The following is a 1,125,963-nucleotide window of genomic DNA, read 5'->3' as shown; positions in this document are numbered from 1 at the left end:
TCTGGTTTCTTCAACTCCATTTGGTTTCTACCTCTTTTAAGAATTTCTATCATCCTGAAGAGAATGAATTATTGCCAACAGTTTGCTAAGTCAACAAGATGTAAATTTTTTCTTGCTTTCATGCAGAGCTGTTTTGGTCTCTAGCAACCTCACCATAAACCAGGCTCAGAAGAAATGGAATAGCTTACTCGAGTCACATGCCTGACTAGTTTGCTTGACAGCAGCCCAGAGTCAAAGCTGAGAGCAGAATTCATGCCACCTCACCAGAGTCTCCTAGATCCTAGAGCATATGCATGTATGTATGTATGTAAGCATGTATGTGGTGATATGTTCATTTTGTATATATTGTCAATTAACAAAACCAGAAGGCTATCTTACTATAGCAACAACTTAAATTATAGAGACATTGCCTCTTTAATCTACCTAACAATTTAGAACTCTCTGGTGTATTTTGTTATTTTGGTATCTAATAAAACAAGAACTAGTCAAAGAATCAACCAAAGGAGGACCTGGTTCTTTGAGAAAATCAACAAGATAGATAAACCCTTAGCCAGACTCACTAGAGGGCACAGGGAAAGCATCCTAATTAACAAAATCAGAAAGGAAAAGGGAGACATAACAACAGATCCTGAAGAAATCCAAAACACCATCAGATCCTTCTACAAAAGGCTACACTCAACAAAACTGGAGAACCTGGATGAAATGGACAAGTTTCGAGAAAGATACCAGGTACCAAAGTTAAATCAAGATCAGATTAATGATTTAAACAGTCCTATATCCCCTAAAGAAATAGAAGCAGTCATCAATAGTCTCCCAACTAAAAAAGCCCAGGACCAGATGGGTTTAGTGCAGAGTTCTACCAGACCTTCAAAGAAGATCTAATCCTAGTTCTTCACAAACTATTCCAGAAAATAGAAGCAGAAGGTGCTCTACCCAACTCATTCTATGAAGCCACAATTACTCTGATACCTAAACCACAAAAAGACCCAACAAAGATAGAGAACTTCAGACCAATTTCCTTTATGAATATAGATGCAAAAATCCTCAATAAAGTTCTCGCTAACCGAATCCAAGAACACATCAAAACAATCATCCAACCTGACCAAGTAGGTTTCATTCCAGGAATGCAGGGATGGTTCAATATATGGAAATCCATCAACGTAATCCAGTATGTAAACAAACTCAAAGACAAAAACCACATGATCATCTTGTTAGATGTGGAGAAAGCATTTGACAAAATCCAACACCCATTCATGATAAAAGTCTTGGAAAGATCAGAAATTCAAGGCCATACTTAAATATGATAAAAGTAATCTATACCAAACCAGTAGCCAACATCAAAGTAAATGGTAGAAGCTTGAAGCAATCCCACTAAAATCAGGGACTAGACAAGGCTGCCGACTTTCTCCCTACCTATTCAACATTGTACTTGAAGTCCTAGCCAGAGAAATTCGACAACAAAAGTAGATCAAGGGGATACAAATTGGAAAAGAAGAAGTCAAAATATCACTTTTTGCAGATGATATGATAGTATATATAAGTGACCTAAAAATTCCACCAGAGAACTCCTAAACCTGATAAACAGCTTCAATCAAGTAGCTGGATATAAAATTAACTCAAACAAGTCAATGGCCTTTCTGTACACAAAGGATAAACAGGCTGAGAAAGAAATTAGGGAAACAACACCCTTCTCAATAGTCACAAATAATATAAAATACTTTGGCGTGACTAACTAAGGAAGTAAGAGATCTGTATGATAAGAACTTCAAATCTCTGAAGAAAGAAATTAAAGAAGATCTCAGAAGATGGAAAGATCTCCCATGCTCATAGATTGGCAGGATCAATAAAGTAAAAATGGCTATCTTGCCAAAAGCAATCTACAGATTCAATGCAATCCCCATCAAAATCCCAACTCAATACTTTAATGAATAAGAAAGGGCAATCTGCAAATTCATCTGGAATAACAAAAAACCTAGGATAGCAAAAACTCTTCTCAAGGATAAAAGAACCTCTGGTGGAATCACTATGCCTGACCTAAAGTTGTACTACAGAGCAATTGTGATAAAAACTGCATGGTACTGGTATAACGACAGACAAGTAGACCAATGGAACAGAATTAAAGACCCAGAAATGAACCCACACACTGATGGTCACTTGATCTTTGACAAGGGAGCTAAAACCATCCAGTGAAAAAAAGACAGCATTTTCAACAAATGGTGCTGGCACAACTGGTGGTTATCATGTAGAAGAATGCAAATTGATCCATTCCTATCTCCTTGAACTAAGGTCAAATCTAAGTGGATTAAGGAACTCCACATAAAACCAGAGACACTGAAACTTATAGAGGAGAAAGTGGGGAAAAGCCTCGAAGATATGGGTACAGGGGAAAAATTCTTGAATAGAACAGCAATGGCCTGTGCTGTAAGATCAAGAATCAACAAATGGGACCTCATAAAATTGCAAAGCTTCTGCAAGGCAAAAGACACTGTCAATAAGACAAAAAGGCCACCAACAGATTGGGAAAGGATCTTTACCTATCCTAAATCAGATAGGGGACTAATATCCAATATATATAAAGAACTCAAGAAGGTGGACTCCAGAAAATCAAATAACCCCATTAAAAAATGGGGCTCAGAGCTAAACAAAGAATTCTCACCTGAGGAATACTGAATGGCTGAGAAGCACCTGAAAAAATGTTCAACATCCTTAATCATCAGGGAAATGCAAATCAAAACAACCCTGAGATTCCACCTCACACCAGTCAGAATGACTAAGATCAAAAATTCAGGTGACAGCAGATGCTGGCGAGGATGTGGAGAAAGAGGAACACTCTTCCATTGTTGGTGGGATTGCAAGCTTGTACAACCACTCTGGAAATCAGTCTGGCGGTTCCTCAGAAAATTGGACATAGTACTACCGGAGGATCCAGCAATACCTCTCCTGGACATATATCCAGAAGATGTCCCAACTGGTAAGAAGGACACATGCTCCACTATGTTCATAGCAGCTTTATTTATAATAGCCAGAAGCTGAAAAGAACCCAGATGCCCCTCAACAGAGGAATGGATACAGAAAATGTGGTACATTTACACAATGGAGTACTACTCAGCTATTAAAAAGAATGAATTTATGAAATTCCTAGGCAAATGGATGGACCTGGAGGGCATCATCCTGAGTGAGGTAACACAATCACAAAGGAACTCACACAATATGTACTCACTGATAAGTGGATATTAGCCCAAAAACTTAGGATACCCAAGATATAAGATACAATTTGTTAAACGCATGAAACTCAAGAAGAACGAAGACCAAAGTGTGGACACTGTGCCCCTTCTTAGATTTGGGAACAAAACACCCATGGAAGGAGTTACAGAGAAAAAGTTTGGAGCTGAGATGAAACGATGGACCACCTAGAGACTGCCATATCCAGGGATCCATCCCATAATCAGCTTCCAAACGCTGACACCATTGCATACACTAGCAAGATTTTGCTGAAAGGACCCAATTATACCTGTCTCTTGTGAGACTATGCCGAGCCCTACCAAACACAGAAGTGGATGCTCACAGTCAGCTATTGGATGGATCACAGGGCCCTCAATGGAGGAGCTAGAGAAAGTACCCAAGGAGCTAAAGGGATCTGCAACCCTATAGGTGGAACAACATTATAAACTAACCAGTACCCCGGAGCTCTTGATTCTAGCTGCATATGTATCAAAAGTTGGCCTAGTAGGCCATCACCGGAAAGAGAGACCCATTGGACTTACAAACTTTATATGCCCCAGTACAGGGGAACGCCAGGGCCAAAAATTGGGAGTGGGTGGGTGGGATGGTATGGGGGATTTTGGGGATAACATTGGAAATGTAAATGAGGAAAATACCTAATAAAAATATTTTTAAAAAAAGGACACATGCTCCACTATGTTCATAGCAGCCTTATTTATAATAGTCAGAAGCTGGAAAGAACACAGATGCCCCTCAACAGAGTAATGGATACAGAAAATGTGGTACATTTACACAATGGAGTACTACTCAGCTATTAAAAAGAATGAATTTATGAAATTCCTAGGCAAATGGATGGGCCTGGAGGGCATCATCCTGAGTGAGGTAACCCAATCACAAAAGAACTCACACAATATGTACTCACTGATAAGTGGATATTAGCACAGAAACTTAGAATACCCAACATATAAGATACAATTTACTAAACACATGAAACTCAAGAAGAACGAAAACCAAAGTGTGGACACTTTGCCCCGTCTTAGATTTGGGAACAAAACACCCATGGAAGGAGTTACAGAGACAAAGTTTGGAGCTGAGACGAAAGGATGGACCATCTAGAGACTGCCACATCTGGGGATCCATCCCATAATCAGCCTCCAAACGCTGACACTATTGCATACACTAACAAGATTTTGCTGAAAGGACCCAGATATAGCTGTCTCTTGTGAGACTATGCTGGGGCCTAGCAAACACAGAAGTGGATGCTCACAGTCAGCTATTGAATAGATCACAGGGCCCCCAATGGAGGAGCTAGAGAAAGTAACCAAGGAGCTAAAGGGATCTGCAGCCCTATAGGTGGAACAACAATATGAACTAACCAGTACCCCCCAGAGCTGGTGTCTCTAGCTGCATATGTATCAGAAGATGGCTTAGTGGGCCATCAATGGAAAGAGAGGCCCATTGGTAGTGCAAACTTTATCTGCCTCAGTACAGAGGAACACCAGGGCCAAGAAGTGGGAGTGGGTGGGGGGGAGTGAGGGGGGGAGCAGGTGGGGTACTTTTGGGATAGCATTGGAAATGTAAATGAAATAAATACCTAATTAAAATATTAGGGGCCGGGCGTGGTGGCGCACGCCTTTAATCCCAGCACTTGGGAGGCAGAGGCAGGCGGATTTCTGAGTTCGAGGCCAGCCTGGGCTACAGAGTGAGTTCCAGGACAGCCACGACTACACAGAGAAACCCTGTCTCGAAAAAACCAAAAAAAAAAAAAAATATTAGGAAAGATTACTAAACTTAAAACATTTTTTTAAAAAGAAACTATTTGGTTAATTCTCAGTTACTTGTATTTATTTAAGCAAAAACAGCAGTATTTCCCTGTGAGCCTTTTGAAGTGGCATTCTGGGCAGATACCTGAAGTTATACTGAAAACAGTTAACAAATGTCAAAGAAAATTATAACAAATTATAAAGAAAAGTAGTACACAAAACTGGGGAAAATCCCACCACAGACAATGAAGATAATCATATTTCCATTAGAAGAAAAGGAACCATTTATTTTAACCAATTATCCATTTGGGAACACTTTTAGACAGAAAGGTGTTTTAAAGAATGCCTTTCTCAGACTCTCAGAAGGATGCCATGTTGGGATTGGAGAAATAGATCAGCAAGTAAAGTACTTTCCATTCAAGTGTGAGGACTTTGATTCTAGAATTTGGATCCCCCATACTCATATAAAATTCAGGCTGGGGGTAGGGGGTAGGAGTAGGGTTGTCTCAGAAGCCTTCTGTGTCTCTCATTTCAACTATGAGCCTGCAAGTTATCAATACCTGTGCAAAAGAAACTTCCTTGCCCATTGTAGTCCAAGGTAGCAGCCTGCATCATGGACTCCTCTTCAGAGAGGAGGGGAGGGAAGGGGAGAGGGAAAGAGGAGGGGGGAGAGGGAGAGGGAGGAAGGAAGGAAGGAAGGAAGGAAGGAAGGAAGGAAGGAAGGAAGGAAGGAAGGAAGGAAAAGAAAGGAAGAAAGAAAAAGGAAGGAAGAGGGAGAGAGAAAGAAGAAAGAAAGAAAGAAAGAAAGAAAGAAAGAAAGAAAGAAAGAAAGAAAGAAAGAAAGAAAGAAAGAAAGAAAGAAAGAAAGAAAGGAAGGAAGGAAGGAAGGAAGGAAGGAAGGAAGGAAAAGAAAGGAAGAAAGAAAAAGGAAGGAAGAGGGAGAGAGAAAGAAGAAAGAAAGAAAGAAAGAAAAAGAAAGAAAGAAAGAAAGAAAGAAAGAAAGAAAGAAAGAAAGAAAGAAAGAAAGAAAGAAAGAAAGAAAGAAAGGAAGGAAGGAAGGAAGGAAGGAAGACAGAAAGAAAGAGTCTAGACAGGAACCCCTTGAAGAAAACTCTCAAAAATTGTGATAAGGACGCTGAAGCTCTTCGTAGTTGGTGGCTTCTGATGGGGGTAGGGTTGGGGAAAGACTCAGTGTTCCTTCAGGGAAGTTTGACTGTAGTCCAGTGAGTATACAGGCAACACAACTGAACTTGGGATTTTTTTCTTTGGCTCTGGAGGAGGGCACAAGGGTGAGTATGTACCTGGGTGGACTGTGAAGTAAATTTAATCAGGGTGCATTATTTGAAATTTCCAAACCAATCAAAATATGTTAATAAAAAAATTCAGGCAGGTGTGGTGGCCCACAAGTAATCACAGCACATGAGAGGGAGACATGAGAGATCCCAGAGCAAGCAAGCTGGTTAGACTAGAAGAATGAGTGCGTTCTGGATTCAAGTGAGAACCTCTGCCTTAGTATCTAAGATGGAGAGCAATCTTGAAAGACACTCATCAAGGTCAGGCCTCCATGTGCACACATGCATAATGAACATGTCTACACACACATGAATTGGTATACATACTATCAAGCATATCACACATACATGTGCAAAAGAAAATTGGGTTATCTTTTTCAGACTGAGTTATAACAGCTCTTTATATATTCTAGCTACATATACATCCCTGAATAAATGACGTAGCAAAAAATAAGTCTAATTTTATGGGTTATTTGGAATAGAGGTTACATGATTTTTCCCATTATTTGTTCATTTTACATCCTAATCAAAGCCCCCACCTCTCCTCTCAGTCCCCCTCACCCAGCCACACTTCCCATGTCCCACCCCCTTTCTCCTGTGATAAGGGGGAAGCACTCCTGGGTACCAACCCACCCTGGCACATCAAGTCACTACAGGACTAGACACATACTCTCCCACTGGGGCCAGACAAAATGGCCCAGTTAGGGAACAGGATCCATAAGCAGGTAACAGAGTCAAGGACACCCCTGCTTAATTGTTAGGGGACTCACATGAAGACCAAGCCACACATATGCTATATATGAAGGGACTAGGTCCAGCCCATATATGCTCTTTAGTTGGTGTTTCAGTCTCTGGGGGCCCCCAAGTGTCCAGGTTAGTTGATGGTGTTCTTCTTGTGGAGTTCTTCATCTCCCCTCAAGGCCCCTCAATCCTTTGCCCAACCCTTTCTCAAGACTCCCCAAGCTCCATCTAATGTTTGGCTGTGGGTCTCTGCATCTGTTTCAGTCAGCTGCTGGGTGGAACCTCTCAGAAAATAGTTATACTAGGCTCTGATCTGCAGGCATATCAGAGTATCATTAATAGTGTCTGGGATTGGTTCTTGCCCATGGGATGGATCTCAACTTGGGCCATTAGTTGGCTATTCCCTCTGTCACTGCTCCATCTTTGTCCCTGCACTTCTTGTAAGCAGGACATATTTTAGATGAAAGATTTTGTGTGTGAGTTGGTGCCCTTGTCCTTCCTCTGGACATCCTGCCTAGCTAAAGAGGGTGGCCACTTCAGTCTTCATATCCCCACTGCTAGAAGTCTCAGCTACAGTTACTCTCATAGACTCCCTGGAGCCTCCCCTATCCCAGGTCTCTGGCACATCCTAGAGGTGCCTCTCCCGCCCCCCCAACTAAACCGATCACCAATTTCCATTTCCCTGCCCTCTCTCCATACACCTGATCCCACACTCTCACCTCACCCCCTTTCCCCTCCCCGAGGTTTTATGTATTTATATCTCAGCAGTCTACTTAAATACTCAAGTTTTCCATTTTTATTATGTCCAGTTTGTCTATTGTTTTCTTCTAGTGCTTGTGATTTTTGCTTCAATTACTTAATAAACCATTTCCTAATTTAAACACAAAGGTTTATGCCTATGTTTGTTTCTAAGATTTTTACAGCATTAACTCTTTTTAGATTATCTTTTAGACCCATCTTTAGTCAGTTCCTATGTGTGTATGAGGTATCGATCCAACTCCATTGCTTCTGTTCAGATTTTCGGTGATCATTTGATGAAAAAGCATTATTTTTCTTTGCTGTATTGTCTTAGCACACTTTTAAAAAGACAACGGAACATAAACATGAGTATCACTGGCCTCTCAATTCTATTACTTTTTTTCCGTTTTGATGCTGTTGTTTTTCAAAAACCACTGTTGGCTCACTCATTCATACTTTATAAAAAGGCAATTTCTCCAAGTTATTCATGAATCATTTTTTTCTTAATTCGTGAATTCAAATATTCTTTTGTATTATTTTGACTATGCTCTTGGATTTCCTGTGCAAAATTCTTCAAGATTCTAGGTAAATAGAATTTGTTCTCTAGTGTATATCTTTCTTTATTTTTTCTTTTCTTTTATTGATTGATTGATTGATTGATTGATTGATTTTTGCCTAATTGCCCTGGCCTAACCCTACAATACAGGTTGAGTCATTGGGGCAAATGACAACATATTTGTGCTCTCAGGTGAAAACCATTCATTCAGTATTTTTTCCATTAAGTATGATACAAATTTTTTCATAATTTTCTTCTACAAGGGCATTCCTTTCCATCTGGTTTTGCTATATGTTTTGCGGTGATTATTTTGCTTTATTTAGTTTGGTTTCTATCATGGAAGGGTATTAAAGATTTTCAAGGAGGACTGAATTTATTGTATCAACTCCATTTTCCAAAAACTCAAGAGAAAATGATTTTCAAAACAAAAAATTTACTAAATAAATCATAACTTTACAAAAGGCATGAGACAGTACTTTTACAATTGTTTTTTGATATGTCAGTCTAAAAGGTATGTAGCAGAATCAATTTGAAAAATACAAAAATATAACTATGTGAAGTTGGTTTTTTGGTTATTTTTCTGGGAAAGGAAGTAGTACAACTGCACTTGCTGATGATATATGTTCCCCGGGGAAAAGGAAGCACAATAAATTAACAAACTATGATCACCTTTACATACACACAGAAAGTACACAGGAGACTTATTAAAGGTTTCTGTGATGTCTGGATTCTTCTACTCCAAAAGCTTTACTAAAATAGAGATTTGCGTTTCAAAAACACCATTGCCATGAACTTACTCAAAAGACATCATGCTTCATGCTTTAGCACATCAGCAAGCATGTTCGTCATACCCAAGGTTAACAGATGTGATGCTTCGGAAAATACATTCCCATTTATAGCTTGATTGTACTCTGTGTGTTAAATACAATGCCTTCTGCTTTAATCCGCTCCAATATTGGCCCATAGATCTCCTTTGTAAATGGCCCCATTAGGCCTTTGGCTTCAATTTCACCTAAAAGAAAACAAATTTTGATTTTTGATTTAAAGGTGATGTTAAAGGCCTATTGCTATGGCAAGAGTCCCACCCCAGGGCTAAACAGTACTGTATTGAAAAGCAATGCTGTTTAATCTAGATGTGACCATATAAGGAGGGCAGGGAGAACTAAAACCTGACAGACATCCTTCAAAGAAAGTCTCAACTTAGACTCAGAGAGCCTAAGTAACAAGGAGGTTGGCAGTACCACCAGAATGCAAAATCAACTAAGCATTGCTCACAGGGACTCAGAGAGACTGAAGTAGCAGTCATAGAACCTGCATAGGTCTGTGATAGGTCTTCTGCCTATTTGTTATGGTTATGTAGCTTGGTGCTCTTGTGAGACTCCTAAGAGTGAGAATAGGGGAGTTCCTTAAGACCCCCTTTCCTCCTCCTGGTTGGTTCAACCAGCCTTAATATGAGAGTTTGTGTCTAGTCTTATCGCACCTTGTTGTTCCATGTTCAGGTGATATCCCTGGGAGGCCTGCTCTCTTTTGAAGGGAAAAGGAAGAGTGGAGAGGGGAAGTCAGGGGTGGAGCGAGGGGAAACCGCAGGTAGGGTGTAATGTATGAGAGAAGAAAGAAGAAGCAGAGAAAAGAAAAAAAGGGAAAATGGTTGGCTTTAAAGTTTTCAACTTTGCTAATGCTGTAACACAGTAAGAATAGATTATACTTAGAATCTGGGCTGTGTCCAAGCTAGTGATATGCGTTATGACGCTGTGCTATGGTGCCAGGAAGTAGCAGGGAGTCATAGATCCCAATCAACCATGAGGCCAATAAAGAAGAAGGTGATACGCTACAGGGACCTGTGTTGCTGGACTATGTTTCCCAGTCCTTCAGCTTGATTTAATGTATCTTCCCTTAACATATCTTTAAACTTACACTAACTATTCATAATAAAACCCCACTGTAAGTCACAAAGCATATTGCAAATATTTTTTCAGTGTAGATAAGATGTTAATGCATAAGAATTAATTAACCACAGATTATAATTCTGATGACCTACAAGTAAACACCCTCTGCTAATTCAGAACTACTCTAAATATACAAATAAAAACAGAAGTAATGGAGTCACCCTTCCCAGCAGTCCCTCTGCATGGTGGCAACTTTCTATGCTGTTTCGCTGAAAGGTTGCAACAAACCTGTGCTTGGAATGACACAACCCACGTTCAGTTTGAGGACACCTTGGCCCACAGGCATTAAGCTACATCTATTCCACCATTCTGAGGTCTTGTGACTGAGTTGGATGAAAATTTGGTCTCATACCAGGGCCTATGCTCTTCTCTCACCACAGTGTGGCCCCCAGCCAGGTATTCTCCAAGATGGCTCTCATTTCCATTATTGCAATCACTGACATTTGAAGGTGAAGAAGAGCCAGGCTCAGCCCTGATGCGAATGGAACTTACCATCAAGCAACATTTTGGCTGCCATGGCTGTCGGCAACCCCACAGTTTTAGCCATTGCCGAGAAGCCATTGAAGTCTCCATAAACCACGAGATCAATGGTCTTATTTTCTAAATGTCCAGATGGATGTCTGATGCCAAAGCTGTCCCTCATCACAATCATATCCTTTTCTTCAGGGCCTTAAAATAAATACAGATGACTTAGAGCATCATCATAGCTCAGCTATAATTGTATTTCACCTTCCCTGCCCTTCAGGCTTCCCCACCCAACTACATACGCTCATGAGATAACTATGATGCTTTTCTCCCAGAGACCAGGTGAAAACCTCAAGGGAATGGGAACTTGGACTGTATCCCTTTCTCAGAATCGAAAAGTCTGGTTGGTGTGACAAGCTGTTCTGCCAGACAGACACTTGCTCCCCAAATATTGTTTTGGTATTTATTTGATACATTAAATACAAGACTCTTTTTGCCCCTCCCAGCGGTTCCCAAATTCACTATTTCCTAAGAATTTTTCTATCATTGCCTCTTCTCACACTTCTCCTTCCTACTGCATGACTGCTGTGCTTGAAACTGACCCTCTGACCAGTTCCTATGATTCCTCCTCAGCAGTGTTTAGAGAAACCCCACTACCTACCATAGGAGAGTTTTGAGACCAAGTGCTTGGAGAACGCGTCCACAATGGACTCCGCCTGAGGAACTTGTTCATCCCCCAGTAAGCCCAACCTGAAAAGCACAAGGGTCGCTCTTAGTGCACAGCCTATGCATGTTCTGCATTAGCTTCAGGGTCCTGGGCTTCCTGAGACACTGCTCCTTAGCGCAGGGCAGAGATGATATGTTACAAGTTTATTCATGATTAATTTACAGTAATTTACAGATTAGTTGTCATATATTAAGTATACCATAGTCACATAAATGAATAGTCTGCAGCCACAGAAAATCAGAGAAATCCCACTTGGTCCAGAAACAGAGTGACAAAATGCTTTAAAATAAACATTATCCAGGTCATAATCACCATCAGGGTTCCTCACTATCTACTTTCTCACCCAATATAAACACAATAAATTATAATCTATGAGACCAACTAATGAGCATTAATCAGTAATAAACAGCTAATTAATCAAAGACAAATACAAAGCATGTAGTCTGTCATGGCCTTTTATTGGCCAGAAATGACTGTCCTTAGTCATTGGTTCAATATGTTTGGATCTAAATGGAACTCTTGGTGGGTGCTTACCATTCTGCAGCTTCCAGCTGGGTATTGTCCCCTCCTAGCTTTGTGAAGACAACTTCCTTAAGCTTCTCACATGGGGAGGAGCGGGAAATTCCAACTAGGTCACACAGGAGTTGCTTCTGATTAAAAAATAAATATGAATAGTTTAAGTACATACGTAGTAAAACATTAGTTATCTGAGAAATAAACCAACCTAGACATTGGGCATTAAGTACACTTCAAAGGTTTGTTACAAATAATTGAAATAGAAAATTAAGACATAAAGTGTGTGTGTGTGTGTGTGTGTGTGTGTGTGTGTGTGTGTGTGTGTGTGTGTGTGTGTGTGTGAATATCTTCACATCACAAATGCATGAGATTCCAGAACAACAACAACAACAACAACAAAACTCAATAAGGACTTAATGCTAAAAAGGAAAGATACTAATATATTTCCTGGTCATGTATTTTCCCCAACACTTTTTTCCACTCATGCCCCCACCCCAAACTCCGCTACCTCTGCACCCTGTAGCAATCATTGTGAAGCAGGTCAAACTACAAGGGGTTTAGTGCTGTGGTTGCCAGTGGCAACCAGAGTTCTTTTGTAGCTTCAATAGATGAGAAAGATCTCAAAGGGAATTAAATTTCAAAGGAACACTTAAAAGAGTAGCCATGGAGTTTTATTATTTCTAAACAAAAATTTTTTTCCCAGGGTCCCCAAAGGAAGCTATGGTCTAGATCAGAAGTCAACCAGTTGGTTCATGGACTCAGTGTGGTTCATTTCACCGGAAGTTGTACCTATAGTGCTTATGCACTATCTATGCCAGTACTAGATTATTCTGCAGAGACTGTTAGGCCCATGAAGTCTAAATGTTTACAATCTGACGCTGTGCAGCAAGCTTGTCTCTTGTGTTCTAGATTCTAACAGCATCCTGGGATGACCCAGGAGGAGTACACTGCTTCCTAGGACTTAGGTATGAGAGAGAAATGCCTAAAACTCAGCCACATAAATGGCACCATGAGAGGACTGACAAGATTCATACCAGCATCCTCTTAAATATCACACTCAATAGGTCCAAATGACATGTCACTACCTACACAACTGGAAAATCGAAGTCCAAAGCAAAGAGTGAAGGCATGACTTCCCCATTGTTCAGGGAATGATCCTGGGGAATAAGTGAATACAGGACCAGGCCAGGTACTTTAGCCCATTGCTTTCTCCATTCGTCCAATGCACTGAAAGGGGAGGAGATAGTCACCAGAACTCATCAACATACACCAGCTAGAGAAGGGATGCCTTGGCTCTGTGCAAAGCAGAGCTTGAGACCTAGCTATCTTAAAAGGTATGTGTGAAGCAGACAGCACAGAATTATGGAAATACTCACCCAGGTGAGAGGGTTGGCCTCAGGTCGGAGGGCAGGGTATGCTTCTCTGTTGATGAGTCCCAACTTCACAAATCCATTCAAGGCTTTGGAATATCCCTGAAGCAAGAATTAGTAAGCAGCATATTAATATTTTCCTTTGAAGACAAATGAATTTTACAGCCCCCGCCCCCATTTTTTTTCTTGAAGAGGAGATCTGCCTTTACAACTAATTAACTTTTTGGAGGGTATTTAATCTTTATAACTTATTTGGTAATAACCTTCAGTGGTGAAATGGGATCAACATTAACCGTTGTATGATAATTCAAGTAACTGGTTTATGAAAAAGCCTCTTTTTTTCCTCAGTACTACATTGTGTGGCATGTTCTGGCAGCATAAGGGCTAATTTCCTGGTGAGTTATATAATGCAGTTTAACAGAACATTGTTTAATAGAACAGTCAGATTTAATCTTTATTACAATGTTTTGTTTTCAAATGCTAAGGATCACAACATACAGGGCCTCATGCATGCTAGGAAAGTACTCTATCTAGGTACTCTAGGATAGCTCCTAGTTCTATCGATTTTACTTCTTTGTGAAGGGAGGAACAATAATCGACACCCCCAAAGCAAAGAACCAACCCTACAATGAAGACCTGGGTACAGAAGAAAAGAAGGGCATCACGTTAGGGCTCTGATACCTGGTTTTCTCATTTTGAACATACTTCTAACGTCTCACCCATGATCACTCTAAGTCCCTATTTTATGGTTAGGAAACATTTCAGATTTGTTTTTGAGAAGTCCATCTAACCCTTTCATCTCCTTGAGCCTCAGTCCATGTGTTTTTTTTTTTTCTTTTTTTTTTTTTTTGGTTTTTCGAGACAGGGTTTCTCTGTATAGCCCTGGCTGTCCTGGAACTCCCTCTGTAGACCAGGCTGGCCTCGAACTCAGAAATCCGCCTGCCTCTGCCTCCCGAGTGCTGGGATTAAAGGCGTGCGCCACCACGCCCGGCAGTCCATGTGTTTTAAATGATTTGAACCTCATCCTAAGCTCTCAAGACATATAACAGAAGAAGGACATTGACTCAGAAATAAACTACAACTAACAAGTCAAAAATGCATGCTTTTAGCTATTAGAGAAAGACGCAGTGTGTCACTCAATCCAGATTTGCACCTTATTGGGCCATAACAGGAAGATGGCAGCTGCCTGCTACTATGTGGAACCTGAGACCATGGTAACTCTTACAAGACCAAGAAACTAAACTATACCTATCACTCTCTCCTCCTACCTGCTCCCAATCCTTAAAGACTAAATACAATAAATTCGCTATTTTGAGTTGGGTCTCCTCCTCCTCCTCCTCCTCCTCCTACTACTACTACTAATAATAATAATAATAATAATAATAATAATAACAAATTTAACCAGTGAACTGGGAGAGGGAGCATCATAGCTGCACAGGGCTTATGAGAATAAGCAGCACTTGGGCGTTCACCCCAAAACAATACAGTTGTCATTCCATCCCTCCACAGCTCATAAAACATTGCAGAGAGCAAAAGGAACATAAAAACTGGAGGACAGGGAGAAGGAAAGAGACTCCCTAGGGGATAGTCCCAATCCTATGACCACACAAATAGCCCTGATTAAACCAAATGGGTCATTACACAAAATCAAGTCATAAATCCTGGAAAGGGATAGGAAGGGAAAGGGATGGGTGGGTGGGGGTTAGGGAGGATAAGAGGGTTGTAGTAAGGAATATTAAAGAAAGAGAGTAGCAACCAGAGAAAGAGTGTAACCAAAATAAATTATATAAAAGTATGAACTTGGCTGGGCGGTGGTGGCGCACGCCTTTAATCCTAGCACTTGGGAGGCAGAGGCAGGCGGATTTCTGAGTTTGAGGCCAGCCTGGACTACAGAGTGAGTTCCAGGACAGCCAGGGCTAAATAGAGAAACCCTGTCTCGAAAAACCAAAAAAAAAAAAAAAAAAAAAAAAAAGAAAAGTATGAACTTGTCAAGCAACTAACTTAATAAAGATTTCAATAAAAAAATAGACTCTAACTTGGTTTCTCATTTTAACTACTAGAAAAAATAAGCATATACACTACTCATATCAAAACTAGAAGTTTGCTTAAAATATAGCACTTACCTTATACCTCAGTGTTCCCCTTAATAATGTATGGGCAGATGAAATTCCATAAATCTCAGCATATTTTATGCTATCTCTGTTAGGATACCCTTCCAAGTTTAGACCTGGGAAGTAATCCATGGGTGTGACAGAGTTGAGAAAAGAGACTCCCCCTGTCACATTCACAACCTGAGGAAGATTGAAAAAATAACGGAGGTTCACAACAGTTTGTTTCCTCTGGGTTTATCTGCATTAACTATACAAAAGAAACTAACAGAATAGAGCTTAGGAAATATTAATAAAACTACAGTTGATACTTAGCATGCCACTAGCCAAACTGTTCCGCTTGAAATACCTTGCCAGGCTCCCTGACCCCAAACTTCTAAATCTTAATATATTTTATTTTCTAAACAAAAGTCTTGTTTTCAATTGGCTCTTACTCCTACTAAAAATAGTATCATTTTGTCTGCATTAGGCTGGTTTGTTGGTTGGTTGGTTAGTTCATTGGTTGGTTGGTTGGTTGGTTGGTTGGTTGGTTGGTTGGTTGGCTGGTTTGGCTGGCTGGCTGCCTGGTTGGCTGGTTGGCTGGTTGGCTGGTTAGTGGGTTGTTTTGCTTTTTGTAATGTAATCACATCAAGTATGCATTCAGTGGCTTGTATGCTCTGATAACAATGGCAAAACTTTTTCCTTTGGTCTTACATCTCTTGTGCTTTTCAGTCACCCAACTATCATTTTCTGACTAGCTAATATGTATATGTGCCAGACACCATACAAGTTGTAGAGAGAATAAGGAAAACAGTAAATGAGATCACTTCACATATTCTGCACATTCTTATTCGTTGGGAGAAATAAAACCATTTGCTGAATGTTCAGCAATAACCTGTATCTGCATAATACTTAAAGCATAAGCTGGAGGGTGCTGAAAAGGCAGCAGAGGAAGACCTCCCTTCAAAACAGACACAATGCCAAGACTATACAACAAAGCTCACATACAACTTACTGCTGTACTGTGGGTCAGAAGTTAAGCCTTGATTCCCCAGAGCCTCCTACCCCTCCCCAGCTCACAAAGTGCCATGAACACTGTTCTGTGTTTTAACTTGAAAGTATTACATTTCCTCTTAAGAGCTTGAAGTCTGTGGCTGTCCTTGAGATAATGAAAAACATTCTGGAATGATAAACTTAGGGCTGAGGCCACTGTCTAACTGGACTTTGTCCTGGTGGAAACAATTTGACCCTGCTTCTAAAGCTGCACAAAACCAAGACTGGAAGAGGCAGTGGCCAGGGTTCAGAGGGATTTTTCCCAAGGGAAAGTGGGCTAAATGGCATTGGTGCTCAGACTCCATCAGTACATGAGCTCACCTGTACCAAGGTGTGAGAGAGAAAATAGAAACTAATTTATACACAACCTAGGCCCCAGAAAGAAAGGGCTGCAGCCTACCTAGGATGGGTGAGGTAAGATCTTTTTAGTTGCAAAGTCACTTGCAGAGTACATCTAGAGAACCTTAGGAAGAATCCAAAGAATGTGAAGAATGCTTCCTATCTCATTTGCTCAGAGCCCCCTTTGTAGACAGTATTGAACTTCTTCTCATAGGATTCTAGTTTTAAAAGCAACCTAATAAAGAAGACACAAGGTGGGTCTCTGCATCCATCTTGCTTTTATAACTTAAGGCAATTCTAAAGTCCTGCTTCTTTAATTGAAGATCAGGACAATTTTTTAAAAGTAAATATCATGGCAAGGATTGTAATAAAAAACTATAATCCCAGTGTTGGAATGCTGGGACAGGAGAATTGCTAAAAGTTTGAGGCAAGCCTAAACTATGTTTTAAAACTCTACATAATAGGAGAGAGAGAGAGAGAGAGAGAGAGAGAGAGAGAGAGAGAGAGAGAGAGAGAGAGAGAGAGAGAGAAAAGAAGGAAGGAAGGAAGGAAGGAAGGAAGGAAGGAAGGAAGGAAGGAAGGAAGGAAGGAAGGAAGGAAGACCTAAAATCATCAAGATTCATTTAGTACTTGTAAATAAAATCAGGTAACTCATACTGACTGCTAGTGGTTTAGAAAAATTATCAGTGTGAGGATAAGAAACCAAGAGTTAGACAGATTCCCTGAAAGCAGACAGACAGGGAGAGGAGCCATGACCAGGTAATACAGATTTCAAATATCCAAGACAGCTAACTTCTTCCTATCCAGGACTTTGGCTTCTTCATTATCCTCCTGATCTGAGACAAAATCCAGAAAGCTTAAACCCTTGTGGACTGTTCTGCCCCTATTGCCCCTTCCCTCATGAAGAGACTGAATTTGGAACTTCCATGGTCCCACACACACCCACTTTGCTGAGGATTTTTCTCAGTGCATTGCTGTGTGCAGGGTTCCTCACCACTAATAAAAAGCCTTTCTACACCGGCTGATTCTGTCTGCCTTGTTTGAGATTTTTCTTTTCTAATACATTCTATACTACAGAGTTTTCCTTTTAATCCTTTAAGTAGCAAAGAAAAATGAACCAATCGAAGACCGCTCCACAGTAACACTCCTCAACATATGATAGCAGCAATGTCCAGTGTCTTAGGATCAAAAATAAGCCTTGTCCGGTTAATTATTCTATTAAGAACTTCAAAATGCATCTATCCATTTTGTAGAGGACATGTGGTTTCCTCTGCTCAGACAATGCTTGCATCCCAGACCCACTCCTGGCAAACGCACCTCTCATGACATGTCATGTTGTGGTGGAAGGCTTCTTTTTCATACATGCACCCAACCAATGTGACTTATAGGCATCTATTTTAGAACAAGCACTCAAATCCTCAAAATAAGTGATGAGCCAGCCTGCCTTTATCTTGGGCTTGAAAGGCATCTTATAATAAAGACAAACTAGGCTATTCCTGTTTATGACTAAACTTCTGTTTCTCAAGGACTGGGCTTTGTCACACCTATCACCTTAACTACAAATGATGCTGTACTTCCTGTTCCAGGAAATGGCAACTATGCCCTTGTTTCAAAGAATTATTATAACCATCTTGAACAGTAGTTTGTTTCAAAAGCTTGTTATGACCAGTTGTCGGTTATGACTACCCGGTTATGATCACCGTGCGATCATGCCTTTGTTTCAGGAGGTCATCATGACTAACTTAACTTGTTATGCTTATGTCCTGCTCCTATAACCCTATCACCAATTTTTCCCACCAAGTCCCTCATTTGGAAAACCCCTCCCCTTGAGCTATGAAAATCTTGTCTTCCTCTTATCCAACGCTGACTTCTTAAACTTGCCTTAGGGGGAGGCAGCTCTAGCCTGTATATATCAATTTTTAAAAAACAAGCTTGCTTTAATTAATCAATTAAAAAGCATTCATTAATTTGGTATGGTGATTTGATTCAGTGGTCTCTTTCCTTTCTCCTGTCTTTGGGATTAATGTAAGCTTCATCATTAAACCAATAAGAAATGTATCATGGTAAAGGTACAGGTTGTTATTTACTAGGGACCCTCAGTCTTTCAGGTACCTTGTGTGCTTTTCATCCACATTAATCACACATATTCTCAGAGCTGTAAACAGGCTGTGAGTGACACAGAATCAGATTCAAGCCTATCTAACTAACACACTATCTGTGTTCTTTCTACTGTATCAGATGAGCCTCTTGGTTTTGCTTATTTCTTGATCAGTATTTTCAAAAAGGATTCTGATATGAGTGCATCTACTGAAAGCTATGCTAGAGTCACCACAGGGAGCCATTGCTAACTTGATTTCTTAAAAAGGAGGAGGGGCTTCCTTTGCACATGTGTGAATTTCCAACTTTCCCACTTTCCCCACCATCTACACAGGGATGGACGTAGGAGAAGGCTAGTCACTGCTCCCACACACAGGGGAGGAAATCAGATTTGCTAGAAGTCAAAACAATATCAATGACTAGAACTTACCACAAGAACACAGCACAGCACAGTGTGATCTGCTCTCACTCATAGACCCTTTCTAATTACTAGAAAAGTTTAAGGATTCAACTGTAAGCCAGAGACAGTGAGGTCACCTATCTTCATCATTACAGTTCTGAGTTCTGTAAGGCCCATTCTGTGGCTGAGGGGAACAGTGACAGAGGAGATGGTGGCAGAGGGGACAGAAGGGCAAGGCTCTGAGAGACATTTTTAAGAAGTTTAACAATAAAGTTTGGGGAACAGATCTATAGACTTGAATCACTGAAATTTCTCAGACCCAGACAATCCAAGTATCTAAGTGTCAGACACTCTGATTGAGTTCAGACAAAAGAATAGTGAACAAAGGCTGAAGTGGCCAGGAAACTCTACAAGAGGAAATCTGAACAAGACCTTGAAAAAGTATCATTTTAGCAGCGATAAGAAAAGTATCCTGTTTTCTCTTCAAATCCTCCAATGTCAGGGAAAAAAAAAAAGTAAGAATGCACTCCATTTTAGAAATTGAGTTCAGGGTGGAAGGGGGGGGGGTGGATTTCAAATTAAATGACCACAAGTTCTGCAGCCAGAAACAACTTGTTTCTCCTCCTGGGCTCTCTGGAGCACTAAGTTCTTTCTGCCACTAATATTTGGTCAAGACTCAGTGAATGCCAATAAGTCTGCTGTTAGGCAGATTACAACCTACATGGCTTCATTAATTCACATGACAGGACTGCTGTAGAGGTTTCCAGGCCTAGGTCTAGGGATAGTTAGAACAGAGAAGAAAATGCCCAAGCCATGTGCTCATAAAGCTTGGGTATGGCTCTCATCTCATCCCTTTATCAGAGGAAATAAAGGCGACATTCACATCCTTCCTCATCCTGATGCATGCCCCTAAGATTCTCTGCTGGCTTAGTCCGGTTTGACCTGCTGTGATCCTCTGGTTACTAACTCATTTGTTCTCAAGTTAGGCTGCTCCTTAAAATCACTTGGTGAGATTTAAAAATTCTCCAAAGTCAAGCAACTTAAAAATTTCAGGACTCAGTTTTAGGCATTCATTCTCTTCAAGCCTTCACCATAATTTAATGTGCAGCCATGTCTGTCACTCATGCTGATCTCTCAGACCTGAGTAACCATAGCTGACAGGAACATTCATCTTGCTTCTTAGTAAATCCTTTCAAAAACAAACTCTGTGATTGCTAACTATATTCACCCTGTGGCTCTTAACTCCCAGATCATGGTAATTTTATAACCTTTGACAAATCTTTCCTCATTCCTCTCTCCCTTCATATTATCTGGAAAAGGAATTTGCAAGTGGTCTGACCAGTTACGACCTCCCCTAATCCAAAATGTGATCTGATCCTACATGGCTTCGGAGGAGCTAGTGACATGGTTAGTAAGGGAACTTACCACCAAGCTTGAGGACCTGAGTTTGAACCTGCATAGCAGAAGAGAACCAGTTCCTGCTAGTCTTCTTTACCTCTGGATATGCGCCATGACTTGCATAGGCATGGATGCACATGCCCATAGGTTTCACACGCAATAAAAAAGTTAATGTAAAAGCAATTTTACTGCCATTGAAGTTGGTTGAAACCAGGGTTGAGCCTCAGATGATGGCCTTGGCCATCCTGTCTATGCCTTAATCTCATTATTAAAAAAATAATCATGAAAATAATACTAATAATACTGTTAGATAGCATAGGCAGAAGAAATATTAGTTTCATTTTCTGATGCATCAAACATTCCATGTGGAGGGCCACTTGTATCCAGCCCTGAATTCTCTGAACTCAGGAATGTCAGTCAGCTATTGTCACTATTTTTGGTGCTTATTCCAAAGTCTAACTCGGGGTGTGTCATGCTGAAATCACTTGGAAGATAATGTAAATATACTCAATATGTGTCATACTGAAGTCACTTGAAATATAACCATTATTTACATATCTAAATAAGATGAGAAGTCCATTTTCAGAAGGAGCCAAGAAGGAAGAACGAACACAGGATTGGTTGAAAAATTAAAGGTGACTCATTAAATAGAACAGAAAAATATACACTAGGAAATATCAGTGGAGACAAGGGAGGGCAGGTACTAATACTTGTCAGTAAGAGCTGGGTGTTGACAGAAACTTAGCTGATTGGAAGAGAGTCCACACACCGGATGGCTGCTTCTCCAAAGCTTTCTCTGAGATAGAACTGTTCATCTAAGGAGGATACCAACCCTTTGCACATGTGTGTTCATGCACATGTGTGTTCATGTACATGTGTGTTCATGTACATGTGTGTTCATGTGCATGGCTGTGATCAGACAACACTGATATTGGGGGGAAGTGTTTGGAGTCGCTTTGGCCACCACTGCAGGTGTTTATCTCCAACGCTCCCAAGATGCGCCTATTTTACCTTCCCATTGAGCAGATAGCTAGCAGGCTGCATTATGTTCATCAAGACTCCCACTGGACTCCAGCTGAATTTATATCGCAAGGGATTATCTGAATGTTCAGGGGCTGGAAGGCCACCACAGTAGGAAACATAAGACTCAACCTGCAAATTGAGAAATAAATGAAATCAGTAATATTAAGAAGACTAATTATTAAGGTATTAATTAGGGTTAATGATATCAATCTGGTGAATTATTTATTTTTTGAAGTTATTGAGGCTTTCAAATATACATCCTTGAAGTCAAACACTTATTAACACAGATTATATATACAGATGCACACACATATATATGTATATGAAAAAATATATAAACTCTGATAGAGATAATAGCTAAATTTTCATTAAAATTTCAACTGTTAGAGCTATAGAGATAGGTCAGTACTTAAGAGTGCTTACTGCTCTCGCAGAGAACCATGCTTCATTCCCATGCCAGGCAGCTTACAACCTCCTGTAATCCCAGCCATATTGGAAAATCCAATACCCCCTTATAGCCTCTGAGGGCATCCACACACATGTGTATATGTACATGCAAACATATACATACACATAAATGAAAATAAAACAAATCTTTTAAATAAATAAATAAAAATTCAACTATTAATTCACTTTTTCTTTGTCAGTTCTTATAAGTTTTATATCCAAAAACATATATATATGTAAAAACTCCAAATCACTTAATTTGAGTGACCATATATACATATACAGTTATTCTTTGTCTTTTGTAATTACTTAATTAAACAACAGACAAATATCCCAAAGGTTTTTTTTCTAACTTCTAAATGCAAAATCTTATCAAAGAATCTGTCTCAAAGGCAAAATCTTGAAGAAACACAATGATTACAATAACATCTATTTCTCTAGAGCTGTTACTAAGACCCAAGTTGTTGTTTGACTCCTCAGATGTAGCTGTAGGTTCTGTAGTTTTTTTTAATTCCTAGTCAAAGGAAGAGCCGTAGTCTAGCAAATCACCAATGAGAAGCAAAAGACAATCCTATACCCCTGAGGGATATCTGCTCACCGTGGCTCCCAGCTCTTTGGCAGTATCAATTGTTTCCATTGCCAACATGTGATCAAGACCAGGGTCTAATCCCAATTCACCAATGACTGTAATGCCAGCATCATCCACACTGCCACAGGTAGAAAAGAAGAAAATGGAAAAGTCAGACACAGAGGAGGAACGATCCCCAGGTGGCACCTTACTGGAGACGGTGGCTTACCTCTTTTCCAGTTCTTTCATGGCTGGTGTAATGTAGCTTGCAGTGACCATATTAACCCTGCTTTCGATGCAGGCTTTGGCCACCACAGGATGAAGCACATAAGGCAACAAGCTGAAAACAGAGGGAGAAGAGACTCAGAAGCTTTGGTTTCCAGTCCTCTCTCCCCTTCCAGGATGCTTGAACTATACCACAGCTCAGTCCTAAGAAAACGCCCAAATTAAAGAATTCTCGCAGAAATGACCAAGGACTTCTGAATTACAGAGCAGATTTGTCCTGCTGTCTACCATACAGTGCTCTTCACTAATCCTTTCTGTAATTTTTCTTTTTCTTTTTGTTACATTCGCTCATTATGCTTGTCTATGTATGCATGTAAGATATCATCTGAATCACAAATATCTCGTAATTCAGAAATTCTATTTCTAGTTTCCTAACACTAAAAGCATAAGACAAACACTGAAGGGTGTCTAGCAGCATGTTCATAACAGCCCAAATCAAAACAACGAAATTCCATCAAAGTTCACACAGTAGAGCATACACAGCCAGTTCTCATAATCACAATATCAAATGAATGAAGGCAGTCACAAACAATGACATACTGAATAATCCAATTCTACAAACTTTGAAGACATGCAAAAAGCTAATCTAGATGTTAGAAGAAAGAACAATGCTTCTGGGATAAAGTCAACAAGTTTACAAAGGTTAGTAAGAGGACTTATAGGATATTATCAACATTGTTTCTTGATGTGGATAGTGGTTAGAAAATGTATTAATGTTGCAGCAATTCGCTGTGCAACATAATTGTGATTTTTTTTGATTCAAGAGTATGAGTGTATGTGTGTTTGTTTGCTCACCCGTGAGTGTGCAAATAAACATACACGTGTAAGAGGAAGAGTGTGAGGGAGAAAGATATTGAGAGATAGATGGTGAGACAAAAAGACAAGAGACAGAGAGAATATTGAAACAAAGAGTCAGAGACAAAAAAAAAAAAATTATCAATTAGCCCAGACTGGCCTCAAACTTTCAATTTTCCTGTCTTAGCCTCAAGCAAGTGCTGAAAATACAGGAAGGTACCACCACACCATACCATTCTCATACTTATTTATATTTTCACACATATGTTCTTCAATTAAATGTTTATGAGAGAGAAGACAGAGAAGGAAAAAGCAAGGAGGAAAGAGAGACAGGGAGAAAATAAGAGAAGATTAAAACAACAAGATGCAGGGCTGGAGAGATGGCTCAGCAGTTAAGAGCACTGACTGCTCTTCCAGAGGTCCTGAGTTCAATTCCCAGCAACCACATGGTGGCTCACAACAATCTGTAATGGGATCTGATGCCCTCTTTGGGTGTGTCTGATGACAGCTACAGTGTATTCATATACATAAAATAAATAAATCTTAAAAAAAAATGCACAGAGAACTTTTTGTTGCCCACTACCTGATCACAAGATCCTGGGATTCCACCAGGGATTGCAGCTTTGCCTCTTGCTTGCCAACAGTCAAACTGACAGGATTAATGTTGTATTTCTTGCTCAGCTGCTGCATTTGGTTCGTCATGTCAGAGCCTATTTCAAGAACACAAAAATCCACTTTTTAAAGATTTCATTCCATTGGAGACATTTTCATATCTCCACAACTTTTCAAAACTTAGAGGTAAAAATCATCTAAGGTTCATATTCAACAGGCAATGAAATTAGTTTTTATTCTTTAAAAACAAAAAACAACTCATTACCTAGTGTTATTTCTATATTGTTGTCTCTTGACAGATACTCCAAAACAGGCCCAGATACGTAGCCAGACCCAAGAACCAAAACCTTCTTCTTGGTACTCATTGAAAGGAATTGAATGCGTTCTCTGTTTGAAAAAGAAGGGAAGGCAGATAATTAAGTTTATTTCTTTTAAATAACAAAATTGTGTGATCTCCAAACACAACAGAAACTTAGATGCTGAAGCAACGAAATCTCCCTGCACTGCTTTCAGTAAAAGTGTCCTAGGAATTCTTTAGAAAGACATGCTTCATCCATTTGTTTTAGATCTTGTATAATAGACCCTGGCCTCTGAGATGTTCAAGGTCTACAGACTTCCATGAATTCTGAAGCTAGAATGAGGACTGGGCTCCTTTTTTCTCTGCTTACTTACAGTCAAATAACTTGGTTCATACTTTGTCCTCCCAGAAGTATTTACTCAAACGATCTTGTGTCTGGATGCTGGATACCTTATTTCCTCCTCACCACAGTCCAAGGAAACAACAGCCTGAACAAGGGCTTACTGCTACCTGCATCAAAACCTGTTTTGTCAAATATCTTTAGGCTAATGTAAGATATTAAGACTAGAAAGTATTTTAATTCTTGGCCCATGTATTCTGTTAAAGGTTGTACTTTGACAAACAATGACCTCTGTGGTAGTGATGGCGTCTTGCTTCAACAACAACCCTTTATTGTTTACTTCATTATGTGTTGAGTATGGGAGTGATTATCAAATGGTTTTAACAGAGATTCCCAGATGTCCTCACGCATCTATAGGCACAGTCTGGTGGGGGGGGGGGGGGGTTCACAGCAAACTCGGATGGTGGGGTCTTTAGGGTATTCTCACATTGCAATCTGCCAACTTTTTCATTTGTAATAAGTGAATAAATACTAATGTAAAATGTTGCCATCCATCTTCACCCAGAAGCACATGCACACTACTGATAGGAGATCTCCTTCAACTATGATTCTCATCCATTTAACTAAAAGAACCACCATTACCTGCTTACTAGATATTCTTTCCAGTAGTGCCTTATATAATTTGTATAAATAAAACATTATTTTGATGTACCAATATAAAATGTTTAAAACACTCCTAGATTCCAATTCAGTCCACATCAACGGTACCCCTAACCCCAAGTTCCAGGTTAATAGTCACTGCGCTGAGCAATGAAAAGAATGTAAGACTAAAGTAAATTCCCTTTCTAGGTAAGATCTCCATGATCAGATTCCGGCCATAAGAATACACTAGGGAATGAAAGAAGGCAGTTCCAGGAATCGCAGCCAATCAGCCCAGCTGCCCCAGGAGCTCCGATGCACAGACTGAGGAAATGACAGACTGGTTGACACATCATTACCCTCACAGTGAGGAATCATCCAGGTAACAAGGATAAACAGAATTATAAATAACAGGCAAATACATGCTTCCCTATGAGAAACTCTCTTACAGAACTATAAAGGCAGTTTGAATGTTAGAATATGGAATGCTTTTAGAAGTTTAGAATTCTTTAGAAAGAATACTCAAGCATTTAATGCCAAAAGATTCCATTGCCACATTTATATCAGCAGTTCTACACAAGCTAACACATATTAAGAAACACAACGTGTGTGTGTGTGTGTGTGTGTGTGTGTGTGTGTGTGTGTGTGTGTGTTAAAAAAAAACTTGATTCTGGCACAGCTCTTTATTTCTTGGAGCAAGGACCACTTTAAAAAAAAAAAAAAAAGGTAAGGTGGGTGTTCTATTGTGTCCTGTTTTCCCCCCTGGTTTCTCTCAGCAATTCAGCTTACATATTATTTTGCAAAATGTGAAAAGACCAGTGGAAGTACAGTCTGTGGGGGGAACAAGACAATTTCAAGAAACATCAGTGTTTCGTGACTCTGAACAGCAGAGTCTTTTAAGGAAGCACAGGGCTGGCTTGATGGATTCACAGGCTTTTTAGGGCACCTTTCTCCTCTCACCGGCTGCCTTCTTCACTGTCTCTGTTCATTTCTGTTCACGATCCCACTGTGCTAACCATCATACTGAACAAATCAAAGTCCAAACCTTCAACAAAAGCCCAAGCAGAAAGCACCACAGAAAGGGTTAATATGCTGACTTCCTCTGGGGGTGGAAAGATGAATTTAGAAATCACTGTGTGCAAACTGAAGAGGACCCACAGAACTATTCAAACATCAACACTGCTCCACTCTTCCGCTGGCAGGCCAGACCCCGGCGGTTTTGAACTGCCGTGGGAATGCGATGCTGCTCCTCAAAGAAAAAGCACGCTGGTTCCAGCTGTTGTTGCTTGCTTTAGATTTCTAACATATCAAAGTGTACATGCTATATAAATCTAATATTTATAACTCTCCATGAAACCTTTAAGCATATCTATCAAATGCAAGGTAAGAATAAAGTACAATATCAGAATTTTTTTTTTTATCAGTACATACCTGCTTTCTCGGAGTTTCTGTATATATTTGTATTTGTCAGTCAATAGACCATTGGACGTAATCACTGCCTAGACGTGCATACACAAGACAGTCCTTTAGTATTCAACATTTAGTCCTAGGACTACGAACACATGACTGATAGAAGAGACAGAATAACTGAAGTGTGGGAGAGGGAGTGGGGAGAGAAAAGAATGGGAAGGGCAGAAACAGAGAGATGTCAGGAAAGAATGAAAAGAGTACACATCACAAAGAGAATAATTGAAAAGGATGGTAGGAAAAGGTTGCATTCCCATGAAGAGACTCTCATCACTTACATCTCGCACCACTGGAGAAAAGTTCTGGCTTTCCAGAGGTTGTGATGCATCGGATAACAACTGTGGAGAAAGAGAGCAGGGGAGAGGTCAACAAAACCGAGGCCAAAGGGCACTTATCACCGGACTAAAATTCTGCTTAAAGAAAACGTTTTCCGAATATTGCTAAATATAAATGAATGCCATAAAAATCCATAGATAGTTCCATGTGAAGAAATCTAATGTTGCAAGGCAAGGTCTGATATTAAAACTAAAATTTGATTGTAATCACCTTTGCTTGCTGAGAACACACAAAAACTCTCCTTTCATAAGCAAAGTATTATATTAAATTTCCCAAGTATTAGAGCATAGTCTTCCCTTTGAGTGCTTCTATCCCATCCCAAAACTACAAGCTGTTCCATAAGAAGCAAACGAGCCCACAAACTTCACTGCAGACCCTTTGGTCATATTTAGTTTTATGGGGAACAGAACACTTCAAAACTCAGGAATAATGAATAGTATCTATAATCTGTCCATTTTCTTTGAAGATTGAATCAGATAGATATTGACAGAAGACACCTCCTCCATCTCTCCCTCTCTCCCTCTCTTCCTGAAACCTCAGGCAGAGTTTCTTAGAACTGACCTTGAACTCACAGAGCTCTACCTACCTCTGTCTTGGAGTGCTAGGATTAAAAGTATGAGCCATCACACCTGACCCACTTCCTACCACAACTGAAAAGCCTTCTCTTTTTCTCAAGATCCAGAAACCAACAGAGTATCAGTCAGAAGTTTCTTAGGGTAAGGTCTAGAACACTTACCCAAATAAGGAACAGATCATTACACTGAGGTGGTGGAAAGGGAGCGGGGGGGGGGGGGGGGGGGAGAAGGAGGAGATACTAGAAACAATATAACATTGTTTTTTGTGCATCTGAAGCAGATAGTCAACAAGTAGTTATTGAATCCAAGAGAAATGAAACTTCTTTATCATCCCCAAGCCTGTGCCCTGTAATACCACAGAATCTGTACGGGTGTTAAGTCAAAAGTAAAAAACTAACAAAAATGTACCAATAAAATGACTTCTAATGACATTCTGCTAGTACCACAGACTAATGCCTTGCTCAGCCACCATCAGGGAAAGTTCCTCCTACAGCAGATGGGAACAAACACAGAGAGACATCATGCAGAAAGTGAGAGACCTTGCAATACTCAGCCCTAAATGGAATAGTTCCATCAAATCCCTCTCAGCAAGGTTCAGGAAACCCTGCTGGAAGAGGCGGCAGAAAGAGTATAAGAGCCAGAGGGGATGGAGGACACAAAGGGATAACGTCCTCTGAGTCAACAGGACCAAAGCTCCTATGAGCTCACAGAGACTGACACAGCATGCACAGGGCCGACTCAGGTCGGTACCAGCTCCTTGGCATACAAATTCTGGCTTTCAATTTAATGGTTTTCTGGGACTCAAGTGTGTTAATGCATGGGTCTCTGTAACTTCTCTTGGGCTCTTTTTCTTCTGTTTACTTGTTTCATCCAGTTCTGATGTGTTAGTTTTTGTTTTATCTTCTTATATTTTATTCCACTATATTTTATTATTACCCCTGAGCTGCCTGCCCCCCACCCCCATCAAGAGACACACAGTGAGTAAATCCTGATAAGAAGGGAGGTGGAGAGGAGGGGGAAGGAGTAGAGGGAGGAAAAATAATAATCAGAATAGAAAATATGAGAAAAAACTATTTTCAATAGAAGGAAATAGATGATAAAGAAAAAAGTAAGAATGAGGGAAAATAGAGTAGCATGTATACTTTAAAATAGTTCCTGTTACAGTATGTAAGAAAGAGACCCCACAGCTCTGTTACAGTATGTAAGAAAGAGACCCCACAGCTCTGTTACAGTATGTGAGAAAGAGACCCCACAGCTCTGTTACAGTATGTAAGAAAGAGACCCCACAGCTCTGTTACAGTATGTAAGAAAGAGACCCCACAGCTCTGTTACAGTATGTAAGAAAGAGACCCCACAGCTCTGTTACAGTATGTAAGAAAGAGACCCCACAGCTCTGTTACAGTATGTAAGAAAGAGACCCCACAGCTCTGTTACAGTATGTAAGAAAGAGACCCCACAGCTCTGTTACAGTATGTAAGAAAGAGACACCACAGCTCTGTTACAGTATGTAAGAAAGAGACCCCACAGCTCTGTTACAGTATGTAAGAAAGAGACCCCACAGCTCTGTTACAGTATGTGAGAAAGAGATCCCACAGCTCTGTTACAGTATGTAAGAAAGAGACCCCACAGCTCTGTTACAGTATGTAAGAAAGAGCTCCCACAGCTCTGTTACAGTATGTAAGAAAGAGACCCCACAGCTCTGTTACAGTATGTAAGAAAGAGACCCCACAGCTCTGTTACAGTATGTAAGAAAGAGACCCCACAGCTCTGTTACAGTATGTAAGAAAGAGACCCTACAGCTCTGTTACAGTATGTAAGAAAGAGACCCCACAGCTCTGTTACAGTATGTGAGAAAGAGACCCCACAGCTCTGTTACAGTATGTAAGAAAGAGACCCCACAGCTCTGTTACAGTATGTAAGAAAGAGACCCTACAGCTCTGTTACAGTATGTAAGAAAGAGACCCCACAGCTCTGTTACAGTATGTGAGAAAGAGACCCCACAGCTCTGTTACAGTATGTAAGAAAGAGACCCCACAGCTCTGTTACAGTATGTAAGAAAGAGACCCCACAGCTCTGTTACAGTATGTAAGAAAGAGACCCCACAGCTCTGTTACAGTATGTAATAAAAAGAGATCCCACAGCTCTGTTACAGTAAGAAAGAGACCCCACAGCTCTGTTACAGTATGTAAGAAAGAGACCCCACAGCTCTGTTACAGTATGTGAGAAAGAGACCCCACAGCTCTGTTACAGTATGTAAGGAAGAGATCCCACAGCTCCTGTGTCTGACTGAACACTTCGTAGCACTGCTTTGGAAGATCGCGGAGCCTCTGAAGCAGTGAAGCTGAAGAATGTGGGACCCTGAGGGCACTCCTTGAGGTCTATGTTTTAACTTTGTTTTCATCCTCTCTTTACTTCTGGATGCTCCCAAATACAATCAAGCACCCTGACGCTCCTGCCACCACCACTGTCATCCCTTCTGCTATGTGGCCAAATAAAACTTTCTTCTCTTAGCTGCTTTTTGTCAGATACTTGATCACAGCAATGAGAAAAGCTATACAGGAAGTTGGTACAGGCAAGTGGGGCCTTTGCTATGATAAACTGGACCACAGGAGTCATAGTCCTTAGATGCAAGCTCATTCGAAAAATATGGAAGAGTGTGGGCTAGAGAAGCCCTCAAGTATCACAAGCAAAGCTTAATGGGCCATTCTGATGGGAACTGGAAAGACCAAAATGTCAATGGGGGAGGCATATTGTAAAGTCTGGGACAATGGAGTTTCAGACACAAACAGGACATTGTCAGGAACTAGACCAGAAGCCATTGTGTTACATTCTTTTTAAAAGTCCAGTTGTTGACGCCCATGTCCAAAAACTTCACTGACAACTTCAGAGGTGATAGACTAGGGACTAGGTGTCTGGAAAGATTGCTCAACAGTTAGGACACTTGTTGCCCATGCCGAAGACCCAGGTGTGTTTCCCAGAACTCGCACAATGGCTCACAGTGATCTATAAGAAACGTATATACTTACAATTCAATAAATATTTTAAGAAATTAAGTAGTGAACTAATTTGTTCAGTGGAGAAAAAGTTGAAGACAGTACAACCATTCAGAGTATGGTATGGCTGTGTGTACACATCAGAGTATTACTGTGTTTGCCCATATTTACTGTGAGAGAGAGCAAAAATTCCCAGAACTCACACAAAGATATGGATTCCACACACAGACAGCAGCACATAAGAACTACATTAAACTCATTCATAAACACAAATGTAATAATGGGTTTTTTTTTTTTTTGGTTTTTGTTGTTGTTGTTTTTAAGACAGGGTTTCTCTGTATAGCCCTGGCTGTCCTGGAACTCACTCTCTAGACCAGGCTGGCCTCAAACTCAGAAATCTGCCTGCCTCTGCCTCTGCCTCCCAAGTGCTGGGATTAAAGGTGTGTCCACCACTCCCAGCATAATAATCTTAAACAAGATAAACTGATGTGTGATAAACTGATGTGTGAACTCAATAAGAGTACAATTAATAGATATACATGAAAACACATGTGTACATGCATCTGCAAATACACACATACTCAAGATATATTAGAAAAACTCTTTAGAGTAAAATTGTTAGTCATATCTCCAAACAGAAAACCACCTAAATGTCAACCAATGTTAAAATAAACAGATGTTGATATAGCTATTAGCAACCCGAACTTGGTTACAAATAGAAGGTTAATACATTGTGGTTAAGTTGAGTTTACTCTATGAATGTAAACATGGTTAATTTGAAAATCAGTTGACAGAAATTATCATATTAGCAAATCAAAATCATATAACCTTGATGAATGCAAAATATAACCACCATTATAATAGTTCAAAAGTCTTTGATATGTAAAAGTATGTGAAAATGTTATAGTAAGTAGTAGATTTTCTGATGAAACTATTCTCTAAGGGGTAGAAGGGACCAAAGAGTCAGAGGATGGGGAGATTGGCTGTAAAATACCAACTTCTAAGAACAACACAGATATGACAACCATGGCTATTGTACTGGCACTAGGTCCACACAAGTTGGCCCTTCTTGGCACTAAGCTATAGAGAGGGCTGGGCTGAGCTGGGCTGTAGAATTTATTGTTGATCTACTGATGACCAATAGATTCTGACTTGAGGAGAGGCATGGTATCAACTTGTATGCCCACCGGTAGTCAGACTAAGTTCTGACAGTTAGTCCCCGTGCACGACCACACAGACAGCTCTGATTAAACTCTGAAGAACACTAAACAAAAGCGAAGTAAATACTGAAGACAGTCAGGGGCAGGGCTTGGAGAGATAGGTCAGATGCTGGAGAAGATAGGAGAAGGTAACCTGAATACATAGTGTGTATGTATAAAACTTTAAAAGAATGAAACCTGTTAACAAAAAAGGATTTAAAGAGCAAAGAGACAAGGTGCCTGCTACTATTATTCACCATAAAAGCACAAATATCTTTCAAAGGTACCAAAATCTTCAGGACAGCAGACATGGAATGGTTGAAAAGAAGAGTGATTCGGGTACTGGGTGAGAACAAAGAAGTGGGGGGTGCTAGTGCTGTCTGACCTTTGACCTATGGCTCGCATTGCAATGTGACCATTTTCACTTTTTTTTTCTTAAATGGTAGGAGATTTTTTTTTTGAGATTATAACATTTCTCCCTTCCCATTTCTCTCTCCAAACCCTCATGTATTACTTTCCCCAATCTCTTTCAAATGCATAGATTCTTTTATCATTGTTATTACATGCATGTGTGTATATATGTATACATATATATTACAGTCTATTTAATGCAAATTTAATGCTATTTAATGCTACTTGTACGCATGTTTCACTCTTACCCAACACATGCCTTTGATACTTTTAACACTTTATATTTTACATAATATAAAAGCTTTATATTTATACTCTTTTATTTAATAAAAATTGTATTCTTGAGTGTTGTCATGATGAGTCACACTGGCTAACTCTCATGATGTTTACTGCAAATTCACTGAATTGACCCCCCCCACACACACACACACACACACACATACCAATATGAAATGTACTACACTGAATGATAATTTTTATTAAAGACAAGTAGGAGGTCAGTGGTATGGACAAGCAGGTTGCCACCTGCTCTTGCCACCAAGGTTATATTGTTACCTGCCCAAAACTTCTACAAGATCAGGGCAAGTACAGATGGGGGAAGGGTTCATAAGACCTCATTCCCAGCCACCGGCTATTGGTGGTTGATGGTTGCTCAAGGAGGGACAGTCATTTTTCTTAGGGGTAAGATGCCCGTGCTTTAGTAGATGGCTTCTCATTCAATACATACAGGCAGTATTAATAGTCCTCAGGAGTTGTTGTTTTTTTAATATATGAATTAAGAAGGGAGATATTTTGTGGGTTTCTGGGCAGAGTTGGAGGTGGAAGGAGAGGGTATATAAAATAAAAATACACTGTAAACAGTTTTAAATTAGTGAGATCATAGCAGTTGCAGTCAAATGGAACTAGGAAAAAAATAATTCTGAGCATGGCAACCCAGACCCAGAAAGTCAAACATGGTACATACTCATTTATAAATGGATTTTAATTGTTACATGGAGGATAATCATGTTGCTGTCCACAGACCTAGAGAAGCTAAATAACAAGGAGGTCTCAGGAGTGGATGCTTGGATCTCCCTGGGAAAGGGAAACAGAATAGACTTTTGTGGGTGGATGGGGGTGGAAACAGAAGGGACCGGGTGGAGGAAGGAGGGACAGAGAGCCTAGATTGCCAGGATCTAGAAGCTGGAGAGCTCAGAGACTTAGGGTCGAACCAAACAAGACTGAGCAAAATAAAATAGAATGGAAAAAGGTAATGAAATGATTCCTAATGATATTCTGCTGTACTCATAGGATCAGGGCCCAGCCCAGTCTCCAGCAGAAAGGCTTCTTCCCCTGGCTGATAACGGATGCAGAGACCCTCAGCCAAACATTAGGTGGGGCTCGGGAACCCCAGTGAAGACAGGAGAGGAAGGATCATCATAACCAGAGGGGTCAAGGACACCAGGAGGACAGAGCCCATAGAACCAACTACGAAGGGCTCATAGGGGCCGGCATGGGTCTTCACTAGGTCCTCTGCATACATGCTTTGATTCTTTATATTGGGGTTTTCATAAGAATCCTAATGATGGTCCTATTGAGGGTACCTCTCTTTTGTCTGCTTATGGGACTTTTCCCTCCTACTGGGTTGCCTCATCCAGCCTTGATTTGAGGGTTTATACCTAGCCTTACTGCATCTTGTTATGCTGAATTCAGTTGATATCCCTGGGGAGCCTGCTCTTTTCTGAAGGAAAATGGAGAAGGAATAGATCTTGGGGGGGGGGGGCACTGGGAGGAATAGAGTGAGGGGAATCTGAGGTCACAATGAATTGCATGGGAGAAGAATAAATAAATAAATAGAAATTTAAAAGAAAATATTAGTAGTCACATCCATCCACATGACTACTTGATGTTCAACATTTAACAGAATACAAGGTGGGCTACAGTACACAACTTTCACATGGACAAGGAGGACTTAAAACCAGGAATTTGCCAGCCCTTATGGCTACTCTTAATACTCTCCTGGAGCCAAGGTAACGCAATCCACTTTCTAGCATCAGGAAGTTTCACGTTAGATTTAGGAGACTGAGCTCTTAACAACTATCCCTCCTTTAAATACGAGGTGTAAACCCTAGAAAAAAAAGTTCAGGCAATAAGCAACTGCAGGAAGGGTTTAGACACAGAGGGACAGCAGGCTTGGAGAGTGACATCAGAACAGAGGAGCATCCACAGGAATAGCCGAGTTTGGTGCTGCTTTGACGACGAGCCTTGGGTGACGTTCTGATTTCATTCTGTCAGTGTCATAAACCATACTGGCCAAAGGAACTTACTGGAGGAAAGAGTTTATCTTGGCTTACTAGTCCATCACGTAGGGAAGGCTGGCCAAGAACTTGAAGAAATCATGGAGGAATGCTACTTGCTGTCTTCCCTGCTCAAGTTGCACTAGCTTAGAAATACAGCTCAGGACCTCCCGCCTAAGCAATGATGCTGACAACCCTGGGGCCCTTCTGTATCAAATAATCAAGACAGCTTCCTCCAGAATCCACAAACCAGACGGATGTATACAATTCTTCAGGTGATACAATCCCTCAAAGCATTGGCTCCTGTCAGGGGACTCTAGGATGATCAATTGACAAGATTAATCAGGATAATCAATAGAAGTTCCTGAAATCAACTATTAATAAGTTTTAAATATATCCCCTTCTGAGTAGCAGATATAATTGTGTGTTTTCCTGCTGCATCTTACTTGACAGTGCATCCATACTGCGCATGCTCCCCACACACGGGTACCATTAGAAGCCATCTCAGATCTCAGCTGTGGTGGTGGTTCAGTAGCTTCATGTTGAGTTCCCGGGCCATGTGACTTTCACCTCACTTTATCACACAGATGTGGTTATTAAGTTACCAAGAGCCAGAAAAGTATGCAACACGCAAGGTATTTTGAGACTGAGAAGCCACATTGACATAAATTTTATAAGATATAATTATTATTGCTCTATTTCATAATTAGTTGTTATTATCAATCTCTTACTGAACCACATTTTTCAATTAAACTTTGTCATAGGTATGCATGTATAGAGAAGATATATGTGTAGGCTCTAATACTATATATAGTTTCAGACATTAACTGAGGAGTCCCAGAATGAGTCCAGGCAGATAAGAGAAACTAACATAAAAATCACAAAATGGCTTTTAAAACTGTGTTCCATATGATAAAGAAAAATACATTCATAACAAGAAAAGCAGGGAGCTGGGCCATGGTGGCGCACAACTTAAATCACAGCACTGGGGAGGCAGAGACAGATGGAGGTAGAGCAAGTCTATAGAGCAAGTTGCAGGACAGCCAAGGCTACACAGAGAAACTCTATCTCAAAAAAAACCCAGTATTGATAGTGTAGTAGAAGCCAGAAGCCTCAAACCGGACCAGTGACTTATTGCAGTGAACATCTGCAAGCAGATAAGTGTGGAGAAGAAGGTATGCTATGACAGTAAACACACTGATACTCTACAGCTTCCACAATTAGATCTTTTTTTTCTTTTGTGGGGGACATTGCAAGCAAAGAAGGTGGGAATGAAGGGACATGGAAGTGGATGGGATTGGGTTGCCTGATGTGAAGTTTACAAAGAATCAACACAAAGTTAAATAATAATAAAACATAAAAAAACAATAAAATAAATTGATGATGATGGTGATAATGGTGGTGGTGGTGATGAAATTATGGAGATTCTCATCAGAGAAAAAGAAAACTACCAAGAAAAAAATAATTACTATTCTGAAGTTAAAAAGTATACAGACAGGTTTGCCACCAGGATAAAACCTACTATGGCATTTACAGACGTGAAGCATTCTTCTGAATTCTGAAGGCTCCTATACTCTCACACATATATACATACATACATACATACATACATACATACATACATCTATCCATCCACATATATATACATATATACATGCATACATTCAATTAATAATGATAATAAATATTGTTTCAAAAATAAATCTAGTCATCAGAGAAGCAATGTCAAGGAAAGTGAATATAAAACAGAGCTGGGACATTTGTTATTCTTTTTCCCCCTAGACACACATGCAAGCACTGAGACATTTACATCTCTAGAATGTTAAATATTAGGAAAACCATTAAGATTATATTCTATACTTTTAAGCAGCAAATTTTATAGATGGGGACCTGAGTGATCTTGGGTTCTACAAATCTAGCTGACGCCCACTCTCACTTGCCATTGCTGCTCTCTTAATTCCACTACCTATCCTCAGAGCCAACTCCAGACACACTGCAGACTCAGCCTGCATTGGCACATGATAGCAGGCAAGAAATATCTCCCCAAGTTGTCCTCTGACCTCCACAGGTACATCACAGTGTAAGCATACTCCAGTATGCACACATACACATCCAAATACATCAACAAACAAATAAAACATGTTTCCATAGTATTTTTTAATGTGTGCATCCTCCAATTTCTTCTCAGTAACCCTTTGGTTACTCAAAGAAGACAACGTCAGAGCAGAAGTTTTGATTATTCTCCCACTGTTCACTATGGTCCCATTTCACAGTCAAAGAGAAATGGAGAACAAGGACACAAACAAGAGCTGCTATTCATAAATTTGGAATCTCTGCCAGAGGCTGACGGCTGTTAGCAACAAAAACATAACACATGCTAAGTCAGAACCCAAGATAAACACTGATGGAAGAAAGAGTTTCTTTCGTAAACAGGATGGAATCTAGATTACACAGCATTTCAGAAGACAGTCACAGGAGACAAAAACCACCTCAGCAGAAGCCATCAGTAAACACAACACTAGCAACTCACATCTAGTGATAGTTTGTATATTTCCAATTGTCCTGATCTATTAATTGTATCACAGTAAAAATGTCCTCAATATAAAATGATCTAGATAGCAAGGGAATTGATGATAAAGCAATTTTACCTGCCCCCCCCCCGCCATGTTGTAAACACAATAAAATGTATATGATGAAATAAATGTAATTGATTGTGAGCATGAAGTCAGAGACATCGTCCCCAGGAGACAAGTAACAGATTATGTAGAATAAAAATGGACCTATAAGTACATTTGGGGAAGGGCTGGTTTTTCATTTTACAACAGATTTCTTAGATACAGAAGACCAGAGCGTTCATAATAATATATTCATTCATAATAATATATATACGCATTCATAATAACACACATAATAATATAATATTAATAGTTGTACTTAAAGTCTCAGAGTTGCTGTGGAGCCTACCGGTCCCCTTACCATTTCTTCAACATAAGGGTAAAGCATGTCTCCAAAGTATTCCGTAGCCTCGATTGGGAGCTGCGCTGGCAAATTGTCAATGGAACACATCAGGATCCCGGAGCCTTCAACACTAAGAGAAGCAACATCCTTTATTCAAATGCACAAAATATGACTTGAAATTTTTCCCAGACTCTACTCCATTCCAACATTTGTATCATTGTTATTAATATATTTGTAGCCTTGAGAAAAAGGCATCACACTATAAATAAAACTGCTTTTCAAACAAAACTTTTTTTTTTTCACTTGGCAGCCCATCTCCCATTTAACTATAATGTATACTTGTTTAAGCATCCAAATTTCAATGTAATTTTTTTCACTACTTTTTAACTGTGTTTAACCATATACCCCCAAGCTTTCACACCTTCATACAGAAGGGAAATATTGAGTGATCCAAACTAGAACATTAAGGTAAAGAATCATCAACTTTGACAAACCCACCTGTCGTGAATAATTTGCTGGTCTGCGTCATACATGCAAAAGGGCCGTTCTATGGTGGTGCACTCAGTCATAAAATCTATGGACCCTCCCGTGTCTGCTGAAATGTCACATATTGCCACAAGTCTGAAAATAACAGGAACACTCTGATGAGAGGATGGAATTCTCAGGCCTTTGGGAAGACTAACAATGATGAAAAATAAAGTGTGCTTGAAACAAATTGCATTTATTTCCCAGGAACTTAGAATCTTCGTTCTACAGTTCAATCTTTGGGACACTGTGTTGACCTAAGACAGGGGGTTCTTTAGTTTCCATGAGAATCATGAAGGGAAAAAAGGGGAGGAAAGGAATCTGAAAAAAAGGGGTGGGGGAAATTCCTTCTCTACAGAAAAATTTGATAGCAGACAGAATAAGGTGGCCTAGTTCATCATCTGTAAATAAGTATTATAGATAGTACAGCTGCCTCTCACTGTCACTCCTCCACATCCTCAGATTCAACTGAGACCTGAAAGCATTTGAGGAAAATGTTGCATCTATAGTCAGCATACAGACAATATGTTCCTTCTCATTATTAGTTCTCTACTTACCAAGTAGTAGTTCTGCACTGAAATGCTTATCCTCCTGCCCCCCACCTCTCACCACCCCCACCCTGATCCTTTTTTGAAAGGTTTTGCTGAGCCCAGAGTTAGTCATTTGTTGGACACTTATAGAACAATTACTAAGCTTGGGGCAGTACTGCTTTATCTTAAAACAAAACAAAACAAAACGAACAAACAAAAACCCCACTGTTAACAAACCTTCCCACTTGTTTTTGTTTCTAACAAGCCGAAACTTGCAAGGACAAAATTATTAATACATTGTGACCCATACTTTTGAAGTCAAATGAAGTTTGCTGTTGAGATAGCAACTTTTCTGCCAAGAACGTGTTCCCATTCCTCATTTTCTGAATATGTGATGCATAGAGAAACATTACTGTGAACTGAGCTCATCCAGCGATGTGTCCACCTGTACATCCCAGAATTATCGACTCTTATGTAAATATAGAGGAGGTTCCCCAGACAAAGCCCCTTGCTTTCTTTGCTGAGGGAGACAATGCTTTGAGGATTATTCCAAGTTCTCTCCTTACTTGCTACCAGTAATAAAATTTGCTTCCCACTCACTGCAGGGTTTTGCTTATCAGCTTTGAGCTCATCACATGAACCAACCATTGTGTTGTGTTGGCAGTGTGCTTACATTATCGAATCTCCTGTTACATTGTTGTTCCTCCTGGTCCACTGACATTTGCTTCAGAGCAGCAAACAACCCAACTCTGCCTCTCTGAAGTTTAGCTTAGCGGAATCCCTGGTGCATAAGATGTTTAACAAATATTTAGTAATCAACTCACTCAATAGTCAAGAACCATTTAAATGTCTATTTTATACCAATTACTTACTAAGGTCAAGACCAAAAGGGCCCTATCTTTCAGGAGTATAAATTTCAGGAAAATAGAGTGTGAGTGTTTTCAAAACAAAGTAATAAACTAAAACTAGAGAGGAAGGAGATTAATAGTGTAGGGGCTTTGGAACCAGAATCAAGTGAGAAGTCAATCTCAAAAGGTGATGGGTAACTGCAAAATGCTTCTAAGAGGCCCAGGCAGACCACCTCTAAAATGAGCTTTCTGGCTTATACAAACATTGTGGTCTTTGATCCCTAATAATAGTGCTGCAGCTAAAAAAACAAAACAAACAAACAAACAACAACAAAACCTTCATTTGTTGATGATGAACAAGCCCTTCCTTACTTGTGTGGTAATTCAGGACATCCTTCAACAGGAACAACTGAGGACTTCACTGGGACCAGGAGACTCTGAGCATCCTGACGTGTGAGCAGGCGAGGGGTGTTTTGCTCCCAGTAGATTCCATTAATTAAACAAGTTGTATAGGGCGCAATCTGTAAAACAAAGTTCCATGTTCAAAAAAACAGGATGTAGCCCATATTAATACCGTGTCCTGAGAGGACACTGTCTCACAGCTAGGACTAAAGGGCAACTTAAGTCATCAGTGTCACATCTACAGAACATTTTGTTTCCAGGTCACCTGCCCTCTTCTGAGGAAAGATTAACAGTCACCCACCTTTCACTGTAGAATTACTCCATGATAGCATATAAATATAATAAATATATCAAGGTTTTATTCTGTAATATATTGCACAGCTAGGGGAAAGAAAAGAACATACTCAATTCTCTGAACACTATTGCTCTTATCTGCCAAATGGGAATAATGATCTTCAAAAGAACCCTTTGAAGATGAATCAGATAACCTCTCAGGGGAACTGCTTACACATACACATACAAGTACATGCACACGTGGTCAGTACCTCACCATCGCTCTTGGTACACATCTGATCTAATCACTAATACTTAAGGTTCAAGATAAAATTAGGGGCAGAGAATCACTTAGGTGGCTCGTCATTACGGACACTATCTCCTATTCTCAGTATTCCTTATTGCCTGTAGGTCTTTTTCTAGCAGAATGGTCAGATCAGAAGTTGTATACATACAAGTAACGCTGAAAAGACTGAGCATGTTGTATTTATTATTTTAGGCAGAGAGAGAGAGAAGGAGGTCGTGGAAAAGGCCATGCATTTGAGAGGGATCAAGGCACAGTCCTTGCACAGGGTTGGAAGGAGGAAAATGGGGACTAAAGAGCATATGGGAAGCCAAAAGGAAGCAGTGAAATGTATAGATTTCAAACTATTTTCAACTTAAATTGTTTTCATAGGTTTTTTTGTTTGTTTGTTTGTTTTGTTCCTTAAGTACCTCAAGGCACTCTTACACAGAAGGTAAGAGCTTTCTTTGTAGCATACTATCCATGCTAAAATAGCTAAATTTCATACCAGAACCTACAAGTGCTACATTATGAAGACACATTTAAAATTAGTTAAGACATTTCTTTTCATAATGTGTGTATGGACTTTGAGTTAGTATTTGCTTTTTAGTTGGTTGGCTTATTTTGAGGACAGCTGTTACATGACTAATTGTGTTTTAGAAGATAAAATTGCTGTTTGCCCACCAGAGGGATTGGTTTGTAGGTCATATTTTGGATATAAAGAAGATAGTACAGTGCTTGTATAGCTGGACCACGTCTCCTCTCATCCTGCATGCAGTCAGTCACAAGCATTTGGAGATCACTGGCTGCTATGGTTGGAATGTTGAGTGACCATGAAGACCCAGTCTTGGCACTACTTAAGTGAAGTAAGACCTTGAAAGGCTAGACCCTGGTGCAAAGTCTTCAAATCACTGGGCTATGCCTTTAAGTGGTTATTAGAATGCAAGTCTCTCCTCTATCTCTCTTCTCTCTTCTGATCTAGGAGGCTTCCTCCAAACCACTGATCCTTACCACTGCCAGCCCCAACCCTTAGCAGATGCAAAAGCAGTGTGACTGTCTGGTCTTTGATTTAAATCTTTTCCAGAACTGTGTACTTCAATAAATCTTTTCTTTTTATAAAATTGCTTTGGGTATTTTGTTGTAAACATGCAACACTGACTCATTAAACACAATGATTGATGCTGAGAGAAGGAATCATTACTCTTACTATGCTGGGAAATATTGAGGCACTTTGGAATGCATTATCTGGCAGAAGCTGGACATAGAAGGACAGGCTAGAAGAACATCTCAAAACAAGCTGGAATATCACTCAGGGGACAAATACTTGCCTGTCATACGCAAAGCCCTAGCTTCCATCCCTGGTACCATAAACAAAGTTATAAGAATTCTGTAACCAGGCATAGGGGTAGCTTGTGCCTATGCTGCCAGAACTCGAGAGAGAGCCAGAAAATGTGAGGGTTTGAGGACAGCAGGGAATGCAAGTGAATTCTGAACAAACCTAAGCCACAGAAAAGGTGCTTGTCTCAAAAAACAAATAGGTTGGGGAGCATGGCGGGGGGAGGGGTGTAGGGGACTTTCGGGATAGCATTTGAAATGCAAATGAAGAAAATATCTAATTAAAAAACAGAAAATGAAAACAAAAGGCAAATAATAAAAGGATGAGGAGAAGGAAGGAAGGAAGGAAGGAAGGAAGGAAGGAAGGAAGGAAGGAAGGAAGGAAGGAAGGAAGGAAGGAAGGAAGGAAGAAGCAATGACATGGGGATGGGAGGGAGAAAGAGGGAATGAAAGTAAAGAAGGATGAGAGGAAAGGGAAGAGGAAAAAATGTAAAATGTCTGAAGTAGAACATGTCAAAAGAATCAGAGGAGCCAGACAACTGTTTCCTAGAGTTGATGTCTACAATGTAGTCCAAATGAGTGGTGCACGATGGAGCCATGGGAATGGAGACAAAGAAGGGATTCCAGAAAAGTAAGGCAACCAGAAATGCACAATGTTTCTTCTCCTGGAAGAAACATCGGGCAGCATGCATCCTAGGCAAGGAAGGCTTCAGACTCCTGCTTCTAGCCTATGACAACAGTCACATGATCCACAGAGGGAAAGCTTCCCCAGCCAGGGTGAAGGTGCACAAAATGTGGTGTGCACTGTACCCAGGATGCTTGTCTTGGAGCTTCAGGAGTTGAAGTCTGTCTGAATGGGTTTTGGTTTTACCTTGGTCCAGTGACTCCTTTCTTATTTCTGCTCCTGCCTTTTGGAATGGAATGTATACTATGAAGCTAACAGGCTGCTGTGGCTTAGAAATATCCAGCTGGGTTTATATTTTACATGCCTTTACAGCCAAAGAGATTATTCTTGGGTTCTAAGTGAATTTTAAGAAATTTCTGAAATTTGAGTTAATTGATGAGTTAAGACATTGGAACTGTCGGAGATGAAACACACATTATGTTAAATGTGAGGAAATAAGTTTTATTGGGTCCAGGACACAATACTGTGGTTGAAATAACAGTTGTACCTTGAACTTATGAAAAGGTTATGTACATGGTATTTAGAGAGTAGAAATGGAACCCAACCATGCTACTAAGAGGTAACACCTGTGGAAAGTGATTAAATTCGATAGAGATAGTAGAACATCCATGATGAATCCTCATGGTTTAATTAGCAGAGGGAGAGAGACTACACACAGAGAGATCCACATACCCTCCTGCCATGATGTGTCACACCAATGGGAACCCTTGGAAAAGTCTAAACTATGTTTTGTTCTTCAGGTTTCCAAAATGGTAAGGTAAATAATCTCTTTTCTTTCCCACATCTTGGTCTTTTATTTTAAAGCCAACTGAGATGCTAGGTGAAGGTGTGGTTACAATATTTTGGCCTTAGGAAAAAAGATAAACTTTTGAAGATGTTTCTCAGTGGTAGAGAACTTGTTGAGATGTGAGAAACACTAGATTCTTTTCAAATTACAAACAAACAGTTTTAAAAAGGTTAGGACACATGTACGTTAAGACAAAGCCTTAGATAAAGTACTTTTTTTTTTTCAACAGTGATAACTAGTGTAAGCTAACATAAAAACAAGGCTCTCTAGGAATTGGTTTAGAAGAAATGAGTACATGCGTTCTTTAACAGAGAGACCATGAAGCAATGGACATCCAACAGAAGCCACTACAGCCACTAACCAAAGACCACCTCAAACCCAGCCAGAGCCAACTACTAAAACCAATGCATGAGAACCAAAGGACTCCCAGTCAGTCTACCCGAGGACCTCAAGAATCAAGGAACCAAGGTACACACTCACAATTTCCCTGTCAGAAAACAGCCTAACTATGGTGTGTCACAGCACCCAAATAAAAAGCAACTAGATAGATACTCACATCTGTATTAAAACGACTTGTGTAGCGCTCAGGATATTTCTCGTATTCTACAGGATCATACACACCATCTGTTTTCCTGACAAGATGATGATGGCGACTTAACACCGTCCCATACACTTTCCTGAGGTCTTACAAAGAAAGGCGAAATTAGTAAAGTAAGTGACAAATGATAACGATTTATGGTAATAAAAGACTAACACAAAGACTTTTTAAGACAGTGAAAGAGATAAGGTCTTCCCTCTCCCCTTACCTCCAGTTTTTGAAACTTCTCTTAATTCGTGGGGCTCCACATACTCACAAGGTAGCTCATTAAAGACTTCTTGGGCTCCCTGTTAACATGCATAATAAATCAAACCTCAGTAGGGACGGTGCCAACACAATTTCCTGCAAGGACTCACAATTTTGCAGTTCCACTTGCCCTGTCTTATAACCAGGATCACAACACAGAATCACAGATCCCACAGGTCAGCTTTGGTTTCAGTTGCATTAGAATGGACTGCCATTTAACTAATTGTCCAGGATAGCAATGTTAAAAATGTGGATGTAATACATGTCTATTTACTTTTTGATTTGCTCTAGAGGTCATTTTAAGGGAGAGAATGGTCTACGATAGAAGGGAAAAGATCAGATGTGTGCTTTACAACTTAACACTAACAGAGACATTCTGTTTAGAGACATCTTCCCTACAGACTTATTATTCAATTACAAGTTTCTCTAGGGTGACTACAGGTGCATCCTCAAAACCACTCCAGAAGAAAACATTAATTTCAGCCTTCGTCTTCCTTAGTTACTAGGAAGGAGAGAGGAAGGGAAGACGGACAGGTTAAGAGACACTTCAAATTCTAATACAGTGGTTCTCAACCCTTTAATACAGTTCTTCATGTTGTGGTGACTCCAACTATAAAATTATTTTTGTTTCTACTTCATAACTGTAATTCTGCTATGGTTATGAATCACAATGTAAGTATGTGTGTTTTCCTGCCTCTGTAAAAAGTTGGTGGATCTCATAAAGAGGTCGCAACCTTCAGGTTAAGAACTGGTGTTCTAATAGATGAAATCAACTAAAAGCAAAGAAAATACTTGAACTGTTACTGTTCTGTGCTACAAGAATAACATACAACAAAAATATTCCAGGGGCTGGAGAGATAGCTCAGTGATTAAGAATACGGACTGCTCATCTAGAGGACCCAGGTTCAGTTCTCAGGACCCATATGGCAATTCACAACTGTCCATAACTCCAGCTCTGGGGAATCTGACACTCTCATACCAGTGCAGATAAAGTCAAATTAAATAAAATCATTTAAAAAGACAGCCCATATTGAATGGTCACCCATTTTACTTGAAATGTCCATGACATGTTCAGCATTTCGGATTGCTTGCCAGAGAGGATAGGTAGAGTTACCTTGGACACATTGCCAGTCCCTGTGAAGACAAACGTTAAGGGTCCTATTGACTTTGGCATTAAACCCAGAGATATTTCATAGCCAGCATCACGGACAGCCTGCACGGCCTGACTGCTGTTCCTATAGTTGTGAGCCATGCCAAGATGCTGCAAGCAAGCATACACAGTTCACGTCAGTCCACTAGCTCAAATATGTTTATATACTGAAGACGTGATGTTTCCAACAAATAAGCAAATAATCTCTCACCATAAAAGGTGTGTGATGTCCCAAAGCAAGGAGCCTTAAGCCCATTCCATGTAAAATATTAATCATTCCTGTCACAGAACCAGAAAAACAAAAAGACCATTAAGTGGAGTTGATTAACAATGCACAAAATAAACTCTGTTCACAATCATTTATCAGAAGAAACAATACATTCTTTTTCCCTCTTTGTCCATTTAAACCCTGCTTAGTATCCTAAGGAAGCAGAGAGCATAATTATCTCAGATTCATAAGGGACCTCAGAGCATCCTGCCCGTTCTCTCTACTTTCTATCAAATCCCTCACCCACCTAGGTCCTCATCTGTTTTTTCTCATATTAGCCCTGATAGAAGAAAATCCCCCTTCTCTTAGAAGGTTAACCTCTCCTGCCTGCATATCACAACCTGACCTGGCCTTTCATAGCAAGGGATTCACTCTTGAATGGCCTGCCTCATAGTTTAAACACACTCCCATCTCACAAGCCAAAAGCAAGCAAACAAATACACAAAGAAGCCACTTTGGCCTAGGGATCCTAACTGATACTCAGTGGCTTATGTCACAAAACTTGATGGACTTTAGATTCTGATTTACTTTTCAGAATTGTTTGGCAATGTAGACTCTCGTGGATTGACACTCAATTCCCCTCAGTATCCCTGACTTGATTGCATCCTTCTTTCCTCCTTCCCTTTCTTTGTATCTTACTATATAGCACAGGCTACCCTTGAACTCCCTATGTAGTTCAGGCCATCCTCAATTTCCAGAGCTTCCTGTCTTACTCTCAAGTACTAGGATTGTGAGCAGATACAGCCATATCTGCATCCAGAATCAATCTTACTTTCTTTAAGTGTCTGTCTGTGTGTATATTATCACCTTCAGGATTGTTTTGGAGACTCCATTCTCTTAACAGCTTCATTTTTCCTTAGCTAATCTCATCACATCCTAAATATGTGTTTTCTGGGTATGGATGATCCCCACATTCATACTTCCAGTATGGGTTTTTCTTTTGATTTTAGGATGAAGTCAATTTTTTAATGTCTTAAGTGGGATGTCCTCAGACATCTAAAACTCAGCATGCTTATAGCAATGATCTCATTTTCTAATTCCCCTTATTTATAATCTTCCATGCCTTTCCCAACACCTTGGTCACACATACAATTCTACCCAAGTTTCTTTTATCTTTTTGTTGAAGTCAACTTTTAAATAAATTGTTTATGTGCAATAAAATGCAACTTGAAGTGCATAGTTTATTAACTATTAACAAATTGCCACACACATGTGTCACAGATTTGAGATGGGAATTGTTGCTGTTATCTGTATAGATTAGATTCTTTGGTTCTATGTAAATGAAGTTATAAGCACAGACTCTATTGTCTGTCTCATTTCATCTAGCATAGTTTTACATTTACATCAGTAATTTTGTTCCTTTTTAGTGCTGCTCTTTCCCACTTTATGGTTATATCACAATCTATCTATCTATTTCCATTTGCATTGTTTCCAGAGTACTAAAAATTTCTGTAAAAAATTCTTTTTGTGGTGCAAACACACAAATGTTACATGACACACATTCAATTTGTGTATGTGCTTAGCTTAAGTGGAATGATACATGGGATAATAACAATACCCTCCCCAAGAATCACAGACGATCTGACAAGTATCCCAGTACCCAAACAAAATAGGCTATTGCCACTGCCCTTGGTTGCATCCCAGAACTTGAAGATAAAACCCTATTCCTGAACACACCATACACTTGAGATACATGACTTCAAGGAATCAGGATGGAACTGATCTGGAAGCCTCCCCCCACCACCACCACCCCGAGGACTAGCTCTGATAGACTGTCATACAAGATTCCAAGGGAGAAAAGCAATCATAGGCATTTATCAGAAGAAATGATACATTTTTTTTTCTCTTTGTCCATTTTAAACCTGCTTAATACCCTAAGGAATCACCAAGGTAGGTAGGAAGATAGGTAGAGTCCTACCTAGCTGTAAAGTCTACAGGCTACAACAATGACTCGTTCAGCAATGTATTTCCAATGGTGCAATTGTGCTCTTTTATATTAAGGATAACTAACAGATGTCTAATTGTACTTAAGACCTGCTCAGTAGGAGAGGACCCATGTACATCAATATAAAACTAGCCATGGCTGGAAGGCTTATAGACTTTAGACTTTTTAGAGACCTTACTATTGCCATTTTCTAAAATCAATATAATTCCTGCACTGTAAATATTTATACTTATCCTCACTGATAGGTGTAGCTTTCACCCCTCATCAAAGCCTCTTTTGTCAGTAGATAAAGATTATAATGGAGATCTGCAGTTGGTCAAAAGGCAGAGAATAAGTGACCATGGGTGCCCAGCCTTGACCTGATACATCTATAGTATAACCCTACACCTAAGACTAAAGGAAAATTGTGCAAGAAATGCAGAAAGATTGTAAGAACCACAGAAATAGGTCATCTGCTCCTAAATAGTGTTTTCTAGACATGGCAGGAAAGCTGTAGTTATAAAGTGTTAATAATATGACTACCTAAACAAGTCGTGCATAGTGATAAGACCAGTTGATATGCCAACACATGTGAGAGAAATTTCATAAGGCCTACCCCTAGATGAAGAACTTCAGGGAGTCAATGAATGCTGACAAAATGAGAGCTCATTTCCTACAGGAATGAGCTCCCTCATAGGTTATCCAATGCCAAGTGGTCAGCCATAAACACATGTCCATACAAGCAACACTGAATGAACTCATAGGGTGTGTGTATATATATGACAATAATAATTTAAGAAGAGGTCATGAATTTCAGAGGGAGTGTGAGGAATATAGGAAGGGCTTAGAAGGAAAGCAGAAAATGATGTAAATACAGTACTCATGAGTGAAATTCACAAAAAAATAAAAAAATGTGAATTAAAATAAAATTATTCTTGAGTTTGTCAAGCTCATTAGCCTTAGTGCTTTCTTGGTCTTTCAGTATTTGCAGAATAGGTTGCAATGCCCTTTCTTATATATTTTTCCCTCTAGATAGTTCCATCCCCTTTGGTAATTACTCTATCTAGATAATTTTTCAATGTTATTGATTTACCCATGCCTGTTTCCCCTCCCCCTTACTTGCTTAAATAGATTTAATCATCCACTGAGTCCTAGCTCCAGATGCTATCTCAAGGACAATCCTGACAGCTGTTTCCAGCTCCATGCTCTTCTTCTAGAAAGCAGCACTACTTGTGTGTTACCTCACTCTCATGATTGTTTTAAATAATAAAAGCCATATCACATTCATAGACAGTCTCTCGGGAGAGAATGAACACTCACCTGGGTACGTCTCAAAAGGCTTCGAATAGGTCGACAGGGCTGACCCATCACTTGGTCAAAGTGACCTTCTTTCCCCCAGATTTCCTACCTACGGTGTCTCATTACCAAACAAAGCTATGTTCTCCAACAAGCTCTTCCTAGGTATTAACCTTTTGCCTTCTTCCTTTTTCTTTTCTTTGTGTTTTTGGTTTGCCAGTGGAAAGAAACATTGGAAAGAGAGAATATACATGGACTCTGGAGACACACTTAGAAAGCTTCCTAGAGTCTTACCAAACCTACCTGCCACACCCGCCCACTGTCCGAAAGCCACTATCCGAGACCCTCTGTGGTCCACCATTTTCTCATAATCAATGAGCCGGATTTCCTGAAAAAAGGGAGAAAAGAAACTGTCACAACCAGGTAAATGTAGCTCAGTTGGACAAGCCAGCCACATATAAAGAAGGAAGAATTTTATATTTTTTCCTCTTAGAAAATGCATGTTGATTTACAAATCCATTACCAGCAGGTGTATCATCAAATGCTTTGAAAATGCTTGGTCACAAACCAGCTGTAATGAGAGGTAATGGAATAAACTCTGTGATACATTCCTTGATTGAGGCAAGGAAATAACTGAGACAAGGGTTTCCTGTATGTTCCCCAAGCTGCCCCAATTGATTTGAAACACACTTATGTCTCCATTTATCCTCAATCATTTGATCCCAAAGAAAGCACATCTTTCCTAAGGTACATCCCTGTGTGTGAGTAAATCCTGGCTCACCCCAAGACCTTCTCTACCAGTCTTAACTATCACCTCTTCCTTCCTTCCTCCTTCCCTTCATTTGTCTTTGTCTTTCTGTCTTTGTCTGTCTGTCTTTGTCTGTCTGTCTTTGTCTCCCTGTCTTTGTCTCCCTGTCTTTGTTTCTCTGTCTTTGTCTTTCTGGCAGTCTGTCTTTCTTTTTAAAGATTTATCTATTTTATGTATATGAGTACACTGTCGATGTCTTCAAACACACCAGAAGAGGGTATCTGATCCCTTTGCAGATAGATGATCATGAGCCACCATGTGGTTGCTGGGAATTGAACTCAGGACCTCTGGAAGAGCAGTCAGTGCTCTTAACCACTGTACCATCTCTCTAGCCCCCTATTGCCTCTTTCTTGCATAGTTGCTTCTTGGTCATTTTAAATACCTTATTTACCTTAAAAATTGTAACAATACAGCCCAACACTTTCTCTCTTTCCCTGTCTCTTTGGCATTTTATCTCCTCTTTCTTTCCCTTCTCTTTCTGTCTTTACATTTCTTTTCTTCATCTTTGCCAAACACAAATTCTTTCTCTTTCTTCAAGGACCTTCCCTCTCTCAGGAAAACCCCACTAAGGTTGTCTTAGAAGCTATGGTGCAATTACACGATATTTTTAGCAGTCATTTATCTCTTTGAAGATAGTAGGAGTTAAGGGTCTTAACTTACAGACTGGCTATTTAGCATGGGCAAGGTCTTGGGTTGCAGCCCCAGTACTGGGGAAAGGTATACAACTTAAAACCAAGTTTGCATCTATAATGACATTTAATGTATCTCCAACTCGGAATGACTTGTTAGAGAGCTGCCCCAAAGCCTTCCCACTGAGTCTATTTTTATTAATTTTCTAATGAGGACCAAAAGTTCATATAACAGAAAGTCTCTGAAGTTCTCCTTAAAGACTTTATTTGCTTCTGGTGAAATGTTTTTGCAGCATTGTTTTCATTAATTGCTTTGAATCTGCTCTTCAGAAACAAATTAACCACTACCCAGGATGAGTGGTTTTAGAATTAATAGGAACATATCCTGTTGTTCCGTATATAATCCATTTCCTTCGTGGCTTATACTGTCAGTAAACACAATCCTCTATTCTATTCTCAGAATATCATATACTATCATATAATATAATATCAAAGATTCTGATATCCTTACTCCTGGCCTTGAGCCTGAGCTGTGCTCCATATCTTTACTCAATCGCCATACTCATCCAATGACCTGGCTGTAGACACCTCCTCATCTCTGCCAGTCACAAGAAGCTGTTCTCAGCTACCATGTCTGACATACCACCATTTCTTACAACTGTCAAAATGTAGATATCTGACAAGCTAAGATGCTCAACTCCCAACATTCCCACCCATGCCTGTTGTCATGTGAGCACTTTATAAATGACTGTCCATGAGGGTCCTTTTTAGTTGTTCTGATGCCATAGGACTGTGTACCCTCAGTTAAGTTACTGCACCTCTATGAGACCTGTCTGAAAAGCATGGTGTTAAATTGCATAATCTCTGAGGCTATTTCCAGCTCTATAATCCTACATGGTGGTATCTCTGTACTTGACTTTATAAATTAGTAACTGTTTTTTGGAGGACACATTTATCCTTCTACTTCAGAATATATAGAAGAAAGAAATGCATTGTTTCTGTAAACTCCAAAACCTGCTCAGGAGAGGATACCTCTCCATCAGGCACCAGACATAAGTCATGTCTCCTACTGATTGACAGGACCTACTGCTTAATGCCATTACTACTCCTGAACACTGATCACAGTTACCTGTTTCAGGACCTCATCCAACAAGTTCATATTAGCTTCCTGAGCTTTTATTGTGTGGGAAAAGAAGGCATACGTCTTCTTGGACATCAGTTTTTCCTCTGGAGGCCTTTTTACTCCCAAAATCAGACAGGCTTCTGTGATGTCCTCCTGAAGAATGCCACCAGCCCTGACATACTCCTGGGGATGCAAATTGGAACAAAGGTTACTCCCCTAGACTTCAGTACTCATGCTCTCTCCAAGCAAAAGTACAAACAGCCTTGGGAAGGATAGAGTTTGGTAAATGAGAACAAACAACACTACAGCTACTTTTAACATTTATGCTTCCTCAAAAAAGATAAATCTATCTGGTGTGGCATGTATAGAAAAGAGATTTAGAAATTCTGCTATTCACTCACTTTTAAGAGCAGATTAAACTTTGATCACAAATGGAGGCAGGAGGAGCAGATTTTCAAGGTCAATATTGGCTCCCTAACAAGTTCCAGGTTAGTCTGAACTAGAGGAGAACCCTTCTAAGAACAAGACAAAAACTCTGAAAGTTTCTTCTATATGAATAGTATGCTGAACTATCTCATGTCCCATGGTGATTTGTTCCCTTTTGTATTGAGAGATTACACATACATCCACACTGATTTCTTTCATTGCTTTTGGTTCAGTTAACATCTATCATTGTTCTAACAGGAAGGTCTGTGCTAGGAATAACACAGTAAAAGACAGGCAAGGTGCCCTTCAAGGAGTTTATAAGATGCCAGGAACATTCAAAAAACACTACAGTCAGAAAAATCTGAGGAACACTCTAGGCGAGTGGCTATTAAGACATAGACAGTCAAGTTCATCAAAAATGTTGGGTGGGTTGTGAGAAGTGGAAATACAGACTACACCAGCATCATCAAGAGGTTAGAAGGCAGGGGAACACATCAGCAAGTAGAGGTCAGAAGGCAGGCACACATCAGCAAGAAGAGGTCAGAAGGCAGGCACACATCAGCAAGAAGAGGTCAGAAATCAGGGGCACACATCAGCAAGAACAGGTCAGAAGTCAGGGACACACATCAGCAAGAAGAGGTCAGAAGGCAGTGGTACACATCAGCAAGAAGAGGTCAGAAATCAGGGGCACACATCAGCAAGAAGAGGTCAGAAGACAGGCACACATCAGCAAGAAGAGGTCAGAAGGCAGGGTCAGACATACATAGACAAGAAATGCTGTGCACATAGCACAATGTGGAAAATGCCACCTCAGCTAATATGAGATCTACCAGATAATGAATAACAATATTAGTTGACTGTTACCGATTCATTAGTGAGTGTTTGGATGGACTCTCTGTATAAACCATCTCACCTAATTCTCATATAATTCCCGTGAGGTAGAACTACCCCAGTTTTATAAAAACTACTGTGTAGCCTACTGGCAGGTGGTGGCACACGCCTTAAATCCCAGCACTGTTGTATTCACAGGTATTTTAAAAGTTGAAAGTAGTCACCTTGTCGTGAATGGCCCGTCTGTTGGAAGGCTGTATCAAGACCTTGTAGCCCAGTTTGGTGATGCCCTTGATGTGCTTGGGAGCCAGAGGCGCCCTGCGCTCCCAGGCATTCACGTCCTCCCTCCGGAGTGCCATCACTGGCTTGTGGTGGAGGCCTCTGGAGAGGCAGGCTCTAAGCCTGGCCAGTCTCAGCCTCTGCGCTCTCAGCATCTTCAAATGTGGTACCTGAAAGGGAAGGTTGAACAGTAGCACGGAAAAGGGTGGGGAGCTCACAGATCAATTCTGGTCTCCTTAGAAATCTGTTGCAAAATAGAACCAACCCGTTTGATAGACAAGAACAGGACAAATCTCTGACCGTAAATGAGCCTTTAACCAACCAAATTAAAGTGTCTAAAACTGCCCAAACATAAGTTCTTAAATGTTTTTAGCACAAAAGTTTAAACACATTAGTCTACTATACAAAGACAAAGAGATAACCGATATCATTTTTTTTTTTTACAAATGGGTCTCTATTTTGATGGTATAAAGCTTGAAATTCCTATAATGGCATGCAAGAGTCTTCAAATGCTTGTTCTGAAGTTTGTCCATATGCTTCCTAAATAGGAGTCATTCTGTGTACTCTGACCCCTAGTGGCCGCAAATGGGTTTTGTTTTGTTTTGTTTTTTAACCCCTCACCTGGAGTTGTATCATCAGAAATAAAAGGGAAGACTGTATAACCTTAATACCACATGATCAACAAAGCTTGGTGGAGCAAGCCTGTAATCTCAGTACTGAAGAGACTGAAGCAAAGAGGGCTCCATGAGTTCAAAGCCAATCAGGGATATACAACCAGACCCTGCCTCAAAAACGGAAAAACAAACAATAACAATAATAAAATAATAATAATAAACCTCTAGCCCAAAAACTTAGAATACCCAAGATACAATTGGCAAAACACGTGAAACTCAAGAAGAGGGAAGACCAAAGTGTGGACACTTCCCTATCCTTAGAATTGGGAACAAAACACCCATGGAAGGAGTTACAGAGACAAAGTTTGGAAATGAGACGAAAGGATGGACTATCCAGAGACTGCCCTACCCGGGGTCCATCCCCTAATCAGCCACCAAACCCAGACACTATTGCATACGCCAGAAAGATTTTGCAGAAAGGACCCTGATATAACTGTCTTTTGTGAGGCTATGCCAGTGCCTGGCAAACACAGAAGTGGATGCTCACAGTCAGCTATTGGATGGAACACAGGGCCCCCAATGGAGGAGCTAGAGAAAGTACCCAAGCAGCTAAAGGGATCTGCAACCCTATAGGTGGAACAACAATATGAACTAACCAGTACCCCCAGAGCTCGTGTCTGTTTCCTCAGCTACTGTAAGTTAATAAAACCAACCAGTCAATTACATGGAGGCCTTCACCACAGCAGCGTGGCATTAAAGAAGAGCTGCTTAAGCCTCTACCTCAGACTCTGGTCTCTCTCTCATAGATCCATTAGGGTTCCTCTCCTTATGCAGCCCTCAGCCCTTCATATAGAAGCCCTGGGAGTCTCAACCAGGTCGCTCACTGCTGTTCAAGTATGCAAAATCTCACTCATTTAGTCAGTCAGAACGAACATATTTATAAAATGAATATTCTGTGTCCTGTACAAGTAAGTTTTATATAGATTCCTATTCCACACACACAAATACCTAGGTCTAAAAGCATTTATCTTTTTTGAATGTTTGTATACACCTTGAAGCCACATATTGCTGGTGATAGTTTTCTATAGCCTTCAGATGCAATTATTTTTCTATGTAGGGTTGGCAGCAAATTATGGAGATTATCTCTGAAACACACACACACACCCTACAGGTGATTTTATACTTCTAGAAATTTCCTACTCATTACAGATAGCACACAATAAAACTTTTATGAAACACATTTCTGTTACTTCAAATTTCAAATTCTAAGGAACACCTTTCTCAAAGATTGAGAGAATGACCAAACACTCACAAATACTTGCTATCTATAATAGAGCACTTCACAACAAAACCAGAGGAGAAAGCAAGAAGGAAGAAGTCCAGGAAGAAATAGCTACACACAGCAGAAACCACACAGCAAGAGACCAGTCCAGGCTTTGTCTGGGACTCTTGCTGGAGGCCAGGAATTTCAGAAGAGACTGTTTACAGAAGATGAAAACTGAGAGGAAGTACGTGAACAATCTGTGGTGACCCAACTGGATTGACCAGCCCCTTGCTTTCCCTATGCCTCACCAGAGTCTCTGCTGTGAGACCTTCTACAGCTCCCAGAGTAGCAGCTAGAAAGTACTCCATTGCCTGGGCCTGTTCTGACTACATAGAAACAGAGCCCTCTCCATCACTCTAAGCTCCCACCTGTAAGTTTATAATGAACTTCTGTCTAAAAGAAGTTATCTTCTAAGTCAGGTACGGTGGCAAATGCCTTTTATCCAACCACTCAAGAGGCAAAGGCAGGCAGATCTCTGTGAGTTCAAGACTAGCCTGCTACAGCCAGGGCTTGTTACACAGAGAAACACTGTCTCAAAACAAAACAAAACAAAACAAAAACAACAACAAAACTCTTCTTAATATGCATTTTATTCTTTGATTTTAATGGCTCAGGCAGTTTTAATGGCCAATAAGCTCATTAAAGCTTAGAAAGGCACAGCTGAACATTTTACACACCATACAGGTGAAAAACAAGGTGCTTAACATTTCAGCAAGGCATTTCTAACTCTGCATGCATATTTTGGTTTATTTATATAATTTTGTTTTTCAAAGGAACTAAGTTAAACTCAAGCCCAAATGTGTAATAGTTAATATCCCAGCCAAAGCCTGAACATTTTTTTTCTTAAATGCCAATTCCAAAGACAGTGTTTCCTTTGGACATGAACACGCACGAGCACACACACACACACACACACACACACACACACACACACACACACACACTGCATTTCTTGAATTCGTATTATGAACTTCCCTTCTTGGCTCTATATGAAGGCATGTGAACGTGTTCCTATTACTTAATACCCCTTCTTGCAAGCTTGATTATTAACCAAAGTCCTATTCCCAAGCTCAGGACATCCTTTCCTTCTCTAGAGTTGGCGGGGTGGTCTAGGAGACCGCAGGAGATACACATACCATACAGCCTAAGGCAGTGGTTCTCAACCTTCCTTATGTTGCAACCCTTGAATATATTCTTCATGTTGTAGAGACCCCCAACCATAATATTATTTTTGTTGCTACATTGTAACTATAATTTTGCTACTGTTAGGAATCATCATGTTAATATCTGTGTTTTCAGATGTTCTTAGGCGACCCCTGTGAAAGAGTCATTTGACACTCCCAGACACACACAAATGGTTGTGACTCACGGGTTAAGAACCCCTCATCTAAAGAAACTAGAAGACAAAATCAGAGACTGAATCTTAGGAAACTACATTCGATGTTGGTAAGGAATTCTAAAAGCATTCAATTTCTGTAATTTGTATTTTACAACAAACAAAACAATAGTTGCCATTGATTGAGTATTGTAAGGCTAGCACTATGCTGCACCCTTTGCAGATGCTAGCTCATTTCCTTCCGGCAAAAATCTCAAGTAAATAGTGTCATTATTCCCACTCACGGTTGAAGAATAGCACCCCAGAGACCAACTTTTGACTGGGAACAGAATTACTAGGACAAAGCTTAAAAACCTCTGGTTTTACTCTGCTTTGCTAAAGGCCAGAGACTGTACTCCCCGAGGAGATTTGACACACGGCTAATCTCACCAGCGCTGGCTTCAAGAAGAAATCTAGTGTCCACTGTCCACTTTAGTAAATTATCAATTCTCCCCTCCTGACCCCTATTCCTTTGTCAACTGAAAATCTTACCCGAGTTCCTGCCAAGGTAAATTCTAGACCTCTGGGTGTTTGGGAACAAAAAGAGCCAAGATTATAGGCGGTATTACTGGCCACTTATAAGGTGGTGAACTTTGAAACTTGGTCACAGCACAGAGCTTTCCAGTCACTTAAGGTCATCGAGAAATAGAAAAGTGGTTGAGGATAGAGCTCAAAGAAAGAACACGTGCCTAGCATGAAAACAGGTCCTATCCCCAACACCATGAAACCAGAAGGAAAGAAGTAGAGCATCATGGGTATTCCAGATCAGCACTGACAGGAAGAGGTATTTACCCGCGGTGGCCTTGAGAGAGCTTTGGGACTTCCTGGCCCAGAATCTTGTGATCTTTGCGATAATATTAGGAAGTAAATGTCATGTTTATTTTCCGGCAAGGTGGAATTTTCAGCTTATCCATTGACTCTAGTAAGATCAGCTGATTTTACAGAATGCTGATAAGAGCAGCCGAGTAAGGAGGACGTGAGGACAGGAGATGGGAAAGGTTTAGGTAGACTCGCGGAAAGCCCAACATTTCAAATACAAATATGTAAGTTTAAAAGTATTCTCTGTGCCTTTATGAAAAAAAAAATAGCTCTACAGTATATTCCTACTCACATAGGATTCGTCAGGAACTTGAAGTGCCTCTGACAGTCACCAGAGTACCACCGTGAGTTGCAAAGACTGTTCTGACAGCAGGAGAACACTCTGCTCCGTAGCAACAGAGCTCGCTCTGTAACAGCACCTCCAGCTGCTCTTTTTCAGGTTCTCACAGTTGATCGTGCAGCAGGTGATTTACTAAATGAGCCATCTCCCCAGGCCCTTCATGGAGCTCTGTGATTCTTCTACCAAACATCAAAATTTCCTTTCGGTTCCTCCAACCCTTTGTATAGCATCTACTCAAGCAAAACACTTTGTAAACTTGGGAATCACTGGACCAATGTGCATGCACAGAATATGAACACCTAAGCATTCCCTTAACATTTGCCCACTTCCACTGCGACATGAATAAGGTTAGGAATGTGCATTCATTGTTGAAGAAATGAAGACCAAGTGTTCCGACTCTGGTCTCCATACTAAGGCCTGTCTTAGGGACCATTTATTTTAAATCTTTAAGACAATCCTATGCCCCATAACTCACTGAGTTAAACTAAGTCACATGTAGATGTTTGTCAATGCCAAGTTATTTGCAGCAACCAGATATACACCTGCAATAAATATTAAGTGTTAACAGACATCAGATGAAAAAAATAAGTTAATATATAAGAAATACAAATTATTTAATTTGTCTTTTTAGTTCATTCAAAGACGTAATGTATTTTAAAAATACTTGAAGTTTTAAGATTTATTTTAGTTAGTGTACTTGTGTGCCCGCACGTGTGTGTGTGTGTGTGTGTGTGTGTGTTTCTGTGTCTGTGCTAGTAGAGCCTCTGAAGCCAGAAGAGGATAGCCAGACTCTTGGACTGCACTTCAAGGTATTTATGGGAGCTGGATACCAAACTGGTTCTTTGCAAAACCAGCAAGTGCTTTTCAACATCCTCAGCCACAAATATTAGTATTTTAAGACAAATACACATTGGTATATTTCCATATACCATATCTTCCTAGTGCATGTAAGCTGACATAGTGGCTCCATAGCTATGCTTCTTAGCCTGTTCTCCAGACCATAGTGTTCCTGGGAATTTCAAAAGAGTTCCAGTGTTGACAAAGCATCTGACAATGGCTTAGTCCCAGCTAAGCCAAATCCCTCCCAACTCAAGGCTTATTGGAACGAAGCCTGGAATTGCTAAGGCTCTGGCCCCAGATTTTCACTTCCCTTTTCGCCAGTACATTTTTCAAATGCTTCCATGTGGAACCTATTATAACCTAGCCAAATGGTTAAAATCAAATTACATTTTTTAAAAGCACCTGACTGCGATGGTCAGTCTTCACTATCACTATCATCTTGACTGAATTTAGAATCACCCAGGAGACACACCTCTGGCATGTCTGTGAGGCAGCTCCAGAGACATTTAACAGAGGAAGGAAGACTCTCCCTGAACAGGGATGGTACCATCCTGGGATCTGGGACTGAATAAAAGGAAAGGAAGAAGCCAGAGCATCAGCATCCCTCTCTTGCTAAGGACCACATATGATCAGCAACCTCGTACTCCACGTCTCAAGCCTTCCCTTCATGAAAGATTGCATCCCCTTTTGTAATGTGAGCCAAGATGAATCTTTTCCACGTTAAATTGCTTCTATTGGGTTGTTTGCTTGTTTGTTTGCTTGCTTTTGCCACAGGAACAAAAGTAATCCTATGGAGACTTTTAGGGAGCTAGATTCCAAATTCTAGTTCTCTGTAAAATCCAGCAAGGGCTTTTCATCTCCCTGGCCACACATATCAGTATTTTAAAACAAAATACACATTGGCATATTTTCATATGCCATGTCTTCCTAGTGCATGCAAACTCACAGGTCTCTTAGTGTCCATTTATCTGGTCTGAGAATATTCACATTGCCGCTCAGTCTCTCAGCTGCTGCCATGCAGTGATAGAGAAATCTCACTCTCAAATCCTGGTTTGATGGCACACGCCTTTAATTCTAGTACATGGGATGGAGGCAGAGACAGGTGGATGGGTCTCTGTGAGTTCAAGGATAGACTGTCCTTAGTGAGTTCCAGAACAGCCAGAGCTACATAGTAAGACCCTGACTCAAAAAAATAAAATAAAATAAAATAAATAAAGCAATCAGTCAAACAAACAAAAAACTGACTCTCATAGCTAATGGATTTAGACTCAGTGAAATAGAAATCAATAATCTACAGTAGAATACAAAATGTTTATCTGCTACATTCATGTCTCCTTGCTAAACTTTATAGTCCAGGTAGGAAATATGATTTATTCCTTTCTGTATTCCAAGTGAATGGCACATCAGAAAACCTCAACAATTTAAAAAAAGAATAAATCTATTTTACCAATATCACTAATTGATCACTAATTGAGAAAATGCCTTATAGCTGGATCTCATGGAGGCATTTCCTCAAAAGGGGCTCCTTTCTTTGTGATTAACTCCAGCTTTCGTCAAGTTGACACACAAAACCAGCCAGTACAATATATTTATCTGGATTCAAACAGTGCATGATACATGCATGCATCCAAAAAAAAAAAAAAAACACATGCTACCCATTAATAAACTATAGTTCTATGATTTTGTGAGCCAGTTAATTTTTTTAATTACTTATGTAAAAGAAATGACAAATTTTAAATAGCCATCATAAAAGCCTAGGCAGTAAAGGATGCATGATGGATACATAATTAAGAACCAGATTCTCAACTCATCTTCCCTACCCCTGCATACACAGAAAGAGGTGGGGGGAGAAGAAGAGGGAGAGGAGGGGGGAGAGAGAGAATAAATTAATCTTTGAACATAATATCTTTTAAAAGAAAAGGAAAAGTCCCTCTAGCCATATCATCCTGATTCCATTAAGCTCAGGAGAGAGTGGGCAGTGTGAGCTACACGTGCACTGGGCGTTTTAGAACATAAATCAGCCCTTAAAATCGAGCCAAAGTACACTAAACAGGAAAGGGAAGCACTAAGACTCTCACCTGAGTCTGCAGCAGTGGATCATTAACCACACTAACCAGAAGCCAAAGTTTCCAACAGGAGACAGATGAGAGGAGTTTGGCCCCCGACCTGGTCCTAGCACCTGACTTTACTCATTTTGTGCGTCATCTACACAATCCGACTAACTCTCCAGGCTGTTCGAGCCTTCATCGCACTAGTGAGCTGAGCCAGTCTCACATTCTGTAGACAATAAATGTGAAACGTTTCCCATCCTGCTATTTCCCTTAATGTAAGCATAACCACACCCCTAGTAGGAGACACTACCTATCCTTGCTCTTTGCCGCCCTGTGATAAATTATGCTTCTCAAGGAGAAAGAAACAAAAAAATTACAAAGCCTGTCTTGAATGCCACTCTTTGGACACGGTGAACATGCAAAATTCATTACCGTTTTAACTCTTTTATTTCAACAAGTTTAAGACGTGTCTTCACATTTTAGCATCCCTGAAGTAAGAATGCATCTTAAATTGAAGACACCTCACATTCAGGAAATACAGGAATTGTGATAAGACGTGTGGTTTTTCTAGAAGATTGGGGAAATACCGCCCATAAATAATAAACACCTTTGTCTTCCTAAGTCACTTTGCAGAGTGACAACCAGATTGCACAGCCAGCAAGTTTTGAGCCCTAGGTCCACTCACCTTCATGGGAGGGAGGAGTGGATAGCAAAATACACGAATTCATGACCACACACACACACACACACACACACACACACACACACCAGGCCATCTGTGTTTTGAATAAAGAACTGGAAGGACTTTATAAATCACTGGTCATTCAGTGTGTTGTAACGAGCCTCACCACAGCTACACCTTGCCCACATTCTCACAATTCATGACCCATACTATCCAAGAAATGACAGTCTCTACAAATTTAGGAACGATTTCATTTATTCATTCATTCTCTCTGTCTCTCTCTCTATATCTATCTCTCTCTGTCTCTCTCTGTCTCTGTCTCTCTCTCTCTCTCTCTGTCCCTCCCTCTCCATCCTCCAGTTCCCCCCCCCCCGCCCCATTCAACTATGCAGAGTTGGTTACAAAGAGTGTCCACAGAGCTCTCTCCTTGAGCACTGGCCTGGCCAGCACAGCCGCCCAGAGCATCGAGAGTCTTGGACACCAGAAACACAACTTGTTTAACTTTTTCACGCCCATCTCAAACGGATTACAGACAGACCCAGCCAGCCAGGTCTCTCTCAGACACAGTTACTAGCCCTAAACCTGCAGCTAGGACAGGGAAAGTTTGGTATCAGAATTCCACCCAGCCAGGGGGACTAGGAGGAGGTCAGAAAGAATCTTGCTCCCTTCATCAACCACTACAGGCAAAGAAGCTTTCAGTCCAAGAATAAATAATTTATTCACTCTGCAACTTTAATTTTAACACTGACTCGTATTGTATTCCTCAGCAACAGACCACAACCACCAGAGCCCACCTGCCAAATAGTGCATGCCCCTCCCCCTTTCTATTCAGAAGCGGAAGATCTGAGCTTGCAGCCCTTCCTCCCCCCAGCAAAGCTGGACAGCGATGCCTAAAGCTTGTCCCACCTCCCTAGTTCTGTCACAGTGAGCCTCCAGGTCGCCCCGCGGCTTTGGGGCTGGAGGCCGATTTCTCGACTAACAGCTGGAGTCCCGCGGCTGAGCTGGGAGCTCCAAGTGCATCCAGCAGGCAGAGGTCGCGCCTGCATCCGAGTCGCCCTCCCGGCCCCCTTCTCACCTTGTAGGTTATGGATCCGTCCCCAGCCTCCCAGAGCTCTTGAATCTGGACCCTACAGACTGATTTCCCTGCAAAAAAAATTGACTAGGGGGGCGGGGGGCCAGAAGGAGGAGGAGGTGTTTGCTCAACTTTTAAGTACGTCACAAGTCTTCCTTCTTGCAGCCAATCAGCGGTAGCTTAGAAGGAACAACCTTCTCTCCTACCAATCAGCGGTGCTGCCAGGTACTAGGTCATGCCCTGCCCCTGCTCTACCCTGAAGTTCATCTGCCTGAAAGATCTCTGACCCTAGAGCTTACTTAGCTCATGGCATCGGGTTCTCCCTAAATGGTTATTGATCAGGTTTGTAACTCCCTGTGGCAGTAAGCCCACGAGGGTAGAAAAAAAACAGCAAAAAAAGAAATGTCTGGACAGTATCTACTAAGGAAATTTGCATATCTCCTGGAAAAAACGTTGCAATCGCGTGTGTCTTGTTTGTTTTGCTAAGCACACTTTACAGAGCCTTTTCACAGCGTAGGAAGCTCAGTCCAATGGAAGTTTTCTCGTGTTTTAAGAATCCTAATAGCGGAGGACCTGAAGAGCACAGGGTAGAGTACACTCCATTCAAGGAACAGAAGTTTAGGGATGACAAATGTATTACAATTTCCAGTATTGCTGAAATGCGGGTTTCGTAAAGACTAGCCCCAGTGACGGTGGAGCCTTGGGGTCATAGCCAGAAGGGTTTGACCCTCCTGTTTCACAAGTTCCTCCTCCATTAGACTTGTTAGGAGGCAAGTTTCTGAAAATAAGCCCAAAGTGCTGGATAGTTTGTGTCAATTTGATACTGGCTAGAGTCATCAGAGAGGAGGGAGCCTCAGCAAGAAAAATGTCTCCATAAGATCGGGCTATAGGCAAGTCCGTGGGGCATTTTTATTAAATTGCTGATTCATGGGAGAAGACCTATTGTGATTGATGTTATCCTGGAGGTCCGGGGTTCTGTAAGAAAGTAGGCTGAGCAAGCCACTGGAAGCAAGCCAGTAAGCAGCACCCCTCCATGGCCTCTGCAACAGCTCCTGCCTCCAGGTTCCTGCTCCGATTGAGTTCCTGTCTTCATTACTTTTGATGATAAACTGTTATATGGAAGTGTGAGCAAGCTAAACCCTTTTCTCCTAGTTGTTTTTTGGTCATGGTGTTTCATCACAGTGATAGACTCCCTAATTAAGACAAACTGACTAGACAAGCTGGTACCAGAATAGTGGGGTGTTGCTGCGAGAGACCAGGCAGGTGCACACATGCACATGTAGATGAAATACACATAAAATAAAATAAATCTTTTTTTTTAAAAGAAAGAAAAGCTATTGAGTGTTGAGATCTCAAAGGGCTGTTTGGTAGGAGTTTGGAAGTCAAGATCATTGAGGACAGTGCAGACAACGGAGGTCTGGCTTGTGAAGTTTCAGAGAGAATTTTAAAAATTCTACCGGGGCCATTTGTTATTTTGAATTAAGATTCTCTGGTTCTTGTTAGCTGGGGCTGAAGAACCACTGAGGTAAGAACTCTATCTTGCTTCCTTTCTCTTATCTTCAAGTATGTTTAGCTATTAACTCTCCTGTCAACATTTTAGACCAGTGGTTCTCAGCCTTCCTAAGGCTCTGACCCTTTCATACAGTTCCTCATGATGTGACAATCCCCCAACTATAAAATTATTTAACAGTAATTCTGCTACCATTATGAATTGTAATGCAGATATCTGATATGTGGGATATCTGATATGTGGGATATCTGATATGTGGGATATCTGATATGTGAGTCCAAAGGGGTCATGACCCAAAGGTTGAGAACCACTGCTTTAGCAAGTAGACTCTTTTTGAAACTCCAATTCATAGCTCCAATTGAAGATAAAATTTGAATTTTCCCTGGAAATACGCTGGTTTGCTATCCATCTTTATCTTCACACACACAGACACAAATTCCTCTTCATTCTTCCACAGCTTTCCCACTCTCTCAGCTTTACATGCACAGCAGAACCAGGCGAAAACCAGCATGAAATACAGCATACAATGTCATCTCCCTAAGGATCAGCGATCTAGTTAACAATCCTTGCCTTTTCCTGTCAAGTTGTGCATCATGAAATGGTTGTTTAGATTTTAGTGGTTTGTTTTAACCTCTTGGTTTCTTGTGTGATAGCTGGATAACAAGAAGAGCTCTTTCATGAACTCCTGAATATGGGGGGGAGGGGAGGGGTCACACTAGCCCAAGCTTAAGAAGTGGTAAATTGCTGATTTCCCCCATATATTTCATTCCTACACTAAACATCCAATTTACAAAAATGTTCACCTCTCTAAAACTAAACCATGTCCTTAAGAGTTCAGAATCATTTCTTTCCTCTGAAGAGCAGAAAAGATTAAGACTAGATAGTGCAGGGGTAAAGAGATGACTTCATAGTTAACAACACTTGCTGCTCTTCCAGAGGACCCAGGTTCAGTCCTCGCACCTACATGATGACTTATGGCTATCGGAAAGTCAAGTTCTAGGGTACCAGACGTCCTCTCTGGCCTCTGAGGATATCAGGTACATACATGGTATACATACATGCATCCTTACATATATAATAAATAACTTTATAAAAAGATCAACTAGTGCATGTTCTCAATATATGTTAGCTAATATATGGGCTTAGTTTTTCATTTCACCCCTGTTTCCTTCTTGGAGGAACCCAGTGTCATAAAGAGGAAAGAGGTAGGTATTTGAGATAAACAGGAGGTAATCTAATATGTCCCTAAATTTGTTCTATTTTTCCTCAAACTTTGAAATTCTTTTGTGAACAGAAATTTTACAGCACCACATACAACCTATGTGCAATGATAAATTAATATCTTATGATAAGATAATAGATAATAGAACAGTAGGCTGTTCTAACACAGTGGTCCTCCACCTTCCTAACACTGAGACCCTTTAGTACAGTTTTCGAATGTTGTGGTGACCCCCAACCATAAAATCCTTTTTGTTGCTACTTTATAACTGTAATTTTGCTACTTTATGAATCATAATGTAAATATTTGATATACAGGTTATCTGATATGTGACCCCCAAAGAGATAGTAACCCACAGGTTGAAAACTGCTCTTCTAACAACAGAAAGAAAAGTTTCAACTATTATTTTTAAAAGAAATGTATTAGGTACAAATTTTTAAGTGACAATTATTATTGTCCCTAACCCCCAGGTTGTCTTGAGAATGAAGCCTGCCTTCTCTACCCTCAAGAATGCCTTCAGGTGAGACAGAGCAGAACCAACTCACTGGTCAATCTAGCTTGGATTTCTTCTGATCCAGCTGTGGGTGGAGATCCTGAATGTTCTACCACCCACCACAGTTAGATAAAAGAAGCTGAGAACTTTAACCTCTAGTTCAACTCCTCTGCCTGGAAAACATGAAAGGAGATTCTAAATCTTTTAATATTTCCAAGATCAATGAACCAGCTTTGTACATTTGTAGGAGCATTGTTCAAATGTACAAACTAGGGAAATTCACTTCCCTGATAATAAAGACAAATTTGTTAGTAAAAGAGTTCATAGACTCTTCTAGACTCAGAAGGAAGTGCAAGGATCACTCTCCTAGAGTGTGAGAGAAAACAGCAGAGCAGGCTTGCTGTATCATCAGCAGGCTCAGCTGATGCCAAGATGAGACAGTTGGTTAAGAGGTAGGAAGCCATGTCTCCTGAGTCGGGGGTCCAGGAAAGCCAGAATACTTCATAAAGAGTGACAAACAGCTACAAAGCAGAACAAAAGGAGCCTCAGGGGAAAAGTGAGAGATCCAAGAGCATCAGGGAAAACATGCTCAGGCTTTGGGCAAATATGTGAAAGAAAAAGATAGAAAAAAAAAGGAAAAGGTAGACTATACCTTCTGGAGAAGTCAGCACACTTAGCAGTGTTGCTGGGATTAGAACTGCAAGTGGCTGCACCTAGAGAAAAGCTTGTAGAGAAGATAAGCATGCTATCTCACCAAGGAAATATTCATTCCTCCCATTTCCTTAGTGTGTCTTCAAGTGAAGCAGATGTCCCATGAGGTGGTTTCCTGACCAGGTAATCAACAAGCAGTCTGGATTAAGAGACAGTAGCGTGTGGTATTCTAGTCTTTGGGACAAATCAGAAAAGCTTGTCTCTACCCAAGGTCACAGGTAGATTCTATTTGTTTGACAAGGATAAAAATAGTTTTCTCTTAATGGATCTCAACAAAGCCCTGGTTTCAAGTCTTCAGGAGTGGCAGAGGTGATGCTTACCTTTCTAGTATTACCAGAAAAACAAGAGGTAGGGTCTACAGCAGATGATGAGGAAGGGGTTCGTTGTAGGTGGCCACTATGCCTACTATTCTCTATAACATACCTTCCTCCATAGTTGAGACCCATTTAGGAGATGGGCTGGAATTGAGATGTAGAAAATCTTAAGAGTTTCCACTCTTGTTAAAAATTTAAGACTTGGAGGGCAGTCCAGGGGGTCTCAGTTTGAGTTAGAATGCACAGGACCATCCGAGTGCTGATCAACTGTAAATAAGAGGAGACACAATTAAGAACATAAACCAAAACTGATAGTGTCAATGTTAAGATTATAAGGGATTTGCCATATTTCTGCTATATAAATCCAGAGAGGTCTTCAGGAGAAGCAGTTGGTGTCTGTAGTTTTAGTCACACTGTCACCTACAGCTTCCAATCAGAGGTGGTCATTTAGAAGAGAGAAGAAACATGAAACGAGAATGCCCTTGGGACGCTCCTAACAATGGGCCAGAATCAGAGACACCTCTGGCTCTATCGAAGCATAAGGATTAGAGTTGTTCCTTCTCAGGGTTTCTGCCTCTAAAACTGCTGATCAGTTTCTCTTCCCTTCTCTGATCAATTGGTTTCTAATGTTTGTTTAAAAGAAAGACATATCTATCAGGAACCTCGATATCCCTTGACAGTCAAGGAAACACACTCACTAAGTGGTTATACTATGTGAGAATTAGTAAGTGTCCTCATACATGAGCCAGATATGAATCAATTTAATTTTAAATACGTGTGTGTGTGTGTGTGTGTGTGTGTGTGTGTGTGTTTAATGAGTTGTGAGAGAGTTGTGTATTATCAGACAAAACCTGGTGAAGTTGACTTGATGTATAATCTCACTGGTATATAAGAGATCCCATGTATTCAAATCGATGAAGAAAACCCAGAGTTTCTCTTCTAAACCACTCGTGATGACAAAGGTCTCAAAAGAGAAGATAACCTTGAAGTACTGGGCAAAGATTAAAGTGGAGGGATGGTTAAAACCATGTGCAATCTTTTGTGAGATTGAATGGGGAATAGCTAACAAGACAGATTTGGAAAAGGGACCCAGGCTTTCTCCCTCAGGAATCATGAAGGTTGCATGAGTAGATTAAAACGTGCCATTTACTGCAAGTGGCATTTCTTTTGAGAATCCTAAAAAGTTACAATTTTGCATCTGAAAATCAGGTACAATGGCCATTTTGAAGGTCATATATACTTGGGCCTTAGGGATAATTTCCTGTATTTTAACATTCTTATTTGAAATAATCTGTATGTGAAAAGGCTGTTTTCTTTGTGTAAGCAACTTGTATAGCAAATATGGTTAGTAGCACTGAAATCACTGACTCTTAGTTGGTAAGATGCTTCATCCAGACTCAGGCTAAAGAGCTCCTTCTCTTCCCATGTCTCCTGAATCTCTTGTCTTTCTATTCTGGTTGAACTTCTCCTTATGAGACTTCAGTCCCTTGTGTTGAGGATTGATGATCTGTACAACCAAAGATCCACTGAATTTCTGCCTACCTAGAGATCTAAAATATCAACCTTCTTGATATAAGAATGAAGTGGAAATTTCCGGTTTCTTTGGAGACTGAGTTGTGTATGTGATTTTTTTTTTTTATGAAGACTGTCTTATCAGAATGTGTTTTGCTGAAGCAGACACTCCAGAGGGTGTGTGTAATGTTTGGAAAGAGTACAAGTAGAACCCAACGGACAGTGAATGGCATTCTTGCATTGATTCACCTTGCAATGCTTTCTGGTCTTCACTGATCTTAGCTTCTGATGACTTCATAGAGAAAACCCAGCCAAAGAACTTCTTGTGGTATTCCAGCTCCTTCATACTGATTTGGCAGAGCCTGGTGGCTTCTTCTGGGATTGAGACACTGCTAATGATTCATGTCTGGTGTTTGCAGATTGGACTTGACTCCCACTACTGACTCATGTTTAGAATCACCTCTAAGGAATTAATTCTAAATAGGTCCACATCCCCCTTGTCCTATTAACCATCTTTCTCCCCTACCTTTAGTCAGGGGCTAGAAGGGAGGTTGAAACATTAAAGAACCTTTATTAAAATAGGTTTTTTAAAAAATCTAAGCCCATATAAGAAAAAGATATGAGAAGATCCAAGGTCACCAAAATAATATTTGGTTCCATATAAGGACAAAAATGTGGTTCAGTTCCAAGAACTGTAAAGAAAAGTTCATGCAGAGAAACTGTGACTACAATTGCTGATTGACTGATTAGGACTTCAGTGGCGCAAGGAGACTAGATTGTTGCAGATCCAGAGCCAAGTTATCTTAGATTGGATTTAGTCCCCTTAATGGCCACCTCTGAACATGACCTAATATCTTGTTAGGTAAATCTTTAGGAATATACAAATAGACTCCTAGCTTCCACCAATCCAAAACGTAACAGTAACATGAGAGAGCATCTAAGGGCTTCCCATTTTGCCAAATCCCACCTACCTAATGCACACACCAAGGTATTTGAAAATGTGTTGACTTATAAACTTCTTTGCTTTCTTACTGTAACAATTTTATGAAAGTGCTATCATATTGGGCCATGAAATTTGGCTTTAATCTGTGTTCCGGGCCCATGATCCTAATATTGTCTTTGAATTGTGTTTTGCACGGACAACTTGTCAATGAGAGGGAGTGAGAATGCTAATAAGAGGTAAGAGCTGTGGCAATAGTGGGATATACTCAGCATCTGTGAGACATCTTGAGTTGTTTTAGAAAGAAAAGAAGGCCCATTGTTACTCTGAAGATATTTTGGGAACCCTTATGAGGAGTGACTTCATTTGAGTGACTTCTAAAGCTTTTTCAATCTGCACATTGTAGGTCTCTATCCAACCCACAAAGATATCAGCACACATTAAAACGTTTTTTTTTCCTCCATAAGAAGGGATCTAAATAAAATATAATTCCCACTCTTCTCCAAGGTATGTCCCATTTCTGGGTATGGGGTAGCTGCTTGACTCCACTTTCTAGGTGACCACTGCAGACACAGAGGAAACAAGCCCCAGTTTTGGTCTTTAGTCTCTTTCCCTCAAAGCATAAATGTCTAGAAAGTTTATGCTTCACTTCCCAAGTTGCACAAGTCAGAGTCTCTTAATAATTTTTCATTGATGTGCTTGAGACAACAAAATCTTACTCGTCATTTCTAGTCAGCCTATCTCATTGTTGGGTGGCCCATTCTTTCCTTGTTTCTGTATAAGATGGCCTTAAGTTTAACTCTGGAGGAATAGGTATCAGAGCTCTCTCTGTTACCCCCTGGAGTGCTGCTGGTTGGCACATGAACTGTTGGTTTACTTCTCTGTGTGATAGTGGAATTAAATTTCTAATGTCTTTTGCAGTACATAACTGCTAACTATATGCATCACCAGACAGCTCCTGGAGGAGATACAGTTTCAGGGTCATGTTTAATTAGAGACTTTGTTCCTGTTAAAAAGCTGCCTTCTTTCCACCTTGCTGTGTAAGTATAAAAGACTATTCAAGCAAAGGTAGAGTCAGTGTCAGCACTGACTTATCATTTCCCATTTATAAAGTTCAGCTTTTTGAGCTGAGGTATTAGAAAAGGCTTAGCCTCTATTGTCTTGTGAAGGCTGACTAGCATGTATCCTGCCCTTCAGATTCCTTTGTTTGTGTACCTGTTCCCATGTGTAAACTATTATACATGGAGATTTGCTAAAGGCTTATCCTTCAAGGCAAGCTTGCTAGAACAGACTTTCTCTATGACCCACACAGAAGTGAGTTAATTTGTTTGCTTCAGAAACAAGAGCAAAGTTGCTGAGTTTAGTGTGTGGCAACTTAAGGACAATTTCTGCTGATTCCAGGAAGAGGACTTAGGATTTTGGTAGTTGTCCCCTAGTTAACTATTGGTGCCCTTTGATTCCAAGGACAGTTTGAACTCAGTAAGGTGTTAGGTCCTCAAACCAGTGTCCCAGAGTGAGTTTCATTGCCTCATCTACTAGCATTGCTCTAATTGTGATAGCCCATAAACACTCTGGCCATCCACATAGTACAGAGTCCAGCTGATTAGAAAAGTAGGCTTTGGGTCTGGGATGCCCCACAGCTTTTGAGTGAGGATTCCCAATGCCAAGCCTTGTCTTTCTGCTACATCTAAGAGAAATGTTTTTTCTAAATCAGGAGTTACGAAGGCTGGCACTTAGGAAGCCCAGGCACCTCTATGGTTCAAGGCTATTCTCACTATGAGACTCTGTCGCCAAAAAAAAAAAAAAAAAAATGTTGATATAAAACAAGATTATATTTGATTTGAATGAACACCAAGTCAACAGAGAATGTCCATATAAGACACAAAGAAGAAGAACAGATGAAAAAGGAGGCAGAATTGCTGCTATGGTGTCATAAACCAACGAGCTGCACAAGCCATCAGAAGTTGGAAGAGACAAGGAAGGATTCCTCCATGGTGACTTTGAAAAGAATGTAGCTCTATCTATGCCTTGACTTTACATGTCTGATATTCAGAAATAAGTGTTTATTATTTCAAGCCACCCAGTTAGCATAGTATCTCTAAGACACTAATCTTATCTTTCAGCACTCAGGAACTAGGAGCTATATGGAATGCATGCTCCATTATTTGAAGACCACATAAAAACAAGCAGTGAGAAAAGGAGAGAGAGGAAAACATGCAATCACTAGACAGAGAGGAACTCAAAGTCAAGATCACTTTGCTACATTGATCTCTGAAAGAATGCTTGCTTTCAGCAACTGTAGAAAGCAAGGCCAAAGTATAGCATTGGCTGTTAGCTCAAACATCAGTTGGAAATTCAGGTATACCACAACTGTCAGTGTCTATTTCTTGACACCTTTGCACTGAGCTGTGGCTTCTTGTAACTATGCCTATGGTTTTGGAGAAATAGCCTGCCATGTCTAAAGAAGAAGAAAGCCTGCCCTGTAGAAAGAATATCTCTCTGTCAAAAGTGTATGAAAAGAAACTGGTGGGAACATGTTTTAAGCTGCCCCAATCCCTGACAAGTCTGTAATTCCTTTATTTAATTAAATAGACAGATAAAAGCTACGGAGAATTGCTGAACTGTACCTCATAAAAGACATCATTGTTACTGTTAAAGGTTACACAGGGGATAGTGACTCCTAAGATGTGATAAAAGGTCATGGAAATGCCATTGTCACATGACACTGATGGGCAGCAGCAATATGGAGTGAGGAGCAGCCATCTTGAGAGCATTTTTTTAAATGAACTATAGAAAACACTAAGGAACGTCCCTGTTCTCTGAGAGACCACAGATGTCTCATCAATGAGTGATCTAAGGGATTTATTAACATAAAGAACTACAATTTAATTGCTTCTTTTCTCCCCAATGCAATGATATGGTGAGAAAATCATAGTGAGATGCATATCGTCTTTCAAAAGACAAAAAAGGGCCCTGCCCAGAAAAGAGAATCCTTGGCCAGACCAGTAAAGTATCCATAGCCCCACGTAGAGAAACAAGCACAGCTCCAAATCTGAGGATCCTGAAATATTCTCTGGATTCTAGGCAATTCTCTCTTTTATAAAATAGTAAAACTTATAATTTCAGAATTAACTACAAAAATAAATGAAAATCACATGTTGCAGATTTTAAAATATATACTCCATCCTCTCCATATCTCTAGACAATTAACCTGAAACAGTTAACATGGAAATCCTTCCTGGCTGCAATTCTGATTTCCTTTAACTCTTTAGAATATTCCATAGATTGTAGATATACTCAGGACTCTCAGGACTCATGAAGAATATATATAACAATAACAATGACAGAAGGAGTCATGAGAGAGCTGGGGGAAGAGGGTTGAAAATGATGTAAATACAATACTTATGTACTATCTTCTCCAAGGATTTAAATTTAAAGAAGTAGGGCTAAATTTGAAGATTTTTTTCCTTCATTTCTATGTATAGAGGGAATTGATATGGCAAAACACAGAACTATACTGCAGGCAGTGGTATGTAGCTCTTATTACAAATTAATAGACTGCCATTTAATCTGGTCAGTCTGCTTCTCTATCTCTCTCTATCTCCATATCTCTCCATCTCTGTCTCTGTCTTTCTGTCTCTGTCTCTCTCTCTATTTCTACCAATTTCTAAACAATTTCTTTTGGTCAGCCCCTAAGAACCCTCTAATCTGATAACAGTAAAATAGCACCCCAAGAGATGACCTCAGCCAGTCATCCTGTGTCCTTGACAAGTCCAATTAAAAAGCACCTGGAAATATATATGAATAATCTATTGAAAAAAATATATGAAAAATATATATGAAGAAATACTTAATTCTTTTTTCTTCATACATACACTAATTACCATCACCACTGGAGATAACGCATTCTGTTGTATAAGAAACAATTCTGACCTCAAATTTGGATGAATTTATAGCAGTACAGTAGTTCCTAGCCTACACTATAAGGAAGTCCACCAAACATTTGATGAATGGTGAACAAACAAGAGTATGGAGTATATAAACTCACGTTTGGTGAAACCTAACTGCCTGAATGAACTGATGCTTTTCCTTGTGCGTTGAAAAGCTCAACCAGAAACAGTTGTGGAAGCCCTGACCCATGGAATCTCCTTTCTCATGCACCCACTGAACTGCCAGGATCCCTCAAACCTGGAGTTCTAGCTCCCTAGCTCCACAGACAAACCACTATCCTTCCCTGTTCCTCTGCAATGTTCCCCCAGAGTTATCCATTGCCGCCTGTGCCTACATTTGCTGAATTCCATGTTTGGCCTCCCCAGGAGACCCTTTGTCAAATTTTTAACAACGTGTATTCATTTTATTTTCTGTGTATGAGTATGTTGCCTACTCCACATAAGGACATGGCCCTCAGTGGTCAAAAGAACGTGTCATGTCCCCGAGAAGTGAAATTGCAGATGGTTGTGAGCCACCGTGTGCTGAGGACCAAACCCAGGTAGTCTCTTTCCATGTTTAAAGAAGCATTATCTAAAAAGTTATAGGCAAAGTTTAATGACTTGCTGATATGCTCAAGGATTTGTTACAGTTGGACATCAATGCCACCCCAGAATCGAAGGGACAAAGACTAGACAATAGATTCTCCAAAGCCTGAAAAGTGTTAGGAGCTAAGGAAGAATAGTTGTTGGGCAGAAACTATAAATGTACAGTACAGCCATTGCCAACACTGTCCCAAAGCAAAGGTAAGAAAGGGGACAGTGGCATAACATCCACCCCACCCCCACCTTACTATGCTTGTAGCTGACTCCTTTCGACTAAGCCCCTGGAAGCCAAAGAGCCAAAGAACTGTAGTCATGGGATGTATAGAGGTGAGCCTCCTGGGGCACACAGGGTAAAGGGCATGGTCTGGATCAAAGCAAGGGTATTAGGCAGCAAACAGACTAATCAACATAGGTCACCTCTTTTTACACTCAGAATCCACTTTAACCTTTGCCTGGATAAAGATCTTTCAACCTTAGCACAGGAAAAGTGCAGTCTCCGCAGCCACTGTATCCTGACTGAGCCATTTCTGTTCTCTCTTACTTCCCACTGAAACATAAAATATCCTATGTGTCATTACTTGTCTTTATAAAAAGGTATGATGGAGAGAGAAGACAGCCATTTAATTTAAAACTAGCTGCCCCATAATAAGTGTTCACAAAGCCTGAACTGACCAACATTAACTTCTTTTCAACATTAGGTTTATTCCTACCTCCTAGCACTTCGAGCAGAATTCTGTGGTCAAGGTTTGTTTTCCTTTGAAATCTTGGTCCTTGGAGTCTTCAACTTTCTAAAGCTATTAGGCGTTTCCTTTGATTGGTGCTTTGAACTTAGAGATCAAGGTTGTAAACTTACCTCTTTCTTTAGGTATCTTCCCTGCAGTAGCCTGAACTGTCCAGACAACCTCGAGGTCTACCTTTTCATTGCTCTAACAGCTAAATATCCCCAGCTAATTCATCTCAATAGTTCAGTCCCTTTGGGACCATGACTGCCCACCACCCTCCAAAGTAGTTTTGTCGCATCCCATTTCCTCTTCACAAGGAAGTTAACCCTATGCTCAAATACACAAGCATCCTGACCCCATGATCTCATTTTGAGCAGCTACCTACCAAAGCTTCTTCAGGGAACATCACAAGTCAGAGTCTCGGCGGAACAAAGATGACTCATTCAGTGAGTCCTACAGCTGCTCTTCTTCCTCCTACTTTAACCAGAACTTTAACCAGAATATCTCACTAATACCCAGCAGGAAATCCTATTGATCCATTGATTTCTCAGTACTCTGATCGATCCCTTGATACTCCAACTCAGAAGAATCCTCTAAAGATACTATTCATAGAAGTCAGCCCCTGGGGACACAAAAACAATAGCAAAACTAGATACTAATCAGCATGCTTGGTCACACTGCCATTTTTAAAACTTGTGACTCTGGATTATTTAATTTAAGGTTGAGCAAGTGTAAATGTTCTTTACAGAGTAAGGATAGCAATATTTAACTCTTAAATAAAAAGACTCTATGGACATATATGTGGATGACTCTCTGTCATAGAGCCCCGAGACCCCACTCACTAAAATTCTCTTCCAAACAGAAAGATTACTCATGCCTTATAATCGTTTTACTTTGATTATGTTTTCTTGTTGGGATTTAATGAATTCAAATAATTCATGAATGCAATTCTGTTAAAAAAGAATTTATCAGCTTTCAAATAAAATTTATTATAAATTATGTTTTAGATAATTAACCTTCAATAATACTACACAACTTTGCTAATATCTTTTGGTGAAAGCAAATTTACTGGATCACTTGTGGACATGTGTAATTTCCTGACTCTGATGAATACTTACATCTTAGTCCTACACTGGATAATTTTATCTTGTTCCTTTAAAAGATTTCTACTCTATATTTCCATATATGTATATATATGGAAATATATATATATAAGATATATCTTTTACACGGACAGGTTCTGGCATGCCCTGTTTTCACATGGCTGTAAATCAAATTCAGGTCCTTATACTTGTGCAACACTTTCCCACTGACCCATCTCCCAGGTCTACTTTCTAGCTTCTTTTTCATGCCTTCTTGCATTATTCATGCCTGTTTTGTTCTGTTAATGCTCACCATTCACTATCATATCTAGTCTCTGAGAGACTTCCAGTGTGCAATAAATGATTTTTGCCTAGAGGTCAGAACGTCATTTTGCAGATTTCTAGTGTTTGTGTTCATTCCTTTATTGAAATATGTTACGTAGTGCTATAACTCAGCAATACAGAACTTGACTAGCAAGTGGAGAACCATAGAATTGATTAGAAACATTGAGAGAAGTGGAAGGCGGAGGAGGTAAAGAACGAAGGAAGGAAGGGATGAACTATGGGTGTGCCTGTGTGCTGGTGGGAAGATGCAGCAGGTAGACACTTGTCCTGCATGCCTGACAACCTGAATTCAGTTACCAGAACCTATGGTGTAAGGAGAAAACTGACCTCTGGAAATTGTCTTCTGACATGTGTGTGCCCACCATGGTGTGTGCATAGACACTGATACATGCACATTATACACATATTCACACACACACACACACACACTAATAAATTTTAAAGAATCTTAATGGATGCTACCATGTTTTACCTGGAAAGTTGTGATGTTCATGATAGATTTGCATTATTAACAGGTAGAAATTAAACTTTAAAGTATTTGATGGTGAATAGAACAATGATAGAGGAACACACTCTTGTGGAGCTTAGGGATAGAAAAGGAGGAGTGTGTAAACACCATGAGAGGGCTTCAGTGAGCTCAGCATGCTGCCTATTTTCAGCCATTTCAGATAGAGGGCTTTACAGTTTATTGTTTTGCAAATATATGTATGTATTTGTGTATATACATATGTATATGTATATATACATACATATGTGTATATATACATATATGTGTATATATGTATATATGTGTGTATACATATATATGTATATATACATATATATAATGTGTATATATACTTATATATATACATATATAATGTGTGTGTATATATATATATATATATATATATATGTATATATGTCCCTAAGAAATTCACTACTAAGAGCCGAAACTTAGAAACAACCAGTATATACTGATCCCTGGATGAGTCAATGAACTACAATGTATGAACTGAAAATGCAAAGAAAATTCAAGTACAAGGGATGCTGGACCATATGGCATTGTGAATCCCAAAAGCATTTTAACAAGTAAAAGAAGAGAAGTCTAAAAAGCCACATATGGTAAAATTCTTCTAATAAGAGTTCTAGGAAGGGAAGTCTACAGAGTCAGGAAGCAAACCAGTGGCCCAGAATCCAAGTAAAAGGTGACTGTCCACAGCACCAGGAAACATTACGGGTTAATAGAAGTAGTTCATATTTTGATTTGGGTTGTGGTTCCATAACCGCATACACTGGTGGACATTTTACTAAGACTCAACCGTACAATCTTTTTCTTTGCTCATGCGTGTGTGTGTGTGTGTGTGTGTGTGTGTGTGTGTGTGTGTGTGTGTGTGCGTGTGACTATTTCTGTACATGTGTCACTGTCCACGTATGACTGTCAAAGAACAACCTCAGGTGTCAACCCTCATCTTCCCCCTTGAGCCCAGCTAGCTGCCTTGTTCACTTCTGTGGCCAGGCTAGCTAGCAAGCAAGTTTCAGGAGATTCTCAGGTCTCTGCCTCCCATGTGGTAGAAACACTGTAATTACTGCAAGCGGTTAGTTTTCCGTGGTTTCTACAATCCAAACAGGTTCTCGTGCTTACCCACTGAGTCATCCCTACAGCCTCTTTTTTTTTTTTTTTTTTTGGTTTTTCGAGACAGGGTTTCTCTGTGTAGCCCTGGCTGTCTTGGCACTCACTTTGTAGACCAGGCTGGCCTAGCCTCTTATAATCATTTTAAAGTTACATTCCAATATGGATAACGTCCAATCCGATACTCTGAGTGTCTGACGCTCTTTCCTACCTGTGGTCTGAAGTTGGGATGTCAGGGATCATGTGTTTATGTTTCCTTAAGAGGCGTATCCTGGAGTTCTAGATTTCCTCATGGTGTATTTGGAGGTACGATTTGAGGTACGATTAATTGTATATGGTATTGGTGGTACCCTTGTAAAAGAAGAGCGTGAGATGTGAGCACGCAAGCATGGAGGAAAGGCTCTGCCGGCACAGAGAACATGCGGCTAAAAAGAGATGCTGGCATACCAGTACCTTGGCCACGCCCTCGGGGCCCTTAAGAAATTAGCTTTCGCTGTTTACCCAGCCTGTGACATTTTGTAGAACTGTAGAACTGGTCATTGGTACCTCGGGAGATGTTAATACGCTAAGGACAACAGGTCACAGAAACTTGGGTAATGCTGTACAAGAGCTTTTCCTCAGAGAGCTCCACAGTGAACAGAGCATGCTGAAGAAGATGGAGAGTAGCTGGTTAAAAGTGAAAGGAAATGAGAGAAAGGGAGAGGAAGAAGGGGGAGGGGGAGATGGGAAGGGAGGGGGAGGGCAGGGAAGGGGGAGCGAGAGAGAAGAGAGAGACAGAGAGAGAGAGAGAGAGAGAGAGAGACAGAGACAGAGACAGAGACAGAGACAGAGACAGAGACAGAGACAGAGACAGAGACAGAGACAGAGCGCGCTATTGAAAGCTATTTGAACTGAGCTGAGACTATTTTTTTCTCTCATCAAAACTATTCCTCTTGGAACAGAGTCTCTGAATAAACCAGTTTGGGAACTTCTGGTGTCCAATATTCATTGGAGAAACTTGTCACCAAAGAGAATAAAACCAATGAATCTGATCTGTCATCTGACTTTTTAAAAAAGTCCTCCCATGGGCTGGTGAGATGGCTCAGTGGGTAAGAGCACCCGACTGCTCTTCCGAAGGTCCAGAGTTCAAATCCCAGCAACCACATGGTGGCTCACAACCATCCGTAACGAGACTCCCTCTTCTGGGATGTCTGAACACAGCTACAGTGTACTTACATATAATAAATAAATAAATCTTATAAAAAAAAAAAAAAAAAAAAGTCCTCCCAGGGCTGGAGAGATGGATTAGCATTTAAGAGCACCGGCTGCTCTTCTGAAGGTCCTGAGTTCAAATCCCAGCAACCACATGGTGGCTCACAACCATCTGTAATGAGATCTGATGGCTTCTTCTGGGATATCTGAAAACAGCTACATTGTACCATATAATAAATAAATAAATCTTTAAAAATAAAATAAAGTAAATCCTACCACAATTTTCTTTTTTAAAATACTATACAATTAATTTTGACTTCTTTTTATTCCAAGTCTATAAATTTTAAAACATGTATGGGTTTATGTAACCTACACCGTAATTTTTAAAATTGCAATATAGTTTTGTGCCCCCCAAAACTTTCCTCTGAATAATATCCTGCTCACTAGTTTGCTCAAAGTTCAAAGTTTTAATGGCAGACACACTTTATAAAAGAGTGGGGAAAGTCCATTCCTGCCAATTCATCCTTGGAGCCTGGAACAGCCTGCAGGATAGGGCGGAGTCTCTGGAATAGCTCCAGGGCCTCTCAGCAGGTAGCAGTATCTTGAAGAGGAACAGCAACAGTGGCTCAACAATAGAGTGATCTAGGGAGGCAGGCTCCACCCTAGATAATCTCCTTAGTGGCAGCAAGGTCAAGTTCTGGCTCAGCCTGCTTCAGGCTTATGGGAGGCTACATCTAGCAGTTCTCTTATTGTCCAGGATTGTTTTGGCAAGAACCAGAGACTGGATAGCTCAGAGACCTATGGTAAAACCAAATGTTGGCCTAAAAATTTTTTAAAACTTTTTAAAGTAACAATAATAATAATGACTGTTAATGATAATCTGCTATGTTGCCTTATTCAGTTATACAGAGAACCTTTCTCCGTATAAATACAGGGAATAAATACAGAGACCCACAGCCAGACATTATATAAACACACACACACACACACATAGAAAAGTGTGTGTGTGGGGGTGTGACCTCTAAATGGGATATCACCATTAAGTCCCACCCCTCTGAGCTCAGGGATGAAGACCCAAAAGAAGGTAGCCAAAAATGTGAGAGAGCCAGAAGGGATGGAGAACCAAGAGAAGCTGTCCCTGTAAGTCGACTGAGCGAAGGTGATTTGACTGTACAGAGACTGGAGAACAAAGCACAGGGCCTGCATGGGTCTCTGCACCAGGACCATGGGACCATGCACCAGGTCCACCGCATGTATGCGACAGCTTTCAGTTCTGTATTGTTATGGGACTCCTGAGTGTGTGAGCGAGTGGGCCTCTGATTTCTGTGCCTATTCTTGGGGTCTTTTTCTTCTGTTGATTTGCCTCATCTAACTTCAGTGTGATGGTTTTTGTTTTAGCTTATTATGTTTCATTTTATTACATGTTATTGTTACCTATTTATTACCTGTTAAATAAAAAGTTGTTTTTTTTTAAAAAAGACTTGAGAGAGCTATAAAAAATAAATAAATAAACCTGTTTCTTGCCCAGCACTTAGAGGTTTTAGTGATCCTGTGATTTGTTAGCGTCACAGCTTTAGAAAAGTTAGGAAGTTACTAAAGAGATGTTTTTCAACTTTTTATTGCTAATACATAGAAATATGACAGGTTTTGTAGGTTGCTCTTATACCTTGCTTTCAGTTTTCAAACACGTTTTACAGAATTTAGAAGAAAATGAGGCTGGCAAGATGGCTGAGTGAATACTGAAGGGCACTTTCTGCCAAACCTGAGGGGCTGCATTCGAAACAGGGGACCCTAACTGTGGAAAGGAGAGCTGACTCCAACACGCCAATTTCTGACACCCACACAGCCACTGTGATGTAAATGCCCACCCACCCACATGCATTCTCTCTCTCTCTCTCTCTCTCTCTCTCTCTCTCTCTCTCTCTCTCTCACTCACACACACACACACACACACACACACACACACACACACATGTATACACACAGGCACACACACAAAACAAAATAAATATTTAAAGGAGGTAAACTCAGTGTTCTATTTATACCGATTCTAACATCCCTGATGTAGTGTGTGTTCTCTCTCTCTTTTTTTTTTTTCCAATTTGAAAACCTGCTTTTCCTATCATTCTAGAGGTTTTCTGGTGACAACTTTCTTAGTAACCATTCATCTGAGAATGGGAGGCTGTTGGGTTCTGTTCATTGTAGTGCTAGCATCTGAGCCAGGGCTTGACAATTTCTTTCAGTTCTTGCTCAGCATGCTGGTGCAAGCATGTGATGCCAGTGATAGGGAGACAGAGCGGGAAGGATTGCAGTGTTGAATTCAAGGCCAACCTGGTCCACATAGTAAAATGCTGTCTCAGAAAAGGAGACAAGGAGGTGAGGGGGGGCGGGCGGGGATAGGGGAAAGGGAAGACAGATGGGAAAAAGATGAAAAATGTTGGGCCATTCCCTTTCTTCATTACAGAATTTCTGATTTAGTCCCTGGCACCAATACTCCAAGAAATTGTGGTGTTTTCCTCTAAGGGTCTTCAAGGGGTTTTCTCCCTGTGTGTGGTGATGTGTACCTTTCATCCTAGTACTTGAAAAGAGGCAAGAGACTTCTGTGAGTTTGAGGCCAGCCTGATCTACATAGTGTGATTGTCTGAGAGAATGGGCAGTGGGAGAGGGAGGTAGAGGGGAGGGGGAGGGGGAGGAGGAGGGGAGGGGGAGGGAGATTTTCTCTTTGTCTTGATTTTATAGCTCCTAGTTCTACACAGGGTATAGTGATTTAAACAAGAATGTAAGGAATGCCCCCATATGCTTATGCTCATGTATTTGAATGCTTAGCCATCAAGGAGTAGCCCTACTGGGTTAGAAGGATTAGGAGGTGTGGCCTTGTTGGAGGAAGTGTCTCACTGAGTGTGGGCTTTAAGGTCTCCCTCCCTCTCAGTTTACAGATCAGGATGTAGCTCTCTGCTAACACTCCAGCACCTGCCTGCATGCTACCATGCACACCACCACAATGATAATGGACTAACCTCTGAAAGTGTAAACCAGCCCTAAGTAAACGTTTTCTTTGATAAGCACCGCCCCAGTTATGGTGTCTCTTCACAACCAAATAAGTGAGATTTGAGTTTCATTGAGCTTTTCTGTTTAGGGTTAACTGGGTGTCTCTCTTGACTCTACATATGGGTTTATTCATCTTGTCAAGTTGGGAAGGTTTTGGCCATTATTTTTTCTAATATTCTGCTGCACCTCACACTTCCCTCTTTGCCTCTGTAAGAGTGAGACATTTGGGACCCTTCATCTTTGTTGTGTTTATTTCTTTGCTATTGTTCAGAAATGACCTTACGGACCCTTGTATCGGGAGTATTCCTTCCTTCCTCTCCACTGGGTTCTCCCCCCCCCCCACTGTTTCTGCTCGGTTCTTCTGTGGGACATCTGCTGGTTTGTAGCCTTCCACTCTTCTCACTCTGTTTTAAGAGACTCTGCTTACTACCTCTTAAAGCATTTTTATAACGGTTATTTTAAATGTTTGTCAGATAATTTTAATATCTGGGTCATCTCAGTGTTAACATTAGGTGGTTTTGTTGATTGTTTTTTATCTTGCAATTTGATACTTTCCCAGCTCTTTGTAGGACAAATATTTTTATACTATAAGGTAGACATTTAAATACTAAGCCATGACAACATGTCTGGTCTAATTCCTGGAAGAATGTGTATTCTTTTTTTTTTAATTTGTCAAATGACCCTTATAAGTTTAAGCTGCGAGTTTAGACTTGCTGTGTTTGTATTGTGGTTTTCGTGATGAATTCTGTTTTCAAAGTCACATGTGTGCCACCCAGTGGCCGGCCCTGCACACGTTTAGTCCAACTGACAGTGTCTGGTATGCTCTTTCAGATCAGATTTACTCACATGCACCTCGGATCTGACCTCAGCAGTTCATAAACCGTTCTCTGCAGCTGGGTTAGTAATCTTGTCTTTCAATGATTTTCCTCGAATTTTCCACCCCTCTGGACTGTACTCTCCATTCAAGTCAGAAAGCTGCGGTTGTGGTTAGCCCTTCTTGTGACACATATTTCCCACACCCGTGCAGGGCTAAGTCATGAGAGGATGAATGGGAAAAGGAAAAGAGGCCTCTACCACCTCCTACCTGGACCTTCCTTGTCTCTCTTGTTCACTGAGTTGAGTTTCTACACAACAGACTGGAGATACCTTTACATCAGAATTATATTCCTTCCCCAAACAATATTACTAAGATATCTAGTGAACGATACTCAGGTTAGAAACCATGTTTTAACTTCTTCATGGGACCTATGTACAAAGAAATTTAGTTTGATTTTTAATTTTTTGAGGCATGTTTTTGTCTTAATTACATTTTTTCCTTATTTGTAAGCATACCCAATACCTTCAGAAATTATGTTGTGGTTACATTTATTTAAATAGAAAATCTTTTAATACTGAAACGAATAGACGAGGGCATTTTTCCATTTTTCTCTCCTTCTTCAACGTAAGTTATGAATTGCCTCCTTTAGACATTTTAACTTTAAAAGCCTATACTCCTGGAGGATTTAGGTGTGTTCCTCCCTAAAACACACCCTTGGCTTGCCTTATGTGTGTCTGTCCCCCTCCGACTGAAATCCTCACTCCCCAAGTGACTCATCCCAGATTTTCCTTTTGCAGATATGCCAGGAATCCCAACTGCTGCTCTGTTCACAATAAACAGAAATTGTAACCAGCCTATATGTTTATCAGCTGATTAACGGATAAAGATGATGTGGTACATTTATTCAGTGGAAAACTATTCATTTGTTAACAAAATAAAATTACAAAATTTGCAAGTAAGTGGGTGGAGCTAGGAACAACTGTCTAAAATGAGATAAGGGGGCCAGGTTTTTAAAAGACTCTCAGTGCCAATTCCAATGATGTCAGGAATCTGCATTCCCACTGCATTCCCAGTCTCTGGGCATCCTCCTTTGCATTTCTATACTGTGTCTTTTTTACATTCTCCACTCTCTCTGCATTAATGTACTATCTCATTCTGACTTGACTTTGCATTTCCTTGATGACCAGTGACACTCATTGTCTTTCATACACCATTTGGACACTTGTAGGCTTTCCTTTCAAATTTTCTGGATCTGTTATTCACTTAACTACTTTAAATTTTTTGACCACAGTATATAGGCTTTGGTTTGAGGAAAAAACTCCATAGAGGAGATTTCTGGTGTAAGAATCAGAACCTTATCATTGAATCTTTCTTTTTTTAAAAAACTGTTATTTTTTTATTAGATATTTTCTTCATTTACATTTCAAATGCTATCCCCTTACCTAGTTTCCTCTCCAAAAATCCCCTATACCCTCCCCCCCTCTTCCTGCTCCCCAACCCACCCAGTCCCATTTCCTGGCCCTGGCATTCTCCTCTACTGGGGCATATAATCTTTGCAAGACCAAGGGCTTCTCCTTCCATTGATGGCCGACTAGGCCATCCTCTGCTACATATACATCTAGAGACACGAGCTCTGAGGGTACTGGTTAGTTTATATTGTTCCTCCTATAGGGTTGCAGAACCCTTTAGCTCCTTGGGTGCTTTCTCTAGCTACGTCATTGGGGGGCCCTGTGTTCCATCCAATACATGACTGTGAGCATCCACTTCTGTATTTGCCAGGCACTGGCCTAGCCTCTCAAGAGATAGTTATATAAGAATCCTGTCAGCTAAATCTTGCTGGCATATGCAATAGTGTCTGGGTTTGGTGGTTGTATATGGGATGGATCCCCGGGTGGGGCAGTCTCTGGATGGTCCATCCTTTCGTCTTAGCTCCAAACTTTGTCTCTGTAACTCCCTCCATGGGTATTTTGTTCCCCATTCTAAGAAGGAACAAAGTATCCACACTTTGGTCTTCCTTCTCCCTTAGTTTCATGTGATTTGCAAATTGTATCTTGGGTATTCTAAGTTTCTGGACTAATATCCACTTATCAGTGAGTACATATCATGTGTGTTCTTTTGTGATTGGGTTACCTCACTCAGGATGATATCCTCCAGATCCATCCACTTGCCTAAGGATTTCATAAATTCATTGTTTTTAATAGCTGAGTAGTACTCCATTGTGTAAATGTACCACATTTTCTGTATCCATTCCTCTGTTGAGGGACATCTGGGTTCTTTCCAGCCTCTGGCTATTATAAATAAGGCTGCTATGAACATAGTGGAGCATTTCTCCTTATTACAAGTTGGAACATCTTCTGGGTATATGCCCAGGAGAGGTATTGCTGGATCCTCTGGTAGTACTATGTCCAATTTTCTGAGGAACCGCCAGACTGATTTCCAGAGTGGTTGTACAAGCTTGCAATCCCACCAACAATGGAGGAGGGTTCCTCTTTCTCCACATCCTCACCAACATCTGTTGTCACCTGAATTTTTGATCTTAGCCATTCTGACTGGTGTGAGGTAGAATCTCAGGGTTGTTTTGATTTGCATTTCCCTAATGATTAAGGATGTTGAACATTTTTTCAGGTGCTTCTCAGCCATTCGGTATTCCTCAGGTAAGAATTCTTTGCTTAGTTCTGTACCCCATTTTTTCATTAGGGTTATTTGATTATCTGGAGTCCAGCTTCTTGAGTTCTTTGTATATATTGGACATTAGTCCCCTATTGGATTTAGGATTGGTAAAGATCCTTTCCCAATCTGTTGGTGGCCTTTTTGTCTTATTGACTGTGTCTTTTGCCTTACAGAAGCTTTGCAATTTTACAAGGTCCCATTTGTAGATTCTCGATCTTACAGCACAAGCCACTGGTGTTCTGTTCAGGAAGTTTTTCCCTGTGCCCATATCTTTGAGGCTTTTCCCTACTTTCTCCTCTATAACTTTCAGTGTCTCTGGTTTTATGTGAAGTTCTTTGATCCACTTAAACTTGAGCTTTGTACAAGGAGATAAGAATGGATCAATTCCCATTCTTCTACATGATAACTGCCAGTTGTGCCAGCACCATTTGTTGAAAATGCTGTCTTTTTTCCACTGGATGGTTTTAGCTCCCTTATCAAAGATCAAGTAACCATAGATGTGTGGGTTCATTTCTGGGTCTTCAATTCTATTCTACCTATCTTTCGCTGTACCAGTACCATGCAGTTTTGTGCTTGAGGTCAGGCATGGTGATTCAAACAGAGGTTCTTTTTTTGTTGAGAATAGTTTTTGCTATCCTAGGTTTTTTGTTATTCCAGATAATTTGCAAATTGCTCTTTCTAACTCAGTGAAGAATTGAGTTGGAATTTTGATGGGGATTGCATTGAATCTGTAGATTTTTTTCTGCAAGATAGCCATTTTTACTAATCCTGCCAATCCATGAGCATTTGAGAGTAGAAAAATGAAAAAAAGTAGGCAGAGTCAGAAACTCACTAGGATCCACCATGAGACTAAGAGGGAGCATCCAATGAGAGCATCCAATGAGAGCATCCAATGAGAGCATCCAATGAGAGCATCCAATGAGAGCATCTAATGAGAGCATCTAATGAGAGCATCCAATGAGAGCATCCAGTGGGGGCATCCAATGAGGAGGGCATCCAATGAGGAGGGCATCCAATGAGGAGGGCATTCAATGAGAAAGGCATCCAATGAGAGCATCCAATGAGGGCATCCAATGAGAGCATCCAATGAGGTACACAACATGGCCTCCAACCATGCCAACCATGCCAGGGAGAGAATTAGAAAATGAGAATAAATTGGTGAAATGGCAAATGTTTCATTTAAACTGAAGAAGCATGGGGGCTGGAGAGATGGCTCAACCCTTAAGAGTACTTACTGCTCTTGTAGAATCCAAAGGTTCAGTTCTCAGCACCCACGTGGCAGGTGCTCTCACAGCCATCAGGAACTCAGGTTTCAGAGGATCCAGTGCTCTCTGATCTCCTCTGGCAGCAAACACACATGTGCTACACATATGGACATGGAAGCAAAACACTCATGTATGTTAAATAAAAATAAATAAAAACACACTGGAGGAGTAAGATTTATTGATCTATTACACTGAGTAGTGAGTGACCTTAATTATGGCATTTTACAAAATTGATAAAGTCTACTTTTACTATCCTCACCATCACCATTCCTGCCAACAGATGAGGTCGTGAGTGTATTAGCTAAGGTAGAGTCATTTAGAAAGAGGGAACCTCCGTTGATAGTGTCCTCTGGACAAGACTATGGGGCATTTTCTTGATTGATATGGGAGGGCCTGGCTCACTGCAGGCAGTGAAACCATGCTTGCTGTCCTAGATACTTTAAAACATAGGAATATATATATATATGTGTGTGTGTGTGTGTGTGTGTGTGCATGTACATGTACAGAATGTGTGTCCATGTGTATTTGCATGTGTGTGTGCACCTGTGTGTATGTGTGTATGAGTGTGTGTGTGTGTACATGTGTCTGTGTGTATTAATTAATATGAAAAGCTTCATATTAGTCTTAAATCTGTAAGTATAGAGATACCCATGGCTTCTGAAGAGCCTGTCCTCTGATGAAATTGTCTCTGTGATCTTCGAAAGACAAAATGACAAGTGTTTTCTATTTAAAAGTGCCTAGTAGTTCAAACATACTTAACAATGGAAAGCATTAGGAAACTACACTTAAACATGATATGTAGGATGATAATTATTTTTTTATTTCTAAGAATTAATGATAATTTTAGTTTCACGACACTTTGCCATCCCAGCTGAACTCGGAGGAAACTGAAGATTTTTAAAAGAGATGCTCATGTGGGAAGGGCTGAATTTAATTTAGATGCAATAAAGTTGCAGCTTTCTTGTATCACAATTTTCATTTATAGATCAGATTAGTTGTGCATATTTATATAACTCAGTATATGTACAATCACCAGAAAAATAAAATCACGGAAAAATCTCCTTAATGTGTAGCTCTTCTAACCTACAATTATATAATTAGAAGTATTCTAGGAGTATGTGTGTGTGTGGTGTGTGCACATGTGTGCACATGTGTGTATATATGTACGCAAGTGTTTGCATGTGTGTGTATATGTGTGTGCATATGTGTATGCCTGTGTTTGCATTTGTGTATTTGTGTGTGCATGTGTGTTTGAGTGTGTATGTATGTGTGTGTGTATGTGTGTCCATGAGTGTTTGCATGTGTGTGTACACGTGTGTGTGCACCTGTGTGTATGTGTGTATGAGTGTGTGTGTGCATGTGTATGTGTGTATGTGTGTGCATGTGTGCATGTACGTGTATAGAATGTGTGTCCATGTGTGTTTGCATGTGTGTGTGCGTGTGTGTGTGCACCTGTGTGTATGAGTGTGTGTACATGTGTCTGTGTGTATATGTATGTGCATGTGTGAATGTACATGTGCAGAAGGCGTCGGGTGAGAACAATGAGAACAGAGCCACACTTCACTGCAGACTTTCTGTGACATATTGAAACGAAGCTGAGTGGAGCACTGATGTTCTTTTGGAAAGGTCCTGGGTGATCCTGATGTCTACAAGTGACCAGGTCAGTGATTTCAAGTCTCGTTAAATTGAAATAATGTGAGAAGACCTAAAGTCTCAACCACAGCATAGATCAAACAAAACAGAAGGTTGGATTGTGGGATTCTCTTCAAGCTCCTTAGGAGATTATCACAGTGTTCAGCCAAGGAACCACTGCCTTCCAGACCATTGCTTAGATGGCAGTGATCACATTAGCTTCTTTTCATCTACACATAAATAAATATAAATGTAAATAAATTGGGCAATTATTGATTCAGTGTTTGTGATGTATATTGGTGTTGTATGTCATTGGAAGTGACAGTTTTCATAGAAAAGAGGCAAAAGTGAAGGGCAGAGAAACCCTGTCTCAAACAGAACAGAACAATGGGTATGTGTAGAGAAACCTCTGAGTGTGAGGAACAGGGCAGCCACCATACATCTGGAGGGAAAAGCTTCACGTTCAAGGCCACAGAGCCACAGACAGAGGAGCCTGGGTCTCAGATGGCACTGGAGCCTTACTACTGCAGACCAGCATTGCCTGCCCAGACTTCAGTATAAGAGAGAACACCCTCTAACACACACACACACACACACAAACACACACACACACACACACACTCCACCTCCCACACACACTACTGAAACCAGAGTCATTCTTCAGCTGTCTCATTCAACAACCAAGGCTGTATCCAAAGAAATTAAAATCATGAATTTGAAGTCTCACTAAAGGTGTTCTCTAATACATATGGCCACTCCTCTCCCTAGAAGATAAAGACTTCCTGGCACTTGGACGAAATACCCCAATGGGAAGGTTGAATTTCAAAATACATGCCTACCAATGTCTCCATTCTACTTACCAGGGATTTTCACTTCTAATTTTAGAACTGGAGGCATGTTCCATAGTTTTCTCATTGTGACTCAAAATTCACAATGTTCAGTAAGTATAGACAAATATTTAATTTAATGTGAAATATTATTTATCTGCTTTAGAAGTTGCCAGATCTTTCCAGCCCTTAATGCTCCTGAGTCCATCTTTTAATCCATTTTGTAATTCGGCATTTCAGTTAAGTATGACTTCAAATCATCTGTAATGTGTTTGGTGTTTGCATCTTATAATTTTAAAAAATAAATTCTCCAGCTTTAGGTTCATCGTGTGGATAGATAGCATGCTGCTACTTTATTAGATAATTCCACAGCAGATCACCCTTCTTTTGTGGTTTATTTTACTTGTACGTGTTTGTATTTGCCTGCATGAGTTTTTACGTACTACATGCATGTAGGACGCAGCAGAAGTTGGCAGAAGGCTCAGAATCAATCCCTCAGAGCTCTGGAGTCACAGGCTTAGCTTGCTGGGATCTGAATCTAGGTTCTCTGAAAGAACAACAAGCCTTTGCAACTGCCGAGCCTTCTTTCCATCCCTTCATGCTCCCGATTCCATATTTTAATTCATTTTTAATTCCGTATTTCCGTTAACTATGATTTCAAATCACTTATAATTGTGTCTGTGGATTCTAATTAGTTTCTCTTTGAAAATCTTTTTCTTTTCCTCACAATGTCTCTCGGCTGCAATTTACGAATTTGCCACTGGGTGGCACCAAATTTTACCTTTTTGTTTTTCCTTTGAATTTGGTACACAGTTGTAAAGTAAATATTTAAGATGTAGGAGTTAGTCAAGAATTAATTACTTTAATCGGGTAAAGCTGTACGCTAATCCCTATTTCAATGCTAAAGAACCAACCTTGCACCATAGATTTGTAACAGAAGAAACAATTGACTTGCCATAAGGGTTTATTATTACAGTTCAGAAGAGCTAGCTCAAGGTGCGTGCAGCATTGATGGGTACTTAAACCTGAAATTCAATTAATCCAAAAGAAACTGTTCAAATATGCTAAGTCACAGCAAACATTAAGGAACCCATAACACAGATACCAAACATCACTCAGTTGGGTTCTGGTTACATGCATCCATTTGAAGATGATCTGAAGCTTACAAAAGCCACGTGCTTTCTTGGATAATCGGCTCCGGGTGTTCACATTGAGGTTCTACGCTCTTGACGGGACTTTTTTTTCTTTCTTTCTTTCTTTCTTTTTGAGGGCTTTCCCAGGGCTATGAAGCTATCTTTTGATCTTCATATCAAAGGTAGTGAACATCTAAAGATGCGGTTGTCCTTGGCTCGGGCTTCCTCTTTTCTCTGATAGCAATTTACACGTGCAGTCCCAACTGTATTTTATAATCCACTGTCTGTAGGTTGCTGTCTCCTCATATACCAAACAAGTAAGCGCATGGGAGAAAGTGGGGGCGGGGTTCAAAACAAGTAGACAAGAGAAAAGAGTCTTGCTGGACAGTTACTCTGCCTGTTTCTTAGACCAAAGATATTGAAATTCTGGTTGAGGGCTGTGATTTACTTACACTGAGGAGTTGGTCCACTGTCAGGCCTCATTGACTTTGCCTTGAATGTAGCCACAGTATCTGGTCATTCATTTTCCACTCCCATGCTGTAACCCTTCATAAGCCTCTGTCCTTTCATCGATGGCCTCATAACTCCTCTTACGTCTACCATAGTGCTGCCTTCAATCGACTCTCCGAAGAGATGACTCTTAGCCAGTGTGATATCTCACTGCCGTTCAAAGGCCTCTATGATCAGGGAAATTTGTGACATTTTAGGTTACATCTACATAGTTTCTTATTGCCCATAAGAATGTATGTATGTAAACCATGCTCAAAATAATGAATTCCATCCTGTCTAAAATGGATACATTAGTAGAATTAGTAGAAAACCAACTATCTTCTTCCAGCAATCTCTATCACTGAGAGCTGGGTGTGAATGTACCACTTCCACAGATGACGTCACAGTATCATAGACTTCTGTAAATCCCTTGACTGGCCTAACTTTCATCTTTGAGCATCTCAACAGCTCACTCTGCAAGGACTCGCCTCACTTTTAAAATTAGCACAGCAGTTCTCTGAACAACTCTGAGTCCCCAAGATAAGCCTATAGGATTTGTTTCAGAAAATATTAAAATAATACTCGGTGATCATAAATATGCTTGCGTGCGTGTGGGCGTACATACGTAGGTAAAGCTCTTGAAGTAGAATGGCTGTGCTCTATAGGATGTAAGAGGCATGTGTTAGTTGTTTGCTTCTGTTTTCCCAGTTGTCTTGCCTTGGTTCTCCTCTTCTTGTGAGGAATGCCATCATGCCCCAGTCCTCCTTAGGTGTGACAGTGCTTTGACATGATCTCTGTGTCCCCTGGTCATAGCACAGGTTATCTGTGTCTTACAGATCAGACAAATTCATCTCAAGAGCTATGGCAACCTAACCGATTTGCCATACTTAATAAGTACACATGAAACTCGAACCTAAGTCCCTGTGACTCCAGAAGCTACAATGGATATCCCCTGCTGTAGTACCACATGTCAGTTATACAAATATAAACATTGTTTCTATGGAGAACTACCTGAAGATGGAATGGCCCTCCAAGATCTAGATTCCGGTTAGCCAGCTGACTCCTCTGTCAACAAAGGTTGAATCCATCCCAGGAGTCAGTCCTTCCTAAGAGGTCGCATTTGGATTCTGCAGGGAAGCGCAGGCTGCTTGCTTCACATTTTATTGATAACTGAGAACAGCAGAGACATCAGAATGTGTCCGGTCACAGACAGCACTTGCAGTGAGGTGCTCTTGTTTATGAGAGAATTAGTTGTAATTCAAGGGAGAAGAAAACCCAAGCAACAGAAATGTGTGCTTATTTAGGCCAGAAAAAGAGTTTGAGACTACTGACATCATAATTACTAATATTATCATCACTCCGCTTTGTAGAGAAAAATACTAAGTTTCTAGTAACCTGCAAGGTAAAGATAGGGTCATGACTAATTCTAAGTGCCTTCTTGTCTTGTCCCAGAGAGGCTAGAGTCCACAATAGCCTGCCCTTCTGTATGCTTTAGCTGCCCTCTCTCTTTCCATGTCACCAAGGTCACAGCTTGACAAATTTATCTCTGAACTTGGAAGTTTTATTGGTGAGTCTCTCAGACAAAAATATTTTGTCCTAATGCATTCTTTTTTTTAACTCTTGAGGGTAACTTTATTAAAGTTTAGGAGAGAGAAAAAATAGACCCTAGGGCAGGCAATCTGTAAGTCGCTGCAACCACCCAGGGGAGGCAAATGGAGGAGAAGAAAAAGAACCGTGCCGTTTGAGCTGCCAGCATGGAGACCCACCACATAGTGGCAGACAACCCTGTGTTGAAGAGGCAGGCTTTAGAAAAAGCATAAGGAAGCCTAAGGCATCAGAAAAAGCATATTTAAGTTCTGGCCACCATCTGAAACAGACAGAAAAACAAAACAACAACAACAAAAAAAAAAAAAAACCAAGTTGCATTCAGAAAGGTGAGCTGACCCAGCTGAACCTCAGAGTGACTTAGCTTCTCTTCCGAATGCCTTCTAATGTTGATCTCAAGCACAATTAGAAGTACTTAATATTTTCATGCTGATGTAAAGATGACATGACCCAGCTGAGGTGGAAATGCAGCCCCGAGTGGAGGCTTCCAGCTGGATGGGGTCACTCTATTGGGCAGGCGGAGGCTTTGTACCCAGTGGCATTCCCAAGGACGAGGTGGAAAGCACTGGTAGAAAAACGAATTCTTTGTACAAAAGCTAGCACACTTGTTCCAGCCTTTCGTTCAGTTTCATCTCTGCACGTTTCTCAAGGAAACAAATCCGAACTACTCAGAAGATAAGCGGCAACCTAGCTTAGCTGCACACAGTTCGTTCTGCTACATGGAAACGTAAGGTTGAAGATCAGTCAAACCTTAGTCTTTAAGGATGGCACTCATTCATCCTCTGTGGAGTCATGCAAGTAATGTGCGTCACTGTGGCAGCATCATGCAGATACATCATTGTTCTGTGTTGTCATCTGTCACATTTCCTCTTCTCCTGCACATCAGGCTTTCTCTTTACCCAGTTAGTCACCTTTCTGCTTACTTACTCTATTCCATTAGTCTCTGTTTCTCACCTCACTGAAGATTCCTTCCTCCCCTGTTATGACCTCTTTTTTAGTTTTATGACCCAAATTTGCATACATCTCTCTCTCTCTCTCTCTCTCTCTCTCTCTCTCTCTCTCTCTCTCTCTCTCACACACACACACACACACACACACACACACACACACACACACACACGCACGCACGCACACACACGTACAATACTAAGTCGGAGCTGCAAGAGTTCTGTGAGAAAGATCAGTGGGCTACCTTGTTCCTTAAGGTGGACTATTTCTGTTGCTTCCCAAGCTCCCTTGGGTTTTTTTATTTTTTCATCTCTGTGTAATATCAGCACATGTCCAGGACTCTTGGTTAGAGTAGCTGAAATGCAGCACACAATAACTTAAACCAAGAAGGCAACTACAAGTTCAAATGACAACCAGACACATCTCAACATGGGGAACCTCAGAGGTTGAGCCTTGGCCCGTCCCTCAGTCTCCCACCTTGGCCGCTTTCTGGATCATCTCCATCTCAAGCCTTTTGTTTTGGTTTTGCTCGTCAGGATTCACGAGCACCTTGGGGTTTGTTTTACTAAAATAAAAATTTATAATGATTGTTCCTAATGTGTCTATGGAAAATATCCAAATTCATTTAGCTGATTTGGGTTCCATGTACAGGTCATGAACTAGTGAGAGTTCAAAAGCCAGCCCCAAGACATAAATGCTTACCCCAGGGTGCATATCAGTTCAGCATAAGGACTGAGAGCAGAGAGTGCAAATACTCCAAGGTAAGAAGAAAAAGATATCGTATATTCAATAAAGTCTATTCTTATCAGATTGCACATGTAACAAGAATGAGACCTGCATCTAGGGGCTGGAGAGATGGCTCAGCAGTTAAGAGCATTGCCTGCTCTTCCAGAGGTCCTGAGTTCAATTCCCAGCAACCACAAAGTGGTTCAGGACCATCTAATGCCCTCTTCTGGTGAGTCTGAAGAAAGCACTTGTACTTCCATATATAAATACGTAGATAGAGCTTTATATACATTAAATGAATCTAATAGTTACATTTACCAAATAGTACCTCAAAACTGCTATATGTAAATTTGTATTAATAAGTTTTCTAGCTGCCTTGATGTAATGTGTTATATAAGTGCTCCTTATCTAGATCAAAAGTTATGCTTCCCTCCCTTATTAAATCACTGCTCTAAAATGCACTAGCAAAACCAAGCATGGTTGTATATGCTTTTAATCCTAGTTCTTGGGAGGTAGAGGCAGGTGGAGCTCTGTGAGATGAGTCCAGCCTGTACTCTATATAGTGAGTTGCAGAACAGCCAGAGCTATGAAGAAAGACCCTGATCCCACCTTCCCACGTCTACTAACATCTAATAAGTAAAAGGCATATATAAAATACATGCATAGTGTTTTATATAGATGGTTTCATGTAAGAGTGTTCAACCCAGCAGGTAAATGCCATGTCCTTCTTGGAATAAAGAAAACGATTGAAGAAAAATAATTTCTCCAAGCCTTACATCAAGGAAATGATGAAGCCTGTGGAAGTTCTTGCAGAATTCTTATTATTTGGAGGCCATACAAGTTTTTGGACAGAAAGGTGTGTTGAAAATCCCAATGGAGACACCTTCAGGGGAGGTATATACTCACCCTTTCATGGATCAATCCATCAACTTTATCACATGTTTCTGATATTCCTGATACACAGAGGCTCTTCAGTGAGGTTCTTACACAGGAAAATGCTAAACTTGGAGAAAGAAAACCTATTTATGTCTTATGATCTCACACTAAAGCTTTCTCCACATTACATGTATAATACTTACAGCTTTAGAAATTTCATTTAACAGGCTGGAGAGATGGCTAAACAGTTAAGAGCACTGACTGTTCTTCTGGAGGTCCTGAGTTCAATTCCCAGCAACCATGTGGTGGCTCACATCCATATGTAATGAGAGCTGATGCCTTTTTCTGGTGTGTCTGTATACTCATATATATATAATAAATAAATAAATATTTAAAAAGAAAGAAATTACATTTAAATTTCATGATCTTGGTCACATGTCAGGAAAAAAAACAAAAAGGAAGACAAAATAAAATATAGTAAAAAACAAGCAAGGATATGTGACAATAAGGCAATCTAACAAGTAGGTGAGGACTAACTGTTGATGAGTAGTTATCTCTTTAGCCATACATTTGGGGGACAGGAATATTAAGTTATAATCCACTCATCAAATATAAAAATATATATTCCAAAAGAAATAGACACTGAAAGAATATATCAAAAAATTTTAATAACTTGAGTGTGCAAACTCACACACACACACACACACACACACATATATATATATACACTTACATATGTATACTGAAATATTTACCTAGAGAAACTTAATAGCTTCCATTTGTGGAAACAGTTACAAGCCTATCACAAACTATGACACACAGAGTACTTGTAAAACTGGTTTAATCAAATACACATGAACGTAATGATGCCATTTCCTATAGCTGCATTTGGCGGTACTATTGATAGGAGCCAGGCAAAGAACAGCTCCTTTACTGCAGTGCCTCCGTACCTACTTTAGATGGGACATCTTCTTTCCTATCTATAATCACTTCCTCCAAAAGGTTAAAGATACATGCATACATTTATAGAACAATAGAAAAAAATGTGTGCTTACTTGTGGGAAGCAATACATTTGTGGATCTGTACAAAGAAAAGGCAAAGAAATTGGAACAGCGTCAGCAACCACCAAGGCTCTGTGGTCAAAAGAACTGGGCTATAGCTCTGCTTCTACCACTACAGTTTCTCACCTGCAAAATGGAGCTCAGACTACCTACTTATGCCATTATGAGAACAGAATGAGCTAACTCCAGGAAGGCGCTCTTCCCTGGGCCTGGCAGAGAGTCACTACTGCTGCCAAGGGGACACAAGGCCTATGCATAATGCATAATGCATGACTATATGTAACCCACGTCTGTCCATTCCAGTGCTTGAGAAATTGAGGCATGGGATCACGAATTCAAGAACAGCCTGGGCTACATGGTGAGTTCCTAAGTCAAATATATATATATATATATATACTCTACATACACATATATGCAGACACATTTAAGTTATAGTGTCAGCATAAAGGACATCATAATTTTGGATTTTTGTCCCTGCCTAAACCTGGCACAAGTAGTGTTTTTTTTTTTTTTTTTTAAAGTCATGGCAGCTGTTTTCAACTTCAGTTTTGTTCCAGGAAATAATTTATTAAATATTTCATAGGAAACCATCAGAGCTTTAATTTGCTTCGCTCGCTAGTTCTCAGCGTGCTGGAAAGCATATTATAGCTCTGACTACTTAGTCTTGGAATTTTGTTCACACTGTTCTCGGGAAGGGTTGCCAAGGAGAACAGGTGAAAATCAGAAGTGCGGGTCTTTCCCATCCAGAGCTCACTGCTAGCTCCGTCTGTAATGGCTGGTCACATTAAAGACTAAAGTGAGTCGTTAGAGTGTGACCTTTAAGTCTCAGAATCTTTTCATTTAAAAAAGGCATTATTTACTCAAAGGGCAGCAGGTAGCCCAGAACCCACTGTTCTTGCGGCATTCTCTGATACGGGCAGCTTTCTGTCATGGCGAGAGGAGAAACCATGAATGGCCCAGATATTAGAATGACCAATGACCCCTCATGGGTGTGACTGCAACAGAAAACTAGTTAAAGAACAAAATCATAACTACCAAATGTCACCCTCCAGGCATAGCCCAGGGAAAGCAGGTTTTCTGGAAATGCTATTCTCAGAATCAAGACCCGAGCCCTGAGCTTGGATGGAGAAGATCCGTCAGGTGAAAATGGACATGAGAAAATGTTTGAAGACTCAAGATTCTTCCCGTAAGGCGGTCAGTCAGGCTGTGTTAGCACACACCAGCTCAGAAGACAGACATTAGAATTTACATTTTTTTTTTTTTTTTTTTTTTTGGTTTTTCGAGACAGGGTTTTTCTGTATAGCCCTGGCTGTCTTTTGCTTAACACTTAAGCCAGGAAATAAAAACTCATAAATCATAGATCAAATCAAAACAATACACTCTAGTTAATTATGAAGTAGAATTTTTAAAGCTTCTTTGAGGAACACTGGGGAACTGCAACCAAAATGTTGGTCCCATGGTGAAACAAAAAGATGACTTTTCTGTAGCCCCGTGGTTGGCGCAGATAGCAGACAGGAAGAGCAGCCCTTTCTCAGTGAAAGAGATCGCTGACATCCTCCTCTGTTATCAATCTGCTTAGCCTCCTACCTTTTCAGATTTGCTACTTAAGATTCATTAAAAACTGAAAATCCCAAAGGAACTACACTTGGTTTCCGATCTGAACCATCCACACTCAATAGACATGCTACGGCTTTATAAAGTTCCATATCTATATGGGAATGGTGATACATGCCTACGTTGAGGCCTGAGCAACGAAGTGGGACTTTGTCTCAGAAAACAGTAACAATGACAAGCCAGACCGGCATGGGGCGGGCAGCAAGATCGAGAGTTAACCCACCCCAGTCACTTGCCCAACAAAATGTAATTGCAATGGACACAATTTATGCAGAAAAAGCGACCAAAACCACTCGGCTGTCTAATAAAAACTACATCCTTCTGAGAGTCCACAGAGAGCAATGTGGAGCTCAGATGAGGTAAAGGGAGCGAGACAGGTGGAGACCTCTGAGCAACGATTGCAGCTGGGGTGGAAAGTTGATGGCAAGTTCAGAGTGTGTCTCAGTTCCTGATTGAATTGTGTGTGTTCGACTCGACCATCTGAGAGCTAAGGGTATTTGAGTCCACACCTTTGTCCATGCGACTTCAGCAATACTGCTCACATTCTGCAAGGCCAATCAGCTGTCGTCATCTTTTTATGTTATCTGAGCTCCCCTAATGCATGACTGCTGAAAATGGAGCCAACAGACTGAAAACAGCATGCATCCGAGGAATCAAAGAGAAGTTGGGGACATCATAAATAATACAAGGAGACGGAAAGATGCGCCGGAAATTGCTTGTTCTCAAACTTTGATCATAACACTGAAAAATGGTCTTTGAGATAATGTGTGATGGGTTTACATAAAATTATCAAAATTTCCTTTGGTTATTTCCTGTATTAACTCATACTAAATTAGTATTCCAGAGAAAGTAGCATATTTTATTAAAGCGTATATGGAAGCATAAATATTATCCAAGGTATATGCGAAGTAAAGTGATAAACGACTTCTTCAGAAGTGCATGCAAATTAAATTAACATTGAGAGCAAAGTCTTTCTTTGACAAAAGAGTCCCACACAATCAGTGGCTTTCCCCCTGCTGAGAGTGCTAATTTATTTTTTCTTAACTAGAAAACCATGAGAAGATCTTGCCTAAGACTGAGTTTTCTGTTTATTAATTTCTCTCATTGATTTGAAGATACTTTAATAACAACTATGCATCAACGGTTACAGTATTTTCAAGCTACTTAATGTAATGTCAGACAATATATTTCATAGTAGAAAGAGGACCCTTTTGGAGTGTTAGGCAGTTTGCCTCTCTGCATAAAGCATCAAAAGACACAGCAGCAACTATTTCTCACAGCTGGGCTACTGCGATGGCTCCATTAGCAGATGGAATTCTTTGGTCAACAATAGATGCAGAAGGGACGATTAGTTTCCAAAGCATTTTATTTAAAAAGCAAATCAAGTAGATGCGTTTACACAAAATATTTAGTGCTGTCAACAGTTTGTGATTTTTTCCCCCTTATTCAATGAAGTTAAAAAAAAAAACTGGGGGGAAAACACATCACTCTGTCACAGTAATGTTGGGTTCAGCTAGTAAAGTCCTATGCAAGAGAACTCGCCTCTGGCTTCCTGTCTATAAAACTGTGATCAGCATTTTTTCCTCTCTTTTCATTTATTCCAAATGGCACAAGGTAAAAACCTAGTCATTTCAAATTAATTGGGAACTTTCAACAGTGTCAGGGCAGCATCCCGTAATTATGTGTGGCCCTGGGAAAAATAACTTAGCTTTCCAACCCTTAATCTGTGATGTACGAAATAGACCCAATGGCTGTCTTCCCGGATGATTATAAAGATGAGACAGGAAACACAGTACAGATGTGTGTTCCACTTGGTAAACAGCAAATGTTAGATGAGTATAACCCATAAAGCCAGCTTGAGCCTTATTAAAATTGAAAATGAATTTCAAGTGTGTTCATTTTAAGCTTTCCATTGAAGCACATATGCATACAGACATAATGTCAGCTAGCAGCTCGATAAATTTCATACATAAAAGATATATACCTATGCACCAAAATCAAGGAATAAAGCATTACCAGTGTTCCAGAAAGCCTACTGTGTTTCATACTCTTACATCTTGCAACCACTCTTTTCTTAAAGGTAATCTATGTTCTAGTTTCTAGCCACACAGATTATTTGTGCCCATTCTTTATCAATATAAATGAAATTCCTAGTATTTAGTATTTCACTGAGCTTCTGTCCCTTAAATGTTGCATCCCAAGGTTGATCCACATCATGTTTCTCATTGCAATTGATCATACTTTATTATGTGACTAAACCATGATTAATGTTTCTATTTTAATGTTGATGAGTTCTTGCACATGATAAGGCCAATGTAAAAAAGTTTAACATAGTGGTAATGTGGGATAATGGTACCATGAAGAGTCTATACATGTTTAGTGTCTCTGGAGGTATTTATGTTGGAAGTGAGATTGCAGGGTCATAAGGTCAGCATGAGTTTGTTCCCATTAATGTGGTCAGTATTTTCACAGATATAGTGCCATTTTATACTCTCACCAGCATCTGTTGACATTGCCTATGTCTGTTAATATTTGACATCTCTAATCATTGTTATGTTCACCATTGTATCAAGTATGTGATGGTATCTGATGTCTCTTGTTTTGATTACCATCATTCTTTGTATTAAGACATAATTCAAAATTACTCAATTGGAAATTCTTCAAAATAAACATAGATATTTGAAATGGGGAGGCTGTTTAAAATATCTGATGTTAGGAGCTGGAAAGATGGTTCACTGGTTAAGAGCACTGGCTGTTCTTCAAGAGGTCTTGAGTTCAATACCCAGCAACCACATAGTGGCTCACAATCACCTATAGTGAGATATGATGCCCTCTTCTGGACTGCAGATGTACATGCAGATAGAACACTCATATACATAAAATAAATAAATAAATCTTTGAAAAAATAAAATATTTGAGGTTATTCGAAGCCTTTTTATTGGAAATTATAAACACTAAATTTATCTAGTCATAACCTTTGACTCAAAACTCAAAATAGCCATATGCCCAAGAACAACCATTTTTCAATCTTAAAAATATATCAGACTCCTTGAAAATTATTACTAAATCTAAGAACCATAATACTAACAATTAAAATTTATTAATTAATAATAGTAGTAATGATGCATCTTTGGATCAGTGTATAATAATGGACATTTGACACAGATTATAAAGCAAAGACAAAAGTTAGAAAATTATCAGAATATAACACAAAAGATATGCATATGGTAAACACAAAAATAACTTTAATAAACAAAGAAATTCAAGCAACAGTGGCCTGAGTCTTCTCAAACACACACATACACACACACACACACACATACACACACACACACACATACACACATATGTATAATAGAAACAAGTGTGAGAAATGTGATTGCATAGAAGGTCGTTTAAACACTGGCTCAATTAAAAACTATCAAAACAAAATTTCAGAATGGAATTGAAATAAATATAATTCTATACTTTTAGCCACTCTCTCAATAAATAAAACAATAATTATTTTGATGAATCAAGAAACCTCTGGAAAAGAGAACAAAGAAGCAGAGCTAAGGAAAGAGATTCAAAATAGAAATGTAGTTAAGTTAGGGTGGAGAGGGGCTGGTTAATGGCTCAGCTGGTAAAGTGCCTGCTGCCCAAGCATAAGAAGGTGAATTCAAATCTCCAGTACCCATGTAAAAGCTGGGTATGATGGCAAACCCCAGACTGTGGAGAAAGAAACAAGTGGATCCCTGGACTTTACTGGCCAGCTAGTCCTGACAAATTGGTGAGCTCCAGGTTCAGTGAGAGAGCTTGTCTCAAAAAATAAGATGAAAAGTGATCAAGGGAGACACTTGACATTTGGTGTCCATACACAGGTACTTGAACATTTACATTCACACATAAATATATACATATAACACATATATATGTTCATAAAATATTGTAGCTAACATTAGGAAGATGGAAAAAGAGTAAGACAGGTATAAATTACTGATTATTTTATTTTCTTCTAAAAGGAATAGTTTTTTTTAACTCCCAATTTAAAATTAGAAAAGCAACAAATTAAAAATATAATTTATAACAATAAATATAAATGGCATAAAATCACCTACTAAAAACTGGGTAAATTTGTTTATTTATTTGTTTGTTTGATTGTTTGTTTGTTTGTTTATTTAATATGTATGCATACACTGTAGCTTCCAGGCACACTGGAAGATGGTATCAGATCCTATTACTGATGGTTGTGAGCCACCATGTGACTGCTGGGAATTGAATTCAGGACCTCTGAAAAAGCAGCTCTTAATCACTAAGCAATCTCTCCAGCCCCCTGGGTAAAATTTTAAATTTACAATTTTTTATTATATATATGAATGATTCAGAAATAGTTTAAAAATTAAACTGGAGGCTGAGGACATGGAACAAGACCTAAGAGCTCTTATTGCTCTTCCAGAGGACTCAGTTCCCCACACCCACAGCAAGCAAACAACTGCCTGTAACTCCAGCTTATGCGAATCTAATCTGATACCTGTACAGGTAGCAATACTCATATGTATATACACACACAGATGCACAAATACATACATAAGTAAACATAAAATAAATCTTTTTAAAATGAAAATATATAAGGCCATTATACAAAACTAGCTGAAAATGGGCATCACAATACCTCTTTCTATAAATAATAATTATACTTTATATTTGCTGAGCACTGTAGGCTGTACCTGTGTTTATCATGAAAGATATTCAAACACATAAACAACCCTCTGTGGCTAATTAATGCTATGGCTAAAGCAATAGAAGTTTAGGTAGATTTTAAAATCTGTCTGAAATTGCCTAAGTGGTCATCTGAAAAAATAAATTTCCACCCAAGTTTCTAGCTAAGGTCTGACTGAAAACAGCATGTTATCCTTATAGATTAGACACAGATATAGATGATTATAGAATTTATATATATTTAAAATATATACTTGTATCACAGAACATTTTTCATGAAGGATGGATTAGAAGTTACAAAATATCACTGTCTGCTAGGAGAGTATACATAAATGAGAAAAAGACCTTTGCCTTCTATTACCAGATCTTTTTATTTGATGTGAGGGAATCTAATGATAGTTGATCACATAATATTAGATACATACAAAGATATATACAACACTGAGTATATTTTGACACAAAACAAAAATATAAATCCAGTGAATCTCTTATTGGGAAACATATTCATTTCAAATACAGCTACCATAACAGACTATTTTAAACCAAAATTTTCATTTGACTGTTACAACTGTAGCATTTTGGGGTCTTCTTCATTTCTAAATATTATAAAAGAATCGAAATTAAGGCCTGGGATGGTGGCACATGCCTTTAATTCCAGCACCAGAGAAGCAGAGGCAGGTAGATCTCTGAGTGTAAGACTAGCCTTGTCTACATATTAAGTTCCAGGTCTTCATAATAGAGACCCCATTTCAAAAAGAGAAGAAAGAAAAGAACCAAAAATGAAGTGGGTGTGGGGGGGTGGACTTAAATATTACTTTCTGAAAACAGCAATGATCCTGTGTCTCAGTCCCCTGCAGAAACGTGACTTGCCAGACGAAGTGATGCCCTTGACTAAACCTGCATCTACCCCAGCAAACATGAGATACTATTTTAATAATGTCCATTGTCAGTTAATGTAGCAGGCTATTTAAAAGCTTCAAGAAGTGTGCATGGATTCTAAGAGGAAAAGAGGAACTTTGTGCAAGTGTTTTGCTTAAGAATAAAGTATATACAAAAATGCTCCATGACTGGAAACTCCTCTATCCACTAATGCTAACAGGAGAACTCACAGGGACAGTCTGTTTTATCACTCTCTCCTTTATCTTTGCCAACATCATTTTCGGTTTAAGAAAGAAAAAAGCACCTGAAAACCTTGACATACGAAACTGTCTCCTACTTGATTCTGAGTCGCACAGAAAAGTATTGTTCGACTGCTCCATAAAAAAGGTTAAGGACCTTTAATAATAAAGTCAGCACATTGACAGGATCTTCAAAAGCTTTATTCTAACTCTGAGCACAAATGCAGAACAAGCTGTGTCACTGGCACTTTTAGGTATTCTCTCTCAAAACCCATTTCTCAATAATCTGGTGCCGTGCAGAATCTTTTAGCACTTAAAGAGAAGTTTCCATTCCGAAGACAGCTACTTACTGGGAATAATGTTTTGTCGGCTTAACAGAATTTTTTAAATAAATTCACATTCTTTAGAAATACAGTTTTATATAATAGATTCTTGTCAAGTGATAGTTTTACTTCCTTTACTGCAAACGGTTTAAATGATAATTCAGGAAATTGGATGTGAAGATGCTGTTGGGAACACTACAAAAACAAAGAATAAAAAATAAGAAAGAAACACTTCAGTCTTTTAGCATAATCCCGGCACAGTCTGTGCAGACGTCTCTGCAGCTAAAGGGCCTTAGAAGCCAGAGCCACAGCCTGCTTTAGTCCTGGATCACCTGTGCAGTCTTCTTTTATCCCTTGGAATGCATTTTAAATGACATAGGAACCCTAGGAGATGCCTTATCTCGATACTTCCAGATAACATAAATGCTGTTTATTGTGCTGCCATTGTAGATAAGCTGCCTACTATGAACCATGCATACTAAGTGCTTCCTGCAGTACTCTTATCCACATAGAGATCTACTATAGTCTTATGAGGAAAGAAAAAGTAGTCAGAATTACTGAACCTGCACAATGCCGCAAAATGGTAGCCCCGTCTTCTGAACCTGAGATCAATTGCCACAATCATGTCTTTTTAATAACTCATCACTGGTTGGCCTACTGTGAGCAGAGCACATAGTTTGAGCGAGGCCGTTCTATTCAGCTGGGGCACTTCCATAGATGTGACTGACTGTTGCAGTCACCTAGCATTATCTGCAGGATCTCAAAGGAGCCTAGACAGTATGTCCATGGTTGATATATGCTTTGTATTGGATTACATTCTCCCCAAATGGGTACATTAAGGGCTTAATTCTCAGGACATCAGAATAGAACTCATTTGGAAATGGGGTCAATGCAGATTTACATACAGTCATGTTGAAATAAAGTGGACTTGCATTTTTATAAAAAATGGGAGATTTCAAACAGATGTGTGCCGGAAGAAAACCATGTGAAGACACAGGCAGAGAGTGGGTGGTACTTTCCTACAGAAATGATTGTGGTAGACTACAGCAAACCACTAGACAGGAGGGAGCAGGCATTCAACAGATTCTTCCTCATAACCCTTAGAAAGTCCAAACCTGCCCACACCTTCATCTTTCATATTTAGAGTTATATGGCCATACAGTCATTTGCAGCATTTTATTATATCAAACATAATAAACTAATATTCTCTCTCTCTCTCCTCTCTGTATGTATCTGTGTATGTTTTTCTATGTATGTATGTATGTATGTATGTATGTATCCATGTATGTATGCATGCATGTATGTATGTATTTATAAGTTGTATGTGTTTTAAGCATCTATATGTGCACATATATATGCATGTTTATGGAACATGTTTTCTTCTATCCCTTACTTTTTGAGGCGGAGTTTCTCAGTGTACCTAGAGCATGGAGTTTTGGCTATATCAGCGAGCGATCAAGTTCTTGGCATCTATTTCTGTCCCACTTGCACTGGGCTTAGGAGTACTGTGCCACCATGCCTGGTTTTCCCCTTAATGTTTGTTCAACAAGCACTTTACTCCCTTATATCTCTCCTCAGCCTAAAAATGGCCCTTTTAAAATTTGTAGACAGCAGAATGAATCTGTGTTATTTGAAAAGGATCCACAGTGGGAGAAGGCAAAGTATGATAGTGGGCATAAAAAGGTATGACTTTGTATGCACTCTGGTACTAAAGATGGAGTTCTGAAAGTTAATTCTGAGATATAGGAGAAAAGAGAAAAGTAAAGCATTGTATGAGAAGTTTATAGAATATCTTTCTCTAATTTTGTTTGTATTGAGCATAGGTATAAACCAAGGCAGACATAGCGTAAAGCTACAGCATCCAAGATGGCAGGTTATGGCCACCAGTAGCTTCTGGGTGCCTGAAATGTGGCTGACTGGTCAGATTTAGATCTGTGATAGGAGTTGATGATCTCGCTCTGTCTCATGAAAGTTGAACCATGGGTAATAAGCCAAGTGGGACCCATGGATTGCATTCCCAATCCCTGAGAAAGTAGAGGCTACTCTGAAGAAAATTATCATAAGACAAAGACCTTACACAGTTTCACATGGAGAAAAACACTGAAGAAACTGACATAGATTTACCAGAAGACACAGGAAAAGCCGAAAACCTGGGTGTGAGAAACAGACTCAACTTGTTTTGAATAAGCCTAGACAACACATCCAAAGCCAAAAGGTTTCAGAGACAGCATTGAGGATACGAGTAGTCCAAGAGCCATGAGCTTCCTCTAAAGTTGTTAATTTAAGTATTCGTGTGTGTGGTGTGTACCTACATATCTGTGTGTTTGTATGTTTATGTCTTTGTGAGTACCTGTGTATGTGTGTCTGTGTTCATGTGTGTGTGTGTGTGTATGTATGTCTGTGTGTGTCTGTATGGTGTCTATATGTGTGCATATCCATATGTGTCTCTCCTTGTGTGTGAATGTGTGTCTGTTTGTATTTGTGTGGTTGTATGTTTATGTCTTTGAGTATCTGTGTATGTGTGTCTGTCTGTGTTCATGTGTGTGTCTGTGTATTGTGTCTGTGTGTCTGTGTGTGTCTGTGTATGGTGTCTATATGTGTGCATATCCATATGTGTCTCTCCATGTGTGTGAATGTGTGTCTGTTTGTGTTTGTGTGTATGTGCATGTCTCTGTGTGATGGTGTGTGTTTGTGTCTGTAAAAGGAACTTTTATTTGCCTGATAAAATTGTCATCTCAGGGGCTTACTGATGAATAAGCTAGTCCTTTCTAGTTCTTTTTGAACTCTGGCTGGCTGGTTCAACTCAGCTGTTCTGGCTCAGACTATTCTCCAGGCTGACAGATTCAATCTTACTTCTCTCAGTTTTTCACTAAATTGCTCTGCTTGGCCTCAAACTAACTCTGACTCCTTGTTCTCTGGTTTCAACTGCCTCTATTGACCTGCACTGACCTGCATGAACGCATGAAGGAACTCAACTCCATTGCACTCACTGCGCTGCTCTCCACCTCTATCTTTGTGCTGCTCCTAAGTAGTCCCTCTTTCTTGTCTGTTCTCATGAGAGTTGGGTGTATCCTATCTCTGACTCATTCTGTCAAATCTTTCTCTGATTCATCACTTTGTCTGCCCCTCAATTAGACATCTCTTTCAAACATGGCTATTTCCTTATGCAAACTAACTTTACCTTCATTTGGGGGATTAAAGGTGTGTACTAAGGGCATGTCTGTATTCCAGACAGAGGGATTAAAGTTTTTTGGCATGGCTATATTCCAGCTGGATTACATATACCTGGAATGTCTTTGGATGTGATCCCTTTCAAGAGCAGCTGGATTAACATTCTTCTACATGTGTTTGTATATCTTTGTGTATCTCTCTCTCTCTCTCTCTCTCTCTCTCTCTGTGTGTGTGTGTGTGTGTGTGTGTGCGTGTGTGTTTATATGTGTTGTATGCATCCGTGTGTATAACAGAAATATGGGCCTATTCATGATGTACACTGAAGCCAGAGGATGTTCTGCCTCTACCACCCTCAACGTTGTTCCCTTGAGACAGGGTCTTTCATTGACCTTAGAGTTAAGCTGATGGCCTAGTGAGCTCCCTGTCTCTATTTCTACATGGTGCTAGAATTGCAGGAATTTATGTAGTGATGTCCAGCTTTTACATGGTTGTTGGGTATTTGAGGTCAAGTACTTATGGTTGTGCAGCAAGTACTCTTGCACACTGGACCATCATCCCAGCCCTTCAGTGGGGTCTTTTAACCCCTTAGCCAGGGCAGTTGAGACTTACAGAAAGTCAGGAAATACTCCTCTGAACACACATTCCTGTTGGAAACATGCTGACCCCCTCCTGTACATGCTTCCCACCCATGTGAGAATCCCTAGGTCCCTTTGTACTTTCATCTATTTCCATTTGTGTACATTTAATTTCTCCTTCACTGGCCCATAATAAGGACATGGAATCTTGCACTCAGAAGAATTCTGGAGGCCCTTGGGTATAGTTTGTCTACCAGGCAAGAATACACTATAAGAGAACCTTGAGAATTGGTGTGTATCACTGCCTATGTGCTCCTTTCTAATGCATCCCCATTGCTTCCAGCCAGGGTAGCACCACTTTCATCCACATCTGTGCCTTGCTGCTGTGCTGCAGTATGGAGAGTGACTACAAATATGGCTGTGGAGCCATATTTCCTGCCTCCTAATCCTCAGTCCACATCACTATGGGTTGTGAGATCTTGAACAAGCTATTGACTTCCTCTATGCCTCTTGTGATATATGGGCAATGAAGATTAACCATATTGGCCATACTGTATTTTGTAGGGACTTGCTATTTTTAAATGAAAAGTGACAAGTAGACATTGGCATTTATTATGCAAAGCCTATACTTGAGCCTCTAGCCCACATCTCTAATCCTTTCTTTAATGCCTGTCTACTTTCCACTTCCTTCTCCTTTCCAACAGAACCATAGGATCTTCTAGACTGTCTACTCTCTAGTATGTCACAGACCCCAACACCACCACCATATTTAACAGTTCTTTCAAAATGGACCACATTCATCATTGGCACCTTGCCATAGTTGAATGTGTCTGATCGCCATCTTTCAGTTGTGACACAGAAACACAGCCTAATTCTATCACTAACTAGTGCTTTGGGTAGATAACCAAGCTACTTCTCTTTTCTTGAGAGAAATTTTTCAAGGGTGACACCAAAAGGTCTTTTTGTGCAGTGATTCCAGTGCACCAGGATTCATTAAGGGAACAGTAGGAAAAAAAAATAACTTCTGGTACATTCTAAGCCCTACAGAATTAGAAGGAACTAATGTGGTCTGGTAATGCCAGATTCCATAAATCACAGCTAAAAGTTTTTCTGGATCTAATGTTATCTGAAGTCAGGCAGAAGCTGTTTTTCCTGAGACCTGCTATGGGCCCCTTTGAAAGATTTTAAATAACTTCCATGATATAAACATATAAGCCTCTGATTATCAGTTTCTAGGAACTTAAGAAACTTTCAGGTTGTGTTGGCACAGGCCTGCAAATCCTAGTACAAAGGCAGTAGAAACAGGTCCAAGGCCAGCTGAGACTGGACAGTGAGTTCGAGGCCAGCCCAAGTTACAAAGTAAGACAAAATGAAAGTGACCATGGGATTGAGAAGATGGCTTACTAGGTGAAGTGTCTGTCACATAACCATGGATTGGCTTTGGATTCCAGTACTCATATAGAGCCAGGAGTAATGGAGTACATTGGTAGTACCAGAACTGGGGAGATGGAGACAGGCAAGTCACTGAGGATTACTGGACAGCCAGTCTAGCCAAATCAGTGAGCTCTTGGTTCAATGAGAGACTCTGTCAAAAAAAAAAAAAAAAAAACACAGTAGAGAGGAATGCAGAAAGATACCCAACATTGATTTCTGGCTTTCACACACAATTACATGCATGTGTACCTGTACCGGTTGACATACATACATATACATGAAATATATACATATATGAATGCCATGCACATGAAATATATACACATATGTATACAGTACACATGAAAAATATATGCATGTATACCATACACATATGTAGGCACACTCAAGAAATGTCAGTTATTGGGAATGAAGCTTAGTGGTTGAGTATTTACCTAGCAAAAGACTGGATTCAAATCCCAGACCTTCAAAAAGTAAATGGATAAAATAAAAACAGAACGACTGGAGAGCTGACTCAGTGGTAAAGAGCATTTACTGCTCTTATAATGGACCTGAGTTCATTTCCCCACATTAGACAGCTTACAACTGATTGTAACTCCAGAGGATCCAATGCCCCTGCTGGCTTTTGGAGGCATCTGTGGTCATGTGTATATGCCAACCCAAAGATGCACACACTTACACATAACTTAAAATAAAATAAATATTTTTAAAATTTTTATTAAATATTTTATTTATTTACATTTCAAATGTTAGCCCCCTTTCCCAGCTTCCCCTCCAGAAACACCCTACCCCATCCTCCCTCCCCCTGCTTCTATGAGGGAGTTCATCTACCCACCTACCCACTCCCACCTCCCTGCCCTGGCACTCCCCTATCCTGGGGCATTGAGCCTTCCCAGGACCAAGGGCCTCTCCTCCTATTGATGTCCAACAAGGCCATCCTCTGCTACATATGCAGCTGGAGCCATGGGTTCCTCCATGTGTACTCTTTGGTTGGTGGTTTAGTCCTTGGAAGCTCTGAGGGGTCTGGTTGGTTGATATTGTTGTTCTTCCTATGGGGTTGCAAATCCCTTCAGCTCCTTCAGTCCTTTCTCTAACTTCTCCATTGGGTACCCTGTGCTCAGTCTAATGGATGGCTGCAAGCATCTACATCTACATTTGTCAGACTCTAGCAGAGCCTCTTAGGAGACAACTCTATCAGGCTCCTGTCAACAAGCACATCTTGGCATCCTCAATAGTGTCTGGGTTTGGTGTCTGTATATGGGATGGATCCCCATTGGGGCAATCTCTGAATGGCCTTTCCTTCAGTCTCTGCTTCACACTTTGTCTCCATATTTCCTCCCTTGAGTATTTTACTCCCCCTTCTAAGAAGTACTGAAGCATAAAAACAAAAACTGAAGACTTTTAAATAACAGATATCTCAGAGTGTGAAATGTGGGCACTTAACAGATCAGTAATGGGAAAAACCTTGAACATCCTTACTATTCCACAATAGAAAAATGTGTGACAGTGTGAGGGGAGGAATCACATTCATAAGATATGCAAAGTCATTTATTTATCTGTGTATATAAAATGATATGTAAGTTACAAGTAGGACTCCATATTGTTGGTATTTATTATATGTTTATTGAAAAAATGAAAGAAAAACCTAAAATTAGGGGTGCAGTCAAGCTTAACATGCCAAATACTAGGTGCTCATCATTGCTTCTCTGAAAACTCTTGATAGAACTAGAATACACCAAGCTGACTTGCCTTTCATAATTCCCGTTAAACAGGAAATAAAATGAAAGGAGAGGTTAAGCGTACAATACACCCCTAGACTCTCGTAAATACGTGTTTTTTTTTTAATTGACAGAGAAGCAATAAAAAGTCCAAATAGCAGACAAAATGCTACATATCTTTAAACCTGAGACTGATTCTTTTTAAAGTATCAAAGACAAAAACAGAGAGTCTTAATTTTAGATTTTTATGACAATACAAGGACAAAGAGTTGATCTGGCTGAATATTTCCTTAATGGAGTTCTTTGATCAAATGCACAGCCCAGTCTTTCACAAAACAGAGCTATCTGGGGCTTTCTGATTTGTTTTCTTTTGTAAAATGGAGGTACCTTTTAACACCTTTTCAACTGTCTTTTTGTTCCTTCAAGCACTGTAGTCAGCAACACGAGAAGGCAAAATAATGCCATGATTCTAGCCCCGGCGGCTTTGGCAGTGTAAAAACTGGTATTTGAAACAAATACTCCCTTCAACACAGTAGCAGTCTCACTATTCCTGAATGCAACGGAGCCTTGCTCTACAGCCTAATTAAGCTAGCCACAGTGCCTGGTACAAGTTCTCCCTCAGCTAGATGTAATTGGTAACAATTAAATTCCATCATTAAGTCCATTCCATATTGTTTTAAAGGTACCATCCCAACTTATCCACAGGTAATAGATGTTGTTCTGCAAAGGCCTCTCAGAGGCAAGGCTACTTTGCAATTACAAGACAGCGTGAAACTTCCATCTGTCTGCCCTTCCGTTTTGAACTGCACTGTCCTTGGGCTTCCGCCAGCTAACAAAAGACAATGCGTTGCCATCTTTCTTATTAGATTATGCTGTTGACAGTATGATAATCCTTGTGTGTGGGCAAGGCTGGAAGGAAGGTGATCGAGCAGACTTCTCCGTCACTCAGCAAGCCTGTGGAGAATGTCATTTGGGTTTTGGCAAAAGGCACTACCCTAACAGCATCCCTGGTTTTATCTCTGACTCTGCACTGTTCAGACGGCACCTTGAAACATCTGCTTTCCTCATGCATGCTTTCCTCCAGGCTCCTTCCCACGTTGTCAGCTTCTTAGAGGCAGGGAATCCAGTGTGTATTTGCCTGGTCCCTGGGGGGCTAGTGATCTTCTCTGAGTAGTAAGCAATCAATAAGGACGTGTCGGGCTAATTTGTTTGCCACTCTGTTTGCCAACAGTTCCCAGCTACACTGCATTGCCTGAGCTGCTGCTTCATGAATTCTTTACAAATCCTTATAAATAGTGTCACATGAAGGGAAAATCATGGAACAGAGAATTCTAATACCTAGAGTTTGGTCTCAATTTGCTGCTTGGATGTTAAAGGAGATGACCAGCAGGACTTTCTTGTCTGAGATGCTCCCTAAGGGAATATTCAGTGTCATCTCGCTGTCGATACTAGCCATTTCTTGACTCTATTATCCAAAACTAAAACCACCACTAACTGTAATCTAGAAATCTCTCTCCCTAATCCTTGATTCTATAGCATTTACCACTCACTATTGTACAGATGTGTTTACCTATTGGCTGCCCCTTTTTACCAGAAAACAATCTCCAGGAGAGCCCAGATTTAACTTGCACAAAGGTATAGAGCTAAGCCTAGGTGACTAGACTCTCAGTGTATGCTTGCTCATTAGTTGACATCTTGTGAAAGCCATATAGCTATCATGCTATCCTGTGGAGATGGAATTAGTAGACTAGATCAGGACTAAGATCAGTTGCTCAGAGGTCTGTAGTTTCTTTTCCCAGGAAATATGCTAAGTATTGCAACAAAAAAAGAAAGCACAAAACAATTATGAAATTTCAAATATGGGCCCTTTCTACACAGAGTTTTTTGCAATCCTAGTCTTTTTATTTCTTTCATGGAATATTGAAACACTTGTTCCATTGCTATATTTAATGGGAATTATCTGTAGTCATTATTACACCAATCATTTGTTAAGAATCAGGCAACCCCCAAAAGTCAACAAACATGAAGATAACTGATCTCCAATCGGTGATAGCACTTCGTCAGAGACGGAGATGGCAAATTCAAGAATCTCACGTGTGTAGTTTATTCCCAAACCTGAGAAAGCTACACCAGTTCATAGCCCAATACCTGAAGAGTCCTACCTTGGGTAAAAGTTGAAAGAAATGTGTTCCATTACTCTGTTTGATGAAGGGATAAACTGACTTAACATTTCTTTAGCTTGTTTTATTCCTGGGTAGCCTTTGAGTTTCCATTTATCACAACTTGAAGGGTCAAAGAATAATACAGGTTGAAGAAAGTTGCTCAAACTGTGGAAAGAGAATAAAATAGCAATGATACCTCCCTTTCCCTGAAGAGTCTGCAGGCAATCACTGGTCATCATGCCTTGGCAAACAGCCAATCACTTGTCACCATGCCTTGGCAAACAGATACATCCCATTTTGTTTTGTTGATATTCATATTCTTATGCCATTTAGAGCCTGTTGTGAGAATGGAAGTGTAGGAAAGTGAAATAATAAGAGTCCTCTCCTGGGTTTGACTCATCATGACTCCATTTTGTTCACCTTCCTACCACTGAGTATTTTCTAATCCCTGAATGTATCAACTTGGTACCGCACATAACTGACACCATATGAATTGCAGGGAGGGAAGAGCTGTTGGAGAAAGGAAGACCAAATGAAGACATTGATACCTTCTTTCTCTCAGACCAAGGGAGTGAACAAAGGCAAGTTTTCTATTTCCAGTCATGTTATAGAAAGGAAGAACAGACCACTGCTGCCATCCTAGTGCCAAGACAAGCTAAAGAACACTTTTTAAATTACACTTTTACCGGGCATGATTCTCATAACCCCACTCTAGAGAGGCAAACCAAGGGCAATTCTGGCTATGAGGCCAGCTTGAGTTACACAGTGGGTAGCAAAACCAGCCTGGGCTGCTTAGCAAGACTGTGTCTCAAAAGATGAAATAAAAAATAATATAATAAGTCATGGATTAATTTAAGTCATCATAGAGCCTATGTAAGGCTTTAAGCAGCTTCCAAACATGGGCAGAGACTAAAAAGTGTCCTGGGCACAGGAGATTGTCAGAGCGTTAATGTAGGTCTAGCAGCAGCACATGTAGACTGGAGTCCTGAGGAGATGAGAGTGTATGTGGGCTCTGGAGAGATGGCTCAGAGGTTAAGAGCACTGCCTGTTCCTGAAGACTTAAGCTCAATTTCCCAGCATTCCCATGGCAGCTCACAGACACCTGTAACTCCAGTGCTGAGAGACCTGAGACCTTCTTCTGATCTCTGCAGGCAGTAGGCACACACTTGGCACTTACCACTTGCACACTCTAAGTGAACTTACATACATGCACACTCTTAGTGCAGTTACATACAGGTAAAACACTCAGATACATGTAACAAAAATATATAGCTCTTAAAAAGGTATGGGGGGGTGAATTTCCACACACTTCTATCAAGTATATGGGGAGCTACACCAAAGAGAAGGCTGGCAAACTTTGTTCGAGAGCAAGAAATATCTTCCTGCATCAATAAGACAAAAAAACCACCAACAGATTGGGAAAGGATCCTCACCTATCCTAAATCAGATAAGGGACTAATATCCAATATATATAAAGAACTCAAGAAGGTGGACTCCAGAAAGTCAAATAACCCCATTAAAAAATGGGGCTCAGAACTGAACAAAGAATTCTCACCTGAGGAATACCGAATGGCAGAGAAACACCTGAAAAAATGTTCAACATCCTTAATCATCAGGGAAATGCAAATCAAAACAACCTGAGATTCCACCTCACACCAGTCAGAATGGCTAAGATCAAAAATTCAGGTGACAGCAGATGCTGGCGGGGATGTGGAGAAAGAGGAACACTCCTCCATTGTTGGTGGGATTGCAAGCTTGTACAACCACTCTGGAAATCAGTCTGGCGGTTCCTCAGAAAATTGGACATAGTACTACCGGAGGATCCAGCAATACCTCTCCTGGGCATATATCCAGAAGATGTCCCAACCGGTAAAAAGGACACATGCTCCACTATGTTCATAGCAGCCCTATTTATAATAGCCAGAAGCTGGAAAGAACCCAGATGTCCCTCAACAGAGGAATGGATACAGAAATTATGGTACATTTACACAATGGAGTACTACTCAGCTATTAAAAAGAATGAATTTATGAAATTCCTAGCCAAATAGATGGACCTGGAGGGCATCATCTTGAGTGAAGTAACACAATCACAAAAGAACTCATACAATATGTATTCATTGATAAGTGGATATTAGCCCAAAACTTAGGATACCCAAGATATAAGATACAATTTGATAAACGCATGAAACTCAAGAAGAATGAAGACCAAAGTGTGGACACTGTGCACCTTCTTAGAATTGGGAACAAAACACCCAGGGAAGGAGTTACAGAGACAAAGTTCGTAGCTGTGATGAAAGGATGGACCATTTAGAGACTGCTGTATCCAGGGATCCGTCCCATAATCAGCTTCTAAACGCTGACACCATTGCATACACTAGCAAGATTTTGCTGAAAGGACCCAAATATAGCTGTCTCTTGTGAGACGATGCCGGGGCCTAGCAAACACAGGAGTGGATGTTCACAGTCAGCTATTGGATGTATCACAGGGCTCCCAGTGGAGAAGCTAGAGAAAGTACCCAAGGAGCTAAAGGGATCTGCAACCCTATTGTTGGAACAACATGATGTACTAACCAGAACCCCGGAGCTCTTGTCTCTAGCTGCATATGTATCGAAAGATGGCCTAGTCGGCCATCATTGGAAAGAGAGGCCCATTGGACTTGCAAACTTTATATGCCCCAATATAGGGGAATGCCAGGGCCAAAAGAATGGGAATGGGTGGGTAGGGAAGTGGGGGGCGCTATGGGGGACTTTTGGGATAGCATTGGAAATGTAATTGAGGAAAATATGTAATAAAAATATTAAAAATCAAAAAAAAAAAGAAATATCTTCCTGTCTGCCACAAGTTTCTTTCCACACCCCAAAAATTGGCAATCGAGATAAAAAACACAGACACCTCAAAACTCTTGGCCTAGTTCAGGACTAAGGGTTACTGAAGGGGCGACAGTGATGGAAAACTGTCAGAAGGCAGAAGTGAGATGGATTGAACCAAAGCTGCAAATAGTCCAAGTGCAGTCCAGATAAAATTAGGGTTCCCAGTACCCGGTATTGATACTCTGATAGAAGAGACATTGTCATGGTCATTATCATCATGTTTCCTATGCTCTTACATGTAATGTCTGGGTGTACAGCCATTGTGAGGCATAGGAGAAAAACAGAAAAAGGTGGCACCTGATTGAGTAGAACAGTAAATTCATATTATTGCATACTTTACCCAGGGCCAACTATGGGTGCTGGAGGCAGGAGAGTCAGGAGTGAGCTACAAAAGATCCCTTTTTAACTTCCCATACATACCCTAAAAGTCTTATAACTAAATAAGAGATTTTGAAGTAAATATGATAAAACATTTCAAAGGTATAGTAATAAGACATGTGTAGATACGTGAAGAATTTTAGGAGAGAGACAAAAACTATAAATGAAATGAATAGACATGAAAATCATATATCAAAACTAGGAATTAAATCAGTAGGGTTAGCTGAGAACTGGGTACTACCGAGTAAAAGGCATGGCCACAAAGCCAACCTGATTTAAAGTCTTCTTCAGTTGAACATTGCTCTTCCCAGGTGAGACTAGGTTTCTATTATGTTCTATGTCTTTAACCCCTTTAAGAAGATTGCAGAGGTCTGGAGCAATGGCTCAGCAGTTAAGAGCACTGACTGCTCTTCCAGAGGTCCTGAGTTCAATTCCCAGCAACCACATGGTGGCTCACAACCATCTTTATTGGGATCTGATGACCTCTTTTGCTCTGGATATACAGCCATTGTGAGGCATAGGAGAAAAACAGAAAAATGTGGCACCCAATTGAGGAGAACAGTAAATTCATATTATAACACACTTCACAGCAGGGCCAAGTATGGGTGAGAGTTGACAATGTGTCTCATATATAAAATAAACAAATAAAATTTTAAAAAATGACAATTCTAGTCTACCATGTGATAATTAGACCACATGAGCAAATGTACCTAGCATGTCGGAAGCTTTTCTGGAATAACATGTTTTAGAGGATTTGAGGTATATACAAAGATGCAAAGGTTGGCCAATTCAGCAAGATTTTTTATTATTTTGTTTTTGTTTTGGGAAGTGTTGTTGTTGTTGTTGCTGCTTTGCCTTTTAGATTTCAATGGTCTGGAATATGCCAGAATTATCATTATTATGTTCTGGGTGGCAGTATGGTTCACAGTTAGAACAAGAAAGCCAGTCACTAAGTGATGTGGGAAGCTGAACACTTTCCAGGAGATCAGAGAAGAGAAGGGGTCTGCAGCTGGCTTGGGCTATCATGCAAGCAGTCCCAACCCTTGGGCCATGTAACCCAGCAGATCTTATGGGACTAAAGGAACCTATAGTGAAGGTGATGGTTGTGTGGACATCGTGGCAACGGGAGAGTCAGAACACTAGAAGTGTAGGTGTCTAGAGTATGGTTGTGCACCAGCAGAAAACAATTATCCATAAGATGAAGTGGTACTGCTGATGTGACTCCTGAGAGAAAAGACAGATGGACGACACAGGTAAGCTGCGTGGGTAGATGTTGGCCTTCAATGCTTCAGGCATGGCATTCTCTCAGCTTTCACCTGTGGTCAGTGGTCGCTCACACCCAAGTCAGGAAGATGAGGAAAGGCCAGACTTACTTCATATATGGGCTGTCTCTGTGTGAGGCACCGCACCCTCTCTTAGGAGGACAGAGGGGCTGGAACGCGAATGGTTACAGGAAAATCACCTGCAAAAGCAGCTGTGCATCTGAGCATAAAAATACCTACCCATCTTGCCTCAGTTCAGGACACCTCTGAAGAAATATCTGCACTCAGTCTCACTGTCACATCCTGTGAAAGGGGCCACAGCCTCTGTTTGGACTGCATGGTAACTTGACATCTTTTGACCAGTACTGTTTTTCTGCAGTCCAGTTAAGTGGTGTTATCTTGAGTGTATTCTAGGATCCTCCCAAGACAGAACTCTATGTTTCACTGTTTCTTAGGAAACACAGTCTCTAATGGTTAATTTTAAAAATGCAGTATAACAATCCAGTTTTTAAAGTTCTGAAATTTATGAGCTAGAGAGGTGACTCACCACTTAAGTGAGCTGGCTGCTCTTCCAGAAGACCCATGAGGAAAGCTCCCAACCTTTTGTAATCCCAGTTCCAGGGAACCCGATACCCTCTTCTGTTCTCCAAGGGCACAAGACATATACACGGTGCACAGAACTTACATACCCGCAAAACACCTGTACACATAAAAGAAAATAGAAATAAAAACAACACACATCTGTACAAAAGGTTCTGAAATTTGTGCAGTTTGAGAGGGAAGGATGTAGTCCTTAGGAATGCAAGCTACTCATTTTAATATATTTGCTTTGTGAAACTGGGGAGTTCTAATAGAGGTGTGCTGTTTTAATGGGACAGCCACTCCACCCTCTGAAAGCAGAGGGCGCTTTAGTCTGGAACATGGGAGAACAGATGACTTTCAGTGTTTTTCTGCAGGCAGGAGAGAGCAGCTCCCAAAAGGCTAATGCTTGCTGGAGGAACTGACAGTTCTCTGGAGATCTACTTAGCATACATATATCTATACTTAAAGGCAAGGAGGGTAATTAACATTGAATACAGAAGCCGGGGGTGGGGAGCCACGCACAATATAGGAAGAGTCATTCTGCAAGGCGGCTCTCAAAGGGCCAACATTTCTTTCCGATTTCCTTATCGGAATTTTTATAGGACCTCAGGTGCACTGGAGGGCAGTAACCATAATCCTAAATCCAAGTCAGAAGTTTCAGCATCTATGAGAAAAGGCTGCTTTTAGACTTGTTCCTTGTGTCCGTGCTGGCTTTAACGTTAAACACGAAGCACTTCCCAACTGGAAATTAAAACAGTGGCTAGTTTTTATCACATGTGCAGGAAAGGCTGTGTTTTATTGGGTGATGCACACTTCAATGCTTAGTGAGAGCTAGAGCTTCCGTATATTCTTCTCTCTGACCTGGAACTTGCTCTGTAGACCTTTGAACTTTGAACTTACAAATACAGCTGCCTCTGCCTTTTGAGTACTGGGATTTTAGGCATGCACCACTAAATCTGGCCACTCATAGATTTTAATACTAAAGTAATAATAATAATAATAATAAAATTGTGAAATCACTGCCTAATAGAAAATTGAAATGGTGACAGTAACGTATGCCTTTCCCTGGCTCTACCCATCTTACTTCCCTCCCTCCCATCTTGAAGCTTAGATTGATTGTCTCATTGTTGCCTTCCTTCCTTTTGAAACAACTCTCTTCTACTTGCATATATTTATTAACAGTGTATGTTTTAGGTGGTTTAAAGTTCATAGGGTATGTTTCATCTATTTGTGTATTTTATATTCTAATAAAATGGATTGTGGGTAGATTTTGTGCCGAGTGTCATCTCTTGGGATGTTTTAACTCAAAATTCCTAGTATTTATTCATATTACCCTAGGTCACTGGGTTAGTTTGTTCTGCTTATTTATTTGCATATTTATTTATTTATTTGTATATTTTAAGGACAATTTGTATATTTTAACTCTAAGCAATGCAAAAATTCCAAAGGCTTCTGAGTGTTTATCTACAGTTACCACCTACTTATCTGTTTCCCAATCAAAACAAGATCTTTCTTCCCTCCTTATCCCACAATGTCTTCACATACTTTACTTAGCCTTGTGAGTGTACAGGCCTTGCCTTTTCTTTTTCCAACAGTTTCAAGGAACCCTGGAATCATGTGTTTATTCACAGAAGGGATAGTGCTTGTTTTTCTATAAAACCAGAACGGAGACATTCAAAATGCCTTTGCTACAATGCCACATTTGAATAACCCCTGTGCCTACACGTAAACCTTGTTCTTCTGGCTCCCTTCAGCCCACCTGAGGCCTTACACCAGTTGAGCTGTTTGTAAAGATTCATTTGCTTGGGCATAAAGAACTCTCCTGTGGTATTGAAAACACATCCCTCCGAGGATAAAGGACCAAGCTGTTGGGCATAATGAAGTGCAAGTGTTAAACCTCAGCCGCGCAGGCACTTCACACACCTGGAACAACAGCCTGATGCTTCCACGAGACAATGGCAGAAAACGAATCTCATGTGTATTCCAGATGGTTCTGAAGGATCATAGACAAAAAGCGTCCATCCCCACCCCCTTCTCTAAGCAACTCTGATTAAAATTTCCTATAACTTCCAGCTAAATACTAAAAGTTAAGCAGTGAAAGGCACCGCCATGGTGTACCCTTTATCTCCGAATTTGCATGTGAATATGAGTGCATCTTTTGGGAAGAAATTAAAAACACTCCAAAATATTACGACTGCACTGATTCCTTGGTGAAGGTAACAGCTGAGGAACATGCAGACTCCACACTGAGCCAAATGTAGATGGAAGCAATAAAGCAAATGAGCTGGAGAGTCTGAGACCCAGGAACCCCCAGCTCTGAGAAGCAGAGACAAATGGATGGTGCAGCCACATCTCCACAGAGACAGAACACGGTCCATCATTCACAACAGCTTTTAAAAGAGCAAATATTTTCTATTCACTCTAAAGAAAATTATGTTTGTGAGACTAGGAAATTGTGTGGATGCGAATTCTCCAACCTGGTAATTATCTCTGATCCATTTCAATAAGCAAAGGTTTGGGGGAATTATTCATGTATGAATCATTTTCACTGCTTTTTATTTGCAGAATAGATTGGAACTGTATGAACAAAAGACCTTCAACTCCTATTAACATTTTGCATGCAATAGAGGCTCTCTAGAAATTAAAAGACAAACATTGGTAAATCAATAAAGGAAAACATTATTTTATTTCACCTTGGGCTCAGCCACCCACTGCCTATCTTTCCCTTCATCCTTGGAAGTTTTTCTTTTGAGTTGACCTAGCCAGAGCGTAGACAGTTGATGGGGAGGTGGGGGAGGACGGTGGGCTGAAGGATGTTCCATTAGTAAAGGTTAGATTTTTATGGAGAGTGAAAGGAGGAAAATGACTCTCTTGGCTAGATTTAATTACCCAAGGAGGGAAATGGTTTTAGAAGAGGGAGATCGGGCAAGTATTTGCATATCTGAAAAACTGAAAGCTGCAGAAGCCACAGCTCTGTGTGTGTGTGTGTGTGTGTGTGTGTGTGTGTGTGTGAAAGAGAGAGAGAGAGAGAGAGAGAGGGAGAGGGAGAGAGAGAGAGAGAGAGAGAGAGAGAGAGAGAGAGAGAGAGAGAGAGAGAGAGAGAGGAGGTGCTATCCAAGGATTCAGGATAACCAAGTATGACCTGAAAGAGGCAGTAGCTAAAGTTCCACTATCAGAAAGACTGCAGCCAAGATGCTGCCTCTGATAACATCAGGAAATGTTGTATAATATGGCATTATTTCTCTCTAAAATGTAGATATTAATAATCCCTAAAGCTGGGCATATTGGCTCTTTCCTGTAATCCTAGTACTTAGGAGGCAGAGGCAGGAGAATTTCCAAGAGTTCAAAGGCAGCCTAATTTGCATAGACCTTGTCTCAGAAAAGCAAAAATCAAAAGAGGAGAGAAATCCCTACTCCATGGTGTGGTTGAAATGATTAAATAATGTCTGTGTTTAAAGCTCTGGGCATGTTGTAAATGTAACTATTAGCCACTCATTACTATCATCATGGCATAAATATCACCTCTCTTAATTCATTCACACTGTTAGATTAATAAAAATATCCATTACTCTTGCACAAGGTTGAAATATAAGAAGCTAGTTATGGGGTGAGGTTGAAGCTTCATGGCAAAGTAGTTAACTAACACAAAAGGCCCTGGGTTTGATCCTCAGCTTAACAGAACAACATTATCAGCAATAACACAACATAACTGACTCATGTACTGTTTTCATGTAAAAGGCATTAAAAGTTGTGCCTTTCTTAGAGTAAGCCTTGTACCAACTTAGACTATCCCTAGGGCAAAGTGAACTTTATCTACTGAAATTGCCAAGAATGAACACAGGTGAACTTCAACTTAAGTTTCCCTGCAAATTTTCTGTAGGAGTGAAAAAAAAATTTGGCCCACATCTAGAAAGAAAGACTTAACTCACATGTGAAAGGCAAGTCTATGCAGAGAACACACAGTAATGGCTGTATCAGCCGGGAATTGCCTCCCCCAGGGAGGTGTAGGGCAGCTACAGATTGTAGCAGATGGGGATTAAGTTTTCTTTGTTTGCCTTTACAGGGCTGAAGCACAAGAACAGGATAGAATTACTCAACTGCAGAATTAGGCAACTCCATACCCACGTTGTATGGCAGTTTTTCTTTCTATTGAAGGAATGAGGAAATCCAATGAAAAGGGCTTGTTCATTTTCTAAAGAAGAAACTTAAAAAGTCAGGTAAGGCAAATTTACATTAGTTATTTAGGTGGGTGACTGTGTGAGGCAAAGTAAAAGTTATAATACAATGATGATGCATCCAAGATCAAACCTAATTCTTTGTTTATGGAAAGGGAAAGAATACATTGAAAAATTATTTTAGAAAGAAAGACAGGAGAGATTCAGTTAGATGGTTCAGTTTCTTTCAAGATCTTGAGTCCGTATCCACATCAATAGCTGTATTTTATCTGTGTATTTCTTAGCTCCACCCAGCAACATATAGTCTTCTCCCTCATTTAAAAAAAAAAAAAAAACCTACAAGGTTTCCTTCCATTTGAGAACATGTTATGCTTTCATTTGAAGTTGGGTATAATGCCCCTTGAAGTATCCTCATCTTTATTTGTAGATATATCTCCAAAATCATTTAGCAATTCACTGTGATCAAAAAGTGTATAAAAAACAATAGCATATTATAGTCAATTGGGATGTATCCCAAGTATAGAAAGATGGCTGAATATTCAAAAAATAATATGATTTACTATATTTGTAGATTACAAAGGAAAATCACTTAATTCTATCAACTGATTCAGCAAAAGCATTCAACAATATCTAACATCCATTCACAACAAGATGCTCAGCCAGCAGGACAAGGAACTTCTTCAACTTGATAAGTGGTGTCTACAAAAAAATAAATATTCCAGCTAACATCAACTTCGTGTTGAAATTTCTGAAGATCAGGAACAAAACTAAGACATACTGATGTATTACGCCTATTCAGCATGACAGTATTGCCTTGGCTAGTACAATAAGACCTAAAATAAAATATTTCTCTAAAAGATGGGGAAGGAGATATGAATTGTCATTATCCACAGGTATCATGAATTATCTAATGAGAAAGTGCCAAAGGATCTACTAGAACTAAAAGAAAAAAACAAAACAAATAAATAAAAACTTTCTAGACTTAATACACTATGGTAGCAAAACCACACGATAAAAGGTCCATACACTAAAAAAATTAATTTTTTTAATAAATATTATTTATTACTTATTTTCCTCAATTACATTTCCAATGCTATCCCAAAAGTCCCCCATACCCTCCCTCCCACTCCCCTACCCACCCATTCCCACTTTTTGGCCCTGGCGTTCCCCTGTACTGGGGCATATAAAGTTTGATATAGCTGTCTTTTGTGAGACTAGGCTGGGGCCTAGCAAACACATAAGTGGATGCTCACAGTCAGCTATTGGATGGATCACAGGGCCCCCAATGGAGGAGCTAGAGAAAGTACCCAAGGAGCTAAAGAGATCTGCAACCCTGTAGGTGCAACAACATTATGAACTAACCAGTATCCCAGAGCTCTTGACTCTAGCTGCATGTGTATCAAAAAAATTAATTTTTACAGAACATTACAGAATGATCTGAAATTTTAAAGAAATACATAACAAACAACTTGCCATGCCATCAGAATTTAATTTTTGCCATAAACACACACACACACACACACACACGCACACACACACACACACACACACACACACACACACATATATATATATATATATATATATATATATATATATATATATATAGAGAGAGAGAGAGAGAGAGAGAGACATACATATACAATTTTGAAATATTGATGAAAGAATTAAGGAAACCTACCATAATTGAAGTTAACTTGTGTCCACTGATTAGGAACTAATCCATGGCTTCCATGTACCAGTTAGTATTCACACATGTACATTTTTGCTTTCTGAGCTTAAAGGACTAGAAATAGGCACAGCACAGTAATACCATTTAAAAGGGGGAGGAGGAGGAAGAGGAAGAAGAGGAGGAGGAAGAGAAAATATGAGAGCTTGAGAAATAGCTGTTGAATCTAGGAGTCCTCTAGTTAAGTTCCCATTGCTGTAACAGCACCGTGACCCAAAGCAACCTGGAGAGAAAGAGCTTATTTGGGTCTTACATTCCATCATGAAGGGAGTCAGGACAGGAATCCAAGGAAGGAACTGAAGCAGAAGCCATGGAGTATCAGTGCTCAGTCTTGCTCAGCTTGTTTTTGTTTGGTTGGTTAGTTGGTTGGGTGTGTATGTCTCTGTGTGTGTGTGTGTGTGTCTGTGTGATTTTCTTCCTACAAGACAAGACTACTTGCCAGGGGGTGGCAATGCCCATAGTAGGTTGGCATCTCCCATACTGATCACTAATCAAAAAAAAAAAAAAGACCCAAAGGCAGACAATCTGGTACATGTTATTTTCTCAGTTGATGTTCCCTCTACCCAATGACTCTAGCTTATGTAAATGTAACAAAGCCTAACCAACACAAACAGTAAGGAAGAAAATATGCAAATTAACCTAGACAATTTATAATGTTGGTATGTAAGTAATCACTCAAATATATGCAAACTCACACATATGTATATGTATATACATACACATATTTGTGTGTATATATATATTTGTGTGTGTGTATGTGTGTATTTGTGTATATATATAGAGAGAGACACACACATATGGCATGCAATCAAGAGCATATGCCAAAGGAATGTGAACAAATTCCTTTACCAAGGGCCAAAGCTACAATAATCTGAAGAAAAGGTAATATTTTGATAAATCCGAGACAAAATGCTGATGATGACTCTAGCTATAAAATCTGTAAATCTATAGTGTTATAAATTATGACTGAATAAAGAAAGGAAGAGTGGGTGAGGGAAGCTCAGGCTCCCAGGTGAAAAAAAATTACAAGTTCAAAAAACAAAACAAAGAAGAATTACAAGTAATTTATATAAATATCTTGTCTTTTTTATTTTAATTAGGTATTTTCTTCATTTCCATTCCCAATGCTACCCCAAAAGTCCCCCAAACCCTCCTCCCCCACTCCCACTTCTTGGCCCTGGTGTTCCCCTCTACTGGGGCATATAAAGTTTGCAAGACAAATGGGCCTCTCTTTCCACTGATGGCCGGCTAGGCCAACTTCTGATACATATGCAGGTAGAGACACAAGCTCTGGGGGGTACTGGTTAGTTCATATTGTTGTTCCACCTATAGGGTTGCAGACCCCTTTAGCTCCTTGGGTACTTTCTCTAGCTCCTCCATTGGGGGCCCTGTGATCCATCCAATAGCTGACTGTGAGCATCCACTTCTATGTTTGTTAGGCCCTGGCATAGCCTCACAAGAGACACCTATATGAGGGTCCTTTCAGCAAAATCTTGCTAGTGTGTGCAATGCTGTCAGCGTTTGGAGGCTGATTATGGGATGGATCCCCAGGTATGGCAGTCTCTAGATGGTCCATCCTTTCGTCTCATCTCCAATCTTTGTCTCTGTAACTCCTTCCATGGTTGTTTTGTTCCCAATTCTAAGTAGGAGCAAAGTGTCCACACTTTGGTCTTCGTTCTTCTTGAGTTTCATGTGTTTTGCAAATTGTATCTTGTACCTTGGGTATTCTAAGTTTCTGGATTAATATCCACTTATCAGTGAGTACATATCATGTGAGTTCTTTTGTGATTGAGTTACCTCACTCAGGATGATGCCCTCCAGGTCCATCCATTTGCCTAGGAATTTCATAAATTCATTCTTTTTAATAGCTGAGTAAATGTGTAATTGTGTAAATGTACCACATTTTCTGTATCCATTCCTCTGTTGATGGGCATCTGGGTTCTTTCCAGCTTCTAGCTATTACAAATAAGGCTGCTATGAACATAGTTGAGCATGTGTCCCTCTTACCGGTTGGAACATCTTCTGGATATATGCCCAGGAGAGGTATTGTGGGATCCTCTGGTAGTACTATGTCAAATTTTCTGAGGAACCGCCAGACTGATTTCCAGAGTGGTTGTACAAGCTTGCAATCCCACCAACAATGGAGGAGTGTTCCTCTTTCTCCACATCCTTGCCAGCATCTGCTGTCATCTGAATTTTTGATCTTAGCCATTCTGGCTGGTGTGAGGTGGAATCTCAGGGTTGTTTTGATTATATTTCCCTGATGATTAAGGATGTTGAACATTTTTTCAGGTGCTTCTCAGCCATTCGGTATTCCTCAGGTGGGAATTCTTTGTTTAGCTCTGAGCCCCATTTTTTAATGAGTTTATTTGATTTTCTGGAGTCCACCTTCTTGAGTTCTTTCTATATATTGGATATTAGTCCCCTATCTGATTTAGGATAGGTAAAGATCCTTTCCCAATCTGTTGGTGGCCTTTTTGTCTTATTGACAGTGTCTTTTGCCTTACAGAAGCTTTGCAATTTTATGAAGTCCCATTTGTAGATTCTTGATCTTACAGCACAAGCCATTGCTGTTCTATTCAGGAATTTTCCCCTGTGCCCATATCTTCAAGGCTTTTCCCCACTTTCTCTTCTATAAGTTTCACTGTCTCTGGTTTTATGTGGAGTTCCTTGATCCACTTAGATTTGACCTTAGTACAAGGAGATAGGAATGGATCAATTCGCATTCTTCTACATGATAACCACAAGTTGTGCCAGCACCATTTGTTGAAAATGCTGTCTTTTTTCCACTGGATGGTTTTAGCTTCCTTGTCAAAGATCAAGTGACCATAGGTGTGTGGGTTCATTTCTGGTCTTCAATTCTATTCCATTGGTCTACTTGTCTGTTGCTATACCAGTACCATGTAATTTTTAACACAATTGCTCTGTAGTACAGCTTTAGGTCAGGCATGGTGATTCCACCAGAGGTTCTTTTATCCTTGAGAAGAGTTTTTGCTATCCTAGGTTTTTTGTTATTCCAGATGAATTTGCAGATTGCCCCTTCTAATTCGTTGAAGAATTGAGTTGGAATCTTGATGGGGATTGCATTGAATCTGTAGATTGCTTTTGACAAGATAGCCATTTTTACTATATTGATCTGAAAGACTCCGAGAGGAGCCCCTCGCTCAGGCCCCAGGACAATAGTGGACACCCAAGAACTCACGATAGACCGAGCTTGTTGCAAACCACATGAGGCTTTATTCGGGAAAAGCCAGAGCTCTGGGGACGACTCATATCCCACGCAGGGGTAGAGGAGTCGACCTCGAGGGGAAAGAGGTCCCAGTTTTTATAGGCCCTCAGGGGCGAAAGGAGAAGGGGGAGAGTAGGGGATTTCCAGATCTGAACGATGTCTATTCTCAAAAAATGGGTATGGGAGGAGTACAAGGAAAGAGTCTAATGAAGGTGCAGCAAGGAATGGGCACACACCTGGTCAGAACATTGGCAGACACACAGGTTTGAGGAGTGGCCAGAGCATTGTGCACCTCTATTTTTCTAAATCAGTGAAGCTAGTTCTGCTAACACTGGCATCTATCTTGCCAATTTCAGGGCTTCTGTGTCCTTTTACATTCTGTCAGGATCTTTCAGATCCTGCCCATCCATGAGCATGGGAGATCTTTCCATCTTCTGAGATCTTCTTTAATTTCTTTCTTCAGAGACTTGAAGTTCTTATCATACAGATCTTTCACTTCCTTAGTTAGAGTCATGCCAAGGTATTTTATATTATTTGTGACTATTGAGAAGGGTGTTGTTTCCCTAATTTCTCTCTCAGCCTGTTTATCCTTTGTGTAGAGAAAAGCCATTGACTTGATTGAGTTAATTTTATATCCAGTTACTTCACTGAAGCTGTTTATCAGGTTTAGGAGTTCTCTGGTGGAACTTTTAGGGTCACTTATATATACTATCATATCATCTGCAGGTGAAAAAAATTACAAGTTCAAAAAACAAAACAAAGAAGAATTACAAGTAATTTATATAAATATCTTGTCTTTTAAAAGGTGAGTTACTCAGCAAAGGTTTGAAACTAGATATAAGCTTCAGAAATTAGCCCATTCTGTGCTTTGCTAACATCGCTTTATCAATTAGTATATAGAAAAAGAGAAAACAAGAATACAGATTAAGCAAGAAAGAGGTTCAGCATCCTTCTTATTTAACCCTTCTTATTCAACCTGCGGAACTATGGCTGACATGATGCTCTAAGCTAACAAGGGAAAGTGGACACCATGCCAAGCACCATGACCTTGACAAGGAAAGGGAAGTTCCCAAAGAAGTGAAAGCAATGGAGGTTGAAAATGGAACTCGGAGTCAGTGAGGCTGACTTGGTGAAAGAGCAAATTGACATTTTGAGTCCAATGGGGATGGACATGTAAGAAGACAAAAAAACCCAAAAATCACAGAAAGAACAAAAGAGTCAGATGGGAGGAGTGTTCTGAAATACTGTCTTCTAGATGTGACATGGCCATAGCAATCATGAACTCCAGTCTATAGACCTACCTGTTCCAGCCCCACACACAATCAAGCTAGTCAGAATTCAAGCATGAATGAAAGGAGACTAAGGTAGTCCATCTCTAGCTGTGGAGCTATTGTTAATCAATGGTAACTGACTACTGGTAGGTTTCCCACTTAAAAATGGATGTTCCCAAGTAATATGCATATGAGAAGTACTCATTTGATGCCATGGTATATATGCAATAAGAAATATGGAGTCAAGATGAGGATGTGTTGAGGGTAACTAGGATGAGTTGGAAGGGACTGTGAGGGCATATATGATGGTAATGCTTTGTCTACTCATGTAAAATTCTTAAAATCTAAGATACTTTGTTTTTTGAAAATGAAATATTATTATATTGTTCTAGCTAAAAGGTCATACTTTTACAAACTTGTATCTATTATAAGTTTCTTACAATATTTCTATTGTAATACCTCTCCTAAGACTTTACTACTTAAGTTTATAGAATAAATACAAAAATGTTTTTGTGGCCTGATTTCCAGTGGTTCATGGCTTGAAATGAAAGATACTTGACTGTATTTCTGCAGTGCTGACTGATGATATGCCTAACATGTTCCCATATGTTTTAATCCCTTAGGCATAAGGATACCCCTTATGTATGTGCTCTGGGGAAAATGCCCCTTTTTTTTGGGGGGGGGGAAGGCAGTAGTTTGTGCAATAGGTGAGATGTTGGAATGAAAAAGGAAAGAGTTGTGTGCTGGGTGCTACCTACAAAAGATGCTCCCCTTGTAAGTAAATGAATGTGTTTAGGATTAGTTTTTAGTATTGTCAAATAAAGGTTTCCTCATGGTGCTCACTTAAAAAAAAAAAAAGAAGAAGAAGACAGCACAATTGTATGTTTTTGAGTCTGAGCTCTTCAGAAAGTTTACTGGAGGCCCTAAAGGCCTAATATCAGCCTCTGTGCTTTACCCAGCCTGGATCCCAAGCAGTTGCCTCTGGTGTTTGTGATGACAAATTAAAGGATGGGGAGGAACAATGTGTCTGCTTTTGAGGACCTGTAATTGGAGTTCCCCACCTTATTTGTTTGTTTGTTTGTTTGTTCGTTTGTTTGTTTGTTGAGGCAGGGTCTCACTAAATAGCCATGACTGATTTTGAACTCACTACACGAACTTGGCCTAGAACCCTCAGAGATCTATCTGCCTCTTCTTCACTAGTGCTGGAATTGAATGTGGGCACAGTCAAATCAGATGAGATTACCCAAATATACCCCCCTGAGAAGCTGTTTTGTTGTTGTTGTTGTTGTTGTCATTTCTCAAACACAGCAGCAACAGTGAGCACTGCATGTGGGTCTGAAGCCTAGCTTTAATAAGATCCTCTTTTAAGTGGCTATCCCTTGAAGTGGGGAAGGCAGACCATCTCAACACCTTGGAAAACTTGCCATGTCCAGCTAAATACAGTTCAGTTGATATTTTCAAAAGCATTCTGCTTATTTTATAACAGAATCCATTCTTCTGCTACTGTGTGGACTGAATTTCACCAGTGGGAGCTTCACTTCAGTTGGAGTGGGTAGACAGAGGGAAGGGTAGATGGGAAATAAGGTTTATCCCTAATTCTCTTACTTTTTTTCATCCTCCCTCTTCTATTCTCTGAACTTGAATCCAGTTGAAAATCTCTCAGCTCGTGTGTGTGTGTGTGTGTGTGTGCACATGTATGAACATTCTTGGCCTATTCAATCTCCATGCCTGTTTTTATTTTCTTTACATGAATCTAATGACTACATGAGTAAATCTAACTTGGTCTTCAGTTTGCTCTTGACTTCACCTCTTAGGTGATGGTTCTTCCATTTGAAAATGCAAGCCTCCTCCCCTTTACTCTTATTTATGAACAGAACACCTTTTTTCTTTTAAAGTGTTTATGAGATTTTGATACAGTATTACTGCTGTGGGGTGCAAACCTTTTCCAATTGTTTACTTACAGCAGTATCTATACCCTGTGGTAGGTAATCAATAGCATTTATTGAATTCATGAATGAAGCCTTTGATTATACTTCCAGCACACAACAGCTCACAGTCTATACTCCTTTTGGGGGGGGGGCTGTGATTCAGACGACTGAAGTCAAGACCTTGAGCATACTGGCCTTCTGCTGTTTCAACCTTTGGCTTCTTGAAACATATTTTCCTTACTTAGTTCAGGCCAGCTCTTTGCAATCTCCTGTCGCTGGCTCCCATAGGCTGGGATTACAAGCTTGTACCACCATTCTTGACCATTTTCCTTACTGTTGGCTGTTGCTGTTATTCAGGGTATATATGATGTATGTGTAGGTAGTTGTGCACTCATACACATGTGTTTTTATGGGTGTGTTGCTTGCATACAGATGCAAGTAAAGAGCATCACGTTTCTTCCTCTGTCATTGTCCACCTTATTTTTTTGAGTAAGCGTGTCTCGCAGAATGTGAAGCCTGCCCTTTTGGACCAATGAGCTCCTGAAATCCTCTGCTCTCTGCTTTTCAATGCTGAAGTTACAGGCCTATGTGGCCAAACCCAGGATTTTATGTGTGTAATGGAGACTTCTTGCTTTCACACCTCTTTCTTTCATGGCTGTCTTACCCATTGAGCCATCTCCTTGGCTCTCAAAGTTTTTAGCAAATCAATATTAAGCAATAGTTCCCATAAATGTAAAACTCAATTTTTGTTATTTTTACTGAGCAACAATTTTACTATGATAATAAATGTCCACTCATAACTGACTAACTATAAATATATGCACATGTATAAAAATTTATTTTCATTATTTTAATTATGTGTGTGTGTTACTTTGTATACAAGTAAGTGCTAGTGCCCACAGAGAACAGAAGTGGCAGATCCCATGGAGCTGGAGTTACAGGTAATTGTGCATCACTAGATATGTGTTCCAGGAATCAAACTTGGGTTCACTGGAAGAACACTTTGTACTTTTAACACCCCGTCTGTATTTCTAGCCCCTAAACACACACACACACACACACACACACACACACATATATATATATATATATATATATATATATATATATATATATATATAAAACAAAGGGGTTGAGAATTTAAAATGTTTGTCCATTTCTCCCAGAGCATCAGAAGCTATAGAACAATATGACACATATTATTCTAGAAAGTTCTGGTATCATTTAGGGGTCTAATATCTGCCAGCCATCAATCTGAAGGAAATATTATGAATGACACAGAATTAATTATTGTTAAGTGAGGAGGAGGCGAATTGGAGTCATCATCAATTTGAGAGGTGTGTATTGAAAGACTTGAGATTATTAGTCATCATAATGGAGACTAGTTAAGGATCATAGTTCAAAGGGAAGTCACTATAATCTAAATCCAAAATGGGAGAATCTCAGACTGCTGACTGGGACCACACCCACCAATTTAAATTTTCCATAGATAGGGAATAAATGAGAGTAACAGAGCTTGTGGGTTGGGGAGGATAGCATGATCAGCAAAGACCTTGCCATGAAAAGATGAAGACCTGAGTTAAATTGCCAAGAACCCACATACAAAGATGTGGCAGGATGAAAAGGATTTGTAATGCAGTACTGAAGAGACAGACAGGAGGATCCCAGGGGCTTTGCTGGACAACCAGTGTATCTGAGTTGATCAGCTCCAGGTTCATCAAGAGATTGTGTCTCAAATAATAAGGTAGAGAATATTTGAAGAAGACATCCATCATTGGCCTCAGGCCTCTACAAATACATCAATACATATGCATGCATGTCCACTCACATGCATACCCACATGCACATAAAAATATGCACACCCCACAAGCACACACTTAAAAGAGGGCCTGACAGGGGCTGAAGAGATGGCTTAGCAGTTCAGAGCACTAGCTGCATTTCCAGAAACCCAGAATCAATTCTCAATGCCTACATCACAGTTTACCATGTTTGTAACTCAGTTCCAGGGTATCTGATGCCCTCTTCTGGCCTCAGTGGGCAACAGGCATACAAATGATGCACAATCATTCATGCAGTCAAAACACCTATACCCTTAAAACAGAATAAAAATTAAAAAAGAAGGGGGCAGGCAGTTAGGAGCAATTAAAAATATCTTTCTTATTCACATTAGTAATTTCTGTCCTGAGCCTATGAGAAACCATTTTAATGGAATTGATATTGGTTAACATTAATCAGATAGTCAGATTAACGTTAATCAAACAAAGTATTACTTTTTGTTTATTTCTTTTATTTCACCTTTCACTTTCCTCCTTTCAATCCCTCCCATATATTCCTTCTTCCCTCCTTTCAAATTCATAGCTTCTTCTTTCATTGTTGTATATAACATACATATATGAATATAAATTATTACTCTTGGCTATACTTCACCAAGAGTTTTGTATTTTGTTCTTGCTATTTTGTGCAATTCACAATGGCACTCCATTATGGTGATGTAGTGCCACTTCCTCTGCTGTGGACTTCAGGCTGAACATCACCAGATTACCAGCTTCTAATGCTATTCATGGCAGAAGGAATTGAGAAGTTTGGAGGAAGAAGAGATCATGAGAGGGCTATTTAGTGAAGACACACAGAAGTTACAGATGCCAGTGGCAATCAAGAAGCTAGCAAAACCCAGAGTTAGGCAAATATCCAGAAAACAAACAATTTACAAGATTTGAAGTTTTCACTTAGTCCCAGGGCTTGGCAGAGGCAGAGGCAGAGGCAGAGGCAGAGGCAGAGGCAGAGGCAGAGGCAGAGGCAGAGGCAGAGGCAGAGGCAGAGGCAGAGGCAGAGGCAGAGGCAGAGGCAGAGGCAGAGGCAGAGGCAGAGGCAGAGGCAGAGGCAGAGGCAGAGGCAGAGGCAGAGGCAGAGGCAGAGGCAGAGGCAGAGGCAGAGGCAGATCTGTTCTACAGAGGGAGTTCAAGGACAGCCAGGGCTACAGAGAAATCCTGTCTCAAACAAACCATCAAACAAACAGAGAGTGGGGAGAAACAAGCAAACCAACGCAACAATAACAAAACCAAAACAAGAAAATAAAGCAAAAGAAAAGAGTTCCAATTCTTCATAGAGATGAGCAGATTGCTCTTATCTGACTCCCTGTTTGCCTATGAAAGCATCTAGTCTAAGCACTGCATAGATGGCTATAGCACATCACAGCTAGCTGCAGAGCAAGATCAGAAACAAATTTCCCACTCTTTGGCAGAGGCAGTTTCTCAGATACTTGAGGACAAAGACAGAAGAAGAAGGAGAAGAAGAAGGAGAAGAAGAAGAAGAAGAAGAAGAAGAAGAAGAAGAAGAAGAAGAAGAAGAAGAAGAAGAAGAAGAAGAAGAAGAGGAGGAGGAGGAGGAGGAGGAGGAGGAGGAGGAGGAGGAGGAGGAGGAGGAGGAGGAGGAGGAGGAGGAGGAGGAAGGGGAGGGCAAGGAGGACAAGGAGGAGGAGGACAACTACGACGAAGACAATGATGATGTAGAGGATGATGAAGATGATGAGGACGACGAGGATGAGGAGGAGGAGGAGGAGAAAGGGGAAGAACACAGACAATGAACAGAAGAAACAAATATATAAATGGAGAGTGAGTATGGAAATACCATTCAAGTTCATCCCTAATCAGAGAAAAGTACGTCAAACATTTTAAAATAATGGTTTCAACCTTTATGAGGCTGATGCTTCATGTAAGAAAGGATGCAGATTTGCACAATGCTATAGGACTTCCATCAGAGTATGAATGGAGTGTGTGTGTATGTGTGTGTGTGTCACATAAAATGCAGTTATTCATTCTGTGGGGTCCTACTGAATTTTCAGTAATAAGTATTAGAATAGGCATCATCCTTACCATCAAACATTTAATGGGTGGCAGAAAGGAATGGAGCAACTAAAATCTCACTGAATTCACTTCACTTTGTTGCATTTTTGGTTGTTTTGTTTTGTTTTGTTTTGGTTTGGTTTGGTTTGGTTTGGTTTGGTTTGGTTTGGTTTGTTTTGTTTTGTTTTGTTTTGGTTTGGTTTGGTTTGGTTTGGTTTGGTTTGGGTTGGGTTGGGTTGGGTTGGGTTGGGTTGGGTTGAGTTGGGTTGGGTTGGGTTGGGTTGGGTTGTTGTTCTTGTTCTTATTTTGAGACAGGTTTTCTCTGTGCAGTCCTGGATGGCCTGAAACTTGCGCTGTAGACCAGACTGGCCTCTAAGATGTGCCTGTCTCTGCCTTCTGTGTGCTGAGATCAAAGGCATGTATCACCACTATCTGGCTCACTTTGTAGTAGTATGCTATGAAATAAAACCATAGAATGTTATAAAATCATAATGAAGTAACTGCTACCATGTTAATAAGCCAAAGCGTTTTATTAATTAAAGTACTGATATTTAGTAGGAGATTCAAAAGATAAAATTCAAGGAGAAGCTGTTTGAAGGTCTTTGGAAGGAAAGGTGGTTGTCACAGTCAAAACAGGGAGCACAGGCAGAATCTCTAGGGAGAGAAGGGGACAGTATAAACTATGTGTGTCTTCATGGTCAAGAAGCCAAGAGGATGCCAGAATGAGTAGAGTGAAAGGAGAGAAAAAAATTTCATCTTCAACCACGTAAAATATTTCCATCTTGATATATCTAAAGTGAGAATAAACCTGAACAAAACTGAGGGAAATTGGCTTCCCAATCATTGATTGCAAGAAGGTCAGAAGCACCCATTCCTCGAAAGTCCAATTATTTAACTGGCAAAATATTTGAAAATACAACTTTAACATGTTATAGTTAATTGTATGTATAAATGCATACTAAAATCATATATATTCTTATTAAAGTTCCTGGAAGTTGTTCTTAAAGGCTTGCAAAGGAAAACTTACTAAAGAAAGCTATCCAATTAGTATTTATTACAGAGAGAATCTATAGCATGCAAGTCATGGCTTCTGCCTTAGCAACCACTCTTACATACTCTGGGTTTTTATAGATCTTTCCTCATATTTTAAATGCATGGAAGCCACCATGCTTAGGACAATCTACACAAACTCTCATAAATACCTAATTAAGGTCCAGACTCCAGGGTAAACCCAGATAACAGGAGATAACAAATGTGAAGTAGTGGATGTTATGGAAAGAACATTATTCTTACCCTTGTACTGTAATGATTTGTTACAAGTTGAGAAAAAAAAAACCAGCCCCAATAAACAGTTGTCTACAGAAACACACATAAAACAATGCCAAAAACTATTTGGCAAGGTTGCTCATGCCTATAGGCTGGGAAGCTAAAGATTTCCACAAGTTCAAAGCTAGCCTGTCTACATAGTGAGTCTCAGAGCAGCCAGGACTACAGTGTAAAATGATTTCAAACACAACCCAACACAACCGTCTATAATAAGTCACCAATCTGTCCGACTCAGTTGTCTATTTGCAGGCTTACTATGGACAAAGCTTGACATTGTGACTATTTCCTTTCTCACGAAATTGGTCTATAGATTTGTTATAATGAACTAACAGGCTAAATGAGCATGGAAATATGAGGGAGCTAGAATGTTCATAGTGACTTACAAAAGAACGAGGCAGCGGTTTATTATGATGCTACCACTACTGTAGTCAGAACAGTTCACCGTTAGAATGAAGGGAGCCTATCATATCCACCAAGCAGCACATGGAGCCTAGGACACAGCCACAATTATATGGTTATTTGATCCTCAACAAAAGCATCAAAGCAATCCTCTGAAATCAAAGATTTTCAACAGATGGTGGTGGAAAAACTGGATGTGCTTATGGGGTGGGGGGAATTAGCCTCATCATACACCAGAATTTATCAAGGTGGGTTATAGTCCTAAATATGCAGTCAATACATATTACATTTGAAGCAGTAAGAACCAAGTTCTCAGTGAGGAGACTAAAAGAGCAAAGAGGATTTATCAATAATTGGAGCTGTTTCCTAAGCCTCCCCAAGAAGAAAATGAAGTGGTGAACTAGACCGAAGAAAATATTAACAAAAAAACAACCCATTTGTGATAAAAGAATATATATGAATGGTTAGTTTTATAGCTCAATATAAAGATGAACAGTCCAGTAAAAATAGGTTAAATCTTTTAACAAACACTTCATTAAAAAATAAAAATAACACATGAATGGTAAATAGTCACAAGGAAAACTGTTCAATCTTTTAGGTCACCACACCCTTCATAGGAGCTAGGGTCAAAATGACTAGAAGCACAAGTCCTAGCCAAATAGAAAGCAATTGGATCTGTCTCTGTCTCTGTCTCTCTCTCTCTGTGTCTCTCTCTCTATCTTTCTCTCTCTCTCTCTCTCTCTCTCTCTCTCTCTCTCTCTCTCTCTCTCTCTCTGTGTGTGTGTGTGTGTGTGTGTGTGTGTTACACTTGAAACCCTCCCATCTCAGTCTCTTGAGAGCTGGGATTACAACCGTGCCTAGCTTTAAGGTTTGCTCTGAGCAGGGCCATCCCTGGGTTGTATAAAAAAAGCAAGCTAAGCCAGCCATAGGGAGCAAGCCCATAAGCAGTGTTCACCACGAACTCCAGTCCCTGCCTCCAGGTTTCTGCCTTGAGTTCCTGGCCTGACCTCCTTCAGTATTGGACCACGGCCTTGGAGCTATAAGCTGACATGAAACCTCTCCATCCTCAACTTGTTTGTGGTCACGTTGTTCATCACAGCAATCAGAAGCACACAGTGGGAATTTGAGCTCGTGCCTCTTAAATGTTTATGTTTAATTTATAAATTTTACTTCAGAAGGCCTTAAACATACAATGAATCCTAGCTAATGCTACACATGGTATGGTATCTAATAGGAAGAATACTGATGTCTGAAATTCACTTTGCAAAGTATTATGAAATAAGATGGATTATTGGCTGAATGGATTGATTGACGTGTGCTCAAAATATATTGAATATTTTGTAATAAAATGTTGGAGGGGACAAAAGAAACTTTGGTTTACTGTTCTGAGCTTCCTTTGATGAGTAATGACACTTTTCTCCAACAAGACTGACCTCACTGTGCCGTGGCAGGGACTCCAACAGATGTCCACCCTCAAACTGGCTGGCAAAAGCCAATTACTAAATTTCCAGGAATTCTGTGACCCAGTTGGTGTCGCAGTGGTGGTTTGAATCGGGCACAGGGGGATTATTTACACCAGGGTATTACTAAATACTACCCATCAGGGCTTCTTGGGTTTTGTTTTTTGAGAGCCAGTTGTTAAACATTTATCAACACATACATACACACACACACATACACACACACACACACACACACACACCACTGCTCTCAATCTACAGCCCTCTGGCAAGAAAAATGAAACACAGTAACATAAATTAAGCAGAATATGTCTGACTTATAGGTAATATATAAACACCTTGTCCATTTCAAGCCTTTTTAGCATAGAAAAACAAAGTAATTAAGGATTGCCAAACAATGTTGTCCATATATTTTGAAAGTAAGTTTTAGGTATTGGCTAAGGCATTTAACTACTTATAAGCAATTATAATAATATATTTGGGAATATCGTGAAACATGGAACAAAAGGCTTTGGTGAGTTACCTGAAATTTTTAACATTTGCAATTACTTGCATTTGTGAAAACATAAGCGACAATAACCATTAACTTTTGCAGTGAATCGATGGTCTAATTTCTAAACCTGTTTGTAAAGTGGTGATAGACTGAACCTTTCTGAACATTGCATTTGCTAAGACAGTGATAGAAACTGTTCTCTAAGTCCCAGGGAATAATTTGTCTAGATGGCTTAGTGTCCCGCGCTGATTTTCCCGCCAGCAAGAAACAACGCGGCACACAAACAGGATCCTTCTGTAGCAAGCTTTAATGCGTCTTGAGAGGGAGAGCATCAGCTTCACAAGGCAGAGACCCCAAGCCCGAAAACCGCCTCCCTTATATAGGAGATTTCTCTCGCCTCGGACGTGGCGATTCCCTATAGGCCAAATTCTTGTCACCCGAGGTGACGTTGTCAGGCGGGCAACTGGCACCATGAACGGTTAATGCCAGCACATGCGCGGATCACTTGTTCATCTCCAGAGGCAGGCGATGTCGGCGCCATCTTATAATGGCGACGATGTGGGGTGGCGCCCCACATCTCCCCCTTTTCTATACAAAGGCAAGCCAGCCACCCATTCAAGGAGGGCGGAAGTAGAGGCCGAATCCCCAAAGATAATTTAAAAACAAAAGATATGTGCAGGGGTCTTGTCTAGGCTCTAGGTGGGACCCGACATACTCCTGACCGATCTCTCTGTCGTTTTTCTTGAGGAAGGGACACTAGGACAGGCAACCCTTTTCAAGACGGCATGCTTCCCAGAGAGAGCGGGGGTATCTCTCTGTGCGATGCTTAGCTCAACAACCCTCATGGGCTGCTCAAACCGGGCACTCATCCTCGTGCGACGCATAGAGATGCTGAGGGTGCAAGAGCTGCCTGGCCGGCGACCGGCTGCTAACATCTACTGCCGTTTTAGTGCCGCAAGCCAGACTTCCGCTGACCTTCCATGCTCTAAGGCCATGAGTGCCTGAGTTATCATAATTTTTTCTCTCTTGTTTTTACTATAAATTTTGCAAATTAGCCAAAGCATAAAGCCCAGTCCGAGGCAGAAAAATGCTCCAAACATTCCCACCCCCACCCACTCTTTAAAATAAGAAAATGCTGAAGAAATCCAGGAGGCGAGGCCTTTGGTGAGGGACAGGTCTAGGCGGGTGGAGTTGATTTGTAATATCGCTGTTCGGAGTTCCCGCAGGGTCTGGTCAAATTCAACTGTCCAATTCTGTAACAAATGCTGGGATAAAGCTTTAGAAAGATTAGCAGCCCGTGTGAAATTGTCATACTGTACAGAGGTCACACAAAGACCTGGCAATCTTCTTTCGCACCCTAATTGGGCAACTTGCCACAAAACATCTAATTGCTCTTGGACTAAATCTATGCGTTGATTCACTAGCAATAACCTGCCTTGAATCTGGGTATAAGCTAGATGTCCAGCCTCCATGGCCGTGGTCACCGTAGAGGACAATTTATTTATGGTGGCAGCCGACTGCACCGTGCCCGAAAGGGTCAGGGCCGAAGCAGTAACCGATGCTGTTACAGCGGTGGCTGCGATGATGCCCACAATTACGGCAGAAATTCCAAAATCTCTCCTTTCTCTGAATAATGCCATTGAACTTGGGGCCTCCACAGGAACAGGCACAAATCGGGGCAGGCGTGCTACCAGGGCCAAGGGGAACTCAGAAGCATTCCAGCACAGAACATAATAACATGGTTGCATCATACAATCAAGCTTATCGGAATTACTTGGCAAGGAAGCATTACTAACAATCTAAAGAAAAGGGGGCCATACGCATATTGGCATCCTGACCAAGGCAAAGGGGAATGCGAGTCCTCCTTTGCATGGCAGAACGGGGCCAACTTTGGTTGTCTGAGACCTTCAGAATAATTAGCCCAAATAATTCTGTAAAATTCCCGCCCCAATGTGTAGCATTTGTCCATCCATTAATAATATTTGACATAGATTGAGTATGTAACCCAATATAACTGGGCACCGTCCCATTGATGCTAAAGCATAGGCTACCCAGAAGGTAGTGAGTTCTATTATCCACTACTCGTTCTATTTGAGAATCCCAGGGCAAAAACGGAAGGCCTAATTCTTTATCAGTAGTAAACAAACGAGGGAAAACTTGGGCCTTATACATCACCGGCATTGGAAGTGGGAAGGTTGACATGATTCCCCATCGAAACTCATGTGTCCTTATCGTTGGCGCTAGGGTTATCCACAGAAAGGTCAGGAGAATGATCATCTTCTTGGTTTATACTTCGTGTTAGCCGCTCCGGGATCCAAAAAGGATTTTGTTCACTCTGTGGAAAAACACAAACAGCTCCCCTGGATCTTATTAGGATAGGATCCGGGCCTTTCCATTGATTAGTCAACACATCCTTCCATTTTACCAATTCTTTTGGTCTCTTTGGTTCCGAGCAGTGGCGCTCTGCAGCGCTCCTTCCTGCATCGTCCAGGTTTAAGAAATTTAGAGTAAAGAGTGCCATGGATAGTGCCACTCTTGGGCCAGGGGGCAACTCTGTTATCGCTCCCCCTTTCTGTTTAAATAAATAGGATTTGAGCGTTCGATGAGCTCTTTCAATGATGCCTTGTCCTTGAGGGTTATAAGGAAGTCCAGTGATATGGGTCACCTGCATTTGTGCACAGAATTGTTTGAATTTATTTGAGGTATAAGCAGGTCCATTGTCTGTCTTAAGACATTTTGGTCTACCCCAGGCACTCCAGGCCTCGAGGCAATGTTGAATTACATGAAATGTCCTTTCTCCTGAAAGTGGAGTTGCAAATAACACACCAGAACAAGTGTCAATAGACACATGAACGTATTGCGTCTTACCAAAAGATGCAATATGAGTGACATCCATCTGCCAAACTTGTAGGGGGGAGAGTCCCCTCGGATTGACACCATAATGAGGTGTGGGCAGAAACTGACAACAGTTTTGGCACTGTGTGACTATCTCGCGGGCTTCTTTCCTTGTTAAAGAGAAGCGCCGGCGAAGTGTTTCAGAGGTAACATGAAACTTACTATGAAAATTTTTGGCGGCCTCTAGTGGTGAGGATAGTGCTGTGGCCACAAGTCGCGTAGCCTGATCTGCCAGCTCATTACCCTCTGTCATGGGGCCAGGGAGTCCAGAATGGGCTCTCATATGTACGATATAAAAGGGATGTTTTCTTTGTAATAGAAGGTTTCTAATCTGTTCAAAGGTTTGTGCTACCCTACTAGAAGGTTTTATTAGGCCCGCAGTTTCTAGCAGGCGAACTGCATTAACCACATACAAGGAATCAGAAATAATATTGAGCGGGCAATCAAATTGCTGTAAAACTTCTAATACTATCAAACACTCAACAATTTGAGGGGAAACCTCCGAATATTGTCTGATATGGGTAATGTTATTAACTACATAGGCCCCTTGCCCGGTTTTGGAGCCATCTGTATAAATTACAAGACCATTTTTAAGTGGGAAATGACTTGTTACTTTGGGAAAAACTAATGGATGGGTCAGGGCAAAGTGTAACAATGGGTGCTTTGGATAATGATTATCAAATTTTCCACTAAATGTGACACATAGAATGGACCAATCATTAGAAGCAGCAGCTAACACCTGTATTTGATTAGGGGTATAGGGAATGACAATGATATTAGGTTCAAGGCCGAAGTATTTGATTGTCATTTTTAATCCCTTTAATGCTAATTGTGCTACTGCGGCCGGATACCAATCGATAATCTTTGCAGGGGAGGCTTGTGGATGAACCCAGCATAGGGGCCCCTCTTGCCAAATGACAGCAGTTGGTAAGCCTCGAGTGTCCAAGATACATAACAAAACCGGCTTGGAATAATCTATTCTAACAAGCTGCGCTTGACTTATTGCTTTTTCTACTTTATTAAGTGCCTCCACTGCCAAAGGATTCAATTTTCTAGGAGAGGTGATATGAGAATCCCCTTCCAAGATATCAAACAGGGGTTTCAATTCTGTTGAAGGGATTTTTAAAAAAGGTCTAAGCCAATTGATATCTCCCAACAATTTTTGAAAGTCATTTAAAGTATGTAAATTATCCATCCTGATTTCTATTTTTTGTGGCTTAATAATGTTGGGCTGTATAAAAGAACCTAGAAACTGTCCAGAGTCTGCCAATTGCACCTTTTCAGTGGCTATCTGTAGCCCCCATTGCTCTAATGTTTTCTGTAACACAGGAAAAACCTGTTGCAGTACAGATGGATTCTTATGGCAAAGCAGGACATCATCCATGTAATGGATAGACACTATTTGTGGAAATTGTCTCTTTATCGGGGCGAGTGCTTGGTCTACATACAGTTGGCAGATAGTAGGGCTATTGGCCATCCCTTGGGGCAAGACTCTCCATTGATACCTCTTATCTGGTTCTGTATGATTGATAGAGGGGACACTAAAGGCAAAGCGAGGTCTATCCGCAGGGTGTAACGGTATGGAAAAAAAGCAATCTCTGATGTCTATAATGAGGATGTTCCAGCCCTTAGGAAGGGCGGACAGCATAGGTAATCCTCTCTGTACAGGCCCTAACAGGGACATCTGTCCATTTATAGCTCTTAAATCATGTAACAGACGCCATTTGCCAGACTTTTTCTTTATTACAAATATGGGGGTGTTCCAGGGGGAAGTAGAGGGTTCAATATGGCCGAGTTTTAGTTGTTCTGCAATAATTTGTGTTACAACGCTCAATTTCTCGGAGGTTAGCGGCCACTGAGGAACCCACACAGGATCCTCCGTTTTCCATGGTATAGGTCGTACTGCCTCAGTGGCGCCGAGGAAAAACCCAGGCCTGCTCTGTCCTTATTGGCCTTGTGTGAGATTGGGCGCGGTTCGCCTTGTTCATGGCGTCCCAAACCCTGGCCTTCTTGATAACCCATTTTCTCCATCATTTCTCTAAGACGTAATGAATAATCATTGGTCAGAGTCAGTCCTAAATCTGTCATGACATCTCTCCCCCAGAGATTTACAGGTAGGGGTAGAACGTAGGGGGAAAAGCATCCTTTTAAACCCTCTGGTGACGTCCAGACCAGCCGGTTGGTACTAATGTCTGGACTGGATTGATACCCCAGGCCTTGTAAAGAATGAGAAGATTTTGTCACTGGCCAAGCTTTAGGCCACCAATGTGTGGAAATAATACTCTTATCAGCTCCGGTGTCAAGAATGCCCTCAAAATTTTTACCATTTATGTTAAGGATTAATTTCGGGCGCGAATCAAGTGACAATGTCAAATAGGCCGAATCCATTTCTGAAGATCCCATAAGTTTTTTATCTTGATTGGGTAATTCTCCCAGCAGCGGGAGGAGGAGGAACTGAGCAATCCTGTCCCCTTTTTTAATAGAAAATACACCATGAGGGCTGGAGCATAGAATCTGCATATTTGGGATGTGTTGATTATCTGTTATGCCTGGATGGACTATTAGTCCGCATGAGGTAAGGGCACCACGGCCAATGATAAGTCCCACCGCGTTGTCCGGTATGGGAGGCCCTAAGGGCATGGCAGGGACAGGTTGAACCCCCATCTGAGGTGTTAATAAGATTGAGGTGGTGGCGCACAAGTCCATTCTTGTGCCTTGGCTTGATCTGCCTCCTCTCGCTCAGGGGACTGGTCCCAGCGAATTGGGTCCCGTATTTTTGAGGGCCCCGGGGCCGGGGGCCCGCAGGCCCGTTTTTTGGCTCCTGTCTAACAGGGATAGCAGGCGGGAGGAGGTTGCCTTTAATGTCTCTAGTTGATCTGCATTGACTGACTGGATGGTAACCCTTTCTACATCGGGAACATAGGGTAAGAGTTCTCTGGTTTTGCTTAGGTGCTCGGCAATCTTTTGCGAGATGCCCTGATTTCCCACAGTTGAAGCAGGTGCGACTGCTGCCCCCCGTAGGGGGAGGTCGCCTTTGTGCCTGTAAAATGGCTGCGGCGAGCCCAGAGTTACTCAACGGTCCACCAATCTCTCTACATATTCTAAGCCATTCTGACAATCCCTTGTTTTTCCTCGGCGCTATTGCACTTCTGCACTCCTGAGTGGCTTGTTCAAAGATTAATTGCTCTATAAAGGGTCCGGCACAATCAGGATCCCCGAAAATCTTTCCTGCTACCTCCATCATCCTGGCCACATAGTCTGAGAATGGTTCCTGAGGTCCCTGTATAATCTTGGTGAGCTGATTACTAGTTTCTCCTTTACGGTTGAGTGATTTCCATGCTCGTATAGCAGTACTGGATATTTGGGCATAAGCTCCCCAATGATAATTGACCTGATCTGCTGCATAAGGACCCTGTCCTGTAAGGAGTTCAAAGGTCCAGTCTCTTTGCTCTGGGGTCAGGGCTGCGGCATTAGTCCTAGCCTGGGCCTGTGCCACCTCATGCCATAGGGCCTTCCATTCCATGTATTGTCCCATGCTTGGTAGCACAGCTTTCGCCACTGTTTGCCAGTCACTGGGCGTCAGGGCGGTTAATGCCAGTCGATCTAACTGCATTAGAGTAAAACTGGCATTTGCTCCAAACTTTCTAACTGATTCTGCAAGCTCCTTTATTTGGTTATAATCAACAGGAGCATATACTCTCCCACCATCTTGCTCATAGACAGGGTAAGCGAGCCTGAGCTTGCGATGCACCTTTTCAGGTAACAATGAGAAAGCTTTAGGGCGTATCTCATAAGGTGGTGGGGCAGAGGGAACTGTCTGTACGGGATTCCTGGGTAAAGCATTAGGTTTTGTTGAAATGGCAGGTTTAGAGGTCCGTTTATTTAACGGCCTCTCATCAGGATAATACCTCTCTCTCTCATATCTGGTTGCTTCCTCATCAAGTTCTTCCTCTTCCTCTGTATCTAGTCTCCCACTCTCTGCTCCGGATGACTCTTCAGAGCTTTGAATATTGAGTGCTTCAAGCTCTTGGGTTGGGTACAACCCAGGCTTAGATATAGGTTGAAAAATCGGTACTCCCTCGGAGTCCGATTCCTCATGTGGGGAGGCAGGTATACTGCTTGTTCCCCTCTCTCCCGCCCTCTTAGGCTTCCTGGGAGGTCCTTTTTCACTTTTATTCTTTGGGATCCTCTTCCTAGTTTGTGCACGTGCACCCATCCTCTCACTACGCTCAGATTCTGACATGCCATCCTGAACGGTCTCCAAAGCTATTTGTCCCTTTTTTCTGACTTCCTCACATGTTTCATCCTCAAGGCAGTTTTTGATCATCTTCCAAACTGCTTTGGTGCCCATACGTAAGTCGGGGCACAAATCAAGATCCTTCCCCAATTTTTTCCATGAGGCCAAGGTCAAGGAGCCAGAAACGGCATACCAAGGGGCAACTCTATCTACCTCCTCAACAAAGTGCTTAAGAACCTTGTCCCCTAGCTTTAGGTCTCTTTTCTTAAGGAGATTTTCAAGTGATGTTTGGATTGACTGTGACGACCCCATAACGGGTCAAAAGTAACTGCAGCTTATCTACGTCCGCCTTAAGTCACTGTTAGAATCAAAAAGATGTCTTGGCGCGGCCCACGGCTTATCTACGTCCGACTTACGGCAACAGCGAGAAACCGAAAGTACGGCTCGCCTTTCTGCTCTTTCATTTACAAGAGACTAATTTGGCGCCGCGATGGAGTGCAACGCCGCTTATCTACAACGGACTGATATGCTGTTGGAAACTTGTTAACACCACCGCCTATGTTCACAGATATAACTGGCCAGGAGGAAGAGTAGAAGAGCTAAAATAGCGATGATAATGGCCTCTGGAAATCTAAACCACAATCCGGACAAACCCAATACCTGGGAAAGAGTTAAAGAAAAGAGTTCATGTTCAGGCATACCTTTCCGATGCGTAGTCTAGCCACAGTTCTGAACCCTCCCCGTCGCCGAGGGGTCTCCGAAGGTGCTGACGATGGTCTGGTCACAATTCCCGGGTTTTTCGGCACCAAATGTCCCGCGCTGATTTTCCCGCCAGCAAGAAACAACGCGGCACACAAACAGGATCCTTCTGTAGCAAGCTTTAATGCGTCTTGAGAGGGAGAGCATCAGCTTCACAAGGCAGAGACCCCAAGCCCGAAAACCGCCTCCCTTATATAGGAGATTTCTCTCGCCTCGGACGTGGCGATTCCCTATAGGCCAAATTCTTGTCACCCGAGGTGACGTTGTCAGGCGGGCAACTGGCACCATGAACGGTTAATGCCAGCACATGCGCGGATCACTTGTTCATCTCCAGAGGCAGGCGATGTCGGCGCCATCTTATAATGGCGACGATGTGGGGTGGCGCCCCACAGCTTAGAGGAAAGAAATGCCATTTATTAGCAACAAACTTGTTTTTCTTTTACTATGTTGAGGGCACTGGTTAAGTCAGTGCCTCCCTTTTTCCTGTGACTGATCTAAGCACTAGGAAATGTGGATATGAAGAAATTAAGTCCTTGAAGTATGTTAGAATCACCTTAGAAGCTTCATAAGACAGAAGAAACACTTGATACACAAATATTCTACCATAAACTAGAGAATTTGGGGCGAAAAAAACACGTTTCAAGCCCATTTGGATCCAACAATTTAAGGTAGTATGAAGCTAAAGGATCAAGATGGAGAGGGGAAAGAAAGCTCAAAAAGTCAACATGGAAGGAGCGCTGCTCTTTGCTTCTCCCAAACATTTGCTCCTGGTCTTCTGCACAGATGTGGCAACATAATCCTTCCTTCTTTGGGAGAATGCAGCTTTCATAGCCGGCCTTTTGCTCATGCTGGTTTGAAGATTCAAAGTTTACTTCAAAGCCCCCAAGGAGTCAAAAGCTACTTTTAAAGAGATTTTTATTTATTTCATTTTATTTTATTAATGTATGTATGAGTGCTCTGCTGCATAAACATTCACAAGTCAGAAGTGAGCATCAGATCCCCTTATAGGTTGTTGTGAGCCACCAAGTAGTTCATGGGAATTGAACTCAGGACCTCTGAAAGAGTAGCCAATGCTCTTAACTGTTGAGACATCTCACCACCCCCCAAAGGCTATTTTAGATGGTTGGGAGCACAATTCTCTAAAATTTTTAGGAGACTTCAGGTATGTTTGAAAATTCACAGTACATTTAGGCACAGCCAAACTTCTTTTCTAGATACAAGTTTTGTACTGGGTTAAATGATTTGGTGTGTGTCCCACCATGCCTTTTTCTTGAATCAATGATAAATAAACCAAATATCGATGCCTGTAAGCTTGTTCTTTAGGGCTTATTTGTCCTTACCACTCTGGTATTAACCCAAATGATTTCTGAATTCTTTTTAGCTTGCATAAACTCTTAGAATATGATCTCGAAGAAGGAAGAAAAAGCCACCACCTACTAGTCTCTGAGTGTATTAGCAAGTGTGTTGCCTGTCATCTAATATGCTACAGGGATGTTTTTACTGGATGTTTTTCTAGCTGCAAAAGAGAATACGTTTCTAACTCTATGGCCATGATCCTGGCTTCTTACCATTCCGTATCTAAGTCACTTGTATATATTTTACAGTTGTGTCATAGAAGTGCCTACCTCTGGTGTTAGCTTCAATTTCTTTATTACTTGAAGTAGACAAATTTGATGGATAAATGTTATCCCCAAATCTGTAATAACTCTAATGTAACAAGTTCATTTGAAATTTAAAATAAAATGAAAACAAAGCAAAGATCTCAGTGAAGATTCCTGATATGTCAGTAGCTTAAACCATGCAGTGAATGAAGGTGCTCTCTGCATCCCCCCATGGCTTCTTGGTGAAATACTTGCTTATCAAAACTGCTGGGTAGGAATAGAACACTGAGCTTCACTTGAATTTTTTAATTCTTCTATTACTGAAGACAGCACCTATATGTCTTATTGAACATGGAGAAGTTGAACTGGTGCTTAACCGGAGCCTTTATCCCTGATGAATAGTTTTCATAATACTGGAAGGTACTTTGTATAGTATCAGAGGAGAAAGAGAAATACCAGCCAGCCCAGCTATAAACCCTTCAGTCTATAATGGTGGGTGACCTAGCTACATGATACATTGATGCAACATTCATACAACCATTATGGAAATAACCAACCACTGACTGATTGAACGTAAAGCCAACATCATGAGATAGAACCCATGCCTGACTCTGCTCACATGGCCAAGAACATAGGACTAGGTAGTCCATGAACCCAAGGGAAAAATCATATACTGCTGTCCTACTGAAGAAATGTAGCAATATAATGACTCTTGATGATATAATGATATTGCTAATGATAGTAATTAATTCAGTAGGTCAATACCACTTCCTGTGAATTTGATCATTCTGAGGACATGAGAAATCACTCACCCCAGAAGGAAAAAGAGGAAGTAGTCTGCTGTCCTTGCCAAGTGAGGACAAATGGCTTCAGACAGCCTTTGTTCATCACCACAAGAGAAAAGAACCCTTCCTAGATGGGAGTATGCTCAGCCCAAGGGTAGCACCTAAAAAATCTCGACCGTTACAAGAATTGTAATTAAAGTCATCCCTTGATTAAGTTTTTCATGACTTAAGTGTCTTCTCCCAAATCAACTCATCTTTAGTACAACCAGCAGACAAATTCACAAGAATAATTATAGTTTCACTTATATTTTTTATAGTTATATAGGACATTTTCTTAAGAAATGTCTTCTGAATTTAGAAAAAAAAATGTTGTTTCTTGATGGACAATAATGTAAGCCTAGATTTTAGGACATAGCTCTAAACGTCAACCCTGACTCAAGAGTTATACATTCTTCTCTTTCCTAGGATTAAATGCCATGTTGGGGAAAAATCTAGTCTACTCTTAAGGAACATACAGAAGGTAATTAAAAATATCCTCCTTAGAATAACTTCCTTAGGAAGAGATTTACAAACACTTCCTTTATTCTGAAGTTTGCTGCACTTTTCTGTTGGAGGTCTGATTCTCTTGAACAGCAGTTTTGTACTTATAATTATCAAGTATTCATAACACCATATTATACATGGGATCTTCTAAAGCTTGAGCAATGCCTCCTGTTTCCTCAGCATAGACAGAGTGTTCTTGTCCTATCTTCAGCACACAAGAAATTTTTTGCTGATCAACTGATTTAGCACACATACTATTTCCTCTTTTTCCCTTTCTAACCTAGAAGTCACATCAGGTTTTAAAAAAATCTGAAACAACCCTTGCCTACTCCAGATTTATTTAATTTCTTATATTTTAAACTCTCTCTTTGTCTAGAAGGTTATAACATTCTGATATTAGTACTCCTGACTTCTTATTTTTATTGATAATACATTTCTGATTTTTTTATATACCATATTAAATATATTGATTAAGGTAGCCTTTCCTTCATGTTTCAAGGTCTTCCTCTGGATTCCTGAAATAGTAGATAGTGCCAAACTCAACATAGACTATACACTTTCTTCTATGCCCTACAGCATGATCATACAGCATTTAGTTCAACCATATGTGTTCATGTTTCACACCCTGGTGCCGTCTTTGTAATAATACTCTTGAAGTTTGGGGCCAGTATGAAGTATAAGATCAACTTGCACACAAAGGCTGCCACATTGTATCCTTTAGGGTAACTGAGGTAGCTACTAGGTGACTAATAGGTAGTGTATACATTATGGATACTGTGGACAAAGAGTGACTCATGTCTCAATGAAAATACAGTAGAACTATAAAAATAGTTTTTATATATTCAAAATTGTGTACAGTTTAAAACATGAGTAACTTGCTTCTGGTGTTTTCCATGTACAATTTCAGACTGTCTTTTACCATAGACAACTTCCAATGTGCAAAGTGAAAACAGATCTGAAAGGTACTACAGTACGTTAACTAATTAATATAAAATTATCTCAAAGGTGAAGATTATCTAACTAACAAAATTACATACTATTCAACCATCTGCCATTATTAGCAGAAACCCTATACATCCTTGATTATACTTATGTAGAATCAAGAGGTACAACATATTTAATTAAATCTTGATGTTTGGTAGCAGTATTCTATCTCTGATTAGGGCTGAGTCTAGATGAGGGTCTACTATCCTTTTAATATCTTAATGCGCTCATTATTGGGATTTTCTTATCCCAATACTAGCTTGTAATGACCTTGGCTGACAAGAACTATAAAGAAGGTAACTAAAAATATCCTGAGGTTATTGAAGTTAGAAATTAGAAGATCAAACCAATGGTCTAATCTTTTTGTCCTGCTCTTTCCTAATTGGGTGAGCCTGAGCAAATCTCTTCACTTCCCAAGTCTTAAAATTTCTCACCTGTAAAGTGATACTGTTAAACTTAGTCTTCCTAATTTACAAGTGTCTATAGAAAGTCAAGTGAGAGCATACACACAAAAGCCTTAAAACTATAGAACAGCAAAAAAGTTATATTATCATTAAATATCTGAAAAGCTCCTTCTTTCCAAAACTATTTGGTTTTATTCCCTCCCATTCATGGTTTGACTGTGCTGATGATCTGGTAAACTTAAAGTATACTGAAGAGAGAATGCTATGAGAGAATGTTCTGACAGCCACAGAGTACTAGTCAAAGAGATGAGAAGGGTTCAAATGAAGAGGTTTCTCGTAAAGGAAGAGTTACGTCAGCCTGCCTTACCATGGTCCTTTCCTGAAGAACACACTCTATATGATACTTTCTGCACACACTCCCCGTGTTTTGCAGCAAATAAGTTAGAAGAAAATTACCAAATGTTTATCCCCACAGTGTTGGAGTAATGAGTAACAGAAATATCTCTTCACTGTTTTAAGCTGTAACTATAAAGCTAGAGAAAATAAAGAAAGCACCCATTTGCACAACATTGAAAAAAAACTATTCAAAATTATCATCATAAATATCTAGACTCCCAGAAACCTAAGATCTATAATACCTAACATGCCATATAAAATTAATAAACATGTAAAAAAGAAAAAAAACCATGGCACGCAATTCAGAGAGTAAACAACAGAAACAAATTCCAAGGGCAAAGATGTTGCAATTAGCAGGCAAGGAATGTAATATATACTGTACAAAAATATTATAAATTTTTCAAAATTCCAAAAAATATGTGAGTAATGACAAAACATATTGGAAATCTCCACCAGGAAAACCAAAAATTATAAAAATAACAGAATATTGGAGGAAACATAGGAGGTGAAAACAGGGTAAATTTTTACTAGGTGGGGTAGACGATATGTTGACACTGCAGAGGAAAATGTCCACAAATTGTAGGACAACTCAAGAGAGACCTGAACAGACAATCTGATTACAGCTGAGGACATAAACTAATACTGAGATGAGCAGATCAGATAAAGAGGCCAAACTGACTGGACCAGAGCCTATTTCAGTAACCAGAACCACTAAATCAATGATCCATTGATACTTATTTCCAGTTGGTCTCTGTTGAAGAGAATGTCAACTGCCACTTAGGAATCTTGTCATTATCCTTGATCTCTGCTAAACAGTAGTTTCAATTCTTTCAGTGCAACAACTAAAACCCTCTAGCCTTTGTCAAATGGCTACTGGGGAAAGGGGGATTCACTATCTAATTGAAAACCACGGGGCCAGGTAAAGAAAAGGCAAAGAACCTGTTAAATGTCATACTAACCTGAAAATATTCCTATCATATCCACCTTTATTACTCTATACTTACAAATAATCACTCCAACAGGACTCTTGCCTCTCTCTCTTCTCTGTCTCTCTGTCTTTCTGTCTTTCTGTTTATCTCTCCTCTCTCTCTCTCTCTCTCTCTCTCTCTCTCTGTGTGTGTGTGTGTGTGTGCGTGTGTGTGTGTGACTGTTTGTCTGTCTTCTCCCCACTCCCTTTCTCCCTTTCCTTATTCTTCCTTCCATCTCTCATCCCCTCCCTCCCTCCCTCCTTCACTCCACCTCTCTCTTACAGTACAGGGGATAGCAGCAGGACCTCCGTGTGCTATGCAAGCCCTCAACTCTCTCTGTAATACTATTATGGTTTGGATATTAAATGTCACCCAAGGACCCTGTTTTGAACATTCGGTCCTCAGGCTCTACCACATGCTCGGAACAGGGTGGGGGTAGTTAAGCTATTCAGAGGAATGCTGTCCTCAGAGGAGATTTTGGAACTCAGGCCCCATCACTTCTCTCACTGGCCATGGTGAACTAAGAAGATTTATTCCATTATACACTTAGCACTATCATGTTCTGCCTCTGCAAAGTAACAGAGCCAGCTGACACAGGCTGAAACTTCTAAAACTATAAGCCCAAATTAGCCTTTCCTTCTTAAAACTTCTTTAATCTATTCTGTCACAGAGATAGAAAGCTAACCCGCATGCATATGGCCAGCAAGTTGGTACCTCTAGCTTCTGGCTACTAGGTCACGGAAAAAGGAACACTCCAGTTCTGATTTACTGGGATGTCTGCTGTAAAGCCCGGTGTTGGAACTCAGAATAACCATATGACTTTGTTTCTCTTTTATGCACCTTAAATAAACTCCACCTATAAATGTTTCTTTCTCATACACACACACACACACACAAATGCCTACTGTTGTTGACTCTTAATTATTTTCTTCTCAGGCAAGTGCCAAATCCACTGGTTCTCTCACCCTCTCGTCTTATCAACTGACAGTTATTGAGAGTAATCAAAATCCCATTTAAAAGAAATGAAAGAGTTTGAACACAGGTATCCTTCATGGTCAGACAATACATCCTCAAGAAAATATGAATTATTGAGTGAATATGTCAGTGCCAGGAGAAGAATACCCCCTGAAAATTATTGATCAGGGAGGCCCCAGGAGCCCCCCAAAACAGCACACACTGTTGACATTCCTCTTGGCTGCCTACCATACCTAGATAATAAGACCCTATTTTTGAAGACATAGCACACTTCAGTTATACAAGGTAGAAAGATCAAGCTGGAACTTACCTGAAAACTTCATCATTGCTGGCTAGCCTTCATAGTGCCAGAAGCTGCTACGCAGGCCACTGAGGGAGAAAAGCCATCAGTGGTATTGTCCAGCAGCAGATCCTGAATGCCACAATACTGTCCTTCTATGCAACACGTACCCATTGATGCAATACAGCATGAAGGTTATGGGTGTAACCCACCACTTTCTGGCTGCATTTGAGGCCTGTTTTACCAAAGAGAACTCATGCCTGTTACTACAAACTTGGGTGGTACATGGCTTGGGGGGTTATAGGCTCTGAGGGTTGGAGTGGAGTCACTACTGTTGTTTTATTGTATGAACACGTTTCTAAACCGCCTTGTTAATGTTTGTTCGAACCCATCACTTAGTGTTGCCTTCATCTTTGGCCTGAGGTGTTTCTTATGCCCAGAGCATTACTTGCTGCTTAGACTCAGAATTCTAACATGTGACTGCTTAGGGCATCACTCCAAACGAGACATCTGCATCACCCCCTTAAGGCTCAGAGAGCAGTGAGGCAGGAGTGGAGAGTACATGAGAGCTTGGATGAGGACAAGTGCTGTGAGATGCTCTTTTGGAGATGCTATGATCACTGCACTCAGGAGCCCATCGCAATTATGGCTGCTGGCACAAGGTCTGCATAAGAGCAAGGTAGCGGGGCTGGTGAGATGGCTCAGTGGGTAAGAGCACCCGACTGCTCTTCCAAAGGTCCAGAGTTCAAATCCCAGCAACCACATGGTGGCTCACAACCATCCGTAACGAGATCTGGGGCCCTCTTCTGGAGTGTCTGAGGACAGCTACAGTGTACTTACATATATAATAAATAAATAAATCTAAAAAAAAAAAAAGAGCAAGGTAGCTGCACAAGATCGGTCAACTTTACAGCAGGCAAAATTAGTCAGACTCTGTCAGTTACAAAGTAAAATAATAAAATAAAACAAAATGGGACATGACGGAGGTGGGAGGTTGGTGTTAGGAATGTCCAAGGTGTTAGGAGAGGGAGTCGAGGGAGTCGAGGTGGATATGATCAAGATCCACAGATATGAATTGTCAACTAGTAATTTAAAATTCTTTTTCTAGTGATATCCATCTACACTATTCCTCATTACTGTTCAAATGCAGTATTAGTTTCTTATAGTGCTGTATTAATTTACTGCTACACCTCCAAACAATACCAACATAAAATATTTTTTTAAAAAAGATTCTCTCCTTCTACTTCAAATCCTTCTACAGCATTTGTTTTACCTTCATGTATGTGAATGTTTCAAAAGATGTTTAGATTTCAATGATAGTAATCCTTGAATCATATTTATAAGATAATGTAAAAATGACATGAAGGATCCATAAGTATTTGGGGGAAATTTTTGTGACACACTCATTCACCTACTGTAAGGTCATTTAAATTTTCTGCTATGTGAAATGTATATGTTGAGCAAGCTGGGCTGCTGCGTTGTATATGCTGTCCTCTAAATTTTATTTTGAAAAACGAAAAAACAATAAAACCAATAACAAAATATAAAGTCAGCCAGGTAGTGATGGAGTACACCTTTAATCCCAGCACTTGGAGGACAAAGGCAGGCAGATCTCTGTGAATTCGAGGCCAGCCTGGTCAATATAGAGAGTGACAGCGCAACAAGAGTTACATCATGAATCCCTGTCTGGAAAACTCAAACAAAGCAGAACAAAACAACAACAGCAACAAACAAACAACAACAACAAAACATAAATCCATGATGCCTGAAAGCTTTGTAAACCACACTTTTAGAATGTGCCATCCATTAGTATGGGCTCAGTGCTTCTGTCCCCTCAAAATGCATTGTATAAAATAATTTTAAAATAAATAAAATGGAGTAGGAAGACACAAAGTTGGGAGGGGACCAGAGGTGGGAGGTGCATCTGAAAGGAGCAGGGTTATAGGATCAGAAAGAGATTGAAGAAGATCTCAGAAAATGGAGAGGTCTCCTATGCACATGGATTGGCAGAATTAACATAATAACAGTGGCCATCCTACCAAAGGCAATCTATAGATTCAATGCAATCCCCATCAAAAACCCAACATAATTCTTCAAAGACATGGAAAGAGCAATTCTCAAATTCATCTGGAAAGGCAAAAAACCCAGACTAGCAAAAACAATTCTTAACAATAAAAGAACGGCTAGGAGAATCACCATCCCTGACCTCAAGCTTTACTACAGAGCAATAGTGATTAAAACTGCATGGTACTGGTACAGAAATAGACACATTGATCAATGGAATAGAATTGAAGACCCAGAAATAAAACCAAACACTTAATCTTTGACAAAGAAGCCAAAAATATACAACGGAAAAAAGAAAGCATCTTCAATAAACGATGCTGGTCTAACTGGCTGTCTGTATATAGAAAAATGAAAATAGACAAATTTGTCACTTTGCACAAAGCAAGTCCAAGTGGATCAAGGACTTCAACATAAACCCAGATACACTGAATCTAATAGAAGAGAAAGTGGGAAAGAGTCTTGAACTCATTGACACAGGGGGAAATTTCTTAAACAGAACTCCAATAGTTCATGCCCTAAAATCAAGAATTGATAAATGGGACCTCATTAAAGTGGAAAGCTTCTGTAAGGCAAAGGACATAGTCAATAAGACAAATCAGCAACCTACAGATTGGGAAAAAAATCTTCACTAACCCCACATCTGATAGAGGACTAATATCCAATATATATTTAAAGAACTCAAGAAGCTAATTACTAAAAAAACCAAACAACCCAATTAAAAATGGGGTATAGAACTAAGCTGAGATTTCACAACTGAGGAATCTCGAATGGCTGAGAAGCACCTAAAGAAATGTTCAAAGTCCTTAGTAATCAGAGAAATGCAAATCAAAATGACCCTGAGATTCCACTTTATACCAATCAGAATGGCTAAGATCAAAACCTCATTTTGGATAGGATATGGAGGAAGAGGAGCACTTCTCCATTGCTGGTGGGATTGCAAACTGAAACAACCACTCTGGAAATTAATCTGGAGATTCCTCATAAAATTACAAATAGATCTACCTGAAGACCTAGCTATACCACTCTTGGGAGTATATGCAAAAGATGCCCCACCATGCCACAGAGGCATGTGTTCCAATATGTTCAGTTGTGATAGCCAGAAGCTGGAAACAACCCAGATGTCCCACAATGTTCTCAAAGATTAAGGAAAATATTACAATTTTATGCATTTTAAGTCAAAAGAAAATCTTAGGCCAACCAGAAAGAAAGCCCTTGTGGTGTTGGCTTATTTAGACTGGAGCTAAATCCTCAAAACCCCTTGGCTGGAGAGACAGCTCAAAGGTTGAGAACGTTTGTTGCTTTTGCAGAAGATCAATATTCAATTCCTGGCACCCACATATTGGCTCACAATCAACTATAACTCCAATTCCAGGGGACTTAAGACTCTTTTCTGAACACTAAGGTCTAGGCACACATGTGGCATAGATACCTACCTGCAAGCACCAAACAAACAAACAAACAAAAACCACTCACATGCATAAAATAAATAAATCTTGTAAAACAATTTTTTTTGTTTGACAAATCTCAAAACACTCAGTTGTGAGTGCTTGTGAGTTTCTTCCTATTGTGAGCATGGGGTGCCCACCACTTACTTGATGTGGCATACACACACACACACACACACACACACACACACACACACACACACACCTGGCTTCTGGCCACGGCCCTGAAACATCAATCTGCATTCCTGACTCAACTGAAGAATCTCAGATTGGTTCCTGCCTCAAAGCTCGAGGACTGATCAGGCTCTCCCTGCCCTGCGTGTTGAAGGGAGAATATGAACCACAAGAAGCAATTGAACATCCGGATGAATCACAGAATGAGATAGACTTAATGAACAAGCCAATGGAGAAATTTTGAAAGTAGAACAAAAGTGTAACAAACTCCACTGACAATTTTTTTTTTCAGAAGAGGTCAGAATTGATCACCAAAATTCCAAACTTTTGGCTAACAACATTTGCCAACCATCCACAACTGTTCCTGCTTGGGGAGGAGGATGAAGAGGCCTGGCATTATTTGACTAGACTTGAAGTGATGGAATTTGAAGACACAAAAAAACAGGTTACAGAAGAGATTTTCGTTTGTTTTTATTTTTCCGAGACTGGGTTTCTCTGTGTGGCCCTGAGAGTCCTGGAACTGGCTCTGTAAAACCAGGGAGGCCTCGAACTTAGAGATCTATCTACCTCTTCCTCTCAAGTGCTGGGATTAAAGGCGTGCACTGCCACTATCTGGATGAATTTTTTTAAGAGGATAAACTAGTTTAATATTTCTAAAGTATCTTTTCATGTTTTCAATTAATTATTCCATTTGTTTACATCTCAAACGATATCTCACTTCCCGGTTACCCCTTCACAAGCCACCCAACCCTCATCCACCCTGTCCTCCCTCCCCTTTGCCTCCATGAGGGTGCTCCTCCACCCACCCACCCTCTTGCACCCCACCACTCCACTAATCCCCTACACTGGGGCATCAAACCTCCACAGGATCAAGGGCCTCCCCTGCCATTGCTGTCAGGCAAGGCCATCCTCTGCTACATATGTATCAGGAGTCATGGATTCCCTCCCTGTGCACTCCTTGGTTGGTGGTATTGTCTCTGGGAGAACTGGGTGGTCCGGACAGCCTATGTTGTTCTTCCTACATCCTGCTATGCTCTTCTATTCCATCCGCAGCTCCCCCACGGGGTCCCTGAACTCAGTCTGATGGTTGGCTCCAAGCATCCACATCTGCATTGGTCAGTTGCTGGCCCCAGCAACCACACCAATGTGGTTTGTTCCTGTCAACAAATGCCTGGCCTCTTAACCACAGCAGCAGTGTAGGGTTTGGTATCCACAGACAGGATGGATCCCCAGGTGGGACTTCTTTCAGTCTCTGCTCTATTTTGTGTCCCTTTTCCTCCTCTGGACTGCATCATTTCTGTGTTAAAATCTTTAAGATGGGTGGGTGCTCCCATCCCTCAACCGGAGGCCGTGCCTATCTGTTGGAGGTAGATTTTTATTTTGATGAAAATCCTTACTTTGCAAATAAAATTCTCTCCAAAGAATTTCATCTGAATGGGAGTGGTGGTCCACCTTCAAAGCCCACTGGAATCAAATGAAAACCTGGAAAGGATTTGCCAAAGGGCTCAAGGCAAACACAGAATCAGGCCACCAGGAAGCTGCTGCATGAAGAGCCAGAGCATTACTGACCATACTGCTGCAGGTGTAGATGTCAGGAGAAGTCATCGAATCCCTTGCAGTGCTCTTTGGTTCCTGATATGGATAATGGAGCGGTAGAAGGTGATGATAAAGAAGATATTGATGAAGAAAGGGATAAGGATGGAGGTGAAGAAGATGAAGGGGGAAGATAAAAGCAAGAATGACGAGCATAGAAAACTGATGGATTCTAACCTTCTTTTCAATTTTCCTCCTATTTTAAAAAAATTTTTCTCTAGTTCCTGAGAGCAAGTTGCAGTCATTCCTTCCATCCCTCTTGTGCCATCACCCTGTTTTTGAGGTCTTTCTCTTCTCAACATCTCGATTCTCATTGCGGGGGACAGGGGGGGGGTAGATATCTTGAGCAAAATACCAGGAGTAAAATATCTCAACTTCTCTGTTCCAAGTTCACTTTTATCCTTTCTTGTCTCAAAAACTGGATTCAACAACACCCATATGCTCTGTGGGGGAAAGGAAAGGCCTAAAGCTCTCTTGGCTCTGCTGGAAGCTGGGGGTGCTAGGCCTCTCTGTGTTGGTGCATAGATTTCTAGATGTTTCCCTTTCTCTATATATTGGGCTCAGAGACTACACTGTGTCTCTCTGTGAATACAGACAGCATTTACCACCACCAGCAGCAGCAGCAACTATTTGTGTATACTTAAAAAATCCCAGAACTTGGGAGGTAGGGGCATGCATATTCTTGATGTTCCTTTTCTATGCACCTGGTCTACTTGACCAGCTGCAGGATAATGAGGGACACTGGAAAGAGTGGGGAGGGAAGAAGAAAGAGAGACGGGCTCTCCAAAAAAGTGTCATGACATACTTACCAAAGATTTCGGCCTCTAGAATGATGAGAAAATGAATTTCAGCTATCCAAGCCACACATAGAGTGTTTTTAAAAGTTGTCTGACAGTTTTTAACATGTATACAATTTTAGAAATTTTCTCCCTTTTATTCCTCTCTCCCCCAATAAATCCTCCTCCTAATTTCATGCCTTGTTTATGTGTGTGACCAGCTGAGTTTAATTAGACTGCTTGCATGAGAGTGGGTAGGAGCTTACTGAAAACACAGGCAACTTCCCAGTGGCTACTTGCAGCATTGAAGACAATGGCACTGTCCATCAGCAAATACTAACTGCCGGATGGCCCTAAAGGAGGGATGGGAGCTCATGGGCACCTTCCCTACTCATGACATAAAAGTGATGAACCCTTTCGTCTGCAGTTCTTGTACAGAGAACTGTAGCTGTCCCGGGTTCATGAGTGCAATAGCCTTCTTGTCTAGAAGGTTATTTTGGTGTTTTATTTGTTTGTTTTTTGTTTTTGCTACACATCTTTCAGTCCTCTGGCTCTTACATTCTTCCTGCTTTCTCTTTTGTGATATTCCCTGAGCCTGGGTAGAGTTGATAGAGATGTCCAGCTGTCCAAGGAAAGGCTTCATCTTGTCTAATCTTTTTATGTCATCCTCCATCACTGAAGGAAGTTGGGGCAGAAACTCAAGGCAGGGGCCTGGAGATGGGAACTGAGGCAGAGGCCTTGGAGGAGTGCTGCTTCCCGGGCCAGCTTCCCAACCTTATGTTGTACTACCTTTCTGACCACTTGTTCAGGGGTGGCACTGCCCACAGTAGGCTGGGCCCTCCTATACCAATCGTTGATGAAAAAAACCCAAACCAAAAAACAAACAAACAAACAAAACATACCTACTTATCTGTAAGCCAATCTGATGAAAGCATTTTATCAAGTGGAGTTCTCTCTTTCCAGAGGATCCTAGTTCCTGTAAAGTTGAAAAAAAAAAAAAAAACAAGTAAATAAATAACAAGCACAAAGCCCATTAAGGGTCAAGCAGTCCCCCTGCTGCATTTGTTGTGGCTGATGTTGTTTATTTGTTGCTTTTATAGTAGCTCAAGCTGACAGATACATACACTCTGGGTTTGATTCCATTTGACTAATCAATGGCATTTCTATTCTGAGCCATCAAAAGATGTTGTTTTATGTGTTCTTATGACTAGGGGACCACACACTGGTTCAAATTTCTCTGAGAGGAAGAAAAGTCTACTATGACTATCAAGAACAGACTTAAAACAAGTTTGACGTGCCCTCTTCCATTTGAGATACGTGTCTAGACCTGTTAGGATGCTGGATGCTCACTCTCCTTGCTCCTACAACTTAGTGCCCGTGAATCACATGTGTTTGTTTGACAGAAAAGTAATCCAGGAGAGTTGTATCAGAAGAGTTTTGTTCCACCTTTACTTAGCAATTTAACCTCAGGGAGACCAATAGCAATGGCTTCCATTTGACATGAATCCCACCCCAGTCTTAACAGAAACTGTATCTAGTTATTATTTGAGATCACTTTGTTCCTGTGCTGTGGTGTGATGAGTTTTGACTTTTCCTAGAATTCCATTATAGCATGCCATAAAATTGAAGACAAATATAACAATAGAGGGATTTTTTTCCCCCAGCAAGGTCATAAAGATACCAGACTTTTTCCCCATTGAATGAAGTGAGATGCTTAAATTGCCAATTTTGGAGTTATCACAAGTCCAGCTGCCCAGTGTGTCTATTGTTATTTATTTTTGCTTTGCTCTGGAGCTGCAATAGAAATATGCATTAATTCCTAAAAGGAATGAAATTAATAGCAAAATACCTTCAACTTTTCAGTTTTTAGTTAATGTGAATAAAATCAAATAACTTCTTATGGGTAAGTGATTTAGTTAGGTTTTCTATTGCTGTGATGAAACACCATGACCAAAAAGCAAGTTGGAAAGGAAAGGGTTTATCGGACTTGTACTTCCACATTGTTGTTCATCATTGAAGGAAGTCAGGACAGGAACTAAAACAGGTCAGGAACTTGGAAGCAGGAGCTGATGCAGAGGCCATGGATGAGTGCTGCTTACTGGCTTGCTCCCCATGACTTCTTCAGAACATCAGCACAGGAATGGATGGCACCACTCTCAATGGGCCGGGTCTTTCCCATCAATCACCAATTAAGGAAATGCCCTATTGACTTGCCTGCATCTGTATCTTATGGAGGCATTTTCTTAATTGGGTTCCCTCCTCTAGGGTGACGTTAGCTTGGGTCAAATTGACAAAACTATCCATCATAGAAAGTAATCTCATTTTAGCATGGCATAGCAAAAAATAATAATCAAAGAACAACAACAAACAAAACAAAACAAAAAATCCAGAAATTTGCTCATACGTCACACTTTTGGAAGCTTGGAGAAATTATTATCATCCTTAAAGGGAGGTTTTTGGAAATCTGTTTGGGTTCTATATTAAGTAAGTAGGGTTTAACCACTTACATTGTTAATTCTGCCTTATAGCATTTTAATTTCCAAATACTGAGCAAAAAAAAAAAAAAAAAAAACTTAGTCCCAAAGGATCGCAACTTTCAAAAATCCATCCCAGCACCTGTCCAAACTGTCTTTCTCTGTACCAAGTTGAAGAGAAGCCATTCTTTTATTATTATTTTTCTTCTAGTATTGAATCTGAACACTGGCCTCAGACCTCAGGAAACATGGAAAAATTGTTAGCTAATACATAGCCTAACGAAGATGAGTTTCAACAAAGCCAAATTTTGCTGCACACATGTTTTCTATGAGTAGGAATTAAAATCTTTGTAAGCTCACATGGATAGAGGTCCTATGGATAGAGTCATCTTTCAATATTTACCAGAAACAGAATTGTGAGGTCTTCCACTGGCTATTGGTTAAGTGTCCCGACTTACCAAGTTCCCTCCCCCCCAAAAAACTTAATCCTTGACTTAGCACTGCCTTAAAGACATGCTCCTTGGTTAGGGTAACTTCACAGAGCTTTGTCAGAAATCAAAGTTCACTGATCTTCTGACAAGGGCTTCTCTTGAGTACTTAATTTGAGAGAATTTTCTTTTGGTCTCTGTATAATCACCAACAATACAGGTTGTTCAAACCTCTAAGCTTAACAGACAGCCATTTCCCCCCTTCAAACCTCACTGGAAATACTGCAGCATTTACAGACAACCTTAGACAAAGTCATTCCATGCTACAGATCCTCTACTGAATCTAGCCTCTATTTGCTCGCACTCTCTCTCTCTCCCTCCCTCTCCTCCTCCACACACCCCCTCTTCTTTCCTCTCCCCTTTCTTCTTTCAACATCACAAACATATTCATTTCTTTGGCGAGACACTTCTTTATTTAGTATGCCAAAGCATATTGGTGTGGGTTAGGAGATGGAAATGCACATATAAATATGACCTCACAAGAAGTATCCCGCAGTTTAGATACTTTCCTCAACAATGTTCATTTGGTTTTCCACCACAGAACAATAGCCTCACCTAAATGTCTAAAGGACGTTTCACACTAAGTTTTGAGAATACGTCTGAATACTAATTGAGGATAAGTTCGAGGAGCAAAGGCTGTAATTTGCCCTTAAACTTAAAATGTATACAAGGCAAATTATAAGGGCCTCTGATCTCAGTCTTCATCCTCAAAAGAACAAATGCTTTCAGGATCCGAGGAGGAGGCTACTTTGAAAAGGCTGTTGCCTGTCACCTAGGAGACATTTCTCAATATATATACTCTGCTGCACTAGCAACTATGAGGGAATGTGCTCAACGTTCCGAAGGAGAAGATAGAGTTGGATACCATATTCATAAAGACACGGATCTAACTAGAATTTCTAACGCTTTCTAACGTTAAGTCAAACCTAACATGGGTTGAAAGTGGGGTGTGAAGAGTTGGGTGTGTGTGAAGAGATAGGAGTGTGTAAACGTGCGGATTTGATCTCATGGAGCTGCTTGTTCGCACTTGCATTGAATGTGTCCATTGGGGCAAACCCTGGGAACTTGGACCTTAAAACCCTGTTGCCCTTCTCCGGAACCCTGCAAGTTCAGCTCAGTTCAACATGCCCGACCACTCCCCCTTCCTCACCCCCCCCCCATCTCTCTTCCAGGCAGGGTTTCATTTGCGGGTCCCAAAGGAACTCTAACACCCCTCTGCTGAGAACACCCAAGGGCTCCTTTGTCACCTTTCAGCTCCTAGCCCATTCTTGGTACCCTGAAAAGTGTGCCCTTTGAGACCTTGATTGAAGTGGGAATTCCAGTTACCTAGAAAGTTGACGCTGGGCCTCTGCAGCAGCCCTCTGCTCACCCCCAACCAGCACAAGGTCTAAAGTGAGGCATAAGTGCGACCCAGCAACTCTTGGGTGATCCTGGACCCGCAAGGTCATCTGCTCTAAGAAGACAGTACTTGGCTCTCAGGAGACTGAGTCTGCTGTGTGGAACCTGGCTGTGTTCTTGGGACACGAACTCCAGGAGGAGTCTAGTCTCACGCACCCATTCGGGGCTCAAGGCACTGGGGACTGTGACCTCTGTGCGGGAACCTCTATAGCCACCCTACCCTCCCACCCTCAGCAGCCTCACCCCCAGGACATGGACTGCTACCGCGAGACTTCTGTGCAGGGCTGTGGGTTTGTCTGGCAGCTTCTACTGAGCAGCTAATAGTATAACAACCCGGCTTTGATAAATCTGAACTAATTACCCCTCTTAATTAAAGTCTTTAGCAGTTGTTTCACTGTTTTGGCAAGAAAACAGGAGAGACTTGCAGTTAGAAAACAGCCGAGCTCCAGCGCACAGCGGAGCTGCTGATTAACACTTAAAGCATTTCAAGGACCTGGCACCCGCCACGGTTTGGTTTTCATCCATGTCTCCTCCTTGAATGGAAGTACATTCGGCTATAAACATTTGTACACATCTAAAAACACGAGGCACACTTTGCCAGCTATGCACTAGTCAGTATGTGTCTTCAGAATGGTGGCAATACACATAATACAGCCTCTAGATAGAAGATCCTTGCCTTTTTACCGCAAATCTACCAGAAGACCCATGCCAAAGTTGTATTTCTGTTGGACACACATCTTCTGCCTCAGAGTTGGACCACATTTCATAACCTTGCCCAAAGGTACAAGCATAGGGACAGACTATTTGCCTATGGTAAACGTTCCAGTCAAATCAGAAGGCTTAGTAATCAAAAGCTGGTTTTAAAACAAACCAAAACAAAAAAAACCAACCAAACAAACAAAACAAAACAAAACACCCAAGAGTGTGGATGAGAAAGTTGGAAACAGGGGTTTTTAGCTAAAGAATACTAAGTCTTAAAGTTTGTTGATTAAATAAGCATGTTCCAAGTTTTTATTTCCAACAGTCAATGAATCAACTTCAACGTGCAAGAATCAAAACCAAAATTCAAATTCATTCATAATGAACCACTCTTATCTAATGCGTATGTGTGTATTATGTATGTGCTCACGTTGACCGCACCTTCACAGGCACGCACACACTTCTGTGTGTATATAGAACATACACACCGTGTTTTGTTGCTTCGGGGAAGGAGAAAATTATAAACGATCAGCAAGCATTTTGAGACGGCAGAAACGACACAATGGAAATATTTACAATAATAAAATTAAAATGATGCAGCATTCCCGGGTAGAATAATACAGATCTCAATAAATACAGCAGATATTTGTTTAAAAACAAAACAAAACAAACACCATCTCTCCACCCGAGATGAAAAGTCTTTTCAACTCAAAAGAAATTGAAATAAGCCCATCCAAGTATATCATAATTGTTAGTGCCTATGTAGAATATAATACACAAAACCATTTAGCAGGTGCATGCAAGAGGCGGAAAGGCCAAGGGATGTAGAGGCATCCGGTCCTCCCGAAAGTGCGGGGACCCAACGTGCCCCAGGTTTTGCAGGCGAGCTTGGACCAAGAGGTCCGCTCTAGTCTGCGGACCTCTGCAGTGAGGGCCCTCTGGTTGGGGTTAGGGAGATCTTTGGCCTCCATCACTGGTGGCCTTGGTGAAGCCCGGATGGCAGAGGCCCGGGAGGCGGCAATGTAGGCTGCAGTGGCGGCAGAGGCGCAGGCGGCGGCTGTTGCAGCTGGGGCGGGGGATCGCTGCTTGGCTCCCCAGTAGGAGTGCGGGTGAGCCCCAGGCTGCTGTCGTGTAGCTTGCGGACGTGCTTCTTGAGGTCAAAGTTCCTACAAAAGCCCTTGCCACACGTGGGGCAGGTGAAAGGCTTCTTGTCGTTGTGAGTGTGCATGTGGAAGGTGAGGTTGTACACCTGGTGGAAAGCCTTGTTGCAGATATTGCACTTGAACTGTTTCTCCCCGCTGTGGGTCAACTTGTGATTTTTGTAATTCCCTGAAATAGAAAAATAGCCCGTCTAAGATGATGAACAAAGCTGGAAAACAAGAGAGATGGTGCATAAAACATATGGAGGCAGCCTGAAAAGCCACCACAGTTTTGGCCCAGGGTTCAGGGCATTGATTCTCTACGTTTGTTTTTAAAGCACACTGAATTTATTTCCTCTACATATTAATAGACATTATTTATCCAGTTACACTAAACGAAAACTGGAGGTGGCAAAGAAACACCCTTTGACATATCAAACGTGCCTTTTCTTACACTGGGTCAGACCCGAGAGTAGGGAGTAAAATTGACAGACTTCTTCGGCTCAGGTAAGCAGGTACACTTTACAGGTCATTAAAAAAAAATCCCGAGAATATCCAGTATGACTTTCCTATGACCACCCTGAGAAAGACATCTCCCGTGCTCAATACCTTTTTGATGAAATCCTTTGCCGCAGAATTCACACACGAATGGTTTGTAGCCCGCGTGAATTCGGGTATGTGTGTTTAACGTGGAACTTCTGTTAAACGCTTTACCGCACTGGTTGCATTTGTGAGGTTTTTCCTAAGCAGCAGAGAGAAAGGGAAGAATAGAGAACTTAATTTATGGCACTTGGTTATTGTGATGCGGAATCCTACCATCACCATACACTCTGAAGCGGTTAAACAGGTCAAAGATAACAGCACAAGGCCTCCCAGTCCAGCCTCCACAGCCCAGAAGGTCTTAAGAATGAGGCTATATCGACGCGTTTTTCCCCCCAAATGGTTCCAAAGCCTTTCAGGTAAACTTCTGACGGAGGAACATACCTGTGTGTGAATGATCTTATGCCGGCAAAGGGTGCTAGCTTGCCGGAAACCTTTCCCACACACTTTACACACGAAGGGTCTGGCTCCTGTGTGTACCGGCATGTGACGGGTTAAGTTATAGTGCGCATTAAAGACCTTAAAAATTAAACACAAAGGAAAACAGGTTAACGGAAGCACAGATTGGATTCAAAGTGATAAAAGGGAGGGAGGGGGCAAAACAAGTTTATGCTCCCACTCCCCAAATACTAAAACAGAAGCGAGGGAGGGAAAAAGGAAGGGAAGGGAAGGGAAGGGAAGGGAAGGGAAGGGAAGGGAAGGGAAGGGAAGGGAAGGGAAGGGAAGGGAAGGGAAGGGAAGGGAAGGGAAGGGAAGGGAAGGGAAGGGAAGGGAAGGGAAGGGAAGGAAGGAAGGAAGGAAAGAAGGAACTCCTTGCATAAGACTTACCTTGCCGCAGACTTCACAAGTGAAAACTTTGGGTTTGGCATTAGGAGAGCCGCGGCTGAAATCCGAGGTTTTGAAAGCGATTTTTTCCGACAAAAGTTGGGCGCTTTCTTTCATGTAATGCTGCAGCTGAGCCTGGGACAGGTCTTTGAAAGCTACTCCCGAAGGGAGTTTCTCCACCGCCGGTACAACCAGTTTATTCCTTTCGGCTAAATATGTTTTGGGCTGTGGGTGCAAAGGGGAACTGAGAAAGTAGGAGGCCACCGGGTGGATGTTCACGCTCGCAGCCGGGTGGCACGGGCCGTCACCTCGATTCAGGTAGCACAGGGCACCCATGGCGTGAAACGAAGAGTGGTTGACCACACGCGGCCTTACCAGCTTGTACTGCTGTAGTGGCAATGCGTCGCGGGCCAGGTCGCCCTTGAGACTTAGCGCGCAGTTGAGCAGGTCGCTGCAGCTGAACGCCGGCGCAGAGGGCGCCACCGCGGGCGGCGCCGGAACCTCCAAACTCGCCTTGCGGGGCTCTGAGCCATTCACTCCCGCTTTGGAGTTCGTGTCGTACGCCACGGGGACGAAAGGGATCATGCAGGGGATCGACGAGTTGAGATGCAGAGAGTGCTTGGGGTCCCCTTTGGGCACGGCTCCCTGCAGGAAGTGGGGGACCGGCAGGGCCTTAGGCTCAGGGGTGCGCGCCATGATTCGTTCGATGGAGAAAGCCAAGGGTTTGGATGTGCTCATCACGTTGCCCCGAGCTGGAGCAGTCGCTAGCATTTTGGTGGTCGCGTTGAGGCAGCTACTGTCCATGACTGAGTCGCCAGCGTCGGTCCGCCGGGGTTGAGTCGCGGGATCGTTGCCTTGTCCCCTGCTTGTCACAGACCTGCGAAGAGGACAGGCACCGTCACCACCAGCAGCCTCCTCCTCCTCCTCCCCAGCATCACCAGCCGAACCTGCCTGCCCAGCCCAATGGACTCCTGCCAGCCCATCGCAGAGTTCTTGGCGCACCAATGACTCGGGGACAATCACTACTTATTTCTATCAATAGAAAGTGTTGTGTCAATAACGCAGCCAAGATCTCGCCAATCGTTAACTTCCAAGAGGAGAAGGTAAACTAGATAATTGCTCAATTCGCTTCCAACAGTCAACAGGAAAACTTTTTTTCTCTCTGCAGTCGGTGACTACTTTTCATTGGTGAGAGAGCTTCCCCCGCCCAGAAGAGGCGGGGGCGCTCTCTGCATCGCGCAGAGCCCTCCCCGACGCGCAAGCACTCGCCCGCACACACTTCTCTACCCTTCAGCTGCCCCTCCCCCTAGCTTCCTCTGTCTTTTTAATTCTCAATCTGCTTAACCAGGCTTTAGAGGCCAAGCAAATCTGAGATCAATTTTCTCGTTTAGCTCTAAGTGACATCATCTAAAATCATTGTGCTAGGGCTAAATAAGGAAACAGAGTCTAATTCAGGGGCAAATGCCAGGCTATATTTATCAAACGCCAGGCTCTAGAAAGCCTTGACCAGGAAACCTCTGACGGCAAAATCCGAGGTTTCTGTGCTTGGCTTGCCTGAGCTCAGTTCGGGCCACGATGCCTCCTCCTACGCAGCCCACTTTCATCCTCCGGGACTCGAGGGGGTCTGGGGGGTGAGGTCGGGAGGTGGTGCTCATTCCCTGAATCAAGGAGTCGCTGCAGCTCGAGCCGCGTCTGGACCGTTTGGAAGACACCAGCAGGTAACTGGCCTCCCAAAATGCCCCTGAGATGTAAAGGCCTTGGGAGGCTTGTTATGCGTTTGTGGTTTTGTCAAAGCGATGCCCATGGCAATAGGCCTGGGAAAGACGCACCAGCACCACAAAGTTGAGTTGCAAAGAATAAGCGGGAGCCACACTGCCAGAGACCTAGACGCGGATTGAACTCACACAAACACACGCGTGAGCGCGCTTCCTCGAGTTTCCAGAGAGAACCCCGAAAGGGCATTTCTCCAAAGAACTTGCGCCCACTGCTCTTCCGGAGCAGAGTGTTTTAAACGTGGAGCGGAGAAGGGGAATACAATCTGTCGATCCCTACCTACCCCGGCTGCCAGCGTCTGCGTGCGGCTCAGTTGCAGTCAGTGCACGCGACACCCCGCGTGTCTGTGCGCGCAGACGAACGAAGTGTGGTGGTCACGGACCACAGACACATTTCTGCCGCCCCCCCCCCAAGAGCGTTTGGAGACCCTGACCCACCCTCCCTCCCCCGCGCGCCCAGCGCCCTCCTGGTGTGACGCCTGGGGCCCAAATTCGCTAGCTGGGCGAGCTTTCCACGAAAAGGCCGGACGCTGAGGCTCCCATTGCGCGGGTCCCCGCGGCTCCCGCCCGAGCAGCGACTCGCGCCTTCCCCGGAGAGGTCAACCGGGAGCCTGCGGTCGCCGAGAGCAGAACCCCAGGCACGCTCCTGGGGCTGCGCACCGTAGACAAACCCCCGCCGTTCTCAAGCCAGTTCCCGGAGGAAGCTGAGCGACGAGCCCTGAACCGCACCTCCTGGAGGCCGCAGTAAGGAGCTGCCTGCAAACTCCAAGCACCGTCAGCCTGGTGAGTTAATTCTAATGTGTGTGGACCAAGTATCCGCCAAGTATCTGGCCAAGAGTAAGATCTGCTGTCCTCTGGTGAGAACCCTGGAAAGGGCCAGCAGTGGGAGGTGAATGTGGGAGCCTAGGATTGTTGAGCCTAAGGCTAATGTATTGGAAGGTGCCAAGTTGGGATTCGAATGGAGGCAACTGGCTTTCAAGATATCTCCTTCTCCAAACCCCCTTTCTAGCTCATACCAATTCAGGGATCCAGGCTCCTCCGCCCCACCCAGACTGTGCGAGTCAGTTTAGACACTGCCAGGGAAGCCCAGTGGGGTGGAAACGAAGACAGCGAGTTGTTGAGGCCTGACAGCCAGCGAGGCGGGACGGCTAAGTGGATGCTGGAGAAATAATTGCTGGGAAAAATAAAATAAAACAGGGGGCCAACAGAAGTCTTTTTGAAAGTTGCAGCGGCTAAGAAGCCAGATGGTGGAAAAGTCTGGCTGTTTGTGACCCGCCTTGGTGGCTAGGCCTGGGAGTGTCTTCTTTCAGGTACCCAGGCACTTCTAGCTGGGCCGACCTGAGAGGCAGAGAAGAGTGGGAGTCTGGGCAGGGCACCCTGGCAGAGAAAAAGAGGCAACACTAAAATCCGGAGGCATTCTGGAACCCTTTAGGGCCTCAGTTTTTCCCCAACTGGAAATGTTCGTTCGATTTGCTTTTGGGGCCGCAGAACCTTGGTCCTTCACCCTGATCAGACAAAGAGTGCGGGTGACCTGGACTGCTTAAGGAAAGGCGGGGTCGGGAGTGTCCCTGTCCCAAGACAGATGGGTAGAGGTTAAGACTTTAATTGCTGCCTTTTGGGGCGGATCAGATTCCCTTTCCTACCTGCTTTCTCAACAGCGGGGAAAAAAATCTCCCTCCTGCTGCACTCCTCCCTCACCGGAACAAGTTTAAAGAAGAAAGCAGAAAGGCGAGAAACTGCTCGGTCGCGGAAAGCTTTGGAGCCCCCAGCTGATTTGAACAACTCACCGGCCTCTGGAGCGTTACCTGCCTTCTTGATTGAGTGCCACCAGTTTCTTTTACGTTCGTCGCGTGTCCCTCCCTCTTCTCTTCTTCCCCTCCCCCTCCCCCTCCTCAACGGGTCAAAAAAAAAAAAAGTCTTTATTTGCCTCTTTAGTGGACACTAACTTTTAAAAAGGAAAATATTAGCTATTAGCTAAGGGCTTTTATAGTTAACATTTCAATAGTTCGCTTTTCACTGGTCTTTTCGGGGATTTGCCTTTTCTGCCAAGTGTTTGAAAATGTCATTCCAGTAAATACAGCAAGGCATCAATTATTTCCTTTTTTTTTTTTTTTTTTTGAGCTAGCCCTGATCTTGCTAATCCCAAAGTCCGAAGGTGTATTTTACAAATCTAAGTCTCGATATGCCAATGTGTTACTGTTTTCCACTCAGTTTATAACCAAAACATGCATTAACGTCTAATATGCATTCCGTAAGGTAGTCTTAAAATACAAAATGTATTTAGGAACAGTTCTTAATGTCATAAATGAATACTTCATTTTAACTACAAACATTTGAATTACAGAAAAAGTTACCAACACAGAATAAATGTGGAAAATTTAGAAGCTTCGACACGCTTCCAAATGTTTGGGTTACTCACAAGAACATAAAGGAGCTTTGTTTGTTTGGCAAAATAGAAATGTACAGACTCTTTGGGATTTCCTGGAGAATCCTATAATCTGTTATCTGTTTGTTTAAGTCAGATTTTACCAATCAACTTTAAACCCTGGTGCAAGTTGACTAAGTGTTTGGGTCGGGGAGCAGGAGATGTCCTAAAAAATCAGGACAGTTCTTGAGATGAAGAGGCCTGATTACAAAGTGGGATCAATACTGAAAAACAAGAGAAATCTTCCTAACGTAACAACTGAACGTTACAATGAGAATTTCACCACTGTTCTTCATAATTCCTACACTTGTATAATTTCCCCTTTCATAAGTAAGCAATTTTGTGGTAAAGATTATTGCCACCTGAAATTTAAAAGCAGTAGAAGACAGTTGTAAATTAATAAGTATTCTGTAATCTCTATTTCCTTAAGAAATAAACACTGGTGAGGTTTCTTTCTTTCTTTCTTTCTTTCTTTCTTTCTTTCTTCTTCTTCTTCTTCTTCTTCTTCTTCTTCTTCTTCTTCTTCTTCTTCTTCTTCTTCTTCTTTTTAGCTTAAAAATGATTTGGAAAATATTGTAACATAACAGATCTGCAGCCAAGTGTATTTGATTTGACACTCGTCATATTTTTAGGTTTTTCAGGCCCAACAACATCCCTGACTTTCAATCTTTTACCAAGAACAACAGTCAATATTCTTTACAGCACGCTCCACTGTAGTGTATTAGCTGCAGTGAGCTAATAAGAAGCAGGAGGCATTACTCTTGTTGTTGATGTTGTTGTTGTTGTTGTTGTTATTGTGGTGATGATGATGATGATGATCATAATGATGGCTGTCTAGATATTTGGGCTCATTTGCACTGTTTCCTGTCTAACAAAACAACACCAACGGGAATACAAATTGCTTTTGGAAGAGGAAAGGCATTCCTAAATTCCTCTACAATCTTTGTTTCTGGTTGATACTTGTTTCTTCTGGTGTGCGGTAGACCCGGGAAATGGAATCGGACATAGGCTCTTTATGGTTCAAGGAAAGAGACTTCTTGAATACTTCAAACTGACTCAATGAATACCCGGTGGGACTAACTTTGCAGCACATTAACATGCATGTCATCATATGTTCGGACTTACAGGCTGCTGGTTGCCTTTATGCTTTTCGTTGATTTGGTGGCAAATAAAGAATTCTTGAAGGGGAGGGTAGAGGTGGGTAGATGGAGGGGAGGCTAGGGAGACCTGGGAGGTGAATATGGTCAAAGAGCATTGTAATAAATCTCACATAATGAATAAAAGTATTATATTTTAAAAAGAATTCTTGTTAATGTTGTACAGCGTGTCACCAGTTAAGACTCTGCGAACTAAATATGGATGTCTAATATAACAGTCTAATAACAGAGTCTAAGAGCACTCTGTTGTTATTTTTCTCTAGACTTTTGTTGTTAATATTTCTCTTATATTAGGATTTCGTTTAAATGCAATGCAATCATTCTTCTCAAACCAACATTTGCATGTTAAATCGGCTTGTAAAAAGGAAGCGAAGCATTCTGACTTAGGAGTGGTCAGAATGGTGACAGGTAGCACGGTCAGCCGCTTCTGGTTGGTGTCTACCCCTGCCCTAATGCTGGGATTTCTCTCACCGGTCCCTTACAGGCCTGTGGGGCGTGTCCCTTCTCCACTGCAAGGCTTCGACTCAGGCCTGGACTTGGTGGGAAAAGAAGTTCACAAACTCAACTTTCCCAACCTTTTCGTGGAGTGGCTTAAAAGTCAAGCAACCAAAACCAGCAAAGTTTTGCTTGTAATTTGCAACGGTGTTGTTGAAAGTTGAGAGGCGAACACATAAAGCAGGACGTGCCAAAAGTATTTTTCCTTCCACACCAGCAACGTGTCTACCGTGGTAGAAAAGCTGGTTAATGCAGTTGGCTGATGGACATTTCGCAGAAGTTCCCAATTTTAAAAGTCATTTTCTGGCCAATAAAAAAAAAAAAACATACCCAACATAAAGCGCGACTCTTCCTTGATGTTGGCCAAGGTTTTAAAGCAGTCTCGGTGTTAAGTTCAAACTTTCTTCCATGAATGAGCTCGTGAAATGAAAGGCGAATGAATTTGAAATAACACATATTACAGCAATAGGGAAGCAATAGAGGTAAACCAACATCCGTGAGCCAGAAATCTCTAGAGCCTTTTAGGATGTCAGTTACCTCCTGGATTCCGGTCCACAGCTGCTTGGGCTTGGGAATGCCCTGTTCAGCCCCGCATCCCCAGGCTGCTCCGTCCTCCATCCTCTACGGCTTGGCCTGCATCCCCCACCCCGACCCCACCCCAGGGGACCTGTGTTCCCGTTGCTTGCCGCGCGGACAGACGCGACCCGCCTCGGCTACGCTTCGGTTGCCAGGGCCCAGCTCTTGAATTCGAAGTGAAATTCGAAAGCTGAAAGTTCCCGCCGTGTTCTGCTTTGCTTGGTTCCCAGTTCACAAAGCCCAGCTAAAATGCCTCCAAGGCTGGGAGAGATGGAAGCTGGTGCAACTGCCGGGGAGTGCGGCTTGTGGGGTTGGAGAGGGCTGAAGAGCTGGGTTAGTCTTCTGCGGCCGGGTGCCCGGACCTTCCTGCTTGCCCCGCAGCGCTGTGCGAGTCCCGTCCCGCTCTGAACCGCTGCAGTGCCTCCCCAGGGCACGGCCTCCACGTCGGCCAGCGTGACTGCGGCCGATCTAGTCCCGAACTCTGGCCTCTGGACTGTCACTGGCCCTCCAGCCCCTCCCTGGCTCTATCCCGCTCCTCCCTCCCTGCTCCACTGGCCCACAAGGCTGGAAGAGGGAGGGGAAGGCTCGTAAGTTTCGGGAGGGGGCGCAGGGTGGCGTTTAGGAGACCCAGAAACCGATGGCAGAGAGCTCCTTTGAAAAGTTTTTTAAACGTTCACTAATAGCTTGTCTTTGGCCACTCAGGGTGTACGTGAAGGGTCAATCTACGAGTCAGGCTGACGGAAACAGACCTTACTTTAGGGCAGGCCTCAGGAGGAACGAAAACTTTTGTTGTTGTTGTTGTTTTGTTAGTCACGTTCTTAAACTGTTTCAAAGTACCTGTAGCACTTCTCAGTTATATACTCCAAAAAAATTTTCAGATCCGTTGTCCCGCTGTGTGTGTGTGTGTGTGTGTGTGTGTGTGTGTGTGTGTGTGTGTTCTCTCTCCACTCTTGTCTGGGTTCCTGGGGATTCCTTCCTTTGAAACCGATTGGTGGTTGGTTGGTGGTTAAAAGTAATTGGCTTGATCTATAGTGTTTATGATCCCAGCGAAAGGGAGAAATTTTTCTAACAAGAAATCTCTTACATCTTACTATCTTAGTCACACACTTCAATGAGTGTCCTTCGAGTCCTGAATTCCCTCAACTGGCCAAACCCCAGATCTCCACTAATAGTGAGCCGGCAGTGGTACCAGACCTCATCCCCACAGCTGATTTCTACAACATCCATGGACAGGTGGTTCAGCTTCAGGCACCACACCTTTCACCGCAAACGGACTCTCTTCGAAGCCCCCATGCCCCTCGCTCCACCCTCCAGAGTGGGTGTGTTACTTGAGTTTAACAACTCTAGGGGCATCCCTAGAAGAACGAAGCTTGGTGCTTTATTAAGGGCTCTTACTACCTTTTCAAATATCAATTTGGATCGTCCATCTTGTTGGATGGACATGTTGGTTGCCTGTAAACCCGACCTTAAGAGAGCACGAGGCAGGAGGTTAGCTACAAGTTCGAGGTCAGCCTGGGTCACAGAGATCCAGCCTCAAAACTTCAAAACAAACAAATTTAACCTCCCAGTCTTAATTTAGCAGTTTCTCAATTTAGAAGTTTTCCATTGTCTTTCTAGAAGTCTCCTTTAACTCTCTTCGGTTAAATGTGGCTACTAGTTCCACAGAGGACCAGAGTCCTGGAAACTTGAAGAACCTCAGGCAACTTGTTGGCCCTAGATGACCACGAAGGGCGGGAGGGCAGCTTGTGGCTTCTTTGTGTCACGAAAGATGTGCCAAAGGCCCAGTGCAGACCGCAGCCGATGGCTTCAGAAGGCTGTCTGGGTCAAGAGTTGGAAGGGAAGTTGCGTTAAGAGTAATAAACTCAAAGAGCCTGGCAAAGGTATATGACTCACACAAAGACTGAATGAGGTCGGCTCCTGTTGCTTATGAAGGAAGCAAATGTGTGTGTGCGTGGGGGGGGGGGGACTCTACCTAACCCTGTGATTCACAGCTTCTCAGAAATTTACATAATACAAGGGCGTAGATGTAAACCTAAAGGACAAAAATAATAATTCAACGGCACATATTTCATTTTCGCACCGCGGACCTGGATGTGTTCCCGGTGTTGGCACATCACTGCTTCTTGGGGCTTTTTTACTCAGGACGCTGCCGAGTATCTGAACCTTTACACCACTGCCAAAGCAGAGGAAAAGAGAGAAGAGGAAGAAATTGACTTTCAGAGTGCTGGGCTAGATTTCTCCACTGCAAAAGACACCCCCCCACACCTTAAATTAAGAGAATTTGCTGCATACAAAAGACAGCAAGCATGGTAATATAATTGGAGTCCTTTCCTTTCCCAGAGACCTGGTGTCATTTTATTTGGCTGATGCTTTATTTCAAGCAACACAGTTAGCCTTTAACATGAACAGAAAGTTCCAATTTATCATTTCTCCAAGTAAGTGAAGATCTTAACTCTTACCAAGGGAACTGACTGTCAAAAAGACTCAGACTTAAGACAGGATAGAGAACCAGGAAGCAGGGCAGGGACAACACAGGTGGCATTGCTGCAAAAAAAAAAAAAAAAAAAAAAAAAAAAAAAAAAAAAAACTCTAAAGATCTCTCTCTCTCTCTCTCTCTCTCTCTCTCTCTCTCTCTCTCTGTGTGTGTGTGTGTGTGTGTGTGTTTGTGGTCGTTCTGAATTTGACATAGGTGACACCAGGAACATAAATTGCAAAGCCCTATCGAAGTACCTCCTTAAGGGTAGAATACCTCAAAGGAAAATCTGGAAGGGGGATGTTGAGATGCCAGGATTCCTGCATTTCAGCCAGGAAAGCACCGCCCTATGCCTTCCACCTGTGTCTGGAGTCTGGAGTCACCTGGAGGCACAAGACCAGAGAGAGCCTTGGGTGAATTCCTGAGCCTTCCTTTCTCTGTTTAGAACTCCATTCTGATCACTGGAGCCTGGAAGTGGTGATGGTTTTCTTTTCTCTGACATGCTCTTCTCTGAAAGATCTATCTGCATTGGTAGCATTCTCTAGCATGTAATCTATGTAGAGTTCACAATTATATTTTAATTTCCAAGGTTTTGATCAGAATTATAGAAGTGGAAATTTTACTAGAAAAACCACTCACCCCTAGCCCCTGCTGCCCACCCCCTCCTCTTCCTGGGCATCCATCTAGCAGCATAGATCCTATAATTCTCCTCTTAGACGCTTAGACTATTCTATTACCCAGCAAAGTAAAAATCAACATTTCCTTTTAAGAATGTTCTTCATACATATCCACAACACCAACTTCGAGAGCGTGTGCACACACACACACACACACACACACACACACACACACCTCTTTGGAGTTCTGGCCCAAATGCTCCTTCTTGAGCCAGGCTACATAGAACACAGTGAATTCCTAGTGCAGAATGGAGATTAGTCGGCTTTTCCGTACTTTGAACTTTTCCCCTGTAAAATGGGGCTAACATTTTATAAGAGTTCTTTTCATTCTCAAGAGACGTGGAGATTGAAAAGAGACCTTAAAGTAAGATAACTTTATGTATGAAAAGCTATTACCACTGTTTCAAAAGTTAGGAACTTTTTTAAATTGTTAGACAAATGAATTTTAAAAATGACCTCTCAGAGGTAGACTTTAGGTCAAATGTGTGGAAGTGTTGAAAACAGACACAAGAATTGCATTTATAAATCATTTTCTTTACAACCGCAAGGACTTTTTTTGTCCTTGGGGTCTCCCCTCCCATATTCAACTCTGTATTCCCCAGAAAACGCTCTCTTCGATAGCAAAAAGCCTTAAAAAAAAAAGCCAGTTTGCTTACAGCATATTTCACTTCTTTTGAACCAATTACACGTTCCCAACGTTAATCAACCTCCCATAGACGACTCTTATTTCTGAAAGAACACATCTTGTCATCATACAATGTAACAACAATAACAACAACAAAACTACAGTGTTTGAATAAATGAATGAACTTCCTCCATACAATAACTTTGAGGCAACTCAAAAAAATTATTAGCAGGTTATTGATCCAGAGGACCTAATGAAAACAATACACAACACTTCCTCCCCACCACACTCTCCTGCAAAGACACAGCTAGTATTGGCTAATGTTATGCAAAAGCAATGCCCAGAAGAGTAAACTTCAGAATTACAACAATTTGCCTTTCTTTCATGTACACTGAAGAGTTTCTTATGGGAGAAGGGCAGGGGTGGGGTGGGGCTTGTGCTAAATGGCACACCAGACTCCATGTGAGTAGATGCTAAAATGGCGTGATGTGTTACTTTTAATTTTTTACATGGGAACATATTGGTGGCATCTGTGTTTATGGGTACGGCAAACATACACAGGCTAGGCCGCACTGTCCTGCTTGTGTCTAAGGCTGTTTGAGATCAACTATTCAGTGGAAATAACTGTGCTTCCTCTTGGAAGTGAGCATCACTTCCAGGAACATTCAATACAGCTAGGAATAGGAGGAGACAATTCTGAAAGGGTTTATTTTTGTCATTGTTGAGAGTATCCCTCTGTTACTCACAAATAAGTACGCAAATGCAAGGCCCTTCACTGTACAGTTGCAAACATCATGGTATTCAGTCCCCACTTCTGGCATTCAGAAAGTTATAGGTTGGCTTCTTAAACAGAAAAGGCTGAGTGGGGAACAGTCCTCAGATAAAACTGTTCTAGTCCCAACCCTGCTTTTCCCTTTGGTGAGTCAGTAGCATATGTTTCTGCATGGTTACTTTGTATCTGTGTCCCAGTCTCCTCAGGCTAAAGGGTTCACAGAGGATATATCCTCTGTCTTGTATTGGGCCTCAATGATGTTTGGGTTTCCATGTGTCCTAGAAACACTTTGTTTAGCAACACATTAGGGCTAGATGTTGCCTCCCCCTGACACTACCTGTTGTTCTTCTCAAACTTCTGTGTCTGCTCTAAGTATCTGTACTTCTGTATCTGGGGCCACAGTGTGTATGCTGGAGGTGGGCACTGCAAAGGGTCTCTCTCTCTCTCTCTCTCTCCCCCTCCCCATCCTCTACCCCTTTCCATCTTTTCTCCCTCTTCCTCTCCCTCCTTTTCTTTTGCTGCTTCTCAATTTCCATGTGGTTGCTGTTGCTGCAACCTTGTTCTAGGACTCAGAAGTGTTCCCCTTACACTTAGAAAAATGTCAACGCACCTAGATTTCATTCCTGGCATTCCCTTGAGCTTAACTGCATTGCACAGTCCTGGGACTTCCAGCTTTACAACCTCACAGATTGATTGGACCACCACCATTCCAGTGTAGCCCCAGAGTGCCTCCAGCTGCCTCTCTCCACAGCCTCAGCTTCAGGGACTGCTGTGTCAGTGCCCAGTTTCTTAAAAGATGGGAGTCCTCTTTCCCACTTCCTGACTCCTTTACAAAGCTGGAACTGGACAGTCCTACCCAGTCCACAAACATCCCAGGTTCAGAGCTGAGTAGGAGCCAAGTGGAATCTGTGCCAGCAGAATGAATGACTTGTGAAACTGGTGGTGCCTGTTGGTCCAGGCTGGCTTCCCACCATGGTTTTAGAATCCATCATTCTATCAAGAAATAGTTAATAACAGCCAGAACTTCATAACATGGGTCTGATCCTTAGAATAATCTTCCTTATTTCAGTGTTCAAGACTCCAGAATTTAGATATGAGGGAAAGGTGCTGTAGGTCCTAGTCAGATTCAGACTGGTTTTTTCTGACTGTAAAGTTGGGCCTTTTGCAGGGGGGTGAAGTTGATATCCCCCCTGAGTTTTTTCCATTGCCCTTTAAGTTAGTAAATGGTGGGAGGCATAGTGATGCAAGCCTTTAATCTTAGAACTTGAAAGGTAGAGCCATGCTGATCTCTGTGAGTTCAGGCCAGCCTGGCCTACAGAGTAGTTCTAGGAGTCAGAGCGATGTAGAGAGACCCTGTCTGGAGGGGGTGGCGGTGTATAGGAGCAGGTGGAACTTTCCTCTGCCTTATAAAGGATTGAATCCGGGGCTTCACACACACTAAGATAATGCTCTGCCACTAATATATATTTATACTGTGATCACACACACACACACACACACACACACACACACAGTATGTGTGTGTAATTGTGTGTGTAATCCTAAGTAATTGTGGCTACAAGCATGCACCTTCCTTCACCGGAGTCTAGTTGTGCCTGCACATTCTCCTTGAAAACCACCAAATATTTTATGCAGGTAAAGTCCATGTTTGGTAGGCTCTTCTGACTTGTGAAACCCACTTGCAACCCAGCCTATATAGATGGTTCCTTTCAATAGCAGGATTCCTTTAAGGTAGACCCACATCCCATCTTCAGCTAATAGTGGGGTAGCCAGTCCAGGGATAACCTCATCATGAATTGGGGCGGGGAACCTGTCTTCCCGCTAGGGTTTTGGGGGCAGTGTGTGTGTGTGCGCGCGCGCGCGCGCGCGCGCGACTGTTCCCTGGTCGTGGGTGCGGGCTAGGGGCTTTGGTGAGCTGAGGCACAGAGCCAGAGACCCACTGGGCTTCGATGATTGAGCTAGAGAACGTTTTTTTTTTTTTTTTTTTTCCCAGGATCACTGATCTGTCATTTCCCTTCAGAGACCCAGACTGGCAAATTTCCATTTTCTGTGTTGAGAATAAGAAATAAAGGTGACTCGGGTCTTCCTCTGATCGCCTCCTCCTTATGGGGGCACTTTTCCCGGATTCAGTGCCAGGCCAAGCAGCAGCGAGGAAGGCTGAGCCGTGACTTCCCAGCTCGCTCTGCACCCAGCTGCAGTCACTGTTGCAGCCTGGGCTCCCTGCAGGGTTCGCCGCCCCGCGGATCCCTTTTTCGAAGCAAAGTACAAGAGAAAACTGATTTCCTGAGCTCTTTGCTCCTCTAGGCACCTGGAAGAAGCTGTGGACCCGGGTATCATGGGTCGTCGAGGGCGAAGAAGGACCGCCCCAGGCCAGGCAGCAAACCGGAGGGGAGAAGAGTAGGGGCCCTCAAACCCCTTTGCATGGGCATTAGAAAACTAGCAGGATATCTCTTCTTCTGAGCCAGGGACTCAGAAAGGGAATTCAAGTGGAAAAATACGTGAATGCCCGGGACTACCACAGCTGGCGCACAGAGGTTTCCCCAGGGCTGTGTAGCACCGTGTCTTGCCGGAAAGACATCGACCTGCTCTTTCTTCAAGAAATGTTTGAACGTTCTTTGCAGATGGGCTCATAACCCTTCTCCAGTGGACCTCACATATACAACTCTCTGCTCTTGCCTACATTCACGATGCGTGATCCCACTTCAAACATTTTGCAGGACTTGATAGGTTTTCAAATCCTCACTTTTGTTTTTCCATCCTGACAGTACTTTTGAAAGAACAATAGCATCTAAAACTGGGCTTGCTTTCATAGTTGAAGTTATATAGGGTAGAGAGAATTTCTGGGCAAAAGTGCACAGAAGCACTTTTCGCTCCTTTTCAGTTACTTCTTAAAGATTTTTAGCGCTCAGTTTTGTGATTCAAAGGTCAGTGTGATTAGACAAAATATGAGCAACGCCATAACTTGGTTCGCTATTGTCCTACCTGTGGGCATATTGGGTAGGAAGGAGGAAATGGAGCCTTAGATAAGGAGCAGAAAGTGTCACCCTTGGCAGAAAGACCCAGGCTGCCATAGTTAGATGTCACTGCCCCTGCATCAACTGCTTTCCCCCTTACCGTGAGTCCTGCCATCTAGAGATTTCCTTTGGACAAAAGGTGTTTTAAAGAGTTCCCGTAGAGTTAAGGAGACAGCAGTCACCAGCTAGGACATGGGACAACCCAAGTCAATTACACTGGCATGCTATTAAGAAAAATGGATATTTCACTGCAGAAAAGAAGGTGTTTGGAACAGGTCAGCAGTACAGAATGCCACCAGAATGCAAAAGGCCAAGAGTCCACTCTACACACACGCATGCACGTGTGCATGCACACACTGGTTTTTCACACAAAGAGCAGCGTTGTGTTGAGGAGAAAGTGCCACTGGGTAGTTAAGGGTTACATGCCTAGATACTTAGGGATTTAAGGCAAGGGGCACTGATAATGGAGCAAAGCAGGAAGATGTCTGTGGGTAATCTGCTTTCTAAACCAGTGAGTCCTTATTCTCTCATGGAGGACAAGGGAGGAAACTGTCTTCTTTTGTTTATCTTGCCATCTTACATTTAGGACCTAAACATCGAACCCAACTATTGATATATACTAATTATGGATAAATCAGATTTTGTGCACTACTTTGAGTGCCCTAATCACCATTATGGGACATGACAGGAGACACGAGTTCTGAAGTTCAAGGCATTTCTGGTATTTCATCATATCAGTGTTGATAAACTCAGTAGTACCTTCATTTTTTTTAACACAAAAGAAATGACTTGTCAATATAGACAGGGGTGGTTGGTTGGTCTATGCCTACAGTAACAGCTACTTAAGAGGCTGAGAGAGGAGGATCATGGGAGCCTAAGTTCCAGACCAGTTTGGACAACATGTCAAAATCCCACATCAAACAAATATTTACTTGTGAATAAGTGCAGTAGAATAGTATGCCAGTAAGTACATATTAATATATCATATATCAGTATAGTAATGTTAGTAAATTAATAAACAGAAATAAAAATATATCTTAGGAAAAAAAATCCCAACATAAAGATTCAGGGAAATTACAAATCATAACACTATATCCTTTAAATCTCCCAAGAAAACATTAGAATAATTACTAGCAGTAGTGGCAGCTAACAATTAGCATCACTATCATTACTAATATTACTAGCTATTGGTAGTTATTTCTATTAATATACTACTTGAGTAGGTAGCTAATTTTTTTTGACTGTGAATGTATGTTCCTGTTATAATTCTTTTATCAGATTGTGGGCCTACTAGTAGAAAATATACTGTTTATAACCATTGCTTATTTGGTTGAAAACAAAACACCAAGGAATAAAACCAAAACACAGAGCCAGTTAGTTGGGATGTTTGAGATACTGCAAATATTTTTTACTGCATTTAATCTATTTAAGTGGAATGAACATACAGGTTGCTCTGACTGAATGGATTTTTATTATTGCCGGCAAGCTGTTACACTTGTGTTGGAAGCACACCTGGCGACATGGTACACGTGAAAGAAAATGTTCAGAAAGAAACAGGATGTAAGCCTGTGGATAATCTAGTCTACATTTGGGTATGAAACTCTTTGAAGTCCAGAATTACACCTGCAGACAAATTCAGAGTTATGAAAACCAAGGCTAAAGTTTTCTACACATCACAACACTGGCAAATTACAGAACAAACTTCATACATAAATTATAAGTGGGAGGCACACCACTTTGACAGAAGTAACAATAGGGTTGGTGCTGTGACCAGAAATGGCTTCTCTTCACAATGCTCTGTCATGGGAGATGCATACCTCATATGACACATAGGACATTATTTTGAGATTACTATTAAAAAAAAGTCAAATATACTAACAACAAACAAACAAAACAAAACAAAACAAAGCAGTTCATATTCCAGTCACGAGCACAGCCAATTTTTAGGTCAAGCTATGTGAATATGGTTTTTCTTTCCAAAAATACATGGCATTTCTCTCTTTATCTCCAAGTTCACATTCTAAAGAAATTAGAGCATATTTATTTGGTCAAGACAGTAAAAACAGTTACAAGGACAAAGTGCACAGAGCAATGCCAAGGTCTTCCTTCCTTTCGAGGAACTGCATCATCAGCCTTCTTCCTCTTCATCACTGTCCTTCATGGTAATGCCCTGAAGTCCTCCTCCTTCTGAGACAGAGGCTGTGGCCTCCTCTACAGTTAAACGTCTGTGCAGAGTATCATATGTCTTACTGTTCAGCGTTCCCTCCAACACACCCTGCAATCGGAAATCCCTGTAGGTTTTCTAGAAGGAGAAAAGAGTGTTTGCTTTGATTAGTTAGATGTGTGCCTATACGTGCAGAGATAGGGTTGTGTACTTGGAGGGCATTTTAGAAATATAGGGGAGATCCACTAATGGATTCTAACGGTGGCTGCCCATACCAATCAACTTGTTAGTGTAGTTCTGGGGAGAAAACAGAATGAGTGACTTGGGATGGTGCAACTCGAACTCCAATCCCAAGGATAGGTCAAAATGTTGTGACTACCAGATGACAAATTAACTCCCCTTCTCCAAACATTACTAATTGCACCAAGTTTTATGCTGAATAGTCTATAACAAAGGTAACACGATATGTTTATGTTCATTTTTAATAGGAAGGATTCCTTACGTTTCGATAGGGGAGTTTTTCCTTTAATACTGAAAAAATATACTTAATTTTATAAAATATATTAGTTTTGGGGACAGGCATTGGAGGAGAAAGTTTATCATGAATAAAAGAAGTTCACATTTTATGCACCTATGAATTACAAAATCTATTCACTCATGGTATGATACTGGAAAGTTATATCTATAGTATGCCTATAAGATTTTTACCTTTTTCCTCTGAAATGCTCCTAAGACAGTAAGTATCACAATTCTCGGAAAAGGTTTCCATAGGTAGGAAAACAAAATGAGCATTCATATGTTTTGGTAAAATAATAAGCCATCAGATAACATGTTAGAGCTGTGATTTATAGACTACCTACGAATAGAATTCAATGTTTAGTATTTAAACATAATTCAATGTTTTTAAAAATTAAAATTACATTTATTTGGTTTTTTTTTGTGTGTGTGTGTGTATGTTTATTAGAGAACAACTAGTTTGAGCTGGTTCTTTCTCCTGACCATATGGATGGCAGGGATCAGTTCAAGGTTGTCCGGCTTGAAAGCAAGCACCTTTTACACACTGAGCCATCTCATTGGCCAATCTATAGCAATTCTTCAATTTCCCATCCCCTGTGGGATTTAAAATGTGTAACCTATAAAGCTTCTCTTATGTTTAAAGTGTGATTATTTTCACGACTCAATAAGACTGCTTAATAGTATTGTTGTTGGCCTTGGGAGAACATCTACTTATTTATACGGAGAAACCAAGAACTCATGAAGATCTGTCATTCCATGGAAGAACTCTGAAAGGCATTTTAAAAAAGCATCTTTCTGCTGTTTGCTAGATTTAGAGTCAGAGCAGACAGACTTCAGTGGACTTCCCGGTGTCAGTTGATGTCAATATGCCATTTTGCTAAGTGATTGCTGGCAGGTAGGTTTTGTTTGCTCTGTGTTTTAAATAAGCAACAGATGAAAAAAAGAAGGAGTCAAATCAGGAGGGATATTGTATCACATTGTGCAACATCATAACCCCAGTAGATGGGAACACAATGAAGAGAAGTTTCGTTTTGTTCAATGCAGCAGACATTGCCAAAACAGTTCTATCAGAAGACTGAGACAATCCCGGAAAACTCCAAAGGTGCTTATCGCTTGGGTGTGGGGGGGGGGGCCCTCATTTAGCTCCTATGAGCTCTGCCCACAGCTTTCTGGGAAAAGCAGTGGCACTGAGAGTAATGGAAGCCCATGGAAGCCCTGGACCTGCCTCAGTTTCCCCTCTTTCCCTGGCTTGTGCCCAAGGGTCTCTCTAGTTTCTGAATTTTCTTTTAGATGTAAGGGTGGAGGACAATATAATCTTTCTCATTTGATCACTTGACAGGAGTAGACTTCGTGTTAAAAACCAACAGCCGGGTCTACAAAGCTTCATGACAATCGCTGTATGGCATCCGGGGTCAGCGGCTCCACAGCCAACCTGATTTCCTTTCAGAGAGTATTTTCTCTGAGATGATCAAATCTAGTTCCACTTAACTTTCAATAGCTTCTCTTAAGTCACATACCATCTACCACCTTCATATTCGCTATCTGGAATAAACGCATTATGATGCACTCATAGGCTGCCTTCTGATTCATAAGTTAAAGTACCACTAAGGTAACATTGCTTTATGATACCAAAAGTCATAATTCACATTTAAAACCACAGAAGTAACTCTGAAATGTGAATTTTGTCTAGAAAATGTGATAATTAATATACATGGCATTACTGCCACAAACATTTGTATTAAATGCTATAGTCTTTTTAAAAATTAGATTAAAATTATATTAAGCACACAACACAAAACTCCTCACTTACAGATGAATAATGATATACTGTACTGTGCCACAATTATTTACTAAGTTTCTAATTTGCTCTTTGTGTTTGATTGCAATGACTTCCTTTAATTATTAGTAAGTTAGCTCTGATAGACTTGAGCTATGCATTTGAAGTCCCAAAGGCTTTCAAATTTAAATATACTTCAGATCATCTCCTTATTCGTGAGCCAATAACAATCGGGAGGTGGGGTGCAGTGCAGGTCCCTGCAAACTCTAACTCAGCACCCGGTGTTCTCAGGCCTCCACAGTGGTGAGGTTGGCTTTTCATTAAGACGAGGACTTGCCACAGGCTCCTGCTTGCTGCTTTTCTCCTAGCAAAACAAGCAGCTGATTTATATTAATTGCTTTAATATGTTTTATGGCCACTAGGGAGAACAGAAATCAACAACCCTTTCAATTATTTGGGGATCTTACTTTCCTCCTTCTCAAACAAGTTCATTCTCATGTTAAACCTTCACACATAATTTCACAGACTTTGATCTTTTTTTAAAATGCCAGATTTACTGATCTAACTCTTTCTTTCTTTCTTTCTTTCTTTCTTTCTTTCTTTCTTTCTTTCTTTCTTTCTTTCTTTCTTTCGTTCATTTTCTTATTTTCTTTTTTCTTGCTTCCTCCCTCTCTCCTTTTTTTTCCTTCCTTCCTTCCTTCCTTCCTTCCTTCCTTCCTTCCTTCCTTCCTTCCTTCCTTCCTTCCTTCCTTTCCTTCCCTTCCCTCCCTTCCCTTCCTTCCTTCCTTCCTTCCTTCCTTCCTTCCTTCCTTCCTTCTTCCCTCCCTCTCTTCCCTCCCTCTCTCCCCTCCCTCTCTCCCCTCTTTTTTCCTTCCTTCCTTCCTTCCTTCCTTCCTTCCTTCCTTCCTTCCTTCCTTCCTCCCTCCCTCCCTCCCTCCCTCCCTCCCTTCCAACAAATGCACCAATTACTGTGTGCTGTTAATGGGCAAAGTAGACTCTCACACAGATCACTCTCAAGTCTTTCTGGGCTTAGAATAATGGCCACGCCTGCCTGTGGGTAGTGAGGGAGGAGGTAGAGATGAGTGGGTCCAGGTTAGAATGCTGGGATCTGCTGTAACAGGCAGGCCAAATCCAAATGATCTAGATAGAAGGAAGGCCACCTAGCAGCCCTCACAGTTCTCCATGCATCATGTTTAGTCCTTCTTAGAAACTCAGTGGAATGTGGTTACTAAAAACAATACCGCTATTGTGAGTAAAAAATGGCTTTTTTTTTTTAAATAAACAAAACCAAAATCACTTCTAAGGATTTGATGTTGAATCACTGCATGGTACTGTTAAGTCATGCTGTGGCTGGTGGCACAGGTCTGTCATTTTTGGTATTTGGGAAGCTGAGACAGGATGATACCCGGGTGTTCAAGATCTGCATGGGTGGCAGAGAGAGTCCAAGGTCACCCTAGGAAACTTAGCACTAGCATGTCTCACTGCTAGAGTGCCTAGCACAAATGAGGTCCTAGAGTCAGTCTTCAGCACAGAGAAAAGTAAAAATAAAGTTAAATATTTATGAAGCTTAATTGCATACTTATTAGTTTCCATTATTTACGGCCATGAAAGGAGATTATCTTAAAATGAGATAACATTGGATTAGAGCAATATGAAAAAGCTGCTGTAATATTTACAAAGTTATTAAATGTTCTTTCATGTTAAAATATTCACTCACGAGAAGTTGTATTCTCTTAGCATATTCTATGTATAAGTTATTAACTATCCCTATGTTGTATACTTTAACTATGTTTGGAAATCACATTTCAATAAGTTGAAAGCAGCGCATGCTCTCCATTAGTTTAGATGCATTAATATAAGAAAATAAATAACTTTCAAACTTCCGTGAAACAAATGATGAGCAAGGAATAAAAAACGTTTTAATTCTCCAAACAATGAGATTAGCTATCTATCAACTGAGGATTGGCTGAACATATGATTTCTGACGTCTCAAACGTGAGAGACAGAAGCTTGAGAAAACAGCCAGTCGGCCCCATTTAAATAACAGTATACACTGTGACATCAACAGATGCATGCATATGCAAGGTAAACGCAGTATCCTGACTGTCTTTCATGCAGAACAAACTTCACTTGAAAGCGGTCTAAGTTACATTTGTAGACGTGAGGAAGACATGATGGTGGAGTAAGACGCACATGAACATGTCCCAGTGTGGTTTCACATTACTTACTCTGTAAGTAAGTAATACCTGCTATGAGAAAGTGAAGGTATTTTGTTTTTTATATGAAATGTGTTGCTGGAGCATGCAAGTGTCACGTGTGGCAATAACTTTACTTGTTATTGGTCACTGATCATCATTGCTATTATTTTAGCATGGTTCACTTCCTTCTTTGAGGCAAATTGCCCAAATCTGACTGTGGAACAGAATTCATCTGTGGCTTTGATTTGTGGTAACTTGAGAGTCTGTAGCACAAAACAATTTGTATGTGAATTACACTCTAGGAACCAAGAAAATGATTTTCCTGGTAAATTTTTAAATGGAAATGGAAATTTCCTTTAATGATGTAATGCAGTGGTACTTTGAAAACTTCAGCGTGTATTAGAGTCTTCTGCAGGCTTGTTAATCTGTAGGCTACTGGGTCTTATCATTAATTCCTGGTTTCACCGGTATAGGCTGTTGCCTAGGACCCTGTGGTTCTGACAAATCCAAAGTGGGTTCTGATAGTTTGAGGTCAGAATGGAGATCTCACATGCCTGACATGCGCGTGCGTGCGTGCGCGCGCACACACACACACACACACACACACACACACACACACTCCACCCCTATATGGGAACCACTAATAAGCAGCACTAAGTGGAAGGTCTTCTGCATGAAAACCCCGATTCTCTGTTTTCAGCTACATCAAAAAATTTGACTTTTAGAAAAAAAATTTTGAGTAAATTTTTGCCCCCACAAAATTTTTGTTGAGTAGATCTGTTATTTTAAAGCTCCCAGCTGTTAAAGATAAAATATAGGCTAGTACCTTTTTCTCTTGAAGCACAAAAGTCCAAGTCTCCTGCTTGTGAGGTCTGTCTTAACAGTTTTGGATGCTCTCTAACAGTCACATCCTTAACATGTTAGAAGAGGAATAGTTCCACATGAATCTGGGCTGTGTAATTCCTAACACAATGTGTATAATTTCCCAATAGGGAATGGGCAAATCAGGAATTTCCCTTATTTTATTGTCAAGTACAATTCAAAAGCCCTCGTGATTAATATATCGTCCCAATAAACATGAAGAATGTACTTTATTCTTATGACAACGAGTGTGAAATCACTGCGGACCTACCACAGTCAAGTACATGCTCTGGGGGATTTGTGTGCATTGTCTTTCGCTCTAAGTACTTAAATCCACCAACCTTCTTCTTCTTCTTTTTCTTTTCTTTTTTTTTTTTTTTCTTGTGGTAGGATCTTACCATTATTCTTTACAGTTTGGCAGGCAATTCACATTTCAACACTTTTCATTTACCTTCACAATCTTGATGAGCGTCTTCAGTTGGTAAATATGAAGCTGGAGGTCTAGTCTGTCAGCCAGCCACACACAAATGACTTTCATGGAATTGCTGTACCATTGCTGGAAAGAAGGACGGGGTGGGGAGGAGGAGGAGGACAAAAAAAAAAAAAAAAAAAAAGAAAACAATCTCTGCAGTATTCATTTAACAGATTCAGTAATGAGAGGGTAATGAAGCACTCTGAAATGACCACAGATCAGCACTTGAAGTCAATAATGCTATAATTTCCTGTTAACAGAATTGTATGTTTTGCTGGTAAATCTGCTGAGCTGAGCTGGGCTGTTCTTTATATGAATTAGCATTGCAGTGTTTAGCTGTAACATATTCATGGGGAATCGTGTGTTTTTGCACTTTGCAGCCTAGTGGCCTGCTTTGCAATTTGTAACAATGGGCACTAAATACACTTTATGGCACTGAATGGATGGCCAAGCTGCAGGGGGAAAAAAACCCAAAAAACCAAAACAAAACAATAACAAAAACCCACCAGGTAAATCATTTTTAAAGGGAAATTTCCTATTGGTCTTCATGCTATAAAAAATTCAGACACTTACGAGAGTTAGAACCTAGTCATGATGTCAATGCTTAGATACAACATTTTGAAGGAATGCAAAAAGTATCTACAGCTTACTAAATTGTGGTCCATTATGCTTTTGTATAAATCTTATGAAGCATTTGCCAAGATGTTTTACACTACTTAAATCAAGATTTACTGAGATCACAGGAAGGAGCCTTGTCAAGGTGGAGTTCTTGTATGCAGTAAGAATCACAAAGCACACACTGTCACCCAAATCATGAAAAGAAAAGATCTACATTGCTTTGCAAGTAATCTTGGAGGCTTCATCTTTTTTTCCATTTATTACAACTCAATTGAGGGGGGGGGAAACCCTGCAATTCTTTGGCAGCAATTTCCTGCCCTGTATAATATAATACACACTGAGCAGAAAAATAAAGCATAAAAAGATTTCTTTTGGTCTCTTATTTTCAAAACAGGCATCTGATATTAATTGTGACATTCTAAGAGATTCAGTGATGGTGATTACGTGACAGAGCCAGGTGTTGGTACTGGTGTAATAATGCCGCCACTCATTGGGTAACAGAAATATCAATATTGATTTGGCATTTACAAAATGAGAGAAGTGTTTTGAAAGAGTTGTTTGTGTGTGTTGTGCTGTTTGCATACATAAATATGACAACACACCACATATGCATTTGTTTTTTTAGGTATCCAGACACATATTTTTTTTTTAAATCTTATTTTCCTCCATATAACAACACAGTAAAATTTAACTTCTAAGTTCTACAAGTCTAAAATTCATCCAGGCTTGGGTTTATTGACGATTTAATAGTGATACGATGTAACAGAGTCAGAAATGGTAGTTTAAGTAGGAAATGAATTAGCCACATACTTTTATTTCTATTCATTTGTTGCTCTATTGAAGATGCAGGCTTAAAATGTGACAAGCAAATTAAAATGAGCTGGTTTACTAAATATGACCAAAGAGATTACAGACAATGCTGTTTTACATTTTGGAGTAGACTGAGAGTTAAATACCACTGTTCTTTCCTAATGAATCCTTTGTTTACTGTTTCAGTACTGTCCAATTAGTATTAAAAGTTTTATAAAATGAGATACCCACACTCATAAACTTTACATTACTAGTTAGTTGCTGCGGTGCTTCAGCGGATACGTGGTCTCAGAGTCTTTTATGGATACATGCTACCTTTTATTTCTGACATTAATTCTACATTCACTTCCCTGCTCCCCCAAATTATTTAGCCTTAGTTGCTTGTATTTTAAAATAGCTGAACACTTGGGTATTATTGGAAATAATTAATTAGCATATGGCATTAAGAACCTACTCCTATACCACACTGAGTAGATATTCTGGAACCTAAAATGCTGTCAAAAGGGGCTAAACTTTAAAAAATTCTACTCTTGGTATGGGATAGAAAAAAAAAATTTCCTGTTGGAGGAGAGAAAATATTATATATCATATAAAGACTAGCACAATGCAGCATTAATATGTTAGTATCTGTACATGCTGAGTTGTATAAAACTCAAAGAAGTGAAGCCCTCCCTTAAAACCACTCAACGTGCACCTTTATGTTTTTAAAAGAAGTCCTCATATCATTTGAAATTAGTTTAACTTAAATTTCCTGTCCTGTATAAATGATGCTCATGATGATGTTATAATGGAAAGGACATTTAACAGAACACAGGCATTATTATTAATCTAACACTTCTAACATAGTACCCAAATTATAAATTAAGAGAAAATGAGCTTGGGAATAAAATAATCTAAATGGGACGAGAGCAATAGAGGCGAACATGTTGGCAGTTAAGGAAGAGGTTGAGCCATTTTTCCTCAGTCTTCCCTTGGAGGCAAATATCTCCATCTAGAAGCAACATATCTCAGAAATGGTATCCTATCTGTTCAGAACGTATGCTTTCAATTTACGTCAAGGCAGACTGAAGAATAATTGTGGCTGAATTGAGGGATTGACTAGGGACAGCAGTGGCTTAGGGCTGAGTGAGGGCTTAGCCTGTGAGGCCATGGAAGAGCAAGCTAATGATAATATCATTCCATTGCAACTTTCCTGCCTGAGAGGAAACTGGAGCCCTCCTCTTCCCACCCCAACAAAGCCACCACACAGGAACTTCTTGCAGTTTGATACTTCTGGTGCTGGAGTTAATATGTCTTTTCTAAGGGGTGAAAATACAGTAGCTCACCCTCTCCATTTTTCTTTTCATTTTTGAGGAGAGTCCAAATTGGGTACGCTTCCTTTGCCTCATCAAATCAAACCCAAGCAAGCCTTTGCATGAAACAAAGAAAGAAAAAAAACAAAAACAAAAACAAAAAACAAACAAACCAACAAACCAAAAAAAAAAAAAACCAAACCCCCAAAACTTGAGAGAGTGACTATGCAGCAGAGTCAGAATGTTAGACGTTAGGAAAAAAATCCTCTTCATTTTGTGAAAGTTAATTTTACTAAGTAAGGCACTTGTCTATTTGCTGTTCACTTCAGGGACTCCCAGGAAGGCACAACCGCAATGGTGGTTTCCTTCCCATATATCCTTTGCTTTGGTCTACTCTGGGATAAAGCAGTAACTGTATATTTTACATTTTTTCCTCTCTCTCTACTGCAATGCATGATACTAGTCTGCCACTTTAACAAAAAAAAAAAAAAAAAAAAGCTCCTTTTTTTTCCTTTCATGGTTCATTCAGCTCCTGCAAGGGCATGCACCACTCACTCACTTCATCTTCTTGAGATATCTCTTTTAAAGCAAAAGACAAGGGAAGGAAAGGCTAGGGCTGACTCTGTGAGACCCTTGTATTTATTCACACTTATTGTGCATGACTGTAGACTGGTAAATCATATTAGCAGCCCGTCTCCCCATCAAGCTGCTACTTGCTTTCCAGCCCTGGGAAGGTTCAACAAATCAACAGGAGCACGGAAAACAGAACATCAGTCTAATCTAGTGTTTAAGGTGAAGTTTTCAAACCCAATCTAAGAAGATCTTTAGAGCAAGCAACAAGCTGAAGGGCTCAGAAGGTGGTATTGACAACGAGGGAGTGTGGAAATATTGAGAAACGCAGCACTTGTGCATTTTTAATAACAAGAGGGTCAACAGGGGCACAAGCTCCCTCAGTGCCAGGAGTTGCCACTGACTATGGAAATTGCCACACCAGGGCCATAAACGCTCGCAGTTCATCAGCTTTCTTAAACACCCTGAACCCCCTCCGTGGACCTTTAGTCTTGAATTAACAAACCAAAGCAATGAAAGAGGGTGCAGCCTGAATGGCTGGCATTGATCCCCAACCGTGTCGGCACTGCTACAGGCCCTGAAAATCTCTCTCCATTGTCAATAGAAATTGACAAACCTCCGCTCCTAAATAGTGCAGCTGAGCCGGGCGGGATCCACGCAGCTGTAAAGGGCTCTGCTCTTGGGGCCCCGGAGCACTAACAATGGAACAAGCATGAGCTCTTTGTCAGCCTCAGACTCGGCAATTTTCTAACAAGGATTAAAGTTGTTTCTCCGCAGAGCTGGTGAAAAGAGATTTAGCAACATACCGTGCTTTCTTCGTGCAAGTTAAAGAGAAGTAGTTAAGGAATGTCATTATTCTGTTGACTAGAGGAGATACAAAACAAATATATTAAATATGCACAAACCTCCCCCCCACTTTGGCCTCATTTATAACATTTGGAGGATGATTCCATTAAGTATAACACTTATAGCCTGGGAACAAGCACTTCACATTTATTTTGGAAGTTTTATTTTTCAAAAGTCCAGCTGCTTGCCACCTGGAACGAGGTCTCAATACATACTAATGCACAATGCCTTTAGACCCTCTGTGGGCTGATATTCCTAAATCTGAATCACAAGACCCCATAGGGGCTATATATTGAGGCTGCTTCAAGCAAATGATTTCTGGCAGAATGCAGCTTCTGATGATGATGGCAAAGCAAAAATAGCCGCGTCGCATGGCACAGATCTGTGGTGTGTTTTCTGCTTAAGTGTTTAGATTTTTATTGATTACGAATTGGCCCAACTAGTTGGTATATTTTCATCCTTCTCCAGCTATGCTTGTCTCAATAGGTTTAAAAAAAAACCCAGAAAGGAAAGAAGGAAGGAGAAAGAAAGAAGGAATAAAGGAGGAAGGAAGGAAGGAGGAAGGAAGAAGGAAAAGAGAAGGAAAGGAGGAGGAAATAAGGAAGGGAGGAGGGTGGAGAAAGAAAGGCAGGAGGAAGGAAGAAAGAGGAAGAAAAGAAGGAAGGAGGAAGAAAGAAGGAAGGAGGAATGGAGGAGGAGAAAGGAAGGAGGGAGGGAGGAAGGGAAGAAAGGAAGGAAGGAAGGAAGGAAGGAAGGAAGGAAGGAAGGAAGGAAGGAAGGAAGGAAGGAAGGAAGGGCCAACACCTTTCAGGGCACTAAGGTTTGATGGATGGCTAAATTTCCAGAGTGAGCAGTGTTTATTCAAGAGAAGGTTTTTTTTTGTTTGTTTGTTTGTTTTTTTTTAAAGAGCTCAATTACTCTCTTGAAAGGGAAGAAACCCCACAAAATCTCATTTTAAGAAATGTAAACTTTAAAATCCAGTAGCTCAATTGAATTAAAGAATGTGTGTGTGTGTATATATGTATATATATATATATATATATATATATATATATATATGAATGTTGAAGGCTTTGGTATGAGTGAGAACTATAAGCCACCCTTTAGGACCACTTAGTGGCACTATTAGAGAAACAAAAATTTATAAACACTGGTGCTCTACAGTTTTAGCAGCACACTGAAAACATGCATGCTCTATTGGCTACCCATTGCTACTTCTGCCAGCAGCCCATCTACTTAATAACTAAATTATGGTTCTATTCCACTCACTTCCCATTTCTAAACACTCAAATGTAAATGTAATATTAATGTAAATGTAATACAATAATGCCACCCCCATCCCTAATTCAAGGCATCCCACCAAAACTATCATATTCAGATTCACAGAACAGATGTCAAGACATGATTTTAAGTCTCAGGCAGAGCCCTTTACAGCTGTGTGTTGGCTTGGAAAAGGATGAAGGGCTGTTTTAAGGAAAACCCAAACCAACATATTACAGCTGAAAACAGAGGATGTGCTTGGCCCAACTGACACATGCTAACACTGTCAATTAGGCACAGCGATGGTCCTGGAGGATGGGGCAGATACAGAGCATCTCCTGGCCATGGTAGCTAAGGGCTGGAGCTCATATACCAGAGCAGAAGAAAACAGGCCCTGGGAAGGAGGGCAGAAGGAAGGCAGTGCTAGCCCCTTAATCTATCTGCTCAAGTGAGCTGGTCTGATGAATTGTCAGTGCCTCAGATTCTCCACCTGTATGAGGCGGTACAGATGAAGAAACCAATAGCCCTGCAGAAATGCTGGTCATCTGGGGGCTGGGGGCACCGTTCAAGGCAGAACACATGCTTACCATGCCTGAGACTCTGTATTCTATTCCCCAAAATGGAGAAAAACATTGTAAAATCAGATCGATTGTTTCAGGAAAAGGCACAAAGACTGAACTGAAAGAAAAAAATTAAACTATCAAATTCTCATTCTTTCAGGGTTTTTTTTTTTTTTTTTTTTTTTTGGGCTTGGATACTGCTTTATTCTTTCAGGATAAAGAAGCAAGAAAGTTTTGAGTTCTAGAGCTTTCTACTATTTGTTGTTTTGTTTTTAAATCCATTTTCTCTCTTAATAAAACACAGACACAGGAATGAAACAATGAAGTGTAATAAAAGGAGTAGGGTGACAGAAGTTTGCATTGTCACTTTTATTGCTGTTATTTTATATGACTATTCATTATTTTGACATAGGGTCTTCTGTATTTTAGGGTGGCCTTGAGGTTGCCATGTAGCCACAGGTAAACTTGAACTTCTGATTCTCCCTTCTATACCACTGTGCTGGGGTCAAACCCAGAGCTCTGCGCATGCTAGGCAAGCGCTTTACTATGTGAACTTCTTTTCTAGTCTTATAGTATGATTATAATTCTGATCATAAAGTCATCAAACACTTTTTATATGATGTACAAGTAAAATGAACTAAGGTCAACTATTAACTTTGATGAAGTAGGTGTTATTTACTATTTTGCATATTTGCATATTAATTAAGTAGAACACTGGATTCAGATTAAATAATTTTCTTATTCAGAGCTATACATCTTATACGATATTTAATTTACATTTTGGTTCCAAAGTCTAAGTTTATAATTGTTACTTCATTTCCTTTTTGAAAACAAGCTAGTTTTCTGTACTGTTAGCCAAAAAGAATTCCAATTCTTTAAGGCAATTTGAAGCTTCTAGTATAAAAATAAGAAACCAACCCCTTTAATTCCTGGTGGCTGCACACTGATCATGACACAGTACTGTGCACAGATATATGGGGTTCTCAACCATTTCAAAGATGTTCACCAGTTTCTTGCAATTTGAAGAAATCCACACTCTCAGACAACAAACGTATCAATAAATCTGCTAATGAAATGTGCAAGGTAAGGAAATTCTTTGAAGAACCATATTCCTTTAGGACAATCAAGTGACTGTTACAAGACTCTTACATAAGCTACCCTTGCAAAGATTTTTTTTTTAATTTGCCCTATTGCCTGATGTTTACAAATACTAAAAAAAAAACCAAAAAAAAAAACAAACCAAAAAACAAAAACCCCCCTACACTCCCCCTATTTTTAAAAGTGTAACAAAACAGTGAACAGAAAAAAGATCTGCATAGGAGAACTCAATACATGTGGCTTTCTGCATGCTCTGTTTGTTTCTTAAGCACAGATGATGCACACTTTTTGATGTTGAATAGTCAGAAGGATTTCTTTTGTTTTAAGTATGACATAACACTTTGATATTTTGCAAATTATGAGCCTTTCCTTTGCTAATTTACATATTTAGAGAATGGTTCTCATGAAGTTTAGAATGGCTTTAAACTCTATATACAGTTGAGGGTGACCTTGAACTCCTGACCTTCTTGCTTACTCCTTCCACATGCCAGGTTTATTTAAGGAAGAAAAAGGTAAAATGTGCCAAGCAGGGAGTGCTGGCATCTACTAGACACTTTCTGAATGCAGAAACAAACTTCTTTGTCATTGGAGTGCCAGACCCTCTTCATCTCAATGCCACTTAAAAGCCTTGCTACACTACATAAAAGGTATTGTTTTATATTATTTACTATCTTAAAGTAGGCAGCTGCCTCTGCATGTTTATTTTGTACCTCACCTGATGCTAAAAGGCTAGTGATGAAAATGTAAAAATCAGTTATTCCACTCTTCTCTGCTTAGGACCCAATGATGGGAGCCACACTGGTTTGGTTACTATTTGCACAAAACAAATTAATGGTTTGGCAGAAATCAGTAGGTTATTTAGTCACAACAGCGTTTTCAACAGTCCAGGACACAGAAATCATTTAAGAATGATTTTCTTGGGTGTTACAGCGATGTTTTGTTTTGTTTTGTTTTTCCTGGTTGGATGACAAGTTACACACTGCATATAAAATTTTAGTTAATATTGTATTTTAAATCAATAACATAAGACCTAAAGGAGGATACAGTTATCTTCAGGAATTGCTACTTAAATGGTATGATTTCATTTCAAGATAAGATCTAAGCTTGAGAATATGCTGGCTGAGGGTCTTCCTACCTGAGATTTTTAAGATAGAGAATGGGAAACAACCCAAAATCCAGTCTTCAAAGTTCACAGAGAAAAGCGTAAGCAGCTGCCTTTCTGCCTCAGTCTTGGTCAGTTCCCACAGGGGGTGCGCAGCAAACCATAGAACCAATGGCTCCACCTTATGTTGGGTTTCTCTGTGCCTTTGCTTTCTCAGCTTGCCAGCACCACTGGACTGGAATTGGACTACCAACTTCATCTCCCTGGCTATATGTATACATATCAGTATTGAAGATGCAGTTCCTCATTGTCTGCTTTGAAAACAGTACTGTTTAAACAACCAGGGAGAATTGGGTACGCTCTCATTATATGCTTCTTATACCCTAGCCAGGTGATAATAATAAATAATAATAATAATAATAATAATAATAATACACCATGTGTTACAAGTCTACCACAGGGTGTGAGCAGCCACAAGGTATTCACAGAACCTTACTTGGGTTGCTATCTTTAGCCCTGGCAGAGTGTCTGGAACATAGCATACATTATAAATTTGTTGGTAGATTTTTTTTTCTATTTAGAAATACAGAATTCTATTTGTATATACAAAATAGTGGTAAGGCTTTTCTATAGAAAATGACATAATTGTGTCAGAGCCAGAGTCACTGCTGTTTTGAATCATGTTTTATTAATAGAAACAGAATTTAATAGGGACCTATTAAATTGCTCCGTTGGTAGAGTGCTATTTCTGCAGGCATGAGGCCCTGGGTTCGACCCTTGTACTGCAAAAATCCAATAGGCATTAAAATTGTTGGAGTTATCAAGGAAATAATTGTATTTATCTAATGGTACAGAGTAGTAAAATGGAGCTTAAATGGTGACAGTCGTTTCACATTAGCTGATGACTGAAGCAGAAGTATTACAAACTAAAAAAAATTCCATGCCCATTTATGGTCACTCATACACACAGAGTTACACTATCACTGTGTGCTAAGGTGTGTTCAGCTCTAGACTGGCTTTAAGACAGTCACCCAAGTATCAAACTGACTCTCCAGAATGCTTATGGGTATCCAGAGACCTGTTCTTCTAGTTATCTGAGGCTCTGGGGCATCTCTTAAGATGGAGTTGGAAAGGCAACACATGTGGGAAATGTCTATACCCATTGACTTTGTGAGCTATTGCTGCTGCTGCTGAAATAGTGTGGATTTCTCTTCAAGGACACACAAGAGCTCTCTTGGAGTTTGAGCAAAGAACCCAGGGAGGGTAGAGAAGGAAGACCATGGTGTGAGATTTTGGTCCCTTCAGTTGATGGAGAGACACTCAGCTCAGGTATGAACTGTGTTGGACCTAAATCTGTGGCGGTTTTCTAGTCATCTACATGAAACATAGAGAAATCACTACTATTTGGTAGATTGAAGAGATACTCAGTTTTGTCCTGCATTGCTTCCATCTGTAAATATATCTGAGAGTATCTACTCTGAAGACAAAACAGTAAAGCATTCTATGTGGAAATAAACTCTTTCTCATGAAAAGCTGTGTGCTCTTAAAACATAAATTCCCTTAGGGCAGGTACTTGGTTGGCATCAGGCTTCTAGCTGTTTGCATGGCATGATTTTTAGAGGTGATCAATAAATGCAGGCTAAATAAAAATACTGGGTAAAAAGAGAGGTTGGAGCATCTTCTAATTAGAATCCAATGACGTGTCATAAAGTTAGCATCTAAGGTTTGATGCCCGATGTTCACCACCATTCTCTCCACATGGGCATCGAATAGTGGGATAGGTTTGTCTTCTACATTCTCTGTGTGCACAATATACATCTCACAGAGTATTCTATACCAAGAAATAAGGGCGGATAGGAGTGGCTAAGAGGAGAGGAAAGTCAACAGAAAGAACTATAGTAGTAGAAATAAGTTCAAGGAGAAGGAACAGTGTACATGTGGTAGAGCTATGTATCAGAGTGTGTATGTAAGACTAAGGTCTGAAGGAATCTTGTCTAGCCGCATTCAGATACTGCATATTATTTATCTCTACTCTATCCATGACAGTGAACACCTTGAGAAATTTCAAAGCATAGCCATGACAATGATTAAAGGGCTAGGAAAGGGGCCTATGAGGAGAAGTTAAACAAATAAGGATTATTTTCCCAGGAGTAGACATGTATGACAGGTGCCTTAATAACAGTCTTCATGCATAGGAAGGATTATTGCTTAGAGTACGCTGGTCCCTGCTTTTTGTTCTCCAGTGAGAGGGAAGGGGAAGTACGTTTAAAATGCAGCATGAAGAATTTGGAAGATATGCATGTTGGAACTTTCCTTTTTTAAACCAAGTGATTAGCCTACATTAAGATATCGAAATAGAGATTTTTACCTATTCTAGGCATGGGTTGAGATCAGGAAATATAGACTCTTGGTAAGTTAACTGTTTATAAGCACATTTATGAATTATTCTTAAAATTAGCTTTCTGACAAATCATTCAATAACTAGACGGAATGCTGATTTTGCCAAAAGGCTACTTTGCCTCACAGATCTTTTTTTTTTTCAAATTTGGATTTAGTCAATACTATAGACAACCTCTAGCAGACACCGCTGTGCTTGCCAGTAAGTGGTGTCAAGCCTGCAGAGGGGGTTGCAGAAGGACCCTGAGAGGGAGCTGACTCAGAGAGAGAATCTAAAACACTACCACAGAAATTGGCTTTGAAGCCATTTGTGTTATTTGCTTATGAAGTTGGGAGTTGAAAGTGAGGAGAGTTCTGTGCAAACACTGCACTGGTCAATTGGTAGAGATGCTGGTCTTAGGGGAGCTGGGGGATTTCAGTAATAAGCCACCAGAGGCAAGATGCTGTGCAGGCATGCCAAGTGAGCTGTCAGAAGCCAGTATGCACCAGACTCTACATGTAAGTAAGTTCAACCCTCCAGACAAGCCTAAGGTGACAGAAGAGGAAACCAACACTAAGTTACTTCGGTATGGTTCCACCTATGGCTTATTACCCATCCCTCACTGGTGCATACACTCAACACTGCTTTAGCTTCTTCAGCAGCAATCCATCTATCCATCAAGGCTCTGCCAGCAGCTTCGATGTGTGCTAGAGATGTACAGTTCTGCAAATGATGTTTAGAAACATTTCTTCAACATGAAAACCCTGTCACCTTCTGTGTGTCCGAGGCAGTCCCAGCACTGCTGAGACATCTTATGGTATCAGCAACATTTCTTTTCTTCTTCTTTTTTTTTTTCTTATGCAAGCAAAAAAAAAAAAAATCTCCCATCAGTTTGCAAGTGGCCCCTCCCCTACAAACTCTGAGCACAATTAAAGGTGAGTTAAGACTCTGGTGGAAATCTAAAGAGCATCAGCAAAGCCCAACTGCTCAGCTTTTGAATTGCTTTTCTCCTTCTCGGTTCTTTTAAATGGTTTTCTATGGCAGGGGCATTTTTCTTAATTAGTCACAGCTAATTAGTGTGCTGGCATAGACGAGTAATCAGAAATGTCAGAACTGCAAGGCTACGTGGCCCTAATCCTTTGATAATAATTTAGCCTCCTGGGAGGGCCCCAAGCTGCGGTAAGTAGTGGCTGACAATAAAGTAAAATTAGGCGGGCGGCAGACCATTAGGATAGAAAAATAAAAAGCACTACCAAATCCTGCTGAGCACCATCAGGCAACTAACTGCACCGCCAGATGAGGTGCCTGTTTAAGCCTGTGTTGTTAATTAGCTGATTCTGCCAGCGCCGCCACAGATGTCCAGGTGCCTCATGCAAAGATGTGTGTTTCTGGGCATGTGCCAAGTGACAACTGTGGACCCTGATCACATTTCAAGACCCGAAGTTTAAGGAGTCCACGGATGTCCCGACGATTCTTTTGAATTATCAAAGAAATAAGATCAACAAGCTACATTTTTCCCCCCTTGTTGAGTTTCTCTTAGGCAATTAGGCACGCTTATCTCAAGTTTCCCCCGGTTTAATTCAGCTGCGGCTTTAGATTCAAATGAGGGCCTTTGGCCTCCCAGAACAGTGCCCGGGCTTGCCAAAGCTATTTTGGCATCCACTGTACATCAAAAGTGGATGCTTTTTCAATAAATTCTTACACTTACAAATAATAACATTAAAATGAGGATTATTCGCGCAAGTGAAGAAGACAGCCAGGCCGCTGCAACGTGAGAACACCATTTAAAGCACAACAAAGTCTGAGGGGGGAAAGCGGTCAGGAGTAGGCTCTGAGCCCTATCTACAGAGGCTGAGGAGGGAGAGCGTTGTTGCAGTGGCTCTGAGGGCACTGAGAAGAGCAAGACACTGCTTATACAATCCAGACCATACACTTAAAATCTACCTTTAGCACACAGTGAGGCAGAGAAAAGGTGCACAGCCTAAGAACAGAAATACATTTCTTCAGAGATCCTCAGAGACCCTGCTGCTCTTGTGACTATTGTCTTTTCTCCTGATGGAGAAGGGGAGCGGTTATGACACAGTGGTCCTGGAGCGCTTAATTTTGGAGAGGTGTTAGAAAGTCCTGGTCGGGCACAATGGGCCAAGGCAGAATGCTTTACATTGGTCTACCTTTTACAGAGGAAACAGAACAGCCAAGAAGATCTTTGGCAGTAAAAATCTATGTCGATTGAGGTAGACCCTAGAACAACTGCCCAGGAATTTGAAAGCAAAAGATCACTGAATGAGGGAAGATGCTATTTTTAAGTTGACATTCACATATAAGAGAAGAGATTTTCAGTAAGAGAATGGATGTAAGCTGACAGAGACAGTTTTCACTGGGTTCAGTCTCATCCCGTACTCTTTATGAAGGCTGCTTACAGGAAGAAAAAGCCCTCACCAAAAGATAATGGTTTAAGATGTGCACTGTCAATTCTCAATATAGCTGAGCAAAGTGGAAAGAGAGGCCCATTGGTCGCGCAAACTTTATATGCCTCAATATAGGGGAACACCAGGGCCAAGAAGTGGGAGTGGGTGGGTAGGGGAGTGGGTGGGGGAGGGTATGGGGGACTTTTGGGATAGCACTGGAAATGTAAATGAAGAAAATACCTAATTAAAAAAAAAGAAAGTTTTATAGTTTTTTCTACTGCTCTCTCTCTCTCTCTCTCTCTCTCTCTCTCTCTCTCTCTCTCTCTCAGGTCTTGCCACATATATGGAATATCTATCTACCTATGTATCTATTTACCTACCTATCTATACACCATCTATAATCTATCTGTTATCTATCTACCTATCTCTATGTATCTATGCATGTACGCATATCTATCTATCCATCATCTATAATCTACCTACCTACCTATCTATCTATCTATCTATCTATCCATCCATAGTAGCCTTGAACTTTAGGTCCCCCTGCTTTGGCCTTGTGAGTGCTGAAATTACAAGTATGTACCATCGCACCCAGTTCAGGAGTCACTTTTATCTATGCTTTGTTGATTTAAATTATTTTTGGGACATTGACATAGTAACAAGTTGAATCTTTATGCAAGTTAGGAGCAGTTCTTCTGATGTACTGATGTTACTGAGCATAAATAAACTCTTGTACCAAAACATTTAAGCAATGGTGTGACAGTCTGGATAAAAACATCCTGAGCATTTATGTCTCCGCCTTCCTTATTGAGGAGTCCAGAGACAAGAGACTCTATGAACAAAATTAATTTCATTTAGAAATCATATTTCCTTGTGTTATTTTCATGTTTTGCTTTTGATGATAATACAGTTAGGTTACTGAATCTATTTATAGTATAAAGGTTAGTTTGGCTTAAAATGTTTAATTGAGATTTGCTGTTTTCTTGCTGTTGTTGAACTAGGAAAAATTCTTTTCATGCCATGTCTTTGGAAATGAATCCTTTATAAAACCGCTTGGATGAGTATAACTGATTAATTTTTATAAGACATCACAACAATGTTTTAATAAAAATCTCATAGAGATGAATCTCCTCAACAATTAAGTATTTAATCAGCTTATAACACAAGAGAATGCTTAATCTGCATGATTCACCAATTAGGTACTGCACCCTGGTGTGCCTTCAGCAACAGGAAAACCAAAACGAGGTTGTTCGGGCGATTCCTGTTGGGCATGCCCAATAGATGCACAAAGCTTTAGAGAACTGGGGAGCATTGGTTTCCTGGGAAATAAGATGTGCATTGCTGAGTCTTTCATCTCAACTCTAGGCCTTGGATTTTAGGAAGCTATGGTAGAGAGCACCCTAGTGGCTTTTACTGGGGGATGTCAGTCTTGACTTCCTGTCTGTACTATTTGGCTGAGAGAACCAATACTCTCCATGAATGTCCCAGGCTCTCTCATGGCACAGAGGTACTTGTGGCTTATGCTCTATCTATGCCCTGAAGCCTGGGAAAGTAAGTAGATACTCCGTCTAGGAAGAATCATAGGCAGCATTAAAAAGGGATTGCTGGACTCTGGAGGGGTGGGTGTGTGTGAGTGCCACAGCCAACATGTGGAGTAAAGTGCAACTCATGGGAGCCAGTTCTCTCCATCTACCATGTGGCTCCTGGAACTGAATTCTGGTTGTCTGGTTTGGAGGCAGTCACCTTTATCCACTGAGCCACCCTACTGATCCCAGCTGTTCTTTAATAAACATAGGCTTTCTTTTCTACTTATCCACTGCACTTGCTATTGCTTTTTAGCTAGGACACTTGGCTTTCATTCAATTAACAGAAAAGGATGAAAAAAAAAAAGTTACCCTGTTGTATCCTGATGCAGCTAACCAAGGTGTTTCTACCACCACAGCCAAATTAAAAACACTGCCATCTTCGGATTAAGAATCTGGTTTTCAGAAACGATTTGAATTTTTGGATGATTTTCAGTTTATTGTTACTAACTAAACTGACTATTACGGCAGACATTGGAAAATCACTGACACAATTAATGAAAGGGCTGCGGTTAGAACTCGGATTTCTGGCATCCCAGTAGAGGACTAGTCCCAGAATGTGACTTTATTATTTCAAATTTTGTAAGTCTGAGGTATGGTTGAAACATGGGATTTCATGGAAGCATTTTGAAAAGAGACACAAGTTCAGAGTTGGAGGACACCAACAAATCATTCATTTTCTCTGACTAGGAGAAAGATGTAAGAGGATAATGGCACATCACCCACAGTGCTGGAAGCATCTATTTGGAAGAATAAAAATGGTAAAACTATTCTGAAAGCTCGAAGAGATAAGGGCTACCCCCCTTTCTCTCTCTTCTCTCTCTCTCTCTCTCTCTCTCTCTCTCTCTCCCCTCCTCCCCCTCCCCCTCTCCCTCCCCCCCTCTCTCCCCCTTCCCTCTCTCCTCCCTCTCTCTCTCTCCCTCTCCCTCTCCTTCCATGGTGAGCACATGGAAGTCAGATCTGCCTTCCCATGTGGGTTCCAGGGACAGTATTCAGGCTGTTAAGCTTGTGATCAAGTGCTTTTACCCACTGAGCCCTCTTTCCAGCCAGTCCCTCCCCCACCTTATGTTTTTGTGAATTTTTCACTGAGCATGAAGTTCATGGATTTAGTTAGATGGCTAGATAGCTGGTCAGCAAACCCCAAAGGGTGTCCTGTCTGCTCTAGGACCAAAGGTGCTCACCAAATATTTGTGCTGGGATTTGAACTCAGGTAGTCATGTGTGCCAGGCACCTTACCAACTTAATCATTTCCCCAGCCCTGGATTGGAGACATATCTTAAACTCAGTCTTGTTTGTTATCAACACAGTCCTGTTATTTATTTATACTTTGTAGAAGCTATTTCTCTTCTAATCAGAAAGTGTTCTATATGTTTAAGCTCTTACAGAACAAACAAACAAACAAACAAACAAACAAGAAAACAAAAAACAAGAGCAGTGTAATGTTTGTACTAATAGTTTTTGACCTTTAGAGGGCACTTTGAATTTTGAAACTTCAAGATTTAACCTAAAAATCTAAATTGATAATACTTATGTGTTCAGGGCTAATGCATATTTAAACCATTTCTAGTTTTCATATGTTTAAGTCAAGAAACAAAACTGCTTGTCTATGAAGGTGGGAACAGGAGTAGCAGTGCAGTGGGGACAGGTCACGCTTCTTAACATGGTATATGGCCATGTAGGAATAGTGGGGTTTGCTGCTGTTCTCATTCCTAGGCATCCCAGAACCACAGGCACAAATCTAGGGTGATGGTCATGCTTGTACCTTAGTCAGGGGTACCATTATTTAAATTGAGCTCTGGGCATTTCACTATAAATTTGGGCCAGTTAAGATGTTTAACTGATGAAAAAGTATTAGAGGCCAAAAATATCTTAAGAAGTATGGCAAGTTCCACAAATCCCTTAATAGCCTTTCTCATGGTTAGGGCACCATCTAGAAAGAAGACTAGGCACTATAATATATGGGTTCTTTTTTAAAGTGTCAGAGACACTTTAAATGTATGTGTGTTTTACAGACTAATAGTTTTTTTTTTTACATAAGATAGTGTTGGCATATTTCTAAACTAAGTGAATTTTATTTCAGTAAGAGGCTATCATTCTTTAAGTATAGGGCCTTATATTATATGAACATAATTGGAGTCCCTGGCATTTTACCAATTTGGATGAGACCACTCCAAGTTAACACGTCATAACAAGTGTGTTGATCTGCACCTGAACTTGGAAGGTTCCATTTACTTTCTTTTATAGGAAGTAGTCTAATTGGAAGAGTGAAAGTTTGCCACTATGCCAGAGTGCTATTGTTCTCTTCAATCTTTTATCTGTAATAGGCCATGGTTGCTAACAGTGCATTTTGGGTCATTATTTTCAACTGTTTCTTGACACCTAACAATATTATTTTAAGCTTCAGCCAAGTAGATTTCCAATAATTATATAATGTCTCTCAGTAATGATCTGTTGCTTAAGCCACACATTCTACTTTACCTTTCAACACACACTTGATAACCTCTCATTTACTAACTGTAATTGAGGCAAATTCAGCTCCGGCTAATTAGGGGCTCTGAGTACCCCCTCATATATGCTATTCTCGATGACATACCAATAGAGTCAGGGTTCATTTTCATTTTTAATTAAAGTAATAAATATGTGCAACTTTAAATAAAATGGAATGTTTGAGGACATTGCAACTGTTGTACAAATAACATGTCCAATGCTCTACTGAGGATGTACAAAAATGAGAATTTCTGGACTAAAATAGATGTTTAAGATTCAGGAGGAAAAACTAGATAACAGGCAATTTAGGTACTGAGTGAATGCTGGCCTACCTGGATCTGCTTCAGTTAGCTCTGATAATTACGGAAGTTACCTACACAGACTTATGAATTTCAGCGACTGAAGAGGAGTAAAGGTTGGGAATATCTTTGAGGTGAAAAACTTTCTACATTTACTTAGGTGACCAAGCCAAAACAACTGAAGATCTTTAGAAAACAGCCCCACCTTCCAATGATGCCTACATGTAGAGGGACTACTTGTAGAATGGTTCTACCTAGTTTCCCCATGAAATATGCATGTTCTCTAGCTAGGAAGAAACGTGACAGAGATACCATTAACTCACTGTTCTGTTCGACATTTCGGAAAATCATCACATAAGCAAAAAAAAAAAAAAAAAAAAAAAAAAAAAAAAAAAAAAAAAAAAAAAGAAAAAGAAAAAGAAAAAAAAAAAGTAGAAGAGAAGTTGGAAATAAAACATATGCCCGTCAACTCAGAGCAATTCCAAATGGAAGCAGAAGTTGCTAATATGGTTTCAGTATTTTGTAAAAGAGCCAGCTGGATAGATGATAATTTTTCTACCCCTGCAGGGCATCAAAGCTTTTAGAAAATCATTCTCTTCACACATATTAACACGTAGCTTATTAAAACAGATGATACTTTTATTGTAAAATGGCCTGGAAACATAAAGTCAAGAGAGGTAAGGTTCACTTTGACCACCCAGTCATACAAACAGCACATGCAGACAACTCCCGACCATGGCGGAGGTGATGATGTAGTGAGACCCTCTGCAACTGCACAGCTGAAGTGTCACCACGAAGCCCGTGAATTGCTGTTATGAAAACATTTGCAGTAACTTGCATAATTAAATGAAACTGCCAGAAAAGCATTTCTAAAATGCAGAGAAGATGCATGTAAATACACTTCAAAGAAAACACCTAGTTTCAGAATCAACACTCGGGCAAGTTGTACAGTTCTGCCACTAGCACGATACCATTTCCTTTGGACTAGGAGCTCATAGCTATGAGTGATGGACAACACTGATATTAAGTCAAGTGCTTTCTTAGTTATCTTTATAGTAAATTTGTCAAATACCTACAACAAAGCCCCCATGCCTAGTTGTTATGCCTAAATGAAGACCTTAGTACTAACAAAAATAATCACATATATTTTTCACACACACCAATATTTTAAACCAAGATAAGAATGGTCAACGACCTGTGGCAGCTACTTACATCAAACAACTTTTCTATGTACATCTCTTCGTTGACTTTTTCTCGAAGAATATCCTGGTTTTGCCGGACGAACATAATGTAGGTGTCTGCCAGATCCATTCCTGGTTTCTGTCGTATGGTAAAAGCACACAGAATTAAAAAAAAAAAAAGTCACTTCTCATCTGTGAAACTTTTATTTAATGATTTTAGGAATTTCATTGTTTAGGAAATCATTTTCATAGCTGTTGAAATTGTTCACCCCTGTGAAATATGTTTAGATCAAGTCAATAATGACTAGTGCATGTAAAGTTTATCACTTACTTTACTACGAAAGGTCCCAGCCATTACTGTTAAGATGACTAGGCATACATGGATGCAAGCTTATGCACATCGTTGAAAAGAGATTTATTTGATTTTAAATTGTTTGTATGTGTGTGCTTGTATGTGGGTATTCAGATACTAGAGGGTATTGGATTATTCTGTTGCTGGAGATCAAAGGCAATTGTGAGTTGCCCAGCATGGGTGTTGGCAACTAAACTCAGAGATTCTCTGAAGGGTATTGTGTAAACTTTTAACTGTGGAGAAATCTCTCCAGCCTCCTGGGCATATTTTTGTTTTCTAAGAATGAGTATCTTGAGAAGTCAATGTGTCAAGAAGTATAAATAAGATCAAAAGAAAATTTCTCAAGAGAGATACTATTTCTTAATTGTAAGTATGATACAACTGACTTTTTCATTACCCACTATCAGCCCATCAGTGATATGAAAACCACTAATTGTTCTAGATTTGTCTCTTGAGTACTGTGAGTATTCAAGGAATAGAAAGTCAATGCTTTTTATTAAGGTTGTAAAATACTAAGAAACTTGGGAAAACATTTAATACAAAGTAAAACAAAACACTTTTGAATTGTCTCTTGCTTGTATTCATTAACTTTTCAATACTATTTTATAGATTTATTATATTATAGAAGTATAGTGAGGATATCAATAAATTTGTCTCTTATGTAGGACCAAAGAGGTGAACTAGCTAAATTATCTAGCATTTGGTATTTTCTCCTGTTAGAAGGGGCAGGGTAGTTAGCAGTATTCCTTCTTGGTACAGTCTTAAAAAATTAGGATGAGGGTCAAAAGTCTTCATGGCTACCAAAGAGATTTCCTTCTCATCTTATCATTAGCTCTTTCCCAAGTTTCATATGCTAGGCTGACTGATGGAAAGCCTTATTTACATCACTTACATCTGGGGTTGACTCAACCTGTACTGAATAATTTGATTGGTGTATAGCATTAGTCAGAACATAACAGGAGAGCTGATGGCCAAGTAAGATAAGTTAAGCTTACACAGTCTTATGGACATAGGGTGTGCTTACAGCCTTTACTAACAGACTCATGTTACACTGTTACTCATGTGAACACTGAGAGAAAATCGGGTCAAGGAAGACATGAGCTATTTAACTATGACTGCTTCTGCAAAAGCAGCACAAGGCCTACCCCTAACCAATGGTAACATGGTAGAGCATCTTCTTGTGAGGGAGAAAAAGTCTGCTAATTAATGCTCTTTTTGAGGATGGTGGATTGACATTGTATATGCCACAGGCTGCCCACCTTAAACCATTGCAATCATAGGTACCAAGTTATTGAATTTTAGTGATAAACATCAGCCTTCTTTTTAGATGCTTATTTTTCTGTGCTGTAAAGATAACTGTTTTTGTTGATGCTGTTTTTTGGTGTTTTGTTTTGTTTGTTTGTTTGTTTGTTTGAGACAGGGTCTCCTGTGGCCCAGGGGGTCTTGAACTTGCTATGTAGTTGAGGATGATTTTTGACTTCTGATCCTCTTTGCTTCCATTTTCCAAGTACTAGAATTAGCATTGTGCGCCACCATGCCAGTATATGAGGGACTGGGAATGGAATATGGGTTTTATGCATGCTAGGCAAACAGTCTTTCAACTGGACTGTAACTTCATCCCTGATAACACAAATTCACCTTAAAGTACAGAGAACAAAAACCCAGGAGTTTTTACGGCAGAACTCTGATATAACTAAATTACGTTAAAATATAAAATAAGTTCTTATACTAATGTTCTCACAAATATGTACTCTAGGAGCATCCATATGCAATGCAGACACTGCATTCATTGTCAACCTGGTGGAGGCAATTGAACAAATCCACTCCTTAGTTTTCTGTATAATCCTCATAACCAGGGTTTGCAAGTATAAATAGCTACAAGGATAATGAACAAAAATCTAAGTTGCTTTTATTTTGGAGAAGGTAACTTTATACATCAGTTTTTCAAGTGAAGAGATGGGGACATTATCTCAGAGATTATCAGTTTTGTTATTATGAGTTATTCTACAGAGGCAAATCATTCATACGGTGCTACATCTACTCCAGTAGTGACAAGTGCGGCAGACCCTGAAAACCTGGGCGCTGTCCTGAGGCGAAAAGTTCACGGAAACTTAGTCTCCTGGAACCGTGGCATTCTGTATAAAGAATGCTCCAATGTCCTTGCTTTAGTTGGTAAAGGGATCTGTGTGCTTTCCCTTAATATTGCTTTATTACAAGTGCTCCTAAGGATTGATATTTTGACATATAGCTAAGTTAGATTCTAGGCAGTGCTTGACCCGACCTTGGGCATGGATAGCTAAGTCACTGCACTACACAGAAATTTACCATTATCTAGGAAGAAGGAAGTTTGTGACCTCAAGAGAAACCAGAGCAGATACTTAGAACTATAGGTAGCTGAGTTACACCCATACACAAGTATTTACAATGGTCTAGGGGGAAGGTGAACTGTACAATAGACTAGAGTAGGAACTATGGCAAGGGCATGAAGCCCTTGCCCCTGGCTTCTAAGATTAAGTGGACCTTAGATGGAGCTGTTTTTGATCCCAGTTGTTCACATTGAATTTTATCCCAGCTGGTTCCTGCCAGTTCTTCCATGTTTGCATTCCTCTGTTTTGTGTAAGAATCCAGTAACCTCTTTGTACCTTGCTGGTGTGTCACCCAACTTCCCTAGTTTTTTCTGTATCAAAAGTTTGATGCTCAATTTGACAAATTACATTCAGATCCACACTCCCTTGTGTCGGGTCTGTCTGTCAATTCCTGCCGACTCCTTGCCCACCTGCACCAGACAAGGGACCAAGAGGGTCTGCAGCAATACAGTATTTTCCTCAGTGCCTCTCAAACGTCAAAACACTGAAAATGAGAACATTCAGGAGGCATGCTGCCACGGAATGAAAATAACATGAGACCAGTTTTCTTTACTTGCTACTGAGGGAGCTCAGCCTCTGGGATTCATACAGGTGCTTGCAAACAAGAAGCTATGACAGCCATAGTAGCAAGGCACCAGGCAAAGCTGCTTACAGTGGATCTGAAGGGGAGGCTGGCCTTGCATGTATCATGTCTGCCTACCTAAGCCCCCCGCCCCCTTTTTAATTTTCATCTCACAAAAGAAAATGATCCTTAGAAGTTTAATCCAATCAGTCACTTCCCTGGCAGACTCGCTGCAAAGCAAGTTACCTCCCAAAGCAAGTGGCTGCCCTGTTTACTTTCATAGATATTCCCGCGTTCTTGGACTTCATAAAACATTGTCCAGGAAGAGTTTATCTTTCATCATCCAAAACCAGCAAATATTCTGCAGCTCAAAACATAAAGGAGTTGTAAAGTTTGGTTCCTCACTGGCAGACTCCAGCAACAGAATGTTCAAGCCTGAACTTGGAAGCGAGTTCTGCAACTTTGTAGGTGTGTGGAGAAAGGCTCCTCCAAGTTTGCACTTTTGAAATCGCATTTTCTTCTCCTTTGGCAAATTAAGATGTACTTGCTTGGAAAATAAAGCCTAGACTTCTTACCACTCCTCATTAGCGATATGCCTTTCTCTATCTTGGCGCTGTTTACCTATTCTCGAAACTGTGACATATGGGGATTTCACACCTAGTGAATATATTTTCATGCAGTTTGTGGCATGAGACTATAATCATTAAAAGAATATACACAAGAAAGAGTGTAACTGCAACACCTGGTGACATGTTCCAATTAGAGTTATAGTTCCTTAAAACACTTTATCCTTCATTTGGTGTACGAAGGGTAATTATCTCTGATAAATTGCTGAAAAAGATGCAATTTTCCTTTTAAACAGTTTCTACCTTCAGTAACAAACGTGTTTGGATAGAAGACATTATCGCTGGCTCAGTGCTCCTGTGTGCTGAGGCTCTTGGTACGTGGCAGTGGAATTTACACATTTGAGAAGTCACTGCCTCTAGATGCACCATTAACTGTTGTTATCTTACGAGTTAATGCTTTAACAAGCCTGCAAGCTAAGCACGCTGGTGTTAGCTGTTGGTGTATGGGTTGGAAGATAGATGAAATGTTTGCAATTGCCCTGTGCAGGTGGAGGTGGTGGTAATGGTGGTAATGATGGTGGTGGTGGTGGTTCTGGAGGAGGAGGAGGAGGCAGAGGAGGAAGAGGAGGAGAAGGCAGCTCCAACTTCTCGCACAAGCAGGCGTGCCTTCCAATTCCACCAAAAGAGCACCCTGTGAAGCTTCCATGATGGTGAGCTCCTATGCGTTCTTATCAAGAAGAGCGTATCCGACAGAGCCATGTTTAGAAATCTTTTCTCTTACTGGTAATTAAATTATAGCCTCCTTAATGAATCTGAGAAAATAACAATTAAAAACCACACGGTGAGCACCCTATTAAGTATAATTTAGGATTATAAAATTATTTTTCTCCATATTTTCAATTTGAACCTTTCCGTTTACTACATATACTTTCCCATCTTGTTCATTAGCATAGTTTCTCCAAACATAGAGAAGAATTCCTACATTAATCTTCTCGTCAGGAAAGGCAAATTTGGGCCGACAAAGCTATAGTAATGGGACATTAGATATAAAACATTACCCAACAAACATAAAGAAATCTGTATTCATGGAGGGGAAATGAGGGTCTCCTAACATTGGTTGCATGAGTAGCTGACTATACTGGTGAGTGAATGAGTTAAGAGTGCATTCTCCTGCACTTTTTTTTTCCCCGAAGCATTAATTACTAGCTAACCCAGCAAGAGGAACACACCACTTAGAGAGAGAGAGAGAGAGAGAGAGAGAGAGAGAGAGAGAGAGAGAGAGAGAGAGAATTCCTTGCTAATTATATGCTGCAAACGCTCTAACTTCTGCTGCTCCAGCTAATCCCACAGGTGCTAGCACACACTTCCCCATTCACGGGCTGGTAGGTATGCCACGGCAGTCATTCTTCACAGTGACAGGTTTACATGCAGAAGAAGCTGCTTAACCTTCCACTGGAGGTTAACGATACTCCATGCAAACACTGTCATGGTGTCGGTGTAACAAGGAGACACATTTGTAAGTGTCCCGTTCCTGTCTGGAAGATTAACTAGGAGGTACGGTGTAAATGACTTCATTTAACAGTGTACTTCTCCAACATAAGCCTTGCTTTAGAGAAACAATCATGTGTGAGACTGCTATCCTCATGTATGATGACCTGTATGTTTTGTAATGAAATACACACATTTGGTTCGTTACTACCTCTGACAAAGTGAAAGGCATGAGACATAGCTTAGCTTTGGAACCTGAAAGTACCGCAGGAACCTTCTGTAGCCCAGCTCAGGTGTGCAAGGCTCAATGATAACTTAAAGATTGACTAATGGGGGACATATAACTGTGTTGGTAATTGTTTAAAAAAACAGCTTTTAACTGTTTAATGTATACATTTCATTATTTTGGTATTTACATGTCAATCTCTGTCTTTTATTTCAATGAAAAACATTCTACAGCATTCAAAAGCATTTAGTTTTGAATATATGTCCTCAAAAAATTTATGACAACGAATAGTTAAGTATTCCTGTGATGGTACCATTAAAAAAACTTAATTTATTTGTTTTATGAAGTAGCACAATTATATTGTACCTATGTGGAAAGCCAAAAGGAACAGAGTCAAACCCTTCAAACTAGATTGATGCCAACTTAAGTATTATGTTTATCTGTAGAGAGAGGACTAGCTTATGGAAGGGGGCAGAGGGAAGAAAATTAAATAACGAAATTTATAAGGATGTGTTTCTTTCAAGACTTTGAAATAGATTTTCTATTTTTTAAATAGTAAAACAAATGTCATCTACTAATTAACATATGTGAGGCCCTAGGTTAGGTCTCTAGCAAAACACACACACATATACGGAACACTGATATTTATGACACTACATACACTGACACATATATGTGCATATATATGTGTATATGCATGTGTATTCTAGTGCATGTGGATCGTGTTCTAGTATATGTAGATACCAGAGCACAGCCTCTATTATATTCTTTTTCAACAACTATCAATCTGTCTCTTTTCTAGTCAGGGTGAGTCACTGCCACTGTACATGGGCTTGAAAACTCAGGAATTCATACTTGCATGGTAAGGACTTTACTAAGGTCTTGCCTCTGCCCCTGATCTTAGATATTTCTAATATGCCCTGCAATTTCAAAGCAAGCTAGCATACTATTTGGGTCTTCATAATGGTCCCATGAAGTGGCACAGACATGACTTTAGTATCCTCAGTGCCAAGAAAGAAAAATGGAAGCCACAGGTGCGGCAGTGCCAGAGGCCTAAGGAGGAACCTGACACCGATGCTGGACTTTATGTCATCTGTGTGATCCAGAGTTAAGGTTAAGCCATGTTAGGGAGCTTTAAGATTTCACAGCTTGGCAATGAGCATGAAGAGAGAATGTTTGAAAGGACTGCTACTGAAGAGAACACTGACACTGAACTGGCTACCTTGTCTCTTAAGTTCCGATCCTCTCAGGATAGACACACTCCTCCTCCTCTCCCACTTTCATCCTTGCAAGCTCCTATTTCCAAGCTTCTTGGATGAGACCCTTAACTATTTATGACAGCTTTCTATAGGAAAGTTAAAAGGTATGCTGCTTTAAAATGACTTATGTGGTCTGTCCCCAGTAATACAGATACAATCAATGGATGCTGGTTTTGTAGAATGTAGCCACTAGATTTTATTTTCTAATCAATGGTAATGTACGATAATAACTAACATTTACTGAGTGCTAATTGCACTCTAGGAAGCCTGGAAAGTACTTATTCACAATAAGCCTGTAAGAGGTATAATTATATCTTCATTTAATAGACAAAGAAATTGGTACCCAGGGTTACACTGATATTATAAGCGGAGTGCTGGAGGGAGCAGCCAGGCACAGGCAGTCTGGCTCCCCTAAGGAACCATGCTACTTGATTAAACACATACCCCATACTATTGTTTCCAACCACACTGTACAAAGGTCTTTATTTATTAGTTAACTCTGTGTATTTGCTGCGTGTGGATGTTCCTGAGAATGACCCGGGCTCTGCTCGCCATGGTCTTCCTGTGCAGGTCAGGGGACCATGGTAGGCACTGGCTCTCATCTTCGACCTTATTTGCAGCAGGGTTCCTCTTTGGGTGTTAACTGCTGGCTATGGCAGGCTAGCCAGCCCACATTGTTCTGGGGATCTTCATCTCTCTAACTCCATCTTGCTGTAGGACTGCTGAGATTACAGACATGAGCTATATGATATCTGGCTTTATGTTGGTTCTAGAGACCAGGACTGGACAGACCCAAGTCCCTACACTTGAGAAATAAGAGCTTTTACTGACTGAGACATAGCCTAGCCTCTCATCCCTTTCTAATGTTCATTTTATTACATTTTAGCTGATTTATTGTGTGTGCATGTGGTTATGTGTATATGTACGGGTTGTGTGCATGCACGTGCAACTTTTGGGAGTTGGTTCTTTCCCACCATCTGTATTCTGAGAATCGAACTCAAGTCATCAGGCTTAATTCCAGCTGCCACCCAGTCACCTTGTCGCCCTTCCTGCCACTGAAAACATTTAGTGCTTTTAGCTACATCTTACCAATGCCATGGATAGACATACTTTTTATTTTCAAAGGACTAAAAAAAAAAATTAGTGTGTGTGTGTGTGTGTGTGTGTATGTGTGTGTACCTGTGACTGCAGAAGCCACTGGAGGCCAGAGTGTCAGATCCCCTGGAGCTAGGAATACAGGCAGTTGGGAGCTACCAGATAAGAATGCTGGGAACTGAACTTGGATATTCTATAAGAGTAATATATGCTCTTAACTACTGGAGTGTTTCTCCTATCCCAGATGGGTGATTTTAAAAATTGTTATTAACTTCAGTACCTATAACACTTTGACCCTACCAAGCTTTGGTTTGGGCCTAGTGCTCACATTTATAAAGTAACTGTAAGCAGTCTCCTCTTGATCCTGCAGTTAACGTCTGGCTGACACTCTTTCATCTGTGTTCCTTTCTTCTAGATAATGCGACTGCAACTGGTTATTACCATAACCAAGTCTTTTTTTTTTTTTTTTTAAAGAAAACTGGGTGTGGTGCTACATGCCTGTAATCTTAGGACTTGGAAGGTGGGAAGTATGAGGATTAAGATTTTAAGGTCATCTTCAGCAATTTCAGACCAACCTGGCCTGTATAAGAACCTGTTTTATTGCCCCTCCAAACTTCAAACCATCTGAAATCTTCACCAACATGAACTTGCTATAGCTCTATGATGGATGGTGAGGTGCATCTGCTAAAACTATGCTCATAATATGCTATACTCAAGTTGTTAAATTTAAAGACTTGCCCTCTCTCCTCCTCTTCACCCATTTATCCTGTTTGGGGATATGCAGCCTTGGCTGGCCTGCAACTCACCTGGACCAGGGTTATCTTTAATTCACAGATATCTGGTCCACCCTCTGCCTCTGCCTCTGCCTCTGCCTCCTCTGCCTCCTCTGCCTCTGCGAGTGCTGGGATAAAACACATGCACCACCATTCCTGGCTCAACAATTTCTCTTACTTATCCTCAATTGTGTGGTAATTCCAAGCAAGTAGGTCTCGGGAGCATGAATCTCCCTCCCCCTTTTAGAATATAAATATTTAATTTCATAGGTAATTTTTATTGCATTGTGAAACAGTGTTTTTACTGATTTGTTTTCAAAACAATTTCCAGCAAGTGGCAGGACTCTGAGAAGGCTTTATTCCTTTCACAGCTTTTTTTTTCCTCTAGCATTTATCTTCTCATCATTCCCTGGGGGATATCTTTCTCTTTTTCTTGGAGGGACTTCAACAGATACTAAGAATTCAAAGAGTGGAAGCTTGTCTGTAAGAATAATGCAAAATATATAACTCCTTTACCCATTTTATAGAAAACTAAACTGAGGTCACCTAAGTAAAAAAAATCCATGACCACACAGTTAATCCAACTGTCCAAGGCCACATAAAATGAATTAAAACTCAGCCATTACTAAGTACTAGGCCAATGAATTAATTGTGTAGGTGGCACCAGGTAGGTATGTTTATGTTTGTGTGTGTGTGTGTGTGTGTGCATGGTCAGAGGACAACATGGCAAGGTCAGTTCTTTTCTTCTATCATGTAGGTTTTAGTGATTGGAGTGATTGGATTCAGGACTTTAGGGTCAGTGGCAAGCCATCTCTTCACCCCCACTTGTCAAATTTTTAAAGTTCAACTAATTAACTCTTTCAATGGACTATGTTTTTGGTGTTCTATCTAAATATTCATCACCAAACCCAGGACTCTCTATATTTTCTTTTATATTTTCCTTTGAATGATACATACTTGTGTTCTTTGCATATGGTTCTAGGATATTTTAATTTTCATAAAAATGAGGCCAGTACCATCCTTTCTTTCTGATTTTTTCTTAAAAGACCAGTTCAGACAGATACACTTGCTGGAGCATGAGCATAAACAATAATAGCTAGCAGGATCTCATGATTTAAGAATTAATAGGCATTTGCAATAGAATTTCAAGGTGGAGATCTGAGAGAAAAATTCATCCATTGGCAATTGCCCTGGCCAGGACATCTCTATGGGACAAATAGCTCTGCTCCAAGTGGTAGCTTGATTGGGTAATGACCATGACCCTTGTATTCATCTAAGATGGTGGTAGGTATGTTGGAGAGCTTGGAGGTGGCTACCATAACACTGCTTAATTTGGCATGTCTATAAAATACCTTATTCTCAGACCCTGAGCTGATGGAGGTTAGGGATGCATGGTTTCATTAAGAATGCCCATAGTCTGGTACACATTAGACACAATTGTATCAGTGATTTCAGTGAAGACTTAAGGGTTTTTAATCCTAATGATAAGAGTTGTTCAGATAATACGTATATTTGAATAGCACTGGGGCTCTTGGGGAGAGGAGCCATGATAAAGTTCAGCATATATTTTAAGGTCTTCCCTGATGAAGGAACAGAAGAACAAGGATTAATGGGCAAAATTCACAGGAACACAGGTCAGTCCATTGTGCTTAAGAGGAGGCTGCCTAACAGCCAGCTTGGAATCGCTGAAATAACTAAACAGAGCTCAGAGAATCTTTGAGAACGATGTCAAAGGATCTTTTTGCTTGGAGGAGAGTGAATTAAGCACTTTCTGCCTCCCTCAGCTAAGATTTTATGACGTAATGAGGATCTAGTTCAGAGTCAAATTGAAAGTTTCAAAAGCTCCAGAGACACAAGTAATTATGATATCCTATTCTACTCTAATTCAAGATATAAGATGCATAACTAGTCCAAAGAAGTACATGTGTGTATGAAGGCCTGCTTTTCTGGAGACAAAATATATAACCTTCCCCTTAATTCTTACATTCTCTCCTTTATGCATGTATTTACCCCTACTTATTTCTCAGCACTGATTCTAAGTACAAGACCAATAGACTGCAAAGAGTTCTTTGAGAGTCATACTGTAAGTAAAATGTTCCAAAGAAACCCCAACAAATGGCAGGTTAGACAGCACCATGCCTTATCGCTGCATGCCAGGTCCAACTGGGGCACAGCCAGCAGAGGTGAGCCACACTCTGTCCCCTAAGCTCTATCCACAGGTTCACTGCTCTGCCTTCATTTCCATGGAGGTTTGTAGGAGGGACCCTAGGAACATTTGGTTCTGCCTGGGGCACAGCAAGCATAGGTGAGCAGCATGTTGTTCCCTGAGATCCACTGTCAGAACCAGGGCTTTGCCTGCCTCCCCAAAGGGTCCAGTTGGCATCAGGAACATCCAGCCAACAGCAGGGACAACCAGTTGGCTAAAGGCCAGCTTAAAAACATAAACAACCAGAGCCAGAAGAATATAGCACCTAGCCTAGTACAGTAAGCCCCAGATATCCTAACACAGGCAAAGCATAAGAAGGTGGCCTTAAATACAATCATATAAAGATGATAAAAACCTTCAAAGAGGAAATGAATAAACCACATAAAGAAATACAGAAAAATACAATTAAACTGTTGAAATAAATGAATAAAACTAATGGACACTTGAATTTTGACAAGAAGCCAAAATCATACAATGAAAAAAAAAGCATCTTCAACAAATAGTGCTGGTATAACTCAATGCCTGCATGTAGACAAATGCAAATACACCCATATTTATCACACTGTACAAAACTCAAGTCCAAGTGGATCAAAGACCTCAACATAAAACTAGATACACTAAATCTAATAGAAGATAAAGTAGGGAACAGCCTTGAGATCATTGGTACAGGAGCCAACTTCCTGAACATAACACTAACAGCTCAGGCACTAAGATCAACAGTTAATAAATGGGATCTAATGAAACGGAAAAGCTTCTACAAGGCTAAGAACAACATTAATAGGACAAAATGGCAGCCTACAGAATGGGAAAAGATCTTCACCAACCCTATATTTGACAGAGGGCTACTATTCAAAATATATAAAGAACTCAAGAAATCAAACACCAACAAGTCAAATGAACCAATTAAAAATTGGGGTACAGAGCTAAACAGAGATTTCTCAACAGAGGAGTCTCTAATGGCTAAGAAGCACCTAAAGAAGTGTCCAATGCTCTTAGTCATCAGAAAAACACAAGATTCTACTTTATACATGCTAGAATGGCTAAGATCAAAAACATGTTGGCAAAGGGGTGGAGCAAGAGAAACACTCCTCCATTGCTGGTGTGAGTGCAATCTTATACAACCACTTTGGAAGTGTATTTGGAAAGTTCTCAGAAAATTGGAAATAGATCTAACTCAAGACCCATTTATACTACTGGTAGGTATATGCCCAAAAGATGTTCCACCATACCACAAGGACATTTGCTCACTTATGTTCATAGCAGTTTTATTTTTTATAGTCAGAAAGTGGAAAGAACCCAGATGTTCCTCAACTGAAGAATGGATAAAGAAAATATGGAATATATATATATATATATATATATATATATATATATGAATACTACTAAGCCATTAAAAACAAGGACATCATAAAAATTTCAGGCAAATGGATGGAACTAGAAAATCTCATCTTGAGTGAAGTAACTGAGATCCAGAAAGACATGCATGGTATGTACTCACTAATAAGTGGGCATTAGCAATAAAGTACAGGATAACTATGATACAATCCACAGACCCAAAGAAGCTAAGTCACAAAGATGGCCCAAGGGAGGATGCTTGAATCTCACATAGAAGGGGACATAAAATAGACATTGGAAGTGAATGGACATAAAGAAGTAGGTGGGATAGGGGACAAAGAGGGGAATGGAGGAGGAGATCAGGTATGGGGAGAACAGGCTTGGTGGGGTGGAGGGCCTGGGAGAGAGAAGGAAAATCAGGGGAGGGGGCGAATTTCTGGAACTAGCATGAGTCCTGGGACAGGGGAGGCTCCTGAGAGGATATGGGTATGACCTTAGTTAAGACTCCTAAGCAGCAGGGGATATGGAGCCTGAAATGGCCAGTGGCTATTAGCCAGTCAGAGTTTCCAGAGGGAGGAGGGGAACACCAAGCCACCCACAAAACCCTTGACCCCAAATTAGCCTTGCCTACAAGATGTGCAGGGATAAAGATGGAGCAGAGATCTAGGAAATGGTCCACCAATGATGCCCAACTTGAAACCCACCCCATGGGAGAAAGCCAACCCATGATTCTATTAATGATACTCTGCAATGCTTGCAGACAGAGGCCTAGCATAACTGTCTTCTGAGATACTTTATCCAGCAGCTGATGGAAACAGATGTAGAGACCCACAGCCAACATTAGAAGGAGCTCAGGGAGTTTGTGGAAGAGTTAGGGGCAGGATCTTGGGAGTCAGAGGGGTCAAGGACACTACAAGAAAACCTACAGAGCCAACTAACCTGGGCCCATGGGGCCTCACAGAGGCTGAACTATGCCAAAGAGCATGCATGGTCCAGACCTAGGCACTTCTGTAGTAGACGTGCAGCTTGGTCTTCATGTGGGTTCCCTAATAGATGGATCAGAGTCATCTTTGACTTGGATTCTTTTGCCAAAGGGATGCCTTGGGTTTCCTTTCCTCTAGCTGGGCTACCTTGTCTGCTCAGTGGGAGAGGATACACTTAGTTCTGATGGCACTTGAAGTACTAGGGTGCGTTGGTACCATGGGTAGGGGTGCACTCCACTTTTCTGAGGAGAAGGGGAAGGGGTAAGGGGAATAGGGGAGTGGTAAAGTAGGACTGGGAGGGGAAGAGTGAGGGAGCTTCAATCAGGATATAAAGTAAACAAATAAATTAATAAATAAAAAAAGACTATGACATCAGTCATACCGGCGACAAGATGCAGGTAAGTATTCTAAAACTAAGAGCCACCTGCAGCCCTTATTCAAGGATTCTCAGCAGTCATGCCAATCATATTCACATCAATGCTCTGCTCTGAGGATGCTCAAGCTCAAGGAGGTAAGCTATATCTAGCTAGGTTTAAGAACATTTGCCATACTCTAATTGTGTGAAAATTGATAACATATGCTCAAAATCATAATTAGATCAGCACATGCTTTAATTATCTATAGCCCATATATTTGATTGTGCTAGTAATAGAATTTAGAGCCCAAGTTAATTCAGTACATCTTAAAAATACTATACTAAATTAGCTTATGGGTTTATTTTATTCCATGATTTCTACTTCTGGTATCTTAAGTGTTGAACAAATTTATAGGTCATACTGTTTATTAAGTCTTTATTTCCAAAGAACTCTTGGAAAAACTCAATGGCTAAACAAGTTACAGTTGATTTGCTACCTTTGTATTTACAAATAGAGTTTACTGAGCCTTTAGTGTTATTGTAATTGTTACTAGCAACCAGTTAGAACCCTCATATAAAGATCAAGAAGATCAAGTACTGTTTTATAAAGTGTAAGGCATTGTCTGTCCCATCCCAGAGGGCTGTAAAGTTCTCTTCGAAGCTCTAATGCCAAGTTCTCATGTTAAGCCAACTTTGTGACAGCTCCTAAGTTATAGTAGGAAAAGTAAGATCTGCTGAAATGCTGCTGCCAAGCTTTTATTATGAGGGTTAGTGTTTAACGAAAGGAGATGGTACTGGTTTAAAGAACTGAAGACAACTGAAGCCAATTCATAATTATGAGGGGCTTGGGGAGAGAAGGAGGGGAAGGATGGATGGATGGATGGATGGATGGATGGATGGATGGATGGATGGGAGGGGAAAGGAAAACAGATTTAAAATTACTTACAGGGACATCCACATATTTTGCAGCTGCTTTCACCTTAAATGGGAAAGAAAAGAATAATTATGAGAATTTTTAACTTGTATGCAAGTGCTGTGGTAATTGTTAAAAGACAACACGAGGGATCTCACTGAGATACTTACAGTGAAGGACAGGATGGATGAGAAGAAAGTGCCTTCATCATACCTCGACAACTTCGAAAGCACCCCTTCCAACACTGAAACAAACTGCAATGGAGTTCATGGTGAGTGTGAGAATTTAGTCTATGAGCAGGGAGGACAATTTGTACACCAACTTTTTCTAACACATACACACACACACACACACACACACACACACACACACACACACACACAATTTTGCCACCCATGGATTGGGAGTCAGTTACCCATATATGTGGCCCAAGAAAGTCCTTCAATATGAATGGCCCAAAGGAGTCAAAAGGGTGGACACCCCTGATTTAAACCATAAATAAGAACTGCTTTCAACTTTAATACAGACACTTATAAATAGTGATAACTAAACTTAATCAAAATCCATCATGTATGACTTGTGCAGCGATCAACTTTTTCTACATATACAGAGGAGACTGACCTGTGAAGACTGAGCAATAGAAGACAGGTGTGACATTAAGGGCTTTTATAACATTAGAACAAATCTGGCATTCTTTAATAAACACTTATTAAATTTCCCTGTTTCTCTAGGTCATTCCAGTGCAGACATCACCTCTTCTAGTAGTTATGTGCGGATGTTGGAGAGCGGGAGGAGAAGGATTGGGATCCAAATTGCTCCAGAGAAATTTCACATTTCTACAACTTTTCTTTTTCCTCTCCATTCCTTCTTTTCCTCCTCCCCTTCTTCCTCTTCAAAACCCTTCCTTCTCTATCCTTCCCCCTCTCTCTTCTCTGATTTTGTCACAGGGTGTTCCATTCTGGCCTTGAACCTCCTATGTCTTCAAGAATGACTCTTAACATCTGATACTCCTGCTTTTCCCTTTTTGAATGTTGGGATTATAGGCATGCACCACCATGCCCATTTTATTTGATGTTTTGGATCTAAACCAGGCTTTGTGCATGCTAGGCAAGCAAGCATTCTACCAATCTGAGTTACATCTCCAGCCTGTCCCACCTCCCATCACACACACATAAAAAAAATAAATAAATGAATCATACACATTTATATGTGTGTGTGTGTATATATATATATATATATATATATATATATATATATATATATATAACATATACACTTATACATTCATACATACATATATTCATTGTTAGTATGTGTGTGGATATGTCACATATGTGCATGGAGGTCAGAAGACAACTTGTGGGAGTCTGTTCTCTCCATTTAATACATGGGTCTCATTCAGGAATTTAATTGAGGACATCCTGCTTGGCCGCAAGCGCCCTAACTGGCCAGTTTTATATTTCTATAATATAAAAAAAGTATTCAGCAACATAAAACTGTAAAATCTTATTCTGTTGACTAGAAGCTTATCTGACATGAAGACTGGTGGAAAAGATAAAGTAATAAGAACATACACCCTGCTTCTTTCCTCTGTATATCTAAAATAATATGCACTATTGACACATTACATACTCCCAAAGGGAAAATACTGACAAGGTTTTTTAAATACGAAAAGGGAAATTAACGAAGGCTGGTTTTTGTTCACATAGCAGCTTCTGCAACAAAGTGATAATAGTTCCAGGGACATGGCTTATTAGTCTCTGGTGACCGCAGAACTCACGCTGAGTGCACAGGAGATAATGTTTTCTCTATGGCTGATCAATTACTGCAAAATAGTTTATGCAAAAGAAACGAAAACTTCCCTATAGGCTTCTTCACCACATCATTTGTGACATGATGTAAGAATGCAGAAACACGATCATGGGAACTGCCGCGCAAAGGTGCACTTCTCAGAGAGAACTGCATTGAGTTGGGGAGCTATCGTAAGGGTTCTACAGTGAAATCTACAAACTTACAAATGACTCAGGACCCAGAGTCTACTTACTACTTTCTTCCTGCCCATTAAGAGTTCTTATCAAACAGGACCGACTGCCAAGCTTAACCTATTGTGGTTTGCTAAGCCCCGGAAGCCCCAGAAGCCCAATCCTCCAGGGCTCTGTCAGACTACGGGAAGGGAATTCCAGACTTAATGGCCCTCTGTGGAAAATGCCTCATCTCTTACAGCTCAAATCTTGAGAGCAAGTGTTTGCCAGGTGATCTCATTTGCCACGAGGCGAGACAGCTACTATGGTTACCGACAACCAGAGGCATCAAAGGCACAACACTTGATCCTTGCTGTGTGTGTAGTCACTTTGTTCACACAGGTGAACAGTGCTAAGGGTAAGGCAAAGTAGAGGCAAACATTCTACCGATGGATGTAGACGAGGACGAGTCTAGTTGTAGCCCTGCTGCTCTCTGGATACTGGGTTATTTTGCTTCTCTTGCCTCACGGGGAAGATGAAGATTCTCATTGACCTGACAAGGATGGCACTAAGAACTGTGAAGATCATTAATATGAAAAGATTAAAATTAGAAAATATTAAAAAGAATATTTTTGGTTTGTTTTTCAAGACAGGGTCTTTCTATGTAGCTCCGGATGCTCTGGAACTCATTCTGTAGACCAGGCTGGTCCTCAGACTCACAGACATCTACCTGCCTCTTCCTCCCAAGGGCTGGGATTAAAGGTGTGCACCATTATGCCTGATGAATAGAAAGAATTATTGTGACTGGTGCGATTAATTACATTTTAGTCATGGGTTTTCTGAATAGCTAAATATGTTGAGTTAGGTAGGACTGTTTAGGACAAGGAACAATAATGAGTTTGGCTCCTAGACAAATAGGTGTGAGTCAATGAACTGTATGTGGGTGTCCATAATGGTGGAGTGGAATTGAGGCTGTTAGACCTCTTGGATCCTGCCTGCTTTGAACACATTAGGTGGCCAGCATGGGAGAAAAGCTTGGAAGATAAGTGGTCTGCCAATGAGCCCATGCTCTTCACCATCGTGCCACAGAGCTGAGAGACTCGAGACCATTCGTTACAACCTATGTCCAAGCACCTAGGAAGTGTTTGCTGAATGCCATTTCTGTTAGAATGATCATTAAATGCCTAAAACAGAAAAGACAAACATGAAAGAGAGCTAGGCTTTTCTTCTCAGGAGTATACAAAGTTGTGGAAGGAAAGGGCATGAATGTGAACAGGACATGAACCAGATGTGGCTGATATAGGGGACACAGTATATAAAGACAGGAGGAGGGAAAGAATCATCTTGAAGGACTCATAGTTCAAAATAAAAAAAGCAGATAACTCTCTGGGGCAAGGTTTGGACAGCAGAAATGTCACTGACCCTCAGGACGCCCCTTGAGTGGGAATTGAGGAAAGAGGTTTTTCTACTGAGGCTCCTGGTAGCCTGTCTTGTCTCTGGATATACAGTATTGATGGACTATAGCCGAGTAAATCCCATGCGTGGGCCGCAGCCCTGCCACATACAGTTCTCTTTGCCTTGACTTCAACAATAGTAGAAAGCCTCTGTTTGGGTTCCTCTCTGTCCCAAATGGTCCCCAGGGAGACACAAACACAGGAGAGACTCTAAGGGCTTACAGAGATTGCACCCCTGGGACCAACTAAGTGAGACCCACAGTTCCTACAGGAAGGTTTTCTTTGTAGGGTTGGTGTGGAGGCCCACATGGTGGAACAGCTATCTTCCAAGCCAGAATTTATTAAAATCAAGATTAGTAACAGTGTATTTTTCCATTTGGCTCTTAATTGCACAAAACAGCAAGAATCCGAAGAGATCCTGTTAAATACGGAGCTTCCTTGCTGCATCTTTAACTGTTTCCTGTGAACTTTCTCCATACAGCTCTGGGAGACTATAAATACTTATGGCTTTGCCTTGTGCTTTCTGCTCTCCTGAGGGTGTTGGGTTGGAATGAAACCCTGCAATTTCTTTGTTTCCCTATTCTTTATTGTGGATGTCATGCGCTGGGTTTGTTTGAGTAACCCTTAACACTCCGAGTCTGTCTGGGTAATTACTGCCTTTGCCTCATGATACATACTCCCTAGGAAATGCAAGACAAAAGCACTCCGAAATGACTGTTGGAGCAGAACGAGGAGTGCTGTAAGACAGGATGGTTTAAATATCCTGTTGAAGTTTAAGAAGATATAAGATTCACTGTGCTGGGCGTAGTGGCACACGCCTTTAATCCCAGCACTCAGGAGGCAGAGGCAGGCGGATTTCTGAGTTCGAGGCCAGCCTGGTCTACAGAGTGAGTTCCAGGACAGCCAGGACTATACAGAGAAACCCTGTCTCGAAAAACAAAACAAAACAAAACAAAACAAACAAACAAACAAACAAAAGATTCATTGCAATGGGCTGTATGATTCATATATTCATAGTAGGTTATAAAACCCATGAATCCTGAGAAGTGATGGGGTCTACAGGTTGCTGGGTTCTTCACACGGTTACTGCCTTTCCAGCCATGAAGCAAATAAGTGAGGGGTGCATCCTGTACACAGCAAATTTTTAAAATGTCCATAGGAAGAGTGATCTTAAAAACAACGCATGCTATTCTAGACAAAAGCAAGTGAGATTAGGATGTCAATTAGCAGAAGTTTCGCTGTTACAATCAGGGCTAACTAGTATTAAAATTTCACATGCAACCAGATAATCAGAGCCTGAAAGAAAATTGTCTTTCTTCCTTAAATAGAATGTCACTAATATGATGGTTCATTTTCTCTTCTCTCTCTGGAACTGTGAATCAGGTCCTGGTAGCTTTGTTCTGACTCTGAAAACATCTTTCTGGATCACAGACATCTGTGAGAAGGATGGCTAGTTTCTGACAGTACTTATTTTTAAAATACCGTGTCCTGCAAGCATCCAAAACACCACACCTAGCCCAGCTGCGATCAAATTCCCCAGACCGTCTTTCCCCAGTGTTCCCTCTTCCTTTGTTCTGCCCAGTGACCTGCTTTACTTCACGGCTACCTCTCTTAGCCCTTAACCATTAGCCATTCCTTTTAAGCACACATTTCAATTTAATCAAGTACCTTCTGCATATATGGCCTTGATCCAAAGAAGTAAATTTAATCAAAATTATCTTAGCACGCTAGGTTGGCAAGATAGTTTCATTATATCATCAAGGCAGTCAGGTCGTCTTTACTCTCTGCCCACCTTATTTCTCAGAGGAGTTTAGGATAAAGTACTCTATGTTTTCAGAAAGAACATCTATATCCACATATTACTTTATGAATTCATATAACTATATACTTAATGACTAAATATTTTCCTCCCAATATCCCCTTCTTTTCTCCTTCTCAAACATATCTGAAGATGAAGGAAGTTGAGCATTATCACACTGTTCTTTTAATTCACACCCAGACTAACAGTGCCTCAGTGACAGGGACAGGTCCTGACAGTTACTCATTTTCTTTACTATTGGCTTTCTTAATTCTTGGTCCTGACCAACACCCCCTAGTTCTTCTTTAGTATCCTCATCACTACACACAATGCATTCATCTTAATCACTTCAACTTACAGATGCTCTCCTTGCCACTTCTAGCTACCTGTCCAAACCAGTCTTGGGGCATACATGCCTGTGTGGAACAAATACACAGTGAGCGTGCCCTCGGGCTGGCATACTCAAGGACAGCACCAGAGTGTGGACTTGACACTCTTTCTCCCCATGATCTTTGGGGCTTCTGTAGGGTGCTGTGGAAAGGTTACAGGTTTAGTGGCTGCCTGGTATGTACCTTGCGACCTCAGTTATCTACTTTTTTCATCTGTGAATGGGGAAACTGGAATACGGGTGTCAGGTCCACCCTGGGAGATGAAGTCACACAGGTGGGGCTCCAGACCTCCTTTCATCCAGAGCAGCTTAACTTCACTTAGTGCTATATTTTGCTTTTCTTACTATCCCAAATTGTGGACAACCCAATTAGTTTTAAACAGAAGGTGGCAATAAATATAGTATTTAGTATTAGATTTGGATTTAGCATTCCACCTACCATTTTCCCCCTTTCGTAAAAATGCTCTCAATTCCCTTCTGCTGAGAGCACCTCTGTGTCATGCTCCTTCTTTTAAGCCTGCTTCCCCCCCAAGCCCCCACCCCTATCCTCTGAGGGCTCCAGTTATAGCACTTCAGGCCCGGGAGTAACAGCTATCGAGGGTGCATCAATTCAAATTATCACATTGATAATTTCAGCCCACATATGTCTCCTCACTCCTTCATATACAAGGGTCTCCACTGGCATCTCCCTTGTATACCTCAAGGGTAAGCTTGATCATACTGTGGCCCATAAGGCCATCATGATCCTTCCCTCTTTCTCTTTGGAGGGCACCCGGACCACTGAATGACGCTGGATTCTTTTCTGTGATTCATGTCATAGAACTAAGGGTAGCCCTCACTGTTGGCTGCCTCTGCGCTGCACTGAAAACCCTGCTCATAGTATAAATCCCTGCTTCAGTGCTTGGGATTAGTTTCCTAGAGGTCAAAGTAACAGCCCTCTGCTAAGTCTGTTTGCTACAGGCCTTCAGATGAATCTTCTAATAGAGAGCTGGTTAATTCTTCACCCTGCCTTGCACCTCTCCAATCTTTCAGTGACTTCCCACTGCTCTTGGGATCAGGGCTCAAAACTCCTTAGCACATCCTATCAGCTTCTCCTCACCTCTTTCAGCTTCATTTTACACCAGGCTCTGGTGCCTGCAGCGTCTCCTACCTAACTGCCATGCCCCTCTTTTTCTGGCTGACTCCTTCATTGTTGAGAATTCAGTTTCTGCTTGGGAGAACTTGTCCTCCCACTACATAAGGCACCGCATCGTATGATTTGTGATACACCACACATTGGTCTGGATGTGCCTAATGTTTGTTATCCTGTATCTCCCAAGGGCTTGGAAAACTCCCCAAAGACCAGGACCTTGGCTGTTTTGCTAAGACTGTATCTCTGGCATCGAACACACTGCCTGGCACACAGATGCATCTTGAAAATCTGTGATACTTCAAGATCATGAGTTTCAGTGCTTTTTTTTTTCCTCTTGCCCCTTTTCACTAAAATCTTTTAAAACACTATATATAGCCTTATGAAAAGCGATTTATTTAACGTTCCAGGTTATAGACAGGACAGATTTCTTTAATACTATTCACTCAATAAACACTCACTGTTGTATGACAGCACTCTGCATAGTACAAAGTATAATGGAGACAATGAGCTTCTTGTGTTCCAAACATTGAATCTGAACACAAGGTAAGTGATGAAAGAAGTGCAGGTGACGTATTACATTTGCCCAGGATGGTGAGATGGCTTCTAGGAAGGAGATCACAGTCTATTGCAGCAGCATTGTAAGAGGAAATTCGGAAGGAAGAGCTTTGGGGTATGGAGCTGGCTTGTGCAAGGCACACAGCTTCCCCAGGTAACCGAGAAATCACTTGGATGCTGGAAACATTAGAGCCTGGGCCATGAGGAAGAGTGCTGCAGGAGCAAAAGCGATTAAAGTGAAAAGACTTGGAGGTGGTGCCTGGTGTGTGTGTGTGTGTGTGTGTGTGTGTGTGTGTGTGTGTACCTTTCCCAGAGTCTCTTCTAAGGATTCTCAAGTTTCTGTAGGAATTCGTAATAAAGGATACCAGGGAAGGTAAAGATAAGAACAATGTACTCTCACACACTGTATGGTCGTGAATATTACATCTAGTCTGAATGCACCAATAACCATTTCTCATGGGACATTAACAAAAAAAGCCAAGTGCAAGGTACAATTTAGAAAATGATGGCAATGCAATAAGGCACAAGCCCCAGGAGCACCTTGAAGGTATGATACACTTGCAGGTCTGACCTACTTTGTGTTCTGAAAGGCATTCTCGGTGCAGTGTGGAGACCTGATGGGCAGAGGGGAAAGACTGTGACAAGCTGCAAGGTAAACATGCATTGAAAAGAGAGTAGCAGAGAATCAGACAGGGCAGAAAAGAGCACGCTCAGAAGACTGACTCAATAGGCTGGGAATCCTCTCATGTGAGGAGGGTCAGAGAGCTCTAAGAAGGCCGGGATCCTAGGGTGGAGATGCTTTTGCAATGGGGTGACCAGTAATATCAATGGACTCAGGAAATGCAGAAGAGAAGCACTTAGGTTGGAGAGCAACAATAGTAGCATGAATTAATATTTAAATAGTACTTAAAGCATCCAAACTTTGTTCCTAAGATTATCTGCACTAACTTTATACTAACAGGTGCTTCTTCATAATTCTCTACCAATCACATTAGTAAATATTAGAATTCTGGTAAACGATACTGCCATATGCTAGTAAGTACTTCTACTTTATAATTGAAGAAACAAATCCCCAAGGAGTCTGCTTATGTACGTCAAGATGAGACAATTAACAGGGGAGTCAGAATTTCAGGGCAGGTCTGAGGTTGGGTTTTAGCCATGATTCCATACTGATTCTACACTGCCCTTCACATATGAGTGGAGTTAGAATCACCAGTATGGAGCTAAGCCAAAAGAAAGTCACAGAGATTTGTAAATTTAAAATGAGACCAATGAAATCCAAGGAAACCAGCATTTAGTGGCTAACCAGAGAGAAGTGTACAAAAAGGAGTAGGATCTTTCCTATACACAAGGAACACATGCTGAACGCTATGTGTGTCTGAAGACATCAGATAAGAGGATATAGTCATATGCAATAGTGTCTGGGTTTGGTGGCTGATTATGGGATGGATCCCCAGGTGGGGTAGTCTCTGGATGGTTCATCCTTTTGTCTTAGCTCCAAACTTTGTGTCTGTAACTCCTTCCATGGGTGTTTTGTTCCCTATTCTAGCTGCATATGTAGCAGAAGATGGCCTAGGCGGCCATCACTGGGAAGAGAGGCCCCTTGGTCTTGCAAACTTTATATGCCCCAGTACAGGCAAATACTAGGGCCAAGAAGCAGGGCGGGAGGGGAGGGTATAGGGAACTTTCGGGATAGCATTTGAAAGGTATATAAAGAAAATATCTAAAAAAAAAAGAACGTCTCTTGCTGCAGCAACGAGAGTGGGAGCACCTGGAGCGCGAGCTCGGAAGGAGAATCCACGAGTTGTAAGAAAATGGCAGACAAGCCGGACATGGGGGAAATCGCCAGCTTCGATAAGGCCAAGCTGAAGAAAACCGAGACGCAGGAGAACACCCTGCCGACCAAAGAGACCATTGAACAGGAAAAGAGGAGTGAAATCTCCTAAAAGCATAGGAAGATTTCTCCACCCCCTCCACCCCCGTCATCTCCAAGACCCCCTCGTGATGTGGAGGAAGAGCCACCTGCAAGATGGACGCGAGCCACAAGCTGCACTGTGAAACCCGGGCACTCCGAGCCGATGCCACCGGCCCGCGGGTCTCTGAAGGGGACCCCTCCACTAATCGGACTGCCAAATTTCACCGGTTTGCCCTATGGATATTATAGAAAATTATTTGTATGATTGATGAAAATAAAACACCTCGTGGCATGGAAAAAAAAAAAGAAGATATAGTCACGGGACTGAAGTCGGGCAGCACAAAGGAAGGAAGCGTGTAATGCATCAACACAACTGTATGTACTAACATGCAGAGAATCATGAATGTACTGGAAGAGAGCTCTGCAGTAGGTGGTGAGACAGAAACATGATTCTGTGAGTGGGAGGAGTCTGAGATACACCGATGTCTGGAAAGAGGGAAGGAATACTGCGGATCAAGGAATAGGTGCTGGGAGAGCCAAGAGCACGGAGGAACAGGAAACTATTGGGATAAAACGAGACAGTAGTTGCAAACCCAACTCCAGATGGCCAGGAATGAGAGGACACCCACACTGCAATCACCAAACCAGCCCAGAGAGTCCAGGAAGCCCAATTACAGGAGTGGTCCCAGTCAGAGGACAATCTCACCATTTTACAGCATTGAAAGCCAGTGTAGAGATTTGCCATGCACAGAATCCTACAGGATGACCTGGCTTCATGGCAGAGACCCATCATCTCTAGAGTGCTATGACAGGGAGCCATCTGATGGTGAGCCTACTATACTAGTGGTCAAAATACACTGCTGCTAGATCACCACACCCGAATGCCTGCTGCTAGGCATCATGATAGAGAGTCTTTTTTTTTTTTTTTTTTTTTTTTTTGAGACAGGGTTTCTCTGCATGTTGCTGGCCATCCTAGAGCTTGCTCTGTTTACGAGGCTGTTACTGAATTCAAGTGATCTGCTAGATGAATCAGGAAAACGCATTGACGATAAATTTAATAAGGAGGCAGAAGTAATAAAAAGAAACTCTATGACAGAAATTTATAAAGGCTGAATTGGGAAAAAAAAGTTCAACAGAGAGCTTTAACAGTCAATAGAGGACAAAAAGAGCTTGTGAGACCACAGAAAGTCCAAGGTATCTGAATTAGCATCTAATCAGAAGAGTGCAAAGGACAGTATGAAAGAGTGCCGGCAGTGCAGGGACTCTTGCTCTGCTTCCTGACTGCAGGCAGTGTGAGCAGCGCCTCACTGTCCCTGACAAGGACAGGCTGTAGCCTCTCACACTGTCAGTCCAGAGAAACCCTTCTTCCTGTAAGTTCCCTTCCATAGTTACGATCAGGGTATCATGTGGTAGTATTCTGAAGCCATTTGCTTTAGTGGTTGTTTCCTATCCCAAGACCCGTTACCAGAGAATTTGAAATACACACACCAAGGCAAAAGATATCAACCATAATCCTGCTACCCAGCAAATCCTTTGTTAACACTGGTGACATTCAAAGTAGCATGTTTCTGAGGAACTTCAATTTCAGATCACCCTTTATTTACCCTTTTACGTTCTCATCTTTTATCCATTTGGCACTATATTATAAAACGTCCATTGTCAGTCATTAAGACTCCCTCAAATCACAGATTAAATAGATGTCTGACATTGTTGCTATTTCTCTAATTGAAAGTTGCTTCCAAATTCTGGTAGGATACGACACAACAAATATCAAGTGGGAATACTTTGTACAACTATGAGTATTGTGAAATATGCCAAAAGGTAAAAGGATATTAGATGCATTTGATACTCCTAAAGTGTCTTCCAGACAGACTCTACCAATTTAGATCCCATGTATGTAGAACGGAGTGGCTCACTTCATAGTTTTCAATAGTGTCAACTTAAAATCATCTAAGCTCAATTAGTTCAAAAGCTGGTACCTGCACTCCTTAAATTATTAATAAGGATTAAAATTTTCAATTGTTATCTAAAAACATAATGTTTACTTATAAAATCTGTGTATTTTTTTTTGTAACTGACACATTCTTTCAGCTGCTTTATGATGTTTGCTTTGAACTTCTTTGACACAAAGCCTTGAAGGGCTAGATGCAACTGCTCATGTCAAAGTGACACTTAGAGAATATCCATTTTTCTTTCCCCACCATTTAAAAGACAAGTAATCACGGTGCATCTGCATGGGATATATAATTTTTGGTACCTTTATACACTGTATGTTATCAACAACGGGATACTTAATTTTCCTGTCCTCTGCTCTTTCTGATGAGGCCATTACAAGTTTATCTATTCTAGGTGTTTTGAATGAGATGGTTAAATAATCACAACCGTAATTGTTCTTCGTGTAACAGCATAAAGTGCTTATCTCACTCATCTGGCTGGGACCTTGAGCCCATTAGCAAACGATTTCTTGATCTCATTACGGTTTTGGTGCTATCAACATCTCTTCCTTAGTAAGCTCTTGATTCCAAATAAACACGTATGCTTGCAGCCATGCCTCTGTGAACATGCTCAGACCTTATAGAAGTTTCCCGTGGCCATCTGTATTGCTTCAGTTGCATCTCAGTCACATTACTGCTAAATGGCAAAGCTGTTTATTCTTTATTTTCATGTATACAGTGAAAGGACATCATCACATCTATCAAGGGTGTTCCAAGAAATGGGCAGGAAAGTTTTGGAGTGAAGTTCAGATACTGCCCTGCCTGCTTGTGTTCAAGGCTAGCTCTTCTGCTCTAGGGATGGCATCATAACAAACAGGCTAAGTTCAAAGACTGAGGATACTCAAGTCTTTTCTGGAAGTCAAACCAAGAGCATGAATGTGATCTGAAAAGAACTTTTTCAAAGGGAAACTCTTCCAAGAAATGACAAAATTCTTCACATATTCTATCAACCTCCAGATTTTCTTAAAACTGAAACAGCTGTGTGTGTGTGTGTTTGTGTGTGTGTGTGTGTGTGTGTGTGTGTGTACACATGTATGCATTTACTTATTTTGTAGTGTAAAGACTGAATGCTGGCTTTATACATGCCAGGCATGCACTCTGACACTAAATTACACCCCAACTCAAAATTTATTTTTTTAACTACAATTTCATACTCAGATATTTAGAAATATAAGAGATATGTCTAAAACATCCTCATTTGAAGATTATGTTTTAATTGTACGTGCAAAGGTGAGTACGTGATACGTTACCTTTGAAACCAGCAGTGCAATGATTTCTTTCACGGTGTTGTCAATCAAATCATCTATTTTTGAATGGTACTGTTGCTAGGTTTTAAAAGACAAAATGCATTAGTGACTGCAGACATGAATTCTTTGTTGTAAGTCACAACTGCTCTAAAGCTAGTAGTTATGGCATATCAAATTTTCTTAAAATGATCATTTTGAACATTAAAAGAACAAAGCCGAGACAACGATCCATCCAGTCAACACTTTTTCCATTGCGGTTGGAAGATTTTCCCATGTGCACTGCCGAGTTAAGCAGCTAATGGGGTTATTACGGGGCTGAATTGAGTTCTTATCCTTATTCAGGCAGAGGAATGTGAAGGGTACTTTTTGTCTTCTCCTCTGTAATGAAGGTGGCCCTGTATTTTTCTAAAGGGTTGGTTTAGCCAGAGAAGCAAAAAGACTCGAAAAAGATTTAATTAATACAGCATTTCATGTCTGACAACTCTCATTCATAAGTTATTTTAAATGTGCTCTAGAAATAAAATGCACTCCCAATTGTTCTCCCTAAAAGGACTTTTTTTTTTTTTTTTTTTTTTTTTTTTTTTTTTGTCGGCCGGGAGCAGCAGTGTATACAATTCTTACAACATGCTCGAGCAAGGGCAAAATTAAAATTTCATCAACAAAAGGGAAGAGATGGTAACAAATTAATAGGCCATTAAGAGGGAAACTGAAACAGCACTGCTCCCGAAAGCATAGTGCTGCTTCCTTGTGAACAAGACATTTTTTTTAAAAAAAAAAAAATGTATTTAAGACATCTGCTTTTGCATCTTTAGAGAGCTTACTAGATGGCTCATTTCTTAAATTTGCAGGAGATTTGTCTTCCATGGCACATGTAGGTACATCTACTTCAACAGTGATTTTGTTTTTCTTTTGGAAACATTTATCTGACAGCAGATTGTCCCCAATGGCCACTTCACAGAAAATGTGACTTGTAAAGACTAACCTTATCCCGACGGTTCAAGGCTTCTAGGGACAGGGAACATAATGCACTGACTCAAAGGGCAGGGTAAACACTAGACCAACTTCACAGCAGCTGCATCAATGGTTCCCGAAGGTCTAAGTTTCTGAAAGCTATTTTTTTCTTTCTTCTGAAAACATGTCTCAAAGTTTCCACACAGAACAAAACATCAACTCATGCTTTGGAATACTTGGGAAGGAGCCTCACATCCTCAAGGGCTTTAATAGTTAGAGTGGTCATCATCTCCTTGTGTAAATAATAAGGAGCGCATAATGTAGGAGCTTCCAAATGATTCTCTCTCTCTCTCTCTCCCTCCCTCTCTCTCTCTCTCTCCTTCCCCCTCCTCCCTCCCCTCTCCCTCTCTCCCTCCCTCTCTCCCTCTCTCTATGTATGTATGTGTGTGTGTGCATGTGCATGTGTGCATGTATATTGACACTGGTCTCAAATTAGCTGCATGCACATGGCTGCTGTACTTTCTGGTTGTGTACCGCTTGTCTGGTTCACTTAAAGCCTTGCTGACTCCCAAAGTTTGGTTCCTCGGAAGACAAAGGGAATGGACATAGTGGGTACATTTATACTGCAGGAGAGTTAGAATTTTTGCTTTGAGCTTGAAAGTGGGACAATAAAGAAAAACAAAGTTGAAGCAGAAGAGTGAAGCTTACTCAAAGAGCTGACTGGTTGGTGGTCAAGCCCTAATTAAACAGTTAATGCTCTAGGTCACAGACATACTCCAGGGTCAATGTAACAGTCTCAGCATTCAGACTATATGATTTGTAGGTGAGACCCCACAGATAACTCCTGTAAAGGGCCTCCCAGATCCAGCCAAAAGCAGCCCAAATAACTCGGTGGTGAAGGAGTTAATGTAAATGAGCTCTGCCTCTCTCCCCTTTCATGTCCCCTGTTCCAGACCCTCGTCTTGCAGTACAGAGGAATGCAATGGCAGTCACTGCCCCACTGGGAAGTCGAACTGGAAAGAGACACAGGCGATAGTCATGCAGCCCCCCTGCATCCCACTACAATGGAAAACACTCTACATCAGGGAGGTGCTATTGAGACATCCAGACTCTCAAAGGTGTTCTTAAATATGCCTTGGCCTCAAGGCTCTACTTGCTATATATCTCAGAGTTTCACCCTTTAAACGTTTTAAAAATGATTTTATTTTAGTAATTCTGTTCATGAGTCTGGGTGTTTTGCCTACATGTATGCCTGTGCACTACTTTCATGCTTGGGGCTTCAAGCATGCCCAGCAACACGAGCAACTGACCTAAAGGATTGCGGCAGGAAGGTTGAGAACCACTGCTCTAAAAGTATAGCTAATGCTTAACCCCTGAGCCATCTCTGCAGCTTCCATATTTTAACTCTAAGGAAACAAAATATCCTCAGAATGCTATTACATGTAAGACAATAGAGGTCTACATAGTAAATTTTTGTGATGGATTTTGCTTTGGCAATTTTTAAATCAGTGATAGACAGTAAAGAAGCCATCTATATTCACTTTATTGAAAGGCTCAGAAAGTTAAAGGTAGTTAAAGTAACTACTTTAGTAGTTAAGAAATTCTGATAATGTATAACCTTAGGCTGTTAACTTTCTTTGATATCTGATCTAGACATAGGGAAGGAACAGAAGAGAAAGGAGTGGAGATAGAAATGGATTTATGCTGGGTGTGGTGGTGGTGGATGCCTTTAATCCCAGCACTCAGGAGGCAGAGGCAGGTGGATTTCTGAGTTCGAGGCCAGCCTGGTCTACAAAGTGAGTTCCAGGACAGCCAGGGCTACACAGAGAAACCCTGTCTCAAAAAAAAATATATGGATTTATAAGAATGAATAAACTGAAATTGAAAAACAAATGGGGTGGGTGGGGGAATGGGAGGGAGGGTGGGGGAGACTTTTGGGATAGCACTGGAGATGTGAATGAAGAAAGTACCTAATTTAAAAAAAAATTAAAAAAAAAGAAAAACAAATGGATTAAAAAGTATCTATCTTTAATGATTTACTCCAGAGGCAAACAAATATGGGGGTCACTAGATTAACACAATATGGGAGTTTGTTATTATAAATTCATTGCATCATCTTGGAACACGAGCCAGAATGAAGTGTGACTATCCCTATTTTATGTATCCATTCTGTAAAGACAGAAACCATATGTATAGGTTGCATAAGTATGCCAATTCTATCAAACAAAAGCTAATAAATTATTATATAGACCTTGTAGCTTCCAAAGATTAAAAAGTAACACTCCAAATCATACAATAGAAACAAACATAATTTTCTCCAAAGCTATTTTTATTGCCTAAGCTAAAACTGATATATTGCTTTCCACTTCAATGAACAGACAACACTGTTGATAAAAAATTGGGATGTCTTTTGTACTCAACTGCAGAAACTTCTATAAATGTGTGTGTGTGTGTGTGTGTGTGTGTGTGTGTGTGTGTGTGTGATATGTGTGGGCACATGCATATATAGGTGTGTATACACATGTGTGTATGTGTTAGAGGACATTGGGCTATTCTACAGCAGTCGGTAGCCTTGTTTGTTGATAAAGGGACTCTCATTGGTCTGGGGCTCTCCCAGTTGCCTAGTTCTGCTAACCAACAAGTCCTAGTGGCCCTTCTGTTTCTGTCTTCCTGCTCTTAGAGAACAATTCTGCACTACAGGAAATTTCAGGGGGTTTCAGGGAACTGAAATTTCAGGAACCCAGGTCCTCATGCTTGCAAAGAAACACTTTACTAAATAAGCACCTACTAAGCTCCAAAACCTCTACAAATTCTTCTAAAAACATTTATATTTTCTTACTTTAAAATATTCTTGTAGTTGGACTGCTTCTCCCAAGTGCCAGTGCTGGCAGGATGCAGCTTAGCTGCAAGCTGCTTTCTTTTCCATACCTGCCCCTCAAAAGCAAACAGTTTATACCTTGCTTCTTCTGAAGATAAATCTCAATTTACATTTTGACAACCATTTAGAAGTCCTTGCTTCAGAGAGTTCAGGCACACGGAACATCCTGGCATCCACACGGTCATGTGGATATCATCATTTCCCTGGCCTGTTCACATGCAAATGTAAAGAAACAGAGACTAACCAAATGCTAGCTCAACCTACACTTTAGCCCTGCTTTTATCATGCATTTTAGTAGGATTGGTTGGCTTGATCTGGGAAGAGGAGCGTTCTCCTTTAATTGATAACTAATCTGTAGAAGAAGGACCTCTTGCTCCCCTGAGCTATCCCATTAATTTGGTCCCACATCCTCATTCTCAGCCAATGAGACCAAGGTGAAGTGGCTCTAAGGGCAGATGGATGTCTACAGCATAGGCAGTCGCCTGCTTTCTATAGTAATAGATAATACAGATTCTAAACAATGTGGTGGTTTTATGATCTCAACATCTGTCCTGAGGGATTGGCCTAAGTCTGCTGACTCATTATAAACATCTGTCACATGGGTAGACCATTCACTCACTAATCACTTCATTAAATCCTATTCTGGGCCTTGGAGAGCAACTTTGCATCATGTTGAACATAAGAAAATAGAATTGCTACCTGGGAACACAGGCAGGCCTTTGATGTGGTCAGGAATGGACATTTTTTTTCTTTTTAATTTCAGCAACAACATATTAATAACAAATTCATGGACTTCGGTGAGTTAGCTTCATTTCTGTTAGGTTTAACTATGCAATGCATGTTTTAAGGGATCCTGAAGTGTCCAGTAATCTAGTTTTGTCAACAGCTTTGTTGCTTTGTGGAACACGGTGTCCACTTATTCACCTGTCCATGTAATACATGTACTAACTTGTAACAATTTAGAGAGAGACAGACAGAGACAGAGAGACACCGAGGCTGATGGATGGAAGGAGGGAGGAACTGAGTAATTATGTAAGTGTATTTATTGCAGATGTAAAGCCACATACGCAATCCTTTTCTTTTGAACTTGTTTACCACACTTCACAGTTGCTAATAGGTTTTACACCTGCACATTTTGAACTATATTAATTGTGTGAAGTCGTAGGGAGCTAATTGTCTCTGGTGAGAAGGTACAGGTGGAGACATAATGAACAGTAGCAGATTACCCTTCAAACCGACTCACTTCTTAATGTAAGGAACCATTTAACCACGTGACTGTTTGTTATTTGTGGATGCAGTGGCTGCTTCTCTTTTTCCATGCTAGAATAAATTGTTTCTTACGGGGGGGGGGGGGGAGAAAAATTAAAGCAGCGGCAGATAATCAGCCTGTTAGTTTACTCAATACATATTTACCAAGTGCCTGGTACACTGGCAAGTACTGTGTGCATACTAAAGTAAGAACTAATATATTCACCCAGTATTTATGGGAGGGTGAGTCCATAATCTAGATGAGAAGAGGATGGGCTTATAAAGACACAGAAGATAATATTCTCAGATACACAGCCAAGGTTTGCATCTGGAGAGATGGCTCAGTGGTTAAGAGGACTGACTGCTCTTCCGGAGGTCCTGAGTTCAAATTCCAGCAACCACCTGGTGGCTCACAACCATCTGTAATGAGAGCATCAGCTCTGGTGTCGGAAGACTGCTACAGTGTACTCACATTTAATAAATAAATACATCTTTAAAAAGAAAAGAAAGAAAAGAAAACCATGAAGAGGCGATTAGGGGCCCCTGGCATTCAAGTCAGGTGCTTTCTCATCTATAATTAGAGATAGTAAATCATGTTGTACGCGATCAGACAGTGATAACTACTGAAAATTCTGTAACACTGGCAGATCAGCTACTTAAATATATACTTGTAGGACTGTATGATATAGTATTAGAAATATGTTTTCCCCTAAATTGCACGTAGTAAAATATAAGCATATATGTATGAATATATGAAGTCCAAATAGCAAATACCTATACACGGGCTATATATGAATGATGCTCACAGACAGGAGGTCTTCCTAGCCCACTTTACAGTCAGCGAAGTCCTTATGAAATTGCTAGCTATGAGTGAGGGTGGTCTGCTATTTGGCTCTCAGGTTTCAGCAGAGTGACTTTATAAGAATTAGTATGGTCATATAAATAAAAATACTGACTAATGACAACAACTGATTACAACCTCCAAGGCTTGGGGAACACTCTAGGACAACCGTTTTTTTTTTGGGGGGTGGGGGTGGGTCTCATGATGCAGACTGCTTCCTCTATACCTGGGGAGGCTGTTGCTTGCATTGCAGGTAATTGGGAGAGTGTGTCTTGTTGAAAACCAAATTTATATTCTTAAGTATTAAGTGACTGTGTGTGTGTGTGTGTGTGTTTGTGTGGCCTCCTGCTAGCAATGCTTAGGGATTATCCTCACCTAGACTTTGTTGTTATTCTATACTTCTGCAGGAAGTATAGAATGTATCTGCACAATCAAAAATATTAAATCACTCTGCCTCTATACTTATTTAGACTTTAATTTAAGATGGTGAATTCATTTGGCTTTGAATAACTTTACCTTTTTAAAATGCAAGAGTAAGTTTGTAGATTTTGCAGCCTGAGAGAAGAAGTTTCTCTTTGACATCTTTTAAACTGTATTTACACGCTGTTAACTTTGTACATATATATCAAAGCCTAAAGTACTTTGAAATAGAACTATTTTAATTTGGAAAAAAGATAAAAAATGTACATAATTCTCAAATAAAGATATGTTCCCTCTCCCCCCAAAAACAAACCAAAAAAAAAAAAAAAAACCAAAAAACCAACCTAACAGCTTCCTGCTACACACACACAAAAACCCAACCCAAACCAAAGGAAACCAAATCAAGAGACTTACCCACTGATTCCTAAACTGGATCATGTGATGGAGGAAAAATGAAATAATGATGGAGAACATAGGGAAGAACAAAGAAATGATGAAAAATAAGGACAACAGAAAAGACACAAAATGTCAATGTTAACATCCAAGCATGCAAGTTACAGCTCCGTTTTCCCTCACTCACCTGCCACCAGGAACAAATCATGAGGAGATGATGGTGCAGTTTTGATTTTTAAAACAGACAAACAAACAAATTAAAAGTGTAATAATGAGGTATTTATTAATGAGTGCTTGCATTTTACTGAATTTAAATTGTAGTTTAATATATTTTGTGCGTGTGTTTGTGGGGTGGGTGGGTGCTTTGGCATTGTGTAGAGGTCAAAGGACAATTGGTAGCATTTTTTTCTTCCGCTATATGGGTCCCTACAATTAAACTGGGCTTGCCATTTTGCTCAGCCAAATAAGAACTAGTGTCTACTTGATCCTACAAAAATGAAAACTATTGTGTAAATAGAATTTTTCATATGCTATATTTTTGTGACTTTTTTTATAAAATGGATGCAAACTCTGAGTCTTCTAAATTTGTATAAGCAAAGCAGACAGGTTTTTAGCTTCCTCATTTGCATGTAACAAGCAAGGTTTATGTAAATAGTCAACACTAAAATGGTATACAGGAAATTATAGGCCACTTGGAAAGTTTTAGCAGTGTTTATATACAAAAGGAGAAGCCTTGCAGAGCAGAGGCTCCTCCAGGCTATACTACTGCTCTAGGACTTACCTCTTGTCCTCCATCCAGGGCACACAGCTTGGTGCTTTGCTTTTTAGCATCAACTAATACATTAAACATTGTGCACACGGAAGCTGGGATGCGCAAGTCAGTTGTTTTGTTTGCCTTTTGTAGCTTGAGTTCGAACGCAGTTCTTGTTCTAGTTATTAAAACATGAACTACAGTAAGAAATACTGACATACACACCAACCCTTTGTAAAAGTCAAATGATGATAACATAAGACATGCAGTTACCAACAGAGAGGCATAGTGGAGCTACAAAGTAGGTGGTGGGGGAGGGGCCAGGTGGGGTGTTCTTTGCTGGCATCTCAAATAAAGGTTAGACTGTGATGTTTTTATAGAAGAACATGGTTCAAGCATGTTTCACCATAATATTTTAAATGCTAGTTTTATGCAGCTACTCAAGATGATACAAACACCCAAAAGAACCTTTTAGTTATGTCTAATGTACAATATTTAATGAAAAAAAAATCACTTATTGCCTAAGTTAAATTCCAAGTAGAAAACCTACATGTTCTTCTGCACTTACACAGAAGATATCCTTTGGGTTAGAGTAGAACGAGAGAGAGAGAGAGAGAGAGAGAGAGAGAGAGAGAGAGAGAGAGAGAGAGAGAGAGAGAGAAAGAGAGGGAGAGAGAGAGAGAGGGAGAGAGAGAGAGAGAGAAAGAGAGGGAGAGAGGGGGGGGAGAGAGAGAGCGAGCCTAGAAAACTGGAAAAGGGTAATAAACCACAGAAAACTACAATTTTTTATTTGCCATTTAAATTTTCTCTTAAATGCCTGAAGTATGTAAAAACCCATCAAACAGGTGAGTTTGATGGGTCTTTATTAAAGATGCCCCCAGTAATCTGACCTATAGGTTTGAGACCTGAGACTCACAGATGAGTTTTAAATATTAAATAATGCCCATCATTATCTTGCTATAGGAGGGCTTTCACACTATTCCAAGAACTTGACTTTCTTGGCTCAATGAGCTTGCTCAGTTGTTCCAACAAGCACTTGGTTGACACTTGGATGTACTTCCCACAGAGCATAGACTCATATAAATATAAGCAAAGGCACTGAGGACACATGACTGACCTACTAGCATACCATGCTGAGGGTGTTTAAAAAACAAATCTGAAAGGCTCTGAAGTTTTTAACTTATTTCTGGTTGAGTGCCGAGAATGCATGTTGTTACTTGGAACTTGTGTGATTTCGCTAGCAAATCCCAGAAAGCAGTGAGTAGCTTTGGGAGGAGGATGGTGCTGGCTGTGTTCTGAGCTCCTCACATCACTTCATTGCACAGACACCATATACAATGCATAAGATCTCAGCAGACCATTTCCGTAGTTCTCCTGAGATATGGCTTTAAGATAAAGTACACTTCTCCCAGAGAGATATGCGGGGGTAGATGTGATTGTTATGGTATGAGTGTTATTGATGAGAGAAATGGGTGGGAGACCTGAAAACAGTATCATTAGATTAAGTTCACCAATTCCATGGGTTCCTCAGGATTAAGGTCAGAGAATGGAATGTCTAATACATTTTGAAAAACTGGTTTATGTCCAATTCTTTGCTGTGACAATTAAGTAACAGGTACTCAGTATGGCATTATGGATCTTGGCATACTATGCAGCAACTTGGAACACGCATCTACCTTTTGACACACGCCTCTATCATATCACTGGCCATTAGTTTAAGTCTTTGCTCTAAGTGGTGGGCAAACTCTTGTTCTGGCCAATGGAGATCAAAGACAAACATTTGCAGCGCATCGAGCTTCCAGAACAGATCCTCAGAAGTTGTTGAGCCATTGCTAGAAGAAAGAGAAGAAACAAAGAACACCATGAACTTCCACTGTTAACAATGTGGGCCACACACATCCATCCACTGGTTTTCCTTTCTGTGATAATGCTATCAGTGAAGAATATACCACATACACTCTTACACATACAATCTTTCATGATCCAGTGTTCTCTTCAGTTAGCTTTCTAACTCTTCCTTTTAACTTCTTAACAAGGTAAGCCACAGAGAATATAAAAGAAATAAATGCAGTAGTAAGTTTTTCACAAAGAGGACTCATATAGGTACAGGGACTAAAGAAATCACATTGTGCATATAAGGACTAATATTTTAACATCCTTTACCAATTTTTAAGACAATGATGAAAACAAGATTTTCTCTTAAGGATATGAAAAAGTGTTTTGTGCATGAAAATGTGTATGTTCACATCTAGGAGCAGCCTTCCTTCCTGTTAACCAGGCATCTACAGCTCTGTAGTCACTGAGACCTTCTATCTACAGGAGTGGGGCACACAGGAGCCTTAGCACACAGGGAGCAATAGGCTAGGCAAGAAAGCAAACCTTTACTTCCAGGCTGAACTGCTTTGTGCTGCTTCTAGCTCATAATTAAAAAACTAACATCACAGAAATGGTCTAACCTAGAAATGATATTTGAGGTGCTTTGAAATTAGACCAAAGGCACACATTTTGTGTCTCTGTGCCTGATTGTGAAGCCAGCATTCACCATGGTGATAAAATCCCTCTAGGAAACTATAATTTTATACCGTGTATGGAGGCAATCTGCAGAAGAGTTCATACTTCATCAGAGCAAGGGATACTACCACTACTCTCCATGAGCCAAGCATCCAGCCAATAGGATGACAGATGCTTGAAAGTAAAATTCTCCTACATTAGAACACATTGAGACTCAAGTGCAATATCAGAACCAAACAGAAGCAAAAAGAAAAAAAAACTGAGCAATGTCTTATTTGTTCGAAGTGTTCTAATAACTGCTCCACTTGCTCTACATACACTGCACTAAATTTATATTCTTACTCTGCAAAAGAAAATGAAAGAATAAAACCCATTTATTATAGAGGCACGCTGGAAATTTTAAAAGAAATTATTTTAAACAACCACATTGTTTAGCTAAATATATCTTAATTAGTGAGCTTTAGGAAAATCACCTCTTGCCCTGGCTAATTAAAAGCTTGGTTTCTGCCCTGTACCCTGGCCTCAGAGTATCAGCTCTATCTCTAATTTAAGTTGCTATCCCAGACCCATTCCGCCAGGAATTTCTCAGAGTCTCCTGGTCTAGCAGAGTCCTCTTCAGATTTAAGTTCTCAAGGGAGCAATCATGACAACCCTGAATTTTACTGACTGACTGTCTATTCACCTTATTGTGGGCTGGACAGAGCCTCAATAAAGACTTGACGAGACTATACTGACACTACTGTGAAAAATGTGTAAGGCTCTTTACACGTATCATATGTACAAGAAAGACACAAGAACAATAAAAGGCCAGGAAATCTACCCCATATAGCCATAGGGTACAGTTAGCATATCTGTGTTTTAACTGAATGTACTTGGCAAGAGACAAATCTGCTTGATAAATTTTGGAGGAACATAAAAATGTGCATGCTTTAGCAATACACCACCAATGAAATTTATCAATAAACCAAAATAAAAATAATCTCATAGTTAAGGAAAAATTCTATTAAAAATTTTCTTATACAAAATGTGAGTTGTATTTTTATAGAGATCTGAATATGTGTTTCTTCTACTTAATGCTACATAAAAATTAGAGACAATAAAGGTGTTTAATTGGGAACTTAATTGGTATAATAAGTGTCTGTTATAATTAAATAGATGAAAAAATATAAATAGGTCTGGAGTTGGTATAGATAACCTTCAATTTATTCTGAGACTTTTCATTAAAAGTTATTTCTAATCAGTGACCCAGTCCTAAAAATACTACAGATTAAAGAACTCAAGTATAAATAATGAACCCTGATCTAATTCCCTAAGTCAGTAGAAATTTATCTTTATGACATTCATCTGCATAGCTAATAACAAGTATTACCACCCCTTCCCAAATGATGACTCTGTATTCGGAAAGATGGGGAGGAATTTTCTGGGATTTTCTTTATTTTTAATTTTTTTTTCTTTTAAAGAATTTGGCACAGTTTGTGTAATCCCGAATCTAGCTGCTGAGTCTTGCAAAGTTAGCTCCCTGTTGACCAATGTCAGTTGATCTGGTGAATACCCGGAGAAGTGGTCAGTTGCTAAGGAAGTGGATTTCCCAGTAGGGGTTTCTGCATCTCACCTGTATAGTCGTTCTGTGCATGTTCCCCACACAGTCCCCACTGTATTTACCTGTTCTACTTGTCTCCTTTCAATAAAGCATATCAAATGTGGATACAAAAACATAATAATAATAGGAAGCTTCTTCACTCGGAAAACACCAAAGGGCAGATGATACTGGGCTAGGGGGAGGACCTAGGGGCCTGGGGTGGGGTGGGGTGGGGTGCGGACAGGATTTGGAGACCACAGATGTCTCTAAGAGGATTCCTCAGAGGCTTAGAGGTCAAGGTCATGGTTGAGCCTCATAGAGGTAAAGCTGAAAACAAGTGGATCCCCACCACCTAGCTGGGCCACCTGGTCAAGAACATGAAAATCAAGAGATCTACCTATTCTCCCTGGCCACTAAGGCATCCTAGATTATTGGCTTTTGCCATGGCAGATTCTGAAAGGATGAGGTTTCAGCCAGCACAGAAGCAGACTCTGGCTGGGCAGAGTTCAAGGTTCAAGGCTTTTGTCGGTATTGGGGTCTACAATGATCTTGGTGTTCTGTACTTCAAGGAGGCAGCTACTGCTATCTCAGGGGGCTATCATCTTGGCCAAGCTTTCTATTGTCCCTATGGGGAGAGGCTCCCAGGGAAACAAGATTGGAAAGCCCCACATTGTTCTGTGCAAGGTGACAGTCCACTGTAGCTCTGTGCCGGTGTATTTCATCCTTGCTCCCAGAGGCACTGACATTGTCTCTGCCCCATGTGCCCAAGAAGCTACTGATGATAACCAGTATTGGTGACTGCTACACATCAGCCAGGGGCTGCAATGTCACCCTTGGCAACCTTTCCAAGGCCACCTTTGATGCCATCTTCAAGAGATACAGGTCTCTGACCCCTAGCCTCTGAAAAGGGACTGTGTTCACTAGGTCTCCTGATTAGGATTTCACTGACCATATTGTGAAAACCCACAGCACAGCAGAGACTCTTAAAAACCCCCAAAGACCTGAAAGCAGAAGGAAAAAAAAATGGGAACAGGAAGGGAACCACTGGGAGAGGAGGGGACAGAAAGAGTAGGGAAAGAAAATGAGAGCACAGTAAACGTGATATATGTGTGTGGGACTTTCAAAATAAAAGTATCAGTTTTTGCAATAACCATACACCAACTTAAAATGTGAACCGAGATAACATCATAACATTATGACTAATAATGGTCACTATGACAACCTAATAATCTTGGTAATGATCATGGTGATCAACTTGTAACACACATTTTTTTATCTGTTTATGACAATAAAGGCACCATCACCCACTCATCATTATCCTGTCTTGATATTGACATCACCCTGTAAAGGGTCTCAACAAGAGAAGGTTCGGGTTTCCTATAATCTCCAAGCTAACAGAGTAGCGAAACATGGAACTAAAGCATACGGGATAATGCCCACAAATCATACTGTCCTAGTAAAATGTAGATGGAGAAGGAGTTAGAAGAGAGGTAGAATTATACAGAGGCCAAAATTATAAATTTAGAAACATTCCTTATTCCATGTAGGTAATTTCTGAGCAAACAACTCTATGTATTCCAATGGCACAAAAAATTTGTCTCTAAGGCAAAGGCTGACATTCAAGATCCTATCCCAGTTGGACATGCCAGTCCAGTGATGTTTAGTTTGGGGTAATGCCTGTGAAACATTTTCACAGTCTATCACTCTCTTTCGTGGTATCATCCCATCTGTCTTCTTTACTGTATATGTTCAAGACTGAGAACAGATTTGGCGTTAGGGAGAAGAAAAGCTCGTTCAGTCTTTGAGCAGTTTGTTCTATGGAAGCAGAATAAAGCGACATGCATGAAGGGTCCCAAGGTCCAGTGAATCTGGGTCAAAGTTTGCCTATCATGGTCCAGGAGACCCTGGGTATTTCTTTCTCTTATTAATTTACTTGTGAATGCCATTTCTTTAATTGTGAAATGGAGACAGTGACACTTACCTTACAGAGTTGTTATAAGGATAAAGTGAGATAAAGAACTTGGCACAGTACCTAGAACACAGCAAATTCTGAATATTCAGATAAATTCTCAGTATTTTTTTAATCTAATGTTTGTGCTAATTGATTTAATGTGAGGTCTGTGCAAAAGACTTTTTTACATTTAAAAACTAACTTTATAACTTCATTAGATTTTTATGAGGCTCTGAGTTTTCAAAAGAGCAAACTTATAAATAACAATGGGAAGAGCCATCAACAATGATAACATATAGTAGTAATTACCACTTATTTCACACCTAGCATGTTCTGGTAGTAGTAACTATTTATAGAAAACCTAGGATGTGCCAGATACTTCTATGCAGTGTTTTTGACTCTCTCCCACAAGACTATCTTTTTATTTGGAATCAATGATTCTTCAGTTGAAGAAAGTGAGGCTAAGAAAGATTTATTATTCATAAGCTTAAAGTTTATATAAAGTTTAAAGTCAGACATATTTAATTTTAGAGCCCTTTTCCCTAATGGCAATTAGTTAGTTAGCTAGTTAGTTAGTGAATAGTAGGCAGGCTTGCTACAATGTGGCAAAATTAAATATGCTTTTTAATGGCACCAAGACTAATAATTGCAAGGTATGTCAACCAACGTAGGAAAGGAACAACAAAAGAATGTCCTGGCATTGGGATAATATGAACAGTTGCTTTCTTGCAAGGTCTAATTCTGCTTCCTCAATGCTAAGTCTAAGATACAAAACAGAACATAGTGAAACAGTTGCTATCCTCTTTGGATGGTTTTCTCCATATACAATGTCAAAGGTGTGAGCAGTAAGAAAGCTGAACTTACCCCAATTGTCAAAATGGGAAACTTGGGTTTGTACTGCTTAGGGTAGATTGAATAACTTAGGGTTAAAAAACATGACATTGGCCACACAAAATAAACATAAGCAACATCAAACCAGTGTGATTTTTTTTCTTTCGATTCATCATTTATCATCAATATGCTAAGCTCAGCTCAGTTGCTAAAAACTCAAAAACGAGTAAAGCCAAAGACACTACTCCTCAATCAACAGTGATAAATGCCATGCACTCGGGACGCATCTGCACAGGAAAACAGCCAAGGCCATGCACTAGCTAACACAACACCAGGAAATAAGTGAGGGATACACACGTGGACTCATATAAAGAAGTCATCCACGGAGGAGTAGAAAAGCTAGGAATCTGTGGAAGATTAAGAGGCAGACTTGGAACTTTTGGAAGAGCTACATTGGGAAGACTGTTGGCGATATTCCTGTAAAGAAACAAACAACGTGGGAAGGGCCACCATAAGCAATAACCACAGATGGCTGTAGGTAAAGTCATAAGGTCGGGACTGCGACAGATGCTCTGAGGGCACCAGGACACCTACTTGACAGGCTGCCATGTCTCCTGCTCAAAACCTCTGTGAATGGACTGGGCGATGGCAGACTCCATCAGGTCAACGTAGCGGACAACCAAGGGCACAAAGATTTCTTGCAAGTGCTTGTGGAATTTTCCATTACACAAAAGTGCTGAAACAAGCAAGCAGAAACAGTATTTGTCAGAGGGATAGTATCAGCTACTTGGGAAGAAAAAAAGAGGTGGAAAATAATTTTTTTTCCCCTGAAAGTGTCTCACATGGTAAAACTGATAGAATACAGACAATAATGAATTTTGCTCTTTATATTGAATATCATATCATGGAGATTACCTCAAAATTATATTTAGCCTTTCATATATGCCTGTCAAAACAAAAATAGATTATATGTTCTAAGCAGGTGGTATGCTTGTACATTCTAAGAGATTTAACACATCAGCACATGACCACTTACTGTAAATTCCAGGGAGCTGCTGCCTCCACAGAAGGTCCTAACACATGTAAATGCAGCAATTAAGCACAACCAGACCCCCTTGCTGGGCTGTGTATCAGGAAAGCCAGTGCTAAACCTGTTCATCTGTACAGGTGAGCTTGATTATAGCTAAGAGTTACACTTCTGAATTCACTGGGGATGGTGGCTGTGACCCTGGAAGTATCTATTCCAGTTCATGAATTCTTTAGTTATCTGGAGATTTGTTTTTAGAGAGTTCAATTTAGCTCACTAATTTTTGTGCTTCTGGGGTTTGAATCTAGGGCTTGTAGCATATTAGGTAAATGCTCTAACAATGACCTATACTTCCAGGCCTAATAATTCTGTGTTTAAAATCAATACATTACATTCTTCTTATTTTTTTAGTTTCCAATTAGTCCGATAAATTAAGGTTAGGAATGCCCTTTGTAGAGTGACTTTATAAATATTTTTATTGTTTTGTTTTGTCTTTTAAATGTTTTATTTATTTTCATTGGATATTTTATTTATTTACATTTCAAATGTTATGCCCTTTCTAGGTTTCCCCTCTGCATCCCCTATACCAACCCCTCTCCCCCTGCTTTTATGAGGGTACACCCCACTTTCCTACCCACTCCTACCTCACTGCCCTGTCATTCCCCTATACTGGGGAATTGAGCCTTCACAGGACCAAGGGCCTCTCCTCCCATTGATGCCAGACAATGCCATCCTCTACTACATATGCAGAGGGAATCATGGTTCCCCCCATGTGTACTCCTTGGTTGGTAGTTTAGTCCCTGGAAGCTCTGGGGGTCTGGTTGGTTGATATTGTTGTTCTTCCTATGGGTTAAATCTTATATTTAGTAGTACTTGATCAAGGACAGGGTGTACCCATCACCTCCTGGGGCCATGCTCTCTATACACAGATCACAATGGCACTAAAACATTGGTCACAGCATGAGGTTAAGCTGGACCTAGAAAGAGCAGACTCAGCAGGACAACACTTGGCAATGCTAAGACTGAAAGATTCCCAATTTTTTTTTTTTTATTAATCTTGCTGTAAATGTTTCTCAAGTGGATATATCGTAAACACATTTATGAGTGCTTTATGTCTTCCAGATGAAAATGTACTCATTAATACACACACACACACACACACACACACACACACACACACACACAAAGTCAGTGTTCAGGAAAGGCACATCTGAAGAGATAAGGTTTAAATTTAATCCAAATATCAGGAAAGTTTCCCATGAAGTTCAATAGTCAAGGTGGTGGGGTTGCCAGGTGGAGGGAATATCTAATATAAAACTTTTCAAGGGGATGTTCTACAAAGATAAGGAGCACAGTCAGGAAAGGAAAGAGTGATTTTGGGGGAAAGGAAAGAGTGATTTTGGGGGCATCTGGGTTCTAGAACATGGTGTGGGCGTTCACTGGATACAATGGCACAATTTATTATGAGTACTTGTCAGTAAAAGAGTGACATGGTCCTGCCTTTCTGTTTGCTGTATAACAAAGGGAGGCAATTAAGAAAGAAGAGGGGGCTAGTGAAAAGCTTTGGGTAAAACGTGACAGTGGCTTTGATTAAGGTGGCAGAAGTGGAAGATGTTAAAAGAATAATCTCTCATCAATTTCATTCACTTTAATGGATTTGATTATCTGCACATGTTGAGTGTTAACATGTGTAACCTGCAGCAAGCCAACAGTCTGGTCACACACTCAATATACCAGCTTCTCACATCATCTTCTTCATACAAAAGTGAACATAACTCCTAAGGTCTCAAGACTTTGACAAAGTGCACAGCACTCACTAATGTGATATGTACAGGGAATGCTCTCAATGTATTTCTGAGACTCTTAAGCTTGTAGAGGATGGAGAAAGATGGACTTGTGATATACAATACTGATTTTACTCTAGCTCTCATATGGCTTAGACTTTCCTTGTAGCAAAAACAAAACAAAACAAACCAGCAAACAAAAAGATAATCAAAATAAAACCCACAACACCCCCCAAAACAAACAAACAAACAAAAAACCCAAAACCAAAAACTAAATAAACAAAATCAACCTTTCCTTGGTTTTACTGCTCATTGCATACACATGGGAACCTGACTTTGAATCTTTAGCATGTATGTAAAATGCTGGGCTCAGTGGTGCACTCCTGCAAATTCAGTGCTGGGAGGTAGAGAAAGGGGCACCCTCGTAGGCTTGCCTGGCTGGTCAGTCTAGCTAAATCTAGGAGCTCCAGGGTCCAGTGAAAGACAGTGGTACACACACATATATAAGGTACATATCAATACAGGAAGACAAATTTCTTTGACCTCTGATTTCTGTGAGTGCACAAACATACACACTAAAGAAATCTTTTCTTGCTTATCTATTGGTGAAAGTTTTTTTATTAAAGGGGGAAAATTTAGTGATAAATGTCTTATTAAGAAGACTAATGTCATCTTAATGGAGTTTTCATCAGCACATGAAAGGAAGGTGCTTCATTCACTCCCAGAGACTCAAGTCTCAGAACTGAAAGGTACTGTTATACAGTATAATTCAGTTACCCTTCAACCAAATGTTGCCTAAATAAAGATGCTAAGCTTTAAGGGTAATATATATATATATATATATTTTTTTTTTACCTGAAATATCAAACCCAGTATGACAGACAACCCAGTTAGGCAATGTAATGAAATCTTATTGGTTGTATCTTTGCTTAAGATCTCTCCTCCTCTATATTGATGTTTTTGAAATGTTAAGCACTGTGTTAAGTTGTATTGTTCATTCCATTGTTTAACTGTCACAATAGCTCAAGGAAGAAAGAAATATTTTTAATTATTAATAAAGAAGATAAAGTTTAGAGAGATTAGGAAATTTACCTAAGGCCATTTAGTCATTAGGAAGTGGAACCAGGGTTGGACACTAAAGCAATATGTAACTCTCTATATTATAAAATTGTCACTCCTTTATTTAGGTTACCATAAAATATTGCCTGTCAGTTTGTCCATCTACTCCTCCATCTGTCAACCTAGGATCAGTGCATTAATATCTTTTAAGACTTAGAAACACAGTGAATGCTTTACAAGTAAATCTGTATTCTGACAGTATCATCCTTATTAAAGCTAGAACGTTTTACATTGCATTACAGCAAAACTATGTGACTAAACCTTACTTCATATAGTATAGCATTAAAAAAAGAAAAAACCAGCCGGGCGTGGTGGCGCACGCCTTTAATCCCAGCACTCAGGAGGCAGAGGCAGGCGGATTTCTGAGTTTGAGGCCAGCCTGGTCTACAAAGTGAGTTCCAGGACAGCCAGGGCTACACAGAGAAACCCTGTCTCCAAAAACAAAACAAAACAAAACAAAACAAAACAAAACAAAAAAAAAAGAAAAAACCAAAAAAAATAGAAAGGAAGAACTCTAGGTTCTCCATCTTGAGCATCTTATCCACTGTTAACATTTTACTTTACAAAGATCCTTAAAATTATTACACCTCCAAATGAATCTGCAATTCTTCAAATCAAACTTACTTTACAGAGAGATTAGGTGTTTTGGCAGTAAAAACACAGCTTACTAAAAGACAGAAATCTAAAATGATTCAGTTCAATGTTGTTATTAGACATTGCACTGATTGATTGATTCTAAGATTAAGTAATGGTTGACTCAAAGGTATGTCTAGCAAATGTTGTCTTTAAATATATCCGGAAAGTACTGCATTCATTTTCTTGTTTTGACTTGCATTTTTTGTTATTGTTGTCTTTCCAATTTATAACTTGGAGGTAAGTGGGTAGGTAGGTCGGGAGGTGAAAAGGCTCTTGTAGTGGTGGAGGGGAAAGAATATGATTAAAAACAATGTATAAAAAAGATTTAATAAATTAAAATGTATTAGAATAAGCCAAACTATTATATTGAATTCTCCAACTTCTTTATTCCCACATTAGAGTAAAAGCAGAGATTTTAAATCTCATCTCTACACAAGCATCACAGAGGTAGACACCAAAAGCCTTTTCTTCCCTCCCTATAGCCAACCAGTAATCAAGATCTTTGCAATTTTTGGCCCTCATATCTTTGTACCAGGTCCCCCTCTGCTTATTAACATTGTGGCTATTTAGTTTACTCTTACACTTCTCTTCTGTCAGGACTCATGTCGCCATTTCCTGACTGGCCTTTGGGCTCCTAGTTTTTGCCTGGGATAGTTTACCTTCTCAAAGTGTCAGAGGGCTTTGCATATACACATCTATATCTACCTATCTATATCTGTATCCATATCCGTATCCATCTCTATCTCTATCTCTATCTCTATCTCTATCTCTATCTCTATCTCTATCTCTATCATCTCTATCCCCACCTACTTCCCAGAGCACAGTCCTATGTGCCACTCGACCAGCAAACCTGAAAGCATCAGCAAGACATGAAGGCCCTCAGTGAGCTGTCCTACCATGATCTCTGCAGCCCGTTCCTGGTGCTTGTGTCTCACAGGTCCTGTGGCATAATTTCAATGATTTTTTTGAGTTACTCAAATCCTCGTATCTTTTCGTAAATATTTTTCTGCACCCTCTTCCTTTTCCAGTTAGTGTTGTTCTTGATCTGGTTACTTGGCGTTTTCTCCCTCCCTAGTTCTTCTCTCCCCCTTCCTCCCTGTGACAGCACTTGTTCGTGTGGTGGAGGACCTTGGCTGTCTGCTCAGTATTGCACTGAGCTCTGGCTCACAGTAAATGTTCAGATGTTTGATGTATGAAGGAATATTGGGATACATCTACTGTGTCTTTTCTTGGGAGATTGTATTGAATGACAGCTACATAGCCAATTGAAGCCTGTATAACCTTCACATTTTGGATGAAATATATGTTACTAGATGATGCTGTCATGATAAATTCTATGATTTATCCAAGATTTGGCTACTGGATATGAATAGCTTTTACTTCAATGAATGTGGCACAAAAAGATTTTTTTTGGTCAATTATTACTACTAGCAATATGATTATTTCATGCATACTTTTGAGGAATTGTAGATTATCTATATCTTTAATGAATTTTTATAGTGGATAATTAATTTTGGCAAAAAGTTTCCTCCAATTTCAGCTTAGACTTGCCTTTAATTTTTTCATAGTGCTGGGTATGGAATGCACAGTCTGGGTACTTGCTTTACCAATCTGATATATCTTTTGCTTTCCCTTTTGATTTTCTTAAATAATCACATTTAAATAATCAAGAAAATAATCATATTTGAATAACCAAGAAAAACTGACATTATTGTTATATTTAGAGAGCAGTAAAAGCAGAGAGAAACAGAGAGAGAGAGAGAGAGAGAGGGAGAGAGAGAGAGGGAGAGAGAGAGAGAAAAGAAGGGTAAAGGCACAAGTGAGGGAAGATGGGAAGGGAAGGGAAGGAGAGGCCTAGGAGAAAATAGAAAGTACATGGTGTACTATGGGCAGGAAAGAGCAAGAAGAATGGAGAGGCGAAGGAAAACAGGGATAGCATACTAGTGTGGGAAGGCAACAGCTACAGAAATTCACACCTGTCTGTCAATGTGTGCTCTTTCCTGCTTGCCCATATGCCAGCTTTCACCCTACTTCCATCAGACAAAAGCCCCTCTTAGAGGTAGCCTGAGGCATCAGGAGTCTTCTCTCTGTGACTATGATTTGAAGCTGTCACCAGTCTAATTCATGTCTTTACAAGACACTACTGCAATGCTGCAATTGAAAGGGAAAGTTTTCAACCTGGCTTTCTCCAAGAAGGTTTCCTTCTTTCTTATTTTTCTTACTGTGTAGCCTTGACTTATCGGCCTGGTAGCCTCCATGTTGACCAGGCTGGCCTCAAACGCATGGCAGCATGTCTCAGGTACTTCCCCCAGAGTCAAGATTCTTTCTGACAATGTCCTCCAGATGTGGGAGCGGAGTGGATTGCCCTGGAATCTTAAGAACTGGCTACAGCAACTTAAGTGGAGGTTCGGCACCTATTCTGCTGATCAAAAGAACCATTTCTCCCCAAAGATTCCTTGTTCCCAAACACCACCTTGCTGGAGAACGAAGGAATATGAATATATGAGCTCTTATGGAACAAGTAGAAATGACAGAAAAGAAAGCAAAAAGGCTTAAATAAAGCAAAACTCAGGATGCAGCCAGCCTAATTAGTTTGAACATCTCCAACAATTAATAAATAAAAAGTACTTGACATAGGCTTTTAATAGTAATATTTCAACACACTTTACACTATGATCCAATTAATAAAATTACTGAGACCATATTACTGGGTAAAATGAATAGGCAAATGAAAGTATTCATGTATTGTTTTCAGGGTAAACATATGCTGCTCTCGCCTGCACTATATAATCTGCGTCTATGTTGCTGCACCGCCTTTCAATTAGTTTGCATTAGTGGATTACTGGTAAGAGTGATTATCCTCCCTCAAATTCTAATGAGGTATTTTATAAGTAAAAGAGTAATTCATGGCTAGCAAAACAAAGCAAATACCACCAACCACAAGACAAACCCACAGACTTTGCTATGAGACAATTATTCAAAGGGAATACACATTCTATCAGCACACAGAAAGGCAGGCACAGTGGACTAAGATATAAAATTAATAGAAACTCTTCTTGCTGACAGATACACAGAACAAAGACAAACAGCATAGGACACCTGAGTCAGGATTTCAGGAGCGAAGCCAGGAGAGTTGTGGCTGACAGCAATGTTGGGAAAAAGGAAAGCACAGAATCAAACAAAGACCTCGGACACCTACCAGCCAAGAGCCTGGCACATTAAGTGCATACCCAGTAAATGCCTGTTTTCTGCATATAACTTCTAGTGAAAATTTTTATAGTACCCTATTCAATTTAAGAAGAAAATACATGGATTTCATTACTCTTTCATTTAAATTTTAATACATGTATTTACTTACTTGTGTGTGTGTGTTAGAGAGTGTGTATGACATTGTGTGTGTGTGTGTGTGTGTTCCTGTGATTAAGAGGATAGCTTGTTGGAGCCGATTCTCTCCTTCTGCCATGTGAATATTCTTAAGGATTGAACTCAGTCATCAGGCTTGGCTGAAAGTGCCTTTACTCACTGAGCTGTGTTGCCAGCCTCAATCAGTTAACAGTTTGAAAAGTAATTTTATAGTTTACTAGTATTTAACTCATATCGGAACTACAAGAATACGTTCCTAAAACCACACTCAAGTATTCTTTTCCTCTCAAGCCACTTGTTCAAAGAGAATCAGATACACATATGTATGTATGTATATATATATATATATATATATATATATATATATATATATATATGTGTGTGTGTGTGTGTGTGTGTGATCTGATATGTGTATCTGATGTATCATATGTATGTATATATATATATATATATATATATATATATGTGTGTGTGTATGTGTGTGTGATCTGATATGTGTATCTGATTCTCTTTGAACAAGTGGCTTGAGAGGAAAAGCCATATATATATATATATATATATATATATATATATATATATACATAATATTACATAAACAGAGGTAATGGAAACTGAGATGTCACAGTGTTCCTTACTTTGGGAACAAGAAAGGAGAATATATCTACCATAAACATAGAAACAATCAATATAACAAATCTGTTTATAATTACAACAAAAAATTTCAGAGGACAGAACAGAGACTAAGCTGTATCTCTCAGAACAATCTATCATTAGAGGTAGTACCATAGAAACGCCCCCATTTGATACTAGACTTCATGCTTCTTCTTAAAGATAAGTATTATTTCTTATCCACATCTTCTTTTTGTTTCCTATGGGTTTTATTCAGGCAAAATTCAGTATGAGTTTTAACCAAAGCTCAGAGAATCAGTTCCTCACGACCCAGCAATTCTCAGGCTGGCTTTACAAGATTATGTAACACCGGCCCCAGCATCCTGATATCTGCAGTCATGACCTGTAATACCTTCTCCCTTAATGGGAGCAAGTGAGTGTGCCTGTATCACGATCAACGTCAGCAGGGCCTGGGTTTTTGAGGCTCAGAAGCAGAATTCATATATGCTTCTGTAAGTCTGTTGTGAGGGACACAGACGCCCATCAGAAAAAGAGAATGCAGACTGAAAGTGGTTTTTAAATGTCTACATTATATACAGGAACTAGAGTTCTGTGGAATTCTACTGATGGAAAATGCTTCTGTCGACCGATTTTATAATTCTTCTATTATTCTGTGGAAGAGAACAAGTTCTGTTGTATAATTTAAAAATTTACTCATCTCTAGGGATCAGAGTTAAATACATTTTCCTATTGGGTGGTCATCCTATCATTTGTAGAGTAGCTGTCTATGATGCTGCTGGGACACAGCCTCAGTATAATGCAGAATTTATACCCTTTCTGCATTGTTCTCTATGTATGTATACAGATCTCTCTATAAACACTGCTTCGTGGATTTCAGACACACGGCTCATTTAAGCACCGGGTTGGAAGAACATGCAGGTGCCAGGCCTTCATATTTCAAAGCCTGCAGATTAACCTAATATACAATATGGTGACCTAACAGCTCTTCATTTGAAAGAAATCTGAAAAATAATCTCTGATACAGCCGAAGTGTGAGAGGAACCCAGCGGGATTTCCACCTCTTCATTTCTTAATGAGTTTTTTGATAATGAGAGGTGACTTTGCCAGTCACTCTGGGCTCTATTATGGCTAATTTGACTCCTCTTCACTCTCCTTGTTAATTATTAACACTAGCCTTTTTATCCTCATGAGACCACATTCCAATTTTTTCCTTTTTCGATTTTTTTTATGAGCCCATCTTTATGGAGGTGAAAGTCGTGGGGAACAGGTTTTCACTTAGCATAGAGCCTGAACATTTATTATTCCTTTAGGCAGAGACGCTGTGACATTGATTACATAAGCACGGGTGTTCCTCGTGCTGGCTTTAATGTGCTAGCAATGTGAAAAGGCTGTTAATTAGGGAAGAAGCACCATGGTATTTTTCACTTGGGAATCATTTCCCCATAGAATGGTCATTTGCCACTTGCTAGCATATCCACAGATTAAAAGGTGACTAGCTGCAAGGGCCTGCCTTTCAGGCGTGCTGAAAGAAATGATCAGTGCCATTTGTAAGATGGCTTTCACTTCTCGGGAGCGGCCACTGGCTGCATCTATTCTCCGTGGGACAACTGTAGAAAATACTATGCAAGAGTGGAATATATTTGTAGTTGCTTTATAGACATTCAGTTATCATCTAACTAACATGGTAATTGCTTCATTATGAAAACATTTCTCTTCAACTTTTATACATTTCTCTTCCAAAAGTGTTTCCTCAGATGCCTCTTGAAGTAACTACCCATCTAATTACCTCTAGTTGGGGGAGCAGGTGGGGACACAGAGGCAGCATGGAAGGCAAGCAGAGGCTCAGACATTTTTGGCCAGGAACAGAGCCCAAGCTTGTTTACCTCACCAGCCTTGCTCTGGGAATCCTGGGTGAGGCCAGGAGGGTGGGCGGTTGGGGACAGTTGCTAAAAGCGGGATGCAGCTGGCACTCTTCCCTTGAGGGAAACCACATCTCACCTCCAAGTGTTCTCTGAGCTCCAAAGTGCTCTAATCATTGCTAACTGCTGGAGAAAACACACACCTCAGACGCCATGTCTTTTTCCTTTTTTCCTCCTTGAAAGAGAAACTGGATTTGAGGTCTTGGCCCCCTTTCTCCACTAATTTCCTCGTGGAACTCTTGATACTAATTTCCCCTGGAAATCTTGTCACAGATGCTAAGCTAACCTCTTGTTTTATCTAACCCTCTGTATTTGATAACCATCACTGTCCTTTTGTCCTGATAACTCGGTGCCCTGTAAACATTTTCTGAGTTAAAATCAAAAGCTTGGGGAATCATTGAAAGTATACTATTGCTGCATGAATGTTCTCAGAATATGCTTTGTGATGTCGCCCCACCCCCATCTCCATCCCTCATTCCCTGTGGGCAAAGCCCTACTCAGGTTCACTGCCTTCACCAGCCCCAGTTTCCTCAGCAGGAAAACCAAGAGTCTTTACTTAGGATCCCCGCTACAGGTCAAAAGATAAACAGTTCATGAGGATTTTGATGCAAAGTGATGGTAAATAACTTATGAGGACACCCGAAGCAGCAAGTACAAGCTGTCCACCTATGAAGGATGATTACTCATCGGTATCTCATTTTTGAATGAAATTAGTCATTTTAAATATGGGAAAAGAAAATGTGAGATTAATCACATATTAGTAATGCTTCAGGATCATTGAAAATCCTCTGCAATTAGCAGTGTGCCGTCTGCGGCACACACCTCCCCCCATACACAATCATCTTTAGAAGGGAGCACCCTTATTCAGCAAATTACCTCCCACCCAAGATTAACCACTCAGAGCTCTCTGTTGTTAGTGTTCCTGGATAGTTTAGGTTGTAGTTAATTGGGATTTGGACAATAACTCTAATTGGGTCAATATGGGAAAAATTGCAACAGCATGCCTGTTATGTAAATCTCCCTTTCAAGGGGGACAAAAGGAAAGACAAGGATTTCCTGTACATTTCAAACTGGAATAGTCTGAGGGCCATTTAGGTTGACAATAAATATTTAAACAGATTTCACCAAATTGCTATCGAGGGATATAATAATAATAATAAAAAACCCCACATGATTATTTTACAATTGTCTTCATTACCATCAAAAGGGACAGTAATAGCTAGGAAGAAAGTATGTTTTGTCGACTGCTGAGAAATTATTTAGTGGCCTTGCTTGTGAAACAAAACTTGTGAGTTTGGGGTGAAAGTTACTCCTTCTCCCCTAATTCCCCAGGCTGCACCAATCTCCCAGCACCAAAAGGAAATTATGGCACAGGGGAGCTTTTTATTCACATCACTACACGAAGAAGCTATTTTTCTCAGAAATAATTGATGTTTTCTATAAATCTGTTAATCACTGCAAAATCCAAGCCAAGATAAAGATACCCTCAGTTTTGAAAGTGCCCCAAAGAGGTCTCTAATAAATGCTTCTTTATTGATCTAGGACTGCATAATAAAATAAGCACAAAAATAGTGTTCATATACAACAAACAGCAGTTAATATGAAGGAAATACTATAAAATAGGAGTCGAATATGAAACCACCATGAACTATTTTTGGTTCTACCTGAAAAATTAAAATCTTGTGGTTCTCTTGGGTCTTAAGTTAGTTCAGTAGTTAAAAGCATTTATTGTTCTACAGAGCACCCATATTTGGTTCTCAGGACCCACAACTGCCTATGACTCTAATATTAGATCTGATGCCCTCTTCTGATCTCTGTTGGCTCATGCATACATGTGGTATACATACACATAACATACATGTACATATATATACACACACATGTACATGTAAAAAATTGTGGTTTTCCCAGGCCCAAAAATACATACATAGTATGTACTCACTGATAAGTGGATATTAACAAAAAAGTACAGAAAATCCATGACATAATTCACAGATCATACAAAGCTTAAGAAGAAGGAAGGATACTTCAATCCCACTTAGAAGGGAAGAACAAAATAATCATGGGAGGCAGAGGGAAGGAGGGACCTGGGTGGGAGAGGAGAGGAGGAAGAACAAAAGGGGGGCGGGATCATTTATTGCGGTACGGAGAGAAGACCAGAGGGCCAGAAGAATGAACAAAAATATGCAGCAATATGGGGTGGGGTGGGGGGAACTTCTAGAAAGGCTCAGATACCAGGGATATGAGAGGCTCCCAGGATCTAATGAGGATGACATTAGATAAAAATGCCCAAAAAAGTGGGGAAATGGAACCTGAAGAGACCACTCCCAATAGATAGAGATGGCTTTCCAGTTGAAGAATGGGGCCACCAACCCATCTTAAAACTTTTGACCTAGAATTGTTCCCATTTAAAGGAAATGCAGGGACAAAAATGGAGCAGAGGCTGAAGGAAAGGCCATCCTGAGATTGCCCCAACTTGGGATCCATCCCCCGTGCAGGCACCAATCCCTGACACTATTGCTGATGTCACGTTGTGCTTGACAGGAGCCTGCTATGGCTGTCCTCTGAGAGGCTCTACCAGCACCTAACTGAGACAGATGCAATACTTACAGTCAACTATTAGACTGAGCCCGAGGACTCCTATCGAAGAGTTAGGGGCAGGCCTGAAGGAGCTGAATTGCAACCCCATAGGAAGAACAACAGTATCAACTAACTTGACCCCTCAGAACTCCCAGGAACCAAGCTACCAACCAGAGAGCATACATGGGCTGGTCTGTGACCCCTGTTACATACATAGCAGAGGACTGCCTGTCTGGCCTCAGTAGGAGGGGATTCAGTTGGTCCTCTGGAGGCTTGATGCCCCAGGAAAGGGCAATGCTTGAGGTGGGAGTGGGTAGGTGATTTGGGGAGAACTCTCTTAGAGGCAAAGTGGAGAGGGAATAGGGTGAGGAGCTCATGGAGGTGGGACTGAGAAGAGGGATAACATTTGAAATGTAACTAATAATTAATAAAAAATTATGGTTCTCTATTTCACAAATTTAAAATTGAAAATAAAGAAATATTTCTTAAAGATAAATATTAAACAATATTAAAACATTAATGTGCTTGTGAGAACGCAAGAAAAATTTCAAGAAGTCTGCAAAGTATTTTATTTCCTATATGAAAAAGCCTAGTAGTTTGTGTACCTTAAATATGATTTATCATCTTTACTGTTTGAATATGAACATTAACAAACTCCTCCTTTTGAATAATTTTCAACATAGGTAATACAGTTAGTTCTTTATACATATATGCATGCTTATTAATGTGCAGGTATAGGTTGAAACAGGCTCAATCTCCAGTGTTTCCTCAGGAAATGTCCATATTGCTGCTTGTGACACTGTGACTTACTGGCCAGTGATCCTTGGTGATCCACCCGTTTCCTTCTCTCCAACACTGGGATTACTGAGCATAACACCATGTCTGGTTTTCCCATGCTGGTATTGGGCTTGAACTCAGTTCCTCGTCTTATAAAATCTTGATTATTCTTGTGCTTTTGTTCAAACGGAGGAAGGCATTTAAAAAAGATGTCTGTACATGTTTACCCCTTAGTTAGTACATGTGCTTATTACTATGTTATATGTATCTTAAGTCAATGTTAAGAAAAAGACATGCATTTTGTCAGCAGAATGGGAATAAAGAGAGACAACCAAGACAAGAAGGGCATTCAGAGCCTTCTCTCTGGTGGGAAGGATTAGAAATGGCCTTTCTGAATTGGCTGTGGCTGACATGCAGAATGAATGATTCAATGTGGACAATAAAATATATTGGGCTCTCCTGAGCGAAGGCATTGTGGTTGAATCTGAACTAGGAATTGTCCTTCAGTTCTCCAGCTTCATAACATACAGTATTTGGAGATGATATGAACCTGGCTAGAGTGGCTAAGACTACAGAAGTACTGAGGACTGGAGTTACAGATGGGAAGCCTACAGTATCCTTGATATCCACTTAGCATCTATTACACGTGTCTTCACTCTGTTTATCCTCACCATGAATGACACTGTAAATGTAATTACCATGATGCTGTAAGAGTAATTACCATTCTCTATCTGTGAGTAAAGATCTTTTAGCTCAGAGAGGTTAAACTACTGTCAAAGGTCAAGTGGCAGAGATGGACTGTGTGTGGAACTGAAGCCCATGCTGGTAAGTACTGTAACCTGATGCCTTTCTTACTAGAATAGGTGTTCTCAGTCTGGCTCAGATCTGAAATCTGGGATGGACCTGGGGTGTACAGCATCACACATCCATTTCTACATGAATTTCGTTTCCAGTTTAAGAGGTTGACTCAAAGAGATAATAATCAAAGAGATAGCTATCCAGTTCTAGCAATGAACAAACCAAATTTTTTTAAAAAAAATTAAAACTGCAATTGTAGAGACATAGATTTTAATTTTAAAATTAAAAGAATGTAATAGTGCTGTTTAAAAGTTTTGAAGATATAGGAAGTTAACTGTAATCAGCTTCCAAACGCTGACTCCATTGCATACACTAGCAAGATTTTGCTGAAAGGACCCAGATATAGCTGTCTCTTGTGAGACTATGCTGGGGCCTACCAAACACAGAAGTGGATGCTCACAGTCAGCTAGTGGATGGATCACAGGGCTCCCAATGGAGGAGCTAGAGAAAGTACCCAAGGAGCTAAAGGGATCTGCAACCCTATAGGTGGAACAACATTATGAACTAACCAGTACCCCAGAGCTCTTGACTCTAGCTGCATATGTATGAAAAGATGGCCTAGTCGGTCATCACTGGAAAGAGAGGCCCATTGGACACACAAACTTTATATGCCCCAGTACAGGGGAACGCCAGGGCCAAAAAAGTGGGAATGGGTGGGTAGGGAAGTGGGGGGGGAGGGTATGGGGGACTTTTGGGATAGCATTGGAAATGTAATTGAGGAAAATACGTAATAAAAAATATTAAAAAATTAAAAAAAATAAAGTATAGACAGAGTGAGAACAGCCTTTGGTAAGAGGAGTATGGAGTCTGAGTGACTCCGGTGACAGGATGACCAGAGTTCTGAGGACCATGCTTTAAAGCTCCATGGGATCAGGCCTGCTCAGACAGGTGAAAGGCCTGTTGCCTGAGGAAGATTTAAATGATCTGGCCTAATAGAAAGCTCAGGAAAGAAGATTCCTGCCATGACCGGACTCCAGGAGGCGTGGGGTATCACAGTAAGAACCATACACAGTAGGAGGTTAGTGACCTCACCGCCACCCAGAGTGTAAGAGCTGGCAAGCAAACTGAGTCTAGGGAAAATGAGAGAGCCTATCGCCATGTTTTCCCTGATGCTAGACTGACCACTAGGATAACAGTGAAAGTTGTTATTATGCTGGTAAGCAGTCTCAGTCGAGGACCCTTGCTTCCTCTCTGATTTCTGAATATGAACGAACAAGTCATACATGCCGCAGCATTTTACTATCCCCCGAGGAGATAGATCCATTCTCAGGAGAATGTCTCAATCACAGTGCATGTTGAAAGGGAGCCTTGACACATAGAGCATCTCTTAGAGATGGATGCAGTCTCAGGGATTCTGCCAATGCCAGTCGTCGTAGGTTTTCTGATCCTTAGGGTACAATGAAAAAGTTGTCTACTCTGTGTAGCGGCTGTTCTGCAGTTCAGTGACTGATAGGAGGAATCATCTGCCACAGACTATGACATCATAGACTCAGAGAAGCTCAGGCAGCTCTCTCGATCCCCATTCTGACTCTTAGTGAGATCAAGCTTGGGCTAAATACATGTGTATCTATGATGGCATCCACCCATCCCTTGGCATTTCATGTAGGAAGGAAACATAAGTACTCACTGTCATTTCTGAGGAAATTATTAAGCAGCTGGAAAAGGGGAAAGCTATCCCAGGAGTCTTGAGGTTGGGCCTCCAGCGCCGTATCCATGTCTACTGTGAATAAAGCCCAAAACTTCTCTGCATGCTCGGCCAACAAGTCTGGCCACCAGGCAAATGCCTGCAGGAAGTAAAGGAGAGATGGGTGACTTGTTAGAAGCATGGACAAACACTATGCTCCCGAAAACATGTGCAGCATGCCTCAGTGTCACAAAGAAGTATGATAGATAAAATATAAAACTTTTAAGGTAAGGAATGTTATGGGTATTACAATATACGATAACAAATTTGCCATTGATGAATGAAACTTAAAATAGGCATTTATTTCTTTAGAAGCCATAGACATAAACTATAGGAAAATGTATACTATAAAAACAAAAGGAAAATTCTTGTATATATTAAAAATTATACACAACTAATGTGAATATCTCCTTTTTAATGAATACGATACTAACATATTTGGCATCATACTGTAGGATGACTTCCTTCATTTTTTTTTTTTAATGATAGCGTGGCATTCTACTATGAGAATACACTGTCTTCTAAAACCACTGCCCCTTTAAGAAGACTTCCCCCCAATTTTTCAGATACCCAAGGACAGTGTGGGAAGAGCGTTACAAATAAATCCTGGATTTATCTTGTTTCACTTATCCTGATTGCTTTATTACAGTTTGGAGATGAAGTGTCTCGAGACAACAAGCGACACGCGTTGGGAGCTTAGTGTTAAGCTGCTATTTTGGGAAGTTCTAGAAACTTCAGGTGGTAGGAAGTAGCTTGCCTCTCTGTCTGGCTTCCAGTTTGAACTGCTGTGCCTTCTACACCTCCCTTCTCTTGCATTCTTCCTGCCTGCTACTGAGGAAAAGTGAGTGTTCAGACTTCCTTAGGGAGGGATAAAGGGCGTTTCAGAGTCTTCATACATTGCAAACTGCTCTCTAGGGACAGGTTTACTCCTGTCCACTCACCAAACAGCCACCAGTCATTGTTTTACTGTTTAAGAACATAAATAGATCATAGTCTTGCCCAACTTAAAGGCCCACTTCATCTAACCAGCATACAACAAAATCTGAAAGCCTTATCATCTAGCTGGCAAAGCCCCATGGCCTCCATGTTCCAGGTCTGAGCCTTACTTCCCTAGAGAGGACATCTGGACTGCCCGTGTGAAATAGGCCCCTGGACAGTTCCCTGAGACGGAATGGCTTTACTTCATGGGACACAGTGCTGCTTACGTGAGTACATGCCTGGTTCTCAGACTGTGAACACTGTTAAAGACAGCGTTCGCCTGGTCTGTTCTTCATTTTGTACTTGGTCAGGGCTGTTATGACTGGTAATGAAAATAATCACTTTAAAACAATTACGCTTCTTGGGACTGGAGAGATGTCTCAGCAGTTAAGAGCACTGACTGTTCTTCCAGAGGTCCTGAGTTCAATTTTCAGCAGCCACATGGTGGTTCACAACCATCTACAATGGGATCTGATGCCCTCTTCTGGTGTGTCTGAAGACAGCTACAGTGTACTCATTTATATGTATGTATGTATATATATATACATACACACACATACACACACATATATATATATGTACACACACACGCACACATATATAGGACCATGTGAAACACACATATATGTATATATATATATATACATATATAATACATACATATATATACACATATATAATAAATAATTTTAAAAAGGTAAAAAAATTATGCTCCTTTAGGAAGAGAAAAATAATACTCTGCTTTTAGACAGTTCTCAAAAAATAATAGGGGATGCTTCTGTTCTCAGTTTTGTTTTACTTTGCCTATCTATGATTATAAGTAATCTTAAATAAGTTTTCATACACTTATGGAGAATTTTAAAATCATTTTGTGTGTGTGTGTGTCTGTGTGTTATCTTTTAAGTCTTGCCCTTATTTGTCTACTGAGTCCCAGTTGCTATCAAAATCTTGTTCCTGTGTGTGTGGTGGACATGTGTGGATATGCACGTATAGGCCTATAGGTTTCTTTGATCCCTCTCTACCATATGTGTTGAGGCAGGGTCTCCCACTTGGACCTAGAGCTCTCCCGTATGGCTAGCTACTTCCCAGGGTTGCTCTTGGGGATCCCTGCCTCTGTTTCTAGAGAGCTGGGATTGCAGGGGTCTGCCAAACTTGCCTGTTGTTTCTGTGGCTCTGGGAATCTCTACTCAGGTCCCACGCTTGTGTAGCAAGTCTCTTACCCACTGAGGCATCTCTGGGGCCCAATATCATCATTTTTAAGCCAATCTAAAACATGGCAATTTCTCTGATGCATTTTTATTATTCTCCCTGTTAAGACTATTTATTTAGAATTTTAAATCCTGCAGCCTGCGAATCACCCACTTAGTTTCTGAACTGTATTTATTTAAGTATGTATTAGGTTTGATCAGGAAACGATGAGTGACAAAGCTGAAAGACGGGGTTGCAAAATTCTGAAATATGATTTTAAATCTTTTGTAGTAAAAATGGCTTTAAAATCATAGGCGTCAGAAAAAGCATGTTAAGAAAAGTCACCATGTAGCAAATTAGCATCAAGTAAACAAACAAAAGCTGAATTATACTAGAAAATGTTATATAAATAGACTTAAGAGTGATAGGCAATTTAATGTTTTCCTCAATATTGTGATACATACATAAGTAAGGAATTTGTTCAGGCATGTTTTACTGCATAACTGCATAAATCCAGCAGAGTATCACATGCAGTGATTACCTCTGAGATTTGCTGAATATATATTATATATACCTACTCTAACAATATATAATAATATATAAAATCATCTAATAACATAACTTACTGATACTAATAAATAGTAAATAAATAATATATAATAGTAGTACTTATTGACTTATTTTATATCTCTTGTTCTTGCCCTTTGAAGTTAGATTTGTGACAATGTAAGTAGAACCTGAGATTCCTCACTGAGCAGAGCAGAGTAGAAATGCTAGTCAGAATTCGGTCCTGTTAAGAGACACGCTCGAAGAATCTCACTTCCTGTTCACAGCCAATACCTTCATAGAAGGCTAAAATTAAGAACCTAGCAGCTGTGTTAGCTCTGCATTGTTTCAGTACTCTCAGACAAATTCTGAAAGCTCATTTTAAAGCTAACTTGGAAAAGAGAGCCAGGCTGGAAATGAAAAATAATGGGATATATATATATATATACATATATATATATATACATACATACACACACATATACATATATATACATATATATGTATATATATTTATGCTTTTCCTACTGACTATAAAACTTCATTATGTTTTAAAGAGGTATTGTTTATGCCTTGAATTGTAATTTGGATTAAGTCTGTCTTGTGAATGTAAGTCAAGATGTGGTGTACATCTCACTGATGACTTGAGAAAGTACTGAGCAACCAGTCTTTTAATTAATTAACTAATTAAGTTTATATGTATGTTTGTGTCTGGGTAAGTACATGATATGAGTATGGTACATACTCATAGTGGTTTTATAGTGCCCAGAAAAAAAAAATAGAACATTAGATCTCCTGTAGCTGGGCTTATAGGCTGTTGTGAGATACTTAACATGGATGCTGGGAGTTAAAATGTGGTTCTCTGGAGGAGCAGGGAGGCTTCAAACCACTGAGCCAACTCCTCTACCACTAGCTGAAGATCTAAGCAAAAGTGGGAGTTTCTTTCAAACACAGGATCAGCCTCACCACCTGTCCTTCCTTTCTCTTGCCCTTCCTATTAGAGGTAGTTGTTCTGACTGGACTGGAGGGGAAGAAAATAGACTGTACTGTTTCCCTCCAGGGTTCCACCTCATGGAGGTATCAGATGCTCAATAGGAGAGTCTCACTGGGTGGGAGGAAACCTCTCTTAGAAAAGCATCTATTGGTAAAACACCTATGAGATGTCACAAGAACAATTCTAAATCTGTCTTGGCTCTAATGCTAAGTCATGTTTTACTGTAAATGATCTGATGGAGGCAGAAGGTAATAGCTTATCACTATGCTTAAGAGGAACATATAAATCAGCTTTGAATGATAACTATAATATATGTGACAGGCTGATAATACTTTGAAAGCTTTGTCACTTTTACTTTAAGCAGTTGAAAAAAATTTTTTTCCTTCTTCTTTTAGACAACTTATCTCTGTGTATCTCTGGCTATCCTGGAACTCATTCTGTAGAACATGTTGGTTGGCCTAGAACTTAAGTCTGTTTGTCTCTGCCTCCTAAGTGCTGGGATAAAAGGATTGCACCACCACCATTGGTTTGGCATCAAAGTTGTTTAAAATGGAGGGAGCTAAGCATGAACCCTGAACCTGGAAGTAAAGCATCGAGCTTCTGAACTTAGAGGCAAAACTAGAGTAGTCAGAAGCACATCACTTCTCTGCCTGGATTTCTACTTGTAGCCTATAAATCAATAAAAACAATATCTCCTCTAGCCTCTGGGTTATTGTGAAAATAAACCAACATGGAAGTTTCTTTTTGTACAAATACAAATAAATGTTATTATCTGTAATTACAAAAATACATTGTACATGTACAGATAGTGTACAGATAGTGAGTTAATGTGCTTTAAAAATAATGTCCAAGCTATTCATGGTGACCCATGCCTGTAAATGGGGAGGCTGAAGTGGGAGAATCTGAGTTTAAGGCCAGTGTGGGTTACAGAGTGAGAACCTACCTTAAGAACAAACAAGTGAAAATGAAAAACAAAATACCCAATATGAATTTAAAAGGTTTTGTGGGTTAAAGTACTGCTCTAGAAGTTTTATAAGTATTATCTTAATCTCCCAGATTGCTCATTTGGTATAATTATTTTATTTGTAGAACCAGTATGTAAGTGAGAAATGATATCATTTTCTTAAGTAACTATGCAGAGCATATTAGCTGTCCATTGTCATCCATCCATCTGTCCATCCATCCATCCATCCATCCTCCCTTGACTTTGTATATCAGAACACTGTTACTGTACCTTGATTTTTTTCTTGCCATAAACATTTATTATCATATGACTTACCTACATATTTTCTAATTTATCAGAAGTCTAAGAATTTTGATTGCTTTGATCTTTGGAATGCATAATATATAATTTAGTACAAATAAGTAGGATCATTCTACATTGAGCAAAAACAGATAATTTGACTTTGAAATGACTCTTTTATTTCCCAAGATTAGTCTACAATGCTAAAATTTGTGAGTTACTGTAAAAACTCTGGAGACAATTCAATAATTACTGTATTTCTGAACAATATGGAAATCCATATTTTAGTAGCAGTCAGTAGAGTGGGCCATAATATGTTGCCAGCTCCTCATAATTCTTTTAATTCATTATTTTGATAATAATTTTTAATATAGATATAAATCTTAAAATAATTAAAAAGAAGTGAAGATACTTCAGAACATATGTTATTTAAAAATGTTACCTTTGTTCTTATAAGTTTAAAAATTGAATATATACAAGTAAATTTAAACAAAGAGGTAAAAGACCTCTTCAGTGAAATCTGAAACACTGAGGATGAAAATAGAGGAGGACATAACTGGAAAGATGTCCCACGTTTACATATCAGTAGAAATGATGTTAACATGCCCATATCATCCAAAGATAGTGTGGTGGTTTGAATATGCTTGGCCCATGGGAAGTGGCACTGTTAGAAGGTGTGGCCTTGGTGAAACAGGTGTGGGTTTGGAGGAAGTGTGTCACTGTGTAGACAGCCCTTGGAGGGCTCTTATGCTTAAGCTCCACCCAGTGCAGAAGAGATACCCTCTTCTGGCTGCCTTCAGATCAAGATGTAGAATTCTCATCTCCTTCAGGCCATGACTGTCATGACTGCCATATTTCCCACCTTGATGATAATGGACTGAACCTCTGAACTGTAAATCAGCCTCAATTAAGTGTTTTCCTTTATAAGAGTTGCCTTGGTCATGTTGTGTCTTTACAGCAATGGAAAACCAAACTAAGACAGCTGGCTACATATTTAATGCCATGACTCAGAACACCTATGACTTTCTTCATCAAACTATGAAAATGTTTCTAAAGTTCATGTGGAACCACAAAACAGAACAAAACAAACAAACAAACAAACAAAAACACCATTAAAAAACAAAAAACACAAAAACCTCCAAGTAGCCAAAGCAAGTGCAAACAAGAAGGACAAAGCATGGGATATTTTACTGCTTGAGTTCAAAGTAGACTAAGTCATAGTAATTAAAGCAGCATGGCATGGGCCTGAAAAAGAGACAAAGGGGTAAGTGAGAGGGCTCAGCAGGTAAAGGAGCTCGCAGCCAGCTCTGATGACCTGAGTTCCTGTAACACAAATGGTGGAAGGAGAGAAACAACTCCTGTCAGCCCATCCTCTGGTCTCTGCTTATGCACACCAGCATGCGCACACATAGAATAATAAATAAATAAATGGCCATGTATCAATGGAACAGATCAGATTACTTAGAAGAAAACTTGCACTCAGAGTCCACTGATTTCCAACAAAGGGTACTAAAAACATATATTGGAAAAAAAACTTAAAAAATAAATGGAACTGAAAAAGCTAGATATGCACATGAAGCTAGAGTCCCATGCTCTCATCAGCTATGGAAACCAGCTCAAAGTGGATTAAACACAAAGATAGAAAAGCAGCCACGCCAAAGCTATGTAGACACTAGAAGAAAACAGAAGAAGCAGAGTCAGATGTTAGAATAGGGAAATGTTCAGGGGAGGTCTTGAAGATCACAGGAAGCGAAAGCAAAACAGACAAACAGAATTCTATCACATAAAAGATTGAATGTTCAGCAAAGCAACAGTTCACAGAGTGAAGGGATAACTCAAGGGTATGAGGAAATAAAATATGTGGATGCTGTGTATCCGTGAGGGGGTTCATACCAAAATATAAAATTCCCCCAAATCCTTAGGAAACTATAACAAACAAACAAACAACAACAAACCATAAAACCCAAACAAAAACTGGAAACAATGGCCAAAGCAATATCGAGCAAACCCTACCAAAGCAAAAAGCATTATACTACCTGAAAAAATACTGTCAGAACTATAGCAATGAAAATGATGTAGGTGGCTAGAGATGCCTAGCTAATGTGCATGAAGCCCTGGGTTCTGTTGCCACCACTACTACTACTACTACTACTACTACTAATAATAATAATGATAATAAAATAAAAAAGAGAAAAGAAAAAAATGGTATTGTGGTCTGTGCTTGTAAATCCCAAAGTAGGGAGGTGGAGACAGGAGGATTAAGATTATCTCTATCTATATAACAAATTAGGAGCCTAAATTCAAAACCTGGAACATTCACATTAATGCAAAAAGTAATTGTGTGGTGGTGTACACAAGCAAGCAAGAAGCTGAAGGAAATAAAACAGGAGGGATTATGGGTTTAAGGCCAGACAGTACTCTATTCTTTTTTTACAGTCCAGTCATCATTCCCCCTTCTGTTCTGCCTTCAGACAGTCCTGAGTGAGGTATCTCAGACCCAAAAGGATATGCAAGATATGCATGGTATGTACACACAAATAAGTGGATATTAGCCCCCCCTAAAAGTACAGAATACCCAGGATACAATCCACAAAACTCAAGAAGATTAACAAGCCAAAGGGCTCAAATGAGGATGCCTCAATCCCACTTGGGAGTGAGAAGAAAGCAGAGGGCAGAGGGAAGGATGTTGGTGGGAGAGGAAAAAAGGAGGGAAGCCCTGAAGGCCAGCAGAATGAATGGAAATATGCAACCTCAGGAGGTGGGAGGTGGAGGGACCCTCTAGAATGACCAGAGACCTGGACTATGGAAGACTCAGGACTCAAAGGGAGAGGGACCTTAGATGAAGTAAGTGCCCTGCAGTGGGGAGAGGGAACTTGCAGAGTCCACAAATAGTAGAAAGGCAGGGCATCGAGTGGAGGGATGGGGTTGCCATCCCACAGTCAAAAACTCTGACCCAGAATTGTTCCTGTACTCTCACTCTTTCCTGGACATAGTAGAGTATGCCTGGAATCTGGAGACTGGGCAAACTGGTCATGTCCTTGTGGCCAATCATAGCAAGACCTCATCTCCAAAAAACCTGAAAATGTGTAACAACAACAACAACTACCAATAACCCAAATCAAAACCAATAAGAAAGGGTAGATTGGAAGCTCCGCTATTAAGTGTGTGCTTGCTGCCCAAGTATGCATAACTAAGACTGCCTTGCTAGCTTCACATAAAAAGCCAAGGGCAATGCTCTGTGCCTGCCAATTGGGAAGCAGAAACACGCAACTTTGTCATTCATCCCACTTACCCCAAATCTGTGAGCTCCAGATTCAGTGGGAGACCTTGTTTCAAAGAACAAGATGAGGAGTGACTGAGGAAGACAGATACCTGATTTCAACCTCTGATCTGCACACACACGCACACATCTGCATGTGTAGCGGATTAGAACTTGTAGTTTGCCTGGGAGGCATTTCCCACTGGTCAGAGGGAATGGCTTTTGGATGAAGAACTGCTAGATTCGTTGGTTTGAAATCTCTGATCCAGCACAGCCTGCTCCCTGAAATGTTTGAGAGAGTCTTAAAAGATTTTGCTGAAAAAGAGCTAAAATCGGCTTTCTAGGGAGAAAAGCCAGGAGAGGTCAAGAGGCCTCCAGAGGAGGAGGGACTGCCTTACAATCAAGTTCCTGACAAGGAGGTGAATGGCTGGACACCTGCTTAACGGAGGAACTGTGCAAGAGGGAAACAGCCACTTAGTCCCGTTGAGTGCACTGGGACAGAGGAGGGAGGCAGAGTGAAAGGGAGAGTGGGAGCCCGAGCCACCTGGAGGTCGCCTCCAGGCAAATACATTAACCTCCTCAGAGGAGCTGAAGAGCAGAGGGAGCCTAGGTGCAGTCTGGAAATGAAACTGGCCGGAGCATCCAGCAAAACGAATCTCCGTGTAGAGTGCCCTCCACTAACACACTCTGGAAATGACTTTGAAATTACATCAGTTCACTCTCCAGTACTGCTCAGAAGGAAGATCTAATGGAAAGGAGAAAATAAAAAGATTTTAAAAATTAATTGCAAGACAAAACAAAAAAGCCAAAATTTCCAATTCCTTGCCTGGTGTTTTGCTTGGGATGGAAGACATTAATTATGCATGTGACTTCTAACTAAACACAGTCGCCTAATGGAGTAGCAAAGGCTACAGAGGAAAGTCTTGAATTCCAGGGAAAACCTCAGTTGACTTCAAAATGACAACCATCAGAGCGGGTCCTGCTTCACAGTCACATTAGAGCGCTGTCTTATGCAAAGAAAAAGAGGAAACAGGTTTACTCACCTCTCTTCCCTGAGGGATTCCAAAAATTTGGAGCGTAAGCAGAACAGAAAAAATGGCACCGTGTTACAGAGTATTTGTAAAGAAGCCACCAGAATAGTTCCAATTGCACTGCAGCAGAGAGCACAGTGGTGTTTCTGTGCTGTGTTTCAGGGAAGTCAATTGTAGGTTACAGATTAAAAAACAAACAGCATCTATACGATAATTATACTTTTAGCAAGTATTTTTTCAGTGACTACATTGACTGTATTACAAACACTACATTTTAGTTTCCACAAAATACATGGGAACATTAGCTGTACCTGTTCGGTGGCAGCACATTCTGAAATAGGATACTTGGTCAGATTAAAAGCAATTTAGAAGGGCCTTAGACTCTGATGATAAACTCTTTCAGAGCAAGACAAAGACGACGACGAAACACACCTATATTTTTATCATATGATATTTTCTTTGTAGCATGGCCGTGATTCTAGCCCAGAAAACATCCTCCTGGGAATTCATTTCAAATTATTGAAGCAGCTGTTTCTTCAGTTTAAAATAAAATATCCATAACAAGTTCACACATGACAGATGCAAGCTAAAAACTAGATTCCACAGTGTGAGCTAAAAGCAGATGTTTTGAATGATCATATTTATAACCAGATACAATAAATCTTAGTTATCTATAGTAAGGCTTCATGAACACTTTTTTTCCCCAAGAATTTGCTTAAATATAGGTCCTGCAGTTTCTCATATTTTACTGAGAACTAGATTCCATTAAACATAAATATTCTATAAATTCACATGTATTTGGTCTGTTTTTTTTCAACTTGTTTCATCTGCTTCCTCAAAACTAAAAGCACAGTGAGGACACCAACATTTATGGTGTTTATTTAAGTCTACATATCTCCTCCATTCAGCTCAAAACCAGGAAATTCTCTCTGTACTCACAACTGCCGAGTAGAGAGTTTTAAGTCTTAGGAGATCAAGACAGTGAGACCACTGCGGGTCTATAGAAAATGTTAATATGTAGTAGGATGTAAAGACATTGGCTGGTAATGGGGCTCTGATAATGCCTGGGTTCCCTCCAAGCATGACAAAACAAAAACAAAAACAAAACAAAAACAAAAAAACCCAGAGATTTAATGAAAACATATAGAAAATGCGATGCAAAAAGGAAGATATCAGTCAGTTACAAAATCATGAATGTTTTTGATTAATGTTCACTGTCCCACATTTTCAAACAAAATGATCATATCATAGGACAAAAAACTCCCAACTTGTTTAGCATCCCAACATGGGTGTGCTCCATCTTTGGTATCTATTGCTAATATAACTTGGGGACATAGCTCCCAAGCTTTCTCATGTCCTTACTATGTGATTGTTGTCAAAAACAGATACAACAATCTCTCTCTCTCTCTCTCTCTCTCTCTCTCTCTCTCTCTCTCACACACACACACACACACACACACACACACACACACACAGAGCTTTCCAGGATAGGTTTATGTTTGGCCAGCTACATACTGAGACTCCTGTCCAACTCCTGTCGGGCTATCTTTCACTGCTACCCCGTCCATGGCAAAGCCCTTGGGAGAACCTTATGCTGTGGCTAGAGGTCATCACCTCAGCATGATGCTCCTCATTTTGCTGTAGGACTTCTATGCAGAGCTCTGCAAGATGAAGAACCTCTTCCAGCTTCCTGGCAGGAGTTGCCTGGTTCATGGTCTCTGTTTAAAAAAATAAAATCATAATGTTACCTTGAAAATACAAAGCCAGACATGTCCTAAGATGTAATGACGATCAGAGTATTGAAATGGCACAAGGAAGCACACTTTTGAGAGCTAAGGGATGCACGGAACACAATTGAGTACATTGTCTTTAAAAAGCCAGTTCACCAGATTGCAGAAAATATTTCACCCACAAAGCAATCACAGATCTGCAAGTGCTTTGCCATTTAGCACACAAGAACTAACAGGTGCAACAGCACATTAGATGCTCAACTTCTGCAACAAACAAGTTACAATTCTGCTCAAGGTCAGAAACACAAAGAGAGCAGACAGCACTGTCTTTTCCCTCCCTCTACATTGTATTATCAATACAATGCAGTTCTCACCGGATGAGTCATTCCTGGCATTAGCAAACCCCAGGTTTTTTGTTGCTATTTGAATTCTCAGTTCATGTTGATCTCAAATCCCGAGGAGTACAAAGTCACCTAAAACAACTCTGACAACAGGCAATTAACTGGTTTTCTCTCCTGTGTGCCTGCTGTCATCTCAGTCTACTACCAAACTCGGTGGTTGAGGGGGGTGGAGGAGCAGGTTAGGGAAGGGCGGACACCTTCTTCGAATTTGAAGGTATCCTTAGCATTCAGCTAAATTGGTGTAAAGGGACAGAACACAACAAGGTGAAGTGCAGCTTCCAGAAATTCAGTAAGAGAAGGCAGAATAGTCTATTTCAAAGACTCCAACAGACTGGCAGAAATCAGGTGCCCTATGCGACACAACTCTCTTAAAACAAATTCTTGTACAACGTAGAGTCATTTTCTTTTATCTGTCAGGAACAACAGGGAACAGATATTCTCCACTATGGGAAGTAAAGGGGACGAAGTAAGAATATCAGGGTGACAATTGCAGCGGGTGGTTCTGTTCGAGTTTTGACATGGGTTCTCCTTAAATAGCCCAGAATGGCCTGGGACTCCTGTATAATCCAGGCTAGCCTCAAACTTAGGATCTTCTTGTTCTCTCAGGTACTGGGATCACAGACACAACCCAGTATGCCTTCCAAACAAATATATCTGTCATTGACTTTCTGGTCTTTTTTTCTTCTCTTCATTTCTCCCTTCTAGGCTAATATGTCCTTATCTCAAACGATTCAACATCCCAGATCACAACAGAAGGGATGTTTGGACAACTATCAGTTCATCCACCTGTTTCAAGATCATTCTGAAATTCTTCAACAGAGGTGAAGCAAGGTAGCTCACGACTCAGCGTGGCAGCCCATTTCATGTGGAGGCGCTTCAATCTATTTAGTGAGGATAACGGGAACCTTCAAAGTTCTGAAAACAAACATGCATGCTGTATAAAGAGAGGAGAGAGAGACGTAAAGGAAGCATGGTCACCGGGGAATAGCATATGACCTGTGTAGGAGAACTTTAGGGCAGACAAGGTTTGTGAGAGGAGGTTTGGGGACGATTTATACAGGTGACAGTTCTTGGAGAAGTCAGGCACAGCCAAGCACGAGCTTCTGAAGTATCATTTGTAAGCCATTTTAAAAATATCTATAACTCTCAGGGTTAGAGAGATGAAATGAAAACATCTAAAAAGCGATGAAGGTAAGGCTTGGGCCTTGTGTGTTCTTTACCTAAGACTGGATGAATCTATCAAGAGAGCCAATGCAGTATGCCCTAGGACCTCAGAAGAGATTGTAATGTATGCAGCAGTGTGTTCATCAAGGTGTGGAACAGAGATTCTGTGGAGCCTGAATGAAAGGTGGACTCTTGGAAGATGATAGCCGATTGAAAAGAAGACACAAGCGACCATGTCATTAATTAAAGTCCTGCTATGTCAACAAGATGCTAAGAATCACGGATCCTATGATCTTTAAGCTTCCCTGTAACTTAGAGAATTTAGAGTGGCTTAAACAATTGGGTTTTAAGACAGGTGTTGTGGGACCATAATGCCTATGGTTCTGGAGGGAAGGTCAACGAAGAAGCTTCAGCCTGGATAATTCAAATGTGAGGATAGTAGGAGTTGGGTTCCCGCCCACCCCCCCCCCCCCCCCGTCTCAACCTGGCACTTTAAAGCTGGCTGACCCACTATAAACCCTACAGTGAATTTATTACCCAGAAAGTTCCTATGCTTCACCCCTTGTTTGACCTTATAAAGTCCCTCTCCACCCCGCCCTGTAAAACCTGAGTGTGCAGACGTAGCATCTTCTAACACCCCTGTCCTGGCCACAGGGGCACAACCACATAAACCTTGTCTGAAAGACCCCTCTCCACAAATAAACGGACTAGTCCCCCCCAGCTGTTTGCCCTGTGTGTTCTTTGCTTCCTCCCCGATCGCTGACCTCCAGGTTAAGCTTCCCTCCTCCCAGCCAAGTTCTGTGTTCAGTGGGCCTGGCCTTAGACCCTAAGTGGCAGCAGGCTCCTTTAATCTCAACACTTGGGAGGCAAAGGCAGGTGGGTCTCTGAGATCAAAGCCAGTCTGGTATACAGAGTGAGTTCCAGGAAACTTTGGGTTTTATGTTTTGAAATGTATATTTTACATATATGTATGTGTCTATATGTGTGTGTGTGTGTATACATACACACATATAAAATGTAGATTTAAAAACGATTAATAAGTACAATCTTCCCCCCAGAGCTCCTAGGGACTAAACCACCAACCAATGAGAACCCATGGCGCCAAGTACATATGTAGCAGAGGATGGATGGCCTTATCTGGCATCAGTGGGAGGGGAGGCCCTTGGTCCTGTGTAGGCTCGATGCCCCAGTGTAGGGGAATGCTAGGGTGGTGAGGTGGTAGTGGGTGGGTGTATGGGGGAACACCTCACAGAAGCAGGGGTAGGGGAGATGGGATAGGGGGTTTGTGAAGGGGAAATTGGGGTAACAGTTGAAATGTAAATGAATAAAATTTCCATTAAAAAAAAACCCTTGTATTTCCAACATATTTTAGGATATTGTTTACTGCATCCTTAAAGCCATCCTGAAAACTAAGGAATCAGGACTTCTGCTGTTGGGTTCAGACTAGTTAAGACAATTTCAAGGTCATATAGTTACTTGCTGAGATTTAATTAAACCTTATCAAGTGATCAGTCCTCGACATACAAGCAATACTAAAGAGATCTGGCAGACTGTAAATACAACAACCATAACCACCACCACCACCACCACCACCACCACCACCACCACCACAACACACACACACACACACACACACACACCATTTAAAACTGATGTCATGGTTTTGGTTAGGCATTGTGGAGGACATAAAAGGAGTCGAGGATGAGGGAGAATAGAAACAATGTAGATGCAGGGCTCATGGATGAAGTTCTCAAAGAAATAGAGTAGATAGATAAGTAGATGATAGATAAGCAGATAGGTAGGTGGCTAGACAGACAGACAGACAGATGGACAGAGGATTTTATATATAGAGAGAAAATATATGAGTATTAATTCTTGGATGGTTTCGGAGGTTCCTGCCTTTAATCCCATTGTTTGGGAAGGAGAGGAAGTCTGCTTCTTTTGAATTCCAGGGCAGCCAGCACTGCACACTAACACAATTTCTCAACCACCAACCAATCAACCAATGGACATCAACTAAGAGAATCTTCTGAATCATTTGTCTCCTTTTTTATTTCAAATTCTCTGAGTATTGACTATATTTACATAGTCAATAGTAGCCACCAGTTATGCAATAGAAAAAAAATGAGACAACTAATTGTTATTTATGAGTGAATGTGTTAAAATCAGCTTTTACGTTTGATATTGTTCTAAACAAAAATGTTGAGAGCATCCTGTGTCCCTGGTGGAACTTAAAAACTCTTTAAACATTTTATTCTTCCCAGATAAAGTTTACTGAGAGGAGAGAAACTTTGTCCTTGAACATAATGGCCACTCTTAATACTTTAAATAAGTAGCATTATTTATCAAGCACAATGTGTATACACCCTTGGTTTTCACCCAGTTTTGACTACAGCCAAGAAGCTTAATGTACTCCACAGGTAGAACCTTGTTAGATAACAAGGTTATCGACAGCTCCATTAAAATCTACACTGAATATCTGAAACTAGAGTTCCTCTTTAAGATGTTTGCTTCCAGTATCTTTGTAACAATTCTTCCACATTACAAATGTTGATGTTCTTGAAGCTTTACTTCAATTTGTGAGTTGTTATAATACATTTCAAAGAGCGACATTTAAAACAAATATGCCCAAAGCAGAGAGGGTCCTTTGTGAATTTGGGTGCATTACTCATGGCTGCAATCTTTCCTCATTCTGGAACACTTTTTTTTTTTCCATTTTCTATGATAACCGTCCTTGGCTCCCCAAAGCATATTCTTTTAATTATTCCTCTGTACATTTAAGAAGAGATCCCACTGGGGGAAGATGGGGAGATGGGAAGCTGCAAGCAGACAGACTGACTGCAGTATGCTTTAATTAGGATTTAGAACTTCAAGGAGCCCGTGGACTCCTAGGATATGCTCCCTGGCTGTTTCCCTTGTTGCCATTTCTTGTCAGGGTCCCACGTGGTGGGAGAGGAGTGACATTCATGGTAAAGGTTGCAGGGGCACCTGGGAAAAAGATCAATTAGATCATTTCTCTTTCCCCATATATAATATGTATAATATGTATAATTTGTGATGCTTTTGACATAAAATTTTAAACTATTTAATCAACAAAATGTAAAGAGCCCATGTAAACTTTATGATTTGACCTTATCATAATTGATGAGATTTTTTAAGTGTCTTGAACACACACACACCCCTGTGAGCTATTTGTTCCACACCATTAACTCTTTAGGCTTTTCTGCTGGCTCAGGACATTTCTCCTGGACAACGATGCAGTTGGAAAGTCTACGTTTTTATTTGTTTTCTGACCTCTCTATAGGTGAGTGGCCATGTGCCAGAGCCTAGGACAGTCAGACTCCGGGGACTCTTAAAATTGGCCAATCCTCTTGGGCCTTCTGACCTCAAGAGGGAAGAAGGTGGGAAATTAGATAACTTCTTTCCCATTAATCTAATGGCCCATCCCCCACTTGCCTGACACTGTAGAACTGGTGAGTAGGTTGGATGGTTCTGAAATACAGTCTTTGAAATTGGCACTCTAGAGAAGACAAATATGAAGACTGCCTCACAGAGGTGTGGGAGAATGTGGGAGAAGTTCCTAAGCCTCACATATTTTTGTCATGTGAGACAATTAAGCATAGAGAACAGGGCACCCAGTGATGTGCTCTCTGCAATCTAAATGATGCTACAGTTCTAGGAGTGCTGAGATTCTGATTGCTGGCATCCACAGGTGGATTATCCTCAGCTGTGCCCCACTCCAGCATGCATCAGAGTCCCTGCAGATCTTTCTGAAACACAATGGCCTGGCAGCACCTACACAGTGTCTGATTCGGCTGTCTTGGGAAAGGCCTGAGAATTTGCATTTTGAAATGGTTGCCAAGTAATGATCCTGATGCTGTTCTCTCAGGATCAAAGTGTCTGAACGACTGCCACTCACAAAAGATGGAGTTAGGCACAAAGGCAATCTGTGTGAAGTCTATTTCTTTCCTTGCTTGAAATTAAGCAACACCCGTCCCCATTTTTAAAAATAAATCTTTGCAAGTGTCTCTTTGTGTGTATGAGTGTGGGCAGGAGCATGATATGGCGTGTGGGCAAAGGTCAGAAGAGAGCCTCACCTCTGACCTTATTTGAGGCGTTTTTTTTTTTTTTTTTTTTTTCACTGCTACATATGCCAGGCTACCCAGCCTGTGAGTGTCTGAGCATCTCTAGTCTCTGTTTCCATCTTGTTGTAGGAACACTCGGGTTACATGGGTTCGTCCGACCTGAACTCAATCTCTTTGGCTTACATAGAAAGCATTTTACCTACTGAGCTACCTTCCCAGACCTCAGGGATCTATCTTTATAGAGACCTCATTTAGAACAAAGGTGACTTTTTTCTTGTGGCATATGAATAGTTTGCATTTCTGCTGGGTTATCATAAAAATACCATTCATAACTGGGCAATTCTGTGTATGAATGAAAATAATCTGCAGTGGTATGACCTACCTACAGTTGCTTCGAATCCATAAAAATGCTAATGCCTTAATTGTTTGAAAACAGTAAGCCTGTGGCCTCCTAGTTCCATGCCTCCCTTTGGGACCAGCTCATTTAATGACCCTGTCATTGAAAGCACGGTTCCAATGAATATTGCTTTAGAATTAGTTATGCTAATAACACAGCACTTTATACTAATTCTGCTGTAGTTACTGTCACATTAAATAGTTTATCTGGATTAGCCTTAATGTGAGTAAATTTATATTTAGGCCAACAGCAGATGGTAATGATGCAGGACACTGGTGAGTATGCCTCTGACAGCTAGAGAAGATTTAAAGATAGTGATTTACATAAAACAACAGTATGTGGTGGCCCGTGACTGACAGGTCATAATGTGAGGTCTGCAAATGGAGAAAAGTCATTGATTCTATATGAGACTTTCTTTAGGAGGATTTTTGAGGCAGAGCTACAACCTCCCCTCCACTTAATATCCTTCAAATAGGGGATGAAGAGAAAGCTCAGAGGTCAAGGGCACTTGTTGCTCTTTTGTTGAGGACCTGGGTTCAATTCCCATCACTTCCATGGTGGCCTACAATCATCTGTGACCCCAGTTACAGGGGATCCAACAGGCATGCACTCAGTGCACATATGTGCATACAGGCAATACCTTCATACACATAAAGTAAAATAAATCCAAAATTAAAGGCTGCTGCTGCTGGAATATGACCTCCACTCAGAAACATCTGTTACAAGACGCTATAGTATATGACTTATATATACTTATATATAACTGAGGCTATGTTTTTATTAAGACCACACATATCTCTAAGTTTGCAGAGAGAAATAGAGGCACACATCTCCAGCAGTGTTTCTAGCTGTGAAAGTTTCCTACCCTTCAGAGGTATATGTATACATATATGTATCTGTGTGTGTGCACGTGCACATATGTTGTGCATTTCATTCATACTGTGTATATATAGATATAGATAGATAGATAGATATCTACCTACCTACCTACCTATCTTCTATCTATCTGAGTTTAGTGTTGGCTTTCTGGCTACTTAGCCATGCTCTGTAAGTAAGAACCCCTTCCTAATCTCCCAAACCATGCTATCTGTGCAGGTTTTGAGCACTTCGAAACTGCCGAGAAGGAGGGAGAAGCCTGTCAGTTTGCATTACTCTGATTTGGAAAAGGACTTCCTAATACATTTGAGCTGTTCATATTAACAAGGTGCTGCAGGAGCCACACTGTTACATGTCACTTGGTTTACCTGTTGACACATGTTGGTAAATAAATACGGGGTCACCAATTGCGTGCCTTCAAGCTGTGACCCCGGAGAACTACAGACTACAGAACCTCTTGTGAGAGGGGGGAAGCTTATTATTTCAAGACAGCACTTCTCTGTGAATCGCATTCCATATGGAAGTTAAAAAAAATAAATAAATAAAGCAGAACCAAACAACAAATCCGTGACATACTGTCAAGTGAGCTGAGCAGACTGACATCGTTTTTGAGACCTTTTCGGAAGCAGGTGTTGAATGCCTGTAATGAGATTTTCATGCATCTTCCAAGGAATGAGGAGAGACTTTAGCAAGAGCTTTCGGAGTGTCACGCATCAACAGCGGAGGGGTAGTTCCTGCTGGGGAGCACACAGAAGGGACCCTACAGGAATGCTCCTTGTTTCTCATGGTCTCACCTGGGATTTCTTTCACAGGGCACCTCTTTTTCAAAGGTTGGTTTTAAGAAGAATGTAAGGTTTTTTTTTCCAGTAATAAGGGACTCTGTAAATTAAAAGTATCCTGACTTATGATTTAGCAGGGTCATCCATTTCTATATAAAAAAAATGAAGGAACTAAAATGGAATATGCTATGTTTTTTTTTAAAGTTATAACAGGTGGTTTCAAGTGGAGCTATAAAGCAAGTGGAGAATACTGACTAAAGAGGTTAAAAAACATATCCTGGCATACATAAAAGGAAGAGGCTACATTCATGGGGTAGGCGTGAGCACTTCCTTTATTTCATGGACATATTATAATTTTGATGAACAAAGAGCTGAATTATAGAGCAGATTTAGATTTTACCTTTAAAAATTATCTTCCGCAGTCATGGCTGATGTCTCTCTCTCTACTTAGGCTACTTCCTAATCTAAAGGCGATCCTTTGAGTTTCTTTTTTTTTTTTTGATTTTTAATATTTTTATTACATATTTTCCTCAATTACATTTCCAATGCTATCCCAAAAGTCCCCCATAGCGCCCCCCATTCCCTACCCACCCATTCCCATTCTTTTGGCCCTGGCATTCCCCTATATTGGGGCATATAAAGTTTGCAAGTCCAATGGGCCTCTCTTTCCATTGATGGCCGACTAGGCCATCTTTCGATACATATGCAGCTAGAGACAAGAGCTCCGGGGTTCTGGTTAGTACATCATGTTGTTCCAACAATAGGGTTGCAGATCCCTTTAGCTCCTTGGGTACTTTCTCTAGCTTCTCCATTGGGAGCCCTGTGATACATCCAATAGCTGACTGTGAACATCCACTCCTGTGTTTGCTAGGCCCCGGCATCGTCTCACAAGAGACAGCTATATTTGGGTCCTTTCAGCAAAATCTTGCTAGTGTATGCAATGGTGTCAGCGTTTAGAAGCTGATTATGGGATGGATCCCTGGATACGGCAGTCTCTAAATGGTCCATCCTTTCATCACAGCTACGAACTTTGTCTCTGTAACTCCTTCCCTGGGTGTTTTGTTCCCAATTCTAAGAAGGTGCACAGTGTCCACACTTTGGTCTTCATTCTTCTTGAGTTTCATGCGTTTAGCACATTGTATCTTATATCTTGGGTATCCTAAGTTTTGGGCTAATATCCACTTATCAGTGAATACATATTGTGTGAGTTCTTTTGTGATTGTGTTACTTCACTCAAGATGATGCCCTCCAGGTCCATCCATTTGGCTAGGAATTTCATAAATTCATTCTTTTTAATAGCTGAGTAGTACTCCATTGTGTAAATGTACCATAATTTCTGTATCCATTCCTCTGTTGAGGGACATCTGGGTTCTTTCCAGCTTCTGGCTATTATAAATAGGGCTGCTATGAACATAGTGGAGCATGTGTCCTTTTTACCGGTTGGGACATCTTCTGGATATATGCCCAGGAGAGGTATTGCTGGATCCTCCGGTAGTACTATGTCCAATTTTCTGAGGAACCGCCAGACTGATTTCCAGAGTGGTTGTACAAGCTTGCAATCCCACCAACAATGGAGGAGTGTTCCTCTTTCTCCACATCCTCGCCAGCATCTGCTGTCACCTGAATTTTTGATCTTAGCCATTCTGATTGGTGTGAGGTGGAATCTCAGGGTTGTTTTGATTTGCATTTCCCTGATGATTAAGGATGTTGAACATTTTTTCAGGTGTTTCTCTGCCATTCGGTATTCCTCAGGTGAGAATTCTTTGTTCAGTTCTGAGCCCCATTTTTTAATGGGGTTATTTGACTTTCTGGAGTCCACCTTCTTGAGTTCTTTATATATATTGGATATTAGTCCCTTATCTGATTTAGGATAGGTGAAGATCCTTTCCCAATCTGCTGCTCCTTGGCACTTGGGACACAGATGTTCTTGCTGGCCTCCTCACAGAACCTCTTTTCTTCCCCACAGGACACTTGTGTTCCAGCCTGCTCCACCAGCAGCTTTCTGTTCTCATTCAGTAATATCCTTACTTTTTCATTGAGTTGAGTGCACTCACGAAAGAGGTGTTGCTCCTTGATGCTGTAAGAATAGTTATCCTCGATCAGTTCCTTGGAGTAGTCCATGGAACCCTTTATGGACTTGGTCATTTTCTCCATATCCACCATTGTCTTCTCATGTTGTGATTTAATGATGTTGAATTCAGTGTTCATCCTGTAGTTCAAATCTTCACACTTGTAAAGTTCCAGGACTCCACACATTTCCTCCATGTCATTGCTGATCTTCCTCATATACAATTTCAGTTCTTCTACTTCATTTATATTTGATGTCTGATTAGTGATGTTGGAATTTTCAGATGAAGCAGACCCGGTTCCTCCCAGGCGGGACTCTGGGCTCCAAGCACGGGGCACACGTGCTGCGGCTTCATCGCGCTGGCCCGCGCCTGCTGACCGACGGAGCGCACGGACATGGACGCCCTCTGCCTGCTGTGCCTCCCTCGCTGGGATCGCGGTCACTGCGGCCCAGGCTCCTGCCCGGGGCCACTCACAGGCCCTCCTGCGCTCTCTGGCTTCCGCAGCGCTCGCCAGGCTCCGCACTGATCCCTTCCTCTGTTAGCACCTCGCAACCATGGGAGTGCAGCTCCAAGGCACAGGGCGAATGCTTGGCTCCTCAAGCCGACATTACCCAGGATAAGCTTTTTTTAAGGGTGATACTATGTTTATAAATAGAAGGAAATGATCTAGAAAGAAGACCTGGGAACTATCCACAGGAGTAAGAAGAGCTATGTGTTGAAGTAGCAATTATCCAAAAAGATGTAAGTATAATTGAGATCAACATTACGGGACAGTTGGACTGGCTCTGAAGATTATTTGGGTTGTATCATGAACAATGTTTCCTTCCCAGGTCAGAATGTCATAGGAACTTTGATCTCACACTTAAATGTAACATGCCTTAGGATAATTGAGAGCACCCACCTTCTTTCACAGGTCAGCACTGTGGGCTTCGACTGTCTGTTCCCCTACAAACACCTACACCCTTGCCACCCTGGATCTTCAATTCTTTAGCACCAAAGGATGAGTGCTGGCAAGATTCATTCCAACTTGAGGAGTGGAACACTAAAGTCAAAGGGAATCTGTAGTTTTTCCAGTACCCATACACAGAGAAGCATATTCTACCACTGTTCTGGACCTACCCTCAGAGAAAGCAGGCAGGAAGGAATGGAGATCAACTTAAGAGTGCAGAACCATTTGCCTAGGAATTTCATAAATTCATTCTTTTTAATAGCTGAGTGGTACTCCATTTTATAAATGTACCACATTTTCTTTATTCCTCTGTTGAGGGACATCTGGGTTATTTCCAGCTTCTGGCTATTATAAATAAGGCTGCTATGAACATAGTGGAGCATGTGTCCTTCTTACTGGTTGGAACATCTTCTGGATATATGCCCAGGAGAGGTATTGCGGGATCCTCCGGTAGTACTATGTCCAATTTTCTGAGGAACCGCCAGACTGATTTCCAGAGTGGTTGTACAAGCTTGCAATTCCACCAACAATGGAGGAGTGTTCCTCTTTCTCCACATCCTTGCCAGCATCTGCTGTCACCTGAATTTTTGATCTTAGCCATTTTGACTGGTGTGAGGTGGAATCTCAGGGTTATTTTGATTTGCATTTCCCTGATGATTAAAGATGCTGAACATTTTTTCAGGTGCTTCTCAGCCATTTGGTATTCCTCAGGTGAGAATTCTTTGTTTAGCTCTGAGCCCCATTTTTTAACGGAGTTATTTGATTTTCTGGAGTCCACCTTCTTGAGTTCTTTATATATATTGGATATTAGTCCCCTATCTGATTTAGGATAGGTAAAGATCCTTTCCCAATCTGTTGGTGGCCTTTTTGTCTTATTGATGGTGTCTTTTGCCTTACAGAAGCTTTACAATTTTATGAGGTCCCATGTGTCGATTCTCGATCTTACAGCACAAGCCATTGCTGTTCTATTCAGGAATTTTTCCCCTGTGCCCATATCTTCGAGGCTTTTCCCCACTTTCTCCTCTATAAGTTTCACTGTCTCTGGTTTTATGTGGAGTTCTTTGATCCACTTAGATTTGACCTTAGTACAAGGAGATAGGAATGGATCGATTCGCATTCTTCTACATGATAACGTCCAGTTGTGCCAGCACCATTTGTTGAAAATGCTGTCTTTTTTCCACTGGATAGTTTTAGCTCCCTTGTCAAAGATCAAGTGACCATAGGTGTGTGGGTTCATTTCTGGGTCTTCAATTCTATTCCATTGATCTACCTGTCTGTCACTGTACTAGTACCATGCAGTTTTTATCACAATTGCTCTGTGGTACAGCTTTCCTAGGCAAATGGATGGACCTGGAGGGCATCATCCTGAGTGAGGTAACCCAATCACAAAAGAACTCACATATGTACTCACTGATAAGTGGATATTAGCCCAGAAACTTAGAATACCCAAGATACAAGATATAATTTGCAAAACACATGAAACTCAAGAAGAACGAAGATCAAAGTGTGGACACTTTGCCCCTTCTTAGAATTGGGAAGAAAACACCCATGGAAGGAGTTACAGAGACAAAGATTGGAGCTGACACGAAAAGATGGACCATCTAGAGACTGCCATACCCGGGGATCCATCCCATAATCAGCCTCCAAATGCTGACACCATTGCACACACTAGCAAGATTTTGCTGAAAGGACCCAGATATAACTGTCTCTTGTGAGGCTATGCCAGGGCCTAGCAAACACAGAAGTGGATGCTCACAGTCAGCTATTGGATGGATCACAGGGCCCCCAGTGGAGGAGCTAGAGAAAGTACCCAGGGAGCTGGGGGGATCTGCAACCCTATAGGTGGAACAATAATATGAACTAACCAGTACCCCCTGGAGCTCGTGACTCTAGCTGCATATGTATCAGAAGATGGCCTAGTAGGCCATCAGTGGAAAGAGAGGCCCATTGATCTTGCAAACTTTATATGCCCCAGTATAGGGGAACGCCAGGGCCAAGAAGTGGGAGTAGGTGGGTAGGGGAGTGGGTGGGGGAGGGTATGGGGGACTTTTGGGATAGCATTGGAAATGTAAATGAAGAAAATACCTAATTAAAAAAAAAAGAGTGCAGAACCCTCGCCTTCCTTTCACACTGCAGAGGTGCTAAGAGTCTGGCAAGCCTTGCTTCTTGTTTCTGAGGTGGACAACTGCACATCTCAAGTCCTTATTTGATTTTCCCCGTAGTTATCTGAATGTGCAAGAAGCAACTGCTGTACTGTACTGCAGAGGTTTTCCTCTGTATGGAGAAACTGAAGCTATGTACAGAGCACTTAAACCTTGTCAGACATGAGCAAGGGATACCTTCATTTGCCATTTCTGGTTAGTAATCCTTACAGCCCCTGCTTATAATGCCTCTAAACGGCTTTTGATCCACAGGATTTAATATGCCTACACTGTAATAAGCTAATTACTGGGGATACAAATTACATAGCATGGGGCATTTTCTGCTGTACTTAGTGAGTAGGTGGAGAAAAGTTGAAGCGAACAAAAATAGGAGGAACCCTGTTCACTCCAAAGCAGAGAAGGAAAACGTTGAAGTAAAGTAGTATTATGCTTAAATGTAAGCTCAGTAGAAAACACTCCATCTTCTATCCAGGAAGCAGGATTAATGATGTTCAATTCAATATAAGGATAAAAGGGTATTGATAATAATAGTTTAAAAATCAACAGTTCAAACGGATTATATTACCTGAGGAAATGAAAGCAACTTATGGCTATTAGGGACATTTCCTCTTCTGAGGTACATTAAGCATGTCATTGCCAGGCGAAAAGCACCCAGATCTTTAGATGATGATAGAACCAAACCGAAGCTTCATGTGAGTCTTTCTCCGGTGGTCACAACAGGCAGATCAGCGTGTAGATCAGCGTGTCTACCACAGCTTTACAGTGGATACACCAATTCCCTTTACTAAAAGCTCTGGGGAACTAAGAACTCTAGCAGACTTGAATGGCTTTCCCAGTATGAAAAAAAAGAGATTATTATTCATTCTTCCTGTTCTGGAGTCAGAGGTTGTTGTCTATTGGTATACCCATAATCAACTGGTAATTTAGAGAAAGGGACTATTGTTTTCCATCACACTGCTCAAAACGTCAGATGGGAATTCCTCAGTTACCTGTTGACTCTACTGGGTGAAGATTCAGTAGTCTTCAGTTTACAGATTATTTTCTGCAAAGTGCTGACATATGTTGGAGAACATAGTTTTTTTTGTCTAGGCCACAAAAACATCAGGTCATGGTGACATCTATTTGTAGGTTTTAACTTATTTTTAAAATCTTATATATGCATGTATGCTTATGGTGTATGTGTGTGTGTGTGCATATGTATGTATGTATGTATGTATGTGTAGAGATATCTAATAGTAAACAAACCTAAAATTTTAAGCCAGCACACCAAACATTTATGCGAGAAAATTATCATTATTTTAGAAATATTAGTAAGAAGTTATTTACTGTTAATTAGACATATCAATGATGTTTTGGATATACACTGTTTCTTGGCACATGGATCTTAAACAAAACAGACTCTACTTATTTATTACTTACCATTATTGTCTGACAACGTAGTGCTAAATTAAAATGCCACCCAGATGGTACACACATTCTAATGACGTAAGGACGGCCACAGTGCGGCTTCTTTTCTCAAAACGAGTAAGTAAGCACGGTGCCTCTTGGGAGAGCATTTCTGTGCCATTCAACTGCAAGTCTGGAAATGAGTGCACCAAGGCTTAGATCTGGGAACCTGACAACAGGAGGGCTAACAGGGAGCTTTGCAGTACAAAGTCCTCCCCTGTTCCATCCATGCCAGGCCCCTCCATGTTCCTAGATTCTTAAGAAGCCTATTTACCAAACCTATGCAGAAGAATCATGTAAAGGGCAGCTCTAAGAAGCCTGCTTACACTGTAAGTCACAATTGTGTAAGCACAATGTGGGGCACAGTTTGCGGAGTAGCACAGGGATCAACAGCTTACGTATGGTGGCTATTCTCGTTTGTATGAAACTCACTGAACTAAAAAGCAAAGGGGTGTTTCATTAAAAAAAAAAAAAGTCATGATCTGTATTATCAAGCCATTCAATTTAAAGAGAATAAACAATTAGAAAAATAAGATTTACACGCCAGCCATGATGAGTTCTACATCATAATATTACTGCTACAAAACCGACAACCAAAATAAACAAATTTATAAACACTTGTTTTTTGGTGCAACGTAAAATCAAAGATTACTTATAAAGTACTAAAAAGCCGACGCCACTCCAAGCAACTAGTATTTTACAGCCCCCGAGTTAAATAAGAATTGCTTTTCCAAAAACTGAATGCTCAGAGTGAACTACCAGTTTATATGTAACACGCAATACCCAGGAAGAAAAGACATTGAATGAGAGGTCATTTGTTTCCATTAATCTGTTGTTAGATTCTAAAACCCCATTATCCTACACACATGTGCTGCCAACGGACAGGAAGGATCCCACAGGATTGAGGAAACCATGAATCACCATAGTGCAGCATAGCGTATCATCTAATGGTGGAAACGGGTGGACCGCTCTGTGCTGTACATACAGCTATAACCTCTGCCTTCTCTGGTCCTGTGTTGCAGCTTTGATCTCCTGCAATAAGAGCATGTGACTCTCGCTTACTTTTCCAGTCTTGTTATGTTTAAGTGGCCAGTTTTCACCCTATATTTTAATTATGCTGTGATTGGTTCGAATGACCTTTTACAAAGCGGTCTGCCAGCTTACCGATGTTCTTTCTGCTATAAGTAGCCAGATAACTGTCTGTGTCATAAGCTCATCTGTTTATTAAATAAATATTTATTGGGTACCAAGTGTGTGCCATGCCTGGCACATTTCCTCTAAACTGGAGGTGAACTGGTTATTGAAATGCAAGCCCCTTTCTCTCCCCAAGGCACTAATGCCACAGGATGCTATGGAGGATGACGAACTGTTTTGTGCCCTCTGGTTTAGGGAGAGGCATACAAAGAGAAAGCATTTGAAACATGGCAACTGAGCTGTATGAGGAAAAATCTAAGTAAGATTGTAATGATACAAACTTTTCAAGAGGGGGGAAGGGACAGAGGAAAGCTCCGACAGTGACACTCGCAGACAGAAAGCCCTAATGACCTGCTTATGAGGTTGGTGACTCTAGACAAGTTATTCAGCTACTTATTTGATTTTCTGAAATAATCATCATAATAATATTTTTTGAAGTCTCATTGACTTCTGTAAAAACTATTTTTTTTCTGTAAACTTTTAGGACATTCAGATTGATGACAAATCATAAGAAATCCTGGCTGGACATTCTTCCTTTGTTGGTAGTAGAAATGTTCAAGAGAATTTTTGAAAAATTATTCAATAGAAAGGTAATTAATATTTTCATTTTTTTCATTTTAAAGAAATACACATTTCTTAAAAATCTCTCATTGATTTAGAGCATTATCAAGGAATATACTTATATTTTTCCTTTGTCTATAAGTCTTTAGTTTTATCAAAATTATTTTTCTTAAAGCTGCTGAGAAGTCCAGGTGAATGGTGTCAAGGCTAGTAAACAGGAGAGAAGGGAAGCTGTCCCAGCAGGGCAGCAAGGTATACAGAAACATCTTTTCCTCTTCCTCCCCTCTCGAGTCACGTAGGCATCTGTACAGGTGGCACCTCTGCCCATGCATCTCAGGGGCACTAGGATCTCATCTTATTCCACAGAAGAAGCAAAGCCCCAAAGCATAAGATCAGGCCTGAGTCTAGTCTTGGATGACTTATGTGCTCTACAGAAGTGGCAAAGGCACAGATATTCCTGACTGCTAGCTTGTAGGCTAGGCTAAAATCAGCTTTCAGAACAACAGTGTTATATATTATGGGGATATATATATATATATATATATATATATATAAAATCTATCTGTTTGTCTATTTGTCTGTCTACCTATCTTCTGTGTGTGCCCATGACACATATGAGGAAGCCTGTGGACACACCTGCTGGGGGAGTCTGTTCTCTCATACAACTCTCTGGGTTCTGGAGACTGAACTTAAGTTGCCAGGCTTCATGGAAACTGTCTTTATCTGCCGAGCCATTTTGCTGGCTTTGCAAAATCTTTTGAGAGCATTTGTAAAAGAATGTGGAACTACTGATATTGTGTGGGCTGCCATGAGTCAAGATGGTTAAAAACCTCATTTTATTCTAATTATTTTTTTCTCAAGTGCAATCAGTAACTACTATAGAGTGTCTTTCTTCCCCCATTTGCATCTCGGTGTGTTGTACCTGTCACCTTTCAGGATGCAGATTGTGAAAAATAACAAAAAAGCCAAGAAATAGAGCCCTAAGTAGAAGTTGTGAGCTTAAAATGGAGAGAAAAATTTGTCTCTGGCGCTACAAGTGGATATGAGGATGGTTTATCACTTGTCTCACACACCACTGTTTCCAGATGGAAACTAATTAACAAGAACTCAGAACACTGATCCTGTCATCAGGTTAGGTGCCTAGAGAAAAGAGGAGCAAGGCAAGAAGGAGTCTGCTTGCAAGGTTGACGAGGGAACAGGTAGAGTGTACAGGAAATGGTATGTACAGTTAAATTAACTACAGTTTGATAAGAAGCGGAAAAACCCAACCAACCACCCCCCACAAAACAAAAACAAAAACAAAAACAAAAAAACAACCAAAAGGAACAAGATCTTTAACATTTCAACATTTCAGAGCCTCAGAAACAAACATACATACACACACACACACACAACCTACACTTACCCATACACATACACACATGCACCCATGCACATGTGTACACACAAAATTTCCTGAGGGATTTGATAGCCCCTGCTCATTCGTTCAGAGTCAAGAACATCTTACTTTCATGTCAAAGCACTTTTGCTTTTGACTCTTCTTTTAGTTTTCAAGTGTAATAAAGGAAGAGGCTTCTCTCTTCCGGTATGAGAACCCTTCAAGTATTGGTAACCGTTTCCAAATAAGATTAGTATCCATGAGTAAGACATGATGTATAACATTAATATGGCCTCTAGTTTCTTGCCTTGAATTCATATAAAAAACTACTCCCGATCTTTCTGAGAAAAATAACACCCATTCTTCCTATAAACCATTATCAATTGTTCTGGAAAGATGTAAGTATTTTCAGTATCCTGGTGAAAACAAACAAATAGGCACTCTGATGGGGAGGCCACCACTTACAGATGTCAAAACCTGTAGCCCAAAGTAAAGAAGATAACACAATGAAAGGGAGCCTACAGATGAGAGAAAATAATCTGAGTGAGGGCTAACATATGAAATATATAACACACTCATACTAATAAGTATCAGAAGCCCCAAATAACCCAATGAGGATTGGCAAAGAAACAGAGTTAGACATCTTTCAAATGAGGACCAACAAATGCCCAGTGGGTCTCTTTCTTACATGAAAATATTCAGTGTCACAAATCTTCATGGGGATGCAAGTACACTCTAATATAATATCACTTCCTCTCCAACAACCATGGTCATAGAATCCTCACCACCTCATATAATAAGTGGTAGGCAAGGACATGAAGGGAAGAGCTCAGATACTATGGGCAGTGTGGAAACTGTTACACTCACTGTACAAAGCAGTATGGAGGAACATGAAAACAATAAGAATATTGATCTTCCATGGAGTCTGCCATCTATCCAAAAGAACAGAAATAAAAGTCTTCAGATATCCGTACTTCCAACCTCCTTGCAGCAGTATCCACAATAACCAAACCATGGAAGCAATTCAACATCCACTGATAGACAAAGGCATCGGGCATATTTGATTATGTGCAGACAATGAAATACTACTCAGCCTTAGAGAAGGAGGAAATCCTACCCTTAGCCACTGTGAGCTACTTGAATGTGAAGGGCACTGTGCTAACAAAATGAATCAGATACAGTAAGACATGGACTGCATGATACCACTGAGTGGTCTAAACTACTAGGAAAGACAAAGAGTAGAAGGGCCATCTCAAGGTAGGTGAAATGGAAAAGTATCAACAGCGGGGTGCAAAGCTTCATCATAGGACGAGTAAACCATAGACACATACCATACAACAGAGGGGCCTCCAGACAGCAGTGCTGTTCTGTACAACTAAAAAGTGCTCTCAGAGCACACAGTTGCTTGTTTGTTTTTCCCCTCTTGGTTTAATGGGGTAGGAGGAGATTTTTGGAAGTGGTGGACAGGCTTAAAGTATAAATTATGAATAGTCCCATGGCTGCATTTTTATATACATTAAATATATGCTTTTTTAAATGACAGCTGCACTTCAAAGAAATGTTTCTAAAATGTCATATACCACCACATTAGAAATAATGGCGCGTGCACGCAGAGACATTACCTGTTTCCTTTTCTGCAGGCCCTAAAACATAAGAAAAGAGAATTTAAGGCCAAGAAAGCAAAGAAAACTAGCCCATCAATTTTTTTTTTTTTAACAAATGAAAATCAGAATAGGAAGGGTAGAAGCAGAAACTGAAAAAGCATGCAAGTTTTTACTCAGCGGATGAGCAATGTTTTTTGTTTTTGAGGTAAGGCAGCTTGGCAGTAATTCGGCGGATTGCTTTTCTAGAATAGTGTCTCATTAGACTCCAGGAAATGAGAACACGGGAGGGTCCCTACTTTCTCTCCACTCGGTTTTAGGACAAACATCTCCATGTATGGATCAAAGAAGATCCTCTGTCTCCTTCCCAGTGGACGCTACAACTATCAAGCACTGAGCGAGCTACACTGTGAACCGGAGCCTACCATCCATCTCAGAGTTCTCGCAGAGCAGCAAAGCATTGCTAGAGGAGCTCAGAAAGACAAAGTTCTGCCTGCACATTTTAAACTGGAAATACATTTGTACAAAAGGTATTATCATGCCTGAAGATCCCCACACACTTTCCTCTGAGATACTTGAAAAGTTTTAATGTCGGTTCATGGATAAGCTCTTTCAATCACACTTGGAACCCTCAACAATCCCCAACACGAAAGCTACGTGGAACCGGTATTCACAAGTGAAGACCAAAGTGTTCCTCTTCCAACACGAAAGCTACGTGGAACCGGTATTCACAAGTGAAAACCAAAGTGTTCCTCTTCCACTTCCTTCAAACGACCGAGCGCTCACTGCGTTTGCTTTAACACAACATGATATCATAATTAATGATGTTAAGCTGGTAACTAAGGAGGTTTCATGTTGTTACTCTCTTGATATAATATTGGTTGCTATGGTGATGAGATGGCTTTTTTGTTAATCACTCAGGAGGTTGGTTATCACATGCTTGTTAGAGAGCTTGTCCAGATTTAGAGATTAAAAAAAAGGGAAGACAGAACATTTCTCTTTTCCACTGGCTGAATATTTATAAAATTATTGTAATACCAATTAATTATAAATTAACTGTCCACTAAGCACAATCTAAAAATACTAAAAGTGACTGATCTTTGTCTACAGGATGACTTCCCTCTTATTTCAAGATATAAATATTGAACAAAAAACAAACTTTTCCTTTCTCTCTGGTAATGACCCCTGTATGATGTATGTCAGTTTCATGACAATTTGAACAAATAACTTAAAATCTTTCCCGATAGTTTGAAGTCAACCAGTTCAAAAGCCTGAAAAATAAAAGCTGATCTTGTGACTCAGCTGTACCTTCCCATCTACTTATCTCTAAACATTTAAAATATCAGTGTCCTTAATGAATAAAACTTGAAGAAAGAGAAAAAGTGCACAGTCCTCTCGAGAGGTCTAATCTTTCAAATGCATCAATATAGAACCAGCAATTAACAGCGGCAGGAAGTTCTCCCCGCTTATTCCAGCCCACATAACAATCAACAAGTTTCTTCCACCACCGAGTGACAGTGCAGATCAGAAAATAAAATTACATAATGCTACACTGACACCAATCAGCAAAGCATACACAGCCCATAGTTTAAATGTTAGACATACTTACAGTAATGTCAAAAAAATACAACCCATGAAAACACCTTTTGGTTTCTCAAAAACTCAAAATAAGAACAAAGAACAACTTAAGCATGGATCCTGGGTCTTTCATTCAAGCCGAGTCCCAGGAGGCATATTAAAGCGATGAATAGGAAAAAGCGCTTCAGTTCGCCAGCTGAGATTTTAATGAGACATTTCCCTTTGCCTCGGCACAGGATTGTTCAGGGAAGGAAAGGACTTCTCATAGAAAATTCAGTTAATAGGCATTGTCGGCTCTCACAGCCACTTCGGCAATTGCTCAGGGCACTGACCTTCTATTTTGGCATATTCTGTGAGCCTAGTGTAATTGATCAAGGCAGCTTTCTCCAGACATTTTCTGACCACTTTCTTCACCTCCTCCGCAGGGATAGGAGTGGCAATGTCTTTCATTAAAACCTACAGAGAGGAGAGAGAAGCAGGGTGGGTGGGAAAAGAAGTGAGGAGAGACATTGCATAAAATACATTCTAAAAACAAATTACACAAATTGCCCCAGCCCTGAGTGTTCCTGGGAAGGGGGAGGGGCCTTCTGTCACTTGTGGGAAGTAAAGAGTCTGCACTTCACAACTGGGACCTAATCCTTCAGCATTGGTTCCTCCTGTCTGAGCCTCATTTGTGAACATCAAAACCTCCCATAGGCCAGGTCACTAGGATCCAGTGTGACAGTCACTTCTCCTCCAGGGATCCAGGACACCATTAGAGCAGCTGTTTCAGATCAGGATTACAGCCCTTGGCATAAGTGATAAACAGAGTTGGTCTTGGATCGTCCTCATGTAAGAGCCCCAGATCTTCTGAGTTATACGTGGAAAAATCGTAGGAAACGATTCTACCACGGATGGGCATAATTCTGCAGCAGTGTAAAAGTTACAAATGAAACATTGTTAATTGTGACCTGCTGCGGACAGGGTGCTGAAGTATGAAAAGAGGAAGGGGCGTCTTCGTGGAACAAGTGCTTTATGTGACATCAAGCTCTTGACATGGGGACATTTCCTTCAGTTTCAGATTAAAAAGAAGGTTTTTCTCTGCTGGGTTCCTAAAATGTGTTCTTGGATAGTTTTCCTTACCATGCTTTATTGTTAACAAGGAGCCAATAGTTATATAACCAAATTCAAAAGGCAACTTTAAACGTGTTCTAACAATACATTAATACTTTCCACTACAACTCCTATTGTAAATTGTGAGTCATTGTTAGGCAGACTATTTTCTCATGTGTTTAATGTAATTGTTATGCTTTGTTTATATTCAAACAATGATACATCTGAGGAAAGTGTAATAAAGGTGATTTTTTTAAGTGTAGTAAGTATTCTACTAATCTCTTAAATTGGAATAAGCACTAAAGAACCTGGAAATACCCATGGAAACTTTAGAATTTTAATCTCTTTTTACCAATCTCTGAGCACTCTTGAATTGGTTCCAGTATGCAAGCATCAATAACCCCTGACAGCATTTTCAAATGTATTTAGGCAAGCTTTTCTTTCTTGAAGTCAGCTACCTTTATCATTTATCAGGTCTTTTATTATCAATTTCAATTGTGACATATATTTGGTACTTCAGAAACAGAAAGTAGATACTTTGTAGCCTGAAAAAAACAAAATCAAAAAACAAAAAACCTGTGCAAAGTACAGGTTATATGTTTATACGTATTTGTATAAACATAGAATATAAAGTATTATATTTAATGAGACCTTTGCCAAAATTTACCATCAAGATGCTGCTGTTGCATATATAGGCTTATGAATTTTACTTAAGCTTCTCACGCCGAGAGACTTCAAATAGTAGAAAGAGTAGCAAGAAATGTATAGAATGTATATGTATGCCCCAGAGGTGAAGCTAGGATTTAGATATTATTTCATATTCTCTCGAAACTAAACCCTGGTTTCTGTCTATGCATTTCGGCATCTGCTGAGGCTCTTCCAAAGCATTAAAGGTGTTAAAAATTCACTTACAGATTTTATTTTGCTTTTGAAAGTTGCTAGTAAGTCAAGAGAGATTTTTTGAAAAATAAAGAAATGGCTCGTAGCATTTCTGTTTCAGTTCGGTAGACGACGTGATTAGTGGCTATAACTGGAAAGGGTCTCTGTCACCCTGCCACCTGTCACTGGGCATGTCTGGATTACCACCCCCTCCCTGCAGGCAAGGAGAAGCAGACTCTGCCATGGAAACCAGGACTCAGAGAGGTTGTGTGAGGTGCTCACGATGGTATTCCGTTACAAAAAGTAAAGCGACTTTAACAAATGACTTATTTGTAATTGCCTTAAGAAACAGAACAGAATAAACACTTTAATAAGCCAAAGCTACGCACAGTTTTTAACAACATAAAAACTCAAATAAAGCATCTGACAACGCATCATATGTGGAGCTTGAAATGAATGGAAAGTAATGACATGGTCATCATTTTACATGACAAGGCTAACATGCATGAGGGCTAAAAGTGCTGGAAAAACCAGTGACTCTGAGAGGACCATAACACGCAAGTGTGCAGTGGCCTAGAAAACAGAAACAACTAAAACAAAACAAAACAAAACAAACAAAATACAAACAACAAAATATCTCATGAGATGTGTGTGTGTGTGGGGGGGGGGCGAGATGCAGAGATTGATATCATTAAAAGGCAATGATAGTATTGGGATAGGGTGGTGGAAGACAGGCTTCCACAGAGGAAGGAAGTAGTAAGGAGAAGTGAGAAAATTAGTAGGGTAAGTTATGGGAGCAGTGGTGTGGGCACGGCAAAAAGTTCTAACTCAAAGACTTGCATAGTTTAACAGCTGGAACCCAGCCCCCAAGAACACAAGGAACATCTATAAACCCTCATACATACCCTTTCAAGTAAGGAGAGCGTAGCTTTTAGAGCACCCTCAGGTCGTCCGAAGGGAAAGCAGTATCTTTAAGGACAAAAAGAGGGACAGACATATGAAACATCTAACATTAACCCAAGAGCTAAATGTTGACACTTTCAATTGCTCGGCGTTAGTGGAGAACCTTGAAGACAAGTTGAAATATCTAGTCTTTTTGGACATAATTTTAACCATTAAATTTTACCAAGGCTATGATTTCAAGGACTTGAACTAGCAACTATGATTAAAATGATTCTCAAGTCTTCATGATACATGCGCTAAAAGAATAGACATTAAGGAAGATACCCCAGGGTCATTGTAGAGAGGTTTATTGTATAAGACCTAAAAATGTCGTTTAAGGTTTAGTATTTAAGGTCCAGATGAAAATGAAATGATTTTTCTCCTACCTGCTGGCATTAGTATGTGGGGGGAGAAGGGATCTACCATTGCTGAACTTCTAAGATCGACAAAGTTACTCCCCCAATTTAGGGACACTACACAGCAACCATGGTGTTGAACTCTTTCATGTCTCAGGAACATGCAAACCCTGTGCAGAATTTCCTCAGGAAGAGGCAAGATCCCAACGATTTCTTCTCTGATGGATCCTAACTGCAAAGTAACAAGTGGAAGCCATGTAATGGGGAATGTTCTGAAACTGAGGCTCAGGGACAGAGTGGACTCCTTCTAGGGTCAGCGGCCACATTAATGTCCATGTGAAGAGTGCTGACAATCAGAACTGATAAGTTCTTCTGGAGCCACAGACTTTATTGAACCAGATTCAGCAAAGACCCCACCACACCTCTGAGGCTGTAGCTCCCTCCCCAGGACCCAGACTGCAGGCACTTGGTCACCCCTGTAATTTGGATGGATTTACCTAGAACACGCTCTAAGTTTTGAGATAAAAGTTGTTTAAGAAACTAAATTAAAAAAAAAAAGGAATAAAAGACGCATCTCTTTTTTCCCTTTTAAAAGAAATGTATTTGAGTTTGTTTGGGGATTGTCAGTTTTATAAAAGTTTCTCCAGTAAAGACAACTGTAAGTGCGTACTTTCCAAATTTAGTTAGCCAGGGTTTTCTTCAGAGGATTTATAATCTATTTCCCAGTAGAACATATACTTGCTTAGTTTTGCCTCTCTGTGCCATGTTCCCCCCATCTCCAGAAAAGCGTCAATCAATTTATTTTAATAGAGGTTCCTGTGAAATGGTGCTTTTTAGACCTCCGCAAATTAGCACAGTAGCTTTAATCACTCCATTCTGTATACTTTAAAGCTTAATCCACATTTGAGTAAAGCACCAATTGGCTCCTTGTAGTTCCCTCCCCTTGCTTAATCTTTTCAGTGTATTTGCATAATCCACCCATTGTCTTTGCTATTGTTTATTTCCACTAGCCTGCGGGTGACACATTTTATGAATGGAATGTTACTGATCCTCAGATTACAGTTAGCATTTCAGGGCTCCGAGGTCCCAGTGGGTATGTTCTGAATTAGCATTGGCTGTGCAGGGTGTGTAAACAATTCCGCACATTGGAGTAAGCCTGAATCAATAACAGCTAGAAAGTGACTGCCCAGAAGCTTAATTAATCTTTGTAATGCGAGTTATCAAAGAAGGGAATCATTTTGTTCTGCCTCCCTTCAGGATAAATATTTTGGTTCCCCCCCACCTCTTGACAGTTATGCAACAGTAAAGCAAAGTGGAAAACAACCAACTACTGAATAAAATTCAGCCACATTTAATATTTAATCTGAGTGAATTGAAGCCAATCTCATTTTTTTAAATTGTTAGATGAGTTTTACAGAGGAATGAGCTAGTGTAGACCCATCCTATGATTAAAGAACTACCCCCTTCCTTATTTAAATGCAGCGGTAATAGTTACTGAGATTCAATATGAACTGTGCACTCTTCCTCTAACAGGCGCTTTTGCAATACAGATATTAAGTCATTTATGTTTGCTCTGACTTATTCCAAGTAATTTCCATGTTTTAGAAAAGAGACAAAGGTCAAGTCTTAGCTGGTTCTTTTAACATTTGGACTTTATATCCTCAAATGTGCACTTGTATTTTTTGCTTCTTGAGTTTTCAGTTTTTGATAGGCTGTCAATGTCCTCCTATGAAAGAGAATCCCTCAGTGTTTAGTTTTGGGGGTGATGGGGGTTTACCCCAGATCATTACATATGACAGATAAATGTCACCTGTGGAGCTATATCCTCAGCCCTCAGTGCTAGCTAGTGGAGTGATCAAGGGTGACTTACATGTATTATAAAATTATAAAATTTGTTTAAAATGCGACAGTGCATCTGCTTTTTAAAGTGTCAGCAGAGGCAAGGAAATGTATGATGTTTCTCCTACCCCAGGCAGACAGTGATTAACTTTCTATCTTTGGATGAGATTACATGTTTAGAATCTTACCTAAGAGGACAAAGGTTGTACTTTTTTTGTTTGTATGTGTGCTCATTTGGCACTTCATCCCTTTGGGTTGGTGGACACTGTTTATCTAGTCTTCAATTTTCATTTGGCTAAGTTTCATTTAATTCTTAACATTTTTGGTAGGGACTACCATTCATTCTGTGGTGTACAAGGACTTTACTTTCACTTGGGAAAATGTGTAGGCATGAAATAGGTCTCATCCGCAACAGGTGTTTATAATTTTAAGAACCCACTAACCTAGGTTCCAGAGTGGGTTTGATGCCACGGCATTTGAAAGGTCCTGCTTCTCTGTGTTCAGATTTGCTGTTTTGTAGCTATGCTAAGAGGCTTTTGTTTGTTCTTGAGGCTGGCCTGGAACTGCTCATTCTCCTACTACAGCCCCTCAAGTGTTTGGAGTCCAGGCTGGGACCACCCTACTGCCTCTGACTGCAGCTTTAGGTTGTACTTCCCTCTTGAACGATGATGTCTTCTTTTCCCCATCACACACTTTCTCATCCTTTCTGCTTTGTGAGTTCCACCATTTGCTGTATCCTTTACCATTCGAGGCAGAATAAAAACAATTACAGGGGGGGGGGAGGGGGGCTCTTCACTTTAGAATCCCTTTGAAGCCTCTGGTAGGTCAGGGGCACACTAAGATTTCCAACACAAAGTTTGCTACAGGGACAATATTTCTTCTGTATAGTGATATTTTTCAAGTAAGAACATTAGAATAGAAATAAATGACACATGAGGCTTTATATGGTGATTTCCCTCCCCTAGCTGTAAATTACACACTTCTAGGAATCTTACCAGAAACCCCATTTAAGGTAAAAGACAATCTTAACTCTTACGCAATCCAATTGATTATGGTTTTAACTTATCAATTGATATCCTACCCATGGTACCTTCAGAGCCACCCTGTAATCTTCTTTATTTAAAAAAGAGACCGAAAAAGGACAAAGGTGTTCTTAACCTTTGAGATGTTGCTTGGAGACCACCAGGAACACATGTATGGCTCGAGTTGAGAGAGCCAAATGGACTCTTGAAAACTCCACATCCACACTTCTGGGAATGCCTTCTAATTTTATTATTTTTAATAAACTCTAGCTCTATGAAAATACTGTACCATCCTTAAATTCCTTTCTGTGGTGAAGTCAAAGCTCAATTTTAGCTGAATGGAGGTACATAGAGCTACAAGAGAACAGTTGTACCCTCAGGAAGTTTTCATAAACTTAACCTTTCAATGGTGTGTATCTATGTTATGTTTGTAACATTTTCTTACTATCTTTAGAGTTCTTACTTTTTCTTTGAAGCGTTATTTTAACTTTTCAATCTCATTTTTGATTGATAGATGCCTTGCCTTTTTAAACTTCTCTCAAGACTTCAATAACCTTCCTCCAACTTTCCCTTCTCCCATACAATTTTTGCTGTTCCCAGTCACCTCCCTTTGCTATTTATATGCATTGGGCTCTTTCCTCCATATTAAATACTTTTCTCAAATGTCTGTTGAACACGTGTGACCATGTTCAACAGTATATTATTAGAAAGTGAAAAGAAGCTGCGTGCATATAGGCAGATCTTCAAGACGACAGTCCTTGTGGAAGGTGCCTTTTGCTAAGATGTTAGGGAAGTCTTAACTATCTACAGGTGTAGGTACCATCACCTTCTCTGGGGAACTAATGTAGACTGATGTTAGCCCAGCAGAGCTGCCCTGGTAAAGAAAGCTGAGGGTACACATACTTCTCAGCGGGTTTATAAGTCATTCTTCACTCTCAAATAGAAATAACATTTTCTGACTTTTTTTGAAATGATCCCAAAGCATGTAAGTACAACATGGTAGAGATTCTACAAGAAAAAATTAATTGATGTAACAGTACTAATAAGAGTGGTAATAGAAGAAAACATATCAGCATATTTCTACTTAGGTTTCTAACCATTGGATTCTTTGAGACTACCCAACACGGGGGCAATAACAGTATCAAGCGGTTTATCATTCACCCTGCCAGTGATTCTTACGAATGAAGACTAATCATCAAGAACAAGGAGCACTAGGTGCTACGACCTATGCTGTGAATACAAAGATATCTAATAGATTAAGCAATGAAACTATTAACCATGTTCCAGTGGGACAAGTGGAAAGCGCATACAATTGCTTAGATACTTGAGACTACTAATCTTTAGCGGAAAAATTGGGAATGCTCCCATTGCAGGAAACTCCTTTTCTGGTGGGACAGAGGAAAGAAAAAGAAGTCTCACCAATCTACCCACTCCTGCTTCCTAGCCCTGGCATCCCCCTACACTGGGGCATAGAACCTTCACAACTAGCCACAGATTGAAGACTGGATCACACACTGCATGCGATTGGAACCAACTGGTAACTGAGTAGTGGCAAGTAGATTTAACAACAAAAAATGTCTTGGGGGACGAGATGGAGGGTAAAGCTAGATTGGAAAAAACAGATACTTGGCTCAAACACAATACACACCTGAAGTGGCTGATCTGGTTTTCTAAAAGCGAAGAAAGTCGGTCTTTTATCTCCTCAAATCTTTCTTTCTCTTCCACTGAAACCGTTCCAATCCCATCAGGCCTGGGGGTGGGGAGGGTTGGGGGGGGGGGAAGAGAGTCAGCAATTTGTATTAAGAGATTATTTACCTTGAAAGGTTTTATATACACAAATATATTCCTAAATCATTCAAAGACTCGAGTAAAAGGCATATTAGCACTAGCTGTGTTTACACCGGAAATTTAATGGAAGTATTTGCAGCCATTTACTTCGTCTTTGACCTAGGATGAATGGAATGGCTTTATTCTCTTAGACAGCCTTCAAGGTAAATGCTGACAATAAATAGTTCCCAGATACACAGAAAACAATAACTAGTCCTTGAAAATCCAGGGAAAATGTTCTCTAGTGGAATTAAACATCTGACCAATTAAATGCCTATCCCCCGAATGGACTATTATTAATACAGACTGAATTCAAGTAGAAATATCTTAACTGCTTCTCTTCCAAATAGAAGTACACAAAACATGCGGCTAGAGACAGTTAAATGTTGTAAGAAACAGAAACTTTGGATAAAAAGGTGTGCCTGAAACTAGAAGATAAGATGCATTTCACAAATTATATTTAGAAAGTTCTCAACAATTTCTGTATCTGGTTGTATAGCAGTCATATGAAATTTGAAAACATAAAGTTAAACTGTCCACACTAATCCAGAGGGGACAACACATTCATCTTATATTTGCTTTAAACCTTATATATACCTAAGGATATCTTTGGTGCTTGACTGGGCAGTAGGCATGTTCCTCATTAGTTCATTTTTAACTGATTATATTTTCCTAAAGATGTACACTCATTATTCCAAGTATTAATATTAATGCTTATGTATAAAATAGGTAAAAACAAGGATTATTAAATGTAAAGAGAAATGGTTAGAATTACTTTACATCAAGGCTTTAATTTGATATTTACCGTTTTGTGTGTGTATGTGCATGAATATATATTTCACGCTTGTTAACTAGTCAATTAGGACAAAAGCAATTAATTTCAAAGTTATACCTGAACCTTATTGACATAATGATCTTCTAGTCACATCTAAGCACCACTTAAGTGTGAGGACTTTGTTCTTATGTACAATAAATAATTTGTTACTTCAGAAATTTACATGCTGTTGGGATTTAGTCTTTGAAAACATTTCTTGCAATTATAATTAATTTCTAAACAAGGTAATATCTAATCTTACATTTAGAATAACAGCAGTTACATTTATCATGTAAGAATGGTTTTGAATGTTAATTATAGACGGACTAATAACAAAACACTGGTGCTGGTTTTGCATGTAGGAGGGAGAAAATGCCAATGGGTAAGTTATCAGGCAGGCAACTACATTTTAATGCTCATGCTTTGCATTAAATGAATCAAATGTTTTCACATAACTGTTTCAAAATCATCTTTTATCAAGCAAAAGTTAAAACAAAACCCAGACAATTTTATTAGTTATTAGGAAACATTTGTGACAATGGTCACACACACACACACACACACACACACACACACAAAATCTCACTTCAGTGTTTTGGTTTTGTTGTTTTAAAGACAGGGTTGCATGTATCCCATGCAAATGGCCAAAAATGTCTTTGAGTTCCTGATCTATTTCCCAAGGGCTTGTTCTAGGCACCCACTCTTGTGCTGGTCATGTGAGTCTCAGAGATGAGCCTAGAGCTTTGTGTGAGTGAGGTAAGCACTCTGTTGGCTGTATATATACCTTCAGTACCACCTGAGAGCTTTATATACGTCATTAACCTGATATTAAGGTTAATTTGGGTATTCAGATTCAACTAGCCCTAGATTATGTTGTTACACAGACAGGCAAAAAGAAAGTGTTCTAAATGATTAGTTACAGCAGGTTGTTTCACAGCAGGCCATGACAATTTGGTAAGAGACCAAGGAGTTTCCCATTCGGATGATGAGCATGGCTCTCTGACAGATGCTACATGGCCAGTTTGAGTGACTATTCTTGTTTCAACAGCTTGATGACGTCATGATCTGCAGTGATAGAGTACTGCTTACCTGACAGGGTAGAATAGGGTTTCAGGTAAGAAACAGTGAGAGAGATGAGGCAGGAAAGGGTTTGCATCAAGATTTGAGGTGATAAATCGTACAATGCACAGGGAAACACTGTCAGTTCACCAACTTCGTTACTACCAAGTACAAATCAAACAGACAAAATACACTGGGTGATGTGAACTTGCCTTGATCTCCACCTACCACCCATCCATCCACCCCCTTAATGTGCACTGTATAAGGCAAACTACCGAATATTAGGGATATGAGGTAACCTTCTAATCTAGGCTATCAGTAATGAATGACAATTGTCTGCAATCAAGCCTTGGGTGAATAGCTTAACGACTTAAATAATAACGGCAAGTAACTCATGTGTTGTTAACAATGTTCTATTAACTCTTGCTGTCAAAAGGAACGTTACGATTCTTAGTTGCAGAATGTGAACTACGCTCCCTGCATTAGGCAAGATGTTTTGCTTGCAGAATAACAGAGTGTTCGCTATAGTCCTGTCTGTACTTTCCAAGGGAGGAGGAGGGTCAGGGAGGTGAGGTTACAAAACATGAGAGGCCAGAGACTGGACTTGAATCTGGCTTGCCTTTAATTTGAAGCCAGCATTCTCAAGTATCCACACATTACTTGCTTCCTTTTTTACGTTCTTAAAAAAATAATGAAGAACAGAAAATAAAGTCCTACGCAGCACTTGGAATGGTATCTGACTAGCAATACTGAAGGAAACATCTTTTTTTCTTTTCTTTTTCTTATTATTATTGGGTATTTATTTAATTTACATTTCCAATGCTATCCCAAAAGTCCCCCATACCCTCCTACACCCACTCCCCCACCCACCTACTCCCACCTCTTGGCCCTGGGGTTCCCCTGTACTGAGGCATATAAAGTCTGCACGACCAATGGGCCTCTCTTTCCACTGATGGTCGACCAGGCCATCTTCTGATACATATGCAGCTAGAGACACAAGCTCTGGGGGAGGAGGGGGTACTGGTTAGTTCATATTGTTGTTCCACCTATAGGGTTGCAGATCCCCCCAGCTCCCTGGGTACTTTCTCTAGCTCCTCCATTGGGGGCCCTGTGATCCATCCAATAGCTGACTGTGAGCATCCACTTCTGTGTTTGCTAGGCCCCGGCATAGCCTCACAAGAGACAGCTATATCAGGGTCCTTTCAGCAAAATCTTGCTAATATATGCAACGGTGTCAGCGTTTGGAGGCTGATTATGGGATGGATTCCCAGGTATGGCAGCCTCTAGGTGGTTCATCCTTTCATCTCAGCTTGAAGGAAACATCTTAAACATTCTTATTTATACCAGATATTCCCTACATTACTTATGCAAGGTGGAAAACTTAAAACCTAGGAAGTTAAAAAAAATGCCTCTTATCCACTTACTGAAGACATACACAATGAAAGTCCTAAGAGCTTCTCTTTTTTAAAGATTTATTTGTTTGTTTATTTATTTTAGGTATAGACGAGGGTACTGGATCCCATTACAGATGGTTTCTGGGATTTGAACACAGGACTTCTGGGAGAGTATTTAGTAATCTTAACAGCTGAACCATCTCTCCAGCCCCACGAAACCCTTTTATATATCATACGTGATCTATTCACAGAAGCCCTGAGAGAAGTCTTAAACCAGTTATAGTTTATGAATGGGCTTTAGTAGCATTAGAATAATAGTTTTATGTTATTACTATTTTATAAATATGAGTATTTTCTGTGCATGTATGTCTGGATGCCTGCGTGGTGCTCACAGAGGCCAGGAGTGTACACTGGATGCCCTGGAATTGGAGTTTAGATAGTTGTGAGCTGCCTTGTGGGTGGTAGGAATCAAACCTGGGTCCTCTGGAAGAGCAGCCAGTGCTTTTATCCACTGAGCCACCTCTCAAATCACCATCCGAGATACTTTTTTTAAAGAATAAAGATTATAGATTTATTAGAATTCAGCCCTCACAAGGTTCCCCACTGTTCTTGCGGGGCCAGCCATGACCAGCTCCCCTTCAGCATTGCTCCAGCCCTCTTGGTTTTGCTCCTTCAACCCTGTCTTTGTCAAGTACCAGGAATACTAGTATTTATGAATCCTTTCACATCTCCTTTTGACTCAAGATACCGTAAATGATCACACCATTATGCTGTTGACAAGTCAGAGCCTTTATATTGGTCTATGACATGATCACTGATCCTGTTCATTTGTCTGTTCTCCCCTTCCAGCCTCTTAATTAATCTCACCATCCTATATGAAGAATTAACTTCACATCTGATCTCCCCACCTCCATGACCACTGTGTACATAGGCCACTTGCTATTATGACAGAATTACGAACTAATTCTTTATTCCTTGCTTCCTTATCTCTGGTATCTACCATGCTGGCTGAGAGACTGACTGTTGCTGTTCTGTGTAAACATACTGATGAAACAAATAGGCGCAACTCACAGTCAGATCAGCTGGACAAGGCAGGAGAGCACAGGAAGTGCTGCCCATCTAGGCAATGCTTGCCATTCCTTAGGAGTATTAGCAGAGTTTAAATGGCTTGGAACATATGTATCACAGGACTATATAATAGATAGGAAGCTTTGTAAAAGGCAAACAGGAGCAGGGGTTGTAGCTGAAGTACTTTGGGTAAAAGCACTCTTTTTTTTTTTTTTTTTTTGTTTTTTGTTTTGGTTTTTCGAGACAGGGTTTCTCTGTGTAGCCCTGGGTGTCCTGGAACTCACTCTGTAGACCAGGCTGGCCTTGAACTCAGAAATCCGCCTGCCTCTGCCTCCCAAGTGCTGGGATTAAAGGCATGTGCCACCACCGCCCAGCTTGGGTCAAAGCACTCTTAAAAAGGAAAATATATGTTTAGATTCAGAAGAAAATCTCTAGTATTTACTTGTCATTTTAGTTATATTCAAATTAATTTACTTTAAATCTCAAGAAGATAACTCTTCTCCTGAGGTATAAAAGGAAAAGGTAATGATACATCTTTCACTGTGATAACAAAGACTGGTCAAACATAGTGATTTAGAATTCTAACATAAATGAAAATTTTCCTGACCTGAATGTTAACTGTGGTTTAACTCTATGGCTGACAAATGTTAAAGTGGTATTGAGAAGAAAATGTATTGTCATGGATCAAGACTTAATAGCCTTTTTTTTTTTTTTTTGCTTCATGGCTTATATTAATTGAAGTAACAAGATTTCAATAAACGTAGAGTGCTCTGTGAAAGAGGCTTGAGTCACAAGCAAAGTATGAAACATAGACTGGCAGTGGGAATCTTTTTCCCCACTTTTTTATTATATATTTTCTTTATTTACATTTCAGATGTTATCCCCTTTCCTAGTTTTCCCTCTGAAAATCCCCTATCCCCTCCTCCCCTCTCCCCCTCTGCTCACCAATCTACCCACTCCTGCTTCCTAGCCCTGGCATTCCCCTATACTGGGGCATAGAACCTTCACAGGACCAAGGGCCACTCCTGTGGGAATCTTTTTAATTATGGATGGAGTCAAACTATGATAGAAAGCAACTAAATAATAAATACAGTTGTGTCTATGTTCATCATATTTCAAAGATCACTAAAGGATAGAACTAATACATTAGAACTTTCTGCCAGTGACTGAGTCTGATCTCCCATGTGGCTACACATCATGTTCTATATTCAAAATAATACACACACACACACATACACACATATGTCTGTATATACAGATACTTACATGCACATAATATCTGCATACAGGCAGTGAAAAATACTGTTTATTTGAAATGCAGATCCATTACCATATCTCATGAGGGTTATATAGTTTTTTGTAATTCTTCTATGGAATAAGGTATTTTCAACTTGTAGTATTAGTCAACATGGCAGATTATGATGTTGCATGACACCATTCTTGAGGAAGAGTCATAAACAAATGTCTATTTACCCGAGACAGAGAAGTAATAACAGACCAAAACTGAGTTTTATGGGTCAGGGGTTATTTTCAGTAGCAGAAATAACCCAAAGATAGCTAAAGCAACCAAAAGATCACCCCACAAAATCAGGAAATGTAGAACATATCACTTACATGCAGCTCAACATGTTGGAGAATGTCTCTTTCAGGCAGCTCAGATGGTCTGAGCCTCTTCAAAAAAGCTAAGCTTGTCTGAAAATATCTCTCAACAGTCCTTTTCACTTATGTAAGCTTGAGAAATAAGAGACCTACTGTATCTGGTCAGTTTCAGGGAATTCCTGAGGCTTTTGAGTTGTTTATTCCCTAGGCTTAATGAGATTCTCTACAGGATGGGATGCTTTTCTTCCCCACAAAACACCCTTAGTCTCAACAAGCTTCCCACCAAGATGGAGTTTTATCTCCAAGGAAATGGCTTCACAACAATGATTAAAAGAAAAAAATATTTATATACAATAGATATCTTGTTTTGCCCTTTTTCTACCAGTAAATATAAACTATAGTTTAAGGAAGTTGACTTAAAAACCATAACACAGAGAGCTGAAGAGATGGCTCACTGGGTAAGAACACTGGCTGCTTATCCAGAGGTCCTGAGTTCAGTTCCCAGTAATCACACAATGGCTCACAACCATCTCTAATGTGATCTGATTCCCTCCTTTGTCTGAAGCTCTCTGTCATACAGGCAGCCATGCAAATAAAGTGCTCATATACATAAATAAATAAATCGTTAAAAAACATAAGATAGGCAAGAGAGGAATAAACAATATTATCGAGCTTTCTATTACCTACTGACTTCTAGAACAGAGAAAGCAGCTTAGAAATAGGTGCCTACAAAGGAAAAGGCTAATTAATTTCCAGTTTTAAAATAAGTCTGGGAGAAAATGTGACACAAAATGGTTATAGCATTCAGTGTTTAGGTAGAGAAGAAAGTTAGGCATCTAGGCAAATCCTCAGATATGGATGGGCAGGAAGTGCAGTTTCACTTTCTGTGCTTGTGGAATTTGTCGTTCACACATTCTACACTACTGTTTCAGAGTAAAAAAAAAAAATTCCCAGAGGCCAATGATACAAACAAAAATTAATTTTAGCATGTTTAAGACCCATTTGTGTATAATTTTGAGCAAAGATGATTTGCTTACTACATTTTTCAAAACACTTTGTAATGGACAATGATCACTGGAGAGCCTCTAGGAGCAGAGGATGAACAGACCCAAGTCACCTTCTGTGTAACACAAATCATGCTGTCCTCTCTGAGGTTCACGGTCAAATTGTATAAAGTATCTAAGATGTCTACTGACAGTGGAATCTGTTGAACTTTAAGCAGTACGTCTAACAAAAATCACTTAACTAAGGGTTTCTTCTTAATTATTGCTTATAAATCACCACCTAGCATCTAAGAACTCAAGTTTTGTTTTCGAAAGCCACTTTATTTTTCATGGTCATTTCCATCTGGACAGTTTCTAGGTACTTGAGGGATAAGTGAGCCTCAAATCTCTAGGCATGGATAGGGACTAAGTGCTGGACAGCATGGGTTGAATGGACAGGCCAGAAGCAATGTTACTTAGAAAACTGATTTTATCAATGATATGAATTTCTTCCAAACTCCTATAACCCATCAGGGAAGTCTGTGTCCTGGTTTGGTGAACTGTGGTTAAGAGTTCACTTGTAAGCACCGAGAAGGCCAATGTCACAGTACCAGATGCTTTGGGTTTCTGAGAGGCTTCCTGTCACCTGTGTTCTCCTCTGAGGAATGTATGACATCTTACTTTCCCCTAGAGAGAGTGAGAGGGGAAGAGACACCTAGAGGGTGGTATTTCTGAATTGTCAATTCTGCCTGCAGCACAGCGGGTAAAGCCACTTTGCACTTCGTGTATTTCCCACCAATATCCATTTGTGAAAGGGAGAGGGAGGCCCGGTGCGAGAATAGGAATGGTGGGGGATGATGAGGACAAGGAAGGTCACCCCCTCTGACTTTCCCAACCTGCAACACTTCCTATTGTTTCGGTCAGGATGGCCTAGCATTTGGATGGGTGTGCATTATCGAAACAGCGTTGTTTCCTGTTCTGAAGTTATATTTATATCCATACCCTCTTACTGAGACTGGAGAAAGACATTCTGTAAGAAAAATTGTGAAGATGAAAGTTTGAAATCATAATTCTCTTCCTTACTCTCTTTTATAAGAGCTTTTTAAAATTTTTTTTCGAATTAAAATATAATTACATTATTTACCCCTTCCCTTTCCTGCCTCCCGCCCCTCTCATGTAACTCCCAGCTCTGTTTTATACAGAGACCGCTCTCTTAGGATCCTTTCTTTGCATTTTGTGTTACATTCTGCTTTCTTGGAGACTGTAAACATTAAAAAAATAATTCTACAGTGGAATCAGGAATTAGAGTTTTTAAAGATCCCAGACTTGATGGAGTTTCTAGGTTGTGCCAAAGACAAAGAGGTATTCGTTAGCTATTTTCTCTTGGGAGCACACAAGAAAACTCATTCAAGTTAAGAAATTTGTACACACTCTAGAATTCAAGACAAACAAAATGCTAAGAGAATTTGAATTAAAAATAGAAGATCACTGTAGTTCTTTCAAACAGGAATAATTACAGGTTTTGACTGTGGGATGGCAACCCCCTCCCTCATTTAATGCCCTGTGTTCCTGCTGGAGGTAGGATCTGCAAGTTCTCTCTCCGTACTGACCAGCATTTCATCTAAGGTCCCTCCCTTTGAGTCCTGAGAGTCTCTTAACTCCCACATCTCTGGTGCATTATGGAGAGTCCCACCAACCTCCTACCTCCTGAGGTTGCCTGTTGCCATTCTTTCTGCTGGCCCTCAGGGTTTCAGTCCTTTTCCCTCACCCAATACCAGATCAGGCTCCCCTCTGCCTACCCCCTTCCTGCTAACCCACCCCCTGCCCACTTTCCCTCCCAGGTCCTTCCCTCCCTCCCCACTTGTGGTTGCTTTCTTCTCCCTCCCAAGTAGGACTGAGGCATCCTCACTTGGGCCCTTCAGCTTGTTGACCTTTTTGAGTTCTGTGGATTGTTTCTTGGGTATTCTGTTTTTTTTTTTTTTTAATTTTGCTAATATCCACTTAATAGTGAGTACATACCACACATGTCCTTTTGAGTCTGAGTTACCTCATTAGGGATGATATTATCTAGTTCTATCCATTTGTTTGCAAAACTCAGGGAACTGTTTCTTAATAGCTGAGTAGTATTCCATTGTGTAAATGAACCACATTTTCTGTATCCATTCTTCTCTTGTGGGACATCTGGGTTGTTTCCAGTTTCTGGTTATCACAAATAGAACATAGTGGAACATGTGGGGTATCTGTAGCATATATTCCCAAGAGTGATATTGCTGGGTCTTCAGGTAGATCTATTTCTAATTTTCTGAGGAACCTCCAGATTGATTTCCAGAGTGGTTGTACCAGTTTGCAATCCCACCAGCAATGGAGGAGTGTTCCTCTTTCTCCACATCCTCACCAACATGTGTTGTCACCTGAGGTTTTGATTTTAGCCATTCTGATGGGTGTAAGGTAGAATCTCAGGGTCGTTTTGATTTGCATTTCTCTGATCATTAAAGACTTTGAACATTTCTTTAGGTGCTTCTCAGCCATTCGAGATTCCTTTGTTGTGAATTCTCGGTTTAGTTCTATACCCCAGTTTTTGATTGGGTTGTTTTTTTTTTGTTTGTTTTTTGTTTTTTGTTTTTTTTGGTAGCTAGTTTCTTGAATTCCTTATATATTTTGGATATTAGTCCTCTATTGAATGTGGGGTTAGTGAAGACTCTCACCCATAATTGCTCCTGTGAGAAAGAATTACAGGGATGGAAATGGAGAGGGGCCTGAGGAAAAGAAGGTCCAGCGATAGGCCCAAAGAGGGATCCAGCTCAAGGGAAGGTCTGAAGGCCTGGCAGTATTACTGAGCCTATGGAGCTATCACTGTACTCTGGAATACCCAATGAGCAGCTGAAAGAGTCAGATGCAGATATTTGCACTCAACCAATAGACAGAAGCTACTGACTCCTGTGGTTGAATTAGGGAAGGCCGAAAGAAGCTGAGAAGGAGGGCAACCCTGTGGGAGAACCAGCAGTCTCAATAAATCTGGACTCCTGAGATCTCTCAAGCACTGGACCACAAAACAGTCAGCATACACCAGCTGATATGAAGCCCCCATTCATACACAGCAGAGGACTACTAGGTATGTGTTCAGAGATGATACACCTAATCCTGAAGAGACTGGAGGCCCCAGGGAGTTTGGAGTTCAGGAGGGGTGGGGGTTGGGGGATGGGGACATTCTTGTGGAGGCGGGGTGGGGAGGAGTTATGGGATGTGGAACAGTCAGAGGGTGGACAGGGGTGGGGGTGGGGTAGTCTAGGGGGGTAAAATCTGGAGTGTAAATAAATAAACAAATAAAATTAAAACAAAAACTAGAAGATTGCTACATACTTTTTTGATATCTATCTATAATCTATCTTTATCTGTCTGTCTCAATCAATTTATCAATCAATCAATCATTGGCTCTCTTACGTTTTATATTTTATTTTATTTTATTTATTTATTTATTTATTTTTTTTTTGGTTTTTCGAGACAGGGTTTCTCTGTATAGCCCTGGCTGTCCTGGAACTCACTTTGTAGACCAGGCTGGCCTCGAACTCAGAAATCCGCCTGCCTCTGCCTCCCAAGTGCTGGGATTAAAGGCGTGCGCCACCACCGCCCGGCTATATTGTATTTTAAAATATAATGTCACCTTTATTGACAGCTAGAGACAAGGGATTCAGAAAAAATAAAATAAAAAAAGGAACAAAACTTTTGTATAAAATGCCAATCAAAAATAACTGGAAGTACTATAAATATCATCCTAATTTTTTCTATAACTCTACAGATATCTATTATTCAATTGTATTATTTTAATGAACTTAGTAGACATTTTGCATATCACTTAAATATTCTAACATATCTTTTCTAATGGAAGAGCATTTAATCAGATGGCGCATCCATGTAATTCTCTTTTAGAACCGATTTGGATGTTTCTTCTAATTTATCTACTATAGTTCACACTTTAATAACTAGGTTTGTACTTTAGGTTCTTAAATCATAGGTTTTTTTTCCTTTGGGAAATGTCTCTAGAGTATATGCTAAGTTAAACATGATATACTTGATTATTTGATACATTGTAAAGTTGCTTTTTAAAGAAAGCAAAAGAGCCTTACAATCTGATCTGCAGCATTTGAGGGCATCAATTTTTCTGCAGCAGCATTAACAGTAGTCTTTATTATTTGTTGTAATCATTTTAAGTTTTATATGTTAAAGTTATATTCTTTTCAATATAAAGTTCTATACTTAAAATGACAGCCATCTTACTATGTATTTCTAGTCATTTTCATGGGCCATAGAATCACTCCATTGAATCAATTAAAACATTTAACGATTAATTCTACTAAGTGTTGTCACAACGAAAAATGGTTTTGAGCATGCCACAGTGTCTGAACACAGTGTATGACTGAAGCTGTGTGAGATTTCTAGGAGCTCGTGACAAAACTCCAAGTAACCAAAACAAGAGTCTTGTAGCCTCGGTTCCCCCATGACATGGATCATTCTGGAAAGTGCTTTTGGCCTTTCCCAGGTGTAGTACACAGGAGTGGGCTTTGCTCCAGATTACCCATCATTTTACTTTTGTTATTCAAAAATGTTTCCATGCATGGGTTGTCCTCTTAAGTGTATTCAGCCCAAACTCATGTGAACTTCATTAATTTGGACTTGTTTATCCCCCTAGAAAACCCTCAGAATATAAACTGTCTGATGCTCTGAATAAAGTTTGCTCTTGCACAAGGCTTTAATCCATCTCATTTTTAGGCCCCAGGTTTACAGTGCCAAGTAGAACGGTAACAGCACACCACACTCATTCACTTACAGACTGCTGTAGATACTTCTGCACAACAGTGATATTGTTTTCTTCAGACAATTAAAAATATATCCCTCTCACTTTCCCTCTCTCTCACTTCTCTCCTCCTGAACCAAGTTTGTCGACTTATTAATTACAAGGCAAGCTGAAAATATTAAACATAACACTCTGTTGCTAAAAGGAGGATAGAAATATGTTACTTGACTCATGGTAGACAGGTATGTTCCTTGACTCATGGCTGAACAAAATTATCTGACCAAAAACTCCTGAAGGAGGAAGTGTTTATTTTTGGCTTATAGTTCCAAGGACACAGTCCGCTGTAGCAGGGAAGTCAGGAAGGCGAAAGCAGGAAGTGGCTGGTCACCCACAGTCAAAAACCAGAGAACACTTGTACTGAGCTCACTTTCTCTTTTTTGTTCAGCACAGGATCCCAGCCCGTGGTGAGCACCCACATTTAACATTGGTCTTCCTGCCTCAATTATCCTAACTCAAATAACAGCCCACTGAAGTGCCAGATTTTCTTTTTTGGTGCTCTACTTTGGTGGTAGCCAAGGTCTCAATTCATCATGCTGTCTGACATTAAAGATCTATTAATAGAAGATAAAAGACCTTCTAGCTGGGAAATAGGTAAATTAGAAGAGAATAGAATGGAGAAGAGAAAGTGCTTAAAAACACAGCAGCACTCTATCCAGAACATGACACTTCTTTATATCTCAATCTGGGTGAATCAAAAGAAATCCACAGTTACCCCCAAACTAGCACACATAAATCAGAGAGCCCACACAGAAATCACTGAGAAGGAATGAAAAGAGATACCATATATAGGTATATTATAACAAACCTATCTTCTCACACTCACTCGTAAAAGCACAAGCAGAGAAAAGAGTGTTAATTATGTTCCAAAGCAATAAAGAGAGTTGGAAAAATTAGCAATGTCTTCAATTCTGAGCGAAAATAATCATCAGTATATCACTGTATACACAGCAAAGCTTCCTTTAAAGGGCAGGGTAAATGAAAGGAAATTTCCAGAGAGAAATATTCACTAACCATTGGCACTTCCATACAGGAAATTCCGAAGAATTACACTGTAGGTCATAGTAAAATTGTTTCTAATTTTATCAACCAACATAAGCAAATTTTGATTATAAAATATTAAAAATAATATCTAACAATTTGTATTGTTAGAAAACAAATTATACAGCTGGAAACCTGATGATATAAGCTCGCAAGCAAGGAAGACAGAGAAGAGCTAAGGTTATCTAATCTTGCATGAAACTTTAAAGGTTCAGCCATGGATCTGGTACAAGTTCAAACACAACTGCTGGAAGATGTAAACTATTGGGAGAAAGAAATATGCAACAGGGAACTAGAGAAAGAAGGCATTCCAAGTATATGACAAAAGAAAATGTAGAATCAAATGGTAAATGTTAATGTACTTTCATTAGAATGCATGTTAATAGTAAAGAGACTGAACTCACTAAAATATTACCACACTAAAAAAAAAAGTCAATTCACACTAAAATTTAAGAACATAGAGAAGCTGGGGCTGGGGTGATGGTTCAGCAGTTAAGAGCACTGACTGTTCTTCCAGAGGTCTTTAGTTCAATTCCCAGCAACCACATGGTGGTTCATAACTATCTGTCATGGATCTGATGCTTCTGGTGTTTTTGAAGACAGCTACAGTGTACTCATATACATTTAAAAAAGAAAAAGAAAAGGAATATACAAGAGCCAAAAGAACAAGCTCACATGAGACAAATAGAAAAAGAAAGTGAAAATAATTGTGTAAATAACACTGATACAAAATCAACACTAGTTATGATAAGGATCTCTAATAATATTCATAGGAAGACTGAAGAATTTCAAGATTGACTGTACATAGTAAAACAGCCCCAAGACAAAAAGCAAGACAGAAATAGAAGAAAGCAAAACAGCAATGGCAGTCTCTACACACCATGGTCATATATCTAACAGGCAAAAGTTGAAAAGGATTAGAGGACATGAAGCACATAGGTTCTGCTTGTACTAACTACTTCCAGGTAAAAGAGCAACAGGAAACATTTACAATTTTTGAAGCATCTTAAGAATTTTGATATTTTATACATACTTGGCCATAAATAAAATCCCCACAACTTACAATGTATTGGCAGCTCACGGATCACATAATAAAATGAGGTCTGAGCTCAATTCTCAAGAATTTAACGAATGATCAAAATTTCTTGAAGGGAATCTTGAATATTTTCTACACAGAAAATTTCTAATATGCCATAAAAGCAACATTTAGGAGAATATAGAGTCTCAAACACTTCACTGAATATATGATCTACCATGAATTAGCAAGGTAAGAAAAAAGTGCCTCAAAATCAAGGAAGGAACAATTAAGGGAAAGAAAAAAAAATCCATGACAAGGAAAGGACAGGAAGTACACATTTGGGGCAGAGGAGAGATGACTAAATTTGTCAAAACCAACAGCTGCAGGAACTATGGAGGGCAAAGAGTGAGCTTGAACCCATGCAAATGTGAAAATGAAAATTAGCCATCCAACCAATACTGCGTTAGATTAAGGATTTCTAGATGAAATGTATCTTGTGACAAATGCTTGATGTCATCTCATTGGAGAGGAAGGAGGATGAGCTACTGTCCCATTGAATACTGGAGAGCTATTCCCTAGAGCCTTAGTGAATAGACAGCGGGTGGCGGCCAGATGCTTCACAGTTGGAGAGAGAAATGACAGGTAAGGATGAAGGAAAAGCTAAAATGAATGCTGTTGTCCCAGCGAGCAATGGAGACCTTGGTTTTGTCTACAGCTTACTTGATGTACCTAATGTATACTAAAACACCCCCTTCTTGCAGGCTCTTTTATCCGGTGCATCGGAAGAATCCCAAAGTTGCTTAATGCGAACAGAAAACAGAGGAAACTGATTATCTGACATCAGTAACTGTTCCCCAAGATGCAGTCTGTCTCCCTCCCTACCTTCATGGTAGGTTTCTTTCCTCCAGCTTTAGCTTATGTTTTTGTTAATCTTCTGCTCGGTCTACAAGGGTCCCAAGCACCAGGGTGAAAAGGAGCTGCAAGGTTCTAGCAAGTCACTTCTGCCTGAAGCTTTTTAATATGGTGCTCAACATTCACCTGTGCACTTGGGACTTCTATAACAAGACCCCCCAGAAGCTCATGTACCTAACTCAGCCTGCCTGGTGAAAAATCGGAAGTACAAAACTTTTCCATCATCATAGCTCAGCCACAGTTGGAGGTGCCCAACAAGTGACTTGCATACAAACATGTCCAAAGTCAAAAACATCTGGAATCTAAAACCTTCTGGTCCCAACCATTTTGTGTAAGGGGTAGTAGACTTACACAGTGTACATTAAAAAAAAATGATCTGATACCTCAATAGTATCTGGTTATAAAGAAATTGTTGGCATAATTTTTATTGATCTATTTCAGAACCAAAGCAAGTAGGTATCATGGTTTTTGTTTTTGTTTTTGTTTTGTTTTGTTTTTTGGCACATGAACAAGTAAGAGGTTCGGCTCAGGAAGATTAGGACCAATTGTTCAAAGCCAAAGGGCTGATAAGTAGAAGAGCCAGAGTCTTTGATTCCCATCTCAGTGCTCTTAGGATATATTAAGTCTTCCCTTTCCCCCGAGCTTTTTATCTTTGTGTTGTTTAAGAGTGCATATATCCTACATCATGTTGAAGTAGGTTGGGCAGGTAAAGATAATGCCGAAAATGTGAGATCAGAGCAGATTTAGGGATGTTCTATATTTTCTCAGAAAATGTAAAGACGTCATATGACTCATGTGAAAGGCACTCATTCATAAGCCCTTTTAGCTTGATTCATTTAATACGCAAGGTAGAATCTGCCAGATGAACCATATTCTGAGGGAAACGCTGGTCATGGTATTTGATCTTGCTTCCCACTTCTTGGAAGTGAGCCTCTGCCCTTAAAATTCAGGTGACATGTCTATCTGAGTTTTCTTGACAAGGTCTCATGCGTGCTAGCCCGGAGCTAGCCAGAGAATACAGAATGATCTTCAACTCCCGATTCTCTTGTCTCCTCCTTTCATGTGCTAGGATTACAATCTTACAATCATTTCTTTATGCCGTATACTTAGCAGTGAAAATCATATGATCCTCTTTGATTCATTGTCTATGATTTTACTAAAATGGGTATTCTTATCTCTGAAATTAGAGTGGAGAGGCAGAGATTTCATCTCGGAAGTGACAATCAAGATGAGTGTTAGCATCTATGAAGGCATTAGCATCAAAATCTGATGATTCGACAAATGCCCATAGGGGGAAAAAAGGTGGCTTTTATATTTACTACAGCCACATTGTCCACTTTTACCTCCTATTGAGCCAGCACATCAGGGCTCTCCTTTGAAAGTCTCATAGCAGATCCCAGGTGGTTTTCCTAAAGGTAGAATTATGGGTGATTATATTGTAGGTCTTACATTAAATTGGGACATAAAAGCCATTTTATGCTGTGGCTTTCGTTTCGCCACCCTTGGCTTGAGATGCAAACTTGAGGCGTATAAACACTCGTCTCAGCCTCGAACTTTGCCCTCAGGATGCATTGTCTCTCCCATCTCTGTTCACCTTCGCCTCGGCCCTCCTCGGGACCTTCATTGTGAGAGGCTGTGTTATTCACGGGTGTGTGTGGTTCTCTTCCTACAGGAGTGGGCTGGTTTCTGTCCTTGACTCACTTTTTTTCTTTCTCCTTTTCTTCCTTCTGTCTTCCTCTGTCTTGGTACCAGCCAGGCCCTTTCTGTTTGTGTCTATTCTTTTATTTCAGAGAGCTATTCAGTGAAGATGCGGCTCACAGAATGCACACACCCAGCAAGCTCAGCACTGCATGATGGGAATGTGCTCCCTGAAAAAAAAAAATTCACTCCAGAAGCTGCTGCTGCTGTCCTTCACTTCAGCTAATAACAAAAGGCGAGCCGTCTTCCTTTTGAATTTGTTTGTCAGAGGCAGTTTTCAGGTAACGAACAAAACGATTCTCTGTGTGTCTTGGCAGATGCAAGAGTGATCAGAAAAATGCCGACGATAGACGGCAGGAAAGTTGGGACTCTACACTGACACAATTCTTAACAAAACTCTATACAGACAAACATCAGGCCCAGCAGATGTGCACCACGGTAGCATATTCTCCAGAAAGAAGTGATGGCACTAGAATATCCTATTAGCAAAGAAATTAGTAATATAATCACACGCATGTTGCAGTATGTCTGCTTAGCAGGAGGTAGAATGGCTGGACTACAGGTTTGTTTGTTTTTTCTCCTTCCTCACAGCTTACGTCATTCTCAGCTGGGTGGTCGGGAAAGTGGACAAGGATGATAGCAGCTGATACTGATAGAGCCCCTATGTGTATCCAGTGGCTTGACATGGTTGTTCCTGGTCTTTCACACCCAAGAGCTCTGAACTCCAAGAAGGTTCAGTTGTTTTCCAGTCCGGTTTAGTCTTTCAAATTTCAGAGCCAGGGTCCCAGTAGATATACATGGCCCATTTTATTCTTGATCATGGGAAAAGGGCATCACTGGAGCAGGGCATCTCTGAATGGAGATTTTGGGGCTGCAAACATCCCAGAAAAGCAGCAATGCTCAGCTTCTTTGGGATAACATCTAGCTTGAACTGAAGTTTGAACTTCCACTTCCTTTCTCTCTTTTAAGTTGCATCCACCCAGATGTTGAAGCAGAGACGGACTCACTGTGTATATTTTAACTTTTTATAAAGTGGACTTAATGGGAAAATTGAATTAAATATGCAGGGATATATAAACACACTCTATTACAAGTTACATGACCCAAGAAGCCCACACCCACTCTAGAGCGTGGGCTACTATTCTTCTATGTCTCTCTCTCTCTCCTTTCTTAACATCCTGCTTAAATATATACTAAATTCATTTCTTAATAAATGCCAACTTTGCTTCATAAAAATTACATTATCATCATGAAGAAAACAATAGTTTTGTAGAATAAAGGTAACTATAGCAACCTCATATTCAAATCAGGTTTCCTCTTAGGCAGTGGCAAGCACTCCTAGCTACTTTAGGGGCTTTACATTAAAATACTCACCAAACACACAAATTTGGGGGCCTCATTAGTTGAATCTCTCACTCAGTGTTTGCAATTTAATTCCACCTTTCAGCATCAATAAGTAAAGTAATCTGATTATATAATTGTCTTTGGGTTTGCTTCCAGGAAATCTCTCCACACATCTGTGAGTGCTGCCCAACTTTGGGATGCATCTCAAAGCCCAGGGCTCAGGAGGCACTGCATCAGCTATGTCACAGTTACTGGCTTTGGAGAAGGAGCTCTTGACATTGGCTGTCAAGGAAGAGCCATCAAAGGACCCCAAACCAGCTCTCCAACCTCACGTGCACTTCACAGAGGGTTCAGATTGGGGATGTGTAGAAAAACAAAAACAAAGAACAACAATAACAATACAAATAAACAACAGTTGGTAACCTTTTCCTACTATTCAAACATGGGCCCATAAACAAGTGATAACAGGAGAAGACCCCCCAAAAGTAAAATCAACTTTATTTTACTGTGGACTGACAGACACCAGCAGTAGAGATTTTAGCAAAGTTTCATTGTATCTACAATATGCAAAGCACTGCATTAATGAATGAAGAGAATAGCTTAATGATACTAAAATTTTAAATTTCAAAATATGATCTAGTAGGGTAGAGGCAAGATGTGTGTTTAACATAGGCACACTCATGAGAAACAGCTCAGGAAAGCAGCAGATGAAAGATTTGTAGAGTCTGGATGAGCTATGTAAGGCGTTTTCAAGAGTTTTTAGGAGGCCTGACTGCAAAAGACCTGGAAAAAGGGAAATATCCCACAGAAATTAACAGGCTTTATGGGATAAGTGTCTATGTAAGTGACTTTGTAAGATAATGATGGAACAGGGAGTGAGAAGACAACTCAAAATTTATGGTTTTTTTTTTTTTTTGATTTGATATTTTTTTAATTTACATTTCAAATGTTTTCCCCTATCTAGGTCTCCCTTTCTAGGTCTCCCTTTCAGGAACCCCTCATCCCATCTCCCCTCCCCCTGCCTCTATGAGAGTGCTCCCCCACCCACCCACTCCCATTCTCCCACCCTGGCATTCCCCTACAGTGGGGCATCGAACTAGAATGGAAATTACTTAAGGGCTTTGGAGGGGTACATGGTAAATAGGTCACTAATGTGATCTATCCATGATGATCTACACAAATACCAATGTATCTGTGGAGAGCAAGAAAGAGCAAAAACCCAAAAAGGGCAGGATTAGGAGAGATAACTAGAATTAAAAATGGAGAAATTTGTGTAATACACAGGCGAAATATTGACAGTGACAGCAACCAGGTCTAGGGAGAAAATAAAAATGTCAAGTTTGATGCCTTGAGTCCATTAATGGAAGAGACGTGGCCACAAACAATGAATTCTTTTGTTCAGTGGGTGTTTATTAGACAGTTATCTCATATCAGGAGGATTTCCAGCTATAGACAGGAATGACAAGAGTTTGCCCAAAGGCTGGATGAAAGCTTAGGTTTAATTTTAGATATGGAAGGTTGACAATGTTAGTAGAACATTACAGATGCTACATATCTGCAGAGACCTGTAGCTTTGCAGAATAGTTGGGTGTGAATTATCCAGAGGTCACAGGGGCAGCTTTGGAAATGGAAAAGAATATGAGATAACAAACAACAACAACAAAACCCAAAAAAACTTCAAAAGAAGAAACCAGGCTTTGGAACTGAGGTGAGAAAGATTTTGCAGTACACTTAGGAATCTGGAGAACCAAAAAGTTTTGGCAAAGGGATGGCTTTGACAATATATATCAATATTTTAAAAAATATTAACAGTTTTTTAGTGTTTTACAATTTATTGTATGCTTCGCTTCCAACTATGATTTACGACTTTGCTTTTCTTATAGATGGGTACTCTGGAAAACCTGATGAAACTCAACCCCAGTCACTTAGTTATTAAATATCAATTTGAATCAGGATGTTCTGAACTCTGAGTTCCTTGAACACTCTGCCATTCTGTAAATAACCCGAAACTTACACAGGTTTGTGGGAAGAAAAAAAAAAAAAGAAATCTGCGGAAATAAGAGATAGAATAATAATTAAATAAGTCAAAAAGGTTAGAGTCTTAACAAAGCTGCCCTGGAGACAATTTTAGAATGATAGTGTCATGGACAAATTTTTAAGCTCAGAGGCACAGAGTTACTGAGGGTTACATAGGTGGCTTTTTTTTTTTTTCTGTCTTAGTAAAATAAAAGGTATATTCAATGGCCCAGAATTTTGATGCAGGTACTTGCTCCAGAAATCTAAGTTAGAGAAGGGTCTAGGAGGAGTCTCAGCATTGAGTATGGTATCTGATCTTGCTTTAACAGTGAAAGTTTACTCCATAGAGGCTAAGCAAAGATCCTTAACCTTGCATCCTTCTGACAGCAAACCCTCCCCCGGGACACACATGCACCACAATAGGAATCGTCTGGACACTTAAGCTATGTAGAACCAGGTGGCACTGAAGAACGAAAAGGCAACTTGCACTCTCATGGATATGTTCTCTGTCTCTCTCTTTCTCAAGTGGTTTTGCCAGCAAAAAGAAACATAAAGTGCAGCTCGCCTGAATCAACAGTGTATTGATGTACATTTTCCCTTTGTGTGATTTTTTTCCCCTGCTAAGAAGTACCTGCTATTTACAATCCGTTACTAGGTGATAATGGCAAAGCACACTCTCTCTGTCTTCCCAGGCAACCCTATACATTTCACTGTGTATTTGCAAGTCAAAATACCTGTTGCCGTGCACGTGAGAGGCACAGAATGCAAAGCTGTAATGGAGCAGGGTGGGGTCAATGACAGCACCGTTTTCTGAATGTTCCATCAGTTCTGTAAGGTAGCAGAGATGCCTGTGACAGCCTCTCACTCCGTAGCGGGCACAGTACTCATCTAACACAAAGACTTGGCCAGGGCTAAACCACCCCTGCAGGAGAAAAGAAAAAAATACATTTTCCCTTCCAAAGACTTGCTTTTTCTGTTAGGCATATTCACGCATTGTAAGCAGCAGCCTCAGAGCGGCTGTGGAACTTGCTTTGTCAGGGGCAGCTGTAAATGTTATTTTCAGATGAAAAGTGTCAGTTTGGGAAGTGACCTGAGGCACTGGTAAACCTGTGACCCAGTGCGGGCACCTTGCCCCTCTCTACTGCCATTCAAAACTAGTCAAATTTTATTCACTAGTTTTATTTACATTTGTCAGTCACAAAGAGTGATACTCCCTAACTCTGATCTCTTTATGAGTTGGTTAACAAAGCAGACGCCTGCACCAAAACTGACCATCCACTGGAAGCATTTTATAACCTAAACTAAAAGCAAATTTCAGTAAGTCTACCTGTGGCATGCATTTGCTTGCTTATGTCTGGAAGATCTTTCTCACTCTGCCCTTCTGTGATCATAAGAGAGTTAGCGTTTTCCACGAGTGGTTTCTTGCCTTTCTTAAATAAGATCTCTTCTCTGAGAGCGAGGCAGAATGGAAACAGCCAATTTTGGTTAGTGTTAGTTTGTTAGGGTTAGCTACAGCAGTTTTATAAACTATGCCAAGCTAATCTAGATTAGTGTAATAGATTAAAATGATAAAATGAAGAAGAGGGCTTTAAAATAAACGTAATAGTTCTTAAGGAAGAAGGGGACAGATTTACAGAAGGACATTCATAAAGGAAAGGGAAGGAATGTCTTTATCCCTACTGAGGAGACAAGGAAGGCACTCAATGGAGCAGCCACATTACAGACACCGAGTCGCTACTATTTAGAACATCACACATGGCACACACTATGATTCAGCTTAAATCAGAAATGTGAACACAACAGAGAAAGACATTTAGTGAATCTGGTTGACAAGATTCTGTTTCTAGTCACGTCATACTCCCTTCTTAGTGTATATGAGACACATGGTAGCATTTTTCTCAGACTTGTCTTCCTCGCCTTTTCTCCTTCCTTGCCTCTGTCCCTCCCTTCTTTATTTTGTTTTTGTTTTTGTTTTTTTTTAAGACCCAGTCTTGCTATATAGCCCTGGCTACCCTGGAACTCTTTGTATAAACCCAGATGGGCTTGAACTAAGAGACCTGCCAAATCTGCTTGCCTCTGCTTCCCAAGTGCTGGGATTAAACGTGCTTGCCATCAACCACAGCTCTATTCTCAGACTCATAAACAAATTGATAAATTGTCAGTGTAAGCTCAACAGTTGATTCATTTTTTTTTTCGTATCCACTAGATATCTCCAAAGACTTGAGGATACAGTGTCTGAAAACTGACTTCAAAGAGACTATAACTTACTCTACGAAGTTATTATCCTTAGTGTCCATGAGAGTCAACTTGTGATAGGACATGCCATTTATTTCCAACAATAAATACTTTATTAGCCTATATAACTTTAATCCCCTGACTCTGTGGTATCAAGAAAAATATAAATTATTATGTCGAAATCTCACTCTACATTCAACACATAATAGATAGCAGTAACCTACCTAGACCTTCTCTGCTACTACCCCTCTGTCCCTCTACACCTCTGTTTCTCATACTGATACCATACCCCACCATACTGTTAGTTTTTCTGTTTCTTCCTCCTAGAGCTTATGCTGTCTTAGGAGTCATAGAGGCAGGTGCAGTGCAGGAAAGCCTGATGAGTAGAACATACATTGTAAAATGCCTGTGTGGGTTTTGGTGAGTCCTATGGCAAAGGTTTTACGTCTTTATTTAAAGCGTTTTCTTTTCACTCAGCATTCTCTTGAGGCACTGAGAAAGCAGTTCAGCATCTATTCCAGTCTATTCTCCCATCTATTGAGTGGCACAGCAGTGGTCTTCGAGTGTATAATTTTCAAATTGAGAAGCAATCGATTGGAATTCTTCAACCCTAACCCCAACTACCGTGATTAAATGAGTCAGGAATAAAGTGATGTTTTACAGCAACTATTTCTCACTTTCTAAAATCTTTTATTCTAGCCTATAGGTGAACGGAGAGACAGATTTGTACCCACCAAACAAGAATACGAATCATTCAGTCTGTGATCCAAAGTCTGTCTCTGGAGAATTCTGAAGAGGAAGGCATGGTCAAGCTTGCAAGGACTCGCAGAAATAAACTCATCCATCCCGTGTTTCTGAAAACGGTCTGCATCTGTAAATCCAAAAGGTCACTCATAGCACATTTATGTTTCCGATTTAATAACCAACGATATAGTTTACAAGGAACATAAAATTCAGGACTCTTGATAATAGGTGACCACCCTTAATACATTGTTTATGATGCAAAGAATATATGATATTAACATGAATTGCAACATCTGAAGTCACAAAATGACAGGAAGAAAAAAAACCCACAAGCCATTTAGAATGAATATATTCAAAGAAAACCTTTTAACTGCACGTATTTATTATGCGTATGAGTGTGCACCCCAGGATGCACATAAAGGGCCAGGGAACAACTTGCAGGAACTAACTGGTTCCTTTGCTTCTGCTATCTTGGTTTCAAGGGTCAAACGCAGGTTATCAAGCTTGGTTGCAAATGCCTTTATCTTTTGAGACACCGCATGGGCTCAAAATCTAATTTTTATTCAAAGTTGTTCCACAGACTCACTAAAAGAACAATCTCATGTCCCAATTTTAAGCGAAGTTGGCCTGGACATGGAGCACACCTTTAGTCACAGTGTTTGGGAGGCAGGGGATGGTGGATCTCTGTGATGAGGCCAGCCTGATCTACACAGAGAGTCCAAGCCAGTCCTCGCTGCATTGTAAAACCCTATACAAAAAGAAGGGGAGAGAAAAAGAGAAAAATTGATGCATCTTAAGATTATTCTTGCAAAAAGAAGTAACCCCAAAACAATCCAGGTCTGTTCATAAAGGAAACAGCAAGGATGGCCAGCAGCCTGCTTTCCAAATGGCAAACTAGGACAGAGTTAAGCACACGCGCTTCAGCTGGATCACTTCCAGTCTAGCTCTTTGTATAGAGCTTTTAATGGGCCCAACTTTAATGCAGAGATGGCAATGAACGCTCTCAAGCTTCAAGTTTAAGAGACACGAAAAAGGGAGCATCGTGGCTGTGCAGATATGCAGACAATGCACCACATCCCAAATGGCCCTTCAATCAAAGGTTCAAATCTACTGCTCTTTACAGACTGCATCTTTCAACGTTGGCAGACCCTGCGGGTTTATCAAAAGGCAAGCTTTTATGATTACTTTCATTAATGGTATGCTTTGTCAAAGTCTTCAACGTGATTTACTAAATATAGACAGAAAAAGCCCCCACGCTTCCCAAAAGGAGTGCTGGGGTGTCACTGCATTAGCTCTGACCACAAAGCCAGTTATCAGCACTGAAGTGGACCTTTCCGCAGTTATAAACATGATGCCCATTGTTCCTTAACATTCATACACAAATCTCTTTCTGGTCATCACAAGAGAAGAGTGCTAAATGCAAGCTAAGTGTAGTTTCTGAAAACCCATGAGGTACAGTCCTAAAACTGCAAAGGAAAAGAGACAAAAGTTTATTGATTAAACCCAATTATAGAGTCAGGCTCATAATAAAACTCAATATTGATCTGTGGACATGATGCTAACATAATCGGTCACATTTAGATATTTAGCTCAGATCCTATTGATCCATGTCAAGTTCAACTTTCAGCCATATTTGTAGATGGAAGAAATGTATAATTCAAGCTGAAGGGTCTTAAGAATCACATTTAAAAAAAAGACAGAAAAACTAATGTATATCGCTAGTCTACAAAATATCAAAAACCTGAATATAGCAATCAAGAATGGAAGATGATGCATTGATGATGTAAGATATTCCCTAATAATCTTTGGATAAAATACCATTTGTGATCTTTTATTTTTAATGATTACCCAAAGGATGAACTATTATTGTATGATACATAGTATTCAAAGGATGAACCCTAAACTTTTTGCTTTTAATTGAGAAGATAGTTCAACTTATCTTATATTTTGTCTCAGTCTTTAAAAGTTGTATATATTGTGATGTGAAATAGCATTAGATGAACAGGAGGAAGCACACCCAGGAGGCAAAGCACAGTGTTTTACAGTTGAAGGAATTGATCTATTTTAGCATCTTCATTCTTCCAAGTAGGAATCTGATCAGTGTCACCTCAGTGAGATGATTATTTTTATAAAATAACTGCTGATTTTTATTCATTATTTCTTTCAGCAGAGGTCATAAGAAGCAGTTAAAAATAACGACCATTAATGGTTCATCTGTGGATACCAGGATATGTGATACATTTCAGAGGAAAAACTGTCATAATACTTATTTTTTTGATAAAGGTTTAAAGACTCATTTTTAAAAACAACAGAAAAACAGTCATGAAATACATGCTTCTGGAAATGATTCTGTGGCTAATTTTTTATACTTAAATCATTTTTTGAACTGATAAAACAATGCTTATGAGATACAACAGCAAATAATTTTTACTAATGTAACAAAACACACATGATTGGAGAATTATTTTTCAACATTTCAATTATTGATAATATTATATTCACAAATATCAAGCCACAAGTGAATATTGTCCTCTAACTTAGAAAACAGGCAAACAAACTAATGAAAGTTGTCAGGTAAAACCCAAAACAAGGTTTGGTGAGATAGCTCAGTGAGTAATGACACTTGCTAACAAGCTTGTTGACCTGAGTTCAATACCCAGGACCCACGTAATGAAAAGAAAGAACTGCTTGCCTCAAATTGTTCTTTGAAGGCCTAAATTTGCTATTGTACATGCTAGGTATCCAACAACCACCCCCAACAATAACAACAAACAAACAAATGAACAAACAAACAAAAAAACTCTAACAACAACTTGATGTCTCTTAGGTCTTTAGCTTTTCGAACACATTCTGCAGAGGTCCAGGTTCTTTCCTCCTTTGTCAGATAAGGACAGTGCCAAACACAGTACAAGACACAGTGAAAAACACAGTGCAAGACACAGTGCCAAACACAGTGCAGGACACAGTGCCAAACACAGTGCAAGGCACAGTGAAAAACACAGTGCAAGACACAGTGCCAAACATAGTGCAAGACACAGTGAAAAACACAGTGCAGGACACAGTGCAAGACACAGTGCAAGACACAGTGCAAGACACAGTGCAGGACACAGTGCAAGACACAGTGCAAGACACAGTGCCAAACACAGTGCAAAACACAGTGCAGGACACAGTGCAAGACACAGTGCCAAACACAGTACAAGACACAGTGAAAAACACAGTGCAAGACACAGTGCCAAACATAGTGCAGGACACAGTGCCAAACACAGTGCAAGGCACAGTGCAGGACACAGTGCAAGACACAGTGCAAGACACAGTGCAGGACACAGTGAAAAACACAGTGCAAGACACAGTGCCAAACACAGTGCAGGACACAGTGCAAGACACAGTGCAAGACACAGTGCCAAACACAGTGCAAAACACAGTGCAGGACACAGTGCAAGACACAGTGCCAAACACAGTACAAGACACAGTGAAAAACACAGTGCAAGACACAGTGCCAAACATAGTGCAGGACACAGTGCCAAACACAGTGCAAGGCACAGTGCAGGACACAGTGCAAGACACAGTGCCAAACACAGTGCAGGACACAGTGCAAGACACAGTGCAGGACACAGTGCAAGACACAGTGCAAGACACAGTGCCAAACACAGTGCAAAACACAGTGCAGGACACAGTGCAAGACACAGTGCCAAACACAGTGCCAAACACAGTGCAGGACACAGTGCAAGACACAGTGCCAAACACAGTGCAGGACACAGTGCAAGACACAGTGCAAGACACAGTGCCAAACACAGTGCAAGACACAGTGCCAAACACAGTGCAAAACACAGTGCAAGACACAGTGCAGGACACAGTGCCACACAGTGCAAGACATATGCCACTCTTAGCTTCTATGAAGTCACGAGGAATTAAAAATAAACTCCAAGAGAATTTGGACCTCCCTATGTGACATATATTTTTATTTTTAGTTTTTTTTTTTAATTCAAATTTTATTTTCTTTAAACGAAAGTTGGTTTAGTTGTTTGGCCTTTATTTTAAACAAAGATAACAATGTATATGGTTGTTTATAGCTCCCTGCAAAGTACAAGGAATGGTATCAGCATAAAAGCAAGGGAGTAAGATAAGGATGCATGCTACTGAAGGCTCAGTATTTTTAACATAAGATTCATTTTGGATATTAGAACATAAGGTCATGGAAAGTAAAAAGTGAGTGAAGTGAAGCGGATTGCCAGGTCACATGACACAGTTAACATCTGGGAGGAGAGCAGCTACAATCTACTTATTTAACAAAATCAATCAATGCAACAATATCTTCTTAACTGTGTCTTTCAGGAAACCTATACCCTGAAAACCTGTTACTTTATGTCTTTTGTCTGTCTCCCTACATTTCTTCATTCAAATTATTGTCTCACTGCAAATAAACTATAATACTGTTTATCTTTTCATTTTAATAAGAAAATGTTTTCATGTAGATTTCTCTTGGCATAAGTCATCTACATTTTACTCTTAAAAGACACAGGTGAGGCATATAAATTAGTTGGAAAATGTGTTTCCAATCACCTAAAACCTGTTGTTTAAAAGTGGCTTTTATCAGGTTACCTTAAATTAACTCTTATTGTAAGGTAACATCATTTGGATATTTTAAAAATAAAAATATATCTGTAGTTATAGTCAAATTTTCTCTGATAGGATACCAGCAAATTTCAGTTTAGTTTGTCTTATGAAACAGTGTAAGAAAATTATCAAAACAAGTCAGCAAGAAATGATCTTAAATGATACATTGCAATATGTCATAAATTGTGATGATTAACCTATAGACTAACTACAGATGTGGGACTCAGTAATTGAGGGTGCTGATGGAGTTTCTATGGTAACAGCTGGATATCTAGGCTCTAACATCTCTCAGCGGTATTGTCACCAGAAGTGCAAACAGTGGATGGCATAAAATCCAAATTGAGCAATGTTGCTGTTTGCTAGGAATTTAAGAAGATATAAAAGTTTTATTTAAGTGGAATGTGAAAATTTGAATGTTTCATTAGGGTAATTGGTGTGTGGATGGAAGGGAGAAGAATAGGAGGTCACCAGCTTCAACTGATACAGTTAATACTGACTTGAAAGTAAGGAATGCAGGAAATACAGGAGCCCACAGAAGACCTGGCTGAGCTCTGCCTAAACCTGTATATATTTTTTTATTAGATAGTTTCCTCATTTACATTTCAAATGCTATCCCCCTTCCTAGTTTCCTCTCTGAAAGTTCCCTATATACTCCCCCGCCGGCTCCCCAACCCACCCACTCCCGCTTCCTGGCCCTGGCATTTCCCTGTACTGGGGCATATAATCTTCGCAAGACCAAGGGCCTCTCCTCCCGTTGATGGCCAACTAGGCCATCCTCTGCTACATATAAAACTAGAGACAAAAGCTCGGGGGGGGGGGTACTAGTTAGTTCATATTGTTGTTTCTTCTACTGGGATGCAGACCTTGAATTTATGAAATTCTTAGGCAAATGGATGGATCTAGAGGATGTCATCCTGAGTGAGGTAACCCAATCACAAAAGAACACACATGCTATGCACTCACTGATAAGTGGATATTAGCCTAGAAACATAGAATACCCAAGATACAATTTGCAAAACACGTGAAACTCAAGAAGAAGGAAGACCAAAGTGTGAATACTTCGTTCCTTCTTAGAATGGGGAACAAAATACCCATGGAAGGAGTTACAGAGACAAAGTTTGGAGCTGAGATGGAAGGAAGGACCATGCAGAGACTGCTCCATCCAGAGATCCATCCCATAAAAAGCCACCAAACCCAGACACTATTGCATATGCCAGCAGGATTTTGCTGACAGGACCCTGATATAGCTGTCTCTTGTGAGGCTATGCCAGTGCCTGGCAAACACAGAAGTAGGTGCTCACAGTCATCTATTGGATGGAACACAGGGCCCCCAATGAAGGAGCTGGAGAAAGTACCCAAGGAGCTGTCTATAAATTTCATTCAGTTCATATCCTCATACAGCTTAGAAGTTTACCTGAAGTTATGAGTGGCCTGCAAAAGTTGGCACATTCATGTTCCTGTGTCTACATGTAACCTTCAATAGGTAGAGTATAATACTTTAAGTTTTTATGTAATTAAGTCTGGTTAGGATGCTATTATCTTAAATATGTGGGATTTTTTTTTTTTTTTTTTTTGCTTAAGACTATGGTAACAGTCAAGACAAATATCATTTAGGAGTTTATTCATATCTCAATTATTGATCAACTAATTAGCTTCTTTTTGCTATGTTAGTTAAAATTGACATGTGGATTTCTATGCCTTGTATTCTGTAGTAAATGATACAAAAATATTTTCACACAAGTTCTGCTTAACACAGGGAGACTGAGGATTCTAAGTTAGCAATCTGAACATTTACCAGAAACTGTCTGCTCAAGGTGAATGTAACATGGAAATGAGGAAGGCAAAGTGTTGTTAAAACAGCAACGTAGTAAGAATGAGAAAAGCAATGTCATGAAATTAAATGTGAGCTATGCTCTCACTTAAGGAATTAAAAATTATTAGGCAAGAACGAAAGAGATGGCAGGTTTTCTGGCTCGTGTTTACAAAAAACAAAAGATTTATTTTATTTGTAATTATGTAATGTGTGTGCGAGTGGGTTTGAGTTCCCAAGAGTTGAGAAGAGATAGCGGACTCCCTGGAACTGGGGTTACAGGCAGTCGTGAGCTTTCTGACCTGGGTGCTAGAAACTAAATTCAGATCTAATAGAAGAAGAGTTCTCAACCTCTAAGCTACTGGTTCACAGTTGACATTTATTATTGAAAGTTAACTACTACTTTGTTATGTGTTACTAAGATAAAAATATACCATGTAATACCATATGTAATCAAGAGAAAATGGAAGGCAAGGTGGTTTTGGATTGAGATAGCAAACAAAGGTAGTTTTAAAAACCTGCTCAACTGACAAAAGCTGCTTACTACATTTGAGATGGAAAATGTATTTAGCAGCATGTGCCACCCGTTCTGCTCCTTCTGAGCAAGGATTTGCATAGATCTTCAGATTTAAAGAAAGAGTTAAGATAGATTTATCTATTGGAGAAATCTATAATATTTATATTATACATAAACAATATTTATTATTTTTGATATCCTAAAAGATAAGGTATCCTCTACTAGTTGAAATTAACAAACTTATTATTTGACCATCACTAAAATTGTTATGCTTAGTTAAAAAGGTTTACAGGCCAAATAAAATTGAGACAGTTAAAAGAAGGAAAATAACTGGTCCCTCAATTTAGCTCATCAAATATGACTGTTTTAAGCACGTCTACCTTCTCATATTACAAATAGGCTCCTAACATAGTGGAAATAATATCATCATAATAATAATCTAGAGTGTTTTCACTTCATATACTCTGGCCATCTTTATATATTATTACATTATCTTTATGTCTTCATGAAAAATAAATATTAGATAATTTCTTCTGATATGATAAACTTAAAAAAATGTCAGTGCTAATGAAAATTTTCTGAATCTGGCTAGAACATTGGAGTGTGACATTGTAAATAAAGCTAATAATCTTCCAAGTTCTTATCAATACAAAAATTGTAATATATTTGATCAGAAAGAAAGAAAAAAAAAGGATGAAAGAATAAAAAAAAACTTTACCTTTACCAACTACAGGTTAGCAAAAAAATAAAAAGAGAAATGAGATATTACATAGTTAGACAATGTGTTGTTTTAGCTTTATGTTACTTATTTTGATTGGTGACTATAAAAGTTGCCCTAAGGGATGACCAGGAAAAGAAAGGAACAACATTGGGTCCGGGGAGGCAGCGAGAGGCCAACTGCAGAATGCTGGGAGTTGGGATTCTCTCTCTGACTAGCTGCAAAGTTATCCTTCTTGCCTTGTTAGCTTCCTTTAAAATTCTAATTATTTATTTATTAAAAACAGATGAAAAGAAGAAGTCTGATCTCATTTAAAAACTACAACTAGCAGCTTGCCAACTGGAAAAGCATTGTCAGTGGTGACAGCAGTCTGTCTTTAAGTCAGAATCAGTACATCCAGTTCTACCTTGCCTGATCAGCAGGACCTTCCCCATAAAGTGATGCTAATCAGAAAAATCTTCTGTCAGAGAAGGCTGAATGGCCTAGCCAGGCAAACTGATTGCTAGACGTTTTAACTATGAGTTCTGCATCATTTAGCTGCAGTCTTCATTCTCCAGGCTCGTGGTTTGCAAATACCCTCTGGACCTCGGCACAAACTGTGCATTCAACACATTATGAAAAAAGACAACAGAATTCAAGTTAATGAGGGTGACATTTTCACAAAAATAGTAGTCAAGTCACTGTGACTCAGTGGGGCCCCAAGCGGGAGTCATTTATTCTCACTTGAACTCTGTTGCTTTTAACACATGGCAAAAGGTCTGTAGATTGTTGGGCTTGAGGAGGGTGGCATGATTGGGGGCATTACTTATCTATCAAAAAAAAGTTAAATGGGGAGAAAAAATATAAGTTTATCAACATTATCACAACACCATACATCAGGCAACATGGAAGATTAGTTCCTAAGAGATGTGACATGAACAAGGCAAGCCTTAAATCGGCCTTAGATTAGTGCCAGAAAAACTGCTTCAGGCGGCCGCTGTCGGTAGAAATGACTTAAGTCATGGCACAGGGAGCCCTAGTATTCTTGTCTGAAAATAGGCTGACCCTGGAGGAAGGCTACAAGTGGCTAGAATTGTCAGGAATACCCAGAGAGGAGAGGTGGGCCGGAAGGGAATCCTCAGCTGATGCCACGGGCAGGCTCAGTCTGACCCCCTCAATCCGTGGGAAATCAGGGGTTCTGGCAGGTGGGCATGGCGTCTGCGAGAATGGGGTGACAAACAGACACGACACAAGGGAGAGCTGGTGCCTCGAGCTGGGACTTCGGACAGGTAAGACTTTTCTCCCCTTTTCTTCTTCTTTTTCTTCTTTACTTCTCATTTTTCATAGGATCTCGTCAGGGCGCTGCAGGCCCACAGTTTGAGGAGGACGAGTAAGTTTTTACCATGGGGCAGTCTGACATTAAAACATGTTTCGACGTCTCATCAGCCATAGTAAAGGCCTACGCTGTAGTGATGAAAGGAGGGAAACTCAGCGCTAATTTTAAGAAAACCTGTGAGAATGAAAAGCGTTCTCAGGGGAATGAAAGATGCATGTTTCGGTTGTAAAAAAAAAAAAACCCAGGAGGAAGGATTGTAAAAATCTCTCGGGAAACAAGGGCCTTCATCCAGGTCTCTGCCCACGCTGTGGTGAAGAGAACCTTGGAGGAATGAATGTAAATCAAAGTCCCATAAAGATGGGACTCCGCTCACTGAAGATGCGGGTAAGACAAAAAAAAAAAAAAAAAAAAAAAAACTAGATAAGGGGCAGCCCTTAGCCCCATTCAGGAACTGTGGACCTCGTTATAGGACACAGCCCCAATTATAAGAAAAACTTCAAGTTGTGGATTCTGATACTTTAGGTAAAGTTAAAAGTCATGGTTAAAGTATAAAAAGAGACTCCATGTCCACCTGCTGGAACCCCTGATTTCCCACGGATTGAGGCTGGGCCGGGTCCCTGGCAAGCTGAGGAATCCCTCTCCTCCTCTCTGATTGCAGTTTCCATGACCTCTCCCTCCAGATGAAGGACAAGCCTTGGTCCACAGTCAGCATCAGTGACCCTAGATCTATTGGCCTGTGTTACAGGCAGCAGAGTTAGAGTGTGGAAGTGTGGCTCCCATGTGGGATACGCTGCTACTCAGCATCTGTGGCTGCAGAAACTATTTGAAGGGGACTGTGTGTGTGTGTGTGTGTGTGTGTGTGTGTGCGCGCGCACAAGTGCGCATGTGCGCATGTGCATGTGTGTATTATTATTCTTTGGGAATACGAGAGGTGGTGCCCAAACCTCACACTGATCCTGGAATGCTGGTTTTTATCTTGGCAGCCAAAACATAACGACTATTAAGTAGGATTGTGATAAAAACCCAGAAAATTAATCCTAGTAAAACACAGCTTCCTTCTTGCCAGCAAAACTTAAATCCCGAGGAGGGGAAAAAAAAATCGAACCCTTCCTCTGTCAGTAAAGCTTCAGAATGTTTATATGCTGAAAATGAAAGAAACATAACTAAATTATTCAGGAAAATAATTGCTGAGCCAATTTTTAAGGAGATGGAGGGAAAAAAAGACACACATAGAGGAACAATGTAACAACAAACAGAAGTTGGAAGAAAGCAGAACAAAATCTTTAAAGTAGTAAAACTTTTTTTTTTTTCTACTCTGCTTATAAGAAAGAAAAAAGAGCTCTTCCGGTCAGAAAAGCACCTGGGTAGCTAGGGCGCAGGGTCGGCTGACACTCGCCAGCTACCCACAACACCCGCCACAGGATCTTAAGACTTCTGGTGAGTGGAACACAGCTTCTGCTCCAATCAAATTGTGCGTGGGACCTGAGACTGCATTAGTTAGGGAAGCAGAAAACCGGCCTGAGTAGGACCACAGGCCTCTTCCGGCTGGACCAGCACCGGGGTACCGCCAGCTACCCACGACCCCAGCCGCAGGATTTTGAGACTGCTGGTGAGTGGAACACAGCTTCTGCTCCAATCTTTAAACAGTGACAACGACAACAACTAACCCCAGAGATTACCAGATGGCGAAAGGTAAACGTAATGATCTTACTAACAAAAACAAAGACCACTCACCATCATCAGAACCCAGCACTCCCACTTCGCCCAGTCCAGGGCACCCCAACACACCGGAAAAGCTAGACACGGATCTAAAAGCATATCTCCTGATGATGGTAGAGGACTTCAAGAAGGACTTTAATAACACACTTAAAGAAATACAAAGGAACACTGGTAAACAGGTAGAAGACAGTAAAGAGGAAGCACAAAAATCCCTTAAAGAATTGCAGGAGAACACTGCTAAAGAGTTACAAATCCTTAAAGAAAAACAGGATAACATAATCAAACAGGTAGAAGTCCTTAATGAAAAACAGGAAAACACATCCAAACAGATGATGGAAATGAACAAAAGCATACTAGACCTAAAAAGGGAAGTAGACACAATAAAGAAAACCCAAAATGAGGCAACACTGGAGATAGAAACCCTAGGAAAGAAATCTGGAACCATAGATACGAGCATCAGCAACAGAATACAAGAGATGGAAGAGAGAATCTCAGGTGCAGAAGATTCCATAGAGAACATCGGCACAACAATCAAGGAAAATGTAAAATGCAAAAAGATCCTAACTCAAAACATCCAAGAAATACAGGACACAATGAGAAGACCAAACCTACGGATAATAGGAGTGGATGAGAATGAAGATTTTCAACTCAAAGGACCAGCAAACATCTTCAACAAAATTATAGAAGAAAACTTCCCAAATCTAAAGAAAGAGATGCCCATGAACATACAAGAAGCCTACAGAACTCCAAATAGACTGGACCAGAAAAGAAATACCTCCCGACACATAATAATCAGAACAACAAATGCTCTAAATAAAGATAGAATACTAAAAGCAGTAAGAGAAAAAGGCCAAGTAACATATAAAGGCAAGCCTATCAGAATTACACCAGATTTTTCACCAGAGACTATGAAAGCCAGAAGATCCTGGACGGATGTTATACAGACACTAAAAGAACACAAATTCCAGCCCAGGCTACTATACCCAGCCAAACTCTCAATTAACATAGATGGAGAAACCAAAGTATTCCACGACAAAACCAAATTCACACATTATCTCTCCACGAATCCAGCCCTTCAAAGGATAATAACAGAAAAAAGCCAATACAAGGACAGGAACCACGCCCTAGAAACAACAAGAAGGTAATCCCTCAACAAACCTAAAAGAAGACAGCCACAAGAACAGAATGCCAACGTTAACAACAAAAATAACAGGAAACAACAATTACTTTTCCTTAATATCTCTTAATATCAATGGACTCAACTCCCCGATAAAAAGACATAGACTAACAAACTGGCTACACAAACAAGACCCAACATTTTGCTGCTTACAGGAAACTCATCTCAGAGAAAAAGATAGACACTACCTCAGAATGAAAGGCTGGAAAACAATTTTCCAAGCAAATGGTATGAAGAAACAAGCTGGAGTAGCCATTCTAATATCTGATAAGATTGACTTCCAACCCAAAGTCATTAAAAAAGACAGGGAGGGACACTTCATACTCATCAAAGGTAAAATCCTCCAAGAGGAACTATCAATCCTGAATATCTATGCTCCAAATACAAAGGCAGCCACATTCATTAAAGAAACTTTAGTAAATCTCAAAGCACACATTGCACCTCATACACTAATAGTGGGAGACTTCAACACACCACTTTCACCAATGGACAGATCATGGAAACAGAAACTAAACAGGGACACAGAGAAACTAAGAGAAATTATGAATCAAATGGATCTGTCAGATATCTACAGAACATTCTATCCTAAAACAAAAGGATATACCTTCTTCTCAGCACCTCATGGTACCTTCTCCAAAATTGACCACATAATTGGTCACAAAACAGGCCTCAACAGATACAAAAATATTGAAATTGTCCCATGCATCCTATCAGATCACCATGGACTAAGGCTGATCTTCAATAACAAAATAAATAATAGAAAGCCAACCTTCACGTGGAAACTGAACAACACTCTTCTCAATGATACCTTGGTCAAGGAAGGAATAAAGAAAGAAATTAAGGACTTTTTAGAGTTCAATGAAAATGAAGCCACAACATACCCAAACTTATGGGACGCAATGAAAGCATTTCTAAGAGGAAAACTCATAGCTCTGAGTGCCTCCAAAAGGAAACTAGAGAGAGCACACATTAGCAGCTTGACAAAATACCTAAAAGCACTAGAACAAAAGGAAGCAAATTCGCCCAAGAGGAGTAGACGGCAGGAAATAATCAAACTCAGGGGCGAAATCAACCAAGTGGAAACAAGAAAAACTATTCAAAGAATCAACCAATCAAGGAGCTGGTTCTTTGAGAAAATCAACAAGATAGATAAACCCTTAGCCAGACTCACTAGAGGGCACAGGGAAAGCATCCTAATTAACAAAATCAGAAATGAAAAAGGAGACATAACAACAGATCCTGAAGACATCCAAAACACCATCAGATCCTTCTACCAAAGGCTATACTCAACAAAACTGGAGAACCTGGATGAAATGGAGAAGTTCCTAGACAGATATTAGGTACCAAAGTTGAATCAAGATCAGGTTAATGATCTAAACAGCCCTATATCCCCCAAAGAAATAGAAGCAGTCATTAATAGTCTCCCAACTAAAAAAAGCCCAGGACCAGATGGGTTTAGTGCAGAGTTCTATCAGACCTTCAAAGAAGATCTAATCCCAGTTCTTCACAAACTATTCCACAAAATAGAAACAGAAGGTACTCTACCCAACTCATTCTATGAAGCCACAATTACTCTGATACCTAAACCACAAAAAGACCCAACAAAGATAGAAAACTTCAGACCAATATCCCTTATGAATATTGATGCAAAAATCCTCAATAAAGTTCTTGCTAACCGAATCCAAGAACACATCAAAACAATCATCCATCCTGACCAAGTAGGTTTCATCCCAGGGATGCAGGGATGGTTCAATATACGGAAATCCATCAATGTAATCCAGTATAGAAACAAACTCAAAGACAAAAACCACATGGTCATCTCGTTAGATGAGGAAAAAGCATTTGACAAGATCCAACACCCGTTCATGATAAAAGTCTTGGAAAGATCAGGAATTCAAGGCCCATACCTAAACATGATAAAAGCAATCTACAGCAAACCAGTAGCCAACATCAAAGTAAATGGTGAGAAGCTTGAAGCAATCCCTCTAAAATCAGGGACTAGACAAGGCTGTCCACTTTCTCCATACCTATTCAACATTGTACTTGAAGTCCTAGCCAGAGCAATTCGACAACAAAAGGAGATCAAAGGAATACAAATTGGAAAAGATGAAGTCAAAATATCACTTTTTGCAGATGATATGATAGTATATATAAGTGACCCTAAAAATTCCACCAGAGAACTCCTAAGCCTGATAAACAGCTTCGGTGAAGTAGCTGGACATAAAATTAACTCAAACAAATCAATGGCCTTTCTCTACACAAAGAATAAACAGGCTGAGAAAGAAATTAGGGAAACAACACCCTTCTCAATAGTCACAAATAATATAAAATATCTTGGCGTGACTCTAACTAAGGAAGTGAAAGATCTCTATGATAAGAACTTCAAGTCTCTGAAGAAAGAAATTAAAGAAGATCTCAGAAGATGGAAAGATCTCCCATGCTCATGGATTGGCAGGATCAACATTGTAAAAATGGCTATCTTGCCAAAAGCAATCTACAGATTCAATGCAATCCCCATCAAAATTCCAAATCAATTCTTCAACGAATTAGAAAATGCAATCTGCAAATTCATCTGGAATAACAAAAAACCTAGTATAGCAAAAACTCTTCTCAAGGATAAAAGAACCTCTGGTGGAATCACCATGCCGGACCTAAAGCTCTACTACAGAGCAATTGTGATTAAAACTGCATGGTACTGGTATAGTGACAGACAAATAGACCAATGGAATAGAATTGAAGACCCAGAAATGAACCCACACACCTACGGTCACTTGATCTTCGACAAGGGAGCTAAAAACATCCAGTGGAAGAAAGACAGCATTTTCAACAAATGGTGCTGGCACAACTGGTTGTTAACATGTAGAAGAATGCAAATCGATCCATTCCTATCTCCTTGTACTAAGGTCAAGTCTAAGTGGATCAAGGAACTTCACATAAAACCAGAGACACTGAAACTTATAGAGGAGAAAGTGGGGAAAAGCCTTGAAGATATGGGCACAGGGGAAAAATTCTTGAATAGAACAGCAATGGCTTGTGCTGTAAGATCGAGAATTGACAAGTGGGACCTCATGAAACTGCAAAGCTTCTGCAAGGCAAAAGACACCATCAATAAGACAAAAAAAACCACCAACAGATTGGGAAAGGATCTTTACCTATCCTAAATCAGATAGGGGACTAATATCCAATATATATAAGGAACTCAAGAAGGTGGACTCCAGAAAGTCAAATAACCCCATTAAAAAATGGGGCTCAGAACTGAACAAAGAATTCTCACCTGAAGAATACCAAATGGCAGAGAAGCACCTGAAAAAAATGTTCAACATCTTTAATCATCAGGGAAATGCAAATCAAAACAACCCTGAGATTCCACCTCACACCAGTCAGAATGGCTAAGATCAAAAATTCAGGTGACAGCAGATGCTGGCGAGGATGTGGTGAAAGAGGAACACTCCTCCATTGTTGGTGGGATTGCAAGCTTGTACAACCACTCTGGAAATCAGTCTGGCGGTTCCTCAGAAAATTGGACATAGTACTACCGGAGGATCCAGCAATACCTCTCCTGGGCATATATCCAGAAGATGTCCCAACCGGTAAAAAGGACACATGCTCCACTATGTTCATAGCAGCCCTATTTATAATAGCCAGAAGCTGGAAAGAACCCAGATGTCCCTCAACAGAGGAATGGATACAGAAATTATGGTACATTTACACAATGGAGTACTACTCAGCTATTAAAAAGAATGAATTTATGAAATTCCTAGCCAAATGGATGGACCTGGAGGGCATCATCTTGAGTGAAGTAACACAATCACAAAAGAACTCACACAATATGTATTCACTGATAAGTGGATATTAGCCCAAAACTTAGGATACCCAAGATATAAGATACAATGTGCTAAACGCATGAAACTCAAGAAGAATGAAGACCAAAGTGTGGACACTGTGCACCTTCTTAGAATTGGGAACAAAACACCCAGAGAAGGAGTTACAGAGACAGAGTTCGTAGCTGTGATGAAAGGATGGACCATTTAGAGACTGCCGTATCCAGGGATCCATCCCATAATCAGCTTCTAAACGCTGACACCATTGCATACACTAGCAAGATTTTGCTGAAAGGACCCAAATATAGCTGTCTCTTGTGAGACGATGCCGGGGCCTAGCAAACACAGGAGTGGATGTTCACAGTCAGCTATTGGATGTATCACAGGGCTCCCAATGGAGAAGCTAGAGAAAGTACCCAAGGAGCTAAAGGGATCTGCAACCCTATTGTTGGAACAACATGATGTACTAACCAGAACCCCGGAGCTCTTGTCTCTAGCTGCATATGTATCGAAAGATGGCCTAGTCGGCCATCACTGGAAAGAGAGGCCCATTGGACTTGCAAACTTTATATGCCCCAATATAGGGGAATGCCAGGGCCAAAAGAATGGGAATGGGTGGGTAGGGAAGTGGGGGGCGCTATGGGGGACTTTTGGGATAGCATTGGAAATGTAATTGAGGAAAATATGTAATAAAAATATTAAAAATTAAAAAAAAACAAAAAAACTAAAAAAAAAAAAAAGAAAGAAAAAAGAATTCATCACCAAAGCTTTACATTATAAGATAAAAAAATAACGGAAGTCTTCCATGGAGTAAAATCTCTACACAGAAAGAAATACAAAGCTTGCCGCTGAAGTACCCCTAGAGAGAAGAGTCTACTGGGAAGACTTCTACTAGCAGACTGCCCAAGTTCTAAAGCTCTAGCAAAGTACAGTACAGGTATGTAAAGTGAAAGGTAAACCCAGTAAAGAAAAGAAAGGAGAGTCTAAAAATACAAAGATTTGCAGTCAGTTGATGCTGACAAATGTCCAAGGGTAGCCTTTGGAACTCACCAAATGCCTATATGGTTCCATGATCACTGATGTGCACATCAAGGAGTGTAAACATTGATTCAAAACAGATGCAAAACCTAAGAGGCATTTTAAATAATATCTAGGTGCATGACAGACATTTAAATATTGCTTTAGGTGAAGATTTATTATTCATGACATTAATGTTACTGTCTATTGTCAGTTTGAGATCTATAATCACCAGGAGATGATGGGCCTCTGGATATTCCTGTGGAAATTACCTTAATTAAGTTAACTGAGGGGAGAGGACCTGCTCACCATGGGTGGTACTATTCCTTAGGCTGCACTCCTAGGTGATAGATAGAGCAGAAAGTGAGCTTTGTACAAGCACCCATTGCTCTCTTCTTCCTGACTGTGTATGGCATATGACTGGCTGCTTCTTGCCACTGTTCTCTTAGTTTCCCCAACACAATGAACTATATCTCGAACTGTGAGACAAAAAACAAAAAACAAAACCAAAAAAAAAAAAAACCAAAACAAAACAAACAAAAAACCCACTCTATTTCTTCCTTAAGTTACTTTTGTCTGGGTATTTTAGCATAGCAACAGAAAGGTAACTGAAATAAGTATAACTATTTAAAAATGAGAAACAATGCCTCTAATTCCAGCATTCAAGACCTTGATGCAGAAAGATATAGACTGTAAGTTCCATCACGATACATTATTATAAAAACAACAGCCAAACAACAGCAAGAAGAAAACAGACTTCATAAAAATTGAGATATATGTGTTTTGAAAGGAAATATTAAGATTTATGGTAGAATAAGCCACAGATGAAGAAATATTAGTCAAATGTCATATTTTACATCCAGGATATGTAGATATCTCAAAACACAATAATAAGAAAGTAATACAAGCAAAATATTTTGGAGGTCAACTAAAAAAGAAGATAAATGAATAGTAAATGACCAAAAGAAGAATAACACCAGAAAGGAAGCCACAGGCTACTAATGAAAATCTCAGTGCTAGGGATGGGTTACCTAAAAGTTTTTGGCTAGAGTCCTGAAGGTTTCTTACCAGAGCTAGATGGCAAGAGTCTATTACTGATGATAACTCATGCTTTGTTTGCAGGATACACAGAAGTCTAGCTAGAGAGGAGGTGGACACTTTCTTCCTGCTAACTAGCTCTCATAATGTCCAAAGATATCATGCAGGTTGCTTGGGGGTGGGGTAGGAGGGAGGATTTTCAGTAAGAGTCTTACTCAGTTGTGGGCCCTGATTGGCTGTACCAAAATAAATAAATAAATAAATAAATAAATAAATAAAATTAAATTTTTTTTTTACTTTTTAAATATTTTTTATTATGTATTTTCCTCAATTACATTTCCAATGCTATCCCAAAAGTCCCCCATACCCTCCCCCCCACTTCCCTACCCACCCAAAATGCCCTTTATTGCAATAGTGGCAAAGTCAGCAATGGGGGTAACCACCTCCCTTCTGGCTGGGTCTGAGGCCCACGCCACTGGGTGGAATTCTCCTCTGGTATTGTAAACTCAGTCAAACGTCATGGCTTAGGAGGTCAGAGGCTTTAGTAGAGAAGCTATCGCTGTTTGTAATTTCGTTACATGGATATGGATATGATATGCTTCTCAATAACCATGTTCAGTCATATGGATCAGCTTTGGTCATGCAAGGTCCCTTCTCCAGTGGGCAGCAGAATAAGTGCAGAGAGACATCAGGGACGAGACGCAGAGCACAAGGGACTGCTAAATGTTTATCCTTACATAGAAGGATAATTTTACAGAGAATGCTATGAGGAGGGAGTAAAAGTCAACTAGGAGTGAAGGAGAAGAGTGCAATGGATGTTTTGTTCAGGGGCACACAAGGCCCCAGTATTCCCTGGGTATAGACAATTAATAGTTACAGGTGGGGGAAAATATCTTTTTTGAGTTTGTAATCACCAGTAAGAAGCTGATTCCTATAAATAGCCCCTCACCCAGGATGCTGTAAAGAACCCTAAACCCCACAATATATCATATTTAAAAAAAAAAAAAAAAGAAAAGAACGTAGGAAGATTAGTTGGGATAGGAAAAGCATCCGTGGAAGTGGTGGGGGGTGGGGAGCAAGGTAGGGTAAGGAGAGGTGAGGAAGATATACGTACGTTACGCACATGTGTGAAAATGTTCTAATGAAGCTCATTATTATGTATAATTAATATGTATTAATTAAAAGAAAAAATACACTAGCTTAAAAGTAAAAGCAAATAGGCAATAACTAACCAGGAAAAAAAAAGATGCAATAGCAGTGTAAGTAGGCCATGTGATGAAATACCCTACTGAAGAATAAAGGAGTGGTCCTCAGATGAGAGGCCAATATTAAAAAGTATGTAGGAATTTTGAGTAAATGAAGATATATTTTACAGGAGGAGCTGAAACAAGTAAGTATTGCTGAAATAAGAGTCTGGATGTGTTCTAGGTCTTTTGCTCTTATGAAAGACAACAGGCAAAATGTAAAGTGGACATAACAGTAGGTGCAAAGAGGCAGGTGCGCTCCACTATCCCAAAGGAAATGCTAAAAGGATGAGATTAGGTGCACTAAAGAAAACACGAATGAGTTTTCAAAAACAGAGCTGAACACGAAAACTAGTATTACAGCATCATTTATGAGGCCCTGACGCCTCCCAAACCAAACATGGATTTGAAAGAAGACAAAGGAGGTTCTAGTTAAATACTGTAGAACTGTATCCCCTGGATAAAGACTGGAATCTGGTCAGTGCATGCAGTAAGAACTTAAGTCCTAAACACTCAGTTTAGGCCTACTGAGTCTGTAATTCAGGAGAAACAAGATTATAGATCATTCATAGGGGCAAAATAATCCAGGGACAATCCCTGATGAGAGCAATAAAAAGACATAACAGGAGGAAGACATTCTGGTGTGCGTGCATGTGTGTGTGTGTGTGTGTGTGTGTGTGTGTGTGTGTGCTCGCGCACGTTTGTACTGATGGAGCCTTGCATCTGATGACTCAATATGATAGCCCATGGCATCATTTCTAACCTGAGATGTCCAGTAGCAAGGCAGCAATTGATGTGGTCAGGCTGAGACAGAAATGCCAGAATGAGCCTCCTGAATGAGTTCTCTGCACGGCACGGTGCTCTTAGAGACTATTCAACAAGAGGCTATGCACCACTGTGGCAAAAGCCTGCTAAACTATGCAGCAAAGTATTGCAAGGTTTCAAAGGAGTTGAGATGAAGACATACATCCCACCCTTAGTTGTCTGGCACAAAGAGCCTCTAATGATGCTCAGATGTAACATACTTAAGAGTGTCTAAAGAGAAGAGGATAATTATTTGATGCAAGGAAAGAAAAAATAAAGACATAATGCATGTCAAGATGTTACTATCCCAGAGAAGAACTTGACAATAAAAAAGCCACAACTTGAGCTTAGAGACAGAGACAGACTGATTTATCTAGAAATAAGGGAAGTTTTGTTAAGGAGTGCAACAAGTTAAAGCCTTTTTTGGTCCGGTGAGTATTCAAAGTGTGTTTGAAACCGCTCATGATACTATTACACAGCTTACAATGAACTAACCACCTTCAAATTAACAGGAAAGACACACCAGATATTAATGCCTTAAATAAGCCTACAGAGACTGATAAGTCACCAAGCATCTGAAGAAGCTGTTGTCTTTCTTTAAAACAAACAAACAAACAAACAAACTATATGTTCCTCTTATCATTCTATAACAGAGAAAGGAATAGCCCAATTTCCCTGGCATGTTACCAAAAACAAATGCACTGAGTGATTCTTCAAGATATAGTATTCTAGGAACCTAACATTAAATTTGATTTTATGACATCTCCTTTCTTCTAATAATAAGTCTCTACTACTAATAAAAAAAAAAAACAAGATAAAATTTCTTTTTGGAAGGTTTGCAGAATTTTTAAAAATGTTTTTGAAATTATAACTACATTTTTCTTCCCTTTCTTCACTTCAAAACCTCCTTGTTATTCTTCAGATTTAAATCAGGTTTTTATTAATGATATTGCATGCATATATGTATAATATATATAAGTATAATTCTATGTATATAACTATACATATATACCTAAATATATTCAGCTTAGTCCATCACTGCATAGTTATTATCCCTGGTTAATGTGAAAAATTAGATAACGAACTCTATGACTAATGGGAACTACTTTTTATTTAATTAGTTAATTAATAACACAAGCTACAATATTGAACAAATTTGCTTCAATTTTGTGTTTTATTAAGGTTATTATTTGATAATCAAATTAATTTTCACAAAACTTACAAAGCTGAGCATCTGCATGGAGAGTTCCTCCTTTAGGATTCAGCCTCTGGCTTTGGACTGCAGGAACTGGTTTGTAAGACTGGCCTGTAGCCCTGTACATGGCTTGTACCCATAATATTCTGTCCTGTTCATCATCGCTGGCAAAGATCACAGTATCTCCCTCTTTAACAGCGTTGAAGAACACCTGGCCACCCTGAAGGCCTGTGGAAGAAGAAAGACACCATTTAAACTCACACAATGGACAGATTTTAGTCCTATTGACCCAGCTTCATTCATATGATCTTAGGGATTTAAAAGATCTTATTTGAGGATCGCACCCCCAGTCCACAATTTAAAGGGTCACAGGAAAACCAAGTCTACACGCAGCACATGGAGACAATCAGTTCTTGACAAGAGGGTTCTACTCAAGACAACAAACACATCCCATAGTGAAATCTGGTATTCAGTGCCAGTTAAGGAAATTCTTTGTGTCGGCATATTTGGCATTCTACATGTAAATGAACTATGAGTTTAGAAGAAGTAAACATGCAGGTAAGGCACACGCGATACCTCATATTGGACGGTAAGTTTAGCTCTTGGATAAGATGGTATCTGTAAGTAAGAAATTAGTGAATGTGGCCACGGAATTCAACTTCTTCATCTCTGCATGTTATTTTTAAGATGTATCTAAGCCTTACTATCTATGTTTCTTAATATTGCTGACTCATTTTATTACCATCCATATATGTATTTATTTACTCATTATTTCCAAACACCATCTGCTCAGTTCTACAGTCCCCATAACCCAGAGAACCCCATACTCAAATGCTTGGTTTAGAGTATTTGGAGTGTGGACTTGGGATCATTACAAATAATGAGTTATCTTAAGGGCGAGATCCCAGTCTTAACACCAATTTCATGCAATTTCACATAAACTTATACCCATAGACTACAGTCGATTGCTATTAATATTATTCTTATTGCCTATGGACTTTGGATACAACTTGTCAAACTATTTCAGATGTAGAATTTTCTAGCTGTGGCATCATGTGAACATTCACAAAAGTGTTTTAGATCTTGAATTTCAGATTTTTCATTTGGTGATGTCCAAACTACTTTAATATACTTGGAGGGAAGAATGTGCTTTTATGGAGAAAATTAGAATATAGCATAATCATTGGCATGATACGAATATCTTTACTTGTGAGGTAGAGGGATGTAGATCTCTCTTAGTTTGAGGACAGCTTGATATACATAGTGAGTTTCAGGCTAGCCAGAGCTATATAGACTCTATCTCAAAAATCTATCATCCATCCATCCATCCATCCATGTATAATTTATTTGCCATTCATTACCTAATTGTTTTATAATTTTGCTTCCCAGTGAAGTTTCAATACGTATTGTTACATTTCATTTAATTTTTCTCTCAGTAAAATTTAAGGATTTTATCAATGTATGAAAATAATAGAGAAGCAGATGATGTTAAAAGACATAATTTGAACCTAAAGGTCTTGTCTGAGAGTTACATGAGTTTCAAATAAATTCTCTATTCATGAAGGAGAGCTTTTTAAAAAAAGATTTATTTATTATTATACATGAGTACTCTGTAGCTGACTTCAAATGCACCAGAAGAGGGTGTCAGATCTCATCACGGGTGGTTGTGAGCTACCATGTGATTGCTGGGATTTGAACTCAGGACCTTCAGTGTTCTTACCCACTGAGCCATCTTGCCAGCCTGAAGGAGAGTTTTAAATGGAGGAGAAATGCAGGTGCTTGCAGAGCTGCAGACATCCATGCATGATTGGAAAAGTGCTTCACTTAGAATTACCTGGGTGGAAGTCGGAGTGGGTGGGTAGGGGAGTGGGGGGTGCGGGAGTATAGCGGACTTTCTGGCTAGCATTTGAAATGTAAATGAAGTAAATACCTAATAAAAATGGGAAAAAGAAGAATTACCTGGGTGAGGGTCTGTGTAATCCACTGTGTATCCTTCCAGTTGCATTAATTCCTGTGGTTCCGACTTTTTTTCTCTATAGCTGCACATAGCAAAGGTGTACTGGCTAACCTGCTCAGGGTAAATAGAATAGAGAGAGAGAAATAGATTTTTTACAATTATAAAAAAAATAATCAAATTTAAGTCTTAGTTTTTCTTCTTTTCCTCGAAGCAAAAACATGTAATTTGCACATAAATTTTTCTATTTTGGCATTTCTCCAAGCCCACCTCTGGGACTGAAGTGCATCTCTTAGGTCAGCTGTCAGTTAGACCTCAAATGATGAGAATGGTGGTCCAGTATTTCCCAGGTCAATGAGTCCATGCCATGTATTTTTCTACAGGAGATGGAAAACTAGTCCACCAACCAGACGTGATACGACTTCATATTCAATCTTTCTGTGTGTTTTCAAACTTGTATACAACTTTCTTTCTGACCGCTGATTAAACATGACCAACAGAGATCTCCAGGTTTCCAGTCCAGTTACATAGGAGCTACACATGACATCTGTAGTAGTACGGGAACTCCCAAATATTATTTTGTCTGTGTTGTAAATTAAGCTGCTCTTGACTACATTAATATGCTGCTTTACTCTGTGCCCACTAGAACGTCAGGGATCATCTTCTTTTCCATTTCCCCCTTGTTCTGGTGCCACTTGTATGCCAGCATCTAGTTATCATCTCATCTTATACATTAAATACTAATTTAATTTGTACAATATTACTATATTTCCTGTTTCATTTTCTTGTTTACTGTGACTTGAGTCTCACACCATCATTTTGAATTTAGTTTTTCCCTTTAATAGGACCTTTTGAGTCAGATTTTCTCATATCAAAACATCTCTTTGGCTTGTGCATACTCATGAGTGATAGTCTAGTTGTTTTGTATATAGTTTGTACCTTGGCAATTTTGTAAGTGTCTTGAAAGTATTATTTCATTGTTAAAGGGATATGCATGCATGCTGAAAAGTCTGGTGATAGCTCCATTGTGATTTGCTAGCACTCAACGTCCTTTTTTCTCTGTAGCTGTTCTTAGATGCTCTCTCCACCTTTGGGGCTGTCGAGATGGTGAGGAGGCAAAGGTATTGTGGCTAACCTTAACATGACTTGAGTTTTATCTCCGAGGCTACTGCAGGCTGTCCTCTACTTTCAGACATACTAAGTGCTACCCACACATACATACATAAACAAATAAACAAACAGATTGTCTTCCTACTATAGTTTTACTATGAAATTGCTAGGGCTGACATACATATGTTAGTTAGGACAGTGTGTGTCTTGGATAGTTTGTGGTAATATCAATTTTAAAATATTAACTATCATTATTATCTCAGACACTGATTTTGGTCCCATTTGTTCTATATTTCTTCCATTCAATTTTATAAAAAAAATCCTGAATTCACATTTTTCTACATCTGTTTTAACAAATTATATATTTCATTTTTCTCCACATACCCATTTTGAGTTGTAGTTAATTTCTTTTGAGTCTAACTAACATTCTATAAATAGTAGCATTTGTGATTTGTATTGTACTTTATTTTAAATTTTATTATAGATTCCTCCAATTTACTGTTAAATCTCCCTTGATGTTAGGTTCTCATGTCAGGGTCTATATCTTTAAGCTGTTTAATAGTTCCATCTTTGGAAAATGCCGGATTTAAATCTCTTGTTTGGTTTTCACAGTGTGATGGTGTTGTTTTGTTTATTTAGTTTTTATTAAAATTCTGAGGCTGTTTAGAAATAAAAACAGATTAAAGACAACTCTTCTACAGTTTATGTATATGATAATTTTATGGTTGAATTCCCAAAGGATGAAAATAATCAGTTTAGTTTCATAATGTTAGATCATAAGCTATTATTTAGTGTAACTTTATCTGTTGATATTCTATAAAGCCTAGGTAAAGAATTTACATCTCTATCTCTACTTTTATACCAGATGTTACAAGGTTATCACCAACCCAAATGTATTTTATGCATTTTTAAATTTACTTGTGTGTGTGTTATGTGCACATGAGTGCAAGTGCCCATAGAGGCCAGAAGAAGGCATCAGGCTGACTTTGTAGTGGTTGTTATCCACGTGACTTGGGTGCTGGGAGTTAATTTTGGGACCTCTGCAGTGCAGTAACAGCTTTTAAGTACTCAGACATCTCTTCATGGCCTCTATGTTTCTTAACACTGAAACTTCATTTCTATTTAATAAAGATATTGAGTACAAGGCTAATAGAAAATTTGAAGGCTTTTTGTTGTTGTTCACATTTAGACAGTAAGTACATACTCAAATTTGTAAGGCTGGGGTCAGATTACTTTCTTGGTCCATCATTTTACTGTTTTTTTTTCTATTTTTTTGTATCTATATTATATATTTCTTCTTGGGGATAACTCAATTATGAGTTTCTCTGATTGATAATAAATATTAAGCACATCATCTAATCCCATACTCCAGATGCCAACTGCTGTCAGAGTCCTGATTCATACAGAAGTTTAAACATTTTGTTTGTTTTTTTGGTCCTTGGTACCATATTTTTTCTTATAGTTCAGTTTAGCACATAAGATATATAATATATATGACCCAGAATTTCCAGGTGTTGAACAAGATAATATTTACCTTGTAGAATTGGAGACTGAACCCAACATCTTCAATACATTAGGCACACTCCACCCCCAAACCCATGTTTTATGATAAAAGTTCTACCTTTGTAGCACACCCTGGTAGTCAACTTAATAATCCCCAAACCTCTGATTCCTCAGTGATTGAATTATAAAAAACTTGCCACCATGGTCATCTCATAAAAGACCTGGTAGTATATTACCTCACAACCAGATCACACTATCAATTTAAATACCTTAGGTAGGTCTTTAAATTTTTCTCTGTATGGACTTGGTGAATAAGAGATCTAACTCTTGCCTTTAAGACATATACCTAAGGGACATCTAATGCCAATTTCACATTTCAGAAAGAGCAAACAATGATAGGTTTAATATATAAAATAAATAACATCAACAGTATCTTAGGTATTAATAAACTGTAATTAGATATTAAGGGATTTGGTGAAGCAATGCTTTAACATTAAATTAGATCAAGAGATACTTTGAACATATAATTAATGCATCTCCATCTCTTATTTGAGAGACATTAAAACTATACAAAGAGGAATTCCCTGGCACATCACCGCGTTAATAATCTGAAACCTGCTGGGAGAGAGATGGAAGAGCACAGGAGGGTCTGAGTTCTATACACAGCTTGCAAACACTTCCAGCATTTACTAACTAGAATACACAGCTATCAGTGGGTGAAGTGCTCCAGACAGACTATTCATCTTGCCCACCTTTATCATTTCTTCACTTGAACTCCCACATAGGAGAATATTACCTTCAACTCTATGAACTCCTCTATTTCTAAATCTCAAGCCCCTACATTTTCTTCCAAGATCTTTAATGCTGGTCTCCATTGCTTTTCTGTCTTCTGTTTCCTTTTCTATGACTTAACTTCTCTAGAGCAGTTACAATCCAGCTCCCAGAGCACGCGCATATATTCTCTGTCAATTTCTACATGGACTGCACGTTATTTAAATTCAAGATATGTTCTCTTCTACCATATTTGAAAGTGTAACACTTTTGAAAGTATAAAAGTATACATTTGTCTTGTTTTAAATACACGTTGTGCAAATAGTTCACCAGGACAAATGGCGTTTACTCTCAGAAGCATTCTGTCCTAGTCACATTGGACATTGGGTTTTAAACTCCAAACACTCCACTTAGAATGTTTGGGAAATGATCAGCATGAAGTGACATGCCCTGTTCCACCCAAGCAGCAACTCCTGAAGGCATATGATTCGAGCTGGTGAGGCAGTACATTATAAGTTTATTTCTGACCATTGCATATTGAGTACGGTCTTCACACCATTCTTCCTTCCATGTCCTCCCTCAAAATCCTTCCATGTCCACCTAAGTCCTTCTCAAATTCAGAGCCTCTCAGTGTTTACTATTATTGTTTAATATCCTTAAACAGAATGTATACAACCTGCAGGGTTCACATATGTAGTATTGTACATATATGTTTAGTGGCTAACCAATCAGGGGCTTGTTCTTGGAGAAGACTATGTTTTCCTTGCAGTAACCATTAATTGCCATAGCTTGTCATCTAAGGGTAGAATCTTTTGAGAATCACTATCCACATTGGCATGTCAATTTGTGTAGTCATTTTTAGATCTTGGTTAGGCATGTTCTCAAAACACATATGGACAACTAAGCTGTAACCATTTCATAAGTAAACAGTCAAAACAGTACAGTATGAAGATTCAGGAACCACAAATTTAGAGAAAGAATGAAACCCAAACTTGGAAAACTAGTCAAGATGTGATCACTTGCACAACAAATGCTTGTGCCATTTATTGTGTGTGTGTGTGTGTATGAGTTTATGTACGTATACCACATACATGCAGTGTCTATAGATTAGAGAGGGTACTGGATTCCCTGAAGCTGAGTTGTGAGCTACCAGATGTGGGTGCAGGAAACAGAACCTGACACCCCTAGAAGAATAGCAAGTGCTCTTAACTGCTGAACTAACCCTTCAGCTGTGAGAAAGACATTTTTAATTTCTTAAAAACATATGTATCTTATGAGAAACATACCATTTCTATATACTTTACCATGTAAAGAAAAAGAAAAAGCTAAAATATTGGAAAGTAGCATGAACTAAAATCAGATTAGAAAAAGCTAGTATTTTTGGCATTATGATGGAGCATAATAAAATATACTTTATTGATGCTGACATATACATTTCTATTGTAGTTGACAGGAGCTATTAGTATTACAGGTTTATTTTTTATGACAGTACTATCTTAACATTCTATGGAGTCATTAATCCTCAAAACAAGCAAACAAAACCACAAAAATGAATAAAAGATTATTTTAGCACTAAAGACTTAACAAATTTTGATTAGTGGAAATTTGAAGAAAATACATTTACAATTCAGACACTAAGATATAGTTCACTAAAAGAGGAAGAGTTAAACTGAGAACCAAGCTTTATTGAAAAGCAATTATATGATTATTCCCTAAAACAAGCTGGATACATATAATCCCAACTCTTAATAAAGGTGAGGTAGGAGAATTGTGAGTTCCAGGCCAACCTGATCCAAACTGTAAGGCCTTGTCTCAACAAAACATGACAAAGGAAAGCAAAACACAAAACCAAACAACAAACAACAACAACAACAACAAAATAACCAAACTCAGAATCCACTATAACATAGTAGTTACGATACTGAGAAATAAGATGTCGGAGCCTTTGAGATTTTGAGATTATGATCTCAACTCTTGCTAATGGTGAGGAAAGTGGAATCGCCTTTCCAAGGTCATCCAGATGACAGTGCTCATATTAAGTCCAGGCTGTGCCTTCTTACTACAGGTTGGTATTCATTCCATTCCATTATGCTGTAATTCTCATTCTGAAACTTAAAAAAAAAATACCTGTATTCCCTAATCAGAAGCCAATTTTCTCTGACTGTCTGGCAAAGCCATTATATGAGACAGCACCAATTTACTACCAAAGATTACCAAGAGTATTGGAGAGAAAAGGGAAATAGTAAATAAGTCAAGGTCTTATCACTTTATTACTTATTTCTTCACACACACACACACACACACACACACACACACACACACACCCAACACTTTGGAGGGTGAGGTCAAGGCTAGTTTGGGCTACAGAATGAGATCTTGTCTCAAAACCAAATAAATCCAAAAATGTCCCCCACCCCATAGTAGAAGACAGTACAATAATTTTGGGTGGTGAATTCTTCTGCAATAAACAAAACACAGTAATAAACGGTAGAGGATCAATGCTGTGTGCACACTGGGGACTGTCGACTCTCTTTGGATGCTATATCCTTATTCATTTGCCTCTCACCTTTCCCTACACATAGGCTATTTCTTACCATACCTTTATGGGTACAAAAGAGCACATGATGTTGATGTTGAGGGTGCTAATGGAAAGACTTTACAAATTGAAGTATAAATTGACAGAAAAATGAAAAAGGGGCCATACATCTAAAAGAAGTTTTAAATATGCTATTGTTCTATTTCTAATGAAATTATCCTGGAAAGAATATACCATAAACTTCAAGATATTGCTTTATTGCCAAAATGTTTCTTTCTAAAGTATTTTACAAACATCATTTATATGCTCATAATACATGTTCATATATATGTGTATACACACACACACACACACACACACACACATATATATATATATATATCAAAAGTGTGAATATTTATGCCATTTAAGAACTAGACCCTAAAAGCTGCCAGAAGCTATAAAATGAAAAACACTCGCAATAAAGTTGTTTATTCTTTATGTAAGTTGAGAAATAGACCCAGGTCCTGTTTAATATTCATGATAAACATTCTATTTCTAGCTGGATTCAGATAACAAATCATCCTTTAACAGTAGGACATACAAAGTCTCAAGCAACAAGGAGAGACTCTTTAAAGAAACTAAAGGGGAAAACCCAACCTTCCAGCATAGAGGAGTGACCTTGAAATGACAGACTATTAGAAGGCTTGCTTTATTTCATATTTTATTTAAACATCTCAAAAACTTCCCAGCAAATCCAGTCTCCTCTGGTGACTGGGCCTGCAGGTAAAACACGGGGTACAGATGGGAGAGAAACAGAATACCAACGGTGAGCCGAGTTGTCTCTGACAGTGGGAAACCTGAGCCACTAGACAACCAAGAGCCTGCAATTAGGCTTTGGGCCGCGGTGGGCTCTGGAAGTAAGGTGCTATTCATATTCTTCTGAGTCACAAGTTACTGCTCCGAGCCAATACCTTGGCCATCATTTCATGATCTATTTGCTTACTCTAGAATCCCAAGAGCTCTGACTTTTTCTGTTTCTTTTACAAGGTCATGCTATATCACATCTATTAGGACAACACAGTAAGGAATATATAGTGCACATTCAGGTAGTAACAATGGCAGCTTACTGCTTGCTAACCAGGACCTAGAACAAGGGTGACTTCGCTGACAGGTCATCTACAGGAGTCAGGGGTTGCCCTCCTCTGTCCACTCTCAGCTGGATGCAGTCCAATAAAATCTACTTGTTCTGCTCTGTAGCAATGAGCCAGGGGATTATTTACAGATACACGGGGGTCTGATGTACTCGGATCAAATATTTTCTCATAAGCTTCCTATTGCATTACTGTACAAAGCTTATATAGTTTTCTATATTAAAATTGAGAAATCCCTACAAGAGAAGTGCAGTAATCATAAACGCTTAATATTCTTTACTCTGTCTGAACAGAACAGATTTGCTGGGAATTGGGGGTTGGGGGGATAGACTTTAATCCGAGGATAGCCTTAAGTCTGGTTCCAGCATCATTACTTTCAACAGAGCACTTTAACTTATGTTGTTGTGGTTCCACATGGTGTCCGTATCTGGGATAGGAAACCTCCCATTTTGTTCTTAATTGCCAACCAGCTTGCCACCTGCCCATATGCACACATGTAGGTGCTAACTATGAGACTTGAGAGACCATAGCCTTCAGATTTATATGTGTATGACTACTGTGGGGATCACATTAACAGCTGGCAGCTTAGCAACTGCCACCATCTAATTTTAGTAAAGATTAAGGCTTTTAAAATCCTTAGCTGGAGATGTTCTTGGCAGAGGGCAAAGGTTCTGCTGGAGTTATTTAAAAAACACACACACACACACACACACAAAACCTCAGAGCTTAATTTAATCAAGGAAAATGAGCATATCTTCAAGATTCTGACAGATTTGAGGGAAAGATATATATATGAGATTATCTGTATTGGCCAAATGGCATAGTGAGACTTAACAATCAAGTACCTTAAATTCCTTAAAGAAAGGAAGGGCAGTCTTGCTACAAAAATGTTCAGTATGATCTGCATATACTCGCTTACTTAACAAATAACTCGTCACTTTCTGCCTATGTTTGATTTGGTGCTAAGCAGATACTCCAAAATGAGTAAAACATTAAAAATTTATATGCATTCACAAAAATACTTTAACTGGATTCAAATGTTATGAAAAATCAAAACAGAATGCTGTGACAAAGAGGTGGAAGGAATTTTAAATTGAGGGGAAGACACATTTGAATATTCAACCTTTGAAGTTAACACGGGGAGAATGAATGAGCACTAGGTAAAGAGGGCCAGCATACATTTCTACAGAGAGGTTTGGGAGTGTTCAAACTGTCTGAGGGAAAACAGGGATTCTCTCTGAAGTTCATAGGCACAGAAACTCATATTTTTAGGTACCACTGGAGGAGGGTCTGGAGCTTTTGAAGATGCTAAACCTTTGTCCCAGCAGCAGTGATACAGATTTTTAGAGTGTTAGTTGCTGATTGGTGATAGGAAGCCAAAGGCCAGAAATACATAAGATCTTCTCTAGGTCATGCTTATTTATGACTGTAAGTGCCGTGGGGGTCCCTAGAAAGACTTAGGCAGAAGGGTGTCTTAATGAGTGTTGCGTGCCAGAAAGGTTCTTTTATTTTAAATGTTTTTTAAAATTATCTTTTATTAGATATTTTCTTAATTTACATTTCAAATGCTATTCCAAAAGTTCCCTGTGCCCTCCCTGCACCCTGATCCCCTACCCACCCACTCCCACTTCTTGGCGCTGGTGTTCCCCTGTATTGGGGCATATAAAGTTTGCAATACCAAGGGGCCTGTCTTCCCAATGATGGCTGACTGCCATCTTCTGCTACATACACAGCTAGAGATTGTCGATTGTCAGCCTATGGACTCCAGCTTTTTTCTGCTTCCACTTTCACCATTCTCCTTGTAACCTATTCTCCATAGGCAGACAATGGTGGTTTCAGCTCATTTGATGGCAGAGCAGATGGATGTAAATGGATATAAATGGAACACTAGTTTTGATAACAGAAAAAGCAATACTTTATGATTGACATGGAGGGAAGGAAAGAGAAGAATCCAAGGCAGGCCCTAGAGTTTGGTTAAGTATGCGCTAACATAATTACCTACTATGTTTCGTGTAAAGGTTTGAGAAAGATCTCAAAAGAGTCTTTACTATGTGGTAGGCAAACTACTGTTTTGAAGAAGGTAAAGAGGCAGATGTACCTGAACACTTATCCACTCTGCTATATACACACAAAGTATTTCACAGTGAAGTTTTGTAAAATGATTTAAAGCCTATTAAACGACCTACACAAATTTAATGAAGACCATAGAACAGAAGGTGGTGCTTATTCCCACGTCCTCTGCTCTTGTGCATAGCTATGAGAAGCATAAACAGGAAAAGCCAGACATTGCCTGGATCTGAGCGTGAAGACAACAATGCACAATGTGCTTTCATTCTTTGTGAAGAGGGGCCACAGGTAAAGGTGAATTTCCACATTGAGCCAGAACCTCAAGCATGTAAGTTTCCTCACTGTGTTAGCTCTCCCTCACTTTATCTTGTCAGTCTTCCTTGCAAATTTCTTTCTTTTTTTTTTTTTTTTTTTGGTTTTCTCCAGACAGGGTTTCTCTGTAGCCCTGGCTGCCATGGACTCACTTTGTAGATCAGGCTGGCCTTGAACTCAGAAATCTGACTGCCTCTGCCTCCCAAGTGCTGGGACTAAAGGTGTGCGCCACTACGCCTGGCACAAATTTTAGTTTTTAAGATATAGGTAAATATTCATATTAGTATACATTATAGGAATTTTCAAGATTAAATAAAATGTACTGCTAACATTTTAGGGTAAGTCATAAAACTCTTATAACCACCTTAACTGTTTGTACAAACATTCCATGAAAAGTCCTAATTATCAAATATGAAGGTTAGCTTAAAAATAAACTCAAAATGAAATATTATTTTGCCCTTATACTTTGATCCAAATACACTCGATAACAAATGATATTTTTCCATATTCTTCATTATTCTTTATTATGTTTTGAAAGATTAAAATAAGGGGCAAGTTAGCAAAATAACAGATAAAATGAATATATAGATAAATATAAAGACAAAATGACAGATGAGAAAAATCACAGCCCACATCTAGGAAAACACTTAAAACGCATGTGTTCTTCAAACATTTATAGTGTTCTTTAGCACCATAAATATCTAGTACCTTAGACACAGAAATTTCATTTCTATGGGAGTATTTTTACATATATACAAACAATATATGAAAATTATATATTTTTACTTTATCATTGTAGATTAAATAAACCTCTAAGCAAGACAAATAAAGGTATAGATTATACTATGGATCTAATCTTTCATGTATAACAGTTTTTGTTCCATTTTAAAAGAGAATGAAGAAGCTTGTAAAATAAAATCAATGAATAATCCCATTAGGGATGGATGTGTGCTTGTCTATATGAATTTAGAGCGTCCTACCAGCAAGCATTACTTGACTACCTTTGTGCAGGAGAATGGAGGAATATTGATGGGGATCTTTCATTTTCTACCCTAAAATCCATGTGTTCATACACTAAGCATGCTCAACTTGAACAGCAACATTCTGATCTTTGCTGATGAGACAACTATGCCTTTATCGTGTCAAACTTTCCAGTTGCCTAAGCAGACAGCCAACATCCTAGACGAAAGTGCCTCCCACTGTAGCCATCTTCACGTTCTCTATGCACTAGTATCCCAAGTGCCTGCGAGGAGTTTGCTGCATTAGGTCCTCCACAGATTCTTAGTCCTTCAAAAATCATGAGGGGAAGAGAGTTAGTTCTTCAGGCTCAGCCGACAGCTTCCCAACAGCATCTTCCTGAGAAACACTGCTTCTCATGTGCTTACAGCATGTTCTGATCGCTGCCTGTTTACATCCTGTGCCAACTCAGCTGATATGTAATTAACATTATGTCTTGATAGCCTGCTGTTGTTTGCAGCAACTTCAAGTCATGATTCTGACACATCCACAGCAAGCAGGGAACACTTGACACAGGGCCAACACAACATAGATGTATACTTTAGTTTTCCTTGGACACACAGTCAGTCGTTTTCGTAAGCCTGGGCTCTTCAGGCCACCACTCCAGGGTTACTTCCTGAGTGTGGCAACACTGTTTTGTACCTAAAGGTGCTAATGATCCCCGGTGATTTTTAGGTTATCTGTTTATCTTTAGATGGACTGTGGTTGTGTGCATTCACTTTATCATTTGCCATAGGGAACAAGAAATATGAGCTTTGCCTCTACTGTCTAACAGCACAGGATTTGCTTGACTTCATCTCATACTAGGCTAATTTTGAGAACATTACATAATAGCCCTGCATACTCTATCTTATCTGTGCAGTTGGGGAATTGGGCTTATTTTGGTGGGCTTATTTTGAAGAGCAAGTAAGATCATGCATTAAAAGTGCTTTAGGCAAATGCTCGCCACAGGGTAATCACTTAATAACAATCAGATTAGATACATAAATGATGTGTTAGGACAAAAATACCTCAGGAGAACCTGGACTTATCACAGAAATATACAAATATCTGTCTTATACAGCTATTTGAATAAACGTTAGAGGGTTGCAAGAGAAACAATTCAACCTAGTTAAATTAAAAAAAAAGTTTCAAACCAAAGAAGAAATATATTCTGAAGCTGATGACCTGAAGAAAAAATTTTCAAAGATATCCAATTCTTATTATAATATGAATTATAATATAGTATCTGAAGTACTTTATATCAGTCATGCTTTCTTAAATCTAACAAATACTACAACATTGGGGAAACATAAGAAAAATGCATGAGAAATTTTAATTTTGGAGAGATCTTAAATATATTCTTCGTAATTGTTCTTTCATCTTGAACAAAAATTTACCCTCAATTTTAAAACACAGTCTCTTAGACAGTTATTAAAATAGATCTATTGCTGTAAATACATCAGGGTTAAGAGTATAAAAAAGGAATTCAACCCATGTAGGAAACTAAACAAATACCCAACATTAACAAATAATTTGCTTTCTGATTTTTTGACTCTAATTTAAATTGACATTTTTGCCTCCGATTTTCATGTTTATACGAGTCTTTGAAAAGTCTTTTCACCTCAGTGGCTCCTCGAGTGCTCACTTGGAACAATGACTTTGCAGCTGGCCAAACCTGACTCTCAATCAATTTTTATGAGTACAAATTCTTGGGCTGATGGCTAGGTTTCCAGCTGTATCACTCACATAATCCACACTCACACGTGGTGATGAGATTCACATTATCACCAGAGCACCATTGTGCCGATGGCAGCAGCATACACAGCAGGGTATACTGTCCTCCCTAGGAAAAATGTCTCCTTCACCTTTCAATAATGCAGCCTGCAGGTATGGACGTACAAGCTGTGTGCAGATAGAATGAGAGATGTCTTTAAAAACACTAATAAAAACTACCCTGTTCCTCCCAATGGGTCACTCTCATCGCATCTCCATACATATCCATCTTGATTTCAAAGTGAGTGCTTTCAATTTGTCTTCCCATTACATTTGGAATTGGAAAGAAGATTCAATTGTGTTCGAAACTTCAAAAAGTTGTTGGAGTACTGGCATATATATATTTCAGACATTTAGTCTCAGAATTCTTTCTCTCTGTGTGTTCACATCTATCTGTCTATCTGTCTATCTATGTATGCCTAGATATATATCCATACCTAACATGTATCTATGATATGTAACAAGTATAATATACTCAAATTAATTCAAGGTATAAGAATTTTTCTTATATTTAAATTAATAACTATGTGGATTTAGCAACTACTTTGATTCCATTTTATATTTTAAAATAGAGCATATATTTAGTTATCTCAAAAACTTAATTCCACATTTCATGTCTTTCAAAGCCAAGCCATTTTATGAATTTGGCATTTTCTAATTCCTCTTTCTATTTTTAAACTGTAATAAATAATAATCACAGTACATAATTTTGTGTTAAGATTTTGGATTCATCTTACTAATTACTACACAATAAGATAGGTAGCAAATGATAATCTTAAGACATCCCATGATTCAAAGCCTTAGCTCATTGTTTGACTTTTCTAAGTCAGTCTCTAGAATCTTAATTTTCATATTTAACCAACATATAACAATGGAAACTTTTAGATTACTGCCATTTACCAGGTCATCTCACTAACAAATGCCATCTGCCCGACATTTAAAACACACTTTAATATTTTTCACACGTTTCCACCAGTGAAGCTCTGCGAGCTAGTTTAGTTTGCTCAAAAGTAGTTTATCCTCCATATCATCTAAGATTATGGAATAACCTGTGATCCTATAGAAATTCCTGAAACATAACTCAAAAATAAGCAGCTTCTTTTCCCCTTGAAAAATTAGTGGGATGCTTCTTAACGAGGGGGCAAAGAGAAATCACCATGATGAACCTGCCCAGGTAGATGCAGATGAGACATCTACAACAGGAACACGATTAAAATATCCAGAAGAATTTATATTAGAATTTCTTCGTAAATATATTTACAGTTTTGTGCCAGTTTAAAGGCACAGCTTGAAAACTGCAGAAAATATTTAAGAGGCTTGACTTAAGTGGAGGAGAGACCACTGAGAAGTTGGGGCAGAGAACCTTTATTCAAGGCAATTATCTGTGCTTTAGATCAAGATTGGTGTGTGTGTGTGTGTGTGTGTATGCATATGCATACACATGTGTATACCTTTTATTATGACTCTAAGCCATGTAAGACATGTTTGCACTTTAACTAAGAATAAAATGGATTTTGATGTGCCATGGGACATCAATAAACTAATTTTTCCCAGCGACTAATGGAATACTGTATCTCTAGAAAACATCAAATGATAATTTTCCTCCCCTGGCATTTCCCCACACCACTCTGATCTAGCCCAGTTAAGCTTGCCTAATGTGTGGCAGGAATCAATGAGATTTTACAAGCTATTCTGTGTTAGGATTCCAAGAGTGATTCTCTTTTTATATACTTCCGCTGAGAATGAAATAGTTTAAATTTACCCTGGAATGAAGCGACTATTTTGAGAGCTATGCTTTAATGTAAGTAGAACTTAATGATTGTCCTATGAACAAAGGTTGCTTATGATTCTAAAAGGTCAGGCGAGCACATATTCCAATAATCTATATCCAGAATCCAATCACTGAGAAATAGGGTGGACAATTTGATTTAAAAGCACATTTATATGAACATGTAAGAGACATGACATATTCATATAAAGTGAGAGAGCAAATAGACCACAGATTATCTGCACACTACCTGTAGACTGTAATTCCAACCCACCCACCCACCCAAAGAACTGTCTAAGCATCCTTTAGATTCTTTTAGAAAGCCTTGATTGGCAACACAATTTCTAAATTATTTTTTTTTTCTCTTCTACACTGACCAACTTCATGGTGGCACTCTGCAATGACTATTGAATTTGCTAAGGCAAGTAGTTGAGCACACACAGAGGGTGACAAAGGAACACAGCTATATTTCAGTACACCAGCCAATAAAGAAATGTATAGTGAGAGAAGGCACAGAAGGTCCGGGATCTTACTATAAGTTGCTTGGGTTGTTGTGAGACACAAAAATGTCTTTTGTGCTGGCGTATAATGAATGTTCAACCTCACGTTCAAACAAATTATTTACAATCGTCGTCAGTTTGAATTTCTTTTTTTTCCAGTTTTAATTTCTAATACTTATTTATTAGAAGGAGACATGACACAAGCAAATGACTGAGACAAACAACCAACAGAGGGAGCGTCACTGTCAGAGAGCTGTTACTGAACAGGAAAATAAAGGACTGACCTGAACGAGAACAAAGTAACGCTTTTTCCATCTTTTCCAAACCTTCTGTCCAAGGGCATACAGGTACCTGGTAAGAAAAACAAGCAGACAGTACATAAATAACGGCGTGGGTCTCCATAGCCATACAGCTTCCATAGGTATTTATAGGACCAGCCTGCTAAAGGCAAAGGTGAGCTTATTGGAAATGAGGGGCAATGTGCAGCTTCTGGGTTACAGGGCGACTTCGCTGATTCTCAACTCCTGAAAGGGAATTGATTTATGTGGCTTACAGTTTGTCAGTCCTTACTACAAATGGAACAAAGTAGGAGTTAGAAAGGATAATCAAAGAACCAGTTGGAATTTTATTTTCACGCCTGTTTCTTAGGAGATACGGAGGAACTGGCCCTGAATTCTTCAGTGCTCAGATGACTGGCGCTGATGAGTGTAGTCCGAGAAGGAGGTGGATACAGCACCAAGAGCATGGGGTAAAAGGTCATCATGGTCCAGCTGGGTGACCTTGCCATGTCTGCCCCGATTCCATCCGTTTCCACTTCTTTGCCTACTAGAGGACAACACTAGGTGTTCCTATTTCCAAGGTCTCTGCCAGCTCTGTCATTTTGAGACTTATGTGGCTCGTGGAAACTCTCCACTGAACATTTTTTTTCCACTATGAAATTTAGCTAATAAAAAAACCAAACCAAAACCAAACCGCAGTCTCCTTTGTTTAGCATCATTACGTCTCTGGCTTTTACCTTTGCATGATACTTGTAATCCAACTGAAAGGATTAATCTGGTCATTCATCTAAATAGAACTCCTTTGCTGCATGTGTTCATACATGTATGAAGGTGAACATACATACTCTTGTACGTTTGAGTGCTCATGAGACCAACCTCGGGGGTTGCTCCTCAGGTACTGTCCCTTCCTGTTTCTTAGACCTGGGTCTCTCACAGGCCTGGAGTTTGCTGAGTAGGTAGGGCTAGTTATTTGAGCTACCTGTCTCTGCCTTCTCAACTATGGGATTTAAATCATGTGAAATCACGCTTAGCTTCTTTGCATGTGTTCTAGCCACTTTGCCTACTGAACTACCCTGCCTGGCCCTCAGAACATGGCATCTGTTCTTCATGAGTATAGAAAAGATGTGCTGAGCCTTATTTATAATAGCCAGAGCTGGAAAGAACCCAGATGCCCCTCAACAGAGGAATGGATACAGAAAATGTGGTACATTTACACAATGGAGTACTACTCAGCGATTAAAAAGAATGAATTTATGAAATTCCTAGGCAAATGGATGGACCTGGAGGACATCATCCTGAGTGAGGTAATACAATCACAAAGGAACTCGCACAATATGTACTCACTGATAAGTGGATATTAGCCCAAAACTTAGGATACCCAAGATATATAATACAATCTGCTAAGCATTGAAACTCAAGAAGAATGAAGACCAAAGTGGGGTCACTGTACCCCTTCTTAGAATTGGGAACAAAACATCCATGGAAGGAGTTACAGGAACAAAGATTGGAGCTGTGACGAAAGGATGGACCATCTAGAGACTGCCATACCCAGGGATCCATCCCATAATCAGCTTCCAAACGCTGACACCATTGCATACACTAGCAAGATTTTGCTGAAAGGACCCTGATATAGCTGTCTCTTGTGAGACTATGCCGGGGCTTAGCAAACACAGAAGTGGATGCTCACAGTCAGCTAGTGGATGGATCACAGGGCTCCCAATGGAGGAGCTAGAGAAAGTACCCAAGGAGCTAAAGGGACCTGCAACCCTATAGGTAGTACAACATTATGAACTAACCAGTACCCCGGAGCTCTTGACTCTAGCTGCATATGTATCAAAAGATGGCCTAGTCGGCCATCACTGGAAAGAGAGGCCCATTGGACACACAAACTTTATATGCCCCAGTACAGGGGAACGACAGGCCAAAAAAAAAAAAAAAAAAATGGGAATGGGTGGGTAGGGAAATGGGGGAGAGGGGGGAGGGTATGGGGGACTTTTGGGATAGCATTGGAAATGTAATTGAGGAAAATACGTAATAAAATATATTAAAAAAAAAAGAAAAGATGTGCTGAAACAGCCATGGAGAAAGGGAAGAAATAAAAATTAAGGAAGCTTGTGGTGGTGAGCGAGGTGGGTTACTATGAAAATACATCATGCAAATGATGCAACGTAACATGGTGGAAATATAGGGCTTATGTTAAAATTATTTTTTTTCCAAATCTTATCACAATTTGAGTTTGAAAGTAGAGGCTTACCAGCATAAGGGTTATTCAAATGTACTTAATCTATGCACAGCCCAAAGTAATAAAGAATGGCTCATCTAAGACTTTGTTATAGCTGCAATTTCAGTTTAAAAAATTTAGCTTCTGCCTTACAACCACTTCCTTTTACAAAACAAAGCAAACATACCTTTTTGTTTCTTAAAAAATTCTAAAAAAAAATGTTTTCACAGAAAATGAAAGGTCATGAAGGTCTAGTGGATGAAGAGATACCATCTTTAATACCAGTGGGAATGTTAACAGAAAACCCTTCTCATGAGAAATAGCATGGGGAAATATAGAAATGCCTAACATTTTATTATGGAGTTACTCAAGTAATAAGCAGAGTCACACAGAAAAGTACATGCTTACCAGGACACATGGCATTTTGTTACTGAAAATTGGTGACAAATGCTCAAAGGTGAAGGCTGTATTTACTAAATGCCATTGTGGTATAATCATAGGGAAATATTGTTTTGCCACTGAAATTATGACATTGTTCAAGTTAATAAAATGTAGAAAAATGTACTATATGAAAAGGCTATGTGAAAAGGGTGAGCATTTACTATTATACCTATACTTAATGATTTGACATCTCTGAGAACAAACATGAAATAAATATTCTAAATATTAATGAAGATATTTCCTGAGAAATGAAATTAGGGAAAACATAAGTTTCCTTATTCTTTTCTTTTCTACAATATTAGAATTAGGATAAAGAACTAAGGAGCTATTAAAATTTAAGAAAAAACTGGGCTTTTGCATTGAAAGCATCATTCAAATAGCCCAATCCATTATTCATTTGCTTTCAGACACATCAGCTAAATATGGTGAGTTTCTCTTTGACAACCCAGATGTACCTAAGATCATTTCATGCGTTTGTGGAAGCAATGTGGACTCAGCTAAGCCCTGGGTGGACATGTGGGCTATTCTTGTTCTCGCCCGTTCCCTGTTTCTTCCTGAGGTCCCCTAAACGCCCTCTCTTTTAGCCTCTAATTTCTCGTCTGTGGTTGTGGGGATAGGTGTTCAGCTGCTCTCTTTCTGTCTTCTCTATGTAATTTCCCTCCTCTGAAATGCACACACCCACGTTCCTATTACAGGGTTAACAACAGTGACCCAAGGAGCTTGCTACTGTGGACATGATAGATGGTTAGTGTAAGAGGGCAGTCGCAGGATGAGTAGTTAATAGAGGCTCAGAAGACACAGAGGGCACTGGGAATAACCCCTGCCTGTGACCACAGCCTGCTTCTCAGCTCTCCCAAAGCATCTAACGTTGCAGAGCGCTGGGCAGATGGGTCACATGCAAGTGAAAGTGAACAGGGAGATACATGGACCGTCATTACCACATGCAAATTAGCATGAGGGTTATGGCACTGTAGGTTTTCTGTGAGGAGTACTAACCAGCTGAACAGCGTGCAAAACGACGGGGACAATGAATTTAGAATGACAACTTCTGGTTTCTCTGCAGATAAACAGCAAAGAACGCTAGGTGAATACAGACAGACAACATTTGGAGACCAGTGGAAAATGTTCTAAACCGAAAGAATGAAAGAACATTGTGTACTAGAAAGCAAGATATTTGGATGTCAGACTTTGAAATGTTTGTGCCATTGCACTATGAGAGTTTGTCCAAACACATACATTAAGGGACAATTGGCCAAACACATCCAGACATGAAATGGTCCTGAAAATGTTATGAGTTCTATGCATAATAAAAATGAATAACAGTTAACAAAGGGCTACCAAGAAGGAAGTGTGGTTGATAAACACTATGGAAAAACCACACACTGTTTTGTCTCTGTAAAAATTTCATATTAATCAAAAAATTACATATAAAATGGAAATAAGTGAAATACTTCAGAAGATATATACACACTGAAAAAAGAATATGTTAAAGTTTACAGGTGTCTTGTTTTCACTATAAACATAGGCTTTGGGATCGAGTTCCAAGGCCTAACTCCCTCTCCACTGATACTTTTCATTGTATAAAATATATTTAAAAGTAAGAAATGTATCAAAACCCCACCAGTTTACCAATATTGCTTCAAATGAAAACTTAAATCTCACATAGTAAGAAATGATTAGGCTGACATTAAAAGAGATGATACAAACAATAGTTAAAAATCAGCATCTTGTGGGCATGACTGCACTTAGTTTGTAGAATGCCAGGTTCCTAGTGCCCACCCTGACCAGTCTTTCCTCATATCCTCAGTTCTGTCTGTGCTTCCGATTCTGACTCCACACTTCATCATGCTTTCTCCAATGTCATCGGAATTATATAGCACGTAGCATTATGTCCCTTCTTTTAGAAGAACACTTGAGGGACTGATCCTTCTTATGGTGTGTACCAGGAGTCTGTTCTCATTTATTGCTAAGCCACATATGCCACTGTAATGTATGTAGCATGTTGTTCTCAAGCCTCTGCTTATGAGATATAAAGATACTATGAATATTTGTGCTATGGTGTTCACATGTTTTCGTTTCATGTATTCTACTGGCCAGAAACTAGATTGCTGCATTATATTGAAAGCATATGTTTAAGCTATGTGAGAAATGGTCAGACTGGTCTTCCAAAATGCCTATGGTGTGCTGCCTCACCACTGGCCGTGAGTGAGATGGCACCTTACTTTCATAATTCGAAAAAGCACTGCTAAGAAAAATTCTGGGAATATGGTCATTCTGGCTCCATAGCTACTTCTCCTCATATGACTAAACTGAACACTCAGCACAAAGCAAGGGTCTTCAACTCTTTGTATCAAGTGTAACAGAAGACTCCTCAAACACTTTCCCAGTTAAATGAGATCTTCAGTTTTCAAGGCCCTTGCCATGGTTAAAATTCAGAAGAGCCTAAAATCATTACTGATGGGCGTTGGGATTACCTGGAAAGGTTGGAGTTTGGAGGAGTGAGAAGAAGGAGTACAAATTATTATCATATAAGCACTAGGCAGTCTATTGACGAGAATATATCTTACAAAAATCAAAACCCATTCTCTCTCAAACCATCTGAAGACCTAGTATGGCTGTTGGCCATCCTTTAAGGTCCTCATTTTTAAAATGTTTAATGTGAGGTGCACATTATTTCTTTTATGGTGTCTAAGTCCCAAAAGGCTGTTTTAATTTTAGGAAAATATAAGACATTTACCCTGAAATTATGTTTTACTAGATAATATGTGAGGTGACATACATATTAATGCTGGGATGCTCCTTAATGTGGAGAGACAAATTACTCTCTCAAGTGTGATCTAGTTATACTAACTTTTAGGGAGTTTGTATACAGTAAAGGACTTGGATTCAAAGAACGATAAAAGACAACTTGATATATTTTTTATTGCTGTAGAAAGAGTCTCAGAACACTGCTGTAAGTACCATAATCAGTTGGCTGATAGGTTTAAATATTTGACCTACAGTGGCAATATAATTGATTAGATGGATCCTTAAACGTTATATTCTTGTTGTTTTAAATAGTAGTATATTTTAAAGACCGAGTTTACATTTCCTCGTCATTTTAATTCTGAACGAAGTGGTGTCTTGTTGCTTTAAGAAACAGGGTTCTACAAAACAAATATGTGTGTGTGTGTGGGGGGGCTATCAGTCAAACTGTACTTCATTCTGAAGGGACAAAACTTCCACAGAATACTAAGGACCTGCTGCTGGGTTGTCTCTGAAGCTGGAGTCTTCCTTAGTATTTTGAAACTTGCCAAGTCATTGCTGGCTTCCCATCTCAATAATAAAGTTGTTTTTTAAGAGGATAAAAATCAGATTTGCCAAATACTTGTCAAAATGGCAAATATACACTTTTATCTTAGTGGCAACTTACAATCTAACAACAGGTATTTAGTATGACATCAGTGTTCTCAGATAAACTGTAGATTTTTCTACTTTATTTTTAAAGTGAAAGCAAATGTATTTATTAATTAATTTATTTAGGGGGCTCACATTTACTTATTTTTCAACATCTATGGGATTTGTCTTAAAACACAGCATTTAAAATATTTCAACAAAAGTGGTTTTCATGGCCATGCAACATATTCTACTTCCCTTAGGACATGGTCTTAAGTAAAAGGTCCTCTAGCTGCAGTTGTATGTGGTCCAAGAATTAAGATGCCTCAAAGGAAATATTCTATTGCACATTGCCTATGCTAATACCAAATATGCAGCTAGTCCCTGTTGAAATGTTCCCAGGGCACCACAGTACTCATATAACTAGAGTATTTTGGATTACTTGAAAATAACTGCTCAAATACTATTTAAAAGTATCTGCTTTCACTGATACACCCAACTTAAGTATTAAGAAGTTGCTCTCTTTGAATACAAAACTACCAGCTTAACTTTAAAATCTTCTCTTCTTACACTGGATTAAGTAGCAAAGAAATCAGCATCTGGGATGCCGTCCTGGGGCCTAACACAGCAGAACAGAGCCTCGGAGCATTTGGTTCACTAGCCAGTCTCAACACCTTGGTGCTCTCGGAGTCCCACTGCCTCAGTGAGGGACGTTTCTAATAGACACAGCGATTTTTTTTCCTCAAGAAACAATAATCACTGTCAAGAGGCAAACAAACAAACAAATACAAAACAAAACAAAAAACCCCCAAAACTAAACTAAATTAACCCTAACGCTGTTTCCTGGCCTATGGCATTTACTTTGGGGTATTCAACCACCCAATGAAGTCATATTACATCTTCAAGTGCCAGAATCCAAGATTTTTTTATTATATATCTAAAATATGCTGCTAGAGGGAAGTTTAAAAAGAAATTAAAATGACAGTGTTTGCCTACTTGGGTGTTTGCTCTCTCTCTCTTTCTTTCTCTCTCTCTCAAACTTCAAGATTCAAGAGGTTTCTACCCATAACGTATGCAGCATATTTCAGCCTTTATTTTTCTATCATCAGTTTGACCTGGTTATTCGAACATCTCATTAACAAGTGGACAACAACCTCACTGGAAGCAACGTTGTTTTAAAAAGTCTTCACTTAACAAAGCAGGTGAAATATGAAAGACAGATCATGGCTGCTTCTCAATGTTTTCTTTTATAAATCAACCTAGTCATTACAAAAAAAAACCTCTCAGAATGTTCTAGGGCAACAAAAATAAAAACTTCTTTAGATATATGGCAACCACTAAGTGTATGCATGCTATCATTAACTGTATGTATTATGTATGCAGCAACAGATCTACATAACATGAAGTTTAGTAAAAAAATAAACTTTAAACAAGACAACAACTGGAATAATAGCTCAGCTTACACTAGTTTTTGTTTGCCAAGATTTCCATGCATAAGAGTATTTACAATGCTGTCTTGTGCAATATCTCTTTGAATAAGTACTTTAAAAAGACAATTTAAAAATACAACAATCTATGAATTATCTTCCTTTAAGCCAATACCCATGGAGGAACATTTTACTAATAAGTTGAGGATTTTTTTTTCTATAAATACAATGTATTTCATGCTGATATACATATAATAAAAAGTTAATGAAATCTGAAGAACTAATTTTCTAATCAGTCTTAAAAATTGAGTTTTATCTCATCCTCTAACACAATGCCCATGAACTGAAGCATGTGGTTTCTTAGTAAGGGCATAGCTAACACTGTACATGCCATGTTTGAGACAGAAAATGGTTACAAGAAAGAAGTGGTCTCATTTAACCAAACAGTTTAAAAATACTTCATGAAATCTTTCTGACTTGAAGATTGTTCAAAGAATGCTTAAAAAAAAACCTCCAAACATTTTACTAAATGTTGTAGTTTAGTTTCAATTAGAATGGTGGCATACAGTCTTAATGGAAAGGAGAATATGACAATTTATTTGCATAGAGTCCATGCTGTGAGAGTTCATGGTTTTACTTTATGAGGAAAAATCATCACTAATGAATATTTGAAAAACATAATTGTATACAGAAGATGGGAATTATTCAGTGCTTGGGGGGAAAAAAGGACTATTACTTTGGGCAGATCACTTATGCGGCCAGCTCTATTCAAAGAAATAGAACAATCTACATGTTGAATAATAAAAGCTTTTCTTCTACAAGGCTTCATTTTTTTTCAAGGAAAAATACAGAAAGAAAAAAAATCAATATATAGAGTAGTTTAGTCCTGGAAAGGGCTTTCTTAAAGAGAAACCTCAGTCAAGGTTGAAAGAGCAATTAATGCAGGCTCAAAAAGCTGGGCCATTCTGATAGAGTTCGGTTAACATGTGGCAGAAGTAATCATCCACTTGTGAAAATGATTTTCGGTTCATTCTCAAACACCTTTCAGACACTCATGATCCCATTTAACTGACAACAATACAGGCTATCTTTGGGCACCATTGCATTTGATGTGAAAACCAATAGGGACCAAAATGCCCTCAGGCACTTGCAGTCACCAGCCCCCTCCCCACCCACCACTACATTCTCTGCTGCTTACATAAAAGAAGTCTTCCTTTCACTACATTCTTGCTTTTATTTAACCCCACAAGATTAAGCCTTTCTCTTGTTTTTTTTTCTTTTTTGCTTCTTTGGTTTTGTTTTCAGCCAAGGATGAGAAAAGAAACTGAATCAAGAAAACACTGTGCCCAGAGCATTAGGAAACGTAGAAGTAGATACTTTCTAGTTGGGTTTTTTTTTTTTTTTTATACTTCCTGTATTTGGACAGGGATGAGTATAAAAGAAAGGGTCTTCACCAAACAAGAATATCTGACAGTTGAAAGGAAGTTAGGGCTGAGACAAACTGAATAACTTCTAATGTTGAGCAAAAAGTTAAGTTTCTATGATATATAAACAGGAGACAATGACAGAGGAGAGTGAAGGACACTTCCTCTGATTTTACTTAGGTAATACTCTGTAGAGTCAGCAGTGCAGAGCAGTCACTCCTTGTTATATGAGTTTTACCTTCTAGTCAAACCTCAGCTGGAACCGCACTTTAACAGCTAGTTGTAGAAAAATACTTTAATAGATCTAAATGCAAGGCAAACAATCTAAATAAAATTGTTTCAAGTAGTCTTTCTCTAAGAAGATGCATTATAGCCAAGTGTAGTGGTCCTTACCTAAAATTGCAGCAGGAGGCTGAGATAAGAAGACTGAGAATATGAGCCCAGCTAGCTCTGCAGAGGGAGTTCTAGACCAGTCTGGGCTATTTAACAATAGCTCTCTTCAGATAAGAAAATTTCAGAAGAAAGAGTATGTGCTAATATTTATCTTTGCTAAATGGTTAATGACATCTTTTTAGAACTCAATTCACAGGAAAAGAAAATGTCCATGTACACTTTTAGTGGTCCATTTCCTTTCAAAGGTAAATGCCAAGTTTTCTGAAAATTTATTTTCCATTGACAAACTTGTATGTACAGAGAGCATTGTTGAAATAAGCATGTATTATATATCGAATGTCTAATTGAAGCTAATTAATATTGTATTGTCTTACTATATTCAGCCATAGAATGAATATTTCATGAAGGCATGATTCATTGTTTTCCCCTAATGTCATTGTTCTTCTCCCCCCCCCCCCCGCCCCCAATCTCTGGAAATTTCACTGCTTTGTTAAATGCTAAGAAAAAGCTACCAAGATTTCCAAGACAGTTGTAGAATGTCTCAGAAATAGTTTAAAGGGTTGAGGGTATGTGCAGTTTAGCTCTCCCCAACTAAGCCAGGCAAACTGCCTTTATCCCCAAGAAGAGTAATGGGACTAGAAAATCTGAATGTCAAGCTGGGGGCCCAGTTTGACATCTTTCTGAAGGACATTCTTGAACACATGACTCCCACATACCTGATACTTTAATGAAAATCATTGACTGTTATGTACTAATAGCATCTCTTTAGGGTACAATAGAATATGATCAAAAATGGCTGAACATCATATACAATACAGGTAATCAAACATCTAGGCTTCTGTTGTTTTCCTTTCTATACATGGAGATAATGAATTGCCTTCTTCATACTCACAAGTTTAAGAGAAACAGGTACAGGAAATGTCCGCTTTCACAACTATACTCTAACAGTGAGAAAAGAGCCTGGGATTCGGTGTGTTCCTCAGAGTATACACGGGGTCAGAGGACTCCAGGAAGCATTAGGAAAAGGAGGAGGTCTGATGGGCAAATAAAGATGATACTGGGTTATGCGAAACGACACAGGTTCTGTATGGAGCCTGTAGCCGACACTTCCAGTGAGACACAGAGAACGATGGTGGGCGACAATAGTGTACACCGTCTCTCAAGAACTCAATCTTTTGCACAGACTGTGCTGTGGGAGTCCTGTTCTCTAATGTCATCTTGGGACATAAGCTGGACAATAACCACAAATAAGCAATGCAAGTCTACAGCTGAGTTTTCAAATTTTGATTAGAAAGAACTAATATCCCTGTCAAAGGTAGACACTTTCCCACTTAGTCTACTAAGATTTGCATCTGAAAAAGAAGTAAGTTTGCTTTAAAATCCGGTCCATAATTGCTGTGTGTTACACATGACTCCAGAACATCCCTCACCTCTGCTTGGTTTGAGAGCTCTGAAATTTTCCTAGGATGACTCTGTTGATTTGTATTTTTATGACTTAGTTTACAAAGCTGTTTATTTCAACCCCTTCTGGTGCTCAGCATGTCTCACAGATTTCCTTTCCAACAGCTTTGTTCTACCTAACTATGAACCTTTCTTGAATTTCACCTCATTTATGCTTTGTGGCCAATCTTATCTGCAGTCAAGGACTGTGGAGTTCTGGTTCAAGACCCTGGGGTGCTGAACAGCAAGATGCCCTGGCGGTTTTTCCAGCCTTGACATTATAGCTCGCCTTCAGTGTGCCAGGCTCTGTCCTGCTCCCCTGAGAATATGCTGTTTTGATAAGCTGCCCACAGCCCTGGCTTTCCTGGGGTTCACATTAACCTTGCTCCTCCGCTCTTTTCATACATTCTGAAGGCTGCTCCCATTTGTAAACACTGCCCATGCTGGAATCCTTGGACACTGCTCATCCCTTCCTTCCACACTGAGCAACCCTTTGTTCAAATACTCTGGGTTCTTGCTGTTCTTCAAATTGTTTGCATGTTGTCTTTCCTATTCCAGCAGCCTGGCACTTCTTAGAATTCCATCTACTTCCATATTTATTTAAGCTGAGTTACTGTCTCAGTTTCACAATGCCTACTTATTCTCATCCCTTCGGGTCAAGTATACTTTTTGTAGGTCAACCTGCAAAATATACTAAATAAAGTCATACACATTTATCTCCTGTATTAGATAGCATGAGTTTTTTCTCCATTGTTATGGCCTCCGTGTAACCTAACTAATGGCCATTACCTGCACAAAATGACCAACTCCTTTGGAAAGGGATTATGTCCAATCTGAGTCACTACTTTCCCCATCACTGATGCTGGGTCCTTATGTGGCGCATGCTCTGTAAGTATTGATGAGTGACTAAATGGCTATTTCTACCTTGGGCATTAGGGATAATTATAAAATAGAAATAGTGTCAAAAAGCAAACTTTTGGTAAAAAGTATTTATGACCCACTTGAAAATAAAATAAAATGCCTTTGCATTTTCCATAAAACTGGTACTTATTTAGAGTGAGAATAGTCACATGACTTTAGCGTCAGAAGGCTATCCTAAAACTGAAGTTAACATAGGAGATCTAAGCAAAAAGAAAGCATGGAAAGCATCAGGGAATGTAGGTAGACAGAGTTTCTGGAGTACAGTGAGCCTTATATCCTTATTCTACCCCTGCCCCCAAAGGGACTCTGATGGCTTCTGAATCCCTGATGAAGACAGCCTCAATCCCAAGTATCACAGAAGGCTCCCCATCAGAATCAGAGGCTATTCAATGTCTAAAGACCTCAAAGTGACAGCAGAAATTTAATGTCCACTTGCTTTAAAAGGAAATGGACATATATAAACATTGGGGTCTATCTGGTAGCAATACTGGGCTTCTCTGTCCAAGTACTGAACAAATGAGGCAGTTGGCAGATACATGATAAAATACTGGAATATGTGGCTTATTTCTATCAGAGATAGGCTTAAAATTTCCAGTCTTATTAGATAGACAGTCTAGTCAAAGACAATGCTGTATGGAACTAAGTATAGTCAGATTTGGCCCATGAGATATATGCAGGGACAGGATCCCGTATTTATGTATACAGGGCTTCTATATAAAGGGCTTATTTTTGCTTTGTAGCTAGCTACCCTTCCAGGAATGCATGGCTACTCTGGGAAGAGAGCAAGGAGGCAGCAGGAGACCACTGTAATGCAGAAACCTGTGTCTGGAAACAAACAGATGCAGTTTGAGTTTGGTTGTTTTGTTGTTGTTGCTATGCAGTTGTTTTCGTTTTTGCAGAATATAGATGAGTGTGTGGCAATGGATGGGGAGGCTGCATAGCTGGGAGGGAAGGCAGAGAGGTAAACAGAGCAAGAACGGTTTCCACAGGCTCTTGCCAGTGCTAGAAAGGGAATGGAAATAACTGCCTAAACTGTAGCAGAACGGTATGCAGCCTGTGAAAAGGCCTTTCAAGCGACAGAGTAAACCAAAGGGTTGTTATTGATATTAATAGTAATAATAGGACAGAACAATTTTTATACTGGGGGCTAGAGAGACGGCAGATGGGCTAAGAACACTTGCTGCTCTTGCAGAGGACCCAGGTGCAATTCCAAGGACCGGGAAAGAAGCACCTTACCTTGGAACTCCAGTTCCCAGAGATCCGATGCTCTCTCCTGGCTCCCACAGGGAGCATACACACCTAGGCACATAGACATATGCAGACAAAACATCTATATACCTGCCATTCTAAAAATTACTCCTGTCTGGTGAATAAGAGGAGACAGCCTGGGCTACTAGTGTTTATTCAGCACATGGAAGGCTAAAACAGAAGGATTAAGAGTTCAAAGCTAACCTGGGCTAAATGAGTTCTAGGCTAACCTGACATAAACTCATCTCAAAAACAAACAACAAATAATCCAGCAAACAAATTAAAAAAAAAACACGTAAGCAAACCAAAACAGAACAAAATGGGTATGGTGGTGAAATCTTAATTTAATCTCAGCATCTGAGAGGCAGAGGCAGAGGCAGGCAGATCTCTGTGAGGTGCCAGGGCAGCCAGGCCTACCAAATGAAAAACTGTATTTAAAATGGTACAGGGGAAAGAATAGCTAGATTGTTTTAATGTTGTACTCTGTGTGCTACAATAGACAGTCTTCATCTCATTAGTAGACACACTTAAGCTCTGTGTCCCAGGCAGTATTTCAGAGGTACTTCTCAAGCTGCTGAGACAGCTTAACAAGTAAGGGCACCTGCTGCCACCTTCAGGACCGGAGTTCAATACTAGGACACACATGGTAAAAGGCAGCGCTCTGGTCACCATGTGTGTGTCGTGCCTCTTGTGCACACTCACATACACACACCCACACCCACACTCATGTATACGCCCTATGCGTGCACACAGTCAATGCCAAAATAATCTTACATAAAGAATGAAGATGAAAAGTGTTTCTCAGCCCTATTTCATCGAATCCTTCAAAAGTTACACTAAGTAATTTTTAGAATATTAATTTTTTATGCATCTGAGTATTTTCATTTTTTCCCTTTTTAAGAAAATTATGATTTATTTATGTGTATGAGTACACAATTGCTCTCTTCAGATACACCAGGAGAGGGCATCAGATTCCATCACAGATGGTTGTGAGGCACCATGTGGTTGCTGGGAATTGAACTCAGGACCTCTGGAAGAACAGTCAGTGCTCTTAACCACTAAGCCATCTCTCCAGCTCGAGTATTTTTCTTGCATGTATGTCTGTGTACCACACACATGCCTGGTACCTGCAGAGGCCAGAGATGGTGTCAAATCCCCAGGGATTGGAGTTATAGACAGTTGTGAGCTGCCATGTGGGTGCTAGGACCAGGGCGCTTTAGAAGAGCACCCAGGGCTCTTACCCACTGAGTCATCTGTCCAATCCCAACAAGGGAAATTTCTGCAGAAGACCAGCTTTAGCTTTCAAAGCTACTAAATTTCTTACATTCACTCTATTTATCACCCAACCCCAAACAAACTAACTCCGCACACTATTACAGGAAACTCTACTTTGAAGTCCAAGTTTCCTCTCATTTTCTGTGCAGGAGAACGAATAACAAAGCCAACAGTAACAAGAAACCTACGTCCAAAGGGGTTCGAATTCACTTCTCTAGGTTCATATGTTTTTCTCCTCCTTAGCTTAAAGCTCAATAATGCCATGTTTATGATTTCTGTGCCTACAAGTCTGTAGCCTGTAACCTGTAGAAATGAAATGAAATGGAAAATGAAATCCAAAGAGTCAACAGAAAAGAAGAAGAACAACCTTTGACATCTTTCCAACATTTCGGCATTTCAATGTCAGCTAGCTATGACCTTGTGGTAGCTGTAATTGCCCCTATAGCACCACATATTAAAGCTGCTCTATATTAATTCAGTAAAGTGTCTTGACAAGTTTGAGATGTCCAAAATGAACTGCCACTTCACCTCCTTCTAACCTCTTATTTTTGCATTTTTGAAAAGAAGATGTCTTGGTGACTCCGGTCTGTAAATAGTGCTTCTTAACCCCAAGTCTGGAGTCAATAGCTTCGATTTGTGGGGAACGCTAGCGCCATCTACTGGACACTCGCCTCACTCCTTTTGTCAAATGATCTACGGCAGCTGCTTCCAAAGATGCCCTGAAGTCACTCCTCTTACAATACAACTTGGGCATAAAACCTGCACTTTCCTCTTCTTTCATTTTAAGGGATTTGTGTGTGCAAGGAATCAGTACTTTTTCGAGGACTCTAACATGCATTAGTTCAAATAACTCAGTATTTTCACCTCAATGGAACCATTTTAGAGTCATATATTCATAGGTCAAAATGGATATAATGAGAAAAAAACCCACCGTTGGTGACTAAACCTGTGGCTCAGTGGCTTGAGCGAAGCTATAGGTTCAGTCACTAACGCCTATACAACAACTTAGCTGCTAGGACAATGCTGAGCAGAACATTTATTTCACTAGTTATTAAAAAGCATTCCGGGTCCTAATTTTAAAATTTAAACATAAGCAAAACCACCTCCGTTTACATATGAAGTTGGGGATAAATATCTGAACTGTTATCACATAAATCTTTGCTAGATCAAGATAATTCTGCAGAGAAGAATCTAAGCCAATCTAATGGTAATTACAGATTTTTTAAAAAATGAATACCAATTAGAGAGTGAGAAAGAGTGAGTTTTTAGCAGATGATGACCTGTAAATGACTTTCTCCACCTTCTCCTCATGGAGCCTAAATAGTTTTGCTTAGTTCGTTTTGCTTCCATTAAGAGCATGAGTTACTTTTCCCTTAGAAAACAGAATGCCAATCACTCTTAAAGGTTGGTGTCAAAACTGGATTCTGGAGCACACAGTCGGATTCAGTTGTTGCCCAGCATTATCTGCTTCTTAATGGAATCTAGTGTGCTGCACAGGCTGTGCTGTGCTGATCTAGACTGTGTTCTGCACAGGCTGTGCTGGGCTGATCTAGACTGTGTTCTGCACAGGCTGTGCTGGGCTGATCTAGACTGTGTTCTGCACAGGCTGTGCTGTGCTGATCTAGACTGTGTGCTGCACAGGCTGTGCTGTGCTGATCTAGACTGTGTTGTGCACAGGCTGTGCTGGGCTGATCTAGACTGTGTTCTGCACAGGCTGGGCTGGGCTGATCTAGACTGTGTTGTGCACAGGCTGTGCTGTGCTGATCTAGACTGTGTTCTGCACAGGCTGTGCTGTGCTGATCTAGACTGTGTTCTGCACAGGCTGTGCTGGGCTGATCTAGACTGTGTTGTGCACAGGCTGTGCTGGGCTGATCTAGACTGTGTTCTGCACAGGCTGTGCTGTGCTGATCTAGACTGTGTTCTGCACAGGCTGTGCTGTGCTGATCTAGACTGTGTTCTGCACAGGCTGTGCTGGGCTGATCTAGACTGTGTTCTGCACAGGCTGTGCTGGGCTGATCTAGACTGTTCTGCACAGCCTGGGCTGATGTGCCAGGTGACTATTCTCAATGCACTTCATTACTGCTTTCTCAAAGTTTGCTCAACTCTTAGAAAAGCAATTTACTTAATATCTAACACTGTGGTCTATACTTTTATACTTTACATGTTTTACTTGAGACACTGCATCAATTTTATTGGGTATGTACAATTTATTCCTTCAGATGATACATCAATAGCTTATAATTAACTTCTACTTTTAAATACTTTTTAAATATTATACAATCCATGCTAGGGGCTGCCCTTAGGTATTAGTTAGTATAGGATAGCACAGACAGCTTGTGATCTTGCTTAAGATTCACATTATTGTCATAGTTAGAGGTGAAGGCACAGACTCTGGCTATTGGGGGATTATAAATCAGTAGTTATCTTCATGTAAGCCTTTTCCCTCTTATATGTGCAGAATCTGGCAAGCAATGTCTGATCAGGATGTCTGATATCTTAACAGGAACAACCCCATCCTTTATACTATGGAGTGATGTGCACCCTGCGCTGCCTGGAATGGTTCTATGTAAAAGTATTCACAAATGAAGACGCTCATTTACACATGAATATCTTGACAGGGAACTGCATTTTGACAAAAGAGTATAAAAGAAGGATGTCTTCTTAAGTGCCTTCTAAAGTCAGCCCTCTTGAGTGAAGGGCACAGCATCACAAGACACAGAACAGCTGAGGATCAAGCTTACCGAGCACATTCTTACAGTATGTGGGCGATCACTTCCTCAGTTGCCTCAATAGAAACTGTCCTTCAATTCCCCCAAGGAGCATCTTGGAAGACAGAGACAACAAAGAGGCTCATCTGATGTCCAGGAGGTGTGAAGAGGAGGAGGGTGAAACACTATAAGAGTTCGGGAAGCACAGAATCTAAGTTCCAGCTCCATGGTCTCGGCTTCTAGATGGTTCTCTTCCTCAGAGCAATGGTATTCTCTTCGAATAGTTCAGATGAACTCTTGTGAACAGAGCGAGATAATCATCTGCTCACTAGAGAGACGGAGTGTAGGGGTTCTGCCTTGGTACTGCTGTCAGAGCTGAGAAAATGCAAGGCCTGTGAAGTTCCCTACACCACTAGTTTTTTTTTTTTTTCCTAACTGTAGACAGAGATTCTGAATGGTCTCCCAGATGCTTGAAAGTTTATTCAGGTGATCAATTTATCAAGTACACATCATAGGTCTTTTAATAAGTGTAAATGTAGTCCAGAGATATTAGGAAACACTGTTAGAAATGTTATCATGAATTACAGATCATGTCTCTGACACTATCACATGAAGAGAGGTTTTGCAAGTAAATGGCTAATTTATCCAAATAATGGAAAATAAAAGATTTGTCTCAAATTTTACCTGATCACATGTTTTGGAGGGGTTTGGGGAAGGGTAGTGCCTACCAGGAACTGTTGCAGCTCATATGCATACAGCTGTATATTTATGGACAGGCAGATTTGCTTGTCTTCAGAGTCTACATATTGAAACCAAGAGAAGACTTTTACTCCCCCGAAGCCAGATATTTTGCACATTATTCCAAGCATATACTGTAAGATAAACACTAAAAACTATTTCAGCATTCGTTACAATGTGTTGGCTATCAAATGTCAGTAACCAAGCCAATCTTTGAAGGAGAGGGTGTGGAGAGTCACCCTGCTGGGCACCAGGAGCCTTGGATTCCGCAGCCCAACAGGCTGGAGAATGGCCTGAGAAGCTGCATGGCCAAGCGCTGGTAGGTGGTTGCTGCTGCTCTAGCTCTGGAGAGTGTAGTGTGAGAAACACTGTTTTAATTTATAGCTAATCAGAAATTTAAAAACCTCAGCTACTTCAAAACATGTAAAAGGCATTTTATCTAAAACTGTATAATTAGATTTACAGATAGAACAATGGGAAACTTTTCAAACTGAAATAAATCAAACATTTTTTTTTCCTCCTTTTCTTTTTGTCCTTTAAATTTGAAAACAGTGCCCCCAAGTGGCTAGAAGTATTTCCTACAAGAACGGAGACACCTTACAGGCTATAATGCTGGACTTAGGGCTTGGCCCAGAGTATATGTAGTACAAATTAATTATAAATATCTTTTAGCTTGCCACAAATATTTTTTAAAAAGTTGCACCACTTTTGCTCTCATTGTTTAATTTATAAAACATGAACACAAGGCCTATTGATCCCCAAATCTCATTTCACTCTTAAATCTTATGAGGTCTGATATAACCTGGCATTAGGTAACCACAGGCTATATGAAATAAAATAGAATAAAAGGAAATAAACACCAGATAAAATGATGGTATTCTACATTCCTTCATTTGCGTCACAAAAATAATCCTAAAATTATGATGTTGTTGTAACATAACTAGGCGAAGGTTCATAAGGAAAAACGCCTCCCACTTAAATAGTGGATAGCATGCAAGGGCGTGGTTCAGTATATGGCTATACATCCACTTCCCAATACAAGGAACTAATAGTTGTTTCTTTGTGCCAGCATCTAGAAGAATTCTTTGAAAGAAAACACAAAACAATTCCTGGGTATAGCCAATATCTTTATTGATATGTAAAAATAATTTTTACATAGAAACATTGATGAAGAGGGTTTTTCTCCTGGTAGGTGCTGGCACATAATCACAACTTTTAGAAGATGGGGGAAGGGAGGATAATAAGGTAGCCGGCAACCTGAGCCACACAGTGAGTCTGCGACCAGCCTGAGCTACAAACCAAGATCCAGTCTCAACAACAAACAAACAAGCAAACAAACAGCACTTCAAACAGTCTGAACTGCATAGGCAGTGTAGACCAGGAAGAGACACTTGGCACTTAAAGGTTTAATATTGACTAGACCCTTTAAAAATAATTGCTTAGCTAAATATTTATGTTCTTGTGTCTACCTGCCTTCAGCTAGCATTGATTTATCTGTCTGTTTGCTTTTCACCAGGCTCCACTGTGTAGCAAAGCTCTTGTATTTTAAGTGTATAACCATGGTATAAAAATGCCTCAGCCTTCAAGCCAACAGACTCATAGTGAATAATACAATGATGAAAATTCAAAAGGCTCGAGGCTGTGGTCCTGGGAAATGGTAGAAGGTGGCTAAATGACACATTCTCCCTTCCATGTTTTCCTTATTACGCTTTCTTTGCTTATACACATGCACTTCTCATATGAAGCACGAGAAAGTCTCATGTTATTTCATGCCAATTAACAAATTGCTAACATGTCATGTTAATAAAAAAAGCAATTGACCTAAGTAGAGGGGCTAATTAAATGGAGTTAGATAATTAAACGATTCTCAATATGTAATCAAAAATTATGGCTGGAAGTGTTTCACAATGTTGTCTTTTTGTTTTCCGGTATCTGTCTATCTGCAAAATTCTAATCACTGTATCCATATGCATAAAAGACAGATCCAGTGCAGATGTTAATTTGTTGCATGATAGAAATCAGGTGTTCAATTACAAATAATGGGGTGTATGAGAGAACGTCCAAGATTTCCATTTAGCCGAACACATGCATCTCAGCCGACACAGGGCTGCAAAGCCTTCCTTCTGGAATTAGCTACTAACATGCGGCCGAGTCACATCACATTCAACTCCTTTATTATCTTCATTATGTAATATTCACATCTCCAGCCCTTGGGTGTTACCTAATTTGCCACTGATTTAGGAGTTTGAACATTCAGAGATCTGGATTTTATTTATTGTCCTTGAATTTGCTTCAATGGCTGATTTTTTATTTTTATCTAAACTCTAAAGCACTTTAACAGAGGGCCTCATTCCCTAATCATACATTTAAATTGTCAAAAAGCATTTGCTTTTATAGTAACGTAAATATTCCTCCAAGTTTTAAACAACACTAAACCAAATTCAACACATCCTGACACAGTGTGCACCTGATCCTGTGCACAAAGAAGACACTGCGTCAATTTGACTTTTTTTTTATACACTACTAACCAAGTCACAATCTTTAAGATGTAAAAAAGAATTAAGATACTCAATATGCAAAATCCTTAGCTACAGAATAAATGCCACTCTACTATTTAGAGTTTGCAGTCAGTTACTGGATATTTAATACAGTCATGTTTCAGAAACGTCAATGTCAGATACCCACAGATGAGACACCAGAAAGATCATCTGGATTGCTTGGCAGTGAACACTGCTGGGGGGCTTCATTATCTTAATAAAGAGGGATTTTTCAAAAGCACATTATTTTTTAATTCCTTTCATTCCCTCATTTCAACGAAATCAATTTCAAAATGTGTGACTATCTAAGGTCCCTTATTCATTAAAAATAAATGCTGTTCGTCAGTCTGTGGGATCCGGTAGAGTCTCCCAGGGATTCACAGTTAACGGTGAGGGGCTGTTTCTGTAAACCTAGTGCTGCAGACTGATGACCACATGGGCCAGAGTTAGTCACAGATGTGCTTAGAAATCGGACAATTTAGAAAACAGATATTGCAGAATTCCTTTTTGCAGGGCATATTCTCTTGGTTCCCTTGATTCTCACTGTTCCACTTCTAGTGCATTTCACCGAGTTACTTCATGTGTGTATTTGGATGCTCTGGCCTTTGGCAGCATGTGAGCACTGTGATTGCTAATGGAATCACCATAGAAGAAAGGCTCTGGGTAGGGCGGTGCAGTGCAGCCCGCTGGTTCAGACAACAAACTCTGGAATCAGACAGGTCAGATCAAATCATGGCACTTACTAGCTGGATGGGACTCAATTTCTTTCTGTTTCAGTAATCTCACCTGTTAGTTGTTATGATAATGCTTATTACAGAGTTGAACAATCTGAATGAGCATATAAAGTCCTTAGCACTTCAGTAAGTTTTATATAATTAATTGTTTTGCTGTGGTTTGATGTCATAGATATGGAGTTACATACTACAACGGTTTGGGAGAAAATAATGTAATATAGTGTGATAATAAATATAGGATTACTCTAAAATTGTGATTGTCAACTACACAATGGATATGTTTTAATTTTTTAAATGCTTGTTAAATAACTTTCCCAGTGTGTTCATATGACTTTAAGAAAGAAAAGGCAACATTATTCCAATTATTCTGTTATTAATATCTACTGCATGTTCCTATATGTGAAGGAAACACTGCCCTGTTACTGAAGACAAGACTTAAATGGACTTGAAACTTGGCAAAGATTTCACGGCAATCTTTAAAAAAAATTTTAAAGAGTTTTTCAAGGCTGTTTTATGCTAGTGAAAATAACTCAGGTTCCCCAAGACCTTTCGGAATGTTTATAAAAATGGTGCAAGCTTCACGTCCATTTTTGTGAGGACACTTGAGAGCAAAGAGGATCATAAAGCAGAGGAAATCCTAGATGTTTACTATGGTGCTCTAGTGCATGTGTGTGTGCACTAATGTTTAAAAGAAAACAGCACAGGGTTCAAATTTCTCAACGTTTAGTGAAAAGGAAGTTGACTATGCATGGCATAATTTATCTCAAATTCAGGCAGACACAGCTGCAAACAAAGAACATAAGAATACACACACACAAACATAATTCAAAGGTATACTGTCCACTACATATATATTATATATGATATATATGGTATACAATCCACTACAGACAGCAAGACTGAATAGCCACATGAACAGAACATCCTGAGGTGAAAAATGCAGTGTCTGAGTTGAATTAAGTGGTTGGAACTGTGCCCTGTAACACGAGGAATGGAGGCGCTTGATTTCCGTTCCCCTCTTCCTAAGGAAATAAGTGAAGGCAACCCGGGCAAAGTCATCAGTGTCATCTATAATAAACACACTTGTGGAGAGAGCAGGAGTAAAAGCTGAGTATTCATAGCGTTTAAACATTTAAATGTAAATATTATATGAAAACAGCCTACAATGTTATGTATAACCATGTGAAAGTAAAGGGCTTTGTCCATATTTCAATTTTTATGTTTTCACTTTCCCCAGTATATCTTTAGTATTCTTTTGAAGAATATTTTTATTTTTGTTTTATGCATATGAGTATTTAGTCTGCATGTATGTCTGTGTACTACATGTATGCGTGATGCACACAGAAGCCAGAGGAGGCATTGAATCCACTGGAATTGGAATTAGCGGCACTCGTAAACTTCCACGGGAGTGCTGGGAATGGAACCCGGGCCTTGTAGCACAGCCAGTGCTCTTAGCTCTGGAACCTTCTCTCCAGATGGTGTATCTTTAACCTTGGTGGAGATATTAGGTAAACACATATCCAGATGTGTTAAGTCATACTGTTATCTCATTTCCTTATTTTTTTCCAAGTTTACTGTTTTAAATGATTTCGAGAATATGGAATTTAATCAACTTTAGAAAAATTAGGAATTTTAACCAGAATGTTTAAAGTCCACTGAATCATGAAGACATTTGTAAGAATCGTTGTATATTACTGATATAGTCCAGAATCCATATAAGTTACAACCACATTGATGTACTTATTTTTAGAAAAGCATATTTCCCAATTATAATAAATGTCAAAACACAGTAATGAAAATTTTAAGAAATCCCAGAAATCTTAAGGCATTTTAGGAAATTAACTTAGTGTGAAAGCATTGAATTAAAACATACTAAGTTTTAAAATACTGTGAACTCTATTCTTTCAAGTTCAATAATACAATGAAATTTAAATTGTACAAAATTAAAGACACCTATAAAATTTCATGATTGTTAACCTTTCTTAACCATGCATCATTTTAACAAAGTCTGTTGTGGGTATGTTCTCGAATTTGGAACTAAATTTATATCTCAGCTCCTACAAATACTCAAACTAATTATTTCAGCATGAACGTAGAATGACACGTTAATTAGTTATGCATCTCCAAGCAATTAAGATTCCCTTGCTTCTCTTAGCAATTAAAATGGCAAGGCATATTATTGAGGTCCCACGATTCTTCGTACCTCTTCCTGACAATTACCATGGGAAACATTAAAGGCATGATCACAGCTCCAATCCATTCACTGGTATTTGGTTGCAGGATAAACACTTCTACTCTTTGCCTAATAATTTTTTTATTTCACTCCTATTACCCATCAATCATTAATGCAATTTATGCTCTGCATCACAAAGTTCAAATTTTCACATTATATAATTTATTACAACCAATTGATTTTGTAGAAATGTAAGATGTAGGGATAATTTTAATTAGGAAATAATTTTTAACTCATTTACTCACATGAGGGTAATAGAACAATAAATACAGTGAGAGTGTGTAATGCTGGCAGAGATATCACTGCTGGAAATACAGTGTAAAATCACTGCAAAGAAAAACATGTTAAAATAACAGATATATGCAAGGATAGAAGAAAGAGAAGTTTAAAAAAACTCTTTTATATCTAAGTGTATTTTTGAAGTGAAATTTTAATGTGACTTATTCTCTTTTTTAGATTTCTCAATAATTTTAGATTTATGTGTAAGGAGCACACACACATATGATAATGACATATCGCATTATTTACATGGGATATATTTGAATAATATAAAATTAAAGCAAAAGACCCAGCTAGATGGCTTTGTGGGCAACTCATTTGGTATATAATCATCAAAACCCGTGTCTCAATCATGTAAATCAAATGTGAAAGAAGAGACCCACTCAATGAAGTTGTCTTTCAACCTCTCGTGCGTCATGGTGTGTTTGACCCTTACCTCTTACACCCACACCACTTCCACAGACAGCCAACAACAAAATCTAAAAGGATTTTAATTTCTAAGTTATTTCAAATGACAATTTCCACCTGATATGAATTATTTACCTAAAAGGAATTATTAGATGCCAGAGAAAATAATAGGCATTTTAGTGATAACTAATTTAGCTTAGCTCATAGCACTCTTTGGAATAAGTGATTATAGATTTAATTATGGATGAATGAATGAGGCCCAGGGAGATTGAATAACTTTCTCTGAGATCACCTAGTGATCAGATTCCTAGGAGGAACCTAGGCTGCCCTGTCCAGGCACACTAATGAATCGGAACTGTTATGGCATTCCACTGTTGCTCAGAAAGTTTTCATCTTATCTCAACAGTTAACTTATTATTCATCTAAGCAATACAAACACACCTAACCTTCTGTTTCTTTCAGATACATTAGTAAGCCGATGGCAAAATTTTTGAAAGAGTAACCTACATTTGTTTCTCACTAAGGGTAAGTTTTAAAAACATGATGAGGTCCTACTGTATGTCTGTAACAATCGTGATTAAAGTCAATCAAAGGATAACCACATGGGAGTTTGTGTCTCGTAGAAGAAAGGCGCATATTCATGTACAGTGGCAGTGGAGCTACCATTGGGGGTGATAACTTTATCCATAATACTCTAAAGTTTTTTTTTTTTTTAACCTCAACATCCTCTCTGCTTTACTGCAGCTGTCAGATTGACTTCAGTGTTTTAATTCATCTCAGACACTCTTTATTCATGTTACCCAGGGAGCTGCTCTATGTTGGTCTCCATAGTTTACATCAACCAATATATCCATTACTCAGCCTTTGTAGATCACTCTGTCTCTAGTTAAAGCATGTGGTTCTCACAATGGCTATCCAGGTGTTCACACATATTCAGTGCCTGGGTGGGAGAAGGTAAAAAATACACTCTGTCGACCAGGAGTTAACACTGTTTAGACCTAAGACGATATACTGACAGCTGTAAATCTATCACAGCAGGGAACTGGGGATCTTTAACCATAGATTTTGGATACCTGAGCAAGCACAAAAAATGTAAAGAATCAACAACTTTGTATAACATTCTCTTTTGTTTGAAAGTAAATAAAACCAAACCAATTACCCATCAATAATAATTTGCACCTACTATTTTCTGAAGTTTGTGAACAAAGCATTACTACAAGAGGCAGAATTCCTGATTACAGTAGATAATATGAAAACTGGCTAAGACACAATCTTAGATAATACATCAATGTAGAACACCTTGGAATTGAAAGAAACCACAGAAGTAGAGAGGTCATTCATCCCTTTGCTTCCCATATCTCATATGAGCCTCGCCATGATCATAAAAACTTGAATCCAGAGATAGCCTCTCTTTACCCAGAGTGAACGGATCCCCTTATCTCTAAAGACACAGGAGAATTTGAACACAGAGAGTCTTTGCTAAGCCTTCCCAGAGAGTTTATTATTGCTAGAGCACTATCTTTTACCCTCCACTTATACTTTGCATAATTTTCCATAACAAATTTTACCCCTTGATTCTCTGGTTTCTACTTTCAAAAGCTCCCATGCCAAGTAAGACATTTCATAAAAGCATAGGCCTTTCTTTTGTCTGCCTATTGTTACAGGTATCTCAATCAAAAATGGGGAGAAAAGAAATCCACCATAGAATAAGATATCAGCATATGAAAATTTAAATACAACTGAAAATACTATATGGCCAAACCCAATGAAGGTAGGACAAGAGGTGATTGGGGTAAATGTATACTGGTGCAATTAATGGTAAATCTTGAATGTCTATAGTATTATATTGTAAAGATAAGTATTCACATTTCCACCCGCTTAGCAATTTTCTTCCCAGGTACAAACTTAAGAGATGCTATGCACAAATTTATCTGAAGACATGCACAGAATACTAATGTCATTGTCTGAGACAGATAAAACCTAAAAATGATCTAAATGCCTTTTTGATGAAATGAACTATATATATATATATATATATATATATATATATATATATATATACACACACACATACTCTCACACACACACATATATACACACACATATATATTTGTATATATATGCCTACTATAAAGGAAAAGTTAAATATATATACATACACACACACATATATATATATACACATATACATGTATATTGAATTTATTAATCGCTGTGGCATATACTGTGAAATCTGATAAACAAAAAGTGGAAAACATGAGAAATTTACAGCTGCAAGAGTGCATGCAAAATGTGTTAGGTTTTGTTGCATATGCCAGCCAAATTGTTAGAGATTTGAAAAAAAAATCATTTAATCTTTCTTACAAGCCTTCAGTGGTCTGAGCAGTTCTATAGATCTGGGCCTGACATGACATGGTTATAGACTGTGGTTAACTACAGCCTGCACGATTGACTGTTTATCTGGTCAGGGCTCAACCATATATCTGAGATCTCGGCTAGGACAACCAGGGTGACTGTGCTTAGCTTCCCTACTGAGAATCCCATGTGCATCCTCACATTGAAGAAGGGAACACAGAGACGCACAAAGGCAGAAATGCCCTTTGGAGCCTATGCTTCTGTCAGGTTTGATCTTTACTCAAGGTCAAAATGAATCAGATGCTGAAGCACCAGGCCAGGAGGGACAACCCGGATATACAGCAGGGAGCATGCATCGGATATACAGCAGGGAGCATGCATTCTGGGAACCCACTTATTTGGCTCACTATGTAGTCACAACAGTATGAGCCACATACAAAGTAATAGACTATATATATATATATATATATATATATATATATATATATATATACACACACACACACACACACACATATATATATGGCAGTCTCCTATCAATTTTATAATTTCATATGGATAATAAATTAGGCCAAGCTGCATCAGACTATTTGGTGGACTTCAAGGTTAGTATCCTTAGTACAACACACAATATATTATGATATCTCAAAGAAGCAGGACTCGAAAGACTTAGTTTCATCACTTTGTAAACATAATGAATCTAGAGCTACCAAAAATGAACTTGCTTTTTGGGTGGGATCTGTCACTCTTTACAGGAAGAGAGGATAGGAAAGAATACTCAGAAGTCACAACTGTAAAGGCTGAAAAAAGCAGCTGGAAAAAGCTGCAGCCCCGTGAGAAGAGACCCTTTGCTCCTTCAATGTTCATACAGATGATGTGAATTGTGTTGCACGTCCTTTGCGTTAATGTTCTGCTCTGTTAGCCAAATACTGAGCAGCTTCTGTTCCCCATATGAGGTTTGCTCTCACTATGTCAAAAGTGGACAGACATCAAAATCCTTGAAACAGTCAAAGCAAAACACAGCTGTCTTTGCGAGTATCTAGGAAGACGACTCCCTGGCTGTTAGTACCACAGTGATAGACTTCTGTGTGTAAGGCAATCTTTGATGCTTTCTGTAGGTTATCTGATGAAAATGTGATATGCAGAAAAAGACCTGGAACTGGGTGGGCCAAATTTAGTGTAAAGAAAACATTTAAAAAAAAAAAAACCTTAGACACATGAGGAGTGTGGGGAAAGATGACTGGAATTGGGGACGGAGGGATATGGATATCCAGGAGCCAGTAACTGTGACCCTAGAGAGGACTCCTAGTCATGGAGGATATGGAGCCATCTTCTGTAACCAGTGGTGGGATTTCGACATTAACTCAGCCACAAAATCTCTGACCTACAATCTGTCCCACTTGCAAGATGTACTGGGGCAATGGTAGCTCAAGAGCCCGTGGGAGTGGTCATTCAATGACTGGTCCAACCCGAGGCACTAGCGGGAGCTGATGCCTGACACTGCTTGGATGGGCAGGGACAGAAGCTGGCAAAAATAAAATAAAATAATAAAATAAAATGAAGAAAGAAAAGAAAAGAAAAGAAGAGAAAAGAAAAATGGCAAGGAAAAGAAGAGAGAAAAGGAAAGAAAAGACTCCTCAGTATAATCTGCTACACTCATAGATTGGTGTCCTAATCCAATTGCCATCAGTGAGGCCTTTTCCAACAGATGATGGGAGCAGATTCAGAGACCACAGCCAAACAGCAGGTGGAGCTCAGGGAACCTGGCAGAACAGGGGAAAAGATTTTAAGAGCCAGAGGAGTTAAGGGCACCAGGAGAACAAGGCCCACAGAATCAACCAAGCAAGGCTCATAGTGGCTCACAGAGACTGGAGCTCTTTAGCACCTTAGCAGTGCTAGGGTGACAGGCATATCCCAACCCCACCTGACCATGTTGTGGATCTGAACAAATCTTCATGCCTGCATGGCAAACACTCGTCCAAGTTCTCAGAAATTTTATATTTTATGTATTTAACTATATTATTCTCTCTCTCTCTCTCTCTCTCTCTCTCTCTCTCTCTCTCTCTCTCTCTCTCTCTCTCTCTCTCTGTGTGTGTGTGTGTGTGTGTGTGTGTCTGTGTAGGGAGGGAGGGAGACTGGGTATATACGTGTTGGTCAGAGGAAACCCATGAAGTTGGTAATCTCCATTTACTCTATGTATGCATGAGTTTTGGGAACTGCAGATTTTCAGGCCTGCAGGAGAGAAGTGCCTTTACCCACTGAGGCATCTCACTGCTCCCTGGACATTTTAATACTTAGAAAACACTGTTGTCTCTATTCATACAATCAACCCTGTTGTTAACTGATGCTAACATTATGGTGATGTTCCTTTTCAGGGTCAACACACAGATATATCCATCTTAAATAATTTCATGGGCTGGAGAGATAGCTTAGCGGTTAAGAGCACTGACTGCTCTTTAGAGGTCCTGAGTTCAAATCACAGCAACCACATGGTGGCTCACAACCAACTGTAATGAGATCTGATGCCCTCTTCTGGTGTGTCTGAAGACAGCCACAATGTACTCACATACATAAAACAAATCTTTAAAAAAATAATTTTGCTTCACCAGCTTCCCCCTTATCATTAATGTACAAAAAACATTCAATGATTTTCAACAGGTGTTTCAAATACAGTCCACGCTGAAGACACATCAAACTCTACCACCAGCTTCTCCTTCAGCTGCACGGAAGGTATGAGAGAAGTAGAAAGTATTTCTGTGACCCTGACGGCTATTAGCTATTATTTATGTAGACTATAACAGAGCCAAATATACAACCATGAAGACTTCTAAAAGCAAATGCTTTAGAATGTTTCCTATTTCAGACATAACCTGGGTATGTAAAACTTTCTTCTAACATACATTTTTTTTTTCCTTTTCAACCTCTGTTGAATTCCTTTTTAAAAAAATTATTACAATGTCTTTCATTTGTATGCATGTGAGGTGGAGGATTCAATGTGTATGGTCATTGGTCAATTTCCTGTGTCATTCTTTAGGAGTCACCCACATAATTTGGTTTTAAAAATATTGCTCAACAGTTTCTTATACTTATGTGTGAATTGACATTATTTGCAGCTCCAGTACAGTCCATCCTGCCTCTGAAACACTCCTTCCTGAGAAGCCAGTCCCTATCTTACTTCCATGTCTTTTTATGTGTGTCAATAGTAGTGAATTTGCTGCGGGGGGAAAACAGCTCCTTTCAGATTAGATTTGAGGTCCACCCCACAGCAGGGAAGTCATTCATACCTTGTACTGCAAACCTTCACAACAGCTTGTGTCTGGTGAGGTCATAGACCCTAAAAGGAAACCTTCTATGACTGTTCAGCTAAAGGTATATGCCATCCAATTGCCTTTACATATTCCTGTTTACACACACAAAAGCGTGTTCCTCCTAGTCTATTTTTTGTCTCATTTGACAGAAGAGATGGTGGCTTCAGTATGCATGGATTGCGTTTTTTCACCTCTCTTGCCTTTGGCCGTGGCCATGCATTTGGCTTCTAGTTGGTATGACTTCCTCACCAACCCTGCTGTGTTCAGATATCCCACACTCTCTGCAAATCCTGACGGCAGCCACCCTCCTCTGGTGCATCCAGTGTGCATCCCCTCCTGTAAAGGTCCAGGACTCCTCTGTCTCTGGCTGACAGCTATTGTGCTACTTAATTTATTATTTCCTAAAGGGTGTTTTAGTCTATTTAAATGTGGTAGAACTAATTTGACAAAAAAAAAGTCTGAAACACAGAATGGTTATTTCGTGAATTCAAGGACCACAGCAGTAGAAAGAAAGCAAAGGAAATTTATTGATTTCATGAAAACAATATAGGAAAACCTCACTGTTAGAATCTCTCTCTTCCTTGAAGAACTTATGAGCAGTGGTTACATAACACATTATTTTTACATATAAACATTAAACTAATATGTAGTTTGGTTTTTTCTTTTTTTATTAGATATTTTCTTCATTTACACTTCAAATGCTATCCACAAAGTCCCCTATACCCTTCCCCGCCCTGCTCCCCAACCCACCCACTCAGGCTTACTGGCCCTGGCATTCCACTGTACTGGGACATATGATCTTTGCAAGACCAAGGGCCTCTCCTCCCATTGATGGCTGACTAGGCCATCCTCTGTTACATATGCAACTAGAGACACAGTTCTGGGAAGGTGGGTACTGATTAATTCATATTGCTGTTCCTCCTATAGAGTTGCAGAACCCTCTGGGTCCTTGGGTACTTTCTCTAACTCCTTCATTAGGAGCCCTGTGTTCTATCCAATAGATGACTGTGAGCATCAACTTCTGTATTTGCCAGGCACTGGCATAGCCTCACAAGGGATACGTATGTAAGGGTCCTGTCAGAAAAGCTTTCTGACTTATGCAATAGTGTCTGGGTTTGGTGGTTGTATATAAGATAAATTCCCGGGTTGGGCAGTATCTGGATGGTCCTTCATCTCAGCTCTGAAATTTGTCTCTCTAACTTCTTCCATGGGTATTTTGTTCCTCATTCTAAGAAGGAACAAAGTATCCACATTTTGGTCTTCCTTCGCCTTGAGTTACATGTGTTTTGCAAATTGTATCTTGGGTATTCTAAGCTTCTGGGTTAATATCCGCTTTTCAGTGAGTGCATATCATGTGTGTTCTTTTGTGATTGGGTTACCTCACTCAGGATGATATCCTCCAAAATCCATTCATTTGCCTAAGAATTTCATGAATTCATTATTTTTAATTGCTGAGTAGTACTCCATTGTGTAAATATACCACATTTTCTGTATCCATTCCTCTGTTGAGGGACATCTGGGTTCTTTCCAGCTTCTGGCTATTATAAATAAGGCTGCTATGAACATAGTGTAGCATGTGTCCTTCTTACTGGTTGGAACATCTTCTGGATATATGCCCAGGAGAGGTATTGCGGGATCCTCTGGTAGTACTATGTCCAGCTTTCTGAAGAACCACCAGACTGATTTCCAGAGTGGTTGTACCAGCATCTGCTGTCACCTGAATTTTTGATCTTAGTCATTCTGACTGGTGTGAGATGGAATCTCAGGGTTGTTTTGATTTGCATTTCCCTGATGATTAAGGATGTTGAACATTTTTTTCAGGTGCTTCTCAGCCATTCAGTATTCTTCAGTTGAAAATTCTTTGTTGAGCTCTGTACTCCATTTTTTAATAGGGTTATTTGACTTTTTAGAGTCCACCTTCTTGAGTTCTTTGTACACATTGGATATTAGTCCCCTATTGGATTTAGGATTGGTAAAGATCCTTTCCCAATCTGTTTTTGGTCTTTTTGTCTTATTGACAGTGTCTTTTGCCTTACAGAAGCTTAGCAATTTTATGAGGTCCCATGTGCTGATTCTCGATCTTACAGCACAAGCCATTGCTGTTCTATTCAGGAATTTTTCCCCTGTGCCCATTTCTTCGAGGCTTTTCCCCACTTTCTCCTCTATAAGTTTCACTTTCTTTGGTTTTCTGTAGAGTTCCTTGATCCACTTAGACTTGAGCTTTTTACAAGGAGATAAGAATGGATCAATTCAAATTCTTCTACATGATAGCTGCCAGTTGTGCCAGCACCATTTTTTGAAAATGCTGTCTTTTTTCAACTAGATGGTTTTAGCTCCTTTGTCAAAGATCAAGTGACCATGGGTGTGTGGGTTAATTTCTGGATCTTCAACTCTATTCCATTGATCTGTCTGTTGTGTACCGTGCAGTTTTTATCACAATTGCTCTGTAGTACAGCTTGAGGTCAGGCATGGTGATTCCACCAGAGGTTCTTTTATCATTGAGAAGAGTTTCTGCTATCTTAGGTTTATTGTTATTCCAAATGAATTTGCAAATTGCCTTTTCTAACTCAGTGAAGAATTGAGTTGGAATTTTGATGGGGTTTCCACTGAATCTGTAGATTGCTTTTAGCCTGCTTATCCATTGTGTAGAGAAAAGTCACTGATTTGTTTGAGTTAGTTTTATATCCATCTACTGCACTGAAGCTGTTTATCAGGTTTAGGAGTTCTCTGGTGGAATTTTTAGGATCACTTATATATACTATCATATCATCTGCAAATAGTGATATTTTGACTTCTTCCTTTCCAATTTGTATCCTCTTGATCTGCTTTTGTTGTCTAATTGTTCTGGCTAGGACTTCGAGTACTATATTGAATAGGTAGGGAGAAAGTGGGCAGCCTTGTCTAGTCCCTGATTTTAGTAGGATTGCTTCCAACTTCTCTCCATTTAGTTTGATGTTGGCTACTGGTTTGTTGTATATTGCCTTTATCATGTTTAGGTAATGGGCCTTGAATTCCTGATCATTCCAAGACTTTTATCATGAATGGGTATTTGATTTTGTCAAATGCTTTCTCAGCATCTAACGAGATGATCATGTTGTTTTTGTCTTTGAGTTTGTTTATATAGTGGATTATGTCGATGGATTTCTGTATTTTAAACCATCCCTGCATCCCTGGAATGAAGACTAGTTGATCATGATGGATGATCATTTTGATGTATTCCTGGATTCAGTTAGAGATGATTTTATTGAGACTTTTTACATCCATATTCATGAGAGAAATTGGTCTGAAATTCTCCTTCTTTGTTGGGTCTTTATGTGGTTTAGGTATCAGAGTAATTGTGGCTTCATAGAATGAGTTGGGTAGAATACCTTCTGTTTCTATTTTGTGGAATAGTTTGAGGAAAATTGAAATTATGTCTTCTTTGAAGGTCTGATAAAACTCTATACTAAACCCATCTGGTCCTGGGCTTTTTTTAGTTGGGAGACTATTAAAGATTGCTTCTATTTCTTTAGAGGATATGGGAGTGTTTGGGTCATTAATCTGATCCTGATTTAACTTTGGTACCTGGTATCTGTCGAGAAATTTGTCCATTTCATCCAGGTTTTTCAGTTTTGTTGAAAATAGCCTTTTGTAGTAGGATCTGATGATGTTTTGGATTTCCTCATGTTCTGTTGTTATGTCTGCCTTTTCATTTCTGATTTTGTTCATTAGGATACTGTCCCTGTGCCCTCTAGTGAGTCTGGCTAAGGGTTTATCTATCTTGTTGATTTTTCTCAAAGAACCAGCTCCTGGTTTGGTTGATTCTTTGAATAGTTTTTTTGGTTTCCACTTGGTTGATTTCAGCCCCGAGTTTAAATATTTCCTGCCATCTACTTCTCTTGGGTGAATTTGCTTCCTTTTTTTTTTTTTTTTTTTTTTAAGAGCTTTTAGGTGTGCTGTCAAGCTGCTAGTGTATGCTCTCTCTAGTTTCTTTTTGGCGGCACTCAGAGCTATGAGTTTTCCTCTTAGGACTGTTTTCATTGTGTCCCATGTGTTTGGGTATGTTATGGCTTCATTTTCATTAAACTCTAAAAAGTCTTTAATTTCTTTATTTCTTCCTTGACCAAGTTATCATTGAGTAGGGTGTTGTTCAGTTTCCATGTGAATATTGGGTTTCTATTATTTATGTTGTTATTGAAGATCAGCCTTAGTCCATGGTGATCTGATAGGATGCATGGGATAATTTCAGTATTTTTGTATCTGTTGAGGCCTGTTTTGTGACCTATTATGTGGTCAATTTTGGAGAAGGTACCATGAGGTGCTGAGAAGAAGGTATATCCTTTTGTTTTAGGATAAAATGTTCTGTAGATATCTGTTAAATCCATTGGTTTGGTTTTATAACTTCTGTTAGTTTCTTTTTTTTTTTCCAGAAATTAAGATACTTTATTATAAACATTTTCAGAATATAAACTGATTTTGTGTGAAGTCTCTGAAACTTTTAAAACTATATGTAAGATAAAATTATTATGTTATTTCACTTTCCAACCCAGAAAATATATTGCAAGTTAGATCTAAAAAAGGAAATCTAAATTGCTTCATAGAGAAAGACAGTGAGCATAAAAATATGTGACTCAAAACTAAAAGAAACCCAACCAAGAAATAGATTCCACAAAAGTCATCAGTTAATCCTCCAATTTTAAATAAATGATCTCCCAAGGGAAAATAATTCCACTACCACAGCAATTTGGTCAATGAAAGCAGAGCCACTCTCTTAAAGGGAAATTCTACCATATGTAAGAAAAGTTAATAAATCTTTTAGAAAATAGAAAAGTAATCTCCATGTTGGAAAGTAAGCACACTAAATACTTCATGTTCACGTTGTTAGAAGTTGAAACTTCTGTCCACATATGCAAGTGACATGAATATGAATGCACATAAAACCAAGCTCCTTGACTGTTATTTCAGTGGAGCCTCAGGAGATCTAAGGAGCCTCAAAATCCAAGAATAGACTGGTCCCAAAGCATCTCCTCCTCTGTCCTTTCTTCACCTTGTTCCTTTTTTTCCTTCCTACGCTTACGGTCCTCTTTCTTAGATGATACATCTCGGGTTTTTTTCTCTTTTCGATTCTTAAGCTTTTCTGTACCATCCTGTACAGTTTCTGTTTCTGCCTTTGTTTTCTTTCTTTGGATGCTTCTATGTTTATTTAAATCCATTTCCTCAGAACTCCTTTTCCTCTCATGTTTGGGCCGTTCTTCCTGCTTTTCTCTGCCCTCTTCTACATGTTTTTTCCTCTTTTGGTGCATTTGTCTATGACTGACTTGAGGGTCGATGGTACTGTGTTCTGAGCAGAGGCGCTTGTGAACTACAGATTCTACACTATATGAGCCACAATTGTATTCTTGCTGACTAAGGTTCAAGGGGACTGGTCTTGCTGAGAAGCCATCCCTGGTGAATTGACAGTAGCTCAGAGAGTTTAGTCTTATCTTGTCATGAGCTGGTAACCACTGGGGTACCCGGTCTTCTGTCTGTGAACTACTGCATGATCTTGGGTAGGAATGGTTGGTTCCAGATGGGAGACTCTGATCAAACATTCTATACCTGGGCCTGGAATCAAACTCTTCTCTGTACCCACAGCTTTCCAAATACTCCCCTCTCATCCTTCTGAAACAAGTCTTTGGCTCTAAGCCTCTGGCTTTCTGTACTTTAATATAATCTTCAAGTTCATCTTGAAAAGAGTCATATGGCTTGTTTGAATGCTTCATTAGGTTGACAGAAAGGGATTATCGTTATCAGGCTGAGAACTTGATGGTGAAATCTGATCATATTCAACCATTTATTGCTTCAGTTTTTCAGCATGAATGTTCCACAAAGTGAAGACTACAACAATCAGGGAGCTAAACCATGGAGTAGAGATTACATCTATTTTTGTCTAATACTCAACTCTCATTCACCTTCTCTGAGGCAGGGGCGGGCGTCTACAACTACTGTCCCCCTCCCCGCCAACAACGCCGGCCGGGGGTCAGAGGCTGCGGTGGAGGTGGCGGAGAGGCAGAGACACCGCTGCCGCTGCCGCCGCCTCCGCCGCAGAGCAGGCGGGGTGGGAGGGACTTCTGTTAGTTTCAATGTGTGCCTCTTTAGTTTTTGTTTCTAAGATCTGTCCATTGATGAAAGTAGGGTGTTGAAGTCTTCCACTATTATTGTGTGAAGTGGAATGTGTGGTTTGAGCTTTACTCGAGTTTCCTTAATGAATGTGGCTGCCCTTGCATTTGGAGCATAGATGTTCAGAATTGAGATATCTTGGACAAATTTACCTTTGATGAGTATGAAGTGTCCCTCCTTGTCTTTTTTTAATAACTTTGGGTTGGAAGTCGATTTTATTCAATATTAGAATGGCTACTCCAGCTTGTTTCTTTGGACCATTTGCTTGGAAAATTGTTTTCTAGACTTTTACTGTGAGGTAGTGTCTGTCTTTGTTCCTGAGGTGGGTTTCCTGTATGCAGCAAAATGTATGGTCCTGTTTATGTAGCCAGTCTGTTAGTTTATGTCTTTTTATTGGGGAATTTAGACCATTGATATTAGAGATATTAAGGAAAAGTAATTGTTGTTTCCTGTTATTTTTGTTGTTAGAGTTGGGATTTTGTTCTTGCAGCTGTCTGCTTTTAGATTTGTTGAAGGAATACTTTCTTGCTTTTTCTAGGGCATAATTTCAGTCCTTGTGTTGGTGTTTTCCCTTCATTATCCTTTGAAGGGCTGGATTCGTGGAAAGATATTGTGTGAATTTGGTTTTGTCATTTTATACCTTGGTTTCTCCATCTATGGTAATTGAGAGTTTTGCTGGGTATAGTAGCTTGGGCTGGCATTTGTGTTCTCTTAGGGTCAATATAACATCTGTCCAGGATCTTCTGGCTTTTATAGTCTCTGGTGAGAACTCTGGAGTAATTCTAATAGGACTGCCTTTATATGTTATTTGACCTTTTCCCCTCATTACTTTTAGTATTCTGCCTTTATTTAGTGCATTTGTTTTCCTGATTATTATGTGTCGGGAGGAATTTCTTATCTGGTCCAGTCTATTTGGAGTTCTGTGGGCTTTTTGTATGTTCATGGGCATCTCTTTTTTTAGATTAGGGAAGATTACTTCTATATTTTTGTTGAAGATATTTACTGTCCCTTTAAATTGAAAATCTTCACTGTCATCTATACCTATTATCCTTAGGTTTGGTCTTCTTATTGTGTCCTGAATTTCCTGGATATTTTGGGTTAGGATCTTTTTGCATTTTGCATTTTTTTTTTGATTGTTGTGTCCATGTTCTCTATGGAATCTTCTGAACCTGAGATTTCTCTCTTCCATCTCTTGTATTCTGTTGCTGATGCTTGCATCTATGGTTCCTGATTTCTTTCCTAGGGTTTCTTTCTCCAGAGTTATCTCCCTTTGGGTTTTCTTCATTGTTTCTACTTCCATTTTTAGATCTTGGATGGTTTTGTTCAATTCTGTTACCCATTTGGTTGTGTTTTCCTGTAATTCTTTAAGCATTTTTTTTGCTTCCTCTTTAAGGACTTTTATCTGTTTAGCAGTGTTCTCCTGTATTTCTTTAAGTGAGTTGTTAATGCCCTTCTTAAAATCCTCTACCAACATCATGAGATATGATTTTAGATCGGAATCTTGCTTTTTGAGTGTGTTGGGGTATCCAGGACTCGCTGTGGTGGGCATACTGACTTCTGATGGTGCCAAGTGGTCTTAGTCTCTGTTAGTAAGATTCTTTCTTACATTTGCCTTTTGCCATCTGGTAATCTCTCGTGATAGATGTTCTAGCTTTCTCTGGCTAGAGCTTTCTCCACCTTTGATTCTGTTAGCCTCTGTTAGTACACCTGGGAGTCCATCTCTCTCCTGAGTCCCAGTGGTCTGAGCACTCTCTGCAGGCAAGTTCTCTTCTTGCAGGGAATGTGCACAGGGATCTGGGTTTCAGCTCCGCCTCCTGGCTGAGGATGAAGGCCCGAAGGGATCCTGTCCAAGAAACTCTGTTGCTTCTGGGACCCATGTGCTCTCCTGTGTAGACTGGTCTCACTGATCCCAAGATCCTTGGTGTGCTAGGGCCCACCAAGTTCGTGCCCAAGATGGCACAGGGCTGGAGCCACCAGAATGAATACCAGCTGCTGGTTGGGTGGGTTTCCTTTGTCCCTGTTGCTGGCACAACACTCTACAGGTTGTTTTGGAACAGATGTTGCGTTCCACTCACCAGTGATCTCAAGATCCTGGGAGTGCTAGGGCACTGGAAGCATGGAGAGTCCTCTGAGGACCTTGGGACCCTTTGCTGAGTTCTAATATATACTTTGACTCACAGAAAATGTTGGTAAAACTTTAGCCTATAGTTGAAGAATATTTCACAGGAATGGCCCAGCTATATGTTGAAAGATAGTAGATATTAGAAACTTAGTTTTCCCATCAAATGTTAGCAAGAAGCTTTTAAAAAAATACTCAATAAGTAAGCCTCGTAGAGAATACTAACTTAATGTTGGGAACAATATGTACTTTTATAATACAGTCTTTAGACTTATAGGTATAAAATAAATATTCTAAAGAAACATCATTCTTCTGTGGCAAAATTATCTTGAGATAAATGACAAAAATTAAATTGTGGTGGTACCTGTTAGACAGTACTAATTTTTAGAGGTTTTATCTGATTAGTCAATCTACATTTTTAGTTTGAACATAAAATAATTAAAAGCATAATTTCTCTATTATGTTCTTTCTTTAGCAGAGAAAATGGTCATCTATGTGTTAATGACCTTTCTATGACAAAACATCTGAACTAATCAACTTTAAGGACTAAAGGTCTATTCTAGTTCATAGTTTCAGGACCTAGTCACGTGGCCTCATTGTTTTTGATCATGTGGTAAGACAGAACACCGTGGTGGGGAATGTATAGCATATCACACCAGATCACCTCTTGGAAGTCAGGAAGCAAAGGGATCAGGCAAAGAAGCAGCCAAGGAGAAGATGAGCCCTTTTGGGGCAGATCCCCAATGACTTACTCCTCCCAAGTGGCCCTATTCCTATGCTTTCTACCATACATCATTCTAATGAACCCATCAGTGCTTTAATATACTAATGAACACAGAGCTCTCATGATCTAATAAGGACTGCCCCAATGCTTCATTTCTTACTCCTATTGTTCTGGTCACCTAGTCTCTATTTTATGAGCCTTTTTGGGAATATTACAAAATGAAGCCATGGCCATTTACCCCACAACTATTAATGGCTAGGCAATGATTTGAATGTAAATTTAAACACAGCTGCAGGATAAGGTTCCTAACCTCTAGAAATGATATGGAAAGTGACTCAGTAGGAAAGCATGCTCCAGAGGACAGACATATCCTGCTCACAACAACACAAGCTTTAAAAAACAAAACAACAAAGCTGATTCAAAGGAGAGCAAGCTGGGGAAAGAGGGATATGCTGAGGTGGAGAAGGGGTGGGGCAGGCCTCTGTAGAGATGGCTTTTTATAGGGACCTCATGGAAGAGAGAGTACACGAGGGTCAGCACTCTGCCGTACTAGCAACGGCAAAGAGCTTTTGGAGCTTTAATCACTACAGCGCTAATCTCTCCCAGTAATTATTTTTATAAAATATTTATATCATAAAATTAGGATATTCAATTACATGAATGCCTTGGGTGCCATGGTAACAACAAAATAAAAGTCACTTAGCCATTAAATATTGAGTAAGCTGTTCAAGCTTATGGATGCCTCCTTAATGAAGAACTTAATAAAACTACAGGATAAAACAGAAAAATACTGAAGATGACATTAAAAATCACGATACTGGACTTGAGAACCTAGTGAGGATCAACTATGTATCACACGAGTGGACAGATTTTAAAACATTTATAATTAACGTTCAGTGTTAATAATAATGTGCTCATGAAAATGGGAGAGAATTTAAGTGTTCTTATCATTAAAATAGGAATTATCATGACAACCATTTACAATATGTGTGTGAATGTGTATGTGTGTATATATATATGCTCAGGAGGAATTGACGGAGACCAGGTCAGAGGCTGGGGGAATTAATAAAATGGTTTTGTCTCATTTTACAGCTTAAACTTCAATGTTTCCCAGTTCTTTTCACTTGTATCTTTACTTAAAAATCCTCTCTTTGGGAGACACAGACACCCACAGCTAAAGAATGCATGTAGCTTGGGGACTCTTATGGATAAACACAAGGAAGAACTGAGGGCCCCAAAGGGGATAGGAACGCCACAGGAAGACCAACAGAGTCATCTATCCTCAACCCTTGGGGCTCTCAGAGTCTGAACCACCAACCAAAGAGCATAAATGGGCTGGACCTAGGCCTCACTGCTCATGTGCAGCAGATGTGCGGCATATGTGCAGCTTGGCCTTCATGTGGGACCTGAACAACTGGAGCAGGGGCTTTCTCAAAAGTTTTTGCCTGTACATGGGATATTCTTCTAGCTGGGCTGCCTTGTCTGGCATCAGTGGGAGAAGAAGTGTCTAGTCCCATAGAGACTTGAAGATCTGGGGGAGGGGGGACCCAGGAGGGTCCCCACATGTTCAGTGGAGAAAGAGAGCAGGAAGTGGGGTAAGGGTTGTGGGATCAGGTGATCCAGATGGGGGCAGTTAGCAGGATGTAAAGTGAATAGGTAAAAAATTAAAAATTAAACCCACCAATCCTGTCTTTAGTGTCTAACAGTAGCAGTGATATCCAGAACACTGTGAGCTCTTCCTGCACTCCCCTAGTGTACTGCATGTAGTAGCTACTGCCTGGCTGCTCACATCGTGGCCAGATCTACCATTTCCACTTTGCTGCTGAGAAAACCGATTGGCGAACAGGTTTATACATTTCCCAGAATTCTTAGGCTAACTGCAAGGCTCAGGTTTCTGAGACCAGAAGACATCTTAAACATTAACTGTCTACATACTCCAGGCTTACATCCAAGAATACGATCAGAACAGATTTCTCAGAATTTTAATAAACAGATCTTAATGAATTTTAATTAAGAGAATAAATATATTTTGAGTTAAAACTATATTCTTTCACTATATCACAAGATAATATGAGGTGGTATTACAGAAAATCTACAGGAGCAAGAAGAGAAATTTCCACCACTAGTTTTGATTGTTCTGTTATGTTCAGGGTAATATCTTTCTAAAGTTCATAGGTATCCATTCTTAATACTGAGAGTATAGTCAATTGAATAATACGCTTTCAGAGTTAATATATAATAAAAACCTTTCATAGCCTTATAAAAGTTCATCTGCATAAATACTTTGCTTTACAAGAACTCAAATTGCCAAACTGTTCCCTTGTCCCCAGAGCCCTCTATATCCACTGTCCATCCCATGGACATCGAATGAATTGAGCATGTACCTACAAGGATCAAAAGGACTTATACTGCATCATACATCTCTGGGACCAAGGAGTCTTCTGTCTTTTCTAGTCCACTGTCATCTTTCAAAAACAATGAAACTGAAGCCAAAAGATGATGCACAAGCTTATGTAAGCTAGTGACGGAACTGAGACCTGACCCCCAAGTATACTGTATCCTGACCTAGTTTGGACTGGACATAATTGGTATTGTATTGCCATCCATCTGGCTACCATGCAGACACACACACAAGATGCTTAATAAAAATAAATTCTATAGGCTTTCTACCTCTTCCACAATGCTTTGGCATTAAGTAAGCCCAAGACATTTATTGGACTGGTAATTAATTATTCATGCTTTCAAACTTCCAGACATCATGTCAGTGTACATCACAAACTTTTTATTTTAAGGCTCCAATTTAGGAAATGAAAACAATTTCACTATAATTCTCTTCATTAGCTGTTTATAAAATCTAGTATCCACTCTATAAATTCACTTAACATCTCACATTAAGGTGACATGTAACTATATACAAGTGCCTTTGAAAAGAAAATAAAATGAGATTATACCCTAGTTTCATTATCTTTCTGAAAAGTAGTTAATATATCTGTATATCTATAAAAGGGTGTCTGAGAAAGGGATAATTATTAGATGCACGAAACTGGTTATAATGCATGTCAAGTTCTTTCCCCCTGAAAAATAATCTTAAATGAAATAATGAAAAGATGAAATTTGAGTCTAAGAGTAAACATTTATTAAAGGTGAGACCAGGAGAGCCATAACACATCAAAACCTTTGGCTTAATGATTGGCTCAGTGACCATTAAAGCTGGATCTAAATGTTTCTACCATTCCTATATATTTGCTCCTAAATCTTAAAAATTGAAAATACGAGTGTTATTAATTTAATATGCAGAAGATGCTATGGACATTGAAGATATCTGAGAAGAGAAACAGGTCATTGGCATATCCTCTTCACCACACTAATATGTGATAAATATGCTGTCTATTGAGGGCCACAGACACTTTCCTTCTGTGGCTGTATATTGACAAGAAGTCAATCTGTTTGATAGTCTAGCAAACACTTGGCCAGAAGTTAAAGCAGTAGGGTATGTATGAAGTCAGAATAATCCAGACTAAGGTATTTGACCTGGGAAGGCAAAACACACACACACACACACACACACACACACACACACACACACACACACACAAATGAAGGGAAATATGGATGAACTATAATGGAACTTATAGAAATGTTATACTAAAAGTAGGATTATAATAAGAAATCAATTTCTTCTGGCAAATATCAGACAGAAGAGTAATGCTTTCTGAAAGGTCTGGACCCACCAAGCACTGTGGTAGGCACTGTGCTGCTATCTTCCTAAGTAGCTGAAGGTTGCCCATCTAAGTCAGATGTGGGCAACACCACTTTACCAGAGGACTTCTATCTCTCTTTGTGCAAATGTGATGCTTGCATGTTAAATGTGTGCTGAAAGCTACATGCTGTGACATCCTGGGCTCAGAGCTTAAGGGCATCTCCTGTTAGGCAAGCATGGATGCTAGGCATCCTGGAGTCCTGACAGGCATGGGATTAGAGCAGGGAAGGCTTTTATCCTCTTTTTCTGTCAGAAGCTGAGTTACTGCCTCCTATGGACAGGGATGAGCCCACTGTCAGATATAGATTTATGATGTAAACTAAAGTGGACAATTTTATTTTTCACAATTTCAAAATATTGCAAACTATCGTGTACATTAGATAAATATCTAAGAAATCAATTATGATGCTGAACAAAGAGAAACTCTGGAACATATGGTTGAGGTTTTTACCTGGCTAATTACCAGGGATAAAAATCTTCTGTGGTTATATAACTAAGAGATTTCTATTTATTTTTATTAGGGAAGTGAGCAATAAGATTTAACCAAACTTCTTTTTTTAAAAAAATTTTATTAGATATTTTCTTTATTTACATTTCAAATGCTATCCCAAAAGTCCTCTATACCTTCCCCCCGCCCTGCTCCCCTACCCACTCACTCCCACTTCTTGGCCCTGGCGTTCCCCTGTACTGGGGTATATAAAGTTTGCAAGACCAAGGGGCCTCTCTTCCCAATGATGGGCAACTAAGCCATCTTCTGCTACATATGCAGCTAGAGACACGAGCTCTGGGGGTACTGATTAGTTCATAATGTTGTTCCATCTATAGGGTTGCAGACCCCTTCAGCTCTTGGGAACTTTCTCTAGCTCCTACATTGGGGTCCCTGTGTTCCATCCTATAGATGACTGTGAGCATCCACTTCTGTATTTTCCAGGCACTGGCAAAACCTCACAGGAGACAGCTATATCAGGGTCCTTTCAGCAAAATATTGTTGGCGTATTGTGTCTATTGTGTCTGCGTTTTTAACTAAACCTCTGACAGCTCACTGTTACAGTGCTTCTACATAAATCTGACAGGCAGTACAGTGGCCTTCCTCCTCCTTACTGAACGTAGATTTACACTGTTACAGCCAGTTATGTCATTCACTAGTCCCATCTTACCTTACCTTTGTCTTTGTGAATAACCCGTGAACTAGGAAAGCCCTGTGCTTAAGCAAGGATGGAATTTCTGAGTTTCCAGTTAGTACTGCTGCTTCGCCACTAGGCTATGCTAAAGTGACATCCATTTGTTTGAGAATACTTAGACTCTCCAGCTATGTACAAACCTGAAAAGGCCCGACTGAATGCTGACCACTGGAAATCTGGCGGATAATTCACTTCCCGTTTTGTCTTAGAGCGGTTGCTAGAATTAATTTCTATAAAATACTCCCCCAAAATACATGTACCCAGTATTTTTCTAATGATTCTTACAGAAATATCCAGTATGCCTTAAAGAGGGTGGCATAATTGGGCTTATTTTCTCCAAGTTAAAACACATGTCATTTGCACATAGTCCTGATTTAAGAAGGCAATAAAATGTAGCTAAAGAGTGATTAGCTATCAGAATCAGGTACTTTAGGTCAAATATATTTTATTTTCTATATAAAAATCCACATACTTTTAAATATAGCATTTGAAAAACAAACATCACTTCCTATTTATAACTCCTTCTTTAATACTCTATGAAGTTCACAAATGCCATTTCCATTGCTAGTATTCATATTTATATATACCCTTAACTGCACAGGGTAAGAGGTATATTCTTTGCAGACTCAAAGGACACTAAACTTTATAGAATAGTTGGAGGTACACCTATGATATAGATAATACCATTGAAAAATACCCAATGAGGTGACTTGAGACATGGTACCAAAAGTGAATTGCTTGTGATGGTGTGCTCGTAACCCCAGAGCTGGGGTGGGTGTAGACAGGCAGATCTCCAGAGACTGGTCAGCTAGTCTGCCTGACATGGAGAGTTCTAGGTCCAGTGAGAGACCTTGTCTTAAGCAAAACAAAACAACAAAGATCCTCCCTCCAAACCAACTAATCAACCAACCAACCAACCAATCAACCAAACCCAACCAAACTAAAACAACAAAGATCTTCCCTCCAAACCAACAAACTAATCAACCAACCAAACCAAACCAAACCCCTCAAAACCCAACAATGGCAAGATAGAAAGCAACAGAGAAAACTTCTAACCTGACTTTGGCTTCCACATGTACACATAGGCACATGCACCTACATACACATGCATAACTATACCCTAGTTAGGGCTGATCCATGAGCTGTCTAAATGTGATAAAACAGAATGCATGGTAAGAGCCCTCACACACAAAAAAGATTTATTTGTTTCTATATTATTGAAAAGGGGGACAGGTATGAACCTATCAACACCAACACATCAGAGGATTCCTTTCAAAACCTGACAACGCCCTGAAGGCAAAAAGCCTAAAACTCTCTAGCTATTGTTTAACAAGGTGCCATATTTTAAATGAATTAATTTCTAAGGCTGGCTTATCATTTGGTTGTATTATTCATTACTCATCTGTTAATTATCCAGTTTAGGATAACTTATTGATAGGACACAATACCATCTCGAGCAGATGCTGTGAACCCACTATATAAAATTGCATTAGTGTATGATCTAGGATGTAAAAGGGAAAAGGTTCAGTTCCCAGTTTCATTTTCAAATGTAATTGAGTAGAGTAAAATCCATTTAGGAAGCACCTTAGGAGATAATGAGTATAGTTAAGGTGTTGGTCAAATCTGATTTTTATGTCTATAAACTAGATGGAAGGAAAATATTTTGAATATTTAAATCTATTATCAAAGAGGCACTTGAAGGAGCCATAGGAGATTCTCAAGTGTCTCCAACTGTTCCTGCTCATGGGGATCAACACGTCTCACAACACTGCTCAACACTTTAAGGCTGCTAAGCTATTATTTCTCATATGAATATTAATTTTTTACTGTCTCACTATTATGAAAAGTACTTTAATCTGGTAGATGAAAAGCATAAATATTTTCATTTCTAGAATTCATGCTATGAACTGCAGAGATATCTGAGGGGCCAGAAATGACTCCGAGTGCCTCCTCACAGTGAGAGGCACTGACTTATACAACCAGGGCACAGAACACTCTTGGTTCCTTTGGCGATTCCCTGAGCTTTAAGAGTTAAACTTACAAACTATGATATTATCCTCTTTATTTTCTCCCATCACTACCAAATTTTGGCAGACATTAATTGCAGAACCACTACGGAAATCTTGATTTAGTCAAATAAAAGAAATAAAAAAAACAAAATCTTTTTAAAAATTTAATTGTATATTTTATTTATTTACATTTCAAACGTTATCCCCTTTCCTGATTTCCCCTCTAAAAAAACACCTATCACATCGCTCCTCTCCCTGCTTCTATGACGGTGCTCCCTCACCCACCTACTCCCACCTCCGCACCCTGGCATTCCTCTACACTGAGGCATCAAGCCTTCACAGGGCCTCTCCTCCCATTGATGCCCGACAAGGCCATCCTCTGCCACATATATGGCTGGAACCATGGGTTGCTCCATGTGTACTCTTTGGTTGGTGGTTTAGTCCCTGGGAACTCTGGGAACTCTGGTTGGTTGATATTGTTGTTTTTCCTATGGGGTTGCAAATCCTTTCAGCTCCATAGTCAACAACTGGACTGAGCATGGCATCCTCAATGGAGGAGTTAGAAAAAACAAATTCGTATTTAATGTAAAGGAAAGACACCCTTATTCCACAGCTCCCTTATAATGCAGCTAGACTGAGCTCCCTGCTTTGACTCTTTCTCCAATCGAAGGTTCTAGGGCACAGAAGTGATTTCTTCCACATGTGATCAATGCTGTAGAACTTGCTCATATCTTACTTCATGTTCAGCCTTTGTCCCTGGCACAATCAGAGGGTTCTAGGTCTATTCAATCAGCTTCTGGCCACTCTTATTTCTTATGGTATCATCCATGAAGAGAAAGAGATATACAGCAAAAAAAAAAAAAAAAAAAAAAAAAAAAAAAAAAAAAAAGGAGAGGGAAACATTCTAGTTTCTGGAACATGCTGTATGCTTTTATGTCTAATTTGAAACCCTGCTAGACTCTAAGCACTTCAGATAAAGAGCAGTCTCTAGTCTCAGAGCTCTCCAGGCAAACTGCAGTGAACTTGTCACCACTAGCTAAAAGCCCTCTCAGAACTCTTGCCTTTCTAAGTGCTTGTCATATGACAGAAATGCCCCTCTTCCTCACTGGCCGATGCTGAACTTCCCCTTGACTTCAAATGTCAGATGTAGTGTGTGACTTCAACTAAGCTGCCCCAGCTGAAACCGGCGATTATTCCCAACAGGTTCCCATTCCTACTTTATTGAATTTTTATTTATTTGTAATAAGTTACCACAATTATTTACATATGAGCGAACGTCCCTTCCTTGCTTTTCATACAGGCTTGTGATTTTGTCCCCTGGATGGATGAGGAGTTCTACAGTAAATCTCACAGGGATCAGGCAGGTGTAAAGTGCATCTTAGAGGGAACAGGCATCTGGACGAATTGAAGGCTTCTCAGTAGTGAGTTCCAGTATCTTCATCTAGACTGAGTTGAATCACAACTAGACTTTCCTTTATACTAACACATTAAAGATACCACATTGTAGCATCCTGAATTCTAGTCCCTTTCTAAGAGACACAGGTAGATAAATATAGAGTTAAGCTGAGAAAATATAAAGGTTTGAAGGTTCATTTTATTTAAGAGTCGAGAGCTGCTGTGGTGGCACATAACTTTAATCTCAGAACTCAGGAGGCAAAGGCTAGGGAATCTCTGTGAGTTCGAGGCCAGCCTGGTCTACAGAGTGAGTTCTAGAATAGCCATAGCTACACAGTGAGACTGTCTTGAAAACAAAACAAAACAACAACAGCAAACAGAGTCTAGACCTGGGTTCTGAACTGGTTTCTTACCAGTACTGGAGAGAAAGAACCTTAGCAACCAGACCTGCTGTGTTAGGCCAAGGCAGTGCCTGGGTGAGGAGCTATTCACCTCTTGGTTTCTGAGTACTCTTTGAAGCCAGGACTGACTCAGTTTCCACTCACTTTTATACTAGATTAATTTCACATGCCTCCCATCAAAATGTGCCCATCCTTGTGGGTTATATCTGATGTAACCTTTAGCTTTTATATATTCTATGAAAGGTTAACCATTTCTAGAGACCTGAGCTCCAGGTATGAGTCCAGATGTATAGAAAAAAACATTTAAGGAATATTCTTCACAATTTGGATATGGCATGATGGCATGGCAGTGCAGAGTTTCCTCCATACTGTATTCTTGCTGAGGCCGTTTTGGGCTTAACTAGAATTTGATTTCCTTGATGGATAATCCTGTGGGAATTACACAATTCTGTTCTAGGACCTAAGGCCAACATGCTTCAGTTAATTCTCCTTCGCTTCTGTTAAACTGCCTGCTTGTGTAAACCTCCCCCTGCAGCTGCTGAATGAGATAACAAGATGTGGTATCCGCCCCACTCCCACTCCCATCTTTAAAAGCATGTGTGGGGTGACACTTAGGTCCTGAGAAGCTGAGTATAGTCCCAGACAGCTGTATTAAAGACTTCCAGATGTCTATAAACTGTGTCTGAGTGGTTCCTTTTGGTGCATTCCCCATAATAACGTGATATCATCTAAATCAATAACAAACACCATTCATTGCTATGACAGTTACATTAACTGAATTCCCATTCATACAGATGCTGAGAGATCTGCAACATAAGCAACTTACTTAGGTTAGTTTTTTGTTTGTATGTTTGTTTTTGTTTGTTTTTTGAGAAAACTCCATGTGAATGTCTGATACCTTGGTTTCCCCCACAGACAGACAGAGGTGGTAGATTGAAATGGAGTCCACTGTCCACCGATTTGAGGGAAGAAGATTTTAAACACTCACCCACTATGCTTCATGTGTGCTGGTTTATCCATGCGCACTGCCAATTTGATCTTTAAATCCGAGTCCTGACTGTTCTTGGGTACTGTCATCCGGTGTAATTCTGCTGACTTGGAGCTATTAGAAGTTGGGTATAATACCACCTATAAGCAACAAAAACGAAAACCTCAGTACGATACAGAATCCCTAGGAATTGGAACTAAAATCTTCTTGTGCATTATCCTACATGAAAAGAAGGTATTTATGCCCAAGTGTGTATGTGTGTGTCTGTGTGTGTGTGTGTGTGTGTGTGTGTGTGTGTGTGTGTGTGTGATGGTCCTCTGTACTCCCCCACCATAGCAGGTGGATTTTCCATACAGATTTATTTGTTTTTGACAAGTATGCATTTTTGTATTATCACATAATGAGTGTTCTTTCTGTGTCACCTCATAATCAATTAATAGCACAATATGTGCCGTTTGAGCTGACAGTTGAAAACTACTTAATGGACACCTATAATTTCAACATTACCCGAAACAACTCAGGGCACAAAAGTTCAGAAGGAAAAATTCTTTGAAATTACAGAAGCAAACACAAAAAGCAAAACCAATTATCGAAGCTGTACAAATATGTCTTATATTTTAATATCTTCATTGTAAAATGGTATTAAACTCAATTACAGGTGGAGAGGAATGCTCATAACATGTTGTCACTTCAAGATTAGTGCTGAAGACTAACTCTGACTGCCTATTGTCAGAATTATGAAGATGGCATTATAACTGAAACAAAGTAATGTGCTAATCGAAGTACCAAATTAACACGCGATTATCTGACAACACCTCACTTTCCTAAGAAGTCTGCTCCTCTGATGTCGCATGCCACATCAGGGAAATCACCCTTCTCCCTTTCACACGGACTACACTCATTCTGAACACAGCTATAGCTAAGATTTAGCAGTCATGCTGCAATAGGAGGGATGGAGTCTGAGAGACAAAACAGGCATGAGGTGCAGCACACCATGACCTAAGACTCATCTGTATCCTAAAGCATCAGGAAATATATATGAATCCGAAGTTTAGATAAAAGGTGAAAAACCATAAACAGACAGGTTAGTGAAAACCCTTTCAAAGCAAGAACAAAGGGTGTTTTGTACCCTCCAAAGCTGTATTTTTTTTTCAATCCTACACATAAGTGGATGTACTTAGGAAAAATGTGCAAGTGGAGTTTTATTTTTCTCTAGGAAACATAGCATAACCATAAAATGTCTCAAATGATACTCAGCTTGCTAGTTTCTAACTGTACATACGATGCTGAGTCTTTGTTCTAAATTTGTGAAATTTAGAATGTCTACAGACTCCAGCATACAAATGACATCCAAGAAGAGGCTACAGGGCATTCTAGATGTTTTCAGAATTATGACCACACTCTAAAATTCATTCATTTCAACTGCTAGAATAGCCAAGGAGATACTAAACAGTTTATTTTGAATAATAGAAAAAAAACATGTGGGCAGCTTTTGGTTCAAAACAGTGGACAAAGAAATACCATAATCAAATAAGAGGAGACTTAGAAATCAGAGACTAAAGCAGAGCGTCATTATAATATTCTGAGTAAGTCTGGGGTGCTTTCCTACATCCCACTCTTCCTTTCTTAAAACATTAATTTGGGATAAGTTATTTGTAAGTTGTTTGATTCTTCCTTCTGTGTTTATAGAAAATGTCCCAATTTTAAATCACATGTTTTTGGGTGGGTACTTCTGACTGAAGTCAGCAGAAAGATTTATTGTTCAGCTTGCTCTTCAATGAATAACTTTTGTTTCATTTGTGAGGAACACAGCAAGACGAAAGGATGTGGGTGGCTAAGCAGGATGAAGAAGCCGGGGTCTTTGGTCCCAGAATGGCTAGCACTGTAAGTACCACTTTCCCCTTCTGCTATTCTGTCCCTAGACCAAGCAGTCAGGTACTGATTTTGTTAAATCTCGTAAGGTATCTTTCACCATATGTTTTACTTGTTTGTTCATAAAACACACTGCTTGTGTTACATCCCCTCCAGATTCCGTTAAGCAAGGTGTCCTTTCCTCATTGTATGGCCTAAGTTCTTCTGTCGTGAATAAACTGGCAGGAAGCCTGGAGGAATAGCTCGCAGTAGAGTACCTGTCAAACGTGAACAAAGCCTGGAATTTCATTCCTAGCTCCACAGAAAGGAACGATTAGAACAGTAAACACAGGTGAGAATGTTGGCTAGTGCCTATAATACCAGCATTCAAGAGGCAGAGTCAGGAAGATCATACCCACGTTGGAGTCTAGCCAGGACTACATAGTCAATTTCAGGCCAGACAGGTCTACACAGCAAGACCTTGCCTAAAGAAACAATACAAACACAACCCAAACCACATAAATGACCACAAGGAAAAGAACTTCATTGTGACAGACAGTTCTGTTGTCATTCCATATTCCTATCCTTTAGGGGCACTGGCCTTCTGATGTCAAAGCCCAGACATGGCTTTTGTTTTTCTGGACAAAAATGGTCAGTTAATGGTATAATCATTGACATGTGCAAAAATGAAGTCATGTTCATAGGACATATATGTTTCTAAGAGAAGTCCTGTGGGAAATCGCCTGTCTCTGAATTATTTTAACACTGGTCTGTAAACAGTCTTTGGATTTCTGAATTGAATAAAAAGAGAGGTGTTCCTTGGGGGACTTGGTCATGAATATTTGTCATGAGCTAGAGGTGAGCAAAGAAGAGGTTCCCAAGGTGCAGAGAGCTCTGAGGGCCACACGGAATATAGGGAAGAGTGGGTCTTTCCAGCCCACAGCACTGGTCTAACAAGGGGTCTTGACCACTCCCAGCAGAAGCAGTCTTTACAGAGCCTATTGGCTGAATTTGATCGCTGTTCCTGGACAGGCACTTCTTATTTTTTTCATCTTTCCTTTTTTTTTTTTAATTGACTATTTTATTTATTTACATTTCAAATGTTATCTCCTTTCCAGATTTCCCCTCTATAAGACCCCTATTCCATCCTTCTCTCCTGCTTCTATGAGGGTGCTCTCCCATCCACCCACCCACTCTCACGTCACCGTAGCATTCCGATATACTGGGGGCATTGAACCTTCACAAGACCAAAGGTCTCTCCTCCCATTGATGCCAGATAAGGCCATCCTCTGCTATATATGCAGCTGGAGACATGGGTCTCTCCATGTGTACTTTTGGTTAGTGATTTAGTCCCTGGGTCTGGTTGGTTTATATTGTTGTTCTTATGGGGATGAGAACCTCTTCAGCTTCTTCAGTCCTTTCCTTAACTCATCATTTGGGGACCTTGTGCTCAGTCCAATGGTTGGCTGTGAGCATCCACATCTATATTTGTCAGGCTCTGGCAGAGCCTCTCAGGAGATAGTTATATCAGGCTCCTGTTAACAAGCACTTCTTTGCATCTGCCATAGTGTCTGGGTTTGGTGTCTGTATATGGGATGGATCTGCATGTAGTGCAGTCTCTGGATGGCCTTTCCTTCAGTCTCTGCTCCACACTTTGGTATGGCTCTCTTTTTCTTACTCTGCTGTCAGATTAAAGTTTGTGCTAGGGGAGGGTGGAGTGGGAAGAGAAGGTGTGGTAGCAGAATGGGCTTTTTCATGGGTTAATGTGCTTCCAGCTATAAGGAACCCCCTTGCAGGTGTTGCACTGGATGAAATGAAGAGATGAGTGAAAATGAATGTCTCCCCTATGGGGCAGGTGGTGATGGTGGTCATGGAGTTATGTAGTAGCCAGAGGCTGAGCATGGTTGACCTGGTAACTCAACTGGGATTCATGCATTCACTAGTAGATAGCTACTGCTGGGGAGCAGCAAGTCAGGCTTCCTGGCTTCTTTTGCATCTCAGTGTTAAAAGTCCTAGCTAATGACATGAACGATGAGTGAAACATCTCACTGTCAGGTAAGGTCATTAAGATATACTTTCTTTATTCTTCTCTGTTCACCAAATGCAGAGAAACACTGCACTGATGGCCACAGGAAGTGTGAGAAGTACAATGAGAGAAACTAACCCCCGAATGACCATGTAGAAGAAAGGCCTGCTCCTGTGTGAATACTGAAATGCATTCCCTAGCTTGCTATATACAACATTTAGTAGTCTTATCTTGAATATTAAGATAATATTTTGCTTCATGAAATTTTCACTGTAAATACATGCTTAAAGAGTTGCTTTTCATGATAAGTCAAATTCAAAAATTCATTAGTTCAATAGTACATAAGCTATAGTAAAGTTCAGCAATTCTTGAGTTAAGTCAAATTCAATCGTTCAATAGTTCATACACAGGAGGCATGTCTTATATTGGTTACCATAATGACCAGAATATTTAACATATATAAAAATATACATTTTTCACATTCTAAATACATACCTAAATTAAATTCTATTTCTGCACAAAACAATTAATTTCACTCATAATACCTTTGTTCTTTGGTATTTATTCCTCTTAACTCCAGTCTTTCTTTCTGTTCCTCCCTCTCTCTATGTGCATGCATATATATGCATGTTTCTAGGTTATTTTTGCCACCAACACTTTAAATGTCTTGCAGTTAACATGTCACAAAAATGTTATGGTGTTTTATCTTAAGGCAACATATCTTCTCACAATAAATGGCACCCAGACTTGCAATTTTGTTAAAAATATGATTAAGAACACAAGATTCTTAAAGCTTAAAAAAACTGTCAAATTTAATATACAAGATGAATTAAGGTTTAAAATCCAAATGTCGTAAACATATATTGCAGTAATACAGAGTTCATAAGGATGCTTCTCTTAGAGTCCACTAACATGGTCCTTTCCAGTCATTTCTCTTTGATTCAGATAGCTTGATTAAAGAAAGATCCAAGGCATTTTCATCTCTCTGTTTAACTGATTGGACTTCATGACCAGAACACACAAGGGCACACACACACACACTCATATACACACACCACCACTGAATGAAGAAAAGCTAGAAGGTAGAGGGGTTAGATAAATGATGGTTAGATAAATGATTCCTGTCATATCCTAGCATTTCTTCATAGATAATTGTTTTATTTAGGAGTCTGAAAGAATATAAGATTGACGAAGCAGACACAGATGAGAGGCACAGGTGGACCGTGCTGGAACTCAGCAGTAGGGCCTGAGGAAAGTCCCAGTTGTGATGTTGGCATTCTTTTTTTTTTTTTTTTTATTTATTTATTTTATATTTTTATTACATATTTTCCTCAATTACATTTCCAATACTATCCCAAAAGTCCCCCATAGCGCCCCCCACTTCCCTACCCACCCATTCCCATTCTTTTGGCCCTGGCATTCCCCTATATTGGGGCATATAAAGTTTGCAAGTCCAATGGGCCTCTCTTTCCATTGATGGCCGACTAGGCCATCTTTCGATACATATGCAGCTAGAGACAAGAGCTCCAGGATTCTGGTAAGTACATCATGTTGTTCCAACAATAGGGTTGCAGATCCCTTTAGCTCCTTAGGTACTTTCTCTAGCTTCTCCATTGGGAGCCCTGTGATACATCCAATAGCTGACTGTGAACATCCACTCCTGTGTTTGCTAGGCCCCGGCATCGTCTCACAAGAGACAGCTATATTTGGGTCCTTTCAGCAAAATCTTGCTAGTGTATGCAATGGTGTCAGCGTTTAGAAGCTGATTATGGGATGGATCCCTGGATACAGCAGTCTCTAAATGGTCCATCCTTTCATCACAGCTACGAACTTTGTCTCTGTAACTCCTTCCCTGGGTGTTTTGTTCCCAATTCTAAGAAGGTGCACAGTGTCCACACTTTGGTCTTCATTCTTCTTGAGTTTCATGCGTTTATCAAATTGTATCTTATATCTTGGGTATCCTAAGTTTTGGGCTAATATCCACTTATCAATGAATACATATTGTGTGAGTTCTTTTGTGATTGTGTTACTTCACTCAAGATGATGCCCTCCAGGTCCATCCATTTGGTTAGGAATTTCATAAATTCATTCTTTTTAATAGCTGAGTAGTACTCCATTGTGTAAATGTACCATAATTTCTGTATCCATTCCTCTGTTGAGGGAAATCTGGGTTCTTTCCAGCTTCTGGCTATTATAAATAGGGCTGCTATGAACATAGTGGAGCATGTGTCCTTTTTACCGGTTGGGACATCTTCTGGATATATGCCCAGGAGAGGTATTGCTGGATCCTCCGGTAGTACTATGTCCAGTTTTCTGAGGAACCGCCAAACTGATTTCCAGAGTGGTTGTACAAGCTTGCAATCCCACCAACAATGGAGGAGTGTTCCTCTTTCTCCACATCCTCGCCAGCATCTGCTGTCACCTGAATTTTTGATCTTAGCCATTCTGACTGGTGTGAGGTGGAATCTCAGGGTTGTTTTGATTTGCATTTCCCTGATGATTAAGGATGTTGAACATTTTTTCAGGTGCTTCTCTGCCATTCGGTATTCCTCAGGTGAGAATTCTTTGTTCAGTTCTGAGCCCCATTTTTTAATGGGGTTATTTGACTTTCTGGAGTCCACCTTCTTGAGTTCTTTATATATATTGGATATTAGTCCCTTATCTGATTTAGGATAGGTGAAGATCCTTTCCCAATCTGTTGGTGGTTTTTTTGTCTTATTGATGGTGTCTTTAGCCTTGCAGAAGCTTTGTAGTTTCATGAGGTCCCACTTGTCAATTCTCGATCTTACAGCACAAGCCATTACTGTTCTATTCAGGAATTTTTCCCCTGTGCCCATATCTTCAAGGCTTTTCCCCACTTTCTCCTCTATAAGTTTCAGTGTCTCTGGTTTTATGTGAAGTTCCTTGATCCACTTAGACTTGACCTTAGTACAAGGAGATAGGAATGGATCGATTCGCATTCTTCTACATGTTAACAACCAGTTGTGCCAGCACCATTTGTTGAAAATGCTGTCTTTCTTCCACTGGATGTTTTTAGCTCCCTTGTCGAAGATCAAGTGACCATAGGTGTGTGGGTTCATTTCTGGGTCTTCAATTCTATTCCATTGGTCTATTTGTCTGTCACTATACCAGTACCATGCAGTTTTTATCACAATTGCTCTGTAATAGAGCTTTAGGTCCGGCATGGTGATTCCACCAGAGGTTCTTTTATCCTTGAGAAGAGTTTTTGCTATCCTAGGTTTTTTGTTATTCCAGATGAATTTGCAGATTGCACTTTCTAATTCGTTGAAGAATTGATTTGGAATTTTGATGGGGATTGCATTGAATCTGTAGATTGCTTTTGGCAAGATAGCCATTTTTACAATGTTGATCCTGCCAATCCATGAGCATGGGAGATCTTTCCATCTTCTGAGATCTTCTATAATTTCTTTCTTCAGAGACTTGAAGTTTTTATTATACAGATCTTTCACTTCCTTAGTTAGAGTCACGCCAAGATATTTTATATTATTTGTGACTATTGAGAAGGGTGTTGTTTCCCTAATTTCTTTCTCAGCCTGTTTATTCTTTGTGTAGAGAAAGGCCATTGATTTGTTTGAGTTAATTTTATATCCAGCTACTTCACCGAAGCTGTTTATCAGGCTTAGGAGTTCTCTGGTGGAATTTTTAGGGTCACTTATATATACTATCATATCATCTGCAAAAAGTGATATTTTGACTTCATCTTTTCCAATTTGTATCCCTTTGATCTCCTTTTGTTGTCGAATTGCTCTGGCTAGGACTTCAAGTACAATGTTGAATAGGTATGGAGAAAGTGGACAGCATTGTCTAGTCCCTGATTTTAGAGGGATTGCTTCAAGCTTCTCACCATTTACTTTGATGTTGGCTACTGTTTTGCTGTAGATTGCTTTTATCATGTTTAGGTATGGGCCTTGAATTCCTGATCTTTCCAAGACTTTTATCATGAATGGGTGTTGGATCTTGTCAAATGCTTTTTCCGCATCTAAGGAGATGACCATGTGGTTTTTGTCTTTGAGTTTGTTTATATACTGGATTACGTTGATGGATTTCCGTATATTGAACCATCCCTGCATCCCTGGGATGAAACCTACTTGGTCAGGATGGATGATTGTTTTGATGTGTTCTTGGATTCGGTTAGCAAGAACTTTATTGAGGATTTTTGCATCAATATTCATAAGGGATATTGGTCTGAAGTTTTCTATCTTTGTTGGGTCTTTTTGTGGTTTAGGTATCAGAGTAATTGTGGCTTCATAGAATGAGTTGGGTAGAGTACCTTCTGTTTCTATTTTGTGGAATAGTTTGTGAAGAACTGGGATTAGATCTTCTTTGAAGGTCTGATAGAACTCTGCACTAAACCCATCTGGTCCTGGGCTATTTTTAGTTGGGAGACTATTAATGACTACTTCTATTTCTTTGGGGGATATAGGGCTGTTTAGATCATTAACCTGATCTTGATTCAACTTTGGTACCTGGTATCTGTCTAGGAACTTCTCCATTTCATCCAGGTTCTCCAGTTTTGTTGAGTATAGCCTTTGGTAGAAGGATCTGATGGTGTTTTGGATGTCTTCAGGATCTGTTGTTATGTCTCCTTTTTCATTTCTGATTTTGTTAATTAGGATGCTTTCCCTGTGCCCTCTAGTGAGTCTGGCTAAGGGTTTATCTATCTTGTTGATTTTCTCAAAGAACCAGCTCCTTGATTGGTTGATTCTTTGAATAGTTTTTCTTGTTTCCACTTGGTTGATTTCACCCCTGAGTTTGATTATTTCCTGCCATCTACTCCTCTTGGGTGAATTTGCTTCCTTTTGTTCTAGTGCTTTTAGGTGTGTTGTCAAGCTGCTAATGTGTGCTCTCACTAGTTTCCTTTTGGAGGCACTCATAGCTATGAGTTTTCCTCTTAGAAATGCTTTCATTTCGTCCCATAAGTTTGGGTATGTTGTGGCTTCATTTTCATTGAACTCTAAAAAGTCCTTAATTTCTTTCTTTATTCCTTCCTTGACCAAGGTATCATTGAGAAGAGTGTTGTTCAGTTTCCACGTGAAGGTTGGCTTTCTATTATTTATTTTGTTATTGAAGATCAGCCTTAGTCCATGGTGATCTGATAGGATGCATGGGACAATTTCAATATTTTTATATCTGTTGAGGCCTGCTTTGTGACCAATTATGTGGTCAATTTTGGAGAAGGTACCATGAGGTGCTGAGAAAAAGGTATATCCTTTTGTTTTAGGATAAAATGTTCTGTAGATATCTGCCAGATCCATTTGGTTCATAATTTGTCTTAGTTTCACTGTGTCCCTGTTTAGTTTCTGTTTCCATGATCTGTCCATTGGTGAAAGTGGTGTGTTGAAGTCTCCCACTATTATTGTATGAGGTGCAATGTGTGCTTTGAGCTTTACTAAAGTTTCTTTAATGAATGTGGCTGCCTTTGTATTTGGAGCATAGATATTCAGGATTGATAGTTCCTCTTGGAGGATTTTACCTTTGATGAGTATGAAGTGTCCCTCCCTGTCTTTTTTGATGACTTTGGGTTGGAAGTCAATCTTATCAGATATTAGAATGGCTACTCCAGCTTGTTTCTTCATGCCATTTGCTTGGAAAATTGTTTTCCAGCCTTTCATTCTGAGGTAGTGTCTATCCTTTTCTCTGAGATGAGTTTCCTGTAAGCAGCAAAATGTTGGGTCTTGTTTGTGTAGCCAGTTTGTTAGTCTATGTCTTTTTATCGGGGAGTTGAGTCCATTGATATTAAGAGATATTAAGGAAAAGTAATTGTTGTTTCCTGTTATTTTTGTTGTTAAAGTTGGCATTTTGTTCTTGTGGCTGTCTTCTTTTAGGTTTGTTGAGGGATTACCTTCTTGTTGTTTCTAGGGCGTGGTTCCTGTCCTTGTATTGGTTTTTTTCTGTTATTATCCTTTGAAGGGCTGGATTCATGGAGAGATAATGTGTGAATTTGGTTTTGTCGTGGAATACTTTGGTTTCTCCATCTATGTTAATTGAGAGTTTGGCTGGGTATAGTAGCCTGGGCTGGAATTTGTGTTCTTTTAGTGTCTGTATAACATCCGTCCAGGATCTTCTGGCTTTCATAGTCTCTGGTGAAAAATCTGGTGTAATTCTGATAGGCTTGCCTTTATATGTTACTTGGCCTTTTTCTCTTACTGCTTTTAGTATTCTATCTTTATTTAGAGCATTTGTTGCTCTGATTATTATGTGTCGGGAGGTGTTTCTTTTCTGGTCCAGTCTATTTGGAGTTCCGTAGGCTTCTTGTATGTTCATGGGCATCTCTTTCTTTAGATTTGGGAAGTTTTCTTCTATAATTTTGTTGAAGATGTTTGCTGGTCCTTTGAGTTGAAAATCTTCATTCTCATCCACTCCTATTATCCGTAGGTTTGGTCTTCTCATTGTGTCCTGTATTTCTTGGATGTTTTGAGTTAGGATCTTTTTGCATTTTACATTTTCCTTGATTGTTGTGCCGATGTTCTCTATGGAATCTTCTGCACCTGAGATTCTCTCTTCCATCTCTTGTATTCTGTTGCTGATGCTCGTATCTATGGTTCCAGATTTCTTTCCTAGGGTTTCTATCTCCAGTGTTGCCTCATTTTGGGTTTTCTTTATTGTGTCTACTTCCCTTTTTAGGTCTCGTATGGTTTTGTTCATTTCCATCATCTGTTTGGATGTGTTTTCCTGTTTTTCTGTAAGGACTTCTACCTGTTTGATTATGTTATCCTGTTTTTCTTTAAGGATTTGTAACTCTTTAGCAGTGTTCTCCTGCAATTCTTTAAGGGATTTTTGTGCTTTCTCTTCATTGACTTCTGCCTGTTTAGCAGTGTTCTCCTGCATTTCTTTAAGTGTGTTATTAAAGTCCTTCTTGAAGTTCTCTATCATCATCTGGAGATATGCTTTTAAATCCGTGTCTAGCTTTTCCGGTGTGTTGGGGTGCCCTGGACTGGGCGAAGTGGGGGTGCTGGGTTCTGATGATGGTGAGTGGTCTTGGTTTCTGTTAGTAAGATTATTACGTTTACCTTTCACCATCTGGTAATCTCTGGGGTTAGTTGTTATGGTTGTCACTGTTTAAAGATTGGAGCAGAAGCTGTGTTCCACTCACCAGCAGTCTCTAAATCCTGCGGCGGGGGTCGTGGGTAGCTGACGTTACCCTGGTGCTGGTCCAGCCGGAAGAGGCCTGTGGTTGTACACAGGCCGTTTTTCTGCTTCCCTAACTAATGCAGTCTCTGGTCCCGCGTGCAATTGGATTGGAGCAGAAGCTGTGTTCCACTCTCCAGAAGTCTTAAGATCCTGTGGTGGGTGTTGTGGGTAGCTGGTGAGTGTCAGCCGACCCTGCGCCCCAGCTGCCCCGGTGCTTTTCTGACCGGAAGAGGGTTGTGGCCCTATGTAGGCCGGATTTCTCTCTCCCCAACCAGAGCAGTCTCAGGTCCCGCGTGATTGGACTGGAACAGAAGCTGTGTTCCACTCACCAAAAGTCCCAAAATCCTGCGGCGGGGGTCGTGGGTAGCTGGCGGGTGTCAGGCAACCCTGCGCTCCCGCTACCCTGGAGCTGATCAGGCCGGATGAGGCCTGTGGCCATACTCAGGCCGGTTTCTGCTTCCCTAACTAATGCAGTCTCAGGTCCCGCGCAATTGGATTGGAGCAGAAGCTGTGTTCCACTCACCAGCAGTCCCAAAATCCTGTGGTGGGGGTCGTGGGTAGCTGGCGGGTGTCAGGCAACCGTGCGCTTCCGCTACCCCGGCGCTGATCCGGCCAGATGAGGCCTGTGGCCCTACTCAGGCCGGTTTCTGCTTCCCTAACTAATGCAGTCTCAGGTCCCGCGCAATTGGATTGGAGCAGAAGCTGTGTTCCACTCACCAGCAGTCCCAAAATCCTGCGGCGGGGGTCGTGGGTAGCTGGCGGGTGTCAGGCAACCCTGCGCTCCCGCTACCCTGGAGCTGATCCGGCCGGATGAGGCCTGTGGCCCTACTCAGGCCGGTTTCTGCTTCCCTAACTAATGCAGTCTCAGGTCCCGCGCAATTGGATTGGAGCAGAAGCTGTGTTCCACTCACCAGCAGTCCCAAAATCCTGCGGCGGGGGTCGTGGGTAGCTGGCGGGTGTCAGGCAACCCTGCTCTCCCGCTACCCTGGAGCTGATCCGGCCGGATGAGGCCTGTGGCCCTACTCAGGCCGGTTTCTGCTTCCCTAACTAATGCAGTCTTAGGTCCCGCGCAATTGGATTGGAGCAGAAGCTGTGTTCCACTCACCAGCAGTCCCAAAATCCTGTGGCGGGGGTCGTGGGTAGCTGGCGGGTGTCAGGCAACCCTGCGCTCCCGCTAGCCCGGCGCTGATCCGGCCGGATGAGGCCTGTGGCCCTACTCAGGCCGGTTTCTGCTTCCCTAACTAATGCAGTCTCAGGTCCCGCGCAATTGGATTGGAGCAGAAGCTGTGTTCCACTCACCAGCAGTCCCAAAATCCTGTGGCGGGGGTCGTGGGTAGCTGGCGGGTGTCAGGCAACCCTGCTCTCCCGCTACCCTGGAGCTGATCCGGCCGGATGAGGCCTGTGGCCCTACTCCGATGTTGGCATTCTTACCAAGGCTATAGGATCCATTTTGTTCGGCTGTGCCCTGGACCTAGCCTTAGCTTCCATGGCTTCTCATTAGCATACCTTCGACCATGTATAGACTCTCATTGCTACTTATGCCATGATAAATCACTTTATGCCCTCAAAAGTTAATGAGAAACCCCTTTGTAACACCACTATTTTCTGAGACAGAGTATCCTGTATCCCAGGCCAGCCTCAAACTGATTATTATGGCACTGAACTTATTATCTTCCCTTCTCCATCTCTGCAGTGCTGGGATTACAGGCATGCCTACTTTTAGCCATGTACATGTTATATAAACACTCTACCAAATAAGCTATATTTCAAGCCTCACCAATTTTTAAGAATCAGGAAAACAGGACTTAATAATTGAAGTGAGAAGCCAAGGACTTAGATGAAAATCATGGAGCTGGAGAGTTGGTTTAGTGGTTAAGTGCTCTTGCTATTCTTATAGAGGGCATGAGTTTGGTTCCCAGCACCAACATGGTGACTCAGAAACAGTGGTAACTTCTGCTCTAGTGGATCACACACACACCCTATTTTGCCCTTTGTGGGTATCAAGAATACAGATTTTATACACACATTCCTGAAGAAAAACATACACATAAAAAGAGCAAAGGAAATCAAGAATATAATGTACCACATTCTATGGGGAAAATACTACCAGGGATAGGAACTAGAAAATAGTAATTAGTGTCAAATGTCTATCAGGATGCCAAGGGCAGTGGGGTCCAGGAAGCAAGCTGCCTGGCTGAGAAGCAGGACACCCACAGTCACTGGAAAGCTCAGTCTCAGAAAGACCAAATGATGCCAGACAGCAATGGCTTTGGGGACAGAGTATCCATGAGGTATGGAGAAAGACTTCATTGAAGTCTGAAGTGAGCAAGATCAGGCAAGTGGAAACCACTATTTCTGCTACAAAAAAAAAAAAAAATGATGCTGTTACAAAGGTCAGGGGTGGGGACACAACCAGCCAGGAAGGTTGAATAAGCAAGAGGGAGCTAGCTAGTATCTCCTGATAAACCCAGAGGGAAGAGTCCTATTTTGCTCAGGAATCTAGTCTGTTCACAGCCTGTATGTAAAATGCAAGCCAAAGATGTTTCTAAGAAAGGGAGTGAGGAAACCAATTCTTTTACACTTGAATCAAGAAAAAAAAAAAATGCCCCTTTCAAGCTCAATGTAGCCCAGAGAGGATTCATGTGCAGTCAAGTACTCTCATCTCCAACTACAGATAGATTGGTGCTAGAAATGCATCTTTGAAGCAGACCCAGAAGGGACAACATTTGTTATTGACAGAAGTCTTGTTTAGTGTCTGCTTAATTGTTTTTCTTACAACAGACATGCTTGGAACAAGGAGAATCGGAGCAAACTCCTGCTGCATCTTCGCACCAGGTAAGTGGGATCTGCATGGCTAACATTTGAGGTTCGACAGGCACCTTACACTTCAGTAAAGGTTCAGGATGACTGATGCCTGTAAACCTTTGAAGCACCCTGCTATGAGTTTAGGACTGGAATATAGTGTGGAAGGACTACCTGAATTCCCTCCAGTTCATAAATATCATTTAGCAGATATTAACTATGAACACATATTTTCTCCAGGATTAGGGCTCCTATAGTACAGTGTAGAATTTTTCTGAGTAAAATCAGCATCCAACATCAGTAACATTTTCCAGTGTTTAATGAACTCGAGGTTGCTTTGTTTAAATGATTTTTTTTCCTTTGATTTAATATCATTCCTTCCTGTCCTACTTAGGTAAAACAAAAACACCTGCCCGTTCTGGCTAACAGAATGTTCTTTTGTATACTATAAGATTAGCACAAAGTCTCTGTCAATCTGATTGTCTGTGGGCTAGATTTAGGTTCTTTTCTTAAAGGCTAGAAAGCATACTGAAGGTTAGAATATGGAACCGATCAAGCTCCTAACCCCTCATCAAATGTGTACTTGGTGAAACAGGGAACCACAGAGTCCCTTCCTCCTATTTCAGTTCACTTATTATCATTTTAAAAGAAAAAAATTGCTTTTGAAACAAGAAAAGAGAACCTTTAAAAAGCAAAGTATTGGGGCTGGAGGTGCAATTCAATGGCAGAGCAGATTCTTAGCAATGTATAAGGCTCTAGTTCAATGCCCACTACTGGCAACTTAGAAAAGAAATTAAAAAGGAAAGTGGTATTGTTCTAATTATATACTCTCTCTTTGCCATTAGTTTGTCAAATAATAGAAATGAAGAGCTTTGTTACTTTGACAATAGGATATGGAGAGTTAGGCAAGAAAAAAATAAGGTGTGAAAACCTATTCCCTATTTTTTTCTAATATATATGCACTAAATAATGGTCTCCTGTGGGAATGGGCATTTAACAGGTGCACTGAGCAGGAGGACGGTGTGGTCGATGCAGAACTGGTCTTTAGTACACAGGATGATTAAAACTGTAACCTTGGGTCATTTTATTTTTTCATTTTTAACTGAAATTATATTTAAGATGTATCCAGTGATACACACACAAAATTGCTTACCATAGTAAGGCGAATAGGCATATCCATCTCTTCAAATTGCTATATTTTGTTATCTTAAAAATTCAAAAATAATAAATATGCATATTAGTGGAGTACCCAATGGAATACATTGAAAAGAAGGTAGTGCTGTTATCTGCCACAACATGGATGGAGGGGAAGGCATTGTACTACATGATATCAACCAGGCAGAGAAAGGCAAACATCAGATGATCTCACTTCTGTATAAATGTACATCCTAGTCATAGATTCATAGATAAAGGGTAGAAAGGGCTTCACTATAGGTTAGGAAAGAAGATGAAGGGAGAGGACAGGACGGACAGGACAGGACAGGACAGGACAAAGGTAAGGTAGTAGTTGTTCCATGAAGGAGTCATCTCCAGAGATGAGCCCTGTAGTTGGTTATTTAATACCAGTGGTCAGCCCTGAAATCATACACATACAACAACACTAAAAAGACTGACCAGCTTGTATTTATGTATTTAGGCACACACACACATATTAGATGTATGTGCAGTGTGTGTGTGTGTGTGTGTGTGTGTGTGTGTAACACACGTGTAGGGGGTTGGAGGAAAAAAAGGGAAGGGGATATGGTATAATTATATTTTAATTTATAAAAGTATATATAATGTTTCATTTTGACTATTTTGTTGTTATTTGCTTTTATTTATTTTTTTGAAATAGCATCTTTCTCTATAGCTCTGGATAGCCTTGATATCAGAGATCTGGCTGCCTTTGTAGATATCCTGAGTGCTGGGATTAAAGGTGTGTGCTACTGTACCTAGTGAGTTGGACCCATGTCAAAGTCATTGTTAACCAGGGTTCCTTTCATGTTCTCATGTAATAATCTGCAATTAGTTTTTGTTGTTGTTGTTGTTTTGCCCAAGTACAGTTGTTCAAACACACATGTGTAGAAAAAGAATAATAATAAAAAATTGAAAATCTAAAAGAAATAACACCATCAAAATACAGAAAACAAAAGACCCAACAGCTAGCCTAGGGACCTGTTATGTTTCCTTTTTTGGGAGGCAATACAAAGAACATTAACTTTGCTAAGGTACCGAGCCCCACCCTCTAAACTGCTACGTTACACAGCAAAAGGTTTCAAAGATTAAGAGTGTTTGTCAATTAGAAAATTGTCCCACTTATTTAGGAGGAGCTAAGGTACTCACCAAAGGAATTGTGGGTATGCCAGTGTGTAATGTATCCATATGTGGGCACATATCATGTCACTGTGCGCTTGTGTACCTGCATGTAAAGATCAGTTCATACTGTCTTCTAACAGTCATTCTTCATCTTGATATTTTTCTTCAAATGGGACTTCTCCCTGTATCTGAATCTCACTGACTGGACTAGACTGGCTGGCCAGTAGTCTAGGAAGCTTCTTACCTAACACTGCAGTGCCGGGATTCCATGTTCAGAGCTCCATCCAGCAGGTCCTCATGCTTACACAGCGAGAACTACACCAACCCAACCATCTCTTCAATATTTCATAAAGTGTTTTATATGTGAAAGGAAAGGGGTCAGTTTTGAAGATATGACATGGTAGAGGCTTGGTGTCCATTTTTTGCCTTTGGAAACGGAAGAAGGTCTAAGCCAGAGGATACTACAGCCTCCAGAAGCCAGAGAAGGAATGGCATGGTATTCCCCACTAAAGGATGAAAAACTAGATACCCTAATTCCAGCCCACAGAAAGGCATTTTGGATTTATTATCTTTGTTATAATTTGCCTTTTGATGAAAAAAAAAAAAACCAGCCTGGGGACAAAAGTTTTATGTGGCTTACACTTCCTCTTCACAATCTATCATTTAGTTCAAGGCAGAGACTCAAGTATGAGCAGAGGTGGGAACCACAGAAAAAAATATTTACAGACTTCTCTCCATGGCTCTCTTGTCTTGCTCTTAATCCAGCCTCACCTTCTCAGTGGTAGTATCGCCACAGTGTGCAGGGCCCAGAAACATTAGTCATTAACAACAACAACAACAACCCCCAAAAATAAAAACCCACAGTCTTGCCTACAAGCCAAACTGATAGAGGAAATTCCTCTGTTGAAGTTCCCACTTCCCAGACAATTCTGGCTTGTATCAACTTGATTAAAAAAAAAAAAAAACAAAACAAAAACTTACCAATATAACCTTCAAATTTACAAGGTAAGGAATGTGTCTTTTTAAAGCCACTACATTTTCCCATAATTTACTATGGGAAACAAACAATGAAAGATGAAATTTGACTTGGAAAGAAACCCTTGCTGATTCAAAGATACCTTTGTATGTAGATTTCCATCACCAGCTTTATTGGATTTTCTATGGGCTTATTTCTGTCATAGTATTTTTGTGAAGAAAGATTTAACATAAAGCATGTATGTATGCGTGTCTAGGTGAGCTTATGGGATATGTATAGGAGCCTGCAGAGGCCAGAACAGGGTTTCCCTGGAATTGAAGTCGCAGGCAGTTGCAAGCTACCATGTGGCTGCTGAGAACTGAACCCAGGTCCGCTTGCTGCTCTTAATTACCGAGGCAACTCTCCAGTCCTGCCTGTCACATTCTTACAGGACTGTGCATGTATTAAATGTTTCAAATATACCACCTTTTCTCCTTTTTAGTCAAAATTGCAATTAAGGCAAAAATGTAAACTTTTACTGTAACAAATGCAAATATTAAAAAAAAGAAGAAGAAGCTGAAAGAGCTAGGGTCAGCACATATATTTCTAACAAAATTCACACTCCAGACCCTCAAATAATCAAGGGCTATTTCTTCTATTTAAAGCTTTTCTAAAGATTCTAAAGGACATGATCAAGCTCGTCAGTTACTGTGTTTTTCATGGTTCAATTATGGATATTGGTCCCTCTTTTTCATACATCATTTTTATTGCCCGAAATGTATGGATCTCATGCTTCTTTTTGGAAGAAATAATATATCCCATCATGGAGACATCTGTTTTAAAATCCATCTAGAAAGGAAAGCATTCTGATTATTCTTGATCTACTCCCCTCAGGCATAAATTATGAATGGCCGTGACCTTTGCATCTACTCACTGATACACTTTCCATCATGGGCGCCGCATGATGCTTAAAAAAAAACCACCCAAAACCGCCTGGTTATAATAATGCCTGTCATTTATAAGACCTGATCAGAGTGCCATAGAGTGCTTTATGAAATTTAAATTAATTTTCACATTACCCTAAAAAGCTAGGCATTATCTTGTTATGTAAATAACTTGACACTGAAGTTAAATGGAGAGCTAAAGAAGGTTATTTCAAGATAGTATAACACACTTGCAACTTCACATCTCCTTCTCGGTCTAACACATTATCCCTCTAATTATTTCATAAACATTCCATGAATGTGCTTAGCTTTGTTCTCACCATTTGGTGAGAACAAATATTAAGTCTGATACGATTTTTTAGAGCCAAGGAGATTGCTGTGTATCTGTAACTTGATGTTAAATGGAGGATGGTTATTGTCTAAACATGAAACCGGGCAATATCCTTAAACTCAAGAGTGTGGTGGGGCATATAATGGAGTGGAGTGTTCTGGGTTTGATCCATTTATAGACTATCTCTCCCTGTCAGTATTTGTATTACAAACCAACGGCCACTCTCTAAGGGCTCAGAGAACTTTATTTTCAGTTGAAGTCTATACAGGGGCTAAAGGTCACAGCTCAAATATGCTAAAATAAGACTAATGAGAACTTTAACCATGTGCCATTTTAACGGTAGGAGTAAAAGAGTCAGAAGGCCATGTGAACCGTGAGGAAGGAAAACTGAAGAGTGCAAGGCTAGGGAAAACTGGACAAATGTAATTCAGTATCAGATAACATGCTGAGAGGGAGGAGAAAAGGGGAGTAAGGCCCAAGGAAGCAAGCACTGAGAGCAGGGAGGGGGAGGGGGAGGGGGAGGGGGAGGGGGAGAGATTGAGAGAAAGAGAGAGAGTTGTATCCCTTCAAATCTTCATACTTACTGGGGAAGACTCCACTCTAGCACTGATGTCCTTGAATAAGTTAGTTACAAATGGTTCATTTTATGCTGAAAAAACAACTGATATGAATTCTCTACCTTTCAAAAGACTTTATCTCTGACTCTTAACTTTATATAGTAAAGGGAATTAGCTGCAAATCCAAGCACACAGGCTTCACTATTGCTCAACACAGCCAAACTGGATGCTCTCACTCAAGCTTCATGGAGGTAGAGCTGTCACATAGAAATCACACACCCACTGTGTAAGATATGCTATCTTCATATCAATTTAACAGGTTTTTTTGGGTCCCCGTGGTGAGAGAATTTAAGATTTGCCTGTTAGAAGAATTTTGGGTATGCATTACTAAGTGCAATCATCAAGATGCAGCACAGAGTACCAGAAGTTACACACACACACATATGTGTGTGTGTGTGTGTATATATATATATATATATATATATATATATATATATATATATATGAATTGTCTCTCTAGTTTGGCATATTTCACTTACCATAATGTTTTTTTCTAGGGTCATCCCTGTTGCTGAAAATGATAAGATTTCCTTCTCTTTAGGCTGAATAATATTCCACTGTAAATAAAAACCACTAAATAGCTGGGGAACTGCAAACCACAATGAGCAATCATGTTGCATCTTTTATAATTATTTTTTATACACAGATCAGATTAGTGGCCTGCTCAGCTATCATCAGAGATGTTTTTTTCTCATAGTGGATGGGAACAAAGAGGTCCACAGCCAGATGAAAGAGAGAGAGAGAGAGAGAGAGAGAGACAGAGACAGAGACAGAGACAGAGACAGAGACAGACTTTGGAATTCTCACTCAGTGTGATGCCTTCATCAAACCCCTCCCCTCAGGGCTAGACACAACCATGTCTTTAAATTTTACTTTCTCACTTTGAACTATAATATACATATTATCTTATCTGGAAAAGGAAGTGTCTTGAATACATCCTTTTAACTTCAAATTGCCCACACAAAACAGAGTTGAAGTTTGGTCTGTTGCTCTGTATTGTGGTGTCCCGGGGATGAGGAAATTCTCACAGAGACACAAGTGATGTGATGTCACCTTGCTCCTCCATGTTATGCTTGATTGGTGAGTAAAGAAGCCAATGGCCCATAGAGGGAAGAAGAAAGGAGGCAGGCAGAATTTTGGTTCCTTAGCTGGGAGTCTGAGGCATGGACCACAATGAGAAAAGGTGGATTGAGGAGAAGATGCCACAGAAAAGGTGAGTCACAGAAATACGGCCGTGAGGAATGACCGGTTGGCATTAAGAGCTGCCCACATCGAATATGGCAAGTTCCAAATCAGGGTTATTGATGAGAATGTCGATTCTAACAACTTAGAGGGTAGATATCTGCCCAGCTTTGAAGACTTCCTATAAATATAAAGGTTGTGTGTGTGTCTTTTATCTGGGAGCTGAATGATCAAAGGCAGGGTAGAAACTCCAGATTGAGATTAAATATTACTACAACAGAGAGTATCTGATAAAACAGCCAGTCTTATTTCCTAAGCAGTTCCAGGGCTTAAATGTACCAATTATATAAGTGAAATAAGCAATCATCGATTTTCTTAGATATAAAGCTGAACATAGAACTTGAGTTTCATTTACTTAAATGGTATCTTCTGTAGCTACTTTGGCCCTCTTTGAACCATAAAACTTAAATTACCTAAAATTTTCTATCTCACAATCATATCACAAGTATTTATGGAAGCCACTAACTACCATGGCTAAGTTGATTGTTGGGCTTCTGATACAAATAAATTAACTTCAGTCTCTCCCACTTTTATAATATATCACTGTTTACTCAGTATATTATTTCTTCCTAAAAATAATCCTGATTTTGTTCATAGAAACAATGAACAATTTAAAACCATACTATTCTAAGGCTGCCTTGAACTCAAATATATTAAAGCAGATATAAAACAATCATTGTATAAACATATCTTAAGATATAAAATAACCTCAAGTGACTAGAATCACGTGCTGTGTCCGCATTAGTTCCTGACCGGGGTTCTTAAGATTGTCATTCTTCTGGAGTTGAAGTAGGGCCTTAGACAGAAGAAATCTGTGACTTTATTCTAAACTTCATATGGCAGAACAAATTATCTGGAATAACCACAGCAGAAACAGGGCATAGAGGGTAGGGAAGTTTATACACTTATCTTTATAACCATAGACAAATGCAGTTCTTAGCCTTAGTCAGAGATGCTTCAGTTTTGCAAAGGAGGGTAGTTAATACAGAGATTTACAGTGGCTTGAAGTACAGAAAACAAGACACTGGGGAGTTTGTGGCCCTAAGCAGGACATTTATATTATCCTCCCCACCGCAAGAAGGGAGGACAGAAAACTACTACATCAGAGCCATTTTGGGGAAGAGTACTTTGCAACATTGTTTTCTGGAAATTATCTGGCTGATGCACTTATGAATTCTCCATCACCATGGTTACTTCCATAAGACCTACACAAGACTAGTTCATTAACACTGTATGGTGAACGTGGGAAGAACTCATGAGACCCCACCCCCACCTCTGAGAAACTAGTGACAGTTTATGGCTGTTGGCCTGGTGGAAGACATGCCACTTCTTCTCAATGTGTAGTCACAGATACACTGCCCAGGCTTCAGTAATTCTTGCATACTCATGCAGGCAACTGTGTAGAAACTCAGTGGGCACACACACAATGTACACATGAGATCAGGAGGAGACCTTGCTTGGAAGCAGTATTTCAGCAAAGGAAGGTGTCAGACAAAGTAACTGGTGAATAGAACAGAGATTCATTCATTACTTGTATGAAACTTTCAAAGGATGAAAAATAAACTGTAAGAGAGAAGAGAGACTATTTGAAAAAGGAAACAAATATGACATGAGTAACAACACAAGAAGAAAGTCAACAGGGTGACTATGATCAGCTTATACCTGATGCATGGCTAAGTACTTAACATATGTAGTGATAAAGATGGGTCAAATGTGGCAATGGATTCTTCATCAAGGAGGTGCAGATATGAAGTAATCACACAGTCATTTGTGTTAGGGATGTGCAGAGAATGGCAATGGTGCAACAACAAAGCACAACTAGTAATAGCGAGGCACTGGTGCACCTAAGTCTATCATTTGCTTTGTCATGGACAGAGGAGGGTCTTTATTGGCCTGGAGATGTAGAGAAATGTCAGCTCCTGTGGCTATGGTCTCCTCCAGGCAGCCAGTATGGAGAATGCGTATCTATAACCTGTTCAGTTCCTTTTGGTGGTAAGAAGTCAAGCCATGCTTTCTCCTATTTCCTTAGTGAAGATCTTGGTCACTTAGTCAGAATGTGACAAATGAACTCATCGAGGACCCACTAACGGGTATACTTTATCATGTCATTTTTCCTTCAAAAGCAACAGCATGTATTTTTATAAACTAGACATAATGAACCTGTGCTAGAAACAATGAAGAGCATGCACCATGGAGACACTGCCGCTGCTCAGTCATGGCCTGTCTTTGCTTTTTGTCATGGGTACAGAGGATTAAAGAAGGACAGAGATTTGTGTGTGTGTGTGTGTTATTTTTCAGTTTAAAAAAAAAAGATAGTATATTCTAAAACAACAAAAATGAAAAGTCTCTTGTGTCCAGTGAGCTGAGTTAGACAGATGAAATGTAACCAAATCCGCCTTTCATTTTGGAGCAAATGATATAAATCAAATATCTAAGACTGTCATCACCAAGTACTAGCTATTTCAATAAAATTGGATATTAAACTTTTCTTTCAAAGTGAAGAAAATACCTATGATTATGATGAAACTAGCTGTTCTCTACTGCTTTCTGAATTCATATATAGTGCTGGCCCTTTAAAAATATGCTCAAATGTATAGTTTTGTTTGTTTGAATTTTAAAAAGGCCTGAAATTATTTTTAAATCAATTTAACTGTGTGGTTATTTATTTAAAAGATTTCACTGATTAATTATGCAACCAACATTTAATATCCCTTGTATGTTGAAGGAAGCTTCACAACGACTCTGTATAAACTAGACAGTTAGAGGGTATTTTAAATTTAATGTTCCAGTAAAGGCATGGGGCTTTTTCAGCTAATCATGCTACTTTTGGGTTAAAGCATTAATAAGGCTCTTTTTTAAAAAATTTTAATATTTTTTATTACGTATTTTCCTCAATTACATTTCCAATGCTATCCCAAAAGTCCCCCATACCCCCCCCCCCACTTCCCTACCCACCCATTCCCATTCTTTTGGCCCTGGCATTCCCCTGTATTGGGACATATAAAGTTTGCAAGTCCAATGGGCCTCTCTTTCCAGTGATGGCTGACTAGGCCATCTTTTGATACATATGCAGCTAGAGACAAGAGCTCTGGGGTACTGGTTAGTTCATCATGTTGTTCCCCCTATAGGGTTGCATATCCCTTTAACTCCTTGGGTACCTTCTCTAGCTATAAGGCTCTTAAATAATGAAGGAGGGACCAATTATAAACAATACATCCAGGGAAGAGAGAGAATCAGAAGAGTAGACTGAACAGCACTTTAGGCTTTATATGACAGTGTTATCACCCAGAGTCAACTGCATGGCTAGGCCATAACATTGTAGAGGAATTTTCATTCAGCAACATGGCTGCTCTAATCAAATCCAAAGACCTCTTCAGTCTGTGTGATCTTGCTGGAATGTAGACATGCCACATACCTTTAATCTCTATTAATGGGGATAGAGTTAATTTGTACAAGGAAGCAGGCGTGTTTCAAAGTGACATCTAATGAAGTAGCAGACAAGGTAACAAATCAGAGAAATATTTGACACAATGAGTCAGAGATAGGATATGCCCAATTCTCACAGGAACAGCATAGGAAAGAGAAGCTAGTTAAGAGCAGAGCAGAGCAGAGCAGAGCAGAGCAGAGCAGAGCAGAGCAGAGCAGAGCAGAGCAGAGCAGAGCAGAGCAGAGCAGAGTCAGAGCGAGAGTGTGTGAGAGCTAGAGCGAGCACAGGCCAGCAGCAGTTAGCTGAGTTGAATGTGTTGAGAGTTGGTGCAGTGAGTACAGTGAAGTGGAGTTGAGTTTGTTTGTGAGTTCAGTACATGCCAGCTGAGACAGCTGAATCCAGAGAATAAGAAAGAGCCAGAATATTAGAACAAATTTCCAGAGTTAGTTTGAGGCTAAGCAGAGCAATTCAATCAGAAGCTGAGAGAAGCCAGATTGAATCGGTCAGCTGGGAGAGGGCTTTGAGCCACAACAGCTGAGTTCAACCAGTCATCCAGAAATCAGAAAGAGCTAGAAATGGTGAGCTTATTCAGCAGTAAGCCTCCAAGACTATAATGCCTGGTATATAAAAGTTACTTTTACATGATATAGTATTTCTCTCGTCAAATCTTATAATTTAAAGAGACTCTGATAAGTCCCAGGAGAGTCTAGTTTGATGCTCAAGAAAGAAAACAAAAGGAATGTTTGAGGAAAACACAAGTATAAAAGCTAAATTTTATTTGGAAATTAAAATGGTATAAAGTTTTTGAAACACAACAGTTTCTTTCCATGGCAAAATCAATTCTACAAGGCTGTTTTACTTTAATATTTAAAATGCATTTGAAACCAACATTTATTATTTCCACATTGTGTTTATATTGATAAATCAAGCACAGGTGGTGGCATTTTCACATATTTCATATGACCTCTTTTACTTCAAGAAATTTTACAGACAAGTGTAAATAAGGAAACAAAGGAAATTTATCAGATACAGGCTTAATTCCAAGACTATCTCCAAAACATGCATCTAAGAGATGCATAAAATCCAGCTTCTTGGCAATTGTGAGTCTTACTTTTAAAAACATGTTCTGAACTTGCTGCACTGAAAAGGAAAATAGACTCTGATCCAAATGCTTCCCCACCATCATGAGACAACAGGAATCACAAGGGACACCAAAGCTGTGAACCCAGCCTGAAAGCTTGTGATGGCTTGTGCTTACAAGACCAAGGGGACTTCAAGTTTAAGACCAACCTAGGATATTCAGCCACACAGTGAAATGCTGAAAAAAAAAGTCCAACCAACCAACCAACCAACCAACCAAACAAACAAACAAACAAAAACCAAAACCAAACAACAACAACAACAACCCCCACCAAAAAACTTTATGGTAATCCTAAATCTAAAAATTCTGTGAATCTTCCATTTTTTCCTGTACTCAAGCAAAGCACTTGGCAAATCATTTGTATTTAATATTTATCTATAATATGATAAACATTCATGTGATATTTAATATAAAAGGCTCAATGGAAGCTGCATTGCCATGAAGTAGATGATACTATTGTGATTTTTCTTATACGTCAATGTAAAGTAAGCCTTATTTTTCAAAAATTTCAGGACAAATACACCTTGTAATTAACAAGCTATTTTTTCGTGCCATATCTGACTAGTTGGCTATTTACTAGCTACCACACACATTCATAATTGTTTCCTTAGAAAAATCCTGGTTTTGCCTCTAGGTATTCCCTTCACACTCAGTAAAGAATTGGACATCAACTCAGATGAAAAATGTCCATATGCCATTTCTACTTCCAGAAATAGGTATCTGCATATGGCATCCACAAACAAAGTCTGCATGGTGAGCCACTGCCAAATAAGAGGATGTTCAACTGAAGGGTGTCACCCTAATTCTAAGCTGTCATGTCACCAGTCTACACGCAATGATTGTTTTCCATTGGCCCTCTCGGTGCCAGTTCTCAACCCTGGCAGCAATTCAGAATCAGGAGCAGGTGTGATTCTTCTTGACATTTGCACCCTGGCATGGTCTGGGAGAGGTAAAAAGGCTTTCCTGAGTCCCCCCAGGTAGGGGTCTGCTCTCAACTTGTATTCTTTCAAAATCTACTAGTCAGGAGCTCTTTTACTGTCATTTTTCAAGAACCATTATATATTAAACTTCCATTTTTTTAGTTAAGAAAGTATGTACATGGGCATTTTTGCCTGTATGTCTGTGTGTTTGCCTGTGTACCACATACATATAGTATATAAAGAAGTTACAAGAGTGCACTGGATCCCCTAGGACTGAAGTTATAGATAATTTTAGGTGTCATGCAGGTTCTGGGATTTGAACTTGGGTCCTCTGCAACAACTACCCGTGTTCTTATCTGATGAGTCAAGTTGCTAACCCTATATCAATATTTATAAAACTAAAAACTCATTGTATAGAACTTCCAAAATATATCTGTACCCAAGAATATCATTCAACAAGGTAAACAAGTTATCTGAGACTATAACTCGTTCACAAATAAATAGACAGATTCAATAGTATGATTCAAAAATCAATTAACTGTAGAAATGACAAAAACATCTAAAGTGTGTATCACTATAAAATTAGTTCAGCTTAAGTACTTTTTGATTCCTGCTTTTTAAATCCTGAGATTTTGAATCATCCTCTGTCTTGATCATGAAATACTCTGGAATGTTCTCACCATGTCAGTCATGTCTGCTTCATGTCTGGCTTGAGGAACAGACTCTGCAGTCACAAACCCAAATTCCAGTAGTTACCGCTCTGTCCACCCCTTAGGACATTTTAATGTGTATGTCATTGCATTCTGTTCATAAACATGACATTCTCCACCCTCCCACACTCCGCTTCTCCTTCTCACCAGTACCTTTCAAACACTCCTGCTTTGCTTTTATATCTGGTGTGTGTGTGTGTGTGTGTGTGTGTGTGTGTGTGTGTGTGTGTGAGAGAGAGAGAGAGAGAGAGAGAGAGAGAGAGAGAGAGAGGGGAAAGAGAGAGAAGGAGAGAGATATTCTGTATTCTACATATAACAAATCTCTGAAATCGCTGTCCCTGTTCATGACCCTTGCTCTGCCCACCCCACCCTCTTCTTTTTAAAGACATTCCTCCTCTTCATAGTGTCCTTTGTACTTTCACACTACATATCTTTATGTCTGTCTGAATGTGTACATTTTACATCTAGATTATTACCTTTCTTAGTTAAAAAGATAATGTTTCCACTGCCCTCCATAGAGGATTAAATGGAATTATGTTTGCAGAACAAGTTGTAATACTACCTAGTCAATTCAATAAAACAAGAGTGCTTTAGAACAAGAAGAGATGCTTACCTATTTCTCTTCCATCAGTTTACAGACAAGGGGTAAAGGGTGTGGAGACTAACAGATCCTAAGCCTGTTTAACAAGGTGGTAATGGAGCGCAGGCACACTCCGCCATCTGCTGAAAGGATCCCAAAGGTCCTTAAGCGAGCTTCTCAGGGAAGAACAACGACAGGCTTATTGTCAATAATCTGCAGAAAGCGAGACTATACATCTTCTTCAGTGGCTTTAACCATTCAGTTACTTTTGAACATAGTAGTCGTCCATGAACCTACTAAGGCAGATACCAAGACAAAACAAATAAGGATACTAAGGTCTGTTCTTTAACTTTTCAAATTCATGGATAGCAGAGGCATGGATGCGTATTCCTCTTCTCTAGGCCCGCTAGTATTGCTGCTCTTTTTAGTGATACTGTAAGCCACTATTGCATGCACTATCAGTTTCCAGTGAAGGAATGTATTTATGTACATTGAAAGTCATGACTTTATAGGATTCCTAGATTATTCATTTAGGACCTCATTTTCTGTCTTTGACACAAAGAAAATAATTGTATAAAGACTTATGTTAAAAAATAATTTAATATTATAAAAGTTGCTAAGTCAGTATAGATATGTTTTGTATACACCTGACCTAGTTTTCCAAAACAAAACAAAACAAAACAAAGTAAAGCAAAAAAAAAGAAGCAAAAAAGATTATATATTACTATGGAATATCTATCTTTATCGAAGGTAAGAAGTTTAAAATAGTCCATCTGTACTACAACAGATGCTATTGAATTTCAGCTGTTTTTCAATTTCTGTTTCAATAGCTAATCCAACATAGCACATTAAGTTTACCATTCCTGTCTTTTATTCTTCTCTACCTTTTATCAGTATTGTTTTTTCACAGCTTACGAGTCCTGAAGAGTCCTGGTCAGTCATTCTGTACATGGTTCCCAATGTGGCTTTGCCTCACAACTCTCTCACACATGGATGGGGCTTAAGTTGGGGCTTGAGGGTGAATGACAAGGACATTGAGTGGTATGCAGGAGATGTACTGACACCACAGTGGCCAGCCTTGTGGCGATAAGAGAGTATGTTTTCCAGGCTATTCTTCTTGTCTTAGAGACTTAGAGCTAAGACTTTTCTCATCACTCTTTTAAGTAAATTCATTTTTTAATATTTTAATACAATTATTTTTAACACAATTTCTATTCCACATGGGGATCCCTTTGATATCACAGATTGGTGTGTATGTGTCTGTGAGTGCATGTGTGTGCATACACATGAAGGTTACTGTGCATACATTAAAGTGCACTCTACATATTTGGATTTTATCAAATGCATAATTCATTAATCCAGTCCTTTGTACCATACAGAACTGGGGCATCACTCTAAAAGTATCTCAGGTACTTCTTCAGAGCCAGTCACTTCCCAGTCAGTCAGTCTCTAGCAAGCACTCAGGTTTGCATTCTTACAGCTCTATACCCCTCACCCCCATGAGTAGAATCATACACTCCCTCATTTTTGTCATATACGTTTTAGCTATATATTTGTATGAATTAATAACTTATTTTCTTTTCTAGCACAAAGTAGTATTTCATGGCATGAATGTACCAGGGTTTACCACCCTACCTATATAGTGACATATAGCTTTTGTGAAAATATAAAATGCATAAATCTTGTGTATATGCCTACAAGTCCAGTATGGAATTCATATGATATGTTTACATTTAATATATAAGAGACCATCAAGTCTTGCAAAGATTGTGTCTCAATTTTCCATTGCCTCCATTAATAAATGAGTTTCTGTCTTGGAGAGTTACTAGCATTTGCTCTGGTCACCTGTTCTGTATTTAGCAGATGTCCAGTGGTATCTTGTGGTATAAACCCATTTTGCATCGTTGTTGCTTGTTTTTGAAGTCCAAATATTGCACACAATTTTAAATGAAATTTTTATGTATAAAAACAAGGTTTTCTTGGGTTTATTCTTGGTATTTTAGACAATATATTTCACATTAAATAAGGTCTTTGTCTTTGAACTGAAATAAGTTGTCTAGAAAACTAGATAGGTATATAGATGATATTAGCATTGTCCTCCAGTAGAGCAAGTGTCACCCTCTATTTGCACGTGTTATATGAGCTCAGACTATTACCCATCTGAAGACTTCAAGTCTAAAGCAGAGATGAGGAATAGATATTTGAGAAGAAAGAAGAAAGAAAGAAAGAAAGAAAGAAAGAAAGAAAGAAAGAAAGAAAGAAAGAAAGAAAGGAAGGAAAAGCAAGCAAGCAGGGAGGCAGGGAGGCAGGCAGGAAGGAAGGAGCAAGCTATATTTGAAGGAAGAGTGGCAGTAGAAAGGTTATCATATACAGAAGGTGGACCTTGAAGCAGTGGTGAGTTCTCCAAGAAGGATGTCTCTAAATTCAGTATGTGTCCACATCAACAAGATGGAAATTAAAATGCCCTGTAGCCCTCACGTCCCATGGTCTGATTCAGCAAGTCTACAATGGGACAGGATAACCAGCACTTTACACTAATATCAAGGTGCTGGCGATGCTACTCTTTATACTAAGATGAAGAGTTAGATTTTTATTTCAGTAAGTGTAGAGACTGAATGATTTAAAGAATAGAATGAAGAAATGCTTCTGATGTTTTAATAGATCATAGTCTGGAATATAAAGGCTGAAGTAAAGGGGCTATGGTGGCAAATTAAAAAGTAGAAGCAGCTTCTTAGGGAAGTATATGTGACACATTGGATCATGTTAATGGAGACATCAAGAATCGGGAAACTCCTAGAGGAACTTGACAGAACTTGAGAATACGTGGAATATTGGAATGAGGGAAAGAGAAACAAGAGGGACCTCTAGGTCAGTGGTTGACAATGCCTGTATGGAATACTACCTCATGGTGGTGTGAATTTGGTGTTCTGCTTGCATGCAGTTACATCATGCAAATCTGAAGCTCCAAGGAAAGAAAATAACTTTGAGAGCCACTGACACAAATAATATATCACCTTCAAACCTATGTAGGTCATTAATATAGATTAGTGGTTTTCCAACATGGATAGATGACTATATGGGCACTGGGGAGCATCTCACAATCTTGAGACATTTCTGATTTACTAGGTTTTGGCATTTATTGAGTAGGGGACAGAGATGACATTAAAGATCATAAAATGAATAGATCAGTATTTTGCTTAAAATAATATAATAATAAAGTTGAGAAACTCATGGAAAAACTGTCTTGTTTTGGAAGTGTGTGCAAGTGCTATCTCAGATTATAGAACAAAATATATCCCTTACATGTTCAACTTAAAATTTGATTAATTATATTGTTGAATCAGTTAAAATGAGGTAAAATGTCCAAAGAATTACATACAAAATTAAATTAGTTACAATGAGGAGATAAGTCTCATGATTATAATTATAGTTTGTGTGAACGACTCTGATTTATAAAAATCAGAGGTGGTCTCTGAGGCTCTTCTGTTACATTATGGTACAGGGATAAATGCATGGATATAAGATTCTGTCCAATGCATGTACTAAGGTCAGAGAGGTAGTAATCTGGAACCCGTGTATGCAAAAACTCTAATAGTGTAAGAGAGCTGGAAGAGGAATTGAAGTGAATTAAAAAAAAAAAAAAGGATTCTGAGAGAGAAACACAAAATCTTCAAATCTTCAAAACACAGAATGCTGCAAATGTTCTTCCATATCTATTCTTGTAAAATCTACCCATAAATTCAAAAAAAATAAGTAAGAATTCTAAATATTTACTCTCTTGAAAATATCTGTGACAGCTGCTTTCAGATCTGGGTACTATGCATTCATATAGCACAAGCCAGCTCCACTCCTTAGAAGATACTCACTTCACAAGTAACACAGCGAATCACCTTCCACGCTGAGCTGTGGTGATCGCTAGAGGACTTAGCCCTTTAATGACATCTGGAATACACAGGGATTATAAATATATATTCTAGATACAATGCAGTGAATACTGCCTCAGTGGTAAAAGGTGTGTTAGAAAGCCCACTTCAATAGGAAGACAGAGGAGGGAGGGGAGACATGCCCTTTGGAGGCATTTGAATTTGGTTAACTGTAGCAGATAGGAACAGCAGGTGGCCTTGTGCAATAGAAATGGCCTGACAACCCTTAAGCAAAACCATTAAAGGAGGCTGACATTTCACCAGGATGGACAAGTGGGCTGGTGTGAATGACATTCAGCAGCCAGAGGAGAGGCTGGAGCTGGTGACTTTGAGCTCATGTGTACTTCTTATGCATTGAAAGCCTAGGACAATATTTTCTAATTTATACTTACGCTTAGTAGATTATAGCTGTTAGGTAGATATATAGAAAAATCACACGTAAATAGCCTTTGATACCTTGTCCAATTGATTAAGTTAGTGTGTGTGTGTGTGTGTGTGTATGTGTGCATATGGAGCAAGTCCATGCAATGTCATGCCTGTAGGGTTCAGTGACTAGCCATGCTTCATGTGGAGATCCACCATGTGGATTAGAGAGACTGAGCTCAGGTCATGGGGCTTGGCTTCAGTCACTTTCTTCTCTGGAGCCATCTTGCTGACTAAACTTTATGAGCACACGTTTCACCTGAGAAATACTGGTTAATCTTCCACTGGTTCATGCTAATGCCTTGATATCTTGGAAACTCATTGTAAGGTACCACTCACCCTGCCCAGTTCCTTGTCTTCCAGGGCCAGGACCCCCGTGCTTTCTGTGAAGAGCTTCACTTTGACGACAGGCCGAGGGTGGGTAGTGCTGAAATCTCCTTGGGTCCCCCATCTGCAATGAAGCAAGAAAGGTTTTCTTTGATGTGGAATAGTAACCAACTGCCCCAGATCAACATGCCTCCATAAAAGGTGCATTAAGCAATGAGAATCTTTCATTACTGGATGAGATCTTTGCTTTTGTTTCTGACAGATGGCACCACCAAGAAGGAAAATAACAGTAAGCTTTATAGCTTGTCATAGTTATTCAGCTGCTCAAAAATTAGCATACTGATCTACAAAATATGGAACGCTATATGAATTCAGGTTAGAAAAGACATTACTGATGAATTGAGTGAAATAATTCATTAACAGAAACAATGCAATAATTTTTTATGAATGGGAAACTGCTATGGATGTCTAGGTAAGAGATGGCACTGCAGAAAGCTCTTCTCACAGTGCTGTGCAACTCTACCCTTCCTCCCTTTGGAAGTCTTCATTAAACACTGCCTGCCTTTATATGTTCTAAAGGAAGGACAATTATCTAAGCCTGTTTCTTTATGTGACTTTTTATAGACTCTTTCAAAAAGAAGGAATTATTCTTCATAAAAATTTTGAACAATCTGTCGTTAATTTCCCAATTCATTCTCTTAGGGATGAAAATAAGTCTGTTGACATCTGGCTTTTCAAATCATCATAACAAAATAACGTGTTTTCTTGGCTCATCTTTTAATTAATAGCATCTTGTCTTTATCATACTCCAATTCATTTGAGCTTACTGACAAACTCAACTGGCACACATCTGGCATTAAAAAAATTTTGATCAAAATTTCTTGAAATTCTGAGAGAGCGCAGGTACTGAGACTTGGCATAGCATGAACAAAACACTATTGAAGAAAATGCCAAGAAAGGGAGAGAAATTAAACGGGTTAGCAAAATACAGGAGTCAGGTTAAAAATAAAATACTAAACAATGCCAATTTTCTTGTTTATGTTAAAAAAAACAACCAATTTATCACTTTCACAGAGCTGAATATATTTTATTTTATAAAATCTTCTTGAGAAAGTTTGTTAACTCTCAAAATCAAGTATGTTAAAAACTGAATAAAAGTCTGTCTTCTACCATATCACTGAAAATATTGCAAAACATGTCCAAAAGCAAAGGTCATCACAGTGACTGAAGAAATCAGCATCTCTATAAAACCTGTTCTCTTGAGACTAAAGTCAGGTCAGAGACCAGAAAGAAGGGTTCAATTAGGGTAGAAAAGTGGTCTAATTTCTATTACAGACATCTAGGAAAGAGACCTCAAGTTCTTTCTTTTCTTTGTATTTTTTTTTCCATTTCACTGAATTAAGTTGGTCTGTGGTGTAGCAAAGGCAAAAAATAAATAAAAAAAATGAAATTAAAGAGTAAAATAAAGTGAGAGGCAAAATAAGGGAAAAGGGATTCTCAGTATACTGTGTAGAAGATAAAGTCATGAATTTGGCTGGACAATCCGGTTGGAAAGTTTGGAAAAGATTCCTATAACATGATGTTCTCATTTTTCTTTATCAGACAGTTAACATTTCAAGGCCTCCCTTGGACACATTTTACTACACCTGGGATCAGAAACTTCTAATAGTCTAAAAGGCAACTCATATTTTTCCTTAAAGTTGACCCATCTTCTGAACAAACTCCTCTTTATATTTCCGTGTCTTATGTGGAGAACCTGCAGAAACCAAACCAGAAACCCCCTGGGAGGTGGCTGTCTTAAGACAGTTGAGTTTGGAACACAGGCAATTTGAGAATGGAGAAAGGCATGATAGGAGTTGAGAGTTGAGCAGGAATAGGGCGGTGGGACAGAGGAGAGGATGGAGCAATGAGAGAAGGTAAAGAAAAGAGAAGGAGCTATAGAAAACCACACTGAAACCTACTCCTGTGGACATCCATTAAAGTATGTAAGTTAAAACTGTAACTAGAACCTGCATAGCTGGGTAATGCTGCTCCTTGTATCAGGCACGGGGGCACCTCCATATAAACTGATAGTCATGGAAGTCCAGAAGTTCCCAGAATACTACAACTTATTGCTTTTTCTCTGTGTTGCTTAACAGAACTAGACAGACAAGAAGTTATTGCCAAAGATACCATACATCTTACTTGAAAGATATAGATAAGCCAAGCTAAAACTCATCTCGAAGCTTTTCTTTGTCTGTCTGTCTGTCTGTCTGTCTGTCTCTCTCTCTCTCTCTGCCTAAGTATTTATTGTTTTTTTATTTTTGTGAATATGACATTATATATCTCAGTTCCCTTCATCTCCCCGTTGCTACCTCCCCCATCAAGAGAAAAAGAAAAGCTTGTTTTAGAAACTTTAGTATGTCATAGTATGGCCCCCCAGTAGACCCCTTTTCCCACTCTTCTGTACTTGCAAATGTTCATTGCAATGAGTCACTGATCTGGCTCAAGGAACAGTCTTCTGTTATATCAATACTAGATTCTCTCTGGGACTCCTCTCGGAAATCCTGTTGCTGCCCTGAGTTATGGAGATCCTACAGCACTGGATCTGTAGGACTGACCCCTTCACAAGCTTTAGCACTTCACTGATGAGATAGCATTTGGGGTAGATCCTGGCCTGGGAGGTTTCTGAGCTGGTTAGACTGCCAGCTTTCCCGCACCCACACCATTGGAGCAAGCTCTCCAGCTCTGCACACCTCATCCAGTGTTGCAGCCAGTAAAGGGCAGAGCCAGTTTTCCTGCTCTTGTGCCCTCAGGGATGGCTGACCCACACTCACACCATCAGGATCAACTCATCTTTGCTGTCTAGGAGAGGTGCAAGGCCCATTCTCCCAATTTCTGAAGTAGATAAGTGACAAGGACAGCTTTCCCTCTCTCATGACTGTAGCCTCCCCCAGCCTTGAGTAGTCTGGCTTTGACCTTGCTGCCACTGAGAATGAGACCAATTGGGGTGGAACCTTCCCGATTTAGATGGCTCTATTGTTCTGTCACCTGCCTCTGCTCTTCTCCAAGACACTGCTACCTGCTGAGAGGCCCTTGAGATAGGCCCTTAAGATATTCCGGAGACAGCATCCTGCAGATCACCTACAGGCTGGCAACAGGCATCAAGAATGGATTGGCTTGGGAGGCAGAGGCAGGTGGATTTCTGAGTTCGAGGCCAGCTTGGTCTACAGAATGAGTTCCAGGATAGCCAGGCTATACAGAGAAACCCTGTCTCAAAAAACCAAAAAAAACAAAAAACAAACAAACAAACAAAAAGAATGGATTGGCAGGGATGAGTCTCCCCTCTTTATAAGCACAGACTCTTAGTAAACTTGGAGGCCTTGAACAGAAACCTATCTTGGCCTCCATTATTTCTCTCGCCGTTTCCTTCCATACATCTCTGGCCTCCCACTCAGGAACCCAGTTGGTGTGGCCACAGACGGCTACACATGACCAGGGGCCAGTTCTCCTGGCTGCATCTGTCCCACATCCATGCCACTACCACTGCAAGACAGACAAGGGGCTGCCAGCTAACTTTATAGTGCCCTGTGTGATGATTGTAGCTCTTTACTTTTGGTAGGTTATCTTTAACAGGTATAAAAGTATCCCCCGCTTGTTTTTAGATGCATACAAATAAATCACTAAATGGAATGCATACAAATTTATGTATACATACATAAATCATGCACATATCTGATATTATATATGATATACAACAGATATACATACCATATATTGCAGGTATATAATGTTAAATACATGATATATAGAAGAGAAATATATAAACATATGTGCATACACAAAATTGCATGATGCATAATGTTTTAATAAACAGTAAGCTGAGTACAGCATGATGATAAGGATGATGCCACAAATCCTAAATGTGTATCAGTTCATAGAGTTAATTTTAGTATTACTACATGATGCTTGCTTATCAACAATGTATCCACACCTGAAGAGGCCACCTCCTGTAGCCAGGTAGGAACCCCAGTGGAATGATAGAGACACCACTCCACCTACAAAACTATCAACCCAAAATTATTCCTGTCTTCAAGTAATGCAGGCAAAGGGGATAGAGTAGAGACTGAGGGAATGGCCAACCAATAACTGGCTCAACTTGAGACCCATTCCATGGGCAAGCACCAATCCCTAACACTATTGATGATACTCTATTATGCTTGCTGGCAGGAGCATGTTGTCCTCTGAGAGGCTCCACCTAGCAGCTGACTCAGACAGACACAGACAATCCACAGCCAAACAGTGGATGGAGCGTGGGGACTCTTATGGAAGAATGGGAGGAAGGATTGTAGGCTCCAAAAGGGATAGGAACTCCACAGGAGGACCAACAGAGTCAACTAACCTGGACCCTTGGGGCTCTCAGAGCCTGAACCACCAACCAAAGAACATATACGGGCTGGACCTAGGCCTCACTGCTCATGTGCTGCAGATGTGCAAGCTTGGCCTTCATGTGGGACCTGAACAACTGGAGCAGGGGCTATCCCCAAAAGCTGTTGCCTGTACGTGGGATATGTTCTTCTAGCTGGGCTGTTGTCTGGCCTTAGTGGGAGAAGACGTGCCTAGCCTTGCAGAGACTTGGAAGTGCCAGGGTTGGGGAATACCCAAGGGACCCTCACCCACTCAGAGGAGAAAGGGAAGGATGATAGGGAAAGGACTGTGGGGAGTGGGTGGGAGGGGAAAGTAAAGTGTAAGTAAAAAAATAAAAGAAGAAAAAAAATGTATCCACCATATTAAGTCTACACACACACACACATGTTGAGCATATAAGTTCAATGCCATGATTATATTTCAAACATTATAACTAGAGAAATAATGCTAATATAGGAATGGTGATGAGGGAAAGATTCTTAAGAGGAATCAGACAAGATGCCCAGTGAATACTTTTTAGTATAAATAATGATTCATTTCAACACAAAAAGTATCACAATATGCACAAAGGAGTTATTCATGGAGATCCCAGAACCTGGTGTGAGTGATCTCTACCACAAACCAGTATGGGGATTAAAGTAGGGTCTGGAAGACAGTAAGTCATGATATTACAGGTTTCTATAGGTACTGTAAAAGAACACTCTACATAAGTAACTACTGAGTCAAGGACAGGAAATAGGAAGGGCATTCTGTGAACTGAGGAAGGCAAAATTAATGTGCTTTCAGGCTGGGAGGAGCTGAGAAGTATGAATATGAGGAATCCAGATGATAAGGAACCAGAAGCTTCGAGGTTTTAATTACATTAAAAAGGTGACGCTTTAAGGTCAGTAACATGGCTCAGCCTGTCAAAATGCTGCCACACAAGCCTGAGAACCTGAACTCAATCCTAGAACTCATATTATGCTGTGAGGAGAGAACCAATTCCTGAAAGTTGTCCTCTGACCTTAACATTCATGCCATGGCATACAGCCTCCTCCCCTCACACTAAATAAAACAAAAATAAAATTATATAGTATGGTAGAATTCTCTTGTATGTGACTCTAACATCTTAGTACATATGTTGACACCATCTTGATAAATATTCCTATGAGAAAATAAAAACAAGGGACTAGACAGATGGATTACAGCTGCCAGCACTGGTTGCTTTTCCAAAGGACCCAGGTTCGATTCCCAGCACACTCACTGCAGCTCACAACTATCTATAACTCCAGGTGATCTGATGCCTTGTTCTGCCCTCTGAACTCGCATTGTGCACAGATGTGTGTATGTAAAACAGTCATACACATAACGTACAATATAAAAGATATAAAAAGAAAGGTAAGAACACATGTACAGTAACAAAACACTTGTGATTCCAGAATGATGAATGAATTAAATTCCAAAGTCTATATCCACTTCAAAATGCAGAGGAAGGGTCAAGAAGGTCAAGTTATTACCTATTACACAGGTAATAACTGTGTTCAAAGTTCACCAATGCATTTTCCTATTTCCTATTTAATGTCATGTTTCAACACTTTTGGCAATTAATATCAATTATTACCTCCCTACAAAGTTTTCAGTATTAAGTGACAAAAGAAGGCACTATCACACTTCCTGTCACTTTGCTTGACTCAAAATGCATCGCCATTCTGTACTAGCGTGGATAAATTACTTAGGAGCATTCAGACTTCAATGTAAACCTTCAAATGAATAAAATATCTACAAAGCACCTGTATAAAGACCACAGGGCTTCCTGACTGTGAAAGCACAGGATAGTTCATATGCCATCTGAAATAACTAGCATTAATTATGCATTGGCTATTAAATAAAGTATAGCAGAATTTCTATCTGGAGCTGAGATACATGCTACTGCTTTCTCATCCCACATTTATACAACCAAATAATTTCAAGTATCAAATCTTCTATCGCATTATATATAACGGCAAAGAGTTGAGCACACAGTATGCATACTATTATAGAGTGGTTGTGTAAAACACGGGTATGTGATGAGATAATTTGTTGCCTAGTAATGATGGTTATGCAGATAATGTAAAACCATGGAAAATAAGAAAAATAAAAAAAGATACAAAAGCAAATGTTTATCCTTTAATTCATACAAAGTAATGCCAAGTATAAATATGCACCTGGTAATACTAAAATGTCACCAAGCAAACCCTATTCTCTTGGAACTCATAAGCTACAGATTACAGAGGATGAAAAGCCTGATGACCATATATTCTAACATAGAGTCCTCACCACCCTGCCCTTCAATCTTAAGCTCTGGCTATTTCTGACCGCCTCTAAATAGCTACAGAACTAATTATACCTGGAATCGGAAAGGTCCTCCGAGTTGCTAACCTCTGTGTTTGAAGTATGCTCAAAAATCATGAGCCATAAAGCAGTTGCATTGGAACCATTTATGTCTCTTAGTTCAAATTTATGTTATAAATATATAATAAATTCATTATTAAGAAACTAAGTGCCAGCTAAACTGTTTTTTAAATATGTACATTTCTAGCCTTAAACTACGGTTACTTTCAGCCTGGGTCAGAATTTTGTTTTTGCAGTGGGGAGTAGTTAATGCAAATACTTATGAATGGGTAAAATAATAAGGATACATGACGGTTGTCAGCCCTAAAGGGTTCTTCTAAATCATTCCCAGGGAACATCACTTAAACAAGAACGTGGCTATCCCAAGAGCTGGAGGAAGCGAAGGAATGCCTTTCAATGCTGTCTTGGATATGGCACGTCCAATGCCATTATGGACATCCTATAGTTGTGATTATAGGCAAAAGAATTACATAAAAAAAAACATGAAAGTGTATGAGTTGGCAAGAAAAATGCTGGATGTCTGTAGGAGTAGAAGAGAGGGTAATGGGAATGAATTTATTCACAGTGCATTGTGTATGCCTGCAATTGTAAAAATATAAAAAATAAATGTAAAATGTGCTAAAATGAAAGTAAGGAAAAAGCTCAATATTTAAAGGTCCGTGCAGCTAGTATCCTGGTCTCTAAACAGCACTGCAGAATCATGGGACATCTAGTCGAAAAATACTAGGCTGGCAGTGCAGTCATTTTTATTATGAACTTTGTCTTTTTAATGACCTTCCTCAATTAGAGGTTTTCTTTACAATTTCAAGCTGTCAGGAATTTGATTATGATACGAACAGGAAGTTTAAAATTTATGTCTTAATCTCATTTGGTTAAAAGGTTAAACATGTTTATAGGCTGGAAAAATGGCTGGTGGGTTAAGAGGACGGTTCCTCTTGCAGAAGACCTTCTGTGGGTATGGTGGTTTGAAGGAGAGCCATCTTTATAGACTCTATGCTTGAATACTTTAGCCCCAGTTGGTGGGAAGGATTACAGGTGTGCTCTCCTTAGAGGAAGGTTGTCACAGAAGGCTCACTTTGGGGTTTCAAAAGACTTGTGCATTTCTTCTCTTTCCCCGCCCCACCCCGCCTCCTCCTTCTCCACCTCCAAAACTGTGCCCTTGCTCTACACAGCTGCTACCACACAGGTATTCTTCTTGTATATTAAACAAATGTGATTCCCTGTTCTATATCTATTAGATTCTATTGATTAGCCACTGTCTGATACATGGTATCCCTGAATACTATAAAGACACTAGGATGTTAATATGTAAAAAAAGTAACATTTATAAAACTCAACAAAGTGGAAAAATACACTTACATCTACAACTACACTAATAAAAATAAAAGCATCAACACTTTAACTGAATAATGTAATAACCTCTAAAAGTTTGCAATTAAGTCCAACATGAGAATTGCCAACCTAAAAATTACGAGCAGAATTAAACAATGAAGCACATAATGTATTTACAAATAATGATAAACACAATGCTTTTATACAATGTTAAATATAGATATTTTAAAACATGCCATCTGTTGTACTTCGGGTATGAAGCCTTTCCAAAATGTTCACTACTAAAGACTTGGTCTGCAGTTGGTACCTTTATTGAGAAGTGGTTGGGTCATAAGAGTTCTAATTTCTTTGAGTTGATCTATTGAGAGTCCACACTGCAAGGGCTACTAAGATTTAGGACCTGGTTGGAGGAGGTAGGTCACTGGAGATGCTCATTTCAGATTCCTCTTTCCTCACCAGCTGCCATGAGTTGGGCAGTTCTGTTCCACTGTGTCCCTGCTGCCCTGAGATTTTGCTCCACCAACATAACCACACAGCCATGGAGTCAGCTGGCTATGAACTATGCCTTCTGAAATAATAAGCCAAATTTAATCTTTCCTATTTTTAAGAATTTTCTCAGGTATTCTGTCAAAGCCACAAAAACAGTCTAGCATAGGATCCTTGATTAATGTGAGGAATTATGGCTGTTTTATAGAGATATATAAGAAAAATGGCATTTAGGGAGGGAAAGTTATTGACGTGCAAAAAAATTAAAAATTTCCTAGCTATTGAAGAAATCCCAAGCATATCAAAATTTTCTATAGCACTTATATTCTTAAACCAAAGATTAAGGACAAGTGGTAGAATAACTAAATTTCACTGAAACATGGGGCTATTCTGTATCTTGTTTTTAAATGTAATACTAATATCCTGAACATATTTATCCAGCAAATAGAATAATATAATTCTTACTATCATCTTATTAATTAGAAGTTAAAATAGTATTAAGATTTTTTTATTCATCAGGCTCTATCATAATTTGCTCAACCAATTTTCTGAGGATAGATCTTATGTTTGTTTCTAGTTTTAATATACACATGACTGTTACAGATGCCTTACATATTATATCAATTATTTTAGCATACATATTAAAAAGAAGAAAAGGTAAGGATGACACTCTTAGAGAGATCAAATGTTAACCTACTTGCAGCTAAAATGGGTTATCCTAATAAAACTGGTTGGCTGAAAGATGAGCTGCTTGCTGTCCTAGATCAACTGGCCCAAGGCCCTGTGAGGACCCAAGGAACTTCCAGGTAAGATCCCTTTCCCACCAATCCCCTGCCTGCTGGGTCTAACTGCGAACAGACAAACAGTCAACAACTTTCTGTTCCCTGACCTCCACCATCAGGGTCAATGCTTTGCCTGCTTTCACAAAGAAGTCTGTGAGTCCCAGGGACATTCAGTTCCTCCTGAGACACAGTCAGCAGAGGTGAAAAACAGGCTATTCCCTGAACATCACTGTCAGGCCCAGGGCTCTGCCTACCAACGTGAGGAGTCCTGCCAACATCATGAACATCCAGCAAACACCAGGGACAACCAGATGGTTAAAGGCCAGCTTAAAAAAACACAATCAACAAGAGCCAGGGCAATATGGCACAGTCAGAGCTCAGCTATCCTACTACAGCAAGGCATGATGTCCTAACACAACAGAAGCATGAGAAGGTGAAGATGATAAAGGCATTTAAAGACAAAAGAGGAAATCTCTTGAAGAAGTACAGGAGAGGGCAATAAACAGTTGAAGGAAATAAATGAAACTGTTCAAGACCTGGAAAAGGAAATAGAAGCAATAAAGAAAACATTAACTGGGGGAATTCTTGAGATGGAAAACTAGGGATGAGAACAAAAAGACCAGAAACAAGTATCAGCAACAGGATATAAGAGATGAAAGAGAGAATCTCAGGTGTAGAATATACAACTGAATAAATTGATACATTGGTCAAAGAAAATGTTAAATCTAAAAGATACCTGACATAAAAACATCCAAGAAATCTGGAAAACTATGAAAAGACCAAACTAAGAATAATAGGGGTAGGAGAAAACTACTAGCAAGAAGGCCAAGAAAATTTTTTCAACAAAATCATAGAAGAAAATTCCCTCAACTGAAAGAAAAAGATGACTATAAACATACAAGAAGCTTACAGAATACCAAACATATTAGGTAAGAAAAGAAAATCTTCGTACCACATAATAATCAAAACACTAAAACTATAGAACAAAGAAAGACTATTATAAATTGCAAGGCCAAGTAATATGTAAAAAACAAATCTATCAGAATTATACTTCTTGTCTCAACAGCGATTTTAAAAGCCAAGAGGGTCTGGGTAAATGTCTTGCAAACTCTAAGAAATCATCAATGTCTTCCCAGATGACTATACTCTGAAAAACGCTCAATCACCATAGATAGAGAAACAAGCTATTCCATGACAAAACCAAATTTAGACGATATCTATCCATGAACCCTGTCCTACAAAATATAGTAGAAAGGAAAGTCTCTCTCTCTCTCACACACACACACACACACACACACACACACACACACACACACACACACAGAGAGAGAGAGAGAGAGAGAGAGAGAGAGAGAGAGAGAGAGAGAGAGACTACTAATCAAATAGCAAAGTAAAAGGGATCAACAATCATTAGTTGTTCATATATTTCAACATTAATGGACTCAATTCTTCAATAAAAAGTCACAGGCTAACAATATAAACTTGAAAACAGGATCCATCATTATGCTGCATATAACAAACACACCTCATCAACAAAACATCACCTCAGAGTAAACAACTGGTAAAAGGGTTTCTAAGAAAACCAACCCAAAAGCAAGCTGGAGTAGTCATTCTAATATCTAACAAAATAGACTTTCAACCAAAAGTAATCAAAAGAGATGGGGAAAACACTTTAAACTTGTCAAAGAAAAAACTCTACCAAGATGACATCTCAATTATTAACATTTATGACCCAAATGAAAGGGTACTCACATTTGTAAAGAAAACATTACTAAAAGCTTAAATTACACATCTAACCCACATACTAATACTGGGAGAAGTCAGAACTCCACCCTCTCTCTAATAAACAGGTCATTGAGACAAAAACTAAACGGACAAATAATAAAAATTACAGGTTATAAATCAAATGAACCTAACAGATATCAACAGAACATTTCACCCAAACAAAAACGAACATACCTTCTCAGCACTTCATGTAACATTCTCTAAAACTGATCATATACTCAGTCATAGAGCAAACCTCATCACATAATAGAAAATAGAAATAATGCCTTGTATCTTCTCAGACCACCATGGATTAAATCTGGATATAAACAACAGAATTAACAGAAAACCTACAAATTCATGGAAACTAAACAACTCTCTACTCAGTGATGACTGGGTTGGGGAAGCAATGAAGAAAGGAATTAAAAGACTTTCTACGATTTAATGAAAATAAAGATGAAAGTTTATACTATTAAGTGCCTTCATAAAAAAATTGGAGAGATTTCAAACTTAAAGCAACTTAAAAGCACATCCAAAAACTCTAAAACAGTAAGAAGCAAATACCCAAGAAGAGGAGATGGCAGGAAATAATCAAAGTCAGGGTTGAAATAAAAAAATGAGAAAAAATGTAACAATAGACAGAATTAATGAAACCAAGAACTGATTCTTTGAGAAAATCAACATAATGGACAAACTCTTAGCAAAACTAAGTAAAAGGTAAAGAGTATGTACCGAAATTAATAAAATCAGGAAGGAATTGGGGACATAACAATAGATACTGAGGAAATCCAAAGAATCATTAGGTCTTAATTCAAAACTCAATTTCCACAAAATTGGAAAGTCTAAGCAAAAATGGGATGATTTTCTTGATAGATAACACAAAAGTTAAAGATAAGGTAAAAAATTTGAATAGTCCTCTTACCCCTAAGGAAAGAAATGCAGGCTTAAAAGTCTCCCATCCAAAAAGAAGCCCAGGGCCCCATGGTTTTAGGACAAAATTCTACCAGACTTTCAAAGAAGAGCTAATATAAATACTACGCAAACTATTCCATAAACATAGAAAAAGAAGGAACATTGTTAAACTCACTCTATGAGGCCATAGTCACTGTGATACAAACCACATAAAAACTCAGCAAAGAAAGGTAATCTTAGAGTAATTTCTGTTATAGTCATTGATGCATAAAAAAAACTCAATAAAATATTTGAAAAACAATTCCAAGAACACATTAAAAATATTATCTAAGATGATAGTGGGCTTTATCCCAGGGGTGCTGGGATGGATCAATATAGGAAAATCTATTCATGTAATCCACAATATAAACAAGCTGAAAGAAAAAAATCCACATGAAATGGTGCTGATCTAACTTGATGTCTGCATGTAGAAAAATGCAAATAGATCCATATTTATCACCCTGCGCAAAACTCAAATCCAAATAGGTCAAAGGCCTCAACATAGGGATACACTTAATCTAATTAAAGAGAAAGTGGGAAACAACCTTTAACATATTGACACAGACAACTTGAACAGAATACGAATAGTTCAGGCACTAAGGTCACCAATTTATAATTAGGACCTCATTAAACTTAAGAGGTTCTGTAAGACAAAAGATAGAATGAGTAGGACAAAACAGCAGCCTATAGAATGGAGAAAACAATCTTTACCAACCCTACATCTGAAAGAAGGCTAATATCTCAAATTACAAGAAATTAAAGAAATTCAAAACTAAGAAACAAAATAACAATTAAAAATGGGGTACAGAACTAAACAGAGAATTCTCAGCAGTGGAATGGCTTAATGGTAGAGAAACACTTATAGAAATATTCAACACCCTTAGTCATCAGGAAAATGCAAATCAAAACAACCCTTGGATTCCATCTTCACCTGTCAGAATGGTGAAGATAAAGACTCAACTGACAGCACATGCTCATGCAGCAAGGGGAGCTTATTCATTGCTAGTAAGAGTGCAAATGCCCTGGGGTCTTATATAAATGATGTTCCACCATACCCAAGGACACTTGCTCAATTATGTTCATAGCAGCTTTATTTGTAATAGTCAGAAGCTGTTAACAACATTGATGTCCCAAACCAAAGAATGGATAAAGAAAATGTGGTACATTTACTCAATGGATTACTACTCAGCTATTAAAAACACTGACATCATGAAATTTGGAGGCAAATGGATGGAAGTAGAAAATATCATCCCAAGAGAGGTAACCCAGACCTAGTAAGACATTCATGGTACATACTTATAAATGTATATGAGCTATAGAGTCCAGGTATAACCATGTTAGAATCCACAGAACCAACAAAGCTAAGTAATAGGAAAGTCCCAAGGGAGGATGCTTGAATTTCACACAGAAGAGGATATAAAATAGATATAGGAGGTGCAAGGAGGCAGGGAACTGAGTGGGGGATGGGATGGAGTGGGGATCAAGAGTGACGATCAGGTGTGGAGATAGCAAGGAGTGGAGATATGGCTAGGAGAGAGAACGGAAATGGAGAGGTGGACATCTTTGGGATGTGCCTAAGACCTGGGACGGGAGAGGTTCCTTGAAGTGTATGGGGGTGACTCTACCTGAGATTTCCTAGCAGCTGGCAATATGGAGACTGAAGTGACCACCTCTTGTAGCCAAGCAGAACTTCCAGTGGAGGGAAGGGACAACAATTCACCCATAAACCTTCAAATCTAAAACTTGGTCTGCTTGCTAGATATGCAAGGATAAAGATGGAGTAGAAATTGAAGGAATGGCCAACCAATGACTGTCCCAACTTGAGACCCACCCCATGGGAGAGCGTCAGCCTCTGACACTATTAACGATACTCTGCTATGCTTTCAGACAGGAGCCTAGCATAATTTTTTACTGAGAGGCTTCATCCAGCAGCTGATGGAAACAGATTCAGAGACCCACAGCCAAACGTCAGTCATAATTTGGGGAGACTCGTGGAAGAGTGAGGTAAGGACTGATGGAGCCAGAGGGGTCAAAGACACCTACAGAGTCAACTAACATGTGAGAGCATGGGGGCTCACAGAGAGCAAATCGCTAAAGAAAGAAACCCCATGGGCTGGACCTAGGCCCGGACACATTTGTAGCAGATGTGCATCTTGGTCTTTATATGGGTCCCTTACCAATTGGATTATGGGTTTTCTCTCATTCTGTTGCCTGTCTGTAGACGATCTTCCCCTAAATGGGTTTCTTTGTCTGGTATCAGTGGCAGAGGCGGAGCTTCTCCTTCTCTGAGGAGAAGGGAAGGGGCTTATATGGGAGGGATATGTGAGTGTGGGGCAGGGTGGAGAGGAGGGAGGTGGGGCTGGGATTTGGATATAAAGTGCATAAATAAATTTTTTAAATTAAAATAAAAGAAAGTTTGTTGACATTAAAAAATCCAATTGTTAATTGAAACAATTAAAACAGATTTTGTTTGAAAACTGGCATGATGAAGTGTAATTACTCATGTTCTACTAATTCCTTTAAACCAAAATTTACATATACACATTTTTACTAGAGGCCATTATGTTTAATTACATATTTTCCTCATTTTATTACTTTTTTTGAGAATATTACTACGATGCATTTTGACATCTCCCATTCTTTACATATCCATTTCTCATTCCATACTGTCTTAATTAGGGTTTTTATTACTGTTATAAAACACCATGACCACACGTTGGTCTTCTTTCCTCTTGATTTTCTTAGGGACAAAATACCCATGGAAGGAGTTACAGAGACAAAGTTTGGAGCTAAGACAAAAGGATGGACCATTCAGAGACTACCCCACCTGGGGATCCATCCCATAATCAGCCACCAAACACAGACACTATTGCACATGCCAGCAACATTTTGCTGAAAGGACCCTGATAATAGCTGTCTCATGTGAGGCTATGCCAGTGCCTGGCAAATACAGAAGTGGCTGCTCACAGAAGTGGATAGATCACAGGGCCCCCACTGGAGGACCTAGAGAAAGTACCCAAGGAGCTGAAGGGGTCTGCAACCCTATAGGTGGAAAAACAATATGAACTAACCAGTACCCCCAGAGCTCATGTCTCCAGCTGCATATGTAGCAGAAGATGGCCTAGTCGGCCATCATTGGGAAGAGAGGCCCCTTGGTCTTGCAAACTTTATATGCCCCAGTACAGGGGAACACTGGGGCCAAGAAGTGGGAGTGGGTGGGTAGGGGAGCAGGGTGGGGGGAGGGTATAGGGGGCTTTCGGGATAGCATTTGAAATGTAAATGAAGAAAATATCTAATAAAAAATTGAAAAGAAAAAGAAAAACAAAACAAAACAAAATAAAAATAAATAAATAAAACACCATGACCAAAAGCAACTTGGAAGGGAAAGTACTTATTTCTCCTTGTAACTCTTGGGACACACTCCATCCCAGAGGGAAGTCAGGAAGGAACTTGACACAAAAACCTGGAGGCAGGAACCAAATCCCAAGCCATGGAGGAATGTAGCTTACTAGCTTGCCCCTCACTACACAACCTACTGAGCTCTGAGCATGCAACCCCTTTTCAGCCCAAAGTTCAAATTCTACCATAACTCTCTGCCCAGCACCCCAGACATGGTCAAGCTTCTTACAGCAGTAGAAACTGTAATCAAGACAACTACATACCCAATTTTGTGTCTTAAAAACAAAACAAAACAAAAAACACCATCAAGTACACCGCATGAAACTCTTATACTCTTGGAGGTGTAGCCTTTGCTGGAGAGCAGACAACATATCAGTATCCATACCCTTAAAGGAAACAGACTCTTCTGTTGGGGTTGCTCTTATCCACTGTGTAATCTGCTGCTGATTTCTGTGCCCCGATTATTATGGCTATTGAACCATCTTATGTATCCCTGTTGTATTAAAGAATGCTCCCAAATTATCTGTGGTTGATTAATAAAGAGCTGATCAGTCTATGTCTTGGCAGAGAGGCAAGATTTCTGATCCCAAGGAGAAGATCCCAAATGGGAGAGGAAGGAAGAACAGAAGGTATGAAGAGACCACATGGATGGATAATGAGAGGTGGCCATGAAGCAGACTACAGAAGAAGTATGGGTGAATAGGTTGTCAAAGTATTTGCCATGAGGACACCACTTGGAGTAGAGCAAGCTAGTAGGAGGTATAGATACAGGTAGAGAAAAAACATACCATGGGAAGTAGATAGTCATAGAGGATTAGAATAGAACAGAATCTGCCCAGCTTAGGCTTGCAGATTGTCAAAAAATATACCATGTCTCTGTCTTTTACTTAGGAGCTAGAACAGGCTAGGGTTTTATTTGGGAATCCCCATGTACTCCGTTGAGGGGTTCTATGCCTTTTTTTAAAGGCATAGAACCCCTCAACGGAGTACATGGGGATGTCCCACATTGGGGACATTGAAGCAACTTTTACTCTCCTGTAATTATTGTTGTCTCAGAGGAACTGATATTTCCTCTGGAGATATCCCAGGCAAATCTGTTTTCTGCAACGTTGGTGGGTTTTCTTCTGCTCCAACCATGCTGGGCTTTTCTTCCAACCATGTTGAGCAGCAGATGTGAAAGTAATTTTTATTCTCCTGCAGGAATCGTTGTCCCAGAGGCTTGGTGCCTCTGTCTGCTAACATAGATCTAGTCCTGGAAGCTTATGGCCTTGCTCTTCCTCTTCCAGGAGCTATCAATTTCCAATAGCTTCTTAGTTAGAGGTGAGACTTTGTGCCCATCTCCCCTTTGTGTGGCTTAAGGCTTCTACTGTGATGTATTACAACTGCTTTGTTGTATCCACAAAACACTGTTTCCTTTTTTTTGATTTTTAATATTTTTATTACATATTTTCCTCAATTACATTTCCAATGCTATCCCAAAAGTCCCCCATAGCGCCCCGCACTTCCCTACCCACCCATTCCCCTTCTTTTGGCCCTGGCATTCCCCTATATTGGGGCATATAAAGTTTGCAAGTCCAATGGGCCTCTCTTTCCATTGATGGCCGACTAGGCCATCTTTCGATACATATGCAGCTAGAGACAAGAGCTCCAGGGTTCTGGTTAGTACATCATGTTGTTCCAACAATAGGGTTGCAGATCCCTTTAGCTCCTTGGGTACTTTCTCTAGCTTCTCCATTGGGAGCCCTGTGATACATCCAATAGCTGACTGTGAACATCCACTCCTGTGTTTGCTAGGCCCCGGCATCGTCTCACAAGAGACAGCTATATTTGGGTCCTTTCAGCAAAATCTTGCTAGTGTATGCAATGGTGTCAGCGTTTAGAAGCTGATTATGGGACGGATCCCTGGATACAGCAGTCTCTAAATGGTCCTTCCTTTCATCCCAGCTACGAACTTTGTCTCTGTAACTCCTTCCCTGGGTGTTTTGTTCCCAATTCTAAGAAGGTGCACAGTGTCCACACTTTGGTCTTCATTCTTCTTGAGTTTCATGCATTTATCAAATTGTATCTTATATCTTGGGTATCCTAAGTTTTGGGCTAATATCCACTTATCAATGAATACATATTGTGTGAGTTCTTTTGTGATTGTGTTACTTCATTCAAGATGATGCCCTCCAGGTCCATCCATTTGGCTAGGAATTTCATAAATTCATTCTTTTTAATAGCTGAGTAGTACTCCATTGTGTAAATGTACCATAATTTCTGTATCCATTCCTCTGTTGAGGGACATCTGGGTTCTTTCCAGCTTCTGGCTATTATAAATAGGGCTGCTATGAACATAGTGGAGCATGTGTCCTTTTTACCGGTTGGGACATCTTCTGGATATATGCTCAGGAGAGGTATTGCTGGATCCTCCGGTAGTACTATGTCCAATTTTCTGAGGAACCGCCAGACTGATTTCCAGAGTGGTTGTACAAGCTTGCAATCCCACCAACAATGGAGGAGTGTTCCTCTTTCTCCACATCCTCGCCAGCATCTGCTGTCACCTGAATTTTGATCTTAGCCATTCTGACTGGTGTGAGGTGGAATCTCAGGGTTGTTTTGATTTGCATTTCCCTGATGATTAAGGATGTTGAACATTTTTTCAGGTGTTTCTCTGCCATTCGGTATTCCTCAGGTGAGAATTCTTTGTTCAGTTCTGAGCCCCATTTTTTAATGGGGTTATTTGACTTTCTGGAGTCCACCTTCTTGAGTTCTTTATATATATTGGATATTAGTCCCTTATCTGATTTAGGATAGGTGAAGATCCTTTCCCAATCTGTTGGTGGTTTTTTTGTCTTATTGATGGTGTCTTTAGCCTTGCAGAAGCTTTGTAGTTTCATGAGGTCCCACTTGTCAATTCTCGATCTTACAGCACAAGCCATTACTGTTCTATTCAGGAATTTTTCCCCTGTGCCCATATCTTCAAGGCTTTTCCCCACTTTCTCCTCTATAAGTTTCAGTGTCTCTGGTTTTATGTGAAGTTCCTTGATCCACTTAGACTTGACCTTAGTACAAGGAGATAGGAATGGATCAATTCGCATTCTTCTACATGTTAACAACCAGTTGTGCCAGCACCATTTGTTGAAAATGCTGTCTTTCTTCCACTGGATGTTTTTAGCTCCCTTGTCGAAGATCAAGTGACCATAGGTGTGTGGGTTCATTTCTGAGTCTTCAATTCTATTCCATTGGTCTATTTGTCTGTCACTATACCAGTACCATGCAGTTTTTATCACAATTGCTCTGTAGTAGAGCTTTAGGTCCGGCATGGTGATTCCACCAGAGGTTCTTTTATCCTTGAGAAGAGTTTTTGCTATCCTAGGTTTTTTGTTATTCCAGATGAATTTGCAGATTGCACTTTCTAATTCGTTGAAGAATTGAGTTGGAATTTTGATGGGGATTGCATTGAATCTGTAGATTGCTTTTGGCAAGATAGCCATTTTTACAATGTTGATCCTGCCAATCCATGAGCATGGGAGATCTTTCCATCTTCTGAGATCTTCTATAATTTCTTTCTTCAGAGACTTGAAGTTTTTATTATACAGATCTTTCACTTCCTTAGTTAGAGTCACGCCAAGATATTTTATATTATTTGTGACTATTGAGAAGGGTGTTGTCCCTAATTTCTTTCTCAGCCTGTTTATTCTTTGTGTAGAGAAAGGCCATTGATTTGTTTGAGTTAATTTTATATCCAGCTACTTCACCGAAGCTGTTTATCAGGCTTAGGAGTTCTCTGGTGGAATTTTTAGGGTCACTTATATATACTATCATATCATCTGCAAAAAGTGATATTTTGACTTCATCTTTTCCAATTTGTATCCCTTTGATCTCCTTTTGTTGTCGAATTGCTCTGGCTAGGACTTCAAGTACAATGTTGAATAGGTATGGAGAAAGTGGACAGCCTTGTCTAGTCCCTGATTTTAGAGGGATTGCTTCAAGCTTCTGACCATTTACTTTGATGTTGGCTACTGGTTTGCTGTAGATTGCTTTTATCATGTTTAGGTATGGGCTTTGAATTCCTGATCTTTCCAAGACTTTTATCATGAATGGGTGTTGGATCTTGTCAAATGCTTTTTCCACATCTAACGAGATGACCATGTGGTTTTTGTATTTGAGTTTGTTTATATACTGGATTACATTGATGGATTTCCGTATATTGAACCATCCCTGCGTCCCTGGGATGAAACCTACTTGGTCAGGATGGATGATTGTTTTGATGTGTTCTTGGATTCGGTTAGCAAGAACTTTATTGAGGATTTTTGCATCAATATTCATAAGGGATATTGGTCTGAAGTTTTCTATCTTTGTTGGGTCTTTTTGTGGTTTAGGTATCAGAGTAATTGTGGCTTCATAGAATGAGTTGGGTAGAGTACCTTCTGTTTCTATTTTGTGGAATAGTTTGTGAAGAACTGGGATTAGATCTTCTTTGAAGGTCTGATAGAACTCTGCACTAAACCCATCTGGTCCTGGGCTTTTTTTAGTTGGGAGACTATTAATGACTGCTTCTATTTCTTTGGGGGATATAGGGCTGTTTAGATCATTAACCTGATCTTGATTCAACTTTGGTACCTGGTATCTGTCTAGGAACTTCTCCATTTCATCCAGGTTCTCCAGTTTTGTTGAGTATAGCCTTTGGTAGAAGGATCTGATGGTGTTTTGGATGTCTTCAGGATCTGTTGTTATGTCTCCTTTTTCATTTCTGATTTTGTTAATTAGGATGCTTTCCCTGTGCCCTCTAGTGAGTCTGGCTAAGGGTTTATCTATCTTGTTGATTTTCTCAAAGAACCAGCTCCTTGATTGGTTGATTCTTTGAATAGTTTTTCTTGTTTCCACTTGGTTGATTTCACCCCTGAGTTTGATTATTTCCTGCCGTCTACTCCTCTTGGGTGAATTTGCTTCCTTTTGTTCTAGTGCTTTTAGGTGTGTTGTCAAGCTGCTAATGTGTGCTCTCTCTAGTTTCCTTTTGGAGGCACTCAGAGCTATGAGTTTTCCTCTTAGAAATGCTTTCATTGCGTCCCATAAGTTTGGGTATGTTGTGGCTTCATTTTCATTGAACTCTAAAAAGTCCTTAATTTCTTTCTTTATTCCTTCCTTGACCAAGGTATCATTGAGAAGAGTGTTGTTCAGTTTCCACGTGAAGGTTGGCTTTCTATTATTTATTTTGTTATTGAAGATCAGCCTTAGTCCATGGTGATCTGATAGGATGCATGGGACAATTTCAATATTTTTATATCTGTTGAGGCCTGTTTTGTGACCAATTATGTGGTCAATTTTGGAGAAGGTACCATGAGGTGCTGAAAAGAAGGTATATCCTTTTGTTTTAGGATAGAATGTTCTGTAGATATCTGCCAGATCCATTCGATTCATAATTTCTCTTAGTTTCTCTGTGTCCCTGTTTAGTTTCTGTTTCCATGATCTGTCCATTGGTGAAAGTGGTGTGTTGAAGTCTCCCACTATTATTGTATGAGGTGCAATGTGTGCTTTGAGATTTACTAAAGTTTCTTTAATGAATGTGGCTGCCTTTGTATTTGGAGCATAGATATTCAGGATTGATAGTTCCTCTTGGAGGATTTTACCTTTGATGAGTATGAAGTGTCCCTCCCTGTCTTTTTTAATGACTTTGGTTTGGAAGTCAATCTTATCAGATATTAGAATGGCTACTCCAGCTTGTTTCTTCATGCCATTTGCTTGGAAAATTGTTTGCCAGCCTTTCATTCTGAGGTAGTGTCTATCCTTTTCTCTGAGATGATTTTCCTGTAAGCAGCAAAATGTTGGGTCTTGTTTGTGTAGCCAGTTTGTTAGTCTATGTCTTTTTATCGGGGAGTTGAGTCCATTGATATTAAGAGATATTAAGGAAAAGTAATTGTTGTTTCCTGTTATTTTTGTTGTTAAAGTTGGCATTTTGTTCTTGTGGCTGTCTTCTTTTAGGTTTGTTGAGGGATTACCTTCTTGTTGTTTCTAGGGCGTGGTTCCTGTCCTTGTATTGGTTTTTTTCTGTTATTATCCTTTGAAGGGCTGGATTCGTGGAGAGATAATGTGTGAATTTGGTTTTGTCGTGGAATACTTTGGTTTCTCCATCTATGTTAATTGAGAGTTTGGCTGGGTATAGTAGCCTGGGCTGGAATTTGTGTTCTTTTAGTGTCTGTATAACATCCGTCCAGGATCTTCTGGCTTTCATAGTCTCTGGTGAAAAATCTGGTGTAATTCTGATAGGCTTGCCTTTATATGTTACTTGGCCTTTTTCTCTTACTGCTTTTATTATTCTATCTTTATTTAGAGCATTTGTTGTTCTGATTATTATGTGTCGGGAGGTATTTTTTTTCTGGTCCAGTCTATTTGGAGTTCTGTAGGCTTCTTGTATGTTCATGGGCATCTCTTTCTTTAGATTTGGGAAGTTTTCTTCTATAATTTTGTTGAAGATGTTTGCTGGTCCTTTGAGTTGAAAATCTTCATTCTCATCCACTCCTATTATCCGTAGGTTTGGTCTTCTCATTGTGTCCTGTATTTCTTGGATGTTTTGAGTTAGGATCTTTTTGCATTTTACATTTTCCTTGATTGTTGTGCCGATGTTCTCTATGGAATCTTCTGCACCTGAGATTCTCTCTTCCATCTCTTGTATTCTGTTGCTGATGCTCGTATCTATGGTTCCAGATTTCTTTCCTAGGGTTTCTATCTCCAGTGTTGCCTCATTTTGGGTTTTCTTTATTGTGTCTACTTCCCTTTTTAGGTCTAGTATGGTTTTGTTCATTTCCATCATCTGTTTGGATGTGTTTTCCTGTTTTTCTGTAAGGACTTCTACCTGTTTGATTATGTTATCCTGTTTTTCTTTAAGGATTTGTAACTCTTTAGCAGTGTTCTCCTGCAATTCTTTAAGGGATTTTTGTGCTTCCTCTTTAGTGTCTTCTGCCTGTTTAGCAGTGTTCTCCTGTATTTCTTTAAGTGTGTTATTAAAGTCCTTCTTGAAGTCCTCTACCATCATCAGGAGATATGCTTTTAGATCCATGTCTAGCTTTTCCGGTGTGTTGGGGTGCCCTAGACTGGGCGAAGTGGGGGTGCTGGGTTCTGATGATGGTGAGTGGTCTTGGTTTCTGTTAGTAAGATTATTACGTTTACCTTTAGCCATCTGGTAATCTCTGGGGTTAGTTGTTATCGTTGTCACTGTTTAAAGATTGGAGCAGAAGCTGTGTTCCACTCACCAGCAGTCTCTAAATCCTGCAGCAGGGGTCGTGGGTAGCTGACGGTACCCCGGTGCTGGTCCAGCTGGAAGAGGCCTGTGGTCCTACTCAGGCCGGTTTTCTTCTTCCCTAACTAATGCAGTCTCAGGTCCCGCGCGCAATTGGATTGGAGCAGAAGCTGTGCTCCACTCACCAGAAGTCTTAAGATCCTGTGGCGGGTGTTGTGGGTAGCTGGCGAGTGTCAGCCGACCCTGCGCCCCAGCTGCCCCGGTGCTTTTCTGACCGGAAGAGGCTTGTGGCCCTATGTAGGCCGGATTTCTCTCTCCCCAACCAGAGCAGTCTCAGGTCCCGCGTGATTGGACTGGAGCAGAAGCTGTGTTCCACTCACCAGCAGTCCCAAAATCCTGCGGCGGGGGTCGTGGGTAGCTGGGGGGTGTCAGGCAACCCTGCGCTCCAGCTACCCCGGCGCTGATCCTGCCGGATGAGGCCTGTGGCCCTACTCAGGCCGGTTTCTGCTTCCCTAACTAATGCAGTCTCAGGTCCCACGCGCAATTGGATTGGAGCAGAAGCTGTGCTCCACTCACCAGAAGTCTTAAGATCCTGTGGTGGGTGTTGTGGGTAGCTGGCGAGTGTCAGCCGACCCTGCGCCCCAGCTGCCCCTTGTGCTTTTCTCCACTGTTTCCTTAATATCGACCATCCACAGCTCATACAATCTTTCTGCTTCCTCTTTCCCAGTGATCCCTAAGCATTGAGAGGACATGGTGTGATACAGATGTCCTCTTAGGGCTTAGTATTCTGCAATATCTTATTCTTTGCACCTTTTCATATACAAGCCTCTGTATTAAGTACCATCTACTAAAAAGCTTCTTTGATGAGGACTGAGCAGTTCACTGTACCATGAGTATAACAATACATCATTAGAGTTGGTTTAATACTATGCACACTTTGATTAATAGTTACAGTTCTCCCCTAGGGCCTAGGATTAATCACAAGTTCTTGGCCTTGATAACAATTCCAAGTACGAGTTAATCACACTTTTAAACGAATAATAATAAAGAATGATAGAATTTCAGTATTATATTATAAATAAACATTTTCTATTTAAAATTTAATAATACATCTATAGAATCCATTTTAAACTTTAAAACATATACTGACTATATTTTTAGATATTACTTTCAAACAAAAGCATTCATATATGATTAAATTAATTCAAATAAATTTTGTTTTTGGAGTTTGGGAATGGAGTAGCAACCTACCAAAAGGTTCATATGTTGACATTTTTGTGCCTGAATGGTGGCTCTGTTGAAAGAAAAGGCAGCTGGATTCTGAGGAGCCTAGCATAGTCACTAGAATAATTCCTTGAGTTACTAGCAAAATTGACATTGTTGGGATGTGAGGACAGTTACAGTAGGCAATTCATAGGAGACATTCCTGCAAAGATGTACCTGTCCAGGTCCTGTACACTCTCTGTTTTCTGCTATTAGCCTAGTGGCTCTTCCTCTACCATGATCCTCTCCTATGGTGTTCTCCTGTGCCATGGGCCTGAGGTCAGTGGAAACAGCCACTCTGAAACCATGAGGTAAAAGAAAACCTTTTTCCCTTGATCTAGTTTTCTTTTTTTTTTTTTTTTTCAGGAATTTTGTTACAGTGATGAAAATTCTGGCCCAATGATTGATAAACTTTAAAAAAATGTCTTGTTAAAATTTCTGTTGTTACAAATGATAAGCAATTTTGAACATTCCTATTAATGATCTGAAGGTCCATCCATTAATGCATAAAGCAAGCATCCTTGGCAATGAATGAAATTTTATGCAGAATATTGTGGGGGATAAGACAATTGTCCTCATACTAAATTGTCAGGCAAATCATTATACTAGTCTCTTTTCAATAAAAAATATTATTATAGATGTACATATGTCAAAATAACAATCTCCAAAAAATTAGTGGCACAAGCATCACAATACTGTCTAGACAGTTTGACATAAGTTATATTGTGTTTTTTTTTAAAATAATAGCTGGAATACTAACCTGCACCCATATAAGAACACAGTAGTTTGAAGAAGGGATAAACAGGGTAGAATTAAGAGACAAATTCTAGGCTTGGATGTAAATTCTAACTTGCGGAAGGATAACTGTTCTACCCTAATTCAATATCATGCTTTGTGGAATATTACTGAGACACAGTCAGGAAGTAATTCACGTAATATTTTGACACTTATTTAACTTAAGGGCATAGGCTTTTTCACATAGAACATACAGAAAATGGATCATAGCTACGAAGGTGTTTGTGGTAGTGGTATGACTTTATCTCTACTGCCTGTACAAAATGATATCTACTGGGATAGTTTAAAACATTAAAGTTTTAATCCATTTTATTATATGTTGCCATTAAAATCTAGACAAACATAAAACACTACAATCTTTCAGCGGTATCAGAGATATCAACAGACAAAAATAAAACACTAGTGTTTCAGAAGCATTGAGATATCAGAAGACTACAAAGCATAAAACCTGGAAGATGAAGGTAAGGGAAAGGAAGTGAGGACACTTGGAAGGAGGGACAGAAAGAGAAAGGAAAGAAAAGACTAATAAAAGAACAATCTGGAATTGCTAAAGTGGTTTTTTTACCAGTAAAGTAAATTAAAAGCTGAGGATTATTTTTAAATTTAATGTATGTTTGTATACAATTAAAATATCTTCCATGAAAAACAATTTCAGTATAAAATGGTCATATGACAAAAAAATTTAGTAGAACTAGAAAACATCATTTAAGTAATAAAGTATTATCGTTATAGAGTTTTGAGGTGTCTTTAAAAACAGATTAAAACTTTTTGTAAGGGTAGAAAGACAGACAAAGTTATTTCTTCAAACATGATAAAGAGTGAAAAATTTCTGGATAACATCTCATTTGGAAGACAGAAAACTATTGAGGGATGGGTCAGGGTTGGTAATGATTACTTTCATAAGAAAAGAAAAGTCCTGCAGTTCTTATTCTCTCCTCACTGTCTCTTAGATATTTTCAATCCCTTTAAAAAGAGATAGCTTCTATTCTGCTGCTCTCAAGATTGCTAAGGCCTCGGAATAATAGGATAAAATTGTACTCTACTGTCGTATTTCTCTTATGAAGTATTCATGCCATTAAGCCCACATATCTGGCATGGAGAAGTCATTTACACTTGTATCATTTTCTTCTGGGAAACTCTTGCAAGTACGTTAGCATAACCCAGGAAAGATAAAAGATATAATCTCTTACAAGCACTTCCCTTTCTCTTCCTTATAGCAAAGTAGTTCAAAACATTATCCTGGAGCATCTAATTTTAGAGAGAAAATTTGTCTCATACTATATAATAGTTTTACTTGGCCAAGACAATACCAGAAAGTGTATAACTTTTTATAAAATGAAAACAAAGGCTTTTGAGAGTTTAAATATAGGAAGATAATTTTAAAGAATTGATATATAAGAGAAATCAACTAAAATGTAAAGAATAAACATTCACCATATATCTAAAATTCAGGATGAGATTCATACCAAGAAAAAGAAAGAAAGAGAAAAAATAACATAGAAGAAATACAGAACTATGTAGCAAGAGTGAGCTATCTACAGAACTTTAGCAGGGTGTTCATATTCCTCCCACACCTTCAACTTGCAAGTTTATCTGAGAGAAATATCTTGGTTACTTCTAACTTTGAACATATGTAAAAGTTAGCAATAGTATATAAAGTGGGAAAAAAAGTCCCCTACAAATGCAATATATGTATACAGAATCTTTTTTCTATTTAAAATGTATTCTATTTTTGAGATTATAACATGAATACAATATTTCTCCCTCCATCTCTTCTCTCCAACCCCCTCATATAGTCTGCCTTCAAATTTGTGGCCTCTTTTTTTCGTTGTTATTGCGTGTATATATATTCATTATTATATATATTATATATATATATATTATATATATATATCTATATCTCGCACACCTTTAATCCCAGCACTTGGGAGGCAGATATATATATGTTCCTAAATACATTTTAAAGATATAAAATTCTACAAAACAAAATAGAATCTAGAGGATTAGGGTATAACTATCTCTAATTAATCACTACAGCACTTGCCACTATCAAGTCTTGTCCATAAGCTACTAATTCATTTTATCAAGATGCCCTACAACAACTCACTCCTGAGCTGTCAGGGTTAAGGTGGGCTAATAGTCTTTGGGACCAGTCATAGGAGTGTGAGAAAATGTCTTGCTTGGTATTTAGTTAATTTCCTCTTGTCAAAGGCTGGCAGTAAAGTCACATACTCCTGAACTGTTCTAATTGCTCCAAAGATTATGGACCAGCCCTGCTTTAGAGGACCAACATAGAATGTTTAAAGTGGGAACCCTCGGATGAATCACCTACACAGGCATATCACATTTCCATACCAATTGTCTTCTGAGTGTCTACTCAGAGATAACACAACTTTTATGTTCCTACTCCCTTTTAAATATGATCTTTGGTTGAGATGATGAGAACTCCCAACTGTGCCAGGGTAGTAGGGATGCAAGAGAAGTCCATGAGTTCCACAAACATTCTGGGTTACAAAAAGAACAAAATTGTCTAGCATTATTTGTAAGGGGCTCAAAGGGGGTAGACAGATAGAAATGCCAAAAGTTCTGCCTGATGAGACAACAAAGGAGCTAAGGGTCAGCTGGAGATGAGTACCATTACTGCTGCTTACAGCTGTTTAATGTGCTGCTGATGCTGCAGCCTAGGTCATTCACTCTTACAGAGGAAACAGGATGGGACCAGATCCTAACAAAACAGGTGAATGGATGGGCAGCGAGTCCATATGGACAAAATGGAAGACAGATAGATGGCTATTTTGGGTATACTGTGTTAATATCAAGGATGAATAAATGGTTAAAGAAGCCCCTAGAAAAACTGGGAGTCCTTTGCTTAGTTCACTTGAGACATATACATATGCATATGCATATACATATACATATACATATACATATACATGGTATATATACATACATACACATACATATACAGGGTACACATACATACACATACATATACATACATATACAGGGTACATATACATATACATATACAGGGTATCCACCTCTTTATGGGCTCCAAATGAGGGAGTTGCAGCCTTTGTTTCATCCGGTATATCTGATTAGCTTTGCGGCCTGGTGTAACTGATAGGATTTTATTATGTCCATATACTCTTACAGTCCCAATTCATGTTGAAAAAGATTATAGCATGGTACCTTTTCTACTCCTTTTCTACGTGTCAATTATCTGTCTACACATGTGTGCTATGTTAGGGGGAAGTCTTGAGTTATATTAGTTTAATTCAGATTCCGAATAAGGGCCCTTCTTCCTCTATTGCCTGAGCATGGAAAGGGTAAGATTTTATTTTTTTATTCATCTCTTCTAATGTTAGGCTATCATCAAAAGCCTTATTTTAGTAAAGAAGAGATAATGTTAAAAATCTACTGAATGCAAGCTCAAGACAAGCAGTATGACCAAGACAAAACAAAAAGGCTAATTCAAGCAAATATAATGTTATGGTAAACTCAGAACACAATATGGACAGCAGTGATTAAGCAGTTAGAAAAGAGAGGCCTAAGAAAGGTATTTAAGGAATTGATTTCCCACAGAGATAAACCAGGGCAAAGTTATACAAAAAAGGGAGCCAAAGTAACTGGAAGAGCAGGATTAGAAAATTCTATGGTGGCTTTTATTTAACTTTAAACTGGAATAACCAGTCTCAAACAATCAACTTCTTTCATGTAGTGAGAGAGAAGAAAAATTTCAATTTTGTGAATGAGTGGCTTTCTTAACAAACCCAGAAGTTCTTTTATCTATGAAAAAAAATTCAGAACTCTGATAAATCCTCAGGAAATGTATATTTATTAAAAAGAAACAACTCAAAGTTCCCCAGCTCAAAGGCTCAAAAAATATTTTTAATGACATCATTGAAGACAACTTTCCTAACCTAAAAAAAGAGATATGCCTATAAACATACAAGAAACTTATAGAACACCAAATAAGTACTCCCATGAAATAATAATCAAAATACTAAATGCACAAAGAATCAAAAAAAGAATATTAAAAGTTGCAAGGGGAAAGAAAACACAAACTTCTCAATAGAGACTCTTAAAACCAGAAGGTCCAGATGTTTTGCAGATGCTAAGAGACCACAGATATCAGCCCAGATTACTATACCTAGAGCAAAAGTAATAGAAACTGCATAGGCCTGGTATAAAAATAGACAAATTGATCAATGGAAGAGAATCAAAGATGCCAAAATAAATCCACAAACCTAAGGACACTTGATTTTTGAGAAAAAAGCCAAAACCATACAATAGAAAAAAAAAGGAAGCATCTTCAAAAAATGATGCTGGTCCAACTGGATGTCTTCATGTAAAAGAATACAAATAGATCCTATCTGTCAACCTGCACAAAATTCAAGTCCAAGTGGATCAAAGACCTCATAATGAAACTGGATACACTAAATCTGATAAAAGAGAAAGTGGGGAATAGCCTTGAATGTATTTGCACAGGAGACAACTTCCTGAACAGAACACCAACAACTCAGGTACTAAGATCAACAATTAATAAATGGGACCTTATGAAACTGAAAACCTTCTATAAGGCAATGGACTCTGTCATTAGGAGCAAACAACAGCATCGACAGAAGACTAATATCAAAAATATATGAAGAACTCAAGTAATTAGACACAAACAAAATAACTCAATTAAAAAATGGGGTACAAATCTAAACAAAATTTTTGACAGAGGAATCTCTAATGGCTGAGATGCAGTTAAAGAAATGTTCAATATCCTTAGCCATCAGGGAAATGCATACAAAAATGACTATGAGATTCCATATTACACCCTTCTGAATAGCTAATCAAAAACTAACGTGATGGTTCATGCCTGCAAGGATGTAGAATGAAAAGAGTATTCTCTTTCATTGCTTCTGGGAGTACAAACTTGTATAGCTACTTTGGAAATCAATATAGCACTTTTTCAAAAAATTGGGAATTGATCTACCTCAAAACCCAGATTATCACTTCTAGACATATACCCAAAAGACATTTCATTCTATCATAAGGACACTTGCTCAAATATATTCTTAGCAGCTTTACTTGTAATATCCAGAAACTGAAACTAATCTATGTGGCCTAAGAATGGATAAACCTAAGAATGGATAAAAAAATAATGTTTACAGAATCATGTGTGACTCAGCCAAAGAAAACATTAAAATCATGAAATTTGAAGGTAAATGGATGGAGCTAGAATCATTCATCCAGAGTGAAGTGACCCAGTTCCAGAAAGACAAAAATGGTGTGTACTCACTTATAAGCTAATATTAGTCCTAAGGTACAAAATACCATGCTACAAAACATAGACCTAAAGAAGCAAAGTAACAAGGAGGGGCCAAGGAAGAAAGTTTGAATCTCACTTAGAAAGGGATAGAGATTAGACATCAAAAGTGGATGGAGGGAGGGGACTGGGTGGGGGAAGGGGTGGGGATCAGAACAGAGGGGATGAGGTGGGGGAGCAGAGGGGTAGAGAGGACTGAGAGAGACCTCTGGATTGGGAGGGAAGCATCTCTGGGATAAACTAGGAAGCTCCCATGAATCTATGAGAGTGACCCTAGCTAAAACACCTAGCAGTGGGGAGTATGGATCATGAACTGGCCATCTCCTACAACCAAGAAAGACTTCCAATGAAGGGATGGGGACACCAACCCAGCCACGAAACTTTAGACCCACAATCTGCCCTACCTACAAGATCAACAGGAGTAAGATGGAACAGAATTTGAGGAAATGGGCCAACCAACAACTGGCCCAGCTTGAGAACCACGCCATGAGAGGGAGTCCACTCCTGACACTATTAATGATACTCTGCTACGTTTGCAGATAGGAACCTAGCATAACTGTCATCAGAGAGACTTTACTGAGCACATGATAGAGACTGATGCAGAGACCCACAGCCAAACATGAAGTGGAGCTTGCAGAATCTTGTGGAATGAGCCAGAGGGTTCAATGACAAGAAAACCTACAGAATAAAATAACCTGGGCCCATAGGGGCTCATAGAAATTGAACTGCAAACTAGAGAGCAAGCATGTGACAGATTCAGGCTATATATATGTAACCGTTGTGCAGCTGAGTCTTCATGTGCTACTCATAAAGCTGGAGCATGGGCTGTCTCTGATCCACAACCTGACTGTGGATCCCTCCCAACTAAATGAGCTACCTTGTCTAGCCTCAATAAAGGAAGATGTATCTGGTCTTACTGCAACTTGATATACCAAAGTTGGTTGATATCCACAGGAGGCCTCCCCTTTTCTGAGAAAGGGAAAAGAAGTGGATGTAGAGGGGGAGCAGAAGGAAAGAGGGAGGAAGAAAGAAGGGAGTGGAAGCTGCAGTTGGGAATTAAAGTAAATTGTCAGGAGCCTTCTGTCTGCTTCTGTGTAAGACTGCCTGCCAGACAGAGTCAAGGCAGGCCAGTGTCTGCTGGCAGATTTCCTTGCCTGCTGATGAATTGAACAATAAGAGGGGATACAATCGAGGCTCAAGGCAAGGGGCTGAATTTTGGGGTCGAAGGAGCAGGGTCCTCCAGAAGGGAACATATATCATGTGTGTATGTCAGAGGTTGTTTCTGCTAGCTTATGATTCTGTTTCCCATAGCACTGTTAAGTATAAAGAAGCCAAGCAAAGTAAACGCTGATGGGGTATTGACCTTTAGCCCTCCCAATTCTAACTCTTGCCTCTGAATCTTCTTTCTGCCTTTTCTATGTTTAATCCTCACTCACCCCCTCAGAGGACTGTTTGACTTGTGCTGGTAGAACCAGTAAATAAGTAACTTAATAAAAACAAAACCAACAACCACCACCCACCACCACCAACAGCATAATCACCACCTCCTCCTCTACCACCACCACTTACATCACCATCACCACTACCACCTCCTCCATCTCCACCACCACTTCCATCTCTACCACCACCTCCACCTTCCTCCTCCTTCACCACCACACAGCCACCAGCACCAGCACCACTATCTCCATCTCCACTACCTCCTCCATCTCTCCCACCACCTCCACCCTCCTCCTCCTCCTCCTTCACCACCATCACAGCCACCAGCACCAGCACCACCAGCACCACCACCTCTACCATAAAACCTTCTTGAATAAACTAACTGGGGAGAGGTGAAAGAGAAGCAAGGCAATCAGTTGAAATATCATTCTAGGCAGGATATGCCATACTCATCTGTCCACAATGTCCCACAAAGTTCTAGCCACAGAACATGTACTCTTGCCTTTTCTTCACCTGCAGTGCTCACTCTACCATCCCACCACTTGTCTGAGTAACCACTTGTCCTTCTGCTCAGGGGTCCAAGGTTACTGCCTCTTTCAGTAAGATTTTAACCATTTCCATCTGCTCTACTGGATGAGACTCTGAATGTATTGTTTTGTTAGATGTTAGCATAAGAATATACTGATTTCAAAGCAGTTTTCCAGTTTGACAGCAGTAATCCTATGTTCTTGTTATTAGTTTTAGTGGCTGCTTACAGTATATGTGGGAAGTACGATATTTTTTACCATCTGACATTAGTGACCATTTCAAATCTAGAACCTGGAGGTTGTATGACACAGAGTAAACCCCAACAATTTGTTGAAAGAACAGATGATGAATGACAACGTATACCTCATTTTCATCAATTCATAAAAAGATCATGAATCAATACAGAGAAAAAATGAGACAGAATGGCCAAGTGTTAATCACACTAAATGAGTGTAAAGATCATCACCCAAATTAGCTAAATATATAGCAGGGTTATTATTTGTGCAGAGCATAGCCAGTCCATAATATGCCTCTCCCTAAATGCGGGCTTTAAGAGGACAGCCACAAACATAGGAGACATGTGTTTTTATAGCCCAGAAAGGTTAGGGGTTTCCAAGGTTTTGGTGCTTTCCAGAAAAACTTTAGTTATATAGAAAATGAGCAGAATATCTCAGAATTATTTGGCAGAACATCGTATCTTGATGTTCGAGGGTGGAGGTTAGGGTATGGTCAGAGTTTAGGTTGTGGAACAGGTCAACTTTCAGGGACTTGAGTTTTACAATAAAGAGAAACAAACTTATTTGGCCATGTAACAAGATGGCTGGCTGTTGATATTAAGATGGAGTCAGGCTGGTTTGGCACTAGGCCCACCACCTATAGGAACTTTATACAGTGGAAACAACATTTCAGTGGCAAATGGTGCTAAAACAGTTATTTAACTATTAAAAACATTCCCTTAACTGAGTTTCATTGCAGAGGGTAAAAGAAGACAGTATGAAGAGGGCTGTAACAGGTGGAAGCCCAATATTTCTTGAGAGAGACTTCTTGACAGTGTCTTTAAATGTGCTAACATAAGGGCAGGGATCATGTCAAGCCAGGAACTACTCTGATTAAATAATTACCACACTGGACACCTGCAGACTGGATATCCAGTCTCTCCCAATGAGATGGTCACTGATAAACACAAAAGCACGCAAGCTACTTCATGTTTTCAAACTCACGTGTCCTTATGAATAATGCAAACAGCTCAAGGAAGGGAAGGCTATTAATCAGAGATAACAGATGGCTCCAAACCAGTCTACATTTTAAAACATGTTATTACATTTAACTAAAATCCAGTATGGTGTTAGAACATTAACAGTGGCTTATGAAGGTTTTATGACTTAGATAAATGAACACATCATGTCTTTCACAGTTGATAAATAACAAAGATTTGACAGATCTAAACATCATTTACCCTGCTACCTTCTGATGCAGCTTCTCTGTCCTCAGGTTACTATAAAGAAGAGGATTTCTTTCTAAATATATTTTTCAATGAGTAATATTTTTTTTCTTAAAAAGTGTTTTAGAAACTTGAACATTCTTTGAAGTCTTTTGGTGCTTTAGAAATTATTGATCTTTTTTATAACTTGTCATCTTAGGTTCTCTCTTTAAGGTTCTGTCATATTATCTGTTTCCTGCTGCAGGAATTACTATAAGCTACATCACATAAATTAGATATCCTATGTTGGCTTAAGCAGCAGCAATGATTTTCTCTAAACATGAATCTCTTCTAGTTTATTAAGTTTTTATTCACTGAAAGGCTTACCCAAAGTTAAAAACAAACAAATACAAACAGAATTATACAAATTGGGGCCAAGGTCCCTGGTATACATTGTAAAACCAAATAATACCTTTTGTTAGGTATTATGTTAGGTTTATGAGCCAAGTTTCCTGCAGCCCAGAATGGCTTCCAACTCACTATAAAGTTGACATGTATAGTGTGGCTCTTGATCCTCTTGTTTCTACTTCCTACATGCTGGGAGTAGAGGAATAAAGCACATGTCCAGTTGAAATGCTACAGAGAATATTAAGACACAGTTTACCCCCAAATTCCTTTTTAATATTGTTAATTAATTTCATAAACATTAATCAGCCAAATGTGTTTCACATGTTTATAACTTTGGATGAGTCAAAACTGTAACTGGGTGATCTCATTTAGTCAGGATAAATATATTGATGTGTCCTTCTACAAAAGCATACCCAATTTGTGACAAAGGCACTACTCAAGGCAGGAACCTGGAGGAATTGATAAAGATGTCACTGAAGAGTGTAGCACACTAGTTTATCCTATGACTGGTTCAGTTTGCTTTCTTAAGCCATCCAGGACCACCACTCAAGAGTGCCAACCACTCACATGGGCAGGCTCTCCACACCAATCACTAATTTTAAAAAATGCCCCACAAGCTTGCATATAGGCCAATCTGGTGGTCACCATTATTTCCCTAGCTGAGTCTCCCTTTTCTCAAATGTCTCTAGCTTGTCATGTTGAGGAAACAAAACAATCCCCTCCCCCAACAGCCAGAACAGGTATAATATGTAAATGACACATTATCTCACAAAACTCCATTTGTGCCCTTTGATTACAAAGTGCTTACAGAGCTGAAATTTAGTAGTCTGGTTGGAGGTTGATCTATTCTGGAAGTATATTCCCCCGAGATAGGAGAGTTTTAGCTATTGATTTGTTAGTCCTTGTTTCCATAAACTAAACTGAAAAGTAAGCAAGAGATGTGGGTAGAAACTTTTAAGTGCAGAAAAACACAGTTGTATGTTTGGCTAAATAGTCAACCTGTGCTTCAAAGATGTCCGTATTGGGCAACATAACCTATTAAGATGATATGATAATAGCTTTAGCTTTTATAGGATTCTTTCTTACATTTAGGAAGTGTTTTCTGCCATGTGAATTGCAGAGGAGGTTTTATAACCTATATTGATTTTGCTGTTGTAATAATGTTCCATATGGGTAAGGTAGGATGTAAGGTAGGGGTGTGTGTGTGTGTTATTATTTAGAATGTGTGCCATGGAACGTAAATTGCATGTTACACTTAGATTGTGTTTAGCTGTGTTGAGGGTTGAGATGGTAGCAATTAGCTACTGCCTGTTAGCAAGCACATTTAGCATTCCCTAGCTTACCTTTCTCATGCTTGGAAGATGGGAGGTCACAAGTGTACAGTGATGGTTTGACGTGCATTCTATTTTTTATTAATCAGTATTGTCTTTATAGCTGAACATTATAATGCCATCTCATTAATAGACTCAAGGTAGTACTATTTCTCCTACTAGGGGAGGCAAGGAATGCATCAAAGGGACCCAGTGATTGGGTGTAACTTTAGACAAGAGCTAGGCTCTGTCTTCAAAGGCTTTGTGGAAAAGAAAAGGGAGGCAACAATCATAGGATGCAAGGTGTTACAGAATCAAGGGGTTTAAGGAAAGACTCACAATGAAGGACACCCTACACCAAGCCTTCGGGGGCAGAAACAAAATGACAGATAGACAGAGCCTGTGTGAGGACAAGGAGGCTTCCCTCTAGGAATGACACCTCCTCCTACTGGTGGCATCTAAAAGTGTAGGTGGATCAGATACCAGAGAAGCTAAACAGGCTGCCATGCAAGGGAGCACTGCGACTGACCTCAAGAATTTTTCCCATCAAAAGGAAAGCATACTTCCACTACAGGGTATGATTCTAAGTAGGAAAGAACAAGGGAGTGGAGAGGATCAGTCAGGGTGAGTCTTTCACAGGACTTCACCCAGGAGATAAAGCAAAGTCATTACTGAAGAGGCCAGGGCCTTATATAAGCAGGTGTGTATTGTAGCAACTTGACTGAAATGCAAACAAGAATAGGGGCTGGTATCAAACAGAGCTACATAGAATAAACCTAGTAAGGCCCAAAGCAAGCTGTCTGCAGTGATAATACAGTGAGAGACAGATTTCCAACATGTTGGAATGAGCAGGCTTTGGATTATGGATCAGGAAGAAGAAATTAGAAACACCCAAGTTTCTAGTTAGGATGCTTGTCCAAGTAGAAATACCACATATTCATATGGTAAAAGAAAAAGAAATATCGTGTTTTAAAAGGTTTATTTATTTGTTTATTTATTTGTTTATTTATTGTTTTCTTTTTGGCTTGATTTGTGTGCATGTATGTGTGTTTAACCTCTTTGAATGTGATAAATTTAAAGAGTTTGAAGGTACAGAGACAAAAGAAGACATACACTCTATACTAGTATAAATATCTAAAAACTAGATTTTGTTGATCACAGAAGGTTTTTTTTGTATCTTTCTTTGTAATGATCTTTGTAAAAATTTCTTTGAAAATAGAGATGATACATACAATACAATTTATATATTAAAATAATATAGCACAATGTCCTTCCATTAAATAGAAGAGAATAATAATTATATTTTACTATAAAATTATTTATCATCTGTGGCATATGGATAAATATTCCTAGATGATACCAATTATCTTTCCTTGTAATACATCTTACTTTACATAAGTGACTTTATAAAACTGTGGGCTGTTTGATCACTGTAGAAGAATATGACACTTAAATATGTTTATTATGTTGGCTGATTTTAAGAAAAATGATCACTGGAAAATATACAGATACTTTTTGTCCAGACTACCAGAAAGCTACATGACAGAGTAGGAGGTCACCAAATCAAAACAACACATGTGGTAACTGAGTAAAGGAATTAGCCTCTTTGTGAACAGAAAGAGCAGCCCCATGGAGTCAGAGCAGCAGAGCCAAACTCAGCTTGGTGTAAACAAGCTTTTTCTTTCTAAAGATCCCACCTCCTGCAGGAACACAGCAAAGGTCACCAGCTAGGTTGGAGACCTTCTGAAAAAGGGAGCCATGAAGCATTCACAGATATGCCCAAGAAAACACTAATGATGAAATTTTAATGTAATCTCCAATTTGCCTGATGATGAGGGAAACAAGTCCATCTGTTACCAAGTCTCATCACAAAAGTGACTAATCACCTGAGGACCACAAACTTGCTCCAGGCTTTCTAAAAATAATGTTGCTTCTGCAATTTTAATGAGTTTGCAACAGCAGAAATCAGGACCCCCAACTCTAAACCTGATTATGAATTAATTCCAGCCTCTTGGTTAGTAGGGTACATGCTTAGCATGACACTCATTAATAATTAAGTGCAATAGAAGAACCACATGGTACCATCTTGTTGAAAGCTGAATTTGGAAAAATGTCTGATCTGCCTGTTTTGGTCCTATTTAGTAAAGTTCTCACTGTAGAAGCTGGTTCAGAAGTAGGCTTTCTCAAAACCAGTACAGCTTTTGCACACAAAGAACTTAAGAGTCACATGTCCCAAAACATTCCCCAATTAGATACATCATTTTGAGTTCTCAGAGGGAACTTCAGGTATAGCTGTTTAATATTGCTAGTGAGACTTACCCTTAGCTACTGAGCACAGACACACTGGGCACTTCCTTTTGGAATGTACTTCTGGAATGTTAAATGACAGGTTGAGCTTCTATGACCTTAACCTTACACACATAGTTTGTAAATATTGTTTAATCTTCTTCTCCTAGACATAATCTCATCTGAAATAGGAACGAGATTAGAAAATGTAGAAGACTTCATCTCTGCCACCTTGGCAGACTGACAGAGAAATCTGTAATATTTTTGCATACAAATATTAAAAATGTTGAGGATTCTTATGAGAATTTGCCAAATTCGATAAAATCCAAATGTTGCCATCTGCCAGCCAAGCTATATTATGGCAAAAGAGGAAAATTAAACATCAGAACACAGTGAGAACCACAGACTTGCTCCAGGTAAAATCGTACTTTTTTATAAGCCAAGTGATTTCAAATCCTTGCCAGCCGAATCCATCTTGCACTTTATGTAACCAGGAAGTCTGAGCCAGGAATGTGAAACTGATTACTCTCTAAGAGTCGACTAGCTCTCCCTTTCTATTTCTTTCACTATACACGCTTAATATCAATACAGTTTCTTTGGTGGTTTTTTAGCCAACCAAGTTCTTTCAGAAACCAAATGAACAAGTGCATGTGTCTTCAAACTGTTAAATAATGTTATGCCCAGAGCTTTGCAGTGTGTCTCTTGAGTGTACTCTCTCTAGAACATACACACAGGAGAGAAGAGGATGTGTTAGTACAAAAACAACCCCATTGAGCTTTCGCAAACATAGTCTTTCCTTAAACCAATGAAGTCATATACTCTTGGCATCAGGGTTCCTCTATTTATTTACTTATTTATTTATTTTTAAATTTCATAAAAAAGGAAAATCTACATGCATCTTACTCTACAAAAGTTACCCAATAAGGTGATCTACTTCAGGTGATATATCTGAAAACTTCCATACAGGAATGCTTCTAAGTTATGGTTGTTTTTAATACATTGAGTTAAATCAATCTACTTGCTGTTAATCTTACTAAGTGACCTGGCATCAAAAAATTAATGTAATGGATATATCCCCCCAAATGATGCTTTAACAAGGCAAAGGTGTCGTTAAGGTGGTTGGATATAAATGTTTTTGCACATAGTTAGAAAATACATAGATCAGAATCACAACCAAAGGAGAGTAGAGAAGAAAGTCCATTTTTTCCCAATGTGGATGATTGAGATAAATGGTATAGAGTAAACACATAAAATTAAACTTCATTTGCAAAGATTCTTTCATTGTACGTGTATCTGTATGCCCATTTGAGAACATGTACACGTGAGTTCAGGTAAATGCAGAGGTCAGTGGTGTCAGAACCTTAGAGCTGGAGTTCCCAGGCTGTGAACAGCCTGATGAGAGAGGTAGAGGGAGAGAGAGAGAGAGACAGAGACAGAGAGAGACAGAGAGAGAGAGACAGAGAGAGACAGAGAGAGACAAAGAGAGAGAGACAGAAAAGAAGCTGGGGTCCTCTGCAAGAACACCATGCTTTCTTAATTTTAGAGTCATTTCTTCAGTCCCTTAATCTTATTACAAGCACCAAGATAATATTTCATACAATCACTTAAGTGAAAAAAGAAATACTATAGAATGTATTTATAAGCATGCCCAATAGAGACATTAAAAGATGAAGTTCTATAAAGCCACATATGTTACTAGACTGAATATAAAAATGGAAATATGCAATTGTGTATTAAGAAGTCTTAATATAAAGGAATATTACAGGAATCGGGTGAGATCTCAGCTGATAAAGTCTTTGCTTTGCAAACACAAGGACCCACATTTGCTCCTCAGAACCAACATAAAAAGTTGCTGGGCATGGTGGCACACACAGTCTCAGCTCCGAGGAGGCAGAGACTGGCTGATCCCCAGGACTTAGAGATAAGACACCTTAACCTACTTGGTGAACTCTGGCCCAGTGAGAGTTGCTGTCTCACAAGCCAATGTGGATGGTTCCTGGAGTATGGCACCTGGCTTCCACATGCAAACAATCCAGCATGTGTACCCCTACACACATACATGTGAATGCACATGCACACATACAATCGTAAAAAGTGAAAAATTCAAAACATAGGAGTGAGTTCTTAGATCAGCCACTCTGAGTTGAAACTGATCTGCAAGCTCTGAACAGTTTGGTACTGGAGAGGGACTGGGAAAGGGCTGTGCACTCAAGTACAAGCACAGAGGAGTAAGGACAGGGGGCATCTTAGGCTCCTGTTTCTCATTGCTCTTCAGCTAACCAGTGCTATCTGGATACAATGACTTATTTGAACATTTTTCTGTATCTCCTTCTCCTGGAAGAGCTTGCCATGGTGTGATTATGGTCTGTTGCCGTCTCCTGCTGCTTTCCCCGGTGAGTGTGTTAAGAGCATGGTCTTCGGTGTGGCAGCCTGTGTGGTGAAGCCTACAGATGGTAAGGCAATGGTGCAGCTCTCAAGCCATCCTAGTTATAAAGAAGTAAGCTTGGTCATTCCCTGGTCCTGCTCTGACTCCCTGCTTCACTGTGTGACCTCTCCATCTCTCAGGGGATCCTGCCATAATGCAGGGATGGAGAGAGGGCTCACAAGAACTAGAATTATGCTGTTTGGTTGGTAAGCCTACAACAACCTGATAAGTCTCAATAAGTCTCTATTCTTTAAATATCACCCCATCTCAGGTATGCTATTATAATAGGAGCTGAGTAAGATACCAAGGTGTTTGTACCAAAGTGTTCAGATTTTCTTGTGTCTCGGAGGATCCTGATAATATATAGTTGCCTTTGCTAACAGACCAGCCTTTGTTCTGCTGATCCATGTTCCCAGTGGGGAGTCCCAGCTGCGTTTCCACTCCACAGCTCCAGAATGTGTAACAGTTGAGTGCCCTGGACATAATAGATTAACACAATGCCAACATGAGAGACACGGTTCCAAGGTTCCTGCCAAAATTTACGACAGAGCGCTAGAGGTCTTTTGACGGCTGAGTTTTACCAGAACAGATATAAATCTTCTATGACACCAGCTGAGAAACAAAACCAGTGACGTTAGGGACTGCATGACAACCAAAGGATGTTCTCCCATCATAACTGACACGGAGGCATTGCTCATGTTGAAAGTCACATCCATTTGATGAAAACTAATGCTCAAGTCTTTAAAAAAAAAAGGTGCTTACCGAATAAATATCAGACACAATAAAAATACCCAAGGCAAGAATCCCAGGCAGAGGTCAAAGGACAAACACACACACTCATGCACACGCACACACACACACAGGCACACACACATACCACCAACATCTTGAAATTCCTGGACTTAAAAACAAAATGCCAGGAGAAAAAATTAGGAAAAACATAAAAACTTGAGTAGAGAAAAACACAAGGAAATGAATCAAGTGGGCTTCCAATAAGCCTTGCTGTCTCCATTTTACCTGTTGAGGAAACAGACTCAAAGAGGCTTAATTAACTATCCACAATACCACAGCTAATCAGCACCACGGCTAGGGTTTATACCAGCGTCACTGTTCTTCAGAAGCCCATGTTACACAGATCAATGCCTACTGTAAGAACACTGAAATCATTGTTTTCAGATTAGGAGACTCCAAACCACCAAACAATTCTCTTGTTGTTTGGTCTCGTGTATACAGAAAACTAAAACTGTGAAAGAAACCAAGAGTTGACAGTTGCTGCTGGGGGTGGGTGGGTAGGGGCATGGAAGACATGGGGTGGCATGACTGGCTGAGGGGCATTCAAAGATGCTAAATGCCCAGGTATAAGACGAACAATTTCTGCAGAAGCACTGGTGGCAAGAGACAAAATGAAACCAACCACGAGATTCATTACATAACTATGTGTGTAGCAGTAAGAACACTGTGGAGTCGCACACTGAGAGTATTTACCACCACTGACAACTAAATTGTTTAAAAGATTATTAATTTTCTTGACTATTACCCTATATATTTATATTTGTAAAGTTCTAGCCTTTGGTTATTTTTCAAATTATAAACTTATTTAGCAGACCACAAAATGGTATTCAATGAGATTTCTTCACGTGATTTAATGCTTCCTTATCATAAACATAAACACCGTTGGCTTCTCTGTGCTCTAAGCATTATTTGTGACCCAGAGATAGGGTTTTCACTACCCCATAGATGGCTCTGATCTAGAAAAGATCTGTACCACAGCACTGGAGGGGCCCGGGCAGCTTTCCTGGGCGTCGTGACTGTGCCAGGAGGGAAGGCATCGCTCTTTCTCTGTCTGTGATTTTCCTGTGAATCATGGTAACAAGTCTCCTGACCTCCGGGCTTGGTTCTCACTGGAGGATACAGCAGATCTTAGAAGTGCAGCCTTCAAACCTTCTGGAAAGCTACATAACTTCTTCACACATTGGTAGGTAGACATTTAGAAATTTTGTTGTAAATTCTAAAAAGTTGCAAAGGGGATGATTTTTGGTGTATTTAAAACCCTGGCATTTAACATAAAAACCACAATGTTCTTAAGTAGAATCCATGATATGTAATGCCTACAATGTTCCCTTTAAGTAGGATCCATTATATAAACTGTTGACAGCAGTGTGACTGGAGCACCTCTCATTCACAGTATGATGACCAGTATGATGATTAACAAAACACACAGTCTTTCTCCTTTTCCTGGAACTGCTACTTTATTTCTGTTTCTTCAGAGACTTAGAATTTGATCATAATGCACAGTAACAAGTGAGCATTCTTTGATGAGGACCTTATTTATCTACATCAAACTTAGAAATCAGAAAATAATTGTGTTTTCCAGCCATAATGTTCTTATGCTAAAACTCCTGAATTTAGTTATTGCAATTGCTAGTACTCAAGGGGATCAGTGTAAATGATAAAGTGCAATTCATTTCTTAAACACACATCTCAAAGAAACAGCATATGTTTTGCTTCCTAAATAGCAGTGCCCAGAGTTGCCTAGTTCAGCCAGGATTTTATTTCAGGTTTTCGTTTCTCTGTTGTAAGAACAAAGAAAATGAGTGTAAGAGAGTGTTATTATAGTAATGCCCATCAATTTGCTTACTTTCCATTTAAATGTCTCCAAGGCATACAGTGATTAACAGGCGAAGACTAGCTTTTAATTATTTAGCAGGTAAAGACTTGAATAAATCCATCAACTTGGTTGAAAACAAAGTACTGAGAGACATCTAATTTGCTAAAGAATTTATTGAATCATAATTCAACCACTTTCTCAAAATCAACAGTAATCTCTCCCCTTTTGAGTACTGCCCTGGAGGGTTTGCCATTCTGGGGAAGAATCAACAGGGAAGGAAGAAGATGGCGAAGAGGAATAGCTTTCTTCTGGAAAGCAGGAAAAGAATCATTGTGAAAAGGAGATTGAGAAAGAGACTTTGAAGGTAATGGGCTCTCTCCTACACAGAAGTGTGCTGGGGTGTGTGTGTGTGTGTGTGTATGGAGCCAGAGGCGTCATATGTCAATTCTCCTAACACTGGCCTTGGGCTGAGTTATTCCTTGGGAAATAAACTGTCTTGTTTATCCAGGAGGCTTCACATCTCAGTTTAGAAAATACCATCTCAGCCAGGATGGCAAGTGTCCAAAAGGGATTATGTAATTCTAGCCCAAGAGCCCTGAAATATAAGAAAATAATTTGCTATCTTGAAGAGAATGCTTTTCATGGAATGTCTGGAGATATAGGAGTTGGGGGTAGGAAAGAGAAGAAGCCAGAGACCGATTGGTATACTTGTATGTATTATTTCAGGATAACTAATGTGTACGCTCCTTTCTGGGGGAAGACTATTTCTCTCACTCTCAACATTCCTTACTTTGCTGTAGTTCTTCATGTAGGTTGATGGTCTTTGTGTGGGTTGTGTAGGATTGCCATTCCTTTCAGCTCCTTTCATCCCCCTAACTCTTCCATAGGGGTATCCGACTTGAGTCAAAGGGTCGGCTGTAAGTATCGGCATTGGTCTCAGACAGCTGCTGGTAGAGCTTCTCAGAGGAGAGCCATGATAGGCTCCTGTTGTCTTTAAGCACAATATAGCATTAGTAACAGTGTTAGGCTTTGGTGCCTACCCATGAGCTGGATTCCAAGTTGGGGCCAGTCACTAGACAGCCTTACCTTCAGCTATTCTTCCATTTTTATCCTTGTATTTCTTTTAGACAGGAACACACATTAGGAGTTGCACATTCTCCTGTCCACTTGGTCATGTGTGTTGGTGGTGGCTTATTCACCTCATATTTAGGCAGTCATGTTGGTGACACTCTATGGGTATAGACACTCCTAGGAGGTTCTGTCTCACAGGATGCTTTCTGTTCTGGCACTAGAAATGTCTTTATGTAGATTACTGGAGCACTCGCTGAGATCTCTTACTATGTTAGTATCACAGAGGTACCAGGTGGCATAATATATAGACTTTGTGTCCCAGGAGCATCCCAGCTTTTTTACTTTCTGTTAAGTAAATGAAATTCAAACATTAAAGAGAATACATAGTTTATATCATTAATCCAGGAGCCCACAGGGAAAGCAATGAGGACAACAACATTCTTTGAGGAATGCAACATCGGCAGAATACCTAGACATTGGTGAAAGGTGAGAGAAGGTTCTTCAAAGACACACACTAGAGAATATGTGGACATTTGTCAAAAAGAGGCTCCCCCCAAGCATAGACTGTCAGGGATAGGTTCTAATGCTCTGAATTAATCTTGCCCTCAAATCAGGAATCTCTGTGTCCAAAATGCTGAAGGTCCTTGTCTCCAATTCATTTTTGATCAGTCAATAAAGAACCAATGGCTGGACAGGTAGATTGAGGTGGGACCTTGAAGTTGCATGGGCTAGGAGAAAGGAGAATCGCCATGATACATAAGAGCAGCAGGAGAGAACCTGCAACCAACCAACCATGTAAGAATTCAGGTAAGTGCCCACTGGCACTAAGGCAGACTCGTGAAAGAATGTTTCTCTGAAGCAGCCCATAGGAGAGAGAGGATGTTCTGCTAAAGCAAACAGCAAAAGGACACATGATGAGGGACGCTTTGCTAACAACCTGCATATATTGCTCCACTTTACATTGTGCAGTTGAGCTCCATTTGTCAGGACTCCATGGATGTGGGCTGATTGGATGTATGTGCTGAGGCAAGACATGTACTGACGCAAGCCATGAGGTGGACACTGATGTTTGGAGGACAAAAATAGGGCTCAATGGGGTGACAGAGATGGAGCTTAGCTTGCTGGTACAGCTAGCTATGCAATGGTTGTGGGTCTTGTGTCTTCAATGATCTTCACTCAGAGAGTCACAGATGAGAACTTTGCCTGGTGTTTTTGCCTGGCTGTCTCTGCTAGGTTGTGTCTCACTGCTGTTGCTAACCTGACTCGACTGAACTGGATGGCTGGTATATCCGCAAAGTGTTAGTGAGTGGTGGACCGAGCTGCAGCTACTTGCTAACCTGTGAACTGAACTGCCAATTTCCAGACAACACAGATGGGAACTGCTCCAAAGAATCTTTCTAAACAGATCCACTCCCCACTCCCTGTATCCTTTCTTTTTCACTATCTTTGGTGGGTGGTGGGCTACAACGGAGGTTAAACGTTTAAGAACCATCATTAAAAATACGATCTGAAAAAACAATTAAGTTACAGATGTACCTCCATCTGTAGACTGAAACTTTATTATTCTAAATTCACATTTTATTATGTCTTCAACTATGAAGACCCTGGATTAACTTTTTCTTTACTTACCAGTGTATTCTTAATGCATTTAATGCCCATATTTGTCTCTTTAGGCTCCATTTTACTCTGTATCAATCTTACAAAAATGTTATTTTTAGTGACTTTAAGAAGAGGAAACAATCTGTCATGATTTTAAAGATGGAAATGAGAAGAGGAAAAAAAAAAAAAAAAAACTCCGTGTAGCTCAAATGGTTTCCTTTTGATTTGTAAATTGGGAAAAAATTTGATATATTATACAAACTGTAGCATAGTCTATTTCTAATTTATAAAGATATCTGGCTAATTAATTATACTTTAAAAGTCTGATATTAATAAATTAAGCTGGAAATAAATGTAAGATTAAGAAAGGTATCCTTTTTTAGTTTGAATGTGGTGTATACATTTAGTCTTCCAAACATTTGCCCTAATCCTTGGGTCACTCTGAGAAGCTCTGTATTTTTAGCTGCAATATTCTTATTGCTTTGACAATTTGATTGTTGCAGAGATATTATAAAAATTTAGGTTAAAAAATATAAAGTTTACTAATGTATACCAGAAGTCAATTATATTTCTCACATTCTGTCTAGCATCTGTAAACACATTTCTCTAATGATGTGACTTATCAATTTTTCCTGTTTCTTATTGCTTTTTTTTTTATCTGACCCCTCTCAAGGAGATAAGAAGCAGAGACTCAGCAGTGCAATCAAACAGCTCCATAAGGCAAAAAAGACACAATGTGCATTGTATGCTGTTGCTTAGTAGGGCTTGGGCTTTGAAGGCCTTGAGATATATGGTTTGGCCTGGTTTCAAAATTGCTATTCTCCTGCCTGAGCTTTCCAAATGCTAAAGTTTCAGGTTTGTAGTAACACCACCTTTATCATTCTGTTTGTCTTATCTTAACATAAGTAAATGTAAGCAATATTTAATTCATTGTTCTGATTATCATTGTTACCTTACTAAATCATACATTTAAATTGATGAGGTTAGGTCTCACTCCATATGTTCTTTTATGTTCATTTGAAATAATTTCATAGTCCTTATTTCCAAAGTATCAAGACATATCTAGACTCTGCCTTTGAGATCATATACTCCTGAGGATATGTAGGCAATCAAAGGAAGATCACCACTGGAAGATAATAGGTCTTAAAATTACAGATATACTAGGAATTTTCTGTCTACTACATGGCCATAACAAACCCTCCTGTCCCCACTTACTACCCCTCCACTTCCTTTAGATACTTTCATTAATGCTATGGGCTAAACCTCAGATGAAGGAGATAAGGGCAAATGGTAAAATGCTATAAAGTTATAATCAAAAATATTTTCATAACCCATCCCTAGAAATTAAAACTTTCCTTGGCAAAAATATAATTTCTTCCCATTACCTTTTTCTGTTTTGTGTATTAAAAGATTAAAATTAAAGGCAAAACTTTACCAAACTAGATTTGATCTTCAGCAATCCTTTAAGTCAAACTTGTCTGTAACCATTATTTACTTAGGACCTCAAATTCTATATTCTGAGTAATACACCAAGCTTCCTGGCTACTTCTGTCTAATTACCAGCAAGAATTCTGAACTACAGGAATGTAATGGGCGATGGCTAGCCCTCTTGATTAGGTTTATTCGAAATAGGGGCTAAATAAGGCACTTTAATTAGTATCAGGCAAAAGGATGAACGTGTCTCCAACAAAGCACAAACTGTTGAAGCAAGAAAAATGTAGAGAACGTGTCTGAGCCATAATTGTGAACGATGATGGCAGAGACAAACCTGTTTCCTGTTGTGCAGGATGAGTTTGGGGGAAGTAACTTCATTGGAAAGCTCCATTGTAGCACTCAGGCTGTGGGAGTTCAGGTTATCCACCCCTAGGAAACAGCTATCCACTCAAATCTCTTAATTCATTTTAAAGGTTACTCTGTTCATATAAAACCACAAAAGCTATTTGGGTCAAATTTCCTTGTGAAGAGTAGTGTTAAAGACCATGAGGTACTTATTGTAATATTTTTCTCTCTGATACTGAAGAATATTAATTGACCAAAATATTCACTAATAAATTTCCTATCAGAATGTTTCTATAACTACCTATGAATATTTTCGATATCTAGTGAGCAACATTCCATAAATCTTTTATTACCTATGAAAAATATTAGCGTTAAAGAAATATGTGAGCATAAATTGAATGTACAGTTATAAAAGCTATGATAACCAAATAAGAGCCAAATATAAAGAATAATTTTTTTATGATTTAATTCAGATATCTTTGATACTGGTGTGTTCTTTCCTGGAGTATAGGCAAAAATATACTACAAATAGGTGTTGCAATTTTTTCAAACTGTCTTTTAAGACACAGTCATGATGAAAGTATTGATGTAACAAAGTTTTAGTGCCTGCCATTTACCTTGTGAAGCAATGTACTTTATATATATATATATATATATATATATATATATATATATATATATATATATTATAACCAAATAAAACTTGCTGAGATTGGACAGACTAAGGCATGGCAGTGGGAACTCTTAGGACAGTTGACACGAGTCTCACAACCTCACAGACTAGGAGCAGAGTTGAAATATGCAAAGGTTAGTGCTAAAAAAGAACTTCTCAAGAATTCAAGAGGATGTGTGTGCTTTCAGTTCTTCTGGGGCGACAAGACTTCAACTACATTAGCCATTGAGGTGAGAGGTGCAAAGTGGGACTTCTTATCCTGTAGCTAAGAAGCTTCTGACATTGGCTTGTTTACTATACAAAGAACAGACCCAAGACACCAAAAAATGAAGGAAAATGAAGGTGCACTGAAGGGGCACACACAGGTAATGCCACTATAACGGCACACAGAGGTAACACCACTGTAGAGACACACATGGATAACACCACTGTAGAGGCACATACAGATAACACAGAATCATACAGAGGGATTCATATACAGTCGAATATAAGCCAATGCCAAAATTTCCACATGAAGATATTGTGAAAACAAACAATAAAGCAAATTAAACTTTTCAAAAGGAAGAAAATCATATAAGTTAGAAGTTAATTAAACAGAATATAGAGGAGGGAGAGGTGTAGGCAGAAAGGGGGCTATGGTAGGAAGGAAGAGATGAGGGGTAGGAGAATGGAAAACTACCACCACGACAGTTGGAAAAGGCCATATGGAAACTTACTATTCTATAAGCTTTCTAAAAGCATGAATTAAAAAAGTTTAACTGGACTTGTCCTACATGGGAGGTAGGATAGGGTGGCAGAGATAATGTTTTCCCCAGTCACCATAGGTCATCAAACATAAAGTCTACTGCTGGGATTAGGAAACATGCCTTAGAGTTGTTGGTCAAAAGGGTTCCAGAGGCTTCCAAACAATTCAGGCAAGTATCATTGCTTCTGGTTTCCCCCTAGAATGTTATGATAAGACCCTATTGCTGAAGACGTCACAAACTTTTCTACAGGGCATAGAGTAACAGTTCTTAGCCTGTGGGTTGTAACCCCTTTGGGAGTTGCATATCAGATATTTACATTATGATTCAAAACAGTAGTAAAACTATGGTTGTGAAGTAGCACCAAAACCATTTTATGGTTGTGGGTCAGCGCATCATGAGGAACTGTATTAAAGGGTCTCAACATGAGGAAGCTTGAGAGCGACTGGCCCAGAGCAATGAAGTTGGTACACAGAAGCTTTCTTCCTATGAGTTAGCCTTCATTTTGTCAGGAAGTGCTATGTAGGCTACTGTGGGAGAAGAGTCATCAAGGCGCTGTGAACTGTGAATACCACAGTCATGGCCAGACTGGCAATGTATGACCATTTAACCACTTTCTGTAGGTTGTCCATATTCCAGCAGTGGATGGCTCCATTCCCTCAGGAATAATAATAAATAGTTGGGAAGAAGAAGAAGAAGAAGAAGAAGAAGAAGAAGAAGAAGAAGAAGAAGAAGAAGAAGAGGAGGAGGAGGAGGAGGAGGAGGAGGAGAACATGATAGAATCTAGGACCATAAATTGTATACATATATGAAATTCTCAAATAATTAACTGACATTTAAAAATTTAAAAACATTTTAAACTTGGCCTCTACAAAACAAGAAAGCTCAATTTAAAAAGCTACAGACAATTAACAGACGACTGAATTGCAAGTATGCACATGCTCACATGTACATGCGTACACAGGCAAGTGGGGTTGGATGCACATGTGCACGTGCACACAGTGAAAATGAAGTATCAGTGAAAATGTGTAGAACCTGAAACTCTTTTTTTTTAATTTTTAATATTTTTTATTACATATTTTCCTCAATTACATTTCCAATGCTATCCCAAAAGTCCCCCATACTGACCCCCACTTCCCTACCCACCCATTCCCATTCTTTTGGCCCTGGCATTCCCCTATATTGGGGCATATAAAGTTTGCAAGTCCAATGGGCCTCTCTTTCCAGTGATGGCTGACTAGGCCATCTTTCGATACATATGCAGCTAGAGACAAGAGCTCCAGGGTACTGGTTAGTTCATCATGTTGTTCCGACAATAGGGTTGCAGATCCCTTTAGCTCCTTGGGTACTTTCTCTAGCTTCTCCATTGGGAGCCCTGTGATACATCCAATAGCTGACTGTGAACATCCACTCCTGTGTTTGCTAGGCCCCGGCATAGTCTCACAAGAGACAGCTATATTTGGGTCCTTTCAGCAAAATCTTGGTAGTGTGTGCAATGGTGTCAGCGTTTAGAAGCTGATTATGGGATGGATCCCTGGATACGGCAGTCTCTAGATGGTCCATCCTTTCATCACAGCTCGAAACTTTGTCTCTGTAACTCCTTCCCTGGGTGTTTTGTTCCCAATTCTAAGAAGGGGCATATTGTCCACATTTTGGTCTTCATTCTTCTTGAGTTTCATGCGTTTAGCAAATTGTATCTTATATCTTGGGTATCCTAAGTTTTGGGCTAATATCCACTTATCAGTGAATACATATTGTGTGAGTTCTTTTGTGATTGTATTACTTCACTCAAGATGATGCCCTCCAGGTCCATCCATTTGGCTAGGAATTTCATAAATTCATTCTTTTTAATAGCTGAGAAGTACTCCATTGTGTAAATGTACCATAATTTCTGTATCCATTCCTCTGTTGAGGGACATCTGGGTTCTTTCCAGCTTCTGGCTATTATAAATAGGGCTGCTATGAACATAGTGGAGCATGTGTCCTTTTTACCAGTTGGGACATCTTCTGGATATATGCCCAGGAGAGGTATCGCTGGATCCTCCGGTAATACTATGTCCAATTTTCTGAGGAACCGCCAGACTGATTTCCAGAGTGGTTGTACAAGCTTGCAATCCCACCAACAATGGAGGAGTGTTCCTCTTTCTCCACATCCTCGCCAGCATCTGCTGTCACCTGAATTTTTGATCTTAGCCATTCTGACTGGTGTGAGGTGGAATCTCAGGGTTGTTTTGATTTGCATTTCCCTGATGATTAAGGATGTTGAACATTTTTTTCAGGTGCTTCTCTGCCATTCGGTATTCCTCAGGTGAGAATTCTTTGTTCAGTTCTGAGCCCCATTTTTTAATGGGGTTATCTGACTTTCTGGAGTCCACCTTCTTGAGTTCCTTATATATATTGGATATTAGTCCCCTATCTGATTTAGGATAGGTAAAGATCCTTTCCCAATCTGTTGGTGATTTTTTTGTCTTATTGATGGTGTCTTTTGCCTTGCAGAAGCTTTGCAGTTTCATGAGGTCCCACTTGTCAATTCTCGATCTTACAGCACAAGCCATTGCTGTTCTATTCAAGAATTTTTCCCCTGTGCCCATATCTTCAAGGCTTTTCCTCACTTTCTCCTCTATAAGTTTCAGTGTCTCTGGTTTTATGTGAAGTTCCTTGATCCACTTAGACTTGACCTTAGTATAAGGAGATAGGAATGGATCGATTCGCATTCTTCTACACGAAAACAACCAGTTGTGCCAGCACCATTTGTTGAAAATGCTGTCTTTCTTCCACTGGATGGTTTTAGCTCCCTTGTCGAAGATCAAGTGACTGTAGGTGTGTGGGTTCATATCTGGGTCTTCAATTCTATTCCATTGGTCTATTTGTCTGTCACTATTCCAGTACCACGCCGTTTTTTTATCACAATTGCTCTGTAGTAAAGCTTTAGGTCCGGCATGGTGATTCCACCAGAGGTTCTTTTATCCTTGAGAAGAGTTTTTGCTATCCTAGGTTTTTTGTTATTCCAGATGAATTTGCAGATTGCACTTTCTAATTCGTTGAAGAATTGAGTTGGAATTTTGATGGGGATTGCATTGAATCTGTAGATTGCTTTTGGCAAGATAGCTATTTTTACAATGTTGATCCTGCCAGAACCTGAAACTCTTGTACATGGCTAGTGAGAACAGAAATGGTCCAGGGAGTGGGTGAGAAGGTGTGCTTATTCTATAAAGGGCTAAATCCAGAACTATCACATTCCTGGTAAGTGTACAGCTACTTGAACAGATATGTGTGTGCACCTTTTTTTTTTTCAAAACACACAAAAGTTGTAAATAATTCTACCATTTATTAGCCAAAATAAACAAACAGGCAAGGTATGTATATGGATATATACATACAATAGTGCATGACCAGATACCTGCTATAAGATGTAAACACTATGCTCTATAATAGATGTTTTGCTAAAGAATACATATAATATTTTTACACTCATGAAATGTCCAGAACAGGCAAAAAGGCAAAATGTAGACAGAGAGTCCAATAGTCATTGCTCAGAGTCAGTATGACTGAATGTTGGTAGCTAATAAGTACCCCACAATTAACAGTGGGGTGGACTGCACAACTTGGCAACGATGTTACTCTATTACCTTCACATATTTACTGCAACTAAGTCATAACCAAGTTCCAAACAACTCAAATAAATCCTCATCGAAGACAAAGACATAAGACTAAATAGGTTATGATTTTCTCCTACTCTTTTTTAAATAAAGAACAGACAATAAAAAAAATAACAGACTAGGAATATGTCAATCCAAAACCTAAAGAGATGGCCCAGAAAACTCTCACTGATTGGGTTATGCAAAGTAAAGGGTAATTCCTCAAGAAGTAATATCTGAGATTCCCAGGGACAAAGTTTTCAGAAGAAAAGAAGGAAGAGTACAGAGGGACTTGATGTGGTTTGGGGACCTCATGAAATGCAGGGCATGGAGCAAGAGTAGTCAAGGGAACAGAGTAGGGTGTGATCCCAGAGAAAATCAAATCTAAGTGGGGGCAGGCAAGGGCTTGGGAGGGTGAGGCGTTTGAGTGGCTGCTTCTAGACACCACACTACTCCATTTTAAATTTCTCCTCTTAATACTTAGCCCTCTGTATCTTGCCAAAGTTCTTGCTTCAAAGCAATGTGATTCTTGTTCATTTCCTCTTCAGAACCTAACCAGTGCTGGCCAGAATCTCAGCAGAAGTTTCCTGAATGATCAAGATGTATCCCAACACCATGGAAGAAAAGAAAAACGATGTGTTCTAAAAGCAGGGTTCAAATGAACATCCGACTCCCTCAGGCTGGAGTGGCAATTCTAATTAGAGATGGCGAAGCTTCCCAAAGTAAATTGGGTAAAGAGAATCTCTCCTTGGTTTCATTAAAGTCATTTTCAAAGTGTGAAGCATGGTAAGTAAGCGGTTGGCAGCTTCGTCATTTGTGATTTTTGTGTGGTATTACTCTTTAACTGTTCCTTCCCCAGAACATTCCAAGTTTCAGTGCAGAACATTTTCTACACTTGTTCACAGCAGAACCACAGGAAAGGGGAAACTACTACGGCACAACAGCAGTAGTCTCCACAAGTTCCCGCAATTTGCTGCTGAGAGATTTGCTTTATACCTGCATCAATCAGATAGATGGTGGTGGGGACATGAAAGGAGTGGGAGGGAGGAGATGTAGGAGGGTTGGAGGGAGCACATAATTGTGTTTTAATTAAAAATATATAGAAGAAAAAGTAATGCACACGGTCATCCCAGTAGATTTGAGACAAAGGTAGCCAATTGGTTATTGTCCCTAGGAACAAGAGCATTTAATTGTGCAAGTAAGAAGATATATTTCTTTGGGTGAAATCAAATGTCCTTTTTAAAAATCAACTCGCTTACTGTGGCCTTGATGCTTCAGCCTGGTCTGTCTGGAGTTTTTCTCCTCCTTCCACCTCCATTGTGCAGTAAACGATTCGATTGGGAGCCACGGATTTCAGTCCTTGCACTTCCATGATGACAATCTAAAGGTAAAACAATTTGAAATGAATATGTGAGGTTGATAGTGGTCAATAATACAGGGACATGACAGCATGATTAGTTGGGTAAGGGGCTCATGAGACCCCATTCCTGCTCCTAGCTAAGGATCTATTGGCAGTAAATGGCTTCTGGGAAGAGAGACAGCCAGTTTTCTTCAGAGCTGCTACTCCTGGCATGTTAACTGTGCTCCAGTGGATGGCTTCCCACCCATGGCCATTTGGGTCACACTAATTCTGGGCTCGGTAGAAGATGTACATATGTATATATACACATACACACACACACACACACACACACATATACACACACACACATATACACAACACAGAAACACATACACACACAAACACATATGCACAAACACACACATATATAAATACACACACAAACACATATATACAAACACATACACACACACACATATATATATACATATATATATATATATATATACATACATACATACATATACTCAACACATATGAGACAACATGTACTTGGAAGTTGGGAGACAGGCATGAAAGCATGAAAGGGGGATCTAGAAGGAGTTGGAGGAAGGGAGATGAAGGATCCATATGATTAAAATGCATTATATACATGTATGAATTCTCAAAGAATAAATAATAACTTTGAGAGGAATGGCAGTGTGGGGGAAGAGCAACTAATGATTTTATATGATTGGTACATATGAGTAAACAATAACACCCTCTAGGTCTACTTTCCGAGGACAGGGACAAAAGCAGCCTCACACATTAGTGAGAGAGCCATTAATCACAGGCCAGCTAATTGCATTGTAGCTATTTCAACTGATTCTCAACAGAACCTGATCATGGAACTACAGAGAATAAAACTGAGCTGTGCTGTACGTGCCACCACCTCTCTGCCGACTCTCTGTGTCTAATGCAATGAGAAGGAAATAGACAAGGCTGTCCTACAAGTGAAAGGAAGAGCAGCAAGAGATAGCATGTGTACATGACACTTAAATACACAGCTGGGCAGCATGGTGGAACGTGGCCTTGCATCAGCAGACCCTCAGGCAAGCACAAATCTGCTAGTCTACTACACTATCAATGTAAAAGTTCAATGTGAAAGGTAAGCGGATTCAAGCCACAGAACCCCCATGCAGGTCACAGACTCTTTTTTTTTTTTTTTTTTTTTTTTTTTTTGGTTTTTGAGACAGGGTTTCTCTGTGTAGCCCTGGCTGTCCTGGCACTCACTTTGTAGACCAGGCTGGCCTCGAACTCAGAAATCCGCCTGCCTCTGCCTCCCGAGTGCTGGGATTAAAGGCGTGCGCCACCACGCCCGGCTCGGTCACAGACTCTTATGTTGACCAATTTTGCTTTTTCTTGTTTTGCTTGATGTTAACCTTCACATGGCTTGTTCTGTGAGTTAGCTTAGGCACTGCCTGTGCATTCCTTCTAAAGGCCTGTGGGTGGAGCTTATGCAAATGTAATTCTGTAAGTCTAACTGCCTTTCATACCATAAACGTCCTTAATCCAGTTGATATACACGGACTCCCATTCTATATACACCGACGGAGCTAAGAGCAGACAATGCTTGGGTGCTTCCCACACATCAGTAAACAGAAAATGAGGTGGAAAGGGTCCTTTCTGCAGCTAATATATAAGTAGCAAAAGTCACCCACTGAGCTACAGCCTGGTGGTAAAACTGTGCTGGGAGGGAGCTTGGTAAGTAACAGGAACAGGGCAGAAAGGGGAGCAGGAGCTGTGCACTTAAAAGGATGCTCAGTTTGAGCAAAACTTTTTTAACCTATGCTTTACCGCCTCTAGCCTAGATTCACTTTTTGGTTAAGACACACTGGACCATTCTAAGCCTGAAATGGAAATGTTACAGGTAGACATTGCATTGACTGTTGACTTTTAAGAGTGTTCATAGTTAACATCAGGATCCAAGGATCCAGCCTTGCTTAGTGGGACTGGCTGGTGTTGCAGCCTGTAGCTAGAAGGTGAGCCAGCCATCACTCAGGTGTTCCAGAGCACCCTCACTTAACAGGATTTCATTGTGATGCTGAGCACATCACTCATCTGTGAAACACTGTGAGCACACAGAGCAATTTTGTATTAAGCTATGGGAACAAAATACCTGCCTTGGACTGATATGGCAACGAAGGCTGTCAAAACAATTTTATAAATATGCAAGCTTCTCAGACCACACAAAAGGAAGTTTCAGCTGGCAGTTGCTTCTTGAGACAATAATTGCTAACTCAATAGCTTAATCTAACAGAGTGGCAATAAATAAAGCACAGAATAAGAACTCAGTCACTATTCTAATTCTGGCTTTGAAAATGAAAAAGTCCTCCTAAGTTATTTATAATTATGAAGATTTTAAAAAAGCCATGCCCAGAACTATAGTTTTACTTTTGCATATTTATTTAAAGTATATATTTATATATTATTAAAATCATTTTCTCTATGTTTTCTTCCCATAAAATTAAGGTGCTAAACTTTTGTTAGGATAAAGTTAAAACTACAATTATATAATTTAGGAGAAAAAAAACTTTTAAAAGTATTAGCTTTTTTTTTTTTCTTCAGCCAATCAAATATCTATGGCAGTGCATGATGGAAACATTCAATATGTAATCTGCAGTGTGGTTGCAAATTAAACAATTTTATATTCTGAAGCTGGGGAGAAAGACTGAGAAGAAAACCTGGAGGCAAACCAATTTGGCAAAGCCATTAGGCAAACCAGGATGAACTGAGTTAGAAGACAGCCCCATGTTTTCACTCTGACATTAGGTTTAATACATTTACCTACAAAGTAATCCTGGAAGTGAAGAAAGAGAGGCAGCTGCATTATTCTCAAGTCCATTAAACGGAAAGAAAAAGAACCAAAGCAGACACTTGCTGGGTTTTTTTTGTTGTTGTTTTTTTGCTACCACTTAGCAAGCTGAACATCATCAAAGAAATTTAAAACCTTCCTCCCAAATTGGATGTCTCTGTCACCGCCACCCAGCAGATACAGACAGTGTCAATGGGAATGGCACAAACTAAGAATCACAGTATAAGAAAGGAGCTATAATACGTCAGTGAAATCTTTGGTAGAGGGGCTAGGGAGATGACTCAACAAGTAAGGAGCTTGCTCTGCAATCTTGAGGATGTGAGTTCAGAGCCACAGCACAGCTATGTGGCAGCAGTGCCTGACATCCTAGCACTGTGTGTTGGGCTAGGTGTGGGTAGAGACAAGCAGATCCTGAGGGCTCACTGGCCAGCCTGGATGAAACGGAGAATTTCAAGTTTCCTGTGAGAGACACCCTGGCTTTTACACATGCTCCCAAGGGTAAGCACAAACATAATTGTGCACACACACACAAACACACACCATTTCAGAAAATACATAAATTTATACTTAACACTGCTAACATTTGCACAGAGAACAGATTATCATGAGAACAAACTGGAGTGTGAGCTAAATGATGACCTGACTCTTTAAGATAATACAGTCTTTTATCATCATTAACTTTACATAAGGTCTTTCTCCCAGGATATTTGCAGGAATGGGTGTATAAACCCATAGACTCATTCCACATTTCTAGATTAGACCCAGACAGAGATCATGCAAGACCCAAAGGAACAGCATTGGAATCTCTGGTTCTCTGGGTTTATATGAAATGGATACAATGTCTGTGGTTTAGCCAACACACTTTTAAACCTGTATTACTTACTTTGGTTCTGACCACGTTTCCTATTTCTACGATAAAAGTAAAATCCCTGAAAAAGGCTTCTCTGCCTCTCAGCATTCCCAGTACCCAACACTGTGCTTTACAACTGTGTGCTTGATTAAATTCTAGACTGAAAATCCCACACGTGAAGGGAACTAAAATCAAAGTTGATCAAAGACAGATTAGACAGGAGCCAGTTATATACTGAAATCCCACCCCAGTGTTGTTGATATTTACTTTATCGATGTATTTACATTAGCTTACAGGGAGTACACATATATCTCAAAGCTGGTTCACTAGTTCTAATAAGAGAATTACAATTAAAACACAATTTGTATTCATTTGTATATAGTACCTAGTTGCTCAGAAAGTGAGGACTGCTTTAACATTTTCTAAACACATTACCCTGCTTTAAATGCTAAACCTTATCCCACAGGTTGATGGCTATTCTAGTGCAGCTTCATCTCTGCAGTGAGGGGGAGGGAAAACGACTTACCTCTAATGTGAATGATAACACCACATCAGACTTGGACAGCTGGATCTCATTCTCATCTCCCAGATCCAAAAATGCAGAATTCTGTGAACGCTTTAATTTTTGTAATTTAAATTCCGGGCCACCTTTTGAAACTGGAAGACTTTCTAAATTGGCCATTAGCAAGTTCACAGAGGCTCGCAGCTCTTCAATGTACATACTTTCCATTTCTTTCGAGATAAATCTGGGGAATCTTCTCTCCTTAAAAAGAATTCGAAGCATAATGTCAGGCTGGACCCATTATAGTTCTATCAGAAAAGATTACATGGCACAGAACTATGGTACTTATCACACAACGAATCTGCCAACGTCAGTTTGGGGGCTTTAAAAGCCCTAGGTTTTGGCAGTCTTGACTATATCTAAAGGTACATTTTATATATTCTATGAAGAACTATTGTGTTATGAAATGATCACTGTATATATACTTTTCAATGGAGCATTATTATAAGATGTGCATAAGCAAAAACAGGTATGGAGAAATGGTTTAGTGTAGAGATGAATCTCAATTATCCATCATGTTTGAAAGAGGAGAACTTCTGATATATATGCAGCTACAGACAGGAGCTCTGGGGGGCTACTGGTTAGTTCATATTGTTGTTCCCCCTATAGGATTGCAGATCCCTTTAGCTCCTTGGGTACTTTCTCTAGCTCCTCCATTGGGGGCCCTGTGATCCATCCAATAGCTGACTGTGAGCATCCACTTCTGTGTTTGCTAGGCCCCAGCGCAGCCTCACAAGAGACAGCTATATCTGGGTCCTTTCAGCAAAATCTTGCTAGTGTATGCAATGGTGTCAGTGTTTGGAGGCTGATTATGGGATGGATCCCTCGGTATGGCAGTTTCTACATGGTCCATCCTTTCATCTCAGCTCTGTAACTCCTTCCATGGGTGTTTTGTTCCCAATTCTAAGAAGGGGCAAAGTGTACACACTTTGGTCTTTGTTCTTCTTCAGTTTCATGTGTTTTGCAAATTGTCTCTAGCTGCATATGTATCAGAAGATGGCCCAGTTGGCCATCATTGGAAAGAGAGGCCCATTGGTCTTGCAAACTTTAGATGCTTCAGTACAGGGGAATGCCAGGGCCAAGAAGTGGGAGTGGGAGGATAGGGGAGTTGGGGGGGGTATGGGGGACTTTTGGGATAGCATTGGAAATGTAAATGAGGAAAATACCTAATAAAAATAAAATTTAAAAAAAGAATGTAAATTATAAAATAAAAAAAAAGAAAGAAAAAAAGAGGAGAACTTAATGACCTTCAAGGAAATATTCAGGATATACCGTTTTTCTAATCAGAAGAAAATCCTCTTGGCACCATTTTCGCCATACATGTGCATGATTGGGAAGATACACCCTTTGTACTAAGTATTCACACCAAAACCTCCTTTTACTGAAAGAATATGGATATAGTTCTAGAATTGGATAATTTTCACATTGTACAGACATGAAAAGATCCCTTATAGCCTTATCCCTTATCCCTCAGTCCTTCACTACAGGTTGAGAAAAGATTTAATTTAAAGCAAAAGGCCAATTTATGATAGAAATCTGATAAGTGAAAAATAGATAACAGAGTAATCTGGAAGATTCTATTTTATTACAGGAGTTTATTGACAGATTTTTAAAACAATTATCTTTGCAATCACTGTTTCATTTTATACACTAAGTTAAAAACAAAATGCCAGGGACTGGCGAGATGGCTCCTCTTTCTGAGGACCTGGATTTGGTTCTTGGTAAGCACTTGGTTCCTTAAAACCATCGGTAACTTCAGGTCCAGGGATCCCACTGCCCTCTGCTCACCTCCAACTGCATTAGGCATGCATGTGATATCAGACACACATGACGGTAAAGTACTCATACTCATAAAAGCCAATTAATTGAAAAATGTAAAATATTAATATTGAGAGCTAAATTATCCTTCGAGAAGACTATGCTAATTTATAGTTCACAAAACTGCAAAAGAGAATATTCTCCCCCCCCCCCCCTTAAATCTTTGCTAACCTGACATTCGGCTCTTTCCTTCAATGTAGAGGGAATGCTTCATTACATGAGGTCAAGAGTAACGTCTGATTATTTCCTGCCATCTATTCCTCTTGGGTGAATTTGCTTCCTTTAGTTCTAGAGCTTCTAGGTGTGCTGTCAGGCTGCTAGTGTGTGCTCTCTCTAGTTTCTTTTTGGAGGCAATCAGGGCTATGAGTTTTCCTCTTAGGACTGCCTTCATTGTGTCCCATAAGTTTGGGTATGTTGTGGCTTCATTTTCATTAAACTCTAAAAAGTCTTTAATTTCTTTCTTTATTTTATCCTTGACCAGGGAATCATTGAGTTGAATGTTGTTCAGTTTCCATGTGAATGTTGGCTTTCTATTATTTATGTTGTTGTTGAAGATCAGCCTTAATCTGTGGTGATCAGATAGGATACATGGTTTAATTTCAATATTTTTGCATCTGTGGAGGCCTGATTTGTGACCAATTATATGGTCAATTTTGGAGGAGGTACCATATGGTGCTGAGAAGAAGGCATATCCTTTGTTTTAGGATAACATGTTCTATAGATACCTATTAAATCCATTTGTTTCATAACTTCTGTTAGTGTCCATGTGTCTCTGTTTAGTTTCTGTTTCCAGGATCTGTCCATTGATGAGAGTGGGGTATTGAAGTCTCCCACTATTATTGTGTGAGGTGCAATGTGTGGTTTGAGCTTTACTAAAGTTTCTTTAATGAATGTGGCTGCCCTTGCATTTGGAGCATAGATATTCAGAATTGAGAGTTCATCTTGGTAGATTTTACCTTTGATGAGTATGAAGTGTCTGTTTTGATAACTTTGGGTTGGAAGCCAATTTTATTCGATATTAGAATGGCTACTCCAGCTTGTTTCTTCAGACCATTTGCTTGGAAAATTGTTTTCCAGCCTTTCATTCTGAGGTAGTGTCTGTCTTTTTCCCTGAGATGGGTTTCCTGTAAGCAGCAAAATGTTGGGTCCTGTTTGTGTAGCCAGTCTGTTAGTCTATGTCTTTTTATTGGGGAATTGAGTCCACTGATGTTAAGAGAAATTAAAGAAAAGTAATTGTTGCTTCCTGTTATTTTTTGTTGTTAAAGTTGGGATTCTTTTCTTGTGGCTGTCTTCTTTTAGGTTTGTTGTAGGATTACTTTCTTGTTTTTTCTAGGGTGTACTTTCTGTCCTTGTGTTGGTGTTTTCCCTTTATTATCCTTTGAAGGGCTGGATTCATGGAAAGATATTGTGTGAATTTGGTTTTATCATGGAATACTTTGGTTTCTCTATCTATGGTAATTGACAGTTTGGCTGGGTATAGTAGCCTGGGCTGGCATTTGTGTTCTCTTAGGGTCTATATAACATCTGTCCAGGATCTTCTGGCTTTCATAGTCTCTGGTGAGAAGTCTGCTGTAATTCTACTAGGCCTGCCTTTATATGTTACTTGACCTTCTTTCCCTTACTGCTTTTAATATTCTATCTTTATTTAGTGCATTTGTTGTTCTGATTAATATGTGTTGGGAGGAATTTCTTTTCTGGTCCAGTCTATTTGGAGTCTGTAGGCTTCTTGTATGTTCATGGGCATCTCTTTCTTTAGGTTTGGGAAGTTTTCTTCTATAATTTTGTTGAAGATATTTGCTGGCTCTTTAAGTTGAAAATCTTCATTCTCATCTACTCCTATTATTTTAGATATGCACTCACTAATAAGTGGATATTAGCCTAGAAACATAGAACACTCAAGATACAATTTTCAAAACACTAGAAAATCAAGAAGAGGGAAGACTAATGGGTAGATACTTCGTTCCTCCTTAGAATAGGGAACAAAATACCCATGAAAGGAGTTACAGAGACAAAGTTTGGAGCTAAGATGAAAGGATGGATTATCCAGAGACTACCCCACCTGGGGATCCATCCCATAATCAACCACCAAACCCAGACACTATTGCATATGCCAGCAAGATTTTGATGAAGTGACCCTGGTATAGCTCTCTCGTATGAGGCTATGCCAGTGCCTGGCAAATACAGAAGTGGATGCTCACAGTCATCTATAAGATGGAACACAGGGCTCCCAATGGAGAAGCTAGAGAAAGCACCCAAGGAGCTAAAGGGGTCTTGCAACCCTATAGGTGGAACAACAATATGAACTAACCAGTATGCCCAGAGCTCATGTCTCTAGCTGCATATGTAGCAGAAGATGGCCTAATCAGCCATCACTGGGAAGAGAGGCCCCTTGGTATTGCAAACTTTATATGCCCCAGTATAGGGGAATGCCAGGGCCAAGAAGGGGGAGTGAGTGGGTAGGGGAACAGGGCAGGGGGAGGGTATAGGAAACTTTCAGAATAGCATTTGAAATTTGAAGTGTATATAAAGAAAATATCTAGTAAAAAATTATATTTAAAAAAAAAAAAGAGTAACGTCTGTCCCAGTGTAAACTCAAGGCTCAAGGATGGAGGCTTAGTCAACTTTCGGATGATTTCTGAATGCTCCAGAAAATATCAGCCTTTGTTGTTGTTTCCACTGGTGTCATTCAAAACCTCACCTTTGATAACTGCATCTCTAACAGTAGTGAAATGCATCTGGCATGCTCCTAACAAATGCACCTGGCCTCTGGCTTGCCTGCACCAGTTCATTCACTGAGTAGACTAGGACATCTGGCACCAGAGCAGGAACCAGCATCAGAGTCCCAGCACACCTGTTTGCTCTTCTCCAGTTTAACCTTCATATATTCCTCTTAAAATAGTTTACATATTATTATTAACTAATTTTACCTAAGACCATATGTTGGAAGCTGCATTACCAAAATGTAAGTTTGCATATTTAGCAGGACAATTTCTTAATTTCTTTAAGGAAAAGCAAAAACAAAAACAAGGTGACTGAGAATGTTTTGTTTGTTTGTTTGTTTTCAATAAAAGCTAAAAACAAACATTAAACCTCAACTATGTATCTTTTAGATGATTTAATAAATTGCCTGCAGATGTCAACTGAGGGCAGTTTTCTTAGGGTAAAAGGTCAGAGCTTACTTCTGGGTTTTGAAAACCCACCAATATCTGAGTTTGAAAACTGAACAAACCTTGTTCATAGCTCAAGACTTGAAGATCCACCAATCTCCATCTTGGAAATTTCTATCCTGGATATTATGCCTCATCCCTCCCAAACATGATATAAAGCCCACCTCCAGCTAAGTTCCCTGCTGGTCCTTGCCTTAGCATTGGCAGCTACCCTGCTGTGTCTCTCCCAATAAGTCTGCAGTGTGAGCTTTGTTGTGAGGTGTGCAATTCCTTGGCTCCCATATGCCAGAATACCTTTCCCTTCAGAGCGGCAATACATCTACTGGGGAAAACTTTCCCCTTAGAGTTATACACTTATAGCTAAGTTCCCCTCGAACTTGAAATTGTTCTTGTAAGCTGTCTTATGTGGGTGTGAGAAACTGAACCCATGTCCTCTGTGAAGGGTTATCAAGTGCTTTTGACTGCTGAGCGTCTCTCCAGTTATCTTTAAAAAATTAGACAAGTTGTAAAAGCTTTCTAAGAGAAATAAGAATCAGGTGACGGTCAAAAATGAAGCAGAACAATGCAGGGAGAGATCTGTTCAAAGTGAGAAGGAATGATACTCATGTATAACCAGCAGGCCAGCTACTGAGTTATACTTTCTATCTACTAAGGAGTTCTACTTCCTGTGTACTAGCGATGAAACATTCCAGATATATAGGTTACAAGTCACCTTGCACAATATTGCCCGGAAAAAGATGTAAATGTTTATTTCCTAGCTAAATCTGTCCAATGGCTACAATTTAGGTGTGTGTTTTAAATTAACCACTTTTGTAATGAATCCATGAAAGTTAACAGAATGCCCTAACACTTTGATTCTTAAGTACTCTCTTGGAAATTTTTGCTATTCCATTTTCCCATTGATAATAGATTAAATAATATACTGTATTTTCATTTTGTATTTGTGTAGAATTTATAATTTCACCTTTTAAAATTCTATCTTTACAGAGGAGGGGGAAAAGAAAACTTGTGAGATATCTGAAAGCTCTGACATGTCCTTTTTTAAAAAACAGTCCAAGGTGTTTCTTTATGGAAAATTAGAATTAGCACATGAAAAGAATGATATCTATTTATTGCTAAACACACTTCACACACTGTCAAAGAGGAAACTGATAGGCATCTTGAAAATAAATGTTTTACTTCCAGTTTTGTGGTAAACCGACTATATTCTTTTTTTTTTCTTTTTTGAAAAAGATATATTTATTTATTTATTGTTATATGAGTACACCATTGCTCTCTTCATACACACTAGATGAGCGCATCACATGTCATTACAGATGGTTGTGAGCCACCATGTGGTTACTGGGAATTGAACTCAGGACCTCTGGAAGAGCAGTTGGTGCTCTTAACTGCTAAGCCATCTCTCCAGCCCTCCAAAATGTTTTATTTATTTATATTTTTGAAGGGCATTTTGGATGTTTGTCTTGAATAGACTCATAAGGTAAGAGTAATGTTCACAGGCTTGTGAATGTAGCTCAGTGTATGCACAGCATACGTAAGTGCCTAAGTTTGATCCCTCACGCTCCTCCCAGTGAATACTGTTCATAGGTGTGATGGTTAGCTTTAACTGTGTACTTGACAGAATCTGGAGATCCTGTCCCTGTGAGATGGACATCTGGTCGTGCTCAGCGAGCAGGGGTGGGTTATCTTGACTGCACTGATTAAAAACAGTTATATTTTATAGATGTGGCCAAGTATCTTTAGAAAGGACTTCCGGTGGACATTATTTATTTTGGCTTATGATTTTCGAGGCTTTATACACAGTTGCATGGTCCCAAGCATGTGAACAGAAATGGCTGTGAGAGCTTGTGGTGAATCTCAGCTCTTCACATACCCACGGCCCAGGAAGGAAAGAGAACATGTGGCTGGAGGCTTGGCCCAGCAGTTAGGAGCACTTGCTGCACCTACAGAGGAGAGTAATATTCAAGTCCTGCACTCACAGGACAGCTCATAACCTTCTAGAGTTCCAGTTCCTGGGGACCTGACAACCTCTTCTGGCCTCTGAGGGCACCAGTCATGCACATGGTACACATATATGCATTCAGACAAAACCACTCATGGAAAACTAATTAATTAGTTTTCTAATGAATTAATTAGAAAATTATTAAATGCATGCACTCATACACACATACTCAGGAAGTGGCCAGGGATGCTCTGCTCTCAAAGGCCCATCCCCAGAAGCTTGCTTCCTCCAGTGTTTGGGGGAGGTCCTACTTCCCAAAGTTTCCTGGAGCATCCCTAAATAATCCCACCAGCTAGAAACTGTGCCTTCAAACCGTGAGCTATGCAAGAGGGCTGTGGGCACTCTTAAGAAGTATAGAAAGAATACCACAGTGTTATTAGGAAGTTCAGCCTCTGTGGTCTTGTTCACAAAGCAGTCTGAGACTCGTAGAGCAGGCTCTGCTGCCAGCTCTCTCCACGGTCCTGCTGCTGTTTCCGTTTTTTTTTTTTTTTTTTTTACATATTTTCCTCAATTACATTTCCAATGCTATCCCAAAAGTCCCCCATACCGCCCCCCACTTCCCTACCCTCCCATTCCCATTCTTTTGGCCCTGGCATTCCCCTATATTGGGGCATATAAAGTTTGCAAGTCCAATGGGCCTCTCTTTCCAGTGATGGCCGACTAGGCCATCTTTCGATACATATGCAGCTAGAGACAAGATCTCCGGGGTACTGGTTAGTTCATCATGTTGTTCCAACTATAAGGTTGCAGATCCCTTTAGCTCCTTGGGTACTTTCTCTAGCTTCTCCATTGGGAGCCCTGTGATACATCCAATAGCTGACTGTGAGCATCCACTCCTGTGTTTGCTAGGCCCCTGCATAGTCTCACAAGAGACAGCTATCTTTGGGTCCTTTCAGCAAAATCTTGCTAGTGTATGCAATGGTGTCAGAGTTTAGAAGCTGATTATGGGATGGATCCCTGGATACGGCAGTCTCTAGATGGTCCATCCTTTCATCACAGCTCCAAACTTTGTCTCTGTAACTCCTTCCATGGGTGTTTTGTTCCCAATTCTAAGAAGGGGCACAGTGTCCACATTTTGGTCTTCATTCTTCTTGAGTTTCATGCATTTAGCAAATTGTATCTTATATCTTGGGTATCCTAAGTTTTGGGCTAATATCCACTTATCAGTGAATACATATTGTGTGAGTTCCTTTGTGATTGTGTTACCTCACTCAAGATGATGCCCTCCAGGTCCATCCATTTGGCTAGGAATTTCATAAATTCATTCTTTTTAATAGCTGAGTAGTACTCCATTGTGTAAATGTACCATAATTTCTGTATCCATTCCTCTGTTGAGGGACATCTGGGTTCTTTCCAGCTTCTGGCTATTATAAATAGGGCTGCTATGAACATAGTGGAGCATGTGTCCTTCTTACCGGTTGGGACATCTTCTGGATATATGCCCAGAAGAGGTATTGCTGGATCCTCCGGTAGTACTATGTCCAATTTTCTGAGGAACCGCCAGACTGATTTCCAGAGTGGTTGTACAAGCTTGCAATCCCACCAACAATGGAGGAGTGTTCCTCTTTCTCCACATCCCCGCCAGCATCTGCTGTCACCTGAATTTTTGATCTTAGCCATTCTGACTGGTGTGAGGTGGAATCTCAGGGTTGTTTTGATTTGCATTTCCCTGATGATTAAGGATGTTGAACATTTTTTCAGGTGCTTCTCTGCCATTTTGTATTCTTCAGGTGAGAATTCTTTGTTCAATTCTGAGCCCCATTTTTTAATGGGGTTATTTGACTTTCTGGAGTCCACCTTCTTGAGTTCCTTATATATATTGGATATTAGACCCTTATCTGATTTAGGATAGGTAAAGATCCTTTCCCAATCTGTTGGTGGTTTTTTTGTCTTATTGATGGTGTCTTTTGCCTTGCAGAAGCTTTGCAGTTTCATGAGGTCCCACTTGTCAATTCTCGATCTTCCAGCACAAGCCATTGCTGTTCTATTCAAGAATTTTTCCCCTGTGCCCATATCTTCAAGGCTTTTCCCCACTTTCTCCTCTATAAGTTTCAGTGTCTCTGGTTTTATGTGAAGTTCCTTGATCCACTTAGACTTGACCTTAGTACAAGGAGATAGGAATGGATCGATTCGCATTCTTCTACATGATAAAAACCAGTTGTGCCAGCACCATTTGTTGAAAATGCCCGACTATATTCTTATTTTACTTATGAAAAAGGCCTCCTAAAGTTTTGTTCAAACTTTGGCATTTATGGATAATATTCTATCCACTTCATTTAACCTGCTTTTGTGGCCACTTGGGAGCAACAGAATAGATCATCTATCAGATCAGCACACATGTTAAACCTGATCATTTTTGTGATTGGGATTAGTCAAGGAATTGTTTTCAATTGTTTAACTGTGAGGCTTTCTCATATATGAGTTCTAATTTGGCCCCAGGTCTACCATGGCACACTAGTGCCTCTAACATGATGATGCACTTTATATCCTGAATCTGCAAGGTCTCTATTACTGTGGGTTACTGTTTCAGGTGCTCTGGCCTTTCTCTTCCCTTTCCAGTCAAACCCTTACCACTGCTGAGTCTCCCCAAGATGACTAATTTTTGCTTTCTGTTTCAAAACTACTCAGATTGGGTACCTTTAATTCCAAAATATGAAATGTTCCAAAATCCAAATCACTCTGGTGCCACACATCCAATGTAGGACAAGTATAGTCAAAACACAGGTGCAACTACGTTTTCAGTAAAGTTCTGAACAGAACCACCTTCAGTCCATGTAATTAAGATATGAAACATAAATGTAATAGACTCTGTGTTCAGACTATTGAGACTACTTACACATACAAATATATGCTAAAATCTGAAGAATTCCAAATCTGAAGTACTTTTGGTCACAGTCACTTTGGACAAGGGAAAAATCAACCTGCATTAATTTTGGGATTCTAGTATCATTTAAACTACTTAGTTCCAAAGGCAATAAATGTACTGAGGTACATACATACATGTATTTGCAAATTCAGTTTTCCCTACCATACTGATAGTCTCTCTTTATTCAAATATAGGAGAAGACCAGTGTCTTAGAAATTTGTTAGGAATTTAGTCCTGCCATGGCTTTCTGTTGATAATATGTAGTATGTAAAGGCTCATTCTAAAAATATCTATGGAGGCTGTAGAGATGGTTGAAAGATTAACAGCACTTGTTGCTCTTGCAGAGGACAGAGGTTTGAGTCCCAGCACTCATGTGGCATCTTACAACTGTCCATAATTCCAGTTCTAACGGATACAGTGTCCTCTTCTGGCCTCCCCAAACACACAACATACACACACACACACATACATACACACACACACACACATACATACATACATGCAGGCAAAACACATACATAATAAGGTAATTATAAATATTACAAACAAGCTATTCTTTTAGCATCTGGCATTTCTTCTGCTCCAGATCGTTGGAGTACCACCAAGAAGATACTGGCAAAAATCCTCCCTTGTCATAAACATAGAAAGTCTTAGTAAGTATTAATTATAAAGTCATTTCTTACTGTAGAAAATATTAAGTATAACGGAGAAAAAGTAAGGAATAAATCACAATTAATAGACGGGAATACTAACATTCAAAAGGATTGTCAGCGATGTTTTCAGTGAGGACAGAACTTTACAGCAGAAAATAAGATGAGAGAGGACAGATACTGTGTGAGATTGGCTAGCGCTTAGTAAAAATCCAGCTATTTTGTCAGGTACCAGCATAGATGCTGCTATGGATACACTTTGATGTTATTAACAACTATAATCAGCCAACTCTGAGTAAATCAGATGGTCTACTTTGGAACATGCCCTCTGGGTGTGAGGTGGCCAATTACACCCAAACAAATCAGAACAATTATGATTACTGGCACTGAGAGGACCTCTCCTGAGATGTCAGCCATTTTTCCCTCCTGAAAGCCCACCCCTACGGTGGCATGTAACTCTACCCTGGCTGCCTGTAATTCTAGCGATTTCTATTTAGAGTATAAAGTAAACAGAACAGCTTTTTATCTTTCCAGCTTTCAGGAGACTGTCACTAATGCTGGGGTGGGATTTTTCAGAAATGAAGCTTTTTTGGAGGCCAATCATTTTCCTGTAAATAACCTCTTTCTCATGCCTCTGAGGGTGAAAAAAACCACGAAACCTCACTGGTTTACTAAGCTGGACTTGAATGGCATATTCCCGTTAGTGTGTCACCAATGCCCCATGTGACATGAATAAATATTTGCTCACATCTTCCCAGTAAAACTTATGCAATGACTCTATGAAGGTGAGCCTTGTCCAGCTAGATTTTAAAGACCTTAAGAACAAAGTTTAAGTCCTGGGGAATCGTCATTTTTCCTCAAGACTGTAATCTAGAAACCTTGCTTGACTCTCCATCTCCCACCTACAGGCTACTCTGCAGCTGCAGACTCGAGGCTATATTTCCTCTTGACTGTATTTCCCAGCTGCCATATAGATTAACTGGTAGACACAGATAGAAAGCATCATTCCATCCTCTCCATCTATCTGGATCCCTGTAGGTTCTATGTCTCTAGAAAGTCTACACAATACAGGGAAGAAGCATTGAGTCTCTACAGAAGATGGCTGGATGAATGAGAACAGGTCTGTGTGAAGACCTTGGAGCAAGAAGGGCAAGGGACCATGAGAGCTGAGATGAACTGAGCAAAGGCCAGAGCTCAGAGGTATTTAAGGTTATGCAGAAAGCAAACCAATCACACAGCACTCTACAGACTTTGAAGAACATTTTATTGTCACGGTCATGGGGACTTTCACAAGGCTTTTGCAGAGACTCTCTTGCTGTTGTGCTGCAGGGTAGAGTGGAAGGTGGAAGACTAGCTAAAAGGATGGAACAATTACCCCGCTGACAGAGACAGTGATGAATGGATCCAAGCAGCAGCAGAAGAATGGTGGCAACTGTCATCTCATGGAAATATTTCAAAAGCAGCAGCAAGCAGAGAGTGGGGGCTTGTGCCCAAAGTCTCAGCACTCAAGAGGCCGAGACAGAAAGGTTAGGTTACTCTTGGAGGTTACCCTTGGCTATAGCAAGATCCTGTATGAAAAAATAAGCAGAGGTAACACGATTCCCTAATAAATCTGGCATGAAGCAGGAGAAAAAGAAAGAAGTCAGATATGATGCCAAGGTTTTTTGGTTTGAGTGACAGGAAAACTGGCACAACTCAGCTGGTCTACCCTGGTCACATGACCACTCATTTTTTTCCTGCATAGCCAATTCCATGGATCTGTTCCCTTGGTCATAATGATCACCTTCCATGGGTTAGAAATGGAATTTATCACTTATCATGGGCTCTCCCAAATACTACATAAGCTGCATTTGGCATGTAGGGATATTTCTGCCTTGTTTTAGATCAAGGCAATTATATCTGTACAGCTATATCCTAAGCACTCAAGGTAGTGGTTGCTGAAAGCAGTGGGTATCCAGCAAATATTGTTCAATAAGTAGGAACATGAAAATGTAAATACTTGGCGGACTACTGAACATCTAAAAGTAAAGATGGACTCAGCTACTGGCCTTTCCAGCCTTGTCAACATTTTTCCTACTTCTTTCTAATTGTTCTTTAGCTAAAATGATAAAGATCAATATCCCTATTGCTTGACACAAATTTCTGCCCCGTGGTTTTATTGCTATTATAATGTTTACACTGCTTTATGAAGTGTGAAAAGGGATGTTCCTGATTGCAAACTGGCAATGCATCACTAGTGTGAATTTATCTGACTAAGGAGGTAGCAACCGTAGGGAAAAACCCAACTGTGACGCCTAGGATGTGCCTGTGACCTATTCTGATCACGCAGGAGATCTCTGATATTGGTAAAGTGTATACTCTTCCAAGCTTTTAGCCTCCTCTATAGAACCCACACTATCAACTGCCCTTGTGACGCGTGGGGTAATGAAAGCATAGGTCAACAAGGTCAGCGTATTGCTGAATCAATCTGTTGAGTAGGATTCTGAGGGCTTGGTTTGGTCTATTCAAAGTGGAGAACAATGTTCAACATGCTATGCTGATGTTTCTGCTAAAGTGTTTTGCAGTGATGTTTTGAAGCATTTTGCTCTTCTAATCTTACATGGTTTACTTTTTTCTCCATACTTTCTCCAACGGGTCACATCTGTACTGAGCCCACTGGGGTGTCTGAAAGGGAAGCCTTCTTGCTCAATGCTGATCCAATCTTTTGATACTCGGGGCAGGATTTATAAAATGCATTCTCCAAAGACATGAGCTTAAGAACAAATCTGAGACATTCCTCTTTGTCTGAAGCCATCTATAACACTAGTCAGTCTATGTTAGAAACAAGCATATGTAGACAGGTCCCTGGTTGAACAAGTGCAGTTTCTAAGTAGGTTGCAGTAAGAGTACATCTAGACTGCTCTCTGGATTCTTTCCTAGCCTTAGCCTACAAGAAAGGCAACCAGCCTTCCAGACAGGCTCAATATGACCGTAGCACTTCAGGTAAGATGGTTTAAATTCTAACATTTCCAGTAACTTCAAGCTTCTGGATTTCTATGCAGTGAATTGCATAATGCACTCTCTTGAATGGTTCTGTGCCTGTATCAATGTCTAGAGGAGAGCAGGAAGGCATTTCCTTTAAACTCTGCTCTGCACATGAATGCCATTCTTCAGCCTCATTCATATCACCCCACATGGCCAGTCATTGGAGATTGTCCCTCTAGAAATCTGCCTTGGTTCGCACTTGGTTCCTACCAACCCTATTCTCCAATTTCTGTTGTCTTTCTCTTTTTCTTTCCAATATCTCAATCTGTTGTGTAGCATTAAATTTGGATAGGCAGAGTATTAGCACTCTGAAAATATGATCATAAATATATTTTTCCTTGGCAGAAGTACAAAATGTAACTGTTGGAGTCAGTATATGAAACATTTCCAGTGCTGTGGAAATTCACCACCGTGGTTTAGGTGGACAGACATTTTCACATTCTGTAGCAAAAGTTTTTGAATGTGGATATACATGCCAGATAAGAAAGAGGTAGGAGGAGGGAGGGTTAGGAGGGGAGACAGAGAGAGAGGAGAAAGAGGGGAAGACAGGGGCAGGAAGGGTCATGTAGGGGAGAGAGGGGAGGGAAGGAGGGAGGAATGGAGAAGAGGGAAAGGGAGAAGTGGAGTGGAGATGCTCTACCTACCAAATAGTTTTTGCTCAGCAGAAGGGAGACTTCTGTGCTGAAAAAATCCATAGCAGTGCCACAGTAATTTTACTATGAAGAATTAAAATTTTTATATCATTGAAATAAATTAATCTGTCAATTCACACCAAAGAATAGTTGTGATGGCTAAGATACATGCTGGCAAACACCCAAAATATTAGGAAAAAAAATCTTGGTTTTTGTTTTAAATAGATTTCTGTTCTCAGAAACAGTGGTTATGTAAGTAAAATAACTAGAAGTCTAAAAGAAAACACATTTTATCTGTCAGATCCTGTCTTATACATTTCAAATTGTATTTTAGACAGTCAATCATTCCACCGAATATTAGTTAGTACCACTATTTGCCAAGCGGTACACTGGGAATTTTGGAATTTATATGATCTTTATAAGGAAATTCTTCTCCATGACTGCATTTTTCTTGGTGGCTTAATGAAACTCTTGTAGATCTAGTTAGCAGTAAGAAAAGAAATCAGTCTTTTAAACTATTAGAGAGGTTATCACTGAGTTTGGACAACTCACATAATTCAGATGGAGACCCCAGGTAGAGAGTGTCCTCCATTTAGAAAATATGAGTTCAGGTATTTTGGGTTAAGACATTATTAATATAGAAAAGCAAACTATAACTCATGGTGGGCATGTGTCATTTTGGAGAACACCCTGAATGTGAATAGGTAAAGAAACAGCACAGCAGTTAGCACACATAAGGTACCTTTGCCATCTTCTCTGCCAACTGCAGGCGGCCATCAAGTTCCCTTCTGATCTGGGCTGCTTGTTCATCAGCGTTATCCAGCTGAAAAAGAAAAGAAACGAATGCATGTAGACAGATGGTAGCCCAGTGGCATAAAAACAAACATAAGTGACTAAAGACGGTTCAGGAAGCTTCCCCAGCTACCTCATCAGAAGTCTGCTGGATTCCGCTATACCCCAATCCTATTACTTTCCACTGGGTTTTGGTCACAAAAAGTTAAACCAACAGCTCAATTTATTAAGAAATGCACTTATTGTAATAACTCTGTGTCTGATGCATTGGCAACAAATCTAAAACAAATCCTTGTTTCCTTGAGGTTGCCATGACAAGCTCACCCCTCCTATTCTCCTCTCTTCAAGGTCAGCCCTGAGCACTTCAGCATCAGTGAATTTCTTCTTTTGTTCTCTTTTAGATGACAAGATCTTGATTAATTTTTATTTCTTATTTTCTACTTTTAAGAGCATCTCTGCATTTTTTTTTTGGTCTGTACTAATGCTATACAATTAAAGTACTACTTGAAGGATAATTTCTGCCATTTAAGTCTGCAAGCATTGCTCATTCCAGTGACAACACTCATGCTGCCAAACAATCAGTGTTCACAAGTTTCTACAGGTGGGCATTACGTTAGCATTCCATTACATGGGTTTACATTTGATGAAGGGAAAACAAAGAAATACAGCTATTGTCTTTAAGAAAACAACCCCTATTGATATGGAAATTTTTCTTTTACGAATTGAAATAATTTTTAACTTCCTACATGACCGCATGTTCTTCCCCCTTCCTAATTACTTAGCCATAAGATGTTAAACTCCTGATATTAAATGTTAAATGCTGTCTCATGTCAATCCATTCTCCTTCTCAAGTATCACAAGCAAGATGCTAGACCAAAGACTCTAACGATATTTTAGAACAGATAACTTAAAAATCTTTAATTACACGTGCTTGTGAAGTGTGACTGTATCCCACATGTGTGCAGGTGTTCCTGGAGGGCAGAAGAGGGTGTTGGATCCTATGGAGCTGAAGTTGCAGATGGTTGCGAGTGCTGATGTTTATTTATTTATTTATTCCATAGGGGGAAATACAATAAAATGTCAATTTGCATCTAAAGGAATTGAATTGTAGATTTCTCTCTCAGGACATTAGTATCTTAAGAAACCACAAAATCCTTCAACTTTCGCCAGAATGGTACTTACATCATCAAAGATATATATCTCTAGACTAATAGTTTTACTTAATTTTTCTAAGACATGTTGTTCCAGTCCTTCTGAATTTTAATGAAGTTTGTTCTGTTAGAGACATTTCACTACTTTAAAAGCAAACATCAATGGTTTAACTGCATTTGTCTGAAGATGTAGCCAAAGAAAAGAACTGCCACATTGATACTGCAAAGCTAACAGCAGAGGTGAAGAGCCCTAACTTTCATGATTACCACTGTTATCTTATGAATAATAAAAGATCATATTCCTGAACACATGTACACATAAATGCTGGGTACAGAGTGTAATATTAAAAAATAGGGAAAAATTTAAGGGTTTGTCTGTTGAGATTTGGTCTTTTGCTAGGTACTATAATGCTAAATACTATTCCCCAAGGTCTGGTTGATACCTATAGCCTATTGCAGGGCAGAAACAAAGTAGGTAGAGCTTTGGTTCCCAGGCTTGGGGTCTGAGATAGGACCACCAGAGGGAAGAGAGAGAAGGTAGAGTGAGAAGAAGACACCATGGCATAGATGACTCTCGGAAACATGGCCATGAGGGCTGGCTAGTTGGAGTAAGAGTGGCCCAGATGGAACATGACAAGTTATAACTCAGGGTTATTGATAGGGAAGTAGATACTAACAGCTTAGAGGGTAGATGTCTGCCCAGCTCTGGTGCTTTAAAGCTCTGGTGCTGTGAACATTCATGCTCAAAACTAGCATCAATGACTGAAATCTTGGAATTATAAATCTGTGCCTACAATGTGCGATGGGACATCCTGCCTTACCTTCTGTCTACTTAAAAATGCAACTACCTTTACATATTGAATATAATGAAGAGATGAATCTTCTATCTTGACTCCTTACTTTAAGCACTCTCATGTCATGTTATATAGGTGGTGTGTCACCTATCCAATCCATAAGGCCCCAAAATAGAGGGGTCATCTTTGCAGTACACCCTCTATTCAATTTCATTTTCTCTAAGTTTATAGTTTCAATATTTTATGTGACAAAAGATTAGTTACCTCACAGATGTCTTCCAAGGCACTGGGGATAGGGCTTTTAGAGAGTACCATTCAACTCTTATCATGACAGGTGCACAGGGACACCTCTCACTTAAGCAATGCCTCTAATTTATATCACACAGACATTTTATAACTTCAAGTGTCCATGAAAATATACTTTGAGTTTCCTCCCCTTCATGACTGCAGGGATACCATCTCCCCATTCAGCATTCCCTGGGCAGAGCCTTTTCATCTTGATCCTTTAGGATGTTGTGATCCTGTTTAAAGTTGTGAATAGGATTTTGTAGATAACCCTCTTCCCTCACAGAACTGCTTACATTTGATAACTAACCTGCAGGTCTTAAAGAAATGGGTTACTCAAAACCAGTGAAGAAGAACCTATCAATCCCATAGGAGCTTCCCTGGATGGAGAGAAGAACATATCAATTCCATAGGAGCTTCCCTGGATGGAGAGAAGAACCTATCATCAATTCTATAGGTGCTTCCCTGATGGAGAGAAGCCTCTTGTCATTTATGCTGAGAAGCTGTGTGATCTTTGGAACCTAACCCACAAAAGTAGCCTCCTTGCTCCTCCAGACCATCAAGCTGCTCTTCTGAGTCCTTTCTAAGGGAGCATCTGCGCCCAGGCTCATCCTTCTGCACGCTCACAGCCATGTTACTCAAGTCCATCAACTTCTCAACACTGTGGACTTTTCAGCTGCTATAAACTTATAGAATCCTAGGAGTCCATACTCTTGAACAACAAAATAAAAAGCTCAATACAATTATATAAGAAAAACAATTGCCACAGGAGACATGAAAAGTATTCAAGAAATTTTGCAATGAAAAATCTGTGTGATTAGTTAGGGAAGCAGAAACCGGCCCGAGTAGGGCCACAGGCCTCATCCGGCCGGATCAGCGCGGGGGTAGCTGGAGCGCAGGGTTGCCTGACACCTGCCAGCTACCCACGACCCCCGCCGCAGGATTTTGGGACTGCTGGTGAGTGGAACACAGCTTCTGCTCCAGTCCAATCACGCGGGACCTGAGACTGCTCTGGTTGGGGAGAGAGAAATCCGGCCTACATAGGGCCACAACCCTCTTCCGGTCAGAAAAGCACCGGGGCAGCTGGGGCGCAGGGTCGGCTGACACTCGCCAGCTACCCACAAAACCCGCCACAGGATCTTAAGACTTCTGGTGAGTGGAGCACAGCTTCGGCTCCAATCCAATTGCGTGGGACCTGAGACTGCATTAGTTAGGGAAGCAGAAACCGGCCTGAGTAGGGCCACAGGCCTCATCCGGCCGGATCAGCACCGGGGTAGCAGGAGAGCAGGGTTGCCTGACACCCGCCAGCTACCCACAACCCCCGCCACAGGATTTTGGGACTGCTGGTGAGTGGAACACAGCTTCTGCTCCAATCTTTAAACAGTGACAACGATAACAACTAACCCCAGAGATTACCAGATGGCGAAAGGTAAACGTAATAATCTTACTAACAGAAACCAAGACCACTCACCATCATCAGAACCCAGCACCCCCACTTTGCCCAGTCCAGGGCACCCCAACACACCAGAAAAGCTAGACACGGATTTAAAAGCATATCTCCTGATGATGATAGAGGACTTCAAGAAGGACTTTAATAACACACTTAAAGAAATACAGGAGAACACTGCTAAACAGGCAGAAGACACTAAAGAGGAAGCACAAAAATCCCTTAAAGAATTGCAGGAGAACACTGCTAAAGAGTTACAAATCCTTAAAGAAAAACAGGATAACATAATCAAACAGGTAGAAGTCCTTACAGAAAAACAGGAAAACACATCCAAACAGATGATGGAAATGAACAAAACCATACTAGACCTAAAAAGGGAAGTAGACACAATAAAGAAAACCCAAAATGAGGCAACACTGGAGATAGAAACCCTATGAAATAAATCTGGAACCATAGATACGAGCATCAGCAACAGAATACAAGAGATGGAAGGGAGAATCTCAGGTGCAGAAGATTCCATAGAGAACATCGGCACAACAATCAAGGAAAATGTAAAATGCAAAAAGATCCTAACTCAAAACATCCAAGAAATACAGGACACAATGAGAAGACCAAACCTACGGATAATAGGAGTGGATGAGAATGAAGATTTTCAACTCAAAGGACCAGCAAACATCTTCAACAAAATTATAGAAGAAAACTTCCCAAATCTAAAGAAAGAGATGCCCATGAACATACAAGAAGCCTACAGAACTCCAAATAGACTGGACCAGAAAAGAAATACCTCCCGACACATAATAATCAGAACAACAGATGCTCTAAATAAAGATAGAATACTAAAAGCAGTAAGAGAAAAAGGCCAAGTAACATATAAAGGCAAGCCTATCAGAATTACACCAGATTTTTCACCAGAGACTATGAAAGCCAGAAGATCCTGGACGGATGTTATACAGACACTAAAAGAACACAAATTCCAGCCCAGGCTACTATACCCAGCCAAACTCTCAATTAACATAGATGGAGAAACCAAAGTATTCCACAACAAAACCAAATTCACACATTATCTCTCCACGAATCCAGCCCTTCAAAGGATAATAACAGAAAAAAACCAATACAAGGATAGGAACCACGCCCTAGAAACAACAAGAAGGTAATCCCTCAACAAACCTAAAAGAAGACAGCCACAAGAACAAAATGCCAACTTTAACAACAAAAATAACAGGAAACAACAATTACTTTTCCTTACTATCTCTTAATATCAATGGACTCAACTCCCCGATAAAAAGACATAGACTAACAAACTGGCTACACAAACAAGACCCAACATTTTGCTGCTTACAGGAAACTCATCTCAGAGAAAAGGATAGACACTACCTCAGAATGAAAGGCTGGAAAACAATTTTCCAAGCAAACGGCATGAAGAAACAAGCTGGAGTAGCCATTCTAATATCTGATAAGATTGACTTCCAACCCAAAGTCATTAAAAAAGACAGGGAGGGACACTTCATACTCATCAAAGGTAAAATCCTCCAAGAGGAACTATCAATCCTGAATATCTATGCTCCAAATACAAAGGCAGCCACATTCATTAAAGAAACTTTAGTAAATCTCAAAGCACACATTGCACCTCATACAATAATAGTGGGAGACTTCAACACACCACTTTCACCAATGGACAGATCATGGAAACAGAAACTAAACAGGGACACAGTGAAACTAAGAGAAATTATGAATCAAATGGATCTGGCAGATATCTACAGAACATTCTATCCTAAAACAAAAGGATATACCTTCTTCTCAGCACCTCATGGTACCTTCTCCAAAATTGACCACATAATTGGTCACAAAGCAGGCCTCAACAGATATAAAAATATTGAACTTGTCCCATGCATCCTATCAGATCACCATGGACTAAGGCTGATCTTCAATAACAAAATAAATAATAGAAAGCCAACCTTCACGTGGAAACTGAACAACACTCTTCTCAATGATACCTTGGTCAAGGAAGGAATAAAGAAAGAAATTAAGGACTTTTTAGAGTTCAATGAAAATGAAGCCACAACATACCCAAACTTATGGGACGCAATGAAAGCATTTCTAAGAGGAAAACTCATAGCTCTGAGTGCCTCCAAAAGGAAACTAGAGAGAGCACACATTAGCAGCTTGACAACACACCTAAAAGCACTAGAACAAAAGGAAGCAAATTCACCCAAGAGGAGTAGACGACAGGAAATAATCAAACTCAGGGGTGAAATCAACCAAGTGGAAACAAGAAAAACTATTCAAAGAATCAACCAATCAAGGAGCTGGTTCTTTGAGAAAATCAACAAGATAGATAAACCCTTAGCCAGACTCACTAGAGGGCACAGGGAAAGCATCCTAATTAACAAAATCAGAAATGAAAAAGGAGACATAACAACAGATCCTGAAGACATCCAAAACACCATCAGATCCTTCTACCAAAGGCTATACTCAACAAAACTGGAGAACCTGGATGAAATGGAGAAGTTCCTAGACAGATACCAGGTACCAAAGTTGAATCAAGATCAGGTTAATGATCTAAACAGCCCTATATCCCCCAAAGAAATAGAAGCAGTCATTAATAGTCTCCCAACTAAAAAAAGCCCAGGACCAGATGGGTTTAGTGCAGAGTTCTATCAGACCTTCAAAGAAGATCTAATCCCAGTTCTTCACAAACTATTCCACAAAATAGAAACAGAAGGTACTCTACCCAACTCATTCTATGAAGCCACAATTACTCTGATACCTAAACTACAAAAAGACCCAACAAAGATAGAAAACTTCAGACCAATATCCCTTATGAATATTGATGCAAAAATCCTCAATAAAGTTCTTGCTAACCGAATCCAAGAACACATCAAAACAATCATCCATCCTGACCAAGTAGGTTTCATCCCAGGGATGCAGGGATGGTTCAATATACGGAAATCCATCAACGTAATCCAGTATATGAACAAACTCAAAGACAAAAACCACATGGTCATCTCGTTAGATGCGGAAAAAGCATTTGACAAGATCCAACACCCATTCATGATAAAAGTCTTGGAAAGATCAGGAATTCAAGGCCCATACCTAAACATGATAAAAGCAATCTATAGCAAACCAGTAGCCAACATCAAAGTAAATGGTCAGAAGCTTGAAGCAATCCCTCTAAAATCAGGGACTAAACAAGGCTGTCCACTTTCTCCATACCTATTCAACATTGTACTTGAAGTCCTAGCCAGAGCAATTCAACAACAAAAGGAGATCAAAGGGATACAAATTGGAAAAGATGAAGTCAAAATATCACTTTTTGCAGATGATATGATAGTATATATAAGTGACCCTAAAAATTCCACCAGAGAACTCCTAAGCCTGATAAACAGCTTCAGTGAAGTAGCTGGATATAAAATTAACTCAAACAAATCAATGGCCTTTCTCTACACAAAGAATAAACAGGCTGAGAAAGAAATTAGGGAAACAACACCCTTCTCAATAGTCACAAATAATATAAAATATCTTGGCGTGACTCTAACTAAGGAAGTGAAAGATCTGTATAATAAAAACTTCAAGTCTCTGAAGAAAGAAATTCTAGAAGATCTCAGAAGATGGAAAGATCTCCCATGCTCATGGATTGGCAGGATCAACATTGTAAAAATGGCTATCTTGCCAAAAGCAATCTACAGATTCAATGCAATCCCCATCAAAATTCCAAATCAATTCTTCAACGAATTAGAAAGTGCAATCTGCAAATTCATCTGGAATAACAAAAAACCTAGGATAGCAAAAACTCTTCTCAAGGATAAAAGAACCTCTGGTGGAATCACCATGCCTGACCTAAAGCTCTACTACAGAGCAATTGTGATAAAAACTGCATGGTACTGGTATAGTGACAGACAAATAGACCAATGGAATAGAATTGAAGACCCAGAATTGAACCCATACACCTATGGTCACTTGATCTTCGACAAGGGAGCTAAAAACATCCAGTGGAAGAAAGACAGCATTTTCAACAAATGGTGCTGGCACAACTGGTTGTTAACATGTAGAAGAATGCGAATCGATCCATTCCTATCTCCTTGTACTAAGGTCAAGTCTAAGTGGATCAAGGAACTTCACATAAAACCAGAGACACTGAAACTTATAGAGGAGAAAGTGGGGAAAAGCCTTGAAGATATGGGCACAGGGGAAAAATTCCTGAATAGAACAGTAATGGCTTGTGCTGTAAGATCGAGAATTGACAAGTGGGACCTCATGAAACTACAAAGCTTCTGCAAGGCTAAAGACACCATCAATAAGACAAAAAAACCACCAACAGATTGGGAAAGGATCTTCACCTATCCTAAATCAGATAAGGGACTAATATCCAATATATATAAAGAACTCAAGAAGGTGGACTCCAGAAAGTCAAATAACCCCATTAAAAAATGGGGCTCAGAACTGAACAAAGAATTCTCACCTGAGGAATACCGAATGGCAGAGAAGCACCTGAAAAAATGTTCAGCATCCTTAATCATCAGGGAAATGCAAATCAAAACAACCCTGAGATTCCACCTCCCACCAGTCAGAATGGCTAAGATCAAAAATTCAGGTGACAGCAGATGCTGGCAAGGATGTGGAGAAAGAGGAACACTCCTCCATTGTTGGTGGGATTGCAAGCTTGTACAACCACTCTGGAAATCAGTCTGGCGGTTCCTCAGAAAATTGGACATAGTACTACCGGAGGATCCAGCAATACCTCTCCTGGGCATATATCCAGAAGATGTCCCAACCGGTAAAAAGGACACATGCTCCACTATGTTCATAGCAGCCCTATTTATAATAGCCAGAAGCTGGAAAGAACCCAGATGTCCCTCAACAGAGGAATGGATACAGAAATTATGGTACATTTACACAATGGAGTACTACTCAGCTATTAAAAAGAATGAATTTATGAAATTCCTAGCCAAATGGATGGACCTGGAGGGCATCATCTTGAGTGAAGTAACACAATCACAAAAGAACTCACACAATATGTATTCACTGATAAGTGGATATTAGCCCAAAACTTAGGATACCCAAGATATAAGATACAATTTACTAAACGCATGAAACTCAAGAAGAATGAAGACCAAAATGTGGACACTGTGCACCTTCTTAGAATTGGGAACAAAACACCCAGGGAAGGAGTTACAGAGACAAAGTTCGTAGCTGTGATGAAAGGATGGACCATTTAGAGACTGCTGTATCCAGGGATCCATCCCATAATCAGCTTCTAAACGCTGACACCATTGCATACACTAGCAAGATTTTGCTGAAAGGACCCAAATATAGCTGTCTCTTGTGAGACGATGCCGGGGCCTAGCAAACACAGGAGTGGATGTTCACAGTCAGCTATTGGATGTATCACAGGGCTCCCAATGGAGAAGCTAGAGAAAGTACCCAAGGAGCTAAAGGGATCTGCAACCCTATTGTTGGAACAACATGATGTACTAACCAGAACCTTGGAGCTCTTGTCTCTAGCTGCATATGTATCGAAAGATGGCCTAGTCGGCCATCATTGGAAAGAGAGGCCCATTGGACTTGCAAACTTTATATGCCCCAATATAGGGGAATGCCAGGGCCAAAAGAATGGGAATGGGTGGGTAGGGAAGTGGGGGGCGCTATGGGGGACTTTTGGGATAGCATTGGAAATGTAATTGAAGAAAATATGTAATAAAAATATTAAAAATCAAAAAAAAAATCAATAAATTGGCCATGAACAATGAACAATATATTAATATATAATAATATATTGAATTACATCTCTGATCCAGTTGTCGCTAGTCATCTATCTAGATTTTGTGGTGGCAATTGTTGCATTCAGATATAGCGTACAGCTTACTTTTCTCATCTGTACACACTAAAATCTGTTTCATGAAAGTAAGGTGTTAATATTGTTATTTCCTTGTCTTTAATATCTGGAATATAGAGCAAAATAAAGCTTTTTGAATTTTCAAAAAAAAAAAAAAAGAAAAATCTGTGTTAGTGGGATCAGTGAGCACCTATGAATGTGAAATTACTAAAAGTGCAGAACTTTGATGTGTTGATTTCAAACCCTAAACTGTCCTTGCTCAGTTTCTCTCTTGTTCTCTGGAGAAAAAAAAGCTCCAGAGAACAGAAATGCTTTTCAGAAATACTGGGAAGGACCAGAAGCCTATGGATGTAAAACATTATCTTAAACACAAGAAAATCTTTTATAAAAAATGTTTTTTAATTATGTGTATATGTATTTGCACAGATATGTGTGTATGTGAGTGTTGGTGCCTACAGAGGCTCCTAGATTCTCTAGGGCTGGAGTGGCTCCTGGATTCTCTAGGGCTGGAGTAGCAGGTAGCTGACAGTCACTCCATGTGGGCAGGGGCTGAGAGCTGAAGTCAGAGCAAGAGCAACTCTTCAACAATAAACCATCTCCTCAGCCCAAGAAAAGTTGTACGTTCAGTATGAAGATAACTCAACCAAGTTTCACCCAACAGATTCTTTACATAGCCTGTGGTAATTCACTGCCCTTCTAATGCACTAAAAACTGCCAACAAATTGTTAAATTCATTAAATCTACTCACATATTAATACATTGTTCTAAAAATGTCCTTTATGGCATTGTTTAGTAAAGAACGCTCTTTGAGATTAAACAAACTGCTGTTGCCAACCAGCCTGACTGTCCTTATATTAATCTTGCTGACCACAAAGAGAAAATAAATAGTCCTGTTTTTCTATGTGACATCTTTGTATGTGCTAAATCTAGTGTGCCCCTCTTCTGCTCACTGAAAAAAAATCAATTACATTTTTTCTTTAAATATCTACTCTAATTATGGCATACTTCTGCAATTTATTATATCTTGTTAATTTTCTTACCAGTGTGATAAATACAAATTGACTATGAGTTATACTGTCAAATACATTTGATATTTCCCTTGAAGTTAATTCATAGTGGTGTACTTCATAAATTTTATCTATAATTTATTCCTATGAAACAATTGTTACAAAAAATGCTCCTCTAAACTTGATTTACCCAGTGCTTTGCAGTTTATCATATAATCTTACAACACTCACTTATTACTTAATGATGCACAAGTACAAATGAATGTCTCTAAGATGACTTCATAGTAGTGATCAAAAGATTTTTAATATCAAATTATTTTACCTCACCTATAAAGTCTCAGTCATTATTCAAAACATAAATGATAAGAATAGACCTATTGCTCTACAGATGACTAATTTATGTTGCTGTGTGCCCATTGTCTTGACACTGACTCCTGTCTTGGTTATTGGCTGCTGTGCTCTGCTTCAGAGCAAGTCATTTCTCAGTGAGACATCATGAGTTATGGCACAGGGCTTCTCCATCTCTCATACTGCAGCTCAAGGAGTCGATATTAAGAGAAGTTCTTTCCTTATGGTCATCTTGATATGAATTCAAACTATAAACTAAACTGATCTTTAGCACTGACTCCTCAATGACTTTCTATAGTGGCATATGAGTCTTACTATTTACTACTGATCATACTGGAATCTCAAGACGTAAGAGGGAAATCCACAGAGGTTAGGAGAGGAAGTGGATGGATGAGAATAAAAACTAAGTAAGGGAGTTTGATACCCCAACACCTTAGACTAGTATTTAGACCCTCATAAGCTTTGTACCAAGACACCATTATTTTCTATTGTACACTTGTGTTATCTACACAAATTGACCCATTTTTTAAATCATAGATGCGCATTCAAACATTTTCCAAACCACGGAAAATGTTGCGTCAGCTTTTCCTAGAGTGATGCTCTTCTCCCAAACTTTAGGTTCTTCCAATCAGCTTTTATACCATTTTAATTATATGCAGGTATTAAGGGATAGTAGTACAATGAGGAATCAAGCAAGACAACAGTCAAGGAACAAGCAAGACAATAAACACAAAGCCCCATGATCACTCTGGTGATAGCTGTTTCTAAGGATGTTCAAGATATCTGAGCCTACTTCTTTGTTCTACCCTAAAATCAGATTCTTACTTCCTTGTCCTTGACCAAGGTTGTGCCCCTGCCTAAACTTACTTTTTTGCCATGCCCTAATGTCAGATTCCTGTCTGGACTTACTTCTCTACCTTGGCCTAATGTCAGGTTCCTGCCAACCCACCCATTTCCTTGTCCTTGGCCACTGTCATATTCCTGCCAAGTATCACCCCAAAAGGATCTCCACATCTCCCCCCCTTTTCACAGACAAGTCTCCAAGTCATCTGAGAAACCTATCTAAGTCAAGTATTTATCGATATTAATATACCACCCAGAGATCTGCTTTTGACAGTGGTCTTGTACTTCTCAGGTATTTATGATCCCTTCCTCCAAATGCAATCCTCATGCTTTGTTTTATATTTACCTTGTCCTACTGAAAGGAAAGAAATGCACCCATTATTAATGCTGGGATTCAGGCAACTCAATTTTAATGCAAATACAAAGAATAATTCCACTTGCATTGGGAAGTTTCCTAGACTCTAACATTTTCTTCATGCCGAGTCATTTTGCATCAAGCAACCCCCATGAGAACAAAACTAAAAATCTGTCTTATGCCTTTTTGATCACTAAAAATTAGATATCAACCATAAAATAACTATCTTTTTGTAATTTCATACAACACAAGAACATAAGGAAATGAATTTATTACCTGGCTCTTGAGAGCAATGTGTTTCCTGTATGATGTTATCTATGAAAGGATCAGATAACATCGTGTCTGCTACATACAAATCTTTAAAAGAACTCCCTTATATCTACTTCTTAAATTATGCATAAAAATCTGACTCAGAAATAGCAGTTCTACCACCAACTCCTGTAGAACAGTTCTAAGAGTCTTAAAAATTCATTTCCCAAACCACACTTTCCTTTGAATACGTAAAGCAGGAAAAAGATGAATGAGTTAATTAGATGTAAAATTACCCTATGTGAACCAAACTAAACTATATTAAATAATGTATCAAATGTTCAAAGGCAAGAACATAAGAAATTTAACCTCAAATATTAAAACCATGGGATTTCTGTAGCCTGAAGGATATATATATATATATCCTATAGGTATACATGTAGGTTATATATATATATGTGTGTATACATATCTATGCACATATAGCCTTAAAATAATATCAAATATAGCTGTGTAAATTTTTATATATCACAAAATTGCTTTAAAATTTACGTTAATATTTCATCTTCCAGTACTGTATAAAAGGCTTAGTGGTTAAGAGTACGTGCTGCTCTTCATGATGATCTAGGTTCAGTTCCCTGCATCAACTTCAGTCTGTTCTCAGTTGCCTATAACTCCAGTTCCAAGAGATCTGATGCCTTCTTCTGGCCTCCATATGTACCAGGCATGCACTTTGTAGCAATATATACATGTAAGCATTCACACACGCTTTTAAAATAAAAATAAATAAATCTTTAAAAGATTCATCTTTTGTACAAAATTAAACATAATATTTTCAAGCACGTATTTGCTAGTAATATTTACTTGATAAAATGGTTAAGTCTATACTTGTATTAATCATCCTATGGTTGAAGGTCTAGCCACCAAATAAAATAATGCATGTAGAGACGCTTTAAAGATTAGCACTGTAATTTCATCATGACTAATAAAATCTAAATATGACCACCACTTATTTGATATTGTCAGCTGTCCTTTGATAAACATTATCTTGGTTAGGTCCTAGAGTATTCCTATACAATAGATCTTATTACTGTTCTGCTTCAGTGATGAGAATCTGTATCATAGATTCGTTTAAGCCACTTTCCTAGAGTCACACACTTGATAAAGGTTTGGGTCAAGGTACTAATATCACTGTTTGGCTCCATGTCTCAGCATAACTGTTTCGTGCTCCTTGGTTCTGTGTTACATATCTGTTCTGTTCTTTGTTTTTCATTATATATGAATACATGCACACAATAGGAAACACATTATATATTTCTATATCTTAATGCTACAAAGAATATTTATCCTATGCTTAGTAAAGCAGGTACTTTGTATGTATAGAAACATAGATGGCATAGTTGATAATGATGACTTTCAGAGTTATGGTAAAAAAAAATTGTACTTCATATTTTTTCTCCTTTCCCAACATTTAGCAAAGAGGACAGGATAGAGAAGACCTTTGTAGAGAAAGTAGGATTGAAAAGGTCAGCTCAGGAACTTTAGGAAGTTCACGAAACACTTGCCCCTCCGGACGGGAGAGGCAAATTAACATTTCTCAGACCAGAGGGTCAGAGCCAACCTGCAGATGGGGACACATGCAGCAGGTCAGACCCTTGTCCACCTTCAGACAAGGTAAGTCCTTGTCACCTCATTCCCTAAAGACCAGTTTAAAGGGTGCACTGTTCCGCCAATCATATTGGGCCTAGTTGCTAATGCTCTATTCTGCCCCTGGAAACTATATAAAAACACGCTGAATGGGCGCCAAGGGTCACTGCCTCTCCTTCAGGTCTGGGACAACCCCAGTGCATTGGAACAATGAATTCCTCCTGCTTTTTACATCAATCCTGGCTCCACATGGTTCACTCAGGGGGTTCCTGGTAACCTAAGGTTCTTTGGGGTCGTACAGGATCTTCTTCAGTTTTAAAAAAATAAAGATGTAGGATTTCCAAGTGATGGAGATAATGCAAGGTAAAATTAAAATGTAGGAAAATGAAGCATGACAAAAATAATATGGCAGTTGTATAGTTAACTATTACAGGAGATATAGATGTTCTATTGATACAGGGCTATATAAACTTTATGCAAACTCCACACCACTTTCTTTTTGTTTTACATTTCATTTTTAATTAGATATTTTCTTCATTTACATTTCAAATGTTATCCCCAAAGTCCCCTATACCCCTCCCCAACCCTGCTCCCCAACCCACCCACTCCCGCTTCCTGGCTGGGGCATTCCCCTGTACTGGGGCATATGATCTTTACAAGACCAAGGGCCTCTCCTCCCAGTGATGGCTGACTAGGCCACCTTCTGCTACATATGCAGCTAGAGTCACGAGTTCTGGGGGTACTGGTTAGTTCATATTGTTGTTCCTCCTATAGGGTTGCAGACCCCTTTAGCTCCTTGGGTGCTTTCTCTAGCTCCTTCATTGGGTGCCCTGTGTTCCATCCAATAGAAGGCTCTGAGCATCTACTTCTATATTTGGCAGGTACTGACATAGCCTCATAAGAGACAGCTATATCAGGGTCCTGTCAGCAAAATCATGCTGGCATATGCAATAGTGTCTGGGTTTGGTGGCTGTTTATGGGATGGATCCCCGGGTGGGGCAGTCTCTGGATGGTCCTTCCTTCTGTCTCAGCTCCAAACTTGTCTCTGTAACTCCCTCCATGGGTATTTTGTTCCCCATTCTAAGGAAGAACAAAGTATCCATATTTTGTTCTTCCTTCTTCTTGAGTTTCATGAATTTTTCAAATTGTATCTTGGGTATTCTAAGTTTCTGGGCTAATATCCACTTATCAGTGAGTGCATATCATGTGAGTTCTTTTGTGTTTGGGTTACCTCACTCAAAATGATATTCTCCAGATCCATCTATTTGCCTAAGAATTTCATAAATTCATTGTTTTTAATTGCTGAGTAGTACTCCATTGTGTAAATGTACCATATTTTCTGTATCCATTCCTCTGTTGAGGGCCATCTGGGTTCTTTCCAGCTTCTGGCTATTATAAATAAGGCTGCTATGAACATAGTAGAGCCCTTATTACAAGTTGGAACATCTTCTGGGTATATGCCCAGGAGTGGTATTGCTGGATCTCCCAGTAGTATTATGTCCAATTATCTGAGGAACCGCCAGACTGATTTCCAGAGTGGTTGTACAAGCTTGCAATCCCACCAACAATGGAGGAGTGTTCCTCTGTCTCCACATCCTTGCCAGCATCTGCTGTCACCTGAATTCTTGATCTTAGCCATTCTGACTGGTGTTAAGTCCACACCACTTTATTGAAGAACTAGAAGGAACATTCATACTTTGCTATATGAAAGGGGTTCTGGAACTATACCTCCACAAATAACTACATAGTGAGTTAAAAACCACACATGATTCCTAGATGGAGGTATAAGTCTTATTCACTTACAGTTGCTCACGTCAGAATTATAAAATCACATTAACATAGGAAATGATGTCATTTTAAGTGTTTAACAACAACAGAAGTCTTTCAGTTACTTTGTACCAAGTTTCAGAAATGGATGACAGCTATTCATTACGTAAGATCTTACTAGAGGAATAACTGGACTGTTCCATGCTATCTAGGGGAATTAGGACAAGAGAAAGAAATTAATTTCTTTTCTGGCCTAAAACAAAGAAGATTTAAGATATGGCTTAAAATATCAAAGATCTCCAAATGACTACCAAATGTCTATTCCCAAATCTTACCACTAATTACAACTACAAATTTGCATGTCCAATTTCACACATTATCTTTATATAGACAGATAATACTTGGGTTTTAATACATGTAACACCAAACTGATTCCAAGAACTCCACTGCTTCAGGACCACTGAGCAGCCCTGCTTCAGGACAACTGCTACCCCTCAAATGAAGGCTGGAGCAATGCCTGGGCAGGATAAGCAGGGTGCTGGAATAGCAGCCAGGGAGGCACCATGCTGTGCTTCACATATAATTTCTATCAGAGGAGCATCAAAAATACCCAACCCTGCTGGAATTTGGAGTTTATTCCTTCCTAAGAGAGGCTGGTGATTCAGTGTTTTGATTTAGGCAGACATATAGAAATTGAGTGAAATTCTGAAACAGAATATAGAGCATAGAAACAGGAGAGTGTATAGACTCCAGTGAGGCCCAGCAGTTCACAAGTTTGGGAGGCAATAGAGAAGTAAATGCAGATCTCTGTCATGGTTTCAAGATGCAATGTCCCCCCCATAGCCTCATGTTATAAGTACTTGGCCCCACGCGGTAACACTGCTTTGGGAGGATACAAACACATTTTGAGGCAGAACTTAGCTGAAAGGCAGTAAGAACCCTTGAAGATGTCCTATCTAGGCCTCTTAGCACTCTCTCTGCTTCCAAGGTGCCATGAAATTAGTGACTCTCCTGAGCCAGCCACTTTGCACCTTGCTATTCTGTCAAAGCACATAGGCCAAGTGAGCATGGGTGGAACCCTGTGAAACAAGGGTCGGATTAGCATGTTCCTTTGGGTTGTCCTGCCAGGAATTTTGCTTTGCAGTAATGCACAAATGATCACTACAGAACACTTGTACCAGAAGCATGGACTTTTGGACCTCAGTTGTGGGAAGAATCTGGAAGAATCAGAGACTTGGGTTAGGGAAGGTCACAGAGCTGTACTTGTAAGTGGACAGATGATTCTGGAGAGCTCAGCAAGCCCATGGCAAGAGAAGCAAGCAAGCACAGGTTCCCTGTGAACACTGAACTAAAAGCCACTTGAGTTACATGTGGGCAACGAATCTGTACTCATTTCTCTCTCTCCTGAAACTTGAGGGAAAGCTGAGTTTTAAATTAATTTGCAGTGGAAGAAAATTTAGCATCTTGTAGGATTCAGACTATAGCATGGTTATGGCTGACTGCTTTTTGATTACTAAGATTTATGAGAGTTCAAAACAACAACAAAACTACCACCACCACCACCAAAAGACCCAAGACAATAAGAAGAGAAAGGTATCGATTTAAAAATATACAGTATGGCTAGAAAAGAAAAGAGTGAAACCATGAAAATATAGTGTTATAGACATTGGTGATATTTTTTAAAACCTGAGTTACTTTATAGTGGGACAATTAGAAAGGATCCTTTAGCCCCCACCCATCACAAACCCCAGGGCATAAAGCTATATAAAATTGCTCATTTTAACAACTTTGTTGAGAAGACAAATTCCCTGGTACATTTTTCTTGTACAAGGAAATATGAGGAACTGTAGTCTTGAGTTCATTCACCCCAGAAGCTACAGCAGCAACTATCCAAGGAGAACTGTGACCACCTAGGTGGTAGCAGACTGTGGCTTTATCCACTTGAGACTGTTATTTTGTTTGTTTTGTTTTGTTTTGTTTTGTGGCCATATAGAATGTGTAACAAGACCATGGGGACCTCTACTATGATTTCAAAGGAAGCCTTTGCAATTGAGACAATGTGGAACCAGATTGGATTTCTTACAAATACCCGAGAAAAGATGGTGTGTGAAATGTCAAAGTGAAATCTAGGCTGCAGGGGAGGCCCTAAGAATCTAGAGAAGCCATGATGTGAAATGTCTACTTAGTAACACAACAGGCAATAAACGGAGTGATCCTGAGAGAGAAAACACGGAAGGCCTGAGGGAGCTCACATCACAAGACCACCTCCCCTGGATAGAAAGGAGTTATAGCACTTGGTGGGTACCATAATGTGCTTCATCTTGTTCTTCCTTCTGATCCCTCTATTTCTCCCTTTGCCAATTAAAATATTTCCGTATATTATTGTTATGTTATGTTAGAGGTATGTAAATTGTTCTTTGATTTTTGTTTTTAATAGGGCTCAAGGCTAAGAGCTTGCCTTGTATGTCTGAGGAGACTTTACCCTTAGACTTCTGAGTAGTGATGGAATTGTTCAAGCTCTAGGAAATCTTAGATTTTCCATCATGAGAGAGCTAGGATCTGTTTGAGCCCAAGCAAATATTGTTGCTATTTAAATATGAAATACCATCAATCACTAATTAAGAAAATGTCCTACAGTCTTGCCTGTAGCTTGATCTTATGAAGGTACTGTCTCATTTGAGGTTCCCTCGTCTCAAATGACTCTACCCTCTGTCAATCTCATATGAAACTAGCAAGCAAATTAGTTACTGCTTTGAATAAAAATCTCAATGAGGTCACCTAGGAGTCTGGGCCAGAACAGGCCTTTATAAGATATGAACTAACCCCAGGGTGATGTTTAATTCTAGTGAATCAGTGCCAGGCTGTGAGTCTTGATAACCAAAGCTACCACTCAGTGAGATGATACAAAAATTGGAATTTTGGGACTGTTTTCTAGGATTGTACTGCTGTGCTCACATGTATTTACTAGTCTCTGTATAGTACACATTATCAAGAGGGCTTGAGGTTCTGTGCATAGCCTAGCCTAGGTGACCTTTGAACTTCTGGTAACATCCCAGGCCTGCCAGTCAGTGCTGGCCACTGGACTCTGCTTTTAAGGACCTGAACCTCCATTAGTGTCATCTTCCCAGCCTGCCACATCTGAAGAACTTCAAAAGAGATGTGGATCAAGTCTACAAGCTTGCAAAGCACACTCATGGTAGATTCCCCAGTAGAAACCTGCAGTAGCCTTTCTGCCCAGACAACTGTTCCCTGGTTGGCGAAACATCTGTTTAACTCTTATATTGGCATGATATTGTAAGGAATGTTTCTGTGAATAAACTGAGCATGTTTGAAAGCCAAAAAAAAAAAATAAATAAATATGAAATACCCTCCCACGGACTTATGTTTTGAACTTGTTTTTTCCAGCTGGTATTTTCAAAGCAGGAGACTGGAAACTCCACCTCTTAGGTCATAGCTAGAGATAGTGGGATGCTGAAGACAGAGCCTTTGGGGCAACTGATGCTTGGACCCTGACTGTTATCTTTCTGCTTTCTAGTTTTCATGAAGGAAACCGTTCTACTTAACTGTACACTGCATCTGTTCATTATGATGTTATTTATGCTCAAGCACATGGGCAGACTCCTCTGAAATAATTATCCCAACTAAAGATTACATCTTTAAGCTGCATTTATGATGTATTTGTACCACTGTGTTTTGATATATCCACAACTAAAACAAGAGAAAATTGGAACATGGACAGATTACTTACTGATCAATATGAGTTTTCACTCCTTTGCCTTGCTTCTGTTTAACAAAATACATGACCCATCCTTTTAAGTAAGTTGAGAAAGGGCAATCTTTCTGTAAGTCACATACAAATAACTTTTTGGAATCCCACTTGGTTCCTGTCATTGCTTTGCTATCCCCTTGGCATTGCTGCCCGTCACAAGGTAAATTCTAAGCTCTTCCATCAAATTGTGTGATTCCTTACAGCTCATCTCTTGCTTCTCTAGAAATTCATATAACATTCCTTCCTAATTTACTCTGATCTGTATAATGAGATTTTTATCACTCTGACCAAATACCTAAGAGAAAATAATTTAGAAGGAGAATTTGTTTCATGGTTATAGTTTTCTTCAGTCCCTGGTTACTTGAATTAATTAATTACTGGTTTGAGGAGGTTCTTCTCCTCATGGTATAGGAATTGTGGAGGGAGGCAAAGGATTCTAAGAAAAGCTGCAGCCCTCAGACACATACCCCCAGTGACCTAATTCCTCCAGTGAGGTACTAGAGTTCCTAGAACTTCCCTAAAGGGTGTGACTAGCTGAGTACCAAGCATTCAACAAATGAGACCCCATAGGGGGCATTTAATATTCATTCAAATATAAAGAAAGCCATCCAGTCCTTGGCGCAGTTGTCAATGTTGATTTGTTTTTGTTTGCTTTTGTTCAGTTCTTGTTTGTTTGCTGGTTTGTTTTGTTTTCAGAAATTAAGTTTATGCCCATCTTCTAAAATTCAGGAATTGCCACCTTAAAAAAAAATCTTCTAGAAAGGTGATTCAGCCATTCAGTGCATCCAGCAGCTGGAGTCTCACTCCTCCTTCTGAACTCTGTGTGCATACCTGTGGCATATTCTCACACACGCATATGTGAAATTTTAAATTATCTTTCAAAAAACCTGTTAATCTGACTACAATTCAATATAGATGTTGAATTTTCCACATTGTTATATCCTCTCTACTTCCTCAGCATATGCCCCCTACTCCCTGACAGATGAATAAAGCCATAGAGCAAAGCCCTAAAATGGGACTTTGGAGCAAGTTCATCTGTGCTCAGTTTGCATTTGCATCACCAAGGAACTTCAACTGCTGAGCCCACCTGCACAAACTGCTGGACTTACTCTGAGGTACCCAGCCTCAAGGAGTATATTCAAAGCTGTTTTGTTCTATCATTTATACAGAATTGAAGAAACCTAAAGAAACCCACAGATGCAATTCAAAATCAAATTAAGATACAGTTACTAATGTGTTTATGCTAGCTACACAGTCACCCCCTACCACTCTTGCCACAGTATACTAGAAAACTATACTAATATCTGTCTCCTGATCACATGAAAATACCTTGAGGGAAACAACCAAATCTTATTCATGCATCACACATATACATCATTTTAATTTTGCAATATATAAACATCTCCATTAAAATAATAACAGCACCCTTAGGGCTGCAGACACAGCTCAGTGGTTAAAAGCACTTAAATGCTCTTGGAGAGAACTAGGGTTTGGTTCCAGGAAAATGCATGATGGCTTACATCTGTTATATAGTTCCAGGGGACATGATGGCTTCTTCTAGTTCTATGGGCAGCAGCATACATGTGTGTGCATATATGCACTCTGCATTTATAAATATATTCATATATAAAAATAAAAAGATAACTAAAGAATCCCACTAGCCTTCATAATAACAAATATTTACTCTCAGAGAAGAATTATTAATAATATAGCATTTTAATAGCTCAGAAAGTATCTAGTGTTAAATCTTATTAAAGAACTGAAAGACTGAATGGTAAGAAATCATTAAAAGGACATTAGATGATGGAAAGATCTTCTTTGTTTTTGAATGGGCAGAATTAATATGAAACTTAATGTAGAGAGTTAATGCAATATCCATAAAAATTCTGATGTCATATTCCACATATCTAGAAAAGATAACCATACAGAGCCACAAAAGAACACAATTATAAGTATTACGATGCCTCAAATTATACTACAGAAGTACAATTGCAACTTGGATATAGAATATTTTCATTAACAACCAACCATGCAGGATAAAGGCACCATTCCTTACTATATTTGAAACAGTACCCTCATTAGCAGTTGAGTGAAGCAACAAATAGATTAGCAAAAATATATCTCCCAATGTATTATTATAGAAGATTCTCATCAGCCTGCAAATGCTGTCTTCATTTTAAAATTGGAAAAGTTGAAAACATATTCTAATAGCAACAGGCAGGACCTAGACAAAGAAGAAAAACAAAAACAGGCAAGCAGGGCTGAAATTTTAGAAATGGAAAGCTCACTTAACAGAACATTTTAGGGGAAACATTAAGGAATATCCCTCATTTTATATATTAGAACAGTATTATCACTTGGTAGCTTGCCATCATCCTGCTTTAGCTGGAATTATAGATGTGAGATACCAAGCCTAGCCAAAAGGACAAAGCAAGCAAGCAAGCAAGCAAGCAAACAAACAAAAGCAGTGTAACAAAACAAGAACCAAGTCTCGTTGTGCAGCCCAGACTTCCTCCAGCTCAAGATCATGCTCCAGGGTCTCTGGTGTAGGTGGTGTAAGGGCACACCACCACACCGGCAGCAGGAACCTTTGGAGTGGCCATACATAGACCCAAATTAAGAAATAAAAGTGTCGAGTTAACTGATGTACACTTGTATAATGTGATTCATTTACAAGGCTAAAAAAATAAAACGAGTTTTAGAGAGGAAATTTACTGAATACTATTAACCAGAGACTCAAATTCACTTAAATCCAACTCATCTAATTTATAGTATCAGGCAATTGCATAGAAAAAAATAAACATATTTATAATTATTTATAGTTACTTCAATTATAAATTATAGTATTTCAAATTCATTTAAATCAAACTCATCAAATTTATGCTGTCAGGAAATTCTGTAGAAAAGAAATAAACATAGTTGTAAGTATTTATAGGTATTTCAATCATCAATTTAGTATCTCAAAAACTGAAAAAAATGTATTTATTTTTAAGGTGTTAAACATACTTGAATATTTTAAGTATTTCTGACATTTCAAATTACATAAAACCAAAATATCTCTAAGTCATTTAATTTCCTCATTTATGTTTTATTTTAAAAGTTATCAAGTATAACTACATAAAATGTGCATATAATCCTTCTGAAAACCACAGTGACATACTTACTGTCTAGCATATGATGTTGGCCTAAAATAAGTGAAAAAGGAAGATTGTGGCTGTGAAACCCAGCCCCAATCTTGGGGACATTTCTCTGGCACTTTACTGTTCTTTTCCAGGCTTTCAACTAAAGTGCTCAGAATGCTTAAGACCTGTGGTTCCTGGGCTTCCATGGGCAAGTCCTACCCATAGGGAAAGCCAACACACAGCAAGTCCTATCTATAGGGAAAAGCCAACACACAGCAATTATTTATTTAAGTATGTAAAGCTTTATACCCACAGCCCAAATATAAAATACAAATTGGTCTCCAAACCTCAATCTTCAAAGGCTTTGAAAGCTTTTTAGAGAAATGGAATCATAAATACTACATTTTAACAATTCACCAGTAATTCTGGCTACCCCTTAAAAACATTCAGGCAAGTCTACAATATTCTTAATTCTTCTTCAAGTTCTCAGACTACAAGGGATTCTGGTGGGGGAAAAGCAAGAGATCAAGATCTCAATTAACTTTGCTTTGACTTTTGGGTAAATCTAGGTGAGTCATTTTATTCAGTTAATAGAATGAGATTATAAAACATTGATGAAGGTTGCTTTTGGCAGAGAAGATTAGGATCTAGATAACTGTAAAATTGACTTACTTAATCCTCTTAAAATCTAAATGCAGAGGCAAAAGGATAAGAATTGCAATGAGTGTATACAATACTATGTGTTCCACCCTTCTGGCTCTGGTCTTCTAGGGCTCCAATGTCTTTACAGTTTAGATGATCCATCCCCTTCCATGTTGATGTCATTTAGAGCCTCATCCCCATCTCCTGTTTTGCAGGCTGTGTCCAGAGGATACTGGCAACTAAGGAAAATTCTCACTTTGATGAACTTCTTTATGACAAGTTTAAATATCATCCTGCCTTCCTCAGCCTCTGCAGAGTGGAGCCACGAAGGGAGTTACTGCATCACTGTGGCATTTACCAAGGCATGCTTTTAGGAATTAAGGCAGGCGATTATCTAGATCTTATCTGTCACTGGATTCTCATTTCATACAATTCACGGAGCATATTTTCTATATTTCATGCATGCTTCTGGATAATGAGCTTACTAATTAATTTTAACATGCTGTAATTACCTTATGTCATATTTTAAAATAATCATTAATAAATGCATTTAATTTCTGATTAAAGAAGAACAGTTGATTGATACCACTTAATGCCATTTTTGTTGAGTTGCTTGAAATAAAATTGTTGAGTGATTTAGACTATAAGGTGCATATTTTTAATATTCTGAAGAACAGATATTTTACTTGAAATTCACTGCATTTCTGGAATATTCTTCTGAAATTAGACTTTAGGCTGACAGCTTATTCTTTGTCTTTACAGTGCCCTTACTATGCTAGGACAACTAAATCATGGCTAATGATTTAGGGCTATAGAGCTATGTGTTCTTCATGATATACCCTGCCAGTTTCTTTACAGGATTTGTTCCTATCATTTTGTTGCATGGATGTGCACCTGTGCAGACACTATCCTCAAATTAAATGACAACTGGTGTTAACATTATAACATTATAATTTATGATGCTGCTTAGATTATTATTTCTTAGACTCTATTTTGTTACTTTGTTGTTGTTGTTTTTCCAGACAGGGTTTCTTTGTATAGTCCTGGCTGTCCTGGAACTCACTCTGTAGACCAGGCTGGCCTTGAACTCAGAAATCTGCCTGTCTCTGCCTCCCAAGTGCTAGGATTAAAGGCCTACACCACCACTACCCAGCTTTTGTTATATTTTTATAACAAGTATAAACTATATACATTTATATTTTTAAAATAACAACTAAATAGTTACTTTTATTTTAGCCATCCTAGACTTTGTTGCCTTAGCACTTGGTGTTTCAAGAGCTTCCTTAATGCCTTAGTTCTGCTAAATATTAAGTTACTGGTGTTCTTACCAGAAGTAATGTTCATGGCTGTGTTTTTTTTTTTTTTAAATATTAGCTTCCTGAAGTTTTAAGCCAGATGCTACCCTGAAGCTGTGGGACAGGGGATCTGACTAGGTGACTTCTAGCAGGTGTCAGGAGGCAGCAAGGGCAAAGGTCTTTTTTTCCTTCCAGACCTTTTCTATACCCATTCTCCTGGCCCTAGAGACCCACTGGCTGCTCCAGTCCTACAAATCTCCCTGAACAGCTGTGCACTCTGAAATTCTGACCATAAAGTATATGGTATGCTTTTATTACTTTCTATTGGTTTGCTGGTGGCAAAACAACAACAACAACAACAACAACAACAACAGCACTATATGCAGGAACAAACACAACCAAGACTGTGACTGCCATCCCGAGTTTCAAACCTCTCCTGACTCACAGGAAAGATGAAATCAGTCTCTGGAACAGACAGGCTCCAGCAGCTTGCCTAGATGAGGTCCCTTCTATGCTTTCCAAAGCCTGGTTTGCTACTTCTCTCTCCAGAATGTTCCTTCCCAATAAAACATAAATGGTGTCCTGTGCCTTATGCCTTTCTTTACTTATTGATTCTTGTTGGATGACAAAACCAAAACCAAAAAATTATAAAACACACACACACACACAGACTCAATCTCTCTTCTCTCCCTTTTTCTCTCTCTGTATCTGTGTGTGAGAGAGGAAAAGAGAGAGGGAGGGAGGGAAGATAGGGGAGAAGGGAGGGAAGGGAGGGAGGGAGGGAGGGAGGGAGGGAGGGAGGGAGGGAGGGAAGATAGGGGAGAAGGGAGGGAAGGGAGGGAGGGAGGGAGGGAAGATAGGGGAGAAGGGAGGGAAGGGAGGGAGAGAGAGAGCGCGCATGTGCAAGTGAAACTTGCAGAAAACAGAATCTAATTTGCTTTTAAAATTCATTTCATAATTTCTGTAAAGTCACTGATATTACACAGGAAAACTTTCCCCATGAGAGTAGGTTTTTAAATTTTCTTTTTGTTTTTTTTACTCATCTTAACCCTTCTTCAATCAAGAACTCAAAACAATTCCATTTTCATCTTAGACATATGAAAAAAAAACTTGGAAATCCTCACTCCCATTCATACAAGACTAAACAAATAAAAAATCAGAGATGTGTGTATGTGTGTGTGTGTGTGTGTGTGTGTGTGTTAGAGACCCCAAGACCTGGGAAAACTACTTATTCAAAATATAAAAGACACATATTTGAAAAGTAGAATAGTTGGATGAGCAGGCACTGGGTATCATGCTGGTATAACTTTTTTTTTTTGTACAAAAATACAGAGAATAAGAAATCTCCTGATCTCATGGACTTCCCTCTATTAAAGAAGATCTAAGAAATTTTCCCACTATTGCATATGCCAGCAAGATTTTGCTGAAAGGACCCTGATATAGCTGTCTTTTGTGAGGCTATGCCAGTGCCTGGCAAATACAGAAGTGGAAGTTCACAGTCATCTATTGGATGGAACACAGGGCCCCTAATGAAGGAGCTAGAGAAAGTACCTAAGGAGCTAACGGGGTCTGCAACCCTATAGGTGGAACAACAATATGAACTAACCAGTACCCCCCAGAACCATGCCTCTAGTTGCATATGTAGCAGAAGATGGCCTAGTCAGCCATCAATGGGAGGAGAGGCCCTTGGTCTTGCAAAGATCATATGCCCCAGTACAGGGGAATGCCAGGGCCAGGAAGTGGGAGTGGGTGGGCTGGGGATCAGGGCAGGGGGAGTGTATAGAGGGCTTTGGGGATAGCATTTGAAATGTAAATGAAGAAAATATCTAATAAAAATAAAATTAAATAAAAAAGAAATTGTCGCAAGTAGCCATACTTTTTTTCTAAATTTATTAGATCTTCTTCCCAAATCAATGTAAAAGTTTGCCAATGGGAAATGCTGAATAGTCCTTCCAGCTTCAGTGAAACAATACCTGATTGGTGGCTTTCCTATATCATCTACTGGAAAAACAAAACTGAGTCCAGAAATTCACAGTGGCTAAGGTACACAGAGCTTAAGAAAATACACTGTGAAGTCTGTAATCACAGAAGGAAATACGGTCTTTTGAGGTAGAAGGAATGAGTCTCCTGGACAAGAAACAGAAACATAGACTTTATCACAGAGACATAGGTCCACCAAAAGATTTAATCAGATTAAAGGGCAATTCTTCCCTTTTCTAGCACATTGCTATGGCTACATCTCCAGCATCACAGTGGAAGACAACCAAAACAGATGCTGTTACAGAGACAAAGTGTGGAGCAGAGACTGAAGGAAAGGCCATCTAGAGAATGCTGCACCTGGGGATCCATCCCATATACAGTCACCAAACCCAGACACTATTGTGAATGCTAAGAAATGCTTGCTGACAGGAGCCTGATATGGCTGTCTCCTGAGAGGCTCTACCAGTACCTGACAAATACAGAGGTGGATCCTTGCAGCCTACCATTGGACTGAGCACAGAGTCCCCAAAAGAGGAGCTAGACAAAGGACCCAAGTAGCTGAAGGGGTTTGCTGCCTCATAGTAGGAACAATATGAACCAACCAGTGTCCCCAGAGCTCCCAGGGACTAAACCACCAACCAAAAGGTACACATGGAGGGACTCATGGCTCCATCTGCATATATAGCAGAGGATGGTGTTGTTGGTCATCAATGGGAGGAGAGGCCCTTAGTCCTGTGAAGGCTCTATACCCCAGTGTAGGGGAATGCCAGGGCCAGGAAGTGGGAGTGGGTGGATTGGTGAGCTTGGGTCGGGGAGGGCAGAGGAGGAGGTGGTTTTCGGAGGGGAAACCAGGAAAGAGGATAACATTTGAAATATAAATAAAGAAAATAGCCAATAAAAAAATTTTAAAGACAAGAAAGACAAAGTTATCTGGTGTGTGTTAACAAGACAGGACAAGACAAGACAAAACAAAACAAACAAACAAGCCTCCAAGACCCAACTACATCTTTAAAAATAATTATGTTACAAGTCAAAAGTAGAAAATATCCACCATGCTAAATGCTAACCATAGGAATGCTGCAGCTACCTCAATTAGTTAAAGATCAAGTGGGCTTTCGAGACAAAGCCAAAAGCATCACAATGAAGGATGCAGTTCCACAAGAACAGCGAACAGTCCTAACAGACATGAATACAGGAAGCAAGTTCTGAGAGAACTGAATGTAAATATAAATGCAGTGTCAGGTTAGTGGTCTGATCAGAAGTGTTGTGTGCGACAAGCCACGGGGGGGGGGGGGGGCGCAGATCCACCACACAGCCCTAAGAACACTCTGACAAAGAACACACAAGGTTTCGCATTAATCACCAACCACAAACCCATACTACATGGGATTATATCTTATAGGCCGGCCATAAGCATTAAAAGTTGGAATGGATAATTAAATGGGAGGTCCTGCTGCTCAACTATATTTGGAATGTGGAAAGCAGTTTGTTCAATTTTAATCTAGTGAGACTTTTGATAAATTCTCATTAAGTAACTACTGAATGACTGAATTTCCATTTTACTGCAATGTTCATCCACACTGACCATACAAAAGAGCCACGATGGACATTATGAGACCCACAGTCTTAATTCAATGTATCTGTTAATATATAATATGTAATCACATGTCTGTGATTTATGCTCAGCCTTCGCTATCAAACCACCCCCCTGGTTTAATGACCCAGTGAAAACAGTTACGGTGAGTTCGTGAGTGGCTCAGACGGTTAAGGTGACACAGTACTTTACTATTAATTAATCCTTTGTTTGCCTAAGATATTTATAAGATAATGATGCAATAGAAGGAACATGAACAGGATGCAGAAATTAAGTGAAAATAAACTTGCAAAAAGGTTAAAAATAAATATATGTATATTATAGAAGTGCATTTCTTAATGAATTTTAAAATGGCAGAATTTTGGTAATTTGAATTGTCTAATAGGGCTTAAATAATGTATATACCCCAAATGAGCAGAAATCCAAGGAATATATTATTAGACAAATCATTCAATCTAAAAATGAAAAACCTATGAGATTTTCTTTAGTTTTTCATATGTGTGACTTGAATAACAACTTCAGGGAAAACATATTATTTGCTGTCATTGCTTTAAATTAGCCAGTTTAGCAGTCATCTACAACCTATTTCTTGCAGGCTGAGGAAAAGAAAAAATTTAAAATTTCAATTACTTCCATAATACTCTTAAGACTAGCCCCAAACCTTTATGATGAACTATTTTGCACCAAGGAGCACTGGCTCATGTATACTAGGGACACTGCGTAGGCAGCAGATGATCATCACCTTACTCAGGGTTTGCCCTTTATATGCCCACTAAGCATCACACTGATGTCCTAAAATAAGGTCTTTGGGTCCAGTCGTAACTGGCTAATGATACTGACATTATTCTCCCCCCACCCAGCCTCTTTCAAAGCTTCTTTCAAATTGTCACTCTTTTATTTATTACAATTCAATCTCACTCAACCATTTGAGGAAACTGATTGGCAAATGCAAAGCAGCTCTTCCCAGGGTCATACACACTCCATGCTCCTTGCATGCATCAGACGTGGCAGGGGGAGACATCAGAGTACTCACCTGGCATGCGTTATAAAGTAGCTGGTGTTCTAGCTTCTTAATGCCCAGAATCTGCTGGAACATTTCATAGAGCTGCTCCTTACTCAGAATAAGCTCAGACACGGCACTCAGGGTCATCCTGCTCGGCTGTTTGCACAAATCTTCTTCGCCCCTGTAAATGGCGTCATATTTGGCTATCCATGAGCTCAGCACTGTTTCTTTGCTCAGGCCATCTATTTCTGGCAGGCTACGGACACGTTTTTCTATGTTCTTCTTAAACACCTCTCTGAAATCATTAGCAGAGCATCCTCCACTCTGAACCATTCTGGCCACACGGTCACTCTTTAGAAACACCTGAAAAACAAAGTCAAACAACACCTGTAATTAGGCATGGCCATTAACACCTATGTTCTGGGGGCACCCAGCCAGGATAACAAGTGTTCCACAAATGTTGTATAACACAACTATAATATAATACATGATAACTTATGAGACGAGACCCAAATCTCTAAATGGTTGAAAGGTTGAGAGAAGTCATAAGCAGCTCTGAGGAAATTGTGAGATAACCTACATTTGTCCAACCTGAAGGTCAAGAACTCAGATGCCAAAGGCTTCTCAAAAGTGGAGACCCAGTGATGTCCTGGTGCCATCCTCTGCAGCCTGAGAACAAAGTGCTAAGACAACGGTTTAGGAAGTAAGAGTCATTTAGTAAACACTTACTTTAGGTGCCACTCAGCACCTTGCAGGTCCAAAAACTGGAAGAAGTAACTATTGTTTATAATTCCTTGTTCCTCTCTTACTAGCTGCCCACCTCTCTCATTTCACTCAAACGGTTAAGAAAGGGGCTGGAAATACATGGCTACCTTCTGTATGTTTACTTGGGAGTTTGGGGGAAACGCTTAAGCACAGGAGGGGTTGGGGGCCAACAGTTTTGTAGAACTGCACTTGATGTAAATAGATATCCTATGTAATTATGATCTCATTAGCTCCCTAGCTTCTTAACACTTGTCTCATAGCTACAGGGAATAGATGCAAGGAGAGGGGACCACCTGTAAGATATATAAGCATATTGTTGACATATGAATCCAACCATTTTGTCATGGATACTAATCAAATGATACAGCTAATTTTCCTGTTTTCTTCTTCATATGTGACACAAGCTTCTTGCAGAAGAGTCTGAAAAATTAAGGCAGCTACCATGTATTGAATGCTGCTATAATCCTTCTAGAATGAAAATGTCAATTAAAACCTACTTTGTGTGTGTGTGTGTGTGCATGTGTGTGCACGTGTGCATACAGGGATGTGGGGGTTGTGAGCACCAACACATATCTGGAGACAAGAAGAGGATATGAGGAATCTTTTAAGTTTTAGTTTTCTTTTTTAATTATTCACCTTATATCCTGCTCTATCTCAGTCACCTCTTCCCACAATCCTTCACCCCCCCCATTTCCTTCTCCTCTGAGTGGTTGGGGGCTTTTCATGTATCCTCTCACCTGGACTGGGCATTAGGGTCTTTATGACCCTGCTGAAAGCATTCTTGACTGCTGAGCCTTATCTCCAACTCCCCTAAATGGCTAGTTTGTTCCTAAAAACTAAATCATAATGATAAAGTACTCTTACAGCTAGGGCTACATCATGTGACTACCCCACCACGTCCACTTATACATAAACTGGTTACAAACATGTTCCACACATGTCAGGTGACTCACTTGTCTTTCTGTTTAACTAGCTGCCATATGTGTCCACCTGACCCCCAAATTTTCCCAAATGCTTTTAGTTTTCCTCTTTTGAGTCCTTCACCAAAGCTGTTCTTGTTTCCTATCTCAGTCAATGACACTCAGATACTAAAGCGTTAGTAACTTCTACCTATGGCAACCACATTTACAATATCTATACAAAATGTGTGCTAGCTCTCCATAGCTCTAAATCACTTGTGATGAGAAAGCCTCAATTATCTTGTTTTGTTTTGTTTTGTTTTGAATGTCTTCAAGCCATAACAAAATATATTTAGAGAGGTATAAGAATAACCATGGCTTGAACCAATAGTCCTAGCACCTGGGAAGCTGAGGTAGGGAAATCACCAGTTCAAGCTTAACTGTGTAGTTAGTTTAAGGATAAACATGATTGTAAAGCAAAACCCTTGTCTTAAAAAGGCGTAGAACTAACGGTGTCTTTAACAACTCTAAGTCAGGGAGAGGGAAACTCAGACCCTCAATGCTATATTCTGTCAGGAAATGACATTTCTTAAGTCCTCACGGGGATGTCACGATTTCTCTTCTCTTTCTTAGCTGATACTGCTTTGCTCGTGAGGTACTGACAGTCCATATAAAGAAACTTTGTATTTATACCTTATTCATAAAAATCACACAATTATATCATGATACCTATTAATTGTTGTGGATTTGATTTAATGCTGCACAAATTGTGCTAATTTGGTCATCAAAATGGCACAAAATCCACACATAAGACACTGAGGGACTCTGCCCACCATTGATTTTGGTTGGTAAATAAAGTTGCTAGCAGCGAACAGTTGGGCATGGAGACAGAGGCAGGACTGTAGGATTCCTGGACAAGGGACTGAGGAAGGAGCAGGAAGAGAGAGAGCCCCCATGCCAGGACAGGAGTAGAGGCCATGCCAGAGAGGTGCTGGAAAAAGAACACAGCCATCATGTAGGTGCTAGGGAATTCAGCGTGAGAGTGCTATAGGTCTGGGTCCAGGGCAGCCAAGATAGAATATAGGTTTTATTAAGTAATAAGTCAGGGATATCAGAGAGGAGTATGTTAACCATCTGGAGTTTTGAAAGTGGCCCAGCCAATGAGCTGACTAAGGCATATTAAAATATAAAGGTTGTGTGTGTGTCTTTCATTTGGGAACCTAGAACATTGAGGTGGGTAGCAAAGGGTGCCACTGCTGCCGTTGGGACTTTGAGTAGAGTTATGTGGATTCAGTGACAACCAATTACATACAATTACATTTTAATTAAAGACTCTTAACTGTATATGTATGTATACATATAATTTTTGTTATAACTCTTTCTAAAGGTGCTATAGATGCTCAGGAATCTAGGCAGCACTGTCTCACATCACTTAGAGCAGTAACAATCGAGTGAGCCTAGGTGGCACACTGGTAGAAGGAGGGCTTGCTATTCATTGTTGTCCTGGTGACACTAACTATGGGCAGCTCCTTTTTCAGATATGCCAAGGGTGCCCCTTTCAGAGCACCATCCACGCTAGGAGATTTCTAGTGAGTTCTGGACACTAGCATCTCCCTGTGGACTTCACCCAGAACGGAGAGGAAACAGATTCCCTATGTCCACCACTGCGGCAAGACGGTAACTTTACTGTTATACCATGGTACATATGTTTAGTGAGGTCTGGTCTGAGGTCTGGGGTTGGTAGAAGGGGACTCTCTCTGGGATTTCTTTCTTCCTCAGATGTTCTCCCTCCTAATTCTAGTATTTGTTTTATTGTTTTCATTGCTCATAGGAGCTTTCTTCTATTGTTATGCATTATGGCTTTCCTGCTCAATTTTGTTTAGTTTGTTTTTCAGCTGATCCACGAAAATAACTACTGGTACTACATGTAACGTTGCTTCTCTAGAAAATACCTGAAGTTGGCTCTTTTAGAACTGGTATAATGAGCATAAACACGGACCAGCAAAATATACACTGATAGTCTCACTACAGTCAAACTATTCATTTCTAATACTCTATATGAGCAGTTTATTTTGTTTTTTTTTCTCATTGTCTAATATGTAGCCAGGAGCTTACATTCCCTTGAGTGACTCTAGTTTTGAAGTAAAGACACAAATGAACACTGTTGCTGAGTTCCATCTCCTATAGAACCATAACCAAGGCTGCACTAACTCACTCTAACTATGTAACTGACATTTGCTAAATGATAGCAGAATGCTAGGATTCTGCTCAGTGTTCATGGCACACAGATAAATCCATTAAAGACTAAACCATGACAAGCTCCAGCTCTGCAAAGGGGAAAGGGCAACAACAAAAGGGAAAAGAGCAAGGACAGTAACAGACCCTCCTACAAAAGGAGAGGAAACCAAGGAAATGGAGTTAACAACTCTGCTGGGAAGTGAGAGCTACATAGGGGAGAGCCTAGAACAGGGGCAAGAGGCCTGTGTCTTTAATAGCCTTTGAACTGTGTAAAGATAAAGGAGAGAATAAAACACAGTTCAAAAAAACAATAGATGGAACCAAAAAGAATAAAACGTTGAGATCTTCAAAGAGTAATTAAAAAACTTTCCTACTATATACAGAGGTTACATATAAAGCCTTATATGACTATAGCAACATTTGAAGTCAGGAAGAGCACTAGATATCAGATGAGAGACTGGCATGGGGACAGTAGAGAAGTCCAGGTTCTAGTTGATGATGTAATGGCTAATTCTGCTCACCAACTTCATTAGGGATGCAATCAACTAAGAGTCATGCCTCTTGGTAAGTCTGGAGAATGTTTCATGGAAACATGAAAAGGGAAGGAAACACCCTGTTGAGTGGGCAGCACTTCTCCCAAAGAGCATTCCACATATAAAGAGGACAGAGGGAAAACCAGTGCTGATTTTGCCTGTAGGCCTTCAGTCCTTGCTGGTGAATATGTCCATTCAAGTGCTGCTGTAATTGCTGTTTAAACTGCTGACATTACAACCTACCTTCTTCACCCTTTCAACAAAGAACAGACCACCAGCTCCCTAACAGAATTCCAGGCTTTCAGTGTTAAATGAGAACTGTTGGGTCATCCAACCTCATAGTGGGTAGATGACAAGTTCTCAGCACCACCAGTGCATGGCCGGATTGCCCATTCCATGAGGCCAACCTAATAAATCTCCACTGTAATACAGATTCATTCTATTAGTTCTGTTCCTCTAGAGAATCCTAACTAATGCAGGGCCCAGTTGTGGCTAGGTGACCTAGTGTTAAATACATTAAAAAATATCTCAAACTGAGATGCCAGTGGCAAGGGTAGATGGCAAAATGTTGGAGATAAGGCAGAGACCAATAATTACATTGAGACAGGAGATCTAACAAGTAAAAGGGTTACAGGGCTGGAAGCAAGGCAGGAAGAGAGAATAAAGAAGAACAGAATACGCTTTGAGTCACAACATATGGAAACTAAGGTGAGAAAATAGGATCTTCATTCTCATTGTAACTGTAATAAAGAATAAAGGTGGAAGAATGTATGTCCCTATATAAGATTTGCTTTGTTGTTGCTGGTTTTTGACACAACAGTGAGTGTTAATGAAAGCTAATTTCATTTGGATAATGATCAGGAAAAAGCATGATAAAAGCACACGGGAAGAACAAAATCCTAAAAACCCCTATATTTAAATGAATATAAATTAAATAAATACCCCTCACAGACACAAACGTATCTAGTAGAAATGAGGACAACCAGGGACATTCTCAGTCATTCTTATATTCTCTCTCTCTCTCTCTCTCTCTCTCTCTCACACACACACACACACACACACACACACACACACACCACTGGCAGCAGCAGCTCAGGCAGGACCTATTTCCAGGGACAGCAGCAAGAATGAACCAAAGACCTCTAGAAGAAAGGAGCAAATTAAAACAGACCTGTTTGCTGTTTTCTTCTCCTAGGTCACCTTGGGCAGAGACCATTTAGGAGAGTAAAGGTAGAGAGCCAGCTACAGAAGGGAGCACAAAGGACAAGGCACAATAAAGTTTATATAGGACCCCTATCTAAATTGTGCTTTTAGAAAATGGAAACAGAAGGAAGAGCAAGGGAAGCAGCAGAAGCAAGGCTGGGACACTGCCCTTGAGCAAGTCAGTAGCATAGAAGGCCCAGCAGAACAGTCAGCACTCATCTCATCTCAGAGGTGAGGAGGTTGTAATGGACCATGGTGTTCTTGCTCTTGATCCTTTCAACATATGCCCTATGGGGACAAAGTTGCTGTGAAACAAGGCCCCGAGGTCCTCGGTCTAATGGCCCTAATGAACAGAAGTCTGTTCAGAACCATGCCAGAGAACTGGGAAGCTAATTCTTCAGTCCCTATTGATCCTGGAGGTGCCTGCAGCAACAGCAGACAACTTCATCACCTCCTAAGAAACCTTAAGCAAAACCACTGCCCAGCTAGGCTGCCCCCTAGAGTCTTACCTAAGAAGAGACGAGGTGGTTATTCATGGTTTCTACGTGTTTAGGATTTTTGAAATGACTTTCTATAAGGGAAGAGACGGCTACTCATAAATCCCCCTACTTCACTTGGGTCTCAGAAGCATCATCTCTTGAGGAAGCTCTACCCTCCCCTCTTCCTCCTATTCATCAGTCTTTACCTTCTTACCCTGCTATTTCCTTTTGCACAAAACACTATTTGACACCTATTAATTATATGTCTCCACAGAGTAAAAGGTAGATACCAATAGGCTTATTCCAGTTTGTTTGCTGATGAGGGTAAACTCTAAAAGGAGACTGTCATTTATTAGAAGTAAAAAAAAATGGTTGGTTGAAAAAGTGGTAACTATCCAAAGTTACTGACTACCCAGTAATAAAGACAATCAGGTACGAATCTAGCTACAGGCATATACTAGGGATGGCTGCAGGAGAGACGTCAAAGGACATAAATAACTGTAACTGGAAGCAGAATAAATTCTGTGCTCAAAAGGCATGAGCTCCAGAGTACAGAACTTTTACACAGAACAGTATGCTGGGTTCTGTATACAGAAGGAAAGGCCTCCTAGCCTGAGGGTATACATTTTTTTCCAAAATACCATGTTGCTCACCACGTTCTGGGACACTCCACTTTCTTCCAGCACCTCCACAAAGTGTGATCCACTAACCCCCATCTGCATTTAATATAAGCTACAGACTGAGACCTCTGAACCATTGAGTTCTAACAGCATTTGAAATTCACAAGTACAGTTTAAAGTATCTTCCCACACTGACTTTACCTCCAGTGTTAGGTACCAATTTCCATCCTTGAGACTTGGAAACCATCCCTGACAACCCCCTTGCTCCTTTCTATGGCTGGCTGCAAATACACAATTTATCACTATACTGATCCTACTCCAGGTATCCTTCAAAAATCTCATAGATTTCTTCATCTTCTCACAACGGTTTCTTCATGTTTCTTCCTAGGACTGTCAAGTGACTCTTCAGTGGGTTCCCTGTCTTGGGAGATTTTTGGCACATACCAAATCCCACAATAACTTAATCCAATATATTTTCTTCACTGACACCAAAATAATATTAAAACACCACCACTACTACCACCATCACTACCACCACCTGCGGGGCTGTGGGTGTGTGGGAAGCCACTGACCCCACACGGCAGGTGGTGGACAAGGGGCAGCCCCAGGTACCAGGTTCTCAGTCTCCCACATCCCACACTGGATATAGTGGAGAAGCTGAGAAAAGAATAGGGGCCCTGGGGAGGCACTCAGCCCCAGAGATAAGGGAAGAGGGCAGAGGAAGAGGGGGCGCTAGGTGGTTCCCATGCAGGTGAGAGTCCTTAGTCTGGTCCATGGCTGCAGCGCAGGAAGGCCTTCTGGCGAGAGGTTACACACGGCTCATTAGGAGAAAGCCTATCCCATCGTTCAAGCACTGTGGGCCTTGATGAACAGAGATAGTCTATGGTTTTAGAGCTTTATTGTAGAAAGGAGAGAAGAGAGGGAGAGGGAGAGGGAGAGGGAGAGGGAGAGGGAGAGGGAGAGGGAGAGGGAGAGGGAGAGGGAGAGGGAGAGGGAGAAGAGGGAGAGGGAGAGGGAGAAGAGGGAGAGGGAGAGGGAGAGGGAGAGGGAGAGAGGCCATGGCCATGTGCAAAGAAAGGGGAATAGAGAGAAGAAAAGCTAGTGAATAAGAAAGTTTAAAGAGAGTGAGGAGGGGCCAAACAGCCCCTCTTATAGTGGGCTGCTATCTTGCTGTTGCTAGGTAACTGTGGGAAGGAGTCTAGCCAGAATGCCAGAAGCTTGGGACATTGTCTATGTGACTGCTAGCCACATGTTTCTCTTGTGGGGGCTGTGGGGGCAGTAACTTTGACAGGAGCCAGGGGTCCAGGAGACATGATCGAATGCCTTCTGTCCCATGTAGGTGGAAATTACCACCCATGGGTCCCACCGGGGTTCCAGACCTCAGCTCAACTGGAGACCAGGATGTCTGTGCATGGCCCATTGCCCCACAACCACCACCACTACCACCTCAAGTCATGTCAACTCAGTAGTTTACGAATAAAATCACCATGGCATCCATGGTCTTACCACCCATTCCCAATTCTCTATCTCAGTTAGAACTTGCTCTACCTGTATCTGCCCCAATGCTCTCAAAGTGACCTGGGGTGACATAGAAATTTTCCATGGTCTATTTTACCACCATTTATTTGCCTTAAGATAGCAGAGATTCCTCTCTAGTCATCCTAGCTTGGCTAGATCTTTGTATAAATCTTTCCTTTAAAGCACATATCATATTGCAACTATAATATTTAATTAACAAGTACGTTTATACATTTTAATCAATAAATCCCACAATGTCCAAAACTGTCTCTATAACACCAATGCATAAGGTCACACAGCAAACACTTATTAAATAGCTAGTGTATGGGCAAGGAAGCAAACTGTGAGCAAGCTGTTTAAAAGAGAAAATGACTGGTGGCCTATTCATTCTGTTGTACACTTTAAACACGTCTAGTCAGTCAGGAAAACTAGTCGAGTTATCCATGATGGATACAGTAGGTAACCACATTACAGAAAGAGTCATGGGACAGATGTGAGAGAGCCAAGTAATGAGAATAGGAGCCATAGATTAGGGTGTAGAGCTGGGTGAGAGGTGAAAGAGTGTGATGTAATGCCAGGGAACCCAGAAAAATACAGGAAAAGAAGGAACCAAGGAGACAACGACAGAATATTAAAGTAAACCAGACTTCAAAGTTGTGAACTCCAGTCACATTCATAGTTCATCTATTGAATAGTTTAAGCGAGAAATTCATCCACTAACTAGTAGAAGACAAGAAACCTGTCCATTTGAATGGGAGAGATGAATATATCCCAAAGGAAACTGACCACCATGAATATTGTCCAAAAGGAAATGTGAGATTCATTTTTGCTTATAAAGAATATTTTGGTTGTTTTGTTTTGTTTTGTTTGTTTTTGTTTTTGTTTTTTTGAAACAGGGTTTCTCTGTATAGTCCTGGCTGTCCTGGAACTCACTCTATAGACCAGGCTGGCCTTGAACTCAGAAATCCTCCTGCTTCTGCTCCCAAGTGCTGGGATTAAAGGCGTGTACATCTGGTAATCATATTCTCTAGTAATTACTATTATCTATCCTCCTCCTCCTCCTCTTCTTCTTCCTCCTCCTCCTCTCCTCCTCCTCCTTCTTCTTCAACTATTTTTTGATATTTTCTTTATTTACATTTCAAATTTCATCCCCTTTCCTTGTTTCCCCTCTGGAAACCCTCCTATCCCATCTACCTTCCCTTTCACTAACCTACCTACTCCTGCTTCCCTGTCCTGTCATTCCCCTAGGGCACAGAGCCTTCACAAGACCAAGGGCCATAGTTCTCATATGTGACCAATATGATACTGTCTGACACTGATAGGTTGTCTCATGAGTTGTCACCTATCTTAATCATATGCCCTTTCACCACAAGAGTTAGTTACCAGAGACGGCAAACTATGGCTACAATCAAGGCTGTTGTAGAGATGGTCTCTAGTCTTGGGGTGCCCACAGACTACTTTTCTACTCTGCAGCACAAGATTATCTGTGAAATCCTGCCTGAGAGAGCTCAAAGGTACCCAGATATCAGCAGCATGGGAACTAAGCATATTTATTAAAAAAAAAAAATCCACGGATGGGAAGGTACTGTCTCTATAGAGATCTTGGACATGGCTTCATTTAATTGGCACAATTACTCTGTGTTTTGTGGCTTATAATTTTCCTTTTCAAACGAAGGGGTTTAAGCTGAGAAGTGGCTAGACTAAGTGCCTCTTGGAGAAAAAAAACAGGAAACTTAAGTCTTTGAATTCAATGATAATGCTAGTTTAATTATTTCTCTTACACACATCCATTGTGCATCCCATGATGTTCTGCTGGGCACTGCCCAATACCTGTGGCATTACCAATCAGTTACCTTGTGAAAATTCCATACAATCCAATTCAGCATGGGCATTAACAACCTGACATTGGAGAGCTTCTGTGTTATTTTTTTCTCTACATTTTAGTGAAATTTAATTGTACATGGCCTTCTTTCTGAGTACCCTGAAATGACACTCTCCCCACCTATCCGCCGGGCTCATATTCCAAAGAGATAATCGAAATCTTAATGAAGTCACAGGGAGCTAATATCAAAATTGAATGTGATAAGTAAAAAGAAACAGGATCTTCAGTCTGCTCAGCTGTCCAAATAAGATTTCAAATTATATTTTTCTATAGAAGCACTTAATATGCACAGTACTGCTGATCTGAACAGCAATTGCTTCTTTTATTCAAAAGTATTTCATAATGACTAGAAAAATATTATCTTCTTGCCAAATCATTGTGGCTATCTATGAGATGGTTCCTGGGAAGGCTGCCAGCATGTCTTCAGGCAGGGAGATATTGAGAAAGTACAAGAGACCCACTTATAAGAGGTGCTTCTTCGTGATAAAGCCAAATAGAACACTGTCTCGTGAGTTTCATAATTTGTAATGTCCTTGAAGAATCAATTTTAGAATGTTTTTTTCTTAAACTATTTTTCAGATTTTATCAATCGGTGAATTCTGTAACAATGGTAAGTTGATTATCGTTGAAAAAAATTAAACAATTCTTAGTTTTGCAGAATACAAATTATATTTGCATTGGGTCACTCTGAATAATCAAAGCCAGCCAGTGGATTCTCTAATAGCACTCCAATGGCTTCACTTTCTCCGTTCACCAAATCCCCTTTATACCTCCGTTTCCCAGTTCTCTCTCCCATTGTTCTGAAGAATATGCTGTCTATTCTAAGAAAAGGAAACATTTGTCTGGTTTTCAATATTCTTTATATGTTCCTTTCCCAATAACATGTATCAAAGCAAATTATGTTCTAAATAGGTCATCACTACTGATGCAATGACATATGTTTGCTTATCCTATATGTAGTGGGATAAAAAGGTACGCAAACTGATCTTGCTGAACACTTGAGACAGTGATTCCAACAGAGTCTGCAGTCAGTCAGATCTCGATGCTAGCTTTGAGAGAAGACAGAGGTGTCTCTTAGGCAATGATAATACATTTAGTAAAGCTAAATCCGTTTAATATGCTGGTGGTTAGAGGAAAACAAACTTCTTTTCATTATAGAAAGCCACTAGAATGAATGCTTGCTCTATTGGCATTCATAATGGGGGTGGAGAGATATCTATGCTTATGTCGTCTATGGATCTATATACTAGAAAGATGGGGGATTAATACTAGCAGAGAAGTTTTACTCATCTGTGAATCCTAAAGGCTGGAAACCACTAGCAATCAACCCCGTTCCTTATCAAACATCTCTTAAAACTGACCACAAGTAATCCCCTTTACTATCAAAGCTAAAGCAAAGAAGAGATGACACAGCTATCCATTTATCAGCAGCCTAGAAGAGGAGGTCACTTCAAAGGATCCTTCACTAGAGCTAACCTAAATCCCATATAGCAAATCTAAAGCTCTTGCAATAAACCTAAAGTCAAAACTACCCAAATCTGATCAAATTTGTTGTAGGGACTAAGATGAGTCTCTGTCCATATGAACAAAGAAACTACCTGAAAAACATAAAGCTTTAAAAAATAAATTGGGCACGCCCATTTCTTGTAAAACTCTCTATTGGTGGCAGTTGACAGTAAGTCCTTTAGTTTTCATTTTCAGGTATTTTGTACCTTACTGATTAGCTCATGTTTTGCTCAGCCAATGACAAACTTTTCTTGGCCCTCTAACTACTAAGACTGTTAAGACTCAAACCTAAGGCTATATGAAGGCACCTGTTATAAGCAGAAACATAAAACAGTAGGTCATTGGACATTCCCTGGATTTGCAATCTATGTGACAACATATAAGAATGGAATCTTGAAAGGAGGAAAAGCCACGTGGTCCCCATGAAAGGGAGCAAGAGCTTGGTGTGCCAATGTTGACAGAGACGCGGGAGAAGATATTATATGAGCCAAATCATTATATTTTCCACAATATTAGCAGGACACCAGAGAGCATATTACCACCCTCTCAGATCCTAAGTTTATAAGGCATGAACTGTGGAGATGGCAAGTTATTTATATGTCATTACCCATGGACTCACAGATAAAGAATAAAATTCCAAAACTCAAAATGTAACAAGACGAGTTTCTTAGAAGTAAATCAGTCTTAGAAGCAGACAGTGTGCAAGCTCAAGAGAGATGAACTGCACGCTGGCTGCTGAACGGCCTTTCCGATTTATAAATTGCACTTAGTTATTTTTCCACCAGATGGCAACTCTGTATGGAAAACAAAATTCTTGTTGTTTTTTTTTTTTTTTTTACCCTAGAGTCTGATCCTGAAAACTGTGAGAGACCTGAAAGCCGTAAATCCAATTACCTTAATAAAACTTGAATTCCCTCACCACTGCACCATCAGCACCACTGCCACCACTACAGTGATGACTAACATTGATAAAAATGCTTTAGAGAAAGTCACTCTGCATGTGGAATGATCAGTGGTTGGAACTAACTTCTCAGAAGCTCTTTGTTTCCAGGAGGCAATACTCTCCCTACAGCTGACATTTTCTCGAACTGGTTCTAGTCTCTGTAATAACAAAGAAACTTTGTTATTTGCCTAAGCACTCTTCAAGTGTTTAATGGTAACTACCACTCACCCCTGCCTTCCAGGTGAAATATGCTTCAGGTGTCCCACAGGGGACAAAAGCATCTCCTTGGCCTCCTGGCTTTGTAGAACACACAGCTGGTTTTATGTGCATGGGATCATTTGGTTCTTTCAGGTCTGTTGTGGTTTGCTTTCTCTTGCTGTGATAAACACCACGACGGAAAACAACTGAGGGAGGAACAGGCTTATTTAGCTTAGTTTTAGTATCACTGTCAATCACTGAAGGAAGTTATGGCAGAAACTCAAGGGGCAGCAGACACAGGAATCATGGATGACTTCTCCTTCTTGGCTTGTTCTCAAGGCTCATGCTCATCCAGCTTTATCCTATCCAAGTACCAGGCCAAACCGCTGGGCTAGCAAGATCAGGTGAGATCAAGTGTGTTCAGGGTGCTAAGGGCATAGACTCAGGCACTAGCATTCTTATAGATTCCAGGACCACCAGCCCAGAAGTGGCACTGCCCACAATAGACTAGGTAGGTCCACCCACTCCTATTAAAAAAAAAATCAAGGAACTGGGGCTGGAGAGATCACTTAACAGTTAAGAGCACTGGCTGCTCTTCCAGAAGACCCAGGTTTGACTCCTGACACCCATATGACAGCTTACAACCTATGGTAACTCAAGTCCCAAATGATCTTCGAGCTGATCTCCATGGGCACCACACACACACACCTGGTGCACAGACAGGCAGACAAAACACTCATAAATATAATTTTAAAAGTTCATGAAAAAGCATTACAGATAGGGCATTTGATAGAGGAAACCACCAAGTAAGACTCCCCCTGCCCCAGATAACCTTTGTCTGTGTCATAATGAAAACTGAAGCTAACAAGATCAGTTCAACTATTTGTCTTGGTCGTAACAACTCTTTATGAAACCACAACTCTATCTTCGGTTTCCTGTGATTTTCTTTTCCTTCAAAAGAGTTTATAATTATCTAACATAACACATTATTTTTCTTCTCACTAGGACGTGAACCCCATGTGGGCAGTGGCTGCTGGGTTGACAGCACAATGTTTTTCAGGCAATCAGTATTCACCAAATGAATTAAAGAACTACAGACTAACTATGCAGGCAAAAGTCTCACAATCAAGGAGGAAATTACTGATGAATTTCCTGTTAGGGAAACAGAGCTGTCGTTCATGCAGTAGAAGACAGCACACACCTTCGGCTGGCTACACACCCTCCAGTTGCTCATTTTGCACTTATTTGGGCTCAGCATCATCCGGTGGGTAGGAAGCCAGCACCAGGGGGACGTCTGCACGATTGCCTTTGGAATGTCATCTTTGGCCCATTGCTTTTGTGTTCAAATGTCCATATGAGAAACAGAGCATCCTGTTGCTGTCACGTTCATGAGATAAATGGAAGGTTTATTTGGGGTCATGGTTTCATAGGTCTCAGTCTACAGTCTCTCGGTCATGTTGCTCTCAGCCTGTGTAGTAGGGCAGAACAACATGATGGGAAGTAACATGGGGAAAGCACTCACCCCATGACTGTCAGGAACCAGAAAGAGAGAAAGAGCAAAGAGTCCCAGTCTCCCTTCATGGGCATAGCACCTGGCCAAACTGTCCTCCACTTCTGGAAAGTGACATCACCCTCCAACAGTACCAAGTACCAAGGACAACACCTTGTACACAGTGAGCCTTTCAGGGACATTTAGGATTCAAACCGTAACATCTTAAGGTAACAGTACCTAGTAATTGGAAACTAACCCTGTTTCCCCGCTTGAGGCTGCAGAGTTGTGTGTGCAATGTCCCCCTCCCCCCTTTTTTCAGTTATTTTCCATCATTCTGATTTGGAAATTTCAATCTGCCTAAAATCCACTAATTTTCCTCACGGCTTCCTTAGCAGATGTGATGGTGGTGGGAGACTGCGAGCTGGAAGAAGCATTTATATGCACAAATCAGACCAATTGCTCACTTGAAATGCACTTAAACTTAACTCAAAACCTTAATGTACTAATAGCAACTGCTTGAATATTCATAATTACTCTCTCTTAATATTAGTTCTGATTACAAGTGTGTGATGCGTTCTAGCTGAAAGGAACAGACCCTCTGGTTACATAAGATCCTTAAAGACTCAAATGTGCATCTGAGCCAGTGGAGGACTCTCTGAAAGCATCCGATGGATCCTCAAGGTTTCTGACTGCAAGCTCACCAAAGTGAGCCCTAAGACAAGGTGTAGGTGATGCTGTAAGTGGAAATCGCCATGACTCTTGAGCTGTTCCCCTGGGACAGAAAACAAATGCAGGTAACGTGATAGAGGAGACATTTATTCTTTTTGAAAAGAAGATTCGTGTCTTATGGCTGAACTTAGAGCAGCCAACATGCAACAGCCAAGGGAATTATGAAAATTGCTACACTTTCAAACTTCATTGAGAAAGATGCCCCACATCAAATCCTTCTGAGTAAATAATTGCTTTTCACACAAGAGAGCTGCCAACTCCTTGGTTAGCACTGCCAATGCCTTTAGCAGGAGTTTTTCTTCCTTGACCTTACACTTTGAGAGCTTTCAAAACTGTACTCATACCAATAGTGTCTCCTTTACATAAAACTGAAGCTTCAAGCTGGTTATAGTGTTGGAGTCAGAACAATGAACCGTGGGACCATGCTAAATAGACATATAGGCTTATCATTAACCTGGCTACATCATTTGGGCACTCATCTTGATATTCTGACTCTGAGAACATCTCTGAACACTGGCAGACCCTGCTACTAAGATGGATCAAGTTCAGGACCTACCTGGGCTACAACAATAGAATGCTTGCTAATATACACGATGCTCTAGGTTCAATCTCAGTAAACTGGGAAATTAAAAATAGGGTTCTAATAGTGATGATGCTGCAGAGTTATTGCGATGACATGAGTTCATACTTAAGTACATAACTGAATCAACTGTACCCTGGATACCGTATTATAGCTACTATTCCACCATCCCTAGGTTACTTACAAGCTCCAGCCTATAACATGTGTTTCAAAGGCTAGAAGTCATAACACCATTACAAACATGAATACAAGGAGAGACATGCAAAATAAAATAAAAATAAACACATCAGGAAAATCAACACATATAAAATAGATTATGTGAGAGAAATTTTTATGAGTAAATCACAACTTAGTGGTTATCATGTATCAATATTTAAGTGTTTTATTTTAGTTATCTGATTCAATTTCCAGGTTTTTTTTTATTTTCACCTAGAAGTTCCACTGTTTCCTCAATTTGGGATTTGTGGATCTATCTATCTATCTATCTTGCCTAACCTGCTATCTCTCTCTCTCTCTCTCTGTCTGTCTGTCTGTCTGTCTGTCTGTCTCTCTCTCTCTGTCTCTCTGTCTCTCTCTCTCTGTGTTTAACCACAAATTGCACCCGTTTGTTCCCATTTTGGCAAATGTTATTGTTATGACCTAGAGGTAGGCGCACATCAGAAAAAGTCAGGGAGGTCAACCCTGACTCTGCACTGCTCCTCAACTAATCCTGACCCACCTCGACCTCCTCTATATCCTTACTGTACTGCTACATCTGGATTAACGAAGAATGAAAACAACAGGAAGAGTGCTGAAATAGGCGTCACCTTGGTCATCAAAAAGGGATATGGAAAATTAGTAGCAGCAAACAAGGACTATGGTATATGGAGGCAACTCACTCACTTATCTCTTATTGCCTAAGCCATACTGTCATACACTGTTTATTCCAATAGCATTCTGAGTGTCCTGTCTTATCAAGTCCTTGTGCAAAACTGTACTGGGCATTAGATCTTCTTTATGAAGCACTTGTTTCCACTGCTCCTTCCTACGGGACGTTCTTTATGCACTCTCTCCTCTCCTCTCCCCTCCCTGTCCCACCCCTCCCCTCCCCTTCTCTCTCTCTCTCTACACCCCCCCGTGTGTGTGTGTGTGTGTGTGTGTGTGTGTGTGTGTGTACATAAGCTACAGGGTACTTTTGCGGAGTAGATTCTCTCCTTCCACCATGTGGGTCCCAAAGATCAAACTCAGGCTGTCAAGCTGGGTGCTATGAGCCTTTACCCATTAAGCCATCTTGCTGGTACTGAGAATTATTGTTTCAAACCCAAAGGTACTTCAGCTACAGATGTTTCCAGGAAGCATTCTTTGTTTGTCCTGGTAAAATCAATCTCTAATATCCAGAAGTCTGTTTCAATCCTTCTGCTGGATGCTTAACTCTATAAATTGCTACTTTGATTTCTACATAAATACTTCCATAAAGTGAAATCAAGTCACCTTGAAGGAAATTAAACAGCCAAGGCTCTTTGCCAAAGCCCTGTGCATAGTCCTCAATTTAGTATACAGCTGTAATACCCTGCACAACTTTATAAGGACCGAGGCTGTGTCTTGGCTCAGAGATTTACGTGCAGTAGGGGCACAGAGCCTTTTAACTCTTCTCTGTTTGGATATGCAGCCTAGGCTTAGAAATCCTGCTCTACAGAAAACAGGGAAGTAGGTTAAACGTCATTAATTTTTAATAGGAGTAAACCCACGGCAACTGAAATTGGTGTGGTATAGAAGTATTAAATGCAGGCACTTTGGGTAATGCTGAGTGATACTATGGAAATGGTCAAGGGGAAACAGCAGTGGTACTTCAGTGGGAAAACAACTTGAAACTTCAGTGAGAGATCTTGATTCTGTATTGTGTTGGGCAAGAACAGGAGGAAGAGGAGGCATATGTATGGTGGGAATCCTACTTAGAATGGGAGTCAGCAGCAAGCCTGGTGGGAAGGTAGAGAAAGCAGGTTAGACAGATCACAGGCGGAAAGTCTGAGAATGGGGTTCTAAGTGGTAAGTTTTCAAAGACAGTAGAGTTAAATACATGGCAACAAAAAAAAAAAATCATGTTAATGGGAGCAAAGGTGATGACTCAGACAGAAAGTACTTGTCACACAAACAGGAGGACCTACATCCAATTCCCAGCACCCATGTTAAAATAAAAACGGGACCTGGAGCCATAGTGCAACCCTATAATTCCAGATGGGGAGGCAAATACAGCAGAATCTTTGGAGTCTGATGACTGATCAGTGAAGCCAAATCAATGAGCTCTGGGTTCAGTGAGAGATCTTGTCTCAAAGAAATGTGGAAAGTGACCAAAAAAGGTAGCTGACAATCTCTGGCCTTTCTATGTAGTCACATATATATATGCAGCCACCTATCTCTGAATATTCTCTCTCTCTCTCTCTCTCTCTCTCTCTCTCTCTCTCTCTCTCTCTCTCTCTCTCTCTCTCTCTCTTTCTCTCTCTCTCTCTCTGTCTCACACACACACACACACACACACACACACACAGAGAGAGAGAGAGAGAGACCCACCACAGAGCAGAGAGAGAGAGAGAGAGAGACCCACCACAGAGCAGTCAATTAATGAAATGGAGGTGAAATATAACAAAAGCAGAGAAGTTTCTAAAACCAGAGTAGCCTTAGTGATCAATAATGACTCAACTTTGCTGGTCAGGCGTACAGTGTCCTCATGGCCTGCCAAAAAGGCACACCTAAGGAGAGAGGTGTTACAAAGTTGGGTGTAACTGTGAAAAAGGGATGCCAGAACAGACATAGTGGAGAAACACCTCCACCAATTCCAGGCTGGTAGATCATCTTCTGTATACTTCACCCACACACCTCCAATAAAGCCATGTTTTGTTGAAAACCAGGTATGTTTTAAGATATTCCTATGGCAGCAAATGCAATAATTTCTCAACAGTAAGACCTAAACAATGAAAATCACAGTGACTACAAACAAAACAGATTCATTTTAATGAAAATTCAAGAGGTGCTTATTGATGAACAGTAAAACGGAAGGCGGAAATCTCTAATCTAGTGACTACTACTCAGAAAGAACATGAGAAGACTCCCCCTTTGCCCCTCATGTTCCACAGACATTGATATTCATTCCTCTTTTGGGTTCTTGTCTGCTGTTTCAATAAGCAGATATCTGGAAAGAGACCACTTTAAGTATACAATGAGCCCATCAGACTAGGATCTTTGTTTCCCTAAACTCTATGAAGGGCTCATGCTATTTCAAACAGATGTTGATTAGAATTTCATCTTTCAGATCAATAACAGACACTCTACAGCAACACAAAACGATGTTATCATTTTGGCTTATGTTTAATTGGTACTATTCAGTCATGTAACCATAGGTAAAAAAACTAGAAAACTTCCTTTCAGAAAACTATTACACAACTTATTCCATTAATGACAAAAAAGCCATTTTGTTTTTATTTTTTAAAAAAAATCAACATCCTACTGATTATGAGGTTGAGGGGCAGGAAACTAAATTCTGACTACTGAAAGAATTCCAAAACTCATTAAAAAAAAAAAAAAAAAGAACTCTAAAGGAAACTCACTATGATACTGGCACTGTGGCAAAATAGTATAAACTCCAGTACCATGTCATCAAAATAGTATTGGCATTTGGATCATACAAAATGTATTTGCATTACTGTGTCCAAGAAAAAAAAATAGCATTACTTATAGTGCAGGCAAAAAAAATCAACTACAAAAAAATAGGTAACATCACAGTAAATATCTTACATAGTAGTGCTAATTCCAGGTCTTGGTGACTAAACACAAAATAAAAGAAACCTGGAATAAAAGTGCTTTATAGATTTGTTTACAACAGAGCCTTTGAACAGCAGGACTGGAGCTGCTGTTTTGTTTTGACAAGACAGCAGCTCTGTAAGGTACTGAGCCTTACTATCAGGTACACACAAGGCTCTCCGTGCTCCTAGTTTCTAAGTTCAAATACATGAGCCTCCTTTTCTATCTCCAATACAAACTCTAACTCACCTTAAAAGAATTCACCCAAAATCCTTGAACCACAAGAGATATACTGTTAAATGCTTAATATCCATAGTAGCAAAAGATATTTTAATCAGTGAAATGGTGATTTACTAAATATGGAGATGACAGTGTGGATACTTTGGTCTTTCTTAGAAAGGGGATCAAAATACCCATGGGAGGAGATACAGAGACAATGTTTGGAGCAAAAAAACTGAAGGAAAGGCCATCTAGTGACTGTACCACCTGGGACAGTATAACTGTATATTCCATATATCCAGAAGTGGATGCTCAGAGCCATCCATTGGACTGAGCACAGCATCTCCAATGGAGGAACTAGAGAAAGGATCCAAGGAGCTGAAGGGGTTTGCAGCCTCATGGGAGGAAGAACAATATGAACCAACCAGTACCCCCAGAGCTCCCAGGGAATAAACCAACAACCAAAGTGTACACATGGAGAGACATATGGCTCTAGCTGCATATGTAGCAGAGGATGGACTTGTCAGACATCAGTGAGAGGAGAGGCCCCTGGCCTTGTGTAGGCTTGATGCCCAAGTGTAGGGGAATGCCCGGACAGGGAAACAGGAGTGGGTAAGTTAGTGAGCGGGGTGAGGGGGCATGGGATAGGGGATTTTCAGAGGGGAAATGAGGAAAGGGGATAAAATTTGAAATGTAAATAAAGAAAATATCTAATCAAAGTAGATTAAAAATTAAACGTGTGGATGAGACCAAGCCTAAGCTTGACAATGGAAAGGGAAGGCAATTTAAAAGGAAGGAGAAAAACAGAGACCAGGAAGATACAGAGGAGGAGAAAGAGAACACAGCCCCATTCTGAGAGGCAAGTACGAGCAAGCGCCTCATGCACTATGTCTACTGTGAAGGAAGACCTCATGTAAACTTGTGAAGAGCTAAAATGACCCTAGAACTTTGGGTTCAGAGAATGCTACATTTCCAGACCTAAACACTTCTAGATGCCTCTTGTTTCTGAGACTGGTGTTTGGTGTGCTGGGAACAGAACCCAAGGCTTTGTGGCTGCAAGTACTCTGCTACAACCCCCAACCCCACACAAGCATCTCCACAGCTGTAGAGAAAATCACGGAAGCCATTAGCCTCAGTTCCCACGGGATCCCCAGCTCCTCCTAGCCAGCACTCAGTCTACAGACACCAGCTCATCTATTCAGGATTCAATCACCCAAAAAGAGCTTCTATTGAGTCTCTGGGTCCTTTTCTCTCTAGTATGACACTTGGTACTATATGGAATAACTTCACTGTCCTAAGGAAGACGTTAAAACATTGAAAATTCAGTGGTTGTATGCGTGATTAACAGTTAAACTTTCACAGAGTCAGGAGCACAAAGGACTGTAAATAACAGGAAGATGTGGCCTCACCCTGGCATTTGCCCAAGTTTTGCTGTATCTTGGCTCTGATGTTCCTGCACAAACATCTTTCTTCCTCTAATAGTCTCTTTCGGGTTACTTTTGCATCCAAGTACTGCCCTTCTGCATGAAACAATTCACAGAATTCATGCTCACTAGTTCTCTCTAGCACTGCCTAGTAGTTGAGACTCCATCCTTTGCCTGAGAGAGTTCAAAGACTCATTAAAATTATGCTAAACTACTATAAGAGTCAGGATAGATTATAATGAATTCTGGACTATTTTCTTAAAGAGTTTTAGAACTTTATTTGTAAGCATTTTCTTGCTATTCAGATAGTTTACATATAAATTTACTAACTGAACAGAACTCTTGACTATGGATAAGTAACAAAATATCCCGTATAGCAAAATTTCATTTCAAAGAATTAAAAAAAACACTGCAACATAATGACATCAAAATTACTATAGTATAATTAATTTTTACTATTGCTAAAAGATGAAAGATAACTGATGGCTTCTTTGAGAAAAATATAAATATACACTAACAATTTTCTTACCAAAATAAAACCATGTATAAACAGACAAATACAATTTAGGGATAAGTTTGTTTTTGGTTTTAACACAGGTTAACTAGAAATAAACACAGGTATACTACCAAGAATAATACATTCACAACCACTTAAAATTAGCAGGGGTTAAAAAGCCACAAACTTCTGCCAGGTTTCCTTTCCCCTGTATTTGAATCTTGACAGTGAATCTGGAGAATTAGCAGTGACAGGAAATGACACACACACACAAAAACCACACTTCAAGCAAACTGCTTGTCATCACGAGGACCTGATCTGACAAACAGGTTTAATCCACTTGCTCAAAGGTCCTGCTGTCCATGTGAAGGATGACTGGATTCCTCTGCTTCGGGAGGCTGGCTGCCAGCGTTCGCAGAAGAAGTAGGGTGCTCCTGTACGTGCGTCACTTTACTTGAAGGTCTTGCAGGAGGAAGCTCATAGTTTGTCTCTTCTTCCACGGGTGACAAGGTTGCGGGCAATTCATTTGACATCAGAACTTGCAGAGAGTCTGTCCCATCCTCAATGTCCATCTGAATCCCCAGAGCTTTCAGAATGTCACATTTGCACATGGGGCATGTGCCGTGGGCTAGAATCCAGGGGTCAATGCAATTCTTGTGGAAAAAATGTTTGCAAGTGAGAATACGAACTATTTCATTAGGCTTATAGGCTTCAAAGCAGATGACGCAGCTGTCAGCATTTGGATTGACTTCTTCATCCCCTTCTTTCAATACTCGAACTTGAAGCTGCCCAAAAGCTTTCTTGAGCTCTCTTGTTAATCGCTTCCATCTCCTGTTCTCAATTCTTGCCACCCAAAGTCTCCGAATGTGATAAAAGGTGAAATATGCTAACGTGGCGGTGGTGACGATCATAAAGGAGACAAAATAGTGATTCAACCAAATGACATGTTTTCTTCCCACCTCCACCATGACTGTAACATGAACTCCCTTCCGAATTAAATGCAAAATCTCCATACCTTTGATGTTACCAATCATAACTACAACGATGTCTTCAAATGCCTGGTGAGACATAGGGAAAACCTGGTTGCCAGTACCTGGGAAATTATAGATGATCACTCCTCTGGCTCCGTGCTCAGATGCCACCTTAATTTTCTGTGTGAAGGCACAACCTCCCCGTTCAATGAGTGCGATCCAGGGCTCTTTGTTCCGTGGCAGGATAAAAGTGGTATTGGGATCACAAGCATTTTGAATTTTTCCCTCTGGTGGCACAACAACTCCTGCTACTCTCTTCAAAACAGAGCTTCTTCCGAAGACCCCGGTCTCCCCCAGCTCTGACAGCATGCGGTTCCCCACGTGAAATGATATGTTCATGTACGCAGTCCAAACTGCACTGGCCGTACAACAGTTCTGACTGACGAGCCAGATAAAACTGAATCTCAGAAGCCAGTAAGATGGAGCTTGGTTTTGCCAAGTATCGGTCTGAAAAGGATTCATCGCTGTACTTGACGAATGACTTGAAGAGCCAACCCAACTAACCGGCACAGCTGCCACATCTGTTGACAATCAATTCAGAACGAGGAAGGAGAAAATATCTTCTGGGTGAAAATAAGATACGCTGTCTTCCAGCATGTTTCAGCAAGAGCTTTCTAGAGATGTCTTGAGTTTCAGATGTTTTATTAGAGAGAAAAGCTTTAGATAGTAAAGAAATTCCTGTCTCACTGCTGTAGCTTTAGGTACTGCTTACTGCTGCGGGAGGCCATTGTGACGTAAAAGACCAAGCAGCCAATTAGCTCAGAGCATGCTGTAGATGCTCTGGCTTGAATGTTTCCAGAGTGGTTATGGGTAGTTTGAGAATGCTTGTTAAAAAAAAAAAAAGTAAGTCATGGAGCCACATAAAACGGTTACAGGTAGCACATCCAGTTAAAAGTGAAAGCAAACATTTCTGCAATTGACTTTTTAAAAACCTCAGAATAAATGAATGGACCGTGTGGAACTTTTACATTTTCTAGGAAGTAAACACTTCTGACTTTCAGTTCAAGATATATAAAGAATCATAAATTAGGAATGCGACCAAACGAACTCTAAAAGCAGTAAGATCTGTAACACTAATTTTTCATATTTGAAGGTACAGATAAAGAATATAGGATTTTGGAAACATTTATTGGTTCTGACTTGGTTTTGATTTTTCAAAGCAGTGGTTCTCAACATGTGGGTCATGAGCCCATTGGCAAATATCTATGTCCAAAACTATATTATGATTCATAACAGTAACAAACTTACACTTATTAAGTTGCAATTAAAGTAATTTTATGGTTGGGGGTCACCACAACATGAGGAACTGCATCAAAGGGTTGCAGTGTTAGGTTGAGAACCACTGGGAAAGTACAGAATTCTGTTCCATCTAGTTTTATCTCATACTTCTGCTGTCCAACATCACATACGGAGGAGAGGAACACATATAAAGGACACAGATCTTTTTCAAATGTAACTTGATTTAAACAAAATAAATAAATTAAAATTAAAAAAAAAATCTTAAAGCCAGGCAGTGGTGGCACATGCCTTTAATACCAGCACTTGGGATGCAGAGGCAGGCAGATTTCTGAGTTCCAGGGTAGCCTGGTCTATAGAGTGAGTTCCAGGACAGCCAGGGCTATACAGAGAAACCCTGTCTTGGAAAAAAACTAACTAACTAACTAACTAACTAACTAAATAAACCAAAGCAAATCCAATAAGATTAAAAAGTTAACCAATGACAGTAACAATGGTTACAGGTCATAAAGAGATGATACTAACAACATTTTTTTTTTTAAAACCAAACTTAACAAATTGGGATATACTCAGAAATTGGCAGAATTCTCATATTGGTTCCCTGAACTGTAGAGTGGGTGGCATTATGGTTGGAAAGGCTAAATGGAAGCCTTTAGAGTTGCCTCTGCCAAAGAAAATAGTGAATCAAAACCAGTATGTATTCCTGGAGGAATTGCAGAAATTACTGCCACTTAGTAATCCTATAGACCCTGCCACTTCTGCCCACATTTGTACTACAAAGGTCGATGGCTTTAAGCAACTTTGGAACTAATGAACTAACCCACTTGGGCAGTAACAAATGTTGGTGTATACTTTCTCAGTAGGTATCACAATGTTTCTCTACTAACTAGAAAGTAAAGCTAAGCACTTGTACCTTGAACATAAACATTTGTGTCTACATACAGGGTTCAAAACCAAGCCATTTAAAACGGGACTCACCAGAACTAAGAAAACAGGTACTTTTTTTTTTTTTTTCCAAATTTATGAAGCAGAAACTTCAAGCAGGAATGAAGAGAGTCCTTCAGGCACAACAAAAATTGGCATATAAAGTGCCCAAAGCAATTTAAGTTCTTGGCATCCTTCCTGTTTATTTGCCAGAACTAGGTAGTAAGACCTATTACTGAAGACCGCACACACCTTGGATTCATGATAGAGAAATCAATGTGAAACTTAGGCAGACTCTGCGTCCTTGCAGCTGGCTTTCTCAGTACTGAAAGGTCCTATGCAGGCTGCTGGGAGAGAGGGGACATCAATGATCTTATCCAGTTGTGAATCCCATGATCTTCAAAACCAGTCTGCCAGGAAAGATATATGTGCAATAGTAGCACAGCCGTTGAGCAGCAACAGCTATGATTGGATTTGACACCCCTCCATTGGAGGTAATCTGTGTCTGGTACTGTGACCCCGGTGAAAAACTCACATCTGAGAAGGGAACTGAATATAACACTGCTGTTTTAAAAAATTGGCTATGGGTAAACTGTCATTTAAATATTGTTTATATCCATAGCTATCTACTGCTCTATTCTCAATCAGACAAGGTTCTCTTTTTAGGGAATGGTGGTAAATGCAGTTTCCTGGCTACACAGTGTTGAAACTAAGTGTCCATCCTCAAATAAGAATTTATGACAGTCCTGTTAAGGCTCAGAAAACAATGTAGAAGAGAGGGTGGAAAAAATATAAAATTCAAGCCAGGGAGAAGAACTGCAAAATACTACCTCCTAGGCAAGCCATGCCATTGAAATTATAGATGTAGGCATTAGGTCTGCACAAGAATGGTCACATCAGCAGTAAGACAGAGTTGGAGGGGAGATCCTACTCCCCACTGCAGAACTATTTCTTACTGATGAAGGGGAACTGTTGGCTTCAGTTGTAGACACACTGATGAATGCACCAGCACCCAGAGGGTGGTTCTTATCTAACAGTCACCCAATTAGCCCTGGTTATAATACATATGTCATAACCCAAAAGGATTGGTAATGATGAGAGGTGGAGATTTACAGAAGGCAAAGGATACAGGTGTTGGAGGAAGATTAATCAATACACTATATATGTGTGCAAAATTGTCAAATTTAAAAAATGGATCAATTAAAAATGTTCGAAAGGAGTGGCATAAAATGGAAAGAATGTTAGTGTGGAACTTTCAGTCCGCAATGGTTGCCTTCTCTTATAGAAGCAATGACTGACTATTTTTACACAAGTCCATGGAGAAAGTGGAAGAGATAGTGTGTCAACTCCTGCAGAATCAGCACATGCCATCTACACCGAATAGCAAAGGCTGAGACTTTTCACACAAATCACAAACTCTTGTCTTTCATCTTTTCAGTAATACACAGGTGTTTATCCACCCACCAGAAAGGAAGATGAGAGAAAAGAGTTATACATATTATTCGGGTGGAAACCCAACAAAATGTTTAGCTCTGCCCTGTTGTCAAAGGCCCTAGTGATGCACTCTACCCTTTGAGAAGAGACACAAACAGCAGGCCCTAGAGGACACTTCTAAGAAAACTGTACCCAGGGCGGGTTCAATAGGCCAGGACTTAAAGACCCCATGGCAAACAGGTGACCTTTTCCAACACTGCTCTAAATGAGGCCTGAAACACTTTAAAACTTTTATAACATATGCTATCTGCTAAAGGAATTAGAACAAAGTACCCATTCAATGTACAGCTTTGGAAATCAGATTTTCTGGGTATTAATAAAATTAATTAACCATGACAATATAAATCAGATTCTGATTCCATAGTGGAGTTTATTAAACAGAGATGTCAAATGTTAGGAATAAAAACAAAAAAACAAAACAAACAAACAAACAAAAAAAAAAACCCTAGATGACATGTAAAACCAAAGCCCCCAGATAAATATGTTAAAAAGAAAACTATAATAGCCCAGAAATTGACACCAGATCAGAACCTTACTGAGTAAGCTGATGGGTGAGATGAGGATTGTTTTTACCATGTACCAACTTCCTTATACAGAGAAAGAAAGCAATGTCTAACAATTAAAATGATTAAAAAGACAACAGCTCCCGGGCATGATATGTAGCTTTATTTTCAAAGCACACCAACTTCATCTTCACTGGCAGGATAGAGGAACTAAGGGTCGTGTTTTCTTTGGATGTACAGCACAGTGAGCAAATTCGACTAATTTTAATCTGTGGAAAGATCTCTGGCCTTCTTAAGGTTTCAGGATGTCACACTTGCACATGGGGCATGTCCTATGTGCTAAAAGCCAGGGATCGATGCAAGTCTTGTGGAAGAAATGTTTGCAAGTTAAAATACGTATTACATCTTGGGCTTTGTACATGTCGAAACAAACAACGCAGCTGTCTTCATTCGGGTCTAACTCCTTATCCCCCTCCTGGAGCACTCGAAGTTGCAGCTGGCCAATAGCTTTCTTCACATCGGCCTTTAGCTGTCTTTGCCTCCTGGTAGAAGAATTGGGCACCCGGGGTCTCCAGGCACAGTACAGGAAAAGGTAGGTGACGGTGGCTGTCAGGAAGGTAAATAGAGACATAACATAGCGGCTGAGCCACGGCACGTGCATTCTCCCCACTTCAATGATGATCGTCACATAGACACCTTGCTGGATCGAGTGCAAGAGCTCCATGCCCTTGAGGTTGCCAATCATCACTGCAACTATATTCTCTGTTCCCTGGTGAGACATGGGAAACACCTTGTTGCCTGTACCCGGATAGTTATAGATGATCACCCCGTTTGCTCCCTTCTCTGCTGCCAGGTTGATTTTATGAGTAAAAGTACAGCCTCCCCTTTCGATGAGGGCCAGCCAAGTGTCTGTCTGATCGGGCCTGCTGAAGTTGGTCAGCGGACTGCAAGCATTCTGATTCCATCCTTCAGGAAGTACCACGGCACCAGACACCCTTTCCAGAGGAGAGTGATTCCCAAACACTCCACTCTCTCCTAGCTCTGATATGATCCGGTTTCCCACCTGGAATGTAATATTCAGATGAGCAGTCCATATTGCTTTTCCTTTGGAGTCATGGAGGCTAAGCAGTAGGAAGACGCTAAGTCTCAACAGCCGAAATGAAACAGACCTATGAATTGAAGGAGTAGGTCCAAGTGGGTTCATTTCTCCATTAACCGATAGACATGAAACACAAAGTAACATCTGCTGTCAAAGGAGATAAAGGAGCTAGCTCGAGCTGTCAAAGCGCAGACGACTAATGCACATAGATCGAGAAGGTCTGCCAAGATGAAAGATATCTTGTTCATTCTACCATTTTTACTCCTGGTACTTTTTCTTTCTTATAATGAAAATTCAAGAGATGTTATTACTTCAATGTGATTTCAAGAAACTTATGACTTCCTAATGGGTAAATTGTGACATCAGAGGTAGTTAAGCCAATCCAGGGGTTTATATTAGTACAATGCATACTGAGATCCTATTGGTCAAAAGGCTACTAAGCAATAAGTCAAGAGATACACATTCATACATATGTGTCCATGTATTAACATGAGATTCCATGTCAATATTTCATATTATATATATGTAAATACATACATGCCACTTTGAACACACTCAAAATTAATGAATAAAAGTGGTAAACATTAAAAATAACACAAGGTGAATTTTGTTTTTATATACTGAAAAATACCTTAAACCTTTCACAAACTATTCATTTACATTAATACATGTTTCTGGACAGGTGTTTGCTCTCTTAATGCTTCTATACTACCGAGTTGACCCCTCCATGGGCAATAGGAATAAATCACACCAACTGTATTCTGGCATTAAATTCTGATGCCCAGCCTGAAGATTTAACATGAGGAATAAAGAAAACAGCATACTTCTTTTGGTATAGACTCACCCCACAAAGCAAATACATCTTTATTCATTGAGTCTGTTAGTACAATACCTACTATGTGCTAAGCAAATACTAAGTATGAAAACAGAAACTGTAAAAACGCCTACATGATCCTACTATTATACACTGAGAGTAGACTTGAAGCAATTAAAAGATATGAATGACTGCAAGAACTGTGAGCAGAAAATTTGAAGTATAGAGGAAAAGATAACATGGAATGTTATCTTAGAGGCTCAAGATAAACTTCTCTAAGAAACTGAGAGGCTGATACATGTAAAATGAACTCAAATTGCCAAAGCAAAGTAGTAAGCCTGAAGGTAAAGCAGAGAGTGAGTCGGGAAGTGGGAAAGGCGAAGAGCAATTGGTGTGCTTGGTGACTCACACGCTCCCTTGAGGACTTTGAATTACGGAACAGGACGTGAGAAGCATACTGCCAGTCTGGGGCCTTTCAAACTCTTGGTTTTACTTTGAAGACTTGCCTAAAATCTTTGCACAGATGGGCAATACTCATTCAAACATTTGTCCCCTAGGTAGAGGAGAGCTTCTGTGCAACTGGTGGGCTCCAAAGCTCAGGGGACATGGAAAGAAAGGACCTTGCTTGCTTATAAGGCTCATGCCCAGAATGAGCTTTGCTACTAAAACCGAAGGCATGTCAGGAGAGCATAAGTTTTTTGACAAAAGCATCCTTTGTACTTACTGGGACATAATTCTTCAGTTAATATTTGCTTGCTTGCTTGTAGGTGTCCTTCAGTTTGCATCTGAGCCATCTTCGTGGGTGGAGCTTTCTATGTTCAGAGCGTGAACTAGTGTTTGATTCTGTTAACCGTGAAGAAGTAAAAACTGGCCAAGAACTTTAATGTTACTCAGGGGTGACTTGTTGAACTGCTGATCGCTTTTGGTAGGTGACTTGGCTTTTATATTTTTCGGGGTTTGTTTGTTGTTTGTAGACAGATTATTCAGATGGACTCAAACTTGATGAGTAGTCAATGTCAACCTTGAACTCTTAATCCTCCTGCCTCGGTCTTTCAAGGGTGGCAAATATTGCCTTGTTCAAACACATCCAGAGTCTTTTGCTGATTTGGGAAGAGTGAAAAGTTTAAATAGCAAAGCACATAAGGCTCAAATCAAGAGTTTCCTTGTTTGGTCGAACGGAACGATGTTTAGAAACTTATAGTACTGAATTCTTCTTGGTATAACAAATTAGCTAAGGCCATGTTAGTTAAAACATTCCTTTGCTTCTGCCATAGTCCTAGCACAAAATGCTTCCCACATCTAACAGTGGCTCTGAAACAGATGTAATTTTGCCTTCCGAGGGCCTTCTATATTTAGAGACTCCTTAGTAAAAATTATCACACTATTGGGGGAATGTTACTGGCATATCATGGCTAAAAGCCAAAGATGCAACTACACACCATCAAATGCTGACAGAGGCCTCTTAGATACTTAACTCAAAATGTCACAAATGTTAGGAAACCCTGTGCTAATGGTAGTCTTAGGAGAGAAGCAGTTTCTCCAGAGATGCTCATCCCTGAGAAACAATAAATTCTAAGCTCTCGCCACACAGTAAGCTTTTGTAAGTATCAATATATCTGCTAAGTAAGATGCTCTCAGAATGTTCCTCCACTTCCACCATTTTCCCTAGCACAGAAACAGAACAGCTCTCTTTAAGCAAGCTTATTAGCCCACAAGGGATGGCTGTCAATTGCATCCATTTTATCAGAACTAGAGCAGAGAGTCTTCCTTCCTGGGGCCAGCATAGCTAAATGGGGCAGAAGGAAGGAATAGATAATTGATGCCACTGATAATTGAAGTCAGTATATGGACTTTGAGCACATGATGATTTCAAGTGCTTTATTCTATTGACCCTTGCAGATAGATTAAGGGAAACCGAACACACACTCCCTAGTCCAGTAGATCCAACTGTTCAAAGGTCTCTGTTGTTTACATCTTTCTATTTTGCCTCCTAAAGTATGTTGACTTTCCTCTTAAGTTGGTTCCCTTGATGAACTCCCAGGATGGTTACTGTTCTAATTATCCATAGGCACACAGCACCCTGAGGTGCAATGCAGCATTCTGACTCCCACATTACCCTTTAAGAAAGAGGGGAAAGATTTTTCCCCAGATACTTATCAACAGTCTCTTAATGTCTTTGGCTAGGACTCCTTTACAAATTCGGTTTTAGACCATCTATGAAATGAGCCTGATCTTTATGATCAACATAAGTAAATCCCAGTTTATCCTATGGAGAAACCCATTCCTTGCTGAGGGTATGAATGGTGGGAGGGTAAAGTTACCAGTTCTTTTTACTACCAATGGAGAAAACTAGGAAGTGGAAGGCAAGCACTCAGAGAGGTGGCAGCTACAGGATCTAAATTCCTGGGATACACTCAAAGGAATCCTTAAATTCCCACTATCCAGTACAAACACAAAGTGCATTCCATACAGAATACCACCATAAGACAGACTCAACACAATCCTGTTCCTTAGGAGGGCATGACTGTAAGAGAAATGGTGACAAAGATACTGAAAATGTGTGTGAATGTCTCTGTGTGTGTGTGTGTGTCTAATTTGTAGATGACTAGTTCTATAACACTCAGACTCTAGAGAAATGTTGATGGACATTATAACCAGCATTGAGTATTTAGGGATAAGAATCAGCTCATCTCCGCTCTTCCTGATTTTTGACATTAGTGGAACGAAATACTCATGCCTTCAGAAATACCATCTCTGAAAAGGAAAGCAGAACTCACATCCATACTACACTTGACCACATTTGTATTCCCACAGGGGAAACCAAAGAGACCATTTAAAGTAACCCACAAGTCACAGTGCACTGAATCAGGAGTCACAACAACCCCCTGGGAACCCATGAAGCATACTTGCTTGGCACATAAACTAAAGGAAGGGCAATGTTTCTGTTTGCTTGTTGTTTGATTTTGTTTGTTTTATGAAGAGAAAAACATTATAAAGGGTTTTAGGGGGTAACAGGGTGCTGATTGATTCAATGTGGCTGACTAAAGACAACAAAAGAATTTTCTGAAAACAAAACCCTCTCATTTTACAGTAAAATTTTACTTTATGTTACATTCAATTGCAAGTTTATAATTCTTGTCTATAGCAATGTAGTCTTTTTCTGGAAACTTATACTAAGTTAATCACAACACTCACATGTTCAATAGAACACACATGTGAGAATTAGAAGAGTACATTTTAAACATCCCAAACCACCCTCAATCTAAGAGTGTCTTCTAAATATTCTAAGCATAGACAACAATAAAATTTAAAAACTACACTTGAGCTTCTGGATTGTCTTTGTGTTCACACAGAGATCGGAGAGAGCACAAAGGCCAGGAGAAGCCCTGTTCCTTGAGATGGAACCCATACTTGACACTGCTTAAAGGACAAAGAACAAGATAGTTCTCTGGCCAGGGGGAAAACTTATAATAGATCTCCAATACTGGAACACTGTCCTGGCTCAAAAGGGTCTACTTGGGTGGGAGATTGCCACACTCACCCCATCCCATAGGATGAATACTTTCCATTGCTTCTATCTGGCTACATAGCTATTCCTTCAGATCCTTCTATACACCAAAAAAGTTATAATTAATTTTGCTCCATCCCCCCCTTCAATCCCCAGCCTAGGAAAAAGCAATCAAACTTATAGTGGCGTTCTTGTTTATTGGAAAGCCCAGATGTCTGTCCCTAGAGTTCCGAGGAATGACATAAGTCTCTGCACTGCCTACTCTTCTTTCTTCCCAGTCATCTTCATTTTCTACTATCAGTCCTTACATTTTCGTTTCTTCCACTAAATCAGTTGAGCGTTTCCTCTGCTCAACTGAAATTAATGAAATCAGAGGCAATGACTCTGAAGTAAAGGAAGGGTATGTCTTGTCAGGGAAAAGAAAAGGGAAGGGGAAATGATGTTACTATATTATAATCTCAAAAAGTAAAAGGAATAATTTTTACAAAGATGACCTGAGTCATGAATAGGCCTTAACAGAACCTGATGGCCCCTAGTCAAGACATAGACTCCTTAATAATAAGACATGCTCACTCTTGGAGAGGCACAATGTGCTGGGGTGACATGGGCAGTCTATAAGATTACCCATCTCATTTTAATTTGTAGGGTAGAGAATAATCATCTTTCTTCAGTTGTAACAAGATTCTAGCATCACATGTGTAGGCATAATGTTTTGTGAAGTGTAAGAATTATTCTTGTATTATTCAAACTCTGGCTTCTCTGCCCTCGTATCTTGTTGTAATTTGGACATGGCATTGGAATGTTTACTCTAAGTAGCTCCTATCTCAGGTTTATGCAAACACTGCTCTCCATTTATTCTGATTATCAATAAAATTTGATCAGCCAATGGTGAGGCAGAAGAGAGAATAGGGCAGGACTTTTGCCAGCCAGGGAAGGAGGAAGAGAGACAGGAAGAGGAGAATTAACCAGATTAGTTTAAAGAATAAGACTAGATCACTGACTACCCAGTTATTGTGTTATAGAGCTAATTAAATAAATCTTATAGTCCCAGTCTCATTTTTTTTGAAGCTAGCTAGAAATAGAAAAAAAATGCCACTTTAAAAAACCCTTTTACATGTACAGCATCACCAGTTGTGAATGTTGTTGAGTAAATTATGAATTAAACTGATAATCCTCTGCATTCTGCCTTATGATAGTCTTAATACAATACATTTTCCTAATTAGTGAGGTCTTCATAAGGGTGATCACTTCAGTAAGAGTACAAAATACTTAATGTGAATAATGTGACAATCTTTAATTCTGTAGATCTGATCCATAACATTGCTTTTCACAATGAATGAAAAGACAGATGAATATTTAGACTATGTCAAATTGCCATGTTATTCTAATGAGCATAAATCTAAGTTATATTTTTTTCTTCACTGTGAATTAGACTCAGATCTACAAAACTGTACCATTAAATTGGAAACATTTCCTTCTCATTCAACCTAGCAAGTAGAAGAGAGTATGGCAGTCAACTGGAGAAACATTATGACACTGGGAGAAGTAATCAGGGCAAATGTAACACTGTAGCTATTTTCATTAACGCGATAAGAATTATTGATTAATCTAAAGTAAACACAGGTTATTATTTCTCCTTGAAGCAAGATTAAAATCATCTTCATATAAACCATTTAGATTATATCTTTATTTTAGGGTGAAAAATAAGTAACATAAAAAAATTAAATATGCCCAATCCTTTGATTTATCAAGAGAACATCTCTGATGCTCTTGATAATCTGTTCTGTCCTTTTCTTGTTAAGATCTGGTGGTAAAGACCTAAAGGATGTGGATGCTATTCTGGAGGTGCAACACATCTAAAGTTTTCTAAAGCCTGAAGTGGATTCTAACCTTCCTAATCCATTAATCATCATTAGAGTTTTGTGCTACACCCACTCCTGTAGTGACAAGCGCGACAGTCCCCCAAAACCTGGGCACTGTCCCAAGGCGAAAAGTTCATGGAAACTTAATCTCCTGGAACTGTGGCATCCTGTATAAGGAATGCTCCAATGTCCTTGTTTTAGTGGTAAACGGATCTGTGTGCTTTCCCTTAATATTGCTTTATTACAAGTGCCTCTATTTGACATATAGCTAAGTTAGATTCTTCACCAGTCCTAGTCAGTCCTTGAGCGGACCCTGGGCATGGATAGCTAAGTCACTGCCCTACACAGGAATTTACCATTATCTAGGAAGAAGGAAGTTTGTGACCTAAAGAGGAACCAGAGTAGATACTTAGAACTATAGATAGCTGAGCTACACCCATATACAAGTATTTACAATGGCCTAGGGGGAGGTGGACTATACAATAGACTAGAGTAGGAACTGTGGCAAGTTTCTAATCATTTACCCTCGAAAACATTAAGCTAAGTCAGCAGCTTTTACAAACTTTGATTTCTCAGACCACCAATAAAAAACAAGAGACAACCATTTGACCACTGTTCCCTCGGCTAAAAATTACACTGACAACAGCTGTCCAGAAAGAGGCTTCTTTAGCATCAGAGGGATCGGTGGCATCTTCCTCAAATCCAAGAACAAACCCCTTCTACATATGTTTCTGTAATAGGTACTGTACATGTAAATACAAGCAAAGGTAACAAGAATTTATAATATACAGTAAGCCAATTTTATTGACTAAACTCCCACTTTAATTAGTTTTACACACATGTATCCATTCATATACATTCATTAGTCTGTATCAATTTTATCATAAAACATACAGAAATTGACCTATAGGCAAAGATACTTATATAGGCTAATATATCTGTATGTTGTCATAAGTCCCAAAGGGTCATTATCAGAAGTCTGCGTCACATTATGCATAGATATGCCTTGGTAACCTGGCAAAATCTCAAATACTGTAGTAACAGTAACACAGAAAACATTTCTATGAGTTATAAACGTCTCCAACTTAGAATGCTTCCTATCCAGAAATACAGTTATATCTCTCAACCTCCACACAATTTCCTTTGTACATCCATCCATATGCCTATATGTAATATAATATAATATGCATTATATTATATTGTATATTATTATGTTGTATTTATATGTAGAGTATATATTAAAATATGCATTCATTATAGAGAAAAATTTATTATATATACATATATACATATACATGTGTATATATACATATATATACACACACATACACATTTTTGTGTTTTGACATAGTGTCATGTGTAACTCACTGACTTTCAATGGGAAGCTGGCTTTGAACTCTTCCTGTGTTTACTTGCATAGTTCTTTGTGTTTTGTTTCTTAACAGATACTAACAAACAGTGTTTATCTTTTTACCCTCTTATAAAGGTTGTGCTTTTATCTCCAGTTGAAAGGTGTTACTATATTCCTTTGCGTTCATGTTTTGGGCCTAGTGTACTAGTCTATATAAAAGTACTTACTTGTTTTTTATATACTCATTGCAGTTCATGTAACTGGCATGATTTCCTATTCCTCTTTGTTATACAGTCCCAAAGCGAAGACCCTATTAAATGCCTGTACAATCGATTCTTTTATTCATTCATTCAAGCTGTTAATCAAGAATCAAACATACACCTAGGTCTAGCTTCTGGAAGGAGAACAGTGACTTAACAAAGTCAGAACGAGGACAATTCCTATCTTCATGATGTCTTCATGCACCCAGGAATTCAAAGATGAGGTGAAGATTGTTATCTCATTCAATAAGCTGGCATTCTGATGTGATAAATGCTAAGCAAGTTTTGAAGTGCCAGAAAAATACTCACTGGGTGGATTAAAAATAACACGAACATAGTTCACACAGATCTGGAGTCTGACAAACCAGAGATAACAGGAGTCTTAGAATCTAGAGGGAAATTCTTTTCTATCTCCCAAATGGTACCTACTTACTGCCTCCTCACGTGGTAGAAAAGGGGTGTAGAATGTACCCAGGGCTACTTTTTTCAGGGTGCATTTTCCATTCTCATGGCCTCTGCCCTTTATCCTAATCACCTCCAAATTGCATTCTTTTTGAAATTTGGATTTCATTATCTCAAAGGGGACATAAACTTTAATATTTAGTTTCAGAGAGATGAAAATGATCGCAGGCATATCTTATGAATGGACAAAACAGTCCACCTAGTTCATCTGATCACAGCCAATGGTTCCTTCATTCAGGTCTCATGGAGTTTTCAACGTTTGTATGTAAAGACAAATCTTTGTTTTATTTAACATTTCATCATTAATCCCTTAAGTTACAGTTTGCTTCCCAGACAGCATCTCATATAAGCCAGGCTGGCTTGGAACTCATGATCTTCTTGTCCCCATCATCCAAGTACTGGGATTACAGCCTTGTACCAGCACACATTCCACAGCTTTCCTGAGTCTTGCAAGAAACAGAAGGTGTCATATCGCATTCCTGCTGAAGACAGACAGACTCTTCCTGACTTGGTTTTTATTTTACTTTTAATCTACACTGGCTCTGCGATCTTTGCAGGTTTCCTAAAGATACTCGCCGTAGCTTTTATACACTTGTGCATCAGGTGAAATAACACTCTGAAAACTTGAGGACATTATGAGGAGTAAATGAGACAAAGCAGAACATTTCAAGCACACAGAACACTGGCTGGCTCATCCATTATGGCGTCTGCTCCCTAGCCCCAGTCCTAGCCATCACCATTATCCACATCCACCACCAGTACCACACCACCACAAGTGTGTGGACAGCAGTGCTACTTGACTGATTTACCAGATGATGAATCCAAAGTCTTTAAGGAGTTTTCTTATCTTACGGCTCTGAAGAAGTTGCTATGCTGACACAGATACCAGCTATCACTTGGACATATCCACTCTTGAGAACTAGACATCTGTTTACATGACATCCTTTAGTACTTACAGAGCTAATCTTTGCCAGTTAGAGACAATGCACTCTGAGCTTTGTAAAGGATGCATGAAAAGAGCTGGAACATGGTTATGATGAACGTACAGGCCAAGATCAAACAAAAGAAATTGTTTTTGCCTTCTTACACCCACAGACCTCCCATTAAACCCTAAGAAAGTATTAAAGCTTTGGTTAAATCTGTTGGCACAATATTCTTTCTTTTGTTGTTTTTTTTTTTTTTTTTGGTTTGGTTTGGTTTGGTTTTTCGAGACAAGGTTTCTCTGTATAGCCCTGGCTGTCCTGGAACTCATGTAGACCAGGCTGGCCTCGAACTCAGAAATCTGCCTGCCTCTGCCTCCCGAGTGCTGGGATTAAAGGCGTGTGCCACCACGCCCAGCTAGCACAATATTCTTGAGGATATTGACAAAGAGCATTTTTACCAACTGTTCCATTATGAATCCATGTAAAATTGCAAGAATGCCATTCCCGTCAGGAAAGATGTAGTTAAAGTACCGTGAAAAACCAAAAGATAAATGTATAATCCACATAAGGAAACTCCTTCTGAGTAGGCCTGAGAAGTGTGTTGCTGCCGTGGTCTATTTTACACAGAATGTTAAACTGACAGAGATGGAGCAGGCGCCATAACTCAATGATTGAGAGTAATCCAGCTCCTTGGCCCCTCCATTTGTCCCAGTGTGGTATGAATAACATATTTTGCTCTTCTTTGAACTGTTACTCAGATCTTTGTTCATGTTCTTTTGGAGTCACTTGGCTTTTCACACTGAGGTACAAAAATTCTGCACACATCTTATAGGCTTTGTAGCATCTTTGTAGTCTTTGGTTGACTCTATCTAGTTCAGTTCAAGCTTTAGATCAATGCATCGTTGATAGGTCTCCTTCCACAGATGGAGTTCATGGAGCTATAAGGAATCTATGTTCATAGGGTTTCTGAGCCTTATAAGTTTAAAAGCAACAAATTACAACAAAAACTTTTTGTATGAACTCAGCTGAAGACTTACTCCTCTGAATAAAGTCTAGAGTGCATAGTCCTGCCTTAAAAACAATGGCACACTTGGTTGAGCTAGGGAGAGGGATCCTTAGTGCCACAATGTTTGTTTAACCCTGGGTTAGATCCTAACATGAACAAAATCAAACTGAGCAGAAGCAAAGCAAAATAAAATAAAACAAAGCTGTTTAACTTACTGTCTTTCTCATTCAATCTTCTACCTGACATATGGCTCAAAGCCACCCATGCAATACAAAGCTAAAACCATACACACAAACAAAAACACAAGGAAAAAAATCCCCTACAAATTGTTCCAACTATTAAATGAACTGTGGACATTGTTCATAATGATAATTTTAAAAAATCTGTCTGCTTTTATTTAGACATGATTATAATTTCAAATCAGCCCTAACTTACTACTGTAGTAGAAATAGTTATCATATGTTTTATTCTCCAATGTTTTACTCCCAAGGACAATGGTTCTTTTATCTATTGTTTACTATGAACTGGAAAATATTTGTTAGTTAAATTTCTAGTAAACTCATTGAAAGGAGGGACTAAACTTAGTATTCATGTCCTATGTTCTCACCATAAAAAATAAGTATGTGAGGTTCAGGATACGCAAATTAAAATGGTTGAATCTTTCTACAAGGAAAGTATATGTCATAATAGTATATACTGAACATATATACTATAGTTTTTCAGTTAAGAGATACAGAAAACACGGGGAGGAAAGGGTTCATTTAGCTTACAAATACTGAGTCACCATTGAGGGAAGCCAAAGTAGGAACTCAAACTGGTTAGGAACCTGTAAGGAGGAAAACAGAGGTCATGAAGGGGTGCTGCTTGTGAGAATTTTTTCCATTCCTTATGGCCTGCCCACCCTGATTTCTAATAAAATCCAGGATCATTATCCTGGGGGTGTACCTCACACAATCAGCTGTGCTCTCTTCTGTCAGTTAGTAATTAAGAAAAAACCCTACAACCTCATGAAACTGAAAGTCTCTGAATGGCAAAGTACACAATCATTCACACAAAGGAGCAACCTACAGAATGGGAAAAGATTTCTACCTATTAAACATCAGAGAGAGGGCTAACATCCAAAATATATGCAGAGCTAAAAAACTCTAGATATTAAAAAAAGTCAAACAACAATTAAATATGGGGTACATATCTAAACTGAATTCTCAAAAGAGAAAACTCGAATGGCTGAGAAACATTTAAAGAAATAAACCCTTAGCCAGACTAACTAGAGAGCACAGAGACAGTATCCAAATTAACAAAATCAGAAATGAAAAGGGAGACATAACAACAGAAACTGGGGAAATTAAAAAATCATCAGATCATACTACAAAAGCCCTATACTCAACAAAATTGGAAAATTTGAATGAAATGGACAATTTTCTAGATAAATACGAGATGCCAAAGTTAAGTCAGGATCAGATAAACTAAACATTCCAAAAACCCCTAAAGAAATAGAACCAGTCATTAAAAGTCTCCCAACCAAAAACATCCCAGGACCAGATGGGTTTAGTGCAGAGTTCTATCAGACCTTCAAAGAAGACCTAATTCCAACTCTTCTCAAACTATTACACAAAATAGAAACAGAAGGATCACTCCCCAATTTGTTCTATGAAGCCACAGTTATGCTTATACCTAAACCCTACAAAGACCCAATAAAGAAAGAGAACTTCAGACCAATTTCCCTTATGAACATCAATGCAACAATACTCAGTAAAATTCTTGCAAACAGAATCTAAGAATACATCAAAATGATTATTCACCACAATAAAGTAGGCTTCATCCCAGGGATGCAGGGATGGTTCAATATACAGAAATCCATCAACATAATCCACTACATGAACAAACTCAAAGAAAAGAACCACATGATCATCTCAATAAATGCTGAAAATCATTTGACAAAATCCAACATCCCTTCATGTTAAAAGTCTTGGAAAGATCAGGAATTCAAGGCCCATACCTAAACATAGTAAAAACAATATATAGCAAACCAGTAGGCAACGTCAAACTAAACGGAGAGAAACTTGAAGCAATCCCACTCAAATCAGGGGTAGACAAGGCTGCTTACTTTCTCCCCACCTATTCAATATAGTACTTGAAGTTCTAGCTAGAACAATTAGACAACAAAAGGAGATCAAATAGATACAAATTGGAAAGGAAGAAGTCAAAATATTATTTGCAGATGGTATGATTGTATATTTGAGTGGCCCCAAAAATTCTACCAGAGAACTCCTAAAGCTGATAAACTTCAGCAAAGTGGCTGGATATAAAGTTAACTCAAACAAATCAGTAGCTTTTCTCTATTCAAAGGATAAACACACTGAAAACGAAATTAGAGAAATGACCCCCTTCACAATAGTCACAAATAATATAAAATACCTTGGTGTGACTCTAACCAAGCAAGTGAAAGATCTGTATGATAAGAACATTAAGTCTTTGAAGGAAGAAATCGAAGATCTCAGAAGATGGAAAGATCTCCCATGTTCATGGATTGGCAGGATTAATATAGTAAAAATGACCATCTTGCCCAAAGCAATCTACAGATTCAATGCAATCCCCATCAAAATTCCAACTCAATTCTTCATAGACTTAGAAACAGCAATTTGCAAATTCATTTAGAATAACAAAAAATCGAGAATACCAAAAACTGTTTTCAACAATAAAAAAACTTCTGGGGGAATCAAGCTATATTACAGAGCAATAGTGATTTAAAAAAATGCATGGCTTTAGAAAAAAGACAGGCAGGTAGATCAATAGAATAGAACTGAAGAGCCAGAAATGAACCCACACACATATGGTCATTTGTTATTTGACAAAGGAGTTAAAACCATCCAGTGAAAAACAGACAGCATTTTCAACAACTGATGCTGGTTCAACTGGAGGTCAGCATGTAGAATAATGCAAATTCACCCATTCTTATCTCCTTTTACAAAGCTCAAGTCCAACTGGATCAAAAACCCCCACATAAAATCAGATACACTGAAATTTATAGAGGAGAAAGTGGGGAAGGACCTCCAACACATAGGAAATTTCCTGAACAGAACACCAATGGCTTATGCTCTAAGATCAAGGACCGGGAATGAGAGTGGGTGGCTTGGGGAGCAGGGGGAGGTGGGAGGGGATAAGGGATTTTAGGGGGGAAACTAGAAAAGGGGGTAACATTTTAAATGTAAATAAAGAAAATATCTAATAAAGAATACTTTTTTAAAAGAATCAACAAATGCGACCTCACAAAATTGCAAAGCTTCTGTAAGCAAAGGACACTGACAATAGGGCAAAACTGCAACCAACAGACTGGGAAAAAAAACAGATCTTTACCAATCCTACATCAGATAGAGGGCTAATATCCAATATATACAAAGAGCTCAAGAAGTTAGACTCCAGAGAAACAAATAAACCTATTAAAAAGTGTAGTACAGAGTTAAACAAAGAATTCTCAACTGAGGAATACTGAATGTCTGAAAATCACCTAAAGAAATAGTCAACATCCTTAAGTCATCAGGGAAATGCAAATCAAAACAACCCTGAGTTCCACCTCACACCAGTCAGAATGGCTAAGATCAAAAATTCAGGTGATAGTAGATGCTATCAGTAGATGCTAGTAGATAGTAGCAAGGATGTGGAGAAAGAGGAACACTCCTCCATTGCTGGTGGGACTGCAAGCTGGTACAACCACTCTGGATATCAGTTTGACGGTTCCTCAGAAAATTGGACACAGTACTACCTGAGGACCCAGCTGTACCACTCCTAGGCATATACCCAAAAGATTCTCCAATATATAACAAGGACACATGCTCCACTATGTTCATAGCAGCCTTATTTATAATAGCCAGAAGCTGGAAAGAACCCTGATGTCCTTCAGCAGAGGAATGAATACAGAAAATATGGTACATTTACACAATGGAGTATTTATGAGCTATTAAAAACAATGAATTCACAAAATTCTTAGGCAAATGGGTGGCACTAGAAAGTATCATCCTGAGTGAGGTAACCCAGTCACAAAGAACACACATGGTATGCACTCACTGAAACATGGATATTAGCCTGGAAGCTCAGAATACCCAAGATATAGTTCACAGACCACACGAAGCTCAAGAAGAAGGAAAACCAAAGTGTGGATGTTGTGGTCCTTCTTAGAAAGGGGAACAAAATATTCACAAGAGCAAATACAGAGACAACGTGTGGAGCAGAGACTGCCCCACCTGGAGATCCATCCTACGTACAGTCACCAAACCAAGACACTATTGTGGATGCCAAGAAGTGCTTACTGAAAGGAGCCTACTATAGATAGCTGTCTTCTGAGAGGTTCTGCCAGATCCTGACAAATACAGAGGTGGATGCTCCCAACCAACCACTGGGCTGAGCACAGGATCCCCTATGGAGGAGTTGGAGAAAGGACTGAAGGAGCTGAAAGTGTTTGCAATCCCATAGGAAGAACAACAATATTAACCAAACAGACCCATCCCCCACCCCCCGCAGAGCTCCCAGAGACTAAGCCACCAACCAAGAAGTATACATGGAGAGACCCATGGCTACAGCTGTACATGTAGCAGAGAATGGCCTTGTCCAGCATCAATGAGAGGAGAGAACTTGGTCCTGTGAAGGCTAGATGGATGCCCCAGTACAGGGGAACTCAAAGGCAGGGAGTCAGGCGTGGGTGGGTGGGTATGGGAACACCCTCATAGAAGCACGGAGAGGGAGGATGGGATAGGGGGTTTTCCTGGGGAGGTCTAAGAAAGGGGATAACATAAGTGTAAATAAAGAAAATATCCAATAAAAAACAAATTAAAAAAATGTTCCACATTCTCTAGTCATCAAGGAAATGCACATCAAAACTACTTGCTCTGTGCTCCAGTATAGGGGAATGCCAGGGCCAGGAAGCAGGAGTGGGTGGGTTGGGGAGCAGGGTGGGAGGGGATAGGAGTTTTTTGGAGGGGAAACCTGGAAAGGTGAAAACATTTAAAATATAAATAAAGAAAATATCTAATAAAAAATAAATAAAAGAAAGAAGTTACCTAATATACTTGTCAGAATTGTTAAGATCAATCTAACAAATGACAACTCAGGACAATCTTCAGTTTCATATGTACACACACACACATACCACACACACACACACACACATACATACACACACACACCACACACACACACATACACACACACACATACCACACACACACACACACACACGCACACACACACGCACATACACACACACAAACACACACAAACACACACACACACACACCACACACACACACACACACATACCACACACACACACATACACACACACACACACACACATACACACACATACCACACACACACCACACACACACACACACACATACCACACACACACACACATACACACACACACACACACACACACACACACACACACACACACACATACCACAGCAAAAACAACAAAGCAAGCAAACCGATAATCAGGATAGCTAAAACAATCCTTAATAAAAGAACTTTTGAAGCTATCACAATCCCCACTTTCAAGTTGTACTACAGAGCTATTAGTAATAAAAACTAATGTTGGCACAAGACAGACATGAACAATGGGAGTGAATTGATGATACAGGCATAAATCCACATACCTTTTAATTTATTTTATAAAGATGCACATACCTGGTTTTTTTAAAAATGAAATACACACCTTTAACAAATGGTACTGGTCAAACTGGATTTCTGCATGTAAAAGAAGGCAAATACGCGCATACTGATCACCTTGCACCAATGTCAATGGCAAATGCATCAAAAATTTTAACACACAACTAGATATAATGAACCTGATAGGAAAAAAAAAAAAAAAAGCAGAGAACAGACATGAATTCGTTGTCACAGAAAAAGACTTCTCAACAGAATACCATTAGCAAAAGTACTAAGATCAACAATTAGGGACCTCATGAAACTGCAAAGTGTCTGCACAGCCAGGGTCACAATCATTTGTACAAGGTAGCAATCTACAGAGTGGGGAAAGATGTTACCAAGTATACACTCAATGGAGGACAAATCCCAAAATGCATAAAGAAGAAACAAAATAAGACAAAACAAAATACTAGATATCAAGGAAACAAATAACCCAATTTTCAAATGGTTTACAGAACTAAACAGAGAATTCTCAAGGAAACTTAAATGACTGGGAAATACTTAAAGAAAATGTTCAACAGCCTTAGTCATCAGGGAAATACAAAGCAAAGCTATTGTGAGATTTCATCTTACACCTGTGGGGATGGCTAATATCAATAAAGCATGTGACAGCTCATGCTGGCGAGCATGTGAAGCAAGGAGGTCATTCTGCCACAGCTGATGGAGATACAAACCTGTACAAGCCATGGAAATCAGTGTGTACTTCCTCAGGAAAAGGGGAAATCAAACTACCTCAAGATCCAGCTATGCACTCTTAAGACATACACCCCAAGGTCAGTTCAACCTTACACAGAGATACTTGCTAACCCACATTTATGGCTATTCACAGTATCCAGAAATTGGGGAAAACCCAGATGTCCCTCAACAGATGAATGGATAAAAGAAAATGTGGTACATTTACAAAATGGAGTATTTCTCAGGCATTAAATAAGCCTCCCATGAGCATGGATTGGCAGTATTAACAGTAAAAATGGTCATCTTACTAAAAGTAACCTACAGATGCATGCACAGGGCTGACAGCAGTCTATGCTGGATGGGGTCCTACAGCTGAAAGAAGTGGATACAGTCACCCTTCCCTCACCCAGCAACAAAATCCAAGTGATATGGAAATGAAAATGTACTTTCCTCCTAGGCAGGGGTTTAGAGACAAGGTTTCTCTGTGCAGCCCTTTCTCCCCTGGAATTTTACTCTGTAGACCAGGCTGGCCTTAAATTTACAGAGATCTTCCTATCTTTTTCTTGTGCTACCACCACAAAGCTTAATTTTATATTATCTTTTATCTATATGTTTTTCTTTTTCTCTTTTTAAGCAATAGGTCCTTTGTGTCTATATTATGACTTCCAGTTTTAGTGTTTTGTGGCATTCATGAGTGTGGGCATGAGGGAGTCTCTTGTTTCTTGTACCTTTCCTTAGGCTCTTTTCCTTCTACTTGTTTGTTTTGTCCTATTCTTAAGTCTTACTTTTTGTTATAACATATTATATATTATATGTGTTATATTTATTAAATTACTTCCCCATAGAAGCATATTTGCTTTCTAATGTGAGACAGAAAAGGAGAACCAGATAGTGGAAATGGGGAGAACTAAGGAGTTAAAGGGAAGGGGAACCATAATCATGATATATTCTGTGAGGTGAGGAAAAAAAAATCTTTTCAATTTATAAAAGGAAAAAAAAAAAACAAGGAAAAGAGCCTGTCTACAACCTGGTCATTTGAAGGCATTTTCCCTACTCTCAAATGGCCCTAACCTGTGTCAAGTTGACATAAATGTAGCCAGTACAACAGGAGAATGCTATTCCAACCCACTATAGAGAAAGTTCTTGTCAGCAGATGGCCTAGCAGGCAAGTGATCTGTACATCAGCCAAAAGCCATGAGGTAAAAGATGAGACACACCTCAATTTCCTTCCCAATTGAGGAGGTGCCTAACGGGAGAGGCAGGTCCAAGGCTATTAGTTTTCCCAGAGTGGCACTTGTTGGCAGCAACAGTGAAATAGAGAAGGACCAGAAAGTGAAATCAAGAAAAAATACACAAAGGAAATTAAACATAATTTAGTCTTCACTGAGAATACCCATATGACTAGCTCTATTAGAAAACTGTAAATTTCTACATTTATATGTATTATTCCTGTTTTGAATTGTCCCATGAAAGTGTCACCTTAATGGGGCTTTAGGACAAGTGACATGGCAAAAACATTCTCTGAAGCCAGAATGACATGTTCATGTATGGACCTTCGTACTTTTAAATCCAGGCTATGTCTGATCCTACAATGTATTTTCAGAATTTCTGACAGTATCTATCACTTTTTATCATTTTGAATTAATTTTTCAAATAGGCTTGTCAAAACCCAATTAGGAAATTACCTGCTCCTCTCAGTTTGGTTATACTTAGCAAGGCAAGGTGACAGATATTTAGTAGCAAAGCCTAAGTTGTCTAGCAACTTCAAAAATGTGTAAATTGAAGGTCTAAACAGATAAGCAGACTATAAATAATTCTTAAGTTGTGAAACAGAGAAAGTAAAAGGATGAAACCATGCAAGAGCTTCCCAGGGAATATAAAACACACCGGCATTAAACCAAATCAGCAGTATCTTTTAATCTAGATGAGTACTGACCACAAACTTAAAATATATGTGAGTCTCACTTAAATATATGTGAGACTGCTCAATTGCTCCTAAATGTCATCTTGGAACTGGAAAGCTAATGAACTTCTACGGACCAAAGTAATCGTGAAGTGGAGTCACTCCACTACGGGGAGAGCAAAGAATTCTCCAGGGTAGAAAGTCCTGTACAACATTCAGCAACTGAAATCTATCTTCCTATTGTTAAGTTAATGGGCCTTAAATTAAGAAAGTATCTTGTTGAGGGCAAAATAATTTTCTTCATGTAAAGTAGTAAAGTTACTGGGCACAAGTTACTAAATCACTCATTATCCCAGAAAAAAAAAAAAAAACCAATTCACTACTATTATGACCTTATTATTCCCCCACATCTCCCACCACATACTAGGAATGTAATCTAGGTTCTTTTCATTCTTGACATGCATTCTACCACTGAGTTATGAATCCAGCCAAAACCCCTTTATTCTACCTAAAGTATGTGTAGTCTATACCCTTCATTCTATTTTTAAAATCTCTCTCCCTTCCTCCTTCCCTCCTCCTTCACTCTCCCCTCCCTCCATCCCTCCCTCTCTCCCTTCCTTCCTCTCTCTCTTTCTGCCTCTCTCTGTCTCTGGCTCTCCCCCCCTCCCTTGTGTGTGTGTGTGTATGTTTCTGTCTGTCTGTCTGTCTGTCTATCTCTGTCTTTCTGACTCTGTCTCTCTGTCTCTGTCTCTGTGTATGTCCATATGTGCATGGGCACAGACGCACACTTGTGTGTGTGTGTGTGTGTGTGTGTGTGGTGCTTGAAGAGGCCAGAAAAGGTCACTGGGTGTACTGGCACTGGAGCTGCAAGTGGTTACGTTACCCTGCAAGTAAGATGCAGAGAAGCAAACTCCAGTCCTTTGCAAGGGCAGAAAATGAGCCATCTCTCCAACTCTTATCTGTTATTCTAAAAGTCCACACATTCAGAGTTTACTAAGGTAGAAATGTCCCACATGTAATTCATGCAATTGCCATTATACAATTTAACCATTATATCTTCTTCACCACTTAAAGACTTCTATTTCATTATTCTCTATTATACTCTTATATAGATAGAAGTTTCTTTGACAGAGAAAAGATTATAGGAAAAGGAAATCAGGGTAGGAAAGCAGACAGGGGAAGGAAACTGGAAGGAAGGCAGACTAGAGCGTGAGAGGAGCAGAACTAGAATGAGAGGAGGAGATAAGATAACTGGGTCACCCGGACTGGGTGCCCACAGGTAACCACCAGCAACCAGAGGTTCCTAGGCTGAATGGAAGATGCTAGGTAGATCTTAAGAGAATAGAGACCTTCCAAGAGGGAAAGGATAATGAAAAGTAGGCTGCATTTATGTATCAGGAAATCACTTTTTCTCATTGCTAACAATCACTCACTCATAAAAATATTTAGTGCAAATGTCAGTATAAAACTATTGTCAAGTGCCTGTTCAAAAGAGCCATGCTGAGGATTGTATGGAACAAGCTTTTTAATACAACATGCGGGGAACCAAACACTGTGACATAGGGAAGCTGAATCTCTAAGTACTGAGCAAGTCTGGAGGTCTCTTAAAAACCAGTGGGCCCATCAGATTTACACACACACACACACACACACACACACACACACACACACGTAAAAACTTCACCCTTTCTCTTTCCACTCAGATGCTGTTTTGTACATCTTGAATGTCGCCCCCAAACATATGTGTCAAGCTCAGGCCCACTGTGGGAATAGTGAAACATGGTGGACCTCTAAGAACAGGGGCCCAGAGGAAAGTTATTAGGCCAAGGGGCAACATTCAGTTTAAACGACTTGGGTCATTCTTATGAAGCCTTCTGGGTTAGTTCTCAAGATTAACTTATGATTTAAAAAAAAGAAGACTCAACAGACATAAGAAGATAGACTTAATTCCACCCATTCTATCAGTTCACCATGGACTAAAGCTGGTCTTAAATAACAACAGAAACAACAGAAAGCTGACATTCTCTTGGAAGCCAAACAACTCTCTACTCAGTGATAAGTTGGTCAGAGAAGAAATAAAGAAAGAAATTAAGGATGTTTTTAGAATTTAACAGAAATGAAAGTATATCATACTCAAACTTATGGGACACAATGAAAGCAGTGCTAAGAGGAAACTGTTTTCAATTACTGGTGGACAGATACTCAAATACTAAGTAGAAGTATTTAAGAAGTAAAGCAAATTTAGCTCAGAAGTAAAGCAACTTGGGATAGGATAGTAAAGCTATCAATCAAAGTTACTAATCATTTTAAAAATTAAAACCCAAATGTATGCAGTCGTTAAAATATAGCATTGCCATTAAAGTAATACATATATGGTCACAATTTTTGCTATTCAAGAGTTCATACCAAAAGCTAAGTGGATTCCCTTCTTTTCTAATCATTCCATTCATTTTTGAATGTACTTAATCCTTTAAACAATACTGAGATGATGGTATCACTTTACAGTTATCTGATTTAGAAATCTTGATATTTAAAAGAGGAATTTTATGGCTATCCCAGATATTCTAGATAGATAGATAGATAGATAGATAGATAGATTGATTGATTTGAGACTCTTTCCCTCCTATTGGGTTGCCTTGTTCAGCTTGAATATGAGGGCTTTTGCCTTGTCTTATTGCATGTTGTTGGGCTGTCATCTCTTGAAGACCTGTTCTTTTCTGAAGAAGGAGTGGAACTGGGAGGGAGGGGAGATGCTGGGATCTGGAAGGGGGTGAAGGAAGTAGAAACTGTGGTCAGAATATATTGTATGAGAGAAGAATCTACTTTCAAAAGAAAAGGAAAAATTAAAAACCATCCATTCCTTTTCCTTCTTTTATATTTAGAGATTACAACTTAATTACATAATTTCTCTGCCTCCTTTCTCCCTCTGAACTTTCCAATATACTCATCCTTGCTCTCTTTCAAATTCATGTCCTCTTTTATATTAACCGTTGCTGTATGCATATATGTCTATGCATACACACATTTATATATTCCTAAATATAACCTGCTTAGCCTGTTTGAGGTTAACTGCATGGATGTTTTTGTGGTTGAACATTTGATGATGGACAACCAACTGGTGTGTTGGTGTCATAAAAACTAGGCTTTCAGTCAACATTTGGATGGCAATCTATACAGAAGTAATTAATTCCTATAGTGAAATCAATAATGTACTGACAGATGGATGATCAATGACTATCTAAGCTATTCACAGTGTCACAGATTTTATGTTATCCTTCTCATGAGCATTCTGTCTTTAGTTTTATAACTAAGGAATACAAAAGATTTAAATATAGTAAGGGGAGACCAGTGCCCCTAATTAATGCTAACTGGGGTATACATGATTTCCTTCAAACTAAATCAAAGATACATGTCAGTAGAAGATATGTCTTGCAAGAAAGATTAAAGCAAGTTCATTTAAAAAAAAATAAACAAACATAAAACAAGATCCCACCCATGAAACTAAAGAACAAAATCTTTAAAAACAAAGCCCAATGATTTTATGCACTGCTGAGCAAATGCTACTGAAGATAAATAATGGGAACCACTGAGCAGACCCAGGGGTAACCTCTGGGCAAATATAAAACTTCAGGACGCTTCTGAGAACAAGGAAATGGGATCATTTGCTCTTGTGACTCAAAACCTGGAAATGTTAACTCTACATTTAGGCAGCAAAGTAGCGAGGCAGAAACTACTCACCTAAGACATTGTTGGTAGAATGTGGAAGAGAATTAAACTTAGATGATAAAAAGAGACAAACTTCTGAAGAGAAAATACGAAGTTACACAAAGACTAGAGGACTATCCTCATCCAATGAAACCTGTGGCCAAACGGGGCTCTCTCCAGGGACTTAGCATTGCCCAGCTCAGAGATCCACTGAAAAAAATGACATTGTACTGAACTGAGTTAATGACTAAGAGGGTCTAAGAATCCAGTGGCTATAAACACTCTTGAAAAAAACCACAGATACACAGTAGCACAAAATTCTTCATTCCGAGGCAATGCCAAAGTACGAAAATAATATGAGATCCCGTAACAGTAAGCATTTTAAATGTGCCCATGTGCTCACCCTACACTGGTGCTGAATATGGCAATTAGGGAATGCTGCTCTGAAGCTAACTTCATCTACTGCTGCTCTTTACTGCTATGTGCATTTAGTGTCTATACTGGGGACTAAATGGAGGGGTTGAACAGCTCACTCCCCTGCTATAAAAATGCAGAATGAAATGAATTAGACAGAGGCTTAGCCCTGCTGTCTGTCACAAATGTGCTACACGGACATGGAAAATTCATATGCTCAGTTTATTCTAAAATTGCTTAGAGATCAATTCTGAAACTATTGGTTTTTCTCAATTATTGTCAGATATTACTTTCATATGCACATCAATTGGTCTACATTTAAAAGATGAATGTCATCAATAATTCAAGTGACTACACAGCCCACTGACAGGTAGCATCAACCTAGATGCTCTAAATAGCAATGTGAATCTCAGACATAAAAGCACATTTTCCACATTTATAGATGCCACCCTTAGCATATACAAAAAAATATGATGTGAACTCAAATAGGTAATATCAAAAATAACAAATACACTGTGATCTGCAGAACTCAGTGCAAACCTGAAATCTCACTCCTCATTACCAGCTGCTGGATTTCATCTCTGAATGCTCTGACCTTTTTCTTCATCCCTCCTGCCACAGGCTGCCAATCTTGGTTTACTTAGTGATCATCAATTCTCCATGAATGCCTCTTTCATGGCATTATTTCAAAGTTCAAAATGAGATTTTGACAGGTCAAATGCTTTCTAGAATATGCAAAGTAAATCTTTCTATTTCAGTAAAATGACAGAATTTCCATTAAAACATTTAAATGTTATCTTCCAGTCCTTTCCCTTCTGGCTTGCATATCAAAGACTTAGGAACATGTGCTATATAAAGTCTGAAAAAGGTATGGAAATGGTGTAAGAAAAACAAAACAAAACAAAACAACAACAACAAAGCCTTTAAACGCTCCTAATTTTCAGGCATTAGCAGTGATAAACAAATGTGGTGGAGGGGAGGGAGTCCGATCACAGATTATTTCTGTAGAAAGAACCAGCTGCTGAAGTCAAGTCCTTTGTTACCTGAACTAAGAATTAAGAGTCTATATAAGGAGTCAAGTGTCATCTATTCTGGGGGGTATAGAACTGAGCTATAGTCCTATATTGTTCTTTATATTTTAGAGATGCAAGATCATTTGACAAAGAAATGGATAAATGCACAGAAACAACATTGAATGTTGGGAGCACTATACAACTGGAGGGGTTTTGAGGTCATCTTTCCCCTGCTACAGATGGGGCATCAACAGTCCACGGCAACCACTGAGTTACAGCTGCACAGATGGATGTAGAGTGGAACCTGCATTCTACACAGCTACAATCCAATGGAGGAGGAAGCTAGGATCAAGAGAGGATATCCCCAGGGGTCATCTGGGATTCATGAATAAGAATATAGAAACCAAAAGAGACCAAGTGGAGTACCCACCTGTCATATAGTACATCACTGTAGGAAGTCAGGACAGAAAATCAAAAAAAGCAGAAACATAGAGGCAGGGACTGATGCAGAAGCCATGGAGGTGTGCTGCTTACTGGCTTGCTCACCATGGCTTGCTTAGCCTGCTTTCTTATAGAACACAGGACCACCTGTCAAGGGATGGTATCACCTACAATGGGCTGGGCTCTCCCCATCAAACTGTACAGACTTGTGTATAGCTGGACCTTTTGGAGGCATAGTATCAACTGAGGTTCCCCCTTTTCAGATAACTCTAGCTTGTGTTTAGTTGACATAAAACCAACCAGTACAATTATCTAAGCAAAAAGTTACTACCTCTTTTAAAAAGAGTCCTTGAAGGCACACCTAAGCAGAAGTCTTCAAAATTCCCATTGTTGAGTCTAGGTTACATATAAAGGAATGAGTCAAATTTGAGAGTTAAAATTTTGAAGTGGAGACCCCTTTAGCTCCTTGGGTACTTTCTCTAACTCCTTCATTGGGGGTAACCCTCTATAGGAGGGACAACAATATGAACTAACCAGTAACCCCCAGAGCTGTATCTCTAGTTGCACATGTAGCAGAGGATGGCCTAGTAAGTCATCAATGGAAGGAGAGGCCCTTGGTCTTGTGAAGATTATATGCCCAGTACAGGGGAGTGCCAGGGCCAGAAAGCAGGAATGGGTGGGTTGGGGGGTAGGGTAGGGGGAGGGTATGGGGACTTTCGGGATAGCATTTGAAATGTAAAAGAAGAAAATATCTAATAAAAAAATTGAAAAAAATTTTGAAGTGGAAATATTTATTTACAAGTTTCATATGAAAAAGACACTGAAAATATGGTCTTAATTTATTGTAGTACTTCTCATTTTCCTCCCTATATAAATATTAAAAAAACAAACAAACAAAGAAAAACAAAAAACCTGAGTGGCTAGTAGTAGTGAACACAGTGGGAGTGAGGCTGTTTATGCTAATAATATTATTAGTTACTTTTTGTTGGTGAGATTAGTACCAGGACCAAAAGTAACTTGTGGAAAATAGAGTTTATTCTCATACTGATAACACTGAGGAGGCCATGGCTGAGAGATCACATGTCTCGATACACCTGCAGAAAGCATAGAAAGCTAAGTGGAAGTTGGCAAAGCTACAAGTTTAAAGTGATGTGCTTCCTGTGGGAAGGCTCCATCTCTTCAAGGTTCCATAGCCTCCCCAAATAGATACATCAACTGAGAAACAATATAGGAGCCTATGGATGTCATTTCTCATGCTATTCACAATTATATTCCTGTGGTTATTTAAAAAAACAAATGTAAATAAATTTAATTCTCACCCAGTCTTTGGAAAGAGAAGAGAGTAAGTACAATAAACAAACTATAAATCCTTTGTGAGAAGTTGCAAATAAAGTCACCCCCGATTCATCATTCTCAGAAGAAAATACAATTCTCAGGAGGAGCACGATGGATATCGTTTCAACCTCACTACAGTCAACAATTTCATCAGCACAGCTTATACATATGCCTTACTAAACTTTACTTCCTTTGTATTGTGCTTACTTAAAAACAGCTTATGCTAAATGGATATAATGATAAATCACTCCCTAAGTTCTTATTTTATACCCAATAATTTGTGTGTTTCCAACTTCTCATCAGAGAAGGTTCTCTCTGTGGTAGATGATGATTAATAAGGATCCACAATTTGTCAACATCCAGAGAATAAAAAGCTAGAGAATGTTTAGCTCTAAATGGGAGATGTATATCAATCATGTCTCTTGAACCCAAGGCTTAGGAGTCACCACAGAAGTAGAGATGAAAGATTCTGAGAGTCAGAGCTAGTAGATGTCTTCAAAATTGAGCATTTACCACACATAGTAATTTTGTTGCTCACATGAACTCACAATGACTGTAATTACATGATCAAGGCCAACATGAGAAAAATTCATCAAATCCCTATACAGGCACAGGAGGTGCTCAGAAATCCCACCTCCTACTGAAAGGTCCTGACAATGGATGGCTACTGTGGGGAAGGACAGTGGTCTTTTGCATGCTGTCCACAAAGTTGGAAGGAAAAGTGTTGAAGGAGACAGAGAAGGAATTGGAGGTAAAGGAACGGGCAGTGGATTGATAAATTTCATACATACGTACGTACACACACACACACACACACACACACACACACACACACATATATATATCACATATAAGATTCTCAAGCAGTTTCAAAAACCTAAGAAAACCATTACTATCAGTTTGAAATAAGTTTTCCTGTGGCTCCACCTTGGCACCAGTCTAGGATAATATCAATTCTGCATCATGATTATTCAAACAGTGTTATTCCATTATTACTTTAATTTGTAATTCTCTAGCAATAGTTTGTGTCCTTGGTTTTTCTTTGATCCCTATGAGTGGTATCAAGTTGTGGTTATCTTAATCTGTTTCACTATTGGTGAGTTCTTGAGTTCTCTACATATATTGGACACTAATCCGTTATTAGGCATGTCTTGCAAGCATTTCGCCAGCCCATGCTATGAAATTAACCCTTCTCATTAACTTGGCAGAAACCCTTTCAGAGAAGATATTTTTTAAAAGTCCCATCAGTTGCTTTCATTTTTTCAGGGATGGAGTCAAGGTCCAACCCAAAGTCATATATATATATTTTTTTTTTCTGTTTCTTCTAGGAGTTACATAGTGTTACTTCTAAGCCACCCGCTTTGTGAAAGGTACAAGTTCCAAGTACATATTAACTCTTTGCACCTGGGTGTAGACTTATTCCAGAACAATAGGTTCTGGAATAGCTATTATTTCTCCACTGTACCATAGCTGCTCTCTGGTCAAATGTTATTTTATAGTTAGTAGTGTGTTTCCAGGTGTTCTGTTATGCTTCCTTGATTTGTTTGTATTTTACTCATACCTGCTGACTTGATGATTGTAGGGCTCACTATAGATCTTGATGTGATTTAGAAAAAGAAGACACCTAATTTTGTAGTAATTTTGGATTCAGGCAAATGTTATAAAGATAGTTTAAAAAAAAACCTCATGCATCCATCATTTCTCAATTATACCTTTCTCTTAGTGTGCCAGGGCATATTTATCAAAATCCAAAATGGCCCCATTGATATTTTTTTTCATTGATATGAGGTAGGCAGCTTTCCTTGAAATCTATAGTGTTTTTTTCCTCTCTCACTACTTGCTATTGTATACATATATATATAACTATATGCTCACCTCTTAAAATTTGGGGGAAAGATTTCATCATACAACACTATGACTTTCAAGCTAAGATATAAACCCTATTTTCTTAACATAGCCTGAGCTGAAATCAAGTTAGACACTCTATCTGCTACAGCCCCAAGATCTTGGTCATATGATTGACCTTGGTAAGAAAGACCTCAATAACTACCATGTGTTCCTTTAATTCAATATATACTTGTGGGCCGATATATTAAGTAACAGCTGATCTATGAATCACAAAACTAAGCAGCACGATATTTTGTTTGTACAATAGTCCCTGCCTCGGGGAAGTTCAGAATATTATGATCCCACACTTTCAATTTTGCACTAGCCCAAGACATGTTGTAAGTCATGTTTCTTCAGACAGAAACATTTAAGACATTTGCACAGTGACAGGAACCCATTCTCCAAATGATGCTGAGATGCTGAGGGTATAAGTGAACTCTCCAACTTAACATGTATGGGCACCTCACTGAAACACACAAATGTTAGCCTGTCAGAGCCACTCACAGGAAATACACACAGAATCCCCATTTGAGTCATAAGCTAAAGTCAGAAGTAACAGCAAGATGGAATTGGTTGTATTATTCATTTAATAAGGAGAATGCATTCTCTTGAAATTAATTAGTGTCTTTAATTATTATAAAGCCTAAAGAGCAAACTGGCATAAGATAGTAATTTACTATTGAAATCCTGATTGAAAAGGAACATTTATGAATGTGAACCAGAAGATAGCTAGGCTCAGCTGTATCAGTCACTGCCAGGAGACGATTCTAAACAGAACCTTGCAAACAATGTGAATAATTTCCAATTTTATTTATCTCTCAAAACCAGGCTGTGGAATTAAGTGTTTTTAAATTGCAAAATAGAAGCGAAATCCTTTGGAGAAAATCAAAAGCTCAAAGAGTCCTTGCCACACCAGTGAAATGGTCTTAGATAGCACCACAGTTCCCGAAACAGCTCTGTAAACTCACCTCATAGTAACTCCGGACGGCATTGCAGAAGGCTTCGTCTGCTACTATCTGAGTTTCTCCATTGAGGAAGGCCTGGAACCGCTCTTTCAGTAACTGCAACTGTTGTTTGTTAAGCTACAAGAAAAACAAACAAGCAAATGAATGAATGAATGAATGAATATATAAATCACCTGATACATACAATATAACAAGTATTAAAAGTTACATTTGATGCGATGTAAATTTGATTAGACACCGAATTACCTTTGTAGTCAAAGTGAAATATCTTACTGCTTGTGTTTATGAATATTTTTTAACCAAGTGACTTCCCTGCTTTTCTGAATGGAGACACAGACTTAAACTCTGTGTCTCCCTTACACAGAGTCCCTAGTGTTAGCTTCCAATCCCTTTGCAGAGACAGGAAAAATCTAAACATTTTCTGGGAGACTGACTGAGGTATGAAATAGTGCTGAATAAGCAAAGCGAAGAGAGCAAGAACTCTTAGAAAGGAGTAGGCACTATTTGGGGGCAAGAGGCAATAAGCTATAAAGCCCTAACAGACAGAAGGGACTCCTGACAAACAATCTTCTGAAAGAAACAATTGCTGGCTTCTCCAAGTTTGAATTCCATGAACAAGCACCCTTCAAATGACTGAACTGAAATAAATGGAGCCATGAACAGATGACAAGTTCAGGAGACCAGAGATTCAACAGGTAAACTAGGAACAAGTTAAGCCCACTGGGAGAACAGAAATGTATTAACTGGATGCAACCAGCACTGGGAACGCATCTACCATCACTACTAGCCATCGTAACTGCTGGGGTTAGCTTACACTCATGTTATAACTCACCTGTCATGCCCTTCAGTCAATTACAACAGTATCAGCTACAGAATTTTAAGCTCTACTGCAAAATAAAGATAAGGTGCCTCTTGTTTTAAAAAGTTATAATTAATTTTATGATAGCAGGAACAGAGATTTAAACCCAGTACAGGTACCTGAAAACATTTGTCTCAGTTCCCTGTGTCCTTTCATGATAGGAAGCTCAACTTCATTGCACATGTACACGAGCAAACACACATACACACACACACACACACACACACACACACACACACACACACACACACACGGTTGGCAATTATGACCTGGAGGAACAGAATGCTATGCCTAGATTCAACTAGAACAAGGCAGTTCTGGGAATAGTAGATGTTGCAACACATAATGACCAGCCAAGCCGTGATGCCTCTGTTCCATCCCGCCCTGATTAGACATGTTGGAGACTTTGTCACGTTGTAGAACCTATAGAAGGATGTGAAGCATGTGGAACCATGCTGTGGAAAAAATGATTAAAGGATTAGAAAGCTAAACAAACCAGTATGATTTGGCTTCAAAATGAAAGCTGGTGTGAAATAAATTTAAACCTTTTCAAAGGGCTTATTAAAATGCCATTCAAATATGAGGGAGACAAGCTCTTTCAAAAACCTGGATTTTATTTAGGAGTCTAAGAAACAAGAAAGCTTGAAATGAAACTGTTCTGGTACTAACAGGCTAATAAATAAGTGTACTGTTGAACCCAGGTGCTAAAAAAAATATAACTAAAACTTTCTTGCTCTGAGGACTAAATGATGAAGATGGTCCATTTCTTTACTGAAGTTAATGCCTTCATTTTAGAAGCTAGCCTGGATGAAGCACAGCATCAAAGAACATCGGCATTAAATTACAATCTCTGTTCCCCTAACATGAAGAAAATAAAAGCAAGCACCTGTTGTATGCATGTGCACAAGCAAAGTAAGGCCACCATTTTGGCCTTCTAAGGATAGCTCACAAAAAGGACCAAATGGAACTGGAGCAACAACTGCTTAGTGAGAGGCAACTGGTAACATGTTAGTTCCCAAGCCATGGCAGTCACAGGAAAGGGCTTCACCTTACAAATCCAGTGACCAGTGAAACTTGAAACAATGGCAGTGACATAGAAGAAACTTTCGTAACCATTTGTCCTAGTTCCCTTATTTGCTGAAACATTTGTAACAAACAACTTGTTTCTCTTTCAACTTTCTTCAGTCCAAAGGATTTTGTTACTCTGTTGAGAAATGCCTCTAAAATATGACTTTTGCAATTTCAACTTTATCTCTTTAAGCTTATTAGTGAGAATTACTTTCCAATAATTATGGAATGGTAAACACAAAGATACTAACCAGAAAGGAGATTGGGAAAAGTCATTGACACAGAAACTACAATAAGCCTGGTATAGTTCTCAAAACGTGCACAAGTATATACAGACATATCAAGATCCAATCTCTATAAATACGAGAGTTCTAATTCGTTACATTGTTGTTTGGTGGTGGATAAGTGGATAATATACATTTAAGAGTGAAAGTGCAAAGTTTAATGTAAAGCTCCTTAGCTTCCACTTGACTATGGGTCGGGTTTATTTTGGTGTGAGATGTTTTTATTTGCAAGTTTTTCATGATATAGTTCATGAATTAACATCTCTAAATGAATATACATATAAATAAAAGACATTGTAGTTACATTTAGAGCACCCAAAAATTATAGTTATATAAAGAGTCAATAAAGTCATTTAATTAGCACAAAGTAGTTATATCTCCACATAGATGTAATGGGGAAAGAAAAATGAAATTAATCTTTAAATGCAGCACTGATGGTAACTCCCAGAAAGTAGTACCATAAAAGGGGTTTCTATGCTCAGAAACAGACTAGTTGAGTTGTATACTGACGGAAGAGATGGAAAGAAAAACAACCAGAAATGAATACATACATAGAAACTCAAAATACTACTCGAAAAGTGATTTATGTTTACTGAGGTCCACTGTTAACTACAGTCTAATACCAAAGTCTGGTATAAAAATAACTATTTCCCCGAAAAACATAAATTGCACCATAATCACAATGCTATGAGTTAAATGGATTAAATATTTCAATATATAAAAGATGAACCAAATTAGAAGAAAACATGGGAGAAACCCTTTATGCATTAGTGTGCGAAAAATCTCTTTAATTATGACTGACAATCTAAACTTCCAATAGAAGAGAAGAAGCCTACAGATCAGTAGTTCTTGTGAATATAAATACAAAATCCTCAAGAAAATGTTGGAAAATACGAATCTAATAGTTATAAAAATCAATTATTGAACCTGAACCAAGTGAGATTTCTCACAGTTGTGTGATGCAACACTCAAAATTCAGTGAGTGTCACCCATCAAGTAGGTAACGAGTGAAAACAAGACACATGATCCTACTAGTAGGTATAGAGAAAGCATTTAGGAAAATCCACATTCTCTCATAATCTTTAAAAAAGAGATTACCATGAACTATAAACGTAGAGGGACTCCCTAAATTCTATGTGTTTTTAAAGTCCACAAAACTAAACAGTTTTTGAAGCACACAGTGATGAGACATGAACGAGTAGCTTCCAACCTAAGATCAGCTAAGTGGGTGAATGCTCCACTGACCACTGCTTATCAAGGGAATAATGGAAATCCTAACTAACACAGGAAGAAAACAAGACAAAAGAGGAAGAAGAAATTAAGTGTCTTTCTTCATAGGTTATAATGAAAGTCTATGAAAAAGTCCAAAAATAATGATAACAAAAAGTCCCTCACCTAATAATCAATTATAGTATGGCTGAAGTGTGTAAGAAAAGGGTACAAAAGTTAATTCTTTCCTATATAACATCAGTGAATATGTTTAATTTTAAATGAATCATACAAAATAATTTTTACTATCTCCAAGATGCAAAGCCTGAGTCTAAATCTAACAAATGTACAAGACAAAATGTATAAGGGAAAGGTATGAAACTAACAAAGACACCAAAGGAAACTAACTGGAAGGCTAATTGCATTTCACAGGTAGACAGGCATAATATTGTCAGGATGTCAGATTTTCCTTATTTGATCTTATGGATTAAAATAAAGCTCACTCAAAGTTATAAAGCATTGTTTTCTCAGCTGCAACAAACGAATTCTACTGTACAGAAAAACAAAAGGACAGATATACTCACTGTGGTACTGAACTTAGGAACAGTGTTGGAAGACTGACACTACTTATCATCAGTGTTTATGAGTACAATAATCAGGAGACTGAAATTAATGAAAGTAGTACGCAAGCAGATCAATGCAGTAGAAAGAGACCTAGAGAAGAAATATCAACCGATCTTTCACAAAGACACAAAGCCAATCAACAGAGAAAAGACAGTATTTACAGCAAATGGTACTGGGATATCTGGAAATTCACAAGAAAAGATGTCTCTAGACAAATATCTTTCATTCATTACAAATATTACAAATATTAACTCAAAATAGATAACTAGTCCCTATGTACAAAGCAAAAAAATTTATATCGACTATATTTGATGATTTAATTTTGATATAAGAACAATGCTATAAAATGAAATAATTAAGATGCTAGATTTATTTAAATTAAAATTTTGTACTCTGTGAAAGACAGTATTAATAGAATGAGAATATGAGCTATAAACCAGGAGAAAATACACAGTCAATAACACAGTTGATAAGAAACTAGTATCTAATATATACAAAGAATGCAAAAAATTTAACAATAGGAAAATTAACAACCAAATTTTAAAATGTCAATGATCTTTGCAGTTGTCTCACCAAAGATTCAACAAAAAGATCGCATAGGCATATGACCTGATATTCCATGTAATCCTACTACAGTAATGCAAACCCAAGTAGGATGTAGATGCTACTTCAAACCTACTAAAATGGACCAGATACGGAACACTGACAGGGTCCAAGTCCTGGCGGGGACAAAGAACAGTAGGAACCCTCATTTGCTATCAATAGTTTAAAAAAAAAAGTGGTGGATATAATTACCAAACAGAGAGTGTGAAATCTCAGAAAACAGGTTGTCACTATATAATCCAGGAATTCCACTGTTAGTATTTACTCAGAGTTGAAAACTTATGTCCCAACTAACACCTGTACAACTGTGTGTTTCAATTTATGTTCCTTTAGTAGGTGAAGCATAGAAGAAAACGTTACATCCTGAGATGTAGCATTATTACTCAATTCTAAAAGAAAGTAGCTACCAGACAAAAGACATGCAGAACACAATATGAATTTAATAAGTGAGAGTCGCCCATCTGGAAAAGTCTCTGTCACTCCTACAGCATGACTTCTGTAAAAAGGCCAAGCTTTGGAAAGGATGTGATCAGCAGTTCTCTGAGGTCAGCTGGGGAGTGATGCATTAATTTCCAATATACAAAGGAACTCTTGGGATATAGGCACTACAGTGATAGATACATTACATTATAAATTGATCCAAGCCTACAGAATGTCCAGCATCAACAGTGAAGTCTATTATAAGCTAAGGACTCTGGAGTCTATGACACGTCAATGTCGGCTCATCCGTTTTAACAAATGTGCCATTAGAGTCAGAGTGCAGAAAATATAATAGACTGTGCATATGTGGACGCAAGAAGCTTATGGAAAATCTATCTCACACTCAAGATCAATGTTACCCTGGATTCAAAACATTTCTGAAAAATAACCTCTTAAAATATCAACAGTTAGTCTGGCAAGAGAGCTCAGCCATTATGGTACTACTTCCCAAGCCTGGTCACCTGAGGCCAATCCCCAGGACGGTAGGAAAGAAGCAGAGAGGCAACTGTAGAAATGTGTTTCCTGATCTACACCACATACACACACAGACACACACACACACACATGGTTATGGGCATACACAATAATCATGGTAATGGCATTAGTGTAAATAAACAAATACTTTTTTAAAAATAAAAATTCATAAATGACCTTAAGGATAAATTTTGTAGGTTGAAAGAGTGGCTCATGCGTTAAGAACTTATACTGTTCTTGCAGAAGAACTGAGGTCATTTAGCAAGACCTGTGTGTCAGGCGACTCACCTAGCTGCATCTTGAGCATCAGGATATCTGACACACGCATCCAGAGTCCATGAGCAATGCACTCAAATAAACACACACACACACACACACACACACACACACTCAATTAATAATTAAAACAATTAAAACTAGAATTTCTTCCTTTTCTTGGTAACAGATTTTTATTTCTTCATATAACATACACTGACTCTGGTTTCTCTTCCATCCCCTCCTCCCAGTTCCTCCCCACCTCCCTTCCATTCTGGTCCACTCCCTTTCTGTCTCCTTCTGCAGCCCCGCCTCTCTCCCTGTCCCTATCTCCAATGGAAAATACAGATCTTTCCTTCCAACATTTGTTCCCCCAATTCATCCCTTTTTCCCAGTTCCCAACTCCAGCACGCAGGAACTCAGAAGCAGAGACGGAAACAAAGCCCATAGAGGGGTGCTGCTTACTGGTTTGCTCCTCATGGCATCCTCAGTCTGCTTTCTTATAGTGCCCAGGACAACCAACCTAGAGGTTGCCCCACACAGAGTTGGGCCCTCCCATATAAATTATCAATCAAGAAAACGCACCACAGGATGGTTTGGTAGGGACATTTTTTCAGCTAAGTCTCCTTCTTCCAAAATGACTCTAGCTATGTCAAGTTGACATAGAACTAGCCAGCACACTATAACAGCAATTTTGCACATTTTAAAACTCAGAACAATTTCGATCAATCACACCTGCCTTACGCCTATACAGCATGATTACTGGACACAAATCAACTGACGTTAAGTTTTCCTTTCAGGGGGATAATTTAGACATTATTATATGCAGTAACTTGAAAAGGTTTGGCCCCCTATAGACTCTTGTGTTTGAATATTTGGCCCACAGGGCCTAGGTGCTACTAGGAGGTGTGGACTTGTTGGAAGGTGTGTGTCACTGTGGGGGTGGGCTTTGCACTCTCCTAGGCTTAAGCCCAGTGTAGAATTTGAGCCTCCTCCTAGCTGCCTGCAGGAGACAGTTTCCTCCTTAGAACTCCTCCAGCATCATGTCTGCCTGAACGCTGCCTAGCTTTCTGCCATGATGATAACGGGCTAAACCTCTCAAACTGTAAGGCAATTCCATGTAAATTTAACCACTCTGGAAATCAATATGGAGTTTCCTCAGAAAATTGGAAATAGATCTACCTTGAAGATCCAGCTATACCACTCTTGGGAATATACCCAAAAGATGCCCCTGCCCCCGATGCCAGGGGCACCTGTTCCACTATGCTTATAATAGCCTTATTTGTGATAGCCAGAAGCTGGAAAAAACCCAGATGTCCCACGACAGAAGAATGGATACAGAAAATGTGGTTCTTTTACACAATAGAATACTACTTGAGAATTAAGAACAAGGACATCCTGACTTTTGCAGGCAAATGGAAAGAACTAGAAAATATCATCCTGAGTGAGGTAACTCAGACCCAAAAGGACATGCAGCATGGTGACTATTCACTAATAACTAGATATTAGCCAAAAAAAAAAAAAATCCATACAGAATACACAAGATACAGTCCACAGAATTCAAAAGGCTCAACAAGCTTAAGTACCCAAGTAAGGATGCCTCAGTTCCACATGGGAGATAGAAGAAAGCAAGCACAAGTGGAAAGGAAAGGATGGAGAGACTTGGGAGGGAATGTGGACAGGGTGGGGGGTAGAGGGGAACCTAATCTGGTATTGGGTGAGGGAAAAGGACTGAAGCCTTGAGGGCCAGCAGAAAGAGTGTGAGCAGGCAACCTCAGGAGGTAGGAGGTTGGGGGAGCATCCCCTTCCCCCAGAATACACCAGAGTCCTGGGAGGTGAGAGACTCCCAGGACTCATAGGGAGGGACCCTTGATAAAATGCCCAACACTAGGGAGAGGGAACTCATAGAGCCTATCTCCAGCAGGAAGCCAGGACATCAAGTGAGGGATGGGGTTGCCATCCCACAGTCACACCTCTGACCCATAATTGTTTCTGTCTGAAAGAATTACAGGGATAGAAATGGAGAGGAGCCTGAGAAAAAGAAGGTCCAGTGACAGGCTCAAAATGGGATCCAGCTCAAGGGATGGTTCCAAGGCATGACTCTATTACTGAGGCTATGCAGTGCTCACAAAAGGGACCTATCATGACTGCCCTCTGAAAGACCCAACAAGAAGCTGAAAGAGTCAGATGCAGTTATTTGCACCCAACCAATGGACAGAAGCAGCTGACCCCTGTTCCTGAATTAGGGAAGGCTGAAAGAAGCTGAGGAGAAGGGCAATTATGTAGGAGGACCAGAAGTCTTAATTAATCTGGATCCCCGAGATCTTTCAAACACTATACCACCAAACAGACAGCATACATCAGCTGATATGAGGCCCCTAATACACATACAGTAGAGGACTTCCAGGTCTGTGTTCATTCAGAGATGATGCACCTAACCCTCAAGAGACTGGAGGCCTCAAGAGAGGGAGGGGGAGGGGGAGAGGGAGAGTTTAGAGGTCAAGTGGGGTGGGGAGTAGGGTCATCCACATGAAGATGGGGTGGGGTGAGGAGGAGATGTGGGATGTGGAGCAGTCAGAGGGTGGATAGGGAGGGGTGGGGAATGGAATATGGAGTGTAAAAATGAATTACAAATAAATTAAATTTAAAAAAAAAAGACTTACCTTGGTCATGATGTCTCTTCACACCCATAAACCCCTAACTAAGACACTGTATGATGATGATGATGATGATGATGATGATGATTAGCATGAGGATTTCAAAGAAACTTAGATCAAAGAAATGAAATGAAAGCCATCGTAATCATCTACTCACATCACTCTGATCAGTGTAATCATCTGGACTTCACTGGATTTTAATACTGTTGTTTGGTTTTTTGATAGTCTCATGTGTCCCAGGCTGGCCTCAACTTGTACATGGCCTATGCTTGCTTCAAACTAGGTACGAATCTCATGCTGGTCTGAAACTCCAGAGTTTCCTGCCTCTGTCTTCCAAGTGTTTTGATTATAGGCACACACCACCACATCCACATCAATGTATTAATCTTATGAAATCTATAACAATTAACCTCTCACAATTCATTTGAGCCCACTTTGCGTGAGCATACACACACACACACACACACAGAGAGAGAGAGAGAGAGAGAGAGAGAGAGAGAGATTGAGATTGATTGATGGATGGATTATTGATCAATTGATTGATTGCCTGGACTGATTGAATTGAAGTATCTCTAGTGCCTCAAGGAAGCCCATTCACATTTTGGGCACTTAAAAACAGTAAATATCCACCCTTTGACTTTGTTTTACAACCTATTTGTGGTTCTGAACTTGCTAGGAAAAAACAGACTAGAAGCTAGTTTCTTAACAAAGCAATGTAAGAATCTAAGCAGAAGCACTGGCTTATGAGTCTTCTCTTTCCTAAAGTGAAAGTTCCTGGTTTCTTTCTCCAATGGCCAGACACTCTTCCACGTATTAACTGTGCTTTCCCATGAAATAAACATGCTACCTGAAACTCAGTGCATTAAAATTCATGGAAAGCTGTAAGATGAAGCAAATGACATGTGTTACAGTAGCAACGTCCTCTCTATATACATTGGTAGAGTGTTCATATTTCTCCTAGGATAGTGTGGCCAACCCAGAAAGCAGTGGGAGGGCAGCTTCCCACACTGCAAGCATTCCTCATGCATTAATTCAACCTAAAAGATAATTAATTCTTGGCAGCCACATCAACTGACTCACTTCATGCTTATCGTCAACAATAACTTCAACCACCTCCTTCCTTGCCCTTTATAAAGCTCTGCTTCATCTTTCTAAACTCATTTAGCTCACTGCTACAGTTAAGACTCTTCACTTCTGAGTCCTTTACCCCATGTCAGCAAAGCTCTATTAATTTGCCATATCCACTAGTGTAGTAAGACATTATTCACAGTATTTAGCACAGTAGTATGAACTGCTCACCAATTAAGAATTCTCAATCTCCCATTATTACATTTATGCTGGTACACAGCATCAGTCAATATTTGTGCCTCAGTAGATTTATTGTTTAACCATGTTTTAATTTTCCCCATATTTTATTTTCAGGCTTCTACTTTCACCATGAATAAATAAAACACTTCTTTCAAATATAAATAAATATCTAACATTATCTACTGGGAATTTAGAACAAACTTTTTTATAAAAAAATAATTATAAATGCTTAAATAGAATACACATATCCTTGAAAATGTGTAAACACAGTCAAGACACCAACCTTATAAAAATACTTCAAATATTGACAGTAAAGGATAAATTTTATAGATCCAGACTGGCTGTTATCATAGTGTATGCAGCTAAAATAATGATTGCACTGAAGAAAACAAAATCCAGATTTTAAAGATGTTCTGTATATATGTTATGTTTTCCACATTCAAATTCAATTCTAGACTTCTAGTTTTAAATAGATTAACTGAAGACATATGCCAGGATTCTTCTAGACAAGAGACCAGCCAGTATGCCACAAAAAACTCAGTAACCACTGCTGTGTGGATCCTGCCTTGGCCTGCCGTTCTCGTCACCAAGCTAATAATGAAGCAGTTACATGACATCGGGTGAACAAAGGTGGGTACAGATTCCACAGCAAAGCAGTAGGTGACTAGTGGGTAGAGCATCTTCAGGACTGAAGACCAAGTTTTCAAGAAGCAAGATTCTTTCCTCCAGGCACTGATGCTCATGCAAATGCACAAGGTACAGGCACACTGCTCATCACATACAGTAAAGATTATAAAGTACGAAGGAGAAAGTAGTATAAACCAGTAGTTGACAAACAAAATGTACGATATTGGCACTTTCCACACTCTAAAACAAAAAGCCATCCTCAAAAGATGCTCTGTATACTGAGAGGCTCTGACCAGGCCTCTCACATGGGGGAGATTTTAGCATCAATGGAGACCTGTTCTATAAAGTCTCTGTTCCTCTTCCATGTGCACAGACGCAGGCTAAACTTCAGCTTCAGAGAATTCTAGTCTTCAGAACTTTCAGATTGAGACTGCGTAACTGTAAAGTCTATGCAATATTCTAAAAATCAGGAAGGAAATGTGAAAGCTAAAACATTTCTGATCCCAAGCCTTTCAAAATGGACATATGCAACCTGTCCTAGGAATAGTGACTATACCCATCAGCGGCTACAAATACCAGATTTATTGAGCAGCCAATGAGATATCAGAAGATAAATGTATGACCTCCAGGAAGCCACAAGGGATTGCTGCAGTAAACACTTTCTGGTTTCTTTCTCTGCTGGCTAACATTTGATATGACAACGGAAGCTATCACATTGATTATGAAGACTGTGAAATAGCAGAATCAGCAAAATCCATGAGGAACAGCAATGCCACGCCGGACACCTCACCCCTCAATTCCCATTATGGAAGAATTGACAACCACATATTGACAGCTTTTATCTTGGCTTTATTGGTAATATGTAGCAACTAGTAGTTAATCAGAATCAATTAAAAGAAAAAAAACCCAAGGAAGTACAGAACCAGGGAGAACATTACAGTCCCTAGCTAGCCTAATATTTCCTGTGAGGTGGTTTTAAAATAAAATATTTTTTTATATTTTTGCAATAAAAGCTCATCATTCAGTGAGCCTGCCCCAATAAACAGTAAGCATCTAAATATAAGCGCCTGAGGAAGACTGAAATTAACATTATTTTGCCAAATTGAAATGTTATTATCTCACAATATTGAGAGGAAGATTAAAAAGCCCCAAATGTACAATAGCAATTTAACATATCTTATAATAAAAGGCATACAGACTAATGAGTACAGAATCACAAATCCTACAGCATTACAGATAAATGGACCCTAGGCAAAGCTAACTCAGCTACAGAGTGAATGGCTTCCACCCACATTCTTGCCAGAATGCAAACCTGAGAAAAAGCACACACCATTATGGTGCTGTTTCTGGTGTGTATGTGGGAGGCAGGTGGAAAATGAGACCTCAGGTGAAGTCCGAGGATTGCACTAATTCTTCTGCCAGAGTGCACAGAGAACAGACCCCAAATGCCTTGTTCGTCTTTTGTCTTCTCTTTTGATCCTTCTGGAGTAATAATAAAAATTATATATACTCAAAGGCATATATGATATGATGCTTCACTGTTCTTTGACCTTTCCTGGACAGGTTTATAAACTGTAAACTAGTTGCTATAATTAAACTAATTAGCCTGTTCACTACTTCCTAGTTATCCTGTGTGGGTACGTGTGTATGCATGTGTAAGAGTGTGGTGAGAATACTTAAGGTGTCCTTGCATATTAGAATTCAAATATTTAATATGGTATTATTAATTATGGTTGGTCAGGCTGAAAATAACATATCTAGAACTTTTCATTCTGCATAAGTGAATTTTGTACCCTTTAGCAATATGTCCCATTCATTTCTTTAAAACTATTATGGTGTATTTTTACAAATGATGAAATTAACCTCAAAGCAGTATAAGTATCTTTCTGGGTCTGAACAAAGAACATTGATGTAGTCTTCTTTTCTTTACTTCATAGCTGTAGATTGATCTAGAGAATATATTCTGTTTTCTAAAGAGCTACACGTGTTTTACTTATTATTTAAAAATCCTAGTAGGCCAAAAGCTGGTTTATGGTAGAAAAAAAATATGTGTGCTGGCTGGTTTTGTGTGTCAATTTCAGACAAGCTGGAGTTATCACAAAGAAGGGAGCCTCCCTTGAGGAAATGCCTCCAGGAGATCCAGCTGTAAGGCATTTTCTCAATTAGTGATCACAGGGAGATGGCCCAGCCCATTGTGGGTGGTGTCATCCCTGGGCTGGTAGTCTTGAGTTCTGTAAGAAAGCAAGCTGAGCAAACCAGGGGAAGCAAGACAGTAAGTAGCATCCTCTATGGCCTCTGCATCAGCTCCTGCCTCCAAGTTCCTGCCTTGTGTGAGTTCCTGTCCTGATTTCCTTTGGGGATGAACAGCAATGTGGAAGTGGAAGTTGAATAAACCCTTTCCTCCCCAATTTGCTTCTTGGTCATGATGTTTTATGCAAGAATAGAAACCCTGACTAAGAGAATGTGGCTTTAGCATTCTGCTTTAAACCCAACTAAAATAATGTTTATTACATAACAAGTTCTCAATATCTCCATTTTAATGAATTCACTAAGAAACAGAAATAATGTGCTAAAATCACTATTCCTTTGGAGGATGATCACATCCTCTATTCTCGTATTTGAATCTCCACCCCACTCTCACCTAGCAAAAAAGTAAAATTAATTCAGCAACCACACAGGATCAGAAAACAGTCCACGCAGGGTAATATTCTTTCATCAGTTAGCCAGTCAGTTTATGCATTAGGGAAAGATAATGGAGTCTTCTACTTAGGTTATTACATTTCTATTATATCTAGATCCTCCACAAGTTATATGGCATTACTCGGGCTCCTTGATCTCAGGATCTCAACTTCATCATCCCCATAACAACGACAACAGCAATAATAACATTTAACAAGATTATTATATTCAACAAGATACTTGAAAGAGAGTTCTGTATTAAATGGTTAATAACTGCCATTTGGTTGTTTTACTTCTGCAACTACAACAACAGGGAAAATAGTAGAATCTTAGAAAGGATGCCAAAGGACAGTTAATAAATGGGTGTGGTGCTGTACCACTCTCCCTGGTAAACATAAACCCTGGTATCTGCCAGTTGCACTGTATGCTAGTCTAAAAATATATGTTCTAAGTTTGAAGTCCGTTCCTAATTCTAATACCATAGAAAATATATATAAGAACACAGAACTAAAGTCTTCATTAGTTGTGTGCTGAGAAAAAAATGGATATTAAAGTTAAAATAAGTTAAGAAAACCTTTATCTGTTTCTTTGAATGTGTTTTACTAAGGACCCTAGAATGGTTCTCAACCTGTAGGCTGCAACCCCGTTGGGTGGAATCAAATGACCCTTTCACACAAGTTGACTAAGACCATAAGAAACACAAATGTTTACATTACAATTCATAACAATAAACATTTACAGTTATGATGTAGCAACAAAATAATTTTATAGTTGAGGGTCACCACAACATGAAGATCTGTATAGAAGGGTTGCAGCATTAGGAAGGTTGAGAACCACTGCCCTAGAATAAAAAATGAATGGGATCATGTATCTCGTGCATATCAGAAATGACCTGAATCACAGAGGGAGTCAGCACTGTAAATAAGCTTAGGGCAAAGTTGTGAGATACGGCTCATTGTGTAGAAATTGGAGTCTGCCCTCCATATCTATAAGTTCCACTTCAACACTCCACCCCCTGCAGACAGAAAATATCCAAGAAAAACAATTGTTCCAGGACTGAACACAGGCAGATTTTTCTTGACATTATTCCCTAATTAAACAATAGAGGATATCAACTATCTTCATTGCATTATATTGTATTAAGTACTATGAATTATCTTCAGATTACTTTATACATGAAAGAGGTGTGCACATTATATGCAAATACTAAGATGTATATGATAAGTGAACATAATAAGATATTGGTATCTATATGGGAGATCCTAAGTTATATCTCTGGGGTACAGAGGGAAAATCCTTGTTTGCCTGGCCATTTTGCTTCAGTGTTAGACAATGAGGTAGGTATTGTTGCATGCACATACTGCCCCATGTGTTCTGAACTAGAAGACACACTGACAGGCTAAAGTACAAATCAGATCTCTGCACTACAACTCTAATCTTGGTCTCTGCATTCTAAGTACACAATTATGACTCCATTCCTCCTCTTTCCTCATGCTGCTGGCAGTTCTAATTTGACTCTGGGTCTTCAATTCAGCTGCATCTTTAGAAAAAGATAATCAGGTTAAATGCTAAGGAGTTATTCAACAAGGCTCTCTTATGTCCCTAAAGGAGATGATAAGTAGATAAGAGAGAAAGCTGGCAAAGCTTATTGGTCATTATCTTCTAAACATCTGCTGTGGAATCCTCTCATTCATTGACATCTATTTAATTGCCCCCTCCACCAGTGAAAAGGATGACAAAAATAGCCCTCAATCATCCCCACCAATAACATAAGCTCATCAAAACTAAATCAAACCAATTATCACAAAGAGTGCCCTGAACTTTTTTTTTTCTGAAACCAGCAATTCAAAGATGACTGCAGTAACAGAGAAACATGAGTTCTCAAAGATAACCCAAGAAGTTCTTGCTGCAATTGAGTCACATGTATTCTCCTCCAGCTATGCAGGAAGGTCTAACTGAACCAAAAAGGCTATGCAAGCCACTCTTTCAAGAAGTTAGAACACATGCTGTGCCATCTCACTATCCTATAACATGGGCAAGGTATGTTAAGAGCCATCTAACAGTTTACAGTCAATGTATCTAATGGACTATATCAAGAGTGGGGACTGTGCTTTACAAATAATAAATGACCTTTTTCCCTCATCAGCTGGAAACAGCAACTAATGCTCACTCAACATTTACTACATCCTGAACACATTTCCGACCTAGTTTTCATGGATCATTTTAATATCACTGGCTCCCTGTAAGGCAGAATCCTTCTTTTTCAAATGAGGAAGCTAGCATTACAAAGCAGTGGTCCAGTTTGCAGATTTTGTGAACCTAGCCAGGTATATCTGACATATTTGTACCCACTAACTATGCCTAGGGTTTTCTTTGGAGCTTCTCAAATCACACTCAGTAGAGCTTAATGCAAAGGAACACCAGAGTCCAACACGGCCCATCCTGTGCTAGGATGTGAACCTGAGTTATTTCCCTTTAACCCTCAAGGCACCATCCCATCATGCATTTGTGCCATCCTAGTTTGGCACTGTCTATAACTTCTTCCTAGAATTACCTTTTACACTTGATGAGCCAATTCTGACAAAATCTACAAGAAGTTCACTTCCTCCTAAAGGTGCCATATTAAGACATTGTGTCTTTTGTGCCATCTCTGTACTACATGCCTGCCATTATCACTTGCTTATGCTGCTTTCTCCTCTCCGGGCTGCAATCTTTAAATCTTTAAAGACAAACACCCTTTATTTCTATGCTCCCACACTAAGTCTGGTGTTTGCTATTATCAATTCCTCTACAGTAGAAGAATTCCCACTATTCACTATTACTTTCCAGGAGAGGATGTTGTAGTATGTAAGTGAGTGGGATGGAGAGTGCAGGCAAAGTCTCAGAAAAGAATTCTAAGATGACTGGTGTGTTGTCCAAATATACTCACGGCCAGACTCTCCCGAGTACAGAACCAGTGAAGGATTTTTTGTAAAGCTGTAACTGAAGAGCTCTGCTTTGCAGATGATGTTGCTTTCAGGCAGGAAGAACTCTGTGCCTCGGTGCCATCTGCTATTTCATGGCAAGTCTCCCTGGGAGGGAGTTTTATTTGCAAGACACAGAGGTTTTGTAGTCATCACAAAGCACTCTGCAGAGACACTCAGCAGCAGCAAACTGTGTGTCCATCAAAAACTGAGACACGCTGACCAACTGGCAACCTCTTCCCATAGGCAACAAGCAGTTTCTTAGGGTGGATTTAGAAACAAGACTCATTATAAGTTAACTCTCCTCAGATATAATGAAAAATTTTGCTCTTTCTAAACTAAACAGATTATCACAGATGAGCAATGGCTTGATGAAGAAAGTAAGGGGTTCCAACCACCTTATTTCTGACCCCTGCTCTGATGGGAACAGCAGCAGAATATTAACACTATCATGAGATTGTATCTTACTCTAAACTTTGAATGAAAGTAATAGAACTCCAATTTAAAATGGCCAGTTTCAATAAGGAAGATGGTATCACACATCTCAAGAATGACCAAAGTGAAAGGGCTCTGGAGATGGCTCATTCGGATGTAACAGAAAGCCATCAAGGAACGGGGCCTTGTCCTTGAGTTAAGCACCTCCTAAGAAATATAGACTAAACTGAAACAAAAGAGCACACTCATAGAAGTACTAAAGACTGAAGGAAAACATTTTAATATATGTATATATAAGTGTGTGTATGTGTGTGTGTGTGTGTGTGTGAAAAGCCAGAGAAAGAGAGAGCTAGAGAGTTAGAACAAGGATGAGAGCCAGACAGAAGGACACACAGAGAAACGAAGCCTTTCCAAAATGGACCTATCTTCTCTCAGACATGACCTAACGTATCACTGAACATAACTGAGAATGTTTCCTAATGAAACCAATTAGTAATGGAAATGGAACGTCATCACTGAATAACCAACTGACCTATATACTTATGAACTTCTAAGAGTCCCTACAGCAGAGAGTATAACAGGGCCTATGGTCTAAATGACACCCAGGATCTGTTAAGGTGGAAATCAGATAGAGCAATGCCTAGTGGTGGCCAGCATTGCTACTCAGATATGAGTTTCCTACAAAGATACTTGAACTAGCAAACCATATACCAGCAGTAGGGTTTTCAAAGGCCTGGATGAATATTTCCCTAACAAATAATAAAATTCTGGTTGGTGCCTAAAATAGAAAATTTAGCAGCAAAACTTTTGAAATAACTTATTCAAATTAGTTTAAATTTTACTGATGAATTACCATGTTTATATCCATAAATTCATGGATAAAATGCAGGCTGCCATTCCTTTAATGAAAAAAAAAATGTCACATTTGCTTTTTTCTTTTTATCAGTGTTTTACTTGGAAAGTATGCTGTTTTTCAAGATCTCACTGCAAATGGATTGAAAATATTAGCAAACTCAGAGGTTTATAAAAAAAAAAGAATAAATGGATAAAAATTCTCAAGATGTTTTAACACCTAGAACTGAACACCTAGACTAGATGACATAAATATTTGCATATTTTCAGACTCCAAAAGCAATTCTGAATTCATATACAGAACATTGCTACTGCTATGTAAATTTTTTGCATATCTATTCACTAAATTAGGTTTAAAAGAATATATATATCTATTTTCCCCAAAAGAGAGACTAGAAACCTGGAGTTGATTCTATCAATTACAAAATGAATATTTAAATAACCAACATAAAATAAATGAAAACTTAAAAAAGTATTTTAAAGTAAAGCCTACTTATTTATAAACAAGTTTAGCTGAATAGCTACTCCGCACTTGACAACTGGTCTAAACTATATGCCCTAGCTGGTTGGGGAGCACCAATTAGAAACAAGAGTTCCACAAGAATTTGAATTTAGAGTAAATAACAGGTTAACGTTAGTATAAATATTTACATTCACTGAAATCAACTAATAAGAGAATATCTCATACAACATCTATTAGACACACTCATTGCACACCATACTGTATCTTCTGACTGTGCTCCTCTTTTATCGACATTTCCTCTCTGTTCTTAGATCTGTCCTCCTCTCTGTCTGGCTACTTCTGACTGATAGAACTTGATACATCAGAGGTCTAGTCACCTTAAATCCTTCATCTTTCCAGTGCTGTGTGAAAAGAAATCTCAAAGGAATTTTCCACAGCCGATCTTACCATGCTAGGAACATCTGAAACCAGAAAGCAAGTGAAATTCTACGGAGAGGCAGGTATGAGCATTCCCTAAGGAAGAACAAAGGGCTCGAGAACAAACCCAGATGACCACAGTTCTTTGACTAGCCTTTCTGAATGAAATACTCAGGCTTGGAAATAGCCCATCACTATTATTTCAGGATTATTAATACACTGGTCTGAGAAGTTCTACCTTAAAGTTCCTAACTGATACTTACGATCAGTTTGGTTTTGACTTTGCTGGAGAATATAACCACAAGTTAAGAATATTAGCTATCTAAATTAAAAAAATAGAGATCAGGCAATAGCTTGTGCTGATTCAAAGAATAAGCCCCATTACTATTTGTAGTGGCTATTCCTGGTTGTCAACTTGACTATATCTGGAATGAGCTACAATCCAGAATTGGAAGGCTCACCTATATGACCCTAATCTGGAGGCTGGGAGATAGAAGCTTCTGACCTAGATCTTGAGGCATAGTGTCTATGGATTCCAGAAGATCAAGACAGGGAGATCTCCGAGTTCAAGGTCATCTGAGATTAAAAGTGTGGTGGCACACACCTTTAACCTGGGCTACACCTTCTGCTGGAGACCATATAAGGACGTTAGAAGAAGGAAGGCAGTCTCTCTCCCTTTCTCCCTCTCCCTCTCTCCCTCTCCCTGTCTCCCTATCTCCCTGTCTCCCTGCCTCCCTGCCTCCCTGCCTCCCTGTCTCCCTGTCTGTCTGCCTCCCTCTCTCCCTCTCTCCCTCTCTCCCTCTCTCCCTCTCTCTCCCTCTCCTTCACTTGCTTGCCATGTGGGACTGAGAAACTGCTAAATCCTTGGACTTCCATTTACAGCTGCTACTGACCATTGTTGGAAGTTGGCCTGCAGACTGTAAGTCATTAATAAATTCCTTTACTATATAGAGACTACCCATGAATTTTGTGACTCTAGAGAACCCTGACTGATACACTATTCCTCCTGATTATTATTTTTTCCAAATGATATAAAATAGTGATAAATACATTTGATTCAGAATATAAGACTAAACCCAAATTTATTTACACATTTACTTTGTGTGTGCATATGTATTGCTGAGTTCATATCTGCTGGCTTCCTCATTGGCTTTTGATACCAATATTTGAAACAATCTTCACTCAATCTAGATCTTGCTCATTTAGCTAGACAGGTTGGGCTGGCCTACAAGCTATATAGGGTTCCTCCTATCCCCACTTTCATAGCTCTGAGGTTAGAGGTGGGTCCAGGTGACTGAAGTCAGGGCTTCATGTATGCAAAGCAAACACTTTATCAGCTAGTCCACCTCTCAACACGCAATCCATGTTTAAGTCAAGCTTCTTATCCCCACCAAAAGGACTTCTTCAGAGTCTGTCATACCTACTAAAGACATGTACCTAAAAATTGGCTAATGTCTAGAGCAATTTTTTCATGAGAAATAATGATAAAGAATAAAGAACATCATCGCAGGGACTGAGGAGCTGCACGTGGGAGTCCCTGATGCTTACGGTCTAGTCTATCAGAGTGAGTAGTAAGCACGGCTATAAACAAGCTGAAGCTTCCCCTTCAGCTCATGTCACCTCATGCCCAACATCCTCTCAGCTTGCCTGCATCTTGCCCAAGGTGGGGGACCTTTAACATGCCTCTTCACAGGTATAACTATTTGTAACACTATTATGACCTTGCAACATATATTTGTAACATATTATGACATTTAAAACAATTCAAATAACCACTGGAAAGTCTCCAAGCACAAGTCTCTAAGGACAACAGATCACCATAAGATGCCTACACACAGTCACTTGTGGAGAACCCAGTGCCACTGACATTGGTCTATGGGAAAGCCTACTCTATTCTTAACACAGAGACCTCTGGAGACTGAAGAGTGAAGAGCTGTGCACTTCCTGCCTTAGCACATGGGTTTTGGTCCTTAACCTTGGCTGATTGGTCAGAGGTTGGCACCAACTCTATCTGAGCAGCTAGCCACCTATTATCAGACACAGGACCAAAGCACCTTGTAGAGAGAAGAGTCCACAGTCACTCTCCACTAGCATTCGGATGTTACCACCAGTTCCACAAACAGAACACTCGGATTTACAAAGTAGATGTCCAAGAAAACTCAAAAGATATTCAGGAAGCTAAAGCCTGAAAGATACCCTAGGATATGAATAAATATTACCAAAAATATACCATAAAAAGTTTGTGTTAAAGTAGTCTGAAAATTTTCATACAGTAAAACGTTACTGTAGAAATGGTTTATTTTTTAACTTCTCTTATATAAAGTATTATTAAGACTATACATGGAGCGACCCGTGGCTCTGGCCTCAGATGTGGCAGAGGATAGCCTTGTTGGATGTCAGTGGGAGGAGCGGCCCTTGGGCCTGAGGGTGTTCGATGCCCCAGTGTAGGGTGGGATGACTGGAGTGTGGGGGGGAGCACCCTCATAGAGGCAGGGGGAGGGGGATGGGATGGGGGTTTCTGAAGGGGAGACCTGTAAAGGGGAAAACATTTGAAATGTAAATAAAGAAAACATCCAATTTAAAAAAGAAAAGAAAGAAACCTTATTTACACATTAAAGATAGCTATGATTCAGGTGTGTGAGCTCATGTTTATAATCATAGCTTGTGGAAATCTGAGGGTGGATGTTACTGCAAATCAAAGGCCAGTCTATGACACCTTTGAGTTCCAGGTAAGGCTGGCGTACAGTGTGAGACCCCATCTAAAACAAAAACAAAACAAAATAAAGATAACTATTTATACTAAGATATATGTTGACTTTATTATTTATATAATAAGGAATGAATAACACCTTGATAATTAATGAAATTTTCTTAACTGTTATAAATTCCTGAAATATACCTATACGTGTGAAATTTAGTTGTAAGTTAAGGGAGAGAAATAAGTTAAAATAGAAAAAGCCCTATGGCTATAAAGATAGTTTAGCATAAAAACATACATTATAAGGAAATATTTGAAGATGATAAAATCTCCAAATTTAGGAAACTTTTGTATAATCAAAAGACTCCTACGATGCTTACGACATCTCCCTGATACACACACACCTCCAACTTTACCCACTAAATATTTCAGGCATCCTACAATGACAAATTCTGGAGGTAAGGGCCTCTTTCTTGAAAATATCCTTTACTTGGTTAAATGCATGATTTATTAGCCTTTCAACTATATGGCAATACAACAAGAAGTGCATAGTCTATTCCTATGATAGGGCATATCAAAGAGAAACTCTGTCTGTTACTAGGAATTGAAGGTAGCAAATACAAAGTAAGTGAAAAAGATAACAGGGAAGATGCCCTGATGGCTGTGGAGCAGAGAAAAGCAAGAATGGAGCTGAATAGGGGGAGTAAGTGATGTGATGCAGAACCAGCATCCCTACCTCTAAGGGGAGACCTATCAGGACAGCGGCCTATGATGCTCTAGCAGTAAGTGAACGCACATAGTGGTTCTAGGGCCTTAGCTCAAGGCTAGGCTTCTTGTGTAGTCCATGCAAGGCCCTGGTCTTGATCCCAGCACCATAAAAAAAAAAAAAAAAAGACAGAAAAACAAACAAAACCACACTACTCTTGAGGTTAAAAGAGTTAACAGTGTTCACATAACGCAAAAATGCTTTTCATTGAATGTAATATGATATGGTTAAATCACAGTTAGCTTTTCTAGGATATTAATCATTGCATCCTGTAAACACTTATAAGCATGTATTCTTCCATAATGCATTAAGTGTGACATTTCTCTCAAATAGTTTTAAAAGGATATTACACCAGCCAACACCATTATAACTGTACCACAAACAGGAAAAATTTAAAGCTATAGGTGGCTCAGATTTTAAAGAACTGTTACAATTTAATGGTAATTCAAGCACCCAATAATACAATGATTCAACAAAGATTTATTGTAAAGCTCAGAACTCTGACAGGGAGACCAAAAATTCATCTAGTCTCAAATATCTGTTCAGATATATTTTGGGAAAATATATCCTTATTTTCTATATTATAAAACGAATTGAGATATTTTAAAGAGAGTGTTCAAATGCACTTCTGAGTGAAGAAAACAGATTTTTCTCTTCCTGTGATCTTGGTTTGTAAAATGCTACACTTTAGCCAACAGTCATGACTGCCAAAAATTATATGACTAATTTAAAGCCAGCTGAGTTGTATATGTATAAACACACAAATTCTCACATGCACTCAGGAGTCATACATGAACTTGCCTGCCCACCCAAGGAGGAGTGCATGTTTACTGGAGCACATGATCTCAAATTGTGCTACAAGTTAATACAAAAACAGTGGTTCTTTTAAATTACAAAAATTAACAAAGCTAAACTATATCTTAAATCTTAATATTATCTGTCTTCATAAACTTTTTTTTTACCAAGAGCTGATATTTTTTGAAGAAAGAAGCAGAAAAAGAAAGTAAAGAGAGAGAAGAAGAAGAAGGAGGAGGAGGCAGAGAAGGGGAAGAGGGGAAGGCAGGGGAGAGGATAGGAAGCAGGGTAGAAGGAAGGAGAGGCAGAGGCAGAGGCAGAGGCAGAGGCAGAGGCAGAGGCAGAGGCAGAGGCAGAGGCAGAGGCAGAGGCAGAGGCAGAGGCAGAGGCAGAGGCAGAGGCAGAGGCAGAGGCAGAGGCAGAGGCAGAGGCAGAGGCAGAGGCAGAGGCAGAGGCAGAGGCAGAGGCAGAGGCAGAGGCAGAGGCAGAGGCAGAGGCAGAGGCAGAGGCAGAGGCAGAGGCAGAGGCAGAGGCAGAGGCAGAGGCAGAGGCAGAGGCAGAGGCAGAGGAGTGTGGGGAGATGCTCTCTGATTTACAAACCCAGGAAAGAATGTATAACCCTACACAAAATCTCATCTCTACTGACCCCCTCCAGGCACCTCATCCAGTTAGTAAGCTTAATTTAGTGATAATTTTCTAATTTTTTGTTTTGCAGACATAAATAGTTTCTAAAACAATTGATTTTTCCTTACTTTTCTCCATTTCTTAGTAATCTACAATGTAGCACTGATTACTAATACTATTATTATTGTTGTTGCTGTCATTGTTATTGTTGTTGTTATTATTATTAATAGTGATTACCATTTTGCAAACACTGGGACTCAACCCATATTAGGCTGATGGCTGATTAGGCGGATTGCCAGGCAATGACTGTAATACTTTGCCTTCATTTTATTTTTATTTTTTCATTTTGAGACAGCATATCATCAGTAAGTATTCTAGTTCAGCCACGAACTTGTGACTTCAGACTCCTTAGCTAGGATTATAAGCTCCATATCAAAGTCCAGCTGTTACTGCTACTTTCATCTTTTTAAAAGTTAATTAATTAATTAATTAATTAATTTTTTACACTCCATATTTTATCTCACCGCCTCCCTCCATCCACCCTCCAACTATTCTACATCCCATACCTCCTCCCCATTCCTCTGTCTCCACGTGGATGTCCCCACGCCATACCCCACCTAACCTCTAAACTCCCTGGGGCCTCCATTCTCTTGAGGGTTAGTTGCATCTTCTCTGACTGAACACAGAACCAGAAGTCCTCTACTGTATGTGTGTTGGAGGCCTCATATCAGCTGGTGCATGCTGATTGCTGGTGGTCCAGGGTTTGAGAGATCTCGGGGGATACAGATTAATTGAGACTGCTGATCCTCTTATAGGATTGCCCTTCTTCTCCTCAGCTTCTTTCAGCCTTCCCTGATTCAGCTTCTATGTATGTTTTGCCTATATACATTTGCATCACATGTGTGCAGTGTCCTCAGAGATCAGAAGACGGCAGCAGATGCATTGGAACTGGAGTTACAGACAGTTGTGAGTTGCCTTTCTGGTGCTGGGAGTCAAACCAGGGTCCTCTAGAGAAGTAGCCCGTAATCTTAAGCACTGACCTTCTCTCTAGCCATATTATTACATTTTTTTAAATTAATATTTTACACTGCACTTAATTGTATGAATCTTATCAACTGGTATATTGCGGGAAGCAGGTGTGGCTGCATGGGCCAAGATGTTTACTGCCTTGCTCAAGCATGCATGCGTGGGATGCCTGCCGGGCTAGACTATGCCTTGTGATCAGGACTTGTCAGCCTATTGGTGACCGACCTGAGCTTGTGCCTGGAACATGTGTGAATTCTGATTGGATGAGGTGGGGTGGAGCTAGATGAAGTCAGTCTGTGCGAGAATTAGGAGTTTAGCACTTGCTGCAAGAGGTAGTAGAAGTAGAAGCTAGCTGTTGTAAGAGAAGCTGTTGTAAGTGGAGAGAGTTATAAGAGAAAAAGCCCGAAGTAAAGAAGTTGTTTCATGAACAGGACTTGGTGTCCGTGTCATTCCTGTCTCTCCGCAGGCGGCGAGGACCTGTAGCAAGTGGTGGCCCATACGGGGAACTCATCGTGTGGGTTGGCAATGGTAAGTAAAGGAAGTACAGGCCTTAGAAAATTTTGGTAAACAGCGGTAGGAAAACTTTGGTAAGGAAATTTTAGTAAACAGTGGTAAGGAAACTTTAGTAAGCAGCGGTAAGGAAATTTAGGTAAGTGGCCAGTTTAGAACCTTTTTAGTTAGACTATAAGAGTCTGTGGAACTTACTCTGTCAGAGGCACATGCCAATCTTAAATGTTCCCTGTTAATTCATTTTCTCTTAAGCTTTTTGTTGTGTTTAGACAAGTCAAATAAATAGAATGGGTGTATCAAGGCCAGACAGGAGAGGCAGAGCAGAGCAGAGGCTCTGATCTAAATTATAGACCAGGCAGCTTTACATTTTAAAAATAGGACTTGCATAGATAGTGTGGACAGGTAACCTCAGAGACTTGAGAAAAAGTATCTGCAAGGAGGGAACTACAGTGCCTGGCAGATAATTAAATCACCAGAAGGTGGTTGAAAAAGTAAACTTATTCTGCTAGAGAGAGCAACACCTTGGTGGAAGGTTGGTGTATCTGAGCTCAGTTTCTTTTTGGAGAGTTTTGAAGTGATTGTCTCTTTTCATGAAGGAGAAAATCAGTAAGGTTCCCGGGAAAAAGGGGACGAAGCACTAAGGTTCTCAGGAATAGAGACGGAGGGAATTTAAATGACATGGGTTCAACTGCGACTAAAATGAAAGTAAAAATGTTAGACATCTGGAACTTGGTCAGGGCGTGCTTGAGGGACGCCAGTGGAGAGCACAATGCTGAAATAGAGGAAGGAGTGGAAGCGCTTGAGGAGGCTAAGGAGATTGCTTCTCAGGCTAGCCGCTGAAAACCTAAACAGCTTAGACAACAAACCAAAGATAAGAAAGAGAAGAAGGAATCTAGCTCTGAAGGGTCTGCTAGTGAAAGCGACGGGACTGATAGTGACAGTGATGTCTGTAGGTGGTAGGCCGCCCAAACCATCAGCCCCTCTGTTACCTTCTCCTCCTCCCTATAAAGATGAGGGAAACAAAAGGGGAAAGCATAGACTTCATGCAAAAGTCTGGAAATATGTGCCTGCCATTGTAGGGGCCTTCCCAATACTTCAGGACCAACAGGGGCAATGGTATCATGAACCCCTGGAGTGGAAGGTTGTACAAAGATTGAAGGAGTCAGTTTCGACTTAAGGGGCCCAGGCTGCCTTTATAAAATCTCAAACACGCATTTAAACTCTGATAAAGGCAGTAAGAGTTAAGGTTAGGTACTTTTAGAGCAATTTCCTCAAAGATAAAATATTGCAACCTGCAGGAAAGCTCCTGAAGACTCAGTAGTAGAAACTTGAGCCATTAAGGGAGAATGCTTTAAATGAAAGAAAAAGAGAAAAGATGGTCTTATATGGTGGATGGGTGGACTAGCCAATAGTATTAGAAGGAAAACAACAATATGAAAGGGACCATTGTTTTGTGTAATATAAAAACACTTAAAGTTCTTAGGTATGCATATGAATGCTCTATGTAAATATGTTGCAAATTTACGTCTATAAAATCTGAATTTCAGTAAGCATTGAAAAGATATGGAAAAGACATTTAGTGAATAGGCAGGGAACAGAAGGCAGTGTGGTATGGGGGTATAGAACAGAATATAGCCAAGTTTGAATAAAAGGTTCTTCTTTATGTACTTCTGTGTTTTGAAAGTAATAAGGTATTCACAAAAATAAGATCATGGTTTCCTCCCCCAGAGGGGTGTCTGCCATTTCCCCTGGAGATAGAATTGCTCAAATTTTGCTTTTGCCTAGTCACCATGCTAGCTTCCCTTCAAGGGGACTGAAAAGAGGAAATCAGGGCTTCGGCTCCACTGGAATACAAATCTGAAAGCTGGTATCTTTATGGTTAACCAAAGAGTGGATTGGTTGCAGGAGCAGATGAATATTTTAGAGCAGTTAGTATTTGCTTCCTGCATTACTCTTATGTCGGGAATGTGTGTAACCTCTGTACAGTATCAGAATTTTTCCAGAGCTGCAAATCTGTCACATGCAATTGGTGTGATGCTGCTAGGAAATTGGAGTCATGATCTCGACACAAAGATGAAGGAATTGCAAGTATCGATTGTTGCCATGAACAACAACCGTGTGGAGATTGCAACTGCAAAGCAATGGATGAAGATCACACAGGGAACTGTGGGATTCTTAAGAAATTGGGGAGGGATAGCCCTTTGAGTGCTCCTGCTGACTGTTGTTTGTGGAGGAATGCTTTGGTGGATGGCACTTATGCAAAGGTGGCACAGGGCTGATAAACAAGCCTTAGTGCAGGCTATGGCAGCCTCGGAAGCAGGAACATCCCCCCAATGTTGGCTCAACATGCTGGATCAGTAATCAATGATAGGTAAGACCCTCACATGCGCATACCAACCTAAGACAGGATTGCAAAAGTGAGTTCGTCACTCCCATGATGGGTAAGGATGTGGCACAGATGGGGGCAACCTAAGACAAATGCTGATCCCAGAGCTGCTAATAAAACAAAAAGGGGGAGATACGGGAAGTGGATGTGGCCAAATGGGCCAAGATGTTTACTGCCTTGCCCGAGCATGTTCAGTGAGGCTGCATGCATGGGCTGCCTGCCGGGCTAGACTATCCCTCGTGATCTGGACATATCAGCCTATCAGTGACCGACCTGAGCTAATGCCTGGAACGTGTGTGAATTCTGATTGGATGAGGTGGGGTGGAGCTAGATGAGGTCAGGTGCCACGAGTATAGGTTTTTAGCCCTTGCCCTAAGTAGAAGCTAGTTGTAGTAAGAGAAGCTGTTGTAAGGGGAGTAGTTATAAGAAAGAAAGCTGCAAGAAGGATGGAGGAAGAAGAAGCTGCTGGTGAAGAGAGCTGTAGGGGGAAAAGCCCGAAGTAAAGAAGCTGTTGCATGAACCTGCCTTAGTGTCTGTGTCGTTCCTGTCTCTCTGTGGGCAGTGAGGACCGGAACAGTATATCTTAATTTTCCTACTACTGAAAGACCTACTAATATTAGAAGAATGCAATTTAAAAGATTTATTAAGACATCTCAAAAATACCTATGTGATAAAAATCTGTAAAATTTAATTAACTAAATGAAAAAAATCATGTATCTTCTAATTTTACAAATGAACTGTTTTGAGTATTATGTTTTAAAATACATTATTCAATATAAAACAGTTTGTTTGTTTGTTTGTTTGTTTTTGGTAATTCAAGTTTCTGAAGTGATAATCTTCCCAGTCTCCTTTAGAGCTTTATAAGTAAATTGATTAAATTTTACAGATTGTTCCACAAAAGAGCAACTTTTAATTCGTAGTCTATGTTGTCTTCAGATAATACTAACAAGCCAGGTTTAAAGCAACAATCTATGCACTCCAACAATGCTTCCCTGTAGCTTAAGCCTTTTCTTTTCATGTTAGCATGACCAATGTGATCAAAGGTGGCAGGTGCACCCTGCTGATGTCAACCCATCCTCCACCCACAGGAAGTTCCCCGGGCCCTGAAGGTTAAGGCCTTTTATATGTTTATGAATTCGTGTATGAATGTATCAGATGGAACCCAAGACCTTACGATCATGCAATAACTATACTCAACCAAACATCTCAAACAGATGGCCAGATCACCTCTTTGATGAGTGACAGGACACTTAGTAACATTACAGCGTACTTGGGAAGCCATGGAACAAAGCATGCTGGGAAGTATCAGTGATCAAATTTTTTCAGCAAATGCAAACTTGCCAGATGACAGAGGACTGGTTCAAAAGATTATTAGATCAGGAGAATTTGTATTGCATATTAATGAATCTCCAGATGTTGGGAGCCAATTTTATTTTGAATTAAAATTTAAATCCCTGGAGATAAATGCTTTTACTGTTTGCTAGCATGGCAATTTGCAGGGAAATAGATTCCTGGTGACAGTGGTATAAGGCAACTTGGAAACATCCTGAAGACATTATATAAATGTGTTCTTTTCTGACAGGAATATGTGAAGACATTAACATGAAGAGCTTATTCTGAAAACACTGTAACTAAAATAGTGCATTGTCCTGATCCAAAGAACCCTTCCTATGTAGACGTGTGCTTCAGTTTCATATTAAATTATGATAGAATAATGAATATACTAAAATCCAAGTTGCTACTGTCCCATCTGTTCTCAGCTTTTATGTGAAGAAATGAGATAGAGCACCACTTATTATTTTTCTTACCACAACATACCAAGGATTCCAAAGAGACTAAAGGTCTGGAGAGTTGGTTCTACAGCTCTGAGCACTCATTGCTCTTGCAGAGGACCCAGGGTCAGTTTCCAACGCCCGCATGGCCCACGCCCACTCATAACTCCTGTTCCAGGAGATCTGATAGCTTCTTCTGAACTTCTCAGACACCAGACAAGCACACAGAGCACACAGAAACATGCACTCGAAGCATTCATCTACATAACATAAAACGAAATTATAACGTATTTTTTTTAAAGAGCTTGAGTTCAAGCAAGAATATGTAACTTACTGATAGGTGACTCTTCAGAATAAAGCATCTTATATTCATCTTTCGGATGGGAAAGTTACGAACTCCCAAAGGAGACTAATGAGTCAGACATGGTAGCCCGTGACTATAATCCCAACCCTTGGGAGGTGGTGGTGGCAAGAGATCAGGAGCTCAGAGTCAGCCTCGGTTGTAGGCTGGACTCAAGGCTAGCCTGGGCTACATGAAATCTTGTCTCACTGAAACAAAACAAACTGAAAAGTTAACTGAAGGACTGATGATAACGGGCACTTCAGCATGAGTAACCCGCCATCACGGAGCTTCAGGAATACATGTTAACATGTACAGGCAAGAGCAATGGACTTCAGAACAATTCAACATAGGAGAAGATGCTAGAGCAAAAGCAAATGTTACTTTTCTGACCACAGAAAAATGTGAAGCAAAATCTAAATATACAATTATTTTGATATGGAAAAGTTCAATTCAATTAAGAAGGACTTAGAAAATGAAATGCATGTGTATCTGTTAGAAGAGTATGAAGGGTTAGATTTACACAAGAAAATGAAAAGATGTTGAATTGATAAGCATTTGTAATCTTAATATATGGATACATTTCTAAATACTTTCACCAGGACATGACCATATAAGTATTATAAAGAAAATGGCTTGAATTATTCCATTAAACTCCCTACAAACACCATGCCCTTCAGTTTAAGCCCTAAGAGGAGCCAACAGGCATTGTTCTGTTGTATAACCCTAGGAATATCTTTGCTATTTGCATATGAAGGACACTCCCTAGTAAGAGCCCTGTGTCCTAAGTGTCTGTGATGCCTTAGTGTTGACAACAGACAAAAGGTAACACTTTGAACATCTTTTCAAAGTGTTCCGCGGGGCAATAGATATCAGCACTCCAGAAGGCCTACATACACTGGGTGCAGTTCAGAACACAGCTATAAGTCTAGGGATTTTTGAATCATTTTTATTATAGCTTCTGTTATAACAAGAGGGAACATGAAAAACTAACTTTTGAAATAAATTTGTAAATTTATTGAAAAGCATCTCATAGTGATGTGTTGAGACATTAGATTGGCAGTTGAATTTTGTAAAAACAAAACGAAATCTACTAAGCAATAATTACATACTTGTGAACTAAAAGAGACGGAGACAAAAGTAATGTTACTGATCAAAGGATATTAAAGCATAGTTACCATGACTTGTACAATGTTTTATTCTAAAAGAAATAAAAAATACATAAGAAAGCTGTGGCTGCAGAGAAAAACTGGTGGAGAAAGGCTTCCTGTGCAAGCAGCAGAAGGACCTAAGTTCCACCCTTAGTACCATAAGAGCAAAACAAAACAAACAGTCTGCCACAGCAACAAGCACTTGTAGTCCTGGCACAAAGGAAGCACACAGAGACAGCAGGCTACCTGAGACTGACTGGCCAGCCAGGCTAGCCCATTCATCAAGCCCAGATGTCAGTGGGAGACTTTGTCTCAAAAAACAAAAACCCCAAGAGTGAGCCCCTGAGGAATGACCTGATTGTCCTCTCATCTCTAAATGCATGAGCATATACTTGCACATACATCCACAAATGTATCCACAGAAACACATGCATATACACACACGAGCTCATCGTATAAATATAGAGTGTAAAAAGTGCTTTCCTCTATATGTTTACATAATTCAAACCAAAGTTTGGTCAGCTGATGCATGTGTCTACCATCTAGCACACCCAGAATTTCCAAAATAATTCCATTTTTTCCTACCTGAAGCTCCAAATATATTTTAAAAGTCAACAGCGTTTGACAAAATGACTTCAATATCCAATACTTTTCTAGAAAAGTATCAAATCCATTATTAGAAAGAAAGCCAAGAAAAGCTAGGCCCTTTATACTTCATTAATAACTTCCTTGTAAATTTTAGATATTATCCTGAATTAAAATTTTAGTTTTTCATATATATGCATTACCATCCTACTCCCATGAAATTGTTTCTTTTGCTGATAACTGCCTAGCCTTACTCATTTTTAAATGGCCTGCAGGTTTCAAATAAATGAGTTTTTCGGCTCCTCTGGGTGTGATACACCCAACTTGCAGAACCAGGAAGGGGTTGGGCTGAAGATAAAGCAAACCTCTAAGAAGTTGAGGTTAAAAAGTAACAGGTATGTTGCAATCATTCCTATTAGGACAATAAGACTATTTCCACAAAGACTGTGAAACAGTTAAACCTAAGCAAATCAGGCTTTGCTGGAGAACAAAAGCACAGCTTCACAGTAGATGCCAAGCCCCTAGCTGTAAGGTAAAACATCACCACCTGGATGTAGCCAAAGGAGAGAGAAAAACGTTTCAGTCAGGTATCATCTACGCCCACCATTTATGCCCCTTAGAATATAAACTGCTGTAGCTTAAATGATCTGTATTGCGCGTAAAGTAGTGAACTAGACACACGGCAAAAGTAGTGAACTAGACACACAGTAGCAAAGGCTACTGGAGCCCTAAGGAAAGAATAATTTGCATATGTTAATTGACCTTTCCCTATGTAGTTTCCAGAGCTGATGCAAAGAACTAGTTAGTGAAGGTCATTCAAATATTTTTCCACCATGAACGTCTCTGGGGTCAAACTGATATGGAACACAGCATTGATACTTCAGAAACAAACCTTGATCAATACCATGTGCTATGGAACAGGAGGGACCACCACAAATAAAGAAAAGCAGTAGGTATAATACAAATGTATTTTTAAAGTGCGTTGGTTTTGTTTGTTTGTGTTTGTCTCTTTTTTATTTAATTTTATTCCTTTAACTTATTCACTTTATATCCTGCTCACTCCCCCCCACCCCCAGTTACCACCTCCCACAATCCTTCCCCAATCAATTCCCACTTCCCCTTCTCTGAGTGGGTGGGGGATCCCCATGGTATCCTCTCATCTTGATACTTCAAGTTTGCCAGACTAGATGCTTCCTCTCCCGCTGAGGCTAGACAAGGCAGCTAGAATACCTTTCCGTGTGCAGGCAGCAGCTTTGGGGAGCCCCTGTTCCAGTTGTTCAGGACTCACATGAAGATGAAGCTACATATCTGCTACTTATGTATGGGAAGCCTAGGTCCAGCCTGTGTATGTACCTTGCTTCAAACTCTGTGAACTCCAAGGGTCGAGGTTTAAGTTGACTCTGATGGTCTTCCTGTAGAGTTCCTTCGGGACCCACTGTCTCTGTGTCAGTCTATCTATGTCTCTCCCTCTCAGCAGAATCTGAAAATGCTGGGAGAGGTTCATTTCAGAAAGAAAATAAGATCCCATAGGCCCTTAAAATTCCATAGGGAAAATAACCTTTAGGTGGGTAACTTTAAAGCAGAGAACTCTTGTTTCCTGTGAAGCTGAATAAGACCAAAAAAACCTAAAATATCAAAAAGGTCATTCTTCCTTCTAAGTGCAGACATCTGTGGTCTAAGAAGCATTGACAAAACCCATGTGGGCCTTGTCCTTTTGCTCATCTCACTAGTAACTGTAGGCAACTAACTGCTGGAGATCTAGAAGCCAGTGGTAGAACAAAATCATGGCCCCTTTATTCCAAAGAAGCACACTCTTGAAACCAAGGAATGAGCTGTCTGTCCCCCGAAAGAAGACAGAATGGACGACATAAAGCCAGGCCTGTGTGCATGTTAGCACACGGGTTAGAGAAGAATTGGAACTCTGTTTTAATAAAGGTAGTTGCTCCCTAACTTCTCAAAAGTGTGAATAGAAAGACTGCCAACTTCTTACATTCTGTTAAGCAAGTAACCTTGGAATACAGCACAGGTAGTGTGTCTGAATTTTCAGAAATCATTCAGTGTTTCAAGAAAAAAACACATGTCCTGGAAACTCCTGAAAAAATATGGAAAAGCCTAATTTCATTAGACTACACAGTGATCATGGAAATTTATGGATAATGTAATGGTTTTAATGGATTAACTAAGAATCATGAAGAAACAGGATGGTGGGAAACAGAGAACTTTCTGGTCCAGGCCTCTATTAATCCAATTGTCACTATTTCTGAAGAAAGCCACTCATCATCATAATTTGATTTTAATATTACATTACCCAATTCTACTCAAATCACACGGTAAATGCTTAAATTTTGCTTGCAAAGGAAGGATCAAAATCTAAATAAGATTAATACTTTAAAATAAAAACCAAACTAGAGCTCACTGAATCTTTATTAAACTAATTCAGTCACAGTTTTGTATTTATCTTGCTGTGTACATATATCATATGTGTGTGTGTGTGAATATAATGAATATGTGTATACCTATATACACAGACATGCATAAGCATTATGCACTATATAATTAGTAAAGCATATAATTATTACTAGCTGGTATATAAAACACATTATTAAAGAGCATATAATTAACTGAGCAAGCAAATGAATAAATTATTAGCTTAAGGAAATAAAAGAAATCAGGGAAATATAATTATATCACGTCATATTGTTACTAAAGTTATAACTGCATAAGGGTATATGTACACAAATTAATATGTAATTACTTGAAGATAGATTACACTAATAAGTTTTCAGTTTTAGTGGATCATACTAAAAGTTCAGTCATTAAATTGCACATCTCATTAATATTAGTAAGAGAAGGATGAATGAGAATCAGTAGCATCGCCCAGCCCCAGCATGCACACACAAGGCTGTGGATCCCATCCCAAGCATGATAAAAAGAGAGAAAGAAAGTTTAACAAGCCATATGCAATGGCACATATCTATAACTTCTCACTATAGTACTCAGAAGGCTGAAAGAGGAGGCTCACCAAGAGCTGTAAGAAAAGAAGGGATAGAGAAAGTTCTGGAAGAGATGATGGGGAGGCTGGAGGGAGGGGAGGAGTGGGGGAAGGAGAGAGAAAGGAAGGGAGGGAGAGACAGAGAAAGGGAGGGAGGGAAAATAAAAGGAAAAAAGTATCAATGAGATTTTTTAAATGGAGAGAAATGGACAACTGCTACCAACAGCATGAGACTCCCAAAAGCCAGATCCTCATGTGATAATGGAAGAATTAAAAATCAACACTGCTCAGCACCGAAGTATCTTTAAACCTCTCAGACCAGCTTCCACCATCTCTAATACCACGTAACACAGAAACAAATAAAACAAGGGAGTGCTACCGAAGGATGTTATAAAACACATGTTTATATGCTTATCCATCGCTCCATTGCAGGCTACCAATTCATCACTGCTCAGGCAAAGACTAAAGATTTCCTCTCTGAGAGAGATAAACACATCACCTGTGAGGCCCAGCCATAAGTGAAGGCAGGACAATAAGCAAGAAATGAAAGAAGCAAGAAAACAGGTATAATAGAAAGCAAGCAGGAGGCATCTTCCTCTATTCACCCCAGAACACTACTACTAGAGACACACTGGTCATCTCTAGGAGGCCAAAATAGCCAAAGTAAAAACTCTCAAATAAACCTCCTGGTGGCTTCCCTAGAACAACTCAGCCAGATTCCAAATCAACAAACCTCTTCTATGAGTTGAATATTTCCAAATGGTGTTTGATCTCCTTGTTCTTAAAAATGCACATAGAATCAATTGAGCCTGGGAAGTGAGAACAGCCTCTAACACAAAAGTTAAAACAAAAAGCAAAACAAATGGAAAAAGGCAATTTAGAAGAAACAGCACAAGCAGAGAGATCCAAATGATTTCCACTACACTGTCCTTGACAGTCTCCGCAAGCAAAACCTTGTGTTATGTGAAAAATATGAAGCCTATCACAAGACAAGAATTCAAAGAATTAAAACAAAAGCTACTGCAAAAAAGATTAGGGCAGCAGAAATAAGGTACACAATGAAAATGTTGAAAAAATAAAAGACTCTCCCCCAAAGTAGAGTAAAATAGATAAGAAAAATAAAAGTGTGTGTGTTGGGGGCAGAGGGAGGGGGAGATGTTAAAAGCTGGCCTGGAAACCAGCTGACAAGGACTTGGGGGGAAGAACTAATTCAGTTACAGCACTAGACAGATACCATTTAGAAATATGAGCCACCTGTAATTTGAAGAAACAGAAAAAAAAAAAGTTTCCCTGAGCTGGAGAGATGGTTCAGCATTTAAGAGCACACAATGTTCTACCAGAGGACCACAGGTCAGACTGCTCTAAGCACCTCCCTTTGGGGTCCTATCATTTGGCATTAGTCACCTGCCCATCCCTCCACACTGCTTCACTCCAGCGGTTTCCACAACTCAGCTGAGATAGCACATTCCTCAAGATGGCTTGCTCTGGTCTCTAGAGTTGAAGACCCCCTCTGTGTTCCCACATATTGCTACCCGTGTACCCTTCACAGAAGACAGCACCCCAAATTCCTTGTTTTGTCTCTTTCATTTGGAAACAGGCCCTTGATTAGAATGACTCTATTCTAATTATAATTGTATCCTTGGCAACCAGTACAGTAAGCATCATTCCCTAAACATTTCACTAATAAGTGCATTTGTTCATTAATCTGAGAAGCATGTATTTAGCACCTGCAGGGCACAAGGCATCTTTCTGGGCATCAGAAGCATGATGGTGAAGAGAGCAGACAGGCTGCTTGTGTAGAGCTGGCATTTCTAGGGGAAGGGATAGAAGACACAAGCCAATCAAGCTGCAATACAAAATTGTCCTGATTCTCTTTTCAGCTGGTGTGAAAAAATAAATACCGTGACCAAGATCAACTTATTTATTTGCTTTATTTACATTTCCACATTTTCAGGTCACAATCTGGCCTTGAAAGAAGTCAGGGAAGAAACATAAGGCAGGAATCTGGAGGTAGGAAGCAGAACATGAAACATGGAGGAGTGCTGCTTACTGACTGACTTCCTCTGGCTAGTTTAGTTACCTTCCTTATATGCCCCAGGCTCATCTGTCTAGAGATGGCACCACCCACGGTAGGCTGGTGTATCCTACATCCGTGAGCACATGGGGAGATGACTCACAGGCATGACCACCAGCCAGTCTTATTTGGGCAGTTCTTATATTCAAGTGACCCTTGGTTACTGCGAAGTTGACAGCTGGAGTTAAGGATGACACTGGTGCTTAGTGTCACAAAGCAGCACAAATCAAGACAGAGATACAGCAAGGGAGAGGAGAAGACAGAAAGAATGTAAGATTGGAGATTAGGTGACAGAGTAAGTCATGCAAATAATGTGGATGAGCAAAACAATCCAGGGAGTGGAGACAGCCTAACAGCAAGGCCCAGGGAAGGGAACAAAGTCCTAGATGCATTCAGCAGGCATGTCATTAAGTGGTTAAATGTTTCCGCTAAATCATTCCAACTCTCTAAAACCTCCTTTCCTTCTACTAAGCCTAAAGACTGAACACCAAACCCCAAACCACCAGCAAGCTCTTCCTCTTACTTTCAGGGCCTGTACTCTGTGCTCAGGTGGGCACACTTAGTTTCTAAGGAACACAGAGTCACCGCTGAGTGGTGCCTTGATGGATATAATCCAACCAATGGGGCTGTGGTGGCTAATTAATACCGTTTGGCTGAGTGTGATCTGGTATGTAACATAGTTCAGCTACTCCAGGCAATGTGTTCTTCAGAGCTGGCTTTAGAAGGCTCATAGTCCTGATTTAACTTCAGGGAAACATCTGAGCTTTAAGTTTGAAAGTGCATCTGATTCTATTTAGTCACTTTCGGCTGATGAGAACTGATTAAATAGATGGATCATGGAGAATCTGAGTCACTTTACATCTCTTGCTGCTGACCTTTTGTAAAGCAAGTTAATATATACATCCTAGACGCTGAATGTAGGTAGCAGTCAGCCATCATGGTGTTTGTGAGACAGGAATGGCTACAAGACAGAAGACAGAATCACTCCTGATTTCTTAGCCTCTCCCCTGCTAAAAGCACGGCAGGTGTGCTACCCCAGCTTCCTGCTCTCCTGCACTTTAAGTGCCTGCAGTCCTTCATGCAATACGATGACACTGATAACCCACCATGGCAAGTCAGGAATTCCGACTTCTCCCTTTGTGATGGAGCAGACTGTTCTCTTTTCTTTGGACAGTGTTGACTCTTTTCTTTTCAAAGCCCAAGCCCCAACAGCTTTGTCAGTATTCTCAGCCAGTTTTATTTTTATGCCAGCTGTCCTCAACCTGTGGGTTGCAACCCCTTTGGCAAAACTCTATCTCCAAAAATATTTGCATTACAATCCATAACCATAGCAAAATTACAGTCATAAGAGAGAAACTAAAACAATTTTATGGTCCAGGGTCACCACACCATGAGGACCTGTATTAAAGGGTCACAGCATTAGGAAGGTTGAGAAACACCATTCTACATTCTCTATCAAAGGCAAGCACCCAACCTCAAATATGATTGGGACCCCAATAAATACTTGATGAGAACATGGATGTCTGGCACTGGGAGACAGCAGAACCATTAGGAACTCACGAATAACAAATGCCCAGGCTCTCCACAGAAGGACCATAAACTGACTTCTGTACCGGAGTTCCTCCTATAGCATCCACTTCACTGACAGCAACACAATATTAAATTTCAATCACCTCTTTATAATATTTCTTTCATTAAAGTTTACCGACTGGTAAGTTACATGCCATATCATATATTCATATATATATATATATATATACACACATATATATATGTATGTATATATGTGTGTGTGTATATATATATATATATATACACACTGAACTCGATTAGAAACAAAATAGTTTAAGTGGCAGCTATCAGTAATTGAGTGTCATTTGAAATGCAGAGTCATCGAACCCTCAAAACTAACCATGAAGGTAATTTTATTCATCTCTTTTTAGGGTTGAGTAGAAGTTCAGCCATATATAGGACGCTCCCAAGGTCACAGGCAGTTAGGTGGTTGTGCAGCCAATAGGCAAACCTCGTGTCTGTTTGATTTCTAGAGTAAGTCTCTCTATTTATTGAGTCTGCAAAGAGACAACAGATAGGAAGTCATTTTTTAAAATTATTTCAACCACAGCCTTGTTTATAGACTGGCATTTACCTGTAATTTTTTTACATTTATTTTTAAAACCTTCTCCACCTTTAGGGCCAGGGAGATGGTTGAGTGATTACACAAGCCTGATGATCTGAGCATAACCCTTTGAAAGAACTAACGCCCGCAAATTCTCTCCTGATCTCCACAGTGTGTCCTGCTTTCCCCGACACAAAGCAAGTACATGCAATACAAATTTAAAAATACTTTCTACAACTCTAGTCACTTTCCCAATATACCATTGAGTTCACTCTCCTCAGACAATGCAATACTGCGACTGAGCTCTGAACACCATGGTCCCTGGGCCACAGGGTAGGAAACACAGGGCCATGGTTTACCACTCTGCTTCCCTTTCAACAGCACATGAAGGGGTCCACGCAGGAAAGCACGCCATTTCATGCCAGCATTATTTTGAAATGTCATCATGCTAACACCTAAGAGAAGGTGTTAGTGAGGCTGTCTGCCATCAGGAGAGACAGCAAAGCCCAGACAAGGGCTATTTGCAGAGCTTTTAATAAAACTGCAGAACACAGAATTGCTGGGAAATGTGCATTAGCTCAGGATGCCATCGGAGCTGTCAAAGCTAAGGGAGGCAGGCAACAGTACATGCCCCGCGGCAGAACTGACCTCCAACTCCAGCTCTGCCTCCCCTTGTTGCTGAGGAAATAATGCAAATTCTGGGACTCTCTACAGCTTTGCTTCCCAGGTGTGAAGCCCCTGGCAATACTGATTCTATAGGACTGATATGAGATTAACATGAATTAGTACATAGGAAAAAGACAAGAATTTTTTTTTTTTTCAAAGACCAGAACTGAATTACAAACTTTAGGAAGGATCAAAAGGACAGCACCTGACAAAGCCACTGTTAAATCAGTAAAGTACATATTGTTTTGTAGCAGATACTTCCAGATATTTTAGTTGTGTCTATAGATACTTTGTTATTTTAAGCCATGGCCACCAGAGAATTAAGAATTCCTCCTTTCAGAATACTTCCTATGTTTTAGTCACAAAGCTAAGAAATGTTTGTTTTTTTTTTTTTTTGGTTGTTGTTGTTGTTGTTTGTTTGTTTGCTTATATTAACCTCAACATTCTCTGAAGTCAGTATCAGTGATTGGTTCTATCTCCTGGAGCCGGCATTGAATCTGATCAAAAACTGGCCAAAGCACTAAGATTAGATAGTACTCATGAACTCTAAGGGATATCCTACTACTGTTCTTCTGTAAAGAAGTATAGCAATAAAATGACTCCCGGTGAATGAACTATTGTTATAATCAGAGATCAATGCATCACCCAACCTTCATCAATGAGGCTTTTTCTTCCAGTATATGGCAATTAACACACAGGTCCATAACTGGACCATGTGCACAGAAGGAAACATTGGAGCATTCAGTTCTAAATGGGATGTCTTTATCAAACCTTGTCCCTTAAGGCTCAGGAATTTAGGTAGAAGAAACAGAAGACAGATTGTTTAAAAAAAAAAATCAGAGATGGTGAATGATTCCCCAGGAAACCCAGTCTTCCAGACACAACAGTATTGATAAACCTATGAACTCACAGAGAATGTGACAACACACACAAACCCTGCCCAAGTTCAAGTCAGGTAAAATCCAAGCAACTGATAAGGAAAAGTGACACAAAGTCCCACCCCTAACGTAGAAGCCATTTGCAAATGACTGCTGCTTGGGAAGGGAACATCCATCAGTGTTCTCCAACAGAACGACACCAGCTGCATCAACCACCCTCCAACACAGGTCCTCGTGCCCCAAGGCAGTTGGCCAACGCAGAATGGACTCCATGTTATCTCCATACTTTCTGTTTTGATATTTTTGCCTTCTGTGTTTTGTTTTGATTGGGGGGGTTGATTTTTGAGGAGGGAAGAGAGAGAACATGCAGTTTGAATGGGTAATAAGGTGGGGAGAGGAAAAATGCTATCAAATTACATAGAAATCTTAAATGATGTCAGCATTACTGGCCATAGTTCGTGAACAAAAAAAGTGAGAAGCCGGGAGTTCAGGAAAGTGCCCATGTGGATGGATGAAAGATCCAAGCTCAACCTTTCTGCTCTGCAATACTCTGATGAACCGAACCCCTTATTTCCTTGGAGACCATAGTCGTGCCAACTGTGGAGCTTTTGAGGAAAGTTGAGCTTCCCAGCTGGAAAGGGATTAGCACCTTATTATTTCTAAAAAGAAAAAGTCAATAGCAGAGAGGAGCTTTGCAGAGCCTGCAGTCAGACTGACAAAGGCCTTCATTCTGCACAGCTGGCCTGTGCACTGGGCCTTTCTCTCATTCCCTCAGACCTAGGTCTGGATAGTGTGTAAATAACTTTAGAAATTGTAAATTCCTAGTTCCAGGAAGCTTCGATAAAACATGACTGACAGCAGAGCCCATTTCTCATGTGAGGTGTCTCAGACTGTGAGTCTGTTCTCTAGGTTGGAATTCCCAAGGGTGAAGAAGGCATCTCTCAGAGGAACTTAAATCATTGTCACTTAAAAAAAAAAATTAAAGATCCAAATTATGAAACCTCCCTGCATCTGACCTGCTGCCGCTCATCTGTCACTTCACTGGGGACACAACAGGCCTACATCCCTCTTTGTATGCCATTCTAGAAAAATAGGATCAGAGATGGAGAAAATCAATTTCCAGTCCTTGGTCTTATATATACAACTTCTGTTACAGTCTGCAGTAAGGTGTGGATCACAAATTAACAAAGGGAAACATGGCCACTAAAGCCAAGTCTCTCCCCAGTGAGAAGAGAATTGAAATCTGATGCCTTCAAGTTTCTCTAATGAATGACTTGGCTCAGCCAGACAAACACCTAACAGAAAAAAATAGCTGACATCATCAAGTCCAAATCCAGGGTCATAACCTCTACTTCCCAGGCACTTCCGAAGAATACCAGGAGAAGAGTGAAAATAACTGAAACATTCAGTGGTATCTATATCAGAAATACACAGCAAAGGCGCAGAAATCTAAGATCATCCTGTTAGGCAAACAGCAATTAAGACTTCCCAGCACATCTAGGATGTTTTTTTAAAAAATCAAATCAATGATTGTTTACTGTTAAGGTCAATAGGAATCTGACAAGGTTTTAGAAACGAGGAAGCCTTAACCACTCAACCAAACACTAGTAGTGATTTTAAAGTGCTATTGGGCATAGTAGATTCTGATTTGACATGATATTGAAGACAAGATGCCTAAAGTGAAAGCAATGTCTTCAGGCTTTTTTGGAGAGATATAAAACATATGCTGTTTTAAATTTTTTCTTCTTATATTTGAAGCAAATCATATTGTAGATAATTATATGATAACAGTTCCTTGGGAATCCATATGTTTGAGCTTATAAGGCAAATATTTTTCTTCTTCTGGATTACATTTCAGTTCTGAAAAGCCCAAAGAGCTCAGATATATAATGTCACAAGAGTGCACAAATGACGATGTGTTTTGTTCTATAAAGAAAGCCCAGATGACGAATGACATCAGAGCTTCAGAGCGCATCCTGCATATTGGGAAATGTTGATAACCTCAAAAGCAGTAAAAGCTGCTAAGTACCACTGTCAAAAGCCATCATGATAGCTAAATATTTGTAGGTCACAGCAAGGCTGCCACTCCCACAGCACTGTCGGGCGACAGTGGTGTATGCTCAACATGGGGGCGCACCTAAAGAGTTTCTGAGAGCTGAATGAGCGATACACTCTGATGTGACTCCCTCCTGTTTTATTAGCATGACCCTCAGGACAGTTCAGCTTAGCTTACTGGACATTCTTACTGCTCTGCCAAAGAGAAAAGCATGCTTTAGAAAATAGCTACAAATTAGATTCTAAATTTCATCTCTCTCATAGTAAGGTCTTTGACAATACTATTTATTTAAATTAGTAACAGGGCAGAGCTATGTGTACCTTGGGAAGACAATCTGGCACTGCACTTCATTATGGAATAATTTTGAGGACACACTGAAAGTCCAGGCCAAAGGATTGGTGATATTTCTGTACCTATCTCTGTTAGTTCATCCAAGATCCATCACTTTTCATCCTTTATTTGTTACCTATCTCCCTCTAAAACCATTTTACATAAAGAAAATAATCTCCTGGAAATGACATTTACCCACCTGTCAGTTGGTATTCTCAATTCTCTTTCAAAACAAACAAACATAAACAAACAAACCAAAAACCAAACTAAACAGTTCCCATAGTGCAGATTTCAAAATATTCACTAGTGGCTTAAATACTTTCCACTACTTTTCAAACGCATGTGGATGGTGAACAACAACAGCAGCAGCAACAACAACAAAAGACATGAGCTCCTTATGAGGCTGACAGGGATTCTAATCTAATTATTAACTGTATATCTTGGTTAAGAGATTTACCCTCTCTGAGATGCCTTTTCTTCTTTAAAAAGTTATGGTAAAAAGTAAATTACAAATGGCTACTGAGGGTTAGATTATCTGAATTGTCATGATTATAATTATTGCTAATACTTATTATGTACTGTGTATCAAATATTTCATACATACACACACACACACACACACACACACACAAATTTACTTATAATGGTTTAGACATGAAATATCTCCCCCCAAAACTTGTATGTTAGGTACTAATTTCTTTAATGGAGGGCACTGTTGATGTGTTCCCAGTTGACTAGGTTATTAGGAGGTAGGACCTAGCTGGATGAAGCAGACCCCTGAGGTATACAACACTGGAGGGTAGGTATGACTTGGTCCAAACCCTTTCCTGTCCTCTTGGGTTCTTGGTCACCATGAGGTGAGAAGTTCTGCTCTACTCCATGCATCTCCATTGGAGCATGTTCCTCCGGTAGGAACAAGACAACCGTGTGACCATTGACTCAAACAGTAACACTAAAATCCTACAGTACTTTTCTCAGGTATACTTTCACAGCAAAGAAAAACTGATTGACACAGAAACTACTCAACCACCCAGAAGATGAGAACTAGAATCACTGATTTATCTAGACAGAAACTGAGTCAAGGAGATTTTTAGTAACTAGGAGGGTGGGGGAGAAAAACCTCAAAATTGGTGTGCCCGCATTCAACTCTCCCTCCATGCTCATGGAAATAAAGATGCTGTGGGTAAGAGCTATCTCATGACTTTCCCTTTCTACTGATGCCCATGCCCACTCAGCTCGACAACATGCAGATCACAAAATCAATTTAACAACTTGTGAGGAAGCAATATAACATGCATGTTGCAGACGAAGGTTTATAAAATATGCAGGGCTAAAAAGGATCACCTAAATTGAACAAAACAAAACAAAACAAAAAACCTCCAAAGAATTAGTCAGGAGGTCTATACTCCAATTTAACCAGCTATCATGTAAACTCATCCAAAGATATTTTGCACAGAATAAAATATATCACTCATGATAGCTGCTCGTCCCACTCCTGTAAAAGCAATATATATCAGAACACAGGCACTTTTGTTTGGTTTGATGTCCATTTAACAAGGCATGACAAAAATGGACAGGAAAGACAACCTCGCAAACTCAGCATCTAGTATAGATTAGGCAAAGCTAATGCTACAATTAACTATCTATAGGACACTGATAATCATAGCAAGTTTCTACACACTAAGACCAAAGATACAAGAATGGTTACCCTCACTGGGCAGTCCTTCAATACCTGAAGCAATAACTGGTTCCCACGTGAATAAGAATAAGTGATGCAAGCAAATTAACAGACAAGTAGAGTAGTAAAGCCTTGAGGAGCTGACCCTCGAGGCTAGGAAGTCATTCTTAGACTAAAGCCAGAAAAAAATGTGCATGTTCAGTAAGTCTTTCTTGGAATCTTCCAGATTAACAGACTAGAGAATACTGGGAATTTTGACACTAATGATAAGACAGGTTTTATCTGTACATTAGACTTCAGGGAGATTTAAAAACACTGCTAAGGCTATAAATGGTATGGAACAGGGCTGCAATCAACTGGAATTTTCCAAGTTTTATAGAGGATACAACATGCCTCATGTAGTTAATCTCTGAGGAAACACTACTGAAAGTCTTTTACCAGGAATATACGGTAAATCAATAAAGAATTTATAATGCTGTTATAAAATAAATTCCATTTATCTTTTAGTGAGAGCAGGACAGTAGCAAGAGTGGAGGAGAAGGAGGAGAAAGAAGAGGAGGAGAAGGAGGAAGAGAAGGAGGAAGAGGAGGAGAAGGAAGAAGAGGGAGAGGGGAAGGAGGAGGAGGAGAAAGAGAAGGAAGAAGAAGAGGAAGGGGAGGAAGAGGAAGTGCCATGCACTCTGGTCAAGTCAGCTTAAACCGAGAGGCTTAAAAGTCACTCATGAGGCAAAGAGCTTCAAGAAAGCTCTCCTCTTAGAGTCTGGCATTCCCTCTAACCCATACATTAATTTTTCATTCTCGCGTTAGTCTAGTGTATAGATCTACGTGCTCTCTTTTTAATATTATCCTATTATAAGTGTCTTTTAAGATTAAATTTTGACATAGCTAAAGCCTCAGTGTTCTAACAGTCCTAGATCATCCTTGAGCAAGACCTTGGGCTTAAAATTCAGTACTGCCCCTGGTATTACACTATCTCTTTGAGTAAAAGTTAGGTCACTGCCCTTTACAGGAATCTATCATCACCAAGGAAGAAAGAAGTTTCTGACCGTAAGAAAAACCAGAATAGATACTTAAAACTATAGCGAAGTTACACCCATACACATTTATTTAAGGGAAAGGTGGACTATACAGTAGACTAAAATAAAAACTATGGCAAGGGCACAAAGCCCTTGACCCTGGCTTCTAAGATTAAGTGAATCTTAGGTGGAGCCCTTTTTGATCTCAGTTGTTAACAATAAATTCTATCCCAGGTGGTTCTTGTTAGACCTTTTCTGTTTACATTTTTTTGTTTTATATAAGATTTTGGTTATCTCATGTGTACCTTGCAAATATGTCACCCAACTTCTTTATTGTCTTTTACATAAAAAGTCTGATACTCAATTTAAAAAATACATTCAGATTTCACACGACCTCTCCTGTGTCTGTCTGTCTGTCAATTCATCCTACCCTTTGTCCACCCACGACTAGAGACCTGTTCCACGCTGACAAAGGGGCCCAGAGGGTCTGTGGCAAGGAAGGAACTCCCATCAATTTACAACTTCGACGATATAGACTGGCCTTTGTACATACATAGAGCCCCTTACCCAATTAATAATTGCCTCAGTGGATAAGATGATAAGATATACAACTTTTGCTCAAAAGAAGTCCCCCCCACAGAGGCAAAGGGGAACCTAATTAAAACTCAACTCAATGAGTAAACATATATATTCAAGATGTAGTGGGAGTTGGGAGGAAAGACATCTAAGATCAGTATGAACAGTGATAAAGCTCTAAAATAAAGTCAAGATAAAGTAGACTCTGAGCTACCTTTTCAAGTTGCAGGAATGTTAAAGCCAGGAAGGCAGGGGATCACTGCAGCTTCGAAGAATCTGGAGTTGTGTTTCTGTAACGCCAAGTGACACAATGATGTTGGAACAAGGGCAGCACTGGGGACTTGAAGACTGTTGAAATCAGAAATGACTGGTGCAGAAGTTTCAATTTCACCCCGAAAGCAAGTATCACTAGTAAACTCAAAAACTGCCATGGTCAGGTTTATGTGCTAGGGGGACATCAGTTTCCTAGGAGGATGAAAGAGAAGCAAGTGGGAGACCTGTTTGGAGGATACTCAGCAAACCTCACGAACAGTTTCAAACAGTGGAAAGACTGCTGGTGAGGTTATATAGTTAGCAATAGAAATGATTTTGGTGCTCTGGCTCCTCTCTAGAGCACATGAATCCTTTATCTTCTGAGAAATGATTCTGAGCTGATATAAGAAGGCTTTACCATGTTCATTAGCCCAGAAGCTTCAAATTCTCAAACTTTTGGAACCATAAAATGGTTTTAATATATGCCAAAAAGTATTTTTAAATTCAATACATATTCCAGATTTCTTAAATGAATGAATATTGAGAATATCATTACAGGACAAATATGAAAAGAACCAGCACAGGGCATTTTAATGGGTAAAGAAATGAATGTACACACCATTAAAGGCCAGACCAAGTAAAAATGGCATTTTACTTTTATGTATTGCTATCAATCCAGCAAGTCAGAATTAATTACCTGAACAGCCATGGTTGATACATGGATCTGCTGAATGCAGACAGAAAAGACAAATTTCCCATAAAGGACAAAAGTTGAGAGTTCTCTACTGAGTAAAAAGAATCATTTGGTAGAGTAGAAAAATCCACTGAGTAGACAGAGAGACAGACTGACAGACACATAAATTATCAAATAGCAAGGGTCAGTGAGATGGCTCAGAAGGTGACCAAATTTCAATCCCCCTATTCCATATCAGAAGGAAGGAACTGATCTCCAAAAGTTGTCCTCTGACCTCCTCACACGCATCACGAAATGCACATGCACACACACACACTTACACATGCAAATCAATAAGATATAACTGTTAAAAAACACTAAAAATGTATTCATAAATTAATAAACTTAAGGCTCAATGATCCTATTTAAAGAAAACAAATCTTGATATGCCATTATCTTGTCCAGAAAAGAACATGTTCAGCAGTCTCACGGACAGACTCAGTTCACATTCGACAGCGATTTGCACTCACTGCTTCAACTGGATGCCCCATTCCCAATGCCCCGTTGGTTGTATGCTGGCAGCACAAAGCAAAGGAAGCCACAGGCCCAGTCCCCTTGCCCACAAGGGATGCCAACAGATCACACAGCACTGGCCGGACCCGGGTTGAACTCCTGGCAAATCTAGTTCTAAGATTCAGACTACCCCTAGCAAACCTGGAGGTGACCAGTATATCCCCAAAGCAGTGCTTCTCAAATGGAGGTAGCCAACTTCCTCTTGAGCAGTGAAAACCAGCCAGAAGACAGGGGTACACCCACCAAAAAGGAGCATCAAAAAGCCTGGGCTCTAAACCTGAACAGTTTTGATGTGGAGGAAGACAAGATCCTCAGGCTCAGTGTGTACTTATGAAATGCTGGTTCCGGTGACATCCTGCAGCTGCTGCAAATGAAGCAGCCTGGGACTACATATCCCCGGGGGCCTGGATCAAGGAGGGCAACTACCTTGCTGTGGGCACCAGCAATGCTGAGGTGCAGTTATGGCATGTGCCGCAGCAGAAATGACTTCGAAACATGAATAGTCACTCTGCTCTAGTAAGCTCCCTCAGTTGGAACATCTATATTCTGTCCAGTGGTTCACAGTCTGGCCACATCCACCACTATGATGTTTGGGTAGTAGAACACCATGTGGCCACACTGAGTAGCCATAGCCAGAAAGTATGAGAGCTTCACTGGGCCCCAGATGGACAACACCTTGGTAAGTAGTGGCAATGATAACACTGTCAACGTGTGGCCTAGTGGTCCTGGAGTGGCTGGGATCCCCTGCAAGCATTCACTCAACATCAAGGTGCTGTCAAGGCTGTTGCATGGCAACAGGAGGAGATGCCAGTGACTGACACATTCTCATTTGGGATGCCTGTCTGAGTGCTTTGGATGAGCATTCCCAGATGTGCTCCGTCGGCTGCTCTCCCCACTATAAGGAGCTTATCTCAGGTCATGGCTTTGCCCAGGACCAGCAGGTTATTTTGAAGTACCCAACCATGGCCAAGGTGGCTGAGCTCAAAGGCCACACAGCCCAGGTCCTGAGTCTTACAATGAGTCTGGATGGGGCCACAGTGGCAACAGCAGCAGCCAATGAGATGCTATAGTTGTGGCGCTACTTTGAGTTGGACCCTGCCCTTTGACAGGAACAGGGAAAAGCCAGTGTAGCTTAAAGTAGCCTTATCCACCAAGGCATCCGTTGAAAACAAACCCATTTTCCTTCTTGAATTTTGTTTGTTTGTTTAGGTTTTTTCTAATAAAGTTCATATCTTCCTTTTAAAAAGAGAAAACAAATCTTTATTGAAAGAGTCAAAGCTTGGAGGGGAAAATATACATTTCAAGATAAAAGGCTAAATGGCAATTCTTCTATGTACTCTTACTGCAGACCCAGTAACTGCAATCATTGCCTACACCTACACAAGCCACAGGAACCTTCTTCAAGCTGCAAGAGAACAGAGGAGAATCTGAAGCTCTTGGCTGTAAAGAATTGTTTCAGGTAGAGGAAACGACAGTCCACTGACTGTTTTAAATGCCAGACAACTGTGCAAAACCAAAGAGATCTCAAAGAAAATGAAGATACAAACAAATCCAAGAAAAAATAACACCAAATGAAGTAGGCCAAAAGTGTTGCAACAGAAGAAATTTTAATAAAGTAAAGGACAGACGACAGGAATAATTCATATGCCTGATCGTTCGAGGAGTAGGCAAAAAGTTCCCCAAGACAATAAGTTACATTTGTTCCTTGAAATTCAAGGTGTTAGAATTATTAAGCTCAAGCACAGAAACTGGGTGGGCAATACTGAAAGGCTGGTGAGCCTAAAGCCTCCACATAATTTTCAGTAGTTAAACAAGCAATTCCTAATGTGTAAAAATCAATCCCAATAAAATAAATGATTCACAAAAATCAATGTTCGCTTACTTAGTGTCTTAATTACAGAACTGAATGTTCTGCACTACATTGGTGATAATAAAAATGAAAATATTTGAATCATATTCAGCCCAATGTGTAAGATAAGCACAGATATCTTTGAGAATGAACATTTAAACTATGAAAGAAAAACTGGAATCTGAGAAGGGCCAGCCCCCAGGTCAGAAGTTATAGAAAATGTCTACATTTGCACACATCTTCCATGTTGTCAAATGAGCAAGCATTAGTTTTTCAGAAATTACCTCATTATCAACACAGAATTAGCATATAAAATACTTTGTTCTGTTTGCCGCAAACCCTGCTTCCCCTTCTCAGCTCACATTATTCTCAAGGCTTCCCTTATGCCTCCTTCCACGTTCTACCGGAGCAGCGACAGATACACCTCCTGCTGAGCACTCTGATCCTCCTTCTGCATTTGTCTCGATGCTATGCGGACGGACCATAGATTTACACCTGCTTAGTTTTCATCTTGTGCAGACCTGGTATATTATAGGTCAAAGACTTTTTGCTTTTTCATTTTTTTTAATTTCCCTTTATTGTTTAAAACGTCATATATGTATATAATTAAACCTGAGCATACTAACCCTAATCCTGACCATCAACTCCCAACATCTTCTCCCATCTACTCTCTACCATCAACTTCACATCTCTTTCTTTTTTTGAATCCCACCATGTCCAGTTTGTTACCCATATACGCACATGGTTGTGAGCCATGAACTAAAACAGGGGAGCCTACCAGTGGCCATATCTTCAAAAAAGAACAATTCTTCCTTCTCCAGCAACTATCCACTGCCAATAGCTCATTAGATATGGGTGAGGCTTAGAGATCGTCTTGGAGATCATCTACCCCATCTTTGCTGGGGTTTGGGTGCCTATGTCTTGTGCAGGAACTCACAGGTGCTGGGAATTCAGGAGTGTGATAGCCATGCCATGTGCAGAAAACAGCAATTCAAAGCCCTCCTTCCCACCCTCCAGCACTTATATTTGTTAGGTCTTCTCTTCCAGGATATTCCCTGAGTGTTGTCATTGCTGGTGCTTATACAACCGTCCCAATAGAGATATCCCATTTACAGCTGAGCACTCGGTCATTCATTCTCATCCCGTTCTTCCTTCTGCATCTCCTTACTGTAGATAGAAGCCTTTCTTCCATTAGTACTCTAGGTCAATGATTATCGATAAATATCTGAAGGCACTTTAATATGTAAAAAGATTTTATTGAAAGGCTTCAAAAGATGAAATAGCAGGAAAAAATCAGTGTAGTCCACAGATATTGAAAGTTTTGTGAGCATTTTAAATTTTAAAAATCGAAAATGACTTTTCAATTTCAAGCACATAGGTTCAAATTATTCAAAGCTGATTTTTAAGTTCAAACAAGTAATTTGCTGAAATGGATTCAAGTCTTTGTTAAAAACAAAAACAAAATTCGTATATAGTCTGGAAACATACTAACTGCCAAAAAAGTCATCTCCAACAAAAAAAATTTTGAAGTGTAAAGAGTTATATTTCTTCTTTTCTAAAAATGGGATGATGTGTGAGCACAGCTTATATTTAGCAGCAAGAACCAAAATCACTCCAAGGAAAGTTGGCTATGCCTCTCAAGCTTCTGCCCTGAAAGCTTTGCTCATTTGTTTTGTGGTCCTTTTGATCAGAGCACAGTGTTTCAGACCCTTTACCAGTTTCAAATTGTCTACCTCCCATCAGCTTTTGACAGGGAGCACCTTCAAGAATACACTTTAAAAACAAATCAAAAGTCACATGTGATCGCAAAATTACTTAGAAAAGTGTTTAATTTCTTTCAGATTGTTCATTTCCAATTTTTACTTTAAGTGGCTATAGGGAAGGAAATGAAGGCAATCTTCTCTACATGTGTTTACTGAAGCCTCCATTGAGTCCTACTTTATATACTGTCTATGTGTCTCATACACTGTAGTTTGCATTACTCCTTTTAGTTTACACAGTATTTATATTTCCTTTTAATTAAAGACATCCATCTGTGTATATATTGAATCATAGTTATCCAACTTGTACTAATCCCAGGTTTGGGGAGGGGGAGGGAGGTAACAGCCAGATCTCAAAATAACTAACCTTCCCTGACCTGATTGATCTATTAATTCCTATAAGAGGTATTAAAAAACCTCTCAGTCATGACTGAAAAGTTTTCAGATATTATATGTTTGGCCTCTACTACATTATAAAAGTGTCATGTTAACTGTCCTCATTGTAATGGTACTGCATCTTTTGTCCTGGAGTGAATTTCCAAAGCATTTACCAAACGTGATAGCACTGGCTCTGAACACACACTAACTCATTTGTCCTTGCATTTCTCAATAGTGGTGGAAGTTTTCCCACAGGAAGCAGTACACTACAGAGTTCAGAAAACAGCAAGATTCCCAAAGGAAAAACAAAACAACAACAACAAAAAAATGGATCTGCTCAAACTGTCTCATAGAAAGTAACACACCATCCTCGTTAGGAGACAAATCTACACTTTGGATTTTCCTTTTTAAAAGCTTATGTATCACTTTTTCTAGTGCCTAGGATATAATTTTTACACATGTAAAACTTTTTTTTATTTCTTTCTTTCTCCAAGATCCAAGATCCAACAAATAACCCCAGCACCATACATAAGAAACTTGATTTTGAGTTGTTGCTCAGGGTTGTGCATGAGGCTCCCAAAACATTCCAGACTACTGTTATTGCTATTCATTTCCCCAGAGGTAGTGGGAGGAGATGTTCTTATTGTTGAAGACATCATGCACTTCTGACACAGAGCCCAGAGGCTTGATCTTGAACTGTCTTGAATGTCTCCTTCTCGAGGATGAGCTTTTAGGGATCAGAAAGTGGCAAGAAAGTTTCCAAAAGAGGGAAGCACCAACAGCCCTACCCAAACATAATGAATATCTGGTATGTCACAACAATAGCCAGCATGCCATCATAGTCCAAAGAGTGTAATAGTACCATGCATATTTGGCAGTAACCAACAGCTCTCCAATAGGATTTAAGACTATTGACAACAAGAAAATCGTTACTGGTACTAGAAATCTAGCCAACTGCCCAAAGCCAGTAAAGTCACAAATATTGAAGGGCAGCTCCAACTTTACTGAGCCAAAGTAGCCCCTCACAACAGTCTAAACATTTGTCCTTCTACCCAAATATAAGAATATTCTTCAACCATCATCAGAGAAACTTCTCTTCACAATAGATACCATTAAAGAAAACTACAATCAATCAAAATGGAGAGTTGTGGAGCCCAGTCTCAATAGATAGATCTACAAAACAACTCTAGCACCTAAGGCTCTGGGAACATTTCTGGAGAGAGGGCAGAAAGAAAGTCAGAGGATTGAAGAGTGTGCTATGAGACTGTCTCTCCTAGGAATGTCAGGAGCTACACCCATAAAATCTCACCAACATGCCTGCCTAAATACAAGCTGAACAAGGACAACAACAGACCTGTCAACGTGAACAGAAGAAAGCCCATCATGCCTCAGCCCTATACTAAGAACCACCCACAGGTGACTAAGGAATGCTGCCGGTGGGGAAAATATTCTTCCCCAGGGAAAAGCACACCAATTGATCATCCCATATAAAATGGTCAGCCTTGAAAACATACATATGTGTAACATTATACAGACAAAGCAAGTTATATTTAGGGATATATATGTATATGCATGCAAGAATAATTCATTAAAAAGAGGCCAAGCATTTGACGAAGAGGGCTATATCAGAAGGTTTAGAGTGAGAAAGGCAGGGGGAAAATGGTGTAATTATAATCTGATAAGTAAGGTAAATCATTTAACATTTTGTATTTATGGGTGAATTTTTGTGATTACATGCCCTGTGTGTGGCTGCCTTTGGAAGCTACATGAGCTCCCCTGGAGCTGGAATTGAAGGCGGTTGTGAGCCACCTAACATGGACTTGGGACTCGAACTTGGAAAAGTAGGCCATATTGTATTTGGTATGTTCGTTAGTTTTGCTCTTCTTTTCCTTTCAGAATTTCACACATTGTCTTCGGTCATATCCTCACCATCCCTTTCTATACAACCTTTTCCCTATTAACCCAACTTAGGCTTTTTTTTTTGTTTTAATTCTTAGATATGTGACCTTCTACTGAAGCCCCGTCAACCTCCTAGAGTCATACTTTTAGGAAAAAAAGACTCTCCCTTTCCCAGCAACTAACAACTGTCAATCATCCTGTGGCTGGGGAAAGACTATGTTTCCAATTCCTCTCTCCACCGTGGGATTCTGTCAGGCTTGGGCTTGCACAGATCTTGTGCAAGGTCTTGTCACAGCAGCTTTGAGTTCACATGTACATCAGCCTAGCTGGATACAGAAGACACAATTTATTTATGGTCAGCTGCCAATTCTGGCTCTTGAACTTTCTGCAAATTGTCCTGACTTAGGAGGGGGTTGGGGTATAAATCTTCCTTTTAGAGATGCAAATCCTATACTCTAATATTTTCTGCACTTTGGCCACTTTTAGGTCCTAGAAGCTTCTCTGATGATGGTTGAGAGATGTGTTAATTTATGACTCCAGTAATACATTGTAGGAGTCAGTTTAATAAATTTAATATGCCTACTTAACAACAACAACAACAAAAGAGTCTCTTAGGTAAGACCTGGGACCTGTCTAACCATAGGCTTTTGACTCAAAAACACTGCAGGTGTGTCTTTCACCTTGTGAAGACCAACTTAAATTCAATGGAAAATGAAATGGTTGGTTACTTGCATGACATCCATGCCAGGATTGCACCAATAGGCATGTCTTTCTAGACCAGTCACTGCTGTAGCTCACAGCATTTACATCTGGGTAAGAGGCATGATTCCTTTTCTCTTCCAGTAGCATATACGGAAAAGCTAGCCAGGAGAGACGAGACTTCCAGGTCAGTACCAGCTTGATGTCTTCATGGTCTGTGACTCAAACAGTGGTCTTCGGCAGCTGGGTCTTACCATCAAGTTCGGGAGGATAATCAAGAACTCTGGCAACATAGCCTGGTAATCCATATATTAACTAACTCATCTTCAAAACAAACTTGCCCTTTACCTTCAGTCAATGTTGTTATTTTCTGTATTGTACTCAGATGGTTCCCATGACTCACTCACTTTGCATTTCCTTCTATTAACTCGGTGTTCCTCTCTATTTCAACATACTATGGTAAACAATGAGTCAATAGAGAGACAACTAAGCTTATTTTCCTAACAGTCTAGTATATGCCTCTTAATTTTGTAATTCACTCTGTTCTGCTTTAAAACGTGATTATTGTGGTTGACGTTGTATCTATTAGTCATTTCTTTACTCATGTTTTGTTTCTGTGTCTGTGGGTATGGATATTTTATGTGAATAGTTACCTCAGAGGCCAGGAGAAAGCTGCAGATTCAGTGGAATTGCAGTTACAGCCAGTTGTGGACTCACTAATGTGGGTGCTAGAAACCAGCCTCTGTTCCTCTGAGAAAGCAGAAAGTGCTCTTAGCCACTGAGCCATTTTTCTAGCCCCTTCTATTAGTCATTTAAAAGGAAAAAACTACTTGTCTTTGTTCCATTATTTGAAGACATTGATCAAGCTACTTTTCCCTCATTCACTTGGAAATTTCGCTTCAGTATTCTCTTCAGTTAGTGTTAACCATTCATCTCATCTCCAATCCAAGATAGATGACTCTTTGAAAACAAGATTTTACTTTCCACTGTTTTTTTTTTCCTAAAATTTTGCTCTATTCACCGTTGATTTCCTCTAGTAACCTCTAACTGATGGTTATTTCTTGTTTACTTTTAAATTTTCAATCCACTCTTTCGTTTTCTCCTAGTTTCTTAGACTTTAAGGCTCTATGGTATAGCCTACTTTTAAATTTTATACTAAAGTCACAAAAGTCATGGAAAGCTATCTACTTCCATTTAATTTCTAAATATATATGCACCAAACTATTAGAATTTACTGGTATTATCTGCTAATCTCTTCCTAGTCATAAGAGTCTGTTCTAGTTATCTTGGAGTTTTGCTAGGTCTGCCCATCTGATACACTACAGAGCTTCAATCCCTCCTGCATTACACACTCCTCATTCCTTGCTCTCTTCTGTACACCATCTCTTTTCCCGACTTGCAAAGGGAAAAGCCAAAGAAAAGCTGGTTACCACAGTCAACTGTCTCTTAAAATAATTTGTAGTTTTTCACCTGAAATCTGCTAAGTCATTAGAGAGCTTGGAAATTGTACAGGATGTCTAGACATGGATCTTTTCAAGTTCAGTGATCTTAGACATTGCTTAGACTTCCAATTTGCAAGCCCAGGTCTTTGTCTAGCTCAGGTCAGGAACACTTTCGTGTGTTACATAATTATCTCCTTTGTATTTGTCTTCCTTCTCCCTACTCCAATTATTTCCATTTCATGTCTCAGAGAAAAGTTCTCCAAGGGTCCACTTTCTTTTAATCTTCGGTCCACAGTTTACTCTGTGATTTTATTTTTGTGCTTGATCTTCCAAGACAAAATCAAGAAGTAACCAAGACTTCCATTTTATACATGGATGATATTAATTATTAGGAATCATGCTTAGTACTCTTAGGTACTAGAGCTGAATTCTCTAGGTGACATCTCCATCTTTTCCCCAAGTGTTCTTTGTCCTCTCTAACCTTGCCCTTCTCTTCCTTTAGGTATCCTTTCTTTGTTTCCTGGTCTTACTAGGTAGATTGTCACCTTGGCTCAAATCTTATGGATTCTTCAATTGGCCTTTTCATGATCCAAAATTTAATTTGGTTTCATTTTAAAACTATTTTAATATGTAGAACTAACTCAGCAAGGACTTCTCAAAGAGCCACCCAGCTTCGGTACCAGTATCCCACGGAACTGAAAGATGAGCATCTTGAGAACCAGCGTGCTAAGGAGACTGAAGTCCCTGGTATAAAGGGTCTGTTATTATTGGGCTTTTCAATAAGTAATTTAGTTTATTTTTCTTTCAACAGGATCTCTGTTTGAGGACTTTATTTCTTGCCTTGAAGTTCCTTGACCATGGAGTTTGGTTGGCACCACAAGATGATTCATAGCTTTGAGTTGCTCATAATGATCACTGGACATATTTTCTGGTCTGTGCAGTGACAGCAGGGGATACTGTTTCATTATCAGGAGTCGTCATCCTAACCCATCCAGTCCATCCATTTAGATCATTCCAGGGTTTCCAGGAGTCAGCGAGACCCAAAATACTCAGATGTATCTCATAGGCATTTCCAGTGTTTCAAAGGCTAGACTCCTTCTAGAATCTGCATCTTTAAATAATCTAATCACAGGGTCCAACACTATTCTTTCAGCAAGAATCAGATGATGTTTAAAAAACAGCCACAACATTTTTCCTCCCTGAAATTCTACAGCACAAGTTATTCATCAACATACCTTCATAGCATGGTTATCAGAGTAAAATTTCTGGGTCTTCAAATTTTCCTCCTAGAATAGGACATCATATGAACTCTCACTGTTTTAGAGTCTACATGTTTTCAATACCTAATACAGTTTTTTTTCCTAAGTAATTGGGGAATTATAGATGTAAGGAGATTAGAGGGAGGTCACAGAAAATGCTAGGACAACTAATAATGAACATCAGCACATTAGCAGCATTTCAAAGGAAAATCAGGGGATTAATCTGTCAAGACAGTGAGAGCAAAACTAACCTATATTGCCTAAAACAAAATCAAAATGATTTACAACTAGAAAAGTATGTTAATAAACAGATTTTATAACACAAAGGTATAGGGTGTTAAGGTACGATATTCAGTCTTCTGCTAAGGAGTGTCTGTCAACTTTAAGAAACAGCTTCTAAGAATTCATAAAAATTTTCTTCTGATATTTATGGATTTAACAGAGTATAGCACTCACTTATGGATATACACTTTGTGGATAGTTGTATCTTTTGGTTATCTAATTTTGAGACAGCAATGATTATACTAATGTTATGAATTTAGGTCTAAGATGAGATTGCAAGAACTACTTTCAGTGCTCTGTCCTTTACACGATAATTGAGTTAAGGGGTAGAGAAGCTTCACCACATCACTACTGCGGTGATTGTGTATGAGTGTGTGTGTGTGTGTGTGTGTGTGTGTGTTTCTAATATCTGTTTTTTTTTTTTTTAAGATTTATTTATTTATTATATGTAAGTACACTGTCGCTGTCTTCAGACACTCCAGAAGAGGGCGCCAGATCTCGTTACGGATGGTTGTGAGCCACCATGTGGTTGCTGGGATTTGAACTCTGGACCTTCGGAAGAGCAGTCGAGTGCTCTTACCCACTGAGCCATCTCACCAGCCTCTAATATCTGTTTTTAAGCTCCACTATAAACACAAATGTGTTGAAAAGCTAAATTAATTTTATTAATTTTATTTTTGCACTGAGGAGCTGGAGAGATAGCTCGGCAGTTAAGAGCATATATATATATATATGGGCATATATATTTATATATGTGGATGTATGTGTATGTGTGTATATATATAAATAAATATATATGCATATATAATATATATGTATACACACACATACACACATACACACACACACCTACACCTTCCACAGAAGACCCTAGTTTGGTTCCCAACATCCAGATAGAATGGCTTGCAACCTCCTATAACTCCTGCTCCAGGGATTCTAATACCTCAGGTCTCCATAGGCATCTGCAAGCATGATCTTCAATTTACTACAATACTTTGCCTTCCTGCTCATACCCCAAGACACAGGGGGTTTCTCAAGAGTGAGTAATTGATGGGGTTGTAAAAAAATGTCTATTGAAAATTATAGTAGTCAAGAGGCAGTCTACATTTATTGATGGATTTAAGTCATTCTGAAACAAGGAAGAAGCCTCAATTCACAGCCCAGGAGAGACCTTTATGAAAGATGTGTCTATAGATGGTATTACATTGTTCCCACTGTGCAGTTTCAAAGAAATAGGATCTGGGTTTATTTTGCAGAGATGTTGGCCCATTTATACCTGGTCATACTTTGTTCTGAATCTATCAAAAAAGTTGTTTTACTTGGATTTTATCTAAACTATACTATTCTTCAAAATACTGTCATATGTAGTAGCACACACTATAATTCCAGCTGGAGAGGCTGGGCCAGGAGTTTCGTGAGTTCAAGGCTAGCCTGCTCTATATAGCAAGACTATCAGACTAAAGACTAAAAACAAACAAATCTTAAGACAAGATTCTTTTGCTGTGCTTGGTTAGAAGCTCTATGGGTGCTTCCTCCAGTATGTGGTCTCCTTCACAACAGTAAAGCAGCAAATTTATCTCTTGAGGAGTATAGCTTTGCTTCTGATAGTGTCCAGTTGACAAAGCTATGATAAATGTCAAGAAAAGCCATTCAGGAAACATATCTCCATACTGTTTATAAACAAGCAATGGCTCTGAGAATTAAAAATGTTTTCCCAGGGGAAATATGGACCCCTGCTTTTTTCCTTTATGCTTAGTTAGGCTTAAGTGACTCATCATTTTTCAGAGAGTAAGACTGTCAGTCACCAGGATTAAAGATACTTATGCTTCCAAAGCAGAAACACCTGTCACCAATGCTTGTTCTCAACCCTCAGAATGCCTGGGTTTGCTGGATCTTGACTACCCAAGGAGGCATAAGTTGCTTGTTTGCTCTTGTTCCAGGGATTCAGAGGTTTACAGTTAAGGTGTCTTCATCAACAGAGAGTATCAGGCTACACAGGCCATGATAACAGTTCTTCCAAGGGGCCTTTAGCTTGGCTGTACTGTCTACCCACCAAATGTAGGAGACAAGGGTGAAGCCACTCTGAACTGGGGTGTAGGTTTTGATTATCAAGGGATCTTTAAAACTGATGGATAACTGGTAACAAGTAGATTAGGGTAGAGATGTATATTCATGCCAGGATATTTCTGTCATCCCTTTTTATATGTGTCAGAAAGGCAGGCAATGAAGAGCTAACCAACTCCCCCAAGACCAGTGCATTTCAAAGAAGGGCTAACTTCTAATTGGTTCATTCCTCCAAAGGCCCAGTAATTAGTAGTGCAAGCTTCAAGTTAATTGCCTCAACCACTTTATCTTACCTTGTAAAGCACTCAAAAGAAAAAGGGTCTCACAGAGTGTATATGTGGTAGGGGATAGAAAACACGAAGCTATGCACTAGAAACATCACTCCTTAACTCCCAAACAGCTGTAGTCCCTAAATTACAAAGCATTTCTCTTTATATATAGCAAATATAGCAAAAATAATGACAATGATATATCTAATAAAAATCTACATGCAGATTAAAATGTCTGCATGCAATCTGTAATTGTAAAAGAAATGGTAGAATTATGTCTTTTCAGGGATTATCTATGCAAACTATCCAAATGCAAAATAACCAAAAAAAAAAACAAAAACAAAACCCTGCTATATTGACAAAACAAAACTGTAAAACTTACTTATTCAAGCCAAAATGTAAAACCAACTAGAAAATAAAGATACAGGTGACAGAGTCTAAAAATTAAAAAAGAAGACAAAGATAAAGTCTATGAAAATATCTGCTATGGAGAGATAATAGCTAGCTTCTGGTGCACAGAAACAGAACCCATTGTGGGCACAAGGAAACAGTGAATACAGGATGAAATAAAAATGGCACTCACCCAATGTTCTGGGAAATCAAACTCAAAATGAACAATGCTAAAGAAAGAAATAGAAGAAATTTGGCATGTGCTCACAGGATGAAGATCAATCACTGAACAAGGTCTGTTAAGTGGAAAACAAAGAGGTCTTCATACAAAAATTAAAAGGTAAAGTTCTATATTTAGAATTGGAAGAGCCAGGTCTGGTGGCATAAGCCTGTAATCGCAGCTACTCTGAATGCTGAGGCAGGAGACTCACAATTTCTGATGTGACATGGGCTACAAGGTAAGTTCAGGCACCATCCTGAGCAATTTTAGACATACTGTCTCAAAAAAATTTTTTGAGGTTAAAAAGAGATCTATGGATATAGGTCAGAAATAAAGCATTGCATAATCTCCAGTATGACAAAATTAATTAATTAACTAGTCAATTTATTATCAATTTAGATAAAAGAATGAAACTTTTGAATGGGTGAGATTTTCCCAAAATGAGATTTTACTAAAACTTATCTTGTAACTGAAGAATATGCCCTGACCCACCCACCTAACAAATTTTACTATTGAAAATAAAGACTCCTTAGAGTATTCAATGGAAAAAGACATGACCTGCATGTCATAAAATAAAGGGATATGAAGATCTACCTAGTTCTTCTTAACCATTCCATTTAATCCATAAGAAGGTTTTCAATAAATGCCTAAATGTAGTGTCCATATTCCTCAGTCACTCTTGAGTATAAGAGCTCATGAAGAGCACCAGATGTGGGATTTGCTTCAGGATAGCTCTTAAAGGTGCTGTGATGCAAGACTGGCTCCACCTAATTAATCTACCACTTCAAAATACATGGCTATAGAAATCTGAGACCTCGAAAAGCCAAGCTCACCGAGGGCCTTGCTTTGCAATTGTTTCTGGCTATCAGTTATTAACAATAGAGTATTCAGTAATATTAACGATGAGGCCTATACAAACAGGCAATAACAAAAATAAGAGGGGAAAAACAGATTGTTAACTCCAGATTTCGTATACAGTTTTCTCAGAGCATAGGTACAGGTCCTTCAGTCCCTCCTACAGCTGGCTGAGTGTTTGCTCACTAAGCAGACTGGAGTGAGTTCTATTAAATAGTGCTAATGATCTGATAAAGTTGAAGTTGGCTCAGCCTGAGGTTCAGATAGTGGGTTCCTTTAACTTCATAGTCTTATGAAATGGACTTCTCCTCTTGGGTATGAAGAAAGTTTAGCCTTAATATTTTATGCCACAGCCAAAGCAATCAGGGCACCACAGATGGGATGAGATGGGATTCTGTTCTGAGAAAGGCACGTTCTCAAGCCTTGTTGTTCCTAATTCTTCCTTCAAACATACTCATCTTTCCTGGGTCAACTCTGTTGACCCTCAATGTCGAGTCATTCTTCAGTGTACCTCACACTGAGTAAAGGATCCAAGAGTCAAGCACATCCAAAGATGTCCCAGCTTTGCGGTGCCAACAATGTCAACAGCAGCTTTCCCAACACACCCTGGAAAAAGGCTACACAGAAATCCATTAGCAAATAGCAACCTATTTACTTCACTGGGATTTACATGATTAAAAAATAATGTTATTATTATTATTTGTGTGTGAGAGAGACAGAGTATGTGTCTGAAACAGCTTGTGTGCAGCTGTGTGTGTGTGTGTGTGTGTGTGTGTGTGTGTGTGTGTGTGTGTGTGTGTGAAAGAGAGAGAGAGAGAGAGAGAGAGAGAGAATACCACACGTATGCATGTGTGTTCCCCCTGGAGCTAGAGCTATAGGTGGTTGTGATGTGCTCAATGTGGCTGCTGGGATTTAGGCTCTAGTCCTCAGTACAAAAGTGAGCGTTATTATTAACTGTTGAGCCATTTCTCCACATCCTTAGATAATAATTTTAAATAAAGCAACATGTGATAAATAAATATTTACCAAACCTCCTACCTTTGGAGTTTTGTTTTTCAATTTCAGAGATAAGTTTTAAATCAAAAGAGGAAATCTTGATTGTATGGCACAATCTAAAATACCTGATCAGAACTCACGACTCAAGCATCACAAATTACCAAGCAAAATGACAGAAAAATCATTATATTTTAATTATTCCATTTATATAACCACTAAGATAATTTAGTCTGTATGCACCCATGTTTTTAAAAAAGGAAAACCACTGCTGGTAAAGAAAATACTATTTCTATTTCAGATTAAGGGAACTGAATCAATGGATCATTCAGTCTAAACAGCAAGCTGACATTCTATTATAGCATTCTATAATAGAATACTAAAAAGAAAGCAACCTTAAAATATAGGCAAACTCAGCTGTCAGTCAAACTTTAACTTCTTATTTATTTTCTGTATGTGAGTACACACCAGAAGAGGGCATCAGATTCTGTTACAGATGGTTGTGAGCCACCATGTCATTGCTGGGAATTGAACTCAAGAGCTCTCAAAGAGCAATCAGTGCTCTTAACCACTGAGCCATCTCTCCAGCCCCAAACTTTAACTTCTTACCAAGCACACTCTGTGATGCTCATACCAAGCAAAATCTATTATGAAGCACTCTCCATAGAGAACAGTTTAGACCACTAACCTGATAACACAGTGTGTGTGGGGGGGAGGGGGGGACTGGGGGGGGGGGTAAGGAACTATCCAGAAAGCACTTCTTTTTAATTGTCTATACGATCTGAATGTCTGGGTTCCCCCCAAATTCCTATGCTATAATCCCACCTTCCACAGGAAATCACATTTGAATATTGAGTCAGGTGGCTATTGGATTTCTGTGCTGATTAAGAGATGAAGATGAGTTGGGTGAGCTCATGAATGATGGTGAGACCTCTCATACCCCCTTTAAAATGCATTCATTAAAGAGGCTCCAGGAAAACCCCTCAACCCCTCAGCCACGTGAGGTTGCAGTCTACAACTTTGAAGTGGAGCCTCACCAGTCATTAAATCTTCCAGGCTTAATCTGGGACTTCGAAATCTAGTCTCTAGGGTGTTTTGCTGTTGCAGTGTGAATTATCTAAGACAGCAGTTCTTTAAGATTGTAACAGATTTGAACAAGAATCAGTAAGGTTCCCCCAAAGTCTTCAGAAGTACGGACTATGGATTTCAAGTAAACTGGATGCAGCAGTCTTTCAAACAGTCTGCTTTCTTTACAAAGCCAAGGCATTAAATCAGTCATAAAACGTTCACATTGAAACATGAAGAGCGAGACCCAACAAACGTAGATGGTGCATCTCATGCCAAGAAATGGCTCTCAGCTAAATAGATGGTCTCTCTAGACAAAATGCTGTCTGAGAACACAACAATCCTGCAGTCTCTAATCCAAGACCCCAGATGCTATCTGTACAATTCTGAATGGATATACCAATTATATAGTCTGTATATTTGTGCAAATTAAAACATATTAGAGTTCTGTACAAAGACTACTAAATGTAAATGGAGAAGATATGCTAAAGCTAAATCTTTCAACTATCTCAGGATGTACACTGAAGGCCACCATAAGAGAAGCACTGATTTATCTATCTATCTATCTATCTATCTATCTATCTATCTATCTATCTATCTATCTAATAGTGTAAAAAAATGCACTCTGGTCCTTGTTTTACTTCAAGATTTCATTACTTTCTTCTCCCCTTTCTTTTTACCCCCAATGAATGGAACTCTTTGGTCCATATCTATCTTCTACCACTGAAGAGGATCCTTTTTCTAAGGCTTAAGCTCAGAATTTTCACCTTTACCACAAACATTAGCTCATCACCATTGTCAACTTGACAAGATGAAGCATCGCCTAAGATATAAATCTCTAGGCATGTCTCAGGAAAGACTGAGGAGGGAGCCCCTGTCACGCCCCTTGAATGTGGAAGGTTCCATTCCAGGGGCTGGACTAAATCAAAATGGAAAAGTGAATGCTACATCTTTCTCTCTACTCCCCTGCTGAGAGAGCAAGGCACCCAACATCCTCATACTCCTGCTGCTCAAACTCGAACTGTGAGACAAAATAAACCCCTCCCCCCTTAAGAAGCTTCTCGCCAGGTACTGCCATGATAACTGATATATAACCCCTTTAAGAGTGTCAACAGATACACTCTTACATGACTACCAAAGCAGCACTCTACCACAGGGAAGACTTCTAACCACAAGGCTTTCTTCTTTCCTTCACTAACCCTTTCCAGTCACAGCCTTTTAATTCTCAAGAATAAGAATCAGGAGACAGATCCATGGCCCTCCCTGACACACACCGCACTATTTGACTTTAGAATCAATGTCTGCCTAGCCCCTGGGTCCAGGATGAATGGTATCTTCAAGTTAACCATATGATTTTCACCCTTTACTAGCTAAGTTATGTGAGGGATAAAGCGTGTGCCAAAGTGTGTTGAATTCTTTATTACAAATAGAACTCTGATCCCTGTGTGTGTGTGTGTTTCTAGTCCCTGTGTTACTGTAAGAATGCAATATTAGAATCTAGCATCCCTTCCCTTTACAAATATTAACATGCACCCTACAGAGATATTGTCTGTGAGTCCCTAGCTAACAAACTACAAGTTGTCAGGATCTCTCACCTGGAGAACTGAGTTGACATCAAAGGTGATCTTGACCACACAACCCTTTCCCCCTTTCTGGAAATCAGAGTGCTTGGCTGAGGAAAGATGGTCCCATACTGTGAGACCACAATCATTCTAACAAAGGCATTCAGAGCCTATCTGAATAAACTAAGACTCCTAGCAGCTAGGCCCCGATTTTCTCTCTTCAGAGACCCTGACACACTGCCCTTACTCACCTCAGAGCATCTCCATCATGCTGTTGCCTGTCTGTCCATGCAATGAAATAAGCCTTGTGGCTTCACCTGTCAAGGTGTCTACAATTGTGTGCAAGATCTTCCATAGGTCCCAAATCAGATCATACAAAGATCAGGTTGATTTGATCAGCTCACGTGTTTCAAGATCAGGGGTAGAGAAGGAACCTACTTTAGAAGAAGGCTTGTAAACAAAGGTTTGCTGCAGTTTCATGACACTGGGGAAGTCAGCGGATCCCTGGTGAGGAGGAGAACAGAAACAGCTGTCTGTTCAGGAACAGTTCACATGGACAAATCAGTCTCACTGTAAAACGTTCTCACTGTTCACAGTTAGGGGATAAACTAATTGTAAGTCACCTTGTAAGTGAAATCCTAAATAGATTCACATTTGTAATGTTTCTGCCATTCAAGAATGCAATAGTTCCTGTTAGACAATAGCCTCAGGTCAATAGCCATGAAGAATGGTTTACCTCAGCCTGACCATTTTGCTCTACTTATGGAAACACCATGCCTGATTATCAAAAACAGCTCACCCTGCTCCCAGTCAACCTCCAAAAACCCATCGGTAACGTCCTGTTAGCTAACCAAGTACGGGTGCGTGTGCGTACACCTGCCCCCCCAGCTTCCCTAAAGGCACTCAACCTTCATCCCTTGAAATGGCTGAGGCCCCTCCCTATTCCAATGAAACCGTCTCTGCCTCTTAAAACCAAGTCTGTCTGCCTCTCTGCCTCAATTTTCTTATGGTTCCCTCCAAATACTAGTTCTAGTATTTATTCCTAAGACCTAAAAAAATCTTAAATTTTCTTTTAAATAAGACTTAAAAAGTACTTAATAGTGCAAGAAACAGAATACAAACACAATGCTCTTCATTTACACTAAGAGAAATAGACTCTATTCAGTATGAGCACAGAGAGTAAATACGCCATATACAACTAACTTGAACAGTGTAAAAGGCACCAAACGAAGAACTATCATCTATGTGAGCATCAAAGGTACTATGAACAGGTTAGTGTACAACGCTGACGCTCACCTTAGTCTCCAGACACTGACAAGTGAACAGGCCGGGTAATCAATTGCTGATTCCTATAGAGAAATGCCCAATGTCTCGCATGTATATTCATTTAGTCAACACACTTACTTGTGAAATGAATACTCATTCCACCTCAAAGCAGGGGGTGGAAACCCACCTCCTGGTTCTGCATTGAAGGAGCCTTTAGAGAGCATTTCTGATCTTCCTCCTCAGGGAGAGAGGAAAGGTACTGGACCTCAGAGACTGCATTTCTAGGAAGCTCCTGGGTGGTAAGTAGCTGTCTGGCAAGCTTGTTGTTAGTGGCAGAACTCAAGACCACAAAGAAAAAAAAATTCCAAGAAGCAGCTATCATATACCTAGTGCAATAAAGTAGTATCAGATTTAAAAAGAAGAAAAATCAAGTGAACTTAGTTTTATAATGAGGGGTTGTGGGGAGAGAAAGACAATATTAGGCTTGTGAGGCAACCTAAATGGAAACTACATGCAAGGCATATAAACAAAGGAAACTGGACATTTCAAACTAGGAATGCTACAAAACAGAACTCAAATGTAAATGCACAGGCATATATAAACAGACACTGAGAAGGAACAAATGAGGCAAGCACATCTTAGTGCTCAAACCCAGGCAAAGCAGCACCACCGTGGTTATAAATAATGCTACAGAAATCCTAACGCAATTAAGTCTCATAAGAGGAACACATAAGGCGGCAAACGTGTCCTACATAAATCTGCTGGCTTAGTAGATTAAACGACAAAGCCATACGATCAGATCAGCAAATAGTTTGAAAGGATTTATCTAAGTAATTCATCAGTGTTTGCTAACAATATGCATTAGTAAAAGAATTATTTCAAGATCCATTTAATAAAAGATAGCAAAATATATTCAGTAAAATTCTCCATATATAATAAAGAAGCCTGCATAAAATATGACATAGGTTCCTATGATCATAAAATGGCAAGGATACATAGCATTATATGTAGTTTATATTATAGACAATGTTACGCTAACTCACAAGGAAAGAGTGCAATTTAAAAAAATGATTCTTACTTGAAATTGGTGTTTATATGTAAAAGCAGAATAATCAATTTATTAAATACTATTAGAATTAATAAGACTGGTATATATTTGAATATAAAATCAATAAACAGTTTTAAAATACTCTTAATACCTCTCATACAAGAAAAACTTTAAATATCTAGAGTTTCATGAAGATACAGTCTTTTAAAAGCACCCTAAGACAAGCTTAATGGTATATGCTTATAATTCCAACAGTCTCGAAGCTGAAGCAGGAGTATCATGGATTACTGTTCAACTTGGGTACGTACAAAGCCCTAGAACAACCTGACTATATAGCAAGAATCTGTTTCAAAAGGAGATGGGAATGCAAGGGAAAGCCTAGAAGCAAACTTGAATAAGGAGATGGAGTATTTCCTATGTAGAGGAATCTACTTGATTAAATATGAAGTAAGTCACTACTTGTCCCATACATGACAACAAAAAAATCCCTAGCTTTTAAAAACTAGTAGACATCACAGCTTAGTTTTAATGAAGAAAAAGAAATATCATAGATGCTCGGACTCCTAAGTTTTTCTCTTTCTACAGCAGCCAAACTCTCTTCTGGCCCTAGGCCCCATTCTTCCTCTTTCCTTTTCCTGGTATTTCTTAAACCTAAGTTACCAGCATTAGCTGGCCAGTCTCACCCACTGGATCTCAACTCTAAAACATCTCTTCTATGACTTATTTGGCTAAAGCAGAGCTGTATGTATGCCCTGGAGATGTCTAACCTTCACACCCCAAACTGAGACTCACTGTGCCTGTGTCTACCTGCTTCTCCTCGAAAACTCTGTGAGAATGGACTCCATCAGCTTCTGCGCCATATTTCTCTTCATTATCTGCAGACCTGGAGTATGTCTCACTTTCAGTTCTCAAATATTTAAGTATGCATTTAACTTTTCACTATTCCCAACATGGTTAATTACACATGAATAAAATGGAATATGCAGCCATTAAAATGCTGTTGACTAATTGAGAACAGCTGTTAAAAGTATCTGCACCAGAACATAAGGCACGCTTCTATCTCTACAGACAGATGTCTCTGTATAGAAGACTCAGATAAGCATCCACATGACTGATGACTCGATCATTGATTTTAAGTGATTTTTATTTATATTTATTTGATTTTTACCTTTTCAAGAAACAACTTAGTTATTTCTAAAGGTATAAAATCTCCATATGCATTTGTTGTGGTTGTATATGTATCTGTGTATGTAAAGGAAATTAGTTTCCGCACTTCTTCCGACTCCCTTTATCTTTGTCTCAATGTACATAAATTTAAAAACCAATCACAAGCAAATAAATATACCATTATATTAACAAAGTATATTATATGAATACTGCCAAAATATCATATAAATCTACTCAATTCCTTATCTCCCTGCTTCTAAAAAATTAGGAAATCTTGGGCTGGGGATATAATTCAGTCATAAGGTACCTGCCTAGCATGTGCAAGGCTCTAGCTTCAATATTCAGTACCGCCACAAACACACAGACACATATTTATATACAGTTACACATACACCCATGTATATGGACACTTATGGGCGGGCAACTAACGGCCATTCAGAAGGACTACTTCATTTTCAAAGTTGGAGCAATGAGACAAAATCCTCCTTAGGCTCTCACTTTGGTGTTGCACAAGGAGCAAGCAATGGATGCCCTGCTGTTATAGAATCTTATTTTAGGATTTGAGAAAATGTCATATTGCTACCATTGTGACACAAATCTTGTCATTCTATCAGAATCATGTATGAAAATGTGACACATACCATAAATCACAGTAGCTTCTCACCACTAGATGGCAAGCTTGTGACTTGGGAGCTCTTGCCACTAGGGTCACTAGCCTTTTAAATAGAAAACCAATCTAAGAAAACAGAGCCACTCCAGTCATTAAAATAGTGTTAATGACTTCATTAAGAAAACAAGTGCTTTGCAACCAAGCAATATGCAGCTAACAAGCAATTATCAGAGCATATATATGCTTTTCATAAAACCAAATGGAAACACTTAAGTATTAATTCTAAAACACATAATTTAGTCCCAAATTAATCTGGGAGACAGGGTACACTCCTTATTAAAATAAACACTGAATTGTGGATGTCTCCTGGAGGACTCATTTGCCCAATTTTGAATGAGACTTGAACAGAATGAACCTGTACAAGGTTCAGACAAGGCTTTAAGTGACAGCGTTACCAGTCTATATTCTCAGTCCCTGCACAGATGACTAAGAACAACAAACTGAACTCTAGTTCATTTGGTCAAGTCTAGAGTTGATGCATAAACTGTGACCTTTGGAGTGGCCCTTCTCCATATTAGGACCAAGAATCACCAGAACCAGCATTTCTCCACAGAGGCACATAGATGAATTTGTTTTAAAGTTAATTCTTAAAAAGACAAAAGTATGGAGAGATCAGGAATTCAAGGTCCATATCTAAACCTAATAAAAGCAATGAACAGCAAACCAATAGCCAACATCAAACTAAATGGAGAGAAATTCAAAGCAATCCAATTGAAATCTAGGACAAAGCAAGGCTGTCCACTGCCCCCAACCCCCATCTACTCAATATAATACTCAAAGTCCTAGCCAGAGCAATTAGAAAACAAAAGGAGATCAAAGGGATACAAATTGGGAAGGAGGAAGTCAGGATATCACTATTTGTAGATGTTATGATAGTATACATGAACAACTCATCAAAATCTACCAAAGAGCTCCTAAAGGTGATAAACAACTTCAGTAAATTGGATGAATATAAAATTAACTCAAACAAATCAGTAGCCTTCCTTTTCCAAAGGATAAACAGGCTGAGAAAGAAATTAGGGAAACAACACCCTTCACAATAGTCACAAATAATATAAAATACCTTGGTGTAACTCTAACCAATCAAGTGAAACATCTGTATGACAAGAACTTCAAGTTTCTGAATAAAGTAATTGAAGAAGATCTCAGAAGATGGAAAGATCTCCCATACTCATGGATTGGCAGGATTAATATAGTCAAAATGGCCAACTTACCAAAAGCAATCTACAGATTCAATGCAATCCCCATCAAAATTCCAACTCATTTCTTCATAGAGTTAGAAAGAGCCTTTTTCAAATTCATTTGGAATAACAAAAGTCCAGGATAGTGAAGACTATTCTCAACAATAGAAGAACTTCTGAGAGACTCACCATGCCTGACATCAAGCTGTACTACAGAGAAATAATGATAAAAACTGTATGGTACTGGTACAGTGACAGACAGGTAGATCAATGGAATAGATTTGAATACCCAGAAATGAACCTACACACCTACGGTCACTTGATCTTTGACAACGGAGATAAAACCATCCAGTGGAAAAGACAACAATTTCAACAACTGATGCTGGTTCAACAGACTGTTAGCATGTTGAAGAATGCAAACTGATCCATTCTTATCTCCTTGCACAAAGCTCAAGACCAAGTGGATCAAGGACCACCTCATAAAACCTGATACACTCAAACTAATAAAAGAGAAAGTAGGGAAGAGACTTGAACACATGGGCACAGGGGAAATTTTCCTAAACAGAACACCAATGGTTTATGGTTTAAGATTAAGAATTGACAAATGGAACCTCATAAAACTGCAAAGCTTCTGTAAGGCAAAGGACACTGTCAACAGGACAAAACTGCAACCAAGAGATTGGGAAAAGATCTTTACCAAACCTACATCTGATAGACGGCTAATATCTAATATATACAAAGAACTCAAGAATCTAGAGAATCAAAATTAACCCAATTAAAATGGGGCTCAGAGCTAAGCAAAGAATTCTGAACTGAGGAATATCAAATGGCTGAGAAGCGCCTAAAGAACTGTTCAACATGCTTAGTCATCAAGGAAATACAAATCAAAACAACCCTGAGATTCCACCTCATACTAGTTAGAATGGCTAAGATCAAAAACACAGGTGACAGCAGATGCTGGAGAGGATGTGGAGCAAAAGGAACACTCCTCCATTTTTGGTGGGATTGGAAACTGGTACAACCACTCTGGAGATCAGTCTGATGGTTCCTCAGAAAACTGGACATAGTACTACCTGAGGATCCAGCTATACCACTACTGGGCATACACCCAAAAGATGCTCCTACATACAAACATGCATGTTCCACTATGTTCATAGAAGTCTTATTTGTAATATCCAGGATCAGGAAAGAACCCAGATGTCCCTCAACAGAGGAATGAACACAGAAAAGGTGGTACATTTACACAATGGAGTACTACTCAGCTATTAAAAACAATGACTTCATGAAATTCTTAGGCAAACGGATAGAACTAAAAATTAGGTAACCCAATCACAAAAGAACACACATGGTATGTACTCACTGATAAGTGGATATTAGCTGAAAAGCTTGGAATACTCAAGGTACAATTCACAGACCACATGAAGCTCAAGAAAGAAGACCAAAGTGAGGATACTTTGGTCTTTCTTGGGGTGGGGGGGCACAAAATACTCACAGGAGCGAATAGGGAGACAAAGTTTGGAGCAGAGACAGACTGAAGAAAAGGCCATTCAGAGACTATCCCACCTGGGGATCCATCCCATATAGAGTCACCAAACTCAGTCATTATTGCCAAGAAGTGCTTCCTGACAGGAACCGAATATAGCTGTCTCCTGAAAGGCTCTGGCAGAGACTGACAAATACAGAAGCAGATGTTCACAGCCAACCATTTGACTGGGCACAGGGTCCCCAATGCAGGAGTTAAAGAAAGGACTGAAGGAGCTGAAGGGGTTTGCAACCCCATAAGGAGAACAGTATTAACCAACGAGATCCCTCCCTCCCCCCTCCCCCCCCAGCTCCCAGGGACTAAACCTCCAAACAAAGAGTACCAATGTAGGGACCCATGGCTCTAGCCTCATATTTAGAAGAGGATGGCCTTGTCTGGAATCAATGGGAGGAGAGGCCCTTGGTCCTGTGAAGGCTCAATGTCCCGGTGTAGAGGAATGCCAGGGTGGGGAGGTGGGAATGGGTGGGTGGGTAGGGGAGCACCCTCATAGAAAGAGGAGGTGGGGAATGGGATAGAGGGTTTGTGCAGGGAAAATTGGGAAAGTACATTTGAAATGTAAATAAATAAAATATCCAATAAAAGAAAAAAAGATGAAACAAGGCTATTTATAAACATCCACTTAAAATACGTATTCACAAATGCTAAAGACTAACTAACTCATCATATTTTACAACCATGAGTACAAACTATATTACGGTTATCTTTTTGTTTTCAGAAAAAGATTCTCAATATAATTAAGCATCTGCTGCTGAAAGTTCATGATGAATAGCTGACAATTTTAGAATCCCTCAAAGCCTCACTTAAAGACAAAAGCTCATTTAATTTATTGTTTTTATAGAGTATTTCTGAAACCATAAATTAGTAGAGATTATGGTAGAGGTAGAAGATGTAGTATTAGAGAAATTTGCTTATTTATCGCTGTAAATATCATTTACTAATCTAAAATATAATAAAGAATGGTAAGGCATGAAAATGGGCCTGTTTTCCTGCATTAAATGAGTCTAAGATTGTTGAACTTTTCAAACACTTTAGCATCTATAACAGTCAGGAGATTTTTCCTTCAACTTAGCCAAAATTTCTCATTCTATTACACTATGCCTTATATATAAGCTTGTGGCCACATTTGCTGCCCTTTTCTAGTGGGCACTTAAAAATGAGATATGCTAGAGTAGGAGAGATTGCTCAGTGGTTAAGAGCAATTGCTGTTCTTGCACAGAGCTCAGTTCTCAGCATCCACATGGTGGCTCACAACTCCACTTTCAGGGGACCCAATGCTCCAAGAGTACCAGATGTGCACAGAGATACAAGAAAGCAAGAGCTGAGGGAGGCAAACACAAAGAGAAGCAAACAGTAAAGACACGTGGAAAAGTCAGAAGGAATCCGACTATTAACCGAAAAATACCCACAATATATAAGTAATACATAAAAATCCCTTTTAAACAGTATATGAGCTATTCAAATTGTATGAAGAAATTAATCCACTCTGGAAACTAGCAGAATGAAGTTGTTGCTCTTTCAGTTCTCAGGACTCAAACCCATGGCTTGTTTATTCTGGGCAAGGGCTACACAGCTGAGCTGCATTTCCAGCCCTCACAAACATTCCTGTTAATCACAGCAAAGCCGTGACTTAGTAAGGAAACTGTTTTCCCAAAACATATTTGACCTGTTTTGTACCATTTGTATGTATGCCTGATGTGTATGTGTGTGTATGTATGTATATATGTGTGTGTGTGTGTGTATACTATCAGTTTTGGTTTTTCCCTTCTTTTAGGACTGTGTTCTTGTTTCAAGGGGGTCTCACACTTAGGACATACACTGAAGCTGACCCAGAACTCCTAACCCTTCTGCTTTCATCTCCCATGTACTGGAGTTCCAGGCATGCACCAAGCCTAGCTAGGCAACAGGTGTCTTGAAGACAGAGCTCTATGAATGTGCTGCGGATCTACCTGGCTGGCTCCCAGCAGAGAGCTGTGGCTAACAGAGATGCTGAACTAGCACCCATGCATGCTGTTTTACTGCTGACCTCCCTGACTTGTATTGTGTGAACTGATTTGGTCAGGTGAATAAGGCTCCACCAAGCGCAACTCTGAAAGAAATGCCTGAAACTCTTCATAATTGTTAGTTTGTACCCTAAGCTGTAGACCTTCCAAGGTTATTGTCTCTTTTACACAGATATATCACAGAATCCCATTTCTTGGGAATCTTTAAAGCAACAAGGCAGCTATCAGAAACCATAGCGAAGGTCTCTGAACTGTGATGTATTGAGGTTGGCTAACCTCTGACAGTGGTATCACTACATGAGCAGCAATCAATGAGATCTGTGTCCTCTGTAGCTCACTGGAGACTGCCCACCCCCCACCCCCGCCCCCAATAAAGATACAATGTACCCGGATAGTCTTAGTCCACCATGGTCCTTCCTATGCATAAAGTTGCTCAGGGCCACACAGTGAACACTGACCTGCAACACTAGCTTCATGTGGGTGGCTTAACGTTTCTAAGCTTGAGCCCTCCAAAGGAATAGTGCTGTCTCTTAACTAAACAGCATACCCTTTTACCTGCATTAGACTTCTCTTAGACCTTGTCTTGGCTGTTTGCTTATTTCTAAAACTAGGGGTAACCTATACTAAGCCTGTTTTACTTTAAATGATTGAGAAATCCTTCCAGTGTCAGGGCCATGCTATGCCGAGACTTGTTTTCTCTTCAGAAGATAAATTCTTCACAAACTAGGAAATAACGCTACCGGGGTGACTCCATAGAAGCATTTTTTCTTTCTTTCTTTCTTTTTTTTTTTTTTATTTCTGGGGCTTCAGAATTAGTGCTCCCTTTTGAGTGAATAAATCAGTTTTGTGATTACCTAGCTTCTGTGTTGGAATAAAAACACTTAGAAATGGTAATAAAAATAATTTGACTTACATCAATTTGTTCCCTACTAGTGCACTCACAGAATGTAAAAAAAAAGTTAAAAGGTTCCTATTAGGAAATACAGGCTAGAATTTAGAATTTATTGTTCCATTAATTCTTTCCTATAACCACTGCATTACCAAGGTTGACTTAGAAACCTTAAGATGTCTAGATAAAAAAACTGATCATCTGAACTCTTCCAGCTATGAATGGGAACCCTGGTAACTTTTACTTTTCTGCTATAGCTCAGCATTAATGAGATTTGTGAAACATTCTGTCAGAGTAATACCAGTACAGGTGATTTAAACCAGGAGTGAAGTTAGTGCTACCAATGTGTTCAGATTTATATATGTGTGTGTGTGTGTGTGTGTATGTCTATATGTATATATATATATATATATATATATATATATATACACATATATATACATATATACTCAATTTGTATATGGCTTTTTAAAATTCAAGTTTGGAAATTTGTTAGCTTAAACCTACTTTCTAAAGCTGAATGATTTTTTTAAAAAATCAAAGAAATCTGAATTTTTAATGCTTGCAGAAAAAGGAAAAAATTGATGCAAAACCATCAATCTTTCCTCTCACGGATACAATTTCATCATTTATTGACTGTTCTTAGGTGAAGCCAGAGAACACAGGAAGCAAGCAGTATTCCTTTTGTTGTAAATATAATATGTTTGGCTTAGGAAACACTATCGAGACAGTGCTAGGAGCTTTCCTTTTTGGTTCTAAGACTCCTCCATGTGCCTCCTCTTAATCCTGTCACCGAGCTATAAGCAGAGTTCTCAGCAGACATACAGTGGTGATCCACCCCAGATGAAAGCTTGAAGTAAGCTCAGAGCCCCACCCTTCTCCCACAAGAACTCCAACATGGCCATCCTAACAGGGTCACTGTGAACTTACTTGTACACCTGCCTTATATGGAGATGCTCATGTTCCCACTGTCCACGTCACTCTATAAATATGCCACCACAGCCCTATCCAAACTCCCAAGAGGTGTCGTTTGCCAATCAAGTTGTCTGAAACATGGAATGGGGTTGTCTACTTAGGTGTTGCCAACTTTGAATAAGACCAGGATTCAATGAGGTCTCAATGTCACTTGTGGCAGGCAGAGCCTTCCCTCCTATGTGTGTCCCTTTGTTATAGTAGCTTTCAGCTGCTTCCATAAACACTGAGGAGCCTCAACAACAGAGTCATTTCCTCCTAGTTCTAGAGAATCCACCTCTAAGTTCAAGGTCATTAGGTTAAGTTTCTTCTCTAGATTGGCCACCTTCTTGCTAAGCCCCTGCAGAACTTTGGGCATGTGTTTCTTCAAATTTCCTTTTCTTGGAATGCAAGTGGACGGCAGGGTCAACCAAAAGCAAGAGCATATGAAAGTGCCAAAAGAGAACCTATACTGTAATTAATCAAAACACATTTTAGCACTTCGGGGAAAATCAGTGACACCAGGAAGAGCAGATGAGGGCCTAGCCTAGTAGCTCATGTTAACTTCATCACCTTATTGAGAAACATCTCCACATACAGTTATGGGGGTGTAAACTTGGGCAGGAGAACACAATTCAGTCCGTGGGCATTACGACCCTCTAAGCGTACAGCAAGAAAACTATGTAATGACCCCCCTTTCTTTCATTTTTAATCCCTTGCTAGTTAATTGGTTTTTTAAATCAAACTTCTCTCGTTGAGACTTCTGTGGTTTCTGCCTCCTAATCAAATGATTTCCAATACAGCTGAGTAGTATGTTCTCCTTGTTTAAACCACAGCTCTCCTGATTCCTCTGACATCCCAGAATGGAGCTGGCACTGCAGGCAGTTGAGAGACGCCTGACTTAAGTGCTGGGCCCTGCACTTTGATTCTTTGTAAGAGCAGTGTATACTCTTTTATTACTGAGCTAGATCTTCAGCCCCAGGTCAGCTTTTAATAACCTCAGCACTCCTACAATTTCATAATTCTTTGATTTAGACTTTAAAAAAAATGTGTGGAGCTTCTTTCTTTTATTCTTTTATTTTTTTTTCCCCCTTTCTGTTAAAGCATAGCCCTGTTGAATACTCTATCCCCTGGGAATTATTCTTAACCACCATGACAACTTTACAGATCAAGAGTACAAGGGCCTGTGGTAGAGCATAAAGAACTAAATTCCAGCAGCTTTACCTACTGCTACAGTGGCAAAGCATATAAGAACCAAGGGCTTGACATGAAAGAAGACCAAAGCAAACACAGGTATTGCTTTCAGGCATGTGAGGGGTTGCATGTCAAACCAGTCATTCAAATGGAAAGCAAAACAAATTCAGGTAGCTCCGAACAGAGGCACACTGCCTATCTGTTATTTCCTAACTATGCTTCTTTTAGGAAACTAAGACATGAGGTAATCTTAGGGAAAGGGCTGGAGAGATGGCTCAGTGGTTAACAGCACTGACTGCTCTTCCAGATGTCCTGAGTTCAATTCCCAGCAACCACATGGTAGCTCATAACCATCTATAACAAGATCTTGTGTCCTCCTCTGACTTGCAGGCATACATGCAGGCAGAATGCTGTATACCTAATAAATAAATCTTTAAAAAAGAAAACCTAAAAAAACAAAACAAAAACTTACCTGAAACTTTTGATTCTTAGTATTGGTACTAGGAATATTTATTACTGCTAGATTTGTGTTATATTTATTTTAAATCAAAATGGGGGATATTTAGGAAATACAGATCTACTAACCTTTAATTATACATTAGATATCTTGAAATGTACAATACATGTATAAATATGGTATATGTGTCTGCACATATGATACATATGTATGTCATCACATACACACACACACACACACACACACTACTATTCAAAGAAAAACAGAGACTATCAATTTAGGGGAACATGGAAGAACTTGGAAAGAAGAGATTCAGGAGGACCTGGAGAGAGAGAGTGAAGAGAAAGGAGAAAGTGCTATAGTTATGTTTTAATTAAAAATCTGTATAGAATGCCAAACAAGCTGGTATCATATGCAGTAGAAATTTGTAAAAATAATAAACTGGTTTTTTTTATTTATTTTTGAAATGCAACCAGAAAAATGAGTGTTTGGGTTATAAGGAGCAAGGTTCCTTTCTGCATATGACCGGGATTGTCCACAGTACTGGATTTATTCATTAACCAAGTGTCTCAGTTCCTCCGGTCTTCCGGGTATTATTGCAGGCAGGAAACTAATGATCAAACTTGGTCCTAACACTCTGAATGGCCACTGAATAGTGTAAATACCATAATCCTGCTTGGCCCAACATTCTAAAGCCAGCACGCATGTTTTCTCAGCGTGCACAGAGGGCACCGGTGTTTTCACCTGATGCTCTCTGCTATGCTGGCTGATAGCTCCTGTGATTCCCAGATGCTGAGTAACCACCAACACTTTCCATGGGGTCACCAACATGGAACTCAGCAGGAAACGCTACCATCACAACACATCGGCCTGAGTTCCTGTTCTCCCTGTCCCAACTCATCAGATTTCAGAGTAGCATAGGCAATAAGAAAAATTTAAAGGCAGCATTATTGCCAGTGAGAAAGTGTGAGCTAAGTAGGTCTTCATCATCTCTAAGCTTCTTCTGACCCCCCCCTCTAAGATGCAAATCAACACCTGCACTTATGTGTTCTCTTCTCTTCCCACACCCAATAAAATCATACTTAGAGCAAAATTATGAAAAGGAACAAACACTTTAATTTTCTATACAAGCTCAGTTTTAGGTTTAATTATATGAACAACTTACCATAATTATATTGTTTAATTACGCTAATTTATAATAATTGCATGTGAGTCTTTTGGATGAAATGTTATTTTGAAATCACATAAACATCATTTCAAACTGCTGATTACCATAAATGGAATGTTTATTGTTCCCCAGTCAAAGCCACTCGGAACCACTGTCACTCGCACATTACCTTATGCAGACTCTCTCCAGTACAGAGACAGACGCTTATGGAAACCGAACTCTAGCAAGATGGGTTTAAGAAAATTGCTGTAAGTGGGGAGAGGCTGCAGAAAGGCACCTCAGGCCAAGAAGAGGGAGTGATTCTGAAGAGCAGCCTCACTGCCACAACTGCTCTCTATGGTATAATCTCCTAGCATCATCCTTGGTATAGCACAGAAAGAGACAAGAATGGATATTAGATATTTTTTCCTTGATGAGCGTGTGATTTTGAAAACTACATATGAAAGTGAAGACACAGTAACACTCCTACCAAAAACCTATTTGCTATTAATAAATGCTGAGCTTTCTCAAATGGAGTGACATCTAGTATGTCAAATACACTCCAGAGCAGGCCACATTCCTAGGAGTAGTGGGCCAACACAAAATGGACACCGTGTATTTTGTATGTTCCATTCCCCTTTGGTTTGTGTTTACCTCTTTTATTTGTTTTGATTTTTATGGCTTTTTTTTTTGAAAGACAGAACATGAAGCTGATTTAGAAAGGTAGGAAGGATCTGGGGTCAGTTATAAAAGGGAAAAGAGTACAATAAAAAATTATATGAAAATTTTTTGGAATTAAAAAAGGAGCAAGGCGGTTCCCATTCTGCAGAAACCACAAACTGAGAGAGAAAAGATATATCCCAAAAGAAAGGCAAGATTCATCATCAGAAATCATTTTTTGTTCTTGTTCATAAAGACAGGGACTGGTCTAGGGAGGCTAAGTGATGTAAAGTGGTTTTAAAAATGAATAAAAATACATGGACCAAGAATAGCTGTCCCCTAAAAAACTGTATATACCAAAATTAACATTAGTTTAAAAGTATCTTTCCTTAAATTAAATGTGTCCCACCAAAATGAGACAAAAGTGGAGTCTGAGTTAAATATTTATTAAAGTTCTACCTTTAAATTCTATTTACTGTTCATGCTTGATTTTACGATTGTTTTGAAAATACTTAATAAATACATATGCAGGAACCTGGGCAAAACCAGTCATATTGTGCTCACTTGATGACCAAATAAACTGAGGATGAGGAAAAATTTGGTGTCTTGGCAGCATACAGACTCCTACTATTCAACTATTCTGATTCCCATCTGATGTCTAGATAAGATCTTTGAAAAAGAAGTAAGAAGGAAAAAGGAGAGGAAAGAAGGAAGGATGAGGAGGAAGGAAGGGGGGAGGGGGAGAAAGGCAGGGAGGCAGGGAGGCAGGGAGGGAGGAAGGAAGAAAGGAAGGAAGGAAGGAAGGAAGGAAGGAAGGAAGGAAGGAAGGAAGGAAGGGAGGGAAGGAAGGGAGGGAAGGAAGAGAAGGAAGAGAAGGAGGAGAAATAAAATCAAATCTAGACCAATAAGCAAAATTCTACGGAAGTAAAACATATTCAGTCAAGGCAAGCCACTAACACAATAATTATGACATTTTTCTTCTCCCTGTGAGAAGACTGAGAGGAAACTGATGTGAATTCTTGGAAACATCAAAAGAGTCACTGAAGGATGCATCCTGACCTCGCCATTAAAACTGTGAACAGTGCTGGGAACACACAGGGTCAGCAAGCTGTGGGTCCCACAAGCTAAGGATGTTCTCATATATTTAAGTGGTTGAAAAGACATGAAAAGAATGCTGTTCCTTTCCTGTCGTGGAAATTATGTAACACTTTTCTGTCCCTTACAAAAGCTGACTGGATCCCAACTGGACCCATCATTTTTATCTTTACTTTCCTATTTACAAAGGCAGAACTGAAGTGACCTAACAGAGATTACCACGAAGCAAAAACTATTTGTTTTACAGTTGGCACAGAAAATGGCTACTGACCTAGTCTCACATGACACATATACATCAAATACATATGTTTTCAGTCTATGGTTTTAAAACAACAGCATTCATTATTATTTTTGTTCTAAATGAAAATATGATGCTAACCATATATAATACAGTGCAGTGCTGGGGTTGGGATATACAGAGAGAAGAGAAAGAAAACTACTAAAGGATAAACACTGTGTAGAATATTTCAATAATGTATCTTTCTCATGAATGGAAGGGATGATATACAAATGAGCAGAAAATACATTGTCCAAGGAAATACAGAAAAACCAAAAGCCATTAGTGTGGTGACATATAGGACTGGAAATGTACAAGAGAGAGGAGACAGCGTTTTTTCATGGCTACTTTTAATTCAACTTGACGTAAGCTAGAGTAATCTAAAATCCTCAACTAAAAATGTCTCCGTAAGATCCAGATGTGTAGGCTTTGTTCTTAATCAGTGGTTGATGGACCAGTGCACAGACCATTAGGGTGGTGTCAAACCTGGCCTGATTGTTCTGGGTTCTATTAAAAAGCAGGCTGAGCAAGTGAGCAACCAGCAGTCCTCCATGGCCTCTGCATCAGCTCCTGCCTCTAAGTTCCTGCCATCACATCTTTTGATTTTGATCTGCTATATGGGTCTGTGAGTGAAATAAACCTTTTCCTCTCCAATTTTCTGTTGGTCAGGGGGATTCATTAAAGCAATAATTACCCTAAGATGATATTGTATGAAAATTTCACTGAATATATAAAATCTTTTCTTTAGAGTGTGGATGTTGGAATAATGTTTTTCTTTGGGTTCTTTTACTGATTTTAATGGAAATTTCTACTGTAATAATTGCAGTCTCATGCAGATATAAGAGAGAGACATTGCTAGTTTGTTCCAATGGCAATCCTTCGCAAAACTATAATATTTCAATCAGTGTGTTTACACTGATGTAATCTACCTATCTTATTCACTCACCATCCCTCACCTCTGTCTCCCCACCAGGCACTAATAAAGTTCTCACCTCCTGTGTCAGTAAGGAAAGGGGAACCAGACTCTACCTCTATACAGTTGTAGGAGGAACAGCACAGGGGGCCACACAGCCACAAAGGCATCTCCTGCAGGAGGACCTAATTGAGGACTGCCTGAAAGACCAAGGATTGCTGACACAGACAATGCCAGCCAATTGGGATCTGCTGTTTAGAAGATGTGCTTTGTTGGAACCAATGGGGTGCAGGAGGAGGGTATTAAAGGAGCTTCTCACCTGCTCAAGGAGTCTGTGCCTGTGATTCAGTGTCACCACACTTCCAACCCCCAAGGGCAAGTAGGGTTAGGCACAAGTAGGGAGGTTCAAGGCACAGGCAGCATACAGTGTGAAATTTTTACAGTGTGTCAGTGAACGGACACAATTCCAGTCCACAATGTTCTCCTTTCTTCTGAACACACACACACACACACACAGACAGAGAGACAGACAGACACATACAGAGAGAGAGAGAGACAGACACACAGAGAGAGAGAGAGACAGACAGACAGACAGACAGACAGACAGACAGACAGACAGGGACAGAGAGATATCCATCTATATAATTCAAATAATCCAGGATCACAGAGTATCAGCATATCAGAACAGAACAGGAAAACATCTAACTTTCAAAAGAGACACTATACACATGGAAATGGCAGATATATCTTATATAACTTATATTTTGAAGCTATTAATTATAAAATTATGCTTGAAGGACCAAGTATTAATATGACTTGAGCTAATGAAAACTGATACAAAGGATATAAAATTACTAAAAGTTCATAATTGAAGTATACAATAAAAATATTAAAAATTTTAGTGTTTGAGGCTCAACAGCAGAATAGCTGAAACAAAGATGAAGAAAAATACCAGTAAATTGGAAAGCAAAATATCAGTGGTGGAAGTAACTGAGAAAAATAAACACGGTCTTGGAGACTTGAGGAATTATCACAAATAACCTCTACTTTATGTCACAAGAATCACAGAATGAAATAGCAGAATGTGTCTGAATGACACATAAACCTATCGATTCAAGAAGGCAAGAAATTTCAAAGTTTAAGTCTGTTTCAAGACACATCATCACTAAAACTCTGAATTCTAAAGATAAGACAAAAATTTCAGAGAGTAGATCGAAAAAAATAACGATATGAAATTTAGAGTAGTGGTAAGTTTCCTCAGAAGCCATAAGAGCTAGAAGTTAAGTAGCAAAAGTAATTTAAGGGTGGTCAATCGACAATCTTGTATCTATCAAAACACCCTTCAGGAAATAAGGAAGAAATCAATACATCCTCAGATAATAAGAGAATTTTGCCAGTAAATTTACTCTAAAAGAAGGCTTAAGTGAGTTTTCCAATAAGAAAGATGACTTAAAAGAAGAAGAAAAGCAAATCAAAGCAGCAACAGCTGAGAAAAGAGGGGGGAAGACAGATCCAAGCCACCACAGTGCTCTGCAGATGATGCAGATGCTCCAAGCCACCACAGTGCCCTGCAGATGAGGAAGCTGTTCCTCTTCCCTTCCTTTCTTGACATTTAGTAGCTGAACAAAACATAGCACACTCTTGTGTCGATCTAGGAGGGAGGTGTTTCTAATACCGTGTGCCAACTGTGAAAGCACCGAACCAATAGTAAACTGTGATTAAACTACACATACTTCAGTAATATTTAGAATAACCTCAGAAAGAGAAAAACTACAGGTGAATGAAATGAAATGTTGAAATACATCCGAACAACCCACAGAAGAGCAACTAAAAGAAAACATAAATGAAAGAAAATGTCAACCACAAAGTAAGCTAATAACTTAAATCATCATCAAGTGGTACGCCAGTGGGCTAAATATTCTAATTAGAGACAAGTCCAATGAACTTAAAAATGTTTCAGTCAAATGCTGCTTACAGAAACTCACCTCAAATACATAATGACAAAGACAAACTGAAGCTAAATGTAAGGAAGAAGACACATCATGCAAACATTAATCAAAGTCAAGCAGGATTGATAATGTCCCAGATAAGTCAGACTTCACAGCAAGGAGGGTTAGTGGAGGTAGATAGCACTGACATTACATAATATGTGGAGCCAATTCACCCACAGAGAGAGAACCAACATTCATAGGTACACAAATACAGCTGCAAACGGATGGATTCAAACTCCTCAAACTGAAAACATAATATATAATTACAGCTGGTGGCTCTAATGCCCTCTAAACAGTTACCAGATCGAGGCAAAGAAAAATAAAGCTTCGATTACCACGATAGCCATGTCAAACAAAAACAGTACCAAAAAATCTACACAGGACTATCTTCCACATAATATAAACAAATGGAAATCAACAGTGCATCAGATTTCTGTTAATCAAGACGGGGTGAAGTTACCACTAAGTCCAGTTGTAATATCAGATGTTGACCTGTGCTGTTTCATTCTGGAGCACTGAGGATAGCCAGTAGTAACACCCCAGGCCATCTCTACCAAGGCCCCCATTCCCTGTCTGTTCCATCCACTTTTGTTTCATTTTGAGGCTCTGCAGTTTGACATGCAGAGAGGTATCCAGAATCCTGTGTCTCTGGTGCATTTGCCCTGTCATTATTATGAATTGTCCTTGTTGCTAATAATTTTCTTTACTCAAACTCTAAACGGTCAAATATTGATAGATCCATTCTTGTCTTTGATTAATATTTGTGTGGCATAATTTCTTTCAACCTTTTACTTTGAACTCATCTATGTCATTAGATTAGAAATGAGTTTCTCAACGCAGTTATAATTGGTACTCTGCAGTCTCTCTACTTTGTGTGGAACACTTGGAACACTTCTTTTCAAGGTGGCCATTACAAGATACTACTTAAATGATTAAATCATTTATGACTTAAATGCTTCTTCTTGTTGTTTGTCTGCTTACTTCCTCTGGCTCCCATTCCTCAATTTCTCTTTTACATTTTTTGCTTCAGGTTATCAGTCTTTTTTTTATAGAACCGATCTTAGTCTCTTAAAGAACCCTCAATATAGTTTGTTTCATATATATATATATATATATATATATATATATATATATATATATAATGCTCCAGTTTCTCAGAGTGTTTCATACACATGGGTATATGAGTACATCTATGATTTATAATAGTCTGCTAATACAAGCACAGTAACGCCTTCAGGGGAGCATGGAAACTTTTTTTTCATTCAGTCTCCTTTGCCTCCTCGATTTTTAAGAATCCTTTTTACAGTGTTATATGTGGCATTTGATTTTTGTCACAACCATCGAGCATCACGTATGTAAGTAGTGAAGGGATGCTTATCCCATGTCCTCTTCTCTGAGTTCCATTGCTCTTTCTGATTCCCCAAATGCCTTCTTTTACCATTTCCTTACAGTTTACAAACTTTATCCAACATAAGAACTAGTGACTATCATAAGGAGTTGGTTTATTTGTTTTTTCCATGTTAAGAGTGTTTTTTCTTTTTTTCCTGAGTGACAATATTATTGATCCATAACTTGCTGTGGACAGTTCTCTTGTTTTAGTGGCTAAAACAATCGTAAGTTGCAAATTAATAGAAGGTCCCGGTTGTTTTGCTGAATACCTGGAGGCCACAGGACACCTTTGCTACTGTGATGTCCCAAGGAACCTTCTTACTTCCCTGAAGGTTTCAGCTGGGTCTTCTCCTATGCCAGTGAGCCTGAACCGAAATGTAAAAATGCCAAATAATTCAAACTCAACATTTTTTTTAAGTTTCTTCATTCTTAAACCAACTGTCTGTTGAAATCAAAGTCGGAAGACATGACAGCACTGATGGAATAAATGGGCCAACACGAGCCACTTGAACTGTATACTCCCCCTCAGTCATCAGAGAGCATGGTCCTCTCCCAGCATGGTCAGTTAAGATGATTGTTAAGATTAATTAGTGTTAGTGATTCAAATCATTTCTTCTTTTTTAACTAGATATTTTCTTTATCTACATTTCAAATGTTATCCCTTTTTCTGTTTTGCCCTCTGAAAATCCCCTATCACCACCTCTTCCCCACCCACCCCTGCTCACCGACCCACTCACTCCTGCTTCCTGGCCCTGGCATTCCCCTACACTGGGGCATTGAGCCTTCAGAGGACCAAGGGCCTCTCCTCCCATTGATGTCAGACTAAGCCATCCTCTGCTACATATGCAGCTGGAGCTATGAGTCCCACCATGTGTACTCTTTGGTTGGTGGTTTAGTCCCAGGGAACTCTGGGGGATAGTGGTTAGCTCATATTGTTGTTCCTGCTGTGGGGTTTCAAATCCTTCAGATATTTCCAGAGTGGTTGTACCAGCTTACAATCCCACCACAATGGAGGAGTGTTCTTCTTGCTCCACAACCTCAACAGCATCTGCTGTCACCTGAATTTTTAAACTTAGCCATTCTGACTGGTGTGAGGTAGAATCTCAGGGTTGTTTTGATTTGCATTTCCCTGATGACTATGCATGTTGAACATTTCTTTAGGTGCTTCCTAGCCATTTGGTATTCATCAGTTGAAAATTCTTTGTTTAGCTCTGTACCCTTGAATCTTCGAAAATTGAAGATTCAAATCATTTCTAATGTGATCCATTGTTTTTCTATCAGCACTGGAATAGAGAATACATGACCATGACTTATAAACTATTTCTCTGTTACACAAGAATATATGAAACAATATATCAATTTTGTTTATGTTACACCCCTAACAATGAGAAAGAATGCATCATTCAACCATCCTCTCAAATTCCTACCCTTACTTATCCATACATATCTTAAAAATCAACTGTTTAAGTATATTGTATAATGGAAAAATAAGAGAGATGAATACCAAAATGAGCCTGCCATAGAGTCAGAAACCTTTCTTTTATGTCATGTTACATAAAAAAATGGCATGACATAAATTTCGTAGGAAAATCTTACAATGTAGTTCTACAGTCCTGTAGTCTCACTTCTCACCCAAACAGCTTTAAGTCATCAGTTTCCATTATTTTATAAACTCAATGCACCTAAAAATCACTGCAAAAGTTAACAGAGTTTTAAGTTAACTATGAACTCCCCCCCCCCCAAATAAAGGAGAAACCTGTTCATTTTTAAAGTTGTCTTTTAAAGTTCTCACATTTGCAACATTGTTCTCTAAGGCCCCCAAATAGCTTTTTATATCAAAAGGTAACAATCAAAAAACACACATTCACTTAGGACAAATTATAGTTCACTTAAGCCACACTTACTCAAAAGACACACGACAGTCATGTTTCCAAATACTGTAATGATGTAATCAGAGGGGAAGGAAAATCCAAGCAGTGGAGGTGCACACCAATAATCCCCAAACTTGAGAGGCAGAGGCAGGCAGATCTCTGAGTTCAAGGCCAGCCTGGTCTACAGAGTGAGTTCCAGGACAGTCAGGGCTACACAGAGAAACTCTGTCTCAACTCTACCCCAACCCACCACCTAACAAATATGATATGGGAAAAGAGACAAGGCAGTGATATATTCATAGCTATTTCTTGATTATCATTCAAGATCACTTCATTATCAGTAATTATGGTGATAAAGTAAAGACAAGTGCATTGGGGGCACTATCATCACCTCAAGATGAGAAACGTATATTTCTTAGCATGCTCACTGTGACGGACCTTGCAAAGGGCAGAACCACCCCTGAAATCCAGGCAGTTTGTTTCCAGTGTCTCTGATCTTACTCAAACACCATACTGCAGAGAAATTTCACCCTAGAGAAATCAGTGAAGTAGTGCATGCCTCCTGCAAGATATAACGGCAGAATAAATACAGAATTCATAGAACTCCATTTCCCATGAAATAAGCACAGACTAATGGTGGTATCCCTTAAAGTGGTGCCTCAGAATCAGGAGATGGCTTACACTGTTAGAGTCCACAATTTATAGCTAAAAGAAAATCTCACTGACCCTAAAAGGTTTACAGAGAAGTAAAATAATCCTACACGACAATACGCAGAGATTTCAAGGTAACCACACAGTAAGGGTATAAATAAACTAAGGAGCAAAGTAACTGCTTCACACCCAGTGTGGGAGCAATGGATACTGCTCAGGAATCTGCCTCTTGAGTTTGTAATAACTGAAACAACTGTATCATGACCCTGGAGGACCTTAAACCTGCCACTGAGTAGTTTATTCAGAAAACAAATAAAATAAAAATGTTAATTAGATACCAAAAAAATCAGTTAAGCTATAAAAATAAAAGGTTAACGCCACTGTACTTGATTTCCCAAAAATCATTTGACATTTTTCATTTATAGATCCAAGCTACAAATCATGAAACCCAAAAGAAAATACTCATAAACATATCACCAGTAAAGAAAGCAAGCCAACTTTTGCTCAGAAACCCTTACGATAAATAAATAGAAGCAGAGGACTTTAAGGCTTTCATGGTAACAGGAGAGCACTGAGGAGAGCAAGCCTACTGTTCACTCAATGAAACTTAGGATAAAGAGAAGTAGAGGGTTTAAATAGTTAATCAGCAACAGAAAGAGAGGTGTAATACCATGAAGCTTTCTATATAATGGAGGACTTAAAGTTCAAAGCACTACTATTAGGCTACTCAGAAAGAAACTTTGAAGATGTGTTAAGAGAAATACCTTTATGTATGGGGCAGAGGAGATGCCTCCATAGGTAAATTCCCTGCCTCAAGCAAGAAAACCCCAGTTCAGATCCCAGCAGGCATGCAACAGCCAGGTGTTATCAACCTCTAACACCAGAGATGGGAGGCAGAAATAGGTGGATCCCGGAGCTCAGTGACCAGCCAAACTAGTCCACATCTGAGCTCCAAATTCAGTGAGAGATCCTGGCTCAGAAAATAAGGGAGGGAGGGAGAGCAGGAGGGAAGGCAGAAAGGAGGAAAAAATGGAGGGACAGCAGGAGGAAGGGAAGGAGGGAGGGAGGGAGGGAGTGAGAGTGAGAGCAAGAGCTAGAAAGGAGGGAGGGAGAGTTATCAGAGAAAGTGTTTTGTTTGGGCCTCCCAGACCTCTGGACCTTACAGTCTTTCTGCTGCAGCTCTCCCATGATGGAGCCTAAGCCTTGGGGAGAGAGTGTGATGTAGATTTTGTATTTTTGGTTAAGCACACCACTGACTCTCTCTGTACTTTGACCAGTGTCGAGCTTCTGCATTGACCTTCATCCAGCACACAGAGTCTGTCTCATGAGCTCTGAGAGTGGTAGTAATCTACGAGGCAGATACAGGACGGAAATCCAGGGCAGTTTTACACTGTGTCCACTTAGCAGCTAGTCGTGCTTACTGCTGGCATCTGGAAGCTCTTGCACCAGGGGTGGTGGTCAGATTTACACTGCGAGACAGACGTGCGTTTGCACCTAAGAATGTCTTTTCCACCTTCTTAACAGGAAGCACATGACAAGCCACATTTTCAGGTTCTCAATGAAGAACTGTGTCCTTGAGTAAACTACCTTTTGCGAAAGCCAAGGACATCATTCTTAGTGGGAAAATTACTTACTTGCAGAGAAGTAGGGATTGGGGTGGGTCTTTTTTCTTTCCTAGCTTTCACTATTTTATGATGGTGTTCTTTGGTTATTCACGCCTTCCCAGTGATGAATTTAATTGCTTCCCTTTCTAAGAAGTATTTTAGTATGCGTTCATCTTGTATATGTAAGGTTTTCTTTAGTTAGTTGCCTTTAAACGTAATTCTACTGTCTTTCCCCATAGGTATACCCAGTGGATCTCTCCCAGAACAGTTAGAGGAGGTCTATTGACATTTTACGTCCATTTTGGAAGAGGACTCTGGAGTCTGCATTGACTTTTGGACAGGACAGTTACATAGTTTTAAACCATATTTATGCCACAACAGTTTTCTTCAACAGTTCACACAAGTAGGGGGCCGCCTTCAAGATCAAATGTCTGAGTGACCCAGAATGGTGGAGAGGAAGCTCAGTAAGGAACCACTGAACCAGAGCAAGGCAAAACCAGCTGGACAAACCCCAGTCTGCATCCCCTGCAGGTCTGCTGTCAAAATGGCCTTCAGAGTTCCAACTCATTTACTTGTTGGAAGTATGCTTTTTGATTTTTATTTTATAGAAGATTACAATTCAGGTATTTCATGAGTCATAGAAGAGACTGAACTTTGGGCCTTTCAACAAGTTTGAGACTTTTATAGAGTATAAGGACTTTTGAAATTGAACTAACTGTATTTTGCATTATGATATAGTTACAAGGTTCTGGGGGCTGGGGGGCGGATTTCTAAGTGATCATTCTGGACTCTGTAAGTTCATACATTTAGGAATTATACTTACTTTCAGGTATGTGCGTGATTCTTTTGTACACTTCTTAATATTTATGTACCTTCAATATTTTCATATTTTACAAATGACTTAAATTTCAAAAACTTTTTTTTCCCCGATCAAAGTATTATTGATAGGAAAGTAACTTCCTGATGGTTTGAGGGGAATGACATAATTTTTTTCACAATTCTCATTCATAGGTTTAGATTACATACGGTAACTCTTTTGTCCCTATATGCTTGACATACATACTTACTATGCAATTTTGAATTATTTTGTCTGAATAATATATGTATATGTGTATGTATTTGAATGTATCTATTCACAGAAAGGAGACTATCTCTTATAGCATGATTTATGTTACATCTGTATTTTCAAGTCAGAATGAGACTATTCACCTGTTCCTTTTGGTGCAGTAAGATGGTTTTTCTTTTACAGTAATGTGGTATTTCTCGTCTCATAGATTTTCACTAATTTTGAAAGGAGAAAGCTTCCATATCTCATTACAGATTCCAGCCCGTGGCTGTTATGTTAGAGTTGGCACTCTGGAAGCGGTTGCTACTTGTGTCTCTGCTCCACGGGGCACCCTCTGCTAACCTGTTCTGCGAGCACTTCCAGGAGAGAGGGATCTATGATCTTCTGCAGAACTGACTTAGTGTAGCAAGGATGTGTTTCTTCACAAGTTCAGGGTTTGGCCTCTGCTGAGATGAAAAGCAGGAAGTAGGTTTCATGTGATTGAAATTTTGTGGCAGTGATTATAGTGACTTAATATAAAACAGCCAAACTGTCTTTCGCGCTGATGAATTACTGAAACATTTCCCCATTTTTCTATCTCTCAGGTCCTTTAAAAACATTTTATTTTATTTTATTTTTTTAAGAAATTGTGTGTGTTGGGGGGAAGGTATGGAACACATAACTGCAGTTCCTGCAGAGATCAGCAGAGGCACTGGATGCCCAGTGTCAGGAGGCTGTGAGACACCTGAGATGGAACCTGGGAACCACACTCATATCCTCTGGAGGGGCAGCAGGCATTCCTAATGCCTTTGCCATCTCTTTGTCCCTTTCAGGTCCCATTTACCTCAAAACTGGATGTTAATGGTCTGCCATTGAACTACCAATGTGATAAGTTAGGATGAAAGTTTGTAAGTGAAGACACTGTTTGGGAAGACTGGGGTGTTTTTCAAACCACCCATCTTTTCAGGATACAAATGACATGGGGTTATATTTTTATTAAGAGAAGGGGGAAAGAAAATCACAACATGGTAAGGACAAAATGCTGTGTTTTTGAAGTCAGGGTTTAATAAGAACTAAGTTGCTGAGATTGCTTAAGGGTGAGGTGTTGCATTTCTTTCTCTTTCTCTTTCTCTTTCTCTTTCTCTTTCTCTTTCTCTCTCTCTCTTTCTCTTTCTTTCTCTTTCTCTTTCTTTTCCTTCTCTTTCTATTAAGACAAAAAAGGAGTTTGGTATTCAGAGTTTGAGCAAAGGGAGATTTGCCAACTCAGAGCTTCATCTCTCTCTCTCTCTCTCTCTCTCTCTCTCTCTCTCTCTCTCTCTCTCTCTCTCTCTCTGAGGAAGACACAAAGTTAGGAGAGTGGGGAGGTACGGGGTGGATCTCAGAGGAGTAAGGATAAGGAAGGGGAGGTGAATGAGATCAAACTATATTGTATTAAATGTTCAAAAAATTAATGAAAATATATTTCATATTTCATTAATTAATGAAAATATATTTAAAAGGTAAAACAAGAAGGAAAAGATAAGATTACTATCCTTATACAATTATAGCAATTTCTGTATTTCCTTACAGACTTTGTTCTTCCATAAGTTTTATTTTTTGTTTACTAGTATAATAAACTGAGATATGCTGATTTTAATTTTTCCCATACAATATATTTTAATCATGTTTTAACTTCTGCCAGCTCCTCCTAGATCCCTCTCACCTTCCTACCTATCCAACAAGCAATAAGATGTTTTAAATACTTTATTATCAATGTCTTAAGTTACTGTCTATTATCTATTCCTGTGATTTAAAAAAAAATGTTCAAGAACAATCTGGGGAGGAAAGGGTTTACTAGGCTTCCATCTTGTGAGGAAGTCAAGGCAGGTTCTGAAGGCAGGAACCTGTAGGCAGGAAATGAAGCCGAGCCATGAAGCTGCTTATTGGCTTGTTTTACCTTGCTTACTCTTTATGCTTTCGTAAACAACCCAGGAACACCACCATCCCAGGGCTATCACTACCCACAGTGCATAATACCCTCCCATACCAATTATCAACTGTCCAACACACATGCGCACAACAGACATGCTCACAACAGACATGCTCACAACAGACATGCTTCAACAAATGCTCTCTCTTTCCAGAAATCTCTAGCTTGTGTCTTCAAGCTGACAAAAATACCTAACAAGTGAGTAATATAAAAAGTAAATATTTTGCTTAATTTATATAAGATTTCTTTTTATATGAATTGCCATAAAATTAATTTAAATATCAAATATTGAAAACTTATAGACAAAGAGTCACATGCCACAAGGAATATATCCAAGAACCAGAGCTAACAGGCAGATTTGGCTAAGGTGAACATACAAGGTACAGGCAGGTGAGTGCCCTGGAAGACAGATAGGCACTGCCTCAGAGGCAGCATCAACAGCAAACACAGTGGTAGGAGGTGGTGGGAGAGAAAATTCGAGGCACAAAAAACAGCTAAAAAACGAAAGCCTAACCCGAATTACTCTGGATAAAGAGCTGATACAGAAACTTGATAAAGAAACCAGTGTAAAGAAACCGTGACATCATCACAAGGGGAAAAAAGTAGAGCAAAGCAAAACAACAAAAGCAGGGTACTATCAAATCACTAAGAACATAAGATAGAATGGAATTAACAAAAATTGGCAAGGATACAGTTTCAAGAGCCTAGAGAGTACGGTCTGGTGGAGCTGGAAAATGCCCTTGAATCTGGCGGTGAGGCCATTCAATGCTTCTCTAACTGGATAAGATGGTTAGAGTTAGAGATTAAGCAGTTAACCTCTTCTACAAAGTACTGGTACAACGCTGAGTTTGCCATCAGAAAGCATGGCAATGTGCAAGGTAAAACTCCCCTCCCCGCCTCCCCCAAATCAAATGAGTGTTTAAGGTTGATGTCTGGCTCAATGTCAAGGTGGCAAAAGAATGAACCATGAACCTGCTGGGGAAGTAGTCAGAACAAGGAGTCTGAGTATTAAAAGCATGCAAGGCGTGCAGAGAGACTACTGGGGAGTGACACAATACAAGGATATGGCTGGAAACTGGGTGATGGAATCACTGGCCAGACTCTGGCTTTGTGGCTCAGTGAGTGGACAACTCCCAGCCTGAGGAGAAGAATGAAAACCTACCTGGACAGAGAGCTTATCCACAGAAGAACATAAATGGATGGACAACGCTGCTGCTACAGTGCCTTCTATTTGACAGCCAGGGTGCTGAGGAAGTTCAGTCAACACCATTGGCTAGGTTTGTCGTGAAACCTACAGTGGAATTTAAGGGCTGGGCTCAAAGGAACACATCATCAACAGACACGAGCACTACCTCACTATCTGAGAGTGTCCACATTACCACACAGGTTTGGCTTTCTATGTCATTTACAGTAAAGACACAAAGACTTCATTTTGTCAGCTAGGAGAATAAACAGATACAAGTGCCCCTACATATACCTGTGATAAATAACAAGCATGTCTTATGCTCAAAATACAAACAGAGCCTCCTTAGATTACAATAATGGACTGCCACGTTGACTTGTCAATCCTCACTCAATAGAGTCACAGCAAGTATTGAAGGGTATTTTTTCAATTTTACTGGTACACAGGGAAATGGTCATGCTGTACACTGACTATGAAATGGTACAAACAACACTGCAAAGGATGGTGACTCAGAATGAGAAGAAATCTACCACCAGCTCGACCGACCTGCTTGTTTGCTCTCCTGTTCCTTTTGCCATTGTAAATAAGACTCACACTAACAGGAGGTACTACTAAACAGCATACACATGCAGAACAGCTTGTATAGACTATCAAAACCTAATTAAACATTAAACATTAAACAAAAAAGAGTCACATACAAAAATTTAGTGAAGCTAAACAGTGGCAGTTTCCAATTAACATAATGGTACAACTATAACCATTATTTTAAAAAAAAGACATTTCTCACTATTTCTAATTTTTCTCATTTTTTATGAGTACTTTGAGGATTCTATTCAATATATTTTGATCACATTCACTTTCTTCCCCCACCTAATTTCTCCGCAGTCCACTCCCCATTCCTAACATACATAACTCTTTGCCTTCTTTAAAAACAACAACAACAACAACAACAAATGATGAAGTCCAATTTGTGGTGCCTCATTATTCTTGGATGTGTGGCCTTCCACTACAGCATGGTTGACCAGGGTACACACCCTTAAAGAAAACTGACACTCTGTCACCCAGTAGCTATCAACTTCTAATTGCTACTTACAAAGTGTGAGATCCTGTGCCCACTTCTACTCTCCATGCTGAAAGTACTGTCTGGCTTAAGCTTGCCTAGTTCGTTTAGCGGCCGTCTTGGCTGCTGTACTACACAGTGCAATGTCCTGCTGGATTCAGAAACACTGTTTCCTTAAAGCCATCTACTACCTCTGGCTCTCACAATTGTTTACTTCCTCTCCTTCAATGATCAAGAGCCTTGGCAGGGGCAACGGATACAAATATCCTACTTATACCTGAGTGGCCATTCTGTAATCTCTAATGTTCTGCACCATAGCCAATTGTGAGTTTCTGTGTCCATTATAAAAAGCAGCTTCCCCGATGAGGGTTGAGAGACACAGTAATCTAAAGGTATGACAGTAAATCATGACAAGTCTGTTTAATATTACACCTATCTAGCAAAGGAATAGTTCTCCACATCCTACTCTCTGTCAAGCTACAGGTTCTCTGCTAATACTAATGGTGGATGTGAGTTTCAACATATAGAACAAGCGTTAAATTCAACTAGAAAGTAGAATGCCTCTCTCCTGACATTCAGCATCATTATTGTACCCCCTGGGCATGTCATGTTAGGCTAGTCATTGTTGTATCTCACTGAGTTCACAGCTAGAAATAATTATTAATTTCCCCCCAATAGCACACACACAGCACCTTCCAGAGCTATGAAAGCTAACTAGGAAAGTTAGCTTGATTTCTCAGTGTTCAAGGATTCTTATGTGGTATCCTCAATAACAGGGTCTTACTGTCATGTTCTGGATGGTCAGCAAGAGCACTCATAATAGCAAGGAACGTTTTGGGGAGCTCTATGGGGCCTGACTGGCCAACAACTGTAAAATAAGTAAGCCATTTCTGGTCCTGGGCTTCCCATATTCTAGCTTCTCCTTTCTAACAGGGGCAATGCTGTTTTCTTATAGGGTCACTCCATTTTAATCCCTGGGGGTAGGGGGCTAGGACACAGAAAGAGGTAGAAAAATGAGAAAGGGAAGAAAATATTTGTCTACATTATCCCCATAAGGACCAGATAACACTTGCGAACAATCATCACTTTGCTGTAAAGACAATTAAAGGAAATAAGCTAGAGAGCTTGCTAAGTCTTTAACCACAATACTAGGAATTTTTTTTATAAGTCAGAGGCAGAAATCAAAACATAACTATATGTGAATGGGAAGAAAGCTCAAGGGGAGGCAGACTCTAATCTTGTATGATTATGAAATTTAAGAGATTGTGTTTCTTTTCAAAATTAGCTAAGACTATGCAAGTTGGGAAAACAAACCCAGCATTAAAGGGATGCTTTCTATGAATACTAGTCAACCCTCACTTTACAATTAATGTTAGACAGAAGTCTGTTACCACATGGACAAAAGCCTATTATTACAGGGGATATTTTTCTTCCCTATCATATGCAAATATAAGAAATTTCTTTTCAATGCTATATGTGCTGGCTAGTTTTATGTTAACTTGGCACAAGACAGAGTCATCAGAGAGGAGGGAGCCACAAGTGAGAAACTGCCTCCACAAGATCAGGTAGGCAAACCTGGAGGGGATTTTTCTTAAATAGTGATTGATGGGGAAGGCCCAGACCATTGTGGGTGGTGCCACCCTGGGCTAGGAGTCCTGAGTAAAGCAAGCTGAGCAAGCCATGTAAACAGTAAACCAGTAATCAGCACACCTCTCCATGGCCTCTGCATCAGCTCCTGCCTCGAGGTTCCCACCCTGCTGTGACTTTCTTCAATGAAGAACAGTGATGTGGAAGTATAAGCCAGATAAACCCTTTCCTCCCCAAGTTACTTCTGTCATGGTGTTTCATCACAGCAATAGTAACCCTAGCTAGGACAGTATATAAAGGAAAGTCATAGAAGTTGACTACACATAAATTTTGCCATGGAGAAAAAAAAAACACTATTAAAGTGGTGAGTTTGGAAGGATCACACCATTACCTTGACCTGTGAGCTATATTCTTTACCAAAAAGCTGCAACTTTATACTAGAATGAGAGGACAGTTGACACAAATAGTAGACTCACTACCTCAGAAGTATATGAGTGTTTAGGTGTTTACTGTTGATGTCCAGCAGCGCCAAATGAAGGCTCCATTGGGTACCTGCTACTCAATTGGCTCAAATCTAATGAGTTGCTTTCTTCATAAATAGGATCCCGGTCCAAAAGGAATTGTCCATATCAACCCCCTCTGCAGTCCTAATCATCAACACTAGCAGACCTCTGCCACTTTCTGGAGACTCAGTCTGAATTACTTTTGGTCTTCACAGGATAATTAGTCCTACAAAGATATCAAAACCACAAGTCACTTCAAATGCTACTACCAGCCAGTCTACATTATCAGTCTTGGGATGATATACCAGAATCACCCAATAGTGGAAATCCCACAGTTGGGTATCACAAAGTATCTCTCAAACTCACCCAATTCATGACAAAAATCTCACTGATTCTTTCCACAGGTGACTCCCATGTGGAGCCATTGTCCAGAACCATCCAACCAAAGCAAATGTTTCCCATCCCTGGCCTTCAATGTGAGACAGAAAAATGCTACCACTCACTCCTCACTGTTGCATGAACAGCATCCCTAGAGAGATAAAAACGAGCATCTTCATATCCACCCCCAGATAGGGCACCTTTAACAAAGCATAGGGGAATCTAAGCCCAGCTTGGGAAACCCATCAGTTTATTGGGCTTATTTTCAGATCATAGGTGAGGGGTTGTTTACAGAAACAAGCATTCCAAGCAACCACACCTTCAAAAAGGATCACCCTTGCCAGGCAGTGGTAGCGCACACCTTCAATCCCAGTACTTGGGAGGCAGAGGAAGGCAGACCTCTGACTTTAAAGCCAGGCTAGTTCATAAAGTTCCAAGACAGCCAGAGCTACACAGAGAAACACTGTGTCAACCCTCATCCTCAAAGTCTTATCTCCAAATAGATGACAGCTTCCCCATAGTGGCATATACAGGATCACCTCTTAAGTTAACCTTCTATACACTATGTATTCTAGCACCTTCCACAACAACTAGTTCTCTTGAAATTAAGGTAAAGTCATATACAGCTAAGTGGGAGTGTAAGAGGGCAGTGTCAGGAATCCAAGTTGAGGGTTCAATGTCCCCTTCCCTTACAAGTCAATGGACCTACCTTGGTCTTTTGAAAGTAGTTATCTGCTGAAAATGATAGCCATTGTGCTCAGAATACATCGAATGCGCTCTATAACATTCACCTTGAGTGCATTCTAACATGTTCAAACTCCCACTCACTTAATGCAGAGTGCAGAATGGTGACTGAAAAGATGTTCCTTACATCCTTTCTTGCTGGGAATTCATGAGACATCATTCTTCCAAGTACAGCTTCCAGAACTATATTCTTGCTAGCCTAACTCGCTAGCTCTACCTCCCCTGCAAAAAGGAATGATTAAATAGATTGAAGCAGTGTAGATGGCCAGCCAATAATCCAATTAGCTACTGTCAGATATAAACAAAGGCTAAGAGGAGACAGTGAGAAAACAGTCTCTTCACACCCACAAGCACTATAGAATCTACTAAGTTGGGCATAGTGAGTTAAGAATAAACAGATACTGGTCAGAACTTTAAACACACACACAGGGTGTGTCTGAGGCACATGACTGAGCTGTTCCTTTACTGAGTTAGATCAGCATTTTCTTCTCTGCTAGCAACTAGAAGTAGCTTGGGGCAAGCAGTGAGCTAACAGGTAAAAACGATAACATGCTAAGTCCAAGGCAGTTTGATTATCCTGTGCAGGAAGTAAGGTAAAGAAGACTTCAGGACCAAGACTAGGATTCTAAGGATTGTCAAGAGAGGAAAGTGACACTCAACCACCTCTGTTCAAGGGTTTCTGGTTCCAGAGCCAAGGTGCTTCTAAGGTCTGGCTGCTCAGTGAGCCTTTGATACGATGAGACAATTCCTTCATTATAAATCTCCAGTGGTTCCTTCAAGTAGGTTCTGTGACTTAAAGCTAATAATAGCTGTGAATACTACAGGTTTGACCTAATTTTATCTATCAAGTGTGATAGAGACAGAATTAAAGGGAGGTTTCCGATGGTCACAGGCTTGGGCAGAAGATGAGGACCTCAAACTGAAATAGGAGCTACCTTTATGCGTCTCAGATTCCTAGCTAAAGGGAAACAGAAGCCAAAAGTTCCCAGGCTTTTAAATGCCATAGCATTTTGAGAATGAGAAATACAGCCAAATATTGAAATAGCAAATGAACTCAAATGTGAAAAGACAAGAAAAACCAAAGTAATGCATTTTGAAGAGGTTAAGAAAAATTTCCCAAGGTCTCACAGCTAATAATTAGCATAAAGAGATTCTATATTCCAGAATTCTGGTTTCATAGCTAGGGCTCCTGTTATACATGACATCTGCCACATATAACGGGGGTCTCCATGAGGAACTTGTTATTTCTTTCTCACTTAGGTCTAAGGATGAACACTTCCACAAAAATAAAATAATAAGATATTTTTGTTTTTTTTTTATTAGATATTTTCTTTATTTACATTTCAAATGTTATCCCCTTTCCAGGTCTCCCATCCGAAAATGCCCTATCCCATCCCTCCTCCCCCTGATCACCAACCCACACACTCCTGCTTCTCTGTCCTGGTAGTCTCCTACTGGGGCATTGAGCCTTCTCAGGATGAAGGGCCTCTCTTCCCATTGATGTTTGACAAGGCCATCCTCTGCTACATATGCAGCTGGAGACATGGGTCCCACCATGTGTACTCTTTGGTTGGTGGTTTAGTCAATAGGAGCTCTGGGGATACTGGTTGGTTCATATGGTTGTTCCTCCTATGGGAGCTAGAGAAAGCTCCTTCGGTCCTTTCTCTAGCTTTTCCATTGGGGACCTGGTGCTCAGTCCAATGGTTGGCTGAGAGCATCAATCTCTGATGATAACCTATTTTATCTAGATGTAAACTCAAATACTAAAAGTAAAAATGAGCCTTAATGTTTATATTATCAAGTCTTGTATTTGAGGGAGACACATGCAACATTAAATGTGACATAAGTAGGCATGTTCTCAGAGTCCGTTTGCAGGACTGTTCCTGCCATGGGATCATAAGGAGTAGGACCAAACAACCAAATCCACCAGCAAGTGAGGGTGAAGAAGTCTTCGCCCTTCCTGACTAGGGCTGCTCCTCCACAGGGAGCACTATCAGCCCAGTAACTAGGAGAGAAGGTCCTAAAGAAGGTCAGACTCCCTTTCACCCAGTGGTATTCTGGAGGACTTTGTGTTGTTACAGGATATTCAATCATACTGTGAACCCTGAGATTCTGTTATTCACTGGAAACACCTGTTTCTAGTTGTGGTGTGGCTCCGCCCTTTGCACACATCTTTAATCCCTCTGACTAGAATATGGCATGTGCTTAGCACACACTTAAGTGAAGGTAAAGTTAGTTTGTAGAAGGAAGCACCCATGTTTGAAAGTGATCTCTAATTGAGTGGCAGAGAAAGTGACAAATCAGAGAAAGATTTGACAGGCTACGCCCAACTCTGGTGAGAAGCGAGAGGAAAAGGAAGCTACTTGAGGGGCAATGCAAAGAGAGAGAAAAAAAGGAGGCAGTTTTACTGGGAGCATTAGAACAAGCTAGACACAGGTGAAGACAAATCAAGCCAGAGAATGAGAAGGAGCCAGAAGATTAGAACAGTCTGCCAGAGTTAGTTTGAGTTCAGAGGAATTCAGTCACAGGCAAAGGGGGTAGGGGGAAACAGATTGAATCGGTCAGCTTGGAGAAGAGTCTGAGCCACAAGAGCTGAGTTGAACCAGCCAGCCAGAGCTCAGAAAGAAGAGGAAAGGGTGAGCTTATTCATCAGTAAGTCCCAGAGGCTGAAAACATTCTGGGCACAAATAGATTGTACAGAGCCTTGAAGCTTCCTAACCTAGGCCTAGGATAGCAGACAGATGTAGTAAGTCTCAGAGACAACAATTACATCTGGAGAATAAAAACATGTTTACATCTTTAGCTCTATCCACAGTTTTCAAATAAAAGAGGGGACACCTGGCACTAACCAAACAAAAGCCAACACTGCTGGGTGATCCTGGACCTGCTCAAGACAGGCACATAAATGGAAAACCACTTATGATTGGTTCCTAAATTAAGTCCAACCTACACCAATATAAACACATTTGCAATGTTTACATATATATATATATATATATATATATATATATATATATATATATACAATGACACATATATATATACATACACACACACACACACACATATATATACACACACACACATAAATTATTTTTTCAAAAATACTTTTAAAAGTGAAGCAGAGCATTAATCAATGGAGGACTGTTTTGCTAGGAACATGGACATTTCTGGTTTATAAAAGCACATTGCTGGCCCACCACAGAATTCAAACTCCCATTGCAATACACTTGCATGAACCAACACTGGTAACTCATAGAATCTGATTTTATATGAATATGCAGAGATACATCTCAAGTTTTATATTCTAAACTGGTTGTGAATAATTGCTTACATATTGATAAGCATTTAACATTATTAAACTTAGCTTTATTTCTTTATATCTATGTAAGACATTGCACCATTTAATTATAATTACATTGTCTATGAGTTCGGTTTTAGTGTAGAGATGTGATATTATAAATGATTTGTTGTTTTAATAGAAAGCCCGATACTAATGGAATTAAGAGCACATGACAGTCACTATTCTGATTTTAAATGCTTGTTTAAAACTTAGACAGATCTCTGACTGTCGTTTCTTGTTACTCTCTAGGTGCTAGAGGATTTACATAACTGAAAGTTATTTCCGTCTTTTCTCATAGTGTAAAGAACTCCGTAAATGTTCTCAGTATCCTAGGGTCACTAAACATACGCGTGCTTATTACACCACCTCAGTGTCATAGAAAGTGGCTTCCCAGACATGGAGGAAACCTACATAGGGAAGTCAAGTCACAGCTTATGAAGGTTCAGTAATGGCTTCCTGGGATGCAGGATGTGAAGACAGAAACTTAAGATCAGCTCAACCTCTGTCCAAGATTAATGGGTTAAACTCTAGTGGATGTGTTAACTCACAGACTAATTTATTGGTTGACTTAATGTGTTCATTTTACAGATTATTTTGTGGATTAATTTACATGTGTGTATTAATTTCCATTAAGGCATGTACATGAAATTATCAAAATTTGTTTGCTTAAGAGCTTGTTTATTGAAATTTTCTTCCTGGAGAGGGTGAAATGAATCAAAGATAAGCAAAAAGATAAACAAACACTTACAGTCATGATTTCATCCAGAGATTTCCACTGTGTCCCTGGATAAACTATGAAAACCCATAAGACCTTTTTAAAACTCTTCAGTTGTAGGCCTGCCTCATGTAGACCCAGAACCTCAAATTATATAGCAGATATTATCTTCATAGCAATATATTATGGGGATGGCAATGGAAGGAGACAGAATATAGGCAATTTGACACAGAGAATATTTTTAATGCAATAGTAATGTGTGTTTGTGTACTATAACCCACAGCTCAGTTCCTTGGGATGTGATGGTACCAGGTCATGACACTGGACAGAAGAAAGTTGATTTCACCATAGAACTGAGCAGCCAGACATGATAGAGCAAGAAAGGCTTAACTTGGAATTTCACACTGATCAGAGTATAATGGCAAGAGAAAAAGAACGCTAGTTAATGAAGAGGTGTTAAAGAGGGTCATGCGCCTACCAGTAGATCAGAAGTAGCAGATGAGTCTGCAAGATGAAAAGGCAGGTGCAGGCATCACCATGAGGCAAAAGTTCAAAGTGAAAATAGGACCCAGATGAAGACCAGCCAGCTTGAAAATCATTCTGAGCAAAGAAGCCTGACAAAAGAGGCGAGCAACGAATTCAGGATGAGCAGAGTGTGTCTGAGGGGAAAACGGGATGCCCACAGAGAATCACTCATGGATGAGTAAGACAGCAATCCTGTTTCCAGGCAGCTGGGTACCAAGGTGAAAGTGAGATGGAACACAAACCCAACAGAAAGCTGCTCAATCCCTGAGGATAGGACTATACCCTGCCTGGGGGATAAAGGTGAGTACAGTTTGGCATCAGATGTCATAAAAGCAAAAGAAAAACCCATCAGAGAGATCAGAGACATAATCAGATGTAACTAGGCTGGATGTCACATTTGCATGAAAGTTTACCCTCTAAAATTTATGGTGAACATTTTATGATTTCACAACTAAAACAAACGGTCCATGTACACTTGGTCCCAAAAGGGATATATGATGACCCATTAAGAATCAGATCTCTTTATTAGAAACTCCTTATTTCCATTAGAGCTCTGTGTGTGTGTGTGTGTGTGTGTGTGTGAGAGAGAGAGAGAGAGAGAGAGAGAGAGAGAGAGAGAGAGAGAGCTTCTGCAATCTCACGAAGGCTCAGTGTGAAAGATGCTAGCCTGCCAGCCTGCTGACCTGCGTGTGAGCTCCAGAACCCACGTGGAGGAAGCTGCACGTTGTCCTGACTTCCTCACACACAGAGTGAATGAATGACTGACTGAATGAATGAATGAGTGAATGACTTCAGGGCCTTGGGTTTGAGAGAGAGAGAGAGAGAGACTTTATTTCTAAGAGTTTCCTGTCCAAGGCAAGAATATGTTATGATGCAGACAGTGTCAGGACCATGTTCAATTATGTCGAGGAACTAGAAATTTCACTGGATATCCTGCATTGTCACATGAACCAAGGGAGACATTTTAGAAGGGTTACCAAAACAGACAATTTTCATTTTCAATCCATTCTTAATCTATCCTGTTACAAGGTCTGATGCTAACAACTCAAGTCTAATGTGAGTCATCCAGAGTTTATCCAATACCATGTTACACTAAGGACTGGAAAGCCAAGAACTCGGCTGTGACCACAAGGTCCTGCCGCTGTTCAAGTTGAAGAGACAAGGTGAGACTACACAACTCAGCTAAAAAAGGAAGGGACTGAGCAAAGCTCAGGATAAACAGGTGAGAGGCCAACAAGAGCATCATGAGTGTTATTTAATTTGAAGGCTTCTCCTAGCTTTCCAGTTCATCTAATAACTCATAGTATGGGCATAACCAAGATGATCTTGAGAAATTTAAATTTTCAAATAAAACTCCTCAGTCATTGTTTCTAATTTTGAAGTTATAAGCTATGTAGCCCCACTATACATTCTCTTAAAACAAACTACAAGCAAAAACGGAAAAGAGGCGTTATCAACATTAGTTAGAAACTGCGCAGCAAATTCAAACAACTTTGAAGCTATAAATGCCTTTATGTGGCCTTGGGTTGGTGGTCGTGTGACACCACTCCATGTCTCAGATCACCTGCACAGACTTTCATGCTGCATCTCAGGGCTCCTCGAGGATGGGTTGAGCTCCATTATAACTCCAGGATTACCACCTAAGTCCCCATTTACTTACCATAGCATTCAGGAACACTTCAGCCTTTCCAAGTTTAATCCCTTCAGCATACAAAATGATCACCATACCAAAATTCTGCCAATATACACAGTCCTGCTACCTTGCTGCCATTCTCCTCCCCCATGCCTTGTGTCTAGCCAATACTTCACTCACTCACTTCAAGCCATCTCCTTAGGTAATACATTCTTATCCAAGACCTCCTTCGAATGCCCCCATCTTCTTGGCGATTTTAATCCCCTTGAGGAAAATCAACCTTCTGGTACAGGCACGACACTCTTTCTTTTCAGCTTTTATGTAATTTATAAGTTATTTGTAAATTAGAGTTAAACACATAGTCTCCATCATGATGTTACAATCAGAGTCACATTATATTAGCCATGTAACCTACCATGGTTTCAGGGCAAAGGAACCGCCAATCATCAAAGTCTGTTTTTGTATAGATGGCATGCAGTCAGGACTGGAGTGCTAGTGTCTGACTGAACTCACTTTTGCTAGTTGTAGCACAGCACAACATGTTAAGATATTGATACAAAGCTCTTTCCGTAACAACTTTAGGCATCAACAAGCAACCCAAGTCACCAAATAATATTGCAAAGGTTGCATACAACACAAATGTGTTCAACAGAAGCAACGGGAGCAGAGGCAATTCAGCTCCCTGAGGGCACAGCCTGAGGTAGTAGGAAAGAAGCCATCAAACCTTATGCAGTGTTTTAGGCAGCTGGGATTGAAAGAAGGGAACTAAAAACTATGCATGACCGAGATTTCTGTACTAAATAAGGTATAAAGAATTTTAAAAGGTGGCAGTTTTTCCTTAGTCAAGGAAAACCTCTGTTTCCCAGGTAAAATGAGACCCTTAGCAGGACCACTGGGATTACCTGATATGCTCTCTCTTAGGCCTGGAGAGTATCACAAAGTACTTCAACAACATCCAAGACTGTGGATAACATAAGTGAAAGATGAATACAACAGCTGCTTATCTAGTAGTTGAATAGACTGAGGGGCCATATTGAATTCAAAGGCTGTCCCACACACACCAACATACACTAAAGACATGCATAGCCCATGAAGTATTTATTTTGTCATATGTGACTGCACTTCATTCAGCTTGTATAAAATAAGCCCTATGAGGGAAAGTAATGGTATGAAGTCTTGCCAACTAGAAAGGAGAGAGCCACTGCCACCCACCAACACACACACACACACACACACACACACACACACACACACCACAGCCTTCCCCCTCCACCAACTCCCAAATGATATTATCAATGTAGAGTTCACCTTAAGAGGAGAAACCCTTTAACTTTAAATGCTTCTTCGAGTTTTGATTATTATAAAAGATTGAACAATAATTGTTGAAGACACAGGCTGGAATTAATCACAATAGGAAAATATGATAGAGCATCCATGTTATTATCTAAGTAAAGTTATGGACACCTACCTGAGATCCTATATAAAAAAAAAAAAACAAGTTTGAAAGATGCAGAGCCTCACTGTGATTGATATCATGGGTTTCTTTATCCAATAGAAGAGTGACAAAGGAAATGCTAGACCCACCAAGACATTCAAGAGCAAGGAAATGTGATGCATTCCAGCTATTCCATTTATCTGCATGGATTTTACAGTTCTAAAACATTTATTATAACACGAGGTGCTAAATGAAAAGTGTTGCATCTTACGTATTCTATCCAGTCATATTAAAATCAAAGTGCTGAGAATGTTCAAATATTAAGTGATAAAGATACTATCAAATCTCGTACTAAGGTTTATTCATCTCTACTCCAATAAATATAAAGACATAAGACGGACTTAACAACCCTGCTTAAGAAAATTTGTATATGAGATACGCTGCAAAAGAAATTGCAGCCTAAAGAAAAAGCTGTAAATCTCTGGGATACCAAGAAAAACCACGGTAAATATTTTACAAATACTGAAACTCTGCATGGGCATGCTTTGTAAGTCTCCAAAGTAAACTTGGGTTGGATTTAACTGTATGCAACCATGACCAATGGAAGCATAAAACCAAGAATGAAGATCTTCAATACCATCTCAGAATACATTAACTATGCAGATTCTTATTTAGAATGAGAACACGTGAAGAAATACATGAGCTATGAGACTGACAAATATGTTGGTATCTTTCTAAATACGTGAGTCAATAATTTTAAGAACAGGGCAGGCTGGTTATTTATATCTTGATAAGAATAAACTGGAAGGAATAGACCACAGTGCAGTCAAAAACAAGCTTCCAAAAACCAGACACAAGAATACAATAGCAATTTTAACTCCCAAAACATTATCACAAGAGTAGTATGCCAGGCTCCGTAAGACCTCACAGCTAGCTTCTGACAACTTAGTGTGGCCACTAGCCAAAAGTCCGGTGCCTATGAAGAGGATATATGAGTCTCTTATCAAACCTGATCACCCAAAAGGTCTGGAAGCAGACCTGAATGTGAATTACAAAGGGTTCCTCGAGTGACTTCAATATATAGTAGAGCTCAAGAAATACTCTTCCAAGCACAGGAACTAAGTCTCTTCATTACTCCTCCTATTCAATACTTCCAATACAGTTTAATGTTCACCTACCAACAGAAGCTTCCTGTGATAAATTTCAGCCCTGCAGGATCTTTCATAATTTTCTGTGCAGTCCTGGAACTTTTCCCATTTATAGCTATTGTGCTTCCATTACTCTACTTGTTTGTTGCATAAAAATGAACAAAACTTACAAAGCCTTTTGGTATATCTACTTCATTCTGGATTAATCTAAATCATTAACAACAGCCTTACAGAAAGGACAGGAGTTGCGTACTTGTTTAACACATAGGACAAGATAGCTTCTAAAAGTCTGCCTCTGTTCACGCTGCTCCGAAAAATAAAGTCATCATGGATACTCATACCTCCTCAGCTGTTACCACTCTAAACGTTTAGCTATGGATTATGATCTCCTTTCATCAGATTCTGTTTTCCAAGCAGAAATGGAAGCCAGAGGAAAAAGGGTTATGGCACAGAACAGAAGGAGCCATGGGTAGAGAGGTCTGGCTACCACCGCACTCACCAACACAAGACTCAAAGAAACCTTACAAATCCTATGAAAGAAAAAAAGATCCCCAAGTAAAAAGCTGTTGAAGGAAATGTAGTGCTCTGGAGCACTGCAGGGCAAATTCCCAGGACAGATCCTTCTGTGCTGGTCCCATTACAGCCTTCAGGACTTTGCTTATAGTTAAGGTCTCATAGCTTTTATTGATATCCCCCATGGAAGCAATGGCCCCCTCAAATAACCATGGTGTGGACAAGACAGATGCAGCACTGAGGCAGTGCTCCTGGAAGACAAGCCATTCCTCAGACACTCAGTACCCGCAGGCTGTCCCCAGAACACACAGCCTCAGACACCCATGTTTTTCTCCATGCTGTGCTATTCTCTCCTCCAGAAGCATTGCAAGTTAAAATATACACTTGCAAGTAACAGACTGGATTAACATTTTGCATCTGCATGCAAAATGCAGAGATCTAGCTGAGCTTTTCCCCTAAGAGTTTTCAGACACCAAAGCAAAGAGAAGCTTAAAAAAAAAACTCTCAGGAGATAAGGATGGTAGGCAAATAAAACCTGGAGATTTTGATGCCAAAGCCATCGTTTTACAAGACTTCACAAAGGTAAAAAACGCTTCTGAAACAACTTTCAGTGGCTTTTCATGTTCTCCTAAAAGTTCTGATACAGGAACATGAAACCTGCTTCCCAAAGTCCCAGGCAGGTTTACAAACAATTACTAAACCTTTCAACACTTTAGAACTCAGGTCTTCATTTGAAGGATAACAGAGAAAGTCAAGCCCTCGGCCTCCTTACATATCTATCTAAAGACAGCTCAGACCAAACAATGACTGATTTAATAAGCATGTTCAGAGCATAGATCTAATTTATTCATGATTATTATATATATTTAAACCTTTGTTTAAAAATAATGTTAAACATGCATTAAAATATCATGAGGAAATCATGACCTTTGACTAACTTGCATTTTGACAAGCTCTTTCTTTAAATATTTATTTTTATCGTATGTGTATTAGGGTTAACCTGCAGATATACATGTGTACACGCACTACATGTGTGCCCCATGCCTAAAGAGTCCAAATGGTGACATTAGATACCCTGGAGCTCAAATTACAGATAGTTGTGAACCACCAAATCAGTATGAGGAACCAAAAACAAATTTCCTGCAAGAGAGCAAGGACTCAGTTAAATCTCTACAGAAATGCCTTCATTCACATGCCCAGAGGTGCATCTCCCATGAGATTCCAAATCTAATCAATAAAGATTGGGCATCATAAGTCCCCTTCTTGTCAATGTCATGCCCACATGCATCACTTTTAAATCATAGAGGTAATCATTATAAAATAGTTAAAAGTTAAAAGGAAGCTCATGGTGGGATTGAAGGAGCTTTTAAACAGAGGAGAGAGTCTCACTGAAATAACTGATGCTCAAAGGTGAAGAACTTAAAGATAAGAATACCTGGGGAAAAAACACACTCAAGGAACAGAACAGACGCAGCAAAGAGGGAGCACCATAAAAGTCACAGAGGTGAGTTAACTTGGAGCACAGAGTAAGCAGAAGAGAGCAAATGGGTCTGTAGAGACAAAAGAGGCCACCCCCAGGAGGCCTGATAGGTCACTCTAGACTTTCACTTTCACAGAGGAGCAACTCGATTTCCTGAAGAACCTAAACTAAGAAAACAATAGGACAGTTGATACACAGAAATTACTCCAACTCCTGCAGAGACCAAGTAAAGGAGGGAAGAAAGAAAGCAAATTGAGGAGCAACTGAAGAGTCTTGTATTGTGAGCTGTGAGCTCCCATCCAATGATCTCACGATGATGACTCTGAAGAGGAAATGGTGCAGCACACATGGGATGGAGCTTACACTGGGAGAGCAATACTCTGAGGCTTACCTAAGGAAAGAGCTGGTTGATGAAAGAAGGCTACTTTCATCAACCTTCTGGTCACAACATACAAGATAAAGTCCTAAGTATATAAATTCAACCTGCTCAGTCTACATATGGTTACTTCTATGCATATGTTTTCAGGGCTGACGGTTTGGTATTGAATAACCTATTGCTATGGTCATCCCAGGGAAAACTTGTATGCTTAAAAAAATCATCAAAAAAATTAATAAATTAATAAAAAAATTAATAAAGCATTATGGTTTTGTAAGTCCCATAAAAAATAAACCCACAAGAAATAAAGGAACACAACATATGCAATGGAGAGAACCAAGCTCCCGTGGCATCCCGATGGAAACAGTATCCATGCTTGCTCTAATGGCTCAATGATGGCATAGCAGGCATCATGCTGCTTAGCTGTGCCAGAACAAAGCGTGCCACACACATGCAAGGACAAAAGAGACTTCCATGAGCATCCCCGAAGCTACTGCTCATTACCACTGCAGAGAAATAAATGCCAATGAACAGTTTAATGTCAAGTGTGTGCAGAGAGCGAAAGGTGCTATAGGAAAAACACTTGCAGTGATATTGTGTAGTCTAAGTGTGCGGTCCCAGGGAACGCTGACATGACCTCAGGAACAGGTACTCTGACTGACATGAAAAGCACTGCTTTGGCACAACAGCTGTTAGACACCACTTTGTTTAATTCAAAAAGAAGCCCATGTCCTTGAAACTCATACTATAAAGGGACATCATTATATTTGTGCACAACCAAAAAAATTTGATAATGTTTACTGAGTTGTTATATATGAAAATACAACCCATACAAATATAACCTGTAAAAGGCTTCAAATTACTTAAAAGCCTTCCTGCCCATGTAGGAAGTAGTGTATAGTGCAGCCTGAAAGCCTTTTAGGTAAAACTTTGATCCCATCTACTGTAGGCAGGACAGAAGGGGAGCACTGATGGGAGAGAAAAGAAGACACCCCCAGAGAAAGAGGTTGCTAATTTCTGGGAGGGATTTTTTTCTGTAGTGTTGGTAGCAGTCCTACACTGCAATGCTCTGCCTGGAAGGCAGCACTTCCCAGTACTGTGGAGTGAGAAAACAAAGGAAGCAGCTATTTACAGCGAAAGCAACTACTCAGACATTCATTTACTCCATCCCTCAAGGACGGAAAGATGTAACAAGAAAGGGATTACAGAATTCGGCTACTATCATACTTCTGACACACTGTAAATCAGATCTCGGTTTGAAACATGGAAAAGGGGCCCTTCGATGGCACAAGAATATCCAAGAGAATCCTGACAGCAACTGATTTAAAAAAAGACAGTGATGACTTAGTCCAGAATGAAAGGCTGCCATGGTGAGTTTGACCTTGCGAAGGCATGGTCCTGATGCAAAATTTAACATAAGATCTACATAATTGAGCACAATTTAAGGAAAAGAAACCAAATACATGATAATTTTAAAAGTCTTTAGAAGCAAATCTATACCATACCTTCTGCATTCTTACCGACCTCTTCATTTCTTTCTAATTCACTCTCTCTCTCTCTCTCTCTCTCTCTGTGTGTGTGTGTGTGTGTGTGTGTGTGTGTGTGTGTGTGTACCTGTGTGATTACAGATGCATAAGTGTCATATCACACATGGCGGGCATAATACAACTTCCAAGTGTCAATCTTCAATGTCACCTTATTTGGGATCTCTTATGTTGTTCATTGTTACCCCCAGTAGGCTACCTTGCCAGAGAGCTTCTGGGTCTTCTCCTTGTCTCTCTGCCTCCCACTGCAGGGCCATGAAAGGCAGCCTGTTTTGGTTGAATGAGACTTGCTCCAGAGACCCAGTAGAAAACTCTTCAAGGGACAGAACAGTGAGCCACATTCCCAGAAACAGGTGCCTGAAACCACAGAGCCCCCAACTTCATAATTCTGTGACGATCAGTCACACAGATAAAGCCCCAAGCTCCTGGCATTCTGGCTAGACTTCACCCCCACAGTTACCTGACTATAGCCAGGTATGCTCCTTCACACAGTTACTTGTCAACAGCAAGGTAGCCCAGCCAACTATAAAGGGAGCTGCTTGGCTCCTCCTTGCTCTCTTTAATCTCTCACCTTTCTTACTCTCTTCTCTAGCCCTCCTTCTCTCTCTCCACAGGGCCATGGCCGGCCTCTCCCTTTTTCTATCTTCTCTCTTTCTCCCTGCCTTTCTACAGTAAAGCTCTAAAACCATGGACTGTCTCCGCTCATCAAGGCCCTTCTTGCTTGAGCAATGGGACAGGCTTTCCTCTAAAGAGCTGTGTCTCATCTTGCGCTGGAACGCCTTCCTGTGAGCTCCAGCCACAGACTGGACAAAGGACTCTTGCCCGAATGGGAACCACCCAGCACCCCCTCTCTTTCTGCCCTCTCCTCCCTTCAGCCCTGGCGATGACTGAGCCACCCCAGCGGCCATTTGTTTTCAGCTCTTTCATGGTGTCCAGCGGTGTCTGGGATGCCCAAGACTGAGAACCTGTTATCTCTGGCCTCAGTGAGTCCCAGAGACCTCAGACTGCCCCTTGTGTAGTCCCTGGCGGGCTGGGTTCTGTGGGTTTCCACAGCCAGACACCCACCCAGGGCTGCGTGGAAAGCAAGTGGCAGTTCTCCCACATCCACCCACCCAGAGCACTGGAACTCTGGTGGGACAAGGGTTTTCTCCCACTCCCTTTATTCCCCCACGCTCTCTGCCCTACATCCCACCACGCAGTAAGAGCACTGGGGTTATAGACACATGCTAGTGTAAGTGGATTTTACCAACTTATGGAGATTTGAACGCAGATCTTCACACATGCCCAACAAACACTATATCTATGCACTCAGCTATGTCCCCAGACACTTTTGAGACAGGGTATTGTATAAGTCAGGCTGGACTCAAACTCCTAAGGAGCAGAAGACAATCTTGAACTTATGACCCTTCCACTTCTCCAGGAATTCCCACCACACCTAGCTTTGCATAGCGTTGGGGTTCAAATCCAGGGCTTGGTGCATGCTAGGAAAACAACCTACCACTTGGCTACATGCCCGGTTTCTTGGTAGTATTTTTCATTGCAAAAATATCCTGCACAAGCACGGCTGAAACTTACCCTTATTCCTGAAGATTGGTGTGCTCATTTTCTATTCTAAATCCCTTCTCTCTCTACCTATAAACAGGCATTGGTATATATATTGACATAAACCACTACCAAGCACAGCCAGTGGCACTGAACCATGGTCCCTATCCCTGTGCCTTACAAAGAAAGTCCAGGGGTTTAGGCTACTCTTAGGCACATTTTATTGTTGTTCAATGTCAATATAACACTTATTGGACTATCCTCCAGCTCTTTTCTTCTCTATGTCACTTCTTGACAATAATTCCATCCTACAATAGCTCCAGAAAAATCCTGAAGACAATCTATAAACCAGCCCCTGCTTACTCTTCATTCTGTTCCTTAGTCATCTCTCTGATATTTAATTCTCTGCTCCAACATCCATGTCCTGTTCCCTATTCTAAAACTACTGGAAGCTCACACTGATAAGGAACCCACCTGAATCTGTGAGCCTCTATTAGCTGGCTTCTCAAATGCTGAGGACTAAGGTCCCAGCTGACCTTCTAGAAGGCTCCGGAGTAATGGGCCAATCATTGGCTAAAATGCATGTGTAAACTGGACATTTATCCTGACCTTTAACACAGAATAAGTAAACAGGAAGTGAAAGCTCGGTACAGTGGCATATGTCTGCAACCCTACTAAGAGGTGGAGACAAGAATGTCGAAAACTCAAGGACAGTCTAAGTACATAATTAGATTAGGCTCACACAACAAGAAATGAAGGGAGGGAAGGAAGGAGGGAGGGAGGGAGGGAGGGAGTGAGGGAGGGAGGGAGGGAGGGAGGGAGGGAGGGAGGAAGGGAGGAAGGGAGGAAGGGAGGAAGGGAGGAAGGGAGGAAGGGAGGAAGGGAGGAAGGGAGGAAGGGAGGAAGGGAGGAAGGGAGGAAGGGAGGAAGGGAGGAAGGGAGGAAGGGAGGAAGGGAGGAAGGGAGGAAGGGAGGAAGGGAGGAAGGGAGGAAGGGAGGAAGGGAGGAAGGGAGGAAGGAAGAAAGGAGGAGTTTTACAGAACAAAGTAATCACTAATTAAGAATTTAAGAAAAAAATCCTTACTTAAGAAGATACCCAAGAGTAAGAGAGTCACAGTGAAATGAGCTCTGCCAGAGACAAGTCACGGATTTAGCTGTATCAGTATCCCATCCTACAGATGATTTAGTGTGTGTGTTCTGAATTGTTCTTTCCTGTCTAGAAACACTGACTCTTCCTCTCCCATAAGGCTTGTAGCAGACAGTCATCACGACTTAAATGCTACGGTATGTGAACACAAAGGAAGAGTATGACATCACTGGGAAATACTAGGAAGAGTTATGCCAGTAGAAGAGTTTTTGGTGTAGGATGCCAGCTGATACAAAACTGTGCTTACGTCATGGTCAGTGGGGGAAGCAGGGAAAGAAGAGTGATAATGGCGAACCCAGAACTCACTGTGGGTCAGATTATCAGTGATCTTCCTTCTAATTTTCTGTTCCTTAATTCCACAGTCTCAAAAATATACAGAACATCTCTGGAGATGTAAGATAATAAAGAAACAAAAGGCAGTAAAAGCTAAAAAAGTATAAAAGTAGACTTTTAGGCTAGAGACTATGCTAAATGTTAGCATCTTTTCACTAACCAGACTCAATGACACTTTGAGGAAGGGACTGGGAACACTCAAGAGGCCCTGGGTCAGCACTTACAACCAAGGTCAACAATTTACTTAGTATTTGGACAGACTCTCTTACAATTCATGCAAATATACAATTTCAATTATGAGTTTCTGACTCATATCTAATATTTCCTATTTAAACAGTTTTGCAAAAAGCACTACATAAGTCCCTTTATAAAGTTACTGTTGAAGACGATGGACATGTATCAGTCTCTAAGTACAGATAGCAATGCTTTAGAGCCCACATTATTTGTTCTGCAAGAGAAAATGATCTTAAATTCATTGTAATTTAAGAAATCAGCTTTTAATAACACATTTTATGCAAGAAGCAAAGCAGTTCTTAGCTTTTAAAAGAAAGGAAAGACGCTTTGGGAAACCCTTAGGAAAAGACCCAAGAATTTAGAGATACTAAAATATACATTCAAATCCAACACTGTCATTAACAAACTGGGTGACCTTGGACAGACTCTTTATGTTTTCTGAGCAAATGCAAAACCGGAAATAAGATGACCTCAAACTTCTAAGACTTAAAAGTGCTACTTAATCCTATTCGTTTCTTTTAGAAGCCATGCATGCTTTATCGCTCCCTTTTTAACTTCCATTCTCTGAAGAATAACATCTTAGAAGCTAATAAGCATTAATATTTCAGGCGCGTCATGTATAGCTGGCATTTAAAGACTATATATTTCCCTAGCAATATTGATACTATCCTGTTATTAGGACTCTGGACAGTAATATGTAAGTTTGAAATGAATGAAAATACTGGCAGTTTGATGAGTTCTCAGCTGAGGAGAAAAAAATACCAAAAGTGTATTATGTTAGCAAATAAGCCAAAGAGTGCTATCTTTAATGAAAGAAGTTTGTTTCTAAGCAGAGACAATGTTCTCATTGTCACGTATTTGGGTCTTGGGGGGAAAGTACACAGATGGTGTTCCATCCGGAAGCTATTACATATTGATATGGTCAGGGAGCAGGGCCTGAGGGCCAGGTACATAAAAAGAATTGGATAACTTCTGCTCAAACTTCTCATGGAATTTAGGTCTCACAACCTTAGCACACGTTTCAGAAATCTCTGGCATGTAACATTAATTAACACAAGATTTCCAGTCCAACCACATTTTCACTAGCTGAGAGTTACACTAATATATATATATATATATATATATATATATATATATATATATATATATAAAATACTTCAAAAACTCATGTTTTAAATATTTAGTTGGACAGTGGAGTGATTAGGCATATGAGGTACTTACTCTTACCTTAATGCATACAACAATGGTTCGCAGTGAAAACATACTACCAAAATGCACACAGCATTTCTGTTATTTCTTCCCCAAGGCAGGTGTGTGCATTTTAACACATCAAAGTCGTTTTAGAGTTTGTGGGTCTTATTTTAGTGAACAGCTCCATTGATACACATGAGACAAAGATAAATCTAACAAGTCTCCCCCCCCCGCTGCCCTCCCTCTCTCTCACACACATACACACACAGATACACACACACAAGGAATATATGATAAATAGAAACATCTTCATTATTTACATATGAGTAAGATATTACAAGGCTTTCTGATTCTCTAGAGCAAACTATATTTCTCAGTATACATAAAAGAAAGCCAAAGGGCATATAAAACCACCAGTTAATGACAATCTTTAGAGTAAGACTAGAAAATTCATCCAAGCAGAACATTCCAGAATTCTAACTATACTAATAAAGACAGAGTGGCTGGAGGGAAGTGGTTCACCCTTCAAACAAACCCATGCTTCTCCTTCTGGTCACCCCCATCTTGAATTATTTGGAACAAAGGAAATATTCTAAAACTAATGGAATTTTCCCTAGCTGATGGTTGTAACCAGCGAGTACCTTTTACAATAATTTCCTTTTAGAAAACTAAAAGGGTGCTTTGGACATTGTAGAAAGCCTAAAGGAAGAGTAAAAGCATTCAAAGCACTGAGAAAGGAAGAAACAGGTCACTTTTTAAAAAATGAATGAAATCACACTTCAGATTGTTCATTAGCAACACTGCCTGGCAGAAGACAGTGGACCAGGGTCTGCACAGTCAGCTGCAGAAAGAGGCCAGCCCAGAATCCAATACCCAGCCAATTTCCCTCCACGAGATAAAGATTTCAGATCTTCATGGAATCAGAAATTTTATTAGATACTCTTAGAAAGGTGCGTGTGAAAATGTTTGAACAGAATGAGATAATCTGACAGCCACGCCTCAAATTCAAAAGAATTATAGGGAAGGAAGGAGAGTGATCAGGGCCTGCCCAAACACTGGCTGAGATCAAAGCCAGCCAGAAGCCCAGGACATGTTTCTAGGAAAGACAAACACAGATTACAGTTGTCCTCTGGACAGTGAGTCTAACACCCAACCAGACATAGTGCTCCCAACCCCAAATGTACACGCCCCCTCGTCTCCATCCTGATCTCCTCTGCCCTGCATCTTGATCTGTGACTTGGGAGGGAAAGCCATAGGTTTGTGGGCTTGTCAGGTTCTCTTTGCTTCCCTTTGGTGAGATAAGAGAACAAAGCTGTGGAGGGAAGCAGTGATGGAAGGTGTTGCTTACTTGGCTTGCACACTGATGCTCAGGGTGTCACAGTGACTGTAGTCTTCAGAGCAGCCCCAGGACTCGGCCTCCCTCTTTCCCAGAGCAGAGCTCCTGCCCAGTTCTGACCACAGCTCCCATTTATTCCATCCCACCCTAAGACTAATAAAGGCCCCCTTCCCTCCAAAGGGAATCCCTGGATCACCATGCCATCTTTCACTCTTTCCAAACTCCTACCTAATTCTATCACCTGGGAGCTATTACTTACTTTAAATATGGCAGTGCCTTCTTAGTGAACCCTAGATGATGAGACTTCCTTAACAAATATTTAATAACTAATTTTTGATAGCCCGAAATAAAGTTAAAAGGTAAAATATATCATCTACAGTGACATTTTTAAAAATATAAATAAATAATATTAACTGGAATAGGAATAAACAATAAAAAACACTTGGACTTCAGCATGTAAATGCTTACACGTAACTGGTCTCAGAGACTAAATAAACTATGCGCACTCGCCTATGTAAGTAATGGAGAAGTCCAGTGCAGAAACAGTAGGTCATATTTTACTAAATATTGTCAACACTATTCTTTATTTTTGACATGTTGAAATAAGGGCTAAATAGGTTTTATATATACCCATAAAATCAAGGAGAAGCTGACAGGTGGAAATGAAGGCTGACACATGCATCCTGCACTGGGGAAACAAATAACCCAAAGGCCACTGCTGCTGGGGACACTGTTTTCCAAAGTAGGGAGTGATTCTGGAGAAAGTCCCTAACAAAATCCAATTCAATGTTCTCTCAATTTACCTGGGGAGAGTTTGCATGTCTAAAAATATTGCTATTTATTAAAATATGAAAAAGGTATCCTGCATCTGATAAATATTTTAGAGCCAATTATAAGCAAGCTTTAACAAGGCTGCTAAATATTGAAACATCATGCAGGATAAAACAGAACTCCTCACTGGGTTTTGCAGTGTTTCCAGCACACCTACTTCTGCCTATTCGTAACTAGGAATCACAGAGGAAGAATCACTGTCACGATTTTTATTATTATTTATTTTGTGGTGAAATGTTTGCTGGAGTGTATAATCATCCATCCTTGCTGCAAAATCCACTGACTTACACCAACTTAAGGTGGTAGAGAAAGGGATAAGCTAAGTAAAGAAGAAAAAACAGTAAAATCTATAATAAATGTACACAAAAAAGAAATGCAGCCAGCTGCTGGTCAAGGTGTCAAATGCCTTTAATCCCAGTACCTGAGGGACATAAGGAGGTGGAAACCTTTGAGCTCAAGGCCAATCTAGGATATATAGGAAGTTCCAGGAGAGCCAGTGCTATCTACAGAGACCCTGCATCAAAAAAAAAATCAAAAAATGAACAAAGAATAAAAATATATAAGATCAATAGAGATGCACTCAAGAATGTTGTCTGGCTGTGCAGTAGAAAAGAGTTGTTTCTGATAATGCACAATGAATTGAGTCATTTTAATTTGTAGAATCACATCTAAGTGTGGAGATCTTATTGATGGCTCTGGAACAGGGGCAATTAAACCTTGTGAAACTATTTTCTTCAGATGCAGGTGTTTTGACAACTGTTTCAAGCTGGTACATGTTTATCCTGATAGGGCAAATGCCTATAATACACCTAATTTTGTGTCTATAAACACATATGTGCACACACACACACACACACTGAAAGTAAATCCCTACTGCTAAAAATGGCAGGTATATCAGACAAAGATCCCAGAAGTTCCTGATCTTGAACTAACCTGAAAGCCCCTGCTCACACTCCCAAGACTATTTCTGGTGGTACTTAGAAAACACCATAAAAACTTACAAGGGAGAGAACTAGCCAATAACCCTACCCAGCTATGACACTTATAAACTACAACAACTACCATGGCTCCATAATCCTAAGAGTGCAGCAGTAACACAAACTTGGTGGTAACTAGCTGTTTTCTAATTGAATTTAAGACTCTGCTTATAAGACGGAAACAATCCATGGCAAATACTGGTACATTACAGAAAGCCAAAACCAATCAAAATGCAGAGTTGTGGGACCCAGTCCCAATGGATACATCATGCAGAACACTCCCAGGGCTTAGGTTCAGGGAAAATTCAAGAAGAGAGGGCAGAAAAATGATAGGAGTCAAAAGATCAGGAAGTTTGCTATGAGACTGTATCTCCTAGTAATATCACAAGATTCACCCATAAACTCTCACCAACATGAATGGCTAAGCATGTGCTAGACAAAGACCGCAATGCTAGACATGCCGAAGTGGATGAGGAAAATTCATGAGGTCTCAGCCCTACATAAACAACTACAGGCAACTAAGGAATGCTGACAGTGGTAGAAATATCTTCTTCAGGGAACAGCATGTAAATTGATTATCCATTACCAAATGGTCATCCCTGAGACCATAAACACTGGTATCAGTATACAGACTGAGTGGGTGGCATTTAAACATATATATATATATATATATATATATATGTGTGTGTGTGTGTGTGTGTGTGTATAAATATATTTATATATATATAGGTAGATAGATAGATATAAAATAACAATTAATGAAAAAGAAGAATATGAATGTAAAAGAAAACAAAGAGGGGTATACTAGGGTTGTGGAGGGAGGAGAGTCAAAGAAGAAATGATATATTTATATTACAGTTTCAAAAATGAAATAAACAAACATCCTCATCATTTTCCTCGTCAATGAGAATGGTAGCTATGACTCCAGAAACAATATCTAGGTCTCCAGACATGGAAGGGATGAGCGAAGGAACGATGCTAACCATATCACCATTCTGTCTCCTAATGCAAAACTAGTATGACATGACCGACTATAGCTGCAAGAGAAGTTGTAACAGTAATTATCTTCCTTGGGACTTGAAACACTGTACCAAGAAAGGAGGAGATTAATTTTAAAACAAAAACATAACATTGTGAGCAGAAAGAATGAACATCATGTTATTGGGGTAAAGAAAAGAAATAAAGTATATTATTAAAATTATAAAACTTTGCAATTTAGATAACAGATCAAGTCTAACAAACATCTAAAATGAAAATTCACTTAAATCCATGTAGACAGAGCAGTCACTTAGGCTTTCTCAGACTAAAGACTTAGCTGGGTGATGTTATTCCTCTACAAAGTTGGCAGAGACCCAAGCTCCTTCTACCTTGTTTCCTTAAAACTCTAACAGTTACGGTCGCTTCAATGAACCAAAGCAAGCTGGGGAGGAAAAGGTTTATTTGGCCTACACTTCCACATCATAGTCCATCATTGAAGAAAGCCAAGACAGGAACTCAAACAGGGCTGGAACCGTGAAGCAGCAGTGAATTCAGATGCCACAGGGGAGTGATACTTAGTGGTCCGTTCCCCCTTGGCTTACTGAAACAGCTTTCTTATAGAACTCGAGACCAGCAACCTAGGGGTGGCCCCACTTCCGATGGTCTGGACCCTCCCCTACTGATCACTAATTAAGAAAATAACTTATGGCTGGATTTTATGGAAGACTGCCATGGAAACTTACAAGAAGAGGAGACACCAAGTAGGAAATGGCACTCTGATTCAGGGAACAGTGCTACATGCAAATCACACTTATTAATATCCCATTTTCACAAACTTCAGTAGTCATCATCTTCATTATCATTGTTGTTAAAGTCTCCTCCTCCTCTTCATCCTTACTTCTCCTTGTCCTCTTCATTCTACTCTCCCCTCTCCCTTTCTTCCCCCCTCCTTCTCTCTTCTCCTTCCTAGTTTGAAGAATAGGAGTGAATATGGGATCCTGACAAATTTCAAGTCCATGGTTGACACATCTTTGGGTAGATACTTTCTTTTTGGTTTTTTGTTTGTTTTTTGGGTTGGGGTTTTTTTTGGTACCTATTTCCTATTTTTTATTGGATATTTTATGTATTTACATTTCAATTGTTATCCCCTTTCCTGGTTTCCCTACTGGGGTCCCCTTCTCCCATCCCCTGTACCCCTGCTTCCATAAGTGTGTTCCCCCTCCTACCCACACACTCTCACCTCATCGCTCTGACATTCCCCTGTACTGGGGAGTCTGGGATGATAATTTCTTAAGAGAAATCTCAGTAGTCTCTAACCCAGAAGTTCTCTACCTGTGGATCACAACCCATCTGGGAGTCTCATATCAGATTTTTACATTATGATTCATAACAAGAGCAAAATGACAGTTATGAAGTAGCAACAAAATAAATTTATGGTTGGGGCCCCTACACATGAGGAACTGCGTTAAAGGGTCACAGCATTAGGAAGGTTGAGAACTACTATTCTAACCTATCTTCCGCATCCTGTCGGAGCTGAAATATTGCCTCTGTGACTTCTCACTGATACTCATGGTCTCAAGGTTCCATTTTCATATGGGAAAAATAATAAAGCCACACTTAGTGTTCCCAAAACTGTGTTTTCAATTCATATCTTCTACAGAAAGCCATGTTCAGCCTCATTGCACTGACGGGAAGGAACAAGAAGACGGGAAATAACAGTCCTCAGTCAAACTGCCATATACCCAACTAAAATTATAGTGCTTATAAGAAAGAACTGACTAGCAAAGCCAAAATTGTAGGCAATATCCTAAAAAAGGGAGAGGGGAGACCAGACGTTTCTATTAGTAAGCTAAAATCTCACCCTCACCCTTCTACAGCAAACAATGGAAACAAGAAACAGCTTGTGTAAATTTTTGAAGAGTTTTCTAGAAGAACTAAAAAAACACAAGGCTGGGGAAATAACTATCTGCAAACAAGATCCAAGATTGATCTGACCTCAACACATACATGGACACACAGGAACACACACACAAAAGAGAGAGGTGGGAACCGAGTCAGAGAAGGACAAGGGTATAAGTAAGTATTAAAATGGAAGGAGTGAGACCCGGGACTTCTGTTTTCTATTTTCTATGTTCTACAATGCTCAGATTTCTAAGTGTATTTATTTTAATAAATATAAGATTTTAGCAGAGATAATAACAGTACAATGCTACCTCCATTACTCGTGGATTTTGTAAACATAAATAATGTTTAATAAATATTCCGTCATATTCTGTATCTCTTTACTCCTGCTCTACTTAAATGAAACTAGTTTATTCTTACCCACTAGAACAGGCTAACTTCAATTTCTTGTACTTGGCACACACCCCTAGCTCCAGCCCCAAATTATTCCACAGAGAGGTCCAGTCCATTCTCACGGTAAATCAGTTGAGAGGCTGAATGTCATTTCCATTGTCCCAGTCAAAAACCTTCCAAGAGTTCACCCTGGCACTTAAATCCCTAACATCTGCCACAGCCACATGTCCCTATCATTTTCCGGGATCCCTCTGTAGTTCTTCACAAGAAAAGCATGTTTATTCTACCAGAAAGCATTTTGCACTTGCTGTTAGTACAATCTTAGCTACTCTCCTTGTCTTCTCCCACCTCTAAGTAGCTCAGTTCTTCACTTCATTCAAATCCTTTTCAGCAGCTACTTGCTCTCCTATGAGGCTCTTCCTGATTTTCCCACATGACATAGTAACTGGTAGCAAATCCTCTCACATCACTATCTTGCTAATATACATGCACACAAACATATGTCAACTCCTTCATCACCTGTACTAGATTATCAGCTACCAAGAACATCTCTACAGCAGTATCTACAATGATGTTTACCACAGAATAGCTGTTTAAATAATGCCTTTAAATGTTTTTATTAAAATCAAAGTATCTTTGGGATGTGGATATAGCTCTTTGGATAAAGCACTTGCCACAAAAGATAAAGACTGAAGTTCAGAACCCCACAGCCCACATAAATGGCAGCAAGGGGTGTCAAGCCACCTGTAATTGCAGAGCTTGGAAGTAGAGTCTAGGGATCCCTAGTGACAAGCTGGGTAATTAAACTAGCTGTATGAGTGAGACCAGGCTTAAGTGAGATATCCTGCCTTAACATGTAACATCAAAAGCAAATGAGGAAGACCCTAGCATCAACCTCTGGCCTTTGAACACGAACACATAAATGCGGTTGAATTTTTTCCTAAATGTAACGTATAATAAAGTGTTAAAGAGAAAACTCTGTAAAGTTCTGCTCTATGCCATGTACTAACCCTCTATGCTTTCCAGAAAATATTTCATGGAATCTTCACAGCATCCCACTGAACTAAAATATATTATAAGCGGTTTTACTCAGGCTAATATACATTTGAAGATTTCCATAACATCTAATCTGTATTTGCCTTTTAAAAAATCACAACTGGAAGGAAAACAGCTAAACCTAATGACTTTACATGAACATCAAAGATTTGTTCTTGCCAGGATACTTGATGTTCTTCATCTAGATTAAACCACACTTGAAATCTATGTTACTGTTAATTTTTAATTCACTATTATAAAACAAAAACACGAAATATATATATGTAAGCATACACATTAATATTTATGTAGCACCCCTCCCCAAGGAATCCTTTACAAAGCCAAAACTTAGCTGTTAGGTGGCAGTGCTACTATCTGAAACCTCAAGGTGTTTGTCACTTAAAGAAAGGAAGCAGACTCAGTGTGTCAAACACACCATTTAGGAATAGTAGCATATCAAAGGGTGGATTATTTATGAAGACGAAATTGAGTCGCTCAGGTCAACATTTGTAGTTTCACCTTTACAGCCATTAATCCAGGTAATACTTCCAATCCCTAGTTCACCTGATTTCTCTACAATACCTGACGACTCTGTCTTTAGCTTCCTCTGTCAAACAGATTTTTCATTTCTGTGACCCAGAGAATTGAACTTTTCTTCTTCTGTATCTGGCTATTCCTTTTTCAATTTCCTTTGCCATGCTGGCCATCTAGTCTATTTTAAATCCCCCAAAACATTAACGCCAGTCATTAAAATCTTGTCCTTCCTAAGGTACCTTTCCTCGGGCTATCTCACTCCAGTGCCCTATTATCAATTACCAAATACATGACAACTCTTTAATTCTCTACTCAAATTTCTCCCTTGAACAATAAAAATTGACTTTTTGTTTTGTTGTTTCTGTTGTGGTGGTGGTTTGGTTTTCTCTAGCAATATTTCTCTGTGTCGTCCTGGCTGTTCTAGAACTCACTCCGTAGTCCAGATTGGCCTCGAATTTACAGAGATCCACCTACCTCTGCCTCGTGAGTGCTGGGATTAAAGGCGTGTGCCACCACTACCGGACAACAATTGACTTCTTGACATCTATTTGAAAAACCATAAACTTGATAACTCCCCAACTGGACATTAGCTTCTTGTAATAATCATTTTCATATCCAGTACTATTTCCCTCTTTAATAAATGTAGACATTAAAAGTGAAGGGGAAAAAAAAAGTCAAAGCCTAGGATTCTCAGATTTAACAATAAAAGTTTATGGAAATTCTGGTGTAAAACACTTGAGACATATAACCTTAAGTCTGAACAATTACTTAAATATTTGAGACTATTTGTCATTTTATGAGTATACTGTAAGATATAAAATTTTTAATTACCTTAATTTTTAAATAGATTATTTCTTAGAAATGTAAAAAAATCTCTTTGCGATTACAAAACATTACCTCATTTCCCACATAGATTTCCTCCCTTCAAAACCTCCCATCTACCCTTCACTGTTTCCACTACATGGGATTTTTCACCGTTGTTACATAAATACATAACACACATACATGCATGCATATGCACATGCATACATACATACATACATACATACATACATACATACTTTATATAGATACAATCTGCTCAGTCTGTATAAAGCTACACGTATATATGTTTTCAGGGCCAACCACTGGATGTTGGATAAGGAACTGGAGTGCTCTTCCCTACAGTAGACTCTTTCCCCACCCTTCTCAGCATGCCTCTAGTTTCTGTCTAAAGTTGAAGCCCCATGGGATTTCAGCATCCATGTTAGCACAGCTAATGTTATTGTCCTTGTTTGGTTCCTGTTTTGGCAAGTATGTTGGTAAGACTTTATGGGTGTAGCTCCTGACATTCTTAGGAGACAGAGTCTCACAGCACACTCCTTGTTCCTCTGGCTCTTAAGAAGATTTAAACTGGGGGGAAAAAAAGAAAAAAAAGAAAAAAAAAAAAAAAAACCTCTTTACATAAAACCGGTAAAGGGAGTCTGGACTTAGTGAAACCACAGATAAGAGACTAAGAATCAGCTTGAATCTCACCCCTCCCCCTTCCCGGTCCAGAACACACGAAATCCTCCTGATCCAGAAAGCAGGGGCTGATAATGTTGTAGGCTATGGCTGCCGTCTTACATTTAGAATTCTTTCCGATGATATTCAGCATTTTTTAAACCTTTTTAACTGGAGCAGTACTTTTAGCTTTAGACTTTTTTTTTCTTTTTGCAGAGAGCTAAATTTAAGACTTGTGTCTTTAAATAAAATTTGGAATCTGTTTCTCTAAAATTGAAGTAGTAAGAATATAGGTTTTGGGGTAGCAGAATGCCTTTTAGCCACCTTCCATATAAATAATTCCAAGTTGATAGAAACTCACTTTGTCTCTGTCTCTCTGTCTCTGTCTCTCTCTCTGTCTCTCTGTCTGTGTGTGTGTGTCTGTGTGTGTGTGTTGAATGGAGGATAAACTATTGATAGAGTTATAACCCCGTTTCAAAGGAATAGTTGCTAACTTTATAAACTTAAACCAAAACTAGAGATGTAGCCAAGCATGGTGGCTTATACTAGTAATCTAAGCACTGGCATGGCAGAAACAGGCGGATCCCTAGGGCTCATAGACAACCAGCCCAACGCACTCACAAGTCTCAAGCCAATAAAAGACTGTGTCTTCAACAACAACAACAACAATGTGTAAGTCACTTGAAGAATGACAACTAATGTTGTTCTCTGGCTTGGCTCCACATATACATGCATGTGTGTATACACACCAGCACACACAAAGACACACACAAACCCACACACATGTGCATGCACACACACACATATGTACACACACAAAAATTATACATAGCAAGCTTGTGGGGTCATGACTCAGTGGATAAAGTACTTGCTATACAAACATAAGGACCCTGGTTCACATCCCCAAGTCCCACATAAGAAGCTAATTGTCCTGGCAGGTGTCTCTAGCCCAGTAACCCAACATAGGACATAGGTGTTGGGCAGGGGAGCAAAGGTGGCAGAGACAGGGATGGGCAGATTTACAGGATTCACCATCCAATCAGTCTTGATAAATATTATTTGCTCAGGTCATCACACTCTTTGACAGCATAACATTAAAACTCTATTACAAAAGAGAAAACAAAATTCCTTCAGCCTCTGTAATGCTCAATTTATCCTTCTGACTAGCTAGTTCACAGGAAAGGAAAAACCTGAAATAAGCTTAAATATTTAAATTTAAAATAAGCTTTGTAATGTAACATTTAGACTGATGCCAGACTATACATAGGGGTTGCTGTGGTGTGAATGTGAAATGCACTTGGTTTATGCATTTGAACACATGGTCCCAGCTGGTGGGGGGGGGGAGCGAGCATCACTGGAGGTGGGCTTTGAGGTTTTATCATCTAGTCTTACTTCCTATCCGATGTCGGTTTCATGGCTGTAGACACACTATAACTAGTATCTCCCGCTCCTTACTGCTATGCCTTTTCCCCCATATATTTCTTAAGTTGCAAACAAAGATAAGCTTTCCCTTAAGCCTACATTAGGTCTGCTATTTTGACACATCAATGAACAAAGTATCTAATAAAGAGGTAAAGTCATAACTTTGTTTTCATTATATTATCACAAAGCAGAAGAAAGAATCACACTATTTTATCTCACCTTCCTTCAGTTCCTGCTTTAAAAAAAATAAACAACTATGAGAAACAAGAACAGAAACTGTGGAATGGAACAGATCACTGACTTTTATGAAACATTAGAATCCATGAAGTTGACAGGTATATAAAGAACAGGTATAAATACGTATAAAAAGATCTTGCTAATCTAAAGGGCACTTTGAAGTAGGAACCAGCTCTCTGTGGGTAGCAATAGGGAATGACCCACAATGGATACTGTAAGTTGGTTGATATATCACAGTGAGAACAGAGGCTGAGGTTAAAAAAAAAAAAGGAAAAAAAAACGATTAAGGGTTAACATGGCAAGGTCTGGAAAGCCACCAATGCATACCTATGAAGACTTGTAATTAGGCATTGTATAACCAAACTAGACTGCGAACAGGAAAGCGGGCTCAAGGCTAGGGACAGCAGGCATGTTGTCTCCTCTCCCCTCTCCCCACCAAGTACTTTCCTCCTTGCATATACTACTGGTTCTAATGCAACTAATTGTAACAATTGCAACTGATTTTATGAAAGGGTGGCTTCCAACAAGAAACTCCTGCCTTGGAGACCATTTCAGACCACAGCACAGACAAGGACCTTAATATGGTAAACAAGAAAGACTGCAGCTATGTCTTAGAGGCTGTGATTGAGTTGTTTGTTATGATAAAGCTAATCACAAAAATGAGACAACAGAAAAAGCACAATGCTCAGAACCTAAGACAGCAGCAAGGCTGCAGGGTGATAACACTGACCAAGTGGTTAACCCTTGGCAGAGAGCTGAGGTCAATAACTAACAAAGCTAGAGTCGGTATGGAGAGAGATAGAGGGGTGACTGTCCGGATTGGGTGGGCAGAGAAACAGCACCATCATCTGGTAAGTGGGACAAGGGGACATGCTTATAGCAGGTGGGCTTTCCAGTGGTCCCACTGATGATATCCCAAGGAATTAACCAATCTCAAGGGATTAGCTCAGCACTAAACACCCTAGACACTGGAGTTCAAGGGCATTCTCTTCTCTTGGAAACCTCTTCCACTCTCCAGATTTTCTTTTACTTTTCTTAATTTCTCTTTTTTTTTCTCCTCAACTATCCTCTTCTCTATAACTCTATAAATCGTAATCAAGCTTACTTCTGCTTTGCATACTGCCACAGGAGTCCAGACCTTTAACTTTCATCAACATGAGAAGATGGACTCAGAATCATGGTCCCAGACCTAGCTTCAGGTCTTCTGTGATTATCAGCATCTGACATCCTAGGTCCCTAGGCCATACTCAACTCTCCAACACTCCATCGACCATTATTTTTATTTTGTGTGTGTATTTACTATGTACAAGTTCATGTATATGACTACATGTAAAGGTAACAGCTGATGTCAAGTGTTCGCATCTGATTTGATACAGGACCTTTTAAAACCTTGAGCTTACCAATTTGGCTAGACTGAGAGTGGCAATTCCATTGATCTTCCTGACTCTACCCCTTCGGCAACAGAACCAGGTTTTTTACAGGGCTGCCACGGATGCTGACTCGGGACCTCACGCTTGTGTGTAAGCACCTGACTAACAGAGACATCGCCACCATCCAGTGAAACTTTTCAAAGAAGAAACATGGATTAAGATAATATCGCTTAACTAATTTGCAAGAAAGTAGGGGCTGGAGAGATGGCTCGAAAGTACTAGCTACAGGTTCAATTCCCAGCACCCATAAAGCTGCTCACAACAATCTGCAATTACAGTCCCAAGGGATCCAATGCCCTCTTCTAGTTATTTGCAGACAAAATTCCCAAACTCATAAAAATAAATTTAAAGACAAATAAATAAAGTCCACTTGGCAGGGTCCATCTTTAACCCACCTCAGCACTAGGATGCAGGGGCAGGCCAATCTCTGTGAGTTCAAGGTCAGCCTGAGAGTTCCTGGCCAGCCAAGGCTACATAGTGAGATCCTGCCAAAAGAAGAGGAGGTGGGGGAGGAGGAGAAGTGGAGAGGAGAAGCAAGAGGAGGAGGAAGAGGAGGGAAAGGAGGAGGAGGAGGAAGAGGGGGAGGGAGGAAAAGGAGGAAGAGGGGGAGGAGGGGGACAAGGGAAGACAGGAGGAGGACTATGACTGCTACAGTGATGACAACTGAGAGGAGAGGGAAAGGGAAAGAAAATCAAGAAAGTGGAGAACAAGTCAACTATGCTAACATACTTTGAAATTCTATAAATGATCAATTTTATGAGAATGGACAATTGAATCTAGACCTGATAAAAATCTAAAATGGGTTCTGGATTTGGATAGTATAATGAATAATTCTTTCACCTGCATACATTAGAGCATCTGCACCCCAACAGTGATTGAGAGCACACAAACAGTGGAAGGTCTCCCAGCTAACATCACTGCTTTCCCCCATCTACAGTGATGGCTGTCAAATAGAAAATGACAGATTGTTCTCTTAAGAACTCAAGTATAAAACAACAACAACAACAAAAAAAAGTGTACCAGAGTCGATAAAAATCAAATCTATGCAGGTAAAAATTACCTTGAAATTGCAGATTTCATTTCATAGAAAAATCAAGGCACCTAACATAATCGATGAAACTTTATAGCATTCAGTATAAATTTTTGATGTTTTATTATTAATGTAGTTAAAATTATTTTTTATTTAAAACAAATTTTATTTAAAATAAAAAGTACTTTGTTTAAAAAATAAAAGAGAGCCGGGCGTGGTGGCGCACGCCTTTAGTCCCAGCACTCGGGAGGCAGAGGCAGGCGGATTTCTGAGTTCGAGGCCAGCCTGGTCTACAAAGTGAGTGCCAGGACAGCCAGGGCTACACGGAGAAACCCTGTCTCAAAAAAACAAAAAAAAATAATAATAATAATAAAATAAAATAAAAGAGTATCTTAAAATTTTAACCAGCCCCGGTAAAACACGCAAACCAGTCTCAGTAAAGCCTCAGAAAGCAGGTTAGTAACTAACCCTGGGCACTCTGACCAATACAGTGAGATGGAAGATGGAAGAAGGCCAGCTACTACACAGGACAAAGGCTCCCCCATCAGCAGCAATTTGCCCTGCCAGACAGAAACCTAGAAAGATCAATATTATGAATCAACTGTGTGCCGTCAATATGCACAATCAATGACCAGTTAGAGCATAAAAAATTAAAGGGCTCTCCATTTCTCCATAATTAGATAAATAAATTATAGAGAAATTTGCAGGCTACAATAAGAACAACAAAGTATAAAATGCTCAAAACTAACTATAATTACGAATACAAGGGCTCGGTAAAATCAAAGTATCAAAAGATTCCAAAAACAAAAGGACTGAGGAAATGGAGAACTAGGCTGAGCGCCTCCGTGACTGAATTTAGTGCAAATATTGTTCTCAAACAGGTTTAATTACATTGAGAGTTTAAGATGATAGCACTTCAAATGGAGAATACTCAAGTAATTGACACTATGCTAAATAAGCTACACCCAGTATCTCATTCAATCACAGGAACAGGTGAAGTAGCCAGGGTCCACTGAGATGAAATATGCTAATGAAGTGAATGATAAGGGAAAAGTCAGGAAGGAAGGAAAGAATGCTGAAAGTAAAGAACTTGACCCGGAAGAAGTAAAAAACACTATTAGAAATTAAGATATATAGTAACCATTAATCAAAATTATATGATACAATGAAGAGGAAACAGAAAAAAAAAAAAAAACAAAACCTAGGTTAAGGCATTAAAATAATTAGCCTGGAAAGAGAAATACATACATTTTTGACCATTAACCCAAGAAAGGACTTCCAATTGCTTTATCTTTCAAAATGTGCTCAGAATAATAACTAATGTAAAACTCACATGGTAAGAACCGAATAACTGGTTGACAAACAGCCAGTATGACTAACCACTCTAAGACTTGAGTAATCAAAGGTCGGCCTTGTAATTCAGTGGGTAACTGAGAAATGAGCTATTCAGGAAAATATCAATGAAAGTCTTCCTAAAACAAGCTGAAAGGTTGGCGATAGGAACATCTTGCTCAAAAATGCCATGACAGGGCATGTCAGAACTAGCAGGCCAAACCAAATTCTCAGGAGAAAAAGGAAACATGGGGAAGTGCGTTAGACTGCAGAGGGTGGGGAGTCAGCCTCATAAGCAATCAGAAAGGACCACATTAAACTTCTTCTCAGTAAAATGATTGACAAAAATCACCTTTAAAGCAACCGGGCCCTTGGCCCCAGTCACGTTTCTTGTGTAAAAGTTCGTCACCTACTTGAAGGTTACATAATGGAAACATTCAAATCATAAAATTTATAAAACTTTGTGATAGCATTTCTATCAGCCCAGTGGACCTTTGGATGCTTTTCTGCTTTTCATTCCTGTTGTTGTTGTTGTCCTCTTCATCGTCCCCCCCCAACACCCCCCCCACCTCTCCTGCTGGGAATGGAACCACAAGCCTTACACATGCTAAGCCCACCCAGAGCTACTTCAGCCCTGGAGATGCTTCACAGCATGAGCTGCTTGCAAATGCAAATCAGCTGTTCTCCAACTAATACTTAAAAAAATAATAATAAAATAAAATAAAAAATCCCGGGGGCTTTCATTAACTAACGTACATCTGTTTTCTTAAGTTCAGAAGACAAATTTTATTTTTTACTTTTGAGATTCTAATATAATTACAATATTTCTCCCTTTCCTTTCCTACCTCGAAACCCTCCTATATACACATGCCTGTTCTCCTTCCAATTCATGACCTGCTTTACTAATTGTTATTATATGAATATATATATGTATATATACATATATATATGTGTATGTATATATACATGCATATATATACCATATGTATGTATGTGTGTGTATAAATATATAGAGAGAGAGAAAGAAAGAGAGAGAGAGAGAGAAAGAGAGAGAGAGAGAGAGAGAGAGAGCGAGTATACATCTATACGTTCCTAAGTATAACCTGATCAGTCCATATAACATTAGTTGCATGTATATATGTTTCCAGAGCCGACCATTCAGCACTAGACAGCCAATTGGTGGGCTCCTGCTCCCAGCTTTCCTTTGTTAGAGTTGAGGCCTCTTGGGCTTTTCCTGATCCACTTGGCATGTCCACTGTGTTGTTCTTGTTTAGTTCCTTTTTCAGGCAGTCATGTTGGTGAGACTTTATGTGGCACGTCTTTACCTGCTGGGTGTAGCTTGTTATTACTGGGAGATACCATCTCACAGAAAAACCCCTGATTCTCTGGCTCTTACAGACCTCCTGCCCTCTCTTCTAGAGTGTGCTCTAAGCTTTGGGTGCCAGAGCGTTTTGTAGATGTAGGCACTGGGACTAGGCCCACAACCCTGCATGTTGATAGGTTGTGGTTTTCTGTAGTGGTCTCCATGTGTTCCACAGAGAATATTCCTTAATGAGGAGTGATGACTACCCTTTTCTGTAGATATAAAGACATATGTTAACAGATTTTGTTAAGTAAACTAGTGGTAGCAGATTCTCCTCCAATAACCATGGCTTCACTAGCACCGAGTAGTTAGTAGTTAGTTCCAATACCAGGTATCATATCACTCTTGTTGGGCTGGCCTTAAGCGCATTAAAGAGCTGTTGGTTACCACCAAGGTATGCATACCACTAATACACCATCAGGGACATCATGCCATGCCAGTTATTCATGTGGGTCACTGGTGTCATACTGAGTACAGTTGTTTTGAGAAAACTACATGCATGACTAAAACACACTATATTCTTACTATATTCTTTTGACTAAAACACACTATACTCTTCTTTTTTTCCTTTTTCTTTTCTTTCTTTCTTTTTTTTTTTTTTTTTATAAGACTTTTGTGAAATTGACTCTTCTTTCAAGGAATTGCTTGGTCTGAATCCATCTTTGAGATTTCATGACAATCTTCTTCCCAGTATCACTTGGCAAGGAAAACATCACTTAAGCTTACTTCCCGCCCCTCAGTTCCCAGAGAATTCTGTGTTGGTAGTGATCTACCTATGGTTCCATAATAAATTAAGACTTTTAAAAAGACTAGTAATATTGCACTGATTTCCCATTGGATCAATTGAGAAAATTTTCATACCTTACGTAACTTTATTGTTGGTGTTACCTTTTACTTAAAACAGAACACCCATTTAATCACATAGTGTTCTTATTGATTACAAATCCTTTCCCCTTGCCTAGGGAAAAAAATAAGACATTTTTCCCCTTTAGAATAGTAGATCTCAACTTTGGCTACACACTGAATTCACCTGGGAAGCCTAAAGATACCTTCCCAACCTGAGACTAATTTAATTAGTCTGAAATATCACCTGAATAATGGGATTTTTAAAAAAGCTCTCTGGATGATTATAATAAGCAGCCAAAGATGAGACTTATAGATTTTTCCCTAAGGAGAAAAATATATAAATCTTTAAGTCCATTTTTAAGTCCAGCCTGAGGTTTTTCTTTAATGTGTGGTTTCCAACTGGATCCTCAAAGGACAAGGTATTCCCTGTTATTAACCAAAATACAGTGGCTATAAGAAAAAAATGTTCATAATTTTGAACAACTCCACCATTTGATATGAGACTAGTCTTTCCTCTAAACAATATATCACCTGTGCAATCAAAGTGCCTACCATTTTGCAATCATGTCTTTCACTTATGATTACATATCATGTGAGTATATACCTTCATATTTTCCAATTGAAAAAATAAGTCACAATTAAGTTGGAATTTATATAAGATATGTACAAGAACTCTAGTGGCTTGCCCCAAAGTGTGATTTTTTTTTTCCTTTCAGAATTTCCATATTTCACAACCTGGAAGTCATCTTTCTTAATTATTAAATTTCATTTTTACTTATTTGTTTGTGTGGAGTGGAGATATACATACGTGTGTGTGCACACATGCCAGGGTGGATGTGAAGAGATCCAAAGACAATGGGCAAAGAGTGCCTTCTCTCCTTCCACCAGGTGGGTCTCAGGGATTGAACCTGGGTTGTCAAGCTTGGTGGTAGGTGTCATTGCCTGCTGATCTGTCCAAAGGATCCAGCTTTCTCAATTCTCTTAGGAAAGCCTTTAATGACCATATAGTTTTTCTTTATTTATTTCCTGAGAGTACAAATAAATGGAGCTCTCAAAACAAAACAAAACAGAAAAAAAAAATAAGAAAAGAAAAAAGAAACAGAAGAAGTAAGATTCAGTCAAGATACTTTATTTCACGGTACAAGGAGTCTTAACATATCAAAATAAAGAATGATTTCATTCTTGAAAGAAGGGAAGTCCAATATTGCTTAATCCATTTGAGTGCTCATTAGCACAACTCATTCTACTAAATTAAGTGCTGCTGCTGTTGCTGCTGCTACTGTTGCTGCTGCAGTACCAGGACACCCTGTGGAGGGGTGGATGAATCAGCTAAAGGAATAAGCATTTTTCTCTGAGATACCATTTTTAAGTCCAGCCTGAGGTTTTTCTTTAATGTGTGGTTTCCAACTGGATCCTCAAAGGACAAGGTATTCCCTGTTATTAAAGGCAGCAAACACTGTAACCTATTCCTTTGATATTTGTCCCACACTGTACCAAAGCCCAAGAACACACGGGAGGAATGATGGGGGCTCTTTTAGAACAGCACCAGGTCTGCTGGAAACTACAGGCAAAGAAGCAAGACAGATTGTGGGGGTTCACGGCTGCTTTCCTGTCCCTCCGGTTGGATAATGGCATAGAGAAGGTTTCTTGGAAGTCATTGCTTCTGCGTCAATAGAGACTTCCATTGTCAGAGCTTTCTTCAAAAGGACCCTTACAGGTCTCAAAGCATGTTGAAGGGTAAATGTTCCACAGAAAACTGGAAGACACATACTTTCCTGTTACATCCTCTTTCCTCCGTTCTAGTTCTCACTAAGTCTTTGAGGCATAACTAAACCTGAGACTTGCATGTGTTTACCAGGTTCTATATGCCATGCACTACGCATACTAAGCATACAGTATACTTAAACATAGCATCAGGCCACAACTGTAGTTAAAGGCCCCCAAAGGAAGGCAGGCAACACATCACTCAGGCAAACGGGTGCCAAACAAAAGAAAGATGCCCTCTTGGGACTTGCAACCTTGTCATTCATTTCTAACAAGGCTGACTTTCCTGAGTGCGGGCATCATAAAAGTCATCAGAAGATTAAAAATAAATAAATAACAGAAAGTCAACTGTTTCCAAAAGGAGATAAAAGTGGTCAATTTTTTCAAAGGTTGAATATGCCTATCAAAGAGCCTGGAACTAAAAGTGCTTCAGATTTGGGACTTGGGAAAATTTGCATATATATTACATCGTATCTTGGGGATGGGACTGAAGCATAAATACAAAATGTATTCGTGTTCTCTGCTCACCTTATACACACAACCCAAGAGTAATTGCTGTTACATAGTTACAAACTATGACTTTTCAAATAAAACTAGATAGGAAAGGAGCCACTTATAGACATTTACAAAGTTTTACGATTTTTAAGCATCTCGGCTTCTGGATGCTCAGGTTATGGATGCTTTCCTCAAACTACGAAACTCAAAGGAAAGAAAGGCAAATGTGTATTGTGTACTGTCGCATCCAAAGCTGTATTCCCACCACACACGCTTGCACATCAGTTTTACCTAAGACAGTTCTGCAGCTTCAAAGCATTATTTAGATACATTTCTCAAACACAGACTCCCAAGGACTATGTGAAACAATGAGAGATGATCGTATGAGGAGGTTTATTTCATAAAACGCACTGCGCATCATCTTAGTGGCAATGCACACGGCAACGCATGACCATGCACATATGAATCATGCTGAAAGTCATCAGGTAAAACTTCCATCTTTTATCTCATCTGTTTTTATTTGTAGTTCAAACAAGAGCTGGCCTTTTTCTTAACATGTTATAGTCAATAAAAAGTAACAGAGAAATGACTTAGTACAAACCTCCAGGTCCTGCTTAATGAAGACTATCATGTCTTATAGTTGTGTTCATTGTCAATAGTTATGAATATAGACTTAGAGTACAAATATATCTGTGAAGAGACTTCTCTTCTATGTTGGCCCAAGTGCTCGTCACAGTTTCCCCAACCACGAAGGACCTTCCCCTCTAGGTTCTCAATGCTTTCTAAAAGCCTAATGAGCATTGATCTTATTAAATATATATATATAATTTGCTTCATTTTTTAAATGTGCTTTTCTAGCTATAACATTCATCCCTCCTCTAATCATCTAGAACCACCCAAGGGTTGTGATCATTGTTAGTTCTATAATGATGTAAATACAATCAAAGCAATGAACACGGTGGGATATCACGCAGTGCTTCCTGCTGGAGCCATTCTGTGGTATCTGTTTTGTTATGGTGCACATGCATCCTACATGCAACCCTGCCTATGCCCAGTAAGGCAGTGAGACCACCTGGTACCGACCTCTGTCACAGAAACTAACCCAAGTCTGCTCCCGGGATATTCTGTGAATGCATCAATAATCACTGCAAGCCTAACGAGCATCAGCTGTTAGTCCTCTGTGTGGAAGTGTGCCAGTCAAAAAAAACACAGGTATACATATTTTCACTAAACTGAGTTTAATACTATTTAATGTCTTCAAATAGTAAATGGATGCAACCTCTTATTGGTTTGATGGGCCACATTAGCCACGTGAAAAAACAAAACAAAAACAAAAACAAATCAAAAAACTAAATAAACCCTGTAGTTCAGCTCTGGTTCCTAAAAGCCAAACAGCCCTAACAGTGAAAGCATTTGCCTACAAAACCGAGGCATGGCCTCCAGCTTCAGGCTCCTATCTCTGGGATGAATTTTCTTCAGTTACCGGATGAGGACCCTTTCAGACCTCAATTTCTGATCCTCTGAGTTCTCAATGTTGGGAGAGGTGAGGAAGCGGTTAGAAATCAAATGTTTTGCTGCCTGCCTGACTACCTGAGGCTCCAGAGTAAAAGTATACAATGGATTAGTGATTTTGCAATTATCATGGTACTTTCTTTTTATAAAACCCAACTGTATAATTCAAGACTTAAAGTAAGTTTTGGCATTAATTGTTGGCTTGTGCATCAAATTCACATGAATACAGTTAAATTCCCTTTTTATTTTTCCTAGGGGGAACCCTGGCTGCCAAGAATTGCTCCAGCTCCCTTCAGCAAGAAGTATGTCTTAAAAAAAAAAAAAAAAAAAGTAGAGGATCTTCTGAATGCGATAAACGCTTAGGCTCTTTGTTACAGAGCCTCCCCCATTAAAATATCAATCACTGAAGTTCATCTGATTGGGCTTGAGGCTCTCAAGATTTAAAAACAAAAACTTCTAAGCACTGCAAGTAATCTTGCATAGAACGCGTGCAGTGTTTCTCTCCTCTCCTGAAGTTGGGTTTATTTTAGTAATGTCTGAGTAACATTACATCAACAGTTTCCTCAGTAGCATTGTGAGTACACCTGCTTGCCAACTGAAATAATTTCTAGAGAAACAAACATTCTATTTAAACAGGAAGAGCTAGGAGAACTACATTATTTGTAGAGCCACGGGAGAGTCCCCTTCCCTCACAGACTACAAGTAGGCACAGCAGAAATGAACCAGGAGCCAATGACTTTCTTCAAAGGGAGCCTAAAGGGAGCCTATTCCAAACACAAATAGCCTCTTGATTTTTACCAGATAATGATTTTTACATATTAATATACTGAAATATAAACTAAAATGTCATGTGAAAGGTGAAACTAGATACTGGATGATACTCATATATTTTGTACAGACTCCTACCACAACATAAATATAAAACCCACACTCGGTTTAAGAATGACTACTGAGGTTAGCATCTGCTGAACGGACAGAGTTGTTACAGACTCTACACACGCAGCACATAAGGATGGATGGCCCTGGGTAGGAGTGGAATCCCAGGCTCACCATACACCCCAAGAAACTCACCCTTCCCCTGAAGGGTTGCAGCTTCAGCCATGCCAAGTGGCTCTTACTGGGAAATGCTACCCTGACCCACTTCTCTCAGAGAGCAAGAGGAGACTGCCTGGACTGCATAGGTCTCTATCTGCCCAATGTCCTAGGAGCTAGAAGGTTGGGCTACCTGAAGAGCTTCTGTGATTAGCCTTCAGTAGTAAAGAAATGCCCCCAAAGCACTCAAGAGAATGATCATTCCAGAAGAGCTGCTCGTTTGGATCTGATTTTGTGAAGTTGGGAGGAACGCTTAAGATCTATCCTCTTGGAAAATTTTAAGTATGTCATACAGTATCGTTCACCTCAGGCAAACTCACAGTTGTCCACCTCCCCCTAAACTCAAGGTGTTGCATTCAGTAACTACGCACAGCTTTTTTACATGCCAGACATTTAAGAAAATGAAATATTGAACAAATGTGAATAGGACGGTTTCGGTAGGATGCATGATGAGAAACTGCTTCCTCTGGTCTACAGTTTTATTTTAAAGTCGATTCAAAAGGTTGCCAAATTTCTAAAAGAAAGGTCTCACATGCAGGAGTTACTATTTCAGGACAGTGATGAAGGACTGTACATGTAGGTATGCTCCAGGCAATCCCCAACCGCGCCACAAGCGGAGGGGACTGTTACAGATTTCTTCAGAGCATCTCAGGCTCAGTATGTATTCCATTAAAGGGTTTCCCTGACTATTCAGGGTTTCTATTCTACATATTTACCCAATTAAGGTGATTTAAGTTGTTCCTTTCGTGTATGGTACAGAATATCAGATTTCTGGGGTCCCGTTTTAAAACAACTAAGGTAGACATTTTATCTGACAGAACTTCTGTAAATCTTTAGGGAAGGAGCCATAAGCAAAGCATTAGCTAGTTCTTCATCTGTCATTAACAGTGGACTTCATTAAGCCTGCCATGGCCTAGAATTACTCATAGCCTCTCTGGATGCATAGCTTCCTCGGTGTTTGCATGTCATGCCCTGATTGTTTGGCCACACAGAAAACTTAGCAATATAACTTTGCTTTTAATTCACCAAGAAAATGTCTAGTCCCTTGCCCTAGTGGAGATTTCTCTGTTACAGGAAAGTATTCGTGCTCCACCTGCTTCAGCTAGCTACACACTCAGTCTGTCTTAAGGGCAAAGCCCAGCTCATACACCCCACAGCAGCCCAAATTAAAGTTGTTGCGAGTTGTATTCTAACCCTGTCCCAACCTAATCTGCCCAGGTGTAATTACTGCAGGACCTGCAAGGTGGGATCAGCTGATCAGTCCATGTCTTGGGGATGGTGAGGTGCGGCTGCCAGCTCCTGCCAGTTCAGGCCAGCTCTGGTTAGCTCCGGCTGGGGTTAAAGACCTAAGCACTCCAACCTGTCCCAGACACCCCTCAAAGACCTACTAAAATAGTGTCCAGCCCTTCGCAGAAGGACGGCAGCAGGTGCCCCTGAACTCTCCCAGGAGAAAGCCCCCGGGGGCGGGAGGATGAGGGGGGTAAGTGGCCGCAGGAGGCTCCCAGTCCCGCCGCCACTCACCTTCTGCTGCCTCCGGGCCATGTCGGTGGGCTGCTTGGCGTTGAATGGGTACGCGATGCACCTCACCACGAAGACGTAGAGCTGCAGGCGGATGCGCCGCTCCTGCTCCTCGTCCAGCTGCAGCTCGGGCTCATTTCGCCCCTCGCTGAGTACCGAGGGGCTCGGGCTCACGGGTCTGGCCGCTCCGCCGCCGCTACCACCACCGGAGCGTCCCGGCGCGTCCCGCCGCCCTTCCCGAGCCGCGGCCGGCGGCGCTCGCTGGGAGCCGCCCGGCGCCACCAGCACCTCGCGGCTCTCCTCCTCCAGCCCCTCGTCCGACTCCTCCTCGCTGGAAGACGGGTCGAGCATGGTGCTGGCTGGGACGCCTGGGCTCGGCCCGCGATCCCTGGGGCTTCTCGCCGAGCGCAGCTGTCCCCGCGGGTTCGCGGGAGCCTAGGTCGGTACGCAGCGGCCGCAGAACGAAAGGGAAAGTGGCCCGGGCTTTCCGGACACCTCGAGTTCGGCGCCCGAGTGTTTGCCGCGGCCAGGACGCGGGGCGGGCAAGCGGAGCGGCGGGAGGCGAGAGGCGGAGTTAGCGCGGGGGCGCTCGGGGCGCCCGGGGACCGCGCGCCCAGCCTCGGGCGTCCAGCCCGCGCGCGCGCCCAGCCCCGCCGCCGACCCCCGCCGCCGGCGCAGGTGAGGAACCTGTGGCGCCTCCCGAGCAACACGTGGAACGGAATGTCGAGGAGCGGACGCGGGGACGCGAAGTGCGCGTGCGCGCGCCGCCGCGCCCGCCACCGCCTGGACCGGGCGGCGGGTGTGCCGGGCGCCCCGGAGCGCGCAGTTTGCAGAGGGCGGGTGATGCCGAGCCCAGACCAGCACAGACGACCCCGGGCCACCAAGTACCCAGTAGTCCTGCAGGCTTTCTGTAAGGGTGGCGGCGGGATAGGGACGGGGAACAAACACAGTCTCCAAGAGAGAGCTCCGGACAGTGCTGGGACCTGATTTGTGAAACCTGAGTGCTGAAAAGTGGGACCGGCTGCCTTCCCCTCGAAGTATTATTCTTTCTAGGAGACTTGAAAAAAGTCTCTCTCCCTTCTTCGTTGTAGTGGGACACTCTCCAAGAAGTCCAAATTGCAATCCTCACAGCACGGGCATTAAAAGGAAAGTTGGCGCAGCGGCCGGTCTGGTCCGGGGTGGGGTGGGGTCTTTTAAACTGGTAGGTATTCCTGTTGTTTCCTGCAAACCAGCGAGCAAATTAGATTTTACGTTTGAAAATTGAAACTCTGACAAACACAGCTCAGTTGTTTCCTATGTTGAGATAGAACTGACTCAAACAAAACAGGTTGTTTTGGGTGGACAGACATTCAGCAAACATCCGAGAGAAGGCCGGTGTCCAGCATTGTTAGCTTATGACAGAGGCACAAGCGAGGGCACACAACACAAAGTCACTCTCTTTCCTGGCCTCAAGTGGGCGTCTCATAGCTGCACCTGAAGGCTGAATTATCTGCGCTGATTTCTCGCAGTTTCTTTTGCCATTCTGTAGCTTCTGTCCTGAGCTCAGACAGAAGGGGAATTGCACAAAACAGGCATTCAACACATGAAACAGTGTGCGGTGACACTCCAGCAAGGAGGCTGCAGATCGCCAGGGAATTAACACAGGGCAAATTAAGCACCCACCAGCGCTGAGCTTCTCTGTCCCAGGGCCAAGCTGCAGTTTAAACTTTTCCAGGCCATTTGGTGGTTAGATACACAAACACTTTCCTTCTGCATCTACTGACGCTGTCCCTCAATGGAGAAAAAAGAGGGCATTTACTCCTAGGAAGCCTTCTCCATTAGTTAATCCTTGATTTTGGTCCCTTAGTAATTAAAAAAAAAAAATGTTTCATGCCTACTAGCTGATGGTCAATAGTAAGGAAATATATATATATATATATATATATATATATATATATTAAAATTGGTATATTTGAAGACTTTTGGACAAAGTAGAACAATAAGTGAAAATCAGTTTGCAAAACTCTGTGAGAGTATTTATCCAACGTGATTATCAAAGTAACCTCCTAAGGCAGATAGGTGACACTATTGACGACACTTATTTTTTTTTTATTATTATTTTATTTTTGAGAGAGAGGGATTTTTGAGACAGGGTTTCTCTGTATAGCCCTGGCTGTCCTGAAACTCAGTCTGTAGACCAGGCTGACCTCGAACCCAGAAATCTGCCTGCCCCTGCCTCCCAAGTGCTGGGATTAAAGGCATGCGCCACAACTGCCTGGTTAGGAGGCACTATTCTGATGATTGCCCTTTGTACCAGATTTTGCTCTAAACTCTACAAGCATTACCTCCACTATTTATTTTCAGTTCTACAGTACACATATGGAACCTGAGGCTACAGCACCAGCCACTGATGGGCTATAGACTCCCCATGGGTTCTCATTTCTAGAAGCAGTCTTTTCTGTTGTAATTTCTCTTGATTGTAAATCATTACATTAAAATGTCGTGTTGATTAAGCTGGGGATACAATTCTCAAAGGCATAAGAGTACTGGTTTAATCAGTCGTTCCTTTCTTTACTTTCTTTCCAGAGTATCTTTCAGTTTTATCAGTCACTACTACTGTTACTTGGTGTGACACCTGAGTACTTTCTCTCCATTTGATGCTTATTTTCTTCCTGTGAAAAATTATTAGAACTCGAAGATCCCCAAGCTTTGGAGATCCCACAGAAAAACATGTAGTAGTCTTTTCTCCAAGAAGATGAAAATAAAAGGCATAATTTAAATATTCAAAAATAAGTCAGAAAGGAAGGAAAAAGAGTAAAAGAACAAATGAAGGCATAGATTTCAGTTCATAAAATATGGTACAGGTAGAATCTATTGATAGGCAGTTATACCTTAAGATTTAGAAGATGAGTAAAATCTGGGGCTAGATTTTGTGGTGGTTTGAATGAGAACGGCCCCCCATCGGTCCATAAACTTGAATATTTTGTCTCCCGTTGGAACTATTTGAAAAAAATTAGGAAACTTGGCCTTGTTGGAGACAGTGTGTAACTGAGTATGGGCATTAAGGTATCAAAGGCTGATTCCCAACGTAGCCCTCTGTGTCTCCTGCTTATGGATCAGGATGCAAACTCTCAGCTACTGCTCCAGTGCCATGTCTGCTGGCAGCCATGTTTCCCACCATGATGGCCATGGACTCACCCTCTGAACTGTAAGCCCCTAATAAACTCTTTCTTCTAGAAGTGGCTGTGGTCAGGGTGTCTCTTCACAGCAAGAGCAATAGCTAAGCCGGCAAAGGAGTTCTGAGTTGATGCTTTGATGGCTGTTTTGAAAAACCACAGACGTAGGGTGGATACATTGTCCCTTCCTTGGTTCTTGGGTTGTGTTTGAGAGGCATTCCCTGCTTTCCAGAGAAAGGTGATGAATTGGGCTACCTGAGTAATTAAATAAATAAGGTTTCTAAAATGGGTAGATATGTAGCTGAAGCAAGCAAGCATATGCCTAGTTTTGTTTTCAGTGTAACTGCTATCACATTACAATTGACAAAAAAACAAACAAAGCTCAGGTAACCAACTCCTGATGGTGGAGCTCTGGGGCAGCTGGCAAGCCTGCATGACTGGCCATCTGAACAGACTGTGAGCAGAGGCTCTTAGTGTTTGGAGCCATAATACTGAGGGTCTGAATGAGGGCAAATTATGTTAACGCATCTTAGATTGGTTCCTCCCACTAATATTACAAAAACTATCTTGAGGAGTTTCAAGATGTCAGTCACCTTAACTGGCTAAATCATTTGTTTCTGCCGGGCATTGTTGTGAGCTTCCGTCTTCTGTACAGTCTGGTGTTGAGCACTACAGCACACTGCCCCTGGACTATGCCTGCTCCATTCTAGACATCTAAGAAATAAGAAAGAGGGAGAGCAGAGGAAGTCCCTGCATGGTGAAGACCTGGGTGACCATGTAGTGTTAATATGGGCACAGTCATGTTAAGACTAATGTCTCTAATGGCAAAACCCTCCCTGGGAGATGTTAGAGCAGTGGCCAAGTCTTCCATATGCAGAGGTTGATATCATGTACAAAAGTATATCCACTGAAACTTTTCCACCCATCCCAGGATGTGTATAGCCTGAAGACTGCTTTCCTACAGAGACTGGCCTTGCCTCCATGCTAATCTTTCATGATATACCATAAACCCTGCCTCCTTGTTCAGCTGTATGTAATAACACCCACTTCCCCATTCGATGGGATATAATACACACACTGAGCTTCCGGGGAACCACAGCTTCTCCCATCAGGGAGCCTGTAAATTAGAACCAAGGATTTATCCGAGTCTCTGTTTGTCTTTTCTTCACTCTCACCCCTTGTCACATCTCCAAGAACCAAGCCATGCAAGGGCTTCAGTGAAAAAGATTTGCCTAACATACATAAAGACTGGGGTTTGATCTCTAGGAGAGTATTAAGTCAGACATAATAGTACATGGCTGTAATTCCAGCACTCAAATGGAGGCATACAACTTCAAGGTCACACTTGGGTACATAGGGAGTTTGACACCAACCAACATGGGCTACATGAGACCTTGTCTGCATGAATAAATACATAAATATGTTATTTTTATTTTTTAAAAAGAATCAATCTCAAGTAATCTAGTAATATTAAAATCAGAAACAGGCCACCAAGAGAAGATTACTAAAAAAGTCTGGGAGAGATGAGTGCTCAAATCCCATAGAGGAGGAAGGAAGCTTCTGAGATAAGGGAAATTGATCATCACATTAAGTAAAATAAGATAAGACACCCCCCAAAAAACAAATAGCACATGTTTTCTCTAGTGTGTAGATTTCAGGCTGTGCTAGCAAAAATTACTTGAAAACTATGTGAGAAAAGAAACAGAGCCGGTGTGAGGGAAATAACGAGGCAGATAAAGTAAGGGGAAGTGAGTTACATAAAAGCTTATGACATATATGTCAGATAATATCATGATGAGAACCATTGGTATGGACAAGGAATATACGCTAATTGAACTTGCAAAAGAAGGCCATGGAGAAATTGGTGAACTACCTAGGAGACACTCAGGAAAAGGAGGACCAAGAACAGAGTACTCATCCCAGAAGAGAGTAACATCAGTAGGAGATACTGAGGGAAACTGGAGAACAATCAACACTTCAGTTACATACCAGAAAGATCATAGACACAGGTACAGACGTAAACTCTTAAATCCAGCTAGGGAAATCACCAGCACATGCATGGTAGCTGAAGTTGCAAGTGAGAATGATAAGATCCAGCAGGACTGAGTTCAGGATGAATTGAGGGCTGAAGATGTGAGCCTTCTTGGCTGTTCTCTACTTAAGGGAAAGTTTGAAGACAAGGTACCCACAACTAATGTCGATTCACTATTAGTTAATTTTATGCTAATAATTTTAATTAAAATTTTCTATTTGTAACTTATAATTGAGTTCTTGCCATATTCCCCTTAACATATTACCTTTTCAGGTCACTGTTATGCTATTTGATGCTCTGAATAATTGATTATAGGATGCACAACATAAAACTATGATTGGTTTGTACCACTTCACACATGCATGCAATATACTCCAGGTTATTCAGTGATTTATTTTTACTTTGGTAAAGGTGGGCATAAAAACAAATTGAAGTTATGCAGCTTTTTAATGAAACACCTCGAATGCTAAGGAAAGATGGATGCACAGTAATAAGACATAAAATGTGTTTTGGCAATGATATTTAAACAGGTGTGTGAGCTGAATAACTGTATGTGGACAGTTCTGTGTTGAACTGATGGGTGCTTTTGACATAAAGGGAAAGTTTTAACTCTTTCAGTCATAAATGAAACCTACTATTCTGAAGACAATAAATTCACCCTCTCAGAACATACATATAAAACAGGAGAACAGAACAAAATAATCATGTTATCTGTGGTGTTAGAGAAAAATTACCAAAATATTCTTAAGCAATCTGGAAGTGGATGTTTTATTATGTTATTTCATGTAACTGGATTTAAAATTGCTTTGCAGCAAAAGTGATATTTTTCATGTTGAATAGGAGATCATCTGTTTTGTAATATTTATAAGAAAACTGTCAGAGTGCAACCCAACTAGTAAAGAGCACACACTTACAAACATAAAATAAAAATTATCAATATTTTTGAAAGTTTGAGATGACTACTTATAAGGCTATAATCCCCGTGAAAGAGATGTATTTCAATCTTAATACTTTTTCTTCTCTTCGGTTAGATTTTGAGTTCTAAAAGAAATTGTCTTACAGATAATCGTTGAAAATATGTACAAGTGATTAGCAGTGATCAACACACACACACACATAAAGAGAGAGAGAAGTTGTAAAGATTAACATAAGGGAAAGTACTTGAAAGACTATTGGGCATATGTAAATTCTCTTTTCCTACAGCTAAGAGGGTCACTTATTTATTGGCTCTACGTTCGGGCATAGAACTAGAGAAACAAAAAACTAAAGTCACGAAGAGTTGTATACATCTATTTCTTGGGTTTTACATAGCTCGATTTTGTGTTCCTTGACCATTAGCCTTCAAACAACCAGACCAGCTCACAAATATTCACTGCCACATTTTATTATGGTTTTAGAAATATAATAATTATTGTAACAGGGTTAGGCTTAAAACAAAAAGCTAGCAAGCCTGGCTTTGTTCCCAGCACACCTGTAAGCATTCACTAGTGATTGTTTGGAGTTTGGTTGGTATCAACTTTTTACCTGCTATTAAAAAAAAAAATTGAAAGAAGCAAACAAGGGGGAATTGGACTGTAAAGTGCAGAAAGGAATTACAAAAAAGTACAAACACATTGTGCTGAGGTGATCAAACTGTCCTGAGAAGAGATCACGTTAGTTGAAGATACAGATGTGTGTATAATCATGGTCTCTGGGGTAGCTGATATTAACCTCCCAGACTCCTGTTTTAAGTGTTAGAATACCCAGACAGTGTGAGATTTCTGTGACAATGGAAAGTGTTCAGGAGGTATGCTCCAAAATGGACAAAGAAGTAAGGAGGCAGAATCTATTTTCCCTCCAGCTTTCATAGTTCCTTTGTACTTATATTGACTTGGTTGTTAAATGCATTTTCTGCCAGTCAATAGCATATATTGAGTGTCGATTTCATATTAAGCACTATGATAGGACACTGTAAAGAGAAAATTGAATTGATTGACTAGGAACTCAAACATGCCCCACTTGTAAGATGAGAATTCTACTATCATAAACAACTTGCAATGTGTCAACGATAGTTCTCAAGAAAATAACAACAGTGGAGAATGTTCTCCAAAAGCTCCCATAAAATGGCATCAAATGGGAAAACAAAGAGGCTTTATTGTTAAATGTTTATTTACTCTTATCTGTCAGCACTTATTGCTGGATTCAATTTCAGGATGCATTTTCACTCTTAAAAGTTATTAATAATACAAAATGATTTTTGTTTATATATATTGTATTCATTTTCAATGCTGTTCATATCAGAAAATAAAGCAGAAATTGATATTCATCTAAGAACAACTGTCTTGGTAACTTTTCTACTGCTGTGATAAGACACTATGAGCAAGGCAACAGATGAAAGAAAATGCTTAATTTGGGTCTTGTAGTTCAGAGGGTGGGCCATGATGGCAAGCAAAGACATAGTGGCAGGGACAACTGAGAGCTCCCATCGTGAGCTCCAAGCATGAAGCAAAGATAATAAACCAGGAGTGGCATAGGTTTTTGAAACCTCAAAGTACTGGCACACCTCTTCCAAGGTGACATCATACCTCCTTAATCCTTCCCAAATAGTTCCACCAACTTGGCACCAAGTATTTAATCACCTGAGCCTATGGGAGACATTCCCACTCAGATCATCACAATAATGAACCTCTGTATAACATAAATTCTATATTCCTATTAAAAAACACTGTGGAAAATATGCTTTATGGAAAAGTGAGATTCTTTTACACACTATAGAGTCCTTTAATTTCTGGTTTAACAGAGTTATCTGGAGTCTCATATTGATTTCATTATTACATTGTATATGTTATTACATTATACATTATTTTGATTCAAATAGACTTAAAACATACTTCACATAAATACTTAGTCTAAAGATAGTATTTAGTAGCTTTCAAATTTTGTTCTTGTTGAAGGAAGCATGTCTCTGAGGCCAGGCTTTGGGGGTTTCAAAGCCTTGTACCAACCCCCTGCCCACTGTGCTCTCTCTGTCTACGTCTCTCTTTAAAAAGTGATCTCTTAGCTTCCCATTCCTGCTGCTGTGCTTGTTTAATGTCTCCATGTCTCTGCTCTTGGATTTTATCCCAGTGGAACCACAAACCAAAATAAACTCTTTCTTCTTAAGGTTGCTTTGCTCAAGGCATAGTTTATCACAGCAACAATAACAAAATAACAAATACAGTATGAATATTCTTCTTTTCTACATCAAGCTCCTCATGTAGCAGTTTCTCTAAGATGCAATTAAACCATATAAATACACTTTTTAAAAAGTATATACTACTTATTAACTTATCACTGCATTTTGCACTTTGGATCCTTTCCATACTCATGGTTTTATAACAACATTTTTGAGACACTTGGAAATTTTTGTTTGTTGAATCATAGATCTTCCAAATGATGACATCGTTTATTATATGCCATCAAAAATTACATTAATCACTAATTACCAACCTGAAAAGAATAATCTTTAAAGACTTGTATTAGTTACTCTGCTGTTGCTATGATAAAATACTGTGATCAAAAGCAACTACAAAAAGCTAGATTTGCTTTCAGTTTGTGGCTTCAGAGAAGAGACCCAGCGGCAGGGAGACATGACAACAAACAACTGGAATAGAAAACTGGGAAATCACATCTTCAACCACAAACACAAAGAAGAGACGGTAAGCTGAAGGAGGCAAACTCAGTGAAAAATAAAGTTTTATAAGACTGTAACTTTCACTTGAAAATTTGAGTTTTGACATGGGTAGCAATACCGTCGGTCTTTTTGCTAAGTGGAAGCTCTGTTCACTTCTAACATTGGCTGCTGACAGCCCAGAACTGAAAATCCAGGGCTAGGGAGATGGTCTAGCTGCTAAAGTGCTCAAAGTGCAAGTGTGAAGACCCGAGTTCTATCCTGCGCACGCGTGTATGATACCAGGCATAGCCGCAGACATTTGTTTTTTGTTTGTTTGTTTGTTTGTTTTGTTTTATTTTTTTATTAGATATTTTCTCTATATACACATTTCAAATGCTATCCCAAAAGTTCCCTATACCCTCTTCCCGCCCTGCTCCCCTACCCATCCACTCCCGTTTCTTGGCCCTGGCGTTCCCCTGTACTGGAGCATATAAAGTTTGCAATACCAAGGGACCTCTCTTCCCAGTTGATGGCCGAGTAGGCCATCTTCTGCTACATATGCAGGTAGAGACACGAGTTCTGGGGGTACTGGTTAGTTCATATTGTTGTTCCACCTATAGGGTTGCTGACTCCTTCAGCTCCTTGGGTGCTTTATCTAGCTTCTCCATTGGGGGCCCTGTGTTCCATCTTATAGATGACTATGAGCATCCACTTCTGTATTTGCCAGGCACTGGCATAGCCTCATACGAGACAACTATAACAGGGTCCCTTCCCTAACTCTGGAGACAGCGACAATAGACAATAGGACTTTAGGTCCCATCTTGCTGAATCAGTGAACTCAGGGTTTAGTTGATATTACACTGCCCTAAATGGATATATTGTAAATTCTGTGATATTTAGATATAGAGAATCTGAAAATGTTTTACCTAGTTTAAGTATTCAAATGTCTAATTTTTCATGAATTTTTGTTCAGTCGGTTCTTTGAAAAAATCATTGTGTTAAATTAGCAAGACTGTTTTTAATTGATAAATAAAAATAACATTTACATAAAAGACAATTCTGTTTTATGAACTTAATTTATAGACTTAAAACTGTAATTTAACTTTTGACCTATGTTTGAACGCTATATTATTATGTCTAAAATTTATTAACTTTTTATATTAAATTTAAAAAGGCTTTCTGACACCTAAACAATGAAAAGAAAAATATTTACATATGATCATAGCTTTTCAATAATATTTTTTTAGTGTGAACATCTAAAAAAAAAATCTGAGTACAGTAGTACTCAGACACTGCAAAGATTAATCTTAACTTTCTTGAAAACAATCTAGAATCCCCAGGGATGGGAATAGGAGTGAAGAGTTTTCTAGATCAGGAAAACCTAATAGAAGAGTGTATGTGTATATGTGAGTTTAGTGTGAGGATCTGCATGTGTGAGGATATGGCCTCTGGTCATATCTGTGGGGGATGACCTTTATTATATTAATTAAGGTGGAAAGACCAGCCTACCGTGGGTGGCACCACTTCCTACGCAGGAGTTTCTGTGTAAAACCGAGTTAAGCACTAGCATAGATCCATTCATCTCTCTCTTCTAACTGCAGACTCAGTGATACCAACTCCTTCAAATTTCTACTGCAGAGATTTCCACAATCTGATGGGCCATGAATCAAAATGTGAGCTAAAGAAAACCCTTTCTTCCTTCAGCTGCCTTGGTCAGACTGTATCACAGCAGGAGGAAAAGAAACTGAGACAGGAACGGACACATTTATATTCGAACCAGAAATTAGATATTTAGAACGAAGAGTCTACATATATACAAAATGAGTTCTAATAAGGTTTTTGAGTCTGTACTATTAAGACAATTTTTTTACATTGTTCCTTTCTACTCAACATCACAGTTTCACATCTCACTTTTAGATAAGTGACAAAATAGTCTACATAAAATAAACTTCTAAAATCCATTAATATGTCTTATACATGATTTATTTGTGTGTAGGGGGATGCTAGAACCTAATAGGAGAGTGTATGTGTATATGGGAGTTCATGTGTAAGGCTCTGCATGGCTGTGATGTGTTTCTGGGGAGAAGAATGTGTGTGATTGAGAGGAAGACGCATAAGATGGAGGATAGAAGACCCGCTATGGATCAAAGCGACAGTCTTGCATCACAAGAGGATTGTTAATGCTTTTTCACCCCTCAGAACTATGAACAAATAAATTAATAAATGTCAAAAGGTACCATTTAAAAACCACACTCTAGGTAGCTTTAGGACATCTGAAAATTCCTTACATTGCATCGAAGCTGAATTATACCCGTGGGCTTTTCTAAGGAAAGATTCAAAATTCGTATCATGGAATAAAAGACACCCCAAAGCTAAGAATCACTCTATCTGGGTACTTGTTTTTAATGAGAGTTGTAAACATGCCTCAGGTTCATATTTTATAACTAGAGTAAACTAAATATTAATGATAAATAAGCCATATATAAGTAGCTATCCCTTCATAATTTACTAGGATGTTCTGGTCACCATTTTCCCCTATAACCTCTCTAAACCAGCTATGTGATTTACATTAACATAATAAGAAAGATTACTAGGAAAGGCTTATGTTAAATGTCTGTGTTTAAAACCTGAACAGTACTGACAGGTATAAATCATTTATGAAGGAAGTTAAATGTTAGATAAGTATAGGGAGACTTTATTAGTGGCTACACAGTTTTGGTAGGCAATTGAATACTTCTATGTTCACATCTAAATTTCTAGCACTCTTTAGAGACCCTGGTTCATGACTGTGAAAACATTTCTACTCTTCATCTATCCTCTTTGTTTACAGCATGCTGGAAAGGTGACAGCCAGTAATGTCTCAGTGTCTTGTTGCGGCTGGCAGGAGTCTGTGCTAATGATTGCATAAATATACCAATTTGTATTGTGATAATAGTTGTTTATTTCTGGTATTGGTATAGGGCTTAATTTTTAAAAGGAAAATAATGCTAAATTTCGATGTATGCCTTTGCATACCAGAGCGGCAGAGTGGCATGTGTATGTGTGTATGTGCACAAGCCCGTGCGCATTCATTACCCACTGAGCACCTGACCTCACTGCATTGAGAGGTGCCTCGCACAACAGCTCTGCCAGCACTAAACCTTTTCTGTTCCCAAACATAAAATGAATTTTGGATTTCCAAAATTTACAAATACAGGAATATCCATAAGATGGTGCTGTATCTTTAATTTAATCTGGTCGGGTTCTTGAATAATGAAATATATCAATTACAAATAAGGTTAAAAGTCCAGATTACACTTTCCCCCCTTAATAAGAGTCTTAGGCTGTCTAGCTGACAATGTAAGGACAATTCAGAATTGTAAAAGCTATTTCACACATATCATATAATTACTAAAGAACCTTTGTTCTAGATTTAGCTGCCAACAACACATTAGAAAATAATCAAAATTCTCATTTCTACTGGCATTTTTTGAACTGTAGTCACTTTGAATATACCATATTAAACAAGGGAAGTGGTTGACTTATAGACAGTATCAATTTCTACCAAGGTCAATAGTAGTCTCTAAAAGCCCTTTGAAATACCCAGTCTGGTTGAGAATTAGAAATGACATTGTATGCAAATGATTTCTTTCAAATGTTAAAATTTCTATTAAGTATTAACCCAATAAATTGCAATATCTAGTAATATCATTTCCACAGTATGGGAGTATAACTTAAGTCTGCTAATTTTATGGTCTGATAAAGGGTGATGCCTTCACAAGTAATGTTTAATTTCCCATTTAATTGCTGAAATAGATTTCATAAATAGAATATTATAAATGGGGCTGGAGAGATGGCTCAGTGGTTAAGAGCACCACCAACTGCTCTTCCAAAGGTCCTGAGTTCAAATCCCAGCAACCACATGGTGGTTCACAACCATCCGTAAGGAGATCTGACTCCCTCTTCTGGAGTGTCTGAAGACAGCTACAGTGTACTTACTTACAATTAATAAATAAATAAATCTTTTTAAAAAAAGAATATTGCAAATGGCTACTATTTCTATATTGTTGTGATAAATACTTTTATTTCAAAGGAATAAAAAGCTTTTGTCAAGAAGTGACAAGGGGAAGCTTGTTCATAAAAGGAAGAATTAGGGGTCGTGACACACAATGACAGCCACAAAGACATAGCCAAAGACATGCCAAGTTCCATCAATAAATACATGGAAATCTCAGCCACACAGACATATCCAAAGTATGAGCCAAATTCCATCAATAAATATATGCAAATTTCAAATCAGGCATGATCTGTTGTGAGGCATATTTAACTACATGAGTCTGACTTCCATTTGTTTTCTCATTTTTCTCTTTGGATATTTCTTCCTTTTGGGGAACACCATCATTAGATCTCTTGTACAAAGTAATGCTATCGTTTTATAGGAAACTAAATAGATATTTGTAGGCATGGTAAATTATAAGATACAAAGAATCCTCCACAACATGATATTTGTGGAAAGCAGGAAAACTTAATAATGTCTATTGTTAGTAAGCTCTGTATTTAGTCTAGCTTTTCTAACATCAATATAATTGTTTTTTTTTAATTATAAAATAATTCTAAGAAACATTTCCTACAATTGGTCTTTCTGAATGCTAACATAAAATATTAATATTCAAATAGAGATAAAATGTTTAGTGTTAAGGTCTATGTAATAAGATAACAAATTATATTCATTTGATAGAAAAACAAAGGAATTAATAAATGAAAAACAGCTGGCTTAAATGGTGAGCAAAAATAAATAAATAAATAAATAAATAAATAAGGAGAAAGAAAAAAACTAAAGTCAAGTAATTTTATTGTTTTTTTTAAAAAGATTTATTTATTATATGTAAGTACACTGTAGCTGTCTTCAGACACTCCAGAAGAGGGAGTCAGATCTTGTTACAGATGGTTGTGAGCCACCATGTGGTTGCTGGGATTTGAACTCCGGACCTTCGGAAAAGCAGCCGGGTGCTCTTACCCACTGAGCCATCTCACCAGCCCCGTAATTTTATTGTTAACGACTCTCATTAAGATGATCTGCCACGTTTTAGCTATGTACTGTCCAACAACTTGTCAATGTTGTTGGTTTTAACAGGACATATAATAAATATTTGCATTCATAATACTTTCTCAAGGCCACTATCGGTGACAATGTTGTACACACAGTGTGTAGATAGTTTGATAAGATACATGTTATACATATTTCAAAGAAGAGAAAGTAAAACTGTCCCTCAGACTTGAAGATAGGAGGTGGTTATTTAGGGAGAGAAGAGGGATCAGCCCTTAAGATTCAAGGCAGCAAAGCACAGGAGTTAGCTGTGGAAAATCTGATGTCAAACAAAGGATCATGAAAAATGGTGAAAAAAAACAAGAAGAGACATTGGGTGTTTTTTATAGACATTTCCTTTGCTTAATCGATTCAGTAGCTATGTATGAGGTGCTCACTTAGAGCCAAACACTCCTGGAATAGCACTCTGTCGGGAATGGAGTAATGAGCAAAATAGACACTCCCAGCCCCATGAAACAGAAAGTTTAGTGGAGAAAATATGTGTTGTATCTAAACACAAAGCCATAATACATGCCAAGACTGTTGTAACGTTTAAAAAAATTCTGGGTGTAATGCAATCTGGCAAAAAGGAAGAAAGGAAGTGGCCCTTAACAGACATCTTATGGAGGTAAATTTCATAGTGTGTGTCTGGGATTTGCTTCAAAATTATGGAGCAGGGGTGGAGTGGGTGGTACTTTGGATGAAATAAGATTAGACATATGTTGTAATGAGTATGATCATTTCAACAACAGAAGCACAAAACATGCGCGTGCGCGTGTGCGCACGCGCGCACACACACACACAAATCGGGGGTGGAGGTTATGCAGAAGGCAGAACGTTTCGATTGCGAGTGAGGAGGAGCTAGATTTGTTCTCAGATTCTGAAAGACAGCATGCGCAGTTGGAGCACTGAGAAGTAAACATTGGCATTCCAGGCTGGTAGAGAAGCTTTACCCTTTATTCTAAGATCAGTGGTGACTATTAAATATCCCTCATGCTTATTTTACTTTATAATAAAATCACTCGGGTTGCACAGTAGAATTAAGACAGCAAAAATGGGTGAGTGTAAGCCAAGCAGAAGAAGTGAAATGATCGGGAAGAGATAAGATGGTGTACAATTTCAATTCGGCAATGGAGACATGGATGTCACACTTGTGCACCTGCACACACAGAAACACAGATGTTACACACTCGCGTGAGCACACACTCAAAATTGTCCTGAGGCAGGCAAAAAAAGTTAGAAAAAAATGTTAACATTGCCACCCAGTCAAAAAACAAACAAACAAACAAGCCGGGTGGTGGTGGCACAGGCCTTTAATCTCAGCACTTGGGAGGCAGAGAGGCAGGTGGATTTCTGAGTTCGAGGACAGCCTAGTCTACAGAGTCAGTTCCAGGACAGCCAGGGCTACATAGAGAAATCCTGTCTCAAAAAAAAAAAAAAAAAAAAAAAAAAAAAAAAAAAAAACACCCAGTGTTCCAAGTGTACAAAACTTTGAACTTGAACTGTCCCCAGTATAAATAAATAAATATTTTTAATTTTTAAATTTAAAAAAATTTTTAATTTGATATTTTGTTTGTTTGCATTTCAAGTGTTATCCTCTTTCCCAGTTTCCCTTGTACAAACCCCCTATCCCCTCACCCTCACCCTATCTCTATGAGGGTGCTCCTCCCACCCACCTATCCACTCCTGCCTCATCTCACTGCCTTAGCATTCTTCTACACTGGGGCAGCAAGCCTTCACAAACCCAAGAGCCTCCCCTCCCACTGATGCTGCATAAGGCCCCTTCAGCTCCTTCAGTCCTTCTCCTAACTCCTTCAGTGGGGTCCCTGTGCTCAGTCAGATGGCTGGCTGTGAGCATCCATGTCTGTATTGGTCAGGATCTGGCAGAGCGACTCAGGAGACAGCTGTATCTGTCCCCTGTCAGCAAGCACTTCTTGGCATCTGCAATAAATAATAAAACAAATTGTTTACAAATAACTTTTAAAAATCACGCTTTTTGGTCTTGAAACTTTAAGCAACACATGCTTTGTCGTCTCTTTTAAATATAAAGAACCTATGATGATAGTAAATTCTTTCCTCTGGCTATCTTTTCCTCTGGAGTCTGGGGACCACAGCACCAGACAAACTCTGGTGGGGAGAGCAAAACAGTGTTAATCCCCTGGATCCTGATAAGGATTCCAGGGAATGAGTTGTATTAGTATAATCTTGCTGGTTAATTCTTGTGTGTGTGTGTGTGTGTGTGATTGAATAGATTTTCCAAGTCAAGAACCATAAATACATGGACAAATCTCTAGACAAATACAATAGATATTCAAAATGTAAATTTGAGAAATCATTAATCAACTTCTATACCAAAAACTTGTTGAAATTGATCTCTCTTTCGTAATGCTATAGTTTGTCTTCAAGTATTTTAAATTTATTTTAGTTTTATTATTTTACTTTATGTGCATTGAGCGTTTTGCCTGCATGTATGTATGTATGTATGTATGTATGTATGTATGCATGCATAGCGTGTGCATATTTGGTGTCCTTGGATGCATCCTAGAAGAGGGCATTAGATTCCACAGAGTTAGGGCTAGAGATGGTTGTGAGCTGCCAGGCAGATGTTGACACTTGAACCTGGGTGTCCTGCAAAGGCATCAAGTGTTCTTAACTCCTAAGCTATCCCTCCAACCCCGTCTCTATGTGTTAATCTACTAGCAATACAGCTAGATTAAACCGCATTACTAGTGCTTATTAGCTAGGGGGGGAAGTAGTGGCTTAAGATTATCTAGAGCTACAAAAGGATTTTAGCTGAGGCAAGAAATTGCATCCAAAATCCTCAGAAGGCTGTCAAATGTGGCACTTACTACAGAGACAATTTTTTTCAGTGAATATATTGGTTTTTTTTTTTCTAAAATTTTGTTGGGTTTAATATTCAAATTAATTAAGTTAATCAAATTAATTAAATTTATATTCAAATTATTCAAATTAACTTTTCAAATATTCTCGTTTAGTATTTTCACAAGTACATTTGGAAATGAACTATGCCCCCCCCCTTTTTTTTTTCCAGTTTTTCAAGACAGGGTTTCTCTGTATAGCCCTGGCTGTCCTGGAACTCACTCTGTAGACCAGGCTGGCCTCAAACTCAGAAATCTGCCTGCCTCTGCCTCCCAAGTGCTGGGATTAAAGGTGTGCACCACTACTGCCTGGCTTGAACTATGCCTTTAACTATACTACCAAAGTATTCCTTTGGAATTCAGCACAGAATTTTATCTTATTAAGATGGTTTTTGAGCCAGGGTCTCTCTATATAAAGCCATACCCATCCTGGAGCTCACTATGTAGACCAGGCTGCCCTTGAACTCACAGGAATCTTCTTAATCCTGCCTCCTGAGTGCTGGGAATAAAGGCATGTGCCACTAAATTCAGCTTAGAATTTTTTGAGATTATAATGGCAATTTGAGTTTTAATAGGATGTAGAACAAGTTAAACACATCACTAGTTTGAATTTTGTCACAATTTGATATATGGAACCAATTGTCCACATAATCCAAAGTCAAAGACTTACTGTAATCCTGGCCTGACTTCCAGGTAAACCAAGTACAAACACCTCAAAAGAAAGATACTGGGGCTAGAGAGAGGGCTCAGAAGCTAACAGAGCGCAGGGCTCTTGCAGAGGACCCACATTTGGGGACCCACACTCGCTTATCAGCTCCCATGTCAAGTGGCTAACAATCACCCATGCCTCCAGCTCCTGGAAACCCAATGTTCTCCCCTCAATTCTGCATCTGCCTGTGTTGGTATGCACGTGCATTTATTAGGCAGCATCCTAGTATGTGACCAACAGAAAAGGAGAAAGAATAAATGTTCATTTTATTCCCAACACAGTGCTTTCTTCGTTTTTCAGTCTAGAGGTTCATGGCACTAGCTTCTGAACTATCTGTGTTTTATATTTTTAAACTGATTGATTGCTTTGACAGTGCTGGAGATGGGGCTACGGACTCACATGTAGTAGCTGAGTGAGTGCCATGCCCTTAAAGGCAAGCCTGACCCTGCTTTAACTCTTTATTATTTTGAGGCATTGTCTCACTAAGTTGGCCCGACTCAGTTTGGATTCACTGTGTAGCCCAGACAGGCTGAAATCTTGTCGTCTTTTTCTGTTTCAGCCTCCCAGTTGTCTAGAATTACAGATCTGGGCTCTTAGACCAGACACTGTATTGAACAAATAAAGCTCTTTTTCAAACTACAGAATACGGTAAATTCAAATAAGCTTCCAACTAATAAAACACTCAGTGGACCAAAAAGCCTCTTACTAAAAGACTACAACAGCAGTCACATAATCTTGGGATTTGCAGAGCATTAGTTTGGGTGTCGTTAATTAAATAGTAGGGGAAGAAAATAAATCAAACATCTTTTGGATCATGGCTGTAAGACTGCAGCAGAAAGAGGAAGTGATTTCCTTCATTATTTTGTCCAGTTTTTGTTGTTGTTGTTGTTTTGTTTTGTTTTGTTTTGTTTTTTTGGTCAAGAACAGAAATGAATTACTTCCGTAATTCAAAACATCCTTGGTGCTCTTTCAAATTTTCAAGCACTGTTATCATTCCGTCTAAGCTGACAAATAGTAAGCACCTACAGGCACTGGTCACTAAAGATGTGACACGAAACAAGATGGGTATTTTTGTTAAACGTGGAGTTTCACTATGTATTTTTGGAGAATCTCTGATAGCTTTTGCGCTCATGGCAGTTTTGTGGTGGAATCTCGGAGAGATTAAAAGAGGCACAGAGTTTACTGTGATTTGCCCTGAATTAAGTCTCTTTATCCAACACCCAAAACTTTCTCCAAAGGTAGAGACCTTTAATCTCAACTGCCAATGGTTCTCTTTGTTTGCACGCCTGAAAAATAACTCATTATTTCACATCAACAGCACCATGGCACTAACTCATACCTATGTTTTCTGGTCTTTTCTGACAGGTAGGTAGTTGAATAACAACCACCTTCCTACCCAGTGCTATAAACACAATTAACAATTCTCTCACCTGTAGGTCACCTGCTTCTGGAAGGCCTGTGCCTGTTACAGATTGGTTTTTAAAATAGTGCATGTGACTTTCATCTTCTTTGTAATTGTCTAGAGAAAGTTCCTCGCTATGGTGCTATAGGTACAGGAAAAGGGATGGGACTCAAGCGACTATCCTCTGGTCCAAAATAGTGGTATTTATTGTTATTTGGGCAGTATTTTCAGAGTTGCATACATCTGTCTAAACTCAACAAACGGCATAATTTATATGTATGCAGTTCACCATTTGTAAATTATAACTCAATAAAGTCAATTTACGAAGCAAAAGAAATTCCAGAAAGCATTGAATTAATTAAAACAACCTGTAGCAAACTAACAGTTTATTGGCAGATATATTTATTACACAAATAGAAAAAAGTAGTGTTATTGAACATCAAAAACAAACAAACCTTAGTTCCTAAAAAACAGACATTGCACAGAAAAAGGGTGTGGGGCACAACCAAATTAAATACATCATTTTGTAAACATTTGTATTCCTACTTTAAAGAAATTCTTTCTTATGCCTCTCACTTGCTTTTCTCTACCCCGGGTGAAACAGGCATTGCTTTCTCTTCCCCTCTGTCTCTTTCATGGTCTCCTACCTCCCACACACTGTAAAAATCCATTATTTTGACAGTACTGATTGTACAAAAAGGTTGATGATTTTTCGGTTTATAATCTTACATAAACTTTCTGACAGAAAATTAAAATACTTAAATAGTGTATGCAAACCATTAATGCACATGGACATGGTGAGGAAGAATAGGTACCCCATACACCATCTTGAGAATTCAAAGGTGTCCCCAAGGTTATAGTAATGTGGGAGGGCTTACAAAAAGGTCATGAAATTCAGACCTAATTTAGCACATCTCTGAGGAGACCATGGCTGGTTTCTCTTCCTTTCCCCCACAATTGGCATTCGTGAATCTGTAAGTCGATCTTACATTAGGTTTTCTTTCTTTTCTCCTGAGAAATTTTAGACAGAATGTTGTAGACTTTAGGGACTGTTTCCACAATAAGCTATTTTCCTGGTTCTTCACCAGAGTCGTGAGTAAGGATTAGCAGAGCAATCTCAATTAATTGTAGTTAATCAGCCCTTTTCAGCTTCAGTGTTACAAAGGACTAATATTATTATACGTTGAACAAGGTTAACATGAGTTTATTTATTTATTTTTTTGGAACTGCAATAAAATCTGCATATTTGGAGGGTTTTTGTTTGTTTGGTTGGTTGGTTAGTTTGTTACACCAATTCAGTACTAGTATACATGCATCAACACAGATTTCTGTCCAAACCACAAGATTCCATGAATTAAAACGGAGAAGATAAAACAAAGGAATGACTTGAGAGAACATAACTAAATATTCAGCATTTTTAAATAGATGGCTGTAGCAGTGGGTTGTCCGAAATTGTTCATAATTCAACCTTTGCAACAGTGAAATAGCATGTAGGAGACCAGGAGGACATTTAAAGTGTTCCAAATGCAGAAAGAACACTATGGGCATTCATTGCCATCATTCTCAATGGATTCTGATGTTTGTGGAGAATATCCACATGTACTGCCAAACTGCCAGCAATTCATTGCATTGATGAGCAGAGGGGGGGGAAAGTAAGGAAAAGCAAAGATATAAGTCTAACGTGACTGCTTGTTGCAATACCTCAACTATTCAGCAGTAAATTTATCTAGAATTATCCTGAAGTTAGCCAAAATCCACAGCCTTCTTTTTCTTAATGCAATCTCATTGTTGTTTGGAATTTGATATCTATTCACTCTAAAACATTGCATTAGCTATGAGGAACAGTAGTCACAAATAGCTGAATCAGCCCCTCAAACACTGCCATCTAAGAAAGAGGAGGGGAGTGTGTATCATATGCCAACTGCATGTCTCGAAGCTTTACAGAAAAACCATCACTCATAAAATACCTATAAGGGTGTAGCATGAATTCTACCAAATTTACAGCCGAACAAGTGGAGACTTGGGGATGTTAAGCAATTTCTTAAGTTGCTCAACCAATCAAAAGCAGAGCTAGAACTGGAATAAAAATCGACTTACTCTAGACTGCAGCCTCTTACACTTGTCGTATATAGAAGAGACCCAAGGTCTTAAATGAAGAGTGTCAGTAAGGAGACACATCCCTTAGGGGACCTTAACTAGCATCACAGAACACTTGTGTCAGCCTCTACATTAGGTAATGAGGTTCAGATCTACAAGGCTTGGCCACATGGTTGGGGAGCTCACAGACTATGATTGGGACAGTTACATAAAAATCTAAATATAACCATGAAAGTTCTATACTGCAGAGGTGTGAAGAGAGTACTTAGGAATCAGACAGGAAGGGACTGAGCCATACAGAATCCAGGCAATCTCTTCAGAGAAGGCATTATCTAAATTCATTCAATTAATTTTTTTCTTGGAAAAAAATCTATTTTAAAATGTGTCCAGGTCTGGGGAAACAAGAGAACGATTACAAAATTACTGGGTATGGGGCCTGTAATTCAAATACTAAGACTGGGGGCCAGACAGACACTCAACAAGTAAATTCTCCCGAGCCTAAAATTTATCATTATTTTCTTCTGAAGCTTATTTCTAGATAACAGCTTAATTAAGATAAGCAAATAGTAATGGAAAGTATGGGTAAAATAAATTTTAAAAAATGAAGTATCATTCACATAGGAAACTAAATGCATGATGCTGTGATTAGCCAGATACTGACTTAAAAGACAGAGGACTCTGCATAGCATTCAGCCTCCCCTTGCTTTAGCAATGGCAGCACCAGAAAGAAGCCCAAACGTTTGTATATACGTGGACCATGAGGGCAATCAAGTGCAAACAAGTGGACATTTTTCTAAAACAGTAGCTCCTAGGTCATCTTCAGTTCTTTGACCTATTATTTAACCCACTGCAATGGGTCTGTGCTTTTAGTCTGTTTTGTAGTTAATCTCTCTGGCTAAAGTGCACAGGTTTTTTGTTTGTTTGTTTGTTTGTTTTTCCTAGGCCAAGCAGACCAAGTCAGGATAATCTCAAAGAATATACCAACTCTTTCTTGATGTGTGAGTCCAAGTTGCAGAAGGTTCATAAACTCTCAAATTGGCTTAACTGGTGACATCATTTACTGGCACACAGGCCTGACCGGCTTTAAGTCCTGTTAATTTGGTAACTTCAGCATCTTGACCTGGGCCTTGAATGTTAGGGTTCCCAGTCTGCTCCTTTGATGATAACAGCACTTCACCATCTCCACACTAGAGAAAGAGACTAATTTGGGGATCCATCTGCAAACTGGAGAATTTTTTTTTTCTTTAAGAACTTTCAACAAGACTGAAATTCATGAAATTCTGACTGAATCTTGTACCAGAAACATGCCTTGTGTGGATTGGGTTAGAGTTGGATTCCTACACAATTCCACACTTCACTGATGTACGCCCTGCCATCAAAACAAATCCACCCTCCAGTGTTAAGAAGCACTAGTTTCTCTTGAGGTATTTCGATTGTGAGGGATATTATACATATCTATATCTATATCTATATATGTAAAATCAAGACCTCAAAGACAGGGTTTTGGTAGAAAGTGAGAAAGGGCTGGATGCTGGAAACAAGCATAAAGTACAAAACTTTCAGTTTAGTGTGCTAAATCTTTACCAGCTCACTAAGGGATCTGGAGGATAAAGAAACTCAAGGAGGTAAGGTATTAAGTTTTATGAATAAAAAACTCTAATGGGATTCCTCTCTAAAGAGACATAAAGGTCATGTTGTCCTCTCTACTACATGGACGGAAGGTAGACCCATTTTCTCCCTACCCCCGTGTTTGAGTGGCACACGCAAAATCCTTGTTACTTTATTCCTGAGCATATCCTTCCTGCTATCAACATTTGCTTAAGGAAATGTGATGACTCTAACCAGGTAATCATGGCTGAAGGGCAGAACCCCAACCTGTGCTTACGGTATATCTCCTTGCATTCAGGAAGCAGCTTATTGGGTACGGCAGAGTTATTAAGGATAGATGCAAATCAAATGAGGACGCTGGATAAATTGATAAGCTGCAGAGCTAACTGTAGAGAGTAAATCTGAGAAGTTAACACTGAGTCATTCAATGTTTGGCCAATGTTGAGACACGGAAAACAATGAACATCAAAGAAAATTAGGATTTTGAAAATCTTTATCTGTTATGTAAACTTGTCTAAACTTTCCTGCAACTGTTCTTTTCAGCAAATAAATAAGAAATATTGTTTAACATATGGAGCCTGCACTCTCCCTACCAGTAAAACATTTGCGTATAAAATTCTTTCACAACTACTTCTTTTAGAATTCACAGTTAATACTGTAAATACTAGACTGCAGTGTGGCTAAATTGGATTATAGCTGGGGCCATAATGAATTTACACAGACTAAGTAGTTTAAAGCACACACTTATTTTACTAATGACATAGTTCTGTGTGTCAGTAAACTAAACCCAGTTATCATAGGGTGGCATTCCTTTCCAGAAGCTTCAGCTGGTTGCTTTGTCTGCAACCCTTATCTCCTTTTTAAAAACCTTACTATGTCACAGAATGCTTTTCATGCATCACTCAGATTCACTGTTCTGATTTCCCCTTCCACACTGTCCTACACTTCTTATTGCACTGAACTCACCTAAATAAGCTGGGGAAAGCTCCCTATTTTAAAATTATTTCCCCATCGTCTTTAGTTCTCTCTGCTCCCTTATCTTTCTTTGTCATATAAGAAACCAAACATGCACCCCACATCCCACACACCCCCCACATCCCCCCACACACAGCAAGTGTTATCAATGTAGATAATTGAGGCCATTATTTAGCACACCACACTGTTAATTAACTTTCTGCATCTATTCTGCTTCTGTATATCTTTACAATTCTTTCTCTCAACCTGTGCTCACTTCTATATGTGCTGCTTTGCTCATCTGCCCATGGTTTCTTTTTTTCTTACTTCTGGAGTTCACTCTGCTATCTTGTTTTGTTTTTTTAATTTTTATTTTTTATTCTCCTTCTCTTGCAGTGGGTTTCCAAAAGGTCTCTTAATCATAGGACAGATTTGTTGGTTTTATGTATTTCAGGTCTTACCGAGGCCTATGTTATTATTATGTTATAAGAAGCATCTATAATGGTTCTTATTCTCATAACTGTCCTCTTTGGGGACTTACTATAAGTAAACTGTGTTTTTCAAATATTTTCTAATTCAAGAACATGTGACAAACATGAACTTGATATTAATTTTATACATATTTCATATAATATTCTTTTTTCAGAAATTTATATTAACCTCTTGTTCTTGAGTTCATGTTAACTTGTTACACAAGTACAATTACATTGACAAATATTCTGTAATATTCACAAGGAAAGTGCATTACAATTGCGTGTTCATAATTTTGTTTTCAAATTACTTCATATATCGATGCAAATTTCCTAATTGTAGTCTATTGAGTATCCTGATATTCGAAGTGCCTGGTCATGTTTTTGAAAGAAACTAAAATTATAGGCAGCCATGGGGAAACTCATCAATGAATTCATTGGAAAAGCACTCATGTTTTACAACAAAAGCTATGCACTTTGGTATCCTTACTGATATTACATTGGACAGGGCTTCAGGGAAAGCTCTGATCTAATCGGATATGTCAGGGTTTTGTACTGCCATCATACCATATGTGTCTAGAACCAAGACCTGGCACTGCTGTAGCTAAAAGGGGGGTTTGATCCTGTTGGGAGAGAATCTTGTCTTCTGCAAGACTTCCACAACCACCTGACAGACTTGAGAGTAACACATGCTTGAAGCCAAGGCCATACTGAATGCACAATGTCACCCTGTAGAGCTGGTCATAACCAGCCAGGTGTCCTTGATCTGATAAAGAGCAGACATATTTCATCTTATTTCAGTGACCTTCTCTCTGACATCACTCACCCAGCACAAAACCAAGTTGAGGTAATTAGATATGATTGTTTGGATTCTTTGTAACTAATCCCCAGGTATACTAAGATAAAAGAGTAATTTGATCTATTAATTTTCATAGCACATTGACAAATGACATTGAATCTTCATATTTATCAAACTTCAATTTAATCCTAATTTTCTCTCTTGTTTTGTTGATTGAATGAAATATTCTAACACTCCTGAACAATGTGAGATGAAATGACATGTTACCTAGTAAACATAATTTAGTTACTCAAGTCACAAAATTTTATATTTTTGGAATAAATCGCATGTTGTGATGTCACAATGTGAATAGCACATTGTAATTATAACAGTCAAATTATGTATAATTTGCTTGATTAGCACTGAAAAATGGTAAGATAAAAATCAATGATTAAGGCCAGTATTAAAAGTCACTGCAATTAAAGAGTAGCTTAAAAATTAGGTGAGTTTGTTTGGAAGTGAAAATGAGGCTTCACTTGTTTTTCAAGTTCCAAGTGAAATTTCTGAAACAAAGTAAAGAGAAATCTTTCTCTCTGCGTGTAACATAGGTGGGCAGATAGATGGATGCACTAAAGCTCCAAAGTAGTTTAGGTTAGGCCTTCAAATATAGATTGATTAAAAAAACAAAATAAAAACAAACTTCATTCTTTTTCATTCTCTCCTCTGCTTGCCTAATTTACACTTTAAAAATATATAAAAGACCTTGTAGAATGCCAAGAAATCTAAATTTTTCCCATTAGTAAATGTACTCTTTCCCCTCTGTGTCTGTGTTTCAGCTGTGTTGACATAAGTGACAATGACTAGACATTAGATATCTTTAGGAACTGTGGTTAGGAGAAGCCCTAGAGCTATTATTGGTCTATTAATCTGTGTTCTGCTTTGTTATAAAGCATGGCAAAGAGCTGAGCGGTAAGAACTTGCCATATATTCATCACCACCTCCAGTTTCTGGTTTTGTGTAAATAGGTAATACTTTTGAAAAATTATTTATTCCAGGACACATTACCAACGTATTTTATAATCAAACTTCAACTTAATCTCAATACCAAGAATTCACAGACTGGAGAACTTCTTAGAATATAAACAACTGAAAGATGAAGAAATAAAATAGTCTATGGTCCAATAAATAAATAAATAAATAAATAAATAAACTTCAGAACTCAAAAGGGTGTAGCCAGGTTGATTCTGGCTGACTTCAAGGTGTATGAGGCACCTTTGAAGGGGTGCCAGGTTCTTCTGTCTCCAGAGGATGTGAACAAAGATATATAGCAAAAGAAAACACAATTCAAAGTTCTATGTTCTGTTCATACTGTGTTTGCATGGGCAAAGTAATGCTAAGATTAATATAAATAGATGTTCTCCAAGTACTGTCTATCCAGCTAGGATGAGAGCATTAAGTCTTAGAAAATGTTTCTTTCTCCCTTGAGGAATTCTGATGAATTCTAAAATGTGAAGGCCTCCAGCTCTTACATTTCTTTAATCTAAAGGCAGATCAAGACCTGAACAAACATTATTTGTTTTTTATAAATAGTTGTTTTATATTATATATTTGCAATTTTGCCTGTAGATATTTCCAGAAACCGCATGAATGCAGTGCCTTCAGAGGTCAGAAGAGGGTGTCAGCTTCCCTGTAACTGGAGTTACCTATGGATGAGAGCAATCCTGTGGGTGCTAGAAACAACAGTGGAGTCCTTTAGAGAGTAACAAATGCTATTTGCCACCAAACCATCTCTTCTCCTTAAACATCATTTAATTTTTAACACTTACCAATTCTTGATTTGAAAGAATTTTGCAGGCCAATATTCAAATGTACAGGAATTCACAAGAGAAGGCTGGTTAGCTGATTTTTAAGATCTATTTTATTTATGTGTATGTGAATGTCTGTTTGAGTGTAAGCCTACCTGTATGTGCTGATATTTTTTTTTCATACATGGAGTTCAAAAGAGGGGTTTAGATTCCTCAGAGTTAGAATGGTTGGTTTTTACAGGGACATGTGGTTTGTTTTGTGGATGCTGGGAATCTAAACTCCAGTTTCATGGTCAACATGTCCTCCTACCTGCTGAACTTCTCTCAAGTACTGTAGCTATTGATTAAGATTTCCCATAGAAGCAGGGTATAGAATAAGATGCCAAATCTTTTAAGTTCAGACTCCATTTTAGAGAGCCTAATCTAAGCTTGGACTCAGGTAAACTAACAGACTGGTACCTAGCACTAGTTTCTAAGTTGCCTCCCAATAAAACCTGAGCTTAACTCCAATCTCTAGGCTAATCCCCAACAAGACCAGCTTTTCCAGGTTACACCTTCAACAAGATCAGTGTCTTCAGGTTATTCCCCCTTCAAACCTGCATCCTCAGGTTACAAGCGCACCCCCTGTCTAACAACCTCCAATACAGATGGGAACAGAAATTATGTTTATGATATGACTCCCATCATCATCCAATAATGTTAAAGGCCACAATAGCTTTCCAATTAGATGCTTGTTCACATATTCCCTGATTGTTGCTTACTATAAAGCCTTGCCCCAGTAAACATTCAGGGCTCTCCCACCACCAAAACCATCCTTCATTGGGGGTGGGGGTGAGGGGGCTGAGCTAGCTCAAATAGAATAAAGACCCATGCTATGAGTTGCATCACATTGGCTCCTGTCAGTGTTCTGGGGGATGACTAACATGTCCCTGGCACAACAGAAACATGTGCCTTTAATCCAAGCGCTCAAAAAGCAGGGCCAGGAAGATTTCTGTGTGTTTGAAACAAGCCCTTTCTACATATCATAGTTCAAACGAGCCAAGACTGCATGATGAGATGTCTCAAAGAAATAAAAAGAAAGGCTTCTCACAGAATATAGAAACATTAATCTTTGCAGCCATTAGTTTTGAGACTGATCCTTAAGGATACCACAAGAATCAATAAATGGAAATAAAAAATATACACCTATTTAATGCATTGGATATGGCTAATTTAGAGAAGACTCTTAATGGTCAGGAGTTTGAAATAAGCAAGGAGTTGTGTTTTGGAAGCATGAGAAGCTAAGTCTCTTCTTAATGCTCCCAATAAAAGTAAGGAGAATAGGGCATAGACATTGGCTATGCAATTTAGGATAGCAGACCCCCAAATGAACATGTTTTCCTTGGCTGATGCTTTAAGTGTCTTGGCCATGTTGGCAGTTCCCTCCTTCTTAAAGGCCAGGGATGTCAGAACTATTTAAGCCAAAATGGCTTTTGGGTTCACTCTGGCCTGAGATCAGGGTGCCAGAAGGGAAGCCTGGGGATGCCACTGAAATTGAGAGGCATATGGACTCCTGTGCATGGGCCAACTGGACCAACCAGCTTATCTCCCCTTGGTGCCTCTACCCAGTAAATCCTGATTAACTCTGAAGCCCCCAATGGATCCCAGTTCCAAGGATTTGTTTTCGCTAAACAGGAACTCTGTCTTTTGCTTTTCTCTTTCACTCCCAGTGATGAATTTCTAATGTGCTTCTTTGTAAAACACAACTTCTGTGCTCTGTGAATGTCATTTTTCAAAATTGAGAGAAGGGAATCCAAAAAGCCTAAGACTTAGGGTGGGTTTGGTAGACATGGGATTTTCTGGGACCCCAGCAACCCCAAGCTAAACTCACCTAGAGCCAAGAAAGGGTTTACTGTTCCCAGATCATGTTGCTACTTCAGGCCAGGGAATCAAAAGAGGATGAGTACAGGGACCAGCAGACTCTTGCTATTCCAACTTTTTCATCCTCCATTTGCTATTATCCTTGCCTGCAAGCAGGAGGAATGAGCATCTTCGGCCTCCTTTCTCCTTTGAGCCTCCCTTTCGCTTGGTAACAGGGCACATTTGAAACAAGGCAGATTTCTTTGGGAGATCTGAACACAACTCCTTCTGTTTTCCCTTCCAGCTGCTTATGAGGCCAGGAGCTAGGAGTGTGCCTGCTCTATAGGACATTGGGTTTATGGCTAGCTAGAAAAACCAGTGCTAGCAAACTTCCAAAGAGGGCTAGCACTTGAAGAGATTTGTAGGGCCTGTGGGAATATTTTGGGGCCCAGGGAAGAGTCTGAGAGAAGTATAGATCCCACTTGGGATGGAGCAATAAAGTTGTATGGTGCTAGCTAGACAAGGCCCTGCTGGAGGGAAGGAAGCTGCAACAGCTGCAGCAGGAGTAGACTGGAGACCCTTGGCTGCTTGTTTTCCACTGTTTGCCTAAACCCACCATACCTGGGTTCCCTTGCTTCTGTTTTTGCCTTCTCTCTCCCATTGCTATGTCAGAATCAGTCTAAGGAAAATCCTAAAACTTCTGCAATGTACTGTGCAGTGCCCCTATACTAGAAGTTCAGAAGCCCAGCAGGGAATGGAGAGTAGGACTTCTGTTCCATTGATATAAGATTGTGTTCCCTATAGTCCTATACGTCCTGTAGTTTCCAATTCATGTACCTTACTGACTCAAATTCCTGCAGGTACTAAAGTTGTGCTGGCTTCACAACTTAAAAGATACTTTCTATTGCATTCCTCTGCACCCTGATTCCTAATCCCTTTCAGATGTGGTTACTCAGTTGACTTGCCTAATATTGCTCTGAGGGCTTATGGTTAGACTCACCTATTTGGGCAAACATTGGTAGATTTGGACCAAATTCTCTCATCCTCAGGTTCAAGATCTCCCAGATGACAACTTTCTGTGTAACCCTATGCAAATGACAACTTTCTCCATAAGGTCTCCATTATGGTGCCCCAGAAAGGTGAGAGGAAACTAAAGCATTAATGACTTTGAGGCCCCAGCTTTGAGTCTTCCAACCCTGGAAAAATATTTAATTCTCATGTATCAGAAAGAAAGGGGATGGTCTTGTGAGTTCTTACTCAAGCCCATAGGCCTGCCTAATGAACTGTTAGGTGGTTATTAGATTTTATCCACATCTCCTGGTGTGTCAGGCCTGATATCCTGAAAGGAAAACTTCTGGCTAACTGATAATCACATCCTAAGAGATAAGTCAGCCCACCTGGAGGGGCCAGCCCTTCAGTTAAGAGCTCCTTCTCTGCTAAATCTGACCAGCTTCCTCCCAGGAGAGGCAGGAGACCAAGAACACAGGTGTGTAGAAATAATTTCTCCAAGCTATATGGCTTGAGAGGACCCCATTAAGCTCAGCTCACCAAGATCCCAGGAAAGCCTCATTGTTCTCAAAGACACCCAGTGTTCCCATATCATATGTAGAAGAGAAAGAAAATAGTTGTTGACAAAACATTAAAAGGAAGGAAATGTGCATCAAAGGCACTGTGCTGATGAGACTGCAAAGACAAAAGATGTTTCTACAGCCAAGTAGATAAAGTGTCTATAGAGGCTCTCAAGGTTAGTAAATCCTCTCCAGGAAGACTCAGCATTTATCACACCTAGTTCACTTCATTTCACCTATGAATTGAGGTGACTATCGGTGTTAGCTAATTGGTCTTATCAGAGGGAAGTGAAGCTCTCAGTTTTATCACAGGATACCTTTGTAACTCAGTGTCACCATCCTCTGCCTACACTGAACTAAGACCCTTCCACAGAAGATGTGATCTCCATCACCATCTTCCCTGGTGTTTGCTTTTCATTGGGGGGCCATTAAGCTGACAAGGGGCTTATTTAACTCTTAAAAGGATTGACCGAAAGAGGGTTAGAAATGTGTTATCATTGAAGGGAATGCTTTAAGGAAAAAGAAGGGAGTGATCTCCTCTCAGATGTTCAACAGGGAAAATTAGGTCTCAGGTTTCTGTTTGTCTGTAGAGTTGAAACATTTTCATGGCTAATTTGCATTGGACTTTCTTGTCAGAATTTCCCTCTTGATGCCTGCATTTCACTTCATTACCCCTTAAAACTCACTTTTCTATTCATTAACACACTCTTTCTTTAAATACATGGCTGTTTCATTCAATTCAGTTACAATTAGCCAGGAAAGCCATCCAATCTCCTAGGCAAATTTTCTTACTGATTGTTTATGCATCAATTTCAAAGTTCGTCTCTTAAGACAAACTCGTTTCCCCCATTTCCCAAATTCTCCCTAGGCATTGCTTATTCTACATAAAAAAATCAAATAAACAAACAAACAACAACAGAACTTACCTAGGTTAGATCACTGCTACAACAGGCACTCAGGAACTATTGCTGATTGATTGAGAAACCTCATTAACTGAAAGCCAGGCATAACCTTCATTCCAGTTCAGCTGGCTTCTGTGTAAGGGTATGCATTGCAATTACAGAAATGGTTTCCACTTCCCTTTGCTGTTAAAGAAACTAGCAGAATTAAGCAATCAATGGCATTACCAGAATAATGGCTATGTCTAAAATGGAAACACTGCAATTGGTGTGTGAATCATTATCCAGCCTCTCGGGATTTACCTGAACCTATGAAATCACTTTGCTGTGAAATTTTAGAATAGAAAGAAATCTTGAGGCTGAATTGCTGCTACTGACCTACTCAGTTTCTATCTAGACCTACATGGAGTGGCATTATTAGCAGGCTGATTGCTGGGGAGTCCAATGCAGCTTTTGGCACTGGGAAACACACTCAAATTAGTATGCGCATAGGGAAACTTGGTGTGGATCCCTTAGGGCTTAATTCATCTAAAATGACCTCTGGAGGCAGCTCAACTGATCTATGTCTACAACTTTAAATAGGGAATGATCCCCAATCACCATTTCTTAGAGTAAGAAACTTTAGCTGGCAAATTGCTTCTGTATCGGCTTCCAAATAAAACCACTGAGGGTAACACAAAAGCAAAGGTAAATTAATATTGCTATTTGAAAATAGATCCCAAGCAAATCACATAAAATGTTTCTAGTTCCACAATTCCTCTAAGACCTCTACCAACTGCATTTCTGGTTTTAGGAATAAACAATTATTTTTAATTTATACATGTATACAATATACATTGGTTATATCAACTCCCTATTCTTTCCTTCTTACTCCCCTGCGCTCCCAATACGTTTCACATATCCCTCATAACTTTATGCTTTGTTTGTTGGTTTGTTCGTTTGTGCTTTGTTGTTGTTGTTTATAACCCAGAAGTCCAATTAGTGCTGCTTATCCATGCGTAAGCATGGTCCTATCCACTGGACATGAACAGCCTACCAACCGCTGCTACTGGAAGACTAACTCCCCGAATAGGTATCTACTTCCATTATCTTCTCAGCTAGGTGTGTGGGTAATGACCCCTTTCCACCCTACATTGTAGTAGAAATTATTTAAAATCCTGCCCTGGGGTTTCTACCCTGCCTTTAGTTATCAGGTTCTTAGATGAAAGATATACCCGGCCTTTATATTTTAAATACACTGTAAGCAGCACAATAGCTGGGCAGCTGCCTACCTTCCATGCTGTTAGAATCTATTTTCCTATCCATAACTCCACATCATTAGATACTATTATTTACTATGTTCCATCTCGGCTGCTCTTAACCCCAATTGGCCAGCCCCATGGCAGCATTTTTTATGGCTCAGCTATCTCATGTTGACTTCTATTTCCTCCTCTCCTGTACATTCTTTCTTCTTTCATGGTCCAATTCTCCAACCCCAAGCCTGAGAAACCTAAACCCAGCCTCTGTCTCTTGTGCCCAATTATTGGCTGTTGGCACCTTTATTTACGAATTACAATTAACTGGAGGGCAGGGTCACAGGGACTACTTGTAGCCTCCAGGTCTTGGGTTCCCACAATTATCGTTAGAATGACAGTAAAAGACACAACTTCTTTTTTCCACTGGATGGTTTTAGCTCCCTTGTCAAAGATCAAGTGACCAGAGGTGTGTGGGTTCATTTCTGGGTCTTCAATTCTATTCCATTGGTCTACTTGTCTGTAGCTATACCAGTACCATGCAGTTTTTATCACAATTGCTCTGTAGTACAGCTTTAGGTCAGGCATGGTGATTCCACCAGAGGTTCTTTTATCCTTGAGAAGAGTTTTTGCTATCCTAGGGTTTTTGTTATTCCAGATGAATTTGGAGATTGCCCTTTCCAATTCGTTGAAGAATTGAATTGGAATTTTGATGGGGATTGCATTGAATCTGTACATTGCTTTTGGCAAGATAGCCATTTTTACTATATTGATCCTGCCAATCCACGAGCATGGGAGATCTTTCCATCTTCTGAGATCTTCTTTAATTTCTTTCTTTAGAGACTTGAAGTTCTTATCAAACAGATCTTTCACTTCCTTAGTTAGAGTCACACCAAAGTATTTTATATTATTTGTGACAATTGAGAAGGGTGCTGTATCCCTAACTTCTTTCTCAGCATGTTTATCCTTTGTGTAGAGAAAGGCCATTGACTTGTTTGAGTTAATTTTATATCCAGATACTTCATTGAACCTGTTTATCAGGTTTAGGAGTTCTCTGGTGGAATTTTTTGAGTCACTTATATATACTATCATATCATCTGCAAAAAGTTATATTTTGACTTCTTCCTTTCCAATTTGTATCCCCTTGATCTCCTTTTGTTGTCGAATTGCTCTGGCTAGGACTTCAAGTACGATGTTGAATAGGTAGGGAGAAAGTGGGCAGCCTTGTCTAGTCCCTGATTTTAGTGGGATTGTTTCCAGCTTCTCATCATTTACTTTGATGTTGGCTAGTGGTTTGCTGTAGATTGCTTTTATCATGTTTAGGTATGGGCCTTGAATTCCTGATCTTTCCAAGACTTTTATCATGAATGGGTGTTGGATTTTTGTCAAATGCTTCATCAGCATCTAAAGAGATGATCAAAGACAGCATTTTAAACAAATGGTGCTGGCACAACTGGCAGTTATGTAGAAGAATTCAAATTGATCCATTCCTATCTCCTTGTACTAAGGTCAAATCTAAGTGGATTAAGGAACTCCACATAAAACCAGAGACACTGAAACTTATAGAGGAGAAAGTGGGGGAAAGCCTCGAAGATATGGGCACAGGGGAAAATTTCCTGAATAGAACAGCAATGCCTTGTGCTGTAAGATCAAGAATCAACAAATGGGACCTCATAAAATTGCAAAGCTTTTGTAAGGCAAAAGACACTGTCAATAAGACAAAAAGGCCACCAACAGATTGGGAAAGGATCTTTACCTATCCTAAATCAGATAGGGGACTAATATCCAATATATATAAAGAACTCAAGAAGGTGAACTCCAGAAAATCAAATAACCCCATTAAAAAATGGGGCTCAGAGCTAAACAAAGAATTGTCACCCGAGGAATACCAAATGGCTGAGAAGCACCTGAAAAAATGTTCAGCATTCTTAATCATCAGGGAAATGCAAATCAAAACAACCCTGAGATTCCATCTCACACCAGTCAGAATGGCTAAGATCAAACATTCAGGTGAGAGCAGATGCTGGTGAGGATGTGGAGAAAGAGGAAAACTCCTCCATTGTTGATGGGATTGCAAGCTTGTACAACCACTCTGGAAATCAGTCTGGCGGTTCCTCAAATAATTGGACATAGTACTACTGGAGGATCCTGCAATACCTCTCCTGATTTCTGTTTTCTGAATCCTTGAATACAACTGTATTCAAATACATGTACCACCTTTTCTTTCTCTGTTCATCTGTTGACCATACATAGACTGCATTGTGGACCAAGAAACATGGGCATGCAAGTACCTCTGTGGTCAATTGACTTTGAGGCTTTTGGGTATAAACAAAGGAGTGGTACATCTGGGTCATATAAACTGTTCTATTCAAAAAAATTTGAGGACCCTCCACAGTGATTTCCACTGTGGCTGTAGCCCCTGCTTTCCCCTGTCCTCACCAGCATCTGTGTCCGGTCTCCTGGTGCAATGTGGAACAAGATGTAGAGGAGCATTTCAATCACTTCTTGATCATCTGTGATTCTTCTTTCAAGAACTATCTGTTTGGTTCATTAACCCACCTATTGACTGGGTGATTGGTATGTATTTAACTTTTACAGTCTCTATTCATTTTAAGTATCAATCTGCTCTCAAAAGTAGACTTGGTGTGCGGGTGGTTAGTTTTTGTCAACTTCACACAAACTAGAGTCATCTAAAATTGGGAATCACCACTGAGGGATTGTGTCTATCTGATTACCTTCGGGTAAGCTTGTGGGGCATTGTCTTTATTAATGATTGACATGGGTGGGCTCAGCTCAGTGTGGGTGGTACCACCTCTAGGCAGGTAGTCCTGAATTATGTAAGAAAGCAAACAGAACAAACCTAGGAAGAAGGTCTCTGAGTGGTATTTCCTTTCTCTGGTGATTGTCTCCTTTGCCATGCATAGAATTTTTAATTACTTGGAGTTCTATTTGCCAACTTTTGTTTTCTGTGTGATTTGGATCATTTTTGAGATGTAAAGAAATTCTATAATATACTATACCATTAAGGTTTTTTAAGTCTACTTCCCTCTATCAATTACAATATTTTAGGCTTTTCATTATGTTTTTTAAATTGTATATTGAATTGACTTTTGTTCAACTTAAGAGATATGGATCCAGTTTCAGTTTTTGAGTCCACATTTTGTCTGTACTATAATGAAGAGAATTTCAGATCAATTTCTCTTATAACCATCAATGCAAAAATTCTCAATAAAATACTCACAAACAAAATCTAAGAACACATCAAAAAGATCATCCACCATGATCAGGTAGGATTCACCCAGGGATGCAGGGATAGTTCAATATATGAAAATACATTAATGTCATCCACCATATAAACAAACTGAAAGAAAAAAATTACATGAATATCTCATTAAATGATGAAAAAGCCTCTGGAAAAAAATCCAACATTCCTTCATGTTAAAAGTATTGGAGAGATCAGGGATACAAGACACATACATAAGCATAATAAATGCAATATACAACAAGCCAATAGCCATCATTAAACAGAGATAAAAATGTAAAGCCATTTCAATAAAATCAGGGCCGCCCTCTCTCTATTTGTTCAATAAAATACTTAAAGTTCTAGCTAAAGCAATAAGACAACTAAAGGAGATACAGTTTTGAAAGGAAAAAGTCAAAGTATCACCATTCACAGATAATATGATAGAATGCATAAGCAACTCCAAAAATTTTACCAGAGAACTTCTATAGCTGATAAACACCTTCAGCAAAGTGGATAGATACAAAATTAACTCAAAGAAATCAGGGAAACAACATCTATTTCAATAGCCACACATGCTATAAAATGTCTTGGTGTAACTCTAACTAAGGAAGTGAAAGATTTTATGACAAGAATGTCAGATCTCTGAAGAAAGAAACTGAGAAAGATATCAGAAGATGGAAAGATCTCTCATTTCATGGATTAGTAGGATCAAAACAGTAAGAATGGCCATCTTACTAAAAGCAATCTACAGAATGAATGCAACACCCATCAAAATTCCAACACAATTCTTTGCAGACCTTGAAAGTACAATTCTCAATTTCAAATGAAGCAAGCAAACAAACAAACAAACAAACAAAAACCAGGACAGCTAAAACAATCCTGTACAATAAAAGTACTTAGAGATATCACCATCTTGTTTTCAAGTTTTACTTGAAAACAAGCTATAGTAAAAAAACCCCACATGGTATTGGTGTAAAAACGCACAGGTTGACCTAGAAATAACCACACACACCTATGTACACATGACTTTTGACAAAAAAAGAAAAAGCCAAAGCTACACAGTGCATAAAAGAAAACATCTTAAACAAATGAGCTGGTCTAACTGGATGTCTTCATGCAGAAGAATGAAAATAGACCCATATCTATCACCCTGCACAAACTCAAGTCCAAGTAGATTAGAGACCTCAATATAAAACTAGATACACTAAATCTAAGAGAAGAAAAAGTGGTAAACTGCTTTGAACTCATGGGCACAAGAAATAATTTTCCTGAATTGAATACTTAGTGCTCAGGCACTAAGATCAAAAATTAATAAATGGGACCTCATGAAAAGGAAAAGCTTTTGTAAGGCTAAGAGTACCATCAATAGGATGAAACGGCAGCCTACAGAATTGGAAAAGATCTTAGCCAACCTTACATCCAACAGAGGACTAATACCTAAAATATATAAAGAACTTAAGAAATTAAACACCAACAACACAAACCCAATTAATAGATGGGGTACAGTTCTAAACAAAATTATTGATAGAGAAATCTTGAATGACTGAGAAGCAGTTAAAGAAATGTTCAACCATGCTCTTAGTCATCAGGTAAATGCAAATCAAAACAACTCTGTAATTCCATCTGACAGCCTGAATGGCTACGATTTAAAACTCAAGTGACAGCATAGGCTGGCAAAGATGTGGAACAAGGGGAACACTCCTCCATTGCTGGTGGCATTGCAAACTTGTACAACCATTTTGGAAATCAGTTTGGTGATTTCTCAAAAAATTTGGAATAGCTCTATCCTAGGATCCAGCTATACAACTCCTGGGCATATATCTAAAAGAAGTCCCACTAGCCACAAACACACTTGTTCAACCACGTTCATAGCAGCTTTATGAACCAGCCAGAAACTGGAAAAAACTTAGATGACCCTCAACTGAAAATGGATAAAGAAAATGTTCGTTTACACAGTGGAATACTATTAAGCTATTAAAAACAAATACATCATAACATTTGCAGACAACTGGATGTAACTTGAGAATGTTATCCTGAGTGAGGTAACCCAGACCCCCAAAGACACATATGGTATGTACTCACTTATAAATGGACATTAGTCATAAAGTGCATGATAACCATACAAAATCCATAGACCTGGGTATTAAGGAGGGCCCAAAGGATGCACAGGCACAAATCTCACTCAAAAGAGGAAACAAAATAGTCATCTGAGATGGATGGAGAGAGGGAACTGGGTGGGAGAGGAGGTGAGGAGGGGAATGGGGGTGGAGATCAGGTGCGGGGGAAAGGAGGGTCGAGATGGAGTGAGAATGGAAATAGGTAGGGGGATCTCTGGAACTAGCTGAAGGCCTGGGGGTGGGGAGGATATGGGGAGTCTATGAGAGTGTCCCTAAATAAGAATTTTACCAGTGGGATATAGAGAGACTAAAGTGGTGACCTCCTGTAGCCAGGCAGAACTTCCAGAGAAATGTGGGGGACATCAACCCACCCACAAAACCTTCAAGCCAAAATGTGTCCTACCTACAAGATGTGCAGAGATAAAGATAAAGCAGAGATTGAGGGAACAGCCAACCAATGACTATCTTAGTTATCAGACAGGACAACTAAGCGGGGCCTGTCTTGGACTCTGTTCCCTGCCATTGGGTTCCCTTCCTCTACTTGGACTGCTTGGTTGGTCCTCAGTGGAAGACGATGTCCCTAATCCTAGTGGGACTAGATGTCCCAGAATGGGGTGGTATCCAAGTAAGGGAGTTCCTTCTTTAAGGAAGGGGGCATTGGAGGGAAGTATTGGTAAGGGTGAGATGGAGAGGGAGAAGTGGGGCTGTGTGTAAAATAAATTAAAAATAATAGACTCTCTTGTCCAATGGATATCTTGACATCTATTTCTAAAAAATGTGACACTTGCTGTATCTATGCTATGCTATGCTATTCATCTATGTGTCTCTTTTTGTTTCATTACCATGCAGTTTTAGTTAAAGTGTCTCTCTGGTGTAAGTAGGTGGCATAATCTGATAACTCCAGCATTGCTCTTTTTAGCCAGGTGTGTGTTGGCTATACATATTCTTTTGTGTTTGCATATGAATATTAAGATCTCTCTGTTTTTTAAAAGAATGTATTTTTTTTTATTGTGTATGTGTGTGCTCCCGTACGCACACGTGCATGTGAGTCTGAGTGACCTCAGAGGTCAGAAGAAGGCACAGATCTCCTAGAACTGGATATGGGTGTTGGAAATAAAACTAAACCACTCTGCAAGAACAGCAAACACTTGTGACTGCTGAGCCAGCTCTCTAAACACTCCTTCTGACATTTAATTAATGTAAGAACTCATAGCCATAAACTTTCTTCTTAGACCTTAGCTCTATCTCAAGGGCTCTGGTAAGTTGTGGTTCCATTTTGTTCTGATTCTGTGATTAAAGAAAAAAAAATCTTTCTTAATTTTTTTAGTGAGCTCCCAATGGTCATTCAAAGAATGTATTATTCAGTCTTCAATATTTGTGTAGTTTCTGAAGTTTCTCTTACTCTTTCTTTCTATTTTATATTGTGATCTGATTTCAGAAATAGTTTTTTTTTATTTAAAACTTGTTTTGTCACCTACAAAGTGTCCATTTTACAGAAGGTTCCAAAGCCTGTTGAGAAAACTGTATTCTGTTTCCTTAGATGGAACATTTTGTCGATTACTGTTAAGTCCTTTTGATTTATGGTATAGTTTAACTTGTTTCCAGTTGAGTGCCATCTAACAATGGCAGCGGGGTCCTGAAGTTACCCACTATAAGTGTATCAGGGCTCCCGTGACATTCTGTGCTCATTTGAGTGTTTGTTTTCTGAGCCAAACTCTCATATTTCAAAAGTCTCATAAAGCCTTCTGCCCAGACCTAGCTGGTTGAGGTCCACTCTTTCTCAGTCACCTCTGCAGAGGAGCCCAAGGCTAAGTTTCAATCCAGCTGTTCTCGTCGGTGGAGAGCCATCTGGTGGCAAGTTCATGAATTTGGCACCTTCCTGTCATTAACAGAGGCAATCTATCCTCAGTGAAACACAGGTTCATTGTGGATTTAGATGTGCCTTGCTTACCAGCCAGACTCCTAGAGGCAGCAATATACACTGATCACCTAACATTTCTGTAAGAAAGCATTGATTTCTTTTAATGTCTGTGATGATCTAAAGTGACATAAAGTATTCACTCTACATATTGTTTGAGAGTTGCTGTAAGTTTGGTAGTATTTCTTCCCTACATATTCACAAATTTGTACTACAAATACTGTTGAAGAGTCCAGTCTTCAGGTCTATCACTTATTTAGGGATTTTGTGTGCATGTGTATGACTATGCACATGTATTTGAGGGTACATTTGCATATGTGAGTACATATGCATATATGAGCATATTCATGTGAGAAAACAGGTTGTCAGGGATGTTCTTCTGACTTCATTTTTATTTATCTGTTTATTTGTTTATCTATCTATCTATCTATCTATCTATCTATCTATCTATCTATTTATGTGAGGCAAAGTCTTTCGCTGAACTCGGAGCTCATACATGGAACCATGATAACCAGCAAGACCCAGGTATTCTCTAACTTCTGCTTGGGATAACAGGTTCTTGCCTTCAAGCTAGGCTTTTCCTGAGATGGTGTGAGGTGGGCCAAACTCAGGTCCTTTTACTAACATGGCAGCAAGCACTTTACTAGCTGAGCCATTTCGTCAGTCCTAATTTAGTTAGTGTTGTTATCATTTGGGTTTTTTGGTACAGAGTTTCATGATGCAATCTAAGCTGGCCTTGAACTCTGGGAAATCATTCTACTTCCCCTTCCTAAGTGCTGGGAGTACAGGCTTGCATTACTACTTCTGGCTTGGTTTTCTTTTTAAAAGAAATACATGCCTTTAGTGTATTTTAGAAGTTATTTATGTTATTTCTTATACCAATTTTAATATGCTGCATTTGTCATTTCTCAAGAACATCTAATTGACAAATATAATAATTTAAAATTGCATCTTCTAACATTTCTCTACATTTTAAACCCCAGGAGGGCTTATCATGCTGATAGGTTTTGTAAGAACATTTAAGTATTTAAATATTAATCAATAAAATTCTAAGTGTTCTATTGGATCAATTTACTCTTATAATCATTCCTTGTTTTTCTCCTCTGTTCTCTTCTTTCTTTCCTCCTCCTTCTCATTCTTTTCTTCTTTCTTTCTTTCTTTCTTTTTTTTTTTTTTTTTTTTTTTTTTTTTTTGAGACACAGGGTCTGACTCTGCAGCTCCGACTGGCCTAAAATGTGTTGCATAGACCAGGCTGGTCTTGAACTCATCTCCTTCCTTCTCCTAAATAATGGAATTAAAGGTATATGTTAGCATTCAGTGGGTGCTTAATGGCAGATACGTTGCTTGTTATCCTAATATATTCCATTTGATTCTTTCTACAGATTTTAACTCCTTTTGAACATTTTTAATTTTGTCTGTTGTTAAAATAGTTATAAGTGTTTAAAACAGTTAATTACTAACTTTAATGATTTTTTTGAGTTGCTGATATACATTTAAATTCTACATATGCAGTTCATCTTAAATCCTAGAGGCATTAATACTACTGTTTTGTAAAACAATGAATTACACTTATTTCTTTCTCCGAGTTTTCAAATAATGCACTTTATATCATGCTCCAGTACCATGGAATCTTTTACATGTTTACATATACATATATATGTCCATGCATATGCACATATGTAAATTATACTCTACATGCTCATATGAGAGAATGTAGTTTTTCTCTCTGTTTCCTGATTTTTTAAACAATATTTTGTGTTTCCCTATCTAATAGGCTGTGTATTTAATTTATTCAAAATACTTTCATTAATAAGAACCTCTTGTGTATTTAAAGTAAGTTTTCAATTATAGAAACCTTATCCCCCCCCCCTTTTTTTTCTGGTTTCCAAAACTGAGCTTGATTGTCGTTTCCAGAAGTTTTAATACAATCTTTCCTTGCTTTTCAGCTTTCATTGTTTCTGCTGAGAAATCAACTATCATTCCTGTTTTCTTGGAGAAAAAATATATTTTGGTATCTGTTTTACTTTTCCTCCCCTATCATTTGTTTTTAACATTTCAATTGTTATGTGCTTATATTTGATGTTTGCTTTACATTCTCTTGTATTGTTTTGACAATGTATTTTTAATCTTCAGATATATATCTTATCATTTTGGAAAATTCTTTGCTATTATATTTTCACATATTACTTCAATCCTTCCTCTGCTCTCTTTCTGAAACTCTTAACTGCTCAGATTCACTTAATACCCACTACGTTTTTTGTGGTACCCTCTGTTCTTTTCAATGTCTTCTCTTTGTGCTTTTGATCGAGTGCTTCCTGTTGTATTACAGTAACCGGCATGCCCAACATTCTGTTACATATATCCCATGAACTAACTAGCTGGTAGTGTATGTTTTTGCACATCATGTGTGCATCCATGTAGAGGCTAAAGTTAAACACTGAATATCTTTCTCAATCTTTTTCCAACTTAGCTTTTTAGATAGGGTCTCATTTAGAGACCCTATCTAAACTTGCTTCCTGATTATCTAGACTGGTCCATCAGCAAGCCTGTGGACTCTTGTGTCTCTGACAGCCTGGGATTACAGGCATCCAACTTTTCAAGTGAGTGCTATGGTTCCAAATTTGTCCTAATGATTGCTGTGCATCTTATGACTTAGCTACATCTTTGGCATGTATATATGTATGTATGTGTATGTGTAGTGAATGTATATACATATTTCCATATGACAGATTCTTAATGACTGATTCTGTTTTATTGTGTTAAAATATTATTTTGGCTCTCAAATAATTTCAAAAAATTACCAAAATTTTGTTTGTTTTACTAAATAATTCATCTAAAAATTCTTTTAATTTTGTAACTCCAATACCAGACTTATCCATAGATCCTCATTTATTGTTTACAATATCCGTTTTATTATTCTCATGATGCTCTAAATCTTTTGATGGCTCCCATTTTATGCCAAGCATCGGATATGAAATTATCATAATGGCTGCATTAGATATAATTTCCCCCAGGAAGGTCTTGTTCTTTACTTTATTAGGTAAGGAAGAAGAGCTGATTGACACCTTCAGTCTAGTATCAGACTCAGGAGAGTTGACTCCCATTTTGTTGCAGAAGGCTTGTTTCTTCTGCTTCTTGAGCATGTGGCCCCTGAGAGTTTTCCCGCTGGCTCTGTCAGTGCTCTTTCACTTAAGACATCATAGACTATGTGAGAAACATGTCTGCCCTCTGGGATATGTACGCTTAAGATTGTGCCAACCCATTTCACACAGCCTTCCACTCTGATGTGCTTCTTGAGTGTAAGTGTGTCTGTGCACATGAACTTGGTGCACCCATTCTCCCACTGGCAAGGGTATTTCCTAAGTATTCAAATATAATGAAAATTTCCTAATTGTCTCTGACGTGTTTGCAGGTTATTCCTATCCCCCCTCTCTTGTTTTGTGCTACCTGTCAGAAAATGTAAATATTTATTTAGGAAAATTTTGCATTGTAAGTCATCACACCATCCCACATAGATATGAAAAGTGACATCAGTTTACTAGTAGAACCCCTTTGTGAAGCCCATACAGTGTTATATTAGTCACTACATAACAACTCACACTAAATTAAATGGATTTAAAAGTTAGAGAGAGAGCGAGCAACCATTGATTTTTATTATAATTATGTGGCTTAGCAATTTATGCTGGAATCAGCTAGGAGACATTTCTGTTGACCTCCACTGGAATCCCCATGCAGCCAGAGTCATCTGTCACTCAGCTGGGACTAAATGATCGAAGGGGCTTCACTCATATTATTGTCCATGGTTAGAAATGGAGTTGGTAACCAACATTATTTGCATCCTCAATTATTATAATGTGTTAAGTTAGGTAAGTATCTTCACACGGAAGCATCAGGTCATGATTCGAAGAAACCAGACTTTTAAAGTCTTGGGCTCCAGAACTCAATGCTTTAGTTCAGCCACAATTTTAAGTTGAAATAAGTTGCAAAGCAAGCATGTAGTCAAAGGATGGGTAGATGGAGTCTTCCTACCTCTTTATGCAGGCAATGCAATGTTGCAGTGTAAAGGATATGCGTTCTTGGATGATATGAGGTTTTATGGTCATCTGTGCAACACATCTGTACTTCATGCTCAGAACTGACAAATAACTTTAAGGAAGGAAAACATTTAGTGAGTATCAGTTTATGAAAGAAGAAAATTACTTTTAATTTTTCATATTCTAACTCACAGACTATTCATTGATTCTACAATGTTCTTCAAAGGTTTTTTAAGAATAATTTTCAATCCATTAAGTGTACCACTTAATGGAAAAGATATGAAACAATTTTTTTTATTACATATTTTCCTCAATTTTACATTTCCAATGCTATCCCAAAAGTCCCCCATACTGCCCCCCACTTCCCTACCCTCCCATTCCCATTCTTTTGGCCCTGGCATTCCCCTATATTGGGGCATATAAAGTTTGCAAGTCCAATGGGCCTCTCTTTCCAGTGATGGCCGACTAGGCCATCTATCGATACATATGCAGCTAGAGACAAGAGCTCCGGGGTACTGGTTAGTTCATCTTGTTGTTCCAACTATAGGGTTGCAGATCCCTTTAGCTCCTTGGGTACTTTCTCTAGCTTCTCCATTGGGAGCCCTGTGATACATCCAATAGCTGACTGTGAGCATCCACTCCTGTGTTTGCTAGGCCCCTGCATAGTCTCACAAGAGACAGCTATCTTTGGGTCCTTTCAGCAAAATCTTGCTAGTGTATGCAATGGTGTCAGCGTTTAGAAGCTGATTATGGGATGGATCCCTGGATACGGCAGTCTCTAGATGGTCCATCCTTTCATCACAGCTCCGAACTTTGTCTCTGTAACTCCTTCCCTGGGTGTTTTGTTCCCTATTCTAAGAAGGGGCACAGTGTCCACATTTTGGTCTTCATTCTTCTTGAGTTTCATGCGTTTAGCAAATTGTATCTTATATCTTGGGTATCCTAAGTTTTGGGCTAATATCCACTTATCAGTGAATACATATTGTGTGAGTTCCTTTGTGATTGTGTTACCTCACTCAAGATGATGCCCTCCAGGTCCATCCATTTGGCTAGGAATTTCATAAATTCATTCTTTTTAATAGCTGAGTAGTACTCCATTGTGTAAATGTACCATAATTTCTGTATCCATTCCTCTGTTGAGGGACATCTGGGTTCTTTCCAGCTTCTGGCTATTATAAATAAGGCTGCTATGAACATAGTGGAGCATGTGTCCTTCTTACCGGTTGGGACATCTTCTGGATATATGCCCAGAAGAGGTATTGCTGGATCCTCCGGTAGTACTATGTCCAATTTTCTGAGGAACCGCCAGACTGATTTCCAGAGTGGTTGTACAAGCTTGCAATCCCACCAACAATGGAGGAGTGTTCCTCTTTCTCCACATCCCCGCCAGCATCTGCTGTCACCTGAATTTTTGATCTTAGCCATTCTGACTGGTGTGAGGTGGAATCTCAGGGTTGTTTTGATTTGCATTTCCCTGATGATTAAGGATGTTGAACATTTTTTCAGGTGCTTCTCTGCCATTTGGTATTCTTCAGGTGAGAATTCTTTGTTCAATTCTGAGCCCCATTTTTTAATGGGGTTATTTGACTTTCTGGAGTCCACCTTCTTGAGTTCCTTATATATATTGGATATTAGACCCTTATCTGATTTAGGATAGGTAAAGATCCTTTCCCAATCTGTTGGTGGTTTTTTTGTCTTATTGATGGTGTCTTTAGCCTTGCAGAAGCTTTGCAGTTTCATGAGGTCCCACTTGTCAATTCTCGATCTTACAGCACAAGCCATTGCTGTTCTATTCAAGAACCTACGGATAATAGGAGTGGATGAGAAACAATTTTTATAATTCATATGTTTTACAAGTTTTAGTGGCTTTTTGGCCTTCTACCATTACAGCATCAAGAAATGCTTATGAAACTGAAAATCTCTAGTATTATGTAATTGCTATTGTCAAAATTAATAAAGAAATAAAATACATTAATTGATGTTAGTGCAGTACACAGATGATGTTAACATTTAAACACTGTCAAAATTCAAAATGTTTGAAAATATCAGTAATCCATGGCTGTTTGTTCCTGTGTTATTTTCTAGTGGTAGTAGAAGGTGGTAGTGGTGGTGGTGGTGGTGGTGTGTAAGTGATTGTGTGCTTGTGTGTGCACATATTTTGATGGTGTGACATTCTGATTACCTATATTTTCATGGGTAGTTATCCTCTTTAGATTTGAGTTTTCCTTCTAACATCTTCTGAAGGACAGAGTTTATAGATAAATACTGTCTAAATTTGCATTTATTGGGGGAATATCTTATTTTCTCTATCAATGGTGATAGAAAGTTTTGCTGGGTATAGTAGCCTGGACTGGAATCTGTGGTTGCTTAGAGTCTGCAGCACATCTGTCTATGATCTGGCTTTGAGAGTTTCCATTGAGAAGTCAGGTATAATTCCAATAATTCTGCTTCTATATGTTGTTTGGCCTTTTTTCTTTTAGCTTTTAATATTTTTCCTTTGTTCTGTGTGTTTAGTGCTTTGATTATTATGTGGAGGGGGGCTTTCTTTTCTGTATGTTTCTTGTGTGTTTATAGGCATCTACTCCTTTAGGTTAGGGAAAATTTTTTCCATGATTTTATACTTTCCAGGCTATTGAGTTGGCTTTCTTCTCTTTCCTCTATTCTTATTATTCTTAGGTTTTGAATTTTTGTAGTGCTCCAGGTTTTAAAAAATATATACATTAACACTCTTTTTCCCATTTTAGTTCAACTAAAGCATATAATTGCTTCTAAATTCACAGTTCATTAAACTTAAGATTAAGTGAAATAATTGAAAGATTTTTTTTTTTAGTTCAATTTTGTCTGCCAAAATAGCAAAAGTTCCCTTGAATTTAAGCAATCTATTTAGTGGTTTCTAATGTTTCATTATCCAGAAAAATTCATTCATTTTACAAATATTTTTACATTATGTGTTTGCCATAAAAGTAATGACTAAAATAGAATTTTCTTTTATCATATGTGATAATTATTAACCATTTTCTGCTTTATACCTAATCTTTTATGTTCTTCCTTGTTCTAGAATGTCTAGGGTTCTGAAGCCATTTTTCTCCTCTGCCAGTTGCCTTTGTTAAACTTAGACAAAAGTGCATTCTACAAGAAGAATAAAAGGTCAGAAGTCATGAAGAGACATGCTCTTTTACTGTTTTGCTTCCTGTAACAACATCACTGGTCAATATTTTTGGGTTTTTTGTTTGTTGTTTGTTTTTGCCCTGGAAATTGCAGTGGGCAATAATTGCAGATGGTTCTAGCTACTACTTGTTTCTTCAAAACTCCTCCAGTCAGCCTTCCTTTGCCTTGTTAAAGAGGCAGGCATGAGCTGTCTGATATTGTATTTTGAGACACTTGATTCTCAGCTTCCTGATGCTCTGCCTCTAAGCTCATGAATGAATTACAGCAGCATCCAGGGAGTCTCTCCTCCAAGTATTAGCTTGTCATTTTCTCAGACTCTCTTCTTTATTATTGCAGTCTTAAGGTAGCAGCCATATACTTGTAGTGGCTACTTTGGTGGCATGACATTTCATGTTCTCTTCCCATGTTTTTCATCCTCTAGAACCTCTAGAAATCCTTCTAATACTTCTCATTAAACTAGTTGGAATAACATGTGTTTTCCTAGCAGAATGTTTCTTAATTTATGCTTCCTACGTGTGAATATATAACAGAAAATTATTACGCTATATTAAGCAAAAACAGACCACGAAGTTATCCTGCTTCATGTTGTTCTGTATTATGCCACCATGTCAGACTAAGACTGTCATGTAATGGGCAGAGAATTACTTGGCTTGTAATGTTTGAGACTGGAAATTCCAAGGATGACAGACTGCATCTGGTGAGGCCCTTTTTGCTGTAGCATAACATGACAAAAGCCATCTTTCTATTAAGGGGAGAATAGAGGAATCCTAACTTCTTACCCCTACAGTACTTACATTAACCACCTAAAAGATAGGATATTCATGCCCTAGTCAACTCTTAAAGTTCTCATGTACTTACAGTAATATATATAATAATCAACACTATTGCATTTGGGAGCTCAGTTTGAGATATATAAACTTCTGGTGACATATATAAATCCCAGCATCTGGACTCCTGATTAGTTTTGGCAAATAGTCTGCAATCATTACTTTTTGTATTCTCCTTTAGAACAAACAGTCTTATCTTCCCATCCTCTCCCACCTTTCTCTTTATCAAAGTAAGTCAATTTCCTCTCACGCTTCTGTGGGATCCCCTTACATTCCTGGACTTGTTTGGGTTCAAATGATGTTCAGTAGTCAGTTGTACACAGGAAGAGATCCTATGTGGTCTTGTTTATGCAAATGCCTGTACCTCATCCCATCTACCTAAAACACTTTAAACACAGGTGTGGGGCTCTGCCTATTAGGTGTAAGGAGAGGGACTTTTGTGTGATATGTGACTTGCAGGTTTATAATAAAAATCCCAGGTTTTGTTTTGTTTTTCCACATGAAGGGATCAAAGCTTAAGGTGATATTTTTAGAGACTAATTCTAAGTTCTAGTCTTCATTTACATAATAATTATTGGATCACTTTAACAAACTTTAAGTGTTTGTTCACTGCACCAAACCAAAGTAACCACAGATAACCACAGTAAAAAAACAAGTAAATATGATACCCTCACCATACTGCATCAAGTCCAAAACTACATGTTTTTATTATTAAACAGAATATTAAATTTTGTTTGTTGTTTTTTTTTTTTTACAAAATTGAATTTTCCCTTTAGTATATTTTGAACAAAAGTTACATTTCAACAAATATGTTTGAAGACACTATATCAATTAAAAGGGTTTGTCAATAGGGTCTCAAATATGGCATACATAATAGATAATCAGGACTGCCCTTAAACCTGATGCTCCTGTCATCTTCTTTCCAAGTTCTAGTACATAGGCATGTGCCACCATGTCCAACTGAAGAACATCATTTTAACAGCCACTCAATAATTTATGAACCACCGTTATATAATATAAAATAAATTTTAGTCTTCTGTCTTGAAACCATTTTTTTTCAAATTCCATTAATTACTTGCCCTGAGTACATTTTTGAAGAGAGGAACTGTTTACAAAATGTGTATATATTTCATGATAATTAATATGTATTTTTAATTTCCAGAAACTCTGTGCTCTTACTACTCTGCTGGCAGAAAATGTTCAAGTTCCCTCCCACCCGTCAGACTGAAGAAACATTTGCTTTGTTTGCTTCTTTCTTGGTTTTAATACAACCTAACCAAATGATAGTTTGAAAGTAAACAATCACATAGTCATGTTAAGTGAATTTTTAAAATGCTTTACTTTTATTTAAGCATATGTACGTGTGTCTGTGTGAGTTTAAATGCACATGGATGCTGTGCCCTCGGAATCTAGAAGAGGGTGTCTGAGCCCCTGGATCTGGGCTTCCCGATGTTTGTGGGATGTTTGGTAAGAGTGCAGGAGACAGAACTCATGGCCCTGTAGGTACTCTTCCCTGCTGACCTCGCTGCCCAGCCCTAGTAAGAGATCTTTAAAAATGAATTTTAGGTACGAAGCTTTTCAAGTGGCCGGTTGACTTTTCTCCTTTGGCGAATCATCTCCTGTCTATTGAGTTGCTTCTTCTCTGAGTAAATTACAACAGTGGGAGAGAGGTACCAGCTTCGATTTCACGTTATTGAGTCTGAATCTTCAACTCATCAACTTGTAAAGTAAAACAAATAATAAATTTGTAAGTGCCACTGAGGTTTAAACTAATGTTCTTTTCTCCTCAATCCTATTTTTTTTAATTATTGAAATAAATATTCATTCATTTGCCTTTTAACTGACATAGCTTTGGTCAAAAGCTATATGAAACTTTTTTAGTGAGCAGCATTCAAAAATAATAAGCAGTGGAATCAAATTTGCTTAAAGTTTATCTACTCAAAGCTCACTGAACTATGCACATGGACTAGTTTTATTAAGGCCTGTTCTTAAATACATTAAATTCTATTTATTCTAACAGACAAGCTTTTATTTATTTTACAGAAAATTTCCAACAAATGTTTAAAGAATAGAATGTTTCTTCACATAAGAAACACTTTTGGTGCTTGCATTTTCTCCATAGCTTAAATGGCAGAGGTGGATCTGTGGATATGAGAATTTGGGGGTGGGGGGGAAACTGGCCAATTTTTAAATATAGAGAGGAAAACAGATACAAGTAAAATTTCATAGAACATAAAATGCAACAATCAGTTCATATATAAGTTAATTCAGGAATGCAAGGTATACAACTTAAGCCTATGTAGTTAAAGGAAGCTTATTGAAAATATTTAATTCAAGTAGTTTCATCTTTGGATTCTCCTTTTAAACTGCACATTGCGTGATTTCAATTAACTTATCACTGCCATTTCCCAAGTATTGCCTAGCATGTATAATGACATCGTTTTAATCCCCCCCACACACAGAGAGAGAGAGAGAGAGAGAGAGAGAGAGAGAGAGAGAGAGAGAGAGAGAGAGAGTGAGAGAGAGAGAGAGAGAGAGAGAGAGAGAGAGAGAGAGAGAGAGTTAGTTAACCAAGTTTAAGATTAAGTGGGTTATAAAAAAATCAACATTCAAAATAAACACTCCAATAGTCTAAATTTTATTGATTTAACAGAATATTCCTATTCCTATCTTCTGATGGAGATGTTTTAAGTGATTTTGAAAAAACTAATCTTCTGTGTTAGAAAGTATCAACCCCAAACACAGATGGCTTTCTGTTATAAGTCTTCCAATTTCGTTTTGTAGGAAACAACAAAAGATTCACATTTATTAATGTCTTATGTGTAGCTACTTGAAAAGGAAAAATTCTGCTTGTATTGTGAAAGGCTATGGCGTTTCTTACAAGAATGGAATATTTTACTGGAGTAACTTGTAGTCTGGGAAGCCCTAGAAATGGGGTTTTCAGCTGGTGAGAGATTATTTAGCCTATCGGTCCTTCAACTAAAAGAAGAAGACTATTTATCAAGTGTTCACCAAAACTCCTATGCTTTTAGTTGCCTTCTAGCTCCGAGCTTTGTCTTACTTTTTAAATTAATTATGGAAATGCTGGGAAATATGAATAATCAAGGGGGAAGTCCAAGCTATGTCTATCTTAAGTATATTTACTATGTGTTTTGTGTGTGGCTTTACCTTTGTTTTTAATGATATTTCTGATAGGTCCACCGTTTACTGATGGCTTCAAGCCAAGCCCTTGGCCAAGTGCCTATCTTTATAAGTTACCTTGGTCATGGTGTCTCATCACAGTGGTAGAACAGTAACTAAGACAGAGTTTATGTCCAGCAAGAATTAATTAGTGAGACCTCCATCTCCAAATCAAAGGCAGGGTTGGTTATATAGCTCAGTGCTTGCCTAGCATGTATAATGACATCGTTTTAATCCCCCCCACACACACAGAGAGAGAGAGAGAGAGAGAGAGAGAGAGAGAGAGAGAGAGAGAGTGAGAGAGAGAGAGAGAGAGAGAGAGAGAGAGAGAGAGAGAGTTAGTTAACCAAGTTTAAGATTAAGTGGGTTATAAAAAAATCAACATTCAAAATAAACACTCCAATAGTCTAAATTTTATTGATTTAACAGAATATTCCTATTCCTATCTTCTGATTTTAGCATCAAAGTATAATAATAAGTAGCTGTAAGACTCTCTCTTGACTGTCAGTGATGAGGCTGTGGGCCTAAGGATGGCTTACAAGACTTTGAAGCACCTTGATTGGGAGTTACTTTGGGTAACATTGATTGTCTCCTTCCTGCCATTACTTTGAGAAATTAGATTGGGACACGTTTTTCCCTGAAGGGCTTTCCATCCACAACTGTTTCCCATCATTTGAAATCAGTCAGTGTGTGAAGGACCCTCTTGCAGAGAGGAGTGTCCTACTCTTCCCTATTGCCTTGAATGGCAGAGCAACCATATAAGCCTTGAAATTGAAAGAGAAGGGGTTTGGCCATCTGTTTAATTTACCACTGTTATCATTTAAGCCCATCTTTCTTAGAGTATCTTGGACCTCCTATAGTTAATTTTAAAAAGCTACACTGAGTTTAGTATGCATTAGGCACTGTCTTAAACATTTTACCAGTGTTAACTCATTGACTCTTCATAGGAGTCCTGTAAAACAAGCATTATTATCCCAAGTTTATGGACAGGGCAGATGAGCACCAAAGATCTAAAGCATCATCTTACCTAAGACAGAGAGTGTCTGTGAGATTAGATGACAGGAATTAGTTTCTCATTGGGTAATAATTGTCCTGTACTCTCTCCCAATATATAAACTCTCTTGTTTCCAGCTCCCTGATACCATCTGCCACTGGGCTACGATCTCATCAGGCTTCCAAATCCAGCCAAGTTGAGTCTTTTAATGGATTCCATTTTTATAGAATCTGACAGTGCAGAGGTGAATGGCTGTGAGTTATAGCTGCCTTGTGGTTCCTTTGGTTTTTCTCTCCCTTCCTTCCTTCCTTCCTTCCTTCCTTCCTTCCTTCCTTCCTTCCTTCCTTCCTTCCTTCCTTCCTTCCTTCCTTCCTTCTCTCTCTCTCTCTCTCTCTCTCTCTCTCTCTTTCTTTCTTTCTTTCTTTCTTTCTTTCTTTCTTTCTTTCTTTCTTTCTGTGATATATAACATCTAAAACTATCTTTCATCTCCTATTAGTTATTTTATCATTCTATGGATGTCTTCGTCATGCACAGAAATAGAATTTAAAGGACATTTGAACAAGACTGCATGGTTAGTTAGTGTTCTGCACAGTTTCAAGTCATTCTGAACAAAACAGACCCCAGTAAGAAAACATCAATTTAAGGTTTTTTTCTCTGTCCCACCATTCTCAACACACAGTCCTTTACCACTTCATTGTAACATAGAAGGCAGTTTTTCAAAGTATAGTTACTGGTCTTCCTCCTTATCTATTCAATCAAAATATCTAGAAACTATGGATTTAAATCTGTATTTTAAATAATCATCACTGGTTAATCTCAGGAGCTCATATTTTAGAACTTGGGTTTTACTATTTAGACAGTACTTTCCACCAAAAGATAACCAGAGAGGAGTTTACAAATCCTCAACTCAATCAGGTTAGGGGGCCAGACATTTGTAATTCTAGAGCTAGGGAGCTCGAGGCAGGTTGAGCATAAGAATTTGAAGCTGGATTGGCTTACATTGTGAGTTGCAAGCTAGCCTGCACTGGTAAGAAGACCTTCGATTAGCCAATCAATCAGTCAGTCAATCAATCGATCAATCAATTAAAAGAAAAGAAAAATATTAGAACATGTTTAAATAAATGAGTGTATGCTTTGAAATCTTAATTTTGCCCCATATAAAGAAAAGTGGTATCATGGATATAAAACCTGCCTATTTCCACTGGCATAACTTGATACAAAACTTAGCCTAGGGCCAGATAGATGACTGAAAGTGCTAAGGCACGTGCTGCTCAACCTGACTACCTGGGTTTAATCTTACATGGCAGAAAGAGAGAATCAGAGATGAGTCTTGCAAATTTTTTCTCTAACCATCATATGCCTGAATGGCATACATACATACATATTCACACACACACACACACACACACACACACACACACCACACACACACCTCCTACAGAATAAGTAATTAAATAGAATAAAATTATGAATGTTATTGAGTAACTAACCACTATCTGATTGGATCTAAGGCCCTTTCCACAGGAGAAAACATTTTGGTACTGTAAATCTGGTTATAAGAATCTATGGTTCATAGGCTCCAGTGGTGAACCTGCCACTATTATTCTATAAAGGGACATAGTATTGAACTGCCCTCTAAATTTGTACCTTCCTATTGGCAGTGCAGTTTCTGGACTTCATCAGAGAAGTTTGTTTGTAACTTATAACTGGCCTGTGTCCAGAGAGATAGTGTCAGTGGAGTGTTCAGCTACAATTAGGAAAAGTATATCACACCACCCGTATATTCAAAACCGTCATGGAAGAGGAGACGGAGAAGTTGTAAGAGCTAGCATGCAGGGAAGTCTAGAACAAAATGGTAACTTCCGAACAGAGCAGGGTCATTGCATTTAGGAACTCATAGCAATTGTGGATACCTGTACAAACCTGCATAAGATCAAGACAGTCACCATTGTAGTATGGAGGACAAAGGGGTTCATGAGCTTCTACCCCAACTGAGACGCTGTTGATAGTAGATGCTTCTTGGGGAGGAAGAGTCAGTTTTGCTTAAGGATGTGGTCCCTGGCAGACTGACTATACTCTAGTGGAGCACCCCACACCCAGGATTATATGGACAGTACAAATTATACTCCAGGATTTTTTTTTCTGAGACAGGGTTTCTCTGTATAGTCCTGGCTGTCCTGGAACTCACTGTGTAGACCAGGCTGGCCTCGAACTCAGGAACCTGCCTGCCTCTGCCTCCCAAGTGCTGGGATTAAAGGTGTGCACCACTATGCCCGACTTTTTTTTTTTAATATTTTTAAAAGAAAAAGAAATAAAAGTAATAAAAAAAGGAAGAGCTAGACAGGGGATATAGTTTGGGGAAAGGAGGTGGGGTGGATTTGGAAGGAGTTAGGGGAGGATTAGAAGGGGGAGATATGATCAGAATACATTGCGTGAAGTACTCAAAGAATTGTTGAAGTATTTTTCAGAATAACAAAAAGAAAACTCTGAGCTGAACTGGGACATCTTGTATTGGATGTTCTGTTCAGCTTGAAACTGCTATTAAGAGCACTGTGCTAGACTTTAGTTTGAAGGACCCAGCTGTCACTTTGGTTTTTGAGGAACTTGATGCCATCTCAGCTCCAGAAGGAATGGACCTATGGTCCCATGACCAATAATATGGCTGCTAAGATTGGTCCCTGCATTTTTCTGCTAGAACATCTTTAAAAATAACCCAGTGTCATCTCTTTCTGCTTGTTGTTTTCCTTGCAACTTCAGAGAATTTAGCAGAGAATTAGCGTGAAAAGTCAGCTAGTAATTGCTATTCAGTCCCAGCAAGAGACACAAACAAACCAATTTTCATTTTATATTAAAAGAAAAAAAAAGCTCAAGTCTCCAATGACTGGTTACATTTACTTTTGCTCTCTTTTAATATTAAAACAGGAAACTGTAAAACCAGCATCCCAAGATAGATATGAAAAAAAAAAAAAGAGAGAGAAAGGATTCTAAAACTGACACTTGAGCATCGTGTACTGAGCATGTTCATGGAACATTTCTTTAGAATTTTAAACCTCTCTATTTTTCTCTCTCAAGTGTGATATCAGAATTTTGGTGCTGATCTGCAGCCCGTGAAAATGCAGCATTATTGTTGAGATTCAAAGAATCTTAATCAGGGTGGGTGAAATTAATAAACAAACTTGAAGTATGTAAAGGCTACATAAAGTATTTAGATTGCAAAAAGAATGAGAAAATAGCAGGAAAACATTCAAGATACATCTGTTTCGTGTCCACAGGAAGCATCTCTGTTTTTATTGACTCTCATTGCACTCCATGGGAAAGAGAAAATAGCACTTCTTAAACCCTTCCCTGTATTCCAAACCCGAAACCTGATTTTCATGTTTAAATTTGGCATTTATATGTATTTATTTGTCTTTGAAGGCTGTTAATGTGCATACACCTTGATTTTGAACCAGAATGTGGAAACATATGTTTCATAATTGAGGTTACAGCATGCACAGAGTAATTTAGTATCAAAGTCATGATAGAATTTATAGTTACATATTCACTCATCCAAAATGCATGGTTCTATGAGAAGGTGCAGCTCCGCTTGCTCCAAATGCAATTAAAATGAAGCTTATGAAACTCAGAAGGCAAATCAAGAGGAAGAAACCCAGGCTGGCCTGCCATCTTTAACTCTCTTTTTATTCTCCCTTTCTTTATCACTGACAACAATTTTGAAAATTCAGTGTCCCTCCGGACAGCCTTCAGGTTTTTTTTTTCTTCCCTCCATAATTTTTCATTCCAGTTTAATTTACTGTATCACTTTAGTGTTGTTTCCATATTGCTTTGTGGATTTTAGTTATAAAAGCATTAGTCCTATTCAATGAAAGTCTATTGCATTTGTTAGGAGTTGTTCTCAACATTGTGGAGAAAGATACAGATGGTCGTTTCTGCCCTCGGGATTTTCCAAATAGCAAGGAACCCAGAAAAGCTTTAAACCCTTGTGTGATTATATGTGACAGAGAAACAGAGAAAAAGTCTCAATTTGTTTTTGAGAACATAAGTATACTTACCCTGATTCACTATTATACCATGTCTGTATGTAAATCATCACACAGTGCTCCATAAATACATACTATTTTGTGTATTAATTTTAAAAACAATTTCCAAACAGAGCAATGTCAACACAAGAAATGTCATATAGGCAGAGAGTTGGGGAACTTGTCAATATGGATAGGTAATCACTTGAGAGATTATTTTCGTATTGATCAAACTTGAGTACAGAGAAAACTTGGGACTGGGAGGACAGCTCTGTGGGCAAGAATTTTTGCTCTTGTAGCATAAGCATAAGGATGTGAGTTCAAAGTCCCAGAACCCATAGCCAAGGTCACACATGCACATGTCCCCCATGTACTATGAGAGTTGGGGAAGGGTACATAGCTCTTTGGTGCTTTCTATTTGCCAGTTTATCTCTGGGTTCAGTGAGAGAACTTGTTGTAAGGAGATAAGATGACATCCTCCCTCGTCTTTGCATGTTATGGGCATATCCCTCTGCCATGCACACATGCATGTGCACACACATATGCACACTCACATGCACACAGTGATCATTCCATTCATGAATATTAGAGAAAATGATTGATTCCAGATCTTATTGGTTCTAGAGATATGGAAATGAGGAAAGCGATTAGATGAAGAAGCAGGGTCTTATTGACCATTGTCTGGACTTGGTATTTTTTTCTCAGCACAAGTCAGTGGAGAGTTGAATATTTGGAATGCCACAGTTAGTTACATTCTAAAAGGAAGCAAACTGGATCCTCCAGTGATGTAACAGGTCTTTTTTTTTTCCTTTCCCAATCCTCAGATTCTACAATGTTGGAGGCTCTGGTCTACAAATATTATGCACTTTTCTAAGATAAACACCAAAAGTCCCATTGAGTTCTTGTTCCATGTTCAGAAGTTTTGATTCCTGTGTCTTTGGGCAAGTAGAAGAGAATAGCTATCATCTTCAGAGGGATAATTTTTACCACTCGATGAGAAGGAGGAAATAGACTACATTTATAGGACGGGGACAGATAAAAATAATTGTGGGGTTCAGTTGATTCATATAGCTACTTTCTTCCTAATGAATGGACAACTGGACCAATTTAGGCTCAAAATTATTTAGCGATTGGTGGACCAGACCAGTAGGAATTGAAGACATGAATTACGCCACTAGGTACACCAGAAAGAACCATGATAGGAATGATGGCAAAAGACCTTTTAAAGCACAGTGGTTAGTGAGAGTAAATGAGCACCAAAGAATGCAAAATGACCCAGAGGCACTCATTGTTTTCAATTTCAAGAACAGCTGTACCACTTTGTGACAATAATCATCCCTTGGGAACTAAGACCACTACACCAACAAAATTCAAAGTTATGGTAACCACAAGCAAAACTTTTGTTATAGGTTTATTACAGACAACAGTGAAAAGAATCTCTTTTATTTTCACCCAGTAACTTCTGGGCTTGGTGATCTCGGTTAACAGAAAAATTGCTGTCATATATAATTTGCCAATTGAGAGCATTCAACCCACATGGAAGATGGCAGTCCTCTCCACAGTATATTACCACTCAGCAGGTGTTGCAATTTAATCCCCCAAAAGTCATTATTTCCATATTATATATAGTAGATTCTACTAGAATAAGTCCACTGAGGAAGTGTTTTTTGAACTGAGTTTCTTGCTGAGAAGCAGTGCAGGTTGGAATAGCCTAATGATGGATAATTTTGTATAAATCCAATGGTGGTGATTTAGTCCAGAGAATCACAGGAATGGAAGGCAAATGCATTGATGGATAAAGTGTCGTTTTTTTAAGAGAATAAAAAGATTCCTTAATGTAGTGGAGTGTTAATTTCTGCTGTTATAAAACTGAACACGAGAAAAGCACCAGGGCAGCTGGGGCGCAGGGTCTGCTGACACTAGCCAGCTACCCACAACACCCGCCACAGGATCTTAAGACTTCTGGTGAGTGGAGCACAGCTTCTGCTCCAATCCAATTGCACGGGACCTGAGACTGCATTAGTTAGGGAAGCAGAAACCGGCCTGAGTAGGGCCACAGGCCTCATCCAGCCGGATCAGCGCCGGGGTAGCGGGAGAGCAGGGTTGCCTGACACCCGCCAGCTACCCAAGACCCCCGCCGCAGGATTTTGGGACTGCTGGTGAGTGGAACACAGCTTCTGCTCCAATCCAATTGCGCGGGACCTGAGACTGCATTAGTTAGGGAAGCAGAAACCGGCCTGAGTAGGGCCACAGGCCTCATCCGGCCGGATCAGCGCCGGGTTAGCGGGAGCGCAGGGTTGCCTGACACCCGCCAGCTACCCACGACCCCCGCCGCAGGATTTTGGGACTGCTGGTGAGTGGAACACAGCTTCTGCTCCAATCCAATTGCGCGGGACCTGAGACTGCATTAGTTAGGGAAGCAGAAACCGGCCTGAGTAGGGCCACAGGCCTCATCCAGCTGGATCAGCGCCGGGGTAGCAGGAGCGCAGGGTTGCCTGACACCCGCCAGCTACCCACGACCCCCACCGCAGGATTTTGGGACTGCTGGTGAGTGGAACACAGCTTCTGTTCCAGTCCAATCACGCGGGACCTGAGACTGCTCTGGTTGGGGAGAGAGAAATCCGGCCTACATAGGGCCACAACCCTCTTCCGGTCAGAAAAGCAACGAGGCAGCTGGGGCGCAGGGTCTGCTGACACTCACCAGCTACCCACAACACCCACCACAGGATCTTAAGACTTCTGGAGAGTGAAACACAGCTATTGCTCCAATCCAATTGCACGCGGGACCAGAGACTGCATTAGTTAGGGAAGCAGAAAAACGGCCTGTGTAGGACCACAGGCCTCTTCCGGCTGGACCAGCACCGGGGTACCGTCAGCTACCCACGACCCCCGCCGCAGGATTTAGAGACTGCTGGTGAGTGGAACACAGCTTCAGCTCCAATCTTTAAACAGTGACAACGATAACAACTAACCCCAGAGATTACCAGATGGCAAAAGGTAAATGTAATAATCTTACTAACAGAAACCAAGACCACTCACCATCATCAGAACCCAGCACCCCCACTTCGCCCAGTCCAGGGCACCCCAACACACCGGAAAACCTAGACACGGATTTAAAAGCATATCTCCTGATGATGATAGAGAACTTCAAGAAGGACTTTAATAACACACTTAAAGAAATGCAGGAGAACACTGCTAAACAGGCAGAAGACAATAAAGAGAAAGCACAAAAATCCCTTAAAGAATTGCAGGAGAACACTGCTAAAGAGTTACAAATCCTTAAAGAAAAACACGATAACATAATCAAACAGGTAGAAGTCCTTACAGAAAAACAGGAAAACACATCCAAACAGATGATGGAAATGAACAAAACCATACTAGACCTAAAAAGGGAAGTAGACACAATAAAGAAAACCCAAAATGAGGCAACACTGGAGATAGAAACCCTAGGAAAGAAATCTGGAACCATAGATACGAGCATCAGCAACAGAATACAAGAGATGGAAGAGAGAATCTCAGGTGCAGAAGATTTCATAGAGAACATCGGCACAACAATCAAGGAAAATGTAAAATGCAAAAAGATCCTAACTCAAAACATCCAAGAAATACAGGACACAATGAGAAGACCAAACCTACGGATAATAGGAGTGGATGAGAATGAAGATTTTCAACTCAAAGGACCAGCAAACATCTTCAACAAAATTATAGAAGAAAACTTCCCAAATCTAAAGAAAGAGATGCCCATGAACATACAAGAAGCCTACAGAACTCCAAATAGACTGGACCAGAAAAGAAATACCTCCCGACACATAATAATCAGAGCAACAAATGCTCTAAATAAAGATAGAATACTAAAAGCAGTAAGAGAAAAAGGCCAAGTAACATATAAAGGCAAGCCTATCAGAATTACACCAGATTTTTCACCAGAGACTATGAAAGCCAGAAGATCCTGGATGGATGTTATACAGACACTAAAAGAACACAAATTCCAGCCCAGGCTACTATACCCAGCCAAACTCTCAATTAACATAGATGGAGAAACCAAAGTATTCCACGACAAAACCAAATTCACACATTATCTCTCCACGAATCCAGCCCTTCAAAGGATAATAACAGAAAAAAACCAATACAAGGACAGGAACCACGCCCTAGAAACAACAAGAAGGTAATCCCTCAACAAACCTAAAAGAAGACAGCCACAAGAACAAAATGCCAACTTTAACAACAAAAATAACAGGAAACAACAATTACTTTTCCTTAATATCTCTTAATATCAATGGACTCAACTCCCCGATAAAAAGACATAGACTAACAAACTGGCTACACAAACAAGACCCAACATTTTGCTGCTTACAGGAAACTCATCTCAGAGAAAAGGATAGACACTACCTCAGAATGAAAGGCTGGAAAACAATTTTCCAAGCAAATGGCATGAAGAAACAAGCTGGAGTAGCCATTCTAATATCTGATAAGATTGACTTCCAACCCAAAGTCATTAAAAAAGACAGGGAGGGACACTTCATACTCATCAAAGGTAAAATCCTCCAAGAGGAACTATCAATCCTGAATATCTATGCTCCAAATACAAAGGCAGCCACATTCATTAAAGAAACTTTAGTAAAGCTCAAAGCACACATTGCACCTCATACAATAAGAGTGGGAGACTTCAACACACCACTTTCACCAATGGACAGATCATGGAAACAGAAACTAAACAGGGACACAGAGAAACTAAGAGAAATTATGAATCAAATGGATCTGGCAGATATCTACAGAACATTCTATCCTAAAATAAAAGGATATACCTTCTTCTCAGCACCTCATGGTACCTTCTCCAAAATTGACCACATAATTGGTCACAAAGCAGGCCTCAACAGATATAAAAATATTGAAATTGTCCCATGCATCCTATCAGATCACCATGGCCTAAGGCTGATCTTCAATAACAAAATAAAGAATAGAAAGCCAACCTTCACGTGGAAACTGAACAACACTCTTCTCAATGATACCTTGGTCAAGGAAGGAATAAAGAAAGAAATTAAGGACTTTTTAGAGTTCAATGAAAATGAAGCCACAACATACCTAAACTTATGGGACGCAATGAAAGCATTTCTAAGAGGAAAACTCATAGCTCTGAGTGCCTCCAAAAGGAAACTAGAGAGAGCACACATTAGCAGCTTGACAACACACCTAAAAGCACTAGAACAAAAGGAAGCAAATTCACCCAAGAGGAGCAGACAGCAGGAAATAATCAAACTCAGGGGTGAAATCAACCAAGTGGAAACAAGAAAAACTATTCAAAGAATCAACCAATCAAGGAGCTGGTTCTTTGAGAAAATCAACAAGATAGATAAACCCTTAGCCAGACTCACTAGAGGGCACAGGGAAAGCATCCTAATTAACAAAATCAGAAATGAAAAAGGAGACATAACAACAGATCCTGAAGACATCCAAAACACCATCAGCTCCTTCTACCAAAGGCTATACTCAACAAAACTGGAGAACCTGGATGAAATGGAGAAGTTCCTAGACAGATACCAGGTACCAAAGTTGAATCAAGATCAGGTTAATGATCTAAACAGCCCTATATCCCCCAAAGAAATAGAAGCAGTCATTAATTGTCTCCCAACTAAAAAAAGCCCAGGACCAGATGGGTTTAGTGCAGAGTTCTATCAGACCTTCAAAGAAGATCTAATCCCAGTTCTTCACAAACTATTCCACAAAATAGAAACAGAAGGTACTCTACCCAACTCATTCTATGAAGCCACAATTACTCTGATACCTAAACCACAAAAAGACCCAACAAAGATAGAAAAGTTCAGACCAATATCCCTTATGAATATTGATGCAAAAATCCTCAATAAAGTTCTTGCTAACCGAATCCAAGAACACATCAAAACAATCATCCATCCTGACCAAGTAGGTTTCATCCCAGGGATGCAGGGATGGTTCAATATACGGAAATCCATCAACGTAATCCAGTATATAAACAAACTCAAAGACAAAAACCACATGGTCATCTCGTTAGATGCGGAAAAAGCATTTGACAAGATCCAACACCCATTCATGATAAAAGTCTTGGAAAGATCAGGAATTCAAGGCCCATACCTAAACATGATAAAAGCAATCTACAGCAAACCAGTAGCCAACATCAAAGTAAATGGTGAGAAGCTTGAAGCAATCCCTCTAAAATCAGGGACTAGACAAGGCTGTCCACTTTCTCCATACCTATTCAACATTGTACTTGAAGTCCTAGCCAGAGCAATTCGACAACAAAAGGAGATCAAAGGGATACAAGTTGGAAAAGATGAAGTCAAAATATCACTTTTTGCAGATGATATGATAGTATATATAAGGGACCCTAAAAATTCCACCAGAGAACTCCTAAGCCTGATAAACAGCTTCGGTGAAGTAGCTGGATATAAAATTAACTCAAACAAATCAATGGCCTTTCTCTACACAAAGAATAAACAGGCTGAGAAAGAAATTAGGGAAACAACACCCTTCTCAATAGTCACAAATAATATAAAATATCTTGGCGTGACTCTAACTAAGGAAGTGAAAGATCTGTATAATAAAAACTTCAAGTCTCTGAAGAAAGAAATTATAGAAGATCTCAGAAGATGGAAAGATCTCCCATGCTCATGGATTGGCAGGATCAACATTGTAAAAATGGCTATCTTGCCAAAAGCAATCTACAGATTCAATGCAATCCCCATCAAAATTCCAAATCAATTCTTCAACGAATTAGAAAGTGCAATCTGCAAATTCATCTGGAATAACAACAAACCTAGGATAGCAAAAACTCTTCTCAAGGATAAAAGAACCTCTGGTGGAATCACCATGCCGGACCTAAAGCTCTACTACAGAGCAATTGTGATAAAAACTGCATGGTACTGGTATAGTGACAGACAAATAGACCAATGGAATAGAATTGAAGACCCAGAAATGAACCCACACACCTATGGTCACTTGATCTTCGACAAGGGAGCTAAAAACATCCAGTGGAAGAAAGACAGCATTTTCAACAAATGGTGCTGGCACAACTGGTTGTTAACATGTAGAAGAATGCGATTCGATCCATTCCTATCTCCTTGTACTAAGGTCAAGTCTAAGTGGATCAAGGAACTTTACATAAAACCAGAGACACTGAAACTTATAGAGGAGAAAGTGGGGAAAAGCCTTGAAGATATGGGCACAGGGGAAAAATTCCTGAATAGAACAGTAATGGCTTGTGCTGTAAGATCGAGAATTGACAAGTGGGACCTCATGAAACTACAAAGCTTCTGCAAGGCTAAAGACACCATCAATAAGACAAAAAAACCACCAACAGATTGGGAAAGGATCTTCACCTATCCTAAATCAGATAAGGGACTAATATCCAATATATATAAAGAACTCAAGAAGGTGGACTCCAGAAAGTCAAATAACCCCATTAAAAAATGGGGCTCAGAACTGAACAAAGAATTCTCACCTGAGGAATACCGAATGGCAGAGAAGCACCTGAAAAAATGTTCAACATCCTTAATCATCAGGGAAATGCAAATCAAAACAACCCTGAGATTCCACCTCACACCAGTCAGAATGGCTAAGATCAAAAATTCAGGTGACAGCAGATGCTGGCGAGGATGTGGAGAAAGAGGAACACTCCTCCATTGTTGGTGGGATTGCAAGCTTGTACAACCACTCTGGAAATCAGTCTGGGGGTTCCTCAGAAAATTGGACATAGTACTACCGGAGGATCCAGCAATACCTCTCCTGGGCATATATCCAGAAGATGTCCCAACCGGTAAAAAGGACACATGCTCCACTATGTTCATAGCAGCCCTATTTATAATAGCCAGAAGCTGGAAAGAACCCAGATGTCCCTCAACAGAGGAATGGATACAGAAATTATGGTACATTTACACAATGGAGTACTACTCAGCTATTAAAAAGAATGAATTTATGAAATTCCTAGCCAAATGGATGGACCTGGAGGGCATCATCTTGAGTGAAGTAACACAATCACAAAAGAACTCACACAATATGTATTCATTGATAAGTGGATATTAGCCCAAAACTTAGGATACCCAAGATATAAGATACAATTTGATAAACGCATGAAACTCAAGAAGAATGAAGACCAAAGTGTGGACACTGTGCACCTTCTTAGAATTGGGAACAAAACACCCAGGGAAGGAGTTACAGAGACAAAGTTCTTAGCTGTGATGAAAGGATGGACCATTTAGAGACTGCTGTATCCAGGGATCCGTCCCATAATCAGCTTCTAAACGCTGACACCATTGCATACACTAGCAAGATTTTGCTGAAAGGACCCAAATATAGCTGTCTCTTGTGAGACGATGCCGGGGCCTAGCAAACACAGGAGTGGATGTTCACAGTCAGCTATTGGATGTATCACAGGGCTCCCAATGGAGAAGCTAGAGAAAGTACCCAAGGAGCTAAAGGGATCTGCAACCCTATTGTTGGAACAACATGATGTACTAACCAGAACCCTGGAGCTCATGTCTCTAGCTGCATATGTATCGAAAGATGGCCTAGTCGGCCATCAATGGAAAGAGAGGCCCATTGGACTTGCAAACTTTATATGCCCCAATATAGGGGAATGCCAGGGCCAAAAGAATGGGAATGGGTGGGTAGGGAAGTGGGGGGCGCTATGGGGGACTTTTGGGATAGTATTGGAAATGTAATTGAGGAAAATATGTAATAAAAATATAAAAAAAAAATAAAACTGAACACTTGATGGGATGTATTGTATGAGACAAGAATAAAATCATCAGCATTATCATCAAGAAAACTGAGTGCTTAAAAGAAAGATATACTTGGTGAGTGAAGTCCATGATACCAAGTGAAAATAAAACTGTCCTCCCTATTAACATAACTTCACATGAAGGGACATGTGGCCAAGAATGGAGTAGAATGAGGCAGAGGTGACTGCCATCTATAGCCTAAGTTACCTGTGAGTCTATGTGATCACAAGTTCCTCTTCTGCTGAAATTATTTAACAGTGCACATTTGTAGTTATCATAAATGTACATAAATACCTTGCCTATATGAGGTTTCTGAGTAGGCTAGGTTGAATAAAATGTCTGGTAGGCTTAGTTGTATTCAATACTTTCTAAACTAAATGGCGTTTTCTTACTGTGATATGTTCACGAGGGTGTAAATCTACCATGAGTCCAGAAGCAGTTGTGCTTATAAATAAACAATCAGCCTCATAATGTGTCTACTCTCTATTGCTGCTTAGAACCTGGTAGCGTTTGGACACTTGGCTCCCAGTGTCAAGAGGAAAGCTAATTACTTTTTCCACTGAAATGACCAAAAGTGAGTAGGGAGCAAATTCTTTTATAGCATACCAGTGTAAGAGAAGGATCTAGGGTCTTTAGGGAATGACCACACAATCTGAATATTATCAGGGCAAAAACAAAACAAAACAAAACAAAACAAACAAACAAACAAAAACAACCTACAGAAGAATGCATCACCATGCTAAATCAAGCAGACAAGCACATACAGGGGGAAGGGTGGGGGTGCGTGTTAATTTTTTTTAATTCCTAATGCAAAGCAGTCTTATGCCTCAATCTGAGTCAGCGCTCAGCCTCACATTCTTAGAGGATTGGTTGACTTAAAGTGACACAGTGATAAATAGAATGCAAGGTTGAGCACCAAGTGTAAGCTTGAGCACATATTTTGATTTCAGGAATATATATATATTTATACATACACAGGAATATATATATGTATATATGTATATACATACACAAACATACATACATATATATATGTGTATGTATGCATCATTCCCCATACCACGTTACTGTTAAGGACAGAGGGTGGCTATGAAAGCACAAATGACAGCCATCTGTTAACAGTCAGGTTTTTCTTTCAAAAGTAGAATACAAGTTCACCATCACCATTGCTTATAAGATGATCTCTGAAATCAGGACCAGAATGTGGGAGGTTAGAGGCTAGGATGAGAGTACAGAGAAGAGATGACAAGGAGACAGGATGGGATTGTCTGGTGGGAAAACACCAACATGAATATTAAATAGCTGAACACCCTGGGTAGAACAAAAGCTGAGGCTCTGTAACTTCGTTAGCAGCTACACTTCATGATGATTCAACTGATTTCTCATGCCCAGCATCTTTTAAACATCTCTCTACAAAGTCTTGACTGTCCTGGAACTCACCCTGTAGACCAGGCTGGCTTCAAACTTACAGAGATCCATCTGCCTCTGCCTCCTGCATGATTGAATGAAAGGTGTGCACCATCATGCTTGGCTTCAGCATTAGTTTTTGAAAACAAGTCTTCATATTTTTTTAAAAAAAATACTATTCTAAGATTTGAAAAATATTGTGTTCAGTAAGATCATTTAAAAAGGAACTTGTTCTGCCCTAAAATTAATGAAGTCTGATGCAGTTTGACTCGTCGTAATAACATCATTTTAGTAGTTACTAGTTTAACACTTTCATTTTTACATCAGAATGAGATCTACGGTAATCTATGGGTGGTATCCCACTCTCTGCTTGTCACGTGTTACCGTTGTCCCTGAGACATTGAAAGTAATGCATTAAGTTTATCACATCCTTATAAATAGAACATAAACCATGTTTAAAACAGATTTCAGAAGCTTTTCATAACTGAAGAACTCGGGTTAGATGACCTGAGGGCATTCTACAAAACAGTCTGGCTTTGGGAAATACCAGCCAGGCCTTTGTCCAGTCCCAGTACCTTAAAGAGTTAGTAAGAATCTCAGTAAAGAACTTTCTTGATGACTGAGTAGACTTAGATTGGATGAGCTGGGCCCCAGTAACATCTGGCTTTAACTTCTGTTCTACTGAAGCGTTACCAGAGGGATTTTTATAATGACTCTATTTAACCTCATTTTCATTTGTCAGTGTCAGCCTCTTCCACGGGAGCTGCAAGCTTACCTTCTGTGACTGGCTGGTCATTAAGCAAAGCTATATAGATGTGAATATCTTTCTAGGTTTTAGTGTCTGTTAAGCTCTCCAAGACATGAAGTCTAAATACTGCTCTTAATTGCTCAGATTCCCATCTGTTTAACTATCTATCAGATTTGCCCAGATCAGTACAGTCCTATATACAGGTTTTAAAGAAGCATCTCAAGGATGCTGTCATTTTAAAATATCTGTTCAGTATAATGAGACATGCTTATAGGGTAGACAACTGTGAAGGGACGTGAACATTACAAACTCAAGAGGTTTGCATTCAATCTATTATGCAATAGAACAGCAAGCTGCCATTACATGCTGTAGTAAAGAGATTATATACCTAACACAATTTTACCTTTTCTGTGCCGTCCTTGGATCTTTAAACAAACCAACATTATTCATCCATCGGAATCCACTCTCTTATGCTATAGCAAGGGAGTACTTTGCTAAATGATTTGATGACTGGCCACTCTTATTTGAATGTGATCATTAAAAAATTGAGTCCTTACCAAATGACAGCATTCTTTAAATTGGAAGAAACATATGTCTTTTGGATTGTCTACATGCTCCTCTTGCATGTAGACAAGCAAGACAACATGCTAATGAACCTGTTAGGCTATACCTACACCAGTGATGTGACAGGAGCAACCAGAGACACACAAACTTCTTGGACCACCTGGACTGTAGGATAAAGAAACAAATACTATAACACTTCTATAACTTGCATCTGGATTGTCCTCAAGAAGCCCACAAGTTAAAGGCTTACTCACCAACATAATACTTTGGCAAATAATAGAACCTTTATTAGGTGTGGAATATGGGCTGTTCTTTGGTCATCAGGGCATCTTTCTGAGAGAATAGTGAGACTCTAACCAGGATCTTTTTAAAAAAAATTTTTTTCTTCTTTCCTGCCATTAGTGGAAGGTTTTACTTTAATAAGCAGGCACTTCCCATATTTATAAGCTTCCTTTCCATAGGTAATAGACCATGTCTTCAGATATATTCAAATATATATTTATATATGATATACAATATGTGACATACAACATGTGATATGTGCTATATGACATAAGACATAAGATAAATAATATATGACATGTGATATGAGATATGGAATATGCAATATGTGATGCATGATGTATGTTGTACCATATACTATAACTATATTCTACATACCACATACTTTATACCATATACTATACACACAAGAAGAGTGAGACTTTCTTTATGTATTATAAATAATACACAATGTATAATATATGATGTGTACTATATAATATATACTGTATGATATGTAATGTAAACATACATGATATAATACAGTGTATAATATAATAATGTGCAATATACATAATATGTAATATAAAATATAATATATATGATATATAATACATGATTTATAGTATATGATATATTGCATGTGTCATGTAAATGATTTTATATATAAATACATAATGTATGATAGATATTTTCTACCTAATATGTAACATATTACATGTATAATACATATACCAAGTTGATTCATTCCAACCCTGTTATATTAATTAATTAATTAATTGTTATTATTACTTTCTCTTTTGGTCTGTTATTTTTCATTTTATTTATTTACTACAGTAATGAAAAGTTAATACACATATTTAAATTACTTTCCAATTTGTTCACAACTCACAACAATGGAACCTATATTCTAGCCAATTAAATATGGATTCATACACATACACAACTCTTCTTTAGTTTGGAATTAAGGAGCAGGACAATTAGAAACAAGGAACTTTAGTGGCCAGAAATGGCCTCTGGTGATACAGCCTCGCTCTCAGTGCTGTTTATGGCAAGAACAGCCACAGATCTAACTAACAGATAGCTCTGTAGTGCATCCTTTCCGCACGCAGCATTTCTCACGCCCCTTTGGTCATGTCTACTTGTAACATTACTTATTCAATAGTTCCTTTAAGTTGATTTTATGTAATTTGTTTAAAAATTTGTTATGACTTCGTATAGACAGATTCCAGTTACAATAATAAATGCACTGAAAGCAGAGATACGGGAGAAAAGAGTGAGACTTTCTTCATGGTGTCATCCTTGGAGAGTAATTAAAGGGGAGATCTCTACTTTAATTGTGATTAAATTTTACACAATACTTCTGGAAACTTAAAACCAGTCAGGAATTCCCATCATTCTCTATAGGAAATGCCGCTGTTTGATATTTTCTTTTTCTCCACTAATAAGAGATAGTAATGATCAGAGAAACTGTTGGAGGTGGAGTAGGGGGCCAGCCGTGTTCCTGCCAGTTTTGGTGGATATCGGTTTTGCTGTTCCTGTGGTCCATCTCTGAAAGAAGACAGAAAAACAATCAACTCCTTCACTGTGAGCATCCTTTGATGCATTTTATAATATTTTTCATTCCATTTTTTTCTCAACTAGACTTGAAATAATTTTTTACAAAGCAAACCAATCTGTGATCTTGAGAGTAAACTCACATCATTGTGTTATAAGTGAAATGAGAATCAGGAGCAAACCAGTTAAGCTTGAATGGATATTTAACCTTAGATGCAAGAATAATAAGCATCAATGAAGATGGAGATGGAGAGTGAATGGGTCATTACCAAAGCAAATACAGGTTTGCTTAATTTGAATGGCTTCTGATTACAGTGCACTCCCCCAAGCCTTTGAGTCATTCTTGTTTGGAGACTGCAAGAACACAATGCTTTTGTTGAAAAGGTGTGTCAACGTGCTGCCTACAAAAACCCAGGCACAGTGCTGCCTGGGAAAAAGAACATGGCGTGGGCAAATGCTATAGGGGCTTCCTCACAGTGCTTCTCTTGCTCACTGAGCCATCAGGAGGGGTGGTTAATTGGATTGATATAAATTAGTCATTAGCTGGCTCCTTATCATGTTCTGGGCATTTTGACACCTGCAGTACACCAGAAGTATGTTTCTTCTACTTGACTGAAAGGTCTGCACTCACACAAACAGGGGCTCTCTTTTTCTTTTTCTTTTTTTTTTTTAATCAAATAAATGGAAGCATTGTTTGTTCAGGTTCTCCTTTTAGTACTTGGTATTACACATCCCCCACAAAGGAAATTAAAAATATTTTTTCTCTGTTTTCATTCTCAAATTCATCTGGACTTGTGAAAACACATGACGTTTCCCAGCTTTAAAGAACAGATAATGTGCTAGACAGCTGCGCACACTCACCACCATCTATTTCCTTTTGGGCCTGGCTTGCTGACAGGTTTAAACACTCACCCCAGAGTACCCAAGCTCTGGTTAGCAGAATGTTGAATGGGGTTATCCAGCTCCGCCCCTTAGAATCCCTGAAGGGCAACTGAGTGATCTTTCTGGCTTTCTTTCTCTGCTAGCACAGTAGTTTGGGAGAATTCAGATGATGGTGATAAGTTCCCAGACAATGTTGGGACTAGATAATGTCCCTCTCCATTATCTGAATGACTTTGTGGAGCAAATCCTCCCTTTGCTGACACTGGTTGGCCATTATTCTTAACAAATTAAGAAATAAACTTTTATGGGTTAATGCACTATTTTGAGTGCTTTCCTGTAAACGGAGCCAACACTATATGCTAGAAAGCTTCAAGTGACCATTGAGAACTGCTGAGCTGTCACATCACAGTAGCTCTCTGAGGAATCTTCACGTTGGCAGTGAAGAACAAACCCATTCCAGCTACAAACAGCATGCCGGTGGGAAGGAGAGTGTCCCTCCTAAACTCTGCCTCCATACTTTTTGTCCACTTCTCTCCAGGTGAAAAAATCGTATCATGTAAAGATAAAAGATGGATGTTTCCCAAAATGGGAATGCAACAGCCAGGTTGCAAGTGGGAAGGTGGGGGCAAAGAGAGTTCAAGTCATTTGTTCACCATCATTGGCTTACTTAATCATTAGGCCAGAACTCAGTCAAGTTAAGTTCCACAGTTCATTTCTAAGTCATTAGCAGCAGCTGGATTCTGAAGTGTGTCAGAAAGGTAATGAGGCATTTACTTTAGCTAGTATTTAGTGATGCTGCGCAATACCTATAGTAGATTTAAAATGGTGTCACATTCTTAGCTCTTCCCCCATAAGGAGAAAAACTCCTCCTGTTGATGTGGGATACCCTTTTGTGAACTCCTTAGCTTTATTTAGCAAGAGGACTTTTGAGACTAGGTTAGAAAAGTTCTCAGGGTGTTATGGGGTTCCTTGGAACAAACATGGTGCGATATAATTGCCACTTAGATAGTTTTAGTAAACTGACTTTTCCTGTCCTCTTGTAAGGTTATGTGTAGTGGCTCTTCTCTAGCCAAACACTAATCACATGTTCAAGAGGAGCCAGTTCTCCGGACGTCCTGGCCAGCGCATCAGATTTTGCATGCACACCCATCCTGACTCTGCACACCAGTTTTGTTGGATCAGTCGAAAACCAAATATAGCCTTAACTGATATCAGGCAGAGAGCACTTCCCCAAATGAGTCCTACTTGAGCTCCAGGCAGGACATTTTGACATAGGATGAAAGCAGTGATTTTGAGGGGCTAAGTTTTTAGTTGCTCTATACTTTAACACTAGACCAATAGACCATTCTGTGACTGAAACATCCTCTATGACAGAGTTAATTGTTTGTAAAGGAATTTGCCTGTACCTAAAGAGGCTCCTGTTGGAATCAGCTTCTGCTGTCTCAAGCTTTAGAGGGCAGAAGCCCTACTCAACTGATGTCTCTGTTGGTGAAAGAGAGGTAGTGGTTATATGCTGGACATTCTACAGTCACTAGTGTTGGCTTAAAAATAAATCAACTATGTGGTCTGACCACTTCAACATCATAGACCATACTATTAAAAATACAGGACTGGGGCTGCTGTAGATGATAATGCTATCGGCCAGCTTTCAAACATGGTACTTTTTAGAAGATAGATAAGTTTGAAATATTAAGCTGATACAGAAAAAAACAAACAAAAGTTCAGAAAGATTACCAGCAAGAATCATTTTAACATTTTCCTCTTAAGTGAATGTTAATCCATGTAATCGTCAGGTAACTTTAAAATAGTGGTATATGCTGCATGCCCTTAACCTCAACACATTAGAGGCAGGGGCAGACTGATCTGTGTGTATTCAAGGCCAGTTCACTCCATATATTGTCCAAGCCAGCCAGGGCTACACAGTGACAGCTTGTCTCAAAGAAAATAAATAAATGAATAAATAAGCTTACACTGAGGTATATTACTATACATTTTATATGTTTACATAATAACACACTTGCCGTTGCTGTTCTTATACACTTGGGTTTTTTTTGTTGTTGTTGTTTTGTTTTGTTTTGGTTTGGTTTGGTTTTGTTGTTGTTGTTGTTGTTGTGGCCTTTCTTCTAGTTTTCAGCTTGGTCACTGAAACTAAGAATTTACCTCTTTATTCCAGAGAAACCATTCTTCTAATTATACATAAGTTGGTTTACCATTGCCCAACATATAAATTATGTTTTTGCTAATTATTTTAATCCTCTTTCTTCTTCATTCATTGTCATTATCTCAGCTTTTTAATGTACATATTAATCCATTTTCATTAAAACAAGTTTCATTCCCTTCTGACTTCAGTCCTTTTAATTGGCATTGGAATAATGGTATACTGATTTTCATGTTTTAAGAAGCTATTTATAGAAATGGCTTATGTTCTATGACTTCTTGTTCACAGTCTGTTCTTTATGGCTAGGTATAGGTCTGCTAACGTCATATCGTATATTTTCTTCTGTGAAGGTTATCTGATTTTGAATATTTTATGCATGTCCTCCTGTCTCCTTCTAACATGCTTGTGAGTTGTATTTTCTCTCCCTCAATCTCTATCTTGCTCCTGACTAAAGTGGACAATTTCATTATATAGTCTTGGTAGCCCAGGTTGATCTCAAATTCTAGATTGTCCTGCCTTAGCCTACCAAAGGCTGGCATTATTTGCTCACATCACCATACCCGGTTCAGAGGTTTAGCATAAGTTGGTTGGTTGAATTTTGGCACACTTACCTGAGACTGCTTGGTCTTTGAACACAGGGTGCGTGTGTGCTTTCCTTTTTGTGTGAGGAACTATAGCAACCTTCTTCACAGGACTTCAGTCTCAAGTTCTTTTAATATTTTGTTAATGTCTCTTCTAATTCTTCAAGCACTGTATTATCTTATTATGAATTAAAGATGCAACGGTGGCTTCAGGCTTTAGATTTGTATGTAATTTGCAATTGAGCCCTGTAGTAAATCTATTGCGTTTACTGAAGCCCTCGTCCTCGGCTTTCCCCATTCTGCCTACCTGCCTTACAATGGCTTTCTCTCTACAGTGACAGGGTGAGGGAGAATTCTTAGAATTATTCCTACTTTTCTCCCTCAGTAACACTTAGGATTTCTATGTATAAGGTTTTCTATACAAAAGCCCTGGAAGTTTCCTTTTTCTCTTTGGTTAAAAAAGATGTATCACTTTAAAATTGTTGCTTATGTAATTGACTTTTGGGAGTACGAGACCTTGCAACTCTGTTGTGCATTGTTTTCTTTAAGAGGACTTATAAAGAAAAAAAAAAAACCAGCATCTTTGAATAGTGTGATCAGAATGCCACTAACTGATTCAAAAGAAAACAGTAGAAATTACAGTGATTGAAAATGTTGACAGTTAAAGAACTCTTCCAATTGTAATTGAAGAAGGAGCAGAGAGAATTTGTATTCAGAGGAGACACAGTCAGCAATTATGAAGCAGTGAACAGCTCTCACATGTCTGGTCTCAGGGAAGGGCCAGGTCTCACTGGGTCGTGGGTGGAACTCGGGAACTCAGAGGGGTGTACAGTTGAGGTTGCTACTGAGGAGAAGCTTGGGGTGAGGGAGAAGGCTGTGACCTTGCTCTTCTTTCGAACTCCATGACAGATCTTCCTTGCCCTGGGAGGTCTCTCCGCTCATGTTTTCCAGCTTGTTCTACTGATATTTCAGCCTTTCCAACAGTCTTTATGTCTCGTTATTCTGTTCAAATGTTAAAGCTGATGTGAAAGTAAATGTGGCTTATGATCTATGCTTTTGGTTGTTTTTGTTTTTGTTTTTGTTTTTGTTTTGTTTGTTTGTTTTGTTTTGTTTTTTTTTTTTTTTTGGTTTTTCGAGACAGGGTTTCTCTGTGTAGCCCTGGCTGTCCTGGAACTCACTCTGTAGACCAGGCTGGCCTCAAACTCAGAAATCTGCCTGCCTCTGCCTCCCGAGTGCTGGGATTAAAGGCGTGCGCCACCACGTCCAGCACTAGTTGTTGTTTTTGCTGTTTTTCATTGGTTGTATTTGATCTACGTTAGTTACAAGCACCTGATCGTGAATGAAGTTCAGCCATTTGACTCAATGATTATATTTTAAACCTATTTAAGTATACTATTTTCAAACATTGGATTAGTTTGCCTTCCCATAACTGAGATGAAGTTAATGGATAGCCTGTATGTATTTTATTTAACATATTTTATTTAACAAAAGACTTAACCCAAACATATTTCTGGTTTTCTAAAACTTTATTCTTTAAAAATGTCACAAAACAAGGTGATTAAATATATAATAATCACAACGTATGAGGCAAAATCATACATTTTTCTGTTCAAAACTGTAAAGCCTGGTGGTATAGCATTCTCCTTGGTTGAAATAAATGTTTATGTTTTTAGACTTCCATGTTTTTTATATTCCAAAGTTGCAAATTTTATATTTGCTTAAACTTAGAGGATTTTAACATCCAACACAAGAACACATGAAAAAGAAATAACCTCACACGTTTCCCTTCCAGCCTGCCTAATTCCTGACTTCATAATTAATGAGTTTTTCATTATTTAAGTAACTGTTCTGAAGCCATTTATCTGAACTAGTGGCCATATATTAAACTAAATTATTAAAAGTTGTAAGTGGGAAGGATTTAGGAAAGTATATATGTCATGTAACTTTAACTATTAAAACATTTTATAGAGCAATGTACTTACTGTGGTTATAGCATCTTATTGGTGTGTCATTTACTAACATTGGAAAAGAAATCTTTATAAAATATTCGTATACTGTGAGGACTGAAGAGATGGCTCAGCAGGTAAAGGAACCTACTGCTAAGACTGACAACCTGAGTTTCATTCTTGGGACCCAGATGGAGGAGGAGTAGAACTGGCAAGTTGCCCACACAAGGGTTGTGGGCATGTAAACATGTGTATGTGCTTGTGCATGCCCACACACAAACACATAGTAAATGAATGTTTAAAACATGCTCATAATTTTGATTTTAAAATAAAATCATAGATCATATTTTTCAACAGTGCAATTTATACTCTTCCAATTTATTTTATATTCACAGGTAATACTAACCCCTTCTTCCTATGCTGAAAGAGTGTGACCAGTCTCTCTTGATGGTCACTCCCATGTGCCTCAGTCTCAGGCCTGAATGCCCACAGTGACCCTTCTCTTGTCTTCTTCATATCTTTCCAACCTTTCTCTTTTTCCTACTTTTTTCTCTCATTTTTCAACTCCTCTCATTTTCTTCCTCCTCTTTGACCCTGTTTTTAGAGAGGAAAAGAAGATGTCTTAGTTAGGGTTTCATTGTTGTGAAGAGATACCATGTCCATGGAAACTCTTATAAAAGAAATCATTTAATTGGGGTTGGCTTAAAGGTTCAGAGGTTGAGTCCATTTTCAGTATTCAGGCAGGCAGACATGGTGCTGGAGGAGCCTAGAGTCTTGATCCACAGGCAGCAGGAGAAGGAAGCCGTGTGTCTCATTGATGGTAGTTTGAGCTTGGGAGACCTCAAAGATGCTGCCCAGTGATGTACTTCCTCCCACAAGGCCACACCTCCTAATAGTGCCACACTATATGGACCAAGCATTCAAACCCAGAAGTGTGGAGGTCATGCCTATCCAAACCAGCACAGAAGAGTAGAATGATTTGAGACATTTCTGCCAAGTCTCCCTATCTCTTGTAAGAACCATGCCTCCCATTGTTCTGTGCTGTGTATTTCATATTAGGGAAGGAGATATGGAAACTAAAGGGGAAGAAAGAAAGGAAGGGGAAGTCATACAGAGTAGAAAGACTACATATAGTGGCATTGTAGATGGGAATTTCAAGAAGACACTGGTTGAGTAGTGGGTGAGATCCAAGAAACTGATGAACTGTGCAGGGAGGAGAATGTGTGCCATAATCAATCTCCTGGCCTTATCCCTGTGATCAACCTCCTGGCCTCACCACTGCTCTTTGTGGCTTCTCATTTGCCATTGTCATCATCATCATTACATTTGCTTTTTTATTTCTTTGACTTCCTCCTGCCCATCTCTCACTTCACGCTCCCATCTCCTTCCCATTTATTTTTATTTTTTGTTCTCTGCAGTGCTGCACAGCATCATTATTTCATAAAACTGGGAGGACACACTGCCAATATACAATATAAATTAGGAATATTATTAAAGAGAGAACACTCCTATTCTCAAGTAGTCCCAAAATATGACCACCTTCTCCCAAACCCAGATCTGCCTTCCACGATGTCAATGTTGGGCAGCTTGCACGCTATTCCAGCCCCTCCTGTGTAAGCTCAAAGATGATGCAATGTCAGTTACACTGTTTTCAGTCTAGCGATTTTCTTTCTACCTTAATCTCTCTCACACACACACACACACACACACACACACACACACACACACACACACACACTTCTAACAAATACCAAATAGAACTTAACATTTTTTTGGGGGGGTACAGTTTAATTGAATATCTAATCATTGTATTTCCGCACTCTGAGGAATCCAAAAGTATTACCTTAATTTGTTGCTATTAAAAAAAAAAAAATCCTTGTGGCTCAGAGTGTGTTTATCCAGTCTAAATTAATAGCTTTTCTGTCTTCCCCTTCCTTCCCTCCTCCCTTTCCTGTGGTGATTGTTTTTTTTTAACACTGAAGACCCTTTCATAATCCCTCAGCACAAAAGAAGTGGGTGTTATTTCCTGAGGGAGAGAGTGAATTATTTCTAGTGTTTAAACATCAAGACCTTGTACTGTCTATAAATACAAGCTGTGATCCAGGTAACTACAAGAACCCCCTCATGCTCTTAGAGTTGTTTAACCAAGCAATTGATCGAAATAGAGACTTTCAGATGGGAATGCATTCTTTACTCATGACCTTGACCTCAGCTTATAATCGTTTTTTTCACTCCTCTGCCCACTGAGCCCTTCCCCCATGTAGATGGCGACAGACAACTAAGGATTCTTTTGTTCCACCAAGAATACAAATATGGGAAGTGATTTATAAAGCATATGGCTGAAATATTAATGGTGAACTGTGTGTGTCACTGTTGTGTCTAAAGAAGTAAACCGTGACCGCTGAAGGATGTGTGGTATTAGCAGATGCTGTTGCATTAATAATACCCCTGTTACACTTTGAAAAAGCAAATTCTAGCTGGAGAATAAAACCTAAACATCCGAAACTCATCTCAGCTTTCTCATATAAAATATTTATGTTTCTGCAAAAAGCAAATCTTTACCTGACCTTTCCTCCTTGCCTTCTCTGCTTTTGCTTCCACAAGGCTTTATTTGTGAAATTGTCCTCTCTTTGGAAACTGAAAGAACTATTGGTCTCCCAATATTTTATGCATCTCACAAGTTTTATCTCCTTAAATGACTGGCTGTGTCAGTTCTTAGGCTCCTGGAGATTAAGAGTCCTAGCTAGACCCACCTGAAGCCCACAACAAGGAAAGCCTGTGGCATTATAGGGAACTCGATGATGGCGTTCTTTGTGACACCTTCCCTTAACCATGGACAGTGAAATTTCTTTCATTCTTTTGGATAACATGAACATAAACAGAAAGGTAAACAGCTGGAAAAGAGGGGATTCTTAATTCTACATAATATATTAAGATCTTATTTTTCAAATCCTGATCATTGAGAATCTGAGCTTTATATGTCTTTGGTTGAGAAGGAGAACAGATCTGGTAGGCAGAGCCTGGTGGCCTTAGGAGTCAGGGAGAGGCAGAGGTTATAGAGCTATACAGAAGATTGCTAGAAATCAAAGCAGGCTGAACTGTATAGAGAAGAAGCAAGGACATGAAAGGAATACCACAGTCATAGCAGAGCAGAATGTGTAGTCCCATCAGCTATAACCAAGGAGAGATGTGAACATAGTTAGACAACAGAGGATGATGGAAAAGAATGTAGGCCTGGGGGAGCCTGAGAATTAGACTTGCTCAGGAAATCTTTCTTTCCGTTTTTACTTTTTTTTCTTCTATTTCCCCAAGGTCTCCCTTACTCCCTCGACTACTTCAGATTATGTGAATGCTATGTGTCCATCATCAAACCCATGGGAAATGTAGAAATGCCCAACAGGAAAAATGAAAATCATTTGCAACCTAGCATTCAGAGAACAATACCATTATGAACAGGTGAATACATTTTCTTCTTAAGCTTTTTCCTTTGGCTTTTATACCTCAAAGTATAGTTTTAGTTTTTATGCAACTTATACATGTATAAGGTTTTAAGATAACAATAGTCCTGCGAAGTACGTTAGAACAAAATTATTCTTTCCAGATTTAATGGGTTCTTTTGATATCAGCTCACTTGGCTATAAGTAATATGATTGTTTTGCCTTTTCAAACTTTTTCCGTTTTAGGCATCATCTGTTGAGAAGTGGCAGTTACTAAGTTATAGTTTTAAAAATTGAGAATACTATGACTTTTATGTAATCTTAAAACAAACATTTGTCAAACTACGTGATTTTTAAAATCAAAATTTAGTTTCTTATTTCTCATGAATCCATAAGTTTCCTGGGCAGCTTCTGGGCTCTAAGAGGACAAGACTTGAGGGCACCAGAGTGATACACATGTTTTGACACCACAGCTGGTCCATTAATCAGTTTGCATAGTTCCATGGACCATGGAAAGGGTTATAACCAAGAACTCTCATTTATTAGGAGATTGTCCACCACAAAGATCTTTTTAATGTTTTGTTTTCTGATATTTCCTGTTGATATTTCCTGTGACCTCCTTCTTTTCATCTCCCATTAGAGCTTTGCTCAAACACCTGGAGATTGGTCAAATGTCTGAAAATACTTCTAGGTGGTAGTCTAGGATATAGGGCTAGGTAGGAGGTAGACTGGAAAGTCTGTGTGTAATATGGAGCCTTTGAAATTTGAGATTCACTGCAGGAAGATCTGGCTGAGCCATTTGTCTGATGGCCAAAATGTCCCAGAAAGCACCACTATTTTTTCTTGCCTAACGGCTATGAACTCAGCTGATGAGGCTCTTTACAGTGGGTCTTGATGAAAGGCAGTTTTCCCAAGATTATTTATCTCAGTCACACCAGAGTCCCTCATTCAGGCATGGTGTAGATGCACAGACTGCAGGCAGGACTGGATCCCAGCACTTCAGCATGCTCCATCAAAGTCTCATGTCTTTGTGGTGGGCTGCCTGGCTTTGTATCCTGCTAACTGAGGATGCAGCTATCTGGAAGGCTGCATCAGCATGCTGCCTCCCAGCTTCCCAGATGTTGGTTTTGTTTTTACCTTGCTTTTATGCTTTATTCTCCATATAATTATAATGTGACTTCAAGAGGAAAACAGTGACTTTGGGTATGTAGTTTGAATCAGAACATTCTATCTTAAGCTTTTTGCACATATGCATAAGGATATTCATTTACAGTGTATATTTTTTTCAACCTCAAATATGTGATACTTGTCATTACAATGACTCTTCTGGACACTGTGGTGCTATGGTATGAATCCCCTCTATTATAGATTCACTAAGTCAATCACAGTGTGCTGCTTGATGACATTATTCTGGCCCTGCTACTTAAAGCAAAGTGTACCTGTATTAGTGGGGTTTCATTGCTATTAAGAGACACCATGACCATGACAACTCCTATAAAGGAAAGAATTTAACTGGGGCTGGCTTACAGTTTCAGAGGTTTAGTCTATTATTATCATATTGGGACATATGGTAGCATCCAGGCAGACATGGTGCTGGAGGAGATGAGAATGCTACATCTTGATCCTCTGGCAGCAGAAGGAGAGTTTGTCACTGTAGCCTAGGAGACCTTAAAACCTGCCCCTACAAGGCCACACCTACTCCACCAAGGCTACACCTCCTAATAGTGCCATTCCCTGTAGGCCAGGCATTCAAACACATGAGTCTATGGGGGCCATTCGGATCCAAACCACAACAGTTCCTGATTCAAAGAAACCAAGTGTGTGGGTTAGTTATATCATGGCATTTGAAATGGCCACATACAAGTGCCTTGTATGTATACACTGTTCCACGTTGAATAGTAACTGCTATTTTTCCGAGTTGATGCTAGACACTGGATATAGCTTGTTTTCATTGCCAACTTAGATACAATGTAGTATCGCCTAGTAAGAAAGTTTCAGTGAGGGACTATGTAGATCAAGTTGGCCCACATATATCCTGGGCACATTTTCTTGATTACATTAACTAAAGTGAGGAGGCCACCCTTTGTGGGTAGCATGATTCCCTGGGTTGGGTCCAGGACTCTGTAAGTGTAGAAAGGAGACTGACTACAAATGAGCACATATGCATTGATTTCTCTCTGTCCTTCATATTTGGTGTGACATGATCAGCTGCTTTAAGCTCTTACCTTTCCTTTCCTACTATGATGGGCTGTAATCAGAAATAAGTAAACCTTTTCCTGCCTATTTTTCCCACTTAGGATATTTATCATACCAAACAGAAATGAAACATAAGTACACATGCACAGAAAAAAATAAATTCTATCATTGTGTTACTAAGGAAACATAGGGTTAGACATTTTGGATCCTTAATCTCTTCCATAAACGAATTTAAGAATTTGCACAGAAGAAAGCCCGAAGACAGTTTATCAGTAGGAAATAAATAGGGTAGGCTGCTATGTCTCAAAGAAACCTCGGACAAATGGGTAACTGAGATACCTGCACCCTTCACTCCTCTCCCATCCCGCCCCCCCCCCCCCCCAGCCCTTTCCTCTCATAGCCCAGTTCTATCTGGAACCTTCCAGCTGCTTCTGGCTGTGCTATCCCTCAAATTTACAATAAAAGCCTTCTCCTCATCCATTCTTAGAAGTAGTCATGTTCTCATTTTCAGTCATGGGCAAAATGAAAAATCAGGAGATAGGCAGAGAAGAGGAAGAAGAAAGGCATGCCTTTTGCAGTGGATGTCAACAAGCTCCCAAATGACGAGAGCATTTGGCTTGATGAAGGAGCAAGGCTTCGGAGAATGAGCGTAGAAAGGATCAGAATGTCTGGGAAAGCATGCTCAGACTTTTGTTCAGTGTCCGAAGGAAAAGGAGAAAAGAAAAAGGAGAGGTTGCTTTCCTGAGTTCACCCTGGCTCTACAATGCTGCCTCATAGAAGCACTGAAAGCGTCCGCCCCAAGGGAAGGACTTCTGGGAAAAATACGCGCATTATCTCATTAAGGGGATAATTAGTTCTCCCTTCTCCTTAGCAAGTCTTTAGGCAAATAAGATTTCCTGTGGCCGTGGGGGATGGGAGGATGAGAGATAAGCACCTGTCTAGGTGATTGACAGGCCCTGCTTGTTAATTCTTAAAGAGAGGAAACAGTTAGATGAGATGCTGTGGGAAGTTTAGAATGTCAGATTTCCTCGAAGGGTCAATGGTAGAATTTAGATTTCATTCTTTAGTTAGCAGGCAAAGTAAAAGACAACATGAGAGAATAAGATCAGTGGAGGAAGTAGCCTCACAAAAGGTTCTGCCTTTTCATATGCTAATTTAAAACATAAATGTCCTCAATGGCTACCTACCTTATCCATTTGACTAAGTAAGGACTCAGAAACAACACTGAGGAAGAATTAATCCCACTGGTTGAGAATAAGACTACTGACATAATTTTTGAGCCAAATTTGAAGCAAGTTTTATTAAATACTAGTCAGGACAATGGACAGTGGCCACACCTATACATGATAGTTGGGTGCTTATAAAGGTAAACTCCATAAGGCTATAAATTCCCTCATTTGCCTAATTGGAGGTACATACATCCTGACATACTTCCTTTCTGTATATCCCCTCCTACCTGTGACCAAGCACATTCTGTGTAGTTGGGACAACCAACCTTGTTTACAAAAGTGAAAACTCAAGAGATGGCTTGCCTTCCATAAACATTCCAGGATTTCAGGAAGTTATCTGTCCTTGGACAAGTCAAACTTAGAGATTAGAGGCATTTTAGCTCTCACAGAAGTCTGCATTATACTGGGATGCTGCAGTAAGAAAGGCATGGCTACTGTTGTTTGGGAATAGAAATTGGGTCACTAGAACTGTTTTTGTATTTATCTTCCAGAGCTCTATGACAATCATTACTGCTAACTAGTTCATTTACTTCTCTTCAGATACTTCAACCACTAACAGATCATTTAGCATAAGGCTAACATAGCTCTATATCTAGTGCAAGCTAAATATTTCTTGGTTTTCATATTATAGGGATGGTAATCATGGAATAGAAATTCTGAAGACATTGGTCTTTTGTTACATGCAGTAGGGTTGGTAAACTGTTAAAGCTACATGCATAGGAGAATAGTATCTTAATGAAATATACAGATATAAGTTCTAATGCTAGATTCATCAACAATTATCTGAGTTCTTATAACAGGTATCCTAATCTATGGAACTGGCTGTTTACTTTGTACAGTAACTAAAACTTAGAAGATTCAGAAAGCTTCCCTAGTTCTCACATTTTACACCAACAGAACCTTGTCATCAGTCTTCCAAGCGCGTAAAGATCAAGATTTATATGTGGCTTCCCTTTCCTAGGCGTTCCTTTCTTACTATTCCCAACACTTTCCCACCATTTTCTGTTCCTTCGTTGTTTCTATTACGATAAGTCAAACCTTTCTCTGTGCAAATGTTAGATTAGAAAGTAGGCAAAGGTTAAGTTTCAACCTTGTAGTGTCTAGATAGTGAGAGTATGTGTAGTAGGTTTGCATTTGTGACTGCATATACCTGGTGAATGTAGGATGACTGGAGGATGGGCTAAAGACAGGGAAAAGTACATCATATTTAGACAGCTGCTGGGATTTAATATCGCCTTAGAAATAACCACTGGCAATGTCTGGAAAGAGTGTCAAGATTAGATTAATAGAGAAAGCAAGAACTTCCCTAATGCTTCTTTTATTTGTTGAGACTGAATAGACAGGAGAAGGCTTCTGAGTGGCTTCCTGACCGGCTTTCTTGTCCTGAGACACAAGGTGACTAGCCATCTTAAGCTGGACCCGAGAACTGTGACCCAAAACAAACCTTCTTACCTTAAGCTTTTTTTAAGCTTTTTTTTGTCAGTTATTTCATCCCAGTAATGGGAAAAACAATTAATACAAAAAAAAATTGGTACTGAGAAGCAGGGCTGTTACTATGACAAATCTGACCATGTGATTCTTTGACTTTGGGAACTAGATTTTGGTAGAAAAGTAGAAGAGTTTGGAATTCTGGGATAAGAAATATTACAATATTTAAGCAGAGCTTAATGTACTGCTCTGCTGAGTGTTTGAAGAACATAAGGCTGAGAGCAATCACAAACATTGGAAGCTGAGCTCATGGTGTTTTTCTGAGAAGAGCAAAGGTTTATTGGAAACTGAACTAGGGGCCTCTTAGGTCATGTTCTGTCAAAGAATCGGGCTGCATTCTGCCTGTGTCTTGAGAACTTGAATGAGGCTGAATTTGGAAATAATGAATGTTTGGTGGAGAAAATTTCAAGGCACAATCGTGTTCAGACTGCTGTACTTTCCCGGTTAACAGTGTACAAGAGCAAATGGGGAAGGATATAAAAATGTACAGCTCGTTAAAGAGCAAGAACACGTTTAAACCTGTACTTAAGATTAGTATAGAGGGAAAAAGTTAATGATTAAAGAGAAGCAATAGGAAAGGTGCCTGGGGGTAAGACTGAACCCAGCAAAGGCTCAGACTTGTAAAAACACAAACTCATTTGTGAGGATCAAGTCCAATACGAGAGCACAAGGACAGCCATTCACTGATTAAGAACAGCTGGCTAAAAGTTAATTTTGCAGATTCAGTCCATAGAGCTTGTAAAGGCCACACAATCATGATTAAAGGTGCCCAGGCACCATAAAGAGCTGGCAGCAGACCTTGGAAGAATTATCCATGAAGTACTAGTTTTGTAGTCAAGAACAATGAGCTACAGGGGTTGGGGGAGGTGGGGAGCGTTGGATGCGAATGGTCCCAAGGGCTCACTTATTAGAATGCTCTATTCCCAGTTGGTGGAACTGTTTAGGAGGTGTAGTGATGTCCTCACTAGAATCATAAGGAGTGGCATTATTAGAGGTGTGGCCTTGTTGGAGAAGGTGTGGCCTTGGAGTGTATCACAGGGGGTAGGCTTTGAGTTTTTCAGAAGCTCAAACCTGATCCAGTGTCATTCTCTCTACCACCTTCTGATCTAAATGTAGAACTCTCAGCTCCCTCTCCAGCACCATGTCTACCCGGGTGTTACCATGCTTCCTGCTGTGATGACAATGTGCTCTGAACTGTAAGCCAGCCTCAGTTAAAGTCTTTCCCGTATAAGAGTTACTGTGGTCATGGTGTCTCTTCACAACAATAGAAACCCTAACTAAGACAGGAAGGAAAAGGAGCTGTGGCCTTGTTGGAGGCGATGTATCACTTGGATTTTGAAGTTTCAAAAGTCAAAGCCATTCCCAATTAGGTCTCTCTGGCTTCTACTGGCTGAAAAACATAAGCTTCCAGCAATGTTCCAGTGCCTTGCCAGCCTGCCTTCTGTCACAAGCCCTGCCGTGGTGGTCATGGAAAATAACCCCTAGAACTATGAACCCCAAATTAAGCACTCTTTGATTTTATAACTTGCCTTAGTTATGGTGCTTTGTCACAGCAATACAAAAGTAACTCAGACAAGGAGTTCACAGAATCTTGTGCCATAGCTCCAGAGAGATGCTAAATCCAGACAATGTAAGGTAGATTCAGATCTATTACATGGAGGCCCTGCTAGGTCATTGTATGAAGTTATGAAGGTGAAGCCTGAGTTTCAGTAGAGACCCCAGAATATTGAATGTGCCAGAACCATGGGATACAGGATCGTGGGATGCCTACTGAAGAAAGCTGCATGTATAGAGTGGGCCCAGGACCAGAGAAAGACTGCATCTGCTCCTGTCAGTAGACCTCAAGCAGGCAACCTCCCAAGCCCTTTGGAGTCCATATGACAAAGAACTGAAGAATTTGATGCCTGCTCTGTTGAGTTTCAGTCTTGTTTGGGTAGAGCTTTCTTTGCTATGCCCCATCTCTCTTTTGGGATGGGAATGTTTATTCTGTGCTACTGTACATTGGAAATTTGGAATTTGTTTTTGTCTTTCAGGAACTCCTAGTCAAGAGAATGTCTTAGATCTTAGATGAAGCTTGGACTTGCAACTTTTAAACAGTTTTAATGACCTTTTAAAGTATTTTTTTATAGTAATGAATACATTTTGCATTATGACGTAGCTTTAAGTCTATGTGAACAAGGAAAAGGTAAAGGTTTAAAAGTGAGCGTTTGAGTGTCAGGTTGACAAGCATAGGGTTGTGCTTATTAATCTTGATTGTCAACGTCATGAGATTTAGAATCAACATGGAAACTAACTTCTGGGTATGTCTGTCAGTGAGTTTCTAGGTAGACTAATTGAGGTAGGAGATTTTTACCCTAAATGGATGGCACAATCTATCCTGGACAGGATACAAAGTAGAGGGGGAGCTGAGAATGTGGTACTTACTGCTCTCAGCTTCTGGAGGACAGATGGATGCCTAGCTGCCTCAAACTTCTACCAGAATGGCTTCCCTGCTGTGATGTTCCGTGCCCTGAAACTGGAAGCCAAAGAAAATCCTTCCTGAAGTTGCTTTGGCCAGGTATTTTGTTCCAACAACAAGAAATGTGACTCATACAGAACTCTTCAGAATCAGCAATATGCCATCCTACAAATGGCAAGTAAAACAAGGTCATAAACACACAATTTCCTTTATGCAACAAATAGTTTTTAAAACAATATATGTGTTTCACATCAATAATGAAAGAAATATTAATTAAATATTGGTAAGATACTATATTTCCTTTGTCAAAATAGGGACTACACTGAAAATATGATTTTTTAATTGGGGAAAGATTAGTAAAGTGGTATTTTCTTGTACTCCTTATGTGATTATAAATTTATTTAATCTTTCTGGAGACACATTGGTAGTAGAGATGAAAGCCATAATGGAATTATTTTCTGACTCTATATAGTGACCAAACTATCAAATATAGGAATATATGGTATTTTATGGTTTTGTTTACAATGAATAATGAGTAAGATTATTTCTGGAAAGTCACTAGTTTGTAACATTATTGTCTATTTATTTATTCTATGTATATGATACACTGTCGCTCTCTTCAGACACACCAGAAGAGGCCATCGGGTCTCATTACATATGGTTGTGAGCCACCATATGGTGGCTGGAAATTGAACTAAGGACCTCTGGAAGAGCAGACAGTGCTCTTAACTGCTGTGCCTCTCCAACCCATCTTTGCTAGTTTTTATGTCAACATGACACAATTGATTAATTTAGGAAGAGAGAGCTACAAATGAGAAAATGTTCCTATAATATTGATATGTAAGCAAGCCTTTGATGTTTTCTTGGTTGATGGATGATTGATATGGCTGGGGTCCATCCCACAGTGTGGTCCTGCGTAGTATAAGGAAGCAAGCTGAACAAGCCTCAAGGGGTATACAGTAAACCATACTTCTCCATGGTCTCTCGATTAGTTCCTGCCTCCAGGTTCCTTCTTTGCCTGATCTCCTGCTCAGACTTCCCTTCACTGATCAAACGCTACTCAAAAATATATGATGCAATAAACTCTGTCTTCCTCGAGCTACTTTTGGCCATGGTGTTTTATCACTAAGACAATTACTATGTAGCTTGCATTTGGGATTTCCCCTCTTTCAGAGGAAAGGACAACCTCATGTTTCTCCAGGACTGGATGATGTTTCTTCTACTAGAAACTAGTCCTACAGTTTTCCCCTGGACAGGCATGCCTGGCCACTCTAGCTCTCAGACAGTGAAGGCGGATGGCTGGTAAGCAGCTCTTTTATTTTCATACTGACAAGGTTGCTTTCTCAAGCTTATTCTAGAAAAAAAAAAAAAAAAGAACTCAAGGAAGTGTGGTTTTCAACTGGAATCCACAACTATCCTAAACACTGGTTTCTGAGGAATCAAGACAAGTCTGCTGCTGTTCTCTGTTTACTGGCCCAGAGTAGTTGTTTCTTCTTCCAGCAATAGAGCACTGCGTCCCCCCTCCCCCACCCCACTCCAAAGCACAACATTGGGTATCATTGGGTATCTTCTTCAATCTGTTTTCAACTCAATTTTTGAGATAAGTGCTCTTGTTGAACCCACAGATATTGGGATTTGGTCTGATGCTGCTGTGTATCCAAATGCTAAATATTGAACCCCAAGATCTGGTAGCCCTCTGCCCCAAGAGCATATCTTTACTTACACCAAGTGTGCTATGGAAATCTAGATCCCCAATTTTGGTTAAATAAAACTGGCTACAGTAAATTACTGGGGAGAATAGAGGTAGGAGAGATTCAGTAACAGGGCTGGGTGGGGGGGTTGAAAGTAGGGAACACAAAAAGAGAAAGGGGAGGAAGAAGAGAGAGAAAGAAGAAAGGAGAAGATGAAAGAAGACAAAGAGAATAGGAGAAGAATAGATATGATGAACCAGCAGCATGTGCTGAGTGAAATGCCCCCTGAGGACAGACTAATGGATCAGAAATAACCTGGCAACACTCAGACAGCAAGTACTTGGGGAGTGCAACTAGGGAATTAACAGTCTACCATATATAAAAATAGATTGTTGGTAATTCTCCCAGTAATTATGCTAAAGGTGGCTTAAAAATCCATAAGACTCTGCCTCAATTATAAGGGGACTTGTCAGATCATATTAATAACTAATAGAGTTATTAAATAACATTTAAAAATACCATTTACACACAGCTGTTCAAGCCAACAAGATGCAAGGTTCCGCCTGCTTCTGTCTTCCCAATCTTGAGTCTACAGGAGTGTGAGAGATTTGAACATAGATCTGCTTGATCTTTAGGGCAAGTTCTTTACTGACTGACTTATCTCTTCAACCGATAAAGTCAAATTTCTTAATCCACACAGTGGGACATTGTAGCCTTTATCCTTAAACCTGGTTGATTATAATAGGTGTAGGACAGCTTACAAGGCTAGTTCCATCTGTTACCATAGCAATCATAAAGAATTACCAGAATTTTAATAGCCCAGAAAGTGGTCATAATATTACTTGGGCTAAATGCAAAGCACCCCAAACTCTAAAACTTTGTATTTGTCATGAAATAAAAATTTCAAAACATAAAAATGTGTGTGCCTTTCCCCCACATAACAACATAAAAGGCTATAAGCTGAAACATTAGGCCAAGAGGCACTGGTACAGTGTTAATGGGGAATACTGTAATTTGTCAGCAGAACACTCATCTTCAGTTATTTTCTAAATCAACTAAAAGGAAGCAGTGAGTTATAACTAAAATTTTTATGTGAGTTATCTTATTAAAATATAATTAGAGTAATTAAGGTTTGTTTTTTTTTTTTCTTTTAAAGTATGCAGCACAAAAATGATGAAGGTAAAAGAAGGGTCTTGTTTATCCTTTTAGCATTTGAAAAGTACATTCATTTTCAGTAACCTAAAAGACAGCCAAAAAGTTAGAACAGTCCAACAATTTCTCATTGGCCCTCTATTACTTACTCAGAGAAGCCCAAGGTACTAATAGGCCAGGCTGGACAACATGCACAGGGATTCCAGGTGGTATGTTGAGGTTGGGTTTAACAGGAAGTTGGGTATTGTGACCATGTGCTGGACAAGGCGAAGGAAAACCTACTGAAGAGATGAGTCCATGGCCTGCTCCAGCCTGCTGTGGGCCTGCCACTCTTCCGATTCTGAGCGAGCAGATGTGCAGATGTGACAATATCTATTTGGTTCAGATGTGCAGATGTGACAATATCTATTTGGCTCAGAGTTTGACTAGGGGAGGCTCGCAGCTTCTTAGCTGTAGCAGGAGAAGGGCATTTTGAATGCTGCTCTGCTCAAATACCACACCAATACCCTTGGGTCTTACTGAGCAGGGGTTCCACCCTGGCTTTCTCTAAGAAAGTAGAATTGTCTGATGGCCAACATCTGTCAAGCTAGGGGTTAGCCTGATTGTCTTATAAAGTTATTTTTAACTCTGAGAAATGTGAAGTCATTCATATTCCATGATACTGTCTTTAAAGTTAAGCTATAAGGCTGTTTCCCAAGGAAGAAACACCTGTGTTTACTGTCCACTCACATACACATATTAAACAAGGAAAACTCCACAAGACTACCCATGTTTCACTTTCATAGAAAGCCAGTTTTGAAGAGTAACAACTATGGAAACCTAACTTTTTTCCTCTTTCATTCATTATTTATTCTTCTATTTTTAAAAATTATTTTATTTATTTACATCCTAAATGTTGCCAACCCTCCTGGTACCCCTGCCCCCCCTCCTCTTCCCCCTGTAAAGGTGCTCTCCCCCCACTACCCCCCTTCTATGATACACCAAGTCTTTAGCAAATTAGGTGCATCTTCTCCCACTGAGGGCAGACAAAACAATCCTCTGCTACACATGTGCTAAAGGCCTTGGACCAGCCCATATATGCTCTTTGGTTGGTTGCTTAGCCTCTGGGAGCTCCCAGGAGTCCAGGTTAGTTGACAGTGTTTGTCTTCCAATGGGGTGCCATCCTCTTCAGTTCCTTGAATCCTTACTCAAACTCTTCCATAGACATCCTGACCTCAGTCCAACGGTTGGATGTAGGTATCTGCTTGTGTCTTAGTCAACTGGTGGTTGAGCCTCTCAGAGGATAGCCACAATAAGCTCCTGTCTGTAATCACAACATGACATCAGTAACAGTGTCAGGGTTTGGTGCCTGCTCATAGGATGAATCCCCATTTGGCCAGTCATTGGTGGGCCTTTCCTTCAGTCTCTGCTCCATTTTTGTTTCTGAATTTCTTTTAGACAGGAACAATTTCAAATAAAAATTTGAAGGTAAGTTGGTTTCCCCATCCCTTCACTGGGGATCCTGTCTAACTGCTGGAGCTGTTTCTTCAGGTTCCATCTCTCCTCTGCTAAGCAGTTTGGCTAAGGTCACCTGCATTGAGTACTGGGAGCCTGAGAGTAGGTAGAACGTCTAGAAAGTTCTGGGAAACCCAACTTTTTAAAAAGTCAGTTCTAATCACTCCTCCACATTCCTGATGTTTGCGTGAGGCTAATGTAATCAGCACCAACCTGTCTCACAACTATTTTCTTCTTCAGTTCATTTTTACTCTGCCCTCTGTGAGCCTCACAATAAACCAGAATTGTAAGAAGGTTATATTTATTACATTGTATGTTATATAATAATAACTATTAATTTTTACCATAGATGAACTAGCACATATTGTCAAAATACTATTTTTATAACTCTGTGGTGTACATTATGATAATTTAATACACTTATACAATATGTAATAATCAAATCAGGGTAAAGAGCATTTCTGTCTGTTTAGTCACTGATCCATGATTTATGTGTTAGAAATATTCAGTAGTTGTAGTTAGTAAGTAAAAGTAATATACAAAATTTGAGCTTTTCCTGAGGTTTTCCCCTAGAGCTTCCTTTCCTCTCTCCTGTCAACACCATCCCGTTCCTCTATACCATGTAGAGCTGTATGTTCCCACCCCAGCTCCTATATACCATGTAGAGCTGTATGTTCCCAATGACCTTCTCTTCCTGCCTCTGAATCATTTACATAGAAACAATGTTGCTTATGATCTGGGCAACATGGAGAGAACAAAGAGAAGCAAATGAAAATTTTATATCAGTGTAACTCTGGATAATAGCAGCATAATTAATTTTTTGTTTTAATTTTTAAAGTTTGTAAAATTTTCAGAATTTTCCAAAATGAACATGCATAATTTAAATTTTAGGGTTTTTTTTTGGTTTTGTTTTTAAGTTTAAGGTTGAAAATAATGATAGCACAAAACTGAAAGGAAACAAGATATATAATGAATAGGTAAATAGCCAACAGCTTAATTTTAAATTTTCCTCCCATAAGCAATCTGTTTATTACTGGATAACTTAAGAAGAATTATAGTCTTAATTTTTTTCAGATACATGAAAATAATTCACACACACACACACACACACACACACACACACACATATATATATATATATATATATTTATATATATATATATATATATATAATTTTAAATGATCTTCTTGCAGCAAAGCATCATTGATAGTGTGAGGGGTTTGCTCTCTCACATGGGATGGGTCTCAAGTTGAGCCAGTCATTGGATGGCTGTTCCCTCAGCCTCTGCTCCATTTTTATCCATGAACATCATGTAGTCAAGGCAAATTTTGATTGATGGTTTTGTGGGTGGACTGATATCCCTTTTCCTTCCTTGGAAGTCCTGTCTTGCTAGAGAATGTGGTCACTCAGTCTCTACCCCTCTGGTAGGAATCTCAGCTAGGTTCATCCCCATAGACTTCCCTTATCCTCTCCTGTCCCAGGCCTCGAGCTGGTCACAAGAGATGTCTCCTGAAAGACTTCATCTAGCAGCAAATGGACAGAGACCCACACCCATTATGAGAAGGAGCCTAGGGAGACTTGCTCAAGAGTTGGGGTTAGAAGCCTGCAAGTCAGAGGAGTCAAGAACACTGTATGAAAACCCAGACCTGCCAGCTAACCTGGCGCCATGAGGGCTCACAGAGCCTGGGCCACCAATCAGTGATTATGCAGGAGCTAGACCTAGGCCTCCTACAAATAGCTTGGTCTTCATGTGGGTCCCCTAACAAGTTGGGTGGAGACTGTCTCTGTTCCCTGCCAATGGATCCACTTCCTCTAACTACACTGTCTGTTTGGATCTCAGTGGGAAGGGATGTGTTTACACCTACTGCAACTGGATGTCCTAGGGTGGGGTGGTACTCAAGGGAGGCTTCCCATTCTCTGAGAAAAAGGGAAGCGGTTAATGGGGGGAAGGACTTGAGAGAGCAGTACTGAGAAGCAAGGAGGGAGGGGATCTGGGATCAGGATGTAAAGTGAATAAAAAAATAATAAATATAAAAATGTAATGATCTTGTAGCTCATTGATCATTTCCTGTGACATTTAGGCTCTATTATTCTGGTTTATAGAAATTTATTTTCTGTGCCAGGTTTTGAATTCACAGTTCTACTGTTTGACCACCGAACAATGTCCCCAATCATGCGATTTTTCTTAAATCTAGAGCATTATCTCCTTATATGACCTTCCTTACCCTCCTTAGAATTAAAAAAAAGTATTATTGCATATTAGTTTACCACATAAATTGATAACAGGCTTATCTAGTTTTCAAAAAGCATTGAGCACATTTTTATGGAAAAAATATTATATTGATTCAAATATATATGAGTCATTTGTTCCTGGATTGAAAAATACCTTTCCATTTATCCAGGGAATTTTTTTTTTTCCTGCACGTCAGGAATAGCTGAGGGTGATTCATACTTACAGAACACACTTCCTGTCAGTTATTACGGTAATGTAGAGCTTTGCTGCTGTTATTATATATGTGATTTCCTGCCACTAAGTTTTCCATTTCTTACTTGTAACATGTCTATGTGCCTGTATATTTTTTACTCATTGGCTATATTTGGTTCCCTTATCATATGTCAGAGTTTTACGGTGAAATCATCCATCAATACTTCCACTTCTTTCTAGTTTTCTGTACTTCTTTAATGTATTGAAGAAATTGCTGGAATTTACTTGAATAAGCTATTTGTGTTTGGAAGGTTAGTAACTGATTTTCTATCTCTTTTAAATTAAGCAATTACTTTTCTATTCTTTGAGAGTTTTGTACATGAATGCTTATGTATTTTAGTCCTATCTACCATTTTAGAATCTCTTCAATTTTTCTTTTTTTTTAAATTTTTTATTAGGTATTTTCCTCATTTACATTTCCAATGCTATCCCAAAAGTCCCCCATACCCACCCCCCCACACTCCCCTGCCCACCCACTCCCCCTTTTTGGCCCTGGCATTCCCCTGTACTGGGGCATATAAAGTTTGCATGTCCAGTGGGCCTCTCTTTCCAGTGATGGCCGACTAGGCCGTCTTTTGATATATATGCAGTTAGAGACAAGAGCTCCGGGGTACTGGTTAATTCATATTGTTGTTCCACCTATAGGGTTGCAGATCCCTTTAGCTCCTTGGGTACTTTCTCTAGCTCCTTCATTGGGGGCCCTGTGATCCATCCAATAGCTGACTGTGAGCATCCACTTCTGTGTTTGCTAGGCCCCGGCCTAGTCTCACAAGAGACAGCTATATCTGGGTCCTTTCAGCAAAATCTTGCTAGTGTATGCAATGGTGTCAGCGTTTGGAAGCTGATTATGGGATGGATCCCTGGATATGGCAATCACTACATGGTCCATCCTTTCGTCACAGGTCCAAATTTTGTCTCTGTAACTCCTTCCATGGGTGTTTTGTTCCCAATTCTAAGAAGGGGCAAAGTGTCCACACTTTGGTGTTCTTTCTTCTTGAGTTTCATGAGTTTAGCAAATTGTATCTTATATCTTGGGTATCCTAAGTTTCTGGGCTAATATTCACTTACCAGTGAGTACATATTGTGTGAGATCCTTTGTGATTGGGTTACCTCACTCAGGATGATGCCCTCCAGGTCCATCCATTTGCCTAAGAATTTCATAAATTCATTCTTTTTAATAGCTGAGTAGTACTCCATTGTGTAAATGTACCACATTTTCTGTATCCGTTCCTCTGTTGAGGGGCATCTGGGTTCTTTCCAGCTTCTGGCTATTATAAATAAGCCTGCGATGAACATAGTGGAGCATGTGTCCTTCTTACCTGTTGGGACATCTTCTGGATATATGCCCAGGAGAGGTATTGCGGGATCCTCTGGTAGAAATATGTCTAGTTTTCTGAGGAACCGCCAGACTGATTTCCAGAGTGGTTGTACAAGCTTGCAATCCCACCAACAATGGAGGAGTGTTCCTCTTTCTCCACATCCTCACCAGCATCTGCTGTCACCTGAATTTTTGATCTTAGCCATTCTGACTGGTGTGAGGTGGAATCTCAGGGTTGTTTTGATTTGCATTTCCCTGATGATTAAGGATGTTGAACATTTTTTTCAGGTGCTTCTCTGCCATTCGTTATTCCTCAGGTGAGAATTCTTTGTTCAGCTCTGAGCCCCATTTTTAATGAGGTTATTTGATTTTCTGGAGTCCACCTTCATGAGTTTTTATATATATTGTATATTAGTCCCCTATCCAATTTGGGATAGGTAAAGATACTTTCCCAATCTGTTGGTAGTCTTTTTGTCTTATTGATGGTGTATTTTGTCTTGCAGAAGCTTTGCAACTTTATGAGGTCCCATTTATCAATTCTCAATCTTATAGCATAAGCCATTGCTGTTCTATTCAGGAATTTTTCCCCTGTACCCATGTCTTCGAGGCTTTTCCCTACATTCTCCTCTATAAGTTTCAGTGTCTCTGGTTTTATGCGGAGTTCCTTAATCCACTTAGATTTGACCTTAGTACAAGGAATGGATAAATTCGAATTCTTCTACATGATAACTGCCAGTTGTGCCAGCACCATTTGTTGAAAATGCTGTCTTTTTTCCACTGGATGGTTTTAGCTCTCTTGTCAAAGAGCAAGTGACCATTGGTGTGTGGGTTCATCTCAGGGTCTTCAATTCTGTTCCATTGCTCTACTTGTCTGTCACTATACCAGTACCATGCAGTTTTATTACAATTGCTCTGTAGTACAGCTTTAGGTCAGGCATGGTGATTCCACCAGAGGTTCTTTTATCCTTGAGAAGAGTTCTTGCTATCCTAGGTTCTTTGTTATTCCAGATGAATCTGCTGATTGCCCTTTCTAATTTGTTGAAGAATTGAGTTGGAATTTTGATGGGGATTGCATTGAATCTGTACATTGCTTTTGGCAAGATAGCCATTTTTACTATATTTATCCTGCCAATCCATGAGCATGGGAGATCTTTCCATCTTCTGAGATCCTCTTTAATTTCTTTCTTCAGAGACTTGAAGTTCTTATCATACAGATCTTTCACTTCCTTAGTTAGAGTCACGCCAAGGTATTTTATATTATTTGTGACTATTGAGAAGGGTGTTGTTTCCCTAATTTCTTTCTCAGCCTGTTTATCATTTGTGTAAAGAAAGGCCATTGACTTGTTTGAATTAATTTTATATCCAGCTACTTCATTGAAGCTGTTTATCAGGCTTATTAAAATTAAAATTCTGGTGGAATTTTTAGGGTCACTTATATATACTATCATATCTTCTGCAAAAAGTGATATTTTGACTTCTTCTTTTCCAATTTGTATCCCCTTGATCTCCTTTTGTTGTCTAATTAGGCTGGCTAGGACTTCAAGTACAACATTGAATAGGTAGGAAGAGAGTAGACAGCCTTGTCTAGTCCCTGATTTTTGTGGGATTGCTTCCAGCTTCTCACCATTTACTTTGATGTTGGCTACTGGTTTGCTGTAGATTGCTTTTATCATGTTTAGGTATGGTCCTTCAATTCCTGATCTTTCCAAGACTTTTAGCATGAATGGGTGTTGGATTTTGTCAAATGCTTTCCCTGAGTCTAACAGGATGATCATGTGGTTTTTGTCTTTGAGTTTGTTTATATACTGGATTACATTGATGGATTTCCATATATTGAACCATCCCTGCATCCCTGGGATGAAACCTAATTGGTCAGGATGGATGATTGATTTAGCAAGAACTTTATTGAGGATATTTGCATTGATATTCATAAGGGAAATTGGTCTGAAGTTCTCTTTGTTGGGTCTTTTTGTGGTTTAGGTATCAGAGTAATTGTGGCTTCATAGAATGAGTTGGGTAGAGTACCTTCTGTTTCTATTTTGTGGAATAGTTTATGAAGAACTGGGATTAGATCTTCTATGAAGGTCTGATAGAACTCTGCACTAAACCCATCTGGTCCTGGGCTTTTCTTGGTTGGGAGACTATTAATGACTGCTTCTATTTCTTTAGGGGATATGGGACTGTTTAGATCATTAACCTGTTCTTGATTTAACTTTGGTACCTGGTATCTATCTAGAAACTTGTCCATTTTATCCAGGTTCTCCAGTTTTGTTGAGTATAGCCTTTTGTAGAAGGATCTGATGGTGTTTTGGATTTCTTCAGGATCTGTTGTTATATCTCCTTTTTCATTTCTGATTTTGTTAATTAGGATGCTTTCCCTGTGCCCTCTAGTTAGTCTGGCTAAGGGTTTATCTATCTTTGATTTTCTCAAAGAACCATCTCCTCGATTGGTTGATTCTTTGAATAGTTCTTGTTTCCACTTGGTTGATTTCGCCCCTGAGTTTGATTATTTCCTGCTGTCTACTCTTCTTGGGTGAATTTGCTTCCTTTTGTTCTAGAGCTTTTAGGTGTGTTGTTAAGCTGCTAATGTGTGCTCTCTCTAGTTTCTTTTCGGAGGCACTCAGAGCTATGAGTTTTCCTCTTAGAAATGCTTTCATTGTGTCCCATAAGTTTGGGTATGTTGTTGCTTCATTTTCATTAAACTCCAAAAAGTCCTTAATTTCTTTCTTTATTCCTTCCTTGACCAAGGTATCATTGAGAAGAGTGTTGTTCAATTTCCACGTGAATGTTGGCTTTCTATTATTTATTTTGTTATTGAAAATCAGCCTTTGTCCATGATGATCTGATAGGATGCATGGGACAATTTCAATATTTTTATATATGTTGAGGCTTGTTTTGTGACCAATTATGTGGTCAATTTTGGAGAAGGTACCTTGAGGTGCTGAGAAGAAGGTATATCCTTTTGTTTTAGGATAATATGTTTTGTAGATATCTGCCAGATCCATTTGATTCATAACTTCTGTTAGTTTCACTGTGTCCCTGTTTAGTTTCTGTTTCCATGATCTGTCCATTGGTGAAAGTCATGTGTTGAAGTCTCCCACTATTATTTTGTGAGGTGCAATGTGTGCTTTGAGCTTTACTAAAGTTTCTTTAATGGATGTGGCTGCCCTTGTATTTGGAGCATAGATATTTAGAATTGGTAGTTCCTCTTGGAGGATTTTACCTTTGATGAGTATGAAGTGTCCCTCCTTGTCTTTTTTGATGACTTTGGGTTGGAAGTCAATTTTATTAGATATTAGAATGGCTACTCCAGCTTGTTTCTTCATACCATTTGCTTGGAAAATTGTTTTCCAGCCTTTCATTCTGAGGTAATGTCTATCTTTTTCTCTGAGATGAGTTTCCTGTAAGCAGCAAAATGTTGGGTCTTGTTTGTGTAGCTAGTTTGTTAGTTTATGTCTTTTTAGTGGGGAGTTGAGTCCATTGATATTAAGAGATATTAAGGAAAAGTAATTGTTGCTTCCTGTTACTTTTGTTGTTAAAGTTGGCATTCTGTTCTTGTGGCTGTCTTCTTTTAGGTTTGTTGAGGGATTACCTTCTTGCTTTTTCTAGGGCGTGGTTTCCGTCCTTGTATTGGTTTTTTTCTGTTATTATCTTTTGAAGGGCTGGATTCGTGGAAAGATAATGTGTGTCAATATTTCTTATACCTCTCTCATATCTTTCTTAATTGTCTATGAAGATTAATCCATGTGGTCTTCCTAGTGTTAGTAAAAAGTTTCACAGAAAAATCTATTATTCTTTAAATTTAACCACATCTCTAAAGATTGGTAGCTTGATTGTACTTTAAATATTTTCTCGAATTTGGGGATAATTTCTGCAATTTGATTTAAAAAACAGGTTCAAGAGTGTTAGAGTCCATAAATTATGGTTGGAAGCATGGCATCAGGCAGGCAGGCAGTTCAGAGCTTACATCTTAATCTATAAACAGGAAGCACAAAGAGGTAACTGAATATGGTTTAGGCTTTTGAAACCCCAAAGCCCAGTCCTAATGCCATTCTTTGAACAAGGCCACACCACCTAATCCTTCCCAAAGAGTTTCACCAACTGAGTACAGAGCATTCAAATATATATAAGCCAATGGGGGCCAGCCTCATTCAAACCACAATAATAGTACTCTATATTAATGCTATTCGTGATTCTTATTATACATAGTTTGATTCTTGATATCCTTTGTAGACCTTAACCATACCCCGAAATCTCTTTTTTTAGCACTTTTTCCCCATTTTTATTAGGTATTAACTTCATTTACATTTCAAATGCTATCCTGAAAGTCCCCTATATGCTATACACACCCCCCCCTTTCCCTACCCACCCACTCCCAATTCTTGGCCCTGGCGTTCCCCTGTACTTAGGCATATAAAGTTTGCAAGACCAAGGGGCCTCTCTTCCCCAGTGATGGCCTTCTGAGCCATCTTCTGCTACATATGCAGCTAGAGACACGAACTCCAGGGTACTGATTAGTTCATATTGTTGTTCCACCTATAGGGTTGCAGACCCCTTTAGCTCCTTGTGGACTTTCTCTAGCTCCTCCATTGGGGTCCCTTTTTTAGCACTTTATAATTATCATTTTCCTCTGTGTCTGTGGAATTTTCCTTTGCCTTTCTTTTTTGAAATTGAGAGTTGTTAAAAACATTAAGAGTTGTTCCAACAGTTGGTGGTGCTCTTTTCTTTTTGGCAATTGGATATTAATTCTAGCATTGTGATACTTTGAAATGGAATGGCATGTTTGCTTTTTGTTTTTGAAATCTGCAGTTTTATGATTGCCTAGTTTGTATCTTTGAGGGGTATGTGAAAGTGGTATGCATGTGAGTACATATGTGTCTGTGCAAACACTTGTGTTGAGTTCAGAAGTTGATGTTGGGTATCTTTCTTGATCTCTCCCCACCTTATATATTAAGTTAGGGTCTCTTGTTTTGGCGCAGAGCTTGCCGAGAGGCTAATTTATCTCTCTGGTTGATTATGCCTGTCTCTGCATATCCCTATCTCTGATTCTAAAGCACTAGCAGTAGAGGCATGTTTTCACACCTATCTGTTTTCATCTGAGTATCAGGGATACAGACTCCAGTCCTTATGCTTCTGGGACATTCACTTTACTCAGTAAGCAGTCTCTCTTGGTCCTGTCATCAGTTTTTATAAATGATGCAAGAACTTAGAAAGGTTTTGTTTGTTTTCTGTGTACAGCCTTAGACATAAAACAATCATCTCTATTTTGTATTATTTAGTTATTCTGAACTTTTATTAACCATTTCATCTACTTAATATTATACCAAGTGAATCATTGATTACTGCAAAGGCATTTTTCTTCTTTTAACCCTTATTATCCATGTAATTTTAAATGTTTGCTTCTCTTGATTTATAGCACATAGTTACATTTTCTTTCATCCTCCAATATGAGAAACCTTTTGAGTATTATTTTTTTAATTTGTTAAAATAATCAATACAGTTGAGTTTATTTCTATTTTCTTCAAGAATTATGTTTTAATATATCTTTTGCTTTTCATTTTTTAAAAAATACTTATATATTTTGTTTATATGAGTATACTGTAGCTTTCTTCAGACACACCAACAGAGGGTATTGGATCACATTACAGATGGTTGTGAGCTACCATGTGGTTGCTGGGAACTGAACTAAGGATGCCTGGATGAGCTGTGAACCATCTTACCAGGCCTGCTTTTCATTTTTATTATAGGACTGTCTTGATTTTGTAAACGCATTTTATAAATGATAATTTGGAAACTTCACAATAAGTACACAGTTATAGTAGTTACTTTTGTTGTAACATTATGTAGTGTGTGTGTGTGTATATAATTTTACTCTTATTCCATTAGATCAAGCTTGAATTGATTATGTTCTTGCCCCTATATTACCAGAGTTCAACACATGCATGTCACTGTTCACCAATTATTCTCAGGATTTTTGGTTTTGGATGGACACTTTGAGGATGCAATACTCTCTTCCAGCAATTTTCTTTGTACATGAAATTCACAAATGTTGTTGGAATATATCTCACTCACTGTTAAGAGTTTTGTGTTTATTTACCTTCAATTCTTAGACTTTTATTCTGTAGTTTTATATTTCTCCAATTTTAGGATTTTTTTTATTATTTTCAAAAGTTTGATACATATATATTTTGCATGAAATATTTAAAAAGCAATCCATGCTACCACCCGGCAAGGCACTGGTGGATAGGCCCGCCTGTTCTCAGCCTGGCAGAGTCTCTGACTCAGAGCTCTGACATCTCTCCACCTGACTAAGTTCCCATGGTAAGCTATTGCTGCTCACGCCCCACACCTCCAAATTCCCGTGGCTGGCTGGAGTGCCCTACTGCTGTACCTTTCTCTGGAACCCAATTTAGTCACAGAATCGCTGGGTGCAGAAACCAGCATCCTAATTTTGTAAGCTATTTAAGTCTTAAATCCTCCAAGTGGTATGTTCCAGCGGATCTGCCACTCAAACTGGGGGTACAGTGGGGAGGGTGGGGTGGAGGGTTGTGTTCTCGCTACCTATATTGTGTTTCCATGCTCTCTCCTGTCCAAAAGGAAGTATCTTTCTCCTGCCTCCCCTTTTTCCTCTCTGGGAAGTCCTGCCTACTCACCCAGTGATTGGTTCCTTGAAATCTTTATTCATTCGGGCAAGGTTCTGCCATATATACAATGTTATGTGACTCAGCCTTTCTTACCCTCTAGTTTCCCCTTCAATTCTCTCAACCCCTTCTTTTTCCTACCTAGTTCCCCAGTGGCTCCACCATTCGAGAAAATGATGCTTCCTCCACCAGCAACGTAAACCATCATTACTTGATTCTCTCTCTATCTGTGGTGGAAGATGGGAGGGCTCATTCTGGTGCAGGTATCCATAGCTGATATAACACCATGGTTTCAACAACAGTGTCATCTCCACTCATAACACTCTTACCTATTTTTCAGCTTTTAGATTATTTCTTCCCTCTCCCTGTGATGTTCCCAGGACCTTATGGTCAGAGTGATAAACATGTCTTGTTAAAGGCAACAGTACTCAATGGTTACTTTTCTAAGCTCTTGCACAAATATGAGTCTTTGCATTCATGGTCACCCTCCATGGAAGGGGGCTTCACTGGTCCAGACTATAAGCCATATATAAATAGAAATGTAAATATACAAAAGGCAGTTTGATAACATGTTCTTATAGAGAAACAAAGATAGTATATTCCTGTTGGGCCTGTACTCCTCCAGCCATAGGGGTTTTGATCAGATCAAGTGTGTAATGAGGTACACAGTCTGCCCTGTGGAGAGGTCCTCACCCTATTGTACATGCCGGCATATACTGCCTAGTGAGTTGGTCTTATAGTTTATATGGTCAGTTGCTGGGTGAGCCCATTGAGGCCTGTTCTCCCCCAGCAGCCAACATTGTACTGTCTGGTACTATGCATGATAACCATAAAAGAGGGAGCTTCCAACTCAGTTCCATCGTGATTTCTCTGTGTTCAGGAAACTTTTCTTACATTATATTTTGATTACTTTTTTCTGTGACTCTTCTATATTTTCCTAAGGAAGCACTAATAATACATACATTGGATTTCCATTAATTTCTGTTTTGAGTTATAGCAAAAATACACAAAAGGAAAATAAAAACTATGAATATAGTATACTCAATAATTAAGACACTGAACATGCAGATAATCTGTTTCAAGAGCCAGACAATGACTAATAACCATAATCCTGCTACTCCAACTTCTTCAAAGTAACGCCTATCCTAATTTTAATCATTCAAATTTCAGTTTGCTTCTTTACCTTAAATGTGGTTGGCACATTTCTTAGTCTGAATTCAGGAATTTTTTTTTAAATTTCCTTTTAGCTACTTCTATCATAAATATGGTAACTTAATTGTCTTCTTTCACATTCAGCTGTTCTTTCACCTTACTCTATATTTTTATATCTTTTTATTGCACTTTTATTCTTCGTTTTAAGCGGTCTAATGTAGCCTAGCCTGGCCGCAGACTTGCTCTGCAGCCAAAGCTAGACTTGAACTCTACATCTTCATCTCCACTTCTCAAGTGCTAGAAGTACAAGTGGGAACCAGCTTTGGTTTTTATCTGATAGAGCATCTTTTGGGGGTTTAATTTGAGATTTTGGAAATGTATTTGATTATGATCATAATCTTCGCTATTGAGACCTTTGCTGTAATATCCTTTTCATCAGCATTAATTTTATATTAATTTTGTGTTTCTGCTATGTTTGATATTAATGGCCTTATGGCCTTTCATTGTTGAGAACTCGAGATTCTATCTGGATTTCCCATTTAAAGAAAGATCTATGTGTGAGAGAAGCAGGCATAATACTCTGGGCTTGAAAATTGTATTATTCAATGCATGAACTTCTGTGGATTTAGATTTTTAAACTGAAAGTAATCAGATATTTAGGGATATTTAGTAGGGAGTCATTTAATGGTAGCTCCAGCTTCATTGCCTTATGTGTTGAATGTAAAATACACTGCGTTCTGAATTCCATGAGCGTTTGCTGAAACATGTGGTATTTCTTGACATTCAGTCCTACCTTAGTTGAATTTTCATTACATTTCTGAAATATATATATATATATATATATATATATATATATATGCACATATATATGTGTGTGTGTGTGCGTGTGCCTGTGTGTGTATGTGTGTGTGTGTGTAGGTCAGAGGTAGATATCCAGTATCTGCCTCTATACCTCTTCTCTTTATTTATTGGTACAATGTTTCTTGTTGAACCAGTTGGCTATGCCAACTGCTAGACTTGCTCTGCAGCCAAAGCTAGACTTGAACTCTACATCTTCCAGTCTCTGTCTCTACCACAATCCAAAGAGCATATGCTGCCCTATAACCTTTCACATGGCTGCTGGCAATCTGAGCTCAGGACCTCTTGCTTGTATAATAAGAACACTACTGACTGAACACATTCCCAGCCTCCTACCTACATACATTTAAAGAGTCAAATAACTCTACTTTAATTTTACCAAATACAGAGAGGTTCTATTTCTGTTTGTTGATAATTCCATGTAGAGAAGAGAGGTAAGCTTTCTTTCCTATCTTCTAAAACAAAATAGGAAATTGCTTCATTTTCATTTCAATAAAATAAAACATAAAGTTAACTTTATGTGTTATCATAATTTACATTTATAAACTTGAATTTTTATATTTTAAAGATTTGATTGATATGCACATTGTACATGGTACAGTGCTATATAAAAGTGTTTTATATACTATGTATTGTATGGTGCGCATACCCCATACTACCACAGCTCTCTCCTTTCTGTTTCTTCCCTCTCGGTTCTTCCCTTTATTCCCCTATAGTTTCCCTCTTCTTTTCATGTCATATACAGACATGATTTTTTTTGATATTTATATAAATCCTGGTAATACAATGAGAGAAACAATATGTAATATTCTTTTAGTTATTGCCTTAATTAGCTTACTATGGTTATTTCCAGCTGGACCCTCTTTTGTACAAATGGAATTACTTCATTCTTCTTTAGGGCTGAAATCAATTCAGTTCTATAAGTATACATTGTCTTTATACAGCCCTCTGTTTCTGTACACAGAGGCTGGGTCTCTAACTTAGCTCCTGCGGAGGTGAGGTGCTTTAAGTTGACTTCTTCTGTCTCCTGTTACTTGCTTATTGGAAAGGTGGGCAGTGGGTTTGTTTACAGAATGCAGCCAGTGGTTGCTTTTTAAATAAAAAGATAACTAAGTTACTTCTGTCTGCATCAGGATCAAGATCCCTCTTTTCTGAATAGCTACAGCAGATACAGCATCCCAGGTCATTAGGAAAGGACAAGCCTACAGCTTCTCCTTCATTTCTTCCAACCTTCATTAGTACTCCTGGTGCAGCTTTTCTTTAGTTCCCTTTTATGAACTTTTAGTGTGGCAGTGATTAGAATGAGACATGTTCCTCATTGTATCAGGCATTTGAATACCCCTTGTCCTCAGCTGGTAGGTGGCTTGGGAAGGTTTGGGAGGAGTGGCCTCTGGATTCTGCTCTAGCCACCATGACTACCTGTCGCCATTGTCCTGCTAATATGAAGTTTAACCCCCTGGAACATGAGCCAGAATAAACTTATTTGACAAGTTGCCTTGCTCTTGATGTTTTCAGCAGAAAAGTGGCAGGTCAACAAAGAACATCAATGTCACACTTTAGGGGAGGAGTTGTCAGAGTGCAGCCAGTGGAGCGAGTGAGGCTCTTGGCTGGAGTTTTGCAACACTGCAATAGAATATAGCCATTTTAAAATATTATGGCATCTTGGGTTCCACCTGAATTATTAATTTCAGAAAATCTATGGAAACTGGAATTTTCATTTTTTTGACTCAGCTAATCTAGAGGTAAACTCTGGAGAATACTGCTTCCAATCAATCAATAAAATAAAAAGAATGGGTTAGAATATTCAGAGTCGGTTTTGGGTATTTTTATTATTTTCTCTTCAATTAAAACCAAACCTCTTTATCTTTTGTTTTCCCATAATACAATGTTCTCTCTCTCTCTCTCTCTCTCCACACACACACACCATGGAAAGAACAGTTACAGTGAAGTATAAAAGGAAATCTCAAGCTAAAAGTAACTTGAGATGTATCTCAAAAGTTTGGAGCAGCCAGTTCGCTGTACATCAGTTATGTATTCAGGAGTACATTTACTTGTTTCTTCTCATTTAATTTTATATGGGTTAGAATGATTTGTTTTTAAAGGAAAACTCTTATCCCTAATTAATTTTCTTGAAGACATTATTCCAACAAAAATAACTAAAGCACTTAAATGGATGTCATCTTCTCACCAAAATTTACTTACTGTAATGTCAATTAAATGTTGAATTTCTTTTGTTTATACCATAAGAAAGGAAATTACAGCTTAAGGAGCTACACACAGAGCTCCCAGTGTTTAGTATTTAAACATCAAATATCAGAACTATTATGACTTCATCATCATAAATGATTAAACTTATATTTGGAGAGACTATAAAATTAACATTCTAAGACATTCCTCAAGCCATTTTGACTAAGAGAATGCCATAAACTTTTTCAAAATTTTACATTCTGTGAACCAAGAAAATATTTAATGGGTAAAGTTGCTTTCAGAACATCACTAATTACTGAAGTTCAGACCCTTAGCACCCACATAAAAATCTGGAAGCTGTAGCATCTATATGGGATCCCAACCCTGCTGCTGGGAGATGGATGCTGAGACAGGGGGATACCCAGCCTCTCACCAGCTGTCTAGCCTAGAGCACACAAAGCAGCAGAACTACAAGGCAGACTGTCTTAGTGTTCTGTCGTGAAGAGACACCATGACCATGGCAACTCTTATAAAAGAAAGTACTTAATTGGGACTTGCTTACAATTTCAGAGGTTTACTCCATTTCCCTCATGGTGGGGAGCATGGCTCCATGCTCTCAGACATGGTGCTAGAGGGTAACAAAGTTTTGTATCCTAATCTGCAGGCAGAGGGAAGAAAAAGAAACATTGGAACTGGCTTTGGTCTTCTGACACCCCAAAACTCACCCCTAGTGACACTTCCTCTAACAAGGTCACACCTCCTAATCCTTCCAAATATATGAACTTCTAAGCATTCAGGTATATGAACCTATGGGGGAACATTCTTATTTCAACCACCACAGAGACCCTGACTCTAGCAAGGTAAAAAGCAACTCCAGAAGTTGTCCTCTGACCTTAAGGAAGGAAATTATAGCTTGCTCTAGAATGTGCAGCTATAATAACATACACAGGCTAGATTTTACTGCGGTGGAACTCTTAGGTCTTGCTTCTCCCCTTTGGTGTTTAAGAATTACAGCCGCAAACTGGGCTTTGCTCTTTAGAACTTTTGTTGCAGATACTTTGTTTCTTCTTCACATGGCTTTGCCTCAGGTAAGAAAGGAGAGGTATATGATTTATATTTATTTAAACCCTTCATCTCTTTGGTGCTTTGCCTCTTTGACTTAGGTATCCTGGACCCTTAGAGAGCTAGTTCTGTTTGATGCAGTCCATCTTATATCCTTCTCCTTTTAAAGGATGTTTAGGCTAACATCTCTGAGTCTTTCTTTTTATTTCTTCCTGAGACTACAACTAATCCATTGATACTCAATATCTGTAAGAATTTGTAAGTTGTCAATAAAATTTGATGTATAATAGACTTACATCTCTACATATACAGATGGAAATTTAACTATTTGTTGGGTATTTTGGGGTAGTTGAGATACATTCAAACTAGGGAGAGGAGTGATTTCATATAGTGTTTCATTATTATTACTACTTTTGTATATGAATGTGTGTGTATTCACACTCGAGAGGTTGCACATTTTTGTGGAAGCCTGAAGTTGACAACAGGTATCTTTTAAATTATTGTCTACATGATTTTTTTTTGATGCAAAAGGTAAGAGGAATTTATCTTTCCAGTGCACTGGGGTCATCTTGGACCCGAAGGTGAGGCAGCCCATGATTTTTGTTGAGGCAGAGTCTTTCAGTGACTCTGGAGCTCATCAACCCCAGCTAGTTCACGTATCTGTCTTCTCTCAGGCTCCACTGCCTCTGTCTCCTCAGGGATGGGATTATAGACAGCTATCATGCTGGTCCAGGCTTTACACAGGTTGGGGGAATCCCAATTTCAGTATTTATGCTTGAACAACAATAAATACTCCATTCAATCTTGCTGTCTCCTTATGGTGTTTTAAAAAGCATCAGAAAAGGGGTATATAATATGAAACATTCCCAGTATCATTGTTTTTATTTGTTCAATGAAAAAAACTACTCATGTTCTTATCATGATTCCAGGAAACCAAAGCAAACCAAACAACAACAATAACAACAACAACAACAACAACAGCCAGCCTCTCTTGATTGGTGGGGCACTGTGGAAGCCATACTGATTTAGCTGAAAGCATGTCCCTAGGAAGTAAAGTGAGGACTGAGATTCAATTTTAGCAGAAGAGGACAGAGTTTGAAGATCTTAAGACCAAGATAGATGCCTTTTGATATTTCTTCTGAGATTAAGATTCTGTGAGTTTTCACACACTCAGAAATTCATCTTCTAAAATATCTTAGTCTAATCACTTCCCTCTATTTTTTCCTCTCTACTTCATGTGCTAGAGGCTTAGACAACGCAGATACGCAGAATTAAAGAAAAAAAAACACGGTGATATAGGTGCTCTCCTCTAGGATGTGGAATGCTAAAAGTCTTCTCTTTTATCTTTCAGTGAAAATGACTTTAATAAGTGACATAAGGTCACAACATTCCTGAACTCATCAGAGTCAAGGACCCAGGGCAACTGGGAAGGTCTGGTAAACAGAAGGGAGCAAACTCCTTCCAGGAAAGAAAGGTCCTGAGAATTGACCATTTATGGTGCAGCAGAAGAGGGAAAGGTGTCACCCAGATGGAAGAAATGGCATCAAATCTTTATGCCATCTTCTACTCTTCTGTGGGAACAGCGATCAGAAATGGAGTGAAAGTGGAGACAGAGCTCATGATGCCTGAGATTCAGACTCCAGAGTGCAGATCTAAATTATTATTTATTACATAAGCTTGTATATAACATTTTAGCGAATTATGTCTTCAAGTGCAAATTGGGATGCAACAGGTATTGTTTAGCAGAATCAGATTCATCTGTCCATGAGTCTGTAGGGAGGGTCCGATCCCCCGTGGAAAGAGAAGAAGCCACTGCCCTGGCCTTGGGTTTTTGGTGTAGTCTCACCAGTATACCAGGAACCATGTCAGGTCATCCACTGTGTACAGTGGATCAAGACTCTTTAAGGGGTTCCAGGGGCATGTGGCTCCTCCCTCTCTGTCTCACTTCTTCCCCCACCATGTTTATCGCCACATCCCCCTCACTCTTCCACATAAGATGTCTGACATTAACAAACTAAACTCTGGGGGGGGGGGGAAACAAACTTATTCTCAGGAGACAAATAAAATTTCCCATGTATTACAAAACTTGAGGACACTTTTTAAAAATATGTCTTACATATTAGAATCAGTCAGATGGATAGAAAAATTGCAAGGGAAGCAGGAAAGCAACCTTTATTTTCCGCTATATGCATTGAAATTCATGACTATGTCACTACTAAGGATATATTGACTTATGACAATTAACTAACGCTGTTATCCATTTGGATTCCTTTCCCCTCTCCTTAGTGTCTTTTTCTCTAGGTTCCTATTCAAGGCATCCCACTGCTTGTGATCAATATGCTTTTGATACTATTCCAGTTTGTGATGGTTTTTCAGACATGCCATAAAACCAGAGAAATTTGAAAGGCCAGATATCCAGTAGAATGTCTACAGACTGGGTTTCTTTAATATTCTTGCTGTGGGTAGACTGATTTTCAGGATGAGGATGTAGAGGTAAGGTGTCATTCTTACGTTCTCCTAAGATAGGATACCTGAGAAAAGTAGAGATGATGACTCTCTTGGGAATCTCTACTGCTGAATAATAATATTTTCCCCACTCTTTATACTAAACTATCTAGCAAGGTGTTTCTCATCCTTCTCAATGTGGTGACCTGTTAATAAAGTTCCTTATGTTGTGGTGACCCCCCAATCACAAAATTATTTTTGTTGCTACTTCATAACTGTAATTTTGCTACTGTTATAAATTACAATTATCTGGTACACATGACTTCAGGGATTGCAATCCACAGGTTGAGAACCACTGCTCTAGAATAGCCACTAAATCAGTCCTCAGCAGAAGAGTGGGGAGTTAAGCTTTCGTTCCTGGAACAGGAACATTTAAACATCCTTTCCTTTGTGCTTCTCCATTTGCTTTCTATTCCAGTGTAACTAAAATGGGGTAATGGCTTTTGTATCTATTCTCTTAGTACAAGAGATTCTTGAGCAGATTTTTCAAAGGGATTCTGTCAAAAGAATATTGTCTGGAGAAAATGAATGAAGGATACTGGGTGGAGCAAAGAGACAAATGTTAGATGAAGACATGGCCACACTGGAGAAAAGTGTCAGATTCAATAGGTTTCTGCTCTGGTCCAAAGAAGCAGGACTTGTACATACTTTTGTATTATCGCCATTGTTTGTAGACAGCAGTACTGTGGGCTGAGAGTAATATTCCAGTTGAAATTGTTCATTGTCAAATCTCTCTGGGAAGGGGAGACCCATGAGCTTTTAGCCGCTAATACTAACAAGAGCTTGGAATTAATGTAGTGAATTGGTGAAGTGGTAGGGAAACAAGTCTATTTACTACAAGTGATGATTTCTTCTTCCTCACTATTAAATTTAAACAGTGGCAGGGTGGTAGGATGGCCTGTAGCATCAAGCCTGCCATCATAATACATACTTGAGTCACAGCCTTGAAATTAGCAGACTTTAGGACCTTGACTATAGTAATTTCTAGGGTAATCATATGTAATTATCATGGTCTTCATTATGTTTTTCATATAAACTGTTTGAGAATTCCTACGATTTATTTTCATAGCCACTTCAGGTATACACACCTGTTATTATTGAACAATAATGATAGATATGTCAAGTACCTGGGCATTTCAATTATAGACTGCATGTATTTGAATAAGAAAACTGGGAAAAGATTTATCTTTATCTTAGTCTATAGCCCTTTTATTTCAATACTGTGACCCTTCAGTGGATTCCAGAAAGCTAATTAGGACATTGCCTAAACCATAGAACAGTCTTAAGCAGCGGAGGGTATGTGTGACTTGGCCTAAGCCAAATAAAGGTACCAATCAGAGCTACAGACTCAGGAAGAAAATAATATGGAATAGAGGTAATATAAATGATATTTAATCTCAAGATAGAGGAATTAGATGCTTCTGAACAGCTGCCATGTGAACTGTGCCTTCTGGTCCGTAACATCATGAATGTGGGATGGCAGGCATAGCTGCTGTAGCAACCTGAGGTATGGGTAATTATTCCTTTTTGGATACCTTGCTTCTGTCTACTCTACTTTCCTAGCACTCCCTGAAACCTTGTATGCTATCCAAAGAATTGTTGCAACTCCTCCCTCACCAAACTAGGGAGTAAGGATTTTATTGCCTAGATCTAAGAACAGTGATCCAGACAACAAAAAGTGTCAGTTTAAACCACTGCCAAGATTATTCCCCAGGTAAAATCTCAATGAGGCAGGCATGCTCTGTTACATTTTAAGTTCTGCTTCTAAATTTTAGGAAGGAAATGACTATTCTTATTACTTAGGGAGGTCAGGTTGAAGAAGGGAAACTGAAAAAAAAATGAGACTGAGATAAGGCCAGAATGGACACATTTCAGGATGAAAGGGCCGCAGGGAAGTTTCTACTTAAATCCAAGCCATGTGATCTAAAGTGTGTAGCGGGAAAATTCATTGAGAGTGACGAGGGCAGAAAATAGCACCATATAACACTCTAGTAATGTTTATTAAGCATCAGAAGGAGCTATCCCACAGAGGTCCAGTGAGTGGTACTGCTTTTCAAGTTCTTCATCTTGTTGTTGAGATGTTCTCATTATGATTTAAAAAAAAAGCTGTCAGATCAATCAGTGCAAAGAACAAACATCAATCCCAAGACCCTAAGCCTGGGCACAAAGTCTGATGGTGCATCCTTGCTCCTTGCGCTATTTCTCTTGTATTTATTCTTGATAGAATACAGAAAAAAATTTTGGCATTGTTCAAATCTTTTTTAAAATTATATATTTTCTTTATTTACATTTCAAATGTTATCCCCTTTCCTAGTTTCCCCTCTGAAAATCCCCTATCCCCTCCCAACCTTCCCCTGCTGTCCAATCCACCTACGCCCACTCCTGCTCCCGACAGTCCCCTATACTGGGGCATAGAGCCTTCACAGGAACTAGGGCCTCTCTTCCCATGGATGACCGACTAGGCCATCCTCTGCTATATATACAGCTAGAGCCACAAGTTCCACCATGTGTTTTCTTTGATTGGTGGTATAGTTCCAAGGAGCTCTGGGGGTACTGGTTAGTTCATATTGATGTTTATCCTATGGGGCTTCAGATCCCTTCAGCTCCTTGGGTACTTTCTCTAGCTCCTTCACTGGGGACCTTGTGCTCCATCTAATGGATGATTGTGAGCATCCACTTTTGTATTTGCCAGGCACTGGCAGAGCCCCTCAGGAGACAGCTATATTTTTTCACTCATGGCTACTTATGTGCCTGGATACAGACTCCATCAGGATTTCAATGTGTGAACCATGGTGACTATGGTAATAGAAAACAAAGGTTGTCTGAAAGGGGCCCTTGGTTTAGTTCCTGAGGAGTGACATTATCTTGGGATAATTTTAAGTAGAATCTAACATACAACAAAGGTAACCATCAGCAAAGGAAGTGAACAAACGTGTGAAGAAAGTAAAACCTGGTGAAATTGAGGTGACCTGAGTTTAATGGGTAGAGGAATTGCTGGGAAGACTTAATGTCATTCAAATGAGCAGACTGAATGTTCCCCTCCTCAAGGTGTAACTGGCCAAACATAGACCTAGCTTCAATGTGTGCCACCTTTTTATTTGGCTGTGAAATTTTTAAATTTTTCTGTTTCCTTTTAAGATCTACCCACTTCTTTTTCAGTATAGCATAAACTGTGCTTTGATAGAAATCCTGAATTTGACTGAAGAAACCTTGAGCCATCCATCTTGTGGATAATTCTTAGATTGTTGCAGTTAGGGAAGAGGTAGGGAGGAAAGCGGATTTCTTGATTCATATCAGAAGACCACCATCTTTCCAAGTTCTTTGAGCGAGCCTCATTCAAACCCTCAAGTACTGATGGTGGTGATGTGCCAACAAGTTCAGAAATAACTACCTACACAGCCTATCTTTAGCCTTAGGAGTGAAAGCTTGTGAAATTTATCTTTCTTCTAATTTTAAACTTAAATCTGAAGAGTCACTTTCCCTTGTAAATATGTAAGTGATTATTCTCAGTCATTTTGACTACCTTGGCTATAATTCAGTTCTGTCTAACATAGTTTTAAAATAAATGCTCATTTACTTATTTATTGTGAAAAAGAATCCACATTTAAAGTCAAATTTAAAGAATGGATCTCCAAAGAATGTATACAATCCAATTGATGGATAGCCTGACATTTTAATATACATATGATCAAAAATATCAACTTAGTAAAACTTGGCATTGAAATTGTTTATCCAATGATTGCCATTAAAGTTAGCCAATTCACACTCAGGATCAATATTGGAAGTTTTATTAAAATAGAGGAAACTGTCTCATAGATGTGTTGTCCTGAGTTTGGGGGATTAGGCAAGTGAATGATAAGTTCCTCAGATTCTCTCTAATATACATTTCTGAAAAAAGTGAAATTGTAAAATATTAAAACTATGGTTAATAGTTACAATTATATTATAAATATTTTATTGCTAAAATACTTTTAATAGCATCTTTCTTGGGGGTATCATCCCTCTTTGTCTATCTCCTACCCCTACCCCTAGTCTGTCCCTCTTTGTCTCCTTTTAAAGTAACAAAACATTTGAAAATACATCACCATAATTTACAATAGAAATGAAAGTTCATATGAAAAAACCACCTAAAATTTAAACATGAGCATCAGAATTGCATGAGAATAAAACCCTAGGTTATGAATTTTCTACTAGGGGTGGAAAGATTCTGTGTGAAGCCTTAGATTTCATGATGTTCCATCAAGATTCTGATGTATGAGACATGGTGACTACAGTGACAGAGAACTAAGGTAATCTGCAAGGGGCCCTTGGCTTAGCTCCTGAGAAGTGGGATTATCTTGAAATAATTCTAAGCAGGATCTAAATATAATGCAGAGTACTTGGCACTAAACCTTAGGGGAAAATGTCAGGACATTCTATAGTTCATCAACTTTTGTACTTCTTATAACAAACTTAATGATTAGGCTAAACTCACAAAAAAGTCCTCAAAATATTCTAATTCTAAACATTTTTCTATAACTGCCTTTCTCAACTACAAATAATATTATAAATTTCATGGGTCTATGAAAATGTTTTTATGCTAAGGGTTTTAAGATTATCAACCTAAAAATTACTCTTACACAATTAAAAATTAATTTTTTCATCTATTTTGGTCTGATTAAGAAGTTGAGAGCTTGCAAGGGAGATAGATGAGATGGTTGGTAATTGGCCTACCACATCTTTTTCTTTCTTCTGTTTCCAAATGATCATCAAATTGAAGGCAGTAGGAGAAAGTAAAGGGGTGTCTTGCTTGGTGGAGTTTTTAGGTGCCCTCTGTATAGGAGGTAGTGGAAATGCAGGCTATTTCCTGTTCTTTAGAACACAAGGACCTTTTCTACCTTTACTATTCCCTGGGAAGGAAGAGAGAAGCAGCTTTCTTCTTAATGTGTGTCTACGTGGATCTGCTATGAAACATCCCAGCCCCATCGGGGCTTCTCCAAAGCAAAAATGGTCAGAGGTGTTCTGACAGATCAGCATCATCAGCCACACATCAACATCAACACATCATCAGCAACTTGATTTTGTCAAAGAGCACATGCTGATCACACTGCTTATCTATCTTTGCCTTCCCAGTAGGGTACAATAGATTGATAGCATAGGAAGTCATAATATTACATAATATTTACTTAATTCTAAATTCCAGAATTCAGAGTTGTTACCCATCTTATTGTAATTTAATTTCTGTGCACAGAAAACTATTACAAAGGCACACTTTAAGATAAAGGTAGAATTTGACAATGTGACAAAGCTCTCACTGATACCACATCATGTAGTAGAAAGAGGAATAATTCTGAGGGGCTAAAGCCTGTGGCATACTTGACATTCATGTGTAAGCAGCAATAGGGGTAGGCCTAGAAAGACGGTGCCTTTTAAAAGGGCATGCTGAATAGGAAAGGTAAAACGTGGCAAAAGCGAGGAGAGTGATTCCCAGGCTTGGAGGCAGCCTATGCAAATATCCTGTGCATGGGTATTGACATTCAGGAAATAGTGAGGACTTAAGTAAACCTCATGCAAACATTGAGGTTTACATTGTAGATTATTGGGAGTTAAGAATTGGCAGGTGTAGCAGAGACTGGTGATGGGCTCTCTTGACTCCCAGGAGGAGTCAAACGATGCAAATGAACCCATGCACCCTACTTTACCCTACATAGTAGGAGTGTGGGTAAAGGAGAAAGATTTTTATCTAGCAAATAAAATCTGGGTGAGTCTAATTACGAATAGACTCTATGATAAGTGTTATTAGGAATTCACCATTGCTGCCTGTCCCCACTGTATTCTAAGTCACTCACCAAGACCAGGGGGCACTGCATAAAGGGCAAAGATTTACTTTCAAGCTACTAATAATTTTATGTGTACATAGTGAATGATACTTGCAGGTGCCAGTCTGCAATGCTCACGGGTTTTTTCCTAATTCCACTGCTGCTGCCAATGGGTTTCTAAATGTTTGTGCCCAAAACTTAGAAACATACCTTTCTCAATTCCAGTAAGCACAACACACTCACTGCGAAAGCAGAGTGAGCCTAAGATACAATACAGTATTGAAGACTGAACAACAGAAACACATGAGCCTCTTAGTGCCAAGCTAACGGAAGATTTGCCTTGTTCTTGGTCACATTCTCTCTATTGCTTTTCTGTAGCATCTCCCTTTTTTATCTTTTTTTTTTCTAGATTAAAACCCTTTGGTCCCTTAAGAAAGCACCCCTTTGTTTGCTATCCATTTGCATTGGTTTTAGAGTGAGAAATCATCATCAGTATGGATTTAACATTCTTACTTCTGTTTTCCAGTTGGGTTGCTTGGGTGATCTTGACTTGTCCTTTGAAATGAGATAATGGATGGAAGATTTCCTTGGGAACTTGTGGGTGTCACAGATATATAGGACAAGCATCGTTTCTGTTTCTATTTTTTTTCAGACTTCCTCATCCTTCAGCTGTTCTTAACACTCCAACCTCATGCATGTCATGGATAAGTTTTCCATTGCACTTTTTTAAAAAAGGAAAATAGTGAGAACACTAAAAATACTCCTTAGTTTCTGGAATAGTATCTCTGTGTGTGGTGGTGGGGGCGAGGGGGTTCTTTTGCTCACTCTCTATTTATATACTTGTAAAGAGAACAGTCCTTCCTTCTAGCTATCTGAGATTTTGGAACATGCAAAGACCCTTCTGTATATAGATACAAATAACAAAGGTATAATCCAAGTTTCCCTGGCTCTTGCTCAACCCACTCTGAAAGGATCCCAAACTCTTACAACCTAACTCCTAACAAGCTTACAAACCACTCCTTGGAGACCTTGGCCACATGGTTAAGATTTATTTTGCTCAGCATCCCTTCAGGTGAGACTCCGCTCAGCATTACCAATATACCATTTTTCCATCCCACCTTCAGCTGTAGCTGAGCCAGTGTAGCCTGGTAGATATCCACATTGCATGGAACACATCCTTCTTCAAGTGGGGCAGCATTTTTTTTTCTTTCTTTCCTATGCAGCATCAGGGATACTGCTGAGAAAAACTGAATGGAAGTTTTGGAAGTAATCTTTTAGGCTTTACTTACATTCATGCTCTCAGCATCAAATATGGACTCAACATGGAAAATATGTCAGAGTGACACACTCAAGAGAAAAAGAATATCCATTTCTTTCCAGGCACCAAAATTTGCTTTCACAACCGGCCATGAATTACCCATAACCATGTCTTCTCTTCATTGGATGGTTTGCTTTCAGGAGTAGAATCAGTCTTCTGAAGGAAGAGCCAGAGGTTCGGTTCACCAACTATGTCCACCATGTATAAAAGTTGGAAAATTGTGTTCCCTACCTTGTCACTAGAACACAGAAAGAGATATGACTGTGTTTAGCAGAAATACATTGAAAGTGTCTGGGATAGATTAAGAAATAAGTATTCAGGGTTAGTTATTAATGAGATATTTGATTGTTAGAGAATCAGGCAAACAAAGAGATGAAGAGAAAATATGTAATGGAGAGGTAAGAGCAGACCCCTTTGCCTAAAGGCAAAGATCTGAAACTTGTTAGGGGAAGTTTAAAGCAATGCATATTGAACAATGATGTCTTATGGGTGATTTCAAAATGGATTTTTCTGTGGCTCCTATAGTCTTACCCAACTGGGCAAAATTGTTACAAGCATAGAACAATAAGGTACAGAAAATGTAGTTTGACATCACTCCTGTGTTGTTAAGATGGATACTTGATTCTCTTGTGTTATATAGGGTAATAAATAAACAAATTAAATGAAGTAGTTACAAGTTAATATAGCAAATGTTACAGAATGGTTGCTCTAAGTTATAGCACAATTAAATCAAGAATCAAGGCAATGACTGTTGTCAGTTTTTGCCCACTGAAATCATTGATATTTAGGGATATCATGGATGAGACCAGAGTGGGTAAATGATATTCTGGGGAAGAATACAATGTCTTGGTCAATGAAATAAAGAAGAGTTAACTTTCTACTAGACTTATAAAGGAACAAAGGGCCAGTGTTTGGAGAGAGGCAAGGTTGTGTGTGTGTGTGTGTGTGTGTGTGTGTGTGTGTGTGTATGTACATGTGTGTGTGCGTGTACATGTGTGTGAATCACTGCATAAAAGTCCAAAAGCAGCAGAATAGGATGTAGGCAATGGTAAGACATTTTCCTTCTTAAACTCAAGGTAGGAAGAGGGAATTAATGGCTTAATATGGTGAACATTAAGTGAGCAGACAATAAATCCCTGACAGGAAGGGGGATTTATATGAATTTGTGAGGCAATCAACCACTGTGAGAATGATTTTGACTGTAATATATAGAACACCCCATGTTTAATATTACAGTGGTGGCAAAAGCTAAGCAGAGTTGGTGTGATCATGAGAAAAATCAAAACCAACCTGGGGACTATGGATAGGACAGGAAGAGAATGGGTCAGAATACAGGGAAGACTGGTGATGATGTATGGATGCAGCCATCTGTGGATGTGAAAAGGAATGAAGTTTGTGTTCAAGTTTGCATTACACTATAGGGACTGTGCCAATGCAAAGTCTCCTTACCCCAGAGGCTTAACTGTGTTTCCTGCCTCAGGAAGGCTCTGGGCTCCAGAACTGCAGCTTCAGTGCCTTTTTCAATGCAGGGTTGCTCATCATCAGTGAAGTGAAGTGAATACAGACTAAACCATAGATGACAGCTTCGCAGACCCAGAACCAAGATTTCTTATCAAACACAGTGCCAATAAAGGAGATGACTATAGTCAGAAAATAGGATGTGAAGAAGGTGAAGAAGGTAGCAAGAGACTTCAGAACAGTGAACTGAGCTTTCAGGCTGGAGTTGCTGCTGCTGTAGTGTTTCATCTGCACCCAGTGCTGGACCAATGAGACTGTGAGTAAGATGATAGAAGCCAGGAACACGAGGAAAGGAATACCAAAGCCGATCATTTTTAAAGGATTAGAAAAATACCATTCAAATTGTTGTAGTCTTAGAATCAAAGAATTGTTCTTGGGTAAATTATCTAGGGTGACTAATTCCATCTGGATGTGATATTTAACAACAGAAGGAATGATTGACAAACAAGAAGCTATCAGAGCACCCAGTATCAACCAGAGAACCAGTTTCAAGATTTTCATCCTCAGCCAGAGGAAGATGGGGTGAGTGAAGGAAGAGACCTTGACACAGTAGAGGACAGCAAGCCAACTGGTTAACCAGAATGTCAAAATGTTCATGAACTCCCAGACGACTGATACCTTCCAAAACAAAAGGACAGGCCTAGAATAAGTACCAAAGTTGTATAGCATTGATGTCCACTGTAGACAGAAATGTGAGATGCCCAGGCTGATGAGAATCATTTCCACCGGTGACAGTCTTTGAAAGTGCATCCACTCTCTGAACAGCACTGCAACCGTTGTGCAACTTTGCACAATTATTACTAAGGACTCAAGCACATACATGATGATAGAGAAGATGGTGACTTGGGTTGGCACCATGCTTCCACTCTGAAGTCTCTTCCTAGACAAAGACTCAGCAGCTCTATACCACTTTCCAAATATGAAACGTACATATGTTCTTAGCACTCTCAGTATAAGAGGCCACTTCTTTGCAGATGCAAATCCTCCCTACACACATTTGGCATAGACATTTCCCTATCTATAACATTTGTCTGTGCTTTGCTTGTTAGGTCAAATTCACACAGGGTACAAGCAAATCTCATTAGGGTGTGGATTCTTGATCTTAAGATCATTTGATCATTTTCATAAAGAGAAATCCATCATATATGCATGTTGTTTTTTCTTCTACACCTCTTTATCTGCTCAAGGTGCTGTTTGGGTATCTCTCCATCTTTTTAAAATAATATCTCTAAAAATATTCAAATTTAAAATTTGAGCACTAGAAAAGATGAATCCTTTACTGTGCATTAATGCCCTGGGCAATGTTTCCATTCTGTCAAATGACATACTGATGCCAGTCTCAGAATCCCTTTTCCCAAGCATTTCAACAGTTGGGCCTGTGAGCACTGCAACAGAATTGTTAGAGGAAATAAAAAAGGTAACGGAAGTCTTTGCTTGGAAATGCCACCATCCTTCCTAAAGCTCAGGTCTGCTGGCCCCACCTGTTGAAGTTCAATCTCAAAAGTGTGTGCTGAATCATCCAACTCAGAGATGACAAGTTGCATCAAAAACACTGCATAGTCTTTCTTGGCCTCCCAATGGAGACGAAGTATTGTTTGCTTCTCTACTATTCTTTTGCTAATTCCAATGCCTTTACTAAATACTTTCCAATGTTTTGGAACTTGTTCTTGTATCATTAATATTTGCTTCTGTTTCTCCTCCCATGGCTAAGTTCTTATGTCACTTAACCCGGATGAATTGGAAGAAAACCAACTCACCAAGAGTAAAGCATGAGACTTCTAAAGGACTAAGGCATTCTTCTGCAAATATGCAAGAAGGCTAGAGAAGAAATACATTTTCTCTTGTCATGGGGCCCGCTTTAAATAAGCACCAACTATTTAATTAGCGGTTGCAAAAGTGACAGGCAGATTCTAGTCATTGATAGATAGTGAGAGAATCAAAGTGGAAGCTGTTGACTCTATAAATTCTAAGCCTGGATGGACATTTAATTATTCAAGGTTAGGAAGGCAGGAATAACCTAACATGAAATGTTCAATTGTTAAGCATAAATCTTCAAGATCTACTGAACTCAGTGGTGCAAAGAAAATAGTATATAATTTTTAAAATTCTAACTACACATAGGATTATAATTAGAAAATGTCTGCTTTGGAGTTTTAGTAAAAATGCAGAAAAGTAGGGAATGAAATAATGAAACAATAGCTTATAATTAAGGAATTGATTGATTGAAGTGTGGGCTCTGCACACAATGGGACAGGGAGATAAAATGTGAAACGTCTTTAGAGAAATGTACAATGGCAGCAATGACATTTGCTTTGTAGTATACTGCTCTGTGAAGCACGCTCCTTCCTACATACAGTGACCTTACAAATACTGCGATGTTTCAAGCCTCTGTCTCAGGAACTGTTCAATTACAATATCATGTCACAGCCCTCAGGACTGATAATTGCTACAAGAGTTTTATGGGAACAGAATTTCTGTTCAAGTTGCTGTTTCTAGCTAGCCTACAGCTGAAGAGACACCTGACGCTGTCCTCCCTCACAGGGCATTCTTTCTGTGGTCATGGAAAGTAAATGCCCTCAGTATTCCTTTTGGAAGAATTTAACTGAGATGCCCAAAGCAAGTTAGGGTTAGAACTTCACAGACTGCTTCTTCTGTGGTCTGGCTGTATCTCTTCACATAGCACTATAGTGGGGTCTGCCCTCCTCCACCCTCCTTTAGCAGGCACCTATATCTCTTTTCCATGTCCCTGAAAATTGTTGCCTATTAGCCAGTGGTGACAAGTTGACAGGGCCCAGCTTTCTGCATAGATCTTTCCATCCATGTGGCATCCTCAATTATTAAAAAAAAAAATACCACCCCCTCAAACCCCCAAACCCCACAAAACAAAACAGAAAAGTCCAAAACATTCTGCTATGTGTGTGTGCTCCTATGTCTGTGTGTATAACATGCTAACATGCATGCTACAACATAGTTGTAGAGAGGTCAGAGGACAACTTATGGGAATCAGGATTCTCTCTTTTCACCATAGGGCTCTTAGGAGACAAATTTAGTTTGCCAGTTTGGTGGCTGGTGCCTCTGGCCATTGAGCTTTCCAGCCTTCTGAAGTCTATGGATTGGAGTGTAGGATCTGTAGGCTGCTTGCTCATTCCAATATTCTTTCTCCTTAGGTAGAGCAAAGGTCCATTAGCTTGTTTCCTAGATGCTTATTTTCTTTCTTCAGGGAAAATATAATATTCACAGTTAAATCTTTTGTATCTGTCACACCTGCTTCCCAAGGGAATAACCTAGTATCATCTAAAACTACCAATTGCTCCTACTTGTAAGTTTGGTATAAAAAACTTGCTCAGCTGTGGCTTTTACTATTGTCAAACTAGACAAATGCAGTTCTTGGCACTAATCTTTTTATTATTGAAAACTGATTTTGTTCATATGATATATTCTGATTATAGTTTCACCTCGCTTTACTCCTCTAAGATCTTCCACACCTCCCCACTAACCAACTCCACACCTTTTCTTGCTCTCTTGCCCGCTCTGTTTCATTAGAAAATTAATTTTTTACATACACACACACACACATATATATATGTATAAATATATGCTTGTGTGCATATTTACTTTGTAAAGTATTGAAATGGAAAAATTAAGAAGAACCTTCAATTAACCGAAGGCAAACAGTAATAACCAATGCCCTCTCTCACAAAAACATACTTTTTAATATTCTAATCTCAGAAACAAAATACAGTTTTGATAATATTAACCAAAACTGTTGGAAACGATTGTATAACAGAAAGCTGTATACACTTCTGGAAAAAATGTAAATTAATTGTGCTGCATTGAAAAACAATTTGTTCCTAGTGATAAGACATTACTTATTAGGTGTATGTTATAGAGAAACTCTTACGTATTGATGACAGAGGAGATGTTTACAAGTCTCTTTCAGAAATTCTCATAATACCTATGGACTAGAGACTGCATAAACGGCCAGCAGCTGAGTAAAAGACAACATTTGGCACGTTATATGATGCTATAAAGCCACACGGGCTTTTATTTGCCTTCCTCCAAGCTGCTTACGACACTTGATTCTTGGTGGGAGAGCCTCTTACTGGAGAGGTTTTAAATTCCAGACTTAGTTTAATATCTCCTTTGCATATTGAGTCTGGGCAGGAAAATCAATTGTGGGCATAGAGTCCTGAGAGAAGCCTGTCGAGATGTTCTATGGGAATATTCCTCTTTGACAGAAATGCACAGTCCCTTCTTTTCACCCTGCATTATTCTAAATTACATGTGATGCTGAGGAGAGCTACAGCCCTGAAGGGAAATCAGAGGAAGCACACACATACACATGGAAGGACACAGAAGCTCATATTGTTGCAAGATGTTTAATAACTTTGGCTTGAACTAACTCTGAAATACTATTTTGCGTGCAGAGTTTATCCCTGTAGTTTAAACCACTGAGAAGCTTGGGACTGTGGGCTAATGTCAAGCAGAAAAATAGAGGGTAAGAGAGAAATATAGTATTTTGGTTGCTGAGTCAAGAGACCCACACACACTGATTTTATGCAGCACTTAAGGAAACTTCAAAGCACTATAAAACAGACCTGATTGTTAGCTGCAGCAGTGAATGCCATAGCTCTCCAATAGACTAAGTGTAAACAGATATGTTATATGAATAAGATGATAATCCTATTTCATTCAAACAAGAAATTAGCACAGATGCCAAAATAATATGGGTACCCAAATTGTTAGTTATTTTTTTAATGGAGAAACTTGTATCCTGCTACATTTCATTGAAATAAATGCACTGAAACCAGATGAAAGAAACAATGTTCATAAATTCGCGCACACACACACACACACGTGTGTGTGTATACATATATATGTATATATATACACACTATATATATGTGTATATATATGTATATATATATGTGTGTGTATATATATATGTATATATAAGTGTGTGTGTATATATATATGTATATATATGTATATATATATATATATATATATATATATATGAACATATATGACATTGTGGTGAGCATGATTCCCAAGATCTTCATTGATACAACTGTGCATTACCAATGAATACTTTGAACAGTGGAACCAAAAAACATGATCCTCCCCGAAGCTGACCTAGAGCATGACACTAGTTGGCCTATACTGTTGTGATAAGACACAACCCTTCAAAATGTCTACATCCTAATGCACTGACATGTGAATATGTTATGTGTTGTGGCGAAATGGACTTTTGCAGACATGAACTGCAACATAATTGATTTGTCATTTGGTGGTTTGTTATGGCAGCAGTAGGAAACCAATGTAAGAATCTGGTGGCCAAACTGCACAATTACTTAGCTTTTAATTTGTAGATATTTATACTTAATAACATTTGTGGAGGTTTTTGTAATTTAAACTTGTATTTTTATTTCTTTTTAAATTATTTTTTATTATCCTTTAATCTTCCCTTTTTTTTTTTTTTTTTTTTTTTTTTTTAGCTGTCCAGTCATTATTCCCCTCCTGGTCTACCTTCTGACTGATCTTCATCTCATACCTCCTCTCCCCACCCCTTAGCTAGCCCCCTGTCTTGAAAAGGATGCTCCCACACCCCAACCCTCAACCCACTAGACCTACCCACGCTCTGGGGCCTCAAGTGTCTCTATGGCTAGGTGCATCTTCTCTCACTGAGGCCAGTTCAGTTATCAGTTACACTAGCAATAAAAATTCATCTTTTTCATGTGGACTTCCAAAAAGCTTGCCACTGAAAATAATATGTAGTAGTAACTGAAAGGCAAGGAGGCCCAGTCGAGCATCATGGGATCACTTCCATGCTCTTCCTCATTTTGCTTGTCACTTGCATGGTCCAAAATGAGTCACGTTTTATTTGCTCTCTGTCTCATTCTTCAAAGAAAAATCCAGAGCACTAATATGTTTAGAGTCCAACATATTGAGTGGATGCATTCCTCTGACTCCAGGAGCAGATACACAGTCAACTGGAAAATTGAAAATTATAGAAAATACAAGAACTAGAATTTAATACTAACATTACACCTTTCCATGGACCTTGATAAAGTTCAGACTAAGGGAAGTGAAGGCTTGCTCCTATCATCAATAATGAAACAACCACATTGAGGTTATGCACTTCTCATTGGCAGAAACTAACTTTATGAAATGAAAATACCAGAGATTCAACTTTCAAATGTTTTCTGCAGAAGATTGTGTTCTAGGTTTAACCAGAGGTTTTATATAAGCAATTTAGTTGCAAATGAAGATAGTACTCTCTTCTCTTGTCTCAATTGCAACAATGCAAACAAAAACCGTTTGGTAAACCATACCCTAAATAACAAGTGAGAAAATGTCTTGCTTGAAGATCAACTGTATTGATTGTAATTGTCATCACTTATACACTTAGCAATTATTTATTACGATTCTACTTCAGGCTGTCACAATGGAGGCCTAGGGAGAAAGAAGTCTGTACACACTAAGTATGAGATGTCTACTTTAGACATCATTTTAGAGCAATGTGTACATAGTTGGATACAAATATCAAGAGTTTAAGGGTAAAGTCTGGTTTTCTGGATAAAGTTAAGATGGCTAAGCACTTATGTATGTTACATAAAATTGGAAGTTTCATAACATCACCTAAAGAATGAGTGTGCACATAAGCTCTGAGGACTAAGCACAGGATACTCTAGATTTTAGCAGTCTCATTGAGGAGGAACTGGCAAGAGAGTCCAGAAAAAGAAATAGCAGCAAGGCCAACATGAGAAAGTTTCAGAGAAGTCATAGTTATCAGCCATAGCCAAGGTGGCTGATACATGCACTCAAGAAGTCACTGGAAGTTAACCATTACATTTTAGGAACATAGTTAGTTTATTGGAAAGCATGCATTACAGGCTGAAAGTCCTCTTAAAGTTTGCATGTTGGAGTCCATTCAGAATGCAACTGACTGCATTTGTAGATAGGCTGTTTGGAAATAATGTTAAGTTATAATGAATCAATTAGATTAAGCCCTGACTCAATGACTAATGTCCTCACTAGAAGAGAAAATCTGGACACAGAGAGACACCGATAGTGAGACAAGATACCAGAAAACAGTTATGAGGGAGAAGAACATTTGGAAAATGCCATTCTATTCCTACTTTATCCCATACTCCCAGCTCTCAGAACTATGAAGGAATAAAGACCTGTTGTTTAATCCACACAATCTCTGGCACTTTGTGCTGTCAGTCCTAACAAACTAAAACAACATGTTAAAACTGCCTTAGAAGAGTAATGAAAAGCATAATAGTCATACTGGAAGTCCTACCAGAAAACACTTGAGGAGAGGAAGTGGGAACAGCCACAAGGAAACAGGTGGAATTACTTCCTGAAGGGGGAAGCCATTATCTAAATGTACAAATAAAAGTAGTTTTGTATAAAATGAGGATAATCTAGATCTGAAAGAGAGAAGAGGGGAAGAGAGGCTCAGAGTACACACACGCAGACAGAGAGAGACAGAGAGGCAGACAGAGACAGAGAGACAGAGACAGAGAGACAGAGAGAAAATGAGCGTTAAAGGTCAAGTGAAAGGACAGAACTACTTTGAGTAGTTTATAATAAATAAGGCCCTGGTCTTGCATTTGAGGAGACCAACTGAGCAGTAAAAAGAAGATTTGAAGATTTGATGGCCAACAAAACAGAGACTAGGGATATTTAAATGTGTAACCAATGAACAACTGTAAAGTAATGACCCTGATTGGATTTTTTTTAAGTAAAACTATTTTTCATTTTTTCTTTTATTGGATATTTTCTTTATTTATATTTCAAATGTCTCCCCTTCTGAAACCCCCCATCCCATCCAACCTCCTCCTGCCCCTTTGAGATTGCTCCCCAATGCACCCATTCACTCCTGCCTTCCTGCCCTGGCATTCCACCCCAATGGGATATCGAATCTCCTCAGGCCCAAGGGTTGCTCTTCCCACTGTTGTCCAATAAGGCCATCCTCTGCCACATATGCAGTTGGAGCTATGGGTCCCTCCATGTGTACTCTTTGGTTGGTGGTCCAGTCCCCGGGAGCTCCGGGGGATCTGACTAGTTGGCACTGTTGCTCCCCCCATGGAGTGGCAAACCCCTTTAGTTTCTTCAGTCCTTTCTCTAACTCCTCCACTGGGAACCCCCGAGCTCAGTCCAATAGTTGGCTGCAATCATCCTCCTCTGTTTTTGTCAGACTCAGGGAAAGCCTCTCAGGAGACAGATATTTTAGGTTTCTGTCAGCAAGCACTTCTTGGCATCCGCAATAGTGTTTGGGTTTGGTATCTGTATATGGGATGGATCCCCAGGTGGGGCAGTCTCTGGATGGTCTTTACTTCAGTCTCTGCTCAGCACTTTGCCCCCATATTTGCCCCTGTAAGTATTTTGCTCCCCCTCCTAAGAAGGATTGAAGCATCCACACCTTAGTCTTCCTTCTCCTTGAGCTTCATATGATCTGTGAATTGTATCTTGGGTATTCTGAGCTTTTGGGCTAATATCCACTTATCAGTGAGTGTATACCATGTGTGTTCATTTGTGATTGGGTTACCTCACTCAGGATGATATTTCCTAGGTCCATCCATGTGCCTAAAAATTTCATGAATTCATTGTTTTTAAAAGCTGAGTTGTATTCCATTGTGTAAGTGTACAACATTTTCTGTATCCATACCTCTGTTGAGAGACACCTGGGTTCTTTCCAGATTCTGGCTATTATAAATAAGGCTGCTATGAACATAGTGGAGCATGAATCCTTTTATGTTGGAGCATATTTTGGGTATATACCCAGTAGTGGTATAGCTGGGTCCTCAGGTAGTCCTATGTCTAGAGTGGTTGTACCAGCTTATGATCCCACCAACAGTGGAGGAGTATTCCTCTTTCTCCACATCCTCGCCAGCATCTGTTGTCATCTGAGTTTTTGAGCTTAGCCATTCTGAATGGTGTGAGGTAGAATCTCAAGGTTGTTTTGATTTGTATTTCCCTGATGACTAAGGATGTTGAACATTTCTTTTGGTGCTTCTGAGCCATTCTAGTTTCCTCAGTAGAGAATTCTCTGTTTAGCTCTGTACCCCATTTTTAATAGGGATATTTGGTTCTCTGGAGTCTAACTTCTTGAGTCTTTTGTATATGTTGGATATTAGCACTTTATCGGATGTAGGATTGGTAAAGATCTTTACCCAATTTGTTGGTTGCCATTTTGTCCGGTTGACAGTGTCCTTTGCCTTACAGAAGCGTTGGAATTTTGAGTTCCCATTTGTTAATTCTTGATCTTAGAGCATAAGCTATTGGTGTTCAGAAAACTTTACCCTGTTCCCATGTGTTCAAGGCTCTTCCCCACTTTCTCTTCTATTAGATTCAGTGTGTCTGGTTTTGTGTGGTGGTCCTTGATCCATTTGGACTTGAGCTTTGTACAGGGAGATAATAATGAATCAATTTGTATTCTTCTACATGTTGACTGCCAGTTGAACAAGCACCATTTTTTGAAAATGCTGTCTTTTTTCCATTGGATGGTTTCAGCTCCTTTGTCAAAGTTCAAGTGACCATAGGTGTGTGGGTTCATTTCTGGGTTTTCAATTCTATCCCACTGATGTACCTGCCTGTCTCCGTACCAATACTATGTAGTTTGTTTTTAATCACTATTGCTCTGTAATGCAGCTTGAGGTCAGGGATGGTGATTTCCCCAGAAATTCTTTTATTGTTGAGAATAGCTTTTGCTATCCTGGGTTTTTTGTTATTCCAAATGAATTTGAGAATTGCTTTTCCCATGTCTATGAGGAATTGAGTTGGAATTTTGATGGAGATTATATTAAATCTATAGATTGCTCTTGGCAAGATGGCCATTTTTACTATATTAATCCTGCCAATCCACGAGCATGGGAGATCTCTTAATTCCCAGTCATAGACTCCAGAACAGCTGGGTGCTTGTTCCTGTGGGTTTGATTTGGCAAACACAGCCAAGCACTCAGAGCTTTCAGAGTTGCCCAACAGGTAAACTGTTCCTTATGCTAGAAGGTACTGATGTGTTTATCTTGCAAAACAACACATTCAGTACTAGTATGAACTTATCATAGAGAGGCTGATGACAAAAATCATATCCCAGCAGGACTTAGCTGAGGGCATGTAGGACTTTTTTTTTTCAGGAGAAAACAGATAAAATATAAAAGCAACCACAGAGATTGTCTAGATAAAATAACAAGTAAATTAAATCTGTGGATGCAAAAGATTAATAAAGTTGAATATGTAATAAAAGAAACCTGAAACAAATCTCAGAGTAAATGAAAGCGTAAATATAAAAAGACAGGACAAAGCTGTGGAATGACTCCAAGCATGTAATATATGTGTAATTGAGTTGCTAAAAGAGATCAGAAGATTGGAGAGGCAAAAAAATACTTTAAGGATCTTTTAAAATTTTATGTTCAGTAGGGAAGCAGGTATATAAACTGTGCTGAATTGACAAAAGGATATAATTTAGTATTCTAGGGATCTAGAGATCTTAGGCCTTTAAAAGATATGGCAGGATCCTATGTGCATATTTTCAAGTAAAAGAAGCCGATTTGAAAGACCATGTACTATGTAATTCCAACTGTGTGACATCCTAGGAATGGATAACTACAGAAATGGGGAGCAGTTTTTGTAGTCATCAGGGACTTGGGGGACACAGACCACTGTGTTTGGGGCAGTGAAATGATATGATGCTATATGGATGGATAGATGTTATTATACATTGCCAAAACCCACAAAATGTATAGCACCATTTGAGCCTAATGTAACCTATGGACTTTGGGTTATAAGAGTGACAGGTCAGATTAATCAAGTGTGATGGAGGCTATTGTCAATGGTAGCTGCCTCTCTGAGGGGAGAGGGGAAATATGAACAGTCTAGGTAATTTCTATTCAACTTCACTGCAAGTCTAAAACTGTTCTAAGTAATTAAAATGTGTTCATTCATTTTATGTGTTCCTGTGATATGAATATGTATGTGCATGTGTATACACATCCCTTGGTATGTACATTTATATGTATGTATATGGGCATCAAAGGTCAATATTGTGTGTCTTTTTCAATTGCTTTTCCTTTGACTCTTTGAGATTAGGATCTCTTTACTGGACATGGAAGTAGTTGATTTGCTTAGAATGTTGAGCCAGTGGGATGCAGAGGTTATCTTCTTTCTGTACCACTCCCTCAAATTCCAGGATTTCAGCCATTCACCATTTTACATAACAATTGAAAAAAATTTTTTTTTTATTTTAAGTGTATGGGTGTTTGGGTTGTATGAATTTGTGTGTCTGTAAACCATGTGTGTCTATGGCCAGAAGAGAGTGCTGGATGCCTGAAACTGGAATTATAGTGCTGTGAGCTGTCACATGTGTGCTTGAAGAGAACTTGAGTTTTCTCCAAGAGCAGCAAGTGCCCTTAACCACTAAGTTAACTCCCTAGCCCCTGAACCTGACTTTTAAGTGTGTGGTGGGTATCTGAACTCATGTCTTCATGATTTTGCCCAAACATTACTGAGTAGCTGAATCTGCAGGCCTCAGACATATTTTTGAAATGAGAGTAAGCTGCATTCAGAATACAAAAAAAATTCAGAAATAATTTCCAAATGTCAGTAAAGCTCTAAATCCATGGATGGAGGGGTGGTTCAGTGATGGCACTCTCACGTGCACTCTTCTGTTCTCCCATTGCACTTTCCCATTACACTCTGCCTTTGCACTCTCCTGTTGCACTCTCACATTGCACTCTCAGTTCCAGTGAAGAAGCTGACCTCAGTCCATGCAGGAGGTCCTGGAATCTGGTTTTCTCCTCTCTGAAATACCTCATGTCCCGAATGGGTGTAAGAATATGATGGGAAGTTGATGACACCATTGATAAACTCATTCTGCTGGGAATATGATATTTAAAAAATTGAGTATGATGCAGTGAAAAAGAATATACTAGTATCTAAAAATTGAACAATCTGAAATCCCTTTACCAATAGTTTGGAGCTCCAAATATAAGAGTGTTTTCTTTCTTTGTAAAGATATTATCAGAAAATACACATCTTCAAAATAACAAAAGTGTGATTTTTCAATCAATTAATAAATCCAGGACTTTATAAAAACAGATAAAATACTTTTCTAACTTATGTCTGCATTTAAATACAGTGTTGAACAGTGTTATACTAACAACGAGACAATGAGCAAGAAGAAAGATACAAACTTAAAAAGATTATATTAAGTTAATATATTTTACTATGACTCAGTGTTGCATAAATATAAGTTTACATTGTATTCCTTCTTTTCATATAGATGAATACTTGCATCTTAATCTCTTCTACCTTCCTTTTGTATCATTTAGGAGAAAGATCTTAGGGGCAAATTAATTTAATTATTCTCATACAGATATGATATTGTGACGTTAGTACACCACACAGTGTGGCAGTTTTGATTTCTCTTCCCAGTTTTCCAGGATGTAGCCTGTAGGTTCAGTGTGATTTATTGCTTACTTCTCTGCTTTGTGCTAGATACACAGGAACAAGTGAACTCCACAATAGGAAAGAATAAGATGGCATAGACAGATTAGCTGACCACTGAATGGTTTGTTAAAATGAAGTTTTTATTCCCATGCTAGCATACAGAGGATGTCTGGAGTCCCAGTTAATTTTAGGATGGGATTTCTAAAATGTCTGCAAGAAATGGAACTCTTTAGAATTGTGATAGAGACTGCTGACCTTAGAGATGCTTGGATAATGTTACCACAGAAATGGCTCCACTTCTTCATATCAAACTTATTTCTCACTCACTGTTAATGCTGTGGCAAAGACCTGTCAAGAAGCAACCTAAAGAAATAATTCATTCCAACTAATAGCATGAGGGAATATGTTCCACTGTGGTGAGGAAGGTATGGAGGCAGGTTGGTTGGTCACCTTACCTTTTGCAGGGTTATAAACTCTCGAGATTACCCCTGCTCACCCATTCTTTTAGTGAAGCTCTATTTTCAGATTGTTCCACAACTTGTCAAATAAGCTCACCAGTTGGGACCAAGATATTCAAACACATGAGCCTGTGGAATAAATTTCACTCACACCATACACACACACACACACACACACACACACACACACACACACACACACACACACACGTGATTGTTATTGTGAAAACATGTGATTTCTATCAAATACATTTTTTTTCAAATCAAAGATGATTACATGCTTGCTTTATTCTTTTGCCCTGGTCGATTTTCATTTGTGAAACCAATATATTGACTTTTATCACTTTTATAGCAATTATCTATATCACTCTGTTATTGTATCCATTCCTCTTGCTTTGCTACTAATGTTTACTTGAGAGCAGTTAGCTGGAGGGTTTTGTTTCAGTATTCATCAAGGTTGCCAATGTGAATTCTACCCCACCCCTTTGCTTTCTCTTTCTCTTCTCTCTGCTCTCTCTGAGACCGGGTCTCACTTTGTACCCCACACTGACTTTAAACTAATGATCCTCTTGTCTTCACCTTCCAAGCACTAGAATTAGAGTGGTGTGCCATCACATGAACACACACACACAAATGAGTATTTTATATATTTAACCTAAGTGCACAGAGCTGCAAGTCTCTCCCTTAGTACTATCACTGTATCATCCACATTTTGGCATGCTATATTTTCATCATCATTTCTCTCCAAATATTTTCTAAATTTAGTTTGAGATTTTTGTCTTTGATATATTAGCTATTTAAAAGCCCATTATTGAATTCCCAAAGATTAATGAATCTTCCAGTTTCACTTCTGTTGTTGATTTCTAATTTAATCCCATTGTGATCAGAAATGATTCTTTGTAAAATATTTGTCTTTTAAAAAGCCATGGGGACTTAATTTCTAAAATACAATCTATCGTGGAAAACTCCTGGTTTATTAAAATAAGAAACTATGATGACACCACTGTGTGATGCTGTGTGTGCATATAAAAAGTCTGCGACAGGCTTTTGGTTTGAATTTTTTCCCAAGTAGGGGTACTATATACAGAGGAAGTATAATTTGTAGGAGACGGGTTTTACTAGGAAGAGGTGGACCCTTTGTGATATATTATCCATTGCTCCTTCCTGTGGGTATAAAGCATTTCCAATGATGATGATGATGGTGATGGTGATGATGATGATGATGATGTTTCACGATCACTCATCTATTTCCCTTTATTGAGACCTTTTAAAAATGCACACAGCTTTAAGTTACTCTTTATGTTCCTCTCATCTCACCCTGTAAGACTTTACACAATTCTTATAAGACATATCTAATGCTTTCTGACTGCCTCCTCTTCATCACCTGGAGCTGTCTTCACTGTCCTTAGCTTTTAAATGATAGTATGATGGATACAGTATTTTCCATTGACGGTTGATAGTATTTCTGGTGACAACCCTGCTGGTGGTGCTGACAAAGATCTCCCGTGTGATCATTTGAGGTCTTGCTCCTCTCAAGCCTATCCCTTTGGGTTTATCTTACTTTATGCTTTTGAGTGGGCTGATGTTTGGTATTATGTCCTTCACAAAACTTAGGAAGTTTCCCCCATCGTTAATCATTCTTTTCCTTCTGGACTGCCCATGTAGCTATGGTCTACTCAGGGGTGTTCTATTGGTCTCTTAGGATCTGGGTGTTTTCCTTCAATTTTAATTTTCTTTCTATTCCTCAGACATGGAAACTTTCATTTCTTTGTCTTCAAGTTATTAATATTTTCTCATATCAGCTTTAATCTATATTTGAATAATTTTTATTTTTAAACTTCAAATCTATTTTTCAACTTTAAAAGTTCTTTTATATTCCCTTTTAGGCATTCTATTCCCTTAATGTTTCTAGTTTGTCTACACATTGCTTGTTTGTTTTTACAGCTTTACTGCGTTCTTTAAACACCTAATGTATCTGCCATCAGAACATTTTCAGAACAGTTTGGTTTATTATTTCTACCTGTGACTGTAACATGTTTTTCTATTTCTTTTTTGATAATTTTTTATTTTGGAGGATTATAATTATATTATTTCTCCCTTCCCTTTCCTTCCTCAAAACCCTCTCATAAATACTCTCTTAAATTAAAGTCCTGTTTTCTGTTAATTTTTGTTATATAAAAATGTGTGTGTTCCTAAATATAGGAATACAACATACACACACAGACAGACACAGACACCCATACACATATATGTATATTGAGCATGTGTATATATATATATATATATATATATATATATATATATATATATACATGGCTTGCCATTTTTGATTTCTTTGTATTCGTTTCTAATTTTTATTGACTAAGAAATGGGAAGGAACTGTAGTTCATGAGAGAATCAGGCTCAGCTGAGGTACTGAGAAGACAAAGAGACATTGGGGAGCTCATATTTCTAAAGCAAAAACTAGAAACATTCAAGGTTAGGAGAACTTTGTTGGGCTCTGGTCCTTGGAAGATTCTCAGGGAGCTTCCAAGCATTGTAAGCTGAGAGTATTTTATCCAGATGTTCAAGCAGTAACACTAGACAGTGCTGACTGCTGCCAATGCTGCTGCTGTTAGGTTTCATTGACCCTGATGCCCAAACTCAGGGACTGTAATCCGAGACAACACATGCCTGCCGCTGCCAATGTTACCTACCATGGGGAGCCACTGGATATTGGGCTGCTAGCCTGCTACAATCCTTGCTGGATCCAAGCTGAGTTCCTAGAGCTGTAAGTCTCTTGCTGTTAGTGCTGGTATCTCAAGTCCCTAGTTCTCTGAAAATCACTAGCCTTAATTCATCCAGCTAATAGGTCCATAGACACTTGAGAGCCTGGTATTAGTAACACCAAGGTAACCATCTTTGCTTGCTATATAGTTCCATCTCCACAAAGGAGCAAATACCCACCCAGTCTGGCATTTGTGACATAAACACATTGAAGCAGGAGAGGGAAAAGAGTTTTACACAAAGACCTGCATACACCATCCATTCCATAAAAGGTAGAGCTCCAGTTTAAATTTTTGTTGACTTGCTATCTACACTAGGCTATAAAAAATATTGTTGAACTTAACTATAACTAAAGCCCTCTAAAAGAGGAAGATCTGATGACATACTCATTGCTCCACTTAGTGCCTTGGCTTAGAGGGAACCTTGTAACCCGCAAGCGACAGTCAAGGATTTGAAAGTTGAGCCATCCCCTCCTACTTCATACTATGCAACAAAATGAATTAATTTTGGCCTTAAATATTTGTATTTAAATTTAATGAGTATCCTACTGGATTTTAGAGTATTCCTCAACAACCTATTCTCCGAGGTAATGCACACCATCTGTTAAAATTGTATGGCATTTTTTTTTTTTTTACATCCAATTCCTTTTCCTGGAGCCTCTCGTGTTTAACAGCATAGTGTTCTGTAGTTAGGGAAGCACCAGTCTCCTGTCACTTCTAGAGCCTTCTTTCATGTTCCACATCCCATCTGTTGCAAATATGGATGTCCAAAACAAACAAGTAACCTTACACTTTTAACTTTTGAATGTCCTGGAGCAAACACTTTTCATCTCTGATCTCAAAGCCCAGTTGTGTTAATCCTTCACATCAAACCCTCTATGGTAAATTGCTTATAAAGCCTTCTAAATCTTTTCTTTTCTAAAGTAACTCATGGCTTCTCTGGCTATACACGTTAATAGTGATTATTCTTAATCTGTGCACGAACATTACCATTATAGGAAGCTTAAATTTTCACCCCATTTTAGATTTTATTTACTCTAGCTCTATACCCACTTCATCCTATCTCTCATTCCTTCATTTTTGCCCATGCTGTTTATTATCATTTGCCATCTCACATGGCATTATCTATTCCATCTTCTACTTTCTGTACCAGAATATAGGTAACATGAAGGGAAGGATTTGGCTTTGAGTATCACTTGTACTTACTGTCCACATAAAAGTATCCAGGATAGAAGAAAAATCTGGCAAATATTTTATTGAATTTTGCAAAAGGTACCATCATAATATTAGGTCTATTTATGGATTCTTGAGAGTAATGATTCATTAATACGAGGGGACCTGACATGACAGTGTAGATAGATGATGAGAATCTGTATGTTAAGGGAATGATTAATATAAGGACTGCAATAGGACAGAAAAATAGGGATGTGTTTATGGAAAATTACACCATCTGTGTTAACAAAGCTAAACGTGGCTATTTTTGTGTGCTATGTGTCTAGAGTAGAAGTAAGTAGTTCATTCATTATGTTGTAGAGCAAGATGTTGTTCCGTCAAAGCTAAGTGTTTGTGAAAGTGTCACCCAAGTAACATTTAGTGGTGGTAAGGAAAATGAAAGCACTTGAGGAGAATGTCAGTTGGGCATAATGAATCTGTGATTATGAAATATGATAATAAACAATATGCTGTTGCTTTGAATAAGCCCAAAGATTAAATTTGCACAGGATGTTCTTCTTTCTCTTTCTGTTGTCATGTGCTAAAATAGCACATTTTAAAAAGTTACCTTGGAATGCTACGGTCTGAATAAGGACTGCTATCAGAAAAAGATGTCTGCCCTTTTCTCCCCCACTTATGCAGTCTTATCCTTCACACATCAGGAGTCTGTTTCTGGTACCCCTTCATCTTCCTCATGGCATGTGTTCCTTATCACATTAGCATCCTTCCTGCCCACCCATGACTTCTGTTCACCTACATCTGTATTTCCTCCATCCCCCACACTATTCTTGATTTTTGTTCTAAGCCTAATATCACATGACATAGATCACTTCTTGAAGGACACAAACCTATTTTTATTTTTATTCCCTGTCATTCATATATGTTGACCTACCCTCAATTCCTAAAGTAGCAATAGAGCTTCACTAGTCCTATAAAATAGGTTAGAGGTTAATAATCACACTTCCTTTCGCCCTTTTCTCCATATTGCTCTTAAAAACTGAACTCTCAATAACCCAATCACAAAAGAACACACATGGCCAGCCAGAGGACAGTGGTCCGCCCTGCACGGGAGCGCCATCTTGGATCCGGGACTCCTCCGAACTTAGGAACTTAGTCTGCACAGGTGAGAGTGTGCACCACAGAGGCAGACAGCTTCTGGGACAGGCGGGAGCCACAGAGTTGCTGAGGCAGCACCCTTTTGGGGACACAGACATCCAGCACCCTCCCAGCCAGAGGACAGTGGTCTGCCCTGCACGGGAGCCCTCTGCCTCAGGAGCAGGGAGCACCATCTTGGATCCGGGACTCCACCGAACTTAGGAACTTAGTCTGCACAAGTGAGAGTGTGCACCACAGAAGCTGACAGCTTCTGTGACCTGCCAAAGCAACACAGCATCTGGGAAAGGTCCTGTTTTGGGCTTTCTTCTTCGGCCAGGAGGAGGTCCAAACACCAGATATCTGTACACCTTCCCTTTAAGAGGAGAGCTTGTCAGCAGAGAGTGCTCTAACCACTGAAAGTCAGAGGAGAGAGCCTGTCTCCAAGGTCTGCTGATAGACGGTAATCAGAATCACCAGAAGAACAATCTCTAAACAGAGACAACTATAACAACTAACTCCAGAGATTACCAGATGGCAAAAGGTAAATGTAAGAATCTTACTAACAGAAACCAAGACCACTCACCAACATCAGAACCCAGCACTCCCACTTCGCCCAGTCTAGGGCACCCCAACACACCTGAAAAGCTAGACCTGGATTTAAAAGCATATCTCATGCTGATGGTAGAGGACATCAAGAAGGACTTTAATAACTCACTTAAAGAATTACAGGAGAACATTGCTAAAGAGTTACAAGTCCTTAAAGAAAAACAGGATAACACAATCAAACAGGTAGAAGTCCTTAAAAAAAAACAGGAAAACACATCCAAACAGATGATGGAAATGAACAAAACCATACTAGACCTAAAAAGGGAAGTAGACACAATAAAGAAAACCCAAAATGAGGCAACACTGGAGATAGAAACCCTAGGAAAGAAATCTGGAACCATAGATGCGAGCATCAGCAACAGAATACAAGAGATGGAAGAGAGAATCTCAGGTGCAGAAGATTCCATAGAGAACATCAGCACAACAATCAAGGAAAATGGAAAATGCAAAAAGATGCTAACTCAAAACAACAAGGAAATCCAGGACACAATGAGAAGACCAAAGCTACGGATAATAGGAGGAAATGAGAATGAAGATTTTCAACTCAAAGGACAAGCAAACATCTTCAACAAAATTATAGAAGAAAACTTCCCAAATCTAAAGAAAGAGATACCCATGAACATACAAGAAGCCTACAGAACTCCAAATAGACTGGACCAAAAAAAAAAATACCTCCCGACACATAATAATCAGAACAACAAATGCACTAAATAAAGATAGAATACTAAAAGCAGTAAGAGAAAAAGGCCAAGTAACATATAAAGGCAAGCCTATCAGAATTACACCAGATTTTTCACCAGAGACTATGAAAGCCAGAAGATCCTGGACAGATGTTATACAGACACTAAAAGAACACAAATTCCATCCCAGGCTACTATACCCAGCCAAACTGTCAATTAACATAGATGGACAAACCAAAGTATTCCACGACAAAACCAAATTCACACGTTATCTCTCCATGAATCCAGCCCTTCAAAGGATAATAACAGAAAAAATCCAATACAAGGACCGGAACCACGCCCTAGAAACAACAAGAAGGTAATCCCTCAACAAACCTAAAAGAAGACAGCCACAAGAACAGAATGCCAACTTTAACAACAAAAATAACAGGAAACAACAATTACTTTTCCTTAATATCTCTTAATATCAATGGACTCAACTCCCCGATGAAAAGACATAGACTAACAAACTGGCTACACAAACAAGACCCAAAATTTGCTGCTTACAGGAAACTCATCTCAGAGAAAAAGATAGACACTACCTCAGAATGAAAGGCTGGAAAACAATTTTCCAAGCAAATGGTATGAAGAAACAAGCTGGAGTAGCCATTCTAATATCTGATAAGATTGACTTCCAACTGAAAGTCATCAAAAAAGACAGGGAGGGGCACTTCATACTCATCAAAGGTAAAATCCTCCAAGAGGAACTATCAATTCTGAATATCTATGCTCCAAATACAAAGGCAGCCACATTCATTAAAGAAACTTTAGTAAATCTCAAAGCACACATTGCACCTCATACAATAATAGTGGGAGACTTCAACACACCACTTTCACCAATGGACAGATCATGGAAACAGAAACTAAAAAGGGACACAGTGAAACTAACAGAAATTATGAATCAAATGGATCTGGTAGATATCTACAGAACATTTTATCCTAAAACAAAAGGATATACCTTCTTCTCAGCACCTCATGGTACCTTCTCCAAAACTAACCACATAATTGGTCACAAAACAGGCCTCAACAGATACAAAAATATTGAAATTGTCCCATGCATCCTATCAGATCACTATGGACTAAGGCTGATCTTCAATAACAAAATAAATAATAGAAAGCCAACATTCACATGGAAACTGAACAACACTCTTCTCAATGATACCTTGGTCAAGGAAGGAATAAAGAAAGAAATTAAGGACTTTTTAGAGTTCAATGAAAATGAAGCCACAACATACCCAAACTTATGGGACACAATGAAAGCATTTCTAAGAGGAAAACTCATAGCTCTGAGTGCCTCCAAAAGGAAACTAGAGAGAGCACACATTAGCAGCTTGACAACACACCTAAAAGCACTAGAACAAAAGGAAGCAAATTCACCCAAGAGGAGTAGATGGCAGGAAATAATCAAACTCAGGGGTGAAATCAACCAAGTGGAAACAAGAAGAACTATTCAAAGAATCAACCAATCAAGGAGCTGGTTCTTTGAGAAAATCAACAAGATAGATAAACCCTAGCCAGACTCACTAGAGGGCACAGGGAAAGCACTCTAATTAACAAAATCAGAAATGAACAAGGAGACATAACAACAGATCCTGAAGACATCCAAAACACCATCAGATCCTTCTACCAAAGGCTATATTCAACAAAACTGGAGAACCTGGATGAAATGGAGAAGTTCCCAGACAGATACCAGGTACCAAAGTTGAATCAAGATCAGGTTAATGATCTAAATAGCCCTATATCCCCCAAAGAAATAAAAGCAGTCATTAATAGTTTCCCAACCAAAAAAAGCCCAGGATCAGATGGGTTTAGTGCAGAGTTCTATCAGACCTTCAAAGAAGATCTAATCCCAGTTCTTCACAAACTATTCCGCAAAATAGAAACAGAAGATACTCTACCCAACTCATTCTATGAAGCCACAATTACACTGATACCTAAACCACAAAAAGACCCAACAAAGATAGAAAACTTCAGACCAATATCCCTCATGAATATTGATGCAAAAATCCTCAATAAAGTTCTTGCTAACCAAATCCAAGAACACATCAAAACAATCATCCATCCTGACCAAGTAGGTTTCATCCCAGGGATGCAGGGATGGTTCAATATATGGAAATCCATCAACGTAATCCAGTATATAAACAAACTCAAAGACAAAAACCACATGGTCATCTTGTTATATGCGGAAAAAGCATTTGACAAGATCCAACACCCATTCATGATAAAAGTCTTGGAAAGATCAGGAATTCAAGGCCCATACCTAAACATGATAAAAACAATCTACAGCAAACCAGTAGCCAACATCAAAGTAAATGGTGAGAAGCTAGAAGCAATCCCACTAAAATCAGGGACTAGACAAGGCTGTCCACTTTCTCCATACCTATTCAACATTGTACTTGAAGTCCTAGCCAGAGCAATTCGACAACAAAAGGAGATCAAAGGGATACAAATTGGAAAAGATGAAGTCAAAATATCACTTTTTGCAGATGATATGATAGTATATATAAGTGACCCTAAAAATTCCACCAGAGAACACCTAAACCTGATAAACAGTTTCGGTGAAGTAGCTGGATATAAAATTAACTCAAACAAATCAATGGCCTTTGTCTACACAAAGAATAAACAGGCTGAGAAAGAAATTAGGGAAACAACACCCTTCTCAATAGTCACAAATAATATAAAATATCTTGGCGTGACTCTAACTAAGGAAGTGAAAGATCTGTATAATAAAACTTCAAGTCTCTGAAGAAAGAAATTATAGAATATCTCAGAAGACGGAAAGATCTCCCATGCTCATGGATTGGCAGGATCAACATTGTAAAAATGGCTATCTTGCCAAAAGCAATCTACAGATTCAATGCAATCCCCATCAAAATTCCAACTCAATTCTTCAACGAATTAGAAAGTGCAATCTGCTAATTCATCTGGAATAACAAAAAACCTAGGATAGCAAAAACTCTTCTCAAGGATAAAAGAACCTCTGGTGGAATCACCATGCCGGACCTAAAGCTTTACTACAGAGCAATTGTGATAAAAACTGCGTAGTACTGGTATAGTGACAGACAAGTAGACCAATGGAATAGAATTGAAAACCCAGAAATGAACCCACACACCTATGGTCACTTGATCTTCGACAAGGGAGCTAAAACCATCCAGTGGAAGAAAGACAGCATTTTCAACAAATGGTGCTGGCACAACTGGTTGTTAACATGTAGAAGAATGCGAATCGATCCATTCCTATCTCCTTGTACTAAGGTCAAGTCTAAGTGGATCAAGGAACTTCACATAAAACCAGAGACACTGAAACTTATAGAGGAGAAAGTGGGGAAAAGCCTAGAAGATATAGGCACAGGGGAAAAATTCTTGAATAGAACAGCAATGGCTTGTGCTGTAAGATCGAGAATTGACAAGTGGGACCTCATGAAACTGCAAAGATTCTGCAAGGCAAAAGACACCATCAACTAGACAAAAAAAAAAAAAAAAACCACCAACAGATTGGGAAAGGATCTTTACCTATCCTAAATCAGATAAGGGACTAATATTCAATATATATAAAGAACTCAAGAAGGTGGACTCCAGAAAATCAAATAACCCCACGAAAAAATGTGGCTCAGAAATGAACAAAGAATTCTCACCTGAGGAATACTGAATGGCAGAGAAGGACCTGAAAAAATGTTCAACATCCTTAATCATCAGGGAAATGCAACTCAAAACAACCCTGAGATTCCACCTCACACCAATCAGAATGGCTAAGATCAAAAATTCAGGTGACAGTATATGCTGGCAAGGATGTGGAAAAAGAGGAACACTCCTCCATTGTTGGTGGGATTGCAAGCTTGTACAACCACTCTGGAAATCAGTCTGGCTTTTCCTCAGAAAATTGGACATAGTATTACTGGAGGATCCAGCAATACCTCTCCTAGGCATATATTCAGAAGATGTCCCAACCGGTAAGAAGGACACATGCTCCACTATGTTCATAGCAGCCTTATTTATAATAGCCAGAAGCTGGAAAGAACCCAGATGCCCCTCAACAGAGGAATGGATACAGAAATTATGGTACATTTACACAATGGAGTAGTACTCAGCTATTAAAAAGAATGAATTTATGTAATTCCTAGCCAAATGGATGGACCTGGAGGGCATCATCTTGAGTGAGGTAACACAATCACAAAGGAACTCACACAATTTGTATTCACTGATAAGTGGATATTAGCCCAAAACTTAGGATACCCAAGATATAAGATACAATTTGCTAAATGCATGAAACTCAAAAAGAATGAAGACCAAAGTGTGGACAACAAGCCCCTTCTTAGAATTGGGAACAAAACACCCATGGAAGGAGTTACAGAGACAAAGTTTCGAGCTGTGATGAAAGGATGGACCATCTACAGACTGCCATATCCAGGGATCCATCCCATAACCAGCTTCCAAATGCTGACACCATTGCATACACTAGCAAGATTTTGCTGAAAGGACCCAAATATAGCTGTCTCTTGTGAGACTATGCCGGGGCCTAGCAAACACAGAAGTGGATGCTAACAGTCAGCTATTGGATGTATCACAGGGCTCCCAGTGGAGAAGCTAGAGAAAGTACCCAAGGAGCTAAAGGGATCTGCAACCCTATAGTTGGAACAACATGTTGAACTAACCAGCACCCGGGAGCTCTTGTCTCTAGCTGCATATGTATCAAAAGATGGCGTAGTCAGCCATCACTGGAAAGAGAGGCCCATTGGACTTGCAAACTTTATATGCCCCAATATAGGGGAATGCCAGGGCCAAAAGAATGGGAATGGGTGGTTAGGGAAATGGGGGGGGCGTATGGGGGACTTTTGGGATAGCATTGGAAATGTAATTGAGGAAAATATGTAATGAGAAAATATTAAAAATTAAAAAAAGAAAAAAACTGAACTCTCTTTGCTGCTGCTCTGATTGTTGTCCCTCCCCTCATCTCATCCTCTCCACTTCCTCTGAGATTATTTTTACAGTTTGTCTTCTTCTTTGTAAACACCATTTCTCTCATTATTTCCTCAGGCTTTTTTATATTCTGACTCATTCTCATATTCCCAGATGATAAAATCAGAACAAACAAAGCCAAACACTCAAAAACAAAATTGCATAGAACCTTGTTACTACTTGCAGCTTTTATTTAACCTTCAAGATTATAATGAAAGACTCAGAGGTGTAAACTCAACCAAAGTTTATGCTTTTTACTTCTGCTTACACTTTAGGAATGATTTCTTCTTCCTCCTTTGGCCTGAAACTACTCAGCAGTATCACTTGCCAAGTTATCAACACTATGTTCTTTTATGGTTCTCTTTATTCATTATCCAGTATCTAACTTATACATGAGAATATGGTAGAAGCAAAAAAGGCTGAACACAGGTTCCAGACTTCTTCTAGATAGGAAAGCTACATTATTTACCTAGTTATAGTGGGAAAACTGGAGGGGAAAATGTAGTTAAATATAAAAAGCAAATGATAAGGGGATTAAGTATTTTATATATTAATAGTACAACCCACAGAAAATAAACATAGTAAGTAAAGAGAGTTGTGGTTTATTGAGAACTGACTTTTTTATCATTTTTTATTACGTATTTTCCTCAATTACATTTCCAATGCTATCCCAAAAGTCCTCCATACCCTCCCCCCCACTCCCATACCCACCCATTCCCACTTTTTGGCCCTGGCGTTCCCCCGTACTGGGGCATATAAAGTTTGCGTGTCTAATGGGCCTCTCTTTCCAGTGATGGCCGAGTAGGCCATCCTTTGATACATATGCAGCTATTAAAAGGAATGAATTTATGAAATTCCTAGGCAAATGGTTGAACCTGGGGGCATCATCCTGAGTGAGGTAACACAATCACAAAAGAACTCAAATGATATGTACTCCCTGATAAGTGGATATTAGCCCAGAAACTTAGTATACCAAGTTATAAGATACAATTTGCAAAACACATGAAACTGAAGAAGAATGAAGACCAAAGTGTGGACACTTTGCCCCTTCTTAGAATTGGAAACAATCACCCATGCAAGGAGTTACAGACACAAAGTTTGGAGCTGAGACAAAAAGATGGACCATCTAGAGACTGCCATATCCAGGGATCCATCCCATAATTAGCCTCCAAACGATGACACCATTGCATACACTAGCAAGTGTTTGCTGAAAGGACCCTGATATGGCTGTCATTTGTGAGACTAGGCCAGGGCCTAGCAAACACATACGTGGATGCTCACAGTCAGCTATTGGATAGATCACAGGGCCCCCAATGGAGGAGCTAGAGAAAGTATCCAAGGAGCCAGGGAAATCTGCAACCCTGTAGGTGCAACAACATTATGAACTAACCAGAGAACTGACTTTTTAATGAGAACTGGTTTCAACCAACTGGTTTGGAGTCCTGGACTCAACACTTTGCTCTTCACAACTTTAGTCAAGGTGAGTTTTGTTTATTTTCTGTTATAATAGAATCACTAAGGCTGCATAATTTCTAAAGAAAAGAGGCTTGTTTGACTCACAGTTAGAGCACTGAACATTCCCACAGCATGGTCCTGGCTTGGTGAGAGACACTCTTAACTGCATTCCATGGCAGATGTTATCACACTGCCAGTATCACATACAGAATAAGCCAGGCCAGGGCAAGCAGTTGGCACGATGACAGGGAGGGGGCATTTTGTAACAACTTACTTTCCCAGTAACTAACTTAGGATCTCATGGCATCAACCTAGTCCTTAGAAGGGCGGTGTCTCCCATACTCATTGAAATTCCCTTCTCTCACACTGCTGTTATGGGGACCAAGATTTTAACTCATGAGCTCTGGAAAGGCAAACTACACCCAAGTAATTTAATGTGTTCTCTGTAAAGTGGAAATATAATTGAATTCAAAATATAGTTATACATTAAAATTTTAGTTTAGACAATAAAAAATTATTTGAATAAGTCATTCATTTGCCTAAAGCTTAGTAATCATCAATTATTTCATTATCAAATTGTCTACAGAAAATACTACTGATACTATGAGAAATGAGAAGGGGGAAGAGATTAGCTTTCCATGTGTTAAATGCCCTTTACTACAGATGAATATTTGAAATGGGTGGAGAATGTTTGTGTGTGTGTGTGTGTGTATGTGCACGTGCAACTGCACATACTCATGCATGTGTGATGTGTCACAGCATTTATATCAGTGTGATTGACTCTGTATTGCCTACTGTTTATCTATTCATTATCTTAATTGTTTAGGGGATTGTAATAGAAATTGATAGTTGACCGTGGCATCTCTGTTCTTCTCCTGCAGCAGAGTTGCTCACCTTGTGGTTCATTAAAGAGATTTCCTTTTCCAGTGTCTTCGCAAAACCATGGGAACCTACTACTGGGTATGGCCAGTGAGATGCAAAGGTATGTTATGAAGACTTTAAAAGACTATTCCTATTTTTTTTTCTTTTGTGGCCTGGAATGTTGATATAAGATATTTGAGGAGCCATACTTGATCACAAATCAGACCACTAAAGATTCTGTGGTCTCAAAGGTCTGGACACAGATGATACTGTAGCAGCATCTCTTTATGAACTGCTTACTTTTAGATTCCTTCTGCGAAAAATAAACTTTGTCACATAGGACTGTTATTTTCATGCTGTTGTCCTTGCTAGTGCTATGTGCAGCTGTGTCCAACTCTCACCAACAAGAATGCTATTCAATTACACTCCTCAATAATTTTGTTAAATTTTCCCTATTTTATTTGCAGACTAAGATTTCCAAATTTCACTCACAGAAGACAACAGGCACAGTATTTGAATTACAATTTTCATTTTCAAAATATATTCTATTGATTCATATTATGTTCTACTTATCCAGCACAAACTCCTTGCTTTATTTCTTTATTATCTTCATTTATTATTGTGGTATGAAAAATCTCCAAAGAAATAATTGCTTCTTTAGATGAAACGGTAGAAAGAGGATGATTAATGACAGTCTGGAAAGAATAAAGGGAAAACCTTGAAAAACCATGAAGAAGTTAAAAAAATATTTTGCTTCCACAAAGAGAACCATGAAAAGAACCATTTATTTTAGGGGGGACATTGTCATGAGGGGTGAGAAATATTGAGAAAGTGGTATTTTTGCTCCAAAGCTTCAATCACAGTGTAAGAAGAATGCCTGCTTTATAAGTGATTGTAGTGTGTAAGGAGGAGGCCAGCTCCAATGAAACACAGTAATCAGGATTTAATAAGTATGGGTCACAAAGGCAGGGCAAGTCATTGAGGCTGAATTAGGATGATGAACAACACAGACCTGTAACTATGGAAACACAATAAGCCAAGGATAATTCTGAGGCCCTGATCAGTTTTTGTTTTGCATTAAATGCCACCTGGAAAAGAAGGAATGTGAAGTGCTGAAAATACTCAGACATAACTGCAGAAAGCTTCTTAAATACAAATTAGCAGAAAAGGTATTGAATGTGTGCCACAACTAAAAGCAAAGCAATATGCCTGTGCTGTTCCAACCAGATGCACGAGTGAGTCCTCATAGAGGGTGCCACAGGACAAGCAGCATAGTCAGTGCTTCTGTTGGTACAGGAGATAGAAAATCAATGGCATTAAAGCACATGACCAGATATGTGCAGTGCAATGATCAGATATATGCACTGGTTGAAATAAAATAATGGATAAATATTGATAGACCAAAAAAGGAGAATCCACAGTGTTAAGTGAGCTCAACTCATTGCATATAATTATTTACAATATATAAAGTTAGAAACCATTCATTGGCATCTCACATTTGCAAAGGGCTGTAGTTGGCAACTGTGGCCTAGCTCTCTGTTTGTAAAAATGTGTCATTTGGAAGATGAGGCAGAGATGAAGTGGGATAAAATGCACCCTTGGGAAGTTTGAAGCTGTATCTCACCATTTGCATGAGAAAATTCTCTCAAACTTATCTTCATAAGATAGACACAGGTGAGAGTGGGCACACAGAAGCTAACAGCTTCTGTGACAGGCCAACACAGCTTCTGGGAAAGGTCCTGTTTTGGGCCTTCATCTTCGGCCAGAAGGGAGGTCTGAACACCAGATATCTATGCACCTTCCCTGTAAGAGGAGAGCTTGCCTGCAGAGAGTGCTCTGACCACTGAAACTCAGAGGAGAGAGCTAGTCTCCCAGGTCTGCTGATAAAGGGTAACAGAATCACCAGAGGAACAATCTCTAAACAGAGACAACTATAACAACTAACTCCAGATTACCAGATGGCAAAAGGTAAATTTAAGAATCTTACTAACAGAAACCAAGACCACTCACCATCATCAGAACCCAGCATTCCCACTTCGCCCAGTCCAGGGCACCCCAACACACCTGAAAAGCTAGACCGGATTTAAAAGCATATCTCATGATGATGGTAGAGGACATCAAGAAGAACTTTAATAACTCACTTAAAGAAATACAGGAGAACACTGCTAAACAGGTAAAAGACATTAGGGAGGAAGCACAAAAATCCCTTAAAAAATTGCAGGAAAACATAACCAAACAGAAGATGGAATTGAATAAAACCATCCAAGACCAAAAAAGGGAAGTAGACACAATAAAGAAAACCCAAAGTGAGGCAACACTGGAGATAGAAACCCTAGGAAAGAAATCTGGAACCATAGATGTGAGCATCAGCAACAGAATACAAGAGATGGAAGAGAGAATCTCAGGTGCAGAAGATTCCATAGAGAACATCGGCACAACAATCAAAGAAAATGGAAAATGCAAAAAGATCCTAACTCAAAACATCCAGGAAATCCAGGACACAATGAGAAGACCAAACCTACAGATAATAGGAGTGGATGAGAATGAAGATTTTCAACTCAAAGGACCGGTAAATATCTTCAACAAAATTATAGAAGAAAACTTCCCAAACCTAAAGAAAGAGATGCCCATGAACATACAAGAAGCCTACAGAACTCCAAATAGACTGGACCAGAAAAGAAATTCCTCCCTACACATAATAATCAGAATAACAAATGCACTAAATAAAGATAGAATACTAAAAGCAGTAAGGGGAAAAGGTCAAGTAACATATAAAGGCAAGCCTATCAGAATTACACCAGATTTTTCACCAGAGACTATGAAAGCCAGAAGGACCTGGACAGATGTTATACAGACACTAAGAGAACACAAATTCCATCCCAGGCTACTATACCCAGCCAAACTCTCAATTATCATAGATGAAGAAAACAAAGTATTCCATGACAAAACCAAATTCACACATTATCTTTCCAGGAATCCAGCCCTTCAAAGGATAATAACAGGAAAAAAAAAAAAAAAACGATAAAAGGATGGAAACCACGTCCTAGAAAAAGCAAGAAAGTAATCCCTCAACAAACCAAAAAGAAGACAGCCAGAAAAACAGAATGCCAACTCTAAAAACAAAAATAATAGGAAGCAACAATTACTTTTCCTTAATATCTCTTAATATCAATGGACTCAATTCCCCAATAAAAAGACATAGTCTAACAGACTGGCTACACAAACAGGACCCAACATTTTGCTGTTTACAGGAAACTCATCTCAGAGAAAAAGATAGACACTACCTCAGAATGAAAGGCTGGAAAACAATTTTCCAAGCATATGGTATGAAGAAACAAGCTGGAGTAACCATTCTAATATCTAATGAAATCAACTTCCAACCCAAAGTCATCAAAAAAGACAGGGAGGGGCACTTCATACTCATCAAAGGTAAAATCCTCCAAGAGGAACTATCAATTCTGAATATCTATGCTCCAAATACAAGGGCAGCCACATTCATTAAAGAAACTTTAGTAAAGCTCAAAGCACACAGTGCTCCTCACACAATAATAGGGGGAGACTTCAACACACCACTTTCACCAGTGGACAAATCATGTAAACAGAAACTAAATAGGGACACAGTGAAAGTAACAGAAGTTATGAAACAAATGGATCTGACCGATATCTACAGAACATTTTATCCTTAAACAAAAGGATATACCTTCTTCTCAGCACCTCATGGTACCTTCTCCAAAATTGACCACATAATTGGTCACAAAACACGCCTCAATATATACAAAAATATTGAAACTGTCCCATGCATCCTATCAAATCACCATAGACTAAAGCTGATCTTCAATAACAACATAAATAATAGAAAGCCAACATTCACGTGGAAACTGAACAAGACTCTTCTCAATGATTCCTTGGTCAAGGAAAGAATAAACAAAGAAATTAAAGACTTTTTAGAGTTTAATGATAATGAAGCCACAACATACCCAAACTTATGGGACACAATGAAAGCATTTCTAAGAGGAAAACTCATACATAGCTCTGAGTACCTCCAAAAAGAAACTAGAGAGAGCACACATTAGCAGCTTGACAACACACCTAAAAGCTCTAGAACAAAAGGAAGCAAATTCACCCAAGAGGAGTAGACAGCAGAAAATAATCAAACTCAGGGGTGAAATCAACCAAGTGGAAACAAGAGGAACTATTCAAAGAATCAAACAATCGAGGAGATGGTTCTTAGAAAATCAACATGATAGATAAACCCTTAGCTAGACTCACTAGAGGGCACAGGGAAAGAATCCTAATTAACAAAATCAGAAATGAAAAGGGAGACATAGCAACAGATCCTGAAGAAATCCAAAACACCATCAGATCCTTCTACAAAAGGCTATATTCAACAAAACTGGAGAATCTGGATGAAATGGACAAGTTTCTAGACAGATACCAGGTACCAAAGTTAAATCAAGATCATGTTAATGATCTAAACAGTCCTATATCCCCTAAAGAAATAGAAGCAGTCATTAATAGTCTCCCAACCAAAAAAGGCCAGGACCAGATGGGTTTAGTGCAGAGTTCTATCAGACCTTCAAAGAAGATCTAATCCCAGTTCTTCACAAACTATTCCACAAAATAGAAACAGAAGATACTCTACCCAACTCATTCTATGAAGCCAAAATTACTCTGATACCTAAACCACAAAAAGACCCAACAAAGATAGAGAACTTTACACCAATTTCCATTATGAATATAGATGCAAAAATCCTCAATAAAGTTCTCGCTAACCGAATCCAAGAATACATGAAAACAATCATACATCCTGACCAAGTAGGTTTCATCCTAAGGATGCAGGCATGGTTCAGTATACAGAAATCCATCAAAGTAATCCAGTATATAAACAAACTCAAAGACAAAAACCACATGATCATCTCCTTAGATTCGGAGAAAGCATTTGACAAAATCCAATACCCATTCATGATAAAAGTCTTGGAAAGATCAGGAATTCAAGGCCCATACCTAAACATGATAAAAGCAATCTACAGCACACCAATAGCCAACATCAAAGTAAATGGTGAGAAGCTGGAAGCAATCCCACTAAAATCAGGGACTGGAAAAGGCTGTCCACTCTCTCCCTACCTATTCATCATTGTACTTGAAGTTCTAGCCAGCGCAAATCGACAACAAAAGGACATCGAGGGGATACAAATTGGAAAGGAAGAAGTCAAAATATCACTTTTTGTAGATGATATGATAGTACATATAAGTGACCCTAAAAATTCCACCAGAGAACTCCTAAGCCTGATAAGCAGCTTCAATGAAGTAGCTGGATATACTTAAACAAGTCAATGGCCTTTTTCTACACAAAGGATAAAGAGGCTGAGAAAGAAATTAGGGAAACAACACCCTTCTCAATAGTCACAAATAATATAAAATACCTTGGTGTGACTCTAACTAAGGAAGTGAAAGATCTGTATGATAAGAACTTCAAGTCTCTGAAGAAAGAAATTAAAGAAGATCTTAGAAGATGGAAAGATCTCCCATGCTCATGGATTGGCAGGATCAACATTGTAAAAATGGCTATCTTGCCAAAAGCAATCTACAGATTCAATGCAATCCTCATCAAAATTCCAACTCAATTCTTCAATGAATTAGAAAGAGCAATCTGCAAATTCATCTGGAAAAACAAAAAATCCAGGATAGCAAAAACTCTTCTCAAGGATATAAGAACCTCTGGTGGAATCACCATGCCTGACCTAAAGCTGTACTACAGAGCAATTGTGATAAAAACTGCATGGTACTGGTACAGTGACAGACAAGTAGACGAATGGAACAGAATTGAAGACCCAGAGATGAACCCACACACATATGGTCACTTGATCTTTGACAAGGGAGCTAAAACCATCCAGTGGAAAAAAGACAGCATTTTCAACAAATGGTGCTGGCACACAACTGGCTGTCATCATGTAGAAGAATGTGAATTGATCCATTCCTATCTCCTTGTAGTTAGGTCAAATATAAGTGGATTAAGGAACTCCACATAAAACCAGAGACACTGAAACTTATAGAGGAGAAAGTAGGGAAAAGCCTCGAAGATATTGGTACAGGGGAAAAATTCCTGAATAGAACAGCAATGGCTTGTGCAGTAAGATCGAGAATCTATAAATGGGATCTCATAAAGTTGCAAAGCTTCTGCAAGGCAAAAGACACCGTCAACAAGACAAAAAGGCCACCAACAGATTGGGAAAGGATCTTTACCTATCCTAAATCAGATAGGGGACTAATATCCAATATATATAAAGAACTCAAGAAGGTGGACTCCAGAAAATCAAATAACCCCATTAAAAAATGGGGCTCAGAGCTGAACAAAGAATTCTCACCTGAGGAATACTGAATGGCAGAGAAGCACCTGAAAAAATGTTCAACATCCTTAATCATCAGGGAAATGCAAATCAAAACAACACTGAGATTCCACCTCACACCAGTCAGAATGGCTAAGATCAAAAATTCAGGTGACAGCAGATGCTGGCGGGGATGTGGAGAAAGAGGAACACTCCTCCATTGTTGGTGGGATTGCAAGCTTGTACAACCACTCTGGAAATCAGTCTGGCTTTTCCTCAGAAAATTGGACATAGTACTACCAGAGGATCCTGCAATACCTCTCCTGGGCATATATCCAGAAGATGTCCCAACCGGTAAGAAGGACACATGCTCCCCTATGTTTATAGCAGCCTTATTTATAATAGCCAGAAGCTGGAAAGAACCCAGATGCCCCTCAACAGAGGAATGGATACAGAAAATGTGGTACATTTACACAATGGAGTAGTACTCAGCTATTAAAAAGAATGAATTTATGAAATTCCTAGGCAAATGGATGGACCTGGAGGGCATCATCCTGAGTGAATAAGGAATATGAAAAGAGATTAGACACTAAATAAGATATACTTGAAAAGGATGATGGGACTTGGGGGCATAATGAGATTCAGATATTTTTATGAAAAATAAATAAATGTCAATAATGAATTTTCCTACCATGAAGGACCACATTTTCAATGAAAACAAATGATTGTAACTAGTAGTTCCTATGTGGCAACTGTGTGTGAGAGACATTTTAAATATACTTATTATTATCATTTAATTTTGAAAATATCTATATAATAGAAATAGTATGTTTATATACATGTGGAAAATGTCAAATAACTTAACTTCCAAGATAGCATCAAGCATCCATAGTATATACTGTGATTCTGGTTCTTAGCTCCACAATTATATCCTACGCCTTTTGAGACATCTTCATACCACACTTACTACATCCAAGACAGAAAAACTTTTAATCTACTTTATAATTCTTAGGGAAGTGTCACAATCAATTTATGTTTACTATAGCTTTATGTTTTGAGATGTAAGTATATGCCAAATACTTAACTAGATTCACAGGCATTGTTTTATGCTGGGTGTAGTAGAGGAATGTCATTAATATCCCATTGTTAAGTCAAAAACTTTCACTGATGGAGTAGAGCCTACATTCAGAAGTGACATTTTTATTTCTAGAGCATAGTATCTTGAGCAGATTGGAGTATATATTTGAAAATCTCTAAAGAAACTCCCTTCAGTAGACCTCAAAACCTCTTCCATATTTATCACATAATTAATAGATTTGGGCACTTTCCCTTTGGGAAAAGTTAACAGTTGATAAAATTATGTTGATTAATTCAGTTGGGCCAAGGTCTATGCTTGTTTCTAGGAGTGATAAATTGCAACACATTATAAAAGGGATGATTTTGTAGTTCCCTCAAATTCCTTTGAGAATCCTCACCTTTCAGTGAGCTTATCCTCTGCTGCAATTCAATGTCACAATTCAGGAGGACACAAAGGAAATGTTGCTGTCCACTAAACCATCCTTTCTCCATAAAACATAAGAGGCCAGGGCTCTGACTGGCTATGATGATTGCCTAGTAGCACTCTCCAAGTGAAAAGAAAATCTCCCACTTGGAAGCAGTTGCAGGATTGTACATTGGGCACTTGAAGCTTGCAAAAGTGACCCCAAAGATACTCTACAACCATAACGAAATGTCATTGGCTGAGTGCCTGAGATGTTGTGACTGATTGAAATATAGCATTGCATCTATACAGAAGCTTGTCTACACAGACAAGTGAAATGGAGACATGTGATCACATGATCTCTCTCTACTGGTCAACTGTGGCCTGTCAAGTTCACAAACTTCTCATCTGCAGGTTCACACCATGGTGTGATGCCTTTCTCCTTCTCACATGGGTTTTCCCTTAATTAGAAATCCCTCTTGGATATCTAATCCTGTCTTAGCATCTGTTTTTTGAGGGAATCCAGGTTGGCAAAAGTGGAATAAAAAGAGCAGTCTAAGAATATAGGCAGCCAGCACCAGCAGATGAGGAGGATGACCCATTGATTGACAGATGGTACATGCACAATATGTGGTGTGAGCTGGTGATTCACTTCCTGAGTGAATTTCATTGCTTTGTTACAAGATTCTGCAGCAAACCTCTCCCTTCTTCATGGAAATCAACATTTTCCTAAAAAGTTTCAATGGCCTCCTTTTGTGATTGCTAGGCTGAATCCCAGAATAACCTGCCTGAGACATTTTACATGTGAACAGGAAGGAAGAAGACAAGAGGCAGAGATTACCAAGTTATTGGCTGGCTGGCATCCTTTTGAAACATAATATTTATTTTTATGTGGGTCATTGCTCTGTCTGCATGTATGTCTGTGTACCATGTGATGCCTGGCACCTGCAGAGGACAAAAGAGGGTGTCAGATAGCCTGAGACCAGAGTTACAGATGGGTGTGAGGTACCATGTGAATACTAGGAATCAAACTGAGCTCTTTCAGAAATAAAGCCAATGAATGCTCTTGACCACTGGGCCATCTCTGTAACCCTGTGGCTATCATTCTTGAAGTTCATATTGAACAGATTCAAATATGTGTGTGGACACTGATCCATCTATTGTAGAATGTCTACTAGCATATTTAGTCACTATCCAGGAGGTACCAGCAGTAATTGCCTTCGTTGTATGAAACAAAATTATTTTTGGATATAGTCAAATTTCTTCCAAGGAAAATGTTTGCAATTGAGAATAATTAATTTAAAGAATAATAAGAGTAGGTGATGTGTCTTGAAGGAGAAGGAGAAAAAATGTTATAGAGGAATGGATATATTTTGTATAACAAAAAGAACATTATGGAACAAAATATAGCCCAAAAGAACATGCCTTTCTCTAGGTCATTGTGAATACAGTGGTGAGAAGGTACGGTCCTCATTAAGAACTTGTAGGTAAATGGTGAAAGGTTTATGAAGACTGAAGAAAAAGCAGAGTATAAATGATGCATTAGTTTTTGTTTTACTTTATCACTATCCTTAGAAACTTGTTTGTTTTCTAAGGAAGTGCAGAAAGGGGGTAGATCCAGATGGAAGGAGAGGTGGGGAGGATTTGGGAGGAGTTGGGGGAGGGAAAACATAATCAGAATATAGTGTGTGAGAAAATAATCCATTTTCAACAAAGGGAAAAAAGAATAAAAATAAGTTAAATGTAGACTTGTGAAGACAGTACGGCTGCCATTGTAAAGGTACCCTGCCATCTGCGGGAATAAATGAGCCACACTGTAACAGAGGTTAGCTGTGCTGCTTAATGGTCAGAGGCCAGGAGGCTGCAGTAATCATATGGCCATCAAAGTCATTGTAGAAATGGAGAATAGAAAAGAAGGAAATCAACAGCAAAAGTACTGCAAAGGACACTTATTCTCTTTGTAGGAATATTGTCTTGGGAATATACCTGGAAACAGAAGGCTGATCTCTTAGTGGGGCCACAGAATAAAAGGATACCATGGGATATCCATTACTATTTGGACTGAGAAATCCAGCAGACACCACAATGATAGAACTAACATGAACAAGGAAGGATGTAGCCAGCAGCTCATGAAATTAATACATATGAAAAATCACATTAAAGACAACTGATAGTCTAGTGTGGTGGCATATCACCCAACCAAAGAAATTTCATGTCATTTGAAAAAGAACTCTTGATGTGTTGTTAGTGCTGAATCCTGAATGCTTAACCAAGGAAGTGACCATATTTCTGGAACTTTCTATTAAGAGTTGTCTAGAAAATTATCCATTTCATCTAAACTTTCCAGTTTTGTTGAGTATATGCTTTTGTAGTAGAATCTGATAATTTTTTGGATTTCCTCAGTTTCTGTTGTTATGTCTCCTCTTTCATTTCTGATTTTGTTAATTTGGGTACTGTCTCTGTGCCCACTGATTAGTCTGGCTAAAGGTTTATCTATCTTGTTGATTTTCTCAAAGAACCAGCTCCTGGTTTGGTTGATCCTTTGTATAGTTCTTTTTCTTTCTACTTGGTTGATTTCAGTCCCTGATTATTTCCTGCTGAAAACTCCTCTTGGGTATATTTGCTTCCTTTTGTTCTAGAACTTTCAGGTGTGCTGTCAAACTGCTAGTGTATGCTCTCTCCAGTTTCTTTTTTTGAGTCACTCAAAGATTTGAGTTTTCCTCTTAACACTGCTTTCATTGTGTCCCATAAATTTGGGTATCTTGTGCCTTCATTTTCATTGAATTCTAAAATGTCTTTAATTTATTCCTTAACCAAGCTATCATTGAGTAGAGTGTTGTTCAGGTTCCATGTGTATGTGTGCTTTATGTTGTTTTTGTTGTTATTGAAGACCAGCCTTAGTCCATGGTGATCTGATAAGATGTATGAGATTATTTCAGTCTTCTTGTATCTGTTGAGGCCTGTTTTGTGGCCAATTATATGGTCAGTTTTGGAGAAGGTACTAAGAGGTGTTGAGAAGAAGGTATATTCTTTTGTTTTAGGATAAAATGTTCTATAAATATCTGTTAAATTCATTTGGTTCATAATTTCTGTTAGTTTCACTGTGTCTCTGTTTAGTTTCTGTTTCCATGATCTGTCCATTGCTGAGAGTGGGGTGTTGAAGTCTCCCACTATTATTGTTTGAAGTGCAATGTGTACTTTGAGCTTTAGTAAAGTTTCTTTCATGAATGTGGGTGCTCTTGCATTTGGAGCATAGGTGTTCAGAATTGAGAGATCATCTTGGTATATTTTTCCTTTGACAAGTATGAAGTGTCCTTCCTTATCTTTTTTTGATAACTTTTGGTTGAAAGTTGATTTTATTTGATATTAGAATGGCTACTCCAGCTTGCTTCTTGGGACCATTTGCTTGGAAAATTGTTTTCCAGTCTTTTACTCTAAGGTAGTGTCTGTCTTTATCACTGAGGTGTGTTTCCTGTATGCAGCAGAATGCTGGGTCTTATTTACATATCCAGTCTGTTAGTCTATATCTTTTTACTAGGGAATTGAGTCCATTGATGTTAAGAGATATTAAGACATAGTGATTGTTGCTTCCTGTCATTTTTGTTGTTAAAGGTGGAATTATGTTTGTGTGGCTATCTTCTTTTGGGTTCTCTGAAAGATTACTTTCTTGCTTTTTCTAGGGTGTAGTTTCCTTTCTTGTGTTGATGTTTCCCCTCTATTATCCTTTGTAGGGTTGGGTTTGTGGAAAGATATTGTGTTAATTTGTTTTTGTCATGGACTATCTTGGTTTCTCTATCTATGGTAATTGAGAATTTTGCTAGGTACCTGGTTGGAGGAAGTATATCACCAGGAAACATGCTTTTGAATGATATATTTTGTTCACTTCTCTCTCTCTCTCTCTCTCTCTCTCTCTCTCTCTCTCTCTCTCACTCACTCACTCTCTCCTTTCCTTCACCACCATCATCATCATTATCTTGGATATACTTACTCTCACTTTCCCTTGTCTCTGATGAGGCATGCAGCATTTTATGCCACCAAAATATTCCACTTCACATTAGACCCAAAGAAAATGAACCAACCCAACTTGGACCTCTGCATGCATGATATATCTTTCCTTCTTTCTTTTAAGTATATCATATATTTAGTCACAGCCAGAAAACACTCAGTAATGTAAAAAATGTCACTACTTCCAAGTTTCTTTTCTAAAAAAGTTAATGATGTGGCTATGTAAAAGGGAATCAAAACGGAATGAGCAGAAAATAGGGCATAAGGCATTCAAGATACAGGTGAATGTATCGAAGCATGTGAGTGTAGAGAATAGAAAGGTTTGACATCACATATTAGTGTACACCACAAATCATTCACCTTGTGAAAAGGCCAAATGACAAAACAAATTAGCACATTGAAGTTTTGAGTCTTCATTAATATTCAGTGTAGATCACCAGTGATAAACATGGGAATGGGACAGTAATGAAGACAGAAACAGAGGTGAGTAATAGGACCAAAGGCATCAATTTACATGTATGTAGCTGACTTAACTACTGCAGCCTCCAAATGTCCACTTGGCCAGCAACAGAGGAAAAGACAGATTCTGACATAGCACTGTGCTTTGAGAAGACCAACTGATGGTCACTTGGAAGCAAGTTGAGTATATTGTCCCTCTCCTTTCCTAGCAGGGTTAGATTTCCATTCTCACTTCTCAGGCATGGCATAAATTATTTGACACAGGTTTGACTTTCCCACTTGCAGAACCTTGCTTGGCACCACCACTTTATAAAGGCTATGGGGTTATTGATATAGAAGCATGGGATTTTATACATTATAGCATTTATACAGGAAACCTACTTTTAGAATTAAGATGATACAGGAACTGTCATCTCTATAGAGTCTATTGATCAAATATTTTACAATGAGGGTGTAAAAAGAGACTTGAAAATCAGTCTTGGAGTAAAACGCTGAAAGCATGGAGTTCTGACATTCCTGATGGAACTCATTTACCAAATTGGATACATTTATAGACACATCATCAAAATGGAGGATAGGTGTGTCTGGGAACCATGGAATGTAGAACTCCTAGTCTCTGCAGTGTTTTATGATTTTTTGCTATATTGCTAGGTCCTTCAGGATTAGTCATTTGAATCTTCAAAGAGCACATACTTTACAAAGATATTCCTTAAGGGTCTAATATAAATAAAAATATGACCGTCTTTTGGTATTTTTGACTTGGTGTCTGTGGATCCTCGGGTAAAAAGAATAGTTACTTTGCTGGGGTAATTGACCATAGTCGCCATAGGAGGTAATAGTGCTAATTTTATGTTACAGGGGTGGGAAAGTCTGCACTGGGAACTCACATGACATTATGAGAGTACTTTCTGGCTGTGTGCTTCTCCTATTATAACTCTGAATTAACAAGGCACAATGTTAAACAGTAAAGGATTCAGAACCTTAACATAGTGACACGAGTCATAGCCCTGGGGAATCCCAAAGCCAAACGAGATCTGGAAGAAAAGTTGAGGGAGAAAAGGAAAATGCTCAGATCACTTGTTGTGTTGGAGGCTCTACTCCATATCACTTCCCTTGTGTGTGTGTGTGTGTGTGTGTGTGTGTGTAGTAAAGGCATATAACCCTACTACCGGTAAGAAGCTCATTTTACACAATGCACGAGGTTGACAGCAAGCCTGTAATATGCCTGTAGATCTCCTAATCCATAAGGTATTTTACCAGGACCCCAAAGACATGTCTAGAAGTCAACCACTGCATTTGTGCAGATTTTCTTCTTTCATATGTTTGAGTGTGCTGTGGCATGAGTGTGTCTAGGGAGGCAATAGACTCTTTTATTTGCTGACGCTGGTCCACAGCGAATTTTTCAAGCCTGTCTGAGATTTCACAGTGCCTTGGACCATATACCAATCTTTCCTTGCTCCCCAACCCTGCTGAGTGAGATTCTCTACTCAGTGCCTCCAGCCTTCTTGAAGTCCCCCATTCCTTTCACCTGGGTGTTGCGTCCAACTCGGCCAGCAAGGAAAACGCAACCACTGGTTCTTCTTAAAGCAGTTTACTCAGGCAGCTTCTCTCTTCAAATCCCCTGCGCCTCGTATCCACTCAAGCCACCACAACCATGCCTCCACCAATCACCACAGGTCACATCACCTCACAGGCAGGCTTGCTCAGCCAATCAGGGATTAAGGGCGAGCCATCCACCAAATCAGGGCTGGCCAGGGAGTCCGGAATGGCTTCCTACACCTGGGCATTTCCTTTACTTCACCTCATGCACATTTAATCTAATATTGACGTCAGTTTCTCAAGAAACTGAACTGAGGTATAACTTTGTTGTCTGCCTGGTTCTTTTATGAAAAGAACTTTCATCAGTATGAACACATACAATGTTACTTTGATCATTTTAGCAAGTATTTAATGGTAGTGGTAGACAATTCCTTGAACATGATTCTCTTGAGCATCCAGATCAATTTCCCCTTAAAAGCAGTTAAATTGGGAATATTAAAAATAGGGTTTTCAATAAGAATGCTGAAAGATATTGGAGCAATCGGGCTGTGTACTAATTGATTCCAAAGCAATATCTGTCCTGCAGAGGGGCTGGCTGAGGGCTCTGGGTTCTACACTCTGAGCATGATGGAGACTGACTGTTTTGAAGGTTACGCAGCATTTCCTTCCCAAGGACTTTCTGTTTTCTGAGCAAAGGTTGGGAAGTCTTTTTTTTATTATTATTACGTATTTTCCTCAATTACATTTCCAATGCTATCCCAAAAGTCCCCCATACCCTCCCCCACCCACTCCCCTACCCACCCATTCTCATTTTTTGGCCCTGGCGTTCCCCTGTACTGGGGCATATAAAGTTTGCATGTCAGATGGGCCTCTCTTTTCAGTGATGGCTGACTAGGCCATCTTTTGATACATATGCACCTAGAGTCAAGAGCTCCAGGGTACTGGTTAGTTCATAATGTTGTTGCACCTACAGGGTTGCAAATCTCTTTAGCTCCTTGGATACTTTCTCTAGCTCCTCCATTGGGGGCCCTGTGATCCATCCAATAGCTGACTGTGAGCATCCACTTATGTGTTTGCTAGGCCCAGGCATAGTCTCACAAGAGACAGCTATATCAGGGTCCTTTCAGCAAAATCTTGCTAGTGTATGCAATGGTGTCAGCGTTTGGAGGCTAATTATGGAATGGATCCCTGGATATGTCAGTCTCTAGATGGTCCATCCTTTTGTCTCAGCTCCAAACTTTGTCTCTGTAACTCCTTCCATGGGTGATTGTTTCCAATTCTAAGAAGGGGCAAAGTGTCCACACTTGTAAGAAACACTGGTTGCTGCTTCCTCTCTAATGTTTATTGACTGTCTATGTATTTGTTCATTCATTCAGAGACAATACTCATTTCAAGAGTCTGTTTCTCAGAGGGGTTGAACAGTAGGGCATTATGAATGAAGATAAGCACAAATTATTAACTTTTTAATTGATAGTATTATAATCTGGAAAGTGGAACCAATCAATTCCTTTGAAGTATGTGCTTTAAAATTCTGTTGGTTGGGAGCTGGAAAGATGGCTCAGTGTATAAGAACACTGCTCTTCCAGAGGTCCTGAGTTCAATTCCTAGCAATTATATGGTGGCTCACAACCATCTGTAATAGGATCCGATGCCCTTTTCTGATGTGTCTGAAGACGGCTACAGTGCACTCATATACATAAAATAAAAACATCTTTTAAAAATTATGATTGGGCATATCAGTTTACTTCTTTAATCCCAGAGCTTAGGAAGCAAAGGCTGAGGGCTCTCTCTGTGGTAGTTCCAACCTAGCCAGGGCTTCTTAGAAAGATCTTGTGTCAAAAAGCCCAAGCAAAGCAAAACAAAAAAAAGCAGAAAACAACAAGAACAACAACAACAAATGAAAACCTCTTCAACCCCAACACCTTTTAGCTGTCTTCCTTGGGAATTTGCTATTGTGTCAAACTAGAATAGACACAAACATAAAGCCTTTTGCACCATTTAAAAATCTAGACAATCACATACTTGCTGTCACTGTTTGTACTATAAATCTTTTTATTAATCTGACCTTAGGTGCTCCCTCTACTTTCTTCTCAAAAAGGAGTACTCATCCATCATTATTCCTAGTTAAACTGCTAGTCATGATGGAACCTGGAGCAGGACAGTGTTTTCTTGGTACAGAAGTGAACTGTTTTTGTTGTTGTTGTTGTTGTTTTCTTTAGGTAGAGGGGACTTAGCTAGGAGTTTCTTCATTTCAACTTGCTGTGCTCAAAATTCCGGCTCAAGGTTACTGATGTGTGATGTGTCATTTAATCAGCAAATGGGTGGAAACTAAAAGATGACAGAAAGAAGTAATGAGGCTGAAGGAAGGTATAATTCACAGGCAAGGAGTATTTGTAAATTGTACAAGATGGAACCGCTCCCTAGTAATCCTGACTGAGTGCACTAACTTACTTGATGAGTGATTATAGGGTGGGGAGGAGACCACTTAATTTGACATAGATTTTCACTGTACTTTAAGCCTGCCTCTCAGGATGTCTCTCAGAAAGGTCATATTTTCAATTTCCCCAGTGGGTGAAGGAAAAATTGCCTTTCATTAACTTCAGATACTTTTTACTTTGTGTGAGAGACTGAAAGTTTGAGAATGAAAGTAAAAAGCCATATTCTATATTTCCTGGCTGTCAGAAGCCAGAGAAGAAAATAGAAGGCAGAAGAAGCAGGTAAGCCCCACAAAAAATGACCTAGGTCCTACCAAGAAAAAGAAATAATATATGTAAGTTACCTGAACTGCCAAGAACACTTGTCTCTTCTTAAAGGCAAGCATCATTATAAGATGGCCTAGGAGATCACCCACTTAACTGGCCAATCAAATGAGGCCAGCTCAGACAGGCTGGTTTACAAGAAGCAAAATTTAATAAAAATTAAGTTCCAGAAGGTTTTATTGGTGTGTGTGTGGGGGGGGTGTTACATAATATTATCATAGAAGTTACATTTTAACTCAGCATTAATTTAAAAGGTAAGGAGAATTGCAACTCAAGAGGAAACAGATGTGTCCTAGCAGAAGTGTTGGAAGGAATATGGTGATTGGCTGGACCCATGTTTTAAAATCAGGAATGTCAAAAGTTAATCTCTTTAGATAATATTCACTGTATAGCAAATTGTTTTTATATAATGGGCAAAGACTATGAAAAAGGTTGTCTGGAGTTAAATACAACATTTAGTGTATTTTGACATTGCATGAACATTTTACAGAGAGGGAAGTCAAAGTCCAAAGCAAGAGAATTCATTTATGAAATACATTTACCACAAATATATATATATATATATATATATATATATATATATATATATATTACCTAGAGTAAGAAAATATAGCCAGAGGTCCAGAGGAAAGAGGTTGAATTTGTTATTTGTTACTTTGTTAAAAACAAATAAGCAAACAAAGACAAAACAAAACAAAACAAATAAACAAAAAAACCTTCCAAGCACTAGTGCTCTCTGTTTTCTTTAACCCTGAAAACAAATCTAGAAACAGATGGAGAACCGGCAGTGTTCATGGTTTTATTACTCATTTTGTTAATTCTTATGTTGTAACAAGTTCAACTAATGGTTATTTTTAAAGATGTCTTATAGATATCCCAAGATATTTAAATTAATTGTCACTAAAAAAGACATCTAATCTTAGGAGTAGCATGAAAATATGCCAATAATCATAGGCCTGACATGTGATACACCAAAACCAACCCAGATCTTGACATCTGTAAAGATGATAATATATTCCAAGGTCTCCCCTCTCCCTTTTTCAAGAAAATGTGTTCTTTTAAAACCATCTTTGTGGGTATATGTATATGTATATGTACTTTCAACAGTATTTGTGTTCTTATAAAAAGCATAATACCATAAATGGAAGCATTGGTAAGTATGAATAAAAAATGCTAAATGTTATATGGTTTGAATCAGATTTGAAGGCTAGTTTTAAAATTTTATTGTTTTGATTGATGATTTCTTTCCTGATCATAATATTTACAAATGGATTCTATTTTATTATGAGAAAAAAACAAGTATCTGGTTCAAATGTAAGTGGGTACCTTAAAACGCCACTCCACGAGTGGGTAAAACTACTTTTAAAATCAGGTTGCTTCTCTATTGAGTCAGCTTCTATAAGACACCACATTTCTCTGGCCTCTTGATGTCCCTTTGTGCTCTCCAGTATGATGACATCATTAATAGGGGCTAGCTAAATTTAAGAGACAAGATTCAAGGCCCCTAATATACTGGTGATTGACAGCCCCATAGTCACAGTAAAGTTGTTACTGTCTGTCAAAGTAAGAGGTTTCCTTCATCTAGGTACTGAAGAGTGGATTATCTTAATGTCTACATGCAGTTTATATCTTATGACAACATATTATAAAGAAACAGAAAAAGCCTTTATCTTACCAAAGACTTGTCTACTGGCTGTTGGGGTTGGTCTGGTGCTGCTATGTATTCAGATGCTAAACAATGGCCCCAAACCTGGGTTGCAGCTTAGATGAGCTCCTTCTCATATATACCAAATTGTCATGCACTCTGGTCGAGTCAGCTTGACAGGCTGAGAGGCCTGGAAGCCACTCATGAGACAGAGAGTTTCACGGAAACTCACTCCTAGGGTCTGGCGTTCTCTTTAACCCATATACTCATATTTTATTCTCGAATTAGTCTGGTGTATGGATCCACGTGCTCTCTTTTAGTATTATCTTATTATAAGTGCCTTTTAAGATTGAATTCTGACATAGCTACTAAGCCTTCGCCAGTGTTCCAATGTCCTAGAAAGTCCTTAAGCTGACCATGGGCTTAGAATTCAGGAAGAATGTTGCCTATTCAGTGACATTCAGAATTGCCTCTGGTATTACACTATCACTTTGAATAAAAACTAGGTCACTGCCCTACACAGGAATTTACCATCTTCTAGGAAGAAGAAAGTTTGAGACCTAAAGAGGAACCAGAATAGATACTTAGAACTATAGATAGCTGAGTTACACCCATACATACGTATTTACAATGGCCTAAGGGAAAGGTGGACTATACAATAGACTAAAATAGGAACTATGGCAAGGGCACGAAGCCCTTGACCCTGGCTTTTAAGATTAAGTGAATCTTAGGTAGAGCTCTTGTTGATCCCAGTTGTTAACAATGAATTCTATCCCAGGTGGTTCCTGTTAGACCTTCTGTTTGTATTCCTCTGTTTTGTGTAAGAATCCAGTAACCTCTTTGTACCTTACTGGTGTGTCACCCAACTTCCCTATTTTCTTCTGTATAAAAAGTTTGATGCTCGATTTGACGAATTACATTCAGATTCTACACAACCTCTCCTGTGTGCATCTGTCTGTCATTCCATCCAACACTTTGCCCACCTGCCCCAGAGACCCGTTCCACACAAACAAAGGGGCCCAGAGGGTCTGCGGCACCAAATGATATTGTATAAACTTTGCCTGTTTTTATTCTCTGACTAGTTTAATAAAAGTGGTTGACAGCCAACTACTGGGGAAGAGAGGTAGGCGGGGTTTGCCTCCCTGGGCTGGGGATTGCAGGTAGGGACCACAAGGCCAGTGGGGCATGAGAAGATGGAAATGGTCTAATGGTGTGAATCCAACACAAACAGGAAAGGTATTGACAAGTAGTTTGAGAAAAACAGCTGGGAAATCGTCTCGTGTAGAAAACAGTTTAGGGGCAATCACCCAGTATTTGTGTAAAGCTGGTTAAATAAATTGGTAAAGGCTATGTCTCCATTATTGGGGGGCTGGCAGGGTCATAATAAGAACTAATGGAGTTATTAAATATCCTACAACACCTCACAGTAGGGAACATATGGAAATAGAGAAGGAGAGAAGAGAGAATCGCCTACCCACCTATACTTCTGACTTTTCCAAACCCAAAACACATTTGATTACCATCTGTTTGTAGAGATTTGTAGACTCACAGCACTATTGGGTTTCTTAAGAAATAATTTAGGCATATTGTAGATTCTTTTCTGATAGCAAGTTGGAAATAAACTGCTCTAATTTCCTGTACTTTGTGGAGGGTGGAGAAATAGCCTACGTGAAATTATAAGTATTCTGACAGTTGAGTGAAAACTCAGTAAGTCTCACTGCTTACAGCCATGATAAGGGCTTGATCTTACGGAGTTTGCTTCTGAGAGTTATTTTTAGTGTATACCTTTTTTTTCTTATGTTGTTCTTTCCATGAGCTCAGTTGATTGCTGGGAACACCAAATCAGCTAATAAAAATGTTCTGGACATATTTAGGTTAATTGTGGAGTAATCAGCCTTCTAATGAACCCCACCCTTAATTCATGTATTTTGAATAAAAAAATAAGCTAATCATACCTTGAGTGTTCAATCTTCTTCCTCTATCAAAGTTTTGGTTTTATCAGGATGGCTGGAAGTGTGCAAACAAAACCACATAAGCTAAAGCCATCTCAGACTCCTCTGTGGAAAAGTTCATAAAAGAAGGAATAAAGACAGTCAGCACGTAGGGGCTGTCCTTTGTTATTCCTAATTCTTTATTCCTGAGTGTGTATGCTATGACTAGAACTGCAATAGCCAGCCGGGCGTGGTGGCGCACGCCTTTAATCCCAGCACTCGGGAGGCAGAGGCAGGTGGATTTCTGAGTTCGAGGCCAGCCCGGTCTACAAAGTGAGTGCCAGGACAGCCAGGGCTACACAGAGAAACCCTGTCTCGGAAAAAAAAAAAAAAAAAAAAAAAAAAAAAGAACTGCAATAGCCATCACATGGCTTAAGTGACCTTAAGATTGGAAACAACTGGGCAGGTTAGTGGAGTGGGAAGTCAGGAATGCTGAGAATAGTCATCATGTCCTGGAGGGGATGCATCGAGCCCTGGAACATCCAACTGTAGACTGAATATTTTCAGAGAAAACGATTCCTGTCTTTTTAATCCACACTGGTACACATTTGATTTCACAGTCAGATAAATTTCTAGCTAAACTAGAAAAATTATATCTATGCCTTCTGCTACTCTCTGCTACTCTAAGTAGCCCTTTATCCAATGATGATATTTGATATTTACCCTGATGTTTCATATGTGTTGCATGTTTCACTGGCATAGGAACTCAAAATGTATCTCATTCTTTTCTAAAGTTCCCTTTATTAAACTCTGTAAAGCTATTATTATTCTCTTAGTCAATAAAGCAAAATTCTAGATATTAAGCTTTCACTTCCTAGCTATCAGCTCTAACCTTCATATCTGGCCTTTAAACCATTAATATCTTTCATATGAACTTCTGTTCCCTGGATCCTTCTAAACTGAACATAAGTCACTGGCTTAAAAGGTTTATAACAGACCCTTCTACTGCCTAGAGTCATATAACTCTACTTTGTCCCTTATGATACACATAGAAATTTGTGTGTTTATTGGGAGTTTTAGGTTCTCACTACATATCCAGAGTGACCTGCTCAGAGCATTTTATAGTCTTTCCAGCCACTGCAAATACATGTAGTTCATGGACTGTGTGCCTGTATCAGATTCTGATGGCCGGTTTGACACAGATCATCATTTAGTAAAGTTTAGATTGGAAGATACAAAAATCCTATTAAGCTCTTGCAGGCTCTAGTGTGCTTTCATCACAAATATACCTTAGGCTGCAGTCCTTTGCTGCCACTTCACTTCCCTTGGCCAATGAATGATTCTATATGTGCAGTCAGGAACCACATAAAGACAATGCACGAAATGCAAAAAAAAAAAATGTGTTTAATGTTTAATGTATGTAGGTTGAGGACCTATAGGATTATGTCCTTCCAACAATTTCACTCTAAAACTGAAATAATGAAAATTTTTTTAAAAATCACTTAAAATTTTGTACTAGCAAAATTGAAAAATAACTAAAGTTCCTTAAATAGATTACTGATTAAATAAATGTCATACCCACTTTTCTATAGTGTAACATGAGTATACCTTTCTCAAAATCTTCAATGGATAAAATAGGTATGCAGGAATGTATATATTCAGTGATATATATGTGTGTGTGTGTGTGTGTGTGTGTGTATGTTTCTCTAGAAAATGTATGAGAAACTAGTAAAAGGATTAACTCAGAGGAGACCATGGAGATTTAAGATGGTTTAGATTTTGTTGTATATTTTACTTTTGAAAAAACCAACGAGGTACATATATATTTTTACCTATTAAAAACAGGAGGAATGAATTTCAAGGGAACCATATTAAAAAGGAACAAAGTTCATGTACTAATGACAATGTCAGTTTTCCAAACTACATACAATTTTTATGATTAAGGATAAAGCTGACATGATTTATATCAGACAGCTTATTAGTTAGAGTATTAAAGCCTTAAATCAGGAACACACACACACACATACACCCCCCCACACACACACACAAACTTTTTCTCCCCAAGCTAGATTTTAACTATTTTATGTCAAATTTTCACTTTTTAATGCATCAAAATAGCCATTTATCTCTTTGATTAGTTGTTGATCATGAAAGAAATAGATTAGTATTGTATTTAAAGTCCTTAGTAATTTCAACCTTTATCTATATGAAATAAAAATGTAGTCATTTCCTTCAGTGCCTGCAAATGAACGCTTCACATGTGCCATCTTCTTTAGCAATCCAGTGAGCTTAGAGAGTTATTAGCTATTAACTGGAGTTGTTGAGTTATACCTCAAATACGACTCTAGATATAGTCACAAAGCCTTGAATGGAATTGTTGTTATTAAACTTTAGAATGAATGTCGTCTAGAAGCAATTCATAAGAGCACAAGTACTTGGTATAGTCATGCTCACCTTCTGCTCATCCACTTAAGGTAAGACGTGATCTCATCTTTTTTACCTTTGTATGTTTACGATTCTTAGAATCCTGTCATTACTCTTCACCATGTATGGCCATTTTTTTTATAACCAGTAGAAAATTTAAAGGTCTTAACATATGCATATAGAAGGAATGGGTGTGTAGGGATAACGACTATGGCAAGACTTAAAGAAAACATTTGAAGCACACCTAAAAGGACTAGCTTGGATGGTTCATCCTTTTTGCTCTGAGAATGGTGTAAGGAATAGAAAGTAACATAATGGCTCAAACTGGGAAGAGAAATTGAGCACGTTGAAGGGATAGTGTGATGGGTTTCCAGTTAAAATCCCATAACAACAATGAGTCCACACAAACGATGATCTGTTTTAGAAGTACATGTGAAATGGAGCATCCCCAGCCCCGTGGAATGCTGAGTCACATGGTCACAGTGAGAAATTCTTGGAAAGACCTTCAAAGGATGTTTGGTTACAGGGAACAGTGGTGACATCTTGCAGAGCTGAATTGTTTCAAATATAATGGAGTTTCATGAGAACCAGAAACCACTTATAAGAACTTGTGGAGCCTGAAATCCTAGTTGGTGAGTTGGATTTGAATCAGTGTGTCCATAGATCATAGATCAATGTATCACTCAACCCTCCTCAGAGATGCTTCTTGTGGCAGACAATAATTAACCAAGAAAGCCACAAGTGGACATTATGCAGAGAGTAAGAGAGATTGGAACACTAAGGCTAAATGGAATGTTTTCATCCAAACCCTTCCCCTCAAGGTTCAGGGTTCTATGTGAAAAAGGAAGCAGAAACATTGTGTGAGCCAGAGATGGTGGACCACTCCAAGGGAACAGCATCTTCCAGGCACAACAGAGCTTATGCATATATAAACTCTCAGAGACAATGACAGTATACCCGAGCTGTGCACAAAGCTAGGCAAAATCCCAACACTGAGAAGGGGATGTTCCACTCCTAATCAAGAAGCTATTTGCAATTGATGACTCCTGGGAAGGGGAAATACCATTTTCTTCCAGTGAACTATCACTGGATCTATAAACCCCACTCCAGTGCAGGACCCGTGGTCAAGAGTAGTTGTTTGAGAAGAAAGGATTCCATAATTTTTGTGTGTGTGTGTGTGCGCGCGCTTTTTATTTTGTTTTATTTTTGTGTTTTTACTATTTCTGTCCTTATTTATTTATTTATTTATTTATTTTCAGAAAAATCTCAAGACTTTACCCCTAACTTAAGAACTACTTTGGTGGAATGCCATTTTTCTCCACACTCTGTCCACTAGGAGGTTTTCCATGGTCCAGTGGAGGCCTCCATAGCCATGCACACATGGGAAACACTAAATGAATTCAATGCAAGCTGATCTGCATGAATAATGTCTCTCATAGGCTCCTGTGTGTGAATACTTAGTCCCCAGTTGGTGGCACCCTTTGGAGAGGTTTAGGGGCTGTGGCCTTGCTGGAAGAAGCATGTCACTGCAGTGTACTTAGAGAGTTTAAACCCTCACCCTACTTGGATGCTCACTGTCTCTGCTCTGTGTTTGCAACTTGAGATGCAAACTCTCAGCATCTGGATCCTGTTGTCCTTGCTTCTCTTGGTTCCCATGTTGTTTCTTATGGACTCTAACCCTCTAGAAGCATAAGCCCTAATTATTTCTTCCATATTTTCCCTTGGTCATAGTACATCATCACAGCAACAAAGAAGCAACCAATACATTCAGTTAATTTATAAAAATGAAGAATGTACAAAGTTAGGAAGGAAACATATTGGTGGGGTTCCAGGTTAGTTGGAGGACTTGAAGGGGGACCTTTAGCTGACAATCATACATAAAATATCTTCAGACTTTCAATTTCGAATCAGACACATGAAGGTTGCTGTGGCTGTTCACATTTTTCAACCTTTAAACCTTCCTGGGCAAAACCCTAAGCTAACTGTATAAAGAAACCATTTTCAACGCTACCCAAGCAAGTATGTAAGGTTTTAGAAAAAGAGGACCCAGTCTGATTTTTTTCTCTATCTCATATATGTGATCAAAATCAAAGTCCTCCAAGAATTTGTATAAAGTAACTTATAAAAAATATACAGCAATACCCAATGTTTAAAAATAGAAAAGGTGCTTTAATATCTTGGTTAACCTTAAAACTTTCACAGGATAAAAAGATAGCCACTAGCATGCAAACAGACTTGTGTAATATTCATGTATATTCCCCCTGACTTTTAAACCTATCTTTGTCAGGACAACTGATAATCCAGCCCTTAAAACTTTCCTGACCCAATTAAATAAAGATTCTCATTGTCTTACTCTACTCATGGTAAATTAGCAATTAAATGTTCCCACATGAGTTTAATGCATAGCTGGACTTGAGATCATTCAATTAAATTTATTTAAAAATTTAAATTATAATTCTTAAAATTTTTTCTTTAGTAGAACAATAGTAGTATATTTCCTCCAGGCCCATGGCCTTGCTCATCTTAAGTTCTTGTTCCACCAGAGAAGAGGGATAACTCCCTGAAAGCAGTGTTTTCCAGTTGCATTAAGACTGATGTATGTACAAATTCATAAAGACTGTCACAGCATTAATACAAGACTTGTGCAGGTTCAAGCCAGACAAAATCCTAGCACTGAGAGGAAGAAATGGACATAATGTCCACACTTAGCCAAGAAGCTATTAGCAATTGATACCTGATATGAAATATCAAGTCTATCTTTTTTTTTCACATGAAATGTCACTGAGTATATTAACCACACTCCAGGGTAGGGCCCATGAGCAGTTAGTGAACACAAATTGAACTCCATGGGGTCTTGGTGGACTTTTGGGATTGTTTTATTTTGTTGTAATTTTTGTCTTACTGGTTTGTTTTGATTTTTATTTTTATGGGCATTTTCTTCTTCTTTTGGGAGAGAGAGAGAGAGAGAGAGAGAGAGAGAGAGAACACAAAGAATGGTGGGTAGGGAGGTGGGTAGGATCTTGGATGATTTGGAGAAGGGGGAAAACATAGTGAAATATGTTGAATGTATATATGAAGGTGATCTAATTGGAATAGTGAAATAACTTGGAAGACAGAGTCCTGACTGGATACCTTTCATCACAAAATGAAGTCTCTAGTTCTGGGAATGGTTTATATCAATTGAGTTGTTGGCCAAAGGTGCCCAATAGGGACTGCCAAGCTATTTCCAAAGCTATTAGTTGCTCTCCACAAATAGAACACTGAAGGCAGCACATGTATAACACATGGAACACAGAGAGGTTGAGCTGACTAGTGCCCACAGTACTGGAAGAACTTTACATGGCACCAAAGGATGAAGGTAAACAGCAACCCAGCCACAAGCCCTTTGATCTACACTGATGATCTGCCTGAAAAGTGTGCTAGTGGAAAAGTAGCACAAAGTATGTGGGACTAAGAAACCAATATTTGGTTGAATTTAAAAACTATTCCATTAGATGAAACCCAACCCTGCTTAGGTGGCCAAGACCCTGTGATTGGATAACCCTGGAGCCTAGGGTAATACAAAATACTATGGATATATATATATATATATATATATATATATATATATATCATGTCTTGCTCAGCATCATCAGAAAATATTCCTCCTGAAGTAGATAGGAGTAAATAAAGAGACTCCAGCTAGTCAATACACAAACAGTGAGAGATCCTAGAACACTCATTTCTAAATGGGACATCTCCATCAAATCCCTTGCCTCAGGGTTTGGGGAACTCTGAAGACAAGGATGTAAGGAAAATGTAAGAACCAGAGGAGATGGAGGACACAAATGAAGCAAAGCCTTCTAAATCAACATGATCAAAGCACTTTTTGAACTCAAAGAAACTGAAGCAGCCTGCACAGGACCTGCAAAGGTCTGTATAAGATGTGGTCCCAGTTCAGAGAGGAAAAGTGGACACAAGTCCCCATCTCTAACCCAGAAGTCATCTCCAATTGATAACTGTTCACAATTTAGTTTTCTCCAACAAAGTTCACTAGGTATACTTTTAAGGCCAGACTCCATGACCAATAGTAGATGGCCAACATGAAAAGAACCAGTACCCCAGAGCTCTTGTCTCTAGCTGCATTTGTATCAAAAGATGGCCTAGTAGGCCATCACTGGAAAGAGAGGCCCATTGGACTTGCCAACTTTATATGCCCCAGTACAGGGGAACGCCAGGGCCAAGGGGTGGGGGTGGGTGGGGGGGGGACTGGGGGGGAGTGTATTGGGGACTTTTTGGATAGCATTGGAAATGTAATTGAGGAAATTACCTAATAAAAAAAAAGAGTTAAAAAAAAAAAAGAAAAGAACCTAATGGCAGTTTTGGAGACTCTTTGCCTTATAATGCTTTCTAAATTGTTTGTTTGTTTGTTTGTTTCCTTAACATGTCCTTTCATACATAATGCGGATTCTGGTTTTGTGGTTTTATGGGATTTCTCTGTGTATGAATGTGTGTATATCTTTATGTTTGCCTGAGTTTGTGTTTTTTTCCTTAAGCTTTTTGTTTGTTTGTTATCCTCTTCTGGTTTGTTTTTATTTTAACCAGTTTTCTTTTATCATCACTGTACTGGCTAATTTTGTATCAACTTGACATAAGCTGGAGTTATCACAGAGAAAGGAGCTTTAATTGGGGAAATGCCTCCATGAGATCCAGCTGTGGGGCATTTTCTCAATTAGTGATCAAGGGGGAAAGGCCCCTTGTGGGTGGGACCATCTCTGGCTGGTAATCTTGGGTTCTATAAGAGAGCAGGCTGAGCAAGCCTGGGGAAGCAAGCCATTAAGTAACATCCCTCCATGGCCTCTGCATCAGCACCTGCTTCCTGACCTGCTTGAGTTCCAGTCCTGACTTCCTTGGTGATGAACAGCAATGTGGAAGTGTAAGCTGAATAAACCCTTTGCTCCCCAACTTGCTTCTTAGTCATGATGTTTGTACAGGAATAGGAACCCTGACTAAGACAATCCTCCTCCTCTTCCTCCTCCTCCTCATTGTCAATCATCATTTTAAAAGTTTGTTTGTATCCTAAAGAGAAAGAGAAAAAAGGGTGTATATTTTTATGGGTGGAGGACTGGGTGGGATCTGGGTGGAGTTGTGAAGAATCAGAATGTATTATAGAAGAAAATATATTTTCAATAAAAATATACTGTGTGAAAATTTAAAATAAAAATGGAAATCTAACACATTTCTAATACATGGGTATCTAATAAGATGCATGGGGTTATTTCAATCTTCTTGTATCTATTTAGGCTTGCTTTGTGGCCAATTAATTATATGGCTCATTTTGGGAGGTACTGGTTAGTACATATTGTTGTTCCACCTATAGGGTTGCAGATCCCTTCAGTTCCTTGGGTACTTTCTCTCAATCCTCCATTGAGGGCCCTGTGTTCCATCCTATAGATGACTGTGAGCATCCACTTCTGTATTTGCCAGGCACTGGCCTAGCCTCACACGAGACACCTATATCAGGGTCCTTTCAGCAAAATATTGCTGGCATATGCAATAGTGTCTGTGTTTGGTGGCTGATTATGGGATGGATCCCTGGGTGGAGTAGTCTCTGGATGTTCCATCCTTTCATCTTAGCTCCAAACTTTGTGAAGGAGTTACAGCAAGCACTTTTTGACATCAGAAATAGTGTCTTGGTTTGGTGTCTACATATGGGATGGATCCCCAGGTCAGGCAGTCTCTGGATGGCCTTTCCTTTAGTCTCTGCTCTACTCTTTGTCCCTATATTTTCTTTAGACAGGAGAAATTCTGGGTTAAAATTTTTGAGATGGGTCCGTGGCCTGAAAAATGGCAACCTACAAATTGGGAAAAAAATCTTTTTTTTTTTTAAATATTTTTTATTACATATTTTCCTCAATTACATTTCCAATGCTCTCCCAAAAGTCCCCATACTCTCCCCCCCCCACTTCCCTACCCACCCATTCTCATTTTTTTGGCCCTGGCGTTCCCCTGTACTGCGGCATATAAAGTTTGTGTGTCCAATGGGCCTCTCTTTCCAGTGATGGCCGACTAGGCCATCTTTTGATACATATGCAGCTATAGTCAAGAGCTCCGGGGTACTGGTCAGTTCATAATGTTGTTCCACATATAGGGTTTCAGATCCCTTTAGCTCCTTGGGTACTTTCTCTAGCTTCTCCATTGGGAGCCCTGTGATCCATCCAATAGCTAACTGTGAGTATCCACTTCTGTGTTTGCTAGGCCCAAGCATAGTCTCACAAGAGACAGCTATATCTGGTTCCTTTCAGCAAAATCTTCCTAGTGTATGCAATGGTGTCAGTGTTTGGAAGCTGATTATGGGGTGGATCCCTGGATATGGCAGTCTCTAGATGGTCCATCCTTTCATCACAGCTCCAAACTTTGTCTGTGTAACTCCTTCCATGGGTGTTTTGTTCCCAATTCTAAGAAGGGGCATAGTGTCCACACTTTGGTCTTCATTCTTCTTGAGTTTCATGCGTTTAACAAATTGTATCTTATATATTGGGTATGCTAAGTTTTGGGCTAATATCCACTTATCAGTGAGTACATATTGTGTGAGTTCCTTTGTGATTGTGTTACCTCACTCAGGATGATGCCCTCCAGGTCCATCCATTTGCCTAGGAATTTCATAAATTCATTCCTTTTAATAGCTGAGTACTACTCCATTGTGTAAATGTACCACATTTTCTGTATCCATTCCTCTGTTGAGGGGCATCTGGGTTCTTTCCAGCTTCTGACTATTATAAATAAGGCTGCTATGAACATAGTGGAACATGTGTCTTCTTACCGGTTGGGATATCTTCTGGATATATGCACAGGAGAGGTATTGCTGGATCCTCCGATAGTACTATGTCCAATTTTCTGAGGAACCGCCAGACTGATTTCCAGAGTGGTTGTACAAGCTTGCAATCCCACCAACAATGGAGGAGTGTTCCTCTTTCTCCACATCCTCGCCAGCATCTGCTGTCACCTGAATTTTTGATCTTAGCCATTCTGACTGGTGTGAGGTGGACTCTCAGGGTTGTTTTGATTTGCATTTGCCTGATGATTAAGGATGTTGAACATTTTTCAGGTGCTTCTCTGCCATTCAGTATTCCTCAGGTGAGAATTCTTTGTTCAGCTCTGAGCCCCATTTTTTAATGGGGTTATTTGATTTTCTGGAGTCCACCTTCTTGAGTTCTTTATATATATTAGATATTTGTCCTCTATCTGATTTAGGATAGGGAAAGATCCTTTCCCAATCTGTTGGTGGTCTTTTTGTCTTATTGACGGTGTCTTTTGCCTTGCAGAAACTTTGCAGTTTCATGAGGTTCCATTTGTCAATTCTCGATCTTACTGCACAAGCCATGGCTGTTCTATTCAGGAAATTTTCCCCTGTGCCCATATTTTCAAGGCTTTTCCCCACTTTCTCCTCTATAAGTTTCAGTGTTTCTGGTTTTATGTGAAGTTCCTTGATCCACTTAGATTTGACCTTAGTACAGGAGATAGGAATGAATCAATTCGCATTCTTCTACATGATAACAACCAGTTGTGCCAACACCATTTGTTGAAAATGCTGTCTTTCTTCCACTGGATGGTTTTAGCTCCCTTGTCGAAGATCAAGTGACCATAGGTGTGTGGGTTAATTTCTGGGTCTTCAATTCTATTCCATTGGCGTACTTGTCTGTCACTATACCAGTACCATGCAGTTTTTATCACAATTGCTCTGTAGTACAGCTTTAGGTCAGGCATGGTGATTCCACCAGAGGTTCTTTTATCCTTGAGAAGAGTTTTTGCTATCCTAGGTTTTTTGTTATTCCAGATGAATCTGCTGATTGCCCTTTCTAATTCGTTGAAGAATTGAGTTGGAATTTTGATGGGGATTGCTTTGAATCTGTAGATTGCTTTTGGCAAGATAGCCATTTTTACAATATTGATCCTGCCAATCTATGAGCATGGGAGATCTTTCCATCTTCTGAGATTTTCTTTAATTTCTTTCTTCGGAGACTTGAAGTTTTTATCATACAGATCTTTCACTTCCTTAGTTAGAGTCATGCCAAGATATTTTATATTATTTGTGAGTATTGAGAAGGGTATTGTTTCCCTAATTTCTTTCTCAGCCTGTTTATCTTGGTGTCGAGAAAGGCCATTGGCTTGTTTGAGTTAATTTTATATCCAGCTACTTCACCGAAGCTGTTTATCAGGCTTAGGAGTTATCTGGTGGAATTTTTAGGGTCACTTATATATACTATCATATCATCTGCAAAAAGTGATATTTTGACATCATCTTTTCCAATTTGTATCCCCTTGATCTCCTTTTGTTGTCGAATTGCTCTGACTAGGACTTCAAGTACAATGTTGAATAGGTATGGAGAGAGTGGACAGCCTTGTCTAGTCCCTGATTATAGAGGGATTGCTTCAAGCTTCTCACCATTTACTTTGATGTTGGCTACTGGTTTGCTGTAGATTGCTTTTATCATGTTTAGGTATGGGCCTTGAATTCCTGATCTTTCCAAGACTTTTATCATGAATGGGTGTTGGATCTTGTCGAATGCTTTTTTCGCATCTAACGAGATGATCATGTGGTTTTTGTCTTTGAGTTTGTTTATATAATGGATTACATTGATGAATTTCTGTATATTAAACCATCCCTGCATCCCTGGAATGAAACCTACTTGGTCAGCATGGATGATTGCTTTAATGTGTTCTTGGATTTGGTTAGTGAGAACTTTATTGAGGATTTTTGCATCTATATTCATAAGGGAAATTGTTCTGAAGTTCTCTATCTTTGTTGGATCTTTCTGTGGTTTAGTTATCAGAGTAATTGTGGCTTCATAGAATGAGTTGGGTAGAGTTCCTTCTACTTCTATTTTGTGGAATAGTTTGTGCAGAACTGGAATTAGATCTTCTTTGAAGGTCTGGTAGAACTCTGCACTAAACCCATCTGGTCCTGAGCTTTTTTGGGTGGGAGACTATTAATGACTGCTTCTATTTCTTTAGGGGATATGGGACTCTTTAGATCGTTAACTTGATCCTGATTTAACTTTGGTACCTGGTATCTGTCTAGAAATTTGTCCATTTTGACCAGGTTTTCCAGTTTTGTTGAGTATAGCCTTTTGTAGAAGGATCTGATGGTGTTTTGGATTTCTTCAGGATCTACTGTTATGTCTCCCTTTTCATTTCTGATTTTGTTAATTAGGATGCTGTCCCTGTGCCCTCTAGTGAGTCTAGCTAAGGGTTTATCTATCTTGTTGATTTTCTCAAAGAACCAACTCCAAGTTTGGTTAATTCTTTGAATAGTTCTTCTTGTTTCCACTTGGTTGGTTTCACCCCTGAGTTTGATTATTTTCTGCCGTCTACTCCTCTTGGGTGAATTTTCTTCCTTTTTTTCTAGGGCTTTTAGATGTGTTGTGAGGCTGCTAGTGTGTGCTCTCTCCAGTTTCTTTTAGGAGGCACTCAGTGCTATGAGTTTCCCTCTTAGAAATGCTTTCATTGTGTCCCATAGGTTTGGGTATGTTGTGGCTTCATTTTCATTAAACTCTAAAAAGTCTTTAATTTCTTTCTTTATTCCTTCCTTGACCAAGATATCATTGAGAAGTGTGTTGTTCAGTTTCCACATGAATGTTGGCTTTCCATTATTTATGTTGTTATTGAAGATCAGCCTTAGTCCATGGTGGTCTGATAGGATACATGGGACAATTTCGATATTTTTGTATCTGTTGAGGCCTGTTTTGTGACCAATTATATGGTCAGTTTTGGATAAGGTCCCGTGAGGTGCTGAGAAGAAGGTATATCCTTTTGTTTTAGGATAAAATGTTCTGTAGATATCTGTTAAGTCCATTTGTTTCATAACTTCTGTTAGTTTCACTGTGTCCCTGTTTAGTTTCTGTTTCCATGATCTGTCCATTGGTGAAAGTGGTGTGTTGAAGTCTCCCACTATTATTTTGTAAGGTGCAATGTGTGCTTTGAGCTTTACTAAAGTTTCTTTAATGAATGTGGCTGCCCTTGCATTTGGAGCATAGATATTCAGAATTGAGAGTTCCTCTTGGAGGATTTTACCTTTGATGAGTATGAAGTGTCCCTCCTTGTCTTTTTTGATAACTTTGGGTTGGAAGTCGATTTTATTCGATATTAGAATGGCTACTCCAGCTTGTTTCTTCAGGCCATTTGCTTGGAAAATTGTTTTCCAGCCTTTCACTCTGAGGTAGTGTCTGTCTTTTTCCCTGAGATGGGTTTCCTGTAAGCAGCAGAATGTTGGGTCCTCTTTGTGTAGCCAGTCTGTTAGTCTATGTCTTTTTATTGGGGAATTGAGTTCATTGATATTAAGAGATATTAAGGAAAAGTAATTGTTGCTTCCTATTATTTTTGTTTTTGGAGTTGGCATTCTGTTTTTGTGGCTCTCTTCTTTTTGGTTTGTTGAGGGATCACTTTCTTGCTTTTTGTAGGGTGTAGTTTCTGTCCTTGTATTGGTTTTTTTCTGTTATTATCCTTTGAAGGGCTGGATTCATGGAAAGATAATGTGTGAATTTGGTTTTGTCATGGTTTCTCCATCTATGGTAATTGAGAGTTTGGCTGGGTATAGTAGCCTAGGCTGGCATTTGTGTTCTCTTAGTGTCTGTATAACATCTGTCCAGGCTCTTCTGGCTTTCATAGTCTCTGGTGAAAAGTCTGGTGTAATTCTGATAGGCCTGCCTTTATATGTTACTTGACCTTTCTCCCTTACTGCTTTTAATATTCTATCTTTATTTAGTGCATTTGTTGTTCTGATTATTATGTGTCAGGAGGAATTTCTTTTCTGGTCCAGTCTATTTGGAGTTCTGTAGACTTCTTGTATGTTCATGGGCATCTCTTTCTTTAGGTTTGGGAAGATTTCTTCTATAATTTTGTTGAAGATATTTGCTGGCCCTTTAAGTTGAAAATCTTCATTCTCATCAACTCTATTATCCATAGGTTTGGTCTTCTCATTGTGTCCTGTATTTCCTGGATGTTTTGAGTTAGGATCCTTTTGCGTTTTGTATTTTCTTTGATCGTTGTGCAGATGTTCTCTATGGAATCTTCTGCACCTGAGTTTCTCTCTTCCATCTCTTGTATTCTGTTGCTGATGCTCCCATCTATGGTTCCAGATTTCTTTCCTAGGGTTTCTATCTCCAGTATTGCTTTACTTTGGGTTTTCTATATTGTGTCTACTTCCGTTTTTAGGTCTAGTATAGTTTTGTTCATTTCCATCACCTGTTTGAATGTGTTTTCCTCTTTTTCTTTGAGGACTTCTACCTGTTTGGTTGTGTTTTCCTGTTTTTCTTTAAGGACTTTAGCAGTGTTCTCCTGTCTTTCTTTAAGTGGGTTATTAAAGTTCTTCTTGATGTCCTCTACCATCATCATGAGATATGCTTTTAAATCCGGGTCTAGCTTTTCGGTTGTGTTGGGGTGCCCAGGACTAGGTGGGGTGGGTGTGCTGCGTTCTGATGATGGTGAGTGGTCTTGATTTCTGTTAGTAGGATTCTTGCATTTGCCTTTTGCCATCTGGTAATCTCTGGGGCTGTGCAGAATACATTCGGCGGGGTCCCGGAACCAGGATGTCTGCTGCTGAGGCTCAGGCAAAGCATTCCCCGGCCGGTTGGATCCCTAACCTCTGGCAAGGAAAGTGGACAGCTGTCTAGGGCCCGAAAATGTGGCTGCCTTAGAAGCTCTGTGGCTCCCCCCTGTCCCAGAAGCTTTTACCTTCTGTATTCTGTACTCTCACCTGTGCATAATACACTTGGTGGGTTCCCGGAACCAAGATGTCTGCTGCCGATGCTCAGGCAAAGAGCTCCCTCCCCTTTGATGAACATTAAGTGTCCTTCATATCTCTTTTGTTTGCTTTCAGATGAAAGATTATTTTATTAGAAGTAGAATGACTACTCCAGCTTGTTTCGTGATTCCATTTGATTGGAAAACTTTTTCCAGTCCTTTATATTAAGACAATGACTACCTTTGTTGCTGAGATGTGTTTCTTGTATATAGCAGGATGATGGATTCTGTATATGCTTCAATTCTATTAGCCAGTGCCTTTTTACTTGGGATTGAGTCTATTGATGTTGAGAGATATTTATGATCACGAATGTTATTTTGAGGCTGGTGGTGGCTGAATATGTGTGTGTGTTTGCACACATGTGCTCGAGTATGCTGACATGTGTGTATGTTTCTCTTCTATTGGTTTTAAGGGTATGAAATTACTTATTACTTTTTTTTGGTATGGAAAGGTATTATTTAAATTTAGTTTTATCATGGAATATCTTGGTTTCTCCATCTATGGTGTTTGAAAGTTTTTCTGAGTATAGTCGTCTGGCCTGACATCTGTGGTCTCTTAGGGTCTGCAAGACCTCTGCCCAAGTTTCTAGATTTTAGAGTCTTAGATGAGAAATTGGATATTATTATGATAGGTCTGCCATGGACTAAAGCTGTGCTTCAACTACAACAGAAACAACAGAAATCCTACATATTCATAGAAACTGAACAATTCTACTCAATGATCAAGGAAGAAATAAAGAAAGATGTGGGGTGTGGGTGTAGGGGAAAGTTGGGGGAGGGAGAGAGCCCACATCCGGCAAGAGTTCCAGTGCTCTGGGCAGGTGGACACAGGAGTACTGCTGGATGCTTTCCACGCGGCCCTGGGTGGGCATCTGGCTGTGTGAAGCCACTGACCCCACATGGCAGGGAATGGACAAGGGGCAGCCCCTGGTACCAGGTTCTCAGTCTCTGGCATCCCATTGTGGACACAGCAGAGGAGCTGAGAACAGAATAGGGGCCCCAGGGTGACACTCTCAGCCCCAGAGATATGGGATGAGGGCAGAGGGAGAGAGGTTCCCATGCAGATGAGAGTCCTTAGTCTGGGCCTTGATGAACAGAAACAGTCTATGGTTTTAGAGATTTATTGTAGAAAGGCAGGAGGAAAGAGAAAAGGTAGAAAGAGAGACTGGCCATGGCCAAGAGGAGAGAAGGGGGAAAAGGAGAGAGAAAAGAAAGTCTAGAGAGTAAGGAAGCTTAAAGAGAGAAAGGTAAAAGCTTAGAGAGTAAGAGAGAGAGAGAGAGAGAGAGAGAGAGAGAGAGAGAGAGAGAGAGAAAGAGAGAGAGAGAAAGAGAGAGTAAGAGAGTGAGAAGGAGCCAAACAGCCCTTCTTATAGTGGGCTTGTTATCTTGCTGTTGCTAGGTAACTGGGAGGCATCTATCCTGAAGGTCAGAAGCTTGGGACATTGTGTACATGACTGCTAGCCATGAGCCTCTCCTGTGGGGGCTGTAGAATTGGTAACTTTAACAGGAGCCAGGGGTCCAGGAGACATGAGGGAACACCTTCTGTCCCATGTAGGTGAAAATTATCACCACTGGGTCCTACCAGGGTTCAAAACCTCAGCTCGACTGGAGACCAGGCTGTCTGTACATAGCCCCTTGCCCCACAGAAAGAAATTAAAGACTTTCTAGAATTCAATGAAAATTAAAGTACAACATACCCACTTATGGGGCACTATGAAAGCAGTGCTAAAAGGAAATTTCATAGCACTAAGTTCCCTTACAAAGAAATTGGATTGTTCTCATACTAATGAATTAAAATGCCAGGGCCAGGAAGCCAGAGTGAGTGGGTTGGGAAGCAGGGGAAGGGGAAGGGAATAGGGGATTTTCAGAGGGAAAACTAGGAATGGGGTTAACATTTGAAATGTAAATAAAGAAAATATTAAAAAGTACATCTAGAGATGGGGGCAAGGGAGAAAGGGATGAGGGGGCTTGTGGAGGGGAAACTAGGACGGGAGATAGCATTTGAAATGTATGGATAACAACCAATAAAAAACAAAACAAACAAACAAAATTATATCTGAAAGATCTAGGAAAAAAAAAAGCAAACACACCAAGGAGGTGTAGGTCATAGGAAATAATCAAATCTGGGGCTGAAATCAAAATATTAGAAACAAAGAAAACAATACAAAGAAGCAATGAAACTAAGAGCTGGTTCTTTGAGAAAAACCAACAAGATAGTAAAGCCCGTAGTCAAACTAAGTAAAAGACAGACACAATACCTAAATTGACAAAATCAGAAATGAAACAGGAAAAATATTAAGGGACACTGAGGAAATTCAAAGAATCACTAGGTCTTACTTCAAAAGCCTGTATTCCACAAAATTTGAAAATTTAAATGAAATAAATGATTTTCCAGACAGCAGATATGAATTATCAAAGCTAAATCAAGATTAGGTAAATTATCCTGATAACAGTCCTATAACCCCTAAGAAAATAGAAGCAGTCAAAAAAAATTTTAAAGAAAAGGAAGGTGGGGCAGATAGTTTTAGTGTAGAATTCTACTAGACTTTCAAAGGAGGGCTAATATCCAAAATTTATAAAGAACTCAAGAAGTTAGACACCAACAATCCAAATAACCCAATTAAAAAATGGGGTATAGAGCTAAACAGAATTATCAACAGAGGAATCTCAAAGGGCTGAGAAATACCTAAAGAAATATCCAATGTCCTTAGTCATCAGGGAAATGTAAATCAAAAGGACTCTGAGACTTCATCTTAAACTCATCTGATTGGCTAGGATCAAAAATTCAAAGGACAGCACATACTGATAAGGTTGTGGAGCAAAAGGAACACTTCTCCACTGCTGGTGGGAGTACAAACTTGTATAACTACTCTAGAAACCAATTTGAGAGTTTCTTAGAAGATTAGGAATAGTTCTAGCTCAAGAACCAGCTATACCACTCCTGGGTATATACCCAAAAGATGCTCCACCATCCCATAAGGATACTTGCTCAACTATGTTCATAGCAGCTTTATTTGTAATAGCCAGAAACTGGAAAAGAATCTAGATGTCCCTCAATTGAAGAATGGATAAAAAATAAAATGTGATTCATTTATACAACAGAATACTACTCAGCCAGTAAAACCAAGAAAATCATTAATTTCAAGGGCATATAGATAGAACTAGAAAGTATCATCCTGAGTGAGGTAACCCTGACCGCCAAAACATGCATTGTATGTACTCACTTATAAGTGGATATTAGCCATAAAGTTCAGGGTAATCATGCTATAATCAACAGACCCAAAGAAGCCAAATAACAAGGAGGGCTTGAATATTTCTCAGAAGAGGAAACAAAGTAGATACTGGAGGTCAATGAAAGGAGGGAACAAGGCAGAAGAGGGGATGGGGAGGAGAGCAGGTTAGGGGGAATATCATATGTAAAGAGATAGGGGGGAGAGAATGAAGGTCAGTGGTGGGGGTGGTCAATCTCTAGGACACAGCAGAGACTTCTAACGGGTGTCACTCCTTGAAGTTCTATGGGGGCCACTCTAGTTGAGACTCTTAGCAATAGGAGATATGAATCCTCATGTGGCCACTTCCTGTAGCCAGGCAGTGGAGGGAGAAGGACAGTAACCAATCCAAAAAGCCTTCAATGGAAAATGTGCCCTGCCTACAAGATGTGCAGGGACAAACAGCGCAGAGACTGAGGGAATGGTCAACCAATGATTACTTCGAATAGAGATTCATCCCACAGGCAAGAATCAATCTGTGACACTATTCATACATTCTGCTATGCTTGCAGACAAGAACTGTCTTCTGAGAGGCTCCACCTAGCATAACTGTCCTCTGAGAGGCTCCACTCAGCAGCCAATGGAAAGAGATGCAGAGACTCAGATCCAAACATTACAAGGAGCTCAGGAGTCTTACAAAAGAGTTGGGAGAAAGATTTAGAGACCAGAAGAGCACAGGGACTATACAGGAAGACCAACAGAGTCAACTAACTTGGACCCTTGGGGACTCCCAGAGACTGAATCACCAACCAAAGAGCAAGTATGGGCTGGACCTAGATCACTTGTACATATGTAGCAATGAGCAACTTAGTCTTCATGCAGGTCCCCCAACAACTGGAGCAGGGGCTGTCCTTGAGCCTACTAATCTGCCTGCCTGTAGATTATATTCCCTTAACTGGGCTGCCCTGTTTGGCCTCAGTGGAGGAGGATGCATCTAGTCCTGCAGAGACTTGATGTGCTAGGGTGTAGGGGTAGTGGCTTGAGGTGGTAGTGTTAGTGGGGAGTGTGACACACAGAGAGGGACTTAAACTTCTTAAAAGAGAAAGGGAAGGTAGAATGGGAAACAGACTTGCGTGAGGGGGTACTGGGAGAAGAGGAAGGGCTGCTATTGTGTAGTGATGTGAATAAATGAATAAAATTTTAAGAAGTTAAAAATGTTTTAATGAAATGTTTAATTTTAAAATGATTTATATTGTTTTTCGATATTTTAATATCAAAATTACATTTCTTCTTCCTTTCTTTTTATCTCTGAATCCTCTCATATATACTTCTTTGCTTTTTTTTCAAATTCATGAACTTTCCTTTTATTAATTGTTAAAAGGCACACTACACTACATTTTCATAGACCCATTCCAAAAAGACATTTGATACCTTGTTTCCAAAATAATAATTTAATTTAAACAAAAAGCCAGAACAAATCTAAGTCCAAATAACCTAAATTTCTAATTCAAAGACAATGTACAAAAATGCACTTTTCCTTCAAATCAGCTCACCATAAACTACAGAATGTCAATTGTATCACGTGTATCATTTCAGTGTCTTCTATTAATCATAGTCTTCTATTGTACTCTTGAAAATTTCATTTAAACATCATTTATGAAGGACAATGTTTTTGGATGTTTGTTCATGTGCAATCTAGGGATGGGAATGTTTATAAAACCGCCAGGAGCTATGCTTCAAACAGAAAATTTTGCTAGTAATAATCATAAAAAGACATTTACTAGGCACTAAAATTATATGCTCTGGAGAAAAGAGGTGAGCTAGTTTCTGCCTATTTTGGCTTTTTTTCCCCTCTACAAAGTTCATATAATAAAAAGGGTAGAATATAAAAAGTAAGCTCAGGAAATATGATTGTTATATTGGTTCCCATTGACAAGGATGAAAACTTTAAATGACAGTCTTACAACTTTCCCTTCCAGGGCACCCAGATTTTCTCAAAGAAATTTAAAACTTGGAGCTGAGTGAAAAATGCCTATCTAGGTTTTACAGAGAAGTCAAAACTGTGTTATTCTTTCAAGCAGTCGTATTATGAAACATCAAGATTGAATATAGTTTGTTGACATTTTGTCCTTTTAAAAAGCATTTTTGGGGAAAAAAAAGCATTTTGGGGCAAAAGTAAAGTAGCTTCATCCAAAAAGATAACAAATAAACAACAACAAAAAAAGGCAGGTAAAACTAAGACTGCCCCAGATTTCTTCAAGTGAATGATAATAGAATCTGTCAGACAGACAGACAGACAGACAGACACACACACACACACACACACACACACAGCGGTTCTCAGGTGAACTCCACAATGAGCTTGTTTTAGTTTTGTTTTGTTTACTACTACTAATTTTTAAATATTTTTATTCGTTATTTTATTTATTACATTTCTAATGTTATCCCCCTTCCTCGTTTTTCCACAATAAACACCTTATTCCCTCCCCCTTCTCCCTGCTTCTATGAGGGAGCTCCCACACACACCCACCCACTCCTACCTCACCACCCTAGCATTCTCCTATGCTAGGGCATCAAGCCTCCACAGGACCAAGGGCCTCCCCTCCCATTGATTCCAGATAAGGCAGAACTCCCAAGGACTAAACAACCAACTAAAAAGTGCACAGTTGAGGTTACCCCCCAGAGAATCCCTCATTCCAGGTTTCCAGCTAGTGACAGAGCTGCCTCCCACTGATTTTCATTGTCACTCACAGCTCTCTTGTGCCCCCACTTTCCCAGAAACCTGATCACCATCCTCAGATCTCTCCTCACCTGATCTCCTATCCAGTTTCCTTTAGTTTCCCTTTCTGAGTGAGATTCATGCATTCTCCCTTGGGACTTCCTTATTACCCAGTTTCTTTGGGTTTGAGTATTGTAGCATGGTTGTCCTATACTTTATGGCTAATGTCCAATTAAAAGTGAATACATACCATTCGTGTCTTTCTGGGTCTGTATACCTCACTCAGAATGATATTCTTAAATTCTGACCATTTGTCTGCAAATCTTATGATGTCATTGTTCTTAATAGCTGAATAGTATTCCATTGTGTAAACTAACCACATTTTCTTCAGTTGAGGGACATCTAGGCTGTCTCCAGTTTCTGGCTGTTACAAATAAAGCTTCTATGAACATAGTTGAATAAGTGTTGCTATGATAAAGTGGGGGATCTTTTGGTATGTGCCAGGAGTGGTATTGCTGGGTCTAAAGGGAAAATTATTCCAGTTTTCTGAGAAACTCCCAAATTGATTTCCAAAATGGTTGTACAAGTTTGTACTCCAATCAGCAATGGAGGAGTATTCCCCTCTTGACATTACCCATGAAGTGAGCAAGAAGAGCTTTGGCAGATGTCTGGGTTGCTAAATTCCCACTGGGTAACCTCAAGGGGGTTGCTGGTTTTCCTTCCTTCCTTCCTTCCTTCCTTCCTTCCTTCCTTCCTTCCTTCCTTCCTTCCTTCCTTGTTTTCTTCTTGTCTACTTCCCCTACCTTTCTTTTAAATAAATGAGTACAGTTGTGCACTGCAGAGTAGAATTTTAAGGAGAAGGAACTGTTCGAGCTGATCTCTTCTATGTACCTATGTGCTTCTTTAACACATCACCATTGTAAACACTGTTCATAGTAAGATCTATGATGTATCAAATCACCTTCCTGAAACTCTGGTGGAGTTGGTACTGTGTTACATCACATTTTCCAGAAAATTTGATCTGTAGTTTAAGAAGAGTTGTAGTCAACCAACCACCTTGGAATTAAGAATCATATATTAGTCTCAAATAGGAGTTCTAAGCTATGTGAGAATGTAGCACATGGGACTTCATTCAATTCTATGTATTAGGGAATGGAATAAGAAAATCAAGCCTTCTAAAACCAGCAGAATATTGCTACACTTCAAGTGCTAAAAAAATCAATGTAAAAACATCCTCGAGGCTTCATACCCATGATTAAACATCAAAACATCATCATAGATCTACACTTTCTTTGATCATCTTAGCAACCCTTTTTAAAAAATACATGTTTACATTTCCTATGAAATATAGTAGCCTTATTAAGTTGGTCCTATTTTGGTAAAATCATGTAGAACCTTAAAAAACAATCTACCCTCCCTGTGCATATAAAAGCAATTCCTGGGAATTTATGTGGCGGATGCTAGTGTTGAACTGTCCACTCAAATGTCAGAAAATGAGCTTTGGAGGATCATTTTTCTCTGTGCTGTTCTTACATCTTCCAGAATATGTATAAAAACATTCCAAAATGTCAAGTCTGTTTTTATTAATATTTTCCCCCATATAGCTGAATTAGTTTTAGGTAGTATTTTATGAGAGACCCAGATGGAAACTGTGTTTTTTTAAAAAAACTGCTTTAAACATGCAGGCTGGAAATGAGGTTTATCTTGTCTACTCAGACACCTAGGGCAGAGTGTCAGAATCCTCTCTGGAGAGGGAGTTAAGGCTCCTGACATACATAATTAGGTTGGCACCTTACCAAGTCTGAGAGCATGTCCTAGGCAGGCTGCAGGTGGGTTTCCATAGCACTACTGTAAGCTGCTTGCCACTAGGAATGTCACAAGCATTAGGAGGGAGGTGGGGAAGGCATTGTTTCAGGGAAAGAAAATGGATTGAATTATATGAGGGTTTAATGAGCTTTGTGGGCTCAGGTAAGCAATACTTAGGTTCCTGTTAGAGTCCACATTTTGAAAAATACTATTGCTGAAGCTACACAAGTAAGGTAAATTAAAAACAAAGTTGTTTCAGAATAACTGGAAACTTTTGACTAGAACATCAGTTTATACCTGCAGAGCAAGATTCCCCAACCATCAAGTTCTTCAGTGTACAACAGCACCTGACCCTGGGTCAGCATCTCCAACTCTTTAGACATCTATATCACACCAGGTTCCCTCCTGGTTTCCCTATTAGGAGGGTTGTTCCTAAATAAGGTGAACACTGGCATTTTTAGCAAGATCTCAAGCACTTTCAGAAATAAATTTAGAAACACAAAGAATCATGGGAAGGAAAAAAATCATTCATCTGTACCCAACTTGGTAGAATTTCAGCGACCAGTGTTGACAAAGTCAATATCATGAGAAAGGCAAGGTGCTGCTCTGTGATCCTTTGCAAGGACTTAGTGGAGCTCAGTCAAGTGTGATGACTCCCAATAGTTCCTGACTGCTCAGTTTCAAGATGGTGTTGCCTTCCTGTTAGTTCTAAATACCCATGTGCATACACACTAACATAGACATTTATACCTACTGTGATATATGTATACGTATAATATTGAAATTAAGTAGCTTAATGTACATATGATATTAATATTTCCTTAATATCATTAATATTAAGGAAAAATTAAGATCATTCATTTTTATAAAACAAATATTCAATACAACTTTGATGCAGCTACTGCTTCAGGAATTAGAGATATAACTTAAAGGAAGTCCCTCCTCTCCTGGTTCCTGTATTTAAATTTGTGTGAAACATACAATAAATACAGGAATTGCAGGTAGTAATACCTGCTGTCAGGACATTGAAACAGAATTTTTGGAGTGTTCTTGAGCTATCTAGGTAGAGTCATAGATTCCGAATCTTGGCTGAAATCTGACGAAGAGAAACAACCATGTAATTTTTATGGACACGATATCAATGAAGAAAGTCTAAAGTACCAGTGAACTTGGAAGTATTGAAAAAGATAAAAGAATGCTTTGGGGGAAAACATAAGTGAGAGAATTGGGATTCTGAGGTTAAAGAGTAGAGAGGAATCTAATAAGTCAAAAGCAGGTAGGACATAATATAGGTTGAGTATCACTGATACAAATGCTTGAACCAGAACTTTTTAAGCTTTTGGAGAGAATATTGTTCAGATTTCAGAATATTGTCATAGACTTTACTGGTACTGTATCTCTAACTAAAAATTCCATATTCCCAAATCCTCCTAAAATGGCAGTTTTTGGTGGAATCTGAAGTACTTTGGGTTGAGGATGCCTGATAACACATGGAAGCAACTAGCTTAGCCATTAGGAGATACTTGAAAAATTTGCCACTAGTTATGTTATCTCATTTGAGATTTAATAACTTCTAGTTGTTGACCTGGAGCATTTCATAGAGTAGAGTCAGTGGATTCACAAAGAATAGCCTTGAGAGTTTTAGACCCAATCAAATTAAAGAGACTTGGGAAATACCCTGGCAACTTTACAGGTGTACTGGTTAGTTTTGTGTCAACTTGACACAGCTGAGTTATCACAGAGAAAGGAGCTTCAGTTGAGGAAATGCCTACATGAGATCCACCTGTAAGGCATTTTCTCAATTAGTGATCAAGCAGGAAAGGCCCCTTGTGGGTGGGTCCATCTCTGGGCTGGTAGTCTTGGTTCTATAAGAGAGCAGGCTGAGCTAGCCAGGGGAAGCAAGCCAGTAAAGAACATCCCTCCATGGCTTCTGCATCAGCTCCTGCTTCCTGACCTGTTTTAGTTCCAGTCCTGACTTCCTTGGTGATGAACAGCAGTATGGAAGTGTAAGCCAAATAAACCCTTTCCTCCCCAACTTGCTTCTTGGTCATGATGTTTGTGCAGGAATAGAAACCCTGACTAAGACAAATTGGTACCTGCATAGTGGGGTATTCCTGTGACAGCCTGACATGTTTTGGGGAGGACTGTGGAAGGACTTTGGAACTTTGGGCCAGAAGATCCATTTGGTGTTAAGAGCTCTGTCGAATGTTGTGTAGGAGCTTGGAAGATAATGTTGAGAACAGTGCAGAAGATGGAGGCCTGGCTTCTGAAATTTCAGAGGAAAAATTAAAGACTCTTTTCAGGGCCATTGGTATTTTGGATTGTGAAGATTCTGTGGTTCTGGTTAGCTGGGGCTGAAGAATCAGCTGTGATTAACAAGATACCAGAACTACTAAAGCAAAACTTTGGCATTACTGGGACTATTGATGCTGGTTAGCTGGAGCTAAGAAATTATCGGTGATTAAGAAGAGACCAGCATCACTGAGTTGGATATCTTCTGGGAAGTGTTTTCTGAGAGCACAAAGAGGCTGTGTTCCAGAGATAGCCAAAGTGGTACTCCTGCTGGAGTGGGACTTGATAATGTGTAAGGGTCACCCAGGTGGTACTGGTTTTGAAGGCATGAAGGGGCTGAGTCTCAGCACTGTGAGAGGCCATGGAAGGCCATTGGTGAAGGTGCAGCCTCAGTTGCAATTGACAGCCCAGGACTGAAGGGGTCATGTAGTGTTTTGGAAATGCCAGCACCATGAGATGACCACCAAGAACAGCAGCAGCAGTGGAGTATAGGCAGCTGAAGCCTAGAAGACAAGCCATGTGCTACAAAGGACAGGGCTGGAGAAGTGACCCAAGCCCTTGGAGGACCCCAGAAGATGGTGAGTTGGGTCCCAGACATTGGACAGTTGGAGTTTAATTTTTACTTTTGATTGTGACTGTGCCCTGATATTTTTCCCTCTTGAAGGAAGAAAACATTTTAGTGGATCCCACAGTTAAGAGACTTTTAGTTGTAAAAAGACTTTGGATTTTAAAGGATATTGGACATTTTAAAGGGATTGACTTTTAATATGTAAAGACTGTGGGACTTTTAGAGTTGTTTAGATCTTGGGGATGAATAAGAAATTAAGGGTTGAGGCTTACTAGTGATGTGTTTGTGTGTCAAGTTGACAAGGGGTCAATTGTACTGGCTAGTTTTGTGTCAACTTGACACAACTGGAGTTATCACAGAAAAAGGAGCTTCAGTTAAGGAAATGCCTCCATGAGATCCAACTGTAAGGCATTTTCTCAATTAGTGATCAAGCAGGAAAGGCCCCTTGTGGGTGGGACCATCTCTGGGCTAGTAATCTTCGTTCTATAAGAGAGCAGGCTGAGTAAGCCAGTAAAGAACATCCCTCCATGGCTTCTGCATCAGCTCCTGCTTCCTGACCTGCTTGAGTTCCAGTCCTGACTTCCTTGGTGATGAACAGCAGTATGAAAGTGTAAGCCAAATAAACCCTTTCCTCCCCAACTTGTTTCTTGGTCATGATGTTTGTGCAGGAATAGAAACCCTGACTAAAACAACATCAAATTTCAAATTCAAGGTAACCAGGCTATTGTGTAAGTATCTACTGGGGAAAACTTAATATGAATTCAGAGAAAGAATCCAGAGTCATTATAATATATTATCCTAGTAGCCCACTATAGAATTATAGGAAAAAAAAAAAAAGGCCTGATAAATTTCTCAGAAAAACAGCTATAAATTCTCCTTTTTCTGTCCCAAATAAGATATGAACATATATTGGATTATCAGACAAATATATGAAATTGATATTAAAATATATTTAAACATGTATAAGAATATATATTCAAATACTAAAGGAAGTATTTTCTTAAGAAAAGAGAAACAAAAAGTTTCAACTTCTAAGGCAATAGAATCTCATCCTATGGCCTAGAGATCTTTGTGAAAGAGGGCAGAAAGATTTTAAGAGTCAGAGGTTTTATGTGATTTCAAGGAAACAGCTTCTTCCAGACCTAATGGAACAGACACACATCTGGACTCACAGCACTTGTGGCAGCATGAACAAGACCAATGCATATTCAAGCCATACCAAATCCGAGTGTTGAGTGGGGAAGGGAATATGTACTCTAGAGCTGAGGAGCTCTAGTGACACTTGATAGCTGATGGGAGAGGGAGAGTCAGGTTTTTACAGTGATACGATCGGTGGTAGGATGACCACAATCAGAGAATGTCCAACCCTCAAAGTAGTACAACACAAATGGAACTCAATGGGGAAACAAAGAAAACAGCAATGTCATAGTTGAATGGGAAGGGATGGGTGGGCTGTGGGGGAGGGGTCGAGGTAGGTTAATATGTTCAAAATGTATTGCATGAAAATTATAAGTAATTTTAAAAGTTATTTAAAATGAAAGTTCTAGAATCATGTATATGATTATTGCAAGATTGAGATGGTGAAACAGAGTCAAGGATCTCAACACATTTGAGACACATTCTGAGAAAAGTACAGAGAGATAAGCTGAGGATAGGTCTTTCACAGCATCCAGATCATGGTATGTGTTGAACATCTCTTGTCAGACGTGCTTGGAACCAGAAAGTTCTTAAGTAGGGATGGGGTGAGTACAGGAATATCCAATCATCTGCCAGGAATATCAAATCATCTAACCTATTGTGTTTCTTAAAATTCCAGGGTAAATACAGAATGAAAGCGGGTGGTAGAAGAAAATATTTAAAAACAGTAGTAAAAAATGCCTAAAAGAAATGCCTCAAATCTAAATGCTCAAAAAGTCCATCCATCTGCAGTGGGGTGTGCTTCTAGCTGCTGATACCAAGTGTTATTCTATAGGAGTTCTATTAGGCAGGAGGAGTATACATTTAAATATGTCATAAGTTCTGTTGTACTTAAAAAATATAGGTCTATACTAAGTAAAGGGTAGCTCACCTGACTTGTGAGCTCCTGTGTATATACTGAAGTTCTCTAGTGGCACTGTGCAGGCATTCAGTATTTTTCAGACTGGTTTGAAAGAAACTAGCACTTTTCAATTGTGCAAAGAAAGAGCAGCAAGGACTGGGGACTGGGTGGTGGGGGGAGTGGGGAGGACATGTTGGCCTACCTGTCTTTAGGCTCTTTAAAGATAATGTATTCATAACCTTTATGGTTGGCTCAACACCGTGTAATACTAAACTCAAACATTTAGAATGTATTAACTTAGTTGACTACATGCTTTGAGCAACTCTATAGCTAAGACTATTGTAAGATAGCATGTGAAACCCACAGAAGAGATTTCCCTGTTCTGCTATCATCTGCCTACTCTTGTTTCCACTAAAGCATATGGTAAATGCACTGGTATATGTCATTCTTTTGTTCTGTGCCTCATCATATAACGTCTTCTACAAGAGAACATAGCATTCACAGCAACCTAAATTCGTGTTCCTGCTGTTGGAGGAAATGAACTACAATTATTCTCTTCAGCACATGAGCTGTACTTAAATCAACACTGAAAACAGGACTGACATGTGATGAAATTGCACAGTGTTTTGGATTAAATAAAACATATTATAAATATTTTTAGCCATTGATGTTTCTGTTTCTTTAAATTATTGCAGCAGAGAGCTTTATGTTACACTAGGAGTTTGTACTAGTCTTGCATTGGTTCAGAGTTTGGTTGCAGAGTGCAGTGTGAAGTTGGTCAAATACTTGTCTCAAGTCAGATAAATTGGAACTACATACTTTCAGGTGTTTTACTTTGCTAGAAATAATTTAGTTTTATTCTCCTTTGAATCATTTGAGATTGTTTTAATTTGTGTTTATGGAGGGGAACCAGAGACCCAGTGTGTATCAGAAGACGTCATTAATAGTTGACAATAGATGATCCTGAACAGAATGTATAGCATGAGGTTTTGGGGTTACCAGGTCAGGTTGCATCAACACTCTATCTCATAGTTTACAACAGTGAAAAGTGGTATGGGCCATTCATTATCTTTATGTTTCCTTTGAATATATCATGAGGAATATTAAAATATTTTACAGATTAAGCACTGTGTATAATGGAGACTTCTTAAAAGATCACTTAAAACAGAGTGGAATTTTTAAATTTTCATTTGCTTCTCATTAAAGACCTTTATTTTATTTTCATTTAATAGCCATTAAGTTAAGGGAAAAACATTGCTTGTAGTCATTAAGAATTCTGTTCAATAACACATTTTACTGTTAGTTTCACAGTCTAACTGTGAACCACTAAAAGGAAACATTGAAGTGATTCATGCATTTGTTTGAGTACCTGCTATGTGCCAAGAGATACCCTGGAACACAGCAGTTTATGTAATATATGTGATTCAGCTCCTTAAGGAACTCAGCCTTGTGTGTGACCACTTTCCCAGCAGAATTTTGTTGTTGTTGTTGCTGTTTGTTTGTTTGTTTGTTTCCTTTTTATCTTTGTCTTCTATCCTATCATTTCACCTCATAAAGAAAGTGAAGAGCATGTCTCTCTGTTCTGAGAGTCACTTTGCCCCTCTCAGATGCTCCTGTGAACTTCCAAGTTAGAGTAAGGATGCCTGAGAGGCTAGAAGGTGGAAGGGTGGAGAAATGGCTCCCAGATATCTGTCTTATGTTATGGTTGCTCTAATGTGTATGGTCATTTTCCAAACTGGAATATTTAAGATATTGCCACTGCAGGTCATGCTGTCCTTAGAAAAACACCAAAGCCTTAGTTTTACTGGAATGACCTGTATATGAAAATAGTTTTTCTGAGAATAATTTGCTCAAAAAGACTTTCTGTTTTCATCTCTGCAGTATGTTCTAGCCTGAACCCTGTCTGTTTCTAATAGTATACCCATTTCAAAGGACATTGAAAACCTGCTACCATATAGTGCTAAGAAATATATAAGGTGTTTCACAAAGGCACAACAATTAGGAAAAATCGATAATAAATAAATACTGTTACATCTGAGCTTTTCTAGAATAGGTGTGTAAATATTTTCTCCCCTCTGTGTGTGTGTGTGTGTCTGTATACTTGTGTCTGTGTGTCTATGGATGGGGGACAGTTTCTGCTGTGGAACAATCAAAAGTTATTTTGTTGTGGCTTTTCATATTTTATTCAAACAAAAATAAAGATATTGAGAAAATAAGTTAGAATGCACTCATGTAAATCAGAATAGAAGTGAGCAAATTCATGTTTTTCTTATATTTTCCAGCTTCACTTTGAAAAATACCTAGTGAATAAAGTGTGTATTAAAATGTGCAACTGTGGTAGAAATTGACAAGGGCTGTCATTTATGTATCAGAGCATCAACCACACAGAGACAGAGACAGAGACAGGCAGACAGAGACAGACAGACAGAAAGGCAGAGAGAAGGGAGAGAGAGAGAGAGAGAGAGAGAGATCCTCTAGGAAACCCCACACATACTTGATGAGAAGTGGATACCAGTTCATCTCTATTGCCAACATTGATCATCGAAAACATTACTCAACCAACCCACCCACAAAACTTTTGACCTGAAATTTATTTTTTTTCTCAAGAAATACAGGGATGGGGGATGGAGCAGAGACTGAGGGAATGGTCAACCAAGGACTAGCTTAACTTGAGGTCCATCCCATGGGCAAGCACCAATCCCTGATACTATTAATGATACTCTGTTATGCTTGCAGACAGGAGCCTATCATGATTGTCCCCCAAGAGGCTCTGCCCAGCATCTGAGTAAAACAGATGTAAAGACCCTCTGCCAAACACTGGATGGAGCTCAGAGACTCTTATCAAAGAGTTGGGGGAAGAATTGGGGGGCTGAAGGGTATAGGAACTTCTCAGGAAGACCAACAGAGTCAACTAACCTGGACCCTTGAGGGCTCTCAGAGACTGAGACACCAACCAAAGAGCACACATGAGCTGGACCTAGGTCCTGCACATATGTAGCAGAGGTGCTGTTCAATCTTCATGTGACAACTGGAGCAGGTGCTATACCTAAAGACCTTTCCTGTCTGTGGAGTACTCTCCCCTAACTATGTGCCTTGTCTGACCTCAGTGGGAGAGGATATGCCAAGTGCTGCAGAGACTTGATGTGCCAGGGGCAGGAGAGTGGATACCCAACAGGGGCCTCTACCCTCTCAGAGAAGATGAGGATGGGCAGAGGGCCTGTGTCGTGTGAGGTGGGGGGGGGGGGGGGCGGGGAGAGCCGACCAGGCTGGGAGCAGCAATTGAGATGCAAACTGAATAAACAAATAAGTACATTTTTTAAAAAAAGAAGAGACTATTCAATACTAATATCCAATTAAACAAAATGGAAAGTCTGGGTATTCATAATTCCAATCAGAATGGTGAAATAAAAAACAACTGTCAACCTTCCTTTGCTGTGGAAAGGACCCAAGGAAACAGCTTAAGGAAGGAGGCATCAACTTTGGCTTCTGGTTTCAGAGGTTTTTGCTCTATGGTTCCTGGCTCCATTGCTTTTAGGCTATGGGGAGATAGAGTGTCACGTAGGTGTGGGTATGATAGAGAAGAGATGATCAACTCCTCGCAGTTGGAAGCATAGAGAGGGAGAAACATAATGTACTTCATAGGTGTGACCCTGATGACACTGAGCTAACCCTCATAACCCAATCACCTCTCAATACTGCCACTCTCTGGACACCATACCTCAATATATGAGCTTTGGGTATATTTAATATCCAAACTTTTAAAATGGATACCTTTTTGCATATGAAAAGCCTGCTGAAAAATTCTAAGAAAATACATGCAAGACAAAATGTTCTCAGGGAGAAAGATTACTTACGTAGAAGGAGCCAGAGAAAGAAAAAAACACCTGCACTATTTTGTTAAAGAAAAATACAAAAGAAACTGACATAACCCTTTTGACAATGCTCCCTGAGCCTTAGATGCAAGAGCTGTGAAGTAGATGTATTTCCCGGGGCTGGGGTCCACATAATCTATTGATCTCTGCCTTGTGTCCAGTTGTGGTCTTCTCAGATGGTTTCCATTTGTTGTAAATAGAGATTTCTCTGGTAAGTGTAGTCTGAGGACGCAGCATGCCTGTGTAACAGCCTCTCCTGGAAATGGCTGTGTAAACAATGCTGGAGCAATGGTAATAGAGAAAATTTCTCAGGGTCCCACCTCAATGCAAGGAACTACAGAAAACGGATAACTGCTTGGAGCGGAATTTGCTACTCCCAAGGCTTAGCTCCCTTATTGGTTGTCCAATTCAAAGTGGTGAGCCTTTAAACCGCACGCACACAAACCAGGAACAGAGCCAGTAGGCTGCTTTTATATACATTTGTGCATTTTCACACGTGATTGCATGAGCACACATGTGTGTGAGTGTGTGTGTGTCTGTGTGTGTGTGTATACATATGGAACAATTATAATCAATGAAAAAAGAGACTACCATCTTGAGAGGTGGGAAGACAGAGGAGGGATTCGATGGAGGGGAGCTGGAAGAGGCTTGATGAAGGAGGAAAAATGATGTTATCCTATTTTAAGCACAAAATATGCCATAAAAAGAAATTTTAAAAGACTTCATAAACTTTACAATTGGTAAGAGTCATGAGAATGACACAAAAATATTGAAAGTATAATGGTCAGTGAAAGACAAAAACCACATCCCCATACACACTGCAGGTAGAATTCACACGCCCCTAACACATGGCTTGCAGAAATTTAACAGTTATTATTTCCTTTTGTTTAGATGCCCATTTTCACCACTTTTAGAAAAACATCTAGATTTGAACTAAGGGGAAATGTGGGTAACTGGAGCTTTTATAAAGTTTAACTTAAAGTTTAAGTTCATGATTCTAACCTTACAGAAAAAAAATTGAAGAAACCATCCACCTTAGGGAAAAAAAAAAAAAAAAAAAAAGATGCCCTGGCATTGATGTTGGTCATGGAGAAAGCCATAGGAACTAGCACGTAAGCAACGTTTCAGTGCAGTTCTTGGCTAATGTTAGTGCTTGTCAGTGCAACTGAAACTATTAATAAGAACAATAGCTACAACACCCAGCTGAGGCATGGCGGATGCTTGCAAGGAAATGGAGATCCCAGTCCTGCAAACTGAACTCTTTTCTAATTAATTTTCTGATTATAAGACTTTGAATAAGATCTGAAAGTTACTGAGGGATTTATACATGGAAAATTGTCTTTTAAGAAACACTTTATGGGCTGGTGAGATGGCTCAGTGGTTAAGAGCACCAACTGCTCTTCCAAGATCCTGAGTTCAAATCCCAGCAACCACATGGTGGCTCACAACCATCCCTAATGAGAGCTGACTCCCTCTTCTGGAGTATCTGAAGACAGCTTTTTTTTTTTTTTTAAGAAAAAAGAAACACTTTATTTGTTATGATGGGTATTACACTTGCAGGGATGAAAGGTGATTTTCAATCAGAAGTAATTCATCTCAGTTTTCACTAACTTGAAGTCTGGTTTAAGACATAACAATTTTATCTATTGCAGCTATGGGTTGATTATAGCTATTTACCATTGGAGGCTAGGACAGGAGCTCCAGGCAGGAACTGAAGTAGAGACATGGAGGGATGCTGCTTATTGGTAAACATCCATGTTCTGGACATCTCCAGTAATCTGCAGCATCTACTTCAACTAAGCATTATCTTCACCAATGGCTTTTCTTGGACTTTTATCGTGTTATGCCTCAGCCTCTCTCCATGAACCCCTTAATTCTGCAACCTTTATGCCTAAACTAGTACAATTTGGGAGCTCTCCACATTTCTAAATTTGGCCTCCAATTAAGATATAGCTTTGACCCTCTTTGGACCACTGCATCCATGATGACTCTGAAGAAATTCCGGAAGATTTCTCCATACTGGTGACAGCCTATTCTTAATCACAGCTCACTTTCCAGTCCTAACTGACCAGAAAACACAGATTCTTAATTCACAATATCACATGAATGGTGTTGATCCAAGGGCAGCCAGGAGGAGGCTCTCTTTCCACACCAGGCAAAACGTTAGCGTAGAGAACTCAAAACCCAGCCCTGCAGTGGCACACTTCCTCCCACAAGCCAACAACCATTCCAACAAGACCACACCTTGTATTAGTGCCACTTCCCATATAGGACCAAACATATTCAAACCACCACATCAAGGATAATACTGCCTGCCCATGGTGGACGTGGATTTCCTATATTGATTAGCAATTAAGAAAGTGCCCTACAGGCATGCCCACAGGCCAAACTGATCAAAGCATTTTCTCAGATGCTGTTTCTACTTACCTCGTAAGGTGTGCCAAGTTGATAACAAGATTAGCTACCACATTCATAACCTTAAAAAAATTAACCAAATAAAATTATAAGTCACTTTTTATAATTTATTATTTTGATATTTAATGCTTTCTGATGCCAGTGATGTCTTTTGTTTATTTTCTTTTAGAACCATTACTTGCTGCGGAATGAGACCATATCCTCCTAAGTGTTAGGCTGACAAGAAATACAGGAAGAAATTCTTGCTTGTAATTTTTTTTCTGAAACATCATTGGACTTAGAAAAGATCACCATTTACACACTTCCTATTATGGACTGTCCGGGGCTATTACAATTCAAGTTCTTTACAACTGTTATTAAAAACTACCAATATTAGTTGGGGTTCTCTAGAGGAACAGAACTGACAGAATGAACATATATTAAAAGAAGGTTCATTAGACTGGCCTATAAAATACAGGCTGGGTAGTTCAGTGATAGATGTTTTCATACCACAGAGGCTCAGAAAAAAATGCTTTCTTAACCCATAAGCATACCATATGCTTCAGTAGCCCCAGGATGAAGGTGCTCATGATTCCACAGGACTCCTAGTCTTCAGTCCAAATTGGGAGGTGTTAAAAGGGAAGAAACTGAGCCCCCGTGTCAGGAAATAAGTGTTTGTAGTTGCAACAATTGATTAGATGTGCTGATCGTTAAGAAATGAAGGCAAACAGATGAAAGAAAGAAAGAAAGAAAGAAAGAAAGAAAGAAAGAAAGAAAGAAAGAAAGAAAGAAGAAAGAAAGAAAGAAAGAAAGAAAGAAAGAAAGAAAGAAAGAAAGAAAGAAAGAAAGAAAGAAAGAAAGAAAGAAAAAGAAAGAAAGTTAGTTGTCATTTTAAAACCTTACTATATTTGGGCCAGTACCAGAAGGGATGCTCACTCTGTGGTGGAAGGTCTCCACCTGGTAAATCTTTCCGGGAAATAACTGTCATAGATTTGTGCAGAGATTTGATTCTTTGTTGATTCCAGGTTCAATAAAGTTAACAACCAAGACTAACCAAAATACTGCCTTGAAAAGGCATGAAAATACATAATTATCAACTTTAATTGAAAAATTTTTTAAAAATGCTCTTCATTTTTCAAAACATCACAAAGATGTCTTGATTAAAACAAAATCAAGCTAATGACAGACATGTGCGATGCATGGGTATGTTCAAAGGAGTGATATTCAGTTTGGAACAGCAGCAAGCAAAACAAAAGATTGAAGAAATTGTATCATTTTAATTACCAGTCATTATCCGGCTGGATTGTGTGTGTGGTCCCCCCACCCCTTAGAGATGAAAATAGTTTAATTTAATAGCTGCAGATCAATTTCATAAATTACAGTAAATTGCCAAAAGCATCTAATGTTGTTTGAATATTAAAATCAATCATGGTGCCAAAATGGTTCAGGGTTTTAGAAGAACAGGGGATGCTGAGGTAGGAGTTCATGTCTGGGCAGAGTCACTCTTTGGAGGTCAGATTTGAAGTAAAGTTCTAGGCATTCTGAAGATAACAATGCCCTCATGTCTACCATAGATTAAATGAACCCTTGTGCTACTTACAGGTGAAAAATCACATATAGAGATATATACCTTAATCTGCCCCAGGAGCCCAACTGGGGAATGAATAGTCTGCTGGCAGCCTCCTCCATAAAAGATGAGTGTGGGAAGATGAAGTCTATAAACATTCTCTTAATGCCCCTTAAAAGTCAACAAAGTCTGCTCTTGTTATCTCTTTAATGCAGAACCCTCACTTTGCTAGGAAGTCCAAGCATGCTCTGAGCAAGCTTTTCTAGGGATACCCTGAAGCAAGGTGCAGGAGCCCTGATGCTTTCTTGTTAAGTGAAGGATTTCAACTTTTAAGTAGTCTGCTACATGATGATAGCACCCATAGGAGTTCTGGGTTGATAACTCAAAATCTGAGCACACATCTAGCACACGTGTTATGTTGCTGGCAGGGAGATAATTAGTTAGCAGAGTGCTTGCTCTATAATCTGAACCAGAAGCAACAAAAGTCTCTAATGGCAACGTGTTAATTGCAATGACCAGGGTTGAGAAATAGAGAAAATGAAGAGTAAAGAAGACAAAAGCAGTAAGTGGGACCAGAGGTTCCTGTCTAAACTGTTGAATCATGCCAAGCAAATTTAGGAAGAGGTACATCATCATATATACAATTTGTAGGGGGTGAAACGGCCAAGGTCAACAGAGAGCTAATTCAGACAATGTTGGCAAAGAGAATACAAGATACCTCAGACACAGCTGCCCTGGAACTGTTAACCACAGCTCAGAGGGGAAGAGTTAGGCCTTCAGAAGTCACAACCTTGACTCTTCTGAGTTCCATGTCAGACTAGCCTTGGCAAGTCTACTCCTGGACAAGCACACAGAACTGAAGTTCCCTTTGGCCTTACAATGGGGCCTCTAAGCAAGTCTTTGTTTTTCTGGATCACTTAACCATATAAGCTTGAGGACATAAATTTTATCTCTAGCATCCACCTAAAAAGCTGTGCACAATGGCACATACTTATTCCAGCTGTGGAATGTGGAGACAGAGGATCCCCAGGGCCCACTGACCAGGAAGCCTAGCTTAATCAGTGAAGCTCTGGCAACTCTGTAACCAAATCTTAAACGAAGGAATTAAAAACACACAGAAAAACAAACAAACTAGGTTGGTTGGCACAAAATATTAATCTTAGTACTAAGAGGCAAAGCTTGGTGAATCTCTATGAGTTCAGGGCTATCCTGGTCTGCATAGTGAGTTCTAGACCAGCCAGGGCTACACAGTGTACCCTGCCCCCCCCCCCCCCAAAAAAAATCAACCAACTAGCCAACCAACAAACCAACCAACCAACCAACCAACCAACCAACCAACCAACTAACCAACCATAAAACAATAACCAAAAATTGACAGGACCCATGGAATGACTTTTAAGACTGATTTCAGGCCTTTACATTCACCTGCATAAATATGTACCAGCATAAGAACACACACACACACACACACACACACACACACTGTGCTTTTAAATACTTTATTTTTTTCAAATGAGCAAGGCTCATGAACTCAGAGTCGGAAGTAGTATGCACGAGGCCTGTGTGAGTCCACACCAGTTCCCATGGATATATACTACAGCCTTCGGTGTAAACTAGTGGGTCTCTGATTCTTGAGGCTCTTTTATTGTTCTGTTGACTTATCTTATCCAATTTCATTTTATTGTATTGTATTTTATTTGGTTACGTTTTGTTGCTATCACCCAGAGACCATTTTTTTTCTAATAAGAGATATAGAAAGAGTAAATCTGAATGTGAGAGGAGGTGGGAGAAATGGGGAGGAGTGAAGGGAAGGTGCTGGGGTTGTGCACTGTGTATTCAGATGCTGAGTTGGGTGCCACAAGATCAGGTTGCAGTCTCGGCATGGGCTTTGGCTTTTGTTGTTGTGGTTGTTTTCAATTTTTTATTAGATATTTTTTTCATTTACATTTCAAATGTTATCCCAAAAGTTCCCTATACCCTCCCTCCACCTTGCTCCCCTGCCCACCCACTCCCACTTCTTGGCCCTGGCATTCCCCTGCACTGGGGCATATAAAGTTTGCAAGACCAAGGAGCCTCTCTTCCCAGTGATGGCCAACTAGGCCATCTTCTGCTACATATGCAGCTAGAGACACGAGCTCTGCGGGTACTGGGTAGTTCATATTGTTGTTCCACCTATAGGGTTGCAGACCCCTTTGGCTCCTTGGGTACTTTCTCTAGCTCCTCCATTGGGTGCCCTGTGTTCCATCCAATAGATGACTGTGAGCATCCACTTCTGTATTTGTCAGGCACTGGCCTAGCCTCACAAGAGACAGCTATATCAGGGTCCTTTCAGCAAAATCATGCTGGCATATGCAATAGTGTCTGCGTTAGGTGGCTGATTATGGGATGGATCCCTGGGTGGGGCAGTCTCTGGATGGTCCATCCTTTCGTCTCAGCTCCAAACTTTATCTCTGTAACTCCTTCTGTGGGTGTTTTGTTCCCTGTTCTAAGGAGGAATGAAGCATCCATGTGTTGGTTGTCCTTCTTCTTGATTTTCTTGTGTTTTGCAAATTGTATCATGGATATTCTAAGTTTCTGGGCTAATATCCACTTATCCGTGAGTGCATATCAAGTGACTTCTTTTGTGATTGGGTACCTCACTCAGGATGATATCCTCAAGATACATCCATTTGCCTAAGAATTTCATAAATTCATTGTTTTTAATAGCTGAGTAATACTCCACTGTGTAAATGTACCACATTTTCTGTATCCATTCCTCTGTTGAGGGACATCTGGGTTCTTTCCAGCTTCTGGCTATTATAAATAAGGCTGTTATGAACATAGTGGAGCATGCGTCCTTATTACCAGTTGGAACATCTTCTGGGTGTATGCCCAGGAGAGGAATTGCTGAATCTTCTGGTAGTACTATGTCCAATTTTCTGAACTGGGCATGGGCTTTGTATTGACCAATGTGCTGTAAAGAATGCTCCCCCGATAATCTCTGATTGGAAAATAAAAGGCTAGAGCCTGTGACTGGGCAGAAGAGAGGTAGGAAGGTCAGACTTGAGATCAAGTTGGAGGTCTCAGGTAGGGATCATGGATAGAGGAAGGAGGAGGTAGAAGAAGGAGGTTGCCATGAGGCAGGCTGGACCATGAGGATGGACCATGGACACTTAGCCAAAGGAAGCTCACCCTGCGGACACACATGAGACAGAGAAAGACTCAGTTGGCAAGGAATTTGTCTGGTTATTACTAGCCTAGCCAGGTTAGAATAGTCTCAGAACCTGCCCAGTTTATGTTTGCAACTTGTTAATAAATTCTGTTGTCTCTGTGTTGCTTACTTGGGAGCTAAACAGGATGGAGTAGGGACAGAAAGACCCCATAAATTACTTCTATAGGAAGACAAACTGTATTCGGATTAGATTATATGAGAACAGGACCTATCTTTAATAAAATGGAAAAATAAATAAAATTTTAAAAAAGAAAAAATACTTTGTTGATAATAGTTTGTATCTTTGTACCAGTCACCATAGCATTTACATAACTTTTCACCAGTATTTTTTTTTTCTAACCGTATGGTCTACTCATCTATTTTTCTATCTATTTAACTGAGTAATTTTGAGTAATTTAGTAACACAGAGTCCTAGAGTTAAATACATGCAAGTGAATTCAAGTGTATTTCCTGTGCCTATTGCGAGTAAAGAAGGTTCAGTGACTTGATCAGCATAACAAACTGGTGCATTTGAAGATCTGGGGCTTGCTCTGGAAGGGAAGACAAATCCCTTCTCATCTGAGATTTGGAAAAAACGATTACTCCGGCTATGCAAATGACTGAGATCTGGTCTATATTGATAGTAGGATGTTTGAAATGTAAAGTTTTTCTTTTAATTTAAATGAAAGTTTTTGGTTTGGTTTTGTTAAGAAAAGAAAGAGAGAGGGAGAGAGAGAGAGGGGGGAGGGAGGGAGGGAGGGAGGGAGGAAGGAAGGAAGGAAGGAAGGAAGGAAGGAAGGAAGGAAGGAAGGAAAGAAGGAAGATACTCCCCCCTCCTCCCCGAAATGTATGTGAAATGGCTAGCCAGATAGGAAAGAAATACTGGCTATTCTCTCATTGTCAGAAAAGGGAGCAGAAGAATTAGGTTAGGCACACAATGTCAATTCTTATCATCCTTTGTTATATTTCTGGATCCGATGTTGCTAGTATGTACCCTGGAAGATCTGATGAAATTTGGGTTGTCTTTAAATATATCATACAAAAAAGCCCAGCCTGTTGTATACAGTCATCATTTCCAATTTCTTTTCTTTTTATTGAAAATAGATTATCTCATAAAATACACCCCATCCACAGTTTCTCCTCTCTCCTTTGCTCTTAGCTCCCCGATACCTCCCACAACTCTCAAATACATCCCACCTTGTCAGAAAAGATGAGGTCTTCAAGAGAAAATAAGACTAAACAAGATACAAGACAATACAAAAGCTTATGAATCAAGGCTAGACAAGGCAACCCAACAGGAGGGAAAATGTCTCAAGAATACCAAATATACCAGAGATACACCTGCTCCAACTCTTAGGAGTCCCACAAACACACCAAGTTAGCAGCCATAATACATACACAGAGAACCTGGTACAGATCCATGCAGGCTTCAGTGTCTGTGAGCCCATGTGTGCCCTGCTTAATTGATTTAGTGGGCCATGTTTTCCTGCTGTCCTCCATCCCTTCTGACTCCTACTGTCTTTCCTGCCCATTTTCCATGGGGTTCCCCAATCTCTGAGGAAAGGAACATAACGGAGGCCTCCAGTTTAGACCCTCTTGCCCCATATTTTCTGGCTGTGGGTCTCTGTACCCACTCCCATCTGCTGACAGAGGAAGCTACTCAGATGATGAGTTCACAAGTTACCAATATTTGAGTATAGCAGCACAGCATTAAGAATGATTTCATTGTTTTTGCTTTGTTTCTACCCTAGGTCTCTGGGCTATCCAGTCTCTGGCCTTATAGGGTATGAGCTCCCTCTTGAGGCATAGGCGTCAAGTTCAACCACACTAAATTTGGCCACTCCCATATATTCTGCACCAACCATTGCCCTGGCACATCTTGCAGGAAGGATATATTGTAAGTAGCGGGTCTTGTGCCTGGGTTGCTTTATTTCTCTTTCTGTAGCTTTCAGAGTACCTTCTTGCACCAAAGAAAGTAGAATGTTATATCTCCAAGCCTGCATCAGCAGGATCTCTCTACATTCAATGAACTGAGTGGAAGTTGTCCTCGGCAACAGGGGCAACCTTTTAGCATCTGTCTGGGTTGTTTAGGGATCTCCATGGAACCTCTTCAGCCAAGGACTCAACCAAATGGAACAGTCTCATCACTGGAAGTCTTGCCAGACTACAAAAGATAGATATAATCATTCCTGATTTCTATAAGCTATTATTGATAAGAAGGCAAATGACTTGGATGATATCTGTGCATCTAAACTGGAATTACATTTGAATCCAGCCAGAGAATCAGAAAATAGTGACAGTGTTAATAATAGAATCTGTAAGTGTTAATTCTGAATTCTAACTATTACTTTTACAGTGAAGGATTCTGTTTTCCAACAATATAGTTACAGTCAACATTTCTTTCCTTACAGCACCAGCAAGGAAGCATTGTGTTACACATTAGTCAGATAAATGAGGTTTTGCCGTGGTAGTAACATTCACACTAATTCCATGATTGCACTATAGATTTGTTTCTGTAACATATTTTGTGTTCACAAGAGGACATGTCAGAGTTACTCACCATCTTGGTTAAGGAAGGAACTGCTATCTCAATACAAGGCCAATAGGGAAGGAAGAGAAGGATGGGGAATTATATAGCTTCTTTTCCCTGCTAAAGTCTAGGGGTGACACATGCCAATCCACTCAAATTTTTGTAACCAAGGTTATTAATGTGAGCATGTCCCACTCTGGCTTGTCACACAGGAGATGAGTATGTAGCATTTATCCCAGCATACTTATGATACTTACAGAGTATATACAGAATCTAGAAGTAGAAACATTGACAAAGAGAATCCAACCAGTTACTTGGAACTGCATAATAATCCCATTTAAAGGAAGATATGTCAGTCAATCTGTCTTTCTGCATATTGTTGACATATAATCAATAAACCATTTATTTACACACTCAAGCATAACTCCATTAGGTCTATCAATGAGGACAGACTTGCTCTTGTGACTTGTGCCCTCCACATGTGGCTATAAGCCATATCTAGCTTTATGACTCCTTAAAAATCAGTGATTTTAGTAGAAAAATGTCAGAACTCCTGCAGACAAGTTTACTGTTAGATAGTGTGTTTAAGGCTTAGTGACATCCTGCTGTGATACACAAATTTCTCCACAAAAAATGAGTTGTCAGATGGTTCTACAACAGTAAACCACTACAATGTTTTATAAGTTTTTCTCTAGATTCTGTTTCAAGCAGGGAAAGCCATTTGCCTCCCAAATCTAAGTGTTAAAACTAACATGAAGGTGAAATTCCTCCCTACACTTAGATTTAGCTGCACAGATATCAATAACATGTTAAAAAGTAGGAAGTGTGTTATTACCTGGAAAATGTTATCTACATTTTGTAATCAGAAGAAAACAAGTGGACAGATATTACATAATGATAGCAGCAAAAGACTTTGAGAAATAACTTTCTCAACCCCCCCATCCCTACATCCCCCTTCCCCCTCCACACACACACACACACACACACACACACACAGAGAATACTTTGTGGTTCTCAATTACTTAACGATTCAATCATGTTGTCATCTAGTTGTAGGGCACAAGGCCAAGTTCAACATTGTCATGCTGACCGCTATGAGAATTGCCTTGAGAATCCCAAATGAAGAACACTGAGATGAAAATGGCTAACAAGGTACTGATTTGTAAAGAGAATTCTAGACTTTTGGTTTCTTTTCTTTCTTTGGTTTTGGTTTTTTACTTTTATTTTTTTTTACAGTTCAGTCATTAACACCCCCCTTTCCCTCTGCCCTCCCACAGTTCCTCATACCATTCCTTCTTCCTCCTGTCTCCAAGAGGATGTTTGCCCACACCCCCACTCCACCCCACCCCAGCCAGACCTTCCCACTGAGGCCTCAAGTCTCTTGAGGGCTAGGTGAATCTTCTCTCATTGAGACTAGACCAGGCAGTCTTCCACTGTACATGTGTCTGGGGCCTCAGACCAGCTGCTATAAGCTGCCTGGTGGGTAGTTCAGGGTCTGAGAGATCTCAGGGTCCAGGTTAGTTGAGACTGCTGGTCTTCCTATGGGGCCACCCTCCTCCTCAGTTTCTTCCAGCCTTTCCCTAACTTCTTTTAAAACAAAACAAAACAAAACAAAACAAAACAAAACAAAACAAAACAAAACAAAACAAAACAAAAACAGAAATATTGTAAGAATAGGCTTTTGCTTTAAGTTCATGTGTGGGGCTGCTTCACGTCAACTGACTGATTTGCCTCGTGCTCTAGAAGAGGCATAGTTTTTCCAGTTTCAGATAGTTTCTGCAATTTTATAATATTTAGAATTCTGAGCATTTTTCAGAGGGCCTAGAAATGCTAGAGCCCTGATTGAGGGGGTTGGGGGGGGTTGGAATGAGATTATTGGTTGTTGGTTGTTCAGGTGGGAGCTAGTGGTTTGTTAGTAGTCATGTTCAAGAAGAAACAAGAAGAAAGAAATTAGATTCAAGGATCTCTCCTCTCCTCTCCTCTCCTCTCCTCTCCTCTCCTCTCCTCTCCTCTCCTCTCCTCTCCTCTCCTCTCCTCTCCTCTCCTCTCCTCTCCTCTCCTCTCCTCTCCTCCTCTCTACCCTGTATAGTTCTTTCTCTCATACTTAGAGATAGGGGATGAAACCAGGTGGGAGTGGGAGTGGGGGTGGGGGTAGAGTATAAAGGGTGGGAAGAAGAAGAACCCACACAGTAGCCAAGAACAGCTTGCAAGCAAAGAAGAAACAAGAAGAAAGAACTTCGGTTCTCTCTCCCCTTTATCTTTCTTTCTCTCCTATCTAGTGATAGGGAAAAACAACAGAGGTGGGGAGGGGGGTACAGGGTGGGGAAAAAAGAACCCACAGAGTAGTAAAAACCAGCTACACTGATTACTATACAGTAGCATTTGTATGAATACGCAGGTACTCATGCATACACAAACTAATGGGTTCCTCACTTCCCTGCATTGAAGGACCAGGGATCTTTACCTTCATGTTTTGAGGTCAGAAAGTCTCTTACAGGCTCTCCTGTATACTGTTACCAGTAACTTTAAAGGTCTCTTTCCATGCGTGGGCACCTCTCCCTCCAATAGAGACAATAAAAATGTTTTCAGATATAAACAGATGCTGCATACATGGACAAATCCACTCTTTTTCTAGAACCATTGCGTTAGTGGGAGGTAAAAGATCCAGAAGCACACCCACAGGTTAGGTTAAAGAAAATATTATAAAAGAATGAAATATTTTTTAAGTGATTGTTTACTTTGAAGTAGATAGGCGGGTACAAATATTTATGAGGAAGGAAATTAGGACATGAGTAAATATTTTTAAATAAAATTAGTAGAAAAATGGTTGCTCTGATTGATTGTCACATTCATTAAGGTAGTGGAACATAGATATAGGAATTGAAAAACTGAGCAATAAAATATGTCAGAGAGCTTAGAAGTATACGAAACATAACAACCTTGCATTTGAGAGATCTGGCTTAAGAACAGAAGGAAGGTCAGTGTGTTATGGCTCATGAAAAGCAAGTCAGTGACCTCCATTTGTAGAATTCAGCCAAGATGTGTGGTTTGCTCACTCCCAGAGTTCTTGTGTATGAATGAATATCAGAGTTCAGGTTTGCATAGCCAAGTCATTGTTGCATAACCTCTAATAGCTTTCACTAAGCCAATCCTTGTGCTTAGAAAAAATCCTGATAAAGGCAGAAGCCATGGGACACTAATTACCTAGCTAGTCATCAGATTAGCTGATGAGAAATTATTCACTTCCTCAGAGATTGAGGGTAATGAACTTGTATCTTCAGAACTATAAAACAGTAAGTTTCTATACATTATATATTACCCAATCTTAGATATTCTGTTATGCCCATGCAAAGCAGACAGTTGGTAAGTGGAAGTGTTTCCAGCATATTCTTATAGAGAAATTTTTATATTCATTATTCATGAATAAAATATATCTTTTCATGACACATCTTAAGTATATATTGTTACAGAGAGAAGGTGAGAAAGAAGACATAAATAAAATAAAGCCACAGGGAAACATTATTATTTTATAAACTTACATGTATATAAACTTATATATAAGCTTATATATGTATGTATATATGTACATACATATAGATAGATATCTACATGCATACACATATACACAACTTGAAATCTGGAATGGTGATTCCTTTAGCAGTTCTTAGGCACTTCAGTACTGTTTTAGCTATCCAGAGATTTTTGTTTCCATATAAAGTTAAAGACTGGTTTTTCTGTTTTTGTGAAGAATTGTGGTGTAATTTTGATGGGAATTGCATCGAATACATAGATTGCTTTTGGTAAGATGGCCATTTTCACAATATTAATCCTACTGATCCTTCAGCATGGAAAAATTTTCATATTCTAGTGTCTTTGTTAATTTCTTTCTTCGATGTCTTAAAATTTTTATTGTACAAGTCTTTTATGTGTTTGGTGAGAGTTATCCCAAGATTTTTTTTGAAGGTACTGAAAAGGTATCTTTTCTCTGACTTTCTTCTCAGTATATCTGTCATGTGTATATAGGAGGTTATGATATTTGTGTGTTAATTTTGTATCCTGCTACTTTGCTGAAGGTATTTATCTGTTGCAGAAGTTTCCTAGTGGATTTATAGGATTTTTTTAATGTATAGAATAATATCATCTGCAAATATGGATACTTTGAATTCTACCTATGTGTTTCCCTTTGATCTTTTCAGTTGTCTTAACTCTCCAGCTTATACTTCAATTGCTATATTGAGCAAGAATGGAGATCATAAATCTTTCTGTCCTATTCCTGATTTTAGTGGTGAATCTTTGGGTTTCTCTCCATCTAGCACGACGTTGGCTGTGGGCTTGCTATCCAACTTATTCATTATGTTGAGGCATGTTCCTTACACCCTAAGCTCAAAAGGACTTTTACCATGAAAAGATTTTTGGTTTTTTAAAACGCATTTTTTGCATCTAATGAAATGATCATGTGTATTTTGTCTCTGACTTAGCTTACATGATATTTACGTTTGTCTATTTATTTACATATGTTGAACTATTTACGAATCTTCAGGTTGAAGTCAACTATAGTGTACAATCTTTTCTGATGTGTTCTTAGATCCCATTTTGCAAGTATTTTAATGCAAATTTTTCCATCAATGTCCTTAAGAGATATTGATTTATACTTTTCTTTTTATTGGGTCTTTATGTTGTTTGGTACCAAGATAATAGTGGTTTCACAAAATGAATTAGAAAATGTTCCCCCAATTTCTATACCCACTAATTGGGCATTGCTCAACCCTCAACATATGATAATCTTCTTCAGTAGATTATAATTACCACAGCAACCCACGGCTGGGCTATGTGCAGAGAGTGAGAAACTTTAGAGCAGTAAGTCCTGAACACAATGTCTTTACCAAAAACGTCCCTTAGGGTGTCAAGGGATCTATGCAGAAGACGAAGCAGAACGTTTTAAGAGCCAGGGGTGGTGGATGACGCCTAGATATGACAGGACTAATACAGATTAAAAACTCACGGAGACTGTGACAGACTATATATGAGAGTCTAACCAGACAGGATCCCAGCAAAAAGAAGGGGACCTCTTCACAAAGCTCCACCCCTAATCAATAAGCTATTTGCAGTCGCGCGCGCGCGCTCGCACACTTTGTTTTGGTGGGTTTTAATCTAATTTTATTTTCACTTTTTAGACTTTTTTTGTTATTTTGAATAGGTATGTAGTTGGGTTGGTAAAATGATAGTGAAGGATCTGAAAGGAGTTGGGAGGAGAAGGAATATAATCGAAATATATTGGATGAAAGAAAATAAGATTAAACAACAGCCCCCTCCAAACCTCAAAAGTAATTTGATCTAGTCATAAGGGCAGCTGTTTACAACTGATCATTTAAAAATAATTGTGTTTGAACAATAAAATTTAAAGAGGGTTTGTTATGTTTCTTTTTGCACTTTGTAACTTTACTGACTATAGTTAATACAATTTTACTTTTCTTGTTTTGTTTTATTCAGATGGGGTCTCACTCTATGTTGTCATAGGCAGCCTAGAACTCTTTTGGTAGAGTAGGAGAACCTCAAATTCACAGAAAATTTACTTTTTCAGGGCAAATACAAAAGTAGGCAGTGGATTAGCAAATAATGATACATGTTTTGCCTGCCATGACTATATTCTTAAACTTTTAAAGTTTGTATGCTCAGAAAACACATTTGTTGTACATTTTCCCTGAAGACAGGACTCTGTGCTCTTTTGTTTTGGTGCCTGTGCTTTGAGCCATCTTGGGAGCACAGTAATCATTTTAGAATTGCTGAGTGACGGGATAAATATTGTGTGTCACCTGGTATAATACAAAATGCCTAACAGGCAGCTGCCTAAGGGGCTCTAGTGAAATGCTCTTGGTCCCATTAATATCATCTCCATGTTGGAATTATTTACTTTTACAAATCAGATCAATATAGAAATAGGATTTAGAAAATATCCTATTCTTTTAAAATATAAACTTTAAAAACATTTTATTATAATACTAACCATCTTTGTTTCTGTATTTTCTATACATTGGGTCAGTTAAAGGTATGTCTGTAATTAGATGCATTATATATTCAAATAAATATGGCACACATCAGCTGTTCTGATCTGGAAGTTATTCTGATTCTCAGGGAGACAGTTGGACAGGCTTGGGTATATATTTTGTTGTCAGGATTAGATGAAGTTGCTCCTGGCATTGAGAAGGTAGAGATGTGCTGCTAAGCACCCTACTGTGTGCAGAGTAGACTCGGAACAGAGAAACGTACTAATATGTCAATAAGGTTACTTTTACAAATCCTCATCTAAACTGAAAGGAGAGAAAAAAGCAGCTTTCAGGACTTAGCTGACAAGCTCGTGGTCCAAAGTGAAAAACATGGAACAGAAAACAGAATCTCCTGCCACAGAGGATTTCAATACACACTAGAGGCTTGAAATGTGTTTGATTTCCTTCTCTGCCTGAATAACAGTTGGCAGAATTGGTTGTGCATTCACCAGGATATGTTAAGGGACTGAAAATGAGGCATACACTTAGGAGTATGTATAGACTGGTGAGAAACGATACTTTGCTAATTATAGAGGAGAACAAGGACTAGTGAAAGTAATTTGAGCAGAAAGAGAGTTAAAAGCTGAACGTGTTGGTTCTGTGACCTATGGCTACATCAGGAACCATAAAACAAACACAAGTGCACAGTTTCCAATGTGTGTAAACAACAGTCTATTGGAAATCCCATTAGGCTGGAAAATATAATAAAAACTCTGCTTCCATAGACTGTAAGACCTGACTGTGTACTTTCTCTAAGCTATTTAAACGTTGGTAAAACCTGCCAATAAATATGCAAAGCAGTGAGTATAACTTTTGTAAATGCCATCAAGTGAATGGAGGAGGAAAATAACAGAATAAGCTGCAAAGATCATTTAAAATTTTATACCGTCAATAGAAAAAGTTCAAGTGCACTAAAAGCCAAATTGTAAATTGCATTCAGACATCTTTGCATATTTTCCATAGTCTATGCAAATAATAACTGAAATTATGCAAATTGTAATGTATTGTGGAAATCGTAATTTAATCCTAACATCAAGGCCGAGAGGAAATGCTGAAAACCTGTTTACTACTAACCTTGCTAATACTGAATCTGAACTAAATTAATTTTTTTCACCTCAAACACATCGTTGAGAACAACATCGAGTATATATGAAGAAAAAAAAAGGTTAAAATGTTACTTTGCAGTAAAATATGCAATCCGTTTAATTAAATATACTATATTTGTTATGCATATAACAACTAACAAAAGAGACTTTAAGTACAGCATTTGGGGTGCTGTCCTTTAGACAAGGATGGACAGTAACCTTTTGAACTGTCAGCATCTATGCTTTCATAGATCCAAGAAGACCTGAAGAAAGCTTGTTGATGTTTTTATTAAGGAGTTGTGGAGGCACTCACAAGGCCTCTCCCCGTCTCCAAAGGTTTAAAGGCAGTGAATGGTTACTAGGGAGAAGGCTCAGTGTATATCCACCAAAGAAGAGTTTAAACCTGGGGACAGAGAGCTTCTCTCAGTGGTGAAGTGGCTCACAATTTGCCCATGCAAGTAACCCTTCATCCACTCTCCTGTTCATAATTGTAGTTAAAACTCATGGTGGTGCACGCCTTTAATCCCAGTACTTGGGAGGCAGAGGCAGGTGGATTTCTGAATTCGAGGCCAGTCTGGTCTACAGAGTGAGTTCCAGGACAGCCAGGGCTATACAGAGAAACCCTGTCTCGAAAAACCACCACCACCAACAACAACAAACAAAAACAAAAGCAAAAAAAACCCCAAGCAAACAAAAAACAAAAACTCTCATTGTTTTCGTGGAGCTAACCTTGAGTAGAATCATTTTTCTTCTAAATTCATCAGTGGTGTCATCTCTGGCACAGGTAGATGTTTATCTCTCCAGGAAAATCACATGGCATATGGTATTCTTAGGGCACAGGTCTTCATTTTACTGGTTCTGAGCAGCAGGAGAAATGATCTAGAAAGAAGAAGAAGAAACCCTCCTCTGGTTAAATCTTCTGACATACAGAGATCATCACAGAAATGCAAAACCGGCCGTCTACGTGGCCAGTTCCTGAAGCGACACTCCTCAGAGCCAGAATCAGAGCAAGAGATCTGGAGAGGAACAAATCTGAGTAATAAAAATCCGTGATTCCCAGCAACTCACACAAGAGCAGATGGTGACAGAGTTAGACATGATGAAACATGTGAGGGAAGGCATGTACCCGACGATGGCGGTCCCACCGAAGCCTGAGTGGACTCCACATCAGCCACAGCTGATGAGACTAGAGCATGGTACCCATAAAAACAATACTGTTGCATATTATCACAGGACATAAAAGGAAGGTCGGAATAATATGATATAAAAGAAAAGTGCATGCTGGGTATATACTCAAATGCTCAAATGTAATGAACACAGGGACGTTAGTGGTAAGTCACTGATAAAACACGACCTAAGAATTAATCTTATACCGGGCGTGGTGGTGCACGCACTCGGGAGGCAGACGCAGGCGGATTTCTGAGTTCGAGGCCAGCCTGGTCTACAAAGTGAGTTCCAGGACAGCCAGGGCTATACAGAGAAACCCTGTCTCGAAAAACCAAAAAAAAAAAAAAAAAAAAAAAAAAAAAAAAAAAGAATTAATCTTATATAAACACAGGTGTGCTAAAGCTTCCTGGAAATGCTTTTAATCTCTAAGCATGTAGCAGTGCTTTGAGATATCTTTTTGCCATCCGTGGTTAGTGTCTCAGTCACTCTTCAGTTGCTGGGAAGAGACACCACGACCACGGCAACTCTTATAAAGGAAAGCATTTGTTTAGGCCTTGCTTAGAGTTTCAGAGGGTTAGTCCATTTTCACTGTGGTGGAGAACATGAAGGTATGCAGCAGACATGGTACGGGAGAAGTAGCTGAGAGTTCCACATCCAGATCTGCAGGTAGCAAGAAGAGAGACACTGAGCCCAGCATGGACTTTTGAAAAACCAAAGCTTATGCCAAAGGAAACATTTCTCTCAGCAAGGGCACACCTACCCTCTCCCCTTACCTATCACCCTCGAGAAGCCACTCGTACTCCAACAAGGCCACACCCACTCTAACAAGGCCATACCTTTTAATCCTTTCAAATAGTACCTTGCCCTAAGTATTCAAGTATATGTGCCTAAGGGGCCCATTCTTATTCAAATCACCACTTTCCCCTCCTTGGACCCTATTAACTTCTAACCACACCATAACACCAAAAAGCACCCAGTCCAATTTCCAAAATTTCCACAGCCTATCATAGTCTCAACACTGTTTAAAATTCTAAAGTTCAAAGTCTCTTCTGAGATTCATTGCAATCTCTTCACTCTAACCCCTTGGAAAATCACGATGAAAAAGCAGATCACATACTTTCAACATACAATGTCACGGTATCTATATTACCATTCCAAAGTGGAGGAAAGGGGGCATAATAAGGAAATCCTGGATCAAAGCAATATTGAAATCAGCTGGGCAAACTCCAAATTCTGCATCTCCAAATATGATGTCAAAACATCCTTTAGATTTGCAACTCTTTCCAGCTTTGTTGACTGCAATATCTTTCTTGGGTTGGTTCTATATGCATTCTGCATCTTTCCTTGGCAGGTATCTCATGATTCTGACATCTCCCAATATCTTGGGATTGCACCACAATTCAGGGTTCACTTTCACAGCTTCATGAAATGGCTTCTCGGGGCCTCCATGCAGGGACACCCCTGACACATGCCAGATTTCAGCAGCTTCCCTTAGCCTTGGAGGCAGAGTCCACAATTCCTTTCCTGTACCTTGACTCTAAAGCCAGAGGCACTTAGTGGCTAAGTTTAGCTGCTTTCTAGGCCTGGAACTTGACTCGCTCTTTCATTCATATTTGCATCAGCTTTTCATTGACATTGATTTATTTTCTTTTTTTTTTTCTTTTCCTTTTTTTTTTATTAGGTAGTTTCCTCAATTACATTTCCAATGCTATCCAAAAAATCCCCAATACACTCCCCCCCCCCAGTCCCCCACCCACCCACCCCCATCCCTTGGCCCTGGCATTCCCCTGTACTGGGGCATATAAAGTTGGCAAGTCCAATGGGCCTCTCTTTCCAGTGATGGCCGACTAGGCCATCTTTTGATACAAATGAAGCTAGAGTCAAGAGCTCTGGGGTACTGGTTAGTTCATAATAATGTTCCACCTATGGGGTTGCAGTTCCCTTTAGCTCCTTGGGTACTTTCTCTAGCTCCTCCATTGGGGGCCCTGTGATCCATCCAATAGCTGACTGTGAGCATCCACTTCTGTGTTTGCTAGGCCCCGGCATTGTCTCACAAGAGACAGCTATATCTGGGTCCTTTCAGCAAAATCTTGCTAGTGTATGCAATGGTGACAGCATTTGGAAGCTGATTATAGGATGGATCCCTGGATATGGCAGTCTTTAGATGGTCCATCCTTTCTTCACAGCTCCAAACTTTATCTCTGTAATTCTTTCCATGGGTGTTTTGTTCCCAATTCCAAGAAGGGGCACAGTGTCCACACTTTGGTCTTCGTTCTTCTTGAGTTTCATGCGTTTAGCAAATTGTATCTTATATCTTGGGTATCCTAAGTTTTTGGGCTAATATCCACTTATCAGTGAGTACATATTGTGTGAGTTCCTTTGTGAATATGTTACCTCACTCAGGATGATGCCCTCCAGGTCCATCCATTTGCCTAGGAATTTCATAAATTCATTCCTTTTAATAGCTGAGTAGTACTCCATTGTGTAAATGTTCCACATTTTCTGTATCCATTCCTCTGTTGAGGGGCATCTGGGTTCTTCCAGCTTCTGGCTATTATAAATAAGGCTGCTATGAACATAGTGGAGAATGTGTCCTTCTTACCGGTTGGAAAAGAAACCGTCAATAAGACAAAAAGACCAACAGATTGGGAAAGTGTGGCCTCCCTTCCCCCCAGCCTGGAACCTGCCTGCTCAAGGGTGGAGCTACCGGCTCATTCGTCCTGCCACGCCTACCTACTGCTGGAACCTGCCTCTGCTGTCTGGAGGCACACACATGTTCGTCCTGCTACTGGACCCTGAGTTACTTGGCGGGAAATTGGGTTCCCTCCCCCTTCCTTTATAAACTGAGTGTCTGGAAATATTAAATTGAGTCTTGATCAGAGTCTTGTCTTGACTCCATTGTTTCTTCCGCCCCGTCTAGATTCCTCTCTTTGCAGGGAACTGCCATTCTCAGTGAACCGTTCGTGTTGTGGACCGCGGGCGGGCCGCAACAGGAAAGGATCTTTACCTATCCTAAATCAGATAGGGGACTAATATCCAATATATATAAAAAATTCAAGAAGGTGGACTCCAGAAAATCAAATAACCCCGTTAAAAAATGGGGCTCAGAACTGAACAAAGAATTCTCACCTGAGGAATACCGAATGGCAGAGAAGCACCTGAAAAAGTGTTCAACATCCTTAATCATCAGGGAAATGCAAATCAAAACAACCCTGAGATTCCACCTCACACCAGTCAGAATGGCTAAGATCAAAAATTCAGGTGACAGCAGATGCTGGCGAGGATGTGGAGAAAGAGGAACACTCCTTCATTGTTGGTGGGATTGCAAGCTGGTACAACCACTCTGGAAATCAGTTTGGCGGTTCCTCAGAAAATTGGACATAATACTACCAGAGGATCCAGCAATACCTCTCCTGGACATATATCCAGGACATTGATTTATTTTCTGTTCATTTTTTTCTTTAATTCCTTTTACAAGTTGGAAGCTCAGCTGGGTGGGGTCTGTCCCTGGGGTCAACACTCCCTTTATTCCTCAGCTGGGTGGGGTCTGTCCCTGAGGTCACCACTCCCTTTATTCAGGCCTTTCTCTAAACCTTTTATCTCTTTGACCCTTGGCTTCGCTCCACTTCACTTCCTGCTGCTTCTTTTCTTGCTCAGCTTGCTTCTTTTTATTATAGAACTGCATAAGAATGACCACTAACAACCATACCACAAAGACAATACTAAACAGTCTTGAAATCTTCTTTGCCACCATTATTAATCTGAAGCACTTCAATTTAGCCTCAGGCAGATTATTATTATTATTATTATTATTATTTTGGATAAAGGCAGGATGCAGTCACATTCTTTGCCAAAATATAGCTGTCTCAGCAATACCCTACTCCCTGGTGCCAACTTCTGTCTCCGTCAATGTTAGTTTTATTGCATTGAGGTTAGAAGATATGTCTAACATTGGTTTGATATTTCAATACCACTTGTTTTATGAACTAGATTATGATCAACTCATTTGAAGATATGAGATCAGAATATGCTACCTCCCTAGTATAGCAAAGATCATCATTAAGGTGTATTGAAAAAATTAAAAACTAATGTAAGAATGAATTAAAATTAAATAATTAAAAATAAAGACAACTGATTTATAACATTTATGCATCATACTATAGAATTGGTAACAGCTTATTAAATATGAAAGAATGAATAGATAACAATGTATGTAGTAAATCAGACAGGGTAAAATATTAATAGAATAGTAAGTAGATTGGGTGTGGATGTAGGGTTACTTCATAAAGTTACTTTATTTTTGCTTCTGTTTAAGAATTTTCTTTAGAACATGGTCAGGGAAAAAACCTCTATTCATTCAATCAGTTTATACAAAGCCTTGGAAGAGAGGCAATCCATCCTATATCAATGATCTGTGAGAACAGAAGAAAGAAAGTAGCAACAGGAGTCTGATATCAATAGAGCCATGCTGACATATAATAATGCTATAAGCTTGACAATGAATTGAACAGTAATGTGGAGGGAAAGTGCAGTCTAATTTCATATATGAACATTGCTAGAAAACATTAAATTAACTTTTTGACCATAGGAAAAAGATAGATCTATGAAATAAGATATATATAGTTCATTAATAGGGTAAAAGTGGGTGGAACTCTGAATAATAAGAAAAATGATATGCTGATTATTATAGTTTAAAAATGGTTCAAATACAATCTAGCATTAAAAATAATGTGGGGAAAAAAACCACCTGGCAGAGAGTAGAATAACACCTATCTAAAGAACCACTACAAAGAAAGTACCAGAGACCTAGGAGGTGAGCAACTTTCAGGACTCAGTGGGGGTGACCTTAGCCAAAATGCCCAAAAACGGGGAGAGGGAACTCGAAGAGTCTACCTCTAGTAGATAGACAGGGCCTCAAGTGGAAGGATGGGGTTACAAATCCACCATCAAAATTTCTGACCCAGAATTGTTCCTATCGAAAACAACTACAGGGACAAAAATGGAGAAGAGACTGAAGGAAAGGCAGTTCAATGACTGGTACAACTTGGGATCTGCCTTATGAGGCTGCACCAAAGCCTGACACTATTTGATGCTATAGTGTGCTGACAGACAGGAGCCTAGCATGGCTGTGCTCTGAGAGGTCCTACCAGCAGCTGACTGAGTCAGACACAGATTCTTTACACACAGTCACTGGACTGAAGGCAGAGGCCCCCATGGTTGAATTAGGAGAAGCTAAAGGGGATGACTGCCACATAGAAAGACAAGCAGACTCAACTAACCTGGAGCCCAGTGAGTTCCCAGAGACTAAGCCACCAACCAGGCAGCATTCAAAGGCTGGTCAGAGGCCCCAGACATGTATACAGCAGAAGGCTGCCTCGTCTGGCCTCAGTGCGATAAGATGCACCTAATTCTTGAGAGACTTGAGGCCCCAGGGAAGGAGGAGAACTGAAGGGGGAGCACCCTCTCAGAGGCAAAGGGGAGGAGGAATGGGATGTTGAACTGTGGGAGGGGAGACTGAGCAGGGGACAATGGTTGGAATGTAAATTAATAATAATAATAATAATAAATAATAGAATCACCACAAAGAAATAGTATGAAAGAAGGGAACTGTGTGTGTGTGTGTGTGTATGTGTGTGCGAGACTGAACAATTCAGTGGATATTCAACCACCTTATGAAAAAAATCAAAGAAATGTTAGAGGAATACAAGATTATTTCCTAGGAGAAAGCCAAGAATTCAAATGTCTGATAATAAATGATGACAAGAATACAGGCAAAGAAACTGCCTGTACATTACTGCCCATGCTATATGAATACAAATGTATCCACATTATATGGATACAAATTCTACCAATGGCAACCAGGTGATATCTTGTGATACCGGTATTGCCTGTTCTTTATATGGAACTGAGCAGTGGGCCATAAATGTCCACACATGGACACAGAAAGCATGCACAGGCATGTTAGTAGCAAAACATAGACAATAAGTATCCTTTACTAGCAGAATAGATAGAGGAGGTCTTTTAGAATAAAACTCAATCATGCAGAGAAATTAAAATGCATAAACTAGTTTCAATCATATCAATATGGCTAATAAAAGAAACAAGTAGGGGCCAGAGAGATGGCTCAGTGTTTAAAAACCTTGGTTTCTTTTGCAGAGCACCTGGCTTCAATTCTCAGGGCCTACATCATGACTCAACCTACTTTAACTCCAGTTCCAAGTGATCTGATCCCTTCTAGCCTCTGTGGGCATCAGACATATATATGGTACACAGGCATACATGAAAGAACCTGTAGCCCTATGCACATAAACTAAATTGATAAGATTTTAAGAGAGAGAAATAAATTGTAAAAATATGCCTATGGAATAATGAGTCATATAAAACCTCTTTTTAAAGAAAGGTTGATTTCATTTTATAAGTATGAGTGTTTTGCTTGCATGTATCTGTGTGTATTGTGTACATGTCTGGTGCTTGTGGAAGCAAGGAAAAGGCATATGATCTCCTGGAACTGCAGACAGAAGGTTTTATGAGTAACGATGTGGGTGCTGGAAAGTGAATACAAGTCTTTGGAAGAACATCCAGTGCTCTTAACCACTGAGCCATTTCTCTAACCCCAAGCTGTATAAAACTTTCAAAACTCTAAAAACAGCACCATAAATTATTTACACATATTTACAGAGGTAGAAAGAATGATAAAATATGGATGGATGGAAATAATATATTTGAAATTCAGAATAGTAATTACCATTAGGAAAAGAGTTGGACATAATGAATTAGGAGATTTCAACTGCTATATGGAATATTTAGTTATTTGGGAAAGATTTGAAACATATTTTATGTATGGTTGGCACATAAGATAATGGATACTTTGACACTGTTATGTTCTGTATTTTTTAAATAATTTGTAATTTTAATTTTTAAATACCAAAGAAATTTATAGTTTTGAATGATTTTGAAATACTGTGAAGGTCCTCTTTTTCGCTATACAATGTGTAGACTCAAGGCAGTCAGACACCAGCCCACTGAGCTAAATCACTTCCTTCCTCTATACCTCTACCCCAGGCCAGTGCCTTAGTTGGTTTCTTTTACTGTTTTTACTGTTTTGTGGGTTTCAATCATAAGATTTCCAAAAGAATAGCTCAGGAACTGGGGCACTGTAACAGTGTAATTTAGGATGTATTCTTCCATGTCACTACAATGAAAACATCTGCAGCTACATGGAAATACACTTAATGCACTTTATCACGTGTAAGATCAGTTAAATTCTCTGCACTTGTTTTTCCACATTTTCCCTCCCTCTAGTCTACACATAATCCTAATTTGTTAGAATATTTGACATGACATTAAGTTCTTTCTTAGGAAGGAGATGATTAAAAGTTAATATAAATTGAGAGAATGAGGGAGTTACACTCTTCCTGAAAGGAATGAAGAAAAATCTCTGTTACCCTCTGGCTATCTTTAGAGGCTGTTGTTGGATTTGAGAATAATGCAGCTCCTTTACCAAAGTGTTTATTGTCCTGCCCAGGGAAGAGAACCATGACTGCTTGTTCAGTGTCAAATGGCCACCACTGAAATCTTACATACAAGCAAAACTATATGAATTCAACAGGTTATATATATGAATAGAAATGCATATAAGTACATAGAGGTATGCAATAACTATTGATGAAAAGGAGACCATGAATTTGAAGGAGAGTAGAAATTTATATATAGGAGGCTGTGGAGGGTGGAAAGGGAAGAGAGAAGTGTTACTAAAATCTCAAACAGAAAAAAAATTCTTGGTACAAAATATACAAATTAAGGGCCTCACTTATTCCAAGCAAGTGTTATTCAGCAAGTCACACATTTATCCACCTACTTTAAAATTTTTTCATACAGTTTCTAAATTACTCTACATAATTTTGGCCTTATTCCATATCCTAGGGCTATCTTGAACTAGAAATTTCCCTACCTCAGCCTCCCTTGCTGTTATGATTATAGCCAATAGCAGTAGACTAGGCTTAGGTTTTATGCTTATGATATCATAACCATTTAAGTCAAGTTTTTTATATAATATGACTGCTTCTTTTTCCCTTCTTTGACTATAAATAAATATCTAGTTTCCCCAGCATTATTTATTAAAAAGACTTTCCCACTATTATGTATTTATCTTAATTCTCGGTCTATTGCTGTGTTAAAATACTGACCAAAACCAATTTGGGAGAAGAAAGGATCTATTAGCCTATCATTATAGGAAGCCAAGGCAAGAAATCAAGGTAGGAACCTGAAGGCAGGAACTGAAGCAGAGATCATGGAAGAATTGTTTACTGGCTTGATTTCCATGGCTTGCCCAGCTTGCTTTGATGAGAGCTTACTTGGAGGTTCTAGAAGTAGAGTTTATGTCCTCAACCAATGAAACATCCTGCACCATTTTGGGAATCATCACCTCATCTTCTATGAGGAGGAATGTATACAGAGTGGTGAAGAAGAAAGGAGAGACCTACATCGTCAGCCAGATCCACTGAATCAAGCCTAAAAGTTGATAGGGTGACAGATGTCACAGCAAGATCACTCTCACATCCCCATGTTGTTTCTTATACAACTCAGGATCACTTACCCTGGGGTGGCATCACTAACATCAATTATTAATCATGACAATTTTCTCACAGACATTCATGCAGACCAATCTGATGGAGGCAATTCTTTAGCTGAGGTTGCCTCTTCTTGAGTGAATCTAATTTATATAAAATTGACAAAAACTACCCAGTACAATATTCTTGGTACTAGGTTGAACGATTAATTCACTGTACTTAAGTGTGGGTTTACTTGGGGGCTTATGTATTCGGTTTCATTATCCTATGGAGCTGTATAAATACCGGAATCCTACTGTTGTGATTACTGTAGCTTCATAATATGTTTTATATGAAAAAGAATGATTCCTTCAACTTTATTCTTTCTCAAGACTGTTCCATACAAATTCTAAGAGTTTTTTTTTTTTTTCCAGTGAAAAATGGCATTGAAATTTTGGTTGGGATTGTATTGAATCTGCAGAATGCTTTGCATCATATGGTCATTGTAACAGCATGACTTCTAAATATTAATGGGATGTCTTCCTATTTATTGCTTCTTATAATTACTTTCACCAGTGATATAGGTTTTAAATTTTTCATTTTAAATTATGTATATGTGTGTCTGGATGTGAATCTGTGCATGTGAATGCAATAATAGCAGGGCCAGATGAGGAAGACAAATATCCTGTAGCTGGAGTTAAGGGTGGTTTTGAGCTGGCCAATGTTGATGCTGGGAACCAAACTCAGGTCCTATAAAGGAGAATTAAGTGCTGTTAATTACTGGGTCATCTCTCAATTCTCCAGTCTCATAATTTTAATTGTAAAGGCTTTTTATCTCCAATTTATTTTTAAGCTCATTATTCCTGCTGCTGTTATAAATGTGACCATTGCCTCTCAATATGAAATCTTTCCCAGAGCTCAGTGGGTTACACACTTGCTCTACAGCTGGAGTAATGTGTTTGAGAAGTCATAAAACTCTTAGAGGTTGAGGAGAGCTGACGGGAACAGGTCACTGGGAGTGTGCCAAATAGTCCCTGGCCCTTCTAGTTTCTCTCGGTACTTCTTTTCTGCCATGATACTAGAGTGTTCTGCTCAAGTGCATGCGGCCAAAGATGGAAAGACCTCTGTTACACTCTGACCCCTCATGAATTTCCCCACATCATAATGTTTATGTCTGTAGTTTTGACTACAACAATAAGAAAAATACCAATTCAGAAAATGTCTTCTTAATATATAGAAATGCTACTGACTTTTATATATTGATTTGTTACTACAACTTTTCTGAGTTTATTCACTATCTCTAAACGTGTTTTGGAGGAGCCTTTTGAGTTTTCCAGCTATTCCATCACCATCTGCAAACAGAGACAGTGTAATTATTTCTTTTCAGTTTTGCTGCACTTCATCTTTTTCTCCCGTCCCTTGTCTAATCATTCTAAGAAGGATTTACATTCTCTACTAAACAGAACAGAAATGGTGGGCATCTTAATCCTGCTTCTTGATCTTAAAGGGAATACTTCTATATTTTTATCCTCAGCTATAATGCCAGCTGCCTTTGTATAATGGCTTTGTATAATGGCTTTGTACATGGCTTTTATTTTTTTGGAGGCATACTTATTGTATGCTGAATTTATAAAAGAAAAATTTATGATAAACGTTTAGATACTGAATTTTGTCACACCTATTGAAATTATAGCCTGATTTTTATCCATTAGTCTACTAATATGATATATAACAGAACTCAATAGCAAAGCAAACATAAGCAAGAAAATAAGTCTATTTAAAGTAAATCCCTATTACTTAAAATGCCATGTACCTTAGAATAGGAGTTAGAAGATTTAAGCTGGAACTGACTCTAAGTCTCCTCCTGAAGCCTAGCTTTTATTGTATCAGAAAGTTCTATGTAAGCTGAGAATGGAGGAAAGCAAGAAACAGCCCTAGTGATGCCTAGCAACCACAACTATGACCATCATGGCAAGATATCCCCAAAGGTGCAATAGTGACACTTATGTCTTGTTGGTAACCAACAGACATCTGATTTATCTCAGGGCTCACTTAACAGGAGAGAAATTATGCCTGGTACTGTGTACCAAGTGAACGCTGGGTAGTGAGGTCAAGTATTTTAGAGGAGAACCCACTACCACTACTTTCCTAAACCAGTATAATTTCTCACCACATTTGAAACACATCTTTATACTCATAGATAAATTTAGTTTTTCCCCTTCATCAACTCTGAACCTGAAGGAGACTATTACAGAAAACCATAACTAGTCAAAATACAGAGAACAACTGTCTGGGGATACACCACCGCAGTTGCTACATCTACAACACAACTACTGCACCCAATGCTGAGGGAACACCAGGGAAGAGGCGGGTAAAGGTTGTAAGAGCCAGAGAACCAGGAAGTCTTCTGTGAGGTTCTGTTTTCTAGCTCTAACTATAATATATCAACCACATGGCTTCCTAAATGGAACGTGAACAACTCAAATAACAGTTGACATTCCAACCTATATGGGAAAAATCTCACAGGGACTTACCCTTAGATGGTCAACTGCTGAGAGAGGAGCTCCCAGTTAGTCACCTAAAACCAAGTGATAAGCCCTAGGTACATGCAGGCAACATTGAATGGACTCAGTAGATTATAATTTGTTCATTAGTTTACGTGTGTGTGCATGTGTCTGTGTACATGTGTGTGTGTATATATATATATATATATATATATATATATATATATATGTGTGTGTGTGTGTGTGTGTGTGTGTGTGTGTGTGTAAAATAACAATGATTAAAGAAGGGGAAACTATAAAATTGAAGGGGTAATGAACTATAACATTGTGAGGGGTAGGAGAGAGAAGATAGAGAAGGGAAGTAATGCAGTTATATTTTTTTAAAGAAAATAATAGTAATAATAAAATGAAAATGTGTAGAGTAAATTTATTTTAAAAATGTACAGAAAACCTGAGCTGACACCCTTCACAGGAATGTATACAAATGGACTACAGATAAAAGAAAAGATACTCAATATTATTGGTTATCAGAGCCATGTAATTTAGAACCTCAGTAAGATCTCACTTCCTACCCATTGGAATGGCTACTACTTAGAAAGATAAAGCAGCAAATGGCGAGGCTACAGGGGAATTAGAACTCTTGTCTTCTCATGGTCTTGTACATTGATGAAGTCAGTTTGGAAAGATCAATGAAGTTCCTAAAAAGAATAAAAAGAGCATGCCAATCTGATCTAACAATTCCATTTCAATGTCTGTATCCAAAGACTATGAAGTTGCTATTTCAAAAATAAATATCTGCACCCTTATATTTGTGGCAGCATAACTTATGATAGCTATCACATACAAACCATCTAAATGTCTGTTGATAGGCAAATATCCTTTATGCATAGAAAGGAAGGAAACAGCCATTCTGAAGCAACACGGAAGAATCCAGGGAATCTTATTCTAGGATAGATCAGTCAGACACAGAAAGACATGCACTGTAGGCTCTATATGCAGGTATAAGTTAAATCTATTGAATTCATAGGAACAGGGAGTAGAACACTGGCTAGCAGTGGTTGAACATGAGAGAGATGAAGAGATTCTGATCAAACAGTACAAACTTTCAGTCATAAAATGAACACATTTTGGGAACCTAATCTCCTGCATAGCTTATTTATTATGTGTTTATTCATTTAAAATAAATGTACATTACAAAGTGAAATTGTGTGATGAAGTAAATAGACACACTTTAATATAAATAACCATTGACAAGCAAACATGACAATACAAAATCTGGAAAATCAAGTTACCAAGAGGATTAAACAAGGTATTGGGTCCTCAGTCCTCCTCTTGCAGAAAAAGTATATTCTATACAGGCAAAAATACATCTTATATGCCATGATAAGATAATGAACACCCTTTAAAATTAATTTTTTAAATGAAAAAAATTAGACAGATGAATTAGGATTAAAATCAGGACTCATAATGGGATATGCACTAGAGTTATGACATTTTACAGAGTGGTAAAAGGATTTTAAGAATTAAATAACTCAACCAAAGTTGATGCAGCAAGAACACTCAGACCTGGATTTTTTTTTTTTTTTACACCAAACCCAGGCTCTTAGTACTTTAAAATTTCCCTCTACTATTAAATTAGATAAGAGTACTCCAGCAAATTACCTGAATGCATTATAATGTTAGATAATATTGTACCAAAGGCTCCCTCCTACATAATTTTAAGACATCTCTCTCCACCACCATTTCCATTCTGAGGTCCTCTTTCCTCAACCTACAAAAGAATCTCTTAGTTATGCTTTCTTTAGAATCAAATGAGCATACATTTTCATAATCAAGGTAGTATTTATGAATTCATGCTAACAAAGCCACAGGATAACATTCCTCCCAAATATCATGACCAATTTTCATATACCCTTCTCAGCACAATAGTAATATTTATGATGGTACTACATTTTCATGAAGAACTGAAACAAGGCTTACAAGAGATAACTTAAAGCTCATTATAGACTTTTGGTTTTTAACAATGCTTGGTACAATGAACTGAATCAGCTCCCTAATGATTGGAGATTTCTGAAACGTCCAGTTCTCTTGGACATCTTTTGCATACACTCACAAGAATTTAAAGCAATAATTTACAGGATGGCAGCACTATTAAAACACCAGATCTTCCCTGAGAGAATAAAGAGGGGTTAGAAAATGTCAACAAATATTTTTTGGAACATATCCTAATATGCAGAGTGTCATTTCTTCATAGAGAAGACATGAAAATACACCAGGAGTGTCTGCTTTGACATATCATGGCTGCCACTTTATCAGACAGTCGTAAAATTGAAGAGTCTAAACACCCTCTGAGAATGTGCAATTATACTGCAACACATCTATCAATTAATGCACTGATGTGCTGAGTGTGTTAAGAAGATGCTCCACCAGCCATTCTGAGAATAGGAATGAGAAGTCTGATGAATTGAGAAGCAGAAAGCTGTGAAGGGTAAGGGGGGAATGGTGTGTCATTACCGCATGTTCAGAGTGTTGAATCTGTCTGTTTGGCTAACCCTTACCTCAACTTTAGCCAGGAAGTAAAAATACAAAACAAAACAAAAACCAAAACAATAGCCAGGAAGTACCTCTGTGAACCTGTTTGCTAGCAACATTCTCCACTAAAGCATCACAGTTCTTTTCTTTCCCAGCCTCCATCTTCACAGGTTTTTTTTTTTTTTTTTTTTTTGGTGGGGGAGGCGGTGGTGGAGGGCTTGTGGGTTTAGAAGGCACTAGTCTGATATAGGAATATTTATAGTTTTTTCCTCTAATCATCATTCAGTCACACAAATAGCAAAAACACTGAAGATGCTCCACCCTCCAGTCACTGTGTGGGGCCAGAAACAATTTATGAAGCAAAGTGCACCTCACATAGTAAAAGAACTTGGTAAGAACACAGAGAGATGTGGCCTATAATTGATGATTAACTGTTGACAGGTTTGGAGAATCCAGATTTCTGATTGTTTTGCTTTTACATGACAAACGAGCTTCTTCAAATATTCAGATGTAGGTTTTGGTTTGAGCATAAGTTTTCCTTTCTCAAGACAATAATTACAGGGTCATGTGGTAGTTTTGTTTTTCAGAATGTGTTCCTATTTCTTACTCTGGGTGTGGCTGTTGCAGTCTCATGGGGCTGTCTGAGTCACCGAGTTTCTACTTACCTGCCCGTAACATCTCGTTTGTTCTTTCTCAGCTATTCCAGCAACTGTGTAGTACTAGCTCGTAGTTTTTATTTGTGTTTAGATTATGGTTGATAGCGGGTTCTGTATCATAAATTCTTTAAATTGCTTTGCAGGGCTGGGGTCAAACCCAGGGCCTTGAACATATTAGACAAGAGACCTACCACTAAGCACAGTGTTCTGGTTGTTGTGTTGAGTATCTTCTCTTGAGTATATTTGATGTCTGTATTTTCTCCATGAAATGTCTGTTGATATCTTTTGCTCATTTTAAGTTGTGTCGACTGCTTATTGAGTTTTAAGACTTCATTATATATTTTAGATAATGACTTTGCTAAACATGTAAAGGTTTGGGAATAGTTTCTTTTAATGAAGTCTTTCCATGAGGGCAAGTTTTTCATTTTGATTAAGTCAATTCAAGTATTTTCTTTTTCTTCTAGAGACTAACACTCAGTAAGAAACCTGCATGGTCCTCACCAATCCCAGTCTCAAACCACTTTCTTCTGAGTCTTTCTAATAGTTGTATGGTATTCTATTTTACATTTAGATTCATGATTCATTTTGAGTCATTTTTGCCAAAGATATGACCGTTGAAGTTTTCTTTTTCTTTTTATAGCATGTGGATGCTTACTTGTTTTGAAACTGTATGATAAAAAAAGATCATTATTGCTGCATTGAAGTAATTCAGACCTTCATAAAATAATCAGTGAGGCCTATACCAGCCTCTGCATATATGTTACAGGTGCTAGCTTGGTGTTTTTGTGAGACTCCTAATAGTGGAAGTGGATGTACCTGTGACTCAAGACTCTTTTCTTCCTATTGGGTTGTCTTGTCCAGCCTCGTTTGTTTTGCCTTGTTTTATCTTGGTTATGTTTGGTTGTTGTCTCTTGGAGGCCTGATGCTTTCTGCAGGGAAAGAGATGGGGAGTGGATCTGGAGAAGATGGGAGATGGGGGGAATCTGGGAGTAGTGGAAGGAGTGGAAACTCTGGTTAGGATGTATTGTATGAGAGAGGAATCTTTTCAATAAAAAAAATCAGTGAGCCACATTTTTATGGAACTATTTCTGAGCCTTCTATTATCTGGACACACACACAAACAGAGAGAGAGAAACATATATAGTATGTGTATTACCTTTATATAATATAGTCTTAATCACTCTACATAGGTAGCTATATACTCCAGAAGTGAATAGACTACTAATTTGTGACTATTTGTTGACACACACACACAAAAATCTTAATTTAAAGTTTATTTCAACTTTTGTATAAAAGTTATTATAGAGTTACTATTTCAAAATGTACAGTATCTGGAACATAGATTTAGAGCATGTTCCATATACAGTGTAGTAGTAGTACATTATGGCAGCAAGTACTTACATGAGTGTTTATTATCTCTACTTTCTATATACATTTTCATAAGATATTCACAGCATTTTTATGAGTTTTGTAAAAAAAAAAAAGGAACTCCTTGTCAGTTGACTTATATTTCATAAAGTATTTGTTTAATGCTATTGTGTGTGTATGTGTGTTGGGTACATATGTGTGTGTGTCTTAGGGTTTCCATTGCTGTAAAGAGACACCATGACTAAGGCCACTCTTATAAAGGACAACATTAAATTGGGGCTAGCTTACAGGTTCAAAAGTTTAGTCCATTATTGTCAATGTGAGAAGCATGACAGCATTTATGCACACATGATGCTGGAGAGTTGAGAGTTCTAAATCTTGTTTTAAAGGGAACCAGGAGAAGACTGGCATCCTCAAGCAGATCAGTGGAAGCTATCTTCTGTACTAGGCAGAGCTTCAAAGCCCATCCCACAGAGATATACTTCCTTCAGCAAGACCACACCTATTCCAAAAAGGCCACACCTCCTATTGGGAGCACTTCTCATTTCCATTACAGTAAACCACCACATTCCATTCACTGGCCTCCCAAAGGCTTATTCAAACTCATCAATCTATGTGGGCCATACTTAGCCATAGCATAATGAAAAATACATTTAGTCCAATTCCAAAAGTCCCCATAGTCTATAGCAGTCTCAACAATGTTAAAAGTCTAAAGTTCAAAGTTTCTTCTACAGTTCATCCAACCACTTAACTGTAATCCCCTAAAAAATCAAAATCAAAAACCAGAATACATACCTCCAACATCACAGGATATAAATTATCCTTCCATAACTTCATAGTGAGGAAATACTGGAACAAAGCAAGACCCAAACCCAGCTGGGCAAACTTCAAACTCTGCATCTCCAAGTCTGATGTCTAACTACTTTCAGCTTTGTTGACTACAACACACTTCTTTATTTTGGCCTGGTTCCAGTTCCTGTTAGCTGCTTTCCTTGGCAGGTATTCTAGGGCTCTGGCATCTCATAATCTTAGTGTCTCCAAGGCAACTTCAACTTCACAGTTTCTTGTTCCAATGTCTGGGATCTACATGTGATCTTCTGGGCTCCTTCAAGGGCTAGTGTCACCTTTCCAGCTCTGCCCGCTGTAGTATTCTAGACTCTGGTTGACTCTGTTGTACTGCTGCTCCTGTTCTTGGTGGTCATTCCATCATACTGGCATCTCCATTACCCCACAGTTTTTTTGCTGCAACTAGGCTTTACCAACAGCCTCTCATAGGCTCTCTTCATGATGCCAAGCCTCACCTTCTTTGCCGCACCTTCACTAATGGCTTCTCACAATGCCAAACCTCAACTATTCTCCATGAACCTTTCATGCCCTAAAAAAACCATTATCACCTGGGTGACTCTTACATATTATCAAGTCTAGCTGCAGCATGTCGTATAACCTTGGCTATCTCTGGAACACAGCATCTTTGTGCTCTCAGAAAACACTTCCCAGAAGATTTCACCTCAATGGTGCTGGTATCTTCTTAATCACTGCTAATTTCTTACTTCCAGCTAACAAGTATCAACTCTCTCAGCAACTTTTTCTATTCTTGAATCTAAAACTCAAGCAAAACTAGAGCTAAACATGGCCAAAACTGCCAAGTTCTGCTGCTTGCTGGGGCTGGAACATGTCCCCTTGTTCTATTACATTATTACCAGCTTTCTTTTTTCTAACTCCTTCACTACCTAATCTTGGCTGTAGATTAACCTTGAACTCAGAGATATGCATGGCTCTGTTTCCTGAATGCTGGGAATAAAGACATGTACCCCCACACCTGGATTTAAGCTGTCACCAAGGACCATGTTGAGGTTTGTAATCCATGCTGCCACTAGAGGATGTAGAGATGCTGGTGGGCTATGTTGTCAGAAACCATGTGGAAGTCCATGAACCATGCTGCCTCTGACTGTTACAGGCAAGGAAGCTTCCCAGGTAGTGGTATACATGACTACCAGCTCACAGTTAAGAATGAGAGACATTGAAGCCTTCTGTGACAACTTCCTCCCCCTTCAGGAAAGAAAAGAAACAGTGTAGACCAGAAGCCATTGAAGAGATCCCTAACAAATTGTGACAGGGATGCTGAATGAAGCTCTTCTCAGTTGGCAACTTCTGGCAGAGAGTTAAGTTGAGGGAGGTTAGTGGGGAGGAAGAATTCAGTTTTCTTTAAGAATCTGACCACTGGGAATCTGAGCTTGTGCTAGTGAGTATATGGGCATTACAAATTGGACTTGGTTTATTTTTGTTCCTCCTCCTCCTCCTCTTCTTCTTTCTGCTTCTGCTTCTGCTTCCTCCTCCTCCTCCCCTCCTCCCCTCCCTCCTCCTCCTCCCCTCCTCCCCTCCCTCCTCCTCCTCCCTCCTCCCCTCCCTCCTCCTCCTCCTCCTCCTCTCCTCCTCCTCCTCCTCCTCCTCCTCCTCCTCCTCCTTCTTCTTCTTCTTCCGACAAGAGGACACAGGGCATGTATGTGGAATGAATAGGAGGCATGTATGATGGGGTACATTATTTGAAAATCAAAAATAATAAAAAATACTATGTTGAAAAAATGATGCCTTTAACCCACAGTACAAATCATGTAGAATGAACCTTGACATGTAATTCTGCCTATAGTTACAATATAATAGAATATTAACAAATGAGGGTGACCCCCCATAGGCTCATATTTGAATGCTTCGTCCACAATTAGTAAAACTGTTTGGGAATGATTTGGTGATGTGACCTTGTTGTAGGAAGAGTGTCACTAGGGTGGGTTTTGAGGTTTCTAGAGCTCATGCCAGGTCAAATGTTTTTCTTTCTCTTCTTGCTGCCTATTAATGAGGATGTAACATTCTTGGCTACTGCTCTGGTGCAGGCCTGTCTTCTTCCTGCCAAGATGAGCCTGGACTAACTTTCTAAAACTAAAAGCAATTCCCCAGTTAAATGCTTTCTTTTGTAAGAGTTGTCTTCGTCATAGTGTCTCTTTGCAGCAAGAGAGCTATGATTAATACAGCCAAAACTCTGTTGTAAGTGTGAAGATGAAACCATGTGTCGGTTCAGACTGAAAGAGGAAGAAAACATCCTTGAGAAACCTAGTTTACCTGAGGACAGGACTTATAGCTCTCAGTATCCTCTAATGCAGTGCTACCAGCAACAACTCCTTTCCTATCTGAGATCAGGATGTCACAAGCAACAGAAACAATACCAGCAACAACAGACACACGTAGGCTTAGAGATGCTGAGTGTGGTTACTACCTGGATTATGATGACGGACACACAACTGAATGTGTGTTTCCAAACATACCACGTTCTACATATGTGCAGCTTCTTCTGTCCTAAGTGTACTTTAATAAATATGGGCAATTACTAAATAAAATACACAAGCAAATAAATACTAAGTAACTATGATGAATAATGTTGAGAAAGTGCAAAGAGCACTTCATCCCATAGAAGCATTGTATTTGAGATTTAGAATGTTTGTCTGGTCATTTTATCATTTCACATTTAAGTATTAGTAGGTATTTCCTCCTGATTCTTGCTTAGAGGTGTTACACAAACCTCAAGCTGAGCAATTTTCTCATTTCCACTCATGATGTGATCCCTTCTACTTTCCACTGCCACAATATAGGTTCTTCAACAGAGTTTATTCTCTTCTTTAACGACTTACTCAACTATTACAATAAGAGATTTCATAATTACCCCTATTACCTCTGTTTGCCCTAATTCCAAGCTTCCTAGAAAAAATAAAAAGGGTTGTAATTAAGTTGAACTGTTCTGGGAACTTCTGCATTTGTCAGGTTACAACATTAGGAATACAATTTATTCTTTTACCTGAAACAAACAGGGAGCAAGAAAAAATATATAAAGCAATACTTCCAGAGTTTGAACCCCAGGATATACAGCACAAGGACTTTCGACACATAGAAAGAAATGAGTGCTACAATGGCTTTAGATTATTCTATGGAGATAGGGCCTAGGAAGCAGTTCATCCCAGGGAATTCAGGCTAGTCCTGCTGTTTACTGTGGAGATGTGAGCCCAGGGTGATTAAAATTGCAGAGCAGAGAATCATAGAGGATCAGAATGCACAGACCCAGACCATTCCATAAAATCTGCCCAACAGTGATCACCAGCAAAACTCCCAGAGGAGACAATTCTCAGGTCTCCTGTGGGACTGAATATATCTAGTCAGAGTGGAAAACTTCTCAACTCCCAGAGCATCAGACACAATATTCAGCTTAATGCTGGTGTGTTGTTGAAGAAGTTGGGTGAATCTATCCATTGTGCTCACTTGTTCTAGGTTGTTCAAGGTTCTAGGTGAAGGAGGAAGGTCACTAGGAGCTGGTCCATGTGGGTATGATGTTCCTAGCTTCTCTCTATGTGTAAGCTCTCATTGCTCTGTTTGGGGTGGTCATGAACTGAGTAGCTTCTTTAACAAACACTCAAATCTTGGACATTCTGTCCAAGCACAGTGAGCCAGGAATCATTCTCTGAATCCTCTGAAACTGTGCCAAATTTTATGGTTAGGGGGTCACCACAACGTGAGGAAATGTATTGGAAGGTCACAGCATTAGGAAGGTTGAATACCTTCATAGATAGATAATATAGATATATAAATATATAGATGTCGATGTAGAGGTAGAGACAAATATATAGCTGATAAATATAGATATGTAGCCTCCCACAGCCTTGAAGCAGGCTGATCCAGACTTTGACCTTGCTGCCACTAGGAAGGAGATTACCTAGGGTAGAGCCTTCTGACCTTGATGGCTCTATTTGCTCTTCTTCAAGACTCTGCTTCCTGCTGAAAGGTTCTTGAGACAGTCCGGAGACACACCCTATAGATTGGCTCCAGGCACTAAGAATGGGCTAGCAGGGGATGGGCCTACCCTCTTTATAAGCATGGACTCTCAGTAAACTTCAGAGGCTTTGAACAGAAAGGTTTGCCTTGGCCTCGTTCTTTTCAGGCCATCTGATCTCTTTCAGCACAGCCCGCCTTTCAGGGGAACCCAGTTCACGTGGCCACAGGTGGCTACATAGATATATAGATATTGATGTAGATATAGATATGAGATCAGAGATAGATGAATGTTCTTCTAACATTTCATTCTTGATACGCCTATTAGAAAAACGTTAGTAAATATTGGGTGTTAAGGTCAGTTTTGTTTGGCTTGAAATCTCTTTTTGTCTCATTCTTGACACATGTAATTCTTAGTTGATAATTTTTCATTTCAGACCTTCTGCATGTGTTGCATTCTACCATTGAATTATAGACTCAGCATATCCCTCCTTTTAAACTAGGGTTCACTATACAGCACAGGCTGACCTTGAACTCCTGATCTTCCTATCTCAGCCTCTCATATGCTAAGATTATAGTCTTGTGCCACTAGGTCTCTGCTCGATCGTATTATCCACTCCAATTCTGATTAAAACTATGCATCTTATTTTAATTATTTTAATTTTTACTGACACCCTATGGTCACTAATCATTGTTTACGTGATAGGATTTAGAATTGTCTTTGGAAATATATCCCTGGGTATGTCTATAAATATTTTGAAAAAGGTTTAACTGAAGAGAGGGGATTCACTCTGAATAAGATTAGAACTGTCTCATAGACCAGAATCCTAAACTGAATAACAAGGAGGGTGAGCTGGGTACCACCATTCATTTCTCCTAGTTTTCTGACTGGGCATGCAAGGTAACCAGCTGTCACATGGTCCAGCTGCCATATCTTCCCTACCAAGATAGACTGCACACCAAGATGGATTGCACCTTCAACCTGAGCAAAAATAAACTTTCCTTAAGTCGTTTTTGACATGTTTTTGTCCCAGCCATCAGCCACTAATAAATCTCCCTTTCAGGGTTCCATTTTTTTTTTTATCCCTGTGCTATTCATTTCACAGTTTTGGAGCCTGCTTTTTTTCCAGTTCACACTTCTGGTTTGTAAAATGTGTGACTTAACCTCAAGTTTTTAACATTGTGATATTTCCTATTTCTAAAATTTCTATTTGATGTATTTTTTGCTGTCTGTGGCCATGGTTTACAGTCTCGTGCTGCTTATTGTGTTTGTTCTCTCTTGTTACCATAACACATTAATAAGAATGTTTAGTGGCTAAACATAATACCCATCATAACTGGAAGTTCTGTGGACTTGATGGCCAAAACAAAATCTTGAGAAGTAAATTCAGAATATTCTCAGAGCTATATCGGCCACCCTCATAGGTGCTCTGAGGGTCACACCCTCTGACTGTTGGCAGAGTTCAGTTCCACATAGCTGTAAGGTGGCGATCCGTATTTCCTAGTTGAGATTTCAGTTGCAGGACAACCTCAGCCTCTCTAAGATGCCTGAACTACTTGAATTGAGATCAGCTTAATGCCCAACAATCAAGCCTGGGTCAAGTTCTTCTCATTCTTACTGATCACCAACTCTGCCTTCCTCCTCTGCCTTTAGGGTCTGATGCAATTTCCCTGGACAAACTTAAACAATCTGTCCTAACCTCTCTATTTTAAAATCAGCTGCTCATTTAAGCTCACAATTTAGCAGTACCCATCTTCAATGTTCCTTCACATCAGTTAACTATATTAACGTTTCCTTGAACTTCTAAATACTAAAACTGTAAGAGGATATTGTCCGTATCATGCTTACCATTTTTACACTGTTTTCAGAATTCTCTTCTCTCTTTGCAGATTGTTAGTCCTCATGATTTTATGGTCTGTAGTTAACAATTAGAATACTTGATCTCTTTATCATTTGAATTCCATTTATCTTGCTAATGTTAGGCCATACACATTGCTTCCATCTTGGTGGAATTCGCCAGCTTTTATTAAGTATCACACAAAATGGGGCTGGAGAGATGGATTAGCAAGTAAGAGCATTTGTAGAAGCAGGAGTTTAAACTCCAAGCACCCATGTGAAAAATTGGGCATGGTCTTGTGTACCTGTAAGTTTGTGCTGGAATGGCAGAGAGAGAGGAGCTTCAGGCTTGTTAGACAACTATAAGTTGTCATATTTTGAAAGCCCTTTTTGGTTTTATTTTTGTTTTTATGTTTTTGGGTTTTTTTTTTGGGGGGGGGGGTTCGAGACAGGGTTTCTCTGTATAGCCCTGGCTGTCCTAGAACTCACTCTGTAGACCAGGCTGGCCTCGAACTCAGAAATCGTCCTGCCTCTGCCTCTTGAAAGCCCTTTTAATTGTTTCCTGTTTGCTGTTTCTAGTGGTAAGTCAGTAAATGCAAGTGGCCTCCATGAAGGTGAGACCATGCTTTTGATATTTGCACTCCCAGAACTTAGCTAAAACCTTTTTGCTGAATTAAAGTAGTTCGTTTGGGTGTTAAGATGACTAGTGCTTCTCTGGAGTAACAGCTTTAACTGTTTTTCTTTTTTACGCTGTGCTCCCCTAGTAAAATTGGCTCATTTCTCTACTGTTTCACTCCTAGAATCCACCTCCTACAAAAAAAAAAAGTGAAAAAAATTACATTTAATTTGGTAAAATCTACATACATAAAAAGTACACACTATAGTCATTCATCCGAGAAACCAATACTCATTACAAAGGCTCTTTTACTGGCATAATATTTTTACTTTAAGAAATTTGTATATGTCTTTTTGTCATAACCAGCCATTATTCACCTCTAACCTTCCTAAATCCCACTACTCATATTCTGCTTCCAAATCTCGAGTTCTTTCCCTGCTCTGGACTCTTTCCTAGCTCTTTACTTCCTCTCCTTCTATTCTCAACTTCCTGCTTCCTGCTTCCTCTTCCTCCTCTTCCTCCTCCTCCTCTTCCTCCTCTTCTTTCTCTTCCTCTTCATCTCCTTCTTCCCCTTCTTCCCCTTCTTCCCCCTCCTTCCTCCTCCTCCTTCCTCCTCCTCTTCCTCCTCCTCCTCTTTCTCCTCCTTCTCCTCCTTCTTCTTCTCCTCCTTCTCCTCCTTCTCCTCCTCCTCCTTCTCCTTATCCTCCTCCTTCTCCTCCTCCTCCTTCTCCTTATCCTCCTCCTTCTTCTTCCTCTCCTCCTTCTCCTCCTCCTCCTTCTCCTTGTTCTCCTTGTACTCCTTCTCCTTCTCCTCCTCCTTTTCCTCCTTCTCCTTCTCCTTCTCCTCCTCCTTTTCCTCCTTTCCTCCTCCTCCTCCTCCTTCTCCTCCTCCTCCTCCTCCTCCTCTTCTTCTTCTTCTTCTTCTTCTTCTTCTTCTTCTTCTTCTTCTTCTTCTTCTTCTTCTTCTCCTCCTCCTCCTCCTCCTCCTCCTCCTTTTCCTCCTTCTCCTTCTCCTCCTCCTTCTCCTCCTCCTCCTCCTTCTCCTCCTTCTCCTCCTCCTCCTCCTCCTTCTCCTCCTTCTCCTTCTCCTCCTCCTTTTCCTTCTTTCCTCCTCCTTTTCCTCCTCCTCCTCCTTCTCCTCCTCCTCCTCCTCCTCCTCCTCCTCCTCCTCCTCCTCCTCCTCCTCCTCTTCTTCTTCTTCTTCTTCTTCTTCTTCTTCTTCTTCTTCTTCTTCTTCTTCTTCTTCTTCTTTTCTTCTTCTTCTTCTTCTTCTTCTTCTTCTTCTTCTTCTTCTTCTTCTTCTTCTTCTTCTTCTTCCTCCTCTTCTTCTTCTTCTTCTTTCTTCTTTCTTCTCAGTAAGTCCAAATTAGTGCTGCTCCATTTGAATGGGTATGGGGTCCTGTAGAGCATAAGCAATCCACTACAGATAACACTGCTGAAGAAAACGAACTCTCTCCCTGAGAGGCCATTACCTGTTAATGTCTTCAGCTAGGGTATCAGTCTATGATAAAGATGTTGAAAAGTTGAATGGCTTAATCTAGTAAGCATCAGTCCTCCCTAATCTCTGATTCTTACACTCTGTCTACCCTCTCTTTAGTGGTGTTTCCTGAGGTTGGGGTAAAGGAGTGTGATTTAATGTCTCATATAGGGCCAAGTTCTTTGACCAGTTATCACAAAGGTTCCTACCAAATGTACAGCTGTGGCAGAGATACCGAAATATATGCAACAATTTTTACGTATTGAAAACTTGTCGACACAAACAACATGCCATGATACTGTTTTGTCATTCAGTGGCAATAATGTTAACTAGTAACATTTGTTGGAAGTCAATTTCTCCACTTCTAAGGCTGATAAAACAGACATGGAAACCAAGTAGGGGAAAATACACACATTAGAGAGAAATCTGGATCCTAGAAATACAGCAGTGAACAGTAGCAGTTGGGACAAATGAAGGACACTCATGTACCTGTGGAGTCTTCACAGTGTTTGCCTGAACAGTGAAAGGGTAGTTAGTGTAACTGCTATTATTATCCAGATGGAATATGATAGTAAGTAACATACTGGAATTTAAAGTGACAACGATTTCTACTTAACCTTTAAGTAATGCTCAAGATAATAGCAAAAATACTATCCTCTACAGAGTGGGAGGAAAACGATGTGTTTGATCATGTGTTTACGAGTGTCTTCTAGAAATTTCAAAGACAGCATGAAATCCTCAGACTTAAAAAACTTGAAGGCTTTGATATAAAATGGATTAATGTGAAATGAATCAGTCAGTTCTGATACATCAGCCAAACAAAGATGTGGCAAGGAAAGAGAATAGCTCAATTAAACAATTTCAGGCTAAGTATTACTGTCCTTGCACTCAGATGGCAGCTGCTGGAAGTAATATGCTAAAATCATTCAAGCCAAAGTGCTGATATCATGTTTTTCAGACCCAAATGTTCATGATAATCTGAAAAGTCATTTTAGGTTTTTCATAATAAAAATGTACATATCATGTAATGTAATTTGGCTGTGATAAACTAGAAGAAAAATGTAATCAGTATGCCAGATCATAAATAAGAATATAACATACCATAGAGAAAAGAATAAAGGAATGAATACTTTAAATTAACATAGATGATATTAAAAAATCAGCAGTACTATATTTTAAGATTTAAAAGAATGAGTTTTTCTTGAAAAGATGATTTATTTTTCATTGATTACTAACCACAGGTAATGAAGATAGATAATCCATTGTATATTATTTTAGAAGAAATACCAGACATTGCTTTAATGTACAAGAACACATGACTAGATTGCCTAGGGACCTTGGATAAAATCCAAATAATACTGTTCTAAAAACAAGAAACAAAAGGTAGTGATAAAATGACTCCTAACGGCACTCTGCTGGACTCATAGATCAGTGCCTTGCTCAGCCATCACCAGAGGAGCCTCCTCCTGCAGGAGATGGGAAGAAATATACAAACCCACAGGCAGAAAATATGCAGAGAGACCTTGGAACATTCAGCCCGAAGTGGGCTGTCTCTATCAATTCCTTCTCCTCAGAGGTCACGGTACTCCATGAGAGAGGAAACAGAAAGAGTATAAAGTACCAGAAGGAACGCAGGACATCAAGAAAGCAAGGCCCTCTGAATCAAGATCAAAGCTACATGAAATCATACAGACTAAAGGAGCCGCACAGGGCTTGCACAGGTCTGGACCAGTTCCTCTGTATATAAACTGTGTCTTCCAGTTTAGTGTATGTACTGATTCCTGAGGGTACAGAAAACGTGGGTCTTTGATTCTTGTGTCTTTGTTATATTTCAAAAGACACCCAAATGAATGAATGAATGAAAACTTAGCCACTAGGGTTAAGATTAACAACTAAACTGCTTTTTATACCTGCTGGGAGAAAGATAATTTGTTTACTCCAGTGAAGTGACGCTGGGTATATCTAGGTATATCAACCACTCCAGGGCAGGCCTCATGTTCAGGAGAAGTTGACTAACATTTTATAAACACCACAATTTTTTGTGTGTATTTTGTTTGGATGCAGTTTGGTAGTTTTTGTTTGTTTTTTTGTTTTGGTTTTTCTTATGGGGGGTTATTATATTTTCTCTTGTTAGTTTTAGGGGGGCTTTTAATTAAATTTTTGTTTATTTCTTGAGAAAACTTAAAGCTGTGTGGGCAGGCAGGAGAGAGGATCTAGAAAGATTTGGGGGAATGGAAAAACTTGATCAAAATATATTTACATTTAGAAATTGTTTTAAATAATAAAAATATAATCTAAAAGTTAGTAAAACAGATATATCATATTTTTAGAATGTTCTTGATGCTTAATTTCAAGAATAAGTGTATATATCATATCATTTAGAAAAATTTCCAAACTAAGTCTTTAACATAGAGGAATATGCTTATGAGAATTAAAAAGCAAAGGCATATTTTTGTCCGTCGTATCATTTTAGTGTGAAAGTTTTGGTCTTTTTTTTAAAAAAAATTGGATATTTACTTTATTTACATTTCAAATGTTTTCCCCTTTCCAGGTCTCCCCTTTGGAAACCCCCTATCCCATTCCCCCTCCCCCTGCCTCTATGAGGGTGCTCCCCACGCACCCACACACCCAGTCCTGTCTTCCCACTCTAGCATTCCCTTACACTGAGACATCAAACACATTCAGGCCCAAGGGCCTCTCATCCCACTGATGTCCAACAAGGCCATCCTCTGCCACGTATGTGGCCAGAATCCTGGGTCTCTCCATGAGTATTCTTTTGTTGGTGGCTCAGTCCCCAGGAGCTCCAGAGACTCGGGCCTGTTGACACTGTTGCTCCTTCCATGGGGCTGCAAACCCCCTCAGCTCCTTTAGTCCCTTCTCCAACTCATCCATTGGGGACTGCGAGGTTCCTCAGAAAATTAGACCAGCTATATCACTCCTGGGCATATGCCCAGCAGATCCTCCAAAATGTAATAAGAACACATGCTCTACTATGTTCATAGTAGCCTTATTTATAATAGCCAGAAGCTGGAAACAACTCCGATGTCCTTCAACAGAGGAATAGATACAGAAAATGTAGTACATTTACACAATAGAGTGCTAGTCAGGTATATAAAAACAATGAAATTCACAGGCAAATGGATGGAACTTGAAAATATCATCCTGAATGAGGTGACTCAGTAACAAAAGAACACACATAGTATGCATCACTGATAAGGGGATATTAGCCCAAAAGTTCAGAATACCCAAGATTCATTTCATAGTCTGAAAGTTTTATGTTCTAACATCTTAGTATTGTTTGTAAGATTATTTGTATTTTGCTAATTTCGTTTTTTGTTAGTCCAACTTTGGGATACCAAAGATCTTTCTCTTTTTCCCTGTATTATTGTCCGTCTGTCTGCCCAAAGATTGCCTTTCTTTTCCCTATGATCATAAAAATTTTTTCTCATTTGTCAAATAAGTTATTGTAATTTTTCATTCTATATTTTTCTTTTATCTCAGTTCAGTATTGATACAATGGAATTCTGTGGTTTTGTGTACAGTAATGTTTTTATAATTATGTCTTTTTCCTTATATAGGTTTCTAAACAATCACTTTTAAAAATAAAAACATAATTTAATTAGAAAAAAGTGACAGGAGTGGTTTGAAGAAGAGATTTTAAGTGTTTTATGATTTTACCCTGCCATGGCCCCTTGCTGGACATCTGCTAACCCAAGTGGAGAGTCAGTGTCTACAACAGAAGTGGTTCTCGATAGAAATTAGCTTCTGGATATTATCTTCAAAATTTGGAATCTTTATGTCAACTAAGATTTAGTAAAACCAGAGAGTTTATTGATTTTTTTCCTGTTAGAGTGAAGGAAAGGTTTACTCCCAAAGGACTGTGATTCAAGGCTGACAGATGCAAAAGGTTGTACATTACATAAATGTGTTAATAGCTTCAGTGCATAGCTTCTCTAACTGTACTGTAAACCTACCACAAATCAGAACTTATTTATTCATCACTATTCAAAATGCATTGCACAGGACTCATACAAGCATAAATATTAGCCTGTTTATTTGAACAAGTAGAAATTAATCATCATAGATTTTTTTTTTTTACTATCAAATGGATTCATGAATTTTGGAACTTGTAGCTATTGTAATTTAAACTTGTCCTGTCTGTACCTTAGTAATAATGCAGTTAGACTTTTCAATAAATAAATACACACTTCTTTTTACATTACACAGCATAGCCATAGCTTGATACTTTAGCAAATTCCCTTGACAAACACCATAGAAATGACTTATCCAAGTGTCTCATTTACTTTCACACTTTATTTTCTGCTTTTAGTTTCATAAGAAAATATTTTCAAATAATAAATTGATGTTTGCAATGTTACACTGAACTCCAAGTTTAAGATGCGGTGAATGGCCTAACTTCTTTGAAGGTCCTTAAGCATCATTTTTATGGAGAAAGAGCAAGCACATAGATGGCCTGCCAGTGCAGTCTCCACCTTAGTTTCTGGACGAAGGCGAGTAGATGCTCTTTGATTGTGTTTGAAAAGATCCGGACTCTGTATTAAGATGCTGACAGGGGGCATGTGTGAGGCATGTTCTGCGATTGCAGTAGCTGTATCGATGATTTGCATGTGCCAGTCCTACACAGCTACATTGTACAGTCAATTCTTAGCAAGTCCTAAAGTCACCATGAACTGGTAGCTCTTGTGTGTTTGTCATGGCATGGTCTGATTAACAAAGTCGGGAGCCCAGGAGGGATACTCGTGGAGGTTAAACATCGGCTCTATCCAGGTGAACATGCCCAGCATGACCACAGCAACACCTAAAATATTCACTCCAAGTCCAGCTTTAACCTAGAACAGGGAAAAAGCATAAATGTCAGTCTCCCAGGGAGAAATCCTACCAAGGGTTCAGAATACTACCACACAAAGCACAAACCTGATTCCCATGCACCCTCAACGACCTGTATGATGTGAGTATCATCCTGTGAGTATCAAACTAGGAATATTCTCTAATATCAATGACTGCACTGTCAAATGAAAATTTGTTTTTAACTATCATTTTGACAACATCAGAGGGGTTTCTCTTTGGAATATACATGAGTCAATCTGCCCTTGTATGCTAAGTTAGAAGTTTGATAATCTTATTTCTCAAAGGATAGGTTTTAGAATGCTATGTGATAACTGTGTTCTATGGGGTCACTTAGCACTATTGGTTTCCAATGCAAGTACTCTTTAATTGAAAGTGTATACTGTCACTTCTATTCCTTTCTTAGTGATCATAGCCTCAAAACTCTTACATAGTAATTCTAGTGTCCACTGAACAATCTCAACATTGTTTACTAACATATTAGAAATTGTCAGTTTCTGATCTTAATCTGCTTTTGTTATATCAGTTTTTAGACCCAGACTTCAACTTTCTCATTTTTTATTTTTTATCTTTGGCTAGTTTTTCTTTCTTTAATAAAATGGAGGGTGAGACAGAGACTATGGCCTGCCAAGCCTAAAATAGTAATTGTCTGCTCTCTCAGAATGTTTGGATATTCCTAAATTCTCTGCATTAAAACATGGCCTTCCAAAGCAAAGGGGATACATTTAGCATGATTACTATGGAGATTGCTTTCTCTGTCCATTCAAAGCACTCATTTGTTCCATAAGTATGTTTTTTATTTAAACACACACACACACACACACACACACACACACACAGAGAGAGAGACAGAGACAGAGAGAGACAGAGAGACACAGAGAGAGACAGAGAGAGATACATATTTGTCATATTTTATTTTAAATATATTCTATTTTCCAACAAGTTGTTATGTGCCTTTTACCCAGAAATATTTCCAAAAGTTTTATTTTTCTAGGATGCAGGGATGACAATCTGGGTGGGAGGAAGGACCAAGAACTCTCCTTACAATTTCGTTTATGTAACAAATATGGACTTGATTTTGATTATATCCTTCTTTGGGTTGGTTTGGAAATTGGTGGTGGAGATTGGATAAAAACTAGAATATTCTAAAATTATGTATCAACTACCACTATTTTTGTATTTAGAAATAAGGTGTGTGTTCTATCATATAAATTTGCCTTTATTTCTCACAGAGACCCTACAAAAGCAGGTGTTAAAATAAAAAAGAAAGACACTCTTGCCCCAGGCACCGGGGAGTGTGTTAATGTTGCAAATATTTTATAAACACTCGTGATAGAAAGCTATAGTGTTGTTTTAATTGTTGGATTCTATTGATTCTGTTTCTTCTACTTGCCTCACTGACATATGGTTAAAAAGTTGTGTTAAGAAACTCTGTGCTCTTTTCCTTTCGCAGACCAGGGCGTATGCATTCCGCATCTCTATTTGCGACTGCTAACGCTAAGGGCATTCCACTTCTGGCACGTCCACATTTTAAAAAATATTTCTATGGCCAGTCATGCACACACTTTCAGAAATAGGCTTCAAACTCTGCTTTTCTCAGTGGTTGGTGAGAGCTCAAGGCTAGCAGGCACTCAGCCCACCAGGTGGAGGGGTGTATTAGGTTACAGTGTCCTCTTAGCTGCTGACTTACCATGTCAATGACTTTCAGGTGGCCATAGGAAAAAACAATAGCATTGGGTGGATTTGCAACTGGCAAAAGAAATGCAAATGAGGTACAGAGAGTGGAAGGCAGTAAAATCTGAAGAGGGTTCACTTGAATGGCTTCAGCCTGGCATGGAAGAAAAAAAAAAGAGAGACTTGAATTTAAACGCTGAGAGCAGGCACCAAACATAAGAATGAACAAACTTATTGTAACCTTCTTTCTCAGAATCAGGTTGAACCTAATAGCAGAAAATTTTTCATTATTTATGATGCTTCAGAACATTTGAAAGAATATGTCTCCTTATTTATATCATTATTGTTCCATATTTAAACCTTCATACTGCAATTTATTTAGAAAGTAAAATGTCACTTAGTTTAGAAGCTATCAATTTATTTATTATGTAACTAGTGTTCTATACACATGATGTATTATATAATACAATATCCTTGAATATACTTAAGCATTTTAGAATACCATAAGAGGGCTTGCGTAGCTCAAAATAACAAATAATGTCACTAAGGCCACAGACAATAAAAGAAGTTGTTGGAGACGGCCCAGTGCCTGTGCCCCTAGACACTGTCCATGAACTGCTAACTCTATCACTTCTGTGACAAATATAAAATCCTTAGTGATAATTACTGAATGAGAGAGTTGTCATTATCTGGAACTTATCGCATAATTTTCTGACTGCTTCATTTCATTAAATAAAAATAGAAAGTAGAAAGCTGAGACAACATTTTGCCCTTGATTTCTTGCCAACGAGCAATTGATAAACAATCTGTATTTTATTTTCTAATTTGAAGCAGCAACTCAAGTATCAGAGCAAAATAACTCTGTGGAATGGCTAGAAAGCATTTTCAGAGAGACCATCCTCTCTTTAAAACAATTCTTAATTTAGAGTGTTTTCTTTTCACCAAAGTAACCCACCTGAATCAGAAAAACATTTCACTCAAGGCTAAATCTTGTAATTGCTATGGGACATGAAAGAGGGAGTCTTTCCTCCTCTCGTAGCAAATTTGTCTGACTTATTTCCTGGGCAGCAAAGGACTGTTTAAGATATTTAAGCCTCAAGGTTCAGACTATCGTCTCATCCATTCACATATATCCTATAGGAAGCTCTTCTCAGAAACGTAGGAACATTACTCTGGAAAGAGATATCTCAAAGTGCTAGAAAATATTGGATCATCTTATAGTGCAATAGATCCAGAATGATTCCATTTATCTTCAAACAAAAACAAAACAAAGACCCAGACAGAGAGAAGGTAAATTTTTTACTAAATACTATGCTACCTAAATGTGAAACAGTTTCCTTGAGCACAGATCACCTTATATAGGCAAAGACCACATACACAAAAGAAACTCCACAGTACGTGATGAGAACTTGCAGTCAAAATAACAACATTGAAACCTACTCTAGAGGGAAATAATGTAAATGTAATACTCACCAAAGGAGATAATATTGGGAACAGAATGGTAATGGTAGCTGGGTTGCTGGCTACCTCTGTCAAAGATGTGACAATCAAGGAAGATATCAGAATTATTAGCCAAACTGGTAATGAACCTAAAGGAGATAATTTATTTCCTATCCAGTTAGATAGTCCTGATACCTACAAAACAAATATACAGTACTTATTATTCAAATAATTCACTTTAATGGAACATTACTTAAGCACACACACACACAAACACAGACACACACAAAATGTATATACTGATTTCTGAAATATGATTTCCCATTTTCTTGTGTTTTGGTAAATATGGATAGTTTTTATAGGGACAAATTTTCAGAATTATTTCAGTGTTAGCATTATGCCTTAAGAAGTTTAAATTATCTCCCCATGCTTCTCTCTCTCTCTCTCTCTCTCTCTCTCTCTCTCTCTCTCTCTCTCTCTCTCTCTTCAGAGCTGAGGACTGAACCCAGGGTCTTGCACTTGATAGGCAAGTGCTCTACCATTAAGCTAAATACCCAACCCCTTTTCTCAATTATTTTGTAATTTTATGTGATTGGCAGATGTAAATGTCTTAAGTCATGATGCACTATAGGGCTTTAAGTCGTGGGAAGCCCCTGGGCTCCATCTATTACTCATAAGCTGTATCCCCTTGAGGCAAGAACTTTCCATTTATTAGTTATGTTATATATAGCTAATGTGTATAATATTAGCACATATATATATTATCACAATATATATAGTGCTAATATTAGGTAGTAATATAATGATTGTTCAAAATAATGTTGCAATTATGCTTTTTTAAAAATTTTCAATTTGGAGCATTATCTATTAAGTTTCCAAATATATTACATGAGGATTGTGTTTTCTTACACCATTCACCATTAAATCACTATTGAGCCTTTACTGCTGTATTTATATGAGTCTTGTTCACTGCTGAACCACCTAGCCATCTAAGAGTGTATTGACATTCTTTGTTTTCCTAAGAAACCATTATTCTGTTTGCTTAGTTTTGTAAGTGCCCTGCCACTAATTCATCCAGCTCTTCAAAATATCTGGAGACCTAGCCAACAAGCAAACAAACGCCTGAAGTAAGTGGGCTTGTTTTGCTGTTGTTCCCTCAAGATGTCTGTCCTGAAATAGACCCCCCTCCTGCTTCATCTGGACCAGATTTTCTTTGAGCCTCCTCAACTGTTGTCCTGGTCGCCTTCCTTGCCTCACTCACTCTGCCCTGGGGAAAGCCTTCCTTTCTGCCTTCCATTCACTGGGAGAAACGCACCCTTTCATGCGTACTGAGAGTGTTTGGTGAGAGGTACATTTGAGATGGTCTCTACAGACTGTAAATTCTTTCCTTTCTCTTCACACTATTTTTCTAGTTCTGATGTCTAGAATTCTAGTTTTGAAACCATCGAAACTGTTCATCATTAATCCTGTGTCTTCCAGTGGAGCTCTTTAGATTGATCACATACTGATTTTTAATCTATTACACATAGTCCAAAAATTACCTGCATTCTGCTTAATAGTTTTTTATTCTGTTTCCTGACTAAATAGAAGGGATACTCCATATTTGGTGAGATAATGTTTATAATAAACTGGGCTATGCATTGAAAGATCTTTGATTATAAGCAATAAATTCAGTTCCAAAGTGAATATAAACTCCACAGGCACGAGCACTAGATATCAGCTGTATTGTTTATTGTTTTGACTTATATATACATAAATCATCATTTTATTTATTTGTATTTTAGTATGTGTTTTGCGTGCTTGTATATGTTTGATTATATATATATATGTAGGTGTGTGTGTGTGTGTGTGTGTGTGGTGTTTGTAGAAGTCTGAGTTGATGTCAAGAGTCTTCCTAGATTGTTCTTCATGATATCTGTTGAGGCAAGTTCTCTCAGTTGAACCCAGAGCTCACTGACACGCCTAATCTACCTAGTTATCTTGCTCTGGAATTATAGAGCACAGTATGGAATAACCATACCACCTGACATTTACATGGGTCATGGGGATTTGACCTGTGCTCCTCAATCTTGTAGAGGAAGCATTTTATCCAGTGAGCCACTAATGGATATTAGCTTTATAGATTCATACACATGGATATGGAAATTGCATATAGCTGTTAAGAGAACAGAAACTAAAGTAAAAAAACAAACAAACAAACACAGATTCCTGGAATATGGATTTTTCCTAAGTCTGGTTGAGAAGTAAGAGGAACGCACCATTTGTGATTCCCTTCTGGAGACCATTGTAATTCTATCTGCACTTCAAGTTCCTGAGATACACAGTGTAGAATCTTCATGAGTTCCTTCAGTATGAATCTCTTAATAGCTCTCTTAGTTGAAAATCTCACAGGCTTCATTTCTGAGAATGCCTGTGTTATTTTTAGAATTACCCTCCCTTTCAGCACGTTTTTCCTTTCCTAAAGAGACTTTTGAGGAATTTTCTAACAAATACTCTAGCTTTCTTATCTTTTATAATTTTACTTTATTCTTATTTAAAATGTAATACATTGTTTATCCCTCTGTGTTCTCTTCAGCCCTTTCCATATTCCTCTATTCCTGCTCAGATTCATGCCCTCCTTGTATCTATTATCATTATGCACACATACACAGCCTCACATACATGAATGCATAGATAAATGCAGGCTCCCAAGGGAGCTGCTGCTGCTTGTATGTGTGTGTTTTAGAGCTGAGCACTTGGTACGAGACTATCATTTCTTTCTCGTGTTTACTTCCTTTTACCTTTTTGTTGCATTTCTGATACAAGTTTACTTTTCCTTTTAGGATTGTTGGTGAGTTTTAAGTATAAATATGACATCATCATTTTAATTTTTGAGACTTACTTTTTCATACTTTTTAAAATGATTCCATGTCTTTGATATTTCTAACACCTCTGAGGCACCAATGATGAGATTTAAAGTGTCCTTTGCTTTATGCATTTCCTTTCATATCATCCTTGATCCATTTTTTTTTGTTTCTATATTTGATTGTTCTGTCTTTGGTTATTGTATCTGAGGTTCCCCCAGTCATCTAGTAACTCTTGACTACATTTTTTTTTTAATCTAAAAAGACCATGACATGGTGATTTTAAGCTCTGGGTAACAGAAAGCTGGCTGAGGGAGGATTGTGTTTTTAACTTTGCTACAGAGTAAAGCTTAAGTTTCTAAAGTCTGTGTGGCCATTTCATGAATGGGAATGGTATTTGAGGAAATCACATAACTTCACATACTTTTAAAACCATTTTTAATATTCAGTCCCAGCTTCTCCCATGCTTACAAGTTAATCTATTGCCTCCAGTTATTTTGTCTGTGCTATACAATTTTTGTCTTTAAAGACTGATAGGTTTTATTATTATTATTATTATTATTATTATTATTATTATTCTGCTCTTGGGAGAATAGGAATATTTGAAAAATAGTATTTAGTTTTTCAGAGTTATCTTAGAAAATCATTTGAGGAATGTGAAAAATACAAAAAGAAATTATTCATTGGTAAGGACTGGACAGTGTCTATTACTTTGTGAGACATCAATCATGTTAAATCCTGTGAGGGACATTTAAGAGAGAGGTCGTAGCATGATGTGAATAACACATCATTGCTATCTCATGGTTTTTCCAAGGAGAAGTATTCCGTGGCTTAAGACATTTGACAGACAAATTACAACTTCAAACAAACATTTTTCAAATTGTCTCCTAGGACTTGGTAAAACCAATTTCTAAGGTTGTATTTGTGTACAGACTCTCTTTTTTTCCCCTTTTAAAATTTTTTTCTCCAGATAGCTGTTGACTTTAGTTTGGTTACTCAGGAGCGGTTCCTTTCTAGAAATTCTTTCAGAATGCAGATTCCAATGGCTAGCATTTTTATAATTAGTCTTCCCCTCATGATTTCTCTAACTCTTCCACTGACAGAGCCATGTGTATCAGGCTAAACCACGCCTTTTCATTTCCTCAGATTTTGCTGCTCTGAGGTCTGGTCGATGGTTTCAAAGCCACTTTGTCTAGAGTCCAGTCTAGATGTACTTTGAGGAGAGACAAGCAAATTCTTAAGAATGCCAGAATTTCTCATTCTGCTATCCTCTCAGTGCAAGTCAGTAGACAAAGAGATGGCAGTTATTTATTCTCAGAGTTCAGACCTCATTACTGCTGAAATAGTAGAAAAGAAAACTGTTATTTCTATCTGGACAGATTATGAGACAGGGCAAACCTAAGCCTATAACAATTTTGCAAAAGGCTCTCTGAATTGAGCCAATTCCTAAGACTTACAACTATTACTAAATTCTATTGCTAAAAGCTGAGAATATGAATACTTTACAGAAGCTGGTACTAAAATTAGAAGCAAATATTATTCTCCCAACAAAGTATCAAGAAGAAATAGTATTTTTATATGAATATTGTTAAAAAATCAATAAGTAAAAATAACTTCGAAGAACCAGGGCACTTCTATTCCCTTCTTGCAATTCTCCTGTTTGTGACGGTGTGTGGAAATGGATGCAAATCACCTCTGAAGATTTAATAAACAGCTATAAAATCCATATGAGAGAATGGTTTTTAGTCAGATAGAAGGAAAACATATTATTTTCTTTTTACTGATACAATTTTGAGAGTTTTGTTAATACTATAACTACACCAATCTCAAGCCTCCCTCCCCAAACTTGTCCCATGTCTCCCCTCCTAAATACCTGGTCTCTTGTTTAATATCATATTGTTGTTTATATGTGTTATATTCTATGTATATACACGCAATCTACTGATTCCATTAGATGTTGTTTGTATGTACATGTGTCCATGAATTTTTAGAGAAGATAATTTTCTTCTAGGAAACCTACAATGCCCAGGGCAATTAGAAGGGATAGAAGCATGCTTTGCTTCAGCTGGTGGGTAGATCAATGAAAGGGACAACTGTCTAACTCAAGAAGTTTTGTTTCTTCCTGACAGTGGACATAATATATTACAAATAAGGTAATCTTCTTTGCATTATTTCTTTTGACATTCCTGAACACACGTCATTACATTTATAGCCTATGAAAGTTCTTGAACTATGAACTCACGCCATCTGTGTGGAATACTATATGGCTACTGAATTATGCATTATTAAATGAGAGGATAAAGAGGAATATGACCAAAGCTTGGATGTGCCTGTGTTCTTCTTTTCAACAATCTAGTTAATTGTTAAATATCTTACACACTGAGCATTACCTGACAGCCATCTGCCAGGGCAAAGCCTCCACCAACAAGAATGGCTATGTCCCAGGGCATGAATGACTGGAATTCTTTCCAAGTAATCAGAGGAGTGTAATCAAAAGCAACTGCAAAATAAAAATCCTACAGTTAAATTGTGTTTAAAATAAGGCAATAGGAAATTTTTTATCAGTGTCCTGAATAGTTATTTTACAAGAAGCTTACAATATTCTGATACTGTTTTCAAGGCAGAGATTTGACATGGACTAAGTTTCCACTGACCTTAATCAGAATATTATATTATAATGATTAAAAATAATATGACTTTGGGACTGGAAAGATGGATCAACAGTTAAACACACTGGCTGCTTCTCTAGAGAAACTAGGCTCAATTTTCAGCACTTAGGTGGTGGCTCACAACTGTTATAAATCCAGTTCTAAGAGATCTGATAACCTCTTCTGGCCTCTACAGGCACAAGGGATCCAAATATTATATCTATATCTATATCTATATCTATATCTATATCTATATCTATATCTATATCTATATCTATATCTATATCTATCTATCTATCTATTGATAGATAGATATATATATATGGAAACACTCATATACATACAATTAAAACACTATAATAAATATTTTTAAAGTAACATAGACAAATTGTTCAGATAAAATTGGAATATGTTTACATAAGTTGTTATTATATTGTCATTAGTAATGCCATCTTTCTACTTGTACTATTGGTCAGTGTACTGGACTCAGTCAATTTGATACAATTTAGAATCACATGAGAAGGGAGACTCGATGAAGGGTTTTCTTGACTGGCTTAGCCTTAGGTCTGTCTGTGGGGGACTGTCCTGACTGTTATTTGATGTGGGAAGACCCAGGAAACTATGGGTCATACTATTTCATGTGATGAGCCCTGGATTTTATAAGAGTAGAGAAAGCTTCAAAATCATGAATACATTTGCTTATTATTGCTCTTGACAATGGATGTGATGTGACTAAAGTTCCATCCTTGGTATCACCCAATGGTGAACTGTACTCCAGAATTTTAAGCCCAATAGTACTTCCATCCTTTATGGTGTTCTGTTGTCAGGCTATGTATGCCAGCAACCAACATGAAACTAACACATGCACTTTTCTTTCTTATATCAAGTGTTGATAATACCCTACTTCCCCAATAGTATCAGTGTAGAATTTTAATCATTCACTAAAGCTGATGTTTTTTTTTAATCATAAAGAGAATCAAGAATCTGGTTTAAAGATTATTCAAAATTCAAAATTGAATGTTGAAATATCGTTTTCAAGAATGTTTATGCTCATGCAGCAATCAGCTTAAAGACTTTTCCTCATATATATCCATCAACTTGATGAATAAGTTAACTTAGGAGCACATTATCTTCTTTAAACATTTGTATGTAATATGTGTTCTCTCATCACAGTGATGTCATAAGAATACTATTAAGCCTCCCTTATGTTTCTCTTTACTATATCTAAAGCAAACTTTTAACTGATGACTGAAAATATGCTCTCAAGTGTGTTGAGTAGACTAAGATCATGTGTATTAAGAGGTAAGAACCAAGGATGCTAAAGCAAACTGCTTCTTCATCAATACTTGCCATCACTGGGCATTAAGTAGAGTGGCTATAGAGTCTAGTTCAGTGGTTCTCAACCTTCCTAATACTACAACCCTTTAATACAGTTGCATGTTGTGGTGACATCCAACCATAAAATTATTTTTGTTGTGATTTCATAACTGTAATTCATTTTGCTACTGTTATGGATAGTAATGGACATATCTGATATGCAGGATATCTGATATGTGTCTCCTGTGAAAGGGCCATTCAACCCCCAAAGTGGTCACATCCCACAAGTTGAAATCCACTGTTCTAGTGGGCTCAAAGGAACCATTGCTATAGATTGCTATATCTCTATAATACACATTGATATAGTCTAATCTTACAAGGAGTGGAACTATTTTATTTCTGCAGTATGCTACTCATTTAAATCAAGTCTGCAAATCTGAAATATTCACCATTTAAAGATGACTTAAGAGATCAGCTGTACCAACCCAACTACAGAACTCCCAGTCTCACTTCAGAAAAAAAAAAAAAAAAGACAAACAAAAAACCCCCAATCAACTGTGTTTCTAAACTAATAATAGTTAGTTTATATAATAATAATATATTAGTTAGTTTATATAATAATAATAGTTAGTTAATAATAGTTAGTAACCCATCTGACCTGTGTAATTTAGGAATATAACTACTGAAAATCAAAGTTAATACAAAGCATAGAGACGAATGGGCCCTGTATAAGGAGTTCATGTCAGAGAATGCACGCTTCTGCAGATGTGTGCACATCTCTGTCCATGGGTTGTAAGTAGACTACATAAGTGCACCTACTGAATAACCTTTTCAGTTGTGACCACAGGTTAATTCCACATGGGGGTTGTTTTCTTTTCTCCAAGGAGCTCTGTGAAACTGGAAGCAACCTCTCTCATAAAATTCACTCTTTTCTAGATTCTCAGAACTTATGACTGAGGTATCATCATAAAGAAGTAATTGATAAACTCTTGTTTACTTGTTAGTTAATATTCTGATCTTGGCCGGGAGGTGGTATCTGTCATAAAAGACCTGGAACCTGGGTATTAAAGGAAATATACTTCTCCTTCCTGTAAACTCTAGTGAGTCTTCCTGTAGGTGGAGGCAAACTCTGGCTGAGTGAGGAACTCGGGTGTAAGTGGGATACGCTATGATAAGGGTTTTGGCCATTTTTAATACTATGTGCCAACTGAAGCTGGTAGAATTTTGATTTCTTAAAGGTCTTCTATAAATTCAGTGTTCAAAATGATACTCAACTAATTTCTCCTGCAGATGTCATTTTTGTCACTTTCTTAGCTGGAATTAGAAAGAAAAGGATGCCTGCTACTAAAGCAACCGTTGAATCTGTAACATAACCCGGATACCTGAAAAACATAAACAAATGTGTACATTAAAGATGGCACTAAGAACTATGTGAGCTAAGGTATCAATTAGTTATGTTAATAATAAGTAGAAGTGATAATACAGGTCATTTACTCTGGGCAATCATTTTAAAACACACACCTTTCCAGTAAAGTGAAATAACTTGCAAAGACCAAGAACGCATTTCAGAATGCATTCTTAATAATTTAATACATTTCTCAGATTATCAGTACCACCTATATAGAGGCTACTTTATCAGACCAAGAGAGCAAATTTTTTTTCAGGTTGACTTTCAGATTTGTTAACCAATTTCCTCTTTGAAATCTTGCTTTTTATTATAGTGTCAGATACTTGAGCTTGAAACAGTTGCTGGAGTTTGGCAAAGCCCCATGTAATTGATTTATAATGTTCTTCTATTGAATCTAGCGTGACCTGCTGTTGCTAGTGTCCCCTCAAACTTCTCTATAAACTGTGAAAGAAACTTGATCTGGTTTTTAGGATGAAACACCTGCTCCTGTCGAGGGTACTAGATATACACACAAAGGAAAGCAACACATTATATGCTTTTCCCTCTAGAAACTTGAGGAGATTAATTATCAGAATGGCTTATGAGATGCTCACAAATGATCTCTGTACAAATTAAGAGTAATTCAGGAACAGATGGGGCTGAGAACCGCTAGACCATTCTAGCAAAAGGACAGGTTCCCGGAAGCCTCAGCAGTTAAGAGGCACCTGGAGATTATACAAATGAAACAGACACAAGTAATTAGAATACAGCTTTAGAAGTCAGCAGTATCAACTACGTGCATCTTTGTAGCCTGAAGAAACATGTACATCATAAGGCTTGTTTTTCCTATCATATCTTATTTGCAACGAAACTACCTACATTCTTATAGTTTATGTGTACAAAATCTAAATAATCAAGGAAGTATATTATGTTTCTCAGTATGATATATGTTTTTTAAGTTTATTTTAAATATGGCTTACTTTCTTTTCTTGATGACTAAAACCCTACAATGGCATAATTATTTCTAAAAACCTCACCACTTCCTGTAACTATATTGTTTCGTTATTGTTCTATTTTAGTTACATTTTTTTGGCTGAGTTTTTGCCAAGCTGGGCCAGGTGTCATGTAACTGGATTTTGTTTTATATGAAAAGACATATTGAAATCAGTCCAGGTTCAAACAGATGGAATGAAAACATTAGGTGGTAGCAATAAATCTTAATATATCATATCAGCTTTAGAAATTGTAACTGCCTAAAACTCTCACACATATTTTACAGGCTAGATAAAGGTATAAATGTTAAACAAACATTTTTCATAACACATTTTAAATTATAATTGTCTCATTATTTGGAGATTTGATTCATTATGAATTGGGTTATCTCACCACTATAAATTATCGAGATTATACAAATTTTATTTGCTTGTGATTGTTTCATTTATATCTTCAAATCTGTTCTCTTTCAAGCCCCTTCTTCCCCTTTCCTACCGCTGTCTCTCACAAAGCTAGCTGATATTAGAGGCACCTGCTCATAGCAAACCCTGCTTTCCCAATACAAACAAAACATATCCTGGACTATATTATCCTCCACAAGGAAGAAACATTCGATGCTGATGTACTGATGATCCTATTGGGACTGCCTCTTAGTTTTTATCACCTATTGTCAGATTCCATTCAGTTCTCAACACATTACTACTGGGGCAGTATTTATAATAGTAGAGGTTAGATTTTAAAGAGAAGCGAAGTTACTTTTTGTTTCTACTTTGCTCTAAATCCTATTAGAAAAAAAAATAAAGTGCTAACACTGTTTTAAACAATAGCCTCTTTTACATAAATAGATGGTGCTTTTGTTTTGGAAGTCTCAAAATGAGAAGTTCTTTGCCTAAAGGAATCCAGAGACTCAAGCTGGTCTTTAAAGCATCCACCTCATGCATTGTTTGAGGCAAGGAAGGCTAAGACATTTGAATTCATCCCTCGAACCTTAGATATTGGCAAGGCTCTGTGAAAACAGAGAGGTCAGGCTAGGGGAAGGTTTTTGTCTCTCTCTCCCATGAGGCCAGAATACATCTGACTCACACAGCTTTGATTTTTGCTCCCAAACTGTGTGGATTCTTGCTGGGGTAAGATAGTAAGGCCAAGATGAAAATCTTCTGGGTTTGGGGGGTGGGGGTGGGGATGGTGATAGGGGATTTTTGGAGGGGAAACTAGGAAAGGGGATAACATTTGAAATGTAAATAAAGAAAATATCTAATAAAAAAAGAACCAGAGCATATCCATCAAAAATAGACTGAGAACACAAATCTCAAAACCAAATTTTATTAACACACAGGATGTACTACAAATTTCACGTGACTCAGTAGCGCCTGCTGGAGCCTACTGTACTAAGCAATACCCTTCCTTACCTCTGCCTTCCAGCCTTCACTTCAAACTCATCTTACCACTTAGTCAGCTCAGCTCTATCTATGAAATGGTGGTAGCGTTAATTCTGTAGGAAACTACTGAAAAATGCATGTGATGGAAAGAAAAAATAAATAAATAAAACTTGAGCCCAATAAACAATCTTCGGGAGACATCACAGAGTGTGATTCAATGCATGTCAGATCAAGAAGACAGCGCATACTATTTATTTCACACACTAAAGATTTATTTACCACTTTTCCTAGGAAAAAGGACCCAGTATTCTATATTCTAGTGTAATTTCCATCTTCCAGGTAATGGAAGCGAGGCTTGCCCAGAACAAACAAAAGGTTCAGGAGCACAGCCTATGTGACTCTCACACTATGGTCCCAGACAGCTCAGTTAGTGCAGCTGAAAGTCTAACTTTGTCTGAAGGGAAAAGCCCCCACGTACAGCGGATCCTGATCTTTATGCAGGGCGTGATGGCTATCCTTTTTCCCTTCTTACCGTCTTCTCCTTAGAAACCTCCATAAAAATTTTTTTTTAAAGAAATGAATCAATCATCTCGTGCAGTTTCTAAAGGCTGCTGGAAGTATTTAGAGGGACACAAGGCAGAACAGAAAGGGCTTGCAGACTCCATGCGAATACTCACTCTGAAAACAGGACCGACCAACCAGTGACAAAGCCGGGGTCCCGACTGAACCAGAGCAAGGCCATTACAATGAAGATCACCAAGGTCACGATTTCTTGATACCTGTAAAAGAAACCGCTGCTTACTTTTCAAAAATTTGAGAAAATTGAGCTATTGACAAGCTAGTCTGAACAGTGCGCGGCCACTGTGGGACCTCGGAGTGCTCTTATTAGGAGAACACCAGTGCTCTTACAGAGGTCGCTTTCTCCTTCTCAGCATTTCCACCTAGCACATTTTAGTAGGGCAATGGTGTGTTCTTCAGTATGGTAACAAGTAGTCACTGAGCTGTGTGGGTTTGTGGTCTTAGCAACTTTCTTTGCTGGCAAGCACTTGATAATTGGCTTTAAAATAACTGGTGTGTGTGTGTGTGTCTGTGTGTGTGTGTGTGTGTGTGTGTGTGTGTGTGTGTGTGTCTGTGTGTCTGTGTGTACTCATGCGTATTTTACCTCATTGGCCCAAGTTTTTCATATTCTTGTTTGATCACCTCGGCACAAGCTTTTTCTTTGAGTGTTTTGGTTTTGCCACACTTGAACATCTTAAAGCTGAAAGAGACAATAAAGCTTTAGAGTTAAGGAAGCTAGTTCACCACCACCTCCCTCCCTTATAGAAGATTTGTCTGTGAATGCTTTATTAAATGTTCCTCTACTGACCCCTGGAATCCATGCCCTGTGCTTGTCTGTGCTTCTTTCTCCTTCGTTGACTATTTCCTCTCTGGCTTTGTCTGGCTTGCTCCTTTCTAGATCTCCAAGTTTTGCTTTACCATCCACGTTGTCTTCTCCCTATCTTTTCCTTTTAAAGATCATTCGCACCCCTCATACATTTCCATCTCCCACTCATCCTGATCACTCTCTATGCAATGATAACTTTAAATATGTATGATATAAATATGTATGATATCTATATTGCATTAAAATATATTTCTTGTTCATCTTGGTCTCTTACTTCTGTGCATAAGGAAGTTTCATCCCATTAGGCAGAAATGGAGAGCAGGGACAGGACAGTAAACAGATAATCTCTTGGGCTCAGTGTCTTAACATAAGCACTATACTCACTCACTCCATAATACCTCTGGCAAATTTGAGACACTTAGTTCGTGTCAGATCTGTCAACTCTCAAAAAGATGTTAAAGAGGTGACACCAGGCCATGAAATTATTGAAGTTAGACTCCAAACTAAGCTACTCGAAGGAATAAAAACAACTGCTGGAGTCCATTGTTTTCCTGAGAGATTCACCTACCCTAAAAGCAGAGTCCTTAGAGCGTACTCAATAATAAATCTCCTTCTCTTCTCCTCTTCTACCTTTAGCTGCTTGGTTCTATAGCCCCTTTTCACTGTTATTGTTTTATTTTCCTGGCCTAAGGTCTTCCAAATTGTGAACAATTTTTGTGGGACATTACTGTAGATGCAGTATTTTTTTAAATCCCTCTGGAGGAAGAATCAAGTGGGGAAATTGATGCTTAAGGTTTGCCTCTTGGAATGATTGTAAGTAGGTTAGCTGGGTCATCCTGAGTGAGCAGTCATGGTGGGAACAGTCTCCTGTAAGCTTATAGTTTTAGAGGGAGAGAGAGAGAGAGAGAGAGAGAGAGAGAGAGAGAGAGAGAGAGAGAGAGAGAGAGAAAGGATGGGGAAAGGAGTTAGCAATAACCAACAGATACAGTTTGTGCTCGGTCATCGTATCTTCATGTAATTTTGCTGCAAAACATTGTTCCATACTTCCTTTTAAAGGAGCTAAATTTCCTTGATTCTTTTTGTTGTTTGGTTGGTTTGAGACAGGGTCTCTTTATATAGTCCAGGTTCTCCTGGAACTCGCTATATAGACCAAGCTGACTTTGAACTCACCGAGATCTGCTTGTCTGTGCTTCCCAAGGGCTAAGGGAGTAGTAAGGTATGTGGCACCATGCCTAGGTAAACAGAGTTTCGGTAATTCTTAAGCCTTTCATCTTAGACATTCCCGATCATGATCATCCTCATGCAAACATGATCACCTGTGTAACTAGTTAGATATTGTTTCACTTATGACTAGGACTAATAAAATTTTTGTTTTTGTTAAGTTTCTGAATATTGGCAATCTCAAATTTTTATCTCTAATCCCAATATAAATACTTATACTCCAAGAAACAAGTCTGAGGACTACCGTGAGAAAACTATCTGGGAAAAGAGAAAACAATCGACAAAGACAAAACTTTTCCTTTTCTACCCTCTAAGCAGCTGCAAGTGCGCTTTCTCTCTCTGGCTGCAGACAGTAACCAGATCAAGCTGAATTTGCTTCCCTGCAAATGAAGGACAATCTTCAACAAAGGAGCCGGTGGAGCATATAAGGCTGTGTGTCAACCTCCTTTCCATTGTAATAAATGCAGAGGTCTGATGGATGAGCTCCTGGTATGTTGGGGCTGTGTATAATGAGCGAGTTGGCTGTGCTAACAGCCAGAACACTAATCAGAATGTATGGTAGCCTGCCAGGGGAGTGGCAGCTAGTTTCTGTTTGTCAGTCTAAAGCCTTTAGAGGGACACACCTTGGCAAACTGAAAAGAACTCTGAAAAATTGGTTGGATCATGAAACTGGCATGTCTAACCAGGAATGGACAACAAGAGGACTGTTGAAAGACAACACTGACCGTATTGTAATATGCCTGCCCCATATTAAAATAATAATGGGGGTTGCATATGTATTTGTTTAAAGTCATTAAAAGCAGCAACAAAGAATGAAGACAGCAGGGGTTTAGTCACTAGACAGTGTGGCTGTGTCCACTGGTTCAGGATTCTTCTCCTTTGTGCTCCCAGCCTTGCTACCTGTACAACTGAACCAGTCCCGGAAAGGTTGGATTCCCTGGGAGGGGCACTTTGTATGCAGCTGGCCTGTCACACTGAAGGCCACCTGCTGAAGTCAGTGACATTCCACACATTTGCTTCAGCAGGAAGTCTGCCACATGCTGCTCCCACAATCTGGATAGAATGTTTTTTGAAACCATCAGTACTATCTTCCAACTACTAGCACAATTGGGCAGTTAGAGAGGAAAAAGATAAGATGAAAAAATAGAGAGGGGGGAAATGTCGGTCATTACCTTGCTAGACCTGGAAACTATGGTCACAGATAAAACACCACCCCCTACTGTACTGTGTCATTTTTTCAAAAAAAGTCCAAGTAGCTGAGAGTTCACCTTAGCTGTCTTAGAGAACAGTGTGCTGCTTGATTCATAGGTTCTTGGAATTATTAAAATTAAACTATAGAAGTGAATTTTAAATATTTTATTAGTCAGAAAATAATTTTCATTTGTGATATATATGTATATATATATATATATATATATATATATATATATATATATATACATACATATATATCCTAATTATATGTGATGTAAAATTCCTAATGGAGAATTAAATAAGTTGAAAGTACAGGCTGAATTTTAGATTTTCTTGATTAGCCCTTGGTGGGCTCTATGGTGGCTGTATTCTCAGTTATACAACCATTGAATGCTTATCAAACTACCAACTTCAATCTTAGAAAAGCAGATTATTCACTTAGTATACAGAATTTGACATTTTAGTGACATAAGTGGTTCTTTACTTTCCAGTATATCCTTACTTTGGCTGCTGCAGTTCAGTTTGGACTCTTGGATGTTGACATCATAATGCTAGAAGTGGTCTTACCAAACTGATGAATAAATCCTCTTGTTTACAGTAGAAGATACTAAGACTAATCATGGGCAGTACTTGAAGAGATTACTCATCTGTCCTGGGGCTACTTCTCCTGGTGCTTTGAATAATAATGGCTCCCATAGATTCATATCTTTGAATACTTAGTTGCCAGTGAGTGGAACTCTTTGAAAGGATTAGAAGGATTAGTAGTTTAGTCTTTTTAGAGAAAATGTGTCATTAGGGGTGGACTTCAAGATATCAAAAGCCCATGCCAGACCCAATCTCTCTGTGTGTCTCTGTCTGTCTGTCTCTGTCTCTCTCTCCAGATCAGAATGTACCACTCAGTTACTTCTCCTTCACCATGTGCGCTATCATGCTTTCTACCATGTTGATAAAGGACTAAACTTTGAAACTGTAAGCAAGCCCTCAATAAAATGCTTGTTTCAATAATAGTTGGCTTTGGTCATGCTGTCTCTTCACAGCAATAGAACAACAGTAAAGCTATCTCTCTTCTCCCAAATATTAGTTCAATGTCTTTTAACAGAGAAACTTTTCAGATCTCTATTTTACTTTATATTTTGAAGATGTTATTAAGTTTGAAGTTCACATGAAACAGGGAAACCCTGCATGTTAACAATTGAAAGTAACTTGATAATCCAAGAACATTCATCCTAAGAGGCACAGCAACATGGATTCTCACAACTCTACTCTGATAGTTGGGTTGGGACCATGACATCACCAGTTCCTTATGCCTTTCTGAGCAGTTACTATATCACTGGTTTAAGACTTACAGGGCACCTATTTGAACCTGTATTTTATAGACTCCACCAATGCCAATGTTATTTAAATTATTCCAGTCTATCCTAAAAATGTGTTCAGGCATGCTAATTTTTTGAATGCAAAAAATGTGGAAACACAGTGCGCGGCATAGCATAGAGGAGAATATAGATATTCTCTATATCTAGATATAGAGGTAAAAGCACGGTACATATGGATACCATTATCACATTAAAATAAAATGTCTACTTACTCGAATCCTAAGTAGAGCCACTGTAGCCAAATCCAAGACAAAAGTAGAAGAATAAGAGCAACCGGGAAGGAAAACAAAAACCAGGATCCAAAGTTGAGGCAGCGACAATTAGGGTAGCGTCTATATGAAAATAGAAAGCAGTGTTAAAGAAGAGAGATACATGGAGTCTTTGCTGGTGGGCATGAGGCAAAGAGGAGCAGTCCACACTTTCATTGTGGTTTTAGCAGAGATGATTTTCTTGGAGTACAAATATACATACCAACACACATTCCTTTTGAAGTCTTCTACCCCCATTCTGTAACCACATAACTACACTATACCCCACAAAAAGAAGAGGGCTGTTTTAATTGTTGTCCTTTAAAATCAAGCTCTAATGAAATACTTGTGAAAAATGCCTATCACTGTAGCTCATATTTGTTAAATACAAAATATATGTGCATGAAGATGTGTGTTTTGTTGTTACTGTTCAAATCATCAGACTATGAATGAGCAAAGACCAATTGGCTAGGGTGGGAACAGATGGCACAGGGAAGAACTCACTTTTGGTCACCATTCCTCACTGGTATCTGGCAACCTGATATTTATGAAGAACTTCGACTTGGCTCCGACCTTCTCCTCTGGCTAGTTTTAGGTTTCTTTCACCCAAAGCATTGTACCATTCTGGGTATATCAGAGGCCATTGTACCTAATGTAGGACTCAGTCTAATGCAACAACTCTGGACCAGAAGAAATAGTAAAATATTCTCTGTAAGACTTCTGATGATTTTGTTTTTTTATCTCCCAGTTATTTTACTTAAAAATTAACAAAATAACAAAACATCAGCAATTAAATAAGCTCAGATAATGAACATCTTTCTGTGGTGACCTTACACTCATTACTTTAAAATATAGTCTAAATACTAATTAAATTAGCACATCACAGTAATTTTATAAATACAGAGGAACATCAGGAAATTTGAAAAATAATTGGCTTTGGTTATTTCTTGTTGATGTGATAACATAAAAGTTGGAAATCTAAATATACATATAAAATTGACAACCTGTTTTTAGTTCTTTTAAAATGACAAAATAAAGAAAGCTTTGTGAAAATAAAGATTTTCCATTTTTATTATAGCTTGTTGCATAGCAATTTCCTCTAAACTGAAGCATAACATCATTGGGAGAAGAGGGAAGTTTGTGAGACTCAGGAAGTAAGTGAACCACACAAGCCCAGGAAGCTGAAACTAAATCTCAACCCTGTCCTCAAGGTTATCTTCAGGAAACAATTTCCAGGAAGAGGCTCTGTCCACTAGTGAATGAATGAAGGAAATATGCAAATGAAGGTAGATATACAAATAGAGCAGTATTAAGCCACTAAAAGATAAAACCTTGTCGTTATCCACAAATTTACTTATATATAAAATATAGAACATAGTATAATTAATGAATATGCTTGTTATGGAAAGACAAATGCTGCATGACCTCACTCATTTGTTTGATAGGTTAATTATAAGTGACAATAATCATTAAAGGAAATGATTTTTAATGTTTCATTACAATGAATGATAAATATTTGAAGTGTTTTCCCTAATTTGAGCTATAAAACTCTGTGTTGAAGCTCCCATAAATACTAAGAATTTTTAATATGTGAACTAAAAAATTTAGTTGTTGCTTTATCCATTTATGATTTTTTTAATCATAAATGGATAAAGGGTAAGAGATTAGGATTACTTTTGTTTGTATGAATATCAGCCAGTATTTAGTTTTCCCAGCAGGACTTGTGAGAGGTACGGTGTCATTTGTAGGAATAAGAATTAATATTTAGAATACAGTTTGGAATTATGCTGGCTTAGTAAGGTGGTAACTGTAGGTTCTTCTGAAAGACCCATGACTTCACTAGCCCTGAGTAGTTGGTTAATTTTCCAATACGAGGCATGACTTCTCTCTTGCGGAGTGGGCCTGAAGTCCAATTAGAGAAATATTGATTACCTCCAAGGTATGTATATCACTAAAAATAGTCTTTCCAAGGGAGGAGCCCCTTATTGTTTACCCAACATTTGGTCAGCTCTGAAATAATGTGCATACAAGAAATATTATAGGGACTGAGCAGGTTGCATTATACATTTAGGAATTTGTTTATATATTATAAATTATGAATAGTATATATGTTATTAAAGAAATAGAAGCAAAGAGTTTGATGGATACATGTGAAAGTCTGAAGAAAGGAAAACGAGGAAATGATATAATTATACATATAATTTCAAAGAACTTTTAAAGGATCTGTATTGTCTCTCATGTATATTTTCAGTGTTTTTGTCAAGAATCGGGCATTTGTGGGTGTGTGGACTTATGTCTGAGTTCTCAGTTGTATTCCATTGAGCAATGTATTTGTGTCAGAGCCAGCACCATGGTGATTTTATTCCTATAATTCTATAATCTAGCCTGAGGTCAGGTACTGCAATACCTCCAGCAATGTTTTTGTTGTAGTTCAGAATTGCTTAGTAGAGGTGGGGTCTATTGTGATTCCATTTGAATCTTAAGACTTTCAAAAATTCTGTGAATAGTTGTATTACAATTTTTTGTAAGAATTATATCAAATAAAACAGATTGCTTTTGACAGGGTGGCCATTTTCAAAATACTGACCATACCCATCCATGAGCATAAGACATCTTTCTATAGATTTGGAGAAATATATGTGCCATATACTAAGATGGTGACATCTGAAGGACAGGTTGGCTGAGGAACAGGTCACGATGGGAGCATATTAGGAATGACTTGTTGTGTCCTTTAGCCCTCCAAGTGATCATATTTGATAGTCCTCTCTATACATGAGTCTAGAACTCAAAGGAAGGGACAGAGACTCGGACATAAAATGGCAAGCCATTAGTGTATAGGTAGGATTCCAAGCCAGGGAGGTATGATCGGTTTAGGATGAAATGGAGATCTAGATGTAAAGCTGAATCACAGGCTTGCCTTATATTAGGAGGTCAGGAAAAAGTGGAAGAATGAGCAGGTAGGCTAAGAACTTTCAGTTCTAATGAAATCCCCTGAGCAAGGCATTCTACTTCTATTTCACAGGGGAAGAACTAAGTCTTAGGGGCTGCATGCATTATTCAAGGGTCATAGATTATGGAGTCAAGTGGGGTTTTCAACCCTGGAGATGCTTTAATTTAATTTAACAAAATTGCTTTATCACTAAACCACTGTGGGCTCAACGACACGTCCCAGCTAAAAGTGGAAACTTCCGTGTCTATCACTAAATATCCATAAAGTAGAATATAATATTTTCTAAAGGCATTCAAAATAGTTACAACTTTTTCTCATGTAAAACTGAGACATGCTTGGACCTAAAGGATGTTTAAATCCAAATGTTGATAGTGGAAAAGATACCACCGTTATTGTAGTTCTTATGACCAACTATGAACAAGATGGATTACTTTAATTCAAGTTAAAAAAAATAATGCACAGAAACCGCCTTAAAAGAAATGATGCAGCTATGGAAATCTACAGCTTTTTCACAGATTTGGATCATTAGCAGTCATAATGACTCGGTGTCTACCCTGATTATAATCCTTTTTTATTATAATGCTTTTGATTAATAACTTCTTCAACTGTGTGAGGCAAAGTCACTTCTCAGCTTTGGATTTGAGGACACTGAGGGATACTTTAAAAAAAAAAAGATTTTGAAATGTTGACTGCTTTTTGTTTTCGTTACTGGGCCATGATTTCAAGCAGCAAGAATGAGGTAGAACATATGAACGCACAGCAGCGTGACAGCGTGTTCAAGACCTGTACAAGTCCAAACCAGACGTAATCCCAGCATGAAGAGGCGCGTGGGCACAAATTCTCACTCCTAGCTGGGGAGCTATCAGAAATTGTCAACTGCCGGAACAGGAAGGTCAGTTTTCTCTGGGAGTGAGTTCTTGATAAGTCTGCCATGCTTTAGGGGAAGGCAGGAGTCCAAGAATGTTTAGGTAGCACAAAGTGGCATTGATAAGAGAAAAACCTTAAGGGGTGGGCAAGAAAGTGGGGTATACATATGGGGAGAATATGACCAAAATAAGGTGTGTGAAATTCTCAGAGAATTAATAAGAGCAAGGTAGCAGCAAAGCAGAGTTGCTGACAGTGTGGCCATGTCCAGGCTCCACGGAGAGCACCTCACGCTCTGTGCCTTCAATCCGTATGGCAACACATTAGAACAGTCCCCCTATTTAGGTAAAACAAACATGCAAACAAACAAAAACAATCCTGATGTTCAAAGAAGTTATGGTGTATGACACACGATAAATTATGACACACGATAAATGATATACTTTGGACCAGATCCAAATTCTGTGATGTGCACATTTCTTAAGTTAAAAAATAGTTTTATTATGTATTTGTATAGAAGGTGTGTGTGTGTGTGTGTGTGTGTGTGTGTGTGTGTGTAGTATGGCCATGCCACAGAGCATATATGGAGGTCATAGAACATCCTACAGCAGTTGACTTTCACCTTCTATTATGTGGGTACCAAGGATAAAATTCAGTTGCCAGGCTTGGTTGCAAGCACCTTAACCTGCATTTTGCTGGCCCCCATATTTCTTCTCTGGTAGTTATCAGGGAATTTGTTTCAAAGAGATTTATACGGCTCATTTCCGCAGTGAAAGCCAAGGCACTTATTGAAGGGAATTAGTACTGTATTGGAAGGGATTAGGTTTACTTTCTTCATCTCTGATTAGCAAAGACAATAAAGTACCCAGGTAAGCTTTGAACCCAAGGCAAGTACAAACACATTTCTTTCACTGCCCCACACTCTGTGAATCATAGAATAGCAGGCCACTCCACCAGAGTTTTGTTTTCTGCAGAACAGCTGTCAGCAATCAGTCATGATGCGAATACTCATATTTGTCTTGTTTCTTAAAAGAAAGTAGCTGTGTGTATAACCTTCATTACAGGGTGTTATAGCTCTTCTAGTTTCTGTTTGGTATTGTAAATATCTTACAGTGACTCGTGACTACTTTACAAATTCAGTACTACATGTGTGAAGTGATAAATGCTACAGATGTGGCTGGGTACTATCTAAAGGTTTATATATTCACTGAGATTTTTGCAGCCTAACCCATATTGGTAAGCCAACTGCTGCAACGATTGGATACACAATTAGAAGGAATGCCTGTGATGATCTTGGTAATAAGCCTTCCTTCCATGCTGCTTTCTATGCCCGTAATTTTACAGTTCAAACTTAAAACCTGAAAAGTATATTTTTATAATCATCAAGCTATGCCATTTTGCTTGGAGTAACATTTCATTCTTTAAGTCAGCAGCTCCTTCTTGACTGATATCACTCATATTTGTTTGGTGAAAATAGTGCATCAAAACTTCGCTGCTACTACTCCTATGAAAATAGCAATTCTTCTGAATAATATACTTTCCTTCATCGGTTTAACTTGATATGAAGATTACTTCATTGTTAGGATAAGCCTCACGAACTGTCAGTCCTTCACGGACACCACGTACGGCCAAAGCTTGTCCAGTAGCTCTCTCCTCCTTACCGCTCCCCTCAACCTTCCTTTTCTAAGGATTTTGATTTCTTCCAAGGGTTAAAACCAGACCAACATCTTCCCTTTGTTCTAAAAGAATTTCCCCTGATGTTTTGGTCAGGCCACAATTTATTCTTGTTTTGTTTTTTGTTTTTTTCAAACTTGAATAAGTTCAACTTTCTGCCTTTCTCTCCCTACTGTGTGCTTACTCCCTCTGCTCAGTCTGGTGTGTGCCCACCACCAGCTGCTACATTGAACCTAGCCTCTTCTAAAACACCAAGCACAATCATTGGGCCTTTCTCGGCCATCTTCTTGCCTCCTCTATCACTTCAGCTTCCCATGGTCCACTTATTATTCTGAAGATGGACTTCACTTTTTGACTTCTAGAACACCGCATGTTTCTGATTCTCCTCCTACTTTAATTAGCTTCCTTTACCTTTCTGAGTAACAGTATTTCCTGAAAGTCTATTCTCATCTAAATCCCTTTAAACATTTACTTTCTTTGTGACTATTTCCATGTTCAAGAATTTAATTTCTGCCCATAAAAATATGCTCCTTGACATAATTACCTCCGAGCATGCATGTACTTAGGACACCTGCTACCAATCTCCTTGTGGATAGGTTCTCAGTAGGCCATAGAAATCTGGCAATATTAAGTTAATTTCTCCATGGAATATGCTTTTTCTCTTCTAGAAGTTCATAGCGCCACTCTCTAGCCAGACATTGGCAGAGTTGCTTTAAAGCCTCTTTAACTTGAAACTCTCACGACTAATTATAATGACCTTCTGGCTGTGCGACGCCTTGGATTTAAACGCTGTCATCTCAGGGGTTAGCCTTTCATCATTTCTCAGTGCATGAGTAATGCACTTCTAATTGGATTCTTACCCTAGACTCTTAGAATGTCAATCTGTGTGCACACTGCCACTCTAAACTATGCAAAAAAAAAATAAATAAATAAAAAAAATTGAGATGGCCCCAGTTCTTTAAAAGTATGTTGCCGATATTGCTCTATTTGATTTGAGTTATTCGCATTAATTTTATTACTGTACATAGTGTTTACCTCTAAAATCTTTCTGGATAATAACAACTTTTCACTAGCATATTTTCTGTAGCATATGTCAAAAGTCCCGTTTTAGGACACACCTTCAGTTTCTGGGGAGGTCATTTTTCATTAAGACAATTTTTGCAAAAGTTTTTCATTAATTTATTTAGTCATTCACTTTTACATCCTGATTGCAGCCCTTTCCCTCCTCTCCTCCCACTCCCCTTCTCCCTTTTCCCCTCCCCTTCTCCTCAGAGCAGCCTCACCCCTGCTGGGTACCAACCCTCCCTAGCACATCAAGTCTCACCAGGACTAAACTCATACTTCCCCACTATTCCAGACAAAGTAGCCCAACTAGGGGAAAGGGGTACAAAGGCAGGCAACAGAGCCCAGGTCAGAGACAGCCCCCACTCCAAGTGTTGGCAGACCCACATGAAGACCAAGCTTTGTTGTACTTCTATTATGATGATTTCTATTATTTTCATCATCTCTCAAGCTACCTACAAAAATGATATATGGACTTATGGGTACATAGATGATAATAAGTAGAAGATAAATAGACAGGTAAATAGCTGTAAAAGAATTCAAAGTAAGTTATGCATTTTTTTTCTTCCAATACTGCATTTGAAAGATGCCACCTTGCTTTGAATATCAAAATGGCAGAAGTTACTGATATTCAAGTTTCCTGTAGCCTTTAGCATTGGAAGGCAAAATCATTGAAAGTTTATTATTGCTTAGAATAATGGCAAATGGTATCAAGAAGAAAAGATTGTATTTATCTAAGTGAGTTCTTAAATGAAGCAGAGTATCTCTCCAGCTCTAAGGATGGGTAAAAGGACCATATACTGCCGAACTCGAAGCTTCTCATATTTTCCCAATGAAATTGAATGAATATTGCCCCAATGTAGTTTTATGATTTTATTGTATTTTGCAAAGATGTATTCATGTAAAAGGTACCTATCTATTTTATTTTATAACAGTATTTTATATCAACTGGTAAATTGGACCTTATTCTAATCATGACTTCCATATATTTATTAGTGTAAATACAGCATTTTGAAGAAAAACACTGAATTTCTAGGCCTATTTTAAGTGGTTTATAAATTTAAAGGAAACTTTAGTCAAATTTCATGATTAGAGACATTAAGTTCATGAAAATAATTATTGAAACATTTGTTTAAATTGTTAAAAGTCTCTTGACCCAATTTTAAAAATAGAGTAATGCATGCAAAATATCAAGAAAACGATGAAATAATAAAAAAAGTTCATATACTACACAGGAACACAAAGAGCAGGGGCAAACTCAGCATGGACTTAACTATGCAATGAGATTTCATTAGAATTGTTAGATCATTCTATATATAGCAGCTGTTCTCTGACACTACCTGTGGTAAACCATTTAATTGGGTCTCAACACTAGGAAGAGGATTTTGAAAAGCTGGTTGAGATGAAAAATCTCTTTTCCTGATCTTGGGTGCAAATCTAGCTGCAGAAATGATTCAGGTGTATTTCCAGTTTTTAATTTGGTTATTTGTGGAATATAGCCCCCAAGATTAAATTTTAGAAGTTGTCCATTTATGTATCAAATACTTTTTAAACATTCCTTTCTAAGTAATTGTTCCTAAGACCTATGAAGTATCACTGAAGAGAAGTACACACAAACCCACCACTAACCAAGGAGCCATTTGAAACTGATACCTAATAGGAAAAAGAAATCAGTTTTCTCCAATGAAATGCCATTGGATGTATTAACTACACTTCAGGGCAGAGAATAAGCCCAGCCACAAGAAGGTTAACCATAAGAAAATGTACTTTTTAAAAAGTCTTTGTATTTTCTTTTGGTATTTTTTTGTCTTTCTTGCATTTTTTTTGTTCTGATTTTCATTTTTGTGGTTTTTGGTGTGTGTGTGTGTGTGTGTGTGTGTGTGTGTGTGTGAGAGAGAGAGAGAGAGAGAGAGAGAGAGAGAGAGAGAGAGAGAGAGAGAGAGAGGATAGTTGGGAAGGACCTGGGAAGAGTTGAGAACTGGGCAAAAACATGATCAAAATATACTGTTTGAAAAATATAAAAATTACATAAATATATCTTTATAACATATCTATATAACATATAACATTAAAATAACATAAAAATAACATAAGTATATCTTTATACTAGATATATAAATTAAAACAAATGTATGATGGATGTATAATCACAGAAACATTAAATATACACAAAGGTCTTCAACATCGAACCTGAACTTCTACATCCTTGTTCTTAGTACACAAGATGCCACTCTTTGTAGAATGGGGATTGGCATTCTTAGCCTTGCGTTTGTTGGAGAAGCTATGTACGCAAGAATTTTACAAACTATTTGAGAGGGTCAAGAGAGCCTAGAGCTCTGTTCTTGGAGTGAAATTCCCTGTTTCTGAACCCTACTGTTTATGAACAAGGCCTGCCTCCTCTTCTTGGGCTTCTTAAAGGCCACTCTTCTCCTAGCACTCTGACAAGTATATAATCTCCTCTAGTACATTAGGACTCTTGAAATAGACCTTGCTTCTGCGCTCTCAAAGAAAAACATGCATTTCTAACTATTTCTTCAATAGTTTTACATAATGCAAAATATTTTAGCATTACTTACACATTTAACTCTCACAGTACGTTTCCAAAACGTGACTGTTTTACATATGAAAAATTACATCTTGGAGGAATTACTTTTTAGTTAGATTTTATAATTTAACTAAAAAGTTATAGTATTTAACTCATTTAAATATAACTAGAACACTACCATGGTTGAAACTGGAGATTCCTCAAGGTTTGTAGTGGTCTGGTATCACAACTATAATCTTTCAGTTATTCATTCACATATCAGTAGGATATTCTAATGCGTTTATCCCTGGTAGCTACTTAATTCTTCAATTTTTCTTTTTCGGTGTTGCCAACCTCAGCCTCTTCCAGTTGATGCCCATGTTCACAGTTCCCCATTTATGTTCAAGTGCTCAATATCCAAACTCTGCATAAATCTGCTGCATTTCATGCAGCAGTGCATGTTCCTATCAACTGATTATCACATTATTGAATAAGCTGTGATGAGAAATTTACTCACTTTCTGGTAAGAGGCTCAGATTGGAGTGCTTCCCCATTCCATCACAGAAGCATGCTGACTCTGATATTAGCAGAGTAAAGCATTTTTACAAAATCATGATGTTAGCTTAGCTTAGCTTAGCTTAGCTTAGCAAGAGAGTGGATCTTCAAATACATGTTAATTTATCAGCTCCTACATAGTCCTCATCAATCCAAAGGTAGATTTCCAAATCTAGAGACATCGTGATAGGAAACAGAGCTAATCCTGCATAGCAACTTAGTCACTGACTTTGCTGAGTCAGGTAAGAATCTCGTCTATGGTTTGCTGTCCACTTGTTGAATCATCAATCTGATTTTACTTACGTATTGAAATGCTCAGAGAAGATCAGGTTGGTGGAGGTACCCGTGATTGTTGTCAGCCCACCAATGGTTGAAGAGTAAGCAACAGATAAACACATGAGCTTACACATCATGTGGTCCTTCCTTGACCGATATTTTGCTCCTGTGACTGCATTCTGTTCATAAAAAAAAAAAAAGACATTATGAGAACAGTTTGTAGTCAAACAACATTTTTTATGTAATGAATGTATCCTAGTTCTTCTATTTCATATACATGATGGTGTTTGAAGACAGAACTTTGGAAGGTAATCAGAGTTAATGACACAAAGTGAGATCAAAGCCCCTTTAAGAGGAGACATTAAGAAGACATTAAGATTTCTCTTCACCAACTGAAATGCAACAAAGGTGACAATGTGCTTACCCAGGAAGACTCTAGTCCCTGCCAGACCTTGAGTCTAGGCTTAACTGTGGTAAATGAGATTTTTGTTGGTATTTTGTTATTGTATCTTGGGTTAAATAATAAATAATGCATAGGAATCACATAAGAGTAAGCCACAGAAATGGGACAGTATAATGAACATATAAGTAAAATACTGAAATATTTCACAAACACAATTTCATTCATTCTTTAAAGCTTATTTCCTGTTTCTGATCCAATCCTTCCTTTATCTCTTCCCTCTTTTTCATAACTTCCAATGCTTTCTATGGCTTTCTGCTATTATTGATGGTACACGGTCAATAAGTTCCTTAACATCTTTGTGAGATTTTCCCTACCTTGGCCCTTTGATGGTTGATATTCATAAGGCATCACTCTAGAAACCAAATGTTTTCATCTTTCTGATCCATAGCATTGAGAGATAGACTCAGAAATCTTGTTCCTTGCTCTCTGCTCCAAAATAGCCTGCATGTACATGCACACATGGGTGTGCGCGAACACACACACACACACACACACACACACACACACACACACACACACACTGGATCATGTAAGGTACCCATGGGTATTCGTTTTTCTGTAGTTTTGATTGTGATATTCTGAAGTAGGTATCTAGTGCTTTCATTTAATGCTTCTGCCTGGTCTAATTTTATACCCAAAACATATGTCTTGTTTTTGTGAAAAAATATATTGACAAAAACTACAGAGACAGAGAAAAGGTTTGCTTAGCTTTCAATTCCAGGTTATACTCTATCATGGCAGGAAAGTCACAAGGGTAGAAGATTGAACAACCAGACACATGCAACGTACTTGATTGTTTATATTCAACCCAACTTTCCCATACTTATGCAGCTCAGATTCCCTCAACTACATTTATCCATGTAAATGTTATATCATAGTGAGGAGGGCAGTATTAAGCCTAGAAACCAAGATACCAAGGTACAGATGAAGACAGGAGAAGCAGGGAGGTTAACTGAATTATGTAGTGTCAGTGCTTAAGAGTGACAAACCTGTATAATTTAATTATTGTCTTGCTTTAAAACTCAGAGTTGTAGCCCTTGCTCTGTATTATTTGTCCTCCCTAAAACATTCTTAAACATTCTCTTCTACACAACTTTGTTGATTTCTTTTTACATAAAGCACTGTGAATGTGTTTAGATTCCTTCATATGCAGTACCAATTAAATCTAGGAAGTATATTAGTACTTGATATATATATATATATATATATATATATATATATATATATATATATATATATGGGTTTTCAAAACAGGGTTACTCTGTGTAGCCCTGGCTGTCCTGGAACTCACTTTGTAGATCAGGCTGGCCTCGAACTCATTCTGCCTGCCTCTGTCTCCAGAGAGCTGGGATTAAAGGTGTGTGCCACCACACCCAGGGTTATAGTCATATGTACTTTAATACATATGGATAATTTTTCAACTAAGGTGGATGAAACACATTTGAAATAGCCAAGAATTGCTAAAAAGAAGGTGCACCAGCTATCATGGTAATCAAAACACACTTAAAAATACATTTATCCATGTATATTGACTGTGTGGTAGTGCTACAATGAACTCTAGGAACTAGACATCATCTGCTTGACTGAACTTCTTTTGATACATGCCTGTAAGTATTGATGAATCATAGGTTAGTTCTACAGCTCATTTCGTAAAATACCTTCATATTATTTTATATAATGGCGGCAACAACATATACTCCCACTCACAAAGCACACAACACAGGTTGCATTGATATTCCATACAGAGAAGCTGGCTATCTGTGATATTGGCAGTGTAAGGCCTTTTCACAAAATCATAAGGAAAAATGACTGCTCTCTAAAAGTCAACATGGATGTGGAAATGGCATTTAGCATGACAGGGTTCAGGGCTATGGACTATAATTTACCTTTTACTTTTTAATTAACGTGAAGGTCAGACCCTACAGGTATCTACTCTTTACCCAACAGAAAAAAAATTATAAAAACTCTATTTGCCTTATATTTTCTACATGATAATGGTTTGTATTTTCCATGTGACATTTTTTCCTATTAAAAAGTTACCTTAAAAGGTATGTAAAATATGGCAAACTTCATTAAAAAAATCTTATGTGTGAACCTGAAACTTATGGCCTATGTATTAAATAATTTTTTTTATTTCAAGAAAGACATCCAATAACCCAAAATTAATGTATAATCTGGGCATTTTAAGGTAATAGTTGTAGATTTTTGAAAATGTAATTTACATATAGTTCCACATTTACATTAAAGCTTACAGATTTAAAATAAAAAGAAAAATATAGCTTTTATACAAAAGATGATCTACAAATATTTGCATATATGAACATAATGATTAGAAATTATTGTCAGGTATGTAATAAAAATAATTTTAAATTGAGATGCCATAGTCTTTTTCTACATAAAGAATGTAAAAGCATCATTAATGCTAGTGTGAACATTATAACATGCATGTAGATTTTATGAATTTAAGGAGGTGAAAAATTTAGAGTCAATTCAAATCCCATAATAAATAGATTTATACACTGAATGATCATATAAATCCAAGCTTTATTAGAGTGTTTTTGATGTAGAGTGGAAGACACATATTATTCCCATCCTAGTTTACATGAGCCTCATATCTGAGATTTATCATTATTTTGTGATATGGGATGCTGAGGTTAACTAGTTACCCAGGAAAAATGAGTAATGAAATTATGGGGGAAGAAAAGAATTCACAGCAAATTAATCTTTGGTTTCCTGTTAAGATGATGGTTTGAATTTAGAACCAAGTGTTTGACACCAGAACAAGAAGAAGCTGGATTCAATCATTGAGAATAGACAGTAAAACCCTGCCTAGGAGAAAACATGTTTGCAAATACAGGATGAAAAATATCATAGCCCTATGTCTTCATAGTGGAGAATTTTGGTGAGTGTTGTATATATGTTTATAAGAGCCAGAGAGAGGAGGGGGAAGGAGGGAGTGAAGGAGAGAGACAGATACAGAGACAGAGAAAATGTGAGAATTACAAAACAAAGAAGGAGTTAAAAACAAGTGAAGCATCTAGAAATATTAGATATGATATGTCAGGAAGACTCTTGTGCCATGGTGCCTGAAAGACATTGTCATGGTTATGTTATGAATGAAAGAGTGCTTATGTCACACAGTAAAGGAGACTTTTGTGAGATTACATAGGCAGGTTTATATGTGCTGTTAAACAGATAAATATGTCCAGATGTACATAGGTGACTTGAAAGATAAGGGGCATACAAAGTGATGACTCAGAGAAAGATCTGCCAGAATGAGTCAGATATAGGATATGCCCAGCTTTCAGGAGAAAGCTATTTAAGAGGAGCTCAGGGGGAGTGGGGGCAGCTCAGACAGTCCATTGAGTCAGTTGGGAGTCAGTGCAGTGAGTGCTGTGCAGTGGAGTGGAGTTCCTTCCAGAGTCCATGCACTGCAGTGCAGGTCAGCAGAGGCACTTGAGGCCAGAGAATAAAAAGGGACCAGAATGTTCGAACAAATTGCTAGAGTTACTTTGAAGTCAAGCAGAACAATTCGGTGAGAAGTTGAGAGAAGCCAGCTTGAATCTGCCAGCTTGGAGAGGAGTTTCCAGAACAGCTAAGTTGAACCAGTCAGCCTGAGTTCAGACTAGGAAATGTGAGCTATTCACCAGTAAGCCTCGAAGATGACATTTACTGCTGGTGAATAAAAGTCCTATATACAAGAGAAAAGTATTCAACTCTCTGTATTTTTTTAAAAATCTTTTAAAAGGAAATAGTCTCTGTTCCCTTTACTTTTTTGAAAGGTGAAAGCTTGTCGAGTCCACTGTCTACCTATGGTATTCTGAGCTCTCGGATTTCTGCTTCTCAGTTGCCACCAGAAGGATTTTAATGATAAATATTTTGTTCTCCAGCATGGAAGTTCTCTTATATTTCTCAAAATTCTTTACCTCTGTTCTCTACTCTTTTCCTAAATTTTTTTTATTATTTGCTTGCTTTTGCTTCTTCATATTTCATCATCTGAATTTTCTCTTTACAGCATCTTCTGAAAAATCTTCCTTTTCTTAAACATCATAGGTTTATTTGCATTGTATATTTCTTGTCTCCTCCTTCTCTTCTCCAGAATGCCGTTTATGTTTTATGAATGCAGTTTCTTCCTTTACCTCTCTAAACATATTAATGATGTTTTCCTTTCTCATATTTGCCTCTTCCTTCTTGCATTGACTGTTACCTACACATAGCTGATTTCTTTTTGTGTGGAACTTCTTCATGCCTCAGGCTTTCTTCAGATACCTAGGAATTTGGTGTTGCCTGCTCATATTCAAGTCAGCGAAATGCTGCTTCAAAGCTCTGCATGTGTGCTTTGGGAGTCACTCTTGGCTGTAAGCTTCACTGACAGGTCTTTTCTAAGAAAAGTCTAATGTCAGGATGCTGTTGTTTATTCTGTTGTGCTGATTGCATTCCCCAGGGAAGACATTTCTGGACTACTGTCTGCTGACACCTGGAGGACATTAGCGTAGGCTGCTGGCTCAGTGGAATAGAAACTAGGTTCCAACTTCCTACATTCCTGGAGGGCATTGGAGCAAGCAGGTTATCTGTACTCAGGGTAGGAGCTTTTGTTTGGTGCCCATAGCTCCACTATGATCTCCTCCCTTGACTCAGAGCCATCCCTGACTCTTTATTCTCTGAGCTGCCTTATATAAAGATGATACTTCTTGATGGAGTAGCAGCTAAGGGGACTTTCAGAGATATTTGGAGATTTAATGACTTCAGAAGCAAAGTTTGTCTCTCCCCTCCCGTTGCAATATAAATACTTTTAAAACTACACTATTTAAATTGTTCTACTGGTTTTCTTCAATACTAATTAGCAATTCTGTGCTCACTGGTACCCAAGTCTTGTCTAACCATTTATTTGCATTCCAGCTTCTGAAATGATTCTGCTTTCATTTCGTTCCTTACCTTTATAGTTATAAAACTGATTGTGATCATGGACAAAGCAGTCTATTTGTTCATCCAGAGAGAGTGGAGGTAAATTGGCCTGTTTAACTTGTCATTTCTATGAAGGTCTGATATACATATTTCTATTAAAACAGCAGCAAAAATATAGTGTAGGCTTGTAATGCAATCTACCTAGAAGGTTGAGCGAAGGTCTCTGGTTACATAGTGAGTTCAAGGAAACCCTGGGCAATTTAGTAAGAACTTGTCTGCTAATAAAAGAGAAATTTAGCCTGGGGATAAGCTCAGAGGTAGAGTGCTTTCTTGCTGTGTGCATTACCTCAGGCCAAGCCCTTAGTTGCTGTTGTTTTAGTGAATTACTACTTACTAATAAAGAATGGACAGATTAAACATGGTAGCTTTATGTCTCATATGTCAACACATCATATAACGAAAGAAGCAGAAATGGAGTGGGAGGTCAAATGCTCAGAGATATGAAAACACTGGGCTTCATTTTGTTTGCTTATTGAGTTTGCATGTGCTCAGTCAAGTGGATAACAGATAATGCTATTTAGTTTTAATTAAGCTTGGCTTTTCATGACGTACCTATGGTTTAAAATAATTTCTTCAAGGAAACTGTTTCTGCAAAGAAGTCACAGAATGTAACTAATGAGAAGATGAGTAGAGTGAAAGGTAAAAGAGGAATCTTCTCATACTTTCTGGTGAGAACTCTTCTTGAAGATCTATTTATTGAAGATCTAGTCAGAGATAGTCTGGGGAACTCGGGGTTCCAATAAAACTGAAATGATCAAGAATGGTCTTTGAAATAGGATTTCCATTCTTTGAAGCTGCTAAAAGACTATGGTTCATATTACAAATGAGAATATCAGCTTATAAAGCAATAGTGAGATGCACAGATCAGTATTCAAAATTTAGCATTCAGGGCAGGAAGGCTTTTCAGTGTGAAAATAAGCTATTTTTTTCAGCAATGCTTTAAATTATGATTTTTCATGGTACAGGATTTACTTACAAAATTGTATTAAGTTAAATGCGAAACATTTGGAAGCTTCCTTTGTGACTTTGGAGGTAAGAAAAAAATATATGTAGCACTAGATTTTAAAAAATGTTCTTTCTCTAGTGGTAAAAATGACTGAAATAATATATAGATAATAGCATATTATCTATTTTGTATCATAACAATTCCACCTCCCTGTTTAACAATCTTAAATTAAAAATATTAAACACCCTTTTGAAAAATAGCTCACTAAATTGTATGAAAGAAGAAATCTGTATTAACCATAAACTATAGTGCAAGTGAGTTTAATATTAGAAAGTGATGCGTCTGACTTTGCTCAAGAGATTTCGTTTATCTTGTTACAAAGAGAATTTGGAATGGAAGATAATGCCCAGGGCCAGCTGTGCAAGGGATGAGGGTAGGAAAACATTCATAATGCCCATATCCTCTGTACAGTAGGGAGAAGGAAATGCCAAGTTAAGCAAAAGAACAGTACAATGCAACTGAAAGACTCCTATCCTAAGCACTTCAAAGCATAAATTGTCATTACTTATGTGTTAAGGGAAATATGGTAATATAATTGAAAACTCCTGTAGGCAGCTGCAACCCTGAACTCAGATTATTTTTCTCTCCTGTGGAGATTTCAAGGAAAATTAGCATTTCAGTGTTTGGAAGCATGACACATGCAAGAAAATTGGGTAACAGCATGAAAAAGGCCAGCAAGCAAACCTGAAGAAAGCAACCCATGAAGTCATTGGAAACTAAAGCTATAGGATACAAGTAAGTTTATTCATTGTTAATGAGCTCTTGGAAAGCTTTAAAATATTAGTATACCAAATGGGGTTTTAAAATATAATTTAAAACTCAGAGAAGAGGTTCATCAATGAACTAGAAATAGCTTAAATAGGAACTGCTGAACTAGAGAGTTTACTTAAGTTATTTGTGAATAATCCTCAAGTCCACCAAAGAAGAAAATGAACGAGATGTCAGCACTTTTAAAAGACAAGCTTACTTAATGTATTTAATTGGAGGGAGAGGCAGACCTGATTAGGACAAAGCTGCAGAAGATTGATGAGTTACAGTTTTTGGAAGAGACAACAGAGATTCAGAAAGAATATACTAATATCAAACAATACTCTTAAAAACTCTCTCTCTCTCTCCCTCTCTCTCTCTCTCTCTCACACACACACACACACACTCATACACATCTCTAAAGTAACTGATAAGAAAAGATCACCTACAAGTCATGATACTTTGACTGACAGCTGACTTCTCAGAGAAAAACAAGTCAGAGGGCAGTAGAAATCAAAGCATGAGCATCCACAACTACTAAAATATACTTCAAGAATTGCAAGTAGCTTTCTATTAAACAAAAAAGTGGAGATGGCAACACCAAAAGACTCCTCTCTGAAGTATAATCTAGTTCTAGACTTTACTAACTTTGTAACACTAATAAAATCAACTTCAAAGAAAAACTAAGGTTTCAAAGTACAAGGAAAATGAATTAGAAATGATAAAGGATATACCTGTAAATAGTATAGAAAATAAATAAATAATAACATTATGAATAATCACACATTTGCATATATTCGTAGTAAAGTAGAACTAGTTAAATATGAAATGGAAAAAAAATCTGAGTAGACCTAAGCCCAGGACAATCATAAGAACTCCATGTATCTTTTACTTCCCTCTTCCTTGTCCCCACAAGCTACAGTACTGAGTAGAGGGAAATAGTAGACCTTTCATTGACTAAGTGTCTCCATCACAAAGGTGATACAGGAAAACCAGAAAGTTAAGGTCATTCTGGTTGAGGAACTTAGCCTATTTAAATCTTCATAAAACCCTTTGTAAACTGAATTTCACCCAGGCAAGGGATAGGGAAAAAACAGAGAAGATTTGTATGTCTATAGAGCCACTGTAGTTTAAGCTAAAGTACCGATTATGTAGTTAAACTGGGGCCAGGTGTTCTAAATTGCCTTTTTTGGCAGAGCTAAGGAGATTTGTTCCTACTATTAAGAACTGTATTTATTGCTATGTTTACCAGACTATGAATTTTCTGGCAAGCATTAAGAAGTGTTGTCTTCTAGAATTTAATTTCCAGCCATAAGAATTTTCACCCCCAGACTAAACAACCCCTAATTAAAAGCTTGATGCAATTTGTTCAAGGATATTTTCTTCTCAAACGTATTCCCTTTGAGCAGCAGGTTAAATTCAATGAATGAAAACAATTATCTTTATTTCTCATAAAAATGTACTGAGTTTTCAATTTTCTTCATCCAAAGTTGCCTGGAGGTCTGGAGATTGAGAGAGTATAGAAAGCTAGCTGTGTCTTGAGTAATGGTCAGGCTCTACATAGAGGCGAAGAACTGGGGGCTTCTTCCTTTAGTGACTACAATTTCATTACTGGATGCCTGGAACTCATTTCTTATGAAAGTGCTATAAGTGATGTTTGGTTTCCTAGCTGTCACATGAGACCCGTGGAGTATCACCTATGGATGCTGATGCTGCTGTTCTTTGGGATCAGCATTTGTTTTTCTAGTTCCTTTCTCTAAAAATATTGCAGGTGTGTTTAGAGAGCAGAGCGGAATTCATGAGATAGCCACTTAACCATCACTTTCTCTCTCTCTCTCTATCTCTCTCTCTCTCTCTCTTTTTATTAAATATTTTCTTTATCTACATTTCAAATGTTATCCCCTTTCCTGGTTTTCCCCTCTGAAAACTCCCTATCCCCTTCTTCCTCCTCCTGTTCACCAACCCACCCACTCCCACTTCCTGGCCCTGGCATTCCCCTACATTGGGGCACAGAGCCTTCACAGGACCAAGGGCCTCTCCTCCCATTGATGACCGACTAGGGCATCCTCTGCTACATATGCAGCTGGAGCTATGAGTCCCATCATATGTACTGTTTGGTTGGTGGTTTAGTCTCTGGGAGCTCTGGGGGAGGGGGTACTGGTTAGTTCATATTGTTGTTCCTCCTATGGGGCTGCAAACCAATTAAGAACTCCTTGGGTCCTTTCTCTAGATCCTTCATTGGGGACCCTGTGCTTAGTCCAATGGTAGGCTGTGAGCATCCATTTCTGTATTTGTCAGGAACTGGCAGAGCCTCTCAGGCCCCTGTCAGCAAGCATTTGTTGGCATCCACAATAGTGTCTGGGTTTGGTGATTATATGTGGGATGGATCCCCAGGTGGGGCAGTCTCTGGATGGTCTCTTCAGTCTCTGCTCCAAACTTTGTCTCTGTAACTAGTATTTTTCCCCCTCTTCTAAGAAGGATCAAAGTGTCCACACTTTGCTCTTCTGTCTTCTGTTTCATATGGTTTGTGAATTGTATCTAGGGTATTCCAAGCTTCTGGGCTAATATCCACTTTTCAGTGAGTGCATATCTGTGTTCTTTTGTGAGTGGGTTACCTCACTCAGGATGATACAGTTGTGGACATCAGTAGATGCCTGTTAATGCTTAGGCCTTGCCCCATAGTGAGAGGAGAACCTTGTGGGGAAAATAATCTCCCTGTTTGGTGTACAGCATGGAAACTTGCCCTTTAGTTATGTTTAGTTATGTATGTTCTCCCTTTTGGCCAGTTGTGAGTTACATGCACATGTGCATACATGTGTGCATGTGTGCACGCACACACACCGACACAAGATCAAGCCAGTACAAATTTCATAGTGGATGGGGGAGGGATTCATGAAGCGTACTCTTCCCTGAAGACCTTTTGGAAGTTGATAGCTGCTAGAAGGGAAAGGTTTCCTTCAGTAAGGCTCCACCTCCAGCACTGGCCCTACATTCATGCTTGTAGGCAGTGCTAACTGGATTCAGTGGTTTATTGTTACAAGGGGGAAGGAAATGAAGGGATTTAGGAGACATGGGTCTGTTGGAGTTTGGGAAGAATAGGGAAAAGTGGGAGTTAATATGATCAAAACACTTTATATACACATATGAAAATCTCAAAGAGAAACCAAAAATATTTCATCTATATAAAACACTTTTTTTTTTCCCTAAAAGCTTATTCTACAGGAAAAAAAAAACCCTTATAGCTGAATTTTAAAGTATTAGGGTCTGAAAGACCATATAACATCAGCACTTACAGTTTTGCTTCTCTCTTCTAAACTTAGATAGCAATCTTTATTGCCTACAGTATACCCCCACCTACCTACCTATTTTTATGGGAAAGTTTACCTCCATCTGTGTTCCCCATCTCAATCCACTGCAGCCCAGTCTACCCTCTCATAGTTTAGAGCAGTGGATTCATTTTCTATAATTTTTTTTCTTGTTGCCAGGGCCTGATTTATTAGAAAACTCAAGTCAGTCCCTTTGGTGTCACAACGTTATGAGAGAATGTATCCCAGAGTAGAATTTGCCATGTTTCCCATTAGCTTCACAGTTTCTTTCCACAAGAGAACCTCCCAACTTACTGTGGGTTCAAAGATCTGCCCTTAGCCTGGCCAGGCATTTAGCCAGGCTTCTCTAGCACCTGCACAGCAGAGGCGTCCCAATGGCTGTGAGCTTTGAAACGTTGAAATTTTGATAAATGCATTCTTTGATTAGAGTGTCTTTTTCTATTTTACCTCTTCATATTCACTTATTCCTTAATTGGTGAAGATAAATATTGAATTCCTACTGTGTTTCAGATAATGGATATGCTGAGGTTAAAACCAGAATACAGTAGACCTGTTCTTATAGACATGGAATTTGCAATCGTCTCTTACAGATTGTCCTCTTTCCAGACTCAAGCGCTTTATCTAATACCCCTTCTCCATGATATGTCCACATTAAACTAATTGTGCTACTCTTTTGGAAAGCTTGGTTTTGGGAGGAAACTTGTAGCTTTTTTTGTGTCTATATCATTGTTTTGCATTTCCTAGATTCTGAGATATTTATATTAAGGAGTAGTCTGTTTGTAACATCTCTCCCTACAAAGCCCAGAACACATTGGATAGCAAATCAATTTGAACTTAAAATTTAGGCATGGTACCAGAAAGCTAGCTTGCTAAAGATATTCCTAAGGAAGTTACTGGCTGTGTGTAAATTTTTTACCCCTTCTCTTTAGACTTGCTAGGCTTCATGAGCGTATACAAAGTTTATTTTCTAATGTACGCTTCTATAACACACCTGCCTCACTTAATTTTTAATGTTTTATAGGGAATATTTCTATCCTCAAAGATAATAATGTTTTCACAAACATGAATTTTTTCATAAAAACCTTCAGGTAGACACAGCTAATGGTTTAAACCTTATCTTGCATTTATTTTCTCTTTCCAGAGAACTCATTCTTTCCTTGAAATTTCTAGGAGCAATAACGTTCCTTTCCCCACTGAGCTGCATGCTAATGTATTAGGCAGCCCAAAGAGGAAATATATACCTTGCTCTCCTCTTCTTAATGCCATGGTTACTGTAGGACTACTTATAAGTAGGATTATTTTCATCTGTCTTGAGAAATTCTGCTCCTGGTGCAGTGCATTGCAGTGTTTTTATATTGATTTATTTGAAGGAAATGCATTATATGGAGCGGTTTTCTAAGGTCCCCTTCCTCTCCTCAATGCCTACAACAGCTGCAACTCTTTTGCCTGGATTTGACAGAAGCAACTCATGAATTCCACATTGAAATTTTAGTAGCAGTGAGAACGCTAAAATTACAGGCTCACTTGTAAGTATGTGAAAAAGGGTGTTCTAAGTCTGCGGTCTGAAGAAACAGATGATGCTAATGAGAACCAGAGGGATGAGTCAACAAGATTTAGTAAGAACTGAAACAGTATTCTGTGAGCAGAAACATTTCTTTAAAATTCAGTTGGCTAATCACCATCACCACAATTCTACTAGAAGGAAAAAAATTAATGATGTGAGTTTACAAAGTCTAAAATCTTATCTGGATATCTATTGAGGAAGTCATATCAAACCATCATACCACACTTGGGCTTTTTATACAAATTAATTTTATATGAGGAAGTAACATTTTAAAATAGGCATGCATCCAGTTAGGGTATGACTATAATTCATGTACAAGTATTCAGGAAGAATCACATGTAACGTACCTTTTCTGTCTCCATCTTTCTTGACACTTTCCCTTTGTCATGACTGCTTCTGAAACATAAATTGACCCAGTTTGTAATTTCATCAAAATGTAATTTGGAAAATCTTTATTAAATATCAATAGTCTTTACCCTGAAGCTGGTTTTGTTTTCTCTTTTTTCTCATTTGTTTCTTGTCCAATAACAGTTTCTGTAAGATATTAAATGAAAGAAAGGCCTTTAAATAGAGAGCTATTAATGGGTCTGCATATGTGCACACATGATGAGTATGTGTGTGTACATATGTGTATGTATGCATTAGAAGGTAGAAGCATTATTTGAAATTTAAAAATAAACAAGTTCACCTTATATTAATATAGTATCCTTCTTTTATTAGCACAAATATCCTGCAACATCTTCCATTGCATCAAGCAGTTCATCAGAGCAAGAAATACCAAAGGTATTTAATGCTGTGTTGTACCCCAGTAGGATGTAGGAATGAAATATCTATAACGCATGCAGGAAAACCATTCATGAGAAAGAAGAATAACCTGGATGTCTTTGGATAAGGACATAAAAGCATTCCATTGGACTGGCTAGAGGGTACAAAGGCATTCTTCCTTTTTTATGCCAGAGAATATATACTCAATAGTTAATTTAATGTAAAGCATTTGTAGAATTCATTTGGATAGATACTGGAGACTACAAAAATAGTGAGGCTAAATGTATATCATGCATTTATGCATTCTTAATTCAAAAATTATATCCCAGCATTATTGAATTGATGCCTACTGCCCAAATGACTAGACCCCACTGTGGCCATATCAATACATGATACCATCAATGTCCAGTCCGTGGGCGGCAGATTCATTGAAATAAGTCATCTGAGTGGCCTCGGCCTCTGCTTCAGCACTGATGATCTGCTGCGCCACAGCCTCCACGATGGGCATCACCATGGCAGCAGTAGAGGTGTTGCTAAGCCACATAGATAAGAAGGCAGTGCTGCTCATGAACCCCAACGTCAGCCTGAAACGAGAGGGTCTTTAGTGCGGAGCTGGGCTATGGAGCTGAGCTCATGTAGCTCTCTACAGTCAACTATTTCACAAGTGTTTGCAAGTTGGAAATAATGTGCTTCAGAACACAGAAGGTCAAGTTTCTGCCCTGACAGGGGACTCCAAGTGTATTTACACAGACAGGTAGGAAGTTATTAAGATATATGCCCCTTAAGGGTACAAGGAGAACATTCTTTTCAAAATCAGATAATAACTTAAATGTACACCTAACTGCAAATTAGTACGTAGCAAAACAGCTTGAGTGTTACCCTAATACTTGAGTTTTTTTTTTTTTAATGAATAAGCTACTTGTCTCTAGACCCAAGGAAGAGGAAGGGGCCATCCACCCAAGAGAATCCCCTGCTTTTGTTTCACCTTTGGACCATTTTTCTGTTTGTGCAGCAAAAGGAAGTAGGAACAAGATTCCTATTTATAAATCTCCCTTTCACTCATTCATTCTCCTGGTTCAATATATAGTGGGTGGAGAAAATGGCTACAATCACTTGCTAAAATGAAGCTTGAGAATTTTCTATAGATTCTATTAGTTATGATCTCCTGAACCTAGCATTCCTTCCTGTTGTCAAGAATTAGATTTATTACTTGTCTTTTCTTATACATAGAGTAATTCATCCTTAAAATAACACATCTAAGACTTTGGGACTTAAACCATTTCTATAAAACTTCACCATGATATTTGAGCAGGAATAGGGGTTTGATCTGATAGGAGTTGCCAAAAATCATTCAGAAGGAGATATTTCTATGACATGCTAATTATATAATCACCTTTTAAAAAAATTAGCTCTATATAAACAATTCTTTACCGTGTTTCCAACTTAAGTTGATGAATATTTTGAGTATGATGAATATTTTTATGTGTGAAACAACATAAAACATCTTAGAAATATGCTTAAACAGAACTTACTCTTAATTTAAAAAAATAAAAACTGTAACTATACTATCATTAAAATCTAAAACTATACTAACTTGTAGTATATAGAGAATGTATAATTTTTTCCATGTTAAAAAAATTAGCATCATGTGAGGCTTCTACTGGTAGAAATGCCTTAAACCAAAGAGGCAAATAACGATGTAATGAACAGGAGTCCTGCCTAACTGCACACTGCAGTGTCCTCTCTCCTGGAACAATGACCAAGGAAAAGATTTCTATGGTACCTGTACTGGCTGGTTTTGTGTCAACTTGACGGAGGCTGGAGTTATCACAGAGAAAGGAGCTTCAGTTGGGGAAACGCCTCCATGAGATCCAATTAGTGATCAAGGGGGGAGGTCACCTTGTGGGTGGTGCCATCTCTGGGCTGGTAGTCTTGGTTCTATAAGAGAGCAGGCTGAGCAAGCCAGGGGAGGCAAGCCAGTAAAGAACATCCCTACATGGCTTCTGCATCAGCTCCTGCTTCCTGACCTGCTTGAGTTCCAGTCCTGACTTCCTTGTTGATGAACAGCAGTATGGAAGTGTAAGCTGAATAAACCCTTTCCTCCCCAACTTGCCTCTTGGTCATGATGTTTGTGCAGGAATAGAAACCCTAAGACAGTACCCAAGAGGAAAAGGTACTATTCCACATATTTACATAATAAATATATTTTAGAGAATTATATTCATAAGATAAAATTCTAAGTAATATATTTTGTCATGTTTGTCTCAGATGTGCCATATATACACAGAGAATTGTGCATAAACATACATGCATAGTATTAGTATTTTAGCAAAGAAATTTGCTCTACAGAAATTTGCTCTACACAGAGTCTCCTATGCCCTTGAAGAAATTATGCAACAGAAGTCAATTTATTTCCATATTTTCCAAAGGATGATAAGAAGGAGAAAAACCACCTAAGGCTTTAAAGTAAAGCATTATGCAAATTATTATGACACTGGAAGTGTTCCTTAGCTGATGTTCGTGTTCATAACAAGAGGTGGAGTAGAACCCAAATAACTAATTAATTCAATGGAATGAAAAACATTCATTTCAGTGAAGGGGAATCAGTCAAATGAGTAATTTCGCGTACGGAAGAAAATTCTCAATTGATTGTTTCACTTTGCAACACTTGATTTGAAAAGAAAAATGTGTTCACCTTGAAATTTTCCTGCACAGATTTGTATTCTGTCAGTAATGTCTTTGTCTTTGGTTCTTAACATCCTCCCTGTTGATAAAGGATGCTCTTGAATGAGTTTTGAATGTGTAATCAGCCAAATAAACAAGATGGAATTGAAATCTACTCTGAAGTATATCAATCTCCTGTGCTGGGGTTCAAGGCGTCTCTCATCTTTGACTCCAGTGGTGTGTTAAAGCTGAGAGCGTTGTGTGCATCTCTTCCAATCTCCCTGAAATTTGACCTGCACTAAAAGGAAACTATTTGCTGTTTCCCTCCTACCCCTCAAGCACTCTTCACACCACCTTCATGGTTATCCTGCTGCCCAAGGCAGTTCCTGCATTACTTACTTAAATTTTGCTGGGCACACAACCATGTGGTTAGGATATAATGTGGGTGCTGTATACATAATACTCACCAAGCTGGATTTACCCCCACCATCATCACCATCCTCAGAGCGATCCTCTTGTGCAAATTCCATTTTTCTATTGATGTTGCTAAACAGATGACTCCAATTAGCAGAAGGTGAAAGTCTTTGAAATAAGCAGAAGCCACCTGAAATTGCAATGAAAACCATGATTATGTATCTTGGTCCAGGAATGATGTACAACTGACACTCATAGGCCACTACTCTTAACTGTGACCTTCAACTGTGCAATTGTCTATTGTGTCAAAGGACATGTAAATGTGTTTGAGTACACACTGTATATAGTTTCAATCAGAAAGAACACTATTTTAAAGAATACAGGAAAATATACATACAAAAAAGCACTAAATTTTTTAAAAACGAGTCACGTCGTACAAGTGGTGCTATGCTTTAATTCTCCATCTAATAACTGATATTACTGTTAAAATATCTTATAGTGGAGTACCAAGGACTGAAATGTCAGGGAATTTCACATTAGTCCCCACATTTTCAAATCTTCATCCTCACCAACCTGAATTCATAACTTTATCATAACTTTACCTGTTTTCTGACAAGCATAGTCTTCCTTCATATTTGAAGGATTTCATCTTCAAAGTAGTTTATTACAAAACAAGTGTCTTTACCTAAAGACTGCCATTTTAAACCACTTTTACTTATCATCACTCAGAGAGGAACAGAGTGTCCAGTCACCTTGAGCTACTATTTGCCAGAGTAATTCCAAAGAATTACCTAACGTGTTTAATACAAATCTCCCAACTCTGTTAAAATTGTGTGTTCAGTTGGGTTAGAATCTCAACTCTAAAAATTCCGGATTTTTCTCCCACTTTGGCCTTCACAAAACCTTTAAATGACAATTTATCGTATATTTTCCAAAAAAATGGTCTAGCATTTTTCCCATTTTCAGAATGTCTTTAATTTTAATAAATTTACTCATAATTTGTTAGAGAAGGCATCTCAAGCAACTGGTATTTAGAACTAACTTTAGGAAATGCTTGATAAAATCAAACCACCATGCTATGCTGAGCAGTCAGACCATGTTTTCTGAATACACTGGGGGAGGGGCCGGGGGGGTGTCTATCCTGTGTACCTCTGGGCTTTTCTAAGTTTTAGCTGCTTCGTGTTCGTTTCTTCTCTTTAGATAGTTTGGAAGGCCTTTATGCAATGTCCGTCCATAGGATCCAAAGTGATGCTCTTTAACAATGGTCACTATATGCTGGGCTAACAATTCTAAGGGGCTATGCTGAGACTGAGCTGACTGTATGTGCTGGAAAATGGAACGATACTCCTGTTCCTTTTGTTGCTACGAATTAGATCCTGACAAAGCATTCATTCCTGAGCCAAATAAGCCGTTGCGTCATACAAGGTCCTCATCAAAGGCGTCCATCCGGACATTGACCTGGGCCTCTCTAGTAATGGAAAAGGAAGACTTCCCTGAGGAAATGTCTTCTTTGTTTCCCAGCTTGTCATTGCTTTTAGAGGTCTTTCTTGGGGGAGGAGGCGAACTTTTCTCCTGGACCTCCTTGTGTGCAGTCACCGGGAAACTCTTTTCTGGCAAAAAGCTCCTGTGCTCACTTTTGCTCCTCTTGGATGCTCCACACACCTCATTTCAGGATCTTTCTGTGAAAGGCTTCTTCCCCAGCTCCTCTGCTTCCTGCGTCTTTTCCTTCCCTGCGTGCAGGCTCTCCCTCTTGCCTGACTTCTTCCTGGTTTTTGTTTGCATTGGCTATGACTTTAGACATTAATCTGGGCTCACCATCAAACTTTTATTTTTGTCCTTATCTTGGTCATCCGTCTCCTTCTTCTGGAAGTCAGCCATCTTCTCAACGTCATCCTGGAACTTATACCTTTTGGGCAACTGGCTGCTTCGAAGGGCTTCTCGGTGTCCGTTTAGGAAACAAATGGATCAGATTTCATTTTTTGCATCAGAGAAGCCCTTTTTCTCCCGCAGCTTCTCTTCAGCAATATTTGTTTCTGTTTTTTATTCTTCCTGGTCTCTGCCTTTTGCTCTTCCAGGTACATTTGTGTGTGTGTGTATGCTGCTCCTCCCGAAGCAGCGCTCTCCTCGTTCTGAGATGAACCACATGCAGAGCCAGTGGCTGGTGGACTCTTACCCACAGGGCTCTTTTTGGATGGACTCAAAGACCCAGAGCCATGGTGGAACTGACCTAGTGTGCTCCAGACTGATATCCTGAGCCACCTGACATAGATAAACTCACCTGGATGTATTAGAAAGTGGAGGACTAGGGATTGGCAGGGGGCTAAGATGTGGTGACCTTTGCCTAACCACCATAGACTGGAGGGGGATTTTAAGAACAGGGCTTCTGGCTCAGGGACTCAGATCAGAAATCGAGGCTCGTGATGCAGAACCAGCACCATAGGTGGTGGCATCTGGCCGTGGTTTTGCTCTCTTAGACCCTTTTATATCTTGAGAAGTGCCTCCAGAGAATATCTCATATCCTCATATCCCTGGCTATCACCAGCTTCCTGTAGTGGCTGGCTATCTGGAAGAGGACATTTTCTCTTTTGTAGACTTGGCGCTTAGACAGCTCAATTCTGCTGTGGTCTGAGGATGACTGGGGAATGAGGAGCGTCTTGACATATCAGAGGATGAGTTAGAGTTTCTAGAACAGCTCCTGAACCGTGGTGAAGGGTACCTTCTCTTTGGGTATCTGGATTGAGAACAGTCTCGATGAGGGCTATATGCTGGTAATTCTGCCAATTGGAACAGTAGTTTTCATAGCCACCTTGATTGTACTGGCCCCATGAATAAAAGCCTCGGTTTTGCCCACAGGCCTCCTGTATCCTCTGTTGTGACCTTGGAAATCTCAATTCTGATATACTCGGAGGTGATTCCTTTCTCTGTTATGAGCTGCGGCATATGATCTGGAATGAGACCTAGAACTCAGCCTGTGCTTCCTTGAATGAGAGACAGATCAGCTTCAGCATCGAGACTTGGAAAGCAAATGAGACGAGATTTTGATGTAGATCTTGAGCAAGAAGAGCGAGACCAGACCAGTATTTTGTTTGTTTTTGCCGTCTTGGAAGAAATCAAACCTCAAAGATTCTATGATTGCTTGAAACTCACAGCAAAAGCTGTGCTTGAGAGGCTGGAGGGATTCACTTGTTCCGAGTGATTGCTATAGTCAGTCGTGGTAACTAACACATGTCTTTATTCCTACCACCTGGACCGGCCAGTGAGCCACTACAGCTCAACCTGTCAGAAGGTCGCACCACGCCTGCCCTCCTTTACATCTTTTTAAGAATGAGAAGAATTAAATGTTTCACAACAAAGAGAAATGACAACCATTTGAGGAGCTGCAGAGGCTCTCATTTGAGACCAAAGGGATGTCTGATAGTTTCTTCTCCCAAATCCTCCGTGAATTTCTTCAATGATGAAACATCTGGAATTTCCAAGTGGGTCCTGTTGTCGTTCTGACCAGCCCTCCTCCTCCTCCTCCTCCTCCTCCTCCTTCTTCTTCCCATAACTTGCAACTGCTTACTTAATTCTATGCTCTCAGTCTTATGCCTGACACCTATCCTGTGGCTTCAGAAACTGATGTTTTTAAATCATCGAAGTCTTGACACAAACTAGGAACTCTGTAAATAAAATTGAATAAATTACGGAGGAAGTAAAGAATACTATGATTTCTGAGCTCCTGCCTTCCAAATGTCTATATTCAGTCCTAACCCTTCCAGCCACCCAACTCTGTGCCATTATTTGCTATAACTGTTTTAGTATATTGATTTTCCAGTGTGTCTGTTCCTGTAAACACCTTTTCCCCTTAATAGTTTGTTCATTGTTCTTTGGGAACTTTTTCTTGGCCTACTTTGAAATAGTTCTAATCTGGTCTCACAATTGCCTATATGTTAGAAGGTTTCATGTGTGACCTTCTTGTTTTATACATTTGATGGCAAATCCTACAGACTTAATTCCTATCTCTGTGTGACTAACATGCATACTATCTAACACAGCAGAGATGAACTACACACTTGTGGAATGAGTGGTGACTTCAACACTCTTTGTATTCTGACAGAGAAGTCCAAGTTCCAGAGTGTGAACCCAAAAGAGATTTCCATGTCCCACAAACATCTACATCTTAGTGGTTCAAAATAACAGACACCTTCTCAGCTCAAATATCCTTCATGTGCTCTCTTCCTCCTGTTCTCTGTCTCATGAAGAATAAAACTCCATCTAGTCTGTGGTCTAAGTCAAATTTCAGAGTTATCTGAAATTCCCCTTTCATTTCCAATATGTGTGTTCTGTTCCTTTTACTGTCTCTGTATTTTAAATGCATTGAATCTTCTCTATTCACACATGATCCCACCATTAAGGTTCCACCATTGTTTTCTAACCGATCCTACAGCACTGCTAGTCACTTTTATGAAGTGTGAATCTAGTCACGTCATCAACCCTTTTATTCCCTTTCAGGTAATTCTGTGGTACCTGAGAACTAATCCTATATTCTCCATTTGTCAAACATAATCGATCTAAATTCAGGCTCACTGAATCTCTCCAGCTCAATCTTTTTACCACCTGATTTCATGCAATTGTTTTCTGTGTATGTATTCTCCAAACAAAAGAAATAATTAGACATTTGATTTCAACTGAAGCTGTAATCACCTTTTTGCATTTTCTACAAACTTCTCATCTTCCTTCATAGATTAAAACAGTTGTGAGTTTTCCCAAGATTTCCATTCTGGGACCCTAATCTGGACTGCATGGTAGTTCTGTGTGTTATGACAAAACCATGTATATTGTGTTGAATTTTTTCACTTCATTAGACTAGATAACTTTGAAGATAGAATGAATTATATTGATCAGATAATTATCAACTTATCATATATACATACAGTTTGTGTTTAATAGGTATTTAATTACCAAGTCCTTAGGTTCAAGAATCTTGAAGGTTATTAAATGAAAAGAAGTAAATTATCAGAGAAGGCAGTACAGTATGGTGAGCATACAGGAGATACTTCTTCGAGGCATAGTTAAGTTTAAGAGTAAGTACCCACTTTTTCCTAGGAAGTATGGGAAGTTGGTCTATAAGACCTAATACTGGTCCTTACACTGGGATCCATCCCATAAGCAATCACCAAACCCAGACACTATTACATATGCCAACAAGATTTTGCTGACAGGACCCTGATATAGCTATCTCTTGTGAGGCTATGCCAATGCCTGGCAAATACAGAAGTGGATGTTCACAGTCATCTATTGGATGGAACACAGGACCCAAATAAAGGAACTAGAGAAAGTACCCAAGAGTTGAAGGGGTCTGCAACCCTATAGGAGGAACAACAATATGAACTAAACAGTAACCCCAGAGCTCGTGTTTCTAGCTGCATATGTAGCAGAGGATGACCTCGTCGGCCATCAATGGGAGGAGAGGCCCTTGGTCTTGCGAAGATTATATGCCCCAGTACAGGGGAATGGCATGGCCAGGAAGCAGGAGTGGGTAGGCTGGGGAGCAGGGCAGGGGGAGGGTACAGGGGTCTTTCAGAGAGGAAACTAGGAAATGGGATAGCATTTGGAATGTAAATGAAGAAAGTATATAATAATAATAATAATAATAATAATAATAATAATAATAAATCTAATACTGGAATTTTGAAAGTTGCTCCTTTTTGTGTTTTGCTTATGGAAATAACTCACTGACTGCTATAGCACTGTACTGGCTAGTTTTGTGTCAACTTGACACAGCTGGAGTTATCACAGAGAAAGGAGCTTCATTTGAGGAAATGCCTCCATGAGATCCAGCTGTGGGGCATTTTCTCAATTAGTGATCAAGGGGGAAAGGCCCCTTGTGGGTGGGACCATCTCTGGTCTGATAGTCTTGGGTTCTATAAGACAGCAGGCTGAGCAAGCCAGGAGAAGCAAGCCAGTAAAGAACATCCCTCCATGGCTTCTGCTTCAGCTCCTGCTTTCTGACCTGCTTGAGTTCCAGTCCTGACTTCCTTTGGTGACGAATAGCACCATGGAAGTGTAAGCCGAATAAACCCTTTCCTCCCCAACTTGCTTCTTGGTCATGATGTTTCTGCAGGAATAGAAACCCTGACTAAGACAGGCATGATGTTGTTGTTTCCCTAAATCTATGTATGGGACCATTACATGAACATAACATTGGCTCTACTTTTTTTAAAAGATGGTAGAAGACATTCTCTTGTCCTTCATCATGAGTGAAACATAAAGTCGACACCAACAGAGCAGAAAGTTAACCCTTAACACACACCAAATCTATTGCTATTTTAAACTTTTATTTTATGTGTGTGTGTGTGTGTGTGCATACACACATGTTTGTGCCTGTCTGAGTACATATGGAAGTAAAAACAGGGCGCTGGATCCACTAGAGATGAATTTATAGGTAATTGTGAGTAGTTCAATGCCAGTTTGTGGAACCATAGATCCTGTACATGAACAGGTGCTCTTTGCTGCTCTACAGCTCCTCTACTGGGCTTTGAACTTGTAACTTTCAGCCTCCAGAACGAAATACATTTCCATTGTTTGTAAGTTCCTAGCTTCAGTTAATTTTGTTATTTTGTTTTAGACACCTGAATGGATAGTTGATACATTTAAAATTATAACTCTGCTTGAAGTTACATAATAAAATCTCATGCTATCTTTGTCTATACCAGAATATCAATCAACCTTTTCTCTAGTGTATCCATGAAGTATAAACTTCCTGAAAGTTAGTCATTAACAGCCTTCTTGTTTATCGGACTGATAACTATGGTATCAAAGTACTTATGTTAAGTAATACTTATTTTGCTTTCTAATGGATATCAAGCAAACGAAGATAGCAGGGCAAAAGTATAGAAGAGTTTTTTAACTCTGAAACTATGTGCAAGCACTGAAGAACACCCAGGAAACATTAATAGATCACATGAGGTTGGCACTATCAATAGTTTTGGGGAAATCTCTGGTTGTCTTGGAATGTATCCCCAGAAAATGTGGGCAAACAACTGCATTAGCAAGTGACTAAGCACAAGAATATGTTCAGAACTATATTCTTTTATGGGTATAGTGGGGCAGATGTTAAGAAGGGTCTTTATGTAGCTCTGGCTATTCCGATACTCACTGTGTAGACCAGTCTGGGGATATACCTGTCTCTGCCTCTGGAGTGCAAGGATTTAAAGTATGCACCACCATGTCCAGCAAGATGTTCTTGTAACCTATTTGATTCACTGAGGGATTATCATACTTTTGAAAGGATAGATTGTAACTGTGTAAATATTCTAGGCATATTCTTTATTTGTTATTCTAGGTATATTATATTCTAGGTATATTTTTGTTGTTATCATTTTGTTGTTTTTGTTTTGTTTTTATGTACATGATCTCTGTAACAATTATTCAACTTTGTCAGTGGCATGCAAGAGCCAATAGCAATATAAAATAAGTGACTAAGTTGTATTGCAATAAAACTTCACTTTGAAAATTAGGTACCAAGATGGATTGGCCCTCGGTTCTTAGATTATCAATCCTTTGCCAGCTTATATGGTCTACTTTGTAAACAAATTTGAGATTAAACTTAAAGAAGAAGGTCCATATTCTTTGTTTGCTGTTGTAGATGCTATCTGGCATTTCATATAGATGAGATATACTTGAGGAAGAACATTGTGTATAGCCTAACATCCAAGAGACAATCACAGAAAATTTTCTCAGGGACTAGTGATGTGGCTCAGCTGGTAGAGTGCATGCAGAGATCCCTAGGTTTTGGTATCAGAACCAAATAAAGCACAGCCTGGTGCATACTATAATCTCAGACATACAGCTGGAAGGTAGAGGCAGGGGGATAAGAAGAAGGCTCAGGTCATTCTTTGCTACATAGAAAGCTTGAGGCCAAGAGATTGTGAAATAGGTAAATAAAGGAAGGAAGGAAAAAAGGAAGTACTTGTGATTTAGAAATGACACTGATAAATAAAACTATTTTGAGAGAAAAATGGATATGTCAAGTAAAATTCATGAGGTTTAAAGTCCGTTTACAAGATCAAGATAGTTACATTCCTGCCCCCAAATGGGATTTCATCTAAAATAAATATGAAATTTTTCAATTGAAACACCTGGGTTCCTGCCTAGTTATATAATTTATCAGCTGAGCAACCTTTGCCCAAATCAATAAAAAGTCATGAAAAGTAGTTCTGTACATTGTCTGTGAGCTCAATAAAAATGTCTCTGTAATATATGCTTTGTTGCTTAAAATTAATATGATTAAATACTTCATTTTAGAATATTTATTTAAGTTGTTTTATTATGCAATGCTTACATTTCTGGTCTGCATTTTAACTGACTTAATAGCAATTTGACAGCTTGGTAATTGCTTCATCCTTAAAGCATTTGCTTCATTAGGATGTAAGGCTTTCACACCTTTCTGGTTTTCCTTTTATCTCAGTAACCTTTCTTCTGGTCTCCTTGCCTAATACTTTCTCTTCTCATTAACCTGTTTCTTGTTTTGTTGTTCTAGCTGTTTTTGTTGTTGTTTGCATTATTTGAGACTGACTTTCTCTATTCATCTTCAAATGACCTTCTATGTACAAGGCTCAGGGTGGCCTCAAAATTGCCTCCAGAGTACTTACATAACAGTTTTAAGGGTCCATAGCCAGTGTTGCCAATCTCTGAAGGTTGTAAAATACAACAATCTATTTTGATTTTCCTTCTTCCTTTTGTTTCTTTTTTTCTTTCTTTCTTTTTCTCTTGTTTCCTTCTTTCCTTCTTTCCTTCTCCCTCCCTCCCTCCCTCCCTCCCTCCCTCTCTCCCTCCCTTCTTTCCTCTTTTCTTTCCTTTTTTAAAATGTTCATTGGTGTTTTGCCAGAATGGATACCTGTGTGGGGAAGTCAGAAACCCTGAAACTGGAGCTATAGACAGCAGTGCCTGCTGTTTGGGAACTGGGAATTGAGCCTGGCCCTCTGGAAGAGCAGCTGGGGCTCTTAACCGCTGAGCTACCCCATCTCCACTTCAGTTTTATGTTTTCACTTACTTTCCTAAATGATCTTAAGTCATAGACTTTAAAGATATCTAAACGCTGGTGCCTGCCAGATCTAGTAACTCCAGGTTATCCCATCTCTCATAAACTCCGAATGTCCAGTAAGCTGAATCCATACTTGTACCCCATACTCAACATCTCCACTTAGGGACCCAATAAGCATCTCAAGTGTACACATCAAGAACTAAAGCCCCATGCTTCCACCCTTCCCCACACCCAGTCAGCTTTCTACAATCATTCCAGATTCCTGGATGCAGCTCCATTTCTCTACCTGAAAGGACGAACACCTAAGAGGCATCCTTGAATCTCTTCTTTCAATTGAGTGCTATATCTAGTAAGTAAAGGAAGTGAGTTAGCAGCTGGCTTTTCTTTCCAACGTCATTAACAATATAATCGATATATGTGTCACAGCCCTGTTCTGGTCTCCACCTAGCTTGCAGTAGCTTGCCCATCTCCTCTTTGCTTACTTTCTCAATACAGTAGCTCAAATTATTCCTTGAAAATCAAAGTCTGCTCAATATTATCCATTAAGTTTCTACCTCCTCATTGATAAAAGTTTATCATGGACTTGTTGGCCACAGCCAGCTCAAATCTTATCGAGGCCCCTCCCTGACACCCTCTTTAGTAGATTTGTACTTAATCCTTTGGCTGTAGTCATGCCATAGGCACTAACCTGCCTTGAGGCTTTTGTAAGGGGGTGTTCTCCTTTAATGGACATTCTCCAGTACTTAAATAACTAAAATCTTTATCTCCAGCTAAATAGGATGTTTATCCTGATTAAAAAAGTTTTATTAGAGTAAATAACTTTATCTGAATTGTTACCCTACTGATCTTCACTAACTTTTTGCATGTTTTTTCATATCATCAAATATATTTAATTGATGTGGGGAGTAGATCTACGCATGTGTGTGCCCGTGTGTGTGTGTGTGTGTGTGTGTGTGTGTGTGTGTGTGTGTGTGTGTGTATGCAGATGCCTATGCCTTGGTATGTGTATGTGGAGGCAAGAAGTGGACATCTCATATCTTTCTCCATCACTCTCTACCTTATTTTCTGAAGACAGGTTCTCCACTAAATCTGTGGCTCAGCAATTCTGTAGATTGGCTTTCCAGTATGCAAAGCCTTCCTTCTACACCCTGGAGCTGACATTACAAGTTTCGGGTGCTACACCTGGCTTTTTGTGTGGCTGCTGAAGATCTACCTTCTTGTCCTTGTATTTGCATCGAGAGTAGATTCAACACTAAGCCATCTTTTTAGGAGCCAGCAATTACATTTTAAACAAATGATTTAACTCATATATTTATCAGATATATTGTTTACTCTCTCCATTATTCTAAAATAAATAGGAAATTTGTCTACTTTTATTCATAAAAAATCTCCAAGTTTTATTTATTACTGTTTTCCAAGTGTCTGGCAGGCCTTACCACATAAATATTTATTGAATGACTGAGTAAATGTGTTATATAACATCAATATATGCGTAGATTTTTCTCAAACGTTTTATTTATAAATGTATTTTCAACTATAGGGATAGTAATATCTGTTATAGAAGATCAAATTGATCATACTCACTACTTAGCAGTTTAAATTTAACTCAACAGTATAAAAATTCAATAGTTGGTATTTTTTCAATTATAGCAATATGCATAACAAGGTTTAAATAGTTAGCATTGGCTTTAAAGTATGTGAATAAAATTATAAATATTGTGTCCAAAGAAAGACAAACTTAGGGCTCTCCACTTGGACAAAGAGACTCACCTACTCAGTGATCAAACTATTGACCTGAGGTATATCAATGATGCAACACTCTCAAAACTGTTGATATTAAAAACTCACGGGTTTTGTACCGTCATTTGAACATTGTTTTACATGTTTTATTTGATTGTACACCCTTGATTTCTTGATGGCATCCAGAATCATCTGGAATGTAAGCCTGAGAAGATGCCAATAAGGGATTTTCTAGATTAGGTTGGCTTCTAGGCATACCTGAGGGGGATTTGTCTAGGCTGGGTTAGTTGAGATGGGAAAATTTGCCCTGTGTGGATAACACTGTTCAATGGATTTTTTTCATAGACCTAATAAAAAGAAGAAACAATTGAGCTGAACGCTAGCATTCCTTGTTCTTTGCTTTCTGACTGAAGATACAAAGTTACCAGATGCCTTAAATCTCTGTTCCTACTCTTTCCCCAGAATGATGGACAGTACAACCAAACTGTGAGCCAAAGTTAACCATTCTTGCCTTAATTTGCTCTTGTCAGGATTCTTTATTGCAGCAGCAGGAAACATAGTTAATTCGTTAACCTGCTTAATTTTAAGTATTGTCAACAAGCAAAGTAACTAGTGCTAGCTCTGGAATGAGATAATAAGATGAAATAGTTGTTGGTGGTGATAGAATTGAAGGTGGTAGGTTTTAAGAGAGGAGTTTCTCTCTTCCATCTCTTGTATTCTGTTGCTGATGCTGAAATGAAGCCACACACCTATGGTCACTTGATCTTCGACAAGGGAGCTAAAACCATCCAGTGGAAGAAAGACAGCATTTTCAACAAATGGTGCTGGCACAACTGGTGGTTATCATGTAGAAGAATGCGAATTGATCCATTCCTGTCTCCTTGTACTAAGGTCAAATCTAAGTGGATCAAGGAACTTCACATAAAACCAGAGACACTGAAACTTATAGAGGAGAAAGTGGGGAAAAGCCTTGAAGATATGGGCACAGGGGAAAAATTCTTGAATAGAACAGCAATGGCTTGTGCTGTAAGATCGAGAATTGACAAGTGGGACCTCATGAAACTGGAAAGCTTCTGCAAGGCAAAAGACACTATCAATGAGACAAAAAGACCACCAACAGATTGGGAAAGGATCTTCACCTATCCTAAATCAGATAAGGGACTAATATCCAATATATATAAAGAACTCAAGAAGGTGGACTCCAGAAAATCAAATAACCCCATTAAAAATGGGGCTCAGAACTGAACAAAGAATTCTCACCTGAGGAATACCGAATGGCAGAGAAGCATCTGAAAAAATATTCAACATCCTTAATCATCAGGGAAATGAAAATCAAAACAGCCCTGAGATTCCACCTCACACCAGTCAGAATGGCTAAGATCAAAAATTCAGGTGACAGCAGATGCTGGCGAGGATGTGGAGAAAGAGGAACACTCCTACATTGTGGGTGGGATTGCAGGCTTGTATAACCACTCTGGAAATCAGTCTGGTGGTTCCTCAGAAAATTGGACATAGTACTACCGGAGCATCCAGCAATACTTCTCCTGGGCATATATCCAGAAGATGTCCCAACCGGTAAGAAGGACACATGCTCCACTATGTTCATAGCAGCCTTATTTATAATAGGCAGAAGCTGGAAAGAACCCAGATGCCCCTCAACAGAGGAATGGATATAGAAAATATGGTACATTTACACAATGGAGTACTACTCAGCTATTAAAAAGAATGAATTTATGAAATCCTAGCCAAATGGGTGGACCTGGAGGGCATCATCTTGAGTGAGGTAACACAATCACAAAGGAACTCACACAATATGTATTCACTGATAAGTGGATATTAGCCCAAAACTTAGGATACCCAAGATATAAAATACAATTTGCTAAACGCATGAAACTCAAGAAGAATGAAGACCAAAGTGTGGACACTGTGCCCCTTCTTAGAATTGGGAATAAAACATCCATGGAAGGAGTTACAGAGACAAAGTTTGGAGCTGTGATGAAAGGATGGACCATCTAGAGACTGCCATATCCAGGGACCCATCCCATAATCAGCTTCCAAACGCTGACACCATTGCATACACTAGCAAGATTTTGCTGAAAGGACCCAGATATAGCTCTCTCTTGTGAAACTATGCCAGGGCCAAACAAACACAGAAGTGGATGCTCACTGTCAGCTATTGGATGGATCACAGGGCTCTCAATGGAGAAGCTAGAGAAAGTACCCAAGGAGCTAAAGGGATCTGCAACCCTATAGTTGGAACAACATGATGAACTAACCAGTACCCCGGAGCTCTTGTCTCTAGCTGCATATGTATCGAAAGATGGCCTAGTCGGCCATCACTGGAAAGAGAGGCCCATTGGACTTGCAAACTTTATATGCCCCAATACAGGGGAATGCCAGGGCCAAAAGAATGGGAATGGGTGGGTAGGGAAGTGGGTGGGGGTATGGGGGACTTTTGGGATAGCACTGGAAATGTAATTGAGGAAAATACGTAATAAAAAAAAAAGAGAGGAGTTAAGACCTAGAAATCATATGGACTGGAGCTATGAATTACATTAATATTTAACTTCCAAGAAATGCTACATGCATTTATGATGTTTATTTGCAGAACAGATGTGAAGCAAAAATTGCATGGGTCAATGTAATTGAATGCCAGACTTAGTCTAAATGAAGCTGAACTTCTTGGAAGTCAAAATTGCCAATCTTGTGATTTACTGACGGCCTACAACCAGAAAAACATGACATGGAATGAGGTCATTTGTGGGACGTAAAATGGAGGAGATGCCTACCCTAGGAGAGAGTTGTCTCTGAAGAATTCTTTTCCACCTCTAAAACCCAAGGGCTAGTGATTGTGTAACCTTTGAAAATAAAAGATTTCTGAACTGGTACTGACAGCCACAGTGGTAAAGTACTGTAAGCTCCGGCAACATATTTGCTGACTCTGACTGGTCTTCTCCACATGTTCGATCGCCTAAGAAACTTAGAATTTGGGGCTCCAGATTTCTGAGAAGCTGAACCTCAGCTGAGAGGGAAAAGCAATAGAAGGATAACCCTTGCCATGCTCTTCTTCAAAATAATCATAATTAGAAAGGACAGAAGAAAAGTTGGGAGGAAGATCAAACATGGTATGGAAAGAGGAACAGACAGGATACTAAGTACAAAAATAATTTTGGCTCCTAATTGGGCATAAACTATGTGAAAATGAAGTAGAAACAACTCCTCTGATAGGAAGAGCTTAACCAAGACTAGTTAGAAAGAAAAATCTCCATCCACATGCAAGATGTGTCAGTATCCAGATAATGGCACTAGACCCACACAGAAGGCAGAAAGAAAGTCAGATTGCACTGACTGACAGTATGAACTTGAGGGCTTTCATAAGAATATTGCTACTCTAAAGTCATAAACACTTTAGGCAGTTACTTATTCACTACCTGGAGAAAGTAAAGAGATAAGTGTTCTGGTTTCAGGGTGTTTCCTGTATTTAAGGGGAAACTGAATTTATTTTCTTTAGATGGGTATCCTCAGACTGCATAAAGTAAATAAGACAAACAACAAAACCCAGATCTCAGCATGAATAAACTCCTCTCAGCAAGAACAAAATAGAAATGCACAGGAAAGCTAATTTGGCTTTATCTCTTTAAATACCAGCTTGCTGGAAAGAAAAACAGGGAGCTTTTTCTTCCTAAAAAGCACAAATTGTGTTTCCTCCCCTCACCCTCCATATTGTCAGTTTGAATTCTGTGGGATTAGGGAAATGTGCAAGATCTTAGGATGTGAATGAATGGCCCCTTTATTTGGGCGAAAGGAGCCAGCTATAAATGTCAGCAAGAGAAGATGGTCACATTTCTCCTATAGACAAACATGACTCAAGAAGCTATGACCTATTTGTTCATTGAAGATGGACAGACATGCAGACTCTCAGCGAAGGAGTACTCGGGTATTTAGAGCACTTACAAAGAAACCTTATGTCAGGATCATGGCTCCCTTTAAGGACTTTTCTCAAATGATGTCACCACATAAGTAAGTCATCAAAATTTAACAGCATTTGAAGAACTTACGTGTGAAGAACGCATGATCCCAAACATGGGGAACATTAAGCCAGGCAGGAGAGCTGTGATTGACAGGGGCAAGGCTTCTGTGATCCAAAATATGGCAATAACAAAGAGGATGTAGGCACATTGTGCTTCCTGCAAAGAACCAAGACAAGACATAAGGTGAAAAAAAATGATCACCTGAAATCAACCTTCAAATCATGACTACTTTTTCTGGATGGGATGTGCTTCGTGAGAGGAAGCTGTGGGGGTTTCTGCAGCATTAAGTCACCACCTAGTAGTTATTTTTAGGGGCTTGGAAGCAAAAGTTAATAAAGGTGGAAATGAAAGCTTGGAAAATCTCCCATTTCCTTTCATATTTCCTCCCAAACAGATTGTCTTCATGTCAATTTTCTGCACTCAAATTAGTGTCTATGGATGTCTATCTACACTCTCATTTGGTGTCTCAAATGGACTGAATGTTGCTGGAATGCAGAAATAGGCAGGCTGTACTGTAGACATTTCTTCATGATGGACCTCTCTTTTGATTCTATTCCTTTCATCTTTTAATTGTGCCTGTATGGGTGGGACCTCCATCCATATTTTTAACCAAAGTGAGAAATCAGAGCAAGCACAGTGAGAAGATGGGTGGCTCAGATGAGCCTGAATCCAGCTTCGAAGCACATGAACTTGGGGATGCAGAAGTGTTCAGCTTGCATTTGTGAGGATGGCAGCTGAGCTACTGCAGACAACACAGGGAGACTCACAGGGAATCTTAATGCTAGTGAAATCTGTTGCTTTGCTTAGTCTAAAACTGTACGTTTCTACAGTTTTCAGGCACTGAAAGGAAGTGGTTAAATTTATAACCGTCTGTGACTTATATAATTTGCTATGTAATCGCCTAAAATGTGCCGAACAATCAATAACTGTTGTCATCCACTACATTGTTGATTCTCTTTCTCGCACTTCTTGCTGTCTGAGGATTCTGGATTGTATTTGGAAATTTACTGAGACTGTGGCTAGGGCTTTGATGAGGTCTTTTCTTTAGGCCTGTACAATATCCAGCTTTCTTCTCTATGATTCACCAGCAGCCAGCTGAATCCTCTGGGCTGGGTTTTTGCTCCCCAGCATCCTTGCTCTTTCAGAGCATCTAAGAGCTTCTTAATAAGCCCAGACCCTGCCATATCTTCATTGTGTTATCTTTTTAAAGGAAAAAGAATAAAGGTATTTTGATGTTGACAGTTTTTACAGAGTCTGCCTCTGTAGTCTTGACAAACAATAAAAAAAGCAAAATAAAGCAGAACCTTGACTGAATCCTTCTAAACAGCTCTGAAGAGAATCTGTGGGCACGAGTTTAATTTAAAATGCCAGTGCAGTGGGAAGGCTATGTATTTTCTTTTAACAATAACCCATGGATAGCCCCAAAACTTTTCCTTACAGCTTTATGTTTCCTGCCATACTTGGAAGAATATAGGTTTCAAAGACAACATGGGCCCCTTGACTATCATACTCCCTAGTTCTGACCAACCCATCTCCTGATACTATTTACTGTTCTTACATTAAGTCTCAAATCTGTCCCTCTGCCCCCATCCAAGTCCACTAAAGGGAAGCTTGTTCCAAGACTAAATCATTTTCTGAGAATGCAGTTGATTTTATCATTTCTTCTATAAAGCTGGATTAAAGGCCTGTCCACCAAGAAAACACTTTGGAGCACCCATATATGATGGTCTGCCTCAGCAAAATAAGAGGAAGGTCAAATGAGGCTGGTGAGTTCTGGTTGCCACTTCTAACTTCTACTGTAAGCTAGAATTTGATCCCAACAGCCTGAATCTTCTCAGAAGTCGCAGCTTTGGTCACAGAAGTCCCAATTTCTGGATGACTGCCTTTCCTGGAAGATTTTCATATTGTCCCAACTCTGACCTGAATCAGCACCTTCCTGTTGCTTAATTTTTATATTTGTGATAATTGAGAATTTTCATCCTGTATTTACTCACCTTCACTCTATCATCAGACTTATCCAAATACTTTTTGACATCAGTTCTCCACTCATAAAGACACTTTTGAACCAGACATGGTGGCACACACCCTTAGTCTCAGCATTTGAGGGACTGAGGCAGGAGGAGAGAGTCCATGAGATTGAAACTAGCCTGGTCTATGAAGCATGTACAAGTATAGCAAGATCTACATAGCAAGACTGTGTCAAGACAAACAAGTCTCCATTTCACACTATTTTGACGTTTGGGTCTGACCGTGGCTTCTCTTTTTGCATCACGCTCTAATTCACAACATTTGTCCATGTGTCTACTAGTAAGAGTCAGTATCTCCTGAAGGGCTTCTTTGCCGTCTGCTCAGCTTCTGGGTCCTTTACCGTACCTAATGATTGGAAGTACCTGAAAGTCTAATATGAAAATTCAATTTCTTTGACTGACAATGCTTGCATTTTTCTATGTAGGTGTGCATTCACATATATGTACAAATTTGACTTGAGACTTATGAATCAGTAGATTTTATACTAAAACATAGTGAATTTTTGTCTTACCTTAACAAATGATAGGCTAGGCAACATTAGTACTATATTGTACAGGGCAACAATGCTCCAGATTCTTAGAACTTATATCTTAGAAAGTAACAGCTGCCTTCTAGTTCTGCAAAGCTTCTCCATACTCCCTCCTCCTTCTCTTCCCTTTTTGTCTTTAATTAGCATTTGAGTGGAATGTTTAGAAAGAAACCATCCCCTACTTGTTCTGACTTTCTTTCTTGTTTCCCTATCCCTGAGTTATCACATTTGCTCGTTGGCTTTCTCTGTGTATATCCATATAATCCAGCAACACTGGGATCATCTGGGAACTTGAAAGAAATGTAGGATGACTGATCCTGGATATACTGAAACAAGACCAGCATTTTCAAGGTAACCAAGTGGTTTCTCTTTAAAGATCAACAAGCTATGGGGTTTATGATCACCCAGTCTTTCTTCTCATTTATACCTCTTGGTTCAGAGTCTTGCTTTCAGAAAATATCCTTCTGCCAGGTGAAATCCCTGGATCTGTAAGCTATTTGGAAAGTCTGACATTTTGCTATGTGCAGTTCAAAATTATATACCATTTGTGGAGTTTCCCACAATGACATTTGAACATAACTTTTTCTATATGAGTAATTCATGGGATTATAATAGCACCATGCTTCTGTTGTCTCTGTAGACTAAAGTATGATTTGTAAGAATTTCCCATGCCTGAAGGAAACTCCAAGTCTAGAAAAGAAGGAAACAGTCACCCTTGTCAAAATAGAATGAGGGAATTGTTTTTCCCCATCTCAAGCCTGCCCACCCTTCAAGGTCTAGTAGAAGTTTGTAATGCTTGTGATGTTGTTATAATAACCTGCAACCAAGGCAAGCATGCATTTTAATCCAAATAGAGAAATCCTTTACAATTATAAATCTGGGAACAGAGAGACAGAAACCAGAGTAATAGATATTTTAAATCTTGTTTATATATTGTGACAGAAAGTGCAGGAAGGGAAGACATATTTGAAATTATGACTACCACAGACTTTGAAAAATGCTTTTAAAAATCCATGATACCTTTTTTAAAATGCCATATGTGAAGTGAGCAGAAAGAATGTGGAGAAGGGGTGAAAAGTGGAAGGGAAGGAAGAAACTGGAAGACAGAAAATACACACGAACCGCATCAGGACCAACAATGCCATTTATATGTTCAAAAGTCTTCAAAAGTCTCTAGATGTCCACTTTGGGGTTACATCATTTGTTTCAGGAAACAAGGCATTCATTCAAGCAGAGAAGACTGTGCAGCATACCGTCATCAGATGTTCCATTAGATCAAAATGAAGAAGATACACTGTCCCTTAATCTAAGATGCCTGCCTGTGAGCACCTGGACCTCTCTGGCTCATTCTTGACTCTCTCTACCTTTCCCTGCTCCAGGAAGGTTCTCTCTCACTAAGGGTGATGGAAATGTCATGGGAAGACACTTTTCCTTTACATTAAACATACTCAGGTGTTAAAGCTTGGGAGCAAATTGTTTTAAAATAGCCTTCAGAATTCTAAATTATTTAGGGCAGTTAGAAAAATTACATAACAGATACAGTTGTTTATTTTGCCATATTGAAAAAATATAGACATTCAGTCCCATTTACTTTTTTTTTTTTTTTAAGTAGAAAATGTTTCTGTGAAAAGCTCCTCAGAGTCACTTTCTTGTGTTCTTTCCCTGTACTCATCCCTGTCTAGTTTGCGGTTTGTCTCCTGTCTGTGTTTTGTGATTCTTTTTATATAGAGACCATTAGTATTTTAATAACCATGTCTTTTTTTTCTCTTCTTTGTGTGTGGTGTCTGCCTGTGTGCATATTTGTGCAGGAGTGCACTCGCCTGTGCAGTCATGTGTGGAGGTCAAAAGGTCAAGTTGGAATGTCTTCCTCAACCACTTCTCTTCCCTATTTTTGGCAGGCTCTCAGTGGACCCGGGGCTCAGTGTCTGGGCTAGCCTGGTTGGCTAATGATCTTTGGCATCCTCCTCTTTCCACCTCCCAGCACAGGGGCTGCAGGTACTTACCACTACCCCTGGCTTTTACATGAGAGCTGGAGACCCAAACTCAGATATTTGTGTTTGTGCAGTGTGTGTTACACCCTCTGAGCTACTGCCTCAAGCTCTGCACTCACTTTTAAAATGAAAATGCTTTACTTGGGTAGCCTTTTGTGACTTTTTTTCACTCAGTATTTCACATTGCAAGTGCATTCATACTAATATATGTATAACTATTGTTAAATTCATTTTAAGTGGATCACATTTTCCTTGTTAAGGAATATATTAGCTTTCTAACCCTTCTTAATTTTTCAATATTGTATGGTTGTGAACATCTTTATGCCTCAGCTCCATATAGATATAGGAAAAAGATTTTCAGTCCTAGAACAGAAAATAAGTAGCAACATTTCTTGGTGGAAGAGACCATATAAAATTTCTTTTATGTTTAGCTATTTCTATTTTCCAAAATGGTGGTTATACTAATTTTGTATCTTATATTTATTATAATTTGTACAGTATTGTTGTTGGTACAAAGTACAAAACAATCCCCTTCCCTATTGCTGCTTCTCCACATTGTTTCTTACAATATTACCATTCTTTCAATTTCTTTGGTTTTTCAATAAGGTTTCTGATCTATTTGGTAAATTGCTTTATTTTTCTCAAACTTGCCTTAATAGACTTGAGCTTTACTTGAAAAATAAAATTTAGAATCACAGCTTCATCCCAGACCTTCTAGTACTTCTCAAACTCAAACTGGCCTACAGCCTGTGTGTTGTTCTGTTTCCTATTGTTGTAATGCAAATACCCAAGACTGGGTGGTCTTCTTGGGTCACCTGAGCATCTTGTGGTGGTTGGTATCACAAGGAGGGAAGTACATGTAAAGGAAGATGATAGAGTCAAGTAAGAAACCAGAGACTATGGGGGACTCAACCTTGGTCCTTTGTACAACTCACTCTCATGAGTCCACCCTTTTAATTGTCAACTACTAATTGACAATTTTCCCAGAAAGTCACACTCAGCCCATGTCTCAACCCAAACACTTTTCTGTTAACCAATCTTTCTTCACTACAGGGGAACCTAATCTAACTCTCATGTCCTTCAACTACTCAGCCTGATAATGGACCTGCTTGGCTCTCCCTAACCAGATTATTCTGAGTATGGTACCCATTTCTCTTGTTACTACCACTAGAATATAGATACCCTGGCCTGCAAGATACCCTAATTCTGATTGAATCCCCTTCCCTGTCTTCCTGAGCGTCCTCTTATCTGACCAGTCCTGAATAACAATGATGGTCTATTTCTAGATATTTCCATTTAGGCAACCCAGTGTCACCCCGCCCTTTTCTTGAATCCCCCTATTAAAACCAGTATTCTCAGCCTTTAGTCTTCTACTTCCATTCAATAGAAGTGTGGCGGGACAATTGTGGTGGCTGTTTCAGCATCCCTAATCACGAGGTGTTTTCTTATATAGGAAAAAGATAACTTTTAAAGGCCAAAAGAAGCATGGTAAGGGAAATACTCATTCTGATACAATTGATATCCAAGGCTCTTGAGGTCTCTACTGCCTTCTCATCTTCTGTTTGTGATTACATTTTCAGATAAAACTATGTTCTACATTTGATACTCTGGAAGACTTTTGTTCCTTGAGTTTGTCTCTTAATATTGATGGGTAGGTGAGACTAGCCAGATACTAAAGAAACCTAAACCAAAACTACCTAACCCAATAAGCCTATCTATACCTTAATTTGTTTTCCTGACTGACCCCTTGGCTCCTAAGACATTTAATACTTTCACTAGGAGCCCTTGGTGATCTCCTCTCTTTCAAAAGAAATCTATTCTTTAATATTTGGCACACCAGACCACGGAGGGAGGGGGGTACATTTCCAAGTGCTGGCAGAGTGGAGTATTGACCTTTCAAGGGAAGAGTATAGAGTGCAGTATACCTTAAAGAATCGAAAATTAATGATGGACATGAAGCCAATTCAAACATCTGTAGGGATGTTATTATCTGATATTTAGCTATCCATCTGGCTGCAAACTGGCAAAAGGATTACCAGGAAACAAGGCAAACACAACACAGATTAGAATAAAGCTTACCCTTGCAAGAACACCCAATAATGTGCCCCAACTTATTCAGGCGTAAGGGAGGAAGAATAGTCTCCCAATCGACACCTTCCTAGTCGGTATACCTTCTGGCTGTACCTGAGTCATGCCTTGGCATGATCCTATTATTCGTCTTATCTGTGTATGGTATTGTCACAGCAAATTGCTTATATTAGTTGAAATAAAACATTATCCTTGAAGAAACTGAATTCAACAACAAAAACGAGACATTTCTCCTGAGGAAGTTGATTACGTAAGGCCACTCAAAACTCCCAAGACATTTCTGAGTTTTAAATTTTAGTTTGTTGTTTTAATTTCTATGACTACCTTTATTCATGTCTAACATAATTTTTAAGACTTTTCTGTCATTTATATTCTTCTCCTTTCCTATATTGCTGAGTTCTGATTATTTTCATGGCATTTTCGGTGTTTTCACCTACATATTGATTTCTGCAACCTTTATTATCATAGTGCATTTTTGAAGCTTTCCAAAGTATCCTGAGTAATAGCTGTTTTATTTATTAATTTTATATACATTTAAAAACTACATCATAATTATATTGTTTTCTCTTCCCCATTCCTCTCTCAAACCCTTTCAACATACCTCCCTTACAATAATACCTTTTAATGTTTGAACCTTATGGCCTCTTTTCTTTAAATTTATACACACACACACACACACACAGAGGAGAGAGAGAGAGAGAACAATTCCTGTACCTCAGATGATAGCAAAAAGGTTGGAAAGATTGTAAGAGTTAGTTAGAGGCCAGAGAAACAGGACGTTTGCTGTGAGGCTTCATCTCATAGAGATGTCAGAGAAGTTATATCCAATGAAGTCTCATCTACATGACTGTCTAAGTAGGATCTGAGCAAGCAGAATGACACCAGTGGACATGTTACCATGAAAAGAGGCAAAGGCCATGATGCTTCAACCCTAGACAAAGAATTATAAGTAACTAAAAAGTGCTGAGAACAGGACGAAGTCTTCCCTAGGGAAGACCCCCCAAACTGGTTTCTAATACTAAATGGAACTCAGCATATACACATCTCATCATATACACGAAAGGAACTGCACTATTATTTTCATTGTGTGCTTTCTCTTTCTATACTTATCTTTCTGTTCTGAGAGTTTCACTTTTACCTCCATTAGTCCTTAGATAAGATTCAGCTGAAAGCCCTAATCCTGCTAGTATGACCCAAATGGTGCATCTGACTAAGTAAGAAAGCTGATGTGTGGTTCTTCTGGCTAGGAAAACTGGAAGTGCCTGCTTCCTATGGACCAGAAGCAGTGGTCAGTCTCTTTTTGTCTTTCATGAATTAAAGAATATCTCTTTTGTCCTTAGTTTCTGGTGTTGAGCTGGATCTGACTCCAGAATCATTTGTGGGAACTGTTGGCTATGAATTGGCTATGTCCATTGTACTATTTTGTTTGCTAACTTATTTTAACACTTACACAAGACACCTTTGTCAATTCAAGCACAAGATTCCTTAGCCTTAGGGATCTGTTGCTTTACTTTGTTCCTCTTTTTTAAACACTCTCCCCCAGTTGAGATAATATCTTTCCATTTTCCCCCAGTGTCCTCATCTCTGATGTGGACAAAAGAATTACAACTAAAATATTTATGTGCAGAGGTGAAGTCCTCACAGCTGATATTCTCCCACATCTCCAGTCTTGATTTAAGAACATCTTCATTCTGTCTTATCTTACTCAGCTAAGAAGAGCCAACACAAATGTAGTTATGGCTAGGCAATTGGAATATTTTCCCCTTTCCCAAACTTCTCATATTACCATGAAAAATGCAGCTGTTTTAAAAAAAATCACCTTGGTTATCTTTTAAATGATAACCCCAGATGAAAATGACACATATATTCTGTTTTAAATACAGTTTTTCATCCCTCCCCTTTTTGAAGGACACACTGACTGACAGTGGGCTGTGGGTGTGGTTCTTATGTGGATAAAAGAGTTGTTCTCCTTCCATCAGAATTTGAGGAAAGCAGATCAACCACAGGCCTCACTCATGACAACTAATTTTCTGGAGAGGACACAAAGCCAATAAGAAAGGAGAAAAGAATGCACTCTAAGTAAGTCTATGTGCTATAAGGAAAGCGTTATTACCTGGCAGAACCCAAAGTTGTACATGGCTTCTGATACACCTGCACCATTGCAGTGGCTATCAATCAAAGCACAATCCATACTAATCGCAAAGCTTGATCTATTTTAAAACATCCCTGTCTTTGAAGATGGAAGGTATGGAGCTCAATGTTACAGTCAGGGGAAAAGAGTTAGCATCTCGGGTTAGATTTTAGACTTTAAAACCGGAGAGCTGAGACAGCCAGGTATCAGAGATTATTATTTAACTCCCCTTTTTATTCAACTTCAATACCTCGCTAGCACACTAGAGGCATGACTTTCATCTTACTCAGACCCCACTCCCACACCACTGAATTGGAAATAACCACTGTTCTACATTTTATGCATTAAAATGAAATCCATGAATTACGACCCCAGTCACCTGGGAATTTTACTAACCATCCAGAAGCTGGGATTTTACAGACGAATCTGAAGTGAGTCTAGAGCAGCTGATCTGTAGACAGTATCTCAAAGTTTTAAAAGAGAACCCTCTTCATTTTATAGATGAGGGAATGGGCCAAGGGTAGGATGTCAAAAATCTCTTAGAAAACTTATAAGAATTATTTAAGTATTGGGAGACAGATGAGGCTAACCCATGGACAAGAATCCATGTATCACAGAAGCTTAAAGTTACTGACATTGACACGTTAAGGGTCCATCATAGGTCAAGGTTCTTGTGCAACAGTTACAAGACCAGAGAATCTGCATCTCAGTGAGCACTTGTGGGATTTTAAGTGTGGCAACTGATGTATATATACATTATCAGGATCGCATAGAAACACTATTCCAGAGCAATGTAATTTCCTAACAAAGTGAGTTTTAGTAGAAGAAAATGTCATAGTGTTTCTAATACCCTGCATTCTAATTTCAAAATTAAAAAACACAATACAAAATGCCACTGTGCTCTGTAGGCTTTGGAGTTTCTAGTACCTTGTATGTTAATTTAAAAATTAAAAAATACACAACAGAAAAGAGGGCTGTCCTCTGTGGGTTTTGGAGTCAGCCAGTCTCCTATAATCTTTTTGTTCCATTTATAGGTTCCTGTGACTTTGGGTAATTTTTAACTCGAGTTTGTTTAACCATTGAAAGGAGATATTGACTATTTCTAATAATTACTACAAGGCTTATTATTATGAGCTGTCACATTTGTCATGTTTACCAAGCAAGGTACAAAATCCTATCCTAGAAGGGAAAATGAGCTTTGTTGTCAGACACCTTCCATTTATACTCACGTTCCCTCTCTTCCAACCACTTCTTCACCTTATAGCTCATAGAAATTCCATACCCTTCTGACACATGAGAACAACCTATTTGCTCACTCAACATAGTCATCTACTCTCTGTGTGACAGAGAGTATTTGGGGTTTAACAATCTACATGATCCTCTTAAGGCATTTAGAGTCTGTAGAGGAAGGCAAAGATAATCACCCCATGGAATGCACACTACAATAGGGCCAAGATAGCTATGATAAAACATGAACAGTCATAATGATTCTCAGCTCTGTTCCTCTCAAGGAGGGCAGGACAAAGTAGGAGACAGGAAGATTCCCTCGCATGAGCAAAGAGGGCACATTAGGACTAGTCACTGGTACTCTGGGGACAGCAAAGAGTGAGTGTGGAAGACAGATATGGGAAGTTAATAGGACAAATGCCAAAGTTGAAACTTTTCATCAGTGTAAACGATGCTTGCCTGGTGGTCATAACTGGATCAAGCTGGCATTTTGAAATGAGTTCTCTGGCGAGATTTTGGAAGAATGGGTGTGAAAAGATGATGTGTGAATAGAGATGAAGATTGTTGTCACTAGGAGAGTACAGTGAGGATGGAGAGTGGAAGAGGGAGGGGTGGGGAGAGCAAGATCTAGATGGAAAGACAACATACTGAGTGTTAGGCGAGAGGGAGGAGGAAAGCTTCTGAAAGGACACATGGGTTTGAGGCTTATGAGTATATCTTGACTCTCCCATACTCTTCTCCCTTGGAGTCCATCTTGATGTAAAATATTAAAAACAAACAAGCAAACAAACAAACAAAACAGAAGTACCAAAGAGAAAACTGAAAAGCAATTGGGATCTTACAATCTATCAACTAGTAAAAGTTTTACTCAGTATTGTTTCCCTGTCTCTTTATTGTGAAAAGGGCTCTGAGCAAAAGCATCAGACAGCTGGAGTGAGACACTCTTGGGAGAAATGTGGCCAATAGAATAATATATGACTGCTCAGATTTTTCCTACGGTTTCTCAAAGAACATTTTTATAGAGACAATGTCTAGCCAAGCCCGGGCTGGCTTTGACCTTGACCTCCACTCCTTCTACTTCCATTGCTGGGATTAGAGGCATGGACTACCACACCTTGTTTACACATTGCTGGGCCTTGAACTCAGGATTTCATGGATGACCAATAGTATTCTGATTGAGCTAAGTCCCTAGCTGGTCTTTCTTTTAATCTTGTATGTTTCATAAATAGTAATACCAAGACAAACCAAAACACTGTAAAAAGAAATAAATAAAAGAATGAAAATAAAACTGAGCACATGCTGAAAAGATTAAAATTAGCAAACTGCTAGAAGTTGTCATAAACAAACAGTTACATATAAAATATAAATGAAACTGTAGCACACCGCCTAGGCGAATATTAATAATAGTCTTCTGTATGGGAATGTTGAGGCAATTTCTTCTTTAAAATGAGAAAAAAAACCACTGTGATTATTTAAATAATAAATATTTAATGCAACCAGCAGTTGCATTAGAACTTTATTATTGATTACTTTGTTTTTGATTAGGGACTAACTGGGGAAGCAATAAAAGTACCTTTGTGTTTAGGTGAGAATTTAAAACTATTTCTGATACTTTATATTCCTAAGAAGGTATAACTTATCACTTATCAAAGGAACATCTACAGCAATGCCATGGGACTGAACTAACCACCATGGAACTTTTATAGAGGCAGATAATCACTTGTAGTGAATATTGGCCATCAGAAAATGGAAACAGACAAGTGTTTGAAAACACAAGCAACCACATTATATGAAACTCTTACTAGTTTTTCTTTGTATACTTATTCTGAAAAATTTGTGTGACTGGTTAATAATAATAAACCAATTGGTAATAATTAAATCTGGTATTCTATTAGGCTTATGCCCTGAAGCTTCAGGAATAGGCATAGTCTCTTTCCTTACAAGATGTCACTCCCATGAAAGCACAGAAAAACATAGGCTCAATTTCTCATTCAACAAGATGGTATGGAGATTCCAACCCAATGCCATGATTCATAGTGACAACCAGATGAGAAAGGGTCAACATAACCTGACAAGCAGACATGACCCTGTGACATAGCTGGGACTCTGTGACATCAGGAAACAGAAACAGCACACACCTAGTTCATTACTTCATTTCTCAAAAGACCTTTCCCCAGTGTCGGGAATCAATGCCATTTTCTACCTCAGGACTCTAAATAGCATGATGCTAATTAAGGAAATAGTTAGGATAAACCTCCTTTGCTCTTTGGCTTATTGGGAGCATTATCTTGTAGAGCACTGGCCGAGCTGTTGATAAATGATTAACAATCCACAGGGAATAAACCTTTAAAAACACCAAATTGAGAAAAGTCTGTAAAACACCTGTTAACATATGAATTCCAAGTTTTGACAAAACCCAAGTTCAGAACAAGCTTCTCGGTCTTTGTTGTGCTCAGTGTCCCTGAGCACGTATTCCTTCAGATGTGGAATGAGAACGCTGGCCTGTCAGCCATCATCTGTGCAGTTGTTAGAAGGTTAAATAGAATGATGTGGGCAAAGCATTTGGCAGAATGCCTGGAAGAGAGGAGTGCTCTGTACAGATATCCTTTTTCCTTCCCTCTTACTGTTGCTTAAAAATTCTCTGAGGAGCCCTTTGTGGAGGACACATTTTTGGCTGGAGATGGAATTGAGATAGGAGACAAGGCCAGACTCTGAAAGCAGCAGTAACCAATGGCAATCCCAGCTAGCAATCCCCCACTTGTTGGTTCTGTGTCACATACGTTCATTGTGTTTTTAAAAGACAAGTTTGATTTTTCATTTTGCTTGAATTCCTCTGTTACCTCATTGCTGTGTCTACAAGTGCAGGTTTCCTTGCTTCAGTAACAAAGATGGTAACCATAAATTGATGTATGTCCTTGCAGATGTAAGCGTCTATCAAATATTATACCTTCTTTTCTGCCTTCATTGCAAGAGTTAAAGAATGTTCTTTTAAGTGTACTTAGTAGTTGGTTAATGGTAAAATTTCTATTCAAATTTGCCAAAGATAAAATAAAATAAAATAAAATTCTGTTATGGTGTTATGGATTTTTGTCCTCATTAAAATTAATTGAATTTTAACAAGTGAATTGATTAGAATGAAGCAAAAGGAACACACATTCATAAGTACAACTTGATACCAGACTCCTTGCTTTGCACTCAATGTACTTGCGCTAATGTGCAGACGTAATATACTTTTACCATTGCATGTTTGGGAAAGGAAAATCAATGAGTGAATATCTTAGCAATGATACACTTTCCTGGTGGTGAATCATGAACTCATATTAGTGTTTTTTTACTTATGTATTTGTTTTATTTCTCAGTGAGCTTATATTTTTCCCCTAAAATTATGGCTAGTAATTAGAGTGAGATGCATCTGTACATCAGTGGAGCAGTACAGCTGATGTGTGTTCATGACATAGGATTCATTTATGTATTTAATCCTATGGAGTTTAATTTCATGTATTCCCTGAAATAAGTAAGAGCCCATGTTGAGACTAAGGCAGGAATGTTAAAATATGGCAAGCATTTATGTATGAATCAAAATGTGCCTGGGAGAAAATTCTGATCTATGTGCAGATTCATATGATCAGGCAGCTTGTAAAGAAGTTATTGTGCACAATAGATGGAGTAACAGACCTAGAAATGGTGAGAGGAGGAGCTGTATTAGAACCCTGTATGTACGAGTCAATTCTGTTATCTGGTCCATGCACCAGGGTCACATTGCTGCCTAGTCTCAAGGGTGGGAATCAAGTTCAGGAAGCTACAGTAAGATGAAATCTGGCTGAGCATTCTATTCCTGCACTGTGAATTTCCTTCAAGGAATTTCCAGATAGGTGGCTAAGACTTCTGCGGGAAGCTAGGGTACCCAATGTACCATAATTATTCTATTTTATTAATACAACAGTACTAATGGCTAAAGAGCATCAGCTGGGTTCTCTTCTACTGAGTGGAGGGACTGCATGCCTAGGGAGGGTAAGAATTCCCCTAGCTGTATAGGCAGCACATGAAGGGAGACTAGGAAAATCCCGCTCTGTTTGGTGAGTGATGACTCATCTAGTGCTCACCACAAGCCTGCCATGATCCCACTCTTCTGAGAAAGCAGAAGTACAGGAAGGTTATGTAAGTTGCTCAGGTCACACAGCTTGCAAATGCTAAATTCGGCATCTCAAGCAGAGAGCCTGTCTCTAGCACCTGTTCTGCTACCACCAGCTCACACTTCTACAGTTCTAATACAAACGTGCTCACTGAGTGTTTGCTTGTTCAGACCACGTCACCAAAACATGGAAAATTCACTGAGTTTAATATTCTGGGCTTAATAGACTGATTCTTTTCTAAAGGAAACTGAAAGATATTCATAAGTATGCCAACGTATGCACACTAAAATCTGAAGTGAGCAAAGCAATGACTTATTACATTTTCTGATTAACCTGGAACGTAACTTCACAACTTTGATGTCTCTGTTCCAGAAGGAAATTAAATTTCTGGGAAGTTTTGTGGCTGACTCTAAGCCACAGAGCTGACAGCTCTGTAAGTATCTCTAGACCTTACTTTGCCAATTGTTCTGTCTAGGGCTGTGTAACCTGCAGGCCCTTGGGGCTCCTGCATCCTAGAATAACTGTGAATACAACACAACATATTTGTAGCTGGCAACAACATCATATCACAATGTCAGAAAGCTGGGTATCCCTGCGAGTCCTTTATATAGAAATATATGATTGCTTATTCCTGGGGGAAGAGATCATTACCCATGATGCTTCCTGGAGACTGAGAACTTGAGAGATCTAAAAGTTATGTTTGTTCTGTTCCTTCTTTCATTTAGTTGATAGGTGGAGAACAAATCTCGTTGATTATTATGTCTAGTTATTCCACTTAATGACGAGATGAAAATAAGACCAACCATTAAAAATGAAGAAAACCGACAAGTACAATGTATAGACAAGCAGAAAGTATTACCATTCCTTCAGCTTTGAACCAGACCATGATCAACATCGAAGGACAACTCATGGCACAGCCCAAGCCATGTGCCTGTGTGTGCTCCAAGCTTGCTTACCTTGGTGCGGATGATGAGAGGGAGTGGCAAGAAAACCAAAACAGTGAAAACCACAAGGAGAAAGCGGCGATAGACCAAAGCATAATTGAGGAGATTCATTGTCCTGAGCAGGTGCCTTCAACAGTATCCTCCTCACACTCAGGCAGATGTTAAATAACCAGCCTGGATTAATATTTCTCTACCTCACCATCTTTACTTACCGCCTCAGACAGACCAATGTTGGTTAAAATTAAATCTTATTTTTATTGTTTTACTATCACAATTAAAAGAAAGAGATAAGCCCAAGAGTACTTAAGGACTCAAAGACCATTTGCTTATGTGATTTATAAAAAGTAATACTGATTCTCTCTCTCTCTCTCTCCTGTTCCTCCACTTTTTCTTTCTTTCTTTCTTTCTTTCTTTCTTTCTTTCTTTCTTTCTTTCTTTCTTTCTTTCTTTCTTTCTTTCTTTCTTTCTCTCTCTCTCTCTTCCTTCCTCTTTTCCTCTCTTTCTCTTTCTATCTTTCTTTCTTGGTGCACAATAATTGGGCTATAGCCTTGAAAGACCAGGAGAAGGTAAGATCAGATCATGAATGAAGTTAACTGACTTTGTTCACACTTAATCCCCTCTGCCCCTTTTGATGAACCCTGGCTTCTTCTAGCTGAAATTGTCAGCACTATTGTGATAGCCTCAGTATTTCAGCACAGACTGTGTCCAGAATCCTATCTAAGAAAGTATACTTCACTGTCTAAGGTGAAATAGCAGCTCCAAGTGCATGGATTTCAGTGCAGGGGAGTGGGTAAAAGAGGATGTTTGATACCGATGGCTTTTCCTGGGGCTTCTCAGGTTGTGGACTCGAGTCAGCATACTGAAAAATTGATAGCAATTTTCCCTTTTACTTTAAAAGCAAAGTACATTGTGTCTTTTAGAGATCTTAATACTTTTTCTTGGTAGGAAACAAAAAATGAACCTTATATAAACATTCTCCTTTAGGAACTTTATGCATTTGAAATGATATTATTGTACTAATATTAGTTACATAATTATTAAGGGAATTGTACAGAGATAAATCAGGGAGGTCACTCGAAGGCTGTGTGTGCATGTGTGCTTGCATGAGAGAGCCATCATGTGTGTGTGTAGGTAAAGATGAAAAATGTTACAATATAGAGAAGGTGTGGCTAGGGATTGTCTTGTGTGTTTTAAAATGTGAATTGCCCACAAAAGGTCAAGTTAGCAACTTTGAACTCATCCTTAGATGTTAACAAAGCACCCCACCAGAGCTCCTGAACTTTATAGTAAATTCCTCTTGACACAGACTTCACTATTATATAACATATGGTTATCATTTAGACTTGACTTCTAATTCCATATTAGTGTTGACTCTTATTTTTGTGCCAAGGAAAACTATTCCTTTCAATAATAGCCCCTGAGTTAGTGTGAATAAGTATTTTCCCCTCTAAAATGATAAATTTCCAGGCAAATTATACACAGTGATTCAGGAAAACAAGAGAGGTAAATAGAAAAGAGTTTCTGAATAATAATAGTTCATTACATAAAACAAATTCACAGATGAAAGAAAGGGTGATTGCCATCTGAATAACAATAGAAATATAATAATGACTACCCACAAAGCAGCAATAATAAAGAATATTAAGAAGAGATTAAAGAAACTGAGCTGCTCAGAATTATTCTTATTTTTTCCCCACTAATACCCTGAATAGTTCATCACGTGCTCTTCCTTTTTTCTAGTTTTTGAAGGAAACACTTTAGCTCTCGGATTTTCTTAGGCCGCCTGCTGTGACCATTTGAACTTCACTTTCTCATCTCGGAGGACATCACTTTGTGAAATGATATCAAAAAGTGGAAAGGCATTTATGTGCCACTTAACAAAAATGAAGACCTATGCATAGTGTCAGGGAGGTGACATGTCAGTCAGACAGAAGCCAAACAGGAGCACTTGATGCTTGCCCATGCCTCTGCTCTCTTGTGGCGACCATTTCTCCCCATAGGAAGGTCCTCAGGACCCTCATTCTGTGACCTGGAACTACAGCTGGACCTGTCTTCTGTGGGCGCCTGCACAAAAAGTTTCATCTCATAATTCCAAAATGCCCATCCTCAGTCACACAGCCATTCTCCTAACCTCAGCCATACTCTCTTGCTGTCACAGAGAGAAGAGATCTGACAAAGTAATTAGGATTAGTAGGCGATAAATGTCACTCAGGACTCACCAGGGAATGAAACACCAAGCTATTTGGAGCTTCTAGAGAACATACCTCAAGACACTCTGCAAATTGCACCCCGTTGTTAGCCAGTTTCAAGGCAAAGACAGTTTAGTTCACTGGGTCGAATTTTAACTTTCTTATGCAGAGAAACTAAACCTCTTGTGCCATGCTGTAGTTGCTTTAATGTATAATTGTGCTATATATGAAATAAGTAGTAACAACAGGTGATTGTCAGTTAATTTAAAACTCATTTTGTTCAAATATTTTTTTAAAAAATTACTAATGTTGTTGCCTTGCACACCCTCTTCTACTGTGCACTAGGGACTTTACAGTCTCTACCCCATTTAATTTTCAAAACCTAATATAGTCCAGGCATGTAGCACAGCAACTTGAGATGCTCAAGCAGGAGGATTTTAAGTCAAGGACATTCTGAACTACAGAGTGAGCTTAAGACAATTTAGTGAGACCCTGTCTCAGTATTAAAAATCATAAAGGGGGTGGATAATAACTCAGTGGTAGAGTCCTTGCCTAACAATCATGGGTCTCCAGGCTCAGTCTCCAGTAACATGAACACACACAAATACAAGACATGAACTTTTGTATTATATTTGCTTTCACTATTTGTGCTTTGTGAAAACTCAGATTCAAAGAGGTGAGTTTAAATGTGCCAGAAATCAACTGACAGAATAATGACTTGAATCCATCTCTTTCTGACTCTCTTCTTGTTTTCCATGATGCCATATATCTACAATACTGACTACTTATTCAACCCAGTAACACACATAGACCTTGCATGTGCTTCAGGATCATACCTTTTTCATTTACTCTTAGACATTATGGATAGCATAAATGGTATGAAATGTTTGAGCACAGGGAGAAGAGGGGTCCCTTATCTATTGTAAGACAGCTCAGTTACCTTGATTTCTTCAGACAATCAGTGGGAACAGAGTGCAAGCAAGTTTTTCTCTTTGTTCTTTTCTTATGATATATTCATTGTCTGATTTGTGCTTTTCTTCAAGCCTTTCCTTTTAAGAATATGTATTCCTTCTTTCCTTCAATCCCACCCCACGTTGAAATTTGATCTTATTGATTCGTCTACAAACTGCTCCTCTATAGAGATAAGTCTAATCTGTGCTCGCGTCCCTGATCCATTACTTTCCAAGTCCATTCCAGGAAGTTTCTTAGGATAAATGCATCCACGTATCCTGGAGTGCTTAATCTAAGTGGAAACGACAGTAGTGCTGAACCAAAATGAGTCTTTAGAGTCTTCCTGTTTGGTTAGCTTTGTATGCAATCTTATGCATCCTAGAATTTGAGAATCATTGACTTAATAACTGTAAAATACTCTGTAGCTTTGACATAGGATGACTTACACAGTTCACTATTTTACTAATCCATATGAATCTTAACTTTTCAGTAAGGTGGTTAATTCTTTGAAGTAGGCATTCAGTTACTTCTCATGTCTCTATCAAAGTTCTGGGTACAAGACTGTACTCAATGGGTAGTATCTACCTGCTTGCCTGTGACTGTAATCAAATGATGCCAAACAGACACGTTATTTATGGGTAGTTATGGTTTGGCGTTCATCAGTCGAGTGTTCAGGTTTCAGAAGATACCTGGCATTTCAATGTTTTCAGCTCACAAAAGAGTTGTACAGTTACATGTACTTGCTAAGGAGGGGAAGACACCAAAAGTCAAGATGCTTTTACTTGTCCTGAATCGTCATCTGCCTCTGCCACACTGCTATTTTTAGTCTTTGAACCTTTAGAGTATAAAATGCATGCCAATTTAAGTCAATTGCAATTGAGACTTTTGGTCAAGGAATAAAAGCCAAAATTTCTCCTGGCTTTTATTTGTTCCTAAGCCTCCACCAGTCCCACAACCAAATGAAGGATCCCTATGTATTTATTTTTAAAATTTATTTATTGTGTGTGCATATTACTGAGTGGGCACATATACATTATGGCACCTGTATAAAGGCCAGGGGACAAAAGAAGTGTAAGCATCAGTTTTCCCATTTGTCTATGTGGGTCTGAAAGACTGAGCTTCAGCCACTATGTGTGTTAGCAGGTGCCTTTGCCTGCGGAGCCATCCCACCATCTGGGATCCCTGTTTATATATTCCAACCGTCTTTACAAACTTCAAAGCCTTTAGACATCATGTGAGGGGAAGGCAGTGTTATATGTGAGCTGACTCTCCAACCATTTTACAAGCTGTTAAAAGAAGGCATTTCCCCCCTCTCTACCATCTAGTAGTTTGGCATTTACCTCGTGGTGTTTTAATGTTTTCAATTAATTTTCAGGTTCATACATCTAAATCCTTAAGATGAGCCAAATTCTCTCAATAAGACCAAAACCTAGTCAGTGATGTCACAGGACTGATAGCCAATTGTTCCAACTATTGGGAAAGCTGAGGCAGTATAGTGAAACCTTGCTTCAAAACCAAATAAAAAATATGTTGACCAACTTCTAGGCCCATGTCCCATCTCCTAAAATGAAGAATAAAATATCTGTCTGGTATGTACCATATAGACTGCAGATTGAAAACACAAGTTCCTTAACTGCTTATGTTGGCAACATTCATTAACCACAACCTCAATAATCATGAAGTAAATAACTGACCAAATAGATAAAGATTGAACTGTGTTCTGAGAGGCCAGGACCTGGGCTTCTGTGAACCGAGAAGAGAAGCAAATTCCAATGGAGGAGGGACTATTCAACTGAACATAGCAACTAGCAGACTGTCTCAGAACCAGGGCCAGCTCAGAACTGGCCACGCCCTCCGCTAGCCTGAGGACTTGCTTCTTCTGGACCAAGCCTGACCTCATTTTTATTTTGGGAAGTGAGCTAGGAGTGAGAAATGCAGATGATAGGATGGAGGCGAGAACTAGAAAAGAGGGGAAGAAGAGAAAGAACATTCTAGAGCACTAGTACTCATTCCAAAGGGGTAATTAACAGTCTATTAGTTCATAAGCCTGATGATTTGGACATTAAATAAAACGAAATGAATGTGTTCTTTATAGAGAGCCATTACTTTCTCTCTGAAGTCACTAGCTTTATGATTTATGAACAAATGCAATTAATTATTACTCATGTAATAAACTCTTAGTGTTACTAGCTAATAATGCCACCAGATGAAGCTTTTTATTTTTTAAAGAATTAAACAGAGGATGGTATTTGCTTGCTCATCTGAATTGTTTTACAATAGGTCATTTTTTTTCCTAAGGTAAGAATATAATATATAAGGTAAAATGACCTCTAATATAATAAATATTAAATTATTCTACAAAATAGCTGAGGAAATAGTTACTGTTTATGATTTAATCTGTTTGTTTTTATTTATCATAGACATACATTTTATATAAAGCCTACCTTTTGTTTCTTTATTTCTTCCATTGAATTTTTTTGTTATACAAAGATTTTTAGTTAAGATACAATTACATCACTTCCTCCTTTCCTTTTTCTTCCAATTGTGTACTCCCTCTTAAATAGACCACTTCTTTTTTATTATTAATGTGACATATACATGCATAAACAAATAAATTCATCCTGTTGAGTCCATTTAGTATCCCTTGTGTGCATATGGTTTGAGGGCAGACTACTTTGTATTGAATAACTCACTAGGTTCATCCTTTCATCCTGGGGAAGGGTAATTTCCTCTCTCCCTCTCCCTCTCCCTCTCCCTCTCCCTCTCCCTCTCCCTCTCCCTCTCCCTCTCCCTCTCCCTCTCCCTCTCCCTCTCCCTCTCCCTCTCCCTCTCCCTCTCCCTCTCCCTCTCCCTCTCCCTCTCCCTCTCCCTCTCCCTCTCCCTCTCCCTCTCCCTCTCCCTCTCCCTCTCCCTCTCCCTCTCCCTCTCCCTCTCCCTCTCTCCCTCTCCCTCTCCCTCTCCCTCTCCCTCTCCCTCTCCCTCTCCCTCTCCCTCTCCCTCTCCCTCTCCCTCTCCCTCTCCCTCTCCCTCTCCCTCTCCCTCTCCCTCTCCATCTCCGTGTGTGTGTGTGTGTGTGTGTGTGTGTGTGTGTGTGTGTGTAGTCATTAGTTACCTGTGATTTTTGTTTGTTTGTTTGTCTAGGAGGCGGAGTTTGGCCTCCTTCCATATTAGCATATCTGCTGGTAATGTCATTGTTTGGTCTTGTTTGGGCAGCCATATGTTTCCAGTAATATGGTGTTACTTCCTTGTCATGTGCAGCAGACAGGATCTCACAGCCTGGTCCTCTGGCTCTTATAGCCTTTTCACTCCTTCTTCCACGATGTTCTCTGTGCCCACAGTGCAAGAGTTGTGCTGTAGACATATCCACTGGAGCTGGGGTCCACACAATCCCCTGATCTCTCTATTATAACCTGTTGTAGTTTTCTGTAGTTGTTTTCATCTGCTTTGTAGAAATTTTTCTTTGATGAAAGGTAAGAGCTCTGTGTATCTGTGAGTACAAGCATAAGCTTTAGAATGTGGTTAGGAATTATGCTGGTCTGGTAAAATGGTAGTAATTCATGCTCTGGTAAGGTCTATGATCTCATAGCCCCAGGTAGCTGGTTTGACTCTTTAATGCTGAACTGCTTGTTTTATTTTTGCTCTTGTGTTTTCACTGTCCAATTTTCTATTTATTAAGAAGAATAGAGCACAAGTTCTTTATGAACATTTTTCAGTGGGCTTTTTCATATAGTAAGCATTTGCTAATTATCTGATACAGTAATGAATGAATGAATGAATGAATAACACTATAAATTAATGAACCAGATAGCATCCAAACTGTTTAGAAAAATAATTAAGAAAATAAGGGGGGAAAGTGAGTAAAGCTGCCCTAAGAAGCACAGGAGTAGCAGTCCTGCTCTGGGAATGCTACCATCTCACTTCCTTTCCTAGGCATCTGGTGTACTCATCCCATTCTGACAATGCCAGCAGCCCCTATCTCAGTCCTAATGGCAGCTGCCAGGGTATTCAGAAGCAAACCCAGGACACCTGGATACAGCATTTATTACATTTCTGCATAGACAGGGAGGCATAGAGTTGTGATGTCCTAGAACACTGATACAAGTTTAATATTCTCTCCAAGGGAACATGAAGACTCTTAGCAATTGATTACTTGGACCCACCACAGAGTCTGAGCTGATGTAAGTTATCATACCGCGTGTGAAGTCACAAGATTCTGCCATGCAGATACAAGAAGTCAGGAAGCACCAACTGTTGCTTCTGAGGAAACACCAACTGCAACTGAGGAAAGCTACAGAGCCTAGTTTAAAGAAGTAAGTGAGGCCAACATCCTCCTCCCACCCCATCCTAGGAAGCTCAGTCCTGCTACAAAATCATTATTACTCTCAGTAAAATATGTCTGTTTATCTCTCTTAGGCAGAAAGAAAAAAAAAATCCTCCTATTTAACTACCAAAATATTGTCCCTTTGAAACATTTCCTGTCCCTGATGACGATGAAAGCAAAATGTTAAGGTTTCCAATGGTGATTTTATTTTAAGTTTGGTAAATGGCCTTGACCTAGTACAGCTTGCAGTCAAGCTGACCCATCTCTTTCACAATTTTTTTTTTACCTAAGTGTAGAATATTTGACAATATGCTATTACCATGAATATGGAAGCTGACCAGGCTGTCCTCCTGCAGTAATTTTCTGTTGGCATAGCTACAGCATTCTTTGTTCTGCACCACTTGGATTCTTTTATTATTTGGGTTGGTGGCAAATTCCTCTTCTTTTACCTTAGACATACAGTGATACATTTTCAGAACATTTTCTTCTCGACTCATATCATTGTCTGGTTATACTACCTTATTTGAAAAGCCCTGAGGATCCAGCTGAATTTATACTTTTAGTCTGAATGCACAAACAATAGTATTAAGACGTAGTCTGAATTCTGGGACATTTGGAAAGGAATGAAGCATCCATAGCTTCTGTTTAGTGCGTTCCCTGAAATGTTCGAATGCTGGAAGTCTAGTCCCCAATTTAACAATATTGAGAGGCAGTGACAAGACATTTAAGAGGTGGAAATCAACAAGAGTTGATTTAGTCACAAAAAACTATTCTCATAAATGGGTTAACAGTCTTCTTCAGAGATTGGGTTAATATTCTCAAGACAGGATGAAATCTTGCTGAAATGAGCTCTCTTATGATTGCATTACTGACTGTGAGATAGGTTGAAGATCAGGCAGACCAGCCTCTTTCCGACTCTCTGGTCATGTGCCTTACACATGTCAACCTCTCTTCTATCATACGGGCCTCATTAGAAGTCAAGCAGAATCAATATTATCTTCTTGAACTACAGCATCTCTAAAGACCCATCCTGAGGAAGCTTCTTTGAAGAGCGACCTGCCTCAGGTGTCTTGTAATAGTAGAGAACATAGACTGACTCAGAAGCTAATAAAATGGATCAAAACAAATTCTTCCTAGCAAGTGATTTATCTTATCTATACAAAACTATCTCTTCCAAAGAGGAAGACTGTCTGAACATGGCAAAGAATCCATGGTCTGGTAGAGATAAGACAAGCCCTATTAGAGGGCAGTTAATTCTGGCTTATTACTTTGCATAATGATTTCTCCATAATAATTCACTATAAATTCTCAAGCAAATATCCCATCCTACTATGGTTTCCTGGACATTTTTAGACTCATAGTACTTTTGGTTTGGAAACGTGTTCCAAGGTCTCAGGAAATATGCAAGCCAAAACTTGTTTCTTCCCAGCATATTGCTGGATACCTCTGATGACAAGTGACTCATTTCTCCTTCCAGACTGAAACAACTCCTTTCCTCTCTGTTCATCTTATATTTTTATTAACAGTGAGACAAACTTTGTCTTTCTGTAGGTTTAACTCCTATCTTAATCATGCTTGGTGTCGTTTCTGGGAGGGAGGGTCAAGGGGGGATAGGGAAAATTATGTGCTGTCATTGAGAATTAGCTTAAAGGAAGGGATATGAAAATACATAAATGACTACCTCACAATCCAATTGGAAATACAATTGGAGAGAATAGTAGAAATCATGCCATATGTGGATAGGTGAGAGGATACTGGAAATTAAAACTTTAAGCAGTGCTAAAGGTGGAGGGAAGATGGGAGAAAGAACAGGGTTAAGCAAAACAAAGAGTGTACAAAAAGCTTTATGAGATCCACTAGATAGACTGTGAATTCCAAAATATGATTTCAAGAGTTTGAATGGCTGTACCCTGGAACCGTGGACAATGATGCTTCCTAAAAACAGGTATTAAGTGAAGATTGCAGTGCCAGGCATGGGAATACTTCCCAACAAGTTATTGGTCCGGGAGGCCACAGAGGCCTCCAAAACAACACTTGCAGCTGCCCTTGTTTTGGGCTACTTGCTGTTACTATATGGTGAGACCCTATTCTTGAAGAAACTCATATTTTGACTGCAGGATGTAAAGAAATCAGTCATATTGTGCCAGGTTAAGAATTCTCCAAATAAAAGGTTAGCTAAAGTATTAGAAAATCAGAAATGATCATATGTTCTGTAAAAGAATTAAAACCAATACTGAATATACATGACACCATAAGTGTAAGTAACATGTGCCCCTAAACAGTCTTTTTAAAAAAATTTCCTCCTATAAGAATATAGAAAAATTCTGCAAGAAACAGTCAGGGGGTCCCTGCTGAAAGAGGTCCCTGCTGAGAGTGAGTTTGCACAGGGAAGGACCAGGTGCACTCACCTCTGACTCTCCTGTAAAACAGAATTTCACCAGAGATCATGAAAGATCTAAGAAAAGAAAATTCAAATAACTATCGCTCATACTTTTGCATCCATCATGTGTTTAACGGTGGCCTTGAACATGCTCTGGACTGATCAACTACTCCCCTTTCTTTGCTTAAGCTGACCAAGCCAAAAGTACAGGAAAGGAACCTATTGTAAGCCACCAAAACCAAAGTCCCTCGCCCCTTTTGTCTTTTCTTTGTTATCTCTTTTAATAACATTTGCTACCTACTGCTGCCTGCTGTGTCTAAAGACACAGACTTGGAATTAAAGACTCCCTGCCTTTAAATTCTGTAATTAGCAGAGGAAAATCAATACCATCAATACCCTAGATGGGAAAAGAACCATTGCTCTAATAAAATAGTGTTTATTTGTTTGTTTGTGTGGTACTGAAAATTTAATCTGAGGTCTTCTGACATGCTAGCTAGATCCCTAGACAAGTCACATGCTTTTTAATGGACTACTAGATTAAATATATAAGTATGGTAATTGGGGTGACTTTTCAAACCAAAGTATAACAATTTATTTTATATTTTTTAAAAAAGTCATTATAAGTGTAGCTATTTCCCTGAACAGTTGTATCCTGTCTTCTTGGTGAAATTCTCATTTCTAAGTAATTTGGAGAAATGTTAATGATTTGGTGTGAAGAGAGTCAAGGTCTGAGTCCAAAGCCAGGGTTTGAATCTCACCCTCACTGCATATTACAAGTCCAAGGGGTCTAACCCTTGAAAACAAGCCTAGCCTTATCTCATAGGTTTCTTTAAAGTGGGCAAGCAGGCGCGAGTTGTTTAGAAGAGCTATACAGAAGAAGACATTGGACTCTCTATGACTGCTGTTGAGAATACCCACCAGTTATCACTTTCTTTTCTCTAAAGCTAGTATTCCATTGTATTTGATGCCAAGTTTAAAACTTTGACAAGCCACCCTCTCAATTAGATGCTTGCTCTGGGGTCTCAGTCCCTTGAGTGTTAACCTTGGAATGATATTTACTTTTGTTATTGATTTTTACATATACAAATATCACAATAGACTTTTATTTAAGGTGGAAGGATTACAAAACTCTAGTAAATGAAAATTTCATTATAAAAGTACTTGATTGACAATTTCTCTCAATTATCTCGTGTGGAAGTTATAAAGACTGACAAAACGTATGACTCTAAATAACTAAAATAGGCACAATTTTTTTCTCAATAGGCAAGTGTCCTCTAACTCAAGGATTCTCAAGGTTTACTACAAAACACAAGTCCATCCATTAACAATACTGACTAGCAGCTGTAAATGTGATGAAACTCAAGCTCTGGAAAGACCCTTTCCAGTTCTGTTTCTCTATGCCTTTATGTGTCATTGTGGCTGACAGTCACAGTCTGGTGCCATCTCCCTCATTTTTCTGCCTCAACCCAGACGGAAATGGCTCCATCTAGCACCTGATCTGAAATTAGAGGGACTTTATCACACTCCTACATGAATAAGCAGAATAAATGCATGCAATGCCAATAATCTTACCATGTAATACATTTAAAAAGAAAAAAAAATAGTCAGGTTGGCAAACTTATGTTCTCTTTAAGAGAAAAACTACATGATCTCCCTTTACAGATCTTTCTACAAATTCTAGTTACATATTTCAAATGATTTATGCTTAAATTTATTCATTTAAAGGTTCTCTTCATGTCTCAGACATACATGGTTAGGTAATATACATAAACATTCACACAAGGTTTTTAGGGCTGTGCGATTGTTGGTTGATTGTTTTCCGAGCTAAGAATGAGGCGCGGGGCTTTGTAATTTGTGAAAGAAAGAAGGAGAAATTGGCTTTGCCACCTGGATCCTGCAACCTGACCCAGGTCCTTTAGAGGAGAAGGAAGCACCTTCAGCAGAAGTAAGGCCCTTTAGAGGAGAAGTGCGTGCCTTCAGCAGCTGAGTGATGTCTGGAAACTCTGCTGCTGGGTTTTAATATCCCTGCATGAATCATACTGGATCTGACAAACTTCAGGAACTTCTTTATATAGTAACAAACTGCATGCTTACATTAGCTTATTATGATAGTTAATACATCAATTTTTTCATATTTGGAGAAAATCTCCAATTGTTTACTAAGAATCTGGTTTCTCTAACATTTACTATTAGTTTAAAACTTTGTTCCTTTGTTCTAATGTTTTGAAATTCTTAGAGATAGCATCTTTCCCGGTAAAATAAATGTGTAATTATCAAAAACCCTGAGGATAATCTCTAAGCTTTGATGTTGTTTCCTCTAAAAATGAAAAACAAAGTATGAAACTGTTAACAAATATCCTCCAAGCTAATCCCAAGAAATACCAGGAAAAGCATAGCATAAAAATGGCCCTAGCACTGAAAGAGGAAAATTACTGACCACCAGAACTTCTCACCCCAGAGTACATTCTGAACTCTCACACCAGAGTCAGACCCCCTCTCAAATGAAAACTGTTCCGGGGACATTTCTGAGATAAGGGTCTCCTGGAACGAACCCAGTCCTACCCCTCCCAACTAAGGACTGTGCCAGGGACATTTTTGAGATAAGGGTGTGAGTAAAAACCTCAGTTCCAATGAATCAAGTACATGGCCAAAGTGTGGGACGCGGTTGCAAAAGCACTTTGGAAAAACCCTTGGCTGAATCACTTAGTGACGTAAAACCTGTATTTTCCCTGCCCTGCTCCCCCCCTTGCCTCCTTCCTATAAAAGCTTGTGAAAAGTTTGGGCTAATTGCCGAATCTCCTCTGCACCTTGCAGGCTGCATGAGGTCCGACCCCAGATATCTGGTATATGTGCTTTTTGTTTGCTTTCTTGTCGTTGCTGTATTAAATCTTACTCTCTATACATCTTAAGTACCGGTCTCAGTGTCTTCTTGGGTGCGCGGCTGACCCGAGGCTTGAGTAAGTGCCTCCCTTTGGGAGTTTTGGAGTCTTTCATTTGGTGCATTGGCCGGGAATCAGCGCGTTTACCCAGAAGTCCTGGACCCGCTCAGAAGTAAGATTTACTGTTCTGCTTTGGTCTGGTGTCTGTGTTCTGTTAGTTTCTGAGAGGCTAGGCTGTTCTGTATCTGGTGCGATCGCAGCTTCGGTTTTGCAGACGCTCAGTGTGCAATGTGCACAGTGAGACCGCGCTCCGGGTAGGAGCGCAGGGTGTGGATAGACAGACGTGTCCAGGTGTCCACCGTCTGTGCGCCCTGGGAGACGTCCCAGGAGGACAAGGGGAGGACTAAGGACGCTTAGTGGACCCCTCTGTGCGAGATCGTGGGTTCGAGTCCCACCTCGTGCTTCAGGGTGCGAGATCGTGGGTTCGAGTCCCACCTCGTGCTTCTGGTTGCGAGATCGTGGGTTCGAGTCCCACCTCGTGCTTCAGGGTGCGAGATCGTGGGTTCGAGTCCCACCTCGTGCTTCTGGTTGCGAGATCGTGGGTTCGAGTCCCACCTCGTGCTTCAGGTTGCGAGATCGTGGGTTCGAGTCCCACCTCGTGCTTTGGTTTTTTTCTTTTTATCTCAGTCTCGTGTCTGCTTTTGTCGTGTCTGCTTTTGTCGTGTCTGCTATTATTCTAGAAATGGGACAATCTGCTGGGTGTGTAAGTGTGGAACTGCTGCATTTGTGTATTCTGAGATTGTGGGTTTATTCTGGCAGTGGCTGTGAGAGGACGACTGTCTATGGCCTCACTGTCTGCACCCCAAAAAGATGTTCCAAGGGAGACCCTGGAAGGAGTGCCCAGGGTACAGAACAGTCAAAAAGACCTGGCTGTTGCCTGGCAGAGTAAAAGAGAGAGAGAGTGTTCTCTCTGCCAGGGCGGGAGTGGATGTGGAATCCCACCCCTATCAGGAAAAAGAGTCAATGTGGAATCCGACCCCGTCAGAAAATAGTGTTTGATGTGGACGGGTGTGCTTGTTTGTAGTTTTTGTCACGTGACAGACTGTGTGTGTGTGTGTGTGTGTGTTAACCCTTTGCCGACTGTAGACTTGGACTGACGTCAGGACAGAATGTGTCAGCAATGGTTTTAAAAAGGAAAGAGAACCACCAGGCCGGTCCTGCCCACCACGCTCTCGGTGAGGCAGTGCCAGCTGCTCGCAGCGGGCGGGCAGCGCCGGCCGCCTTGCTGCGGGGCCATCGTGGGGCAAGACCAGCTGCCACCGACCGACAAAGGCAGCGCAAGGTCCGCACTCGGCTGGGGAGCCCCAGGCTGTTCAAAAGAGAACCTAGATGCAGAGCTGGCTTTGGCGGCGCAGTTATGCTGATAGTGAGTGCAGCGGCCTGCCGGCCCCCGCCTGCCAGTCCCGGAATAGCCGTCAAGCCTGCCACAGCTGGGGAGGGGCCGACTACAGCGTCCCTCTTTTGGTCCCCCCCCCCAGAGTCTACCCGCACTCCCTTGTGCTGGCCTGGCTGCGTGCTCCCTCCCCAAAGACAGTGCAGAGAGCACCAGGAATCTATCAGGTAGTTAAATAGTTAAATTGCTGCCTCTGCCTGCCAGCGTTTGTTTGCCACTCCCAGGAGTTTACACCGAATTCCGGCGTGCAGCGGAGACTGGGCTGGCTCTTCACATCAAAGGATCTGTTTTCAGCCTTTGCCTGCCTCCTGGGTGGGAGAGAGGCTCATTCTCCTGTCCCCTGTATCCTGTCTCTTGTAAACAGAAAAAATTGTGTTCATTTTGAAATATCAGTGGTCTGATGTGAGAACTGCACTCCCTTCTCTGCCCCATGTGTTTTCTCTTCTCAGGCATCGCCCTGAGCTGCTAGCAGTGAATCTGTTTTAAGCTCCGGTGAGGGAGACATACAAGGTAAGGAGCACCTATGGGTCTAACTGCCAGGCTCTGATGAGGTCTCGTCTCTGTGGGACTAATGCCCCGACAATCTGACCTAACAGTAAAAAGAGGTAAACTATGAAAAAAGTTAAGTGACAGAATATAGATGTAATAATTAGATAACATTCAAAGTAAGCAAAGACAAGAAAGAGATATATATAGATAGAAAGAGAGACATTAGATGAGATCTCCATTGCAGTTAAGAAACAGGAGCAAAGAGAGATAAATGACAAAGACTAGAACCTAGCAAAGTGACACTTGCTAATAATGCTAGCACTCAGGAATGATCTGTAAAAAATAGGGAGCCAGAAAATTTTCTAAAAAAGATAAGAGAAATGAAATGCCGGCCACAAAAGTCAGGGAAGCTAGAAAACTTAGTACCCGGCAACAAAAGCAAGCTTTTGGCTGAAGATCAAAGTGTTTACTGTTATCTGTTAAAGAAAAAGAGCACTGAGTGAGAGACTGCCCTAACAAAAAAAAGAGGAGCCCCCCCTCATGACCAAACCCTTCACCTGTTTGTGGCTTAAAGTAAAGAAAAAGCAGAAGGGGTGCTAACACAGAAGCTGAGTCCTTAAAAGAGACCGGTGGCCTACCTGTTAAAAGCAGCTAAAAAGAGACTGTGTTTCATATTCCTCCACTGACCAGTGCAAAGCAAGTTTACAGCCCTTCGTATAAAAAATAAAGAACAACCTTGGATGGCCTTAGATGCTATTGAGACTGCCCTAATGTTGTCCCTAACTTTGGGACTCCTAGATGTGACTGAGAACAAAAGTATTGCCAAAGAGGTTCTTACTCAGAGATTGGGACCCTGAAAAAGACTGGTGGCATACTTGTGAAAATTAGACCTGGTGACTGTAAGATGACCTGCTTGTCTGCACATAGTGGCTTCTGGTCAAGGACGCAGATAAACTGACTCTGAGACAAAACTTGGCACATGCCCTAAAAGTGTGGTTCAGCCCCCTGACCGATGGCTGACTAATGCTCTGGAAAACATGATCCAATTGTTCCCCTGACTGATGGACACATTATCAGAGCTTTTTGTTGAAGCCTTTGACAGCATAAAGGCAGCCCTGCTTGTTAAAGACGCTGACAAGCTTACTCTGGGTCAGCATGTGACTATACCCACTACCAGAGTTTACTGCTCCTTGGCGATGACTCCACTCCTGTACATCAATGTGCTGATGTCCTGGCTTAGGAAACTGGAACAAGGAGAGATCTGACTGATCAGCCTTGGCCAGGTGTGCCTGCCTGGTACACGGACGGCAGTAGCCTCACGATTGAAGGTAAGCGGAAGGCGGGGACAGCAGTGCAGTGGTGGACAAAAAGCAAGTGATCTAGGCCAGCAGCCTCCCTAAAGGGACTTCAGCCCAAAAAGTTAAACTTGTGGCTTTGATACAAGCTTTATAAAAGTCTACACTGACAGCAGGTATGCTTTTGCCACTGTATGGAACAATATACAGACAAAGAGAGCTGTTGACATCTACAGAAAAAGACCTAAGATGCTGTGAACAAAAGAAATCAGATGGCAGATCTAACCGCCAAAAACAGGCATCCCAAAGAGCAATAATCAACTGAGAAATAAACTTTACTGAGAAAAAACGTTCTCAAAATGGATAAATGAGACTGCTCACATAGTCATCAAGAAGATTATTGAAGAAAATTTTTCCAAGGTTCAGAGTGCCAAAAGCAATAGTGTCAGATAATAGCCCTGCTTTGTTGCCCAGGTAAGTCAGGGTGTGGCCAAGCATTTAGAGGTCAAATAAAAATTACATTGTGTGTATAGACCTCAGAGCTCAGGACAGATAAAATAAATTAGTTTAAAACTCTATGACAGACCTTGACTAAATTAATCATGGAGACTGGCACAGACTTGGTGTTCCTTCCCTATGCCCTACTTAAACGTACTAGAAATACTTCCTCTTGATTCAGTTTTATCCTTTATGAAACTCCTATGCCCATCATAGTCTCAAATGATGTGTTTAAACCTATGTTGTTATAATAATGATCTGTATGCTAAGTTAAAAGGCTTGCAGGTGGTCTGGTCACAACTGGGAAAAATTGGACTGAGTACGCGGACGACATTGCTCCAGGGATCCCAACAGCTGAGACAGTGAACGAGCTGGGTATCCCAAGGACATCTCACCAGTTCCAGCCAGAGATCTGATCTACGTGCACCTACATCGTGCCCAGACCCTCAAGCCTCGCTAAAAGGGCCCCTGCCTAGTTCTGTTTACTAATGCTTCTTATTCTGTTTTTGTTCCCATGTTAAAATAGAGTAAATGCAGTATTCTCTGCATAAAAATATAGACTTCTGAAATTCTAAGATTAGAATTACTCACTAGAAGGAGTGGGGAATGAAAGAGGAAAATTACTGACCACCAGAACTTCTCACCCCAGAGTACATTCTGAACTCTCACACCAGAGTCAGACCCCCTCTCAAATGAAAACTGTTCCGGGGACATTTCTGAGATAAGGGTCTCCTGGAACGAACCCAGTCCTACCCCTCCCAACTAAGGACTGTGCCAGGGACATTTTTGAGATAAGGGTGTGAGTAAAAACCTCAGTTCCAATGAATCAAGTACATGGCCAAAGTGTGGGACGCGGTTGCAAAAGCACTTTGGAAAAACCCTTGGCTGAATCACTTAGTGACGTAAAACCTGTATTTTCCCTGCCCTGCTCCCCCCCTTGCCTCCTTCCTATAAAAGCTTGTGAAAAGTTTGGGCTAATTGCCGAATCTCCTCTGCACCTTGCAGGCTGCATGAGGTCCGACCCCAGATATCTGGTATATGTGCTTTTTGTTTGCTTTCTTGTCGTTGCTGTATTAAATCTTACTCTCTATACATCTTAAGTACCGGTCTCAGTGTCTTCTTGGGTGCGCGGCTGACCCGAGGCTTGAGTAAGTGCCTCCCTTTGGGAGTTTTGGAGTCTTTCAGCACCACTCAGAGATCCTAGAGACTAAGCCACCAATCAAAGAACATGCATAGGCTGGTCCTAGGCCCAGGCACATATGTAGCAGAGGACTTGTGTGGCCTCAGTGGGAGAGGATATGTCTAATCCTGTAGAGACTTGAGGCCCCAGGGAAAGGGAATGTTGGGCATGGTGGAGGAGGGTGGGTAGATGAGAGGAGAGGGTAGGTAGTTGGGGGAGCACCCTTTCAGAGGCAAAGGGGAGGGATGATGGGGTGAAGAACACTGGGAGAGGGAACTGGAAAAGGGGATAATATTTGGAATGTAAATAAATAAAATAATTTAATTAAAAAATAGCCTTAGCACAACTTTCTGATAGGACCCCAGGGAACCTGGTCAACATGAGATAAGGGAAACTTTAAGGTGAGTTTTCCATGAGATGTTTTGTGTCAGCACTGGTGATTCCTCTACACACACGTCCTACAGAAGAGTCTCATAGCCATCGAGTCAACTGATTTCAAGTTGACATCATATCACATATTTTCACAAATTATCTGCTCAGTCTGAGTATGTGGACACTGGATTTAAGCAATACATATAGCTAGTGGAGACTAGAAGCCAAGAAAATTAGGGCAAGAGTAGATCTACTTCTAAGAGTTTCACTGGGAAAAAAATAATAGATTCTTCAAAAAAACAATTAGGACAACTGGACATTTACATATAAAAAATAAATTTGAGCCCCTTCCTTATTCTATATATCAACATTCATTTAAATAAGCCAAAAACAAATCAGAAAAATAAAAAGACAACCCACAACACAAGAGCAAGCCAGATATACTCTCTCACTCACTGTTTTGTTCAATACACTCTTGTTTCTACTCACACTTTATCAGAGGCAAAACCTTTGAGGCTGCCCAATCTGAGAACCAAACTGAATAAATAAAGTAAATAAATTTCTATTATATAGAAAGTTAGATTGACTCAGATATTTCATTACAGTGACAGAAAATGAAGTAATACAGTCCAAGAAATAGGGATCCTGGATCATATGATAATTCAGTTTTCTTTAGGAAATCCAAGATAATTTCAATATGACTATACCAACTTATAGTCTTTCTTGTTGTTATTTTTAAAGTAGCATTCACTTTTGTCTGTCATTTCCCTGTGTGACTATCTATTCATCTCCTTTTTAAAAACTTAAAATTTAAATACTACTTTATTTGGAAATATTATTTGTAAGGAAATAGTAATTATGGCAAAGGAAACAAATATAGAAAGAAATAAAAGACACAAAGAAGAAAATCTAAAATGTTGCTTTCACTAAAAGATGTGATGTCAATATTTAACTAATATAATAGTTTTAACCTGAAAACCTTTTGAAAGTTTTATTAGCTATTTCAATAGTGCCTGAGATACAAAGATTACAAAGCATGGTACCCTCAAAAATTTTATAATACAGTTTTAAAAATGGATGTGTGGAAAAGGATCAATAAACTGTTTTTAGAACTTGATTGTACTCTGATAGTTAACAGAGGTCATCAGCTTAAGGTCCCAGAACTACATCCACTTCTGCACATGCCTATGTGGAATTATGTGGACTAAGTTCTTTTAGATGGGAAGACCATCTCAAATGTAGGACCTGCCATTCTGGGGACTGACGTCCTGGACTACATGAAAAGAAGAAAGCTAGCAGAGCTGTCACTATTCAGCTTCTCACTGTGGGCATAACTTGGCCAGCAGCTGCATGGCTTCCCTACCATGACAGACTTCCTAGAGATCTGTGTGCCAGAACTAACCCTTTCATCCTTAAGTAGTTTGTCATAGCAACAAGAAACGAAGCTAATGTACTTCAGCATAGCTCATAGTTTGAACACAAATGATAGACTAGACAAATGTCCCAGCATATAGAAATGGAGGACAGAATTGCTCAAAGTAAAGGGGAATGATCTTTTAGCAGAACTAGTGTTTCCAAGAGAATATTTGGAAAAAGTAGTTTGCAACCAAGGCCAGAGAGCCCTCTGGAGTTTTAGGGCTACTTAAAGAAGTATTTGCTGAAGTACGTAGAATGTGACTTGAGAGACTTAAAGGAAGGGGAATTAAAATGAGTAAGTATTTTCTACATTTACTATATTTGTTTTAAATATTTAGAATTGTCCCGGGAGTGGGGTTACCAGCAGGAAAATGATACATTTCTTCCCTTTGAGAGACTTGCAAGGTGGTGGGTAAGGCATTAGCATATACTTTCAGCAATGTGACAAGCATTGAAATCATTGCAAGGCAGGTTGTGAGAGCCCAGGAACCCTAACAAGATGGTAATAGAGAATCAAAGTCAGGCATGAGCCAAAACACAGAAGCGTGGCCATCTATTAGGTAATGGGAGAAGAATTAAAGGTAACCAGCAAGGATTTAATAGCATTAAATAGCTTTAAATTTAAGTAGGTAGAGTCTTTTAATTGGTGTGTCTGGAGTATAGAATCTTCATGGATGACGGTAAGACAAGAGACTGGCAAAGTCAATGGAACCTAAATGACACTGGGTCATAAATTATAGCTTAAGAGATCTGTACTTTATTCCTAGATCGGTAGAGATCCATGAACTACCTTAACCAGGAAATAAGAATACGTCAAGTTTTGCTATCAGAAAGATTATTTAAATAGGTTCAAGAAGTTGAACTGACCTTCCTTAAAGGATGTTGGTGACTGACAGAAAAATCTCTCCCTCAGGAGAGCTGAAGGGCTTGACTTAGAGCTAACCAAAGGAATGAGACTCAAAATCATTTTCAAAATGGACGGCAAAGTGCTTCCCCTGGATGCTAAAGTAACTCCCTGTGATAATACTCCCATCGCAGCCACTAACAAAATGGAATACATGGGATCTCCTTCCTCTGCCTGCTCCCCTTTGAATCCAGCTGTTCATGGGCAACTGTAATTTCCAAATCCCAGGTCTCATGCCCGAGATCTCAGTGCTGAACAGAGACTCTCCGAGGGATCAGTGAGTCAGATCTCTGGGCTCGACCATACAAAGACTGGATCTGTAAAGCAGAAAGTCTCCAGTTAAGTTATCATGGTCTGAGAGGTCCAGGCTTTCAAGCATATAGCCACCTCACTTGGCAATGCAGTTTATGATGAATGGTAAGGAATCAACACCAAGAACATTGTATGGCAGTTAAGGCAATAAATGGACTCCGGTGTGAGCAGTGTGGATGAGAAAGGGAAATCAAGGCTGACTATTTAGGACTGGCAGCTACAGAACAAAAAAGCATCAAGGAAGAAGACTTAGAGGGAAATGATTCTTCAGGAAAGGTAAAACTATATTCTTAACTAGAACTGGTAAAAAGGGAGGTTACTGCTGATAGAGGAAATGAATGTACTTTGGATATCCTAATGGATTAACTTTTAGTGATATAGAAATCTGTTTATTGCATATTTTGTTTTCCAGTAACACTAAGCAAATGAAATAATATATTCACAAAGTTTTTAGTTATATTCAATGAAGTAAACCAAAACCACTTGACTTCTATTTGGGGGCTAGGGAGATAGGTGCATATTATAATTTCTGAAATTAAGGTTACGTAGTAAGAAAAATATTAAATGGTCAACCTTTTCAGTAAATCATCAGATACTGCTTTTCCCGGCAGTGAGTTGCCATGCTAGTAGTTAATGAGTTACTTATGTAAATCCATAATTGGTGTCACTATGTAGTATCTATGGAAAACATTTCCCTACATGTAGTTTTGTGGTAATAGCTACTGTAATTGAGTCAATCTGGACTTCAAACTTACATAAGAAAGATGGATTGCTGTTTATCTCATCACCATGGCAGGCACAGTGTGAATTTCTTAGGAATGGCAATGGGAGGAAGAAGTAAGCCCTATCTATTCTCAACTGAGATCTGGCAGTCAATCAGTTTTGATTGACAGGCACATACTCCACCTAGCGAAGTATATAGGAAGAGGCGCCAGAGCAGCAGAAAAAAAGCCTCATCTGTGTTGACTGCTTCCTCACAGCTCCTTCAGGTTCTTTAGGACCTTTGTTGGACAAGACAAAACCTCTTATGGTCATCCCTGGCATTGGAGCAGGGATAAGCCTACCTTTCTCTTTGTGTTTGTGTGTAGGGTACAGACAGTCTTATCTGTTCAGGGGCAGGGGCTGTGAATAGGTGGTTCCTCTCATTCCAAACACAGATCTGTCTTAATAGATTCATTTCACCTAAGCAGCTCTGCCTAACAACTGTTATATGACCTGGAAAATCAATTCCTCCTCCTCCTTCCTCCTCCTCCTCCTCCTCTTCTGCCATTCTTAACACAAACAATCAAGCAACCACAAAGTGCTTTCTGACATGCTTACACAGTTGTAAAACAGAGACAAGTAGTTCTCGATTGATCAGAACACTCCATTTAGCTGAACATGGTATACACAATGTAGTAGGCAAAATATTGGCTGTGATGTGATGGGGAAATGCTGAGGACTGGTACCATCAACCATGGATTCGTTTGTATTTGGTGGGTGAGTGTACATTGCTGGGGAGGCTACATATACACATGCATGTCTGGGGAAGTGTATATGCACATTGCTTTTTATATGGGCCCTGGTGATCCAAACTTGGGTCTTTATATGCAGACATCATGCACGTTAGCTGCTGGACCATTTCCCTAGCTCAATCTTGGGTTCAATTACCCATGCTGCAGATTGACTTTAATTTAAAGTGACTGAATTGAGCATGCCATTTCCCATATTTGACTAGTGTCTCAAATACAAGACCCTGCTGCAGGCTTCTAGATAACTCTTGAAATACTGAATCAGTTTCTGAGAGTTATAGGAATAGGTACACCATGAAACACCCCACGACAAGGATCTGTGACATGGACAGAGACCAACGCAGCTTCCTTGGTGTTATACACAAATTATCCTCATGTTTTCATAGTGGGTATTTTATCAAGTGAGCCCATCTCCTCAGCCCTCTTTTAACATTATTTTTGAACATAACTTACTGGTATACTTCTACCAGGAAATTCAGTTCTTTGAAAGCAAAGACTCCAGCCTTTGGCATAAACCAAACTAAGAACTTACATACACACACACACACACACACACACACACACAGACACACGCACACGCACACACAGACACACACACGCACACACACGCACATGCACACAGACACATGCACACACACACACACACACACACACAGAGAAACAAACACATGTTAGGAGGATACCCTTTCTTGCACCAAATACAAACTAGAGCAATAGTATTTGAAGAAAAATAAAATAATAGTGAGGTATCCTCAAAGCCTATTTGCCAAGAACTGTACTGTTGTAGTTAGTGGTAGAAACAGAGACAGAGTACCAATAAACTGCTCGACCTGTGGTGCACTCTGCTTGCTGCAAAAGTTTGAGCTTCCTGTATTTTAGAGTAGAATTCTGTGAACATCTTAAAATGTTTTCTGTAAATACAGACTTTCTCCTGAGTGACAGAGGAGAGCCATTATCAGAGTTTTTAGTCAGTCCATTTCCAAAGAAAACTCACTCTTTTTTTGAGAGATCTTTTTTTTTAATCAGGTATTTTCCTCATTTACATTTTCAATGCTATCCCCCCAAAAATAAAATAAAATAAAATAAAAAAAGAAAACTCACTCTTAGAGAGAGCATGAACTTAGTGCAAGGTCACAAGTACAGAAAATTTGTTTAAATCATCATACGTGTGCAAGACCTTGAGCTCATCTAAGAAGACCTAGCTCTTCTCTCTTACCCACAGACTCAGTTCAATCACCCTTTGGCATCCTGCTGCATTTTCTTCATGCTTCAGTTTTACTTTGTGACTTAATCTAGCTTAAATCTACCTTACTTAATTTTAAAGTCCTAAATGTAGCCATCTTAATGTTCTCCTTTCTTCCTCGTTGGTGTGCATTTCCTTGGCAAGCTTGCTTCCTTGGGTTATTTTTCTGGTCCATACCTAATGCTGCAGGCTATCACATACAGGATGAGTCCAGTAAATGTGGGCCCTGGAAGTGACACAAGGAAGGTAAAAGAGAGTGGGCTCAGGTCTATCCAAATCAGAAAAGAATCGTGATAGAATGGGGTCAAGGATAGTGTGAATTCCAGAGGACTGACTACATGTCCTTGAATGGAGGTCACGAGTAGCTTTCTGTGTGAGTAGATTCCTCATATGTAAAGGTAGCTGGCAGACACCAACAGCTTCAGTGAAGGGGGAGTGGGAGCCAGTGGAGTCAATGAAACCCTCAGCTCTCAAGAGAGGGATGGAGGAGATGGAGGGACCTGTGGCTGCTTAGTTATTTGCATAGGAGGGAGTCTGTATACTCTCTGAGAGGACGAAATAAGGAGACATATTTAAAAAGCAAAAGATATCTTTGATGGCAAATGCTATGACATGAAAAGTAGTCCTTTTAAAAACACTTATTCACTGTTATTTCAACTGTCCAATGCAACAATTCAATTCAAGTATATAATATACAGACATCAATTTGGTGGAGCTAAGTCATAATTCTAGTCAGGAAACTTTCAAGTCAAAATGATGGTTTTGCACTTACTCTCCTTTAAACCTAAATGGCACAGACTGGTGTTCATGTCCTTTTCATTCTCCCTCTAGTCATTTTGCTTACTGTTGACTTTTCGCATCCTCTTTCTTGAACATAATGTGAGAACCTGCTTCTTCTGCCATTTCTGCCTCGATATGCACTTCCCAAACTCTGTGACACACTCTATTTTATGCTTCCTTTGTCCCTTGCAGCCCCTTCTCTGTTTTCTTCAACCATAGTTTTCAACTTTAGTTCTTGCACACAGTAAGTATTCACAACCTTATGACTCCTGGTTCCTAAGTAAAGAGTACCACATGTGTACAGCGTTAATGTCATATTGGAAACTTACAGTCGCTAAAACTTCTTATGTTGACATTCTAGTGCCAGCCCTTATGATCTATGCGACCTCAGGCAAGTTATTTACCCTTCCAGTTAAGACTGATGATAACAGAAGCTCTAAGCTTACACATATCTTATAATAATTCAATGAGTTACAGTGTCTAGAATAACACTTGACCTATTTAAGTTTAATGTTCTATGATTTTCAAACAGAAATATGTCCTTATTTGTATAAAATTAATTAACTTCTAATACACTTCAATCATATTCAGGAATGTATTCGCTGGTAACTTTTAGATTCAGTGACTATAAGCTTCCAGTGTAGAATACAATGAAAAGGAAATCTACTTCAGACCGCCCAGGTATCTGAGACATCCTCAGTGAATGTGGTTGTTATGATTCCCTAGGTGAAACATCTTGATAAAGAAAACATCCAAAACCCCTGCTGGGAAAGCATCTTTAATTAGGAGAGATGTGGATGATTAGGGAACACTCATATCTCCTGAAGGGTCATTCAGAGCCGGTAATGACATGTTGAAGAGGCAGTACTCATCCAATAACTTTTGAATCGAAACAAGGACAGCCCCTGAGACAGACTCTGTCAGAAGTCGTGAGCTATCACTGCACTACCAGTAACCACCACATGTTTTCCTTTTCCTTTTTGTCTCCTGTTAAGATCATGGATTTCTTGTGCAGGTAACCACCAGAGGCTTTGCTCTTTAGATTGACGACACAGGTATATTTGTCCAATATTCTAGTTATCCAGACGTATCCTCTAGCCTCTGGGGGATGTTGTTCCTCTGTGTATGATTTTGTCCTTATACACTATATGTAAACTGGATATATATAGTATGCCATTTGCCCTCAGTATATTGTTTCTGAGATTGAGCTACATTGGATGTGTGACCAACATTTCTCGCCTTTTTAATCTCTGAGAATATCGCATTTATGGGTTGTTAACAATTTGTTTATGTAGTCATAAGTAAGTGATGGGCACGAGGACTATTGACAGCATTTCACTCCCACATATAAACTATTAAGGACATTTGCAGGATGTCTTCTGTGAACTTATTTCCTCTTCAGTTTTGAGTGAACACTTAAGAACAGGATTTTTGAGCATTTGCAAAGCACCTTGTAAAAATGTTACCATAGTATTTCCTGGTGTAATCTGGTCATTTTGTAGGTCTGTTAGTGGTATGTAAGCCCCAGTTTTCTACATTATCACCAACTGTTGGCACTATCAGTGGGTAAAAGTTGAAAAGTTTAATAATTCTGGTAGATTTGTATTAGTATCTAAATACAGCTTAATTTCTATTTCTCTATTGGCTAGCAATGTGTTCTTTCTATATATTTAGTGTACGTGTGTGTGTGTGTGTGTGTGTTTGTCGGTGAAATCTGAAAGCTTTTATGTATGTTTAAAACTTAGGATTTTTGTTTTCTAGCTCTCCATTGTTATTGTTATTATCAAGTTAAAAATGCTTTTCATAAATTCTCAGTATAGCCTCTTGTCAGATACATGCCTTCCCAGTTAAAATGTGCATTCTGGTCTTATCATTACTAAAGAAACCCATTATGCTATTTTAAATTCTGTGTGTGTGTGTGTGTGTGTGTGATTTCCAATTTCTCATAGGAATTTTGGCTCAAATAAAAATTTGACTGCTCATTTTCTAAGCTCTGTAAGCACACCCCATGTCATGCTTTCTTTGATCATTTAAGCCCCTTTCTTTAGTGTGCAGAGAGGTTACTGCTACTGGCATTTCTGGTCATACATGCACCGAAGTGCTAGACATAATCTAGTGGCTAGGTTGCCTAAGCAAGCACTGTCTCCTTTGCTCATCCTGGTTTTTATCCTGCTTTACTTCTATGGTATGAGAGATAGGATAAATTGTAAAGCACAGTACAAACACACCTGCAGTCTGTTATTACTACTGTTATATTTACTATTTATTGAGAACCACAAAATTCCTGCATGCGCTTATTATCATTTATTATGTACTGAGAAACAAGTATGCTGATTTCATATAACTTATTAATCTCTAGAGGTGCTATGGATCATACCTTCAAATTTCTACTCTGTGTTATTTAGCAGAAGACCTTTGCGCTACTAGATAGTCATCAAATGCTTCGTAAATGAGAACTGTGCATGCTTTTAGTGTGCCGCCCTTGTCGACTACCTAGAACTCCTCACACTACAAATAGTTTTCCTCTCTGAATGAGGACATTTACTGGCTGGTGATATTTACTAGCAGTATTTGCCTTATGTGGCACGCGGTTGAACGTCAGTGGGGTCTTCCATGGTGAGAGTTAAAATACTTTTGAGATGGTTTTGCTGTGGATCTGCCACTTATGTGCAGCTCAGAACCCAATTCCATATTAAGAGACAATAAAGAAGGTTGCCTGACTTCTTGAGCCTTCTCTGTGGATTAGTTCAAAACACAGTAAATATGCATAATGGTTTCATCAGAATGAGGTTCTTTCAGAGAAAGTGAACCCATATTTCACACAGGCAAAAGTTTAGGCCTCAGCATCTTACTTTTCTTTACCCCTGCCTACTACCAACTTTTGTAGTTTTATATTCTAAATGTTTTGGTTTTCCTTCATCAGCCTACCAACTCCATGTTGGCCAAGCCTTATAGCTGAGCTTTCTGAAGTTACTCTTTCTTGCCTTCTCTTCCCTTTCCCATTGTTTCTTCTTTGATTATCTCTGTCATCTCTTCCTGTTCATTAGCCTTCTATTGCCAATCACATCTGGCTGATGACCAGGAAATTTTTGTATGTCTTTCCTTAGTTTTTTTTTTTCCTGGCATTTTAATATCATGACTCCTGTTCCTTCTTTGAGTCAATAGCAGTGGTTCTTCTTTAGGTCTTTATACTTATCTTGCTTTTAATACAAATGCAACATTCGTTTACCTGAAATGATAAGAAATTCTCCTCCCTTTTGTGTCTGGTTGTTATTAACTCCACAGTCTTAATTCATTTGCTTATGTATGAATTATTTTGTCTTTAATCTTATATCCACTTGCATTCATTTTTTTAGAAAAATATCTATTTTCCTACCATTTGTTCCACTCCTAGTTTATAATGAATGCTGAAATACAATGTGTAACATAAATTAAAAAATTATGACCTCTAGGGTTGGGGGGCTAGAGAGATGGCTCAGCAGTTAAGAGTATTGGTGCACGCCTTCTTTTCCGGAAGACTGAAGTTCAATTCCCAGTGCCCACATGACAGCTCGGTAACTCCAGTACCAGGGGATCTGACATCCTTACACAGACATACATGCAGGCAGAATATCAATTAATGTAAATTAATTAATTGATTAATTAATTATAACTTCCAGTGTTCCCTTTTCCTGGGATATGTGTTTTCTCAAAGAACTATTCCTTCACCTTTTCTTGATTTTCATGCATTTTTAAAAAAATTGTATCATTATTTATTTACATGTACATGTATGTATGTCCATATATATGCATGTACCCTGAGGTTAGGGAATACCATGGGAGCAGGAGTTGCAAAGTGCCTGATGTCTGTGCTGGGAACTGAACTTAGGTCCTCTGCAAGAACAAGACATGTTCTTAACCACTGAGCCATCTCTCCAGCCCCAATGCTCGTACAATTTAACTACTTGTGATCATGTCCCCTGACTAGACTGAAGACTGCTTGAGGGAATGAGTCCAGAGTTTTCTTTGCAACTCCATAGTTTCTGAATTGAACCCAGCAAGTTTCTGTGGTTTGAACATGAAATGTCACCAACAGACTCATGTTTCAAATGTTCAAATGTTCCCCTAGTAGGTAGCATTGATTGGGAAGACCCCAAGACCCAGGAATCATGAGGTGGGGACTACCTGGGGTGAATAAGGCATGAGGTCCCAGCCTTGAAGATTATAACCGGACCCAGGTTAAATAATTTTGAATCTTAGTCAGCTGTCATGCCAGCAACTTCTGTCATATGCTTCTATTGAGAAACTTGGCCAATTCTTCTCTGTTAGGATGGACTTAAACAATTTAAAACCATCATTCAAAGTAAATCTTCCTGCCTTTAAGTTGTTTCTTCCAGGAATTTTGTCAAAACAGTGCAAATATAACTAATATACAGATATTCAAGGATATTATTGGGAATGGATAAAAGCAAGATGGTCTACTTTGCCTTTTTAAAAAAAGTAATTATAACACTTTCTCCTTACTTCCCTCCCCCCAACACTCCCATATACCCCTTCCATCTCTCTCATTTTCTCATTCTCTCCCCCCCCCCACTCTCTCTCTCTCTCTCTCCAGTCTATATGATGCTACATATATGTATGTTTTTCAGGTTTATTGTTTGGCACTGAACAACCAGTTAGTGTGCTCTTCCCTGGGGAAATGAAAAAAACTACAGAAAACCATAACCAATCAGTATATAGTGTTGTGGAGCCCAGTGGAGTCCAATAACTATATCTTAAAATACTCCTCCACCTAAGGCAGGGAACACTACAGAAGAGGGAGCAAAAAGATTATAAAAGACAGATCAGGGAGTTTGCTATGAAATTGTCTCCTTGTAGTATCAGAATCTACACCCATAATGTCTCACCAATATAATGCCCAAATATAAGCTGAACAAGGTTGATACCGATCAGCATGCCTAGCTCAACAGAAGAACTACCTATTCTTATTATATTACTCTGACTCATTTGCTCCTAGATTCTTGCCCACCTAAGATGTAAAGGTTTGTTATCTAAGATGACTGCCATTTCTTAAATAACACCTCCTGCCCCATATCTGAAAACAGCCTCTTCCTCCAAACTGCTTTGTGCAGACTTACAGTAGAGCTGTGCAAACTGGACCTAACCAGGCTTTCCCAAGTCCTAAGGCACGAATGTACTGTTTTGCACATATTTTCTATTGTGTCTCATATCATCTCCTCATCTGTCAGGTGTGTACACAGACTTCTACAGAAATGTCTTCAGGCTTTTGCCCCTATCTATTGGAATCTCCATACATTTTAGAGAGAGGTGTTACCTGTTGCATCCTGCTGCAAATATTGGGAAGTACCTTCCTATATCTTGGTAATGGGTATTGTGTTTTGGGGGTAGAAAAACTTACATTAAATTATGTATTCTGATTTTTCATAGTTGTAATGGGTATGGATGAATTACCTAACCAGGTTAAATATCTCCATTTATAAATGGGGAGGGGGTAATAAGGCTGCATTGTTTTCTATCTATAAGTAGAAATAATAATAGGTTATTAAATAAGAGAAGGCTCACAAAATGCTTTGCACACCACTTGGCATGTGGTGAATACAAAATATACAAAAAATGCTAGCCATTGTTGTAATAATGATAGTAATTGATAAAAATAAATTTTTAAAAATCTTTGGCTATTTAGCCTACACTGATTTTTTTTTCTTTCTCTGAATTTCTATTGTTATCAAAAGATGCTTTCCCTTGGTGTGGCCTTCATTATTCTTTTACTATTAGATATGTGCAGATTTTTCCTCCTCGATTCAATTCTGAACTCCAAGAGCTCTCTTAACACAAAACCACCTGCATAATAGGGAGGCTGTACGAACTTGCTGATTGGTTGACGGGTTTCACCTCCAGGCTGCTGAAATGACACTTAATAATGTCACCAAGGGCAACAATTCAGATCAGGACCTTTTCTCAATCTTCTGAAATCTAATTAAAGGAGCAAGGTCTGTGCTACGGCACCAGATGCAAAGCAAGAGGAGGACAATTAATATTCTTGTTAGAATCAGGATAGAAGCCATTCCTTATGTCTGATACACTCAGCCTGAACTCCAGAACATCAGATAAGCTGTTTCATCTATAAATACAATCTCTATTCTGAGTTTTCAAACATTCATTTATCTACAGACTGGAGTTTCCTATTTCAAAGCACTGAATTTGGTTGTTGTCAACATCTGTGGTATGAAACCCTTTTATCATCCTGATGATGACAATTAAGACAGAGGCAAAAAGAATACAGGGTGATCATAAATACCAGAAAATAATGAAGAAAAGATGAACAAAATTCACCTCATCCATCTGTTCCTAAACCTAATAACAAGAGACCTCTCTGTGTACATTTTGGGATATATATTTCAACACATATAAAACTTGACTTTAAGGAAATGGATGTGTTAGGAAAGCAATTCTAGTAGAATGAATTGAAGCAATAGTAAAAAGGAGGAATATGGTAATCTGAAAGAACCTGTGTGGGCCTTTTACTCTGTTTTTGGATAGCTGTGTGTTTTGGTTTTCTTTTGTCAATAATTGCTAGTACACCATGTCCCATTTCCCTGCTACATTTATTTCCTACATGTTTTCAAAAACTCATTTAAGTTTTTCTTTTTCACCTTTAGTACTGTACACTTTACATCTCTAAATCTTGTGCTGTATTAATGAGGGTTATCCAGATAGGCAGAACCTATAGACACAGATGATAGAGACACATAAGATGAAATTCATATTAACTCAAGTAGTTATGGAAGCAAATTCAGATCCCCCTGGTATACCACCTGAAGCTGAAGAACCAGAAAAGCTAAGGGTGTGTTTTAGTTCTGATACAAATCTCAGAAATGCTTTACAAAATGAATAATAATTAAGTACTATGGTACAAAGTCAATAAATCCTATACGACATGATCAATGAATAAGAGAAGAAGGACAGCATGAGTATATCCTTAGTGTGTGTATTATATACACTCATACATATAACTAAACAAGAAAGAAATGTGAGTGTTGCAGTTCTCACTTCTCTAACGGTCACCTGGTCATAGCTACTATTTATAAGCAGCTCATTTCCATGTTTGCCTTTATCAGTAAACCTAGATAGCCTTGGGATTTTTGCTTAGCAGGAGGAGACAATCCTTCTTTTCTGAAAACTCCAGGCCACTATACTCCAGCCATGCTTCACTTCTGTATTTTGCTATCTAGTCATTGCACACCTTGTCAAGGCCCAGACCCTAAAGAATATCTTCTGATGTAGGCATTACTTTTTCTTGTCCCAGTGCTGAGAATTTCAGTCTTCTCTCAGTAGTTTAGATAAATCACTACAGCCCACTTGGTAATTTTCTTTCTTTTAGTTGTTGACTCAGAAGCATGAGAAACACACAATCACTGAACATCAGTTTTTCTAGTTAAATGGAAAATCGCCACACCTACTGTTGGAGGTACTCTTACTTCTGGAAGGAAGACGTGGTCATTATTGGAGCACAAGGTTGCTGAGACAAGAAGCCAAAACTTTAATAGTAGACAATTGGACTGCTATTATGACTAGTATGATGGATGATTCTACCCTAGTACCAACAATTGAATCCTGGACCCATGAATTCAGAGAAAGAGTAATTAATGTCAGATACTGATTAAGAATGAATACAGAGTCCTAGAGAACCTTTCCCTACCCTGCAAGATATCTATGCCTATTTGGTACTATGCCTGAGTCTTCAAAGGACCATTCCCCTTGGTAAGTTAGCTGCCAAGGTACAACATGATTAGAACATGGCAGGGAACACGGTAGAACATGTGTTTCATGAGCCTGGACCATGACTTCTTTGGTTGTTCACTGAGTTCATTTTATTTTATGTGCTTCAGTGTTTTGCCTTCTCATATTCATGTTTATGTGTAGACAGACAGACAGATATAGAAATAGGTAGATAATAGATATATATGTATATATATATATATATATATATATATATATATATATATATTAGATACATTGGAAAGGATCCCCACGCGTGTGCAGAGAGAGAGAGAGAGAGGGAGAGGGAGAGGGAGAGGGAGAGGGAGAGGGAGAGGGAGAGGGAGAGGGAGAGGGAGAGGGAGAGGGAGAGGGAGAGGGAGAGGGAGAGGGAGAGGGAGAGGGAGAGGGAGAGGGAGAGGGAGAGGGAGAGGGAGAGGGAGAGGGAGAGGGAGAGGGAGAGGGAGAGGGAGAGGGAGAGGGAGAGGAAGAGAGATTATCCTGCACATCTTCAGTTCTTGTAGAAGCCAGAAAGAGCATCAGATTCCTTGGAATTGGAGTAGCAGATGCTAGTGAAATGCCCTGTGGGTGCTGAAAATTGAAGCCAGGTCCTCCCATAATCAGACCCCAAACCCAAACACTATTGCATATGCCAGCAAGATTTTGGTATAGCTGTCTCGTATGAGGCTATGCCAGTGCCTGGCAAATACAGAAGTGGATGCTCACAGTCATCTATAAGATGGAACACAGGGCCCCTAATGGAGAAGCTAGAGAAAGCACCCAAGGAGCTGAAGGGGTCTGCAACCCTATAGGTGGAACAACAATATGAACTAACCAGTACCCCCCAGAGCTCAAGTCTCTAGCTGCATATGTAGCAGAAGATGGCCTAGTCGGCCATCACTGGGAAGAGAGGCCCCTTGGCATTGCAAACTTTATATGCCCCAGTACAGGGGAATGCCAGGGCCAAGAAGCAGGAGTGGGTGGGTAGGGGAGCAGGGCCGGGGGGAGGGTATAGGGAACTTTCAGGATAGCATTTGAAATGTATATAAAGAAAATATCTAATTATATAAAAAAGAAAGAATAAAGAAAAGAAAGAAAAGAAATTAAAAGGAAAGGAAAGGAAAGGAAAGGAAAGGAAAGGAAAGGAAAGGAAAGGAAAGGAAAGGAAAGGAAAGGAAAGGAAAGGAAAGGAAAGGAAAAGAAAAAGAAATGCTTTTAGCCATGGAGCCATCTCTCTAGCTATCATTAGTGAGTCCTTTGACCATAATAAATGCTTGGTAGAGAGCCATAGAATCAAAGGAGGCATTTTTGTATGTCCCATGGGTGATGGTCTGCTAGAAACCGGGTAAAAATAAGACAACTTTGTGTTAGTAGTTCATATTTTTTTCCTCCTCCATAGAAATCACCAGTGACCATCACTGTCATTCTAGTCTGCTGTGTGACATTCTTGCACACAGTACCTCGGGATCCAATGTGAAAGCAGCAGCTAGAAGAGAGAAGAGAGCTCATGGGAGGGCTTGTTTGATTCCTTCCCATCCTATCAAACCTTAAAAAAAAACCACCCATACATTTCCAATTATAAAAATACCCTTGCCATACAGTAATGTGGTGTTATAGTGCATATTTGGCTGAAGATAATTTAAAAAAAAAAAGAATCTTTATTACCTAGGGCATGCTTTGTGTATAAGCCTGAAGTGGACAAATTTCTCTTCATACTCTTTTCTGTATAAATTCCTCCATCATGTCCCATAGATCAAATCCTATGTCTGGACCTTATCACTCAGGGTTCCTTTCCAATGTATCTAATAGAAGTTTGAAGTTCCCCACTCACCAGCCTCCCGTATCCCTAGCCTATCATTCCTCTCCTGATGCACCCATTCTGCAGATGTGTACTGAGGACATGGTACATGCTAGTCACCTTGTGCTTGAATAAGTCAGCTACACGGCCATGCTCTCTCTTCCTCACATGGGATTGGACCTAGAATTTTACATGTGCTAGGCAAGTGCTTTATCACTGAGCCCTCATCTTTTTAATTTTCTACCACTTTCTCAATAATGTCAAATGTGGGCTCAACTCTTTAACATGTGGACAATTTGAAAACCTTTGCATCTACAACATACAATGTAGCTATGGCAGAAATGTAGGAGATCAGGGAAATTATGCAGTTACACTCTGATTTTCTTAATGTTTCTTAACAAAGCAAGACAAATAATTGAGTTCAAAATAAAAGGGCAGAATTTATACTCAGGCCACTGTGTGTTCCAAGCAAGCCTTACACTAAACTCATCATTTAATATTTTTGAATAATATAACCTACCATGATCAAAATACTAGATAGTAACCAATTACCTAGCATGCAGAAATACTGACTTTCCATGTGACTGTAATTAACCTATAAACAAGAATGAATGAATGAATGAATGAATGAGATCTACAGCAAACAATGGCTGCATAATAACAAGTAGATTTTTAGTGGCAACTGACTGATCACACTCCAGATCTATTTGTTTTGTGCACTCGCCAATTAGTACTTTATTGGATTTCTATGAGAAGGTCACACTTTTTTTTTTTTTACTTTTCTTTTAAAATCATTATTATAGACTCACTGAGGTGGAAAATCATTATGCTGACTGATCTTGGTATAAGACTTGCCATTCTTCAGAATGACAGGCACAGACCCACAGAAGCCCAGCACTAGATTTAACTGTCTTTATGAAACAGAGTGCATAATGATCAGAACATTTGTGTCTCATCCTAACTCGCTGCAACTTCACGCTATCTACTGACTCGTTTTACAGAAGATAAAGTGACAAAGTTTAAAAAAAAAAGGGTCATCTGCAAAGGCAATAACCATTAGGCACACTGGGACACTCTGCAGCCCTGCACAGGGTGCGAAGGTACTAAAATACATTACGGCCCAATTCCTGAGGAAATCAATCCAGCCAAATTACTTTATATTGGTGCCATGTTGGCTCGGGGAGAAAGACATCCTGCATGCCAAATCCAGCCTGAGAGCAGAATTCTGGGGCTCTTTGCATAGGCTCACCAGTCTCAGAATCTGAGAGTGAACTAAAGGGTTGTTTGGAGACCGAACAATCACCCTCCCGTGCTGCGCTTGCCGTTATAAACGAGCAAATAGGATTTAAAGTGAACACAATTGCCCAGGATCGTATCTGAGTTTTCATTTACAGGCCTTGGAGGATCTGTTTATCACAGGAATGGAAATTAGCTTGATTTTATAAGGTACTAAGCTGGAATCACCTTATATTTGGTCTCAGTCAAAATGCTGTTAATTCTCATTATTCCACAACCATAGAGCGAAGGAAGAAAAATCAGCACCATGCTGCTTAAATCCTAATTATGCTCGAGAAAATAACTTGCCTACTTAAAAACTGCCTTTTGCCTCCTCTCTTCCAAACTCTTTTTCCCTAACCCTGTTCCAGAGTTGTTTTAAAAACACAAAGCAATAGTTCTTTCCTGAGAGACAAAGGCAAAACAAAAAAATGACATTTGGATGATACGGGGCTTTAGTAGCTGATTTTTATGAAGTCTAATTTTTAGCTTTCTGTTTTTTTTTCCAGTCACCAAATTTATTTATCCTTCCACATTATAAAATATATATTTGAAACATGTTAAATTGAAAGCTCTGGCTATTAGTATAGTTCACAAGTGCAGTTATTGTATGGGTGTGGGGAGGGATGGATCTGGAAAGGAAGCTGTAGGAACTCTAGCTTCAGTCAGTCAGTCAATAGGAAGTGAGTGCTACAACAATTTGACTTTTCTTCCCAGGGCACTACACAGGCCCTGCGTGAGAATTCTGGGAAATTTCTCAAAGCCTAATGGAATGCATAGGTACTTGTATTGACTAGTTTTGTGCCAACTTGACACAGCTGGAGTTATCCCAGAAAAAGGAGGTTCAGTAGAGGAAATGCCTCCATGAAATACAACTGTAAGGCATTTTCTCATTTAGTGATCAAGGGGGAAAGGCCCCCTGTGGGTGGGACCATCTCTGGGCTGGTAATCTTGGTTCTATAAGAGAGCAGGCTGAACAAGCCAGGGGAGGCAAGCCAGTAAAGAACATCTCTCCATGGCCTCTGCATCAGCTCCTGCTTCCTGACCTGCTTGAGTTCCAGTCCTGACTTCCTTGGTGATGAACAGCAGTATGGAAGTGTAAGCCGAATAAACCCTTTCCTCCCCAACTTGTTTCTTGGTCATGATGTTTGTGCAGGAATAGAAACCCTGACTAAGACAGTACTGGAAAGGATCTCGGAGGTGAAACATGATGTTTGTTTTGATCTTCAATATGATGAAGGGAACTCAGAGAGAAAGTGTCCTGTAAGCTGAGTATAACAGCAAATTCCAAGACCCTACTCCTGGAAGGTTTCACATGTAGCTCTTGTACCTAGAACAAATATCTCAGCAACCACTCCTTAAATCGAAATCTGTCATGAACAGCTCCGACAGTTCACCCCTCCAGTTCTGTATTTAACCTATACCCAGCGTTTGACCACACCTCACTACCTTCCCAGAATTTGTGCTGTGCCAAACCAGCTTCCACTGAGGCAGAAGTCACTTCGAAAAATTCTCCTGCTCCCTTCCTGGCTACCAAGTCACCTCTGCTCAGTCTCTTCCATTCAGAATGCCTTTCCCCCTCCCCCTTTTACTGAAAATGGGTATTTTATTCTCACATAATAAATTCTGATTGTGGTTTCTTCTCATTCTTCTCCTCCCAGCCAGATCCCACCCTCTTTTTGTCTCTCGTTAGAAAAGAGGAAATACTGTAGGACACACTGTGACACACTACAGCTTTCATGACGATTTTTTTTTCTTCTTTTGCAAGGGAATATTGCGAGGGTGGAGGGTAGGTAGATACAAGAGGAAGGGGAGATAAGTGGAATTGGGGTGAATGGTGTGAAATTCACAAAGAACCAATAAAAAGCAAAAAAAAAAAAAAAGAAAAGAAAAAGAAAAAAGGCTTCTAGGAGAAAATATAATAATATAAAAAAAATTAGCACACTCTTCCGGTCAGAAAAGCACCAGAGTAGCTAGGGCGCAGGGTCGGCTGACACTCGCCAGCTACCCACAACACCCGCCACAGGATCTTAAGACTTCTGGTGAGTGGAACACAGCTTCTGCTCCAGTCCAATCACACGGGACCTGAGACTGCTCTGGTTGGGGAGAGAGAAATCCGGCCTACATAGGGCCACAAGCCTCTTCCGGTCAGAAAAGCACCAGGGTAGCTAGGGCGCAGGGTCCGCTGACACTCGCCAGCTACCCACAACACCCGCCACAGGATCTTAAGACTTCTGGAGAGTGGAACACAGCTTCTGCTCCAATCCAATTGCGCGCGGGACCTGAGACTGCATTAGTTAGGGAAGCAGAAAACCGGCCTGAGTAGGACCACAGGCCTCTTCCGGCTGGACCAGCACCAGGGTACTGCCAGCGACCCACGACCCCCGACACAGGATTTTGAGACTGCTGGTGAGTGGAACACAGCTTCTGCTCCAATCTTTAAACAGTGACAACGACAACAACTAACCCCAGAGATTACCAGATGGCGAAAGGTAAACGTAATAATCTTACTAACAGAAACCAAGACCACTCACCATCATCAGAACCCAGCACTCCCACTTCGCCGAGTCCAGGGCACCCCAACACACCTGAAAAGCTAGACACGGATCTAAAAGCATATCTCCTGATGATGGTAGAGGACTTCAAGAAGGACTTTAATAACACACTTAAAGAAATACAAAGGAACACTGGTAAACAGGTAGAAGACATTAAAGAGGAAGCACAAAAATCTCTTAAAGAATTGCAGGAGAACACAGCTAAAGAGTTTCAAATCCTTAAAGAAAAACAGGATAACCTAATCAAACAGGTAGAAGTCCTTAATGAAAAACAGGAAAACACATCCAAACAGATGATGGAAATGAACAAAACCATACTGGACCTAAAAAGGGAAGTAGACACAATAAAGAAAACCCAAAATGAGGCAACACTGGAGATAGAAACCCTAGGAAAGAAATCTGGAACCATAGATACCAGCATCAGCAACAGAATACAAGAGATGGAAGAGAGAATCTCAGGTGCAGAAGATTCCATAGAGAACATTGGCACAACAATCAAGGAAAATGTAAAATGCAAAAAGATCCTAACTCAAAACATCCAAGAAATACAGGACACAATGAGAAGACCAAACCTACGGATAATAGAAGTGGAAGAGAATGAAGATTTTCAACTCAAAGGACCAGCAAACATCTTCAACAAAATTATAGAAGAAAACTTCCCAAATCTAAAGAAAGAGATGTCCATGAACATACAAGAAGCCTACAGAACTCCAAATAGACTGGACCAGAAAAGAAATACCTCCCGACACATAGTAATCAGAACAACAAATGCTCTAAATAAAGATAGAATACTAAAAGCAGTAAGAGAAAAAGGCCAAGTAACATATAAAGGCAAGCCTATCAGAATTACACCAGATTTTTCACCAGAGACTATGAAAGCCAGAAGATCCTGGACAGATGTTATACAGACACTAAAAGAACACAAATTCCAGCCCAGGCTACTATACCCAGCCAAACTCTCAATTAACATAGATGGAGAAACCAAAGTATTCCGGACAAAACCAAATTCACACATTATCTCTCCACGAATCCAGCCCTTCAAAGGATAATAACAGAAAAAAACCAATACAAGGACAGGAAACACGCCCTAGAAACAACAAGAAGGTAATCCCTCAACAAACCTAAAAGAAGACAGCCACAAGAACAGAATGCCAACTTTAACAACAAAAATAACAGGAAACAACAATTACTTTTCCTTACTATCTCTTAATATCAATGGACTCAACTCCCCGATAAAAAGACATAGACTAACAAACTGTCTACACAAACAAGACCCAACATTTTGCTGCTTATAGGAAACTCATCTCAGAGAAAAAGATAGACACTACCTCAGAATGAAAGGCTGGAAAACAATTTTCCAAGCAAATGGCATGAAGAAACAAGCTGGAGTAGCCATTCTAATATCTGATAAGATTGACTTCCAACCCAAAGTCATTAAAAAAGACAGGGAGGGACACTTCATACTCATCAAAGGTAAAATCCTCCAAGAGGAACTATCAATCCTGAATATCTATGCTCCAAATACAAAGGCAGCCACACTCATTAAAAAACTTTAGTAAATCTCAAAGCACACATTGCACCTCATACAATAACAGTGGGAGACTTCAACACACCACTTTCACCAATGGACAGATCATGGAAACAGAAACTAAACAGGGACACAGTGAAACTAAGAGAAATTATGAATCAAATAGATCTGGCAGATATCTACAGAACATTCTATCCTAAAACAAAAGGATATACCTTCTTCTCAGCACCTCATGGTACCTTCCCCAAATTGACCACATAATTGGTCACAAAGCAGGCCTCAACAGATACAAAAATATTGAAATTGTCCCATGCATCCTATCAGATCACCATGGACTAAGGCTGATCTTCAATAACAAAATAAATAATAGAAAGCCAACCTTCACGTGGAAACTGAACAACACTCTTCTCAATGATACCTTGGTCAAGGAAGGAATAAAGAAAGAAATTAAGGACTTTTTAGAGTTCAATGAAAATGAAGCCACAACATACCCAAACTTATGGGACACAATGAAAGCATTTCTAAGAGGAAAACTCATAGCTCTGAGTGCCTCCAAAAGGAAACTAGAGAGAGCACACATTAGCAGCTTGACAACATACCTAAAAGCACTAGAACAAAAGGAAGCAAATTCACCCAAGAGGAGTAGACGGCAGGAAATAATCAAACTCAGGGGCAAAATCAACCAAGTGGAAACAAGAAAAACTATTCAAAGAATCAACCAATCAAGGAGCTGGTTCTTTGAGAAAATCAACAAGATAGATAAACCCTTAGCCAGACTCACTAGAGGGCACAGGGAAAGCATCCTAATTAACAAAATGAGAAATGAAAAAGGAGACATAACAACAGATCCTGAAGACATCCAAAACACCATCAGATCCTTCTACCAAAGGCTATACTCAACAAAACTGGAGAACCTGGATGAAATGGAGAAGTTCCTAGACAGATACCAGTTACCAAAGTTGAATCAAGATCAGGTTAATGATCTAAACAGCCCTATATCCCCCAAAGCAATAGAAGCAGTCATTAATAGTCTCCCAACTAAAAAAAGCCCAGGACCAGATGCGTTTGGTGCAGAGTTCTATCAGACCTTCAAAGAAGATCTAATCCCAGTTCTTCACAAACTATTCCACAAAATAGAAACAGAAGGTACTCTACCCAACTCATTCTATGAAGCCACAATTACTCTGATACCTAAACCACAAAAAGACCCAACAAAGATAGAAAACTTCAGACCAATATCCCTTATGAATATTGATGCAAAAATCCTCAATAAAGTTCTTGCTAACCGAATCCAAGAACACATCAAAACAATCATCCATCCTGACCAAGTAGGTTTCATCCCAGGGATGCAGGGATGGTTCAATATACGGAAATCCATCAACGTAATCCAGTATATAAACAAACTCAAAGACAAAAATCACATGGTCATCTCTTTAGATGTGGCGAAAGCATTTGACAAGATCCAACACCCATTCATGATAAAAGTCTTGGAAAGATCAGGAATTCAAGGCCCATACCTAAACATGATAAAAGCAATGTACAGCAAACCAGTAGCCAACATCAAAGTAAATGGTGAGAAGCTTGAAGCAATCCCTCTAAAATCAGGGACTAGACAAGGCTGTCCACTTTCTCCATACCTATTCAACATTGTACTTGAAGTCCTAGCCAGAGCAATTCGACAACAAAAGGAGATCAAAGGGATACAAATTGGAAAAGATGAAGTCAAAATATCACTCTTTGCAGATGATATGATAGTATATATAAGTGACCCTAAAAACTCTACCAGAGAACTCCTAAGCCTGATAAACAGCTTCGGTGAAGTAGCTGGATATAAAATTAACTCAAACAAATCAATGGCCTTTCTCTACACAAGGAATAAACAGGCTGAGAAAGAAATTAGGGAAACAACACCCTTCTCAATAGTCACAAATAATATTAAATATCTTGGCGTGACTCTAACTAAGGAAGTGAAAGATCTGTATAATAAAAACTTCAAGTCTCTGAAGAAAGAAATTATAGAAGATCTCAGAAGATGGAAAGATCTTCCATGCTCATGGATTGGCAGGATCAACATTGTAAAAATGGCTATCTTGCCAAAAGCAATCTACAGATTCAATGCAATCCCCATCAAAATTCCAAATCAATTCTTCAACGAATTAGAAAGTGCAATCTGCAAATTCATCTGGAATAACAAAAAACCTAGGATAGCAAAAACTCTTCTCAAGGATAAAAGAACCTCTAGTGGAATCACCATGCTGGACCTAAAGCTCTACTACAGAGCAATTGTGATTAAAACTGCATGGTACTGGTATAGTGACAGACAAATAGACCAATGGAATAGAATTGAAGACCCAGAAATGAACCCACACACCTACGGTCACTTGATCTTCGACAAGGGAGCTAAAAACATCCAGTGGAAGAAAGACAGCATTTTCAACAAATGGTGCTGGCACAACTGGTTGTTAACATGTAGAAGAATGCGAATCGATCCATTCCTATCTCCTTGTACTAAGGTCAAGTCTAAGTGGATCAAGGAACTTCACATAAAACCAGAGACACTGAAACTTATAGAGGAGAAAGTGGGGAAAAGCCTTGAAGATATGGGCACAGGGGAAAAATTCCTGAATAGAACAGTAATGGCTTGTGCTGTAAGATCGAGAATTGACAAGTGGGACCTCATGAAACTACAAAGCTTCTGCAAGGCTAAAGACACCATCAATAAGACAAAAAAACCACCAACAGATTGGGAAAGGATCTTCACCTATCCTAAATCAGATAAGGGACTAATATCCAATATATATAAAGAACTCAAGAAGGTGGACTCCAGAAAGTCAAATAACCCCATTAAAAAATGGGGCTCAGAACTGAACAAAGAATTCTCACCTGAGGAATACCGAATGGCAGAGAAGCACCTGAAAAAATGTTCAACATCCTTAATCATCAGGGAAATGCAAATCAAAACAACCCTGAGATTCCACCTCACACCAGTCAGAATGGCTAAGATCAAAAATTCAGGTGATAGCAGATGCTGGCGAGGATGTGGAGAAAGAGGAACACTCCTCCATTGTTGGTGGGATTGCAAGCTTGTACAATCACTCTGGAAATCAGTCTGGCGGTTCCTCAGAAAATTGGACATAGTACTACCGGAAGATCCAGCAATACCTCTCCTGGGCATATATCCAGAAGATGTCCCAACCGGTAAAAAGGACACATGCTCCACTATGTTCATAGCAGCCCTATTTATAATAGCCAGAAGCTGGAAAGAACCCAGATGTCCCTCAACAGAGGAATGGATACAGAAATTATGGTACATTTACACAATGGAGTACTACTCAGCTATTAAAAAGAATGAATTTATGAAATTCCTAGCCAAATGGATGGACCTGGAGGGCATCATCTTGAGTGAAGTAACACAATCACAAAAGAACTCACACAATGTGTATTCACTGATAAGTGGATATTAGCCCAAAACTTAGGAAACCCAAGATATAAGATACAAATTGCTAAACGCATGAAACTCAAGAAGAATGAAGACCAAAGTGTGGACACTGTGCACCTTCTTAGAATTGGGAACAAAACACCCAGGGAAGGAGTTACAGAGACAAAGTTCGGAGCTGTGATGAAAGGATGGACCATTTAGAGACTGCCGTATCCAGGGATCCATCCCATAAGCAGCTTCTAAACGTTGACACCATTGCATACACTAGCAAGATTTTGCTGAAAGGACCCAAATATAGCTGTCTCTTGTGAGACGATGCCGGGGCCTAGCAAACACAGGAGTGGATGTTCACAGTCAGCTATTGGATGTATCACAGGGCTCCCAATGGAGAAGCTAGAGAAAGTACCCAAGGAGCTCAAGGGATCTGCAACCCTATTGTTGGAACAACATGATGTACTAACCAGAACCCCGGAGCTCTTGTCTCTAGCTGCATATGTATCGAAAGATGACCTAGTCGGCCATCAATGGAAAGAGAGGCCCATTGGACTTGCAAACTTTATATGCCCCAATATAGGGGAATGCCAGGGCCAAAAGAATGGGAATGGGTGGGTAGGGAAGTGGGGGGCGCTATGGGGGACTTTTGGGATAGCATTGGAAATGTAATTGAGGAAAATATGTAATAAAAATATTAAAAATTAAAAAAAAATTAGCACATCGGAATCAGGCAAAACAAAGAGAAATAAAAAGGCCAAAAGAAGGCACAGGAAACAGAGTTTTGCTTACTTACTCACTCAGAAATTTGAAGAAGAAAAAAAAACTAAACAGGAAACCACAATATACAAATAAAAGACTTGTATGGTAAAAAAATAATAAAAATATATAATTAGATAAAAATAATAACTTTGTTTTAAAAAAAGAAAATTTCTGACACATTATGATACAAGGGACCATCAAAGATGCTGTTGAAATAGTTTTCTGTTGGCCATCTACTACTTGAATAATTTATTTACAGACACACACACACACACACACACATACACACACACACACACACTGCAAGACTCCTTTAAAGGAAAGTAAATTCTCATTTGCAAATGGATGTCAATTGCTGATTGCTTCTTGGTTAGGGATATGTCTACTTCTTCAGCTCTAGAGCCCCATATGATGTAGATCCATGCAGGCCCTGTGCATGCTGTCTTGGTCTCTGTGCATTCATGTGTGTGTGTGTGTGTGTGTGTCATGCTGATTGAGATCTTGTTTTCCTGGTGTTGCCCATCCCTCTGGCTCTTACACTTTTTGCTACCTCCTCTTCTTGAGGGTCTACAGCCCTGAGGGAAGGGATTTCATGGAGACATCCTATTTATTGCTGAGTGTTCCGAGGTGTCTCACTCTCAGTATAATGTCTGGCTGCAGGTCTCTTCATTGGTTGCCATCTGTAGAAGTAAACTTCTCCGATGATGGCTGTACTGGCTAGTTTTGTGTCAACTTGATACAGCTGGAATTATCACAGAAAAAGGACCTTCAGTTGAGGAAATGCCTCCATGAGATCCAACTGTAAGGCATTTTCTCAATTGGTGATCAAGGGGGAAAGGCCCCTTGTGGGTGGGACCATCTCTGGGCTGGTAATCTTGGTTCTATAAGAGAGCAGGCTGAGCAAGGCAGGGGAAGCAAGCCAGTAAAGAACATCCCTCCATGGCCTCTGCATCAGCTCCTGCTTCCTGATCTGTTTGAGTTCCAGTCCTGACTTCCTTGGTAATAAACAGCAGTATGGAATTGTAAGCTGAATGAGTATAGCAGAACACCATTGGAAGTATTTGATTTTGTCCTAGGTCCCTGGGGTATGTATTCTCAGGATCTTGGTTACTTAAGTAATGTTATGTATGAGTTCTGTGGTGGTTTGAATATTCTTGGCCCAAGGGGTGGCACTATTAGGAGGTATGACTTTTGTTGGAGAAAGTGTGTCACTGTGGAGGGTCGACTTTGAGACCCTCCTCCTAGCTGCCTGAAGCCAGTCTGCTCCTGGCTTCCTTTGGATGAAGAAGTAGAACTCTCAGCTTCTTGAGCACCATGCCAGCCTGGACACTGCTATGTTTCCTGTCATGATGACAATGGACTGAACCTCTAAACCTGTAAGCCAGCCCCAGTTAAATATTGTCCTTATAAGAGTTGCCTTGGTCATGGTGTCGTTTCACAGTGGAAACCCTAACTAAGACAGGTTCCATCTAGTGAAGTGGGCTTTAAGTCAAATCAGATATTGGTTGGTCACTTCCACAAGCTTTGTGCCACCATTGCACTAGCATATCTTGCAGACAGGGCACCATTGTAGATAAAGGGTTTTGTGGCTGGCACGGTGCTTATATTTTTCTGTAGCATGCAGAGTACCTTCCTCTACCAAAGATGCTACACTGTAGGTCTGAAGGTTATATGAACGGACCAGCTCACCTGGTTCAGCACTTGATGTTCAATAACCTGTGTGGTTGTTGTCTTCAGTTATGGGGCCTTGGCAACAGTCTGGGTTATTTGGGGATTCCTATGGAACCCCTTTGGCCAACAACTCCGCTATATATAACTCAGTGCCAGGACTGGACATTTCATTTGGTGACAAGAGATGACCCTCTGGGGCTCTGTCTTTCATGATTTGGATATTGATTGAGATAGCCTTCATATATGCATACATTTTAAGATGCTGCTATAGATTTTTATAGTTTGCTTATTATTCCTCAAATGACCCTTAGGCTGGCTCTCCTCAGATTCCCTTCCTAACCCACCTCTTGCCTCCCCATCTCTACTTAATCCTCTTTTTATAGTCCACTCCTATTCATCCATATCTATCTACTCTATTTCTCTTTCATAAGGAGATATATTTGCCCCAGCCTATCCCCTTACTCTATACATACCCTATGTTGTTCCACAGATTATAGCTTGGTTATCATGGACTTCACAGCTAATCTCCACATATAAGTGAATGCATAACATATTTGTCTTTCTAGGTCTGGCTTACCTCACTCAGGAGGACTTTTTGTAATTCCATCTATTTACCTGACATTTTCATGGTCTCATTTTTTTTTAGTGGCTGTTTTAATACTCCATTGTGTAAATGTACCACATTTTCATTACTCATTCTTCTGTTCTGGGATATCCAGGTTGTTTCCAACTTCAAGCTATGATAAACAGCTCAACAATGACTATAGTTGAGCAAGTGTCTCTGTGGTCGGATGAAGTGACAGTTGGATGTTTGCCCAAGAGTGGTATAGCTGGATCTTGATGGAGAGTGATTACCATCTTCCTGAGGAACCAAAAATGAATCTTCCTCTTGCTCTACAGTTTGGCCACTTGTTTGATTGAACTTAGCCATTCTGACCAGTATAAGATGAAACCTCAAAAGAGCTTTAATTTGCATTTCCCTGATGGCTAAGGATGTTGAACTTCTTTTTTTTCAGTGTTTTATTTAAATCTTTATTTTCCTCCTCTGAGAATTCTCTGTTTCATGAGGTCCATTTATTAAAGCCCATATAATAGTGTTAAGGCCCATTCTAACAGTGTTCTGTTCAGAAAGTCTTCTCCTGTGCCAATGACTTCAAGATTATTAACCACTTTCTCTACTATCAGGGTTCAGTGCATCTGGTTCTATGTTGAGTTCTCTGAGTTGAATTTAGTGCAGGGTTAAAAGTATGGATCTACTTGAATTCTTCTACATGCAGCCTTCCAATCTGACCAGCACCATTTGTTGAAGATGCTGCTCTTTTCCAGTGTGTATTTGTGACAGCTTTATCAAAAAACAGGTGTCGATAGGGATGTGTGTTTATTTCTGAGTCTTCAATTTTATTTCATTGTTCAATATGTTTGTTTCTGTGCCATTGCAATGCTGTTTTTATAACTATAGCACAATAGTACAACTTGAAATCAGGGATGATGATGCCTCCAGCAGTTCTTTTATTATTCAAGGTTGTTTTGGATCTCCTGGGTTTTTTTGTATTCTTATACAAAGCAGGAAATTGTCCTTTCGAGGTCTGTGGAGAATTGTGCTGGAATTCGGATGTAGATTACAATAAATATGTAAATTGATTTTGGTAGGATGAGTAATTTTACTATGTTCATCCTACAGAGTCATTTGCATGGGAGATCTTTCCATCTTCTGCAATTTCTTTCCTCCGTGTCTTAAACTTTTTATCACAAAAGTCCTTGGTTATAGTTACTCCATGATATTTTATATTATTTAAGGCTACTGTGAAAGTTTTGTTTCTCTGATTTCTTTTTTCTCAGTATATTTGTCATTTGTAAGGGGATTACATATTTTTGTTAGGTGATTTTGCTTGGGCTACTCTCCTGAAAATGTTTATCATCTGTAAGAGCTTTCATCTGGTAAAAATTTTAGGGTCACTTATGTATATTATATCTATAAATAATGATGTTTTTAATTCTTCCTTTCAAATTGGTACCTTTTTATTTCCTTCACTTGTTATTCTAGCTAAGATAGCAAGTACTATATTAAATAGGTATTGTGAGGGTGATCAGTCTTGTCTTATTCCTTATTTTAGTGGAATTGCTTTGAGTTTCTCTCCATTTACATTGACATAGGCTATGACCTTCCTGTAATTTACCTTGATTGTGTATAAATATGTCCCTTATTTCCCAAATATCTTCAACACTTTTATCATGAAGGGGTGCTGGATTTTGTCAAAGGCTATTTTTGAATTTAATAAAATGATCATGTGACTTTGGTAATATGTTAATATGGTGGATTAAATTTATCAGTTTTTAAATATTAAGCCATTCTTGCATATCTGGGATGAAGTTGCTTGATTATGGTGAACGTTCTCTTTGATACATCCTTGGTTTCAGTTTATACATATTTTATTAAGAATTTTTGCATTTATGTTCATAAGTTCCATAATTGGTCTGTAATTCTCTTTCTTTGTAGGGTCTTAAATGGTTTGTGTATCAGGATAACTACGGTCTCATAAAATGAATTGGGCAATGTTCGATCTGTTTCTATTTTGTGGGATAATTGAGGAGTATTGGAGTTACTCTTCTTTCAAAGTCTAGGAGAATTCTGCATTAAAACCATCTGGTTCTGGGCTCTTTTTTTATTGGGAGATTTTAATATCTGCTTCTGCTGGGTTTTATATTTGTTTGTTTGTTTTGTTCACATAGATCACATTGATTGCTGCTGCTGGGTCTTTACATTGATTCTTCCCTCCACCTAGAGTCCTCTTTCCACAGATTCCTCATTGCCTTCCCCAGGTTCACATTGAGCTGCTTTAGTAAAATGAAATACCTACTTTATAAAGACAACTGGTTGATTTAGGCCCATGGCTATGAAGATATAAGGTTAAAGAGCATTGTTTGGTGATGACCTTCTTGTTGACAGAGTTGAATATCGCATAGTAATCTCTGACTATGGACATGCATGTATACCTGTATGCCTCATTCCTGCATATAAAGCTACCAGTCCAACCCACAGGTGATATAATCACCTTATCTTACAATAATCATTTCTCAATGACCCCACTTCTGAATCTAGAATCAGATTAAATCAGTATCCTCTTAATTCCACTGACAGCTATCCAATTTTGAGTATTAAATTCCTACATGAGGCATGTATGTGAGGGTGCCGAGTAGGGAAGAAAGTGCTGAAACCATAGTGACAAGTTCCAAGGGCTCCATGAAGAACAGATTGCATATGCAGGTCCTACTTCTTTAACAATAAACACATCTTGCCTTTCTAATTTTTTTTTTACTGCGTATATGTGAGAGTTCATGTTGATGTGTGTGAGGGAGCGCAAATAAGTACATGTGTATGTAAATGGAGACAAGAAGATAGCCTTGAGTGCTACATCTAGAAACTTTGTTGGACAGGATCTGTCAGTAGCCTGACGTCTGCCAAGTAAACTAACCTGGTTAGTTAGCAATTTCCAGGAGTCTGCGTGGCTCCACCTCCCTCCTGGCACTTGGTTTATTACATGGATTCTGGGGATTGGACTCAGATCTTTATCCTTTGAGGCACGTACTATAATGACTGTGCTATCTCCCTAACCTAGTATCTTGCCTTTTGGCTTTCTTTCTGTTTCCTAAAACAAATTATTGGAGACTTGTCAACACATTTAACCATTTTCCTATAATCTCCACCAACTATACTTAGTATTATATGTTTGCAGACAAGCTATTATTTTTAAATACGCGGAAATAAAATATGTTCTTTTAATTCACTCAGAGATTTGATTACAGATTAGCAGCTTGGTAAAATAAGAATATCCTTCCTTTCTAAATTGTGTTTACTTTTTTCTTAGCATTTCTTGGGATTGAAATTTTCACACTTAAATATTCATCTTGATATGCATAATTAGACTCAGGATAATTCAAACTTAAATGGCTAAATCTTGGCAAAACTAAACTTAAGGTATGAAATAGAGGAAAGGACTAAGATAGCTTGAAATTTTTGAATATCACTACTGTATCCTCTTTCTGCTGTTTGAGCTCACCATAATAATTTGATGCATTTAAAAAGGAAAGGCTCTTTGATTTGGAAAGACTCCACAGAAAATTGATGGCATGAATCTGGCATTTTGTCACTCAAGTGAATATGATAATGATGGTATCATTAGGCAAAATGATAACGTGACAGTTTCATGTAATGAGGGAAACACTTCTGCACCACAGAATTTAAATGCAGAGCACCTGGATCCCCAGCTGTTTACCAGTTTCTCCCACACAAACCCCTCCACTCACCTATGCTCCCTGAATAATGACTTTGATAGGTGTTGGGAAGCCAGAGAGCAGAAGTTCAAAGGTATAATCACTCCCGCTGGCAGGGGAATGGGATTTTCTTGTCCATTCCTTAAAACCAATCTGTATTTTCTCAGTAGCATAATATTACACAAATTACTGTAGGAAAATAGAAAGTAGAACTCAGTTGTGACCTTTATTCTCGAATATTTGAGAGGTATTTTTACTTTTTTGTTTTTTGTTTGTTTTGTTTTGTTTGTAAACAAGACTTTCATATCTTATCCATACCACTCAGTTTAAATAAACAGAGGAGAAAGGAAGGGAGAAGGGAGGAGAGGATCAAGGCGAAGAGAATAAGAATGTGGTATGTATGTATGAGGTAGAACTTATCTTTGAGTAGAGTGGACATTTTCTTCATTTAGAAACAAGTTCGGCCTCTTTCGAATGTCCCATGATTACTGGTTTAAAGAGTCCTCCATTTTGTATGGAAGCCAAGTTCCTTGGTAACTAATGTTTATTTGCCAACTTACTGTGATTCACAGGTGACTTGGAACCTGTTGTAATAGGTAAGTAATTGCTGACCTTCCTCCTTCATTATCCTCAGGACAATGGCTTGCTTTTATTTTCAGTTATTATTAAGAAGCATGAGATAATAACTACGATGTCAGAACTTACTGAGAGGGCAGTTTCATTCAAGTGGGCTTGGGTAGTTCTTATTTACTTCTTCAGTGATCACAAAGCACCCACCTGCTCACTGCCACTTAGCAGTGTGTGGCGCCAACTCTGTGCCTTTACAGAATGATCCTTTTAGAACTTCACAAGGTTCCAAAGTTCAGCTCTTTTCAGTAGGATGTATACATCCTACTGAATATACACTGGAATTTCCCATATGCCTAAAGATTAAATGCGACTCACTGGTTACACAGCAGGGTTTCAGCCTTGGGTACTTTTTGGGATTACTTGGGAACCTCAAAAAAAATAACATGGTTTCTGAATATTCTCCCCCCTGCCCCCAGAGACTCAGTTGCTCTGAGGGTATGACCTCGGTCTCAGAACATTTCAAAATTCCCTAGATGGCTCCAATATGAAGCTAAACCTTGAACACTCTTAGTCAAAAACCTTTCTCAGCCTCCAGCCAATGGATTGAGTTTCTGAGTCATCTCTGGCAACCAGTTATTTTCAACATGTATAGAGATTTTACTTACTCAAGTACTAATCCAAAATTCTTAGTGCACACCAAATCTCCTTCTGTGAGCATTGCCTTACCAAGAGTCCTGCTATAGAACAAAAAATATGATTTTTGGTGATTTTTTTAAAAAATAAAATCAATTTAATTTTGCTTGAAAGAGATTTAAAAAGGATATCCAAGTTTCCCTTTCTGTAGTCACTTCCAATTATGATTTTTATGGGGATGATTAATAAATTTCCTTACTTTGGGTGATTAGGTAAAATATTTTAAGTGTACAAAAATAATAAAATTTCTGATTGGTTTCTTATTTCTAATATCATAAAAGAGGGGCTTTATATGATTTAGTTAGGTTCCTTTCCATTATAGAGATGAGACATTAACTATAACCCTCAAGGGAATGGAGAACCCAATAAGGAGCCATGCCTTCCAATAGAACTGGTTTGTGGTTTTAGAAAGGTCATGTTTCATATATACATACTCCTATAAAAATTAAAAATGTATTTTAATGATAATTGTGAGCTTTTACTAGAAAAATATCACTTTATTCAGAACATTGGCATTTGGTATCAATAGCCAGGCAGGTAGGCCAAAAGTAGTAATGTCATTATATAAATACCTGGGCCTTTTCTTGGTTCAAACAAAAGCTTTCAAACAACCTGTATAACGTGCAAGTCTGTATTGCTTAACTGAATAATATCTTACATATGTTTTCTAGATTTTCTTATGCTTTTGGTCTCATCATTCAATATTGGGTCACAGGATTATTTAATCCAGGTGTAAGTCATGAGTCATGTGTGACTCTTCATGTATGAATATTCCCACTAGCTTTCCAACTTTTCCTAGAAAAGTTCACCAGGGATATATGCCAACCTGGATGCCAGAATATTACACAGTTGGTGTTCAGTAATGGGTACAGCAGGAGATAGAGCTATTCAAAACTGGATGGCAAGCAGAGTAGAACCCCAGAGCTATGTTGAGTGTGTAGTTTTAACCTACCAGTTCTGAAGTCAGATAATCAACCTTCATTCAAATGTCTCTAAGATTAGAAAATCCCACATCTTACTTTGTATCTACTTCTGTTCTAAAATTTAAGGCCCCTTTTCTTCTGTTAGTGGAAACTATGTGAGGTAAAAGCTCCCCTGTTGAGTTAAAATATAGTATTTTATCCATTAGGCCAGATTCCAAGAGGTGTCTATAGAACAATGCACTAAATAATACTTATGGTGTATCAAATGTATAATTAAATGCTAAAAATTGCTATATTCGTATTATGTTCTATCCATGAAAACCAAGGATATATGTAAAAATATGAGTAGTATTAAGAATGCATTTTCTGAATTGAATGAAATGTAACTTCAACTCTACTTTCTAAAAGAAGTTTGATCATTAAATAGCATTAGTGGGTGACTAGAAGAAATGTATAGAATGTTGAAGTTAGATCTATTTCTTTCTCCAAGTCCCAAACTCGCAGAAAAAAGACTCAGACTCAGAAGTAGATAGAAATACCTTGGCCATAGAGCTAGGCTCTAATCTAACTAGATCATAACTAAAATATCTCACTTATTTTAACTTACATTCTGCCATATGGCTGGTTATCTGTATTCAGGTACCATTCGTCCATCTCTTCACATCTTCCTGGTTCCCAAGTTTAGATCTATCACAGAATTCTTTCTCCTCCCAGATACCCACCACCCATTTCCTGCCTAAGTCATAAGCCATAGGCTTTTTATTGACAGGTGATACATCCATACAATACCACAAGATGTTCTCTCTACAATAAAGAACTAAGAAAATAATAGAGAGTAAGAAAATCACAAGTAAGAAAATGGCTTAAAGGCAAAGAAAGCTGGGTCCCTTTGGTGTTCTGGCTACCAGGCTTTTGGTAACAAGAACCTACCAGTATCATTGCAGTCCAAACCCCAGTATACATTTTTATGCTTTAGAATGTCTCAGAATGCTAAATCATAACCAACATACACATTTCAGTGTGATAGACACATACAAACTACTTTCAAAAGAGATTTTCCTCTGAAAGATTAAAGCGGCCAATCATAGTATTTCCTTACCCACACCATTTTCTTGATCGAAACTGAATGTGAATAAATTGTCTTGCAAGTCTAAGAAAATCCATCTGGGCAAGTAGCAAAGTTTCAGGCAGACTATACTCCTTTCTGGAGGCCGGGGAGGAGAGCTTTGCTTGTTCTAGCTTTGAGAGCTTGCTTGAATCCTTTAGCGCTTGGTCTCCTTACTCTATTTTCTCAACCCTCAGTACCTGGTATAGTAGCTTCATGGTGACCTTTCTTTTCTTTCGGTCTTCAGTTTCTAAGGACCCCTTCCACTGGCAGAGTAAATCCCCCTTTCTGGGTAATTGAGAATAAGATCTATACTTAAGAAATTAGCATCTAATAAGCAATCTCATTTCCATCTCTAACCTAATATTTATCCATGTAACTTTTACACATTCACAGTTTATAGGGACTAGGAGACTGGCATTTTGGAACAGGGTAGGTAAGGCATAAATCTGCTAAACACAATTATATATTTAAGAAATACTTTTATAAAAGTTGTGTGTGTGTGTGTGTGCACATGCATGTGTGAAGGCCCTATGGCAACATTAGGTGTCTTCCCTGTCTTCCTCTTCCTTATTCACTGAGGCAGAGTCTTTCAGTTGAGCTGATGTGGCTAGTCAGACTGCCCTAAAGATCTCTGGTCTCTGCATACTGAGTGCTGGAACTGTAGACAGGCTTCTACACTCTCGGGACATTTACATGGGTTCTAGGGAACTGACCTCTCAGCCTCCTGATTACACAGCAAGGCCTTTAGCCACTGAGCCCTATCCCTAGTTCTTTTAAGGAACCTTTCTTAATTGAATAACCCACAAAGTACAAAGCTATTATCAAAATAGTAATAAAATAATTATCAAAGTAATATCTACCTTGTAGAGTTATTATGAATATTAAACAAGGAAACATCCATGAAAAAAATTAAAGTGCATACAGTGTATTCAAATTTAAATACAAGTCTATAGTGTATAAAAATAACCTCAGAATCCACAATGAATCCTTAACTGAGCTGGACTTCTTAGGAAGATGCCTGCTCTTGAGGGTCAATAGGAAGTGAATGTATAACCATTATTTAATTACTTATTCAGATTCTGTTCCTAATATGATCTCTCCCCTAGGAGGAGTTAGAATTTGATACAGGAGTAGAATCATAGAGAATTTTGTCCTTTACTAAGGCTTCCCAGTCATCTCAGTCCCTGATAACTCAGCATCTAGGAGCCCTACATGTTAAGTGATAGGCACACCTTAGAAACCAAGTGCTATGCTATCTGTCCAAAGTCAAACTCATAGTTTGCTCTAAGGACAGAGGTTCCCCATTTGCATACATATAGTCCATAAAGCTGCCAAAGCACCATAACTTTCAACCCAGTGTGATATATACACAGTGTTGACTTCAACGTGGTCTAATAGAAAAGAAAAAAGGGAAGGTAGGTATTAATATTAATATATTGTGAGATCTGGTAGCCATGCTGTTTCAGCAAGCTCTGGGGTCACCCAAAGCTCCTCTGTAGCATTCTGGTTGTCTGAAACAGAGACTTCTTGCTTGGGCCTCCCCTGTGCTTTTCTAAACTGTTAAGTCAGGTGTTCTAGGAGTTCATCTTGATAGTGATTCTGCAGATTCCCATAATCCCTCAAAGCAAGACCTGTTTGAGTACACGAAGGAGCTGGCAATGCTGCTGTTTCAATCATGAGTGCAAACTAGGTCTGAGGTGTGTTTGGAAAAGACTTCTGTATCAATCTTCTCTGTCATTACCACTTGTGGTAGCTTGAATCTGCTTGGTCTAGAGACTGCCAGTTAGGAGGTATGGTCTTGTTGGAGGAAGTGTGTCACTGTTGGAGTATGGGCTTTAAGACCCTTGTCTTAGCTGCTTAGAGGTGAGTCTTTTCCTAGTTGCCTTCAGATGTGGTTGTAGAACTCTCAGCTCCTCTTGTATCATGTCTGCTTGAGCACTGCCATGCCCACCCCCCATAATAATGGACTAAACCTCTGAACCTGTAAGCCAGCTCCAGTTAAATATCATCCTTATAAGAGGTGCCTTGGTCATAGTTTCTGTTCACAGTAGTCAAACCTTAACTAAAACACAACCTTTTATATTTTCATGCAGTGACCTGGGAGACTGTGATACAAAGTTACCCATTCAGTTGTTGGGGAGGCCATTTTTGTTATTTATTTTGAGGACTAGCTATTTTGAAAATAGTACCATTAAGTCCACATCATTTCTAAATGCCCATAAGAGAACAACTCCTAGTGGACCAGATAGGTACTGGAATATGTGGTTTCCAACCCTCTCTACTTTGTTAAACTTCTGCTACACAGCTTGATATCAAGGAAGCACCAGCCTCACAACCTCCATCTTGGTGTAAGAGCTGCTGCATTCTACACAGCAGCAGAAAGTCAAAAGCTCAGAATTCATATTCATGTATTTATTCACGGACACTTCTCGCTTAGCTCCATCCCCTTTGAGGTGATAAATGAGGGCTTTGCAGTTTATTTTATGAGTTCTGAGCACAGGTATACCTGAACAGTCTCAGGTGGTTTTCTGGGGCACATCCAGTGACATAAGGTTACAAGCAGACGTAGGCCCTGTTTGTCTCCAGCAGCAGACGCTGGATCAGATTGGAAATGGAGTTTCTCCCCAGACTCTACGCTTTTTGTTCTCACTAAAACTGCTGTACAGATTGAAGTGTGAGACTCATTTTTCCTGTATCCTCTTGTAAAATATTGTGCTGTGGATTCGGAAGAAGTGGCCCAAACCCCGTATTACTGTTCAAATATCAGAAATGAAATTTTATACCTAAGGGAAATAACTGCAGCAGTCAACAAAGAGACTCTACATTCTGTGACCATGCTGAATAACATTTGATGATTCAGGAGGACCACAATGAGCAAAGAATTTGGAGCCCACATATCAGGGACACCGGGGTAAAATGGGAAGTCCTTAGTACAGAAGTTGATCCAAGGGGATTCTTTATGGGGATCCCACGCGTAAAGTGTAAGTTCCAAGGGGATGGTGAGGAAATTGTGTTTAACATCCCCATTGGAGATAGGTATCTCTCATAGGTCTTAATTAACTTTAGGTATAGGACTGGGTATGAGGCCAGCATGGTAATTCATGCCTTTGATCCCTACACTCAGAGGCAGAGAGAGAGATTTCTTTGAGTTGGAGGTCAGCCTGGTCCACATATGCAGTGAGTTCCCGATTGCCTATGTAGAGAATCTCTGTTTAAAAATAAACAGCAAAAGCAAAAAAACATAAGAAAACAAAACAAAACAAGCAAAAACCTAAGTTGGATTGTGAAGAGTCTTGTTATTTTAAAATAATAAATATATCATTGACTTTAAATTTCTGACATGAATTATAGAAATTGAAAGGGAAAACATTAATAAAAAATTAATATTCAATATATTGAATATATTGAATATTCAACAGAGATTTGTCAGGGACACCCTCCACCCCACCTCTCTACCCACACTCACATCCCACACCCCATCCCCCATACCCCTGTGAGACATGAAGAATGAAACTCAGGACAGCACCATCTTTACAGACACAGGGTCATAGTCCTCCAGAGACTGACCTCCCAGCTTCCTTTCCTTACACATTTAAGCATAATAGAACTTGTGGCTCATGACCTTTCAATAAGAATCAGTTCTATCAGTTGATAAACAGAGCTCAGGACTGGGATCTGGGGGGAGGGGTATCTGTGATAAGCATAAGGATAGATTCTATTGAAGGAAGTTGCAAAGAATATGAGGACAGTTTCATACGGATGTGTTCTGGTCACTGCAGAGTTAGGGCCTAAACAGTGCTCAGGATACTGGGGCTGATTCTGGAGAAGATTAGCTCCTAACAGAAGAGCATAGGATCACTGGGCTATTTGACTACTGGTTGTTGGTCATGCCAACATTTTGGGTCTTCAGGCTTCATTCATTTCCTTTCCTTTAAGAAAATAGACCCCTGTGATTGACGTTCCTCCAATGTATAGTCTATGTTGTGCTTTCTACACAGATTCATAGAGCCTTTTACTCCCTAAGCTTTTATACCAGCTATAAGACCAAGAGCCTTCAAAGGGGCGTGGCTTAGCAAAGGGGCAGAGGTCACTTTTTCTAAAACCTGAACCTGGTTCCTCCAGGCACCTAAATTATATAGTTTAAACAGCCTGAGAATTACTTTTAAAAAATTAATTATTTTATTTATTTACATTCCAGACATTACCCTCCTTCTCAGGTCCTTCTCCCACATTTCTTCATCCCATTCCCCCTCCCCTTTGCCTGAGACTGTGCACACACACACACACACACACCTTAGACATCCTGCTTTCTCAGGGCCTCAAATCTCTACAGGATTAGGTGCGTCCTCTCCAACTGAGGCCAGACAAGCCAGTACTTTGCTACATATGTGACAGTGTGCCTAGGACCAACCCATGTATGTTCTTTGGTTGGTGGCTTAGTCCCTGGTAGCTCCCAGTGGTCCCAGTTAGTTGAGACTGTTGATCTCCTATGGAGTCACCATTCCCTTCAGCTCCTTCAATCCTTCCCCTAACTATTCCATAGGGGTCCCCAACTTCAGTCTAATGGTTGGCTGTAAGTATCTGCATCTGTCTCAGTCAACAGATAGTAGGGCCTCTCAGAGGACAGCCATACTAGGCTCCTGTGTGTAAGCACAAAATAGCATCAGTAATAGTGTCAGGCCCTGATGCCCTGTACCTCCATGAGATGAATCACACATTGGGCTGGTCACTGGACAACCTTTCCTTCAGTCTCTGCTCCATTTTTGGCTCTGTATTTCTTTTAGACAGAAACAATTCTGGGTCACAAATTTTGAATGTGGGTTGCTAATCCTGATCCTCCACTTGGGGCCCTGTATCTATCTACAAGAGGTGATATCTTCAGGTTCCCTCTCTCCACAGTTGGGCATTTTGTCTAAGGTTACTCCTATTGATTCCTGGGAATCTTTCACACCCCAGATCTCTCAAACTTTCTAAAGGGTCCCCCCTAACCCCTACCCCACCCCAAAATTCCCATTTTTCTTATGAAGCTAAAAAGCTTCTGCAAGGCAAAGGACACCATCAATAGAACAAAACAGCAACCTACAGATTAGGAAAAGATCTTCACTAACCCTACATCTGGTAAACAGCTAATATCCAAAGTATATGAAGAACTTAAAAGCTTAACCTCCATAAAATCCAAATAACCCAATTTTTAAAAGGGAGTACAGAACTAAACAGCAAATGCTCAATGAACGAATCTTGAATGGCAGAGTTATGGAGAAGAGAAACACTTAAAGAAATATTCAATATCCTTACTCATCAGGGAAATGCAAATCAAAATGACCCTGAGATTCCACCTTACACCAATCAGAATGGCTAAGATAAAAAACTCAAGAGACAGCACATGCTGGTAAAGATGTGGAGAAAGAGAAACACTCCTCCATTGCAGGTGGGATTGCAAACTGGTAGATACAACCACTCTGGAAAGTAATTTGGTGGTTACTCAAAATATTGGAAGTAGTTCTACCTGAAGAACCAGCTATACCACTCCTGATCATATACTCAAAAGGTGCTCCATCATATCACAAGGACACATGCTCCACTACGTTCATAGCAGACTTATTCCTAATAGCCAGAAGCTGAAAGCAATTCAGATGTCCCTCAACCAAATAATGGATACAGAAAATGTGGTTCATTTACACAATGGAATACTATCCAGTTATTAAAAATGAGGACATTATGAATTTTTCAGGCAAGTGGATGGAACTAGAAAATATCATCCCGAGTGAGGCAACCAAGACCCAAAATGACATGAATAGAATGTACTCACTGATATGTGGGTATTAGCCAAAAAGTACAGAATACAACAGGATACAACCCATAGACCATAAGAAGTTTAACAAGAAGGAAGCCCCAAGTGAAGATTCTTCAATCCCATTTAGAAGGGGGAACAAAATAATCATGGTAGGCAAAGGGAGGGTAAGACCTGGGTGGGAGAGGGGAGAGGAAATGGAGGCAAGATCAAGTATAGGGTAAGACAGGAGAGAAACCGAAAGCCAGGAGAATGAATGGAAATATGGGAATTAGTTTTAAGGAGCCTAAGGTCTTGTATATCTGCATTCTCCAATCTGCAAATTCTTTCAATGCTCAGCATATCAGAACATGTAGTAGAGGGTGGCCTTGTTGGACATCAGTGGGAGGAGAGGCCCTTGGTCCTGGGAAGGCTTGATGCACCAGTGTAGAGGAATGCCAGGACAGGGAAGCAGAAGTGGATGAGTTGGTGAGCAGGGGGAGCGGGGATGGGATAGGGGGTTCAGAGAGGAAATGAGGAAAGGTGATAACATTTGAAATGTAAATAAAGAAAGTATCTAATGAATTTTTTTTTTTTAAAGAAACATTGTTTTGTTCTACTTCTCTTTCACTCTAGTTGGCTGGAGATCTGCAGACAGGTCAATGATAGCGCACACAATCTACCATCCATGAAGATCTGAGTTCAAATACTAGTACCAGAGAAAGATAGACATGAAGAGAAGAGGGAGCGAAGTTTATTTAAATATACTAAGCTAATAGCTCTTTCCAGGCCAGATCTTTAAAAGACAAACAAACAAAAACAATAATAACAACAATCACAAAAATCTCACAGATTTTTCATATAGGACCAAAGCTACTTGATTTTATAAATAATATGTGAAGGACTAGTCAACATGGCCTACCACAGACCTTGTGTTCAAGTCTCCTCTACTGGCTGTAAGACACTAGGTTTCAATCTTATCTTTAGGAAAATTAAATATTGGACTAAAGGACTTTTATAAATTATCTTTTTTCTTTAAAATATGAAGGTGTGTTTGTCTGCGGTCCACTCCCCATAGATGACGTGCACATGCTCTCCAGAAGCCTTGGCTCAGTACAGCTGTGCTAGTGGTGGAGAAACTGTGTGATTTTAAACAGATACAGGCTGCTAGTAGCTTTGAATAATACAAAGTGATTTGATTATGCAATTTATCAGTAGTCAAGAGAATAATTTGGAAAAATCCTCTTGGGAGAGACAAATTTACCTATCAATCTACTATTCACAGATCCTGAGCAGTCAAAAAAAAGCAATCTCTGTATTTGCAAAAGGAGAGAGAGAAAGAGAGAGAGAGAGAGAGAGAGAGAGAGAGAGAGAGAGAGAGAGAGAGAGAGAGAGAGAGAGAAAGAGAAAGAGAATGAAATGAAGGGCACAAAACCATCCAGAGTGCTGCACCGAGACGATGCTCACCAGGCTGCACATTAAAAGTATTGCAAGCTTTCATTTCTTTGGATGATGAAGGAGAATATACTAAGAGCATATTAATTATGAGGCAAATTGGTATCTAAATGCTCTGGACAGGATGAATTGACATTTACAAGAAAATCTAGGAAAGAGAGTCTGTCATATGAATAATAAATTTACAAAATGACCATTGGCATTCAATATATACTGGTCTTTTCATCTTTCAGTGAAAGTCTAATTTTGCAATATCTAGAGGAACAATCCAGCAATCATGGAGCACAGCTTTCTTAGATAACTACCTTTAAGGAGGAGAAGCAGAAAGTGAACGTGTGTTACAATTTTAATAGATCTCCACTGTCACATACGGGGCTGTGGCGTATATACTTCCTATCCAGTAACCTGAAACACACCTTAAAATAATGATGTGTATAAGCACAAAAATGTCTTGTTTTAGACCTGAGATCAGGCTTGAGGCAAGGAAACATTGTCTATTTGCTTTGCACACACTGGTATCTAATGCTAAACAGTAGTGTGTGTGTGTGTGTGTGTGTGTGTGTGTGTGTGTGTGTGTGTGTGTGTTTGGATTTTGGCCTCCTTCTCCAGACTTCTTGAGGAGAAGAAAAACAAATTTTACTTTGAGGAGACTGGCCAGACACTATTTCCTTTGTGACATTTCTTTTCTAACCATTCCCAGAGAGATTTGTCCTGTGTTTAGCTCTGTCATTATTTGTCTGTCATCTCGCCCACTCAGCTATGAACAATCTGAGCCAAGGAAGATGTTTTGTTATTTTTGTGCCTCTATTTACTTGGTTTTGTGAGTGTTTGAAGTTAGTACGCCCTAAAAACTTCCTTCAATAAATAAATGAAAGTACAATAAAGCACTGGCGAAAGTAGTTTGGATAGAACCCAAAGGCTCATGCATTTAAAAGTCATTCCCCACTATGGTATGTGAGGTGACAAAAGCTCCCTAAGGCCCAGTGAGAATTCCTGGGTCATCCTGAGGTGGTGAGAATGTTTTCAGAAGAGACCCAGCCTCAGTTTGGCTTCCTCTGTAATGTCCAATATAGCATAGCTTTTCCTTAAGTGTACTATCATCCATGAAAAAACAAAACAAAACAAGACAAACCCACAAGTTCCCTGAAGTGAATTGGGAATTATATGTTTACTATGTTTTGCTTTCAAGAAAAAAAAAAAAGCTTCACTTTGCAATAACTCACTTTTTAATAGAGAAAAGAATTGCAGTGAGTGATATCCAAAGAGTAATTTCAGATTAAGAATAGAGTGGAAACAAACTTTTACAGACACATTTTACAAGCACATTTCTGAATTTCCATTGAGATAGCTCTGAATTACTTCTGGTATCCATATCACATTCAGTTGCTTGTTATACCAGAGTTCGTTGCTATGGAGATTACAGAGATAGCACAGAGTCACCAGCGTAGACCATTATACAAACTACTAAGACTCTTTCACTTTAATCAAAGAAACTATGCCTATTTTAAATGTTCATAATATTTGTATACTCACAAGTAATTATAGACTGTAATTTTCCATTTCATAGTAACATAAGGCCACTGGCTTATTTTATTTCCTATTAAAATATAAATTACATTTTTACATAAATATTTGCAATTACATTTAGCATATATGTTATTAACCACCATAATTAGTAGTATTTTTACAACTACCAAAGGTATTGTTATTTAGATTTATTTCATGTATATGAGTGTTTGCTTAAATGTACATCATGTATGTGCCTGGTATCCATGAAGGACTCTCTGGAACTGGAGTTTCAGGGGACTCTACTGGAGTTTCAGAGAGCTGTGAGCTGCCAAGTGGGTGCTAAGAAGAGAACTCAGGATCTTAGAGGAACAGCAAGTACTCATAACTGTTGAGCCACCTCTACAGGTCCAAATCACCAAGTTAATATCACATACACTATAATATTTGATCCATGTAATTTCTATCAAAGGGGAAGACATACAGTCTAAGTCTCCCATCTTACAAATGCACTTGAGAACCAAGTGAGGTCAGCTTGCTCAAGGCATTTGTGATGATTGTAACTTGATAATTCCTTGTCTGCTTATGCCAACCTTCATGCCTCAGGATGAATCATTATTTCGAAGTCTGATAATTAACATGATTTTTATACTAGCATCTTTCCCTTCTTCTCATAGCCAGTATATGTTAAGGGGTCAATGGTTTTCAAACATTGTTTTAAATATATCAGAGGGAGATCACCAAAGAAGTAATAGCTTCAGTTAAAACAGTTTAGAAAAATCAAATATATTTCTAGTAGCATCTTTATTTGCTTACTATTAAGTACTTTCAGGAAACCAGAAAAACCTTAGCTTAAAGTTAAAAAGATCCACGATACAAGTGCAAAGCTCACTGCTTCATTCATCTCTTTGTCTTTGACAACCAACAGAATACCCAGGTCATGGACAACCAATAAATATCTGTTGAGCACCAGGCTTATCAAACATGATAAACAAGGGTTCCTCTGTCTCTCATATACTTGTAGGAGCAACAAATTTACCCAAGTCTCTCACTGCATGTGATTTACTTGTACATAGAGAAATAAATCTTTCCATGTATTTGAAAGTAAAGTTTTAAGCATGAGCTTAAGACCCAGAAATAGGCTCCTTGACAGGCTTTGACTAATACGTTTGTTTCACAAGTCAGTAGAGAGGAATCCCAGGGAGAGAAGTACTTGACTATTAGTCGTTCTCTTCTCTGTTTTCACTCACATCTTTCTGGATCTCTCCTTGGACCTCACTTCATCATGGAAGCACTTCCTTTTCTTCATCTTCTGCCTTTTGGGTGGACAACGCTCCCTTTAGCCCACTAGACTTCCCAAGGAGATGGTCCCTACCCTGTGCCCCTTGTGTAAGTCCTATCTCTCATTTTGCTTCTCATTCCCTGATGATATCTATCCAATCCATTTCATTACCCTAAGAAAACTATAGTTGCTTAACTAAGACACACTGAGATGTAAAAACACTAAACAATATTATACGGACTATCCTCAACACACACACACACACACGTGCAAAAACATATTCATATGCACATACAAACAAGCACACACACACACTAGCTTTTGAACATCATAACTTAATTTGTTCATGACATTGCTTTCTATATTCTCTGGAATTTTGGTTAAAAATCACATGGAAAAGAATGATACTAGCTTGTTTATATCTTCAATGATTTTATTTTTAATCTTCAGTTCTGGGAAGAGTAATAGGCATGAGTAAGTTCTTAATAAAAATGTGTTCTCTAAAGAATCCTAGTGGTAGAACCATCAGGCCCAGAAACATTGAGGCAAGGGAGAATATTGAGGTTTAATGCGTACTTATAACATACTTTTTACATCATTAAATAAAGATGTGTTGTATATGATTATTTCCTGGACATACAGTTAAATTCACTTTTGAACTACAGGTTTCTGTGAGTTTATTTTAAAATTAATAACACTGTGCCCACACTCTACAGTAAGTTAAGTATTTATGTCACCAATTACATTATTAGTGTCATGGTTTTCTGTAGTCTCAAAATTGCTTTGTTGTAGGCCTGGCCCTCATGCCTCAGAAAGTAATATTATTTGAACATAGGGTCTTTTAGCAGTAATGGTATTGAAATGAAGTCATTAGGTCACACTTTAATTCAGTACTACTTATATCATTATACTTAAGGAAGGCTGACAGGAAGAGAAATAGTCTTCGCAGGATAGAGCACACCAATTGCTTATCAATTATTAAATGGTAAGTTCTAAAGACATGTGTACACATAACATACTGACTGGGCAGACTATATTTAAAAATACACACAACTACAATCCATGGAAAAAAGAGGCCATTAATGTGAAAGAGGGTGGTGACAGGGCATAAAAATGGTTTGAAGGGACAAAAGAAGGGGAAAATTATATAGTTTTATTATAATCTCATAACAAAATAAATTTTAAAAGGTAAAATTTGCACATAGAAATCAGCACTTGTGGGGGAGATACCATGTGAAATTAGACAAGAAAGAAGTTTGAGACTAGAGAGAAGTCTAGACTAAAGTTTTTCTTCCCTTCACATGGAATCAGCTTGGGTAGGCAAGTAGGTCAGCATTTGATAGGTAACTTATTACCATATATGAAATTCAATCTGTGGCAAAATATAAAGTAAAATAAAATAGTCTGCACAGGCGAGAGTGTGGACTACAGAAGCTAACAGCTTCTGGGATAGGCAGGAGTCACAGAGCTTCTGAGGCAGGCCCCGTTTTGGGCTCCAGACATTCGGACACCTTCCCTGCCACAGAAGAGGTGTCCACCCTGCCCAGGACGGCTTTGCCAGAGCACCTGAGGGAGCCATCTTGGTTCCTGGACCCCGCCGAGACTAGTCTGCACAGGTGAGAGTGTGGACTATAGAAGCTAACAGCTTCTGGGACAGGCCCTGTTTCGGGCCTTCATCTTCTGCCAGGAGGCAAGTCCAAACACCAGATATCTGTGCATCTTCTCTGCAAGAGGAGAGCTTGCCTGCAGAGAGTGCTCTAACCACTGATTCTCAGGAGAGATCTAGTCTCCCAGGTCTGCTGATAGAGGCTAACAGAATCACTAGAGGAACAATCTCTAACCAGAGACAACTAAATCAACTAACTCCAGAGATTACCAGATGGCGAAAGGTAAACATAAGAGTCTTACTAACAGAAACCAAGACCACTCACCATCACCAGAACCCAGCACTCCCAGCTTGCCCAGTCCAGGGCACCCCAACACACCTGAAAAGCTAGACTTGGATTTAAAAGCATATCTCACGATGATGGTAGAGGCCATCAAGAAAGACTTTAATAACTCACTCAAAGAAATACAGGAGAACACTGCTAAACATGTAGAAGACCTTAAAGAGGAAGCACAAAAATTGCTTAAAGAATTGCAGGAAAACACGACCAAACAGGTGATGGAATTAAATAAAACTATCCAAGACCTAAAAAAGGAAGTAGACACAATAAAGAAAACCAAAGTGAGGCAACGCTGGAGATACAAACCCTAGGAAAGAAATCTGGAACCATAGATGTGAGCATCAGCAACAGAATGCAAGAGATGGAAGAGAGAATCTCAGGTGCAGAAGATTCCATAGAGAACATCGGCACAACAATCAAAGAAAATGGAAAATGCAAAAAGATCCTAACTCAAAACATCCAGGAAATCCAGGACACAATGAGAAGACCAAACCTAAGGATAATAGGAGTGGATGAGAATGAAGATTTTCACCTCAAAGGGCCAGCAAATATCTTCAACAAAATTATAGAAGAAAACTTCCCAAACCAAAGGAAAGAGATGCCCATGTACATACAAGAAGCCTACAGAACTCCAAATAGACTGGACCAGAAAAGAAATTCCTCCCAACACATAATAGTCAGAACAACAAATGCATTAAATAAAGATGGACTATTAAAAGCAGTAAGGGAAAAAGGTCAAGTAACATATAAAGGCAAGCCTATCAGAATTACACCAGATTTTTCACCAGAGACTATGAAAGCCAGAAGATCCTGGACAGATGTTATACAGACACAAAGAGAACACAAATGCCAACCCAGGCTACTATACCCAGCCAAACTTTCAATTACCTTAGATGGAGAAAAAAAGTATTCCACGACAGAACCAAATTCACACATAACCTTTCCACAAATCCAGCCCTTCAAAGGATAATAACAGAAAAAAACAATACAAGGACAGAAACCACATCCTAGAAAAAGTAAGAAGGTAATCCCTCAACAAACCTAAAAGAAGACAGCCACAAGAACAGAATGCCAACTCTAACAACAAAAATAAAAGGAAGCAACAATTACTTTTCCTTAATATCTCTTAATATCAATGGACTCAACTCCCCAATAAAAAGACATAGACTAACAGACAAGCTACACAAACAGGACCCAACATTTTGCTGCTTACAGGAAACCCATCTCAGGGAAAAAGATAGACACTACCTCAGAGTGAAAGGCTGGAAAACAATTTTCCAAGCAAATGGTCTGAAGAAACAAGCTGGAGTATCCATTCTAATATTCAATAAAATCAACTTCCAACCCACAGTCATCAAAAAAGATGAGGAGGGGCACTTCATACTCATCAAAGGTAAAATCCTCCAAGAGGAACTCTCAATTCTGAATATCTATGCTCCAAATAAAAGGGCAGCCACATTCATTAAAGACACTTTAGTAAAGCTCAGAGCACACATTGCACCTCACACAATAATAGTGGGAGACTTCAACACCCCATTTTCACCAATAGACAGATCATGGAAACAGAAAGTAAACAGGGACACAGTGAAATTAACAGAAGTTATGAAACAAATGGACTTAACAGATATCTACAAAACATTTTATCCTAAAACAAAAGGATATACCTTCTTCTTAGCACCTCATGGTATCTTCTCCAAAATTGACCATATAATTGGTCACAAAACAATCCTCAACAGGTACAAAAATATTAAAATTGTCCCATGCATCTTATCAGATCAACATGGATTAAGGCTAATCTTCAATAACAACATAAATATTGGAAAGCCAACATTCATGTGGAAAATGAACACGACTCTTCTCAATGATACCTTGGTCAAGGAAGGAATAAAGAAAGAAATTAAGGACTTTTTGGTTTAATGAAAATGAAGCCACAACATACCCACACTTATGGGACACAATGAAAGCATTTCTAAGAGGAAAACTCATAGCTCTGAGTGCCTCCAAAAAGAAACTGGAGAGAGCACACATTAGCCACTTGACAACACACCTAAAAGGTCTAGAACAAAATGAAGCAAATTCACCCAAGAGGAGTAGACAGCAGGAAATAATCAAGCTCAGGCGCAAAATCAACCAAGTGGAAACAAGAAGAACTATTCAAAGAATCAACTAAACGAGGAGCTGGTTCTTTGAGAAAATCAACAAGAGAGATAAACCATTAGCCAGACTCACTAGAGAGCACAGGCATCCAAATTAACAAAAACAGAAATGAAAAGGAAGACATAACAACAGATCCTGAAGAAATCCAAAACACCATCAGATCCTTCTACAAAAGGCTATACTCAACAAAACTGGAGAACCTGGATAAAATGGACAAGTTTCTAGACAAATACCAGGTACCAAAGTTAATTCAAGATCAGGTTAATGATCTAAGCAGTCTGATATCCCCTAAAGAAATAGAAGCAGTCATTAATAGTCTCCCAACCAAAAAAAGCCCAGGACCAGATGGGTTTACTGCAGAGTTCTATCAGACCTTCAAAGAAGATCTAATCCCAGTTCTGCACAAACTATTGCACAAAATAGAAATAGAAGGTACTCTACCCAACTCATTCTATGAAGCCACAATTACTCTGATACCTAAACCACAAAAAGGCCCAACAAAGATAGAGAAATTCAGACCAATGTCCCTTATGAATATCAATGCAAAAATCCTCAATAAAGTTCTCACTAACTGATTCCAAGAACACATCAAAACAATCATCCATGCTGACCAAGTAGGTTTCATCCCAGGGATGCAGGGATGGTTCAATATACGGAAATCCATCAACGTAATCTAGTATATAAACAAACTCAAAGACAAAAACCACATGATCATCTCGTTAGATGCTGAGAAAGCATTTGACAAAATTCAACATTCATTCATGATAAAAGTCTTGGAAAGATCAGGAATTCAAGGTCCATACCTATACATGATAAAAGCAATCTACAGCAAACCAGTAGCCAACATCAAAGTAAATGGTGAGAAGCATGAAGCAATCCCACTAAAATCAGGGACTAGACAAGGCTGCCCACTTTCTCCCTACCTATTCAACATTGTACTTGAAGTCCTAGCCAGACAAATTCGACAACAAAAGGAGAACAAGGGGATGCAAATTGGAAAGGAAAAAGTCAAAATATCACTTTTTGCAGATGATATGATAGTATATATAAGTGACCCTAAAAATTCCACCAGAGAACTCCTAAGCCTGATAAACAGCTTCAATGAAGTAGGTCGATATAAAATTAACTCAAACAAATCAATGGCCCTTCTGTTCACAAAGAATAAACAGGCTGAGAAAGAAATTAGGGAAAGAACAGCCTTCTCAATAGTCACAAATAATATAAAATACCTTGGCGTGACTCTAACTAAGGAAGTGAAAGATCTCTATGATAAGAACTTCAAATCTCTGAAAAAAGAAATTAAAGAAGATCTCAGAAGATGGAAAGATCTCCCATGCTCAAGGATTGGCAGGATCAATATAGTAAAAATGGCTATCTTGCCGAAAGCAATCTACACATTCAACGCAATCCCCATCAAAATTCCACCTCAACTCTTCAAGGAATTGGAAAGGGCAATCTCCAAATTCATCTGGACTAACAAAAAACCTAGGATAGCAAAAACTCTTCTCAAGGATAAAAGAAGCTCTGGTGGAATCACCATGCCTGACCTAAAGCTGTACTACAGAGCAATTGTGATAAAAACTGCCTGGTACTGGTATAGTGACAGACAAGTAGACCAATGGAATAGAATTGAAGACCCAGAAATGAACCCATACACCTATGGTCACTTGATCTTTGACAAGGGAGCAAAAACCATCCAGTGGAAAAAAAGACAGCATTTTCAACAAATGGTGCTGGTACAACTGACGGTTATCATGTAAAAGAATGCAAATTGATCCATTGTACTAAGGTAAAATCTAAGTGTATTAAGGATCTCCACATAAAACCAGAGACACTGAAACTTATTGAGGAGAAAGTAGGGAAAAGCCTCGAAGATATGGGTATAGGGGAAAAATTCCTGAATAGAACAGCAATGGCTTGTGCTGTATGATCGAGAATCGACAAATGGGACCTCATAAAATTGCAAAGCTTCTGTAAGGCAAAAGACACCATCAATAAGACAAAAAGGCAACTAACAGCTTGGGAAAGGATCTTTACCTATCCTAAATCAGATAGGGGACTAATATCCAATATATATAAAGAACTCAAGAAGGTGGACTCCAGAAAATCAAATAACCCCATTAAAAAATAGGGCTCAGAGCTAAACAAAGAATTCTCACCTGAGGAATACTGAATGGCTAAGATGCACCTGAAAAAATGTTCAACATCCTTAATCATCAGGGAAATGCAACTCAAAACAACCCTGATATTCCACCTCACACCAGTCAGAATGGGTAAGATGAAAAATTCATGTGAGAGCAGATGCTGGTGAGGATGTGGAGAAAGAGGAACACTCCTCCATTGTTGGTGGGATTGCAAGCTTGTACAATTACTCTGGAAATCAGTCTGGCGGTTCCTCAGAAAATTGGACATAGTACTACCCGTGGATCCCACAATACCTCTCCTGGGCATAGATCCAGAAGATGTTCAAACCAGTAATAAGGACACATGCTCCACTATGTTCATAGCAGCCTTATTTATAATAGCCAGAAGCGGGAAAGAACCCAGATGCCCCTCAACAGAGGAATGGAGACAGAAATTGTAGTACATTTATACAATGGACTACTACTCAGTTATTAAAAAGAATGAATTTATGAAATTCCTAGGCAAATGGATGGACCTGGAGGGCATCATCCTGAGTGAGGTAACCCAATCACAAAAGAACTTGCACAATATGTACTCACTGATAAGTGGATATTAGCCCAGAAATTTAGAATACCCAAGATATAAGATACAATTTGCTAAAGCATGAAACTCAAGAAGAAAGAAGATCAAAGTGTGGACACTTTGCTCCTTCTTAGAATTGGGAACAAAACAACCATGGAAGGAGTTACAGAGACAAAGTTTGGAGCTGAAACGAAAGGATGGACCATCTAGAGACTGCCATATCCGTGCATTCATCCTATAATCAGCTTCTGAACGCTGACACTAGCAACATTTTGCTGAAAGGACCCAGATATGGCTGTCTCTTGTGAGACTATGCTGGGGCCTGGCAAACACAGAAGTGGATGCTCACAGACAGCTATTGGATGTATCACAGGGCCCCCAATGGAGGAGCTAGAGAATGTACCCAAGGAGCTGAAGGGATCTGCAATCCTATAGGTGGAACAGCAATATGAACTAACCAATACCGCCCCCTCCCTCCTCTCCCCCCCCCCCCCCCGCGCTTGTGTCTCTAGCTGCATATGAATCAGAAGATGCCCTAGTTGGCAATCAGTGGAAAGAGAGGCCCCTTGGTCGTGCAAACTTTATATGCCTCAGTACAGGGGAACGCCAGGGCCAAGAAGTAGGAGTGGGTGGGTAGGGGAGTGGGTTGGGGAGCGTGTGGGGGACTTTTGGGATAGCATTGGAAATGTAAATGAAATAAATACCCAATTAAAAAAAAGAATTTTCCCCAGATAATTGACAGCTTAAGGTCTTAATTACGGGAATGAATAAGGGTTTTATAGATAAACAAAACAAATTACAGACACATACACACACACACACACACACACATTCTGTGAGAATTAGGTTTATCTTGAAATGGGATCATGTGACTATGAAGGCTGTCTAAAATGCTCAGGGCTGCCATTGCTGAAGGCTGTCTACTGTAGAATTCCCTCTTCTGAGGTGAGAGATCTAAAATGCTCAGGGCTGCCATTGATGAAGGCTGTCTACTGTAGAATTCCCTCTTCTGAGGTGAGAGATCAGCCTTTTGTCTATTGAAGTCATCAACTGATGGAACAACGTTCATTCACATATTCTATGACAAGAAGCCTCACTTATGTGTTTGCTAGGCCCCGGCCTAGTAGGCCATCACTGGAAAGAGAGGCCCATTGGACATGCAAACTTTATATGCCCCAGTACAGGGGAACACCAGGGCCAAAAAGTGGGAATGGGTGGGTAGGGAAGTGGAGGGAAGGGTATGGGGGACTTTTGGGATAGCATGGGAAATGTAATTGAGGAAAATACGTAATAAAAAAAATTTAAAAAAAAAAGAAGCCTCACTTAAAGTTTATTCTTAAGTATTACTCTCATCTATAGCATACCTTCAAAGAAGTGTCTAGAGTAACAATTAAGTATGTGTCTTGTATCCTTTGATACAATACATCAAGTCTACCTTATACTCACTTGGTATACCTAATACATAACCATGTTTAATCTTTAAAGACAATGAACAACAAGCTCATATTCTAACATAAGGAGTTACACTGTACAACTGATATACATGAACTCTTTCCTCAAAAAATGATCAAAATCTCTGTGTGATGTTTCCTTATATCTTATATCTTAAATATTATAAGGTAAAATTAACAATATTTAAATACTATCATGCAAAGTTAATTAATTATAGTTTAAGGAAATTAAAAAACAAATATTTCCATCTATATTCATTACAAAATATGTAAAAAAATTTTTATCAGGGACTTGCTTCTTTTAGTAAAAATAAATATACAACTTCTAGTAATGTCTCAGTAGTGATAGCGTTGGTGTAATTTGAATAAATTATATTTATCTTTTCATTGTTAGATTAACTAAGCAAAATACCATCATAATTACCCACTACAACCTCTTCTTTAATTGTCCTTTTAAAATAAGACTTTAAATAATGCATTAATATTCATAGTCATGTTGTGTTTATGCTGTTGATTGTCTTTAATAAATCCACTAAGTGTCCATGATCCTATAAACTAATGGCAGCCTTTCTCCAAATAGAAATTAAAACCAGCTCAATATAACTCTTGCATATCTTCTTTTATCTTTATGTAAAAATAATTTAAAATACAAACTTTGTTTTTAAAGTTTTATAAATTTAAAATAAAATAAACAATAAGAAATAAAGCCTAATTCTACCAATGTCTTGAACCTGGGGAGAGAAAGTTCTTATGTAGCCCAGGCTAACTTTGAACTCTTTATGTAACCAAGGATAGCCTTAAATGTTGCCCTCATATCCCCAGTGGAAGTTCATAATGTGCCACCAGTTCTGCCTGTTTCA

At 39.4% G+C, this 1,125,963-nt stretch overlaps 9 protein-coding genes and 5 pseudogenes across 20 annotated transcripts; 4 read left to right on the top strand and 10 right to left on the bottom strand.

Annotated features, from left to right (window-relative positions):
• Positions 1–8,725: 8,725 nt before the first annotated feature.
• On the bottom strand, positions 8,726–62,408 carry Aass (aminoadipate-semialdehyde synthase). Of its 2 annotated transcripts, XM_021164533.3 has the most exons (24): positions 62,299–62,408; positions 53,124–53,348; positions 51,649–51,825; positions 49,386–49,470; positions 45,806–45,873; positions 45,559–45,705; positions 44,407–44,485; positions 44,157–44,284; positions 40,208–40,356; positions 38,431–38,553; positions 37,951–38,062; positions 27,463–27,522; positions 27,149–27,216; positions 24,706–24,827; positions 24,412–24,538; positions 22,978–23,088; positions 22,779–22,887; positions 21,722–21,862; positions 15,460–15,627; positions 13,343–13,438; positions 11,985–12,100; positions 11,385–11,473; positions 10,751–10,927; positions 8,726–9,324 (listed from the first exon to the last, which is right to left on the bottom strand). In XM_021164533.3, the coding sequence occupies exons 2-24, from the start codon at positions 53,331–53,333 to the stop codon at positions 9,206–9,208; spliced, it is 2,781 nt and encodes a 926-aa protein (XP_021020192.1). In that variant the 5' UTR covers positions 53,334–53,348; positions 62,299–62,408; the 3' UTR covers positions 8,726–9,205. The 2 variants fall into 2 exon arrangements, with proteins under 2 accessions (XP_021020192.1, XP_021020193.1); XM_021164534.3 differs by lacking the exon at positions 45,559–45,705.
• Positions 62,409–153,138: 90,730 nt separating this feature from the next.
• Positions 153,139–157,574, top strand: LOC110296521 (protein SET-like; annotated as a pseudogene).
• A 6,093-nt stretch (positions 157,575–163,667) lies between these two features.
• Positions 163,668–166,853, bottom strand: Fezf1 (FEZ family zinc finger 1). Its single transcript, XM_085839745.1, has 4 exons — positions 165,840–166,853; positions 165,396–165,530; positions 165,021–165,153; positions 163,668–164,601 (listed from the first exon to the last, which is right to left on the bottom strand). Exons 1-4 carry the CDS (start codon positions 166,638–166,640, stop codon positions 164,243–164,245), a joined length of 1,428 nt encoding a protein of 475 aa, XP_085695871.1. The 5' UTR covers positions 166,641–166,853; the 3' UTR covers positions 163,668–164,242.
• A 558-nt stretch (positions 166,854–167,411) lies between these two features.
• Positions 167,412–170,478, top strand: LOC147004025 (uncharacterized; annotated as a pseudogene).
• A 10,473-nt stretch (positions 170,479–180,951) lies between these two features.
• Cadps2 (calcium dependent secretion activator 2) lies at positions 180,952–739,119 on the bottom strand. Of its 10 annotated transcripts, XM_029478700.2 has the most exons (30): positions 738,432–739,110; positions 601,556–601,669; positions 545,565–545,897; positions 516,354–516,434; positions 501,417–501,653; positions 497,104–497,225; positions 443,847–443,958; positions 412,169–412,308; positions 363,995–364,061; positions 349,244–349,352; positions 347,312–347,512; positions 326,286–326,422; positions 324,051–324,238; positions 303,343–303,444; positions 298,441–298,504; positions 295,897–296,020; positions 294,008–294,028; positions 274,809–274,912; positions 263,899–264,055; positions 248,173–248,314; positions 247,936–248,055; positions 242,383–242,538; positions 240,737–240,884; positions 239,977–239,991; positions 233,228–233,302; positions 220,951–221,034; positions 220,814–220,846; positions 206,333–206,440; positions 187,790–187,894; positions 180,952–182,124 (listed from the first exon to the last, which is right to left on the bottom strand). In XM_029478700.2, exons 1-30 carry the CDS (start codon positions 738,777–738,779, stop codon positions 181,951–181,953), a joined length of 3,921 nt encoding a protein of 1,306 aa, XP_029334560.1. In that variant the 5' UTR covers positions 738,780–739,110; the 3' UTR covers positions 180,952–181,950. The 10 variants fall into 10 exon arrangements, with proteins under 10 accessions (XP_029334560.1, XP_085696916.1, XP_085696915.1 ...); XM_085840790.1 differs by lacking the exon at positions 247,936–248,055; XM_085840789.1 differs by lacking the exon at positions 294,008–294,028.
• On the top strand, positions 229,814–230,025 carry LOC110295963 (thymosin beta-10 pseudogene; annotated as a pseudogene).
• Positions 284,461–285,130, bottom strand: LOC147004024 (disks large homolog 5-like). Its single transcript, XM_085840794.1, has one exon. It carries the CDS (start codon positions 284,910–284,912, stop codon positions 284,475–284,477), a length of 438 nt encoding a protein of 145 aa, XP_085696920.1. The 5' UTR covers positions 284,913–285,130; the 3' UTR covers positions 284,461–284,474.
• Positions 397,850–399,534, bottom strand: LOC110295962 (lysine-rich coiled-coil protein 1). Its single transcript, XM_021164384.3, has one exon. The coding sequence runs from the start codon at positions 399,192–399,194 to the stop codon at positions 398,424–398,426; it is 771 nt and encodes a 256-aa protein (XP_021020043.2). The 5' UTR covers positions 399,195–399,534; the 3' UTR covers positions 397,850–398,423.
• On the bottom strand, positions 567,201–568,767 carry Rnf133 (ring finger protein 133). Its single transcript, XM_021164382.3, has one exon. The coding sequence runs from the start codon at positions 568,523–568,525 to the stop codon at positions 567,377–567,379; it is 1,149 nt and encodes a 382-aa protein (XP_021020041.1). The 5' UTR covers positions 568,526–568,767; the 3' UTR covers positions 567,201–567,376.
• On the bottom strand, positions 572,367–573,637 carry Rnf148 (ring finger protein 148). Its single transcript, XM_021164383.2, has one exon. It carries the CDS (start codon positions 573,461–573,463, stop codon positions 572,513–572,515), a length of 951 nt encoding a protein of 316 aa, XP_021020042.1. The 5' UTR covers positions 573,464–573,637; the 3' UTR covers positions 572,367–572,512.
• Positions 648,523–649,507, top strand: LOC110296428 (cell division cycle protein 20 homolog pseudogene; annotated as a pseudogene).
• A 115,736-nt stretch (positions 739,120–854,855) lies between the features above and the next one.
• Tas2r16 (taste 2 receptor member 16) lies at positions 854,856–855,755 on the bottom strand. Its single transcript, XM_021164051.1, has one exon. It carries the CDS (start codon positions 855,753–855,755, stop codon positions 854,856–854,858), a length of 900 nt encoding a protein of 299 aa, XP_021019710.1.
• A 121,577-nt stretch (positions 855,756–977,332) lies between these two features.
• Slc13a1 (solute carrier family 13 member 1) lies at positions 977,333–1,054,452 on the bottom strand. 2 transcript variants are annotated; one of them, XM_029478626.2, is made up of 15 exons: positions 1,054,327–1,054,452; positions 1,039,271–1,039,399; positions 1,024,501–1,024,637; positions 1,021,766–1,021,953; positions 1,021,081–1,021,138; positions 1,020,952–1,020,997; positions 1,008,561–1,008,712; positions 998,593–998,712; positions 994,371–994,466; positions 993,886–993,987; positions 990,725–990,831; positions 987,875–987,984; positions 982,675–982,836; positions 981,218–981,355; positions 977,333–979,511 (listed from the first exon to the last, which is right to left on the bottom strand). In XM_029478626.2, exons 1-15 carry the CDS (start codon positions 1,054,423–1,054,425, stop codon positions 979,374–979,376), a joined length of 1,782 nt encoding a protein of 593 aa, XP_029334486.1. In that variant the 5' UTR covers positions 1,054,426–1,054,452; the 3' UTR covers positions 977,333–979,373. The 2 variants fall into 2 exon arrangements, with proteins under 2 accessions (XP_029334486.1, XP_021020879.1); XM_021165220.3 differs by having other exon boundaries at positions 977,335–979,511; positions 1,020,952–1,021,000.
• Positions 1,025,511–1,028,586, bottom strand: LOC110296430 (thyroid hormone receptor-associated protein 3 pseudogene; annotated as a pseudogene).
• Positions 1,054,453–1,125,963: the final 71,511 nt, after the last annotated feature.

The sequence above is a fragment of the Mus caroli genome, unplaced genomic scaffold (genome assembly GCF_978045245.1).
Source record: "Mus caroli unplaced genomic scaffold, Mus_caroli_1 scaffold_7, whole genome shotgun sequence".
NCBI lineage: Eukaryota > Metazoa > Chordata > Mammalia > Rodentia > Muridae > Mus > Mus caroli.
Note: the sequence above shows the minus strand (reverse complement) of the source record. Positions and strands in the feature narration are given on the sequence as shown.

Coding starts and splice junctions, on each gene's coding strand:
- Aass (XM_021164533.3), bottom strand. CDS start 53,333: ATGCTGAGAGCGCAGAGGCTGAGACTGGCCAGGCTTAGAGCCTGCCTC. Junction 15,628..21,721: donor GCTATCTGCTCAATGGGAAG/GTAAAATAGGCG, acceptor AATCTTCCTCAG/GTTGTGAATGTGACAGGGGG. Junction 11,474..11,984: donor CAGCTGGAAGCTGCAGAATG/GTAAGCACCCAC, acceptor TGTGCTTTTCAG/GTTGGGCTTACTGGGGGATG.
- Fezf1 (XM_085839745.1), bottom strand. CDS start 166,640: ATGGACAGTAGCTGCCTCAACGCGACCACCAAAATGCTAGCGACTGCT. Junction 165,154..165,395: donor ATAAGATCATTCACACACAG/GTATGTTCCTCC, acceptor TCTGCTGCTTAG/GAAAAACCTCACAAATGCAA. Junction 164,602..165,020: donor CAAAGGATTTCATCAAAAAG/GTATTGAGCACG, acceptor TTTCTATTTCAG/GGAATTACAAAAATCACAAG.
- LOC147004024 (XM_085840794.1), bottom strand. CDS start 284,912: ATGAGGAAGATCAGCAATGACATGGAGGAAATGTGTGGAGTCCTGGAA.
- LOC110295962 (XM_021164384.3), bottom strand. CDS start 399,194: ATGAAGCATTCAAACAAGCCATATGACTCTTTTCAAGATGAACTTGAA.
- Rnf133 (XM_021164382.3), bottom strand. CDS start 568,525: ATGAATCCTTTTCAGACCGATACTTGGCAAAACCAAGCTCCATCTTAC.
- Rnf148 (XM_021164383.2), bottom strand. CDS start 573,463: ATGTTACTTTGTGTTTCATGTCTATCGGTTAATGGAGAAATGAACCCA.
- Cadps2 (XM_029478700.2), bottom strand. CDS start 738,779: ATGCTCGACCCGTCTTCCAGCGAGGAGGAGTCGGACGAGGGGCTGGAG. Junction 545,898..601,555: donor CCGTCCGGAGTTACTATGAG/GTGAGTTTACAG, acceptor TTTGTTTTTCAG/GTGTTTCTAAAGAGTGACCG. Junction 364,062..412,168: donor GCACACATGAAGCATAGTGG/GTGAGTGTTTAA, acceptor TTTTCTTACCAG/GTACCTGTATGCCCTTGGAC.
- Tas2r16 (XM_021164051.1), bottom strand. CDS start 855,755: ATGGTGCCAACCCAAGTCACCATCTTCTCTATCATCATGTATGTGCTT.
- Slc13a1 (XM_021165220.3), bottom strand. CDS start 1,054,425: ATGAATCTCCTCAATTATGCTTTGGTCTATCGCCGCTTTCTCCTTGTG. Junction 994,467..998,592: donor TGGCTCTACTTAGGATTCGA/GTAAGTAGACAT, acceptor TGTCTCTTTCAG/CTTTAAGATGTTCAAGTGTG. Junction 987,985..990,724: donor GACATCTGCAGGAGAAATTA/GTTGAGTATCAT, acceptor TTTATTTTGCAG/TTGCTTTTGATTACACTCCT.